Consider the following 1,153,433-nt stretch of genomic DNA (forward strand, 5'->3'; position numbering starts at 1 on the left):
ACACAGTTCTGAGCACATTATCTATTTTTACTCATTAAATGTTTCTTCCCTATAACCATATATAGCTAGGTACCATCTGCCTTTGTTTGGCTTCAGAGGAAAGAAAGTGGAGGGACCTCCCTGGTTGTCCAGTGATTAAGGATCCACCTACCAATGCAGGCGACATGGGTTTAATCCCTGGTCCAGGAACTAAGATCACATACGTTGAGGGCAACTAAGCCCATGGACCACAACCACTGAGCCTGTGGTCTAGAGCCTGGGGGCCACGACTACTGAGCCCATGTGCCGAAACTACTGAAGCCCTTGCACCCTACAGCCTGTGCTCTGCAACAAGAGCATCCGCCACAGTGAGAAGCCCACGCACCACAACGAGTAGCCCCTACTCACTGCAACTAGAGAAAGCCCTTGCACAGCAATGAAGACCAGCTCAGCCAAAAATAAATAAAAAAATTTTTTAAAAAGTGGAGTCCACAGCCAAGAGTACCATGAATTGCTTTATTCAGGGTTCAACCTCAAGGAAGCAGGCAATAGTAAAACGAGGCAAGGAAGTGGGGAAAGTCCATTTGAAGGTGCGTTATCCAGCTGGTAACCATCAAATGTGATCAATTGCTCCATCTCATGAGACTATCCCCTCTGGAGACCATCCTGCAAGAAAGCTGTAAAAACTCATCTCAAATAGTTATATAAGGGGAGGAAAGAGGAACTGTTTATCCACGAGTTCCCATCTGCTCCATGAGATCTTTTACTCCGACACACTTTGGACTTGGCACATATCACACCTGAGTATCAGCAGGGAAGCCTCAGGGTTGGTGACAAGAGGCAGGCGTCAGGGCTAGAGGCGAAGTACCCTATAGTGTGCCTGCACAAGGTCACAGAGTCAGTCAGAGCCCACGTAAACTGGGTGTGGCAGCAATAGTGGAAATATACAAAAGATTCTCTTAGCACACTGGTTTGGCTGATAGAACACAAAAATTAAGTACCTGCTGTAAACCACTTAGCTAGTAACTGGTAGAGCCACAGTCTGATCCAAGGAAGTCAGGCTCTTAACAATATGCTAAACTAGCTCTTTGATTGGAGGAGATCTGGGTTGTATTTATCTTTTCACTAAACTACTTCAGAGCAGGAATCTTATGCTTGGGCAGGAATCTTAGATTCCAACCCTGGCTCAGAAACTTGGAAAATCATTTCTCTGTGGCTCTCCATTTGTTCATATGCTTTTGAAAAAGCTCAGGCGATAAGATCTTAAAGGTCTCAAATTCTGAATCACACCCTTCTAAAAGTCTTTGAACAGAACTACAAATCCTTAGGATGTAAGGATTAGACTACTGAGTCACAGGGTAGGACTGTGTTTATGACTCGTGGTTTAAATTAGCATATTGCCTTTGAAAAGAAACTTACCAGTTTAATGCAATTACTATGTCTTCCATGGATGAATGTGTCTCTTTCCTTGCCTGATCATTAATTGAGATAAAATAAAATTATATATAAAATATTGAATTTTTGTTGACTCAATGGATGTAAAGTAGTGTCATGAGTTTGCTTTGTTTTCTATTTTTCCAGTGACTAAATAAGCCAAACATCTCTGCAAGTGTTTGTCATGTCATTTCCTCTTGTGTTAATTTACTTTTAGCGAGTCATTTCCCCTCTCTGGGGAATCAGCCTTAACATCTCTCACATGAAAAGGTCGACTGAGATCTCTAAGGTTGTTCTAAGAATTAAGTGAGACAGTACCTACTAAAGTTCTATTTCAATTCTCCAAACAAATCAGGAAAGGCCTTTCCATCTTCAGCATTTATACACATGTAGAAACCTGTGAACAGGGTCCTTGACCAAACTCTAAGACATGTCTTGGTCAACCAAATCTCTTCTTTCTGGCTGGTTCATATTTTAGTTCTTCCTAAAAGAAAGAGAGAATAACTTAAACAACCAGCGTGGTGATTTTTTTCCCCTCAAATCCAAACAATTTGTAATATTAATGTGTGATGAAAACACACATCAAATGCCTTTCTCAAGGCAGTGGTTATCTCTATTGGCAGGCACATCTAGTTTTTCTCTAAGTTCACAGCTTCTGAAACACTTGACACATTTGTTCTGAACTTGTGGTGACCTACCTATTCCAAGTTTCATTATTGTAGCAGCTGAGATTAAAATGGTCAAAGCAATGAAGTCATTGTTGTCATTCTTTGAAGATTTAAAAGAAATAGAACAGCACTCTCAGACATTAGGGGAGTCAGAACCTGGGGACTGGGAATCTGCAAGCAGATGATCACACTTCCATCTAGGAACAGATTTTTAGAAAAGAAAATAGGAGCTGATTCTTGAAGAGCCCCAGGCTCCTTTTTCGAAGCCTCTTCGTCCACCCTGCCATGCTCCTCCTTTTCACTTTTCTATCCTGTGAAAATCTTTCTTTAGAACTCAATTAGGAGGCAGGAAAGATGGGTTCAAATCCATTTCTGCCACTTGATAGCCCTGTGGATTTTAGTACGTCTGTTCTCTCTGCTGAGGGTCAACTTTTTCATCTGCTACAGTCCCTTTATTGATTATCATGATCTTTATGAATTAGTATGTAAGATTCTTGAATTAGATGCAATGCTTTGTTTACCTCTGTGCCCCCAACAAAGGCCCATCGTGGAATTTTTCATAGAAAGGTGCTCTCTTCTTGTTAGTATATTGAAAGTGAAAGTCACTCAGTCATCTCTGACTCTTTGCACCTCCATGGACTATACAGTCCATGGAATTCTCCAGGCCAGAATACTGAAGTGGGTAGACTTTCTCGTCTCCAGGGGATCTTCCCAACCCAGGAATTGAACCGGGGTCTCCTGTATTGCAGGGAGATTCTTTACCAGCTGAGCCACAAGGGAAGCCCAAGAGTACTGGAGTGGGTAGCCTATCACTTCTCTAGAGGATCTTCCCAACCCAGGAATTGAACGAGGGTCTCCTGCATTGCAGGCAGATTCTTTACTAACTGAACTATCAGGAAACCCTGTTTATAAATCTTTCCTTGACCCTGAGGTGATCTCTATTATTCTAAGTTTTACCAGGTGGATTAGTTTCTGGGAGCTGCTGTAACAAATTGCCACACACTTGTTGGCTTAAAACAACAGAAATGTATTATCTCATGGGCTAGGGGCTAGAAGTCCAAAATCAAGGTGTTCACAGAGCACTGTTCTCTAAAAGGTTTAGGGAAGGCTCCTTCCTTGCCTCCTCCTAGCTACTATTGGTTGCTAGCAGGCCTCAGTGTTCTTTGGCATGCAACAATATCATCTTAACTTCTGTGTCCATCATTACATGGCCTTCTTACCTGTGGGTCTGTCTTTTCATGTCTCCAAATCTCTCTTGTCCTTGCAAGGGCAGCAGTCATTGGATTTAGGACCCTGCCTAATCCAGTTATGACCTCATTATAACTTGATTATATCTGCAAAGACCTTATTCCAAATAAGTTCACAATTATGGTTTCCATGTGGATGTGACTTTTGGAGAAGCACTATTAAACCCAGCATCCCAGGACATCTCTGTATCCTTACTCGTCCCATCCCATAGTTTTGGACTTGTCTCCTTGCTTCCTCATGAAGAATCCTTCTTTGTAATGACCCCACTCACTGGGGTCATGATAATCATATTCATTGTTCTCCTTTATAATAGCCTGTCCCTTCTTCTCTCCATGTTTCACTGGAGCTTGCTGTCAGACTAACCTCATGGAAAGGACAGTTTAGTTATCTTCATTTCCTTGCTCAAAATCTTTCTGATGGTTTCCTTTACCTATAGCTCAGGAGCTGCACTTCTTCAGGAGGGCATTCACAGACTTTACCACCCGATGCCAACTCTCCTGTCTAGTCATAACATCACAACTCTCCCCCACGCACAACACAGATTGTCTTTTAGCTCTGTTATCTACCCTTTTCCTCATCATCATGCCTTCCTCTCCATCTGAAAGCTGTTTTCTTGATCACAAGATGGATTATTCCCATCACTCTTGAAAAGCTACCTCTTCTCCAACCAATATCCCCACCTCACACCTAGTCAGCATCCTGCTCCAAACCCCAATACTATTTTGTACTTCAGTTGACATTTCATCCTTACATTATTGGTCATCATGCTATTTCTCTTTTGATTAAAACATGAGCTCTTAAGAGCAGGAACTCTTCCTTATTCCCTCCGTTTCTGGTTCTTAGGAGATGGTACATTTTGAAGAGATGAAGGAAAGATTCTACAGTAATAATTTTCAGAAGCTGCTTTAGGGGGTTGTGTAAATATTCTGTATTTAATTGATAGTCAAGCTGATAAAAAATTAAAATGCTAATTTTACTCCTAATTTCAGATTTTCATATTTATAAAAATAGCTTACTTCTTTATACTAAGCAAATGTAGCACATTTGATCTTACCATGTAAACATACATTAATAAAGTGTGTTTCTACTTTCCAAGTAGGTTCTGGGTAAGTTTTTTGCATTTAAAAAATTATGAAAACCACTATAGCAGTGGGGTTATGTATCACCTTTGGGAGATGAGGTACTTGCATTTCCTCTTGCTAAGCCACTTCAGTCGTGTCCGACTCTGTGCAACCCCATAGATGGCAGCCCACCAGGCTCCGCTGTCCCTGGGATTCTCCAGGCAAGAACACTGGAGTGGGTTGCCATTTCCTTCTCCAATGCATGAAAGTAAAAAGTGAAAGTGAAGTCACTCAGTTGTGTCCGACTCTTCGAGACCCCATGGACTGCAGCCCACCAGGCTCCTCCATCCATGGGATTTTCCAGGCAAGAGTACTGGAGTGGGGTGCCATTGCCTTCTCCTCTTAGATACTCTTATTCCCAGGAGCCTTGATGATCGCTGAGATTTTTTTTAATCCTGTGTGTGGAATTAAAGGGGAGGGATGCTATAAGGCCAGAGCAGAAAGGTAGTAGACTTTGGAGTCACAAAGACCATGACCAGTCTGCCATTTATTAACTGTGTGAGTCAGGGAAACTACTTAATATCCTCAAACCTGTTTTTTTTGTCTCCCCCCCCCTCCCCCTTTAACATAGAAATGAGCTCTAACTCATAGGGTTGTTGAGAGGATTAAATAATAGACCTAAAATGAATAACATATGAGACACGTAATAAATGACATCTACCTTAATTATAAAGGTTAGTTCTGGTGAGAGTTATCCTTTTTTCCCCTTGCCTGGTGAAATGCAGCTGTAATTCTAACAGCTGCTGAGAGAATAGATGAGAAGGGCCTTAACCTCTAAATTGCCCCAAGGGAGAGTTGGCTAATGAAAAGCCACAGGAGTGAATTATCTGCTGACTACACTCTTTTGCTGAGGTACAAAATTACTTTTGTATAGATATCCAGTTTGCTAATTATCTTTTAAAAATCAAATGAGAGCTCTTTCTAAAGTCCTGGTACTGACCAAGAAAATGTATTAAAGGAAAAGTATCAGATTTTGCCCAGGTATCAAGAAACACTCATTTTGAAATAAAATAAGGACTTGAATACTTAACATTTGGTCTGATTATGGAGTAGATCAAATATTGTCTTGATGTGGTCCCCTTCTTTAAGAGTTGAGTGGAGAAAAATTGAGAGATGACTCTGAGAAATGGAAAAACCACATTCTGAATTAATTTGGATCTTAAAAGGAAACCAGACTGATTTCTTCTCTTCTTAGCTGGGTTTCAAATGATTTTTTTCTCCTTTCATGAGGCTGCCCTTTGCTACTCTTCTGTTGGCATCAACACATGTGGTTGTAGGAGCCAAGAGTCTGTGTAAGCATGCTCTTCTCTTTTCTGTAAAGATTTGACTCATTGGCCCCAGGCTCTTACTCACACAGCTGGCAATATTCACATGCCTATGGACTTTCACTTTTCTTTCCCATTTGATCTTTTTGTTAGTTTGTTTTAATTTTTATTGGAGTATAGTTGCTTTACAATGTTGTGTTAGTTTCCACTGAACAGCAAAGTAAATCATATATATATATATATACACACACACATATATAGGTATGTGTATATATAAACATCTATTTCTGCTTTATTGACTATGCCAAAGCCTTTGACTGCGTGGATCACAATAAACTGTGGAAAATTCTGAAAGAGATGGGAATACCAGACCACCTGATCTGCCTCTTCAGAAATTTGTATGCAGGTCAGGAAGCAACAGTTAGAACTGCACATGGAACAACAGACTGGTTCCAAATAGGAAAAGGAGTTTGTCAAGGCTGTATGTTGTCACCCTGCTTATTTAACTGATATGCAGAGTACATCATGAGAAATGCTGGGCTGGAAGAAGCACAAGCTGGAATCAAGATTGCCGGGAGAAATAACAATAACCTCAGATATGCAGATGACACCACCCTTATGGCAGAAAGTGAAGAGGAACTAAAAAGCCTCTTGATGAAAGTGAAAGAGGAGAGTGAAAAAATTGGCTTAAAGCTCAACATTCAGAAAACAAAGATCATGGCATCTGGTCCCATCACTTCATGGCAAATAGATGGGGAAACAGTGGAAACAGTGTCAGACTTTATTTTGGGGGGCTCCAAAATCACTGCAGATGGTGACTGCAGCCATGAAACTAAAAGACGCTTACTCCTTGGAAGGAAAGTTATGACCAACCTACATAGCATATTCAAAAGCAGAGACATTACTTTGCCAACAAAGGTTCATCTAGTCAAGGCTATGGTTTTTCCTGTGGTCATGTATGGATGTGAGAATTGGACTGTGAAGAAGGCTGAGTGCCGAAGAATTGATGCTTTTGAACTGTGGTGTTGGAGAAGACTCTTGAGAGTCCCCTGGACTGCAAGGAGATCCAACCAGTCCATTCTGAAGGAGATCAGCCCTGGGATTTATTTGGAAGGAATGATGCTAAGGCTGAAACTCCAGTACTTTGGCCACCTCATGCAAAGAGTTGACTCATTGGAAAAGAGTCTGATGCTGGGAGGGATTGGGGGCAAGAGGAGAAGGGGACGACAGAGGATGAGATGGCTGGATGGCATCACTGACTCGATAGACATGAGTCTCAGTGAATTCCGGGAGTTGGTAATGGACAGGGAGGCCTGGCATGCTGTGACTCATGGGGTCACAAAGAGTCAGACATGACTGAGCGACTGATCTGATCTGATATATATATATATATATATATATATATATATATATATGTATCACCTCTTGTTTGTATTTCCTTCCCGTTTAGGTCACCACAGAGCACTGAGTAGAGTTCCCTGTGCTATACAATAGGTTCTCATTAGTTATCTGTTTTACACATAGTAGTGTATATATGTCAACCCCAATCTCCCAATTTATCATAACCCCTCCTCATTCTCCCTTGCTGTCCATATGTTTATTCTCTATGTCTATGCCTCTAGAAGAATGGATAAAGAAGATGTGGTATATATATACAATGAAATATTACTTAGCCATAAAAAGGAAATAAATTGGGCTTTTTGTAGAGATGTAGATGGACCTAGAGACTGTTATACAGAGTGAAGTAACTCAGAAAGAGAAAACAACTATTATATAGTGATGCATTTATGTGGAACCTGAAAAGATTGGTGAACTTTCACTTTTATGACCAGAGTGTCTGGTCAAAGCATCCATACCCTTATAGGGCTTTTGAGGAACCCTCCTGCTCCTTGGACTTCCCTGGTGGCTCAGACGGTAAAATGTCTGCCTGCAATGCGGGAGACCCGGATTTGATCCTGGGTTGGGAAGATCCTCTGGAGAAGGAAATGGCAATCCACTCCAGTATTTTTGCCTGGAAAATCTCATGGATGGAGCCTGGTAGGCTACAGTCCATGGGGTCGCAAAGAGTCGGACACAACTGAGCAACTTCACTTCCCTTCCTCCTGCTACATATATCTTTATAACAGTAAGTCCTCAGACCCAGGATCTTTTTTATCTTCATTGCCTTCAGTTCAGTTCAGTCGCTCAGTTGTGTCCGACTCTCTGTGACTCCATGGGCTACAGTACACCAGGCTTCCCTGTCCATCACCAACTCCTGAAGCTTGCTCAAACTCATGTCCATCGAGTCGGTGATGCCATCAAACCATCTCATCCTCTGTTGTCCCCTTCTCCTCCCACCTTCAATCTTTCCCAGCATCAGGGTCTTTCCCAATGAGTCAGTTCTTTGTATCAGGTGGCCAAAGTATTGGAGTTTCAGCTTCAGCATCAGTCCTTCCAATGAATATTTAGAAATGATTTCCTTTAGGATGGACAGGTTGGATCTCCTTGCTGTCCAAGGGACTACTCTCAAGAGTCTTCTCCAACACCACAGTTTAAAAGTATCAATTCTTCAGCACTCAGCTTTCTTTATAGTCCAACTCTCACGTCTATACATGACTACTGGAAAAACTGTAACTTTGACTAGATAGACTTTTGTCGGCAAAGTAATGCTCTGCTTTTTAATATTCTGTCTAGGTTGGACATAACTTTCCTTCCAAGGAGTAAGCCTCTTTTAATTTCATGGCTGCAGTCACCATCTGCAGTGATTTTGGAGCCCCCAGAAATAAAGTCTGTCACTGTTTCCATTGTTTCCCCACCTATTTGCCAAGAAGTGATGGGACTGGATGCCATGATCTTAGTTTTCTGAATGTTGAATTTTAAGCCAACTTTTTCACTCTCCTCTTTTACCTTCATTGCCTTAGACCTCACAGAACTTAACCTACTGTTTCTCCCTGTCTAAAAGTTCCCACCGCTTCCCAGTCTATCCCTTGGACAAGACAGCAAAGCTCTAATTTTAAATGTTTTACAACTAAGGAGACTAGGGAACGGATATTAGCAAACAGAAATTAAATGGGAAAAATGGAAAGTTTCTGGCATCTAACAAAATAAGTAGAGCCACTGTCCAGAGTTAGTGTTGGTTTCTAACCTTTTGCTTTCTATCCTCTGCTTTCACTATTCCAGTAAATCACAATCCAGTTTCCACCCCAGGAAACTCCCCTAGCACGCGCACACACACCCACACCCACACAGCCACCCACCCACCCACCCACACACACACACACACACACACAAAGGAGTCAAGACAAAATAGATGTTCCTGCCTGTTATGAATATACCTTCTGTCTCTGAAAACTCCAGATGGAGAGTCTCTAAATTTTCCTAGAAATGGTTGACACAGGGTGTACTCAGCACTGTGGAGGTGACAAGACTAAAATAACTTGGGGATCAGATTATCTGGAGGGAGTTTATTCTGTTCATTCTTATACCTAGATCTCTAACTATTCTACAAACCCCATCACCAAGTTGACTTTGAATCCAGCCAGTCCAGTCCCTCCCTCGTGGTTCTTACCCTGCCTAGCTTAGCATCTCTGAGATGTTTGTTGCTTTTCTTCCACCTTCAAACTGCCAGAGGATACTCAAATTACTGGCCAAACATGGTTTACCTTCCTGGTCCACAAATTCTACTCAATGGTAAGAAATTTAAAATTCTATCCTTATATTGAAATAAACACATGTATGTTGTGAATAGAAAGTGAAATTTTTATATTTAACTTTATGCAATTGCCAATATTCAACCATTTAGGCCTATAAAAATAGCAACTGCATATGGTTTAATCTCACACATTTTAAAAGTAACAGAAATTTTTTTTTGTTGGGCTTTATCCTCATGCCCAGGAATAATACTTCTCTCTCCATTGACATTAGGAATATTTCATATAAAAGTTTGAAATGAGCATTTTTCACAGTGTAATCTATTCAGTGATTTTTGGACTATTCAGTAATGGTGGGAAAAATTGGTGCTAACTCAGACATGGCTATCTGTCAAATGAATCAGCATTGGATTCTGAGAGCAAACAGGAAGTATTGATAATAGCTTTCACTTTCTGAATTCTTTGAAAAGCATCAGCTTCTTTAGTGTCCTTCCATCTCTAACCCTACGCCAACATTTTCCTCTTTTCTCTTTCAGGGATCTTGTTCATGTAGACCTGTTCAGCTTCTCTCTTTCTTCCCCATTACCTAGAGCCTAAGAATTGATGAAACATTCATAAACGCACATCACATCCAATGTGTCTCCAGGTGAATAGCTCTCTACACTTTCTCCTGTGAATGAGGCAAACATAGAATTTTCTTAGAGGACTTGGAGAAGCAGCTGTGCTGGAGAAAATAAAATGTCATTATGAAAAGTTGGTGGGGCAGGCTGGAGGGCCTCTAGAAAATCTTCACATACTATTAAATTCTGCTTGTTATTAGCATTAAAGTTTTAGTCACGTGATCATAATCCATTACTCCCTGCAACCTCTTACTTCTTTTCCATGTGTAAAATGTAAGTATTTAACTAAATGACATAAGCTTCTAGGTTTGACATTCCAAGATTGTACAATTTAAGAGCATTCACAACTGGTAGTTGGGCTAAAACAATGTCAAAATACATCAGTTGGGCTCACCATTTACAGAGGACATCAGTTGGTATCTTTGGGGTGTGGTCAGTACCTTCTTTTTTATATTCTATTGCATATTTGCCTTATGTGTTTAGGTTTCAAGTTGTTTGGCAAAGATTATTAATCCATGATATTTAATAAATGCAAGAGCAAGGAAAGTATTGCAAGTGCTAATAAGCAGAGGTATGTGAAATTATGTAAATGAGGCATGGTATATTTAAAATTTTTAAGTGGCATAATTCACGGGACTGCAGGAAATTTTCTCAAAACAAAGAGCTATTCACAAAGCAGGTGCAAGGATCTCTCTCTACCTGGGCAATCAGCAAGAATCATTAAGAGCAACAAAAAGTGACTGAGGAACCAAAATACCACCTGAGTGAATGACTTAGCTTTAGCGGCATGTGTTCATTCAGAACAGAGAAGCCCATGAGTTTGTTAAAGAATTTAAAGGGGAAGCAGGGTAACCCTGCTAGTGCGATCTGTCACAGGCTGTGAATAGTGTATGAAGAGGAGTGTAGGCACTGCCACTACTAAAAGATTCCCCATACTTAGAGGAATGGATAAGGAGGGAGGTGGCCTGACTCTGTCTATCAGATTAGATCTGAAGAACTATGGACAGAGGTTCATGACATTGTACAGGAGACAGGGATCAAGACCATCCCCAAGAAAAAAAAATGCAAAAAGGCAAAATGGTTGTCTGAGGAGGCCTTACAAACAGCTATGAAAAGAAGAGAAGCCAAAGGCAAAGGAGATAAGGAAAGATATACCCATTTGAATGCAGAGTTCCAAAGAATAGCAAGGAGAGATAAGAAAGCCTTCCTCAGTGATCAATGCAAAGAAATAGAGGAAAACAATAGAATGGGAAAGACTAGAGATCTCTTCAAGAAAATTAGAGATACCAAGGGAACTTTTCATGCAAAGATGCGCTCAACAAAGGACAAAAATGGTATGGACCTAACAGAAGAAGAAGATATTAAGAAGAGGTGGCAAGAATACACAGAAGAACTATACCAAAAAGATCTTCACAGCCCAGATAATCACGATGGTGTGATCACTCACCTAGAGCCAGATATCCTGGAATGTGAAATCAAGTGGGCCTTAGAAAGCATCACTATGAACGCTAGTGGAGGTGATGGAATTCCAGTTGAACTATTCCAAATCCTGAAAGATGATGTTGTGAAAGTGCTGCACTCAATATGTCAACAAATTTGGACTACTCAGCAGTGGCCACAGGACTGGAAAAGGTCAGTTTTCATTCCAATCCCAAAGACAGGCAATGCCAAAGAATGCTCAAACTATCACACGATTGCACTCATGTCACATGCTAGGAAAGTAATGCTCAAAATTCTCCAAGCCAGGCTTCAACAGTATGTGAACTGTGAACTTCCAGATGTTTAAGCTGAATTTAGAAAAGGCAGAGGAACCAGAGATCAAGTTGCCAACATCCATTGGATCATGGAAAAAGCAAGAGAATTCCAGGAAAACATCTATTTCTGCTTTATTGACTATGCGAAAGCCTTTGACTGTGTGGATCACAACAAACTATGGAAAATTCTTCAAGAGATGGGAATACCAGACCACCTGACCTGCCTCCTGAGATATCTGATGCAGGTCAAGAAGCAACAGTTAGAACTGGACATGGAACTACAGACTGGCTCCAAATCAGGAAAGGAGTACATCAAGGCTGTATATTGCCACTCTGCTTATTTAACTTGTATGCAGAGTACATCATGAGAAAGGTTGGACTGGATGAAGCACAAGCTGGAATCAAGATTGCCAGGAGAAATATCAATAACCTCAGATACACAGACAACACTACCCTTATGGCAGAAAGTGGAGAAGAACTAAAGAGCCTCTTGATGGCAGTGAAAGAGGAGAGTGAAAAAGTTGGTTTAAAACTCAAGGTTCAGAAAACTAAGATCATGGTATCTGGTTCCATCACTTCATGGCAAATACGTGGAGAAACAGTGGAAACAGTGATAGACTTTATTTTGGGGGACTCCAAAATCACTGCAGATGGTGACTGCAGCCATGAAATTAAAAGCCATTTGCTTCTTGGAAGAAAAGTTATGTCCAACCTAGATAGCATATTAAAAAGCAGAGACATTACTTTGCCAAAAAAGGTCCGTCTAGTCAAGGCTATGGTTTTTCCAGTAGTCATGCATGGACGTGAGAGTTGGACTACAAAGAAAGCTGAGAGCCAGAGAATTGATGCTTTTCAACTGTGGTGTTGGAGAAGACTCTTGAGAGTCCCTTGGACAGCAAGGAGATCCAACCTGTTCATCCTAAAGGAAATCAGTTCTAAATATTCATTGGAAGGACTGATGCTGAAGCTGAAACTCCAATATTTTGGCCACCTGGTGCAAAGAACTGACTCATTTGAAAAGACCCTGATGCTGGGAAAGATTGAAGGTGGGAGGAGAAGGGGTTGACAGAGGATGAAATGGGTGGATGGCATCCAACTCAATGGACATGAGTCTCAGCAAGCTCTGGGAGTTGGTGATGGACAGGGAGGCCTGGCATGCTGCAGTTCATGGAGTTGCAAAGAGCCAGACACAACTGAGTGACTGAACTGATTGGCCTGACCACAGATTTCCAGCATGTGAAATAAATTGGTTATTTTGGGGAACAATGTTGGAGGAAAAGTATATTTGTAAGAAGCGAATACTCGTTTTTAAATTTTGAAGATCACTCTCATGATTGTATGTGGTGGAAATGAGGTTGTGGATGATAAGATTAAACCCTTCTGTACTTGTTAAGGTCAGATGACTTAACACATAGATGTATATTTTGCATTCATGTACAAATTCAATGTAGGTAATGCTTGTCAGATGACATCCTGGCAGAGAGCCAGGAACTCTGTGTCTCATGACAAAGCTCTCCTTTAGATCCTAGAGACAAGCTTCTCTATTCACCTCACAGATAGAGGAAGAGGTTCTAGAGAAGGCATGCCCACCCCTTAACCATCCCTCCCATTAGAGACATTCCTTTCTCACACTTCTCATTGATAAGAACTAACCAGATGCCTCCCACTCCAGACGCACAGGAGAAACAGCAGGAAATATAATTCCAGGCTGGGCATCCCTTCCTAACAACAATCCCTCACTACGAAGGATTTGAGGGTCAATTATCCAGCTTTGATACATCTCTGATTCAGTTTTGGGCAAAAGGATTTACAACTAACTTTCAGAACTCAATCTATCTGCGTGTGGAGAAATAGGAAACTTCTGTGGTAGGTACTCAAAAGCAAGAGCTATGACTCACAGCACTGAGTGCCTATAAAATGAATAAAAGTAATTTTTAAAGAAACAAACTACAGTTTATAGAAAAGAGAGGTGCTCTATTTCGGATTGCAAATGTGTTAAAGTCAAGCTTGGGTGATACGTGTGTGTGTGTGCGTGTGCGCGCGCACATACACCGAGTATCTCTTCCTTTGAGAAGTGACTCCACCCCCATTGTGTAAATATCTTACTCATTTATTGCACTTAAAGCAGTGGTAAGGCCTGACCAGAGTCACTTCCTCTACCTCAGAGTTTGAGTGTGAACCAGTCCCATCCAATTAAGCAACTTCATTCTTCTGGTCACAGTGAATTTTCAAAAAATGAGCCCATGACCTAAGTTGGACCAATCAGAGTGCATTCTGGTGCTTCTTCTACAGAGGCTCTTTCTCTAGGCCATAATCTCTAAAACCATGTAAGCCTGAGAGCCATTTCTTTACACACACACTCCCCATACACACACACACACACATATATATACACATATTCTTTTTTTAATATTCTTTTCCATTATGGTTTATCATAGAATGTTTTTTTAATTGAAGGACAATTGTTTTACAACATTGTATTGGTTCCTGCTGTACAACAACAGGAATCAGCTCTTAGAGCTGTGAATCAGCTCTAAGTATCATATATCCCCTCCCTTGTGAGCCTCCCTACCCCACCCCCATCCTGCCCCTCTAGGTCATCATAGAGAGCCATTTTAATATTACATGGAGACTAAGAATAAAGCCAATCAAGAGAGCTGATGACATTATTTGAATGCCTGGACAAACATGACTGAAGTCCACTACTTGAATGTTCTAGTTATGTGACCAATACATTTCTCTACTTACACATTTTTTCACCTGGCTTAGTTGATTTATTTCTGATAATAAAACTTTCAAAATTAAAAGTCTCCTTACTATGACACTTGGTTTGGATTTTTCATATCTTTTCATCATGTTACTATTCTAAAACCTTTAATGGGCTCATTAATTGCCCACAAAGCCAATTAAGTCTCCTCTGCTTCATTTGCAGAATCTTGCACAAAAAGGGTTCACCTTCCTAATCCAAGAACATAAACCTTAGAATGCCCAAGCATCTCTCTCTCATTGACATCTGGTTTTCGTCAGATGTCTTAATCTGTGTCAACCCCTAAAATTCCACTTGATAGCACAGCTTCCATGGAAATTATTATTGCTTTGACATCAGGGACCATGTCTCCCAGACAATGGTAGTCAGCCTCACCATACATACCCTTATCACTTGCAGCACTTTCAATTCTTAATGTGGTACAGAACCCATAAAACGCTCAGCAAATATTTGCTGATCTACTTTTCAATAGTGATATTTATTTGGGAAGCAGAATTGAAAATTTTGAACAGTCTACACTTTTTTTTCCTTCTGAGAGGGAGATAATTTTCTAAGTAGACAATTTGGGGAGGAAATGTACAGCTTGAAAAAGGTGCTGAATTGGCCAAAGCTTTCTTGGAGGTTAGCGTTAGGGTGATCTTTTTCTTTGTTTCATTTTTAACAGAGTTATATCTCAGACAGCAATTCAGAGAGGGTTTCCCAGTAACTGATATAAGTGGTCTTCTCTTTTAAGTATGAAAAAAGAAATCAAGTTTTTCACAGATCAGCTATCCTGAAGCTGTTGAATACCTGTTCTTCATTATTCCTAATGCATCGTGGTGTATAGTATTTGTTGGATGAATAAGTGATATCCTCCTTCCATCAGGTTCCTCCCTCCACAAACTCAAATCACATTAATTCTTGAAAAATACTAGAAAAGTATAAAGTTAAGGTATAACAGTTCCTCAAATTTTTAAGTATTTTTAGAGGTTTTATATCTTTATACATGTCCTCCATAAAAACACTGTAACTAGGATGGAAGAATAGTACCTATTTTGCAGAGGAGAAAACTGAGGCTCAGAGGTCCTAAAGGTCATAGAGCTAGTAATCAACAGACCCAAGGTATCAGGCCTACTGTGGCAGCCACATCACTTCCCATCCAGTACCCTGACCACTGAATCACCATGTGTTTTGGGAGGCAACCAGGAAGGTCGCCAGTGTGGTGGTCAAAACCCTAGAGCTAGACTGAAGTAGACACAGGTAAAAGTCTAGGTATGCTTCTGACTACCTTGTGGACAAGTTATACCATCAGTTCAAACCTCAGTTTTCTACTTTGAAAAATGGGAATAATCCCACAGTCTTTTGTGGAGATTGTGAGTCTTGAATTCAGATTTGAAGCTGAAACTCCAATACTTTGGCCACCTGATGTGAAGAACTGACTCATTGGAAAAGACTCCGATGCTGGGAAAAATTGAAGGCAAGATTGAGATGGTTGGATGGCATTATTGACTCGATGGACATGAGTTTGTGCAAGCTCCAGGATTGGTGATGGACAAGGAAGCCTGGTGTGCTGCCGTTCATGGAGTCCCAAAAAGTCGGACACAACTGAATGACTGAACTGAACTGAACTAAGGCATGAATGACATGCTGTCTCAGACTCGATGTAAGCTTGGAAATCTCTGCTGCTGCTGCTGCTGCTGCTGCCAAGTCACTTCATTCATGTCCCCATAGGTGGCAGCCCACCGGGCTCCCCCATTCCTGGGATTCTCCAGGCAAGAACACTGGAGTGGGTTGCCATTTCCTTCGCCAATGCATGAAAGTGAAAAGTGAAAGTGAAGCCGCTCAGTCGTGTCCGACCCTCAGCGACCCCATGGACTGCAGCTTTAGTCAGGCAGGTAAAAGGAATGGTTACCACGGGCCTGAAAACTGTAATTTGATCTCCAATTAGATGAAATGAACCAGTTGTGATAGATAGTAAAGAGTCTGCCTGCAATGCAGGAGACCTGGGTTTGATTCCTAGGTCAGGAAGATCCCCTGAGGAAGGGAATAGCTACCCACACCAGTATTCTTGCCTGGAGAATTCCATGGACAGAGGAGCCTGGTGGGCTACAGTCCATGGGGTCGCAAAGAGCTGGGCACAACTGAGTGACTAACACTAGATGAAACAGACTAGATATTGTGACAGTGTAATACACCGAGAGGGACGGCTACTGTGGGAAATGCTCCCTCTTTGGAGAACCTCAAGAAGAAATTTCTGGTATTCACCTCCTCTTTCCATGAATTTATTATTGAAATATTAGTCCTCAAAGAATATGCAAAAGAATTCGTCTGAGCAAACTCAGAGTAAAGTCCCTCAAGGAAGGCAATGGCAGGATTACAATCCACAGTGAAGTGGCTGGGTCCCCATCAAGGCCATGCCACCTGAAACTTCCTGTTCCCAAGGGAATTTCTTGCTAAAGCACTTGTGTACTCTCCACACAAGACCACTCTCTCATTTAATGATCAGCTACATCGGCAGCTTTTTTCACCCAGCTTTGTGTGCACTCAAGCCCTGAAAGAAACAGATGCTTCTCCACTACTGTTATACGCTCTACCCCCTCTGCAGATGGGAGCCTGACCCACCTGGAAGTGACTTTTGACTTTTCAAGCTCTTCTAGTTCCAATTGCAAGCAAGTGAGGGCTCTTCTTTCTACCTGCCTCAGACCTGCCATTTGTACTTTTCTGAGCCCTGTCTTTACCCTAATGATTGTTTCTGAGGATGTTCACTTTTTTTTTTTTTCAGTGCCAAGCAGCATGCTAGATCTCCATTCCACAATCAAGGATTGAACCCATGCTCCCTGCAGTGGAAGCATGGAGTCTGAACCACTGGACCACCAGGGCAGTCCAGAGGATTCCACTCTTTTTAGGGGAGACTCTGCTCTCTATCTGAAGGAATGTGACCATACCACATTCAGACCTTATCTGAAGGAATGTGAGGCTAGAATGAAAAACAATACCTTAAACCTATTATAGTAGATTAATACCCACTGTTGAAGGGGAAATTTTATTTAATAAAGATCATTAGTCGATGTGATTACCATTTATCTTCACCAAGGTGCTCCATGTCTATCACTCCACACTTGCCCTTCTGAAAGAAACACAGACAGCTTCCTAGACACACGGCTACCCAAGTTATTTCCCCACTGTGAAGGGTTGAACTATGCCCTCCAAAATGTAACCCAACACTCTGTGAGTCTACAGTTTGCCTGTCCTATAAGATTGTTGTGGCTATTGGCAATAAGATGAGGTTTTACACAATAAGTCTTAAGTATTATGCAAATTTAAAATAATATGATTCTAAACCTTTAGACACTTGTAATTCTCCCCACCTTTGGAAATAATAGAACATCATCATGGGGCAAATGTCCAGCTATCCACTGAGAAAGTTGAACTTTGATTGCCCTTGAGTGGTCTACACATCTGTGAATATCCACTTCTTGGTGATGTCCATTCATTTAATTCCTTTGATCAATAACTTCATTTCTCCCCACCCTCCCTTTTACTAGCCTCTTTGATAGGTTTAATTAAAGTAATGTACCTTATGGAGATATGAAACCAGACACTCGATGATATCACTTCCTGGTTGGGGTCCTCAGCTTCCCTTTCATAAAGTGGAAGGTAGGAGACAGAGGCAGAAGACAGGTCTACTTTGTTTCTGCTCAATCACCCAGGGTATGAGTTGAGCAAAGACTTGCTCAGCGAGTGTCTGGAATCCTCTAATTCCAATAATTATCTTAGTTTTTAAAAGATGTTACATTAGCCCCAAAACCAGGTGTATTGTTTTGAGTGCCATAAAATCATCAGTTTGGGGAACAAACCCACGGCTGGTTAGGTCATTAGTAGAAAACATGAGTTCCTAGGTAAGCAAAAGGATGATTGACTGTAATGCAGGGATAGGGGAGGCTGTCAGTAGAGTAAGGCACAGGTCACGTTTGTTTCATAGTGACTCGCTAGACCAACACCTATTCCTTGAAATGAGAGAGGGACTTGGGGCCTGGAAACATGATGGCTAATAGGAACTATAGTAAGTGGAACACACAAAGCACACAACTGTGAAATAACAGGAGTCCTGGGTGAACTTGACTTTCTTGTGAACTCTGTGGCTCCTATATATACCTTCTTTCTGCGTACCATTCCCCTGACCACGGCAATTTATTTATAGTACCAAACCAAGAAATGTTCTCAGTTGAGTGGCAAAAGTAATAGGTTTTCATTTTATGATATATAAATCCCTAAACATCTTGTTTGGGGCACCGATACCTATATGCTCATTGAAAGCTATGTGTGTGTGCTCAGTCACTCAGTTGTGTACAACTCTTTGGGACCCCATGGACCATGGATTCTTTGTCCATGGAATTCTCCAGGCAAGAATGCTGGAGTGGGTTGCCAACTGAAAACTAGGACCTAGTAAATTTTTTTATTTGTCAAAGAATGACATGACTTTTCCAAAGATAGCTAAATTGAAATAACAAAGATAAAACATAGTGTCCTTTCTCAGGGAAGGTAAAATTCATTTTTGAAGAGTCAACAGTAGCTTCTGAAAAAAAATGGCATTGACTTGTATATGAATGGTTTTCTGTGTGACTTTGGAGAAGTCTCTTGACCTCTCTGTTTCATCTGCAAATGTTTTAATATCTTTGGAATGAGTACTTGAACAAGCACTGAGTAATCACTAGCAAAATAAAAGAGGTTTTGATGAATGCTCTATATTTCCAGCCCGCCTGAGCCACTTCATGTTTCTATATACATCACACATTTTCCTGACTCTACACTTTCGGCATTTCTTATAGTAGGAAGTAACCTTCCCGTTTTCCTCGTTCTAATTTTACCCATTCTCCAAGGACAAGGTCAACTGTCATTTGTGTTTTCAGCTTTTCCTGATTTCTTTACTTAAAAGCACTGTTTCTTTCTCCTTTGGGAAAGTTGGGGTTGATCTTTACTGTTGTTTGCATCTCTTGCTCTTTACATCTCTATTGTGGATTTACAGAGCTTCATACTTTTATGTATTTTTTTGAAGTAAATGACTTACACCTTTCCTTCAGAGAACAGGGGTTGTGCATGATTTACCTAGAACTTGGCATGTAATAAGCACTTAATAAATTTATAGAGAAGGTTTGTGATGGTTAGTGTTATGTGTCAAGTTGGCTGGGCCATAGTACCTAGTTTTTATCAAACACTTATAGCTATTGCTCAGAAAGTGTTTTGTAAAAATGGTTAATGTTTATAATCAACTGAATTTAAATAAAGGAGATTACACTCAATAATACAGGTGGGCTTTCTTGAATTAGCTGAATGGTCTAAAGAACAAAAATGAAATTTTCTAGAAGAAATTTTGCCTCAAGACTGCAGGATCAACTTTTGCTTGAGCTTCCAGCCTGCCCTATAGACTTAAGACTTGCCTGCTCTACAGATTTGGGGTTTGTCAGCCCTCACAATCATATAAGCCAATTCATTGAAATAAATCTCTTATGTACATATTGGTTCTGTTTCTCTAGTAAGCCCTGGCTGATACAGATGGAGAGGTTTCTTGTAGCACAATATATACAGTTTATCATTTAAATTAAGTGACTTAGAACAAGAATCTCATCAATATCTGTATAGACAATTATTCTCCAAATAAAATGTTCTACTCAACCTGGGAAAAAAAATGGAACAGACTTACATGAACTATAAGCTCCAAGGGGACACAAATTTTGGCTTTCTTCACTGCTGTATTTCTGGTATTCTGTATTTCTGCTGTATTTCCTAGAACAATGCCTGACACATAATAAAAGTTCGAGAAATATTTGCTGAAAGAATGAACGAATAAAAATACAGTTTTAAAGAAAATACCACTTTTGGCTATGTAGCAGGCTTAAACTTGCCCTTATGTACTTTGGCTCTTGCACTGATATATATGGCAGGAAAAAATTCCAGACCTGCCATTCATTGTGTTCCCGTAGGCAAGTCACATGCATTCTTTCACTTCATTTTTTTTATCCAAATGATTAGTTTTTGATCTGGCAGAAATCTAAACTCCCTCCTACCCTTCCTTAATATCTGTGATTTGCCTGCCTGGCCATAATATCGTTAATTTTGCATTCAGTTTTGTCATCCTATACATTCGAATATTATTTATTGTGTGATGATTGTTATTCCTTTCATGATTCTTCATGCTATCATCAGTTACTACCTGAGATTTAGAAATTTGCTCTTCTCCAGAGTACTTAAAGAGAACTTCAGCCTCAGATTTCTGGGACCAGACTCCTTTTATAACTTTGTTGTAAAGAAATAAAAAGACTCCTTAAGACATTTTGGTCAAAACCACAATTCCTTGTGTTTTATAAACCGGCTATAAAGGTCCATATATACATTCATTCTGCACCTGGGCTTCAGAACATCAAACCTTTGCTTCTAATTTTAGGGCCAGAAAATTATTTTATCACTGTTTTGCAGCCTCTTGTAAATACTTGCTGGGGTAATTTCTTTGGGTACCTTTGTTCCCTCTCTTCCTGAGGGGAAGATTTCTGGAGTCTGAATATACCTGCTGAGCCCTGGCTGCTCCCTGTGAGCACAGAGGCCATCCATCCATGCGCCAGGGCCAAGCTGCTGAATGAGTTTCCACAGCAGCTTTTCTCCATCCCCTGCCAGCGGCGAGTAAAAGGCTATTAGCCAAGATGCACCAAGGAGGGGGTCTTAATGCACTTACAGATTCTCCTCTCCTGATTTCAGGCTAATTCTTTTAAAGCTAAGAACCTAAAAAAATTTCTTAGCGTGTTCAACTATGGAGTGTTCAACTGTGCAGGAAAAGACTGGGGGAAAATAAACTAATAAACGCAATGTGATAGAAACTGTAACCGGTTCAAAACTGCTTTGTCTTTTCCTGTCAGACTCACAGTCTCAGAACATCACACCTGGATGGCACTTTAATTCTGTTCATTTACATTTGAGGAAAAGGAGTTTCAGAGAAGAAGAAGATTTTCCTTTGGGCTTCCCAGGTGGCTCAGTGGTAAAAGAATTGGCCTGCCATTGCAAGAGACACAGGAGATGTAGCTTCAGTCCCTCAGCTTGGAGAATCCCCTCGAGTAGGAAATGGCAACCCACTCCAGTATTCTTACTTGGAAAATTTCATGGACAGAGGAACCTCGTGGTCTACAGCCCATGTGGTTACAAAGAGTCGGACATGACTGAGCACGCATGCACATGGAACTAAATAATGGCAAAATCCAGATACAAGCCCATCTCCTGCCTCTGATCCTTTGCTTTTAACTGAATTTATTTATCCATAATGCATATCTATATGCCCCTACCTCTCCCTAACAAAAATCTGGAGGCACAATAAGTTTAAATAGACATGAATCATCGGAAATTAGAGTAAGTGGACTGTGGAAGTTTTTTCTTTCCTCCTTTCTTTTCTGTATTTCCCTCTTTTTTTCTCTTTTTTCTTTGTTTTTCCACTAGACAGTGTAGAAGCACAGAGAATTATTTAAGAGGTTTGGGGGTCTTTTTTTCCTACTTAGAAACTACTAACAGGAAAAGTAGACTGAGGAGACATGGAGGAGTATATTTATGATTGTGGGTGATAATGTTGTCAGAACTGAAGGAGCGTCAGCATTTTTCTCAAATGCCCTCTCTGCAGGTTTCACAGCTTGGAATTTAAAATGAGCTTTGGACCACAACGCAACACACCAGGTTTCGGATCAGGGAAACAACTCCGTCTATTCATGTACAGTACCGGGCAAAGTTGTGGGGGGAAAAGCCAAGGTTTGCAAATAAACTTGTTATAGTACAGGGCTGAGAGAATCATTTTTTGACAAGCTTTAGAAAACAAAACAGGCATCACTATCATTCCCTGCTCAATTGTATAGGCCTGCTCAGAGAGCCAGCTTCTATCATTATAAAATATATGTGTAAATAAATATGTTTGAGGAAATCCTTTCCTTTTCTTACTCCTGAGAGCTTCTCTGAATGTGAATTTGGATGTAGAATTTGTGTGTGATGTGTGTGGCAGGTGTCTATACCAACAGAATTTCTTTGTAGGCAGTGGAATGAAATTGCCTGCTAGATTGGACAGTAGGCAAGCCAGAAACAATGAAATCCATAGGTATTTTAAGTTAAGAGAAAGAAAGACACAGTCCTTGATCCTGGGAACTTATGTGAAAATGGATATAAAACACCTTGTGTTCAGAGTGCATATACAGTTCGGTTTTGAGGAGGTCTCTTATAGGAAACTAGTTCTCAGTTATTATAGTAACTGAAAAAGACTTAGCTTGTCCAGGACTGAAAGGCACCTCGGGGGTCAAAGCCTCTGCTCCTTATCAACTTCTGTGGAACCTCTTCTGGTGTACCTCTGACAGAGGGTAACAGGGCTCTGAACACCACTGTGATGGGGAGAGTTTACTACCTCAGAAGGCAGCATATTCTGTGCAGAGAGGCTCCTGTGGATAGAAAATGCTTCTGTACCCTGAGCTGAAGCCTACATTCCTGCCACCCATTTCATCTCTCCCAGCACCATCCTCTGTAGCCACCCAGAAATAATATAATTTCCCCTGTTATGCAATTCATTTAATTGCTCACAGCAAACCAAACTGAACATCTCCAGTCTTTACTGATAAGGTATTGTGCACCACCACCCCCGCACCACCTGCCCCCCCAACCTCCCCACACACACACCTCCTCACTACTTGACCCAGCACCCAAGGTACATATGAGACAGGATATGGATTAGTGCAGAGGACCCAGAGCCTGGTCTTGTGGCAAGTTCAAGGGCTAGATGGGGATGCTGCAGTGTCCAGGGATTGGTAAGAGGGGCCCCATGGTTTCCCCAGAACAGTCAATCAGGTTAGATCAGATCAGATCAGTCACTCAGTCATGTCCGACTCTTTGCGACCCCATGAATGGCAGCACGCCAGGCCTCCCTGTCCATCACCAACTCCCAGAGTTCACTCAGACTCACGTCCATCGAGTCAGTGATGCCATCCAGCCATCTCATCCTCTGTCGTCCCCTTCTCCTCCTGCCCCCAATCCCTCCCAGCATCAGAGTCTTTTCCAATGAGTCAACTCTTCGCATGAGGTGGCCAAAGTACTGGAGTTTCAGCTTTAGCATCATTCCTTCCAAAGAAATCCCAGGGCTGATCTCCTTCAGAATGGACTGGTTGGATCTCCCTGCAGTCCAAGGGACTCTCAAGAGTCTTCTCCAACACCACAGTTCAAAGGCATCAGTTCTTCGGCACTCAGCCTTCTTCACAGTCCAACTCTCACATCCATACATGACCATAGGAAAAACCATAGCCTTGACTAGACGAACCTTTGTTGGCAAAGTAATGTCTCTGCTTTTGAATATTCTATGTAGGTTGGTCATAACTTTCCTTCCAAGGAGTAAGTGTCTTTTAATTTCATGGCTGCAGTCACCGTCTGTAGTGATTTTGGAGCCCAGAAAAATAAAGTCTGACACTGTTTCCACTGTTTCCCCATCTCTTTCCCATGAAGTGGTGGGATTGGATGCCATGATCTTCGTTTTCTGAATGTTGAGCTTTAAGCCAACTTTTTCACTCTCCACTTTCACTTTCATCAAGAGGCATTTTAGTTCCTCTTCACTTTCTGCCATCAGGGTGGTGTCATCTGCATACCTGAGGTTATTGATATTTCTCCCGGCAATCTTGATTCCAGTTTGTGTTTCTTCCAGTCCAGCGTTTCTCATGATGTACTCTGCATATAAGTTAAATAAACAGGGTGACAATATACAGCCTTGACAAACTCCTTTTCCTATTTGGAACCAGTCTGTTGTTTCATGTCCAGTTCTAACTGTTGCTTCCTGACCTGCATACAAATTTCTGAAGAGGCAGATCAGGTTAAGGCATTCGTAAATAAAAAGATTTCTAGGGTAGAAATTTGCTTTTTCTACCTGATGTATAGAGGTGAAGTAAACTGAGTTTTCCCTAAAAAGGACATATTGGGCTTGCCTGGTGGTCCAGTGGTTGAGCATCTGCCTTGCAATGCTGGGGACACTGGCTCAGTCCCTGGTCTGGGAAGCTTCCACATCCACAGGGCAACTACGCCTGTGTGCCACAGCTACTGAAGCCTGTCGCCCTAGAGTTTGTGCTCCACAATAAGGGAAGCCACTGCAACAAGAAGCCTGCACACCACAACTAGAGAAGGCCCACATGCAGCAGCAAAGACACAGCGCAACCAATAAATAAATAACAACAATGTTTTTAAAAAGGACGTGCTGAATATTTAGACTTAATGTTTTGTAAGTTATTTTGTCATAAAATTTATTCAATTGCACTTAAAAGACAGAGAAGAGAAAGGAAAGGTTTTGTTTGTCATCATGGAACTCAACTCAAGCTTTGGGAGCAGATTTTGTGTATGAAATGCTAGGTAAGGTGTAAAGCTTTTGAAAACAAGAGATTGTCAGTGTTTTTCTGAAGACTCAGTAGTTGCTAACAACAGAGTTAGGGACGTCTGATGGAAAGAACCTGGGCCATAAATCAAAGACCTGAGTTTGGGGCTTGAGCCAGCCACCTAGTTCATTAATTTACTTTTTCATTTATCAGACTTGTATTGAATACTTACTAAGTGCCAGACATGTTGGTAGTCAAGAGAGACAAGGTCTCTGTCCACATAGAACATACACTTTTGTGAGGGAGACAGACAAGTTATGAGGCAGCTACAGTGAAGTGTGAGAAACAGCAGTGCTAGGGCTCAAAATTGTGAGTCTGTAAGGAGTCTCCATGACCTATATGGGTTTTAGGTGGGTGGGGAGGGAGCAGAGGAGGTTCAGGAAAAGCCCTTTGCTGGAGATGATATGTAAATAGAGAGCTGATGGATGACTGTTAGTCAGATGACCTCACAAACACTGCCATCTCTCTGAGCAGCACTTGTTATTATTGGAATAATTATAACAATCCTGATCAATCTGCTTTATTCTGTAGGAGGTTATGAGGATCTGATAAACAGCTTTATGTGCAAAGTTCTTTGAACCAGAAAGTGCTCCATCATTGTAAGGAAGACAATGGTTAATAATTGTTATTGGATATTGTTATTCCCCATCCTAGAGTCCATTTTCTTCTTTCCACAGGTACAGATTTGGCTTTCTGGAGCTTAGCAGGAGCAGAGAATAAAAGGACAGAGTTGGGTGATTTGTATTGCTTCAGTTTCTGCAAAGGAAGTTAGACCACCCAGGTCCCCGGGGGCTCTTAGGGCATAGGATTCAAGGAGAGACTGAAAGCAGCCCCCGTGAAACTGTGTCAGAGGGGTGGGGCTTCACCCTGGGGTCACCTTGTTAGAACCAAATAGACTGTCAAGACTTATCCACCCTGCTCTGGGGACCTCACTAACAATTCAGTGGCCTAATCTTGCCAGAGGTAAAATTACCAACTTGCCCCAGATGAAGTCACGTGCGCCTCAAAATTCAGCTCTAGCCCTGACCGCTACCTATTGGCAGGACAAAAAATACAAACTGTAGCTAAGTAACTCAAAATGTCAGCAATCCCTGGTTTATCAAGATTTGAACTTTCAAGATCAATCAGTCCATTTTGCCCAAGGGCCACTCAACTCTTGTTTTTATTATGATTCTAATCCAGTTTCCTAGCATTTTCCACATCCTCTCTGGTGGTCTGGAAACAAGTAATATTTACTAAAATTTGAAGTTAGTATGAGGAATAGAACAGCACTGTCTCTGCTATGTAGGCAAGTGTCCTTTCCCTTACTGTGTCCCAGTTCTATCTCAAAGTGAAGGTGGTGGATGGAATTTATCTCTCACGTACCTTCTGCCATCAACATTCCACATGTCTATGGTGTTTGCCTCTTTTTCCTGCCTACGTTTACAAATCATAAGAAGCTCTGGCTACCTTCCTTGGTTAGACTTTTATTAAATATTCAACTGCCTAAGAAGGCCAGATCATGTGGCTTGGACTGCTCTTTAAACTCTGCCAGATCAGAGAATCTTAGTTTAAAATGATATCTTGTTAATTCATCATGTAGATGTGGAACTTTTTGTTTTTAATACAGCCCAGTTATTCATGGCTAAGAGTTTGCCACAGAACTTGAGAGTTGTATTTAAAAACAAACAAGCCCCAGAGAAGTAAGCAGAAGGCTTCTTTCACAAACTAATGTATTTTTGTAGCGGGAAAGTAACAGGCTAGCTTCTGCCTCTAAGTCAGAGAAGGCGATGGGACCCCATTCCAGTACTCTTGCCTGGAAAATCCCATGGACGGAGGAGCCTGGTAGGCTGCAGTCCATGGGGTCGCACAGAGTTGGACACGACTGAAGCGACTTAGCAGCAGCAGCTGCCTCTAAGTGGGACAGCAGTTTGGAAAGACTGGGAGTTTCTTTGATCTGTTTGATGCTGCACACGCAAGTAAAGGAATGACCTGTTTTTTGTTTTTGTTTTAGTCCCTAAATCATGTCTGACTCTTTGCCACCCCATGAACTGTAGCCTTCCAGGGGCTCCAGTTCTACCACGGATTTCCTGGGCAAGAATATTAGAGTGGGTTGCCATTTCCTTTTCCAGGGGATCTTCCCAACTGAGGGATTGAGCCTACATCTCTGCATTGCAGGCAGATTCTTTACCACTGAGCCACCTGGGAAGCCCAAAGGAATGACCTGCCTTAGTGCTTATTTAGATGGTAGTCTCTATTGATCTTTCCTGAGTCATCTGACACACTCTAGAAACCTGCGCTTTTATTACAAGTCTAAGATACTCTTTGTTGTTGTTGTTAGTCGCTCAGTCCTGTCTGACTCTTTGCAAGTCCATGAACTGTCTCCTGCCAGGCTCCTCTGTCCATGGGGTTTCCCAGGTAAGAATACTGGAGTGGGCTGCCATTTCCCTTTCCAGGGGATCTTCCTGACCCAGGCATCAAATCCAAGTCTCCATTGCAGGCAGATTCTTTAACGTCTAAGCCACCAGTGGATCTCCCAAAACACTCTTAAATATCTTCTATAATTATTATGTTTCTCTTCACCTTCCTCTCCATTTCCATTCTTTCTCTTAGGCCATATAACACACAGGGAAAAATAAAAGCCTACACAAATAGAAGCAAAAATACCTACATTTATAATAACTCAAGTGATTGTTGGGAAACCATAGATAGCTTTTGTTGTTGTTGTATGTGCATGTCTGACTGTTTGCGACACTGTAGACTGTAGCTCGCCGAGCTCCTCTGTGGAATTTCCCAGGCAAGCATACTATAGTGGGTTGCCATTTCCTACTCCAGGGGATCTTCCTGACCCAGAGATTGAACCTGTGTCTCTTGCATCTCCTGCACTGGCAGATGGATTCTTTACCACTGCACCAGTGGGAAAGCCCATAGATAGTTTACACTGAGATATTTTATTGTAGCACGCAAATCACCTAAATGTTGACTTCCTGGTCTTTGAGAGATGATATTAATTTGTTCATTCATGCTACTGCTGCTGCTAAGTCGCTTCAGTCGTGTCCGACTCTGTGCGACCCCATAGACGGCAGCCCACGAGGCTCCCCTGTCCCTGGGATTCTCCAGGCAAGAACACTGGAGTGGGTTGCCATTTCCTTCTCCAATGCATGAAAGTGAAAAGTGAAAGTGAAGTCGCTCAGTCGTGTCCAACTCTTAGCGACCCCATGGACTGTGGCCCACCAGGCTCCTCCGTCCGTGGGATTTTCCAGGCAAGAGTGCTGGAGTGGGGTGCCATTGCCTTCTCCGGTTCATTCATTAAACACATTAATTAAGTCATAAGGTGAGCCAAGAAATGTATTAAATGTGGTGTTTAGGAAGGTAAAGAGACAGCACTTACCTTGAGGAGCTCAGTCTACAGGAACTCAGAGGTTTAAGTTTCCCAAAAGACCAGTTCAGGAAATTATGATCTGATCCTCTCCCTGTTTTGCCAGTTGGACAAAGGATATTTGTATCATCATATTGTAGCTGTATAAGAGCATTTAAAAGGTATTTAGTTTACTGTTCAGGACATTATTCAAACACACAGACTCACTGAAGGTCAATAACTCATAGAATTCTGATCTGGCTGATGGAAAGTGAGCAGATAGTGTCGAAGAACAGGGAGACCATTTGTTGACTTCCTTATTCAAAACATCCAAGACTCATGGCTGAGGGACAAGGCATAATTCCTACTACCTATTTTATCTCTATGACTATAAGTATCACAAGGAGGAGCATTGGATCATTCACACTTTGGAAAATTAACAAAGAAAGAGTGTCTTGAATTTTTGCCTGAATTCTTTCAAACTCTATTAGGTTGGAGGTTGTTGCTTGAATGGGTGAACTAGTATTATTCTGATCCATGAAATGATTGTGCCTCAACCAGCTGTCTTGCTGATGGCTATCATTGATCCTGAGAGAAGAACTGACAGATGGGAGTGGATCGATTTGTATCGTGGTTCCAACCGCTTACATAGTTTATTCCACTGCACAAATAATGGCAATACTCTCACAGGTGAGAAATCAGGGCAGCACAGCAGACCTGCAAAAGCCAGAGTTTTAAGTAACTCCCTCATCAGCGAACCAGCATTCAGCTGGGCATGTATATTCCCTCTTTAATATCAGCTGGGTGAGAAAGCTTGTTTCAAAGAGAAGAAAACCCAAAAAGAAATTAACTGGTTATGCCAAAGTTCTCATTCAACACCTGATGCAATAAACACTGAGGACCTTTGTGCAGGGACCAATCTGAAGATGAGTAAGATGCAGTCATCCTAGGGAAGTTCATAGTTTGAAACTTGCATTAACAATGATAAAAGTAGGTCAGAATTCATCAGCGGCATATGAAAGTTTCTGAAAGGGTGCAGTGGAGGTTCTAAGGAGAAAGATGTTGCCACCAGCTTGGGGGAGGGTCTTAGGGAAAGCTTATAGAAAAAAGCATAGAAAGAATGGACTCAGTCATTTAATTTGTAAAGAAAAAAAGAAATTACCAATTCACTTAACAAAAACTTTTTTACCCTTCTCCTCCATGGTTTGTTGTTGTCCTTGTTTTAGTTGCTAAAAGTTGTGTCTGACTCTTTTGCTTGGACAGAAACCCTGGCTAGGCTCCTCTGTCCATGGGGTTTCCCAGGCAAAACTACTGGAGTGGGTTGCCATTTCCTTCTCCAGGGGATCTTCCAGACCCAGGGATTGTAGTAGCTAACATTTAATTAAGCACTTATTGTGTCAGGTATTTCACTAAGTGCTTGGCCCACTTTATTTCATGTAATCTTCAAAACAACCTATGAGATAGGAATTATCACCTCTATTTTATAGGAAAAGACAGAGCCTGAATTAACAGAAGAGTTTGTATTCTTGGCTATGAGAACCCAGGTAAGAAAAAGCTCTTATATCCAGCCTATGGGATAGAGACAAGTTGGATTTTGGAGAGCTAGCGAGGAAGATAAACCTTTTCTAAGATCGCCGAGTCGGACACTGCTTAGCAACTGAACAAGGAGTAGGAGGCCTCCTAAGTGTCTGAGTCAAAAACCTCATAAATGGTAAAAACATCTGAAGGACCTTGGACTTAGGTAGAATCTGCCTTGTTGAGTATGACTCCATCTCAGGAACCTTGTCTTTTGTCTTATCACTGTCCACAGAGATTCTAGCACTCTGCCTGGCAAATAGTAGGAGCTCAAATTTTATCTGTTTGAATGAGAATTTTCACCACGTCATTGAACATTCACTAGAACGTGGGGCAATTAATTATGTTCCCCTTCCTCACGCCTACACTTTGGTTTTCCTATCTTAATATTGGAACGGGCTGAACTTCATTAAGACACTATATTAAGTTTAATAAGCTGTTATCCAGGAAAATTTGATTACCTAGGGCAAAAGTAGGAATACTATAGTGGCTAATGGGAATGTCTGTACGGGACAGGGAGGACACTCTATTTTATATGTTTAATCCTAATATTTTTGGCAGTCTGTGCAGAAGAGGGCAGAAGGTTGGTTTTTACATTCCTTAAGGCGGGCTCCTTCACCATCTAAAGGCGCTGGAATTCTTGAGACGGAAACCTCGCATAGGGATGCCCTCGCCCAGGACACCGCCCTTAAAATCAGACAGAGGAAGACTTCTTTCTCCTTGAAGGCGCTTGACAATCCCTGCCCCCTAAGGGAGTGGAGGCAGAAAAGAATACATCTACATCTCTCACGTCTGCCCGAGTACAGATTGGCAAGTGGTATGGAGCGCAGACCTCTGTCATTTATTTATTTTTCTTTCCACTGGGTGCGCTGTCCCTTTAAATGGGGGACGCTGGTGCTGGCTCCGTAACACCGGAGCCGGCAGCTTGTTGATTTCAGAGCTGGTGAATTTCACATTGTTTCCACTTCACTTTCCTCGCCCGGGGGAGGCTTAGGTTGGCTCTACAACCGCTATAGTCCGGGCCAGCGAGGGCCAGGGGAGGGCAGGGACCTACTGCATCTGGGCCGGCTTGGGGCCGCAGGAAAGGGTGTCGGGGCCACACACGCACTCTCGCTGCAGTCCAGATCCTCCTGAAGCCCGTACGCCCGGAGCGCACCCAGCCGGGACCGCCCGCCTAGACGCCGGCCCGCCAGCCCGCCCACGGGCCGGGGTCACAGCCAAGGAGCCGACGAGGGGAGGAGGCCCAGGGGGGCTGGGTGGGGGGGCGGGGGTGGGTGCTGCCGCCGCCGCGGAGCTGCTACTCGGCGCGTTTTGTATGAAGATGGCGGCTCCCACCGCCAGCAAGGCAGCCTCCCTGGGCTGTAACAACAAGCCTGCGTTCCCGGAGCTGGATTTCAGGTCGGGAGCTCGGGTGGAGGAATTGAACAAACTCATCCAAGAATTTACGAAGCACGACCAGCGGGAATATGACGACCAGAGAGCACTGGAGATTCACACAGCTAAGGATTTCATCTTTTCCATGTTGGGTAAGGAAAAAGAGAGGGGTGTGTGTGTGAGAGAGTGATGGGAAACAGGGTAAAGAACCCATTCCCCCTTCTCGTGCGCTCTTTCCTTATTTTCTTCCCGGAGCCAGGTGCCTGGGGGTATAACCCATCTCAGTTCTGCCTTTTCCATTCTTTCTGCGCCGCAACCTGAGCTGCCTTCCCTTCCCTCCTAACTATACTTTGCCCCGGGTCCCTTTTCCGCACCGCCCCCGATTACTGACTCTTTTGTTAATTTCTCGCCGACTGGGGGTGGTAGGCAGGTGAAGCGTTGGTGGTGAAAGGGCTCACTGTTGCGGGGAAGCCTCTGGAAGCCGCGCGGTCCAGATGAGAACCCGCGGCGCCTTCAATGAAGGGATTTGTCTCCGGAGGCACGGACGTGCTCCTTCCCTGCGCCGAGTCTCAGGTCCTCTCTGGAGCTCGGGGAGCGGAGACAGCTTGGGGCTCTGGCTCGGCTCCCGAGCGACAAGTTGCGAGCAGTCTTGCGGCGCGGAGCTGTCACGCCGAGCCCCCGGTGGCCAAACTTGTTGGGTGTTCCCTAGTAACCCGCTCGAGTAGGCTGGGCGCCCGGAGTTCCTGCAACTTTGATTTGCAAATAGATTTCCCAATAGATTTCCCATTGAAGCGGTTGGAAGCATTTCCGGTGCTTCTCCAGGGTTCTTGCTGAGCTCGGAATTCCTAATTCCCAGCTCGAAAATGACCGCGCTCAGACCTCTGACCCCGAGGATCGCCAGCCCCTTGCTCTTTGTGTTCTGTCTGTTCGCTGGCCGAGAGAGGTGTCCCGGGTTTCGAACCTCGGCGACGTTTGGATTAGAATAAAGCCGCCTCTCCCATCCCCCAGCCTGGCACCTACAGGTCCTTAACAGATTGTTGAATGTTGTGTATAGGAAAATAATTGAGCCGGGCAGGGCGATCGAATAATCCCCTAGTATCCTGTAGTTCGGGGTATTGCTGTGAGAGTCCGCTGGTGGGAGCCTCCCACGTAGCTTGCGGCTCCACCGAGGCAACTCTGGCTGCCATGCAGTACGTGGCCTGGGGGTTAACACTCCACCGAACTGGGACTCCAGTGTAGCGCTGCCTGCCTCGTGTCTCTGTGACCTCTACAAACACATTCTTGGGCAATTTACCAGGTAGTGGAAAATTTCATTGAAAAGGTCTGTGACTGCAGAGGAAGACTTGAGTTTTTCCCTTCGTCCTGCCATCTATTGGATTTCATCCGGCTGCCTCCTCTCGTTGCTAGTCCTATCAGAGTGTACCTTCCGTCTTGGTTTGCGTCCTTCCCACAGCCCAAGAAGTGGGTAATAACAAGTTGAACGTGTGGCCGCGGAGGGTAGTAACGTTTTGGGAAGTTGTATGAAGCACATTAAAACTTGGGGCTGGATTTTTTTACCTTTTGCTCCATTCTCCCCAAGTGTTCCTAGATTGTGTATGAGGTTGGAAAGCACTCTGTTGAGATATTCGACGATTCAGCTAGTATTTAGATAAATGTGGGGTGTGTATATGTGTGCGCGTGTGTTTAAATTACTCCCTAATCTTGTGGTGGGATGGGATTCCAGAGGGAAACTTTACAAGCTTACAAAGCTTTCAGATCTGAAAACCAGCACGGTGCTTGTCAGAAGGGTGAGGATACACAGAGAATGCTCAGGGCAGTTATTTAAGTTGTTTAATCATAGCCTCTCTCTTCAGCGTGTCTAATGGAAATTGCCCGTTGTGTTTTTACAGCCCCCCAAATCAATTCCGATGTCTCTTGCTCTAGGTCGTTCATTAGGAAAAGGTGCTTGGTCACCATCAGTCAGGGATACTCAAGGAGCAGAAAAGGGGAGGCTATGGGAAGGGGTTAAGTTTAAACGCCCAGCTCATTAGGAACTTCTGTGTTAACCCCACAGCTGATACACTGATTTCACAAATTTACCCAGATATGAATGGCGAATGAATTATTGCTTAATTCATTTTGTGTTGAACATCATGAGTGTGTTGACAGGTAAACGAAATTCCCTTTTATTCCTTTTTACCCACTTGATCTTGCAAGAGCGGTCTTTTTCGCCCCCTGGGAATCTGATGTTTCCACCTGCAGGAGAGAAAAATTCAGGAGAATGTCATTTAAGCCTCTTACCCCTCTGGACACTAGAAGGCAGATGGCGAAATGAGCCTGCCTGTGTGCGGTGCTGCATTCATTTGTGCGTTGCTTGCTTTCCTTTAATGAGGTGCTGGCTGCTCTAGACAAGTGAAGGTTTGGCGACAGCAAGGGTCCCTGTGTGGATTTACTTTTTCTAAAGCGGATTTTCGCTGGGCTTAAAAAAACAAAATCTCTTTTTTTGCACTTTGTTTCACTTGCCACAGCTCAGCGTCTTTAATGAATATGCGAATGAGGTGTCTTAATAACCCTCAGCTTGTTAAGGTGTTACAGGGGTGGGACCAGGCCCTTATTTCTGTGAGTTGGGGTGAGGGGAGATGTAACGGGGTTGAGTCCTCCTGGCTTTGTTCTGCCTCTGTTGGAGCAGCACCTGAGGATTGTTAGCAGCTTAAAAACATTATCCCCTCACACAGAATGAAATGACAGGGGAATTTGGTGCAAACCTCTTTAATGGAACTGTGGATAACACTACCTCTCTTTTTAGGCTATTGGCAGGAGCAGCCACTCTCTGTTTGAGACTTTTAGCCCGGAATAAGCACCCCCAGCTTCCAAGATCCTTTTTGTTTTATCTAGATTGGAGGTAACTTTATGCAGAAGAGCAAAGTGGTGATATAGATTGTTGTCATAAACAGTGACCTGTCAGCACCAGGAAACTCCACTGTCCTACCAAAGTGGAGGTCTGCATATGCTGTGGAATAGGTCTGAGCCCACTACTGGTCACACAGTGGCTTTGTGGTCTGTCCTAACATTCTCTGTCCGGAGATTCTGATTCCTTTGGAAGCAGGTGTTTGTGGGAGTCATCTGGATTCGCTTTTTATTTCTCTACACCTTGGTCTTTTTGGAGAATGATTGCTGTTATTATCTAGTTAATATTTGAGAGCCCAGATTGTGGGAGAGGCAGTGCATAATAAACGCCATTTATCAAAATTCAGGGAAATTGCCAGAGTTCATTAATGTTTTAATAATATTTGGTGTTTGCATAATATCTCTGCCAGCTCTTTTGTTATCTTCATTCCCCTGCTGAAGTTGGATGAAGACTGGTTGTATCCCTATTGAACAGATGCAGAGCAGGGGTTACGCAGAAGCTAGAAGAACCAGGAAGAAACAAGCAGTCCATATACTTCCCCTTCAGTACAAATGGTCAGTATCATGGTGTGGTCATTAGAGGAGTCATCACTTACTGACTGCCTTCTTGGTGCCTGGAATTTCACATAACTTTAGGAGTAGGTATTGCTTTCCTGTTATCCAGATAAAGATATTGAAATTTACTAGGATTAAGAATCATCCAGGGTTCCATGGCTAATAAGTGGAAGAGGTTGCTAAATCTCACATTGGCCTGATTCTAGGTCTTTTTTTTTTTTTTAATTAAGAGTTGATGCATTAAATCCAAAGGAGGGACTTTGTTTAAAAACAAAGTATTCCCTCTTCTTTCAGAAATTTGTTTCTGATTTCAGCTGCAAGTATTAGGGTAATCCAGGCAGCATCTGAGGTGAGTCCTGGAGCAATCTGAATTTGAGTATTTTATTCCATAAAAGGATCATTTGTTTTGAATTTCAGGTTGAGAAAATGATGGTCCTTATAATAAATGTTAAAACCTATAGTTCCTGTCTTAGTTTGCCTCTTGCTGGCTAAGTGGTCTTAGTTTTTTCGTCTATTAAACACAAATAATAATAATTTTGTCTATTAAACATGGATAGTAATATTTTCATCTATTAAACATGGATATAGTAATGCATGGTTTCAGAATTGTTATGGGTGCATATGAAGTTACTTTGTAAACCAAAAAGGAAGGTATACAGGATTTTATGATTTATTTTTAAGAAATTGGCATTTTTAGAAAATCTAGTGAACTTAACACTAGAATTATCTCTGTAGCTTCCTATCAGAAAGACTACAGAGTATATTTAGAGGTGACTTAGGAGAAGAAAGGCTCTGGCTGTAGAGGGCATGATTAATTCCAACTCACATTACCATTTGTTAAGTTCATACTGTATGCTGGCCCTTGTGCTAGCTACTTTGCATAAATCTATTCATGTAATTTTTTTTCCAGAGACTTTATAAGGATAAATATCATCATGCCTCTTTTAGAGGTGAAGTAAATGGTATTATCCCCTTTTAAAGATGAAACATTGAGGCTCAAAGAGGTCAAGTACTTATGCCAAGACCATACAGAGGTTGCATTTGAACCTATAAAAGGATGTCTGACCCAAAAGCTCATGTTCCTTCCACTGTATGGGCAGTCTGTTTCTGTCACTTCTGGACCAGACAACCAAAGAGGCCCCACTCCCTGGGGAGTGCTGTACCACTCAGTACCCTGCTTAGCCTGCAGGAACAGAGATGGTCTCTTTTGTCCTGTCTCTTTTCTTTTTTCAAAGCTTTCTATTTTGTATTGGGGTATAGCTGATTAGCAATGTTGTGGTGGTTTCAGGTGAACAGCAAAGGGACTCAGCCATACATATACAGGTCTTTCTTACATTCATGCGTTCAGCAAGTAATTACTGAATGTTATACTGTTTGCCAAACAGTATGTAGGGTCATAAGAATAAAATAGTGAGCAAAAACTTTAATTCATGTGGGAGACTCCTCCCTCTTCCGCTTGCCCATCAACTCCAAAAAGAGAATGGTTTGCTCACTCTTGTCTCCTTTCAGACCCATGGTGTTTCTGAGTGCTGTCAGATCTACCATATTTTTAGGCACTTTTTGTGTCTACGGAGTAGGCCATTTTGAAGCCTTGTCTTTCGGGTGTTTGAGTGTTACTTTTCCTTAATGAATTCATCCAGCTATCTTTACTGAGGGGATTTATTGTGAATCGTTGCTAAGTCTTGGTAACTTCCTTTGCGTTCTAGTCACTGATGTGCGGTGGTATCTGTATAACAGACAAAGTCATCTTTGAAGTCTGTTCCAGCTCTGAAAACATTATGCATCTGGGGCAGGGAAGTCCCTCTACATTTATTTTTGCTTCTAGTTTGAGTTGGTTTCCATTCTCCCTCCACAGTTCTAGGCAGTCACTGCCCTTCATGACAGAAGAGCCCTGGTCTTTCCATGAGGCCTTGTCGTGCCAGCCATTGGGTGATGCGTTGCTTGTGATTAGACTGGGCCCCTTTTGTATTCACAGAAATAGTGGACTCTCGTATGTCAAACCAGGAACTTGTCATTGAATGTTAGCTCTTTAGACTCTCCTGGAGCTTTTTAACAGTTTGGAATCTCTGATCCCCTTTCAGACCTATTGAATCTGAATCCCTAGAGATCCCCAGACTGGCTGCTCAGCACTCCAGCATCCTGTCCCATGTTCAGTTCAGCCTGATGCTGTGCATTTCTGGTTCAGTAGAGCTGCACATACACACAGTGAGCTGATCCTAGTTGACTTTTGAGACTAGAACTGGGCTGCTGAGCCTAACGAGCAGTTACATCTGCTGCTTCTGGGAGATAATGCTGGAATCCTTCCCCCCGGGACAGAGACAGGGAGGCATAGTGATTGAGATGAGAATGTTTCTTTTATGTCAGAGGTTGTCATAGGGTTTCACGTTATTGGATAGTTTCCATCAACAGCATAACTCTTTGAAGTAAAGAAGTATGGGGAACTCTAGAATTGGAAAAATTCAGGTATTTGTCCAAGTTTACCGGCAAGTAAGCGACATAGCTGGGACTTAACCAAGGTCAGGCTGTTGCAAAAGCCCTTGCTTTCAACGATGATACTATTCTGCCTTCTCAAGGGACGGGAGAACTGGACTCTAGTCTCAGCTTCTCCAGTTACTTTCTCTGTGACTTTGGGCAAATCACATAACAGACTCTGAGTCTCAGTTTCTGAATAGTTAAGTTGGGACAAATAATTATGCCTACCTCCTGTGTTCAGGTGCATTCAGTGCTAAAGCTGAAGATACAAAAGAAGGATGTTTCTGAGTGCTAGTACCAGCTCTGTTTTATACTGTGTGGAATGTGTGCTACCATAAATCACCTAATATTTTGGGGTATTTTTTGGCCCATTTTCCAATTACAGAAAATACAAAGATAAAAGTAAAATCACCTCTGAATTCTAATTATTATTAATATTTGATGCACAATTCTTTCTGGGCATCGATGTTTATAAAACATGCTTACAGTCACTCATACTTGCATACAGTTTTACATAATCCTATTGCATATATATGTATATTTCTTAATAAACTTACCAACATGCTGTCATCTACTCCACTTTTAGAAAGAAACTATATATAACCTGTGGAAAGATGTTTTCTAGCCTCTTTCACTCATTTTTTATTTAAAAAAGATACTGTTTTGGAAATTACAGGACACTTTGTAATATAACGATCGAGGGATGAAGAACCTTCTTGTTGGTGAGATTTGAGGGTTTGGCCTGCCTTACCTGAATATCTCTTTTGTTTGGGCCATTTTCTCTATCCGAATTTGTTAACTTGGGTCCTTGGAAACAATAACTTTGAATCTCTGAACTTGAAAAGGGAAAAATTACATCTTTATTTTTATTGACTGCTAAAAGATGCTTGCTCCTTGGAAGAAAAGCTATGCCAAACCTAGACAGCTTATTAAAAAGCAGAGACATCACTTTTCCAGCAATGGTCCATATAGTCAAAGCTATGGTTTTTCCAGTAGTCGTGGCTAGATGTAAGAGTTGGACCATAAAGAAAGCTGAGTGCCGAAGAATTGATGCTTTTGAACTGTGGTGTTGGAGAAGACTCGTGGGAGTCCCTTGGAGTGCGATCAAACCAGTCAATCCTAAAGGAAATCAAACCTGAATATTCATTGGAAGGACTGATGCTAAAGCTCCAATACTTTGGCCACCTGATGGAAAGAACTGACTCATTAGAAGAGACCCTGATGCTGGGAAAGATTGAAGGCAGGAGGAGAAGGGGACAACAGAGGATGAGATGGTTGAATGGCATCACTGACTCAGTGGACATGAGTTTGAGCAAGTTCTGGGAGTTGGTGAAGAACAGGGAAGCCTGGCGTGCTACAGTCTATGGGGTCTCAAAGAGTTGGACATGACTGAGCGATTGAACAACAACTGCAGTATTTCATTTCCTTTCATTATAAAAGTAGGTAACAGACCATAGTAGTATTGGCACTATCTATGTATTTTGCTTTTGTTGCCAAAAGAAATCACAGACATTGTCATTTCATATTACAGACGTTTACAGATGTCTCAAAAAACACTCATCGCTGCTTTGAAATTATGGTAGATGTTAGACTTGCTGCTAGATTTTATTGACTGCATTAATAAAGAATCACATATGGTACTCTATCACATATTTGTCTTTTTTAAAGTAAGTTTTGTATTTTAATACCAATTATTTGAAGTCCTGTATGATTTTGTCGTTCATTTAAATATACTGGTTTTTTTTTTTTGTTTTTTTTTGTTTTTTTGCAGGGCTTCTTAAAAGCCTGTTCACAGATGCAGTTGAGAATCTCAGCTTCTAAAGAAATCTTATCTCTGTTTTGTTTTCTTCTCCCAGCTCAAATGCCACTTGACTCATGAAGCTTTCCTGTATTTCTCCCAGGAGGAAAAAAATTTCCTTTTCCTCTGTGTTCTTCTAACACCTGGTCCCCTTTTCTAGCCCTTGGTGCACTATTCCCCATGCTATAGGCTGAATATTACCTGCTCACTTATCTTTGCAGCACTGAATGGAGTTATGTAAACTGTAGGTACTAACAGAGTTTAGTCATTTGATGCATTTTATTTTATTTTATTTATTTATTTTTTCATTTGATGCATTTTAAAAGAGCCCTTCTGTGCAAAGCTTCTTATTTCAGGCAACCCTGGGAAAACCCAATTTTTCAGGATTCTTGCCTGGAAAATCTCATGGACAGAGGAGCCTGGCAGGCTGCAGTCCATGGGGTCGCAAAAGAGTCAGACACAACTTAATGACTAAACAGCAATTTAAGGCACGGGCGCTTTCTGACATTGTCTCTTTATAATTGCCACCTCTCATTAAGCCATATTATGACAGCTTCTCTGGAGTCAAGGATGGAAATCTTGATCTGGTCTCTGTTTATAGTAGGGAAGTTTCTTCATAGATTTTAATAATTTATCCTTGAGACTTAGGGCGCTTTAAGAGATGTCTCAAGTAATTGCTGTAGCTTGTCTGAGAGCAGCAAATGGTGACTTGTGGGAACGTGCCCTTTCTCGTAGATCCAGATTTTTCTTCCCTGGGCATCTGGGGTACTTGTGAACCTCCTGCATGCCCATGCTTGGGGCTTTAAAAGATGCACAGAAAGCATAAGTCATCTTTCCCATGAAGGTGTTCCTTGTACTTATCAGTCAGCCTCCAGGTGTTTGGATGCCTATTCTGGAGTCGTAATTGCAGCAATTATTTATGATTATAAACTACTATACTTTGCCATCAGTAATTTATCTTTGTGCAGTGCTTTGTAAATCACAGTACATTTTTGTGGATTACAACATGCATTAGCATCTGGTATGGTGTGGCTTTATTCTTTGGACCAGCCTCTGAGAAAGATTGTGTAGGAACTAGTAACCTCCATTTACAGATGGGAATACTGAGATGTTGGCAGGTGATTTGACTCAGTTGGAAGTTATAGAATAGGACTCCACCCAGATCTCCAGTGTTCTCTGCTCCAGCACACAGCCTGCCAAGAACCTGTGGCTTTTCTCCCCAGACATCTTGCATGGTTGCTGAGGTGAGTCTGTGTCCCCAGACCAGGCAAGGGTAGCAACTTTCATACCTCCTCAGGCTTTTCTGCTCTCTACTGGCCCAGGGGTACATAGTGGGTGAGGGTACCGTGGCTCAGTACGTACCCTATAGATGTGCATTCTTCCTGTCTGGTTGTTAGGCTCGCTCATCTGCTTCTGAGGGTCTGTGACAGCATTTACAATGGACCTGGTTGACTACTTGCCAGCTGAGTGATCTCTTTAAGGACAGTTCATAATTATGCCATTATGTCAGGCCCTGTCTCCAGGAAACAGCTATCTATTTTTCGTGCACTTAAGTGCCTTTTCATGAATTCGCTTTGCATGAGATAAAGAGACAGATTACTAGGGACAGTGCTGCTATGAATAAAGCTGGCTTGGGGAGCTGTTATTCAATTTGTTTATTTTTTTATATATTTTTTCTCAACACAAGAAGACATGATTACTACTTGTGAGTTGTCAGTAGTGAGAGTTGGAATAAATCTTATTTAGGTTTCTGTTCTGAGAATTTAAATATCTACAGTGTGCATAGAATTAAGCATTCATTCATTAATTCATAAATTCACTCAACATATGTTTGAGTGCCTGTCATGAACTAATGTGATTACTATGGTGCAACTATTGTATCATAAGAGAGCAAAGTGGTGAATAAGAGAAGCAAGTCTCTCATAAGTCTTCATGGGACTTAGGTTCTCTGGGGAATTCAGCAAGCTATAAACACACAAGTAGGGATGCGTGCAAAACAAAAACCAAACAAACAAAAACCACAGATTATCATGATGGACAGTAACTGGGTAGGATGAAGTGAAGAGTCGTAGAGAAGGTTTCTCTGGAGTAGACAGATTTGAACTGAAAGGATAAGAAGGACCTGGTCATCTGAGGACAGATGAAAGAGTATTCAGGTAGATGGAACAACATGTGCAAAGGCCCTGGGGTGGGTACATTTGAGAACTTTCAAGGGTGCTTAAATTACAGCAAGTCTGACTTGGCCTCTACAAGGTAAAGTGGTCTGTGTTCAGATTAAGCCCATGGTGGATGGAATGAACTGCCTACCTTGGAATGGAGCAAGTTTCCTGCAAGTGGAGGTTTCCCAAATGGGGTCATCCTTTGTCTAGGCCCTTATTGGTAGCATTCCGGGACTGGAGGAGAGGGGAGACAGTGTAGAAAAGTTGCATTCAGTTCAGTTTAATCGCTCAGTCATGTCCGACTGTTTGTGACCCCATGAATCGCAGCATGCCAGGCCTCCCTGTCCATCACCAACTCCCAGAGTTCACTCAAATTCACGTCCATCGAGTCGGTGATGCCATCCAGCCATCTCATCCTCTGTCGTCCCCTTCTCTTCCTGTCCCCAATCCCTCCCAGCATCAGAGTCTTTTCCAATGAGTCAACTCTTCGCATGAGGTGGCCAAAGTACTGGAGTTTCAGCTTTAGCATCATTCCTTCCAAAGAAATCCCAGGGCTGATCTCCTTTAGAATGGACTGGTTGGGATCTCCTTGCAGTCCAAGGGACTCTCAAGAGTCTTCTCCAGCACCACAGTTCAAAAGCATCAGTTCTTTGGTGCTCAGCCTTCTTCACAGTCCAACTCTCACATCCATACATGACCACAGGAAAAACCATAGCCTTGACTAGATGGACCTTTGTTGGCAAAGTAATGTCTCTGCTTTTCAATATGCTATCTAGGTTGGTCATAACTTTTCTTCCAAGGAGTGTCTTTAAATGTCATGGCTGCAGTCACCATCTGTAGTGATTTTGGAGCCCCCCAAAATAAAGTCTGACACTGTTTCCGCTGTTCCCCATCTATTTGCCATGAAGTGATGGGAGCAGATGCCATGATCTTCGTTTTCTGAATGTTGAGCTTTAAGCCAACTTTTTCACTCTCCTCTTTCACTTTCATCAAGAGGCTTTTTAGTTCCTCTTCACTTTCTGCCATAAGGGTAGTGTCATCTGCGTATCTGAGGTCATTGATATTTCTCCCGGCAATCTTGATTCCAGCTTGTGCTTCTTCCAGTCCAGCGTTTCTCATGATGTACTCTGCATATAAGTTAAATAAGCAGGGTGACAATATACAGCCTTGACGTACTCCTTTTCCTATTTGGAACCAGTCTGTTGTTCCATGTGCAGTTCTAACTGTTGCTTCCTGACCTGCATATAGGTTTCTCAAGAGGCAGGTCAGGTGGTCTGGTATTTGCGTCTCTTGAAGAATTTTCCACAGTTTATTGTGATCCACACAGTCAAAGTTGTGTTACAGGTCTTCAAAAGGCCCTTTATAGCCATGTGATTCTCTGATTTCACCTCTGATAGCCCTAAGTCAGCAACAGTGAATTCTGTATTAGATGATTTATGGGTCAAACTGTAGTTTTCATGGGAAGATAATAAGCTTTTACTTTTTCACCTAGACTTCCACAGTCTACAAAATACTTTCATAGGCATAATCTAGTTTTGACTCCTTACAACAACCCCCAAAAGTAGGTATTATTATTGTCTGTATTTTAGCATAGGAAGAGACCGATAATCAAGAGAAGTAACACACTCAGGGTCACTAAATAGGTGAGGTGGAATCATATTGAAGTCCTTTGACGTTCACCTCAAATTCTTTGTATTAAGCTGATTCTAGAAACCTCCCTTATCCCACGCCATGCCAGGATATGGAAGAAGAAGAATTTCTGGTCCAGAGAGAGGCACTGAGGACCAGTAGGAAGAACCAAGCCAATAGACTGCAGGTCTGTACTTGCCAATTGTTGGTATGCAACTTGGAAGCACTTTTCTAGCCTGCTTCAAGATCAGCTTTTTAGCAGCTGCAGCTGTTCATAATAACAGCTGCTTATGCGAATGGTGATGTGATTAATAAAGAAAATCAACAGTTTGTTCTTTCAACTGTGCCCTTGGTGTGTGCAGCCTGCTTTCATGCAGGCTGTGTTTCTGATCTGGAACAACACAGTCTCACTGGCATATGGTCATCCAGGAGCTCCTAGCCCCTGGAGAAAGGGTTGTCTCTCTGAATCCTAGCTGGGGAGCCAAAGGCCCATCAGGGACTGGGGGGTAAGGAAAGTGGTGGGCAGTGTGGTGAGTGCCAGGTGGTTCTTGATTTCAGAGTCAGGGATGCTGGGGAGTAAGGGGCTGCACTGGTGAAGGAGATCACCTCTCACCTCCCTTGTAGGTCAGACAGAACACCATGGCTGCCAGTTTATCACCTCTGATTTGCAATCTGTGGCCTAGAGAAGGGTCAGTGTTCATCCATTACATACAGCTAGTCTGGGGGCAGAATGATGGTTAGAACCCAGGATTCTCGTCTACCTGCTCTCTGTGTGTGTTTGTGTTACTTCTAGGATACCGTTTCCAAGTAAAATTTCCCTTTGAATCAGAAAACTATAATTGAAAATAATAGCCACACTCCAATATGAATAGTTCAAAGTGCTTTATACTTTATGTCTATTACCTAAATTAATGCTAACAACACCCTATGAGGAAGGTGTTATTTCTTTTTTACTGATGAGCTATCCAAAACACAGAGAGGTTAAGTAATTTGCCCAAAGTCACAGAGCTAGTGGTAGACTGGGAATGTGAACCCAGGAAGTCTAGCTTCAGGCAGAAAATGAGCAAATAACTTTGGATCTTCTTTTTTAACCTCATTAAGAAAAACTTCTCCTGTAAAGTGGAAATCGTTGATGGAATACAATTTCAGTGCTGTTAGGAAACTTGGAAATTAGGTGGCCTGAGTTCCTCCCTCCTCCATTTTACAGACATGGAAACTGAGACCCAGAATGGAAAGGGACCTTGATCTTCTTGACTCTGATTTTGCTTTTGGGCAGAGTGCAGGTGAGGTAAAACATCCAGCAAGTGGCTGCTTCCTGAGAAAGGTGTTTGCACCTAAGATTCGCCTCAGCAGTGTCTGCTCCCTGGGGAGCACCTGCCTGGGATTAAAGTCACTTTGAGAAGCTGTACTTCTAGGTAGGGAATGTTTCCCTGCTACACAGCTGCCTTGTAGTTTGAAGTTTTTTAGTTACTATCAGATGAAGAATGCTTAAGAAATAACCTGGTGGGTACAGTGCATTTCTGGGGTGTCATGTTCGCTTTTTGTCTTTGTTCCTAGTCTGTTTCCCACCCCCACCCCCCTGCCCCCCGCTGCCAGGATGCGTGTCCTTTTCTCACGTCTCTGCTGTCTATACAGTTTGAGTATCACAGTGAATATTTTCATCTCTAAACAGTCTGTTATCTACAGTAAGGAAGGGGGCTGGCTGAGTAGTCTGTGAGATACTGGGTCCAGCTCTCTGGGCTGGTAAGACTCCTGGTGATCTTCTCTGCTGCTGGTCTGAGAGCTCAGAACCTTAGGAGGATTTAGAGAGTTGTAATAGGATTCAGAGAATTACAGAGGAGTTAAGCTAGTGGGGATCTTCCTGAGATTAGTTCATCCACCTCATCACGCTGCTGGTGGGGAAATTTAACCCTGTGGTGGACAGTGACTTGCTCGAGGTCACACTGGCCACGACAGTGATAATGATTATATTGGGAAGCTCTTCCCTGCTGTTTATTGAGCATTGTTGCAAGTGCTTTGTAATCATTAACACATTTAATCCCAACAACAACTCTGTAATGGGGCTGCTGCTACCATCCTCACTTTCCTGATAAATTACAGTAGTTAAGTTACCTGCTCAAGCTGGTGAGAGGCTAGATTCAAACCTAAGCAGTCGGGCTTTTAACCCCTTATGCCTTTCTGTAACATGAGTGCCATCACCGTGCTAGGTTCTGTGCTGGTTGCTGGTGTAAAACGTGTTGTGTTGTTGTGCTCAGCTCCTCAGTCGTATCTGATCCTTTGCGACCCCATGGATTGTAGCTGGCCAGGCACCTCTGTCCATGGGATTTTACAGGCAGGATTACTGGAGTGGGTTGCCATTCTCTTTTGCAGGGGATTTTCCTGATCCAGGTATCAAACCTGATTGGTAGATGGATTATTTACCACTGCATCACCTAGGAAGTTCTGGCATTAAACATGAGGTGGTGTTTATTGTTGATGGAGATGATGGAAGGCAGGGAATGGTGGGCAGAGTAGAGAAGAGGTTGGTGTGATTTTCCAGTGCAAGCCAGTTGCTAATATGATTCATCCGGCTTCTGGTCCAGAGCCTTTTTATTCTATCATTTGGCCTTTCTTGGCAGCCTCAGGGCACACATTCTTCTAGTGCTTGTGGTTTATGTTTATTGAAAGTGATTTGTGTGAAATATCATCTTATCCATGTGGTCTCCTCATTTTGAAAGAAAGAAGGTGTGTCTCAGCTAATTGATTGATTTAAGGCTGCATAAAGGTCAACTGGGCCCTTGATGCTAAGTAAATTAGGGCAAGTCTTATGAAGGCACAGGCTCTGCAACCCCCCTTTCCCCCCATGTCATTCCAGATTTAGAACATTTAATTAGGACAGTTAAGGTTATCACTGGGAGGGGAGAATGGGGAGCTGATCTTTTTTTCAGTGAAAGACAGATGTCAAAAGTACTCTTAGGACATTTACTAAGAAATCAAAATTTATAAACCGAACTGGGTTTTAAGTGAGCTGAGGGATCTTTCTCTTTAGTGCGGTAAGTGACTACTTTTGAAAAGTGAATGATTCTTTAATAAAAACCCTGTCCTGTTTCCCTGCTCTGTCAGGGCAGATGTTTGTACACTGTCTCGACTTAAACCACGGAAGCACACTGGCATTATGCTGTAAAAAAAAATCAGTCACTGGGATGAGGTCACTTCTTGAAAATCTCATGCTCACGATGCACAGGATTAGAACTGGAAGCCTCATCCCCTAACTACTTACTCATGACTTTCCTGGAATAAAATCTCAGGGGAATGGCCGTGTAGAAAGTCATGGGAGAGAATTTTATAATCTCTGGTTCTTGGGGAAGAGGATGGATGGGAAATGATCTTTATGAGTATCATTTAAGACCAGCCTACTTCTTTTTCTGTCTCCTGGGTCCCATCCTCTCTGCCAGCCCAGCCCTCTTCCTGGGGGATGATTTCTGCTCGTTTCATCTGCAGTTTCTCCTTCATTACCAATTCCTTCCTAAACATGCACCCAGGCATTCTCCATACATCCCTTCAAAAGAGATCTTAGAGAATTTCTGTGCAGCAAGTCCTCTGTGGGCAGCAGGAATACAGTGAAGAACAAATCTTCATGTTATTGGGTTACAAGTCTTAGAAGGAGATGGACAGTGAAAAAATAAGGTAGATTAATGCCCTGAAGGAAATACCAACCAGCCCTGAAGGAAATACCAACCAGCCCTGAAGGAAATACCAACCAAAAGGGAACAACATGGTGCTGTGGTTTGTCTTTCCTTCTCCAGCTTGACCTTGTTAATCTGTCTCTCCTAAACTCTCCTCCCTTGGCTTCCATGGCAACGTTTTCTTGCTGGTTTTCTCCTTTTTCCTCCATCTCCATGTGAGGGACGGACTTGTATTTCTTTGTCCAGCCTTTGATGATGCTTCTGCCCCTTCTCTGCTCATACTTTTTCTGATCCTCTTGTTGAGTCATTTCCCATCTCTCTTGCTGCCTCCCGAGCCTGTGCCCCAGCCTGGATTTGACTGACTTTTGGACAGTTCCACTCAGTTAACCCAAAGGTGCCATGAACTGAGTTTCCAACATGAATCTATGCTCCTCCTTAATCAACCACGCCATCTTTCACCAGAGTCATAAGATGAATTTGAAAGTCATCCTGAGCCCCTCTCTCGTGTTCCTACCCCAAAGCTGAAAAGGAACTGAGGTCTGTCCATTCTGCCTCCTCCTTTAGACTCTGTTTTCTTCTTTCCATTCCCACGGTCACCACCTTAGTTCAGGCTGTTACTGCCTGTTTCCTGGGTTACTGCAGGAATCTCCCTGGGTTTTCTGCTTTGAGTCTCACATCCCTTAAATCCATTCTCCACACTAAGTCACCTTTTAAATAGGCCTAAGCCCGCAGGGACAACCCATCATTCTTCACGTGAAGTTCAGACTCCTTAGCGTATTTTACGGCGGGTTGGGGACCCAGCTCCTGCTTACATCTCTGGTGTCCCCTCCTGCCACCCTTTTGGTTTCGCTGTATATTTCTTGTACACCTGCTTTGAGAGAGGGGTGCCGTGTAAGGTACTGACATGCAGTCTCTCGTAAAGTAAAAACCTAAACATTCTGAACAGGAGTAGAAGGCCTTTGTGTCTGTCTCTTTCGGCCTTTTTAAGACCCACCTTGGACCTCAGATGCCCGTGCACTCTTGGTTTCAGCCCCTCTGGCCTTTCAGTTCTTTAGAAATACCACATCCCCGCCACTAAGGCCCTCCCTGAAATGCCCCATCCCTCCTCCACTCGCCCATGCAGGCAGCGCTGTCACTTCTACTTCCCTAGATGATCTCAGTTTAATCAAATATTACTTCTCCAGGAGGCCCTTCAGGCTAGCCCAGGACAGGTCATATTCTCCTGAACCTGCACCCTAGCTTCACAGGTGTCTTAATTGCACTGATCCATCATGAGTTTGTATTATTGGTGTCTGACATTTCCCGTTGTCGCTAAAGCTCATTGATAGCTTGTCCTGGACCTTTTATTATTTTTCTTTTTCTACTTGCTTGAAATGTAATTGTTGAATAAACATTGTTAGTATGAATGGCTACTTCACTTTTGTTCTTGAACTTGTGCAGTTAGATAGAATACAGGTCACAATAGCCATTGAGATAACCTTATGTGTGCTAAGTTTTAAGTATATATACCTTGGTGTGTTCAAGGGACTTATCTTCTTAGACTCCCACCTCTTTGCAGCTTACAGCTATGGAATTAAAACGTGTACGCTTTAGATATTGTCTAGTTCAATATTTTCCAACCTTTTCTAAACATGAGGGTCTTTTCTTTAATTAAAAACTGATAAGGATTCAAATGGTAGTGGTTATATTTTTACTGTCAGTTTATTGGAGAAAAATGAGTAGTTATGGAAAGCTCCTAGGAATTTAGCTCACCACGTAAATTACTTTGAGTTTTTTCCATAATAGCATCTATGTATACTTGAAAAATAGTAGTATGTATGCTTGAGAGAGAGTGCTTGGTGAGCACATGGATTTATGGCACCAATAACCGCATGCCTTCGTGACTCTTCAGTCAGGAACCAACCACATGGTCTGGCCTTTTACTGTGCAAATTTGCATCAGATTTAGAACTGGTTTCCTGTGGGCTTGGTTTCTTCTATATGTATTTGATTCGACCAACATGGTATTTTTAAATAGAACAAACATTTAAAAGTTGGCAGGTTTTTCACAAGACTAGATGTCCAATTTGAAAAATGAGGACTATACCTTATTTCCTGTTCATAGCCACCTGGTACTGAGCAGCGGCTGTGTCCTTTGGAAGTGCCCCCCTTTTTCTGGTTTGTCACAGTTCTCACTCTGTGTTGCCGTATAGCAAGTTCCCAGTAAAATGGAAACAAGAAACCCAGTGATTTTAACAATATGTGAGTGAAGCCACCCCAGCTCTATAGCGGCTTGTGAGCCAAAAGAGCCCTGGGTCCAGAGTCAGGAAACCTGTATCCTTGGCTCCTCACTGTTAACTGGCTAGCTTAGTGACCTTGAACAAACTGGATAACTTCTCTAAACTTCAGTTTTGTCATTTGTCATTTTTAGAGTAAATACCTCTGAAGCCTCACAGAGTTGTTGGATCTCCAGAAGGAAGATTGTTTAGTCTAGTGGAACATGTTTGTTATTAACTCCCCTGTCCTCTCTTTCCTTGTCTTGTTTCTCTTTCTCTGTTATGGAGGAATCTATCATTTATTGTTATACCTTGATGTTCAGTGTAGAAATATGAGAAGAGCTATTGATTTCCTGGACCCTTTCTTACCCACGTCACATCTGGAGGCAGCTTGAATCCTTGCATCTCATGTCCTCTGTTCCTGTTGGAGGTCCCATGGCCATAGGCAAGCTCCTGCAGTGACGCCCAAGAAACCCCAAAGTTGAACTCCTAATATCAAATGATCGGAGCTGCCTGATTGCCTGTGGAGATGCTCAGTAACTAGCCAGCCATAGTATTGCTCACATTTATGAAATGCTAACAGGATACCAGGCTAGCATGGAGGATTTAGTTTTTAGCAGCAATATCTTTGTATCCAGATTTGTGGATCAAACAAATTTTATTGTTTGAGAAGAACCTTACCAGTTATTTTTGTCATTCTGGATCTGGAAGGGAGGGTAGGCATCAATGCCACAGAAGAGGGAATAAACAGGAGGTCAGTCTCTGAGATTACAAGCACCAAGGTGGACACTGGAGAACAAAAATGTAGACTTTGGACTCAGGCAGATCTGAATCAGTTACTGGATGGTCATGTGACCTTGACTGTGTCTTATGTCACAACTATCCTTTCTGATCGTTTGTTCATAAAGCATGGATAAAAGAATAATTCATCTTTTAATTTGATACTATTTTAATTTTTAAAGATTTTGAAGAGAATGCCAACTTCATAGGGTTTTTTTTTTTTTTTTTTTTTTTTTTTAAGGATCAAATTAGTGCATGTTTAATATGTTAAATGAGGAACTCAGTACATGGAACTGCCCTTTTCTTCTAGCTTTTGGCTGAAAAATCTTTTTTACTTCCTCTAAATGGGATTAATAGGTCAGCCTGTGAACAGAGAATCATAACATAAGTTGGCTGAATGCAGGTCTAGTGTGATTCTTTCGACAAACATTTTGATTGAACATTTTCTTGAGTAGGTACAGTGGGGCTCCTATTGATTTTTTTTTTTTTTAACTTTTATAAATAAAAGGCTAGGTTTTCCAGGAAACTAAAAGAAATTTCTTCTGCCTTTATTTGTTTCTCAGAAATTTCCAAAAGTGTAGGACCAATCAGCATGATTCTTAATTCATCAGTCTGTGAACCCAGCCCAAGTGGCCTTCAGAAGGGGAACAGAGCAACCTCCCCAATAATGATGGGCTACATGGATCAGAAACCTCTTGGCTCAGCTGGATTAAAGTAACTAAAATAAAGCTGAAGTTTTAAATCTGATGCTTATACTAATAGTTTTCATTTAGGGAAATAGTTTTGGAGAGACCTGACTTGGAGATAGTTGCGGTATGTATTTAGGTACAGGAGAATATGGAACATTCTCTTAAAAGTCTGCATATGGAGTTTAAGGTTACACTGATCCTTCTGAGAATTCAGAGTGGTACTGGAGATTGGGCACCTGCTGGTGAAGTGGAGAAGGTGGGCACTGAACCAGAAGTACAAGTATTAGGAAAAGACTTCCACTCCTACACGTCCCTTGAGATGTAGGGGCCAGGGAGAGATTTCCTAGCAGGTCCTCCCACTCCTTCCACTTCTCTTCATTTCTTGCCTCTGTAGGAAATCCCTGTGACTGGCTCCACACAATCCTCTGTGCGGAGAGGATTGATGATCAACTTGGAGTTGATGATGAATTGGATGCCAAGAAGAATCTTGAAGAGGCTAAAAAAGGCTTGAGAATGTGCTCCAAGATGGCAGATAAAGAGGAGCTTTTTTTTTTTGGCCAATCCTTATCTTTCTTCTCAATCTTACCGTTTTTGTGTCCTGATTAGATGAGAAGAAGCCTAAAGGAGCCTTCCCTTTGAGAGATGGCATGGGGCCTCTCTAGTCAGATGCTTGTTCCTGCTGCTCAGGTGGGAGGTGGAGGGATGGAGTGTGGGAGGAGGGAGTGTGAATGCAGGGATGGAGCTTCATCTCCTGTTTGAGGAATTTTTCTCAGGAAAAAAATTAGTCTGTACATTATGGATCATGGGCAGCAAGTTTGTAAGATTCCTGTGTATATGTCTGTGCTCACTGGCTCAGCTTGTTTCCAACTCTCTGTGACCCCATGGACTGTAGCCCACTAGGCTCCTCTGTCCATGGAATTTCTCAGGCAAGAATACTGGAGTGGATTGCCATTTCATACCCCAGGGGATCTTCCCGACCCAGGAGTCTAACCCACATCTCTTGCATCTCGCATCTCCTGCATTCTCAGGCGGATTCTTTACTGCTGTGCCTCTTGGGGAGCCTCTTAAAGCCTCATCAGCAGCTTGTGATGAGAGGTTGAGATCTCCAAGACAGAAAAGGCTCTGTTATTTGTCTTCAGGGGAACCAGATAGATGGCTGATCAGAAAGCTGGGTGACAGTATGCTGGACTCCAAAAGCAGTTGAGGAAAGTAGAGCCTGGGTGTGGGAGATCCTGGGCTGGCTCTGAGAGATGGCCAGCAAAGCCTGCCTCAACAAGGCTCAGATTGTTTAGGATGTTCCTCAGGTGTTCCAGGAAAAGGAATATCGTTTTGTATCATGGACATTGGCTGCCTCATTCCGTTACTCACTATGTGTCTTCATCTTCAGCAAGTCACTTCCTCTCTCCAGCCCCAACTTTCTCCAGCTGTCAAATGAAGAAATTGGGATACCCTAGTATATGATGCTAGAATTCCTTAAGTGGAATCATCCCTCTCTTAACTGATACCAAAATTTCTGTCAAAAAGCTCTATGTTTAAAGTTTCTGGGATAGACATGGAGACCTGCTGCAGTGGCTGGTTTGGGGACAGTTATTTAGTTTTCGAGGGAGTGTCTGGAGAGTGGTTTCTGTTCTCATTTGAGGGAGTCCTGGTATTATGTCACAAGACACACGGAGAAGCTCAGATCTCCTGTGGCTCTCCGAAGAGTGACTCAGAGCTTCCAGGGGAGTTCGGTCCCTGTCAGGGTTCAGTCACCTGGCCCCTGCTTCTGGCAGTGGGTGCAGAAGCTCAGGGCTTTGTCCTGAGCAAACTGTGCCTTCACTGTGGAAGGCCCTTTGAAGGCCGTTTACACTGAAGGTGATGGCCACATATTTTCCTGCAAATTAAGTAGCATACCAAATGGGAAATTCATCTTAATTGTCTTTTAAATGCTTTCTGCTCACTTGCCAAGGTTCTAAGTAATATAATTTCAAAGGTTTAGAGGTGTCTAATACAATTTTCTCCCCTCTGTACATAATTCTGCGTCCATTGTGTAGCTCTATTAGAAGCATTAGGTAATTATAGTTACTTTTTGCTTTTCAATTTCTGTAATATTAGCCCCAAGTCTGCCTGTACTGGCTGTATTAATAAGCAATGACTGAAAATTAAAAGAATTCGGCAGACTCCTATATTAAGATTTTGTAGGCCTTTCTGCCTAGGATTAGATATGGGGATGTGTTTGGGTTAGGAGTTCAGAGACCCAGTTTCTAAATCTTCATCTGTAAAATGGGGACAAAAGTATTTGAACTCCCACCCGCTGGGGGATGTGAGGACCAGGGAGCTTGTTGGGGGTGAAGGTACTTTGGAAGCTGATGATGATAAGCAGGGGGTTGTCTGAGCAACAGGGAACCACTTTCTCATGTGCTTCTGGGTGGTCTTATGCATGTATTTTGTGAAATAGAGATTTTGTATTTAATATATGGGCTAATAATTGGAATATTTGACACACAGTAGTGTACAACGTGCTTCTATTCCCAAATCGTGTGAGGTAAGTAGTTTTGTTTTTTCCCCTCCTGCCAAACAAGGAATTAAGGTGTAGATGGGTTAAATAATATTTCCTTGGTGGCTCAGCCGGTTAAGTAATATGCCTACAATCAGATTAAGCCACTGAAAAGTATTTGCTAAAATTTTTGCCTTGTGTTTGCAGCTTTTGGAGCTTGCCTTTTCTCATGTAGCACATTTTTACTTTGGGAAGGGTCTCCCATCACCTCTATAACAATAAGAATAGCTGACATTTTTTTGAGGCTTGGTCTTTGCTAGCACACTTTCTAGATGGGGAAAGTGAGACACAGGGATTAAGTAGCTTGGCAGAGGTTACACAGCTTGTGTGGAAGACGAGTTCAAGCTTTTTCTGTACTATTACTAGTACTTCTACCAAAGACATTAACTTTTCTTGTTAACACCTGTCACTGCCGCTCTCTCACAGTTGATTTTTTTTTTTTTTTTTTTCAAAATCCCTCTTTTGCTTTTTCTCTTACTGATTTGGAAACAGGAAAAGTCAGTGCCTCTTGTGAAGCTTTTCCAACTCTCCTGTTACATTTGTTATTCTAATCCAGGCGGTATATGTCAGCTGTCTGCAGCCTGAATTTTGCTTGGAGACCTATTGTGTCTGGCTCTGATTATATTAGGGACAAACACACATTTGAATTAGATGACAACAACGAAAACTTAAGGTCACTGTTGTTGTTCAGTTACTAAGTTGTGTCTGACTCTTTTGCAACCCCATGGACTATAGCCCTCGAGGCCCCTCTGTCCATGGGATTTTCCAGGCAAGAATACTAGAGTAGGTTGCCATTTCCTCCTCCTGGGGATCTTCCTGACCCAGGGATTGAACTCATGTATCCTGAATTGGCAGGGGATTCTCTACCATTGAGCCCCAAGGGAAGCCCTAAGATGACTAAACAAAATATAGATTTATTATTTCTCATGTAAAACTGTGGCAATATGGGGTCTGGTTATCCACACATCAGCATCAAGCTACTCTCTGTAACCTGGAAATGATCTTCGTTTTTTTCCTCCCTGTCGCTTTTTTCTGCTGCTGCTGCTGCTGCTAAGTCGCTTCAGTCCTGTCCGACTCTGTGCAACCCCATGGACAGCAGCCCACCAGGCTCCTCTGTCCACGGGCTTCTCTATCCCCCATCTAATGACCAGACTGAGATCCCTAGGAGTATATACTTTATGTAGGATAAAAAAATAAGTAAATTCTGGCATAAAGATGAAATTGAGTACATGTATGTTGAATTGAATTAAAGTGGGTGGCTTAAGAAATGGCCCTAGTTTAGATAAAGGACATTTGCTGTTTGTGAGGTGACTGTGTTCCTGGTACTTTTTGTGCAGGTGGGCAGATAGGGTAGGACTCTGTCCTTCTCCTTGAAGGTCTGTGGATCATCAAAAGTTTTAAAAGGTGATGTGGCTCAGTGGGTTAAGAATCCACCTACAGTGCTGGAGACACAGGAGATGTCAGTTCAAACCTTGGGTTGGAAAGATTCTCTGGAGGAGGAAATGACAACCCACTCCAGTATTCTTGTCTTAAAAATCACATGGACAGCGGAGACTGATGGACTACAGTCCAAAGGGTTGCAAAGAGTCAGACAGGGCTGAGTAACTAAGCACAGCACACTCTGAGCTACTCTTGATGAAATTTACTTGATTGTACTGCCCTGCATTTTGGAAATATAAGGACACTATTTTCTTTAAAAATAAATAGTAGACTTGGTGAATTAAATGAAATAATGTATGTGAAAGCATTTTTTGTATTGTTGGGTATGGAGCCAATAAGTTATTGGAGATGTTTTGAGAGCATTATCCCTTTATTACCATTTCAGGCTTAAGACAGACTTGAAAATCTTTGCTCTGTGCCACTTTATGCTTGGCTTGACATGTCCACACATGTATATAAATGTGGCTAATGTTATCTCACTGCCACCCTGTGCCTAGCAAAGAGAAGGCACTCAGTATTTCGCTGGACAAGTGAATGAATAAATAAACATGGTGACTTTTGAGACGTTACTGAATTAATGCATAATATTACTGAGGCATGAAGCATCAAGCAGAGTGTCAGCATGTATTATCTTAAGGTTTTTAGTGTAGGCTGCTTTTTAAACCTTTCTCCTGCATACTGGCTGGGAAGTGACCTGAGATCTTGGATGAAGGGAGCTGAAGGCTGGCACATATGTAGGCAGGCAGGTGACAGGAAGCACAGAGGCCCAGCTGCGTGGGAGACATCAGGTGGAGATGTACTAGTGCCCGAGTTGCCCTGATCCTCAGATCCCTGCCTTCTCCTGTCCAGAGCATGCTGCAGGCAAATAATTAGGCATGGGCAAGATGAGTTCAGATGATGACATTCTGGACCTGGAGATGAAAGCTATTGGAAATCAGATGTCAGATCTGAAGGACCTTTAGCAATCAGCATGCCGACACTTTCTTTTTATGAAAGAAATATGGAAAGATCAAAGAGCAAGGACTTGGGAGTTGGGTAGCTCCTTGGTTTAAATCCCTGTTTTGCCTTTTCCTATCTAAAATATTGGCATGAGTCTTAACTTCCTTGACCCTCATGGCAATTCACTGGGCGTTTGTGAGGTTGAATTAGGTATAAAACATTCTTAGCCCAATGCCTGATGTGCAGTTGGTACCTAAGACAAATGGCCACCATCCTTATTATGGAAAAGAAATAGAAGCCTGGAGAGATAGAATAGTTGGTCAAAGGTACCATCCATTGAGGATGGGAGGGTGGAGCTGGTGCTGACATCTCCTGGTGTGGGAGTGTGGTGGGAGAGGACAGGGCGAAGGGGAGGGGGAAGAGATGTGGACTTCTTATGTCCAAGATTGAGTTGCCTTTTTTCGGGAGGGGGCTAAGACAGAAAGTTTAGAAATATCAAAGGTAGGACCTTACTTACCTATTTGAAATAAAATGGCTCAGCCAATTAATTTGAGCAGGAAGCGTCTAGTGGAACTTTCTAGGAGTCTGAAGATGATGTGTGTTTTGTATTCTAAATAAATCTTTGGTTTCATCTTCCCCTGGATGGTGTTCTTTTCCTTCGAGATAAGCTGTTAAAAAATGGTGAGAAAATGACCTCTAAAAGTATAACAGCTTTGAATATGTCACCATCAGTTTCTCTCCCCTGAAGACAGTCTTTGATTTTATATCATTAATATGTTAAAATCACCATTCTTTCTCCCTTTCCCCATTGGTCTGCCTGGATCTGATAGACGCCTCTGTGAGAGGACTGTAGATTCTGTAACATAACCACCTGCCAGGGGAGATGTGAGAGCGGCCATTATAACTTCATGTCGTTTCTCATGCCATATATTGTTTTTGCTGAAATTCAGTTATTTCAGAGATTTTTACAAGATAGCACAATCACTTGGCTCCATGGCTTTCAGAATTTATGGAGTTTGTACCTGTGCAGTCAGGAAGAGGCATGGTTTGCCAACTGTTAACATTATAGGTAAGGTCTTTTCTTCAATCATTTCTTATAAAACAGACTTTTTCAATACCTAGAGAATTACCTTGAAGGAAGCTCAGGTTTACCTTTTGTCCAGTGCCCCATCAGGCATTTAAAAGCTAAGCCTGCCACCCTCTGAAACCCAGGCTTTCTTTAAAGGACAAATAGAAACTCTTTGTCTATCTGGTATCCTGAATTTTTAGGATTCACTCAAATTATAATTTTCCAGTAGAGTTGAAAACAGTAGGAAAAATTTTCGTAGTCCTTCCATTTCTGATGGGGATTTCCCCTGGCAACTGTGGTCTGTGAAAATAGACTAGCTAACACAATAATGAGGCTTTTTGTTTGTTTGCACATACTTTACCATTAACAGACAACTTTGATATATTTGGTCTTCATACAGAAGAATTCTTGGTGGCTCAGTTGGTAAAGAATCCGCCTGCAGTATGGGAGACCTGGGTTCGATCCCTGGGTTGGGAAGATCCTCTGGAGAAGGAAATGGTCACCCACTCCACTGCCTGAAAAATTCCATGGACAGTGGAGCCTGGAGGGCTATAGACCATGGGGTCTCAAGAATCTGACCTAACTTAGCAACTAAACCATTCTCCTATAATTGAGGCAGGGACATTCTCAGTTACTTATTCCAAGGAGGTGTTTTTTCAGGACCACTAAAGAATGACAAGAAAAAGATTGCTCTGGTTTCCATGTATTCTGGGAATAAAAAAACAGTAAAAAGATTTGTTTTCATGACTATGTGATGTTTCAGAAATAACATTAGATAATTTATTTCTTGAAACCTATCCTTTACAGAGAATACATTTCTGAACTTTGAATTCTTTTGAGTATTTTGACTAAGCCACACTTTTTATTGTTTTGTTACACTGAGTGTCCACTCTCTGCATATAGGTGTTCAGGACCTGAAGCCTTTCTAAGAAAGGTTTTGGACTTGATTTACACATTGGTAAAATTATTTCTCATTGTGAATGGAAACTTTTACTTACCATCATGTTTTGCTGTAGCACATTTTGCAAACAACTCATAAAACACTTTTTAAGTCTTTGTATTCTTGATTCACGGTGCTTTGCTTCTCTATGACTTATTTTGGGTGTCAGTTTTGGCTTGGGCTCAAGCCACCCTGGAACAAGTGTCTAGAAACTGGTTTTGGACCTGTTTCTTTAACATCCTATGATGCAGTCTTGGGGCAGAACAGGTGGTGCCTGGGCAGGTGTCTTGTCCTTTCCCTCCAGGCTATAGTCTCATGGAAATATTTCTGGGACTAGGCACAGTGAGATGTCTTACAAAGAAGAACACATATTAAGTAAAAATTAAGGCTTAAGTACAGAAGTATAGATTCAGGGCCAAGGAATGTCTCGGAATAACCAGTTCATTAATTCTCTTCCCCAGGGAGCTCCATCTGTCTGGGTTTCTGCATGCCAGCCATTCCAAGCTACTCCCTGCTTCAGATTCTCACATGCCTCCATTCATATTTTTCCTCTTTCATGTATTATACGTATACCTATTTTTCAAGATCCAGCCTAAAAACCATCTTAATGGAGACTGCCTTAATCCTTTTGTCAGAAGGATTCCCTCTGCCTTCTCTAAACAGAATTATAGGATGTGTGTGTCAGGGTGGTGGTGATGAATAAATATATTTTAATTTTTCTGCTGGTGACTTTCCACTGGTCTGTTTGTTGAGGCAGGGCCGGTGTGGTTTCTTTCATACCCCTCCCATGGCTGTCCCTGCCTGGCCTGTGTGAATAGTAAGGGAGGGGCGTGTTCTGAGTCATTCCTCTACACTTTGGGTATAGCTTGAATCTGGACTTGAAAGGGCAGAGGACTAGTGCCTTCTGTGCAGCATCATTCCCTGCTGAGAGAAGCAAGAATGACCCTTTTGGGAAGAATATTTGCCAAGAGGGGAGGGATTTAGAAGGTTGTAATTAGATTGCAAAAGACAATGAGTGAGGACAATAATTCATATAAACTGCTTAGTGCCTGCCTAGCATTTAGCAAGCTCTCAGGGAACTGTGAGCTCATACAGTAACGGCTTAATCACATATCATACTGGCTAAAGGAGGGAATCCTCGATTATAAATTATAATCCCTGCCCTCTGGGCATGCCTAGTCTAACAGATAATAGAGTAGTCTCTGAGGACCAAAGACTTTGTCTACCTGATGACCATAAAACATTAGCTGAACTAATTGGATTTTGTGATAGGATTTTTTACAGGTAGAAATTGCCTTTTTTTTTGGTTCCTCAGAGATTTGATGGTTGTTATGTAATTGCATACTTAAGTGGATTTTGTTTCCTTTATCAAATGGAATTACTAGTTTCCAAGATATTTTGCTCTTTTAACCTCACAGCTTGTTAATGATTTCCAAGTCTTGCCTTGGCCTCTGAGCTTTGACTTCTAGACACATTTCTTGGTTTAGTCATTACTCAATAGATTTAAAAGCAGAAATCTATCAGGGTGAGATTTTTTCATTGTTAGTTAATGAGTTTGAGTATACAGGACTAGCCCTGAAAAAACAAACTTGAGTCCTGGGATTCTTCTGTTTTTGTCTTGTGGTCCGTTTTGGTGGTTACCCCTGAGTGCGTAGTGGTACCTGGTCCTGGGGTGCAAAGGGTGGGGAGAGCTTTCTTCAGATAATGGCTGCAGTATTGGTGTTCTAGTCCCCAGAGAAGCGATCTAAATAAAGCTTTGCTGACTTCTCTTGCAAAGGCTTGACCCTGGGACCAGTAGCATCACATGGGAACATGTTAGAAATGCAGAATTTCAGACCCTACCTTAGTCCTGCTGAACAGAAACCACATTTTAGCAAGGTCCCAAGGTGAAGCGTATATACATGCATTCAACTTTGAGAAGCACTGTCCATTCTAGAACTACAACAGGTGAAATAGGTCTCAGAACTATTAGCATTTCAAAAAGTACACTGCTTTTTATTTCTACTTAAAAACAAAACAACTGATTAAGAAAACTTGGGGGGGTGGGGTGGGGGTGGGCTAAACCCCTGTTACAATTCTTGTTTTTATATTTTGGAGGACTGCAAACTTATAAAAGCAGGGAGACTAGTAAAATGAATCCCTATTTACCTATCACCTCACTTTAATTGTTATCAACTCAGCTGATGTTTTTCATCAGTAACTCCCCACCCCACCTTGAATTATTTTAAAGCAAATCCCAGACATATAATTTTCCCCTAAAGATTGCTTTTTCCTTTTTCAAAATTAATGGCAAAATATATAAAAAAATAAAATATACCAGCTTAACCATTCACAGTTCAATGGTGTCATATGCCACATTCATGTTTCTGTGCAGCCAATCTCGAGAACTTTTCATCTTGCAAAACAAACTTTGCAAATATTAAACAACATGTTTTTCTTTTTTAACATAACCACAGTACCATCACACCTCAAAAGATGTTAAAGTTAATTCTAGAATTCTAATGTTAATTAGAATTAATAGCAATGTTAATTAATCTAATGTTAGAATTAATAGCATCAAATACCCCAATGCTGTTCAGATTTCCCAGAGTGTAGTTTAACTTAAGGAAACCAAGGCATTCAGTTTGGCATCTTCTCTACGTGAAGTTGGTGGCAGAGTTTGTTCAGGGAAGAATCTAGAGACAATAATGAGAATGGAGCTGTTTTCCTTTCCCAAACTGCAGCCAGGAAGACTTTTGTGTGAAACTTTGTAATTGCCAATCTCATTCTACTTTCAGATATCAAGAATTTTGCGGTAAGAAACTAAAAGCATGGAACTTTTGAGTAAGAAGAATTAAGTCAGAGTTAATCATTGCTTCATAGAATTGGGTAAAATATTTATCCTTCACCATTTCAAGCACAAGATTTCTCTGAAAATTAAATTTGAATGTGCTATGTATGCTTAGTCGCTCAGTTGTGTCCGACTCTTTGCGACCCCATGGACTGTAGCCCACCAGGCTTCTCTGTCCTTGGGGATTCTCCAGGCAAGAGTACTGGAGTGGGTTGCCATGCCCTCCTTCAAGGGATCTTCCCAACCCAGGGATCAAACCCATGTCTCCCGCATTACAGGAGGATTCTTTACGATCTGAGCCACCAGGGAAGCCCAAATTTGAATACTGTATAGCAGTTAGAATGAATGAACTAGTCATATTTTCAACACGTGTGACAGCATACTCAGCCGTGTCCAACTCTTCGTAACCCCGTGAACTGTAGCCGCTAGGCTCCTCTGTCCATGGAATTTTCTAGCCAAGAATACTGGAGCAGGTTGCTGTTTCCTACTGCAGGGGATCTTTCTGACGTAGGGATTGAACCCAAGTCTCGTGAGTCTCCTGCATTTGCAGGTGGATTCTGTACCACTGTGCCAGCTGGGAAGCCCATTTTCAACATGAGTCAGTGTCAAAAGCATAAAGTTTAGAAAAGAACATTGCAGAATGGTTTGTATAACAACACTGTTTATTTAATGTTAAACAAACAAAAAAAAACCCCAATACTGTTCAGTGTTTATGGCTACACGTGGAGTAAAAGTATGAAGGCATGCTTGAGAGAGACACTTGTAACATTTCAGGGTAGGAATCAGCACTTTAAGTACAATGGAATCATTGTATCTATTTCTTATTTAAAATCTAAAGGAAATGAGGCAACTTTTAAGATTTGCTTGAGGGATACATGAGTGTTCATGGTATTATCTCTATTATGTATGTTTGGAAATATTGTACAAGAAAGACTTTAAAAACTGGTCAATTTATGCACACATGTTTTGTAAACTTGAATACTCAAAAAATGTTAGTGTGATTTATTGTTGCCCCTAGCTTATCATAAAAATTTTAATGCTGTGTACAAAAATTATGCAAATAATTTAACTGAGGGGGTTCAAGACTTCAGGAAAAAAAATCAAAAGGAACCAATTGTGAAGTGTGTGGGATTGTCCCAAATTTCAGCTGGTCTTCGGTACCCTGCCAGCTTTATCTACATAGATTCTAGTGACTTTCCGAAGAGTTGTTAAGAGTCAGCCAGAGCCATTTCTGATGTTATTGGAATTTATAGCTCTGCTGCTTCTGAGGAAGCTTTGAGGTGGCAGAGTCCCAGCTCTGTTGTGGCCTTGAAAGCATCTAATACTCCCAGAGCCTGCACATTGAGCTTAACTTTCATCTGTTGCTGTCCCAGCCCCAGATAGGGCTACTGCGGAGTCCTCCGAGACAGATGGTGCTTTTAAAGATCACTGAGTAAGGGGCTTCTCAGAGGACTGTTTCATGTTTAATCACCTTTCTCTTTGGAATGGCCTTCCTCACGTCCGGGTTTTCCTGTTGTATGAGTGGAGACCACTGATCTCTGGTCTCATTATAATAATCCTTGCCCAGAGGATGTGATAAAGGTCACAAACTTGATATTTATTCATGAGCAGAGTATAGCACTGAAACTGATGGCTGTGGATGTTCTTTCTGGCAACGAAGAGGACGTGGGCTTTTAAACCAAAATATGTTTGCTAGGGGTGGGAACAGACATGTTGTTAATTAAGCCACATTGACAAAAATGATAGACTATGTCTTGCCAAGAGTTTCAGAAATGTGCTATTTCTGCAGGTTGTCTAGCGTCAAGATTCCTTCGTTGTGGATGTTTTATTGTTAGTAATTAAATGGAACTCACAACTGTAGGCACATTGGTACCTGATGACAGCCAGGAGGCCTCTCTTTGATCTAATGTAACCTCTGCTGCTATGATTTTATTTCCCTCACAGAAACGATTTTTATCCTCTTAATCGTATTTATTGCTCTTATCTCAATTCTCAAATATCTCTAATCTTCCAGAGACATATATAATTATCTTGTAAGGGTCTGAATCGTGCCAGTTGTAGCAGAAGAATTGCATTGCTTCCTGGCTCTCGAATGTCACTCAGTCTTTCTGTATCAGATTTTACCTCTTTGGAGTCAGAATGATATTCTGTCCTTTTCCATCTCTAAGTGATTCATGGATTTGTCTTCTCATTTAGATATTCATCAGGTATTTTTTGAGTTCTTCTTTCCAGGGTGCTCTGGTAGATGCTGTGGGGGAGATAGTTATGGGAAGGGGAGAAATGGACATACACACATAATGTGCTGAGAAAAAGAGATTCTCAGTGCAACCTCAGAATGCTTCTTTTACATCAATCAGGATGGAACAATGGCTGGTTTTGAAACAAATTCATGTACCTCTGCTCTCCACTCACTTCAGCCCCCAGCACTGCTGTGGTTCACTTTTTCAATTGCAGATAGTTAAAGGGCGAGAGGGTTAGTGCAAAATCACGGAATGATTTACTTCTGTGTTTCAGTGGTGTTTGAAGTTAAGGAATAATTCATTTAGGATGTATACACTAGCAACTGAGGAACTGCAGTACCAGTTCATGTTAACATCATTGTGTAGACACCGGACCCTAACTTTGAAAGGTAAGGGAGTGTCTCATCTGGTGTATCTGATGATATTCCTATGCTAAGAGCTTTGGACCTGGTTTCTCATGTGTATGAACCTGTGTCCTCATGCGTCTCCATGGTTTTGACTCACGTCAAGCTCCTTTGCTGTGATAAGGAGTCTCAGATGTCCAAAGACACCCATACAAATAGACCAAGCCTGAGAGGATCGTGAGATTTCATCCAGATTTGATCATTGATGAAAGCCCCTCCTGTCTGTGTCTCCCACATTGAGATGGTCCTAAAGGGGAATGAAGATAGCTGAAACAGAAGTGAATTAACTTTCAAGTCAGGGAACTATTTAATAATCATATAGCTTTGGAGCTAGAAACTGGCATTCAGAGAGAAGTGGCTTTCCTGATATTACAGTGATATCCCTGAGACTGAAATTTGAGTCTTCTGACCCTTCCCACTGTAACAGAGGTGCGCTGCTCTGTCGTGTTCCTAGGTGTCTTCTAATGGACTGTTTCCTTTGCCCCCTTCTTTTAGGAATGCCAAGCGTATACATCTTTGACAATGACTACTAAACCTATCTGACCTAAGCTAGAAGCAATCTCTTTAATTCCATGTACTTGTCATCTCTTTTTACCTATCTCTGCTAGTACCCATTCTATCCTAAAACAGAAATGTTTATGTGAACACGTTTTACTTTCTTACTAGATTAGAAACTAGATCTTCTTTCTTGCATTTCTTTTGTCAGTGTCTATATTTTTTAAAGTTATAAGCAGGTATATCATACAGATATAAAATGAGCATGTCAAAGAAGTATTTAACTCATAAATGAGGGAACCAGTCTGAAGATAAAGCTGGAACAAAGAGCAACTACACTAGAACAGTGTAGTTCTAGGCACTGAAGAATATTAACTAGGCTAGATGCAAAACTGGTTTACATCCTATTGGGCAATAAAACGGTAACATTTGGGACTCTTTTCTACCAATCAGAAATCATATGCATCTATAATGATAAAAATCTACAAGTTAATGTGTAACTTCACAAAGCCTGAACCCAAATCAGACACAGCAAATCAAACACAGTTATAGCTCAGTAGAGAAATCAAATAATCCTTGAGTGTGCCTGTTAGGTATATTCCAGTGTGGGGTTGAAAGAATATGCTGCCCTCCTTTTGCATTACTTCTAAGCATGGCATACTGTATGCTAATATTCAGTGTTGTTACACTTAGCCTGGGAGTATATGCATTCATTCATTTGTTCATTTATTTAATAATTATTGAATGCCAGTTTTGTGCTGAGATGGTAGGGTAGGCCTTAGAGATGTATATTGATAACTCAGTGAGACAGATGATTCTTGCTCTCAGAAACCTCAGAGGCTACTCCAATAACATCCTCAAAGGAAGGCAGGGAGTTCTTTTCAGAAATCAGTAGCAATGGGAATGATCTTTTTTGGCTTCTACTGCCTTTGGGTCTCAGTTCTTATAAGACTAGGATAAAGGGCAAATACCACAGAGAATGACAACCAGAGCCCAGTACTTTTGGGGACAAGAGCAGATAACATTCTTTCTGTTCATATTGCATTTATGTCTTTCAAGTGATAAAGTTTCACAAGATCAAGATTTTGTCATCTGACTTTGAGGACTCCCACTGGCCTGACCTGCCAGGTTTCTCCAGGAGCCTCCCTCTTTGCTTCCACAGGTACACATCTGCTTTTCCCCAGTTGAACCTGCTGGAGAGCCTGCTTTTTCCCAGCAGGGTTTTGGTAACTGATAGCGCAGACTCCATGGCTGTCAGTACAGATTTCTTACAACAAAGAAAAACATTTATTTAGGGTATTGGGGGTGTGCATGAGAAGGGATGGCACTTCAATTTCTCATTTCAAAGAACAGTAGAGTGGAGGAGTGGCTGACATTTGTCTTCTCACCATAAAACACTGGCCTGCAAGGACCTCTACAGAGATCTTCCAGCTCCCTGCACCCTAGCTTACAGGTGGGGAAACCAAGGTACAGAGCAGCCAGAAATTAGCCCTTGTTCCCCTGGTGAGTCACTTCCAGATCTGAGACTTTTCTTTAGTCTTAGGTTCCTTCCTCGGTTATGGTGGTGCTCACTTGGATTCATGGGTGGAATACAGAAGTCCAGAAATGAGGCTTTTGTTTTGAGTTTGCATCTTTTTTTACAAAGACAGATGTTTGTCACAGAAAATTCATTTCATACTGAAAGATGTTAAGAAAACAAAAAGCCTCTGAAATCCCAGTACCCAGAGAGAATTATAATATCCAGGCAATCCTTTATATAATTATATGCATTTTTGTCTATCTTAGTATACAGATCCCTGGAGAAGGAATGACAACACACTCTAGTATTCTTGCCTGGAGAATTCCATGGACAGAGGAGCCTGGCAGGCTACACTCCATGGGGTTGCAAAGAGTTGAACGTGACTGAACAACTATCACTCACTCACTAGTATACAGATACAGATATATATAACTCCATAATTTTTAGTAAATGGGAAGAGCACCTTTTTCTTGCAATTAATTTTCCTTTAATCTGAAAAATGATTATTAACTTATTTTAAGTACAGATGGAAGTATTCTCCTATTGGTTTGTATTTTACTCCTATTAATATATGCCCAGTAATATAAACTATATTTTTAATATTCTTAAATTTAATGATCAGTGTCAAGGCAGCTTGTCTTTGATGAGGTGGCAGTGCTAACTGCAGAGATGAACCACTCAGGTCCCTTTTGAGGGAAGGGCTGGAAGACAGCTGCACAGAGCGTGGTCTGCAGAGGGCCTCGTGCCAGCTGTCAGCTCTGTGACAGTCTCCTTGGGCTGGCCTGCACCGAGAGCTGTTCACCCTAGGACATGCCCTTCCTGGGCACCTGCACAGGGGTGATGAATCTGGTGATATCAGACAACATGGAGTATGAAGGCTCCCCGGACTCTAGAGTGTCCACTGAGAGGTTGCTTTGCCACCTCGTCTTCTGCCCAATCCTGGCTCCTCTTCCTCCCCTTACAGGTTGTTGTGCTCAGTCGTATCCAGCCCTTTGCGACCCCATGGACTGTAGCCACCAGGCTCCTCTATCCATGGAACTTTCCAGGCAAGAATACTAGAGTGGGTTGCCACTTCCTACTCCATCTTCACTATCTAGGGATGAAACCTGTGTCTCTTGCATCTCCTGCATTGGCAGGCAGGTTCTTTATCACTCATACCACCTGAGAAGCCCCCACACTTTGTAAAGGTTGAGCCCTGATAAACATCTTGAATCCCAAACTCTGTCTCAGTTTCTGCTTATGGAGAACAGCTTGCAGCTGTTAAAATGGTAGTATCCAGTGATGCAGCAGGAATGACCACTGCAGCCCCTCCTGGAGCCGGTGGAATCCTCGGGAGCTCAGGATCTCCACATCCATGGCTCCTCTTAGAGTGAGCTCACCCTCTCCACCCCTCCCCTGAAGTTTGGTATTTGAAGATGTTGGCGTAGGGCAAGCTCCCTTCTCTGTGGGTTTAAGAGCTAACTTAGAGGCTTTCTTGCTCTGAGATAGTCTCTGCAATATTCTCTAAATTGCTGATGACATTATTCAGTTAAAGATTCATCTGCTTTGGGAGAAATTTCTCTAGAATGGTTGAAAGCTTCTGCCTAAGAGTTGATTAAGAAAGGTTGTTGTTATTCTTTTTGTTTCTCTCCAGCAGACACCCCTTTCTTTGTCTCGCCCCCTTCTTCCAACCTGCTGCACCATGATTGGTTTCCTGTCTTCAGGTTTCTTATTTGCATAATCTCTCTATTCATTCTTTAATTTCCGGCAGAAATTATAGTCTCACTTAATCAACTGGAAAGGAATACAGAGATGGGAGATGGAGGAAGCAGTGAATGCCTTTCTCAGGCCTTTGGGGGTTTGTTCCCGTCACTGCCTTTGCTCAGATGCTTTGTCGTCTTGGTTAACTTTGAGAGCATCCATGGGCCCCACCCCTCCATCTTCTCCAGGTCCTGTTGGAGACTTTAATTTCAGGGCTGTTAGTGCTGCCAGCCCTTGTGCTGGTGGTGTCTGGCTTAAAAAGAGCCACATGTCTCTGTGATCCTTTGGAGCCTCTCCTTTCTCTTTTTTAAGTACTATCGAGGACAGAGAATCATTCTGAATCTCTCCCTTCCTGACCCCCAAGATGCAGTTTATTTTGGTGCTTTTAACCTTCAGCCTTAGCTAGCAACTGCTGTGTGCATTTTGGAATCGATGAATTTTGGGGAGATGAGGAATGCTTGCTGACAGTTTGGTCATTGCTTCTTTAGTAACTATTCTGTCTCTCTCTCTTTTTTTTTTTTTTTTCCAGAGCAGGGTGGGGGTGGGGGTGTCCTTTAGAATTTTGCTGACAAAGTGATCCTGTTCTTTGTCACAAAATGCCCACCACATGATCAGCATGCGTGTATTTTGGGCTGAAGAGTGGAATTGGGATTCTCACAGTAAGGTCTGCAAGGCATAGTTCATATAAATGTAGACATTCAAAGACCTCACTAGCTTAATGGGTGCTTTTTAAGGCCATAAAAAAGTTAGTTTTTCATGAAAGGGCAGATTAGACCAGAAGATGCTGCAGAATAAGTCTTTATTCTAGAGAAGGTAATAAGCAAGGACCTGGTATCAAAGAAGTTGTTAAGCTTTTTATTTCTCATCCAATTTTCTCTGTAGGGGGAGAAAGGTCTATAAAGGCACTCATCTGTGTCCACCTTTTTAATAACTTAGTCCTGCCACTGAATTTGCCTGGGGGAAGAGAACTTATAAGTAGATAATGCAGCATAGAGTCAAAAGGGCTTTTAAAGTCTTTTAGTTCATGTTCTCCATTTTGGATGTTGAGAGATGGGAAAAAGGGGATGGTAAACATTTGGTTGGGGACAGTGCCCACCTAATTGCATGTTTTTTCTCCAGCATCATGCTACCTTTCAGTAGTTTTTTTTTTTCCTTTTCAATAGTAGGTTTGTGTGAAAGGAATGTTATGATTTATAGGGGAACCTCGAATTCTCAACAACTGGTATTTTTGGTCCTTCCAAGTTTTTACAACAAAAACGCTCATCAGAATTTAAATATGGAAACCTCTCGAGAGAGAGATGGTGAAATCTATGCATCAGTCTGTAATGTTTACTTGCATATGAGTAGCCTGGTGTCACTCAGCTGTCACTTATTCTTGTTAGTAAAGATGCATTGAGTAGGATTTTTAGCTAGATTGGATGACCAAACATTTGAATAACTACCAATAAATGTTGTAAAATATGTATGTACAATATGTAACTACAAATAGACAATATATGTTTGAGTAATTACAGATGAACAGTGTGGACCATGAGAAGATCTCTGTATGAAGCATTATGGGATGCTGCTGCTGCTAAGTTGCTTCAGTGGTGTCCAACTCTGTGCAGTCCCATAGACGGCAGCCTACCAGGCTCCCCTGTCCCTGGGATTCTCCAGGCAAGAACACTGGAGTGGGTTGCCATTTCCTTCTGCAATGCATGAAAGTGAAAACTGAGAGTGAAGTCGCTCAGTCGTGTCCGACTCCTAGCGACCCCATGGACTGCAGCCTACCAGGCTCCTCTGCCCATGGGACTTGCCAGGCAAGAGTACTGGAGTGGGGTGCCACTGCCTTCTCCGATTATGGGATGACAGTGGGGTAAACTCTACCTTTGTCACCGACATGGATGGCCAAGGAGGCCTTTGCAGATGAGTTTGTGTTTGAGATGGACAGAGCTCAGAGTCGAAAACTGGGAATGGCCTTGAAGAAAGGTTCACATACACATGGTGTGGTTGGTGGAAGGTAAATAGTTCGAAATGGTTCTGAACACTCAGAATAATTATCAGACTTCTTTACTTTGAAAACCTAATTTCAGATTAAAAAAAAATTGTGACCTAGATAGTTATGGATATTACTTTAAAGATGGGCTTGGAATCGTCTAGAATGATTCCAAGCCCATCATTGGAAGCTGATGGGCTTGCAACACAAAATAAGAGATGTGGTAATCTCTAAGAATTCACTCCATCTCCTAAGTTAGAGCTCTGAGAAAATATGAATGTGCAGCCAAAGCCTTTATGGAATCTGTGGGTCCTGGCTAACATGAATCCTGTGTGGTACAGGGTCTTAGAGTTGCCGAAAAATCAGTTGCTTTTTATCCCCTCACTTCTTTCTTCTCCCTCTGTCTCTTTCATGCATTCATCCATAAATATGTATTAATTACTACCGGCAGACATAGTTCTTGATTCTGGAAAAAAGTGATGACCAAGCATCTCCCCTTAAGTTTCACTCAGAAAATGGACTATTCTAATTCTGAATAAAGCATCAGGTGCTACAAGAGCAACATAGGAAGAGTACCTATCCCAGATTTGGAGCCCTAAGGAAGTTTATGGAGAAAGAGGAGCCAGAGGGACCAAGAGTAGAAAGTAGAGTAGAAAGTAGCCAGACCAACAAGTAGGAAAATTGGGAAAGGAAGAGCATTCTAACCAGAGGGTGTATTATGTTTAGAGGCCATGAGCCCAAGGAAAACATGGCCCCTGAGGGAGCCCAAAGAACTTAGTATGACTGACAATGGAGGGAAAGGAGGAAATGGCCAGAAGCGAGGCTGAAAATCAACAGGAGTGGATAATCAACAGCCTGTGAACTGACCTCAAAATATAGGTCATTATCCTCTAGATATAAGGCAATAAAAGGGTTTTAAGCAGGGGCATGAATTATACTTTAGAAAGACCACTGTGATGACCACGTTGCTAACAGTTTGAATAGACTAACTGAAGGAGACTGGTTAGCTGTGTGTTGCAGTGGGCCAGGAGAAATGGCAGGAACCTGAGCTGGAGCAGCAGCAATTATGGTGAAAACTGGAAAGGATCAAGAGACAGCTGGAAGGTGAAACTCATCAGTTGAGGGGGCTGGATGTGGGTGGTAAGGGAGAGCGCAGAAATCTAAGATGATGGTCACGTTGCTCTCTTGGGCACAGAACACAGTGGAGGCATTCACAGCGGAGGACAGGAAAGGTTGAGAGTGAGAGAGAGAGAGCTCAGCGGAGGTCCTGTTGAGTTTGGTAGTGCCTTGGGACCATTCTAGAAATTGTGTTGACATTCCACTTTGCCATCCAGTGTCCTAACATTGCAGGTAGTGAGTGTAGAAACACTGCAGGTAGTAGTGAGTGCATAATGTCAGAACTGCAGGGTCTCCCAAGTTTGGCACGTATCCTTTGATTTTCCTCACGAGGAAAGTGGAGTCTAGAGAGGTAGAACAGCTTGCTGAGGGTCATACAGCTAATTACTGACTGATCTGGGCCTAGTATCTAAGTCTCCAGCATCAGTCTAGAAGTGTTTCCACTCTAGCTGTAGAATCTGAAAAATGTATAGAAGTGAATAAATGTGTGTAGCCTGTTGTCCTCTGCTTGGGATGAACTGCTGGCAGGAAAAATGTGGGTCATAAATCCATGTGGGGACTGTGCCCCATTGCATCTCATTTGATTCCATCTGCCTTGTCTTAACATGATTATGGCAACTTTGTTAGGCAAGTGGTTGCTTAACACAGTGGAAAGTCTTAATTACTCTTTAATAGCTGTGTGCAGAGGGAAAGTCAACTTTAATGTTTAATCATTTGGTTGTCTCTTAAGAAAGTTTATTTTGGTCTTCTCTTTGTGTACCCATTAAATATATAAATGCATTTTTTTTACACTTCCATTTTCATTCCAGGTTTCAGTGACACAAAAATATTTTCTTTTTAAAGTATTATTGCTGTATAAATATTGAGAATTTAATGAAAAATTAAAAATTAAAATCCACCCACAGCTTTTCCATAATAACAACAAAAATCAAGCTTTGTGTTCTTTTACTTCTTTTCTCTCTGCATCCATACGGTAATCTTAATTTATATTCAGCTTTCTAAATTTTTTATTCCATCGAATATTTTTCATCCCTTTATTCATTCATCCATCCATTCCTTTGGCATACGTCTGAGTACCTTGTAAATGCGGGGTCCTGTGCATGGTATTAGGGGATACAGCAGTGTCAGTCCTCATGAAGCTGGCACTCTGAGAAGAGGGGAATGGTTGGTGGGTAACATATTAATAGGTAAGTAAACCTAATAGACAGAGAAGGCAATGGCACCCCACTCCAGTACTCTTGCCTGGAAAATCCCATGGGTGGAGGAGCCTGGTAGGCTGCAGTCCATGGGGTCGCTAAAGTCGGACACGACTGAGCGACTTCACTTTCACTTTTCACTTTCATGCATTGGAGAAGGAAATGGCGACCCACTCCAGTGTTCTAGCCTGGAGAATCCCAGGGACGGGGGAGCCTGGTGGGCTGCCGTCTGTGGGGTCGCACAGAGTCGGACACAGCTGAAGCGACGCAACAGCAGCTTAGCAAACCTAATAGAAGAAGAACCTTGCAATTGCATTATTAAAATGGTGCAGGCTGTTATCATGTTGTAGATGTTACGTAACTACTTTCTTATTGTTCAACATGTCCATCAGGGTCTCAGGAGGAAAGAGGTGGCACACACAAAGTAGAGAGAATGGAGGAGCATTTCCTAGAGGGAAGTTTACAAAAGTGTGGTCAGTAGGTAGGAAACCACCAGGACGGAGGAGTTCTCTGGGGCTGGGGACCATGAAGCACATGTTTGCCTGGAGGGGCCATAGGAGGTGTTTTCAGAGTAAATGTTTTATAAGCATCTTCCAGTGTTGTGTCTAGTGCTGAAGAAGAAGGGAGGGAATGTTCTAGGCGAGTGACCTGCCTCCATTGAGTGAAGCTCACAGAGCAGGACAGCGGACCAGAGAGTGGTAAGGGAGGGATAACAGGGGAGAAACACCAAAAGGTTGCTTGGTTTCTGTAGCTGTGCAGTTGGCTGAGTGTTGGGTGTGGGGGGATGGGAGGAGAAGGGAGGGAAGACTAGGCTGAACTCAGTGGGTCCTTCAGGCAGAGCTTTTCAGTTTGGGGCAATGAATGGGGAAGGGGGAGTGGGCAGGGAGGCCTCCTGGGACTGGTGACTTCTGTCCCTGGAAGTCTCTTCCCCTTCACTCCAATATCATACTCACTCTTTTATGTGCTATAACATGGTGAAGTGAGGAAGTGTCTGGGGCCCCTTCCAGTTATCAAGTACTGTCACTCTAGAAATTTTCCCTGAAGTGTCTGAAGCTATACCCTTGAGTGCTGGTAACCATTACTCAACTCTAAAGTAATCATATCAATAATAACTTCTTGTACAGTGGCCTGTCTATTGTCAAGGTGCCGGGAGGCAGATGGTGCCAGGGGAATGGGCTTCCTTTTGGGGAGATTGGGGAATGAAGCACATAAGCATTCACCCCTCTGACTGGTGTGTAGGGCAGGAGTGGTGGGTGCTTCTTTGGGGTAGGTATCTTCTAAACTGGTAAATTTCATGTTTAGTACCTTGCTGAGCACTGCCACTTTGGGGATCTGTTGGGCTTGGGGAGCTAATCACTTAGGCTGAGCCTCATGAGGAAAAGGCAATAGAGATCAGAATCCAATGGCATGTTTAGTAACTACGCACATGTGTGTTCACGAGTGCATCTTGAAGTTTCTGATAGTGTAAAACTTTGGCCATGGCCTCTGTTTTCAAAGACATAGTGTGGAGTCTTTAATGCTATCAAGTTACTGGTTTTTCTATTGTTTTATTCTGTTTGGCTCATCTGATGGAGGGAGAGGGGCTTGTCCACACACGAGGCTGAAAAGAACCTGGAAACTGATTCTTTGCCTCAGTTTTCACCATCCTTTGACCCTTGGTTCTCTTCTCTGTGTTGAAATGTTCGGCCCTAAAGTTAGAGCTTTGTTCTTTTGATCCGGGGGCCTCCAGAGTGGTGCAGAAGGTCAGCAGTGAGCTTCTCTTTCCCTTGGGATCCATTTTGGTTTTTTTTTGTCTTTTTACCTTTATTATTGCTCAAATCCTTTTTGGAAACAGGTGATGGGTTGAGCAGTAAATGAATAAATGTTTATCTAAATCTAAACAGCCAAATAGCAAGGCAAGAATTGCTTCCACACCTGTATGAGTCGCAAACTTGGATCATGATTATAAAAAAAGTAGATGAAATGTCTAGGCTATGTCACAAGATTAGTTCAGGTCTCTGTTTTTCTTTAGAACTCAGTACTGTATGTCTCTATTTAGTACCCACAAGTATTTCTAGTTAATAAAATGCCTTTTGAACCATCCAGTAGAGTCTAACTGATTGCTCTTGCTTTCCCCATAAAGCTTTGCCCCCATCATGTCACTCCTCTACTTGAAACCTTCCATGCCTTCCACTGTCTCGAAATTCTAAGAGTCATCCCTTCAATGTGTCTTTAGGGACCTCCTGGCCTCTGCCCACTCCCCCAACATCATGTCATGCCTCCACTCTCTTCATGTTCTCTACTCTGGGTTCTTTCAAGGTTCTTTAACTGGACTTACTTTCTCTTGACTTCAGACCTTGGAATGTGCTCTCTCTGCCCTCTCCCTCCCCTGTTCTTCAGGTCTTTCAGTGGGCCCATAGATGAGGCTACATTTTTTTTGTTCTATTCCTACATCTCTACCTGTACCTTCTCCATAGAAGGTACTCCCCATGAGGACAGGTTCTGTGTTTTTGGCACCATTGTATCCCAAACTTCCTGCATGGTACCTGGCAAACAGCACATGCTCTGGAAAGATTTGTTGAGAAAAAAGAAGTATGTGTTTTATAGTAGTCTGTTTTTTTCTGACATTATTAATCCATATTTAACAAGTTACATCAACTCCTCGATAACCATGATTTTGACAAGTTACTATCCTTTTTCCAGAGAACCTGGACACCTTCAGTCTACGAATAGTTGTGACTTTTCATGCCAGGGGACTGTCACGAGGGGTGGGGTGGGCAGAAGGTGGATTGTGTGTGGAGGTGAATGACTCAGCCTTACCTTCATGAACATGCTCACCTTTCATATGAATTAAAGCATTATAATTGGAAATTCTTTTTTGTATAATCTCCATTGATGTCCTCAGAATAACCTCTTCAAGTTATTTATCCACATCTCACAGCTCAGAGTTGTTCCTGGTAACTGAATAGTGTCTGATTGAGAAGTTGCACTGGATATTTGCTCTGGGGATGAAGATGACCAATTATGCCACATCGATTAGAAGACAGCTGTGTGGAGTTATGTAGAAAGAGACCATTCTCAGTTTGGAAGTAATATATTTTAACCTAAAAAGGCATGTGATGAGAAGCTATATTTGGACCTGCCTGTTTCGATGTGGTTTTGTGTAAATACAAGGGTAGCGTGGTCAGAACACCCCGCTGATCCAGTGCCTTCTCTCATTGCCCTCATGTGCTGTAATGTTCTGGTTTATTTACCCATTTTACAGATAAGAAGTTGAGTCAGATGATGTCATTTCTGAGAGCTACTCATCTGGGGAAAGGAGTTGAGGTTCAGATCTGGACTTCCTGACTCATGTTGGGGAAATCCTCTGGGCACTGAGAGTGATTGCGTGGTTTGGGGATCATTGTATGCCTTAGCAGTTCTGGACCAAGATCATCAGTATTTGGTTGTATAATGTATTTCATGATGATTGTTATTGGCCTCCTTCAGCAAGTCATTCTGACAAATCTCAGGTCCTTGTTCCACTCAAGCATCATCCATAAAGTACTATTGCAGTGCAGTTTATTTTCCTCTGGGAATGGCTTTGCACGCCTCTAATCGAATGTGAGTGCTGCAGCCGCCCCATTTCCTACCGTTCAATCCCCTTTCCTTTCTCAGTTCGGCAGACTGTAGACCGTGCTGGTATCTGCCCAGAGAGCAGCGGTGTTTTCCATTATTCATGATGTTAGCAGCAGGTCGCTGCTTTGGCCTGTGCAGGCTGGAATAGACTCATTCATGGTGGCGGGAGCAGCTACTCTTTCTTTCTGTGGAACTTGCCTTCACCCCAAGTATAAGCTGAGGTCAAGGGCTCTTAGGGTGGGGTTTGCAGAGTAAAGAGTCTTATCTGGATAATTGGCAGCCTTCTGTCTCCTTTGGCACAGCCACTGTGATTAGAGGCTGGGTGGTGCCAGCCATGTACGATGTTGAGGTTTATTTTAATGGTATGGGAAACAGGATTCAAGCATCAGATCTCAGCTAGAGCCAGCTTTCAGAGGCTGGATCATTTCATTCACTGCATCTGTCTCTTTCACCACCCAGTCCTGCCACATTATTCTTCCTCCTCTTGTTTCATAACTAAATATGGTACATTTATTTTAATAGCTAGTCTGGCCTGTTTAATCAGTATAGTGTTTTATTAGATGGATGCATTTTCAGTTATTAGCATAGTCCCCAAACTTTCTATTTCATTGTCTCTGTCATTTCCCACTATGTTCTCTATGGTAGTTTGCTTAGCTAGCCACAAATACCTATCTGCTGGGATACCTTCAGTTTTTCATGATTATGTAGTAGTAGAACTCAGTCATTTCTGACTGTTTGTGACCCCAAGACCTGTAGCCTGCCAGGCTTCACTGTCCATGGGATTTTCCAGGCACAAATACTGGAGTGGGTTGCTGTTTCCTATTCCAGGGAATCTTCCCGAACCCGAGCCTCTTGCATCTCCTGCATTGGCAGATGGATTCTTTACCACTACTGCCACCTGGGAAGCCCTTCCATGACTGTATGTGGTAGCAGATAGCATGGAAATGTTGCCGTCACAGATTCCTAGGGATGTTCTTCCTGGAATTATCCTTTTGGAATATCTTCTTCTAAGAAAGAAAGAATTCTTCCTTCCTTCGATGTAGCTCAGTCCAATCTTGTCATTTGAAAGACCAGAAAGTGAAACCCTGATGTGTTTTAAAGTGTTGCCGGTATGTCTCCCTGCACTTTGTCCACACTCAAGATGATTGTCTTTTTGCTGCTGATGCCTGACTGGCTAAGAAAGCAAGGGCCAGTGATAACTGTTTCTGTATTAACTGGCAGTTAGGAATTTCAGCAGCAGCAAAGTGTCAGAAAACTTAACATCAACGTGTTTATCAAAATATGAATTTATTGACCTGCATCACTGACAAGTCCAAGGGTAGATTTGCTCTACCTGCCTCTTCTCTATTTCAGGTTCGTTGGGTAAAATCTTGGCCTCTTCTCCAGCATACCTGGCAAGAGTCTCTTTATGTCTCATTGGCTCTGAGTAAATAAGTTGCCTACCCCTGAAGCAACCACTGTGACCAGGAGAGGTGATCAGGCCAGTGGGCAAAGAGAGGGGTGGGATTGCCCCTAGTGCAATAGGAGGTGAATCTCTTCTTTTTATGTGGACTGAGAGTGGGGAGGAGGTGATTCCTCAAATGAAAACCTTATTTCTGGGCAATGGGGAGTATAGACAGAGACAGTGAACACAAAGATCCACTCAACCTTTTTGACTTCTGGGTTTGCCTGCCCTAGTGAGGATGGAGTAAGGAAGTGGAGGACTGCCAAGATGCATGAAGTTCACAGAATCAGAGTTGTTTGAGCTAGCAGGGCTTTTATAGGTCCCTGTTTCCGGTACTGATCACTGCATTAAAAACTACCCTAAAATCTAATAGCTTAAAATAACAATTTATTGTATTTTGTGACCCTGTGAGTCAGGAATTCAGTGTATAGAGAAAAAGTGAAAGTCGTTTCGTCATGTCCAACTCTTTGCAACTACGCAGAGTCCATGGAATTCCCCAGGCCAGAATACTGGAGTGGGTAGCCATTCTTTTCTCCAGGGGTTCTTCCCAACCCAGGAATCAAACCGGGTCTCCTGCATTGCAGGTGGATTCTTTACCAGCTGAGCCACCAAGGAAGCCCAAGAATACTGGAGTGGGTAGCCTATCCTTACCCAGGGGATCTTCCCAACCCAGGAATCGAACCAGGATTTCCTGCATTGCGGGCAGATTCTTTACCAGCTGAGCTACCAGGGAAGCCCAGCTTTGCCCACTGGTTTCTGTATCTCAGTTGTGAGCTGGCCAGAAACTTCTTTCCCTCACTTCGCCAATCTTTCCTGACCACCTTTAGCCTTTCTCTTGACTAGCTTGGCCAGTGTCATAGCATGGTAGCCTCCGTGTAAGTCAGACTTCTTATGTGAAAGGTGAAGGCTTCTAAAGTGAATGTGTCAAGAGACTGGAAGTGGAAGCTGCCAGCTTCTTAAGGCCTGGGCCTGAAAACCCACAAAGCATCCTCCCATGGGTTGATCAGGTGGTCACAGAGTCCACCCAGATTCCAGAGGAGAGGGGTCTCTTCCATTCACAGATAAAACACCTGAGGCCCCTAAAGAAGCAATGACTGACCTCATTTCTCAAGAGCCCTCCTTTCAGAAATAGCATGGAAACAAACAACCAGGCTTAAGTCCACGCACTCTCCAGCCAGAATGCCTGCCCTCACAACCTTTTGCAGCCTCTTCTCGTGTTCTGTATTCATGAGCCAGGAGGCCCAGAGCAAGGGAAGCCAGGACAAGGGGTTTCCTCTCTGCAAATAAGATGCTGACAAAGTACTGCTCACCAGGCTTGGAGACCACTGTGCACCAGCCTTAGGCCACGTGGTGCTGCTGGGACTCTGTCCTCAGCCAAGAGCAGGAGCGTGAGCCCAGAAGCCCGTTTGAATTGTGCTGCCAAAGATTCCTCTGCTTGTTGCATTTTTCTTCCCCAGAAGGGTTGCATGGAAAGGACTGAGGGTTCCACAGCTTGGGTTATCCGAACTGCCTTTTCCTCTCTTTACCCCAGTGTTCTGTTTAGCTGCTAAGTCATGATCGACTCTTTTTGCCACCCCATAGACTGTAGCCTGCCAGGCTCCTCTGTCCATGGGACTTCCCAGGCAAGAATACTGGAGTGGGTTGCCATTTCCTTCTCCAGGGGATGTTTCCAACCCAGGGATCAAAACTGCATCTCCTGCATTAGCAGGTGGATCCTTTACCACTGAGCCATCAGGGAAGCCCCATCCCAGTGTTCCTCCCACTAATTAGTGAGCCACTGACATTTTCCTATTTTAAAGTCAGTCATTTCATAACCTAATTTTCAGTATTTTCTGGGCTTATTATCTCCTTTTAACCCCTGGCTTCATGTCCTCTGGTGTGCATGTGCTCGGGAGAGGAGATGAGAGGGAAGGGAAAGACTTTCTCCAGTCCCTCCTACCTCCCCCATTCTCTTCTGGGAGGAGGGAAAATTGACAGCCTTTCTGCACACAGGTTGAGACACATATTTCTAGGCATGTGGGGCTAGAGAAGAGAGACAGAAAGCATGCTTAGTGTTTCAGTAATTTCCCAGGAAACCAGTGGACTCCTCTCAAGACAAGGACTTTCTTCTCTCCTGAGTCATCTTATACCTGTTATGAGGACAGATTGTTTTTTATATCTTTATATTTCATGTGATCACCCAAGTGCCTCAAAAGCAGGTGCCGCCTTCATGGAAATGCAAGACAATTAAGTTAGTTTAGAATTCATTGACAACCTGGGGCATCTGGAAAAGAATTGCAATTCAGAATCATGAGCGTGTGTGTGTGTGTGCTTTTTGCATGTGTGCTGAGACGCACTGTGTCTTTAATGTTATAGATCGGGCAGAAATCCCTGAAATACACATACTGGACTGGGGTAGGATGAGATGAGGAGATTAATTAAATGTAAACTTCATTCGTTTCCTTGCATCAATTCCCTTTTTAATCAGAGAGACATCTTATAACCAGAAGATGCGATCTAATTGATGTTCTTTTTGTTTTTTAATCCTCATAGAGGGACAATGCCAGTAGTATTTTTAGTTCTTTCAGGAAAAATGTGATTCTGGCTTATACTTGTATGTTGCAGCTTTAGTCTCGATTTAAAATTAGCAGTTGGTTTTCTTAACTTGAGCATGTGGGAGAAGTTCTGGGCCCTGAAGATGAACAATAGTTTAATATAACGATATTTAAGGACTAGTCCATGGGCACAAGGGTCAATGACTGTGTTCTCAGTTTCTGATGAGTTGATTCCATCATTACCACTGGTATCAGCAACTTCCTTGCTTTTTAAAGGAGGCAGATATTGTTATATAGTGGACACAGAAATCATATATTGAACATAGAAGAATGGTGAGAGGTCAGGGAGGAGTTGGAGGGTTTGCTGGACCAGATCTGCTCCTTGAGCTGCACTGAAGCTACATACATCCCACATCTTCATTGCTATTTGACGCTCAACTCATTTCTTAAGACGCTTGCATTCAGAATGTGGAGATGTGGTTATTTTGATAGCATGTATGAAATCTCTCTCACATACTTACGGGACGAAGGAAAGCAGAACTTGGTCTTTTTGCCCTTCCAATAGACTCTTCCTGTAAGTTGAGTGGTTTCCATTTACTTCCACAGAACCATTTTACCATCCTCCGCATCCTTTTACATGCTTCAAAAGACAGATACACAAAGCTATGAAGACAGGAGCACCCTGGGGTCAGGAGACTGAGGTCTAACCTTGGGGCAGCTTTAACTTGCAGTTCACCTAACCCCTGGGCCACCTCCTAACCTCATAGATGCTTCTGGGATTCCATGATTTTTATCAGAATAAAAGAGAATGTTGTGGAAGGAGGAACGCTCTCTATCCCAGAGGTTATATAATTAGTTCTGAGAACGCTCACAGCTGTCATGTGTGACACGCTGACATCCTCTTATGCTCTTCCACTGTTGGGAAGCAGCTGTTAGTTTCGTTTCTGTCTCTCCCGTCTCCATATGCCAGAGTAGGGAAAAGTGAATGGATTAAAAATCTGTTGGGATGGGGGAAACCATCTGATGCATCTTCTGTCTGTCTTTTCACCCATGAGTATTTTAAATGTTGATATCCCCTAAAGAACTGAAAGATGGTCTATAACCGGGGAGGTGGAAGGAATCCAGCATTCCAGTTACTCTAAAGTGAAACAATGAAAATGATGTAGTGCTCTGGGTATGGGGGGAGTAATGGAATAGGACTGTCAAAAATTGGAGTCACAGTTGTCCAAGCACTTGTGAGGTTTCCTGGGTTATTTCCTATACAGATTAAGATGCTTCTTTATCACTGTTGAATTTTTTTTATCCCTTCTTAGGTTGCTCAGCCAGTAAAGAATCTGCCTGCAATGCAGGAGACCTGGCTTCAGTCCCTGGTTTGGGATGATCCCTTGGAGAAGGGAGTGGCAACGTACTCCAGTATTCTTGCCTGGATAATTCCATAGACAGGAGCCTAGCAGCTACAGTTCATGGGGGTCACAAAGAGTCGGACACGACTAAGTGACTAACACACACGCACATGCCCTAATCTACCCATATCTGAAGGAGTTATTCCAAGGCCTGTGTATGGGGCTGTTGTGTCTAGAAAGCTTCTTTATCTGGTTTACCTGGAAAACACCTACTTTTTAAAGATCTAGTGCAGATGTAACCTTTGCAAAAAAACAAGTCTTCCCTGCCACCCACAGCCATGGATGACCATTCTCCTCCTTTCCTTACCTCCGTATTTGTACATGTCTCGTTAGCAGCCATCACTGATGTAAAGGCATCTGTCAGGTTATGATAGAAGGTGGATAGTGACCTCTCCGAGGGTGGGAATCGTGTCTCCTTCATCCTCATGTCCTCAGGATTTAGCAGAATTTTGTCATGTATTAAGCACTCGGTGAATGAGTTGGGGGGGGGGGGGGCGGCAAGCTAAGCCAGTTTCTTGCCATTCAGTTTGATTCAAAAATTACTATTATGCCATCAAAACTTTCACTTGGAAGACAACTCTAAGTTCCTAAGACATGGATAGAATGTCCCCAGGTCGGGGATTGTTCGGTTTATCAGTTCCCTAGCACGGCAGTAACAGATTGTTGCAAATCGGGTGGCTTCACACAGATATGTTCCCTCACAGCTCTGGGGGCTAGAATTCTGACATCACTGAGCTGGCAAGGCCATGCTTCCCCTGAAGGCCCCAAGGAAATATCTTGTCCTAGCCTCTTCCTAGCTTCTGGTGGTTGCTGGCCGTCCTTGGTGCCCCTTGTCACATAGCTGTATGACTTCAGTGTCTGCTTCCATGTTAATATGGCTCTCTTCTCTCTTTGTGTTTGTATCTAGGTGTCCAGCTTTCCATCGTCTTTGAAGGACACGGGTACTTGGCTTTATGGCCCAGTCTAATGTAGTAGGACCTCATCTTCACTTGATTTCATCTGCAGTTGATCTCAGAGAGGCAGCAGTGAGCAGTGGTGTGAAGCAAGATCTTAGTTCCCTGCCCAGGAACTGAACCTGTGTGGCCTGGATGAAAACCAGGAATCCTCACCACCAGGCCAGCAAGGGCTAAAGACTAGAAGCAAGTTTTCCCTGTTTTTTAGCTCTCATTGAAAAATGCATTTCTTAAGGAGGCAAAAACTGTAAAAAGAGATACAAAGTTTATTATTAGAGACACAGCACAAGTGGGAGAGACAGTTTAAAGACAGAAGCAAGGTGGAGACGCACACCCTAAGAGAAAGGGTGTGGGCGTCCTTCCTAATGAGGACTAGCGTAGTAAAGAGTGGTTAAATCATTTATATAGGGCAGTTTTCCCATGTATTTGTTTGTGTTGTATTAGTCGCTCAACCATGTCTGACTCTTTACAGACCCATGGCCTATAGCCTGCCAGGCTCCTCTGTCCATGGAATTCTCCATCAGGAATACTAGAGGGGGTAACCATTCCCTTCTCCATGGGAGCTTCCTGACCCAGCATTGGAACTTGAGTTTCCTACATTGCAGGCAGATTCTTTATGGTCTGAGCCACCTAGGAAGCCCTAAAATGTTGTATATCCATGAATGTGTGAGTGCATGCTAAGTTGCTTTAGTTGTGTCTGACTCTTTGTGACCCTATGGACTATAGCCCACCAGGCTCTTCTATCCATGGGATTCTCTAGGCAAGAATACTGGAGTGGGTTGCCATGCCACCCTCCAGGGATCTTCCAGACCCGGGGATCGAACCTGAGTCTCTTATGTGCCCTGCATTGGCAGGCAAGTTCTTTACCACTAGCACCACCTGGGAAGCCCCATATGAATTATCTGGCTTCTTTTTCCACACCTGACCTACCCTAGCACTCTCCCCAATTTGAGAATGCACCTTTTTCTGAGATGGATTCCAGCCCTGAGGCCTAAGAGGGGCCTTGGCATCTCATATTATGGGGTGTTGCCCCCCTCCTTTTGACCTCAAGGAGTCTTTCTGCTCCCTTGCCCCAAGGAAGGGAAATATATGACCTCTTGATCTTTTACTCAAACAGGGTTTATCCCCTCTCTGTTTTTGCCCAGACTATTATCTTAAAGTGTACTCAGGAGACAAAGCCTGGCTCTTTATCTTGTTTCTGTTGTTATTTCTGTTTTGAAGTGCAAACAGGAGGCTGGTTGTAAATATCTAACCTGGAACCCACCTATCTCTTATCTCAGTTCAGTTCAGTTCAGTCTCTCAGTTGAGTCCGAGTCTTTGCAACCCCATGAATCGCAGCACGCCAGGCCTCCCTGTCCATCACCAACTCCCAGAGTTCACTCAAACTCATGTCTATTAAGTCGGTGATGCCATCCAGCCATCTCATCCTCTGTCGTCCCCTTCTCCTCCTGCCCCCAATTTTTCCCAGCATCAGAGTCTTTTCCAATGAGTCAACTCTTTGCATGAGGTGGCCAAAGTATTGGAGTTGCAGCTTTAGCATCAGTCCTTCCAATGAACACCCAGGACTGGTCTCCCTTAGAATGGACTGGTTGGATCTCCTTGCAGTCCAAGGGACTCTCAAGAGTCTTCTCCAACACCACAATTCAAAAGCATCAATTCTTTGGCGCTCAGCTTTCTTCACAGTCCAACTCTCAAATCCATACATGACCACTGGAAAAACCATAGCCTTGACTAGACGAACCTTTGTTGGCAAAGTAATGTCTCTGCTTTTGAATATGCTATGTAGGTTGGTCATAACTTTCCTTCCAAGGAGTAAGTGTCTTTTAATTTCATGGCTGCAGTCACCATCTGCAGTGATTTTGGAGCCCAAAAAAATAAAATCTGACACTATTTCCACTGTTTCCCCATCTATTTGCCATGAAGCGATGGGACCAGATGCCATGATCTTAGTTTTCTGAATGCTGAGCTTTAGGCCAACTTTTTCACTTTTCTCTTTCACTTTCATCAAGAGGCTTTTTAGTTCTTCTTCACTTTCTGCCATAAGGGTGATGTCATCTGCATATCTGAGGTTATTGATATTTCTCCCAGCAATCTTGATTCCAGCTTGTGCTTCTTCCAGCCCAGTGTGTCTCATGATGTACTCTGCATATAAGTTAAATAAGCAGGGTGACAATATACAGCCTTGACGTACTCCTTTTCCTATTTGGAACCAGTCTGTTGTTCCATGTCCAGTTCTAACTGTTGCTTCCTGACCTGCATACAAATTTCTCAAGAGGCAGGTCAGGTGGTCTGGTATCTGTTATCTCAGGAAATGCAAACAGGAGGCTAGTTGTGAAGTGTCAGCCTGAAACCCATTTTTTTTTTCCCTAAGAAATGTGAACATGAGGCCTGTCGTAAATGCCTAGGCTGGAGCCCATCTATATCTTGCCTCACAATGAGCCTATCCTAGTCCAAATAAGGGCACATTCACAAACAGGTAAGGGAGTTGGGGAGTTAGGACTTGATTTTTTTTTTTTTTTTTGCAAGACACCGTTCAATGCAAATTACACTTTGGTCCCTTTAATCATGGAATTTTTTTTTCTTTGGCTGGGCTTGGTCTTCATTACTTTGTGCAGGCTTTTTTCTCTAGTTGTGATGAGCAGGGCCTACTCCTCATTGTGGTTCAGGGACTTCTCATTGCAGTGGCTTCTCTCCTTGTGGAGCAGGGGGCCAAGGGCACACAGGCTCCAGTAATTGTGGCGCAGGGACTTACTTGCCCCTCAGCTTATTCATGGAAGGTTGACTCCTTAACTCCTCAGCCTCTCCTCCGGATGGTTTTTCAGTCCCTGCTTCAGTGCCTGTAGTACTGGGGAGTTCCTTGCTTACAGGCATATTTTCTGTCTTTGGGAGGCAGCTTTTGGGGAACTTTTTCTTTAATTGGGCCCCACTGTACTTCCTGCCATCTTTATTATTCAACAATCAGGGTGTATATGGAATAATATGCTTCCTCTTCTGGGGGGAGGAGGGAGAGCTTTCAGGCATTGAAGATGGTTTTCCCGGCCTCCACGACCCCCTCCCAGTTTCTTCAAGTCTTCCTCCAGGTTTATTTTCATTACCAAACTTCCTCCACACTAATGGAACTTCCTGTTTGTCGGTGTATTGGGTGAAATAAAATGAGACTTCCAGGGGTCATATAGTCACAAATCAAAGCAGACACATCTATTTCCAGGGAATCCACTTCTACTGATGCAACTTCACACAATTTTAGTGGACCACACACACCCTTGAAACCTTTAATTTATTCTTGGTTGCATATGGTGCTGCTAAACTCTGTTCTTCTCATTTAGTATTTTGGCCCCTAGAGCAGGGTCTGGCCCTGGTGTGATTATACTCTTCTCTGTTGCACTTGGCCTGTGGCCCCAGCCTGTGGAAACAGCTGAATCACAGAGCTGTGATTGTACATTGGCTGATGATGGCCTGTGATGGGGGAGGGTACAAGGAGGGGCTGTCACTAGAAAAGGGTCTTTTGTTAGAGGTCATGCTACTGCTTATGTGTCCCCAGACAGCTGATCAGAACAGGACCCAGATATGATTTGGGGCTTTAAGGGTTTTCTGCTGCTTCTCGGATTTGCTGCTGAGGTGGAGAGCATTTTGTACCATCAGGTGGGAGGGTTCCTGCGATACTTGGGTACTATTCGGAGGTAAGTCAACTCTGGTGGCCCCAGGGCTTTCTGTTTGAACAAATTTACACAGATAAATAAATGAGGGCTTAGATGGTCAGAACCAGAAAGGGCTTGGAGGTAATAACCTGAGTTTAGAGTTTGGATAAGTACGTGAGACTGGAAATGAGACAGATTTCACACTCTTGGTTCAGTTAGTAGACATGTGATCCTATCCAAAATGTTCATAAGACATTTGGTCCATGCCGAAAGGTTTTTTGATATTTGGTCATATTTGGTACTATCCAAAATGTCCCTAGATGGAGACAGTTGCGCAACACCCAAAATGTTCTGATATTTGATCCTGTCCGAAACCGTTTGGCGTGGAGCTAGGATGCTTGTGGACGTTTCGCATAGGGCCAACTTTCAAGGATCTTTTGGCGTGGACCTGATGGCTTATGGACGTTTTGGACAGAACCAAATGTCTGACTAGGCCTCCTTTTTTGTCTTGTGCATTTGGCAAAATTATTTTGTTAAGTGGGGTTAATAGCAGTATCAACTCAGAAAAAAAGTGAAAGTATAGTCACTCAGTTGTGTCTGACTCTTTGTGATCCTTTCGACTGTATATAGCCACCAGGCTCCTTCGTCCATGGGATTTTCCAGGCAAGAATCCTGGAGTGGTTGTTACAATTCAGTGAGCTAGTAGTATCCATTTAATTCATACTTGGATGCGGCCAGGAAGGGAAGCTGAGGCCCACGGAAGTCGGATGATTTGCCCAAGGTCACTTAGTGTGTGCTGCCCCCAAAGCAGGAACAAAGTTTATAGCCTTTCAGTTTTTAATTTAAGGAATGTTCCTCTAAACTACCCCAGCACTTCAGAACTCATCAGCTTCCATTATTTATTTACCAATTGGCTTCTGTGTACAGAATAAAGAAAGAGAAATAAAATTGGTGTTTAAAACCTTCCTCACCATAACATTGATTGTACCCTCTCTGTCGTGTCTGTGGATTTATTCCAGATGGGGCTAGCTCTTTTGTGGACATGGCCACCCTCTGAATCAGGGGTGTAAGGGAAGACATTGCTGCGAACCTTGGTTGCGTCGCCTGTTTGTCCTGGGTGGTGCTGGCAGCACTGGCCCTGGGGAGGACAGACAGACAGAGCAGGACAACAGCCCACTCCGCAGCAGCCCGCACCCTGAAGCCATGTTCTCTCCATTTAATATGCAATGTGGATTGTATTTTCTCTCAGCTTCCTGTGAATTGGAGAGGTGCATTGTGCCAGCTTTCCTAAATTGCCACAATCAATATTCTACTGCCTTTATTTTATATGCATGCTAATGACTTTTCTCCCATTCAAATGTACTTGTTTTCCAAATCAGTCTTCACAACGTTAAAAAATAAATAACTAGGGAAAAAGAAGCCCTCAATATCACCATGAGTTTCTGCCTGGAGTCTGTGGCAAGGGTCTGAATGGGGATGGAAAGCACTCAGGAGAGCCCCTGGCGGACCTTTCTGGGCTGGCCAAGGCAGAGTGAAGAGCCAGGCGGGGTTTGGGCTCAGGGAAGCACGTGGCCTTCTGAACAACAGCTTGAAGGCCTGTGCTGCGTTCACTGGCTTCAGGCATCATTCTCCCCTGCTGCCCTCCCCCTCTCCCCAGCTGAATTGCTTTCTAACAACGCCTGTGTGGCTTCCCTGGTAACTCAGATGGTAAAGAATCTGCCTGCAATGCAGGAGACCCAGGTTTGATCCCTGGGTTGGGACAATTCCCTGGAGAAGGAAATGGCAACCCACTCCAGTATTCTTGCCTAAAAAATCCCATAGGCAGAGGAGACTGGTGGGCTACAGTCCATGGGGTCACAAAGAGTCGGACATGACTGAGCAACTAATGTCATGTCATGTGTGAGTTTGGGGCTACCAAAGTGGCCTCCTGAAATTTGGTGGTAGCCTTCCAGCTCTATTTATACAGAATTATGTGTTAACACTTTCCTAGACATTTTGGATTTATTCTCACATTATCTGCTTTAGTTTCCTTTATTTATCTTTCATTTAGGACAAGGAACTGGTAGGATTCTGCTTCCTGCACCCATGGTGTCTACTCTAGCCCCTACTCACATCAGCATCATTTTTTTTTTCCTGAGTACCAACCATCATTTCAGGATGAGGTCAAATGATATTTTCTTTATGAAGCCTCTGATTTCTGTTTTAATTCATTGTTTTCAATAAACATTTCTTGGAGTATGTACCATGCGATTGGTGCTGTGGATGAAACACTGAGGAAAACAGACAAAGATCACTGCCCGTGGTCCTTCCGTCCTACTCAGGGGAGAAAGAGAAAAAGTGTATGCATAGGGTGTCAATGGAAGGAATGATGCTAAAGCTGAAACCAGTACTTTGGCCACCTCCTGCGAAGAGTTGACTCATTGGAAAAGACTCTGATGCTGGGAGGGATTGGGGGCAGGAGGAGAAGGGGACGACAGAGGATGAGATGGCTGGATGGCATCACTGACTCGATGGACGTGAGTCTCAGTGAACTCTGGGAGCTGGTGATGGACAGGGAGGCCTGGCGTGCTGCGATTCATGGGGTCGCAAAGAGTCGGACACGACTGAGTGACTGATCTGATCTGATAGGGTGTCAGATGGAGCAGGGAAGGGGTTATTGTTTAATCGAATGGTCCAGGAGGGAGGCCTCTCTGGGAGGGTGATACTTGAGTAGGGATCTGAAGTTGGAAACACTGCCTTCTTCTCTGACCTTCTTCAGGCACCCTCTTTGCTCCATTGCAGCAGGAACCATTCTGGCAGTGGGGGGAGGAGGGAGAAACAAAGATACACGAGAGAGCATGTGTATGCACATGTCTGTGTACGCACACACTCACCACACTGTCTAGCATCTTGTCTCATGTTGCTTAATAAGTGACTTTGGAGTGAAGATTGGCAACAGGCTTGTTTTACTGCTGTGACCAGCGAGGTGAGGCAAGACCTATTCTCTATTGTGCATTGTTGTTCAGCAGGGGATCAGGGACCTCTCTGGGTCCATGGCCTTTGGTGGTGGTGCTGCCGTGTGAGCCCACTACCCAACAGCTCCTTCCAAAGACTTCGTTTACTTATCCTTAAAATAAGGGGGTTGAATAATTGACTCTTTAAGAGCTCTCCTGGCTCCCAAGTCCCTCTGTTTTGTGTTGTGAAACCCTGGGTCAAGTGTCCTCCTGTACAGAGTGCTCTGCTGCAGAGTCCAGCTCACAGATTGCTCCCCTGCCTGTACTGTGGTCTGTGTTCTGTAAGAGCACCAGCAGGCGTATCATCTTTGGCACTGTGTATCCTGGGAGTGTGTCTTCAACTTGTGCCCTGTAGAACCTGCAGGTGAGTGAAAGACACTCATTCATGTCCAACTCTTTACTGGAGTGGGTAGCCTTTCCCTTCTCTAGGGGATCTTCCCAACCCAGGGATCAAACCCAGGTCTTCCGCATTGTGGGCAGATTCTTTACCAGCCAAGCCACAAGGGAAGTCCAAGAATACTGGAGTGGGTAGCCTATCCATTCTCCAGCGGATCTTCCTGATACCAGGAATCGAACCAGGGTCTCTTGCATTGCAGGTGGATTCTTTCCCAACTGAGCTATCAGGGAAGCCCTGAAGGAGATGATGGTAAATTGAGGGTTAGCTGATTCATAGCCTCATCCCTTGATCTCCATTATTTATTGAGTTCCTGGAAAGTCTGTTAAGACTGTGTTAGATCTTGGAAATACTTTTTCATGAATCCTTTAGAAGTTCGCAACCTAGCAGATGAATAATGTAATTGTAAAGCACTTGGTTGTTTTTGCAGTGCTTTCACATCTACTTTACCCTCTTGATTTTTAGATATCCCTGTGATTGAGGTGGGGCTTCCCAGATGGCTCGGGATTAAAAGAATCCCCCTGCCAATGCAGGAGATGCAGGTTCGATCCCGGGGTCTGGAAGATCCCCTGGAGAAACAAATGGAAACCCAGTCTAGTATTCTTGCCTGGAAAATCCCATAAACAGAGAAGCCTGGGGGGCTGCAGTCCATGGGGTTGCAAGAGTCAGATGCGACTTAGCAACTAAACAAAACAACGATTGAGGTAGGGCTTACATTATATTTTGTGCCCTTTAAATTATAGAAGTGTAATAAATATGACTTGGGAAAAAGGAGAAGAGTGAGCAATTTAAATGGTGCTGGTAACTTGGAGTTTGGAGTCCTACCAGGAAATAGTGTCCTTAGGGGCAGGAGATGGCTGATGGAGACACAAGTCTGCTCTAGCCTTTGGTCTCAGGTCCCATGTGTATCGTGGTATATGCATTAAAACATGTGGACCCCACTGTTCAGGTGAGTGTAGGAATATCCAAAGCTGCTTTTTCTCAGTTTTAATTTGTTTTAATTGAAGTATAGTTGGTTTACAATGTTGTGTTAATTTCTGCTGTAAAGCAAAATGATTCAGTTATACATATATCTATATATATACACACACTCACACACATTCTTTTTAAAATATTCTTTTCTTTGATAAGCCCTGATAGCTCGGTTGATAAAGAGTCTGCCTGCAAAGCAGAAGAGCCCAGTTTGATTCCTGGGTCAGGAAGATCCGCTGGAGAAGGGATAGGCTACCCACTCCAGCTGGTAAAGAATCTGCCTGCAATGCAGAAGACCTGGGTTCAGTCCCTGAATTTGGAAGATCCCCTGGAGAAGGGAAAGGCTACCCATTCCAGTATCCTGGCCTGAAGAATTCTATGGACTGTATAGTCCATGGGGTCACAGAGTTGGACATGACTGAGCAACTTTGACTTATTATAGGATATTGAATATAGTTCTCTGTGCTATACAGTAGGACTTTATTGTTTATCCATTCTAGATATAAAAGCTGACATCTGTAAACCCCAGCCTCCCACTCTCTCTCTCCTCTAGCCCCCTCCCCCTGGTAGCCACCAGTCTCTTCTCTATGTCTGTGACTCTGTTCCTGTTTCATAGAGAGGCTCATCTGTGTCATATTTTAGATTCCACACATAGTGATATCGTATGGTATTTGTCTTTCTCTTTCTGATATAACTTAGTGTGATCATCTCTGGTTGCATTCATGTTGCTGGAAATGGCGTTTCATTCTCTCTTTTTTCCACAGCTGAGTAGTAGTCCACTATATATATATGTACCACATCTTTACCCATTCATCTGTTGATGGACATTTAGCCTGTGGCTATTGTGAATAGTGCTGCTATGAACGTAGGGGTGCACGTATCTCTTTGGATTATAGGTTTGTCTGCATACATGCAGGGCTCTTTTGAGCAGATTTGATTTTTGCCCATTGACTTAGGAACTGACATCCTGATGTGATCCATTCCCACCTTTTTCCATGTCATTGGTGAGGAAACTGTCTCAGAGGGAGGAATTTCCGTCCTCACCGCATGAGGGGCAGAGTGAGAACTGATCTCATGCCCTCCTAACTGCAGGCAGGACTTTTTCCTCCTTAGCCTCCTTTCTGTGTTTTCTCAGAGATTATCACCATTTGGACTAGCAATGCCTATGGGAGGAAAGGAGCCCAGAAGCTGGGCAAGATGTGCAGGTTGGATGGGTTAATCAAAGAGTAGTTTTCCTTTGAGTCTTCAGCCAGTTCTGGGCTGCCTCGGGCTCCTTCTGGCCTGAGCTGGAGACGCCTGTTAAGAAATCTGTAGCTGCTTCTCCTCTGGCATCTAATGAATTCCAACTCACTTTGAATGCTCCCTTGGCTCGGCTGCAGTTCTTTAAAGCCCATCTTCCACATGGAATTGGCAGGTTCATTTCATTGTTTGGGAGCCAGATAAAAATGCTTTGTTCTTTTCTCCTACATTATGCCATTTCAGAATATTTCTTCTCCCACAAATTGCTGAGACTGTTCAATTTGGACTTTCAATTGCTTCTCTCTGAGCAGATCTTTCCATTTATAATATATTCCAAGGCCTGTTCTTTTTGATTACATATTTAGGATATCAGTTAGATTTCTTTATTTATTCATATTTCTTTTTGCCTTTCCCTTTTCTTCTTTTTTCTCTCTTCTATTGTGAAGAGTGTGCAGTCATGGTAGCTGTAATGAAATGCAAATACTTCTTTTTCCTGTCTGCCTGCTTTAGGATATTATTTTTTAATTTATATTTATTTAATGTTTTTTCCTTGTGTGTTAGGGTGGTGGTAATAATGATGATGATGCCATCATTATTTTTTCTTCTTTAATCAGTTCCCCCATTTAGATTCAAAATAGGGAGCAAGTTATTAGTGGACGAGAGAAAAATCTAGGAAACCATGATCTAGACTTTGTGCCAAGTGCAATGCTGGAGCAGGGGTAGAGCTGTGAGAAAGGTAAACTGAGTCTCTTCCTCCATGGTGCTTAGAGTCTGGATTCCACCGTGTTTCCTTATTTCTCCTGTGAGATAGGCATTGGGATTCTCGTTGAACCCGTGATATAACTGAGATGCAGAGAGCTCAAGAGATCTGCTCTAGCTCACACAGTTAAACAGTATGGGTGCCCTGTCCTTTCAGACTCGTTGAGACCCTATGGACTGGGGCCCCCAGGCTTCTCCATCCATGGGATTTTCTCAGCAAGACTACTGGAGTGGGTTGCCATGCCTTCCTCAAGGGAATCTTTCCCACTCAGGGATCGAACCCATGTCTCCTGCATTGCAGGTGGATTCTTTACTACTGAGCCACTGGGGAGGTATGGGAGCTGAGTGTTAAAGCCAAGAGCGGAGACTCCAGGGCTGTGCTAAAGAAAGATATCCTCTGTCTGACCCCCTTGAACCTGCCCTCTGATAAGACCCTCTGGCAGCCCCTCCTGGGGGCTGCCCCTCCAGGGGCAATCAGAGGCTCTCCTCATTTCCTTTATTCTGAGTGTAATCTCTGATGTCTTCGTCTTGCTTTACAACTTCTCCAAAGCTCCATTTTCTATCCATTAAATGGAAGAGAGTGGGGAAGGCGGGGAGGGCAGGATTCAGGGTGATGATGGGAAAAAAGAGCTGAAAGAAATCAGAGATGATGAGGTGGTTTAAAAGCACTTTTAAGAATCTGGATTTCTGAGTGCTCTTGAAAATAGAAACAGGCAAACCCAGAGTAATTTGGAAATGGGCTAAGATTGCTGCAGACAGAGAAAATGGGTATCTTGATTAAAGTGACCTGGAAAGACTGTCCTGAGAGTCTGAGGTGGGGAGTTAATTCTGGAAGTTCTAAGGCACATTCTGAGGATTCACTGTGACTGGGCTTCACCTGTTTCTTTATCCAGCTTCCAATTATGTCAGCCATACTAACACATTATCCTTGTTCTAATTGTTTTAAGTGACCTATATGAAGAGCTTTTGGATTCTGGGAGCTATAAGAAAGAACATTTTTTTTTTCTTCATCATGAAATGAAAACACTAATTTCCTTTTCTTATTTGAGACTATAGTTCATTTTCCCTTTCTCTGAGTTTCCCCTCCTTAAAAAATTTCTGCAGGGAAAATGATCTCTAGAACATGTATTAATATGTGGAGCTGGTGGCAAGGATGGTTCAGCTGAGTGCTAGAATATATTCAAGAATTCTTTTCTGCCTGCCAGTTCCAGGAAAGAAACAGTTACTTTGAAATATGTGCCTGTTTGTTTCCTATGGCATTCTCTCTCCTTACAACTCTCCTTTCCAGTTCATTTATTTTTGTAGCCATTACATCGATTAAAAGGAGGCAGTATAAATAGGTCTGCATGTTGGAAATTGATGCTGGGCATACTGATTGAGGACTCTGATTATGAACCCAACTGAAAGAGTGTGATAGACCCCCTTATCCCACTCTTTTTTTTTAATCTTGAACTGATGTGGCCAAGTTCTGCTGTTTGATCATTTCCCCTGTTGGCAGAACCTCCCTTTGACCCTCAGCCACAGTGAGTGACTGTATGCTGGCGATGCTCCAGCTGCCTGGGGGACCAAACTTGGCCCAAGCTGGCCAGTCATTCCTTGCAGCTGCTTAGTTGTTCTAGTCTTTGTTGAGTTTTCCTAGAAAATTTTGGCTCCATGTTTGTCATTGGTTGCTTAGTTTATTTGGTGTTTAGTTTGTCGTGCTTTTTATAGGGGACTTTGAGGGATACCATAATAAGACTTGGGCATAGTTCTGGAGGCTCATAGGGGAGGGAGGGGTGGGATGATACCTCCCTTTTTAGTATGCAATTTAGTGGTTTTAGTCTGCTTAGAGAGTTGTGCAATGATCACCACTGTCTAATTCTAGAGCATTTTCATCACCTCAAAAAGAAAGTCCATAGCCAGGGGCAGTCATTTTCCTTCCCCTTCTTCCACAGCAACCCTTGGCAACCACTAATCTACTTTCTGAATATAGGTTTGCCTATTCTAGACATCACCTATAAGTAGAATCATATAATATGTGGCCTTTTGTTTCTGGATTCTTTCATTTAGCAGGTTTTCAAGATTCATCCATTTTGTAGCATGTATCAGAACTTCAATCCTTTTTATAGCCAAATAATACTCCATTGTGTAGATATATATTCCATTTTGTTTATGGGAGTAATGTCTTGAGTATTTGCTTGGGGGTGTTTCTGTATTCATTGTTCATGAGCTTTACCTTCTTCAATCCATTTGTCTTCACGCTTAACTTAAACCTTGTAATTGGCACAGCTAGTCATTGGCAGAGAAGATTTGGTTTAACTACAGTCTGTGCTTTTAACCCTCACCTCTATTACTAGTCAAAGGACATAAAACATTTAAAAGTGATTATAAACACGGAAGAAGGTTACAAAGGTCTTAAATAAACTGCTGTGTGGGTCGGTAGCTCAGGGTTGGGGATGGCTTGTGGTTTGGGGATGGCTGATACTATGTGTGATGTACTGTGAATCGTTCTTATGTGCCGTTTTGATTATGGTGCACAATGGATTTAGGTCAGAAAAAGTGATCAAGGCTATGTGGAGATGGGTGGGACTCCTGGTTCATTGCCAGGTTTGGTCTTGGCTGACTCAGACAGTGGGCAGGGCTGAACCTGAGGGTTGCAGACAGTCTGTGCATGTTGGTGGGGCTGGGGCAGGCCCAGACTTGGTGGCAAGCAGCACTTTTCTGCTGACATGTAGAGGAGTACATGCAGGACTAAGGGTGGTGCCCGGCTCACCGCACACATGATGAGTGATGCAGTGAATGAGATACCAAGGCTGGGTGCTAGATGGAAGAGCCTTGAACCTCACATTGAAGAGGCCATCCAGTAGGGTGTCTTGGAAGGTGTTGAACCCTGCAGTGATGAGATGCATAGTTTTGGGGGGAGTGTATATCTTGTCCAATATCTCTCCATATTTCTGTTACTCTTCTTGAGTTTTTGTCCAGCATCTGCCTGGGGTCCTTCCCAGGGGTCCCATTGACCTAAGGAACCTCTGACTTAGCAGAGCCCCAGGGAGTTGTTCTGTGATAAAGCACTTCGGACTCTGGCGATTCAGTTATTTACTCAACACATATGTCGTGGGCCCTACTAGGCATCAGGAAGTGTTGCAGGTGTGTGAGACGCACACTACTGAACAAATGGGGAAGGACCCCCACTCTCTTGGAACTTAAGCATTCCAACAGGGGAAAACGAAAAAAAAAAGAAAGGCACTAAATAACTGACATGATAATGAATTATCACTGTGTTTTTTACTTACTACAGTATATGTCATGAAAAAAAAGTAAAGCAGGGTGAAAGGCAATGGGTGTGCATGCTGAGTTGCTTCAGTCATTTTCAACTCTTTGTGACCCCATGGACTGTAGCTCACCAGGCTCCTCTGTCCATGGGGGTTCTCCAGGCCACAGTATTGGAGTGGGTTGCCATGCCCTCCTCCAGGGAATCTTCCCAACAGGGATCCAACCTGCGTCTCTTATGTCTCCTGCTTTGTCAGGTGGGTTCTTCGCCACTAGCGCCACTTAGCAATGGGAAGAGGTTGAAATTTTAAACAGAGGAAGATTGTGATGTTAAAGCACAAACTTGCAGATGCCCTGTGAGAACACTGTGGAAGAATTTTACAGCCAGGACAGAATTCTCAGGGTGTTTAAGGAACAGCAAGGAGGCACGTGTAGCTGGTGTGAATACAGCAGAGGAAAGGAGTAGGAAAGCGAGGCTTGTCACCCCTCTGGTCATTGGGAGGACGGCCTTTTAGGACTGAACAGGGAGATGTATTTGCACACGTGCTTTAAAATGATCTCTTTGGCTGGATCATTAAGAATCTTATGATATTACATCTGTAATATGTGAAGTATACTTTTTCCTGTAGGCAGATTAACTACTCAAGAAATAAAAAGATCATGCCTTTGGTGGATCCAGAACTTGGGAAATTCTGGAGTTTTCTGTTAAGTTCCCAGGAGCCCTCTGAATACATTTGCTTTTCCTTGTCTGTGGCCAGTGAGACCTTCAAGGGGGAATAACACCTTCTATAGCAGAAGCTTATCCAGTGCCATGGTCATGGGGATGGATTTTCCTGCTGCTGGCTGTGCGTGGACAGGCTTTGGATTTTGTTCTAGGAGAATTTAGCAATTAGTATAGAGCTGTTTGTATACAGTAAGTGTATACTTTAAGAAATATGCATACATTATGAAGCTCCTGGATAGTAGTATATTAAACTGTTGCCGCTGCTAAGTCACTTCAGTCATGTCCGACTCTGTGTGACTCCATAGACGTCAGCCCACCAGGCTCCCCCGCCCCTGGGATTCTCCAGGTTGGTTGCCATTTCCTTCTCCAATGCAGGAAAGTGAAAAGTGAAAGTGAAGTCGCTCAGTAGTGTCTCTTAGTGACGCCATGGACTGCAGCCTCCCAGGCTTCTCCATCCATGGGATTCTCCAGGCAAGAGTACTGGAGTGGGATGCCATTGCCTTCTCCCATTAAACTGTTAGAAGTTGGTTAATCCCATTTCACAGGGCTTCCTGGGTGGCTCAGCAGTAAAGAATCTCCCTGCCAATGCAGGAGACACGAGTCTGATCCCTGGGTTAGGGAGATCCCCTGGAGTAGGAAATAGCAACCCATTCAGTGTTCTTGCCTGCAAAATCCTATGGACAGAGGAACCTGGTGGGCTACAATTCATGAGGTCACTAAGAGTCAGACACAACTTAGCGACTCAACAACAAATCCCATTTCACAGGATTTTCTTCAGATTAGAAATATGACCTCAGAAGTGTACCTTCAGTCTGCAGACTAGTAGGTCTGTCACACAGCTCAGCTTTGTTTTAAGAGGGAAGTGGGTCAGACAAGTCACTTTATCTCTTCTATAAATGGACAGCCTCCTGTGACATAAATATACAGTATTAAAGTAGTGATGTCACTTAAAAATCTGACTTGATGTTAGGACTTCTCTGGGGCAGAATTTTTTTGAAGATACCACCAGTGTTTGAAATTCATGTATAATTGTTGTATTCCCTTCTCTTCTCCCTGTTAGGGATTTGTAGGATAACTCTTTGGCAAAATGTCAATGCAAATGTTTGTAGAGGTGGGTGAATGAATGAGGAAGCAGTACAGGCATTTAACTGGCAGGTGGGAAGGAAAATGTCGGTTTCTGTGGGTTCAGCAGGTTCTTTGCAGTGTATTTTCCCTTGACTTATTCCAAATTTGCCTACATGAACCAACCCATAGGAAATATTTGAATAACTTTAAAATATGTGTGTAATGCCGGTTGTGTGACCAGATGGACAAGCGTTTCTTGGCTGAGGCGTGTAAACAAGCTGCCACTAATGTTAATGTCACAGCTGTAGACATAAATATATTTTGGTTGCTTATATTTTATTTTTGAGAGTGTACAGTACTTTGAAGTTAAGCCCAAATGGAGTTTCTATTTGTATCTGGTTGATGGAATTTTCATTTGTTTGTCAATTTTGCCTGCTCTTACTCAGCTAGAATATTTTCGCCCCATGTAAAATGGATGCAACTGTTCACATTTTTCAGATAGTTTCCAAATCATTTCCTTCTCTAGGTCCCCGGAGGAATGTGCTCTGCAAACAGCTTTAGAATGTTGTAGTTCAGTGAAAAGTAAGTTGTCGACTAGGTTGATGTGGTTATTGAGTTTGTAAACAGTCTGAGCAACTGATGTAGTGCTGTGTTGAAGTGGGAATTGTGTATCCTGCAAGAACTCTGATTTGGGGTGTTATGGTGCTCTATTGTCATATAACCTGGGAGTGAAGGAAGATGAAATACCCACTGTGTTTCAGGAAACATCTTGTCATGTGCTAGCTCGTTGAATTCTAGCTCTTCATGCAAGTTATTGTTATTTCTGCTTCATAACAAGTAAAATAACCCTTTGAGAGGCACAACTGCTCATGGCAGACCTAGGATTTGGAACCAGTTCTTTTTCTTTCTTTGGCTGCTCTGGATCTTCATTGTTGCACACAGGCTTTCTCTAGTTGTAGCGAGCAGCGACTTCTCTTGTTGCGGAGAGTGGGCTCTAGGGCGCACGAACTCAATAGTTGTGGCACCTGAGCCTAGCTGCCCCGTGTGTATGCAGTCTTCCCTGACTGAGGATGGAACCCATGTCCCCTGCATTGGCAGGCAGATTCTCAACCAATGGACCATGAGGGACATCCTCCTGGAACCAATTCTAATCTACTCAGAAGCCCCTGTTCTTTTTACTGTCATTGTTTGATTTTAGGGAGTGAACAATCTGATGAATGTCAAGCATGTCCCAAAAGATTGAGTCTGACACATCTAGTGTTTCTTAATTTCTGGATAATTATTAAATGGAGAACCCATACCTTTACCTGATGATGATTTTATTTTCAACCCTTAATCAGTAAAGTAATAATATTGGGTCTCCAACATTCAGTCATCTGGATCTTGTTTTGACAAGTGACTGTGCGTTTATCTTGGGGACTAATCAAGCCTTAGGTTCCTTCCAGCTCTGTGACCCCGAGACTGTGAAGACTCAGGAGTGGCTCCTCCCAGGGTATTCCCAGAGATCTGCCTTCATGTGGGCCATTTTCCCCACAGCTGGGCTCTGGTTGCTACCTCCAAATAAAGGGGTTCAGGAAACCCTGAAATCAGGTCACCTGGGAGAGCTTAAATTAATTGGCATTTAGCAAAACTGGTTGCAGAAATCAAGGTCCCATGCACACAGCTGCCTGTATCCTACTCACTCTCGCATCTTGATACAGATACAAAGTGGGTAAAGCAGAGCAGAAACGATAAGTGGTCCTCGCTTCGTTATTCTAAGCTCTTTCCTCCCCATGTTCTGAACACAGCTTAGCCAAACAATAGCTGTTTGTCTGACTTTAAGTGAAACTGCACAGCTTTCTTGTTCAGAATATTTTGGGTATGTTTCCAACAGAAGGAGGTATGTCTGAGATCTCCCTGTTCCATATGGAACAGTCTCCCTGTTCCATAAGAGGTGATGCTACGAGTGGGATGAGTAACCTTAGCAGTAGCACCAGTATGATCATTGACCCCATGGTGTGGATTTGTGTCTGTGCACTTGAGCACATTGATCCAAGCGTGTGGTGTGTGGCATGGTGGGAGGAAAAAGGAGCAGGAGACTAGGTAATTAGATATAAAAATAAAATAAACAAGGTAGTAAAACAGCTGACATCACAGGATCGTTATGAAGATTTATTGAAGTCATGTATATGAAATATTCTGAGCCTAGCATCTGTGTATGTATGTGCTTGGTCACTCAGTCATGTCTGACTCTTTGCAGCTCTTTGCACTGCAGCTCTCCAGGCTCCTCTGTCCATAGGGATTCTCTAGGTAGAAATACTGGAATGCGTTGCCATGTCCTCCTCCAGGGGATCCTCCCAAACCAGGGATCGAACACAGGTCTCCCACATTGCAGGTGAATTCTTTACTGTCTGAACCACCAGGGAAGCCCTAGCATCTAGTGCTCAATAAATAGTTTTCTATATCATTCCTTTTGCTTGTATTACTGTTATGTGTATATCAAATGCAAAGGTAGAAAGGCTTATTAAGCATTACTAAGGTATGCCGTATGAGCTTTACAACAGTTATCACTCTTAGAATTAGGGTCTGACTGGAGTCTAAACCAGACAGGTGAGAAAGCTGCATATCCAGTCAGAATTTTATGACAGTTTGGCTAAAGGCATTATTTTAGACAAGTGAGTGTGGACTCCGGTGTGTGCTGCTTGTTCCAAGACTCTGGTGGAGGGGAGAGGGAGTAGTGGGCTGCAGTGGAATTTGACATGTGAGACTGTCCTGGCCTTCCCTTCAGAGTGCTTTGGTGGGGATGGAGCAGAGGTTATCAGCTTGTCAGGGTGCAGAAATTAACTGCTGAGATGCAAATTATGGCCTAAGGAGGCCAAAACATCCCTCACCTCTGCAACCCTTCTGTCAGGTATGGGGATTTATGATTGGAGCATAGATCAGGATGCTCAGAAGTCAGGAGAGGGAGAGGAAACATCTCTGTTGGCAGTTGTGGTTAAGATATAAGGTGGTCTCCACCACAAAGGTCACCATTGACTCTGTCCTGGGACATGACAGCCAAGGTGTTAGGTATGCTGTAATGTTCTTCCCAAGACTAGTAACTAATGAAGTGGTTGGAGTTGCTGTTTCCCTGGCTTTTAATTACATGGTGGAAAAAAACTTACTTGGTAAATTGTGCCATTTGAAGAATACTTGCCCATCACCCTATAATCCTTCTCTTAAAGCTCTATAGGTTTCTCATCACTTAGTCTGTAACTTCTGAGCTTCCCAAGGAAGTGGGATGATGAATACATGTGTTTCTTTTAGTTTTGAATCTGATTTACTTAGCAGCAAATCTTCGGCGAGTAGAGGATCACCCTTATTTAAGAAGCAGTTAATCACCCATTGATAAAGTTCCAAATGGGAACAAAGGGCCAGAGCGTTATTCTTGTTGGCCTCTCCTCTGGAGGAAATGAGGAAGGAGGCTGCCAACTGCCTGGCTGAGGGATGGGAGGCCTGGAAGTGGACTTACCCTGGCAGATCAAAGTGGGGCTCTTTGCTTATTCAGATTTCTCTTTTTTAGGCAAAACATGGCCATGTGTGAATGGGGTCCTTGTGAAGGCAGAGGCTGGAATGGGGCCCTGGGGGTTAATGCAGGGAAGGGGGGTTGAAGCATTCATTGCATCTCCCGCTGGATCCCCAGCTTGTCAGAACTTCATGATAGAGGCACTTAAACCTCCACCCTGTCTCCCTTGGGGGTCTTGCTGGCTCCGCTTTCCAGAGGGGAGAGATGACAGAAAAGAGGTCTGCTGGGGAACAGAAGCAGGTTTGCCTCCCTTCCCTGTGTTTCCAGACTGTATTGACACTTGGCATCATGCTAGCAGGTGGTGTATCTGCTGATTTGCCGTCAGTCTTTGAAAGGGCAGGAAGGAGCAAGGCGAGTAGCACTGCGGTGCGGGGGGTAGGTGCAGGGTGGTTAGGGGGGAGAGTACATGGAGACTGCCAAAGGTTTTAGGAAAAGGATGCTCATGCGTCTGAAGTAACCACACAAGTGAGGGATCCGACTCACGACATATAGGGAGAGTTCACATGAGCGCTAACTAGCCTTCAGGGGTGACAAAAATGGTCTACACTCATTCCCTCCATAGGTGAAATAAAAACAAACTTGAATGTTGATGGGCATCCAGGCCCCCTCATCGCAGAGGCCGACATGAGGTAAGCGAGAGGGTCTGACCTTCGCAGCCACCCTGAGGAAGACCCCATCCAGGTGGTTTCAGAGTAGGGTTTCTGCCCAAGGGAGGCAGAGTTGGAAGGAACAAAATAGCAGAAATCATAACCTGATGACACAAGAACGTATTTCAGCAGCAGCAGAGGAAGTAAGCAAAAGTGTCAGAGGAGAGCGGTGACTTCAGAGCTGCGGGGGGTGGGACAGGAGCCCTGGCCCAGATCTGGACGCTTGGGACCCTGTCTGCAGAGGGGGAGTCAGGTCCAGGAGGCTCCTGGTCTGACTCTGCTTGGAGGGTGGCCCTGGCTGCCCACATCTAAGGCTAGTTGCTATAAGCCCTCCTCCACCCCACCCTCCAGGCTTCTTGACAAGTGGGCAAAGTAGAGGGTATTTATTTCTGTGTAACGAATGAGGAAACCAAGGCTTAGAAAAGTGAAATCACCTGCAGGCTGGGCAACAGGTCAGCGGCAGAGCCACGATGGGAATACAGGCATTCCCTTCCAATGTCCAGAGCTCTTTCTTCCCTGACTGAGCTCAAGTTGTTTATATGTATGTACTGAACACATACTCTTTGACAAATTTCACTGTTTCCCAAACAGAGAGCTGTTTCTATTTCTGTGGCTCTATCAACTTCAGTTTTCATGAGCAAGCATCCCTACCTCTGTTGGTTTTGAGACAAGGAGGACGCTTGGCATCTCTTTAGTCCCAGGCAGCACGGTGTTAGCCGGGCTGGCCCCTGAGCAGTGATGACAGCCCTGTGTCATCCCAGCGGTCAGAGAAGCACAGCTCACTGAAGCTGGGTTTTTAGCACCTTGGCTCCCTGGAAGGCTAATGGGCATTCTGCTGGGACATGTTGAAGGCAGGAAGGAGCTTGCTTTCAGTCCTTGTCTTTTGAAGCTCCCCTGCGAGGGCAGCCGTAGTGACAGATGATCCTTTAGCAAGCTACAGACAGCGCTGATGGAGCCTCTCCCTGTCTGGGGTTGAGTCGAGTTACTCCCTTAGTAAAAGCATCTGTGTCTTCCCGTTGTCTATGAGATAAAGTTCACATGTCTCTAAGAATTCCAAGGCTCTGCCATTTTGGCTCAGCCTGTCTGTGCACCTGGCTTTTCAGTAATTTCACTCGCAGGCCTCCCTAGAGCCAGCCTGCATCCTGGCCTCCCAGGCTTTCTGAGTGGCCTCTGCCGCCACCTCCCCTGTCAGGACCCTGACCATCTTTGGAACATTTCCTTCCCTTGTAAGTCTGCTCCCACTCTCCCTTGATGGTCAGCCTTTGGTAAGTCAGCTCTGACCATTTTCTGTCTGCATTCAACTGCCCCAATCCCTGCTTCCATTCGCTCACGTGCTCCTCTCTACTCCACAGGACCTGGCAATGTGCCGGGTGTCACGGAGATGCTCCAGTGTGCAAAATTGAAGGGCTCAAGTTTTGTGTCTGGGTGGAAGTGAGTGTCAGAGCACAGTGCATTCCCTGGAGGCTCTTGGGAAGACTCTTCCTTCATCTTCTTACTCCTCTCCACCCTGGGGTGGAAGGATATGAGAAGACTGCTGGGCCAGGGGTTAGAGAAACCAAGATGTTTTGCCGATTGACTCTCCAGCCCATGTGATGGGCTAGTAGCTCTATGTCTCTGAGCCTGTTTCCCTGACTGTCAGATGGGTGTGGGCCCGATGGCCTCCGGCACGTCGTAAGCCAGATGGGCGCTAGCCTCATAGGTGTGGGGAGGGATGGCCGTGTGTGCTCCTCCCACTCTTAACAGTGTGTCCTCTCTCTCCCCGGTCCCTGGAGAGTCTGAGTCAAAGACAGTCGACCAGCGGGTGGGGCCCCTTTGTCGGCCACCTTGCTCTAGTTTCACCAGAATGGCCCTCATTGCTCCCAGTGTGTGCAGCACCTTCAGCAGCCTCTGAGTAACGGAGCAGTATCACGTCTCAGAGAACCCCAGTGATCCCACAGCGTCAGGGTTGTTTGAATCTCCATTGGCATTTTGGTGATTTTTCTCCTGTAGCATAGATGACTGGGTGAGATTGATAATACTAATATTGTTTCTCAGGGCTTTCCTCCTCAGACCTGTCTCTGGCGTGAAGGATGGCTTTTGAATTTTCTTTGTGTCACCTCCACAGTGTCCTCTTTTATTAGTATTTGACTTTATTAGGGAGAACAGTGCCATTTGGAGTCCGTTCTTGCATTTGAGGTGATTTAAGAGGAAACAAAGCTTACACATTTCACTCTAACTTTGTGTCTAAAGCACCTCCAATATTTATGGCCTCAATTTCGTAGTGCAGTGTATCGAATGGCAGAGCAGCACATGATATGCATGAAAGGTGAGGCTTTGACTGAAGTATGTGTCCCATGGTAGTTATGTCCGCAGGCATGTGACTGACTGCACACGGATTACATGACCACGTGAGGCTCAGACACCTCAGGCTCTGGTAGGCAGCCACACTGCATGGTGGACCATGTTCATGACATGTTTCTCATTCATCTCTTCCCCACTCTTATTCAGCAGCACTCTGGGTCAGCTCCTTATTTCCTCCCCTGGGTCATTACAAAAGGCTCCTGCTTGACTTTCTTGCCTCTAGTTTTGTGTAGCTAATCCATCTTCTACATGCCCGCCAGTGGGAACTCTCAGTCCTAGCTACTGCCTGGGTATCTCAAGGATCCACTGTTGTGGTTTAGTTGCTCAGTTGTGTCCGACTCTTTGCAACCACATTAACTGCAGCACGCCAGGCTTCCCTGTCCTTCACTGTCTCCCTGAGTCTGCTCAAACTCATGTCCATTGAGTTGGTGATGCCATCCAGCCATCTCATCCTCTATTGCCCCCTTCTCCTCTTGCCCTCAGTCTTTCCCAGCATCAGGGTCTTTTTCCAATGAGTTGGCTGTTTGCATCAGGTGGCCAAAGTATTGGAGATTTAGCTTCAGCAGTGTCCTTCCAATGAATTTTCAGGGTTGATTTCCTTTGGGATTGACTGACTGGTTTGATCTCCTTGCAGTCCAAGGAACTTTCAAGAGTCTTCTCTAGCACTGCAGTTTGAAAGCATCAGTTCTTCAGTGCTCAGCCTTCTTTATGGTCCAACTTACCCTTCATGTCCTGGATTGGAAGTTGCAGATGTGGTGGCTGGCATTCTGTCTCTCTCATCACTGCCCGTTGAACCTGTCTGGTGATTTCCTGCCCCTCTGCCTGGTTCACTTATGTCCATAACCTAGTACTATTCTCTCACCTGTCAAACTCATACTTCCGTCCAAACTTAATTCTTTGACAAACAGCTTTCAACCTTCAAGGATTTTTTCCTCTTCTAAACCTTGCAACTCTATGTGTAACCTAATGTAGTAGTTATTTATTGCAGTGTAACAGATTTCTCCACAATTTAAAACGACAGACATATATTATCTCCCACAATTTCAGAAAGTTGAGCATCCGGGAGTGGCGTAGGCAGGTGGTTCTGACTCAGGGTGTCTCGACCAGGGCTGTAGTCATTTGAAGGCTTGATTGAGGCTGGAAGATCTATTTCTAAGCTCACTTATGACGATTTGGCCAGACACCTGAGTTCTTCTCCACTTGGGCCTTTCCAGAGGGCTGGGTGATGATGACAGTTGGCTTTCCCAGATTGAATGATCAGAGAGAGGGAGAGGAGAGAGAAAAAGACAAATACCAATTTAGATGGCAACTGAAATGCATTTTGTTTCCTAATCTTGGAAGTGAAAACCGTCATTTTTGTTGGTCATGCTGGCCAAGCATGGTGCATTGTGAGAAATGACCACTAAGCGATGTGGCTGCCAGAAGGTGAGGTCATCAGGAGCCACCTGGAGTCTGGTTACTGTACTTCTGTTGTCTTTTTCCATTCAGTGGATCAGAAACTGGTCTCACTCATTGTTGTGGCTCCATTACTTCATTCAAAGTGATTTTCATGGAGACATTTATATTATCTTCACAATAACCTGTTGGGCTTTAAAAAAAAAAAAAAAAAAGAATGCAAAAAACTAAGGCAGAGCGGGTTTAGGTACCTAAATCAATCAGCTGCCATAGAACAGAGCCTGTGAATTCAGCCCTAGGTCTTTCTGATCTAAAAATTGTGTTCTTTCCATTATATACATGGTTTCCTGATTTTTGTTTTCTGTAAAAATATTTTCTATAACCTGCTTAGCTTTGGTGGAAATGAAGAAGAGCAACTTGGTAGTGCCCAATGACTGCAAAACATATGTGTATCTAACAGTCCCAAATGGTATGTGAAAGTTTCTAAGAGGTTGAGCTAGTCAACTGAAGTCTCATCTTCTAGCCCTTCATTTATTCAACAGTTGCTTCATCAAAGCCTCTGATATCTGGCTGTTCTACTGGACAAGACTACTTAAGAGGTCCCAAACCAGTGCCTTATTTCTGCAGGGTGTTTCTTGGTTGGTCGTTTCGGGGATGCAGCCTCTCACCTCCCACAAGAAACTTCTGACCATAAAACCTCACCCATCTGTTTCAAACAGGGAAGGCTCATCTTCAGGGAAGGCTCATCTCCAGGGAAGGCTCTTGAGAATAGACTCTGGATTTTCTAGGTTTGTTGGAATTGGGCTGTAATATATTAAATGGGAATAACTCCTGGTCAGTTGCCCCAGATATTCTGACTTAGCCTCACAGGAAGGGTTGGGTGGTGGTGGGGTGGTTGTGGGGAGGGGAGAAAAGAACAAAAAAGCGAAAGTCCTCGCTATACCCTCAAACATAAAGTTATAGTGGTTGAATTAAAAGAGCTTTGATTTTCTTTTTCATTTTGAACAAACTCTGTCCCCCTTAGTTGACTTTGAAAATGTGGGGTGAGTATAAGTGTTTCTAATTTCAGCCCTTCTCTCTTTATTCTCTGCAAAAAGGGAGCATGGCAGGTGGCTTTCTAAGACTTGAACACCTCCAGTTTTTGTGTTCCCTCTCATGAGAATCTTTTATGTCTGCAGGAGATCTTTTCACCTATTCTTGTAATACTCCTTGAATTTTTGACTTATTAATGAAAGATACATTGAAAAAAATACTTTTGATTTAGGTATGTCCTCCATGCCTCAATGCTTGGAAAAGTTTTGACTATTGTTTTTCAGGCTCTTTTCTTGTCTCTGTATCTCTGCATGGGTATGCATTTCATTTTTTTTTTTTTTTCCCTGTCATGGCCACGGGTTCGTTTAATATTACCTGCCTCACCACAATGAGTTTCCCTCAAACTGTGGAATTTCTCGGATCTCTTTAAAGTGTCTGAAAACCCTGGGGAGGAGGAGAAAGGAATTTGAAAAGGAATTGGGAATGAGGTTTCTCAGATGTCTGCATACTCCTCAGTGGTCATAAGGTTGTTTGCTGTGTAGACTGACATTTTCTTTGGCAACTGTACTCTGAATCAGATTCTTCAGAGCTCCAAGGAAGTTCCAATTCCAATCACAGCAGAATTCTGTCGCACCGTTTTGTTTTTATTTTTGCATATATTAGGTCTAGATAAATAATATTTAAATATGTGTATATAGACATCCCCATGGGCACAAAATATTTCCAGGATGTCCATACTTATTTGCAGTTCTTCCTGTTCCTGCCTTCAGTATGAGTGGGCATTTACAAATTCAGGGGCACAACTGTTAAGTCCTCGAGATGAGTTACCTGATCAGGTAGCACTAAGCAGTTTGAATACATTTTGCAGGGCCTGTGCGTACACAGTTTCTATAAACAGTACAGGTACAACCAGAAAGAAAACAGAGTTCAGAGCAGTGACATGAGTGTCCTGGGGGTGGGAATTCCATACAGAGTACTAAGGGGCTAGTTTGTTTCTAGAAGGAAAGTATACAAATACAGAGAGGACACATGCAAAAGGAGTTAAGGTGACCTGAATAGACTGGCCTCGTCACCTTCTACTCTGCATGCCTTTGCTTATAAGAAACATGCTAGTAATCAACTACAATTATGTCTAGCACTTTGCTATTTGTCCAGCTCTGTCTTGGAGTTTATCTTCTTTGTAAATTTGTAGAATTTTTGCCTCCAACTCCATCCCCTCACCACCAGTAGTAAATATTTTCTTCCTTTTTTTTTTTTTTTTTATAAAGAGGGTAGTAGCCCAGTGGCTAAGTGAAGTCCACAGCTAAAACTGAGGAAGTTGGGTCTCCCAACGAAGCATTTTTGATTTCTAATTTAACATTTATGTGCTTCTGCCCCTCACCTAACTGACTGTTCCCTAGCTTGACTTCATTAAAGAAGAAGAATAATTGGGCACTCTGGTCTTTTCTTCTACCCTTGCTCTCAGAATTCCTTGAGGGCAGGCTCAAGACCAGAGATACTTTAGAGTTGTTAGTTTCTGTTCCATTCTCAGAGTATGACAGATAATGAAAATTGCAGTGCCTTAAAATTCTTGGACTCTCCCTTTAAAAGAAGAGGCCTGTTCTGTTCTCCTTGAATGTGGCTTCAACTTACTGACTTATTTCAGTATGAATAAAGAAAAGTGGGGAACACATGTATACCTGTGGCGGATTCATTTTGATATTTGGCAAAACTAATACAGTTATGTAAAGTCTTAAAATAAAATAAAATTTTTAAAAAAAAAGTGAAAGTGATAATGTGTAACTTCAGGAACTGCATCATGAAAGGCACTATAGCTTCCTCCTTTACGTCTCTGTTGGGTTACTTGCTCCGTGGGAAGAGATCCCCGTAGGATGTCCTATGTAGAAGCCTAGGTGGGGAGGAATTAAGGTCTTTGCCAGCAGTCAGTGAGAAATGGAGGCCTCTGGTCAGCAGTTTGGAAGTGGCTTATTCAGCCCCTGTCAAGCCTTCAGATGACTGCAGCCCCAGCCAGTGTCTTAACTGCAGCCTGGTAAAAAAAAAACAAAAAACCTTGAGCCAGAAATACTCAACCCCACCACACCTGAATTCCCAATTTACAGAAATTGAGAGATAAGAAATGCCACTGAGTTTTGGGATGTTCTGTTATCTCACAGTGCATGCTCGTCACTTCAGTCGTGCCCAACTCTTCACGACTCTTAAGGACTGTAGCCCAACAGGCTCCCCTGTCCATGGGGATTCTCCAGGCTAGAACACTGGAGTGAGCTGCCATGCCCTCCTCCAGGGGATCTTCCTGACCCAGGGATCGAACTTGTACATCTCCTGCACTGGCAGGTGTGTTCTTTACCGCGAGCACCAGCTGGGAATAAAGTTAATACAGAACTAGATGGCTGGTGCCTCAATGACAGGAATGATGATTTGGACACACCAGCTACTTCTCAGTTGTTTTCTTTAAACTCTAAAAAGAAGTACAGCAGTTTCGAGTATTTCCAAATTATGAACTCACCTGTTGTTGTTGTTTAGTCACTAAGCTGTGTCTGCCTCTTTTGTGACTCCATGGACTGTAGCCCACCAGGCTCCTTTGTCCATGGGATTTCCTAGGCAAGAATACTGAAGTGGGTTGCCATGCCCTTCTCCATGGGATCTTCCCACCCAGGGATCAAACTTACTTCTCCTGCGTCTCCTGCATTGGCAGGTGGATTCCCTACCACTGAGCCACCTGGGAAGCCCATACTCACTTGGGGATCACCTTAAAAGTCACAGTCCAAGGTCCCACCTGTGAAATAGAACATCCTAAGGATGAGGTTTTGAAGTTTGAATTAAAAAAAAAAAAAACCTTTTGAGATGATTCAGATGCAGACCGCCTAAACATGTCTATTTAGGAACCAGTGAATTATTAATAGAACCATTCTCTTTTTCCTTCAGCCAGTTTTGATCATTAAGGTGTGGTATGGATACTTTCATTTGAGGTCTCTTTCAGGGCCTCACATCTGTGGTAGGGAGTATGCAGCTAGATCCCTCCCTGAGCCCCATCTCAGGCTTGGCAGGGAATCTAGGGGTCAGGGGACTGCCTGTTCACGACTTGTGTGTGACCAGGAGAGGAAAATGTAGATAGGCTCCAATGCAGATGTTGAGTTTTAGCCTGAAAAACAGGCAGGCTTATGTTTGAGTGTGTCTCAGCAGGCCCCTTTGGGAAAGAATAGAGCAGAGGGGAGAGCCAGTAGCTGTGGTGAGCACTCCCTGGAGGAAAGTTCTTGGCTTTCTGGAGGGGAGGAAGCCCTAATATCTCTTCTGGAGATACAAACAGGGCATGTTTTAAACATGGGGTTTCATTCAGTGAAATATCGTAATCTTAATTTATAATTGGTTATTCAAGCTTATTATGAGGGTACCCTGAGTATGAGTTCTTTGATGCCTGTGCCAAGTTTCAATGTTTTATTGTTAGGATATGTATTGTTTTTAAGGAAAGAAGTCCAGGTTGTTGACCTTACCCATTTCCCTTCATAAGCTCTGCTCTAGTGTCCCTTGTGGCACTAAGTACTTGAGTGACCTTGGAATGTTAACGTTGCTGCTTTAGAACTCCTTTTTCATTGGAGAAAAAAATACAAGAAGATTCAAGTTCTCATCTAAAAGGTGAATCAGTTCAGCATTGTATTAGTTGACTGGAGCTGCTGTAACAAAATGCCACAGACTGGGTGGCTTCAACCACAGACATTTGTTTTCTCACAGTTCTGGAGGCTGGAAGTCCAAGATGTCAGCAGATTTGGTTTCTCCTGAGACCTTCTCATGTGTCCTCGCATGGGCTTTCTTCTGAGTCTCTGTGTGTCCAATTTCCTGTTCTCCTAAGGATACCAGTCCGATGGGATTAGAACCCACCCTAATCACTACTTTAAAGGCCCTGTTTTCAAATACAGTCACATTGGAGATACTGGGGGTTAGAGCTTCAAACTGTCAATTTGAGGGGCACACAGTTCAGCCCATAACACGTATCCACATTACCTTTGGATGTTAGAAGCCCACTGTGAAGCAATGGCCTGAGGGCAGGGGGTGCAGGGCACCCATGGGCCGCTATAGCAGAAGCAGAACAGACAGCAAGCTCCCTCAAGATATCTGATCCTTTCTCTGCTTTCCCGGAAACAAGCTCTGAGATTTTCTATGTGTCTTAGTACAGTCAGAGTTAACAGATGCTAGTGATGAACGAGACCTTTGAGTAATGCCCCTTCTTTAATAATAGAGGAGGCTGAGGTCCAGGGAAGGATGGTGCTATGTTTATAATTGGTTCTCTTGATTTATAACCCAGTTCTACCTACTCAAAGCCAAATCACAGCATCTAAGCATATTCTCTGGGCTCAAGATGGTGACTGCAGCCATGAAATTAAAAGACGCTTACTCCTTGGAAGGAAAGTTATGACCAACCTAGATAGCATATTCAAAAGCAGAGACATTACTTTGCCAACAAAGGTCCGGCTAGTCAAGGCTATGGTTTTTCCTGTGGTCATGTATGGATGTTAGAGTTGGACTGTGAAGAAGGCTGAGTGCCGAAGAATTGATGCTTTTGAACTGTGGTGTTGGAGAAGACTCTTGAGAGTCCCTTGGACTGCAAGGAGATTCAGCCAGTCCATTCTGAAGGAGATCAGCCCTGGGATTTCTTTGGAAGGAATGATGCTGAAGCTGAAAGTCCAGTACTTTGGCCACCTCATGCGAAGAGTTAACTCATTGGAAAAGACTCTGATGCTGGGAGGGATTGGGGGCAGGAGGAGAAGGGGACGACAGAGGATGAGATGGCTGGATGGCATCACTGACTCGATGGACGTGAGTCTGAGTGAACTCCGGGAGTTGGTGACGGACAGGGAGGCCTGGCGTGCTGCGATTCCTGGGGTTGCAAAGAGTCGGACACGACTGAGGGACTGATCTGATCTGAAGCATATTCTCTGACATCACTGTTGCCTCACTCCAACACCTCTGAGATACACCAACTTAGGAGTGGTAGGACATTTTTTCAAGCTCCAAGAAGGAGAAGATATAATGGTGCTTCACAGGCAATGTGCTAAGAACATTCCCCAAATAGTGATATCCTGTAATCAAAAGCTTTTTGTCCAAGGGAGGGCTTTTCTTAACACTTTGTTCTTGGTCTTCCAAAGAAGCGCAGGTTTCTCACCATGAGTTGTAGGATCAAGGCTAGTAAATCCTCAGACTGACGAAAGTTTTGTTATATTTAAACAGGTGGAAAAGAGAGAGAAACAGTAGTGAGCCATTTACTTTTTAGGTTTAATTTCAGAGTTAGAATTGGAAACGATCTTTGATAGCAAATTGAACAGTTTTAGACCCAACAGATTGTTAAAATGTTCTAAGCGATGACATCAAATTGTCGTCATTTCTTTTTGGAATCTGTAAGTGAATTGTGGATCAGAGAAGTGACCTGGCCCTTTCTCTGGATTAAGGGGAATAAAATTTGTAAATATTGCTACATACTTTTATGAAACTTTTTAAAGATACAGAGGCAAATTGAGTAAGAATAATCCTCTCAAGTATCCTCTACCTGAAAACAGTTATCTACATAACAGTTGCAGAAAACAGTTGCCTACATGATTCAGAAATTTCAGGCTATGCTGTGAAATTCTGTGAGCAGCACATAGTGGTCCCAGTTTGTCTTGCTGCTGCTAAGTCACTTCAGTCGTGTCCAGCTCTGTGCAACCCCATAGGTGGCAGCCCACCAGGATCCCCCGTCCCTGGGATTCTCCAGGCAAGAACACTGGAGTGGGTTGCCGTTTCCTTCTCCAATGCATGAAAGTGAAAAGTGAAAGTGAAGTCACTCAGTCGTGTCCGTCTCTTTGCGACCCCATGGACTGCAGCCTACCAGGCTCCTCCGTCCGTGGGGTTTTCCAGACAAGAATACTGGAGTGAGGTGCCATCGCCTTCTCCGCCCAGTTTGTCTTAGTCTCATGCTAAAATAATAAACATTTCCTTGTTGAACCCAATGAAAGAGGAAGTCTGCCCCAATTTTTCCCAGAGTCTGAAACAGGGCCATCTGAGTTTAAGCATTGATTATATGTTATTTATAGAGTGAATTATCCTAGTGCAGAAATAGAGATATCTTTAAATATTATACAGGAGTGATTTGCTGCTTTTATTGTATCTCGGCTATTCATGAGACAGAATATTTGTACCACTGACCCACTCCTTATTTTTGGAGAGTTTTAAAATAATGTATTCATTCAACAAATAATCATTTGAGTGAGGCTTCCTGCACTAGGAGTATAGAAGTGAATGACAGCAACATGTATATGTTTCTACTCTCAGGGAGTTTAGTGAGAAAACTGGACCTTCATGAAATAGTTTCATTTTTGAAAATACAGTTGCAAGCTGGGATACATTCTCTACAAGGAATATGAATCAAGGAGGTGTGGGAGCAGGTAATGAAGGAGCGTGCCCCAGGCTGAAAGGTTTCTCCCAGAGAACTTGATTCTGAGTTGAGAAACAAGGGAGATGATTAACTAAATTGAAAGGTCCAAGAAGTGTTAACGTAAGACAAGGATCTGACTGAGAAGTCAGAGGTTGTATATGAGGTCAAGTCAAGGAGAATCAGTGGGTGGGGAAAGAGAGAATTTGGATTTTTGTCTGTCTTGCTTCCCTTTTTGGTGTAACTTTGGGAAAGATCAGTTCTTTGGGCTTGATGTTCTTGCTTGCATAATGACTGAATTTCAGTCAGAGAATCTGAGGCCCACAGAGTTCCTAAGCTAAATTCTTTCACTCATACAAACTGACCAAGCACTTGCTGTATACCGACTCCGTGTTGATTATGAAAATCCTTGCCCTGAGTTGTCTTACTCTGTAAGCTTGGGGAAGAGGAGAAACAATTTCCGTGTTCTATGTTGGTATCCCATCTGTCAGAAAATGACCTTTACACAGCAGGGTTCTAGTGACTTAATTATTGTTTGTGAGATATTTAGAAGTTCAGGTCAAGGATGAAATTCTGTTGCAGAACTGAAAACACACGAGTAAGATGTTGAAAAATGAAGTAGAAGGTGTTGTTTTTTTTGGTTCTTACAGGAAAAGATTTGAATGACCTGAGTCAGCTGCCATAGTTGGGTCAGATGGTCAGAAAATGATGTTATGCACCAGAGAGAGAAGAAGCTTTTGAGAAGCTGCTCTAAAATTATTTTCTGTTTATTCTCATAAGTATTTGGCTTGAACAGAAATCGACTTTCCTCGCCAAGATGTATTTAGCATTCCTATATTTTAAAAGCTGGCCAAGGGATTGGCATGAGAGGAGACAACCCACGTAACTTGGCGAAGAGTTTTTGGAAACTGGTTGGTGGTTGTTTAGTCTTAACATGATTAGAAACAGAACAAAACAAAAACAAATAGTATTGATTTTAAAATCTGTTTCTTGCCTTCTTCCAAAAAGATTTGAAAATCTTAAGAAAATGCACTTGACTATAACATGACCATTAAAATATACAACAAAGCCAAAACCTCACAAGCTTTGTACAGCAGCAACTATCAAAAATATTAATTATTGTTAATATTGTTTTCATTTGGGGGCATGAATTTTAGGTGAAAGATCCCTGGTAGTCTAAGCAAAAAAGGAAAATATGGTTGCTTAGTAATTTTGCTGAGGAATTGGAAAAAAAAAAAAAAAAGGAAACAGGTCACAAACTACTATGTATAAAATAAGCTACAAGGATATATTGTACAGTGCAGGGAATATAGATAATATTTTATAATAAGTTTAAGTGGAATATAGGGCTTCCCCCGTGGCTCAGCAGTGAAGAATCCGCTTGCAGTGCAGAAGCCGCTGGTTCTCTCCCTGCATCAGGAAGATCCCTGGAGGAGGAAATGGCAACCCACTCCAGTATTCTTGCTTGGAGAATCCTGTGGACCTAGGAGGATCGCAAAGAGTTGTAAACAACCGAAGCAACGTAGCACCGTATGCACTTATTTAATGGAGTATAACCTATAAAAATTGTGAATCACTGTTATACATCTGAAACTTACATAATATTATACATCAACTATACCTCAGTTAAAAAAAAAAGAAAGAAACCAGTCAGCCCGTCAGGAGATACATTCTTTAATATATTTCCTCTAATATGCAAATTTTTACAGTATAAGCATTGAATAGTATACATTTCCATGACTTCAGTAAGTTTTCCAACAATGGCAAACTCCTTGGTAAGATAGTTCTTCTTTTTTTTAACCTTCAATAAACCCTTATGCTAAGTCGAAGGCATTTTTTTTTTTTTTTTTTTGCGAGGGGACATAGCTAAAGCATTCCAGACTTGTACTTTACTAGTAAGTGGATGGATATTATCTCGTTTTGATTAGTGTTTTAAATCTTGTGTGTTCATAAGAACTGCCTGGGGCCCTTGCTAAAATGTAGATTCCAATGCCCACCCCAGATTTGTTGAATCAAAGTCTCTAGCAAAGGGCCTGGGTGTATATTTAACAAATGCAATAAGTCGTTTCTTATGCTCCAGCAAGTTTAGGGAGCACTGCCATAGATGGTTTTCCTTGACTGTTTTTCCCTCTCAGTTGGGCTTTGTAGAAGTCATTTTGAGCATAAATTGTGATAGGAGCCTGAGGCAAGAGCATTAAAAATGAACTGATGAAGCCCAGCAGAGCCCATTTAATTAGCTGGTCTGGAACTGTAGCCTCAGTTCCCTTTCTCAAGCAAGGGTGCTTCAGAATGCTGCCCATCAGTTCCCTCTGCATCTGTTGTACTGTTGATTCTCCTACCATCTCTACGTGGTGAGCAGAACATCATCCTGTATTCCATTGACTTTAAGATGCACATCTTCCCACAATTTTAGTCTTTAAAGTTTGTAGGCATCTGAGAACCAGTGATGTATGAATTTTATGATACCCTTTTCTTAGTGATTTATAATGGTAATGGTGCATCTGTATATTCAAAGTGGTTGAAGATTGGATGAACTGTTTGTTTGTTTCATAGATGAGGCCTCGGAGGCATGAAGAAGGTGAAGAGGTGATGGAAAACCACTCCTAGTTGGGGGAGCCTAGTCTCAGACCCAGCCCTCTCCAGCCCTCTGTCCTCATTCTAGTTATTTGTTACTGAATAATCAGTACCCCAAAACTCAGTGGGTTCATATCATATGCATGCTCCGTCGTGTCTGACTCTTTGTGACCCCATGGACTGTAGCCTGTCAGTCCTCTGGCCATGGGATTTTCCAGGCAAGAATACTGGATTGAGTTGCCATTTCCTTCTCCAGGGGATCTTCCCCACCCAGGGATTGAACCCTTGTTTCCCGCATTGGCAGGCAGATTCTTTACCATTGCACCACCTGGGAAGCCCTCAGTGGGTTAAAATAGCATTAAACATTGATTTGCTCACAAAGTTTCTTGGAATCAGGTGTTTGGGAGTGGCTTAACTGGGTGGTTCTGGCTTGCGGTCTTTCATGAAGTAGCGTGTAAGGTGTTGACTGGATCTGTAGTCACCTGAAAGCTTGGCTGGGCTTGGAGGTTACACCTGTGAGCTGACTTGCTCACATGACTGGCAGATGCTGCTGGGAGGCCCCAATGTATCTCCATGTCGGCCTCTCCGCAAGCTCCTGAAAGAGTCCCCAGCATAGTGATGCCCCCAACCCCCATCACAAGCAAGTGATGCAAAGGACCAAGCCAGGAAAGTGCTGCAGTGCCTATTATGACCTCACCCTATAAGCCTCATGCTGTCACTTCTACACATTCGATTTGCTGTAGACCGACCCTGATTCAGTGTGGGCAGGAACTACACAGGGTGTGAATATCAGAAGGGGAAGATCATTGGAGCTGGCTGTTTCATTCACACCACACTGCCTTTCCAACATAATTTTGTCCCAATTCGCTTGACTATCCTATATACTATGGTCAGATTCTTAAAATGGAATGAAAACTCTGGGATTTATATTCCATTCTAGCACTTCTGAAATTTTAATGTGCCTACACACTCCTGGGGCCCCCTGACTCAGTAGGCCTAGTGTCCAGCCAGAGAGTGCCTTCTAACGAGCTCCCATGATGCCTTAGGCTCCTGGTTCATGAAGGACTTTCTTAGTAGTAAAGTGAACTGAGCCCCCACAGGCCTCCTACAGGGCTGCTCAGCAACCACAGCTCCTCTCTCTCAAAGGGACTTGCCCCTCCTCTTATTTTGGCTGAGAGACTAATGGTTTTGGGGAAGCGACGATGGAAACCAGCCCTTTACTACGTTGGTTAAAGGAAGGAGAGGCATGAGGCTGTTAAGAGCCCAGACATCATTAGGCAGGCAGCTTGCTGGGTGCTCAAAACATCCAGACAATTAGTTTGCACGGCATGGTGGGGGTGGGATGGAACACAAACAGTGCTTAAAATGAAACGTGTCAATGCATTATTCAGAGCTCAGATGTCCATCAGTGGATTCCCCATCCTCTCTGCTTGCCTGTCTTCTCTCTGTCTTTAAAACACACACATTAGCATTCAGAAAAACTCTAGACCCTACAGTATATTTCCCTGAATAAAATGAAAATTAGAGTTGAAGCAGTCCCATCAATGCTGCCACACTTTAAGCTGCTTGGCTGAGATCTAGAAAGCTCTGCCTCTTTGCCCAGGGCAAGACTTTTGTCCTGTGTCTTCCTACACATCAGTTAAGAGGAATGTGTTAGACTGTAAGCTCAACAAGAGAGGACCTGTGTTTGCTTTGTTCATTTCTCACTATGTATGTATGTGGCTCTCTATGTATATGTTTAACACACATGTATATACTGTATAAATAAGGAGAGGTATGAATGCAGCAACCTAATATGTGGAGAGGGAACTCGATGACCCTTTTAAATCTTATCCGGAAAACATGGTGAGGTCTCTGCAGTGAGAAACAGAACACTCCTTTTTCACATTTCTAATTGTTGTTGGGGACCTTTGGAAGGAGGTCCAGTTTATCACCTCCCATTTATTTATCAGCCATGCCAGTTTATAACTTTCGAAGGTAAACATTGCTATTTACTGGACACTTACTGTGTGTTGAGCACATATCATGACATCACTTAACCTTCATGGAAGGTAATGATCACCTCCAGTTTGCAGAAGAGGAAGTCAAGCCTGTGCGAGGTGAAAGCCTTTACCTTACACAGACAGCAGATGTGTTTTGCAGTTTTGCAGGCCTTTCTAGACTGATTTCAGCCTAAAGCAAGTGTTCAGTGTTCACCGTCACAGAACAAGATGTCTAGAGAAGGGAGAAGGGAATGACATTACCGCCAAAGCTGGAGAGGGCTCCCAGCATCGAGTCCATGCACTTACTTCGCATCTGTCGTTGGTGCTGCGAAGGCAACCGAGATGCATTTCATGGGACCTCTGCTCCAAAAGAGTCAATGCATTCATGGGACATTGACAGGCATCACAGTCATTATCTGAGGCTACCCATTAAGTAGCAACCAGTCCATATATGGCTGGTGCAAATGCAGAATGGCACAGCCACTGGGAAAACAGTGAGACACGGTATTTGAAAGTTAAACACACACGCCCCACACTTAACAAATGGCTCAGCTATCATACTCCCATTAAGCAGGTATTTATCTAAGAGAAATGGAATTTATTTTCACACAAAGGCCTACAGTTTTATTCACAGTAGCAAAAAAGTAGACACACCCAAACTGAGCATCAAACTGGTGAGTAGATGGACAAAGTATATCACATCCATACAGGGAAATACTGCTCAACAATAAGTCAGCTATTGATTTGATGAGCTCAACAGCATGAATGAATAGTCCATGCTATTAATAAGTGAAAGAACCTAGCCATAGAAGGCTACATACTTTTTCACCTGTGTGCTTTTCAGGAAATGATAAAACTATAGGGATAGAAAGCAGATCAGAGATTGCCTGGGGCTTGGGGAGGGGACTGACTGCAGAAGGACATGAGGACATTTGGGGGATGATGGACATCTTTCTGTGTCTTAATTGTGGCTCTAGTTATAAAACTGTACTTCTGTCAGGCTCATCAAACTGTATCTTTCAAAGGGGTGGATTTGATTGTATATAAGTCTTACCTCAGTACATAGGACTTTAAAAAATACATCAGCTGGTCCGAAGTCCCCATTTTCCAGATGGGGAAGCAGGCCCCAGATGAGGGAGTGAATTGCTATAGTGGTTGTGAGTTGGCAATACAGGTTTCTCAGCCCCAGTCCTGAGGCAAAAATAAGCTGGAACCCTGGCCTCCTGTCTCAGTCCAGGGTGCATTCCAGGGAGAACTAAATGTTGATCCTCAACTCTGAAGACAGCTCCATGGGTGGCTTTTTAAAACTCACACTCTATTGTGCTGCTCAGCAGACTGTTGACCTGCAGTTTGGCTGGAGGACTCCTCATTAGAGAGTGAATTAGCATTCGGCCAAAACCAAAGCACAGAAAGCTCCAATGACGAACTTCTATGTACATATTCCATTGACTGTTGGGAAGAAAAGCCTCAGTGTAGGGCCATTAATTTATTTGGAAGGATGCCTGGCAGGACTTTGTCGTCCAGTCTAGAAAGAACAAATCATCCCAGAGATTCACACCAACATCTTGTTGTAGAAAGCTGGTGAGATTTGGAGTGAGCCAGTCCTGGTTTGAGTACTCAGATCTCTTCCTAACTTCATGCCCTTGAGTTACTGCTTCTCTGTCTGCAAAACAGTGATCTTAGTACCTACCTCTCAGGGTTTCTGCACAGTGTAGGTAGGAGATTGGGAACTAAAGTACCTCGCCCAGCTGCGATAGGCTTCAGTGTGGCAGCCGTGGGTTTGTGTGTGACACACATTAACAGTCATGACACCCATTGTGGAAATGATCAAACCTAGGGTATTGACGTGTCAACCATTGTACCGCCTGGCCAGAACCACTGGGCTATGTGTAGACTTCAGTAAACTATTGTGTACCTGAATCCAGTCCTATTTATAAAATAATTGATTGCAGCATTTGGAAGGGAGTGGAATTTTGCTTCTTAATTTGAGAGAAAGCCGCCTTACTTGAACTTTTTTGCTTTTTAAGAAGGGACGGGAAACGACTGGAAACAATGGGCCCTGAATGAGCGCCAGACTCCCAGTTGGAGGGAAGGTATTTTTTCCCAGTCTTATCATCACTTATCATCACTAGTATCCAGGAAAAAAAGAAAAGACACCAACAACCGAAAAGACCCTGAACTGTTTAGGGCCCAGTAAGACTCTCCTTCCTGGGCTTCCCAGGTAGCACAGTGGTAAAGAATCTGCCTGTCAATGCAGGAAATGCAAGAGACGTGGGTTCAACCCCTGAGTCAGAAAGATCCCCCGGAGTAGGAAATGGCACCCCACTCCAGTATTCTTGCCCGGGAAATCCCATGGACACAGGGACCCGGCAGTCTACAGTCCATGGGGTCACAAAGAGTCGGGCACGGCCAAGTGAGCAGACTCTCCCTTCTACCCCTCAGCAGGGCGGCTCTTTGGGGATGGTCCCAAATCCTTTTGTCTTCTGAGATTTGCGAGTCTGGTTTAACACTAATGGAAATAAGGTCAACGAGGCTTAGGGTTGATTTTATTAAACTTTACTTGTTTTTCCTCTTTTACAGTTGTAATAATACATCGAGTGTTTCTCATCTTCACTTAAACATCTCATTCTGTCACACAGCCAGATTTACAAAACACCGACTGGTTTTAATAGCCCAAGACAGCTAGCAAAACACCGACTGGCGAGCTTACCAAAGACAATAGTGTTGGTTTCTGTACTAGTAGTCAAGTGGTAGTCAGAGTCACTCAGTCGTGTCCAACTCTTGCTACCCTAGGTATGTTTAAATCCCTTCCATTATATACTTCATGTGTGTGGACTGAATTTTCCTTTCATAACCATTGTCTTCCAGTATGAAGTGGTCGATTACAGATTCTAGTGCATTCTATCAAGCACCATAAGACAATGGTTTATTTGCCAGAGATTTCCCTGCGGCTTAGGGCAGAATTATCCTCTAAGGTAGTTAGGAGCCTGAGGGCTAGAAAAACTGACGTCAAGGCTAGTGGTCAAAGTGGAACAGTCTCCTAACACCAGCTGAGAGCTGTTTCCACTAGCCCACACCATGTTCCCTTTGTGTAGATTATTTAATAAATTCATTTCACAACCCGTAAAGCACAGTAGGAAACAATGCAATTACTGAACCATAGGAGCACAGCTGCCAACATCTTGTTGATTCAGAATTGTCCAAACACTTCCATGTGGGGGCGGGAACCAGCAATTTGCTGGTTCAACAGTTGACATTGATAAATTGGAGTTTCATTTCCTCAGCCTTCTGTTGGAGGTGCTAATGAGCATTGAAAAGCTGGAGAAACACAGGCAGGAGAGGAAGGGAGAATCTTGCCTGATCTACATACTAAGTAATTGAGCCTGAATGAGGGAGACTTGACACTGCCAGGTAATAAGTGGACACTTTTGAAGGCACTGATGAGAAGCCAAATAAAATTAGTGCTGTGAACATTTTGATTATTTAAATTCTGCTTGCAGATTGTGTGGGCTGGTATCTTGGTTTATTAGATTGTTTGCTTCTCCTAATATTCTTTCACATGTTTTCTGAAATAGTCACTTGTATTTCATGCAGTATTATGCCAGGATTACTTGGCTTCTGGAAAATGAGGGGGTTGGGCCAGATGATCTCTGAGGTGTCTTCTACGCTCTGTGTTTTTACTTGCCTGGCAAGAGAATTTGTCTAAAATGAATTGCATTCCCCCCACACACATTCATCCAAGCCTCTGTTCCCCCCATTCATTGTTTCCATTCATTCAATAGGCAGTTGGATGTTCGCTCTGGCCAGTTACTGTGCTGGGCACTAGAAATAAAGAAGGGAATGGGCCAGAACACCACCAGCCCCCTACCCTTAGGAGCTGACATTCTAATTGGGAGCTGGATAAGTAAGCAGAGTGTATTCAGGGATAAGCTTGGGGCAACACATGGTATTAACTAGAGGGAATCAAGGAAGGCTGCTCAGAGGATGTAATATTTTAAGTTGCTCCTTGAAACAAGGTGAAGATTGGGAGGAAGAATGTTTGGATGGACTTTCCTCTGTGTACCTCCCAGGGCTTTCTGCCTTAAAGGTCATTAGGCTATCTGCGAGATGTCCTTCTAGTAGAAATATTTTTGTTATGCTTTAACATAGGAGTCAGTGATTACTTCCGTGACTGTTAAACTTTCTCAACCTTTTAAATTCTGGTTTCCCAGGTGGTTTAGTGATTAAGAATCCACCTACCAATGCAGGAGACCCAGGTTTGATACCTGGGTCAGGAAGATCCCCTGGAGGAGGGCATGGCCACCCACTCCACTATTCTTACTGGCATAATCCTATGGACAGAGGAGCCTGGCAGTCTATAGTCCATGAGGTTGCAGAGAGTCAGATGCAACTGAGCATCTTTTAATGTTACTTTCCTTTAAAAGCAGAAATGGATTTGAATAAAATGGGTTGGCAAAAGTATTGAACTTTTGAAATTAACCTTTTATGTACAGATATGTGAATCCTGAAGTCCAAACCAGCCATGGGTAACCTTTTTCTGTCCCTTCAACTCTCAGCCAGAAGAGGACTCTTTATCTTGGAGAGATGCATTTTGTTAAGCTGTGATTATACCCACTTATGAATCCTCCAGCTACAAGTCATTTTAGAGATTATCAGACATTTATTATCAGACTCAATGTTTTTAAAGCAGATTGGATTCATTTTTGTATGGCATTAATTAAAATTAAACTTTTTCTAAACAATTTCTTTGCAGGTAATCTTGATTTTTTAAAAAAAAATTGAATGTGTCTGGTTACATCTCCCTATAAATAGAGAACTCAGGATAGTCAGTGTGAAAGTAATGTTTTAAAAATGCCAGTTTAACTTTAGAATACTAGAGTGGCTTCTAAGTGTATCAGAAGTGACTTTTATCATATTGTAACCTTCTGTCATATCTGTTTAGGAGAAACTAGAGAAACTGCATGCTAACTGATTATTGGTATTAGTGTGTTGATCAGGTTGTCCTGTAAAGGATTTAGGCTTGTGCATTTATAGCCCTTCTCAGCACTTCTGTGTGGTCGAACTTGACTCTTACACCAGCATGTCAGTGCTGGTCTAAGAAATAGGAGACCTTGATCTGGTCGAAGCGCTGACACTCACTAGCTTTGTGGATTTTAACCATAGGCAGCATAGCTTTGGCTTTCTCATCTCTAAGTGTTGTCATCTGGAAAATGAAGTGGTGAGACTAGACGCTCTAAGGACCCTGGAACTTTTGTGATGGATGAATGTGAGTGATGAATGCTTCCGTCTCGTTTGCACACAGAGAAGCAAAACCATGAAAGATAAAATGGTCTGCCAGTGGCTGCAGGGAGCATCACCAGCTCAATGAGAATAGGTCAGGCTCTCTCCTTTTCTGGTCCTCTTCATCCTTTTGGATCTCATGCTCCCTCCTGGTTACTTGATATTGGACTTTACACTTCACAAAACCAGTGATTTTTTACATTTGCTCTTGTGTCTGTTGAATAACTTCTAGGTAGATGTTTAAAAAGCACAAAAGTAATAAAGTTAGTTGGCAAGATCTAGTTTTAATAATGAATTCTATCTCACCATGCCTATAAAAATTGGGGCCTGAAATGAACTAATATTACTTTTTTATTGCATCTTATTTTGAGGAGAAACAGATAATTAAAGTGAAACAGTAAGAGTCACTTTCCAGGGTTCACAGGCTCTCCTCTTCAACCACATTCAGAAACAACTTATGTAGGAGTGAAGAATCTAAGCAGATTCCCTCACTCCCCATTTTCCTTTGGGTTGATTCTATTAAGCTTGTTTGTGTTCATGTAATTAGCTTCTATATAACTTGCTGGGAATAATGTCTCTTGGTAGCCTCACATTTAGGAATATGACGAATATGTTTGTTTGTTTACAATCAGATCACATATTTCCTTGTGGGGAAAAAACAAACAAACAAACAATGCGTTGGTTGACCGGTGCCGTTTTAACTCAGTCATCAGCTGAGCCCTAAAACTTGTCTTCCTCGCCTGAGCTGTGGGTAGGAGTTCGTGTAGGAGGAAGGAAGAGGAGCAGTTTTGAAACTGGTACATCATTTCCTCAACCTGGCCTTGGGAGGCCTCCCTGTCTCTGATGCCTGTCCTCAGGGCCTTTCAGCACAAACCGCAGTATATACTCTGATTGAGATTTCCCGTTCCAGCCAGGCAGGTGGTCTCCACTGCCTGGGAATGTCTCACTTCTATTGAACACTTTTATATACTAAGGAAGAAATGGTAATTAGCACCTTAATGTCCAAGAAGCAATTTCCATGTTCTCTTTTTAATTGTGAAAATGAACCTAATGGGTAGAATTTCAGGAAAGAGGAGAGGGAAGAGAGAAAATCCAGGCCTGAATATCTGTCTCTAGTTTCAGTTCTCCTGGGCTGCCCCTAGACTTCCCAGCTTCTTTCATTTCTGCACCCCCTCATGTTTGAAAGCTTTAGTTCCCTTGTTATATCCCTGGAGTTGTGAGAAGGAGCTTAAGAAAAGGGGGAAATGGGGGGAAATGGGATGTGGTTAGTTGTTCCCACTGACGTGTATAAGATGTTTGTAAGTCAGCTGTCTTCCTCTTTTTACAAAATATTTATTATATATATGAATTTGGTGGCACCACTCAACATGCAGGGATCCCATGCCCCCTGACAAGGAATGAACCTATGCCCCGTGCCTCAGTGGAAGCACAGAGTTTTAACCGCTGGACTGCCAGAGAATTCCCAGGTCAGCTCTCTTCTGAATCAGACACCTGGGTTCAAAGATCAGATCCACAGACCATGTGACCTCGGGCAATTATTTAACCTCACAAGTTTCCATTTCTTCATAACCACTCAGTGGCAGCATAAAGATGAATGGTAATACATTAAAAATCCTTGGCTCAAAGTAGACGCTCACTAAATGAGCTCTGTTATTAAAAGGCCAGGAGTGGTTGGATGCAGGCATTAGCAGTATCTTGAAGACAGCAGCATCAAGGAGAGTTTTCACATCAGTGATGGGGACATTGTTATTTGAAGGGGGCATCATGGCACACTCCTCAGTGTGTATGTGTTTTAAGTAGATTGCTGGGAATGGAAAACAGGTGGCAGGGCTGCAGCATAGGTACCCCGGGGGTGGTACCTGCAGGCGTGCGTGGTTGAGGCCAGCTGAGCTGCCCCACAGGGGAAGAGGATGGGCCTTTGCAGGCAGGAGGGCAGGATGCTGGGGAAGCTTTCAGAGCCCTGTTGAGCAGCCACCAAGGCCTGCGTGCTTTCATCTGCAGTCACTTGCCATCTGTCCGAGGCAAGAATCAATATCAGGAGAAGGTGACAAATCAGTCATTGCCCTGAGACTGGCTGTAAATCCGGCACCCGTTCTTTTCTTTCTAACCACTTGAAAGAAACTTCCCCGCACATCCTTTCCCTGAAACTTGGAGCTTCACCACTGGACTTGGAGTTGCGTTACTGCTTAGTCGCTAAGTCTCTCTGCAACCGCATGGACTGTAGCCCACCAGGTCCCTCTTTCCATGGGATTCTCCAGGCAAGAATACTGGAGGGGGATCTTCTCGACCTAGGGATCAAACCTGAGTCTCCTGCACTGGCAGGTGGACTATTTACCACTGAGCCACCAGAAAAGCCCACTGGACTTGGAGAGGTCCTTGAAAAGATCTGAAACAAACTACTATGTTTTAGGCATTGTTGTCTTGGGGGAAATTAAAGATAGATGTGTTCTGTTCCATTCTGCTTCAGTCACATCAGTTCTCATCATGTCTTCACTTTCTTTTTTCCCATCTGTTCTTAGTATTCATGAGTTTTAGGGAAACAGCCCATCCCAAAGGCTCTGTGTTTGCCTCTGTGCATGTCCTCGGGGCCTGCACTGTATACCCAGTGGCACCCATTAGCCTTCCATCCATTGTGTCCATTTGCTAAAAACTTATTCTTAAAACCTCTCCTCCTCCTTTCCCTCAGCTCAGACACAATCACTCCTTTTAGTCAGAAAGAACATTAAAGAACAGCCTGTCCGACCAGCTCTCTTGGGGGCTGTGAAGCGGCCTCTCTTAGGGAGCACCAGGGCTGGGCCCGGGTGTCCTGCTTGGACTCCCTCAGAATGGGCCCCAGGGCTTCAGATCCCAGCTTCTCCCCAGGGTGCTGACGTGAGCACCCGTGTTCCAGGCTCCTGCCCTACTGCCAGCCCCCAGCCTGCCTGGAACACCTGGAAATGGGGAGCGAGAGTCAAATGAGTGAGCAAAGTTGGCATAAAGTGAAGTCTTTCTGGAGCTTTGCATTGATTAGAGCAGGGAATTTGAGGGACCCCCCTTGTCCCCACCCTGCAACAGCGTTCTGTGTAGACTAGATCTTTTGTAAGCAACTGATTTACTTGCCTGCTGAAGGCCAGCCTCAGGCAGAATTGAGAAATAGCCAGCTTGATAGGATGCAATGATTTTCAATGCTTTTTGTTTCTCCCTTTTAAAACTGTAGGATTCTTACTTCCCATAGAAGCATCAGAGGAAGCCCAGTATGTAAAACACGTAAAAGTGGTTCAAGTGCGGCTGGGAAGCCCAGGGACTGCCCGTCCCTTGCACAGGCAGTGTCTCCTTACGCGCGTCCCCACCCTCCACTCACTATGAGCAGCTGGAGGCGCGCCGTTTGGAAGCCACCGTTGCCGTGAAAAGCCCATCCGTGGGGCTCAGGCAACTTTGTGTCAGTCACTACAGCACACCGTTAAGCCCTGAACCTGACTTTCTGTTTGCGATTTGAGGGCAGAATGTCAGACTGAACGATTTTGTGTAGAAGTACATGTGTCTGGTTTATAGCAGACCCTCCTAAACATTGATCCCCACTTCTCTTTTTATCTCCTTTTCTCTTCCCACTTTCTATGCCTTTGCCCTGAGGTGTCCTCTCCCTATTCAGAAACCTGGGGATCTCTGGCACCAGGCGTCTTCAGACATGCTCAGCTCTTCAGGAAAAGCGTGAGTCACTCGTATTCTAGTGTCAGTGCAGGTCAGCTCTCTTGTCCCCAAGAGTATTTTCATGCCCAGGTTCCAGCAGAAGAGTGCCACCCCCACCTCTCTGATGAGCGGGGTCGTCCGAAGCTGGCCTGAACCATTGACACCCAAGGGACTTGTACTGAGGGACTTGGTAAAACATTCCTATCCTCCGACCAGCCGACTGAACTTCTGTCCCTGGTTGAGTAATACTCTAGGCATTTATGTAACCGTACAGTGTACACAGTCCGTGAAATCCTCATGTTCTCTGAAGTTGCATTCTGAAAACAGCAGGGTTTATAGGGAAAACAAGGTTAGGAGCAGATCACCCCAAACCTATTTTACCTTGTAACCAAGAAGTTAATGAACGCTCTGGCAATACTAAAAAAGAAAAAAAAAACAAAAACAAAACTCTAGTATACGAGTTTAACCTTTGAAAAAAAGCTGAAGGTGGCTTTATGAAAAGGGTTTTAGAAAAAAGGATAAAGGTTGAATTTTGTAGACAAAGATAAAATGTACTAACATCATAGAAAACAATAAAAAGAAAAATATTTCCATGACAGATCACATGTCAATTTAAGACCAGAAGAATTGGAGCGCCATTAGCTCCGTGGATTGATGCAGTCTGCTGTGTTTGAACATGTTTTGTTTGGCTGTTCCTTGGTTCTGCAAAATATTAAATGTTCTTGGAAAATTGCATGTGAACTAACACTAACTTTATTGTGCTGACACAGTTTCACTATTTGCCAGTTGTGTATGAGCTGTTTTATATCACAGTGAGACATTCTGTATCAGGCTGGACTATTTCTAGATGTCAGTAGCCTAAACACAGGACTCAGGTGGACATGAGTGAGTCCTCAAAAAACTTATGGTCTTGTGTGAAATTTGGGAATGATGACTGTGGTATGAGGCACCACATAAATCTCATAAAAGAGTAATCAAAAGATTGTACAAAGAAAGAAAGGAAATCATATGTATGACTGTGAAGGTTAGGAGGCAAAAACTTTTAGATGGAGTTGGTGAAATTTCTATAGGCAAGGATGTTGTCGTTCAGTTGCTAAGTCGTGTTCGACTCTTTGCGACTCCATGGACTGCAGCACGCCAGGTTTCCCTGTCCTTCACTATCTCTTGGAGTTTGCTCAAACTCATGTCCATTGAGTTGGTGATGCCATCCAACTGTCTCATCCTCTGTTGCTCCTTTCTCCTCCTGTCCAGTATTAGGGTCTTTTCCAGTGAGTTGGCTCTTTGCATCAGGTGGCCAAAGTATTGGAGCTTCAGCATCAGTCCTTCCAATGAATATTTGGGGTTGATTTCCATTAAGACTGACTGGTTTGATCGCCTTGCTATCCAAGGGACTCTCAAGAGTCTTCTCCAGCACACAGTTTGAAAGCATCAACTCTTTGGTGCTCAGCCTTCTTTATGGTCCAACTCTCACATGCCTACATGACTACTGGGAAAACCATAGCTTTGACTGTATGGATCCAACGCAAGGATGGCAGGCCCTAAAGAGAGAATGAATAAAGGTTTGGGAGCTGGAAAACAAGGACATATTTAGCGGACCAGTAGAGTTTGAGGGGTCCACTTTAGGGCCGGAGCCACTGAGCATAAGAGAGAAGTAGGATGGAGGTTGGCCTCAGAATGTGGGGGGCCTTGGCTGCAGGGATGGTGGTCACCCTCTAGGGTTTTGAGCATGTGAGTGGTCAGAGCTACCCTGTAAGGAGCTCCTTTTGGCTGCATATGCTGAGAGATGATGGAGAGGAGTCAGTCCAATTAAGAGGTATTATCATTGTCCTTGTGAGAGACATGAGAGCCTGAGCTCATGGGATGTATGGGGAGAGCATGATGCAGCATACATTTTAGAGCCAGAATCTTAAGCATTTGTCAACTGAAGGGATGGCATAGGGCTCTGGTGGTCTAATGACAAATGTACTGTTTGCAGTAATGATAGCCAATACGGAGCTTGGTTTTGGAATGTTTGAGAGCTCATGCTGAGAGCTAGCAGGGCTGTGGCACCCTTAGGTTCTGGGACTGATCTATACTGAATTGTGGGTGATGCTTATATGTGGCCCTCAGGTTACTGCTGGGTAGATCCGTGCAGACAGAATAAAAGAGCTTGCCCTCAGCTCTGGGAGGGGAGATGCTGTTCCCTAGATTGAGACCTACTACCTGCTCCCAGCCCCAGTCCCTGCTCAAGTTCTCATCTAGGACCATAGCATTTTTACATTCAAAAAGACCTTAGAAATCATCTTATCTCTATACCTTTTGTTGGATGGTAAACTATGACCCAAAAAGGTCAAATGTGTGTCCAGGGTAAGTCAGAGGCAGAACCCAGACTAAAACTAGGACTCTCACTTTCCAATCTTTTAAAGAAATCTTTAATGGCTGTGTATTAGAGTTCTCCAAGAAATAGAACCAGCAGGATATAAAGCCAGATTTATTATTAGGAATTGGCTCCTGTAATTATGGAGGCTGAGAATTCTCTCTGTCTGCTGACTGCAAGCTGGAGACCAGGAAAGCTGGAGCTGTAACTTAGTCTGAGTCTGAAGGCCTGGAACTAGGGGAGAGCCAATGGAGTAAATTTCAGCCTGAGGATGGGAGAAGGCAAGACAACATAGCCTGGCTCAAGAAGTGAGGCAGGTAAAAGGGCTGGCTTCTTCCTTCCTTCACCTTTTTGTTCTATTCAGGCCCTGAACAGATTGGATGCTGCCCACCCACATTGGGGAGGGCCATCTGCTTTACTGAGACTATCAGTTCAAATGCTGATCTCTTCCAGAAATACCTTCAGATCAGATCAGATCAGATCAGTCTCTCAGTAGTGTCCGACTCTTTGCAACCCCAGGAATCGCAGCACGCCAGGCCTCCCTGTCCATCACCAACTCCCGGAGTTCACTGAGACTCACGTCCATTGAGTCAGTGATGCCATCCAGCCATCTCATCCTCTGTCATCCCCTTCTCTTCTTGCCCCCAATCCCTCCCAGCATCAGAGTCTTTTCCAATGAGTCAACTCTTCGCATGAGGTGGCCAAAGTACTGGAGTTTCAGCTTCAGCATCATTCCTTCCAAAGAAATCCCAGGGCTGATCTCCTTCAGAATGGACTGGCTGGATCTCCTTGCAGTCCAAGGGACTCTCAAGAGTCTTCTCCAACACCACAGTTTAAAAGCATCAATTCTTCAGCACTCAGCCTTCTTCACAGTCCAACTCTAACATCCATACATGACCACTGGAAAAACCATAGCCTTGACTAGCTGGATCTTTGTTGGCAAAGTAATGTCTCTGCTTTTGAATATGCTATGTAGGTTGGTCATAACTTTCCTTCCAAGGAGTAAGCGTCTTTTAATTTCATGGCTGCAATCACCATCTGCAGTGATCTTGGAGCCCCCCAAAATAAAGTCTGACACTGTTTCCACTGTTTCCCCATCTATTTCCCATGAAGTGATGGGACCGGATGCCATGATCTTTGTTTTCTGAATGTTGAGCTTTAAGCCAACTTTTTCACTCTCCACTTTCACTTTCATCAAGAGGCTTTTTAGTTCCTCTTCACTTTCTGCCATAAGGGTGGTGTAATCTGCATATCTGAGGTTATTGATATTTCTCCCGGCAGTCTTGATTCCAGCTTGTGTTTCTTCCAGTCCAGCGTTTCTCATGATGTACTCTGCATAGAAGTTAAATAAACAGGGTGACAATATACAGCCTTGACGAACTCCTTTTCCTATTTGGAACCAGTCTGTTGTTCCATGTGCAGTTCTAACTATTGCTTCCTGACCTGCATACAAATTTCTTAAGAGGCAGATTAGGTGGTCTGGTATTCCCATCTCTTTCAGAATTTTTCACAGTTTATTGTGATCCACACAGTCAAAGGCTTTGGCATAGTCAATAAAGCAGAAATAGATGTTTTTCTGGAACTCTCTTGCTTTTTCCATGATCCAGCGGATGTTGGCAATTTGATCTCTGGTTCCTCTGCCTTTTCTAAAACCAGCTTGAACATCAGGAAGCTCACGGTTCACATATTGCTGAAGCCTGGCTTGAAGAATTTTGAACATTACTTTACTAGCGTGTGAGATGAGTGCAATTGTGCAGTAGTTTGAGCATTCTTTTGCATTGCCTTTCTTTGGGATTGGAATGAAAACGGACGTTTTCCAGTCCTGCGGCCACTGCTGAGTTTTCCAAATTTGCTGGCATATTGAGTGCAGCACTTTCACAGCATCATCTTTCAGGATTTGGAATAGCTCAACTGGAATTCTATCACCTCCACTAGCTTTGTTCGTAGTGATGCTTTCTAAGGCCCACTTGACTTCACATTCCAGGATGTCTGGCTCTAGGTCAGTGCTCACACCATCGTGATTATCTGGGTCGTGAAGATCTTTTTTGTACAGTTCTGTGTATTCTTGCCATCTCTTCTTAATATCTTCTGCTTCTGTTAGGTCCATACCATTTCTGTCCTTTATCGAGCCCATCTTTGCATGAAATGTTCCCTTGGTATCTCTGATTTTCTTGAAGAGATCCCTAGTCTTTCCCATTCTGTTGTTTTCCTCTATTTCTTTGCATTGATCGCTGAAGAAGGCTTTCTTATCTCTTCTTGGTATTCTTTGGCACTCTGCATTCAGATGTTTATATCTTTCCTTTTCTCCTTTGCTTTTTGCTTCTCTTCTTTTCACAGCTATTTGTAAGGCCTCCCCAGACAGCCATTTTGCTTTTTTGCATTTTTTTTCTATGGGAATGGTCTTGATCCCTGTCTCCTGTACAATGTCACGAACCTCATTCCATAGCTCATCAGGCATTCTATCTATCAGATCTAGGTCCTTAAATCGATTTCTCACTTCCACTGTATAATCATAAGGGATTTGATTTAGATCATACCTGAATGGTCTAGTGGTTTTCCCTTGCAGACCCCCTAATCTGGGCATTCCCTGATGCAATCAGGTTGGTGTGCCTGCGTGCTAAGTCATGTCGCACTCTTTTGCAACCACAGGGACTGTGGCCTACCAGGTTCCTCTGCCCATGGGATTTTCCAGGCAAGAATACTGGAGTGAGTTGCCGTTTCCTCCTCCAGGGGATCTTCCCAGGGATTGAACCCATGCTTCTTATGTCTCCTGTGTTGACAGATGTGTTCTTTACCATTAGAGCCACCTGGGAAGTCAGGTTGTCATCTCAGATGAACTCATAGGCTGTTTGAATTGTTGATCCATGATGTTGTTCTTCCAGAGTGGTTTCCAATTTTTCAAAGTTTGAATTTACTCATTTCTTCTTTTGACTTTCATTTGATCTCATTGGTAGAGAGATATGGTTCCTCTTTCCAGGTAAGCAAACTGGACATGACAGGTACTGAACCTTCCTCCCCACACAGTGAGTTAAGGGAAGATCAGGACTAGTGCCTCAGTTTCTTAAACTGATTCCATGTTCTTTCTCGCACTTGGATTGTAAATTTTGTGGTTCTGCTAAACCAGGTCTGAAAGTGTGATCCAGGACCAGCAGCATCAGCATCACCTGGGAATGGTTAGAAATGCACCTTCTGGGGTCCCCACCAGCACCACTGACTCAGAAACCATGGTGGCCGAGGCCCAACAGTCTGTTTTAGTGAATTTCTCCAGATAATTTTTCTGCGTGGTCATTAGAGCACCACTGTGGTTATAAGACAGAATCTGTTCAGGATCAAGGATTTCACTACATTTTGTTCATATACCAAATTCACAGAGAACAAAAAAGACAGTATTAAACGAAAGGGACCATAAAAATCAGTGGGTGTGTGCTTGGTTGCTCAGTTGTGTCTGACTCTTTGCAACTCTTTGGACTGTAGCACACTAGGCTCCCTCTATCCATGGGATTTTCAGCCAAGAATACTAGACTGGGTTGCCATTTTCTCCTCCAGGGTATCTTCCCGACCCAGAGATCAAACCCACAGTTCCTGTGTGTCCCGCATTGCAGGTGGATCCTTTACCCACGGAGCTATCAGTACACCTGTCTTTCTCTGTTTCTCTCATTTCCCTCCGTCACTCCTGTCAACCAGGTACATTGCACTAACTTTTCATTAAAAATGGTTTTCTGTCCCTTAAAAGTTGGCAGAGTTGTTACGAGCTTTGATTCATTCAACCACATTACATCACAAACATGGGGAAACAAAAATAAAAAAAAAAAAGAGAGAGATGGTTGAATAAATAGGCAAATACTGGAACATTTGCTAAAAAAAAAAATTCACATGCCCAAATGGCAAGTTAAAAGTCAGTAATGTTAATTGACCCAGAGAAGTGTGAGCAGAATTTAAAAAGAAAATTACAATTCCTCAGCATCTGCAAAGTTCCAAAACCTGTATTGAGAGCTTTATGTAACTATTGCAGGCAAGTCTTATAATAACCTTGTGAAAGAGGCTATATTATCTTCATTTTTTTTTTTTTTTTTAATGAGGAAACTAAAATCTCGAGAAGTTCCATACTTTTATCCAGACGTCACAAAGCTAGGGTTCACATTCAAGTTTTTCTATATCCTAAACCCGTCATCTCTCCATCACATCATCCACCCTGTCTCTTAAGGTATCCCTCTCTTCCGTATACCCTGTTGATCTTAAAGCTATGGAAATTTATCAGTGGTTGTATGACATTCCACCATTCCAAAAGAGTTGCTGCAAGCAGCACGTGGACACTGGGGAGTCATCAGTAAGGAACACTGTTTCTGAAACCCAGATCCATCTGGCACTCACTCTGGAAGCGTATCAGTACAACCAGGAATTAATTTTTAAAATGTATATCCAACCTTCAGGCCTTTCTCCTATCTATCCTTCGGCTTGTAGCCTGGCCAACAACCTTAAAGAAAAATTAGGAAGACGTGCCCTCTAGTGGAAACCTGGAGAATGTCCTCTGGTTTTGCTGGATGGTTTCTCCCTGAACCGCCTCTTCCCCCTTGTAAAATGGAATTATGGAGCTATTCATCTGAAAGGTCTCGTGACAAGACTTGGATCAGTGCACACGTATCCTTTTTGTAACGACCTTAAAATGAGATTTCTTCATCTCACAGTCACATCACACTTGTGTTTTAATGACCTCTTTAAGGACCTTTCTCAAGCTGGCATCATCTTTTAAAAGAATGCTTGTCATTTAGTCTTTTCCCCACTTCATTGAAACCTGATTTCACTGAATTGTTGGAAGGGACACAGTAGGACTATGGGTGTCTGTATTAAATCTCATCGCACCTGAAGTCACCTCCTGGTCAGTAAGTTGATAGCTTTGGAAACTGTACACTTCTGTCTAAATGGTGTGATTTTGATTTCATGGACTGAGCTGTCATTGTGCCCATCGCCACAGGTGTGTTGCTTGGCTGCCAGTCAGCCCCACAATGGATGCTCACAGACCCACATACGGGCTCCCAAGTGAGGGTGAGTGTGTACAGAGCACTTTCAGGATTTCCATTGATTATACAAATTGGGTTCCTCAAGTTTAAGATTAAATAGAAGACAGAAATCAGCCACTGTCTGATAGGTAGAGAGCGATAGAAGGCATTGAAAATAATTGGCAGGAATCTAGCAAAAGTATCCTTTTCATTCAGAGCAAATTGAATAACTTGGAGAGTGGAGATGTAAATGAGTCCCCCAGTTGTGAGGCATGAGAGATGTCCTGACCTCAATTACTGTCCTGTTTCTAAAAGTCCCACCAAAGTTAAATCTTTCCTGATTTGAAGGATGGCTAGTCTTAAGCTTTTCAAGGTTTGAGCAAATCACAGGTCCAGTGAACCCCTTCCTCTAACCTGCCAGCTCTGCCTTTCTTGAGTCCATGTAATTAAACTTTCTGCTTTGAAATTGAGGGAGGGAGCAGACAGTCTCCATTTTTTTTAAGCATTTTTTTAAATTGCTGGTTTAAAACACACACATCTCCTTAGAGAGTATGTTTCAGTCCTTCTGGGGTGGGGCATGGAGACCAGGATTTTCCCATGCAGGGCTAGTGGCCCCGACATGGCGTGGAGAGGGCCCTGGGCTGAGGGTCAGGACCGAGGGCTCAGCTGGCACCTCTGTCGGCTGCTGTGCTGCGTCACCCTTGCCCAGGGCCTCAGCAACATGCTGTGTCCCATGACAGTCGCGCTGCGGAACCTTGGATAAGTTCTGAGCTCAGTAATCTGTGCTTCATTCTCACTCTTGGTGCACGGCACACATACAATTTCAACTTCATCCCCTGGAGTCCACGAGTTACCAAGTTGGTGTCTCGTTCAAAGGACATCCTTCAACAGTGTAAAGTTTTTTTTTTAAACAAAACACAAACCAAGCCCTTTTATATGTCTCTTAGCCACCATTATAGTTTACAATCTCTGAGGCTAGAATATTGAATTTCCCTTTTCATCCTCATACCACTGACTCTTGGTGCTTTTTGATGGTTGGAGGAAAAGTAGGTGAAAGAAGTCATCTTTCAAAGTATCACTTTGACTTGTCAGCATGAAGAGACTCTCTTTTTGACTGTTTTTAACTCTTTTTTTTTTTTTTTTTTTTAAATTTTGCCACCCTGGACTTTTAAACACCACAACAATTTGACCGTCTTTTAAATGAGCTACTCACGCTTTTAAACTGCAAATTTCCACCTCTGCACGGGGCTTTTTGGCTAGATGTTTTTCAAGTGTAACTTCTCTTGATGTGAACATTTTTAAGCTCAGACAATAAAGTATGTTTTTATCTAGACACTGGAAGTATTATCAGGGAGAAAATTGTGGCTCAGATTCTGCTCTTTATTAGGCTGTCAGGACTTTTTTCCACGTCTGTTTTCCTTGGAAACATGTATTTAATTCCCTGTGTGTGTGCACTAAATCACTTCAGCTGTGTCCGACTCTAAGTAATCCTGTGGACTGTAGCCCATCAGGCTTCTCTGTCCATGGAATTCTTCAGGCAAGAATACTGAAGTGGGTTGGCATTTCCTACTCCACGGGATCTTCCCAACCCAGGAATTGAATCTGCATCTCTTAAAAATCCTGCATTCGCAGGAGGGTTCTCTACCAATTCCCTAGTCCTTCCTTAAATTGTAGGTATGGATGTGCAAGTGTTAGTCACTCAGTCGTGTCTGAGTTTTTGTGACTGCATGGACTGGGGATTGTAGCCTACCAGGCTCCTCTGTCCATGGAATTCTCCAGGCAAGAATACTGGAGTGTGTAGCCATGCCATTCTCCAGGGGATCTTCCTAGCACAGGGATCGAATGTGGGTCTTCGGCATTGCAGGCAGATTCTTTAGGGTCTGAGCCACGGGGAAGCCCCAGGTATGGGTGTAGTTGTACTAATCTGAACTTTTGTATGGAATGTTCCAGCTTTGTACAGTGGAGAAAATTTAAGACTTGTTAATTGAGATGTTATTTTTTTGAAGTGGCAGATTTTTAGAATGTTAAGTACTTTGTTGTTTGGAAACTTTATTAAGGGTATTAGTTCAGTGAAATAACTTTTTTTTTTCCAAGTTAAATGAAGATAAAGACAATATAAACAAGGGATCATCACTAATAATAGGCATTATAACAACATAGAAAAAAATTAAGTAGTAATTTTAGGTATCTCATTATTTGAAACATAAAGACAAGTTATTTTCTATAACGAATGTGTTTTTGTTTATACCTGGAAAGATGGACATTTTGTCAGTAACCCAGTCAGTCTAGGCGTTGCTTGGGCTTCTAGATTTACCATCCGTAGATTGCCTCCGGCAAAGCAAGCATTACATTTTCAGCCCTTTCTTTCCCTTTCTTCTCACTCAGTTCAGTTCAGTCGCTCAGTCGTGTCCGACTCTTTGCGACCCCAAGAATTGCAGCACGCCAGGCCTCCCTGTCCAACACCAACTCCCGGAGTTCACTCAGACTCAGGTCCATCGAGTCGGTGATGCCATCCAGCCATCTCATCCTCTTCATCCCCTTCTCCTCCTGCCCCCAATCCCTCCCAGCATCAGAGTCTTTTCCAATGAGTCAACTCTTCGCATGAGGTGGCCAAAGTATTGGAGTTTCAGCTTTAGCATCATTCCTTCCAATGAACACCCAGGACTGATCTTCTTTAGGATGGACTGGCTGGATCTCCTTGCAGTCCAAGGGACTCTCAAGAGTCTTCTCCAGCACCACAGTTCAAAAGCATCAATTCTTCAGCATTCAGCTTTCTTCACAGTCCAGCTCTCACATCCATACATGACCTCTGCTCACTCTGCAACAAGCAAATTGATAACTTGGTAAAGAACCCAAATAACATACCCTTCTATCTTTCAAATAATTATATGTGGTCAGACTAATTTTTAATCTTGTTTTGGCCAAAGAACTCTGGATATTTTGCCTGGTCATTTAGCCACCATGCACCTGCTTCCATACCTGTACAATGAGAACTTAAGTCTTCTTCACAGCTAACTACTGCTGAGAACAAATGAGAAAATAATTGTGACCATTCTCTAGAAACTGCAAAGCACTGTAAATGTAAGACAGCATTTATTTGGATTAGGTGGCTCAGTGGTAAAGAATCATTGCTTGCCAATGCAGGAGACACAGGTTTGATCCCTGGGTCTTGAAGATTTCTTGGAGAAGGCAGTGGCAGTCACTCTGGTATTCTTGCCTGGAAAATCCAATGAACAGAGGAGCCTGGCAGGCTACATACAGTCCATGGGGTCGCAAAGAGTCAGACACGACTGAGCGACTGAGCACACAAGTGGACTGAAGCCAGGTTTAGAAAAATCAGTTCCATATTGGGCTCCTGAAATTTTTGAGTGTGTTTGTTTGTTTGTTTGTAGTCAGAATGAAACAGTTTTACATGAAGAGCAGTGCCTTAAACTTCATAATGTCAAAAACTTCCCTCTGCCTTCTGTCTCCCTTATTCCTAGCCCCTGAAGCTTTATACATGGTTTCTTTCTTTCTTTCATCTCAGCTGCAGCCAGTGAGAGCTGAAACTGTACTTTGCAACAAGGTTTTCAGTGCACTCTTAAGAATCAGTTGACAGCCATATTGCCTGCCCAGACAAAGCATCTTTCAGTCTGGGCTCCTCCTAGGTGGAGACTGTCAGCTCCTGAATAACCAGATTTCCTTTGGGAGGCCGAAAGACAGAAGTTTTGAGTGGCTGAGGGCAAATAGGTCTTAGGGTGGTGCATTATTATAGTCTTATCAAGTCTTGTTGTTTAGTCACTAAGTCATGTCCGACTCTGTGACCCCATGGAATGTGGCCTGCCAAACTCCTTCTCTGTCCATGGGATTTCCCAGGCCAGAATACTGGAGTGGGTTGCTGTTTCCTTCTTCAGGGGATCTTCCTGACTCAGGGATTGAATCCGAGTCTCCTGCACTGGCAGGCAGATTCTTTATCACTGAGCCACCAGGGAAACTCATATCAAGTCTTAGTCCCTTGCTTAAACCTCTGTCTCCCCAGAGCTTTCATTGAGGAGTTTATGACTGTGTGTGTGTGTGTGTTAGTAGCTCAGCCGTGTCTGACTCTTTGCAGCCCCATGGACTGTAGCCTGCCAGGCTCCTCTGTCCATGGGATTCTCCAGGCAAGAATTCTGGGGTAGATTGCCATTCCCTTCTCCAGGGGATCTTCCTGACCCAGGGACTGAACCGGGGTCTCCCAATTTGGAGGCAGCTTCTTTACTATCTGGGCCACCAGGGACTTTGGGTCCAGAAACTCTTAGCAAATGAACAGAGTATTGGTGCCATCTCCTGGCAGTTGTTGGAAATTGCCTTGTAAGAGACTCCATTTATTTACCTGGTCTGTTCTTGGGCATCAAAGAAGGATGCACTGTTATCTTTTTTAAAAAATCAGGTGTTAAATTATGGTCTTAAGTCACAGTTTATTTCTTTTAGCTTTTCTTTTAGTCTTCGACTAAGACCATTAGCTGAAAATTGGTGCTTTGGAGAGTGTCCTAGGGTTAAATTATTCTCAGAGAACAAGAGGAGATGCCTTTAGATTGCTATATAGCTTATGGTCAGCTTATTCACAGGCTCCTAGTTTCTCACTTTCCTCTCTTTAGAGTATGTAATAGGAGTCCCTAGGTTGCAGATATAGTAGCTCTGGAGTCTCTCTTCAGGTCAGGAAAAGTGTCAGATTGACATTTCTATCCAAGTATATGTGCTAAATTGCTTCAGTTATGTCTGACTCTGTGCAACTCTGTGTACTGTAGCCCACCAGGCTTCTCTGTCCATGGATTTCCCATGCAAGAATACTGGAGTGGGTTGCCATCTCCTTCTCCAGGGCATCTTCTCAACCCAAGGATCAAACCCACATCTCTTATGTCTCCTGCATTGTCAGGCGGGTTCCCCTTCACAACTGTCTCCTGGGAAGCCCCTCCAAGTATATCAATCTGAAAACTTTCACCCTGAAGGATTCCAGTAAACTCGCAACGTAGTGGCTTACTTGTGAGATGATAGTAAGAAGCATGAGGGAGCAAGAAGAGCAGTTGAGACAAAGGGATAAAAGCCAATTAAGGGGCTGTTGGTGAGCAGATTCATCTCGTGGGACCCTCTGGGAAGCTGTGTAGCACTCATCTTAGAATTGTCCCACCACAGTCTGGGGAAGTTGGGGCATTTGTCTGCTGATTCCTGCCCACCACTGGTGTCTGCGTGAACTCCCCTGTGCCTCCCAGTGGTGCCGAGCAGAGATGACCCTCTGGCCGAGGAGCAGAATCACTGACCTTGAGGAGGGTAGCTGCCATCGTGCAGGAAATTGCCTACCATGGCTGCAGGGTAGGGATGGCATCAACAAGCTCTCCTACACACACACACACACACACACACACACACACACACACGGATATGCACACATACTAGGAAAAAGGGTAAAATCGGTGAAGTCAATAATAATAATCATGAGTAGTAGTAGTTATTTTAAATCTTCTTTAGATGTGAAAATGGTTACAGTTCTAAGAAGATTTTGTCAGACAAATATCTTGAAGTGTTTATGAATGAAATGAATATATCTCGGCTTTACTTTAAAGAATTACAGCCAAAAAATATAGGGATAAATGAAACAAAGAATGGCATAAGTAATTGTTGAAACTGAATAGTGGGTCCATGGCGATTCATTATACTATTATCTCTATAATTCGCTATGTTTGAAAATTTCCAAAGTAAATAAAATTTAAGATGGGAGTTATGCTAGCCAGTGACAGATTTTAAATCCTTTTGCTGGATCTTGTTTATATAAATTGCAGTCGTTTTTGAGCTAACGTAGCAATTCTAAGTGTGTAGTGTAGACCATAGCTAGTAGAAGGTGAAGGTGTTAGTCACTTAGTCGTTTCCAACTCTTTGTGACCCCATGGATTGTAGCCCACTAGGCTCCTCCATGGGCTTTCCCAAGCCTTCAATACCAGAGTGGGTTGCCATTCCCTTCTCTAGGGGATCTTCCCAACCCAGGGATTGAACCCGGGTCTTCTGCATTGCAGACAGATTCTTTACTGTCTAAGCCGCTAGTAGGGCCTCTTTTTAATCAACAGTGATGCATTGGCTGCTGGGGTCACAAGGGGAATACCTCTTGCTGCAGACTCAAGGATAACACTTGGGTTGTTTTGATTTTTTTTTTTCCCCCAATGAAAAGGCACAGAATTCTTCATGCTTATTTCCCCATGGTTCAGCATATCTGAGCTGAATTCTGCACGGAGGAAGAAAGTAATGGTGGTAGATACTATTATGTCCACCAAGGGGGGGGAAAAAAAACTATCTTGTTTCAGAACTCAGTAAGAACTTCTGGCTTAGTGGTTAGTATGTCCTTTGGTAATAATGCTCTTGACCACTCTCTGTCTCTTTAATCTGGTAGTAAAAACTTGGGGGATATGACTTTAAAATTCAGGCTTTGCTGTTTGATTAGAGTAAGCAAATTAAGCTATGCACTTGCATATATAGGAACATTTTCAGAGATTGTCTTGAGGGGCTGAAAGAATCGCAAGGATGCCTTGGGGATTAAAACACTTGCGGCGTGCTCGTTTAGAATTGTCAGAGGGTTAGGTCTGCAGCACGCACGTGATGCTCACATTGCTCTGTGTCACAGCACCAGATGTTCACTTAAAAAAGTCATTTGTAATCATGTCTTTCCTATAATCCTTGACCCATTTTGCTCATAATACTTCATTCCCCAGGGGTGGCTAAAATAAGCTTTTAATCTGCCTTAAAAATCATTTCCTCAAAAATAGAATTTATTTTTGGAGAGAGAAAGAAGCTTCCACTAACTGTTCTTTGTAATGTTTTAAAGGTCCATAGACATTAAATATTTACTCTCTCAAGAGAGCCCATTTAATTGGAAAGCATCATGGGATAGTGAAAAGAGTATGATAACAACCTGAATTTTCATCCCTGCTCAGTTTTTATGGCAATGGACAGTTCCTTCAAGTGTTAGTTATCTTGGTTTCCTCATCTGTAAAATGGGGACAAGATGACCTACTTGAAAGTGCCAAGAAGACAGAAGAAAAGTCTGTGCCTTAATGCGTAGCAGAGCCAACCAGTGTCTGTGCCCCTCTCAGAGAGCCCTCTACATGAGATGTACATACTCTGAGAACATGCTTTGTAAAGTCAGTCCTTTTGCTGTGATGTGTTATTGCTAGTATGGAGATCTCTTTTTAAAATTGGCACGTTGGTTGGAGGGTGAGGCAGCAGCTGGATTAGAAATGACAGAGTAAAACAGGTGAGAGAGAAGAGCCTCCTGTGTTAGAACACAGGATTCGCCTGGATTTCTTCTCGTGCCTATTATGGAGCCCACATTGGACATGAGTCTGTGTTACAGTTGTCTGCCCTCAGCAGTAGACTTTGGTGATGGGCAGCCACCTCGGCAGACATCTGTACTCAGGCTCTATCACATGTCAGTATTTTTAGTCTTCACCCCTGCTGAAGATGCTGATTGGTTATTTCTTGGAATAGGAAGTTCACTCTCGCTGTAGGCAGCCTTGTTAGAAAATTCTACCAGATAGATGAGTTTTCCATTTATAGATTAGACTGATTTTTTTTCCCATATATACTCCTTCTGCTTAGTGGAATTATAAAGGTAAAGTTCATTTCTCCTTTACCAGGACAACTCATCACATATTTAAAGGTGTATCTCATGGTCTTCTTGAATTTTCCATTCTCCAGGATAAGCAATTTGCCCTTCTCCTCCTCCACTGTGTTTTGGCTAGCACCGTTATTCGCTTCTTTCAAAGTTATTATCTCAGCTTGTAATTATATGTTCATTAGAATGTGTGATTATTTGATTAGTGTGGGAGTTGTTTGTGCTGCTTATCAGATATTTCTGTCTCTCTGCTTTCCTTGAATGAGGTAGAACTGCAGTTTCTTCCCTGCAGTTGGGTGGGACTAGTTTTGGCCAGCGATGTGTGAATGCAAGTGATAGATGTCATTCCCAGGCCAAAGCATGTAGCTGTCGAAAAGAGATCTTCCAGGGCTTCCTTTTCCTCCAGTAAAGAGTCTGTGAAGTTCTAGATGAGGGTTACTCTATCCATCTGGATCCTGGATGAAGGAAAGAAGAGCCCCAGCCAGCAACCCCTGCTGGTCACGTGGCATGAATGAAAAATAAGACTTTGCGGTTTGACATCTGAGTTTTAGGTTCATCATAATCTCGTCTCTCCTGATCGAAGCAATTGTATCTGGCTTTCTCACTCCATGATAAGGATCATTCAATGGGGACTATGGGTTTCTCTTGAGTTTTCAGTATCTGAAAGAGTACTAGGCCAGAGGAGGCACCAATACCTATGGGTCACATGCATGATCTTCACATTCAAATCTGAGTTTTGAATGAATGGGTCACATTCAAATCTGAGTTTTGAATCCTACTTCCATCCTTGCAATTTACTGGACTTGGCTTCCTTCATTATTCCTCCTCTAAAATAAGAGACTCTACCCCTGCCTATCAAACCCAGCTTTCCAGTTTGAGGGTCACAAAGTAGTTTGCATATACATCCCCAAATGAGGAAGGAATACAGGACAGACTCAGCTGCCACAGGCAGAGACAAAAGAGGATTTGTTGTTGTTGCTCAGTCACTGAGTTGTGTCCAACCCTTTGTGACCCCATGGACTGCAGCATGCCAGGCTTCTCTGTCTTTCACCATCTCCCGGAGCTTGCTGAAACTCATGTCCATTGAGTCTGATGCCATCCAACCATCTCTGTCATCCCCTTCTCCTCCTGCCTTCAGTCTATGAGGGAGGATACGTTTAACTTAATCCTGAACATCTCCTCATGCAAAGAGTTGACTCATTGGAAAAGACTGACGCTGGGAGGGATTGGGGGCAGGAGGAGAAGGGGACGACAGAGGATGAGATGGCTGGATGCATCACTGACTCGATGGATGTGAGTCTGAGTGAACTCCGGGAGTTAGTGATGGACAGGGACGCCTGGCGTGCTGCAATTCTTGGGGTCGCAAAGAGTCGGACAAGACTGAGCGACTGAACTGAACTGAACATCTCCATTAGAAGTTTCTTGCTTCTTCTGAAGATCAGGAGAGAGGCAGTCTGGTCATTGCTGATATATTTCTGTATCCTTGTGTAGCTTTATGATACCATATTGGCATCACTCTTGTTTTTCACTTGCTACTGTTTTTACCTTTCAAGAATGAGCCTCCTTAAATGATCACTCCTTTTGTAAATTAAAACCTAGCTCTCCTGCCCTGTTGTAGCTGTGGGAGGCTGCTAGGTGGCGCTAATGAGATTGCTGTCCTTTGAGTCTTGCCAGTAAGTCTTGCTTGGTAGAAACTATGAGGTTTTTTAACGATCCCAAGAAGTTAAAAGGAGGAAAAGGGCAAGACTTATTAGATGGGAAAAATATATTGATAATGTGGGCACATCTCCAGAAGCCTCTGTTTATTGATTGCCACTTAAGAACCAGACCACACACTAAGTAATTTGGTGTGTATTTTCTTTTTTTATCCTCCTGGCCACCAAACAAGCTCTTGGTTGCTGTTCTCCCATTTCGCAGAAGGGAACTGAGGCCCAGAGTGTTTGATTAGGTTGGTCCTCGATGACTAGTACTTGAACCAGGTCTAACCCATGTTCATTCTATTCAGAATAGCTTAGTAAACTTTGCCAAAATCCACCAACTTTTAGAACTTGAATTTTAATTTTTAAGAAAGACTAGAGAGGCTTTTACTTTTTTCCCCAACATAATCTTTGATTTTATAGAGATGTGCTGATAATATTTCCTACTACATTATATGGCAAATACCATGATTCTCAAGTTGTGGTTGATGAAATAGTCAAATTGACTGAACCAAACAGTACACCCAATACGGAGTTGCCCACCCATCCCAAAGTCTGTATTAGCCCCTGCAGTAATAAAACCTTGACAGCAGGAGCTCATAGACGAGTGAGTGGGAGAGCATCTTTCATTTACTGACCCTCTTTGCCAATTACTGTGCCAAATGCATTATGTTGTTGTCTTGTTAAGGAGGGACAGTAAGTCATGAATGCAGCCACTATGATTATAGGTATAGAAAGTGCTAAGGTAAGAATTCAAATCAAGGTCCTATAGGGGTGTGTAGATTGTTCATTTTACAGGGCATTTGTTCTGACGAAACAAGAAAGGGCTGGAATCCTGCTCACCCTCACATGCCAGTCTGTGTGCCGTGCTGCCCCATGGCAGCCTCCAGAGGAGGCATCCCTGGACCAGCTTCAGTCTAGGTACAGGGAGGAAAGGATGCTCCACTCACGTCCCTTCATCTAACATGCTTTGTAGGCCTTCACATGCTCAGAGCCTTGAGATAGATTATCAGCTCTGTGGGATAGGAGTTGTTTGGCTAATCCAGTTTTTTAGGTAGTGGAGAAAGGGAAGAATTTATGGGGAGAATGAACTACATACTACATGCTTGCATGTGTGCTAAGTTGCTTTGGTCATGCCTGACTCTTTATGACCCTAGGTTCCGTAGCCCACCAGGCTCCTCTGTCCATGGGATTCTCCAGGCAAGAATAATGGAATAGGTTGCCATGACCTCCTCCAGGGGATCTTCCGGATCCAGGGATCGAAGCTATGTCTCTTATGTCTCCCACATTTACAGGTGGGCTCTTTACCACTAGCGCCACCTGGGGAGCCCACTATGTGCTTGCTGCTGCTGCTGCTGCTAAGTCGCTTCAGTCGTGTCCGACTCTGTGCGACCCCATAGACAGCAGCCCACCAGGCTCCCCCGTCCCTGGGATTCTCCAGGCAAGAACACTGGAGTGGGTTGCCGTTTCCTTCTCCAATGCATGAAAGTAAAAAGTGAAAGTGAAGTCACTCAGTCACGTCCGACTCTTTGCAACCCCATGGACTGCAGCCTACCAGGCTCCTCTGTCCATGGGACTTCCCAGGCAAGAGTACTGGAGTGGGGTGCCATTGCCTTCTCCCACTATGTGCTTAGATATTTCATATCAACCCTAGAAGTGCAGTTTTCTTTGTTTCATTTTGAATAGATGAGGAATTGGAAACTCAGAGAATTTAAATAATTTGTCAGTCTTACTTAAGAAGTAAATGACAAACCCAGGATTCAAACTCAAGCCTATCTTGCTCTAATTCCAATGTTTTCACAGACATTAGTCTTAAGATGGGGAAAGATCAAGGAAGACTTCTTTGAGGAGGCATCTTTCAAATAAGTCCTATTACTATATATATTTAGTCAATAGGTTATTACCATCCATGATTTAATCAGTTCTCTAAAAGGTTTAAAGAAAATCACATGCAGTTGGGGACTTTGCTGGCAGTCAGTGGTTAAGACTCTGTACTTCCAATATAGCGGGTGTGAGTTCAATTCCTGGTCAGGGAACCAAGATCCCACATTTTTAGCCACACGGCATGGCTAAAAACAAATAAAAATAAGAATTGTATGCAGTTGTCTCAGAGTTATGCTAAATAAAACAGACTCTCTGACTTATATTAATAAAACATGTAGTTGTTACTATTAGTGGTCACTCAGCAGATTATTGACAACTGGGAAGCCCCGTTGGTGTCTTGCTTCTGTATTTCCTGTGTTTCATAGGGTATTTATTTGGGAAAAATGAGTAGCTTCTTGAAGACAAATCAGGTGCATTCTTCCTTCTGATAAATGCGGATTATCAGGCATGATCTGCTGCCTGTCAAGGTCACACTAAAGCTTTGAGCAGCAGAAGTGCAAAGCTGGCATTTTGCCTTGAGACCTCCGCTGCTTCCCTTCCCAGCCAGTTTGCATTCATGTCAAGTCGGGTCTTGTCATAGGGAGAATGGTGTGCATGTGCTACTCTGACCTTCACAACCACTGTGGGAATAAGACAGTCCTGTTATCCTGTCCCTTGCGCTCTGTGACCTTGAATTAATGATTTCTCCTCTCTGAACTTAAGTCTTTCACATATAAAGTGAGGGACATCATATAGATCATTTCTATCTGTGAATAAAGAAAATGCAGAAACTTTCCTCAAATTGAAGTCATTAAAAATCCCAAAGATTGGTGACTTTTTAAGAGGGTGGCCATGCCCACTTCTCAGAATGCAACTCAGACAATCAAGCTTGACAAAAATATTTCAAGCATAAGTTATTATGTTCTTATAAGAAGGTTTTATATTGTTTATTAACAGCTAAGGAGACTGCTCCCCTAGAGAATGTATCAGAGTCATAAAAGGACTTTGTCAAATTTATCCCATTCTGTACCCTTCCTACTATTAAGGATCAGTGCCATAAAGGCACTGTTATTGATATTTCACATAAGTTGAGGTGAAAAGGTAATAGTTTTTTTATGAAACAATGAATATTATTGAGATATTCAGGTCTTTTTTATCTACATAGAAATCTTTTTTATATACATAATCAAAGATATATAGAGAGGTAAAAGGTATTCTGTAGCTTTAATTGCAAGACATAAAAGTTTTACCTCTTTGATAGATCTTTATCTCCTCACCATAGTTAGGAATTCTTTTTTTTTAAAGGAATCTGTACAAGTACTGGGCTTCCCTGGTGGCTCCGACGGTAAAGCATCTGTCTGCAATGCAGGAGACCAGGGTTTGATCCCTGGGTCGGGAAGATCCCCTGGAGAAGGAAATGGCAGCCCACTCCAGTACTCTTGCCTAGAAAATCTCATGGACAGAGGAGCCTGATAGGCTACAGTCCATGGGGTCGCAAAGAGTCGGACATGACTGAGTGATGTCACTTGCATTTTCACATACAAGTACTAATTTCATGCATCTGCTTACTGGTTGGGTTCTCATATATGCACACCAGTGAAGCTGTGAAGGTGGAAGAAGACAAATGACACTTAGTTCTTGTGTTCTGGTGTCAGCCATCCCGTATTATATGTTTGTGGAAAAGTTTTATTCACTGGAATATAAGGGAGTCTGAGGCAGAGTTCCATTTTTCACTTGATGTTGTAAAGCAAAGAACTTGATGTTCTTTTTGTTTCACTTGATGTTGAAAAGCAAAGAACTTAAGAGGATGACAGGAACTTAGTCCTTAAACTTTGGGACCCAGTACCTAAAACAGTAATATTAAAGTCCTCTTAAGTAGAAACTATGAAAGAAGTTGAAATCAATTACGGAAAGGGAGGCTGGGAGGCAGTTTTACTTTGTTTTTAAAAGCAAACATATGCCAATGCTCCTTGAAAGGAAGAGACCCACCCAGGGGAATAAGCTCTTTTAACAAGCTCAGTGGTATGTGTTCAATCTGTCTTTTGTTCTCACTCACGGTTTTGGATAATTTACTAATAGCTACACAGTCAGAGACACTTGATATCACAAAAATATCCTGTAATTATACAAAAATCCTTGGATCAGTTCAGAGATGGCATTTGTTGAAACTAATGCCTACAGCCAAAGTGTACAGTAGAATTTTTTTTTCCCTCTCAGCCCCTGGCTGTGTTTTCGTTGCCTGGCAACCCATCTGGGATGATAGCTGATGTCAGCTGATTTTCACTTATACTTAGCCCAGGAAAGTTTTCAAGGAGGGCATTTGAGTTTGTATAGCGCTGGGGAAGGCTCCAATTTGTGCTACCAGATAATTTGTACAAGTGCGGACTAATGGGCTCAGGCAGGCTAAATGTAAATGTGGAGGTCTCGGGGGATCAGCTTCCGGAACAGTGTGGCCTTTGGGACTTTGTTTCTAACTCCTAAGAGCTTAGCAAATGAGCTTCAGCTATATTCTCGCTACTGCTCAAGTTTTCACTTCCCTTTTTAAAGAAATAAGAAATGTTCAACATTATTCTAACTCCTGAATATCCAAATTTAGGCAAATACATTATATGGCTATTCTGAAAGAAGGGTCAACATTTTAGGTACATAAGCAACAATTGGGAGGAAAAAGGAATATTCTAGTGTACACACTAACAAGCTGGCTTAAAACTCAACATTCAAAAAACGAAGATCATGGCATCTGGGCCCATCACTTCATGGCAAATAGATGGGGAAACAATGGAAACAGGGACAGACTTTATTGTCTTGGGCTCCAGAATCACCAGTGACTTGGTGGACGGTGACTGTAGCCATGAAATTAAAAGATGCTTGCTCCTTGGAAGAACAGAAATGACAAACCTAGACAGCGTATTAAAAAGCAGAGACATTACTTTACCTACAAAGGTCTGTATTGTCAAAGCTATGGTTTCTCCAATAGTCATATATGGGTGTGAGGGCTGAATAATAAAAAAGGCTGAGCACCAAAAAACTGATGCTTTTGAACTGTGGTGCTGGAGAAGACTCTTGAGAGTACCTTGGACAGCAAGGAGATCAAACCAGTCAATCCTAAAGGAAATCAACCCTGAATATTCATTGGAAGGAGTGGTGCTGAAGCCTAAGCTCCAGTACTTTGGCCACCTGATGTGAAGAGCCAACTCATTGGTAAAGAGCCTGATGCTGGGAAAGATTGAAGGCAGATGATTGTGGATGAGAGGATTGGATGGCATCATAAACTCAATGGACATGAGTTTGAGCAAACTCCAGGAGATGGTGAAGGGCAGGGAAGCCTGGCATGCTGCAGTCCATGGGGTCACCAAGAGTTGGAGACAACTGAGTGACTGAACACCACCACCACTAAGTGAAAATGTGTTAAAACTTCTTTAATCCAGCAGAGGGCACAAGGGAATTTTAGCTTGTTTTCCTCACCTGTAACTATTGGAACAAAATTGTGGCAGTCCAAGTAAAAGTTCAGTGACGGGTTTGTAAACAAATTATCCCCAGCCCATTACTGCACATGTTATTCTGGTTGTGTAGACAGATCCTGACCAGTGTGCTCAGAGCCAGCTGGATCCTGCCTAGGACAAAAGGATGTATAGAATTTTGTGCAGTGTCCATATAACAGTGCTACTAATCAATTCAGATCTTCTTACTAATTGCTGTAACCATGCAGGACCCCATGGGGCCTTCCCCCATATCCTCACCTTTATCTCCTTTCTAAAGTACCTAGATAATAGTACTTGATTTACATTTGCAAATGTATAAAACCTCTCCCCCTCCAACAAATGGAAAATGTTAACCACTTAATCACCAGGAACACACAAGCCCCAAGGCCTTTTGGAACCGAAGGACTGATAAAGTCAACCCTTGTAACACCACCCTGTTCCCTCATCATCAGCCAGTCAGAGAATTGTGCACAAGCTGATCACATATCCTGCGACACCCCCCTTCAACCCCCCAACCCCTGTCCTTCACCTGCCTTATAAACATGCTTTGCTGAAAACTTTCAGAGAGCTTCTGGCTTCTTATGGCATAGGCCACCTTGTCTCTTTGCAGGGCCCTGAAGTAAACCTTTTTCTCCTCCAGACTCCGACATTGCAGTTTCTTTGGCTTCATTGTGCTTCAGACACATGAGCTTGCATTAACATTACAACCCAGCATGTCAAGGTTTTCCCCTGTGTATTTGTGGCACTCCAAGTGCTAGAGTGAAACATTATATGAAATAATGAGTAAATTATTTCAATATCAAATGTTTCTTTTTAATTTTTTTTAAATTGGAGGATAATTGCTTTACAGTGTTGAAATGTTTCTTTTTGAAAGTATCTGTACCTCCATGTGAGTCTGTAAAATAGTAAAAATGATTTTCAGCACCTACCTGGAATTCTGAAAGTTCAATCCTATCTTTTAGAGCTACTCCTAAAACTTGGGGTGGTAGTAGTTATTACTTTGTCAAGGTGAGATTAATACTGAAATATGATAAGTGAGGTAACCATCTTTGTCTTGGTGTGTATGATAACTTTCAACTCTGGTGGCTGTCTGACTTTTAAAAACCACTTTTAAAAGGAAAAGGAGTTCAGCGCTGATTTGTAGTGAAGGCTGCTTGGGTTAGTATGTAGTGTTTTAGATTGGGCTCCTCATGAAGTAGCCCCGGAGATGGAGTTAGAATATTTATAAAGAAGCACCTGGGGACCTGCACCTGTGGAAGGGAGGGGAGAGAAGCAGGATCAGGTGGAGGGTGAAGTCAGGTGTCCTTGCTGGTACAGTGACAGCCTCAATGGGTCCCACTGGGAACTCTGGATTCCAGTAACTTGTCCGAGTATCCTGTACTGGGGCACTTCCATACTGATTGCTTACAGTATGTGTACCTGTCACCCTAACCCCAACCGCAGGAGGTGATCTTGGTTGAGGTGGCTCTTTGCAGTAACTTAAGGGACTGCATCGACAGCCCCAGTACCTGAGACAAGAAATCCTTCATTGAAGAGGGATCCTGTTGCCATATCACAGCACAGAGAGTGTGCACAGTCTAAAAAAGTCAGGTACACTGAAGTCTCTCTGATGAATTGTTGCCTCTTTAATGTTGGATAATTTATTGACTGCTTTAAAAAGAAAGTGATCCTTTACCACTTGTTGTTTGGAAAATAGGATTTTAAAGATGAAAAGAGCACAGGTTTATAAACAAATGTCAAATTCTGAAGTACAGTGATAACAGACACACATACATGGTTTATTTGCGTTGGGATTGCCTTACGAATAAAAAACTGCCAATTAAAAGTAACTGCAGTGACTAATGGAATGATAGTGGGAAGTCATTCTTTTTGATCTTTCAGGAAAAGATGTTAAATAAGTCATGGAGTGATGCTGAGAGTTTGTCAGATAATGAAGCACAGCTAAATACATAATAAAAAGACAGGAGTCAGGGAAAGTAAATTTCTGTTAATATGTTATTCGTGGAACAGTCATTTCTGTCTTGCCTTTGGATAAGTACTTCATATCTAAGCCTACTAATTTCCTCAATTTTCTCCTTTGTCATTCAGTCACAGCTTCAGTTGTGTGCCCACTGAATGCAGACCTCTATTCCTGCTTAATACATATTTGAAACATGGTTCTTACGCTCAAAGAACTCATAATATCATCCCCTAAAATCACATTTGTTGTTTCACTGCCTATCTCATTAGAAAAATATACAATTTGGGAAGATATTAAATTCATGGTGCAGGAGATAAGTTTTTAAATTAATTTTTTCTTAAAAGTCCCAGTGTTTTCATTGGCAATAAATATTTCAGTTGTTTTTGTGAAGACAGCCTCAATTTGTTCAGTTTTTGAGAAAATGTCTATCATATCAGTTCAGTTCAGTTCAGTCGCTCAGTCATGTCCGACTCATTGCGACCCCATGAATCGCAGCACACCAGGCCTCCCTGTCCATCACCAGTTCCCGGAGTTCATTCAGACTCACGTCCATCAAGTCAGTGATGCCATCCAGCCATCTCATCCTCTGTCGTCCCCTTCTCCTCCTGCCCCCAATCCCTCCCAGCATCAGAGTCTTTTCCAATGAGTCAACTCTTCGCATGAGGTGGCCAAAGTACTGGAGTTTCAGCTTTAGCATCATTCCCTCCAAAGAAATCCCAGGGCTGATCTCCTTCAGAATGGACTGCTTGGATCTCCTTGCAGTCCAAGGGACTCTCGAGAGTCTTCTCCAACACCACAGTTCAAAAGCATCAATTCTTTGGCGCTCAGCCTTCTTCACAGTCCAACTGTCACATCCATATATGACCACAGGAAAAACCATAGCCTTGACTAGACAGACCTTTGTTGGCAAAGTACTGTCTGCTTTTCAATATGCTATCTAGGTTGGTCATAACTTTTCTTCTAAGAAGTAAGCGTACTGAAGTCTAAATACCCATAGTTTATCTGTAGTTCTTTAAAAGTGATGTTCCATGAATAAAGCAGCTAATTTAACCTCCAACTCAAACATGAGAGCTTTGCTTGAAGCACTTTTGTATCGATATTTAGTATGAGACTTGAGTGTTGGCAATTTCATCATACAGAAAGGTGATTTGAAATTTGGGACTGAAGAAAATGAATCCAATTTCCTTTTCTATTAAGGATTTTAAGTGAAACGGGCTTATTAATTTTTTAATGCTAGTGCATGCCAACAATAAAGAATCCAGTGACTGTTGATACAGTTTGTGCCACTGTCTCGACTAATGCTAAGGCACCAGCAATTTTGCCCTCCTTTTCCTTTGTACCATCAAGTGTCCGCTCAAGTGTCAACACATTGAAAACGGTCAATAACGTACTGGTATTATTTTGAAGAGTCATGACCTCACTGCCCCCTGGAAGTATCCCACTTTCAGTGTCCACAGCTCCTCTTGTATAGAGGAATGTTTCAGCAGGAAGGCCTGGGGAAGGGTGACTGCTTTGGCAAGAAATGAAAGAGCCAGGCTTTATGTGATGACAGCAGAGATGGAGAACAGGGAGGGAATGAGAAATGTTGCAGAGGTTATACAGATAAGATTTGGCAGTAGAAAGGCAAGTAAGAGTTGAAATTTACTGAGGTTTTCAGCTTGAGCAACTGAATGGGATGGCAATGCCAGTAACCAAGGTGATGACTAGGGAAGAGGAGCCCCGGTTTATGATGGAAAATGATATTGCTTTCACTATGAGAGAAGAGTCTGCATAATTCTCCCATCTTTTGGAAAAGGATGGGTTCTAGCACCGATAAAAATGAACAAAGTACTCTTGGCTGGGCCCGTGTAGCAGCCTAAGATGTGGTTTTGTATTGATAACAAATGATGGCTCTTGGAAGCCCAGCATATTCTGTGTTGATGAATAAGACTCTTGTGTCTGTGCTTCGTATAAGCCTGTTTTCTCTTTCTGTTTCTAGGAATGGTGCAAAAGCTGGACCAAAAACTGCCAGTGGCCAATGAGTACCTGCTGCTTTCTGGAGGAGTCCGAGAAGGTGTGGTAGACCTGGACTTAGATGAGCTTAATGTCTATGCCCGAGGGACCGACTATGATATGGACTTCACTCTCCTGGTGCCAGCCCTTAAGCTGCATGACCGTAATCAGCCTGTGACACTGGATATGCGCCACTCAGCCTTATGTCACTCTTGGCTGAGCCTTCGGCTCTTCGACGAGGGGACGATCAGTAAATGGAAAGACTGCTGCACCATCGTAGATCACATCAACGGTGCCACCAACTACTTTTTCTCTCCAACCAAAGTGGCTGACTGGTTCTATGACTCCATCAGCATTGTCCTCTCAGAGATACAGAAGAAACCCCAGAGAGGGATGCCAAAGGTGGAAAAAGTGGAAAAGAATGGGACCATCATCTCCATCATTCTGGGTGTGGGGAGCAGTCGCATGTTGTATGATATTGTCCCAGTGGTCTCCTTCAAAGGTTGGCCGGCAGTGGCCCAGAGCTGGCTCATGGAGAACCACTTTTGGGATGGGAAGATCACTGAGGAAGAAGTCATCAGTGGGTTTTACCTGGTGCCAGCTTGCTCCTACAAGGGAAAGAAAGACAATGAGTGGCGGCTGTCCTTTGCCAGGAGTGAGGTGCAGTTGAAGAAGTGTATCTCCAGCAGCCTCATGCAGGCCTACCAGGCCTGCAAAGCCATCATCATTAAACTCCTGTCCCGGCCCAAGGCTATCAGCCCCTACCACCTGCGGAGCATGATGCTCTGGGCCTGTGACAGACTTCCGGCCAACTACTTGGCCCAAGAAGACTATGCAGCCCACTTTTTGCTGGGCCTCATTGATGACCTGCAGCACTGTCTGGTCAACAAGATGTGTCCCAATTACTTCATCCCTCAGTGCAACATGCTGGAGCACCTGTCTGAGGAGACGGTCATGCTCCACGCGCGGAAGCTCTCCTCGGTCCGCTCAGACCCAGCAGAGCACCTGCGCACAGCCATCGAGCACGTCAAGGCAGCCACCCGGCTGACGCTGGAGCTCCAGAGGCGAGGGAGCACCACCAGCATCCCCTCCCCGCAGTCCGATGGAGGGGACCCCAACCAGCCCGATGACCGTCTGGCCAAAAAACTGCAGCAGCTAGTGACTGAGAATCCGGGGAAGTCCATCTCTGTCTTCATTAACCCTGATGATGTCACAAGGCCCCATTTCAGAATTGATGACAAATTTTTCTGAGCATTTTTGCTGCCTTTTTTTTTTTTTTGCTCTGGTTCTAAAACTCTCATAATATGTAGTGTGGTTTGTGATGCCGTCTTTCAGGGTTTTTTTTTTTTTTTTTTTACATATCCAGCCTGGATTGGATCTGTTAAGAACACATCTTAAGTTTCCTGGTTCTGCAGGATGGTGCAGACTCTGAAACAGTATATTACTATTTCATATTCTGCCTCTGATTTTGCTGTTTACTTTTTGTAGTTATTGTTTTGTTTTGGTGTTTGGTGTTTGTTTTTTTTTTAAGGAGAACTTGAGCCATAGATGAAATGCCCATGAATTATCTCCCTTCTTTCTGTTTCATACTTTGTGCAAAATTGCTAGTGGGAGTGGGAAATCTCTCTTCCTTATACTTCAGGATTCTATGTTTTATTTTGCTTTTCTTTGTGTTTATTTTTTTTAATGAGTGTTCATCACTACAGATATTTGAAAATCATCTGAATCTGGAAACTACCTGGTACGTTAGCTGGATTTGTCGATACTTTTTTCGACCAGTGGCCAGGGTAATTTCTCCCTCTCTGCCAAACAATGTAGACTTTGAAAGTGATAATGCTACAAATTATGTTTGGAGCAACTTCATTGAATGTAATTGTCCTCAAATCAGAACTTTGGATGGTTTGGAAGGGTGTCTTTGACAACTTTCCAAGTAGAATTAAGGTTTCCAAATGGTAGTTTTAGAGTGTGTAATTATTTGAAGCCTTATTTAAATCCTGTTAATGAACATACCATTACAATTGTTATTTGCACTAATGAAATCTTTGCCATTGTCAGAGTTCCAATGCGTGTGTTCCAGTATAAATTGACATCTACTGTTGAAATGCTATCATTTCTTCATTTAGCTCATTTCTCTTAATCAATAGAATGATTCTTTGTGTTTGTTTAGTTCTCCTTTATGTGGGTTCCTATTTTGTCCTCTTTGAATTTCCTGGTTCCTGTCTTACCGAGGGAAGTTTTTCAAGCTTTATACCTGCTGAGTGACTTTATCTGAAGCTGGGGAAAATGTATGATTGATAAAGTCGTTGTCTTTGTATGTATAGTTGATCCTTGAACAACACAGGTTTAAACTGCGTGGATTCACTTATATGCAGATTTTTTTTCACTAAATGTGTTAGTTGAATGTATGGGTTTGGAACCATGAATAGAAGGTCCACTATAAAGTATATATATGGATATTCGACCTCACAAGGTCAGTGTTCCTAACTCCCACATTATTCAAGGGTCAACCATATTTCTTTTGACATTATAGGGTTAAGCTTTTTTGTAGAGTCTCTTTGGTTCTTCTGAGAGTTTTGAGAAAAACTGGAAGGAAAAATGAATATTAATCCCCAAATAGAAGATGCCATGCCAATTCAAAAGCAGATTTTGCCATAGAGCAGGAACCAGGAAATAACTGGGTGGAAGCCTTGGTGTAGAGGTGTCCTGTCTTTAAGAATGAAAGTACTTGCCAGGTTTAGGTGCTGCAAGGCACCGGCTCCTTGTTTTGGTATGGACTCATTTCAAACTGTAGTGTTTGGGAGGCCAGGGGCCTGCCCATCTCTCAAAGGATTACTGTGCTGTCTACTGTTGGAAAGGTCAAGCAACACTTTGATCTTGAATGTCCAGTCTCACGGGGTAGATTTTGGCCAATTGAAATCAGGCATATGCAGTCTTGGTTTTTGCATGGGAATTATTGTAATGCTTATGAATGAAAATGAAATCATTCAACCATCTTAAATCAAACAAAAGTAATAATAAAAGAAACATACTGGCCTTGGAGTTTTGTTGTTATTTGTTAGTTTGTAATCTGGAAACTTTTCTTACTAGTAATACCAGTAGTAATTTTCAGTAGATATAGCCCTGGGCTTGCTGTTGTCTTTCAGGCCAGATGTCTCTATGTAGTGAAAATCCAATGTCCAGTCTTCCCTGTCTCCAATTTTCCTGCTGGTATCTACCTATCCTCCATGTAATCTATGTCCTTCTCAGGAAATAACTTCATCCCCAGCTCTGGACATGCACCCTGATTGATGTAGGCCAATCAAGATAGCCATTTCCCTGATCACAGTCATTAGTTACGGATTGGGCATACAGTGCCATCTGTTCCATACAGGGACATGCTTGTGATTCTAGTTTTGGATGCTGGGACAGCAACATGCACCCTGGATGTGGAAGAGGAAGCACTTGGCTTTGCTATCAGTGCCATGAACCTAGGGCTCTTCAGTCAGGCATTCTTAAAGCTGAGTAGAAACAAGAGGTAGTCTGGTACCTTTTCTTGTCTGAAACATAAGCAAATCACTGACTTCTGTCCTTCTGAAGCCCTGAAGATTGGTTAAAATAATCTCTGTTTCAAGGTATAAAATGCCTTAAGGCAGAGGTTATCAATGTGGTATTACTTACATCTGCTTCTTTAGGTTGTGGGAATTTATGAGCTATAACTCAACAGGATTTCAATTCTCTGATGGGACCTGTTTTCACATATCTGAAGAATAAGTTATTTTGGACTCGATGGCTTTCTTAGCTGAAGTGGAAGTAAGATGCAAGTAACGATTGGTTTCAGAGTGGATGGAGCCAAACAGGACCAGTCATTTTAAAAATAAAAACATCCCTGAAATTCCTGTACAGAGTTATTTCCGGGAAAATGAGAGGCAGGTATATGTGGCTAATTTTACTTTCCAGTGCAGTTGCTTCTGGGGCCAGTTGAAGAGCCCCTAGTGACTGACCAACGCCTTGTCAACCACGCACACACTTGACAGCACAAAAGGAACTGGATATTTCTTTAAGGTGTTTTGTAACACTTACCGGGAGGATTAAGCCTATTGTCTGGGCACAGGTGAGTATTGATTATTTGGTATCAGATCATTACCTTGCTGAGAAAAATTTCCTGACTTGAAGTTCACCTTGGACAGGATGGCCTGTCTGGAAAAGGGAGGCTGTGCTTGGCAGCAGCTGCTGGATCAGGGGGCTTCAGGGCTGCTGCTCCAGAGCTTGGCGGTTGTCCTCGGGGAAGGCACTGAACTCCATCTGATAAGCTTAATCTCCAGAACCTCTTCTTTTGAGTCACCCAAGGGTCTACTTGTGTGGCTATTCTACTTCCCATCTGGTCATATTTGGGGTTGAGGAAAGGCTCCCCATGTTCTAATCTGCAGGTAAACCTTTTTACCATTAAATGGAGCTTTGACTACTACTTGGACTAAAGGAAGGGGACAGACATCATTTCCTCTTCCTGTTATGTTATTAATATCATATAAATACATATGTATTAATAGTTTTAAACTGATTCAATCCAGTTAGTTAATGGTCCTCTCTGAGAAAAATAGCCAGTTTAGAAAATGTACCTCTTAGGCTGTAATTTCCTCAAATAGGTAAAAAGTGTTTAGATTAATATTCTCCAATGGAGAACTAGTTGCAACATGTCCTAAGTTCTACCTTCTGTTAATTAATTGCAAAAATCTTTTTTCACTTTTTACAGAAAACATACATTATTCATGGAAGAAATCAAGCTATGAAAAATTTAACTAATTTTGTTTCTTTCTGTATGCCCATTTTATAATGATAGCCTATTAGCAGTGAGTTCAGAAGTAACATGTTTAATAAACTACAACTTTGCCATATGGCACTTAATTTTTATAATCTTGTATGACCCTTGCTAAGTTTGAAAGGGAAAATGAAAGTGTTAGTTGCTCAGTGGTGTCTGACTCTTTGCAATCCCATGAACTGTAGCCCACCAGACTCCTCTGGCCATAGAATTCTTCAGGCAAGAATACTAGAGTTGGTTGCCATTTCATTCTCTAGGGGATCTTCCTGACCCAAGGATAGAACCTGGGTCTCCTGCATTGCAGGTAGATTCTTTACCATCTAAGCCACTAGTTTTGAATCCACAGTTGGGTCCTGACATTCATCAAACTCGAGAGAGACTATATACCTTTTGGTGTCTGTGTGGTTTGGGATAATGAGGAAATTTCAGAAAACTCAAATGTTAGTATGTTCAGTTCAGTCTCTTAGTCGTGTCTGACTCTTTGCAACCCCATGAATCGCAGCCCACCAGGCCTCCCTGTCCATCACCAACTCCTGGAGTTCACCCAAACTCATGTGCATTGAGTCGGTGATGCCATCCAGCCATCTCATTCTCTGTCGTCCCCTTCTCCTCCTGCCCCCAATCCCTCCCAGCATCAGGGTCTTTTCCAATGAGTCAACTCTTCACATGAGGTGGCCAAAGTATTGGAGTTTCAGCCTCAGCATCAGTCCTTCCAATGAACACCCAGGACTAGTTTCCTTTAGGATGGACTGGTTGGATCTCCTTGCAGTCCAAGGGACTCTCAAGAGTCTTCTCCAACACCACAGTTCGTCTCCCATATTAAACAATTATTGTTCAAAGACCTTTAAAGACACATTGAGCCTTAATTTGGCATAGCAGGTGGGATAAAAATATTTGCATTTTAGACCACATTCCCTCTCTTTTTTTAGGATGAATGGATTTGTAATGTGACTTGGGAAAGGTGGGCACATTGATACATTTTTCTTCTGTCATCTTCTGTTCCAACAGTTTATCACAGAAGCTTAAGGTGGCTAAGTGTGAGTAGAAGCATAAACTTTACATCCTTATCCATAAAATGCAGAATTGAGGTTCTTCCCTTCTTTTCTGGCTTTCACAATCTAAGATTGGCTGTTCCCAAAATAATCTGAATTTCAGATTTATAAATCCACCTATTTACACACAGAGTATTCTTTTCTACAGAATATCATTTAAAAGATCTTATTAATTGCACCAACATCTATGGAGGCAGAGCAGACATTTATTGAATACTTGGTGCAGATCTTCTTACTGGATGCTTTCACTCATGGACCTATTTTCATCTCACAATAACTCTAAACATTTAGGGAAACCAAGATTGAGAAATTAGATAACTCATTCAAAGTTCCATAGACACTTAAGTAGTAGGGCAGAGCCAACATCTGAAACCGTTTGTTTCCAAAATGAAGAACTTGTCATTATGGTGCCACCCTACCTCTAATATTAGTATCTATTCTTATTATTTAGAATAGATTCTATTCTGTGCATTTACACAGGACCCAAATTTGGATAAAAGATAAACACAAATAACAAAACCTTGAGCAAACTCTTCTTTGAAGCTTTTCATCAGCAGAGTAGATGGGTCATTTAGAGAAAGTTAATTTTCTGTCACAGAAAAATCCTGGGAGAAGAGAGATGACCATGTGGGAAAAATTCTGGTTGGGGTGGGGAATGGACCACATATGAAGTAGCAGTATCACCTGTGACGTATTCCTTACTAATAGTGAATTTGAAGATTTTCTTTACGACTTCATAGGGGATTCCGGAGAAGGCAATGGCACCCCACTCCAGTACTCTTGGCTTGGAAAATCCCATGTTAGGCTGTTAGGCTGCAGTCCATGGGGTCGCGAAGAGTTGGACACGACTGAGCGACTTCACTTTCACTTTTCACTTTGATGCATTGGAAAAGGAAATGGCAACCCACTCCAGTGTTCTTGCCTGGAGACTCCCAGGAACGGGGGAGCCTGGTGGGCTGCCGTCTATGGGGTCGCACAGAGTCGGACACGACTGAAGTGACTTAGCATAGCATAGCATAGGGAATTCAGAAACTAAATGAACAACTTAAGGGCCAGACAACTCCAGGTTGCTAGGTGGCAGGTTTAACAGGCAAGAGAACTTATATCTGAGGCTAGATTTCTCTTGGTTGCAGGGAAGAGGAGATCTCATACCTGCTCCAACAGAATCTCAGTTTCCATAGAGGCTGTCACAGGGTGTAGTCAATATTGAGTCCAGATGGTCTCAGCAACACTAGACTCTCAAGGCTGCGTCCTTGAAATGGCTCCTAGTGTGGGAATGGTGGGTAGACCATACATTTCAAGGACAAGAGAAAGGATGAGGAGCCTCTGCCAGGGTCCAACTCTAGGGTCAGCTAGAGGTTACACCCTCTGGATAATTTCCTCCAATAAACACATCAGATCTTCTATGGTGATTGGTAGGTCCTTTCCATAATGCTCATTGAAATTCACCAAGTGACTGTCCTCTTCCCTTTTCTGGGTCTTGTTTGCTCTTATCATAAATTGAAGAGTGAGATTTGTGACCTTGAGGACCTCTCCATGAAGAGCTATTGGTTGGAGAGGGAGAATAAACACAAAGATAGGAACTAGATGGGAGGGAACATTAATTGATGACAGTTTATGACTGGTAAGTGGGATTTGTAGACCCCAGCAAGGGCTGCAGATGAACTGAGGTGGATGGAAATTTGGGGCAGTACTCCAAGAGGCTAGATTAATGCAAAAACATTGCTTTTACTTATCTCATATTCTTCTTCCTCTCCCTGCTCTTCTCTTAAAAATTTCACTCCAGGGATGGTGAATTGTTCAGAAAGTTCCCCAAGACCAGTCCTGTGGTCAAAGGCACAAATCTGTGCCATCCACACAGCTGTGTTCGCTGCATTTTATAAAGCTACTGCTTACAGAAGATCTTACTGGAAAACTGAAACCTTTTTTGCTCTCAAGTTGTTAAACATAGCATTGACCTTGGCTAACTCACACATCGGTTTTGTTCAGCTTTTTTATATAAGAATTCTAAGAGTAAGAAAACCTTTTGGGGGTTTGTGTGACATGAAGGTAGATTGGGTATATAATCTTAAATTTGATCTCTTGAGTATATGTGTTCACCTTCTGGTGGAAACTTTGGGGGGCAGTGTCTTCCATTATAATCCTGTGATTCTAACACAATCACAGTATAACTCCAGCTTCACACTGAACTTTCAGTCATTTTGTGGTTTTCTAGGCTGATGATATGGGAAAGAACCATAATAAAGTGTTGCCCTAATGGTCTGGGAGCGAGCGACAAGAATGAAGACAGAACATAAAATCTGGTGCAATGGGGTCAGGGGGCCTGTAGCCTCTATTGGGCTGAGGTGCAGAGTCCACTCTTGAGTCCAGCTTTTATTCCTAATTGCAGACTATGAGGCTTTCTCAGATCTTATCTTTCTCAAGACACAAGCTGTGTTAATCACGTACCCCTAAATGTTAAGGACTGCACTGACATAATCCAGATCTCCTTGTGTTTACTCCAGACCGTTCCCTTCTGGGCTAGTCTCGGGAACAATTAGCAAGTGCCTAGGCAGCGTTCATGCCTGATGCTGACCCGGCATTCCAATCCATGCTTTTATGATCGCAGTCATACTCCCTTCTGGGTCTGGCCTTGGGGTTTGTAACAAGGAGATTATTCTTAAGAAAAACATGAAAGACAATCATTAACATAATTTCTTAACATATGCTGATTTTCTAGGGGCTATTTCTATGAAATTTCTCAAGGCTGTGAAAGTACATTACTAGGAATTCCCACTACAATAAAAGAATGACAGAGAGCCCAGGAATGGTTTCCTTAGCCACACAGAAAAGGTCCTGGCCTGCATCTCTGACCTTTGACCTTGACTGCTTCATTTTCCCTATATTCTATGCCCAGACTCAGCTCTCTTTAGATTGTTTTTAATTTGTTTGTTTTAAAATTTCATTTATTAATGTCCATTTGTTTATTTTTGGCTGTGTGGGTCTTCGTTGCTGTGCGTGGCCTTTCTCTAGTGGTGAGTGGGGGCTACTCCCGAGCTGCGGTGCACCCGGTTCTCTTGTGGAACATAGGCTCCGGCGTGCTCGGCCTTCAGGAGTTTAGGCACACAGGTTTTGCTGCCCCAGGGCATGTAGGATCTTCCCGGACCAGGGATCAAAGCATGTCCCCTGCACTGGCCGGCAGCTTTTATACCACTGGACCACCAGAGAAGTCTTTAGATTGTTTTTAACACCAGCTACATAGAATGCTGAATGGTTCCCGGTCATTACACGAAATTGCCTGTGTTCTACCTCCTTCTTTTACATATCCTGCAATCTTCTGATAAATACAAAACTTCATGCTTCAGCCTCTCCTTGTGAGATTCGCTTAGACATCACTTTTCTACTTTCCTATTATTTGTTAGAGAATCACTAACTTCTAAGTATTCTCACCAGCCGACCAAAAATATTTTGACAATCTTTCTGAGTTATGTATTATGAAAATTATAGGTATTAGGGAGGTTAAAAATAAATTTACAGACTATGCTTTTTCAGGCTACACATTGTCCTAATTTCAGAATTCCATTATGCAACAACATTCTCCCCATTATTTATTTACATAGAAGTGCAAGTGAAGGAGTTAACCAAATTGTTAATTTTATTTATTTATTTTTGTCTGTGCTGAGTCTTCATTTTTATGCAGGCCTTTCTATAGTTGTGGAGAGCAGGGGCAACTCTTCCTTGTGGTTCACAGGCTTCTCTTTTTTTTTTTTAATAACAGTTTTATTGAGTTATAATTCACATACTGTACAATTTGCTCATTTAAAGTGTAAAATTCAGTGGCTTTTAGTATATTTACTGACTCGCACAGTTATCTCTACAATCAGTTTCAGAGCAGTTTTATCACCATAAAAGAAAACCCATGCCTCTTAAGAGTTAACCCCTATTTCCTTCCAACCCTCCCAGCCACAGGCAACCTCGAATCTACTTTCTATCTCTATATAATTGTTTCCTCTGGACAATTCATATAAATGGAGTCATATAATCAGGCTTCTCTTGTGGATCATGGTCTCTAGGGTACTCGGGCTTCAGAAGTTGTAACACATGGGCTCCATAATTCGGGCACATGGGTTTAGTTGCTCTGTAGCACGTGGGATCTTCATTGATCAGGGACTGAACCCATGTCTCCTACATTGGCAGACAAATTCTTTACCACTGAGCCACCAAGGAAGCCCTAAAAATTTTTTTTCCTGTCTAAATTGATCTCACAGAAGTACCTCTCTCACTAGAAAGAAGGATTTGTAAAGAAATGTCTCTATGGCTAGTTGATCCACAGATTTTGTTCAGGTTTTGAATTCCCATGTGAAGAAGGATCTCATGGATTTTAGGTGATGAATGTGGTGGTGGGTGGGCATCAGCCCTAGATTTTCATATATAAAAACACACATATATTAGCATAGTAAAATATTAAGTAGTCACTAAGTCTTGTCTGACTCTTGCGACCCCATGGACTGTAGCCCACCAAGCTCCTCTGTCTGTGGGATTTCTCAGGCCCATTTCTTTCTCCAGGGGATCTTCCCAACCCAGGGATCGAACCTGCGTCTCCTGCATTGGCAGGCAGATTCTTTACCACTGAGCCATCAGGGAAGCCTCTGTCTTTTAGGGCGCTTAATGAATGCAGCTTCATTTAGTAATCTGCCACTATCTAGCCTTCTGACTTTAGTTACTTTCTCTTTCAGCTTCGGTTTTCTTTTTTGTTACTTGAGTGTAATTTGAATGGGTTGGTTTTTTTCAATGTTAACCTTAGGGATGGACTGGCAGTCAGCCTCTGGATCCCTTGCATTGACTCAATGAAGCATCTCTTATTTTTATTTGCCTTACAGATTAGAATTTCCTATAGAAATTACTTGAAGGAAACTTGCCACTGTCTTGAATATTAAGAAGCATGTGATGTGACTGTCTCTAAAGTTTCATCAAGATTATTGAAAGATCAGTTTTTATAGAAAGCAAGTGTTAAACCGGTAGTGTTGGGGGAGTGCAGGAAGAATGGATAATATTTCAGTACTTAATTATCCATTCAACAAACAGTTATTGAGCACCTCAAAGAAAGAGGAGAACCAGTTTTTAGCTTCATGAACTTTTTAGTTTAGTGAAATGGGAGTGAATGGAAGGGGAGAGCATCAACCCTAGATTTGCAGATATAAAATATAAATCAGGTGAAAACTTAATAATTTAGAAGATGAAAAATATTGAAAACTCTTTTCACATATCTCAGCCCAACATTGGCACAGTAAATTACAGTTTCTCAGCCGTGGTACTATTGACATTTCGAGTCAGATAATCCTTTGTTGTGGACAGCTGCCCTGTGCATTGTAGGGTGCCTGACAGCCTCCTTTTGCTCTGTTCACTATATGTCAATAGCATCCTGCTCCTTCTGGTTCTCAGAAACAAAAACTTCAGATAGAACTGAGATCCCTGGGGGGCAAAACTGCCTCTAGTTGAAAACCACTGCAGGAAATAATTCTACCTTACATTTTATTTTCTGGGAATAGAGGAAATTTCAGGTTTCTCCCTATGACTAGCCAAAAGTAAGGAAATGCCTAGGAAATGTTGGTTGAATTAAATTTGTAAGAGCAGAGTGTAGATGAGTCTTTCCATAGTCCTTCATTTATTATTTTTATGTTTGTAACTAAAAAATACCTACTCAAGAAGTTTATCAGCTAACATTTTCCAGTGTTTCAAGTATTGCCAACCGTGGCTGCAGATTGCACTCTAAGATGTAACTTTTTCCCTCAAGAAGTTTATGTCATATACAGGGAGAAACTGGTTGTGTTAGAGGAAATAGAATAAGCAGGAAAAGATGTATACAGAAAGGGTCAAATAAAAGACCAGATAATAGTTATTACAGGAGTTGAGTTTAGGGAGAAATTTTGGGCTGAAATGTTTAGGGAAGGCTTTGAAGATTAATAAGATTTATAAAATTATGAGGATGGTTGGGAAATTGTTGTAGAATGAGGGAGTTATGGAGGGGCCACATATGGGAAGAAAAGATAATAAGCGTAGTTCTGTCTTTCATACATAGTTCAGTTCAGTCTCTCCATTGTGTCCAACTGCAACCCCATGAACCGCAGCATGCCAGACCTGCCTGTCCATCACCAACTCCCGGAGTTTACTCAAATTCATGTCCATCGAGTCAGTGATGCCATCCAGCCATCTCATCCTGTCATCCCCTTCTCCTCCTGCCTTCAATCTTTCCCAGCATTGGGGTCTTCTCCTTGAGTCAGTTCTTCACATGAGGTTGCCAAAGTATTTGAGTTTCAGCTTTAGCATCAGTCCTTCCAATGAATATTCAGGACTGATTTCCTTTAGGATGGACTGGTTGGATCTCCTTGCTGTCCAAGGGACTCTCAAGAGTCTTCTCCAACACCACAGTTCAAAGGCATCAATTCTTTGGTGGTCAACTTTCCCTATAGTCCAACTCTCACATGCATACATGACAACTGGAAAAACCATAGCTTTGACTAGACGGACCTTTATTGGCAAAGTAATGTCTCTACTTTTTAATATGCTGTCTAGGTTGATCATAGCTTTTCTTCCAAGGAGTAAGCGTCTTTTTTTTTTTTTTTTTTTCATGGCTGCAGTCACCATCTGCAGTGATTTTAGAATCCCCCCAAATAAAGTCTCTCACTGTTTCCACTGTTTCCCCATCTATTTGCCATGAAGTAATGAGGCCAGATGCCATGATTTTAGTTTCCTGAATGTTGAGTTTTAAGCCAACTTTTTCACACTCCTCTTTTACTTTCATTAAGAGGCTCTTTAGTTCTCTTCACTTTGTGCCATAAGGGTGGTGTCATCTGCATATCTGAGGTAATAGATATTTCTCCCAGCAATCTTGATTCCAGCTTGTGCTTCATACAGTCCAGCATTTTGCATGATGTACTCTGCATATAAGTTAAATAAGCAGGGTGACAATATGCAGCCTTGACATACTCCTTTCCCAATTTGGAACCAGTCTGTTGTTCCATTTCCAGTTCTAACTGTTGCTTCTTGACCTGCATACATATTTCTCAGGAGGCAGGTAAGGTAGTCTTGTATTCCCATCTCTTTAAGAATTTTCCACAGTTCATTGTGATCCACACAGTCAAAGTCTAAATCCAGCTTGAATGTCTGGAAGTTCACGGTTCACATACTGTTGAAGCCTGGCTTGGAGAATTTTGAGCATTACTTTGCTAGCATGTGAGATGAGTGCAATTGTGTGGTAATTTGAACATTCTTTTGCGTTGTCTTTCTTTGGGATTGGAATGAAAACTGACCTTTTCCAGTCCTGTGGCCACTGCTGAATTTTCCAAATTTGCTGGCATATTGAGTGCAGCACTTTCACAGCATCATCTTTTAGGATTTGAAATCGCTCAACTGGAATTCCATCACCTCCATTAGCTTTGTTCGTAGTGATGTTTCCTAAGGCCCACTTGACTTCGCATTCCAGGATGTCTCCCTTTAGGTAGTGATCACACCATCGTGATTATCTGGGTTATGAAGATCTTTTTTGTCTAGTTCTGTGTATTCTTGCCACTTCTTCTTAATATCTTCTGCTTCTGTTAGGTCCATACCATTTCTGTCCTTTATTGTGCCCATCTTCGCATGAAATGTTCCCTTGGTATCTCTAATTTTCTTGAAGAGATCTGTAGTCTTTCCCATTCTATTGTTTTCCTCTATTTCTTTGCATTGATTGCTGAGGAAGTAAGTCTTTCTTATCTCTCCTTGCTATTCCTTGGAACTCTACATTCTAATGGGTATACCTTTCCTTTTCTCCTTTGCCAGAAGTCTGGAAAATGCTTCTGGAACTGTAGTTTGAACTTAGGGAATATGTCTGCTGCAGATTTGTGTGGAAATAGAATATCATTTTATGTTTTATCTTTGGCCAACATGGGAAGTGAATAAAGCAGTTTGAAGGTACGTGAGACTCAAACATTAGTTGTCACTGAAATGACTTTAGTATTGAATAAGTTTCATGTATTAGTGCTATTTTGCCCTGTTATTTTTGGTTCAATTCATGAAGAAATATTACCAAATTTGTAGTAACAGCATATTTCCAAAGTCAAACTTTAGACTCTGTTTTGCTGTCCCACTGCTTTCTGGGATCTGCTTCTTTAGACACTTTGCTCTTTTAATTTTCATTGTCCTTGCTCTGCTCGATTTGGTGTGTTTATAATATTTTTTCTCTCAAGATAGGGCTTTATCCTTCAGGAAAATAATTCTTGGTTGTTATTTCTGATGAAATTTTCAAGGGCGCAGGGAGCCTTAGCACTTTTTCATCCATATGACTCTTGCTGTTGTTGTAGTTACCAGAACTTTGACCTTGTGAAAGTCTATCCTTGTTGCTATTTCTCAGAACAGTCCATACTAGTTTTTCATCAGGATGGTATTTCTCTTCTTATGAATGAGCACTTGTTGATAATTTTTTGGTTTTGATATCTTTTAGGGTATAGTAGTTGACTTCCATGGCACAGCAGTTATTTCATACAGGCTCTACTGCTATTGATGGCTTGGTCACAAATACTGTTGGAGGGATCTTGCTGAAAATATTGTCCATGTCTTTTCCCTTCATATAATGGTGGGTGGGTGTGGTTTTTTTCAGGAAATTTTGATAAAAATTACATCATGAGGTCCCAACCCACAGCAAGTACCTTGGTTTTTGAATGAGGTAAATTCTTGGGCAAGTTGTTTGTAATAGGGGAGTGTGGAAAACCCAGGAATTCTCTGTGTCACAGAATGAAGCCCACATGAAACAGGGTTTGTTGTTGGATGGGGTTGAGTCCTGTTCGTTTTGGCTGAGAAAGATTAGCAACTGCCGAGCTTCTTCCTCATCACAGATTCTTTCCAACCCTGTACATTGTAGCAAGTGTTGCCTATTGGAAGCTTCTTTTCTTCTATCTCTTTCCTCATTTGTCCTTACTTCCTTTGCTTCTCTGTGATATTAAAGGAGATTCAGTGAGGCTCTGAGGGCTACCCAGGGGGTGCTCATGGTAAAGAGTCCACCTGCCAATGCAGGAGACCGGGTTTGATCCCAGGGGCAGCAAGGTCCCCGGAAGTAGGAAATGGCAACCCACTCAGGTATTCTTGCCTGGAAAATTCCATGGGCAGAGGAGTGTGGCGAGCTACAAAGAATTGGACAGGACTAAACACATAATCTTCCCTTTCCTAATGAGGCTCTCAGATTCTGCTTCCTCCTCTCCACACTCAAGCTCATTGATTTTGCCGCCTTTCGTGTCCCTCATGGTTTAGAATCAGCTGCTCCCACTTGAGCTCTGTAGTGAGCATGCTCCCTCTGCTTCCTCCCTTCCTTGGTCCAGTCTCCACCATTCCTGGCAGGAATTCTTCAAAAATATATGACTTGGGGCATCGGTGTTTCCTAGTTTTGTCTCAAAAAGGACTTTTTTTTCTCACTTCAGTTGTTGCTTTCAATTGTTTGCTTTAAAAAGTTTGTGAAGATATCTTTACCTCACCATTTTACAGCTCTTTAGCTATTATTGTTTTTTCATATAGAGAAGTATTGAATTTTTCTTTACCTGAAATCTACTTATCTTTTCACTTATGATGACTAATTTTAAAGTTATTCTTAGAAAGGCATTTTATTGTAAGAATGCTCACATATATTTTCTTTTTATGTTTTATTTTATACATTTTTTAAAGACTTAATTCTGTAATTCTACTGGAGTTTTTGTATATGGCTGTCTTGAATGTTTAATTTACTATATTCACGAAAAGTTAGTCTGTTTACCTCCTATCATTGTTTATATCTGTCTTTTTCTCATTGTTATGTCACAAAAGGTATTAAATTCTGAAGTAGACCTTCTGGAGCTCAGTGTACTATTCTGTTCCACTCATCTGTCATTCTGTTTCTGTTTCAGATCCACAGTGTCTTAATTATTGGATCTTGAATATGTTTTATTTTATGAAGTAGTAAGTTTATTTTTCTTTTTTTCCCCAAAATTTGTCCCAGCCTTTTCAGTTATTTTTGAGGCAGTCTGTTACATTGATTAATATTTTACACCCTTTTAGAAATATGGAATTTCCATTATGTCAGTACATCAGTACAGTTTTCTGATTTTCTTCAGAGATCCCATTCCTGCAAATGTGATTTCCATTCTTATTCCATTATATAGTTTGTTGATAGTGACTACAGTGATAGAGAAAAATTTAATATCAAGTTAAGACTGGCCCTGTGAAATTGATTAGAAAGATTGCCATTAAAAATCCATTTAGAGTGTTTAAATATTAACAATAATCTATTCCTTGAATATTTAAAGAAAATCCACTAAAATCAACCAGGACTGATGCCATGTTGTGGGAGGGCTACATTTGCATTTTTAAAGTTTTTAATAGATTTAGTGGGCATAAGAGAGACAAAACCATCCACTTAATTCAGTCATTTAATAAACATCATATGCCAGACATTGTGCAGTGCTGGGGATATTAAAGTAAGACATGTTCTTTGCTTCCTAGTTTCTCAATTTATTTTAACTGAATAAACTGACAGATACTCAGATATTAATGGCTAAATTGGCAAGACAATCTGAGTTTTTCTTTTGACAAGTTTTTTCTATTTTATCACTTCTTAAACGAATTCTGGAAGGTTGACTGCTGTACTCTTCAGATGAGGCATTGATTAGCTATCTGACCCCCACTATAACTTTTAGAGCAGCATTTGTCAGTCTATCTCTATCCCAACGCAGTACACCCAAGGGATATTATGCAATACTATTGATGCCAGTGATTCATAGTTTTAGTTTGAATTGTTTGAAAAAACTCCATGTTGGTTTCCACCACTCACTCCACATATGTAAAAATCACCTTCTTAGAGCTTATAAAACTCACATGTGTTTATCCTTTTGTTACATATAAAATGAATTTGCAATTTTTTTTCACTTACTTCTCAGAACATCCTGGGGATGAGTTAGGGTGAAGATTATTTCCTTCATTTTACAGTTGACAAAACTGAGGCTTAAAGTGAATGGTTTTTTCCTAGGCTACACAGCTAGTGAAAGGTGGCTAAAAGGCATAGTTGGAGGAGGTCCTCAAAAGGAAGTAACCTCTAGTTGGCCAGTGAGCTTGACCCAGGCATTTGGAGGCTCCTCAGTTCCTCCCTTGCCCTTGAAATATACGTTTGGCCCACCATCCCCACAGTGGCAGTCATTTGCCAAGGATACAGCCTTGAGAAAGCAAGGCTTGGGATTATGGTATTGGCATCATCTGTGCTGAATACATCACAACTCCGTTAAGGCCTCTGCACGGATTTTTAAGACTGTGGTGGCCAGGTGTGGAGATTGACTCATCTTGACAAGCCTCCTAAGTTAAAACTGCCACCCTGTCTGGAGTGGCCTGCCTCTTCCTCCTCTCTTTCCCGGCTTTCTGTGTGTAGGGACCACTCTGTGAACCAAAAGGCATGGATCCAATCTCCTCACTGCAAATGTCTATGAAGAAAGTAGTTTTAAATTTGCATAGTTTTTACTATAGAGGGTAATGATCTGATTGTTTGGGTCTAAATTCTGTAGTGACTAAATTTTCTTTTGGGTTATCCTGTCACTGAGTAGTTCTTACTCTGTGCTCCTACCCTTCCTTTTTCAGTGAGGAGCTGGAAAGGGCCATTGTGTCACCTTCCAACTCAGCATGTGGGTCCTGACAAAATGATAGGAGATGCTTCTTCATGAAGACGTTTTGTTCTGTCTTGCTAACCTTCCAGCTTTGTCCACTTTTATCCCAATTTACTTGGAATTTTTTTTTTTTCCTGGTGAAGAGAAAAATAGGCTGTGTAATGAGAATAATAGGGAGATATAATTTTCTATCACTGATATAATTATTATTGAGATAAAATTTTCTGTCCTATTTTGTATTTTATAGTGAAAGGGGAACCTTAAAAATATTTCCTGCCTTTGGGATTAGAGTCTTTAACTGAGTGAGATTATATTTCCAAGAGTAAGCATGTAATTATAGACAGATAGTGAAACTAGTTTTCTTCAGCCTTTTTATGAAATGTAATACCCATTAGAAAAATGCATAAAATATACAACTTAACTTTAACAAAGTTTTTGAAATCGAACATCCATTTAAATGCCACCAGATCAAGAAATGTGGCTTCCCAGGGGCTCAATGGTAAAGAATCTGCCTGCCAATGCAGGAGACTATCCGTGGGTTGGGAAGATTGCTTGGAGGAAGAAATGGCCACCCACTCCAGTATTCTTGTCTGGAAAATTCTGTGGACAGAGGAAACTGGTGGGCTGCAGTCCATGGGATCTCAGAGTTGGACACAAGTGAGTGACTGAGTACACAGATCAAGAAATAGAACATTGTCTGTACCCTGGAAACCTATCTGTGCTTCTTCCCAATTACAACCCCCTTTGCCCTAACAAATGTAACATTGCTAAATGTTATAATCTCTTCTTTACCTTTCTTTGTATCATTTCTGTATGCTGCTTCACCTTTAGATAATGTAGTTTAGTTTGACTGTGTTTTTGAATTTTGTATAAATGGAATCATTCTTTTGTGCCAATTTCCTCTACTTCCCTTTGAGTTTGTGAGAATTGTCTGTTTCAGAAAGTTGTTTGTTAATTTCCAATGCTATCTGATATTCCATTACACAAATACACCACTATTTACTCAACTATATATTATTGGAGAATACACATCCGTCTAGTCAAGGCTATGGTTTTTCCAGTGGTCATGTATGGATGTGACAGTTGGACTGTGCAGATAGCTGAGCGCCAAAGAATTGATGCTTTTGAACTGTGGTGTTGGAGAAGACTCTTGGGAGTCCTTTGGACTGCAAGGAGATCCAACCAGTCCATTCTGAAGGAGATCAGCCCTGGGATTTCTTTGGAGGGAATGATGCTAAAGCTGAAACTCCAGTACTTTGGCCACCTCATGCGAAGAGTTGACTCATTGGAAAAGACTCTGATGCTGGGAGGGATTGGGGGCAGGAGGAGAAGGGGACCACAGAGGATGAGATGGCTGGATAGCATCACTGACTCAATGGACGTGAGTCTGAGTGAACTCTGAGAGATGGTGATGGACAGGGAGGCCTGGCGTGCTGCGATTCATGGGGTTGCAAAGAGTTAGACACGAATGAGCGACTGAACTGAACTGAACTGATGCATGTATTCTTAGTAATTCAGTCATATCCAACTCTTTGAGACCTATGGACTGTAGCCCACCAGGCTCCTCTGTCCATGGGATTTCCCTAGGCAAGAATACTGGAGTGTGTTGCCAGTTCCTTCTCCAGGGGATCATCCTGACCCAAGGATTGAACTGGAGTCTCCTGCAGCTCCTGCATTAGCAGGCACATTCTTCACCAGTAAGCCACCTGGGAAGCCCTGGTGAACATGAGACCATAGGTAATAATTAGCTAAATTGTTTCACCTGTAACATGGCACCTTCACAATCAAGGTTGTTTTTACAGTTGCTACAAAAAAAACTTGCATGTACTCCAAGCTGCCCGTACTCTAAACAATAAGATGCTTGCTGGAGAGATGTTTTCCAGGAACCTGGATTCAGCTGAGGCTAGTTTGGAGCTGAACTGGTTAAAACTGGATAGGATCACTGACCCTCCAATTGGGTATGCGCGTGAGGGTCCTCATGGCCTTGGAAGACCTATAGCTTAGTTACACCTGCGCAAAATGACTATTATCACATCTTTCCCCAATCACCTGCCCTGAGTCACACCCTGCACGCTCCCCATGCCTCTGAACATCCTGCTTCTTTATCCCATAAATACCTCGAGCTCCTTGCTGGTCCTTAAGGGATGCAGATCTGAGACTTGCCTCCTTGCTTGGTGTCTTAGTGTTTTGACTTGCTGCATGTCAGGTAAGACGAACTTATTTTGGTAACAAATATTTGACTTCTTTCTAGTTTTTCAGTTATTATAAATAATACTATTACAAACATTCTTCTCCATGCCTCCTGATACTCCTATGCACACATATTTTTTGCACATAAATCCTGAAGTAGAATTGTTTTAAGTATTTCAATTATCTTCTCCTCCTCTGTGACTTGTATTTTCATCCTCTTAATAACTTTTGATAAGTAGTTCTTAATTTTATTGTAACATAAAGCTTATCAAACTTTTCATCATGTACAAAAATCTTTTTGACCTGATGGTTAAAGCTATTTTCCTATATTATCTTCTAAATGGTTTATAGTCTTTTCACATTTATGTTTGCAATCCATCTGGTAACATTAGAGTTTCCAAATTTTGCCTGTTTTTAACAGCTTTTAATGGTTAGGAATAAAGCTCCTGTGTACATTTCATACATGTTCCACTTGCAGGTGTGTGTATACTACACACATGCACAGACACACACACACACACATACACACCTGCTTGAAAAATCCCACGGACGGAGGAGTCTGGTGGGTTACAGTTCATAGGATCACAGAGAGTTGAACTCGACTGAGCAGCTGAGCGTATGTATGTGTATGTCTGAGTCTATTCTACACATAGTAGTATTTCTGATTCAGATGGTTAGATAATTCCAAATAGTTATCTAAAGGGTTGGCCAATTTATACTTCCATGGCAATGTGTGAAATTTCCAGTTTTTTCACATCTTTGCCAATATGATATTGCTAATATATTTATTTGTGGTCATTTTAGTGTATATTGATTGGTATCTTATTGCCATTTAAGTTTGCATTTTCTATTAAAAATGTAGAATAATTTTTCTTACGCTGATTGGATATTTGTATATCTTCTTAGGTAAACTGCCTGTATAAGTTATTTGTCCCTTTTGGAAACTGCTTTGTCTTTGGGTTTTTCCTTATTAATATATGAATTCTCTATATATTTCAGAAGCAAGTCCTTTACCATATGTCAACATTTTTCTCAGTATATATCTTGTCTTTTCACTCTCCTAATAATGTCTTTGCTATACAGATGCTTAATTGTAACAAGACTGGTTCCAAATAGGGAAAGGAGTACGTCAAGGTTGTATATTGTTACCCTGCTTATTTAACTTATATGCAGAGTATATCATGCAAAATTCCAGGCTGGATGAAGCACAAGCTGGAATCAAGATTTCCGGGAGAAATATCAATAACCTCAGATATGCAGATGACACCACCCTTATGGCAGAAAGCGAAGAACTAAAGAGCCTCTTGATGAAAGTGAAAGAGGAGAGTGAAAAAGTTGGCTTAAAACTCAATATTCAGAAAACTAAGATCATGGCATCTGGTCCCACCACTTCATGGCAAATAGATGGGCAAACAATGCAAACAGTGGCTGACTTTATTTTTGGGGGGCCCCTAAATCACTGCAGGTGGTGATTGCAGCCATGAAATTAAAAGATGCTTGCTTCTTGGAAGAAAAGCTATGACCAACCTGGACAGCATATTAAAAAGCAGAGACATTACTTTGCTGACAAAGGTCCATCTAAGCAAAGTTATGGTTTTTCCAGTAGTCATGTATGGATGTGAGAGTTGGACTATAAAGAAAGCTGAGTGCCGAAGAATTGATGCTTTTGAACTGTGGTGTTGGAGAAGACTCTTGAGAGTCCCTTGGACTGGAAGGAGATCCAACCAGTCCATCCTAAAGAAAATCAGTCCTGAATATTCATTGGAAGGACTGATGCTGAAGCTGAAACTCCAATACTTTGGCCACATCTTGCGAAGAATTGACTCACTAGAAAAGACCCTGATGTAAGAAAGATTGAAGGCAGGAGGAGAAGGGGATGACAGAGGATGAGATGGTTGGATGGCATCACTGACTTGATGGACATGAGTTTGAGCAAGCTCTAGGAGTTGATGGTGGACAGGGAAGCCTGGCATGCTGCAGACCATGAGGTCACAAAAAGTTGGACACGACTGAACAACTGAACTGAATTGTAACAAAGTCCAATTTCTCTAGTTCTTTTCTTTTATGATTATAAAGATATCTTTCCCTACCTCAAATGTCATAAAGTTATTCTCATTTCTTTTAAAAATTTTATTGTTTCATCTTTGCCATTTAGATTAATACTATACTTCAAATTAAAATTTGCATGTGAAGTAGTGGGTTAAGATATATTTTTTTCCCATATGACTATCCAGTTGACCCAGTACCATTTTTTTAAAAGCTCATTCAATCTCTGGTGAATTGCAAAGGTACCTTTGTTGAAAACCAAGTGATTTTACAGAAACACACACATATTTCTAGATACCTTTTTCTGTTTTATGGTTGATTTCTCCTTTCTATGTCGAATGCTGTTACCTTCATTGTTCTCATCAATAAGGTGAAATTAATTTTTGTAGCAGCCGACTGAAAACCTTATTCATTGGCCAAGAACTGGAGAAAGGGGAGCTCACTCTCTGAAGGCACTTTTTCCCAGATTACAAGTCGGGGCCAAGCTTTTTATAGGCAAGGGTTTAGGAGGTTATACGGAGTGAGGGTGTATTGTCATCCTGATTCATTGAAATGGGTGACAGTTTCCCAAAGTGCAGTTCACACCTGTCTTCTGCCCTTGTATGGTCCTTCAGCATCTGAGTCGGAAGTGGGTTTGACACCCGTGGTGTAGGCAGTGGAGATCTTATTACAATGAGATGGTAATAAGCTGTAGAACAACTCTTGTTCCAGTTTTAAAGTTCAGCCAGTTTGTGCCAGTTTCTTGTGGTTAAGGCCTCTTGTTCCTGTCATATAAACACAGAAGATACAGTCAGTTTTGATTCTCCAGGTTTGCCTGGAGGGAGGTTTTTATTAGAATGAGGGGCTGGGGTGCGTGCACTTCAGCAAGGGCACCTTGCTGAAAACAGGTGCACTTGTGCCATGCAGAGTTTAGGTACAGAGTAAGACAGTGCCACACTTTGCGAATTACTGTGGCTTTAAAGTAAGTCCTGAAGCCTGGAAATGTAAGACTTTTAAATTTGTTGCTCTCCAAAGCCTATTCTAGGTTTTATGCATTTCCATGTAAAGTTGAAAATCTTTTGTCAGTTTATACACACACACACACACACACACACACAACTTGCTGGGATTGATTCGATGGTGGTGAATCTACAAATTAGTTTGTGGAGAAGAATATTTAGTAATTTAGGAAAAAGATGCAATTTAAAATATTGCATCTTTCAATCTTTAAATATGGTTTATCTCTGCATTATAAGGTTGTCTTTAATTTCTCTCAATCATATTTGATAGTTTTAATTACAGAGCTTGCACATATTTTAATTAGATTTATTCCTAGACAATAGACTTTTTGCTGCTATTGTAAAAGATATTGTTTTAAAAGTATAATTGTTCAGTTGTTTTCTTATGCTTTTAGTTTCATTCTTTGGGCACCTTGTAATATAATGCTACTCTGAGAAGAGTTTATCTTTTCTAATCTTTGCTAGCTTCAGTTCGCTTTTGTCTCACAGCCTCACTGTTTCTTTGTTTATTTTTACTCTGGATTTTTAAATTTTGGAGTTTAAATGTTCTTACATATCTTCAAAATTTTCTTTCATTGTTTTGAATTCATATCGGTGCATTTGGGTACATTTTTCTTTACATTGATTGTTGTTTCATGGACTTTCATTAGCTAAATATTTTCATTCTTAAATCCTGTTTGATTCTTGCAGTCACTTTGATGTAGCCTGCCAAATTCTGTTCATTGTTAAATGTCTTAGATTGTCCTTGCTTAGCTTTGGTGTTGCTGTGAAGAAGGTATATGAGGTGTTTTGGTTCTTTCTGTGTTATCTATGTACGTTTCAAGTGTACTCTTCTGTCAGTTCAGTGACATATAGTTTCATTAATGGATGATGTCCTTTGGGGAGGCAAGAGATGGGTTTGTCATGACTTATGATTTTGTGATATCCTCATTTTAGTAGAAAAAGGTCCATAATCTTGGATTTGACCAATGATCTCAGCATATGTTTTTCCTGTACATGGATATGCTTCTTTACTGACTGCCACACACACTAATTGCAAAGTTAGATGTCAGGGAATGTTTAACAGGAGGATTCCTACATGCTGTTTCTCATAAATCCTCTGTTCCTTGTCAGTTTCTGGCAACAGAAATGAGTGGAATGGCATGCCACTCCCAGGACTGAGGTCATAGGATGAGACAGGCTTGAATCTCCTTCAGTGAATATTCTCCTTACGACAAAACTGCTTAGTCTCGATCTTCTTTCTTGAGATATGGATTGTCTCCTGACCTTGTGACCACTATTAATCCCTTATTCCCTTGGTAATGGTTGCTGTACATTTGGTTTTCTGATCTTTATCATTGTCGAAAGAAATTTCTTATACAACAACCTATATATACTCACAGAAAGATCATTAAAGCACCCTTCCTCCACCAGAGGCTTGGGTCCCTATGTCTTTCTTTCTCTCTCTCTCCCTCTCCGGCTAATTCTCTGGAGCATAAAAACCTGCTGAGCTCATTCTCCTGCCCAGGCTTCCAAGACCCTCTCGAGAGGGTGCCCTGTGCCTTCGTGAGTGGTGCAAGCCCTGTTCAAGGGTTTTATTGGTTCTCTGCATAAACCAGGGAATATTAGCTTCTTTCTCTCTTTCACTTTCTTATCATCGACTCCAGACTGCCAGGTTCTGGTCCATTAAAGGACCACAACAGTTAGATAATGTTAAATTTAGGAATAACATTTTTCCCAGTTTAGAACTTAAAACATTACAAGAATCTATTCTAATTTCTTTTCAGGCTTTATTGTGAATCTCTGCTGCTGCTGCTGCTAAGTCACTTCTCTCATGTCTGACTCTGCACGACCCCATAGACAGCAGCCCACCAGGCTCCCCCGTCCCTGGGATTCTCCAGGCAAGAACACTGGAGTGGGTTGCCATTTCCTTCTCCAATGCATGAAAGTGAAAAGTGAAAGTGAAGTCACTTAGTCGTGTCCAACTCGTAGCGACACCATGGACTGCAGCCTACCAGGCTCCTCTGTCCATAGGATTTTCCAGGCAAGAGTACTGGAGTGGGGTGCCATTGCCTTTTACATGTGAATCTCTAGTGATGTATAAATGTCTTCACCCTCCACTCCATCTATATTCAATTCTTTTGTTTCTGTTCTTTCTGTGATGATTATTGGAATGCATTTACTTAAAGTTCCTTGTCCTCTCTAAGATAGAAAATATTTTGCATTTCTGTATAAGAGGTTACTTTCACTAATGACTTTCAGAGCACTTTATAGGCATTGTATGGTAGATAGTTTAATTAGAAAGGATACCCAACAATTAAGATTCTTTCCACATAACTTTAATTTTGCTTTTCTATTGGCTAATAGGAATAGAAGATGAAACTAAAGGGAAGGCCAAAAGAGTAATCCTAGTGTTTCATCATTTATGCTTCTTCTGGAATCAAACATTTTGGAGAAATTATTTGAAAGTGTTGAAGATTAACCAGAAAGAAAATGTCCAGATAGTGAGGAAGCCCAACTGACATCGATGTATCCCAATACCATTGCCAGTGTCTGAGAGGCTAAGAGATTAGCTCCGAATTAAGGAAAACAGTTTCAACCCTGAGGCTCAGTTAGTATTGTATCTACTACTTGCAGTTGTTCACAGAGATAAACATTTTTTCTTGTAGGTCCATCAATAGCTTGGATAAAGTTCATCTTAATCAGGTTCATCTTCAGTAGACCAAAGCCTGTCTATGATGGCCATGTTCCGCTAGGGGGCAGCAGAGTAGCAGTTGCCATCTACTTGGCAGTTACTGGCGGAGTCTGGAGGAGTCCTGGGATCCAGCCTGCAAGAAAGTCCAGAAGACAAGAGTAGAAAAGTGTCAGGATCAAGAAAATATATACAAGTATGCTCTAGAGGCAGAACTGTAACTGAGCTAGAAATGGGAGGTTGGTTTCTAGCCGTTAAATAGAGAAGGTAATGTGTACATTCTCAGCCCATGTACAAGCCCTTGAGGGATGCAATGAGTTCTCCACTCAGTGTGGCACTAAGACACATAAAGCAAGTTATTAAAGTACAATGTGTTGAGTGCCTTGAAGAAATACCCAAAGTACTGTAGGATTTCAAGAACAATGAGTACAGGGAAAGAAGGGTGGTGAGGAGGGCTTTACCTCACATGTAGGTGACTTTGTTTCCAGGTCTTGGAGAATGAGTAGTAAGAAAAGAGCAGGGAGCTATTAAAGTATATATTGTACATGTGGGCGGTGGTGAGCTATTAGGTTGAGCTGTAATCTAACATCCTATGGACTTAGGAAAGATGAGATGGTCAACTTTGCCATCTGTGCATCTGCCCTTGAGAGCATATCGTCTCTGTTAATGTACTCTGAAGATAAGATTCAAAAACCCTATTTCATAGATCTTTGGGGTTCTTAAGAGAATGAAGCCTAACTTGGTTTGTAGGAAATTGGGCAGGTTTTATTACTTGGTTGAAGCCCAAAAGCCCCAAGAGGAATAAGCCACATGAGCCCTCCCTTGGCTACAATATTTCAAGGCTAGGGCACAGGGGTGGGGAGGAGGGACTTCACCAGGGAAGATAAAGTAGGTCAACTTGATATTCAATCTTCTGTCCATTGTTCCCCTTGCAGATTCTCTTTGAGAGGGCTAGACATCATGAAATTATAGGGCTGAAGTACTAAAGGATCCAGGTTTTGAAGATGTCTTGACAGTTGGTTATTTCCCCTCACTTAGTATCAATATATAAGTCATGTCCAGAGAAATATAGGCCTTAAATATCAACTAGTGGAGAGGTAACACACATCCTGGGAAAAGCAAGTGTGGGTTGTCACTGGTTAGCTGGTTTGATATTTGATATGATGTGGGGAAGGGGTGATGGCCTTCCCAGGCAGTGCTAGTGGTAAAGAACCCACCTGCTGATGCAGGAGACATAAGAGATGTGGGTTCGATCCCTGAGTTGGGAAGATCCCCTGGATGGGGGCATGGCAACCCACTCCAGTATTCTTACCTAGAGAATCCCATGGACAGAGAAGCCTGGAGGGCTACAGTCCTTGGGTCTCAAAGAGTAGGACACAACTGAAGTGACTTGGCACACGGGGTAGGGGGTGGTGCCATTGCTCTAGTGTAGAGTTAAGATTCCAGACTCCCAGTGCCTAAGTGAAGGCTCCTAGAACCTCTCCTCAACTCCACTTGCAACCTATTTAGATTATTTTAGTGTCTGGACAGAATGAGCACTTGGTCAGTAGTTGTCAAATAAACAGATAGATGAAGTCATCAGTCAGTCAGCTGGACCACATGAAAATGACATTTTGTGAGAGTTCCTAATCCTGAATTTGCTGCTCTCTAGCTCTTGCCTAAGAAAATTGGAGAACACTGAAACCTATGAAAGAAAGTCATGGAGACATACTAGTTGGTCGCTAAAGCAGAACTTCCCAACTAGAGTACTGGGAAGAGTTTCATGGGTGAGCAGTGAGAAATGGATCAGCTTATAGTTGATGAGCCTCTGCCACATCTAAGGCCCTTTGGCCAGTTCCTCAGGACAAAACAGCCTCCTCAGAGACTCCTCAGAGGGTAGGGTGGTTGGAGAAGAATTGGAGGGTGTGCCCCATGGCAACTCATAAACTCAAAGAATGAAAGCTGGCATTCTCTGCTCTGATAAGAGGCCCCGAGTGTCCAGGAGGTGCTCTCCCACTTAGATTTCCATCTCAGCTGCCAAGTACTGAGTGTGGGGCTGACCATTTAGGAAAAGAGACATGCGATGAGACAGAAGTTCCTATTCCACTTGATCAGAAAACATTGCTGATGTAGCTCAAGGTGCAGCGGGTAAGGGTTTGTGGAGGGCTGACTGTAAGCTCCTGGTGATAACACTTTTCAAATCTGTCTTTATTAATAGGGGAGGCTTTTGTCAATTTTGTGGCCCAAGTACCCTTCAAGTGGAGTCAGAACTAGCTCCAGGGGACTGTTCTAACAATATATGTACCATCTGCAAGTTAAAGCATCATCACTGTTTTGAAATATTTGATATGAAAAAATTTCATTGCATTCAAACCCCACTTAAAAGTCACATGAAAAAACCACCATTACATCTGTTAATGGAAGTTAAGGAAGAGTTGTTTTTAAAATGTAATTTCCACAGTTTTAAATATTTAGATGATTGTAAAAAAGTGGCCTTAAATTTTTTATCATCTACTTTTGTGAATTATTTCTCATCGATGATGTCTATAAACAATTTGAAGAGCTCATCATTAAGAAGTCTTGTCAGGAATCAGCCATTTCAAGAACAAGACCTGAAATAAAAATTTTATTGACAAATTTTGTCTTTAACAAATTTCAACTTTCTTTTCAAATTTTTGAATTATTTTATTCATACATTTTATCAAATCTGATGATTAGTATTTCCCCTAATGTGATTTTATTTATCTTATATATTTTAAAAATCTAACAGTTTTTTAACCAAACCCTCTAAAGAATCTCCAAAATAACTCAGTTTTCTTTAGTGTGCCATACAAATATTATCACTTAGTCTGAGTACCAAGATGTGCACAACCACCCCTCTACACACACAAAAAAGGACGAAAACATGATCTAAGTCTCTGAGAATAATTGGGACAATTATCTTGAATTTTTTTTTTCATCCCCTTGAGAATTGCGTTTAGGTCTTATGATTTAATTCTTTATACTTGGTTTATATCAGAGATCAGAAAATTGCTGCAATTTAGTGTTTTAGATATTGCTTATTAAGTTACCCAGATGCATGTGATAGGAATCTTTTTGAATATCTTTCTCCTCATGGACCAGCATGATCTGATATACTCATGTTTTATCATCGCTTGAGACTGTGCAACCTACTGGATTTCCTTTCTACATGGCTTCCAGGGCAGGAATTCTCGACTGCAGCAACAATTACTGTTAAGACATAACAGAACTATTGCAGTGTGATATTAAAATAGAATAAATTATGCAAACAGGCAAGAGTTACAATCCCCTTTCATTGCAAAGAGCCTGATGTTATCTGAAGATAAACAGCTTAATCACCCAGTTTTTTTTGCAATTTTTTTACCGTAGTATTAATCACCAAAATTGATCTAGATAACAGATTTTCTTTCCTGTTTTTTCTCCTAACATTTAAAATAATATCTTTGCTGATGTGTACACATCATTCTTGCCTGATAGAAATCTCAATAGGAATACACACGACTCTTCAATGTATGTAAAAGTCAGGCAACTTAGGATCTGTGCAACTCAACTGCTACTGATGATCTATGAAGCCTGAAATGATCTGAAATATTGTGATCTCCTTTAGCATTGTTTCTTCTCTGAGAAGGAATACGATCAAGCCCTGGGAAGTAAAGACATCAAAAGTTGTGTCTCTTGATGCACATAGGAAAGCATTTAAAAATGATTTTTATAAGTATGAGTCAAATTACCTATCTGAAATGTACTAAAGGCATCACACTGTCACAATGTATCTTCCACAGTGTCCTTTATTATGGGAACATCACAGTATTTTCCCATATCTGTGAGCCAGCTTTGTCTTTTCTACGTTGTTCACAGAACCACTGGTTCCTCATGTCTTTCCCCTTCTAAATTGTGTCCAGTATACCTGTCCTTTTTCTGTGTGTAATATTTATGAAGAGTTCTTAATTTTTGAGGAGGGATAGAAATCATCAGTTGCTATTACATAGGTATATTTTTCAGGATTATATTTGTTTCCGATAAGTGCCCTAGTGTTTCCTTCTACTAATCTAAATTAAATAAGCTATATTTTATTTCTCACATGTATCTACCTGAGTTCTTCTGTCAGATTACATTCTCTTTGAGGGCAAAGCTTGTATCTCTTAAATATCTAGCAACAAATTAACCTAGTATATTCTAATGAATACAATAGTTTCCTGCCCCTTTTAGCTCTGTTGTCCCTAAGGAAACATTATTTTAAAGAAGTTTGGGCAGGTCAGAACTCACTGGTCTGGGAATCAGAAGAACACTGAATTCTCAAGTCTGACATCCCAAGTCTAACTTTGGGCTAATTTGTCCTGATTTTTAGCATATTTTTTTTTCATTTTCCAGTATTGTTTTTCTTTTGTCTGTAAAACTAAGGGATTTGGGCTAGACATTCTCTAAAATTTCTATTATTCTGTGATTCTAATTAAACTATATAGTGTTGTGGAAGTACATTTCTATAGATCTTAAATATATATTTCATTTATCCTGGATTAAGATGAAAATTAAAGCCTAAGACTGTAAGTTGGTTTTTTTTTTTTTCCCCAAAACAAGAAACCTGAGGGCCTGATAAGCTGTTGACACAAGTGCTTTTTTTTTTTTTTAATTTTATTTTATTTTTAAACTTTACAGAACTGTATTAGTTTTGCCAAATATCAAAATGAATCCGCCACAGGTATACATGTGTTCCCCATCCTGAACCCTCCTCCCTCCTCCCTCCCCATTCCATCCCTCTGGGTCGTCCCAGTGCACCAGCCCCAAGCATCCAGTATCTTGCATCGAACCTGGACTGGCACAAGTGCTTTTGAGAAGGGAAGATGGAGTAATTACTGACTCATGTTTAAATAGACAAAGGAAAAAGGTTGGTAAATGTTTCTATATCCTCATTTGTCAGAAGATTAGAGTAAATCTGTACTTACCTGTGTTTAGTTATTAAAAAAACAATGGAGTTTATGTCTCAGTTTACTAAAAGGGTGAGGGAAACTTTCTTACAACATTACAATTTTTAATCATTCTAAAGGCAGTTGGCTTATACATTTGAGATTATATTTATTATAATTCAGTTCATTTGCTAAAAATGTTATATAAAACTGTATTTATTTAAAATAATGAACTATCATGGGCGATTATACACGCTAAAAACTGTGATAATTAACCTGCTATGACCTCACCAATTTTCCTTAATTAACTAGTACCAAAAGTGTATTTTTAGAATGAGAACAAAACTTAGATGCTATTCCCAATAAATAGTTATCTTATAAGTAAAATAAATATCTTTAACAGATCAACTTTAAAACATTAGGTAGAATATTGTTACAGTTGTTACTAAGAAATCTAATAGTCATCTCAACGTATCATTGAAAATGGAACAAACTAATACTCCTTTTTTTTTTTTTTACTAAAAGTCTCGGATTTGATCACATATGATGTGGAGCACCTTTTCACATGCTATTTGTCATTTATATATCTTAGTTGGTGTCTCTTAAGGTCTTTGGTCCATTTTTAATTGGTTGGTTTCCTTATTGTTGAGTTTTAAAGTTCTTTGTGTATTATGGATAAGAGTCCTTTATCAGATAATGACTTTTTGCAAATATGTTCCCCTAGTTTGTGGTTTTTCTCTTCATACTCTTGACAGTGTCTTACACAGAGCAGAAAAATTTGATTTTAACAAAATGCAGCTCATCAATTCTTTCATGGATAGTACTTTTGGGGTCATACTTAAAAAGTCATCATAAATTCAAGGCTATCTAGATTTTCTCCTGTTACTATCATCTGGGATTTTTATGTTTTGTCTTTAACATTTAGGTCTGTGATCCATTTTGAGTTATTTTTTATGAAGGGTGTAACGTCTGTGTCTAGATTCATTTTTTTTTTGCATGTGGTTGTTCAGTTCCAACATCATTTGTTGAAAGGCTATCTTTATCCATTGTATTGCCTTTATTCTTGTCAAAGATCAGTTGACTCTCTCTTTTTGGGTCTATTCCTAAGCACTCTATTCTGTGCCATTGAACTTTTTGTCTGATGCAAATTAAAGCAACAATAAGATACACCTATTAAAATGCCCCAGATCCAAAACACTGACAGCACCAAATACTGGCCAAGATGTGGAACAACAGGAATTCTCATTCACTACTGGTGGGAAGGCAAAATGGTATAGCTATCTTGGAAAATGGTTAGGTGGCTTCTTGCAAAATAAAAATACCATATGGTATAGCAATTGTACTATTAGCTGAAAACTAATATTAACCTGCTATGCAAAACCTATGCATGGATATTTGTGGTAGTTTTATTCATAATGGCCAAAATTTGGAAGCTACCAAGATGTATTTCTATAGGTGATTGGATAAACAAACTGTGGTACATCCAGATAATGGAATATTATTCAGTACTGAAAGAAATGAACTGTTAAGCCATAAACAGACATGGAGGAAACTTAAATGCATTTACTAAGTGAAACAAGCCAATCTGAAAGTGCTACATACTGTATAATTTTAACTAAGTCATGTTGGAAAAGGCAAAACCATGGAGACAGTAAAAACTGTGGAGACAGTGGTTGCCAGTGGTTGGTGGGGAGGGAGGAATAAATAAATAGAGCACAGAGGATTTTTATAGTAGTATGGATACTGTCATGGTAGATATGTGTTGTTATACGTTTATTCAGAGCTGTAGAATGTATACTACCAAGAGTGAACCCTATTGTTACCTATGGATTTTGGGTAGAAATGGTGGTTTTGTGTAGATTCAATGACTGTAACAGAGGTACCACTGAGTTGGGGGAAGTTGATAATGGGAGAGGCTACGTATGTGTGTGTGGAGGGGGCAGGGAATATATGGATATCTCTGTATCTTATTTTTAATTTTACTGTGAACCAAAACTGCACTCAGAAAGTTTAGAAAAAACTCTCACACCCAGAATATCTTTAATGAATTTATTACATTTCTAGAAAAGTCAAACAAATCAAAACAACTGTTTATACAAACCTCCTTCCTCTACGCTCAACTCCTAGGAAAACACTATTGATGTGACTCTTGGCACAAGAGAAATAGTGTTGGTCTCCTTGTCTCCTCTTCAGGCCACGTTGGGTGCTGGTTGGTAGCTACTCTAACCCCCACAACTCAGGAAAATGGTTAAGTATTATTGGACAGCTTGGGTTGCTCTGGGTCTAGAAACAGAACATTCCCTCCTGTTGTCATGGGCTTGTATTTTAACTCCAGCTGGGTGGTGGGTAACAAGCTGAAAAAGGAATAGAAATCTTAGGTAAACTGTGACCGAGTATATGAAATGTATAGCTAGTAATGATGTTTTTTGAGAATAAACATAATTATATGCCACTTCACTTGAACCATTTTCTCACACTAATTTATAGTGTCAATCACTATCAATTAAAAATGTATTGCCATCTAAAGTAGGGCTTTTGATAGACTGACTTAATAGTTTTTGTTCAAGAAGTTTAAATAGACTGCACTCTCCATCGCACACTGGCATGTACAATATGAGTAGAAATGTGCTTGGGGTTCCCAGGTGTTGCTAGTGGTAAAGAACCCACCTGCCAATGGAAAAGACATAAGGGATGCTGGTTTGATCCCTGGGTTGGGAAGATCCTTTGGAGAAGGAAATGGCAACCACCCTCAGTATTCTTGCCTGGAGAATTCCATGGTCAGAGGAGCCTGACGGGCTACAGTCCACAGGGCCACAAAGAGCTGGACACAACTTAGCATGCATGCACATGGTGCTTGGGTTGAGCTTCCACTCAAGCCATTAATTTTCCCACTGCAGCCAATCTCAAGCTCCCTGTTATCTTTCAGGTATTCTAGACACATCAGAAAATAATTTCCCCCTCGATTTGAAATACCAGCGTTGTACTCATGGAACCCAGAACTTTATTTTTGGAGTAGAAACCTTTCAATGAGGTTGCAAAGGCTCTTTTCTGTAATCTCCCCCTTTCTCATCAACTTCCTTTTTAAGAGAATCACTAATAATAACTCATGACCCTAACCATTGACCCCAATTGTTTGGCTCAGCATACATAACACAAGCCAAGTCCGAATCACCTCTCTGAGACTTTTGATCATCAGGCTAAGAGAAGGGTCAGTGAGTCTCTATGGGCTAAAAGGTTAGGGTGTCAAACGTCATTGATGTTGGAAGACATGTTTTCCAAATGTGGGGAAGGGTGAACTATCACAAGAGAATAATGAAACCATTTTTAGAGAGAAGCAGTGAAGGGAGTGGGGAGGGCATTCTGAGGAGTCTCATGTACCTGATTCCAGGTGTGCCTGAAGCCAGTTGTGACTTTGCTGTTGAGTTATTTTACAAGGTACTTATGTATTCCCCCAGTATATTCTCATTTTGCTTCAGACTGCTGGAATTTTGTCACTTATGCCAAATAGGATCCAACACACACAGCTTCTTTTATTGCCCTGTGTTCTGATTATCAACAGTGCCTAATGAAACTAGACTGAAATTCCATATTCTAGAAAATTATATAAGATCTGTGGTCTCTTCAGGATGGACTTGAGTTTGAAGCTGAAAATTATGGAAACTGGTCTACCAATAGCTTTCTATTTATCAGTTCAAAATCTGGATATCGAGTTAACTTGGAATAGTGGATATGAATATTCAAGGCATAAGAAGACGTATGGATGTGAGTCTATGTGTCATATAGAGTTGCGTATTCCTTAATGTGTGAGAAAAATTAAGGAAAAATGCCCTAGAGGTGGAAGTTCTCTTAGAGATAATTTAATGCATGCTTATCTTTCTCAGATGGATAAACTGAGATAAGAATGGGGAATTGATTTATAGTACTTAGCAATGTGACTGTGTTTTTTAACTTCTAAATCAGTGTTCTCTATGGAATTATTCGCAGACCTGGGTTCAATCCCTGGGTTGGGAAGATCCCCTGAAGGAGGGCATGGCAATTCACTCCAGTATTCTTGACTGGAGAATCCCCAAATACAGAGGAGCCTGGTGGGCTGCAGTCCATGGGGTTGCAAAGGGTGGGACACGACTGAGTAACTAAGCACACACACACAGAAGAGAACAGACTTGCTATTGAAGTTTTCTCTCTTGGTCTCAGTTTGTTGTTTTTTTTTTTAACTGGTTTATATCAGATAATTACTAAGATTCACTCTGACTCTAATATTCTATGGTTCAATGATATTATGCTGTATAAAATCATTATAGTGTTTATATCATGTCAGAGGACTTTGATTTTGTTTGAAAATCTGCATTAAAATGCTGCCTCTAAAAGAGAAAAGACTGAGAGAGAGGAGTAGAGGTAGGCCATGGAACCAAAAACCTCAAAAGTGTCACAAATTAAGATAAACATTGATTTATTTGTTGGTAATTTACAAATTGAATCTTTATTGGCTTTTAAGAATCATCTTGCATTTTATATCTGGCTTATAAACAGATTTTGCCATTTACTTTTTTACATTTAGTCTAAACAATGTTTTTCAAATAAAAATATATCAGAATGAGGTTCAGGGAATAATTCAGTATAGAACACTTACAGCTTCAGTCTTGAGGATGAAATGTGCTATATTTTAGCTATAATGATACTATTGAATTAGTAGTCATATCTTAAAGTGACTTATAGGGAAACTATTAGCAGTAATGTGTTTTTGGGTAGAAATTTCCATGACATTTTAAGAAAGACAAATTTCAGTGCACTGATTTTATTGTGAAATTGGTTTGAATCTAGGTTCTACCACTTATTATCTGGGTGTCCTTGGGCAAGTTATCCAAACCTTTCTAAGACTGAGATTCCTTTTGTGTAAACTGAAGATACTACTTACACTTAATTCAAAGGATCGTTATCAGGATTAAATGAGATCCTGTGGGTCAAGAGCTTAGCATGTATTGTTTAGCATGCCGTGGGATTTCAGAGTTGCTCCTGGAAGTAGACTCTATCGAAGTATGATATTCAAACTGTAGATAACTTTGATAAAAGGGACAATTTTCAAACAAGGTAGACTCTGTTTCTGTTTGCATTCCCATAAATAAAGTGACCTTATTAAATCAGGGACATAAGTCTTTAATACTTAATCGAAAGGTATCAATCCAAACATATATTTTTAAAGATTGTTAAAACTTGTACTTCATATTTATAGAGTTTTTTGTGGTTTACCATACTTATAAAGGAGTGTGTATAAGTTTTTGAATTTTTTCTGTCCACCAAATAACCATACAGTTATTTGCACTGTTTAGATGAACTGATTTAGAGAGTTGATGTTTACACAGCTAGTCGGTATTGGTACTGTCACCAGGGATCAGATCTTCTGACTACTTCTGGGACAGTGCTCTGATTAATGAATGTTCATTAAGCATTTATTAGGAACAAAGCACCATGATGAGCACTGAGAGAGAGATATTGGAGGGTGGACCCATTGCTTTGTTTACCCAGCACTGCTCCCTCCAACTGTCCTTTATAGGAACTTCCCAATTTTCTAAGAACTGTGGCCACCATCAGTCTTGAGCCATAGGGTGACTGAGAGCTTCCATGTCAACCTCATGCCAGCCATAGTAAGCAGGCAAAGAAACCACCTGGTAGAAAAACACTTGATTCAGAAATCCTTTAATAGGAGAGAGAGAAAGAGAGAGGGAGGGAAAGAGCAGGGGGAGAGGGAGAGAGAGTTATCTGGGTGTATGGTCTACTAAATGCAGCACTTTGGAAATGATGGCAGTTAACATTCTGTCGCTGAGAAGAGGAAGAAGGCTATCTGGGGTGAGACAGAAAAACCAAGTAGATGTTCAGATGCCAGTCACGATGTGAGACAGAGTTCTGACTTTCTAGATGTTCTCGAGCCCAGCTGCATTTTTTTCTTGGTGTTTCATGATCCACTCCAGTGTCCTTATGATAAATCCTCCCTTTTTTTGGTTAAACTAGTTAGAATTTTTGTTATATGCAATAAAGATTGAGAATTAACACCAATATCAGAATTAAAGACATGAGTTCTCTGCTCCTGTGACCAAGACACCAACATTACTACTTCCACATGACTCATATTAGGCTAGTTACTTAGGAAGTACTGGGGAGCTTATTCAAATGTAGATTCTAAGGCACACTTTACAAATTCTGGTTCAGGATATCTGCAATTTGGCCTGGAAATCTGTATTTCAAACAAAATTTTCAAGTGATTCTGATTCACAACCAGAATGGGAAACCTCTGGAAGAAATACTTTTGTAAAAGTTGGAGGGACGTGGCAATATAACTCAAAGATGGTGCGGCTCATGTCAGTGATAACACATCAGCTGTATTGCAGTTTGAATATTGATCAGAGGGTAAAATTAAGCTTTTCCTCTTATAGGGTTGCTGTTGCTTTAATGTGTTAGGATAAGGAGAAGGGAAAAGGCAGTGCAGTCAGACCTGGGGATAAAGGGTTTGATGGAAAAGGGGGAAGAACTGAACGCCAGAATGGAAGACCTTACTTAGGAAAGGAGGAAGAAATGATAGCTGGGCAGAGGAAGTGGCCACTTGCCTGCCTGACTCGTAAGGGCAATATTCACAGCATTAGGCATCTCTGGCCAGAAACAAGATGGGGAAAGCAAAGCAGAACAAAAACTCTTCTGGTGGAAGAAGTCATGTCCATGTCTTTGTATCTCCTTTCTAGACTTGCCCTCTGACGGGAAGGTAGTTCATAGATGCAGAGGTTATTTCGCTTATCTTTGCCTCCTTATCTCATAGGCTTTTGCCAGATGGGGGAATTTGGGAAGAACTACTTCCTGCTCCCAAATTGACCCTGCCATAATTTACATTTATCTCAGCATCTTTTCAGAAATGCAGGTCATCAGCAATTCTTGGGGGCAGCTATAACCACAGTCAAGCTTACAAGGACACTCATGACGTGTTTTTTCCATTTGAGCAACACAAACAGCTCCATGGATCCTGCTAACACGCTAGAGGGAAGTGTGAGAACAATCAAAATGGCCTTAGGGTTGGAGTGAGGAGAAGGGATGGCATAATGATTCTTGTGTTGTTTCGTGACTGCTGAAAAAGCAATTCTGGGAAATGGAAACTAAGTGTGGTTAAATTCTCAGTATCTTAGAGGATCATTGCAGGAGGAAACTTAGAGATTATCCAGTCTGTAACTCTCTGAGTCCCAGAGAAAGGAAGTGACCTGTCTAGAGTCACCTAGCTGGTGGGAAAGCCAGATCTAGAATTTAGATCTTCCGACACTGAGCTCAATGTTCAACAAACACTCTACAAATAGTAAGGCCTTGTACAGTATACCCCAAACAAAATTACTAGAAGTTAAAACTCATGACTGTATACAGCGTAAGAAGATAGTCAGTATGAGAAGCAGAGTTATAGCAATGATTGTATTAGTCACTTCAGGCTGCCATAACAAAATACCACGGTCTGAGTAGCTTAAACAATAGAAATGTATTCCTCTCATTTCTGGAAGCTGGGAACTCTAAGATCTAAGTGCTAGTGAATCTGGTTCCTGTGAGGACTTTCTTCCTGACTTGCAGGCAGACAGCCACTATCTTGCTGTGGCCTACCACAGCCAGGAGGTGGGGGCATGGTGGAGAGAGAGAGAGAGGGAGAGAGGGAGATGAGGGGAGAGAGGGAGTATGCATAAGTGTGCAAGCTATGGTGTCTGTTCTAACAAGGGTATTTATAAATCCCATTGGATTAGGTTTCCACCTCTTATAAACTCACCTTACCTATTTACCTCCTTACAAACTATATCTCCACATAGTTGCTTTGGGGATTAGAGCTTCAACATATGGGTTCTGGAGGGACATAACTCGGTCTGTAGAAGAGTCATTTTTGGAGTAGACCCCTGTCTCTGTCTTTCTTTCTGTCCCATGGTCACATTGATAATTTACCTGAAGGCAGGCACTTGGTCCCTCTGCTAACACCAAAGATGCTGCTCTTGAAAACAGGGGCAAAAGTTATTAACCAATAATGACACCTTACCTTACACCTATTTTATTTTCTGTGGTGTTTCCTTATGAAGAAAGCAAAGGTCCACAGGAAAAATCAGTCTAGTACAAGACCACTAACACTGATAATTCTCTTAGAGAGACAAATGGAAGCATCAGTGTTAGTTGACTTAAACTGAGCAGTTGTACAAACAGAGAAACCGCACAGATACACATCGCTTATCTGCAATTCCCAAGTCCAGAAAGCTTGGACATCTGACCGTGTTTCTGTAGGTGTGCAGCAAGTTCATTTAGTGGCAAAACCTGACTTGTCAAAAAGCAAGGCTGTTTATACTCCTTCCTTTGCCCACTTATTAAGAACATTTAAATATTTTGTTGAAGAAATAGTAAAGCATTTGATTATGAGATCCTTCCCCAGATCCTGCAGAGATTTGTGTAGTATATAATAAAAAGGTCCTGAACTATCTTTCTAAACCCAAATAAGTATAAGTTCTTGAAACACATGTGGCCCCCAAGGTTTTGGACTGGGAAATTAGAGTTTATACTAAAGAGAACCTTCTGTTTCATGGACTGAAATAACATGTGATATCATAGATGGGGAGGCTGGGGGAGGAGTAAGATTAAGGAGAGGTGATTGTCTGCCCAGAATTCCAAGGAAATGAGCTTTTGCCAAAATCATCAGAATGGGTATGAGTGAGAAGGTGACTGAGTTGAGCAAAATTGGCCATCCTGTGTCTGCCTGACTCAAATTACTGTGACTGGGGTCATGAGACTCTTCAAATGAAGTGTTTAGCTCAAATATATGGATGTGTATTGTGCAGGCTCCTGAGGAGGAGAGCCCTTGTGATTTTGAAGCAGCAAAAAGAATGTTGCTGTTTCAGGAATTTGGCAATGCCATCTGACCTGGAAGGTTGACCCACAGGGAGAAGCTGACTTTCTGCTATTTCCTTCTTATTCATCTCTTCTTGTTGGGACTTTGCCCGATCACTTGATCCGTGTGCTTCATTTTTTCATTTAAGTGTACATGGTGTGAATAGCTTCCCTTACTCTGTTCTGGATCAACACATAAAATATCACTGAAAAAATACTTTAAGTCCCATACAGGCCTTGTTTGGAAGGTTACTTGATAGCATAGACTTTGGTTTTAGTACAGTGACCTCGGGGTTGGGAGTCATGCCTCTAGTTTCAGACTTGATATTAACTTCGAGTGTGACTTGAGCATGTCACTTCCCCTTTCTCTAGACTTGCTTCCTTATTTAGAAAACAAAAGGCTTGGAATTGATGATCTTTGAGGTCTCTTTTATGGTTAATACTGAACCTATAAATGACAAGATGAATCATGATAATTATAACAGGACTCCAGTTTGCTTAGCAATGGATAGCTTATAGACAACTTTCATATCCGTTAAACCATTAGATACTTCAGACAAACCTGTACTGTATGCTGGTCAGCTAGATATTATTGTCCTCTCAAGCCTATGGTTTTTCCAGTGGTCACGTATGGATGTGAGAGTTGGACTGTGAAGAAAGCTGAGTGCTGAAGAATTGATGCTTTTGAACTGTGGTGTTGGAGAAGACTCTTGAGAGTTCCTTGGACTGCAAGGAGATCCAACCAGTCCATTCTAAAGGAGATCAGCCCTGGGTGTTCTTTGGAAGGACTGATGCTAAAGCTGAAACTCCAGTACTTTGGCCACCTCGTGGGAAGAGTTGACTCATTGGAAAAGACTCTGATGCTGGGAGGGATTGTGGGCAGGAGGAGAAGGGGATGACAGAGGATGAGATGGCTGGATGGCATCACCAACTCGATGCACATGAGTTTGAGTGGACTCCGGGAGTTGGTGATAGACAGGGAGGCCTGGCGTGCTGCAATTCATGGGGTCGCAAAGAGTTGGACACAACTGAGCGACTGAACTGAACTGAAGAAGTCCAGAGAGGAGAGACGTTGGTTGACCAAGGTTACAGAACAAACTAGAGCCTATAAAGAAAGGACCAGACCAGGTTTTCTGACTCCCTAACTGCCTCACCTGTACTCTTTCCACTCTGCCTCATTCCTTGACTGGTTTCAGGGTTGTCTTGCTCTCCACAGCATCACGAAAGTACATGTACACTTGTGTGCTCACAAGAAAAGAGCATTACTTATGGCCAGTTGTAGGTGGACAAATTGCTTATGCCTTGTGTCAGACAGCAAAAGTTGCTGATGCCAGGTTCCGAGAGGGGACTAGGGTAGTTACAGGAAATGTGAAGCCACCTGTGTGTGTGACAGGGCCAATGAAATGCTCAAGCCAAGCACACTGGAAGAAGTAGAAGGAGGCGAGGAAGCTTAGTGTGGGATGAGGTGCCACAGTCAAGTGGAGACAGCGGAAGCATTCCCTGAGAAAACACACTTGTGACCTGTCTCACGTCCAGACACTTTCCAAAGCCTAGTGTGTGGGCCTAGGTTGAGTAGCATTTTCTACCTTTTGACAGTGTGATGTTTGGGGAGAAAATACCCAGAAGTGTTTTAGCTTTTGTTAGTCAAGACATTGGTTTTCCTTGTTGTTAACAGCTGAGAAGATATTAGCAGATGCAGTTTCAGAATGTATGAGAGAAAAGGACAAAAGGAGAGCCAGATCTCTCTGGGCCTTGGTTTCCTCATCTGCAAATGAACCTGGCATTCAAGGCCCTCTGCCACCTGGCTCCAGCCTTCTGTAGTGCCACCCCTCTGCATACAGACATCCTTTGGTGTGTATGCAGGGAATCAGTTCCAGGACTCCCTGTGATATCAAAATCTGCTTATGCTCAAGTCTCTTATATAAAAGCTACTGTATTTGAGGATAACCTATGAACATCCTCCCATGTATTTTAAATCACCTCTAGGTTACTTATAATAACTAATACAGTGTAAATGCTGTGTACATAGTTGCCAGTGTGGCAAATTCAAGTTTTTCCATTTTTAGAACTTTAGGGACTTTTAAAATATTTTTGTTCTGTGGTTGGTTGGATGTGGAACCTGTGGGTATGGTGGCTGACTGTACTCTAAAAATCCCCACTTCTCTCTCCTGCCCACAAGGCAATCTGACTCTGCTTTTGCATCTCTAAGCCCCTCTCTCCTTGATCCATTCTCAGTGGTGTAATTAATTCTCTGTATTTCTGATGCCATGAAGATTTCCCTGAATGTCCTAACTGGAAGCAGTCACTTGTTTTGACTTTCAGATGCTGCTTATCAATTTCTACTTTGTTTGTTTCATATCCTGTGTTCTTGCCCAGCTGGGATCCTTGATGGCAAACACATCACTATGTACTATACCCTCCCCAGAACTGTGTATTTACTTCACAGTCATGTAGGATCATAATAGATATCTGAATGAAGGGATAAATGAGCTCTGAGATCTCTTATAACCCCAAATCACTATGATTTAAAAGCAACATAATACCTGTTAAGAAACCAGATTAATAAGAATCCATTTTCGAAGCGGGATACTTTTTTACAAAGTTATCATTGAGACTTGTCCAGTCAAAAACTAAACTGTCTTGGCTGAATTATTCTTGTTTCTTTAAAAAGAAATCAATTCAAAGGTAGGTGCCATGTGGTACCGGAAGTACTGCCTGGGGAGGGTTAATGCTTAGATCCTGTTTTGTTTCTTACTAGCTTGTGTGACAAGTCACGTCCCTTTTCTGAGCCCAATTTCTTCAACCTAAAGATGATGAGATTAGTTCCACAGAGTTGTTTGGAGGGGTCAATGTGATAATGGATGTGAAAATGCTTTGTGAATTGAAAAGAACTCCAACTAAAAGGGGTTATCATTATCATTATTTCAGAAGTCATTTACATGGGATATAAATGCAATCTCTAGAGCTCTTTTGAGCCTCTAAGTGTACAGACTGTATTTAGAAGTTTATATCATACCCAATATGGGGTTGAACAGCAGCCAACTCGTGTTAACAGCCCTGAGTCCTAATTTACAGAGTACCTTTCCTCTGAGCTCAAGAGCTGTTAAAAGCTGGACCCATCGATCCTCAATCAGTTTACAGTCAATCATTAATTCAACAAATGTTTACTGTATGCCTACTAAGTGTCAGGCAGTATTTTTGATGGTGGTTTGCTGATATTGTTAAGGTCCTGTTCCTTTAGGGGAAACTGCAGATCCATGGAAGAAAAGGGAATGTACATGCCACATGCACAGACAGGGTGCAGCTCAGAAATTAGGGTAGGTAGTGGCCACACTGTGTTAAGAATAATCATTTCAGGAACTGAAGCCAGGCACCTTTAGTTTGAGTCATGTGTCTTCATCTACTGCAAACTGTGCCTCTGCCTTATTTGTCAATAATAAGAGATGATGTCAGTGACTGAAAGGCACATTGAGTGACCCGAGTTACATGCCTTAGGTTTCTGAGTTGCTTTGGTCAGCTCAGTTTCAGACATTTTGGAGAGGAAAGTTTCAAAGTAGCCTATTGATTGAGAGACATGTGAGTCTGTCTCAGAGCTGACTCCTACAGAGCCCCGCACCTGGGTGAGACACATTTCACATCGTTGCAATTTCACTTTTATCCTTCAGAGAAAATAGGCTCTTTCTTCCAACTGGAGGATTTTTGAGATGCTGGGATAAAAGCTCCCCTTTCATGTACAGGTGACTCAGAGAGCAGGGAGTCAGCAAAGATGTGGTCATCCAGCCCAAGATGCTACAAAGGAGCATGAGGCATGTTTCCCATTTGCAGCCTCGTAGGTGCTCAGAGACATTTCCTACCAACGGTTCTGAGCGAGCATCCACAGCTTTAGCCAGAATACAGAAATGACATAGATCATTTGTACCATTTCCAATGGTATGATTGTTACAGTGAATATGACACATTTGCTGAGGGGTTAAGGACCTAGAGAAAGACACAGAGATGACAAGACTCTCTCCTTCCAAAAACTCACTATGGGCTGATCAGGAACATACAAAAATATTTAGAAGGGGCCACTCATTCAACACATAGCTCTTGACAGGATTCGTTTACCTGAATCATAACTCTTCAAAGAGAGTAAAGAGAATTTAGTTGAACCAGGAAAGTTTTTCTCTTTTGTTTTATTTCTAAGTTGTGGTATTTCCGATACCTTTGTAGGTTAACAGAAGAATTTGGGCAAAAAAAGATTTTTCAACTTGATATAAACTTTCAGTTCTGAAGGATGAATAAATTCTACAAATCTACTGTACAACATAGTGCATACATTATATGTTATTTATAATAATACTATGTCATGGAATTAAGCATTTGTTAAGAGGGTAGAACTTATGTTAAGCATTCTCTTCATGAAAAAGTGAAAGTGAGTCAGTCGTATCTGAGTCTTGGACATCTTCCCCAGCCAGGGATTGAACCCTGGTCTCTGCATTGCAGGTGAATTCTTTACCATCTGAGCCACCAGAGAAGCCCAGTATTTCTATACCCACACACAAAGATAAAACAACCCACTACCATCAACAGTAAAAATAAAGGGACACAAAGAAACTTTCGGAGATAATGGATATGTTTCTTACCTTGATTGTGGTGATGGTTTAAAGGCTGTGTGCATATGTCCAAACACATCAAATCATGAACATTAATTATGTAAAGTTTTTTTGTGTGTATCAATTATACTTCAATAAAGTATATCTTTTTTTGTTGTTTACCAAGAAGACTGAGTGGGAAGAGCACATTCCAGAGGTGAACACTGTTCTAGGGACAGGAAAGCAGAAGCTGCTTTTGTTGGAGGACAGCAGAGTGGAGTGGAGTAGACAAGTGCAGTTGGAAAAGGTTCTTTGGTATCACCTTGACAGCCAGCTTTTTTACTTCTGCCTAACTGGAGGCACAATATTGTGGAAGTGCTACTGGGAAGAATTTAACGATTGCTCATGTACAACCTAAATCCTTGATGTGTAGTTACTATTTCACAATTCATCCAGTCTGTTATATGCCATAGATAGCTTTGCACAACTGGAAATCTGACTTCTTCTCAATTAAAGAATGATATAGAAATTCTTGATGAACAAGGACTCAGATCTATCACGATGGTTTTTCCAACCACTGCTTTGATTGAGACGTGGTGTGAATACCACAAATACTTTGCTTGCTTTTGGCAAAATGGCCCTAGAAATTCAATAACCATAATAGATCTTTGGTTTTATTGATAAATGATACATTGGCTTGGATGAGACAAAAAAGAAAATTCTCATCTTTATTTTGACTATTCATTTGAGTTATAGAATCGCCTTTCTCCTTGGTTTGGTGATGGTGGTTTAGCTGCTAAATTGTGTCCAACTCTTGCAACCCCATGAACTCTAGTCTGCCAGGCTCCCCTGTCCATGGGATTCTCCAGGCAAGAATACTGGAGTGGGTTGCCATTTCCTTCTCCAGGGGATCATCCCAACCCAGGGATCGAACCTGGGTCTCCAGCATTGCAGGCAGATTCTTTACTGGCTGAGCTATGAATCACTTCTCCTTGGTTTAAACGTAGGTAAATATGTAGGTATATATTTTAGAAGAAGTTTCTTCTTGTTCTTCACTTACCTGGAAAGATTACAATAAGTGCAATATTGTCAGGGATTCAGCCGTCAGTATGCTTGCCTGGTTTTCTAGTTTTTGTCGAAGTAATATATCTAGTTTAAGTATTTCTGTTTCAAATTCTTTAAGTTTATCAAATAAATACTTAGAATGTTTTTATGCCTCCACTCTTTCTGAAATACCCAGAGCCCCAAATTAGTGATAGAGGAGTGTAGAATAGTGGATTGGACCTGACCCCAGGATGCAGGTGGAATAAATTCTACAGAGACTATACCACTTACCAGTTGGGCAAATCACATACCTGCTATGGGCCTTGATTTTCCTTCAGGAAATTTCCTTTCCTGCCTTCAACTAATATTTTTTGGTGTCTGTTAGATGTGATGATGCACTACACTAGATATTGTATGTGTGATTCTGTGGTGCTTTCCCTCTGAAAAGCTTAAATTCTGAAAGGGGATACTTAAGGTCACCCTGCAGTGTTAGCCATGGAGGACACAGGTATGGGGCTCTATGAGAGCCCAGTGACAAGCATCGAATAACACTGGAGGAGAAGAGGAAAGCTTCCTGGAGGAGCTGATGCCTGTGTTGGATTTTGAGTGAAAGTGAAGTGAAAGTGAAAGTTGCTCAGTCGTGTCCGACTCTTTTCCACCCCAGGGACTATACAGTCCATGGAATTCTCCAGGTCAGGATACTGGAGTGGGTAGCCTTTCCCTTCTCCAGGGGATCTTCCCAACCCAGGGATCGAACTCAGGTCTCCCTCACTGCAGGCATATTCTTTACCAGCTGAGCCAGAAAGAAAAAGGAGTCTGGAGTCTTCACAGGCAGGAAGGGCAATACAGATGCACGCACAGAGGCAGGGAACAGTACATGAACTTGGGGCAACAATGGAGGCACACGGCTGGAGACAAGGATAAGCATGGGGACAGCTGGGCTGTGGGCTGGAAATGTAGTGGTGAAGGTTCTTTTAGGCTAAGCTGAGAATAAATCATAATAATAGTACTGTAATATTATATAATAATAATACATAAATAATATATCATAAAATAAACTGCTGTTAATAATAACTACCTTTTGTTGACAGAATTGAAAATAGAAGTTAAGCATATCTTTAGATTTTAAAGATTGCCAAAATTAGTATTGCAGAGTGCCTCACTTTTTACCAAACAGTTATTTCTAATACATGTCACACCATTTCATGAATGTAAACAAGGATTAAAAAGATCTGCTGGCTTAACCTAACCTATTAATAATATCAAGCGCTGTGGAAGTAGGGAAATGATGTGTTCTTCCATGATGTAAAATTTTACAACTATTCATTTAAATATCCACCAGAGTGGTTTGATAAACTAGTTCAAATATTAGCATATTCTTGAGAATAATAAGAGTTCAACCACTTGGTAGTATTTATCCTACTTTAGTTCTCCTGAGCACAGACATTCAGGGTTATTTTTCATTTCTTGGCACAATTTTATGAGCATTCAAATTAAAACAATTTCTCACATTTATTGTAGCAGTAACATATTAAACACTAAAAGAAGCAAATGTTTAAGTGAGAAAGAGCAGTGGGAGAGAAGTGTTGAAATCCAGTTCACCAGTGATTACCAAGTTCAACCACATGTGAGGTTTAACCGCTCTAGCTAGCTTTATTGACTTATAAACTTGTGAGTCTTAGGAATAATCATTCACAAACTTGAAGAGTTGTAAGCACTGGAAATAATATATACAAAACACATAGTGCATGGAGTGAGTGGCTAATAAGTTGGACTATCGCTATTCAGGCTCTGTGCCGAGTGTTCCCTTCATTCCCCCGTCCAGAGGACAGATGGGAGAGTCAATGGGGTTTCTGTGGGAGCAGATGCCCTGGGAGACATCGAGATAGAAGGGCTGCTATCCCGAAGGTTGTTCCAGAGCTCAGAATTAAGGAAGAGAGATTAAAGCACAGCTGGAAGGTCAGAAGTTGGATCTTGGCATCATACTGATTAGGGAGGTGAGGTAAAAGCAAGTCAGCTACAAAGGTGGTGGTCAGGGAGAGGGAGCATCCCAGATCAAATTGCTGAGTGCATGAGGTCAAAGGGAAAAGATCTAAATTTGCATGTGGCCCATATTTCTTTTGTGCAGTCTCAATAACTTGGAAAGTCAAGGTGGAACCCTCAAAGGAGCCACAAAAGAAGGGGTAGGTCTGGAAGAAAACACAGGTACAAGATTCAGCCTTTGCAAACAGAGAACTAGTTTGGTAGTACAAGTATGGAAACAGTCAGTGGAGAGATGTCCAGGGTTTTAGTAGAGGTAAATAAGTTGCACCACAAGGCACTTCCATGCAAGCAACTCCTCTTTTCCAACACTGTTACAACTATCTGAGATGCCAAAAGCCATTGGCACAGAAATTAAAACTGCCCCCTCGAAACTGATTGTGAACACAATCGGTAATGATTGTGTCCCTAGTGGGAATCTTGGAAGTGTTAAGGCCCCCTCATCGGTTCAGCACCTTTATCGTCCTCATCCACTCCCCACTCCAGGACCATCACACTATTTGCTACACCTCAAATCTACCATACACTTTCTCTCCACTTAAGAGTTTAATGCTGAAACTTCTGTTAGAAATGGCTTTCCCTTTTTCACTGGAAAGGCTTTTTTATCTTTCAAGGTTTCTTGCCGCTTCTCTGACTGGTAAAGAAATGTGCTGTCTTCTTAAACTCCTATAGCCCTAGTTTATCCAAACTCTGTGGTGGAAGATGACTTATCTACCCGGTATATGTCTGTGAGGCATGTGCAAAGGCCAAGATTTAAATTCTGGAAGTGACTGATTGGATTTCTAAGTCTAGAGCTAACTTGCTGTGTATTTTGAGCAAGTAATATAACTTCTTAGAGTCTCAGTTTCTTAGTTTTCATATGCAGATCTAATAAGATACTATATACAAAGCACAGAAATCATATGGACCTAACAGCAGCAGAAGATATTAAGAAGAAGTGGCAAGAATACACAGAACTGTACAAAAAAGATCTTCAAGGCCAAGATAATCATAATGGTGTGATCATTCACCTAGAGCCAGACAGACATCCTGGAATGTGAAGTCAAGTGGGCCTTAGAAAGCATCACTACGAACAAAGCTAGTGGAGGTGATGGAATTCCAGTTGAGCTATTTCAAGTCCTGAAAGATGATGCTGTGAAAGTGCTGCACTCAATATACCAGCAAATTTGGAAAACTCAGCAGTGGCCACAGGACTGGAAAAGGTCAGTTTTCATTCCAAACCCAAAGAAAGGCAATGCCAAAGAATGCTCAAACTACCACACAATCGCACTCATCTCACACGCTAATAAACTAATGCTCAAAATTCTCCAAGCCAGGCTTCAGCAATACGTGAACCGTGAACTTCCTGTTGTTCAAGCTGGTTTTAGAAAAGGCAGAGGAACCAGAGATCAAATTGCCAACATGCGCTGGATCATCAAAAAAGCAAGAGAGTTCCAGAAAAACATCTATTTCTGCTTTATTGACTATGCCATAGCCTTTGACTGTGTGGATCACAATAAACTGTGGAAAATTCTGAAAGAGATGGGAATACCAGACCACCTGACCTGCCTCTTGAGAAACCTATATGCAGGTCAGGAAGCAACAGTTAGAACTGGACATGGAACAACAGACTGGTTCCAAATAGGAAAAGGAGTACATCAAGGCTGTATATTGTCACCCTGCTTATTTAACTTCTATGCAGAGTACATCATGAGAAACACTGGGCTGGAAGAAGCATAAGCTGGAATCAACATTGCCGGGAGAAATATCAATGACCTCAGATATGCAGATAACACCATCCTTATGGCAGAAAGTGAAGAGGAACTAAAAAGCCTCTTGATGAAAGTGAAAGTGGAGAGTGAAAAAGTTGGCTTAAAGCTCAACATTCAGAAAATGAAGATCATGGCATCTGGTCCCATCACTTCATGGGAAATAGATGGGGAAACAGTGGAAACAGTAGCAGACTTTATTTTGGGGGGCTCCAAAATCACTGCAGATGGTGATTGCAGCCATGAAATTAAAAGACACTTACTACCTGGAAGGAAAGTTATGACCAACCTAGATAGCATATTCAAAAGCAGAGACATTACTTTGCCAACAAAGGTCCATCTAGTCGAGGCTATGGTTTTTCCTGTGGTCATGTATGGATGTGAGAGTTGAATTGTGAAGAAAGCTAAGCACCGAAGAATTGATGCTTTTGAACTGTGGTGTTGGAGAAGACTCTTGAGAGTCCCTTGGACTGCAAGGAGATCCAACCGGTCCATCCTAAAGGAGATGAGTCCTAGGTGTTCATTGGAAGGACTGATACTGAAGCTGAAACTCCAATACTTTGGCCACCTCATGGGAAGAGTTGCCTCATTGGAAAAGACCCTGATGCTGGGAGGGATTGGGGGCAGGAGGAGAAAGGGACGACAGAGGATGAGATGGCTGGATGGTATCACCAACTCGATGGACATGGGTTTGGGTAAACTCCGGGAGTTGGTGATGGACAGGGAGGCCTGGCGTGCTGCAATTCATGGGGTTGCAAAGAATCGGACATGACTGAGCAACTGAACTGAACTAAGAAAGCACTCAGCATGATGTTAATCTGATTAATATGTTAAATTCAATGTATGATATTCACAATATACATGAATATAAATATAAGCTAGTCAAGCACCTTATACTGGGTTTTTAGAGGTCTGACAAAGTTGTTTTATTTCCTACATTACCATACTACCTTTAAAAAAATTCTCTGATGCTACATAGGAACAAATCTTTTTTTTTTTTTTTTTGCATTGATTTCTCTTCTGAATTTTGATTTGCAGTATGTTAAAAAGATGGATGAACTATTGCTTTTTTTGGATCTTAGTTCACCCAAACAGGGACTGAATCTGGGCCCTTGGCAGGGAAAGCATAAAGCCCTATCTACTGGACTAAAAGAGAATTTTCCTGTTTCCTGTTCTTCATTTCCTTTCAGCTTGACAGATTTCAGACTCCTGTTGTCCCTCATTTAAGGCCTTAGTGACACCTGTTACATGATGTCCACCCTTAAAAAATATATATATATTTTAAAAAATCTCAAGTGTAACAGGGCACCATTCCATTAGTGATTCTCCCATCTCTATCTGTTCAGTTCAGCCATTCAGTTGTGTCCGAATCTTTGTGACCCCATGGACTACCGGGAAGCATGCCAGGCTTCCCTGTCCATCACCAACTCCCAGAGCTTGCTCAAACTCATGTCCATTAAGTAGGTGATGCCATCCAGCCATCTCATGCTTTGTCGTTCCCTTCTCATCCTGCCTTCAATCTTTCCCAGCATCAGGGTCTTTTTCAATGAGTCAGTTCTTTGCAACAGATTGCCAAAGTATTGGAGTTTCAGCTTCAGCATCAGTCCTTTCAATGAATATTTAGGACTAATTTCCTTTAGGATTGATTGGTTTAATCTCCTTGCAGTCCAAGGGACTCTCAAGAGTCTTCTCCAGCACCACAGTTCAAAAGCATCAATTCTTCAGCGTTCAGCTTTCTTTATTGTCCAACTCTCACCTCCATACATGACTACTGGAAAAGCCATAGCTTTGACTAGACGGACCTTTGTTGGCAAAGTAATGTCTCTGCTTTTTAATATGCTGTCTAGGTTGGTCATAGCTTTCCTCCAAGGAGCTAGCATCTTTTAATTTCATGGCTGCAGTCACCATCTGCAGTGATTTTGGAGCCCCCAAAAATAAAGTCTGTCACTGTTTCCATTGTTTCCCCATCTATTTGCCATGAAGTGATGGGACCAGCTGCTTGATCTTAGTTTCTGTCTGCTTTCTATACTTAAAAGACATTAATCTTTTGGATAATCTTTCTGGATAATCTCTTATCCAGAACATTAATCTTTCTGGATAATCTCTTATCCAGAACAAATAATACTGAATGTAATAGTAGCAAGTGATTTGGCATGTGCATCAACGTGGAAATAGTGTTTATAAATGCATCATAATGTATCTTGCAAGAATACATCATCTTTTTAAATGTACTTCTCAAACATATGTACATTCAGTCGAGAAAATGCCACATCCATTATTATTAATAGAAAGGTAAAGTGGCTTTTTGTATTCTGGGTGGATTCTTGATACATGTTGCTAATTTAGCCTTGGAAGCTAATATCTCACTTAAGGGGGAAAAGAAAAACCCTCTCTTCTGGGAGAAAAACAAGAATCAAGGTACTTTCAGTTCCCTGCTTAAAAGAAGAAATAATACCTGAGACAAAACTAAAGGAAGAGGGTAACAAGATCAAAGAGTACCATTCAGTTACATTCAGGACTTGAAACAACAAAATCAAAATCTATGGAATATTTGTCATTCAAGCGTTACTTTGCCCAAATCATACCTCCTGCTCTTGACTGAGTTAGGGTGTTGCTTCTGCTCATGGAGGTCTATGGAGCCAAGCCCAAAGATTTTTAATGAGGATTGTGTGTGTGTGGCAGCGGGAGGAAATGTGGGCAGTTAGGGAGGTGTGACACCCCAAGACCAGAGGGATACAGAATAAAGAGTAAGGAAAGTTCAAATTTCAGAAGACAAAAGTGAAGACCTTTGTTTCTGGAGATTCAGAGAGAACAAGAATAAAGCAGGTTGATGAGCAACACTGTGGCACCCAATAGAAGGTCCAATTAGCATAAACATGATATTCAAAGCTCATTTTTATTTGTTACTGAGCTGTAATGAATGAACAAGTCAACTGAAAGGAAAGTTCCAGAAACAATCTGGATCATCATTCATTTAATTGACCACTGCTGCTCCTGCTAAGTCACTTTAGTCATGTCCGACTCTGTGCGACCCCATAGACGGCAGCCCAACAGGCGCCCACATCCCTGGGATTTTCCAGGCAAGAACACTGGAGTGGGTTGCCATTTCCTTCTCCAATGCATGAAAGTGAAAAGTGAAAGTGAAGTCGCTCAGTTGTGTCTCTGACTCTTAGCGACCCCATGGACTGCAGCCTACCAGGCTCCTCCATCTATGGGATTTTCCAGGCAAGAGTACTGGAGTGGGGTGCCATTGCCTTCTCTGTTAATTGCCCGCAATGGACTCATTAATGAGTCCAGGATATGATTACTCTATGCCTGCTATATGCTGGACACTGCTCTGTGATAGGAAGACTGAACCTTTCTGGAGACAGATATATAGGTAAATGATAGGTATGAATGAAAATATAGGAAATAATATGGCGATTCAGAGACATTTTCTCAGGAAAATTTTAATTGGATTTTAGAGTATAAGTACATTTCCCAGGCTGAGAAAGAGTGAGGGCAAAGTCTCTATCTAGGACCATAGGTCTATGAAACTGAGTTTTGTTCTCCTTCAGTTATTACAACTTTGAATCATCTGCCAGCTTGGGTGGTTGTTGTGATGTGGGCGGTGAATAAGAAACAAGTAAGAAGAGGGGAGAAAGGGGCAGTGAGGCGGATATAGAAGGAGACAATTTTGATGGGATTTGTAACTCTTTGTTCAGTAGTTAAATGGCATTAGTGGGAAAGAGACCCTTCTTTCATCTCTTCAATCTATTTTGGTACTCAAGTACTTTGTATTTCATTCACATGAAAAATGGGCAAGTGGTAAGGAGACAGTAAGTTAATGGTTAAAATAACTGACTTTGGATTCAAGGAACTTCAAGTTCAGACCCAAGAGTCTTCCCCTCTGTGGACCTCAGGCCTTTCATATTTAAATTAAATGACTTGGGCTAGGGGAGCACTAGCAGCCCTATGAGCTCTGACATTGACTCCAAGAGCAGTGACATCCTATGTGATAGCCAAGGGCCAGGGTACTCTCTGATGAGGAGTGCTACTGTGGTCCATATGCAGTGTTAGGGGTCATACAGACTGTTCTGTCCAAGTCCTTTCTTTCACAGAGGAACATACCAGAATTAAGTCTCAACCCTCCACAATAGCCTCTTCATCAGTTCAGTTCAGTTCAGTTGCTCAGCTGTGTCTGACTCTTTTCGACCCCAGGAATCGCATCATGCCAGGCCTCCCTGTCCATCACCAACACCCGGAGTTCACTCAAACTAATGTGCATTGAGTCGGTGATACCGTCCAGCCATCTCATCCTCTGTCGTCCCCTTCTCCTCCTGCCCCCAATCCCTCCCAGCATCAGGGTCTTTTCCAATGAGTCAACTCTTCCCATGAGGTGGCCAAAGTACTGGAGTTTCAGTTTTAGCATCAGTCCTTCCAATGAACACCCAGGACTGATCTCCTTCAGAATGGACTGGTTGGATCTCCTTGTATTCCAAGGGACTCTCAAGAGTCTTCTCCAACACCACAGTTCAAAAGCATCAATTCTTTAGCGCTCAGCTTTCTTTACAGTCCAACTCTCACATCCATACATGACCACAGGAAAAACCATAGCCTTGACTAGATGGACCTTTATTGGCAGAGTAATGTCTCTGCTTTTCAATATGCTATCTAGGTTGATCATAACTTTCCTTCCAAGGAGTAAGCATCTTTTAATTTCATGGCTGCAATCACCATCTGCAGTGATTTTGGAGCCCAAAAAATAAAGTCTGACACTGTTTCCACTGTTTCCCCATCTATTTTCCATGAAGTGATGGGACCGGATGCCATGATCTTCATTTTCTGAATGTTGAGCTTTAAGCCAACTTTTTCACTCTCCTCTTTCACTTTCGTCAAGAGGCTTTTTAGTTCCTCTTCATTTTCTGCCATAAGGGTGGTGTAATCTGCATATCTGAGGTTATTGATATTTCTCCTGGCAATCTTTATAACAGGTATTAATTATTAACAGCTTGCAATTCTCCAGAGAGAATGAAATAATGTTTATTGGGTGAATTTGGAAGGGTTTTGCTAGTCATAATATATAGGCATACATGAAAAGCATGTGAAAAGCAATAGATATTTTAAATTGAGACAGACATTAAATGACTGACAGAGGGCCAGTGAGCCTGTCATAGTCTTGCAACAGCAAGGCCTTGAAATTGCATGAGAACCCCCTGTGCAGAGTGACAGGCTTGGTTCTGTTTCTGTCTACAACCCTTATCAGTGCTTCCTTAACATGTAGTCCAATAGAATCATCTCAGTGGGATAAAATGATTAGAGAAAAAAAGGCAATGTGAAAAAAATCTGGAAAGTGCTTTTCTGAAAGATAGCAAATATAAAAATCCATTCATCTCTTTTGTTTGTGGTAAATTGTGGTAAATTGTAAATCGGTATTATCAGCACTTGGTCATGAATCTCCAAGTCCCTGTTAATGATGCCCTTGGGTTAATACACCTGTGGAAACTATTATGCTATTATATTCTTTGGCTCTTATTTAATTTCAGTTGGCTGAAATTACTCATTAATCTTTTCTTCCCTTTCTCATAGTGGGTTTTTGGCAATAGTAATATGGCTAATTGCTTCATTTCTGCATTTTGCTTTGCCTGGGTAGCTGTAGCCGCTGAGTGAATTGGGATTTGAATACAAACATAAACCAGAAAGATGTTCATCAAGTAAGAGAACTCATATTGAAAGAAATCTTTGTTGTTCTTGACTCAAATGATCCACTTGTGCTATATCCATTAAGCATTATGCAGAATACATTATGGAGGTTGTTTATTGCTGGTAACGTGTTAGGGATAGTTACCATTCTTCAGCCCTTCAATGAGAACTTCAGTGAAATGAATAGAGTTCTGAATAAAGTTTGCAGTACAATACAAAAGGGCAGTCCTCTAACACAAAGAATGCATATCATTTAGAGAAGACCGTGATTAAGTGAGGCATCAGCAGACTTCTAATCTTGTTTGTAACTCACCACTTGACTTGGGAAAAGTTGTTTTTTCCCCTACTCTGGGCCTCAACTCACTTTTTCCTCCCTAAATGTTGAATCATCATTGTTTATTTTTATCAATAATTTTAATGGCTACTGGTATATTCAGGGTTCTAGCCATATTTGAATAACTTCAAATAATAGTTTTCTAGGATTTTTATTCTGGAGAAGGCAATGGCACCCCACTCCAGTACTTTTGCCTGGAGAATCCCATGGACGGAGGAGCCTGGTAGGCTCCAGTCCTTGGGGTCGCTGGAGTCGGACACGACTGAAGTGACTTAGAAGTAGCAGGATATTTATTCACTTAACTTTTAAAATGTCTTATCATTAATTATTCATAATACTTTCTTATGATATTTATAACTTTATCTATAAATAAATCTTTAAAAATACTTCTAATACTTATAATTTGCATTCTTCAGTTTTTATTTTGAGTATTGAGACATAAAATTATCTATTTATTAGTTTTCCCACTGGTATTTTTTATTTCTTTTAAACTTTTGATTTTGTGTAATGGTATAGCTGATGGACAGACAGTGTTGTGGTAGTTTCAGGTAAACAGCAGAGGGACTCAGCCATACATGTGCATGTATCTGTTCTCCTCAAACTCTCTTCCCATCCAGGCTGCCATGTAACACTGAGCAGAGCTGCTTGTGCTATGCAGTAGGTCCTTGTCTTCAACTCACTTGACTTTTATGTAATACATGTTTGAACTATAAGATTTATGAAGCTTTTATATTTGTGAAACTATGATGTGAACACTTTGAGTCCACGGAATACATACCCCGAAACCTAGATGAGTACCTGGCATATAGAAAGCTTTCCCTAAATATTTATTCAATGAATTAACTACAGGCTTTGGTTATATTCATTGACTTTTTAGTAATGCTTATTCAAGTGCTGTTTATAACCAGAAAAATTATTGGCAATTCATGTATTTGGAATTTTGAGTAAAAGTATACAGGATGAGGAAATGGCTTTATTGAAAATGTCTACATTTCTTTGAGGCAGTATTTTTCTGGTACATCTTTAAAACTTGACATACATTTGGTCTACTCTGGTCACCAGAACTCAAGCATTGTGCTGGTCTTCAATATGATCACAACCTGATTCAAGAAGTAACTTTTACATGTCATTTTGCCATGTTATTTCCTATCCCCAAAGTGAAAAGGAGCTATCAGTTGAAAAGTGTTATTTCCAAGTATATTCTGTTTCAACAAATTTCAACCTGTGTCTACTTGAGACCTAAACATTAATGAGATTGACACATCCCATTTTAAGTGGGAATTATACCAGTATAATGGACTTCCCAGGTGGCTCAGTGGTAAAGAATCCATCTGCTAAGCAGGAGACTTGTATTCTATCTCTTGGGTCAGGAAGATCCCTTGGAGAAGGAAATGGCAACCTACTCCAGTATTCTTGCCTGGGAAATCCCATGGACAGAGGAGTCTTGCAGGCTGCAGTCCACGGGGTCTCTAAAGAATCTGACAAGACTTAGCAACCAAAACAACAACAACGCCACTATAACAAATGGGCCTTGAAATGGTCAGTTGATGGCTTGTATATAAACCTCTAATATTGTCAAGTGAACAAAGTCCTTAACAAGAAATGTCAAAAATGTTTGTCATTTGGCCTCCAGATGCCTTACCCATGCATCATTACTCTGCCTCACTCCTCTGCAAGTCTCTCTAGACTTTTAATTGTCCCTAGAGAAATCACTGTTAAACCATGTGGACAGGTGATTCCTTGACAAATTTCACCCAAATGACCTGTATCCTCTTCTGCCACTTCCTATCTTTCAGAGTGTTCCTTACTTACCTCTACTGCGTACTTGCGACCTGAAACATTTCTGTTGAAACTTTATCACTTGCCATTTTCTTCTTGCTGCAGCTGCTGCTGCTAAGTCCCTTCAGTCGTGTCTGACTCTATGCGACCATATAGACAGCAGCCCACCAGGCTCCCCCGTCCCTGGGATTCTCCAGGCAAGAACACTGGAGTGGGTTGCCATTTCCTTCTTCAGTGCATGAAAGTGAAAAGTGAAAGTGAAGTTGCTCAGTTGTGTCTCTGACTCTTAGCGACCCCATGGACTGCAGCCTACCAGGCTCCTCTGTCCATGGGATTTTCCAGGTGAGAGTACTGGAGTGGGTTGCCATTGCCTTCTCTGATTTTCTTCTTAGGGAGACTGTAATTTTTTAATTTTTTAAAATTATAGTATTGTTGATTTACAGTCTTGTGCCCATCTCTGATATACACCAAAGTGACTCAGGTATACACATATATATTGTCATTCAGTTGCTAAGTCGTGTCCAACTCTTTGTGACCCCTTGGACTACAGCACACCAGGCTTCCCTGTCCTTCACTATCTCCTGGCGTTTTCTCACTCATGTCCCTTGAGTCAGTTATACCATCTAACCGTCTCATCCTCTGCCTTCCTCTTTCCTTTTGCCTTTAAACTTTGCCAGCCTCAGATATACTTTCTTTTTTTATATTATTTTCCTTTATGGTTTATCACAGGATATTCAATATAGTTCCCTGTGCTATACATTAGGACCTTGTTAATCAGTTCTAAGTGTACGAGTTTGCATCTGCCAACTCCAGACCCCCAGTCCATCCTTCTCCCTCCCCTGCTCCCCCTTGGCAACCGCAAGTCTGTTTCTGTTTTGTAGATAGGTTCGTTTGTATCATATTTTAGATTCCACATGTATGTGACATCATCTGGCATTTGTCTTTCTCTTTATGACTTATTCACTTAGTATGATAATGTCTAGTGGCATCCATGTTACTGCAGATGGGATTATTTCACTCTTTTTTATGGCTGAGTAGTATTTCATTGTATACATATACCACATCTTTATCCAGTCATCTTTTGATGGACATTTAAGTAGTTTCCATGTTTTGCCTATTGTGAACAGTGCTGCTACGAACATAAGGATTGCTGTTGTTCAGCCACTCAGTCATGCCTGACTCTTTACAACCCCATGGGCTGCAGGATGCCAGGCTTTCCTGTCCTTCACCATCTCCTGGAACTTGCTCAAACTCATGTCCTTTGAGTCAGTGATGGCATCCAACCATCTCATCCTCTGTTGTCCCCTTCTTCTCCTGCCTTTAATCTTTCCCAGCATCAGGGTCTTATCTAATGAGTCAGCTCTTCGCATCAGGTGGCCAAAGTATTGGAGCTTCAGCATCAGTACTTCTAATGATATTCAGGATTGACTTCCTTTAGGATTGACTGGTTTGATCTCTTTGCAGTCCAAGGGACTCTCAAGAGTCTTCTCCAACACCACAGCTCAAAAACATCAATTCTTTGGTGTTCAGCCTTCATTATGGTTCAACTCTCACATCCATACATGACTACTAGAAGGAAAAGAACATAAGGAATATATGTATTTTTTGAATTATAGTTTTATCTGGATATATTCCCAGGAGTGGGATTGCTGGCTCATGTGATAATTCTATTTTTAGTTTTCTGAGGAAACTCTATACTGTTTTCCATAGGGACTGTACCAACTTAATTCCAACCAGCAGTGTAGGGAGAGTAGGGAGACTGTAATTTTACCTTTATGCAAGAAAGAGAATGAAAAGTTTGCACAGTAGGCAAGCAAGTTATGTTTGCTCTTTGAGGGACAGTACCCCATCTCTATAGCATTGTCATTCTTATATGGCTTTGTCACATTGACGTATCACCTTTCTGCCCTTTGAAATTTTTCTCATTTACTTTTTTTATTTTTTTATTTTTTCTCATTTACTTTATTATTCCTTCCTCTATAGCTAAATTCTTCCAGCCTCCTAGACTCTATGTGAAAGCATGGCTCTACTATTAGCCAGCTTAAGAGTTACTTGAACCTAATCCTTATTAATTATGGTCTTTGTCCAAGAACAAACACTGAGCACGTTTGTTAACTGCCTGTGATCATCTTTCTGGTCTTGCAGGTAACTTATGACCCTGTTTATGCCGTTAGGATTGCTGACTGGTGTATCCTGTTTGCCAAATGAATGGGCTTTGTAGCAAAGGAGAAAGCTTTATTTCATTGAACTCTCATTTTCTCAATCAGGTATTAAATAAAACCTTCTAAGTTCCACACACTGTGCTAGATGCTGAAGATATAATAGTGAACGTGTGGACATGGTTTTGTCTACTGAGGAATGATATCCTCAGTAGAGACTGTGAGGTATTCCATCTTACAGTGACGATTCACTTACAATCATGAGTTGACCTTAGTATCATCAGCAAAAAGAGTTTTAAATGGTCAATTGTAATTTTTAAAATTTTTGAGACAGAGCATCTGTTATAAAAGATGAATAGTAAGAAAATAATTAGATGAAAAGGTCACAGATTCCTCCTAGTTTATATTCACCACTTCTAGAAGACCACAGTAAATGCGCAGGAAAAAAAATCACTGTAGACTGGTAATTAAATTGACATATTAACAGAGCTCTTTAAATTGTTAATTATAATTCAATACACTGATGTCAATTAATCCCAATAGTGTATACTGTGTATTCTCTACATTCTAGTAGAGAATAGAAAAGCTAAAGAAAGTGAATATGCCCAGATAACCAAACAATTACATGGGCTAACCAGAATTAAGCTGGAGTGTCAGTGTTGCTAGTGCTACTCTTATTCAATTTTGTAATATAAATTCTAGGCTTGTATGATTTATCGTTCAAACTAGGGAAGTTTTTGATAGTGAAAGTGGGTACCCCAAATACAAGGGATTTAGTCCCATCTAATTCTTGGCATCTTGAAGTAGCAAATTAACAGGCTACTAGTCTAATTTCCCTTTTCCAAATTCATCATTAAGCAAGTTCATCAAAACCAGTGAAATGATTTCTTATTAACACTTTCATGAAGAAATTCTGCCCTCAGATTCTCTCCCATTCAGGGTGGTGGTGGATAGACCCTTTTCTTTTTTTATATAAATGGGAATGATCTTCAAGGATTCCATCCTCTAAATGCCAAAGAATGCTCAAAATACCATACAACTGCACTCGTCTCACACGCTAGTAAAGTAATGCTCAAAATTCTTCAAGCCAGGCTTCAGCAATATGTGAACCGTGAACTTCCAGATGTTCAAGCTGGTTTTAGAAAAGGCAGAGGAACCAGAGATCAAATTGCCAACATCCGCTGGATCATCAAAAAAACAAGAGAGTTCCAGAAAAACATCTATTTCTGCTTTGTTGACTACGCCAAAGCCTTTGACTGTGTGGATCACAATAAACTGTGGAAAATTCTGAAAGAGATGGGAATACCAGACCACCTGACCTACCTCTTGAGAAATTTGTATGCAGGTCAGGAAGCAACAGTTAGAACTGGACATGGAATGACAGACTGGTTCCAAATAGGAAAAGGAGTACATCAAGGCTGTATATTGTCACCCTGCTTATTTAACTTCTATGCAGAGTACATCATGAGAAACACTGGGCTGGAAGAAGCACAAGCTGGAATCAAGATTGCCGGGAGAAATATCAATAAACTCAGATATGCAGATGACACCACCCTTATGGCAGAAAGTGAAGAGGAACTCAAAGGCCTCTTGATGAAAGTGAAAGAGGAGAGTGAAAAAGTTGGCTTAAAGCTCAACATTCAGAAAACGAAGATCATGGCATCTGGTCCCATCACTTCATGGCAAATAGATGGGGAAACAGTGGAAACAGTGTCAGACTTTATTCTTCTGGGCTCCAAAATCACTGCAGATGGTGACTGCAGCCATGAAATTAAAAGATGCTTACTCCTTGGGAGATAAGTTATGACCAACCTAGAAAGCATATTGAAAAGCAGAGATACTACTTTGTCAACAAAGGTCTGTCTAGTCAAGGCTATGGTTTTTCCAATGGTCATGTATAGATGTGAGAGTTGGACTGTGAAGAAGGCTGAGCGCCAAAGAATTGAAGCTTTTGAACTGTGGTGTTGGAGAAGACTCTTGCGAGTCCTTTGGACTGCAAGGAGATCCAACCAGTATATTCTAAAGGAGATGAGTCCTGGGTGTTCATTGGAAGGACTGATGCTAAAGCTGAAACTCCAGTACTTTGTCCACCTCATGCGAAGAGTTGACTCATTGGAAAAGACTCTGATGCTGGGAGGGATTGAGGTCAGGAGGAGAAGGGGACTACAGAGGATGAGATGGCTGGATGGCATTACCCACTCGATGGACATGGGTGTGGGTAAACTCCGGGAGTTGGTAATGGACAGGGAGGCCTGGCGTGCTGCGATTCATTGGGTCGCAAAGAGTTGGATATGACTGAGTGACTGAACTGAACTGAACTGAAAGGCTAACTGCTCATCTTTTGTTCTCCCACTCTGTGACAATTATCTTATACCTTACCATGTATTTTTTAATCATTTATGTTTCTCCTTTGATAAACCTTATGTTTCTCTAGGACAGAGACTGTATTTTATTCATACTTTAACTTCTATGTACCTCTGATTGCTCACCTTAAAAATACAGATAAGAGAACTAAACTTGCAGAGTTTTATGAAGATAAAATTCACTACAACATTTGGAATCCTCATGATAGTGCCTGGTGCATAGTAAGCTCTTAGTTGTATCAGCTCAATATTATTGTCAACACTATTTGTTGTCACAGTACAAGTAGCCAATGTCATATACACAAAACATGTATACTAAATATTATTAATTCATCAAACATTTATTAGTGTTTCCTATAGGTTTTAGAAAAGGCAGAGGAACCAGAGATCAAATTGCCAACATCAGCTGGATCATGGAAAAAGCAAGAGAGTTCCAGAAAAACATCTATTTCTGCTTTATTGACTATGCCAAAGCCTTTGACTGTGTGGATCACAATAAACTGGAAAATTCTGAAAGAGATTGGAATACCAGACCACCTGACCTGCCTCTTGAGAAACCTATATGCAGGTCAGGAAGCAACAGTTAGAACTGGACATGGAACAACAGACTGGTTCCAAATAGGAAAAGGAGTACGTCAAGGCTGTATATTGTCACCCTGTTTATTTATATGCAGAGTACATCATGAGAAACGCTGTACTGGAAGAAACACAAGCTGGAATCAAGATTGCTGGGAGAAATATCAATAACCTCAGATATGCAGATAACACCACCCTTATGGCAGAAAGTGAAGAGGAGCTAAAGAGCCTCTTAATGAAAGTGAGAGGAGAGTGAAAAAGTTGGCTTAAAGCTCAACATTCAGAAAACGAAGATCATGGCATCTGGTCCCATCACTTCATGGCAAATAGATGGGGAAACAGTGGAAACAGTGTCAGACTTTATTTTTCTGGGCTCCAAAATCACTGCAGATGGTGACTGCAGCCATGAAATTAAAAGACGCTTACTCCTTGGAAGGAAAGTGATGACCAACCTAGATAGGATATTCAAAAGCAGAGACATTACTTTGCCAACAAAGGTCCATCTAGTCAAGGCTATGGTTTTTCCACTGGTCATGTATGGATGTGAGAGTTGGACTGTGAAGAAGGCTGAGCGCTGAAGAATTGATGCTTTTGAAGTGTGGTGTTGGAGAAGACTCTCGAGAGTCCCTTGGACTGCAAGGAGATCCATCAGTCCATTCTGAAGGAGATCAGCCCTGGGATTTCTTTGGAAGAAATGATGTTAAAGCTGAAACTCCAGTACTTTGGCCACCTCATGCGAAGAGTTGACTCATTGGAAAAGACTCTGATGCTGGGAGGGATTGGTGGCAGGAGGAGAAGGGGATGACAGAGGATGAGATGGCTGGATGGCATCACTGACTCGATGGATGTGAGTCTGAGTGAACTCTGGGAGTTGGTGATGGACAGGGAGGCCTGGCGTGCTGTGATTCATGGGGTCGCAAAGAGTTGGACACGACTGAGCGACTGATCTGATCTGATATTCAAGATACTCTATACAAAGATGAATCAGGAGCCTACTTTTTAAGTAAGGATGAGTAACAGGAATGAGATATAATTACAATACAAGATATAAAGTAACAAGTGACATAAGAGAGGTAAAGTAGAACAACATTGCTTTACCTATTAGAGAATTTTTCAGATATAAAGGATCAGGGAAGACTGTAGGAGTGAGAGAATTTTAGCTGAATCTTGAGGAAAATATAAGATTTGAACATGTAGATATTTATGTTAGTGGTGTAATGAGGTGAAGCTATTCCAAAAATGACTGTGTAGGTAAAGTTATGGAAAAGGAGAATCTTGAGGTTTACTTAGGATAATGGCAAGTTAACTTATATGGCAAATTAACTTATATGGCAAGTTAACTTATATGCAGAGTACATCATGAGAAACGCTGGGCTGGAAGAAGCCTAAGCTGCAATCAAGATTGCTGGGAGAAATATCAATAACCTCAGATATGCAGATAACACCACCCTTATGGCAGAAAGTGAAGAGGAACTAAAGAGCCTCTTGATGAAAGTGAAAGAGGAGAGTGAAAAAGTTGGCTTAAAGTTCAGCATTCAGAAAACGAAGATCATGGCATCTGGTCCCATCACTTCATGGCAAATAGATGGGGAAACAGTGGCAGACTTTATTTTTTTGGGCTCCAAAATCACTGCAGATGGTGACTGCAGTCATGAAATTAAAAGACGCTTACTCCTTGGAAGGAAAGCTATGACCAACCTAGACAGCATACTAAAAAGCAGAGTCATTACTTTGTCAATAAAGGTCTGTCTAGTCAAGACTATGGTTTCTTCAGTAGTCATGTACGGATGTGAGAGTTGGACTGTGAAGAAAGCTGAGTGCCGAAAAATTGATGCTTTTGAACTGTGGTGTTGGAGAAGACTCTTGAGAGTCCCTTGGACTGCAAGGAGATCCAACCAGTCCATTCTGAAGGAGATCAGCCCTGGGTGTTCATTGGAAGGACTGATGCTGAAGCTGAAACATCATCAATACTTTGGCCACCTGATGCGAAGAATTGACTCATTGGAAAAGACACTGAAATGATGCTAGGAAGGATTGTGGGCAGGAGGAGAAGGGGATGACACAGGATGAGATGGCTGGATGGCATCACCAACTCAATGGACATGGGTTTGGGTGAACTCCGGGGGTTGGTGATGGACAGGGAGGCCTGGAGTGCTGCGGTTCATGGGGTCGAAAAGAGCCGGACAGGACTGAGTGACTGAAGTGACCTGAACTGAATGGCAAGTGTTGTGTAGGAGTTAATCTTGGAGAAGACCTGAAAGGTAGTTTGGATCCAGATAACAGAAAGGTCTTGAATGTCACACCATGGATTTTGCATTTTGAAGCATTTGAGTTTTTGAAATTATGAGTAAAAATAATGAAAATTTATGAAATCAGAAGTTCTCCCCATTCCATTCACTGTAGATAGTGGGGATGTGGTTATGTAAGAAATCATCTTGGAGTTGCTACCAGGACTCTTAGGTTTTGAGTCTGGTTCTGCGCCACTACATGAGTCTTGTCAAGTTCCCTCCTTGCCTCTCCATTTGTAAAATAATAAATATTACAGGTGTGCATAGATGGACTCTAAAGGTATCTCCTTTTCTAAAAGTTCTGAGAGGAAAAGAGCATGTAATGGGTGCAGTGTTAGGGGCAGGAATTATTTATCCCAAAGACACTATTATTCTTAAGGATCTACTTTTCTATTATTCTTAAGGATCTACAATCACTATAGCCTACTTCAAAAATCTATCAAAATGTAAAGAAATACTGAGTTTTGTGATTCCCCGCCCCCCAAATATTTTCTTGGGCATGCAGTAGGAGAGCCTACAGCTTGGTAGATCCTAGGTTGTAACCTGTAATGCCATACTCAAGTGTTTTGATTCCCCAGTGCTGAATGGAGGCAGGCTTTGCTGAGCCATGGCAGTTATCAACAGGTCTCCTCCAGGAGGATGTCCATGTCTGGCTGAGCCTTCATGATTAATATTTGTAATCATGGCTCTGAGGCACTGGAGAAATCTCAGGATGCCCTCTGAATCACCAGAGGAAGATAGAATTATAGTCTAACTCAGGTTTCTTGTTGGCAGTATATTTTACTGTATTTCAATGTTTTGAAAATTGGGATTAGAAGTTTACTGTGGAGGGATCTTTGTGTAACCTGGGGTATGGGATTAACCTGCACAGCTCCTCCCTTAGCCATTCTAGATACTAGTTTTCTAGGTTTATTTTCATGTCTGAGAATAAGACTATTATTCTCAAAGAGAGACTTATCTCTCAGGAGAATCTGGACTATTGAAAAAGAAAAAGGTAGTAAATATTTCCCTATTACACAGGTTGCAGATAAACTAAGCATAGTGTGGGCTTTTAACATATTCTATGAAAAGAGTGCTATAAAGTATTTTTGGCTTTGAAACCTTCTCTAGTACCTTATACAAGAAAAATATTTTTCTTCTTCATCTTTATAAAAATGATTATGTACAGAGCTTTAAAGTACTTCTTATCAATAAAGGGCCTGTCTACCTTTGGGGACTCTGCATCTTGGTAGACTGTTGGAAAGAAGCTAAAAAACACCCCAGGATGTCCTCAGTGGCTTTGTTCGGAGAATTTAGAAGCCCTGTAGCCTGTTCATGGAACAGTTTTCAGTTGGAGGCCAAAGGGATATCAGGGAGGCAAGAAAATTCAGTCTGAGTAGCAAAGCAGCAGGCGAATATTAATCTTTGTTAGGTCCAGGGCTACTCCCACTCTATCCCGGAAGAAAAAACAAAACAGATATGGAAATACAAACAGACCCGTAAAGTCAGTGGGGGAAGTGATTAGGAGGCATGCACCTGGAAAGTTACTGCAGCAACTAGGGAGAGAACCCCAAATTGTGACCATTACACGGGATTCGCAAATACACTCCTCTTTTCTCTTTCTGCTTCTGAATAAAACCATACCCAGCTCGGAGACCCCAGTTTCCTCTAAGGCTTCCGTAATCCCATTTGGAAAATCGTATTGGATTGATACACAATCCCAATCCAATCCATTTGTTAGTTTGCAAAGGAAAATCCGGTCCAGCGTTTATTTTTAGCAGCGCTCCCAGTGACCGAACGCTACAGCTCTTCAGTGGGGATAACTAAGGACCGTATTGGGGAGAGAAGCAAAGAAGGGCGGGGGAGCGGGAGGAGGCGAAAAGGAGGGGGGGGGGACGCCCTGCGCATGCGTGCCAGCGCCCATGCAAATCTGCTGTACATCCAGAGAGCAAAGTGGGATGATCTGTCACTACACCTGCAGCACCACGTTCCGAGGACAGCTCCTGCTTGCTGCTTCCAGACCCAGGTAAAAAGGCAAACAAACAAACAGCGGGCACCGTGCATGCATATGAATACCAGGTCGCAACCTATCCCCTGTAGAGGCAATCTGCTGCGGCTGCTAAGTGTCCTTTGGTGGCTGATTGCAGTTTCAAGGTTTAAGAAATCCCATCTTTCAGGAAGCCTGAGGGGAAGAAAGGAAGTACGGGCGAAATCATCAGATTGGCTTCCCGGGTTTGGGAATCTGAAGCGGGCCCGCATCTTCCGGCCAACTTCCATTGAACTTCCCAGCACTCGAAAGGGACCGAAATGGAGAGCAAAGGTATGTGGCTGTCCCCATCGGGGGACTTCCCGCGGCATGTGCGTGTGGCCAGGGCAGTCCTCAGCGAGGGGACTGCAGTGCTTGGGGAGCGAGCATCATACTAGGTCGACAGGAGGAGATGCTATGTCCGTTGCAGCACCAGGGAAGTGTGGCAGGAAGGCGACTTCTTTTTAACTCCCACAGCTTGGAAGACAGTGTTTAATACTCCATCAGTTGCGTAGTGAAGTGTGATGAGTTTTTTTTCTTTTCTTTTTAGGTAGGGGGGTGGGAAGAGTCTTTAGATGGTGGGGGAGGCGAGATGTGTTGATAAAGCAATTTCTTTTCTGTAGAATGGATGGGTTCACATAAATATATTTCATTTACCTTAGGATTGCTGACAGGCACGTTTGTATCTGATATCCAATAATGCATTGCTATAGAAAAAAAAATGTTTGGATTTCTCCACCCCCACCCCACGAAGATGGTATTTCTGGGTGTGTATGACCACATCCCACTGCATTTTGAATATATATCAGCAGAGAAATTGGGTTTATTTGAAACTGTGCGTTAGAACTGACCTCTAAGAAGAACAGTGTATCGGAGTACTGCTTGGCTCCAGGCATGATGCATATACTAGTTCTGGATATGTATATATTAATATTTTCCTCATAAGCAAATCTGCATAATGTATACACACTAATTGGTACATGAACTGTAAAAATCAACTTCTGATAGCATATTTAACTCACATAAGCAAAATGACTATTAAATTTGTAGGATTGGATAGCCTTTGGGTTTAACTCCATCTATGCAGGTCTCTTCCTCTTCCTCCTCCTCCTCCTCCTCTTTAAAACGCCCACTAGCTTGCAAGAGTCTTGAGTGATGTGGTCAGATATCCAGTAGGAACACTGGATGTATTTAATCGTGGTGAAATCAGAAAAAATGATGTCAACTTTTATGAAACTATATTCATTACCCAGAACTCGAGAAGCTATATTTGAAACAAGGTTTTATTTTTAAACCAAGAATGTCAGTCATTGTGGTAATGTGCTCAGGATCAGGGAGTGGTGGTGGGTTACCTATTTCTGGGCTGATTAGTAAAACTGAAGTGTCAAGTGATAGCAGGTACATGTTCAAAAAAGTATTTAATTATAAGAGTTAAGTATTTCAACTTAGGTAAGCATTTCCAGTGTGAAAATAACTGAATCAACATAGGTTCAGACAAGCTGACAAATTTTAATTGGGATAATTTATTCCTATGATTTGCTGATGGGCATTTCCTTGATTAACAATGATGTACATATAGAAGAGACCTCATGTCAATAAATATACATGAAGCATATATTTATTAACTTTACTGTAGAATCCATTTTAAAACTAGAAGTCAAAAATTCATAGATGTCCGTAATATTCCAGTTGATTAAGTATTTCTAGAACATGAAATTAACAACAGAGTATCATTTTACTAAGAAGCATTTTTTTTTTTTTTTAGAGAACACCTGCTATTTGAATATTAAACTTGGTTATCTGGCAAACGTTCTTTGTAACATTTTGCTTTCAATTTATACATGAATTCCTGGCCCATCATAAAAAGAAAATGTATCTCTTAGCAATAAGTTTTTATTTCCCCTCTTTGCCCATAACATTTGCTACATGTTACACAAAGTTCTAGGTGGTTTATATCTCATACTGATAACAGTAGCATTCTAGTTATTCTGCCAGGCTTGGGATTTCAGAAAGGAAAATCTCAGAAGTGTATCTGAGAAGAATCATGCTAGAAGTTCTAAAAAATCTGTAGCAGTGATACAGGCGTGAATCACAGCACTGACTCCAAGGCAATGAATAATTTTGTCCCAAGCCAATATTGTGGTCATTTTGCAGAGGTACCAGAATTGCTTCAGGCAAAAGACATGGTGAAAGTCCTCATACACATTGGTTCATGGACTTTTGCAAAACTGAATTAGCCAGATAGTGATCATATAAAGAGTGGTGAATTACACGTTGACCTCACTTTCTGAGTTGATGCCAATGGCACAGCTAAAAATGGTAGCTAACTTGAAATTTTATTATAGAAGAAAATGTGTATTAACAGAAGTATATCCATATCCCATTTGAATTGTTGTACCTTAAGTGTTGATACTTGATGCTGCCATGTACAAATTTCTTCCCCTAATAGATTCAAGTTTAGTTTCGGGAAGACATTTTCAAATGTAAACATATATACTTATTTTTTTCTACTAGATACTCTTTCAATGCTCAAAGTACTATTACATGATTCAGTTGAGCGTTCAAGAGTTCTTCATCCTAGAAAAAAAGCTAATGGCCCACTCAGTTTTAATCTTGTTGCCAGCATTTGACAACCTTCACCTTACCTCCAGCATTTCAAAACCATTCTTAGAGCGCTCGTCCAGAGTCTTCAGCAAGTTAAGCATCAGTTATTTACAAATAAGGTCATTTTTTTTGCTTCCTTACTTATTGTTTTGCATCACTTCTTGTTATCAGGACGAGGAGGAGAGGTAAATGAATCAGTTGATCCAGCAGTCAGTTTCTGGTGTAATTTCAGTGATCCTTATATACCATGGTAATTAATGTTGCTTCAGAGATTTGGATTGGTGCACAATCTGAACAACTTTGACAGAATCTGTGCCTTGTGGTGGTTCACAGACTTTGATGTACATTAGAATCATCTAGTATGCTTTTTAGACCTCCTCATGCCTGGTCAATCACTTCCTCAATTGCATCAGAATTTTTAGGTAGGAGAGAGGTATAGATTTTTTTTTTAAAGATCTCAGATGCAACAGTGTTCAAGAATCACTCATTTAGACTTTTGATAATCAAAATGTGGCTTGATTTAGAATCTTGATCTTTACTGTAGGCTTACTGAATCAGAATCTGATTTTTAAGAAAATTCACAGATTATTTGTATGCTCATAAAAGTTTGAGAAACATTGATTTACTGCGAGGAAAGAGGTTCTCTTCCTCTCTTCCCCACTTCCTCCCCGCCCCCCAATCTTCTGTATTTTTTCCCATCCTGCCTGTATCACATAGTTTCTTTGTCCAGCTAGGTTTGCAAGCTTGGGCTTATCAGAAACACCTGTGAAGGTTTTGAAGGATAAAGATGCTTAGCCCACACCTTTAGACATTCTGGTTTAATTGATTCTATTGTAGAATCTGGGCATAGGTATTTTTTAAAAGCTCCTCAAGTGTTGCAAATTGATAGTCAAAGTTAAACATTGGTCTAAGACCTTGCTAGTCAAAATGTAGTCCATAGACAATCAGTATTAACATCACCTGAAAATTTGCTAGAAATGCAGAATCTTGGGCCCTACTCCAGACTTACTGAGCCAAATGTTCATTTCAACCAAATCTGCTTGTCATTTGTATGCATATTAAAGTTTAAGAAGCGCTGGTTTAGACCTTAGGGGACTGATAGCATGTATGAATGACACCACTCTGGGCATCTGAGTATAGAAGATGGGATATCATCTTATTAATCAATATGGAAGCACCTGATATGTGATCATGTTGTAAGTTTTTGGTTGCTTTGGGAAAGAATGGAAATGAAATACCAAAGAAATTGCTTGCCTCATAGTATTATCAGAAAATGGATTCATTTAAAATACCTTCTCTGTTCTTCCTCTAGGCATTTAATTTCAACCCCTTAATTATCTTTAAATGCTTTTTCTATAGGTTCATTTTTGAACTCCTTAAAATGTCCTGGTGTTAACCCGTGGTAGTGTGACATTGGACTGTTTAAATCAAAGCATATCTGCGAGTGAATATAGCTTACCTCCATCCATTCTTTTAAGATCCATTTGCTGTGCCTCTTGTTCCACAAGACCTTCCCTGACCTCCCTTGCATCTAATTAATATTTACTGGTGTATTTTTAAATGATCTAAGTCCCTGTTTGTCCCTCTCATACTGCATTTCTTACAATCAACATTATAATTTTTATGTTCTTTATGTAAACAAGCATTTATTGAGCATCTGCTATGTTCCCAAAGTGCTTATTTCTGAGATTGTAAAAGAAAACTTAGATGTAGTCACTGATCTTAAAGATCTCACTCTCAAATCTTCACTCATAGATTAACTTTTTTTGTGGGCATAATATGAAGTTCTAAGAGTCCTGCAGCTGCATAGGTGCCTGCATCAGATAAAACATTTTCATTTACATAGTAGGAATTCAGATTATATATATTAGATTGGATAGCCTTCATTAGTTTATCATGCCATGTTCACACATCCAGAAGATTATAAATTGGGAGAGGTGAAAGAAGTGGGCTTCCCAGGTGATGCTAGTGGTAAAAGAACCTGCCTGCCAATGCAGGAGATGCAAGAGACACAGGTTCAATCCTTGGGTCAGGAAGATTCCCTGGAGGAGGGCAACCCCCTCCAGTATTCTTGTCTGGAGAATTCCATGGACAGAGGAGCCTGGCGAGCTATGGTTCATAGGGTTGCACAGAGTCAGACATGACTGAAATGACTTAGCATGCATGCATGCCTAGAATAATCATTTCTCTGAAACCAGAATGGTTCACTCTGCAAGAGGAAAGGGAAATGTCTATGCAGTAACTCGTTTATCAGAACCAGAAAGTGATTTTTTAAAAACCTGCTTTGTGGTTAAAAAGCAAACAACTAAAGCTCCAAGACCATTGTAGGATGAGTAAGATATAACACAGTAAAAAACAGAACAGGCACTGAGCATTGGAGATCCCTGTTCTTATCCCAGTTTTAATGGTGTAATCTTGGACAAGTCACTTTTCCTGTCTGAGTCTTCAGTTTAGTTCAGTTGCTCAGTCATGTCCGACTCTTTGTGACCCCGTGAATCGCAGCACGCCAGGCCTCCCTGTCCATCACCAACTCCGGAGTTCACTGAGACACGTCCATCGAGTCAGTGATGCCATCCAGCCATCTCATCCTCTGTCATCCCCTTCTCCTCCTGCCCTCAATCCCTCCCAGCATCAGGGTCTTTTCCAATGAGTCAACTCTTCCCATGAGGTGGCCAAAGTATTGGAGTTGCAGCTTCAGCATCAGTCCTTCCAATGAACACCCAGGTCTGATCTCCTTTAGGATGGACTTGTTGGATCTCCTTGCAGTCCAAGGGACTCTCAAGAGTCTTCTCCAACACCATAGTTCAAAAGCATCAATTCTTCAGCACTCAGCTTTCTTCACAGTCCAACTCTCACATCCATACATGACTACTGGAAAAACCATAGCCTTGACTAGACGAACCTTTGTTGGCAAAGTAATGTCTCTGCTTTTGAATATGCTATCTAGGTTGGTCATAACTTTCCTTCCAAGGAGCAAGCGTCTTTTAATTTCATTGCTGCAATCACCATCTGCAGTGATTTTGGAGCCCCCAAAATAAAGTCTGACACTGTTTTCATTGTTTCCCCATCTATTTCCCATGAAGTAATGGGACTGGATGCCATGATCTTCGTTTTCTGAATGTTGAGCTTTAAGCCAACTTTTTCACTCTCCTCTTTTACTTTCATCAAGAGGTTTTTTAGTTCCTCTTCACTTTCTGCCATAAAAGTGGTGTCATCTGCATATCCGAGGTTGTTGATATTTCTCCCGGCAATCTTGATTCCAGCTTGTGCTTCTTCCAGCCCAGGGTTTCTCATGATGTACTCTGCATGTAAGTTAAATAAGCAGGTTGACAATATACAGCCTTGATGTACTCCTTTTCCTGTTTGGAACCAGTCTGTTCCATGTCCAGTTCTAACTGTTGCTTCCTGACCTTCATATAGGCCTGCAAAGACTTAAAGATTCTTAAATATCAGAGGGAGTTCATTTCACTTAATTCAGAATATTTAATGAGTTTCCACATTACTCCAGGCTTATTGTTAAATGCAGGGGATGGAGATAATGAATAGTGCATTGGGGTTGCCCTCCAGAAGCTTTTAGTCTGAGGATAAATGAACAGATCAAGAGCTATTGATTTCTAACATTGTATGTGTCTTCTCCCTTCATCTCTCAGAGTTCTAGTCAGTTACCCAGGTGGCTAGAATATAAAGTCGTAATGATTAATGACCTCTACAGAGGCACTTAATATTCCACAGCAATAATGTCTGCCTTTTGTTCCACTTTTGGTTTCTTTTTTTTTTTTTTTTTTCACTTTTGGTTTCTTTAAACAGAATTTTTGTGTGGGAGAACATTTGAACTCTTGCTGAGTACTACTCTAAAAGCTGTTCCAACTAACTAGCTACCCGGCTAGTAACCTATTGTCTGAGTTGGGTGTTAATGATGAGGCTTGTTAGCATTAGAAATAAGCCTGGGGGTGACCCGTTTGTTATCTCCAGTCATTCCCTTATCCTTGTCTTTTTATCCCATTAAGCTTCTGACCCTATTAGGTGTGGTGTTTTGTGCCTACTGAATGACTAATAGTTATGTTACTTTGAATTTGTTAATATTGGGCTCTTGAATTTGTCATATTAACAGCCGTAAATAACACTCATGAGACATTCTGTGTTTTTTTCCAAAGGGCTTGTTAATATATGTCATCTCCTTTAAAAACTTGTGACTAGATATATTAACTTCATTTTGTAGATAACAAAACTGAGGTTCAAGACTAAGTAACTTGGGCAATGCATCTTTATTTTCCTGTAAAACAAGACTTATTGTGCCTACCCCAAGCCCCATACCATAATATCATAATTATGAAATTAAATTCAAACCAATAAAGCATTTAGTGTTTAGAATCAGAGTTTTCATTATCATTAGCTGTGTTGTCTTTCATTATTATTCGTTGTGTTTTCTTTTCATTAGGATCTCATCCTAAAGGGGAAAAATTAATCCTTTGTCATTTTTGTAGTTTTAGCAGCAAGCATACTTGCAGCTACAAATTATCTTCATTGACTTTTGCAAAGGCTTTAATTTACCAATAAGTCTTTTGTTGTTATTCCATTTTTTTTTTTTTTTGCAGTAACTCCTCAAAAACGTGAATTTATATTTGTTGCTCAGACATAGTTTCAAGTCAGTTATATAACATCTTGTGGGTTTGGGAATGGAAGTGCATTGGGTCAGATATCATACCTTGTGTTAGTCACTTGGTCGTGTCTGACTCTTTGTGACCCCCATGGACTGTAGCCCACCAGATTTCTCTGTCCACGGAATTCTCCAGGCAAGAATACTGGAGTGGGTTGCCATTTCCTTCTCCAGGGGATCTTCCCAACCTAGGAACTGAACCCGGGTTTCGCACATTGCAGGCAGACTCTACCGACTGAGCCACCCGAAGTACCTATTATACCTTGACTGGATTTAAAACATTGATTGTGTAAAATCTGGCTGGTAACAGGATTTTTAGCCAGGGGTGCACATCTGAATCATAGGGCACCCTGTGGTACTTGGGGCTCAGACATTTAAGAAGCACCTCATGTGATTAGGATGTGCACTCTCAATTAGGAATCAATAGATAAGCTACAGGTGAGTAATATAAAATTGTAACATGTACCTGTGTCCTTGTCAGAAATACTACAGGACTCCTACAGCCAGGACCTTGCTTTTTATTATCACCCTCTGTAGTGTTAAGAGAACATATGTGTATAAGAGAGAAACCAATTCTTGTCCTACAGGCTTGGGTTAGAAAACAGACATGTAAATAGATGGCATGTGTCTGAGCCCAAGAAGACACATCACTTCTAGTGTCTTTGTCCTCATCAGCATCCTTGCATGCAGAACATGATGGATTTTGTTCTAGTATCGATGTCTACAGTTCTAATTTTAGTTTGCTATTCTCTCCAGTTACTTTTTGAAACAGTCTCCATCTCCCTGTCTTTGGGAACGTGGGACTCCCACCCAGGGAGGCCATGGTATTTTGCTGCTGTGATGCAACTGATGGTACATTGGCAGAAGTCCCAAGGGACACCTGTTGCCTCTCCACAGAGCTTTTCTTTTTTACTGTTTTAAAAGCATATACTCTGCCTGGCTTTTTACCTGAAACAAATCCCACCACCAGTGATTCAGAGAGTACAGATAATTGAAAGTGAGCTTTAAACATTGTTGGGCAAAAAGGAAAGGGAAATTGCTATTCTGTGGTCAGTCTTGTTTCCCTACTATTTGTGGACTGGCCATTAGCCTGAGATGCAGTTGAAAGGGACTAGACTACAGGAAAAAATTTAGAAGCTTTCAGAGGCCATTGAGAAGATAACACATCAAGATTTCCTTAACGAGCAGGAAGCAGCAATACCAATCTGCTAATAGCATGTCTTTTAGTCCCCATTCATTCCTACAACTATCACCCATGTGAAACAAGCGGGTTTTTCTCAATTCCTCAAACACTGATACCAAATATGTCCAGCAAACCTCATTGCAATAAAAATTTGAAATTCAAGGCAAAAAATGTAGATGATTCTGATTTTTTTTAATTTATTGATTTTAATCAGAGGCTAATTACTTTACAATACTGTATTGGTTTTGCCATAAATCAACATGAATCCGCTACGGGTGTACACGTGTTCCCAATCCTGAACCCCCCTCCTACCTCCCTCCAACATGTATAATATCATATAAGAAACGAATCACCAGTCCAGGTTTGATGCAGGATACAGGATGCTTGGGGCTGGTGCACTGGGATGATTCTGATTAAAAAAAAAATGTTGAGGTGTTTTTGTCCTTAGTCTCATTCATGTGCTAGATTGGGTTTAGATGCTCTACAAATTAGAGAATTTCACAGGGCTTATTACATGATCATTCTAATTGTTAAAAATCTGGAAAGTTTAAAATTAGGTTATTTAAGCAGTTTTTGTTTTTTACAGAGGCACTTCTTTCATTTCCAGATATTTTTAACATTTCGAGCACTACTTAAAATTGCATTTGATTTACTCTTTTTTTTTTCTTTTCTGGGATTTAAAAGAGAAATATTTGCTATGTGTCAAGAGAAAAGGTTGTCATATAAAACATGCTGTATTTGCAAGCCTACAAATAGTTCAGAATAAGATGACATGGACTTTGCATCAGCAAAAAAAGAAAACCAATAATACAAGTATAGCAATATCCACAATGATACTGAGGTAAGGGAGACAACCAAGGCAATTTTCAAGCAAAATGATTGATTGATTTAATAAGCAGTATTTATTGAGTGCCTACTATGTGTTAGATTATCTAAGGGTAAGCTTTTTAAACTGGTGGGATTATGAAACTGTATGCTAGGGTGATTCGTTGAGGCATAGAAAATATGGTGCATGTTCTGATAAAATATAACTAATATTAGACCAGATGCTAGAAAACCTGGGTTCTAGTTTTAGTCCCTCTAATTCAATGGAGGAACTTTAGGAAAAATCTTTCTCCTCTCTGGACCTCAGTATCCTAAACCTTTTTCTTTTTTTAAAGAATGTATATAACTTTATTTGCCTATTTATTTCTACTTTCTTATTATGAAGAAACTGCTTTTTTCAGCTTGTTTGTATTCTTCCTTTACTTGATCCCTTTTAGACTTGGTGTCTATAGAAAATAAAACAGGGTGATCATAATTACCACATTAATTCTTAAGGAGCTCCTGATAGGTTTGAACTAGTGTTTTCAGGCTGTGAGTTGTATGAATGAATTTGTTGGGTCCACAGCTTGGTTGAGCAACTGAATTAGGTAGAGTAATTAATTTGGTTCCACGTGCACACAAGTGAAGTGAAGTGAATGTCACTCAGTCGTGTCCGACTCTTTGAGACCCCATGGACTATACAGTCCATGGAATTCTCCAGGCCAGAATACTGGACTGGGTGCCTTTCACTTCTCAGGGGACCTTCCCAACTCAGGAATCAAAACCAGGTCTCCTGCATTGCAGGTGGATTCTTTACCACCTGAGCTACCAGGGAAGCCCATGTGCACACAAAGGTTGAGAGAAAATGGATACTTGGCTGGAGTTTGTAGATTGCATGATAGTGACCACATACAGGCCCAAGTATGTCTGAACCAATGCATGGTTGCAGTAGAGATCTTGGGTTGAGTCTGGAAACTTGGACTTGAATTCGGCTTCCTGACCCAACTCCTTGTGTGAGTTTGAACTGGTCACTTCCTTTCTCTATCATTCTTTCTTCTTCTGTGAAACAAGGATGGATCAGAGGCAAGGTTCTTTATCTATGGGATTGTAAGAACCAGCATTTTTGAGTGTTTATGTAGGGACAACAGTGATTATGTTTTATTTAAGGATTTATGGTTGTTTTCCTTGGTCTCTACTATGTCTTTAGTTAACTTAGTGGCATTTTTGCTCGTCAGATTGCACATTATGTTTTTGTAATTTTTTTTCACCTATCTCATGTGTCTTTACAAATAAGAGTAGTTTATTTATATATTAGTCTTATGTGAGGTTGATTTATTGGATATGGTTTTCTCTACTCTCCCAGCTGTAACCAGCACTTCTCCCATAAAAAAACAAAGACAAACAAAATAATGCCAAGGAGTCCAAATGTTGAGTGTTTTACTAACATTATAGAAAGGATATTTGATTTTTTTTAGTTTTCAATCATTTGTGACATTAAAAAATAATTGCACTCAGTCCTTCATTGTCTTCAAACAATTTACATTCATTTTCTCTCTTCTGATGTTTGATTGGCAACTGATCATTTTAGATAGAAGAAGACATCTTTTACTTCCAGATAAAAGTTATCCAAAGTCTGAGTTTCATGATTAATAAGCTGAATTTCTTGATTGTGCAGAGAATAAAATTTAGTGGTGGAATGAAATATTTAACAGCCATTAACATGTTTATGAACATGAATTGTCAGAAATACTTGTGATATGATGATAATTATAAAAAATAGTGATACAGATATATGTACCAATTACAATAATGTGAAATTTGTATGTCCATGGACATAGATGGTAATATATAAAAAATGGTAACATTTGGGTAATGATGATTGGATTGTAAGGACTTTTTCCTTTTTCAAATCTTTCATCAGTATTTTTTTTTCAATAAAGCATAAAATAGTCTTCCCAGGTGGCTCAGTGGTAAAGAACTCCACCCGCCAATGCAGAAGGCACTAGAGATGCAGCTTCAATCCCTGCGTTGGGAAGATCCCTTGGAGAAGGAAATGGCAATCCACTCCAGTATTCTTGTGGGAAATTCCAGGGACAGAGGAGCCTGGGGAGCTACAGACAATGGGGTTGCTAAGAGTCAGACATGACTTAGTGACTGAAAAACAACACACTAGATTTTGGGCTCAGTTATCAACTTTTTAAGCAGGTCTACCTAAGACTGAACTAAACAAAAATCTTTATGCTTGATGGTTCATGTTTTATTCATGTGAGACATTGAAAGGACATTTAAGGAGATAACAGTCTTTTTAAATTGTGCTTATGTATCTTTTACTATGTATTGGGTACTGTGCTTTACATATAATGACTCATTTAATCCTCATAACAATCCAGTGAGGAAGGAGCTATTATTATCCCTATTTTAGGGAGTAAAAACCTCAGCATAGAGACATTGAGTAACTTGACTAAGTCACATAGCTAGTACAGAGCAGACAGGCTTCAGAGTCTGTGAGCTTAACCACAATTCAAAATCTAAGATATACTTTGCTCTGGTAAGTCAACTAGCCTTCCTTTGTTCATGAAAACTAGTCCAGCTGTGTACATGCAATATCATGTGTGCAGCTTATTAGCCTTCTGGAGGGTGAGCTCTGAAGGCTCAGGCTCACCCAAGCCCCGGGCCAATGAGAGCAAACTTGGGGAAGCGTGAGGAGTTCCTGCCTGCTGTCAGGTGGCTGTGAGAGAGCACCAGTGCTCACGTGCCAGAGTAAGTAAGCAGGGGGTGCCTTCCTTCTCTCCCCTTACCTGGAGCAGCTGTCCTGCTCATCTGGGAAGCTCAGTGGTATGGTAGAAAGATGACAGGACTTAAAATCAGACACATAACTAACAACTTGTTAGTCCCTATGACTTGGGCGAGATACATCTGTGTCTTTGCTTCCTTATTGTACAATTCATCTTTCAAGAGGAATGAGGCAAATAATATACATTAAGGTGTATTAATGTATTACATTAAAGTATATACATTAATATTAGTGTGTGGTGGTGGTTTGGTCACTAAGGTGTGTCTACTCTGTGACCCCATGGACTGTAGCCCACCAGGCTTCTCTGTCCATGGGATTCTCCAGGCAAGAATACTGGAGTGGGTTGCCATTTCCGTCTCCAGGAGATCTTCCTGACCCAAAGCAGACTCTACCACAAAGTCACCAGGGAAGACCCATATATTAATGTGTAGTAATATATAATAAATACATTTTATGTTTACGTAACAAACCAAGCATAACATCAGTACTTAGTATTAACATCCATCGCTGTTGTGATTATTTTCTGACTCTTAGGCTTTCTACTTCCTCTTTTCCTGTTTGGAGCTATATTCTTGTCTTAAACTCCTCACTATCATGTTAGCCCTTTGCCTAGAACCAAGTACTACTTTCAGTATCCTTCACTCTACCACATGTGAACATTCCCGATGCAGGACAAGATTCCCATCTGATGCTGGCTGCTGCCACTTTCTTATTCTCACAAACAGATTCTTCCCTTACCCTTTATTGTCCATCCTCCCTACTTTGACACAGGCTGTGATTGGCCTAGAGTCCATTTCTTTCATATTTTCTTTAGACTGCCGACCCTTGCTTCCTCATTAGTATTCCCTTCATTCTGCCTAGTTCTAATTCCCTCAGGGTTTCTCCTCTGGTTGGAACCAGCAGAATGCCACACAGATGTGGTATATGGTTTAAAATGATAGTTTTTAAGACCTACTGGTTTAAGTCATGCTATAAAAATTTAAGTGTAATGACAGAAATGAAAGAGATTCCCTGATCTTTTTGATCAAAATTTTACTTGCCAATTATCCAGCCTAAAATGAAGTTGAATTTCCTCAGAAGAGGAAGGATGTGATAGGAATTTTGACATTGTTGGGTAGGTCCAGGGAGCACTCCATTGTTCAGGGCAGAATAGTGAGAACAGCTTTCTTCCCAGTTGCGTTCAGTCAGGGGTTTTCAAGCTTAAGTATGGATCATAATAACTTGTAGACTTGTTATAACACAACAGATTTCTGGATCTCCTATAGTTTCTGATTCAGTGGGCCTTGGATGGTCCTGAGACTTACATTCTCAAACAGGTTCCCAGGAAATGCTGATGTTGCTAATTAAGGGATCACACTTTGAGAACCCCTGGTGTAGACAATGTCATCTAAGATTCTCTTTTACTTATATCTAGAAATAAATGTACGTTTTGCTGGTCATTAAGGAATACCAGAACAAGGAATCATGGGGTAGCATTCTCATGAAAGAACTCCATAGCTTAGAAGAATAAATAAGATCGTATCACCCCAGTGTTGCCCATGACCACATTCCAGTTAGTTAATTAACACAAATATGTTATTAATAGTGTATACAAATAATACATGTTTGGATTTATCTTGCCAGTCACATTGCTTGTCATCAAGATTAGAAATGAGAAAAAAAAAAAAAAAAACACAGTTTCTGACCTCACAAAGATCTCACTAAGACTAAGTTTTGAAGATAGACACCAACAGGAGCCTAGGAAGAGCTGACAGCTGGTAATGCATGTGAAAATTTAGATTAGGTTTTAAATTTACTTTTAATATCATATCTTCTGTGCATTTCACTCTGGCTAGGTGTTATAGACCAGGAACCAATGAATAATACAAGATTTATCCCTTCTGCTATTACACCAGGTACAGAAATATAATCCATGGGAATACAGAGAAAGGAGTTGGCATTTAAGCTTGGTCATGCAGAAGGGATGGAACTGAAACATTGGAACAGTATTCCAAGCTGATGGAATAGCATAAAGAGAGGTACAGCATTGTTAACATACAGGTAATAACTAGGAAGGGTTACATGTTTAGATAATTCATTCATCTAACAAATATTTAATAAGCTGGGCACTGTTCTAGGTACTGAATATAGTAGTGAGAAGACAAAGTCCCTGCCCTCATGAAGCAGGTAGGGTTGGGAACAAGATACCATGAATGAAGAATATTGATAATAGAATGAAGAGTTAGAAGAAAATTATGGCAGCCTATTACAAATTATATAATGTAGATAATGATAACTTACATTTCAAAATTATTAACTAGTATCAATTATCTTTCAAAAAGTAGGTTCCAGGGCTTTTGGAGTACAATCCCATTTGCAAATCTTCAGTTGTTCCCTAATTTTTCAAGAAAGCATCCATTGAGCAAAGCAAGGTATACCTGTAAGCACACTGCCATGGCCAGAAGAAATGCTGTGATCCACTACTTCACTCTGTGACCTTTGCCAGCCTTTACTGCTGACACACTTTTCTTATTTAATGAAAGAGTGAATTTCATTTCTATTCAGTTTTTGGCTCTCAATTCCCTGAAATGTTTGCATTGAAACTTATAGATTGGGATTGTAGCAGGAAGGTCCAAAAATACTTTTGAAATGTGTCAGGCTCAAAAATTGCTCTCCAGTGATCTATAAATTATCAACTCTCAGAATTACAAATGATAAGACAAACTCTATACAGGTACTGATATCCCTGCATTTTGCAACTATGCTATGTGAAGTTCTTCAAATTCTCCTTAAGTCTATGAAGACTCATATACTTCAGCATAAGAAATATGCTTGTTTTCTACTTTACCATCCCTCTTTCTCTTTAGAGAAGATAGAGGAATTAGAGCAGTTTTTGAGCCTAATTCTGGTTTTGATTTTTGTCTATTTCCTTGTGGAAGATATTCGGCAAGGTTCGTAGTCATCCCAATTCTAGATTTTTTTTTTTTACATGATGGAGATAATAACAGTATTTATTCATAGAGTTGTTCTGAGGATTAAATAAGATAATATATGAAAGTGTTTACTACACTGCCTGGCATATAGTAGCACTCAACAAAATATATATATATCTTTAAATATCTCAAAACTGCCTCATTATAACCTCAGGTACAAACTCTTAGCCATAGCTTTTGCTGAGTCTGATGGATTCAGGTTTACTTAAAGGTTTAAATGAATTCCAAGCATAATACTTTCAGTCTGAGCCTTTAGTGATAACTCAATATAGAACTATAAAATATGGTAGCCCACAAAGATACTGCTTTTGGATCAAAGTCTTAAAACTGTTTCAGGAAGACACTTCCTGCCAAACTGAGCATAATCAGTTTGAACATAATCATAATCAGTGGTTGAAATCGAGAATACTGCCTTGTATAGAGAAGTCTCAGCCTGGCCGATGAAAGATTTATGAACAAGATTTTGAAAATGAAGGTCAGCAGATGATTTTCCTCTCATAGCCATAAGGAATATTTAGACAGATGGCAAGGACAGCCTTGTCTTTTCTCTGAGCAACCTCTTTTGATCTCTACTGACCATCAAATCATGCATGTGTTAGTAAAGATGCAAGGGTGTGGGGGAACACGATGCCGCTTCTTGTGCTACTCATTCCTTTAGAAATGCTTCTGCAGTAAGAGAGGTGCACCAAAGCTCCCTCATGAATAAAATTTGAGGTGATTTCTTCCTTTTCTTTTTACACTTGCCGTTTTTGTCCTGGTAATAGGAAGTGTATTATCAAAGATGGCAAATCCTGATCCCCTCCCACAACATTTTTTCCCCTCTCCAGAGATAATCACTCTCAATTCTTTTTGCTATTTACCTCTGTATTCTAAATAACAGTCTTTTCTTGCTGCCTTTCAATTTCTCAGCTCTAGTTTTGATGTTTCATTGTAGAAATGAACTTTCCCTTTCTCTCTCATCATCACATTCTCACCGCAACAGGCATTACTTCTATCCTGCCATCTTTCTAGGGCTGTCATTGTTATTTTGGTTAGATCAGTATTTAGTAGTTACGTTGTTCTGACTGTGTAAATACTTTCCATGACTAAGTCAAGTGAAACTATGGTTACTCTTCCTTTCTCTGAAGATTCCCCTCTCGCCCCCCGTGGTTGATAGTGGTCTTGTTTTTTGTTTGTTCAGCTTTCTATGTTCTCTTTATTATCAAATCTCTACCAGTGTTCTGAGTCTCATCTCCAGGCATTCAGAGGCACAGGTATTTATCAAGTTCCCCTTTTTGCGGGTAAGTTCGTCTTGGAATAATCTCTCAGAACCTTCTGGCTTGGTTCTGTATGTCTGCTTTTCCTTTTATGCCCCATATAATGGTTCCATCCAGGGAATCTTCCTTTCAATCACTCTGGAAAATCTCTGCCGGTCTCTTTGCTTGTATCTCTTATTTTCTTGTATCCTCTGCATTCTTTTGTCTTAGTTAACTTATTTTGGTGGAATCAATTTTCTAGCAATTTCCTGGCAAAAAAAGATATCTGGTAGTTAAATTGTCTGGGTTTTTGCATGTCTGAAAACTCATTTGTTCTTTCCTCATATCTGGACAATAATTTGGCTAGGCATAGAATTTAGGTTGAAAATAATTTTCCTTCAGAATTTAAACGGCACCACTCTAATGTCATCTCCCTTCAAGTTTTGCTCTGGTCTTGTGATGTTCTGATTCCTTATTTTTTGCACATGCCTTACTCTTTCCAAGAGTTCTAAAAATTTACTGAGATTTGCCTTCTTGTGGTCTCATTTTCTCGTATTATACTAGGTACTTAGTGGCTTTCATGAGGAAACTTGTACCAGAAAAGTTTTCTGAAGCATTTCCCTTGATGAATTCTTTGTTTTGTTGTTGTTGTTGCTGTTTGGTTCTGACTTTTTGGAAATCTTGTTACTTATTGATATCCTGTATTTTAATGTTTTAATTTTAATGCGTTTTCATTCCTGTTTTCATCTCTTCTGCATTTCCCCCCCATTTTCTAGGTGATAGTTTATCTTCTAATCTTCTTGTTTTTAAGTCTGATATCAGACTTGTAGTTTCTAAGGTTCTTGTTTTCCTTTGAATATTTGATTTTATATTATGCTGCCTTGTTTCACAGGGACAATATTTCTAATACCTTGTTAGAATATTAATAATATAATTAATATTATATTGATATTAATAAATTTTCTATCTTCTTCCATAGCCTTTACTTCCAGTTGGCTTTTAAAAAGTTATTATTGCTTTGATTTTGGTGTTTCATGTTAGAGATTTTGTATAGATGTTTCTATGTTCGTTGTCTGTTCATATTTATGAGCAGGCTAGAAAGGTTACTGGAAGTTCTGTTCATGTGGGTGGGGCTTATTGATCATGATCTTAGTTATATGGTCATCTTTGTGGACTTTTCACTCTGAAACTCCTGATGTCAGTATCTTTAGGTCTTGTTTCTTATTATTTATAAATTCCTCAAAGAAGACTTTCTCCTGCCTGGATGGAAAGGACATGGCTGCCAGGCTTCCTTGGCTCTCAGCAATCAGCATGTAAATGTTCACTTAATCTCTCAGTTTTCAATGTGGTACCCACTCTGCCCACTGTACAGAAAGCCTCTCTTCTATCCTCTACAAAGAACAAATCTTGAGTCTTCTACTGGGATTGGGGACAGCAGTTGTCTAGATGGTCAAGGTTTAAGAGAGGGTTTGAGGTTGTAATATCTTCTTAAAAACAAACTGTCCACCAATTCTGTGTATTTTATCCTTTTTCTAGACAAGATTGGTGCTACCACTGCCTAAACTTTTGAAGATTCTGCATTTCGAGTTAAGTCATTTATTATTTTCCGCACTGCTGACTTAGAATTCAGTTTTCTCAGGTCTGCTAAATCCTTTATAGCTTCACCAGATGGTTTCTCATTTCTCAAATTTGATGTTTGACACACACCCCTTATTGTTCTTCTAGTTGGTAAAGAATCCTCCTGCAATGAAGGAGACCCTGGTTCAATTCCTGGGTCAGGAAGATCCACTGGAGAAGGGATAGGCTACCAACTCCAGTATTCTTGGGCTTCTCTTATGGCTCAGCTGGTAAAGCATCCACCTGCAATGTGGGAGACCTGGGTTTGATCCCTAGGTTGGAAAGATCCCCTGGAGAAGGAAAAGGCTACCCACTCTAGTATTCTGGCCTGGAGAATTCCATGGACTGTATAGTCCATGGGGTCACAAAGAGTGGGACACAACGGAGTTACTTTCACTTTCAGTGGTGTTTTAAGTAGAATGAAAGTAAAAGCCTATGTTCTACTTTATTATCTTTACTTAGAAGTCTTTACTTTCAAAAGATACTAAATAATCTTATGGAAAGATAATCTCAACTCAGAAGCCCTGGAGATAGCTTTTCGTGGGATTCTCAGCAGTAGCCTCACTGATTTCCTCTGTTTATCCAGCATAGTTAGGATTTCAGACATCAGGGTCATTAAAGTGGTCTTCCCTTGAGAAACCACTGTGTAAATACCTTAAGAGTTACAAAGTTAAGAGAACTACCAAGATCATTCCAGACATTTTTTTTTTTACATTGCTCTGACAGATTAATTTATTCATTATTCCACTACCTGGGCATTCACTGGGCACTTAACCTAAGTCATGCATTGTTGGGCATTGGCAAAACATTGAGTAAAACACAGTTCTGACCTTATGAACCTTCAATACTAGCATGGAAGACTGACAGTACTGCTTAAAATGCAATATGGTGAATGCCGTAACGGAGATATTAACAAGCTAGAGGTTCTGTGGGATGGGAGATTAAGTCTACCTTTAGATTCTTGCCGGGAAATGCATCTCTGCTCTCTCAGTTCAATAACTTCCCAGAAAAAAAAGGTCTTTCCAATTCATAACCAGGAAAGTTACTAACTTCCCAGCACTATGATAGCATCTTTATGGTCAGAAGAGATTTTAGATTTTAGATTTTAGAACTTCTTCATTTCAGCTGGAAAAACCAAGACCCAGGGAAAAAATAAATCGATCCTTATAAAGTAAGGGATGAAAAGCAGTTTATTGAATTCCATACTGTTTTCTATATATTAAAGCATATTAAGCCCCCACCTTAAAGCCCAGTTATCCATAAATATGATTACAGATTTTAATCAATGGCTCTGAGTCTCAGAGATCTGGAAGTACCCGTTTTGAAAAGCCCTGAGTATTTCTTTAAAAACAGCAATTCAAATGAATGATCTATTCTATGCTTTAAATATGGGAAGAGAACTCCAAACTCTCATGTAATATCAGGAAAAGAGAATAATTTGAAGTTTTCATGATTTATTTTGAAAGCAGTGCCAGTTCTTAAACTGGAACAATAGGTCTCTCTTTATTTGCCCAGGTTAATATTGACTGAATTTAAATTCATTCATCAAATTCAGGAGACAGCTTCCTAGATCCAGCTTTGGTTCTACTGTTTTACAATATATTTTTCATATTTTCCCATGTTTGCATTGTCTTGAAAGCACACAACAGATGTACAAACAAAGAATTTAAACATTTTGGGAGAGGCAGGGAATGTTGTCTTCAATGAACATTTAAGAATATAATGTGTTCTGTTAAATTTGTGGTTTTGTGACTTAATTAACTATTAGCAAATGGTATATTATGGGGAAGCTAGGAACTATTAAAAAAACATATTGTTCAATAGTTATTTATCAGTAATGTAACAGTAGTAATAATTAGTCATTAAAAGCAAAACAAAACAAGTTGAAAGAGATCTTATATATCTTCCCCAAGTACATTAACTTTTTACATACACAAATAATTAGATTGTAATTTTCTTAAGAAAAATTTTCTTGGTTCTCTGCTGAGAAGAGTCTTTCCCTCCTCTGGCCCTCTGACTCCTGGTAGTGTTTCTTTCTTCACTGCAGTATATATAGTTCCTTTGTTGCCCATCAGGCTTGTCTTCTAGGGTATGAACATCATGAAGGCAAAGATTATGTTCTCTTTGTCATCCCAGGGACTTGGCCATATTAAGGTCATTTCTGTTAAGAATAGAAAGTTTATTAAGTGAATAAAATATAAGTCGCTTGATTTTATAATAATATTTTCTTGTTTGGTTTTCATAGCACTTTCTATTATATCCTTGGCTATAAAGTAGCTAAAGACTTGGGGTTGACACTCATGTAGTACACAGCCTCCACTTTCCTTCCCTTCCTATTTGAACAGCGCTCAGATCTCACCCCAGCTCAAGTGTAGCTCTCTAAATGATGGAGCGTATTCACTGTGGACTTAACTTCTTGTTGTCCATGGAAGAGAACTATTGATCTTCCTCCCTATGAAATCTGGTTAGGTGTAAAAACTTCCTCCTCCTCCTTGTTGGAAGCAATTTCTCTCCTGTGTTTGAAAATGAGCAACAAAGCAGCCTCTTTTCTGTTGTTCTCATCCTGTCCCATGGGGAGCGGCATGTGCTTCATCATCACCTGTACTTGTGCCTTGTCCCCAGTCTGCTGGTTTTCTCTTTGCTCCCATGAGAGCCTGGATGTGCCACTCCCGTCTGCTCCTGGGAAGCCTGCTCTGTATGCCTCACACTCTGATTCTTGTCTTTACTACATTCCTGACCCCAGTGACTCTGAGGGACAGACTGTGCTGCTCAGGAGCTTTTGAGAGTGCCAGTACAACAGGGGTGGCATTCCCTTCCAGAGTTATGCCTATCATATCTTTTATTTTTCAAGAGACCCTGGAATTTCTACATTTTGGGGTTGGTGATAGAGGTGTTTTAGTTTCCTTTTAATTTCCTCCGCTCAAAAATAGAGGTTGAATAAAAAGGAAAAAGTAGTAACATTTGCAGAGATGTGGATTGACCTAGAGACTGTCATACAGAATGAAGTAAGTCAGAAAGAGAAAAATAAATGTCGTGTATTAATGCTTATACATGGAATCTAGAAAAGTGGTACAGATGAACTTATGTACAAGGCAGAAATAGAGACCAGATGCAGAGGACAAACACGTGAACATCAAGGGAGGAAATGAATTGGGAGATTGGGATTGACATATATACAACTACTATGTATAAAATAGGTATCTAATGAGGACTTACTGTATGGCACAGGGAACTCTATTCAGTGCTCTCTGGTGACCTAAATGGGAAAGAAATCTAAAAAAGAGGGGATATATGTATATATATGACTGATTCATCTTGCTGTACAGCAGAAACCAACACAACATTATAAAGCAACTATACTCCAATAAAAGTTAATTTAAAAAATAGTTTTTAAAAAGTGAGGGCTGAAATAAGTACATAATCACTCTGCTGGTTGTGCATTTCAGGGCTGTCCTGTTCTTGTTCTCAATTTATCTATTACTTTTGCATAGTCTGTTCATCTGGTTAGTGTTAAAGTTCTTTCAAAATTAGCCTTTCTATTTATGAACCTTTCACAAAGTTACTGGGGCAGTCCCCTTAGAATTTTGGCTTAATAGGATACAAATTAGGGCTATGGTAGAAATTTTTTTCTTTGTATTTCTGAAACAGAGGTTGCTGTGGATTTATGTACATGGACTTAAATTTCTCATAAGAAAGTCTGGGCTCAAATTTGGCTCATGACCTTGGGTGTATCAGTTTACCTGTCTAGGCCTGAGTTGATTATAAATGGAGGTCAGTTGTCTATTCTCTGGAGTTTTGAGAAGGAATCAAACAGATAAAGTGTATGCAAAGTGCTTTGTAAACTATATGGTACTGTTTAAAAGCAAATTGTTATTAATAGATGTCTGACTATTCCCAATTGTTTCTGCTTGGTCAGTTAGTTCTGGATGAACAAATTGGAGAGGACAGGAAGGAAGGAAACAGCACTGGGCTAGGAGTCGGGTGATCTGGAGTCTGTCCTGGTGCTGCTCAGGACTCACTGACTTGACGTGACCTTGGCAAAGTCACTCTACCTCCTGCATTTCTGTTGCGTCAATGGTAATATGAGGTGGGTTAAAGAAATGATGATATAGAGACTGTCATCCACCCCAAAAAAAAAAACCCAAAAAACTATGGTTCTTTTTATTTTGAGTATAGCTGATAAGAGATTATTATTTATTTAAGAGTGTCATTATGTTTAGATTACTGAAATGGAAGTTTTACCAATTATGAACCATATATATATGTGTGTGTGTGTGTATATATACACACACACGTTTGATTTTGTGTTTTATTTTTTCGTGATGGAAATTTATGTTCTTCATATGAACGTTATAGGGAAAATTGCAGCATCCTCTTAAGGACAGTCACTCCTGATATTGCTTCTAAATTCTTTCATGTCCATGTAGCTTTGATTTCTTATAACATGCATTTTTTTCATTAACACTAGTCCAATCATACTTTATATATTTGATTGAAATTTTTTTTAGTTTTATGCAGTTTTGAAAGGTTACTTTCCTTTTACAGTTATTACAAAATATTGGCTATACCCCCTGTGTTGTACAGGACATTCTAGATAATCCCGTGCTGCACAGTATACCCAGTAGTTTGTGCTCACTCCCTCATCCCTTATATTGCCCCTTCCCCAAATAATATATCTTGAGTGCATGATTTTAAGGAATTATTTTAAGGAATGCTCCAAGGCTTAATTCTTCAAGCACTGAAACCGACCTAAGGGAATCTCCTATCTTCTGAATTTTTCAGTTTTTCTTGGGAGGAATGTATATATTTAAAGAGGAGACGAAGTACTGAAAACAGATGAGATTCTGTATGAGAAATTTTGTCAATGACACTTAAAGCACATTTCATTATATATTCTCTAGTAATTTTAATTCTTTCTTTCTTCAAAAAATTATTGAGTATTTGTTACAAATCTTACACTATGCTAAGCCGTGTAGATGCTCAAATTAGTTAGCTAATCCCTAATCAAAGGGATAGTTGGTATAGTGTAGAAAAGAGCATGGATTAAAATTTATAAGAGAGGTGAAACAAATTTCCAACAGTACAGGATGAGGAGAGATTAATTTTGCTGAGGAGAAGGAGGGAAGTTAAAAAAATATAGCATCTTTAAAGTGCTTTATAGACTATAAATGTTTTCCCACTTACTAACCTGTTTAAATACAGCACAGACTCTTGACAGGTTAAGAACAAAATATCATCTTTGGGAAATCAGTATGAAATCCTTGAAACTCCTAAAGCCCAAGCAATGTAGAGAAAATACCAGTAAGATATATTGTTTGTTTGTTTGTTTTAATTAAGGTAGTACCCTAGTGCTCAAATTTCTCACAATTTTGCCCAAAGTGACATGGACTAATTTTTATATTTGAGCATGAATATCCTTCTATTAACTATAAGAAATGCCCCAACTTGTATAATGTAGGCATTTAATTCCATGTATATTTTCAAGGTGAATTTAACTATTACTTATAGCACATTGGTTTGTGATCACAGAGCTAGAAGAAACCTCAATTCAATTACCTAACTTGATAGATAATGAATACAATATGCCTTATGTCAAAAAAAAAAGTTATTTTCACAAAAGAAGTATCTTGCTCAAGTACAAAATCAGGACTGTAACTGTGGTCTCCTGGATGAGATTTTTGCCACCACGTCACAGCCAAAATCTGTTTAAAGATTGCAGCAAGTCGACTGTCATTTGATATTGAAGATTCTCTCATCTCCCTTTTGCTGTTCACACAGTATTTTTCCATGAATGCCTTTTAATATAATCAATGTTGTGTCCAAAGTTGCTAGAAGTGTACATTGCTAATATGCAAAGAAATGTGACTCTTTTGTGGCATTTTTAGTAATGTATCTACTCCAGTATGGTAAGTGGCTTTCACTCATAAAACAAGGAAATATGTGCTGAGAAGTCACTGCTTTGTCACTGCCTCAATTTTTAGTGACAAATCGTTTAAAGAGGAAACACATCTTTTTATTATGATACTACAGGGTTTTATTTAAGTTTGTTTTATTGCAAAATAAAATTCTAATTTTATTTTATCTGAGCACATTAAATATAGCAAATCTTAAATTTCAGTAACTGTGGATACAATTTATTTAAAGATGCATAATTTTTCTGGGTATGTGAATGTGATCTTTGGTTATAGTCTATATTAGTCGGATGTTTTTAGAGCACTGTGTCCATTTTCGGACTCTGCAATTTAGAAGAACCTAGTAAAAATAGAGCATGCGTGTGAAATGAGCACTTTAATGACAGGTTAAGGAATTAAAGTTGCTTAACCTGAAAAACAGGGAGCTCAGGAAACGTGCTAATTACAACCCTCAGGCTTCAAAGAGCTTTTGTGGAGAGCCCTGTAGTCTCCCCTTCCCGCACAGAAAGGAGAGCTCTTGTTAGTGTTGGTAGGGCAGGGATTCAGCAGGAGGAACTCTTGCTGAATCTTAATTTGTCTTTTAAGACAGGAATTGATGACCATCAGGTTTTTATGTTATCTCTACTTATGTCTGAATAAAATGATCTCACAAGTTATCTTTAAGTTCTGTTGTTACCTTTGGGGCAGAGAGATTCAAACAGATTTCTTTTGCAATGAAAATGGTTCAGTACAATGAAATGACTGACTTAGAAGACCTGGGAACTGTTTCACCAGCCCCTCATCCTACAGCTGAGGAACTGGAAGCTCAGAGTGGTGGAGAGAGAATTTGCAAGAAGGGCTGTTGACTCTTCTGGAATAGCTTCTCCGTCTTTCTGCCCTACTTCTGAGTGCTTGACTTCATGATCAAATGTGCAGTGGATTTCATTGGTCACTACACAAAATTAAATTAATGCCTGGGTGGAAGATCAAGCTCAGAATAAATTGGGAAATGTACCTCTTTCAAAGTATTGCAGATGATGACTTATTCAGTTAGATCACTGGCTTTCTGCCAGTATGGCCAAGGACAGATAGATTTGTTGATTATAGATTATTAGCAGTTAGAAATTATGAAATTTTTGTTATGTCCTAGATCATTGTGCTCTTCTCACATGAGCTAGAAATAAATATGTAGGAGTGGGTGTCTCATACCCCACCACAACTGAACATTATTACTTGGAATTTTTCATACCCAGCAGTAATGTTAGTGTCTCAGCAAGTATTGCTTTCTGAGAGCCATGATCACCACTAACTGCCTCCTTTTCTGTGATTTCAGATTGTGTTGAAAAGGAAAGGGCAGAGAGGTCCAGACAGATTTCCTTGTTGTGATTAACATGAAGTATAACAAGATGCTAGATTTGCAAATGGCCTGGTTGCTGTTTTGCCCAGCCTTTCATCAGATAGATGTAAAACCTCAATCCAAATGAAAAAGATATAGCTGGTATTTGGTGGTAGGTATGGACAGGGAGGCCTGGCGTGCTGCGATTCATGGGGTTGCAAAGAGTCAGATACGACTGAGCGACTGAACTGAACTGAAGAATTAGGAACCAGAAATGAGAAGAGAGAAAACATTTGAAAGTTACAAATGCGTTATGGGTCCTCCTTGGGAAATAGTGATGGCAGTTTTTTTAAGGACTTAAAATTAGCATACACATCTTTAGACAGGATGAGAGAAGGCATCTCATCACACACAATTCTCTTAATAGCATTAGTGTAAAGAGTTTTTCTGAAAGAGACAAAGGAACTAGTATTTAAAAAAGAGAAGAACAATATGATGAGTGCTTGGAGAGGCTGAGGGGCTGTTGAGAATTCAGGTTTCTCACCAGGGTTACGTGGTTTCTCTTTGAAAAAATAGACGTGATCATCACCTTTTGGGAGACGATGATAAAAACAGTAAGCTCTCTGTTGCTATTTGATCATCTTTGACAAGTATCTAACCCTTTCAAATCTCCAGAGAAGCAAAGGTAAATTATGGAACTGGCAGGATTATGGGAATTCATCATTCCTGCTTAATGTAGGAATCTAATCAATCTTTTTGGATTAATATTTAAATTTTCATTACATTTTTGTCTTTTTCCTTCTTGCTCTTGGTAGTAAGTAAGTTATATTGGAGCCAGAATCTATGTTTAGCACCTTTATGGCCTTCAAGTCTCAAGAATACTGTCTTATACACAGTTAATACTCTGTAAATCTTTTTGTTGTCATTGCTGTGCATGAAGCCTTGCTATTTGTACTTTTAGTATTATATCATGTTGCTGTTTGGAAGAGACTTAAGAATCTTGTGTAATTCCTACATTTTATATTAGAGACTAAGGCTAGGAGAGAAGCCTATGTGAATTTATATACCTACATAGCTGCAGACCATAAACAGAATTTAGATTTACCCACTCTTTTTTTTTAACCTCCCAGTCCAGAACACTAAATTTTTAAGTAAACAATTTTGTTAGAAACATTCACATAGCTGTGATGAGTAACATTGCCTGAAATTCAAGACTTTAATGACTCTATTAATTAGTTACTTGATTAAAAGGTTTATTTATTCAGCCTTTAATATTTCTGAGACCTCTTGTGTACTAAGCACTGGTCTACATAAGCAAATGCAGAAATGTTTCTTCTTCTACATGAAGAAAATCAACAAAATTTTCTCACTTCATGGAATTTGTCTTCTGCTATAGGGGAGAAACAACCAAAGAAGTAAAACATTTTGTATATGTCAGATAGTATAAGGTGCCATGAAAAAAAAAAATGAGCTGGGAAGGTGAGAAGGGCATTTTAGGAGGCATTGAGAGATTCATTTAGGATTTTACTTAGGTGGGTCATGGAAGGGCTCACTGAAGAGGTGATATTTGGGCAAGGATCTGGACCAGGTACGGGATTAAGCCATGAGCAAGCAAGGACCTGATCATTTGGAGGAACAGCATTCCAGGTGGAGGGAATAGCCAGTGCAGATGCTCTGAGGTAGGAGTATGCCCAGCAGATATGCTGAGCAGCACGGAGGCTGTGAAGTCAGTCAGGAGAGAATGCTGGAGATGAGGGTTCATGAGGCCACTGTACCTCTCTATCCTCTGGCCCCATTTTTCCTGCTGGCGGCTACCATCACAGACAGATCTCAGGGCTCAGATGTGCAAAAGGACAGCCCTGGGACTCTTCAGCCTACCTTCTGCCTAACCTAGAATGCTTCTCACCAAAGCCAGCTCCTTCAGACTACCAATACCTGAGTCTGCCAGGTTAACAATGAATACTCTGGAATTCTGAGCTGGGGCTGGGAGTTGACCTGCTCGTGAATGCCCTTGTATACCAGAAATTTGGGATGGTACAGATAATTTCCCAGGAGAAAATGTGAATACCTCTTCTGATGTTGCAAGAGCCTCGTATTACTGATAGGAAAGACAGAAGCGCAACGGGTTTGCAAGAGGTGGCATTCTCTTGATCCTATTGGCGAGTCTGGTGGAGACCTCTGAAAAACTGCTGGAGAGCCAGATCAAGTTTCATTTTGAAAGGAGCTGTATGTTTTTCCACAAGGTTCCTCAGAGCCCCTGCAAGTAACCTTTGGGGATTCACTGCATTGCTAAATCTGCATTAGTCTGTTGCTTTCTGGAAAAAGCTAATCCTACTGCTTCTGTCAGCAGGAGAAGTCAGCCCTTGGGCTGGAACCAGCTGTCCTGAGAACAAAGTGAGAGGTGGGGGAGAGTTTCAGATCTTCAGGGTAGGGTGAGGTATGCAAGTACCCCTAGGAAATGCTGTAATGAGAAATGTAGACCCAGAAAAAGCACCTGTTTCTATTATTGCTAATCCTAATAGCTTTCTTTAATATATTAGTTACATGTATAATGCATTTTCCTATCCCTTACCTCATTGTCTCCTCTGCAATCCTGTATGGCCCTATCGTTGAAATGATGTGTGTAAACCAGCACCTCTGCATCACCCAGAAGCTTATTAGAAATGCCTCATCTCGATCTAGTAGGCTAGAATTTGCATTTACTAAGACTCTAGCCTTTAAAATTTAAGAAGGTTTGCAACTGGTCCATGGGGCAATCATTTCTCCCTGTTACAGTAAGGAAGTGGAGGAGCAGCATGGTTGGGTGACTGAGGCAGGGTGAGTCACGTTAGTAATAGTGAAGAGGGGGGGGGTCATTCCCAGGCTTTTTGTCTCCTGGACCAGCAGTCTCTTGGCTCCACTCACTTCCTTCCTTTCCATTGACCCTTTGTAGCTTATCTACAATGTACTAGCTTCAAAGGAAAAGCAACCCCTCTTCTCTGAAGCTGGGCTGTCACCTTCTCTTATTCTGTCCACCAGCTGCCTTGGGCCCTCCCTCATCTGCTTGCTGGTTCTGGAAATGTAAACACCCTGAAAAGCTCTGCAGCATTGCTCGCAAGGAGCCAATAACGAGTGAATCTGATAAGAATTGCTGGCATCAGTCTCTCGCACTAGGTTTCTCTGCAAAATCTTTTTCGCTTCTTTGAAAGAGAGGGGTGCAGATTCAGATCAAGGCAAGCAAGGGAATACAGCTAGGACATGCTAATGGGTATGAATGGGTCCCCCCCCCACCTTGCTCATGATTATGGGATGGCAGATGACGTCTGGCTCAGTACCACCCAAAAACGTGTATAAAGTTGTCATATCTGCAGAGAGCTTCCCAGCCCACCATTCACCATAGCTTACTGCAACCTTGAAACTCAAATTCCCATTTTAAGGCTGTAAAACTGGGCCTAGATGTCACTGACATGACACACAGAACGTAAGTGCTTCATCTTTTGCTGACTAATCAACCCAACAGGTAGGCAAAACTGAGTCTATTGGTAAACAGCACTTCATCTGCAGGAATCATGCTTTGGGAGAGGAAAAGTTCTAACAGAATTTTAAAGAATGTGATTCATAGTTCCTGAGCTATAATTCTTAAAGTAACGAAAGCTCACTAATCACGCAGTGAATCTTCATATTTTATTAGTCAGTTCAGCGAAACATTTTCTATTTAGTGTGAACCTACTACAGGCATGATGGTCACCCTAGCAGGTGGGAGGAGGGGCTCAGTGGTGAATGAGATTCTCTGTAGGAGCCTGTGGGTTAATAGACTGTATGCATGTGGCAAGAATACACAGACGAACTGTACAAAAAAGATATTCACGACCCAGATAATCATGATGGTGTGATCACTGACCTAGAGCCAGACATCCTGGAATGTGAAGTCAAGTGGGCCTTAGAAAGCATCACTATGAACAAAGCTAGTGGAGGTGATGGAATTCCAGTTGAGCTATTTCAAGTCCTGAAAGATGATGCTGTGAAAGTGCTGCACTCAATATGCCAGCAAATTTGGAAAACTCAGCAGTGGCCACAGGACTGGAAAAGGTCAGTTTTCATTCCAATCCCAAAGAAAGGCAATGCCAAAGAATGCTCAAACTACCACACAATTGCACTCATCTCACACTCTAGTAAAGTAATGCTCAAAATTCTCCAATCCAAGCTTCAGCAATATGTGAATCATGAACTTCCTGATGTTCAAGCTGGTTTTAGAAAAGGCAGAGGAACCAGGATCAAATTGGCAACATCTGCTGGATCATGGAAAAAGCAAGAGAGTTCCAGAAAAACATCTATTTCTGCTTTATTGACTATGCCAAAGCCTTTGACTGTGTGGATCACAATCAACTGTGGAAAATTCTTCAAGAGATGGGAATACCAGACCACCTGATCTGCCTCTTGAGAAATTTGTATGCAGGTCAGGAAGCAATAGTTAGAACTGGACATGGAACAACAGACTGGTTCCAAATAGGAAAAGGAGTACGTCAAGGCTGTATATTGTCACCCTGTTTATTTAACTTCTATGCAGAGTACATCATGAGAAAGTCTGGGCTGGAAGAAACACAAGCTGGAATCAAGATTGCTGGGAGAAATATCAATAACCTCAGATATGCAGATGACACCATCCTTATGGCAGAAAGTGAAGAGGAACTAAAAAGCCTCTTGATGAAGGTGAAAGTGGAGAGTGAAAAAGTTGGCTTAAAGCTCAACATTCAGAAAACTAAGATCATGGCATCTGGTCCCATCACTTAATGGGAAATAGATGGGGAAACAGTGGAAATAGTGTCAGACTTTATTTTTCTGGGCTCCAAAATCACTGTAGATGGTGACTGTAGCCATGAAATTAAAAGACGCTTACTCCTTGGGAGGAAAGTTATGACCAACCTAGATAGTATATTCAAAAGCAGAGACAGTACTTTGCCAACAAAGGTCCGTCTAGTCAAGGCTATGGTTTTTCCAGTGGTCATGTATGGATGTGAGAGTTGAACTGTGAAGAAAGCTGAGCACCAAAGAATTGATGCTTTTGAAGTGTGGTGTTGGAGAAGACTCTTGAGAGTCCCTTGGACTGCAAGGAGATCCAACCGGTCCATCCTTAAGGAGATGAGTCCTAGGTGTTCATTGGAAGGACTGATACTGAAGCTAAGACTCCAATACTTTGGCCACCTCATGGGAAGAGTTGACGCATTGGAAAAGATTCTGATGCTGGGAAGGATTGGGGGCAGGAGGAGAAGGGGACGACAGAGGATGAGATGGCTGGATGGCATCACTGACTCGATGGACGTGAGTCTGGGTGAACTCCGGGAGTTGGTGATGGACAGGGAGGCCTGGCATGCTGTGATTCATGGGGTCGCAAAGAGTCGGACACGACTGAGTGACTGAACTGAACTGAACTGTTGTGGCCAGGGCAAACTATGATGGGTGACAAGGGACACGCCTCCTTCCACCCTAAGGATGAAGGCTCAACCTGGGAGGTGACATTTGAGTCCTTTCATGACAGATGGGCAGCCTATGGACCTTCAGAGTCTGCAGAGGAGGGGCCTTCATGGGGGGCGGGGCAGTCTATGCAAAGACACAGATGAAAGTGCTTGGTTTATACCTGGAGCAGTAAATGAACAATGCATTGACTGTGACTTGTAACCTATGAACTCAGAGCCAAAAGAAATATGTTTTCATTTTCTTTCAATTGTGTCATTGTTGTTTTTTAGTCACTAAGTCATATCCGACCTCTTTACCATCCCATGGCTGGCCAGGCTGTTCTATCCATGGAATCATCCAGGCAAGCATATTGGAGTGGGTTGCCATTTCCTTCTCCAGGGAATCTTCCCATTCCAGGGATCAAACCTGTGTCCCCTGCTTGGAGGAGGTATCTTTATCACTGAGCCACCAAGGAAGACCTTCCTTCGATGAAATCAACCTAAATCTGAGTTTCTTTCCCTCTCCCTGGTGATAAATTAATTATTGGGCCTTATTCCCTTCCTACCAGGTAGAGTCCAGGTCCTACCAGGGTCTTATGAGTCTCAGAGCATTTATAGTTATTAGCCACTGCCCTGGAGTGTGTGCTATGCCTGAGATGTGAGCATCATGACTGCTACCAAGAACTCTTCTTTGCCTGGGTTGCACTCCCCAGGCAGCCATGCCACCATCATTCACCTATTTTGCCTCTGCACTCTCCTGGATAGGTTCTTAACCCAAAGGGAAATTTTACCCCCACCTAGATGTTCTTAAGCGGAGAAGGCAATGGCACCCCATTCCAGTACCCTTGCCTGGAAAATCCACGGACGGAGGAGCCTGGTAGGCTGCAGTCCATGGGGTTGCTAAGAGTCAGACACGACTGAGTGACTTCACTTTCACTTTTTACTTTCATGCCTTGGAGAAGGAAATGGCAACCCACTCCAGTGTTCTTGCCTGGAGAATCCCAGGGACGGGGGAGCCTGGTGGGCTGCCATCTATGGGGTCGCACAGAGTCAGACACGACTGAAGCGACTTAGCAGCAGCAGCAGCAGATGTTCTTAAGAGCCTCTTTCATAGTCTCCTCAGTGACCCATTCTTTTCCAAGAGCTCTGGTCTTCAGATAGACCAGAGCTGTCTTCCTTACTGGAAAAATCCCTGAGTTGAGGAAACGCTACCTTAGGTGACCTACTTCAAGCAGCAAAGGCAAAGGAGAACAAATGGGAGTGAACATTTAACAAACAGCGGCACCACCTGCCGAGTTCCTGGATACGAGGCATGAGGCGGGCAAAGGAGAGTGCTTTGTTGGGGCGGTGGGAAGAGGGAGCAGTGGGGGCCTCTTCCACTGACTCCTCTGGTTTCCTGAGGTCATAAGGGCCTGCGTTTGGGTCTGAATCTCAGCTTTCTAAACACTTGTCACATGTGAACTTGCCTCTAGTGCGCATTCAGAACAAGTGTCGGCTCACCCTCCATTCTAAGCTGGGCACCTTTCACCCCGCATCCCGTCACCTTCTGTGTCTTTGCTGCATCAGCACCATGCTCCAAGGTCTCTGGTGTTTTCATCCCCATTCGCACTGGCTTAGCTTATCAACCTGCTCAAGTCTATCCTATTTAGAAGTGCAGCAGCGGCAGCAGCACATGAAAAGTCCTCTTTACTTGCCATCACTTTCCAATTCCTTTCTTAACTCTCTCCTTCACAAAATCCCTGATCATGCCTGAGAAACCGCTAGGGCAGCTCCAGTCTTGGAAAGACAGATGGGCTCTGCGACTTACTGTAAATTCTCAGACAATACACCATAGGCCGTCTGAAGTCTTAAGTTCATAATTTCTAACACGATAACAGTGAGGCCAACTTTGAAGTGCTCTTGTCGGGGTTCAATAAAAAAGTAGGTAAATTACTTAACACAGCCCTTGTATATAGTAGACACTAAAGATATGGCACTATTATTATCATCCAGACATACTGTACCCTTGGCCTGAAAACCTACTCTCTCCCTCTCACATTCATCCAATTTACCTGGCAGATTTCTGCTTATCCTTTAATACTCTGTTCTGGTATCTGCTCCCATTTTATTCCCCCTTCCCCCTCAGCCCAATATAGTCCCAGTATCCTCTCATGGTAACTAAGACATTGTCTGAAGTTTGTTAAATATCTGCCTCCTCCTCAACACAACTCTGGGAGCTCCTTGAGAACAGCACCTCTTGTCTCCATGTCCTTGTTTGGGCCCTGACATGTTGTCAACACTCAAATACTTACTGAATTTAATTTCATTTCACAGAGTTTTTCATAGTGCTTATTATGTGCTAGGCACTTTTCGTGTGTTAAGTTGCTTCAGTCATGTCTGACGCTTTGCAACCCTGTGGACTCTTCTGTCTTTGTGACCGGCCAGGCTCTTCTGTCCAAGGGATTCTCCAGCCAAGAATACTGGAATGAATTGCCATTCCCTTCTCCAGGAGATCTTCCCTACCTGGGGATTGAACCTGCGTCTCTGATGTCTCCTGCGTTGGCAGGCAGATTCTTTACCTTGCAAAATGTTGAATAAATAAAGGAAATGAGTTCTTTGATTCATGTTGAAAGTGGTATAAAAAGGTACGTTATGACACTGATGAAAAAGAGATCAATATGATCATAACACTGTATAGAAATTTGCTTATTGTCAAAATGTCAAAATACTTTTTTTGAATTACTGAAAAAAGAAACTACTATTCTTATTTTCTTTTCCATCAGAGGAAAGCAAAAAATGGAAAAGCGTTTAATTTCAGTCACCTCTGGAGTGTGGTCCCACAGTCTTTTTCCTACAAGGATCCGTTTTACTTTTGAGCAGCTGTTTAGAACAGATGAACTTCCTAAAATGGCCCTGGAGAGAAAAAAGCAAACTGGCAGCTGCTTGACCTTTTTCCAAACGAAAAAACAAACCCTGATCAGTTGGTCTTGATTGACACGTGTGGAGTCGAGGAGTCTTTGATCAGTTTTTGTACCAAATTACCCGTGTTGATTACTCACTGCTCGCTAATGTTATACCACAGATCTTCTGGTGGGTCTGATGTATGTTTCCGTTTTAGCTCCAGAAACGCAGTCAGCTGTGGACTGCAGCTGAGCCAGTGGTGACCTATGGGGAGACGAAGAGAAAGTGTTCCTTAGTTTTTCTATGGATCAGTTGTTTAGGGATTACCTGGAAGAGTTGTATTAGGCAGGTTTATAGGACCCACCCTGAACCTACTGGTTTAGGATCCAGAGAGGATTCCCAGATGTTGTGTTGAGAGCAAATACCCCTAATGTAACTTGTAGAACAACACAATTTGAGTACTACTGTCTGAGCTTGGGCTGCCTTAACAATATTCCATAGATTGTTGTTGTTTTTCAGTCACTCAGTTGTGTCCAACTCTTTGCAAAACCATAGACTGCAGCATACCTGAAAGACAGGCTTCCCTGTCTTTCACCATCTCCCATAGTGCACTCAAACTCATGTCCATTGAATCAATGATGGCATCCAACCATCTCATACTCCCTTCTCCTCCTGCCTTCAATCTTTCCCAGCATCAGGGTCTTTTCTAATGAGTCGGGTCTTTGCATCAGGTGGCCAAAGTATTGGCGCTTCAGCATCAGTCCTTCCAATGAATTTTCAGGACTGATTTCCTTTAGGATTGACTGGTTTGCTTTCTTTGCAGTCCAAAGGACTCTCAAGAGTCTTCTCCAACACCACAGTTCAAAAGCATCAGTTCTTTGCCACTCAGCCTTCTTTATGGTCCAACTCTCACATCCATACATGACTACTGGAAAAACCATAGCTTTGACTAGACGGACCTTTGTCAGCAAAGTAATGTCTCTGCTTTTTAATATGCTGTCTAGGTTTGTCATAGCTTTTCTTCCCAGGAGCAAGTGTCTTTTAATTTCATGGCTGCATGTGAATTCTGGAAGGGGCACAAGCATTCAGACCATTCAACCACTGAGGTAGCAGTATGATCTTTTACTGTGTCATAGAAGGTGGGAATAGCTCTAGAACTTAATTTGACATTTCCAAAAGAAAGATTCTCTTTTTTCTTTCTTGCTGGATGTGATCAATTCCTTGATGTTTAGACCTGCACAGGAGCTTAGAGACTGAGTTTACATTAGAACAAACTTATTCTTAAATATATTTTGGCTCAGTTGTGCTGGTGATTTCAATTCTGTTCTCTATGCCTGTAGAAAGGAAAAAAGAAATGAATTTTCTGGATGATCAGCATTTGAATTGCTTGAGAATGATAAAAATGAGCCCCACAGAGTAGTGGTTAAAGAGTTGATATATGAGGCAGGGCGGTAGTCACCACCTGAGTAATGGCAGCTGCCCCCCAGAAATTTTCTTCCAAACTTTGTAACAGCTGCTTAATATAGCAGGGAAGTGTTTCTTTTTAAAGCCCTGTTAGGAGGTGCCGGTGCAGATGAGCGTGTCCTCTCTGACATCTCAGAATGGTTTTTCATGTCATTCATTACACCGGCATAAGAATCATGATTTTAAACTCATGGCAGCTGCAGATCTCTTGAAATCACCTATCACTCCAGCTACTGCCAGAGCACACCAGCAGCTGTAAGCCAGAGAACTCTTATAGATGTTTAGAATCCAGTCCTTTGCCTAAGGACATGTATGATCGATCTGTAACTATTGTCCAGTAGATATATCAGAGTGCAATTCTGACACTCTTACCACCTCAGTTTATCTTGCTTGAGGATTTAATCTAATCCTTGTATTCAATTGCCTCCTGTACTCCAATGACTTGTATGTCTCCAGGTGGGAACAGTCTCGTGAACTTCAGACCCAAACACCTTCAGCTCTACAGGCCTGGGTTGAACACTTTATCCTCTCCCGCCTTACTCCCCTTTCCCTGTTTTTTTTCAACTCGCCAAATGGCACCACAATCTCCCAGGTCCTGACGGCAGAAACTGAGAGTTCTCCTGCAGACCCCCTCTCCTCACTCAGTTAGACTCCATGTACCCATTTGTCATCTCTAGTTTAGATGGTGATGTCCCTCTGGCTCTACTGTCTCAGTTCTGACACTCACCACTTCTTGTCTGCAGTGATGGATGGCCCTGCTCCTGCTGGGGTACCTCTTCTCCCCTCTGCCATTTACAATAAAGCACGGATTATATGCTCTGTATTATATTGAGCCAGGTGGCTTGCGGTCAGGAACTGTACTGAATGAATGTGATGTTTACAGGCCATTCCTGAGCTGACTACAATACTGAATATCAGAACAACTTGAGGACTTGGTTAGCTGAGTCTAGCGTGTGTGCTAAGTCACTTCAGTTGTGTCCGAATCTGTGCAGCCCTGTGGACAGTAGTCTACCAGGCTCCCCTGTCCCTGGGATTCTCCAGGCAAGAACACTGGAGTGGGTTGCCATTTCCTTCTCCATTGCATGAAAGTGAAAGGTGAAAGTGAAGTCGCTCAGTCGTGTCCGACTCTAGCGACCCCATGGACTGCAGCCTACCAGGCTCCTCCATTCATGGGATTTTCTAGGCAAAAGTACTGGAGTCCAGCACCAGGCCCTTATTAAATATATTTATGTAAATAAATTATTTAGCCTAATTTAGGGCAGATTCCAAATCTCCCCATTCTGTAATCCTGGCAGCTCATGAACCGAAACCTTAATTGTAAGGTCATTTTTACTTATTATTATGGGTCTAGCACTAAACTGGAGAAGGTAGTGGCACCCCACTCCAGTACTCTTGCCTGGAAAATCCCATGGATGGAGGAGCCTGGTAGGCTGCAGTCCATGGGGTCGCTAAGAGTTGGACAGGACTGAGCGACTTCACTTTCACTTTTCACTTTCCTGCATTGGAGAGGGAAATGGCAACTCACTCCAGTGTTCTTGCCTGGAGAATCCCAGGGATGGCGGAGCATGGTGGGCTGCTGTCTCTGGGGTTGCACAGAGTCGGACACGACTGAAGCGACTTAGCAGCACTAAACTACTTGGCAAATAGAATGTGCTTTGTTTTAGTATGCTTAAATAAATAGTAATTTTTTTGTGAACTGAATCAATGCAAGAAGGTACTTCTTTGTATACTTGAGAGTGAGAGACCCTCAGATCAAATAGAAAAGAATCCATTCATTCATAAATATACATGCTACAGTTAAAGAGAAGAAGCAGGTCACCTGAGCTTTTCTGTCTGGGCTGTTTTAATGCCTCTCACGTCCTTTCCTGGGTATCCCACTGCGCATTCCCTGATCTCTGTTGCTGAGTTTTCTGTCTGCACCAGAGCTCATCTCACCATCTAACCTCTTTGGCTTTGACCATGTAATGACCCAAATAACCCCTGCAATAGCATCTTCATTTTAATGATTTCTTCATTTCCCTTTCCTGCCATCACCTCCCAACCAGAGGTCACCACCTCCTACGTTACCACCCTAGCCTATTTGGGTGTATAGTCCCTCAAGCTCCTTTTACCTCATCAACCTGGGCCCCGGGCAGAGTCTCCTGTCTCCTTTGCACCATCTGCTTCTGGAGGAGGCATCACCCTCTTGGTCCTGTTTGGCACCTGGCTATGGCACGAGTCTTCTAAGTGCTCCACTTGGTCTCACTCTTTGTTAGAAAGGTTTTAAGCAGTGACCGTTACTTTCAGATTTTGCCAAGCGCCCTCCAAAGTCCCTCCCCTGCTTCTGCCTTTTGAAAACTGCTTTCTTAGCATTGGGGGAATAGGACTTGTGAGACCAGGTATTTTTTTCTATTAATGGAAGAAGCCCACAATCTGGAAATCTTTGGACAACCCAGGAGCAAAAGAGGTTTGTTTTTGTTATTTTCATCTTTTAAACTGTGAGGTTTTACTAGCACACATTCCTCTGGTGGCAGAGAGGATGAGAGAGAGAATTTTATATTCTCCAGCTCAGGAAGAATTACACTCTCCTGTACTGCAGCTCAGAACAACCTCTCAGGCTCCGAGCTGAAGCCCCACTGCCTGTTCAGCTGGGTCCCCGATATTGAACAACTACATGGAGAAATGGCACACAGCAGCTGTCATGGTTTAAAAGCTGTAGAATAAGGTGTTTGGCTATTAGGCCTGATCCCTGGGTGTGGTGGTAGTATTGGGCTGAGAGCTGGGCTTCCTCATGTGAGAAGCTTTATGCAAATCTCCTTATGATCTGAAGACAGTGCTGAACTGTTTATCTTCTGCTGATCTTCCCAGCCCCACCATGCACATCTCACACTGCAGCCTTACCCAGCTGCTCACATTACCCCTGCAAGTCTGACCTTGCATGCTTCCTTTATTCCTCCCGACCCTTATTTTACTAGGATGTTGCTGCTTTTTCTACTTCTTTCTTTTGTGTTTAAAATACTTACTACTCTCCAAAACGGGAATCTAGAGTAGCACAGTAGCTGTAGCAAGTGTGCTCAGTAATGTCCGAGTCTTTGTGACCCCACGGACTGTAGCCCGCCAGGCTCCTCAGAGCAGTGCTTCTCAAAGGTGGTCCCCGGTCCTGCAACCTTAGCCTTACCTGGGACCTTATTAGGAGTACAGACCTCCGGCCCCAACCTAGACCTCCTGTATCGGAAACTCTGGGGTGGGGCCCAGCAGTCTGTGTTTGAGTGAGCCCTCCAGGGGGTTCTGAAACATACTTGAGTTTGAGAACCATTGCTTTAAACTGAATTCCACATCCTCCTCTTCCCCTAGGAGGCACTGTCAAAGGTTCTGTTATAGTGGATATAAATCAAGCTGGCTTACAGGAAGGCCCTAGAATTCTGGATTTAGCCCAGCTGATAGAGCATTTGGTGTTAATCTGGCTATATGTGAAAACTCAAATGTGGGTGGTTAATGAGTGATTTTGAAAGGACCAAGAATGTCATAAATCCCCCTTCGCATCCCTGTGGCCTGGTGTCCACGCTCACTTTCGGGAGTTTGGGGGACGTAGGCCATTGCTAGTTTTCAGCACTTTGAGTTTCCGGGAAATGTGAACACATACAGAAATGTATGTATGATCCATTTCTCATCAATTTGGCCTTCTGCTGCTGAAGTCACTGTATCTATTAAGTAACTTGCTATCAGCAAATGAAAGCGGTAGCTTGTAAGTTTCCAAAAGATGAAACCTTGTACCATGATGGACAAGAGTATTATTTATCGGCAATGAGATGCTCTGATCTTTTGCAAACATGCCATCGTCTGCTTTGCACTCAGTATTATCTATTTTTATTTCCTGTATGGATGTCTAGAAATTCTTTATATGAGAAATAATTGCTGGTAAAATAGACCATTTTAACAAAGTAACTATATTTCTTTTTACCAAAAAATGCTATTTTTCTATGATGTAAACAATTGTTAGGTGGCAGATTTTTAAGGAAGTTTATTGTATTTAAGAGTCTGTATCCCTTTGTGTGAGAGGAACCCAGAGAGGGTTCGCATTTGCTTTAAAGCATAAACCCCTCACCCATTCACAACTCTTGCTACTCTTAGTTTATCTTAGAAAGAGATGTCAATAGAGACATTTTTCAGGGTTAATAAAATTAACTTTTCACAAAGGTTTTTTTTTTTTTTTTTTTACACAAATGCAGCTATAAGGTTATATTTGAAAATAACCCTCTTAAAACCAGCCGACATCCTTACAACAAATTTTTGCTGCCATATTCACTAGAATTACCAAAAAAACCCCATAGTTTCTTCTTTGTTCGTCTGCGGGGATGTGCCCTGAGACCAGATTCCCCCCTCCCCTCACCCCCACTGTGCCTTTAAAGAAATGTGTATTTTTATCTAGAATGATCTTTAATTAACATCTGCATATTTTCCAAAAGTGCTAGAGACATTATATGTATGCCGTTGCTGCTGCTGCTGCTGCTAAGTCGCTTCAGTCGTGTCCGACTCTGTGCGACCCCATGGACGGCAGCCCACCAGGCTCCCCTGTCCCTGGGATTCTCCAGGCAAGAACATTGGAGTGGGTTGCCATTTCCTTCTCCAATGCATGAAAGTGAAAAGTGAAAGTGAAGTTGCTCAGTCGTGTCCGACTCTTAGCGATCCCATGAACTGCAGCCCACCAGGCTCCTCCATCCATGGGATTTTCCAGGCAAGAGTACTGGAGTGGGGTGGCATTGCCTTCTCTGATGTACGCTGTTACAGAAGTATTATGAGGCCTGTGTATTCTGCTGTTTACTATTGCATTAATCTGCACAAAGTTTATGCATTTTTTTTATGCGTTTGTCACTTCTTTCTAAGTCAGGCTTTCTCGTGAGCTAACATTTTCTCAATGGTTTCTGTCTCCTCCCTCCCTCCCTCCTTTTTGTCTTTTTTTCCTTCTCTTTCTCTTTCTTTTTCAGAAACCACCTTATCAATTTCTAAGCATTTTGAATTCCTAAAATGTGAACTGTTGAGTGGTCTGCCATTTGGCCCTAAAACAACTCTGGGCTCTCATGGCCTGTTTTTATCTGTACCATATGATTTTATTTCATCAGAACTTCATGTATTTGGACAGTAATAACACAGAATCTAAAAAAAAAAACAAACAACCACGGAACTGACCCTGTTTTCATTTGCTTCATAAATGGTTATGGAGGAATCCTTAGTAAATGGAAGGGAATATGGTGGGCTTTGAGGAAATTTCAGGTGTGACTCAGACATGAATTTTGCACATCTATGAACTGTGGGGAAAGGAGGGATGTTTAAGAACAGCTACCAACTACAGGGCAAGAATTGGCAAATGGTCTAAGAGGAACTTTCTCGAGGGAGAGAATGTTTCTTGGTTAGAGCATAGGGACATGGATGGGTTTGAATCATTTAAGGATGATCATTAAATTCAGGGGATGAGAGAACAAGGCTTAGAGAGGAATAGTCCCTGACCTTGAAAAGTTCCCAATGGGAGGGAGGGGGCAGGAGGGAGAGGAGACAGATACAATAACCACGGTGGCTACCAGTGCAGAGTGTGAGCTCTGCCGCCAGCCTGGCCTCGCGTTCTGCACCTGCCCTCTACTCGCCGTGTGAATCTGAGCGATTCCCTAACCCTTCTGTCTGCCTCAGTTCCCTCATCTGTAAAGGGGAACAATAAGAGCCTCTACTACCCAAGCTTGGGAGGATAAGCACACAGTAATAGATGAAAAGCATTTGGAACACTTAGCCTGGCACATAGTAAGGGCCTCTGTAGGTGTTATTTATTTTGTCTTTAAGTATTGTGATGGTAACTTGCATGACACACCCAGAAGTGGGTGTTGTATAATGTAAATGTTCTGATGATGTTTTGCTCATGGTGGACTAGTTCTAGGAAGCATTTAGACAGTGAGCCACAGGCTCAGTGGAATGACTTTGTATTGGTCAAGAATACAGTGCCAGGACTTATTTGATCAGAAAATGATTCCAGTGTTTACTCTTTTGACTAATGGATTCTCAATCAGTCTGTTTCAAACTTATAAGCTAGTATTGCCTAATTTAGAACAACCAATGCCAGGCAGCCCACCCATGGTACTGCCTTTGTGTAAGATAAAAACATGCTAGAAGGTGTCTTCTGCATCACCCAAAGGCAGAGAGTAAAACAGAGTAAAAAACAGAGAGTAAGGTCACATTTCATCCCCATTAGTACCAAAGCATTCTGCTCATGCATAGACCAAATGGCTTTTTTCTCCCCAATTTCCAAATTTAGAGTTTCCTATTCTTTGGAGTCATTTGTATCTTCCTGTTAGAAGAAAAAGAAAAGCAATATACTAAATAAACTAGCAAAATGACTAGAAATTATTATTCATTGGAGCAATTGGAAATACAGTTCAAAGGAAACTCTGTGTATAGGTATCAAATGCCCCAGGCATCACTGCATGGGGTAGAGTTTGCCTGCTACAACCTCCAGGGTTTCTCTCTGGTCCAGCCTTGTGCAGAGGTGAGATAAGGGATGGAGAGGGGGACTGAAGTCCTCTTAACCTTTCACTTCACAAGGTATTATAGATGCTGGGCTCAGGTTTGCCTCTGGAATTAGGTTTAGTCAACCCTCCATGTGGGAACCAAAAGAGTGCTGATTATCTGGAGGGTTATAGTTTGAAAGGTAAGATAGAGTAGAGGCCATACTTGGAATGCCATTTTTGTGTGTATGTTGGGGGTAATGAGCTATTCATTCTACACCAAGTTATGCCATCTCTGTGATGTATGTTTGGGCTGGGGTCAGGAAGACAGCCTGTCACTGTGGAGTGAGCAAATTCAGATTGTGGACCATGGACTTATCAGACACTGTGTGTCCAGCCAAACATTGTATTAGCTTGTGAGGGCTACTGTAACAAAACATAATAACCTGAGTGGCTTAATCAATAGACACATACTTTTTCGCAGTTCTGGAGATGAGAAGTCCAAGATCAAGGTGCCAGCAAGGTTGGTCCCTTCCGAGGGCTGGGGAAGAAAATCTACTCTGTGACCCCCCCAGCTCCTGATGGCCTGTTGGCGATCTCTGCTGTTCATTGGAGGGTAGAGGCCTCACCCTGCCTCTGCCTTCGCCTTCACGAGGCGTTCTCCCTGCACGAGTTTATCTCCAGATTTCCCCCAAATGTATTGGGTTACAGCTCATCCTCATGACCTCATTTAGCTCAGCTACCTTTGTAACGACCCTATCTGTAAATATGGTTATATTTTAAGGTACTAGGGGTCAAGGCTGCAGCATATGAATTTGGGGAATGCTCAATGCAACCCACACACTCACATATAATCCCTGGTAGCTCAGACAGTAAAGGAGAAGGAAATGGCAACCCACTCCAATACTCTTGCCTGGAAAATCCCATGGACGGAGGAGCCTGGTGGGCTGCTGTCTCTGGGGTCGCACAGAGTCGGACACAACTGAAGTGACTTAGCAGCAGCAGCTCAGACGGTAAATAATCTGCCTGCAATGCAGAAAATACAGGAGACCCAGGTTCAATCCCTGGGTTGAAAAAATCCTCTGGAGAAGGAAATGGCAACCTACTCCAGTATTCTTGTCTGGGAAATTGCATGGACAGAGGAGCCTGGAGGGCTATAGTCCATGGGGTTGCAACAGTCAGACACAGCTTAGCAACACTTTCACATATAATGAATCCACTGTAATTCAGTCCCATATACCATTGCTTGAAGAGAGCTGTGAACCATGAAATGGGAAACCTATGGGGTGATGCCAGCTCTACCTGCAAGTTGCAATTTACTCAGACACATAGACTCTGAGGCCTCTTCTCCTATATAAATAGGGGATTTGGTGGTGTTCTCTTGTATTTCTTTTATCTAGGACTAGTTTGTACATCCTTCTCTGAAGTTCTCCCAATCGGTCAAGGAAGTCTTATGTTGGTTAATAGCATCATACTTAGCCTCTTGGCTTCTAGTGATGTGAGCTGGGCCAAGGACTCCCCCAACAGATGATTCCAAGCACTTATCCCAACAGGGGAGGAAGAACTGATTTATGCTTTTAACTGTCATGAAAACTCATGCAGCCTTCTGGTTATGTTTAACGGGTTCATATCATTGCCCTCATCCTCTACATTCTCCATATGAACAGGCTTTGTCGAAAGTGTAACCCTCCAGTCAATTGCCTGAAGTGAGGTCTTAGATTTAGGACTCTCTTGGAAGATGGACAGCACCGGATGTCACCTGTCAGCACAACCGATGCAAATGATAAGCCACACCACACAGATTTGTTTCCCCTGATCTGCTAAGCCTTTTGTGAGTACCTGTGAAGTACACTTGGGGAAGGCTGAATTTCAAGCATCTTAGTAACCTATTTTATAGACACACATGACATTTAGATTCTTAATTTGTTTTTGAATGTTTTGTATGTATGTGTATATTTTATCAGAGCATACATTTTCAAATATCATAAACTTAATATCTATGTATATTGGGCAAGATGCTTCACCTCTCTGAGCATCAGATTCCTCATCTATAAAGCAGGCACAAAAATCTCCATTCTGTCCCCTTCTTAGGATTATGAAAATGGATCTGCTGAAATGGTGGATAATGACCAAAGATGAAGATAGGGACCATCTGTCCATGTTTATATCTATTGTCTTGGGTGGCAATTAATAGCATCTCCTTGTACTCCCAAAAATGTTTGTTTGCATAATGAATTATATGATCATCTTATAAAATAATAAATGTGAAGATTCTTCATCATTCATGTCACTATACAAATGATCTTAAATTCTGGTTCTTAAATAATCTCATTTAAAATATTTTTTAGGGAATCTGTCGACTTCTGCCCAAATTCAATGCTGAATTTTCCTCTGCTCAAGCCCCTTCATGAAAATGCATGTATTCTTAGCTTAAAATTTCCCAATTTTGCTATTCAGGGGGACACTGCTTTGGGAAAGATCCCCAGTGTTCTCCTTATTTGTTGATAGTAATAAATCCTTCCCTCTAAAAAAATTTTTTTAAAGGATAATTTTCCTTTTACTTACTTCATAGATTCAGAATAATCTACTTGCTATGAGCTCAGTAGACCAGACCTATTCATGTAATTGATGTCAGGGGCCCTGGTGCACCTCAGGTGGGCCCCACTGCTGCTTTGCCCCAGGACTGTCCCAGGCTCTGCCAGCACTCAGGCTGTCCATAGGCTTCAGTCACTCCACTGATTTTCCCCTACTGCTTACTCTACCCCTGGGATACAGAATAATACTAGCTTTCCTGGTTCACCCATTTCTTTCTGCTCCTGAAGACATGTACTTAAGCCCTGTCCATTCTGAGGATAAAACCACTGAACACACTGGTAGACAGATGGCCATGTAAAGAATAAAAACATGGGGAGGCTGCAGAGTTTAAGAAAGGATACAGTGTTCTTACAAAGTCCTTGGTCTATGTTTCTCTACTCTCTTGTGTTGACAGTAACTGCAAACCCCAGTGGGCTACTATCCTGCACATTTATGCCTAAGGCTGGGACATACCACAGCTCTTTTTTCCTTTTGGAAAAAGCATGCCCACCTCAATATCCTGTCTCTCAACCAATGCCAAATAACAGGTTATAGTCTTTTCTTTAAAGAGCATTTGCGTCTCAGAAGATTTATAGACTGGAGAACATTCATTTAATGAGGGCTTTTATTCCTCTAATTATATGGGGCTTCCCGGGTAGCTCAGATGGTAAAGGAGACCTGGGTTCAATCCCTGGGTCGGGAAGATCCCCTGGAGAAGGAAATGGCAACCCACTCCAGTATTCTTGTCTGGAGAATTCCATGGATCGAGGAGCCTAAAGAGTTGGACATGACTGAGTGACTTCACTTTCACTTTATTACTATTATTATTAAAATTTTTGGTAGTGGAAAGCAACTTAGGGATCACAAAATCTACTGCACCTCCTTCCCCTTCGTACAGTTGAAGCAAATGGGAGCTTGGAGATGAGTAACTATCCTTTAATCACAGAGAAGCCTCATTCTGGGTCTTCAAGCTCAAGATTTCATTTCAATAAACCATCACAGTCATTTATGTATCATTTTGTTCTTGTAAGATGTGTTAGATGTGTTTGCCAATGAATAATGAAATTCTAGATGGATTATATAGTTTCTAAAAGTATATTGCAAACGCTTAGGTTAGTCTCTTGCTTCTGTGGGTTGTAGTGGCCAGATTTTGGCATCAACACTTTTGATCTTCATGAGGTTTGATTATTTAGAAATCAACTAACCAGAGTTTACAGGATGTAATAATTTATCATGTAATTGTCATGTAATAATTATGGCATGTAGTCATTTGTCATGAGGACAATAACTGCCACTTGGGTTGTTCTAGCGATTAAATGAGATAGGGCATGAAAAATCCTGAGCATGAGTGTGAATTACTTGGGCTGCAAAGCTGGTTGTAGGAGTGATTTCTTAGTGAGAGAGCCAAGTCTCAAAACCCCCAGCACTGACTTTTGAACGAGTTGGATTCAAGGACTGGGTGATTGTGAAAGGTCTCTGAATGCAGTCTTCATGATTGCAGAAGGCCTACTGTGCTTCTGTATACAAAATAACATTCTTTGCATTTTTCTTGCTAACACTCTAGGCCTCTTTGTGGTTGTCCTCTTTGTGGGGCTCCTCCCCTAGGCAACGTGCTGGTGTGACCATGTTACCTGCAGAAAGTAAATCAGTGGTGAGAATACCTCCCCATGCTTAGGAGATTCAGGGAGGCGAATCACCCATAGTTACTCATTTCATGGACAAAACTACCCTTCTAATTCTCAATTTCTACCAAGGCCTGGTTTTAGACATCCCCTTCTCCTAGCCAGAGCCCTCAACTTGAAGTGGTTATTCCCCTGAACCCAAGCAACTGCATCTCTCATATGCATGCAAATCTCTTACTGCCTTTTACATTGTGCTATAGCCTATCTCCCCACTTTTTTTCCTCTCTATCTCCCAGTATGCCTTGAGCAGAATCTGACACATAGTAATAGCTCTTGAAATGGGCACTGAAATTGAGTGGAGCAGGGGAAAGAAGATTAGGGAATTCAATGGGTCAGGGCCAGATCTTTACTCCTTATGGAATACTTCCAACTCTTTTTAGTGCCAAGGGTTCTAAACTTCATCATTGTACCTGGGCTGCATATTTCTATGGCACTGATAGATTCCTTGGCAGCAACTTGGCGGCAGGGAAGCTCAGAAACATTTATGGAAATATAAGTGAATTGATTAATAAAGGAGGCAAAAAGAAGCCCACACAGTTTTCCCCTCCCATGCTCTGTTACTTTTAAACAGAAACAAATCCTGGTGTTTGTGTTATCACTTCAACAGTTTGGTAAATAACAGAGTCTTCTCACTGATCTGTCTTCTTGTGCTTTTGGTGGTAAAATGTGATGATTAGTCATCGATAAAAACTCTATGCATCCTTCCAAACTGTTTTGGCAATATATATGCGGGAATTCAAGGTAAATAGAGATGAATGGATGGGTATCCACGTAGAGTAATGATTTTAATATGTGTTCACTGACTGGGGATTTTCAAGTTTACTCACACAAAATTAAAAAAAAAATTCTGACACTGTAGTGATTTTAATTTTAATTTTATTTTTCAGCAGCAGGAGAACCTTATTTTTCAAAGCTTTTGTTAAAAGATCCAGAACAGTCCTCAAAATAGGTGGACAGGGAGGTATGTGCTGGAGAGGTTGGTTTCTTTTTGTTATCTCCCACCCCATCTGAGGCCCTTCTTACAACTCTAGAGCTCTATGGAACACAGAGAACTTCCACATTATTTCCCATCTTTATCACTCAGGCAGTTTACTATAAATGACTATTGGACTGGAAGTCAAGAAAGAACAGTTCTAGTTCTGCCTTAACCATTAACTTGCTATAACCTTGAGTAAGCCAAACTCTTTCCCTGGGTCTCAAGTTTCTTCACTGATGAGATAAAGGAATTTGTCTATATGAGCTCCTTGGTATGGTAACCTAAGGAGTGATAGTTTCATTTTAGTCAGTTTTATAATGAAAAGCTATTTAGTCCTTTAAAATTAACTTAAAATTACATGATTTTAGCACTGGGTATGGGCTTGGTCAGCTTTAGTTTTCTTATATGATCTCCAAATTTTCTTTCTTTTTTGTGGGCAGGATGCTTTGTGGTATGCCTCCATTTCACAATAGGCTTCAGCTTCTCACCTCACCAGAGGACTGTTTCCAGTCCATATGAGCTTTCCCATTCATTATCTCCTGTGATCTTTATGGAAAATGTGTGAGGTAGCAAGGAGGGCACTGCATGTCCATTTTACAGGAGGGAAAGTGTTAAAATCACCCACCTGGCCCAAAGTCACACAGATGGTTAGTAATGATGGTTATTCCCACCTATTCATCTGATGCTTTTCTACTGTTTATTGGGTATTTTGACCTCTTAGGAAACTAGTAGTTAGAGAACATAACTAATCCATGGAATTTCCATCAAAAGTCTCATGAACTTTTTGTCTTTAAAAAATTGATTTCTATACATGTATCCAGCTGTTTACCTGAAACTGTCATGACATTGTTAGTCAGCTATCAGTTCAGTTCAGCTGCTTAGTCGTGTCTGACTCTTTGCGACCCCATGAATCGCAGCATGCCAGGCCTCCCTGTCCATCACCAACTCCTGGAGTTCACTCAGACTCATGTCCATCGAGTCGGTGATGCCATCCAGCCATCTCATCCTCTGTTGTCCCCTTCTCCTCCTGCCCCCAATCCCTCCCAGCATAAGGGTCTTTTCCAATGAGTCAGCTCTTCGCATCAGGTGGCCAAAGTATTGGAATTTCAGCTTCAACATCAGTCCTTCCAATGAACACCCAGGACTGATCTCCTTTAGGATGGACTGGTTGGATCTCCTTGCAGTCCAAGAGACTTTCAAGAGTCTTCTCCAAATATCATGTATTTGACACTGCTCAGCCCAGGTTGTCTTCTCATTTTACTCATCCTCTCTCTACTTGGCAAACTTCTACACATCTTCAGAACTCAGTCACCTCTGTGATGCCTCATGGAGAACTGAACTCAACTATCATTTTGGCTCCTATTGTGCTTTGTATGGACTTCCCTGTTGGCTCAGAGGTAAAGAATCTGCCCACAATGCGGGAGACCTGGGTTCAACGTATCTCCATGAGCACTTGTAAAAATAACCGTGCTCTAGACTGCAGACTCCTTGAAGGTAGGAAATTCTATATACATTAATGTCATGCTTTAGCAGTTGTGAGTCAGAGAACTGCACAATCAATAAAGCTCTGCCCAGGAATACAAGACCATTTACTGTACTTGTAGTATTTTTAGAAAGGGTGATCTGCCTGTAGATGTATCCCAATGTTTTATCCTTTCTGTTACACCATGTCCTAGATCATTCTTCATTTCAGCAGACTATGCTGAACCTCTTGACAGTTGCTGTTAGTTTAAGTTAACCTTCATAGAACTGCAGAAAGTGGCAGCTAGTAGATTAGATTGGTAAACCAGTCATGTGTGCTTGTCATTTACATTGTTCATTAAGCTTCCTTTAGCAGACATAAAATGAAAAAAGACCTAGGTATGGGTTATGCTTTTTGCTCAGTTTAGGTTATTTTGGATCATTTCAGTTCAGTTTAGTCGCTCAGTCATGTTTGACTCTTTGCGACACCATGGACTGCAGCATGCCAGGTCTCCCTGTCCATCACCAACTCCCGGAGTTTACTCTAACTTAAGTCCATTGAGTCGGTGATGCCATCTAACCATCTCATCCTCTGTCGTCCCCTTCTCCTCCTGCCCTCAATCTTTCCCAGCATCAGGGTCTTTTCTAATGAGTTGGTTCTTTGCATCAGGTGGCCAAAGTATTGGAGTTTCAGCTCAGTTTGTTAAAAAAATAAAAAATCAAAAAACAAGAGGAGAGGATGAAAATTGCCAGTATAAAAAACTGAAAATTTAATTCTATGACTTCTAAAGCATTGTTGTTAGTGAATATTATTCAATGAATCTATACAAACCTACCTACCTTCCATAGCAAATGAAGATATGATTGCTATTCAATGTTGAAACCCATACTGTGGATTTCTACTTTTCCAATAGGTGTTGTACTCTGAATTCAGTCCCTCCATAAACCTTGTACATTTAGCTGAGATAACTTGTTCTGGTACTTTCCAGAAAAAATGTCTCAAGTCACCTCCTTTAAATGCCTAACCCCATCCATCTCTAAGGGCATCCACATCTGTTTAGCACTTGGGACACTTGCTGGAATTCTGTTCATTTCTGCTGGTTTGCATGTTTGATGTGTTTGCCTTCTGTCTTGTTTTCATGCTTATTCAATCAGCTTTTTCACACTCAATCAGCATGAGAGCTATAATGTGTCTATTTGTTTTCTCTTATTCTCAAACTAAATTATGTCCTCTATCCTCTCTCTGCAGTTATTCCTTAACTAATCAAGATTTATAATCTGATATTAAGTACTGTATGTGTTCGATTTGTTCTTAACTCCTTGCTTGACTGTGAAGTTCAGGTGAGGAGGGCCCATGTCTTTTCTAGTCACAGCTATTAGCCCAGTGCCAAGGTAACATTTGTTAAATAATGTTTATTAAATACATGTATTACAGAAAATTCAAATGCACATAAAGAATAGAGGGGGAAATTACCTAATGTGTAGTAAGTTTCAAATAACCACTGAAGCATTTTTATCATGTATACAAATTATATAAGTATATTTAAAAATGGGATCGATCATACACTATATACTGTTTAACAATTTATGCATCATATCATGACCTTGCCATTATGTCAGCATGTTGTTCAGTCGCTAAGTCAGGTCTGACTCTTTGCAACCCCATGGACTGCAGCACAGAGTCTCGAGTCAGACAGGATCTATATGCCACCATTTCTCAAAATTTTTAGACTCAGGAGAGATACACATTTCAAAATTATAGGGATTCCAGTGAACTTTTGTTTGAGTTATCTATTGAAATTTACCTTATTAGAAATTAAAACAGAAATTTGAAAATAGTAAGTAATTCATTAAAATAAGGAGGCCTGGCATGCTGTGGTTCATGGGTTGCAAAGAGTTGGACATGACTGAGCGACTGAACTGAACTGAATAAAAGTATATGATTCTAAGTTAGTTTAAGCAATTTATTTTTCTTAAAATAACTATGTTTTTCAAAAAATATTAGTGTGAAAAACAGCATTGTTTTATGTTCTTGCAAATCTCTTAATGTCTGGCTTAATGGATGACAGCTGGGTTCTCATATCTGCTTCTGCATTCAATCTATGGCAAATACTTTTGGTCAAGAAATATTTAGAAAATCCAGCCTCATACAGATGTATAGTTGGAAATGGAGGAATATTTCACTAGTTCTTTCAAGTAATTGTGGATATTCTTTTCTGATACTGTACCAGAACTCAAAATGTTATTTTTTTAGTCTTTTTCATTGGTCTGTCTTCTACTTTGAATGGATCTCTTGCCCCAGTGCATTATGTTTTACGTTACTTAATGGTCACATTGATCATCTGGAAAATATTGGTTCACTGGGTTATGCAGATCTTCCAGATGTCGACATAGTTCATCATGCAGTGTCATTACATGTCATGAGCCTCTAGAAAACATATTATCACAAGAGATTGATAATAAAAATGGCAAATAACACTTGAATGTTATTACAGAAATAGTTTTGATTTTGTAGACACCCTGAAAAGATTCCACAGGCCTCTGGGATTCTCTAGACCATATTTTAAGAGTTATAGAAATCAGTCAATCAGACTTATGCTGGTGTTCAATTCTGGAAAATTCTCAGTGATTACAACATTGCTTCTATTCTATCAGTTTTGGCAATACCTATTGTACATGTGTGTTAGTCGCTCAGTCATGTCCACCTCTTTGCGACCCCATAGAGTGTAGCCTGCCAGGCTCCTCTGTCCATGGGATTCTCCAGGCAAGAATACTGGAGTGGATTGCCATTCCCTTCTTCACGGAATCTACCCAATCCATGGATTGAACCCAGGTCTCGTGCATTGCAGGCAGATTCTTTAACATCTGAACCACTAGGGAAGCTTCCATCTATTATGCATAATAGAGGATATTCATCTGTTTTGTATTTTCTATTATACTAATTCTAACTTCCATTTCACCAATGCTAAATTTTACTGTAACTTGTATACTGTTTAAGCTTATCTACTGAGATTTTTATTTCATTTTAAAGATTTCATCTTTTTATCTTATTTGCCTATTCTTGTTTCCAAACTGCCTGTTCTTATTTTATAATGTCAGTTTTATATCATGATTTTCATCTCGAAATACTTTAATACTATGTTTAAAAACTCTTAATCAGATTCACCTATTTTTTCTATTTTATGGGTATGAAATATCCTGCTTGTTGGGTCAGATTATTTTATACCATAATTGCTGGGCTTCATCATGTGTCTTAAAATTCTTACTTGAACTATTTTCTTCTTTCTGGGAATTTCTCCCCAATTTGGGGAGTTTCTCTCTACTTCCATGGGGGAGTTTTGCATTTGGATCTGGGTTCTACAAAATGCACAGTTCCAAATCAGGTTTTATGATAGAAATTCAGTTTGAGTTTCCCCTTTGGGGATAGTAAATTCCAAGTCTTGCGTCCTTATGCTACATAGACCCATATCCCACTTTTGCAGGGTATTTCTGCCTCTTTCCGTAGAGTGGCCCTAGGAAAATGAGAACACTTTTGCCATTATCTTTTTGTAAGTGGGCAGTACAGTTCCAGATTCTGGATTAATTTGAAGTGCCCATCTCTGCCCTCCTACCATGCAGTAGTCATATTTATTCCCCATTGCATGTTCCCATTAAGAATCCTGATCCAATGTATCTGTATCTGTTCTCAATGGCCTTAAAATAGTAGCTTTGTCCCTATTTACCACTGTGGGTTGCCTCTTTATTTCTGCCATGCAGATTTTTTCCATTGTTTTTTAACAGTATTCTGTTTCAATTATACATAATTTATGTTCTCATTTATTTTTGTTATTTTATCAGTTATTTCTAATTTCAGAGTGGAAGAGGGAATTTTTGGTATGTACTTAACTTGCTGTCTTGATACATTTATTAATTATATAGGAATTTACCAACACTTATTAAAGCAATTATCCATTTTTAGACATTTAGGTTGTTTCTAGTTTCTTCTTATTACAGATATCACAATGATAAACATTTTTATAACTAAATATTTACATGTATTCATTATTATATCCCTAAATTACCTTTTTTAGAAATGAAACTGATGATTTTTATCTTTTCATTGTACGTGTCTGATAAAGTGTTTTTTTCAGATTTCCGTTGGCTTTTATAGCCTTCAGCATAAAGCCCTAACAAACATAATGTGGGGTGTCAGATAAGTGTCAATATCTTCCTCCTAACTTCCCTTTTGTAGAGAAGGAAATGGCAACCCACTCTAGTATTCTTGTCTGGAGAATCCCACGGACAGAGGAGCCTGGCAGGCTACAGTCCATGGGGTTGCAAAAGTCAGGCACAGCGTAGAGACTAAACCACCACCACCACCACCACTTCCTTTTGAGCCTCCTATTCTACCCCTCTCCTCCATTTGCCACACTTGCAATTCTGCATATGCACTGTGCTCTTTTATTTACCTGTGTCTTTCTCTGTGCTATTTCTTCTATCAGGGACACTTTCTCCCCATCTCTTTGCACACTGAAGTGCTACTCATCCTTTAAAACACTGCTTGGGTAAGCCCTCTGCTGTGAAGTTCTCGGTGACCTTTACAGAAAACGTTTCTTTCTTCTAGGCTGTTATACTTCCTTTGTTAAAGCATTTACTACAGTTGTTTACATGCTTGTCTCCACCACGAGTCTGGGAAATCCTCGAATACTGTTTGAACTCCAGCACTTAGCACGGTGCATGACACATAGACGGTACTTGCTCAATGTATAATTGATGAATGAATATTATATAACGTGGTGAGTAATATCATTGAATCACATAATTTTTTTTTGCTTCCCCTAGCCACATAATAAACTTGTTTTTGGTCAGAATATCATGATATTTTCTTTCTAGTTTATCATAGTCTTTTCATCTCTCATCTACTAAAGCAAATCAATCATATTCTTAGCATGCTCTAAATAATTATTGTTTGATTGATTACTAGGCTATATTACAAAATCAGTGAGGCTGAAAAACAACTTATTGTGGGTTCTTCTGCAGGTTATTACATGCCAGGCCATTAGGAAGTTTGCACTCAACACCCAGCTTCAACAGGCTTTTCCCCTTTTTAAAAGTTCTCAGGTTAAACAAGCTTCAAGAGCTCCAAGACAGCTTTCAGCTGTACTAATTTATCTTCTTACTCACAATTACAATCCTACTGTAAAAGTTAAACTATAGACCCTGTGCTATGAAAAATGAGTGAGTACCACGTTTCATAAAAGCACTTGCTTGTGGTATATTTTTGGAGTGAAGAGTAGTCATAACACTTGTATTTGTGTTTCAACTTGCATCTGGAGAAATGACTTATGCAATTTCTGGGAAGAAAGCTTGTAAATTCTTCTTGAAATATTCTGACTACAAATGAGCACACATCTATATTTCTGGTGAATTTGGAAATGATAGCAAAAATGATAAACTCCTTGTTGCTTTCTAGAGTAAGTTCAGAGGGTGAAAACAAATTCTTAAGCAAATCTGAATGAAACTGAGTAGAAAAGATTTATAAAACTCAAGATAGCATCCTTAATTGATTACAGAATAGGAAGGTATTATAAAATGACACAGCACCCCTTTTCCTTCATATTTATTTTATTGTCAAACTGACAGATATAGGTGTAGCCCACCAGGCTCCTCTGTCCATGGAATTTTCCAGGCAAGAATACTGGAGTGAGTTGCCATTTCCCACTCCAGACAATTGTCTGGACACAGGGATCTAACCCGCATCTCTTGTGTCTCCTGCTTGGCAGGAGGATTCTTTACCACTGCACCAGCTTGGAAGCCCTATTTCTAACAATCTCTTTATCCTTCATTTCACAGCTAGCTTGTATTGGTTTCATTGAAGATTATTTCTTAGTGGTATTAAATGATGTATGAACTCAGCTGAAAACAAAGAAACAGGTCCTTTGGTTTTCAATTCAATTTCACCGTTACTGATTACATTTTCTTTGTGAAAGTCCTTCATCCATAATTAATTGAACTGAGTACATGAACCAGAAATGATGTTTAAGGTGCTGGTCCCACCTATTTGAGATTTTAGACAAACTGCACACATTTATTGATTTTAGATTTATCATCATAGTGATAGCATAGCAACCTGTTCTCTTGGTTTTGGCTTATCTCTGGCTCAGTGTTCATTTCCTTACCTGTTCCCATGATTGTTCCAGGAACCATGACTTTAATCAATAACTTTTTTTCAAACTTAGTCACTTTCAAAATCCTATAAAAAGGCATTGTTTTTAATTCATTCTTTCACTCTTCCCTACCATCTAGGTTCTAACATACAACATGCATTTAGGAAATATTTTGAAACTGGCTGGATTTCAGTGAAAAGCTCAAGCTTTTTAATGCAAAAATCATAATTATGATTACCTTTAAATCAACTATGGTCCTGATTTCCTGGATTTTCAGGACTAATGTATTAGAAATCTCACTGAATTCTGGGTAAATTTTCTGGATAATTTGGTTTGCTTCTTTATGCTTTTCTTTGTATTCTAGTTCTTTTATACTAGTAGGTATTACTCAGCTGTAGAAAAACCAAATGTTACTGAAAATTTAGAAAGCAGACATCACTTAGATTTGTACTGGATTCCATATTCCCTGCAGAAGAAATAATAATGGACAATCAAATTGATGTGGAGTTGGCTTTTTGGTAACTTTAAACATCTTTTTGTATAAATTAAGGAACTAATGCCGGTGGTAATGTTAGTGCTGTGATCTAACTTAGAATCTATGTGGTCCTTCAACCTATGGGGAGTGGTTTTAAACACCTGGCAAGTACCTGGCTTATTTAAAACAGGAAGTGCTCACAATGCTGCTCAGTTGCTACTATTTGTCTAATTCGAACAGGGACAGTTTCATTGGGTTATAAGATCTCTTCATTTTATTATAAAGATGTCTTTTAAAATATCTCATGATGGGTTTATTTGGTTGGCAAAAATGAAATGTTTAAGTATGCTACAGTGAGGAGGAATTAGTTCAAATTCCATCCACTTCCTTTACCATACACCTTAAGAAAAGCTGAGGCAGGTAGTGTGTTGGAGAGCAGGTTAGTGTCCAGGTCAGTAGAGCCTGGATCTGCTCATTCACTCCTTAGTGCATGAATTAGAGCAACTCATTTGGCTTCTTTGACCCTCAGGAGCCTCCTGTATAACACGAGAGAATTATTGCCTACCAGTCTACCTAATAGGGTTATATAAAGCAAGTGAAAACACCAGGTTAATTGCAAAGCACAAAACAAATGGATATTGTTATGATTATTGTAGTATCTACATGTATAGGCAAAAGTGAAATCCTTGGAAACATGCTGGAAGATTTTATTTTCTTTAGCATCTCTTCTGCCAAAACTATTTATTGATTTCAGCTGGAAGAAAACCATTCTGAGAAGGAAAATGACGCTGAATAGGAGTCAGATCAGATCAGTCGCTCAGCTGTGTCCGACTCTTTGAGACCCCATGAATCGCAGCACGCCAGGCCTCCCTGTCCATCACCAACTCCCGGAGTTCACTGAGACTCACGTCCATCGAGTCAGTGATGCCATCCAGCCATCTCATCCTCTGTCGTCCCCTTCTCCTCAGAGCCTGTTTAATATTCTGACAGTTTAAATGTGTTTCTTTATGCTTCACAATAATAATTTAGTTTCTAAGTGACTTTTCTGACATGAGAACCCATTAAATCAGGAAAGCTATAAATTGCTGAAAGGCTACCCACCCTCAAGGAAATGACCAGGAAGGGGCTAATGGGATTGGACCAGTGTATTTGGCTGAGGGGACTCGACCACCTAAGGCTTCATAGACCCCAAAGGAGGCCAGTTGTGTGGGGTGTGGACCAGAGGACTAGCTACCTACCAGCCGTGGACCTCATCTGTTGAGAGTCTACTGTATACTAAACTCTGTAGTAGGTGCTTTGGCTGAAGTATTATATTACATTCGACCTTCAGAACAACTCTTTTGCAAGAGTACTTTTATATCATTACTGCATTTAAGAAAACTGACATTCCCTGAACTTCAATTATGCTCAACTCTTCCAATTTTAAATCCAATTTTCTTTTCGTTTTGCAGACCCTTCCCTCACTCCCGCCACAAATAACTATGTGGTTAACGATGCATTTACAAAGAATAGCCACACAAATTACCTTACTTGATTGATACTTCCTCTGTACCCAGCTTTTCCAAGGCATGCTGGTGTGTTGTTTCTTGCTGAGTTTGGTGGCATGACTGAAAAGAGCACAGCATGAAAACCAGAACTCTGCCCTGGTCTCCTTCATCCATCGACTTTGAAGGGTGTGGCCACTAGTTTAGTTAGGACTTCCCTGATGGCTCAGATGGTAATCTGCCTATAGTGCAGGAGACCCAGTTCAATCCCTGGATCAGGAAGATCCCCTGGAGAAGGACATGACAACCCACTTCAGTATTCTTGCCTGGAGAATTCCATGGACAGAGGAGTCTGGCGGGCTATCGTGGATGGGGTCACACAGAGTTAGTAGAAGAATCTGGAGTTTAGAAGTTAGGTTTCCTGAGAAGCAGGTCTCCCAAGCATCTTTGGAGATAAAACAGATAAGTACATTTGTTGAGGTCATTATTTAATTAAAAACTATAATTGTGGTTTAATTACAGGGAGAAGATAGGACTTTGAAATGGGGAAGGGGAAAATGTTGGTAGAGAAAGATTTACTGTAAAGGTTTGATTCTAATCTATAATGAAAATGATACTCAGTAATCAGGGGGAATCAGCTGCTTCAAGTTTGCATTATTTGTAGAAGTCCCAGTTTTAGGCATTGGGACCTGCACAAATTCAAGAGAGACTGGGCTCTCTTTAAGAGAATCTGAGCACACCCAGTGCTCCTCTTTGTGGAGGATGCAGGTCAGCCTGCTCTAGAAGGTGAAAGCCTGTAGAATGTCAGCTTGTCTCATGGAAAAGGAATGTGCTGGAGACTTACTCTAACCTAGGTTGCTTTCAGGTACAGCTATGGGAAAGATCATCTTATAGTGTTAATTAATGTGGTGGCTAATGTACTTATTAAAATTATTGGAAGCTATTCATTTGGATTTTGCAGTGATTCAGATTTATGAAAATGAATTTGTAATAAAAATGAATGACAGAAATAAGCTGACGAAGGGAATGCTTAGCCTGCTTAGGCAAACCTGCCTTTCTAGCAAGACTAGGATCTCGCCCTCCAGAGGATGAAGGTCACATGTCTTTGGGGATATTTTATTAAAAGTTAGTCATGGTTCTCTTTTGAAATCAGTTACTGTTATTCCAGGGAGGATGAACTTAGGCTGCATCCCTCTTTCTCTGATCTTTCTTTTCCTTCCCTTCTGCCCTTCCTATTGTATGCACCCTGATGAATAAAGGCTGTGGGATACAGAGTGGGAAATGAGAAAGTCCTCTTGGACCGAGGCAGATGCAGGAAGAGATCAGTGAAAGGAAATTTTCTCTAGGGAGGGGGATGTGTTGAGGGGAGAAAACTTCTTGAAGTAGCCTTGTTATGGCAAGCTTGATGCTAAGTAACTCACCAGCATTTATATGGCCTGTAAGTGGTAAAGCCATGATTGAGCAGGATCCTTCTGGCCTGAAGGCAGAGAACCCAAGGAATCATCAGGGCTGGCTCTCGTTGATTTTGGGTAGCAGAAGGCTCACCTTCAAAATGCCATTATTTTCACTATTTTCTTTGGCATATTGGTTATATTTTGTCTGGAACATGGTAATCTCAGACTCTGATTGGTATTCTACTCAGTAACTATTTCCTTTATTTCTTGCTTGTTACTTCTATTCCATTAGATAAGACTTATTCCTTGGGGATAAAAATTACTGATACAAATAAATCTATAGTTTTTGTTGTATATATGATCTTGCCTTTCAAAAATTTTCAGTTTCTGATTTGGGAGGGAATTTCTTTATATCAATGACAATTGTTTTCACACTACCAAGTTTGTTCTTTTCTCAAAGTGGAATTAATTTGACTCTTGATACCTTGCTATTCTTGGCTAGGTTCCCTAATAATTTCAGACTGAATATAAATTCTTCTTTAGTATCATCATTCACCTCTTACCCTAACAAGTCTACTATTTCATTTATTTACTTGAAAGAACACAGATGTTTCCCAAGTTTTCTTGTATCTTTCAAATGTTAAATATTTTTTAAAATGGCTTTTGACACCTTCAGAGCAATTTTCCCTCGTTCACATATTATAGCCTGGGTCCCACTTGCACTGTCCCTTCCAAATCTTCCTTGATCATGGATCTGAGCATGGGGTCTTCCAAAAGCTAGACTTCTGTGTTTTCCCTTATTCGTCAATGATTTCCATGCGAATGTAATACACTCCATCTCTCAGGCATTAAGCTGGTGGCTTATTTGATGGGCAGAGACTTTCACTAATTTTTGGAAGATCACTTGGTAGGGCTCTGCTCAAATAAGAAGGTATCCTCTGCTTCCAATGCCTGTATATTAGGATTCTCCAGAAAAATGAAACCAATAGGATATCTTTTGGCTCACGTGATTATGGAGGCCCATAGGTTCCCAAAGGAACCTGGATAATTGCTGCTGTTTCCAAGCTGGAGAACCAGGAATGCTGGTGGTTTGATTAGATCTGAGTCCAAGACCTGAGACCCAGAAATGCCAATACTCAACATCTGAGGGCAGAAGAAGATGGAGGGTCTCAGCTCAGAGAAATATCAAATGTGCTCTTCTTTCACCGTGTTGCTCAATTTAGGCCCTCTAGAGACTGGATGAGGCCCATCTGAATTGCTTAGTTGATGGGCGCAAATGCTAACCTCTTTCAGAATTACCCTCACAGTCACATCCAGAAATAAGGTTTTACCAACCATCTGGGCATCCATTGGTCCCCCAAAGTTCACAAATAAAATTAACCATCATAGCCTGGTCCTTTGCTGTGAAAAGGTTTTTTTGTTTTATTTTCCCTGAGTGATCTGAAACACTTTTCAGTCTTTATTTTTGAGGAAGAGTATACAACTGTCAAGATTTTCCAGTCTTCCCCCAGTACCTACTGACAACTTTCTGTTCTTTTCTTAGTTGGCCTTCCTGCACCACTGGGCATTACAATCTTTAAACTTTCATTTTAGAGAAACTATCGATGCTGATGAATGTCAGGGGAGACCCAAAATCATTTTGGATAGTATAGCACACTGTTTCCTTGCTGTGTGAATGGGGAGGTGGGTGTCAGATTTCTCATTTCTGCATCTCTGAGATAGAGATGAGTGTGCAGTGATGCACACTCTTTGTGATGCACAGAGAGGCACACAATGAGAGGCAATGATGTCTTGTGCTGCTTTGTCTGACACTGTGTGGACACTTGAGCTGGGGATGGGGACACATGCTTGTCCTATACAGATGAGTATGGATTTCTCCCAGATATTGAAAGACTGTTGCTAAGCTGTTAGTTTCAATTGCTATAGTGATGTGAAGTCACAGTTTTTGTTTTTTTATGTATTTTAATGGAATGTGGAGAAAAAAAAAATGAGGTGCCATAAGATGTATCATGAGCTTCCCTGGTTGCTTAGATGGTAAAGAGTCTGCCTGCAATGCAGGAGACCTGAGTTTGATCCCTGGGTCAGGAAGATCCCCTGGAGTAGGAAATGGCAACCCACTCTAATACTCTTGCCTGGAGAACTCCATGGACAGAAGAGCCTGGTGAGCCCCAGTCTATGGGGTTGCAAAGAGTCAGAAACAACTGAGTGACTAACACTTCAATTCAGGATGTATCAACACTTCATTCTTTAAGATGTCACACTAATGGTATCACCACAGACTTATCTTCAGTAGCTATTGTAAAAAATTAATAATCATAAGTTTCAATTAAGTAAGGTTGGGAGATGAAGAGAGGTGCTCTCATGCCCTGCTAAGATAGCAGAGCCCAACAGGAAGAAGAAAGACTCCTCTTTTTTCCTGGCGAGGACTCAGTCAATGGAAAGCCATGGACCGTTTGTTTACCCTGGCCCTCCCACCCTCCGTTTCCTCCTGTAAAAGCTTCTCCTTCACTTGCTGTGGCAGAGCTTGCACAGGAGTCACCGCAGTTGCGGGTCCTAAACTGCAGTTCTCTGCTGATCCCAAATAAACCCGACTTTGCTGGGGAAAATTCTGAGAGTCTATTTGTTTAAGGTCAACACAGTAATTTCTTGGAGTTGTTTTAGAAGAGAAAGTATTTGTTCTTCAGCTCATGTGTGTCTATAAGTGGAAACCTAGCAACAGCAGCTGAACCTAAAAATCTTGTGGTGATTTTCAAACCTGATTTGTCCTGTTCTGTCTTCCACTCAGAGCACATGGGGAAGCAGCTCACGGCTCTACCACCAGTCCCTGGAAGACAGATCCAAATATGACTTATCTTTGCATCCCAAGTACTTTGCAAAGGACCTGGCACCTGACTTTCTAGAATGTACCATTATGGTTACTGTAGAGCAAATGCAAAGCCCTGTAAAGATTTCAAGGGAATATGCAGCCAGCTTTTCAAAGACTATATCTTCAATCCCTAATTGTATATCTATTTTGATATGTAGCCAACAAGTTTTTATATCATCTTAACTGCCTTGGTAGTTTTATACAGACTCTTCCAACTGGAGGAATAAATTATCTTCTTTGGAAAGCTAAGTTATATAAAACTATGATTTAAGAGACAAGCAGAATGTTTATTGCTTCTCAGGATAACCCTTTATTTTCCAAATAAGTCAAATGTCCTGCTTTCTAGGGTAAAGCTAATGCACTCTGAAATTTCATTTACTAGTTAACATGCTCCAAGCTCTGCCTTGCTCTGCTCTCCAAGATGGTCTTAGTGCAAAGGCTACAGCTTGCTCAGCCTCACAAAGTCAGGGCAGAATGTAATAAAATTGCTGGTAGCAGCATTCAGGTTCCCAAGGGAACATTGTCACGAAACAGTAGCTGATCTTGAGTTGAAAGAGGCAAGCGACAGGCAGAAGAAATGCAGTGCTCTGACATGCCACATTCTGGATACCCAAACACCAGCAGTTTCAATACCAGCTTTCAGCTTGCCAAAGCACAAATCCAGTGTACCACTTACTGATGACATAAAACTACAGGAAATCTATTTAAATGTGATTTTTTAAAAATGATGCACTGATGGGTAATTTAGCAGATTTGTCATGTTCTTTTTTGTTAATAAGATTTTTATTTTATATTCATAGTTGATTGCTGCTGCTGCTGCTGCTAAGTCGCTTCAGTCGTGTCCGACTCTGTGCGACCCCACAGACGGAAGCCCACCAGGCTCCCTTGTCCCTGGGATTTTCCAGGCAAGAGTACTGGAGTGGGTTGCCATTGCCTTCTCTGCATAGTTGATTAGCAGTGTTGTATTAGTTTTAGGTGTACAGCAAGATTTGTCATGATTTTTTGCAATCTTCAAGAATCATTGATGTGTCTGATTGTATTTTGGCATAGTTACACCTCACAGAATCTCTGTGAGTTGCACCATTTTGCACCTGCAATTGTAAAGTGCTGATAAGAGTCCTTTCCATTCTCCAAAGGAACAATGGTGGAACAAAAATAAATCAAAAACTGATGTTGTGGGCCTCATTGGAGAAATAGTTTCCTCCAGAGTAAAGCAGACTTTGAAACTTCATAGTATATGGTTACATTTATTAGTTCTGAGAATTTTATTCATATTTTTATCTCTTTTTAAATTTAAAAACGTGGAGGTTCATGTTTAAAAACTAAAGGCATTATTTGGATATTTATAGGAAATGTGTTTCTATTGATAAATTAAGGTTTGTGTTAAAAGATGTGCTTAGTGTGGTGTAAGCATGGCACAAGTCCCATTATAATACAGCCAAATGTGGGATTTTCTAAATTATGATGATGAAAATGTCCAGAATTGTAACACCTCATGAGTTTAAAGCTTACAGATCCAGCAAACTCAGCTAGCTGGAACCCAGTTGCAAACTAGGAAATAAAGCCAAAAGGAATTTGGAAGACAGAATGTTGGTACCTTGAAGTTTACATTTTCTTCATCCCTCTTTGCTGCTCCCCATCTTCCTTCCCTGTTCCCCCAACACATTGTGGGGGATTCTTTTAGGAATCTAATTTTACATATTGTCTAATAGACCTGGTGATCCCCACAGTGGCTATAGTTAAAAGAGACCAAGAAAGTGATAAAAATCAGTCAGAAAAACTCTAAAAGCATCAGGGCCACCTAATGAAGAGACAGGAAGCTCTGTACATGCCAGTGATCCAGCGAACATTGCAATTCTGGGCAGTGTGGATATCCCTCATAATTGTCTTGATATATCAAGATTAAATTTTGTCCAAAATCCTGTGCCTAATCCAGAGTAGAAATGTACAGTGCATTTCAGAAAGCATTCTGTGCAAGAAGGCTATTGTTTTATGAGATTTAAAGGGGGAAAACCCCTCTTAACTCACTAGAGAATGTAGGTATCTGGAATAACAACCATCTCGTGGGTGTACATTAAGCTTCCTAGAGTTGTGATGCTAAGATCCTTTGATATTGATAAGTTCTGTGACCCTTGGCATGGAATTTCATCTCTCATAGCTTTGCTTTCTCTTCCATAAAATGATTTTAATAGCATCTACTCAAGAGTGTTCCATCAATTCAATGGAATTTCTTTATAAAGTTTTTTCATTGTGCCTGCCAAATAATGTATATTTAATCACTGTGGTTATTACTTATTTCCAGCCTTCTGTGAATAAGGAAATACATTGGAAGCTGAGTAATACCAAGAATTATAGACTGCATATCACATTTTTATGATCCTACACTGTTCAGTGTTTTCTTGTTGAATGCTTTGAAGAATATTACATGAACTAAGAGATTGTCAACTCTAGGGATATTATGCCATCCATAACCTTGACGTAGCTGGCACTGTTACTGTATTTGGAGCAGGATAGCTTTTTGGGGGATGGGGGCTGTCCTATACATCATAGGCTGGTTAGCTAGCAGCATCCCCAGCCTCTACCCAAAAGATACCAGTAGTGCCTCCCCCCACCTCACTTGTAACAACTGAAAACCTCTCAAGATATTGCCAAATGTCCCTACAAGGCAAGATCGCCTTAGTTTAGAACCATTGTACTAGAGAAACAAGTATGTAAATATCAAGTGTAGAGTTTTAAATGGTAGTGAAAAATTAATACTGAGTCTTTAAATTCTCATTCCCTTTGCGTTATGAGACTTTGATGACACGTACCTGCTTTACCGCAGTTACCTCTATGTGTATCTTTTCCTCTTATAATTTAGATGTTATTCAGTGACAGTAAGTACTCTTGCCTGGAAAATCCTGTGGACGGAGGAGCCCGGTAGGCTGCAGTCCATGGGGTCGCTCAGAGTCGGACAGGACTGAGCGACTTCACTTTCACTTTTCACCTTCATGCATTGGAGAAGGAAATGGAAACCCACTCCAGTATTCTTGCCTGGAGAATCCCAGGGACAGGGGAGCCTGGTGGGCTGCCGTCTATGGGGTCACACAGAGTCGGACACGACTGAAGCGACTTAGCAGCAGCAGCAGCAGCGGTGACAGTTAAAGGAGAATGGAGATTTGGAGTGAAATGGTATATCCTATGCAGTCTTTCGAAAACGGGGCTTCTCAGGTGAATTTTCATCACTGATTTCCTGAAAAGTGAAAGTGTTAGTCACTCAGTCGCATCCTACTCTTTGCAACCCCATGGACTGTAGCCCCCCCAGGCTCCTCTGTCCATGAAATTCTCCAGGCAAGAATACTGAACTGGGTTGCCATTCTCTTCTCCAGGGGATCTTTCCAACCCAGGGATTGAAGCTGGGTCTCCCCACATTGTAGGAAGATTCCTTACTGTCTGAGCCACCAGAGAAGGCCTAATTTCCTGGATGGCTTTAAATAAATAAATATATATTTATTGAACATGTACCAATTTTTAAGTCCTATGCCAGCTATTGGAGGGGAAGGAAAATATTTTTTTCTGAACCACCTGAGTGAATAAGTTTCTTTTCTAGTTCCATGTGTCTGGGGGCTAGTGATGCCTGCCCCTCCAGCTCCAAACAGCTTGCCTTTCCCTCTTGCTCCATTAGCCTTTCACTCTAACTTTCTCCTGCTTTAACTCACCTCTTCACCTTCCACCCCCACCTTTGTTGCGTGATCATGCAGGGTTCCAGACAGCATCATCTTCTTTTTGGCATGACTCAGACTCCTGTTAAAGTTCCATTTCTGGTGCCTCATTTAGGAAAAAATCATCTGCTTCTTTTAGCCCACATTAGTAGGGAACACTGGCCCATCTATTAATCAATTGGGCTTTAGTTCTAAAATTCAATCATAATCAAATATTTCTGGCTCCTTAGCCTGTCCATATTTGGAGAGATTCATCAGTTATGATTAAATTGGACCGCTAGTAACAAAGAGCTGTAGTTATAATGACTTAAACAAAGTAGAATTAAATTTCTCTTAACACACAAGTCAAGAGGTAAGCAGCCCAAGGCTGGTATGAAGGGTTTATGATTTCATCATTGTCTCTGCCATTCCTGTTGTATAGCTTCTATCCTCAAGGTCACCCCATGGTCAAAAGTTGTCCATCTATTGCAGTTCCATCATCACATCTGAGTTTTCAATTAGAAATATGGAGAAAAAGAGAAGGGCAAAAGGAGGACCTGATAATGTAAAATTTCTTTTTCTGTAAGTCCCTTTCAAGTTAGGAGTTTGGGATTAACATATACAGACTGCTACATATAAAATGGATAACCAACTATGACTTCGTGTATAGCACCGGGAACCATCCTCAATATTTTATAATAACCTATCAGGAAAAAGAATCTGAAAAAGAATACATATATGTGTGTATGTATGTATATGTGTATATATATTGCTGAATCACTTTACTGTACACCTGGAACTAGCACAACCGTCGTAAATCAATAAACAATTTTTAAAAAATTGTTTAGATCCTGCCTACAAGGAGATGGCTGGGATACGCAGCTGGATGTATTACTGCTTCCAACAGTATAAAGATAGTGTTAAAAAGGAGGAAATGAGCATAGTTATTGGTTGGAGACAGACATCTCTGCCACACAGAGACTTTTGAGAGGAGTGTATATCTTGATGTTATGTATACCATGCTTGAAATAGAACTTCAATAAGATGTTTCATATTCTATACAGTGAGGATTGCTTATTAGATTGATCGTGAGTTGTTATTCCTAACATGTGTTCCTCTTGCTTAAGTACAGAGTTGAAAGGACTCTTTATCATTGTTCCAGGAAATGAAGTAGAAAACTGTAACATTCTACTGAAAAGTGAAAGATGTGGTCAATCTGGTTGATTATTTGCTGTCAGATTTTCAGAAATGACTGATTCGCAATGAGTTTTGTTTTTGTCTCATAGATGTATTGAATGCCCACCTATGGAACGACACTAGCATAGGACAGAACTCTTGTGAGCCTTAAATGAAAATATCATATATAAAAGCATATGAAAATTTGAAATGCTATTGGGTTGCTGGTATTGATTTTATTATTTAGATCCAGATCAAATTTTAGCCATTCTTGGCAACAAAAGACAACAAATACACTCTGTTTCTCTAAAAATATTCTATAGGTAATCAATTATCTCAAAAAAATTTTTCTCTACTGTGTGATAGTGTAACCATGTCTTATCCAGTGATACTAATCAAGGGGAACCTAGGAAGCACAACTTTGGCACCCCACTCCAGTACTCTTGCCTGGAAAATCCCATGGACAGAGGAGCCTGGTAGGCTGCAGTCCGTGGGGTCACTAAGAGTCGGACACGACTGAGCGACTTCACTTTCACTTTTCACTTTCATGCATTGGAGAAGGAAATGGCAACCCACTCCAGTGTTCTTGCCTGGAGAATCCCAGGGACGGTGGAGCCTGATGGGCTGCCGTCTCGGGTCACACAGAGTCGGACACGACTGAAGTGACTTAGCAGTAGCAGCAGTAGGAAGCACAACTAGATTGCCTATATCTTACTCCTAGTCTTCTTACTTGCCTTTCAGACTTCCATAAGACACTAGGTCCCTTCATACCTACTTCCAAATCTAAAATTCATAAGTCACATACTCTGTCCCTTTAGGCAATGCCAAAGCCCTGAGATCATTAGTATGTTTATAAAGTTTAGGTGGCACTGTCACATTAAAAAAAGTCCAGAATGAGGAATGGATATTGAAAGGGTTTTATTTTTTCTGGTTTTTAAAATTTTTGATGCGTTGTCTTTTTCTTAATTAGAAATGATTTGCATCAGGGTTTTCTTACAGGGTATACAGGAACTAATTAGAATATTTTTAATAATACAGATCCACACTGTGTTCGCAGAAAGCCACAGAACTCGGTAAGAGAGAAATAATTCTTGGAGAGGTATTGTCTAGGAAGAGATTATATCTGGTTGACTGATGCTAAAGCTGAAACTCCAATACTTTGGCTACCTCATGCGAAGAGTTGACTCATTAGAAAAGACTCTGATGCTGGGAGGGATTGGGGGCAGGAGGAGAAGGGGATGACAGAGGATGAGATGGCTGGATGGCATCACCGACTTGATGGACCTGAGTTTGGGTGAACTCTGGGAGTTGGTGATGGACAGGGGGGCCTGGAGTGCTGCAGTTCATGGGGTTGCAAAGAGTCGGACACGACTGAGCGACTAACTGAACTGAACTAAGTGAGACATAGTGGCATTTGAGCCCAGATTTGACAGGTGTTGATGAGCAGAGAATGTGAGTCTGGGTGAGCATTCCAGGAAGCAACTCCTAAGGTAGGGACCAGGAGAACTCCTGGAGGAGACTGGGCAAAGTGAGAGCATTTTTTGAGCATTCCAAAGCAATAGACTAACTCCATGAAAATAAGAACCGTGACTACTACACATCACTACACAGTGTTGACATAAAGCTTTGTGATTAGTTATCAAACTAGACTGTGAACAATTCTAAGCCAAAGCAAAAGATTACAGGGGAAAAAATGGGCCCAGTTTCTCCTCTGGAATTGTCATACTTGAATGTGACATGAGTGTTCCATAGGGAATAGTTCACAATTCTTGTTTGTGAACCATTTGAAATATGTTATAGGATGGCTAACAGTAGTTTCATAAAAGACATTTATTCCAGGGAGAGCAGGGCCGTAGATGACATCTACTTAAATTAGCAAGAGATGTCACCACTCCCCTTGAACAGTGCTGAAGAGTAGTGACTCTGCACCTGAGCATAAATTTCTAGTTCATTCCCAAATAGTCCATTTTACCTTTGGTCAGCAGACTTATATACACACACACACAATTAGTCTGCAGACTTGAGGGAGAGTCAGGTAACTTGGGGCTAGAATGGATGCCTAACGGTAAAATGGGCACATGCTAATAAGCAGGAAAAATATTTTAAGGAAGTGATTCTCAAACTTGAGCAAGCACCAGAATCACCTATAGGATTTGTTAGAACACAGAGTTATGGACCCTACCCCAGAATTTTTGATTTGTGACCAGGGCCTGAGAATATACATTTCTCAAAGTTGCCAGTGTTACTATGGTGGACAACACAGAGTGAGAAGCATTCTTTAAAAATATTCTGAAGCCATGAGCAAGTGAGCATCCTCTTTGAAAAGCCTGGACAATGAAAGCATAGAGAGGATGTTTTAGTTTGCAGCCTCAGGCTTCTCCGGCTTTCTCTGAACAAAACTGGTACCCATTCGCTCTTCTTCTTTGCCATACTGGCCAGAATAACTGCCTCCAGTTGAGCTCGCATGCTTGTCCATCTGAGCTATCACTCATACTGTTCTTTTCACATTGGGATTCCTTCCCTTCCCATGTCCGCTTGTGGAAATATTTGCTCTTCAGGGTCTAGCTAAATGCCAGAGGCTCTCTCTGCTTCTCATAAACAGAATGGATTGTTCAGACAATGTGCTCCCATAGCTCATTGCTTATATCTTTTTGTGGCACATATAACTTCTGCCCAAGTCATATAGTTAGTTTTATCCATTTCAATCTCTCCTTCAGTGCAAGGGGCCCAGGAAGTCAGGGTCTCAGAGGAGTCTGGTTTTCCCTGACGTCTTGCAGAGGGTCTTGCACAGAGTAGGTACCTGGCAAATATTTCTTGAATGAATATATAAAGCTTTTAACAGTTTTCCCTCACTTAGCAGAGTCCTCTTTATGAATAGTGTGACTGGAGGGAGGGGGAGCATCGCTACAGAATGATACTGAATTTGAAACTAACAATAGAATCTTGGCTCCACCTCTATCAGTTGCCTGACCTCAGTTTCGTTATCTGTCTGATGCCAAGAATCCTATCAGAGATTTCTTGAGGATAAAATTAGATTCAGTATTTGAGTGCTTTGGCAAACTGTAAATTCTGTTTGAATGTATCATGTTAATTGCTTAATGCTCTGTGTATGACAAAAGGATGTACCTATTTCAGAATGGCCCAAAGTAACAGTGGTTTGAACACATTTTGTGCAATAATAATGCTTTAGACTCAATGTTTTATTGGTCCATATTAAATTATTTGCCTATAAGAAAAGTATTTTGGTTTGAGGTTGGGCGTTTTTTGTCTTCAAAGGCAAGGGAAAGGAGGGGGAAATTAAAGGATGGGTCTATTATTTGCCATGGAGAAGGCAATGGCACCCCACTCCAGTACTCTTGCCTGGAAAATCCCATGGACGGAGGAGCCTGGTAGGCTGCAGTCCATGGGGTCGGTAAGAGCCAGACACAACTGAGCGACTTCACTTTCACTTTTCACTTTCATGCATTGGAGAAGGAAATGGCAACCCACTCCAGTATTCTAGCCTGGAGAATCCCAGGGACGCGGGAGCCTGGTGGGCTGCAGTCCATGGGGTCGCACAGAGTCAGACATGACTGAAGCGACTTAGCAGCAGCAGCAGCAGCAGTTAACTATCACTCAACCTCCCGCATCATTTTATATAATGTGAAACCGTTCAAGGGCTGATAGGATGTGAGAGCTAAAAGGCATTCAGAAATATCTCCTAAGTCCCTTATCTTACAAAGAAGAAATTGCAGTTCAGTAAGAAGAAACCTACACGAGTTCACCTGGCTGGTTTGGTACCCAGTTTACAACACCCAAAAATCCCACCCAAGGGCTGCAACAAATATCTATTAGTCTGAGAAGCTCAGTGTTCTATGTTCCTCAGCCATGGGACTAGGGTTTCTACCAATTTACAGACCTGATAATTTGGATGTTTATTTGTGTGTTGTGGGATTTTCCCTGAATTTACACTTTGAGCTCCTGGTAGATGTCTGTTTCTATGACCACAAAGGACAGAAATGTACAGATTTTAGCTGAAAAATTTTTTTTTTGATATTTAGATCACCAAAATCTTCTTGGCAACTTGAGACATTAGGAATAAAATAAGTTTAACTTAACATTGTATTCATTGTTTTAGGATTAAATGTTGACCAATGAAACCTGTTATTTACATTTTGTTTCTGTGTTGTTCATATTTTTTCAAAAATCAGGGTATTACCTAGCCAATCAATCTTTGTTGATAAGACAGGATATTTAAAGTCAGGATTGTCCCATTAGATGTATAGTAATAGGTCACATATTACTTTATTTTAGATTTTTTTTTAAGTCATTATTCTTTAACCTATAACATTGCATTCTTTAGGTCATGGATACTTTAGCTTCATTTAGGAGCTTTTATGGGACATTTTCTCTGTGGTAGTTGCTAATGATACAAAGTTGAATATTTAGATCTCCTTTGGAAGAAACTTACAGACTATTGAGAAAATGAACTTAAATTATTCCAATGAAATATAGTAAATGCAAGAATGGAATAAATAACAGGTTGGCACAAAGGAGATGAGGTGAGTTGTTTAGACAGCTCACGGATGTGCTGCAGGTGGGAGCTCTCTTTAATCCTCTGTTGACGGGTGAAGGGTAAATGAGATCACTTGTTGTAATAATGAATTTTTCACTGGGGACTATCAGGTAAATCAGATGGTAGCCACTTATCATTGTATTGATCTGAGAGCTGAGAAAACTACAACTGGGGAGAGTGACTTAAAGCCTTTAACTTGGACACCCTGGTGGTGCTGATTTTCAGTATGATGCAGTGAGTGCTCAAGATTGAAATTCCCCTTTCTCCATACTGAACATCTGTTCTGTCCCCCAAAGATAATAACTTGAAATAATTCCAAGAGTGAGTTCATTGATCTGCTTGAGAATCCATTTTGGAGATTAATCAACTGCACATTTGAGGAAATCCCTAACAGCCTTCTCATCCTATACTGTAAGTTTAGTTCACATTGCAGTGTTACTCAATTGAAAGTCTTATCTCAGGATAAATTATTTTGCTTTCTGAAAGCATTATTTTTTTCCCTAGTATTTTTTCCTTTTGCTCCTTTCTGATGCCATTTCTCTCTTTGTTAAATATTTCTCCTAAATTTTGGAGCAGAAGGCAGAAACACCAGTAAATGACTTCAATCAAAGCAATTATCATTTATTCAGGAGGTGCTTATCTAGTGAGAGAAGAAAACAACAACAACAGTAAAACCTGGAAGTTTGATAGGTTTTTAGAAATAGTTTGTTTCTGACAAAAGGGGAAACACCCACTGATGTGAGAATTTGAAATTGCAAGAGATTTAAAAAATTCTAGATATTCTTTGTCCTTATAAGGATGGATAGTTGAGATTTGACCATGTAGTGCTATGAGACACTCATTTCATGTATATGTAGGTGTTTTAGTGCATATGTTTTCTTTATAAAATAAATAAAAGCAATTACAAAGTTAACAAAATCAAATATTTTTCAAAATACATTATTTTCTAGGCCATTAGTCAGTTTTTATACCGTAGACCATTTTCATTATACCATAAGCCATGGTATAATGGTTTCTATCTGATATAGGTGTGTATCTTTTAATTCTGTGATAATAAAAATAGTACTCAACATAGTGATAGAATACTGTGTCACATTAGAAATACACTGACCTTGAGATCAGAAGACGTGAGGTGGCATACAACTGGACATTCCACTTTGTGCAGAAGTGTGGGTCTGCACAAAGTGGCCTTGCCCTGGTAAGCCTTATTTCCTCCTTCTGTGAAAAGGGGCTCTTTCTGTGCTGCTTATTTCACAAAGTAGATGTGAAGATCAAATTTGATAATAGATATGACAATACTCTGAGACCTATAAAATACTGCTTTTTTTCGTAAATATTTTTAAGCCAACACTTCCTGATCAGCTCTCTACTTGGTTTGCTAGCTCACCTAATCTATTTATTGATTCATTTATGTGTATCCTGTTTTCTGAGGAGCTTGCTAATTTGATGTAATCTCCACCAGTATTCATGTTTCTATTTTCCCCTAAATATCTAAAGTAAGAGTGTCAAGCCATGGTCCCCATGTTGATATGAATTTCAGGTAAACTGTCTTTCATTATTAGCTGTCAAGGGAAAACTGAAAAATTGATAAGACCACTTGTTTCTCAGTATTTCCTGAGTATTTGACATTAGGGGGACTCAGCAACTTGATAAGTCACTGTATTTCTTAAGTTGGAAATATGTTAAAATTTAAATCTTACCTTGGCTGCTTTCAAAATGTTGGATGGATTTAAATCCCTCTCGGTTTTCTTGACTGAAATAAACTAGTAGGTTAGTACCGGAAGGATAAATTGTGTGTGAAACACATCTTCGGGTTCATTGATAAATAGGCTATATGGGATAGAATCCAGATCCTCTTTAAAGCCCCACTGTGTTATATCTCTGCCTCATTTTTAATCTATCATCCTTATCATTCAGCACAAGGGAAGAGACTCCTTGATAGTACCTTTACAAGGACAGTAAGTAGCGATGTTTTATGAGACATGTGGACTCTATCTTTTTCACTTTATTTATGTGATGGGTTACTGAAAGCTTTCCCATCATCTTTCCAGGTAAAAATTAATCTTATGGAACTGAACTTCCAGTCATTCTTAAATATAGATATAACTTATTCAACCACAGCTCATCAAAGGTAATATCAGCTTTAAAAAATTAATTCTGGTGAAATCCTATATAAACTAGCTATCTGAATATGTCTATTTTTATGCTTTTGCCTATTACCTCTTGAGACTAATAGAAGGCAGGAAGGTGTCCCATATGATTTTTTTTAGTAACAGCTTTATTGGTATATAATTCACATACCATAAAGTTCACCCTCTTAAAGTATACAATTCAGCGGGTTTTAATACATTCATAGCATTATGCATCCATCACCACTCTTGGATCCCAGAACATTTTCATCACCGTGGAAGAAAACCTCACATCCATTATGCAGTCACTCTCTGTTTCTCTTGGCAACCATCATTCTACATTTTTTCTCTAAGGATTTTTCTGTTATGGACATTTCATACTGATGGAGTCACACAATATGTGGCCTTTTGTGCCTGGCTCGTTTCACTTACAATGTCTTTAAATTCATTTGCGTTGCAGTGCATATTGCCATTTCATTTCTTTTCATGTGTTCCTTTGTGTGAATATACCAAATTTTGTTTATTCATTCAGTGAGACCTTTAGTCTCACCAAAGTACCTCATGGATCCCTCTTCTGTCCTTCTAGAAGAGAACACGGACGGTGGAAAAATTAGCTATGAATAACAGCTCCTTTATTTTAATTGAGTGGAAGGGGCTCATTATTAGATATCATACTGTGTTGGAAATTATATAAATCTGTGTTTTTTTGGTAAAAATTTCAGTCCCTTCTCCCTCTAATTAAATGGTGATTTTCTGTATCACATGCTTTGATTGACTGATTAATTGACTGACAGTGTCTCAAACTACAGATACAGACCTTCTCTGATGAATAGGTAAGGTCTGCTTGAACTCACCTCTTCCTATTTCTCTATCCTGGGCTGATGCAATATGTTGTAACGTCATCAGCCTTCTTTCTGTATTTTGAGTACAACTAACTCTGACCTCAGGCTTCCCTGGTGGCTCAGTGGTAATGAGTCCATCTACCAATGCAGGAGACTTGAGTTTGATACCTAGGCTGGGAAGATACCTGGATAAGGAAATGGCAGCCCACTCCAGTATACTTGCTTGGGAAATCCCATGGATAGAGAAGCCTGGCAGGCTACAGTCCATGGAGTCACAAAGAGTCAGACATGCCTTAGAGACTGAACAACAACTCTGGTCTCAGGTCTTTACATATACAGTTCCCACTTGCAACGTTTTTCACTTACCTAACCCTGGATCAAGCTATAGGTCTTAGCTTAAATGCTCCATACCTCAGAAAATCCTTCCCTGACCATCCCCTTCCCCAACCCCAGTCAAGATTACATGTCCCCTGTTATTTTTTATGATACTCTATACTTTTCCTCTGTGGAACTTAACATAATTTGTAGGTATGGATTTATTTATGTGCTTTAAAACATAATTTCCATTAGAATGTTTACTCCAAGAAGGAGAGGCTCCTTTTTTGTCCAGTTTTGTAACTACCATATCCTTGCCTTTTAAACTAGTTTCTGAAATAATAGATGCTCAATAAATATTTGTTGAACAAGCAATTGGCTTTAATGACCACTTGTGTCCTAATAATTCCCTATTTGGCACCTCTCTGCCAAAAATATCAGACACTCCATTCTAGTGTAGGCTGCCATCTTGACATCTCTATCTGAATGTTTCCCACATATGCCAAAGTCAGCATTTCTTAAACGGGGCTCATGATCTTTCCTCTCCAACTTTGGATCCACCTTTCCAGTTTAATGGCTTCTTATTTTCTAAGCTGGAAACCTGAGCATAACCTTAGATTCCTTTTTTTTTTTAGCCCTTTATATCTAATTGGACATAGGGTTCCATTGATTCAGTCTCATAAATATCCCTTTGGTATGTATTTTATTTCTATCAACACTGTCTTAGTTCAAGTTCTCATTTTCTGTCAGTTGAGCAGTTGTGATATCTTCCTAACTTCTTCCTCTCTGGCCTTATTTAATCCATAGTCCACATCACTGTGGTCTTTCTCAATCTACAATTTGGCCATGGCACTCTGCTTCAAAATCTTCACTGATGATCCAGTCCCTGCAGGTGAGGTCCCAACCACTGCTCAGCCTGTAAAGCAGCAGGAGCCATTTTCTTACTTATTCCAATTATGCCAGACATCTTGAGTCCCCCAAACATGCTTCTTTTTGTTTAACACAGTGCACCATTTCCCATAGTGGTCCCTCTATCCACAAAGCCCTCTTTCTCTTGTCTACTTTATGAATGTCTAGTCATTCTTGAAGATTCTGCCCAAATGCCCTATATTCCTCAGAGATTTGGCTAACTGCCCTCTGAAGAGTTAAAGTTCCTTCCTCCGTGCTCAATGACCCCCATCTACTTGCCTAAATGATAGCTTGCACCACATTGCTTCAGTAATTGTGCTAGAATCTCTCCCTGATACTAGATACACATCCTTTAAGAGCAAAATCTGCCCTCTTGAAGGCTTGGAATTCAGAAGATGATCGACTTGGGTTCAAATTCTGATCCCTACTTGTGGTCCTGGACCTTGGGTGAGTCATTTAACACTTTTAGTGAGACTATGTGTATAACATGCTTCATACAGTTCCTGGAATACAGTAAGCATTTAGCATTAACAGTCATTGTTGATCATATGATTGTTAACCAGTAGTAGAAGTAACTGTACCATCCTAGGGGTTAGAATAGTGACTGACATATACTAACAACATTTGTTGAGTCACTGATTAAATAAAAATTTATTTTTGGTGACTCATGGTTAAACCACAATAAAATAGGAGTCAACATAAAATTACAAGGGAGTCCAAAAAGACAGCTCTACAAATACTAATGAAAAAGATATGATAAGACTTTCATCAACTGTGGTTAGAGAGAGGGCTGGATGAAGTGGGCTCTGCTTCATCCCATCTCTGCTGAAGGCCAGGTCTGAAAATCCTAGAGGATTCAGACAAGGCTCTATGATCTCTGAGGTATGTCCTGACTAAAATATATAGTGAAGTTGTGGTTTCTGGAGGAATCTTCTAAAACTCTCTGTTCATGATATTTAAAGGAGCAAAGTGCCCAAACATATAACATTCTGGCAGTAGACATCACCAACTGAAAAAGGTTGTTGGGGGAAGCAATACGATCAGTGGGAAAAAGGAGGGGCATAAAATGCCAGGAAACCCAAGTTTTAGTTCTGGTTAAGTCACTTTACCTCTTTGGACCTCCATATTTAAGTGTAAGACTAGAAGTTTGGCCTGGTGGGTCCTTTAGGTTCTTTTAGACTCTAAAAGTTCTAGGGTTATTTGAGTTCCTCTTCAAATAACTCAAGTGTCCAAGGATCCCTAAAGAATAAAACTCCTGAACCATCACAACCCACTCTGAGAGCTAATCGATGCTGTTTATTACCATGTAGGCACCAAAAGCCTTCTACTGTATAACAGTCTTTCCTGTTTTAAAAATATGGTCTGGCAACAATTTAAAATATCAATTATTCATAATCCTATCATTCATCTAAAACAGTGAAAATCAGAAGTATGGATGAATAAAAGTAAGTGGCATTGGAAATGGCCACCAACAAAGTGCATTAGGAATTCAGAGGAGTAGAGTCTTGAAGAGTGGACAGGATATGAATATGAAAAGTAAGAGAGAAGAACTTTCTTATCATACAGAAAGAACAAGGGGGGAAAAGCATAACATGGTTGTTCAGGGCAGGCCAAAGGATAGTGGGTATATTTACATGTAGCAGATCTTATGGGTGATAAGATCAAAAACGTATGTTGAGGCCAGATTGCAGGCAAATTGGATGTATATACAACTTTTGCTTTTGAACTCACATTGAACAAAATCATCTTTGGTGGCAGTTTCCTTACTGATTAAGACAGTTGGGCTAGATGATCTGCAGTAGTCCATTGAATCATAATGTTCATAATTTTATAATTCTCCAGCATTCCAGAATCAATAAATGTATTCCAGCTAGCTCAAGATTATCTATCTGTTCTTGAGAATTCCCAACACTTTCAGAAGATTCAAAGAGTAAAGAATTGTCCTAATAATTTTAACTCTATTCTTAACTTTTAAAAATGACCACAATTGCCAGCTATGTGCAGAAAACTCTCATGCAACATTTTAAAAAAGAAACACATAATGATTGTGAATGTATTGCAAGGCAAATTGCTACTGGTAAGACAGTGTAACTGATAGCTGGTTTTTCTGTAAATCACAGCATTTAGTGGTAAAAAGAACTAAAAGGAAAGAAAAAAAGAGTAGCACTCCAGATGGATTAGGACATTTTTTCAAGCCCCTCATCAGTTGCCTGCCAGGACTGGCGTAGTGACAGACGGCAGTGATGTCCTCTGTCATTTTCTTTAAGCTACAAGTAAGGGGCCCATCAAAATGGGCTTCGTGGCAAGTGCTGCACTGACCTTAGATTAACATTTAATTGGAAATTCTCTTTTCCTTGGGGACAACTGGAACCATGTGAAATCTTTTCTCAAAGAGAAAGAGGCATTTCTCACTGGCAGGACATGCTGCCACTTGGTTATCCTGTATTAGTTTGGAAATAAAAAAAACTTATTCTCTGATAAGTAATACATAAATTATAAGTACCCCTGAACTCTCTCTCCAGCCAAACAGAGACAAAATCCTCCCACAGTAGCCTTTCAGAGACAAACCTAAATAGGGGAGAATGAAAATTTGTGTTTTTAACGTCCCACAGGTATTACGTCTTTGGTGTTTTCCCGTCTGAGCTGTGACCGTGCTTGTGCCCTTAGGTGGAATGCTGCTTTCCCAGGAGTGCCTGGGTTCTGGGTCAGAGCAAGAATCTTTTGCTCAGGGCACAGCGCTCTTAGGATAGTCATTTGAAGGCTCTGAGCTTCAGTTTCCCTCTCTGGAAAGCAAACATAGTTCTTTCCATCGACATCTCGTCAGATTTTTGTGAGAGATTAATGGAATGATTGGAGAAGGAAATGGCAATGATGGATGTGAAAATGTTTTAAACAGTAAAGAACCATATAGAAAAAGTATGGTTTGAGAAGAGGGTGGTGACTGCTGAGAAATCAGGGAAAATTCTCAGATGTTTTATATTGTCAATGAAGCAGTTTGATAAACTCATGGATGTGTAAATAAAATTAAGATCTAAGTCAAAATCTGATTATCTCTTGTTTATAAAAAGTACATATAAATATATAACATGTCTCTGAGGAACATCTTTTTTTTTTCTCTGAACAAATCTGGGACTGTTTAATCCATTAAGTTTTAAGATTTCATTAGGTTTAATGTTGGTACTGGATGTTTCCACATCTCTCAGTAAACTTTTTCTGTAAAGCTCTAGAGAGTGACTATTTGAGGCTCAGTGAACTATCTGCTCTCTGTTGCTACTACTTAACTCTATCATCATAGCATGAAAGCTGGTGCAGACAATGAACAAACAGATGAGCACGGCTGTTCTCTAGTAAAACTTTATGAGCTCAGAAATTTGAACTTCATATGATTTTCCTTATCACAATGTATTATTCTCTTTATTATTTTCAGCTATTTGAAAATGTAAAAGCTATGCAAATATAGGCTTCAGGACAAAGTTAGCTTATTGGTCATAGTTTGCCAACTACTAATTCACCACTCCAGCATTCATGCCTGGAAAATCCCATGGACAGGGAAGCCTGGTGTGCTGCAGTCCATGGGGTCACAAAGAGTCAGACATGGCTGAGTGACTAAACAGCAACAACAATTTAGAGCAAATCTATATCAAGAAAAATGAATTTTCACTAAGCAAAACTTTGATTTACATACTCAAGGGTTTAACATATTCTATGCCAAACTGGCCTAACTGCACCACCATTTGAACCACATTCCTCATCCTATAAAACAAGGGAGAAACATTTGCAAAATCTTAGGAGCTTTCCTTTTCTAATACCTTGTGGTTTAATGATTCTGGATAACCTCCCTCTCTTGGAGTCCATCTATACTTGTATGTGGTATGTAAAATATACCCATGAAAGCCCTTGCAGCAAGCTTTTGCCTTCTAATATTTTAAACACATTTGTAACTAGAGGTTGATTTCTGCATCTTGATGGGTTCAGATTTTCTTATCAAGTTTCCCTGTATTAATTGAGATGTTTTGGGTGTGCATTAAATTCTTCAGTGCCTCCTGGGTATCACTTGGGGTACATCCATGTTGTCACTGCATTGCCTAGTGAACCTGAAAATGTTTTATTTCAGTGGGATTTTTTCTGTGCTATACTCCCAGGAACATGGGCTCTAACTCATACTAAATGAGCACATCTATGAAACAGAACTAATACCTATCTTGTGGGCATGTGGTGAAATTTAATTAGTGAATGCTTCCAAAGAACTTCACATCTATGGATAAAATGTATTATTCAACTGCTAAGAGCTATTATTGTTTATTATTTCCTCTAGGTATTTCTCAGTGGGTGTTTTGCTATTAGGATATAATGGCAGTAATTTTGAAACAAGTTGACATTTGAGTTTGTTTGCAGAGCACATGAAGCTACAGGTCGCATTTTAATGCAATTTTCCCTCCTCCTCCCCATGAGTCATTCATTAGGTGTACAGTCACTGCTACCCTCTCTTAGATGTTTATAGAATTTATTAGTATTTAATAGTAGCATTGGCCATCAGTGTAAAAAAACCAGTAGATAATTATTTTTTCAATTAGATAAGTGATTTAGTTACATATCTGTTTATAATTTTCTCAGTGCTAAGGCTGTGTTTAAAAGGAGAAAAATGTTATATCCAGAAATTTACTAATAGTTGTAATTGACCTTTTATATTGGTCAACATTGGAAATTGGGTAAGAGCCATTGGAGAGAGACCCTATATCACTCTTCCACAATACACAAATTAGCTGGGAAGGGATTGCAATTTTTAGATGTTATGCCATTTGATGTCCACTTACAAATATGAAAGCCAGTCAGCATATTATTATAGAAGCACTGAGCTGGAGGCAAGCTGTCCCTTTAGAAACTCAGCTCTTCCCCTCTTAGCTGGTTACTTCTCTTTCTGGGCCTCAGGCTTCTTATCAAATTAGAATGTACCCTTGGTTTTCAAAATATGCCCCTTGGAATTTAAGACTCAGACCAGATGCTTCAGGGTTTCTGTCAACAATTAAGTATTTTCCAAAAAACATTGAAGATTTATAAGCCCAAAGACCCCATGTATTGCTTTTTCTTCTTATGTATATTAAGAGTCCTTTTAAATTTGCATCTGAAGGTTTTCTTTGCTTAAGAGAAAATTTCAAAACACTCTGAAATCCAAAAGATCCCCTCCAGCTCTGGTATCCTATGATCCTGCATCTGAAATGAAGCTAAACAGCGTGTGTGGACACACACACACACATACACACACACACAGCTATTAAAAACAGGCTTTGAAGATTTCAATTGTAGGCTCTGAGACCAAAGACAACTTTAATTCTTGAGGCGTATGTGCTATAGAAGCTCTGTTAAATAAGTAAAATATTCAATAAATAAATAAACAGCATTTGAAAAGCATACACCCTGTGAAACAGCTACTGGAATGCTTGACAAATTACCTGCCTTAAATTTTCTCAATACCTGATTTGCTCCTGAGTAAAATGTGGCCAAATTTTCACTTCCAGGGTGTCTGGACTCATTTAAAGTCATATAGGTGTGGCTCAGGTGGGAAAGAGCTATAAAACGCCTGCCAATGCAGGAGATGCAAGTTTGATCCCTGGGTCAGGAAGATCTCCTGGAGAAGGAAATGGCAACCCACTCCAGTATTCTTGCCTGGGAAACTTCAAGGGCAAAGGAGCCTGGCTGGCTAGAGTCTGGAGTCAGAAAAGAGTTGGATGTGACTGAGGGACTAACAACGACATGCCTGCTGAAGTGCATACTGTCCTGTGAGTAAGCGAAGGCACAGAGAAGAACCAAACTTAATCATTTGTGCTATATTAGCACTTCCCACTTTACAAGGTAGAGGTTTTTAAATGCTACTTCCAACACCTATTTCTTTTTCCTCTAAAGAAACCTCGTAGTTCTGACCCACAAATAATTTTAGGAACAACTATTAAAAGCTGAGCTTGCATCTCTTGATTGCTGCACAGAATAAAATTGTAGGCATATATACAGTGTGTGTATGTATATGTGTTTATATGCACACACATACAAATGTACATAATAAAGCAGAAATACTGTCTAATTGTCAGTGCAAACATGTTATCATTTAGTAAACAAAAAATGTTTTTTTGAGTAAGTGCTCAGAAATGCATATTGGATGGTGTTGATGTGATAGCACTCAATCCTAGGCCCTTGAAAAATGCATGTTAAGTTGTTTCAGTCATCTCCTTCTCTTTGGGGCCCCATGGACTATAGCCCACCAGGCTCCTCTGTCCATGGAATTTTCCAAGCAAGAATACTGGAGTGGGTTGCCATTCCCTTCTCCAGGGGATCTTCCTGACCCAAGGATCGAACTCAAATCTCCTACGTTGCAAGCAATTTCTTTACTACCTGAGTCATTTGGGAAGCCCCTTGAAAAATTACTTCACCCTTAATATTTTGTGTGACACTTGAAGTTACCTATCTGAAAAGTCAGGCTTCCCAAGGTATTGTAGCCATTCTCTGTCATTTGGCAAGATGTATTCACTGACTCTGTGATGGGCCATGACGCATCTGCTACTGTTTGTAGGCCTTACATGGTAAGTTTGTGTGATCAAGAGAATCCCTCACCTGACACTTTGCCCCATACAATGCCTATGGTATATTCTGCACACCCATAGGATCTCAGAGAGGCAGTGGATGAGATGGAGAACCTGACACTAGTCTTCATGCTCTGCTACTGCTTGGCCTGTGAACTTGGGCAAGCACGCGCTGTTCTCTGTGTACCTCTGTTTCCTTGTATGTAAAATATGGAGTTTGTGCAAGAAGATTTTAAGGTCTCTCTTAGCTTTAAAATGGAGAGTGAAAAAGTTGACTTAAAAAGTTGGCTTAAAGCTCAACATTCAGAAAACGAAGATCATGGCATCCAGTCCCATAGCTTCATGGGAAATAGATGGGGAAACAGTGGAAACAGTGTCAGACTTTATTTTTCTGGGCTCCAAAATCACTGCAGATGGTGACTGCAGCCATGAAATTAAAAGACGCTTACTCCTTGGAAGGAAAGTTATGACCAACCTAGATAGCATATTCAAAAGCAGAGACATTACTTTGCCAACAAAGGTTCGTCTAGTCAAGGCTATGGTTTTTCCTGTGGTCATGTATGGATGTGAGAGTTGGACTGTGAAGAAGGCTGAGCGCCGAAGAATTGATGCTTTTGAACCATGGTGTTGGAGAAGACTCTTGAGAGTCCCTTGGACTGCAAGGAGATCCAACCAGTCCATGCTGAAGGAGATCAGCCCTGGGATTTCTTTGGAAGGAATGATTGTAAAGCTGAAACTCCAGTACTTTGGCCACCTCATGCGAAGAGTTTGCTCATTAGAAAAGACTCTGATGCTGGGAGGGATTGGGGGCAAGAGGAGAAGGGGATGACAGAGGATGAGATGGCTGGATGGCATCACTGACTCAATGGACGTGAGTCTCAGTGAACTCCAGGAGTTGGTGATGGACAGGGAGGCCTGGCATGCTGCCATTCATGGGGTCGCAAAGAGTCGGACACAACTGAGCAACTGATCTGATCTGATCTAGCTTCAAAATATCTATTATTAGGCACAGGAAAAATTTAAGCAGCTAGGTTTACTCAATATTTATTTAATCCCCAATAATGATCATCATGAGTTTTTACTTTGTTTTGGACACTGTGTTAAGAGCTTTACTTTCATTATCTCTCTTAAACTTTACCATCACTTCCTAGAGATACAGTTATCCCCACTTAACAGACAAGAAGTAGAGGCTTAGAGCAGGGAGGTCTCTCTATTAAAGAAAGGTATAGTTAGCAAGTAGCAGAGGTGAAATTTAGACCTAGGCCATCCAATTCCAGAGCCAGCCGTGCAAGGGCAATGCCATTTTGGTTCCAGCTGTTTGGGAAACTATGCGAAGACCTGTCAGTGGTCAGCAAGACCAATGTGACACAGTTCCTGTCCTCCACAACCTACAGTTGTATTCAAGCTGAAAGGACATGCAAGTGAAAGGGTTAAGGGAAATACCAGGCAGCCCGGGCTTTAGTGTCCAAGGAGAGGTGCAGAACATAGCTATTATGGGAGTCCTGAGAAGAGGGCAAGAGGAACTTGGCATTGCTGAAGGGTCATCACAACACCAGCCAAAAGCATTGTCAGCGTTTAGCAAGATTTCCATTGCCTTATCCAAAGGAAAAGGAGCAAGAGAGAGATGTTATAAAAGGAAGAATAAACGAAACAACTCTTTATCAGCTGTTCTCTCAGTCATCCACAGTGGGGCTGAGCTGATAGCCTGTGATAATCAGGCCAGAGGTGGTTTGCCAGGTAATTCTGTGCAGCATAGCTGGTCTTTGATTTCCTGCCACCTCCCTCTCCAGTGGCACTCTCTCATCACCACTGCCCTTCTTTCTCTGCCTTTCCAAACACCCTGTATCTCTCCTAGTCTCCATTTGTGCTTTCAGTTGAAGATTCTACCACTGCAGGATTTTAGAACAGACCTGCTGATAACATCTTTGTTCTTCTCTTGGATGTCTGAGTCATTAGGGTGCAGTCCCTTCAAATCACCTCTGCTGATCAGCATGGCTTGGTCACCTGATAACAGAGAAGGACTCAGCAGGCAGAGCAGCCAGTAGCTATGGCTCTTGTCCCCATCACCCCCACTCTGACACACTCATCTGCACCCACACTTGTTTGTAGGAGACCAGCTCCTTCTACGATATCTCCCCGACTCATGAAAGAGAGAAGGAATGTCACCTTGGAAGAGATTTATAAACCCATTCGTTAAGGGTTTACTTGTGTGCATTTCACCCTCACGAAATGCAAATGTTTTATACTGGTTGTTGACAATGGTACAGTGCTGTCTAATAGAACACTCTTCAGTGATGGGAGCGTTCTGTATCTGCTCCATCCAATGCAGTGGCCACTAGCCGCACGTGGTTATTTGAAGTCTTAGAATGTGGGACTTGAACTGAGACTGACAAAATGAACTTCAGATTTTGTTTAACTAGTTTGAATTTAAGTAGCCATGAGTGTCTAGTGGCTACCATATAGGAAAAGGCAGTTATGTCAAAATAGCCAAATATTCAGAGCTAACAACCTAGGAGTATCTAGTCTACTAGTGCTAATATCTGTATGGTATCATCCTAGTCATATAATATATTTTATAATGTGATTTTCTGTACATAATTGTATTTGAGAAGGAAGGTCCTAAGTATATCATGGATTTAGATTTTATAAATATTAGTTGCAGTATATATGTGCCATCTATCCTCCAGATCCCAGCATCAGAATCTTCACTGCATTGCAGGTAGTGACAATTGGTGGGCTTCCCAGGTGGCGCCAGTGGTAAAGAACCCGCCAGCTAATGCAGGAAACATAAGAGAAATAGGTTCGATCCCTGGGTCAGGAAGATCCCCTAGAGGAGGGCATGGTAACCCACTCCAGTATTCTTGCCTGGAGAATCCCATGGACAGAGGAACCTGGCAGGCTACAGTCCCTAGGGTCACACAGAGTCGGACACGACTGAAGTGACTTAGTGCACACGCAGTGTCATTGGTAGAATTTGTCAGAAAGAAAAATCATGTCCTCTGAGGTAGGGACAGAATGTATGATATATTGTGATACAGACATCTTCAATTAAGAGTTAATAACCAGATGATCTTTAAGGTCTTATCATGAGATTATATGATTCCACTAATTGAAAGAAAATCCATTCTACATCTTATACACACTTCCTCATGAATGCTGAGGATAGCATCTCTGTAGCTCTAAGATGATGGCCACCTGATTACAATAAATCCCCTCCACATAAAAAAGAACAGAAAGAAAAAAATGTGTGGCTGAGATGTTAAAGAATGAATTTATCAACTTAAATGATATCAAATAACTGATTGTTCTCTTTTATTTCTGGCTTAGTGTATACACAACCTCAGGCCAAGTCACAAGCTTTATACAAATTCATTAAGGTCTAGCACTCCTGGGTCCTGCTTTACCTAGGGAATTCAATGCCACGTTATTAATGTTTGCAAAGAAGCATCGCAAAATCCACAGGCCTCTGTTAGGTTGTACTTAAGTAAAGCAGTAATACTGCATGAAATATATACCATCAATTTTAACAACAAATTCCGTGGGGATTTTAATGATCTTGAAAAGGAGATTCTTAAACACAGCTAGGCTTGGCCTACAGGAAAAAGATAGGAGTCTGGAGGTACTTGAAAAAACTCTAACATTCTAAATACTGAAGCAGAAGCTGAGTGATTTGGACAGCTCCTACAACCATGGTATAACTCTCGGTTGTTTTAAATTATAAGAATTTTCCATTTATTTTGGGATTGTAACAATAGGTCATGATATTTTTTAAAAAATTCTCATTACTTATTAAGTATGAGCTTATACTTACAATTAGTTGTTTAATCTCTCACAATTATTTCATTCTTATATATATATATATATATAAAGTCATTTATTCATTTATCAATGATTTATTGAACACCTTCCTAGTAGGATATACTGCTATATCCACTCTGAGAAATAGACATGAGTCCTCCTATCTAAGAGTTTGACATCTACTTTTGGAGCTAGGTGTATGTGTATGTGCGCACATTCACACATATGCAAATATGTACATCATGTGTATGCATGTTTCTATATGCACACATGTATATGTGCAAGTACTATATATACAAAGAGAGGAAGGAAGGAAAATATTATTTCAATTATATTTTGGTTAATACCATCTTAAAGCAAAGAGGCAGTGCTTGGGAATTGAAAGCATAGAGAAATATATACCTGGCATGGGCTTTTAGGAATGAATTTGGAGTTAAATAGATTTTGAGCATGCAGATATGGACTGAGGGGAAGGACATTTCATTACAGGAGAATAAATAAGGATATAACCTATGAAAAGGCAGAAGAGGAGAGTATGGGGCAGTTAGATAACTCATCTTGTTTGAACATAAAGATACATGAAGAGACACTGAGATGTGAGAGTGATTATTGGGAGTGATGGTTAGGTGTGACTCTGGAGGCTCATGAGCACAAAACTCCGAGCTTTCTGTTGGTGGCTGAACGAAGCTGCTGTTGGCTGCATAGGGGACTGTACAGGTATTTAATTCTGTATTCAGTTCAGCTCAGTTCAGTTGCTCAGATGTGTCCAACTCTTTGCGACCCCATGAATCACAGCACACCAGGCCTCCCTGTCCATCACCAACTCCCGGAGTTCACTCAAACCCATGTCCATCGAGTCGGTGATGCCATCCAGCCATCTTATCCTCTGCCATCCCCTTCTCCTCCTGCCCCCAATCCCTCCCAGCATCAGGGTCTTTTCCAACGAGTCAACTCTTCGCATGAGGTGGCCAAAGTATTGGAGTTTCAGCTTCAGCATCATTCCTTCCAGTGAACACCTAGGACTGATCTCCTAGGTTGGATCTCCTTGCAGTCCAAGGGACTCTCAAGAGTCTTCTCCAGCACCACAGTTCAAAAGCATCAATTCTTCGGCGCTCAGCTTTCTTCACAGTCCAACTCTCACATCCATACATGACCACTGGAAAAACCATAGCCTTGACTAGATGGACCTTTGTTGGCAAAGTAATATTTCTGCTTTTCAATATGCTATCTAGGTTGGTCATAACTTTCCTTCCAAGGAGTAAGCGTCTTTTAATTTCATGGCTGCAATCACCATCTGCAGTGATTTTGGAGTCCCAAAAAATAAAGTCTGACATTACTTCCAACTGTTTCCCCATCTATTTGCCATCAAGTGATGGGACCAGATGCCATGATCTTCATCTTCTGAATGTTGAGCTTTAAGCCAAATTTTTCACTCTGCTCTTTCACTTTCATCAAGAGGCTTTTTAGTTCCTCTTCACTTTCTGCCCTAAGGGTGGTGTCATCTGCATATCTGAGGTTATTGATATTTCTCCTGGCAATCTTGATTCCAGCTTGTGCTTCTTCCAGTCCAGCGTTTCTCATGATGTACTCTGCATAGAAGTTAAATAAGCAGGGTGACAATATACAGCCTTGACATACTCCTTTTCCTATTTGCAACCAGTCTGTTGTTCCATGTCCAGTTCTAACTGTTGCTTCCTGACCTGCCTATAGGTTTCTCAAGAGGCAGGTCAGGTGGTTTGGTATTCCCATCTCTTTCGGAATTTTCCACAGTTTATTGTGATTCACACAGTCAAAGGCTTTGGCGTAGTCAATAAAGCTGTGTTAATTATTGTCATTTAGAACAAGTCAAATGAAGCAAGGTCTCTTTGTAAGGTGAAACAGGATGACTCCCACGCTTAGCTGCACATCCAGACTTGGTGACCTGGGCAATGTAACCTAATGGAAAAAGTATGTGATTTGAATGTGAGCCCTATAGACCTTTGTTTGGGTTTCAGCTCCACAACCTGTGAGCTGTATGATTTGGGGTTGTATGGTATCTCCCCCAAATTCATGTCTGTTCAGACACTCAGAACGTGACCTTACTTGGAAATAGGGTCTTTGTAAAGTTAATTAGGCAATTAAGCTGAGGTCATTCTGGATTAGAATTGGCCTTAAATTCAATGACTGGTGTCCTCATTAGAGGAGGAGAGGACACAAGGAAAACACCAAGTGAAGACAAAAGCAGAGACTGGAATGCTGCACCTGTGAGCCAAGGAACACCAAGGACTGCTGGCAATCACAGAAGGTAGGAGACAGGCCGTGAACTGATTCTCCCTCAAAACCTCCAGAAGGAACCGACCGTGGCCATACCCTGACTTCAGACTTAAGGCCTCCAGAACTGTGAGAGTACCTTTCTGTTGTTTTAAGCCATCTAGTTTGTGGTACTTTGTTATGGATGTTCTAGGAAACAAATACACTTTCAAATCTTAACTTTCTTAGTTGTAAAATGGGGATGATGATATTTACCTCTGAGAGTTTTAGTGGGTATTCAATGAACCAGAATCAAATTAAGAAGAGATCTGTCCTTTGTAAAGTGCTCTACAAGTGTTTGCAAATTTAAATACCGATTTTCTAGGACAGTGAAATATCTCTAGCAGTTACCAAGCATTAATTATGTGCAAAGGAAAGCTTGAGGCACCTTATGCTTGCTATCTCACAGGAGAACTGGCCATACATAGCTGACTAATCTCTTGCCTTCTTGGCATTTGAAACTTAATGGCAACAAAATTTTATAGATATGTACTTACTGGGGGGAAAATAATGAGCGTTCTGACCAAAATGGAATGGTTAATACATTTGTGCTCCCTGGCAGTGTTTTTCCTTTAGGCGGAATCATTTCTTTTTCCCCACAGATAAGCAAAATTGTTATGTTATGGTTTAATGGGTAAAATACATACATCAGTTAAAATAAAAATCTAAGTGGGTGTTTGAATTCCTGCTTGGCTCCTCAATTACTACTCACTTTTTCCTAGTAGAAGCACACCTTCTCATTCCTTTCCAATCTGGGTTAGACGGTGGTAAAGGAACACCATGTACCATGTAATGAGTGTCATCTACAGTTCCAGGAGAAAATGTATGTGTAAAACTATTTAGCTCAGTTCATTTTCAGATGATTGGGTAAATATTTGCTAATTTGTGTTCATGGCTCTCCTGAGAGAACTATGAGTTGTGTTCTTTTGTAACACAGAAGCTGAAATGAGCAGTTCAGTGATTTACCAAGTGAATAAAAGGATTGCTGCTGGAGCCAGACTCCTGGAATTTTAAGATTCTACTTGCTGATGAACCCCTGTCCCTCCCCCCAATCAAGTTGCAAATATTCAAAGAATTTTTATAGATTTACATTCCATCATTTATTGAAAAGTCTTTTGCTCTCTTTTGAGTCTCCTAGTTTTTTTCTATTGCCTTACCTCTAGAAATACAATGGTAAATATAATGGGTGTTGCCACCTGCCTTCATTGTGCTGTGTCTAATAGAGAATATAGGCAATTACCACATAGTGATAATTTTCCAGAGCTCAAGATCAGCTAGACTAGGTCACTTGCAGCAAGATGTACAGAAATGAGTAGACTGAAACATCCTGGTGCTAGACTTGTCAACTGGTGTGGTACAAGGGTTTGGGAAAATTATAAAGCTTTGGGTGCAAATAGGAGCTCAATCTGATGAACAAATGATGTTAACAAGATTTTCAGTTATTGTTAAGCAGTTGTAGCATTATATCACAATAGGCCAAATGTAATGATAGTTGCTTTGGGGTGGGCCAAGTTCAAACATCTGGACAGTTGTCATGAGAGTAATGGGTTCAGCCTCTCGCCTATTGTTATTTAGTTGCTAAGTCATGTCTCTCTCTTTGCAGTCCCCTGGACTGTAGCCCACCAGACTCCCCCTTCAGCCCATGAAAGGGGAACAGAAAAAAGTTAAGGTCAGCAAATGGACAGGTGACATTGGAATTATGAGGTAGATTAGCAGAAAAAGATCCCTGTTGTGAGAAAAAGAAAAGGCAAAAAAGTGACCACAGCTTGGGAACTGGGCTAGGGGCTGAAATAAGGAATGGGCCGCTAACAAGAAGAACAGGGACTGGGGCCAATTGAGTATATTGTTTCAAAATATGGTGAGACAAAATTCTGAAAGTAAACAAGGACTGAAAACGAGCCTGCCAGTGTGAAATATAGCACTAGCCTCATCTGTAGGGTGGATGAAGTTTAGAAACAGGCTGGACCTTAGTTTCCTGAAAAAAAAAAAAAGTGAATTTTGTTGTTGTTGTTGTTGTTAGAAACCACCTCTCACAAAGGATTAAGTGTACATGAAGGGTAACAAAAGTTACCTTTGCTAGTTATTGAATGTATGACCTTGACTTACTTGGGGGGGGGGGTGGATTCTTTCTTGCCCTAACTTCTCTGTCTATAAAATAAAAGTATAGCTCTATAGTTATATAGAAGCTATGAATATGGGAGCTCTATAGTTATCCATGAAGTATGAAGTATGGGAGCCAAGTGATGAAGGAGAGCTAGTTTTTAATTACCTTCTCAGCTGCAGCATGAACACAAACCATCACAGGTCTAACATCAAATCTGTTCTTATCTGACCCTCAGTTCATTTTTGCAGAAGCAGTATTTGGCTTTCTTGAAATTGTCGCTATCCCTTTTCTATGCCACAAGGCACTTCTGAAACCTATTTAGTAACATCTACCTAGCATTTCGAATTCTTTAAAGAGTCTTCATAGATAAGTATAGATCAAGTTGTCATGGAGATTGGGTGATTTCTACTGCCAGGAGGGACAATGGGGCAACTTCCTTGGAGTTCATCTTAGAGGAAGTAAATAAACTTACTCTATGCAGTGGGTTATTTAGGGACAGGGGGATAGTCCTAAGGTTCACATGTTACCTGGTTTTAAAGAAAGATTATTTACTACTCATTAAGTAATTTTTTTTTTGTTAGAAGAATAATTTACAAATGCTTTCTAGGTACTAAGCCTTCATGATCATGGAAGTCTGTTTTTATCCTAGGTTCACAGAAAATTAAAATTGAAAGGACTGTTCAAAATTCTCTAGTTTATGTGTAGGGAAACTATATCCCAGAGAGGAAATGACTTGCTCACGATCACATAGAAAATTCATGGCAGACAATCCCAATATCTGATTCTTAGCTCTGTGTTCAAGAAGGTGAATGTTAAAGTGTTAGTTGCTCAGTCGTGTCCAACTCTTTGTGACCCCATGGACTATAGCCCGCCAGGCTCTTCTGTCCATGGAATTCTCCAGGCAAGAATACTGGAGTAGGTTGCCATGTCCTTCTCCAGGGGATCTTCCCAACCCAGAGACCAAACCCAGGTCTCCCGCATTGCAGGCAGATTGTTTACCATTTGAGCTACCCAGGAAGCCCCTGTGTTCAAAAGCCAGTAAAATATCCTCTATACCTACCAAAATGGCAAAAATTAAAAAATAACAACAATGCCAAGTGGTAGCAAAGATGTGGAAAAATTGATTCATTCATTTATTGGCTGGTGGTAATAAAAAGTTGTACAGTCACTCTGGAGGAGAGTTTGGCAGCTTTTTAAATAAGACTAAACATTGAACCATATACCTTGCAATTACATTCTTAAGTTTTATACCAGAGAAAGGAAACCTATGTTCATTCAAAAATCTGTACATAATTGCTTTTAGCAGTTTTATCTGTAATAGCCAAAAACTGGAAATAGCTCAGATGTCCTTTAACAGGTGAATGACTCAACCAAATGTGGTACGTTCATACTATGAAATACTACTCAGATATAAAAAAGAGCAAACTATTGGTAAATGCAAAAATCTGGGTGGATTTCCATGGAATAAGGCTGAGTGAAAAAAAATTCATTTATATAACATTTTAGAAGTGAACAGGTTGGTGATTTCTAGGGTTAAAGATGGAGTGGTATGGTGGGTGGAAGGAAGGTGGGTATGGTTATAAAAGGGCAATGTGAGAGATTCTTATAGTGATATCACTATTGAGTATTTTGATTGTTGTGGAGGACACATGAAACTATGTATGTTATAAAATTATGTACAACTAAACACACACACAAGTACAACTCAGACTTAGGAGATCAGTGGGTTACATAAATATCAATATTCTAGGTTTGATATTATAATAGTTTTAAAAAATGTTACCATTGGAGAAAATTGGTTAAAATGTACATGGGAACTTTCTGTATTACTTCTTATAATTGCATGTGATTTTACAATTGTCACACACAAATTTCAACTGAATAAATTAGAAATCAAGTTAAAATAAGCAAGTTAAAACTGTTAGTACTCTTTTAATCAAACTGAACAAAAGGGTTTTCTAATGTTACTCCAATGCTAGTGATGATAGAATAGATACTTTTCTATACTGTACTTCTGAGTATGAATTGCTATACTTTTGAAAGTAACTTTACATATTAAAATATTTTGACCCTATAATTTGATATCTATGAAATTGTCCTAAGAAAATATTCAGAAATATGAATTTATTTTTGTTGTTCAGTCACCCAGTCGTGTCTGACTCTTTGCAACCCTATGAACTGCAGCATGCCAGGCCTCCCTGTCCTTCATCATTTCCCTAAGTTTGCCGAAGTTCAGGTCCAATGCCTTGGTGATGCCATTTGGCCATCTTATCCTCTGACACCCTCTTCTCCTTCTGCCCTCAATCTTACCAAGCATCAGGGACTTTTCCAATGAATCAGCTGTTTGCATCATGTGACCAAAATACTAGAGCTTCAGCTTTAGCATCAGTCCTTCCAATGAGTATTCAGGGTTGACTGGCTTGATTCCCTTGCTGTCCAGGAGTTGAAGGCATCAATTCTTTGCCTCTCTGCCTTCTTTAGGGTTCAGCTCTCACAATTGTACATGACCACTGGGAAGACCATAGCCTTGACTATACAGTCCTTTGTCAGCAGAGTGATGTCTCTGCTTTTCAACACACGGTAGGTTTGTCACTATCCGCAGTGATTTTAGAGCCCAAGAAGAGGAAATCTGTCACTGTTTAACCTTTGTCCCTTCTACTGGCCAGGAAGTAATGGGGATAGATGCCAAGATTGTGGGTTTTTTAATATTTAGTTTTAAGTGATTTATTAACTCTCCTCCTTCACCCTCATCAAGAGGTTCTTTAGTTCCTCTTCACTTTCCACCATCAGAGTGGTATCATCTGCATATCTGAGTTTGTTGATGTTTCTCCCACCTATCTTGATTCCAGCTTGAGACTCATCCAGCCTGGCATTTCTCATGATGTCCTCAGCATATAAGTTAAATAAACAGGGTGAAAACAGACAGTCCTGTCACACTCCTTTCTCAATTGTGAACCAATCATTTATTCCATACAGGGTTCTAACTGTTGCTTCTTGACCCACGTACAGGTTTCTCAGGAGACAGGTAAGATGGTCTGGTATTCCCATCTTTTTAAGAGCTTTCCACAGTTTGTTATGATCCACACAGTCAAAGGCTTTAGCAGAGTTGATGAAACAGAGGTAGATGTTTTTATGGAACTCTCTTGCTTTCTTTATGATTCAGTGAATGTTAGCAATTTGATCTCTGGTTCCTCTGCCTTTGTATTTATATATACATATTTTTTCTATAGTGTATAGTATAGTATTGTGATAGCAATGAAGCTAAAAATAGCCCAAATAATAAGCCTTTTTACATCCTTCATTAAAATTGTATTCCCCCAAAATATGTAATAATTGGAAAAACTGTCACATAATATCAAATAAAAAAGATAATATGTTGTTCTTTGTATCATAAACTCCATATCTACATAAATACCTGATCCTATACTTAGTAACTGTGTGATCTCTGGTAAATTGTTAATCTTCTTTGTGAAAGTCCTATCTGTGCAATGTGGATATAATAGTACCTATTCATTTTTTTTTTTTTAATGGCTAAAGCTCTTCTAAGAGTATACTAGCACATACATTTTAGTTGATATTAAATAGTTTTATCTGGATAATAGTAATACTACTCATCTTTATACTCTTCTGCATTTTAAAACTCTTCGACAATGATCATGGATATTTTCTATTTAAATGTTTTTAATTTACATAAAATCTCTGAAGTGAAGTGAAAGTTGCTCAGTCGTTTCCAACTCTTTATGTCGCCATGGACTGTAGCCTGCCATACTCTTCTGTCCATGAAATTCTTAAGGCAAGAATACTGGAGTGGGTAGCCTTTCCCTTTTTCAGGGGATCTTCCCAACCCAGGGACTGAACCTAGGTTTCCTACATTGTGGGCAGATTCTTTACCATCTGAGCCATCAGGGAAGTTAAAATGTCTGACTTGAACTTAACTCTAATCATGACTAATTTCTAATAATGCTCAGTTCACAAGCAGAATGCACACAACTAGTCCATTTCTGGGACAGATGGACTTCACAAAGTTATATCCAATTGCAAATTCCCTTAGAGATTCTTTGAACTGAGTAATTAATTTTTAAATTTTAACTATGACCAATTTTAAGGGTTATAGTTAAGGAATATGATTTGATCTTGAACAGAAATAAAGAAATGAGAAATATTTACTATTCATTTTGGCAGTAGGTAATTAATTAACTTCTTGGGAAATTAATCATTGATGCAAGCATGAAATAACATATGCTAGTTACTCATAAAAGATTGATGTGATATACTGGCGGTTAGAATTGAGAACTCTAATCATTTATTCCTTCTCCCAGCAGCTGAGGTGGGGGAGGGTGCCCCTCAGCGTGGCAGGAGTGGAGGGTGTCTATGCGGCCAGGTGGCCCAGCTGCGGTTCCTCCTTGTGTCTCACTGAGTGACTGCTGACAAGGCATTGCAGTTCCTGGGCTGCGGTGCCTTCCTGGGGAAGATGAATGAACTGATGGAGGGGCTGATGGCAGGCCCCTCCCCTCTCAAAGATTGGAGGAGTCTCCACCTCAGTTTCCCCATCTGGACAACAGAGGGCTCTGCCTGTCCCCCATTGATATCATTGTGGAATCCCAGCTGGGGTCCCCTATTCAGTGCTGACCACCCCCCACGCGCACACAGCATCTGCTCCTCCAACCACACCTCTCCTCCTGCTCCCCCATCCACAGCCCTTGACCCTGGCCAGCCTCTCCCCACACAGGCCATCAGATGGGCTCCTGAGACCCTCCCCCCTGGCAAAAGTCTGCAGCTTATTCTGCTGGGGGTGGAGTGCAGGAGTGTGTACCCTAGACCTTGGACTGGCAAATAAAAGTCTGGGGTGGGGGGTCAGTGTGCCTCAGTTTCCTCCCCAACAACAATTGAATTTTTATGTCTGAAAACTGAGAGGACTTTCCTTGTGGCTCAGACAGTAAAGAATCCGCCTGCAATGCAGGAAATGTGGGTTTGATCCCTGTGTCAGGAATATCCCCTGGAGAAGGAAATGGCAACCCACTCTAATACTCTTGCCTGGAGAATCCCTTGGACAGAGGAGCCTGGTGGGCTACAGTCCATGGGGTCATAGAGTTGGACACAACTGAGCGACTGACACACACAATCATTTACTGGGTCATGTTCTGAAGATGTAAATAAGTAAATGAATGTAATCATTTACTTATTCTCAGAGAACTTTAATTTGCCTTAAAAATGTAGTGCTTGTGGCAGCCATAGAAAATTTTATAAACCTGACTCATTGCAACCATGTCAGAGAAAATGGTGATTCTGGGAAAGAAGACTATATGAATGCACATAAAACAGTAGACTAGTTTATTGATCTAATCTAATCTATCTAATCTCATCCACCAAGCTATCCATCAACCTATCAATCTTTCTCCCTTTAAACATAATATCCTATGAAAAACTGCAGCTCATGACATTAGATTTTTAAAGCTTAGAAACATGTAATAGTTAATAAATGCCCATTATTTACTCTCATTTTTGTTCATTCTCCCTTTCTCTTTTAATGTTTTATTTTCAATATTTTATAACTTAAATACTTATTAGAATAATCTAGATGCCTACACATGTTAACAAAGTGCTTGCAAAATTCAGCTTTTAAAAAGAATATGTTTTCAGAGAATAGAGATTGTTTACTTTCTATATTTATTCAAGCTCCAAGAAAGGCATAGAATCTGTATTCGTCTATGAAGATGATTCATGATAATCACTAATGCTTCTTATCACTTTTTAAGAAGATATTAAAAGAAACTGAATTCATTAGCATACCATTTTTATTTCTAATATACAGCATTTTTTTTATTTCAAAGAAAATTCAAATGGTTTGTAAGCATTTGCAAATATGCTCAAACTCACAGTAAGAAAAAAGCAAGTTGAAAATTTAAAATTAAACACTTGTATACCACTTTTAAACTCTCAAATGTAAAAAGATAAGAAGGTTGTATAACACTCTATTGACCGAACTGCAGGGGGAACAAACATCATATAAAGCTGGTATGAGAATAAATTGATAGAAACTTTATTGGGGGCAATTTGGCAATATCAGTTAAAATTACAAATACACATATCTTAATCCAGCAATTCTATTTCTAGGACTTTATCACAGATATACTTAGATGTGTGAAAGATGAATATACTAAATAATTCATCACAGCATCATCTGTAAGGACAAAAGATTGGATAAACAGTTAAATGATTTTATATACTTAAAATGAAAAGACAGTCAATCGTAGAGGAAATCAACCCTGAATATTCACTGGAAGGACTGATGCTGAAGCTGAAGCCCTCATACCTTGGCCACCTGATGCAAAGAGCTGACTCACTGGAAGAGACCCTGATGATGGTGAAGATTGAAGGCAAAAGGGGAAAAGGGCAGCAGAGGATGAGATGGTTATATAACATCACCGACTTAATGGACATGAATTTGAGCAAACCCCAGGAGGTAGTGAAGGACAAGGAAGGCTGCCATGCTGCAGTCCGTGGAGTCAAAAAGAGTTGGACACAACTTAGTGAGTGAACAACACACACTTAAAGTGGAATCCTATGTACCTGAAACACAGGAGAGCATTTTATCTGCGATGTGAACTAACCTCTAAGCTATCTTGTTAAGTAGACCAAGAAGAAGTACAGGACTGTGAGAGTAGTCTGCTACCTATTATCTTTTTACTAATAGATTCATAAAACATCTCTGGAGAAATACATTAACACATAACAAAATGGTTTTCCCATAGGAGGGTAGTCTTGGCTGGAGAAAAGGGGGTGGATACTTTTAAAAAGGTCTCTTGTTCCTTTTGAATTTTAAACTGTGTGAATATATCAACTTAATCATAAAATAACCATATAATGATAATAAATTTATATATATTATTTATAATTGATGGAACTGCCCAAAACCAGTTTTTTCCTGTTATAGAGATTTTTTTTTCCAATATCCCCTTTAAAAAAGAAAGTGGCCTATAATTATTTTGTAATGGAAACATGATTTTTGCTATCCAATGATTTTTTTTAAAGAGAAAAATTGAGATATACTATATTGGAATCAGTTTATTGGTTCTATTCATAGGTGGAAAAAGTATGAACACTCAAATAAATGAAGCCCTCCCTTCTTCGTCCCTTTCCCTCCTCCTCTTTAAAAATTCCTATTCTGTAATTGTTTAGTTTTTCTGTAACACTAGGGCAGAGGGACGATTTTCAACATATACTCACCAAAATATGGGTACACGGATGGTCCATGTGAATTAAATATTTATTTAAATTATAAATAAATTATAAATATATAAATATTCATTTAAATTAATTTGTTTCCATGCTCATCCTAATATAGACAAGTCTAAGCTCTCTTGGTGCATATATCAGCCACATTGTAGTAGGGATTTTATTAATTCTTGATTTAGTTTAATATGAGAACTTCTTTTTAAAATAGAGAGTATTCTGCATTTGACAAGGGGGCACATGTCCTCCACTGAACAATGCGTGTCCTATATATATGAACAATGCAAAGAAATAAAGGAAAACAATAGAATGGGAAAGACTAGCGATCTCTTCAAGAAAATTAGAGATACCAAGGGAATATTTTGTGCACAGATGTGCACAATTAAGGACACAAATGGTATGGACCTATCAGAAGCAGAAGATATTAAGAAGAGGTGGCCAGAAAACACAGAAGAACTACACAAAAAAAGATCTTAATGTCCTATATATATTTCTATAAAGATCATCAGTGCATTCCACTAATTTTTGCTATCAACTCAAGAGAAGATATGGAAAAAAGGAACTTAAACCACTTAGCCTGAAATACCATTCTGATCCAACTCAAAATATAGTGTGTTTTCATATTTAATAAAACCTCCTATCTAAGGCTATGATAACCCAATCTTTAAAACCGATTATACACTGTTGAACATGTTTTCCAAAGTCCATAAAATAATTACATTTTCAAACACTTGGCAACTAGTCATGATTTTTCTCAGCCTTTCGTAAGTGATCGTCAAAGGGTCTGATGTGCCTTGAAAAACCTCAGAGCTAATGACAGTCGGGAGGGAGACAGGGTTATCAGGCATCACTTCCTTTCTCTAGTGTTCTTGCAGCTCCCTGTGTCAGGCTGGGTCTGCTCCAAGTGTGACCCATTTATGTTCCACATACCTAACGAAGCCAGCCTCTACCCTGGGCAAACACAGGAAAGAACACAATGGAGGTCTGGCTTCCCACGTTCGTAAGGAATCAGGCTTTTCTCTCTGAAACACCAAGGCATCTGGATTCAAAGAAACAAACAGTACAAAACATATACCAGTCCCCTTTGCACAAAAGGCCAACAATAATTTTAGCTCATTATGTTTAAAAGAAACTTTGAAGGGATTAATTTGACCTTGTAACATCATATCCAAATCAGGATTAATAGCACCTGACACTCTATTCAGCTACTAGGTATCAGAATGTAACTTGAGCAAACATTTTAATCCTCCCTGATCAGATCTTTGATCCAGAGCTATTAGCAAAAACTGCATTTGATTTGTTGAAATCGTTTCTTTTCTTTCGTCTTCACAGTAAAAAAAAGATAATACCTCCTTCTGTCCTCTCCTCAGTCAGGACTTCCTTGGTTCTTGCCTTGTTATCTGTACTTGTTCTCAAGTCTCTTCTGTCTGTTGGAATGTGAAGAAGCTAGGGGCAAGGATGACGTTATTTCTCTCTTTATATCCTATAGCTCTAGCAGGGGACTTGGCACACAGGTGTTACGTAGTTCATGTTCATTTGGTGAGTTGAATTATGAGTGATGCTTTGATTATGTAAATGAAAACTGCTAGAGAGGAAAGGTGGGAGGGGATAGATTGGTTGTATTTCTCATATATTAAATATATATTACAAGCATCACAATCTAGCCAGACACTTGGTCACCCCTTTGTGTCTGTAAGAGAGGATGATACTAACTTGATCACCTGCCAGTCTTTTAGGTTGACTGGGCAGGCTGCCCAAAGAAACGGTGTGTGTCTGGGTCTTCACTTGGTAGAGAAGAGTGTTAACCTGCTTACTTCCGGGCATGGGGTATTTCACAGTTTACAAAGTGCATCTAAGCTTGTTCATTATCATGTTTGAGTTTCAAAACAATATGAGTATGATTTCCCTATTTTATACTTAAGTAAACTGTGCTTCAGAGCAATTAAATGACTTTCCCAGGTTCTCCTAGTTAGTAAAGGTTGGAACTAACAAGACTGGCCACTGGATCTGTTATTCTAGAGAAAAGGAAAGAATGGCATTTCAGAAGTGCTCAGAGACCTTCAAATTCTACATATGTCCTCTCTTAGTGGTGATTTCTGCTCCCTCTTCTCTCTCATTACCATTTCCCTGAGACTGTTTTGCATCCTTTGGGTGTCTTAGGGTAGAAGGAGAACTGAAAACCTCTGCCTCAAAGACTGTATTCCTACTTTAGTGCTTTCTGCTCAGGGCATCTTCTACCAAATGAATTACTTACCTGTTGTCTCATCTCCTGGGCAACATTTCTTAAGAATGGCTCCAGGTCATACTGAAACGAGCACTTGACTAGGTTACTCAGTTGCAGTCCGTACTTTTGCTTCCCTATGCACTGCTCCATAGCCTTCCCATCTCCTGGTGGCTGCATTTTGCTCAATGCCCTTGGGCTGAAAGAGGGCGTGCTGTGCGAAATGATTATATTTACAAGCCAGTTGGCACAAGGAAGTCATGCTGTGCATATTTATTTGTGCCCATGCCACTTGACAACCGTAAGATTTCGAATCTGGCTTGCATTTGTAAAGGAATTAGGAGGAAGGCCTTTCCCTCAGCTGGCTGCCACCACCAACTGTAAATATCTGACTTTTCAGTCCCAGTCAGCTACAGCTTTCTTCATACAAGTCTGGCAGTATTTGACTTCTCTGCAGTGAATAAATATGTGGAAAGGACGACATGGACCCATTTTCCTTACTGGCCCAAGTATATTATTTCCACTATTGGCAATGGAGTACAGTGCCTAGCATCTTGCCAATCTTTCCAGATTTTTGAGGTCCCTTCTGGCTCTGAGATCTATGAGCTCTTAGGGCTGAAGGCAAACTTTTGTGTGTTTCCTTTTTCTTTGTTTGAATTTGGTATTTGCCCAAGCTCTTCTATACTTACTTAACCTAATCTTGCTACTTCTGTAAATTAGAGACACTATTTTCCCACTAGTAAGAATATCTACATGGTGACGGGCACTATGCTCCGTGTGTTATCTAGATTATCTCTAATCTTTAAAATAGCCCTGCAATGGGATGGCTATTATTCCCAGAACCAAGTGGGGAGGATAAGGGGCTCTATCCTATATTGTGTAAAACCACAGCCACAGAACTTGAATTACAGCCCTATTCTTTAGTTAGGCTTCAAAGCTTATACTCATTACATGTAATACTGCATAGCCAAACTAAATAGAAACTTAATTTTAAAGAAGGCAACCATTTCCTTATAGCCTCTCTTACATAACCTACTGTCTACCAGGGAGAAAACTCATCATTTTAAGGAAAAACCTTCTCAATGAAAATTAGCTAGTCAAATGTAGGCAGGATGTGTGAGGGGGAAAATGCACATATCACTTTGGGAGTGGGTAAAACCTGTGGAAAATTCTTAAAATATGGAAATACCAGGCCACATTACCTGCCTCCTGAGAAACCTGTATGCAGGACAAGAAGCAACAGTTACAACTGGACATGGGAGAAAGGACTGGTTCAAAATTGAGAAAGGAGTACATCTAGGCTGTATACTGTCATTCTGCTTATGTAACATATGCAGAGTACATTATGTGAAATGCTGGGCTAGATGACTCACAAGCTGGAATCAAGATTTCTGGGAGAAATATCAACAACCTCAGATATGCAGATGATACCACTTTCATGGCAGAAAGTGAAGAGGAACCAAGGAGCCTCTTGATGAAGGTGAAAGAGGAGAATGGAAAAGCTGGCTTAAAACTCAACATTCAAAAAACTAAGATTGTGGCAGCCAGTCCCATCACTTCATGGCAAATAGATGGGGAAAAAGTGGAAACAGTGTCAGATTTCATATTCTTGGTTTCCAAAATCAATGCAAACAGTGACTGCAGCCATGAAATTAAAAGACGCTTGTTCCTTGGAAGAATAGCTATGACAAACCTAGGCAGTGTATTAAAAAGCAGAGACATCGTTTTGCCAACAAAGGTCCATATAGTCAAAGCTATGGTTTTTCCAGTAGTCATGTATGGATGTGAGAGTTAGACCATAAAGAAGACTGAACATTGAAGAATTGATGCCTTTGAATTGTGCTGCGAGAGAAGACTCTTGAGAGTCCCTTGGACTGCAAGGAGGTCCAACCAGTCCATCCTAAAGGAGATCAGTCCTGGGTGTTCATTGGAAGGACTGATGTTGAAGCTGAAAGTCCAATACTTTGGCCACCAGACACAAAAAGCTGACTCATTTGAAAAGACCCTGATGCTGGGAAATATTGAGGGCCAGGGGAAAAGGGGGCGACAGAGGATGAGATTGTTGGATAGCATCACTGATTCAATGGACATGAGTTTGAGCAGACTCCAGGAGATAGTGAAGGACAGGCAAGTCTGGCATGCACAGAGTCAGACATGACTGAGCGACTGAATAACAACAGCCCAAACATAAACAATGGTTGGATTAAAGTCAGAAATGGATTTAAAGACAGGTGGGGGGGGGCGGGTTTAAGACAGGGCACATTTGACACATTTGAAATTTTCAAGTCAAGTATGATCATGTTCCTTCAGTTTACCTGACCAGAAATATGAAATTAATATGTGACAGTCAGATGGGGGCCCCCAATACTATAGATGGGAGCTGAGACAGTGATGCCCCCAGAGCCCATAGATCTAGAACTTGGGCCACCTGATCTTGAGCTCAGTTCTCAGTTTTGTGGGTTACTGAGATATGCTTTGGTCACCCATAAAATGTAGGGAAGCCAAATCCCAGCTTTTTTTTTTTTTTTTTTGGCTTTTCTCCATGGTAAATCCAGAGCCCACTACATTGATAGGGAGTTCAGAGCTGAATATGGGGGCAATTTAGACATCTGAACCTCAGAATATAATCTGGGAAAAATTCTGGAACTGCATGGACCTTATAAATTAAATATAAGGGTGAGGGTCATGAACAAAAGCTCCTAGTGAATGATACACCAGGGAGAACAGCCCATTAGGTTTTGAGTGACTATATGGTCAGGCTTTCCTGTGGGCAGCTTGTCAGGTGAGGATTCTGGGAAACAAGTTGGAAGCATGCTGGCTGGCTTAGGCAGGGTGGCATTTTTTCCTACCGTATAGTTTTTATGCAGAGCACACACCAAGCAAATGATTCTCAGCAGGGAAGAATGCAGACTATTTCTTGTGTGTTACATCCACTGGGGTAGATGAAATATGGATCCTGGAAGCATTTTTGGCAAACTCTCCAATTGCTGCAAGAGCATTTAATAGGAAGAACATTGGCTCTTTATCAGACTACTGAAACCTGGAAAAGTTTTCTTTTTTTTTTTTTTTTTTTGAGTGTGTGTGTGCGCATATGTGGGTGTGTTTGTGTTGATTTAATCTTATACTGAATCATGATTTTTTTTCCCCTAAATTCACAGCCAGAATAGATTTTCATGTCTCCTTCAACTAGGGGCATGGAGATGGGATGGGTAGAAATGGAGTGGTGACAAGGAAGAGATACCAAAGAGAGTTGATGTGTGGATATGAGTTGTCAGAAGAGGCATTCCATTAAGCTCTTCTCACCCACCAACCCTAAGTGACCACAGCCTATCCAGGCCTGAAACAATCAATAGATTGTTTCCATCCTCCTAACCCACCTCAACTACTTCTCCCAAGAGTCACAGAGAAGTCCTTGCCTTATTGGGCTGGGCACTGATCATCCCAGGATACTAACTTCTGTTCCTCTGCTCTGGCTGAAAACTTGCCTAGCTGGAGATGGTTTTCTGATTTAGGATATGACAAAAGAAAGCAGAGAGCTAAGAGAGAGTCCCAGTTTCTTCTTCAAAATGGTAAGCTTATGGACAAATAAATTGGGGCTTCCCTTGATGGTTCAGTGGTAAAGAATCTGCCTACAATGCAGGAGACCCAAGTTCAATCCCTGGGTTGGGAAGATCCCCTGGAGAAGAGAATGGCAACCCATTCTGGTATTCTTGTCTGGAAAATTCCACGGAGAGAGAAGCCTGGCAGGCTTCAGTTCATGGGGTCACAAAGAGTCAGACATGACTGAGCAACTAACACTTTAAAAGCAATATATCTCAAACTTCTCACATTATAGAAAAATTAAACAATCAAAAGACTTACCATAAACACTGTCAGATTGGGCTTAATATTTGGATTCCAAAATATCATGCCAGGGTGGGAGGAGGTAGTTGTCCTCAAATTAGGGTGTTGCCAGTTAAACCTCTGATAAATAATAAAGGCCATGATCTTGATAAGTCCTCAAAGGTGTCAGCAGGAAATGCTCAGAGGAAAGTGGGCTCAGAGGAAGTGCTCAGTGACTGGTGGGAATGCCAGTTAAGGCCCTCATGTACTTCTCCAGCCTCAGCCTGCATGCATGCTGGTCAGGTTCACCTTTCCCAGGCGATCCTGCCTGGTGCCTCACTCCTCTCAGCTTTTGTATCTGCTCTTTTCTCTGCCTAGAAATGTCTGTTCCTTTTCTGAGGTCTGGATCAAATGTTCTTTATTCTCTAAAGTCTCTTCCAGATCCTCACCCCTGGTAAGAGAAGGGGGATTAGATTTCTCCCTTATCTGTGACCCAAGAAAAAAAAAAAAAAAATATATATATATATATATATATCAGTTCAGTTCAGTTCAGTTGCTCAGTCATGTCCGACTCTTTGCGACCCCATGGATCGCAGCACGCCAGGCCTCTCTGTCTATCACCAACTCCCGGAATTTACTCAAACTCACGTCCATCGAGTCAGTGATGCCATCCAGCCATCTCATCCTCTGTCGTCCCCTTCTCCTCCTGCCCAAAATCCCTCCCAGTATCAGAGTCTTTTCTAATGAGTCAACTCTTCGCATGAGGTGGCCAAAGTATTGGAGTTTCAGCTTTAGCATCAGTCCTTCCAATGAACACCCAGGACTGATCTCCTTTAGGATGGACTGGTTGGATCTCCTTGCAGACCAAGGGACTCGCAAGAGTCTTCTCCGACACCACAGTTCAAAAGCGCTCAGCCTTCTTCACAGTCCAACTCTCACATCCATACATGACCACAGGAAAAACCATAGCCTTGACTAGATGGACCTTTGTTGACAAAGTAATGTCTCTGCTTTTGAATATGCTATCTAGGTTGGTCATAACTTTCCTTCCAAGGAGTAAGCGTCTTTTAATTTCATGGCTGCAATCACCATCTGCAGTGATTTTGGAGCCCCCCAAAATAAAGTCTGACACTGCTTCCACGGTTTCCCCATCTATTTGCCCTGAAGTGATGGGACCAGATGCCATGATCTTAGTATTCTGAATGTTGAGCTTTAAGCCAACTTTTTCACTCTCCTCTTTCACTTTCATCAAGAGGCTCTTTAGCTCCTCTTCACTTTCTGCCATAAGGGTGGTGTTATCTGCATATCTGAGGTTATTGATATTTCTCCCGGCAATCTTGATTCCAGCCTGTGCTTCTTCCAGCCCAGTGTTTCTCATAATGTACTTTGCATAGAAGTTAAACAAGCAGGGTGACAATATACAGCCTTGACGTACTCCTTTTCCTATTTGGAGCCAGTCTGTTGTTCCATGTCCAGTTCTAACTGTTGCTTCCTGACCTGCATATAGGTTTCTCAAGAGGCAGATCAGGTGGTCTGGTATTCCCATCTCTTTCAGAATTTTCCACAGTTTATTGTGATCCACACAGTCAAGGGCTTTGGCATAGTCAGTAAAGCAGAAGTAGATGATTTTCTGGAACTCTGTTGCTTTTGCGACGATCCAGAGGATGTTAGCAATTTGATCTCTGGTTCCTCTGCCTTTTCTAAAACCAGCTTGAACATCTGGAAGTTCACAGTTCATGTATTGTTGAAGTCTGGCTTGGAGAATTTTGAGCGTTACTTTGCTAGCGTGTGAGATGAGTGCAATTGTGCAGTAGTTTGAGCATTCTTTGACATTGCCTTTCTTTGTGACTGGAATGAAAACTGACCTTTTCCAGTCCTGTGGCCACTGCTGAGTTTTCCAAATTTGCTGGCGTTTTGAGTGCAGCACTTTCACTGCATCATCTTTCAGGATTTGAAATAGCTCAAGTGGCATTCCAACACCTCTACTAGCTTTGTTCATAGTGATGCTTTCTAAGGCCCACTTGACTTCACATTCCAGGATGTCTGGCTCTAGGTGAGTAATCACACCATCATGATTATCTGGGTCGTGAAGATCTTTTTTGTACAGTTCTTCTGTGTATTCTTGCCACCTCTTCTTAATATCTTCTGCTTCTGTTAGGTCTATACCATTTCTGTCCTTTATCATGGTCAACAAAAGAGTCTGAAATGTAGTACTTGGATGCAATCTCAAAAATGACAGAATGATTTCTGTCTGTTTCCAAGGCAAACCATTCAATATCACAGTAATCCAAGCCTATGCCACAAGCAGTAAGGCTGAAGAAGCTGAAGTTGAACGGTTCTATGAGGACATACAAGACCTTTTAAAGAACTAACACCCCAAAAAGATGTCCTTTTCATTATAGGGGACTGGAATGCAAAAGTAGGAAGTCAAGAAACACCTGGAGTAACAGGCAAATTTGGCCTTGGAGTATGGAATGAAGCAGGGCAAAGGCTAATAGAGTTTTGCCAAGAGAATGGACTGGTCACAGCAAACACCCTCTTCCAACAACACAAGAGAAGATTCTACACATGGACATCACCAGATGGTCAACAGCGAAATCAGATTGATTATATTCTTTGCAGCCAAAGATGGAGAAGCTCTATATAGTCAGCAAAAACAAGACCAGGAGCTGACTGTGGCTCAGATCATGAACTCCTTATTGCCAAATTCAGACTTAAATTGAAGAAAGTAGGGAAAACCACTAGACTATTCAGGTATGACCTAAATCAAATCCCTTATGATTATACAGTGGAAGTGAGAAATAGATTTAAGGGACTAGATCTGATAGATAGAGTGCCTGATGAACTATGGATGGAGGTTCATGACACTGCACAGGAGACAGGGATCAAGACCATCCCCATGGAAAAGAAATGCAAAAAAGGAAAATGGCTATCTGAGGAGGCCTTACAAATAGCTGTGAAAAGAAGAGAAGCAAAATGCAAAGGAGAAAAGAAAGATATAAGCATCTGAATGCAGAGTTCCAAAGAATAGCAAGGAGAGATGAGAAAGCCTTCCTCAGCAATCTCTCTCTCTCTCTCTCTCTCTCTCTCTCTCTCTCTCTATATATATATATATATATATATTTGATTTTCAGTAGTTAGCATGTTATACTATTTTTTGAATTGGGCATCTTTCTGTAACCTTGATCAGACTGTGAATCAGGTCTTCAAACCTAGTAGGGGCTTTGATTAATTTGATGTCAATTTTTTGAACTGTTCTCAGCCAAAGAGCGGATAATATTCCCCCTTTTTTTTTTTAGTGTTTGTGAAACAGTCAGACTGATCTATAAAGGCAGAAGCAGCATTTGTAATTGAACTGGGTTATTACTTTTCTCTTTTCCATCTGTGAATCTGATCTAAAAGCCTTAGCAGTTAGCAGCTTTGAATGAGACTGAAACCAAGTTTTTAAAGGCTTCACTTTCTGGGCCAGAAGGTTATAATGTTTTTTGGCTCCATTACTGGGGAGGAAAATATTCAAATTTATCATGAACATGCAGCCCTTCTTATGCACTGCCTAATTCTTCTCATCTTATTGAATATCACACTCTTTCTTTAATTTCTCTTTCTCTTTCCTTCCTCCCTTCCTTCTCTCTCTCCCTCCCTCCCTTCATTTTTCCTTCCTTCCTAAGTTCCTAACAATAGTAATTAATTTTGAAAATGTATTATTATCTTCCCTTATATCTAATGGTATTTATTGGCCAACTGTGGATGGAATCTAATATAAGGTCATAGAACACACAAGAAGCTTAGAAATGTTCTGTGGGTTTGGAATCAAATTTCTCTGGCAGCATGCTCTGTACTTCACTTTTAGCATTTTTTCTTTGAATTCCTCAACATGAGCTGTGTTCAAAAAGCAACAAACAAACAAATTTCGAGTGTTCTTTTATAGCCTTGGTGATTCCACTGTAGAATCAAGAAAGTAGAATAAGAATCTTGGCAATCATCTCAGTGAGTCTTCTACAATTCCTGAAATAAAAACTTACTTAGGTTCAATTTGAACACCTTGAAAGAACGCAATTTATTATCTTCCAAGTTAGCACATCCCTTTGTTAGTTAGCTTTGATCTCCCCTGCTATACATCTGGAGTCATATCTACATCAGCAGCCCAGATTTATTGTCCTTTTCCACATCCATGTTCCTGAGATGCCTGGACTGACTAGTACTCACAGTGTTTCTAGGAGTGTCCAACTTGGCTCATGTGCAGAGGGCAGCTTCAGAGCCTCTGTAAGCTAGTGGTTGCTGGACCAACACCTTCAGCATCACATCACTCATGAGCTTATTTGAAATCTGGAATCTTGGGTCCCACTTCAGACTCATTGACCTGGACCAGCGTTCTCATAAGATCCTCAGACGAGTCATACGTATCCTGAAGCCTGAGAAGCATCGCTCTGTCTAGGTGGTGCCTTATAATGACTATGGCCTTGCCCATTGTGCAGACGCTTATGTCAGAACTAGAAGAGGTGCTGCCGGCTAATTCCCAAATCAAAAGGACCAAGTGGAGGTAAGTTCTATATCACAAGTGGGAGATAACCTCTCAAATTTTGTGTTATTTGCTACCCAAGCAGGGGCCTACGTGGCCGTGTCCTGAGTCCGTCCTCAGTGGAGCTTTTCAGAAAAACTGCTCCTTCACCACCCTCCCACCAAGTTCTCTTCTCTGGAGGCAGTCCAGGAAAGTAATCTACACTTTTGGGCAGATGCCATCATATCCTTTCTAGTGATTTCTTTTCAGTCTCTCTCCAGACCTGTCATATACCCCTTGCTCCTTCTGCTCTTGCCTGAAATCAAAGCCTACCTAGAAATCAGTTTATCCCAACAGAACTTTATGGACTCACCAGTTCCCAACAATACATCACACACACACAAACAAGTCTGAATTCCTTTTACATTTAACTAGACTATCCCATATTCATTTATATTAAACTGACACATAGTTTACAAAAACTTCTCTATTTTCTGATTGTTGCCTTCTGGAGCCATGAAAAATGTGCTGGACTGGTGGCACAGTTGAAAAGAATCTTCCTGCCACTGCGGGGGACATGGGTTTGATCCCTGGCCCAGGAAAATTCCACATGCTGCGGAACAGCTGGGCCTGTGTGCCATAACTACTGAGCCCACATACCCTAAATCCCACGCTCGGCAACAAGAGCAGCCACTGGAGTAAGAAGCCCCATACCTCAATGAAGAATATCCCCCATTTGCTGCAGCCAGAGAAAGCCCACAGGCAGCAGCAAAGACCCAGTGCAATCAAAAATATTAATATAATTAATTAATTAATTTTTAAAAATATGCTTTCAATCCCTTTTCCATATGACTGTCCTTTAGTGTCTGAAGAGCATTTTTATTCTTCTCATTTGTAGAATGGAACATTCCTCTTTTGCCTTTTCTCTCATGTTTGATTTTCATTTATTTACCCTGAATTTAACTTAACACTCTAAGAATGGATGATACAGACAAATCACAAAATAAACTGATCCCCCTAAGCAGGAGATGATGGACAGCAGAGAGTTACAACAGAGTAATTAAGTAACTAAGGTTTCACTTAACATAGCAGAAGACTTCAATTAGCAATTAAATTGGAAAATGATTATGTTACTTTATTGCCTTTCATGGGTCAAGCACATGAGCTACTAATTTTCTCTTCTCTAAATATCAATGTCCATATCACCTTTTCCTCCAGTTTATTTATATTCTAGATAAAAGTTTCTCAGCACTCATTCTAGGTTCTCTTCATACAATAAAATTCTAAGAGTCTGTTCTTTAAAGTCTCTGTGTATCCAGGGCTATTCAAGTTTTTAAATATTGGAAACAATAAATTTAGGAGTCATAATAAATCTGATTTGAGAATTGTTATGATCACTGAAGCTTTTATAAGTTGAGGAGCTGTGTATCTAGGTGAACATTAAAGTATCTTAGAATCATGGGCAAGAGTCATTTGATATCTTTTGCTTCTTAGTGGTAGATATAATGTTTTAGAAATAATAAAAACAAACAAAAATAAACCAAATAAATCATCAGGAATTTTGAAACTTCTCTGAGGCTGAGACAATGTAGTACACTTTCTTTTCTTCACCAATGATTCAAATAATCAGATACAACCTGAGTTTTTTCTTTTGATAAAATTTGCACCATTGGAAGAGATTACATATGACAACTATATAATATAGTATACAATATGACAAATAAGCAATAGAGTTGTTATCAATATAGTACATTTAAGGTTATATATGTTATATTTCAAATATAAAGTTTTTTCTAAATATACTTTTTTGGTTGAAGTATAGTTCATTTACAATATTGTGTTACAACTGGATAGCATAGTGATTCAGTATCTTTGCTGATTATATTCCATTATAAGTTATTACAACATAATGGGTCTAAATACAAAATTAATAACTATCTATTATAGAACTCTAAAGTTATAATTTATTATAACCACAAATAAATGGATTCATAATACTACTACTCTTAAACATTTAATATTTTGGCATACTGTTTTCCAATCTTCCTTAACCAATGAAATATATGATCATATGCATAAGTATGATTATTGATTATTAACAATTTTCTATTCTGCTTTTATCACCTGTCATATATTACTATGCTATTAAATGTCCTTTGTTTTTAATTACTGCATAATATTCCAGCCCATGAATATATCATAATTTATTTTACCATTCTCTTATTGTTGGACTTTTAAGTTATTTTTCACTTTTTTCCCACTGGGATGAATATCTTTATATATAAATTTTAATCACTTCTATGATTATTTCCTCATAATGGATTCTGTGAATTACAATTGATGTGTTAAAAATTATATGTATATATATATATGTATATAAAATGCACATTTTTAAGCATGTATGTTTAGTTTGCCAGTTAATCAAAATGGCATTTAACACATGCCACTTGGATTGAGTAGGTTTTATGTGTGTGTGTGTGCATATACATGTGTGTAGACGGGAGATAGAGAATTAGAGTTACATATTTTCAAAGAAATAAAAAAATAATGTGTTAATAAATGATTCAAGACCCTACCAGTTAACTAACTTGCAACATTCTAAAATGTCTTTGTATAATGGGAAATCTTAGTTTTATAATTATAGAAAAAGGAGAATTTCCAAACTTTTGTTTCCTTGTAGAAGACAAATGCACACACACACGCTTAAGTATGTAAGTAATGGTTTATTTTTGCACAATACTAGAAGTATTTTGGAGAAGGAAATGGCAACCCACTCCAGTAGTCTTGCCTGGAGAATCCCATGGACAGAGGCACCTGGCGGGCTACAGTCCACAGGGTTGCAAAGAGTTGGACACTGACTGAGCGACTTCACTTTCACTTTCAGAAGTATTTGTAGATTGAATACTCTCTTTTAAAATCTTGAGGGAAAGTTTATAATATTTTGCTCATGTCATAAAAGCAAAGACACAGGAAAACTAGGCTAAATTCCATGAGGGCAGAGATGGCAGCTGTTTCAGCAAGTGTGTGCCTCCGCTTCCAATAGAACTTTTGGTTCATGGAAGGTGCAAAGTAGATATTTGAACAGTAGAGAGAATCTCCTTCCTGTGACTATTTAAGTGAAAACATAGATCTACTCAAGGTAAGTTTATTTTCATAAAAAATTCTTCAGTGGAGAGCAATATAATGGAAGAGAAAAAAAGGATACAAAGGCCAATCTAAAGTTGAGTTCTCTTAAAAGAAGGAAGTACTTCTGTCTTCCTGAGTCTGGGGTAAATGGAATCCAGGAATGTTCAGGAACTCACAGAAAACCTTTATCTCTTTCACTTTTCAAAGGCAAGTTACCTGAAATCCTGTTGACAGAAATCTCTCTATTCTTCCCTTGCCTTACTACAGCATAGAGAATATTCAGTAACACTTTTTAAAGTGTTTTCTTTTAAACTCTGCTGCTGCTGCTGCTAAGTCACTTCAGTTGTGTCCGATTCTGTGTGACCCCATAGACGGCAGTCACCAGGCTCCGCCGTCCCTGGGATTCTCCAGGCAAGAACACTGGAGTGGGTTGCCATTTCCTTCTCCAATGCATGAAAGTGAAAAGTGAAAGTGAAGTCACTCAGTCCTGTCCGATTCTTAGTGACCCCATGGACTGCAGCCTACTAGGCTCCTCCAGCCATGGGATTTTCCAGGCAAAAGTACTGGAGTGGGGTACCATCACCTTCTCCGTTTAAACTCTAGTACTACCCAAAAAAGTGAATTTTAGCTTAAAAAATTCAAACACCTATAGCAACAAGTGGAAAACATATTTGGCTCTGTCAATGTATTTGAGGTAATGAGCACTTTTAAGGAACAGTGCAGAAAAAGGCAGATTGTTTAGCTTCAACTAAATAGTGTCTCTCTTTCCTGAGCAGCTCAAATCCTTTTCCAACCACCCCTGAAGTTTTTTATAGGTTAAAAAATGCTTGGGGGCTCTAGGCTTTTTTGTTTTTGTCACCTGTTAAAAGCATTCTGAATCGAAGACCCTTGTTCTATTGTCTCCATTTTAGTCTAGATTTAAAAGTATAAGGGCAGAGGAACAAAGGATTTATACTGTGGAGAGTATTTAAGAGGGAGAATTTCGAGGAAATAATTTTAACTTTAACCACAGTGAACACCGACCGTTAGAGGGAAAAATTCTTAAAATGTGATAAAAGAAATAAAGGCACGTGGAAAATGATTATTTAGAAATAAAATTATCTGTAATAGGGCTACATGCAGGCTTCTCAGGTGGCTCAGTGGGAAAGAATCCCCCTGCCAATGCAGGAGACATGGGTCCGATCCCTGGGTTGGGAAGATCCCCTGGAGAAGGAAATGGCAACCCACTCCAGTATTCTTGCCTGGGAAATCCCATGGACAGAAGAACCTGGCAGGCTATAGTCCATGGGGTCCCTAAGAGTTGGACATGACTTAGCAACTAAACAACAAAAACAACAGTGAAAGGCTATATAAATAGAACTTCTCATCCCCATATTCCTGGAAGCAAGCCTGTACATGTGGGAGTTATGAACTGTACTGTTTCTAGTGAGAAGCAGTGGGGAAGGAGAGGAATATTGGATGCCAGGCACCACATGCCACCACGACTTTGATTCAATAAGTAACCCATCCATCATTCCAAGGTTGATCATTCTTGTTACTGAGAAATGAGTGAATTTATATTCCCTCATTTAATAGCCTTGTTAGTGATATTTTGAGATCTTACACATAATTACTGAGAAAAGTTTGAATTTTTAAGCCTGGGCACATGGAATTTCGCCCATCAAAGATTCCATTTTGGATGTTCCCAATAATATAAATATTGGTAGGAATGTGTCTTTGAGTTTTGCTTATCCAGTGCACTTGGGATCAGTCATCTTCCACTTCCCTTAATTGGAGGTATGATTGAAGAAATTGTTCCATAGCTAATTTTACTTTGAACATGTTCTAACTCTAGGCAACTATTTGTAAATCTTTGGGAGATTGTATCGAACATCTATAGGTCAAAGAGCATTTATTCCATAGAAGGTCATTCATTGGACTGTTTATCTGTTGCATGTATTTGAATTCCAACCATAATCATTCAGTCAGATCAGGAGAAATGAAGTAGATCCCATATAGTTTAGTTCTTAGTTTTCACTGTTGTATTTGTACAGCAAACACCTTTTCATCACAATATTCTAGAAACATAAAACAGGGCAGGTTATCTCTGGTGCACCTGTGAGAAGACTGTCTACATTATTTCCTCTACCATAAGAGCCATTAATATAAAAATGCTCATAAACAAAATGGGAAAGAGCTTGGGGAAAATCAATAAGGCACAAATTGAACAATAAAGTCACTAATCTCTTTTCTGAGAAATTTTTCAGCAGAGAAATTGTGCAAAGAAAGTCTTCAAGGAATAATTGACTTCAAGAAGCTTTCTACTGGTCAGCAAAAACTTTTTTGCTTTGAAGTTAAAAACAAAAAAAGAAAAAAAGAAAAACAAAAAATCAGCAAAAGAGCAGTAAAAGGAATAACACATCTTCCCAGTAAGAAAACTGAGCAGAGCAAGGTCACCATCTTGTGTTTTCAGTATTATTCATCTAAGGCACAGACTGTGGTTCCAATGTATTTTATCAGCATTATTAGTTTTTTTTGCTTAAAAATGTCTGAGAACATTCAACTCTGAATAGTTGAGCTGATTTAAATCTCAAAATAAAATTTGGACATCAAGAAACATGTTTCTTAAAGAAGGGTTGTAAAGAAAACTAATTTCTATTTATTTGGTTTCCATTAAAAATATCACAAATTATTGGTTTTGGCTTTTCTTATTGTTTCTGTTTTGAAATTAATATATGTTCACCTTAGAAGATTTAAGGCATGTATAAGTTAAAGGAGAAAATAAATATCACTCAAAATCTTGTCCAATAGACACAACTTATATGTCTTATTTCATATCATATATAGCTTTGCATCTTTCACTCAAAACATTTTTATCTTATTATGTGGTGAAGTTTTTTCCATGGTATTTCTAATTCTGCAAAGTATTTCATCATATGGAACCATCTTAATTTATTTAATCAATCTCCTTTATTAATCATTTATTTGTTTTTAATAAACATAAGAACATCCCAAGTTGACAAATAAATCAAACCTTCACTTCTGTTTCTTCCAAATGATGTAAAATGCTATCAACCTGATGCAGACTCAATAAATCAACAAATGCAAAAGTCTTGTCCAAAAATGTGAGGAACTTACAAAGAAGAAAGGGAGGTAGGGGTACCCCAAGGGAGAGCTCATGGAAGGGGAACCAGAACTTACTTCACCCAGTCACTTGAAGCATCTCTTTAAAAATAAAGCCATTAGTCTACTTCTCTGGCTGGTTTGTTTTCATAGTGAAGAACTAGCTTTAGTTGCAACTTTCCCTGGCTGAGATAAATGGGTATATGTAGAGCTCTCTGGTGGCCCAAAGGCCAAGCATGATTGTAATCCCAGAGGCATTGCATGGCTTCCTTCCTTCCATACCTGATTATTAAGTGCTTACTATATGATGGACTCTATTTTAGGCTTTGATAATATGCTAGTATGCTAATTAATGAAACCGATGAATGTCCTTGTCCTCACCAAAGTCTCAATCTAGTTGTGCTGCTGCTAAGTCACTTCAGTCGTGTCCGACTCTGTGTGACCCCATGGATGGCAGCCCACCAGGCTCCCCCATCCCTGGGATTCTCCAGGCAAGAACACTGGAGTGGGTTGCCATTTCCTTCTCCAATGCATGAAAGTGAAAAGTGAAAGTGAAGTGACTCAGTAGTGTCCGACTCTTTGCGACCCCATGGACTGCAGCCTACCAGGCTCCTCCATCCATGGGATTTTCCAGGCAAGAGTACTGGAGTGGGGTGCCATTGCCTTCTCCGAATCTAGTTGTGAAAACAATATATAAAGTGACAATAAGTGCCAAAGAGGAAAATAAAGCTGGAAATAGTATAGGGAATAGAACGAGGCTGCAATTTTTAGAAGGGTGGGTAAGCCAAGGCTCTGCTATGAAGGTGATATTTGAGTAAACAATGAAAGGTGAGTGAAAATCAAGGGGACAGGCCAGGGGAACAGTGTTCAGGCCAGGGGAACAGTAACAGCAAAGGCTCTGAGACATTAAGCATACACCTACCTGGTGTATTTCAAGTACAGCCAGAAGGTTAGGAGAAGGAGATGAAGCCAAAGGAGAAAGGAGGAGGGCAGATCTCTCAGGACCTTATAGGGAGTAGCAAGAACATTGGCTTTAATTCATACAGAGATAGAAAGTCATTGAGGGTTTTGAGTCAAGGAGTGACCTGACCTGATGTTTTAACAGGGTCATTCTGGTTATCATGTTGCATAGACTGAAGAGAATTAATGGGTGGAAGCAAAGAGACCAGATACTACGCAATCACAATAATCCAGATGAGATCATGGTGATTTCAACCAGTATTAACAGTGCTCAGGTTTTGTGAATCTTCTTTGATCTATGGACCAGTGTGACAAGATGGGAAAGAATACACATTTTCGTCCCTGGACATGTGTTGTAACAGCTCTAATTTCTGGATTTTCTTGGAACCTTGTGTGAACTTCTGATTCCCTTTTTACAATTGCAAACAATGCAGAGTGAAAGAAGAAAATTGGGGTTTGTTTTTAACAAGCACAGCTTCCATTTCCTGAAGCTCTTTCTTGAAGAAGCTGAAGAGAGGGTTTCTGTTACCTAGCAGAGAGTGTGAATAGATATTTGAACATCCTTTCCAATATTGAGACTCTATGATCTGTGATCCTTAGAAACTCTGGAAATTATCTCGATGTGCAGGGACTGAAAACTTACGTGATGTGGCACAAATCATCAGAATGAGTTGAAACTGAATAGTAATGATCATGGGTGATAAGCAAAATATTTCATAGCTGGCCAAGCACAGACACTGACTAGTCATAATAGATGCTCACTGAAAACAACACATACAGTCATGCATCTGACTGAGTATCAATTCTTCTTACACTTGAGTATGAATTCAACCATACTGTAGTGGTCCTGGTTTGATCATGTTGATTTAAACCTGTTCAACTGAGCACGTGTAGTGAATACAAATTTTGTGCCTGGGTTTGTGTCTGACACTTTGAGAGGAATATAAAAGAAGTAGAAACTATGGCTCTGACTTCCTGAGTCAGTTTCATCCATTTCAGATAACTTCACCTTGCACTCAGGGACAGTTTCACGCAACATATGAAACAACTACTTTATGGATTCTATAGATTCTTGGCCTTCAGACATCTTGCCTCTACCTTAGGAAGCTATGTCCTTGCTGAGGCTTCAGAGTAGTGGAATCAAAGAAGAAATCTAGCTGTCTTATAAAGTTTTAGGAAGTGATGTTGACCTCATGATGCGCGCTCACCTCCTGGGTGTAGAAATGCAATGTCTTCAGCCACTGTTTATCACACACACTGAGACAACAGTCATACAGAGTAGGATCTGTTCCCTATGCTCATGACCCTCTTCTGTTTAGACGCTTCCCAGCACTTTGAGTGCATGCTGTTGCTTCTGTTGTGTCCATCTGTTTGTGATGCTATGGACTGTAGCCTTCCAGGCTCCTCTGTCCATGGGATTCTCCAGGCAAGCATGCTGGAATGGATTGCTATGCCCTCCTCTAGGGGATCTTCCTGACCCAGGGATCAAACCCGTGGGTTTCTTATGTCTCCTACATTGACAGGCAGGTTCTTTACCATTAGCACCGTCTGGGAAGCACTATAAGAACCAATAACCATAAGTCAAAGGGTATTTGGAGCCTGGGAAGAGGCAGTCCCACAAATGCATCCTCTTATAATTTTGACATACTTCACCCCCAATTCATAATTAGCTTTAGGAAAACCTTTGTTGTGTGAGATCTGATCATGTACGTTCAGAGCCTGGATGATCATCGTCCATCACTTGAAGCAGTTAGCTGGATTAAGTTTATGCCATACTGTCCAGAATCATACCAGGCCTGTACAACAAATAGAATTTGCAGAATTTTAGTTTATTTGACCTGTTGATACCCCAATCATTAAAAGTAGGCAAGGGGCAGAAGGGAGTGATAAGGACTCTAACTAAAAGGAACACAGCCTTTCCAAAGTAACTACAGATTCTCCCCTCAAGCTGGATACCCATGTCTTTTTAGTATCTTCTTTAAGCCTGCCTCGCTAGGTATATGGAATGCCAGAGTATGTGGAACCAACCATGCTGTAATGGACTTCTTCTGAATTAAATCTTTCAGAGCTGGTAAATTTAGATGACCTGAAGGACTATGTTATGTCTGTACTGCTTATCAAATTAGCATCAGAGTTAGAGACTTAAAACTGAGACCTGGATTTTTCCAGAGGGCTGCATTATTCAATCGTCAGCAATTTAGAGGTTCACAGTCAAGTAGAAATAATGAAATTATCTGCTTCTAGATGTGAAAGCATCTTTCCAGAAAGTCAGAAAGTTTGCAGCCTTTTTTGTTTGCTAGGGGAGTGGAAAGCGTCTAGGCCGTGCCCAGTATGAATTGTTTATCTGGCTAAAAAATGTGAGAAGGAATCTATAAAGATAGTACTAATGAACATATTTGCAGAACAGCAATGGAGACACAGACATTGAGAACAAACTTACGGACACTGATGGGGTCGGGGGGAGAAGGAGAGGGTGGGAGATATGGAGAAAGCAACATGGCAACATACATTACCATATGTAAAATAGATAGCCAGTGGGAATTTGCTGTATGACTCAGGGAGCTCAAACCAGGGCTTGCTAACAACCCAGCGGGGTAGGATGGGGAGGGAGGTGGGAGAGGTGTTCAAGTAGGAGGGGACATGGATAAACCTATGGCTGATTCATGTTGATGTTTGGTAGAAACCAATGCAATACTGTAAAGTAATTATCCTTCAATTAAAAAATAAATTAAAAAAAAAAGATTCTGTCACAGGAGAGGAGCCTCTGTACGAACCTATAGGCAGGCTCTACATCTTGCTGATGGCTTCTCATAAGGGGTTAAAGCATCAGATTTGGTACCTAATCCTCTCTTTGTGGTGAACATTCTTCCCCATAACTAAGGGAAGATGAAGTCATGTTCTGATCCTGTTCCTACTGCCTACTAGATGTGTGACTTGTGCAAACTACGTAATCCTCAGTGTTGCAGTTTCCTCATCTGTAAAATGGGGATGATAATGCATCTCCTTAGCAAGGTTTTTGTGAAGGTGAATTCAGTCTCTTTGGGACGATGACTGGCTCAGAGTAAGAGCTTAGGGAGTGTGAACTATTCTTATTGCTGGCATTAAAATGGAAAGGGCTGACAAGAAAATTTCCGTAGACAAAATGTTTATGCCTCTTTTTGCAGTTGTCAAAGTTCTATTCAAATAATTGGAGAATTTAAATAAAAGTAATGAAGTGTGCACTGAAGTAACAGGAGTAATAATCAACATATTTTGTAAAAACAGTGGGTTGAAAATGGAGAAAATCTTTTACTTCAATAAAGAAACTGGTATATGTGCGGAGCATGCAATGCGTCCGGCATAGGTAACAGCAATCACATCATACAGCCTTCCTCACCCTGGTGTTATTGTCGGCATATTATAAAGAAACAAAAGCTCTAGCGAACAACAGGATGAGAACTCAAGTATGACATCTCAAACCCCTCCCCTTCCACTAACCCCAAATACCACCCCATTCCTCCTTCCTTGTCCGCTTGTTCCAGCCTCTGTATTCTTTCTGAGATGTTGAGGGACCCTACCTGTGCTCCTGTCTTAGCAGAGCTGCTCCTCACACTGAGGAGCCTCTAAGGGCCCTAATAGTCTCCCTGGACACATGTGAGTTTCTTCATGGGAATTGCTGTGAGATGTGGCAGCTTTGTATGCATTTTCCCCCAACCTTAGCCAAATAGCTTGTTTCCTGTCTCCTAGAATGAATGGCTGACTAATGATGCACTTTGTGGTCCCACAGTGAAAACAGTTCAAAATTCAGGGAGAAGTATTAGAAATAAAAGGTAAAATTGTAGCCAGATATGTGCTTGTGTATGTTGTCCTTGAAGCTGTGTCTCTGTTATTAGGTTCAAGTAATAAGCATTTATATTCACACTGTTTGCTCAGCCTGCTACTGCGATTGCTCTGGAATATAGCGCATTGTTTTGGAGAAGATTTATGTTCCTGACTTGGAGGGAAGATGGAAGTTTGCTGAAGGGAATTCCTGGTTAGAAGCCATTTGGCAACCTGAACTTGGAGTAGCATAGACCTGGGTTCAAATCTTGGCTCTCGTTTTTAGTAACTGTGTAACCTTGGACAGTTTATATAACTTCTTATGTCTCATTTCTCTCTGTGTAAAAGGAGAATAATCATTTTTACTACAGGGTTTCCTGTGATGAAAAAAAAGTGAAAGTGTTAGTGACTCATTCGTGTCTGACTCTGCTTCCCTGTAGCCCACCAAGCTCCTCTGCCCATGGGATTTTTCAGGCAAGAATATTGGAGTGTGTAGCCATTCCCTTCTCCAAAGGATCTGCCTGACACAGGGCTTGAACCTGGGTCTTCCACACTGCGGACAGATTCTTTATTTTGGAGCCATCAGAAGAGCCCCGGTCAATGAATTGGTGAGCGTCAAATACATGGCACATAGATCAAGTAGTGCCAAGTGAATGACAGTTGCTATTAATGTGCACTGATTTCATTAGCAAAGGCAGATGCATAATCAGCAATGTTTGCCTGGGTCATGCACAGAGTGGAATCCTAGGTCCTCTCCTCAGCAAGTTTGCTGTTTAGAAACTGAGTGGAACAATTACTATGGCAATAGCTTGTTCAGCTCTTAGAACAGACATTTCTCATCAGCCAACTCAGTTCCACGTCACGCCTCTGAGAATATGTGCAACCTTCAACACATCCACAGACACAACATGGGCTTAAAACCTGGGGGAAAAGGTAAGGGGTGGGTTTTATAGCTGGCTCCTTCTCATCATCCAAGTTTTGTGCAAACACCACCTCCCTGACCACAGTATCTCAAGTACCCCTCATCCTATCCATCCCCTCTGTTAGCTGCTCTCTATCTTCTTGATTCCTCTTTCTTTCTATTTCTTTTCCTCCCTCCCTCCCTTCCTTCCTTTCTTTCCTTTCTTCTTTTTTCCTTCCATCCATTTTAAATAGACTTTATTTTTTACAGCAGTTTTAAAATCACAGCAAAATTGAGCAGAAAGTACAGAGTGTTTCCTTTGCTCCCCCTGCCCCTACACATGCATAACCTCCCCTGTCATCAGCATTCTGCATGAGAAAGGTACAGATTTTTATGACTGATGAACCTATACTGACACATCATAATCACTCAAAGTCCATAGTTTACATTAGGGCTAACTGTTGTACATTGTACGCTTTTGACGAATATATAATGACATGTTCCACCATTACAGTATCATGAAAAATAGTTCCATGCCCTGAATCCTCTGTACTCCACCTGTTCATTCCTCCTTCCCTTAAACCCTGGCAACCCTGATCTTTTTCCTGCCATAGTTTGGGTTTTTCTAGAAGATCATAGAGTTGGATGTTTCATTTTTAAAAAGCCTTTAACATCATATTTATTTACATGTTTAATAATTATTTATTGATTCTCCTCTTGCTGGAATGTCAGCTATTTGGAAGTATGGTCATTTTATGACTTCTTAAATGAGGAGTCCTCAGTACTAGACTATGTCTGGCTCAGAAAAGCCCTTAATAAACATGTACTAATTTTGTTGTTGTTTAGTCACTAAGCATGTCCGACTCTTTGCAACCCCATGAACTGGAGCCCACCAGGCTCCTCTCTCCCATGGGATTTCCCAAGCAAGAATACTGGAACAGGTTGCCATGCCCTTCTTCAGGGATCTTCTCATCCCAGGGATCAAACTTGCATCTCCTGTGTCTCCTGCATTGTCAGATGGAGCCTTCACTGCTGAGCGACCAGGGAAACCTGCATGTATTACTAATAATTTAGTAAAAGAATAAATATTTCCCCCATAAAAATCACTCTAATCCTTCTGCTAAGGTTCAGTTCAGTTCAGTTTAGTCACTCAGTCATGTCCGACTCTTCGTGACCCCGTGAATCGCAGCACGCCAGGCCTCCCTGTCCATCACCAACTCCCGGAGTTCACTCAGACTCACGTCCATCGAGTCAGTGATGCCATCCAGCCATCTCATCCTCTGTCGTCCCCTTCTCCTCCTGCCCCCAATCCCTCCCAGCATCAGAGTCTTTTCCAATGAGTCAACTCTTCGCATGAGGTGGCCAAAGTACTGGAGTTTCAGCCTTAGCATCATTACTTCCAAAGAAATCCCAGGGCTGATCTCCTTCAGCATGGACTGGTTGGATCTCCTTGCAGCCCAAGGGACTCTCAAGAGTCTTCTCCAACACCACAGTTCAAAAGCATCAATTCTTTGGCACTCAGCCCTCTTCACAGTCCAACTCTCACATCCATACATGACCACAGGAAAATCCATAGCGTTGACTAGATGAACCTTTGTTGGCAAAGTAATGTCTCTGCTTCTGAATATGCTATCTAGGTTGGTCATAACTTTTCTTCCAAGGAGTAAGCGTCTTTTAATTTCATGGCTGCAGTCACCATCTGTAGTGATTTTGGAGCCCAGAAAAATAAAGTCTGACACTGTTTCCACTGTTTCCCCATCTATTTGCCATGAAGTGGTGGGACCAGATGCCATGATCTTCGTTTTCTGAATGTTGAGCTTTAAGCCAACTTTTTCACTCTCCACTTTCACTTTCATCAAGAGGTTTTTGAGTTCCTCTTCACTTTCTGCCATAAGGGTGGTGTCATCTGCATATCTGAGGTTATGGATATTTCTCCCGGCAATCTTGATTCCAGCTTGTGCTTCCTCCAGCCTAGTGTCTCTCATGATGTACTCTGCATAGAAGTTAAATAAACAGGGTGACAATATATAGCCTTGACGAACTCCTTTTCCTATTTGGAACCAGTCTGTTGTTCCATGTCCAGTTCTAACTATTGCTTCCTGACCTGCATACAAATTTCTCAAGAGGCAGATCAGGTGGTCTAGTATTCCCAATCTCTTTCAGAATTTTCCACAGTTCATTGCGATCAACACAGTCAAAGGCTTTGGCATAGTCAATAAAGCAGAAATAGATGTTTTCCTGGAACTCTCTTGCTTTTTCTATGATCCAGCGGATGTTGGCAATTTGATCTCTAGTAATTAGAGATATTTACACAAATGGCAATAGTAATATTGATTTTTGTCATTTTTATTATCTCCCAGATGCCAGGCCCTGTACTGTGTATTTTAAGTGTATTATCTAATTTAATCCTCATGACAACCTTCTCAGGTAGATACTGTTTTAACAGGTAGTATGGGTAGTCTATAGGTAGTCTAGCTGTTTTATGGCTATGAAAATGAGGTTCAGAGAAATTAACTTATCCAGGGTCTTAGAGTTAGTAAATGACAGAGTTAAGGCCCAAACTCAGGTCCATAGGATTTAAGTTGATATTCATAAAAAGTAAGTTGTAATTTAGAGCTGGATGAAATCTAGCTAGTTCTTGATGCTTCTTGAATTTGGAACATGGTTGGCCAATCTATGTCCCTTGACCTTGACTCTGGTGCATTTAACTTTATACAGGATCTGCTATTTGCTGTGTCCTGTGCTATAAGGCAGGTTCCCAGGTGGTGCTAATGGTAAAGAACCTGCCTGCCAATGCAGGAGACATAAATGATTCAGATTCAATCCCTGGGTCAGGAAGATCCCCTGGAGAAGGGGATGGCTACCCACTCCAGTATTTTTGCCTGGAGAATCCCATGGACAAAGAAACTAGAGGGCTACAGTCTGTAGGGTCACAAAAAGTCAGACATGACTGAAGCAACCTAGCACTCAAGCACACGTGATATAGGGCGGTTTGTGTTTATTCCAGTACCAGGTTATTCTTAGAAACAGAGTCTCAGGTTCTACCCCAGAGCTGCTTACATAGAATCGGCATTTTAACAAAATCCCTGTAGGTGTGAGATGCATATGCTTGAGAAACACTATTCTATAAGGGTACTGAGACTCAAAGCTTCCTGTGCTCCCAAGTAATGAGTCAACCAGGGTCTCAGCTTTCATTGCAGCTTGTACTGTAGAGGGGAAAATGTGATCCATGTAAATTGCTTTTCCCATTCCCTAGCACTTGATAAATACTTGGAATTATTATGAATCACACAAGGAGTGAGATATCCACCAAGTAGAGGGCTCAATGTAGCTGAGTGTGAACAAATCAGCCTCTAGGGTCTCAAACAGTATAAATCATTCTCTTTCAATAATGCACAGGAAATGCAGTTTGTTTTTCTCTCACTGTGATTCAGTGGTGGTGTGGGTATCTGGGGGACCTTGTAATGTCAGGCTTTTCTAAGGGTAGTTGGTTAGATTTCTGTAATACAATTTAGATTATAGCATTAATGCGATCATGTAGTAATGAGTGTGGCCTGGGAGGGCTGATGTTTTATTACAAATCACAGAAATCCTATTGCATCTCCACCAGAGAAGTACTGGGTAATCCATTTTAGCACAACTGGAGGCTTCTAGGTTCTTATAATAGGGAGCAAAGTGATGTCTGTTTTCTAGCATTTCTGATTCAGACAAACTCAGTTTTCATTGTCCATTTTACCGTTTTTGAGCATGCACACCAGGGAAAATGCATGGAGCTACCACGGATGTGTCATCTATCCTAGCATCGTTGGCATCAAAATGCCAGCTTGCTGTCCAGCTGCATCTCCCTGTTTCCTCATAAGGTGTATTTGAGTCTGAGGATGAATTCAGCACTTTCATCTGTGCATTTGTTTTCTGCTTTGTCATACACATAACTGGCAAGTCTAGTCAGGGTGCTGTGTGCAGTGGAAATCTCCCTGTGTCTGGAATGCAGAGCAGCCAGCTTTTCAGATTTCTCTTCTCTGTCTCCCTCGCCCCAGCCACCCTTTCCAATTTGCTTCCAGGTCCATGCAGATGGCAATTATGTAGATTTCCTTTCAAGCCACTTGTAATTGTATAACATTTCTGCATCCAGGATGAATGCAATTCATCCAGTTTTCTCCCCTTTTCTCCTTTGTAATTCAAGCTGTTGCCTTATTCTTTCTCACTGATCCCTGCACCACAACACTGTCAAATGAATATACAGTATGTTACACCTGACTTATTCATTTAAATCACCTGTGGCAGTGCTAATAGGTGGTGACAATTTCTTCCTGTAGCCATTTATGGGGAATTATATCAGTATTGCAATAAGAAGCCTGGATTTGCTTTTTCTGGAATATGCTGTGGTTTGTTGCTTGAACAATTCAACAGAATTATGACGATTCAGTGGGAAGAGCAGCAGATACTCATCCAACATCTTTCTTAATTTTTAAATCCTAATAGTCCTAGTGTGTTCCTCTGCCCTTCTAAGGAATTGAAGTGGAGGTAGGAATTAGGCCCTGGACTAGGTACTTCATATGCTCATTCTTATTTTTAAATGTATTTTTGCTTAACCCTTTCCAGAAATATATGTCTTCATATCTACATGTGATTTATAGGCAAGGAAGGTAATCTTCATGGAGGTAAGACAATTTTTTCAAGGTTTCATGGCTGGTCAATGACAGAGCAGAGATTTGTTGGACTCCAACATCCACCCCCTTCTCACATATTCCCTTTCTATCTTCTCTTTCTGCAAAATTTTAAATTCCAGAAAAGTCAGCACACTCCTTTGCTATCTGAAGCTGACCAATTGGATGCATGGATTTTTAATATCTTTTTCCAGGTGGTCACTGTCAAATGGCTATACAATATATTTTTTTTTTTTAGTAAAATAGATATTTTCTGCTATTGTGAGCAAAAGATTTTTATTGTAGATCTAACTGTATTTTAAGAATCTTTTAGTTTACCATAACTTCTAATGGTATTATCAATCTGGCCAACAATGTGTGTCAGTAAAAAATACGCAAGACTAAAAATCAAGTATTAGCCCTGGTGTTGCTATGTGTTGCTATGCTTCCCAGGGAAAGCCATAGGACCCTTCTGAGACCCAGCAGATTTTTCTGAAACATCGTGTAATACATCTGTCCTATTTACCTCCTTGGATTGCTGTGAACCTTGAAGGAGATAATGCCTGTGAAAGACTTTGGAAAGCTTCAGAATACATAGATATACACTGTATGTCAAAGCTGCACAGGTTTAAGTGTCTTGTTCCTATTTTTAGGGTATGATTTTGCAGAACTTTAGGTTTGTTTTTTTTTTTTCCCCAGAGACACATACATTACTTTATATCAGAACTCTTTATATTATGGTACTTAAGGAAATCCAGTCACCACATGCTTTATTTAGACACAGCCTAACTTCTTCAATATTTGCTGATATTGGGTAAAACTAATCCACATTGAGAGGTTAAAAAAACTTTATTGCGGCTAGACATTTAAGAATTACATTGTCAAACCAAGTGGGCTTCCCTGGTAGCTCAGCTGGTCAAGAATCTGCCTGCAATGCATGAGACCCTGGTTTGATCCCTGGGTCAGGAAGATCCTCTGGAGTACAGATAGGCTACCCACTCCAGTATTCTGGCCTGGAGAATTCCTTGGACAGAAGAGCCTGGCAGGTTTAGTCCATGGGGTTGCAAAGAGTTGGACATGACTCAGCAACTTCTACTTTCACTTTTAACTTTCACTTTTGTCAAACCAAAAAAGAGAAAGAAATACACTGTAAGTTATTACATATTTGCCAGGCTCATACTATGAGTTTCTGTTAGACACTGTTCTGGGGAGGATTCTAGGGCTTTCTTTCCATCAAAGAATTTAAAATGAAGACAAACAAAAAATGGAGTCATTGATCTGAACCTTGACTTTATAATAAATTTACAATAGTTGCTCTTTTCCTTCCTTCAGTTACCATCAACAGTTGTATACATCTTGTTGTTTTCAGTCACTCAGTCATGTCTGACTCTTTGCAACCCCATGAACTGCACCATGCCAGGGTTCCCTGTCCTTCACTACCTCCCAGAGTTTGCTCAAACTCATGTCCATTGAGTCAAGAATTGTTAATACTGTATACATTTTAGACAGTGCTCTATTAAGACTGAAAGCATGTAGGAATATTTCTGAGTTATTTCCAATGTTGGATAACTTTTTGTTCACAAGTAAGACTAGCAGGTCTTCAGTTTTTGAAAGGAGACTGAGAATCAGGGCTTATATGTGAAATTTTTCCAGTAATAAATATAGACTAGATAAAATGAACTTGAGGACAGGAGACTGTGGATTGCCACCTTGCAAACCAGGTATTAACCATTATTGAATTTGAAAATTCCAAAAATATTCTATTCATCATTTGATGCCACTCATTTGATTCATTTCCCCCTTGTGTCCAGTTAAGCACTCTGTATTTCATTATTAAATCCTATTATTCAATTTTTGAAAGCAGAGCTAACAGGACAGTCTCTTGTTCAAATGTCATTACCAGATATTTGAGTCCTCAGCTTCCCCTGTATTCTTCAAGAAAATTTCAGCAGCTTTGCTTTGGTATAGCCTGCTTTCTTTTATAATTTCAACCTGAGATACAAGCTGCTTACCCTATCAATATTTAAGGAATTCAAGATGAGATTGTGAAGGAAAGAGGTGCTTAGGCAAAGTAAAACCAAAATCATTTAAATCCTTATTACAATACTCTTAAGTAGAGGGATAAGGTGTGAGGATTTTCATAAAGGAGGATTTTACTTCCTGCTTTTCCCCTTGTTGTTCCAGAGTCTTCAACCCAATGAGCCAGTATCTTTCAAGCCTAGAAGAAGGGCAGGTACAACCCAGAACAAAGAAATTAATGATCAACTTTGAGTTTCATTTAGACTTTTTTAAAGGGCACAACAAGCAGAAACAGACTTGAAATTCAATGGAGGTTGCTTGGATTTTTTTCCATGTTCTGAAACACTGTTTTTGCATATAAAGAGCCAAAGTTGGGTGAATTGAGTTAAGAATTCTTTCATTCATTCATTTATTCACTCATCCTGCAATTACTTATTGACCATTTACAATGTAGCAGGCACAGACAGGTATGCAGTAGTGAACAAAACAAAATGTTCTCATGGAGTTTACATCCTGATGGCTACCCAGTCAGACAAGCAGTAAACAAGTAAACAATAAATCAGATAGTCATAATTTCCATGGGGAGAAAGGGGCAGAAAGACAAGGAATGTCACAGGAGTATGGTAGCCATTTTATATATGATTATGAGGGAATGAAGGTTTCTCTGATGTGAGATAATTGACCAGTCCTGAAGGCAGGGAGGGAAAAGTCATGTAGGTATCTGGTGCCTGAGCAGAGAGAAAAGTCTAAGCAAAGGCATGAGTCTGGAGGTGGCCCCAGTATTGCCAGAGAGGAGGAGGGAAGGGTAGGTCACATAGGGTTTCACGGGTCAATGTCAGAATGTTGGACTTTACTCAGAGTTAAGGGGAAGCCAGTAGAGAGTACCTGTAGAGCAGGGGAATGATGATACAAGTTATGTAACTTACATTTTTAAAGGAATCACTGTGGCTGCTGTCATGAATACAGACTCTAGAGAACCAGTGGAGGAAACAGAGACCAGTATGGAGGCAACTATAATGAGACAAGTGAAGCCTCATGGTGTCTCAGACTATTATGATAGTGGTTAGGGGGGTGAAGAATTACTAGCACCTGGGTGTATTTTGAATAGTGACTCAGCACCATAAAACAGAGAAGGGGACAAGACTGTGACTAAAGGGCTGGAAGGAACAATCAGAGGAGCTATGAGTTGAGCTGACATCCAACATCTCCCCAAAATGCTCAGCACCCTTTCCCTTTTGCCTCAGGTCAAGATTTGGAGATCAGCAGAAGATGGGATCACTAGATAAGGTTGAGGGGATTCTGGAGCAGAAGGTTTTGATCTGCAGGGGCAACTCCAAGCCACATGGAAAGGGGTGGAGCTCTGCATAATGCCAGGATGGTGGAGGAGCTCCAGTGGGGTGAGGAGCCTGAGAAAATGGACAAGAGGGCCACTTCTCAGATTCTTGTGCACACAGCATGGTGAGCAGTCAGAGATTTCCTACAACCCTGACAAGGAAACAGTGGTAGAGGAAAGAAAGTCAGCAGGGCAAAAGGATCTGTGACCAGGACCCAGAGAACCCAGTCTGTAAATATCTGTTTATGAGGGTCCATGGCAGGGCTGGAGATGCAGGTAGCAGAAGATGAAAAGGATTGTATTCCAACAGTCAAGACCGGATAGTTCTAACGATGCTTCAGGGGATGCCAAAAGAGACAGGTGCAATTCACGAAAACAGAATTGCTTCTTCCAATGAAGAGAACTTATCCTAAAACTTTTGTAAAAAGTGTGCAATCCCCAACAACACTGATAAAAAATCAACTCTAGGTGAAATTCCTATTGATTCTATCAGGGTTCAATTAAAGGAAGAGCAGGTATGATTCCAAAGTCTTGAATCACGGGAAGGTATTCAAGTATACAGAGTTATTTTCTGATTTAGAGTCTACCCCCTGCACACTCCCCCCATGTACTCTATTTTTATTGTTTACACAATTTGTGGCAAGATATAATGAGAAGAGTAGTCACATAATTGTTTTTGTAAATTTTTCTGGCTAACCGATTGTGATTCGAAACTGTGGCAAAAATGCGCTTATATCTTCCAATTTTATTTGTGGTAGGAACAGTCTAGGCTTAGCTTTCCTTCTACTGACACCCAAATACCCATCCTCCTCCAAGGTCTTAAGTTTTCCATCTGTGAAATAAAGGGCTTGTGGAGACAATCTTTATAATTCCTTTAACTCTAAAGTTATTGGAGTTTCTGGCTATGGCAACTGAAACCTTTTTAAGCTGTTTTCTTGTCTATCCCTTGGCCTGCATCTGGCACTCTGCCTTGCTCATATGGGTTTTAAATGATATTTTACTGTCTGCGTGAATGATGAATGAGGAGGGTGATTATACACTGAACCCACTGCAGAGCATTGCTCTAGGTAAAAGGCCTGATTGACCCTGGACTGAACCCCACTGAGTGATGAGAATAAGGCAGATTACTAGGGCCATGCCAGTTTATTTCCCCCTCACTGCCACCACCTGGCTACTTTCTGGTTTGTGTGTGTACTGAATCGCTTCAGTTGTGTCTGACCCTTTGTGACCCTATGGACTGTATTCTGCCAGGCTCCTCTGTTGATGGGATTCTCCAGGCAAGAATACTGGAGTAGGCTGTCATGCCCTTCTCCAGGGGATCTTCCCAACCCAAGGATCGAGCCTGCATCTCTTAGGTCTTGCACATTGGCAAGCAGGTTCTTTACCACTAGTGCCACCTGAGAAGCCCTACTTTCTGGTATAATCCCTTAGAAAATACAATAACACATTTGGATTTTACTCATCTCTTATGTTTTCCTTCACTCTTAGAAGCTAAGGCAGTAAAACTAGAAGCTGAACATGTCCTGATGCTTAAGACCCCTTGATGGTAGCAATTTTTTATTGGAGTATAGTTGCTTTAGAATGTTGTGTTAGTTTCTGCTACACAATGAAGTCAAATGGCTATATATATACATACATCCCCTCCCCTTTGGCTCTTGCTCCCACCCCACCCGCATCCTGCCTCTCTATGTCATCACAGAGCTCTCAGCTGAGCTCTGTGTTATACAGCAGGTTCATATTCACTGTCTGTTTCACACATGGTAGTGTATTTGTCAATCCTAATCTCCCAATTGATCCCACCCTCCCCTTCCCCCAACCCCCTGGTGTCCACATGTCCACTCTCTATGCCTGCGTCTCTATTCCTGGCCTACAAAGAGGTTCATCTGTACCAAATGTAATCTCTATTTTTTTTTTTTAATGCTATGTGAAGGGACTTTGACTCGTCATCCAAAGGGCTAACTACAAAGTCTCAATGCCCAGGATCACTCACATGGGGGCAGGTAGTTCTCTTCTTAGGGAAAGGTGCTGCATTGGTCTGATCTTGCCTGTGAAGGACCCAAGTTCTGCCTGGTCTCTATAGATGCTACCTTCCTCACTGATTTTCTCTCTCCAAATGGAGTGGAATACTCAGGATTACATTGAGTGTTTTCTAATATGACGTGGAAAGGGATATGAATAGAAAATGTGGAAAGCAGGCCCCCCTGGACTAAGGAAGGCAAGTCATCTTGAAGAGATGTTTAGATGGACCAGTGTTAGAAGGTGATATGAAGAGGAGGGAGTTTGAGATGAAGAGAGCTGTCCATCAAGTGCATAGAAGGAGAAGGAGGAAAAGCAGGGATGCATAGGGAATAGCAAGTAAGTTAGTCACCAATTTGTCTGGAATCTGCAGTTCTTTCAAGCTAGAACCATAAGTTGATGGGGCCATGTTTAGAATGGTTTGAAATCTGAGACCGAGAAATCTGTATTTCATAAAATCAATAATTCAAGAAAATGTGGCAAGGTATTATACATGTGCTAATCTCCTGATGTGTCGAACAGAAACTAATGGCACATGAGTAATTGTGACCCAAACCTCTATCATTGGCCTTCAGGCTAAAGGAATTGATTTGTTTTAAAGATGAATGTATAAATGATTTTTGACAAATTTCAAGCAGCACTTGACCTCTGTGGGCTTTTTGATTTGGAATAAATACATGTCTGCATTATCCAGTTTTTCATATACTGCAGGAAAAAAAATGTTTTGCTGCAGAAAAGAAAACCTTCACATTTTTAGAAACATTTCTGAATTTTTTGCAGTTGTTACTGAAGTAGTAACACAAATTTTGGTTAAGGATAGATTGATTAGAATTGTAAGGATTTAATTTCCTGAAAAATATATGCATTTTCGGAATGAATTTACTCATCTATAAAATACCAACAATGTGCATGGAAATTTAGGCCTAGCATTTTTCGTAATTCAGACATTTCTCTTTAATATTCCTTCTCTCTACATATTGTCTATATCAGTTCAGTTCAATTGCTAAGTCATGTCTGATTATTTGTGACCCTATGGACTGCAGCACGCCAGGCCTCCCCGTCCATTACCAACTCCTAGAGTTTTCTCAAACTCATGTCCTTTGAGTCGGTGATGCCATCTAACCATCTCATCCTCTGTCGTCCCCTTCTGCTCCCGACTTCAGTCTTTCCCAGCATCAGGGTCTTTTCAAATGAGTCAGTTCTTCTCATCAGGTGGCCTAAGTATTGGAGTTTCAGCTTTAACATCAGTCCTTCCAGTGAATATTCAGGACTATTTTCTATATATTCTGATGCAATACACCTCCTTGGTTCTATATACATACAAGCTCAGGACAAGTCACTAGGGTATCTAGACTTTAACACTCATTCTGTAATTTTGCATGGACTGGACATCTGTGGCTTTAGTTTTAGGGTGAATACAGTGGTTATACAACAAAGTGCCAAGGCCTTTGAGATGGAAAAACCAGGTCAGAATCCCCACTCTGGACCACTTAATAGTCTAGTGGCCTTGAGCAGTTTTTAAAAACATCCCTATGACTACTTTTCTCATCTGTATAGTGATACAAACAATGCCAACCTTCAGCTTGTAGAGAAGAGAAATGTGAATTTTGCCCAAGGATATCTATATGGTAATAATAAACACTATCTTTCCTCCTCTCACTTCCTTACCCTCTCCTTTCCCATAAAATATAGAACTTGCTTGTTCAGTCCTTTTCCTAAAATCTTCTGTTTTTAACTGAAAACCACCACCCACCATGTGGCCTTGAGGAGGTAATTTCTGTCCTCTGGGCATCAGTCAGTCTAATTAAAGTGAGGGGACTAACGGTGATTGCTAACCTTCCTTCTGTCACTGTCATTCAGCCAGTTTGGGAATCTCACCTAAGTTCTCTCTCAGCTCATCCTCTGCTGTCTATCCCTTCCCTCCAGCCAGGAATCCTATTGCATTCCAGTGTAACTTACATAATAGCAGTTTTGTATCAGACATACCAGGTCTGCCTATAAGATTTAAGCTTAGAAATAGGCTAATAGAATTTGATTTGAGAGTAACCTATGGGGCACTGTTTCTCTTCTTGTTTTTCATGATTTGCAAGTTTCCAAAAATTTTGTATCATCTTGACAGTTTAGCACAATCTGATTATGTAAATGATTTGTTACCCATTCCTGTAGCAATTATATTAGTTTCTAGTGGTAAACCTCCAGGGCATTATAGCTGATCTGTATGTTTATAACACAAAAACTATAAGACTAAGCTTTGAAAATAAGCTAATAAAATATGAAATTCTTGACCCTGGCAGGAGGTTGACATGGATTTCCAGGAACCTCTATTATACCGCTGTTAGTCTCAGATTAAAAGGATTTAAAAGATTCTCACTTAAGATTTCAAGATATGATCACAAATACATTCAATTGGTAAATAAGGTAAAATGATAATATGTTTTATTCTTTAAATCTCTAGAACATTATGATTTACTTGTTGACTTTCTGCATAAAAATTCCAGGATCATTTAATGCAGTGAAAAGAGGCCTGCTGCTGCTGCTGCTGCTGCTAAGTCGCTTCAATCGTGTACGACTCTGTGCGACCCTGTAGATGGCCGACCCAAATCAAAAGACTTAGGAGTGAATACTATCTTCTACTTCCTATCTTTAGATCTTGAATGTATCAACTTTCTGAATCCCAATATTCTCCTGTGTAAAGTGGGGATAATAAGCCCTCTATCCTGAGATGTTTCATAGATTAAAAGAGATGATATATGTAAAATAACACATAGAGTCTAAAGCCCCAAAGTTAGTATTATTATAAAATTATTTTTGTTCATAATACCATTATTATTCATATCATTTTCATTTTTATTATGTAACACCATACACTGGGTTCGTTAATATGTCACTGTTTTCAAAAGTGCTATAAAACTTCAAGGAAATCATAGATGCCCAAAGAAATTGATAGCAAGAAATAATGCAATAAATAAATAGCCAAAAAGGAAAGTGAAAATAAGTTTACTTATTGTCTTTTTCAGCCATATACTATGAAAGCAAAAGTGAACTGAATTCAGTTCATGGAATTCTCCAGGCCAGAATACTGGAGTGGGTAGCCTTTCCCTTCTCCAGGGGATCTTCCCAACCAAAGGATTGAACCTAGGTCTCCTGCATTGAAGGCGGATTCTTTACCAGTTGAGCCACAAAGAAAATGTCCAACTGCTTGTGACCCTGTGGACTATAGCCTACCAGGCTCCTCCATCCATGGGATTTTCCAGGCAAGAGTATTGGAGTAGGTTGCCATTTCCTTCTCCAGGGGATCTTCCCTAACCAGGGATCGAACCCTGGCCTCCCGCATTGTCCACAGGCGCTTTTACCGTCTGAGCCACAAAGGAAGCCCTTTTGAAGGGCTTCAAGTTCAGTTCAGTTCAGTTCAGTTGCTCAGTTGTGTCTGACTTTTTGGGACCCCATGGACTGCAGCATGCCAGGCCTCCCTGTTTATCACCAACTCCTGGAGTTTACTCAAACTCAAGTCCATTGAGCTGGTGATGCCATCTAACCAGCTCATCCTCTGTAGTCCCCTTCTCCTCCCACCTTCCATCTTGCCCAGCATCTGGGGCTTTTCAAATGAGTCAGTTCTTTGCATCAGGTGGCAAAAGTATTGGAATTTCAGCTTCAGCATCAGTCCTTCCAATGAATATTCAGGACTGATTTCCTTTAGGATGGACTGGTTGGATCTCCTTGCAGTCCACACCAGTCTTCTCCAACACCACAGTTCAAAAGCATCAGTTCTTTGGTGTTCAGCTTTCTTTGTAGTCTAACTCTCACATCCATACATGACTACTACAAATACCATAGCTTTGACTACATGGACCTTTGTTGGCAAAGTATGTCTTTGCTTTTTTAATATGCTGTCTAGGTTGGTCATAACTTTTCTTCCAAAGAGTAACTATCTTTTAATTTCATAGCTGCAGTCACCATCTGCAGTAATTTTGGAGCCCCCAAAATAAAGTCTGTCACTGTTTCCATTGTTTCCCCATTTATTTGCCATGAAGTGATGGGACCAGATGTCATAATCTTAGTTTTCTGAATGTTGAGTTTTAAGCCAACTTTTTCACTCTCTTCTTTCACTTTCATCAAGATGCTCTTTAGTTCTTCACTTTCTGCCATGAGGGTGGTATCATCTGCATAGCTGAGGTTATTGATATTTCTCCTGGCAATCTTAATTCGAGCTTGAGCTTCATCCAGCCCAGCGTTTCTCATGATGTATTCTGCTTATAACTTAAATAAGCAGGGTGACAATATACAGTCTTGGCATACTCCTTTCCCAATTTGGAACTGTTGGGAATCTGTTGTTCCATGTCCAGTTATAATTGTTATTTCATGACCTGCATACAGATTTCTTAAGAGGCAGGTCAGGTGGTCCAGTATTCCCATCTTTTTAAGAATTTTCCACAGTTTTTTGTGATCCACACAAGTCAAAGGCTTTGGCATAGTCCATAAAGCAGAAATAGATGTTTTTCTGGAACTCTCTTGCTTTTTCGATGATTCAACCCATGTTGGCAATTTGATGTCTGGTTCCTCTGCCTTTTCTAAATCCAGCTTGAACATCTGGAAGTTTACACTTCACTTATTATTGAAGCCTGGCTTGGAGAATTTTGAGCATTACTTTACTAGTGTGTGAGATGAGTGCAATTGTGTGGTAGTTTGAGCATTCTTTGGCATTGCCTTTCTTAGGGATTGGAATGAAAACTGACCTTTTCCAGTCCTGTGGCCACTGCTGAGTTTTCCAAATTTGCTGGCATATTGAGTGAAGCACTTTCCCAACATCATTTTTTAGGATTTGAAATAGCTCAACTGGAATTCCATCACCTCCACTAGCTTTGTTCGTAGTGATGCTTACTAAGGCCCACTTGACTTCACATTCCAGGATGTATGGCTCTAGGTGAGTGATCATACCATCATGTTTATCTGGGTCTTAATGATCTTTTTGTGTAGTTCTTCTGTGTATTATTGCCACCTCTTCTTAATATCTTATGCTTCTGTTAGTTCCATACCATTTCTGTCCTTTATTGAGCCCATCTTTGCATGAAATGTTCCTTGATATCTCTAATTTTCTTGAAAAGATCTCTAGTCTTTCCCATTCTATTGTTTTCCTTTATTTCTTTGCACTGATCACTGAGGAAGGCTTTCTTATCTCTCCTTGCTTTCTTTGGAACTCTGCATTCAAATGGATATATCTTTCCTTTTCTCCTTTGCTTTTTGCTTCCCTTCTTTTCGCAGCTATTTCTAAGGCCTCCTCAGACAGCCATTTTGCTTTTGCATTTCTTTTTCTTGGGGATGGTCTTGATCTCTGTCTCCTGTACAATGTCACAACCCCCCGTCCATAGTTCTTCAGGCACTCTGTCTAACTGATCTAATCCCTTGAATCTATTTCTCACTTCCACTGTATAATCGTAAGGGATTTGATTTAGGTCATACTTGAATAGTCTAATGATTTTCCCTACTTTCTTCAGTTTAAGCCTGAATTTGTCAGTAAGGTGTTCATGATCTGAGCCACAGTCAGCTCCCAGTCTTGTTTTTGCTGACTGTATAGAGCTTCTCCATCTTTGGCTGCAAAGAATATAATCAACCTGATTTTGGTGTTGGCCATCTGGTGATGTCCATGTGTAGAGTCTTCTCTTGTGTTGTTGGGAGAGAGTGTTTGCTATGACCAGTGTGTTCTCTTGGCAAAACTCTATTAGCCTTTGCCCTGCTTCATTCTGTACTCTAAGGCCAAATTTGCTTGTTACCCCAGGTGTTTCTTAACTTCCTACTTTTGCATTCCAGTCCCCCATAATGAAAAGGACATCTTTTTGGGGTGTTAGTTCTAGAAGTTCTTATAGTTCTGCATAGAACGGTTCAACTTCAGCTTCTTCAGCATTACTGGTTGGAGCATAGACTTGGACTACTGTGATTTTGAGTGGTTTGCCTGGGAAACGAACTGAGATCATTCTGTCGTTTTTGAGATTACATCAAAGTACAGCATTTTGGACTCTTTTGTTGACTATGATGGCTTCTCCATTTCTTCTAAGAGATTCTTGCCCACAGTAGTAGATATAATGGTCATCTGAGTTAAATTCACCCATTCCAGGCCATTTTAGTTCGCTGATTCCTAGAATGTCGACATTCACTCTTGCCATCTCCTGTTTGACCACTTCCAATTTACCTTGATTCATGGGACCTAACATTCCAGGTTCCTATGCAATATTGCTCTTTACAGCATTGGACTATACTTCCATCCACAACTGGGTGTTGTTTTTGCTTTGGCTCCATCTCTTCATTCTTTCTGGACTTATTTTTCCACTGATCTCCAGTAGCATATTGGGTACCTACCAACCTAGGGAGTTCATCTTTCAGTGCCATAACTTTTTGCCTTTTCATAATGTTCATGGGGTTCTCAAGGCATGAATGCTGAAATGGTTTGCCATTCCCTTCTCCAGTGGGCCACATTTTGTCAGAACTCTTTACTACAACCCATCTGTCTTGGGTGGCCCTACACGGCATAGCTCATAGTTTCATTGAGTTAGACAAGGCTGTGGTCCTTGTGATCAGATTGGTTAGTTTTCTGTGATTGTGGTTTTCATTATGTCTGCCCTCTGATGGAGAAGGATAAGAGGCTTATAGAAGCTTCCTGATGGGAGAGACTAAGGGCCATGCTCAGTAAATCTTTAATCCAATTTTCTGTTGGATTAAGGTGTGTTCCCTCCCTGTTATTTATGTGGAGCCAAACTATGGTGGAGATAATGCAGATAATGGCGACCTCCTTCTAAAGGTCCCATGCATGTACTGCTACACTCAGTGTCCCCATCTCTGCAGCAAGCCACCACTGACCCACGCCTCTGTTGGAGACTCCTGGATACTGCCGGGCAAGTCTGGGTCAGTCTCTTGTGGGGTCATGCTCCTTTCTCCTGAGTCCTGGTGAGCACAAGGTTCTGTTTGTGCCCTCCAAGAAACTATTTCCCAGTCCTGTGTAAGTTACTTTGAAGGGCTTAAAAAGAAGCCATATGAAGGTGGCACTCAAGATTTTAGGATTGAAAATTCTTTCTCTTTCTCCATGTTTGCAAGGGTATTTCAAGTGAATTTTGAGCATGAAATTATTTTTTCATTTTTATACCTAACCATAGAGCTGATGTTTAGGTGGTACCCACCAATACTGCTGTCCTGAATTGAAATACACCAAGATTGAAATATACCATACTCTATTGTCCCAGGACTCTCCTATCACCACCACATTAGCCATTAGCCTCTGCCAGGGCTGCCCTGCTCTAGGCCTCCACAGTCCAGGTAGGTCCTAGAACAGCTGATATGATCACAGATACATACAACTGCTTATAAAGTAAAATGATTACGTGTATTCTTTTAATTTCTAGAACACTAACTTGAACTAAGGAGCTAACTTGAGCACTGAAGTCATCTATTCTGATTGATTGGTGCCTCCACAGCACTGATTGGCAACCATTTTGAATACCACTTTTACCTAAGTTCTGTGTTGAAAGTTGAGTGGCTCCATTGCTGCCAGAAGGTAATACCTTCTCACTGAGGGAAGTGCTAGATGGAGAGAACTTTCCCATTGAATGCCTTGCTGGCATTAGTTTTAAAGATTTAATGTGCTTCTGAAACTGATTTAAGGCCTAGAGTTTTTAACTTAGGGTCTTTGATTCTCCAAAATTTAGACAAGATATTTTGTATGTATGTGTATAATATATGTATGTATTATATTTCCATATAATATGCACTAATATCCACAATATTTTGAGGAGATCCCCAGAGGTCAGTGACTCCAAAAATTTTAGGACTCATTGTGTTATACTCTTTCTGAAATAATAAATTGCTAGATTTATCGAAAGGAGACATAGGGGAAATTGAAACTACAAACTGAATTGTTTGAATTGAATTGTACAAATTGTACAAATTGAAACTACTAACAAGAAGTATGGAGAAGGCAATGGCACCCCACTCCAGTACTCTTGCCTGGAAAATCCCATGGATGGAGGAGCCTGGAAGGCTGCAGTCCATGGGGTCGCTGAGGGTCGGACACGACTGAGCGACTTCACTTTCACTTTTCACTTTCATGCATTGGAGAAGGAAATGGCAACCCACTCCAGTGTTCTTACCTGGAGACTCCCAGGGACGGGAGAGCCTGGTGGGCTGCCGTCTCTGGGGTCGCACAGAGTCGGACAGGACTGAAGTGACGCAGGAGCAGCAGCAGCAGCAAGAAGTAACCTTCTCATTGTTTTAATAGAAAAACCTGAATGATTTAAAAAGAAAGGAAAATGAGTTTGGTCTAGTCTGCAGCTTGACATATATATATATATATATATTTTTCCACTGGAAATAAATGGCTCTCAATGGAGTGATCCAGACATGCGAGTATTTTTTTTACTGAAGTTTCTCTACTAAGGTGAGAGGATGAAAGGTACTCTGATGCCTTCATCTGGAGGTAAATAGAGTCCTACTTACTGACTTCACCCTCCTTATCCAGTCCAGGTGAAGCTATATTGCAGCGGAGAATGTGTTAGTGGCAGTCAACATCTTCCCAATGATGTTTGTCAGCTTTTCAAGCACTGTTTCTAAGTGAATTTATAATAATAATATCAATAATAGCTAATTGCACAACTACTATTTATTAAAGATCACCGTGCTGGGCACTGTGCTGAACCTTTACATTATTTAATCTTTGCAGTAACCACTGAGACGGATATTACTTTGTCCTACATATAGATGAGGAAATTGGGGTTTAGAAAAAAATTAACCTGTGTAAATGTATAAAGTTAGCAAGTAGAGAGCCAGGAATGCAACATAGGTAAGTCTGTCTGCCTCAATATTCCAATTTATGGATGTTGTATATTATTTGTTTGTTACCCATACCTCATTTGAGTTAAGCAACCACCCTCTACTCAGAAAAAATCAGTAGGGCATAGTAAGCAATCACTGCCAGCCTCTTCATTTGATTTTGAATAGTGCCCTTTCACACATGTATTCAGCAAATTTTTATATACAATAATCATCATGATAGCAATTAATTTTTCTTTTATAGGCTACTCCCCACTTTCTAATATCAAGCTCTTATCATTTGATAATTTAGGTCCAATACAATATCATATCTTCATATATTATTATTATTATTATTATTTCTATTTTCAGAGAACTTTATTTTTTTTCTGTTTCCATCCTTTCATTTTTTTTTTGAATTTTATTTTATTTTTAAACTTTACATAACTGTATTAGTTTTGCCAAATATCAAAATGAATCCGCCACAGGTATACATGTGTTCCCCATCCTGAACCCTCCCCCCTCCTCCCTCCCCATTCCATCCCTCTGGGTCGTCCCAGTGCACCAGCCCCAAGCATCCAGTATCGTGCATCAAACCTGGACTGGCAACTCGTTTCATACATGATATTTTACATGTTTCAATGCCATTCTCCCAAATCTTCCCACCCTCTCCCTCTCTCACAGAGTCCATAAGACTGTTCTATACATCAGTGTCTCTTTTGCTGTCTCGTACACAAGGTTATTGTTACCATCTTTCTAAATTCCATATATATGCGTTAGTATATATAGAGATACTGCTTCATTTTCAACTACATATATATATACTCAAATAAATATAAGTAATGAGGAGGTTTCATCAGTGAAGCTGAACTCTTAGACACAATATTCCACTTCTGCAAGTACAGCTAATTCCTTTCCCATCTTCATATAAGGAAATGAACCATTTCCTGAAGTATTCTTACAGTTATTATTTTGCTGGTTGTGTGTTGTTGGGGGCTCCGGCCTGTGCAGTGAGCACGGAGGTCAGAAAACAGCAGGCGACCTCTCCTCAGGAAGTGGCGAGCTGAAGAACCTCAGAATTTTACAAGATCCATCTCCTTGGGTCAAGCTGGTAAGACAGGTACCAGAATCACTGCTGCTGTCAGGAAGTCCCAACCAGTCATGGGCCTGGACTTTCTTGTGTCACTTAACAGGAACAAGAAGATTGTTAACCAGATGGTGCCAAACCATGGATAAGAGCTGGATTTGATCATACATCTGAAATGCACCACTCCTACCCCTACGCCCAGCTGGGAAGAGGCAGGTTTTCATTATATATTGTAGAAAACCCAGATATTTCAAGTTGGACAGACCTGGGTTTTAATTCTTTTGCTCCTAGGGTTATTGTGAAGTTAAAATGGCACAGAAAAGCCAGTGTAACAGGCAGGAAACCCAGTGCCCAGCACTTTAAGGCACTTTATAAATGTTAGTTGGTTCTGACATAGAAGGAACTGACTTGGCTTGCAATTTGTTCCTTAAATATTGAATTAACTTTTGCTATTGCCACTTTTCAGAGAGGGCAATGGCACCCCACTCCAGTACTCGTGCTTGGAGAATCCCATGGACGGAGGAGCCTGATAGGCTGTAGTCCATGGGGTCGCCAAGAGTTGGACACGACTGAAGTGACTTAGCAGCAGCAGCAGCATTGCCACTTTTACTTCATTAAAATAGGGTGACCTTTTCTCACTTGTTGTTAAATCCAACAGAATAAACCTATTTCCAGAATTAGAATTATCTCTAAATTATTGAACCCCATTTTGTCTTAAACTGATTCACTGGCTTCAACAAGGCACCCAGTTAGTGCCTGGCATAAACTGTTGAAAAAATGGATGCCGTTTGGAGATGGGAATGCCATTCTCTGTGGAGGAGCAGAGTTTTGCTGGCAGCTTTACAGGTTCATCAATAGAGGAAAAGTAACACTGAATAATAGCCCAAGAGAGACTTAGAATCTGAGGAGTCGGCTTGGCCAAGCACAGGGAGCAGAGAAAAGAAAGAATCTTAGAAGCTGATAGCAAGACAGTTGGGGAGCAGACATTAGTTCAGCAGAACAGGCTGGCACAACCAGGATGAGTAGGGGAGGGATATCAGATTTTGTCTACAAATTTGGGTGATAAGGTCAGGGATAGGAAAGACAGCTGAAGTGTTAGTGTGCTACTAGATAAAGCCAAACCACTATGTAAGAGTAACAGTAGGGCAACCCTTAGATATAAAGAGCCCCGAGCTCTGAACCCACAGGATGGAGTCTGCTTCTGGACCCTTAGGTACACCTGAGGCCTCAGGTGAACCTCTAGACCTCTCTGGGTCACTATTTCTCAAAGGGATTTCTAACGTACCTTCCAGATACAAATTCTTACAATTATGTCTTCATGATTGGTGAAAAACAATGAGTTCAAGTACTATATACAGTGATTATGACAAGTTTCACATTAGATAAAAGAAAATTGGCATACAACAAAGAAATAGGGTACAGCTTTTCCATATATGCAAGTGCCCTCCAGAAATGGTCAGTGGTTGGGGGAGGGGGGCAGTTAACAAAAGGTACAGAGAAACAGTAATTAGGAATGAAGAGTGTAGAATGTAGAATGGTTAATCTTCTAGTAACTTTTCAATTCTTCTACTTTTTCTAAAAAAGAATATAGGAAATGTCAGTGGAGATATAGGCATGGGATAAAGCTGGTCTCAGATCCCTTAGATGGGAATCAGAAATACTTTAATCATCCAACTCCATTATCCATGGTAAATCAGTTTGGTGTTCCTATGTATTTCTAAAGAAGATTATAAGATCAGATTTTTTTTTTTTTTAAATCAGCATAAACTGATTCTTCAGAGCAGCTCAGCAGGCTTTCTTAAGTTAGCCTGAATTTTCCCCAGGATTTAAGTTACCAGAGAAAAAGATAAAACAATAATTTCAGAAACAGATTTTTTAAGGCCTATAATACAAGCTAACCTTGAAATTCAGGATTAGGAGATAACGTCTTTATAAAAATATCTAGAGAGACAGGAATCCTAGTATTGATGCCTTCTCTAGAGTCCTGTCAGTGTGGTACACCCAGGGAACTGTTCCAGTGGTCCAGGCTGTGACCAGGTGGGCTCTGCAGTTGTAGGATGAAGTCAGATGGTCCAAAAGTTAAGGGTTTTATTTTTCCCGATTCATTTTAGAAAGAACCAGATTTGAAATTTGCAAACTCCAAGCTGCTTTGATCTGGTTCTGCTATTACCTGTGACTTAATAACCAAGTCTTAAATTTTAAAACTTTTCTTGCTGCTTCCAAAGGGCTGAAAACTACCACAAGAACAAACCAAACTGACTTCAACGGGAGTCTCACTCTCTTTGCTCAAAGTTTCCATTTAGACCAACCACTACTTTCTCTACTGAGGAAACAGATCATACTGTGAAGATGATTAGAGAAGTATACATATTTTAAGCAAGAATATCATTAAACTCAGCTGTGTCCCATTAGATCTTATGTACCGTCTACGTTTTGTACACTAGACTAGGTTCTGTGGAGAATGTACTAGAAGATGAGAGTAATGTTCACCAGTGACTTGGAGAGAAATTAAAGATGGACGTTACACACGGGGTGCTGAGGTGTGAACCAGTATGTGAAGGGAGGGGAATGTTTGGAAAGACTGAGGAACAGATAAAACCTCATTTAGGTCAGGCTCTCTGTGATGAGTAGGGATGGAAGGAGCAACAAAATGAGAAAATTAGAGAGTCAAGGGTAGTGTGAAGAATGTGCGTGTGTGTGGTGTCTGAGGATGGGAGGAAGGAAGGAGACTGAGGAGTGGGCCTTGCGGGGTATTATGGGGAGCTCAGACCGGGAATGTCAAATGAAGCTTAGAGGGCGGGCAGAGGCCTTTGTACTGACTTCATTGTCTTCACCTTGATTCTGGTCCATGCTCAAATCTCTGTAATCTACAGTCACACAGACAGCAAGACAAGGGTTTTCTTCTTCTTATGGCTGGGAAAGCATTATCTGCCCAGTCTTCTATTCACAAACATCAGGTCTGAGATTCCACCTTACTTTAAATCTCTGAGCCATCTTGGCAATAGGCCTTTAGGACTGTCCTCACTTCTAACATGGCATTTGATGTCTTTTTTGTTTCTTTTTGTGCTAGACCCCATCAAACAGGGCTCAGTAGTTGGAAGGCTTCATCCTTGTCCAGGGTCAGCTCATTCATCCTCTTTCTAACTTGATAAGCTATGGTATGAAAAGTTGGGAAATAGTAATCCAGGAATAAGAATAAATAACCATGATATTGAGAGCAATCTTAACCTTAAGTAGGTAAACCTTATTTGTTTTCCTCTTTTATAGGTCAATTTCTTTCATTGGTATTTATAGAATGTACTTTGAAAGGAGATAAAAAATAAAATATAAACATTGATTTTATATTAATAGTCTAAGATCTGCTAGAAGCCTAAAAATAACTTTATAAAAATTCTAAATACATAGCCATAATATTTTTAAAAGCTTGAAGCTATTTTAAAGCCATCATAATTTGAGTAATTCTGAAATAAAATGGCAAAGCTTATTGCAAAGGTGAATTATGTTGAACTCAGTTTAGCATCTGCACAGTTGGTATACATTTAGCTTCTAATAGTCAAGGGTTCAGAAGGATTCTATTTATTGGACCTAGCATTATTTTATCTTCCCATAAATCCTGAACAAGTATAAATGTAGCAGAAATACTGTCAATGAGTCAAACATTGAGTCCAACAGAACACTTGAATACCCCAAAGAGAAAAAGGTGTTCACAGTTTCAGGCATTTTCCTATCTGCTTATAATCTTTTAGCTAATTCAACATGATGGTATTTTAGAGTAAATGTGCTCATCACATTGATGGATTAAAAATTCACCATGCCATTTAGATTCTGAAAGATCTAGGGAAATTTTGAATTATAGTTTCCTTAGATAGATTAAGAAACCATCAGGCCTTTTGGAGTCTGAAGGATGGAAAATTTTGAATACTCCTAAAATGTTTTCATTTTAATGAAGATCTTCAATGGCAATAACAGCATATACAACATTTATCTTTTTTGTACTTGCAAAAGAAATAGATCTTTATTGAAGAAAATGTATATAATTTAGAAAATGATATGAAGAAAATAAGATAATTTACTCTTTTTATAGATTTGCTTTTGACTATGAACTATATATGTTAGTACCACAGATTTAAGCATGAGAGACATAGTGTAAGTCTTTGAGAAGTTAATTATCTCTCAGATAAGTGAACCAACAATTGAAATAAAGTATGTAATAATAGTATAATACAGAGTGCAGGATGCCAAAGTAGGATACCACCAGAGCAGCTATGAGGTGGAGCCCAGTGGGATGGTAGTGATGTGAGTGGACACCTGAAGGATGACCGAGAGGAGGAATGAGAGTTGAGCATTTCAACTAGGGTGGGCAAAACATCTGAAGACCTTCATGAGAAAGAGCATGACAAAATTGAGGAATACTAGGGAGTCCAACTGAGCAGTTAAGATTCTTGATATTTTTGCATATATTATTCCCATCTCTTTTGAAAGATGTATTGAAATATATTTGAACACACTTTGGATCTTACACTTTTCTACCTACTTTATACACTTTGTCATAAACTGTGTTTATTGGCCCACATCATTGAAATTCTCTTATGTAATGTTAAATGGCAGCACAATTGTCTGTGCAACTACAATCCCATAATTAATCATTCTCCTATAATTGAACATATTGTGTCTAATTTTTTTCTATTATAAAAGAGAATATTTTGATAGACATTTTATACACATTTCTGATTATTTCCATCATATCATTTGGATTGTGGATTTCAAACAACCCAATCCCCAATTAAACACTTCCTAACATGAATTAGTATCTTTAAGATCTTTATTGAGCAGCATTTATTGAAAAATCTCAAAGTGGGACATAGACAAATTGCCCTCAGCAGACATGAGTTGACTTGGAGCCACACTGTAAGGCCTGTGTATTCGAATATTATGACACATTCCCTCACCAAAGCCTGTTCCATAGCTCAGTGGTCTCTAGCTGTATCCTAAAAAAAATCTTGGAGTTGGACTTCAGGGAAAGTTTGAAGCAATTTTAGTCTTCGAGTCACATTTTTAAAAATAAGGATTTCAGTAGCATTTTCAAAATGCAGAAATCTTGACTCCTTGACAAATTCTAGTATTTTGCTGTAATACCATGCATTGATGGTCATCTCTGCAACCGGGCACATGGCACTGTTTAGAACTTGAACTGGTTCACTGGGTAAGGTTTTGTGTCAAGGACCTTCATACACAAAAAATAAGTAAGTTGAAGGAAATAAAGGAGTCGGCTACAAAATTACATATCTCAGATTTAAAAAAAAGGAAAAGAGGGAGCACTGAATTCGAAATCAGAAGCCCAGTGCTGGTCTTCCTCCCTCCTTAGAATATAAGTTCCTTGAAGTCAGGGAGCAGGATCTGTCATCTCTGTGTCCCTATATTGCTATGAGCGCCCAGCAGATGGCACTCAGTACAGTCGAACTGTGTGAATGAATGAATGGGTGAATGTGGTTTACAGTAGTGTGGATATAGTTCTTATAAGCCTACCAACCTAAGAGGGGATATTTCCATGGGGGTAGAAGGGGTACTCACCCCAACAATATCTCCACCCCTTTGTTCAGGGACAGGTATGTGCACCTTAGTTTTTAATCTCTTAAAATATCTTTAGGGAATGAGCTTTGAATAAATACAAGAGTTGTCTACACAGTTTTGTCTTTTGTGTGTCTCTTTGAAGGGTCGTTTTTCATTAGTGCTATTGCAACTAAGTCTTGTAACTTGAGAAGAAATAGAGCATCCTAACTTGCCATCCTGGGCATGGGCTTAGTATCAGGCTGCAGAGAAGACTTTTCCCAAATAGTAAACATTTTCCTCAAAATGAAGACACATTTCAGATGGAGGCAATACTGCAATCCTGCCCTTTTGAGATTTTTGTCTAAGAGAGAAAATTTGATTATAAACATCAGGTATTTGGAAGAGAACTAGTGAAAACCATTAAAGGAAAAGTGAAAGGAAAATAAATCATAGACCTACAGGAGTCTTAGAATAAAGATTTGGTGATAGACATTTTACAAACCAAGGCAGCGTGGGAGGTCTTCAATTTATATTTTTAAATGTGAGCAGATGGGCTGAGCATTCTTATAGAAAGTGGATGTGTGTGTCTATGTGATGAAAATGTAGTTCATGAAGGCTGTTCCTTTGCAGGTGGGAATAATATGAGCTTACTCACTTTGCAGTGATAGGAGCACTAAAATCAAATCCCCAAAATATTTCACATATGGTGACCCAATTCTTATTTTCTTATTAATTGCCTGGAAAGTTGCTCTTTCTTTACATTTGACAATTTGAGTGAAAAGGTAGTATTTTCAAAAGAAAGCTGAATGCCAAGCATGCCAAGCATGTTATAGCAGAACTCTATTGTGTGGTTCGAATGGTACTGATGTCATGGGAATTAAGAGGGGCAATAAGTGAAGGCATACGTCCTGCTGCAGATCAACTTTGGGAGACAAAATTTCCTGGGAATTAAGGAAGAAGAGCAATTAATAAGTATGTTTCTCATGTATGTGTAGATTGCATATCATTGGTAGGTTTCCCTGAAGGATGGTAGAGGATTAAGAATACAGACTCTGGATACAAAAAGCTTGAGTTCAAATCCTGTCTCTGCTACTTCCTAGCTGTGATCTTAGGCAAATCACTTAATCTTCCTGTGCTTCAATTCCCTCCCTAAGAAAATGAAGAGATCAGGCAGGAGAAAAATTGGACTCATTGACAGGCACCTTTGCGAGAATTAGTGTATATATATATACACTATATAATTAAATTAAATTAGTATATAATACATATATATATACACACACACATGCACATATATATGCATGCATCCTCGGTCGCTTCAGGTGTGTCTGACTCTTTGTGACCCTGTGGACTGTAGCCGACCAGGCTCCTCTGTCCATGGGATTCTCCAGGCAAGAATACTGGAGTGGGTCGCCATGCCCTCCTCCAAGGGATCTTCCTGACCTGGGTCTTCCCGACCTTTATATATATAAAGAGTTTAGAGCAGTTCCTGGCACAATGTAATTGCTATGAATATATGGTGAGTGCCTTTATTATTACCTGTTATTAATCTGATACAACACAGGTAACCAGAGTCTTATTTTCTTTTTTAGACAAATGTACTAAAAAGATATTTTGTTTTCATAGACCATGAGTGTCCTTCATGAGGTGAATGCACAGTGTTGCTATTTTCAAATATACTTTGTGTCCCCTCACCTCCAGTAACTCATTTTACCAGACCTTACTATCTGCCTGCACCTTCTTTTAGAACCAAACATATTTACCTACATGTACCACTTGTCATGGAAAAAGAAACATTTTTTTAAAAAATTAAAGCATATCTTTAGGGATTTACCTAACCACCCCACACTAGGATTTTAAGATTTTTTGAATATGGCATGTTATTCAACCTACAACTACAATTCAGGTACCTACTATTTGCCAGTACTGCTCATGTCACTGTGAGGTTAGAAAGATGAATAAATCAGTTATTATTAGAGAGATTAAAATTCATTGGCATTAGATCTATGAAAGATTATTTGATAAGCTTCAGTCACTTCCTCCATATTCCTTTAGTCTTGGTCTGTCTCCATTTACAATTCCTAATTTTTAAATGAGTCCCTCTATGCCATATGGCAACATTTCCTCTTCCTTTGTTCTCTGTCTCAGCTTTTTTTTTTTTTTTTTTTTTTTTTATTCAAGTCTGTTCCAGCTTCATCTCTTTGGCATTGCCAAAAGACATGTAGTTCTCCAGGTAAATCTGTCAGGATCGTGTTCTACTTTGTGACCAATACCCTTTGTGAGGATTTTGCTGCTGGAGTTGAAATCAACAGGACAGTGGGCCAAATATTTAGGAAATCGTGCACAATGACTGTTAGAAGTATTTGTTCCCTTAAAAACATAGTTTCTTTTCCTGCACTAAGATCAGCAATATATGTCCACAGTTCAAATAAAATATAAAATAGAATAAAGAAACAAACAAACAAAAAAAGACACAGTCTTAACACCAGAAAGATCCTGGCTACCATTCATATTCGGGTAATTTCTTTCTCTGTCACCTAACAGATTTGGGACTAAACCGTTGTTCTTTTCTGCTTTTCAAGCCTGTGATTAAAATGTGAGCACTTTTCCCATGTCATTAACTGTTCTTAAAGGCTCCATGTGATGCATTATATTATGATTTACTTAATCATTCTCTTTTTATAAGCAGAGGCCATAGTACTCAAATACTACATCAACCTGGTTTCCCCTTGGTACCTTATGAAACATTACTCTTTGAGTCACAAAGTGCTTCCTTATCACATATTCTTCTCCAATAAGTCTCTCTTCTTAAACATTTGAATATTACATAAAATGTACAAGACTTAGGGTCAGCTGTTCTAATGCTGAATGTGTTGTGTGATATTCAGCAAGTTGCCTCCTCTGATTTACCTTCAGGTCTCTCATCTGTGAGATGGAGTAAAGTCCCTTTCCTTGGTTACCATGCAGTTGCTGTGCAGATGAAATGAGATGGTGAATATGAAATTGTTTTACAAATTAGAAAACTAGGGATCTTCTTTCCCTGCACTCGACTTCTGTAACCCAAACCCAAAGGCAACAGTGATTCTTTTTTTTTCTCCTTTTTAGCAGAGAAAGGCTGCATTAAGGTGCTGAGAAAGAGCATTATTCAACTACCTGAACTCCCAAAGGATTTATTAATGTTTAACCTCAACTCACCCCTTCCCACCTGATTTATCTGACTATTTAAAACTAAGGTTACTCAGATAGTGAAAGTACAATCTCAAATGTCCATTAGGAAGAGCAAATCTATTGATGAAAGGAAACCTTAGTTATTTCTTTTCAGTGACCTTCCTTTTCCTTATCATACATATAACCTTATAGTATTAACAATATTATTAACATAATAATTATAATGTATTAAGTACCTACAAAGTGGCATCTAGGTGCTTCATATAGCAGTTTAAATCTTAACAGTCCTGCAAATTATATGTTGGAGTGTAAAGTCTATCATTAGGCCAAATCAGTTAGAAAAGAAATCTAGACAAGATCTTAACTATGTGCTGTGCTAAGTCACTTCAGTTGTTTCCAACTCTTTGTGACCTTGTGGGCCGTAGCTCACCAGGCTCCTCTGTCCATGGGATTCTCCAGGTAAGGGTACTAGAATGGGTTGCCATGCCATCCTCCAGGGGATCTTCCCTACCCAGGGATTGAAACCTGCATCTCTTATGTCTCCTGCATTGGCAGGCAGGTTCTTTATCTGGGAAGTCTCTATATTAACTGTAAGTGTTAGTCGCTCAGTTGTGTCTGACACTTTGTGACTCATGGACTGTAGCCCACCAGGCTCCTCTGTCCATGGGGTTTTCCAGGCAAGAATACTGGAGTGGGTTACTATTTCCTCCTCCAGGGGATCTTCCCAACCCAGGGACCGAACCCACATCTCCTGTGTCTCCTGCATTGCAGGTGAATTCTTTACTTATTGAGACATCGGGGAAGCCATGTATCTTAACTATATCAGTCTTAATAAGTAAGGAAGTAGGCTTAAGAGGAGATACCAAAGACAAATCTAATGACCAAGAAACAAAAGAAAATGGAGAAACAAATTCTCCAACATAGGCGCCCTCTAGTGGGAAGCAGAGAGCAAGAGACTTCAGATCCCTCCATGTCTCTGCTCCAGCCCTTCTCCCATTGGGCTGTGAGTATTGGCTAAGGGAACATTGACACATAAGGGAACAAAGGTTCGTCTAGTCAAGGCTATGGTTTTTCCTGTGGTCGTGTATGGATGTGAGAGTTGGACTGTGAAGAAGGCTGAGTGCCGAAGAATTGATGCTTTTGAACTGTGGTGTTGGAGAAGACCCTTGAGAATCCCTTGGACTGCAAAGAGATCCAAGCAGTCCATTCTGAAGGAGATCGGCCCTGGGATTTCTTTGGAAGGAATGATGCTAAAGCTGAAACTCCAGTACTTTGGCCACCTCATGCGAAGAGTTGACTCATTGGAAAAGACTCTGATGCTGGGAGGGATTGGGGGCAGGAGGAGAAGGGGACGACAGAGGATGAGATGGCTGGATGGCATCACTGACTTGATGGATGTGAGTCTGAGTGAACTCCGGGAGTTGGTGATGGACAGGGAGGCCTGGCGTGCTGCGATTCTTGGGGTCGCAAAGAGTTGGACACGACTGAGCGACTGATCTGAAGGGAACATCCTCCATCCCAAACTTGAGTGCAGCAGGCCAGAGCCAATATCTTGATCACTTTTTTACATTAAATTTTTAAAGCTCTGTAAAGGTATAATTGATATATTTTAAATGATGCAAGTTTTGATATGAACCCATCCCAGCAATAAAAGAAATGAATGTAACAATCATACCCCCATTCCCGTTTGAACTTCTCCTTCACCTCTTTGCCTCCAGCCCACCCCTAGGTAATCACTATCTGCTTTCTGTCATTATTGCTTAGCTCACTTTTCTAGAATTTCATGCAAATGGAATTATACAGAAAGTACTTTTTGTGTATGTTTGTGTGTAGCTTGTTTCACTCAAGATAATTATTTTCAAATTTTAAGTATGTCTTATGTATCAGTTGTTGTTGTTTAGTTGCCAAGTTAGTGTCTGACTCTTGAAATCCCATGGTTCTTCTGTGCATAGGATTTTCCAGGCAAGAATATTGGAGTGCGTTGCCATTTCCTCTTCCAGGGGATCTTCCCAACCCAGGGATTGAACCTGTGAGTCTTGTGTCTCCTGCATTGGCAGGTGGATTATTTACCGCTAGAACCACCTGGCAAGTCCAAAATATGTATTATTTACATATAAAGACTTATTAGAAGGAAGTGGCTCATGTAATTATGGAGGCTGACAAGTCTAAAATCTATACAACTAATGTCTTAGTTCAAGTCCAAAGACTAGAAGTTCCTGTAGTACAAGAAGGGCCAGAGTTTCAGTTCAAAAGATGTCTGATAGAACTCTCTTACATTCAGTGGGATGATGGGTGTTTTATTCTACTCTGGCCTTCAACTGATTGGATGAGGCCCAGCCACACTGGACAGGACAATTTGCTTTCCTCAGTCTACCAACTGAAATGTTAATCTCATCCAGAAACATCCTCACAGAAATACCCAAATAATATTTGAACAAATATCTGGGAACCCTGTAACCCAGTCAAGTTGACACATAAAATTAACCATCACAGGTATATTGATTACGCTTTTTTTTTTTTTTTTCTGTTAAACTGCACAAGTAACCACCATCACCCCTCTTCCCAAAATTCTGCTTAAGGCCAGTCCAAAGTATGTTCCATAAGCACTTGGGAATGAGAACCCTTTCCTAAAATAAATGAGCGTCTTCCCCAAATCACCTTCTTACATGTGACCACTGAATGTAGAATGAAACTCTTTAGTATAGACCTTTGTTTATCACTCAGACCTGGGCTGATCCAAGTATCAAAAAAATCTTTGAAAACGCTGTTTCTTTGTTTCTAGAGCTATACATCATCATCCTTCCCTCCCACACTCTTTTTTCTTCTTCTAATATGTATTAAGTATCTGTTCTCTGTAAGGGCTTCCCAGGTGGTACTAGTAGTAAAAAGTCTACCTGCTAACTCGGGACACGTAGTTGACGCAGGTTTGACCCCTGGGTCGGGAAGATCCCCTGGAGCAGGGCAGGGCAAACCACTCCAATATTGTTGCCTGGAAAATCCCCATGGACAGAGGAGCCTGGTGGGCTATAGTCCATAGGGTTGCACAGAATTGGACCCGACTGAAGCAACTTAGTACAGCATAGCACATTCTGTGTAAAGTAATACAACTATTAAATGATCCTTATTTTTTCTCTGTAGGCTTTTATAGTGTTCTATAAAGTGTCATTTTGCTCTCAGTGATTCCCTCTAGATTTTTTATTATGTATAAAAAATTGAAATTATTGTTGTGAATCGCTGTGCTGAGCTATGGTGTTCTTTTACAGCTCTTATTAAGACTGTCTTGTAGAGAATTTCTAAAGTAATCAAGAGGTCAATTTGTAGCATTATGTTTCTACCTATTTAGACTGAAAGAATGGTGTTCATTGGTGTAAAATTTTAGCAAAGAATCCTTGAGTTTCAATACAGAGGTTGAAATACCATAAGCTTGTATAGAATGCAAGATTTGTACTTATTTGGATTTTGTTGAGCATTATAAAACTTGTCACTCTTACATGCTGCATTTTCCTTTATTATGTCCTTATGATGAGTTCTAGCTCTGGTTTTCCCTCCTAAATCAACTGGAAACTCATCAGCACCATTAATAACAAAAAGTACATAGAAATTGCATCTGTCTGTGATCATGGTGGATTTTCCAGCTAGAAGAGTTTCTTAAAAGGGCTTCCTGAAGATCACCTGGGCACTCAAGGCAGAGAATCTAATCAAGGGTTGAAGACCAAGTATTATTTAGAGAAGAGTGTTAGATACATGATCTGGGAGGATGGAGGACAGAAAAGAGCTCATATTCTGCAATACAAACATCTCTTTCAAGAAGAAAGGAAAACTAAAGGAGAAGAAAAATAGGAGCTGCATTTATTAACTTCCATTTGGGATCTAGATTACTATCAATATATGTGAGGGTTCTGAAGAGTCTTAATTTCCTTACTCATCCTCATTATTTTTGTTACATACAAAAATACATTACAGTACATTTGTTCCATAAATTATCTATCATATTCTAGGCACTGTGGATAACTCAGTGTATAAGAAAGATTGTAAAGACCAGTAAGGACATTACAACAGAATGTAAAGAAAATAATAGTACTAAGGAACACGGGGGTCCAGAGAGAGTTCTGAGGAGGGAGATGACCCGTGGATGGAAGCGCTCCAGCAAGACCGCTGTGGGGCGTGGGCAGGGGACGCGATAGCTTGAACCAGGTTGAGGAGGGTGGAGCCCTGGGGCTGCTGTTAAGGAGGGTAGTGACCTGGCCTTGGGTGAGGGCGAAGAAGCGACTAGGGTTGGCTGATGTCGAAGAACAAATACGGGATCGCGCAGGAACTGAGCTGCTGCCCTTGTGGAGCAACCCCGGAACAGGGAGCAGATTCGGAGCAGAATCAGGATGTGACAGATTTTTAATAAGGCCCCGAGAGCCCCACCGAGATGTCTACGCTCTAACACGGTGGCTACTGAAAGCTGTCGCCTTCTTGGCTGCGAAGCCGAAGTCCGGAACGCGTCGCAGGGACCCCGCGCAGTCCGGTCCCGCGGTGTCTCCGCCTGTTGATGCCGCGCGGCCCGCGGGCTCGGATGCTCGGCGCTCTGCCCTGGCAGCGATCCCGGAGCCGCATGAGTCAGTTTTGCGCTGAACCTCGGCATAATGGAGGAAGGTGCTATTTTGGGATAACAGGCATATGATCAGCTCTTTTTTTGGGCAGATCTCACAGGCCGCGATGTTTGCAAAAAGAGTGACTTTTCCGAATGCCTCGCTTTCTGCTTCAGCACAGAAAACAGTTTCACGTAATCATTGTTGACGCTTCTGCAGAAAGGGTTTCGCATTGACATTGACAGCCCATTGTGTTAACAACAGCAATAGCTCAGAGCAGTTTAACGAAAGATATTTTTGTGTGGCTAATAAGTTACATTCCTTTTTTCCCCCCTTCCCATGGCGAAAGGAAAGCGGAGCCTAATCTGGAAGGTGTGGACAGGCTCTAAGCATGGAAGCTTAATGGAATCAGGGAACCCTAAATAAATAGAACTCCCCGACTGCCCCCCTCCCCTTTCCATTACTAAGTCCTTTGCTTTTCTAGCTTTCCCCCATGCCAAAAAAGTGAGCCTAGGAAGGGATGTGTTAGTATTACAACTAGTTTACGTTCTTTTTCTTACACATATTCTTACTACTACTTACAGTAAATATATATTCTTTGGTAATAAGCCAAAACGGATAAAAAATATTTCATAAAAAGACAAAAATTGTGTGTGTGTATGTGTGGCTTGGTTTCTAGGACTGTGAAGTTTGGGTACCTTCATCCTGTTCGGTGTAGACAATATGCATTCATTCGATCTTATTTCCAGATGTTGCCCACTCTAGTGTGTTTTCTGTTTCATAAATTTAGCCAACTGTAGTCAGGAAAATCTTTTGGATTCTGCCTTGAATTAAGTGGAGAGATCAAAGGTGACTACAATGTACTCTCTACCCTCCAGACATTTTAAACCTCTGTATTCCAGACTGGTTGCTCCATCGTACATTATTTTTTTCTTGTTTCTTTTTCTTTTTTTCTCTCTCCTGGTAATTTCATCAGTCATATGATTTGGACTATCACTTTTGCATTTTTTTTGCCCAAATATTTACCTATAACTAAAACCTTTTAAAATAAATTTAAGATGCATATGCCTAAGTGTCTGCTGGAGCTCTTCACTTGAATTTTCATAGGAATCTCAAATTCAACATGTTCAGATTTGAATCACATAAGTCCCTATCCCCACTGAAAACAGAAACAAGCACCGCTGGCCTGATGCTTGACTTAATCCCCGTCCTGTCAAATGGCACTTCTGTTCTCCTAGTTGTGCAAGTCAGGACCCAACTCATCATGTTTGTCCCTCCTTCCCTTTTCATTATTCTTTTTATTCTATTTATCCTTTATTTTCATCATCACATATTTATTAAAACCTCTCTACTCTGACTCTTAGTGGCCTTTGGATCTGCTGCCCCCTTACAATCCCCAGAATAGGCACTGTCCAAAAGCTGTCATAACAGTTGGAGTGGAACTCACATCCTCAGTTTTGTCCCTCATCTGTCACTGTTTCCAGATGTATCTTTCTAAAATACACATGGGATGTGTGTTCTCTCTGTTCAGTTCAGTTCAGTTCAGTCGCTCAGTCATGTCCGACTCTTTGCGACCCCATGAATTGCAGCACGCCAGGCCTCCCTGTCCATCACCATCTCCCGGAGTTCATTCAAACTCATGTCCATTGAGTCGGTGATGCCATCCAGCCATCTCATCCTCTGTCGTCCCCTTTTCCTCCTGCCCCCAATCCCTCCCAGCATCAGAGTCTTTTCCAATGAGTCAACTCTTCGCATGAGGTGGCCAAAGTACTGGAGTTTCAGCTTTAGCGTCATTCCTTCCAAAGAACACCCAGGGCTGATCTCCTTTAGAATGGACTGGTTGGATCTCCTTGCAGTCCAAGGGATTCTCAAGAGTCTTCTCCAACACCACAGGTCAAAAGCATCAATTCTTCTGCGCTCAGCTTTCTTCACAGTCCAACTCTCACATCCACACATGACCACTGGAAAAACCATAGCCTTGTTACAACCTTTCAATAACCTCCCCATTACTATTGGGATGAAGTTCAAATCATTTGGACATGGCATATATATTTCCCAGTAAAGAAAAGCGTGGAGTCTGAAATCAGACCCATCTGAGTTCAAGTTCTGCTTCTGCCAGTTGCCAGCTGTGTGACCTTGAGTAACTTCTCTCTTTCTATCTCCACGTTTGTGAAATGAGGATAATAGTAGCTACCTGTAGTAAGCTGCTTCTGTTTCCCAGTACCTGCTTCTCTTATAATTCTGGATGTTACATTTCTTTCTTTTCTGAAGTTAGGTGTGCCGAAGTGACCTGCAGAATCTGAAAAAAAAAAAAAAAAAAAAAAAAGCAGAGGTGGTGTGTGTTACCTCCGTGTAGAGGCATTCAGTTCCTGGGATCAGACTCTCCAGCCCACTTTTTCCTTTGGCAAATGTGAGGACACGTGTTGATATGAAGGTGCTATGAGAATTAAGGAGACTGAATGCTGAGCCAACACTTAGGAGGCAGCTGCCCTGGATAATGAACCAGATTCCAACAGATTATGTGTGGGTGATAAATAAACAGTCACTGGATGAAGCAACTGAGATTTAGGAGTTATCCTAGCCCAGCTAAACCTAAACAGACATAAGATCCGTAGCTTTAAGAATTGTATCATGTATGAAGGAGTTCGGCATGGTGTTTGATGTGAAGCATGTGCTCACGGATGGTTGCAGTGATCACCGCTCTTTTTCCAGACAATATCCTTTCCCTTTTCCCTTTAGCATACTTTTTTTTCCAAATGCACCTATCCACTTGCCTTTTCACATATTAGCATCTTTAGACATTGTGATTACTCTGTGTGTACTATTTTCTATGATCTTACTTAACTGATGAAATGTATTCAACACTCAAGAATCAACTTAAGTGCCTCCCTCCATTGGGACTTTACTCATCCCTGAGCCCACCCATAGCCTAGAGTTGTCATGTAGGTTTCTCTGCTCACATATACAGAGGACCTCTCCTTAGCACTTTCACCCTTGACTGCAGGAATTCCATTGCATATCTGTCTCTCTTCCTGGACTGTGGGGTTCCTGAGAGAAGTATTCCTCCTTGCTCATCTCTATAGTCTGAGTGCCTAGAGCCAGATCTGCCACAAAGTAGATATTTAGTAAAATGTAAAGACAAAAGACCTCCCAAAGCTAACACAGGAAGGAAGATATTCCACCACAATGTGACAAGTGATTGGCATAAGGTACAAAGACTCTTGTTTTTCTGAAGCCCACTGTGTTCTTTTTCTCTCAAACTCAGCATCCTTTTGACTTTGTGACCACTGGCTGGTCTAACTTTCCTATTTTACAGATGAGGAGACTGAGCCCAAGGAGAGGACACAGAGGCACAGACTCAGGAGTAGAAATCAGACGATGTTGCTCTGTAACAGCTAAACAGGAGGAAGTGAAACCGTTGGGTGTCCTTTCAGGGGTTATGAATAGGTCTGGTACCATAATCCTTTATGTCTCAGGGATGAAAAGAATTCAGCAAGAGGCAAAGTGACAGATAAGAAGTGATTTGTTATTTAATAGAATAAGATGCTTGTGAGGCTTACAAGTGGGTGAGAGATGTCGCAACCCAAGAACTTAACTGACTACAGTTTTATAATCAAAGTAAAAGTGAGAAGGGGGTGAAGAACTTTGTCTTTCCTGAGTAGACGTCATGCTTCCATCATCAGCTCCCCCTCCAGGTTGAGCAGGGAAGTTTTCTTGTCCCTACATGGTCAAGCCAGGTCCACAAATGATCATTTTTTTAATGTGTGCAGAGAACATGTCCTAGGGATCATTAACTTACTGAGATCACTGAGCAGGAGGTAGGTCTCACGCCACCATTGTTTTGTGTTTGGGGCATGTCTTATGCTTCTGTTGCATGGCTTTGTGTTAAGCAAGCCTGCTTGGTTTTGTGGTTATGCACAACCGCTGTCTTGAGTAATCACAATCCCCAAGTGGGATTATCTATCTAGCCACCTACTTTGTCCCTTTACTCTGTCCCAATCAGAAGGGTCAGGGGTCCTCTAAATGTAGGTTTGTGAACCCCACCATGGGTGGGGAGAGGTGAAGTCTTGACAGCATGGTAGTGGATTGAATGGGGAATGGTGACTCCGCTCCCCCTGCCAAAGCTATGCCTAAGTCCTAACCCCTGGTACCTGAGGATGGGGCTTTATTTGGATAAAAAGGGTATTTGCAAATATAATTAAAGATCTCCAGGTGAGACAGCCTGGATGATCCAGGTGAGTCCTCAGTCCAGTGACAAGTGTCCTGAGAAGCACACAGAGAGGGAGGCACATAGAGGAGAAGACCTAGCAAGGACAGGGGCCGGAAGCTGGAGGGACAGAAGGTTCTCCCCCAGAACCTTTGGAGGAAGTGCAGCCCTGCAGACACCTTGATTCTGAACTTGTTGTTTTATGCCACCAAGTTAGCAACCCTAGGAAAAATATGTGACTTGCATTTGAAGGATAACTCTGCCCCTTCCATCCTGGCATATTTCTTTGCAATTTTGCTTCTTCATAATTGCCTTTGAGAAAAATTTTACTGCTGTTATAAAAAATAAAGAAACCCCTTTCACTTTTCTTCTTTTTTTCTTTCTTCCCTCCAAATTCCTTACAGACCTCAGTGCCTTAAAATATTCTCAGTTCTACTGAAAATCTTAGATTTTTTTTTCTCTCTGAAGTTGTGGGTACAGGATGACCCTTCATGTTCTCTGTCCTCTGGAGCACATCTTAATAGAAACAGTGATAAAGTTCAGAGCTTTGACTCACCTCTGAGTCTCTGAAATGACTTAAGTATGTGGGATAAAACTTTTTCTCCAGGGAGGTCATGATACCTGTAGATTTCACAATGTGGCTCAGAGAATCAGATGAGAGACATTGTTGGTAGGAGTTTTGTAAATTATGAAGTGCTGTATGGAGGCAATGACTATATAGCTGTTGTAGCTGTTGATAAATACGCACCAAATACGTACATACAAAATATATGAAAGCTGAGAGTATTTAATACAAAGCGCCCTCTAGGATGGCTTGGCAGGCTGCCTTTATGCTATACTTTGCTGCCATCTGGTGGCCTTCCTGGTAATTGTGTCATTGGTTTTTATGCCCAATTTTAGCAATGGACTTTCTAACTATAAACTTTCCAAGATTTTTGTTAAAAAATAAAGTGATGGAAACTATACCTCTGAAATTGTCTAATGTCTTTCTGTGCTCTTATTTGACAGAATCTATGGGGAGTAATTTTGGAAATATAATTTGAAAAATTATGGCAGTTAAATCTGGAGATTTAAACACAGACTAGTTACAGACATCAGACATTATTGGGGCGTTCAGAGAGATGAAAGCACTGATCCCATCCTGTTGTTAGTATTCCAACATTTCCTGCATATAAAGTAATTGTTCAACTATTCCTGGGTTCCTCACAGGCTGGCAGTCATCATGTCTTGTTAGCTCCTTTTATACAGTATCACTTTCATTTACTCAGTAATCTTCAGCACCATGGCTAGTGTGTATTTCTGGCCCTTGTTACTTCCTGTCTGGACCATTTCAATAAGGATATGGTCTTCTTCAAGAATTAGAGATACCAAAGGAACACTTCATGCAAAGATGGGCACAATAAAAGACAGAAACAGTATGGAACTAACAGAAACAGAAGATATTAAGAAGAGGTGGCAAGAATACACAGAAGAACTGTACAAAAAAGATCTCAATGACCCAGATAACCATGATGGTGTGATCACTCACACCATCCAGACATCCTGAAGTGTGAAGTTAAGTGGGCCTTCAAGTAGCACCACTACAAACAAAGCTAGTGGAGGTGATGGAATTCCAGCTGAGCTATTTCAAATCCTAAAAGATGATGCTGTGAAAGTGCTGCATTCTATTTGCCAGCAAATTTGGGAAACTCAGCAGTGGCCACAGGACTGGAAAAGGTCAGTTTTCATTACAATCCCAAAGAAAGGCAATGCCAAAGAATGTTCAAACTACCACACAGTTGCACTCATCTCACACACTAGCAAAGTAATGCTCAAAATCCTCCAAGCCAGGCTTCAATAGTATGTGGACTGAGAAATTCCAGATGTCCAAGCTGGATTTAGAAAAGTCAGAGGAACCAGAGATCAAATAGCCAACATCTGTTGGATCATAGAAAAAGCAAGAAAATTCCAGAAAAACATCTACTCCTTCATTAACTATGCTAAAGCCTTTGTGTGGATCACAACAAACTGTAGAAAATTCTTTAAGAGATGGGAATATCAGATCACCTTACCTGCCTCCTGAGAAATCTGTACACAGGTCAAGAAGAAACAGTTAGAACCAGACATGGAACAACAGACTGGTTCCAAACTGGGAAAGGAGTATGTCAAGGCTGTATATTGTCACCCTGCTTACTTAACTTATATGCAGAGTATGTCATGTGAAATTCCGGGCTTAATGAAGAACAAGCTAGATTCAAGATTGCCAGGAGAAATACCCATAACCTCAGATATGCGAATGACACCACCCGTATGGCAGAAAGCAAAGAGGAACTAAAGAACCTCCTAAAGACGTTTTGTGAAGCACTATAGAAGCAATCTTGCCTGGAGAATCCCATGGACGGAGAAGCCTGGTAGGCTGCAGTCCATGGGATGAAAGTGAAAGAGTGAAAAAGCTGGCTTAAAACTCAACATTCAAAAAACTAAGATCATGGCATCCGGTCCCATCACTTCATGGAAAATAGATGGGGAAACAATGGAAACAGTGAGAGATTTTATTTTCTTGGGCTCCAAAATCACTGCAGATGGTGACTGCAGCCATGAAATTAAAAGACACCTACTCCTTGAAAGAAAAGCTATGACCAACCTAGACAACATATTAAAAAGCAGAGATATTACTTTGCTGACAAAGGTCCATCTAGTCAAAGCTATGGTTTTTCCAGTAGTCATGTATGGATGTGAGAGTTGGACAATAAAGAAAGTTGAGCACTGAAGGATTGATGGTTTTGAACTGTGGTGTTGGAGAAGACTCTTGAGAGTCCTTTGGACTGCAAGGATATCAAACCAATTAATCCTAAAGGAAATCAGTCCTGAATATTCATTAGAAGAACTGATGCTAAAGCTGAAGCTCCAATACTTTGTCCACCTGATGGAAAAAACTGACTCATTGGAGAAGACCCTGATGCTGGGTAAGACTGAAGGCAGGAGGAGAACAAGACCTCAGAGGATGAGATGATTGGATAGCATCACCAGCCTGATGGACATGAGTTTGAGCAATCTCCAGGAGTCGGTGATGGACAGGGAAGCCTGGCATGCTGTAGTCCACAGGGTCGCAATGAGTTGGATGTGACAGAGCGACTGAACTAAACTGAACCGATGGCCTTCTTATCTCTATCACCTCTTCTTTTCCTTTCATGGTGCACACAGTGCCAGATGACGTTTTATGAAGCACTATAGAAGCAATCTTGCCTGGAAAATCCCATGGACGGAGGAGCCTAGTAGGCTGCAGTCCACGGGGTCGCTAATAGTCAGATACGACTGAGTGACTTCACTTTCACTTTTCACTTTCATGCATTGGAGAAGGAAATGGCAACCCACTCCAGTGTTCTTGCCTGGAGAATCCTAGGGACGGGGGAGTCTGATGGGCTGCCGTCTATGGGGTCACACAGAGTCGGACACGACTGAAGTGACTTAGCAGCAGCAGCATAGAAGCAATACCAAATAGTGTTTAAGAATAAGATATGGAACCAAACAGCTAGAGTTTGAATCCTGGCTCCATTAGTTTGGCTCAAAAGAGATACCTGGGGCAAGTTACTTAATCCTCCATATTTCAGTTTCCTTATCTGCATAATGACAATACCAGTGGCATCTACTTCATGTATTTGTGATAAAGATTAGATAAACTAATCCATGTCACAGTGCCTAGTATTTAGTTGGTGTTCAATTAATATTTGCTATTATTATTCTCTACTAGAGTGTGAATTCCTCAAATGCAAGACCATCTTTGATTTGTCTTTAAAGTTTTCAAATTCATAATGCTTTTTCATTGTAGTCATTTGATAATTTTTTTGTATAAACAGGTGAAGAAGCACTAAACTGTTGATGCTGCATTCAGGTCATGTCTTGGAACTCTCATTACATCATCAAAATGTTCCTAGGGCTATACTATGATTTTTTAAAATACAAAAAATTTTCAAATTTGTATATTTACAGTTAATAAATAGTAATATTTATTGAGCATTTAATATGTGAAAAACTCTGTTCAAAATGCTTCCTATGGAAACTTAAATATCTACAGCAGCTTGAGATCAGTGGTATCATTAGCATTTTCATTTTATACAGAAGAAACAAAGACATAGGAAAGTCCCACAGCAGGTAAGAAGATGAGACCTGTATAGAATTGGCGCGGTTTGTCTCAAGTTGACATTTTTAAGTGTTGTGGTTGTTGTTCAGTCACTAAATTGTGTCGGACTCTTTGCAACCCCATGGACTGCAGTACACCAGGCTCCTCTGTCCTCCACTGTCTTCTGGAGTTTGCTCAGATTCATGACCATTGAGTCAGTGATGATATCTTAAGTGACCTCTGTGCTATAAATACATTCTTTACTGTCTGGTCTCAATTCTGAGATGTTGTTTCTGGGCATCAAAATACAGAAAACTTCAAAAGTTCCAAACCCAGTGAAAGGCAGACTTCCAAGCTCACCTATGTACCATCGGCTGTTGATGGTGGCAGCAGCCCTTCTGTCACCGGCACTCTATGTGACAATGAACTGTGATCACCAGTTTCGGGTGCATTTGTGGTGTGAGTGTGGAGATGGTCTGGAGACCACAGGGGCCAAGCATTTTTTTAAGCTTGTTGTAGTAAGTAAAACAAAGATTCTGTTCTGTTCCAGTAGTGTATTGTCTGACATACCACAAACCACCTGCTGCTCCAGGGGCTGGCTTGCGTTGAAAAGTCTTACTGAGAAGATAGGGTCTCTGAAGTGCAAAGTGGACCTGGAAATGTATTCCCTGAGGCAGGCAGAGAAGCCAGAGCTTTTGGATGTTCTAGAAAGACCATACATAGTCTAGTTTTCAGACTTGGTCCCATTGTCCTGTTTTTTTACCCATGGGTACATATTTTTATGGTACATTCATTCTTCCACCCTATAAATAATTATTATGAGTTCTCTAAATTCAAGTTACGTTAAAGTGACATAGAGATTGTGCCTTCTCCAAGTGTTCCTCAAGGGGAATTTAATCTCTCTAATACATCTTACTGCGCATATTTCTCTCTTTTATTCATTCATTCCAAGTTTACTCAAAACTACATGTGTTCATCTACTCTACAGAAAATGGTGCCAGGTGCCATCAGAGATGGTAAGTATGTTACAGATGTTTAAAAAGTAGATACAAATAAAACCTAGGAATCACTTTTTCTTTTGTGATGGAATAAAAATGGATCACATTTTTATCCCTCATTCCTCATCTTCTTTCTGGTGATTTTCTAAGGGAGTTCTATTTCTCCCAGACACCTCAAACTCTTAAGTCACTGCTTGTGCAGAATTAGTTCAATTTGTATATCATGAGTTTTCATCCATTTTTGCTAGTCATTGGTCACTCCCTCAGTCCTTCACTTTGAGTATCATGACATGAGACGGATGTGACCTTGCACTTCCTAGCCTTCAAAACTCTAAGGAGTAAATTTCTGGTTTTTTTTTTTTTTTTTTTTTGAGCTACCTTATTTTTTGTAGCAGCCCAGTCAACTAAGACAGACTCCATTCTCTTCTTATTTTTCACATCTTTTCTGTACTTTTGGACCATATCCTCACTTCTCTTTGGAGATAAGATCTTAATCCAAAAAAATTATGTTCTTAAAAAAACTTTTCTTCCTGTAAAACTAACTGATATTATTCTCTGCTTTATACAGAAAATTTGAACTTAAAAAAAAAAAAAACAGGTAAAATCATCCATTAATGACAAAAGCACATATCTTGTTATAAACTACTCTTAAACTTGAGATGAATTCTTTTAATCCTTATACCAACTCTATGATGTGGGTACTCTTATGATCCCCATTTCGCCAGAAAAGAAAACTGAGGAATAGAGAAGTTATGATTTTAAACCAGGCAATCTGGCCCCAAAGTCTATCTGTGCTTTAACTATTAAAGTATACTACCTATCACTATACCTGTGTATTGATAATAGCAGAGTTAAATATTGAATAATTATATAGTTTCTCTCTTTAAGACACCAATGGTATATACTTGTTAATAAACCACCACCTAAATCCTTTATTTGGATATAATTGTATTCACATATTTAAACTCTCCAAGTCCCAATCAAGATATCATCCTAAAACATACCATTCTTCCTCTTTGGATTTAGCTTGATTTTTCCTCTTTAATAAGTAATCAGAATTGAAATTAACCTGGCTTTTCTCCTGGGATTCCCAGGTGGCACCACTGGTAAAGAACCCACCTGGCAATGCAGGAGACATAAGAGACCTACCAGTTTGATACCCGGGTCGGAAAGATCCCCTGGAGAAGGAATGGCAACCCACTCCAGTATTCTTGTCTAGATATTCCCATGGAAAGAGGAGCCTGGTGAGCCACAGTCCATGGGGTTGCAAAGAGTTGGACGTGATTGAAGTGACTTGAGCATAGCAATGGCTCTCCTCGGTCTCCAATACCAAACCATTGCCAGCAGTAGGAAGCATGTCAGAAGAAAGATAGGATTGTGTATGCAAAACCGTAATTGTGTGGGCAAGCGATGAATGCGTGAGTTGTGAGTGTAGGGGGATAAAGAGTGGAAAAGTTGGCTTAAAACTCAACATTCAGAAAACTGAGATCATGGCATCTGGTCCCACCCCCTTCACGGCTAATAGATGGGGAAACAGTGGAAACAGTGACATACTTTATTTTGGGGGGCTCCAAAATCACTGCAGATGGTGACTGCAGCCACGAAATTAAAAGACACTTGCTCCTTGGAAATTAAAAGACACTTGCTCCTCAAAAGTTATGACCAACCTAGACAGCCTATTAAAAAGCAGAGACATTACTTTGCCAACAAAGGTCTGTCTAGTCAAAGCTATGGTTTTTCCAGTAGTCATGTATGGATGTGAGTGTTGGACTATAAAGCAAGCTGAGTGCTGAAGAATTGATGCATTTGAACTGTGGTGTTGGAGAAGACTCTTGAGAGTCCCTTGGACAGCAAGGAGATCCAACTAGTCCATCCTAAAAGAGATCAGTCCTGAATATTCATTAGAAGGATTGATGCTGAAGCTGAAACTCTAATACTTTGGCCACCTGATGCGAAGAACTGACTCATTTGAAAAACTGACTCATTTGATGCTGGAAAAGATTGAAGGAGGGAGGAGAAGGGGACGGCAGAGGATGAGATGGTCGAATGGCATCACTGACTCAATGGACATGGGTTTGGGTATACTCTAGGAGTTGGTGATGGACAGAGAGGACTGGCGTGCTGCAGTCCATGGGGTCGCAAAAAGTCGGACAGGACTGAGGGACTGAACTGTACTGAAATGCCTAATCCTAGTCATACAACGTTAAGATGAGAGGGACCTTAAAGTTTGGGGTGTCTACCATTGTATTGTACACATATACCATAATTTATTTATTCATTTTTATTAGACATTTGGATTATTTCCAGTTTTTTGTTATTTTGAATAAAGCTAATAGAAATACTCATGTACAAGTATTTTATCCTATGTTTTCACTTCTTTTGTGTAAAAACCCAGGAGTGGAAGTGTTGGGACACAGTGTAGGTGTATTTTTAACTTTATAATGAACTGCCAAACTTTCCAATCTGATGCTGTTGTAAGTGATTTTTAGAAATGTTATTTTCCAGTCATTGTTAACATAGTACACTCTCAAAATATGAGAGTTCCAGTTGGTCCACCTCCTCACCAGTTATAGCGTTCTCAGCTTTAAAAAAATGAAGTAGTATGGCATCATCATTTTGATTTGCATTTATCTGATGACTAATAATGTTGCAAACTTTTTAATTTGCTTGTTGGTCCTTTGTATATCTTCTTTTTTGAAATGACTGTTCACATATTTTGCTTATTTTTAAATTTGTGTTGTCTTTCTCTTGTTTTATAGAACATAAGTATATATGTTGCAGAAAGATATATATATATATATATATATATATATATATATATATATATATTTGGAGAGAGAGGGGGGATTGATTAGACATAGGATTATTCTCACCCAAAGTTTCCTTTTGTCCCCAAATTTGTATACTAGGTCATTCCCCATTCTCTCCTTTCCCCCATCCCTGACAACCACAAATCCTTCTGTTTCTATAGATTTGCCTACTGGGTATATTATAGAATCATATAGTATCTGTTTTTTTACAACTGGCTACTTTGACTTAGCATGTTTTCAGTGTTTGTCAATGATGTAGCATGCAGCAGTACTTTATTCCTTTTTGTGGCTAAATATTCCACTGAATGAATATACTACATTTAGTTTATCCATTCATTTAAAAAATTTTTTGTTTTATACTGGATTATCAGGGCTTCCCTGGTGGCTCAGACAGCAAAGAATTTGCCTACAGTGTGGACCCATGTTCAATCCCTGGGTCAGGAAGATTCCCTGGAGAAGGGAATGGCAACCCACTCCAGTACTCTTGCCTGAAGAATCCTATGGACAGAGGAGTTTAGCAGTCTACAGTCCATAGGATTGCAAAAGGTCGAACATGACTGAAGTGACTTAGTACACACACATGCATGTTTGATTTGCTAGAATTTTATTAATGATTATTTGGTACCAATGTCTATGAGGATATTTATTTGTATTTTCTTTCCATTAATAGCTTTGTCAGTCTGGGCTAAGTTTTCTTTCCTCCTTTAATTTATGAGAGTTTATTTAAGCTTAGTATTTCCCCTTCCTTAATGTTTGAATAGTTCAGCAAGAAAACCAGCTGGGCCTGCAGCTTTCTCTGTGAGAAGGATTTTGTTCACAAATTTAAAATTCATCAGACACAGAATTCTACACATTTGCTTTTTCTGTCAATTTAAAATTTATACTTTTCAAGAAATTCATGATTTTTTCCTCTTTTGAATATCCTGGCATGAGGATGTTCATAACAGTTTCTTTTTGTGCATGTTATATGCATATGAAATTTGTGGTAGTGGTTTATCTGCTTCGTTGTGGTAGGCAGGTTTTAACAATTTTAGTAGTTACTCCAAAAAAGCTTTTGGCTTTGTTAATTTTCTACATTGTTTGTTTTATATTTCATTGGTTTCTGTTCTTTATTTTTCATTTCTTTGATTTATTTGGGTTTAATTTGCTCTACTTTTATATCTTCCCGAGATTAAACCTGAGATTATTGAATTGAATATGTTCTTCTTTTCTAACATGAGAATTTAAAACTTATTTATTTCTAAGACCTGCTTAAGCTGCATCACACAGATGTATTGTGCTTTATTTTCATTTATGTTTTCAAATATTTCCCTTGTGGTTTCTCTTTTGCTTGGGTTATTTATAGGTGTGCTGCTAAATTTTTGGAAGATAATTTGTCAGTTTTACAAAATCAAACATACTCTAACTATGTGAATCATACTCCTTGATATTTACCCAAATAAACTGAAAACACATCAACACAAAAACTTGCACGTTTATCATTTTTTGTAGTGCACTTCCTGCAAATAACAAATTTTCTCAGCCTGTATTTATCAAAAAATTATTTATTTTATCCTCATTTTGTATTGTTTCTATAAGATATAGAATTCTGAGCTGAAAATTGTTTTAAAATTTCAACATTTTCAAGTTGCTTTTAGAAGATTTTCTAGCCTCTATTATTTTCTGATGAGAAGTCAGATCATTCTCATTATTTTCCTGTATGTAATATTTTTATTATTTTATGGCTGCTTTTCAGACTTTCTTATCATTGTTTTCAGCAGTTTGATTATAGAATACCTGGTTGAAATTCTGTTTCTCATTACATGGCTTAGGGTTGGATATGTAGGTATGGATGTGCAGAATGACTTTTAAAACAAATTTGGAATTTTCACTTTTTTTTTTTTTCTGTTCCCTTCTCTCTTTTTCTCTCTGTGCCTCCCCCCCGCTCCTCCCCGCCCCCACCCCCCCACCACCACTCTCTCTCTCCCTCTGTTTCTCTCTCTCTTTCTCTTCTTCTCTCCACCTTCTAGGAACTTAGATTACATTTATTTGGATTACCTGAACTACCAAGACTCTGTTCTTTTTAAATTCTGTCTTCAGAATTGGTTAATTTTTATTTATATGTCTTCAGTGTATTGACTTTTCATTTGCAGTGTCCAATCTACTACAGTCTACCCCATAAATGTATCTGAGTACAGTACTTTTCAGTTCTAGAATTTAACTGAAAAAATTTTTTAAAATTATTTATGATCATACATATAGTAGTTGTTTCAAAGTGCTTGTCTTCTAACTTTTAACATCTTTGTCATCTTAGGATCTGTTTGTATTAACTTCTTTGACTTTTGATTGTGAGCTCCATTTTTCCCTGCTTCTTTCCAGGGCTAGAATATTTGTAAGTATTCTAGATTATGATGAATGGTATTTGTAGAGAACATACAGTACGCTGTTTTTCTCTGAAGAAGTCTCCTTTTATTCTGGCAAGTGGTTAAACTACTGGTAGTTTCTCTTGATTTTATTAAAATTGGTTTTATGCTTTGTTTCTGTTTTTGTCCTTAGTCTTTGGGGTGGCTCTTACTGGAGGATATGACCTTTACTGCTAGGCTTGATCTTTTTGGCATCTCAATTCTATGTCCAAGTTCCTCTGCAAGGCTTTTCCACTTGGATGGATTAGAATTTGGACATCTCTGAGCACTGATTACTGTCTTGTTCCCTCCATGCAGATAGAACCCAGGACTTAGTACTGCAGCAGCTGCTCTCTGAGGGCTTCACAGAGTCTTCACCTGCATATGAGTAGTCCCTATTTTGGCCAAGGACTTGAAGACAGTCTCTTAGAGGTTTCCTTGATTCCCTTGCTCCAGGCAGCTACCTCTTTTTAATACTCAGTCCCACAAATTCAAGCTTCTTCATCCACCCCAAACTCTGAGTTGTGGCTCCTTATCTCAGTGAAATTGACATTCTTCTCCATTCAGGCTCTGGTTTCCATTCTAGCTCTAGAAAATTGCCTCAGATGAAAAGCTGGAATTAATGTGGAGCTCAGTTCATATTTTCCCCTTCTATCAGGGATCAAATTTCTGTATTGTTACCCAGCACCAAGAAATAGTTTCCTAATAGATTTTGTTCAGATTTGTAGTTGCATGTGTAGTAAAAGTAAGTCTGATGCTAGTTACTTTGCCGTGGCTAGTAACAGAAGTTCTGCAGCTTTATCTGTTCTGTTTTTATTTAATATGACATACACAATCCATTCTTGGCTGCTATGGTTCCGAACCTAAGTGAGTCTAAATCTCACAGTTACATGCATTTCACATGCTAGTAAAGTTATGCTCAAAATCCTTCAAGCTAGGCTTCAGATGTACATGAACCAAGAATTCCAGATGTACAAGCTGAGTTTAGAAAAAGCAGAGGAACCAGAGAGCAAATTGCTACCATTCACTGGATCATAGAGAAAGCAAGGGAATTCCAGAAAAACATCTACTTCTCTTTCATTGACTACTTGAAAGCCTTTGACTGTGTGGATCACAAAAAACTGGAAAATTCTTCAAGAGATGGGAATACCAGACCACATTACCTATCTCCTGAGAAATCTGCATGTGGGTCAAGAAGCAACAGTTAGAACCGGACATGGAACAACAGACTAGTTCAAAACTGGGAAAGGAATATGACAAGACTGTATATTGTCTCCCTGTTTCTTTAGCTTATGTACAGAGTACATCATGTGAAATGCCAGGCTGGATGACTCACAAGCTGGAATCAAGATTGCTGGGAGAAGTATCAGCAACCTCAGATATGCAGATGATACCACTCTAATGGCAGAAAGAGAAGGGTAACTAAAGAGCCTCTTGATGATGGTGAAAGAGGAGAGTGAAAAGCTGGCTTAAAACTCAACATTCAAGAAACTAAGATCATGGCATCTGGTCCCATTACTTCATGACAAATAGAAGGGGAAAAAGGGGAAGCAGCAACAGATTTTATTTTCTTAAGCTCCAAAATCACTGTGGATGCTGACTGCAGCCATGAAATTAAAAGACGCTTACTCCTTGCAAGGAGAGCTATGACAAACCTAGATAGTGTATTAAAAAGCAGAGACATTATTTGCTGACAAAGGTCCACCTAGTCAAAGCTATGGTTTTTCCAGTAGTCACGTATGGATGTGAGAGTTGGATCATAAAGAAAGCTGAGTGCCAAATAATTGATGCTTTTGAATTGTGGTGCTGAAGAACACTTTGAGAATCCCTTGGACTGCAGAGAGATCAAACCAGTCAATCCTAAAGGAAATCAACACTGAATATTCATTGGAAGGACTGATGCTGAAGCCGAAGCTCTGATACTTTGACCACTTGAAGCAAAAAGTGGACTCATTGGAAAAGACCCTGATGCTGGGAAAGGCAAAAGAAGACAGTGGCAGAGGATGAGATGGCTAGATAGCATCAACTCAATGGACATGAATGTGAGCAAACTCCAGGAGGGAAATAGTGAAGGACAGGGAAGCCTGGAATGCTGCAGTCCATGGGCTCGCAAAGAGGCAGACATGACTTAGCTACTTGAACAAAAACAACAAAGGGAGAAGTTAAATTCAGTGGAGCAAAAATTTGCCTTTTTTTATAGAAAGAACAAAAGATATTTATGTTATTCAAAATATTTGAGATATGTTAATGTACCTTTAAAATTTCATTTTGTTAAATCCATTAAAAAACTTTCATTGACTGTTATTTTTTTTCTTAATTAACTCTGAACTTCTCAGTTACATATTAGAAATCTTTCATCATGTAGCTTCAACTTGCCTTTCTGCCCTTCCCTCCCACACTGTCTGATGTGATACTCTAGTTTTGTGACTATTTGTTCTTTCAGAAACCCTCTCCCTTTCTTTATGTCCTAGCAAACATGACATACTACATTCCTTGTGATTCATTTCCTTATCTCTTTTCCAATGTTAATTTATTTGCCATATGCGGTACTTCACACATTCTGCTGAGAATAGCCATTATTCTCTCATGAATGAAAAATGTCTACATAAGTCTCCTTTTTGATTTTGAGCTCCTTATCTACTTACCATAATGCTAGGAGCTTGTATTTCATTGCCTCTTTCTCTCTTTCACTTCTCATATGTAATTAATAACCACATTCTATCAATTACATGTCCTAAGCATTCAAATTTGTTCTCTTATCTTTATCTCCACTGTATTTGCCATAGGTTAGAACTGGCCACTTCTCAGAACAACTTGGTCTTCTTCACCTCCATACTGGTACCAGAGTATTCCTTTTAAAATACATATTTGATTATAGCAAACTCTGAATTAAAATCTTTCAGTGACTTTGACATGATAAAATGCTCAAGTTTCTTAGCCTGGTCAATCTAATGCATATTTTGTGAAATTAACTGATCCTTATACTTTGGCCACCTCATGCGAAGAGTTGACTCATTGGAAAAGACTCTGATGCTGGGAGGGATTGGGGGCAGGAGGAGAAGGGGACGACAGAGGATGAGATGGCTGGATGGCATCACCAACTCCATGGACTTGAGTCTGAGTGAACTCCAGGAGTTGGTGATGGACAGGGAGGCCTGGCGTGCTGCGATTCATGGGGTCGTGAAGAGTCGGACACGACTGAGCGACTGAAGTGAACTATCCTAAGTATGGTAGATGATTCATGGTAGTACCAAGGGAAACACAGGTGATAGTCACTGAATTCGTAAAGCGGGGGGAATGAAGTGAAATGCTTTGAATTAGAAATGAAAGTCTTGAAGTCTGCTGCAAATTAGGTCACTGTGTGTTGCTAGTTGTCAAATTTCTTGAATGATTCATTTCCCTTCAACTGAGCCTCAATTTTTTCCACTCATACAATGAAAGCATTGGACTTTGTAATATTTTAAATCTATCAATCCTAATATTCTTATGTGAATTTGAAGTTTAAAAGGTATTTTCATTTCATGCTTTGTGTTGTGAACATGTATCAATGTTTTGAGAACTGGGCCTTTAAATTTGTTCATGTTATCCATTGTCACCAGTCCAATTGACAAGAGCTGTAAGTTCTCTTTCAATGCATGCATGATCTTTCATGCATGATCAACTTCTCCCAACTCTCCCTCAGCATATCCTAACACAAAATTGCAAATGTGTATGGTTTTGGATATCAGTCAAAATTACTTAGACATATAGCTATGGTGACTGCAGCCGTGAAATTAAAAGACACTTACTCCTTGGAAGAAAAGTTATGACCAACCTAGATAGCATATTCAAAAGCAGAGACATTACTTTGCCTATAAAGGTCAATTTAGTCAAGGCTATGGTTTTTCCACTGGTCATGTATGGATGTGAGAATTGGACTATGAAGAAAGCTGAGCACCGAAGAATTGATGCTTTTGAACTGTGGTGTTGGAGAAGACTCTTGAGAGTCCCTTGGACTGCAAGGAGATCCAACCAGTCCATTCTGAAGGAGATCAGCCCTGGGATTTCTTTGGAAGGAATGATGCTAAAGCTGAAACTCCAGTACTTTGGCCACCTCATGCAAAGAATTGACTCATTGGAAAAGACTCTGATGTTGGGAGGGATTGGGGGCAGGAGGAGGAGGGGACGACAGAGGATGAGATGGCTGGATGGCATCACCGACTCGATGGACATGAGTTTGAGTGAACTCCAGGAGATGGTGATGGACAGGGAGGCCTGGTGTGCTGCGATTCATGGGGTCGCAAAGAGTCAGACATGACTGAGCGACTGAACTGAACTGATAGCTATGAAAGTCATGACCAAATCATATAATAATTTTAACGTTTCTTATTTCAGTTTATTTTTTAACTTCACTTCTGGTTCTAGTCATCTATCTTCTGCAACTGCAAAAGCCTCCAGTAAATTTCCTAGCTGATGCATGGAAGATACTTTAATAGGAATATAGAGCATTCTTTCCTGGCATGTGTTGATGAAAAATGTAGCAGAGGTTATAGTGAAGAAAGTGATGATTGGAACTGCAATGACTCAAAGATAACCCTGGCCAGCTCTCTGGTCAGAATACTGTGGATGAGTGCTGATCTTTTGAACCTAGATGAAATATTTTGAAGAACTATAAGTTGGGGAGTGTTTGTACTGGTTTTGGATTCAGTTTGTATTCAGCAAGTTGAAGAGAATTTAATATCATGTCTGTGTGACCAATTTACTGCAATGTAACCTGTGCTTGGGCTTAGTTGCTCAGTCATGCCCAACTCTTTGCAACCCCATGGATTGTAGCCTGCCAAGCTCATCTGTCCATGGGGATTTTCCAGGCAAGAATACTGGAGCGGGTTGCTGTGCCCTTCTCCAGGGAAACTTCCCAACCCAGGGATCAAACCCAGATCTCCTGCATTGCAGGCAGATTCTTTACTGTCTGAGCCACCAGGGAAGCCCTCAATGAAGCTATAGGTTGTATAAAAAAACAAGATCCATCAGCTACAATTTGTTTTATTGTTCAGTTGCTAAGTTGTGTCCAACTCTTTGTGACCCCATGACTGTAGCCCACTAGGCTCCTCTGTCCATGGGATTCCCCAGGCAAGAATATTGAAGTGGGTTGCCATTCCCTTCTGCAGGGGATCTTTCTGACCCAGGGACAGAACCCAGGTCTCCTGCACAGTAGGCAGATTCTTTACCATATCAGATGCCAGGGAAGCCCATATTCATCTATTAATGAATATTTATTTATAGTATTTATGGGAACAGATATTTATTGAGTATCAATTATGTGACAGAGATGGTTCTGGTCTCTGGAAATACACTGACGAATAAGAGAAACAAAGTTCCTGCCCTCATAGAGCTTATATTCTAGGTGGAAGGAGATAAGAATTGAATGAAATAACTACTGTCAAATCCTTGCTCTCCATTGTGGTTTTCATATATTTTTGATCTGTTACAATGGTTGTGTGTGTATGTTCAGTCACTCAGTTGTTTCCCTATGGACTGTAGCCTGCCAGTCTCCTCTGTCCATGGGATTTTTCAGGCAAGAATCTGTCACAATATCCCCCCCCCCCCCATTTTTTAAAGGCAGAAATTTCCGATGGCAATCATGTTACAGATTTTAAAAGTACAACTCATATTAAATATCTCCTTTATTTGTGAATGTATCTGAAATTGATCTTTCCACAGATAATCTTTAAAGGCTGAGTTTGCTGTAGTATGCACTTACACTATTAATGATGATAACTTCAGTTTATTTAGTTTTTACTCTAAGCCTCACATTGTGCTAAACTCTGTATGTATAGCATTTCATGGGCTCCTTAACAATACTCTGCAATAAGGAGTTCTTATCTATATTTAGATGAAGCAGCTGAGACTCAGAGAGGTTATATAAGTTGTCTAAGATCACACAATAGGATGAAAGAACCAGGACTTGAATTCAAGTTCAGTCACTCAGTCGTGTCTGACTCTTTGCGAGCCCGTGAACCACAGCACGCCAGGCCTCCCTGTCCATCACCAACTCCCGGAGTTTACCCAAACTCATGTCCATTGAGTCAGTGATGCCATACAACCATCTCATCCTCTGTCATACCCTTCTCTTCCTGCCCTCAATCTTTCCCAGCATCACGGTCTTTTCAAATGAGTCAGCTCTTCACATCAGGTGGCCAAAGTATTGGTGTTTCAGCTTTAGCATCAGTCCTTCCAATGAACACCCAGGACTGACCTCCTTTAGGATGGACTGGTTGGATCTCCTTGCAGTCCAAGGGACTCTCAAGAGTCTTCTCCAACACCACAATTCAAAAGCATTAATTCTTCTGCGCTCAGCTTTCTTTATAGTCCAACTCTCACATCCATACATGACTACGGGAAAAACCATAGGCTTGACTAGATGGGCCTTTGTTGGCAAAGTAATGTCTCTCCTTTTTAATATGCTGTCTCTGTTGGTCATAACTTTCCTTCCAAGTTAGCCAGACTCAAAAGTCAGGAGTTTTTCCACTGTACTACTCTTTTCATCATTTAGGAGGCAATGGCTACAGTTAGCTAATTTTATCCAACTTCAAGTTAGAGAAATGTTAAGCTTTTCTCTGTTTTCTTTGGGTAGACTCTGTTCAGGACATATAGATCCCTATGCCTTGAGTAAGTCTGGTTGGACCACTTTTCTTGTCAAAATCTCTGAGACCTAATTTATCTCAGAGAATGTAGTCACGTGATTCAAATTCCTTTGCCCAATGCTTAAATATTCTCTAATGGTGACAGGAAGCTCACTAAGGGCAGAAACCAGTAACTTCAATTGTGGGTGGAGTGGAAGGAAAGAAAGATTTTCTGATATCGAGTTGAGAATTGTCTCCTTAAAATCTTGCCCTAAGCTGGCTGGGGGACTGCCACATTGAACAATTAAACAATATTTTGTCTGTGAAAGAGCTCTCTGGATATATTATGGATGATTTTACTTTCTTCTGGGAGTTAATTTCTCTAGCTGTTGCATTTCCAATTTCTTTAATATGTGTTGTTCACTCAGTTGTGTCCAACTCTTTGCAACCCCACGGACCTCAGCATGCCAGGCTTCCTTGTCCATCATGAACTCTTGGAGCTTGCTCAAACTCATGTCCATTGAGTCGGTGATGCCATCCAACCAACTCATCCTCTGTCATTCCCTTCTCCTCCTGCCTTCAATCTTTCCCAGGTCAGGGTCTTTTCCAATGAGTCAGTTCTTCCATCAGTATTGGAAAAGTATTGGAACTTCAGCTTCAGCATAAATCCTTCCAATGAATATTCAGCACTGATTTCCTTTAGGATTGACTGGTTTGATCTTGAAGTCTACTCTCAAGAGTCTTCTCCAATACCACAGTTCAAAACCATCAATCCTTCAGTGCTCAACTTTCTTTATTGTCCAACTCTCACATCCATACATGACTACTGGAAAAACCATAGCTTTGACTAGACAGACCTTTGTCGGCAGAGTAATATCTCTGCTTTTAAATATGCTGTCTAGGTTGGTCATAGCTTTTCTTCCTAGGAGCAAGTGTCTTAATTTCATGGCTGCAGTCACCATCTGCAGTGATTTTGGAGCCCAAGAAAATAAAATCTCTCACAGTTTCCATTGTTTCCCCATCTATTTTCCATGAAGTGATGGGACTGGATGCCATGATCTTAGTTTTTTGAATGTTGAATTTTAAGCCAGCTTTTTCATTCACCTTCATCAAGAGGGTCTTTAGTTCCTCTTTGCTTTCTGCCATAAGGGTGGTGTCATCTGCATATCTGAGGTTATGGGTATTTCTCCCGGCAATCTTGACTCCAGCTTGTTCTTCATTAAGCCCGGCATTTCATGTGACATACTCTGCATATAAGTTAAGTAAGCAGGGTGACAATATACAGCCTTGACATACTCCTTTCCCAATTTGGAACCAGTCTGTTGTTCCATGTCCAGTTCTGTTTCTTCTTGACCTGCATACAGATTTCTCAGGAGGCAGGTAAGGTGGTCTGGTATTCCCATCTCTTGAAGAATTTCCACAGTTTTTTTGTGATCCACACAGTCAAAAGCTTTAGCATAGTCAATGAAGTAGATGTCACCTGGTCATCCTCCTCTAGACAAGGGCCAGCACTAAGGATAGCAGTGGGACGGAATTCACAACTTAGCTAGAAGTTAAAGATTTCATGAAAGGTATGCACATGATTGTGAAGGGTTTTCTATGGAGAAAAAAAGAGCAATGGTCATGTAGGAAAGATTTTTCCTGGGTTATTGGAACATTATTCCAAAATTGCTGTTGAAGACTTTAATTGCTTTTGAAGAGCTTTAAGACTTTCAGTGCCCTTTTAGTGTGGATGCACGTGATAAATGTCTCCTGAAATTCAGTGCCAGGGAAAATGTGTTCGTCATGATGAACTGATATACTTGTCTCGATAATTAGAGCTTATACATATGTAGTTGTGGGGCTAGAGTGCATGTTAGGTTGTACATACACGAGGGGGCAACTGGTAGTATTTGTTTCCTCAGACAGCTATTGTTGGCACCGGAAGGTCATGCAGTGCTCCACTCCAGGCTGCTGATCAGAACGCTGATCAGATGTTCTTGATCATCATGGGGTCTTTTCTGCTAGGTGGGGATGGAGGGTAGGATTTTCTTCAGACATGTTTTGGTGGATCCCTTGTGAGTCCTGGTATCTGCTCACTGGGGATTCAAGTTGTGCTCAAGCTTCTTCATCTAACTTTCCCCAGGAGCAGAAAAAGTCAAAGCCCAGACAAGGTAGTTGTGGTGAAGGTTCCAGAAATAGATGTCTAGCTCTTAACTCAGACTTACAGACTCATCAGCTGAAACAGATCATAGAGGTTGGCTGTTTTAATACCCTCAAAATGCTGCTTAGTTTTGTGCCTAATATCATACAACTATTCCATGTGAAAAATGATACCATATGTGTAAAAGCCATATTTGATTTATTAATCTTGTGACATAGAAATTATTTAGGGTTACTCTTCAACCCTCATAGCCAAAATACATACAATATGCTATTTCTATTGTTATTCATATTATGGGAAATATTTTATTCATTTCTTATTTGTCTCCTTTTTAAATATCCCAATAATTCTTTTATTACAAAAGGAGTCAAACTATCATTTCATATGACAGTCAGCTAAATTACCAAAATAAACTATCAGATTGTAAACAGTATAAGGTTAACGTTAAGCTGGAACTCAAAGGATCTATACTGTATCCCCTCAAATTTAAATAATAGGATACAGTTTATATTTGGAGATATGTTCTCTAATCTCCAATATTAGAAAAATAGTTATTCCATTCACCTAAATATTTACTATAAAAATTATTTATCTTTATCAATAATAACTATTATTAGTCATATATTAATTTATGAGTTCAGTTCAGTTCAGTTGCTCAGTTGTGTCTGACTCTCCACGACCCCATGAATTGCAGCACGCCAGTCCTCCCTGTCCATCACCAATTCCCGGAGTTCACCCAGACTCACGTCCATCAAGTCAGTGATGCCATTCAGCCATCTCATCCTCTGTCGTCCCCTCCTCCTCCTGCCCCCAATCCCTCCCAGCATCAGAGTCTTTTCCAATGAGTCAACTCTTCGCATGAGGTGGCCAAAGTACTGGAGTTTCAGCTTTAGCATCATTCCTTCCAAAGAAATCCCAGGGCTGATCTCCTTCAGAATGGACTGGTTGGATCTCCTTGCAGTCCAAGGGACTCTCAAGAGTCTTCTCCAACACCACACTTCAAAAGCATCAATTCTTTGGCACTCAGCCTTCTTCACAGTCCAACTCTCACATCCATGCATGACCACAGGAAAAACCTTAGCCTTGACTAGACAAACCTTTGTTGGCAAAGTAATGTCTCTGCTTTTGAATATGCTATCTAGGTTGGTCATAACTTTCCTTCCACGGAGTAAGTGTCTTTTAATTTCATGGCTGCAGTCACCATCTGCAGTGATTTTGGAGCCCCAAAAAATAAAGTCTGACACTATTTCCACTGTTTCCCCATCTATTTCCCATGAAGTGATAGGACCGGATGCCATGATCTTCGTTTTCTGAATGTTGAGCTTTAAGCAAACTTTTTCACGCTCCACTTTCACTTTCATCAAGAGGCTTTTTAGTTCCTCTTCACTTTCTGCCATAAGGGTGATGTCATCTGCATATCTGAGGTTATTGATATTTCTCCCAGCAATCTTGATTCCAATTTGTGTTTCTTCCAGTCCAGCGTTTCTCATGATGTACTCTGCATAGAAGTTAAATAAGCAGGGTGACAATATACAGCCTTGACGTACTCCTTTCCCTATTTGGAACCAGTCTGTTGTTCCATGTCCAGTTCTAACTGTTGCTTCCTGACCTGCATCCAAATTTCTCAAGAGGCAGATCAGGTGGTCTTAATTCATTAAGGAACCCTCAATTGTCTGCAGTGTACTAAAAAGAATACAAACTAAGAAGATATATTTCTAACCCACTAAAGAGCATAAAACCTGCTTCTGGAAATAATTTAAATATTCTTAAATAATTATAGAAGAATGAAGAGTGTAATATATGAAAGAGCTAATTTTTTAACTTATATTTTCTTAGTACTACACTAATCTAAAATTGATATCTTTGAAGTCTACTCAGAGTTGAACTCAAATAAAAGCTAGTTACTATCCTGCTTATTATTTTTCCCAGTTGTGGCCTACTCTTTGTGGCCACATGGACTGTAGCCCACCAGGCTCCTCTGTCCATGGAATTTTCCAGACAAGGATACTGGAGTGGGTTGCCATTTCTCAGCCTTGCTAGAAAATATTTAACCAGAAAGATAGATTCTGAGTAAAACTAGTTTAATAAAAAACAGAAACTGGTCATTTTGTAAAAATCCAGGTTTATAGAGAGAAATAGAGATATATCATAATGCTTGCTTTGTCAAGAGTTTTGCTTTGGGTAGGCTTGCTTAATCAATTTATTTACCCTTTTGAGGAAAATACACTGCTAGGCATCACAGTATGCAAAGGCAAAGCAAACACAATGTTGTTTCTTAAGGAATTTCTAGTTTGGAGGAAGAAATAAACAGCAAACAGAGGAAGGATGAATCTATGGAAGAGCTGATATTTGAACTGGCCCATGATGGAGTTGAATACATTAGAAGAGATGCAGAGGATCTACTTGGCTACAGACGGCAAATTAACAAAAGCTCAAAAGTTCAAAGATCTATGTTCAAGTAAAGCACATGCAGGCTCACAACCCATTCTCTACAGTTTCTGAGAAGCTCTGAAAATCGTTATTTCCTTCTTAAGTTACAGCAGACTTACTTGGTGGCACAACTTGACCTGAACTGACACGAGGCTGTTTATAAACTTTACTTACTCCACTTATGAGAATCTTTGTAAATTTTGCTGCGAAATATCAATGCTTTTTTATTATAAGTCCTGCTCCAACATGAAGGCAATGGCACCCCACTCCAGTACTCTTGCCTGGAAAATCCCATGGACGGAGGAGCCTGTTAGGCTGCAGTCCATGGGGTTGCTGAGGGTCGGACACGACTGAGCGACTTCACTTTCACTTTTCACTTTCATGCATTGAAGGAGGAAATGGCAACCCACTCCAGTGTTCTTGCCTGGAGAATCCCAGGGACGGGGGAGCCTGGTGGACTGCCGTCTGTGGGGTCGCGAAGAGTTGGACACAACTGGAATGACTTGGCGGCAGCAGCAGCAGCAGCTCCAACATACAGAGATTTTGCTAATACTTTAAACATTCACTGTACTACTTTTTAAAAATACCACCTTGTGTCCTCAAAATCCGAATTACAATACATACCCAGTGATAGGTATTTCAGATATGGAATTGTGAACTTGAAGTAATGATATGTGATGGGATACTGGAGAAACTGTGGTCAGAAAGCTAGGTAACAACTGTGCCAGTTTTTGAATGTCAAGATAAAGATGTTGGAAATTCTTTTTTAGGCTATAAAGAAACCATAATAAGCTTTTGAAGAAGGGAGTGAAATATTCAACAATGTTTTATCAAAAGTTTTTTGTATTCCTGAGCACACACTATTTTAAATTTATTTCCCCAAACAGTTGTGAAACTAGGGATATTTTCCTTTGAGTAAGATAATGATGTCAGATGAAATACCTTTTGAAAATAGATATATACATCCATCATTTATTTCCTTGTGAAGTTTTTGGGAGAAATAGGGTTAGAGAAAGCAATTTAAGATTGTGAATGAAGCTTGCTAATACAGCTTGTGCCACCTAAGTCTTGCCCAGGTTTGATGTCCCTAAATTTCTGTTTTGAAAATGCAAAAATTGCTTGGGAAACCAAAAAAGTCCATCAGAAGCAATAATTTATTTATTTGTGTTCTTATTCCCTTCAAAATAATGTATCCTAATTAGATTAGGAAAATGAAAAATTAAGGATGTGTATGTGTGTGGTGTGTCTTTGTGTGTGTGTGTGGCTGCAAAAGTTTGGGAATTAAAAAACTGAGTCTGGAAATTACCCATCTGTCTTTTTTTCTTAGAATATCTGGATACTTGATTGATCTTGCAGTTTTCCTAAGCTTGTAAAAATTGATCCTAGAACCTCAGGAATAAGAGTCTATTTTATTTTAATTTTTAAATATGTCATTTGAGGGTCTGGAAGCATTGGTAGGCATTGTAGGAAAACTGTGAACTGGTACACTTTTCAAAAAGAATACTTGGTAGTGCCTTGGAGATACTGCTTAATCCACTTCCTGGAAGTAGTAGTAGTATATCAATCCCTAGAAGTCTGTGCAGGGAATCAGGATATTCCATCCAATCCTTGATGCTTTTCTAGAAAATTTCTCCATTTGACTTCAGAAGAACTGTAAATAACAATAGCATGTTTACAAACATTTTATGGCTTTCACTAAGATCCGAGAATGAAGCACATACATTGGGTCATGAAACAAGTATTTGTTGATGTTGTGACCTTAAGAGTACTTGCCATTCTAATAAATTAAAAAAAAAAGACTTATATACAGCAGAAACCAATACATCATTGTAAAGCAATTATCTGCCAATTAAAAGTAACTTAAAAAAATTACTTATAAACATAAAAAGATGCTGATTTTTTTAAACAAATAATATTTATTTCTGATTTTAAAAGTCTTCAACAATAGTTGTAGAAAATTTAACACAAAGATGTAGGAATAGAAATCAATGATAATGTCTATCGAGTGTTTCGGTGTTCCCCAGGCACTATGTCTCTAGCTTTACATATACTATTGCCTGCCAGTCTCCTCTGTCCATGGGATTCTCCAGGCAAGAATACTGTAGAGGGTCACCTTGCCCTCCTCCAGGGGATCTTTCTGACCCAAGTATTGAACCCTCATTTGATAGTAGGCTGTTCTTTACCGCTGAGCCACTGGGGAAGCCCTGTACTCTGTTGCTTCCCCTCCATTGCCAGTAACCACCATACTCACCAGTGGGAAGTAGCCACTGGCACATTTTTATGTCTATGCTCACAGACTCTTTTACCCACGTGTGTGTGTGTGTGTGTGTGTGTGTGTGCGCACGCGTGTGTGTGTGTGTGTATTTAACATATATGTAACAGTTGAAATCTTGGTGCTGGCTGTTTTTTCACCTTCGATGTTGGTCTTTTTGATAGTTGTACCTGTTGACTGATAAAATGGCTAAGGCATGGTTTTGGTGCTTGCTAATCCAGAATTTAGCCCTAATGCTGAGTGTCTAGGTGATACCTTGGATTAAAAATGACAAATAAATAAACAAAAAACACTCTCTGAATAAGTGGGCATCATGCTAACACCTCCTCCTAAGCAGAAGCTACTTTTATTCCTCAGCACGAGGTGTCAGTGACGCATCAGGCATGTGGTGGAGAATGGAAGGGGGACTGATTTTCCAAATTTTCTCTTCATTTCTTTGCTTGTCAAGTATCAAATTCTGAAACATTGTTAATAACCTTAAAGCCTTAGAATCCATCTTTAAGAAAGATATTTACATTTACATAGTATAAATTTTATATATAGGGATGACCAGTGGGTGATTTATACCATCTCCTGATTTTAAAAATCCTCTTGTGGAAATGTTCCAATCCTTATGAATCAGATCGAAGATCTTGGGATAAAGGAAATAAGAAACTCTTATTTGTGAGGCATCTATAAGTGCTAAACTCTGCATAAAACACTCACTTTTCCTTTATTTCTTTCATATTCTGTTGCCACAACAACTCTTCAAGGCAGGTCATTAACCTCATTTCACAAATGAGAAAAATGAAGCTCAGAGAAGTTCATCTGTGTTTGAACACACTCAGCTGGTAACACTGGGATTTGAGCTGAGGAACTTACAGCTCTGAGATCTCAAATGTTTCCTGTGAGACCACTGTAAAGATTGACAGTTATAATCTGTAGGACTTGGAGGGGCCTTCCATCCAAATAAGAAAGGCAACTAAAATGGAAAGAGAAAAAGGAAAAGGAACCATCACTTAAATTAATTTTGTAGTTATATACCATCTTGCTGGACTTCCCTGGTGGCTCAATGGTAAAGAATCCGTCTGCAATGCAGGAGGCTTGAGTTCATTCCCTGGATGGGGAAGATCCCCTGGAGGAGGGCATGGCAACCCACTCCAGTATTCTTGCCTGGAGAATCCCATGGACAGAGGAGCTTGGTGGGCTACAGTCGATAGTGTGGAAAAGACTCGGACACGACTGAAGTGACTGAGCACACATGGACACACCATCTTGTGGAGGCCCAATTATTTTCCTTATAGAATTTTTAAAAGCTGAGATGTGATTCAGATACTATAAAATTCACCCCCTGTAAGGTGTACAGTTGAGTGGTTTTGTATATTCCCAAGACTGAGCCACCATAATCACTGTCTAATTCCAGAACATTATATCAACCCCAGATGAAATTTTATGTCTATTAGCAATCATTTCTTAGAGTTTTGATGAAGCAAAAATCCTCAAAACCTTTCTTCTAAAAATCCAATTTTCTAAGTTTCTTTCCTTAAACAAAAATGGTTCCTAATTACCTATACAGCATGTAGCATAGAAGTTATAAAAATAATCTCACATAACAGGTGCTTGATGTTGCTGTTGCTGAATATATCTTTAAGTTGAAAAAGATTATTAATGGCAAAGTTTTCCCAAAGTGATCAATGTCAGAAAAGCACCCCCCCCCCATACACACACCACTATCATTACCACCGTTAATTGAGCACTCTTTGGCAGGCTCTATGTAGAGATATTTATTTTATTTGATTATTAATAGCCCCTCCATTGTGCAAATGAGAAAAAATGTAATTTGGAGAAGTGACATCACCTATTAAATGTCTGGGTTGAGAAATAAAGCCAGGTCCATTCTGATTTGAAAGTACAAGACCTGTCCACTTGTGCTTTCCACCAAGTGAGAGGAAATAGATCCAAAGAGAACATAGCTCTAAGATGAAAATAATCTTTGAATCTAAATGAAAAATTTACACAGGCCCAGATGCCAAAGAAGGTTATCTAGTGCTAGCTACTGGAAGCTTTATCCCAAAATTTACATATCCAAAGGATTGGGTACTTGCATAAAGCTATAGAAACCAGGTATTTCTGATCTTTCCATTTTTCATTATTTGATAATTAAACTGTCAAACCAGAAAGGGAAACAGTTGTGCAGTATCGAAGTATAAGACATTTCTGATGGGTACTACAGAAACCTGTTCTCCTAGGTCTTGGTCTATTGGTCTTCCAGGATGATTGTGCTAGGTTAGTCAATGAAATTGTTCCAAATGCTGCTTTTCTCCTGGTCTGAGTTTCTTTTCACTCCTATCAAGACCTCCTTTATTTTTCTCATGCTTGAAATCATTAGGTCGGTGTGTAATTTATTTTCAGGAAGGATCAAATGCATGACGTATGTTGTTTTTGTTTATAATTTCCACATAAGTTTATAATAAATTTGATTAAGGCCTTATCTGCAGATGAACTATAGTATATAGTTAACTCAGTCTTGAAAGTAACCTACAACACTGGGTGAAATATATATTCAATTCGGCAGCTAGTTATCGACCTTCCTTATGTATTGAGCAGAGACTGTGTATGAAGGAAGGTGATATTTCATGGTTAACAAACCTCCGAATTACCATTTCCTTTCCATTCTCTCTTGTACACTGGATTCTCAAATACTGACATCTTTGACATCTGAGTAATTAGAAAATAGTATCTTATTGTTGGTATATTTTGTAGTTCTATCTTTTTAATTGAAGTGTAGTTGATATATAGTTATATCAGTTTCAGATAAACAACAAAGTGATTCAATAGTTTTATAGATTATGTTTATTCCATTTAGGGCTTCCCAGGTGGTGCTAGTGGTAAAGAACCCACCTGTCAATGCAGGTTAGACGTTAACAGATGGGGGTTCGATCCCTGGGTCAGGAAGAACCCCTGGAGGAGGGCATGGCAACCCACTCCAGTATCCTAACCTGGAGAATCCCCTGGACAGAGGAGCCTGGCAGTTTGCAGTCCTTAGGGTCACACAGAATCGGACATGACTGAAGTGACTTAGTACATGTTTCATTAAAATTATAAAATATTGGCTCTATTTCTTGTGCTGTACTATATATCCTTGTTTATTTATTTTATACATAGTAGTTGTACCTCTTCATCCCCTACCTGTATCTTGCCCCTCTACCTTCCCTGTTCCTACTGGTAACCACTGGTTTGTTCTTTTTATTTAAGTCTATGTTTGCTTAGTAATCTTTATTCATTTGTTTCATTATTTTAAACATAAAAGTGATAATGTACAGTATTTATCTTTAATTACATCCCATTTGTGTCATTTGCCTTAGGAGCCAGGTCCAAAAAAGATTTTTGTCAAAGAGTGTTCTCTACCTATATTTTCTTCTAGGAATTTCATGGGTTTTGGTAGTCTTACATTTAGGTCTTTAATCCATTTTGATTTTCCTTTGTATACCAGTGTGAAAAAGTGTTATAATTTCATTCTTTTACATGCAGCTGCCCAGTTTTTGGGCTTCTCAGGTGGATCAGAGGGTAAAGCATCTGCCTACAATGCAGGAGACCTGGGTTCAATCCCTGGGTCGGGAAGATCCCCTGGAGAAGGAAATGGCAACCCACCAGTACTCTCGCCTGGAAAATCTCATGGACTGAGAAGCCTGGTGGGCTACAGTCCATGGGGTCGCTTCATGTGCATGTGTGCAAAGTCACTTCAGTCATTCTGACTCTTTGCAACCTTACGGACTGTAGTCCCCCAGGTTCCTCTGTCCATGGGATTCTCCAAGCAAGAATACTGGAGTGGGTTGCCATTTCTTCCCCCAGAGGATCTTCCCAACCTAGGGACTGACCCCCAGTCTCTTATGTCTCCTCCATTGGCAGGCAGGTTCTTTACCACTAGTACCACCTGTTTTCTTCTAGACTGTCCAATTTTTTAATATTGATGAACTTTTTTGTTTGAGCTTGTCTACGTCCTTTATCTCTCCTTCAATTCTGAAAGATAACCATGTTAAATAGAGTGTTCTAGATTGTAGGTTTTTCCCTTTCAGCACTTACATATATCATACCACTCGTTTCTGTCCTGCAAAGTTTCTATCAGGTGCAAAGTTTATCCCTTGTATGTGAGACGTTGTTTTCCTGCCTTTAGAATTTTCTCTTTAAGTTTTGTCATTTTAATTATGATAGCTCCCCATATGGGTCTGTTTGAGCTCTGTGCATTCTGTACCTGGGATATCTGTTTCTTCAGGTTTGGGAATTTTTCAGCCATAATATCATCAAATACATTTTTAACACTTTCTTCCTCTCTTCTCTTTCTGAGACTGCTATGATGCAAATGTTAATATCTTGATGTTATCCCAGAGGTCTCTTAAACTGTCTTCCCTTTTTTCTTTTGATTTTTTTTTTTTTTTTGCTCTTCTGATTAGGTGATTTCCATCATCCTATCTTCCAAATCACTTATGCATTCCTCAGTATCACCTTGTCTGCAGTTATTCCCTTCTATCATGTTTTTATTTATTAGTTCTCACTGGTTCCTTTTTATATTTTTTGCTTTCTTGTTAAACTTCTGTGTTCATTTGTTCTTTCCCCAAGTTCAATGAGTATATTTTTACTAAGGCTTTGTACTCTTTATCTCTGTTTTTATTAGTTGTTTTCTTTCCCCAGGGTTTTTTTTTTTTTTATTGTTCTTTTGTTTGAAATAAACTCCTCTGCTTTATAAGTCTGTGTAACTTCCTCTGTCTCTATGAAGTACTTACCTATTCCTGTCTTGAAGGGGTGTTCTTGTGTGGGAGCATCCCTCTGCAGGCTGTGTGTGCTGTGACTTTTGTGGCAGAGCTGGATGAGGAGTGAGCATGGATCACATCTTCCCCTGGGGTGTGATGCAGTTATCATTTTGCTGGGAGGTGGGACTGGAGATGGAGGGACAGAAGCCAGAACTGGTTGTGAGTTGGGTTCCTCCTATTCTCAGTGGCTGCCACCATCCAGTAGTGGGTGAAGGAAGGTTCTGAGGTGCTGGAGCAGAAGCCTTGAGGGTTAGGTTTGAGCTGGTTCTCTTTTCTCTGGGTGTGCACTTCCCCCTCTCCTGGCAACAACACCTTTACCCCAGAGGGGAGCTTTGCTGGAGCTGGAAGGGCCTGATTGGGTGCCTGGTGTGGGCTAGGGCAGGCACTGGCATGGTCCTGGCACAGCAGTCAGAGTTCGAGAGCTTCTAATCACTGCCGCCAAGAACACCAGCAAAGGCTGCCCTCACCCTGTTCAGATGAAGTGCTGGGCCCAGCTGGCCCTGTCCCTCTCATATGTGCAGTCTCCTTGGCAAGGCAGCAAGCCGTTGCCCTACCCAGGAGCTGCTCCAGATCTAAAGGCACCAGGACACACACTGGGGCAATCGCGGGACACTGGCCAGAGCCCTGAGCAGTTTCAATCTGTTCCTCCCCCCTTTCCTAGGAATAAACAAGTATGTGCATGCTCTTCACAAATGAACTCTAGCTCTTCAATTAGCCCCACTGGTTTTCAAACCAGCTAAGGAGACTCATCTTTCTGGAGTCAGGTCGTAGGGCTGGAGTGCCCAGAATGTGGTTAGAACCTCTCACCTCAGGGAGACCTCTGAGTCTGTGATATGCCTCTCCTCTACTGTGTCCCCTCCAAGGGGCATGGGTCCCAAGTTGCTAGTTTCTCTTCCCTTCCTACCCAACTCCCTGTATATCTCCCTTATAGTCTTGATTGTAGGAGTTTTTTCGCTAGTCTCCAGTGTGTTTTCAGTGAGAACTGCTCCTTGTGTAGGTGTATTTTTGATATGTTCATGGGAGGAGATGAGCTCAGTGTGCTCTCACTCCATTATTTTGATCTCTTCCCCTGTAGTTCTTTATTATGAGTGACTCTTACGACTTTTCACATGTTTAAAAAGTGCATTATATCTCTTACATTGCTCATATCTTTCAGTTCTTTATAGGTTATTGTTTTCTAATTTACTGTACAGCTGAAAATATTTTCCCCAATGGAAAGTTCACAGTAACAGTCTCTATGTTATCTCATTTCATCAAAATTAATAGACATTTTATTTGGTATTTTATTTCATCAATATTTAATAAATAAATTACTTATTACATGTTCTAAGATATAAAATAATTAAAGAGAGACATACTTAAATGTTTAGGTAAAGGTGCCCATAATCTCTTAGGGAATATATACATTTGCAGGCAGAATAAGATAAATTCTGTGGTAGAGGGACTATAGTGTGTTAGGAGCTCAAAGGAAATTGTGATTGATTTGAAGAACAGGGGACGATACATCAGAGAAAATTTTCCAGAGAGAGCACTGTGGCATTTGTCCTCAGTCAGAAAGAATCTGTGGGATTTTTAGGATCAGAGAAGTGTTCAGGTGTTAGGACTGAGGACATCTATTTGGAAATGTGATCCTATTTTGGTAATGAGTTTTGATAAATAAGCAAACATTACTTCCTTGAAATTCATAAGTATTAATGTTTTCTTTCTCTATTTTGGTCCTACTATAGTGGGTGCATCTGTATTTGTAAATTACATGTCTTCTTACTACATCGATCCCTTTATCATTATCTAATACCCTTCTTTGACTTTTATTACAGTCTTTGTTCTAAAGTCTATTTTGTCTGATATGGACAAACTTTGCATGGAATACCTTTTCCACCCCTTTACTTTTGATTTGTGTGTGTCCTTACTTTAATAGTGAGTCTCTCTAGAACAACAGACAGATAGGTCTTGATTATCCATTCAGCCACTCATTGTCTTTTGATTGATGAATAAACCCATTTACAAAGTAATTATTGATAAAAATTAACTACTTCCATGAAATTAAAAGACGCTTACTCCTTGGAAGGAAAGTTATGACCAATCTAAATAGCATATTAAAAAGCAGAGACATTACTTTGCCAACAAAAGTCCGTCTAGTCAAGGCTATGGTTTTTCCAGTGGTCATGTATGGATGTGAGAGTTGGACTGTGAAGAAGGCTGAGCGCCGAAGAATTGATGCCTTTGAACTGTGGTGTTGGAGAAGACTCTTGAGAGTCCCATGGACTGCAAAGAGATCCAACCGGTCCATTCTGAAGGAGATCAGTCCTGGGTATTCTTTGGAAGGACTGATGCTAAAATTGAAACTCCAGTACTTTGGCCACCTCATGCGAAGAGTTGACTCATTGGAAAAGACTCTGATGATGGGAGGGACTGGGGGCAGGAGGAGAAGGGGACGACAGAGGATGAGATGGCTGGATGTCCACCAACTCGAGGGACGTGAGTCTGAGTGAACTCCGGGAGTTGGTGATGGACAGGGAGGCCTGGCGTGCTGGAATTCATGGGGTCTCAGAGTCGGACACGACTGAGCAACTGAACTGAACTGACTGCCATTTTGTTAATTGTTTTCTAGCTGTTTTGTAGTTACTCTGTGCTCCTTTCTTCTTTATTTCTTTCCTTGTGTTTTGGTGGTTTTCTTTAGTGTTATTTTGAGATTTCGTTCGCATATTCTTTTGTGTATTTACTGTAAGTTTTTTCCTTGTTGTTACTGTTAGGCTCACATGTAATATCGTTTTAAAATAACTGTTTTAATTTGGTAGCAACTGAAATTTGAATACATTTCAAAGCTTTATTGGAGAAGGAAATGACAACCCACTCCAGTATTCTTGCCTGGAGAATCCCATGGACAGAGGAGCCTGGTGGCTCTCAAAGTGCTGGAGTTCTGTGCAGCAAAGCTTTGTATATTAATTCTTTGCCCTCACTCCCAATTTATACTATTGATGACACATTTTTACATCTTGTTATTTTATGTAAACCTTAACTAATTATTATATTTTAAATTTTACTACTTTTGCCTTTTAACCTTCATGCTTGCTTTATACATCATTGATCCACTACCATTATTTACTTTTTCCTGTGAGGTTTTTACTTTCCTGTTTTCTTATTAATAATTACTGTAATTTCTTTTTAGATTAAAGAAGTCTTTTTATCATTTCTTGTAAGGCTAGTTTAGTGGTAATGAACTCCTTTATCTTTTGCCTATCTGGGAAACTCTAAATTGTTCTTTCAACTCTGAATATTAACCTTTTTGGGTAGAGCATTCTTGATTTGATGTTTTTTCCTTTCAGCACTTTTCAGTAACACCACTTCCCTCTGCCTATAAAGTTTCTGCAGAAAAATCTTCCGATAGCCTTATGGTGCTTCCCATGTACATAACAAATTTTTCTCTTTCTGCTTTTAGGATTCTCTCTTTATTCTTAACTTTTACTATTTTAATTATAACATGTCTTTGGTACATGTCTCTTTGGCTTCATCTTAATGGAACTCTCTGGGCTTCCTGGACCTAGATTTCTGTTTCCTTGCCCAGATTTAAGAAACTTTTCAGTCACTACATCTTCAAATTTTTTCTAGGCCTTTTATCTCTCTTCTCCTTCTGGGACCCTATAATGTGAACATCATCCTGCTTGATGATGTCACAAACATCCCTGAAGATATCTTTACATTTTTAAATTCTTTTTTATTCTGCTCTGTCTAGATGGGTTCTACTGTTATATTCTAGCATGCTTATTTGTCCTTCTACCTCATCCAATCAGCTGTTGTGTATTTTTCTGTTCAATTGTCACTTCACTTTGGTACTTTCTTATGTTTTGTTGATGTTCTCATGGAGTTTATCCAGTTTTCTTTTGAGTTTGGTGGGCATTTTGTGACCATTACTTTGAACTCTATCAGGTAGCCTGCTTATCTTCATGTAATTCTTTTGGTAAAGTTTTGTCTTCTTTCAATACAACAGGAACATATTCCACTTTCTCTGCCTTTTTCCTACTTCTCTCTGCTTGTTTCCATATATCAGGGAAATCAGCTACCTCTTACATTCTTGAAGGTATGGCCTTATAGGAGATGTCCTGTGGGGCTCAGAAGCGCAATCCTTCCTGGTCACCAGGCCAGATTCTCAAGGGGGTGTTTCCTACGTGAGAAGCATCAGCCTTCCTGTTTTGGCAGGGCCATAGCTGCTGCTGCAGTGTGCTGGTGGGAGGGACTGGCCCCCCTCACACAAGCTTCTGAAGGGAAATTTGGTAGTAGCTAACAAAACTACCTGCATACTTGGTGTTTGACTCGGCATTCTCATTTCTCGAATCTATTTTGAAGATATACCTCTAGTAATATGAAAATGCTACACGTTATTTATTGTAGTACTGTTTGTAATTGAAAAATATTGAAAATAACCTAAGTGCCACAAAATAGCGCAGTGGATGCCCTTTTGTGCAAAAGAAACCTATGGAACATATATCAGAAATTAAAGAGATCAGTTACCTATAAGGGGTTGTTGGAAAAGGAGTGGAAAGAAGGGGAAATGGGAAATGGGGATAGGACAGAAGGGATGAGAGTGTAAAACTTATTGGAGTATGCTTTTTTGTAGCTTTGACTCTTAGAACCATAGCAAAACATAGCAGGTTTTACATACTCAAATAATAAAGTAATTAAATATAATTAGTTTTATTAATAATTAAAATCAACCAATATTGAAGATAAGAGAAAACGAATGAATCTAACTGGATTCCAAATTAATAACTAAACTACACTGAAGAGAATGGAGAAGAAAAATCTATCAAAAGCCAAATCAAAAATAATATTTTGACCATAAAAGATTAAAGACAAACAAATGTGCATACATACTGTACTGTAGTAGTAAATCTGTTACTCTGGTTAGGAATTATGTAACTACTTTAAGTGTATATGAGGGTTGAATCAATAAGTGAATATACTGTAAATAATACAATTTTTTTACTATTGGGAAAAGAAGTTACAAGTAAGGAAAGGGCAAAGACTAAAATGAAACTCGTGATGATGGACTGCAATCATACATATTAGTCATCTATATTACACTTATTATTTATGGATATCTATCTATTATACATTTCCATATAGATACATCTACACATAGATATTTCTACATATAGATGTCTCTAAAGGGGGACGTATATACAGAAATAGAAATGCTGTATGTGTATGTATGGGTTTGTTTATATGCATATATTTCCTAGCTTTCTCCATTGAGAGAATCTAGGATCAATGACACCCCTGTAAAAATGGGCACACTTAGCACCCAGAGTTTGGTTCATAAATATTATTTTCCAATAAAAAGAATTAGACTAATTGGAGTCTAATTCCAATAAAAGAAGATAAAAGATAAACTTGGAATATCTTGTGATGCAAGAAAATTAGGGAACTTCTAGTAAACAGATACCAGAGCCAACCAGAAGTATCTCCTAAAGGCTAAAGCTGAAACAATTTGTCACAAAATAAATAATGGTAATATTGGATTATAAAATGAGTATTAGCCTCTCAGTTGTGTCCAACTCTTTGTGATCTCATAGACTGTGGCAGACTAGGCTCCTCTGTCCATGGAATTCTCCAGGGAAGAATACTGGAGTGGCTTACAATTCCTTTCTCCAGGGGATCTTTCCAACCCAGGGATCGAACCCTGGTCTTTTACATTGCAGGTAGATTCTTTACTGTCTGAGCCACCAGGGAAGCCCATTAGATTATAACCTATAAATAAATATTCCTCAGATCACACTGTAATAAATAAATAATTGAATAAATAAGTAAGAGGGAGAGAATGGACAGCTCTTGCAGAAGAATTTCCATTACAATAAAAAGAATCTTGAAAATATAAAGCCACTATTAGGAAAACAGCTCAGTAATAGTTACTACAAGTAAGACCCACCGATGGATGCTAACATCAGTGGATGTTTAAGTTTAAGGAGAAACAAGATATTAGCACAGCTTAAGAGTTTCTTCCTTAAGCTATTTATCAACTGTAAATGAAGATAAAATACAACTTGACAGAATAGAAACCTAGCAGTCACTATCTTAACCTAGTGATTAATGTTAATATCACTAGTTGACATCATATAGCCCTTAATGGGGAGAAGGCAATGGCACCCCACTCCAGTACTCTTGCCTGGAAAATCCCATGGATGGAGGAGTCTGGAAGGCTGTGGTCTATGGGGTTGCACAGAGTCAGACACTACAGAAGTGACTTAGCAACAGCAGCAGCCCTTAATAGGGCTTCTCTGGTGGCTCTGTTGGTAAAAAATCCACCAGCAATGCAAGAGACACGGGTTTGATCCCTGGGTTGGGAAGATCCAATGGAGAAGGAAATGACAACCCACTCTAGTATTCTTGTCTGGAGAAATTCATAGACAAAACAGCCTGGCAGGTTACAGTCCATGGGGTCACAAAGAGTCGGACATGACTTAGTGACTCAACTACCAACCACTACCACAGCTCTTGATAATGATGTACTGAAAAGGATACAACATCACTACATCACTTCTGTAGCATTCTTGCTGAAAATCAGTAAAGGCAGACTAATCATTTAGATAGCATTCAGTTCAGTTCAGTTCAGTCGCTCAGTCGTGTCCAACTCTTTGCGACCCCATGAATCACAGCACGCCAGGCCTCCCTGTCCATCACCAACTCCCGGAGTTCACTCAAACTCAGGTCCATCGAGTTGGTGATGCCATCCAGCCATCTCATCCTCTGTCGTCCCCTTCTCCTCCTGCCCCCAACCCCTCCCAGCATCAGAGTCTTTTCCAATGAGTCAACTCTTTGCATGAGGTGGCCAAAGTACTGGTTTCAGCTTCAGCATCATTCCTTCCAATGAACACCTAGGACTGATCTCCTTTAGAATGGACTGGTTGGATCTCCGTGCAGTCCAAGGGACTCTCAAGAGTCTTCTCCAATACCACAGTTCAAAAGCATCAATTCTTCGGTGCTCAGCTTTCTTCACAGTCCAACTCTCACATCCATACATGACCAGTGGAAAAACCATAGCCTTGACTAAACAGACCTTTGTTGGCAAAGTAATGTCTCTGCTTTTCAATATGCTATCTAGGTTGGTCATAACTTTCCTTCCAAGGAGTAAGCGTCTTTTAATTTCATGGCTGCAGTCACCATCTGCAGTGATTTTGGAGCCCCAAAAGATAAAGTCTGACACTGTTTCCACTGTTTCCCCATCTATTTGCCATGAAGTGATGGGACCAGATGCCATGATCTTCGTTTTCTGAATGTTGAGCTTTAAGCCAACTTTTTCACTCTCCTCTTTCACTTTCATCAAGAGGCTTTTGAGTTCCTCTTCACTTTCTGCCATAAGGGTGGTGTCATCTGCATATCTGAGGTTATTGATATTTCTCCCGGCAATCTTGATTCCAGCTTGTGGTTCTTCCAGCCCAGTGTTTCTCATGATGTACTCTGCATATAAGTTAAGTAAGCAGGGTGACAATATAGAGCCTTGACGTACTCCTTTTCCTATTTGGAATCACATGAACTCAAATTGAAACACATTCCACAAAACATTTGATCAATATTTATCAGAAGTTTCAAAGTACTGAAAACAAGGAGAGACTGAGGGACTCCGAAGATTGAAGGAGACTAAGGATACACAATGAAGTACAAGGTGGAATCTAACTGGATCCTGAAACAGAAAAAGGGCATTAGGGTAAAAAAATGGTGTAAGTTCAATAACGCTAGTAGTAAATTTGATAGCATGGTACTAGTATACATTTTCTGGTTTTGGTAAGTGTACACTGATTATATGAGTTGTTAATACTAAGAGAAGCTGGGTAAAGAGTATGCATGAACTCTATTATTTTGCAACTTTTCTGTAAGTCTCTGTTTCAAAATAGAAAATTTAGAGGGAAAGAATAAATAGAAGAACAACAAATAAAAAGGAACAAAAGGAAGAAGATAACAAAAAACTCATGCATTTGCTTTTTTGAAAACAAAAGTTATTTTAACTTAATTGGGCCATATATGTCATTAAAAAATAAGTGTGGTGCCAATGACTGTTTTTGTCACATCTAATAAGATTGATTTTGTTGCTATCTTTGTTTAGGCTGGTGTAACAAAAGTACCATAGATTAGGTGGCTTAAACAACAAGTATTTATTTCTCACAGTTCTAGAGGTTAAGAAGTCTAACATCAAGGCACTGGCAGATCCAGTGGCAGTGAGGGCTTGCTTCCTGGCTAACAGATAGCCATCTTCTGTGTCTTCACATAGTGAAAGGGGAGAGAAAGTTCTCTGGGATCTCTTTCAAAAGGGCACTAACTCCATTCACGAGGGTTAAGCTTCCCAAAGACCCCACTTTCCAATACCTTAGGGGAGAGAATCTAACATATGAATTCTAGGGAGATACAAAGATCCAGTCTCTGACAGTTGCCTTGCCTATCAAAACTAGATTTGAGAGTATTTTTAAAGACATGAGATGTAGACCAAGTTTTTACCCTGGCAGTCAGTGGTCTAGACATATATCATAGAACAAAGATACTACATTAGCTATCAGACTGGTTTTCATGCTTCAGTTTATGGTTTGGTTTGGCTTTTTTGTTAAATATAGTTGCTTTCCTTTTAATAGACATTTTGCCACTAAATATACTCATTAAAAGTTTTTCAGGCCTGGCAATATTCTTAGTATGCTATTACTGATTCAATGAAGACTTCCAAACAGATAAATACACTGATTAATTAAACAGCTGATGCCAAGAGTCAACAGATTCCAATGTTTAATAGGAACAGAAATATTTTAGATAAATTACCACTTAAAAATCTCATATCTTCCTCACACAATTATTAACTTTTACAAACTGTGAGTAAATAACTCTATAAAATGAAAAATTTAGATACTAAGAATTTAAATAAGTTCACTTATAATTATATACCAGATTTCCCAATCCCTCTCAGAAAGTGATTAAAGATTTCATTTTGAAATCACACCAATGAGTCACTTACTAGAGTTGGTCCAAGGTCAATAAGGAAACAGAATATCTAACTTAAAAAATTTTAATTAGAGACAGATACTATAATTTAAAATTTGGTTATTACATGTCTTTAAGTTAAAATTAAAAGTATAATTGCTAGCAAAAAATTTGACTTTTGCTTATGGAATAATGGGTTTCCCTGGTGGCTCAGAGGTTAAAGTGTCTGCTTCCAATACGGGAGACCCGGGTTCGATCCCTGGGTTGGGAAGATCCCCTGGAGAAGGAAATTATAACCCACTCCAGTATTCTTGCCTGGAGAATCCCATCGAAGGAGAAGCCTGTTAGGCTACAGTCCACAGGGTCGCAAAGAGTCAGACACGATTGAGCGACTTCACTTCACTTCACTTTATGGAATAATAACACAGAAAGTAGAAAATTTCCAAGTTTTGGTTAGACTAAAATGTGCCTCTTTCCTGGCTACTGCTATTTGCTTGTTTTGTCTTGCTTTTGGATGTTATGGTATATGTAAAAATGCAGTCTTCTTAAGATCTGCCCAATATACTTTAGGAAGACTGCATCGACATGCCTGACTGTGGACTGTGAAACTGGATGTCACCTTAGCAGCTGTTTTAACAAGCATGTACATGAAAATCTGATAAGGGCGAAAGTCTTTATTTTTTTGTAAAGCTAAGTCTAAGTAATACAATTCCATTGATCAATTCTCTTTTATACCTACTTTGGTCAAATATCCATGTTATATAGTAAGAAAATATTTTGCATTGAAATGTTATATGCTTTCTTTGGTTTAATCTGAACTCTTTTGAGAGTTCAATAACTCACACACAAAAAATCTATAAGTGTGATTCCCCAGTTCTTTTTTTTTTTAACTACTATGATGATCTGCTCTCTTTGTGATAAGTATACCTGGCCATAAGAATCACTGTGACAGTCACTGAAACAAGACAGCTGACCATCTGAATGTTAACTGTGACAGATTTGGCTTTCCTGCCCTGTTTTCTAAGAGTTTATAGTTCTGTTGAGGAGACAAAAGATTCACACATAAAGCTTTTCTATAATCAAGTAAAAGAGCCACTATGTTAGACGATCAAGAAGCACCTAGAACCCAGGGGAGTTGACAAGAGCACTCCATCTTTCGAAGATAATTAGAATCATCAAAGCTCTTTCACGTTTCATCTCATTGAATCCTTGCAACAGCCTTGCCAGGTAGGCAGAGAGGTTTATTGTGAACACGAAAATTGATGCTCCAGAGGTCATGGGTGTTTTAAATCAGACAGTGATTTGCTTGCTTTCCTCAAGTTCCAATTCTTTTGCTACGTTTCAAGGAATAGCTTTTCTCTCCTAAAGTATAAAATAGCTCTGGGCACTGGGTTCCAGACCAGAAGAGCTCTACCGGAAAGCTCTCTGCCTCTGCTGCAGCAGGAAGAACTATTTTTAGATGTTTTCCTTTTGCTAATTATCTCTCCCTCCATGGGGAATTTCTATGGGTAAAATCCCCAGATGAGCCAAGTTTCTCACTAATCTCCGCAGAGATTGGAACGACAAGGGCCATGGCCCAGATTGCCCTGAGGCTCATTACCTCTCCAGCTTTAGCAAGTTCTTCCAGGACTGTGGAGCCCACAGAACTGGGGTGATTGCACTCAACAAGGGGACAAAGGGGTGACTGGAAGGTGTGTGTGTGCTCAGTCAGTCATGTCCAACTCTTTATGACCACATGGACCATAGCCTGCCAGGCTCCTCTGTCCATGAGATTCTCCATGCAAGAATACTGGAGTGGGTTCCATGTCCTCCTCCAGGGGATCTTCCCAACCCAGGGATAGAACCCAGGTCTCCCGTATTGCAGACGGATTCTTTACCTCTGAGTCACCAGAAGCCCATGAATACTAGAGTGGGTAGTCTATGCCTTCTCCAAGGATCTTCCTGACCCAGGAATCAAACCAGGATCTCCGGCATTGCAGGTGGATTCCTTACCAGTTGAGCTACCAGGTAAGGTGAAAAAAAGTGAAAAGTGAAAGTTGCTCAATCGTGTCCAACTCTTTGAGACCCCATGGACTATAGAGTCCATGGAATTCTCCAGGCCAGAATACTGGAGTGGGTAGCCGTTCCCTTCTCCAGGGGATCTTTCCAATGCAAGGATAGAACTCAGGTCTCCCACATTGCAGGTGGATTTTTTACCAGCTGAGTTACCAGGGAAGCCCCATGGGAAGGTAGGCCTCCACATATCTGTTTGAGTCTTGGAACCACCCCAAATGACCTTGCCTGGAGCTCAATTCTGAAAGAGAATGTGGAGCCAGTGGTGGCTGAGGGCTCAAAAGACCCTCCTGATCTTCTGGCTTTCTTCCATCACCTTTGAGAGGAAAGAGGAAGAGACTTAACTTTTCTAGGCAACTACAACCTTAAGCTTCAATCTCCAGGGAACCCCACAGGAACTGTGAAGGATCAGCCTAGAGAAGAGAAAGAGGAAAGGGGTGATGAAAACACTTTTCACTCTCTTGCTGGGAAGAGCTAACCAGCTAGTGCAAGGTAGCCTGGAGGCAATGGGTAGAAAGAAAGTCAAATAAGTTTTTGGCTCAATGTCAGGGTAAATCTTAGAATAGGTTTTGTGCAGTGAACTACCTGGGGAGCTGGTGAGTCTATTACCTGAACTGTGCAAGCAGAGATGTAGACACTGGAATGGATGCTGGCATTCATGGGAAAGTGAGAGTGATGGAAAACCCTACAGGTTGGAAGCTATGTAATAATACTTGCTAACACTATTACAGTAGTTATTTTGTATTGAGTTTTTTTTTAATATTCAATAAAGGTACAAGATGTAGATGCTATTGTATTATTAACTCTTTTAGAGATATGGAAACTGAGGCACAAAGAAGTTAAGAGATTTGTTCAAGGTCACACAGTTAATAGGAATTTTCACTTCAGCTGCTTGTTGCCAGTGTCTGTGCTTTTAACCACTTGCTGTATTGCTGTATCTTCTAAGGTCCCTTCTTACTTTGACATTCCAGATAGGATGGACTCTAGTAGCAACACCAGCATTCCTGGTGCCTCACTAATCGGACTTCCAAAAGAGCATTGATAGCCTCTGAGAAGGGAGGGAGGCCCGGAGGGAGGGAGGAAGGAAGGAAGAAAGGAAAAGGAAGGAGGGGAGGGAGAAGAAACAGAAAGAAAAGAAAAGGGAAAGTTAAAGGAGTTGCTGCTGGGGGGAAAAGAAATCGAGACCTTTAGAACCAAGGAAGCTCACTGGTCATCTTTGGGGCCAACTGGCAGAGACAGAGCCTGACAGAATATTGCGTCAAAGTAAAACATTGCTATTGTTTTCAGATTTCCCGCCTCACCTGCCTTTCCTTACAGCGTTCAGGAAGGCCTCTGTACCCTGGCCTTCCCTTCTAGCCCCCCTTACTCCATCTGCACCCGCCTTCCCATGGCACCTGTGCTCAGCTTTTCCAGGAGATTGGGAAACCCGGGGACCAACAAGCAGCTGCCAATTCTCTATTCTGCACCGTCTTCCCCGCCCGGTTTTACCGAGGGGAAAAGTGACGCCCAGGGTGGTATGGGACTTACCCAAGGTCACAGAACATCGGTCAGACGCCCACGCCTAGGCACCCCTTCTCTCCGCGCGCCCGAACCCTAGAGCTTTCTTCATTCCACATCCCCGCCTCCCCACCCCCACACCCCTGTTCCCTGGAGTCGCTTCTGACGCTCGGCAGCCTCCTGGGTCCAGCCCTTCCTGCGGGCGCTTCCCTTCCGCCGGATTCCCACGCCGGAGTCGCCCTCAGCCCGCGCGCAGCCCGCGGGAGCGCTGTCTTCCGGCCCTGGGAGCCCCTCTCCGCTCCGCGCCGCGCCGCCCCGGACGGCGGGGGCACCCAGGGAGGCGGACGCCCAGGACTCACCGCCCGACGCGAATAGGAGCTGACAGGGTGCCAGGGCCCTTGGGGATCCCGCCCTCGTCCCTCCCGGCGCTCGCACCTGGAAGGGGGCACCAACCCACGGTGACGTCCTCCGCTCAGCCGGTGCGCTCCTGCCCGCAGGCCCGCCGCCTCCTTGGGGGAAGTCCCAAAGTGTCACGGCCGAGCCCGCTGGGGTGTGGCCGCGCCTCCCGCTCCCCCGGAGGCTGCCCCCAGCCGGGAGGCGCTTCCTCCTCCCAGCCTTGCCCCTGCCCCGCACCCGCCGCGCTCCAGCCCCAACCCCGGCTCCGGCCGGGCCGACGTGCGAACCGCTGTGCGCCCGGGACGCGCGCACCATGGATTTGGGACCCGGCTTCCCCAGGCAGGCCGCCTTTTGGTTGGACAATTAGCGGAGGTGGGCGGGGAGTTGACCAACCCCACACACGCGCTTCTCCATGAAGATTCTTGAGCTTTCTTTGAAGAAAGGAGTGCATATGCTGCAGTGTCTCTGTGGAAGGAGCCTGAGGTCCAGCAGCAGCCTAAGTGGTGAGAAAATGTTCTTTCCTTAGCCCCAATCCTGCAGATGCCCAGCCCTCTTCCTTCCTTCTGGTCCCCTCTCCGCTACCTACTCTGCTCCTTTAATCAGCGCTGTAAATGATGGAAGGAAGGCGTTTCCTTACTGGGGTGAGATCATGGCCCCGTCGCCAGTTCTGTCTTTGAATTTTTTTTTTTTTTCCCCTCCTCTTAAATCCCTGAAGTCATCCTTGTTGTATAGAACGCTTTGGCTGTCGCCCAGCGCCTGAGCTGGAACCCGCGGGTCTCTTTCTGAGGGGTGCTTCCAGTGACCTGCTTTCGCACTTCCTCGCGGCTCTCTCCTTGTGACTTGCGAGGGCGGCGTGCGACTTGGAGTTGCTCAAAGTCTCCTCTTGAGAAGTTGCCGATGCTTTCGACAGGAGAGGGGACTTTTAAACAGGTGGCTGGCGAGGCAGGTTATCTTTTATTGTTCTTTTTTTGTCTGGAAAGTAGACAGACTGCCATCGTCAGAGAGAGTACGTTTTGCCCTGGAGATCAAGCAATCTTTGAACTGATGGTGAAACAAAAGAGCCCCAATTAGGTCTGGGTTTAGCCAACTAGGTCCCTCAGGAAAAGCTCAGGAAGAGAAAGGAAGAAAATCAGACCCTTTTAATGACCTGCGATATTGAAAAAACGATTAAAATTTTTAATGAAAGAAATAAAAAAAAAACAACCTACAACCAAGTGTGATTCTTTTCTGCTGAAGCCTTCAGATGAAGTGAGCTGTTTACCACACTTTCAATTGTCCATCTCTCTCTTTTTTATGATGTAAGTTCTTTTTAAAGTGGTTGTCTAGTAGTCTTGCAAATGTTAACCCAAGTTTTGTGTCTTTTGATTTTCTGTTTACAAAATGGGGGCGGGATGTGAGGAGAGAGAAAAGGTGCTCCTAATTATGTCTAAACACGTGCCTCTGTAAAATAATTTTTGATCCATTAATTCCAAGTAACTTTAATGTTCAAAAATTTAACGATTTTATAATAGGTTTCAGGTTTAAAACTTCATATGTTATTCTGGGGGATCTGATTCATTTGGTTAAGTACCTATTTTCAGTCTGTACTGAAGCTATGAAGATTATACTTGGAAAGATTAGAATATATATAGGTTTCATTTATCCTTTCTAAAACTTTGACTTGCTGCTTCCTCACCACTGTAAATGAAAAATAAAACTTCTAAAAGAATTAATTAAATACTTTAACTATATGTGAAGTATGAGAACATACACTTTTGAAATGAAATCAGCAGAGAGATCTCAATATCTTGACTTTTATTCAGTTCAGAAGATGATTTAGACATCTTTTGCCACCATATTTATAAGTGCTGAAAAATATCAAATCGCTATATTCTAAATGAATATGCTTGATGTTGAAGTTTTATGTTTTGAATACATATTTCAGGAAGCCAACAGAGATGTATGTTAATATTATTTCAGTTTTCTTTATCTACATGAAGTAAAACATGAACAGACTATAACTTGGGTATTTATTTCCTAGATGTGAAAATTTTTAAGGTATGTATGATGTATGATAAAGACTTCTTATAAAAATAGATAACATGTTCATTTACATACAGAATCGGTCTTTCAAATGGTAACAGATCCAAACAGAGGTGATAATATGTGTGATGGAGAAGCATAGGTTGTTGCAAAATCATGAGACTTAGAGTCAGAAGACTCAGTTATAAAGCAGTTTCAATAAAATTACTGAGGATTTTTCAAAGTCAGTATTTTCATCTGAAAAAAGTAGGAATAATGATAGCTCTAGCCTGCTTCCTATTTCTTACCGAATCCTAGATTTAACATGTGAACGTATGAAAACTGTTGCACTTTATATATGCATTGTGATTTAGTGGGGTGTTTGGTTATTTAGGGAACTGTCATTCTAGAGGAATTTTTGTAAAAGGGTATAGTCACAAGTAAAGATGAAGGTCCCTTTTATACCCTTTTCCCCAGACGGAGGTAATGTACAGAATTGCTAAGTGATTGTTTCTGGATACTATATTGCTTTTGTTTGAATTGTGGCTTTTATTAATTTATAATCTTGGATAACTTACATGAGCTTGCAGAAATGTAAATTACTTTGATAATAGTACTTACCTCATAGGTTGTGGTAAAGATTAAATGAATTAATAACAGCTAAAGATTTATTGGGAGAAGGCAATGGCACCCCACTCCAGTACTCTTGCCTGGAAAAATCCCATGGACAGAGGAGCCTGGTAGGCTGCAGTCCATGGGGTTGCTAAGAGTCAGTTGGAGACGACTAAGCGACTTCACTTTCACTTTTCACTTTCATGCATTGGAGGAGGAAATGCAATGCAGTGCAGGAGACCAGGGTTTGATCCCTGGGTTGGGAAGATCTCCTGGAGAAGGGAACAGCTACCCACTCCAGTGTTCTGACCCGGAGAATCCCATGGACAGAGAAGCCTGGCGGCCTGCAGTTCATGGGGTCACAAAGAGTGGGACATGACTGAGCAACTAACAGTTTCACACTTTCAAAGATTTATTGAGTTCTTACTAGATGCCAGGCATTGTGCTAAGATCTTTGAGTCTACCATGTATAACATGTTCAGTATATTTTAGATATTATTATTGTGTTCCATTTTAAAGTGATTTCTTTCATGTGACTTTTACTGTTAGTATGAGCAATTCTGCATGATATGTTATGCCCAGTTTGTGAATGCAAATTGAAGTCAAGACATCAGATACATTTTCATGGAGCAAATTTATATAAATAGAGCTGGAGTGCACAATTTTAATTTTTTAAACTTACCGAAAGAGAAATACAGTAATACTTTGAGCCATGTTAACATAGAGTAAAAGGTTTTATGCAAGCTACTTCTGCCCCATCATTTTACAGTTGAGGGATTAAGGGCCACAGGAAAAAAGTAACATAATTTGTTATAAGAGGTTAAAAGATTCTCCTGATAGATTGTTGAACTTTTGAAATTATAAATATTTTAATATTCTATTTACGTTTTATTTGATAAGTAGGATTAAGAAAATACAAAATAATTATTACTAATTCTTGAGCTTCTTAGTATAATAAAAACATTTTATTACTCGTCTTTCTTCTGCAATATCAAATATTATTACATTGTCTAATTTATCCATTATATTAGTTTATAAATCCTACTTCTGTAGAATGGAGATAGCATAAAATGTCAAATAGAAGACAGTCTTGGACAAGATTAAATAGATTGTTTAAGGCTATTTCCAGTCAGTTATGATTCTTTTTTTCCATTTCTCAAAATAAAAATTATTTGTTTTTGTTTTCATGGGAGTCTATATGTTAAAAGACAGGTAATACATTTAAAATTTTAAACAATTCTGCTCAGAGTATATGGCATTTTTATTAACCTGGTAAAATACTATATTTTCAGCTTAAAGGGTGAGTAAAGCAGATTCACTTTTCTGTAGAGATGGGACTTTTACAAAGAAATGGAAGCTCAGAGATTAAAACAAGAGCTTTAATGCCTACTCCTGTTTCTCTCAAGATCTACTTGAGAGGAAAGCAGAAGAATTCTATCAAAGAGGGGTGTTAAGGTTACAGCTTTATCATCACTTCACCAGGAAAGACCATTCCGATGCCTCAAAAGGAGACCCTGAGAAAGCTCCAGTGGGCATCAGCCTGACAGGGGATAGCAGCACTTTGGCAGTTGGTCCCTGTGGTAGTAGTAACGTGTGTGCGTGTGGGTGTGCATGCACGCACACCTAGCCAGGGGTAGCGATGTGCTTGTCTTATTACTAGCCAGGGGTAGCGATGTGCTTGTCTTATTACCCCAGGCAATTCTGGAAAGTCAAATCTTAGTCTTTTCTCCTTCTGTGTATAGTCATCACTTCTCTGCGATAATCGGTCAATTAGCGCTACCTCAGCCTGATAGCATGCTGCTGCTGCTGCTGCTGCTGCTGAGTCGTGTCAGTCGTGTCCGACTCTGTGCGACCCCATAGACGGCAGCTCACCAGGCTCCCCTGTCCCTGGGATTCTCCAGGCAAGAACACTGGAGTGGGTTGCCATTTCCTTCTCCAATGCATGAAAGTGAAAAGTGAAAGTGAAGTCGCTCAGTCGTGTCCGCTCTTAGTGACCCCATGGACTGCAGCCTACCAGGCTCCTCCATCCATGGGATTTTCCAGGCAAGAGTACTGGAGTGGGGTGCCATTGCCTTCTCTGGCCTGATAGCATAAAGGATTATCAAATGTCTAGAGATTGAACTGTCCACCCACATCAAGTGGCCTTGATGGAGGATTGAAATACTAGGCAAAAATACTTATCCATCCTAATAAAAACACACAACCAAAACCCAGGCAGACCCTTCCTTTCAAGTATAGTGCTGACATCTAAATTGAGACTGCTCTTTTAGAGTCAGGTTGCATCAGGGAGTACGTATCTAAGGGGTACAGGCTTTAGCTCCTGTACAGGACAGTCAGCTGATCCAAGAAAGAATGTTCCATGGCAAAGTGGCTGTTGCTTTTGGTTCACTTCCCAGGAAGGGATCCTCTACAAAGATGACATTATGCAGCTGTTTTCAGCTCCACTATACCTTTACTTTCTGTTGTTCAGTCACTCAGTCATGTCTGACTCTTTGCTACCCCATGGACTTCAGCATGCCAGCCTTCCCTGTCTTTCACCATCTCCCAAAGTCTGCTCAAACTCATGTCTATTGAGTTGGTGATGTCATCCAACCATCTCATCCTCTGTTGCCCACTTCTCCTGCCCTCAATCTTTCCCAGCATCAAGGTCTTTTCCAGTGAGTCAACTCTTCCCATCAGATAGCCAAAGTATTAGAGCTTCAGCTTCAGTATCAGTCCTTCCAATGAATATTCAGGGTTGATTTCCTTTAGGATTGACTGGTTTGATCTCTTGTTGTCCATGGGGCTCTCAAGAGTCTTCTCTATCACCACAGTTTGAAAGCATCAGTTCTTTGGCACTCAGCCTTCTTTATGGTCCATCTCTCACATTGACTCTCACATGACTATTGGAAAAACCATAGCTTTGACTACATGGACTTTTGTCATAGAATCTTTATTTGAGAAGGTTTTTATGTTGTAAGTCTAAAATTCTTCACTGTTTCAATACTGCTCCAATGGGTAAAATGAATGTGAAACATAAAATATACAAAATGATCATTGTTTTTTATGGCTTTCATTTTCAAAGGGATTTTTGTTTTTACATGACATTTTCAGTGTTAAATTCAAAAAGTTAGTGCTTATTCTTAGTTCATTTGTCTTGCATTACTTTAAAAAAGCAATTTGCTAAGTGCCTATGTAGTTGGCATTACCACTGTTTATCCGGTATTTTGGGTTCTTCTCTTGGGCACATTGCAGGATGCATGGCATTATCACCTTCCCCTGAACTTAGGTGTGGCCATATGACTTGCATTGGCTAGGGAAACACGCGCAGAAGTGACACACCTCCCTTCCATGTGGAAGCTTTAATAACCAGAGCACAATTCTCTCTACTTCTGACCTTCTGATGATGTTCAAGGTAGTGGTTGTTCCATCAGTCTGTGTCCCTGAGTGTCTGTAGTAACAGGACTTTGTGACCCTTGGTGGGCATTTAGCACATTAGAGAAGTTAAAAACTTCTCTTTGTAAATAACTTAGATTTTTAAGGTCATTTGTTATCTGGTCTATCCTGATGGGTAGTAAGGCAGTAGAGTTTAACATAATAAAATTTAATGGAGGATTATTGGGCTCAGTTTAAGATTCTTTCTAGTCAATCACTTTAATTTCTCTATGATACCGTCTGTAGTATATAATGAATCGATGTATTGGTTTCCTTTCATAATCTTTGAATAATTAGTTTAGCGTACCAAAGTATGGGGGTTTGTCATCATCCAGTAAATTAGTGTGGAGAAATGGCAACCCACTCCAGTACTCTTGCCTGGAGAATCCCAGGGACAGCGGAGCCTGGTGGGCTGCCGTCTATGGGGTCGCACAGCATCCGACACTACCAAAGTGACTTAGCAGCAGCAGCAGCAGTAAGTTAGTGAGTAGACTAGTGAGTACATTACTTCTTAAATGATATTCATCTTCCCTTCCCAAAATGCAGTGAAGCTCCATTGATATTTGAGATTATTCTTTCAAAGTGGTACTTTATTTGCAAGGTGCTTAAGGACTCAGGTGCTCCTTTGTACTTACTCTGCTGTATGGAAACTATAATACCTATTAATGCCCCTGAGTTCCTGGAAATGAACTAGCTGCATTACTTGAAAACCAGTGCTAACATGGCAGCTCTCATCTCTGCTGCAGTTTTTCCAGACAAAGGAAAATGCAAATAAAATTGTTTTTCTCTCAGCTTATAAACTAAGAGCTGTGTGCATGTGAAGAAAACCAGGGCAGTACTTTATGGTGAAGGGATTGGGCTGAATGCTCCATCTGGGTCATGGAGCAGCAGTCCATTTGCCTGCCTCTTGGGCTAAGTAAAGCAAAAGAGTGGAGTGAAGTCAGACTTTTGGAAGCCTAGGATGTATGTGTCATGCCAAATAGCCCTCCACAGCTGGCACCCCTCCCTTCTTCCTGTCTTTATCCATCTTCGGATAGAAAGTTAAAGAAACATGTCTCTGACTTTAGGGGTTTCCATTTTTTTTTTTTATTTAGCAAACATTCTTTGAGGACTAATTGCTGCTAGGCTCTGTGGTCGGCACAAGGACAAGCAAGAGCTGCCATATTAGGCAGTATATGATACATGCCCAAAGTGGAGTACCTGGGAGCATCAGTTTATTATAGTTTAACAGTCTCTTACCTGATCCCAAGGAAGTAATAATTAATTCTTCCTGGGTTTTGTGTTTATCTCCCAGAGCTTGTTAAAGCATTTAAGAGTTCAAAAGATATTGCTGGGTGGGATAGATGGGGGCTCTTATGGAGAGGAATAGTATCTCTGTATATTTTATTGGAAGAGTGTGTTTGAATAAAAATAAGAAGCAGTTATGAAAAAGCATTTTTTTTTTTTACAAAGAATTAGCCTACAACTCAATTCAAGCCTACTCATCACTGCTCATATTCAGATGTCCTGCCTAGTTATCTGTGTTATGCCTCTTCTTTGTCCCTCCCTCAACCCAAGTCCATTTGTTCACACCCAGATGTAACACTTCAGTTTCTAAGAAAGGTGCAAGTTTTATTCTCTGGTATCAGGGTTAGAAAGAGACATTCTGGGAATACTTATAGGTCTGCTGTCTTAATTTCCCTGGAATATCTTGAAACAATGAAGCTTTCCTTTGTACAGTTCAGTCTATGAAATTGCTACCTTTACACTATGTTATTTTCATTGTACAATGTTATGAATGCCATGTCCGAATATTATTTCTAATTCCACTAAGTGTTGCAGGGTATTTATATTTCCTAGGGTGAATATCAGAAAGATACTGTGAATCTGCAAAGACAAGTCTCTCTTGCTGAAATGATCTTTCTTGTTTATACATAAGCTTCTAGTACCATCCTACCCCCTCTCATTACTGTTTATAGAAACGATAGCATTGCAGTTGGTGTCACTGATTGCCCACGTTGCTGCTTCAATGAAGCCAGCTGGGATTCGATTGCATGGTCTTTAAATAAAACTTAGTGGCACAAAATGAATCTCTTTTTTGAGGGGAGAGGGGTAGTTGCTAGCTGGATCATTCTCTAAAGCACTAATTATTTGCTTAACTTGGAGGAACTTGAGAACCAGTGAATCGCTGTGTTGGCTCAGTATCTGACCTTGGCATTGAGGAACATGTGGGTAGACAACATTGATAAAGTCTTTATGAAGCCATTCTCAAAACGAGAGTGATGAACCACTTATCCCCTGCCCATCTTAGCACTCCGTGAGTAACTCAGACTGGAGGTAGTGAATGTGTCTTTGATTCCAACTATCCAGTCTGGAGCCAGGTTAATATCTGGGAATTCCAAGCAGTAATGTTTTGTACCAACCTGGTGCAAGGGGATGGCCTGGAAATTGTGAAAAACAATGCGAAAGGTTGGTGGTATAGTTTCTTAAACTGCTGTGGTATGAAAAATGAATATCAATCACTAGTTCTGGCCTTTGGCTTCCAGACACCAATACAGTTTAGGCAGAAGGGCATTTTTCTTCATAGTTATATAATACAGATTAGAGAACCAAGCTTTATCCAGGTGAAGATTTATATGTCTATGTAAATTTATTTTCTCCTGAAAAAATTTGAATTTATAAATGTATCTCTATTTAAAATATCTGTGCACTTATGCAAGTGTGTGTGTGTGTGTGTGTGTGTGCGTGTGTGTGTGTCTGCATTCAAAATTGTTAATGGCAGTTACCTTTAGGGAGTTTGATGGCAGATACTTGCTTTTTGCTTTACATATTTCTATATTATTTGAATTTTAATGGAAATATGTTCCTTTTATAATTAAAAACTATATAGTGATACATGTTTTAGATTATGCAGTTTTCTTCTCCTAGCAGGAAACTGAAAATGTAAAGTCTCTGTAGAATAAGAAAGTCACTTACACAACCATAACCTTGATATAACCCCTTCCCTTCTTGGTGTGTAAGTTTTAAAACCACAAGTTATCACACACAAGTTATATGCCTTGCTTGTTTCTTTTCGCATGAACTTAAACAGTTATTCTAAATATGGAAAGACACACTCATATCTAAATATTTGGAAAATATTGTTTTCTAAGAGGAATTACAAGCAGCTGTTAATAGCAAGTAGTGAAGCAGTTAATAGTAGGAGAGAGATACTTTTGGGATGGTGGGAAAGGAGAATTCTTTTGAACTTTGTGCATTTCTGCATTGTTTCTAATTATTTGTGTGCTCAGTTGAGTCTGACTCTTTGTGACCCCATGGACTGTACCTTGCCTGGATCCTCTGTCCATGGGATTCTCCAGGCAAGAAAACTGGAATGGGTTGCCATTTCCTTCCCCACATCTCCTGTGTCTCCTGCATTGGCAGGCAGATTCTTTACCACTGCACCACCTGGTTCCCAACATTTACCTGTAAAGTCAGGTCTGGGTCCTGAGCTACTTGTGCCTACCTGGCAGCTCAGAATGTGTCCAACCTGTGAGCAGGTAGATCCCACAACAGGCTAAGCTTCACTGGCCCCATTTTTTTCTCCCCAGTCTCAGCAATCAGATAAGCTTTCCTCTTCCTTGGAATGGAGTGAGAAGGGTAGACGGAAGGGCATAGACTCTCTTCCCATTTGTTGGAGAAGGCCAAAAAACCTTTTGTGGACCAAAAGTGAATGTGAAAAGTGGGAGCAAAAATTTACTCTCATAGCATGTAACTTTCAAAGACAGAACTATTTTGAAGGGTGTTGATATGTCCCTATATCCTTAAGTAACTTACACTTTTAACAGCCATATAGTATTTTCCTGGCCCTGTGTGATAGTTCCCGGTGTCTCATATGTCTCAAAATGGTGCGTAACGATAGTTCTGCTTTTATAGGGTTGGTCTGAAGATTAAATGCATTAGTATCTGTAGGGTTCTTAACCTGTGAAATCCTGGATACTCAGCATTTAGTATTTCCTGTTCTTCTTTGTCTTGCCTTTTGTCCCTCCTGGTATTATAAAATACCAAATGCATGCTGTTAGTCTGTGATTTATCCTGTCTTAGTCTCTTAATTTAAGGTTAAAAAAAAATGTGTGCCATACTCAATCTTAGAATATATCTAAAATTTTGATCTATATGTATAATTTTCTTTATTATTCAAGATAGGCCTTTATTCTGGTAAAAAGCAATAGGAATCTGTATCTAGCCAATTTCACTTGCAAAGATTCGTCTGTTTTCTTAAAACTAATAATTATCGTAATATGAACAGCATTAAGGAAAATTCTGGGTTTTATTTCATCCATAGAAACAAATATAAAGTGATATTGCAGAGTAATTTGGCTCTAACAGGTAATTTGGATGATATTCTTTAAGTGACTTTTGATAACTGAATTTTTGGAATTAAACATAGTAACACTTATTCTTAATAGTTTAAGTTGCTCAAGTTTTAACTCTATTGTGTTGGTAGATTATTTAGAAGATCAAACAGGAAGCAACTGAAAGTCACATTATGTTTTAATACTATAGAATCAGTGTAACTGAAAAAAATTCCTGACCTCCTCAGCATTAAGTAAATTCATTTTAATTTATTTTCAAGTCCTGGAAGCTAGGTTCATTCAGTGAATTGTGTTTTTTTTTTTTAATTATTATTATTCCTTTGTTATGTTTCTCTCACCAGGTAGTTTCTCAGAAATATTGAGGAATATTTCCATGTTCCACAAACATATCCTGGTATTCATTTGATATCTCTGTCAATATTCTTTACTCTGAACCACTGAGATGCAGGAGCTTTGTTATTCTTCTCTTCAAATTTTAAAGAAAACCAGACTGTGGGGCTTCAGAATAATTTACTGAATTCTTGAGGAAATCAGAGGTGTATAGCACTGCAAGAATGATATCTATAGACTTACATTAACTGTCACTGCTCAGAAAGTCCATAGGCTGTGTCATTCTTTGTGAAAGCTGTCTGGTCATCTCTGTTTAGCTCCTATCCTATCTCTCAGTTCAGTTCAGTCCCTCAGTCGTGTCTGACTCTTTGCAACCCCATGGGCTGCAGCACTCCAGGCTTCCCTGTCCATGACCAGCTCCTGGAGCTTGCTGAAACTCATGTCCATCGAGTTGGTGATGCCATCTAATCCTCTGCATAATGGATATTCTTTGTTTTCCTCAGGACTAGAAACTACTCCTTCAGGTTTCAGAGAGAGAATAAGGGTATTCAATTCAGTCCTCTTCCAAGGGTTATTAGTTTTATTTCAGGATGGCTGAGAGTGAAGCATGCATGTTCTTTAGGAGAAACACTCCTAGTGTAAGACATGCTCTGGCCACTCCTGGTCTAGAGGAAGCAATCATGGCACTTATCAGCACATTTCCAAATGTTTGGGTTATTCTATTTTAAATAATACCAGATGAGGAGTAACAGATATCAGTCTAGGTAGCGTTATACCTTTCCACCATGTATCTTTCAAAGTAGATTGCAGAGCACATCGGTCCTGCAGGATATTACCTCACAAACGCTTTATACAAATAAGACAGATCTAAGAACGAACAATGATTTTCAAATTGCACAGTAAATTTGCGCAGTAAATGCAGGGGAGAATTCTTTAACTCTGCATGAACTTGGTTCTGTTCAAAATATATCCTATTTAAATTACTGATGAAATATAGCTCAGATAGAAGATCTGCTTCAATGGTTGAAGCAATTTTATAGTGACAGAGACTAGGAAGTTGACATATCTGTATGGGTGGAAAGGCTTGACAAGGTAGTCTGTTTGAAAACAAAGGAATTTCTATGACAAGGGGAAATTCTAATTTTTATCTAAGGGAGTACAAATCACTAACATCCCCCTAAAGTGCTGTCTATCCAGTTACAAGAATTTTAAGCTTCAGCCTCATTTACCACCCTATTGCTCAAACAGTTGAATATTTTTTAGTGTTTAAATCAAAGATATTATGGAACATGTCTTCATTTCATGTTTATTCATCCAGGGCTTAATGAGACCCAACCATGTGCCAGTCAATGGCTACATGAACCCTGTTCTAAAGTAACTCATTCTTACTAAGAGAGATAATAACTGTGCAAAAATTACTCTAATTAAGGTACCAGTGATGTCTAGTGTCTAGCTATAGTGTGTCATTCTTAGTTAGCCTTGTCGTTATTCTAGAAGAGACTGCCACGTATGTTATAGAGACAAACTCTTCTCCATATTTTTTTAGGTTATGTTTTCTGATAATTACTGTTTGATTCTGTGCTTGTTTACATGTGCTCAGTTGAAGTTCTAATAGATTGTTAATTTATTTTCATTAAATTGGAAGTATACTCACTGTAGATTACATTAGGCTAACTAGCCCTGCATGGATCATCATTATGATTTTGTTTTCCAAGATGCAATACTCTGGATTCTATTATCTTAACCAAAATTGGAATTGGGAGGGCACAAGAAGAAAGAGGAGGTAAAATATATGTAGTTTGTTTTTAAGGTTAAAATACAGAAATGGCCAGAGATTAATATAATAAACACTAATATACCTGAGACTCAGCATGAGCAAATTATTAGCATTATGCCTTATGCATTTCAGATTCTCTTGAAGAAGTCACACACTACCGATAAAATTAAAATCACTTAGAACTACCCCCAGCACTGTTCCAGCATCCCTTCTTCCTCAGGGGTAACAACTATAATGATTTTGATGTGTGTCCCAGGTGCACGCATGCCTGCATGTGTGCATGAAGTCGGTTCAGTTGTGTCCAACTCTTGGAACGCCATGGGCTGTAGTCCACCAGACTCCCCTGTCCATGGGGTTCTTTAGGCCAAAATACTAGAATGGGTTGCCATGCCGTGCTCCAGGGGATTGTCCCAACCCAGGAATTGAACCTACATCTCTCCCATCTCCTGCATTGGCAGGCGGGTTCTTTACCACTAGTGCCACCTGGGAAGCCCAATTTAAAAGGTATCATGTATGATTTGTTTTGAGTATTTCTGAAATTTATAGATGTGGACTTGAACTGTATTTGTCTCTCTATATCTTATTTTTTCACTCAATTATGTGTTTTTGAAATTCATCCCTGTTAATCCAAATGTATCAAGTTTAGAAACTTGAAGCCACGTGTGAGGGAATCTGTGTTTGTGGCTGAAAGCATTGACTATGGAGCCAGTTTGCCTGAGTTTGACGTGACTCTGAGACTTACTAGTTATGTGACCTTGGACAAGTTTCTTAACCCCTCAGGGCCTCACTTTTCTCATTTATAAAATGGTAATAACAGAAGTAGCACCTACCTTATAGGGATGTGGTATGGAGCAATATGAGTTAATATATATGAATCTCTTAGAATACTTTCTGACACTTATTAAGCACAACATAATGTTTATTGACTCATAGTGGGAGGAGCAGTCTTGCTTAACTAATATTCCCTGATTTGTTTTACATATAGCACCAAGCTAACTAGGAAAAAAAAAACAAACCCTCTTTGTCCAGCCTTGGATTCCTGTCAGAGGTGATTGGGTATTGAGAATGAGCAGTCCCTCAGCTGGAGAGGTCAGTGATTCACTAAGACACAATCATCTTGGGGAGTGTGAGACTGACATGTACACAATGCTGTATTTAAAATGGGTAAACAACAAGGACCAACTGTATAGCACAGGGAACTCTGCTCACTATAATGTAAAAACCTAAATGGGAAACTGATTTGAAAAAGAATAGATATATGTACAGATATAACTGATTCACTTTGCTGAACACCTGAAACTAACACAGCATTGTTAATCAACTATACTCCAACATAGAATAAAAAGTTTAAAAAAAGGAATCCTCTTTTGACTGAGGCTGTTGCACAGTGGACAAAGAAATTTTGCAGGGTCAAAGAAATTTGCAGGATCTGCCTTAGTATTTTGGAGAAGGCAATGGCACCCCACTCCAGTACTCTTGCCTGGAAAATCCCATGGATGGAGGAGCCTGGTGGGCTGCAGTCCATGGGGTCACTGAGTGTCGGGCACGACTGAGCGACTTCACTTTCACTTTTCACTTTCATGCACTGGAGAAGGAAATGGCAACCCACTCCAGTGTTCTTGCCTGGAGAATCCCAGGGACGGCGGAGCCTGGTGGGCTGCCGTCTATGGGGTCGCACAGAGTCGGACACAACTGAAGCAACTTAGCAGCAGCAGCAGCCTTAGTATTTAGGGGTTTTGTTTGATTGTATCAGTGGGGCTACAGAAACACCTGAGAATGGTCTGATGTCTAACTGTTTCCCTTTGTATGTGACACCATCCCTGACCCTCTCTTGGGAATTGTGAGTAGGAGTTCTTTGTCATCTTACCTCTTGAATTGAGAGGAAGTAGTTCTTGGTTGAGCTGGAACTGCACTGAGTGCTTGAGGCTGAAACAAATCCCTCTGGATATTCAAGAGGAAAAACAAATGAAAAACAGGTGGGGCTGAGACTGTCCCATGATTTCAGATCTCTGTCAGCTCTACTTTGCAAGCCACCTGGGCCTCCTTAGCAGGTTCCATAGAGCTGAAAATAGCCAGATTCCTCAAAAGACAGAAGTATGTTTCTAATGCAGATATTAAGGCTGAGTAAGTCTTTGTACTGATTGATCTCTTGCGCTCCTAAGGTTTTTTGACATGACCAGGTTTCAGTGATTCTGGTGAAGCTTGCTGTCATCCTCACAACACAGATGGTAGGAGCCAAACGTAATGCCTGTGTTGTCATCTTCTCATGAGGAGGGACCAATTATCTTATTGTGCATAGAGCCTAAGTGACTCAAAATGTAGAATCATAATATTTAGGTCCTAACAATAATTTTAGGAATTGAAAGATACACTTTCATTTGACAATTGAAGAAACAGTCCCAGCAAACTCGAGACCAGTATCCAAAGCCCCATATCTGCGTGAATTGGCTGGATCTTTGAATCAGGGGATCTTTGAATTGGCTGGACCTTTGAATTGGGGCTCAGAGGTAAAGAATCCTCCTGCAATCCTCCTGGAATGCAGGAGACTTGGGTTTGATCCTTGGGTTGCAAAGATCCGCTGGAGAAGGGAATGGCAACACACTCTAGTATTCTTGCCTGGAGAATTCCAGGGACAGAGGAGCCGGTGGGCTAGTCCATGGGATCACAGAGAGTCGGACACAATTAAGTGACTATCATTTTGAATCCAAGACTTTTAACTCTTAGTATGTGGAATTTGGACACTAATTTGGAATCTGTTTCATTCATTCACTTATTATATGAACTTAATTTCTTACCCTCTGTGTTGAGTTTCTAACCTCAAAATCCTCATCAATATAAAGTGCATAAAATCATCCTTGTCTCTATCAAAGCATTGTTTGAAATCTAACTGAAATAGTGTGCATGCTAAGTGGCAAAAGCTAAAAAGCTAATAGAGATATAGCATTTCTAGTTTATTGCATTCAATGCGTTTGTGACCCAAGACTATATTGGAAATAAGATAAATCTCTGTTTTGCATTGTATTGGAGAAAGGCAGTTAATGGCAGAAGCCAGCTTTATCAACATGAAATTTATAGCTTCTTTGGCATTAGAATTGTATCTTCCAATAGCTGTCACATCTGTTGTGCATTTTTCTGGTCTACCCTTTTCTGATACTGCTTGAAAAGGATGCTATTCCCATCAGCAATATAGTACCTTTTCAGTCTGCATTGTAAAGTGGGGCAATATGATGGACGTTAAGGCATTTTATTGATTTAACCTTACTTGAAACGCTTTTGCCCATGGCTAGTAACTAGGATGAGGTGATATACTCCAGAATCTAGGCTAACTTCTATTTTGAGGGCTTGCGTCACTTAGTTCTCAGTCAATAGCAAATATACACTATATTAGAATTTAATTCCTGGAATCTACAGGCACTTCTGTATGTGAGGCAGAAAGAATAAATGAGCTACTTTTAGGTGAAGTAATCACATTATTAACAGCAGCTTCTAATAAAAATAACTTAGCACAGACAGGAGGAAATAGTAATAGTTATGTGAGCACTAGCAATCAGACATAGTCTTGGCATAACTGGGTTCTCAGTATGGCTTGGCATTGGATATTTAGAGATAAGTCAACTTCTGCCCTAAGTAATTTGTAGTATGGCAGGGGAGAGAGGATATAAGCAAAATACACATCTTCATGGGTAGGTGCTAGACTAAAGGTAGAAACAATTTATCTTGAAAACAGAAAGAGATGAGAGCAGATCCTTCTGCTTGGTGATGTGTGTATGTGTGTGTGTGTGTGTGTGTGTGTGTGTGTAGTTAGGGAGGCTTATCTGGGAAGGCTTCAGGGAAATATGCTACCAGAGATGCATTTTAAAGAATAAATAGGCATACACCTTGCATAGAAAATGATGAGGAAGGGCATTTTGGGTAAAGGGGAAAATATGCACTAAGGCAGAGGGCCAAGAGAGAGCATGTGTTTCAGGCTAAATTTGCTCATTCTTTCCTTCATTCCTTCACTCATTTATCAACGACCTACTCTTTGCCAGGTACTATTCTAATTGCTAGGGATACGGTGGTGCGCAAAACAATCTCTATTTTAAGAGCTGACTTTCTGGTGCAGAAGTAAAACAATAAATAAATAAACAACTAACATGCGTATAATATAGTGTCAGGTGGTGGTAAGTGCCATAAAGAGAAATACACGCATTAAGGGGCTAGAGAGATAAAGGAAGATCTCTTTAGATACAGCAGTCTTCTCTAAGGAAATGGCTCTTAGGTAGAGACCAAAGGAAGTGAGAGATCAAGCTTGCAATTACTCACAGAGAACCGGCACTAGCTGGGAAGAGCAGCAAGTGCAAAGATCCTGAGCTAGGAATGCATGCAAGCGTGCCGAGTGCTCAGTGCTAAGTTGTGTCCAACTCTTTGCGACCCCATGGACTGTAGCCCGAATGCCTCCTATGTTTATGGGATTATCCTGGCAAGTATACTGGAGTGGGTTGCCATTTCCTTCTCCAGGGGATCTTCCTGACCCAGCGATTGAACCTGCGTCTCCTGCATTGGCAGGTGGATTCTTTACTACTGAGCCACCTGGGAAGCCCTGAAGTAGAAAAAGCCTTGACTTATTCTAAGATGAGTTAGAAGGGCACCGTGTCAAGAGCAAGATGAGGGAAAACGGTAGGAAAGGATATTGCTTATATATTGTAGGCTGTGGCAAGTATTTTGGAATTTATTTTGAGGGTTATGCAAAGTCATAGAAGGGTTTTGAACAGGAGTGTGAAAAGCCATTTATATTGAAATGGATCACTCTGGCTGCAGTATGATAGTAGACTGCATCACGGAGACTGTTTAGGAGGCTATTACAGTATTTCTGGTGAGAGGCTTGGAATAGAGTCAAAATGTGTTAGGCAGTGAGACATGGTCTAATTTGGGATATATTTGGAGGTAGAGCTGATAGCATTGCTAATTTAGAGAAAAAAAAAAAGAGATCAAAAGTGACTCAAGGAATTATGCCTGAGCATGTAGATGAAGAGGAATGTTCTTTATTGAGTTGGGAAACAAAGAAGGGTAGAGTTGCTTTGGGGAGATAAACTCAAGTGTTCTGTTTTTGAATGTGTTCAATTTGACATAGAATAAAGAATAGGGCTTCCCAGGTGGTGCTAGTGGTAAAGAACATGCCTGCCAATGCAGGTTAGACATAAGAGATACCAGTTCCATCCTTCGATCAGGAAGGTCCCCTGAAGGAGGAGGGCATGGCAACCCATTCCAGTATTCTTGCCTGGAGAATCCCATGGACAGAGCAGCCTGGCAGGCTCCATGTGGTTGCACAGAGTCAGACACGAAGAGACTTAGCAGGCACAAAGATAGACACTAAATAGAGAGATAAAAGTCAAGAATTTAGGGGAGTCCAGGGCTGAAGACATGAATGTATGAATAATCAGCATGCAGATGGTATTTAGAATCCTAGAACTGTATTCAGTAACACAAAGAGTTAGTGTTGATACAGAAAAGGTCTTAGGACTAAGCCTGCAGTACTCCAGTACTTAGCCATTAGGAGCTAAATGCTACCAAAGAGACTCAGAAGGCCTAGCCTGAGAAGTAGAGGAAATTCAGGAGAGTGTAGGAATAAAAGTTAAGTGAAGAAGGTAGTAAGAAAGAATGACCAACTGGGTCAGATAAGTGTGGTGCAGACTGAGAATGGATTTTTAGATTGGGAAATGTGGAGGTTATCACGTGGATCGTGGGCAGCTGTTTCAATGGAGAGGCGGGTGTGAAAGTTTGAGTAGCATGGCTTCGAGACACTAGAAGGTGAGAGAGTAGATAGAAGGCGCATAGAAAAATCTAAGAGTTTTATAGTCAAGTTGTGTAGAGAAGCGAGGGAATGTGGGGTCAAAGGGAACATTGTTTTTATGAAAATATTATGACATATTTATATGCCAATGAGAATGATTGACTAGGAAAAGGAAAGTTGTCACAGGAGAGAGATTGGGAACATTGCAAGAGTAATTGACTTCCTTGATTAACACATTCTAGGCTTGGATCAGATACATCACAGTCACGTCAGACTCTTGTTAAAGAAAAAACAAAACAAAAACAGATTACCTTCTCCTACAGTCTACCTCCCATTTATTAGGAAGATCACATGTGCCTATATTTTTTAAAAGCTCCCCCAGTGACTCTAGTGTGAGCTAGATTCGGAAGCTTTTGTTTTTTAATTTATTTACTCTTTAATTGGAGGATAATTGCTTTACAATATTGTGTTGCTTTCTGCCATATATCAACTTGAATCAGCCATAGATATACATGTATCTGCTCCCTCATGAACCTCCCTCCCACCTCCCACCCCATCCCACCCCTCTCTGATGTCACAGTGCACCAGATGGGACTTTTTGTTTTAGGCAACACAATATACTGGGGTGGTGGCAAGAGTCCATTGACTTGGGGTGGGGAAGATGGGGCTGTAAGTTTTGAGTTTTTATAAATCTTTAATCTCTTAGCTTTGACTCTTCTTGTTTGTGGATTTCCCCCCTAAGAGTGCTCTTAGCACGGAGCACTAGAGGCAGCTAATGGTTTTTGGAGTCCTTGTGGTTTCTCCACGGGGATATTAATGGAAGAATCTGGCTCTCACAGCCTGTGATTAGCAGCACTCTGATTAAGATTTTAAGCAAATAGTTAGCCATTGAAAGAGTGACAGTCATGTGCTTTTCTCTTCTGTGGGACACACAGAAATATCCACAAGACTGCCAAATCTAGTGCAAGCATGGGCAAGAAATTGGGTCAAAGGGGACCATTAAGGTTTACACCTGATGTTCTAAGTCTTAGAACCAAACTAGATGCTCAGACACTTGATTCTTGGATCGGGAATCCAAAGGTCTGGGCTGTATTTTTGGCTCTGTAGTTTAAAAACCACATGAATTTGGGAAAGTTTTGTGTGTTCATATGAAAATGAGTGTACTAGACCTTCCCTGCTTTCATCCTAGACTTACAAAGTTCAAATGAGTGGGAAGCATTTCAAGACTGATAAAGGTTTGTGACAGCATATATGTGTATCTATAGTGTATTTGTATAGAGTAGTATATATTTTTTTTGGCTCCAAAATCGCTGGAGATGCAGTGACTGCAGCCATGAAATTAAAAGACCGCTTACTCCTTGGAAGAAAAGTTATGACCAACCTTGACAGCATATTAAAAAAGCAGAGACATTACTTTGCCAACAAAGGTCCATCTAGTCAAAGCTGTGGTTTTTCCACTAGTCATGTATGGATGTGAGAGTTGGACCAATAAGAAACCTGAGCACCAAAGAATTGATGCTTTTGAGGTATAGTGTTGGAGAAGACGCTTGAGAGTCTCTTGGACTGCAAAGAGATCCAACCAGTCCATCCTAAGGGAAATCAGTTCTGAATATTCATTGAAAGGACTGATGCTGAAGCTGAAACTCCAATACTTTGGCCACCTCATGCGAAGAACTGACTCACTAGAAAAGACCCTGATGCTGGGAAAGATTGAAGGTGGGAGGAGAAGGGGACCTCAGAGGATGAAATGGTTGTATGGCATCACCGACTCAATAGATGAGAGTTTGAGTAGACTCTGGGAGTTGGTGATAGACAGGGCAGCCTCGTGCGCTGCAGTCCATGGGGTCACAAAGAATCAGACACGACTGAGTGACTGAACTAACTAATATATAGTTGTTGATGTGAATTCTGAAAAATAGCTTTTTTCTTTTTTTTTTATGTCAGATAGAAGTAATTTTATTATCAAATATAGATTAAAAACAGTCTTATACTGCATGATGCAAATATCTAGGAAAAGTGATCATTCACACCCCCTGTCATTTGTGATGCAACTGATGATTAAAATATAAGGCTTATTAAAATATATTTGTTTACATATATATACACATATATAAATGCATATGTAGGTAACTAGCTTTGTTCAGTATTACTTTGTTAATTTTCTCAGATTAGAATGAATTTTTAAATATATTTATTGAACTGAATTATACTTTTGTATTACATTCAAATTATAATTAGATATTATATGTTAGCCTGACCCTCTAAATTTTTCCTACAGCAGTTTCAAATATGGAGATAAACCCTAGAGCTTCACTGGTGCTTCTCTCTGCACTACAACTGTGTTTCAATCTGTGTCCCATAAATTTGGGAAGGAAATCACAAATGAGAGATGGAATAAAATGATACAGCAGGTTGTACCTTGATACACCATGCTGGTTACAAGGCACTTGCAGGTGGGAAGGAGGAGATTATAATTGGTTTTGGATAGCAAGTTTCCCAGGAGAAATTATGACACTAGAGCAGGAGTCCCTAGCCTCCAGAATCTAATGCCTGATGGTCTGAGGTGGAACTGATGTGATAATAATAGAAATAAAGTGCATAATAAATTCAGTGTACTTGAATCATCCCCAAACCATCCCCCAGCCCCTCATCCAGGGAAAAATTGTCTTCCATAAAACCAGTCCCTTGTGTCAAAAAGGTTGGGGATTGCTGCACTGGAGTACATCTAGGAGATAATGACCAGGGTATTAAAAAGGTTTGAAATAGTGACTTAAAAGGAGCAAGTAAAGGCCATAATGGACAGAGAGGCCTGGTGTGCTACAGTCCATGGGGTCACAAAGAGTCAGACATGACTGAGCGACTGAACTGAACTGAACTGAAATGCCATGATGATATTTAGCTTAGAGAAGAGACCAAAGTAGACTCATTTGATATTCTGATATTCCACATAGCAGATCTGATATTCTGGTGATTTCAAGGAAGAAGAGGATTGAATTTGAAAGGAAGAACAATGAATGCAGGTGTAGAGAATGCACAATGAAAGCTTTGGCTGCTTATGACTTTCTAATCACTCCTACAGTATTAGCAGATGCTGTATGACTATTGAGATATTGCAGAGGGATTTGAACATCAAATGTGAAGCCGAAATAGGTGACCTAGCAAGTCTTTTCCAGCTCTAGTACTCTGTGTCCAGTTGCAGACTTTATGTGAGGAAGAGTTAGTGTGTTTTCAGAGCTCTAATGGAGGTTGAGGGAAGGTTACAGAGATGTGGATAGTTGTTGGTTATGCTAAGCAGTAGAAAAGGTTTTGAATTTAGTTCCAGAGGTGACTGGGAACACAAAACTTGCTCCTTTGATTCCCAAACCTTTAGGTAGATCCCTGAGTGCATGTTGTTCTATCCTTCTGTTCTGATCTAGGAGGTCGGATCCGTGTCGCTGGTATGTAGCTTGGTCTCTACTAAATGACAGGAAAAAAAATGTTACCGTCTAAGGACTCTTCCTATCTTCCTTTGATGGGGTAAAATTTACTGTAACAGAACAAAGCTCTTTAACATAGAGCTCTGAATAAGTGCATAAATCGAGTGGAAGAAGCCACAATTTAATTTATGGGCCGCTTAGTTAACCATGAGTCCATTTGTCATACTTAACAGCTAACTGTGCTCCTAATGCAGAGTTAATGTTTTAAACTGTGACTCCTAGATTGATGTTGTTGAAAGGAGACAGTTTAATTCATATATAGATGAGCAAGCTGAGGTTCTCGGAGGGAGTGTGCTAAAAGGTACCCAGTCTCATAACCGAGACGGGGGCCTTGGATTCCTGCCACCCATTGTCTGGGGCAGCCTCTAACTCTCCACACTTCCATTTGTCTCCCAGATTTGTAGTTCCCAACATCACATGTTGAGATCATTAGTTTTCAATTATACTGGAAGTAATTTTACCTTACAGCATAACTTTGTATCTCTACCATCCTAGATATGAATTGCAGTAGTCTTTTAGAATTGACCCAGAGGACAGCATTCTGAAAGTGACTTTGCCCACATCTAGTGATACAGGTGGCTCAGTGGTAAAGAGTCTTCCTGCCAATGCAGAAAACACAGAAGATACAGGTTCCATCACTGGGTCAGGAAGATCCCCTGGAAAAGGGAATGGCAACCCACTCCACTATTCTTGCCTGGGAAATCATGGACAGAGGAGCCTGGTGGGCTGTAGTCCATGGGGTTGCAAAGAGTCAGACATGACTGAATGACTGAGCATGAGTGAAATGTCAGGAGCAAATGTCAGCTACCCCAGTAGCCACAACTCTCTAGACATCCATACACCTCCTGTGTAATTTCGCTATATCTGTGTGCTTCCTGTCATTACTTTAAATCAACACACTTAAAACATCAATTTAGCCTCATCTCAGCCAACTATATCTGTAAAACCAGAAGTTAAATGTGCTTTTTTTCTAACATAAAAGTAGTTATTTTAATATTATATGTGATATGTATAATGTATTCCCCAAGCTTTGGGGAATATTGAAAAAGTGAGACTCTTTCAACAGACTCTCTGCTAATGTAATGATGGATGATAGTTATTTTTCCTCTCCACCCTCCCCATCCCACTACTGATGTCTCAGTAATTTAAGAGAGAGAACACCAGATCATACCCTTGCTCATACACGCACACACACACATACACACAGAGACATACACACACACATATATATTTATTAAAAAAAATTTTCTCTTGTGGAGAAGTAGGGAGGAAAGAATTAAATAATTTGTTAGAAAATAAATGAATCATGTTATGTTCATACATTAATGGTTTTAAGGATCTCCAGACTAGAAGAAGTGATTAGGAAAGTGTGTGAAAAAGTGTTTCTTTCCTGCTGAGCTATTGATCAGTTGTTTACAACTTCTCATTAGAGATGTGAGATGTAAATAAAAGCTGCTTAGAATTTTTCTTCCTGTAGTGCCACCCAAAGGCCCACATAAACATAAATAAACACAGTATTATAAATTCACTTTTGGGAATTTGAGTTTGTGATGTGGTTACTTTAATAGGATGGATCATACTCCTGTTTGGCTTTAGATGGTGCTTGGGTTAAACTGTCTCACAGACCTACTTTTTGTGATTGAGCTCAGTTTACCAGTAGAGACACCCTTATTACATGAGAGACTATAAATCTTGATCCCATTTGAGCCATAATTTTTAATTCAAATAAATTAATGCTAATGAATTAATGGTTTTCTGGAATACAGCTTTACAGCCAGCGTCCATAGTTTCTGTCCTCCAGCCCTAAGAAGCTTTGTCATTTTATGCCAGCGTAGGTGTGTTGTACTCATGCCATGAATAAGGCTAGGAAGTACTAGACAATGAAGAACAATGCCTCTGGTTTGCATAGTTTAGAAAACACTCATATGCATCAACTCTCTTGAGACAGCATTTCTGTGAGGCAAACGTTATTTTCCTCATATTTCAGGTGAGAAAACTGCAGATTTGAAAGGTGAAGTTACTTATGTAAATCTCCACATCTTAAATGAGTGGCAGGTGAAGATTTACAAATGAAATGACTCATTTTTAATGCAATGAATCTTCCATTATACTGCAGCTGCCTTCAGAGATTCACATTTTCATATTATTAGATTGTATAAACTCAAAAACACAAATGATCTTTGCTGCATATATTTCCTCAGAAGCTGTTTTGAATTAAAATACCATTCAAAGATGTTTCCTGACCTAATTTGTGCAGTGCAGGATGAGACGACACAGATGTGACCCTTGCCTTTAGGGAGATCACAGTCTTCTGGGGCTGAAGGGAGTTAACATATACAAACACTTTAATATAAAGTAGCCGGGTTATGTTTTATAAAGTAGGTAGAGACAAGGACAGGAATAAAGATGCTGATACAGAGAACAGACTCTTGGACATGGGGAGCTGGGGGAAGAGAGGGTGGGATGAATTGGGAAATGAGCATTGACATATATGCACTGTCACATGCAAAATAGAGAGCTAGTGGCAAGCTGCTCAGTAGCACAGGGAGTTCCGTTCAGGTCTGATGACCTAGAGAGGTGGGATGAAGGGTGGGTGGGAGGGAGGCTTAAGTGGGGGGGGGTATATGTATACGTATAGCTGTATACGTATAGCTGATTCATATGGTTGAACATCAGAAACTAATACAACAGTGTAAAGCAATTATATTCCAATTAATAAATTTAAAAATCAGGAAAAAACAAAGCTGCTATAAAAAAGTAGGTAGAGACAAAATTCTATGGAGGAATAAGAGAGAAAAAAGTTGAATTGAAACAAAGAGGAAACCAGAGAAAGGATTACGTGAGAAATTGTTGTTGTTCATTCGCTCAGTTATGCCCAACTCTTTGCGACCCCATGGACTGCAGCATGCCAGGCTTCCCTGTCCTTCACTATCTTCACCATTGCTCAAACTCATGTCCATTGAGTCCGTGATACCATCCAACCATCTCATACTCTGTCTACTCCTTCTTCTCCTGCCCTCAGTTTTTCCTGGCATTAGGGTCTTTTCCAGTGAGTCGGCTCTTTGCATCAGATGGCCAAAGTATTGGAGCTTCAGCACCAGCATCAGTCCTGCTAATGAATATTCAGGGTTGATTTCCCTTAGGATTGACTGGTTGGATCTCTTTGTTGTTCAGTGGGAGAAATGCAGCTTTGTTAATGATTACTTTTGCCATGGGTAAACCTTTTTGTTTGTTTTTGAAAACTTCTTATTTAAGTATTACATAGAGAGAAAGGCAAATGTATAGCTTCACAAAGTGAAGGTATAATTTCACAAGGTGAACACATCCATGTAACCATCATGGAGACTAGAACCCAAACATTATCAGCATCCCTGTAACTTTGTCCTGTGCCTCTGTTCAGTCACTACCTTCCCCAAGGGCAGCAATTATCTTGTTCTAACACTATAGATTAGTCTGCTTGTTTTAAAACATTAAATAAAGTAATACATTATACTTTGTTTAATGTTATGTTTGTGAGACAAATTTTTTTCTTGAATGTGCAGCTTATGGGATCTTAGTTCCTGGACCAGGGATCAAACCTGAGCCCTTGGCATTGAACTCATGCAGTCTTAACCACTAGTTCAGTTCAGTCACTCAGTCGTGTCTGACTCTTTGTGACCCCATGAACTGCAGCACGCCGGGCCTCCCTGTCAATCACCAACTCCTGGAGTTCACTCAAACTCATGTCCATTGAGTTGGTGATGCCATCCAGCCATCTCATCCTCTGTTGTCCCCTTCTCCTCCTGCTGCCAATCCCTCCCAGCATCAGGGTCTTTTCCAATGAGTCAACTCTTCCCATCAGGTGGCCAAAGTATTGGAGTTTCAGCTTTAGCATCAGTCCTGCCAATGAACACCCAGAACTGATCTCCTTTAGAATGGACTGGTTCGACCTCCTTGCAGTCCAACGACTGGACCAACAGGGAATTCCCAGAGACATAAATTGTTGCTTGTAGCTTCATTTCTAATTTGTTTTCTTTCTTTCTTTCTTTTCTGTAAATATACCACACATTTATTATCCATTCTACTGTTGGTGATCATTGGGTTGTTTACAGCTTGTAGTCTTTGTAAGCATTGCTGCTATCAACAATCTTGTATCTCTTTTTGTGAACATATATATGCATTTCTGTTGGGAATAGTCCCAGGAGTGGATTTTCTGAGTCATGGAATACACCTATACTAATATAGCTTTTGCAGAGGAAAAATAAGGATGACTAATGTCTTCATTGATAGAAGAGGAACCATTTACATTTACAGGACCCATGCCTGCTGGGCTTGCAGAGAGAATTCAGAAACTAATGAGCAATTTAGATGGCAGGAATATACTGTGTTTGAGAGCTATAGTGGAATGTATATTTGGAAAGAGAGAGAGACAAGGAGAAAGAGGCTATTGTTGGGAATCCCTGAGCTATTTTCCAGAGAGATAATTGTATCAGTTAGAAAAGCAAGTCACTGATACTTCAGAAAGTATGTTAATCAGATGGATTGGTTTTTCTTAAATACTGAGAAGTCTGGAAGTAGGCATATTGCTGGCTTTCACTCAAAACTCAACAAAGCCTCTTAAGATCTAGGAGCTGTCTTTGCATTGTGGCATCCTTAGCATGTTGCCATTTATATTCACACATGCTCTTTATAGACTTAAGATAGTTCCTGTAGCTCCAGATATCAAGTCTAAATTCAAAGCAAGGGTGACAGAGCCACATCAGTTCTCTTTCATCAAGAGAGGAAAAGTTTCCTAAACATCCCAACAAAGACTTCTACCAATTGGTATTCGTATAGGTGGATTACCCCTAGCTGAAAGTGAGGCTGGGAAATTGGGGTATAGTATTATCTTATATTGATTACCATCCGTTGCTGGAGACTATATTGTTGCCTTGAGAACACTGGAACTCTCTTAGCAAAGATGAAATGGATATTAAATAGGCAATTAAATGAGTCTTCCATAATAATATTGGCCCCAGAGGGAAGAAAGGGATAGGGGATAAGGTTTTATGTAAGAGCAATTTTTATATTCCCATAGGAAAATCAGACATTTTATAGAGAAAATTAGTATATCTTTCCATTTGATGATTTGAAATTCACTAAGGCTTTTTATTTTTTACTGTTGTAATATCAATAATATCTCTTAAAGTGATCTTGCCTTTGCAACTTTTCAGTTACAAAACCATGAATTTTTACCAGCTTTTCTAGAATAAAGTGAAACTAAAGAGCAAGCAAGCATTGCGAGCTGCTGCAATTACAGGCAGAGTGGTGTAAAGAGATTTCTATGATGCATAAATTAAAACATCCCATCATAAGGCTAACAGGTCCAAAATAGCCACAATTTGCTTTCATGTGACTTTATTTCTATCTCTAACCTGCAGTTGTTGATTTCTGACAAATTAATTTGTCATGAAATCAGTTAATTCATAAAAGGACAGAACACTGGTTCAGATGTTGTTTTGAAAACTTGTATGTAGTGCCCTAAAAAGAGAAAAAAATATTTGTATGAGGTTCTTTTTGTTTTAAGCAAGTCTTAGAAATCAGGTCAGTCTATAAGATGTTTTCTGACAATTTATGATAACAAAATAAAGGACTTATTTGGTTAAAGTTCACAAAACATACTTCTGTCTTTAGTGGTTGTTTGCTCATCGTTGTATTTGGTGATACGGCAGCATTATTAACTTATTGAGGGCTGAAGTTTTCTTACTGGGTGCAACCAAAGAGAAAGGACAGAATATGACTGTGTCATCTCCAGTGTGATACTGATTCAACTAGAGCTGTCTGACTGAGAGAATTTTATTTCACATTGAGTGTGATGAAAATCTGCTCTGTCCAAGAAGTTTTGCTAAGGGAGAGGAAGAAGAGAGATTTTGAGTGTGGTTGGAAGGCACAATTCAGATCTGAGTTGAGCAATATTTGGGTAATTCTATTTTCTTTTTAAAATTTTTCATTGGAGTAGCTTTACAATGTTGTGTTATTTTTTGCTGCTCAAAAGTGAATCAGTTATTGTTATTGTTGTTTAGTCAGTAAATCATGTCCAGCTGTTTGTGACCCCATGATTTGTAGCCCTCCAGGCTCCTCTGTCCCGGAGAAGGCAATGGCACCCCACTCCAGTACTCTTGCCTGGAAAATCCCATGGACAGAGGAGCCTGGTAGGCTGCAGTCCATGGGGTCGCTAAGAGTCAGACATGACTGAGCGACTTCACTTTCACTTTTCACTTCATGCATTGGAGAAGGAAATGGCAACCCACTCCAGTGTTCTTGCCTGGAGAATCCCAGGGATGAGGGAGCCTGGTGGGCTACCGTCTATGGGGTCACACAGAGTCGGACACGACTGAAATGACTTAGCATAGCATAGCATAGCATAGGCTCCTCTGTCCATGGGATTTCCCAGGCAGGAATACTGGGCCGAGTTGCCATTTCCTTCTCCAGGGGATCTTTCTAAACCAGGGATCTAACCTCCATCTCCTGCATTGGCAGGCAGATTCTTCACTGCTGAGCCAACAGGGAGGCCCATACGTGTACATGTATTCCCTGTTTTTTTGATTTCCTTCCCATTTAGGTCACCACAGAGCATTGAGTACAGTTTCCTGAGCAACTCTATTTTCATATGTAATTATTATTTCATATGTAATTATTAGCGATGAATTAAATGTTTCCATATTAGGAAATGTTCCCCAGGATGTTTTATAATTACGCTATCCATCAGTTTGTTTCAAGATTATGTGTAGAACCAACTGAAGGCTTACTTTTATCAAGAGATATCAATGGACAAATTTCATTAAACAGATCCAGAATATAAATAGGCTTAGGAAAACAGCATGTGAACTAAAAGCTATAGCTCACAGTCAGGTAATGGGACTATTTGGAGATGTGTTATAGACGATACTCTTAATTACTATTAATTTGGAGATTTTTATCAGAGAGTACAACCATATTTTTCCATTTTGTAGCTTCTTATGTCCAAAGAACAATAGTAGGCTTAGTGTCCAATAGCTAACATTCATTCACTAAATTAACAGAATATTTGCTGAGAAGCTTGCCATACGCCACTGTTATGGGTACTGGAGATAGAGCAATGAACAAATTAAAATGTCTGACCACATTTTTATAGAAGCATGTTTTATTCATGGAGTTTTTTCATGACAACTGAATGCCTGTGCTTTCTAAGCAGATGATGTAAAAGGAGAATGAACTAGAAACAGGCTTCAATTAATCTCAAACTAAGAGGTTGCACATGATATATAATACATTAAATTGTACTTTACTTTTAAATTTACAGTTAAATTCTAAATAAAGCACTCCTACTGCAGGTGCAAACACTTGATTGTACATGCAGTACAACACCATTCCAAGAGCCCAGCAATGACTTGAACAGTAGATGTAAAAACAGTGCAGAGTCCACGTGTGAGTGTTTTAAGAGAGAATCATGGTCAAACCATTGAGCTTGAGTCTTAGGATAATGGCTTGCAGAGCTGAAACTAAGGACTAGGCTGTGAATGAGCACAAAGACAGGATAAATTCGTTTTTCATGTTTAGGTGTGATCTTGAAAAGACAAATAAACAAAGAATCAGGGGTTGGTAAATGAACAAAACTCAGGTCTTAGAATATTAGGTTAGATAAGAACAAAAAAGATCTTCACTACTCAGATAATCACGATGGAGTGATCACTGACCTAGAGCCAGACATCCTGGAATATGAAGTCAAGTGGGCCTTAGAAAGCATCACTACGAACAAAGCTAGTGGAGGTGATGGAATTCCAGTTGAGCTATTCCAAATCCTGAAAGATGATGCTGTGAAAGTGCTGCACTCAATATGCCAGCAAATTTGGAAAACGCAGCAGTGGCCACAGGACTGGAAAAGGTCAGTTTTCATTCCAATCCCAAAGAAAGGCAATGCCAAAGAATGCTCAAACTACCACACAATTGCACTCATCTCACACGCTAGTAAAGTAATGCTCAAAATTCTCCGAGCCAGGCTTCAGCAATATGTGAACCATGAACTTCCTGATGTTCAAGCTGGTTTTAGAAAAGGCAGAGGAACCAGAGATCAAATTGCCAACATCTGCTGTATCATGGAAAAAGCAAGAGAGTTCCAGAAAAACATCTATTTCTGCTTTGTTGACTCTGCCAAAGCCTTTGACTGTGTGGATCACAATAAACTGTGGAAAATTCTGAAAGAGATGGGAATACCAGACCACCTGACCTGCCTCTTGAGAAACCTATATGCAGGTCAGGAAGCAACAGTTAGAACTGGACATGGAACAACAGACTGGTTCCAAATAGGAAAAGGAGTACGTCAAGGCTGTATATTATTACCCTGCTTGTTTAACTTCTATGCAGAGTACATTATGAGAAACACTGGGCTGGAAGAAGCACAGGCTGGAATCAAGATTGCTGGGAGAAATATCAATAACCTCAGCTATGCAGATGACACCACCCTTATGGCAGAAAGTGAAGAGGAACTAAAAAGCCTCTTGATGAAAGTGAAAGAGGAGAGTGAAAAAGTTGGCTTAAAGCTCAACATTCAGAAAACGAAGATCATGGCATCTGGTCCCATCACTTCATGGCAAATAGATGGGGAAACAGTGGAAACAGTGTCAGACTTTATTTTTCTGGGCTCCAAAATCACTGCAGATGGTGACTGTAGCCATGAAATTAAAAGATGCTTACTCCTTGGAAGGAAAGTTATGACCAACCTAGATAGCATATTCAAAAGCAGGGACATTACTTTGCCAACAAAGGTCCGTCTAGTCAAGGCTATGGTTTTTCCAGTGGTCATGTATAGATGTGAGAGTTGGACTGTGAAGAAGGCTGAGTGCCAAAGAATTGATGCTTTTGAACTGTGGTGTTGGAGAAGACTCTTGAGAGTCCGTTGGACTGCAAGGAGATCCAACCAGTCCATTCTGAAGGAGATCAGCCCTGGGATTTCTTTGGAGGGAATGATGCTAAAGCTGAAACTCCAGTACTTTGGCCACCTCATGCGAAGAGTTGACTCATTAGAAAAGACTCTGATGCTGGGAGGGATTGGGGGCAGAAGGAGAAGCGGACGACAGAGGATGAGATGGCTGGATGGCATCACTGACTCGATGGACGTGAGTCTGGGTGAACTCCGGGAGTTGGTGATGGACAGGGAGGCCTGGCGTGCTGTGATTCATGGGGTCGCAAAGAGTCGGACACGACTGAGCGACTGAACTGAACTGAACTGAGGGTTTGCCAGGTGGTGCTAGTGGTAAAGAAACCACCTGCCAATGCAGAACAAATAAGTGAGGTGGGTTCAGTCCCTGGGTTGGGAATAGACTCTGGAGAAGAGCATGGCAACCCACTCCAGTATTCTTGCCTGGAGAATCCCATGGACAGAGAGCCTGGCGGGCTACAGTCTATGGACTGTATGGGTTGCAGAGTTGGACATGACTGAAGCGACTTAGCATGCATGCACGTGGATATTGAACTATACCAAAGTTTGAGTCAGCACTAGGGACAGCTCCCAAGAATGATGCCTGTTGCCATAGTATCTAAGAGGAGGTAACAAAATAAAATGCATCTAGATACATCTAACAGGTGGGAAAAGTGAATGAATAAGCTAGTATTTAGGCAGTGAGGGAGAACTGTGACCAACAGGAAATTACAGAACTTTTCAAATGAAGAAATGGAACAGCTACTAATCAACTCCAGCCAATTGGTTCTGCAGGAATGCAGGCTTCATGTTACTGGAGTTTCCAGAAATTAAAAATCAACTCCAGAGTTGTGGAAACTTCAGATATTTAAGATGACATCTTATAATTTTAATGATTTTGGCAACTCAAAATTAAAACAAAACACACACCTCTAAACATGTCTTTGACTCTCATTTCTTTTAAGGCAGTTTTGGTTTCAACTCAAAAAAGGCTTCAATCCTTGTCAACCAATGAGTCTTTGGTGTTTTGTCAATGGCATATCTAGTTATTTTACCCACTTCAGCCTGATATTTTAAAAATTGGATCATGTTTTCCACTTCTTGTACTCCTCAGTGGCTTCCAATTGCATTCATAATAAAGTAAGAGCTCCTGATATGGTTTTCAAGACTCTGAATGATGCTATTTGCCTGCCTCTGCAACCTCGTCTTATCCCTTTCTTCACTAGCTCACCATTTCTCAGATATAGTCTTCTTCTTTTACTTCCTTGGATGTGCCAAATTTTTCCTATAGTAGAGTTTTATACATTTTAATTTCCTCTTAAATAATTCCCCTTTCTTCCTGTGTCTGCTAACTGGCTTGTTCTTTCATTCAGTAATCATCTTAAACATTATGTTCTCTAAGAGACTCCCACTGATCATCTAATCTCAAGTGGTCCTCCAGGTTACTCTATCATAGGCTCCTCTTTATTCATACCATAAGCTGAATGTAATTTGAGCTTTTACAAATTACTTGTTCCCATGTTAATTATCTGTCTGAACTCATTTGATTTTAAGCCAGCGTGAGGATAGGAAACATGTCTATCTTGATCACTGATAAGACTTAGATGTCTAATACACAGTAGGCATTAATAAATATGAATGAATAGATCATTGCATAAGAGGACTTGAAAGGTTTGTGTCTTTCATATGTTGATATGGCGCTGAATTCTTTGGGCCTATATCATCTAGAGCAGTGTTTCTCAAATTTAAGTGAGGTGTTTGCCTCATTTATGAAAAATTATATTGATGACCATTCAGTGCAATTTAAGTTATTTTTATTACATTAAATATATATATATATAATATAGAAAAATATATAATAAAATATATATTGGTATACATGTCTCTTGTTTATAGCTTTTATAAAATTATACAATTTGCTTAAAAATTAAGTTATCAGTTATCAGTTCAGTCACTCAGTCATGTCTGACTCTTTGCGACCCCATGAATCACAGCACGCCAGGCCTCCCTGTCCATCACCATCTCCTGGAGTTCACTCAGACTCACGTCCATTGAGTCAGTGATGCCATCCAGCCATCTCATCCTCTGTCGTCCCCTTCTCCTCCTGCCCCCAATCCCTCCCAGCATCAGAGTCTTTTCTAATGAGTCAACTCTTCGCATGAGGTGGCCAAAGTACTGGAGTTTCAGCTTTAGCATCATTCCCTCCAAAGAAATCCCAGGGCTGATCTCCTTCAGAATGGACTGGTTGGGTCTCCTTGTAGTCCATGGGACTCTCAAGAGTCTTCTCCAACACCACACTTCAAAAGCATCAATTCTTTGGCACTCAGCCTTCTTCACAGTCCAACTCTCACATCTATACATGACCACTGGAAAAACCATAGCCTTGACTAGACGGACCTTTGTTGGCAAAGTAATGTCTCTGCTTTTGAATATGCTATCTAGGTTGGTCATAACTTTCCTTCCAAGGAGTAAGCATCTTTTAATTTCATGGCTACAGTCACCATCTGCAGTGATTTTGGAGCCCAGAAAAATAAAGTCTGACACTGTTTCCACTGTTTCCCCATCTATTTGCCATGAAGTGATGGGACCAGATGCCATGATCTTCGTTTTCTGAATGTTGAGCTTTAAGCCAACTTTTTCACTCTCCTCTTTCACTTTCATCAAGAGGCTTTTTAGTTCCTCTTCACTTTCTGCCATAAGGGTGGTGTCATCTGCATATCTGAGGTTATTGATATTTCTCCCGGCAATCTTGATTCCAGCCTGTGCTTCTTCCAGCCCAGCATTTCTCATGATGTACTCTGCATAGAAGTTAAATAAACAGGGTAACAATATACAGCCTTGACATACTCCTTTTCCTATTTGGAACCAGTCTGTTGTTCCATGTCCAGTTCTAACTGTTGCTTCCTGACCTGCATATAGGTTTCTCAAGAGGCAGGTCAGGTGGTCTGGTATTCCCATCTCTTTCAGAATTTTCCACAGTTTATTGTGATCCACACAGTCAAAGGCTTTGGCATAGTCAATGAAGCAGAAATAGATCTTTTTCTGGAACTCTCTTGCTTTTTCAATAAACCTATATAAAAGCAGTTCAGTTCAAATGAATAATATTTATTTAATGTTATAGGTAATATTTTGTGACCTAAAATTGCCTCAGATGAAATATGAAATATTTCTCTGCTTTTTTTTCATAATACATGTGCTGATAATACCTGTTCACATAAGTATATTAAATAGAATTAATAATTTCTTGGTTGTGTTTGTTAATAGAAGTATTTGACCTTATAGTTAACCAAATATCTGCCTGCTAGAAACTCTAAAATGTTAAATTTAATTATGTATCTTTCCAAAATTTTTTCACTTGAAAATAAAGGCAGTGTTACTGAAAACTACTTTATTTTATGTGAACTAGTTGGAATTGGGAAGAGAGAAATTTCTCATTGCACATTTGCTATTTATTCTTGCTGTGAATGAGTTGTTGCAATAATGGTATGCTCAGAGCTGGGATTTCTGTAATACATCTGCCAGCAAAATAAAATGTCTTCTTACTGCTGAGACACGACTACTTCTGAGTTTTCAAAAGTCAGATGATTACTCCATTTTTCTCTGTTTGAACTAGCACAAACAATTTTTATTTGCTGCTTGGTGATTTCATTTGACCTTTACTTTGAGTAAAGCAGATCATAATCAAAGCCAGAAATATTTGGTCCAAAATTTTGTGTCAATAAATCAGTTATAAAGTCATCAGCCAGTTGCTCTAGAATTTGTCTACCTTCAAATATATAGACACATATACATATATATGCAAGCCATATATTTTTATGTATAATATATATATATATGGATATGGGCTTCCCAGGTGGCTCAGTGGTAAAGCATTCGCCTGCCAATGCAGGAGATGCCAGAGACATGGGTGTGATCCCTGGGTTGAGCAGATCCGCTGGAGGAGAAAACAGCAACCCACTCCAGTATTGCCTGAAAAATCCCATGGACAGAGGAGTCTGGTGAGCTACAGTCCATGGGGTCACAAAGGATCAGACTGAGTGACTGAGCACTCATAAATGGATATATATGTATATCTGTGTGTATGAATAAAACATTTAAAATTTAAATTCTTATGGGCACCCATTACTCTACCTCTTACTTAATTTAAGAAAGAATATACTAGAAGATTCAACTATGTTTCAACTCTCAGAATCCTGGGCACTGACCATGGTAGATGACATTCTAGACCAGTCTTGAAACACAGAGGCTTAAAATAAAAATACAAAGAAGAAACTCTCTCTAGTAAATTCATTGTCTTTGAACTGACCTTTGGCCTGGAGAAGGGCCAGTAGTTCTGGGAGCACCATTCATGGGGTTTTCTGGAATTGTGCTTCAGGAGATTCCATTTGCATAAATATCAATACAATATGAGTAGCACCCCCTAGAGCTGTTTAAGGCGGGCCTGGTTCATTGAGCAGTGAGAAAGTGCTCAACCCTTTATCCACCTCTGTGGGACTACGTCCAAAGAAAGAAATGTACTTTTCCCATTCTAGCTCTCACAGCTAACCTTTTGCTTTGGTATTAGTTTAAAAGAGATATTCACATTCTAAAAATTATTTTTGTGTATAATGAATATTTTACCTCAGAGAGTAATGAAGGTGAACAGCAGGCTGTAGTTTGCTTTCTGTGGAGAGATGTGATGGGTGGTCAGCTCCACTTGTACTTCTATCGTATGCTAACCGGGATTGAAGGGTCTGTGTGGTGTTGCAGATTCTATATTTATAGCAGGTTCTAGAGCAAGTTCTAAATCAAAAACAGACATGTCTTTTTTTAGGGGAATGGAATGATCCTCTTGTATCTGATAGTTGGGTGTTCTTTTGCATGGAAATGAGAACCTTTGCACATAGTCACACACGCTACATGTAATTAAGAAAATAATGGCTTCCTTATATCCAAAGTGAAAAGGCCAAAGCCTTAAGCTTTGGATTTATTCATAGTTTGGCTTTACAACAATTCTTACTTCCTATTGCTATTTATCATGGCCCATGTGATTGTTGCATGAGTACTTTCTTGCCTTTGCCACCAAAGAAACTCATAGAGTAGCCTGTGTGTGTGTGTGTGTGTGTGTGTGTGTATTTTTTTCTATCTGGAATGTCTTTCAGCTTCCTTTCAATTAACCCTGATACTATATTTCTGTCAAGCTCTACCTTAACCACACTTCTACTTGTTGGCAATTGACACTGCAATGATCACTCTGTGGTGTGAATTATTTTCATTGTTTACATATGCAGCTTATAACATTAATTCACCCCTGTATTTTAGGAGTCATTTCTCCTCCTATTATGTATATGTCAATTGAATTGATGTTTACTAAATATCTATTTGTGAATGGTTTCATTTTAGCATCTCAAGGAAATATAACCACATGAAATATATTCTGCCCATAAGGGGTTCATAGTCTACTAAGAGAAATACGATATTTTCACATGTAACCATTATGTAAATTTTTGTTTGTTTATTTGACTTTGTTTGCTTTAAGAACAAGTAAGTTACCTATAAAGGGCAATAGGAATTTAAAGAATGAGGGATTACAATTAGTGATGGTATGTGAATCCTGGTGAAGGTTAGGGTTTCCCAAGTGGCACAGGTGGTAAAGAATCTGCCTGCCAAGGCAGGAACTGCAGGAGACACAGGCTCAATCCGTGAGTTGGGAAGATCCCCTGGAGGAGGAAATGGCAACCCACTCCAGTATTCTTGCCTGGAAAATTCTATGGACAGAAGAGCCTGGTGGGCTACAGTCCATGGAGTCGAACGTGACTGAGCACACAGAGGTCTGATGAAGGAGGTAGCATTTGAACTGGGCTTTGAGACATGGGCAGATTTTTGCAGGCAAAAATGGAGAATGCTTGGAGGAAGAATAACAAGAACCAAAGGATCTAAGAGGCTATATGCGAGGAAAGCAGAGAGTAATGGGGTGCTTAAAAATGAAGGACTGCAGGTTCCTTGGCTATTAGAGCTTATAAAAATGAGTAGTAGATGAGACAGGAAGCATAAATTGCAGCCAGGCTGTACAAGACAATAAATCCTATTCTAAAGTCTTTATTCTTTAAACAATGGAAAGGTGAAAACTTTGAACATGGAAATGAGTCAATCAGTGCTTTACCATGCACATTTTCTCTTTCCAACCAGGTTAGATGCTATTCATTTTGAGGAAATCATATTTTGTAAATAATGAAGAATTTATGAAGCTCTTTCACATTATCTCATGTCATTCTATTGATAGATTTTTTTTTTTAAATTATTGAAGTATAGTTGATTTATATTGCTGTGTTAGTTTCTGGTATATGGCACAGTGACTCAGTTATATATCTGTGCGTGCTGAGTCACTTCAGTTGTGTCCAGCTTTTTGTGACAGTATGGACTGTAAGCTGTCAGGCTCCTCTATCCATGGATTCTCCAGGCAAGAATACTGGAGTGAGTTGCCATGTCCTCTTCCAGGGGATTTTCCTGACTCAGGGATTGAACCTGTGTCTCTTATGTCTCCTGCATTGGTGGGCGGGTTCTTTACCACTGGCACCATATGTATATATTCTTCTTCATTTTCTTTTCCATCCTGTTTATTACAAGATATTGAATATAGTTCCCTGTACAATTCAGTAGGATCTTGTTTGCTTTATATATAGTAATTTATATCTGCTAATCCCCAAATCGTAATTTATCCCTCCCCCACTCACTTTCCCTTTTGGTAACCAAGTTTATTTTCTTTGTGAGTTTGTTTCTGTTTTGTTAAAAAATTCATTTGTATCATATTTTAAATTCCACACGCAAGTGATAGCCTGTGACATTTGTCTTCTCTGACTTACTTCACTTGCTATGATAATCTCTAGGCCTAGCCATGTTGCTGCAAATGACATTATTTTCATTCTTTTTTATGGCTGAGCAGTGTTTCTTTGTGTGTGTGTGTACATCTTCTTTATCAACTGTTAATAACTTTGGGAAATTATCCTTTTCTTTTACTGCTGAGGGGAAGAGTCTCAGAAAGTTGTAGTAACATAGTCACACAGTCAGGAACTTAACCATATCTAAGATTCATACGCCACACTTTGCTTCTTTGCAGTGGTACCTGTCCTCTTCTCAGTGTAATTTTTCATCTTCCATTGAATGAGGATCCATAGATCCTCAAAAATTATGTAGTATATAAATATGTTTATGTTATTTTTTCTCACATGCATTTTGCTTAGTTCTGGTTCCTAAAACACTAAGGATGCATTATCTTCTGTGACTGAAGTTCAAGACCCAAATTTGGAAATCCATAATGATCCCCTATAATGAGGCACAGTGTTCTTACCATTCTCAGCAATGGTGAGGTTAGTGTGTGATAATGATATGGCATTCAACTCTTGGACCCAGGAGACCCCATTAGTTGCAGCTTCTGAAATCATCCTACCTTTTTCAGATGGCCTCTTTGCCTCTTCATAATTAAACAAGTAAAAATATGCTTAACAGACTCTAAGGTTTATTTTCTTGGTCTCCGATGAGTATAGACTCTGAGAACAATTGAGCATCACACAAAAGGAAGTGGTAGAGGTGGTTTTGACTAGAATTTACAGAAAATATAACTCAGGGTAGCTTAAGTACCAAGAAGGTTATCTGGCTTGTTTTAGTGGAAAATCCAGAAGTACACTAGATTTCAGTGTTGGTTGGCCTAGTGATATATAACTCTCTCATCCGGAGCTTGACTTCTCATTTCTTGCTCAGATGGGCAAGACATCTGCAGTCTTCATTTTTAGTCTGATCCTACCTGTGGTTGTAGATGGGGTGTAGATAGGATGCTGCCTGAAGCAAATTGGAACTTTATCCAGTGGGACAGATTGTGTATAACTGAACAAAAATTTTTAAAAATCTCTGTTACTGGAGAATTGTTATTCATTAATTGCTATAGACTTAGTTTATCTTAAACAAACTTAAATGGGTAGGATTACCTTGACTGATACAGATTATTAGGATTTATCCCTAAGCTGGGGGATAATGGTAAATCCTGTCAAAACAAAATTTTTGCTGTCCAGTTAATACTGAAAGGAAAAACGAGTGTCTACTACACATCAGAATAAAAGATATTTTGTAAGCCATTGAAGCCATTTATGCTTTTTTATTATTTTAAAGAGGTGTTTTTTTTGTTTTTTTTTTTTTTAACTCAGGTCAACATACCTTTATATGAAATTTGTTTTGGAGACTGCTGATGAAGTCATTACTCAGCAAACCCTAGAGGCCTTTGAAGTGAAATTTCTTTTATATACGATATTCTGAATAAGACAGGCAGTGAATGAAAAATTTCATCTGTCAGCATTATAGTTATTTCATTTTGGTGGGGAGGTTAAATTCAGCATGTTGTTTTAGAAAAATAAATTAAGCATACAGATCCTTAAACAGTGCTGTTCTTCCCTGCTTCCCTGATTAGATCTGACCAATTAGAATGCCATCTCTTTTGATTTAATTTTTAGTGGATATTGAAGTAATTAATCTTTGTTAGCTCAACAAGTAGACAAAGAAAATACGTTGATCAATCAATAGCAGTTGGCAAATGTCAAAAGAGCAACTTACTTGGAGTCCCTTCTAAGTTTTAATATGAATGACTTAAAAAAGCAAACAAACGTAAAGTACATTACATATGCCATGACTCTAGATGACTTTTGCTGTGTCTCATATTGCTGGTGTCAGGACTTTGGGTAGAAACTTTTTATGTTGGTTTTGTTTAGGGAGATTTGGAAGTGCTTGTAGTGTTTCCCCATTGTGACATGTTTGCTTTCTGTATTTAGTAATTATTCCACTCAATTGGCAACATCACTTTAAAAATACCTTATTCTTTTGTTGTTTCTATACAGGGAAGCCCTATTTGCCTCAGATTCCTCTTGGAAGAGAGGACTATCTTCTCTATTAACCAGCATATACTTTTTTCCATTGGTGAGCACAGAAATCATGTCATTTCTACACTGAATGACTTACTAGGATCAGTTATGGACTCAAACTGACATTCAATATGTTAATTGTTTCTGGAGAAGAAGGAAGGAACTTCATGTTGAGATTTACAGTATGATCATACCAAGTGGAATGTTAGGATCCCATGGTACTGGTTTTATCAAAGAAAGAATGGATGTTACAGGCAAGGGTGAGAAGAATGTTGAGGTTCTTTTGCAAACTCTCATTATTATTTATTTCCTCTATTCTGTTCTCTCATTATCAGCACTTAGCACTAAAATTGTTTCAGTTGGATCATCACTAGATTTTCTGATCTCTTTTCTTTATACTCAGCAATTCTACTTGCTTATGCCAACTGATTGTTCCCAGAGTACTGATGTGCTCTCTGCTTTTATCTTTTCACTTTCTGTATGACAACCCAGAAAATCTTTATCCCTTTTCCCAATCCAGCTTCTTTCTTTTAAACCCAGGCTGGCTCATACTTGTGCTGCAAACCCTTCCCCAATACTCAAGGCTATTTTCTAAATGTATATGCTATCCTCTTTAGAGTCTTCATCACTCATAATTTTTATTTTTTAGCTCATCCATCTTGCTCTTTTTATAAACATTATACACCTTAATATTCTAGGGGGTGGGGAGGTAATTTAGATTTTTCAGTCCGTGAACTGAACACACACACAGGAGGCAGTCAATTAAAATGGATTGAATGAAACAGGCAGAATTATTATGAAAACATAGAACATGATTTTGTTTAATCAGACTAGGTTAATAGATTTATTCTACTTTCCTCTCCATCTTACACAAACCCACCATTCAGGAGCAAGGAATATGCCTTTATTTGTTTTGGTTTATTAGTGGGAGACGGGCGAGTTTGTAGACTTTTCTTCATGTATCATTTTGTTTGGTGAACAGGAAACTAGGTAATGCTTACTGTCTCCCAGGTTTTTTTGAGCTGGACAACTGAAATAAAGAAGTTGACTAAATCAGTGTTCCTAAGAGTTCATTGACCTTACTGGCTACATATTGCAATAACATCTGACCCATGTAGAGGCTGGGATTTTTGGCAGGTAGGCATCTCTCGGGGACTCAACCTACTGCTCTTTCTCTCAAAGCTACTGATGTCTGCTGGAAGGATGAGGGTGCTGGACTCTAAATGTAGGCTGAACTGTGTGGTTTCCTGTGGCCTCCTTTATTATGAGGCGAGGAAGGGAGACGCAGGCATATCGCCTGCGCAAAAGGGAATTCATTTCCTGTATCCAGCAAAAGAGGAACTGGAAAGGGAGCAGGGTTGAGCTGTAGAGGAGAACACATGTGCATGACATTTTGGTTTTTGTTTTTCAGGCTTCTGCATGGATTTAAAACATTTTTTAGAGGGTAGTTGCTTTACTGTAGTGTGTTCGTGTCTCCTGTCAGCAGAGTGAATCAGCTATGTGCATGTTGTTTGACAGTGCTTTTCAAATAGCATGCCTCCTTTAGGCTTCCATGTTTGATCAATGCATGCTCTGAGAGATTTATTCTGTTTTATGATGTCTGTTCTGCTGAAATGTGGGCTGAGCAGGTTCTGAGCAGAGTAGATTTGTAGTAAGAATTCAGACACATAGCAGAACATCAAGATAATGCCACTGGAGTGTTGCATACTTACTGAAGTAGGGACACATGTTTTCTTTGGAGTTTATGCAAGTCAGCAGTTATACTGATACAGTGACTAATATCTGAAGAACAACTAATGATATTAATGTAAAAGGTGTAATTTTCAGTTTTGTAAACTTCCTTTTCCTTTCAGAGTGTTCACCTTTTAATGACTTCAAGTATGCGGTCATGCAATCTAGTGTTTGAAAATTTTATCTCAATCGCAGGAAGACTGAAAACCATTAACATACAGTAAAGATACATATGTACAGAGTGATGAGAAAAGTTTCTGAAAAGTTACATATGTACAGAGTGATGAGAAAACTTTCTGAAAAGTTATACTCGGGGAATAGTGATGGATGTTGGCATTTATTAGATAAAAATCTGTACATTTTTAAATACTTTACACAGTACTTTAATGTATAATATGTTCTTTCATTTGAACCCCAAAAGATTATTATGGGTTAGGGACATAGTAATGTAGTGTATGGTTTGGGGTCAGACTAGGGTCGGGGTTTAAATTCTGACTTTATCTCTTACTAGCTGCAAGATTATAGGTAAGTTACTTAAACTAAGGTAACAAGAGTCAGTTTTCTTATCAGTAAAATGGAGACAACAGGAGTACCAGCTTCCTAGGTTATTGTGATAAGTAAGGGAGATAAAAATGGTACTTGGAAAGTTATAAGTTTTCAATATATATTTCCTATGAGAGGTTGGATAGGGAAAAGACATTATTATATATCTTTTAAAGAAAAGATATTATTTGAGCTTGAAAAGGTCAGATGACTCACTCAAGATCAGAGAGTTGAAATCGAACTAGGTCTCAGGCCTACTTCCTGCTTGTGCTTGTGTTCAGTCACTCAGTTGTGTCCAACTCTTTGTGACCCCATGGACTGTAGCCTGCCATGCTCATCTGTCCATGGGATTCTCCAGGCAAGAATACTGGGGTGGGTTTCCAGTTCCCTCTCCATGGGATCTTTCCAACTGAGGGATTGATTCCACCTCTCCTGTGTTTTCTGCATTGTAGGCAGATTCTTTACCACTGAACCACCATGGAACCCCCCTACTACATACCAAGGGTATTTTAATTTTATCAGTTCTTGGCAGAGCTAAATATGGAACTTTGGTCTATACTTTTCACAAGCCAGAGTGCTTACCAGTGGCATAAACCTATAACCCATTGATACCCACATGCAAAATCAATTTCTCAGGAATTGAATCAAGTATCTAATTAAATGATGTAAAATAAAGTACAGTCACTTAGTTCCTGATTACAAAGCACTGAAGTTTCTGTTTATAGGAACTTTCCTTTCTGTTATGAACTTGAAAGATGGATTTGATCAAACAGCATATTAAAGTATTAATATCAATATGTTCAGTTCAATTCAGTTGCTCAGTCATGTCTCACTCTTTGCGACCCCATGGACTGCAGCACACCAGGCTTCCCTGTCCATTACCAACTTCTAGAGCTTGCTCAAACTCATGTCCATTAAGTCAATGATGCCATCTAATCATCTCATCCTCTGTCATCCCTTTCTCCTCATGCCTTCAATCTTGCCCAGTATCAGGGTCTTTTCTAAAGAATTAGCTCTTTGCATCAGGTGCCCAAAGTATTGGAGCTTCAGCTTTAGCTTCAGTCCTTCCAGTGATTATTCAGGATTTCCTTTAGTATTGACTGGTTGGATCTCCTTGCAGTCCATGGGACAGTTAATTCTTAACTATCCATGTTCAGCTGTCTAGTATGAATAATTTTTTAGTTCATTTTTCACACTAGGTCAAATCATACTGTGTATATTTTTGAGCCAGTCTTGATTTGTCCCCCATCCCTTGCTTTACCTGCTACCTGAAGAACTGGTATACTTGTAGAGACTTGAAATACAATATAAATGAACCTAATGTTTAAAAATATAATTATGTTACATAATCACTGGGAATAAAATATCTTGTACACTAGTAATAAATTTGACTGTTTTGCTCACTCATTGTTTCTGCTCACTCTTTATTGTCTGTTAATACAATTAAAATTGTACACCTTACTGCAATAGAATGTTCTCCATTATTTGGAAGACTTTGAGCTGATTACTTTGCCAACAAAGGTCCATCTAGTTAAGGCTATGGTTTTTCCACTGGTCATGTATGGATGCGAGAGTTGGACTGTGAAGAAAGCTGAGCGCCAAAGAACTGATGCTTTTGAACTGTGGTGTTGGAGAAGACTCTTGAGAGTCCCTTGGACTGCAAGGAGATCCAACCAGTCCATCCTAAAGGAGATGAGCCCTGGGTGTTCTTTGGAAGGAATGATGCTAAAGCTGAAACTCCAGTACTTTAGCCACCTCATGTGAAGAGTTGACTTGTTGGAAAAGACTCTGATGCTGGGAGGGATTGGGGGCAGGAGGAGAAGGGGACGACAGAGGATGAGATAGCTGGATGGCATCACTGACTCGATGGATGTGAGTCTGAGTGAACTCCGGGAGTTGGTGATGGATAGGGAAGCCTGGCGTGCTGTGATTCATGGGGTCGCAAAGAGTCGGACACGATTGAGCGACTGAACTGACTGACTGACTGACTGAGCTGTATAATCTTCTGTTTGTGCCTTCAGGTCCCCTCTCTATTCTCATATCTCTGCTTTCTACCTAAGAGGCTGACCTGTGTGAATTCTCCAAGGGGTTCCTATAGACTCTGGCTGTCTATCGGGTTTATCTCCGCTTTGGCAGGAGATAGAAGGGAGAGAGAATGATATCAGAGTATTTTTTCTTGTGAAGCCACCTAGAGCTGTCTGGGACAGAAGGTCATAACTCTTTTCTGGGTAATATTGGTTGCACAGCTTTTGCTCCCTTTGGTTTTTAGTAACTCCCCTTTCTTCCTTCAAGCTAGTAGAGCTCTGCTGGTACTAGCCATGAATTTCTCCACTCTCCTTCTACTTCCCTTGCACTTTGCTCTTCATTCTGTAGTCAGTCCTTTGTAAATAAACCCACCTCAAATTATTGTAACTTAGGAGTGCCATATGGGATCTAGTCTCGGAGAAGGCAATGGCACTCCACTCCAGTACTCTTGCCTGGCAAATCCCATGGACGGAGGAGCCTGATAGGCTGCGGTCCATGGCGTCGCTAGGAGTTGGACACGACTGAGCGACTTCACTTTCACTTTTCACTTTCATGCATTGGAGAAGGAAATGGCAACCCACTCCAGTGTTCTTGCCTGGAGAATCCCAGGGACAGGGGAGCCTGGTGGGCTGCTGTCTCTGGGGTCTCACAGAGTTGGACATGACTGAAGTGACTTAGCAGCAGCAGCAGCATGGGATCTAGTCTGATACCAATCTCAATCATTAGAAAGCCTTTATAGGATATTTGCTCATATATGGTCCCAACTGTATTACTCCTTCACCCTGGACCCATTCAACATCTTACTATTGCTTTCAGGATAAAGATCATCCAAGTTCATTTATAATTTGGCTATAATCAGTCTTTCCTTCTGTATCCTCACTAACTCCTCTGGATACCCTCTCTTCTAACAAACTTAGACAGCCCAGTACCTCTCTAATCCTTAGTGAGTCACTTTGGGAAAGTCCGCTTTACCCTTCTGTTCTCAGATCCTAAATTTTAAGCTTCTTTTCTGGCACTTTCTTGTGATGGTGGTACTTTGAGTGGTAATTCCATAAGAAGGCACTGTGGAAATTAATACCATCAAAATAGAGAGCGTATTGCTGATGGCTTTGAGGACTTTAGACTTAATGCTATTGATTTATTGGATATTTCTTAAGTACTTCCTATGTGGTGTTATAAAATGATGAAGAACTCATTAGGGGTCATGGAGAGGGGTGGTAAGAGTCAAGCTTTCAAGTCGAACAGTTAGGGTTCATATCTGGATTCTACCATTTATTAGTCAGGACCTCAGAGCTCATTCTGTCATCTTTAAACATTAAAGAGAATATTTTCCTCACAGGTTGCTATGAGGAGTAAATGAGATAGGCTTTGTGCCAAGCCCTTTATATAAATGAGTATAGAAAAAAGGTATCAAAATTGTAGCTATCATTATTATTTGTCTGTTTTCCTTCTCTTTAAAGTATAATACCTCCCATGTGAGCCTTGAAGCCAGTATTTATGTGATGCATGGAAAGTTTTTGTCCAGGTGAGTTTCTGGCATCTGTCTCAATATTCAGTATTAGATGTTACCTCACATTGAGCTTTAGGCTTGCATGGGAATCAAATAATTTTATTTCTTGGCTTTTTGATGATAGTTTTGGGAGTTCACAAGTTGTAACATTATTTCCTGGATTCCTTAGGCTGTTTTTCAGCAGGATTTTGTCTATAGATATCTAGCTCTTTGACTATAATGATTTTAGGCTTGCAAGTAGTGAACTTGCAAAAGGATGTTTTATGCCTGTTTGATCAGGATCATATTTTAGATACACACAGGCTATGACCTGTCACTTCAGACTTCTCTGTCACAAGAACAACTTCTGCAATGATTTTTAATCTTTCCATTCCCTTTTCTTTTAAAAAACCATAATATGAGACTATTGTGTCTAGAAGAACTGGGCTTATCCTAATGATACTTTAATTCATAATCACTTTATGGATTTTGGCTTTTCCACTTATTTTAGCTTTACTACCTCCTGTGTGCTCAGTTGCTTGAGTCGTGTCCAACTCTCTGTGACCCTATGGACTGTAGTCCGCCAGCTTCCTCCATCCTTGGGGTTTCTCCAGGCAAGAATACTGGAATGGGTTGCCATGCCTTCCTCCAGAGGATCTTCCTGACCCAGGGATCAAACCCGTGTCTCTTATGTTTCCTGCATTGGCAGGTGGATTCTTTACCACTAGCACCACCTGGGAATCCCCTTACTACCTCTTATCAATGTGTGAAAGCATTTTTTGCTTTTGTGCCTTATTCATAATTGCTGCATTTATTTCAGTGTTTCTGGAAGCAAAATCGAGGAATAATCTGATATTCTAGGTCCTTTGAGGTCTGCAACCATGTCCTTTGCACTCCCAAATTAACTTTATTGGCATCCACACAAGTTGCCTGTTTCTCAGTGCATCACTTAGCTGATCAGCCTTTACAGGTTAAGGGGAGAGGATCCTCTGGGTGTGGGTGGAAGCTCTAGAAAGGCCTGGGAACAGCCCTACTCAATCCTCACTAACACTGAACCAGGACATACTATTGATTTAGAGTTATTATACGGGCTTACAAGAGACTCATGTTTTAAAATCGAAGTTCTTAGACTGGATGGGTCAATTTAATATTTTGCTCTGTTTTTCTTTATAAAACCAGTGGTTTAAAGCTACTTTTACTTGAGCTGTGTTTAGTAGCATTTCTTTAGTTATAGATGCAGAACCTCCATTTGAATTGACTTAAGTAAACAGGGAATTTTTAGGATACCAGGGTTGCTCACAGAAAAAAAGAGCTGCGTGAATGAGGTTAGATGTGTGATTTTAGGGACTGGACATAGGACTTAAAAGCCTTTAGAGCATTCTGTTACTCCTACTATTCTCTCTCTTTTTCTCTGTTGTTTCTTTCTCTCTCTTCATGCTATTTGGGCATGGCTGAAGACCACTGTAGCTGTGAACCCAGAACGTGAAAAGAGTTTTATCCAAACACTTCACTGTATGAAGATGCAGAAAGGCTATCATTCTAGCTAATATTCCTGCCTGTGTACCCCTTGCTATGACAGAGAAAATACGATGCTATGATTGACTAACTCTGGGTTATATACCTACTTCTGTGGCCTGTGAGGCCAGTGTTCTGTGATTGGAAACTTTATAAAAATCACTTGTCCCTGAAAAGGGGTGGATGTTGCTGCTGGAAGTAGGAAAGAGATTCTGAACTGACAAAAACAACAGATGTCTGAGGCACAAAGGGAAACTAATTTTTAAAGTTTTAACTTCTACATCATTAAACAAAACCTGTTTTACCTTATTGCAGAGTTATATTCGTACAAAAGTATTTATTTAGTACTTAATGTGCCAGATCATAAAAAAGACATATGATATGTTCCCTACTCTTAAATTAAAAATAACTGTGTATCAAAAAGATCTTCATGACCCAGATAACCATGATGGTGTGATCACTCACCTAGAGCCAGACATCCTAGAATGGGAAGTCAAGTGGGCCTTAGGAAGCTTTTCTACGAACAAAGCTAGTGAAGGTGATGGAATTCCAGTTGAGCTGTTTCAAATCCTAAAAGATGATGCTGTTAAAGTGCTGCACTCAGTATGCCTGCAAATTTGGAAAATTCAGCAGTGGCCACAGGACTAGAAAGGTCAGTTTTCATTCCAGTCCCAAAGAAAGGCAATGCCAAAGAATATTCTACTGCACAATTGCACTCATCTCACACACTAGCAAAGTACTGCTCAAAATTCTCCAAGCTAGGCTTCAATAGTCCATGAACCATTAACTTCCAGATCTTCAAGCTGGATTTAGAAAAAACAGAGAAACCAGAGATCAAATTGCCAACATCCACTGGATCATAGAAAAAGCAAGAGAGTTGCAGAAAAACATTTACTTTTGCTTTATTGACTACCCCAAAGCCTTTGACTATGTGGATCACAGCAAACTGGAAAATTCTGAAAGAAATGGGGATACCAGACAACCTTACCTGCCTCCTGAGAAATCTGTATACAGGTTAAGAAGCAATATTTAGAACCGAACATAGAACAATGGACTGGTTCCAAACTGGGAAAGGAGTACATTAAGGCTGCATATTGTCACCCTTTCTTATTTAACTTATATTCATAGTACATCATGTGAAATGGGCTGGATGAAGCACAAGCTGGAATCAGGATTGCTGGGAGAAATATCAATAACCTCAGATATGCAGATGACACCATCCTTATGGTAGAAAGTGAAGAACTAAAGAGCCTGTTGATGAAGGTGAAAGAGGAGAGTGAAAAATCTGGCTTAAAACTCAACATTCAGAAAACTAAGATCATGGCATCTCTTCCCATCCCTTCATGGCTAATAGATGGGGAAACAATGGAAAGAGTGACAGACTTTATTTTCTTGGGCTCCAAAATCACGGCAGATGGTGACTGCAGCCATGAAATTAAAAGTTGCTCGCTCCTTGGAAGAAAAGCTATGACCAACCTAGACCACATATTAAAAAGCAGAGACATTACTCTGCCGACGAAGGTCTGTTTAGTCAAAGCTATGGTTTTTCCAGTAGTAATGTATGGATGTGAGAGTTGGACTGTAAAGAAAGCTGAGCACTTAAGAATTGATGCTTGTGAACTGTGGTGTTGGAGAAGACTCTTGAGAGTCCCTTGGACTGCAAGGAGGTCCAACCAGTCCATCTTAAAGGAGATCAGTCCTGGGTGTTCATTGGAAGGACTGATGGTAAAGCTGAAATTCCAGTACTTTGGCCACCTGATGCTAAGAGTTGACTCATTGGAAAAGACCCTGATGCTGGGAAAGTTTGAAGGTGGGAGGAGAAGGGGACAACAGAAGATGAGATGGTTGACTGGCATCACCGACTCAATGGACCTGAGTTTGAGCAAGCTTTGAGAGTTGGTGATGGACAGGGAAGCCTGGCGTGCTACAGTCCATAGGGTCGCAAAGAGTCAGACACGACTGAGTGACTGAACTGAACTGATCTATTTGCCTGGTTTTCTTTCCTGTGGTGTGTAACACACAACCACAGACCTCAGTGGGTTATAACAGTACATATTTAATCATACTTGCATTCCGTGAGTGCTGTAGGTCATGAGTCCTGAAGTCTGGATAGCTCTGTTTCATATACCTTTTTCGTTCTGGAATTCATGCTGAAAGGGTAACCCCTGTTGAGAAATGATGTTCTTATGATGGAGGACAAGAACAAGAAAGCTTGAGCCAAACCATGCTTCATGTTGAGAACTTCTGTTTAATGAGAGCAAACATCTGTTCACACAGTTCTTTTAGCCAACACATGTCACATGGCCAAGCCCAACATTGATGAGGTGGGAATGTGGTCCTTTCCCAAATAATATATGACAAGTCACAAAACAATGAGTAGAGGGGGAACAAGCTGTTGAGGACAATACTGTTACAGTTAACAAAGCAATGTTGGATTTTCACTCTTACTCATTTACTATGTGTTTGAAAAAACAAAATAGTGGTAATTAATGAACAATTATCATTATTTTTCTTTTGACTAGATGGCTTTAGGTAGGGTCAGCCTAAGTCACTCTTTAGTTATTATCCTGGATTCCCCAACCATGTACTCAGGCTCTGATGACTGCTGTGTCTTTGGTTGCTGTGTCTATAGTAATCATCTACTCATGATAAAGAGTTTCAAGTAATGTCAGCTGGTCTAAAAATCTTGTTGGAAGTAAGTATAGGACTAAATCAGTATAAACATCCACAAACTAGTCTCAGCCAAGGTTAAGTCAAACCTCAGTGGTTTGAAGGATGAGGTGCAGTTCAGAATTTCTCTCTGATGCTGTTTCATTTGGTCCCAAAACATACCCTGTGTCCTCTGTCCTCCACTTCCTCTGTTCAGACATTTATTCATTTATTGAACACACAGTAAGAGTGAGGGTTGCAGAGAGGAGTAAAATCAAAGTTTATGCACTCAAAGGAATCACAGTAAGTAGAGTGAAATGCATGTAAATTATAGAAAAATTTTCAAGTACAGAAATAGCATTAAAAATAAAGTAACCAAATGGCTCTTGATCCTGCAGGAGATGGCAGACATGGAGATAGGGAGAGACTTCCCAGAACAAATGCTACTTGAACAGAATAGGAAATATTTAGGAAGAAATTGAATTTATGCTTAGGAGGACCATCTAGGAGGAATAGCAGGCACAAACTTGAAGTCATACAGACACAGACTTTTTATTTATTCTTAATACCCGTGAGAGCAAGAGAGTTAGAGACAATGAGGTTAGTCCCCTTGCTGGAGCAAAGAGAGTGTGAATTATGTCCCCTTCCCTTTTCTTCTTTGTGATAGCTGGAAGTTCTTTAGATGTTTACACCTTTGGGGAGTTTCTGGGAGATTATAATTCTTCAGGTTTTTATTTTGGAGGTCCTTGAGCTGTGGGCCTTTGGGGATCTTTGGACTCTAAGAGATGGCAGGAATCAGAGGGAGAAAAAGCCAGGTAACAACATGGAATGGCATCCGGGTTTCTTACGAAAATGTTATCAAAGGAAACATGACATTTCATTCCCACTGCACATAGTACAGCAAGAGGGGGTGACGGGGAGTCCATCCTGACGCAGGCAACAAGGGGGTGCACTGTCCATATGAGACTTAAAAGCATTGATAAATCCAAATAAAATCCACGTGTATTGATTATCAGTGTGTGCAGGCAAGGCTCAATATCTTCTCCCCTGAAAAAAATCTACTGCAGTTGCTTATAGTTGAGTTTTAAAATTGTATGCATAAACCTGGAATTAGCACACTTAAAATTACTTATTCCTTACATGTATATGTATGACTGAGTCAGTCTGCTGTTCACCTATCACAACATTATTAATTGGCTATATTCCAATAAAGAGTTAAAAATTACTTATCTTTTAAAACACTGTATTAAACATGGATATTAATTTGGAAACCTCCCAGGAATACAGTGAGTCCTCAGATATGTGTGAACTCAGCTATGTGTGTTCATTTTGAGAATAAGTTAATAATGGTTCAGAGTATTTCAGGCTTTCCTGGTGGCTCAGACGGTAAAGAATCCCCCTGCAATGCAGGAGACCTGGGTTCGATCCCTGGGTTGGGAAGATCCCCTGGAGGAGGGCATGGCAACCCACTCCAGCGTTCTTGCCTGGAGAATCTCCATGGATGGAAGAACCTGGTGGCTACAGTCCATGGGGTTGCAGAGTCGGACACGACTGAGTGACTGAGCTCAGTGTTTCAGCTGATTTGGGTGCTGTATGTGCCTGTGTCTATGTCTTCCTGGATCTAAAGAGTGGATTTGAAATAAACAGTAGTAATGTGAGGCTTGATGAGCAAAAATTGAAGTTACTTCAATTCTGTTACGTTTTAGAAAGCTTTTGGGTGTAAAATTTAAAACAGTGAATTACTGTGCCATATATTGGGTTGGCCAAAAGGTTTTTCTTCCATAAGAAGAACTTTGCTCAGTTAGTCATGTCTGACTCTTTGAGACCCCAGGGACCGCAGCCCCAAAGGCTCCTCTATCTATGGGATTTTCCAGGTGAGGATACTGAAGTGGGTTACCATTTCTTACTCCAGGGAATCTTCCTGACCCAGGAATCGAACCCACATCTCTTACTTGGCAGGCAGATTCTTTACCACTCAGCCACCTGTACGTGCCATGAGATGGTACAGAAAAACTTGAACGAAATTTTTGGACAACCCATTATATATCCCTTTTATATAAAAAAAGGCATTAATGCAGTTATTTTATTTTTTATTATCATATCTTTTTTTTATTGTTACTGGCTTGGTTATGCATAGAGGCCAATAAAATACATTTTTTTCCACTTGAAATTTTTTCTCTCATTACTGTTAATACTAAAAATAATTTTATGGCCTATCAGAGGGAAGTTTTAAAAAATAATCTTCCCCGAGCGTCAAGTGCAGGAGTCCACTCACTGTGTGGCTTCTGAAGCTAGGAGTAGAGGCCCGCACCCCAGACAGGCCCTGTCTCAGGGAGGGAAACTGCATCTGAGTGAACCCTTCCTGGTGGAGTGTGTCTCTGCCACTTGAGCAAAGCACTTAGGAGACACTCAGTTCTTGCAGACGCTGCTCCTAGAACTGACAGTGTGACAGTGAGAACATGTCAAGGCTACCCACTCCAACTAGTGGAGGGAGTGAAAACCAACTATATAAAATCTAAGGCTTTAAATGGGAACACAAACACAACAGCATGGGGCACAGTCCTAAGTGATGGGGGAGCAGTCGTTCAGATGGGGGTCAGGCAGGCTTTTGGGAGAAGTTCCATCTGCTGGGAAGCCTGCCACATGAGCCTGTGGAGGCAGAGTGGTCCAGAGGGCAGGGTCGGCTGCAGCAGAGGTGCAGAGGTAACAGACTTCCTCTGTCCGGAAGACTGAGGGATGCCACAGAGGCTGTAGTAACATGGGAAAAGGAGATTCATTTTCTCCTGTGGAAAGAAATTGACCTTTCTGAGCCTAGCAGGCTATCAGGTGCACGCTGATCCTGGTGAACATTCATGAGAGTTATCAAACTCCTCCACACTCATGACATATTTAATATGTCATGTTGTATATTCAAAGCTTTGTATACGCATTTATACATTTCTCATGTGTCATGTTGAGTTAGCTTCAGTGCTGAATTAAAAAAAAGAAATCGTTCCTACCCTTAAGCTTCTTGAGGCTTGGGATGACAATAAATTTAATATGATTGAAAGTTTTATTTTCAAATCAAATAATTGATTTTATTATTAGCCTTTTGGTTATCTCATTGACTTCATATACATTGCCTGTTTTTATATTTACCTCAAGTGAGGAAATTGGAATTAATTGCACCCTTCAGTTCATCACACATTATCCTCTCAGTTCAATGAAAATATATCTCTCATTTTATTTTATCCTAAAATACGTTTCCCTTTTTATCCAGTTTCGACTCCCACCATAGTGTGCAGGATCCAGTGCATGCCAAATACATACAGATTTTTAACATATACAGTGCTTAACATAGGCATGTATCTTTAATTTATATAAAGGGTATTCTTATTTATTTCCTTCTAATTTTTCATTCAGCACCAGGGTGAGGGCTCTACCCATGTTGCCGTGTGCCTAGTTTCTTGCACCATAGCCCACATTTTGTATCTGTTACATTTTCCTTTTCCAACACAGTGATGACACCTAGGTTGCCTTCAGTTCCGGCAACTACAGGCAATACTACAGTGGCCATTATTTCACGTTCTTTTATAGACCTGGGTATGTAGCAGAGAGTGGGTTCTCTGAGCCACTTGGCACATCCTTACTTAGTTTCACTCAGCTTAGTTTCCATCTTACACTATCCTACACAGTTTGTGAGCACACACTCCTTTGTGGTGGCAGAGCAGGTGATTGGTGGAGGCCAGACTCCGAAGTTGATTATCCTCTGACTGCCAGGTCATCATCGTTGGAGGAAAAAAGTTACAAATAAAGAAGGCAGGCTTATTCACCTATGGTGTGCGGTCGGATTTAGAGGGGTTGATAGGAACTTGCCGTGCTTACTGTACATACCGTAGATGAAGTAGTACAGATGTGTAAACATGCGTTAGTATATGTACACATATTTCCTCGATCTGTCAACTAAGTGCTTCTGGAAACAAAGGCACCCCAGCTGCAGTGAGCATGCTTAGCACCCAGAGCTTAGTTTCTGTACAGCGTTCACCAGTGAAAGGAGCCAGGCCACCTTGGAGAAATGTTTGATTCCAGTCTGGGGTTTATAAGATGAGTTGGGAAATGCAGTGATACCAAAAGACATGGAAGTGTTTGAAAAGGGATGAAGGCTTATCTAAAGAACACAGGGGCCAACCTGACTGGGCTCTTTTAATGGTCAACACACTGGGACAATTTAAGCAAGAAAATAAAGAATGATAGCATTAGGTTTTAATCCATAAGATAAATATTCATGAAGCCATACAGATATAAATAAACGATCAAAAATAAATAGATGAGGGAGAAGGGATTGCTCTTTCTTATAGAGGAATTCCAGTTAATAAGTGTAGAGGGAAAGAAGGGAATGGAAAAATCACTATTAGAGAAACTTCACAGTAATTTTGACTGCAGGTAAGGGGCCTGATGGATGCTGAAATCAGTGGGTGAATGAATGTTCTGTGAGAAATAGGACATTTGTATAATTTCAAAGTATCTTCCCCAGGACATTGACTACAGATGGAAAGATTAAAATTTTATGGTCAAAACCCCAGATGTCACCTTAACCAAGTAATCAAAGTTAGCATCACTGGTTATAAGATATATTAATGTCACTAATCCCTTGATATAATGAGATGGGGCACACATTATATCTGAAGTTTTCTTTCCAAAAAAATCCATAACCCCAATTTAATCATGTGAAAACAGCAGGTAAGCCTGCATTGTGGGAGTCTACAAAATTACTGATCAGTATTCTATAGTATTGAGATCATGAAAGACAGGGAAATATTGAGGAACTGTTAACAGAATGGAGGAGATGCAACTAAATTGCATTTAAATGTAATTTGATAATAAATGCTGGAGAGGGTGTGGAGCAAAGGGAGCCCTCTTACACTGTTGGTGGGAATATAAATGGGTACAACCACTATGGAGAAGAGTATGGAGATTCCTATAAAACCAAAAATAGAACTACATATGACCCAGCAGTTTCACTCCTGGGCATGTATGTGAAAAAACAAAAACACTAATTTGAAAAGATCCATGCACCCCCGTGTTCACTGCAGCACTGTTTACAGCAGCCAAGACATGGAAGCAGCCTGAGTGTCCATCAGTGGATGAACGGAGAAGATGTGAGCCACACACACATACACGCATACATACATACTGGTTCATTTGCTGGTTTTGGACATTGTACCATGCGTGTGTAAATCATTAACATTAGGAGAAGCTGGATGAAGTGTATATAGGTACTGTCTACCTAAATTTTCCAATTTTTTAATAAATCTAAAATTAGCTGAAAGTAAAAAGTATATATATATAACATAATATATATGATATATGATGTGATATATATGATAATATATGTGATAATATGTGATATATATAATATATATATTATATATTATATATACACACACAATGTAGCCCTTGAACCACAGAGAGACAGGAAGATTTAACCTCTGCAGTCACAGACTCCATGTCTTATATACTCGTATAAAAGTGGGTATTTGAGTCTGTGTGAAGGTTTGCCCACTCTCCAGAATGAGCCACTTGTACTTGGTGTCCTCACTGAACCCCAAATCCAGTAGCCTGAAGGCATAGAATTTCTTTGTGAATCTCTTTTGAATTTGCAGTTCAAATGCATTTTTTGGGAAAGTTTTGCTATGTGTTAAGTACAGGATATTGGCCTGGGAGTCAGAAGATCTGTTTTCTAGTTCTCACTCTGCTCTTACCCAGCAATAAACCATTGGGCATGAGCACAGAATGCCCATCTTGTAGAAAAGTACATAATCATTAAAGGTCTTTTTAGCTTTTGTTTCTCTGAACTTAACTTCTATGAATTTACAGTCATGTGGTCTTTTAAATTAAAACTTATGTAGCTGTTTACTGACACTTGTGGGAGATAGTTTACCAGTGAATGCTTCTTACTTAAGGAAGGTACATAGTTGTAACATAAAGCGAAAGCGAAGTTGCTCAGTCATGTCTGACTCTTTGCGACCCCATGGACTGTAGCCTATCAGGCTCCTCAGTCCATGGAATTTTCCAGGCAAGAGTACTGGAGTGGGTTGCCATTACCTGTGCTTTTTCCTTTCTTTTGAGAGCTCTGGGTGTCCTACTCACCCAGGAGGCGCTCAATCTGACTAACGTAATACTCTGCTGCCATCGTGTGGCTATCTCTAGGTACTGCACAGCCAGAAACAAAACAAATCCAGACATTACAGGGTCATAGCCTTAGAGGTGAAAGATCCCTCAGAATTCATATGCTTATTTGGTTGTAATCATGGATTGAACTAAGATGAGACAGAAATTAATCGATGATACAGAAGCCCTCAGGGGCCGAGGTTTTCCTCTTTCAGAAGGGGGGCTTTGGTAATGGAAGTATGTTTGGTCTCACACTGGATGGATGTACATGGTGTGTTGTGCCCTGGTGCTGGGCTCTTGTGCATGAGTGAAGTTATCTGTGCTTGATTTTGTCTCTGAGTGCACATATGTGGGTTCAGATACCTGTTTCAGGGATCCTCAGAACTACCCACACATTCTGTGATTTGCTAGAAAGACACAGGGTATGTGTTACGTGTTGCATATGGTTGCGAGTCGTGTATGCATGCTCAGTTGTGTCCGACTCTGCAGTCCCATGGACTGTAGCCCCCGAGGCTCCTCTGTCCATGGGATTCTCCAGGCAAGACTACTGGAGTAGGTTGCCATTTCCTTCTCCAGGGGATCCTCCCAACCCAGGGATCGAACCCACATCTCCTGCAGCTCTTGCATAGCAAGTGGCTTCTTTACCACTGAGCCACCTGGGAAGCCTGCCTGTGGTTGTACTCATCACCAAAGTTTATTGCAGGGAAAGGGTGTAAGGTAGGATCTAAGCAGGCAAAGACAGGTGGAGTCTGTAGAAATCTGTGCATCGGCTCTGGTACCCTCTCTGTCCTCTGAGGGAACACAGTGTGCTTCTTTCTAAGCAGAGAAAAGCACAGTACCATGTTGCCATGTTTCTTCCCAGACAGGTCCACTCCAGACGCAGGGATTTTATTGTGGGGCTGGTCACATAGGCCCCCTCTGTGGAGCAGCTACCGAGACTCTAGACTTTCTGGAAGGGAGTGGGTGTTCAACGTAAATCACACTGTGTCTCTACACAGTGAACCACCGTTATCAGTTAGAGAACAGAAGGAATCCTCCAAAAGCCAAGTTCCTGGATGCCAGCCGAGGGCCAGCCTTTCCAGAGACAGCAGCCTTGGGCATGTTTTATTAACACTTTCTCTACAGTGCCCCAAACTGAAACGGCCTAGCCAAGATTGCTGCAACAGATGCTGAGTGCAGAGTCTTGGGTTTATTTTATTGATTTTGTCATAGAACCTTGGGGCTTCTCTGGTGGCTCAGTGTAAAGAATCCACCTACCAAGGCAGGAGGCACAAGTTCAGTCCCTGAGTTGGGAAGATCCTCTGCAGAAGGAGATGCAACCCACTCCATATTCTAGCCTGGGAAATCCTATGGACAGCGGAGCTGGAGGGTTACAATCCATGTGGTCTCAAAAAAGTTGGACACAACTCAGTGACTGCACAATGACAACAACAAACCTACAATGAGTCTATAGGATGATATAATCATTGACTGTAGACAATACGGAAGAGAGAGAGAATACAGAGGTGTGGTTAGAAGCTTGATTCCACAATAACTGTTGTATAGTTCAGATGCTATTTAACAATTATTTCTCTAGCTTTCAAAAGGTTTGTTCTCTGACTTCCTTCAGATTTGTGAGACTATGAATTTCTTAAGGGCAGGAACCATATTTCACATTCTGTGGTTCCTAAATGCTTGGCTTTGTGCCAACGTCATCACTCATAGAATCTCATGTATTCATAGGATTTATATATGTTAATTCTCAGCTTCTGCTTGCATTGTTTGTATATTTGTATGATATTTTTAAAAACTGGGGATTCTTAGAAGGTATTTAAGTCTATCTCTGTTGCCAGGCTGAGTATTTTTTTGAGAAATTCAGATTTTCAGCAGACTCAAATCAGAGAACTCGGGAATGCCCACTTAAGGCATTACCAGCTAGCTAACCAGCTAATTGCATTTATCTTAACAGAAAGTTCCATGAGGGAAAAGTTCCCCTATAGCCTTTAGTGAATAACTGGGACTTTTTGCCTGGCTTTATTGAGATATAATTGACATAACATTGTGTAAGTGTAAGATGTACAGTGTGTTGATTTTATATACTTTATGTTGCAAATACTTAGCATCATAGAGTTGGCTGACACCTCCCTGCTATCACATAATTACCATTGCTTTTTTGTGGTGAGAACATTTACGATCTTCTCTCAACAACTTTGAAGTATATAATATTAGTATTATTATCTATAACCACCATGCTCTACAGTAGAGCCCCAGAACTTTTTCATTTTCTAACTGGAAGTTGGTATTCTTTAACTGGGACTTAATCTGTTTGAATTTAGAGACTCAAAGGGAGCTTGCATTACTATAAACCAAATATTAATATACCCAGAAATGATATTGTATTATGTTAAGTCAAATTTGTAGTATGTCATATTAATTCTTATATATGCGATGTCTAATAAGGAAACCCATAACAAAAATCACTGGAGATGTCTTTTTTCTCACTAACCTCAGAACTATGAAAATGATCTAGAAACTGTGTCTTTTTTGTTTTGCACTTATGCTTTACTCTTTCAGCCACAGGATATTTCTCTTCTTCACATCTAGACCCCTGAGAGGTGTTTTCAGGAGCCCCTGTCTCCCCTTCCACACCTCTCCCTCTTTCTTTAACACATTCAGATAGACTTGTACCCTCTGTTCCCAGTCCACTGGAGAGAGCTGTGATCGAGTCATGGACAGCAGAGATTCTCTCTAAAAGGAAACAACAGACAGATGCATAGTAGCTGCTCTGGTTAAAGCGAGTCAGGGATCTAAAGCTCTACTTCCAGGCTCTTTTCCCTCTTCCGTAATGCTTTCCAGGGATTCGTTATCAGGCCTACAGCTTCTAGCAGGAGAGTCCAGAAGCCCCATCCAGGTTAGAGTCAGCCACCATGTTCGCCTGAGAAGATGGCTCATGTTTGCTGGAAGCTGGTGATGTTAGCTTACCTGGATGAGTATGTAAACCTGAAGAGTTCATTCCCCAAATGTAAGACAATAGCCAGCCTTCTCAGTCAATGGAAACAAGGTTTGCTTTTCCACTATGGAGAGTATTGATAATTCCAAGAGGAAGACAACAGCAACCACGCAGAGCCTGCGGCTCAGAGTGACATCTTGAAACAGTTTGGTCTCTCTAGTCTTTGTGATGTTGTGTCCTCTGTATTCCTGGAGCTTTATAAGTTACAGTTTTGTGGCCGGTCTCTTTTCATTTAAGATGATAGCATGGGCATGATATCATGTTTTCACGAACTCACCATATGCCTTATTTTTCATGCCCCTGCAGGCTTTTTGTAAGCCATTATAACTGTGGGTTTTGTAAAATGCTTGTCTTATATGGCTGGCTATCTAAATTGTTTACATTTAAAAGGCAATTAAGTGGGTAATTAATACATATCACTATCATGTGCAACATTGTACATAAAGTTCTTAATTTTTTTTTTTTTTTGCTTAAGGCTATCTCCCCCATAGAGAGCTTCCCTGGTGGATCAGATGGTAAAGAATCTGCCTGCGATGTAGGAGACCCAGGTTTGATCCCTGGTCAGGAAGATCCCTTGGAGAAGGAAATGGCAACCCACTCCAATATTCTTGCCTGGAGAATTCCATGGACAGAGGAGCCTGGTGGGCTATAGTCCAAGGGGTCACAAAGAGTTGGAGAGGACTGAGTGACTAACACTTTCATTTTCACTTTCATCTCCCACATGGATGCCTAGATCAAAAGTTAGGGACCATTGTGTTTAATGCCCTCACAGTGAGCTCTTCCATCAGAGAAACTTGGTATTACCTTCTCCACTAGACAGATCCCTGTCAAGCCATGGGATTTTCCAGGCAAGAGTACTGGAGTGGGGTGCCATTGCCTTCTCCTATACTCCCATAGTTTTGTTAATATTAGGAATTCTTATTAATTACAATATTTGTTAGTTATATCTTTTTTTATGTACATTCTGTTGGTGACTAGTGAATTTTAAAAATAGATCTTCTCTATTATAAAGCAAAACAAAGCCATGTTTTTATTTAATGTTTTCCCTTATTGTTCAATAGTCTTTAAAGTTGTTTATTTTAAATATTTCACACACTTAGATATTTGAGTCAGATATTTGGAAACTGAATTCAGTTATAATCTCTGTTTTATGCATTATAGGAATGAAAATATAATTCTTTAAGAAATGAGAAACCATATGGTATAAAAATATTGGCTAGAATTTGGTAGATACAAGCTTGTAATTTCCTTTAAGAATAAAATATAATTTAATCACTATTACTCCTTCACAGGAATTGTTTTTCTTTTATTTTAGGATATTTAATAGAATCTGTATATGTTCTTTAGGGGCTTCTCAGGTGGTGCAGTGGTGAAGAATCCACCTCTGAATGCAGGAGACACAAGACACTTGGGTTTGATGCTGGGCGGGGAAGATCCCCTGGAGAAGGAAATGGCAGCCTGCTTCATTATTCTTGCCTGGAAAATTCCATGGACAGAGGAGCCTGGCAGGCTACAGTCCATGGGGTTGCAAAGAGTCACGCATGACTGAGCGCTCACTCACTCACTCACTTGTTCTGTAATTCTGGTTATTTTTGATATCATGATGCCAGTATTTTCAATTGTCGCTATAATTCAGCAGATGTGTTCCAGGAAAATTCTGTTTATGTTTTCTTTGAGGTCAGGCCTATGATTTGTGAATTGGAAAGATGCATGTGGGTCATGCTTTTGGCATGTCTTCAATTCTTAAAAGGTATCCCTGCCAATGGAATTCATACTGTATTTGTTATTTATAGATATTACATGATTTACAGTGCATATCCAAAGAAATATCTTTTTGTTTATATGATTGCATTTTCCAGGTAAGCTTCAACCCATGAAAAAAATATGTCCTTCATGGTGTGTGTTTTATCATACTGATGTCATTAAGCTTCTTGGGGCAGAGATCATAGCTGATTGATTTTTTGACTGCTCTGTCTCTGACCTGTGAAAGTGAAAGTTGCTTAGTCATGCCTGACTCTTTGCAACCCTATGGTCAGTATAGTCTCTGGAATTCTCCAGGCCAGAATACTGGAGTGGGTAGCCTTTCCCTTCTCCAGGGGATCTTCCCAGCCCAGGGATTGAACCCAGGTCTCCCATCCTGCAGGTGTATTCTTTACCAACTGAGCCACAAGGGAATCCCCAGACTACTGGAGTGGGTAGCCTATCCCTTCTCCAGCGGATCTTCCCAACCCAGGAATTGAACCAGGGTCTCCTGCATTGCAGGCGGATTGTTTACCAACTGAGCTATCAGGGAAGATTTTACCTATGTCACTTAAACTCTGAAACATACTGAGTGTTTAATAAACATATGTACTTTGGTTGAAAAGGAAAGGTTAGTAGCAGCACTAATTGGTCGAAGGCAATGGCACCCTACTCTTGCCTGGAAAATCCCATGGACGGAGGAGCCTGGTAGGCTGCAGTCCATGGGGTCGCACAGAGTTGGACATGACTGAAGCGACTTAGCAGCAGCATCAGCACGCAGAAATTTAAATATTTGTCTTCTTAGCCAGTTTTATTCAGATGATTCAGGGAAATTCATTTCATCTCTCTGAGCCTTATAAACCTTGCCTTGACCACATTAAAGTGCTCTAACAAGAAGGAAGTTAAATAATTGATGGGAAAGAAATTGCCAACTATAAAATATTTTCTAAATGCAAGGTGGGTATTTTTTAAGTAAGAAAAAAATGCTTGTGCTCATGCTAAGTTGCTTCAGCCTGCCAGGCTCCTCTGTCCATAGGATTCTCCAGGCAAGAATACTGCCGTTTCCTCCTCTGGGGCATTTTCCCCACCAAGGGATTGAACCCGCATCTCTTCTATCTCCTATGTAGGCAGTCGGGTTCTTTACCCGTAGCATCACCAATAGTACTTTTCAAATGTTGAGGAAGGATGGAAAGAAATTCCTTTCCAGTTCCCTCTGCCTTTTATATTAGATTCAACAAACCTTTTTGAGCACTGCACTGGTCACAGAGGGTGACAGAAAGATTCCGCAGACCTTGAAAGGCATAGGCTCTGAATTAGAGAGGCCCGAATCCAGTGGGAGAGGACTGTGCTATTACTATAAATACAGGGCTGGGGATCGAGGAAAAGTGATGACTGTGGAGACTCAGAGGGAGGATCCAGCACCTCTGGATCTTCCTGAGGAGCCTGCTGGATGCAGGGTATGCCCCCCACTTTGGGGTCTAGGATTGGTAGATTTATGCACTTATTTGTTTGAGGGTGAATCCTCAAAAGCCTAGTACATGAGTCTTTTATTCCCCGATATTTTTCACATTGAGTTTTAGTGATCATATTGGCCATGTTGCATATTTGTGTGTCATTTGATATAACATATGTAAAAAATTATGTAGCACATATATAAAATTTATAACACATATAAAATAATGAAACAGTTTTAATCCAGAAAACTTCTATTTCATCCAGTTGATAATCATATCATCTGCTTACAAATGCTTGTCCCCTCAAAGCAGCTTTTTGTTGTTGTTATTCAGTTGCTCAGTCATCTCCGACTCTTTGTGACCCCATGGACTGCAGCACACCAGGCTTCCCTGTCCATCACCAACTCCTGGAACTTGCCAAAACTCACATCCATCAAGTTGGTGATGCCATCCAACCATCTCATCCTCTGTTATCCCCTTTGCCTCCTGCCTTCAATCTTTCCCAGCATCAGGGTCTTTTCAAATGAGTCAGTTCTTCACATCAGGTGGCCAAAGTATTGGAGCTTCAGCATCAGTCCTTCCAATGAATATTCAAGACTGATTTCCTTTAGGATGGACTGATTGGCGCTCCTTGCAGGCCAAGGGACTCTCAAGAGTCTTCTCCAGCACCACAGTTCAAAAGCATCAATTCTTCAGCACTCAGTCTTCTTTATGGTCCAACTCTCACATCTATACATGACTACTAGAAAAACCATAGCTTTGACTCTATGGACCTTTGTTGGCAAAGTAATGTCTCTGCTTTTTAATACACTGTCTAGGTTTGTCATAGACAAACTTTTCTTCCAAGGAGCAAGTGTCTTTTACTTCTGTAGCTGTGGTCACCATCTGTAGTGATTTTTGGAGCCCAAGAAAATAAAGTCTTTCACTGTTTCCATTCTTTCCCCACCTATATGCCATGAAGCGATGGGACTGGATGCCATGCTCTTAGTTTTCTGAATGTTGACTTTTAAGCCAGCTTTTTCACTCTCCTCTTTCACTTTCATCAAAGTGAAAGGTTCTTTAGTTCCTCTTCGCTTTCTGCCATAAGGGTGGTGTGATCTGCATATCTGAGGTTATTGATAGTTCTCCCTGCAATCTTGATTCCAGCTTGTGCTTCATCCAGCCCAGCATTTTGCATGATGTACTCTGCATATAAGTTGAATAAGCAGGGTGACAATATACATACTTGACACACTCCTTTCCCAATTTGGAACCAGTCCATTGTTCCATATCTGCTTCTAACTGTTGCTTCTTGACTTGCATACAGGTTTCTTAGGAGGCAGGTAAGGTGGTCTGGTATTCCCATCTCTAAGAATTTTCCACAGTTTGTTGTGATCCACACAGTCAAGGCTTCAGCATAGTCAATAAAACAGATGTTTATCTTTAACTCTCTTGCTTTTTCGATTATCTAATGGATGTTGGCAATTTGGTCTCTGGTTTCTCTGCCTTTTCTAAATCCAGCTTGTCCATTTGGAAGTTCTCTGTTCATGTACTATTGAAGTCTAGCTTGGAGGATTTTGAGCATGACCTTGCTATCATGTGAAATGAGTGCAATTGTGCAGTAGTTTATACATTCTTTGGCATTGCCCTCCTTTGGGATTGGAATGAAAACTGACCTTTTCCAGTCCTTGGGCACTGCTGAGTTTTCCAAATTTGCTGACATATTGAGTGCAGCACTTTCACAGCATCATCTTTTAGGATTTGAAATAGCTCAACTGGAACTCCATCACTTCCACTAGCTTTGTTCATAGTGATGCTTCCTAAGGCCCACTTGACTTCACACTGCTGGCTGTCTGGCTCTTCGTGAGTGATCACACTATCATGATTATCTGGGTCATTAAGATCTTTTTTGTATAGTTCTTCTGTGTATTCTTGCCACCTCTTCTTAATGTCTTCTGCTTCTGTTAGGTCCATACCATTTCTGTCCTTTATCATGCCTGTCTTTGCACAGAAGCAGCTTTTACAGATGCTATTTTGATGGCTCTAGGTTTTTGTATCATTGGCTATTTCCTATGGGTTTAAAATCCTTCTTTCCTACTTTCATTGTTTGCTCCAAAGCAAAACTGTCAAAAACAAAAATTGTTCCCTGGTGGCTCAGTGGTAAAGAAACTGCTTGTCAATGCAGAAGATGTGGGTTCAATCCCTGGGATAAGAAGATCCCCTGGAGGACAGCATGAAAACCCACTCCAGTATACTTGCCTGGAGAATTCCAAGAACAGAGGGAATTGTTGAGCTACAGTCCATGGGGTTGCAAAAGAGTCAGATAGGACTTAGGGACTAAACAACAGGGATCTGTCCTAAGTTTATTGGAGGAATCTGCAATTTCCTGTTAAAATTCTAGTCAGTTTAGCTGAAAATCTATCCCAGAGTGAGGGAGAGAAAACGCTGTCAACAGCCTACAGGGGTTGAAAGGAGAGAATGTGTTTTGTCTCCTGAGAGTGGTTTCCTTTGGTGAGGGTTCATGGCAACCATGTAGAGCTTGCCTCTTGGGAGAGGGAATATTGACAGTGATGCAGGAACAGCAGGGCAGAGGGACCTATTGAACCTGGGAAATATGGGATGGCTATCAGGGCGGGAATTGCAGAGTTATTACAATCGAGCCTCCATTTTTATTCTTAAACTGGTTTTCCTCCCAGCATTCTGCATTTTCAGAACTGCCTATCACTGAATTATGCTTTCTCAGGAAATTGAATGCACTAATTGTTAACCTAAGAAATGTAAGGTAACTGTGTTGCTGTCCCTCTAATTACATGGGTTAATTAAGAGATTAAGAGTTGCTTAGAGCAATGATTCAGTTCTCCTAGGAACTTAAAGAAACCCCACTCCTTAAAAGGTGTTCTGTAGTCAAGCATGACTTAGATCTGACCAGTAGATTGATATTTTAATTTGTTATATAAGTAAGCATTACCTGGATGACCCCACGTATGACTCAAATCAACTCTTGTAATCTGTAGGCCTCCTTTTCACACGCAGTTTATTTTACTCCTATGTTAGGAGGTAGACTTCTCTGCGGAGAAGGCACTGGATTTTTTTGCCAGCCACGTAGCCCAGCAAGCCTGCATGTTTTTCAGTGGACATTCTGAGCTTTACTGTCATTCACCTAGCTCGGTCCAGGCAGGTTTCTGAATTTGGAAAGAATTCTCTGTTTTTGCCCAATTTGGAGATGAATGGGAGTAAATTTGTATTGTCCAAGTGGTTAGAGCAGTTATTTCTTTATGGAAAAGAAGAAAGTAAAACAACAAAGAAAGGATTGGAGCACTTTTTTTCCCTTTGCCTGTATGACCAATGATTTAATGTTTTCTTTTTTCATTAAGTCCATAATTGTCATCAAAGTATCCCCAGCACTTTCCAACACCCAAGGTAGAATTGATTTCACCTTCTATCCCACCCACCCAGCTGTTCCTTTTATTTCTGTTATTGCCATGTCATAAGGTCATAAATGCTTTTGTGTCTCTTATTCTACAGGACTTCAGGGTGAGATCTGACCTAGTTCATCTTTGTAGCTTTAATGTCTAACACTGGCTTCTTTGCACAGAAAGTGTTAAAGATTTTTTAAATGTTAAAATACATACGCACACAGATTATCTTTTCACGACTAGTAAGAATTTTTGAAAATATACAAATATAAGCGTCATGATATTTTAACCAATTTAGATGAAGGCACACACATTTTCAAAATTTATTTTTTTCTTTTGGGAACCATGCAATCATTCTAAAATTGGCTCTATTATTAATCTACTTTAACATTTGAATCACTGCACGTGCATGCCTAAGTGCAAGCCTCATACAAAAATGGTGCCTTTTTTCTAAAACAAACAGGTTAAAAATGTGTCTGGTTCCCATGGGAACCAGGCCACAGACACAGAATAGATGAAGTAAGATTCATAGTTTTGTGATTGCTGCTACTGTGTAGCATTTTCCAAATCCTTCTATTTTGAACATGGCATTCATATTTAGTAGGCATGAAACAACTTTATCTGACCAGCTTTTGTCTCCTAAGTGCTCGGCAGTTCCTTTGAAATGGATGAGAATCGGAAACAGAAAATGCCAAATTTCATGGCCTTGCCATTTAGCATTTGCAGCACAAATTGAGGCTTAATTTTTAGATCTGATGGGAAGTTCATTAGCTTAACGGAGTTAGTGAAACCAAGCAGTCACAGAATTTGAGAATTTAATTCTAAGTGCCTACAGAATACAAGGAATTGTGCTACAAAAATAAATAACATGGAGATTTTATGTCCGTAATCTAGAGCAGAGGGACAAGAGCTCATGTGTACCATGTCTTCCCACAGTGATATTTTTGTCACTGCAGTGGTCCAGCAGAGACCCCAGGATGCTTACTAAGCATCCACAGTGGCCGAAACTTAGAGCGGAACCCTGCAGGATGCGGGGCTTGCCTTCAGTCCTTGCCAGAGAAGAGGTCAGAGACTGGTATGGAGATGGGAACCTGAAATGACTTCTGATACAAACCAGACTCAGTAAGTGCTGACTTGGCATGAGGAAGATGCACAACGAGATTAGAAAGAGACTCTGACTGGGGTGACCAGTCTGGCTCCTGGCATGGAGTAAGTGCTCAGGAAATATTTGTTCTCTAAATGAATTGTTAAAGAATAGTTTTTAATGTTTTATTAATCAAAAGTGGAAATAAAATAGATATCACTTTTAGTGTGTATAATTAGCCAGTATTTTGGAAAGAAAATGGTTTGTGCTGATGAAAACACTTAGTGCTGAGAGAGGTAGAGATAACGACGGCAGAGAGAAAGTGAGTGAGAGAGATGAAGGAGGCAAACGGGAGAGGGGGGTCAAGTGGGTAAACTGTAAGGATATATACAAAATGTTAAGTGTTAACGCTAGTTATCTCTAGATGGTGGGATTTAAGTAATTTCATTTATTTTTTAAATGTATCCACTAAATTTTGTATAATAAGCATGTATCACACTTATAATAAGAACTGTCTTTTGAAAATATTTTAATGTATCTTTTAGAACTATCTAATTGTAATGAGACTCTATCTCTGCTTGGAACCATGCTTCTGGTTGAGATATCCCTAAGTCTCGGCCAACCTTCTGTCTCCTAAATCCAAGTGTGCCCTGATCCATAGTTGAATGAATTTGGTTTTCCAGATTATTTTATACATAGCCCTGGAAAGCAGAGATGAAGAACTAGATTGATCTGTAGCATGATAATAATGTATCTGTAATTTTAGAGCACAATTAAATGTCAAATATTCTGTCTTATTAGAGATAGAATTTGGTTGTGAACCTGTAGTGTCTCTTGTATAATTGAGTTTACAGTGGATTGTCTGGTTATATGCCAGACCTCTTCTGAGTTTCACTGGCCGTTTCCCTGTAGTGACATCGTCCCCTTAGATCTGCGGTAGTGAATCACCAGTGCCATTTCTTTATTTTTTAAATTGTATTTATTTTTTATCTTTTGGCTGCATTACAGCATGTGGGATCTTAGTTCCCCAGCTAGGGATTGAAACTGCATCCCCTGGCGCTGGAAGCACAGCATCTTAGCCGCCGGACGGCAGGGGAAACCCCTGGAGAAGGAAATGGCAACCCACTCCAGTATTCTTGCCCAGGAATTCCCACAGACAGAGGAGCCTGGTGGGCTATGGTCCATGGGGTCACAAAGAGTCAGACGTGACTGAGCACATGAGCAACTAAGTGCCATAGACTGGGTTGCTTGTGAACAACAGAAGTTTATTTTTTCTAGTTCAGGAGGTTGGGATGTTCGAGATCAAGGTACTGGCAGATTCAGTGTCTGATGGATGCTTACTTCTAGGTTCATAGATGTCCATCTTCTGGTGTGTTCTTGCATAATGAAATGGTCAAAGAGGCTCCCAGAGGTTACTTTTGTAAAGGCATGTGTGTGTGCTCAGTCTGTTCAGTCGTGTCTGACTCTTTGCGACCCTATGGACTGTAGCCCGCTAGGCTCCTCAACCATGGAATTCTCCAGGTAAGAATACTGGAGTGGGTTGCCATGCCCTCCTCCAGGGTATCTTCCTGACCCAGGGATTGAACCTACATCTCTTATGTCTCGTGCATGCAGGTAGGGTTTTTACCGCTGGTGCCACCTGATTGGTGTCTAGTTAATAAAGTGGTGTCCCGTTCAGTTTTATTTGTGTTGAGTATTGAGTGTGGCTTCCAGAATTTGCTTTATGATTAAATCTGGATTTGTTTCCAGTCTTCACTGTTTTCTCCTTCATAGGGTCCTTTACGCTTGTCTCTGTGCAGTACACAGTCCCATGGCACACACTGTGTTGTGCTGCTTTTGTCTTTGAGTGTCTAAGAGAATGAGTTGAAAGGGGAGTGCTGTAAAGTTGACACTGATGTTAATCATTTTAGAGAATATCTTTCTTTCTTAATTGATATGTTTTTATTCATGAAAAGACTGTTTTAGTGTAGTAGAAAAATCAAGCGATTTTGGAATTAGGAGTTCTGTGTTTGGATCTTGGCTCTGTCTGGGCTGCAGATGAATTTCTTCATCTTATAAGATAGGATATCAAGTTAGGGTCCAATCAAGAGACAGAAACCACACAGTAATTGAAAAAGGAAAGTTTTATATAGGAGCTATTAACTATGACATGGATTGAAGGGAATTGGCAAAATGTAGAGTTCTATGGAAGTAGAAATAGCAAATATAAGGAGTGCTGCTCTGCATAAAGCTAAGGAAGAGTGCTAAAGAAGAGCCTCTACCCCATCCTCGGCAGAGATTCAGACCATTTTGGAGAAGGCATGGCCATGGCTCACTGGATGATGGAAAATCATTGAAGTACCTCACCTTTGGGACTTGTTAGAAAGTCTTGTGGGGCTAGAGGAGCCCCTACTATAGGAATGGGGCATTGGAGTAACTGCACTCTATGGAAGTCTGATGCTGGAGAAAGCACAGGTTCTGCAGGAGCGGAGCACTGGCAGGTCCACAGAGAGAGCGATTGTCAGGAACTTGTTCACCAGCAGGGTAATGTAAGGCCTGAGGTGCGTGGTATCTGATTGGCAGACCCACTCCAAGGTGGTCACTGGGCTCAGGCCAGTGCCACAAGCTCACTTAGGGGAATGCATGTTCAGGGCACATGGTTGGGCAGAGAACCGCTAGATTTTCCTCACATAATAGCTGCTGACTTCTGTGCAGTAAGAATAAGAATATCAATCCAACAATACACTGGAAGCCAGAAGGAAAATGCCCTTCTCCAGCACCCTCTACTGACAAAGCTTAATATTGTGGTTGCTGTAAAAGGGAGAAAAAGTTCAAGTCCAGTTCAGTTCAGTTGCTCAGTTATGTCTGATTCTTTGTGACCCCATGGACTGCAGTATGCCAGGCTTTCCTGTTCATCACCATCTCCTGGAGTTTACTCAAACTCATGTCCATTGAGTTGGTGATGCCATCCGACCGTCTCATCCTCTGTTGTCTCCTTCTCCTCCCACCTTCATTCATTTCCAGCATCAGGGTCTTTTCAAATGAGTCAGTTCTTCGCATCAGGTGGCCAAAGTATTGGAGTTTCAGCTTTAGCATCAGTCCTTCCAATGAACGCCCAGGGCTGATCTCCTTTAGGATGGGCTGGTTGGATATCCTTGCAATCCAAGGGACTCTCAAGAGTCTTCTCCAACAGCACAGTTCAAAAGCATCAATTCTTCAGCATTCAGCCTTCTTTATAGTCCAACCCTCACATCCATACATGACCACTGGAAAAACCATAGCCTTGACTAGACGGATCTTTGTTGGCAAAGTAGTTTTCAATATGCTGTCTAGGTTGGTCATAACTTTTCTTCCAAGGAGCAAGTCCATTACAGAGCAAATAATGAAGAATGGATTTAAACCAAGATACAGTCAGTTGTTAACTGGAATAGAGGAGGACCTATCCCCAAAGGTATAAATGTGATTAAATTAATTTTGAATTTAAAAGCACTTTGTAATATCTCAAACAGAATACAAAAATTCACTGTTACTTTTATTATGATTTGATGTGGTTAAACCTGATACTGATATAGTTTGCAGTGTCAAAGTAGATTTGGATAGATTACAACCTGGAAATCTGCAGCATTCTGCTTTTTTAAGGAATTTATTTCAGGATTCTGTTTGATTAATATTGCACCTGAAATTAAATTTGTTTGGGCTTCCTAGGCTAAAATGCACTGCATGTTGGTGGCTATTAGTATAAAAATAATATTTATTGAAATCTAATTATATGGCAGGCATTATAAATGCATTTAGTATTGCTAATATTAGTATTACTAACTCCATTTTAAAAATGAGGACATGAGATAAGGTAATTTACCACTACCATACAAATAGGAGGAGTTGAACCGGAATTCACATCTTGGTTTTTCTTATTCCAAAATCTATGCATCTGACTTAGAACACAGTCTCTCTTCAGGCCAGGATAGTTATCACAGTGCTGTAACTTGGATAAAATGTATATTTACTTTGGACTTTTAACGTCTGTATGCCAGTTACTATGCTGGTTTGGTGCTTCATCTCTGTTTTTTGGGTGAATGCATCCTGTATATTTGGTTGCCCCTCGGTAGTCACGCATTTGGTGCTAGAAGTACAGAGCAGGTAAGCAGAAAGTGATTTGGAGTTGGTTGTCTAGTTTTCACATCAGAAAGTGATTTGTGTTATGTGCCAGCCTGGATGGGAGGGGGGTTTGGGGGAGAACGGATACATTATATGTATGGCTGAGTCCTTCACTGTTCACCTGAAACTAGCACATTTTTTTTTAATCACAACATTTTTAATGAGCTATACCCCAATATAAAATGTTTTTGGTGTTAAAAAATAAAAATTAAATTAAAAAAATAAAGTGATTTATTCATAGAGTACAGAATAATTGCATGAGGCATGTTCAGGAAAGAACAGTCCATCTTCCTCAGCGTTAGTAGGTTGCTGCAACCATTTGAGGTGTGTTTTATGCCAAATATTTTGTTGTTCAGTCACTAAGTCGTGTCCAACTCTTTGCGATCCACAGACTGTAGCATCACGGACTCAGCTGTCGTTCACTATCTCCAAGGGTTTGCTCAAATTCATGTCCATTGAGTTGGTGATGCTATCTAACCATCTCACCCTCTGCCACCCCCTTCTCCTCCTGCCTTCAATCTTTCCCAGCATCAGGGTCTTTTCCAGTGAGTTGACACTTCTCATCAGGTGGCCAAAGGATTGGCGCTTCAACTTCAGCATCAGTCCTTCCAATGAATATTCAGAGTTGATATCCTTTAGGATTGACTGATTTGATCTCCTTGACATAGATTTTAATCCATGACTTGATTATGTCATAGATTTTAATCTGTGACTCGATTATGTCATAGATTTTAATCTATGACTAGATTAAAATATTGTTAATAATAGGAATCTATTTGTAATATTTAATAGCTTCTACTTGGGAAAAAACCATGTGTCCATTAACAGTGGAATGGATCATTTCAGTTCAGATCAGTTGCTCAGTCGTGTCTGACTCTTTGTGACCCCATGAATTGCAGCACGCCAGGCCTCCCTGTCCATCACCAACTCCCGGAGTTCACTCAGACTCACGTCCATCGAGTCAGTGATGCCATCCAGCCATCTCATCCTCTGTCGTCCCCTTCTCCTCCTGCCCCCAATCCCTCCCAGCATCAGAGTCTTTTCCAATGAGTCAGCTCTTGCATAAGGTGGCAAAAGTACTGGAGTTTCAGCTTTAGCATCATTCCTTCCAAAGAAATCCCAGGGCTGATCTCCTTTAGAATGGACTGGTTGGATCTCCTTACAGTCCAAGGGACTCTCAAGAGTCTTCTCCAGCACCACAGTTCAAAAGCATCAATTCTTCGGCGCTCAGCCTTCTTCACAGTCCAACTCTCACATCCATACATGACCACTGGAAAAACCATAGCCTTGACTAGATGGACCTTTGTTGGCAAAGTAATGTCTCTGCTTTTCAGTATGCTATCTAGGTTGGTCATAACTTTTCTTCCAAGGAGTAAGCATCTTTTAATTTCATGGCTGCAGTCACCATATGCAGTGATTTTGGAGCTCCCCAAAATAAAGTCTGACACTGTTTCCACTGTTTCCCCATCTATTTCCCATGAAGTGATGGGACCAGATGCTATGATCTTCGTTTGCTGAATGTTGAGCTTTAAGCAAACTTTTTCACTCTCTACTTTCACTTTCATCAAGAGGCTTTTTAGTTCCTCTTCACTTTCTGCCATAAGGGTGGAATGGATACATAAAGTGAAATATGTTAAAGAAGTGAAAAGGAATAAAGCCCTGCTACACACAGTAGCATGGATGACTCTTTCAGACATAATATTGAGCAAAAGCAATACCATATCAAAGATTATAAATGCCAAAACAAAGTTCATAAATGGGTAAAATTAATTTATGGTGCTATAAGTCAGAGTTACACTTTTGGGAAAGGCTGTGTGGGAGGTTTTTGGGTACTGTTAATATTTAAGAACTTGATCTGAATTGCAGTTATGTGGGGGTGGTGCTGGTGATTCAGTCAGCTCAGTCCTCTGCGACTCTTTGTGACCCCATGGACTGTAGCCCACCGGGCCCCTCTGTCCACAGGGTTCTCCAGACAGAAATACTGGAATGGGTTGTCATTTCCTTCTCCAGGGGATCTTCTCGGGTCAGTGATCAAAACCATGTCTTCTGCCTGACTGGCAGATTCTTTACCACTGAGCCACCTGGGAAGCCCTCTAGGTGGGAGTAGATATTTGTAAATTTTACTGAACTGAACCATTAATATTTATGTACTTGACCACATGATATTTCAATAAAACATTAAAATGGTTAAAAACCTAAGTTTTAAAAATAGGAAAATAATAAATAAAAGTAATATAGTGATATGATTGAATGTTGGATAGCCATTTAATGAAGCTTACTAAAAGTTTTTAAATGATAAGAAAAAATGCTTAGTTTACAATGCCAAGTGGAAACAAATTAGAGTCCAAGCTTGGCTGCACTATATTATCCCCAGTGTGTAAAACAAATGTCTGAAAAATTGGTAGGGAAAAAAACTCATTAAATAGTAGAACTGTAGAAATGGTTTGTTTTTCTTCTCTCTACCTCACTACATTGAAACAATTTCCTGCAATAAATGCTTTTTATAATCAGCTGTATTAGTTATGGAGAAAAATGAATATCCGGAGGGCTTCTTCATCTGTAAATACCCCATTATGTTTCCATTACTTAGACAATAAACAACCCAATTATCTGAGTGCCCAAGAACTCAGGAAAATCACTCCAGCCTGTCCTTTTAGCCTGAGATTTCCTGACAACCCCAGGCTTCTCAATGCCTCGCCACTTTGGGCTTTACAATTTTATTTTTCGGTTCAACAGGTGGTTTGTAAGCATCAGTTATTTGCCAAGTGCTCTAGGTATATAACAACATATAAGAAGGGCAATGATTTCTGTCTTAGATTTCCTTACTTTTAGCAGGGAAGACAAAACATAAGTAGTCGTTCTAAAGATTAAGTTGAAGGAGGAAGAAATCCATGTATGAAATGAGTCGCCAGTCCAGGTTCAATACTGGATGCTTGGGGCTGGTGCACTGGGACGACCCAGAGGGAGGGTATGGGGAGGGAGGAGGGAGGAGGGTTCAGGAGGGGGAACACAGGTATACCTGTGGCGGATTCATTTCGATATTTGGCAAAACTAATACAATATTGTAAAGTTTAAAAATAAAATAAAATTAACATCAAAAAAAAGAAATCCAAGGTACTATAAAGGTATATGTAACAAGAAAACCACATCTAGTCTCAGGAGACAGGATTGTTGCTAGAAAAGCTGTTTTAAGTGAAGACCGCTAAGATGAGTATACGTTTGCCGGTTGTGAAAGGATAGGGCATTTGACAGTGGATGGTGGTGAGAACAATGGATTATGGATCTCAGTGAGACTGAGGGATTGTTTAAGAGTGATGTGGGAAAGGATAGGAGACTGTAAATCAGAGCTGGATTCTGAGGTGAAGGTTGCAGAAGCCGTATGTGATGTGGAACTGAGTTGCTAGGTGGGGGCTGGGAAAGGTCATTCAAGGTGAGGAAGCCAGTGATCTGAGCTGGTGTCCAATGGGTTCTACAGGTGGATGGATGCCTCATGGAGAAAAGAGGGGTGAGGCATTAAAGAAGGAACATCTCTGCTGTTGGTTGCTGTGTGTGCGATATCCTCTGCCTCAACTTCTTAGGCTGTGCATCCTTTTAAGGCCCACATAAAACATGACTTAGTCTATCACACCATCCCTATTTACCCAATTGGTTACATGCCTTCCTTCCTTTGATTTTATAGCATCAAATGTCTCATTGCATGAGTTGGTACTCAATGAACATTTGCTAAATTCAATACTTTCTGTGAGGTATCACTATTAGAAATGGACATGTTGAGCTTAATGAACTCCAGGTGTTTAACCTGGAACTCTGGTTATGTTCCAATAGTCAAGGCACATTGATTTAACTATTCTGAAAGCAGTTTTGTCTAGAGAATAACAATTTGTGTTTTTCATTTTGCATGCAGTCACATAGTTTAGGGAAAAAAGTTTCCAATCATTTCTGCTAAGACAAAACTATGACTTTTTAAGTAGTCACTTAATGTTTTTACTTCTATTCAATGTCTGGCTTGTAGACTCAGTTTTCTGTTGATAAACCTGCAGCATCAAATGAGATGCACGTATTCCAGACAGATGCTGCCAGTGTCTGGAATCAAAACAAATTATATCACTTGCCTGTCACCAAAGAATGCCTCTTCTGTCATTGCGGACCAATCTGTTTAATGACACAATTGCTGGGCTGTGGAGCAGATGACTGTTTCCTTTGTCACTCAGAATTCCTGGGATGCTGCAAAGAGAAAAACACTTGCAGCTTGATTGGTGTGTCTTGGTCCCTCCCTGAGTGGAGGTGAGGGGAATGACTATATTTTCCAGGGGGCAGTGGTCTACTTCTTTTAAGATGGATGGAAGGCTGTTTTCTGTGCTGCAAGTCTTGATGGCTAATTATTTGAAGCCAGAAGATCCCAAGTGCAATTTCAAACAGAGTTTGGAATGAACTCTTAAAACTTTGCCATGTGCAATATGCTGCTGCATGTTGTGTCTTGGGGTTCCATTAAGAGATGAATAAGAGCCCCCACCTTCCAGGATATCTCAGCAAAGAGACAGCTACTGATGAGCTGAAGTAGAAAGATGGAATAAAATGACTCCTTTTGACTAAGCTGAAGGACTCACAAGCGAGAGGCATCTGTTTGAATTTTCTGGAATAAATTGAGAAAGCTTCCTGGACAAGGTGTTCTAAGAAACTGGAATCAGTCTATTATGCAAGAACCAGGGAAGTTCTCTTCCTAAATTGCTTAATTTCTGGACCTGACACAGAGAGCACTGGGGTCTCTAGTTGTAGTACACAGAATGGGTGCTACCCTCAAATGCCCATTCTTTTGTTACAGCCCCAGAAATTCTAATTTAAATGATGTCAGGTAGGGCCCATGGAGAAGGCAATGGCACCCCACTCCAGTGGAAAATCCCATGGATGGAGGAGCCTAGTAGGCTGCAGTCCATGGGGTCGCTAAGAGTCAGACACGACTGAGCGACTTCACTTTTACTTTTCACTTCCATGCATTGGAGAAGGAAATGGCAACCCACTCCAGTGTTCTTGCCTGGAGAATCCCAGGGACGGGGGAGCCTGGTGGGCTGCCGTCTCTGGGGTCGCACAGAGTTGAACACGACTGAAGTGACTTAGCAGCAGTAGCAGCAGGGCCCAAGAAGGAAATGGCAACCCACTCCAGTGTTCTTGCCTGGAGAATCCCAGGGACGGGGAAGCCTGGTGGGCTGCCGTCCGTGGGGTCGCACAGAGTCCGACACGACTGAAGTGACTTAGCAGCCGCAGCAGCAGCAGGGCCCAAGAAACTGCAATTTAGATAGTTAATTTCAAAGAAAGTGGTCCATAAATCATACCTTTGATTGACTGGTATTAAATACAAAAAAGTAACTGGATTTTGTAAGATGGGTGGTTAGTTTCAAGGAAAGAAGAGATGTCCTGGGGGAAGATATAGTGGAAGAGCAGTAATTAGTGCTCTACTCTAAAGCAGGGGTGGAATTTCCTGCCCAGATACTGTGTACATTTTATTTGCATGTAATCTGCATAATTAGTGCTCCTTTTTCTTTGGATTTCTGACTGCTCCAAATCCTTTCATTAAAGAAGGGAAGCCAGGGTTGTCCTTCACCTTGAATTTTACCTAAGAACAGATTCATGGTATAGATATTTCTCCTGCTCCTCAGAGAATACCTAGGACAGAGAATTCATAACTTCCAGCTTCGCTTCAGTAACTGGAAAGTTTTCAAGGCGTTTTAAAATCCAGTTCCCTTATACTGTGTTTTGAGAGACAAAGGGAAACTCCGTTTAGTTCTTAGAGTTAGGCGTCTTGCATTGCGCCCACGAGGTGGCGCCCTCTCACCATTTCTGGCCTCCGTGCAGGTGAGTTGGCCTAGGGAGGGTGTATCTAAAAGCAGAGAACCTGGGAGATCCTATCAGCGTTACTAACAGGCTTGTGGGAATTATTCTTAGAACATTAGGAATGACAATATGCTGTGCTCTTTGTTCACTTGTTCCAGTCTCGTCTAAATGCTGGAGGTCGCAATATCCTGTTCCAACGTTAGCATCAATTGGCTAAATAGAAAACAGAAGAGCAACCTCACACAAAGGCAAGGGGGGAAAAAGATGAAAGAAAAAATTAAGACAGAAAAAAAACGAGAAAGAAATGAAATGAGGTCTGAGAGAATAAACACACTGTATGGGAAATATTGGGAGGTGAGAGGAGAGAAAAGTGGGCAGATGGTGATTCCAGGCTCAAAGAAAAGTCTTTCTTGCCCTTTTCCCAAAGTCAGCTGTCAAGGTCAGCTTGGACAGCCCTGCAGAGAACACAGGCCGTGGCATGCTGGTCCGAGATATGGGACTTGGCTCAAGAGCCCATGGTAGCCAGGTCGATGGTCATTTTCCTATTTCCTTCTCACAATCAGCTTGTTGAAAGTCATCCAAATGTCTATGATCCAGTAAAACCGTACTACCTTATGAAGCACTGTAGAGACTTCTGGACCTCTGTGATCTGTGGCTCCTGAATCTGAGGGCAGAGGTCTGAGGACCTGGATGAGCCTGGGGCCTGGCACTGTGCCGGTGCTGCTCCTTGGTGCGCATGCTTCTCAGCTATTCTGTTTGAACCCTCTCATTGCCACCTGCTCCACGTGTCACTCTCTGAATTCCCATAGGCCGTGGGACCTTGCACACATGTTGCAGAGCCATACTTGACCATGAGAAGGAATTTCCTTCAAATTTAGCTTGTATGAAGCAAATAAATGCCTTAAATATGAAAATAAAGGATAAAGCAAAATCTTTGCTAAAATATAGATTCTGCTGATCTGAAATGTTCGTCTCATTTTTTTTTTTAATGGAAAACAATTTTTAAAAACAATTTTTTCCCCTAAGTTTGTAAAGAATATGGATCTAACTTATGAACTCAGGTCCTAAACAAATGTTATTTGAAATAGTAAGCCAGATTATTCAGCTGCACTTTGTAAAGCAGAAGGCTGATTATGCCACATCTGTTTTTTAAAAATCAACAGCCTGAAAGATAAAGTTAACTACTAAGCTAAGTATTCAAAGTTCTCCATCAGCCTTTCCAGCCGTTTGTCTTACTCCCCTCCTAGATTTCATGTGTGTTTTTATAAAATGTATATCTTATACAGGGTTATCTATATTTTTGGAAGATTTTTATGTAAGACAGAGAACATTCCATTCTATCATATCCCAGTGTTGATTCAAATCTGGATTCAGGAGCTAATTTTGAGAACTGCACAGAGTGATGAAAACCTCACTTGAGGTTCTCCTGAGTAACTATAATGTTTACACAAGTTACAAAGTGGATGAATATCATTGCACATGTCTGAATTTCTCTGTAATAAATCTTAGGTAAAATCCAGTTTCTCCAAGTAAAACTCATCCTTTTAGCTATTAAGCAATTATTGGATAGGCCCCATTAGTAGCAAGCGCATGGCTCTGTGTTTCTCTTTGATAATAATAATAATGGATTCTTTCCTTAGGGCTCATCTCAATTGCCTTGAAGTATGACTTTGGTACCATTGTTTTGGCACCATTCAGTGATACTGGAACTTTGATCTGTATGATGTATGATAGGCAGAAATGAAGCTTCTAAAATACATGTACAATTGATGCAATTAAGATGAGCAGGCTGCAAAAGTAGTTTTTAAATTGTCTTTCTCTAGGAAAAGTGAATGGTATACTGAGTTAATTAGACCAAGGAGTACAATTCTGGTACAAGTGTGCACCTTTGAACTATAAACAGAGGAATTCTGTAGAGGTTGGAGTTGCTGAGCTAGAAGCCCAGGCCAGCCTTTGGGAGGCCAGCCTTTGGTTCTGGTGTTAGAATTGCTGAGGACTCACTTCACAGTCTTGTCTCCTAAAGTAGAATTTCTCTCGCTGTCCCTTGCACAGGAAGAAGAAAACACAGACTGGATCTAAGGGGTAAATCTAAGTGCTGCCATTTCCCACTTGAAGAGGGCTTTTTACACCAGGAATGAACAATACTCTTGTATTGTTCTTCTCTTCATTCTTGAAGGGTTATCACTGAGTACAGAGCTTCTCTCTGTGACTCCCTGCCTCTGGGGCTGTGACAATAGGGAGTCAGAAAAAATGTGCAGCATCACTGGGTTCATAGGTGGGTTTCATCACTGGGTTCATAGATGAGGAAGCCAAGGCACAGAGAAGAGACCAACAAAGTGAGTCAGTGGCTGAAGTGGGATTGGTGCTGGTGGTGGTGGTTTAGTCGCTAAGTCCTGTCCAACTCTTGGGATTCCGTGGATTGTAGTTGTCAGGCTTCTCTGTCCATGGGATTCTCCAGGCAAGAATACTGGAGTGGGTTGCCATTTCCTTCTCCAGGGGATCTTCGTGACCCAAGAATCGAACCCAGGTCTCCTGCATTGCAGGCAGATGATTTACCAACTGAGATATGAGGGAAGCCCAACTGGGATTAGGATCCAGATTACCTAACTGGTTTCCTGAATGCCTAATTAATATCCTTTCCGCTCACTACATCCTCCATTAGGTTCACTCATTCAGATATACATTCATTCAGACCTTTATTGTGCCAACATTTAATCAAGCAGGATATGGAAAGCTGTTTTGTTTTGACTTCTGTGATAAATGCTTATGCTTTAATGTATAGGATCCCATTGAATTGAGTCTTCAGAGATTAGTAATTGAGGCAACTGAAGCCCAGGGAAGTGAAAATAATTTGCCCACTTTTCTAGTTAAAGGGTAATACTGGTATTAGAATTTAAGTCCAGGTGGCATTAGGGGTAAAGAACCCGCCTAGCAATGCAAGAGACAAAAAAGATGCAGGTTCCAGGGCATGGCAACCCACTCCAGAATTCTTGCCTGAGGAATCCGATGGATAGAGGAGCCTGGTGGGTTATAGTCCATAGAGTTGCAAAGAGTTGTATATGACTCAAGTGACTTAGCACGCACACCCTAAATATAATTTTTTTCTTCCACATATCATTTTACTCTTCAGTTCAGTTCAGTTCAGTTCCTCAATCGTGTCCGACTCTTTGTGACCCCATGGACTACAGCATGCCAGGCCTCCCTGTCCGTCACCAACTCCCGTGAGTTTACTCAAACTAATGTCCATTGAATCAGTGATGCCATCCAACCATCTCATTCTCTGTCATCTCCCTCTCCTCGTGCCTTCAGTCTTTCCCAGCATCAGGGTCTTTTCCAATGAATCAGCTTTTTGCATCAGGTGGGTAAAGTATTGGAGTTTCAGCTTCAGCATCAGAAATCCCAGTGAATATTCAGGACTGATTTCCTTTAGGATGGACTGGTTGGATCTCCTTGCTGTCCAAGAGACTCTCAAGAGTCTTCTCCAACACCACAGCTCAAAAGCATCAATTCTTCAGCACTCAGCTTTCTTTATAGTCCAACTCTCACATCCATACATGACTATTGGAAAAACCGTAGCTTTGACCAGATGGACCTTTGTTGGCAAAGTAATGTCTCTGCTTTTGAATATGCTGTCTAGGTTGGTCATAACTTTTCTTCCAAGGAGCAAGCATCTTTTAATTTCATGGCTGCAGTTACCATCTGCAGTGATTTTGGAGCCCAAAAGAATAAAGTCTGCCACTGTTTCCACTGTCTCCCCATCTATTTCCCATGATGTGATGGGACCAGATGCCATGATCTTCATTTTCTGAATGTTGAGTTTTAAGCCAAGTTTTTCACTCTCCTCTTTCACTTTCATCAAGAGGCTCTTTAGTTCTTCTTTGCTTTCTGCCATAAGGGTGGTATCATCTGCATATCTGAGGTTATTGATATGTCTTCCGGCAATCTTGATTCCAGCTTGTGCTTCATCCAGCCCAGGGTGTCTCATGATGTACTCTGCATATAAGTTAAATAAGCAGGGTGACCTATACAGCCTTGACGTATTCCTTTCCTATTTGGAACCATTTTTTTACTCTTACCAGTGCTCAAAACAGTGTCAAGGATTGGGAAATGTACAGTATTTATTGTATATGGATTGAGCTACTTTATACTAGAGCATTTTCTACAATGACTTAGAAATGTGAGCTGTGGCTCCTATCATCAGTGAGCTCACATTTAATTTGAGAGAGACGTTGCATACATTAAAATTTAAGTAAAACTGTTAAGTCAAATGTCATTATCAAATTAGTGTATAATATTTAATGGACTGAAAAATGTTTTCAGCCTCACAATGGATGCTCATAGTGACTGATGAGTTAGATTGTGTGTCTGGTGAGTAAGGCATCATTTGTTTCATTTTCAATTTGTTGAGTGATTAACATATATTAGAAGAGTAAATAGACTTGGATTTTCAAATGTAGCAGATGTTTGAAATCCTTTTACCATCTGCAAAACAAGATTTAGAGAGATGCCGCCTATATATTTTTGCCTTCTAATTTATGAGAAATTCCCTTTTTCTTTTTAATTTAAGAGATATTTAAAAACTAGGATAAAGAGGAGTGTCAGTGAAGGAAAATTTTGAAGCGCAGCACATCAGAATTGAGTCTCGTGGTCTTGCTCCTCGCAGCGTGCCTGCTGGTAGTGTGTCGTGCTCAGTGAGTGGGACTCAGGCTCTCCTGTTATTCCAGCAACCTAGAGATCACGCGACTCATTCCTGTTGTTCCTACCCCGTACTCCATCTGACTAATCATGAATTCCTCCACTGCCACCACTTTCATCTTGTTTCTTTCTCATAGACTAACGCAAAATACTCCCAACCAGTGTGCCATGGGACTCAATACCCCCTCTAGTTGTTATTTTCCCAGACTGCAGTCAGAGTGACCTTTCAAAATGCCTTTCACCTCACCAACTCTTTAAAATCTTTCAAAAGATTTCTTATTACACAGTTCACAAAGGTATTTTTCTTCCGAAGGTCTATAAAGACAACTTTTTCTAGTCCTTTAAAAAAATTATCTTATTATTCATGCTCTCACACCATAAAATCTTTCTATATACTCTCCACCCCCCTCTTCCCCCGACCTGAAAAAGTGTTCCATTCTGAGCCCTTGGACTTGAGCTAAACTTTTCCTTCTCCAGTAAAGACCACCCTGACTCCCCTTTCCTTGTAGTATACTCTCACACAACCATGCACCTCTCTTTATTCACAGATGCAATTTTACCTTTAATTTGTGTCTGTCTCTCCCATTGCTGGATTCTCAGCCCAATTGATACTTGAATCAGGTCTGGTTTTGCTCACCGTTGTATTCTCAAGCACAACACAGTGCCCAGCACATGGAAGGAAATTTCTAAATATTTATTGATTGAACAATCTAAGAAAAGTGGGAGTATTATGATTCCAGGAAGGGGAGATTAAAATGTGCCTTAAAAGCAATCTTCTTTGGAAGCTGCATTCTACTGAAAAAAGTCTGAAGTTCTTTTTAGCTTTGCTGAGAATAGGTAAAAGAGCTCTGCCTTGTGTAGGACATAAAGAAATACTGGTCTGGATCAACAGTAGAGGCTCTAAAATCTAGATAAAGAATATTGATAGTGGCAGAATCTGTGTTAACAGGAAAGAATAACGGTTAGATCAGAAGGGGCTGTTGTAATAAAATTATTTCAATAAAAAACTTTCAGGCAATTTTTACATTCTCACTTGTTCTAGGCCTAAAGTCTGAATCTAATTGCCATTTATAAATATCCATAAGAATGTGATAAAGTCAGACAATCCCATGTTGGTTGTGCTGTGTTTTGGATGATTCTCAAGGATCCACTGCAAAGGACAATCCAATTGTAACTGGACCCACATACCTAGTGTTGCAGTGCTGAGGGTTGCCCATGCTTTGTGACTCTCTTGTTTTAGATTCAGCCCTAGGGAGGTGCTTCTCCCAGGTCAACCTCCATTTCTCTGAAACTACAAAGATTTATAAAGCCAGAGAGGGCTGCTGGCCCAAGGAACTCTGAAAGAAATGTTACAGCCCTGCAGACTGATTTTCTTAGTAACACTGCAAATGTCTCTGTGATGATGTATTGGTCAAGCGTAAGCTTCTTTTGCTGAAATTCTGGTAAATTGTCTGTTTTTAACATGAATGTTTCCCTTCTTAGTGATATCTGCCTGATTATAGCAGCAAACCTGTCTCTTCTCTGGGTACTTTACTCTGGTTTTTAGCCTTCTGAGGCTGGAGCTGAGGGAGACTTGTTAACTAGTGATCTAATTTGATTGGCATCAGGAAATAAATGCCTAGGAGTCCTCTGGTTCTGTCTCTTGACTGATAAAAAGAACCAAATCTGTTCTCCTGTTTTTCCTGGCTTCTTCTAAATTGGCTGTATGTTTTCAGGAAGCCTTAAAAGAGACCCTTTGTAGCAGTTTTATGCTCCCAAATCAATTTAACAAATGATAAGTGCAAGCCTTAGGTTGTGCATATGCAGATGAACAAGGCATATGTTTTTTTGTCCTCACTGAATTTAACATCTGGAAGAGACGTGAAATTAGAAGGTCTTGGACCATCATTCATTATACTGTTAGATGAATGAGGAAAGTATGAGGTTGAGAATCACATCCAGCAAGAAACAGAGATGCTTTCATAGTACATGTGAGATTTTTTTTTTTTTAAAGAACGGTAGGATCTCATCAGTGGGTAAACATGAATAAAATAGAGTCCTCCAGTTTGAGTTGCCTAAGGAATAGGCCAGAAGGCCATTGGAAATGAGAGGCTTAATCTCAGGATAGTTGTAAGAGAGAAAAAGTCTAGATTTTTCCATATAGAAAAGTCTTTTTAGTCAATTGAGGTGATATGGGAGCCAAAGAAAAATAGAATTTAGAGAATACACTTATTCAAGGACAGGAGAAAGAAAGACAGGAAATGAATAAGGGAGAGGCAAAGAGTAGGAAGCAGTGCCTGAAGCTGAAGGAGCTGGAGATTTTAAGTAGAGTGGTTGTTCAGTGGTGTTTCCAAATTATGGGAGAGGGAAGAAATAAGTAAATTTGGAATTGGGGTTACTAGCAAATATTCTCTTGACTCATAAATTCCACTGGCTTTTCCTTAAAACTTCTGGCTAAAGGGTAATGCTGCTACCCAACTAGGTCTTTATACAAGTAGCATCTTTTTCTTTTAATTAAAATAGTATTTCTATTTTCCTAAGGATCTTGAAACTGGAATTGTCAGTGTTTACTAAAATCTTTGTAGCTGTAAGCCTCTTTCTCGAGTCACTAGCCTCCTTAATGACTCCTGTTTCCTCCTGCTTTTTTTCCACAGAGTTCATCCTCCTCCCCTCCCTTCTGCTATTTAATTATGATCATTTCTCCCAGCATCTCTTTATCCAAGGACCTTCTAATGAATTTAAGATGCACACAACAAAGATGCAATTCAGAGTACATCACTTTTATCCTTAAAAACCTCTATAGCTTCTCATCTTTAAAGAGAAAAGTCTGAGCTCCTTGGACAGCAAAAAGGAACACTCAAAGCATATTTTTTTTTTCAATGAATAGGTTATTAAATAATCTTTTTGTCCTTTAGCACCGATCAGTTTGGGATGAGTCCCCATCTTTGTGTTCTCCGGCACCCAGTACAGTGTTGGGAGACACAACGCCTAGTATGTATTCAACAATCGAAAAATACGGGCTGCATTCTGGTCTTTGGAAAATGTCATCCTAAGCATAGCTTTGTCTACAAGTTTGAACCGACAAGGAAACAAAGCGTTAATCAGGCACGATGCTCAGAAATAGACGTAAGCTTAAAAGTATTTCTTAGTATGTGCAATTATTTTGGACAAGTAACACCATCTAATCTAATCCAGTGGCTCCGCTCTCCTGCTGCACATTAGTACACCCGGGGAGCTTTTTAAACGTTGGAGCTTCATCCCTTTCTAATCAGCTCATTTCATAATCATCCCTTCCAACAGTGGCTCTCCAGGTGTGGGCCCCACACCAGCAACTTTAGCATCACCTGGGAACTTGTTAGAACTCCAGAATCTTGGCCCAACCGCACACCTTTTGAATCAGAAATCTGGGAGTGGGAGGGCCCTTGTTCTGTTTTCACAAGCCCTCCAGGTGATTCTGATGTGTGTGAAGGTTGGAGAACCACTGATTTTTATCACTGAACTCTGACTCTTTGCTGTTGTGTCCCAACAAAAGAAGGTATTTCCCTCTGGTACATCACTACCGCAGAATGTATCATTTTGGGTCCAGGGAGCTTTTACTCCTTATCAGTTTTCATGGGGTCACCAGGTAGAATGAGACTGAGCCTCCTGCAGATGGGGACTATGATGATATTCCATCCTGGGCTCGTGTTCCTCTCTTGCCCTTAGAACCCCATCACTTAGCACAGGGCCTGGCAGGAAGTAGGTGTTCAATAAGGGCAAGAATAAAGCTATGAGAGTTGCTCAGGCCAACTGAAAGAAGTAGATGCATTAATCATGGTGTGTTTTCCTTAAACTGTGTTGTTTCAACAGTATTCATTAAAATAAATACTTTTTAGAAATTTATTTTGAATTGGAGTATAACTGTTCCAGTGATGGGGGTTTTGAGTAGTATGCTGTGTTTTGGGGAGAAAGCCTTGAGATGGGCTTTTCAATCGCTGCTGAGTCCAACTAGTTTTTCAGTAACAGTGACTGCTGTTTTAGTCCCCAGCATCAACTCCAAGACCCATTCTCTGTTGCTGTAAGCTGTCACTGCAAGCAAATAAGAACTAAAAAAAAAGTCAACTTACATTACATTAATAATCACAGAATACTTGTTTTCTTTCCTTGCTGCCAAACTCACATGCATGTGTGTGTACACACACACACACACACACACACACACACATAGTTGTAAGCTTGTTCCAATGGCAAGAGGGCTAGCATTCTGCTAAAGAAGGTGAAAGCTGGGTTTGGGCTGCTTGGGTTCAATTCCACCTCCACCCTTTACTAGTTGTGAGACTTTGGGTAGTTTATTTACTCTTTCCATACCTTATTTTCCTCATTCCAGGAACAACTTGACTTGTCTCACAGTTTTCCAGGTAAAACTGGTGTCCTTTACGTCCACTGATGAGAGGCTGCTCAAGCATTAGCTTCATGGCTTTCTTACTTGTATAAACCCTTTCATGGCCCTGGGAGGGGTCCTGGTATAGTAGTCACAGGTTCCTATATTTTTTGTAAATTTGCAAAAGTAGGATATCTGACCGCATTTGTATAAAGTTGCTGGTTTTTTCTCTCAGCCATCTCCCTTATCATTCTTCCCTGTTACAGGGCAGCAGTGGACTTGTCACTGCCATTTTGGAATCTAGTGAAGAGGAAGTGGGGGGCTTCCCTGGTGGCTCAGACGGACTACAGTCCATAGGATTGCAGAGTCAGACAAAACTGAAGTGATGTACAGCAGTGTACTTGTAATTTTTTATTTTCTTTAAAGAATTTTTTTTATTTTATTTTTAAACTTTACAATATTGTATTAGTTTTGCCAAATATCGAAATGAATCCGTGAAATTAGCCCACCAGGCTCCTCTGTCCATGGAAATTCCCAGGCAAGAATACTGGAGCGGGTTGCATTTCCTACCCTACGGGATCTCCTGACCCAGGGATTGGACTCCCATCTCTTTTGTCTCCTGTGTTGATAGGCTGATTCTTTACCACTGAGCCACCTGGGGAGCCTGGAACATGTTCTATACAATAGGTTTTATAAAAAAGATTGTGGTAGAGGGGCCTGAGCACTAGATCTGGTCTGCAGACCTGGGTTCCAGTGCTTCTGTTTACCAGTCACTTCAGCTTTCTAACCCTCAGTTTCTCCCATCTGTAGAACTTGTCTTGTAAGGACATTTGTAAGCATCAAATGAAGTGATTTCTGAAACAACATATTATAAACTGTAAATTATTGTAACTCAAGCTTTTTTTTAAAAAAAGACACAGATATGTGTACTGCAAATATCTTCTCCCACTCAGGAGCCTGCCTTTATTATTCACTTAATAATGTCTTTTGATGGATGTAAGTTATTGTGTGATAAACATAATTTTGATAAACATTAAATCATAAAATTTAAAAAGTGCGTTTGGCAATTTTTTGGTAATATCAGTGTTTTTTGTGTCCTGTTTACAAAGTCTTTACCTAACCAAAGGTCATGAGGACATCTGCCTAAAAATTATTATGTACTAGAGTTTTACTGTTTTGCCATTCAAATTAAAATTTCTTTGGGATTGATTTTTGGATGTGATGTAAGGTAAGGATTAAGATACATTTGTTTCCAACATGGATATTCAAATGACCTAGATCCATTTATTAAAAATACCTTTCCTTCCTCCTCTGTATTTTCAATGGCACCATTGCCATCAATCGGATCAGGTAGCCTCATATATTTGAGGATGTATTTGTACTCTATTCTGTCCAACTTGTCTAGTTGTCTGTCTTTGTACCAATCCTTCATTGTTTTAATTACTGTCCCTTTAAAATAGATGTTTTTATTTTGTAGTATAAAGTCACTCAACTTTCCATCTTCTTTAAGATTTTCTTATCAATTCTTGGTCCTTTTCACTTATATATCCCCTTAGTAAGTTACTCTTGCCACACATTTCTTCTAGGATTTTGATTTTGATTTTTTTTTGTCTATACATCAACATATTTTCAGTGTTGAGATTTCCAAATCATGAATGTGCTTTGTCTATTTATTTAGACCTATAATTACTCTCAGTAATACTTTGTAGTTTTCTATGCAGGGGTCTTTTTTTCTTAAATTTTTTTTTCATGAGTATGTGATGATTTTGGAAAAGACCTTGATGTTGGGCAAGATTGAGGGCAGGAGGAGAAGTGGGTGACAGAGGATGAGATGGTTGGATGGCATCCCCATTTCAATAGACATGAGTTTGAGCAAACTCTGGGAGATAGTGAAGGGAAACCTGGCATGCTGCAGTCCATGGGGTCACAAAGAGTCGGACTGAATGACAAAAACATAAACGGTATTGTTTCCGATTGTTTGTTGCCAGTAAAATGCAATTGCATTTTATTTTAATCACCTTGTAATCAGCAACCTTGCTAAATTGATTTTTTAATTCTAGTATTTATCAATAGATTAAAATTAAAACCTTTTCTATGTATACAATCATGTTACTTCAGTTCATGTTTTATAGGCTACCATATATTGGCTATTCACAGTACCACAGAAGCACAAGAAAATAAGGACTATTCTTGAGTCGGGGATTTGGGAGGTTACCTGGGTGAGGTTGAATTTAAGCTGAGCCTTTTTTTTTGTTTTAGAGCTCGAGACCCTTTAAAGAAAGTGGAGGTTATGACAGGGGGGAGTGCTTGCTATTTACTTTGACAACATTATGGAGGCATCTCTAGATGTGGAGTCATCTTCACTGCACTGCAGGCTTGTTTTTCATAAGCAGCCCTGATCCATTTAATTACTTGAAATTCAGAGGGTGCCTTACAGTAATTACAGTGATGATCAGTTAAGCAGCTCTCACTTTGGGAGCCCCTCCCTCACAACATTTCCACACACGGTTTCTTAAATTTCCAAACTCAAATTATTTCTTAAAGAAGTCAAGCTTAAAATCACTTCTTTCCTTCTCAGTGTCTTTCCTAGTAAAATGAACAAACAAGTAAAACTCCATTTCCTTTGAAGAACACAAATGATGGTAGCATTGATATTACTGTAAATTAGGGACTGTATTAACGTATGAGCAAAATAAAAGAAGCAGGCAAACAAACAAAAACCCAGAATTGGCTGTGTTTTATTTTGTTTTGTTTTGACAGGAGATAGCATTACAGCATACCACTGGATATATATATTTCATTTATGGAGGTATTGGGAAATGTTTCATGTGGATGGGTTTTGGAAGAAGTGGGCAGTGTGATCTGAATGGACAGAAAAATAGGAGAGGCCATCCAGGTGAAGGGGACTAAAGCAGGGAGGTTGTACATGGAAGGAGGATGCTGTCTGACAAGGAGAGGATTATGGGGCTTACCTGAACAGAGTATGGTGGGCAGAAGATAACTTAGTTGTTTACAGGTTAAAACCATTCATCCATTATTTCATACCAGCCCTAAGAGGAAAGCAGGGAACACTGAATGTTCAGTAAACACTGCATGTTGATTGTTGAGATAAGCCCCTTAAAGAATGGGAACTGAGGGTTGAAAGGCCATTAGCACTGACCTGGCAGACCTGGTCTGTAGAACTGCCCATGTGAGTAATGACAGAAGCCTGGATGAGGATGTAGCCATGGGAACAGAAAGGCAGCAACAAGGGACATTGGGGGATAATATCAAGCAAAGTGTGTAGGTGTGTGTGTGTGCGTGTGGGTGGGTGCATGCACTATGGTTGGGGGTGTGTGACGGAGAGGTTATAGTCAAAGAGAAGGCCCAACGTTCCTGTTTAATTGCCAGGTGGAGGTTAATGCTGCAGCCTGCTAGTTGAGGGCACAAATTGACATGATGAGTTTAATGTTTTGTCAGCATTTCTAAATAATATAAAAGATTGTTACATTTTATAGTAATAAATGTTGAAATGCACAAATAAGGGATTTACAACCTTTATGAAGTCAAAAAATTTTAAGTCATTTTTTAATGGGTGGAGTAAAAATTGACCCAAACTCTGTGCTGTCTTATTTAGAGATGACAGAGGTGTTAAATTCAGAAAGCTATTGAAAACCAGGTGCATTCAGGTGGGAGAGGACATACTGATTTTATGAGGACTGACCAAGGGAACTAAGGGTATTTTGTTAACAGAGAAAGAAACAAAAAGACGACAACGTTGCTCTCTGCAACAATCTGAAAGGCTGCCCCAAGGAAGAGGTGCTAGACTAATTCCCAGTGCACCCAAATGGTGGAACTGAGGCTAGGTGAAATGTGTTTTCTTTTACTATTAGAAGGACATTTTTTAGTCATAACTGACCTAAGATGCAGGAGAGGTCTCAGGAGGCTGTGACAGTCCATCAGTGGAGATTTTCAAGAAAGCTTTGTCACTTGATGAGGAGTTGGATGACATGCCCTTCCAACCCCAGGATTCTGTGATTTTATCAGAATTGTTTTCCTTTCAGCAGCTTTTGTATTTTGAACCAATTTGTCACTTTTTCCTGTCACTTTTGATTACAGGAAGTGGAATAAGGGTGGTAAAAACAGCCTCTTGGTTTTATTAGTGTTCTAGACACATTTGCAATAGAAATACAAGAATAAAGTGGTCTATACTTTTAAAATTCTCTTTCATGCTTTTTTTCTTGTAATACAGCTTTACTTTCAGGGAACCAAGATATTTTGCTTCACTCCATTAGCTAAGATCTATCTAATCAGCTCCTTTCTATTTTGACTTCTGAGAAAATGAAACTGATACAAACTTTAGATCGAAAGGTTTCATCTACTACTTACTGCTTGCAGGTACCACCAAGGTTTCTCTGTTTAGACCCCAGCTCCTGTGTACGTAGAGAGTTTACCTCCGAGGCTCATCACGGGTGGTAAAAGGAGTGTTTGTCTTTGTTAGAGTGATCCAGATTGTTTCTCCATTTGGAACCCATTTGGGTTGGAGTTCTCAAGATAACTCATGCCATCACTTTAGTCCTTTGCTTACAAGATTTCTTTTCTTTAAAATGAAATGTATGGTGTTTGGGGGAAGTGGTTTGACTCCATCGTAGCTTGGGGCTGACAGGCAACTTCAGATATCTCTTGAAAAAGCAAGTGTTCAGTGGAATTTAGAAATGGTTAATATTGAGCACAGACTCAACTGTTGAAAAACTCTGGTTTTCAGATATTCAGGTAACAAGTATGCATCCAATGTACTGGTCATAGTATTAAAGGAGTTTCTGGGTTCTGTGTCAATATGAGTCTTATTTTTCCTTACTTGTGCTAGGACTTATCTAGGTCTGCCCTCCTGATGATGTTCTCTATTAAAAAATAGTAATTACTGAAATGCTTTCCTTATTTCCTCCTTTTATTCAGTGCCAAATACATTACATTACACACATCACAGGAGCTAAATTAATGAATTGAACACTTTCTAGCCAACTCCTCTATTATTTGGAGAAATATTTGTACATTGTACAGGAACTGTTTAAAGAGTAGCAGTCAAAAACTAAATGGTGTGTGTTGGGGGGGTTAAAACTGATTCAGGCATTTTGTTTCAAAGAAGGTCCAATTATGTTTTTTTAAATTGTCAATTGTGATTAAAAAATGCATAATGTAACATTTACCTGCTTTACCATTTTAATTGTTCAATTCAGTAGTGGTAACTACTTTCACATTGTTGAGCAATGGAACGCTAGAATTTTTTCAACTTGCAAAATGGAAACTACACCCACTTAGCAACAACTCCTTTCCTGCTTTCTCCCAGCTTCTACAAACCACCATCCTTCTTTCTGTGAATTTAACACCTCTAGGTACCTCATATCAGAGGAGTCATGTCATTTTAATCTTTTTTGTGACCTACTTATTTCTCTTGCTATAATGTCTTCAGAGTTCATCCATGTTGTGCCATGTGTCAGGATTTCTTTTGCTTTTAAGGCTGAATAAAATTCCACTGTATGTATGTACCACATATTGTTTATCCACTCATCCACGAACATTTGGGCTGCTTCCATCTTTTGTCTATAGTGAATAGTGCTGCTATGAACATGGGTGGGCAAAGGAAGGCCTGATTTTTAAAGTAATTATAATACCTCCCCCAAAGAGCTTATCTTAAAATTGTTAAGGTTTAACAAAAATGGTGGCATCTGAGATGGTGTTGGAGAAGACTCTTGAGAGTCCCTTGGACTGCAAGGAGATCCAACCAGTCCATCCTAAAGGAGATCAGTCCTGGGTGTTCATTGGAAGGACTGATGTTGAAGCTGAAACTCCAATACTTTGGCCACCTGATGCGAAGAGCTGACTCATTGGAAAAGACCCTGATGCTGGGAGGGATTGAGGGCAGGAGGAGAAGGGGAAGACAGAGGATGAGATGGTTGGGTGGCATCACCGACTCAATGGACATGGGTTTGGGTGGAGTTCGGGAGTTGGTGATGGACAGGGAGGCCTGGCGTGCTGCGATTCATGGGGTCGCGAAGAGTCGGACACGACTGAGTGACTGAACTGAACTGAACTGAACAAAAATGGTGGCATCTGAGGTGATAATTTCATCACCATAGAAAACCCATTGTGTATGACTGTGAAGGCAGCATCTGGAATGTCCTAGATACATTGATTTGTTTGTTTACTTGTTGCAAAGAATATCTTAAATGCCTTTTATCTAATATTTTCCTTTAAAAAAAATTGAAGTATGCTGCTGGTGCTGCTGCTGCTAAGTCGCTTCAGTCCTGTCCAACTCTGCGACCCCATAGACGGCAGCCCACCAGGCTCCCCCGTCCCTGGGATTCTCCAGGCAAGAGCACTGGAGTGGGTTGCCATTTCCTTCTCCAATGCATGAAAGTGAAAAGTGAAAGTGAAGTTGCTCAGTCGTGTCCGACTCTTCGGGACCCCATTGACTGCAGCCTCCAGGCTCCTCCGTCCATGGGATTTCCCAGGCAAGAGTAGTAGAGTGGGTTGCCGTTGCCTTCTCCAAATTATCAGTTCAGTTCAGTCGCTCAGTCATGTCCGACTCTTTGCGACCCCGTGAATTGCAGCACGCCAGGCCTCCCTGTCCATCACCAGCTCCCGGAGTTCACTCAGACTCACGTCCATTGAGTCAGTAATGCCATCCAGCCATCTCATCCTCTGTCTTCCCCTTCTCCTCCTGTCCCCAATCCCTCCCAGCATCAGAGGTGGCCAAAGTACTGGAGTTTCAGCTTTAGCATCATTCCTTCCAAAGAACACCAGAATAGTTGATTTAAAATATTGTGTTAGTTACAGGTGTAAGCAAAACACCGGATTCAGTTGGTGTTGTACTTATACATGTATTTTTTATGATTCTTTTCCATTATAGATTATTATAAGATGTGGAATATAGTTCTCTGTGCTATAAGTAGATCCTTGTCATTTATCCATTTTGTATATAGCAGTTTATATCTGCTAATTCCAAACTCCCTTTTTACCCTTCCCCTGCCCTTTCCTCTTCAGTAATCATGTTTGTTTTTATATCTATACCTAATTTTTATCCTTGATAGTATTTTACGGCAACACTTTTGTTTTTCTTTTTCAGAATGGCATGAACAGATACCCTCTCAAATCTATAAATACTCTTATTTACCTTAACTCATGTGTTAAGATCAACAAACACCAAAGCATAGGCCAACTCACATCAAAAGTAATAAAGATTGTATTTTAAACCAGCAAGAATCAACATATGACCACCTTTCTTCCCCTTTATTTTCATGATATCTCTCTTTGAAGTACATCTTGCCTTTGAGGTAAAGTGCAAGCGCACAGTTTTGGAGAAGGAGTAATCAATATAGAAGTTGAGGGGATTAAGTAACTTTCTAAGGTATAGCTATTAGTACCTCATTTTTATCCAAAAGAAACAGAAGAGGAGCACACGAAGGAAGAGGAGGAGGAAAGAAAGGACGCATTGTTTCTTTCAATCCATTTCTGTTTCTAAGATGCTGTACCGTAGAAAACCAGCTTCTTTCCTGCTCTCCTGACAATATAATCAGTATTCAGTTATCCTTCACAAGCTTCTCTTTAAGCAGGTTCCACTGTGTTTTATGATTTAAAATGATTAGTCTGTGAGGGTTTTATTGGTAAGAGTCAGGTGTTGTGGGTTCCAGGAAGTTATGAGCCTGATGCCCCATCTCTTTTTGTAAACTTGGATATTTCAATTCAGTATCAATTGTGAAGTATTTTTAACGGCATTGTGTTAGGAGTTTGGTGGTGGGTAAGATAAATATAGTTCCTGCCAAAAAGGAACTCATGATCTAGTTGGGAAAGCCAGCATATACCAGTGCATTCATGATAGTATATAAAAGTGATCCAGGAGGCTTAAAGGAGGATTAATAAACTGAGAGAATCAGGGAAGGTGTCGAGGGGGGAGGTGACATCTGAGCTGGGGCAAACAGAGGAGACGTAATTCCAGGCAGAAGAGCTACTGTCTGCAGAGTCAGGGAGGTTTCAAGGTTTATGAAACATTTAAGGGCACAGTCTCAGATTTTCCATCTGAAGTTAAGATGCCACAATAATTGATTTCCTGAAATCCTGTCTTATTCTGCTTATGAGTCTGCAAAATCCACAGGTATTGGATAATAGGTTTTTTTCACTCTTGTTCTACTGTTTTGAAACTCTGACATCATTACCAGGTTGGGGAAGTATGGGGTAAATCCAGATTTGAAATTTCCTCCACTGTCTCCTGAGGCATTGCTAAATTATGAGAACAAAAGACAAGATTCATTGACAGGTGTTGATAACATCTCAAGTAGTGTTTTTTTGTTTTTTCTTTTTTATTCCTCATATTCTGAATATTTTACAATTTTAAAGGAGAGCTCTCTGTGGATTATTTGTTTGGCAACTTAGAAGTGTAAAAATCAACATCATTATGAGAGTGGTAGAAATTCATTTTGTTTGCCTTCATGTAAACTTTTTTTCCTTCCGTCATCCATCCTTCCTCCACTGCTTCCTTTCTTCCAACATGTATTTGGAAGGAAGTTAAAGCACCTGCTTCTAAGTGAGAACGTTAGATTCCCTGCCTTCTGAGAAATAGCCTAGCAGGGGAGCTAAGACACGAATAAGACACATATGCATAAAATGCAAGGCAAGAAGCTGCCTTTGTTATAAGAAAACCAGAAAGTACCCATGACCTTCATAAAAAGGCAGAGGGGTAAGTCCTGTTAAGAGTTTTCAAGATAAGTTGCCATTATGAAGGATCTCAAGGGGCTTGAATAAGGAAAGCATTTTCCACCCCATTCAACTTATTACATTATTAACATCCTTTTGTTCTCTGTTGGAAAATCACAGTTGAGGCTCTAAGACGTTGTCAGTTGCTGGTTATCTGAGTGCCTTGGCTCTGCATTGTGGTCAAAACAAACAGGAATTAGCAGAGATATTTGTTCAGATGTTATCAGGCATAAAAGGAAGCTGCGTTTCCCATACCTGCTACTCTGCAGGTGGCTGCATTGAGTCTCTCTGCTTCTGGAAATAACACAGAAGGTTCTACTCCCTGCTGCTGAGTCTTAGTTACAATCATAGTCTGTCGAGACTGTTCCAGCGAGTGCATTTAAGTGCTGCTCAGTATCTATTCTTGAAAAAAAAATTTTTTTTCTCAATGTGGTGCTTACATCTCCTCTCACAACACATACTATTGGGACACTAAATGAAGTGATGTGGAAATCACTATACCTTATTCATGTGTCTTTCCCAAAGGAAGGAAATGTTCACTGTATTGAATAGAATTAACTTCAGATTGCCCTACATTTTGTTTCTTTTTTCCATTCAGATAATGCAAATTATAGATTGAAAATCCTATGCTGATTTAAAATACTGTCTTTATGTTTATTGAGTATGTAGAATATATTAGATACTAGCACATATATCATGCCAAAATGTTATGCTTACTCTTCACTTTTATCGCTCTCTGTAAATGTTACTGAAAAGTCTCAGGTAATTGCATCATTATAAAAATAGCTACCATTTATTCAGCACCTACTATATGACATGAACCATGCTGAGTAACTGCTTTATTTTCTCACTTATTCCTCAAAACAATCATATTAGCAAGTATTTTTATTCCCATTTCCAAGATGGCTATCATGCTAAGGACAATGTCAGTAATTAACCTAAGATTCCATAGTTATTTAGTTAAAGAGTTAAAGTTTAAAGTCAGGCTTCTGATAAGTCAAAAACTCTTCTCTTGAGACATCTGGTTCTTTCAGATGCTGATATTTTTTACATCAGTGTCTCTGTCTCAAGCACAGCTAAAGAGAAAAGTAAATGTGTGCACTGTTTCCCCATCTCTTATTATAGTTACTAGGATATTGCCACCTTACTTTTGTATTACGCTTTTTATCTCCTATAATTCTGAAATAATTTGGGAAGTTAACAAAGAATTTTAGTAAATATAGTGAATTGCTTGAATTGCCATCCTCTGAAATAGGGTCATCATCTCTAGGGCATAATGTGTAATGGGCATCCCAGGTGGTACTGGTGGTGAAAAACCTGCCTGCCAGTGCAGGAGACAAAAGAAACGTGGGTTCAGTCCCTGAGCTGGGAAGATCCCCTGGAGAAGGAAATGGCAACCCACTCCAGTCTTCTTGCCTAGAGAATCACATGGACAGAGGAGCTTGGTGGGCTACAGTCCAGGGGTTGCAAAGAGTTGGATATGACTGAAGCTACTTAGGACGTAGCACAGCAGCCTAGGGTATAAGGAAATCATCTGTTTGAATAGCTACTCAAATTTCTAAATTTGAAGCCTAATATATTTTCAATTGTGTTAGTCCATTTGAGTTACTGTAACAAAAACATTGTCACTTATAACTGGGGAGCTTATAAAGCAATTTATCCCTCACAGTTTTAGAGGCCGAGAAGCCCAAGTTGAAGATGCCAGCACTTTGTGGTTGGTGCCATAGGTGATGTCTTCTGGCTCTAACCTCACATGGCAGAAGGAAAGGGCGAGGAATCTCCCTGAGGTGTCTGTATGATCACCTCCCAAAGGCCCCATCTCCAAATACCATCACATTGGGCATTAGGTTTCAATATATGAATTTTAGGGGTATACAGACTTTCAGACTATAGCCTCTATATACAGTAGCTTCCTGCCTCATCTTTTATATTGTACCTTCATCTATTTTTAGATGAACAAAAAAGAGGATATATTATTTTTTCCTAAGAAGATGCTGTGGGGTTCATTACTAGAGTATACCCCAGCCTCCTGCTGCACTGTGTGGACACTTGGAGGCCATCTCTGCAGTCCTCATCCCAGCTACCTTGTTAAAATCATAGACCATCAGAGCTAAAGCAGGCCATGGGGGATAGTCTGCCCCTTCCTTTTACAGATGACATGTCTGGGGCTCAGAAAGGGGAAGAAAGTTCCCGGGTCTTGGGGTAGATTAATGGTAGAAGTTAATTAATGGTAGAAGCAGAACTAAATTCAGGTCTTTCACTGTTAGTTCTATGCTATTTTCCATATATGACCTTGGGAAAGCTTGCAGATTTTCTATACCTATTTTTCTCCTTATGAAAACAGGCAAATGTGTCTACCTGGGATTTTTCAATAATATTTGTAGAGAACTGTTGAGTTGGTATTAGAGTAACACCTTGAAACTTAGTCTCTTGACGTCTTATGTTATTTATGTCCATTTAAGAAAGTTGTGGTAAACACTTCCATCCTCATATAATTTTAATGTATTGAGTTTTAGTTTAATGTAATTAAATTTTAATGTAATGAATTGAATCTGATTACTACTAACACTGTTGTACCACACTTACCTAATCACTTTTATTAAGAGATGCAGTTTTAGAGAACTTAAATTGTATCAGTCATTTAAAGAAATGTTCAGTAGCTCTCTGATGCTTTCAAGTGGAGACACAAATTCCATAGCAATACATTCTATTCACCACATTTTTTTTTTTTTTGGAAACTGATTTCTACAGTGTGTCTCTATACATCTTATTTTCTGAACCCACTGAACTATCAGCATTCTTCCAATACAGTTCTTTCATTTCTTGTTTTGTTTCACCAGTTTAGTTTTATGAATTGTGCACACAAGATGTAATAATGCACAAGACACACAGGGTTCCTGTCCCGGAGGACTTCACAGCCTGCCAGAACCCAGCTTTCTGTGTTTTTCTTCTCCTCTTGTTTCCATTTTGGGGGCCTTTCAGGCTCTTTTCTGGGAGGCCATGTCCTGCATATTGTAGAGTGGGCAGTTCTCAAGTCACTTCCTGATGAAACCTTGCAAGGTCTCTTCCAACTAAGAGTTTTCTCCAGCGCATCTCAGCACAGAGTCCACCTTTCATTAGAGGCATTTTATTCTCATGGTTCTCACATCAAATATTGGGTTCATGCACTAGATAGTAAATTTTTTGAGGGAATAAACAGTGGTTTATTTTCTTTATATCCCCTACACACTAAGCAATTTGGCATGTAGTAAGTGCCCAGTGACTGAGAGATGGATGAATTGTATGGATAGATAAAAATAGAGTTCAGATAAGTGTAGAAGGAAAGGAAAATAGTTGCTTTGGTAGAGAACTAGGCAGTAACTCTCATTTCATCCCTTAGTAATTAAAGTTTTTACACACACACACACACACACACATGCAGAAACACACACTGGAGGTAAGTTGTTATAGAAACATGGTCACACTCTTTCCCTAGCATGTGATTCAAGTCAGAAGCAAATCTATTTCTTCAACAAATTTTCCCTAAGCTGTGGTTGTTTTAAAAGATGACCTGCAGGCTAATGACTACTCCAGCAATGAGTTGCAACTTTTGGGTTTAATTTAATCTTTGAAGTCAAAGAAGCAGAAGGGGCAATCTAATTAAAGAAATTACTCATGTGACTATCATCTAATACATATATTAAAGGCAGTGCCTGCCGTGAAATTACCTGGCAGAGAAGATCCTAAGGCAAAGTTAGTGTCCCGCCTTTCAGCTCACATGTATTCTCGGCATGCTGCGCCAGATGTTTTGCAAGCTGAACTAACCTGGTGAAGAAAATTCTCATTAGCATGACAAAGAATTCTGTATTTTGATAATACTTGCATGGTTACCAAGAAAATTATGAGTCTTGTCCTATGCGATAAACTAGTAAGAGAATTCTATGGTTCTACAGAATCCTGTTTTATTAGAAAATAGAGGCTGGGTGAAGAAGATGAGGGGAAGTAGGAAGCAAAGCAAGATAGAAAAAGTACTACCATACGTGCTCACCAGGAGGCATTTTGGGGGAAAGCATTAATATTTTAAATTTATTTTATTGAAGTATAATTGACTTATAATATTGTGTTAGTTTTTGTTGTACAGCAAAGTGATTCGGTTATACACATATGTATTCTGTTATGTATTCTTTTCCATTACGGTTTATCATAGCATATCAGATGTAGGTTCCTGTGCTACACAGTAGGACCTTGTTGTTTATCCATTCTCTATATAATAGTTTGCATCTGCTAATCCCAAATTCCCAGTCCATCCATCCCCACCCCCTCCTTCTGAAAGCATTAATATTCATTAATGAAGATTTTATAATTAATTTGGTCTTACCATGACCAGGTAAGTTTAAAATTCAAGGGTGAGGAAAATGTCCAATGAAATAAATATAGAATTTCAAATTTAGAAAATCAAAGCTAATGCCATCATTTGCCAGGAATGTCATCTTAACCCACTCCCTCAGTAGTCTGAGCTTCTGTGTATGCATATATAAATTAGGTATATAATAATACTAATGATAGTTATTAGCTGATGGCCATGAGGATTGAATGGGAATCATGCTCTTCATAATAGTTTTCATTTTTTAAAAATAAAGCCTGTCATGATCTTTAATTAAAAAATTAAATCTTATACCAGAGAAACCACTGGCCTTAGAAGAAGGAAGACTGAACTGTATTTCGTCTTCAGTCACCAATAACTATGTGATTAAAGGTATGTCTTTCCCAGTCTTCAGTTTCATAATCTTTAGAATGAGGGCAGTGGCCTGGAGGATTCTTAGGATTCCTTTCATTCCAATTCTTAGGTTCTGTGGTTCTGTATCTGAATTTCTGTAATAAAAGTCCACCATTTGTATTTTTCCTAATGATCATAAGGAACAAAAAGATTAAGCAGTTTGCCCAGGCTCTTTCATTAAGTTGGGCTTCCCTGGTAGCTCAGATGGTAAAGCATCTGTCTGTAATGCGGGAGACCCGGGTTCGATCCCTGGGTTGGGAAGATCCCCTGGAGAAGGAAATGGCAACCCACTCCAGAATTCATGCCTGGAAAGTCCCATGGACCGAGGAGCCTGGTGGACTACAGTCCATGGGGTCACAAAGAGTCAGACACGACTGGGTGACTTCACTATTCACTTCCAATAAGTTAACAGCAGTCATGCATTAAAATGCACAACTCCAGAACTTCGTGACTTAATGCTGCATTAAGTTGCTCTTCTAGATACATACTTATTACAGTGGCTCCCTAAGAATGAATATTCCAAAAAGAAAATTAAAGGTTGGCATTTTATGGATATTGCCACTACACTTCTTTCTAAATCTTACATACATTTTACTGGCTTTAGGAGAATTGATTAGCAAACCATGCAAACTTTAATTTACACAGATTGTGCTACAGGGGGCTCTCTATCAAAGAAGAAAATTAGTGAGACATATTTAGGCTTGATTCTGCTTCAGAAGCAAAATAGATCTTGCAGTTTTCAAGGAAGTTGTAGTGAGATGCTGTGCTGTGACAGGGCTCCGTTAGGATTATCAATCATGGGGATGTCAGTACTGAGGATTACTTTCTGGTGATTGCAGGACAACAGTGTGACACTGGATGGTTAGTGTTTGTTGGACAAAGACAGCTATACTCCAAATCCTGGTAAGGCATCCTGTGCAAGCTCAGAGCTGCTAGCATCTTCCCCTTGGTGAATTTCTGGTTGAGCAATAAGGAAAGAGAGAGAGAAGACAGTTCAATGGATCAGGGGAAACTGTCAGACCTGGAAAGGGGCATTAGAACCCAAGTGACAAAGTGGAGAGGACATCCTCCCTTTGCAAGTCAACAGTTTTAAGTTCCAGTTTTGTTACTTCTTAGCTATTATCCTGACTAATTGAATTTACACCTCTGTCAATATTTTATTTTGTAAAAGTATAATAATAATCTCCATCATGCTTGTTCTACAGGATTTTCGTGAGGATTAAATGCTTGGAAACACTTACATCATAAGTTGTGATAGACTTTTTTTCCTCAAGCCAGTCTCCCAGTTCATGCATAAGATAAAGAAAATGCATGGGCCTGTTCCCAACCGCTCTTATTTGAGAGCATCCTTTATATCAGGTTTTCCCACTCTGCCCGGCTATATCTTTTCTGTTTTTCATATAGGACAAAAAGGAAGAGCTCCAACAGCTATCACCACCACACCACCATTTCTTCTTCCCCCACGGCCACCAGCACCCACATCTCGGGGAGGTGACTGATCTGTTAGTAAAAGGCTGGGTCCAGACTTCTTGTGTTCAAATCCTGATCATTTCCTTTATAACCTTATTACCTTAGCCAAGTTGCTTTTTTGCTCATCTCTTCCTTGTTGATAATAATGATACCTACTTCATAGGGTTGTTGTGAGAATTAAATCAGTTGTTACATATAAAGTGCTTTGACTAATTCCTGGTAAATAACACTTAAAAATATTTGGTTTAAAAAAAAAGAAAAAAATATTTGATTTAATTATTGATGCCTCTATCCAGAGTTATAGAGAAGTGCTGTGTTGTAAAAGATAACCAGTAAGGTTTAGTTCTGGGGACTGAGGGCACCTAGCTATAAGCCATGAAGTAAAGGATAACTGATTATTCTTTTTACTTTACTTAACTACCCTGAAGTTAAAAGGAAGATAAAAGGGAATAGCTTTGTTTGTTTCACATAATTTGTATGATGTGCGTGAGTGTATGAAGTCATAGGACTTAGAGAGGGAGGAAACCTTGGCATTCATCTAGTTAATCTCATTTTAAATATGAGAAAAGGAGACCTAGACAGAAGGAATAATCTGTTCAAGGTTCCATACTGATTGTGTAGCATTAACGTGAGATTTCAGCTTAAGCTAGGAACAGACTGCTTCTGTTGACTCTTCTCACTTTAGAATTCTTTCTTTTATCTGTATTTTTGCAAAACTGCTTCTTAATAGTCATCTAAGATTGCACACAGGTTTAAAAAAAAAAACAAACCCAAACCAACCACAACCTCTAATGTCCGTCTATGATGGGAACAGCTTTATTTTGTTTTGGGCCATCTTTGAAGTAAGCTGCTTTGTTTCTTATTCCTCCTCCACCAGCACTCACTCAGAGATAAAGGAACCGATTTTGAACCAAAGTTGGGAGCATTTAGCAGCTTCAGAGAGTATCATTGGCATCAGAGTCATTTCTCTCCATGACAGTCTTTGCTATAGCTACTAATGTCCTTTCTTTTTCAAGTAAGTGGCCATATAGAAAATTGGGTTGGCCAAAAAGTTTGTTCCAGTTTTCCTGTTACATCTTACAGGAAAATCCAGATGAACTTTTGGTCAGCACAATATTTGAGTACCTTATAATCTATGCTCTTTTCTTGTTTAGAATATCAAAAACTAAATGTGATTCCTGGTTCCAGGACACTTTCAAAAGGGTCCTTTAGAGAACTTCAAACATATAGGTCATCAGTTATTCTTTTAAAATGTTCTCATTTTATAATGAGTAAGTGGAGACACAAAGGTTAAATAACCATTCTGTAGTCACACAACTTTCTTCTTAAAAATGCCTCCTGCTAGGACACATGCCTACTCTCCAGTTTTTTTTTTTTTTTTGGTTGTTGTTGTTGTTTGTTTATTTTTAGTTTATTTATTTTTTATTGAAGGATAATCGCTTGACATTGTTTTCTGTCAAAGCTCAACATGAATCAGCCGTAGGTATACTTATATCCCCTCCCTTTTGAACCTCCCTCCCATCTCCTTCCCCATCCCACCCCTCTAGGTTGATACAGAGCCTCTGTTTGAGTTTCCTGTGCCATACTGCAAATTCCCATTGGTTATCTATTTTACGCATGGTAATGTAAGTTTCCATGTTACTCTTCCCATACATCTCGCCCTCTCCTCCTCTATCCCCATGTCCATAAGTCTATTCTCTATGTCTGTTTCTCCATTGTTGCCCTGTAAATAAATTCTTCAGTACCATTTTTCTAGATATATGTGTTAGAATACAATATTTATCTTTCTCTTTCTGACTTACTTCACTCTGTGTAAAAGGTTCTAGGTTCATCCACCTCATTAGAACTGACAAATGTGTTCCTTTTTATGGCTGAGTAATATTCCATTGTGTATATATACCATAATTTCTTTATACATTCATTTGTCGATGGACATCTAGGTTGCTTCCATGTTCTAGCTATTGTAAATAGGGCTGCGATGAACATGGAATACATTTGTCTTTTTCACTTTTGGTTTCCTCAGGGTATATGCCTAGGAGTGAGATTGCTGGGTCATATAGTGGTTTTATTCCTAGTTTTTTAAGGAATTGCCATACTGTCTTCCATAGTGGCTGTATCAATTTACATTCCCACCAACAGTGCAAGAGCGTTCCCTCTTCTCCACACCCTCTCCAGCATTTATTGTTTGCAGACTTTTTGATGATGGCCATTCTGACTGGTGTGAGGTGATATCTCATTGTAGTTTTGATTTGTATTTCTCTAATAATGAGCGATGCTGAGCATCTTTTCATGTGTTTGTTAGCCATCTGTATGTCTTCTTTGGAGAAATGTCTGTTTAGGTCTTTTTCCCGCTTTTTGATTGGGTTGTTTGTTTTTCTGGCAGTGAGTTATATGAGCTGCTTTTATATTTTGGAAATTAATCCTTTGTCAGCTATTTCATTTGCTATTATATTTTCCCATTCTGAGGGTTGCCTTTTCACCTTGCTTGTAGTTTCCTTTGCTGTGGAAAAGCCTTTAAGTTTAATCAGGTCCCACTTGTTTACTTTTGTTTTTATTTCCGTTACTCTAAGATGTGGGTCATAGAGGATCTTGCTTTGATTTATGTCATCTAGTGTTCTGCCTATGTTTTCCTCTAAGAGTTTTAGTTTCTGGTCTTATATTTAGGTCTTTATCCATTTTGAGTTTATCTTTGTGTATGGTGTTAGGAAGTGTTCTAATTTCATTCTTTTACATGTAGCTGTCCAGTTTTCCCAGCACCATTTATTGAAGAGGCTGTCTTTGCCCCGTTGTATATTCTTGCCTCCTCTGTCAAAAATAAGGTATCCATAGGTGCATGGGTTTGTTTCTGGGCTTTCTATCTTGTTCCATTGGTCTATATTTCTGTTTTTGTGCCAGTACCATACTGTCTTGATGACTGTGGCTTTATAATATAACCTGAAGTCAGGAAGGTTGATTCCTCCAGCTCCATTCTTTCTCAAGACTGCTTTGGCTGTTCAGGGTCTTTTGTGTTTCCATATGAATTGTGAAATGTTTTGTTCTAGTTCTGTGAAAATGCCATTGATATTTTGATAGGGATTGCAATGAATCTGTAGATTGCATTTGGTAGTATAGTCATTTTCATAATATTGATTCTTCCTACCCAGGAACATGGAATATCTCTATCTGTTTATGTTGTCTTTGATTTCTTTCATTAATGTCTAATCATTTTCTGTGTATAGTTCTTTTGTCTCCTTAGGTAAGTTTATTCCTAGATATTTAATTCTATTTGTTGCAATGGTGAATGGAATTGATTCCTTAGTTTTTATTTCTGATTTTTTATTGTTAGTATAGGGAAATGCAAGTGATTTCTTTGTATTGATTTTTATTCTGAAACTTTGCTAAATTCACTGATTAGCTCTAGCAATTTTCTGATACTATCTTTAAGCTTTTCTATGTACAGTATCATGTCATCTGCAAACAGTGAGAGCTTTACTTCTTCTTTTCTGATCTGGATTCCTTTTCTTTTTTTTTTTTTTTTCTTCTCTGATTGCTGTAGCTAGGACTTGCAGAACTATGTTGAATAATAGTGGTGAAAGTGGATACTCTTGTCTTGTTCCTGATCTTAGGGGGAATGCTTTCAGTTTTTCACCATTGAGAATAATGTTTGCTGCAGGCTTATCATATATGGTCTTCTTTACTATGTTGAGGTAGGTTCCTTCTGTGCCCTTTTTTTATAAGCGTTTTAATTATAAATGGGTGCTGAATTTTGTCAAAGGCTTTTTTGTATCTTTCGAGATTATCATATGATTTTTATCTTTCAATTTGCTAATATGGTGTATCACATTGATTGATTTGCATAAATTGAAGAATCCTTGCATCCCTGAAATAAACCTAACTTGATCATGGTATATGAACTTTTTGATGTGTTGCTAAATTCTGTTTGCTAAAATTTTGTTGAGGATTTTTGCATCTGTGTTCATCAGTGATTTGGCCTGTAGTTTTCTTTTATTGTGTTGTCTTTGTCTGGTTTTGGTATCAGGGTGATGGTGGCCTCACAGAATGAGTTTGGAAGTGATCCTTCCTCTGCAATTTTTTGAAAGAGCATTAGAAGGATAGGCATTAGCTCTTCTCTAGATGTTTGATAGAATTCTCCTGTGAAGCCCTCTGGTCCTGGGCTTTTGTCTTTTGGGAGATTTTTGGTCACAGCTTCAATTTCAGTGCTTGTAATTGGGTTGTTCATAATTTCTATTTCTTTCTGGTTCAGTCTTGGAAGATTGAACTTTTCTAAGAATCTGTCCATTTCTTCCAGGTTATCTATTTTATTGCCATATAGTTGTTCAGAATAGTCTCTTTTTTTTATTTTATTTGAAAACTTTACAATATTGTATTGGTTCTGCCATATATCGAAATGAATCTGCCACAGGCATACATGTGTTCCCCATCCTGAACACTCCTCCCTCCTCCCTCCCCATACTCTTAAATCCTTTGTATTCATGAATTGTCTGTTGTAACCTCTCCTTTTTCATTTCTAATTTTCTTAATTTGATTCTTCTCTCTTTTTTTCTTGATGAGTCTGGCTAAAGGTTTGTAAATTTTGTTTATCTTCTTAAACAACCAGCTTTTAGGTTTTTTAAATCTTTACTGTTGTTTCTTTCATTTCTTTTTCATTTATTTCTGCTCAGATCTTTATGATTTCTTTCCTTCTATTAATTTTTTTTGTTCTTCTTTTTCCAGTTGTTTTAGGTGTACATTTAAGTTGTGTATTCATTGTTTTTCTAGTTTATTGAGGTAGGATTGTATTGCTATAAACTTCCCTCTTAGAACTGCCTTTGCTGCATCCCATAGGTTTTGAGTTGTCGTGTTTTCATTGTCATTTGTTTCTAGAAATTTTTTGATTTCCCTTTTGATTTCTCCAGTAACCTGTTGGTTATTTAGAAACATGTTTAATCTTCATGTGTTTGTGTTTCTTACAGTTTTTTTTTCTTGTAATTGATATCTAGTCTCATAGCATTGTAGTCAGAAAAGATGCCTGATACGATTTCAATTTTCTTAAATTTACTGAGGTTTGATTCGTGACCCAAGATGTGGTCTATCCTGGGGAATGTTCCATGTGCACTTGAGAAGAAGGTGTATTCTTCTGCATTTGGATGGAATGTCCTGAAGATATCAATGAGATCCATCTCATCTAATGTATCATTTAAGACTTGTGTTTCCTTATTAATTTTCTGTTTTGATGATCTGTCCATTGGTGTGAGTGGGTTGTTAAAGTCTCCTACTAATATTGAGTTACTGTCAATTTCTGCTTTTATGTCTGTTAGTGTTTGTCTATGTATCAAGGCACTCCTATGTTGGGTGCATGCTGCTGCCAAGTCGCTTCAGTCGTGTCCGACTCTGTGTGACCCCAGAGACGGCAGCCCACCAGGCTCCCCTGTCCCTGGGATTCTCCAGGCAAGAACACTGGAGTGGGTTGCCATTTCCTTTTCCAATGCATGAAAGTGAAAAGTGCAAGTGAAGTCCCTCAGTCATGTCCAACTCTTAGCGACCCCATGGACTGCAGCCTAGCAGGCTCCTCTGTCCATGGGATTTCCAGGCAAGAGTACTAGAGTGGGTTGCCATTGCATAGATATTTACAATTGTTATGTCTTCATCTTGGATTAATCCCTTGACCATCATTCCTTATCTCTTGTAATTTTCTTCATTTTAAGGTCTATTTTGTCTGATATGAGGATTGCTACTCCAGCTTTATTTTGCTTTCCATTTGTGTGGAATATATTTTTCCATCCTTCACTTTCAGTCTATATGTGTCTTGAGGTCTGAAGTGGATTTCTTGTAGACAGCATATATATGGGTCTTGTTTTTGTATCCATTCAGCCAGTCTGGGTCTTTTGGTTAGAGAATTTAATCTATTTACATTTAAAGTAATTATTGATATATATGTTCCCATTGCCATTTTCTTAATTACTTGGGATTTATTTTGTAGATTTTTTTCTTCTCTTGTATTTCTTGACTATATAAGTCCCTTTAACATTTGTTGTAAAGCTGGTTTGGTCATACTGAATTCTATTAACTTTTGCTTGTCCGAAAAAGCTTTTTATTTCTCCATCAATTTTGAATGAGATCCTTGCTGGGTACAGTAATCTTGGTTGTATATTTTTCTCCTTCAGTCCTTTAAATATATCCTGGTGTTCCCTTCTGGCCTGTAGAGTTTTTGCTGAAAGATCAGCTGTTAAGCATGTGGGGTTTCCCTTGTATGTTACTTGTTGCTTCTCCCTTGCTGCTTTTAATATTCTTTCTTTGTGTTTAGTGTTTGTTAGTTTGATTAGTATGTGTCTTGGCTTGTTTTTTCTTGGGTTTATCCTGTATGGAACTCTTTGTGCCTCTTGGACTTGACTATTTCCTTTTCTATGTTGGGGAAATTTTCAACTATAATCTCTTCAAAAATGCTCTCATACCCTTTCTTTTTCTCTTCTTCTTTTGGGAGCCCTTAATTCAAATGTTGGTGTGTTTGATATTGTCCCAGAGGTCTCTGAGACTATCCTCAGTTCTTTTCATTCTTTTTACTTTATCCTGCTCTTCAGAAGTTATTTCCAACATTTTCTCTTCCAGCTCACTGAGACATTCTTCTGCTTCAGATTTTCTGCTGTTGATTCCTTTTAGAGTGTTTGTGGGGCTTCCCTGTTCACTCAGAAGGTAAAGCATCTGCATGCACTGCGGGAGACCCAGGTTTGATCCCTGGGTTGGAAAGATCCCCTGGTGAAGGAAATGGCAATCCACTCCAGTACTCTTGCCTGGAAAATCCCATGGTTGGAGGAGCCTGGTAGGCTACAGTCCATGGGATCGCAACAAGTCAAACACAACTGAGCGACTTCACTTTCTTTCAGTTAGAGTATTTTTAATTTCAGTAGTTGTGTTTTTTGTCTCTGTATGTTTATTCTTTAATTCTTCTAGGTCTTTATTGATTCTTGTATTTTGTCCATTTTGCTTTCAAGGCTTTTGATCATCTTTACTATCATTATTCTGAATTCTTTTTCAAGTTGTGTGCCTATTTCCTCTTCATTTATTTGAATTTCTGTGTTTCTAGTTTGTTCCTTGATTTGTGTAGTATTTCTCTGCCTTTTCGTTATTTTTTTTAACTTATTGTGTTTGAGGTCTCCTTTTCCCAGGCTTCAAGGAAAGTTGAATTCTTTCCTTGAAGAAGGTTGAATTCTTTCTTACTTTTGGTCTGCCCTCCTAAGGTTGGTCCAGTGGTTTGTGTAAGCTTCATATAGGGTGAGATTTGTGCTGAGTTTTTGTTTGTTTGTTTGTTTTTCCTTTGGTTGGCAAGGCTGAAGGAGGTGGTAATCCTGTCTACTTATGATTGGGTCTGTATTTTTGTTTGTTGCATAGATGAGGCATCCTGCACAGGGTAGTTGGATGATGCTGTGTTTTGTATTCAAGTGGTTTTGGTTGTGTGAGTTCTCACTATTTCATACTCCCTAGGGTTAGTTCTCTGGTAGTCTAGGGTCTTGGAGTCAGTGCTCCCACTCCAAAGGCTCAGAGCTTGATCTCTGGTCAGGAATAAAGATTGCACAAGTGGTTTGTTATGCATTAAGTGAGATTAAAATAAATATACAAAAATAAAAAACCAAAATGAACTCCTAACAAATGGTAGTTACAAAATCAGGCAAATTATAATTAAAATAATGAAATATGCATGTATACATATACACCCACGTGCAAAGTCAAAACAGTCCAACGAAAATAAAGTACGGTAGATTGACCCAGTGAACAAAGGAAATAAAAAATTGTATTTACCAGTCAAGAACAAAACTAAGGCACAAACCAGAAAACAAAACTAAAGCAAGGTGCCAAGTGGGGAATAAAGCATTGAAAAACAAAACTAACAAATATGTTGAGAGGAAAGGAGAGATAGATATGCAAAGTTAAATAGAGGTAGATGAAAAAGATTTATATACATTAAAGATTAACTGCAAAGGTTAAAGAACAGTAGGAAAGGCATACAAAGGAATAAATGTAGAAAAATTAATATGTTTAAAAGTATTAAAAGTTAAAATTATAAAAAAGAGAAAAGGAAAAAATGGAAGAAGAAAAAAGGAAAAAGAAAAAAAAATCTGAAAGAATCTACAGAACAAGTCAAAACATAAGAATAATAAATGTTTTTCTTGAATCACTGGTGTCAGAGTCCTTTGCCTTTTGGAGTCACAGTCCACCTTACCTCCCTAGGATTCTCTCCAACACTGTGCTGATCTCTGGACCTGCTGTGGGGGAAGCTCAGATTCTAATCTGGTCCTACTCCTGTGTGTTCTTGCCTCCAATGTCCACAGCTATCAGAAATAGTGTGTTTTCTTTTGTGGGAGCTCTCAATGGCCTTTTATATATTCCATAGACATGGAGTTTGCCTAGTTGATTGTGTGAATTTAATCAGCAGCTTGTGCAGCTGGTGGGAAGGTTTTGGGTCTTCTTCCTTAGCCACACTGCCCCTTGATTTCAATTGTGTGTTTTTTTTTTTTCCACCTATACATGTGGGTCGTCCACTGGGTTTGCTCCTGAGGCTGCCCTGGAGGGCCTGGGTTTGCCCCTGTGAGGGCCAGGTGTGGAGGCAGTGTAGCTTCTTGGGTCGCAGGGGTTCTGGCAGCACCAGGTACTCAGGGAGGTTGGCAGCTAGGGCAGCAGGGAATATAGCGCTCTAGAAGGGTATGGCAACCAGTATTGGCCAATATGCTCCAGTATTGGCCAATACACTCTAGTATTCTTGCCTGGAGAAGCCCCCTCCCTGACAGAGTAGCCTGGCAGGCCACAGTCAACAGGGTTGCAAAGAGTTGGACAAGACTGAAGCAACCCTGGATGCGTAGACACAAGACTTTTTTGCTTGTGGCAGCTCTGCCCTAGTGAGAGTTCAGTGTGAAGGTGTTGTAGCTGCTTGGCTTTCAGGGACCCTGGTGGCGCCAAGTGTGCAGGGACACGTACTGCCTCTGCCGCAGGAGTTATGGTCCTATCAGTGTCTTTTTCGAGCCTCTTGTAGCTGGCAATCAGAAGGCCTCTTTGGCCCGTCTTTCTCTGTAGCTCTGCCTTGTTCAGGCACTTAGGGGGCTCCCTTGCCTGGGGTCCTTCTCTGTTGTTCAGCACGTCAGGCACATAGAGGGGCCCCCCTGGCCGGGGTCCTAATCTGTAGATTGGCGTGTGAGGCACTTCAAGGGGCACCCTGGGTGGGGTCCTACTCTGTAGTTCAGTGCATCAGGCGTTTGATGGGCCAGCCTCTCTATTGTTGAGCTGCCGATGCTGGCCCTGTGGGGAGAGAGTGGCTATGGTGATGGCTCCACCGCCTGCGTGTGACTCAGCAGTATTTCCTTGCTTCCATGGCTGCCTGGCTTTCCTCCACTGGCATTTCCCACCATGATCTCCTCCCTCACATCCCCTCAATCAGTGTCTCTGCAGTCAACAGCAGCCCTCGCTCTGGGACTGCTCCACAATCCCTAAACTCCAGCTCCCAGCCTCTGCGCCTTCCGGGGCACCAGTGTTCCTGTATGGGATATGTACGGCTGCAGCAAGGACTGTCTGATTCTCATTCTGTATAGGCTGCCACAAATCAGCTGTTCCACTCTCAGCCCTAAATGTTTCTCCTCTGACTCAGAGGATTGCCTGGATGTGGGGATTGGACCCCTGCTTCAGTTCCCTCACCCGCTGAGGGCAGGTGCAGTCCTACTAACACTCCTGTTTTTCCCCCTAGTTCTTTGCTTCTACCAAGTTTTGCGTGGTTCTATATATTCTTTTCCACTGGTCAGGTACTCCTGTCCACTCTCAGCTGGTGTTCTGCACGCCCTTCTGTGTCTGAAGGTGTATTCCTGATGTATCCAGGGAGAGAGATGTCCTCCATGTCCACCTCTGCCATGTCCTCTGCCATCTTGTTCTCCCCTACTCTCCATTTTGAAGATGATACTTTGTATACAGTAAAGTAAAAATTATCGAAAAAGTGCGATGGTTATCTTCTCAAATTCATCAATGTGACAACTTGCAATCTATCTTCTGATGTCTCTTCATCTTCCCCACTGTGGTTTGGGATATTTAGTTCTAAATTATTTTCTAAGACTTTTTCTCTCAGTATATAAGTTTTTTCAAATTGGTTTTAAGTTTTCCAGAGTTGTGATTTTCCTTTTTCATTCTAAAAAAGTAATATCGAAGATACAGTATTCAAAGCTGTGAATATGTACATAGATTTAAATATTTCCTGCTTTCTACTGTAAATTGAGTCTCCAGATTTCTCTATGATTACTCATAATAGTAATTGTCCATCTTGTAGGAGACAACTGCATCTTCAGGACAAATAAATATTTTCACACTGTCCATGATGAACCTCAGTTTACCTACAGAAACCTTTCTGTGCAGGGAACTTATTGAGTTGCTAACACTATTCTTTGCCTTCCTAATACTTTTCCTTTGTTAAGCTCATTAACTTTTGGTTAGTTTAAAGTATCCTCCCTCAATGTGGGATCTTTCTTGCAGAGAGCAGCATCCAGAAGGATCAGTGACCATCCTTTGTACAACACACTATGGTTTTGACTCACATCTTAGGGGCTTTTATTTATTTACTTATTAAATATTTATTTAATATTTCCCTGGTGGCTCAGACAGTAAAGCATCTGTCTACAATGTGAGAGACCTGGGTTCGATCCCTGGGTTGGGAAGATTCCTTGGAGAAGGAAATGGCAACCCACTCCAGTACTCTTGCCTTGAAAATTCCATGGACGGAGGAGCTTGGTGCAGGCTACTATCCATGGGGTTACAAAGAGTCAGGCACGACTGAGCGACTTCACTTTTCTTTCTTAAATATTTATTTGGCTGCCTTGGGTCTTAGTTACACCATACAGGATCTTTGTTGCATCATGAAGGATCTTTTGTTGCAGCACATGAACTCTTTAGTTGTGGCGCATGGGGTCAATAGTTGCAGCACATGGGCTTCAATAGTTGTGGCACACGGGCTTCAATAGTTGTGGCTGACCAGGGATCGAACCCATTTCTCCTGCTTTGCAAGGTGGATTCTTAACCACTGGACCAGAAGGGAAGTCCCCTTAGGGGCTTTTTACACTGGCCTTTCCTGAGGAGCTTTCCTTACTCACATTTTCATAGGTTTATATGTTTTCTTTCCCTTAATCTAGAATGCTACAGCTATGGTAACAATAGCATTTCACCTTTGATCAGTTATATAGACTTTGTGACACATGTTCATGCTATATAAAATAAATCTTAGCTCTGTGCCTCCTTCACAGGGTTGTCCTGATATGCTTCCTTTGACAGTCTCCTTGAATCTTGCTCCATTTTACTGTTAATTTTCCCAACTAGTAATGCGTTTCACCATTCATTAAGCTTACCCTTTTAATTTATTACTAAAAAAAAAATTTTTGCCAAGTTTTGCCTTGGATACATCCTATAGTGATTTTGGTTCTACCCCAGCAATGCTGACTGTAACCATTTTATAGAATACTCATTTCCGCTCTGAAAACCTTCCTCTTGTGGTTTTTGCCTCCTGATCCTGACTTGAATGTCTCAGACGATGGAGAACTCACATTTGATGTTTAGCCTGTACTTCCTTGTATATAACTGCTTATGGAATCCAAGTTTGCCTCTGGACACATAAGATACCTATTTTTTCAATAAGAACATTTCAGATACTTGATGACAGACATAAGCTTTCCTCATTTCTCTATCCCTGGCTCTAGTTATTAAGCTAGTACTTCAAATGAGATCATGATCACCAGAGAACAACATGAACACCTGTGACTTGAATTCTGAGTGGACTTAACTCATGGGTTATCTTAACCTTTCTAACGCATTAAGGGTATAAATGATCATCTTTTAAATTCATATTGTGGATTCATCATCTAAAAAGTTACAAAGAGAGCTTTGGATTTGGTGTCAGTTAAACTATATTTGAATTCTTGACCAGACTCATACTTCAGTTTTTTCTGACTTATAGTTTTTTCATTGTACATGTGGATAGCAATGTTGGCCTTGTTTGGTTACCCTGAGGATTAACTAAATGAACCTGTACAGAGCTGGTGCCTAGTAAGTCTTATTTTCCCTTCTCTTTCCTACCCTATCCTTTCTTTCCTTCTAATACTTAAAAAAAATTAGGTATAGTTGATTTACAATATTATATTAGTTTCAGGTATATAGCAGTGATTCATTATTTTTATAGTTTGTACCCCATTAAAATTAGTACAAGATAATGGATATAATTCCTTGTGCAATACAATATATCCTTGTTGCTTATCTGTTGCATATAGTAGTTTGTGTCTCTTAATACCATATCGCCAGTGCATTCCTCCTATTTCCCTCTCCCTACTGGTAACCACTAGTTTGTTTTCTAAATCTGTGAGTTTGTTTCTGTTTTACTATTTACACTAATTTGTATTATATTTTAGATATAAATGATTTCACACGATATTTGTCTTTCTCTGTCTGATTTATTTCATGAGCATAATATTCTCTAGGTCTATCTATCTTGCTACAAATGACAGAATTTCATTCTTTTTTAATGACTGAGTAATATTCTATTATGGTGCTTCCCAGGTTTCTCAGTGGTAAAGAATCTGCCTGCCAATGCAGGAGATACAGGTTTGATCCCTGGGCCAGGAATATCTGCTGGAGGAGGAAACGGCAACCCACTCCAGTATTTTTGCTTGGGAAAATCCCATAGACAGAGGAGCCTGGTGGGCTGTAGTCCATGGGGTCACAAAGAATTGGTCATGACTGAGTGAATAAGGACACACAGATACAATATTCTATTATATATATAATCACATCATTTTTATCGAGTCATCTATTGATGGACACTTGGGTTGCTTCCATGTCTTGGCTATTATAAGTAGAGCTGCTATGAACATTGGGATCAATGTGTCTTTTTGAATTAGTGTTTCCATTTTTTGTGGAGATATACCTGGGAGTAGAATTGCTGGGTTGTATGGTGGTTCTATTTTAGCTTTTTGAGAAGTCCTAATACTGTTTTCTATAGTGGTTGTGTCAGTTTGCATTTCCACCAAAAGTGTACATCTTTGGCAACATTTGTTATTTGTAGACTTTTTGATGATAGCCATTCTGAGATGTGTGAAGTGATAGTTTTTAATTTTCATTTCTCTAATAATTAGTGATATTGAGCATATTTTTATGTGTTTATTAGTCATCTATATGTCTTCTTTGGAAAACTGTACCTTTAGGTCTACTACACATTTATTAGATTGAGTTATTTGTTTTTTTTTTATATTGAGTTGTATGAGCTATTTATATATTTTAGCTATTAACCTCTTGTCAGTTATATAATTTTCAAATATTCTCTCCCATTCTATTGCTTATCTCTTCATTTTGTCAATGATACCCTTTGCTGTGCAAAAGCTTTTACGTTTAATTAGGTCCCATTTGTTTATTTTTGCTTTTATTTCTTTTGCCTTTGGAGACAGATCCAAAAAATATATAAATATTGCTGAAATGTATGTCAAAATGTTCTTCCTATGTTCTTCTCTAGGGGTTTTATGGTTTCTGATCATATATTTAGGCCTTTAATCCATTTTGAGTTTATTTTTATATATGGTATGAGAAAAAGGTCTAATCTCATCGTTTTACTGTAGATGTCCAGTTTTCCCAGCATCATTTATTGAAGAGACTGTCTTTTCTCCATGATATATTCTTGCCCCCTTGAGATCAGCTCTAGGATTTCTTTGGAAGGAATGATGCTAAAGCTGCAATTCCAGTACTTTGGCCACCTCATGCGAAGAATTGACTCATTGGAAAAGACTCTGATACTGGGAGGGATTGGGGGCAGGAGGAGAAGGGGACGACAGAGGATGAGATGGCTGGATGGCATCACTCACTTGATGGACGTGAGTCTGAGTGAACTCCGGGAGTTGATGATGGACAGGGAGGCCTGGCGTGCTGCGATTCATGGGGTCGCAAAGAGTCGGACACGACTGAGCGACTGATCTGATCTGATCTGATGTAGATTTATTTCTGGGCTCTTTATTCTGTTCCATTGATATGTTTCTTTTTATGCCAGTACTTTACAGTTTTATTTACTGTAGCTTTGTAGTTTAGTCTAAAGTCCGAGAGAGTGACACCTCCAGCTCTGTTTTTTATTTTTTCTCTCTCAAGATTGCTTTGGCAATGTGGGGTCTTTTGTGGTTCCATGTGAATATTAAGATTATTTTTTACAGTTCTGTGAAAATGTAATAAGATTTCTATCAGGATTGCGTTAAACCTGTAGATTGATTTGGGTAGTATGGTCATTTTATCAATTTTAATTTTTCCACTCCTATAGCATACAGTATTGTTGCATTTCTTTGTATCATCTTCAGTTTCCTTTATCCGTGTTCTCAGAGTACAGGTCATTCACCTCCTTGGTTAAGTTTATTCCTAGATATTTTTAAATTTTTATGTGATTTTACACAGTTGCTTTTTTTTTATCTTTCTCTTTTCTAATAGTTCACTATTGTGGATAGAAAAGCAACAAATTTCTGTGTATTAATTTTGTATCCTGAAACTTTGTTGCATTTATTTATTAATTCTAATAGTTTTGAGGTGAAGTCTTTAGGGTTTTCTATATAAATACCATGCTATCTGCAAATAGTTACAGTTCACTCTTCCTTTTCAATTTGCATATCTTTTCTTTTTTCTTGTCAAAATCACTACAGATGGTGACAGCAGCCATGAAATTAAAAGACACTTACTCCTTGGAAGGAAAGTTATGACCAACCTAGATAGCATATTCAAAAGCAGAGACATTACTTTGCCAACAAAGGTTCGTCTAGTCAAGGCTATGGTTTTTCCTGTGGTCATGTATGGATGTGAGAGTTGGACTGTGAAGAAGGCTGAGTGCTGAAGAATTGATGCTTTTGAAGTGTGGTGTTGGAGAAGACTCTTGAGAGTCCCTTGGACTGCAAGGAGATCCAACCAGTCCATTCTGAAGGAGATCAGCCCTGGGATTTCTTTGGAAGGACTGATGCTAAAGCTGAAACTCCAGTACTTTGGCCATCTCATGCAAAGAGTTGACTCATTGGAAAAGACTCTGATGCTGGGAGGGATTGGGGGCAGGAGGAGAAGGGGACGACAGAGAATGAGATGGCTGGATGGCATCACTGACTCTATGGACGTGAGTCTGAGTGAACTCCGGGAGTTGGTGATGGACAGGGAGGCCTAGCGTGCAGCAATTCATGGGGTTGCAAAGAGTCGTACACGAGTGAGCGACTGATCTGATCTGATCTTTTTTCTTGTCTGGTTGCTGCAGCCAAAATTTCATATATTATGTTAAATAGAAGTGGCAAGAGTAAGTATCCTTGTCTTATTCATGAATTTAGTAGGAAGGCTTTCAGCTTTTGAGTATGATGTTCAGTTCAGTTCAGTTCAGTTGCTCAGTCATGTCCAACTCTTTGTGACTCCATGGACTGCAGCACGCCAGGCCTTCCTGTCCATCGCCAAGTCCCGGAGTTTACTCAAACTCACGTGCATTAAGTTGGTGATGCCATCCAACCATCTCATCCTCTGTCATGCCCTTCTCCTGCCTTCAGTCTTTCCCAGCATCAGGGTCTTTTCAAATGAGTCAGCTCTTCACATCAGGTGGCCAAAGTATTGGAGTTTCAGCTTCAGCATCAGTCCTTCCAATGAATATTCAGGACTGATTTCCTTTAGGATGGACATGTTGGATCTCCTTGCAGTCCAAGGGACTCTCAAGAGTCTTCTCCAACACCCCAGTTCAAAAGCATCAATTCTTCAGCACTCAGCTTTCTTTATAGTCCAACATCTCACATCCATACATGCCTACTGGAAAAACCATAGCCTTGACTAGATGGACATTTGCTAGCAAAGTAATGTCTCTGCTTTTTAATATGCTGTCTAGGTTGGTCATAACTTTCCTTCCAAGGAGTAAGCGTCTTTTAATTTCATGGCTGCAATCACCACCTGCAGTGATTTTGGAGCCCCCCAAAATAAAATCTGCCACTGTTTCCATTGTTTCCCCATCTATTATTTGCCATGAAGTGATGGGACCAGATGCCATGATCTTAATTTTCTGAATGTTGAGCTTTAAGTCAAGTTTTTCACTCTCCTCTTTTACTTTCATCAAGAGGCTCTTTAGTTCTTCTTCACTTTCTGCCATAAAGATGGTGTCATCTGCATATCTGAGGTTATTGATATTTCTTCCTGCAATCTTGATTCCAGGTTGTGCTTCATCCAGCCCAGCATTTCTCATGATGTCCTCTGCATATAAGTGGATTTGTCTTAAATGGCCTTTCTAATGTTGAGATATGTTCCCTCTAAACCCACTTTGATGAGAGTTTTTAACCAAATACTTCTAACACATACTTTGAATGTAGAGTTTTAAGTTGAAGTTTTTATGTGATTTGAACTGAAAAAGCCTGAAATTATATAACCCAATGATTGCTTGACTGAAATAAAAATTTGGGTTAATATAAAGCTATACTGAAGGCCAGTGTGTAACGAAAGAGATTACATCACTTAGATAATTTACAACTAACATCTAGATAACTTGATAGGGTTCATTCTCTGGAGTTTATAGCTGCAGACTACTATATTAGAAGTCTCTATGAGAGTGTTTTCCTATATAGTTTCTAGCCTCATTCTGTTTGGTAGAGAACATTTCTTCACTTGACAGTCCGAAAAACTTTAAGTGCAGATGGATTACTCAAAATGTAGATTAAAAAAGAAAGGTATACCTCTTCCTTGAGTTAAATGCACTTCCCAACCCCACATCTCTTTCTTATGTGATGCCTGAAACTATGACTTTGCAACTCACTTAAGGGAATAACCCTTCTCCTTTCAAGAATGTTGTGGGTTTACACTAGGATTTTGTCATTGTAGCACCATCAGAAAATGTAGCCTGACATCTGTGCTAGGTTCATAAAGAGGATAAGAGTAAACACGTTACTAGATTAAGGCCAAATGTTTTCCTTTATATTTATCAGATATTTGTGCTTTTTTTTTTCATAGCCACTACTTACCTGATGCTATCAGAGATTAAAGATGATACCACTATTATTTTTATTAATAAAAATATGCCTAAGGTAAAAGTCAAGACTGTTCTCACTCATTCTGAACATGTAATACTTTCAAGTCAAATTAAATCAACATACATTTACAGAGTGTCTACTATTGTCAAAGTAATTTACTAGATCCTCACGGGTACAAAAAAATGTAAATCATGATTCTCCTCAATTCTGTTTCTACTTTTAACATAAAATCAACATTCTTTCCCTAGCTTTTTCCCTCAGAAAATAATAAATGCTTCTGGTTACTTATCTTTTAAAAGCTAGCTATGGCTATTTCCTTGTCTTTTTCCTTTTTAGGAATGAAAGGAAGAACTGTCAAAATGAAGAGAATAGAATGGATCTTTTCTCCATTGCTGTATTCTTAGCATATTCAACTAACTGGATATAATTTTCTAGCTTACTTTTTAAGGAAATTTCTTTTCTGTGGTTTCTAGTGATTACAATATGTATATATTGTCTAGAATGGATTGATGACCTCATCAAATCCCTTCTAGCTAATACTGTATATTTAAAAAGTATATCCTATCCAAAATATTACAAAAATATCATTGTTCTTTCTTGCTTCAAATGCCATTTAAATAAATATGCTTATACCATCATCTTATTCTTTTCTGGATATCTGACCACTAAAATGCATGTTTACAACTATATCTATCTATCTATTCATCTATGCATCTTGGCTTTGATTGCATAAACAAACAGCCATCTACACCAATATCCTCTTGATTTCATGTTGCATATGGTGAATTAGTGGGCAAAATTAATCACAGGAGAATATAATTTTATGTGAAAATAATTGGTAAGTGAATGACTTAGAAGTTTATTAAGTGCTTTTATTTACTACTGTGGAATTCTCTAACATTTTCTTGTCTCCACAGTATTCCAAAAGGAAGCTTGCCAGATATTTTTATTTTGAGCTATTTTGTTTAGCCTAACAATGTGAATTTAGAGGTTTGTGGATGAATGATGCTACTTTTCATCTAGCCATCCATCTATGCATCTACCCATTCATTCATTCATACAGTTCCTTGTTTCAGAAACCAATGCTATCTTTTCAACATATTACTTGAATTAATCTAAGTCATTTTACTGGCAAACAAAGTTAGGCTCAGACAAAGTAACTTTATGCAAGGAAATATTATTGTAAATCACCTATTCTTTCTAATTTACATTTCTTTAAGCATTTTTGATTTATTTACTTTTTGGCCGTGCTGGATCTTCATTGCTGTGTGGACTCTTGTCTAGTTGCAGTGTGTTGGGGCTGCTCTCCAGTGACAGTGTGCGTGCTTCTTATTGTGGTTGCTTCTCTTGTTGTGGAGCTCAGGCTCTAGGGCACAGGGGTTTCAGTAGTTGCTGTACGAAGGCTTAGTTTCATTTCCTGGGCTCTAAGAGCACAGGCTCAGTAGTTGTGACATACGGGCTTAGCTGCTCTGCGGCATATGGGATACTCCCAGACCAGGGATTGAAACTGTGTCTTCTGCATTGACAGATTCTTTATCACTGAGCCACGAGGGAAGCCCTCTAATTTACATTTTAATTTTGGAGAATTCTAAACAGTTTGGACTACAAATGACCTTACTGGTCACCTTGTCTAAACTTCCATTTGATCCCCTGAAAATTTTCTCTAGCCAGTTTGGATATTTCAGTTATTTCCAATTCAGTCTTATTAAATATCAAATATATATCCAATAAAATCTTATTAAATATCAAATAGGATCAATGGAGTCTTTCACTAATGGTTATTTTCACAGAGCCCAGTGCTACATGCACATGGGACAAAATATGAATTTATGACAATATTAATAATATAATTTGACTGTCAGTCATGTGCTGGATGCTGGAAGAGACTGCTATTTCAACAAGATCCATTCCCTGAAAATTTGGAATCTAAATTTAGAAATGGAGCAACTAGGTCCATGGAGGAAGCAGCTAAGTACGGATGGGTGACAGCATGAATTTTAGGATTATCAAACCATTTTAAGGTCATTTTGATCATATTCTGAGCCTTTAAAATTTGACATTTTATCGATTCTGTGCTCTCTTTTCATTATTGTTATATTCCTTTTCTTCTCTGAATGTGTGTGTGTGTGTGTGGGTGTGTGTGTGTATGACAGGGGGTGGTGGGATTGAGAGAAAAGAGAGAGAGAAAGATAAGAGCTGAAACTATACACCTAAATATAGGGGGTGGAAGTTGGTCAGTGCAGAAATCTGGATACCATGTGGCCTCTAAGGATATCCAATTTTAATAAATGGATGGGATTTAGACAGATTTTAAAGAGTATTTATAAAGCAAAACGATCAAGTTGGAAATGTGGAGGCTACCCTTGAATTAGCTGAGTTTGTTTCTTTGTATAAGGATAAATATTTCATTTTGACTTAAAAAGATTGGTGGATGGATGGATAAATTCATTAATTAATTCATTAAAGTATTTATTGAGTGTGTGCTATATACTAATATTTTAGGAACTGGAGATAGAAAATAAATAAAAAAGACAAACTTCTTGTCATTATGGGTTTTACATTCTTATGAGGATCTCGAAGCTACATTCCTCATCTAGAAGAAAGGGGTATCACTGAAGCAGCGGCACTGGAAATCAGGAAAGGGCAAAAATGATGGAGAATCAATTGGGGGCAGTTTTTAAAGATCCTCAATCCTGCTAGGAAGGAAAATAACCAAGGGCCAGATATGTGTTTCAAGCCAAACCAATGTACCTTTTTTTTTAGGAATGAGAAGGGAAGAAGTGTAACTTTATAAATTTATAACTTATAACTTTCTCTAATTTCTGTTTTGATTTAGTTTTTCTGTAGTTTTCTCATGAAGCTCAACTTAAATTACTGAACTAAGGAGGTGAGTTTGGAGGCCACAGTCTCAGAACCAAAGATACCCTCTTATGCCAGGAGTGAAAAGACAACCACCTTAGCTCCCATGCACAGAGAGAGGTAAAAGCTGTGGAGGGAGAAGATTTGGGACACTTAAGGCCCGCACTCCTTTCCCACACAGAATGATCTCTTCAAGGTCATTCACAAGGTGTGAAATCCTGCTCAGGGAGAACTGAAGTCAGAGAAGGAAAGGACATATCACATTCTCATCTTTTCTTCTTTGTGCAGGTTCAGTCACTTAGGGCTGTCTGACTCTTTTGTGACCCCATGGACTGAGGCACCCCAGGCTCCTCTGTCCATGGGATTTCCCAGGCAAGAATACTGGAGTGGGTTGCCATTGCCTTTAGGGGATCTTACCGACCCAAGGATTGAACCAGGGTCTGCTGCACTGCAAGCAGTCTCCTACATTGCAGGTGGATTTTTTACCAACTGAGTCACCAGTGCAATTTTTTCTTTATGTGAGCTCAGTTGGGCCATGAGAAACACTGAAGTCAGAAGGCCTAGATTAAACTCATGTATCTTCACCCATCTGTTGTGGGGTCTGGGGAGATGACATCACTTATTAGAGTCTCATTTGTAAATTGGGTTGTTAGTATCTCCTTAATTTTCCTTCCAAGATTGTTGAAAGCCTTAATAAGATAATACATAGGAAGATGATTTCTAAACAGTAAAAAGACTATCAATGCAAATGATGATTATATTCTTATTTTATTAATTGAATTACATGGTTATTTATGGCATCATGCTTCTGTTGACATACAGTGTAACATAGAGGGTAAAAAAGGAGCTCTGGAAATAATTAAATTAGTTAAATTTGAATTCTGCCAGTTCTTAACTGGGTGGCTGACTAAGCAACTTAGCCTCTCTGTGTGTCAGTTTCTTCATATATAAAATGAGAATAATGACAGAACATACCTTATAGGGAGGATTCAATGTATCAATAATTGCAAGCCACTTAGAACTCTGCGGGGAGTTTAGCCCTGGCTCACCATAGTTATAGCTTATGCTGCTGCTAAGTCACTTCAGTCGTGTCCGACTCTGTGCGACCCCATAGACGGCAGCCCACCAGGCTTCCCCATCCCTGGGATTCTCCAGGCAAGAACACTGGAGTGGGTTGCCATGTCCTTCTCCAATGCATGAAAGTGAAAACTGAAAGTGAAGTTGCTCAGTTGTGTCCAACCCTCAGCGACCCCATGGCCTGCAGCCTTCCAGGCTCCTCCTTCCACGGGATTTTCCAGGCAAGAGTACTAGAGTGGGGTGCCATTGCCTTCTCCAAGTTATAGCTTATATTTCTTATTAAAACAGACATTCTTTAAAACATTGATAATTTCTTTACTTGGGCAATAAGGATACTAACTTTAATCTGTGTCATGAAGAAGAATTAAGTCTTTCTTATTTTGAGAGATGACTAAAACCAGACAAACATATCACATGGAGTAATTGTTAAACTGTTGAATAAGGCACCATAAAGGAAATCACAGATTATTAGAAAGAAATCATTTGTGCTGCTGTAACCAGCCTATTTTAACTGACAGTCTGGCAGCGAAAAGGAAATTGAAGTACAGCCATTGTGTGGGATAGCATTCATGGAGAAAAGGTCTTCTTCTACCTGTCAGGCGTGCAGTGTCAGAGGCTGGTGGGCTCATATTCACCAAGCTTTGAGTCAGGGGCCTGATCTCAGATCAGGATGATATATGAGCAGAGCTAGACTCCTTTGTGTTTCCAATAGACAAGGGCATTGACAATATTCCAGTAATGAAAATTTTATTTGCCATTACAATGTCAAAGTTAATCATTCATTTCAAGTGGATTTCCAGCCTTTGTTAAATACATTATGTCCACAAGTGAATGATGATATGTTTGAATCACAAGGTATGTTTTCCTATTTTGGCAAGTCTGGATTTTTATAGCAGGGCTTTGCTTTAAATGGATATTTTAATGATGGCATGCTCATTCTAATACTTTACATTATTATCCCATCTTCTTTGAGCCTGCAGCAGCCCAGTTAGATAAGGAACTACTTGTGTCATTATCATTGATATATTTTGCAGATGTGGTTTGGAGATTGAATAGCTTGTGCAGTAGCATACAGCAAGTAGGTGATTAAGACAGGAGCCAAATAAGATCATGATGGCACGGACTATAAGCTTGTGAGGGCAGGGAGAATAGAGAGATGTATAGAGAGAATAGAGAGTTCCTCTTGGTAACCAAACAGGCCTTGGATGCAATGTATGCCCAGGTCAAGCTTTCAAGTGAATGAATGCAGTGGTCCTACTTGGCCTTTGGGAAAGACTATTCAACATTCTGTGTTTTTTTTTCCCTTTAAAATACGGAGATGATTTTAAAATATAGAGATGATTAAGACTATGTTTTATTTGTTTGAAGGTAGGTCAGAAATATAATTATCCTTTCAATGTGTATCTGGCAACTTTCTCCAAGTAATTCAGCTGCTTCCACCTATGATGTTTTCAGAACTGTAAATGGAAATTCTCAAGTTGTTTTAAAAAAGCATAAAAGTCAAAGTATTGTTATCCCTGAGATATTGCCCTTCAAAATGACCTGATTGTTTTAATTAAATCATCAGTGGGTTGATTTAATTTCCTCCTGACTCCCCCCCCGCCCCCCACCCCCGGCCCAAATGCAAAGATATCAGAAATGTCTTATTAACCATGAAGGAAAACTTACAAGACTTAGTGGCCCAGGTAGGAAATTAATAAATTTTGGAATATAAAAAAGATTAACTAGGGTATTGCTTCTGATCTTAAGAGCCTTGTACATAGGTCCTATGTAACTTCTCAGATTTTCCTATATTAATTTCTTCTCATTGGAGAAATGAAGAAAATGATGCTGATGATAACTTAAAGTGCTCAACAGCTAAAATGTACCCTGACAATAGCTGCAGTAGTACAAGGGGAAAAGTAAAGTCTTTGTTGTTTAATTGAATCAAAAACACCACATTCTTTTAGTAAAGATCTAAAGACATAGCGTGTCACTTTCAGGAAGCTAGCATTTATTGTTTTCATTTTGTTCTATAAATGCCTAACGATGCTGTCAAGACAGGGAAAACTTCAAACAGCGAGTGTTATCTGCTTTTTCTTCTCTTCTCTCATCACCCTCTTCTACCGTGTGCTGCTACACTGGTTACCTTCTGCATCGAAACATCTTTGTATGTCATAAACCCACAGAAAAAAAAAATCAAAACACTCAAAGATTAGAGAACACACATTCCCTTTCCAGGCCTTTTTTGGTGGGCATAGGACTGCAGTTCTGGTGAAGTGTATTAATTTTTTGAGAGTCGGAGTTTATTTCTCTCTTCTAGGATTTTGTATTACTGAAGAATGTATCTCTGTATATCTATATATCTCTCAAACTCTGACACCTGAAGAACTTGTTAAAAACTTAAAATTCCTGGGCTCTACTCATAGATATTCACATTCTGAGAAACCATCAGGAATCTACATTTAAAAAAAGCATCTCAGAAAAATATCATGCTTTCTCTTAAAAAAATAAACACTGTCATCATCTCTTTACTCATTTGGCATTTTCCACTTTTCAGAATGCTTGCACATACATATTCAGTTCTGGGAGGTAGATGGGACTGATTGTCCCCATTTTGAGGATAAGAAAAAGACTCAGAGTTTAGCAGTGATTTCTTCAAGGCCTCACTATATACTCCTCTCTTGCCCATTTCTCTGGATTGCTCACCTTAGCTGACCTTCTTTTTGAGTGTTGAACTGCAAGAGGCAAGGAGCCCCCAGAGCCAGCCAGTACTATGTGTGCCTGCCTTCCTCAAGAATGAGACAAGTCTGGTGGCAGCCAAGGAAGGAAAACACATAATTTTATCTGTGAGATGTGAACATTTCCTTAATTGACAGTGTTACCAACTGATTTTCAGTAATTTCCCTTACCACATTCAGATGTACTTTTGAAAATGTATTTGGCTGGCTTCACTTTTGGAGAAGAGGGCTGTGTGTGTGTGTGTGTGTGTGTGTGTGTATCTTCCCCTGTCTGTTATATATTGTCAGAATCCCAAGTTCACTCCTTTTATGCAGGCACCCTGAACTGCTGCAGGGGATGTGTGCTCCCCATTGACAGTTGGGATTCCCCGCTGTCATGGCGCCTTGCCTATTTAATCCTCCTCCAGATGTCTGCCCCGTAAACCCATCTGCCTTTGCTGTACCCAGCGGCAGCATGAAATGTCCTGGCCCCCAGATGCAGTGGGGCTGTTTAACAGTGCTTGTGCTAAACAACCTCATAGGCTTCAGTTCCCATTCTGCTAGGAATCTGGAGGATTCCTGGGCCCTCTACAGGACCCACATCCATTCTCAGTAGTTTCCTTGACATTCATGTCCCTTGCCTACTATTAGGGTATTTCCAGCATACACCTGTTTCTGCTTGGAAATCACCCATTAAATCTTTTGGCACTACCCTGGTGGCTTATGGGAATGTCTGTAAAGGGGAGGGACTAAGGATATTTGAAGACTGGTTGAAGAATGATACTTAGTATCACAACAGCCACTTCCACACCTTAGCATGGCTACTCCTTTATGTTTCCAAAATTTTTCATTCTGCATTTTAGCTTAGGTGACGTTTTCTCCTCTGCTGAGTTTTCAGTAGTGTCCAGCGGTCACCACAAGCACTCCTGGAGATCTGATTGCCTTCCAGAGCTGGCTACTGACTGCCCTTGCCCACAGTCACCCTCTCCACCTGCATCCTCCCCTCTGTGCAGAGTGCTCACCTGGTCCCTCATTTTAGGGATTGAGTCTGTTTTGCAGCTTTCCGAAGGATCGAACCCAGATCTGGGTTCCTGGAATGTGGAAACACTTTTTCCTTTTCCAAAATGAGCTGAAGGTGGGCCCAAGGGGCCATCGTTACTTTCTCTAGTGTCCCTACCTTCCTTTCAAAACAGAATTCTTTGTGCTCCAGCTTATTGGAGAGACTGCAGACCGCTTTTTCTCAATTCCCCCAACCCTAACCTCTCTTTGTGCACCGGGGTCTTCTAACCGGTCGGTGGTGTTTTCTCTCCGGGGAGGGATGGGACTGAGCCGATCCGAGCTGCAGTTGTTTCGCTCTGCCTCTGAGAATTTCTCATCCAAACCTCAATCACGTAGGATTGCGTAGAGAGGAGAAAAGGGGAGAGACAGAAGACGGAGAAGGGGGAGAGGGGTGACGGGAGGGAGGGGGAAGAGTCTGGGAGCCGAGGGCGCGAGGGAGGGGAGGAGGCTCCGAGCGCGCTGCGCTTCCCTGCGCTCCGGGAGCTTGGCCCCACCTGGGCGCTCCCGAGCTCGCGGCGGGTGGGCGAGCAGTGCCAAAGGTGCTTTGGCGGCCGCCCACCCTTCGTCCCACCCTCCGTCTCGGTGGCGGTCGTCCCTGCCTGGAGTTTCCTGCGGAGCTAGCGCTCCAGCCGAGCGAACCGGCTAGGCGGCGGCTCGGCGTGCCCCGAGCCTCAGCCCCCGAATGGGACTCCGCCCGGAGCGGCCCCTCTGGGGCCCAGGGAGGCGGCGGCGGGGGCACCCCGCTAGCCCGCGGCTCTGAGCGGCCACCCGCGCAGCGAGTTGGGCGAGTAGACGGCAAACCGCACCTGCTTCCTGGCCCCGGCCCCAGAGTCTGCGTCCGGACCCCAGGGCCCCGGTGGTGCGCTGGGCCGCCTCCCGACGCCCCCAAGTCCGGCGGCCCAGGGGCCCCGCTTTCGCCTCGGGCGCCAGACCATGGTGGGCAGCTCCGAAGCGGAGCCGCAGCCTCCTGGAGCCGAAGTCGCCCGCAGCCAGCCCCCGCCCCACCCGAGCCGCCGCACGGGTGTTCGCAGCGCGCTGGTCACTTCCTTCCTCGGCCGGGATGGGCCGCGCGGGACGGAGTGATCGGCCTGGCGTCCGGCGGATAATCCCCATCTGATCTGCTGCCTGTGAGCTGTCGACTGCCGAGCCGCGCGAGCCTGGGGGGCCGGGGCAGCGCGGCGATGACCTGATCCCGAGCCCGCCAGGGCGCCCCCTCCTTTCCTCGCTGTCTCTGAGCCTGTGCGGAGAGCAGCTCGGTGCGGCGGCCCCGGGCGGACCATGGCGGGGAGCTCCAGTTAAAGGCGTGTGGGCGCCGAGCTGGAGAGGACACCTTCGGCATCGCTGCCTTTTGAGGGGGCTTATTTAAACTACTGAGTCATTCCAGATATAGGATTCCCTAAATAATCACCAACTGTGCCCATCTTGTGCCAGAAAAAAAGCGGAAAGAGAAAGAGCGCCCGCTCTTTGGGACCCCGCGTCTCCGCGGCGCTCGCCTCTCGCGGGTTTCTCCCGGAGGGTGCCTGGCCCTGGAGGATCTCCCTCCCTCCCTCCTCCTTTCCTTCCCTCCCCTTCCCTCTTGCCCTCCTCCTCCCTCGCCTCCCGCTCTCTTTGCAGCGCTGCTGGCGGGGAGTCGCGCTCGCCGCAGCTGGAAACATCTGCCCCGCCAGGCGCCCCTACCCCGACTCCAGCTAACCGCTCCCACTTCGCGCCTCTCGGAATTCCAGAACTCGGGCGGCGGGCCCCCGGAGAACCGCAGCCGGGGCGATGCATTCGGTAGACCTCACCCAGCCGGGACGGACCTCCTAATCTCCAGAACTGCGGGCCGCAGGGAGTTAAATTGCTGCCTTCCTCTCCTCTCTTGCGGTTGGTGGCTTGTTTTCTAAAGGAACGTTTTATTCACTTTTTAGCATTTTCTACCGGGGGCACGCTACCCGCCACGGTCCAGACTCTTGCTTTGTAAACGGGTTTTCTATGTATGTGTGTGTAGATATACTTTGGACACCTTGCAACGCTTGCGCCACTCCGACAGGGGCACGGCTTGTTGTTTTGGACATCCTTCTTCCCTTTCCACTTGGTACTCCGAACGCAGTGTGACCAAAGTCCCCACTGCCCCCCTGGACGCGGATCGCCTGGGGGTGCAAGTTTGGGATGCAAGAGTCTAGTTAACTGGAAGGCCTGGGACCGCCCCGCCCCCGCCGCCAGAGGTTGGGGAAGTTTACATCTGGATTTTCACACATTTTGTCGCCACTGCCCAGACTCTTGACTAACCTTGTGGGCGCCGGGTTTTTGGTACTGCAGCCTTCTCAAATATTAGCACTGCCTCCTCGCGCCTGCCCTGTCCCTCCAGGCCGCCGAGGTCCTGCCCTCGCCCCGGCGGAGCGTGATCCCGAGGGCGCAGTGGAGCCCGGGGCCTGGGGCCCGCGCTGAGCAGCTATGGCTGCAGCGATAGCCAGCTCCTTGATCCGGCAGAAGCGACAGGCGAGGGAGTCCAACAGCGACCGGGTGTCGGCCTCCAAGCGCCGTTCCAGCCCCAGCAAAGACGGGCGCTCCCTGTGCGAGAGGCACGTCCTCGGGGTATTCAGCAAAGTGCGCTTCTGCAGCGGCCGCAAGAGGCCAGTGAGGAGGAGACCAGGTCAGTAGAAGCCCTGACGGTGGGCTCCCTAGTGGCTAACACCCCCCTCCCCTTCGGCAAAGCATCTAGGGGCATTCATGGAAGAGAACCAGGATCCTCCTCTTCCATTCTGGCCCCTCGTTCTCCCACAATTTTCAGTTAGATTTCAGTCACCCTCTGTTAGCTAATAGCTTCTTGTCTCATATTCAGGAAAACACTTAACACCTCGATGAAACCACGGTTTGATTGGGATGAGAGTTACATGTTTACATGCTCTTTGTCCCATAGATCCTGTAGAGTCCTTGAGGGCAGTGGCCACCTCATTCTCCATCTCTATTTCTCATACATCCCTTCATCTGTCCATCCATCCATCCAGTGTTTAATCTACCTCCTGAGAACCTAAATGTAAATAAACCTTCCTTCCTATATCTCTCATAACACAGTGCAGTCTTAACACATAATAGACAGTAGGCACAAGATGAACTTAAATTTATTGTCTTTTTCTAACTCTTTCTTTGGCAACACATGATGTGGAATCTTCCTTAGGTTTCTGATCGATTTCTCACTTCCCCGTTTTCACCCATGCCCTTTCACTTCTTTTCACCCAGACCTCCTTTTCTTATTCTCTTCCAACTGCTTCTCTCCTTGTTCCAAATGGCTCTTCTCATTAACTTTTCTGTCTTGTTACTCCCATCGTTGCACATTCACACTTTTGGGACATTCACGGAACAACATAGTATCTGCAGTTTGGTCTCAGTGAGTGTAAAGGAAACTTTAGACTTATCAGAGATCTTAGCTTGGCCTTTCTGAAGCTGATTCTTTTCTTTGGCTTTAAACTCAAATGGTTAGCCTTTGCTGTATCTCTGTTTACAAAGGGAAATTGGATACCTCAAAATTTCAGAGTGATTATCCCCAATTTAAGCCAGGCTATCTTGAGAGAAAGAAAGCAGAATTTCCAAGGTCTGTGCTTCCCTGGGTGTGGCCCACAGGGTCATTTGCAATCTGCAGATGATTAACCCTTGCTGTGGACAACTGAAAGCAAATACAGTCTAGAAGGAAAGCTTGCTTGGTGACCAGTTGACTAGTTTAGGTTCTCATCTTTGCAATTCTGATTGTGATGTTCTCCTGGGTTTCAGGAATGAAGCATATGGGCTGGGGTCATTGGGTAAAGAAAACACTTGAAAAGTCTGGACAAGTGGGGCTCAGAATTAGTTTAGAAATTTGTGATTAAGACTTGTAAAGAAGCTGTTCCATCTCATTTTTCCGTTGAGTTTTCATGACGTTATTCATTCCATAGTGGGCTCTTTTTCTTATCCCGTGACATTGATGAAATAGTAAATTTCAGGAGTAAACAAAAATAATTACGATCTTAAGGCAGAAGCTACTAAAATCTGTTATTTTATATCCAGTTAGTATGGCCTGTTTATTGTATAAAGGGAAGATATGTGCAAAATACTAGAGTTATCTCTGCACAGTAAATATATTAGGGGAAAAAGAAATTCTTCATATTGTCATGCAAGGATCATTTGGGGGCCATCTTCTCTCGGGGCTTATGTGGTCTACAAAGAACTAAAAGGCTCTTAATTCCATGTGACTTTGATATTTTAGTCTCTGAACTATGTTCTTGCACTCTAGTTTTTGTGAATAGATTCTAGTCAGCCTTCTTACTAACGAACAAGGGTAATCTAAATGTTAGGTGGATTGTTTTTGTGAATGGGTAATATAAACTCACCTGATATTTGGTGAAGTTGGCTTGGAGACCAGTGATTTGCATGGCTTAATTTTACATAAGGAAACTGCTTCCTGTGGCCTTTTCCTTGGCATCTCATTAGCAAATAGAGACTTTGAGGAAATTGCTGAGTTTATTGTTTTTTCATTGTTCATTTAATCTTTTCCTTTTTTTCATCTACTTAGTGTACATTTTGGCAAAGAGGATCATGACTGGTGATTCTTTTAGCTTAAATGTCACAGTAATAATCTGACAAAGAGATGACAGGACCTGTTAAGAGATGCTGAGTGCAAGGGCAACATGCATGTATCTGTCCACTGTGGAGTTGAGTTTGTTATGAAGCTTAGCTTACAAGAATGGGAGCATAGGGTGCAACAAAACATTTGGGGAAGATGATAGTATCTGTTACCATTACTAACAAAGCCAAAAAACTAATCTGTTGATTTGCTGTCAGTGACCATGATTCACATAGCTTGAGATGAGCCTATTAATAGAGAGACAGCACCTTCCACATCTCAGTTCTCCAGAGAGAATTCTTTAGCTGGATTGGGAGGAAGTTGCTAAACACCAAAAGGAAAAACTATTTGAGCAAATCTATTTTATAAGCTCTTTGATGTTATGTTCACTTAATATTTGATTTATCCTTTAAACTCACTAAATGGCCTTCTCAGCCATTTCCTGTGAAATACAAACTGAGTCACAAATAGTAAAGTGGTGAAATGGAATAACTCATCATGATAATTTCCACTCTGAATTTCTGTCACTGAGACACAAGTTTCATGGGCCAGGCTTGCCAGGGGAGAGAGCCTGAGACAGTGAACTAAATCAGGTGTTGGATGGGAAAGGCCACAGTTGCATTTCTGATTTCAGGGCTAACACACTGAGAGTCTCTTAATCCTTGTATTAGTTCACCAAGTTCCAGTACATATGATGTTGAAACCTCATAAATGCAAAGGGAATACTGAAATTACACGGTAAAGGTCTCAGATTTTAAAATCATGATATTGCATTACGAAAACATGAGAATTGGCAGGGCCATCTCTCCCATCACAGAGTTCCAGGACCATAGGGTGCCTCAGATGCATTGTGAATGCCATCCCTGGAGCACAGTGGTGGCTTACCCTGGGACCGTGTAGCAAAATGCTGCCTTAGGTAAGAAACCCTTGAGCCAGAACAAGTTGGTGGTTTATACAAGATTGCACAGCTTAAATTGTGGTAAGATTGGGGCTAGAACTTGATCCAGTTGATTTTTCTTGCCTGTGTATTTTACAACACAACACAAAAAGAGTAGTGCGATGTACTGCGTGTCCTCTGTCAAAGAATGTGAATAATTTTATAGATTATTTATTTTTACCATTAAGGATTGTTTGTATTATTTTGTGATTAGAACAATAATGTGGTCTTATAGAGGAGATAACTGGCAGAAGGAGACATAAGCTAAGTCAAGCAATTGGGGTTCTAAAATGACCATCCTACAGCACTGTGCATATAGAAGTAAATCCCACAGGGAAGACATACAGATAGGGCAGGAATAGTTAGTCCCATAGCACTGTGTGGACTGTAGGCCTTTGGAAGTGAAATATTGGAGACCTTGAACACTGGCACATTGGCTTAGGTCAGTGAACCATAGGAAAGCCTTTAGAACATGAGAAAAGAACGTTCTTACAGTCCTTATTACTTGAGTTATTATTTATATGTGAAATACCTGTATGAGCTGCTCGAATATTTGCTTAAATGTTGATACCACATAATTTGCCATGTGAACTACATGGCTTACTCAATTCTGGCATTTGTTTTACTCTTGAATAGAAACACCTGAACAAATGATTAACTCTAGAATTATTTATGTTTTTCACTCGAGTTGCTGCATGTAATAGATAGCAATCCCCATGAGGAAGGGATAAGTGTTCATAGAATCTTTAAATGTTGGAGTGGCCAGGAACCTTGGAGGTCATTAGTATCTCTCTTTGAGTTTTCAAAGGAAAGTCTGTAAAGCACAGAGTAATTAGATAAGCTTAAATCTGTATTTTAATCAGTGTTTTTATTATATTTATCAGTGTTTTTCTATAATTTAATTCTTTCACTTAAACTGGGGCATTAAAAAAAATCAGTAATCAATAAAATTCCTCACCTGAAAAAATTAGATAGCTTTCATAGCTTAAGTTTTGGATTTTATATTACTTTTGTTTTAAAGAATGATGTAGTATGTTTATAATGACTGGATAAAATAAATCAAAGAAGTGATTATAATTTTACTAAATTTTGTTGATTTTTTGTTGATTTTTTTGTCTTATTTTTCTTAGTTCTTGTTTCTACTTGTTTCTGAGTCCTTGTTTCTGATATAAACATTATGGTTACTCAAAATATTTTAGTATTTTTCCAACTTGTTTTGGTGGATGTATACTATTTAATAGCATACTCATTCAGTATGTTACTATCAAACATATCCTTTGACACTGACAAAGGAAATATCACAAAATAAAAACTTCAAGAAGAAAACTGACAAAAAAGGGGGAAATCCTTAATCATGTGACTTGAAGAATATAAATTACATTTTTATAAATTGAAATCATTCTGGTCAACGTATAGATCAAGAATACATTCACATGACCAGTGATACTTCACATTTATAGCAAGTAGTTTTATTGTATTTTCTCCTTTAAAAGTATGACTCATGTCTGAACTACAAAATCAGCCTAATTAAATGATATTTGGCTTGATGCTTGTTTGAAAAAAAAACAAGCTTTCCTTTTTAGAAACCCACCCTAGGGTTTAAAATGATGTTTTGTGTATGTGTGTGTTTTAATCTTTTCTCTTACCGCAGTGCATTCTCATTAACATTATGTTTCCATTGTAAGAACATTTAAAAATAGTAGCTACTGTGATCTCTTGATTTCTCTCATCCCACAGAGATCTCATCAAGCCATAACTCAGGATTAAGTCTTTAAAGTTTTAATGAAGTTGATATTGAACAGAGTTAGAAAAACAACTTGCAGGAAATGAGGCAGTCTGTATTTGAGGAAGCAATAGGAATATTTTGGAAGATGTTTAGAAACTAAAGCTTTGTCTCTTACAAGTGTAGTTTAAGGAAAGTACTGGACTTACTAGTAAAAAACGGCATAGCTTTTATTCTTGTTGAGAGCATATTTTTGCATAGATATTACTGTGTTGATTTAGTTTGGGAAATTTGTTAATAGTGATTACTTTTTTCTCATCTCTTTTTTTGAGTACTTTGTCATAATGTGTATTCACTATGACTTCCATCTGAATTATTATAGATTTTGTGAGAACTCTCATAAATAGCCTGACTAGACATAGGAGACCAAGTTAACATATGACATTTTGAATTCTATCTGATGGCCTACTATCAAGCTACATGACTTTACTTGTTATCCAAAGAGAAATGAAGCTCATCTAAAGGACTCTGATTCCAAGGTCACTTTCTAAGCATCCGTGAGAGGGAGGAGCCTTAGAATGCAAAATATCTATAAGTTAACCATATATAATAATACCTTCCTTGATGATATAACTTCAGGATTTACAGAATTTCTTCACAACTTCTGCCCCTTTAATTCTTCATAGCAGTCTACTGGCATGATACCGTCTTTGAAATAAAACTAAGCTTCAAAGTAGTAGACAGACTTGTTCAGGTTCATGGAGTTAGGGAGTGGCTAAACTGCTCCAGGACCACCAGCGCTCACCCTGCACATCCTCTGTCTTTATCTCCCACCACCTTGAGCTAAGGAGGCAGAATCTGAAGAATCCAGTGAGATTCAGAGCTGGGACACTCCAGTTGGGGGGAATCAGATAAAGAGTTCAAGGAAATATGGAGTGTCATTTTGCTTTGCTCTGGGTATATCTAGAGCCCCCGGGAGCATCTCTTGTGAGGAGGAGGAGTAAAGCGGGGAGGCTGGTGAAGGTCGCCAGGTACTGAAGAAGCAGTTCTGTGGCTATGTTGTCATGTGCAGTTCTCAGGCTCCTGGCTGGGTTGTTCCTCTCCGCTTGTGGGAGCCTTGGAGATGTCAAAGGCTGCCCCCTGGGGCACCTAAGGACTCACTGGGAGACTCAGGTCCAGAGGGGAAGACTCTTCTTTGTAAACATAAACCATTGCTTCAGATGTTTTCAAATGCAAAGAGGTTAATAACAAACGCAGGAGAGCCCTGTAGGATTTAGTGTTTAATTTTTTTTTTTACAGTGAGTGTTGACTGTGTAGCAGAGTGATTAAGTACATGGATGTTGGTGTGGGATGGGAATCCAAATTCTGGAAACACTATCTGTGAGAACATTAGGCAAATTTCTTAACATCTTTGAGCCTCAGTGTGCTGATTTGTAAAATGAAAGTACTATCTCTAGCATTTGGCTAGGAAAGATCTCTCTGAGGAAGAATCATTTAAGCTGAGTTCTGAAGGATGAGGCAGGCAGAGAAGGGTGGAAGATGTTGAAGGCAGAAGAGAACAGCTTTCATGAGCCTGAGGTGAGGAGGTATTCGGTGCTTTAGAAGAAGTGTCGCTGGAGTGATGGGAGCAAGTGGTCCAGGCGCCATTGGAAAACTTGGCAGGGCAGCGTTGTGCCGGGCCTTGGAAGCTCACAGAGAGATTTTAATCTAGAATCCAAAGAGAGTCAGAAGTAGGGGGTGATATAATGTGGCCTGTGTATTTAAATGGACAGTCTGGCTTTGGAGAGAAGAGTGGATTATAGGGGAGCCAGAGGGGAAGTTAAGGAATCATAAGGAGGCCGGGGAAGCAGTTGGGGACAGCAGTTCTCAAAGTGTGGTACACAGGCCCTGGAAGCTCCTTGGGGACCTTTCAGTGGGTTCACAAGGTTAAAACTGGGTTCATAATGATATTTCCTAATACTAATTATTCATCTTTTTTCACTCATTGTCTTAAGTGTCCAGTGTGATTTTCCAGAGGTTATATGATATATCCACTATCATCTGAAAAGGCTATTAAAATTTCTTTTCTTTTAAACTACCTATCTGTGTAAGGCCAGGTTTTCTTTATATGCATAAGCCACAACATTTGCAAGAGATTAAATGAGCAAGCAGATTTGAGAATCCAGCTGATTTCTGTTAAGGCAGACATAACAGAAATTTGAAAGCATATAAACTACTTTTCACCCATTTTTGTTTTGGTAAACAGTTACGTTTCATTAAAACACCTGTTTGTTTAATATATGATGGGCTTGTTTTTAATGAATATTTGAAACATTTTGTCATAATTTCTAAACACAGTAAATATTGAAAGATATAGGCCACATAAACAAAAGCTCTTTGAGATACTCAATAATTTTTAGGAGTGTAAAAGGATCCTGAAACCAGCAAGTTGGAGAACCACCGGTCTAAGGTATAGATAATGTTGACACGAAACATTATGGCAGTGGTCGTGGATACGAAAAGAATAGATGGAGGTAGAATGAGCTGAGCCTGATAATAGATAGATATGAGTCAAAAGCATGTAAGATGTCTGGATGATTGATTTCTGGCTTAACAATTCAGCAGGGAGTGGTGCTAAGATGCAGGGAAACTAGGGGAGAAGCAGGGTTGGTATGTGTCAGATGCATATCCTTCCCAAATTACAAAGCACTGTGGAATGCTAAGGTGGAAAATTGGGTGATGGTATTATTTATTGTTTAGTAGTTTTACAATGTAGTGAAGATCCTGAATAACCCCTCTGTGTAAGGCTATCTACTTTATTCTTGAACTCTTTAGGGAACTTACTTTCCTCCATTGATCTATAGCTACTACCTTGTAAGAGTAATCCTATAAGCAAATATGTTTTAGGCAGAGAAAAACACTGTGTGTGTGTGCTCACTTGTGTCTGACTCTTTGTGACCCAATGAACTGTAGCCCCCCAGGCTCCTCTGTTCATGGAATTTTCCAGGCAAGAAATACTGGAGTGGGTTGCCATTTCCTACTCCAGGGGATCTTCCTGACCAAGGAAGTGAACCAGAGAAGAATATTAAGAAAAGTCAGAAACCTAAATAGATTTTTTCTTAGTCCTTTAAAATCGAAACAAAGTATTGCATGTTAAAGATACTTGACATAGTTCAGTCCTGAATGTATTCTGAATATGACTTTTATACACGTGGAACCTAGGTGAACTTTATACATAAGCCTGGGCTAGAATCAGTGGTCTTTGCATAATCAAGTGACTGTGACAAGATAAACTTTGTAAAGTTCTTATTTGTCCAACTGTTGTTAGTCATTTGATTAGAGCTTATTGTGGTCCTTAGACACCCCCAGGCTCCCTGCTTCTAATCATACTCTGTTAATGCCTGTCCACTGGAGTGTGTGCACAGTCTTTTCTTAATGACTTTTCAGAGGTCATTAGAGAAACTCTAAGGTCTAAGACCAAATCTAGTTTCCTGGAAGAGAATGACATGGGACGAACAGAATCTGTAGTCAGATCACAAAACGCTAGAGTTTAGAGATTATACAGGCCAGTGATTCTCAGCTCAGCTGAGAATCAAGTCACCTGTGAGCTTTTATAATGTGCTAATGCCACACAACCAGAAAATCTGATTTCTCGTATCTGCTCTGGGGGTCCAGACATTAGTCATCAGTTTTGCTTGTTTGTTTCTAACCTCCTAGAAGATTCTAACGTGCAGCCAAGGCTTAGAACCACCAACCTGTTCAAGTCCCATCACTTCATACCTTATGACCCTGAAACAAAAACTTTTATTCATTAGTGTTTTCCTGGTGGCTCACTGGTAAAGAATTTGCCTGCCAATGCAGGAGACACAGGAAAGGCTAGTTTGATCCCTGGATCAGGAAGATCCCTTGGAGGAGGAAAACCCACTCTAGTATTCTCCCCTGGGAAATCCGATAGACAGAAGAGCCTGCCAGGCTACAGTCCATGGGGTCACAAGGGAAAGACTTGACTTAGCGACTACACAACAATAAAGAACCTTTAGAATACATTTATGCTGTTTAGAAACTGCACACAAATTTTAATTACAGTGATGTTGTTGTGTTTAATGGCTTCCAAAACCTGAGCCGCGTTATGTGCATGTGTGCCTCATCTTCCTCCCCAGCGTGTGAGCTCCCGAGGACAGGACCTGGGCCCTGTTCATCACTAAATTCTCAGCACTAGCATCTTGCCTGCGCTACTGCAGTTCTTTGATCGCTGTTAAATAAATGAGGACTCATGAAACCTTACCTTTATGGCAAGCCTCAGAGCAAGAGGGATACTGAAGTTAGTATCTCCAGTTCTCACACAAGGACGCTGAGATATAGCAAGCCTGGGGTTTCTCAAATCCCCAAGACTAGTGAGAAGTAGAGTCTGCGTTTGAAGTCAGGTTTGTTTTTCCTAGTTGACTTTCCTTTCTACTCTGCTAGCATTGGAAATGAGCCTCAGTGTCTTTCTTTGAAAAACGATGGTACTGTATTAAAGGATATTTAAGGGCTTTTTTAGTTTGACAAGTCATTAAATAGCTCCTCTCCTCCCAGGGGGAACACTCATGACCGGGACATGAAATACTCATCTGCTCTCTGCTTCCTACATACATAGGAAATATAAAAAACCATTTTCCTAGTGTGCTGCTTAGAACATTCCTAACTATATCCCATGGTTTAATTACCTAAAATGCACTATTAAACATCTCTTTACCTAAAATATCAGTCTTAATTTCTTTTGACTCCAGTTTAGACCTTACAAAATTAGGAATTAAATCCAATATACTGCAGTGTTTCAGACATTTTAAAAACCTAAGGTAAAAAGGGGGATTAAAACAAAGTGTGAATGAGATTCAGGAAAGAAAATCTGTGAGCTTCTATAAATTATTATAGAAAGAAAAAAACAAAAATTTCTAGAAGATGTATTTTTTTTATTGTTACTGGTGACTTGAATGTTTTATTTTAATTTTGGGAAATCAAAAGATGACCCAGATCACCTTTACAGTGCCCCAGAATCAGATAATACTCCTCAATAATTAAGAATGGGGCCAAAATTTAAATAAGTACCTGAAGTAGGGATCTATAATCAAATTGTCTGGGTAGAAGAAATGTCCGATTTTTTAAAAATATGTTTATTTTGAAGTTTTTATTTTATTTATTTTCGGCTGCATTGGATCTTTGTTGCTGCCTGTGGGCTTTCTCCAGTGGCAGTGAGTGAGGGCTGGGCTCTAGTTGGGGTGTGTGGGGCTTCTCACTGCCACGGCTTCTCTTGTGGAGCACAGGCTCTAGGGGTGCATGCTCAGTAGTTGTGGTGCATGGGCTTAGTTGCCCTGGGGCATGCGGGATCTTCCCAGACCAGGAATCGAACCTGTGTCCCCAGGTTAATTACTGGACCACCAGGGAAGCGCCAGATTCTGTTTTTAGATGAATGGCTCTAGCTGAGCTGTCCATACGTTATCCATACCATATGTAATTGTATGTTGGGGAGAAGACTTTAAGATAGGAGAGCCATCCAAAATCACCTAAAGAGGATAGAAAAGAAAAGAATGGTCAGTGTTTGTAATTAATTTTAAAAATGATGAAAACAATAATTAAAAAATGATGAAAAGACTGATGTGTCAAACTCCAAGGAAACCCAAGTTTCTCGTGATGGAGAGAGTTGAAGTTGTGCTATTGTCGTGCTTTATTAATTCAAGGAGGACTGCAGTGGATTTTTGCAACCAGAATGTAACCATGAAGTGAAGCATAAGTGGCAAATGAGTTGATGGTTCAGGAGCTCAGAATTCTAGAAAGGAAGTCATGTTGGTAGAAGCCTTGGTTTCCTCTGTAGCCTTCTTGTGGGATATTGCTATGAAAGATTGGAAACTTACTTTCTTTTCAGAATGGTGGAGAGGGTTCCTCTTTGCCTCCTTACTGACCCTGTTTTCCCCTGATAGGTACCAGGGCTCTTCTCTGTAACTTTTGCTCAGGAAAGTAGCTGGTAGCATCTTGAAGCTCTGGTATCCTGAGAGGTCTGCTTACTCCTCCCTCTCCACCTACAGGTTGTGAGAAAAGGCACTAAGGGGGAAAAGCACTTTGAATTCATGCGTTTCTGAGTGCTTCCATGTAATTCCTTTTTTGAGATTTTACTGGGCTACATTTCCAGCTTACTACATGGCTTCTTCAGTTTGAATTCCACTCATGGTTCTACTGGGCTTTTCAGATGGCGCTAGTGGTTAAGATCCCACCTGCCCATGCAGGAGATATCGAAGACTTGGGTTTGATCCCTGGGTGGGGAAGATCCCCTGGAGGAGGGAATGGCAACCCAGTCCAGTATTCTTGCCTAAAGAATCCCGTGGACAGAGGAGCCTGGTGGGTTTCAAAGAGTCAGACATGACTGAAGTGACTTCACGCGTGCATGGTTCTGCTAATGGGACCACCATCTTGGTTGGGAACCTGAAGATGGGAGATCCTTGGCTCCTGTTACTTTTACCTAAAGCACAGCACAATTCTGCCTGTTCTTTATCATGCTAAGCAAACACATTAAGTCTGAAGCTTTTGTCTCATGCTATTACATGTCTGCACTTGAGGATGGATAACTGTGACATCAGCCTTGGGAGACCCACGTACTGGGGTATATGACTCAAAGTGTTACTGAGTTTGCATTAGAAAACGTCAGCAATCATTACAATCACCCACCTTATGGGGGAGGGACGTGAGCCTCTGTAGAGGTAAATTAGGTCATATAACTACAAAAGGCAGAGCAAGCATAGAAGCTAAAGTCTATAAACATAAGCCTATGTCTTACTGCTACACCATAGCTATAGCAATGGGACATTGCCCACTGCTGGTAGTAAGATTATCCACCTGTTCTTTGTTTTGAGCAATTTAAATGTTGGTAGTTGTTTTTAAATGTCTATAGTCAAGTTATATTAGCAGACACCTATTGAGTGGCTGTGCTTGGGAATGGAATACGGCAATAATGAGGAAGTACCTGTTCTTTGTCTGTAGGGCAGTCTATAATTAAGATTTGTTAACTCTGGCCAGATTTGTATTACTGTGTTCCAAGTTGTAGGTTTGCTGTGTTCTTCTGGACAGTTTCTCCTGTAATGTCTAAATTTCAAGAAAAATAACAATAATTATATAATTTTAAAAAAATTAGGTAAAATCTTTTAAAAATGCACATGTGCTCAAGACCTGGCTCAGAGCATGTTGTTTGATTATATATTTTATCAACATGAATACGCTGCATAATCAAGGTTCTTTCTCTACCTGTCTTCTCACAGTTCTCTAGCCAACTCCAGCCTTGTTGGCATACAGGAACGTTTACAGCATCTGTCCACTTCAGTTCCATAGTTTGTAGTTGTTTTTCCCATGAGGGATGCTGTTAACTTCTACACTAACCTTTCCCTTACTTAGACACAGCCCCTCGTTTCCCAGCACTGCTGCAGTTCTGCCTATTATTCCAGGCCCGGCCCAACTCCCATCTTTTCTGCCAGATCTTCTCAAACCCTTCCAAGTAGAATGCTTCACTGCCTGCCCCAGGCTTCACTTGGTGTATAGTCATCTGCAGTTCAGTTTGTCTTGTCTTTTACTGTGGGAAGTACCTGTCCCTGTGATCGGAGCATGAGTTCCTATAGAAAAAGAATAAGATCATGTCAATGCTATCTCCATAGTAAGTAGTCAGAAATAATTCATCCAAATGAATGAATTCTGTTGGTGATTGGTGGGCTCATGCCACCAGGACTAGTCAGATTTCAAGGGACTTTCTGCACAAACAAGAAAATACTGAGCAGGAAAAGGAATTAGTATTTTTGGCTAATATTAATTTCATTTTGTTTAATATTGCAATACAATAATATCATTAATCTATGGTGAATTGGTGTTTAACTATTAAATAAATACTTAGCACTTACGTTTTCCTTCCTCACCAACCCAACTCCCAGTTGCCACCCTTGTTTCACTCAGTATATACTTTTCCTCTTTCCTTTTTCTCAGCAGAGTAGCTACTTATAAAGGGGGAGTTTCTATGGAAATGGTAAAGGAGAGAGGAGCTTTGTATTAATTTATCCCTTTGCTCCAGAAATGGAGGGGAAGTGGGTGGCATTGCCAATTTGGAAAAAGGCCCATTTCTATTTTGACTGGCTTTGGTTTCTTAACATTGGGTTAATGAGGAATTTGCCATTGATTTCAAATTCAGTTATGCCTGCTCCTTACATTTACAGTTGAGACCAACAAGTCATTTTAGTGTTAAATACTCTGGAGGGAACATAGTCACTCAGGTTTCACTTTTCCTGGTGAAGCTGTAAGTAATGGAGGAATACAGTATTGATTTGGTCTAATGAAAAAGCTTCTTTCTGTCAACTCTTTATTACCATGGCTTTTCTTCTTTCCTCTTCTCTTACCCTTAAAGCTATTGATAGCAGCATTAAGTAAGTCTTCTGTGTATGCTGCAGTCCTCTGTATTTATTCTTTTGTTTGAAACCCTGCCTTTTTCTTAAGAAGATATAAATAAAAGAGGCCTTTGAGTCAGTCTAAGGTAACAGTATCATAAAAATGGCATTGGACTTTTTGACCTTGGGGAAGTTTTTTTCCCTTCTCTTCAGCTTAGTTTCCTCATTTTCAGAATAAAGGGATTGTATCAGATGGTTTCTGAGATCCCTTTCAGCTTTATCATTCTTGATGTATATTTCTGGTATTAAGGCTTACAGGGGACGGGTTGTTGGATTCCAAGATATTTGGATGTCAGATATAAGTAAATAGTTTAATGATATGTTGGACATGAAACTCTAGAAGATTTATTAAGGGAATAGCAAAAAATACATATACTTTTGTTTAATTGCTCTCCTCTGTAGTGTTTATTTGTACTTATATCCACTAGTTTAATTGAACACATATTGACTGTATTTCTAAATTTTCTTTGTATTATTTTAGTTTTTAGCATTTTATTGCACATTCAAAATAGACTATTGCATCGGTTTGGACTTTAGCACTGAAGAGATTTTAATAAGATGGAAGAACTAGGTTTTTTCCTGATGTAGATGACATTTAGTTATTTACTAGCCTCAAAGAGAAGGTAACAATGAAAAAAAAAAAATGGACAGGAAAAGGAACTATGTGACATGGAGTGAAAGTTGAAGACTGATCTTTGAATAAGCTAATGTGAAACATCATATTCCATGACAGTTTTAGATTAAACAATGGAAAAGTGCCATTGGAATGGGAATGGTAGTAGAGAGAAAAGTCATGCCTTAATTATCAAGTTTTTAGATTTCTCAGACTTTAAGACATACCTTTTTGATATGTTTCTACCAAGACTTCATCAATTAAGGAAGAAATCAATGTTTATGGAATATAAAATATGACATACTCTTAGCAGTCATCATTTATATTATGGACAGTTGGTGAAATTTAGTTGTGCTCATTAGTGGTAAAAATGTAAGATTTAGAAGAGTATAATTAAAATATTGCCTAAAATAAGATTTTATCATTTCTGTGAGTTTCATTTATGTCACCCATCTCATCTGTTCTCATAGGTATTGTTGGCATTTGACTTTTTTCTTCTTTAGTTTTTCCAATTCTTTATCTATGCAGTATGGTTACAATATACATAGGGGAAATTCAATTTTACCTTTTGATCCATTAATCATGTTATTTGACCAAAAATAAGCTTGGCCTGTTCCTTGAATTTGAAGTGTATAACACAAGGTCACTTTTAAGATTTATAGTATATAAAATTGCATGACATATAGTAGATGTGTTGGTAAACCTGATTACCTGCCTCTGGATAAGCTCTTTTTGAGTGTTGCTTGGAGTCAAATATCACTATCCAGGTTTGGTGTGATAAACCCAGAGTAAAATACACTCAGTCTAGATTAGAATTTCTGTGAGGTCTCTAAGAGATCACTTTATCTCTCTGCACAGTAATACTTAGTTAACTGTTCTTGCAACTGCTGTTTTTCAGGTGCTTTGAGAGAAGGGCTTTATAATTTCATAGTAAAGATTTTATTATTTTTTAATGTTAACAAAATTCTTTGGATTTTCATAAGTGGATTTTGTCTGCATTCCGAATTAAGTCTTAAGTTGGTTTAGACCTCATCTGAATTGATTCAGGCACTTTCATGGATAGCTATCCCAGCAAGGAAGCTATATGCTCAAAGGTCTTGTGTCTAGTTTTAAGAATTCTGAGCATATGAGCATTGTTCACAATTTCAATGTTTCAGTCCATACACCAATGCAATGAAGGGATATACATTTCATCAGTCCCAATACAATGCTTCTTTTGTGTCTTATTGCTGGTGCTGCTGCTAAGTCGCTTCAGTCGTGTCTGACTCTGTGTGACCCCATAGACGGCAGCCCACCAGGCTCCCCCGTCCCGGGGATTCTCCAGGCAAGAACACTGGAGTGGGTTGCCATTTCCTTCTCCAATGCATGAAAGTGCAAAGTGAAAGTGAAGCTGCTCAGTCATGTCCGACGCAGCGACCCCAGGACTACAGCCCACCAGGCTCCTCCGTCCATGGGATTTTCCAGGCGAGAGTACTGGAGTAGGGTGCCATCGCCTTCTCCATTTTGTATCCTTGTGCCCATGCAAGCCCCATTCGTCATTCACACCTATTTCCCAGGTAAATTCCTCCATCTTCTCCTTCTATGCACCCATTTCCACTGTAGATACATTAGTCATAATATGCAGTTTCTTAAAATTGATTTTTATAGTTTTTTTCTTCTGCAGAACTTTGAACCAGTGGACAGTGAGTCCATAAAACCAGGATTATCTTAGTGAGTATTGCTGTTTGGTGAATGATGTCCTTAACAGAGGTATTTCTATTTTGCTGTTGTTGTCTGCTTGCTTGTTTTCTCCTTTCTCTGCTGTATTTTCTTCTTGGATGAACTCATCTTTATTGACTTCACCTGTCTCCTCTATATTTCTGACTCATAGGTTAATACCTGAGCTCCTCATCCAAATTTTCAACTACATGCTATTGACTTTCATGAGGTTCCACTGCTAACACAAATGTAACCTTCTTTACTTTGAATTTGATTATTGTGGTCCTCCAAATCTCAGTCTGCTTTGTATCATGAATTTCCCATCTCAGTGAATGACACTGTTTATGATATCTAGTATGCACTTAGCAAATATTGGTAGTTTCCTGATGTCAACCTTCTTGTCTGCCAAGTTGGAAACCACTCTTATCTTTGACTCATCTCTCTTTACTGTCATATCCAATTACCAACCTCATTGATTTGATCTCTACAAAGCTTTAAAAAAAAAAACTTAATTTATTATCAGGCACTAACTGAGGACTTTCTAGGAAATATTACATAAGGGATAGTAAGATGGATCAGGTACAGTTACTAACATCAGGTAAGCTGATAATCTTTGTTCAATATTATCATTTATCCATCTCTTTGTCACTGCTAGAATTTAGGGGCTTTTTGTTATAACCTGAAGTTCCAATGCATTTTGAAAGCTGGATCTTGTACTTAATACACTTTTAAGAGAATACCTATCTATTAACCTGGATGTTGTAAAGTCTGAGTTTCCCTTTTCTTGCATCCTTAATTAGTCTTTGCATAAGATTTTTAAAAGACATAGTTAATATCATGTTACTTCCCCATAAAAACCTTTTCATAGTTTCCCAATTGTCTATAAAAGCACCTTTAAATGATCTAAGTATTACCATAATTTCTTGAGACCTTATTCATCAGTCTCTTCATCTCCCTCTTAGTACATTTATCCACATCCCTACTTTGAGTGTGACATCTAAGCCAGTCCAAGGAAGACTAGAAAGATTTGAATAGGAGTAAATGTGGGTGATAAGAACAAGGAATAGAAATGAGAAACTGCTTGGCTGCATGTCCCAGCAGTTATTGATACTCAGAAGTACATAGCACTAAAGATGCTTTCCTGTCCTTCCATTTTGATATATTCCACTCAGTCTGCAATCTCAGCAGTCAATTTGAATGTGTTCTATGGAAGAAATATGCACAGGTATTTGTGAAGTGAAGTGAAGGCGCTCAGTCGTGTCCGACTCTTTGTGACTCCATGGACTGTTGCCTACTAGGCGACAGTCCATGGAGTTTTTCAGGCAAGAGTACTGGAGTGGGTCGCCATTTCCTTGTCCAGGGGATCTTCCCAACCCAGGGATTGAAACTGGGTCTCCCGCATTGCAGGCAGATGCTTTACCATCTGAGCCACAGGGAAGCTGTTTTTCATAAACTAAGGGAACCAAGTCAATGATTATGAATCGCCTATGAGAGCTCTTTCTTTATATATCTATGTTACCATAGCACCCATCTTTGTTTATATTAAATAGTTGAAATTCAAACAAAAACCTTAGAATATGATATTTAAGTATAGGTAGTTCTTTTTATTGCCCAGATATTCTGGATGATGATTTCAATCAGACATAAAATATTTATTTCATCATTTATTCCTTAGGTTGAATTTTCTGCCATCATGTAGCTAATTGTAAGTTGTATCTGACCCCTGGGTTTTAACCTGTCATAGAAATAATGTATTTTGAAAGGTGGAGCTTATACATAATACACTTTTAAGGGAATACATGTTTATTAATATTTTGTATCAAGTGAAGATTTAACATCGATTTTATTTAGAATTGAAATAAAATAGAACTGATCTAACCTTTTGCTTATTGCTTCTTTTCACTTTATGAAATCAATTAATACTAGGCACTAGGAATGCTCAGTTGTCTTTTAAAATCTAGAATTTAAAGAGAGGAAGTGCTCAGGCTGAAGGGATAGCATTAAAATTAATGTTAGTGGTTCTTAACTTTCCCTTTGAGAAAATGGTTTGTCCAGATAGTCTTATATTTCAGGGAAATACTGTGGACTAGACATTATTAAATTAAGTTTTTTCATATTTGTTAGCCATTCAATCCTGTTTCATTATAAGATTACCTTGTTTTATTTATTTTTTTTTGATTGGCTTTCTTTCATTATTATTTTTTTGACTTCTTTTTTCAATAATTGGGTACCACAGACATCAGTATCAGGAGATAAATGAAAAAAAATGGACACTGCTTTATATTTCCTAAGATATGGGTAAAAGTTTTTCTTCTCTTTCATATGTTTAATTTTTTTAAACAATGAATTTTAAAAACATTTTCCAAACCAGACTACTTATTTGTAGTGTTTCACAGTCTGGCAACATACAGCAAGTTGCTTTCAAAAAGATAAAATATAGGAAAAATGTAAATAAGGTTATAATGGTTTTGTTTAAAAAACAAATGCTATTAATTAAAAAAATTTTGCTTTTACTTCTATATTCCCTTTATTTCAAAGTCATTCCATTTATCACTGTATTGAAATTATGTATTTATAAGTCATATATTTCCCTTAATAGACTGATTTTTTTTTTTGGTACGTGATTTCTAATAGTAGCCGCACAAAATCTAGCACAATATCTGGCATAACATTATATTTCACTAGACAAACACCAAACAAACAAAACATCTAACATGTCAGTTTCTATCTTCATATATTGTAAGTGAAATGCAATATAAATCCTGATGCCCTCCAATATTCCTTTTCTATAGTTGAAATTCCATAACACTAGTTTAGATTGCTTTTGTCTATGCTTATTTTCATTAACACTTGTATTTTATGTGCTTTCAATTACCTAAAACAATTGAGTAGCTACAATCAAACTTTAAAGTCATCACATTTTTGTTTTGTTACTGAAAATAAGGATCCTAATTTATTTGAAAGCATGAAGTAAGACATAAAAAAGAGACACAGATGTCTAGAACAGTCTTTTGGACTCTGTGGGAGAGGGTGAGGAGGGGGTGATTTGGGAGAATGGCACTGAAACATGTATAATGTCATATGTGAAACGAATTGCCAGTCCAGGTTCGATGCATGATACAGGATGCTAGGGGCTGATGCACTGGGATGATCCAGAGGGATGGTATGGGGAGGGAGGTGGGAGGGGGATTCAGGATGGGGAACACGTGTGCACCCGTGGCAGATTCATGTTGATGTATGGCAAAACCAATACAATATTGTAATTAGCCTCCAATTAAAATAAATAAATTTATATTAAAAAAGTAAATTTGGATTTACCAAATTAAAAAAAAATTATCAAAGATTATTCAAGCAGCACTAGGCTTTCTGAATTAGTTTTATTAATAAGTCATTTCCTTCTCCAAACCTAAGAGAAAGACATATTTGAACGTCTAATCATCTAACAAAATGGTTAGATATACTTACAGTGCCTTAAAACTCGAAGCTTCTGAGTAACTCTTAACTGGTCTTACACTTGTCACATCTCTTCTGTGAAATCAAATAAAGGCCAACTATGAGATGTCATTTGTGTTCTTCCTCTGAGATATCATCGTAAAATATTCACCAGCTTCTTTATAGGGCTTTCCCACAGGCAGGCACACCAGAACACGTTCCGATTCACTGATAATAATGGGATCTGATTTCCGTCCTTGAATTTGCAGCACAGGCACCTACGTCTGAGACAGGAACACTCTGGATGTTTTCCTACATTCTTTTTCAAACACAGTGCAGATCCCTACTAACATTTGCCCTTTTTCGTATTCATATCATTGTTATTCATGTTATTGTTGCAGAATTCCATGATGTCATGTAAGTAGCTACTACAACCACATGCAGTGTTTAGAGATAAGGGAGTACCAGGCAGCTTAGTGTCAACCTTATGGAGGAGAGTCAAATATAGGAAGGTACTAATCCTTTGCCTGAAACATGGTAAATGTTCAGTAGCTTTTAGTTTCTTTTTGCCCCCCAGCTTTTGACTTAAATTCCAGTGTTCTATTACATAAGATTATCTCCCCCAGTAGCCTCTTTATTGAGTAGATCAGAAATAGTTTTATTTTTGCACCTACCAGTTGGTCATTTTCAATTTGTGTTCTTTCCATGTTTCTTTGTTTCTGTTCATGCATTGCCATGGGTGTGGAAGGAAAAGTAGAAAAAATCAAAATTACATAATCATTTGAATAATAATTATATCTGAATCTTCTTTTAGCTTTCATGTTCACTTTTCGTCTGCATTTCAGTGTACGATAGCACTTTATTTCTACAATAAATTTAAGAAAATGAGAAAAGTATTTTTGATAAGATTTAAATGTTGTTTTGGAGGGCGAGATGTATAAGCATGGCATTCCTGTGTCATAAATCAGTCAGAACTTATGACAAAGAAATTTATGTAGGGAAAAAATTAAATAATGAAATTGGATTCAGACAGTAATTGCCACAAATCATATTTGAGATACAGTCCCAAGGAAGACTGCAGCCAGCAGTAGTGGGTGTGTGTGTATATGCTCACACATGCATGCACAGGATTGGTATATAATTACACACTAATAAACACAGCGTGTGAACACACAAACTATCAAAAAAGAGTATCCAGGATCATGAGAAGCTCACAGAGCAATATGTATTTAAGTCAACTTGGAACCAAAGAATTAGCTCTGGAGAGAGGGACACTGTGTTTGTGTTTAGCCAATGCTACTAATTAGGTTTATGTCATTTATTCTTTATTTAATTCAAGATATATAATATAATAAGAGTACTAATGAATCTTCTAATTCTTAGAGGGCCTTTGTCCTGAAGTCCATCCTGGCCTTCTTTCAGGAGTCTAGAAGGTTAATGCTTCCTTATTCTGTACCACATTCTGGGGATGTGGAACCTTAGAAGGCTGAGCTATGAGCTGAGCTACAGGTTCTCTTAGAAGTGCAAGGAATTTAAACTTGACCATGGGCTGTTTCATGGTCATATGTTTCAGTTGCTCAATTGTGTCTGACTGTTTGCAAACCCAAGGACTTCAGCACACCAGGCTTCCTTCAGTATCTCCCGGAGTTTGCTCAAACTCATGTCCATTGAGTCGGTGGTGCCATCCAGCCATCTCATCCTCTGTCACCCTCTTCTCATTCTGCTTTCAATCTTTGCCAGCATCAGGGTCTTTTCCAATGAGTTGGCTGTTTGCATCAGGTGGCCAAAGTATTGGAACTTCAGCTTTCAGCATCAGTCCTTCCAATGAGTATTCAGGATTGATTTCCTTTAAGAGTGACTGGTTTTGTCTCCTTGCTGTCCAAGGAACTTTCAAGAGCTGCTCTAGTACCACAGTTCAAAAGCATCAGCTCTTTGATGTTCAGCCTACATTATGGTCCAGCTGTCACATCTGTACATGACTACTGGAAAAACCATAGCCTTGACTATATGGACCTTTGTCAGCAAAATGATGTCTTTGCTTTTTAATACACTGTTTAGGTTTGTCATAGATTTCCTGCCAAGAAGCAATCGTCTATTAATTTCGTGGCTGCAGTCACCATCTGCAGTGATTTCAGAGCTCAAGAAGAGGAAATCTGTCACTATTTCCATTGTTTCCCCTTCCATTTGCCATGAAGTGATGGAACCAGATGCCATGATCTTAGTTTTTTTTGTATACCTGTGGCGGATTCATTTGGATATTTGGCAAAACTAATACAATTATGTAAAGTTTAAAAATAAAATAAAATTTAAAAAAAAGTTTTTTTTAATATTGAGTTTTAAACTGGCTTTTTCATGCTCCTCTTTCATCCTCACAAAGAGGCTCTTTAGTTCCTTTTCACTTTCTGCCATTAAAGTGGTGTTTTATATATATATAAAATCTTATATATATAATTTAGATTAGAAAAATCTACAGAAATATAGAATATATTATTAGTATGCCATAATATAAAAGTAAATAGTAACAGAAGGAGCTCAATGGTAGTGAGATACTTGACACTCTACATATCCCAGTATATAATGCTCAGGACATTGTAAGAACTCACTGCTACATCCACAATGAAATTCATTAAATGTGACAGGCCCATTCATAATTATGTCTTTGCACATGCTTCCTGAAAAGCAATTTTTTCTTCCTTCTTCTTTGAATCTGTCTACCTACTTATCTCTCCATCCATTATCTATCATCTGTTGATACTCTATACAGATGAAGACATTATAAAACAGAGATGGTAAGTGACTTACCCCAAATGAGAGTGTCACAGTTTGGAATAGAGTCAAGTTCTCCTGACACGCAAATTAGTCCCTTTTCTGGAATTTTTTTTGCCATTATTATTATTGTTATTATTTTTTAAAATTTGACCGTGCCGGGTCTTAGATGTGGCATTCAGGCTCTTAGTTGTGGCATATGGGATCTAGTTTCCTGACCAGGGATCGAACCCAGGCCCCCTGCATTGTTAGAGTGGAGTCTTAACTGCTGGACCACCAGGGAAGTCTCTGAATAAGTCCCATTTTACTCTGGCCTGCCATAGGAATACATAGATAATTTGTCTTCCAGATTTATCTGTGAAGATGGTGCTCTGAATGGTACCCCTGCAACTTGACAGTGGGAAACATGTCATAACTCAGTAGATGCTCAGTGTAGTTGAGAGTATATATGTGTGTGTGTATATGTATACGTATGTGTATACGTACATTCCCCCCACCCTCCACCAGAGTCCTCATGTATGTACTGGAAATTGAGAATCACCTGCTGTAGAGAGGAACTGTCATATTTGGGAGCTTTCATATCTGAATAAGCAAATTGACATCTGTTCTCTCCTTTCCTTCTGTTACAGTGAAGTTGTTTTTTCCTTCTAGCTGAGACCAGTCTCCTGTGTTCTGAATTTTATCCCCTTCTACATTCACTGGAAGGATACTTTACCTTTAATTCCCCTCTCTCTTGAATTCTTGTTATTTTAGATTAGAAATCTTTCTTAAATTAAATCTTAAATCCTTCTAAAACAGACAAATAACCTTACCACAACCCCCAATCCTTTGTCAAGTCCTTGCTTTCTTATTGTTCTTGGTCAAACTTAACAATATATTGATTGTCAGCTTTTCCTCATTTCCTTCCTCACACCTCATATCTTTCTAATCTGGCTTCTACCCTAATACTAAAAAAAAAAAAAAAAAAATACCAAACTCCTCTTGCAGTGGTTACTAATAACCTCCAGTTTACTATATCTAGGGGGTAACTTCCAATCCTCCTTTATATGGCTTCTTGGTAGCACCCAATCCTTCCTTTTGAAATATTGTTTACTCCAATCTCTCTGGTTTCTCCTTAGTCTCCTTAATTAGCTTATCCTTATTTATTATTTCTTTGAAATGGAATAAATAAAGCTCAACTTTAGGTACTACACACTTAAAATGTGCTCTCAGTGTTTCTCAAAAGTCAACTAATGCCACATTTATATCCTCAGTAAAGAACTTTCTTCTGAGCTTTAAATCTGTTTATCCAACTTCTACTTGGTGCCTCAAACTGAAAATACCCCAAACTGAATTTGAAACTTTAATTCCAAATCTATTCCTCTGTTAGTGTTCCTCTTCTCAAAAAATGGCACCACTATCCATCTTGTTTAAATCAGAAACTTTCGATTCATCCTTGACGTGTTAAAGCTTGGTCTGACCACCAAGATATATATGGGTTCAAAGACGGGTAAGAATGCCCACTTTGAGGACTGCCTTTTCATCCCTTGGTTAATTTTCACAGCAGCATATGCACTATGCAAAGACATACACAGAATAATAAGGATACAAGTTACTATGCACAACTCTCTATCACCTCCTTGATATCTCACAGAGGCACTCTAAGCTCAGTGGTCAATGTAGCCATAAGGAGACAGGGATCTTTATCTGGTCAGAGAAGTATAAACTTTGGATTTTGTTTCTCATGACATGCTGGGAAGTATGTTGCTAATTTGGGAGGAATATTTCAGATAAAGATCTACTTTATTTCTTATAAGAAAATTCTGGTGGTGCCATGGTTCCATACCTACACTTTCTGTTTGTACTGCCCTCTTATGCTTATCCTTCTCTGCTTCCATGCAATTAATAACTATGTCAAGACGTTTTTACATCTTAAACTACCTTCTGTTTCCAAACACTAATCAAAGTCTGTCATCCCTTGACTGGTCTACTGTTGTTACTTTCTAATTTATCTCCCTGCCTAGCCTTCAATCTGTTATTTCTCTTGCAATCTCTACTGAGCCTTTAAAATATGGGTTAGATTATGTCATCTTTATGCTCCAAAGTTTTCAGTGTCTTTCCATTACTCTTTGTGAAAGTTAAAGTTTAAAATACAGGCTTTCCTTCTACAGGGCATTTTTACAATCTAAATTTTATAATTATAGGTTTTGGAATACTGTATTTGGAAAATAATCCATATAAATTATATAATGATAAATGTTACATAATTTATTTGAGTTGGTTACTTGTTCTAGGTTAGTATTAGCAAAGGAGGAAAAAAAGAATTCTGTTGCTTGGGCAAGCTAGTTGCTTTCTTTGAATGATTTGTGATTTCTTTTTTATAGTATTGTATTTTATTATTGCTATAGACAGTATTGAAGAACACACTAATAATTGATAAGAAAATTAAGGCTGTTATTCTTGGACAAAAGGTACATAAAATCAAAGCTATATTTGTGTAGTGGTGTTTAGGCTTTTATACCTATGTCTTTGAAGTTCTGCACCATTGGCATAGGTGGGAAAGAGGTGGCCAGTCTGGGTATAGGTAGACCTCCTGTATCAGTGGATTATTGATGGGTAAGTACAAAAAGAGGTATACCCTAAAGTGCTTTTTCTATGTGTCCCGTGTATCTTCTGCTTCTTTAGTCCAGAGCTCCTCAATGACTCCATGCTTCTTTCAGCATGGTTTATAACATTCTGAGTGATCGAAACTCATCTCGAGCTATGTTTCATACTCTTAGTCTCTAAATTCCAACTGTTTAAATTGTTTAGACTCATCAGAGTCATTTCTGTCTTTGAACTATTCTCTCATATTGCTTCCCTCGTGTAGAATGTTATTAATTTCCATTTCCCACATTTTTCCCTATCCACCTGCTCCATCAAGCTAATTCCTCCTTGTTCTTGAGGACTCCTTCATCATCAGTATTATGTCCTGATGGAAGCTATGTTTTAGTCCTGTCTTTGTTTGTTCAGGGTGCTAAAACAGAAATTCCATAAAGTGGTTGACTTCTGACAGTTCTGGAGGCCAGGAAGTCTAAAATCACAAGATCCATAGAGTCAGTGTTGGATGAGGGCCTGCCTCCTCACTAATGGCTATCTTTTTCCTGTAACCTCACAGGGTTGAAGGGGAAGGGATCTCTCTGGAATCTCTTATAACAGCATTAGTCCCCTTCATGGCAGAACCCTATGACTGCTTCACTTCCCAAGGGCCTTTCCTCCTAATTTTGTTACCTTAGAGGTTAAGGTTTCAACATGGAAATATTGGGAGAGGCAAACATTCAGTCCACAGCAACTCCCTTGAGGCTAGGTAGGGTTCATCCACCATACAGCCAGGAGTCCTCTAGAGCACTTCTTGTATTTGTAATTAATTTACTGTAGACTTATTTAGTTAGGTTTCCTCTTTCCTGTTACATGGTCATCTTCATGAGGACTCTCACCTTAACTGTCTTGTTCACATTTGTATTTCTTGGCATGATACCAAGGCCAGAGTGTTGGTGGAAGGAGGCCAGAATGTAAGAATGGAAGGAAAGAAGGCAGGCAGGTAGGCAGGAGCCCTGGGATACAATTTTTGTCTTGTATCTTCCTTTGATAATGTATTTTTCAGAACTTATGTGATCTTTGGTTATTGTTATTGGTTTTAATTGTTCTGAGGAATCATGATATGGTCTCAGATAATTATTGTTTTATGTATCAGGCACTTCGTTGCTTTTTGGAGAAATGTATCTGTTAAGATGAGCACCTATCTAGAACTCTGCTGTGCAATATGGGAGTCATTAACTCATGTGGCTTTTGAGCCCTTGGAAGTGGCTAGTTCAAGTTGAGATATGTTGTGATTGTAAAAATACACAGTAGATTTTGAAGACATAGCATGAAGAAAAAATGCAAAATATCTCAGTAATACTTCTTATGTTGATTACATATTTTGGATATATTAAGTTAAATAAAAATATCATTAAAATAACTTCACAATGTTTCCCTTTCTTAAATATAACTTCTAGAAAATTAAAATTACCTATGTGGCTTGCATTATATCATCTTTGGCTAGCACTGACTTATAGAACACAGTATTCTTTCCCTTGCTACTATACACTGAGGAAGAGGAAAGCCATTCTGATAATGAGGTAACTGCCTTGAACAATGTTGTGTAAAGGCTTGTAAGGACTTCTATTTAATCCTTACTAGAAAAATTAGGGGCTGGTTCCCCCAGGTTATTTTGCTGTCTTACTAATTCCTAGACAAGACACCATTTTTGAAATAGCATCACTGTTACCCTCCCATAGCGTTTATAGTTTAGTTTGTTTGTTTTGTCTTGCCAGTTTCTACCCTGATAACCACCTTCCCTGTATCCTCTAGATTCTAGGATTCTAGAATGTTATTTGGAATGCTTTCACTTAAGCAAATGAAATAAAGTTTCAGACTGTGAAATAGACTGAGAGTTTTCCCAATGTGAGAGAGAGGATGTTGAAGTCAACCATAATTTATCTCACAACCACTATTAAGTTCCAGTACTCTGAATTCCAAGAAGATGCCAGTCCATTAAGCAAACAGATGAAATATGCTTTGCTTAAAGGTTTATCTGCAGCACAGTTGGTTGTAATTCTTAATAATGAGACAAGAAAGGGAAGCTTGGGCACCTGGAACTGAAACTACACATCACCCACTTAATTATTAGTGGATATTAATTATTATTGCTTGAAGTTGGAAATGATTTAGTGTTCTTACAGATTTTTGGCACAGCCTTTAATTTAAATCTTGTTATTAATTTCTGACTGTTTTTTCCCCCAAGCACCATGCTATAAAAATCTCTGTTATACATCACTGTGGTATATTAATCTATTTAAATCTGGGTATTTTGCAGTACCCAATAACTAAAACATAATAAAATCATAAGCCTAGAGCCGTATAATTATCACCATTATTGTTTTAAAACCATAAAACAAAATATCTAGAAATCACTGTGACAATCCAACTCTTTTAATCTTACCTGAGAAAACTGAAGAATGAAGTGAATTGCCTAAGTGGCAGAGCAAGGATTAGAACTTAAACCTTCTGACTTCTAACCCAGTGTTCTTTCTAGTGACTTCTTTTGATAGTGTACTTGTGCCAATGTGTAGTAACTAGAAACTAATATCGTTAAACTAGGTAAATAAGGCAGTATCCTTGGGTATGTGAAATTTAAGAAAAATCCACAATTATTTGTGTGTGTGTGATGGCTGTGTTATGGGTGTAAAAACATACCGTTCTAGGAAGTAGTCACTTGTAAATATCCTTGTTTTGTTGAATATTTCTAAAAGAGTTAAAGTTTTTAGTGTTCTTTTTGTCCTTACTGCAGATATCAGTGTACAAAGAGACATTTTTGACATTCTGCCTAGGTTATTTCCAGAATGTATGTTATAATTTGTATTTATTGGCATATTACATGGATAGTCATATACACATGTATTTATTACCTAGTTGGGCTTCCCTGGTGGCTCAGTGGTAAAGAATCCACCTGCCAATGCAGAAGACATGGGTTTGATCCCTAAGTCAGGGAAGATCCTCTAAAGAAGGAAATGACAACCCACTTTAGTATTCTTGCCTGGGAAATCCCACGGATAGAGGAGCCTGACAGGCTACAAATCATGGGGTTGCAAAAGAGTCAACATGAATTAGTGACTAAAGCAAACAATGCATGAGAAAAAGTAGGTATGAATTATTGAAGCTAGATAAGAAGTGTTTCTTGTTCTGCAGAGTTGGAAGAAAGATTAAAAATGCAAGATAGAACAAATAAATATTATTTTCTTAAATTAGAATGTACACTTACACCAGTTATGGAATGTTCTTAGCCATTTTCTTAAAGGATAAAAAATGAATGCTGGCTCTATTGCATCTAGAAATCTTGAATAAAGCATACTAAAATTATGTTTATCAAGAGTCAGGGATTTATTTGTTCAGCTTCTAAGTGCAAAGTAGTCATGTCCATACCTTTGAATTTTTAGAAAAGCTATTTTAATATTTAGGAGAAAGCTCGGGTCTAATTTTGATGAATGTATAATATAAGAAAAGTTATTTTTGCACTGGGGCTCTACCCCCTCACTTGTAAAATAAAGAAAGGGAATAAGATTGTTTTCTCAACTAGGGGTTTGCAGTCCTTTAGGAAAAATGATATCTGTTTATATGTATTATTTTCCTTAAAGCAATCAAATATACAATTTAAAAAGTTACTTATCCTTTCAGGTTTAAAATTTAGAAACATATGATTAATGAGCTCCCTACTGTACTCCAGTCTCCTTGATTATTAGTTCCTGGCTCTGTTAGGCTCTTGATTACTGAATGAATGGCTCTCTGACACATAGACGAGATCAGATAAGTGTGCTTGTGACTTTAGTCCTTAAAGGTGTTTCTTGGTTTTCTCTTAATTTGATGGCATAGTCTAACTCCAGTGAAGGTTTTGAAGATTACAGAGTTTCAATGTTATCCTTGTTATGTGCCATTTGTTAAAGAGAGAAAGCATAGGAAACATGGATGTTGAAATGATAAGACTTTGAGTATTATAATCTGGGCTGTTACAAAAGGACTCTGCTTCCCATTTAAAAATAGATGGTTCTGCTGGAGAGAGTATAACAACAACAGCAAAAATTGAAATGCATAGTTGAGCTGAAAACCAAAGAGGGGAACTCCTCGGCTGCCAGAAATGAAGAGATATTTATATTCATGGAGATGAGCAGAAACTGATTTCATGTGCCTCGTGGGGGATTATAGCACCAGGCATGGGAATCAATAGTTGGACACTGGGGTTAGCCTGCATGCATGCCCAGGGGATGGGTCCTCAGATCTGTGTTAGGCAGACTGGAATGTGTAAGAGCCACTGCTCTGTCTGAAAAATGGTGAGTTAGGAACATTCTCCACCTGTCAAGGAAAACTGAAAGGAACTTGACACTTACATAATGTTGTTAGTGTTACCTTATAGTGTTACCTGTAAGGAATTAGAAACCTTGAACAGGACCACTTCCTGGGGCGAGGTCTGAAATCACATTTTAAAATATTAACAACCCTCCCTGTTAAGCAAAATTTCTAGTCTGAGAAGTTCATGTAAAAACTTCTCTGCAGTTGAAGAAATCCACAAAGTATCATGACAAGCCAATGTAAATCCTTCCTCATGGTTTCACAGTTCAAGGCAGTACAAAACAACTTTGATTTAAGAAAATCTTAAATAGAAACCATGCAAAGACAGAGCACTACTAATAGTAGAATTTATATCCCTGAATTCTGGATACTAGATCAATCTAAACTAAATTTTAAATTAAGAACGTTTTAAATATTTAATAATTAAAAGAAGCAGACATTGTAAGCAGAAATAGAGCAGTATGGAAAAAAGTAGACTCCAAATATAAAAATAGCAATATAGTAATTTCAGTGGTAAGAAAAAAATATGCATGTGTTCAAAAGCAAACTATACCCAAGTGAAGAGAAAATATTTGAATTGGAGATGAAATCAGAGAAATCACTCAGGATCAGAGAGGTAGAAATCATTGAATGAGAATTTAAGATATATTGGGTATATAAGAAGAAGTTCCAACATGCATGACATAGGAGTTCTGGAAAATGAGAAATATAATGTTAGATCATCTACAATGGAAAGACGTAAAACAATTTTCAGAACTGAAAAATTCACGTAACCATATCCCATCAAGTTCTTAATAATTTCTCATTTGAATTGTAGTAAAACCATATTACAGTGAAGATGAAAATATTTTAAAAATGACCAGAGAAAAAAAGATTAACCACTAGTGAATGATAGGTTGACCTACTGCAGACTTGTCATCAGCAGTAATGGTTGCTAGAAGACAATGGGATAGTATTTTCAGAATGCTGGGAGAAAGTAACCATCATTTGATACAGCATATCCATTTAACTACAATTCAAAAGAGAGAAAGAGAAAAGAAATTGCCATGGCATGGACTGAGAAGCTTTACCATTTACAAGTTATTCTTGTGCCAAGTCATGCCAAGTTACTCTGTCGTGTCTGACTCTTTGCGAGCCCTTGGACTGTAGCCCACTAGGCTTCTCTGTCCATGAGATTCTCCAGGCAAGAATACTGGAGTGGGTTGCCATTTCCTTCTCCAAATTCTTCTTATTGGTTCACAAAGGCAAAGTTGAATCTAGAGGGAAGGGGTTAAAAGTACAATGGTGAGCAAAAAGTATGGAAAACATGTTATATTTACTATGTAATCAGTAATAAAGATCCTAAGGCAAAGTTTTCATGGGCTTAAAAAGAAACTAGATGTCTATTCAGTGATAGAAATGAAATGAGAGGATTTTAGATTTGGAAGATGCTTGCATTATTTGGTAGAATCTCAGTGGTAACACTTATAGTTGGAGTTTGCTAAATAACAAATTTATGTTAAAAATATTTAAAATAACCACTAAGTTGATGGGAATAGACTGTAATTTCCAAATTAAGACAAGGGGGAAAATTAGGAGGTGAATAAAGAAAACTAAATCAACCCCATTGAAAGAACATAAGGATAAGTAAGGGCTTCCCAGGTGGTGCTAGTGGTAAAGAACCTGCCTGCCAATGCAGGAAATGCAAGAGGCAGGTTCACTGCCTGGGTCATGTCCCCTGGAGGAGGACATGGCAACCCACTCTAGTATTTTTGCCTGGAAAATCCGATGGACAGAGGAGCCTGGCAGGCTACAGTCCATGGAATAGAACAGAGTTGGACATGACTGAAGTGACTTAGCATGCACTCATACAAGGATAGGTAAAAAAGGAAAGAAATGTAATGTAAATAGGAAACACAAACTATGATGATGGAAATAAAAACAACTAAATCAGAAATTACAATGAATGTGAAGTGATTATAGTCATCTCTTAAGGAACTTTTGGATCAGATGAAAATTAAAAATCGAAGCATGCAATGTTTATAAAATGTTGGTGAGATAATCAGATTGATGAATGGTACACACAGCAAGATACTGTTTATGTAAAAATGTACAATGCACAAAACAGCACTAAGTATTTTGAGGGGACACATAAAGAGGGAGTAAAGGAGCAAACGTATGAACAAGAAACTACACATACCAAATTCAGAAATGTGGTTGGGTGTGGTTCGGAAGGTAATGTAATGGAATTAAGGAGATGCTTAGGATATTTTAATTATATAAAAAGATGAGGCAATTATGGAAAATGTTATTCTTCATTAAATGTGGATGGTGAGTTCATAGATATTTGAGAGATAGCAGAGAATGGAAGCCTGCACTGTGGGTTTTGGAGCCAGACTTCCTGAGCTCAAATCATAAAAGCCCTTTTACTTATGAAATGTGGGAAATTGGGCAATTACTTTATTTCTTTGTGCCTTAGTCTCATCATTGTAAAATGAAGAGAAAAAAAAAAAAACCAAACAAAAACAAAACCAAAAAAATCCTTGTAGGACTGTTGTAAAGTTTGAATTAATAAATGCTTTTAATCAAAATCATTTGGTGGTCCCTGGTTCATGTTAACTCATTTATTGAGGTTATTATTATCTATTTTTCACATATTTGAAATATTTATTTCATGTTAAAAAGAGAATTCAAAGGAATTTGTTAATGAGTATGTAAACTTACAATTAATTTGCAAATTGTAATCAAGATAAACTTCACTGAAACTTAAATTAAAATCACTGATCAGAATTCTTATACAGTACATCAAAAAGTGTATAGAGCCTGAATGGAAACTTAAAAGAGAAAGTCTCATGAACATTCTATCTAATTTGGTTTCCCTTTTATGACAATAAAGATGATCCACATGCAGGGTTTTGTGTGAATACTTGGAAAGAGCTTCACATTTATTCTCCTAACTCGTCATTTAGAAACAAAACACAGAGATTCTAAAATTAAGCTGTTTTTTTATAGAACAAAGTGAAAGATTTTGAAGTATCAAATAAAAATGATTTTTTTCCTGCAAAAGAAAATGAATTTTTAATTCTGTAGCACACAGATAAAATTTAATGTATTTTTTAATGTTTATTTGTTTTTCCAAACAAACATATGGTCATTTAAAATTTTACTTGTTGACAGATTGTGTCTTTTGTTACTAGAATGTGTCATATACCAACGGGAAACCATTGGCAATTTTTTAAGTAGGTAATGGTATTAAAGTCAAGCTGGCCTCTTCTACAAAATTTGGGAGAATCACTGGCTATGAATAATCCCTGTAGCACTGAACCCTGAGGTATGTGCTTCTTGGCTTTGGCCAGGAGAGAATCAGGCTTTTTTTGCTTTTGTTTTTCCATGGGTGTTCCATGATAACTCTTACGAGTACTGTCTTGACACTCTTGTCTGATACCACGGGCTCATTCTCTGTCCATGGAATTTTTCATCTATGCATCTATAATGGCCCCTCAGAATCATTCACAGTGACAATTCCTTTACTTCTCTTTCAGTTACTTCCAAGTTGAAAGCAACTGAGAGCCTCCCAAGGTGAATTTGAGGTATAGCATATACCTTAAATATGAATTTGATCCATATTTACATCACAAGTGTACCATCCACATTTGATAACTATTTCTACTTTTTAATGTATTTATTGTTATATCATGTAATTATTGAACTGCATTATTATGGTTTGTATGATTACATTTTAAATAGAATTTTAACAGTCTTTATTACTATATGGTGATATAATATCTAAAAAATTCTTATTAAATATAGTTTTTTCATTTTTACTTTAATTCATTGCAAAGAGTTTGTTGTCTCTATTTGTACTTATAAGTCCCTTAGGTTTCTGGGATTATAAATTTCCAGCCACTGATTTATTCCCAAATTGTCATTTTATAGTTGAAATCTGAATCCTAGAGAGAGGAAATCAGTACCTTGAACAATATGTGTTTGCTCCTTATGTTGTGTTAATGGCACTGAGTCCTGGGTATAATGTGAGGGGTAAGACTAACACAACCTCACCCTCATGGGTGCTATAGAGGAGGAAATAGATATTAAACAAGTAAAGAAAAATAGATATCTAATTACACATTAGGATGTATGCTATGAAGGGGGAAAATTAATGTATTGGCAGAGAATCTGAATATGAAGGCAGATTTAGGTTGGGGGCTCAGGCAAGACCTCTGTGGAGTGACATATAAGCTAAAACCTGAGTTTATCTTAGGAAGAAATCAATCCAAGCAAAGGGAAATGCATGTGCAAAGATCTTTAGGTCTGAAGGGAATGAAGGCACGTGTGCCTAGAGCTTAGTGAGCCAAGGAGAAAGTAAATTGTGATGATGATGGAATGGTAGAAGGAGCCAGATGGTGCAAAGCTCTCCAGGCCATGCTTAGGGTTTGATGTTTTATTATAAATGAAATGGGAAGCTATGAAAGGGTTTAAGCAGGAGAGTGATGTGATCCAATTTATCCGGTAAAATATTAACTCTGCAGTAATGGTGTGGTTTGGAAGGGAAATAGAGTAAGAGTGTAGGTGAATGTTGGAGGAATCTAGCTGGGAGCTGTGATGGCCTGGATCAAGGTGTTGGCGGTGGGGATGGAGAGGAGCCAACAGTTGGAAAGAAACCCCACGTGTCTGGATCTCCTGACCTGTACTCCATTGCACCATCCTGCCTGGCCTGAACTTGCTGCTGAGTTGATGCTGATGAATGTGCTGTTGGAACTCTAAATGGCTCTTCTGCAGAAAGTATTATTACCTCTTCAACTCTCTCTGGTTGACTCTGCAGATTTTTCTTGGTGGATACTATAAAAAAGATGACAGACAAAGATCACATTTTACAACAATGGCATTTTACCTGCAGGTAATTTAGATTTGTGGTATATGAGGGAATTCCCCAAGCTTGCCAATTTGGATGAAAAGATTTCCTCTGAGATACACGACAGTTTTAGGACAGGTCTAACAGTGCTGCTCCTCTGATGTCAGGGAACTGTCATGCCTGTTCTCCTCTGTTCATTTATTTCTGGTGCCAAAAGATGTGTCTATGAAAAAGAGGCCTTAAGACTAACTGAGCAGATTTTTCTATGCCAAGCGAGGATGCTATTATTACAGAAGACTATTTGGATGTATGGAAGTGTCTATACTCCCCGTTCCCTCTTTTTTCCTTTTTGTACTGGGGTGCCAAAAGTTTTAACTCCAGCTTAGCATTTGCTGTTAATTCTAGGTCCATCGCTTCATAGGTTTCTACCATTTCTGTGGGCTGATGACCAAAAAGAAAGAAGAGAGGAGTATCAGCATGTTAGATTTCATCAAGAGACAACTGATTAGCAGGGAGAAGGTGTACAGAGCAGAGGGTTCTGGCTTCGACCCCTGGTTCTGATATTTATTACCTCTGTGATTTAGAACAAGTGATTTAAGCTCTGTAAGCCTCAGTTTCCTAATCTGAAAAAAGGCCCAATATCTGCCTTCAATTATTTCTTTGAGAATTCAAAGAGATAGTCCACGCAAATACCACTTGGTATGTGGTATGTGTGAGTGTGTGTGTGCTAAGTCCCTTCAGTTGTGCCCGAGTCTTTGCAACCCCAAGGACTGTAGCCTACCAGGCTCCTCTGTCCATGGAATTCTACAGGCAAGAAACTGGAGTGGGTGGCTATGCCCTCCTCCAGGGGATCTTCCTGACCCAGGGATCAAACCTGCGTCTCTTCTGTCTCCTGCATTGACAGGTGGGTTCTTTATCACTAGCACCGCCTGGAAAGCCCCTGGTATGCGGTAAATGCTTGGCAATTGTTATCAGTGAATGAAACTCAGGAGAATTTGCCCATTGCTACTGCTCCTAATATGGGTCTTCCAAACCACATTAATTCTATCTTGAGAGTTAAATCTACTACACAATCAAGGCTACTTGCAGGTTGTTGAACAAATTACAATGTGTATTCTTTTTTAAAACATTAAAAAATTATTACAGTTTTTAAAGATTACTTTCCATTTAAAGTTATTACAAAATATTGGTTATATTCCTTGTGTGGTACAATACATCCTTGAGCCTGTCTTACACCAAATTGTCTGTGCCTCCCACTCCCACACCCCTGTATTGTCCCTGCATTCCACTGGTGCAATGTATATTCTTTATTAACAAATTTATTTATTTTTAATTGAAGGATAATTGCTTTGCAATACTGTGTTGGTTTCTGCTATGCATCAGCATGAATCAGCCGTAGGTATACATTTGTCCCCTCCCTCTTGAACCTCCCTCCCTCTTCCCACTGGTACAGTATATATTCATAATTCCTCAGAACAGTCTTCAGAAATAGGTCCTAGTCATTCAAACGATTTCGCCAGAAGCAAAGTATGCCTGTGTACAAAGAAATGAAATAGCTTTCTGGATACCACACAGCTCATTTGGGACAAGGCCAGGACACCTGTGAGAGGTATGAAAAAATGATTTTATTTAAAGGGACACAGCACAGAAGGATCATGGTCTGTTAAAAAGCCCCAGTTCCAGGTATTAGCTGTAATGGAGTTTCTACTCTCTTCTGTGTTCTGCTTCTTCATCCTTAGAATTAGATCATTTTGAAGGACTTTTCTGGTTCTAAAATCTTCAGATTGTAGGATTACCTTCCTGTTTGAAATATCCCATGATTTTCATTCTCTGGAGCTCATTCTTGAGTTGCCTGGAAGACGAGGCTCATTTCAGGTCCCCTTCCTTGGATGATAGTGTGAGGAAGACCAAGGGCTGTGACTCAGTGAGGGTGACCAGAGTCAAACCCTCCTTCATGAATGCAAATCATTAGAAAGGCAAAGAAGTCATTTGGGTTCCTAGGAATGCTCACATTAAGCTTTTTCCACCCTCATATTTCATGATATTCCATGGTATTCTACACTGACACAGGGCTCCCTTAGAAGCCTAATGATAGATTCTTATTTGGAGAAGGAGAGGTCATACAGTTTTCCAGAGCTGAAGCCCACCAAGCACCAACAGTCCTCAGGCTGACTTCTCTCCACCTTCACTGCCGCTCCCTTCCTAAGGCTTCACTATATGTCAGTGGCTTCCTGTGTGGCTTCTAGGATCACAGCATCATGCACTCTAAGTCATCCTTCTCTGTTGTTCTCCAGCATGGCTTTCTAAAATACTGCCCTCATAATTTATCCCCAGGCTTAAAATCCTTCAGTTTCCTTATTGACTGATTCCATACTACTGATGTTTGTCGTTCTCTCAAGTGGGTGGAACAAGACAAACGTTTGTTATGTGGATATTTTATTTTTGTGTGTTTTTAGTATTGGTATTTTTTAAACATTTGAGCTTTAATTTATAATATATGTATAATGTATGTAGTAGTACCTGCATGTACTTTACAAATAATAAATATATATACATGTGTTACCAAAACTCAGGTCTAGCAACTTGTCACTTGAAAGCCAATATGCAGGAGGCCAGATTTATGGAAAAGAAAGTTTGCTTTTTTTTTTTTTTAATCTTATTTGTATCTTTGGATTTTTTAAAATTTTATTTGAGTATAGTTGTTTTACAGTGTTAGTTACAGGTATACAGCAAATTGACTCACTTATACATATATCCATTTTTTTTTCAGGTTCTTTTTCCATATAAGTTAATACAGAACACTGAGTTGAGTTCTCTGTGCTACATACATTAGGCCCTTGATGGTTATCTACATTATGTATAGTAATGTGTGTATATTAATAGCAAGCTCCTGATTTATCCCTCTCCCCTCCTGTTTCCCTTTTGGTAACCATAAGTTTGTTTTGAAAGTTTGCTTTATTTTGGAGGCTGGCATCTGGCAGGGAGAGTAGAGTCATGTCCAAAGGCCAACTCCCCCTGACAATCACTGGACAAGAGCTTTTTAAAGGGGGATTTCAGGGGTGCATGGACAGAGGGAGGGGCTATATGCAGAAACAGCACGGGCAGCTCTGACAGCCACAGTCATCTTGAAGTTAGTCGTGCGGTGGTCTATCAGCCTCCTCTTGACTGTTCAAACTACAGTTAGTCTTCAGTTTCAGGGTCGGTTTGTTCCCATTGCTCTGAGGCCATTTCTCAGAACTTTGGCAGCTTGTATCATGGCTATAGCCTGGTCATCATGTAGTTAACTTCTTGTACCTGGATTTCAGTGTCTACAAAACAGCTCAAAGGATATGGCTCCGAAGATTATCCATCGTCCTTGATGAGGAACTAAAAGTCCTTGACTTTATTTAATGACTAAGCTATGATTATTTGGTCTTGTTTGACTGCTTTTTTTGTTTCTGTATTTTCTCATTTTTCTGATTAAATTTCTTCTTTGACCAAAGTTTTTCTGCAGACAAAAGTTAAGCAAAGGTCCATTGCGGGGGATGGTTGCTGTCCTGAGAAGCCCTCACAGGGCCCTGCTTCTTTTCATATGGAGGTTGTAGATTTAACATTTCACAGATAGAGATATATGCTCAAAAGAGTTTGGAGCTCATTGTTTTAAAGGATAAAATACTTGTTATTAGCACCTTAAAGAACCTCAAGTGTCTTGGATCCATATTTCCCTTCTGTCACCTGCAGCCACTGTGTGCACCCTTTTATTTCCTCATGCCCTGGCCTCTCTCGTGCACTTGCCCACTCTCTGAATATGCTCAGCTTGTGCGTCACGTGGGGCTGGCCCTCCTGCTAATAACTGCTCAAAGCACAACTGCCCTGCCTATTCAAGGCCAAGTCTGAAATGTTGCTTCAACTTCTGAAGCCTTTCTTTACTGCTTCTTCCTAGGTCCCAGCACCCCAGGTCAGCTTAGCAGCCCTGCTCTGTGATTTCATGGCGTTTTGTTTGTTTCTCTAGAACAGCACTTTCCTTGTTCGCTGGTTATGGTTTATGGTGTGTGTGCCTCAGCGATGAGGCTGTGGGTGCTGTCAAGGCAGGAATTGCATCTTACTCATCTTTGTACCCAGCACCTAGTGCATGTTGGAAGGCAGTATTTGAGTTATTTTAAATTTTCACGAGCATCTTCCTCTAGAGAGGAAACTGGGAGGGACAGGGTTAATGGTACAAGGAATAAAATTGGCTCAGCACAGAAACCCCATCTGATGGGCAATTCCCTGCCCTGCTTCTCTGATCTTCCCCATCTTCCCAGCTCAGACTGCTTTAGTGAAGAGGATACTCTGGAAAGCTGTGTCCTTTCTTTCCATTTAGCTTTGAGGCAGCATGAAGGTTGAGAGTTGCCTGTCTCAAGGTCACTTGATTGCCGCTGAAGTGGGAGGCAACTCAGGGCTTTGGAGTCTGTTCAGTTTATGGAGGCTGCTGCTGTGCTTGTCAGACTGTGCTCAGGGTGGAGGGGCTGAGACTGAAAAGGGGAGGAAAGGCACTGAAGGTATTCAAAGGCTTTACACAGCTCTCTTACAAATGAGGAGCTCCTCTAAAAGTCACCCTCACAGCGGAAAATCCCAGGTATCACTTAACCTCCTTTCTGTCCACATGCAAACACCCTGTACCTACTCTGTGCCTGGCCCTGTGCTGGGTGTTGGGACAGGGTCGTGAATCATTCAAGGTCCTTGCCATCGAGGAGCTAAACCTAGTTCAGCAGCGGAGACAGAGCATAAACAAACAGCTGTGACAGTGTGGGGAGTCCTTGCCTGTGCCTGAGGGAGTGATTAATTTAGCCTCAGGGTGTCAGGGAAGGCCCAGTGGAAGACAGCCTGAAGGGGTGGGGAGCCGTTCTGGGCCTAAGCAGCAGATGAGGTGTGCATTTCAGGCAGCAGGAACTACATCATCAGGGTCTAAAACAAGGGTCGGCCAACTTTTTCTGGAAGGGGCCTGTTAGTAAATATTTTAGGCTTTTCAGGCTGTAGGACCTGTGTTGCGAGGACTCATCTCGGTTGTTGTAGCACAGAAGTAGCCAGGGGCAAATGTGTGAATGAAGGAGCATGGGCTGTGTTCCAATAAAACTTTATTTACAGAATTGGCAGCAGCAGGGCTGTAGTTTGCCAGCTCCTGGTCGAGAGGAGGATCTTCAGAGAGCCTCTCATCTGCTGGTTCCCAGTCTTTTCAAGCATTAGGATTACTTTGCATTTCCCGTCCCTGTTTCTGGATGCTCTTAGCTCTTCTCTTCATCAGGTCTTGGTCAAGTCCACTGCTAGCCGTGCTGTCCACAGTAACACCCTCATCTCCTGGACCCTCCATCCTTTTCCATCACCTTCATTTTGTCATGGTACCTTTACAACAGAAAACTGTTGTATATGAATTGTTTGTTTCCATCTTGTCTTCCCTGTTGGAATGTAAGCTTCATGGCTTTTGCTCTGTTGTACTCAGCGCTATGCTGGAACCTGGAATGTGCATCTTGTCTGCTTCAGCTCTGCATCCAGTGAGGTCAAATGATAGTTGTAAATCAGCCATGGTGGGAAGATTGACCCCTTAGAAATAAGTCCCATGAAAATTAGGTTTGGGGCATTTTTTTTTGAAGAGCTGTTTTATGAGCATATCACTAGTTATCCCCTCTACCTAGAATAACCACTGGAAAGTCTGGTGCTCAGTACATACTTGTTTTTTGGATAAAATGTGCTGTTAGTATCTGCTGGTTGAGAAAATAGATTTGCATTTAAAAATACAGAGTCCTCTTTCAGTTATTATTGTTACAGGGGATTTCTGTGGTCTTAGGGAGGGTAACTGCTGAAGGCATCTGTCACCTTCACTTGACCTGCTAGAGGACTGAGGACTCAGGACAAGACATGGCAGTCTTCACCCCACTGAGCAGACAGATTCTGCTGGTTCTGTGACTTCCCATGATGTGGCGTCTCTGCCTTATTCACTGCAGTCTCCTGAGTGAATGTGGGGGTCTCAGGCCTGTGTCTTTTTTTCCTAAACAAGTATTTTGAATAAATTCCCCCAGCTTAGTGTGACTGTCATTTTTGCAGTGTTTTCAAAAGTCTAGATAAATTCTGTCCTCTTTCCAGTGTCTTCCTGTATCAGTCTGATTTGTCTGGGGCTTTGATGTATGGTATGCAAATGTGCCCTAGTCTATACCCTTTAGCTGTGATTGTCAGAAGTATATCTGTTTATGAACAATTTCCAACCCTGATAATCTAATTTTGAAATCTGCAGCAGTATGAGGCCCAGAAGCACTAGACAAGAATCACAATTTAACAACCTCTTCAATCTCAGTTCCTTTAAATGGGCAACATTAAACCTTGATACCGAGAGTCTGTTTGTAAGCCCACAGAGACTGATTAAAAAAAAAAAAAAGCCATCAAATTACCACACAAAGCACGCTTAACATTTACAAAGACCTCTCCATTTGCAGGATGCTTGTTCAACAGTCTTTTCAATTCCCTGTTCTAAGCACACACTACGAAGAAGAAATGTGAGCTTGTGTTAACCGCCATCTGGCTTATCTCAAGCTTTCCAGGACCTCAGGCCTGGAAAGGACCTCTCACTGCCACGCAGAATGCCTTAGCTTTCGGAGATCTCTGTGCCCTTTGTTGCTGTCCTGACCTGTAGCTTTTTTTCTGCTTGTCTCTGTTTGCTTCTGTCCAGGACCAACAAACTCACTGTTTTCCTTAGACAGCTTGTTCTCTTTGTGAATACAGTTTACAGAAAGGTCCTTTTTTACCTGCCTCCCCGTAATGTTCACCCACTGGCCCTAGTTCTGTCCCTGTGGAGCTACTCAGAACAAATTGGCCTTTTCTTACTTCTGTCTTCCTACTTCTACTCTCAAGAAAGTGGGGACAGCTCTCACGTCCCCTGAGTCCTCCCTTGTGCAGGCTGCATATCCACTGTTCATTCAGCCATTCTTCATGTGACAGTCCTTTGTACCCTCTTTATTTGGCTCCTATTCCTCTGGACATGTTTCAGTTTCACCAGTGTCTTTCTTAAAGGGACCCAACAGAGCTGGAGAATGGCTCTCTCTTCCTTAACTGGGCTTCTCTGGTGGCTCAGAGGTTAAAGCGTCTGCCTCCAATGCGGGAGACCTGAGTTTGATCCCTGGATCGGGAAGATCCCCTGGAGAAGGAAATGGTAACCCACTCCAGTATTCTTGCCTGGAGAATCTAGTTGTATAACCTTGGGTAAGTGAATCGTGATCATCTCACCTGACCAATGAGAAAAAGTACCTTACACATTCAGTAGTGAGTATCAGATACAACTGTAGTAAAATCATGAGGAAATGCCTGGTGGGAAGTAGATGGGTTCAGCCAATAATATTATATTATTATTATAATAAGTACTGTTACTTGTCTGGATATGACTTCCATAAAAAAACTGGGATCACTCTTATATTTTTTATCTTACATTGGAGTTTACATGGGGACACTTTCTCTAAGTTTAGGTGCAAATGTTGAACAGGCTGGCCCTAGATAAACACATCCAATTTTAGTATCATATGTATGTATATATGGGGCTTCCTCGGTGGCTCAATGGTGAAAAATCTGCCTGCCATTGCAGGAGATACCGGTTTGATCCCTGGGTTGGGAAGATCCTCTGGGGAAGGAAATGGAAAATCCCATGGACAGAGGAGCCTGGTGGGCTACAGTCCATGGGATCACAAAGAGTTGGACATGACTTAGCGACTAAACAATATGTAATATATATTTTATATTGATGTGTTTTATATGTGTACAAATATGTTAATATCAAATATATGCATACACACACACACACACATACACATATATTTCTTGCAGCTTCCCATAACCCCTTTCCTTTGTCACTCCCACACTTCAATAACTGATGTGACTGATGCACACCTAGGTGCTTCCCTTCCTTCTCGTTTCTTTTCTGCTTTCCTCTCCTCACCCACCCAACCCCGGCTAGTCCCAGTTCTGAAACCCACACAAGCTACAGATTATGTCATGGGTGTTCTTTGGAAAGGAAATGTTGATGTTCATTCAGTATATTGGAAAGGAGTCTTATCCTAACTCATCCATGTGTTGGCTGGATGACCTTGGACAAGACATTTTCCCTCTGAGGCTCAGTTTTTATTTTCTGTCTTTGATGTCAATGAAAGAAGGTATTTTGAAGAATGAAGGTTGGCTTCCAAGTTCCTTTTCAAGTCAAAAAAAATTCATTCTAATTCCTGCAATCTAGTATTCATTTGAGATCTGTGATCAGGTTCCCTCGGCTCTGACTGTGTTCTGATTCCAAGTATATACTTAGCTAACAACCTCATAGCACCACACATTAAGGCAGCAGGAATGTCTAGATAACTCCTTCAGGTATCAGCTTTTCTGAGTGGCTTCGAAGTCAAACACTCTGTGGAAATTGCCACGTCATCCTGAAGGGAATCAGTGCTAAGCTTGAGGTCCTATGCTTCACCTTATTTTTTACCAGCCTCTTTGAAGGTAACATTTTTTTACTTGCTTTTGTGGCTATAATAATCATTTTTAATAAAGTTTTTATTTTAAAATGCTTTTGCATTTATAGAAAGATTAAAATAGTACAAAGAGTTCCCATGTATCCTACACCTAATTCCCATATGAACATCTTACATTCATTTGGTATACTTGTGACAATTAGTTGGTATTGATACATTATGATTAACTTAAGTCCATACTTTATTCAGATGTCCTCAACTTTTGCCTAATGTCCTTTTTCAGTTCCAGGGTCACATCAAGGACACCACATTGCATTTGTTGTTGTATCTCCTTAGGCTCCTCTTTGCTGGGACATTTTCTCAGAATTTCTTTTTTTTTTAATCTTTCAATTTTTTGGCAGTTTCAAGGGGTATTTGTCAGTTGTTTTGTAGAATATCCTTCAGTTGAGATTTGTTTGATGTTTTCCTCATGATTAGACTGGGGTCATGGGTTTTGGGGAGGAAGATCCCAGAGGCAAAGTGCCATTCACGTCATATCAAGGATAGGTACTATCAGCATGTTTCATGACTGTTGACCTTAACCCTGACCCCCTGGCTGAGATAGCATTTTATTTGTCAGATTTCTGCACTGTGATATAACCTCCCATCCTCCATCCCCTTTTCATATTCTCTTAGGAAGGGAGTCACTATGTACAACCACTGCTAGTTCTTATTCACCTAACTGTCCAGGGTGGATATTTCTGATGGCTGTAGTCTTTTTTTCCACCAGAATTCTCCTATTTTATTGACATCTTCTAGGGCTTTGTCATTTAAATCCAGCCAGCAATAAGGAAGGGAAAATGTGGAGGAGAATGTTTGCTTTTAAAAGCCTTGGCCTGAAAATGGCACACATCACTTCCACTTAACATTCCATATGACACTCATTCATCTGCCAAACCTAACTGCAAGCGAGGCTAGGACATATGGTCTAGCTGGGTGCCCAGGAAAAAGAGGAAATGGATTTTGGAGAAAATCTAGCAGTATTTGCTACACTACTTCAGAGTACAAAAGGGAATAAACCAAACCCATCTAATAATAAAATGGTCTTCTCACCATCTAATAATATAGCCATCATTTCATTAAAAAATGAAAATATAATGGAAAACAGAATCTTAGAATCAAGGAGAAGCATATAAATTGAATATAAAATTAGCTTAATAAAACTTATTCCATTGACCTTATTTTTCTTATTTCACTGTTGACCTATGAACATTTGTTGAGAATAGGCAGTTAACTTACATGTCAGCGTTTGGAAACTTCTGCCATATGTTATACCTGGGCCAGATTCTGCGTCATTCCCAAAGTCTGCCATGCTAGTTTTCCCTTTACCCATTGTCTGTCTGCAGTGCTCTTCCTCTGGGTTCTTTGCCTATGAAAGTGCATTCACTCTTCAAGTGACAGATGAGGTGCCTTCACCAAACCTCAAGACAGAATTAGTCCCTTGCTCCTTATGGTATCATGTCACTCTGCTTCCATTCATAGTTTAACAGTTATCCACACTAGTATTATATATATATGTATGTTTCATGCATTAGATTAGGTGCTCCCTGAGGACAGCATGGGTCTTACTGATTTGCTAGATCCCTAAGCATAGTCGGAAAAATATAAAGCATGTTTATTGAATGCACCCAGAATGTTAGATGTCCCAAAAAATGGTCTCATTTTTAAACCTCTTTCTTTAAAATACAACAAAACACTTTTTTTTATTCCCCCGATTATAAAAGTGATCCTCCCTTATGACAGCCACATCTTCCTGGTAGAGGTGATTTTGAACTGAGCCTGGAAAGGTTGATAGGGTTTGATGATAATAAAGGTATAGCCCTGTCAGGCAGGCCATACTGCTTTCTATGACACATCCTAGGTTCAGAGCATTTGTTTAATAGATGATCAGATCTCCTTTGAAACAGCTATAGTGTAAAACATTCACTTTCATAAATCATCATATAATTAAAACCCAGACTCTGACCTTGTTCTGGCACTGCTTCTGGGCAGTCAAGGTTGATGTACAAGTTCAATGCTCATTATCTTGAACAGGAGTTACTAACCTGAATTCACAGGGTCCCAAAAAAGAGATAGCTTCACCAAAGCAAAAGAAGTGCTTAATTACCACTTCAGAAAGAGGAGCATGGAAAAAAAACAAAAACAAAAACAAAAACAATTATTTTCAGACATTAATGATTCAGCTGCCATGCGTCTCATTAGCAGCCAAAACATGACTTCTCAACGTGATCTGATCAAGTTTATTAGAAATAAAATATGAATTATAAGACAGTTGTCCCTTTCCTTCCTTCTGTCCTTTTCTATCATCTGCTGTTAGTCTTTTGGTTACTTTAGTGACATTAAGAACTCAATTAATATTTTACTAAAATGCAAATCAGGAGACTATTAGTAAGACTATTAGTAAAATGCTCCCTTTATCTCACTTAAACTGTTTCCTCAATTTTCAGGGTTGAAAAATTAGACCTTAATTAGAGTTTATATTATTATGGGGCTTTTCATTTCACACTATTACATTTATTTATTCATCTGAAATTCTAAATGTTGATAGCGTAAGAATTATTTTTTCCTGTTATACAGGTAGGAGAATAGCCTCAGATACTAAGTGACTTGCTCAAGACCCCACAGCAATTGTGGTTCACAGCTGAGCCTCCTGAGTGCAAATCTAGAGTTGAATGTACCGCAGTAGCGTTTACCTGTCAACCAGTTAGCCTTATGGAAGAAGCTCAGACATTCTTATTTCCTCTGATTATAAAAGTGACTCACACTTAATAACAGCCAAGTCTTCCTGGGGGAAGTGATTTGGAACTGAGCCTGAGAAGGTTGGTAGGGTTTGATAGGTGGTAGGGGTCAAATATATATTTTTGCATTGAGGTTAGCTAGCTATCAATATGTGCTCTCCTACATATCCCTTGTTGGGGGTGGTGGGGGGGGGGCACGCATGGAAACAACACATTCAGAATGAATCTGTGGTTTGATTTCTGGCACTCGTTAGACTTGAAGAAGATTCTCAAGTCAAAGAGACTTTAAGTCATAGTTGCTCAACATCAATAGAGAATCATAGAAGGGACCTAGAAATCACTTACTTTACCTTCCAGATTTTATTGGTGAGGAAATTAAGGCATACAAATTATTATTTTTTAATTAAATTTATTTATTTTTCATTGAAGGATAATTGCTTTACAGTATTGTGTTGGTTTCTGCCAAACATCCACATGAATCAGCCATTGGTATACCTATGTCCCCCACCCTCTTGAATATCCCTGCCATCTTCTTCCCCACCCCACCCCTCTAGGTTGTTACAGAGCCCCAGTTTATGTAATGCCTACACATTTTAAATATATTGAATTTATTTAACCCACAGTGTTAATACACAGTTATCAATCAGAATGCCTACTTTCCAGTTTAGTTCTCTTTAATACCCTGCTTCATAATTACCTGTTTTTTTTTTTTTTTTTTTTTTTTGGGAGGGGCATCTTTTCTACTTTTAGGACTGCTTTGGAGAAGATATGTTTATACAGGCATTGCCTTGCATTCCCAAGTATGTGTGATCTAGTTGTAGGTGTAAAAGACACGATGGTTGTAGGGAGCAGGTCCGTTCCCAAAGAGTTTGTTGCACTGAATCCTTAACTGGAACTCTTATTTAGATTCAACCATCAATACATGTGTTTAGTTTAACACACAGTATTTAGCATATCGCCTGCCCCCCCCCACCCAAAAGAGATCTGAATTATTATTGGTTTAATAAGTTGGTGAAGGAACTGACTCTCAGTTGAAATTCTTTGATTGCTCTTTTGAAGAAAATGCATAACTACATCACCAATCATACGAGTTCCATCCTTACCTCATTTTTTTTGTCAACAGAAGCAGCATTTTTCTTTTACTACTAATTTTAATGGAATAATTAGGACAGTAAATATGGTGCATGTTTGTGTGTGTATGTGCTCAATCGCTCATTCCTGTCCGATTCTTTGCTACCCCATGGACTGTAGCCTGCCAGGCTCCTCTGTCCATGGGATTTTCCAGGCAAGAATACTGAAGCAGGTTGCCATTTCCTTTGCAGGGCATCTTCCTGACCAAGGGATCAAACCCGCATCTCCCGCATTGGCAGATGGCTTCTTTACCACTGAGCCACCTGGGAAGCCCCCTATAAATGTGCTGCAGTAATCTAATTTTTACCAAACACTAAAGTAGAGACAAAGATGGTGGTGATATTGTAGAAAATAGATTGTTGCTGCAGCTAGTACCACAGTGAGAAAGCTTTAAATATTTATGGTTAGTGGGTATACAAAAATTCAAATGTGTTATACAAAGATCAGTTTGATGGTATTAGGGTGTAGGGAATTTTAAAAGCCAAAGACCACATCTAGTTTGAAATATTTACAGAAATATATATGGCTTGATTTTTATTTATTTTTTGTACTGGAAAAATGACTTACATGGTATTGGGTCTTACTCTGGTGATGTATTTACTGAAGGTGAAATCTGTTTCCACATACTTTCCAGTGACATCTCATGGCCATGGAGGGTTTAACTTTATTCTATGGATCTCATCCAAGACTGAATTTGATTAGAATTTTAAAACCAGGGGTTTCTGATAGATAGTTATCATTCAGCAGAAATAGAAGTCTTCCAGGAGCCGATTATGACTGCTGAAAGCTTAGGAATTACACTGGCAGTTTGGTCTGAACAGTATTCTGGAATGGTACCACAAGCTTGGTGGTATATTGAAGCCAGACACTAGACACACAAGGGAGAAGAATAACTCATTTTTTAGCACACCTCTGTATTTTCCTAATCATAATTAGCTTTTATTCATTTAGGCTTCCTTTGTGGCTCAGCTGGTAAAAGAATCAGCCTGCAGTGTGGGAGACCTGGGTTCGATCTCTGGGTTGTGAAGATCCCCCGGAGAAGGGAAAAGCTACTCACTCCAGTATTCTGGCCTAGAGAATTCCATGGACTGTATAGACCATGGGGTCACAAAGAGTCAGACACGATGAGTGACTTTCACTTTCACTTTTATTCATTTACATTTGGCTTACTGTTGCAGAATATTATGGATCTGCCTTTAGAAAGAAGAAAAAGTAAAGCTATGTTACCAAAATTCCTCCTTTCCAAATAGTTACTTCAGTATTTAAACCATTGGCATTTATGCATTGACTTAGGGGATGTTTTTGATAATTTGCAAGTGTGCATTTTTGCAAACCAAATAAAAACTTGAATAATCATTTCATTTTGTTTTGCAGAACCCCAGCTGAAAGGAATTGTGACAAGGTTATTCAGCCAGCAGGGATATTTCCTGCAGATGCACCCAGATGGTACCATCGATGGGACCAAGGACGAAAACAGCGACTACAGTAAGGAACATTAGCTTCATGCAATCCAGTTACAATCAGATGTATGGCTTAGTGTCTCTTAGACTTAAAGCACGGCCAGGCTGCCTTTGGAACTGTTCAACTACTAGTAAGCTAGTTGTCTTTTTCTTTGTCCTTTTTGGTATGATTCTTATAGCAAAGAGACAGTAATGTATAGAGCTTATGTATTCAATAAGAAGGTAGGAGGCTTGAAGGAGTTCTGACTGCTCAGTGGACAAGAATTTCCTCTCATTCCATTGTTTGTAGTCAGAATGATGTTAAGTATTCATGGAAACAAGGCTACCTTCTAGCTCAAGGTAGTGTTTTAATCCTAGAACCAAATAGTAAAAATACCATAATAAGTCTTAGAACATCATTTCTGGAAGACAAAAATTACTTCTCAAAGTAAATATTGAATATATACATTTGTATATTACATGTTATTTTATCTTGACTGAGGCCAAATTTATTGATTTAAAAAGAAAACTATATTAAAATATTATATTTTGCAGTTTATATGATAATAAGATGATAAATATCAGTACTGAACTGCAATTTTGTTTACAATTTTTTGAAATGAAATGCAAGTATTAAAAGATTATTGATGACATCTCTGGAAATAATGTTTAACTAATTTAACTATAGGGCTGACAAGCTTGATAATTACCAAATCATCAAAGTCTGACAGAGTGTAATTGCATTTAAGAAGCATTTTTAATATAAGCCTCAGAGTCAGGAATGACCACTCTCATGGTACCTTTCGGTTTCTGCATAATCATATATAGGTACCTGGGGAGGAAATTCCTATTATTCTAAAAATATGTAGGACATTATATTGTTTCCCAAAGTTTGTCTGTATTCACTGCTAGATCTTTATTACTGGTCACTGGTCACATAGTAAATGCTAATTAAATCGATACCCAATTGAGTTGTCTTCTGATAGATGTGGTTTTTTTGATCAGACTTTCTTTCACTTTCTTTCTTTCTTTCCCTTGTGGTCAGATTGACATTCTGTCCAACTGAATAAGGTAATCTAAAAGCTTGATATTTTATGGTGAAAGTGTTAGTTGCTCAGTCATGTCCGACTCTTTGCGACCCCACCAGGCTCCTCTGTTCATAGAATTCTCCAGGAAAGAATACTGGAGTGGGGTAGCCATTCCCTTCTCCAAGGCATCTTTCTAATCCAGGGATTGAAACCAGATCTCTTGCACTTTGGGTAGATTCTTTACCATCTGAGCCACCAGGGAAAAATATAGATCTGAGGAAAGTTCTATGATCCCTAGAGTGTGAAAATGCTCCTATCCACCCCTTCTAAATTATTCTTTGTTTACTTAATGTTACACGTTACAAAATATGAATTACAATAAAGGAAAGATCTTATTATAGAGAATTTCAGCCCATTTTCTGCTGAGGAGTTGATTTACTTATTGTGTTTTGCATTGTTGGTTTGTGTTTGTGGAAATGCATTCTTTAAGTGATTTAAGATTTTCCCTGAGTCCAGATGAATGAGGATGCTCTCCTCTCCATGTATAATTTCCATTTATTGCATCTCAACTTGAATGCAAATTTAGTGAAGCTACAAGTATAGATGGAAAGAACCAAGGATGTTACTTAGCTGTGTCACCCGCTGCTGTCTCTGAGGTATCCCTTGATCTGGTTTCTTTTTCTATAAGATGAGGTGGCTGGAGATGAAAGCATTAATATCCTCTGTCAGCACCAGCTACCCAACTTAAAAAAAGATTGAAAAATTATAAATTTATGAAGATAGATTCAAGTGAGCCAAATAGCCATACTCAGTTTAATAGGATGCAACTGTAACCCAGACAGCTGTCCTGTGAATGCATGACATTTATCATAGAGCAATGGCAGAGAGGTGAAAGTGTGGAGTCCACTAACAGAAACACTTACTATTTTTCTAGAAAAATAGTTGAAAGTGCTTTCTCTCCAAATGCTGGGTCAGTGGCTAATGTAGATCTATAACCACATGTAAATATATACATTTATACACAAACAGATGTGTATGTATTATATATGTGTGTATTTATGGGCATAATAGCATTATGCATGACACACACACTGGGTACTGCATTTGGTCACATACTTTTAGAAACTAAGTTCACAAATTTAAAATATCTTATATTTTATTCAAATAAACTACTGCATATATTAATTGACAGGTTGGTATTAAAAGGAGCTTAAATATACAACATAATAAGACTTAATAAATTCATTTGGATACCCAACCCTTGGCTTAACATTTAGTTAAAAACATCATTACATCTGAAGCCCCAGTATGCTCTTTCGAAATGGTGGAGTCTACTTTTCCCCTTCAGTACCAGGTATAACAACTATCCTGAATTTGACTTTTTTTTTGTTTATTTCCATGCAGGTTTACATGTACATTTTTCATATATACATGATGCATATATTATATACATCGTTCGTGACATTGTTTTGCATGGTTTTAAACTTTTTTAAGAGGAACATTATCATATATAATTTTATGTATTTTCCTCCCAATATCATGGTCATCCAATGCATATATGGTGATATATTTGCTTTATATCATTCATTTTCATTTTTGTAAAGTATCCCATTGCATGAACATACCAAAATACATTTATCCATTCTCTTTTTGATGGATAATAAGCATTTATATTTTAAGGCAATTACAAACAGTGCTGCTAAAATATATCTTGTAGATGTTGAAGAAGCCTCCCTGGCCATCCTTAATAAAATTAAACATTTCACCTTTACCTTTCTGTTCTGCTACCCCAGTTTTTTTTCTATTTATAGCTCCTATGATGACCTAAAATGTATATTGTTGCTGTTTATTTTTTATCTTCTTCCCAGGAGAATATAATTTTCCTGAGTGAAGAGATTTTGTTTTGATCTAGAATCTAGAATGATCATTAATACATAGTAAACACTCAACACAAGATGAAACAAATGAATTAATGTGTCCTTATGCATATGTGTAAAAGTTTCTGTAGATCATTGTGTATCCACCTAAGTATTTTTTAATATTTCCTTTTGAAATAATGTTAGACTTTAGAGAAATTACAGAATAACATAGGAAATTCCAGTGTACACTTCACCCAACTTCCCCTAATGGGCACCACTTTATGTAACAACACTACAATTATCAAATTCAGGAAATTAACATTGGTAAGTACTATTAATTGAGCTATAGACTTTATTCCAATTTTGCCAGTTTTTTTGACTAATGTACTTTTTTCTGATACCTCCCCCCCATATTTTAATTAAAAATTTCCAGTGAAAACAAGTTACTTTTATTTTTACCTTTTCTGAGTGTGGATTGAGGTAAAAATATCAGAGAAGGCTTTAAATTGTAGTCATGCTTTTTAATAGAAAATTATAAACCTCTAAGCTGTTAAAATGCATTCTCTTTCTCTACTTTGTGTGGGCAGGAGTAAAAGCGTTTGATTGTTTGAAAAAAAATCTTGTTACTATGAGCATCTGTCAGAAGTCTGATGTTTGGTTCAGTAGACATCATTGGGTCCAGCCAACCTTACCATAGCATCTTGGATTGAATTAATAGGACACCTGATCTTTTGTTCATGAAGAAAAGACTAATTACATGTAATTGAGTACAAAGCCAAATGGGTTTGTCAGCAGCAACAGATAAAAATCTCTGCAAATGTAATGATAATAAAAGATGCAAAACAGTGTTGAAACACTGGAACAAAAAAAAGACAATTGCAGTTGGGAGAGTATTAATAGGAATATTTTACATAAAATTAGAAAGGTAATTATTCTGCTCCACTGGTTACCATAGGAGAAGATACATTTGAAGAGGTCAAACATGCTGGGGTGAAAACAATTCAAATATTATAACCAAATGCATTGTTCCCTTTGTTCTCTGAACAAAAATATTCAGGGCCACTTGACTATGGCATGAGCTGCCTGATAAATGAGTACAATGGTGAAACTGGAGATAGTCAAGCAGATGCTGTACTAGTACTTGTAGAGGATTTATGGGGAAAAAAAAAAAAAAAAAAAAAAACTCCTTTGGTGTGGGAGGGGAAGTTGCGACAGTTTCAGAACTCACTGACTTTTAAGGTCTCCTTCAGTCTTGAGATTCGTTTAAAAACTATTTCGAATAGATAAATATATGATAAAAAATTATAAAGGTACATAAAAGGGTATACAGTTGAAAAAGAGTAAAACAGTGCTTTACAACCACGAGCTGGATTGGCACTACCAGCAGGCCTTGGTGTGCTTCTGTTGAACATAAACAGTTTCATAGAACACCAGATCAGAAAAGGCCATTGTGACCGTGATGGATCAGGATGCAAATGAGACCACTCTGGAATCACATCTGAATGTAGACAAAAACAAGAAAGTTGTCCAAACTACAAAATGATCAAATATTGCTCTACCCTGGCTTATATGGGTGGCTACAGCTTTGAAGCTGTAGTAACTGTGTTCTTCTTGCCATCCAGATAAGAATTATTAAGATATCCAATTATAGAACTATACCTGCATCCATAGAGCGTTCAACCCAGAATAAATCTGCTTTCTTTTTTTTTTTTTTCTCCTTAAAAATCACTTGAGACCAAATCTGGAAGTCCTTGCTTACACTGTACTAACTAAAACACCTCAGTTCTGCCATGGTGTGTCTTTTTCTTCCTTACTGAGGGTCAATAAACCCAATTTTGTTCAACCACAGATATGTGGATGTATTTCTTTGGCTAGAATGAATTAACACAGTCAAAAGAGATTTTCTGTGCTTCTCCTCTCTGCCACTTGGCCACATTTTTTGGTATTCTTTCAGATGCAGTCTGTGCATTAAAAACATACACAATATTATACATATATATGTATTAATATATCTATATCTGTCTATTATCTACCAGGGCTTCCCTGGTAGCTCAATCGGTAAAGAATCTTCCTGCAGAGCCAGAGACCCAGGTTCGATATCTGGGTGGGGAAGATCCTCTGGAGAAGGAAATGGCAACCAAGTCTAGTATTCTTGCCTGGAAAATCCTAGGGACAGAGTAGCCTTGTGGGCTACAGTCCATGGGATCGCAAGAGTTGGACATGACTGAGTGTCTAAACCACTACCATCATCTTGTTGAGTACTTTTTCTTTAATTAAAATGTTGTAGCTATAAGACTTTTTCCATACTAGGACATATTTAAATAGGATACTTTATTTAACCTAGTTTCCTCTTGAAATATATTTTAGTTCTTTCTAATTTTGCTAATATAAACTGTGCTATAAACAATATCCATGTACAGAAGTCATTCTGCATGTGTCAAGCATATTTGGATAGATACTTAAAAGACATATTGCTTGGTCAAGGTTTTGTGATTTTTATATCTTTGAAAGATACCTGTTAATTCTCCATCATGCAAATTTACACTGAGGGTGGCTGTTTCCTTATTAGTCAACACAGTGTGTTATCAACTTTTGGTTCTTTGTTATCTAAAATCATAAACTTTGTTTTCTGATTATATGTTAGTTTGAACACTTGTTCATATATTCTACGAGCCATCTGCAGTTCTTTTTCTATGAAATGTTTGTTTATATTTATTTATATTAAATGTCTATTTTATCATTTGCAGGAAATCTATATTTTAAAAATTGGCTCATTGTTATGTGAGTTGCAAATGCCTTCACTCATTTTGTTGTCTCTAAATTTTTTTGCCATGCTTTATTTTACTTTATTTTAAATATGCATTTATGCCCTGAACATTTCTTTTCTATTTAGAAAGCTTTCATTCATTCCAAGATAATAAAAAAAAAGAAAAAAAACCCTCCCATGTTTTAGTAAGGAATTGTTTGATTTTTATTCTTTATGTTTAATTAATCTCGAATTTTATTTCTTAACTTTTGATCCTAGGCCTCTAATATTTTGTGTTCCTAGCTACTAGTTACAAGTACAATTTCTTTAGATTTGATGAATGTATTAAGTTCTCTATGATTTCAGCATAAAAAGTATATTTCAAAAAGATCTGTATCTGAGTTTTATGAATCCAATTGGAAATTTAAAAATTTACTCATCCAGCTATGTTTTCTATACAATGCTAAACATATGATGTTTTGATACCACCAATCATAAGTATATAGACACAGCCAAAGCCAACAGAAGCTCTGTATTGCTAAACGATGAACAAAAACATGATCCAAATGGTTAGTTGAGGAAAATCATTAAGGACATAAGGGATTCTACAAAGAATTGTAAAGATGTTCTGTCTTCTTAACAAGGGACCTTTCTGGACATCGACATCACTTTCACCTACTCAAACATGTACATTATAGTAGTCATGGTAGATCAAAAGCTGTGCCATATCTAATTATAGGGATATTATTTTCTTCTAGTGTTGTCTATACTTTAAGAATATATCACAATTTGTATGTGTGAAATCACACCTACAAGTCAGATGAAAAGAAAAAGAAATGCGTGTGTTATCCTGCTGATTTTCTTTAAGCAAGGTTATTTATATAATTCTGAGCAACACTTTGGTACATGTAATGTTGTTACTCTTATAGTGGCATGCCTTTTCAAGAGCAAAATTAATATTCAGTCTTAGCTTATGAATGCAGTTACCTCACTTGATTTTTTTTTAAATAAAGAAAAAATATTGCCTTTCGGCTTTTATAGCTAGAAGAAAAGTGATGGATGTTTGTTAGAGATTTGTTTTTGTTGAATGTGTTTCAATTTTATTTTATTTTATTTTTTTTGATTTTTAAACATTTATTTCTTTTTTATTGAAGGATAATTGCTTTACAGAATTTTGCTGTTTTCTGTCAAACCTCAACATGAATCAGCCATATGTATACATACATCCCCTCCCTCTTGAACTGCTCCTTCAAATAATATTTGCAGCAAGCTTGAACAAGAACCAATTATTTCCTTGAATAGTTTACCCATTCACATGTGTTCATGAGGAAATAACTCCTCAGCCTTTTTTTTTTAACCTTGGCATTGTACCATTTTATGTATTTCCTTTTGACCCTAAGACTTTTACCCTCTGGTTAGTAAAGTAAAACATGAGCCATTTGAGATTATCCTTTTCCTAGCTGCTCTATGACTATTTGTGGCATATTTATATAGACAGTATATATAGTGGTTAAAGAATCTTAAGGGAGCTACGTCACCAAGTGTATTCCTAGAAGAACTAAGGACGTATATTATCTTTAGTCTTCTCCTAGCACTGTGAGGTGAATGGTGTGTTGGTCTTCCGCAAGTCACATAAACTTTCTCGGATTTATGCAATCTCTGATTTTACAAAATGAGAGGAAGAGAGAATCTGTAAGCTTTTTATAGTCTTTCCTTTAATTCTCATATAGAAGTAAATGTGCTCAGAAAAACTGATCGACAGATTCCACTTCCATAAATACCATTTGTTCTGAAAGGTATGTTACTGGCAGGAAATCTTCAGTTTGCAAATTCCTATGTGATATTCTCAAGGTGTATATAAAGATCTGGGGAGTTATACATGATACAGCCAGAACTGAATCCAGGCTGACTTGAGATTCTATGCCTTGGAGTTAGTTATTTAACCTAAATCTTAATTCCCCCATTTATTTGGGCTTCCCTGGTGGCTCAGAAGGTAAAGAATCTGTCTGCAATGTGGGAGACCTGGGTTCGATCCCTGGGTTGGGAAGATCCCTTGGAAAAGGGAATGCCTACCCACTACACACTACCCAGAATACTCCAGTATTCTGGCCTGGCGAATTCCATGGACTGAGGAGCCTGGAAGGCTATAGTGCATGTTGTTGCAAGTGGGAATAATAATAGTACATAGATCATAGAATTGTTGTGTAGATTAAATGGGTGATTCATGATAAGTGCCTAAAGTAACACCAAAAGCCTGGTTAAATGTTGTCTATTGTTGTTGTTATTATTCTCCCCAGTAGGGGTCAGAGTCCTTGTTTGCCAGGAGCTTACAGACAGGGACCATTTTAACAGAAGTAGAGTTCTTAATAGAGAAGGCAATGGCACCCCACTCCAGTACTCTTGCCTGGAAAATCTCATGGACGGAGGAGGCTGGCAGGCTGCAGTCCATGGGGTCCCGAAGAGTCAGACATGACTGAGCAACTTCACTTTCACTTTTCACTTTCATGCACTGGAGAAGGAAATGGCAACCCACTCCAGTGTTCTTGCCTGGAGAATCCCAGGGACAGGGGAGCCTGGTGGGCTGCCGTCTATGGGGTCGCACAGAGTCGAACACGACTGAAGTGACTTAGCAGCAGCAGCAGCAGAGTTCCTAATGGTGGTAACTGTTGTGATGTGAAAGAACTCAGTGCTTAAGCTGAAGCGTCTGGAAAGTACTCTAAATTAGTGGTTCCTAAAGTGTGCACTCCCTGGACCTCCAGCACCAGCATCATCAGGAAACTTGTTTGTTGTTCGGTTGTCAGTTGTGTCCAGCTCTGCGACCCCATGGACTGCAGCACTTCAGGCTTCCCTGTCCTTCACCATCTCCCGGAGCTTGCTCAAATTCATGTCCATTGAGACGGTGATGCCATCCAACCGTCTCGTACTCTGTCATCCCCTTCTCCTCCTGCCTTCAATCTTTCCCAGCATCAGGGTCTTTTGTAAATGAGTCGGCTCTTTGCATCAGGTAGCCAAAGTATTGGAGCTTCAGCTTCAGTGTTAGTCCTTTCAGTGAATATTCAGGATTGATTTTCTTGAGACTCATGGTGCTAAGTTGCTTCAGTCATGTCTGGCAGTTTGTGACTCACGGTAGACATTGTGAATCAGAACCTCAGTGCTGGGGCTCAGCAGTGTGTGTTTTGACAAACCTTCCAGATGATTCTGATGCACTGCAGGAGGTATGAAGGGGCACTCTCCTCTGCATCCTGTATGTGAAGTGTTCACGTTTGCTAATGAAGTAGTCTCTGTCTTGGAACTGTCATACCTAGTTCTTTGGGAACCTAATTCCTAATGTAATAGAGAAAGCACGGCTCTGCAGGTAGATTGAAAAGCATACTGACATTCAGACTTTCTAGTATCTCAAATGTGTGGAATCTGTTTCATTTTTATTTCGTTTCCTGGAGAGTCAGGGCTCAGTTCTAGACTTAGGTTGAGGAATAATTAAAAAAAATTCACATATAGTAATATGTGGTTGCTCAGTGGTGTCCAACTCTTCTGTGACCCCGATGAGTGTAGTCTGCCAGCCTCCTGTGTCCATGGGATTTCCCAGGCTGGGTTGCCATTTCCTTCTCCAGGGAATCTTCCTGACCCAGGGATCAAACCTAAGTCTCTTGAGTCTCCCTCATTAGCAGGTGGATTCTTTACCACTAGTGCCACCTGGGAAGCCAATATAATGATATAAGTAAACATATATTGCATAGTTTTATGTCTCAGAGCTTTTGCACATGCTAATCCCTTTTGCTTGGAATGACTTCACAAATCTTACCCATCTGGAGAATCACTCTTACCCTTCAGAACTCTTGAAAACTCTTATCTCTTTTGTCACTATGAAGCTTTCTCCAGCCATCCCCTCAATTGCCAACCTCACACAAAACCCCACAGTAATTCCTCTCTTCACTCTATTGTGTTTGAACCGTCTGTGTGCATTTTCAGTTGCAGAAACATTATATGACAGTACATCATACATTATATTGCAGTTCCTTATCTGCATTTGTGTAGATAAAGAATAACATCCTTATTTGCCCTTCTGTTTAGAATAGCGATGATATTTTCCAAGATCCCTTATAGGAGGGCTATGCAGATGTGTTTCATTTAGCTGGCACACTTCAAGAAAAAAATGAGTGTATCCGAGCAATGGATGCATCTAGTTTCCCCTACATTTCTTCCTACCTGCCTGGTCCTAAAGACTTTTCCTTTTTATTGGAGCATAGTTGCTTTACAATGTTTTTAGTTTCCACTGTACAGCAAAGTGAATCAGCTATATATATATATATATATATATATATCTCCTCTCTCTTTTTTTTTAAATTTCTTTCCCATTTATGTCACAACAGAGCACTGAGTTCTCTGTGTTTTACAGTAGGTTTTCATTAGTTATCTATGTTATATTCATAGCATCAATAATGTATATATGTCAATACTAATCTCCCAATTCATCCCACCCCTTTTCTGCATGGATATCCATGTTCGTTCTCTAGGTCTGTCTGTCTATTTCTGCTTTGCAAATGCGTGCATGCTAAGTTGCTTCAGTCGTGTCTGACTCTTTACGATCCTATGGTCTGCAGCCTGCCAGGCTCCACTGTCCATGGGATTCTCCAGGCAAGAATACTGGAGTAGGTTGCCATGTTCTTTTCCAGGGGATCTTCCTGACCCAGGGATCGAACCCTTGTCTCCTATGGCTCCTGAATTGCAGGTGGATTCTTTACCCCTGAGCCACTGGGGAAGCCCAAGATTATCTAAATCTTATATAGATAGTTTTTTCACATTCCACCTATATATGTTAATAGATTTATTTTTCTCTTTCTGACGCTTGAAGACTTTTGAATTTGGGATACCTGTGGTTCTCTCTCAATGTTTGTGAAATCAAAACCAACCCAAACAAAAACAAGTAAAAACTCAAAGGAAGAGTTTATACCACTTAAGAGTTTATACCACTTAAGAGTTTATACCACTTATATCATCAACTGTAAGGCAGAGTAGCTTGGGTTTTTTCATTCAGATAACCTGTTTCCAGTCCAAGTCCTATCCTTAATTGTCTGTATGATCTTGTTTCAGTCATGTAAGCTCTCTGTTCTCTGGATTTCTAGTCTGTAAAATGAGGTTTGGAGAAAGGTTATCTCCAGTGTTGTTAACAAATCTGAAACTTAGAAAGACTGTAAATTAGCAATGATTTCTGTTTTTATTTTTCAAAAACTTGAAACTTTCCTTTTTAAACACATTACAAAAAGGGGCAAAATTGTGGGAGCAGATAGTGCAATGATTTTTGCATTGAATTTTAAAAAAGTAGTAAATTTACCTTCAAAATGTATGCAGAATTTGACCACCTCTCTGTACAGTCAAAGCTATGATTTTTCCAGTAGTCATGTACAGATGTGAGTTGGACCATAAACAAGCTTGAATGCCGAAGATTGATGCTTTTGAATGGTGGTGCTAGATAAGACTCTTGAGAGTCCCTTCGACTGCAAGGAAATCAAACCAGTCAATCGTAAAGTCAACCTGGAACATTCATTGGAAGGACTGAGGCTGAAGCTGAAGCTCCAGTATTTTGGCCGCCTGATGCTAAGAGCCAACTCATTGGAAAAGCCCCTAATGCTGAGAAAGATTGAGGGCAGGAGAAGAAGGTGGTAACAGAGGATGAGATGGCTGGATGGCATCACCAGCTCAACAAACATGAGTTTGAGTAAATTACAGGAGATAGCGAAGGACAGGGAAGCCTGATGTGCTGCTGTCCATGGGGTCACAATGAGTCAGACATGACTGAGTGACTGAACAAACGCATGGCTATTGTCACTGCCGAGTCCACACTACTCTCATCTTTGGTCTATTGCAATATCTTCCTAAGTAATCTTGTACTTAAGGCTTCCCCCACTTAGTATCCACACAGCAGTGAGAGGGACCTAGTTAAAAATGGGTCAGGTAAACTGACTTTTCTGCTCAGTCTCTTTCATTACACATCATTAAGGGTAAAAGACAAATTCACCCCATGATCAGTAAGGTTTTACATAATCCTACCCATTACCTCCTGACTATTCTCTTTCCTCTTTCTTTTGGCTAGTCTTCCAGCTGTTCTTTTAACACACCAATCATACTCCTTCCTTTCCCCAACATCTAATTCTTTTTCCCGAATAGACTGTCATATAACACTGAGGACAGTTCCCTGTGTTATACTTTATCTCCCTTGGCAACTTGATTTATTTATTTTTTTCCCACTATTTACCACTATGTAATATATACTTACTTATTTTATTATGTCCCTACTCCACTAAAATGTTCCCCATATATACCACACATTTCCCTCATTCATAATTTTGCGTATGTTATTTTCTCCAGTAATTATGTTATCCTCTAAAATTAATACCAACTGCCTTTTGTCTTTGAGAACTTTTTCTGATGTTTTTAACTGGAAGTCTTGCTTTTTCTTCTGCATACACTATACATCTCAAGATATTTATATAGTTTAATCTGTATTGATGCATCTGCTTTCTTTAAGTTATAAGTTCCTTGAGGGCTTGAGTTCCTTGACTGTCTGACTTATTTATGTGTTGGCATTTAACAGGGCCTTGACAATAGATAAGAAGAGTAACAAATTCATAGTAATTAATTCATAGTAACAGATGTATCATCAGACTCCCATATAAATTTAAAGGCATAATTAGAATATAAGCTCCACAGGGGCAAGGAGCGTGGTTTGCATTTTGTATTGTATCCCCAGTACCTAGAATAGTAGTTGGCTCATAGTAGGTTTTCAGTATTTGTTGAATAGATGAATAAAAGGGAGTTTTCAGAATGGCCTCATCAAAAATGAATAGGATTTTGTCAGACAACACCTAGCCTGAAGTTTTAATGCAAATTAAGTCACGTTTGCCTCTTTTTATCTTTTCGAGAATGAGAGACAGTTTAAGAGATTTCAAAAGATGGATAAGGAAGTCATTTTCCATTATAAAACTAGAAAGAAAATTGAGTATGTATGCTTAGTCTGGAAAAGTGAACTCTATAGCAGTAATAGTAAAAGAGGACACTGTTGTGCAGTTTTAAATATATCTTCAAGTGTTATGTGAATATATATTCATGGTGATAATTACACAGGCATCATTTTCTGAAAGCATGTAAACGGTACATTTACCCAGAAGAGAGGGAGCCATTGCTTTTATTATTCAAAGGACCAGCAGCTAAATTTAAGCTTATGTTGCAGGAAAAAGAAAATATACACTCAGGTGCTTTAAGGATAAGAAAGAAAGGCAGCCGAGGAGTTCTTGAAGTAGTGGAAAGGGGTATTAGAGTTCTGATGAATTAGAAATTATTAAAATTTCCCCAAAATTGCCTGATTCTGAGGCTCTAAGGAGTGAGTTGATTTGCTCAAGATAGTGTGAGGACAATTCAGTTCTGTAATATCCATAACCTGTGTTCCTTTCTCTATATAAATTATTGCTTGAGAGATTTTGCAAATTTAGCTACATTCTCAAACTGAATAGATTATAACAAATGGAATTGGGATTTGTTAAAATGTGGCTGGTTCAATTATGCATTCAGTCTGTGGCCACCAACTGAATAAGGGATAAATCAAAACTTAATTCTCATGTGAGTCAATATTTTCCAGGGCATACTATCTTGAAGTACAAAAACCTGTGGCGGATTCATTTTGATATTTGGCAAAACTAATACAATTATGTAAAATTTAAAAATACAATAAAATAAAAAAAAAAAGAAGAACTAGATATTTTAAGTGAGGGATTTGAAAAATAAAATGGTCATTAGTGTGCCAAGCATTATTTCTTAATGTATGAGTTTGGGCCACATTAGATAGTAATAAGTAATGTTTACCCAGTACTTTTTAAAGTTTCTAGTACAGGTATACAAATTTTGTAATTTTTACTCATTTAAGTATTATATCAATCCTATAAAACAGGGGCTGTAATTATTTCTACTTTGAAAATGAGTAAACTGAGGCAAGGGAAGTTGGAATAATTAATCCATGGTCATACAAATAAATTAATTAATTAATAAATTAATCACATGAATATTAAATGGTAGACCTAGGATTTGAGCTCAGTGAATTTAGTTCAATGAAACATAGCTCAATGAAACTATGAGCCATGCTGTGTAGGGCTACCCAAGACGGATAGGTCATGGTGGAGAGTTATGACAAAACATGGTCCATTGGAGAAGGGAATGGCAAAACACTTCAGTATTCTTGCCTTGAGAACCCCATGAACAGCGTGAAAAGGCAAAAAGATATGACACTGAGAGATGAACTCCCCAGGTCAGTAGGTGCCCAATATGCTACTGGAGAAGAGTGAAGAAATAACTCCAGAAGGAGTGAAGAGACGGAGCCAAAGCAACAACACAACCCAGCTGTGGATGTGATGGTTGATGGAAGTAAAATCTGATGCTGTAAAGAGCAATATTGCATAGGAACCTGGAATGTCAGGTCCATGAATCAAGGAAAATTCAATTCAGTTCAGTTCAGTTCAGTTCAGTTCAGTCTCTCAGTTGTGTCCAACTCTTTGCGACCCCATGGACTACAGCACACCAGGCTTCCCTGTCCATTGCCAACTCCCGGAGTTTATTCAGACACATGTCCTTTGAGTCGGTGATGCCATTGAACCATCTAATCCTCTGTGGTCCCCTTCTCCTCCTGCCTTCAATCTTTCAGAACATCAGGGTCTTTTCCAATGAGTCAGTTCTTCGCATGAGGTGGCCAAAGTATTTGAGTTTCAGCTTCAGCATCAGAATTCCAACTAATATTGAGGACTGATCTCCTTTAGGATGGATTGATTGGATCTCCTTGCAGTCCAAGGGACTCTCGAGAGTCTTCTCCAACACCACAATTCAAAAGCATCATTTCTTCAGTGCTCAGCTTTTTTTTTACAGTCCAACCCTCACATCCATACATGACTACTGGAAAAACCAAAACCTTGACTAGGCGGACCTTTGTTGGTAAAGTAATGTCTCTGGTTTTTAATATGCTGTCTAGGTTACCTGAAGTAACAGGCAAATTTTGCCTTGGAGTACAAAATGAAGCAGGGCAAAGGCTAGAGTTTTGCCAAGAGAATGCACTGGTCATGACAAACACCCTCCTCCAACAACACAAGAGAAGACTCTACACATGGACATAACCAGATGGTCAATACCAAAATCAGATTGATTATATTCTTTGCAGCCAAAGATGGAGAAGCTCTATACAGTCAGCAAAAACAAGACTGGGAGCTGACTGTGGTTCAGATCACGCACTCCTTATTGCCAAATTGAGACTTAAATTGAAGAAAGTAGGGAAAACCACTAGACCATTCTGGTATGACCTAAATCAAATCCCTTTTGATTACACAGTGAAAGTCAGAAATAGATTTAAGGGACTAGATCTGATAGGGTGCCTGAAGAACTAAGGACTGAGGTTCGTGATATTGTACAGGAGGCAATGATCAAGACCATCCCCAAGAAAAAGAAATGCAAAAAGGCAAAATGGCTGTCTGAGGAGACCTTAAAAATAGCTGAGAAAAGAAGAGAACCTAAAGGCAAAGGAGAAAAGGAAAGATATACCCATTTGAATGCAGAATTCCAAAGAATAGCAAGGAGAGATAACCCTGTATACGAGACAGCAAAAGAGACACTGATGTATAGAACAGTCTTTTGGACTCTGTGGGAGAGGGAGAGGGTGGGATGATTTGGGAGAATGACATTGAAACATGTATAATATCCTATATGAAACAAGTCGCCAGTCCAGGTTTGATGCACGATACCGGATGCTTGGGGCTGGTGCACTGGGACGACCCAGAGGGATGATATGGGGAGGGAGGAGGGAGGAGGGTTCAGGATGGGGAACACATGTATACCTGTGGCAGATTCATTTCAATATTTGGCAAAACCAATACAATTATGTAAAGTTTAAAAATAAAATAAAATTAAAAAAAAAAAAGAAAGCTTTTTTCAGCAATCAATGCAAAGAAATAGAGGAGAATGATAAAATGGGAAAGACTAGAGATCTCTTCAAGAAAATTAGAGATACAAGGGAACATTTCATGCAAAGATGGGTACAATAAAGGACAGAAATGGTATGGACCTAACAGAAACAGAAGATATTAAGAAGAGGTGGCAAGAATACACAGAAGAACTATAATAAAAAGATCTTCACGACCCAGATAACCACAATGGTGAGATCACTCACTAGAACCAGACAACCTAGAGAGTGAAGTCAAGTGGGGCCTTAGGAAGCATCACTACAAACAAAGCTAGTGGAGGTGATGGAATTCCAGTTGAGCTATTTCAAATCTAAAAGATGATGTTGTGAAAGTGCTGCACTCACTATGCCAGCAAATCTGGAAAGCTCCTCAGTGGCCACAGGACTGGAAAAGGTCAGTTTTCATTCCAGTCCCCAAAAAGACAATGCCAAAGACAATGCTCAAACTACCGCACAATTGTACTCATCTCACACACTAGCAAAGTATGCTCAAAATTCTCCAAGCCAGGCTTCAACAGTATGTGAACCATGAACTTCCTGATGTTCAAGCTGGATTTAGAAAAGGCAGAACAAATTCCCAATATCCATTGGATCATCATAAAAGCAAGAGAGTTCCAGAAAACATCTTCTGCTTTATTGACTATCCCAAAGCCTTTGACCGTGTGGATCACAACAAACTGTGGAAAATTCTTAAAGAGATGGGAATACCAGATTACCTGACCTGACTCCTGAGAAACTGTATGCAGGTCAGGAAGCAACAGTTAGAATAGAACATGGAACAACAGCATGGTTCCAAATTGGGAAAGGAGTACATTGGGGCTGTATATTGTCACCCTGCTTATTTAACTTAAATGCAGAGTACATCATGTGAAATTCCAGGGTGGATGAAGCACAAGCTGGAATGAAGATTGCTGGGAGAAATATCAATAAACTCAGATATGCAGGTGACACCACCCTTATGGCCAAAAGCAAAAAAGAACTAAAGAGCCTCTTGATGAACATGAAAGAAAAGAATGAAAAAGTTGGCTTTAAAGCTCAACATTCAGAAAACTAAGATCATGGCATCCAGTCCCATCACTTCATGGCAAATAAATGGGGAAACAATGGAAAGATTGAGAGACTTTATTCTTTTTTTGGCTCCAAAATCACTGTAGAAGGTGACTACAGCCATGAAATTAAAAGGCACTTGCTCCTTGGAAGAAAAGCTATGACCACCCTAGGCAACATATTAAAAAGCAGAGACATTACTTTACCAACAAAGGTCCGTCTAGTCAAGGCTTTGGTTTTTCCAATAGTCATGTATGGATGTGAGAGTTGGACTATAATGAAAGCTGAGCACTGAAGAATTGATGCTTTTGAACTGTGGTGTTGGAGAAGACTCTTGAGAGTCCCATGGACTGCAAGGAGATCCAACCAGTCAGTCGTAAAGGAAATCAGTCCTGAATATTCATTGGAAGGACTGATGCTGAGGCTGAAACTCCAATACTTTGGCCACCTGATGTGAAGAACCGACTCTTTGGAAAAGACCCTGATGCTGAGAAAGATAGAAGGCAGGAGGAGAAGGGGACCACAGAGGATGAGATGGTTGGATGGCATCACTGACGCAAGGACATGAGTTAGAGTAAGCTCTGGGAGTTGGTGGTGGACAGGGAAGCCTGGCCTGCTGCAGTTCATGGGGTCGCAAAGAGTTGGACATGACTGAGTGACTGAACTGAGCTAAATTTAGTTCTAGAGTTAATGCTTTTACCGTTCTATGTTCAATACCTATTTTCTCTCTTCTCATTAATATTGGAGCTTCCCTGGTGGCTCACAGGTTAAAGCATCTGCCTGTATCTGCCTGCAATGAGGGAGACCTGGGTTCAATCCCTGGGTCAGGAAGATCCCCTGAAGGAAATGGCAACCCACTCCAGTATTCTTGCCTGGAGAATCCCATGAAAGGAGGAGCCTGGTGGGCTACATTCCACGGTGTCGCAAAGAGTCGGACACGACTGAAGCGACTTAGCAGCAGCAGCAGCAGCAGCAGTGCATAAAAAATCATACCACTGCATTCTTCTCACAACACTTAAGAATAGTATTATGTAGGGAATATTGCTTACTTATAAAATAGTACAGTGTTTTGCAGGCTAAACTTTGAACTGGAGAGGATTTTCCTTCAATATGTTCGATGTGTTTATACTATAAAGTAAGACCTTTTTAGAAATAGTAAACCATTATACAATAATTTTAAAGATCTTAGATAATCTGGTTGCCTTTTAAATATATCTGCCTTGGGAAGTTTGAGGTGTGTAGGCTGTGTGTGTTTGTGTATGTATATATATTTCCATGTATTATTCAGTAGCCTAGATAGAGTGGTATTGAGTAGGCATCCAGCCAGGATGGAGTGAGGTTGCGCTCAGTACATCTGCTTTCCCTGACACTGAGGCAGAATGCGGAGCACACACCCATGTCAAAATATGTCTGTCTAGTATAAGCCCACTCCATAGTATTATAATTGAATTCTTAAAAATATCCTAAAGAAAGCCTCTGTTTGTTTCCTGTTGCTTAGATATTGACAGAGTCATCGTTTTAATTGTTGTTTTTGTATGTTCCAGTGATCAGTCTTGATACATGGGGAAGCAGTGTGGTGTTGTGAATAGTCCATAGAGTTTCAGAGACATACAGTTAAGGATATTAATATGCATTTCTTCATTTTGCAGCTGCATAAATTTGGGCAGTTTGCTTAGCACTTTGATGCCATAGCTTCTCACCTACAAAATGGGAATTATATGTGAAGACTTCACATATGTAGAAGGTGAAGATTTACCTTCTTAGAAGGAAGAGCTTTGGAAAATCTAAAGAGTAGAAGTTTGTATTACTTGAAGCTTGATGCAGAGTGATTTCAGGGAAAATACAGGATTTGAACAGAGCTTTGAGGAACTATGTGACAGCCTTTTTGGAACCTCATCTATAATTCAGTCCATCTAGGTCCTGGACCTAGCCTTCCCATCTTTGGGGGAATTTGTTCAAAGTCTAATTTAGATAGGATGGTGGCTCAGTAGTAAAGAACCTGCCTGCCAATGCAGGAGATGCAGGTTTGATCCCTGGGTTGGGAAGATCCCCTGGTGAAGGAAATGGCAACCCACTCCAGTATTCTCATCTGGGAAATCCCATGGACAGAGGAGCCTGGTGGGCCACCGTCAATGGGGTCGCAAAAGAGTGGGACACGACTTAGCAACTGAACAACAAACCCCAGTGTACTTGAAATTTCCCTAGGGGATGTGGAGGTAGAATGAGTCTAATTACATATTTGTTCTCAGTTTTTTGGATTCTTCTGATAATCTGATCAGGGAAAGTCCTATTAAGATGCAAAGGAAGACAATTCACTGACAATTCACTACCCGCCCCCTTATCTCCAAGTCTTCTAGAACAATGGCTCCAATTTTTTTGCACATTTGAATCATCTGGACACATTTTACAAGCCCAGATCACTAAAATCAGGATCTTCTAGGTTGGACCCAGGCATCAGTATTCCTTTAAAATCACACACAATGTGCAGTCAAGTGTGGAAACTGATTTGTTTCAGAAAATTACGTTTTATACTTTAGTCCACATTAGAATCACCTAGAGGGCTTGTTAAACTACTAATTTGGAGACCTTCATCCCAGAATGTATGATTCAGTAAGTCTGGAGGAAGGGCCAGAGTATTTGTATTTCTAACATGTTCACAAAACCAACTCTGAGAACCACCCTGTAGAACAGTACTTCTGAAACTGCAAGTGCAGAATGATCATCTGATGATCTTGTTAAACTGCAGATTTTGATTAAGCGGGTCTTAGATGGAGCCTGAGATTCTGCCTTTCCAATAAGCTATAGGAGATGCCTACTACTGCCCACACCTACCTTTGATCTATGGGCTGGTAAGATTTGGTACACGGGAGCATCACCTGATTTCAGTATTGACCATCTGGTGATGTCCATGTGTAGAGCAGTCTCTTGTGTTGTTGGAAGAGGGTGTTTGCTATGACCAGTGCTTTCTTTTGGCAAAACTCTGTTAGCCTTTGCCCTGCTTCATTTTGTACTCCAAGGCCAAACTTTCTTGTTAATCCAGTATATCTTGACTTCCTACTTTTGCATTCTAGTCCCCTGTGATGAAAAGGACATCTTTCTTTGGTGTTAGTTCTAGAAGGTCTTGTAGGTCTTCATAGAACCATTCAACTTCAGCTTCTTTGGCATTACTTTGGCATTTGGTTGGGGCCTAGATTTGGATTATTGTGATGTTGAACAGTTTGCCTTGCAAATGAACAGAGATCAATCATTCTGTCGTTTTTGATATTGCACCCAAATACTGCATTTCAGACTCTTGTTGACTGTAAGGGCTACTCCATTTCTTCTAAGGGATTCTTGCCCACAGTAGATATAATGGTCATCTGGATTAATTTTGCCCATTCCAGTCCATTTTAGTTCACTGACTCCTAAACTGTTGATGTTCACTCTTGGCCATCTCCTGTTTGACCACTTCCAATTTGCCTTGATTCATGGACCTAATATTCCAGGTTCCTATGCAACATTGTTCTTTACAGCAATGGACTTCCATCACCAGTCACATCCACAGCTGGGCATGTTTTTACTTTGGCTCAGCCTTTTCATTCTTTTTGGAGCTGTTTCTCCACTTTCCTCCAGTAGCATAATGGGCACCTACCAAGCTGGGGAGCTCATTTTTCAGTGTCATACCTTTTTGCCTTTTCATACTATTCGTGGTGTTCTCAGGGCAAGAGTACTGAAGTGTGTTGCCATTCCCTTCTCCAGTGGACTATGTTTTGTCAGATCACTGCAGATGGTGACTGCAGCTATGAAATTAAAAGACACTTGCTCTTTGGAAGAAAAGCTATGACCAACCTAGGCAGCATGTTAAAAAACAGAGCCATTAGTTTGCCGACAAAGGTCCATCTTGTCAAAGCTATGGTTTTTTCAGTAGTAATGTATGGATGTGAGAGTTTGACAATAAAGAACCTGAGCACCAAAGAACTTATGCTTTTAAACTGTGGTGTTGGAGAAGACTCTTGAGAGTCCCTTGGACAGCAAGGAGAGCAAACCAGTCAATCCTAAAGGAAATCAGTCCTGAATATTCATTGGAATGGCTGATGCTGAAGCTCCAATACTTTGGCCACCTGATGTGAACTGACTCATTGGAAAAGATCCTGATGCTGGGAAAGATTGAAGGTGAGAGGAGAATGGAATGATAGAGGATGAGATGGTTGGATGGCATCACTGAGTCAATGGACATGAGTTTGGCAAACTCTGGGAGTTGGTGGTGAATAGGAAAGCCTGGAGGGCTGCAGTCCATGGGGTCGCAAAGAGTCGGACACAAATGAGTGGCTGAACTGAACTGAGCATCACCGGGGAGCTTGTTAGAACCACTTCAGACCTATTGAATATGAAACTGCTTTTTAACAGTGCTGCACATTGGAATCATCTGGAGAGTTTAAAAAATATTGATACCTAGTTTTAATCCTGAAAATTCCAACTGAATATTTTACTTTAGTTGCCATGGGTGTGGCCAGGGCATCAGAATTAAAACAACAACAACTCCTCAGAAGGTTGTAATAATGCAGCAAAAATCATTGAGACAAAGTTATAATATGAGATTTTTTTTTAAAGTACAGTGCAAATCATCGCTGTCCTTTTATGGAATCTTCCATGATATTTTATTATAAAAGGAGGCCCTCAAGATGGATATTGACCAATAAATAGATCTTCCTGGGTCTGCTGCAACAGATATCAATAAGTTCTCAAAACGTTTATTGTGGCCAGGACTCAAACAACTTCTTAAGATGCAGCTTCAGGCAACTACAGCAAAATGACTAGAGTGTCATGTATGCCTGCCAGGTACCTGCTTCATTTTCATTCATTAACTCCAACAAATTGAGGGCCAACTGGTTTCTAGTTGCTGGATTCTGAAGGTGACTGCAGTGTAGTATCTGCTCCAAGGATATTAGAGGAGGTTGAACTTGTATGTAAAACAAAATTTAATATTGCAGGGTAGCACCAGTGCTGCCAAGTGATTTAGAACAATCACCGGATTCCAGAGATGGGTGGCGTGAGGTCGTTCAGTCACGTCCATCTCTTTGTGACCCCATGGACTGTATCCTGCTAAGCGCCTCCATCCATGGGATTGTCCAGGCAAGAATACTGGAGTTGGTTGCCATTTCCTTCTCTGGGCGATCTTCCTGACCCAAGGATTGAACCCAGGTCTTCCTCAGTGCAGGCAGACTCTTTATTGTCCGAGCCACTAGGGAAGCCCAAAGATGGCAGTCATTCCCCAAAGCCATTGTGCTCAGAGAAAGCAGATTTCAAACTGAATCTTGAAGGATGGACCCAAAATATTCAAGCTAAAATTAGGAGAACTGCATTTCAGGTAAGGAAGCACAGAATCATCTAGTGGAGAAAGTTCCTGCCACAATGGGGAGAAATGAACTGACTAATTTGGATGAATTAGAGCTGCAGCATTGAAAAAGACCCTGATGCTGGGAAAGATTGAAGGGAAAGGAGAAGGCGGCGGCAGAGAATGAGATGGTTAGACAGCATCACTAACTCACTGAGCATGAATTTGAGCAAACAACAGGGAGTTAGTGGAGGACAGAGGAGTGTGGCATGCTGCAGTTCATGCAAAGTCAGACACGAGTTAGCGACCGAACAACAACTAATTTGGATGAAGCAAAGAGATTGTGAGGAAGTGTCAAAGGCACCATATTTTACAGAGCCTTAACTGACACATAAGGGAGTCTAGAGCTTATATTTTATGACGTGGGGGACCAGTGAAAATTCCTGAGCATTGCAATAGAGTGAAATGCAGTGGGATTATAGTGATGATGGACTGAAAGAAAGATTTTGAGTTAATGACAGAATCTTCTTATTTTTTACATTTTTCTCCTACATTTCTAAAAATCTCTTACTGCATTTATTTCTCTAGATCCACTTAATATTTTTAGGACAACTGTACATGTATTACATATATATTCATTGAGATCAGTACATATAACATTTGACTGTAAATGTCAACAAAAATTAAGTGGAGTCGTGAATGTTTCCTTTGTGGCTTTTTTGATGAGTTTCCACTCTTTAATTACTCATCAATATTATGTGCATAAATTTTCAAAAGTGCTTTCTTGTTTTGGTAATTAATGATAATGAAATGCAAAGCTTTGGTTGAACATATCTAAACCATCTTAAGCAAGTTAACTTGTATTGTCTGTGTGTAACTTTAACTAAGAACTCCAGGTTTTGTATTTTCTGGGTGGGGCATGTCTGTTTGGCTGAAAAAATTTTCTTGAGCTTTCTAAATTTATTATAATTTCATTTTTCCCTCACTTTCTTTATAGCTATTTAGGTTGTGGTTATATTGTTATTCAGTCGCTCAGTCGTGTCCTACTCTTTGAGACCACATGCCGTGCAGCACAGAGAAGGCAATGGCAACCTACTCCAGTACTCTTGCCTGGAAAATCCTATGGATGGAGGAGCCTGGTAGGCTGCAGTCCATGGGGTCGCGAAGAGTCGGACACAACTGAGTGACGTCACTTTCACTTTTCACTTTCCTGCATTGGAGAAGGAAATGGCAACCCACTCCAGTGTTCTTGCCTGGAGAATCCCAGGGATGGGGAGCCTGGTGGGCTGCCGTCTATGGGGTCACACAGAGTTGGACATGACTGAAGTGACTTAGCAGCAGCAGCAGCAGTACAGCACTCAAGGCTTCCCTGTTCTTCACTATTTCCTGGAGTTTTTCAAACTCATGTCCATTGAGTCACTGATGCCACCCAACAATCTATTAGAATTTCTTTTCTATTTCTTAAGAGAAACAGTACTATATAGCCTTACAGCCGATAGCAGCTAAGCGCACACTGTAGCTCTTCTTTGGCTGACTTGATGACCTTGGCAAAACCATATTTTTGAGCTAAATTCAGTGCCCTCATATGTAAAGATGCAGGAAGAGTACATGTGTAGAATTACTTTTTTTTTTTTCTGTTTAGACTTTCATTATCATCATGACACATATCCTGCTTGTCTATTATACTACTGCAGTGCCTAGAATACAGGTGATGAATTCATGAATAAACCTAATAGACCATGGTGTCAATTTTGGCAACATAGTGTTTGATGGCAGATTTGTGGAAGATACAAATCTAAAGACTTCAAAATATGCAGAGATTTCTTTGAGGGTGTTTTTGCCCATTGATCTTATGGACTGACACCTGTTCTGTTCACTGAATTTTTCAAATGGAATGTGAGATAAATATTCTGTACAAGACAAATAGGCTACAGCAGATGAGTGATGACAGACATTTGCTTTCATTATCAGTAGTGATATGCTTCATTTTTCACCTTAAGGGAAAAAAAAATCAGATTGAATTGACTTGTTAATTATGCAGTTTCTGAACATCTTTGAAGTAACACAGGAAAGGTTATATGATAATATCAGGATTAAAAGCAAGTGGCAGGATTTCTACCTGAGCTATGGCAGATATTTCCACCAGCTGTTATCAAAGAAGGGGGTCATCATGTTGTTCATTTTCACTAAGTTGAAAATCCATAGTGTTTGCTATTAGCCAATGCTTGGGCTTCCCAGGTGGTGCTAGTGGTAAAGAACCTGCCTACCAATGCGGGAGACATAAAAGCTTTGAGCTTGATCCCTGGGTTGGGAAGATACCCTGGAGGAGGGCATGGCAACCCACTCCAGTATTCTGGCCTGGAGAATCCCCATAGACAGAGGAGCCTGGCCGGCTATAGTCCATGGGGTTGCGAAGAGTCAGACAGGACGGAAGTGACAGCATAGCATGCAATGCTTGGAAGAAAAAATTTAAGCCTCTAAGTCCCACACAACTAATTAGTCCCATAAATCAGTAAATTTAGTGAGGAAAATAAACCAGGCAATTGAATTAACTGATCAATTGTTTATAAAGTAAGGCGTTATATAATGCCTTACTTGAAAGCACTGAATCAACATAAGTGAAAGTACGTTGATTTTTACATTATTTTTATGTTTTATTTTAAATATAGTTATTTTTGCTTGCTGGTTCTTAAACATATAAAATGAAATATATTTTTTCCTCCCATGATATTTTAAGAAGTTTAAATTATGAGGCAGTGATGACCCAGGCGTCCACCGCCCCACTCCCATTGTGAAAGCTCTGGATTTGGAGGTGAAATAACAACCCCCCCCCAACTGATACCAATAATTTTGTATTTTGCTTTTATAGTTTAACAAGTTTTTATGAAAATTGTTATCTTAATTCATCTGCATCGTAAATCGGTAAAATATTCAGAGCAGATATGAAATTTCAGGGAGGTCCTATTCCTTTGAATCAATGTCAGAACTGTCAAATGTTAGAACTAGGGCTCCCGACCTAGAGCTGTATCTTCTGGACTGAAGTTTAGTCCTCATTTCAGTCTTGTTTTCTTGACTTAATGCTAAAGAAGTCAGGACAATTACATCTTTCCCTTAATTTCTGTAAGAAATGTTGTTTTTGAGGTTAAATTCAATGAAATGAACAATCATTTCAGCTTCTTCTATGCAACGTACTCTGGATGAAAAAAGCCCCATAATTTCATACTTTTGAAGAATCCCTAGTTTGCTGTGAGGCTCAGGCAAAGACATAAATATGATTAAGCAATGTGATAAGTGCTGTGTATGGAATGCCATGAAATTAGGATAAGAGAATAATTCATTTGTCTGAGTGAATACTCCATTGTACTTTATATAACTGCTTTTGTGTTGGAGGATTTAAGAGCTCATGCTATCTCCTAGCTTGCCAACTATTCAATAATAGCATTTTTCTATTGAAAAGGGGAAGGGGCAAAATTGACCTTTGTTGTTCAGTTGCTAAGTCTTGTCTGACTCTGCAACTCCATGGACTGTAGCACACCAGGATCCTCTGTCCTCCATTCTCTCTCAGAGTTTGCTGAAATTCGTGTTCATTTACTTGGTGGTACTATCTAGTTAAATGATAAATACCAGAAATATATATTAATATCATGACTAACAAAACCAATCAAGTGACCTACAAAAATTATCACAAATATTATAATTACAAGTGTTGTTGTAACAGACTGTGAAATTAGAGGGAAAATAACCTGATACTAACTTAATTTTAGGTTAAGATTTTGTTGGATATGATATTACTTACCTTCTAACAAAACATCTTTATTGAGAACATTTTGAAGTGTGGGAAATGGTATTGAATTTTTAAGACAATCTGATATTGAGAGTGCACAGATTATTTTTGTACACCCATATAATCTTTGTTCTATCTCAGTATCTTCTATAAATTTATTTTGGCTTTTAGTGAGTCAGAAAATGCATCTTTTTCTCTCCATCTTTGCAAATTCAACCCAGTATTTCAAAATACAAATGTACTCTTTTAAATCTGTTCATTTTTCCAAGCAATAAGAGCCTGTCCTTAGAAGTTACTTGGAAGGACACTGGATTTATCTGTTGCAAAGAATCTGTAATGAACTTTGCTTTTCCTCTCTCCTTCCCTATTTCTCTTCCTCTTCTCTTTCTTCTTTGTGTATTCTTTGTCACGTGAAGTGCTTTCCAGTATGTTTCAGCTTGTCACCATTCTGTCACTGAGATAACTTGTGTAGATAATAGGTGGAAGTTAAATTGAATAAGCACATAACACTTTTATTTCATATAGTAGACAGACAAATACTGTATGATATCGCTTATATATAGAATATAAAAAATGAAGAAAGTGAATATAACAACAACAACAACAACAACAAAAAACAAACAAATAAACTCACAGATGTAGAGAACAACCTAGTGGTTACCAGTGGGGAGCTAGAAGAGGGGAGGGGCAAGATAGTAGTAGGGAATTAAGAAGTACAAACTATTAAGTATAAAATAAACCAGCTATAAGGACTTATTGCACAACACAAGGAACATAGCCAGTATTCTGTAGCAACTATAAATGGAATATAACCTTTAAAAATTATGAATCACTCTGTTGTTTGTCTATAACTTACATAATACTGTATGTCAACTATACTTCAATAAATTTTTTTAAAGTAAAAAAAAAGAAAGGACCTAGCCAACAGAGTTGTTCCAAAATCTTAAAAAATAATAATATAGCACTTCTTAAAAAGTACTTTTTTCCCAGTCCAATATAATCTTACACAGTGTCCAGTACCTTGTTTGTAATAGATTCCCCCAAATCTTCCATTCCTCTTCATTTTCTACAAAACCTGCATCACCCTACACACACACATATCAGCCCTGTGCGTCCTATGCTCCTACCCTCTCAAACTCTGTTACCATGTAGGTTTTCTGGCTTTCCCTTTAGATTCCATATTTGAATACACTCCATGTGTGGTAAGTATTATATTTTATTTTTTCTTACATGCTTAATTATGGAAATATGACCTAGAAAAGCTGTGAATAAGCAAGCTTAAAGAGAAACCACTGCTGATTCATTCATTTATTTGGCAAATATTGAATAGTGGCTTCTAAGACCAAGATGCTTCTAAGATGTCGTTGCTAGGCAATGAAGATAATAATAATAGTTTCCTGTGCCTTCAGCTTGCCCACAGAATAGTGGGAGCGTCAGAGAGATTTACAGATGAAGATGTATTCCTCAGGGACCACATCTGATTACAGATATTTACACGAAGTTGTATGAGAGTTTTGGTAACTAAGGCCATAGAATCTTACTCCAAATTTTGGGTGGCCCTTTTCATTCCCTTCATTTTTTTTATTGATACTTTGTACCCGCATCCCACTCAAATGAGGACTTTTTAAATCTTGAAATAAAGCCAAGTAGTCAGTTTAATTTATTTTTGAAATGACATTTTGCATATCAAAATACTAGTATGATGCCTGAGAAAAAGTAGGTATTCAAGGAATAAAATCTTTTCAATTTTTCCTTTCTTATTAGTTACACTCAAATTTCAATCTGAGACTGACTTAAGTTTTATAGGTCCTAAAGTAATGCTCAAAATTCTCCAAGCCAGGCTTCAGCAAAACGTGAACCATGAACTTCCAGTTGTTCAAGCTGGTTTTAGAAAAGGCAGAGGAACAAGAGACTAAATTGCCAACATCCGCTGGATCAACGAAAAAGCAAGAGAGTTTCAGAAAAACCTCTATTTCTGCTTTATTGACTATGCCAAAGCCTTTGACTGTGTGGCTCACAATAAACTGTGGAAAATTCTGAAAGAGATGGGAATACCAGACCACCTGACCTGCCTCTTGAGAAATCTGTGTGCAGGTCAGGAAGCAACAGTTAGAACTGGACATGGAACAACAGACTGGTTCCAAATAGGAAAAGGAATACATCAAGGCTGTATATTATTACCCTGCTTGTTTAACTTATATGCAGAGTACATCATGAGAAACGCTGGACTGGAAGAACCACAAGCTGGAATCAAGATTGCTGGGAGACATATCAATAACCTCAGATATGCAGATGACACCACCCTTATGGCAGAAAGTGAAGAGGAACTAAAAAGCCTCTTGATCAAGGTGAAAGAGGAGAGTGAAAAAGTTGGCTTAAAACTCAACATTCAGAAAACGAAGATCATGGCATCCGGCCCCATCACTTCATAGGAAATAGACGGGGAAACAGTGGAAACAGTGTCAGACTGTTTTTTTGGGCTCCAAAATCACTGCAGATGGTGACTGCAGCCATGAAATTAAAAGACGCTTACTCCTTGGAAGGAAAGTTATGACCAACCTAGATAGCATATTCAAAAGCAGAGACATTACTTTGCCAACAAAGGTCTGTCTAGTCAAGGCTATGGTTTTTCCAGTGGTCATGTATGGATGTGAGAGTTGGACTGTGAAGAAGGCTGAGCGCTGAAGAATTGATGCTTTTGAACTGTGGTGTTGGAGACTCATTGGAAAAGATTCTGATGCTGGGAGGGATTGGGGGCAGGAAGAGAAGGGGATGACAGAGGATGAGATGGCTGGATGGCATCACTGACTCGATGGATGTGAGTCTGGGTGAACTCCGGGAGTTGGTGATGGACAGGGAGGCCTGGCGTGCTGCGATTCATGGGGTTGCAAAGATTTGGACACAACTGAGCAACTGAACTGAACTGAAAACTTATATAATTTGAGGTATAACCTTTGAAAAATATATATATATAACATCACTTCAGTTCAGGCGCTCAGTCGTCCCCTTCTCCTCCTGCCCCCAATCCCTCCCAGCATCAGAGTCTTTTCCAATGAGTCAACCCTTTGCATGAGGTGGCCAAAGTACTGGAGTTTCAGCTTCAGCATCATTCCTTCCAAAGAAATCCCAGGGCTGATCTCCTTCAGAATGGACTGGTTGGATCTCCTTGCAGTCCAAGGGACTCTCAAGAGTCTTCTCCAACGTCACAGTTCTAAAGCATCAATTCTTCAGCGCTCAGCTTTCCTCACAGTCCAACTCTCACATCCATACATGACCACAGGAACAACCATAGCCTTGACTAGACGGACCTTTGTTGGCAAAGTAATGTCTCTGCTTTTGAATATGCTATCTAGGTTGGTCATAACTTTCCTTCCAAGGAGTAAGCGTCTTTTAATTTCATGGCTGCAATCACCATCTGCAGTGATTTTGGAGCCCCCCAAAATAAAGTCTGACACTGTTTCCACTGTTTCCCCATCTGTTTTCCATGAAGTGATGGGACCAGATGCCATGATCTTCGTTTTCTGAATGTTGAGCTTTAAGCCAACTTTTTCACTCTCCCACTTTCACTTTCATCAAGAGGCTTTTTAGTTCCTCTTCACTTTCTGCCATAATGGTGGTGTCATCTATTATTGAAGTATAATTGACATACCCAAAATACCTAAATGTCTAATGTATCCAATTTGATGAGTTTTGACATATGTATACTTCCCTGGTGACTCAAACAGTGAAGAATCTGCCTGCAATGTAGGAGTCACAGGTTCAATCCCTGTGTTGGGAAGATCCGCTGGAGGAGGAAATGGCAACCCACTACAGTATTCTTGCGTGGGAAATCCATGGACAGAGGAGCTTGGTGGGCTACAGTCTATGGGGTCACAAAGAGTTGAATATGACTGAGCAACTAACACTTTACATTCCTAACAACAGTGCCTGAAGTTTCTAGTATATCTGCATCCTTGGTAACATCTGTTGTCTTTTTTTCTTTTTAAATAGTGGTCCTTCTAATAGGTATGAGGTGATATCTCATTGTAGTTTTGATTTGCATTTCCCTGATAATTAGTGCTGTTGAGTGTTTATCATGTACTCATCATGTGTATTTCATCTTTGGAGAAATGTCTGTTTAAGTCTTTTGGCCCTTTTTAATTGGATTATTTGTGTTTTGTTTTCTTTTGCTATTGGGTTGTACTTATATATTTAGAATATTAACTCCTTATCAGATTATGGTTTACAGATATTTTCCTCCATTCTTTAGATTGCCTTTTCATTCTATTGATTGTTTCCTTTGTTGTGCAGAAGGTTTACCTTTGATGTAATCTTGTTTGTTTTTGTTTATGTTGCCTGTGCTTCTGGTGTCATATCCAAGAAATCACTTACAAGATCAATGTCAAGAAGCTTTTCCTCTGTGAATTTTGCAGTTTCAGGTTTATTTTTAGATCTACAATCCATTTTGAGTTGATTTTTGAGTATGATATGAAATAAGAGCCCAATTTCAATTCTTTTGGATGTGGATATCTAATTTTCCTAACACCATTTGTTGAATAAACTATTATTTCCCTTTATTACCTCTTTTACCTTACCTTTTTCCATGTAGTTGAGTGGTTGAGTTTGTTATGAATCTCATGATCACCAACTGTGTGACTTCTTTTTTCAAAATATGGGTCAGATTTATGTAAGATTTAGAATGAAATACTCATTTTGGAAAGAACAAGGTTGAGAAGATGCTTGAATGTCATATTAGATGCTTGGACTCTTATTTGGCTTATAATTGTAGTCTTTATTCACTGAATGTTTACTGATATTCTGAATATCAGTAAATATTCTCTCTCTTAACCTCTCTCTCTCTCTCTCTTTCTATGTCTGTCTCTCTTTCCTCTTCAGCTCTCTCTTTCTCCATATTGTACAAGTGTGATCTAGATATGATGCTTATTTTGGAGAGCTTATAAACTAGTTGTGGTTGGGGAAAAGATATTTTTAAGGAAAATAAACATTGTGATAAATATAGTCTAGATTTAGGATTAGGGGAGCTGAGAAGTGAGAGAAAGCACTTGGTATTGGTGTGTCATTTCAAGCCTGGCGGGGTTTCCATATCAAGATATTGGATGAATGACATTGCAAGCACAGGCAGTGAAGTAAGGAAAAACATGAAGTTAAAAGAAAGGAGGAAGAAGATCAAATTACTAGAAGCAGTAAATAAATAGAATGAGTAGTGCGGTAGAGCAGAAATATAGGTTATATGTAAATAACCTTGAATATTGAGCTGAGATGTTTTAAGTTTTTAATTTCCTTTTCATTTTAAAAAGCAACTTTTCTTTATACATTCCTAGAAATAATGTCTTTTCATGACTCTTAAAATTAATATTTACTGAAAATAAGGTAAGTACATAGAACTAGGGTAGACATTGCATAGATTTACCCTCAAGAGTCCTTAAGGAGGGAGACAGATGTGTAAGCAAATAACTCTATTACTGTGTTCCAAAAACCATTGCAGAGATATGCCCATGAAATAAATAATTATGGAAAAGGAAACTTATCTCTCAAGGGTTTGGGTAAGACTTATGGTCCAGTTAAATAGGGAAGATAGGGTTTCCAAAAACCTATCTTCCAAAAAGACAGGGTAAAAGAACCATGAATCCAATTTAGTTTAATTAAGATCAAGGGGAAACTTAGGACATAACAAAAGACTCTGTGAAACTGCTTATGATGAATGGAACAAGTTGCAGGTGATAAACTGGAAGTGTGGTTTACAGTCAGGTGGAAAAGGGCATTGAGGGTCAGACTAAAGGCTTTGGATCTGTCCTGTACATGATGAATAGTCACTTGAGGAATCAAGCAGGGAACTGACAGCAGGGAAGTGGCATGAGTAGAGGGAAGGGACTTGGAAGAATGGTATGGCCCAGTTGCTCTTTGAGAATGGAAAGGAAGACTGGAGATATAGGAGGGATTGTCACTAAGTAACAAAGGGCTGGAGCCAGAGTGCTGTGTGGAAGATAAATAATAGATCAGAAGAAGTCATTTGCCATTCTTCAAGATTTTAAGAGGCAGATGCAGACCCTCCCAAAGAGAATAGCTTTTAGCTTTTACCACTAAAAACTCTCATTCCAGATTGTTTACTGATTTTGTTTTTAATGAACTTGCTAAATCTCCCAAAGCGTACCATCTAAAAGCCATTATCACCTTATGCTTCGAATAAAACTTTCACACAAGTTTCTTGTTTTTGTCTCTGTCTTGCTTTAGCAGTTTTCTCCCTCTCCTCAGATAGGAAAAGCTTTATAGTTGCTTTTTTAATCCTGTTTTAGCTAAATGAACCAATGTTCTTTGCATTTGTCCTGGGAAATCTTTACTTTAGAAAGACATTATGCACAATTTTGGATTTCTTTACTCTTTTTCATAAGTATCATCATTGGACTTGTTATTTTCCAGTGGTTGCATTTATTTACAGTGTGTAAATGTAGTTCATACCTCATGTGTTGACTCTACTTTTGTTCCCAACGTCTATCAGTTAGAAGTAGGTTTGGCTCAGACGAAAGTAACTAAAGTAGGTTGCACAGACTAAAGCAACAAGGACTTATTTTTCTCACATAAAGGCAGACCTAGGTAATTGGAAGCTGGACTGGTGCCATTGCTCCACAAAGTCCTCAGGGGCCCGACTCTTTACAGGCCACTTGTCATCACCCTCTCAAGGGGCAGCCCTTGTTTTCATGGCCTGAGATAATCCAGCAACCCTAACCTCATCCCCATCCAAACAGCAATAGGGGAAATGGTAGAAGAGGGCAAAGGGCAGTTGTCTTGAAGAAAAGGATATTCAGGAGTACAAAGACATTTCTGCCTACATCTCATTGGCCAGTACTGATCCATTGCTACAGTTAGACACAGGCTATATATGGAAATTTATTGAAATTATCTATTATTTTTGAGAAGGTGAGAATGGGTATTAGGTGATCAGATCAGATCAGTTGCTCAGTCGTGTCCGACTCTTTGCGACCCCATGAATCGCAGCACACCAGGCCTCCCTGTCCATCACCAACTCCTGGAGTTCACTGAGACTCACATCCATCGAGTCAGTGATGCCATCCAGCCATCTCATCCTCTGTCGTCCCCTTCTCCTCTTGCCCCCAATCCCTCCCAGCATCAGAGTCTTTTCCAATGAGTCAACTCTTCACATGAGGTGGCCAAAGTACTGGAGTTTCAGCTTCAGCATCATTCCTTCCAAAGAATACTCAGGGCTGATCTCCTTTAGAATGGACTGGTTGGATCTCCTTGTAGTCCAAGGAACTCTCAAGAGTCTTCTCCAACACCACAGTTCAAAAGCATCAATTCTTCGGCGCTCAGCCTTCTTCACAGTCCAACTTTCACATCCATACATGACCACTGGAAAAACCATAGCCTTGACTAGATGGACTTTTGTTGGCAAAGTAATGTCTCTGCTTTTGAATATGCTATCTAGGTTGGTCATAACTTTCCTTCCAAGGAGTAAGCATCTTTTAATTTCATGGCTGCAGTCACTATCTGCAGTGATTTTGGAGCCCAGAAAAATTGGGTATTAGGTGAAATTAAACTTAAAAGAGAAGGAGGAGGAAATAGGATATTTGAGGCAGATAACCACATTAGAGAGCCAGAAAACCTTTGTTCAGTTGCATTTCCAACAGGATTACCTCTCTGAACCTGTTTGCTCTTCTAAAAATTAGGCTAATCATTCTGTCCTAAATTCTTCATCGTGTTGATGGTTGAGGGTCAAATACAATGATGAATTCATCAACACTTTGAAAATTGTGTTGCACAAAAATAAAGTATTATTTTAAAAGTGGTAAGCGATCTTCTGAATATAAGCTGAGTAGATATAGGTCAGGTGATATGTCAATTTATATTAGACCTTATGGTTACCTTATTTGACAAGCAGAAGAATCATATGTCAATGAAAAATAGCTCTTTAATAGAGAGAACACATCTCTGTTTATGTCAAGGACGTGATAGTACATTTGATTCTTCTATCAATTCTATGCAGTAAGGATTATTATGCCCATTTTATAGACAGGAAAACTAGAGCAGAGAGAGTAAACAAATGGCTCCAAGGCACACAGCTTCTGAGTGATGAGTTTAGAAACTACTCTGTCTATGAATCTCTCCCACTTTTTTGTAATCTGTGTTGCTGCTTTAATGTTTATACACCACACTTCTTGTTGCCCATTTGATAAAATCTAGATCTCTAAGATAGGAGTGACAGACTCTCAGGTATTTCTCCTTACCTTATCTCCATGGTGTTCGTGCCCATTCCTCCCCAGTATGAATCAAATCCTTCAATCTGCTAGTCCCTTCGTATACACATACACTACCCTACAGAAACTCTTACTTCCTGCCCTACTATAATGTTTCTGATCTTCGCCTACTCAACTTCTGTCCCTTCTTTAAGTGTCAGCTTGGGTCTCCTCTTCTGTGTGAGACATTTCTTGAACACTTCAGATCACAGATCTTCCATTTCCCTGAACTTCTGTACATAGAGAATATATATATATATATATATAGAATGCATATATTACATTTAATTATAGAACTACATTATACACTGTATCAGATTATTCCATATGCCTTAGCTGTCTCTCCCCAACTAGACTTTAAGGTCTTATACTACTTCTCATTTCAGTAACACAAGGACAATTGTAAGAACATGGGAGGAACAAAAACAAGTACAGATTCAAATTGCGGTAACAATTAATTCTTAAGCATCTGCTAAGATTTAGTCTCAGCTTTCATGACAGATGAGGAAAAAGATTCAAAAAGGCAAAGAAACTGGTCTGATGTCAAATATCTAGGAGTTGAATACTGCTATATTAAACTTGTGGTCTTAGGCTTGATCCTTAGAACTATCAGTTGAACATTTGACTAAAAGCCAAATACTGTGTAGGTGTCTGTGTCTTGTTTGTGTGTGTGTGTGTGTGTGTGTGTGTGTGTCTGTGTCTTGTGTGTGTGTGTGTGTGTGTATGTTTAGCTTACTATTCCATGTTGAGAGAACCCCAGAAAATACACATATATATTTTTCTTATATTCAAAACTGAGACCAGAACTGATGGGAATTTTATCAGTAGAAAGGATAGATAAGAACTTCTAACTAAGGCAGGTTGTTAAAGTGAACTACAGGGCTATTCTCTTATGTTATAAATATTTAGTTGTTATAAATATTTCATTCATATTCATGTTGCCATCTATACAGCCTAGCTGTATGATTGCTTTCCAACTTTAGGTAATATGAATTCTTTCAGGTTAGAGATAATGTTTTATGCTTATGCTCATTTTGTAATTATCAGTGTTAACTAAAATAGTGCTATATAGGGATATATAATTTATAGAAGTACACTTTTGAAGGAATTAGATTATCTTATTTATTTTCTTTCTGATATTTATGTACCTTCTCCAAGTAGACAAGTAGACTGTTGAATACTTTCAGTAGTGGACAGCACAAATATTCAAAGACTACAAACATATTCTCATTTTATCATAGGATATTGAATTAAATTTATGAAGTTGATTTTTAATGGTTTTGTGCATAAATATGGATGTATATATATATATTTGATATACAATATGTCCATCAGAGCTTAAGCTATCTAGCAATCATTGATCCATCTATCTACGTTTATATATAAAAACTGAAAAATAAAGAGAACTGTTCTCCTATTTCTAGCATAGTTAAGTATAAGCCAGTGGTTTTTGCTTTCATCTTGTGTGTTTAAGAAGACAGTGTTCAGGACCACAAGGAAAATAAGCTCTGGCATATGTTATGAAGATCACATTTTATTTTTAATTATGATTCGAAATGTATTTTCTTCCGTTAGGAATTTTTTAGTTCAAATTATTTGTTTGTTAGGAAAAATCATCTTATACTATTTGAGTGTATGTTCATTTTGTAGAGTGGAGATCCTGGACTCTCAGACCATGGGGGGCGCTTGGAGTCCTTCTAATCTAATCCCTTTATTACAGATGAGTTTATGTGATTTACCTGAAGTCACTGAGTGTTAATAATTAGTCCTGCTGCAGAAACAAGAAGTCAGTTCTCCTCACTCTTAGAACTGCCCCCGCCAACTAATATCAGTTCATAGGTTTTAATCCTCAAAAGAGTCATTTTAAGAAGCAAGATGGTATATTCAAAAGGTCAGTGATCCTTTCCTCTCTTTTTGCCCTCTAGCCCTCTTCAATCTAATCCCTGTGGGCCTGCGTGTGGTGGCCATCCAAGGGGTGAAGGCCAGCCTCTATGTGGCCATGAATGGTGAAGGCTATCTCTACAGCTCAGTAAGTACCTTGGTGTTTGTGCATGTGTATGTCTGTTTGTGTGTTCGCGCACACACAGAAACTGGCATTGAGAGGTAATGAAGTAACCATATATTAGGGAGAAAAATTGCAAATTGAAGTCATTTTATATTTTCTGATCCAGTGTGTCAGTGTTACTATACAAATTTTATAATTTATACTGTTAAAGATCATGCTTTGTTGAGAAAGAACTAGCAACTCTTCCTGTGATATAAAGTCTCTTTTTCTAGTTTCTACTTCTAGACGATAATCTTGTGAATTTTACCTTTAATTCAAGAGGTAAGACATTTTTCCTTTATGCTGTTACTTCTCTTTCAAGCACAGTGGATGGTTTAGGAAGCTGAATTCTTGAATTTGTCTGGGAATCTTCTCTGACTTATTGCGGAGAAAAAAACCTTTCAGAATAGACTGTGTTTTTGTTTGTATTTAACAAAACTGTGTAGTACCTAATGTGTCAGATTCCTCAGATAACTGCAGAATTGATGAAATGAGCTTCGGATTCGGGGCTGAGATATTTGAGTTTAATTTGCATTTCAGCTACAGTATTCCTTTGGGAAAGTCATCTCTTCTCTTTGACTTAATTTCCAAACTTTCAAAATGAGGGTGTTGGGACTCAGGCTGTCAAACATCCCTCTTAAATCTAAAATTGTTAAAATTAGGCAGCCTTAGTAGCTACATTATAAGCCCTGGCATATTTGAAAGCAGTTAATAACCTCACTCTCAAGATAGTAATTTATGCACTGAGACAGTGCACAGCACTGAATCTTGTATATGTATATAATTCTTGTTATATCCTAAGGAAATTACATATTTCAGAAGAAATATCCTTGAAAACCACAGATTTCCACCTTTCTGTCTGTGATCTCAGTAAATAGACTAAGTTATTCAGGAAGTTCACTTATGCCTACTAGATTCTCAGTTAATTATTAAACAGCTTTTATTAAACGTTTTCCATAGTCAGATGAATCTCTGGTACCCTATGCTTGCTTCCACCTGTCATTCTTATTAACATTCTTAAAGTTGCTATTTTACTCCTGAACAGGTTCACATCTGAATATGCATTTATATACCAGATGTGTACATCCGCATTTTGTCAATGGTTCTACTCAAAATAATTCATAAAGATAGATACATTTTTTAGTTAAAACAATGGGCTTTCATTCTTAATGTGTCATAATTCTAACATTTTCTAATGTCCAATTATTGTGAGTCTGCATTTTAAATGTGAGAATTAAAATAAGAAAAAAAAGTTAGCCGGTTTTATTTTGAATGACTCCAGTTAGTGAAACTTAAAAAAAAATTTTTTTAATGTATTACAAGCTAAAACATTTAGGTGATCTTAGGATACTATTAATTTAAGAATTTAATCAGTCATCAAGTAAACACCTGAAGGTAGACCATATTTACGTCTCTATTCAGAAGGTTGTTATTCATTTTTATATTTATTTAAAAGATCATAATTCAGGTTGTAATTCCACACAAACCTTAGAGTTCAAATTTCTGAACCAGAAGTCATTTCCAAAGGTCTGGGAAGGAGGAAAATAAAAAGTATTGTCTGAAAATGGTATTGTAGCATGTGGCAGCTGTGTAGGAACGTGTGTGTGTGTGTGTGTGTGAGTGTGTGTAAAGAGGGTGGGGACTGGGAGGGGTCACTGTTGTTGGGTGCAATGCCAAAGTTCCTGGGAGAGGCGCCTGAGCTGAGTATTCAGCATGACATACCTGAACTTCATGTGAGGCAACCCCTTAAGAGAAACATTTTTTCTATCTCTGTTGCTAAGAGCTAGGCTTAAAATACTGGGATCCCATAGGAGAGATTTTAAGAAATTTTTGACTAGAGAATGTTACAGTAGGTGCTTTTTTCTAATCGATTGAACACCTTAGTAAAACCAGTAATCACCTGTTGAGTTACCTGATTTGGGTACCTAGAGTTTCAGTTTTTCTCTGCGCTTAAATTTACCTCATACCAAGCATTTGCAACTTTTTTCCTGTGTGGTACTACTAGGCTACTGGAACAATTTTCTTAATTATAAGCATGGCATCGCTGACATAGGGCATCAGGGTCCCTACTTTCAAAATCACTCTCTTTCTATATAGCACTAATAGTAGGAAATGCTGGTTTTTAATTTTATACCAGCTTTTCCTACTGTCTGTCTCTTTGTTACGGGACGAAGTGGTGATAGTCACACAGTCGTGTCCGACTCTTTGTGACCCTATGGACTGAAGCCCGCCAGGCTCCTCTGTCCATGGGATTCTCCAGGCCAGAATACTGGAGTGGGTTGCCATTCCCTTCTCCAGGGACAGGACCAAAGGGGGCCAGTATTGGGAGAAGCGCACCTGAAAGAGAATTGGGTATCAAGGCTTCATCATACTTGTTCTCCTTCCTGTGTGTGCAGCATGTCTCAGCAAGAGAGCACTAGCATGGCCAGGAGCCTTGCAGTGAGTTAAAAACAGGATGTTGCAGGCTTTCTTGAGGCGCTTTTGGTATATATTAAGGCTTGAAGTTATTTGAAAAGCAGTTTCCTACTTTATGGTAAACAGTATAGCTGAGCATACCAATAAGGTCCATTCCTGGAATTTGAGGTGGGGGTGCAGGGGGACTGATGATATGTTTCTGAGGGCAAACCCTAGAGATCTTAAAGAAGCTCAGTTAGAATCCAAGAGGAATTCTCAAATGGTATCATCCATGTAGTGTCACTTACCTTGTCTGTATTCATAGTTAAGCTTGGAATTAATTCCCTTGCTACGTCTGATTTCTCTGCTCCTTTATCACAAGACAAAAAAGAGAGTAGTAAAGACTACTACTTTGCTATCAAGGACTATTACTTTACTACAAGGGACTATCCGGTAGCATAGAGCTAAGAAGTTTTGGAATCCATTCTGAAAGTCTTTATTTTAATAGGTGATTTTAATACATATGCTTTTAATGAGATTGTTGATGCATCTGGATTTGTTTTTACCCTTGTAGTTTGCACTTTTTGCTTCTATTTTATTTTCTCACATTATTGAAACATTTTCTTATTCTATCTGTATTCTTCTGCTAGTTTGTAAATGTAGGTTATAATCCTAGTCTTTTAAGTATTTATATTTTTTAACATACATGAATAATTTGCTGAATAATAAAATATATTTATTTCTGTCCTTCTAAACAGCTGATAGACCTTGGTATGTTTTCTTCCCTAGTAAATACTACCATCCTTGTCAGGAATTAGACTATTTACACTTTAAATGAAAATATGCACAGTTATTATTCTATAGTAAAAGTTAAATTTGTGAATCTTAAAGTAATTTCTGTGCACATAGGTTTAGTTTTCCTGTGTATCAAATTTGATCCTTCTGAGTTCACTTTTCTTCTAAACAAAATCCTTTTCTGTTTGTTGGTCAATAGACTGTGAATTCCCTTCATTTCTAGTACCTCTGAAAATACTTTACTATCACTTTCAGTCTTGAATTACAGTTCAGATAGTTACATAGTTTTTAGTAGACCTATATTTTCCCCAACACTTTGAAAATTATATTCCACTGATTTCCTGCCATCTGTTGTTGACTGTAAGAAGACTGCTATCAGTTTAATATTCTCTTCTTTGTAGATAATCTATGTGGAAAATTAAAGAAACTTTTTCTCTTTATACTTCATGTTCTGCAAATTCACTATAATGTCTAGTTGTAGATCTATATTAAGTTGTTAGAAATTCAGAATCACTTTCAATCCAAAGAATCAGAATTCTTTAATTTTGGAAAGTTTTAACTCTTCCCATATACATTTTATTTCTCTGTTACAATTTCCAGTCTTTTGTGCTGATAGTATTTAAATGACTTTCACTAGAAACCTGAAAATTTATCTACTCTAGAAATGATGCCAACTATTTTGTGATTTCAGTCACTGTGCTTTAAATTTTTGGATGTCTAATGGTTTCCATTCCATATCTACCTGATCTTGATTGATTTGTTTTTACTATCTAGCTCTTTTTACAGAAAGTTATTAACTCATTTATGTCTCTGAGCATTCTTATAATACTTATTTGAATACTTATAATTCTTTTTATACTTACTAGACTTTTCCACAAAGTTAATTGCTTTTGTAATGAATTCATGTTTCAATCAATGATTTTGTTAGCTGTCAATTTTAGAATAAGATTCAGATTATATTAGGATTTAGAGTTAGTTCTGCATATGTTTGAATTTTGTTCTGCAGGCCCATTTCTCTTTGTTTTTCTTTTCTTCATAATCATCTTCCTTTTAAGTCTGCCCTCAATTTCCACCATATATTTGGTTGTTTCTATGTAGCCTCTGGGGATTCCCAGGTGGCTAAGTGGTAAAGAATTTGCCTGCCAATGCTGGAGACGCAGGAGACGTGGGTTCAATTCCTGGGTCGGGAAGATCTCCTGGAGAAGGAAATGTCAACGCACTCCAGTATTCTTGCCTGGAGAATTTCATGGACAAAAGATCCTGGCCAGCTATAGTCTATGCAGTTGCAAAGAGTCTGATACAACTTAGCAAGTAAATAGCAACAACAACAACAAATGGAACCTCCAGTGGCCTTAGTTTAGAATAAGATTTCAAGAGTCATTTCAAGACTCCAATCCTAGCATAGCATTGGGTTAGGAAAGGGGGCCTGGGTAGGAGTATTGCTTGGTCTTATCTCTCTCATTAGGAGGCGATGTCTGTCATTGCATCTTGTTTAAAATAGTAGCAGCATTTTAAAAAATACAGTTTATGTACAATATTACATTAGTTTCAGATGATTTACATAGTGATTAGAAATTCATATACCTTAGAAATAATCACCATGGTAAGTCTAGTAACCACCTGTCTCCATGCAGTTATTACAATATTATTGATCATATTCCTTATACTATATATTACAACTCCAGGTCTTATTTATTCTGTAATTAAAATCTTATACTTCTTCATCTGTTCACTTATTTTGTCCAATCCTACAACCCCTTCCCATCTGACAACTACTAGTTTGTTCTCTGTATCTGATCTGTTTTCATTTTGTTTTGGTTGTTTGTTTTATTTAAGATACCACAAATAGGTGAGATCATATAATATATGTCTATATCTGGCTTATTTCACTTAGTGTAATACTCTCCAGACCCAACAATGTTGTTGCAAATTGAATATTTTCTTTTTCTTTTAAATGTTCCGTTATATATATGTGTGTGTCTGTGTGTTTGGGTATGTGTGTGTGTGCACGTGCGTACACACAGTTGCTCAGTCATATCCTACTCTGTGACCCCACGGGCTGTAGCCTGCCAGGCTACTTTGTACATGGGATTTCCCATGCCTGGGAAATGGGAATGGGAATAGCTAAATCTGATGCTTCAGCAAAAATACTGGAGTGGGTTGCCATTTCCTTCTTCAGGAAATCTTCCCAAACCAGGGATCCAACCTGTATCTCTTATGTCTTCTGCATTGGCAGGCGATTCTTTCCCACTAGCCATCTGGGAAGCTCCCATATGTATGTATGTATTATGTGTGTATGTATATATATGTATATATACATACACACGTATGTATATATACATCTTTTTTATACATTCATCTGTTGATCGACACAGGTTGTTTCTGTATCATGGCTATTGTAAATAATACTTCAGTTAATATCTTATTATTACAAGATATTGAATATAGTTCCCTGTGGTAAACAGTAGGCCCTTGTTGTTTATATATTTTAAAGTTTATTTTTAAAATCAACATTGCTTATCCTATTTGCTGTTGCAATTAAAGATGTGTGACACCATACTGTTACAGCGGAATGTCTTGGCACTGCCTTTAGAATTCTATACCTAAATCTGATGCTTCAGCAAGAGTAGTGTTGAGATTGCAATAAGATACTGACTTTACATTGAAAAACTGAGTCAAAATTTATTGAGAAATATAGAAGGGGTCTCTGAGGAAGAAGAAAAGAGAAAGCCAATTTCAAAAGTTATTGGAAGAAGACTGATTTATGCCCACAAAATGGCATTAGGATTTTTTATTTTACACCTCTAATTTCTTTTCTTCCCCACTATCATAAATGGCCAAAATTTTCCATCACTGAGGATAAATAAAAATTTTCTCATTTCCTGTAGCCAAAAATAACTCCCACAGTTTATACTTTAGTAGGACATTTATCTGTATATTTCCTTTCTTTCTTTTGTTGGAATTATTTTCATGCCCTATCTATTAACTTTGATGCAAGTTCCTTGAAGTCAGTGATCATATTTAATATATATTAATATATACCATAGGACTTCCCAGGTGGTGCAGTGGTAAAAAATCTGCCTGCCAATGCAGGAAATGAAGGAGATGCAGGTTCCATCCCTGAGTTTGGAAGATCTCCTGGAGAAGGAAATGGCAACTCACTTCAGTATTCATTCTTGCCTGGGAAATCCCATGGACAGAGGAGCCTGGCACGCAGTAGTCCTTGGGGTCGCAAGAGCAGCTGAGCCCACACACCCATACTTGCGTCTAGAATATAGATACAAAAGAGTTACCCACTCTGGAATCTGAGTTTCTCCATCAACTGACTTCCTCATGGAATGCTTTGAAATTTGAGGCATATGCAGAATTATTTCTTGGGTAATGATGTCTCTGAAAAGTCTAATATTGAAGGAGGATATGGAGACAGAGGGGGAACACCTTAGCCATTAATGCCAAATGAATCATAGAGTTTTGAAGTTAATGGTGCCTGAATAGAGAGAAATCAAAAGCCAAACCACAGAGGCTTGTCCAGCAATTAGATTGTTAAATATTCAGATTAGATCATTTGCATAAATTTTCCCATATACTTGACGTTTTCTTGAATTTTATAATATTTCTTTTTCATCCTAGGTTGATTTTGGGCTATAGTACCTAGAAAATTGCTTATTTTACCTACTTTTTAAAAATCCTCATATATATATATATATATATATTAACTTAACTGGGTTATTTTGATCAACACAACTCAAGAATCTGGCTGTGTTGCTTGAGAACATATGACAAGAAATTGTGTTGCTTTGCTTAGAATTAGGTTGTTTTTCTTCAGAAAGAATCAGCAGGTTATTAGTTATACTTTTTGTAAGGAGTGAATGATGATAAGCATCTATTTTTACCTTATGATGTTTTCAGTAATAAGTGGTATTGGATTTATTCCACGAGTTTATAATTTCTGGAAAATGTTAATACTTTAGCTCCTGAGCTAGTCTTAATTGTAAAAATTAGCATATGTATTTACTGTAGCATTTTTTATTGAAAAGTAAAAATAGGATTAAGCTTCTAAGAGTAGCACTAACGAGAACCTTTGATTGAATCATTTGAAAATGATACTACAAGTTAGATTTTTGTCTTTCTACTTTGCCATTGGGCACATTAGGCCAACATGTAGTCATATATCCCAAATTTCTCAGTTGTGTTTCTTAGTTCATAAGTAGTATGTAAGAATGAAATCTTTATAAATAAAACTGGGTTTGAATCACAACTCTGTAACTTACTTCCTTTGTGTCATTGAGGAGATTTCTTAACCTTCTAGACTCAGTTTCCTTATATATAAAATGGAGACAATAATGAAAATACCATCTTTATAGTGTTGTAGCAAGGATTAAATGAGACGATGCATGTAAAGCCCTAGCACTGTGCCTACTACAGTCAGTGCTCAGTGTCAGCTGCAAGTAGTAGTAATAGATATATTAAATAAGGTGCTCATTGTAGACTAAATCAGTTTCTTACCCTCAGTTCATGAAGTTCACGTAGGGTAATTCTACCCTTATTTTCAGTGGTAATTCCTGGTTTGGCTAATCTAATATCTTTAGCCACCCCGGCCATGGGAGGTTGGTTGCAGAGCATCTCTCATTAATTTAGAGCCAATTAACTTCAGGCCAAAGACTTGACTTTATCTGTTGAAGGAGAGTTTCCTTTTTTTCTTTTAAACGGAATTTAGAACTGAGAGGATCAAGGGCTATAGCCGTCTTAAAACTACTAGGAGAGGGACTTCCCTGATGGTCCTATGGTTAAGACTTCACCCTACAATGCAGGGGGTGCAGGTTCAATTCCTGGTCGGGGAGCTAAGATCCCACATGCCTCGAGGCCAAAAAACCAAAACAAAATAGATGCAGTTTTATACCAAATCCAATAAAGATTTTAAGGTTAATAATAATTATATTAGAAAAAACAAAACTCAAGGAGAAATCATGTCTTAGAATGATTCCAACATTCAGAAGACAGAATGTTTCTAGGTGGAAAGATGGAGGAACCAGGTCTTGTTCACATCCTTTCTCACATTGCACATGAAGACATACCTGGAGCCAGCTCTACCACTGAAGTTTTCAGTTTTAGGAGCCAATTATTACCCTTCTGTATGAACCAGTTTAGGCTGCATTTTTTTTTTAACCTGATAAACTGACAACGGAGCAAATCAATTTTCAGAGTTTTAATACTTTCCAAGAAAGCTAAAGCTCCATTTGTTCCATGTTCTCCATGTCATGTCTGCAGAAGGATTTCCCAGTGGCCTTGTTCTGTGGAGTTAGGACTTTACTGTGGCTTTCTGGGCCAGCTTGATTCCCAAAAGAGATCCTCTGCTCTTATTACTTCTGCCTTCCCTTTCTTGTTCCTCTCCAAAACCAATGTAAGAATTTGTCATTTTTGTATATATGTATTTCTTGGGTTTATAATGAATAAATCATCAAAAGATAGGACTCAACAACTTTTCTTCCCCTCTGCCCCCCATCATGGGCCAGTTTTTCAACTTCTGGGGACATTTTTCAAAATATCTCCTTATATAACTCACTTGGAGGGAAATATATAAAGTATGTCCATAAGCCATGCCTTTGATAAACTTCAGGGATGGGAAAAGAGAAGCAATTATGAATGCTAAATGCAGAGGGAAAATCAGTAAGTAATCAGTTGAGATTTGAGTGGAATAGAGAGGTAGTAAAGCAGAGAAACAGAAGCAGTTCATTTTTATGACTAAGTCTGAAGATAAGTCCAATATTTAAATAGATAGCACTGAGGAAAAGAACAGGAAAAAGCAAAATAAAAAAAGCATAGTGATAGCTGGTCAAATTAGAACAATTGTCAGACAAAGACAGGCCACAGAGTGGGACATTTTGAGGAGATTTCAAGTCTACAGCTTACTGTATTCATGGTGCATTTAAAGTTTGTTTATGCAACATAGATTTTTAAAATCTAGTAGTTAAATTGGGGAAATTGTTTAGCTGCATAGAAATGTAATGTCAAAACTGACATATTTCAGGCATCTCTAAATGGAAACAAATTTTGAGGCCACTGAAAACATCAGTATCACATGGGTACCTGTCATAAAAGCGTTCCAATTTATGTCTGATGTCTTAGTGTAAGTAACTGTTTGACCCTTAGAGGAGTCTGCTTTAGGGTTTGGGTAATAATTATATAGTCAGATTATACATGATCCTATATATGATTCAGTGGGTGATCACATGTCAATATAAGCATGAAATCTCACTGAATAACTTAAAAATTTTCTTTTCTGATTTCCTTTACAAAACCAACTTTTAATGGTAAATTTCTTAAGTTTATTTTCCCATATCACTCAATGATTGAGTATGGTTGTGAGTAAGAAAAGATACCCATAGCAATGGTTTAAAAGGATGAAAGCTTTAAGGTTTCTCACGTCACCAGAAGTCTGGAGATAGATAGAGGTGCCAATGTCTTTACGTTTATTTGATCTTCTCATGGTGCAAGATGACTCCTAACTCCTTAGCTAACATGTATACATTCTGGGAAGTAAGAAGGGGCACAGAGAAAGAGATGAAGCCTTTATCAGAAAAGCACACTTTCCCAGAGGTTCCAGAAATGTCCATAGTGACGTCCAGTGATGACCATAGAACTATGTCACATAGTCACCCCTAAGTGAAAAGAGTGTAGGGAAATGTTTCAATTAAAAAAAGTTTGGGGGGGCTGTCAATAAGACATTGCCATATTCAACAAAATCATTGTTCTGTTAATATGGAGGAGAAAATGGATATTGGGTAGACACCCAACAATTGCCATACTTCTCCAGACTAAAAATATAAATGTAGATAATGTAAGACATTGGGACAAGAGAGTCAGAGAGACAGAGAGTAAGTAACATATTGAATAATAGATCTGCATGTGTAGTTTCTTCACATAAGATCTTCTGAATCACTGTAAGTGTTGGTTGAAAAAATTATGCCTCTCTACTGTGAGATATTGAACTCTAGTGACTAAATACTGAACTCTTACAATGAATTTCTTTCTGTTATTTGTATTATCCTTGTTTTTTGACTCCTTTTACATTGAATCCAGGAAAAAGTTGCATGTTTTAAAAATTTTTATGATGTTCAAGGAATTTTTTCTTTATTATTAATATTCGTAAGGAATTTCCAGGAACTTTCTCAGCTTTTTCAATGAAAAGACTTCTTTGGCATTATTTTAAAACCTTGAAACCCAATTAGTAGCACATTGCCAAAAATATATGTATTTTAAAAGCTCCACATTACATATAAGAAGAACTTAAGATGAATCATAAACTTAAATGCGGGAGCTAAAACTATAAATCTCTTAGAAGAAAGCCTAATCTTTATGATCTTACGTTAAACAGTAGCTGCACAGACATGACATCAAAAGCATAAGAACAAAAGAAAAAATTTCATCACAATTAAAACATTTGTGCCTCCAAAGACACAATTAAGAAAGTGAAAAAGACAGCTCGGAGAAGGGGAGAAAAGTTAGCAGTTCATTCATCTAATAAGGAATGTGTATCTAGAATATATAAATAACTCTTACAATTAAAAATAAAAAGATTAAAAATGTGCAAAGGATTTGAATAGACATTTCCAAAAAAGATATGCAAATAGTTAATAGCCACATGAAAAGATGTTCAACATCATTAGACATCAAGGAAATGCAAATCAACAACCACAAGGACTCACCACCACTTCACACCCACTAGGATGGCTTTATTAAAAAAGATAATAGCAAGTATAGGTGAAGATATGGAAAAATTGGAACTCTTATTATACTGATAGTAGGCTTATAAAATGCTATTGTCGCTTTGGAAGAGTCTAGCAGTTCCTCAAAAGGTTAGAAATAGAGTTACCATATGAACCAGCAATTTCACTACTAGGTATATACTCAAGAAATAAAAACGTATGTCCATTAAAAAAAAACAAAAACACTTTTGTATGGTAATACTTATAGCAGCATTATTCATAGTAGTCCGAAGGGGAAATAACCTAAGTGTCTGTCAACTAATGAATGGATAAAGTGTGGCATATTTATGTAATATAATATTATTTAGCATTTAAAAGAGTACTGATGCATGCTTCAACATGGATGAAGCATGAAAACAATATGTTAAGTTGAAGGAACCTGTCACAAAAGGCAACATATTGTATAATTCCATTTATATGAAATATCCAGAATAGAAAACTCCATAGGGACAGGAAGTTCATTAATGATTGTGTTGTGCTGAATGGAAATGGGTCACTACTAAAGGTTATGAGCTTGCTTTTTGAGGTAATGAAAATATTCTAAAACTGATTGTGGTGACGGCTGTACAACTCTGTGACTATACTAAACGCCTGAATTCTACATTTCGGGTAAACAACTGCATGTGACTTATAGCTCAGTAGTGCTGTTACTGGAGAAGGCAATGGCACCCCACTCCAGTCCTCTTGCCTGGAAAATCCCATGGATGGAGGAGCCTGGTGGGCTGCAGTCCTTGGGGTCGCTAAGAGTCGGACACAACTGAGCGACTTCACTTTGACTTTTCACTTTCATGCATTGGAGAAGGAAATGGCAACCCACTCCAGTGCTGTTGCCTGGAGAATCCCAGGGACGGCGGAGCCTGATGGCTGCCGTCTATGGGGTCGCACAGAGTTGGACCCGACTGAAGCGACTTAGCAGCAGCAGCAGGAGCAGTGCTGCTACTGGCCTTCCCTGGTGGCTCAGATGGTAAACAATCTGCCTGCAATGTGGGACACCTGGGTTCAATCCCTGTGTTGGGAAGGTCCCCTGGAATGGGCATGGCAACCCACTTCGGTATTCTTGCCTGGAGAATTCCATGGACAGAGGACCCTGGTGGACTACAGTCCACGGGGTCGCAAAGAGTCAGACCCAGCTGAGCAACTAAGCACAGCAGGGCACAGTGCTGTTATTTAAAAAGCTAATTCTATTTGAAGTATCAATTTAATCATGATTTAATAGAGATTAAAAAGTAAATAAGATTATTTTCCCCTAATGGATTCCATACACATTAATTGAATTGTATTTTTTGTTTGTTTAAAGTAACACAAAGGTGTGAATTTCATCACAACTGGTGGGGTGTGATGAAACTTTCACACTCTGGTGTTGGAGCAAAAAGTGGAAAAGAAATGAGAGCAGAGTAGAATTTATGTTTTCTTTGTGAAGATGTGTCCTACAACTGTAAACACCATTGATTTTGACCACAAAGTACTAGCTATGAGAGAAGAGCTTTTATAATAAGATTAATATTTGTTGGAACTGGTGAATTTTAATTTATCTACTGGGCTTGGATTTTTAAATTATTATTGTCAAGGCTTTAAAAATTTATACCTATCTGTTAATGATGTGATATTTTTGAATAGGAATATATTTAAATCACAGAATATATTTTTCTTTCTGTCTTTGGCTCAATTTAAAAATGTTTTGTGAAGGATTCTTGAATATTTTGTACCTTAAAATTATATCTTGGCACTATTTAATGGAAAAAGGTATAGAAATATATGTGTCTTTTTAGCAATGCACATTTTAGTGCCTTGCAGCAGAACATATTACTTGCTAATACACATGGAAATTTCAAATTATGGTGCTGTTTTAAATATGAATATTTTTAAAAAGCTTTAATTGAAGTTTGAAACCCATAGGGATATTTAGAAAAATAAATGTATCAAGATGTACTTTTAAATTAAATATTTATTTTTAATTTATGCATTTTATGATAGACTCACTTAAAGATCATCTTTAAGAAAACAAAATAGCATGTAGTTGAGGAGCAACAAGTATCTTCCGTTCTGAGTTTAGCTTGTTTCACCTTCTATATCATTAGACATAATAAGCACATCTCAAGTCATAATAGAATCCTATTTTGTGAAGCATGGCTATTAATCTATCTTTTATCTCATGGCATTTTCACGGTTATTTCCCCATCACTCTTGTGTTCATTCCAGCTTTCATTATGTTTGTTTTCAAGGCCGGTGGCTCGGTCAATCAATACTACTTTCACTCAGTGAATTGGATGAGGTTTCGTTTTCAGAAGACTTCCCATTTTAAATATCCTATATCTAGTTAGCCTTGGATAGTTTAATTAATGGCAGAAGAAAGAAGAAATAGAAATGCTATAAAACAAATATGGAGATACATAAATTTTCAAAAGAGTTGAAAACTCTCAATATAATTTAGTCTAAAATAACGTTTGGTTATTGTTTTTTTTTCTTTTTTTTTTGGTTATTGTTTTTATATAGCCATTCAGTCTCTGATGGAACATTGCATTTTCTGTGGGGGTGTACCGCCCTCAAAGACTTCTCATGCTTTGGTCCAGCTGTCTGGCATGGTGTGAGAAGTGTGTGGAATCAGTCATCCTTGGGTGGTAATTTTGTTCTTGCTGCTGGTTGAGTTTAAGTGGTTTACTACCTATGTCTGTGTTCCTCTTTTTTTAATTTTTAAAATCTAGTGCATTATATCTGCTTTGTAAGTTTGTTAGAGGAACTTTAAAAGATAAAATAATAGATAGTACACTCAGATCAATAATGAACACACATTAGAATCAGTATTTTCTTTCTATCCCCCGTAAGTGTCAAAACATTTGGCAAGACACCAGATGTATCTGAGTAGGATGTATATTTTGTATCTGAAAATTTATTGTTTATTTTGATATATACTGGTGCTTTTACTTACATTCATTCTCCTTTTAGACTTCCTTCAATACCTCTGTTCTCTCTTCCCCCCAAATCTCCAGTCCTTCAGACTTTGAAAGGATTCCTTATGTTGCTCCCACTATTTTGTATTTCATCCCCTTAATGCTAAACTAGCCACTTGCCACCTCCACAACCTTCGATGAATTATAGTGACCCATATTATAAAATCTAAAAAATCTTTAAAAAATAAAATAAAATTAAAAAAAAAAAAACCTAAAATCCTTTGCCTGGCATTCAAAACACTTTAGCAGTTTGGCCCCAGTATAACTCTGGTTTCACCTACATTTTCATTTCCCTTTACAACATGGTTTCCTTTCCTTTCTTCCTTTTTCTTTTCTTTTTGAGTCATTTCATATATCTTACCTTCCATGCACTCAGTCCTAAAGCCTTTTTCTGCTCTTTTTGCTGGTCAATACATATCTCATTCATTCTTTAAGATCCAGCATCCTTCCACCGAAAGAGGAGAGTGAAAAAGTTGGCTTAAAGCTCAACATTCAGAAAACGAAGATCATGGCATCTGGTCCCCTCACTTCATGGGAAATAGATGGGGAAACAGTGGAAACAGTGTCAGACTTTATTTTTGGGGGCTCCAAAATCACTCCAGATGGTGACTGCAACCATGAAATTAAAAGACGCTTACTCCTTGGAAGGAAAGTTATGACCAACCTAGATAGCATATTCAAAAGCAGAGACATTACTTTGCCAACAAAGGTCCATCTAGTCAAGTCTATGGTTTTTCCAGTAGTCATGTATGGATGTGAGAGTTGGACTGTGAAGAAAGCTGAGTGCCGAAGAATTGATGCTTTTGAACTGTGGTGTTGGAGAAGACTCTTGAGAGTCCCTTGGACTGCAAGGAGATCCAACCAGTCCATTCTAAAGGAGATCAGCCCTGAGTGTTCTTTGGAAGGACTGATGCTAAGGCTGAAACTCCAATACTTTGGCTACCTCATGCGAAGAGTTGACTCATTGGAAAAGACTCTGATGCTGGGAGGGATTGGGGGCAGGAGGAGAAGGGGACGACAGAGGATGAGATGGCTGGATGGCATCACCGACTCGATGGACGTGAGTTTGAGTGAACTCTGGGAGTTGGTGATGGACAGGGAGGCCTGGCGTGCTGCAATTCATGGGGTTGCAAAGAGTTGGACACGACTGAGCCACTGAACTGAACTGAACTGATCCTTCCACTGTGAAATCACCCCTATTGAAACTAAAAACATCAAGCCTACCTTTCCTTTCCTTTCCATAGCTTTTTGCTTGTGCCCATCTCATATCTCTTGTTCTACCTCAGGTTCAGTTTGTAGTTATAGCTCCAGAACTAAACTATCAGCCTCTTGAAGGCAAATCCTGTATCAGATTCATCCTTGAAGTTCCATCTGTCAGTTTTCTGTATACTTTCCCAAGCCATCATCCGTAAGCAAAGGTGATGGAGTTGTCTGTTAATAATTGCATCGGCTCCCATTGCTCTTCAGAGCCGTGGAAAACTTTGTGACCTGACCCTTGCCACTCAAATTCATACCAAAATGAATATTTTGGATTTACTCTTAACGAGAGTGACATGAGCTATGTTTGATATTCCCCCTTGTGGTCTAAATCCCAGAGGCAGACTTTCTTTCCAATAGTAGCTTATTGTGATTTTTTATTTTCTCTCCTTACCTTTGCATGTTGTTTTTATAGTCTATTAGATATATTTATGGTTTACATCTTTGCTTTAAAATGTGATCATCAAAAATAGAGTTATTTTTATTCTGTATGATAAATTGAGGGTTATTCTTCAACTTAGTCATATAAAAGAAGCAATATTTCTATAAATGAAATTTAATATTTACACTGAATTTTATGGTTTGCAAAGCATGTTTATACCCATTATTTTATTTGATATCTACCTCCAAAATATGCAAAGGCAAAGGATATTGTGCTTATCTTATGGATTAGGAAACACTTGCTGTGGAGGCTTTTAGGGATTTACCTGATGTCACAAGGTAACCTTGAGTTAATTTTCCAATGCTCATTCTAAGACACTTTCCATTATGTAATGCTGGGATATTTAAAATTCAGATAATTTGATTTCTTAAAATGGTTTACCTGCAGTTTACCTAGTGCTCCACCACTAGGCTTGCTGCAGATTAGTATCTTTTAAAAATTTATGTAATTAAAATATAGTTGACTTACATTGCTGTGTTAATTTCTGATGTACAGCTAAGTAATTCAGTTGTACATACACACACATTCTTTCTCATATTCTTTCCCATTATGGTTTATCACAGGAAGGTTTAATAATTTTTAAAAACTTTATTTGGTTTGAACTATATTTCATGTTGTCTCTTTTGCCACTAGATATGCCAGTGTGACTTACCCTCCAACATGGGTTAGCATCATATTAGTTTTGATGTTATAAGTGAGGTATTGATACTTTGTGATTGGGATGGTCAGAAATTAGTTTGAGTTTTTTTTTTTTCCTCAGGGTTTATTTGTTTGCCTTTCTAATGCATAATTATAGTGTGGGTTTTATTCTTGAAAAATGTTAATATATCTGCTAATTCTTTATTCCAATAGAAATTTGGCATTATTACAATATGGATTATAGAGTAGTAGATTGTTATAATAAGGATACCTTTCTTAAGAATTTTAAACTGTGTTTCTTGGTCCTTATTCTCAAAGCTATATATATAAACAGGCTATGGTTTTGGTGCCTTAATATTTACAAAATTAAAGGACACAGGCAGAATCCTCACTAAGATGCCTTATGTGAAAATGGAAAGGGGAGTTGTAGAGCCCTAGTCTCAACTGAAAAATGCAGAGGAAAGTAATTGGCCACATTCCAAACTTTTTTGAGAGAATGATCCAGTAGTCCAAAATGGAAAATGAAGTTTCCAAAAAAACATTCCCCAAAGAGGCATGATTCATCTTGTGTGGCAGTAAATATAACTCTTTGAACAGTTATCTATTTGGCTAGTTCGCTGCAGTCCAAGTGTACCTAAATCTGCAAATCAATTTTGCAAAAACTCTTTAACGCTCTTCTCAAATGCTTCCCCAGACAATCAACTGTTTGTTATTGTTCTTGTTATTTTAATCATCTTTGTAGTATTGAAATATCTTCCAGGTCTGCTAGTTTTATCTTTGCTGTCTAGTACTGTGCCTATTCTGGCTTTATTTTTATAGACTCTCAGTTAATAAGTGATCATAGAGGTCAGATAGACTAAGTCAGGTTGACTTCCCTGGTGGCTCAGACGGTAAAAACGTCTGCCTACACTGTGGGAGACCTGGGTTCAATCCTTGGGTCAGGAAGATCTCCTGCAGAAGGAAATGGCAACCCACTCCAGTATTCTTGCCTGGAAAATCCCATGGACGGAGAAGCCTGGTAGGCTGTAGTCCATGGGATCAGAAAGAGTCGGACATGACTGAGTGACTTCACTTTCAGACTAAGTCAGTGGCTCCTTTCCTAATGTTCACAAAAGTTAGAACCTGATTATTGCTGAAACATCTCTAAGAATGAGGGCTCTAACCTGAATTGTACACTGGAGGTGACTTTTAGGGTTATCTTCTCTTTATTGTGCCATTTTTTGGCCCTAGCTCTGCAATCTGGAGTCACAGAGAATTATGTTAATTACATACACTAGAGTTTTTCTACCTCTATGTTCATTTTATCTCTATCTCAATCATTATCCATGTATCTATTTATGTATCTATTTATTTATCTTTCGTTACTTAGAAGGTTGACTGATGCCCAGTAAGGGCTTTAAAAGTGTTTACAAAAATTATTATTTCTTTTTGATATTTGTTGAAAACAATTAAATACTATAGGAATGATCATAGTTTTCATGAGAATGTTAACCAATTCCAGTTCTTTCACAAGAAAGTAAATAAATATGATTTAATAAATAAATTAACAAAGCAATACGGTTGTTAAATTTTGTAAATTGAAGGAAACCTGTAAATCATTTGGTTCATTTCTTCCTTTTTTTCAGATTAGAAAATAGAAATTTAGACCTGGAATTTTTTTAAAAATCCCTTTATCATTCAGAGCTCACTCTTGTTTATATATATATCTATCCTAAAGTGTGATATTATAATCTGTGCAAATGATATTTTATTAGTTTCTGCCCTGGTTTACTCTTGCTAATTACTAGTTGATTCTCTGGGGCCAGCAAGAAACTATTCACTGTAAGGATGTATTGATCAACAATACAGGGGTGGGGAAATTAATTCACTTACCTCTTCAGTTCAGGTCAGTTCAGTCGCTCAGTCATGTCCGATTCTTTGTGACCCCATGAACCACAGCATGCCAGGCCTCTCTGTCCATCACCAACTCCCGGACTCCACCCAAACCCATGTCCATAGAGTCGGTGATGCCATCCAACCATCTCATCCTCTGTTGTCCCCTTCTCCTCCCGCCCTCAATCTTTCCCAGCATCAGGGTCTTTTCAAATGAGTCAGCTCTTCACATGAGGTGGCCAAAGTATTGGAGTTTCAGCTTCAACATCAGTCCTTCCCATGAACACCCAGGACTGATCTCCTTTAGTATGGACTGGTTGGATCTCCTTGTAGTCGCAGGGACTCTCAAGAGTCTTCTCCAACACCACAGTTCAAAAGGATCAATTCTTCAGTGCTCAGCTTTCTTTATGGTCCAACCCTTACATCCACACATGACCACTGGAAAAACCATAACCTTGACTAGATGGACCTTTGTTGGCAAAGTAATGTCTCTGCTTTTCAATATGCTATCTAGGTTGGTCGTAACTTTCCTTCCAAGCAGTAAGCGTCTTTTAATTTTATGGCTGCAGTCACCATCTGCAATGATTTTGGAGCCCAAAAAAATAAAGTCAGCCCCTGTTTCCACTGTTTCCCTATCTATTTGCCATGAAGTGATGGGACTGGATACCATGATCTTAGTTTTCTGAATGTTGAACTTTAAGCCAACTTTTTCACTCTCCTCTTTCACTTTCATCAAGAGGCTCTTTAGTTCTTCTTCACTTTCTGCCATAAGTGTGGTGTCATCTGCATATCTGAGGTTATTGATGTTTCTCCTGGCAATCTTGATTCCAGCTTGTGCTTCCTCCAGCCCAGCGTTTCTCATTATGTACTCTGCATATAAGTTAAATAAGCAGGGTGACAATATACAGCCTTGACGTACTCCTTTTCCTATTTGGAACCAGTCTTTTGTTCCATGTCCAGTTCTAACTGTTGCTTCCTGACCTGCATACAGGTTTCTCAAGAGGCAGATCAGGTGGTCTGGTATGCCCATCTCTTTCTCTTTCAGAATTTTACATAGTTTATTGTGATCCACACAATCAAAGGCTTTGGCATAGTCAATAAAGCAGAAATAGATGTTTTTAGAAATATATGTTTAAGAAATTCTCTGATATTGATTTAGTTTTAAGCATTGATTATTTTTAATCCCTACAGGTAACAGTTTTTTGATCATTCTGATTGATCTCTAACACTGGGTTACCTGATTTTCTGACACATAAAAAGCCTACAGGAATGTATTTTTTCATTACTTTATATTTGCCCAATAACAGCCTTGGTCTTATGTTTCAATGGATGGCTTGAATTAGATCCAAAATAAGCTGAATCTGTGCTAAGTACAGCTGTAATATACAGGAACCAAGATGGTGTTCCTGGCAGTGTTCTCATTATATGTTCTCTGCTTCCATTTGGTAGTCATTTCTGTAAGTCCCAAGGAAATTTTCTGCTATGAAAGGTTCTCCCTTACTGGCATTTCCTCTTTAGACCCTTATTAGATGTTCATTTTGCTTTTGCTAGTTACTTTCCCTTGAGTCAGCCTCAACCTTTTTACAGTAGAGTTTGCTTAGCTTTTCATTATTGTACATTCTAAGCAAATCCCTACTTTGTATTCTCACTTGTTCCACTTATCACCAAACCCTTCGGATGGCTCAATCTATATCTAGTTTTTCCTCAGTTTATCTACCAAAGACCCTTTTCTAAAATATCTCATTTTCTGTTTACACAGAGCATATTTTATTGGCCAAATTTTTGGTGATTAACCTGATGCCTCTCAGAAAAATATGCCCTTTCTCCATCATTGAAAAATCAGAACCTCCAACTCTTCTCAGTTGGAGGGCTGAGGTTGTGGGAATCAGTAGGTTATTAAGGCTTCTAGAATGGATCAATTTGTGCAGAAGTTTCCAAATTATTTTTCTTCTTCCCAATGATAGAACTCACATAAACAAAAACATCATCAGGCAAAAACAGAAATCATCACAGGCAAAAACAGAAAACATCATCATCACAGTTTCTGTTTTTGCCTGTGCATTTTTGTGTGCATTATTTTTATTTATACTCAAGTAATTTTCATGTTTGTAGTGTGATTAGATCCATATGAAAACCCCAGAGAGGTTTATCAGACCAGTATAATTATCAATATATTAGAAATATGGAAAATTACTCAAAAATGATAGGGATCATTAATACCAGTGTCCCATCTAAGATTTTCCTATTTCATACCTAAGTCTCCTTTCCTTTCCTTACTTGAAACATGAATATTCCTTTGCTTGCAGTCCTTTGTTTGCAGTGGGGCTTCGCTGGTGGCTCAGACAGTAAAAAATCCACCTGCAACGCAGGAGATCCAGGTTTGATCCCTGGGTTGGGAAGATCCCCTGGAGAAGGAAATGGCAACCCATCCCAGTATTCTTGCCTGGAAAATCCCATGAACAGAGAAGCCTGGTGGGCTACAGTCCATGGAGTCGCAAAGAGTCGGACATGACTGAGCGGCTAACACTTGCAGTAGTTAAGGAATTCCATTTAAGGAATTTAACTTCTTTGTTTATGTTCCATATGAGACCAGATTATTGGTTGTAGTATGTGTCTGGAAGGGTAAAGACTGCTTTGAAAATGTAAGAACTGAGAGTAGAGAGTTTGGGAAGTGGAGTGGGAGGCAGTCAGAGAAAGGGCATCTCAACCTGTATTCCTGGGAAGGAAAAGAAAAAAGCAAAAGAACAATATCTCTGTTTAAAATTTCTTTTATATTTAGCCTTTTTAGTTTATGTAAGAATTAAGTGGGTTAAATTTACTCTTTTTTTTTTTTTTTGGTATCTTATAGTAGTGGTACCTACCATCCTAAGCATGAAGAGATGGTATACAAGAATGCCAATAGGACCCAGTGTTATACTCCTGTGCAAATTGATCCAAGGATTTTATTTATGACCATTTTTAAGACTTCTGTGTCTCAAAACTCTTCTTGTTTGATTTCTTCCATTTCCAGCTTGTTTTCTCCTTCCCACTCTCCCTCCATCCTTCCTTGTTCTTTTCTCTCTATTTCTCTCCATCCCTCCAACCCTTCCTTCTAACCTTTTTTTTTTTTTGTATAATCTTTATTTTACAGACATTCATTAAACACATATTATATTCAAAGTGAGCTAAATGCCTGTAATACAAAGAAGTATATAGAACTTATGCGTTCAAAGGAGCTTATAGGCTGGCAGTGAGTGTGTGTGTGTTAGTCGCTTAGTTGTGTCCAACTCTGCAACCCCATGGACTATAGCCCACCAGGCTCCTCTGTCCATGGAATTTCCAAGGTAAGAATACTGGAATGGGTTGCCATTTCCTTCTCCAGGGAATCTTCTGAACCTAGGATTAAAACCCATGTCTCCTGCCCTGGCAGACAGATTTTTTACCACTGAGCCACCCAGGGACACCCATAGGCTGGCAGAGTAGGTGGTAATATAAAAATCAAGACATTCAGGGTGGAATCTGCCAAAGTTCTGAGTATACAATTAGCAATATTTGAAGTGTAATACTGAACTTATGAAATGGAGAGGATATTTGAAGTCTTGGCCTGAAAATGTAGTTTATATCAGTAAGTCCTAGTGATTTGCAACCAGGAAAATACTAGTCATTGTAACCTGTTCTAAACTGTATTAAAGATCCTTTTGTCATATCACATAAAATATGGTATATGTGATAATGTTTCATACCTTTTAATATAAAAAAGTATGACATAAATAAATGGGGTTGAATGTGAAATGAGAAACTGACTACTTTAGGTCCCTTAGTTAAAATCTCCTAACCCCTCCTTCCTATGAAGGTGATCAAATTGTAAGTGTAAGATAAATAAGATATTTAGGTATAAGATAAATAACAGAGAGTCTATTTACGAGGAACTCGTACTTGCCACAACTGCTTACTCCAACTTACAAAGACTATCCAGTATTTGTATTTATGTGCAGAGAAGGAAAATAGTAATTTCAGGGAATAATGGAGAAGTTACATGAGGAGGGGACAAGTGGAAGCAAAATCAGTTCTTGATGCCCAGCAGAAATGTAAAAAGCTTGGGGATAAACTTCCTGTGTCAAAAAGCTGTGGAGGGTTTATATTGTTCAAGATCCCTTAGATATGTGTGTTTTGGTTCTATAGCTCATAGCTTTGGGGCCACTGAGTAGGAATAATAGCTCTATCCAATATAACCAACCCTCAGGTTCTCACAGTACTAAATGATGGAATGAAAATGATGACATGATTATGTTAGTTATCATTTTAGAATGCCTACTACATGTTTGAACTCTATAAATTTATTCATTCAATCTTCACAGCAACTCCCTACATTATGTCCTAGCATTATCTTTCTTGGACAGGTAAGGAAATAAAGATGAAGTGATTTATCCAAGATTACCCATATGGAAGATGAAGCTATTGACTATATTAAATACTGAGTCACTAATAATAAGAAAATGTCATAATATTTATTTACATGTGGTGCTTAGTAGTTTTAAAGAGCTTTGACATCCACTGTTATTCACACAATCCATGAAGTGTATTAGGTCAGGTTATTTATCCCTTTTTAAGAGATAAGGCTTTTAACTTCAGGTCTATTTACTTCAAAACCTAAGCAGAGTTCACTGCACTCTGATGTCTTGTCATAATTTAAACCTACATAGATGTGTCTCATTGTAGGCAATTTTCCAATCGGATTGGCTGAAATCTCATGGTTTCTTATGCGTGGGAATGTACATTTTAGTCTCGTAGTAATTATCTTATGCATTATACAGTCTTCACTGGAGTTGCCAGATAAATGAGATGTCACTGCACTTAACAGCAAAGATCACTGCTGCTGGCTTTCGATTGGTTTCATCTGTTGCTAGGAGGAGTTGCCATCTCTCAGCAGCTGCCAGCCAGGCGGCATTTCTGATGGAGCTGAGCCCAGGTTGACAGTAGCCAGAAAAGGAACGTGTCCTAACCTGGCAAGGACATCCTTCAAGTCAATGTTTTTGTCAACCAGGCTGACAGGATCCCTGATTTTGATGCATTTCATCGCTTTTCATGAAGCCCATTTTTGTCCTTTCTCTTTTCTTTGCTTAAATTTATTTAGCTGCTGACAGACCATATTCATGCACTTTACAAAAGAATAAGTAAATTCCAATTAACATCTGAAATGCAGAAGAACTTGGTTCCAGCTCTAGTGGGATAGTGATATACTGTTTGATTAAAAGAAGTAAGAGCCATTTCTCCTACATAAGGATACACATCATTTTCCTGGCGATTACAAAAGGAGCTTTAAATAGTCTCTTCAGGATTTTGATGAAAGAATGAGAATTGTTCGATTTGGATGGCTTCCCCTGTTTATCTGCAAGGTGACTGAAATAGATGCTGGGGAAGGAAAAGCATTATGTTCATTCTTCCCCTTCTTGCTTTTGCATATCATGAGCTGTCTCCCTGGAATGTTTTACATGCTGGTTAGTTAACTCTTCTTCACCCCCCAAGATCTGGCTCCAATGTAAGACTTGTGGCAAAATTTTCCACATGCACCTCTATTCACTCCCTTCTTTGTGTCCTCAAAATGTTTCATTTATATTCTGTTTTGGGACTTCCAATGGCAAACTGTCTTTTTTTAACATGAAATATAGTTTTCATTTCTTTATTTACATATGGTATTTTCATTTTGCCAACTATTTTTTTCTTGGCCATTTCTATTACTAAGCTAATTGTATGTCTAAAGGTTTAAGGACCGCATTTTATGAACTTTAAAAGCTTAGCACCTAGTACTGTGTCTGGACTTAGTAGACACACATTCCTAAACCTCCAATACCAACCCCAAGGTATTTAGTAAATTAGCAAGTGCAGACTATGGTGCAATATTCTCCTCAATCTTCAAACAGCTAAATTCAGGAATCTCAAAGCCAGGCTTACAAAGACAAAAACATGTTTATATCTTTGACCCCTGAAATGTATTAACTGCCTCCAGTCATATCCCATGGAGGGATTTGAGCATTCTCTCATTACAAGAGTCTGGGAAATGAAGCACAGTCTGTCTAAACTGGAAGAAACATCAGAGAGTCAGTTGGCTCACATGCTTTTGGACAGATGTGGAAAAGAAAGCGTGCAGAGGACACACCATCTGGCCAAGGCCACCCAGAAGGCTGGTGGCTGGGCTGTGCTTCAAACCCTAGTAAGAATTCTATTAGGTTATTACATGCATTGGCACATAACAATGAAGACAGCTTTGTAATTCTGATATTGAAATTAGGTCCTTCCAATAAAGATACATCCAATAGGATCAATATAATGTCATGGCACATAAGAAAGCACCTTAGTCTTGGATCTGGAAGAGTTGAATTAAAATGCTGATTCAGTGCTTTGTGCCATAAACATTGATGTAATATTCTAGTCATTCACATTGTCTAGAGTCTCACCTACACTACTCAGATTATAAACTCATCAAGGACTGTTTAATTTCATAAGGATTTATTGAGCAATTATAGTGTGACAACATTGTTAGACCTCATTTTAAGACTATACCATATCTTATATAATACCTAAAGCAAAATTAAACATATAATGTGTTTGAAAAATTTCCATATATTTCTTCAGTTCAGTTCAGTCACTCAGTTGTGTCCGACTCTTTGTGACCCCATGGACTGCAGGATGCCAGGCTTCCCTGTCCATCACCAACTCCCGGAGCTTGTTCAAAGTCATGTTCATTGAGTCAGTGATGCCATCCAACCACTTCATTCTCTATCATCCCCTTCTTCTCCTTCCTTCAGTCTTTCCCAGCATCAGGGTCTTTTCCAGTGAGTCATTTCTTCGCATCAGGTGGCCAAAGTATTGGAGCTTCAGATTCAGCATCATGCTTCCAATGAATATTCAGGATTGATTTCCTGTAGGATGGACTGGTTTGATTTCCTTGCAGTCCAAGGGACTCTCAAGAGTCTTCTCCAACACCACGATTCAAAAACATCAGTTCCTCAGCACTCAGCTTTCTTTATGGTCAACTCTCACATCCATACATGATTACTGGAAAAAACCATAGCTTTGACTAGATGAACATTTGTCAGCAATATCTCTGCCTTTTAATATGCTGTCTAGGTTGGTCATAGCTTCTCTTCCAAGGAGCAAGTGTCTTTTAATTACATGGCTGCAGTCATCATCTGCAGTGATTTTGGAGCCTAAGAAAACGTGTATACTTATTACATATTTTCATGAAAGGTACTGGATACCTTTCAGCTTTATGTTCAAAATAAGAGTGAATTCCCTCATTTTTTAATGCAATATACGTTAGGAGGGGAAATGTCAGGAATATTTAAAATATATGAAAGAATAAGCTCTGTCCTCAAGAACTATAGAAACATACATTTACATCCAGCCAATTTTTATGGTAGTCACAAGTCATTCTCAACCAGAATTTCTCAGAGACATGGATCCTGTTTGAATTTACAGGATGTAGGCAAAAGTGATAGTATCTTAACTAAGTTTCCTCCTACTCATGGGAGCAGGAAAGCTATTCCTTCATCTTGGGTTTTCCTTAGTCTGCACTCAGTTGCTCAGTTGTGTTCAACTCTTTGTGACCCCATGGGGACTGTAGCCCACCAGGCTCCTCTGTCCATGGGATTTTCCAGGCAAGAATACTGAGTGAGTTGACATTTCTTTCTCCAGGGGATCTTACCACCCCAGGGATCAAACCTGGGTCTCCCACATTGCAGGCAGATTCTTTTTCATCTGAGCCACCAGGAAAGCTCATTAGTCTGCAGTAATCCTCTTCCATTTCTTCTGTCTGTCCAAAACCCAAGTAAAAACTACCTCATTTGTGAAGCACTGTTTTGAATCCTCACCAGATAAAAATATTTATTCTTCCTTTCATGCTCCCATCCCTCTATTGTGTCCTTAATCACCTTCACTTTTCACTTATCTGTCTCTTTAAGGCACAGGTTTTTTCTTCATTTTGCTAAACCATCTAATTCAGTATCTTGCAAATAATAGTGCTAACTAATTGAGAAATGAATTAATGAGTGAATAAAGTTGAAAGAGTATTCAATAATGATTTCTGGAATGACTACTAAGCTGCAATGTGCCATGTGCTCTCTTCAGGCTTGGGTGTACATATGTGGTGAACTTTTATCTGCTGCCTGGCATGGGTGGGCTAAGTTATAATAACACATATAAATATCCTTTCTGTGTTAAAGAATATATATCTGGGAAGCTGGAATGCTACCATTTTGAGAATGTATAGAAAAAAAAATCTGCAACTGTTAAAAATTTAACAGTCTTTGAAGTATAGAAGTGAACTTTTGAGAAGTACAATGAGCATAAAGAAAACAGTGTGACTCTGCTATCAGAGCCTAAAAAATATTAGACATATGAATTATATCAAAACAGGACTGCTGATCTGGGGGATGGTAGAGATTCTATTTTGATCTCAGAATAGCTCCTTTTTGGGCTTATCCAGACCATTTCTTGCTTGAAATCTTCTGTTTTATAATCTATTTCTCCTTCCCTTACCCCCCCTCAATTGAATATTCTGAGGATTAATTATTGTAAAGTAATTTGCAAATGAAAGGCTTATATAAATTCTAAGTGGTGTTGTTATACTTCGGGTGATGTGCCAGTGAAATGTTGACAAAAGCCCCTGTTTGCTAAAGCCTGCATTGATGTATTAAATTCCTGCGGTAGAACAGTACCTCTGGGGAGCCTCATACTTCCTTTGCTTTAGATATGTGAATTGGCAATTAAAAATAATTACACTGCAGCACTACTTGTGATGCCAGTCAAGAGATCTGCATTGAACAAGATGGGATGTGGTCTTGGAGTTTCAAGTACCAGAGAATACACTTCTAATCTTCCCTCTTCAAACAGGGAAGCAATTCAGAATACTGTTTTTTCTTTCTTAAAAAACTTTTTGTTTTAGCATATTTTCAGAAAACTGAATGAAGCTTTCCCATTTGTGGACTATGACTCAGATTGCCGGAGAATTCTAACCAAATAGGTTTTCTTCTTTCTTCTTTATGTATTTGTTCTTGGAAGCAGGCACACCTATACCTCGAGTTTAGTAGTATACTTATTCTTGATAATGGGTGCTGGTAGAATGGGCAGTGAAAGATGAGCGATATCTTTGTTGTGCCAAAGGAAGCCTAGATAATTGAACTTACACAAAGCAGTTTGAAAGAAGCTAGGCTGTCTCATTTTGGAGCATTTTGCTGACTACCTGGATTTTATTCTCTTTGTAAACCTGTGTGTAAGCCTGGGCTTGGGCTGAAGGTATTTAGGAATAATGATATCAGTGCAGATAGATAAGAGAATTAGATTGTACCACTCCAGTACTCCATCATGTTCTCTTCGGAAATGTAAGGCTGGGACTTTAAAGATTTTTTCTTTCGATTTCAAATTTGAAAGTATCAAATTTGCATAAAATTTCTTAAGGGATTGTAAAAGTTTCCTATAAAAATATAGATTACTTGTATGTGCTTGATTTGTAAAAAGCAATTATTTCACCCATTATGAAGGCATAATAATGTTCTTTATAAAGGGCTAAATAATCTATGAAACTGAAAAATAAATATTAAGCTATTTTGAGATTTTCTTCATTAAATCATGACAATTTTGGAACATCCGGCTTAAAGGTAATATGAAATATTTGTATTGCAGTATTTTTATAACCAGACTTGTATTGGAATAGCTGTCAAGTATGGGAATGTTTGTGATAAAAATAGTGTCTGTATAAACTCTTGATTCTGACAATATTTCAGGGATGAAATGATTTGATATGAGATCAACTATTATTTTTTTATTTTTATTTTTTTGAGATCAACTATTATTTAAACAAGTCTAAATTTACCTTGAAAAGCATTTCATCAAAGCAGACATTCTGGATTGTTGTATTTTGCTGTAGTTCTCTATTTAAACATTTTATTGGTGTCTAATCAATAATATTCCTACTGTGATTACAATTGGTTCCTCTAGTTGAACAGAATATCAGGAGAGAAATACAGACCTTAATCTGATCCATGCATATTTGGATGTCCTGTCTTTGAATTCTTCTTAAGTTTAACATATTTTCCTTTTTTGAGGTCTAATCTGTTCTACAGGAGATGGCATCTAAAATCTGTACAGTCATAAGGCAGTGATTATAGCTGAGTGAGGCCTGGAGATGTCTGGTATACAGTTGAGGCCAAAAGGTTTTCAAAGGTCATGATGATCTACTAACATAAATGTTGATAAAACATTCACCTTGTTTTGTAGTGGATAGATAAGTGAACCAGGAGTGAGGAAATCTGATTTCTGGTTCCAGCTCTGCCACTGATCCAGGCCAAAGAATGTCATGCGTGGCCAGAAGGCTCTAGGCAGGGTTCTCTTGGATAGATTTGCCTTGTAAGCCAGAGAGAGAAAGTGAGAGCTGGCAAGACAGCACAGGAGCATGGTAGGGTTTATGGCACCCTTCTCTGGGTAACGCTGTATTGCAAATCCCCATCATTTTGTGTTCCTTGACACCGTGTACTGACATCTGCATAGACTCCTAGTTTTTGTTGGGTTCTGCTGGATTCCTATGGTATTATTTGAAGACAGAGTCTTATGGGCTATGTTTTGAGGGTCTATGTCCCAGGAAACCAAAGACTTTTCACAACTTCTTTATTCTATATGCCCAAAAGAACTCTCAAAGGAATCCAATTAAGGTTCCTTTGACCTTATTCACTTGGAATATTACTGTTGCTTATCTTATTCTTTTATTTAATATTTACATATGTTTACTGCTCCAGCTAATACTCTCTCCAAACAAATATATTGAAAAACCAGGAAGAAAGCAAAAAATAAAAAAAGGGAAAAAGAAAAGAAAAAGCAAACAACAAAAAATACCCTAACTATTCAAAAGAGAAATTACTGTCTTAGTATGAAATGTTTTGTACTTTACTTACAAGTGAACAGTTTTTTTCTGTTTTCATATGACCTGATATCTATACCTCTTTCAACCCAGATTGTTCTGTTTCTTGGTCTAGGGAGACAGGAAGCTACACATAAAGAGGAAAGAGTGTCAGCAGTAACAGGGTGTGAGAGCTAGACAAAGCAATCTGGAATGGATGAAAAGGCAGGGGGATACAAATTACGTATTAGAAAAATGCCCACAAAAGAAGAAGTAGACTTTGAAAGGTATTAAAAAAAAACCCTCCAAATCTTTAATTAAATTGTAAATAGCAATCCAGCATATGGCACTCTGAGAATTCCAGTTTAGTGGCGTTTTACTCAACTGAATTTGGCACTTCTTTTAGGTTCAGGAGATCTCAAATTGGTAGCAAATCAAAATAGTACCATAACCCCTAAATCAAATTGGCATTGAGGATGTGGGAATGCAGAGATGGAAAGATGTGTTACTTTTTATTTTAGAAAGCCCTTTTAAATTAGGTTAGAATTTAGCAGTGGAGAGAAGACTGGAAATCCCTAGACACTTACATTTCATTTTCTTTTCTGTTCAAAAATTGTAGCAAGTAATGTTTCATATAATTTTATTTTATTTCCCAAGGGAAAAAGTTTTCTTCTTCCCCACACTGCCTTTATTTTTCCTCCAGAAAACATCACAAGGGCATAGAATAAGATTAACCAGAGAAAACTTTGATTGACTTAAATAAAATCTTTTCCCCTCCACTTTTATCTCTCTTTTTCATCTGTCAGTGGAGGAACTCTAAATGAAATTTTGAGAGACTTCTGATCAAAATCACCTCTTAAGAAGTGAGTTGTTCAGCTAGTGCATGTGTCTATATGCATGTATATATGTACATATATATATAGTTAGATAGACAGTCAAAGAGAAATTGATTGAAACTGTATAGATCTTTAAAATATTTTCCCATATTTATTTCAGTACTTTAGATATTTAAGGCAATTGTATAGATATTTTAAAAAATGAATTTTTTTCCTTTAATATTCCTATGTTATTAATTTCTTTTGGATGCTGACTTGGTGAAACATATTGTCTTATGTCTGTGACTATATGATGCCAGACGGGTCTGTGAACACTGAGAAAAATATCTGGTCCTATTCTTGATACTGTGCCCAACACAAAGCTACTACACATTTGAAAAGAAAATACCTGGCTTAGTGATGACTACTTGGGTCAATATGTGAATAAAATAGGCCCTTAGAAAGTGATTTCTATCATGCTGAACAAATTTCTGATTCTGAGCAAAGATAGTGAGTGATTTTAAACTTTGTGTATAACCAAAATTTGGCATGAATTAAGCCATTTTCATATTTTGATTGGCTGCCACTGCACATATTTTGAGCTTTGACTGTGAAATCGTTATCCATTGCTTTTCTATTTCCACTTAAATGGTATTTTGAATTGGGTTAAGACACATGGTTCCAATGCTAATTTGATACAAATATTGTCAACTATAGCACACTTTGCTTTTATGAGGACTTTGGGAAAATACTTTTTTTCCTTTTAATTAAGATTCACAATCTGTTCCTCTAGGAGTTTATTGTTGGAGGTTAGATCATTTAGTATTTTGTCTTGAAACTTGGAAAGAATGTATCAATATTTCTATGGCTAATTTGTTTTTATATCGTTATTTTCCCTACTTATTTCCATAGGTTTCTCACAATTATACCTATTTATATACACCTTTTGGAGAAGGCAATGGCAACCCACTCCAGTACCCTTGCCTGGAAAATCCCGTGGACTGAGAAGCCTGGTGGGCTGCAGTCCATGGGGTCGCTAAGAGTCGGACATGACTGAGCAACTTCACTTTCACTTTTCACTTTCATGCATTGGATAAGGAAATGGCAACCCACTCCAGTGTTCTTGCCTGGAGAATCCCAGGGACAGGGGAGCCTGGTGGGCTGCCGTCTCTGGGGTCGCACAGAGTCAGGCACGACTGAAGTGACTTAGCAGCAGCAGCAGCAACATATACACCTTTTGAGCTATATCAGTAAACTAAAGTATTTATTTGAAAAAAAAAGTCAGATTTGTGGGAAAATATCCTAGAACACTTCTCTGGCTATAATGCTAATTAAAAAATAGTAATGCCCACAAGAATTCCAAACTCTTATGTCCATAGAGTAATTAATAAATTGATATTTAACTTCTTTAAATTAATAATTTTATATATTTGTATATTTTTAATACCCCCAAATTCTACTTGTCAATGAGTATTAAATCACCAGATGAACATAGAAAAAGTCGTTTATTCATATATCAGTAATGTATAGTCCATGAACTGGGGAGATGGTAATTTAGTGCTATTTAATAAGCAAGGGATAAAGACAGGGTGGGCTTCCCAGGTTGCTCAGTGGTAAAGAATTCGCTTGCCAGTGCAGGATCTGCAGGAAATGCGAATTCGATCCCTGGATTGGGAAGATCCTCTGGAGGATTAAATGGCAACCCACTCTGATATTGCCTGGGAAATCTCATGGACAGAGGAGCCTGGAGGGCTATAGTCCATGGGGTCACAAAGAGCCAGACATGACTGAGTGCACAGACATGCAATGTAGTAGACACACAATATATGTAGGCTAGATGCTAGATAAATGGATACACATGTATATGCATGTATGTATAGATATGTATAGGTCTATGTCATGTGTGTGTGTGGGGGGGTAAATCAAAACTATAGCTTACAAGAACAGAGCTGATTCTAAGCCTCTCAGATTTTTTTTTTTAAACTTTACAAAATTGTATTAGTTTTGCCAAATATCAAAATGAATCCGCCACAGGTATACATGTGTTCCCCATCCTGAACCCTCCTCCCTCCTCCCTCCCCATACCATCCCTCTGGGTCGTCCCAGTGCACTAGCCCCAAGCATCCAGTATCGTGCATTGAACCTGGACTGGCAACTCGTTTCATACATGATATTTTACATGTTTCAATGCCATTCTCCCAAATCTTCCCACCCTCTCCCTCTCCCATAGAGTCCATAAGACTGTTCTATACATCAGTGATCTGTATATAGCTAGGGGAGGACATTTTTATTTTTGAGCAAAGAGTCACTTTACTAAAATACAGCATAAGAACCTGTCCTTTATAGAAAATGGAATTTTCCAGCTTATCACATGAAAAGATACATATCTTGTATCTTGATGTTATGATGTGGTGGGGATCTCAGAGGCTAAGTCCTGATCCTGCTGCTTACTAGCAGTGGAGCTTGGGCAAATCAGTCCTCTGTGCTCCTCTGCTTCCTAGTGTATAAAATAGGAATTCTAATCTTCAGTGTGCCACCTCATTGGGTTGTCAGGAGGTTCAAATGAGGTGATGGCTCTGAGGCCTCGAAGCCCTAAGATATGCTACCTGTAGATAATGGTGATATGGTTTGAGTGCTCTAATGATCAGTAAATTAGGGTATGTTACAAAATAAAGGCTTCTAATAAATTTTGCAGGCTATTCAGAATTGAGGTCCAAATCCTCAGTCACAAAATGCCCATTCTGCCCCAAAGTCTTATACATTATCAAGAAATCCCTTTTGTAAGATTAGTAACTCTTCTAAGGGACTCCTCAATTCATGTAGTATGAACCCCAGAGTATCACAGTTAACCTTGTGATGCTGGATGTTGGGCAGCAGGAGCAGAAGCAGTGGTGAGTTTCACAGGTCCAGGCTTCTGTTAAGTTCCACAGATCTGTATAGTCTCTGACTCCTTCTGTGTGTTGACAGTGTACATGTGTAGTCGTGTCGACTCTTTGTGACCCCACAGACCGTAGCACATCAGGTTCCTCTGTCCATGGGATTTTCCAAGGCAATAATACTGGAGTGGGTTGCCATTTCCTTCTTCAGGGGATCTTCCCAATTCGGATCGAACCCATGTCTCTTGCATCTCCTTCATTAGCAGATGAATTCTTTACCACTAGTTCCACAGAGTAGAAATCTTAATGCAAAAAATAAAAAAAAAAGAGAGCATATTATTTAGCTTGAATATGTATACTTTTTTCATGGAGATAGTATTACCATGTAAAAATGAGAAATCATTTGTGATATTTGGTTATATTATGAAATGACAGTCTTTTTTATATTGCCAGTTATAGATTGGTGAAATCTTTTAGTAAATGAGAAGTGCCTTTCTATTGACTATGGCTACTAATTATTGAATGCTTGCCATTTGCCACATAGTATTTTAGGTGTTTTGCATGCAGTATTTTGTCAAATTATTAACACATTATGATGCTGTAAATACTGTTGTTAATTCCAGATTACTATTAATAGATGAGAACCTAGATTTCTGAAAAGAAAAGAAATTTATTTAGGTTGCATGGCTAATAAATGGTATGCTGCAGAGCTGGGCTTATCTAGCTTAAAGTGACTTGCTCTTGATCCCATTGCTCCTAAAAGTTGTCCTCTGTAGACACATATAACTCCCATAACTTCCTTTTCTTTCACTATTTTATTAAAAGCCCTTACCTTTTTATCTGAAGCCATTTTGATGGGCTAATCAAATGTATATATATTATTAGTAAGAAGTGCCGTGCAACCACAGGTCTTGTAATGAGATATTCAAAGAGACCTGGGTCCAAATCTAAGCTCAAAACATGCAGAGTTATTTTGCAAATGTCAGTCAAACTGTTTGAGTTTCAGTTTTCTCATTCATAACAGGAAGATAAAACCTATTCTGTGGGATTATTGGAAGGTTGAATGAGGCATGGTCAGCTGCGTTATAAAATAAGTGTTATTATAATTGTATCTGATGTCTCTTTTTAATCCCCACTGGGTAAATCTGTTTACTTCCCTGGTGAAGAGGGCACTGACATTTATTGAACATCTAATATGTGCCAAGTGCCTTATTTACACTAATTAATATTAACCAGAGGCTTAGGAATTAGGTGTGATTGCCCCAGCATGCACACATGCCCCAATTTTATAGTTATTAAACAGAGGTTTTAAAGTGGCTAATTCACATAATGCAAAAAATAAGCAAAGGAATCCACAGTCCTACTCTTGGCTCACCCATCTCTTTCTGCAGGCTGGAGCCGGCTAGCTCTCTCTATAGCCAGCAAGATCTCAGTTTGTTCCTCACATGTGTTGACTTTAATGTTCTTTGTCTGTTTGTATCCTCTTGGTTTTTTTCTTTGTTTTATTTCCCTCCATATTTCACAATGACTGCTCCCTTCTTGTTATTCTTCTTATCTTTCTTTTTGGCATAAAAGCTGGAAGATGCTTTCTTGTCTTTCCCAATCATCCGTCACATTGCCTATGTTGTTTTTCTTTTATATCACTTGTCACTGTCTGAAGTCATTTATGCGTTTAGCTACTGATTGACTCCTCTAGTAGAATATAAACTCTAGGATATCAAGAACTTGTTTGTCTTATTTGTTCCTGTGTTCTAAAACTTAGAGTGGACCTGGCACAATAGGTGTACTGGAAATAATTGTTAAATGAACGAACAATGTTTGCTGCTGCTGCTAAGTCGCTTCAGTCGTGTCCGACTCTGTGCGAATGTTTAGCTGCTCTTAAAATCAATTTTCAATGTAGACTGAGGCTGAGCAAATCATTAAAAATGTAACCTTCAGTTTATTGAATGATTATCAGTATTTTTCCTGACAGTCACCCAGTTTCTTGAAAAAAAAAAAGTGCTGGTGCTAATAGGCATGAGTATTGGTGAATAACTTCAATTTTAGCTAAGAAAGCACAGGCACTGTGACATAAAGTCTTCTTTGACATTAAAATTGGTAGTTCTTGACTGATACAAAGCTTAGCATACAAGACATAGTACACATGAAAGCTATGAGGTTGAAGACATTTAAAATGCAAAGAGAGTGATTATATTTTGAGTGTATATGGTTTGCATTCAGTCTTTAAAGTGCAATCCCAAATAGAAAAGTGAATTTTAAAAAATAGTCCATGTGCCTTGGTAACCAACCCAAGCTAGTTCTGAGATAGACTCATTACCTGAAGATTCTGTCTAGTTATTGACAGCTGTTAATAACTGTAACATTTAACTGTCTGTTAGTTATTGACAGCTCATGACTAAAAGGGGTGTTTGAGCTGTACTTGCTGAAGTATGTCTGTCATAGCCAGAATTCTAATTATGAAAACTCTACAATTGATGATTCAAGAAACAGGATGGCTGAAAGGAGATTTCAGGCTTTTTGTTGAAAATGCAGAATCATCAATTAAGATAAGTGTCATTTGGGTTTTGGACTTAAATTTAATCTAGATATTATCTATAACAAAGTTTATACTATAATTTAGTGGAGTTTTTATAATCATAGGCATAAATCTCATTCTTAAAGGAAGATTCATGTATCCCTTGGGGGAATAGATTCTCTGCTTTGTCTTTCTCTTAAATGACACCCAGATGGCTTATATTATTGTGCTTTGGCTTTGATAATATTTCTTGATAACCAGGCATAATCTGCATTAATTGCCATAAATTGCTCTGATTCCTTGCTGTGAATATTTTTACGTAATTGTTTGTATTTTGTATTTTGTGCATGATGGATCATTTTCTCACAGAGTAGTATTGCCATTCACAAATTTATTTTTCAAGACCTGCATTTTGCTTGAAAAGTTGTCACGTCTACCTAAAGTTATTTCTATAATTAACACCCCCCAATCCTGAAGCAGTTTTGGCAAAATCTTCATCTAAAAGGTCTTTCTTTAACTTTTTAGGGGGGTGATAATGCCTTTTTAAACAGCTAAGGAAGTATCTTTGATATGCATCCTTTAATATGCTTACATCTATCACAGCACTCACCAGTTTGTTTTGAAAATAGTATCATGTCTCTTTCCACTAATATCATAAGATAGTGTCTCAAAAGCAAATGATCCAAGCATCATGTCAATCTTTGTAAACTCAGGTTCTAGCGTAGTTTTTGGCACGTTGTAAATATTAAATGCAAAGCTGTTGAACTTGAAATCTAGCTGTATATATTGCTTTTTTCAGGTACATTCTTAAGGACTTTTCCGGCCTTGCATTTATTTGCCCTTCCACTCAGTGACACCAGTCTCTTTGGGCTGAGTGGTTTTACTACCTTGGGTAGCTTTCCACATGTCATCTCTTTTCACTTGTGTTAGCTTTCAGAGCCTTTCTCATAGTTGTTGCTTCTAATCTTTGATGCAACAGACCAGATAACTAAGCACATTAAAACAATAAGTTGAATTTTACAGATTATTAACTTCTGTCTCTAAACAAAGCTCTGTACTTAGTTAGTATTGTGTTAGGGATCATGCTGCTGCTGCTGCTGCTAAGTCGCTTCAGTCATGTCTGACTCTATGCGACCCCTTAGATGGCAGCCCACCCAGGCTCCCTGTCCCTGGGATTCTCCAGGCAAGAATGGTGGTACCAAAAAAAAAAAAAAAAAAATCAGGACACCATTCCTCCTTGATTTATTTGGGAAGAAAATATGTAAAAGGAGAATGTAACTGGAAAAGGAGATAATATATATTTAGTACTTAGTTGTTCAGTATAGATGAAAGTAAAGGAAATAAGACTAAGGGAATCAGGGAATCAAGGAATGTTTAAAGTATAATGGCAAGGTATATGATTAGATCTAAACTTTGAAAGTTAAGCAAAGAGATACAGATGGGATGATTGGCAGTATTGAAATTACTTGGAGGAAAAAGTCTAGGATAGCCAAATAATAGATTTTATTTTTACATTCCTGAGTCTCTAATTTTTCTGAGTAATTCACAGAATTCCTTTTATGTTTGACCATTAATTTTCTACATTAGTGTCTTTTTTTTTTTTTGTAGATGGTCTCATCATTTAGAATCAGATGGAAAGTAAATTCTAAAGAAAATATTTTTAAAGTTTAGTATAGATGATAGTGTTTTGCACAACAGAACTGACTTACATATCATAATGCTTAGTAGTGTTAGTCGCCCAGTTGTTTCTGACTCTTTGCGACGCTTTGGACTGTAGCCCGCCAGGCTCTTCTGTCCATGGGATTGTTCAGGCAAAAATACTGGAGTGGATTGCCATTCCCTTCTCTAGTGGATCTTCCCAACCCAGGGATTGAACCCGGGTTTCCTACACTGCAGGCAGATTCTTTACCATCTGAGCTATAGGGAAGTCATTGTTTCAATAAGCAGTAATACTTCTATACATTACAGGTGGGCAATACGGCTCAGAAGCAAATGTATATGCCTTGAAATTCTAATAAGAAGTAACCAATGCCCTCCTCTATTCTTGTAGAATGATTGTAATTTTTGATCATTTAGTGATGAAATAAAGACAATTTGGCCAAAAAAATAATCAATATCAGGAGCACATTCAAAACAAAAATAAAATTATCTTAAGTTTTTAAAATACAAATTATTGCAATTAATGAAATGAACTCTTTTTTCATTTGACTTTATGCATATGTCCATCCCATCCTCTCATATGTGCATTTTTAAGGACTCTAAAAATTCCTTGGGATTTCCCTGGAAGTCCAGTGGTTAGGAATTCACCTTCTAATGCAGGGAGTATGGGTTCAATCCCTGTTTGGGGAGCTAAAAAAAATCAAAACATAAAACAGAAACAATATTGTAACAAATTCAATAAAGACTTTAAAAATGGTCCACTTAAAAAAAAACAAATTCCTTGATGGAAACCTCTGTATTAGTATCCCCACCTAACTACAACAACCAAAACTCTGGTCATGATTCCAGAAATCAATCAATTCAGCCAGACTGTAGATCACTCTGAGTAACTGCAAAAAGAAGAAAAGATTTCTGGGTGTTTTAAATCCTCTGTAATTCAATAACACCACAGTGCTCAGCACTAGTAACTGTGAATGGAAACTCTTCCAAACCCTTCCAGTCTACCATTGATGCATATTTGACTTGGAGGGTTTCATGATTTGGCAAAAACCTGAAGGAAGCTACATATTGAAGAAAAAAAGAATTCTAATAATTGCATTACAAAATTCACTTCTCTCTGATGGATGCCAGCAACACATAAGATGGAAGATACAGCCAGACATCTGATAACATAGCATTTGGAGCATTGGGATTAATCCTTTTTCTCCTCAGCTTCTTTAAGTTTATAATGTACCAAAAGTATCTCTTACTTCAAGACTTGGTTAAATTACCACTCTTTTTTGAAATCTTCACTTGCTTTAGCAGAATTAAAGGCTGTCTCTGTCAGACATTCTGTGCTTATATCAGGGACTAGGATACACTTTGGTTTAGTTGAATATATATTCTCCTCTCCTAAGTTGATCTCTTTAGGGACAGGCCCCAGGTTATGTTCATTTCTCTGTCTCTAGCAGATAGGTCTGTATAGTGAAAGCTATGGTTTTTTCAGTAGTCATGTATGGCTGTGAGAGTTGGCTGAGTGCCAAATAATTGATGCTTTCGAATTGTGGTGCTGGAGAAGACTCATGAGAGTCCCTTGGACAGCAAGGAGATCAATCCAGTCAATCCTAAAGGAAATCAACCCTGAATATTCATTGGAAGGACTGATGCTGAGGCTGAAGCTCCAAGACGTTGGTCACCTGATGTGGAGAGCTGACTCATTGGAAATTACCCTGATACTGGGAAATATTAAGAACAGGAGGAGAAAGGAGCAACAGAGGATGAGATAGTTGGATGGCGTCATTGACTCAATGGACATGAATTTGGGCAAATTCCGGGAGATAGTGGAGGACAGAGGAGCCTGGTATGCTGCAGTCCATGGGGTTGCAAAGAGTTGGACACAACTTTGTGATTGAACAACAACAGCAAGCACATACTAGATACTCAAACATTTATTGTCAGAGTGAATAAGTGCACTTATTTGGCTTGATTGTCTCTGGTTATTTCCACTTAAAACAATATAAACTTGAAATCATCTAGAATCTTACTTAAACGATCTCACAACAGGATGTATTTACAAAGAGGTAGCATTTCATTTGCTTCATGCAAGAATTTTAAATTACTAAGGGTATCCATAAAAATAATTATGCTGGTCTGAGCTAAAAGGTGGTTCACAGCATGAACATCAAAACTAAAATTATAATCAGGTTTTGGTACATTTCAGCTTTTATTATAGGGGGTAGGAAATGAAGCCAGATCTGCAGAATTTAAAAGAATTTCAGTTTATAATGAAAGAAAAAAAAAAAAACCCCCAGTAACAAAACTACACTCATATGATTTGATTCTTAGAGAAATATTTATTTTATTTATTTACATAAGCCATTTGAACAGAAACAGTAATGCATTACATCTAATGATATTTCATTTACTTATATTGCTTGTTGTCTATGATGAGTTGATATACTTCATAATTCATTGATCTAGAAAGTAATTCTTGACAGTAAGAGATTTGTGATTTTAGTGAAAAGAGCCCTAGATTTGGAGCCAGGAAGCTTGAATTTTCATACTGACTTGTCTCATTATGAATTATATGATTATGGGCAATTCCTCTATTTCTTTGTCTCAGATAGCTGATCTGTAAAATGAAGATAATTCCAGCCTCATAGAAATTAATTCCTGACCTACTCCCCTGGAGGAGGAGATGGCAACCCATTCCAGTATTCTTGCTGGGAAAATCCCATGGACAGAGGGGCCTGGCGAGCTACTGTCCGGGGGTCACAAAGAGTGGACATGGCTGAACAACTGAGCACGCACATACACCAAGGGCAGTGAGAACTAACGGAAGTAGCACTTTATTTTTTTTTTTTTTCCAAATCATAATTCAAGGCTTAAACAACTCCTTCGTTTTCCAGGTCATCTTAAAACACACATTGTGGGGGCAGGTTATTGTATGTTTATACTGTAATCTGTCTTTGAATATAGATTACTCACTCATCCCTACTCACTCATCATGCTAAATCACTTCAGTTGTGTCTGCCAGTGTGCAACCCTATGGACTGCAGCCCACCAGGCTCCCCTGTCTATGGAATTCTCCAGGCAAGAATACTGGAGCGGGTTGCTGTGCCCTCCTCCAGGGGATCTTCCTGACCTAGGGATTGAACTTGGGTCTCTTACGTCCCCTGAATTGGCAGCCAGGTTCTTTACCACTAGCACCACCTGGGAAGCCTAACTGAGGTAGCCCTTAGGCAGTCCATCCAGCTTGTTGAGTCCCAGTAGCATATATAGCCCAGAGTCATCACCAATCTGGTGGGAATCCAGAGCTCTCTGCATAACCAGGACCAATGAGTCAAAGGTCTAGCTTCTCCAGTTGTTTTCTAAGCAGTTTCAAGAACTCAATTTAAGACTTCTAGCCCAATGATTCTATAACTCTTTGAAAACCAATATATTACAATAGTCTGTCCAGAGTTGAATGTTTTCTGAGTTATTGAGAACATGAGACTTGGAGTTTTGTTCTTTTTTCTCTCAACTATATTGATCTGCCATGAGAGTCATGACAAACATTACTCTCTCCCTGTGGAATATTAGACAAAAGGCAGTTCTACAGTATGGCCTGATTCTCAAAAATTCAAACAGATTTATACATTTTGTTCTTCTTTCTAATCTTCCTGCAGCTACCTAGAGACTCATATTATTGGGGAGCCAAATTATAAAGCTAATACTATTCTTTAAATGATTGTTTTGGGAATTTTTGGTGTAAAGATTATTTGAAGGACAGGGTAGGGGACAACTCAACTGTAATCGAAGAATATTTCAGCAAAGATTTCAAAGTGTTTGAATAACCAGATGTCCATTTAGCAATACTAACTAATCATCCATGATGTGTAAGGTACCATATGGTCATCAAGATAGCATCAAATGTAAAAGGCAAGTACTTCATAACTTCTTGCCATCAAGAACTTTCTAATTTAGAAAGGATGTTGAAGTTTGGGGCTTGATTACTGATGCCTCTTTTCCAGATTCTGACCAGTAGAAAATGAAAGACCACAGCACAAAGGAAGACCAAACTATCATTTTCATTATTAGTGATGGCCAGTGCCTAGTAGTTGGAAAAGCTGCAAAGCAGAAATCAGTGTTGGCTTCAGACAAAGGTGTGGAGTTGTTTCTGGGTCTCTGAATATAGACCTTAGAACTAGAGCCTACCTGTGAACAGAGATGTGTCAGTAAAGTACTTCCAAGTGCTCTTTACCACTCAGCTACATAGAGGTTCTCTGGCAGAGCAGGGATGAAAGAAAGAATGGCTGGCCCCTGTCTGTGCATCAGATGGAGATGCCAGACTCTGTTTCAGAGGTGTTGGTCACATGGGATGGGAAGAGAAGGAGGAGCCTTAGTCTGCATGAAGCAGGCAGTGAATAGAACTGTGCTTCTTCCTTCTTACCGCGTGCGCAGGAGTTAAGCTGTACATGTCTCTGTGCTTTCCCTCCACAATCCAATCTCGTTTAGAGCCCTATGATGCACTGTGGTTATCTGAATGGGAAGGAAGTCCAAAAGAGAGAGGGTATATGTATATGTATGGCTGATTCATTTTGCTGTAAAGTAACTGACAGAACATTGTAAAGCAACTATACTCCAACAAAAATTAATTTTAAAAACATGAATAGGACTTCCCTGGTGGTTCCATGGTTAAGAATCCACCTACCAATGTAGAGGACATGAGTTCAATCCCTGATCCAGGAAGAATCCACATGCTGCGGGGCAACTAAGCCCACACACCACAACTGCTGAAGCCTGCACGCTCAAGGGCCTGTGTTCCGCAAGAGAAGACCCAACCATACATAAATAAATTTTAGTTATTTATAAATAAGTGCAGTGATAAATAAATACATAACTTAATTACTTAAAAAAACACATGAGTATACCAAATTTAAAGGGTAACTGAGCTGGAATATTCTAGATGATGATTTTTTTATAGTGTTGTAAATTGCTATAAAATGAAATTTGACTTTAAACAAAGATAAATCTTCAATAGTTATTAGCTTTTGTCTAATACCTTCCGTGAGTTAGAAATTAGGAGGGTTTTGCACTTACAGTTTGAATTTTTGTTTAAATGTGTTATTATTCATATAAACAGTCTAATTATATGAAGGGAAACATATATATCATTCTCATGTGCAGCAAAATAACTTATTTCTAACAATAATTTAGCATTTTAGAACATCCATACTGGATATTGTACAGTTTATGATAAACTTTTATATATAGCTTAATCCTAAATTGAGAAGCATTATTTCTTATTTTGGTGCTTTGGTTCTCTAGTATATCCATCTTCCAACATATGTAGAATAACCATAAAGAGGTAAAATTTGCTGGGAAAAAGCATCATGTGATTGAAAGGTCACCTGTTTGGCATCAAGGACCTTGCTCTGTTCCCAATTTAGCTTCTAATTTATACTGGAACTTTGAGAAGTCCTTTCATTTTTATTCAGCTAATATTTATGGAATACTTATTTTATATCAGTCACTGCTCTAGACTCTGGAGATTTTGTAGAAATATTGTACCAATATTTCTGCTTCTATGGGCCATAAATTCTAGTTTCACTTTTTAGGCTTTGGTATATTTCCCAATAAAAGCAATAAACTCCCTACTTGATAAAATGAGAGAATAGGATAAGAAAATACCTCAGGATTCTTCCATATTTAACATGTCAGAATATGATTCTGATATGTAATCCTTGTGGTAATTAAGGATTAGAAGTTATGGTGGCAAAGTTGGAAATTTTTTGCTTTTCCAAGGTAACAGTTTAGTTGCATGTGTATGTTGGTAACTATTTAGGTAAGTATCTTCCTGTCACCATCAGCAAGGAAACCAATCTTCAGACAGAGACTTTTGTTTCATGTCCAAGCTAGATAAGTATTGGTTCAGAGCTGTCTGGTTTCTATATAGATTTATTACAAGAGAAAATTATTCCAAACCTAAGGGAGGAACCACTGAAAATGCCAAGGTGAGTGATATTAACCTGCATTAATGTGGTAGCAAAGTCTGTGTCATCTGCAAACTCTTTTTAACCTTAATAGGGAATTTAATAAACACTGGGTAGCAGTAATCAATCTTCAGGCTCTCATGAGTATATGTTACTAATTTGCATTATTCTCTGGAACCATCTTACTAACTTTCTGTAGCCTTTATGTGAGAAGTAAGACTGAATCACAGGGTTTCAAGCTTAAAAAATAATGTCTTAGTGGCAGTCTAACCTAGCTCATGATGAAAGGAAGTATCAAGTGAATCAAAGCCAGACCTGAGAGACTGGGAATCCATAAAGAAGTAATTTATTCATATTTAATTCTAAGCATACTATAGATTGTAGTCACTGCCCACAGTGTGTGCCTATATCATAGATAATGTTGTAAATAATATAAACATAATATAGTGTGGCAAGTGATGCAGTCGTCCCATGTACCTAGTTGTATGAGAACACATAGTTTGTTTTGTTGTACATAAATCTCCTTTGTGAAGATGTCAGAATGGAATAATACATGAATGATTAATGAGAAGTGCTAGGGCTCCTATTGTTCTATGAAAAGGAGAAAGGGCATTCTGGCAAAAGGAGCAATACATATAAATGGAAAAAAAATACAAAATTGTATGGGATGACCAGTGAAAAATGAACTGCTGACTTTTGGTTTCTGGTTCTGTATGTAGAGAGCTTGAAGTCATCACTTCCATCCTCTCAACAAGAAAAAAATGTTAAACAAAGAGAAAATCATTAGCTTTCCTTAGATCTATCAGAGAATTGAGATCAGAGGGCAAACCACCAGCTAAAAACCGGGAAGACAGAAAAATACAATCAGATCTTACTAGGAGTAGAAGCTACAGCTGGTAAGGATGCTTGAAGGGTAATTGATGAATTGCTGGAGACTAAGCATATCTAACTCTTAGCCAAATAATATAAAACTACACACTAAAGACCTGCTCCTTTTACCTGCTATATCATGCCTGGCTTTTGACAAAAATTACAAGGCGTGCTTAAGGCTAAAAAATCATAAAGGAGACAAACCAAGCATCAGAAACTGACTCAGATATGGCAGAGATTTTGGAATTATCAAGCTAGAATCTTAACATAAGTATTATTAGTATGTAGGATTCTAGTGTAAAAAGTGGACAGCATGGAAGAACAGATGAGTAACATAACCAAAAATATTGGAAAAAGATCAAGAGGAAATGCTAGGGGAAAAAAAAAAAACCTCTAACAGATATGAAGAGTGCCTTGATGAACTCAGTAGAGACTGGACATGTCTAGGGAAAGAATGAAGGAGATTGGCTACATGTTAATAAAGATTCCTCAAACTGAAAAATCAGATCAGTTCAGTCGCTCAGTCATGTCCAACTCTTTGTGACCCCATGGACTGCAGCATGCCAGGCCTCCCTGTCCATCATCAACTCCCGGAGTTTACCCAAACTCATGTCTGTTGAGTCAGTGACACTATCCAACCATCTCATCCTCCGTCGTCCCCTTCTTCTGCCTTCAGTCTTTCCTAGCATCAGTTCAGTTCAGTTCAGTTCAGTTGCTCAGTCGTGTCCGACTCTTTGCGACCCCATGAATCGCAGCGCACCAGGCCTCCCTGTCCATCACCAACTCCTGGAGTTCATCCAGACTCACGTCCATCGAGTCAGTGATGCCATCCAGCCATCTCATCCTCTGTCGTCCCCTTTTCCTCCTGCCCCCAATCCCTCCCAGCATCAGAGTCTTTTCCTAGCATCAGGGTCTTCTCAAATGAGTCAGCTCTTCGCATCAAGGAGAAATAAACCCTGAATAGAGTATCCAAGAACTGTGGGACAATTACAAAATATATAACTTATATGTAAAGGGAATGCCAGAATGAGAAGATAGAACAAATGGAACAGAAGAAATATTTGAAGCAATAATATCTGAGAATTTCCCAAAATTAATGACAGGCACCAAACCACAGATCTAGAAGTTCAGAAAACACTAAGCAGAAAAATGCTAGAAAGTCTACATCAAGACATGTCTATTCAAACTGAAGAAAATCAAAGAAAAAGAGGCTTTCTTGAAAGAATCTAGACAAAGTTGGAAGAACACCTTATCTATGGCATAAAAAGCAAAATAATTACATCAGAGTTATCTTCAGAAAATATGTAAGCAAGAAGAAAATGGAGTAAGATATTTAAAGTGGTTAAAGAAAAAATAGTTATGAACTTGGAACTCTGTATCCAGCAAAATTATATTTCAAATTTGAAGAACAAATAGAGATTTTTCTCAAACAAAAATTGAGGAAATTTATTGTCAGACCTGACTTCATTTATTTGTAGACCTGACTTAAAAGAAAACTTTCAGAGTGACGGAAAATAAAGGTCAAGAATTTGGATCTACATAAAGGAATAAATAGAGAAAAAATAAAATCTTTATCTTATTCTTCATTTATCTGTTCAAATTAATAACAGCAACAATGTATTTCATGATTATAGTTTATGGATAAGTGAAATAAATGACAGCAATGTTATAAAGGGATGGAAGGAGGAGCTGGTAATACTCTGTTCTAAGGTACGTGCACTGCCCGAGCCAGTACATGTTTGAGAGTGGACTTGGAGAGTAGAGAATGTATATTGCAAGTTGTAGGGCAACTGTTAAACATTTTTAAAAAGACATATATTTGATATTCTATGTAAGGTTATTACAGGCTATTTATTATAGTTCCCTTACTATACAATAGGTCTTTGTTGTTTATTTTATATATTAGAAGTGTGCATTTATTAATCCCAAATTTCCAATTTATCTCTCCACCTTATTTTTCACCCCTTTGGTAACCATAAGTTTGTTTTCTGTGTCTGTGAGTCTATTTCCATATCATAAATAAGTTCATTGGTGTCATTCTTTTAGATTTCACATTTAAGTAATATCATAATACTATTTGTGGCAAAATGGATGGATGTAGAAATTATCATACTAATTGAAGTCAGATAGAAAAAGACAAATATCATACATATTTATTGTTTAATTTGGGCATAGCAAATGCAGCTCTTTTTAAAGGAATTTTTCAAACAGCATCTCATAGGGTGAGTATTGAGTAATGACACACAACAGAAAAGGATCCACAATAAAAAATAGCTCTATTAGTTTAAATTTTTTATCCATTATAATAATGAATGGGAATATAGTTTATATTTAAGAGCTTAATAATTTTGCACTTTCCACTTTGTACTTTAGGTATAGTTTATTTATTCATTCTTTCTGTTAAAGTGTGTTGAACACCTACTACATCCCAGATATTTATCTAAATATTAGGGATTAATCTGAGAATAAATGGAGCTTACAGTCTACTGATTTAGTTGGATAATTATTCTTTAATATTTAGCAGTGATAGGTCAAAGAATAAATGTTGAAAATATAATTCCATGATAGTTTAAAATAAACATTTTACTCATTAACCCCTTGTGAAAAGTATCATATATCACTTATTGATGTTCGTAAAGCAGAGACAGTAAATGAATAAATAGAAGTTTGCTTTGTCTGTCATGCTGTTGAGATGAGCTTAGGTTGTTTTTGTTTCTAATGGCCTATTATTGGGGATTTATGGGAACAGCACTGTATAAAATCTCCAAATAGACAGTCATTACCATACCAGCCTCTGCAGTGTTGTCAGGAGGCTATTACAGAAAGTATGGGGACTGGAAACATTGAAGCCTTTCCACCGCAGGATTGTCTGAGGACCATGGGGAGTAGATTTGGAAGGGCTGAAGCCACATACTTGTTATGCTTTCGGCGAGTCCTTGGTGTATTTCACCCAGAGGGCTACCTCTAATCCCTCTCTTCCAGTTGTGGATCTCTGACACCTGTTTTCCCCATATATTGCTAATTACTCAGGCTGAGGTCACAGTGCTTCCTATGGCAGACATGGGGATCTCTGTGAAGTCGTTACATGGATACGGTGTTTAATCAAGAGAATCTCAGAGACATTGCAAAATGACAGTTTATTGCCAAGACCACAGTATCTCCTCATCCCTGTAGTGAGTTGAATAGTGTCCCCCAAATTCATGTGGGTCTTGAGGCTCAGAATGTGACCTTATTTGGAAAACAGGGTCTTGGCAGAGCTAATTAGCTGAGAATCTCAAGATATTCTCAGGGACTTCCCTGGTGGTACAGTGGATAGGAATCTGCCTCCCAATGCAGGATACACGGGTTCAATCCCTGGTCTGGGAGGATCCCACATGCCGCAGATCAACAAAGCCCATGGGCCACAACTACTGGGCCTGTGCTCCAGAGCTTGTGAGCAGCAGCTGGCCACACTCTGCAATGAAGAGTACCCCATGCGCTGCAACTAGAGAAAGCCCACGTGCAGCAAGGAAGACCAGCCTAACAGCAATGTCAGCAAAGATGGTGCTGTCGTACTTAACTTAGAGTGGACCCTAAATCCACTATCTGTTGTCTTTCAAAGAAAAAGAGAGCAGAGACACAGGGAATTGGGCCACAGGAAGATGGACAGAGAATAGAGTGTGAGGCTGTGAGCCCAGGAACACCAAGGATTTTGGGGAATCCCCCAGTTAGCAAAAGGCAAGAGACAATTCTTCCCTAAAACCTTCAGAAGGAACATGGCCCTTCAGATATACTGATTTCAGATTTCTAGTCTCCAGCATTGTGAAACAATTGAGTTTCTGTTGTTTTAAGTCACCCAGTTTGTGGTAGTTTGTTATGGCAGCCTTAGGAAGCTAATACACCCACATGTACTGAATGTGAGAAACTAGAAAATACAAGGAAAACATGCAACTGAATACTGAGACCTCATGAATCAGTGCGTTAAATTAAAAGTTGAAAAAAAATTTTAAAAACTCTTGAAAGCAGGATCTTCCCAAATCCTTTTTGGAATGAAACAGAATCTAAGAAATAAATAAAACTTCACAAAAGTCATGTATTTTTATACTTTTAAGACAAGCCGACAAGCCTTAAGTGAGACTCATCTGATGTTTCACTTCTAAGCATAAAACATTTTGACTAAAAATTAGAATATTCTAGCTCTTTTGTTGTTGGTTTTATTTTGTACCGATTAATGTATGCGTGTGCTCAGACATGTCTGACTCTTTGTGACCCCCATAAACTATAGCCCACCAGGTTCATCTGTTGATGGAATTTTCCGGGCAAGATACTGGAATGGGTTGCCATTTTCTATTTCAGGAAATCTTCCCGACCCAGGGGTCAAACCCACGTCTCTTTCATCTCCCGCATTGGCCGGCGGGTTCTTCACCACTAACACCACCTGGAAAGCCCCATCAATAGTCTGGGTCACATGCTAGTTCATCTATCACTAACTGATTAACCTTGAGTGAGTTACTCCTTCTACTTCAGTTTCCTCATTTGTCAGATGGGTTCATAATAGTTCCTCATTATAGGGTTGTAGTGAGGATTAAATAAGTCAGTAAGCAAAAAGCATTCAGAGCAGTGTATATGGCATATAGTAACTTCCTAAAGCACGCTGGATATGATAGGTTTTTGCTCAGCTACTTAAGATTTGTTTTGGAGAGGCAGTAACATAACTATTGACTTTAAAATAAGGAAGGATTTACATGCCAGGAAATGAAATTCTGAACAGTAATATTCTCTAATCACAGATACTATCATTAAAATATGTAGAAAGAAATTAAAATATTGAGTTATTTTTTAATCTTATAACTAGCAAGTAAAAAAGCTAAATACCATGTTTCAAATTTTAAATTCTGAAGTCTTGTTGCATTTCTTGTTTAATGCTAAGCTATATCAAGGAAATAAATGTGTTATCTGCTCCATTAACTAAAATTTGTTTTTTTGGGAAAAAAAAACCTCATTATATTTGCAAAGTAGAATTCACAAAACAAGCTGCCAAAACAGCTGTGCAGTTCTAAAAATAATAATAATGAACTAAGTATATAACCCCATAACACTCTCTTAAAAACTTACATTTAGCATTCTTTGATCTTTGAGATTATTTTACATTTTCATCTAGTTGACATGTTATAAAAAATATTTTTTGACTGCATGTTAAGATCATGGTTTTTCAAAAGAAGATCTTTTTGGGGAATGTAAATTTCAGAAGTGTCTCTTCAGCCATATCAGACATTGAGCTAAATTGTTTATGTAATTTAATATACATTTACCTGCCCACCACACATATATTCTTTCAGAGCTGGAAATAAAATCCACAACTAGAAGGGACCCCAGGAGACTCCTCAGTGCACTCTCCTAATTTAATAGATGTGGAAGCACAAGCCCAGAGAAGGGAAATTATTTACCACACACCATACAGCTTCCCTGGTAGCTCAGTCAGTAAAGAATACGCCTGCAGTGCAGTGGACTCGGGTTAGATTCCTGGGCCAGGAAGATCCCCCTGGGAAGGAAATGGCAACCCACTTCAGTGTTCTTGCCTGGGAAATCCCATGGATGGAGGAGCCTAGAGGGCTACAGTCCACGGTGTCACAAGAATCGGACATGACTTAGAGACTAAACCACCCTACAATGAGGTAGTGACAGACCTGCTGCTCTCCCATCTTTTCTTTTCATCTTTTGCTTTATTCTTTATGATGCAGGTGGGTCCTTACTAATTGATAAAGGGGAAAGCCCATTCAGGATTGCTGGTTCAGATTAGGCCTTGCCATATCTGAACGTATCTAAGTTACATGCCCAGTGCTGAGGACTGTGAGCTCTGGAGCCAGTCTGGTTGGGTTTAATTATCAGCCCATCAGTTGCTGGCTGTGGATTTTATAATTCTGGATCTCAGTTTTTCTGATCTATAAAATGAGGAATATAATAATGGCTAGCTCATAGTGTTGATATGGGAACTAAATGAGGTAATTACATAAAACACTTAGATGACTGTCTAGCATGTGGTCATTCAATTAAAGTTGGCTATTAATGGCCTTACAGGATCTCCCTTAGACTCAGTTTTCTCAACTACAAAATGAGAGGCACATTTACCTCACAGGGTCCCTGCCAGGATTAATTTAAATTCTCTACAGGAATGTATATGATGCATAACAGAAATATATGGGAACTCGTACATTAAACAAGCATGATTTAGAAGATGAAATCAAAATAGAATTTGATTTTTTTTTCACTGTCCTTTAAAAATGTATACACTGGGAAGATTTTTCTTTATACGTCTGGATCACCTCTTTCACCTTTCTTTAAGGTGTAGAACTGTTAACTGCTAGCTCACTTCAGTCATGTCCGACTCTGTGAGACCCCATAGACGGCAGCCCACCAGGCTCCCCCTTCCCTGGGATTCTCCAGGGAATAACACTGGAGTGGGTTGCCATTTCCTTCTCCAGTGCATGAAAGTGAAACATAAAAGTGAAGTTGCTCAGTCGTGTCTGACTCTTAGTGACCCCATGGACTGCAGCCTACCAGGCTCCTCCATCCACGGGATTTTCCAGGCAAGGGTACTGGAGTGGGGTACCACAAAACACTTATTAATAAATTTATACTGCCAAGCCCAGTATAATATAAGCACTTCTTTATTCAAAGGTTATTTCTTCCCACCCTGAGTCAGGACCTAACTGGGCAATAAGTGCAAGAAGCTACTTAACTTTGCTCTCACCTCTTTTGCCCACACTGTAAACACCAACTGATCCCTGCAGGGCTCCTTGGAAAGTAGAAAAGGAGGTGCAGGATGGAAGGTAGAGAGTGCTTACTTAATTGGTGCTGCCACAAGAAAGTATTAGAAGGTAACTCCTACTCTACTGTGATTATTAATGGATTTTTAAAGAGACTTCCCCTACTGGACTCTGCAATTGGAGTACCCACAGGTCAGTGACAGCTTCTAATCTTTAAACCATCTCCCTCTGGTCAGCTCTTGATTTTCCAGTTTCTATTCTAGATAGACATTTTTGTGTTGGAACAGCACCCTCCCATCCTATCGTCTTGAATGAGAATTAGAATGACTCCAGGCTGGCTCTTTCTGCTATGTGGTCTACACCTGGTGTCTGAGGCACAGTTTTGTTTGCCTTCACCAACTTTGGAAATGCAGGTCAGCCAAAATATAACCCCTCAGCCAGCTCCTCTCCTTAGTTCTCTAGCTTTCCCAGGGCGGGATGTATTTTAATATTGGTTTGCTATATGATGGAAAGATCAAGGTCTCGGGATGGTCCAGTTGAAGGTCTTTTTCCAGGTCTAGGATGAAGAAATCTTTAAACTCTATCCCACCCTTAAACTTTCTGTATCTTCCTTAGGAATTTAGAGCAGTATAACCAGTTTTCACATTATGTAGTTTTAAATTTCCATATTTTTTACCATCATACTTTGGAATTCATATGTATCATATTCTGATTTCCTTAATTAAAATTTGTAGTTTTAAAAAATTCTGTTGTCTAACGATGCCTGTTCCATCAATTTGTTAACAAATTGATAATTTTGGGTTTTCCAAGAACTGCATTGAATATAGTTCATAGAAAAGCTGAAGTGTTTATTACAGCATCAGACTGAAAATTGGTGTTATGGAGTGGGTTGGGGGAGAATTACAACAGCCAGATCCCCATTAAAAGGGTGGGCTCAGGCAGGCTTCACTGCTCTGAACACATGGGAGGAAGATGTGTAAAAACTCATGGAAACAGTACAAAGTACTGCAGCACAGTCAAAGCTTCTACCAGCAACATTCTTGGTGACTCAGTAAGAAGTTTTCCTCTCTTGAATGGAAAGAAGATTTTAGTTGCTGTCATCACAGACACACACAAATGGTAACTATGTGAGGAGATGATACGTTAATTAGCTTGAATGTGTTTGGGCCGTTTTGGCCACTTGATGCAAAGAGCCGACTCACTGGAAAAGACCCTGATGCTGGGAAAGAGTCAAGGCATGAGGAAAAGATGATAACAGAGGATGAGATGGTTGGATGGCATCACTGACTCAATGGACATGAGTTTGAACAAACTCCAGTAGATGGTGAAGGGCAGAAACATGGTGTGCTGCAGTACGTGGAGTTGCAAAGAGTTGGACACAACTTAGCGACTGAACAAGAAATAATCGTTTGGGCTTCCCAGGTAGCTCAGTGGTAAAGAATCCTCTGGGCAAGCATGAGACGTGAGTTCCATCCCTGGTCAGGAAGATCCCCTGGAGAAGGAAATAGCAACCCACTCTAGTATTCCTGCCTGAGAAATCCCATGGACAGAGAAGTGTAGTGAGCTACAGTCCATGGAGTTGCAAGAGTTGGACATGACTTAGCAACTATACAACAACAGTGATCATTTTACAATGTATATGTGTATCAGTTGTATTCTTTAACTATACATAATTCTTATTTTCAAAAAAGTATGAAATGAAGACCCTAAAGGACATTGGCCACATAGGTGCCCCCACTACAGTCCAAACATTCTTTGCTTTGGGAAACCATCTTTATCTTCTGTTCGTTTTGTAGTCACAGTTACTCCTGTGGATGGAGGTTTCTACAGAATGCTTTGTCATGCAGCCAATTAAAAGTTGTAGGCGGTTTATGACTATCCCTCAGATTTGACTTGCTCTATCAGTTTGCACGGGCACAGGAGGGCTGAGAGGAGCTACTCCACATTCAAGGTCAGGAGGGACGGCTGTGAGGAGATACACTGCGTCCAAGGTAAGGAGCAGCGGCCGCACTTTGCTGGAGTAGCCGTGAAGAAATACCCCACATCCAGGGTAAGAGAAACCCAAGTAAGACGGTAGGTGTTGTGAGAGGGCATCAGAAGGCAGACACACTGAAACCATAATCAAAGAAAACTAGCCAATCTGATCACACGGACCACAGCCTTGTCTAACTCAGTGAAACTAAGCCATGCCATGTGGGGACACCCAGGATGGGCGGGTCATGGTGGAGAGGTCTGACAGAATGTGGTCCACTGGAGAAGGGAATGGCAAACCACTTCAGTATTCTTGCCTTGAGAACCCCATGAACAGTATGAAAAGGCAAAATGATAGGCTACTGAAAGAGAAACTCCCTGGGTCTGTAGGTGCCCAATATGCTACTGGAGATCAGTGGAGAAATAACTCCAGAAAGAATGAAGGGATGAAGCCAAAGCAAAAACAATACCCAGCTGTGGATGTGACTGGTGATAGAAGCAAGGTCCGATGCTGTAAAGAGCAATATTGCATAGGAACCTGGAATGTAAGGTCCATGAATCAAGGCAAATTGGAAGTGGTCAAACAAGAGATGGCAAGAGTGAACGTTGACATTCTAGGAATCAGCGAACTGAAATGGACTGGAATGGGTGAATTTAACTCAGATGACCATTATATCTACTACTGTGGGCAGGAATCCCTTAGAAGAAATGGAGTAGCCATGATGGTCAACAAAAGAGTTTGAAATGCAGTACTTGGATGCAATCTCAAAAATGACAGAATGATCTCTGTTCGTTTCCAAGGCAAACCATTCAATATCACAGTAATCCAAGTCTGTGCCCCAACCAGTAACACTGAAGAAGCTGAACTGTTCTATGATGACCTACAAGACCTTTTAGAACTAACATGCAAGAAAGATGTCCTTTTCATTATAGGGGACTGGAATGCAAAAATAGGAAGTCAAGAAACACTTGGAGTAACAGGCAAATTTGGCCTTGGAGTACAGAATGAAGCAGGGCAAAGGCTAATAGAGTTTTGCCAAGAAAATGCACTGGTCATAGCAAACACCTGCTTCCAACAATACAAGAGAAGACTCTACACATGGACATCACCAGATGGCCAACACCGAAATCAGATTGATTATATTCTTTGCAGCCAAAGATGGAGAAGCTCTATCCAGTCAGCAAAAACAAGACTGGGATCTGACTGTGGCTCAGACCATGAACTCCTTATTGCCACATTCAGACTTAAATTGAAGAAAGTAGGGAAAACCACTAGACCATTCAGGTATGACCTAAATCAAATCCCTTATGATTATACAGTGGAAGTGAGAAATAGATTCAAGGGACTAGATCTAATACAGAGTGCCTGAAGAACTATGGATGGAGGTTCGTGACATTGTACAGGATACAGGGATCAAGACCATCCCCATGGAAAAGAAATGTGAAAAACCAAAATGGCTGTCTGAGGAGGCCTTACAAACAGCTGTGAAAAGAAGAGAAGTGAAAAGCAAAGGAGAAAAGGAAAGATATAAACATCTGATTGCAGAGTTCCAAAGAATAACAAGGAGAGATAAGAAAGCCTTCCTCAGCGATCAATGCAAAGAAATAGAGGAAAACAACAGAATAGGAAAGACTAGAGATCTCTTCAAGAAAATTAGAGATACCAAGGGAACATTTCATGCAAAGATGGGCTCGATAAAAGAAAGAAATGGTATGGACCTAACAGAAGCAGAAGATATTAAGAAGAGGTGGCAAGAATACATAGGAGAACTGTAGAAAAAAGAGCTTCACAACCCAGATAATCATGATGGTGTGATCATTCACCTAGAGCCAGACATCCTGGAATGTGAAGTAAAGTGGGCCTTAGAAAGCATCACTGTGAACAAAGCTAGTGGAGGTGATGGAATTCCAGTTGAGCTATTTCAAATCCTGAAAGATGACACTGTGAAAGTGCTGCACTCAGTATGCCAGCGAATTTGGAAAACTCAGCAGTGGCCACAGGACTGGAAAAGGTCAGTTTTCATTCCAATCCCAAAGAAAGGCAATGCCAAAGAATGCTCAAACTACTGCAGAATTGCACTCATCTCACATGCTAGTAAAGTAATGCTCAAAATTCTCTAAGCCAGCCTTCAGCAATACGTGTGAACTTCCAGATGTTCAAGATGGTTTTAGAAAAGGCAGAGGAACCAGAAATCAAATTGCCAATATCCGCTGGATCATGAAAAAAGCAAGAGAGTTCCAGAAAAACATCTATTTCTGCTTTATTGACTATGCCAAAGCCTTTGACTGTGTGGATCACAATAAACTGTGGAAAATTCTGAAAGAGATGGGAATACCAGACCACCTGACCTGCCTCTTGAGAAACTTGTATGCAGGTTAGGAAGCATCAGTTAGAACTGGACATGGAACAACAGACTGGTTCCAAATAGGAAAAGGGGTATGTCAAGGCTGTATATTGTCACCCTGCTTATTTAACTCATATGCAGAGTACATCATGAGAAATGCTGGGCTGGAAGAAGCACAGGCTGGAATCAAGATTGCCGGGAGAAATATCAATAACCTCAGATATGCAGATGACACCACCCTTATAGCAGAAAGTGAAGAGGAACTCAAAAGCCTCTTGATGAAAGTGAAAGAGGAGAGTGAAAAAGTTGGCTTAAAGCTCAACATTCAGAAAACTAAGCATCATGGCATCTGGTCCCATCACACATGGCAAATAGATGGGGAAACAGTGGAAACACTGTCAGACTTTATTTTTTTGGTCTCCAAAATCACTGTAGATGGTGACTGCAGCCATGAAATTAAAAGATCCTTGGAAGGAAACTTATGACCAACCTAGACAGCATATACAAAGCAGAGACATTACTTTGGCAATAAAGGTCCGTCTAATCAAGGCTATGGTTTTTCCAGTAGTCACGTATGGATGTGAGGGTTGAACTGTGAAGAAAGCTGGGCGCCAAAGAATTGATACTTTTGAACTGTGGTGTTGGAGAAGACTCTTGAGAGTCCCTTGGACTGCAAGGAGGTCCAACTAGTCCATCCTAAAGAAGATCAATCCTTGGTGTTCATTGGAAGGACTGATGCTAAAGCTGAAACTCCAATACTTTGGCCACCTCATGGGAAGAGTTGACTCATTGGAAAAAGACCCTGATTTTGGCAGGGATTAGTGGCAGGAGAAGAAGGGGACGACAGAGGATGAGATGGCTGGATGGTAACACCGACTTGATGGACATGAGTTTGAGTGAACTCCAGGAGTTGGTGATGGACAGGGAGGCCTGGCCTTGTGTGCTGTGATTCATGGGGTCACAAAGAGTCGGACAGGACTGAGCAGGTGAACTGAACTGATCAGTTTTTGGCTTTTCTCCTCAGGGCCAGGTTTATCTGTTAATCTGTTACATCTGAATTGACCTGAGGCAATACTTTCACATAAAAACAATATCTTGTCTGTCTGGAAAGTATGAGCTATTGTATTAATGCCTCTAGAGCATTAAAGTAAGAACCAGTTTCCCATAGGGCACTTTGGTTTTCTGTGAGTTTATGAGAAAAATATAAAAATAAATTAAACCAGAACAAAATTTAATGGATCTACATCCTAAAATCTTGTCAGACTCCATTCAGAATATTGTGATTTCCTCTGGATGAAGTTTAAACCATCTTGTTACTTGGCACTAGATTTCTAGACTTTATCTGCATTGTTTTGTGCAGTTCATTTATTTTCCCCACATCTTTCCTCTGAGAGGTGTGCTGTTGTCAAGGGAGGGAGACTTTCAGTGCTTATGTAAGGACCACAGTTTCTAGTTACAACTGAGAATCAATTCTCCTGTCATTGGGCACTTGGGTAGTTTTGAGGTTTTTTATTTTGAACACTACATACATGAGCATCTTTGAAATCCATTATTAATAGATTGCCTTTATAATTTATAAAATTAAGTAGCTGTTGTTGCACCTAAGTAGGTGCTGGGTTTATATAGATTGGTTTGTGGTATACAAGAAGTTCTTGGTAATAGAATTTCTATTAGTTTTGGATTCCAGAGAAACAGGGATTCCAATCCAGCCCAAAGGGTCACAGTAGGGGGACATCATCAGCTATGAAGCTGAGATGTGGACTTAGCTGGAAAATATGACCAAGCCAGTTTCATGATCTATAACTTTTAGTGATTTCCCAGAGAACAAGAAATAGCCTGGTATTCCTCTCTCTCCATAATTTCGTCCCCAAAGTACTTATAGCTGTTCTTCTCACCCTAAGCTTTACTTATTTTTTTCTAAAGGATATCTGACCTTACCTGACCATTGACTCACCTCTCCATTGTTTTTCTATTGTATTTTCCTGTATTGTTTCTATCATTCTTTCAAGATCCCATTCAGAAAATATAGCCTATAGAAATCTTTTCCAGTTCCTACAGGTAGATACAGTCCAACTTTCGCTTCTCTTCTACATCTCAATCTCTATACAATAATGCTTGCACCCTATAAAAGCTCTAGTGTCAGATACTTAACAAATAAGTAAGATACTAATTGTCTTTACTCTAAAAAGTAATACTCAGCTTCATTGCCATGTTATTCAACAGATCGATTTTCACCTTTTAAGGATGTGTATTCCTATTAAGAATAGTCAAAGGAGTGTTCCCTGGGCCATTCAGGCTTCTTAAAAAAAAAAAAATCATCTATAGATGGCCCCATTGGAAAAAAGAATGTGAAGCTTTCCATGGTGACTAATGTGAAGGGTTTTGTTGCTGTTTAGTTACTAAGTCACATCCGACTCTTTTGAAACCCCATTGGTTTGGAGCCCACCAGGCTCCTCTATCCATGAGGTTTCCCAGGCAAGCATACTGGAGTGGGTTGCATTGCCTTCTCCAGGGGATCCTCCTGACTGGGATTAGAATCTGAGTGTCCTGCATGGGCAGGTGCATTCTTTACCATCGAGCCTCCTGGCAAGCCCAGTATGCAGGGAACAGAGTTTATTTAGACATTTTCTGTTTTAACAACTATATTTCTTTAGGGTCGCACTGTGTCCCTGATATATCCCTATTGGAAGTTGGTCATGCCAATTTTTTATTGGCCTCAACTTCAGAAAAGCCAGGCAATTAGATTACCAGCTGTTAGTGGAAGCCATGTATTTGTTGTTTTTTTCTTTTCCACCCTAAATGTCTCTCTCTCTCTCATCACAGCCAGTTGTTAAACCCTGACTGTCTTCGCTTCCACAATTTTTTTTTTTTATGGCTTGCTACCAGGTTAAGCACTTTCCAGTTTTTATTACTAAATAGCTTCTCTGAAGTTAATTAACAACTACACGTTGAAAATTTGTGAAATATATAAACAGTTAGCAAATATGAAGTATTTTTTGAGTTTTGCCAGGTAATCTATTTTTGGTATAGTTTACTGTACACATTTTGTTTACATATATAATTGTCACTGAATTCCTCACTCTGATATTTTGGTAAGGGTGCTTACTGGAATCATATGTTATTTCATGGAGGTTGTTGTGTTGGGGAATTTTCACTCTGTTCTGCGTAGACAGGTAAAAATTTAAGAAGAAGATTTATCTGATAATTTCATTATCTCTATGGATATAGGAAATTATTGATTTTATTTTCTACTATTTTTCTAGACTTACCTTCAAAAATAGAGAAGCATTTATATGATGTCACAAAAGGTAATTAGGATGTGTTAACCTTGAGGCATCTATTTTAGGTTTCCTATTTGTAACGATCTTCCTCAGCCTGTATAATTATCTGGCTAATGGTGATCAATCATTATGATGCTGATGCCAGGCATTTTTCAATGTTTCCAGTTTTACTTTTTTAAATCACTTATTTGACATCCTAAAGATTCAAATCCTTGAATCAAGCTGCCAAGCAAGAATGGCATAGGCAGCAAGCAGACAAACCAATCTCACAACTTGCTGTCTCAAGGTTGTACTCAGAGATTGAATCCCTTCATCTATTATTTTTGCCAGCTTTTTTAAAGCAAAAGTTTTATAGAAGTGGAAGTGAATTTTTTAAAGTCTGACACCCTTACTGTCAGAAATACATTCATTCATTTAACATTTCCTGAGGACCGGCCGTGTGCCAAGTCTTGAGAAAGAATACTCACTGCCTTGGGAATGTTTGCCGTATGGTCACAAATATGGACCAAAAGCAACCAGTAATGAGAGGAGATGGGGCTTGACTGCAGGAGCTTAAATCTGAGCACAACATGAGCCATTGATGTAAGTAGAGTCCAGCATGCCAGACTATCTGAGAGCCTCCAAATTCATGTGATACAAACCACCGCTAGTCCACAGGAGGCCTCTGGGGTTTTGTTTCTTTGTTTTTAGTTAGTAAGTATTTTGTGAAGTTTAAAATATCAGTTTCTCAGTCATGTCAGATTCTTTGCAACCACATGGATGGTAGTCTGCTATTCTTCACTGTCCATGGAATTCTCCAGGCAAGAATACTGGAGTGGGAAGCCATTCCCTTCTCGAGGGGATCTTCCAAACACAGAATCAGACCCAGGTCTCTTGTTTTGCAGGTGAATTCTTTACCAATTGAGCCACCATGGAAGCCTTTCTCACTTTTTTTCCAAGTATTTTGTGAAGTTTTCTTTTTACTCTTTACATCATTGTGTTCTGTTCATACCTGCCCGGTTCCAAAGGAGCTCTTTAACATCAGGAGTGGCAGTGTCTCTCAACCGTGTCCACGTCTATAAACTTAGAGTGCCTAGTGCAAATGTTTGCATGGGTTTTTCCCATTAACTCATTTATATAACAGTGTGAGTGGTTCAGTACCTTTGTTAAAAAGAGGAGATTGATATTCATATGAAAAAAAGAAAATCCCTTCCGAGAGATTCAGACAGAAATCCTCTGTGCTATGCACAAAAGTGATAAAACTAGCTTGCTTTTCAATCTGTGGAGAATATGGCCTTGTGAACTTTACCCACTTTTTTCCTGCCCTGAATCCAATCTAAAGAAACTGATTCTTAAAATTTATTCACCAGTGTTTTCTGCTCATCTAAGAGTGTTTTGCTAAAGCTGAAACTCCAGTACTTTGGCCACCTCATGCGAAGAGTTGACTCATTGGAAAAGACTCTGATGCTGGGAGGGACTGGGGGCAGGAGGAGAAGGGGACAACAGAGGGTGAGATGGCTGGATGGCATCACTGACTCGAGGGCCGTGAGTCTGAGTGAACTCTGGGAGTTGGTGATGGACAGGGAGGCCTGGCGTGCTGCGATTCATGGGGTCGCAAAGAGTCAGACACGACTGAGCGACTGAACTGAACTGAACTGAAGAGTGTTTTGAGAAAGAGATGATAATTGAGATAGATGCTATTTTTCTCCTAAAAAACACTGGGCAGGAGTTGGTCTGTAAGGTAGGATATGAAAGTGATGTCTTGTCAAGTTTAGCAAATCACAAGTCATAGGACATCAAATGAGAAAGGGACCATGCAGTTTTATCTTTGAATATTTTTTGCAGTGGCTGTGGTCAGTTGGGTTCTTTGAGGCACTTCCAGTGATAAAGAACTCTCTTTCAGTGTGCAGATCCTGTGACACACAGGGAAACATGAAGCAACTTGGGGCTTTGTGACAAATACATATAAATATTGAGCCTCATCTGTATGTAATTTCTTCTTTATCTTGCTCAAGTAGGGAAAGATCACTTAAGCCAGTGGCAAGTATATCATATACACACACACATATAGTCCCTTTTTCCATTGTTGAGGATTTATATTCAGTTGGTGGAGTGTTTTGTAATTTTCTTATAATTAAGTTTGACATTCTACATCTGTAATCATGCAGCAATATTTCATAGATTACGCTGTGACATAGCAATTGCACAGACTCAGATTATGGATATATATATATATATATATATATATATATATAACCTCCCCGCTACCCTTTTCTGTCTGAAGGGATACAAAGGTAGGCTTGAGAAAAATGGGCCCTTTGTGATGCTTAGCTGCCACAAAAAAAGCAATAACAGTTATTGAAAATTCCTGGGGTAAATTGTGTTTGTATGATTTTTTTTTTCATTTTGGATGTGTCCCTTAGTGATTATTTCATTTTCAGATAGCTCCAAGGAATTTGGGCCATTAACTTTTTAATGCAGCACTCTGATTTTCCCTGGACTTGCCAGCATTTTTATTACTCATTCCTAATAACATCACTGAAAGGAAAGTCAGTATTCTCTCTCCTGTCCATCCGGAAAACCCTAGACCAGGAGAAGAAGAATGAGTAAAGCCAGGTCAGATTCCAGACCAGAGTCTGGAATCTCAGAGGAGCAATTTTTAAAAGCCAATTTAAGAGGTCTGAGTAAAGCAGGTAGTGGTTTATACCCTAGAAAACTGACTCCTTGGAGAATTCTTTCCACAGCCCCTTAGAACTGATGTCCCTGGCTTCTGTGTCTCTTCCCTGGGACACACTGAAAGCCTTTCCGACTCCTGCGTTAAATCACTTTCATGTTTGTTTCTGTAACATTCAAAACCTATTAAACGAGGGTGGATTGATGTAATTTAGGAATGGGGATAGGGAAAGACTTCCCCAGAATAGCAATCTTTGTGTAGAGGGCAAAGTTAGGAGGGGATGAGATAGATATCATAGGTGCCATTAGCAGAGAGAGGGAAGACAGAGGATGATGAAAGGGAAAGCCAGGTCAGGGAGGTAGATTGGGAATGGCAAACTAGATTTTTATATGTTTAATTTTTAATATGAGTGGGATACTCCATTGGAAATTTTAATTCAGCACCCCAGAAGCAGCAATGTTGTCATAACTTTCAAAAAATGAATTGGGAATTAATCAACAATATATCTGGTTAACAAAGTGATCATAGCATTGAATGGGACTTTCCAGGTAGCCAGGTGCTAAAGAATCCACCTGCGAAGCAGGAGACATGAGTTTGATCCTGGGATGATTCCCTGGAGAAGAAAATGACAACCCACTCCATATTCTTGCCTGGAAAATGCCATGGAAAGAGGAGCCTGGCGGGCTACAGTCCATAGGGTCACAAAGAGTCAGACATGACTTAGCAACTGAACAGCAGCATAGCATTGAAAACTGCAGGTATTGACATAGACTCGCGAAGTGTTTAATGAGTGAAGGATACAGAACACAAGATAAAAGAATTGGAAGAGAATTTGAATCTCTAAATTCAATAGCAAATATCAGCAAATACATTGAAATGAAGAAAACTGTAGTTTCAAGCAAGGGGCTCATTCCAAAAGGATGCACAGATCTCCTACACATGAAATGATCATCATGTTTTGTGCCCAGAGTTAATGACTTTGAGATGATACTTGGAGAGAAATTTGTGGCAATGTCTAATTGATTGATCATGGTCCAGTATTCTAAAGAACCATCTCTATGGCATGGAATGAGTCAGACTGCCAGTAATCCAGCTGAGAAACTCAGAATGGAAAGAAAAAACCTATTCATTAATTCAATTTGAATTTAATTTGAGGTGTTTTAGTGGAATTTTACTGTCTTATCAATACCAATTGTATCTCCCTGTTATTCTTTCCATTAAATTAGTGGGTATTTTTTCTTGTGTTTTTTTTTTTTTAAATTTCATCATAGCATCATCCTATCTATAATATGGAAAAACATGCATGTTAGATAAGTATTTGTTTATTTGTCAAATGAAACATATTTCTCATTTTATCTTTGCTGAAATTATGAAAGATACATGAAGTATAATACATGTGGGATTCTCATGAGCATTTTGGAAATGACTCATCCAGAATTAATTCATCAGCTCCTGTAATGCACTCACTTCATTTCTTTCCCAGTACCCTTCATGAGTACTGCTGTGGTTCATAATAATTTAGATTTAGGGATTTTTTTTAATTTTTTTCCCTTTTGCTCACTTTGTCAAATGATAGAAAGGGAAAACAGGAATTTTATTAAATGTTGACATAATTAGATAATGAGCAGAAATTTTCATGAAAAGTCTAGTTTTTTGCTCAAGAATTTATTTAACAGTTGCCAACTTAGATGCAGGAAATTACGCGCCACATTACATGCAGCCAGAGGCTCCTTGGAGGGAAGAAAAATGCTTCCCCCTTTCAGGAGCTGTGGAAATTGTTCCAAGACCAACAGGAAAAGCTTTATTTCTGTACAAAAGAGCTCTGTGGTCATCAGAGCAGAAGGGGCTTGAATTTTACATTGTGAAAGTTTTCTATGTAACATTGGGTTTTGACTCTGTTGACCTTTGGAAAAGGGAGGATGTGGAGCACAGAGCTGGAATTGTAACCCCATGAAAGTTATTCTCTTTTAGTAATACTTCAGTGGTACCAATATTTAATGTTCTCCTAAATGAGTGAAACACCTGGACACTGACCTGAGCGAATGCTGTTTCTCTTTGTCATATAGGACTCAGTAACAATGTTCAAACTCTTTGATTCATCCATTCAACTTACAGAAATTTATCTTAATAAAATAATTCCAAGCAAGAAAAATAAAGCTATGTACCTGAAGATATTCTTTGCAGTATTAGCTGTACTAGCAAAAGATGAAAGCAACCTAACTATCCAGTGGTGGTGGTGGTGGTGTTCAGTTGCTCTGTCCTGTCCGACTCTTTGTGAGCCCGAGGATTATAGCACCCCAGGCTTCCCTGTCATTCACCACCTGCTCAAACCCATGTCCATCTATTCGGTGATGCCATCCAACCATCTCATCCTCTGTCATCCTCTTCTCCTCCTGCCTTCAATCTTTCCTAGCATCAGGGTCTTTTTTTTTCCCCCAGTGAGTCAGCTCTTCCCATCAGGTACCCAAAGTATTGGAGTTTCAGCATCAGTCCTTCCAATGAATATTCAGGACTGATTTCCTTTACTATTGACTGGTTTGATTTCCTTGCAGTACAAGGGACTCTCAACAGTCAATTCCAGCACCATAGTTCAAAAGCATCAGTTTTTCAGTGCTCAGCTTTCTTTACAGTCCAATTCTCACATCCATACATGACTACTAGAAAAACCATAGCTTTGACTATATGGACCTTTGTCAGCAAAGTAATGTCTCTTCTTTTTGATATGCTATCTAGATTTCTCATAGCTTTTCTTCCAAAGAACAGGCATCTTTTAATTTCACGGCTGCAGTCACTATCTGCAGTGATTTTGGAGCCCAAGAAAATAAAGTCTCTTTCTGTTTGCATTGCTTCCCCATCTATTTGCCATGACATGATGGGACTGGATGTCATGATCTTCATTTTTTAAATGTTGAGTTTTAAGCCAGCTTTTTCACTCTCCTCTTACCTTCATCAAGAGATCTTTAGTTCTTCTTCACTTTCTGCCATAAGGGTGGTGTCATCTGCATATCTGACATTATTGATATTTCTCCCGGCCATCTTGATACCAGCTTGTGCTTCCTCCAGCCCAGTATTTCGCATGATGTACTCTGCATATAAGTTAAATAAGTAGGGTGACAATATACAGCCTTGACATACTCCTTTCCCAATTTGGAACCAGTCTGTTGTTCCATGTTGGGTTCTAACTGTTGCTTCTTGACCTGCTTACAGGTTTCCCAGGAGGTAGTTAAGGTGGTCTGGTATTCCCATAACTTTAAGAATTTTTCACAGTTTGTTGTGTTCCACAAAGTCAAAGCCTTAGATGTAGTCAATGAAGCAGCAGTAGACATTTTTCTGTAATTCTCTTGCTTTTTATGATCCAGCAGATGTTGGCAGTTTGATTTCTGGTTCCTCTGCCTTTTCTAAATCCACCTTGTACACATCTGGAAGTTCTCAGTTCACTACTGTTGAAGCCTAGCTTGGAGGATTTTTAGCATTACCTGGCTTGCATGTGAAATTTGTGCAATTTTGAACAATCTTTGGCATTGCCCTTCTTTGGGATTAGAATGAAAACTGACCTTTTCCAGTCCTATCGCCACTGCTGAGTTTTCCAAATTTGCTGGCATATTGAGTGCAGCACTTTCACAGCATCATCTTTTTAGGATTTGAAATAACTCAACTGGAATTCAATCACCTCCACTAGCTTTGGCCGTAGTGATGCTTCCTAAGGCCCACTTGACTTCACACTCCAAGATGTCTGGCTCTAAGTGAGTGATCATACCATCCTGGTTTTCTGGGTCATTAAGATCTTTTTTGTATAGTTTCTCTGTGTATTCTTGCCACCTCTTCTTAATCTCTTCCCCTTCTGTTAGGTCCATACAGTATCTGTCCTTTTTTGTGCCCATCTTTGTGTGAAGTGTTTCCTTGGTAGCTCTAATTATCTTGACGAGATCTCTAATCTTTCCCATTCTATTGTTTTCCCCTATTTCTTTGCATTTTTCACTTAGGAAGGCTTTCTTATCTCTCCTTCCTATTCTTTGGAATTCTGCATTCAGATGGGTATATCTTTCCATTTCTCCTTTGCCTTTTGCTTCTCTTCTTTTCTCAGCTATTCATAAGACCTCCTCAGCCAATCATTTTGCATTTTTCTTTTGTGGGGGATGGTTTTGATCACTGCCTCCTATACAATGTTATGAACCTCTGTCTATAGTTCTTCAGACCTCTGTCTGTCAGATGTAATCCTTTGAATCTATCTGTCATTTCCACTGTTTAATCATAAGGGATTTTATTTAGGTCATACCTGAATGGCCTAGTGGATTTCTCTACTTTTTTCAATTTAAGTCTGAATTTTGCAATAAGGAGTTCATGATCTGAGCCACAGTCAGTTCCTGGTCTTGTTTTTGCTGACTGTACAGAAATTATTAAATAAATTCAGTCATACATAGGTATAGAAATATTCTGTAGCCATTAAATGTTATCAGGTACACTATGTAACTAAGAAAAGTATTTCCATTCTAATGTTATATAAGGGAATGAATAACTAGTCATAATATGTATTTAGCTAACATTTATTAGGCCCTTTCCATTTGCCAAGCACTATTTAAGCATTGTACATTTATACATCTTCACAGTAACTCTAAGAGATAGGTACTATTATTACCCATATATTATACACAGGAAGGGGCTTTCCAGGTGGCGCTATTGGTAAAGAACTCGCCTGCCAGTGTAGGAGATGTAAGAGACAGGGGTTCCATCCTCAGGTCAGGAAGATCCCCTGGAGGATGGCATGGCAACCCACTCCAATATTCTTGTTGGGGGAATCCCATGGACAGATGAGCCTGGCAGGTGCAATCCATAGGGTCACAAACAGACACGAGTGAGGCAGCTTAGCATGGAAATATACATGAAGAAACTGAGCAAGGTTGCAGAGCTAGTGACTGCTGGGTCAGGGATTGAAAGCTAGGTAATGTGTCTCTTGAGGTCACATTTAACCATTACTCTATATAAAGATCAGCAAACAAATGGGTATATTCACATCAATTACACCTAGTTGGAGAAGGAAATGGCAACCCACTCCAGTATTCTGGCCTGGAAAATCCCATGGGTAGAGGAGCTTGACGGGCTACAGTCCATGGGGTCGCAAAGAGTCGGACATGACTGAGCCACTTCACTTTCTTTCTTTCACACCTAGTAGCACTGCATGTAAAAAGCTGGAAGAGAATATACAAAAAAGTAAAATTACTCAACACTGTTGAAATTCAGGAGACACATTTAAAAAATTTCCTCTAATATTCTAACATATGGTTTTTACTATATAAAAATATGACTTAGTAATGTGTAACATTTGAGTACAAAGTTCAAACTTTATTTAAAAAGATGTTTCATATATTATGAAAGAGAGATGATCTCTGTCCAGTATAGCCCTTTACCCCATTTGAAAATCCACTCCCAGAAGTCTGATGTTAAGTTTACGTTTGGTAAAAGCTACCAGAGAGGCCCAGAGAGTGGGGAGAATAGATGCTTAAAGAATAAGGCTTTCATGGAAAATTGTAAGTAGGAGGATTTGCTAATATGTAGGTCAGAGGATTGCAGACTGAGTAATCTGTTCATAATGTAAACGTAGCAGGGATAACCGGTGTAACCAGCATAGGAAAAATCAAATTAAACATTAGGGAGAACTTCTGAGCTTTAATAGTATTGTTTTGGGCTGTGTATATATATTTTAAAATAAAAGGTTTTATCTGAAAACCTGCAGCTACCCATCCCTTGGAGGAGCAGAAATGTTCCTAGAAGGAAAGAATATAGCTGAAGGCAGGAAGTGAAGCACCACATGGAATATAGAGTATATGATAGAGAAGGAGAAACTTGTGATTTATGTTAAACTTATTAAAGATGCACTGTGAGAAATTTGTAATTTTTGGGGTGCAAAATTATCTGTAATGGTATTTTAATGAGTATGAACTGTGTAAAATTATATTTTATGATTAAAGAAGTTTTGTAAACCTTTTTAATTTGGAGTCCAAGAATGGTTTTAGACTGATGCATAACTTCCTGAAATTTTATATCAAGTTTAAATATGTGCAAGTGAGCAGTTTGATGGGGAGGGTTCCTGTGGTTTCTATCAAATAATCTTAAATGTCTACAAGCTATTGACTACTATAATATCTACATTGATCTGTTTCAGGAAAAGATAAGGCTATACAGTTATTATAGATAGGTAGATAGATAAAGTTCCCCTTTGGCTCAGTGGGTAAAGAATCTGTACAATGCAGGAGACACAGTAGATGCGGGTTTGATCCCTGGGTCAGGAAGATCCCGTGGAGGAGGAAATGGCAACCCACTCCAGTATTCTTGCCTGGAAAATCCCATGGACAGAGGACCCTGGCAGGCTACAGTTTGTGGGTCGCAAAGGGTCAGACACAACTGAGCAACTAACACACACACAGATAGATAAACAGATGATAAATAGATGACAAAAGTCTATTGCATACAGTTTCAGAATCTTGTTGACACTTTCTGTTTATCTTCTAAATATGCTGTTGGAAATTCTTATAATAAAGTCTTCAAATACATTATTGAAATGAAAATAGGTAACACAAACATTTAAAAACCTCTAATTTATGGTCATTGAGGAGTATAATGAAAAGGCATTTTGCTCTGGGGCTTCAGCTCTATCTTGCACATTATGTTTGTCATAAACCTGACTGAGATCTTTGGGATATTTGGGGGTTCTTCCTTTGGCTGCCATGCAGCAAACTGGTCAGCCTTTGCTATCTGAGGTGCAGTAATCAGCAGAGTAACCTGCCTTCTCAAAGTCACCTGTTCCAGGACCAGGGCTCAGATAAATTTCCTTTGCGTTTTAGTGACATCTCTTCTTTTCATTGTTGTGAAATCTGTTGTCATTGTTTAGAAAGCCATCTTTTAGGTTTCCCATAATCCAAACCTAAGGTAGAGCCTCACTGGTGGATCAGCGGTAAAGAGTCCACCTGCCAATGCAGAGGACACAAATTTGATCTCTAATCCAGGAAGATCCCACATTCCATGGAGCAACTCAGCCCATGTGCCACAACTATTTAGCCTGTGCTCTAGACTGGAGCTGCAACTACTGAAGCCCATGTGCCCTGGAGCCCATGCTCCACAGCAAAAGAAACAACCACAGTAAAAAGCCCATGCACTGCAACTGAGAGTGGCCCCCTGCTTGCCACAATTACAGAAAAGCCCCCACAGCAGCAAAGACCTAGCATGAAAGTGAAAGTAGCTCAGTCATGTCCGACTCTGTGACCTCATGGACTATACAGTCCATGGAATTCTCCCGGCCAGAATACTAGAATGGGTAGCCTTTCCTTTCTCCAGGGGATCTTCCCAACCCAGGGATCGAACCCAGGTCTCCCGCACTGCAGTCAGATTCTTTACCAGCTGAGCCACAAGGGAAGCCCAAGAGCCATCACCACCAAAAATAAATAAATAAAATTATGTATTTAAAAAACCTACAGGTAGCTTTTGAACTGTGGTGTTGGAGAAGACTCTTGAGAGTCCCTTGGACTGCAAGGAGATCCAACCAGTCCATTCTGAAGGAGATCAGCCCAGGGCTTTCTTTGGAAGGAATGATGCTAATGCTGAAACTCCAGTACTTTGGCCACCTCATGCAAAGAGTTGACTCATTGGAAAAGACTCTGATGCTGCGAGGGATTGGGGGCAGGAGGAGAAGGGGGGATGACAGAGGATGAGATGGCTGGATGGCATCACTGACTCGATGGACGTGAGTCTGGGTGAACTCTGGGAGTTGGTGATAGACAGGGAGGCCTGGCGTGCTGCGATTCATGGGGTCGCAAAGAGTCGGACAGGACTGAGCGACTGAACTGAACTGAACAGGTAGCAAGAATTTAAATAAGCATAGCACATAGGTTCCTGATTCTTCAAGGCATTGTTCTGTTGAAGCAAATAACCAATGAGAAGAGATTTGGTCCACTTTTAAAATCAGTTTTTATTGCCTTTAACTTTATTAAAAGCTTTATTGAGATGTACTTCACATTTGTTGCTTTCCCCCTGAGTTTCTCTTCCCTTTTATTAGCTGTAAAAATGTATGTCTGTGTGTGTGGGCGTATGTGTATGTTTGTGTGTGGGGTTTAAAAATAGAGCAAATTGAATTTTGAGAAGCACAGTTAATAAAACACTTAGATTTGTAATATAGGATGGAGTAAGACTGTATGCAGCACAGAAAAGTGGAATACTTTCGAAGTTTCTAATTGAAATAATAATTTTACTAGTTACCTTTTTCTTCCTAATGCCTGCACTAACTCTGACAATTGCTCCAACATTTTATAATTTAGACAAGAAAGCTTAGAATGGAATTTGTGACTTTGTAAGGAACATATAGCAAGACTGTGTACTTGACAGAGTCTATTACTATTATTTTTTTTACTTTAAAATATTGTATTGGTTTTGCCATACATCAACATGCATCCACCAGGGGTGTACATGTGTTCCCCATCCTGAACCCCCCTCCCACCTCCCTCCCCATACCATCCCTCGAGTCTAATATTTTATGTTGGTTGGTATTAGCCTTTCCATGAGTTTCTGTGAGCCCTCCAGTTTTTCTATTAAGTTGTCTATTATTGGGGAGGGATTTTGTGTGTGTGTGTGTGTGTGTGTGCATGCGTGCATGTGCGTGCTCAGTTGCTCATTCATGTCTGACTCTTTGTGACCCCATGGACTGTAACCCACCAGGCTCCTCTGTCTACAGGAATTCTCAAGCAAGAATACTGGAGTGGGTTGCCATTTCCTTCTCCAGGGGATCTTCCTGGCCCAGGGATTGAACAAGCATGTCCTTCATTGGCAGCCAGGTTCTTTGCCACTGCACCAATTTGGGCATCTCCACATGGTTGTCTACTTGTGCATTGTTTCATTTTTTTATTTGTTCAGCAAATATTAATTGACTGTCTCCTCTATGCAATGACTTATCTATGCTCAATGTTATAGGGCTTACAAAATTAATAAGAAAATGATCCCTGCTTCTAAGGAGGGACTTATAAATAACCAAAGTACAAGGAAGATTGTGGATCTTACTGTAACACACTGGTAAACAGGATGCTCTGGGAACAGAGGGAGTAACTTAAATTTGAGAGGTCACAGTAGAGTGCATGCAAAGGAAGCATTTTATCATGACTTTGAAGGAAAAATGGGATTTTTGTAGGCAGAGAAGGGTAAAGTGCTAGGACTTCCAACTGGACAAAAAAACATTGATTTCTTGAATGCTTTCTGTGTGCAAGACACCAGGCTAAATGGTCTTTTTCCTATGAGCCAAGTTCTTTTCTTGTCCCCATAAACAGAGAAAGAAATGGAAGCCTGTAGAGATGCATTTTGTTTTCAGGCCAAAAGGGAGTGCATGCAGCAGAATCACTGCCATATTTGCTAAGTTGAAAGATTGTATTTCTCTTCTTCATTACTGTGTCTAGCACAGTGGTTGGCACACTTTTTCTTAAGGTGCCAGACAATAAATATTTGATACTTTTCACATTTACACAATCTCTGTTACACTTATTCACCTCTGCCATTGTAACTCGAAAGCAACCATAGACCATACAGAAATGAAGGAAGCTGGTTATATTCCAATAATACTGTTTATGGATACTGAAAAGGAAATTTTGTGCAATTTTCACATTTCATGAAATATTCTTTTTTGATTTTTTATAATATTTTAAAATGTTATGTTTTAACATTTTAACATTTAAAATGTTTAAAAGGGTTAATACTATTTTTGACTCATGGCTCTGCAGCAATAAGTGGTGGCTTGGATTTGTCCTGCAGGATGTAGTTTGCTGACCCCTGAGGGCTTATAACAGGAGATTAATAAATATTTATCATAAAAAGTAACTAGTGGGAGAAACACCTTGATCCTGGGTGTATCACACAGCTTCTGGGTCTTCCACTTGACTCCTAGTCTCCATAAGTGGCCCTGTTGGGAATTCTGGACTCTGTAATTTGAGTGGCCAGTGGCCCTGTACTCCCAATACTGAAGCATATCATTTTGGACATAACTACACTTTATACAGATGCATTTGTTGAACAATAAGAGGTCAAGAAGTCAGCTGAGATAAGGGTTTGATTCTGTTATTGAACCAAGAAGTATGTTCAGGCCTGTTCTTCAAGTGAGCAAAGATATGATATATCTTAAGTCACCTGGTTTGTTCATCTTTAAAGAGCAAAAGCTTCTTTGTGTCATCTATTTAAAAACTATTGAGTTATCTTTGAAGACCTCCATTTGATTAAAAAATATGAAAAAGTCCCTGAAGTTGAACTTATTTATATAGTGAACATGATGTAAGTCTGATGATATTCCTAGATAGCATTGATGAAATCTAACATACTTGAATATACTTAGCAAGATCCAGTACACCTGAATATCTCTGAGGCAGACCAGTACTCTTATAGAGACAAACACAAAGCTGTTGGCTTCAGAAAGTGGATCCCAGGGACATTTTAAGTTTTATTAGACATGTTCCTACCTGTTCCTCAGACTGGACTTGTGGAATTTTATCCTTGTTGGTCTAAAAGTAGAGTCTTGATAACCACTTTTATGTTAGAACTTTTCATATAGGTCTGTCTGATTTCAAAGGTACCAAGAGTCTAATGATTATGAAGATTCCACTTAATATAGTATAAAGAGTGGCCTTGAAAACTTATCTATCCTCCCTTTTCTTCATATTCTCCCTCTGGAAAGTGGAGTAATAATAGTCATTTCGTTGGGTTGATACACAGATAAAATGAGATAATGAATCATTTGAATTAATTTACCCTCTTTTTAGAATTTTTTTTTTTTTGCTTTTTATCTGTGACAGAATTAAAAATAGAACTCCATGTATTACAGTTCCCTAGTTTATTGTGAACCCAAGTTTTTCCTTTTAGTCTCTTTTTGATCTCATACTGAATGTGAACCAATCATTTCCTAACTTTGTTCTGACAACACTTGTCAAAAAATATGATATACCCAACTGGTTGTATTCTATAGCTTTTGAGAAAAGGCATCCTTGAAATACACTTTGTTGATGGCATTAATTAACACAAAATATTAGATTGATTTAGTTACTATAAGTTAGAAGAGCATTTATTTATTCCTTATTTATGATGTGCTATGTAGTTATGATGGTTTATGAAAACAAGCCTGAATATCTTATGCCAAATTATTCACAAAAGCTGAACTCTAAATGAGATTTTCATTCACATGATGGAAGGATTGATTCCTTTGATTTTCCCCAAGAGAAATGAGTGTTTCAGTCTTTAAATATTAAATATAACACAGGCTAGCTCCTCTTTAGTCTCAGTAAGGAGAGTTTGCTATAATTCTACAGATCTGTGCTCTAAAGCTCATTTTCACTGTTCCTATTGATGCTTATCAATTAAGACGATTTTGTGTCAGAGAAGGATAGGAAAAGGATGCTTTGTTAGAAGGTAGCAGAGTTTCAGAGGACATCTGTAGATTCACATGTTTCTCCATTTGACCCTAGAATCAATAGACTATTGACCAAGGTCTTAACTTGAATTTTTATATGTTAGAAATTTATTTGCTCTGATTTGAACTTTAAAACTCAGTTTCTTTTACTTCAATAAGAGAATTCCATTGCAGAGCCAATATATTGTTTAAATCAATGCTTCTTAACTTGTCTGTACCTGAAAATTCCATGGAGAGCTAAAAGTAAAAAGATCATTCTTGAACTCATACTCATGTTTAATAGATTTGGAGTGTGGTCAGACATAGGTTTTCTTTTTTCTCTTTTTCTTCTGTTTCTCCTGATTTTTAAAAACAAAACCAGTAGACTTTAACATGTAGTTTTGGTTAAAAAAGTGATATAAATTAGCACTTCTCAAATTTTAACGTTCATCTCAGTTACTTGGGGATTTTGTAAAGCTGCAGACTCTGATTCTTCAGTAGGTTTGGGGTGGGACATTGATGGGGCCAACATTGATGTTCTAAGCATCACATTTTCAATACAAAAATTTAAATTAAGGGCTGATTTTGTTAGGAAATTTTTTATCTATGAATGACTTGACTAAACTACTGTCTATGATATAATTATTTTTGGCTTCATTAGATGCTCAAAATGATCTCGTACTTTACTTGTAAAAAAATTACCTTTCTTAGTATCACTTTGCTTAATTCAGTTCTACATTTACTGAACACCTAACATGCTCACTCTTTTGCTAGGCTTGCAGGGAATGTACAGAATAGAAAAATACAAATCCTGTACTTAAGGAGCTCAGAGGAGTTAAGTTCTGATGCTAATGACAATGATTTAAAGTACAGGCATTATAAAAGAAGTAAAATGTTTTGAGTTCTTGGTTAATTTTGAGATGTTATGTCATTTGGTTTGAGACACTTGCCAGGTTTTGGAAATTCAGTCCTTTTTTGTTTTTCTTTTCTGTAAAGACTGTATGTATGCCTAGGGTGTGGGCAGTGTAGGTCTTAGGGATTTTTATCTATTTTGGTATGGGTATATCTAAAGTACCTAGAACAGTGCTTGACTAAAAAATCTTGAAAATGTGAGTGGAATGCATGGTTGGTAACAGGTATCTGCCACCTAGTATTTCAGAACAGTGGCTTTTGAAGCAGACAGCCTGGCGGATGCCCATTGTAAAGGTAAATAAGCCTAACATATCATGTCATACACAGGATAGTTTCTTTATGGGAAAGTAGAGGAGGTATGGTGGAGAAGGCAATGGCACCCCACTCCAGTACTCTTGCCTGGAAAATCCCATGGACGGAGGAGCCTGGTGGGCTGCAGTCCATGGGGTCGCTAAGGGTCGGACACGACTGAGCAACTTCACTTTCACTTTTCACTTTCCTGCATTGGAGAAAGAAATGGCAACCCACACCAGTGTTCTTGCCTGGAGAATCCCAGGGATGGGGGAGCCTGGTTGGCTGCCGTCCATGGGGTCACACAGAGTTGGACACGACTGAAGTGACTTAGCATAGCATAGCATAGAGGAGGTATGGAAGAAGGATATGGACAGAACGACTGTTATGGATCAGGCATTTCAAGACCATACAGAATCATAGGTAACACTTGCCCATGTTTATATATCAGGTTCTTATTATCAGGTCCTTGAAGTTTTAGTGGAAACTGTGGTTAAGAGGATTGTTTAAGCACGCTGAGTGTTTGGAACACTCAGTCTTTTGTTGGAAACCTCGAACCTACAGATGAGTAGAAAATCATGGGATTTTTGTGGAGAATTTATGAATTTTACTTGATCATTGATGAGAAAGCTCTCTAAATATAAGATCTTTTCTTCCCATGCTATGCTAAGTCACTTCAGTCATGTCTGACTCTGTGCGACCCCAGAGACGGCAGCCCACCAGGCTCCCCCGTCCCTGGGATTCTCCAGGCAAGAACACTGGAGTAGGTTGCCATTTCCTTCTCCAATGCAGGAAAGTGAAAAGTAAAATGAAGTCGCTCAGTCATATCCGACTCTTAGTGACCCATGGACTGCAGCCTACCAGGCTCCTCTGTCCATGGGATTTTCCAGGCAAGAGTATTGGAGTGGGTTGCCATTGCCTTCTCCCATTCCTTCCCATATATTACCTCATTTAAAAATAACCAGCTATTTCTCTTTTAGATTTTTTAAATGATCAAAAGCAAGTGATAGAACTCTCTAATATACTTTTAGGATTTAATAAGGTTAAAAATTATAATAAACATGATTTTGATTATTCCTGGAAAAATAAATATCATTTTATGTTATTTTATAATATATTATTGTAGACTCTAATTATATAAAATTATCTAAGTATCTCCAGTCAGATCTAAATACTATTGTGAAAACTTTTTGTAATATTATAACTTTTAATCCATAAGACACGTTAAGTTGAAGTCATTGTGTTAAACACTTTTTTTTTATCCTCAAAAAGTAGTTTTTGAATGTCTTTCCAGAAAATTAACAAAGTGATCAGCAGCTCACTTGCCAAGGGAATTAAGAGCAAAGTTTATGCCTCCCACAGCTGGCTTACTTGTACAAAACAAATGTCAGAGGCAGCACGTGGGGAACTTGTAATGGTTTAATTTACATGTATGGAGTCAGCACAAAATTAATAGCAGTCTATCACCAAGGTTTGTTAGCTAATTGCTGGGTTTTAATGTCAAGCAAATGAATGTGAATTTTAACAACACTGTTTTAAGAGCCTCTTTGGGAACCTATTCTTTCTATTCCTCTTGACATACCAAACTTCTTTCTAAATATATTTTCTAATTCTTCAAGTATTAAGATGGCAACTTCTGTTGTCTTTGGCATTCGACTCCCTCCTAGTAAAATCAGCTGATCAACCTCTCAGAAAAACCCATAAGGAAAAATTTCCAGAACCCCTGCTTTTATTTTCTTTTTTACACATCCCTTTCCTTGTAAAGGACAAACAGTTCAAATTTTCCTGGAGGCTGCAGGAAGAATGACTTACTGAGGTTTTTATAATCTGACTCTACATAAAATTAATTTAAGTAGGAAATCGTTCAGTTCAGTTCAGTCTCTCAGTTGTGTCTGATTCTTTGCGACCCCATGGACTACAGCATGCTAGGCCTCCCTATTCATCACCAACTCCTGGAGTTTACCCAAACTCATGTCTATTGAGTTGGTGATGCCATCCAACCATCTCATCCTCTGTCGTTCCCTTCTCCTCATCTATTTGCCAGAAGGTGAAAGAGGAGAGTGAAAAAGTTGGCTTAAAACTCAACATTCAGAAAACGAAGATCATGGCATCTGGTCCCATCACTTCATGGGAAAAAAATGGGGAAACAGTGGAAACAGTGTCAGACTTTATTTTTGGGGGCTCCAAAATCACTGCAGATGGTGACTGCAGCCATGAAATTAAAAGACACTTACTTCTTGGAAGGAAAGTTATGACCAACCTAGATAGCATATTCAAAAGCAGAGACATTACTTTGCCAACAAAGGTTTGTCTAGTCAAGGCTATGGTTTTTCCTGTGGTCATGTATGATGTGAGAGTTGGACTGTAAAGAAAGTTGAGCACCAAAGAATTGATGCTTTTGAACTGTGATGTTGGAGAAGACTCTTGAGAGTCCCTTGAACTGCAAGGAGATCCAACCAGTCCATTCTGAAGGAGATCAGCCCTGGGATTTCTTTGGAAGGAATGATGCTGAAGCTGAAATTCCAGTACTTTGGCCACCTCATGCAAAGAATTGACTCATTGGAAAAGACTCTGATGCTGGGAGGGATTGGGGGCAGAAGGAGAAGGGGACGACAGAGGATGAGATGGCTGGGTGGCATCATTGACTTGATGGACGTGAGTCTGAGTGAACTCCGGGAATTAGTGATGGACAGGGAGGCCTGGCATGCTGCGACTCATGGGATCGCAAAGAGTTGGACACGACTGAGCGACTGAACTGAACTGAACTAATGGGACCGGATGCCATGATCTTAGTTTTCTGAATGTTGAACTTTAAGCCAACTTTTTCACTCTGACTTTCATCAAGAGGCTCTTTATTCTTCTTCACTTTCTGCCATAAGGGTGGTGTCATCTGCATATCTAAGGTTATTGATATTTCTCCTGGAAATCTTTATTCCAGCTTGTGCTTCATCCAGCCCAGCATTTCTCATAATGTACTCTGCATTTAAGTTAAATAAGCAGGGTGACAATATACAGCCTTGATGTACTCCTTTTCCTATTTGGAAACAGTCTGTTGTTCCATGTCCAGTTCTAAGTGTTGCTTCCTGGCCTGCATACAGATTTCTCAAGAGGCAGGTCAGGTGGTCTGGTATTCCCATGTCTTTCAGAATTATCCACAGTTTATTGTGATCCACACAGTCAAAGGCTTTGGCATAGTCAATAAAGCAGAAGTAGATGTTTTTCTGGAACTCCCTTGTTTTTTCGATGATCCGGTGGATATTGGCAGTTTGATCTTTGGTTCCTTTGCCTTTTCTAAAACCATCTTGAACATCTGGTAGTTCACGGTTCACATTAAAGCCTAATGTATTTCTAAGGTGTATGTTAAAAATGTTTCCAATGATGTAAACAAAAGATAGTTTTTTTCTCCCACTGCTCCTCTTTGTATTTTATTTAATGAGGAATAATTTTAATCTATTCCTAGAGATAATCTCCAGCAGGCCTATAGCATCTCTGCTACCCTACTGACATGCTGAGTCACCAACAGTGTATGTTCAGTAATTAGCATATAGATTAAGGGATTAACCCATGCTTTGAACTTGATTTATTAACAGTTAAACCTTTCTTTCTTAGAGTCTCTTACTATCGCTTTCTATCTAGCAGTTATATAGCTCTACCAGAGTCGAGGTGTTTTGTGGTGGGGAGAGAATTAGTAAACAGAGTACAGGTCTCGTTAGCCTCAATTTCACCAATACCCAACCTTGGCAGATGTGTTTAAAGTTGCGGTCTGTGAGTAGACCCGTTTCACAGAAAAGCTTTTCTCTCATGACTGCTCTCTTGAGATCTTTAAGGATTCCCTTCCAGATGCTCTCCCCTGCAGTTCCCTTAACTGGCATCTCTGTTGCAGGTGTTTCCTTTGTAGATCTATCCCCAGCAATGCGTACCCTGTGATGCAAGTCCAATCTCTTTGTGAAGAAAAGCCTTTCTCCTTTCACTCCTGTTTAGCCTATCCAAGGCAACTCCTCCCCTCTTCCCTCCTTTACTCTTCTCATCTGTCGGTCTCTTTGGCACAGCTTAGACCTTAGTAAAATTTTACCTTTCTTAGATATGAGTCAGATGTGTCTTTCCGCTGCTGAAAGGTTGCACTCCTCAACCTTTCCTCTGCATGGGTGGGGCAAAGATAACAGCACAGCAATAGCTTTTTTTCTGGAAAAACTTTATAAGCAGTTTTCTCTAAAATCCTGCTTCTGAACCTTAGACCTCTGTTTAAATCTTTTTGTATCTCAGGGGGCCAAGAGTAATAGAGCATGCTCCCTTTCATCATCTATATAAATACTGTATATGGAAATTTGTGAACCCACAGAATGCATTGTGATAGCTACTGATTGGGTTTCTCAGTTAAATCTGAGGCAGGAAAAAATCCCAATTAAATGTGTTACATATTTAAACAAGTTGAAGATAAAGACAATTCCTCTCATTGTGATTTCTTAACCATTGACTTGGCATTAGTAATTAGACACAATAAGACGTTTGTGGTAGATCAAAGATGTATAGAATATAGTTGTCTATATAGGCACACAATCTTATTGGGAAATCCAGGTATATTCAGTATAGATAAATTTGCCTCTGATATTATTGATCAAACTACCCTGATGTAGTTTGGCAATCCATTTGGTTTGGTATTTGTCAAAGGGCAAGACTAGCTTGGTATGCAGGGGGACATTTTGACATGGTGATTTGGATTGGCAATTGGTTATTGATCATTAGGATGGGGATGCTTCATGAAATGGAAGGTTGAGGTGGAGAAGGGAGAAAAAAAAGAGTAAATTAACCTAGAATAGGTTATTAGTTGTATAATAAGCTTATACTTAGTCTATATATTTTACTGCAATGTCTGTCTACAAAAAAAACAAAAAAAACCACAATGAAGCAAGTTGACATCACAAGTTCAGTCAAGTTCAGTCGCTCAGTCATGTCCGACTCTTCGCAACCCCATGAATCGCAGCATGCCAGAGACAAATCGAAGGGAGTATCACACACAGTCTCTCCTATAAAATGGGCTAATGATGAAGAATTCTGGCATTGTCCTTAAGACCTACATTTGAGTCCATGGCTTGATCGTGAAATCTAGCACCTGGGTTATTTTCATTACTTTTTCATATGCTTAGACTTAAACTTTTTCCTTACCCATTATCTAAAGTTAAAGTGTTCTCATTACTTTGTGGCAAAGAAAGATTCATATTTTTTTTATGTCTTACACAGAAAGAAAAACTATTTGTGTTTTTGCCTTGAGGAAATATTTATAAACTACTCTCACAGATTTCCTTAGAGAAGAAAGTATAAACAATCTCCCTACACACTCCATTTATAAACATTTCCATTAAATCTGTTTTACCTTTCATTCATGGAAAGTGCATATTCATATGTGGCATGTCAGGGACTTACTGCATTTTACCCATGCACTTGGAATTTCTTTGTTCCAATCCAATGTGTTTGGGCTTTTGTTTGAACATAATTGTGTTCACCTTACTTAATTCTTTTTCTTTTTCCTTTGAATTTTTATGGATATGTTGGTAACTGCATTTAATATATAAAGAGTTGCTTTAAAGCCATTCAGCCACACTGCAGCGGGTTGCCATTTCCTTCTCCAGGAGATCTTCCTGACCCAGTGATTGAACCCACATCTCCTGCACTGGCAGGCAGATTCTTTACCACTGAGCCATCTGGGAAGTCCCAAAATAAACTTAAGAAGTTTTAAAAATGTTTTTGCTTTAAATGCATTAAATGTATAGTATATACTATGCTAAATAGCATGTAAATTAGTACACATCATTTTTTAAGAAACATATATTTATGAATATCCTAGTTTCATTACAAAATATATGTAAATTAAATATGTATAAATACATTTATATTTGTAGATATATATAAATATATAACTCTACATATATCAAGTCTGTTAGCTATAGGTTTGTGTGTGTATGTCTGTGTCTCTGTGTATGAGTAAATGTAATCTCTGTGTATGAGTAAATGTAACATGAAATTTGAATAGAGTGTATAAATCCATGAGGATAAATTATTGCAAAATTACCAAAAGCTTTCTCCTCCTTACAGATAGTCTCTCTTTAAAAGAACAAAGAACAATGTATATTTGGTTAGATTGTTGAGAGTTTCAGTTATTTAAAATACCATAACTTTATCTCAATGTTTAAAGCTAGAGTTGGAAACCAAAGGAAAGACTCATTCACAAAGACTCTGTCTTATTGTAGCTAGTTGGATACCATTATGATACCAACTAGCTGGGTTCACTGTTCTCTGGCCTGAACTTGAATATGTATGACAATGAATTCATCATCTGGTATAGCACAACCAGACAAGCCATAGCAGTGATGTGCAGTTTCTCTCCCGACCAGAATTCATGTCATAAAGCTCTATCAGTTCAGTTCAGTTCTGTTCAGTCACTCAGTCGTGTCTGACTCTTTGCGACCCCATGAATTGCAGCACACCAGGCCTCCTTGTCCATCACCAACTCCTGGAGTTCACTCAAACTCATGTCCATCGAGTCAGTGATGCCATCCAGCCATCTCATCCTCTGTTGTCCCCTTCTTCTCCTGCCCCCAATCCCTCCCAGCATCAGAGTCTTTTCCAATGAGTCAACCCTTCGCATGAGGTGGCCAAAGTACTGGAGTTTCAGCTTTAGCATCATTCCTTCCAAAGGACACCCAGGACCGATCTCCTTTAGAATGGACTGGTTGGATCTCCTTGCAGTCCAAGGGACTCTCAAGATGAATCTCTTAAATGAGCTGTTTTTACTTCACTTTAGAATAACAAACAGAATCCCCCAGGTGGGTATACTCATTAGATGCTGTATTACTCGAGGAAGGACTGTAATGGCTAATGGAGAGGTTCCATGGGCTTAATACTCACCTCTTTAGGAAACAAGGTATGTGCTTGGCTGTGTTTAGATTAAATGTAACAGATTTCTCTTTTTATTTTAAAAACTGTCTGGGAGTCAGAAATGAGAAAAGTATAACTTTAGTCCTTGGAAAATATGATTGTTAATGATTGCTTTTAAACAACTAAATTAAGTTTGCCTTTGATGATTCATCGAGGTGGGAAATCAAGTTGTGTATATCTTTGATATGTAAGACAGAATCTAATTTGAATCCAAGCGGGTTTTTATCACATTAAATGTGAATTTAATTCATTGTAAAAACTTATGCTGTGATATACACATAAACATTATTACCTTAGTGCATTGATAATTCCTACTTTCCTGAGTACAATAATCATTTTTTGCCCCTATCAATCAACTTAGAAAGCCTCTAGTAGTAAAACTCAGAAATGCTTTCTTTTCTCTGATTCTACTCTTAATATGTATGCCTCACTCTTAGACCTATTTATTGACTTTTCCTGAAAAATAGTAATTGGGAAAAGTTCACAGTATGCATAATATGAATCATTTTAATTTTTTATTACTTTAACAAAAGAAACCCTCTAATGAAGTCACATACAGTGTGTCCAGCAGGTTGATAAATGCTCTGTTTGTATTATTTCCTTTAATCCTTACTATAACCTGTTATGGAAGTTTATTAACTTCTGTTTTGGAGATGCAGAAATCAAGGCATCTACAGATAAAGAAATTTCCCAAGTTCTTACAGTTGGTATGTGGTGGAATCACAATTCATACCCTATTCCTGTGACTCCTGAGTTCAGGGTCTTACACTTCACAGTAATGCTTCTCTTCTATCCTAGCCGGTGACCTGATATAATTTCAGTAGAACTTTAGCAAAATTGTATTGTGGAATGTTACCTAGTATTCCAAATATTAGGTATATTATTGAAACCAAATCATAAGAGTATTCACTTGTTTACTTGTTTTAACTTCTTTTGATTGAATTGTTAAACTTTCATAGTGTAAACTCTTAGATAAGTTTAAGTCTATATTTAAATGTAAACATTTAATATCTTCCAACTTGATCTTTTCATGTTTCTGTCTTAGTTCAAGAATCTTGGCTTTTGCCTATATGTGGAATAAGATATTTTGACTTCAAAGGTAAATTACAGATTATTGCTAGTCTGGTATCATAACTTATGCAGTTATTCTCTGTATATGTTTCCTAAATAGCTTCTGTGATTATTCTGAGTGATAAACTTATCAAATATCACTATCACTGTATTGAAAATAGCAGTAACACACATGTAATTTGAACACCTATTTTTTTTTAACAAAAATGCATCATAATACTAAGGTGATATTATATATAGCTGTTTTTAAACAGGTGTAAATGAATAACAAATATTATACATGATTTGTTCCCTTTATAAAGTGAGTAATTTTCATAGCCATCATTCTTTGAGAAAAATTTCCTGCATTTTTTTTATGCTGCTAATTTCAAGAAAACTTTAAGCTTCATCTGGTTAATATGCAATGGTAGGGGCCAACACTCTGTCTGTGGAGGGTGTTTCTCTCTAAATAAATGCACGTCTTACCTATCAAAAAATAAATGAAATGGTAGGGCTCAGTATAAAATTTAAATGACACCATCTTCTCTTTTGGGCTTCCCTGGTGGCTCAGTGCTAAAGAATCTGCCTTCCGATATAGGAGACACAGGTTCAATTGCTGGGTTGGGAGATTCCCTGGAGAAGGAAATGGCAACCCATTCCAGTATTCTTGCCTGGAACATCCCATCAACAGGGGATCCTGGCAGGCTACGGACTATGGGGTTGCAAAGAGTCGAACACAACTGAGTATGACCACCACATCTTCTCTTTCAAGCTTAGCCTTTAGCCACACCTAACCTTTTTTTTCAATTCTTTTTATTAATTTCTATATTGCTATATTGATTCTAGTTCATATTAATATTTCTGGGCACATCAATAGAGCATCCTATTTCCCTCAAAGTCTTGGTTTGTTTCTATTGGCTAAGGCTAAATTAGGACTTCCCTGGTGGCTCAGTGGTAAGGAATCCACCTGCCAATGTGGGAGACGCAGATTCAATCCCTGGGTGAGGAAGATTCCCTGAGGAAGGAAATGGCAACCCACTCCAGGATTCTTGCCTGAGAAATCCCATGGACAGAGGAGCCTGGCAGGCTACAGTCCTTGGAGTTACAAAAGAGTCAGACATGGCTTAGTGACTAAATAACAACAAAGCTAAATTGAGTAATTCCTTTTTTCCTTCCTTATTTCTTCCATTTTTTCCTCCTGCATTGCCACATTTTTATTAATCATATGTAATTTATATTACTCTTGCCAGGATTCATGATTTGTCAATATTTCTTATTTCCTCTTTCCCTTTTCTTCCATAAGATTTGTTCGTTGTCTGGAAGCAAAGTCCAGGATCAATAAAATGATCTATCTGCTCTAAAAAATATTAACCTCTTTTAGAGATTGAGAGTGTTAAAAGGATGGTTTTAGGTTCCAGGAGCTCTGGGAATTCAAATCGTATCTTTTTATCCAGAGTCAGGTTATATTTTACCTTCAAAGCAAAAGTTAGGAGATCAGATGGTTTTTTGATATATTTTATATGTCATTGGTCAGAAATTATCTCTGAGTTTATTGATCAATTCATAAATACATTTTCAAGTGATTGGATTTATGCTACTAAAATATTTACTAAATAACTAACTTGTCAATAGGATTTAGTTCCTTTTTGTTGCTTTCCTTAGCATTAAGAACAAATAAATTCCTTGAGGGTATAATGCGAGCAATGTTAGGAATGCAATAACATGAGACTAACACTTGCGGTAATGCTTTTTATTATCATTAATCTTCCTTGTATTCTTTTTCTTTTCAGTTTCATTGAGATATGTGTCTTATATGAATTAAGTAGTAGTTTTCAGAATATTTTTCCTAATTATCCATTCACAATTTTTGCCATGGCTGACATCAAATTAAGATGATCATTGTGTTACTTAGAGACAAGTAATTATTTCTGAAATTGTTGGCAATAAAAGATACCTTGACAGAGCCATTGATTCTAGTTAAAAGCAGCTAACCTAGATATACATATATTTTATTCCCTCTGTCTTTTCTTACTGTGAAAAGTTGGGTGGACTCCGGGAGTTGCTGATGGACAGGGAGGCCTGGCGTGTTCCGGTTCATAGGGTCACAAAGAGTTGGACACGACTGAGGGACTGAACTGAACTGAATTGATTCCCTCTATCACTCTAGAGTTGGAAATACCATATCCTTTTTTAAGAGCCTGTGTGTTTCATCATCCTGTCAATAAAGAATGTCTTCCTTGCTGCTGCTGCTAAGTCACTTCAATCGTGTCCGACTCTGTGCGACCCCATAGACGGCAGCCCACCAGGCTCCCCCGTCCCTGGGATTCTCCAGGCAAGAACGCTGGAGTGGGTTGCCGTTTCCTTCTCCAATGCATGAAAGTGAAAAGCGAAAGTGAAGTCGCTCAGTCGTGCCCTACTCGTAGCGACCCCATGGACTGCAGCCTACCAGGCTCCTCCGTCCATGGGATTTTCCAGGCAAGAGTACTGGAGTGGGTTGCCATTGCCTTCTCCGAATGTCTTCCTTGGCTCCATGCAAAATATCTCTGATTTGCTTATTTTGGATCTAGGGAATATTTGATCAGAATTCCCATTATAAAGTATGTAATTTCATGATTTTGAACGTTGACTTATCTTTTTAACTGTTTTCTCTGTAGGTTAAACTTGATCTCTCTTGAGTATAACTTCATAGGGACAGTGTGGTATTATTAAATCCTCTTACTTTTTCCATTTAGAAGACATCATACATGTCATAGGTTGTTATTTGTGGTAGTGAACAAAGCCTGGTAATTGTATATAAGAAACTCTATGAAGCGGAGATAAATCTAAGTTGTACTTCCTGACTGTAGTGGTAAATAGTTCTTTCTTTTTTTTATAAACTCATGAGGGCATTATTCTAAAACATTTAGTGATGACATAATGTGTTCCTGCTATTGTGCCAGGTATAGAGAAGAGAAACTGTGGTGACCTAAATGGTGAATAAATCCAAAAAGGATGGGATATGTATATGTATAGATGATTAACTTTGCTGTACAGCAGAAACTAACACAACATTGTAAAGCAACTATGTTGTTTCAGTTCAGTTCAGTTCATTTCAGTTGCTCAGTCATGTCTGACTCTTTGCGACCCCATGAATTTAGTCACTGTCATATCTGACTCTTTTTTGACCCCACAGACTGTAGCCTGCCAGGCTCTTCTGTCCATGGGATTCTCCAGGCAAGAATACTGGAGTGGGTTGCCATGTCCTTCTCCAGGGGATCTTCCCAACACAGGGATCAAACCTACATCTCCTGCTTGGCAGGTAGACTCTTTACTGCTGAGCCACTCGGGAATGCCAAAGCACTATATTCCGCTTCCGCCCGCGCCGCCCTCCCCCCCCCCCCACAAAAAAATCCATTATATAACTCCTGGTATATCTTTAAAAAATCAAGAAAAATAGATGTGCTATTGTTATCTTGTTTACCAGGGTATTACCAGTTCTTTTATGAATACCTAATACAGAAAGAAAGAAAGTTTAGTTACTCAGTTGTGTCCAACTCTTTGTGACCCCATGGACTGTAGCCTACCATGGGACTTTCCAGGCAAGAGTACTGGAGTGGGTTGCCATTCCCTTTGCCAAAGGATCTTCCTGACCCAGGGATCGAACCCAGGTCTCCACATTGTAGGCAGACGCTTTACCATCTGAGCCACCAGGGAAGTCCTGGTGCAGACTGTCCTAAATAGTTACATGCTCTTCTATTTGAGTGCTCAAACCTTAAGTGTAAAAACTCCTGTGTAACAACCATGCAGTTAACAGGAAACCTATCCATCACTCCAGAAGTTTTTCTAGTGTCGTTTCACAAACTGCCTACCAAAAACTAATAACAACCATTCTGATTTTTTTAGCATACAAATTATTCTTGTTTTTTCATGAACTTCATATAAATAGGTTTATACTATAGGTGTTCATTTGTATCTCTCTTTTTTAGTTCAAATTAATGCTTCTGAGATTCATTATGTTTTCTGTTTGTTTTTGTTGCCTTTTTCAATTTAAGATTTTATTTTTAAACCAGCTTTAGATTCACAGTAAAAATGAAAATATGGAGATTTCCTATGCAAATTAGTTTATCTGTAGTTAATTCATTTTATGCACAAGCTGGAATCAGGATTGCCAGGAGAAATATCAATAACCTCAGATATGCAGATGACACCACCCTTATGGCAGAAAGTGAAGAGGAACTAAAAAGCCTCTTGATGAAAGTGAAAGAGGAGAGTGAAAAAGTTGGCTTAAAGCTCAACATTCAGAAAACGAAGATCATGGCATCTGGTCCCATCATTTCATGGGAAATAGATGGGGAAACAGTGGAAACAGTGTCAGACTTTATTTTTTTGGGCTCCAAAATCACTGCAGATGGTGACTGCAACCATGAAATTAAAAGACGCTTACTCCTTGGAAGGAAAGTTATGACCAACCTAGATAGCATATTCAAAAGCAGAGATGTTACTTTGCCAACAAAGCTCCGTCTAGTCGAGGCTATGGTTTTTCCTGTGGTCATGTATGGATGTGAGAGTTGGACTGTGAAGAAGGCTGAGCGCTGAAGAATTGATGCTTTTGAAGTGTGGTGTTGGAGAAGACTCTTGAGAGTCCGTTGGACTGCAAGGAGATCCAACCAGTCCATTCTGAAGGAGATCAGCCCTGGGATTTCTTTGGAAGGAATGATGTTAAAGCTGAAACTCCAGTACTTTGGCCACCTTATGCGAAGAGTTGACTCATTGGATAAGACTCTGATGCTGGGAGGGATTGGGGGCAGGAGGAGAAGGGGACGACAGAGGATGAGATGGCTGGATGACATCACTGACTCAATGGATGTGTCTGAGTGAACTCCGGGAGTTAGTGATGGACAGGGAGGCCTGGTGTGCTGCAATTCATGGGGTCGCAAAGAGTTGGACACGACTGAGCAACTGAACTGAACTGAACTGAATATTCCTTTGTTTTAATATATTACAATTGGTTTATCTGTTAGGATGATAGACATTTGAGTTAGTTTCAGTTTGGGGATATTGTGGTTAAGCTGCTACATGTGTATTCTAGTCATGGTTTTTGGTGGGCATGTATAGTCACTTATCCTTAGAATTTACATAGGAATATAATTTCTTGGTAAATAGTTGGTATATGTTTAGTTTTAGTAGAAAGTGTCAAATATATTTTCAAAGTTGTTGAATCAGCTGATACTCCTATGTAACAGTCAAATTTAAGGATGTAATAGTACAGTAGATTTAAAGGCAATATACAGCACGATTATGGCTAAGAAACACAACTTACTCTCCAGCAGAATCAGAGTACTCAGTACCAGACAGTACAATCAATGGCAGTATTTTCACAGAGCACGTACTGCTCTAAGAGAGAGGCAAGGTGAGAGTGTAGATTTCAGGTGCTCTCAGCACACAAAAATTATGCAAGATTTGTTAATTAGTTTGACTGTATTTATCATTTAAATATATATATTTATGTCAAATCATCATGCTTTATACTTTAAATATATAACTTCCCAGATGGCTCAGTGGTAAATAATTAGTCTGTCAAGTAGGAGACCTAGGTTAGATCCCTAGGTTAGGCAGATCACCTGGAGGAGGAAATGGCAATCCACTCCAGTATTCCTGCCTGGGAAATCCCATTGAATTAATGTTAGCAATGTATGAACATTATTCTCATTAATGAAGTGTATAAAGGATGAACAGAATTTTGAGGCACAAAATAGACTTTATAATTTAACTTCAGTTCAGTCGCTCAGTCATGTCCAACGCTTTGTGACTCCATGGACTGCAGCACACCAGGCTTCCCTTTCCATCACCAACTCCTGGAGCTTACTCAAACTCATGTCAATTGAGCCAGTGACGTCATCCAACCATCTCATCCTCTGTAATTCCCTTCTCCTCCTACCTTCACTCTTTCCTAGAATCAGGGTCTTTTCCAGTAAATCAGTTCTATGCATCAGGTGGCCAAAGTATTGGAGCTTCAGCTTCAGCATCAGTCCTTCCAATGAATATTCAGGACTGATTTCCTTTAGGATGGACTGGTTGGATCTCCTTGCAGTCCAAGGGACTCTCAAGAGTCTTCTCCAACACCACAGTTATATAATTTAACTTATTCAGTTCAGTTCAGTCACTCAGTCATGTTCGACTCTTTGAGACCCCATGAATCGCAGCATGCCAGGTCTCCCAACCATTACCAACTACCAGAATTTACCCACTCATGTCCATCGCATGGGTGATGCCATCTAACCTTCTCATCCTCTGTCGTCCCCTTCTCCTCCTGCCCTCAATCTTTCCCAGCATCAGGGTCTTTTCCATTGAGTCAGCTCTTTGCATCAGGTGGCCAAAGTATTGGAGTTTCAGCTTCAACATTAGTCCTTCCAATGAACACTCGGGACTGATCTCCTTTAGGATGGACTGTTTGGATCTCCTTGCAGTCCAAGGGACTCTCAAGAGTCTTCTCCAACATCACAGTTCAAACGCATCAATTCTTCGGTGCTCAGCTTTCTTTATGGTCCAACTGTCACATCTATACATGACTACCGGATAAACCATAGCCTTGACTAGACAGATCTTTGGTGGCAAAGTAACATCTCTGCTTTTTAATATGCTGTCTAGGTTGGTCATAACTTTCCTTCCAAGGAGTAAGCGTCTTTTAATTTCATGGCTGCAGTCACCATCTGCAGTGATTTTGGAGCTCCCAAAATAAAGTCAGCCACTGTTTCCACTGTTTCCCCATCTATTTGCCAAGAAGTGATGGGACCAGATGCCATCACCAGAGAAAAAAATGTCGTCCACTGGAGAGGGGAATGGCAAGCCAATCAGTATTCTTGCCTTGAGAACTCCATGAACAGTATGAAAAGGCAAAAAGACACTGAAAGATGAACTCCCCAGGTCAGGAGGTGCCTAATATGATACTGGAAATCAGTAGAGAAATAACTCCAGAAAGAATGAAGAGACAGAACCAAAGCAAAAACAACACTCAATTGTGGATGTGACTTTGATGGAAGTAAAGTCCGACGCTGTAAAGAACAATATTTTATAGGAACATGGAATGTTAGGTCCATGAATCAAGGCAAATTGGAAGTGGTCAAACAGGAGATGACAAGAGTGAACGTTGACATTTTAGGAATCAGCAAACTAAAACGGATTGGAATGGGTGAATTTAACTCAGATGACCATTATACCTACTACTGTGGGCAAGAATCCCTTTAAGAAATGGAGTAGCCATCATAGTCAACAAAAGAGTGCAAAATGCAGTACTTGGATGCAATCTCAAAAACGACAGAATGATCTCTGTTCGTTTCCAAGAAAACCATTCAATATCATGGTAATCCAAGTTTTTCCCCGGCCAGTAATGCTGAAGAAGCTGAAGTTGAACGGTTCTATGAAGACCTACAAGACCTTTTAGAACTAACACCCCAAAAAAGATGGAATGGAAGAAGACTGGAATGCAAAAGTAGGAAGTCAAGAAACATCTGGAGTAACAGGCAAATTTGGCCTTGGAGTACAGAATGAAACAGGGCAAAGGCTAACAGAGTTTTGCCAAGAGAATGCACTGGTCATAGCAAGCACCATCTTCCAACAATTCAAGAGAAGACTCTACCCGTGGACATCACCAGATGGCCAACACCGAAATCAGATTGATTATATTCTTTGCAGCCAAAGATAGAGATGCTCTATACAGTCAGCAAAAACAAGACTGGGGGCTGACTGTGGCTTCGATAGTGAACTCCTTATTGCCAAATTCAGACTTAAATTGAAGAAAGTAGGGAAAACCACTAGACTATTCAGGTATGACCTAAATCAAACTCCTTACAATTATACAGTGGAAGTGAGAAATGGATTCAAGGGACTAGATCTGATAGACAGAGTGCCTGATGAACTATGGACGGAGGTTCATGACATCGTACAGGAGACAGGGATCAAGACCATCCCCAAGAAAAAGAAATGCAAAAAAGCAAAATGGCTCTCTGAGGAGGCCTTACAAATAGCTGTGAAAAGAAGAGGAACGAAAAGCAAAGGAGAATAGAAAAGATATACCCATTTGAAAGCAGAGTTCCAAAGAATAGCTTGGAGAGATAAGAAAGCCTTCCTCAGCGAGCAGTGCAAAGAAATAGAGGAAAACAATAGAATGGGAAAGACTAGAGTTCTCTTCAAGAAAATTAGAGATACCAAGGGAACATTTCATGCAAAGATGGGCTTGATAAAGGACAGAAATGGTATGGACCTAACAGAAGCAGACGATATTAAGAAGAGGTGGCAAGAATACACAGAATAACTGTACAAAAAAAGATCTTCATGACCCAGATAACCATGATGGTATGATAACTCACCAGAGCCAGACATCCTGGAATTTGAAGTCAAGTGAGCCTTAGGAAGCATCACTACAAACAAAGCTAGTGGAGGTGATGGAATTCCAGTTGAGCTATTTCAAGTCCTAAAAGATGATGCTGTGAAAGTGCTACACTCAGTTTGCCAACAAATTTGTAAAACTCAGCAGTGGCCATAGGACTGGAAAAGGTCAGTTTTCATTCCTATCCCAAAGAAAGGCAATCCAAAGAATGCTCAAACTACCACACAATTGAACTCATCTCACATGCTGGTAGAGTAATGCTCAAAATTTTCCAAACCAGGCTTCAGCAATATGTGAACCATGAACGTCCAGATTTTCAAGCTGGTTTTAGAAAAGGCTGAGGAACCTGAGATCAAATTGCCAGCATCAATTGGATTATCACAAAAGCAAGAGAGTTCCAGAAAAACATCTAGTTCTTCTTTATTGACAATACCAAAGCCTTTGACTGTTGGATCACAATGAACTGTGCAAAATTCTGAAAGAGATGGGAATACCAGACCACCTGACCTGCCTCTTGAGAAACCTATGAAGGTCAGGAAGCAACAGTTAGAACTGTAAATGAAACAACAGACTGGCTCCAAGTAGGAAAAGGAGTATGTCAATGGTCTATATTGTCACCCTGCTTATTTAACTTATATGCAGAGTACATCATGAGAAACGCTGGGCTGGAAGAAGCACAAGCTGGAATCAAGATTTCCCGGAGAAATATCAATAACCTCACATATGCAGATGACACCACCCTTATGGCAGTAGGTGAAGAGGAACTAAAGAGTCTCTTGATGAAGGTGAAAGAGGAGAGTGAAAAAATTGGCTTAAAGCTCAATTACCCTGGTCGCTCAGACTGTAAAGCATCTGCCTACAATATGGGAGATCCGGGTTTAATCCCTGCTTTGGGAAGATCACCTTGAGAAGGAAATGGCAACCCACTCCAGTATTCCTGCCTGGAAAATCCCATGGACGGAGGAGTCTGGTGGGAAGCAGACCATCGGGTTGCAAAGAGTCGGACATGACTGAGTGGCTTCACTTTCACTTTCTTTCAACATTCAGAAAACTAAGATCATGCATCCAGTCCCATCACTTCATGGCAATTTAACTTATATAATACTTAATAATATTTATTTATGGAAAATCATTTATTCATGATTTTCTCTTGAGGATGTTCTTTGGTGACCACATATGAACATGCTCTGTTGCTTTTTTTTCTGTCAAATCCATCAAAATCTTGAGTCATTTTTTTTCTGTGTCTCTATTTAACAATATATATTTAATGCTATAGTATAGTCCACCATCAGAAGCATATTTCCAGGACATTTTCCCCATGCCCAAATGTACATATTCATGGCCACAGAATCAGATTTTAAAGGTTATCAGAATAAAACAAAAATAGATGGGCACATTTTGGCATCCCCTGAAAAATTATGTTATGTGTCAGATTTAAATCTAGATTTAATATAAATGTTATTGGAATTCTCAGTGTTTTAGATTATCCACATGGGTACACACGTTAAGTACTAAGAACAGTGGAAAATTGAGTATAAATATATGAATCAATAATAATGCTGCTTTTAAAATACATTTTTAAAAGATTAGAGCAATGACATCCATGTCTAAAATATCCTCCTCTTCTGGTTGAACTCCAGCTTTTCACTGGTTGGGTCCTTTTTGTATTACAGCAAAGGCGATCATGCCATGAATGGTTTCTGATGCAAACTGCTTGAAAAGAGCTCCAAATTGCCTTTGGTCAGTGTCATGTATGAATGGATAGAATATGGGTTAAAATGTTTGCCTCAGTTTTCAGATAGCACTGAGAAAGTCACCTCATATACCTGTCCTGTTTTTGTAATAATAGTATAATCAGAAAAGGAAGTTTGTTCTTTCCATCCTGAAGATACTGTGTGGAAGTAGTCTCAACTCATCAAAAGAATCAGTAAATAATGTCTTTTCAAGCACTGCCCAAAATAATCTTTGTTCCCTAGCAATGAAAGCTGAAGTTTTCAGAAAGTCATTAATGAGAACCAGATTCTTTCCATGTGTTGGAAAAAAAAAAATACTCTGTTACTAAGGTGTCTGTATTGCATATCTAAAGATAATATTCCTGACCCTTCCCACTGTTCCTGAAGTGTAGAGAAACCCACTTAGTGCATGACTATGTTTTAAATACTATAGAAGGGCTGAGTCAGGAAATTATACTATAATACAAATTGGACTCGCAGCAATTATTTAAACAATCTTTTCTCACATATGTTTATTGAGTATCTGATGCCTACAGTGTTGTATGTAAGTAAAATTACAGGAAAGTTTTAAAAACAGAATCCTTGATTCACCGTGGAGTTTTCTATGATAGTGTTTTATTAGTTCAGCCGGCAATTAATGAACATCCACTTTGTGAAGACTCTGCTAAGGACCGTGAAGGTTATTTCATATACCCTCTTTCAAAGAGCTCATGATTATAATTACAGGTATACAGTGTGCTGCATCCATATAGACTGTACAATAAAAAATGCCACCACATTCATAATTTAATAATTAGAACAATTCCATTTTAGCCGTGGTGGACTGATTTATCATGCATTTGATAACCAAGTCTCATGTTAACTGCAGAATGGCTGCTAAAACTGAAGTATTGAAAATTCTTGGCCAATAAATAATCACCAATTGTAATGGTAGTTAAAAAGTGGCAATAGTAAACATGATTCATCAACGAGCTAGGACTTGATGATAGACTAGTTTATTTACATTAGGAAAAATACTATGCCCTCTAAAAAATTACTCTGTGAAGATTTTAAAATTACAGTTAGCCCAGAAGGCTATTAAAGAAAACTAAAGGGAAATAATTGGATAACATTAAAGCCTAACTATCTGAAATACTTAGGATAGCTTAAAGCCACATGCCAGAGAATGTGAGAAGTATATTCAGTGTTAATACTTGTGCAACATGAACAGTGATACTTCCTAAATTCAGGTAACTTGAAGATGCTGCTGCTGCTGCTGCTGCTGCTGCTGTTAAGTCGCTTTAGTCGTGCTTGGTGAAAACAGTTGCTTGGAGAACATGAAAACTTCCATATTGAGCCATGTCTATACATCTTAAAATAGCTTCTGAGGACACATTTGAGCATTATCCAGGTTGTTCTCTAAGACAGCGTTTCAAGTTCAGTGTACATGTTAAACATGTCTAGGTTTCTAATGGATCTTTATTAATTTCCCATTTGTGATTTTTATATCAACCCCTTTTGAATCTGTATATCATACCTAACGGTTGGGTAGAATCTTTCCTCGAAGAAATTGATGTTGATAATTTGGCTGCAATGATACCAGGTAGTATGAAACCTAAAAAAAAAAAGCTCAGCCATTTATCCCTTCTGGAGAATTTTCATGACCGACCATAGAATATAAAGAGACAGTCTAGAAGAATCACATAATTAAATACCTTACCTAAGTATGAGTCCTAATAAATAACATCTTTAAGTATTAATCTATTATCTGCTTTGCCCATATAGCAGAAATTCTACTTTCAGAAGCTGAACATTTTCCATTATTCAACACCCCTCATTATTGGTAAGGTCTTATTTAGAACAAAAATCCACCTCTCTCATTTGGTCTTAATTTCTCCACTAAGCCACACAGAGTTGTTGACTCTCTCTTCCCTGAGCCCTTTCCAGATTTAACATCTTCAGCTTTTCATACATTCCTCGTAAATATTTTAGACTCCATAAACATATAATGGAAGCATTAATTAAATTCTTGACCTTGAGCTGTTTTGCTCATGCTTCTGATCTCTAAGTGTGGATTTCAGAAAGCTGTCAGCAAAATCTGCCATAATACAGATCCACATTGCTGGTATTCTTTCCTTATGCTGTTTTGACAGAGTGAAAGTTGGCTGACCTTTAAATACTATGGTATGCATGCTTGTGAGGTGAGCAGAGTCCATTGAGCTAAATCTGATTGCATGCATGGACAACTACTAACTACAATAACCTTTAAACTAATAGCCTCTGAATGAATATTTTTGTAGCCAGACTGAAAGACAAAATTACCTACAAATTTAATACTTTACAAGGAAGAAACAATTATTCAGTGCTGAAGTCTTTTGGGGGATGCCAAATTAGTAAATCTGCTTGTTGAGCATTTGGGATTAGACTGGAAACGTGCCTAACAGGATTGAGCAAGCAGCTCTTGTTAGCAATCCTCCTCATACCCACACCTCACCAAGTTTTATCCTCAACATGTTTTGTTTCTTTACAGTTGCTTTAGGTTTCCTTATCACTTTAACATTTGCATCAAATAGAATCAAGACCTACATAGAAAAGGCTGTCATAATATCTGAGAAATGAGTTCTTAAAATCTTTAGTCAAGGAAAGTATGTCTCCATCTACAATATATTCAGACTTTCAGAACTCCGTGGGCAGCACTGCACGATTCAGCATAATTTGTATTTACAATGATTATGCTTGGTGGTGAGTCCCTGAAGATCCAGTATAAAAAAGAATTTGCTTCTTTTATGTATTTGCCCCATATTATGCAATTGTATTCGCTCCATTTATGTTGTTTAGTTGCTAAGTCCTCCCTGACTCTTTTGCAACCCTATGGACTGTCGCCTGCCAGGCTCCTTTGTCCATGGGATTTCCTAGGCAGGAATATTGAAGTGGGTTGCCTTTTCCTTCTCCGGGGGATTTTCCCAACCCAAGGATCGAACCCACATCTCCTGCACTGGGCTACCAGGGAATCCCCCATTTATGTTAAAGGTGAATTATTTCCTTTGTACTGTTTTTAAAAATGGCTATTGATGTCAGTTATAGTCACAGTGATTCTTTTGCTGATGATTTTTGTAAACTCATGCTACTAATTATTATTCTATGAAGATAAATGATGATATTCATGTTTTTAATTCATGAGTATTTACCTTGTGTTGGAGCATTGGAGCAATGCTTTTTGGAGCATGCTTTTGAAAACTAAAGCTATAATCTCTGCTAGATGTTTTGAAATTGTGTTTATGTTCTGAAGGTATTAAATAATATGGACTTTTCTAAGGAGATGAGATTCATTAGAAAATTCTAGACTGTGAATTCTGGAGTCTTGGACATAAATTCTCCCAGATACCTAATGTTTTGGCTTTGATGACTGTTGCCACAGTCACTAAATCAGTTTATTGAAAGTTGATGAATAAAGTGGATATGAAATGGAAATCTCAAACCATGAAGTCCAAACTTCATTGGTCACACTAATCACATTTTTTGCTATTATATATTTATTAAATATTTTCGCATTTCAGCACCTCAAAGCAAGGGCTTGGCTGTCATTCTCACTTTAGGTCTGGCAGAGGTAGAATTAACTCCAGTTTGTGAAGCCCTTTCTATGTCTTCAGGAATTGTTGATGACTCTCTCCTCCAGCATCCTACTGCACTTGCTCATGACTACTGCTATTGGTTCTTGTTGTTGTTTAGTCACTAAGTCGTGTCTGAGTCTTTTGCGACCCCATGGACTGTAGCCTGCCAGGCTCCTCTGTCCATGGGGTTTTCCAGGCAGGAATACTGGAGTGGGTTGCCATTTCCTTCTCAGGGGATCTTCCCGACCCAGGGATCAAAACCCCATCTCCTGCATTGGCAGGCAGGTTCTTGAGCACTGAGCCACCAGGGAAACCTGTTACTGCTGTAACACAGATCAAATTGCATTAAATACTGCCATTTCCTTCTTTTATGAATTCCTTCCATGGTCCCTTAAGGGACCATGTCTTTTCATCTTTTCTCTTTCAGGGTCTTGCATCCTATGTGACATGTAATTGATAGCCAATAAATGTTTGCTAAATACATAGTAAGGTGTGCTTGATCAAGTATGTAGTTACTACCTGTTTCAATGTTTGGGGTGATTTTCACTTAGCAGAAAAGGGCAACACATAGGAGTCTCAGAATTAGAGTCTTCAAAAAAGGAAAGTGTTGATTTGTTTGGGAGATAGTGTTCTGTTTATGTGGAGAAAATAACTATTTGGTTCAGGAAAACTCAGACATGTAGTGCTCTGGATCAATACAGTAAAACTATACTGATAACTCTGTCTTTTGAATTTATCTGGAACATGCATTTTAATTAAAAAAAATGAATCATCTAGTCTTGGATTCTGGATTGTAAAATCAGGACTTGTTTTGACTTCATTTGATCTAATTGTGCATTCTTCTCTCACATTTATCAAATCAGACTTTTGTCAATACTTTACCAAATGATTTATTCCCTTTTGAAGAGGCAGTGTATTCATTTAACCAAAAACCATAAGCTATGAAACAGTATTTACTTAACAGTGTTTACTGTTTTTACTTATTTATAAGTAAACAGTATTTACTTATTTATAAGCCATGAAATTAAAAGACGCTTACTCCTTGGAAGGAAAGTTATGACCAACCTAGATAGCATATTCAAAAGCAGAGACATTACTTTGCCAACAAAGCGCCATCTAGTCAAGGCTATGGTTTTTCCTGTGGTCATGTATGGATGTGAGAGTTGGACTGTGAAGAAGGCTGAGCGCCAAAGAATTGATGCTTTTGAACTGTGGTGTTGGAGAAGACTCTTGAGAGTCCCTTGGACTGCAAGGAGATCCAACCAGTCCATTCTAAAGGAGATCAGCCCTGGGATTTCTTTGGAAGGAATGATGCTAAAGCTGAAACTCCAGTACTTTGGCCACCTCATGTGAAGAGTTGACTCATTGGAAAAGACTCTGATGCTGGGAGGGATTGGGGGCAGGAGGAGAAGGGGACGACAGAGGATGAGATGGCTGGATGGCATCACCAACTCGATGGACATGAGTCTGAGTGAACTCCGGGAGTTGGTGATGGATAGGGAGGCCTGGCGTGCTGCGATTCATGGGGTCGCAAAGAGTCGGACACGACTGAGCGACTGAACTGAACTAATTTGCCGTTAAGTAACCACAAGCTATGAAACAGTATATACTTTCTGTATCTACTTAAAATCTTCATTGCACCTGTCTCCCGCCACTCTTTCTTATGGGCTTCCACTGCTACAATCTTCTTATATGTAGTCCGGAGGTGGTGGTTGTTTTTTCCCATGTATAAGCAGATTTGTCTATTTATTTCAGTTTGTTACAAAAGAGAGATACGCTTCACCTATGACTCCACTTTGCTCTTCCTACTTAACTGTATTTATTGGAGATTATTCTGCATCAGTACACCAGAAGTTTCTGCACTTTTAAAGTTTTGTGGTATCACATCATAGACTTTGCCATATGTGGTTTTATTAGTCTCATATTGGTGAAGGTTTGCTTCATTTTATGTAATGTAACCAATATTGATATATTTTAATGCAAATATCTGTCCTCATTTTAAAGTTTATCTATAGAGTAAACTCCTAGAAGTGAAATGGAAAATAAACATGTGTGTGTTTGCTAGGTATTGCTAAATTGACCTCCATGGATAGAGTAGAGATTTATACTCCCTAAAGCAACATATGACACTGTCAATTTTTTCACAGCTTAACTAACACCTCTCTTTGCCCTTGGTATTTGTGTTCAGCCTTTTACTTATTCTAAATGAACTCTTTATATATTAGGAAAATTAGTCCTTGAAAATGCCTTTTACCTTTTGGCTTAGTTTTATGGTGCGTTTTGTAACCAAGAAATATTTGTATTTTCATAAATACTAAATATTTGACAGATTCAACAACATAAAGTTAACATTTTATTAATCTTTCTTTTATAACTTCCAAGATTTGTAAAAATCATATGAGAATAACTGCATCACTCCAATGTCATTTAAGTTCATTAAAAATGCCTAATGTAAATTTTATGGTTTAAAATTTTATACTTAAATCTAATGTACTTGGAATTTAACCCAAGAAAAGTATTTTTACCATCAGTTCAATTCAGTTCTGTTCAGTCACTCAGTTGTGTCCGACTCTTTGCGACCTCATGAACCACAGCATGCCAGGACTCCCTGTCCATCACCAACTCCCGGAGTCCACCCAAACTCATGTGCATCTAGTCGGTGATGCCATCCAGCCGTCTCATACTCTGTCGTCCCCTTCTCCTCCTGCCCTCAATCCCTCCCAGCATCAGGGTCTTTTCCAATGAATCAGCTCTTCTCATGAGGTGGCCAAAGTATTGGAGTTTCAGCCTCAGCATCAGTCCTTCCAATGAACACCCAGGACTGATCTCCTTTAGGATGGACTGGTTGGATCTCCTTGAAGTCCAAGGGACTCTTAAGAGTCTTCTCCAAAATCAGCCCAAATGTTTCAACACAGTTTTTCAAGTAAAATCTGTCTTTTCTCCACTAATATTAGGTGTCATATTAGAAACACATTTTTACTTGTTTGGATTTCTGTACTTCTACCACTGTCTCATTGTTCTGACTGTTATTTGAGTCCCAGTACCACACTGATGTCCCAGTACCACACTGATGGGCTTCCCTGATATCTCAGTTGGTAAAGAATCTGTCTGCAAAGCTGGAGACCCTGGTTCGATTCCTAAGAGGATCCTCTGGAGAAGGGATTGGCTAACCCCACCCCAACCCCTGCCCCTGCAAATGCTTGGGCTTCCCTTGTGGCTCAGCCGGTAAAGAATCCACCCGCAATGCAGTAGACCTGGGTTTGGTTCCTGGGTTGGGAAGATCCCCTGAAGAAGGGAAAGGCTACCCACTCCAGTATTCTGGCCTAGAGAATTCCATGGACTGTATAGTTCATGGGGTTGCAAAGAGTCATACACGACTGAGTGACTTTCACTTTCACCACACTGATTTAAATGTTGTAGCTTTCTATTGTTTTTTAGTATCATAAGTTTGTTTTTTCCTTCTCTGCTGCCAAATTAATCTTCATTTTCATGATTGTTGTATTCCTGACTTATTTTTCTATATGAATTACAGAATCAGTTTTTCAATTTTCTCAAATTTTCTATTGTTTTATTCTTTTTATTTTATGAAAATTTATCAGTATTATTCCTAAATATTTTGTGTCTTTTACCAATTGATCTCTTATATTGGAGGTGATTGGTATTCAATAAGGATAATGATTTCTGTATGTTAATTTTATACTGAACCAATTTATAAAGTCTCATTGTTTTCAATAGTTGCTCAGTAAACCCTGCCTTTCTTTAAGTTGTACAATTGTATCACTTGCAAAGTATCATCTAAGTAAAAATACTTGTTTTATCCCCTTAACGGTTTTCTAAGTTTTTTTTCTCTTATCCAATTATATGGCCAAATGTATGCAAAAGAATGGAACAGTGCTTAAATAAGAGGGATCAAATAATTCTTTAGATGGTTAGATTTTTGACAACTTTCTGTCTTCTTTGGCAAACCTTGTCTTAGATTTTCTATTTTTGTTAATTTGATATTTCTATAATATTATCAATTTTATCCATGCTTCATATTAATTTGCAGTGTTTAATAAAATGGTATCTTTTTATTCTTTTACTTTCTCTAACCAATCATTTCTTCATTATCATTTGTTATATTAGGCATTTGAACTTTTTCTCTTTATTTTTGATTGTGTTAGTTCAGTGGTTTCAACTGGGGCAGTTTTGACAATGCCCAGCCCAAGGGGACAATTGGCAATGTCCACAGACAATTTTGGTTGTTACAAAGGGCTGAGGGCAGTGGCTGCTGGCATCTAGTAAGTAGAGGCTAGGGATGCTGCTCAATACAATGAACAGGGTAGCACCTACAGCAAAGAATTGTTTTTCCCGAGTGCCAAGGTGCCAAGAAATCCTAGCAGCTAAAAATGTATTCATGTATTTATATTATTTTATTTTCCAAAATTCTGCTCTTGTATGTATTTATTTTTCCTGTAATTTCCTTTATAATTAATTAGTTTTTGTTTTGATTATTCAAATGGTTTTCTTTCTGCTTTTGTTAACCTTTTAGCTAAAATCTAAATATAGATGCTTAATTCATTTATCTTCCTTACTTGTTTCCTTACGTGAATATTTAACATGATGACATTTCTTTAAGCAATGTCTCAGCTATGTCCCATAGTCTGTAAAGCAGTGTATTTTCACTGTGGTTTTGAGATATAGTGTAATTTGGATATTGATCTCTTTTTTGACTGAAGATATATGTAAGAGTAAAGGGGCTTCCCAGGTGGCTCAGTTGTAAAGAATCCACCTGCAGTGCAGGAGTTGCAGGTTAGATCGTTTGGTCCTGAAGATCCCCTGGATAAGGAAATGGTAACCTGCTCCAGTATTCTTGCCTGGAAATTCCCGTGGACTTGGCGGAGCTACAGTCCATGAAGTCTCAAGGGTCAGACACGACTTAGCAACTAAACAACAACAGTATGTAAGAGTACTTTAAAACATTAGATGTCGTTTTCCAGTTTCATTATTAATTTCTAGTTTTTTCATTATGTGATCAGAGACTGTTGCCTTAGCTCTTTCTCCTGTTTTGATTTTACCTATGTTTTGTGTGTAACCAAAAGTAAGTAAATTTTTGTAAATGTTCTATGCTGCCGCTGCTGCTAAATCGCTTCAGTCATGTCCGACTCTCTGCGACCCCATAGACGGCAGCCCACCAGGTTCCCTGTCCCTGGGATTCTCCAGGCAAGAGCACTGGAGTGGGTTGCCATTCTCCAGTGCATGAAAGGGAAAAGTGAAAGTGAAGTCACTCAGTCGTGTCCGACCCTCAGTGACCCCATGGACCGCAGCCTACCAGGCTCCTCCATCCATGGGATATTCCAGGCAAGAGTATTGGAGTGGGGTGCCATTGCCTTAGCCACTAGCAAAAAGAAAAGTTCCATGTTAGGTTTTTACTTTGGTCAGTCTCAGTTACTATGTGTTTAAATTTATGAATGCTGCTACTCTGTTATTTAGTGCCTATTTAGTCTTAGCTCTTTAATCTATTAATACATGCATCTGTGCAATAGCGCTTCAGTCATGCCGGACTTTTGTGACCCTATGGACTGTAACCACCCAGGCTCCTCTGTCTATGGGATTCTCCAGGCAAGAATACTGGAGTGGGTCGCCATGCCCTCCTCCAGGGCATCTTCCCAATCTGAGAATTGAACCAGCATTTCTTATGTCTCCTGCAGTGGCAGGCAGGTTCTTTACCACTAGCACCATTGGGGAAGCCCATTAATACATAGTTTTGTTAAAAATCCAGTTCATCACTTGTAGCGACAGTTCTTTTTTAAGAGAATTTGTTTGCCTTGAATTCAATGTTGACTATTATTACAATAATGACGTTCGTTTTCCTATTGTTTGCATTTGCTTGGTCTTCCATCTCAAATTTCCTGAAGAATTTATTTTAGGTATTATTCATCTATATAGTACAAAGTGAGTTTTGCGGCTTGCTGCCACTTGAAAGTATTTTTCTTTAATATATGAGATTAGCCTATATGCATTTTATTCTTTTAAGATTTTTTTCATGCCAATCAATAGCCAGACAAAGTGCCAGGTGCTAGGGACATAGCAGTGAGCAAAACAGACCATGCTGCCCACTTGTTGCTGTTATTAGGGAATATATATTTAATATTAATTGTATATTATTTCATATTACGCTTTTCTGTCTTTAAAGCTATTATACTTTATTTTTGCTTACTGTGGGGGGTGTGTGTGTGTGTGTGTTGCTTCTGATAATTGGAAAGTTGGTATTCTTGACATAGTATAATGTTTTAGAACATAGTATATGTTTTAGAACATATTTTATGTTCTAAATTTTTATGTTCTAGAAGATTAGAACAAATCCTCTATTTGTTTAAACAGTATTTGATTCTCCTCTATAATCAATGATGGGATTAGTATTTTTACTCTTCTTTATTCTCCCCATCCTCCTTTCCCCCAGCTAATTTCAGCTAATGACATCATCTTTCTTAGTGTTTTACTTTGAGCTATTAAATACTTATCTCCCATTACTTACTTTAAAGAATTAAAACTGTCTTTTAACCCTGGTTTTGAGGTGAGAAAATTACCATACTAATTCATCCTCTCACCCATGGTCAGGATATATATTCCCTTTACATTCTCTCCTATCATTTTAATCCTTGCATATGTTTAAGTTTGTTCCATAAATAAGTAGATTCAACTTTCCTTATCTTTTTACATAGTCTTTCCTAAAATATATCTTTGCTGGATGGAACTGTTCCTCAAGAAGTACTCATGGAGACAATATCCCCTGAATTCTTGAATGTTAAAAACTGTTTTCTGTTAGTTTTTTTACTTGAACAATACTGTGGCTGTATATTAAATACTTGGGTTATTTTTTTTTCCCCTTTAAGATTTTTGTGGGTATTGCTCCACTGCTTTCTAGAATTGAATGTTGCTCTAAGGTCAACTTTATTTTTCCCTCCTTGTAATTGACTTGTTCCTGTTTCCTGACAGCTCCAAAGGATCCTTTCTTTGTCCTTCAGATTAGTTGCTTTAACAGAGAAGGCAATGGCAACCCACTTCAGTATTCTTGCCTGGAAAATCCCAGGGACAGAGGAGCCTGGTGGGCTGCTGTCTATGGGGTCGCACAGAGTCGGACAGGACTGACTTGACTTAGCAGCAGCAGCAGTTGCTTTAAAGGGACATACCTTAACAAATAAAAGATATGTCATGTCCTTTTTTGTGACCAAGAGTATAGTGATAATATAAAATGAGAAATTTTAAGTAATATTTAAAAATAGAAATAGGGAGCTCTGAGAAATTGGAGGTAGAATTTTTATTTGGGACAAAATATCAGGCTCAGTTTTTCATAGTATTTAAGCTAAACCTTGAAGGATTAGGACATGGGAAACTGGGAGGAAACAGGATTTTGGTGGATGGAAATGGAAAATTGTGTGGTACAATCACTGTGCACTAGGTCATATATTTCAGTAGATTTCAAGAACCTTGAAGTCAGCAAATACTTCTGATATGTCTTTTTATCCCTTACAACTCCTAGCAAAATCTTTGCATATAACAGAAGTTAAGCTCATTTATCATTGCATATAATCATCCTTAGTTTTAGCAGGTAAACATATTTAAGTTGATTTTCAGAGTAAGAAATAATTTTATCATCATAAGATCATCTTAATTCAGGAAAAGTTGGGGTTCTTTAGTAGATGTAGGATATTAGGGAATTTCAGACAAGTCATCACAGCCTTATACTAATGTTGATTTTACTTATTTTTTTTGAATGGCAATATTTTCATTGCTGGGTTAGAAAAATCGAAAAAGCTCTCCTCTATATGGTCATTAGGTATAGGATTCATCACTCATTGTCTTTCTATTGAATAACAAACATATGGAAAAATCAAGCATGAATGCACCTATTTTCCCCTCTTTCCTCTGAGCTTTCAGGACTCTAATGGACTTCTGTAAGGGTAGGGATATAACTTGCACAGGGTCTATGAAAAATTTATAAGACAAATTTCCTCATTGTGTTCTGTTCTATCCGCAATGCCAGATCTTATACTTCCATGAAAAGATTTTTATTATTTCTGAGATCCCCACCCTTGCTCCCTTACTGTCAAATACACACCCTCCCTTTTATTTTCCCCACTCCCACTAAGCCCTCAGAAATTCACTGGGTTTCCCAACCATAAACGTGTTTGTGATTTGAGTTCCATGGTCAGCAGAATTAACAGTCTGTCACACACTAGGAGAGCGCTTGCTAGAATAAGTTTCACATAATGAATAGTTTTGTCCCAATCTAGCATTAAAAGAGCAGGCTGAATTGCAGTAGCTTCTCCCTTCATCAGTTTCTTCAGTGCAGGAGTTCAGGGATTACTCCTTTGTTCCTTAGTTGGAAGAATAAACTTATTGAAATCAGCAGTTCTGAGATAGTCAGTGTAAACAAAACAAGCCCATTAGCTTTTTTTTTTTAAACCATTAATCTTGAATAGTGTTATAATGAGTGAGTGCTATCATTTGTATACAAATCAAATAGAGAATGGAAAAGAACCAATATTTTATTCATCGTACACATATTTATTGGGCTCAATTAATACTTTGAGTTGTGCACAATTTTGGCTGCTTTACATGTGAAAGGCAAGTGTATTTTGCAAGTGCAAAAGACTGGGAAAAGTTCTGCACTGAGCGGGCTCTTCAGGATTGGAAGCTTGATCCACATGGTTCAAAAGCCTCTGCTGTTTCCAGGACACTGGGCTACCTTCCCAATTGAGTACTGTTCGTAGGCAAGGTGCTTCCCATCAGAATTGGGAGAATTAGGTTAGCATAGGCTTGACTTGGGATGAGTCACAATACAACACTGTCCAAAGACTGCCTTTGATAGTGTTTTTCAGAAGGATTACGTGTGGGGTGGCCAGAGGAATTCACTGAGTTAGAAACTTTGGAACTGTCAAGAACCTTTGGAGCTCCTATAGGATAATAGAAAGCAAGATACTTGTAACAGAAAGACTTTGGATTCATTCCCAGCTCTACTTCCTTTAAAAAGGTAACTCACTTCTTTCCCTGAGCCTCCAGCACTCTTTACAGTGCTAATGGCAGGATTTTATGCACATGAAATGAGACAGTTGAAGAATTTCCATTTAATGAAACTTCTATTTCTTTTTTTAGTCTTGCCATATTATTCTCCAGGTAACAAAACTGAAGACTGGAGAAAAAAAATCAACTCACCCTTGGAGATAGAGATCATTAGAGAAACAACCAGGCCTGATAGGTTAATGGACAAACTCATGACCCATTGATTACCTTCATTGTTAGTAGGAAGGAGAGCCATGCATCTTAAAGTCTGGCTTTCAAAGATCTGCCCTGTGAATGGAAAGAAACAACAACAAAGATATATTTGATTTACTATTGAATTCTAGAGGTATATTTTATGAGTATTTGGTGAGAATTATGTTTGTGACATTGAGCAATGAATGAATCAAGTTCATCAGAGGAATTAGCTCTGTATATCATAAGTAGTAGGCAGTACTGAGTTTAGTCTCTGTTTTCTTCTGGTCGATCATTCTTATTGTATGAACTGATTAATGTACACTTGCTATATGATTGTTTCCTAGTTTTATATAACCTTCTTTCACTGTAACAGCCCTAGTTTCAATACATGAAAATATACATTTAAAGTGTTTCTTTGGAGTTCTGCACAGTGCCTTATCTTCTCTCAATGCTATTGATGCTCTGTGACTCTTAATGTTTAAATATTAGCTTAGTAAAAAGGGGACCTGTCACTCTCCAAATAGTCATTTTCAGATTTTCTGTACAATGCAAGGTTTGTTCAGCATGACTGAAAGCTGCATCCATAATATATCAACAGCATTTAAATAAAGAGAATTCAGAATTCTGTCAGAGATCATTGCCAAGGTCTGAGAGAATGGTATAGATGTTTTTTCATAGATAAAATTAATCAAAGTTTTTATTCCAGGTGAACTTTCATTTTTTTTTCACATTTAATCAAATTTAGAAATGTCTAGAGACTATAAATCTAAACTACTTAATTCAGGTACTTAAAGATTAGAAAGGGAAATTATTTTCTTAAGTAGGTCATCCTTAGTTAACATGTTTAATTTTATGAAAGCTTTCATTTCTCATTTTGAAATTTTGAGACCACATCTACTGTGTTTATTTTTCAACTCTATTTCCACAACCTGAGAGGTCATCTTTCCTGATATGCTGAATTAATCTTGTCATGCCTCACGTTTCATGACTTCCTTTGGTCCATTTTAAGATTATATGTTGAGGCTTTTACCCTTATGCATGTAAAAAACAATAAATAAAAGGGAATAATGCTTTTGTTTATTCCATCACAAATTTTAGGTCAATCTGACATCAGATTTCATCAAAATTAACTATGGGAGTTCAAGAATATTAAGTAATAACCTTTTATTTTTCTATTCTGAGGGTCTCCAGGTACACCAGAATTATTGTTACTGAGAGTTTCTTACTATTAGCTCTACATCAAGGACATTTTGTCTCTCTAATTGCCAGATTATAGAATTATTATTTCTTAAAGGTATATTTTACATATTTGTTTGTTAGGCAATGAACTACATATTTGAAGGCAATCCCTGCCCTCCAATGATATGAAGTGTAAAATATATCAGAATGATGCAGAAAATGTTAATCAAAAAAACCCTATAGACCAACATACTCTTGATTTGTAGAGGATACTTAACTAGAATATAAGGGAGTAACAGCAAATACATGTCTGTGTAAGGGGCCATGGATTCACCTATGTTTTACATCACGTATGTGGGATAAGCACACATTCCTATAGTCAACAATGAGCTTGTTAAAATGTAAATTCTGATTAAATAAGTCTGGAATTGGGTCTGGGATTCCTTAGTTTAGTTCTTAGGGATGTTGATCCTGCTGCATTGTTTATGTAGCAAGATATTAGATAATAAGCTTCACCATGTACACAGCACTTTGAAATTTACAACATAGTTTCTTACATAATATATCATCTAATTTTTACAGTTACTGAAAGTATGTAAAAGGAGATGTATTTATTTTACAGATGAGAGAACTAACGTGAATGTGACTTTTTTTTTCCAACTTTTCAAGTGTGTGAACTGCTAGTTGGTAAATATAGGATAAGAACTCTATTCTTCAGACATTATGAACAGATCTCTTTCACTTACAGAATGTTCAAAATGCTGTATGGTAATAATATGTCTTAGTTTATATCCTTTAATCATTCAAATTCTATATAATAGCATTTTTTTCATTTTTCATAGGAATTTATATTAACCTCACTTTATGCCATTAAAAATTGCTCTTCTAAGTCTGAAAGATTGATTATTAATTTTCAGACTATTGCATTGTATTATTTAGTAGTAAGTAATATTTGGCTTCTGACATGGTAATGCTATTCTAAAAACAGTTTTAAAATGTCTAAGAAATAAAAATCTGTAATTATCATGACTTACAGGATTATCTGATGAGCAGTTAAAAGGTGGCAGAAAACTATTGGAGCCAGAATATCTGCATACAAATTTAAACTCTTTCATGTCCTGTCTGAATGAGGTCAGTCAGTTATAAAAATAAATGTGAGGATTCCTTATCCTCAATTGAAAGAAGACATCATTTTTCTTTTTTCCCACCAATTTTTATTCTTTATGTAGAGTCAATAAAGATTATACCAATATAGTTTGTTAAGGTAGAAAGACATTTTATTAGAGTTCAAATTTCAATCTTCCATCAATTAATTATGTGTGTTTAACCCTCCAGTGCTCGGTTATTGGCAATTTCATTCATTTAGATTCATAAAATTTATTGTGTTTCAACCCTGTGCCCAACGCTAGACCACTTATGCTTGGTGTAGGAGTTTGATACACTGAAAAATAAGGATTATACTGCCCAGGTAACTCCAAAAATTATTCTGAGAATTGAATGGGTTAACTGATTGAAATCTGTTACAGAAAACTCAGGCTTTCGTAATGTCTGGCTTCCCATCTTTCCTTTCTCATAAGCATAGAATTAGACAGTTGTACTAGATAATTACTTAAAAAAATGCAGCCAACACTAGAGTGTAAGTCAGTGGAGCAGGTGATCTTCTTTAATATAAATATTGATTATTCTAGTGCCTTAAGTAAATATGGATTGTACATTTCCTTGGAGTATGACTTTCAATTCTTAGTATATTTTTTTCCTAAAATAGTGACACTGATTTAGTTTGTATCTTTAATACTACATGAATATATCATTTCCTGTTCTGAAGAAAAAAATACCTGAGGGCATTGTGATTGTGATAAAGTTCCCAGTATTTTTAATGATTTTGACTGTGTTTGCTGCGTCAAGGTGATGAGCCTTGACAAGTTGACTTGGCATCCCTGCTAAGCAGATGGAATACAGCTGTGGTGAGAGCAGAGTCAGTTACATTTAATGTATTTCAATTTCTACTGACTGTTAATGTATGACTGTTAATGTTAATGTATGACATATAAGTGTATATATGCTTAGCAGAATGACGATTGTCAGGACTTAGGTTTTCTGCCATGGTAGTGAGTGATACATAGTTAATGTCATCTCTAATTTTTTGTTTAATTTTCTAGGTTAAACAAAAACACACTTTAAAGTAATATGTGCTTTTTTAAGAAAACACAGAAAAGTAGAAAATAAAAACTAAAAGTTTGTTCATTAAAAAAGAGAGAGACAGACATAGAAAACAAATGTATGGACACCAAAGTGGGAAAAGGAGGGTGGGATAAATTGGAAGACACTATTTAGGTATAAAACGGGCTTCCCAGATGGCTCTAGTGGTAAAGAACCCACCTGTCAATGCAGGAGATGTAAGAGATGTGGGTTTGATCCCTGAGTGGGAAAGATCCCCTGGAGGAGGCCATGGCAACCCACTCCAGTATTCTTGCCTGGAGAACCCCATGGACAGAGGAGCCTGGAGAGCCATAGTCCATAGGGTCACAAAGAGTTGAACACAACTGAAGCAACTTCACATGCAGGTATAAAGTAGATAACTAATGAGAACCTACTGTATAGCAAAGGGGAAAAAAAGGAACTGTAGTTTGTTTGTAAGACACGTATTAATATAACCTTAAAAATGCAGTCCAGTATACATTAGGTGCAGACAAATACTGCTTGATTCCACTTTTATGAGATACCTAGAATAGTCAAATTCATAAAGTCACAAAGTACATCAGTAGATGCCAGGGGCCAGGGGTGGAGGGGTGGGGAGCGGGAATGGAGAGTTATTGTTTAATGGGCCAGAGTTTCAGTTTAGGAAGGTGAAAAATTTGGGAGAGGAAAGATGGTGAGAGTTGTACAACAATGTGAATGTACTTAGTGCCACTGGACTGTACAGATAAATATGGTTAAAATAATATGCTTTATATTATGTGACTTTTACCACAATAAAAAAGTTAAAACCATTTTTACTTGCTCCAGCTATTTATAATTCTCTTAAAATGTTTCTCAATTTAATTTTTGCTGAAGTTGAATCCATTTTAAGTACCAATTGAAAGTAATGACTATGTATCATGGACTATAAGAAGTAATTGACCTGTATTTATCAAAATGGGTAGTTGGGGATAAGTCTTCATTCCTAGGCTTTGCTTTGATTTCCAGTCAGTTCTTCCTCCAGTTTCATATGTTTGTTACTTACCTCCTGTTCACTTACTGTGATGTGGTGGATTTTTTTTTAACATAAACTCAGAGGAATTGTAGCTTTTCCAGGTAGAAGAAAACATTTTCTCTTTGGTAAACATAGCTTTTAATATTACAATAATCAGATAAAGGGTAATAGAGGAAGCAATCAATATATATTTCAGATATTGACTCTGCTTACTTACTAGTCTACTTCTAGAGAGAGAAAATTGAACTGGCATCCTCATAAGAACAGAGCAAAGCATATTGCATAAGCAAAGGACAGAGGCACAGGATATGGGATTAAGTTTCTAAATGTGAATAAGCACAAGAGTTATGCTTCCTGGGTTTTATTTCTCTTTCTAAAATTGCTGCTAAGATAGTGATTTTATTGATTGCAGCAGGGAAAAACAGGGTGGTTATAAGACTGGATAACATCTGCTTGTCCATTCCTGTATTATTCATGTCTGTGTCTGTGCATGTGGTTTTTGTGTGCAATATGCATGCTGCTGCTGCTAAGTTGCTTCAGTCGTGTCCGACTCTGTGCGACCCCATAGACGGCCGCCCACCAGGCTCCCCTGTCCCTGGGATTCTCCAGGCAAGAATACTAGGGTGGGTTGCCATTTCCTTCTCCAATGCATGAAAGTGAAAAGTGAAAGTGAAGTCACTCAGTCGTGTCTGACTCTTAGCGACCCCATGGACTGCAGCCTACCAGGCTCCTCCGTCCATGGGATTTTCCAGGCAAGAGAACTGGAGTGGGGTGCCATTGCCTTCTCTGCTCTCAGCCGCTAGCAACTGCTATTTTACTTTCTGTTCCTCTTTGCCTGTTCTGGACATTTCATATAAATGAAACATACAATATTAGGCCTTTTATGTTTGGCTTCTTTCATTTAGCATAGTGTTTTCAGGGTTTGTCCTTGCTGTTGCATGTATCAGTATTTCATTCATTTTCATGGCTGAATAATATTTCACTGGACGCATGATTGCATTAACAACATTTTATTTATCCATTAATCAGTTGATAGACATCGTATCTGTTTCCAGTTTGGGGCTGTTATCAATAATGCTATTATGAACATTTATGCACAATTTTTGCGTGAGCATATGTTTTCAGTTCTCTTAGGTATAGATGTAGGACTGGAATTGCTACTCACATGGTTATAGCGTTTTTAACTATAGAAATTGCCAAACTGGTTTCCAAAGCAGCTACACTATTTCATGTTTCCACCAGCAGTGTAGCAGGGTTTTAATTTTTTCACATTCGCATTGGAGGATGAGTACGTTTTGCTTTCGAGGTAGAAAAGCTATAAACTTTTGTATCTATAAAATTTTCAAGGTTTGAGGTAATTCAGTTTGGGATGAACTGACTTGCTGACAGGATATCGAGAAGGAGCTGTTAAGTGATTCACTATATTTTTCAATGTGAAACTTCAGCCTTGAGATTGTGTCTAAGCTTCATTTCTTCATTTTCTCTAACTTATATTTATGCAAGTGTATTTATGCATCTGTGGTAATGGGTGGGCAGGTTCTAGTAAGAAATAAAAAGTCCTTGGACATCTTCTAGATGCAGAAAATCAGAATTTTCTATATGGCATTAGGAATTTGTATTTTAACAAGTACTTCAACTGACTCATTTACATGCATGCCTGCTCAGTCATTCATCATGTCAGACTATTTTCGACCCTAACTGTAGCCCACCAAGCTCCTCAATCCTTGGGATTCTCCAGGCAAGAAATACTGAGTGGGTTACCATGTCTTCCTCCAGAGGATCTTCTCAACCCAGGGATCGAACCTGCATCTTCTGAGTCTCCTGCAGTGCAGGTGAATTCTTTACCCTGAGCCACTAAGGAAGCCCATTCATTTACATACTAGAGGTTAAAAACTGCTCTAACCTACTAGCATTAGAAGGGGTCATTGCAAGAACCTCACTGGCAGGTGTAACCATGATTACTCTGGTCATTATGTACATTTGAAAACTGACATTCAGATTTAATTTTTACTAACATTATGCCAGACACTTCACATTTTTTCTTTCATTTTGTTCTAGTTTTTTTTTTTTATTGTAAAAATGAGATATTTAAGCATTGGATGGTCAAGCACACAGAACTAAAAGGTGACAGAATTGAGATTTGAACCCTAAAATGTCTTTTCATTTTACAGTCATATTAGTACAATTTTTATTTACTGTATATAACAAGGGTTACTGAAAAAAGGTAAGAAAAATACCTTCTTTCAGTTGTGAGCTGGGCGGGGGTCAAGGTGGGAGCGCTTCATGTTTGTTTTTAACTGACTAGAGTAAGAATGTAAATTTAAAAGAAATGGAATTCTACATCATTACTACCAGGATCACCACCAGCATCATCCAGAGGCACTCTTCAAGCTCCTTTTGCTAAGCTGTGTTGTGCACTGCATCTTGAAAATACAGAAATGCTATATTAGTTTGTCTGGTAGTAATAATGGATTTGGTAATTGGATTTCAGAAAACACTGCAACAATGCTCAGGATATCTTACAAAATCCTAACCCTGAGGCAGGCTCTCCCTGGTGGATTTAGGATTGGGCAGGAGCCAAGGTGACCTTGATTTTGTTGCTAACCAAGCTGCTGTGGGTTTGCAGAATCATAACAAACTACGCTGTAGATATTTTATCTTTTTTCATCTTATGGGCTATGGGAAAGTGTCTTCTTGACACAATTTATTGCAGTAGACAGAAACATTTGGAAAAAAAATTATTTTTGTCACTTCATAATAGTGAATAATGTAATAACATTATATTATTTTAGTAGAAAATATAAAACAGTATTGGAGGAGGGCATGGCAACCCACTCCAGTACTCTTGCCTGGAGAATTCCATGGACAGAGGAGCCTGGCAGGCTGCAGCCCATGAAGTCGCCGAGAGTTGGACATGACTGAAGCCACTAAGCACACACGCATAAAATAATGTAGTATGCTATTTTTCGCATTTTTTTCTGTTGGAGTATACATTTGTAACTCTTTGGGGATACTAATTATCCTGGTTCAGTTTTATGTTCCTCAATCCATTATGTACATAATAGACAATTAAGGCAACCACATAATTTATCATTCAAACTTGAATAATTTTCAAGTAGCGCTATTAAGCATTTTGCCAAGATTTCAGGCAAAAATCAGGATTATACTCAGGAAACTATATGTGTAGTCACCCTAAATTAATAAGTGCTTAAAGACATACAATTTATTTATCACCCAATATGAGGGACCTCAGGGTCAGATCTCATGAACTGCAGCACAGCTGATACTAAATACCATTGCCTATGGTCCATTATTATATTCTTTACTTGTATATTTTAACTGCAACTCTGTGACAGAAATGGCAGACAACTAAAGATTAATGTGAAAAAGAAAACCTGGGTAGAAGAGACTCTTATGTGCCAGTATTTACTTGTTAACTATTTCTTTTACCATTCCAAAAATGGAATGTTTGAAAATGGCATTCTGCTTCATTAAAAGGGCTTTGTGTTGTTTTTAAGTGTAGTCACTCTAAGTTTCCTAGGTAACCTGTAATATTCGGCGTTCAGGCGCCTTTGATAAGTAAAATGTGTTGAAAGTACAAAACCGCAAGAAGCTGGTTTTATCTTAGATAATTCCAAGATTCCTTTAATGTGATTTTATTATGGCTGAAAAATTAATGTTCTTGAGTCACTATATTAAGCTATCCACCCCTAGTCTAGGGGAAAGTATAGCCAGAGGTGTAGTGCAGAATATATAGGGAGGAAATAAAGATGGGCTATGCAACGGAAAAGGAAATAAAATGTCTGGAGGACATCTTCCACTGTCCCATAATACAGATATAGATTTTTAATTCAACATTTATTTTTCTGAACTCTAATGCCTCGTTCATTTTGCGGAAATGATAAATGAAAGTGTGCTGAATTTCAGCCTGGATTTGAAAAGAGCCTGTGTGAGCAGTCCTTTTGTTACAGTGGTAGTCAAACTGGTGGATTGACTACATCCTCCACTTCCCAATCTGTTGTATCAGGTAAATTGAAAGGTAACAGACAACAGAGTCAGAAAAACATGTTTGAACTTCTGCTTGTGTCATATACTATGGAAGTATTAGGTATGGATAATAACTTTGTATCTTTTATCATTGAGAAAAGAAAAGAACATATTTTTACCATTCAGTTCCTATCTGCCAATTCTAGCCCCCAGGGAACACCACACTAGAACAATGTAAAATCTGATATGTAAGAACAAATACCAATTATCATTCTTTTTCATTAAGTTCCAGATGCTGACCTTTTAGTACTGACATAATCCAAGAATAATCATGTCCAAGGATAAGAAAGCTGATTCTTCTCTGGACATTCTCATGAGCTCAGTTCTCAGCCAAAAAAACATTATCTGAGTCTCTCCAGTAGGGTTGATTATTATGAATATTGTTTCAGGGGGCATTTTTGATCATAAGCGAAGAAGAAACCTGCCTTTCATTGGTTTTCCTTCACCTACCAGTTGTAATTTATTCCCGTATTCACATCCTATTCAATATGGCCCCACCAAGTTCCCAGTCCCATCTTTCACTTTGGTTCTCAATTTACTTTTCTCCTCTCCTAGTTTATGGGTAGGGCCTGAATATGCATCACAGTTGGCATTTCTCTTTCTCTCTTTTTGTTCTGTGGTTTCCTCTTCTTACTACTAATTTTGTAATCAAAACTGAATTGAAATTATAAGGCATTTCAAATGCCTATTTTTTTCTTTTATTAAGAGATTTTTCTTTTGTTTTGTATGTGTGTGTGTTGCTTTGTTGTTTTATTTCTCCAAATCTTTACACCATTTAATTTTATCATGTTCGAATAACAATTGTTCTTTTATAATTGTTTATCATATCTTTATACTGCTAGTTATCACTGGAAATAAAGAATGCATCTCAAGTATCTTAGTAATGTTTTTCCTCTATTTTATGGATCAGTAAATACTTGTTGACCTGAATTACATTTTACTTTTAGATTTCTAAGTCTTGAATTTTATTTCTTTCTATATATTATCCATGCACATTGTTCTACTAGTTTGCTGCATTGTTAGATTTTCCTTAATCATGTCATCTAAAATTTAGTTATTTGAAGGACTATTTATGATGTCCTGAAGTGGTAATCACACAGTCATGTCCAACTCTTTGTTACCCCATGGACTAAAGCCCCCGACGCTCCTCTGTCCATGGATTCTCCAGGAAAGAATACTGGAGTGGGTTGCCATTCCCTTCTCCAGGGATGATGTTCTGAAGTCTCTTAGTTTGTGCAACTCTTTGCATTCCTATCAACTGTAGCCTACCAGGCTCCTCTGACCATGGAATTCTCCAGGCAAGAATACTGGAGTGGTGGAGTGGGTTGCCATTTCCTTCTCCAGGGTATCTTCCTGACCCAGGGATCAAACCCAGGTCTCCTGCATTGCAGGCAGACACTTTACTGTCTGAGCTACCAGGGAAGCTACCAGGATGTTCTGAGGACCTAGACAATGGTTTCTTTGCTCTTGGTATCTCTTTCACTCTCTCATACCTCTGAGATGTTTGAGATGCGTCACAGTCTAAAGATACCAAATACCTCCTTGTACGGTCATGATGCCCACAAGGCACACTAGAATCTTTCATTTGAATAAAGCCTACAGCACATGAAACAAGCTCTCTTAAACTTTAATTGCTATTAGGAAAGCATGACATTTAAATCTAGTTACCATTTTCTCATTGACTGATCTCTGGAACTTGGAAAGTAATTAGAAGAAATAAAAATCACTAATTAGGCAAGAATAGGGGAGTTTGTGTTGGAAGTGGAGCTTTATCTGAGAAAAAATGTTATCCTACCCAAATAAAGAGGGAGTCTAGAGAATTGCATGTTTGTGATAGAATCCAAGTAGCACCAAACGTATACATCAGCTGCCAGGTTTGACTGAGACCCAGTCGACCCAATCTTATTCCATTACCAATATTTGTTCATTCAAGTCATCTTCTCATAGAATCACGTAAGTGTGTTGATTTGCTCCTTTGTCTTTCATGCTTGGGGTACTATATTTTCAGGTGCGTGCAGTTGGACACATGTTCAGAGGACTTCACTGTGTCTCCTTTCCCCTGATAGAGTAGTGATAGAGGAGCCACCTGGAAAATGGAAAGGAGAGGTTTCCCAAATTTTCTTTTTCAGTAAGCTACTGAAATACTGAATATCATGTTTCCAATTGTCTTTTAATCTTTTAAAGGAATTTTTGAAAACATGTTGGTCAGTAGTTTTTTAGGCTATTGTTTATTCAATGAACGAATGTATCATTCATCTAGAATTTAGTACAGCTAAATTACAGCATAGTTCATAGAAGGCAATTACCAATTTTTTGTTAACCCAGTAGATGAATGCTAGTTCCTGATTAATTATGAGACAGTTATAATGTGAGAAGAATTTGGAGTAGGTGATAACAGAAGATGAAATTTGAACAATCCAGGTGGAAAGAAAGTGTTAGGTAAAACATAAGGTTAAAAATAAATATAGAGTGGGAAAGTTTGGGGAAGAGTAAGTCATTTAGAATTTAAGGTTCACAGAGAAGTGGAATGGTGCGAGAAAGGTGAAAGAAGATAGGCAGAAACCAGGTCATGGAGGGTCTTTCTTGCTGGACACAGTAGATGGAATTTATTCAATGGTGAGTCACTGAAGATTTCTGAGCTGAGGGAGTTTATGACCTGGCTTGCACTTTAGGAAGATTAAACTGTCAGCAGTATATGTGATGGATTGGAGTGAGTAGGTACTAGAGGCAGGGAAGGTAGTTGGGAAACAATTTCAATAGTGAAGATAAGAAGTAATGAGAGCCTGAACTGGAAAGCAGCTGTGGAATCTGAAAGAATGAATGATTGTGAGTCATATGGAGAAGGCAGCGTCAGCACCAGAAAGGACAAGGATGCCTGAAGGTTGGTTGGTACTCGTTTGTCATAATCAGAAAGAAGACGGTTATCTGTCATAAACAGAGACACTGAGATTAGGTATAGGTAAAGTGGAAGTGAGCTCAATTAGGGGTCTTCAAATGCAAACTAAGGCACTAGGTAGGTCACTTAATTGAGTGAGCATAGGCTCCAATAACCACTAGAGATATGTAGGGTCTATGTTACAGTGCAGTGGTTCTAAAACTCGAGGGTGCACCAGAATCACCTGGAAGGCTTGTGAAAAAAACAAAGTTTAAGGTTGGAAGGAGGTAGAATAATAAGAGAAAGGGGTAGAAAGATAGATAGGAACGAGGTCAGGAGGGTCTTTGATGCTGGACAGAGTAATCTTCCCACTCCCAGAGTTTCTTGTGAAAAGATTGTGTAAGTCTGTGTGTGGCCTGATACTTTGCATTTCTAATATATTCCAAGGTGATGTTGGTGTTGCTAGTCAACCACTTTGAGAGCCTCTATTACTCTGTGCCCCAGCTAAGTGTACCGTAAAACACATGATAATCATCTGAGGAGCCTTAAGAGCATCCTAGTATCTGGGCTCATACCACATCTATTAAACAATTCAGAATGGCTTCTTTTTTTTAAAGTTCATTCCTCATGTGATCCCAGTGGGTAGCCAGACTGAAAACCATACGTCATATCTTCTGATTATTTAAGAAATCAAAAATTTGAATATTATATAAAGTTCTTTTCTACCTTTGCCCATTTTTAGTCAAAGTACCTTTTTGTGCAGCAATGAATTCTATCATCCTGATTAACTGGCCCAAAAGATGCCATTGTCTCTTCTTGTATTCCCCACAATCACATACACCCTCCCACAAGACGAACTCACATTTAGTGATTTCCATTTATCTGTAATAACTTTTACTCTTTATATCTATTAATACTATATGGTTTTCTGACATAGAATATTGGTTAGAACTCATGAAGATGTCACTAGTTTTATATTACTTGTGTAATCAGACCTTGATATTTTTAAAATAAAATTGGAGCAAGAACTAGTCACATTGTGTATGTTTATAAAACTTTCTAGCAAAGCCTTTTAGAAAAATATCTTCCATTTTGACTTTCAGTGTTTTGCTTAAAAAACATTACTACCAAGGCTTAATTATATGTTATTCATAAAAGCATTTTTAAATGATGTTGGGAAGATTCAATAATCACTGAGACATGTCCCAAAATGCTCTATGGATCCATTGTGTTTTCTTTGATTTCTCAGTTCATAACAAGTAGAGAGCATTTACCCACAGGAACAAAGTCCTGTGCCCACTTCTCCTAGGTTAGGCTCCTTTGCTTTTGTTTGATATTGTTGCCAGCTATTTCCAACTGAAAAGAGTGACTATTGAAAACCAACTTGCATTGAGCATTAAAAAAGTTAATTCTTGAGCCTAGAAATAATAGTAGCAATGACAAAAACATCAGCAGACACTCATGTAGTGCTTACTACATCAGGTACTGTTTTATGTGCATTACCCATATTAACTCCTTTTTATCTTCAAAGTAAGCCTATAAGGGATGAGGAAACCAAGGCCAGGAGTAGTGATTTGCTCAGGGCCAGGAAGCTGGGTGGGGATCTGAATCCAAGTCTATCTGATTTAAAGCAAATTTTCCTAATCATTGTCCTGCTATATTCTTAATGTATAGCAAGTTCCATTTGTAAATATGTTTTCCTTGACACACAGATTATAAAATAAACACAACTAGACACATCAAACTATCTGCTTCAATGGGTTCATCTTGTCACACCCATGACATTCAATTATTAAAACGTTCTCATCCAATGCAGTCAAGGAAAAAACATTACTGTGAAGTGAAGTGATAGATTTCATTTATCTATGCCAGAGTTTATGTCCTCATTGGCTATACACTTTCTGTAGTAGATTTAATAAATACTGCATTTCTCTGAGCCTCAGTTTTCTCATCTCAAAATGATGGTCTTGAAGATTCTTTAAAGCTCCCAAATCTTATGGGTTAAACTTTATTTCAAATGTAAAATTTTAAAAAGGTAGGTGCTTCTGGGAATTCTTTTCAGCCCTATTTCTTTTTGCTATTTCCTAGAAAAAGTTCTTGATGATTTACTTTAAAATGAAGATTTCCACAGAAGTTTCTAATTATCTGGCATTTTAAAACTATTCTCTATTACAGGGTTTGAAGACATCAATATATTAAGGAAAAACAAGGTTATATATGCATTTTAGAGAACAATGTGTAAATTCATTTACTTCCCATCAAGAGAAATCTTTTGCATATTCAATCTAAGAGCTCAGAAAATAATATCTCTCTTATTGTTAAAGAGAATTAGCAGTAAAATAGGGCAGGCCAGGATTAACAAGGAATAAACTCCATTACATGAGGGTGTAGATAACAAATAGCTTGATGTGACACTGTCCAATTTATAAGATGTTAAGGTTAACAGTAATTTAGGGATGATTCTTTGTGCCTGGAAAGAAAAGAAATAATCACCTAGAGGAAAGTTAATGGGAGGAGATGAACTACGGATTTTTTTTGCAGGAAAAGATTATGTTTTTGTGGGTAGGCAGGGGTCATAGGATATAAAAATACACTGAACTGTCTTTGTAATCATCCATGGCCTGGAAATTAGTTTCAGGAAGGAAAGTAAATTTTCTTAAATTTATTCTGGACTCTGAGCTTCACTCTGTTCATAGGGTCTAGTATGGTGCCTTGTGGGCTTCCTAGGTGGCTTATTGGTAAAGAATCCGCCTACCCATGCAGGAGACTTGGGTTTGATCCTTGGGTCAGGTAGATTCCCTCAAGGAAGATATGGCAACCCACTCCAGTATTCTTGCCTGGGAAGAAGGAGTCAATTTAAGTCCTGTGAGCAAAGGTTAAAAATTTTGAAAGTGTTAGATGAAGTTTTCAGAGAAACTGGAAAGCTGTTTTTATGTAGCTGAAGAATTCTATCAAAGAGTTGGATTTGTTTTCATATATGACTTTAAAGAATAAAACAAGAAAAAAATGGCAGAAGTTTCTCTGTAGGGGAAAGAGATTTTGAAGAAAATAAGAGAGGGCAATCTAAGCTATCCAAAGATGACCCTCAGCCATGTGGAGAGCCTGCTAAGAGAAAACAGGTTCAAATCAAACGGAGTGTTGTGAAGTGCCTCCCTTCATTAAATAGTCTTTGATTTATTGTGGTTTTTTTGACCTCTGAGGTCCATGGGACAATGACTCAGGCTCTTAAATTTAGGGCGGAATGCTATGGGTAATGAATAGTAAATAAAATCTTGATTGAGGAAACTTAACTCTTCTGATGAAATATTGCCATGTGAAGTCCATCAGTTGTAACATTAAGGGTTATCACTTTGCATTAGTGGCATGAGGATGAGGCAGGCTTTCTACATTCCTGGAAGATGAGTATTATCCATTCCTCTCCTTTCTCTTCATTATTGGCTCAGGAAACCAGACTCCAAAATGGAGATTAGTAAGCTGTGATCTTGGGTAAGACAACCCTCTTCAGTGGATTTTGGAGGAACTAAGAACATGAGGAATTTCTGCCAACAGTGATGTCAGCTGCTGAAGAATAACTTCTTCATTCCTAACAGAGATCTGGGTTGCTGGTGAAGGTATACAAAGAAATGGAACTCATATAACTCAGTTCTAACTGGCAAATATTATTCTTTATAGAATGAAAGATCCTAAAATCATTCCTTTCCAACCATTCTTACATGATCACAACTATCCACATTATTTAGCTTTGTCCTAACATTGATATTTAAGACAACTATTTGGCCCTTTGACCCAACATCAAGCTGGAAAATCTAACGATTATGATTTGACATTTTAAATAAGTTTTAACAAGTCAGTCACCAACTCCCTTCCTCTGTGTTGGTTTTCACTGCCTTTTAAGTTACTTAGTCATAACAACCACTTGGAACACAGGAAAATGTGAATGAGCTGGAAGTCAGTCTGTAGTTAGAGCATCCCTTCCTACTGTAATTACAAGTATGTAGACTGCATGATTATGGAGTCTCTGTGCAGTCACTTCCCCTCATTCTAGATCTTCCTTTAGCAAGAATATTTGACAGCACCATCACCAGTCCCAAAAAGAGCATTTGCAAAGAAAAGAAGTCTAACACACCAAGATTTGTGGAACAAAGCTATTGTGCTTGTTCGAAGATTCACTGTTACCTTTCATTATTAATCAGAGCTGTGATTCTGAGTCCTCTTACTTATTAAATATGAAATACTGGGTAAATGTTTTCCCCTTTCTGATCCTTAATATTCTTATCAATAAAATGAATATGAAATTGATCTCACATGGTTATTGTGAAGAACAAACAAAAAAGAATTAGTAAGTGCTTGTGAAGCAGGATGTGCAGTCATGGAGGTGCTTAATTACTGTTGCAGCTCTGGTCTTCATTGAAGAAAGTACATCCTGTGGATTGATAAATGGCCTAAGTAAGAGTTTAACAGTCTTGTAACATGAATTATAATATTTGTGAATTACACTGATGGACAGGGAGGAAGGTAGCTGTTTGAGGAAATACGCTATTCTCTTTGTTTGACTTGGGTTTGTTTTGCCCTGTCTCCCCAGGAAGTCCTTCAATCCTGGGTTCAGTTCTTGGAGACTAGGCTGAGCTTACTCACAGTCACATGACCACAGACTCCACGTGAGAATGGAAGAAATAAATGGGCCATGAACATCCAATTTATTGAGAGGCACCAGTCACATTCAATAGGAGAGAGTGCAGTTGCATCATATGGTCTCCAGGTAGATTTGAGCTGTGTTCTGTCCATTGGGCCACAGAGGAACACTGTTCTTGTCATACTTGATAAATCAATTCTTGGTAGCACAAGATCCCTAACTGCTGCTACTGCTAAGTAGCTTCAGTCGTGTCCGACTCTGTGCGACCCCATAGGTGGCAGCCCACCAGGCTCTGCCGTCCCTGGGATTCTCCAGGCAAGAACACTGGAGTCGGTTGCCATTTCCTTCTCCAAAGATCCCTAACAGGTACTGTAAATTCCTGAGACATGGAAGTTAAAATGTAGTAAAATGAAAACTAGACTGGACTTAAGACCTGGGTTTGCCCCTTTCCAAGCAATATGATCTGGGTAAATTACTACATATTGAAAGCTGTTTTATCATCATGAAAGTGGAATCATAATACTTACCTTAAAATGGCTTTGCAAATGAAAAAAGAGGGATATTTATACACAAAGAAGTAAAATGAAATGAGCATTTGTAAAACACAAGAGCTTAATAATTCCTGCCAGAGGATATTCATATTGGTTGTAGAGTTCCAAACACATAGAAGCTGTTCTCTTTCCAAAGGGTGGTTCCTCTTGATTTATGCAGAGCTTTTTACTGACTACAAACGCAGTTTCCAAAAAGAGTGGGAGGCATACTTACTGCTCTGGCTCTCTGGGAAAGTTGTGCTTTAGAGGAAGAAGGGAGAGTGACAGCATTTGGCATTTCGTTGCTAGAAGGGTAAGAATGTTCTGTGTGGAACCCTCTTCTACAGAATTTTAACATTGATTAAGAATTGGCATGGAGAAGGAAATGGCAACCCACTCCAGTGTTCTTGCCTGGGAAATCCCATGGACAAAGTCTGAGCCTGGTGGGCAACAGTCCATAGAGTCGCAAAGAGTCAGACACGACTTAGCAACTGAGTACACACAAGAATTGGCATATCATATGCTGGCAAGCTATGCTGTAGGAAGAACATGGGATAAAAACAGTTGGTATCATAGCATTTCTAGGACTGGCAGGGAGCACACAGCTCTGACAAGCACACTTGCCATAGCAGACACATCAGTGTCTATATTTCTCTTTATATTATACATCATTGATGCTAACCATCTTATCCTCACAAAAGCCCAAGGACAAGCTTTTGAAATCATTAATAGAGACTGCCAAGTTACCTTTTTTTCTTTTACTTTCTTTCCTTCTCTTTCCATTAAACTCTCCATTTCTGTAAATTTTTGGGTTGAAGTAAATGTGAGAGATGAAGTCTCCAGGATACCACAAAAGAAGGCACAATATTTATGACTCTTAAATGACAAATTCTGAAACGCTTTGAGTCCAGGCAGGATAAAAGGTTGGTATTAAATGTGACCTTTGATTTTAATGGTCTCGAACAGAACCTCCGTTTTATGCTGTGCAAATTGCACTGTAAATTAGTGGCCCAGTTCACTGCATTTTCAAGCAGGGAGGGAAAGGGGCTGAGCAGACAGCAGCAAAAATTATTTCTTGTCACCTGCAGTCTTTGAAATAACAAGTTGTTTGAACTTAACCATTTTCTCCCCAACCATTTTTACATAACACAATGAAATACATTTTTGTCTGAAAGCAACTAACTGAGCTAATCAGACTTTGACATTGATGGCACATTTCTTCCCAACTCCAGTCCTCAGTTTGCACATCTACAAAAGGACAGTCTACCTGATTAGCATCTTTGTTTCCAACTCCAAATCCTAGGACTCTATAACCTTCCTGTTCTTACTGGCCAGGAAAGAAGAACTGTTAATCATGAGAGCAACCCAGCAGCTTGCAGCCCAATAAGTGGTGCCAAGAGCATCCATTTGCCTGAGATCTCAGTGTTTAAAGGTAGGCACTGCTGTGCAAGTCTACATCAACTGACAGTCTTGCAACATGAAGAGGATGCATTTACAAAATAAAGTTAGGCAAAACAGAAGTTAAATTGCAAATACATATTGCTCAAGTTACACAATGGGCTATTTGGGGGAACACCGTAGGCTGTTTAATGTTCCTGTATCTAACGTGGGAGACTTCACTTTGCAGCAAGAGCCTAAACTTTTGTGTTTTCTCATTTCTTTTGAAATCTGCAATTATGTAGGATTTATTGTGTTCTTTGGAAAGAAAAAAAAAATTTGTGTTGTGATTTTTTTTTTAAAACACTTAGAAATTGCCATGCAGTGGATCTTATGCTGTTTTTAGCATTTCTTTTTGAAGTAGGTTTTGTGGCATCACCAACTCAGCTGTCACTGATTTCTTCCATCTAGAATTGATCTTTTGTCCCAGAGACACTCAATCCACTGTCTTCTCCTTTTCAGTTAATAGTTACTCTGCATTTCTAGTTGGTTAAAAAACCAAACAACCACAATTCGAGTCTTAAAACCATCCTAAACTCCTTTTTTCTTTTATGCCCCACATATAATCTGTTAGAAAACTCTCACAGTTTTAGCTTTTCAACTCTAAACATAATCTGATTAATTATCAGTTTGTCTGCAGTTTCCAATCTGATCCAAACCATTAGCACTTTTCCTCTGGAGTACTGTAGTAGCCTACTCACTGATCTTCCCGCTTCTACCACTGCCTCCTTCATGAAAGTGAAATTTCCTCAGTCTTGTCCGACTCTTTGTGACCCCATGGACTATACAGTCTATGGAATTCTCTAGGCCAGAATACTGGAATGGGTAGCCTTTCCCTTCTCCAGGAGATTTTCCCAACCCAGGAATTGAACCCAGGTCTCCACATTGTGTGCAGATTCTTTACCAGCTGAACCACAAGGGAAGCCCAAGAATACTGGAGTGGGTAGCCTATCCCTTCTCCAGGGCATCTTCCCAACCCAGGAACTGAACCAGGGTCTCCTGTGTTACAGGCAGATTCTTTACCAACTGAGCCGTCAGGGTCTAATCCAAACAGCAGCCTACATATCGTTTCAGAATACATGAAACATCAGTGTGTGTCTCTGCATTAAACCCTGCAGTGGCTCCCCTTTCCACTGGAAGGCATAGGTCTTTGCAATGCCTTAGAGAATCTGATGCCTTGCAGTATTTATGCCCTCATCTCTTTGTTGCTCTCTGCTGATTTCTCTCCAGCTATGCTGGGCATCATTTCTGGGCTTTGGTCTCATCCACCTTAATGGATCTATCAATCTATTAAAATTATAGCACCCCCTCAATATATCTGACACTTTACTCCCATTTATATTTTCTGATACTTGAATAGCACTTCTTTCCTCAAATGTAGCGTGTGTGTGTGTGTGTGTGTGTGTGTTTCAGTTGTCTCTGACTCTTTGTGACCCATGGACTGTGGACCTCCAGGTCCTCTGTCCATGGAATTTTCCAGGAAAGAATACAGGAATAGATTGCCATTTCCTACTCCAGGGGATCTTCCCAAACCAGAGATTGAACCCTAGTGTCTTGTTTCTTCTGCATTAGCAGGCAGATTGTTTACCACTAGCGCCACCTAGGAAGACCTCAAGTATAATACTTAATACATTTATGGGCTTCCTTCCACTTTCTACCAAAATATAAACTCCATGAGGACAATTTTTTATCTCTTCTTTGCTATATCCAAATATGTGGAACAGTGCTTCGTTCAGAAATAATAACCTTTAATTATTTGGTTAATTCTTTGATAGATACCAAGGTTAAGCAGTTCATCTGTGTTCAACTTCATTAAGTCCTGGACAGTTATACAACTGTTCATTCATTTTTTTATCTCTTCTTTGCTATATCCAAATATGTGGAACAGTGCTTGGTTCAGAAATAATAACCTTTAATTATTTGGTTAATTCTTTGATAGATACCAAGGTTAAGCAATTTATCTGTGTTCAACTTCATAAAGTCCTGTACGGTTATACAATTGTTCATTCTTCTACCTGTTTTCTGAGCCTATAATGTTGAATTTTCCAAAATTTTATTAACATGAAAATACACAAAGTAGTTCTCTTTTTAGAACTTTTCCAAAGCCTCTTTTACTACCAGGTCTTTCCATTCTGATTTGTGGGGACTTGAACTACTCCCAGCTCTATGTGAGTTGCAAGAATGATTTCTAGTGGTTCTTTCCCTTGACATGGATAGCTTCCTCTTACACATGTGCAGGTCAGTACCCATCCAAATATTTCAGGGGCTGTGCAGTAATTGAGTTTTCTTCCTCCCCTGCAGTACTTTGCCCTGGAGTTATAGCCAATTAGTTCCCCGAACTCCAGTTTGTTTTCTCAACTCAGTTCTGTGGGCTGTCCAAGTACTTTTCCGTGCTGCTGCCTAGAAATTTCTTCCTGGAGCAGTGGTAATGTTCACCACATTTGTTTCCCTCTTTGCAGGATGGCAGCTGCTCACTGCATGTTTTCTCGTGTCTGAAAACCATGGCCTGGTTTGGGTTGTTTAAAGTCAGTAAGCTAAGTCTAGTCATTGATATTCCAACATGACCAAAACAGAAGTTCAGTGGAAAACTCCTGAAGCCAAATCTTTTTTTATTTCCTCCAAGCAGAAGAGTATATAAGTCAATCAGGTAATTAATGGCATAGAACAGTATCCCTAGTTTTCATGTTTCATGTAGGACCTACAAGCTATCAGCAGAAAAGCAATAAATTATAAGTCAAAGGGTTTGATTTTTAACTTCATCAGTTACAGTTGTTTGACCTTGGGCAATTCACTCGGAGTTTTAATTCCATCATCTGTTTACATGGGGAAAAGAAATGCTGCTGCTTTATCACAAATTACATCAAGGATTAAATGTGGTCACGGATAAAATTCCTATCTCTAAAATCCTGTCCTTGTATGAGGGGATATTCTTATTCTCATCATTACCTGTCAAACTGGAAAACTTAGAATGATAGAACATTTCTCCTTAATTCATTTTGTGCTTTCTTATCCTGATAACTCATGTAGACAAAAATATGTTCTATTTTGATATGATGTGTGTCAGGTAGGATTAATTTTCACAGTAATATAACAACAGAAATTCATAATACTATTGGTTTAAACCAAGAGAGTTTATTCTATTACATAAAAATGGTCTGTAGGGATACAGTCATAGCTGACGTAGGATTTTCAGAGGACATTGAAGACCCAGCTTTCTATTCTCCTGCTTTTCCATCTTCAGCGACAGCATTCATTACCTCTTGTTTCAAGATGGCTGCTGAAATTCTAGCCATTACATCTACATTCCACAGTGGCAGAAGGAAGATGCAAAGAATGACCAAATGTTTTCCTTCAAGCCTAAGCAGCTAATTTTAAATCAACTTTTCTGAGAGTCCAATAACATAGTTTTGTTAATATCCTATTAACCCTAATTTAGAGAGATGAGCGCATACGAATACAAGGAAGGCTTGTTATAGATGTCTTCTTATTTCTATAGTATCAGTCAGTTCAGTTCAGTCTCTCAGTCGTGTCTGAGTCTTTGTGACCCTATGGACTGTAGCACATCAGGTTTCCCTGTCTATCACCAACTCCCAGAGCTTGCTCAAACTCATGTCCATCGAATCAGTGATGCCATCCAACCATCTCATCCTCCACCGTACCCTTCTCCTCCTGCCTTCAACCTTTTCCAGCATCAGGGTCTGTTGCACTGAGTCAGTTCTTAGCATCAGGTGGCCAAAGTATTGGAGTTTCAGCTTCAACATCAGTCCTTCCAATGAATATTCAGGACTGATCTCCTTTAGGATGGACTGGTTGGATCTCCTTGCAGTCCAAGGGACTCTCACGAATCTTCTCCAACACCCCAGTTCAAAAGCATCAATTCTTTGGTGCTCAGCTTTCCTTATGGTCCAACTCTCACATCCATACCTGACCACTGGAAAAACCATAGCCTTGACTATGCATCTTTGTCAGCAAAGTAGTGTCTCAGCTTTTTAATATGCTATCTAGTTTTATCATAGCTTTTCTTCCAAGGAGCAAGTGTCTTTTAATTTCATGGCTGCAGTCACCATCTGCAGTGTTTCTGGAGCCCCCAGAATAAATTCTGTCACTGTTTCCATTGTTTCCCCACCTGTTTGCCATGATGTGATGGGACCAGATGTCATGATCTTAGTTTTTGTTAATGTTGAGTTTTAAGCCAGCTTTTTCACTCTCCTCTTTCACTTTGATCAAGAGGATCTTTAGCTTCTTCTCTCTTTTTGTCATTAGGATGGTATTATCTGCAAATCTGAGGTTACTGACATTTCTCCCAGCAATATCGATTCCAGCCTGTGCTTCATCAAGGCTGGCCATTCGCATGATGTTCTCTGCATATACGTTAAATAAACAGGGTAACAATATACAGCCTTGAGGTACTCCTTTCCCAATTTGGAACCAGTCCATTCTTCCGTGCCCGGTTTCTATAGTATATCTATTTAAAAATACATATTTTGTTACCAGAGAGAAAAATAAGAATTGGTGTTGAGAGACAACTTTAAGTTTGCCATAGAATTTTTCTTTAGCAACAAGTGATTCTCTGAGTTAGTTCAGGGTAAGGTACTACAGAAGACATACCGTATAATTATATGTCCACAGTGAGACACTCATAGACAAATAGCTAAGTTAAGATGGCTCAAAGAATGTTCTGAAGGTATTCACTGAAGAGATTTCTCTCCAAATTTTCACCTGTTGTGTTGAAGGTTTGTGGGGTACTTTCTATGGAATAACACCATGCACATTGACCTCATCTTAGGAAGAATAGCTGTTCTATAAATTTTATTTTTTTTTATTTATTTATTTTTTGATTTGTCTATTTCTGTTTTTTTTAAATTTTATTTTATTTTTAAACTTTAAAATATTGTATTAGTTTTGCCAAATATCGAAATGAATCCGCCACAGGTATACATGTGTTCCCCATCCTGAACCCTCCTCCCTCCTCCCTACCCATACCATCCCTCTGGGTCGTCCCAGTGCACCAGCCCCAAGCATCCAGTATCGTGCATCGAACCTGGACTGGCGACTCATTTCATACATGATATTTGTTCTATAAATTTTAATACATCTGAACGTTTTAATAAATCAGATTCCTTTTCCCACTGATACATGATAACTTCAAAAATTTTGTTTTCATTCCATGATGATTTTTAGTAAGAACTCTGGAAAATATATCTTTAAGATTTTCTTGACTTTCTCCATCTTTATGAGTAGCTAATGAACTGTAACGGAATGCCTAAATGCACTCAAATTTTTTTCTATTTAAAGGAACTCTGAGCTTGTGAAGTAAACCCTTTTGTGAAGCAGGGATGTTTTGCAGTAATTACTCTGTAACTTATCTGGCTGTAAGTGGGATTTTCCTGTGTTTAGCTTTGTGGATGTAGTTTGCACCGGGTATCCTGCAGGCACCTCAACTTCAACATGTCTAAAATGGTGGCAGGGAGCCCAGTTAGGAGACTGTTGCTGTAAGTCTTAACACCAGTTTCTCTCCACTCCCAATTCATCAGCTACTATGATGCCAGAGAAATAATTCCTAAAAAACAAATCCACTCATTTCACTGCTCTTTTGAAAACCTCTGCTGGATCCCTGTTGCCTGCTGAATAAATGCCAAGCCCGTTAGCAGAGCATTGATGGTCCTTGACATTTTGGCCTCAATTGCTTTTCTTGCCATTCCCTCCACGTGGCATATGCTCCAGGAACACTTCACTTCCCCCACTGTCCAAATACATCGAACATTTTATCCTTCTGAATGTATGCTTTTGGCCACGCCTGGATTGCTCTGTGTCTGATACCTTTTCTACCTAAAGAATTTCTCCTTTTGCAAGACTCAGCTCAAATATCTCCATTCCAACTCCACAAAGAAAGACAATCACCTGTCTCTTTATTTTCCTAACAGTCTGACTCATATCTGAGAGCATTCATTACCTTTTATTGTAATTATTGTTATATCTCTGTCTCCATAACTAGACTTTAAGTTTAGAAGCTGTGGCGTAATAAATCTTTCTTTGCTGGGTATGGGTCACATTTGAATGTACACTCAATCCCAGATACTGTATACTTTTCAAATAACATATTGTTAAATCCTCTCAATACAATTAAAAGGTATAATTTCCATTTCACTGATGAATAAATGAATGTTCACAGAACTAAGGAGCTTTTTCTGCCCATACTGCCAATAATGTTTATAGCCTGGATTTAAACCTATGTCTGTTGCTGGAGGCTAGGTATTTTTTCTTAATATAACATTCTCCATCTTCAGAGTTTAGCACTGTGATTGATATCTAAAACATGTGAAATGTACAAAATTGGGTGTAGGTTGTCTCCAAAACCTATATCTGCACTCAGAGGATAGAATTTTCACCACTGAGGTTAATTTGAAGGAAACACCAGAGGCAGTTTCCAAAGGGACCTCCCAGGAGTGTTTAGAGCCAGGGTGGTGCTTTAGAGTTATAAGTGACTGAGTGTGTGTATTAGTCTCTCAGTTGTGTCCAGCTCTTTGTGACCTCATGAACTGTAACCCGTTAGGTTCCTCCATTCATGGGATTCTCTAGGCAAGAACATTGGAGTGGGTTGCCATTTCCTTCTCCAGAGGATCTTCCTGACCCAGGGATCAAATCTGGGTCTCCTGCATTGAAGGCAGATTTTTTTTACCATCTGAGCCACCAGGGAAGCCCTACCCTCTCAGTTAAGGGCTTCCCAGGTGGCACTAGTGCTAGGTAAAGAACCCACATGTCAATGCAGGAGACGTAAGAGATGGGGGTTTGATCCCTGAGTCAAGAAGATCCCTTGGAGACGGGCATGGCAACCCACTCAAGTATTCTTACCTGGAGAATCTCATATACAGAGGAGCCTGGCGGGCTACAGTCCATAGGGTCGCCAATTGTTGGACACAACTGAAGCAGCTTAGCACACAAGCACTCACCCATTCAGGTAAACATTTATCTGTTACTTCATCCCCCCTCCAAGGGCTTATTTTAGCAGCAGTGAGGCAGGTTTTCAAAATGCAGAAAGAAAATTTATGGACCGGCTCTTCGTCACCTATCCTACCTTGTTGAAAAAACTTTTTTGTAAAGTATACAGTAAAAGGTTAATGATATGTGATAAAGATTTGTGATATGATTTGGAAACATTTAATGTATAGGGTGTTATTAAAAATGGACCAAAAGACATAAACAGAGAAGTGCATCCATATTTCTTGTGGATCTCCTAAGAGTGATCTCAACCTGATGGATATAAACATGAAAGATACTTATGTTTTGTTTTGCTTTGTTCTTCCTGGCTTTACTTTTAGCTTTATCAAATCTCCCTTTCCTGCTTCTTAATGACAAGCTGGATATATTCTGATTCTCTCACCTCTTGATCCACTTTAGCATAAAACTCTAATCTCATGTCTTACTTCAGCCTGCTACTATTCTTCTTTAGGAAACTAACACTAAGGTCCTTAGCTTTGTGGAGTGAAGAAAAAGAGGGTTCTCTGTGGCAACTTCTCCTGTTATTCTGGTCCTAAACCCTTTGGCTTTTCAGGGAAGGAAAAGAGGATAGAGAAAACAGAGATCTCTTTATGACCAGATGCATGAAGATAATGGAGTGATATCTGTGGCATTGCTCTAGTTCTGTTTGCTTCTAGGGCTTCAGTTGAGGCAGTGTTCTCCATATGAGCCGTGTGCATGGTTTTCTTAGGGTAGAGTTCAGTTTCCTGGAATCCTTTCAGAGGGGCAACCATGTCAGTTGAAGACCCCACCAGTGGTACACAGTCATAACAACTTGAGTGGGTAGTGCATCCCATTTTTCACAAATAGCCAAGTGGGTCTTAGCATGTAGAGACAAGGAGAATCCAGGAGTCTTTTTCTTCATCTACCAAGGGATGTGGAAATGGATGGAGTGGGCGTATCACCATTTTTTTTTTTTTTTACCCCTTTACACACTACTGCAAGGTCTGCTCCACGATCTTTTCTAGCAGACGCTCTGATTTCAAAGTCTCCACATCAGAAGTGAGCACATTTTCTATTTTCTCATAGCCTTCAAACTTCAGATGACTCAAGTCATATTCCTCTAAGAACACTTCCTACTTCAGCTACACTGTCAAGACAGAGATACTTATTTGCTCAATTTAGCAAGCATCCAGTCAGAGAATAGCATGCCAGTCTTTCCTTGGCAGGAACTCAAGTTTGATGAAAGAGAAAGGGGATGTATTCTCCTTTTCCTAACCCACAAGGAGGGGAGGGAATTGATTGTCTTCATGAATCCTGCATTTCTCAAAAGGCCTAACTCCAAGAAAACCCTTTCCTATTGATATGGAAGGAAAGGGTACGATGGTGGTTGGTGGTCATTCTTCTATCTCTTAGTATGTGCTGTAAGATAGGGTATGTGACTCTAATTCTGGAATGCTTATTTAGAATGTGGGGTACTTAGTGCTGCATATGTTAATCTTGGATTTAACTATAATTTTGGGACCACACAAAAATATACTCAAAAACTTGTTACACTTTTATTTTCTAAATTCCCTTAAATTAGCTATTTTTCTTATGACTGTCATAATAAGTCCTTCAGAAAGATAATGCAGTGTACTCCTGCCACTATCCACTCTCAAGGGCTTCTGTGGTGACTCAATGGTAAAGAGCCTGCCAGTGTAGGAGATAACAAGTTCGATCCGTGGGTCAGGAAGATCCCCTGGAGAAGGAAATGGCAACCTACTCCAGTATTCTTGCTTGTGAAATTTCATGGATGGAGGAGCCCGGCAAGCTACAGTCCATGGGACTGCAAAGGAGTCGGACATGACTGAGTGACTGAACATCAACAATCCACTCTTAGGCTGCATCTGCTTTAGGAACTAGGAGCAGGCCAAGCTTAGGAGAGCAGAAGAAAATAGTAGTCATCTCTAACCAAGAAAATGCAGGGGCTAGTGAAGCAAAGTTGTATGCACTTCTGAGGAGTGATGGGCAGTCCCAGTGCAAATCTGAAAAAGGATGTCTTCCTGATACTTTGCTACTTGGGCAAATGGCTACAGTCTGTCTACAGCTTATTAAAAGGTACTGTGTTTACCTGGTTGGGGCATTTCTCTTCATAATTCTGGTTCCAGGAAAATGTGATTAATTTTTAATACTTTAAATCTGAGATGCCCAATAAATACTAAATATATATGGCCATTTAAATTTAAATATTAATTAAATCATATTAAAACGGAAAATTTAGTTGCTCAGTAATAATAACCATGTTTCAAGTACTTAGTAATCACAAGTGGCTTGTGGACTCAGTGTTGGACAGTGTAGAAATTGAGCCTTTCCATCATTAAAGAAAGTTCTGTTGGAGAACATTGCATGTTGAGATTCTCACTTGATATATGATAAGGAAAATGGAATTTTCTTCCTTCTGTGTGCTCACATATGCTAGTGTTAGGCCAAAAGACAAGCAAGGGTTGGCATGGACTACAAGGATATCTTTTCAAGAATTTTTTCCAGCTCAGTGTTTGGCTTTTGTTTGGCTCCTCAACTAATTGAGAAGTGAAAATTCCCATCTATCAGCAGTTGATAATTTGGATCAAGCAATTATAAACAATAAATTCGTCAAATTTTCTTTATTTAACCTTCCATGAATTGCTTAAATCAATCAATTGACATGATTCTTTTCAGCCACGTGAAGTCCTGACCTTTACTTAGTAAAAGTACAATCCGGTATTCAAGGAGGGCTCAGAAACTCCCAAGACTGATACCATAGTTAAGAATATAAGCAGACTCCTTTATCAGACATGCTTAAGCTGTTTTAAATGCACCATGTACTCATGTTCTTAGGCGAATAGACATTCAGTATTTATAGAACAGTTCAACTTGGTCTTCCAAATCTTAATTTTGTTGACCCTTTCCAGTAAAGCTGTATATAAATGAAAATGAAGTTGTACCTCATTAGTTAGTTTCACATAATTCTAATTACTTTTCACAAGAGAAGATCTTATTTAGAAAGATAATCAATCTCGGTCAAGGTGAAAACAGGTTATAAGGACAAATGCATATAAAGTAACTTGTTAGAAAAAAATTTCCCAATTAGTCCTACTAATCATCTAGACTGGAAAGATACTTTTTTTTAGTCTAGTGTACATGTACACACACACATACATATGCAGAGGTAAACTTTTGAAAATGTAGCATTTTAAAATTGAAATTAATTTACAATATTGTATTAGTTTCAAATGAATAGTAAAGTGATATTCTGTTTCAGATTCTTTTCCATAAATAGATTATTACAAGACATTGAGTATAGTTCCCTCTTCTATACAGTAGGTTCTTGTTGCCTTTCTGTTTTGGATGTAGTAGTGTGTATATGTTAATCCCAATCTTCTAATTTATCTGTCCCCAAAAAAACATTTTTTAAAAAGATCCAAATTGTCCTGACTAAATCTTTTTTCCCTAATACATGGACCAGTTTAAAAAATAAACATGTCTGAATCAATGAAAGTATTTTAGCATTGTGTTGTCACCATTGAGCACCATTTCACTGCTGGAGGAAACACTGAAAATATAGAAGGTAAAGATAAAACCACTGTAAAGTTTTAATAGCATCTTTGTATTTGTTTATCAGCTCTGCACAGATAACTGTTCACCGTACTATAGCATTATGTATGTCATGTGGTTTATTTAGAATTTATTTTGTTGGAGTATAAAATAATGGAGAATTGAATGTTCAAGCCAATTTTCATATCATTTGTTGAGTAAGGATTTAAAGAGAATCATGTTTCACTTTGCTTTATACCTGAAACTAACACAACACTGTAAAATAACTGTATGTCAATAAAAAATTTTAATTAAAAAATAGAGAATTGTGTTATATTACTTTATGATGTAGACATTTCAGACTTTCAAAATTCATGTGAGTTTGTTAATGATAAAACCCCTACTGGGAATAGTTTTGTGAGGTTGTATAATTAAAATTCCTCTAATTTTACTACCATGTATTAAAAACTCAAGTACCAACTCTAGAGGAACCTCAGTGACAGAGCTCTTTATGTGTAGAAAGTAACTGATATATCTACTTTCATCATCTAAATGAAATGAATGCAACATTTTGACAGCATAAATGATTCAAAAACAATTAAGTTATTGACTTTAAAGGAGTGTTCATATATAGAGATTATTAGGAATAGAACTTATAAAAGAATATATTTTAATAACTATTTATTCTTGGTAAATAGAAGAGAAGAATGTTGCTCCCTACAGATTCTAATTGTGTATTCCATATCTTAAAATCAATATGTATGAACATGAGGCTGTTATTAACAAAGTCATTAATTACAGTTCTGCTTATTCTGTTGTGAAGGATATTCACTCATTTACTCTCTCTCTGACTGACAGGAAGTAATGACTCCAATAAGCTAATGAGGCATCAAGTTAAATAAATACAACTTTAAGTTATTAAAAGTGTAAACATGATTTTAATTAGTTTTTATGCTAATATTTCTTTAACTATTGATCAGTGTTGGTGATATACAAAGAGGGATGACTATGAGACTGGCTTCCATGTCTAGCTCTATGTTTTAACAAGATTTGTGGTTGGAGTTGAGCTGTATCATCTTTCTCAGTCTTAGTTTTTGAGCTTACCCCTTGGAGTTATGGTGAGGTACAAGTGAAATAACAGACACTGACATTTTATTTTTGAAAAAGGCAAGTGTTCTTTAAAGGCATGAAAATGAAATTAAACTAAATTCGTGGTCTGTAAAAAATCTAGATATATTCTGTTATCCTCATTCCCTATTCCATTTTAATGGCTAAGAGAGAGGGATTGTTTTGTTCAGGATCACACAGCATATTAGTGGGAGAGTTAGTGAGCATATTAGTGCTCACCAAGCACTTGTTCATGCTGTAATGTACATTTGTAAGCCTTTGATGATTGCTGGTATGTGAATATGCTACAAGAGTTAGCATATACATACAGCGAAAATAATTTGAAAATTTATTTGGCTTTCTATATTGAAATTTCATTCTTAGTATCTAACATACTAATGTGTGTCTCCTGGGTCTACTATTTTTTCCAGATTAAACTGGAGAGCAAAAAAAAAAAATAATAATTCATAGTGGTGTTTTTCATTCCTGCTTGATTATATTCTTGTTTTCATTATGACTTTGATATCTTTATATTTTAAAACATGAGTAATTTCCATTGCTTTCTTGATTGGTCTCTTGACCACTGCTGTTTTTTAGAGTCAGCAAAACAAACCTTTTATCTCTAGGAAATTGACTGGGTAGCACTTCAGTCAGTATATGTATACAGTTGGCCTTTGACATATGAATCATGTGGTCATCAACGGAGAAAATACCCTTCATTCCACCAGGATTGTGATGCTTTTATTCCTGAGTTTTCCTGGCCTAAGATACAACTGCTTTATTTTCACTGTTTTGAGACAGGGAGGGAAAGGGAGCAGGTAGATCTCACCGATAGGTTATCTGTTTTCTTCACCTTTCTAGATTGACAAAGAATCTTGTTTATGGTGTCTTTCAATAGCCGCTTACAGCATTTAGCTTTCCCCAAATGGTCAAATATTTCTCCTTTATTTCCTAAACTTTATGCACTGACTCTAAAAGCAATCACTGCTTAGGTGGGCTTTCTATATTCTGTGGCATGCTTCTGAAGAATGGCAGCATCTATATCTGACCTTCCTCTGTCTATCATCTGTCTGCTGACTTCAGAAAGCTACTGGGTATTTTTAGAGAGTATGATTTTTTTTTTTTTTTTTTACCTTAACCCCCTATTCTCCCAAACCATGGGAAAAAAAAAAAGAATAAGACATGTCAAATATAGAAGACATCTGATCTAGTCTGGTCTATGTCTTGTTATGAAATGCTAGCCTTGGGTGAAATGTTTAGGTGTATGAATAGATCAAGGCTGACTGCACTCACTACTCAGTTTTCTTTTCCAGGCTTTTTAGCATTTCATTTTAGAATCTTAGGTCCTGTACCTGGAAAAGATCTTAAAGGTTATCTTGTTCCTTTTAGTCTACTTCCCCAATTTACAGATCAAGCAATTGAGACCAAGAGAGGTGGAGTAGCATCTCAATTTCAGGTAGCATTGTTATTGACTTCATCTGTTTCCCATTTGTTCACGTATCTTGCACATATTTCCCTTGATGCTGTGCTAGGACAAGCTTCATTAGTTTAAAACTTAAGTGGACTCTAATTTATCTAAAAAGCATGTATGTAAGATTTTCCAGTTTACGTAAGTTGGAAACAGTCTGTTAATGAACTGTTGCCTGGTAAAGAAGAAATGACCCTAAGAGGTAAGATTTGTGCCTTGTGCTACTGGAAGTGTCGAAAGAGGGGTTAAGTAAAACAATATGAAATTTCTCTTTGGAAATGTGCACTAGCATCTGAATCATATTTAACTGTTTATTATAAATGGTTAGGGTTTTTCCAAAACATTTCAGTTGCTTACATATGTTTGGGCAGTTGAGTGATTTGGGCAACATCAGATTTAAAGAGCTGATTTTTTTTGAACTTTTATTATATCACTGATATTTGTTTCAACTCAAGTTTTTCTTTTCAGTGTCCTGAGCAATTATTGAGTTCATAGGCTATTATACCTAGAATAGCTGTTAGAGATGATCTTGTCTCCTCCATTTTCTCATCCCATTTTGCAGATGATGTAAGCAAAGTTACAAGATATAACCTGAACATTTACAAATTGAGTAAACATTATTTACTGATTTTGTTTTTTTATCCATTTTCTCAGTGGTTTCCACCCTCAATCTAATATGCAGCTTCATTTATACTCAGGTTATAGACTAAAGAATAAATATTAAGTAAATAAAGTAATGGAAAAACTATATTGTCAGTTTTAAAGGCCATTAATTCCCTGGTGACCATCAGTGAACATTTTACTTCTCATTAGGTACATGAAAGCATTGTGGTGTTAAAAAAGTTGAACATTCTCTATTTGTGTGAATAATTTGCTTAGCATATCTTTTTTATCGTAATGCAAGATGCTCACCTCTTTGTCTTTGAAATTGCTTCATGTTTCAGAATTACCTCTAGGTTCTTCTTGCTTTTCAAATTTTGCAACAAAGCCTTGGAACGAAGAAATCTGTTGACAGCAAATATGTAGATATTATGAGAATTAAAATTAAAAAGAAAAAAAATGTAGCTTTGTAGGTTGGCATTCATAAGACCCTGAAGGAATCTGTAAAGAGAATAATCTCCTATCCTCATGCTGTTCTGATTGGACAGTAATGAAAACTGTAGCTTTCCATCCACTGTTTTCTAATTCAAGGGCTACTAACCCTTATAATCTCTATGGTGCTTACCTGAAAGTAGTCTATAAAAACTTGGAAAGAAAGGAAATTGAACAAAGAAGTAGTGCTCCCAAATTATGCTGCATCCAAAGTTAAATTTCATATAATTCAGATTTCATTGCATCCTTAATATGAAAAATTACAACATATTAAACATTTTTAAAGATCGGTAAAGGAAAACACGTTACAAATATTTAAAACTGGTTGCCTGATCCTGAAGTTCATAGTAACTGTCCAGCGTTTTTTATCTAGGTGCTGAGAATTGTTGCTGTTGTTGTTATTCAGTCACCCAGTTGTGTCTGACTCTTTGCCACTGAATAGATTGCAGCATGCCAGGCTTCCCTGTCCTTTGCCATCTCCCAAAGTTTTCCCAAGTTCATGTCCATCTCATTGGTGATACCATCCAGCCATCTCATCCTCTGACACCCTCTTCTCCTTCTGCCCTCAATCTTTCCCAGGATCAGGGACTTTTCCAATGAGAAGAATACAGAATTATAAAGTAAATATATCACTAAAAATATTTTTTTTTTTCATACTATGACTTTCTGGAAAGATGTATAGAAAATTGCACATGGACTTTCAAAGTGAAGACTGTACTTGGCCAATTCACAGCAAGCAATGAGTAGGCATTCATTATTGTCATTTTTAATGATTAGTTACAGGAGATATATTTTTAGAAAGTTAACTTTCCTTAGATTTCTCCTAATTGTTTATTTTATCATACAAAACCAGAAACTCTAAGGAACCCAAATTTGATCTCTAGTCTTAAGCAGGGAGAAGGCAATGGCACCCCACTCCAGTACTCTTGCCTGGAAAATCCCATGGATAGAGGAGCCTGGTAGGCTGCAGTCCATGGGGTCACTAGGAGTCGGACATGACTGAGTGACTTCACTTTCATGCATTGGAGCAGGAAATGGCAACCCACTCCAGTGTTCTTGCCTGGAAAATCCCAGGGACGGGGGAGCCTGGTGGGCTGCTGTCTATGGGGTCACACAGAGTCAGACACGACTGAAGTGACTTAGCAGCAGCAGCAGTAGTGATAACTTTACTGCGAAAACAGACGCTTGTCTTTGCAAATATGACCTCTAAAAAATTAATCTATAATTTATTCTATATCCTAGTTTGTGTTTGAGAAAGAGTGCTTGAGACTGTCATGTTGTCACAGAAAATTAAATGGACTGAAAAGGGGGTAAAGAATGCTATAAAATGCTGTCAAGTCTACTTTGATGGTTTACATTTAGAATATTATTTTTGAAGGAAAGGAAGAAATGTGAAGCTTAGAATATTTTTGTCATTAATTCCATCTGTATTTGACATTCTTCAGGAAACTTGAAGCTAAATACTTTCATGTGTGGATGGGATTATTTTTTCTTCTGGCCAATGTGAAAATTCTACTGTTCCATTGAGTATTCTTATCTAATAAACTCCAAATACTGGCTAAAAAAAAAAAAAGGTGACATTTTACCTCAATTGTTTATGAAGATTTCTCACTCCTGAGGTTCTATATCTTGTTCTGTTTTAACATGCTCATTCAAAATCTGTGCCTAAAGGCATTACAAAACATGGTGTTCATCCAAGCCTTTAAACAAGAAATCTCAAATTTTTTCTTTTAGGTACTGTCTTTGAAATAATCTTTTAAAATTGATTGACTCTGATTTTTTTTCTCTTTGATCATTGAAATGCTATCTACTTTAGTTGAAATAAAGTCTTTATGAAAAGTTAATCTTAAGGCCAATCAGATATTGTGAGAGAATAATTTGTTTTCTTTCTGCTTCAAAATGAGAATTCAATATGCCTTTTTTGGAATAGATAAGATATTGATGGACCCTGGGGCTGGGTGTGGGAGAGTCAATATCCATACTAACTCTGTTGTTGGAGAAGGAAATGACAACCCACTCCAGTATTATTGCCTAGAGAATCCTGTGGACAGAGGAGCCTGGTGGGCTGTTGTCCATCAGGTCGCATAGGGTCGGACATGACTGAAGCGACTTAGCATCATGCATGCGTTGGAGAAGGAAGTCGCAACCCACTCTAGTATTCTTGCCTGGAGAATCCCAGGAACGGAGGAGCCTGGTGGGTGGCCGTCTATGGGATCGCACAGAGTCGGACATGACTAAAGCGACTTAGCAGCAGCAGCAGCTCTGTTGTTTAGTTGCTCAGTCTTGTCTGACTCTTTGTGACCCCGTGGACTGCAGCACACCAGGCTTCCTTGTACTTCACTATCTCCCAGAGTTGGCTCAAACTCATATCCATTGAGTCGGTGATGCCACCCAACCATCTCATCCTCTGTCATTCCCTTCTCCTGACCTCAATCTTTCCCAGCATCAGGGTCTGTTCCAGTGAATAGGCTCTTTGCATCAGGTGGCCAAAGTATTGGAGCTTCAGCTTCAGCATCAGTCTTTCCAATGAATATCCAGGATTGATTTCCTTTAGGATGACTGCTTTGATCTCCTTGCAGTCCAAGGAACTCTCAAGAGTCTTCTCCAACACCAGAGTTCAAAAGCATCAATTCTTCAGCACTCAGCCTTCTTTATGGTCCAACTTTCAAATCTGTACGTGACTACTGGAAAAACTATAACTTCGAATATACAAACATTTGTCAGCAAAGTGATGTCTCTTCTTTCTGATGCGCTGTCTAGGTTTGTCATAACTTTTCATCCAAGGAGCAAGTGCTTTTAATTCCATCATTGCAGTCACCATCCGCAGTGATTTTGGAGCCCAAGAAAATAAACTCTTACTATTTCCATTGTTTCCCCATCTACTTGCCATGAAGTGATGGGACCAGATGCCATGATCTTTGTTTTTTGAATGTTGAGTTTTTTTTTTTTTAACTTTACAATATTGTATTGTTTTTGCCATATAACAAAATGAATCTGCCACAGGTATACATGTGTTCCCCATCCTGAGCCCTCCTCCCTCCTCCCTCCCCATACCATCCCTCTGGGTCGTTCCAGTGCACCAGCCCCAAGCATCCAGTATCGTGCATCGAACCTGGACTGGCGACTCATTTCATATATGATATTATACATGTTTCAAGCCAGTTTTTTCACTCTCCTCTTTGACCCGCATTATGAGGCTCTAATTTCTTTTCACTTTCTGCCATGAGGGAGGTGTCGTCTGCATATCTGAGGTTATTGATATTTCTTCCAGCAATCTTGATTCCAGCTTGTGCTTCATCCACCTTGGCATTTTGCATGATGTACTCTGTATATAAGTTAAATAAGCAGGGTGACAATATGTAGCCATTATATACTCCTTTCCCAATTTTGAACCAGTCTGTTGTTCCATGTTGAGTTCTAACTGTTGCTTCTTGACCTGCATACAGGTTTTGTAAGAAGTAGGTAAGGTTGTCTGGTATTCACATCTCTTTAAAAGATTTCCAGTTTGTTGTGATCCACACAAAGGCTTTAGCATAGTCAATAAAAGTAGATTTTTTTTCTACAATTCGCTTGCTTTTTCTATGATTCCCATGGATGTTGGCAATTTGATCTCTTGTTCCTCTGCCTTTTCTAAATCCATCTTGTATATCTGCAAGTTCTCAGTTCACATATTGTTGAAGCCTCACTTGGGGAATTTTAAGTATTACTTTGCTAGTGTATGAAATGAGTGCAGTTGTGTGGTAGTTTGAACATTCTTTGGCTTAACCCTTCTTTGGGTTTGAAATGAAAACTGACCTTTTCCAGTCCTGTGGCCACTGCTGAGTTTTCCAAATTTGCTGGCATATTGAGTGCAGCACTTTCACAGCATCATCTTTTAGAATTTGGAATAGCTCAACTGGAATTTCATCACCTCTACTAGCTTTGTTCATAGTAATGCTTCCTAAGACCCATGTGACTTCACACTCCACACTCCACTCTGGCTTTAGGTGAGTGATCACACCATCATGGTTATCCAAGTCATTAATACCTACTTAGTATAGTCCTTCTGTGTATTCTTGGCACCTCTTCTTAATATCTTCTGCTTCTGTTTGGTCCATACCTTTTCTGACCTTTATTGTGCCCATCTTTGCATGAAATGTTCCCTTGGTATCTCTAATTTCCTTGAACATATCTCTAGTGTCTTAGCCACTGGATCACCAGTGAAGTCCCAGTGCAGTATTTACACAATGATATATTATGTATTCATGGATATATTTTGTGGACAAAGAATAGCTGTAGGTATTCTGTAAAGACCTACTGAATCTTCACGTAGTACCACAGTATACAATTAGATATGCCGTTTTCATTTTCAAAATGAAACTCCAGGAAATAATTTTCCCATTCAGGACCTTATTCCTTTCTAAAATCAAATGGTCTCCCCTTTAAATTTTAAAACGCTGTGATTCTGATATTCCATGAAAAGAAAAATGCACAATATAAATGTGAAAGGATAGATCATTGTTGCTGCTGCTAAGTCACTTCAGTCGTGTCTGACTCCTAGAGACCCCATGGACTGCAGCCTACCAGGCTCCTCCATCCATGGGATTTTCCAGGCAAGAGTACTGGAGTGGGTTGCCATTGCCTTCTCTGAGATCATTGCTAGTAACGTTAAAAATGTCTTTTGAGTAAGAAGAACTTTCTTTTGAGTGAGAAGAACTTTGTTTCCCTTATTTTTTAATATATATTTAATTTTGTTCAGGGAAAGTTATGTGTGTGTATAAGTATGAGAGGCAATGAGAGAGAGAAAGAAGAGAATTTCTCTTTCTACTTAAAAGCCCATAATCAATAGTTCCATTTTGGTCAGTTTGTAAGAAAATCACAAAACCAGTAATCAAATGATTCTCTCCACTAAGTGAAAGTTTGAGGATCAACACTTCAAGCTCTAACCAGACTAGCTCTTCATTTAGCATGTAAGATTTTGTATTAAATGAGATTAAATGTAACCTCCAGAGTTTGTCCTTAAAATTTATACTAGAACTGAGACAACTATTACTGTCTACTCTGTGTGCTTAGAGGCATACAGTATTATCTCATGTCCGTGTGAAAAAACACAGAGCGTGAAGAGTGCAGAAGGTTTTTCAAAACAATTTTATTATTTTCTGCAGAAGCTTTCACCTATCTTATGTGTTTTTCTTTATCCCTGATATTTGTTTACAGCTTCATTATTTTCCATATACAAATACTAGTATACTTCTCCATATTATGTCAGAAGAGTCACAAATGCTGGAAAAGCTGATGAAGAGAAGATAGACCTCCAGAAAAAATGACTGGGGTGTCACTACAAGAATCTTGTCTAATTTCACAAAATCTACTGATCATGTGAAATTCCACAAGATCTGTGCTTCCTCTTGTGCTCATTCTTATGATAGACCAAAGAAATGGACAGAAATAATGAATGTTTCTTTGAGGTGGTCATCATTCTTCAGAGTAACAGGCATAAATGATAATCCTTTGCACAGACATGCTGCATTTTAATTCACAAGACCTTTTCGCTAATATCATCGTATTTGTATTCGGATGTATTTCATGGGTTGGGGGAGCCAGTAGTGACCCAAATGAAATTTTGGAAGAGTATTTCAAAAAGGGAGTCAGAATTAAAATTGGTAAGAATCTAATCATCAGTATAAATTTGGTCATGTGAAAAACATGTTATAGCTCTGTTAAAATGCTTAAATTTTTCTTCTAAAGTGTTATTGCTTAAAAAAATATTTTCAGTGAGCAAATCACTTGCCCTTTAAAATAGTTTTTTACATATATGGGAATTTTTAAAACATAAAACCTCATGGCAGATGCAAGTTGTAAATAGCATTTTGTTTGTTTGCTTGTTACTGAGGACATATTATTATAGCAAATAATATGTGATCTATCATATAGTGCATATTATATGATAGCAAACCCAAGTGCCAAGAGGCCCAGATAGAAAGAGGCACATCTAGGTAATTTAACTCCAATAATTCTTAGAGTGGGCAATGAAAACCCAGTGTAGCCTGAACTTTAGGCTTTTCATAAGAAGTTAAAAATATTTCTATGTGAAATTTTATGAATTTGAAAATAATTTGAAATTAAATCAAACATATTCATGGGTCATGATTGAATGGCTACCCACATTCTCCCCAAAGCCATATATGGTTCTATTTATCGTCTAACAAAAATGTAAAGTAAGAATAATCATTCAGTTTTACATATGAGAAGGCTGAGCCTAATAAAAGTTAAGAAGCTGACTTTTACCCAAGTAATAAACAGCAGAGGCAGCAGGGAAACCTTGTGTTTGATACCAAAGCCCTGGGTTTTCCTGTGTTTCATTTTACCTCTCAGAAAATGTGTCTTAATCCAAATATCATATCTTAGAATTAATTCTTTCTAAAAGCTTATTTTTAAAGTGTATTTCTTAACTGTCCAATGCAGTTTTTGAAATAAAAATGAAAAAAAATAGAAATAGGAATCATGGGACCTGTAATCTTCTCTTTCTCAGTGTACCAACCAAAGCCTGTTCCAACCAACTCACTATCACTGGTAAAGAATCAGTGGTAAAGAATCCATCTGCCAATACAGGAGACCTGGGTTGGAAAGATTCCATGGAGAAAGAAATGGCTATCCACTCCACTATTCTTGCCTGGCAAATCCCATGGGCAGAGAAGCCTGGTAGCCTACAGTCCATAGGATTGCAAGAGTGGGACATGACTTAGAGACTAAAACAAAGTCAACAACAAACCATCACTCTAGCTAGTGGTGAATAGTGAATAGAATAGTGAAGTCGCTCAGTCATGTCCGACTCTCTGCGACCCTGTGGACTGTAGCCTACTACGCTTCTCTGTCCGTGGGATTCTCCAGGCAAGAACACTGGAGTGGGTTACCATTTCCTTCTCCAGGGGATTTTCCCGACTCAGGGATCGAACTCGGGTCTCCCACATTGAAGGCAGACGCTTTAACCTCTAAGCCACAACATTCTCTAATTGGAGGTCATTAGTATGTCTAGCGGGGAAGGAATGGCAACCCACTCCAGAACTCTTGCCTGGAAAATACCATGGATGGAGGAACCTGGTGGGCTGCAGTCCATGGGGTCGCTAGGAGTCGGACACGATTGAGCGACTTCACTTTATTTTTTTCACTTTCATGCATTGGAGAAGGAAATGGCAACCCACTCCAGTGTTCTTGCCTGGAGAATCCCAGGGACGGGGGAGCCTGGTGGGCTGCCGTCTATGGGGTCTCTCAGAGTCGGACGTGACTGAAGCGACTTAGCAGCAGCAGCAGCAGCAGTAGTATGTCTAGACTTCACTTTCACTTTTCACTTTCATGCATTGAAGAAGGAAACGGCAACCCATTCCAGAATTCTTGCCTGGAGAATCCCAGGGACGGGGGAGCCTGGTGGCTGCCGTTTCTGGGGCCGCACAGAGTCGACACGACTGAAGCGACTTAGCAGTAGCAGTAGTATGTCTAGAAAACAACTTAAAATTGAAAGAAAAGCAGGAGTATACTTTCAGTCTCTAATCACATACTGACCTTTGGAAAGGCCAGAAGAGTCTTCTCCTTAATGTGTTAGGTTGAGTGGAGCATGGAAGTTCTATGCTTAGAATTCATGACATTTGACTATATTTTAGGGCAGGCTATCTCACTAGTGATTCTCTGGACTCTAGATTTCATTTGTAGAATTGTACGATTCCTGGGATATTATAATATTGTAAGTTGAATATTGTACGTACAAAATATTTTCTTCCCATTCTATTCCCCTTCGTCTACTAAGTAGCCATGCATTCTTCAGGGGTCAAATACAGCCTCTTTCAGGAAGCTCTTCTTGACTTAGATCCTTATGCAAGAGGGGATTTTAATACTCAACTCTCTGCCTCATAATGTTGTGAACTCTGACTACCAGGGCTGTCTGTTAATCTATATATCATTATTTGATTAGAACATGGACATAATTTAAATGTTAGCTGAAAGAGTACATGAATTATGTAATTGTTTCAGTGGCTACCCAGACATTAAATACCAGATACACTATTTTACCAACCTCACATTAACCTTCCTTTTCTCTACCTACCCTGACTGATTTACATATAAAATATACGTTGAACATGAGAATACAGGCAAACATATTATTGTAGTTTTATTTTCCTGTTTATGAGAAAAAATAAAAATTATGCACAATATGAATTTTTGCTCATAGACTGTGTATAAACTTCGGAAACTAAAATTTATCAAGTCTAGCAAAATATCTCCTTCATGTATTGTTCTTCTCTCCCACACAGTAGTTTTAAATACAGCTTTTCAAAAGATGAATGCTAGAAATTTGCATGCTGAGTCTGTTAAAGAAAATGGTCAGATGCTATTCAGACTGAATACAAGCCAAATTGGTGAAATGCTGTGCCACTTTGCCACTTGGCTTCAGTTAGAACAGCATCAGTGTTGAGGCTGGCTTTCAGTGCTGGGTCTTTTTCCTTTTATAAAATGGTTTAGAAAAATTCCAAGTTTCCTTTCAACCCCATCTCTAATAATCCATACTTCTATTAAGGATAAAAAATATTTAAAATGCCAACCTGCAAAATATATGAAAAAAGAAGTCTGTTTGAGCATTGGGCACATTTCTGGGGAAAGCAAAGGCAAATATTAACAGCTCATCAATAATTAAACCCCAAACTTTGAGAGTAAAGTTATAGGTAGATAAAAAGAATTTGAGCTTTAATGGAAAAGGAGACATGACTCAAATTAGACAGTGGATTTTCAATTGTTTTTTAATCTGTCAACCCATTTTTTTCCATGCGGCATGCAAATAAAAAAAATAAAACAGACCAAATTATTTCCCTTTCAGATAAAGTAGCATTCAAAAAAGTAAAATTCAAGAGAAATTGAGCTGAAGGTTTTTGTAGTCAGTGACCTGAACATAAAATTTTTTATTCATTTGATAGTTTCTAAAAATGTCTTGATTAGAAAAAATAAATGTAAAAAAATAAGTATAGCTTTCTTGCTATTGAGCTTAATGGGTGCAGAAACATATATATATATATATATATATATATATATATATATAGGAAAGTTATTTATAATATACACTAAATAGCATTTTATGACTGAATAATACTCCATTCATCGTATAAATACCTCACATCATTATCCATTCATCCTTTGATGGACATTTAAGGTGCTTCCATGTCTTGACTAATATAAATAGTGCTGCGGTGAACATTGGGGTGCATGTATCTTTTCTACTTAAGGTTTTAAGGTTTTCTCTGGATATATGTCCAAGAGTGAGATTGCAGGATTATATTGTAGCTCTATTTTTAGTTTTTGAAAACCTCCATCCTTTTCTCCATAGTGGCTGTATCACTTTACATTCCCACCGATAGTGTAGGAGGGTTACTTTTTATCCACACCCTCTCCAGCATTTATTACTTGTTGACTTTGATGATGGCCATTCTGATTGCTGTGAGGTGAAACTTCATTGTTGTTTGCATTTCTCTAACTATTAGTGATTTTGAATGTTTTTTTTATCTGCTTGTTGGCCATCTGTATGTCTTCTTTGGAGAAATGTCTATTTAAGATCTGCCCACTTTTTGATTCATTCATTTGTTCGTTTTTGCTCTTGAACTGTATGAGCTCTTTGTATATTTTGCAGATTAATCTCTTGCCTGTCATATCATCTGCAAATATTTTCTCCCATTCTGTAGGTTTGTGTTTTCATTTTGTTTATTGGTTTCCTTTCCTGTGCAAAAGCTTGTAAGTTTAATTAGGCCCCATTTGCTTATTTTTGTTTTTATTTCCATTACTGTAGGAGACAAATCCGAATACACATTGCTGTGATTTATGTCAGAGTGTTCTGCCTTTGTTTTCCTCTAGGAGTTTTATAGTATCTCGTCTTAGTGAAAGTTGCTCAGTTGTGTCGGACTCTTTGCAACACCATGGACTATATAGTTCATGGAATTCTCCAGGCCAGAATACTGGAGTGGGTAGCTGTTCCCTTCTCCAGGGGATCTTCCCAACCGAGGGATCGAACCCAGGTTTCCTGCATTGCAGGTGGATTCTTTACCAGCTGAGCCAACAGGGAAGCCCAAGAATGCTAGAGTGGGGAGCATATCCCTTCTCCAGTGGATCTTCCCTACCCTGGAATCAAACCCTTCCCTACCCAAGAATGCAGGGGTCTCCTGCATTGCAGGAGGATTCTTTACCAACTGAGCTACCAGGGAAGCCCCTCTGGTCTTATATTTAGGCCTTTAATCTATTTTGAGTTTATTTTTGTGTGTGGTGTTAGTAAAGTTTGAACATTTTACATGTAGCTGTCCAGTTTTCCCAATATCTCTTATTGAAGAGACTTTTTTCCATTATATATTCTTGTATCTTTTGTCATAGATTAATTGACCATCAGCTGTGTTAATACTATAGGTTTGTAGTATAGTCTGCAGTCAGGCAGCCTGATACCCCTAGCTCCATTTTTCTTTCTCAAGATTGCTTTGGCTATCTGGGATCTATTGTGTTGCATACAGATGATGTTAGTACAAAAAGAATTAAATAATACCATTTGCAGCAACATTGATGGACCTAGAAATTATCATACTACATGGAATATGCCAGAGAGTGTAAGACAAATATCATATGATATTACTTATATGTGAAAGCTAAAAAAAAAAGATGATACAGATGAACTTATATACAAAAACAGAAATAGACTCACTGACATAGAAAACAAATTTCTGGTTGCCAAAGGAGAGAGGGAGGGATAAATTAGGAGTTTGGGATTAACATATACATACTGCTGCTGCTGCTAAGTTGCTTCAGTCGTGTCCAACTCTGTGCGACCCCATAGAGGGCAGCCCACTAGGCTCCTCTGTCCCTGGGATTCTCCAGGCAAGAATACTGGAGTGGGTTGCCATTTCCTTCTCCAATGCACGAAAGTAAAAAGTGAAAGGGAAGTCGCTCAGTCGTGTCCGACTCTTAGCGACCCTGTGGACTGCAGCCTACCAGGCTCCTCTGTCCACAGGATTTTCCAGGCAAGAATACTGGAGTGGGATGCTATTGCCTTCTCTGATATACATACTAGTACGTATAAAATAGATAACCAACAAGAACTGTACTCAATATATTGTAATAACCTGTAAGGGAAAATAATCTGAAAAAATAGATATATATGCACATAAAATTGATTCACTTTTTTGTATACCTGACACTAACACAGCATTGTAAATCAACCATATTTCAATTTTTTAAAAAACAAATTTTTAAAAAAGTAACAAAATTATGTAATATTTTATACAACATAGTGGATGTATGTAGACGTGAACTGCATAGGAATTGCGACATTTGAAGATATATCAAAAGAATGGGCTGTTTAACATCAAAAATGAAACATTAGGACTGTACTTATATTCCTCAAGGCCCAGATGCCATTTGTTTGCTTTGCTTAGTATATATTAATGGCTTTTATTAAGTTAAAATATATTTGATTTTTACATAATTGGTTCTTAATTCAAGAAAGAGTTAGTATCTCTTATAGACACCCTACATGAAATCTTCCTTTTTTAAGCTAATATAGACTGTGAAAAGAATGCTGTTTCACACTCATGTTTATTCTGTCATATTATAGGCTCCCTGAGAATGTATACTCCTGTTTACTTTTTTAAAGTACATTTCCCTGTTTTCCAGATACTTATGAAAGGAAGAATTGTATTTCCTTTTAGGCAATTAATCTATTGATTGCTAGCTGTAACTTTTAAGATTTAGGTATAAAACAAAGAAATTTAAAAAAGCAAGTGGTTGACTTTTGAATTTTGTTTGTATGCTGGTTCAAAGGAAGTTTAGCTCTTTAAAATATCTGTACTAGGGTTGATGAACCATTGCAAAGACTGTTATTTAAACTTTTTCAGACATTGGGAAAAGGCTATATTCATTCATTCATTCTGTCATTCATTCACAAACATTTATAGAGAAGCTCCCAGGTGCAGGTACTGCTAAGATTCAAGGAGAAATATGAGAAATACCAATACAGTATACTAACGCATATATATGGAATTTAGAAAGATGGTAACAATAACCCTGTATATGAGACAGCAAAAGAGACACTGATGTATAGAACAGTCTTTTGGACTCTGTGGGAGAGGGAGAGAAATACCTTGATCACAGATAAGTTGTACTTAGTAAGATCATATTTGCAAACATATATTGATATACAAAATATGCAATAAAAGTGAACATTATGTTGAAAGCCACAGATACATTTCTATTGTTGGAATCAGAAGAGGATGAGCTGATTTTCAGATGACAAGATGAGATGATTTTATGAAGGGAGTTGAATTTAAATTATGTCTTTAAGAATAATTGAGATTTGGATTTGCAAATATAGGTGGGAGGACTTGCCACATATAAAAGTGCAGCAGAAACAACACATGAAATATTATGATGGGATCTATGAAAAGTATATAACAAATGACCTATGAAGATAGATGCGTACAGATGACATGATTTAGCAGTCTGATGGTAAAGCCATAGAACATGAATTATCCGCACATATATGAGTCTTTTCTTTTTCTGGATTTGTAGCCAAAAACTATGCAAATGGGAAGATAAGTAAATAAACATTCATGCTTGCAAAATCGTTTCCTTGGTCTACCGTTTTTGTTGGGTTTGAGAAGATGCTTTAAGAGACTTGTCACCTTTTAGTGTGCAAAAGACAATTTCTCTAGGATTAGATCATGAGTCCTGAATTATAAATTAATCAAATTAAAAATGTGCATTGATAGGACCATTAGGTAGTAGGATGGCTGTAAACTTAAAGCCAACTTACTTAAATTCTGGATGGACCACTTCCTCTTTCACGCACTGTTCCCTTTTTACACAAATGCCAGTCCACTTGGAAAAATATAATCTGATTTCCGTTCACGATCCCTATTCAATCTGTTAGTCAAGTTTACTCTTTTTATCCTGTTTGTATTTAAATGATCACCTCTTTCTGCCTTCTGCCTCCTATTTTGCCAATGCTCATCTGGCAATCATAGGAGCAATCAACTGGTGAAATCATAGGAGCAAAATCTCACTACCTACAACCAAAATGGCTAAAAATAGTGTGCTCACTGTAACAGGTAAGCACAGTGATATTAACTGTGCTTCAGATAGTAACTGAAGCACACTGGTCAGTCATTTGATTAATGGAAAATATGCACAATTATAAGTGAAAGCCTGTTTCACCTCATCATTCTTAATGATAAAAGCACAGAAATCATAACCAGAGCTTCACAGTATAATGAGGGAAGATCCCCAGACAGAAGACTGTATGCCATTCCTGACTCTGCTGTTGCCTATAAGCATGATCTTGACTGTGTGATTTTCCTCCCATTGGTGATTTTTGTTATGATTTAGTCACTAAGTCATGTCAGACTCTTGCAACCCATGGACTGTAGCCTGCTAGGCTCCCCTGTCCATGGGATTTCCCAGGCAAGAATATTGTTGTGGGTTACCATTTTCTTCTCCTGGGCATCTTTCTGACACAGGGATCAAACCTGTGTCTCCTGCATTGCAGGTAGATTCTTTACCACTGAACCACAAGGGAAGCCCTGAACTTTTATTTCTTTATCTGTAAAATGAAGAATCAGACTACATATTACAAGCCCTAAATTTCAAGTGTTCTGTTAATCATAAGAACAGAACTTACAAACTTTCTTTGTTTTATGAAGCCAAAAAATATGCTTATCATCTCTTTGTCTGAGTGATAATATATTTGAAGCATGATAGAGGTAAATTATATTATTCAATAACCTAAGACTTTAGAAAAGAAAAGCAAAAAGCAATCCAAGGCCTCTCTCTTCATTCCTATTTAGTGGTGAATATGTTTACTTTGAATTATCCTTCTGAGGAGTCATTATCACAGCAAGAAGCATTGCAGCAAAGATGTTTAAAAAAAAAACCCACAGCTCTAGCTTTTTAGATCTATCAGAACTGTTTGTCTAGCAGATTACTCTTTAGGCTGTTGAAATGAAAGTGGCTGGTGTTATGGTGCATGCAGGCTTGATTGAGACTGAGCAGAACACATCTGTGAGAGGTGGTTTTAGAGCACTGCTAAGGGATATAATATCAAGTCTCAATCTACCCACACCTGCTGGGTACCTGCATTATACCAGGATTCTTTTGCTTTGCCTTCTTTTCTTACACTTTTTCAGATTAAGAAAAGGATTTGTAGTGTCTGCTGCCTCACAGCAATATAACAGCAATCCCACATCTCAGGTGCTCTGTAGTCATGATGCATTCCAGCCTGTATTTTTCTTTCATTGACCATTACAGTAGTTCCTCACTGAGAAATGTTTCAGTCACTGAGCACTGTAATCACCACCAAGAAGATGTTTAAATGAAAGTGTAATTTAAACTCAATGAACAAGTAACACAAGCAAATTCTGGGGTTGTTTCTCCTTAATGATAGTGGGGATAGTTATAGAGCATCCCTTTGGTGACACATGGGCTTCCCTGGTGTCAGGGATTCTTTACCCTAGAGTAAAGAATCCACCTGAAATGCAAGAGACCTGAGTTTGATCCCTAATTGGGAAGATCCCCTGGAGAAGGGAATGGTTACCCACTCCAGTAGTTTTGCCTAGAGAATTCCATGGACAGAAGAGTATGGCAGGCCATGGGTTGGCAAAGACTCGGACTCGACTGAGTGGCTAAGAACACATTTCTTGGTGACATGTTACCCCCTAGAAATATCCTTTATTACATGTATGTGCCCGCTAAGTCGCTTCAGTCGTGTCCAACTCTTTGTGACCCTATGAGCTACAATCCTGCCAAGCTTTTCTGTCCATGGAATTTTCCAGGCAAGAACACTGGAGTAGATTGCCATCCCTTCTCCAGGGGATCTTCTGACACAGAGATTGAACTCAGGTCTCCCACTCTGCAGGCAAATTCTTTACAATTTGAGCCACCAGGGAAACCCTGTTTTACTGGCTATATTCTCTTTTTTTTAGTTTTTAAATTTTATACAGTTTTAAAGGTTGCTTTCCATTTACAGTTATTGTAAAGTATTAGCTACATTTGTTGTGTTAAACAATACATCTTTGAGCCTGTCTTACATCTAATAATCTGTACCTCCCCCTCCTTCACCCCTACGATTCCCCTACCCACCCTTCACTGGTAACCACTAGTTTGTTCTCTATATCTATGAATCTACTTCTTTTTTTGTTTTAGTCACTAATTTTTGTATTTTTTTTAGATTCCACATATAAGTAATATACAGTACTGTCATTCTCTGATTTATTTCACTTAGCATCAGTTCAGTTCAGTTGCTCAGTCATGTCCAACTCTTTGCATCCCCATGGACTGTAGCACACCAGGCTTCCCCGTCCATCACCAACTCCTGGAGCTTGCTCAAACTCATGTCCATGGAGTCAATGATGCCATCCAACCATCTCATCCTGTGTCATCCCCTTCTCCTCCTGCCTTCAGTCCTTTCCAGCATCAGGGTCTGTTCCAGTGAGTTAGTTCTTCCCATCAGGTGGCCAAAGTATTGAAGGTTCAGCTTTAACATCAGTCTTTCAAATGAATATTCAGGACTGATTTCCTTTAGGATGGACTGGTTTGATCTCCTTGCTTGGGCTTCCCAGATGGCACAATTGTAAAGAATCTGACAGAAGAGACATGAGTTCAATTCCTGGGTCAGGAAGATTTCCTGGAGTAGGAAATGGCAACCTACTTCAGTATTCTTGACTGGAAATATCCATGGATAGAGTGAACCCGGTGGTCTACAGTCCATGGGGTCACAAAAAGTTGGACACAACTGAGTGACTGAGCATGCATGCATCTGTGCATACTGTTGACTTGGGTATATGTTCTTTACACTTTTACTTTCGACCTCTATGAGACTTATGGTTGTCACTTCTAGATAATATATTGTTGGGTTTTGCATTTTTGATCAGACCGCCTTGATCAGGCTCTGCCTTCTACTTGGAGTGGATGCTCTTTTTGCAATGAATGTGGTGATCACTATGATTGGGTTTAAACTACCACCTTGCTGTTTGTTTTCTATTTATCTCAACTCACTTTTATTTTTCCATTTTTCTTATTTATTTTTGTTTAATTAATGTGTTTTATGACTCATTTTAATTCCTGTGTTGCCTTCTTAGTTCTACCCTTTTGTATTTGTAGTTCTTTCTGTAGAAAGTACAGCAGTGATTCTTACTTTATGATAGTTGACTTCGAATTAATGTTAAACACCTCACATATACTATAAGAACCTTAAAACAATATATTTAAATTAAACCTCTCTTCTTTCTGCATTTTTGTGTGTATGTTTTTATGTTATAGCCCTCTCAGTGCAATGTTATTTATGCTTTAAAATATTAAAAGAAGAAAAAGTATGTTCTTTTATATTTATCAACATGTTTATGATTGCCAGTGGTATTTATCCTTTCCTATGTAACCTAGTTTCCATCCAGTATAATTTCCTTTCAGTCTAAATAGTATCTTTTAGCATTGATTATTACTGGAAGTGAGTGAAAGTTGCTCAGTCATGTCTGACTCTGTGATCTCATGGACAGCAGCCTGCCAGGCTCCTCTGTCAATGGAATTCTCCTGGCCAGAATACTGGAGTGGGTTCCCTTCTCCAGGGAATCTTCCCAAACCAGGGATCTTACCCAAGTCTCCTACATTGCAGGTGAATTCTTTATAGCTGAGCCACCAGGGAAGCCCAAGAATACTGGAATGGGTAGCCTACCACTTCTCCAGGGGTTTTTCCCAACCCAGGAATCAAACCAGGGTCTCCTGCATTGCAGGCAGATTCTTAACCAGCTGAGCTACCAGGGAAGCCCAAAAGTACAGCTAATGTTGCTCAGTCGTGTCCAGCTCTTTGCAACTCCATGGACTATACAGACCATGGAATTGTCCAGGCCAGAATACTGGCATGGATAACCGTTCCCTTCTCTGGGGGATCTCCCCACCTCCAAAACCCATTATAATGCAAGTCTTCTAAAAATGAATTAACTCATTTTGTTTGTTTGAAAATATTTTTACTTTATCTTACCAGCTTTGAAGGATATTTGTACTGGATATAGAATTATAGGTTAAATTTGTTTTTTATTTCAGCATTTTAATGACTTCCCTCCATTGTCCTCCAGCTGCCATTGTTTGCCTGTGTTTCATGTGTCTCTGTACTTTCTTCGTTTCATTTTAACTTTTTCTTTATCTTTCAGAAGTTTGGTTATAATGTGCTTGGAGCATAGTTTTGGTTTATTTCTCCTGCTCAGAGTGTGCTAAACTTCTTTGATGTGGATCAGAAGAAATTTTTATTTTTACCATATTTGATAAATTTTAACCATTTTTTTCTACTTAATTCTATTTCTTTTTCTTCAACATAGCTAGACAGTTTGGTACTGTCAGTGGTTACTGGTTCTGTTCTATGTTTTGGGGGATTTAAATATTTATCTGTCTGTTTTAGCCTGGATAATTTCACTTACTCTGTCTTCAGGTTTATTGATGCTTTTGTTTGCCAGTTTGTAATCTGTCAATAAATACATCCAGGGTTTTTCTCTTAAATATTGTTCTTTTCAATTCTAGAAAGATTGTTTCTTATGTTAATCATCACTCCCAATTTTCACTGATACTTTTTATTTGTTTACTCATTATGTCCTTTTTCTTTAAGCCATGTAGCATATTAATAGGAGCTATTTTAAAATCCTGTCTATTAATTCTAACATCAGGGTCATCTTGTGGTCTTTTCTGTTGATTGCTTAATTATGGATTGCATTGCCTTGCTTGTATCCATGTTTTATAATTTTTGTGTGTTTGATATCTGTATAATATGAGTGTGCTTTTTTCCTGACATTTAGATTTAAAAATAATAGATTTTCTTGATCCTCTCGGTGTGTGTGTGTGTGTGTATGTATGTTTAGGTCTTGATTATTTTGCTTCTGTCTTTAGTCTGGGGTTGGAGGAAAACCTTATTTAGAGTAATATGGTCTTTTGAGGTCTTCAACAAATGTCAAATGTGTTTATTGAAGTCTCTCCTTTTCTGGCTTGTCTAGAAGTTCATCGTATTCCAGCCCTGCCCAACTGTGGTATGTTTATTCAGTTCTCAAACTTGCAGTAGCTATTCTATGCTAGCTTGAGGAATCTCATTCTGAGCATATGCAGTCTATCCATAAACAGAGGGCCCTCAGGAAATTCCCATACAGACTCCTACCCTTAATGCCACCAGTCTCCTTTGGCACCTTTCTGCAGAAACTCAAGTCCCCTTAGTAGTTCCAAACTCCAGTTTCTAATACCATAGCTCAAAAAACCAACTGGCTATAACTTCACCTTTCCATATCAAGGTTGAAAAGTGCCCCTTGAAGAAAGGCAGGGTTGTAAATCAGCTATACTTCAATAAAATAAATTTTAAAAAGACAAAAAAATAAAGCTAGAGTTAGTATGGGGCATACCTCAATGCATTTTCCTTCTCTTGAAGAAAACCCTGCAATTCTAGTTGACAAGTGCTTGAAAACTGCTGTCCCATCTACTTTGTCCAGTTTTATAATTATTTATAAAAGGAAATTAAGTTTGATATTGATTATTGTGACTTCATTGAAGTTGACAGATTAAATTTTTTAAATTGGGAAATTTCATGTTTTTTTTTTGTTTTTTTTTTTTTTTAATTTTATTTTATTTTTAAACTTTACATAACTGTATTAGATTTGCCAAATATCAAAATGAATCCACCACAGGTATACATGTGTTCCCCATCCTGAACCCTCCTCCCTCCTCCCTCCCCATTCCATCCCTCTGGGTCGTCCGAGCGCACCAGCCCCAAGCATGCAGTATCGTGCATCGAACCTGGACTGGCAACTCATTTCATACATGATATTTTACATGTTTCAATGCCATTCTCCCAAATCTTCCCACCCTCTCCCTCATGTTTTAAAAAACATATTTCTATGCTTAGTTGATATTTCTGGGGTCCTTTAGAATATTCAAAGTGACTTTCTAAAAGATGTAACACTGTTTAACTTGAAATAGGGGAATTTGAAAACAATCCTACCTTCATCCTTATCCCTGAAGACAGAGATTGAGGCACCAGAGGCACACAACCTCTTACATAAATGTGTTGAGGGTATTCAATATACCCTCTGACTTGATTTTCAGACTCAGTCATAAAGGGGTATTTGGTTACATACTGTGTACATGGTCACTTCATAAGAATTAATGATGTTTTTAATTGGAGAATTGCATTGTTCCCCTAATGTATGCTTTCTGTCTCTAGAACATTCAGACTTCTGGAAATAATTCTGGTGAGAACAGTAAATTGCAACATGATATATTCTGTTATGGCTTCCCTGATATCTCAGTTGGTAAATAATCCACCTGCAATGCAGGAGACCCCAGTTCAATTCCTGGCTCAGGAAGATCAGCTGGAGAAGGGAAAGGCTACCCACTCCGGTATCCTGGCCTGGAGAATTCCATGGGCTGTATAGTCCATGGGGTTGCAAAGAGTCAGACACAACTGAGCGACTGTCACTTTCACTTTCATATTCCCTTATCCACTGGTCTTCTCCTAATTCTCACTACTCACTCCACTGCTAGACTTGCAGGCTTCCGGCTAAAGGGTAAGTCAAATGATGGCTATGTTGTATCACACCTCATTAGAAAGTAGTATCATCACATCACTTATCTCAGATTAATGTCAAAGACATCCTCCACTAGAAAAAGAGAAATGGTCACATTTATCTGTGTGCTCTGTAAGTAGATGACCAAATTGAACCTTAAGCAGTATAACCTTGATTAGCTTCTTATAAGGAAGAGAAACTCAGGACACATAATTAAGATTCCACGCTAGTAAATGCTCAAAATTCTCCAAGCCAGGCTTCAGCAATATGTGAACCTTGAACTTCCAGATGTTCAAGCTGGATTTAGAAAAGGCAGAGGAACCAGAGATCAAATTGCCAACATCCGCTGGATCATGGAAAAAGCAAGAGACTTCCAGAAAAACATCTATTTCTGCTTTATTGACTATGCCAAAGCCTTTGACTGTGTGGATCACAATAAACTGTGGAAAATTCTGAAAGAGATGGCCATACCAGACCACCTGATCTGCCTCTTGAGAAACCTATATGCAGATCAGGAAGCAACAATTAGAACTGGACATGGAACAACAGACTGGTTCCAAATAGGAAAAGGAGTACATCAAGGCTGTATATTGTCACCCTGCTTATTTAACTTATATGCAGAGTACATCATGAGAAATGCTGGGCTGGAAGAAGCACAAGCTGGAATCAAGGTTTCTGGGAGAAATATCAATAACCTCAGATATGCAGATGACACCACCCTTATGGCAGAAAGTGAAGCGGAACTCAAAAGCCTCTTGATGAAAGAGGAGAGTGAAAAAGTTGGCTTAAAGCTCAACATTCAGAAAACGAAGATCATGGCATCCGGTCCCATCACTTCATGGGAAATAGATTGCGAAACAGTGGAAACAGTGTCAGACTTTATTTTTGGGGGCTCCAAAATCCATGCAGATGGTGATTGCAGCCATGAAATTGAAAGACGCTTACTCCTTAGAAGGAAAGTTATGACCAACGTAGATAGCATATTGAAAAGCAGAGACATTACTTTGCTAACAAAGCTCCATCTAGTCAAGGCTATGGTTTTTCCAGTAGTCATGTATGGATGTGAGAGTTGGACTGTGAAGAAAGCAGAGTGCCAAAGAATTGATGCTTTTGAACTGTGGTGTTGAAGATGACTCTTGAGAGTCCATTGGACTGCAAGGAGATCCAACCAGTCCATTCTGAAGGAGATCAGTCCTGGGTGTTCTTTGGAAGGAATGATGCTAAAGCTGAAACTCCAATACTTTGGCCACCTCATGCGAAGAGTTGACTCATTGGAAAAGACTCTGATGCTGGAAGGGATTGGGGGCAAGAGGAGAAGGGGACAACAGAGGATGAGATGGCTGGATGGCATCACCGACTTGATGGACGTGAGTTTGAGTGAACTCTGGGAGTTGGTGATGGACAGAGAGGCCTGGCGTGCTGTGATTCATGGGGTCACAAAGAGTTGGACACGACTGAGTGATTGAACTGAACTGAACTGAACTGAGGGAAAGTGACTTTTCTCAACCTACTGCTCAGGGGAACCCATTCTCATTTGTGATGCCAAATATCACCTGAAAATTGTAATGAGAAAACAAAGAAAGTAATATACCAGGTACTGTGTTTAGCATAACCTTGTTGTCTTTTTCTTTTTCTTTTTGATTTTTTTTGTTGTTGTTGATGTGGACCATTTTTTTAAGCCTTCATTGAATTTGTTACAATATTGCATCTGTTTTACATTTTGGTTTTTTGGCTGGGATGCCACATGGTATCTTAGCCCCAAGACCAGGGATCGAACCTATACCTGCTGCATTGGAAGGTAAAGTCTCAACCACTGGCCAGCAGGGAAGTCCCAAGCATTCCTACATTTTCTTGTTTAATAATCATAACTTTACACTGAAGGTATGATTAGTGTTAACTTACAGATGATAAAACTCAACTTTAAGGAAATTAAGTAACTTGTCCAAGTTTAGAAATCAGGGAGATGAATATTTGTGTCTATATGCCTCCAAAATTAGGTTTCCAGTACACTACAGTTTTCATTATTTTATGGTGATATAAACTTAACCTGTTTCCTTGTAAGATTTTGCAAAGAAAGTGTTAACAAAGAACTTTTAGAGAAATTAACTCAGGAGTTTTCCAGTAAAAAATATATATCTCAAAAGTATATAAAGATTCCCTTATTGGCAGTTTTTTTGGTTATAAAATTAGACTTGTTCTAGTCAAAGCAATTCAGTTTTTTTAAAATGCTTCATTTAAGATAATGTATTTCAGCATTTTCTTTGCCTCTTGTCAGGATGGGAAACAATAGTTCTCTTGCTTGATTTAATATCATTATGTCTGAGAACACAGTTAACAAAGCAACTGTTAATATTCCTAAGATTTTCAAGCTCTGTGCATCTAAAAGTCACTAATGAAATTAGCGAACCAGAAACTTCACAGCCAAATTTCCAAAGCTTAAGACTAAAGGAACTGTGGGTCTCTGGAATTGTTGGACGTAAACTGCGTAGCAAGAATCATCAAGTACTTGATTCCTTCTTTATAAACAACCTAATAAGCAAAGTTTACAGCGAACAGGAAAGATGTGTTTGAACATTAAGAAGAGTTTAGATTTTGGTTTACAATTGGAAAGGAAAAAATTGAAACAAGAGAGTTCCTCGTATCTAGCATATGTTTGAAAAATCAGTAATTTTTACATTTCATAAGGAGACTAAATAGTCATAATTACCTATATAATAGCAAATTTTATTTTCTCATATTACCTTTTCTTTTTTATTTTGTTTTCTTAATAAAAATATATCACTACCATTTCTCTCTGGTAAGTAAACACTGTTTTTGAAATAACAAAATTTTATCTTGATTGCTTAATTTCAAGAAATTATGTGACTATTTAATATGAATGATAAAGCTATAGAAGGTTTAAGTCAAAAAAACATTTTAGGTTGCCTTTTCAACAAACAACACTTTTTCATTTAGGGGAACAAGGAGCCTAAGAAGGAAAATGATCATCCCAATGTGAACACAAATTACAGATATACAGGAATAAAAATCCAGGTCTCAGGATGTCTTTTCATCATATTATTTTGTTGGAGTAGATTTTTTTTTTTTAATTCCAACGACTGTTGAGAATTTGAGGGAAATATAACATAGTAATTAGCTTCATAAAACTTATCCCGGTAATGTTCGGTTGTGAAGGAGAAAAGAGGTGAAGAATTAGAAGGAGACAGGAGATGTGCTGAATTATGAAAGGTAATCAGGAGAGATCTCTGAGAGAGTCAGACTTGAGCAGTGACTTGAAGGAAATGAGGGAGCAAGCCAGTTAATACGTTATTGAAAAGGTTTCTAAGAAAAAAGAATATTAATTGTGTAGGACTTCCCTGGGGGCTCAGACAGTAAAGCGTCTGTCTACAATGTGGGAGACCTGGGTTCAATCCCTGGGTTGGGAAGATCCCCTGGAGAAGGAAATGGCAACCCACTCCAGTACTCTTGCCTAGAAAATCCCATGGACGGAGGAGCCTGGTGTCCGTGGGGTCGCAAAGAGTCGGACACGACTTCACTTTCACTTTGAGATGGTTTGTGCTTGTTATTTTTGAGAAACAACAAGGATACCAGTGGCTGAAGTGCAATGAGCATTAATTCAGTGCACTTTCATCCCATGGATTATTGGAGCTAGAGCACTGAGAGAGAAACGGGGCTCTACAAAGAACCAGATGAAGATGAGTCATAATTGTGGTACCATTTAATTATATTAATCATACAGAATTATACAAGTCGTGGATTGCTACTTGAATTGGAAAGCATGCATTTTAACATGCATTTAGTAAAGCTAGAAGGAGCAAAAAGTGGTTGTGGTTAAATCACATAACATTCTTTTCTTCTCAAAAAATATATTCTAAGCAATTGTCACCTCGAAATGTAGAAACTTTTATGTTTTAAGTTATGAAGTCAGAGTCTTCTATATAAAAGAAATGATTTCAAGTAATTGTATGGGTCTTCAAATAGCTTGTACATAGGTTATATAATTTGATCTTTATAGCCCCATGAGTCTGTAGTAAACATATCTTCAGTTTTTTGATAAAGGAGTTGACGTTCAAAGAGGTGAACTGATTTGCCAAAAAGCACATCATGGCCAGCACCCCAAAATCCTCCCCTTGCTTCATCTCACTAATTACTCTCCGTGAACAAAGTTATGGCTGTCCTGAATTCTACAAGAGACTGATTTTACCTGCTTCTGAGCTTTATATAATTGAAATAAATAGTATGTAGCTGGTTTATTTTTCTCCACATTATGTTGGTGAGAATCATCCATATTATTATAGCTGTAGCTTGCTTATTCTCATTGTTCTGTAGTATCTTATTGTCAGAATATATTACATACCCAGGCATTTGGGTTGTCTCCACCTGGGGGTTGTTATGAATAGTGCTACTATGACCATTCTTGTACATGTCTTTGGGGGGATAGTTAAAGATAGTAATAGACTGATTGATTGATTAATAAATACATAGCTAGACAAGTTTCATTGGGGTATAAATCCAGAAATAGAATTGTCAATCATAAGATATACTTATATATATCAATACTGCCAAATAGCTTATCAGTGGTTTTACCAATTTACTCAACCATCAGTTACATATGAGAGACCTAGTTGCACCACATCCTTTTCAACACTTGGCATTATCTGTTATCTCATTTTAGCTGTACTTGAATGTAACCCATGGTGGGTTTTTCCAACTTAATTGAGATAGAGTTGGCAATTAAAAGTTTTACAGCTTGATGATTTGATATGCATATACATTGTGAAATACGTATCACATCAAACTAATTAGCATATCCATAGCTACCAGCCCCCTTGGGAACATATCCAAAGAGAATGAAATCAGGATCTTAAACATCTGCACTCCAAAATTTATTTCAGTATTATAATAACCAAGATGAGAAAACAACTTAAGTACTGGTCAACAGATAATAGATAAAGAAAATGTGATGGATGGATGATAAACAGATAATAGTTAAATATTTAATATTATCTATCTAATAGATAGATAGGGTATACAGCATATATATGAAATTCAACTTTAAAAAGAAAGAAATCTGCCATTTGCTACAACTCGTCAGATATTGGGAAAAACGAAATAAATCAGATGCAGAAAGACAAATATGTGGAATTTAGATATTTGGAATCTAAAATAGTCAAAGTCATAGAAGCAGGGAGTAGAATGTTGGTAACTGGGGGGAGGGAAAAATGGGGAGATGTTGGTAAAATGGCACAAAATTTTAGTTTATGCAAGGTGAATTAGTTCTGGAGACTAATGTACAAGAATGTGACTATAGTTAACCACATGATATTGTATATTTGGAATTTGCTAAAAGGGCAGGTATTAAGTATCTTCACCAAGTTTTTAAATAGGAGAATTATTGCCCCTACTTTATAGATGATAAAACAAAGATATATCAAAATTAAATAGCACAATCAAAATCATGCCACTAAAGAAGGAGTTAATACTGTTATTCAGTTCATCTTATCACATAATCTTTGTGGTTTCCTTAACATATTTTTATTATTTACTTCAACAAGAATAAATTGAGTGTTACATATGCTGGACTTCTGATAAGGACTGTGTCTTTGTGAGCAAAAGCTCTCAGTGTTTAGGATAGGAACAAGAAAAACCATTATGATACAAGACAAAGTGCATTAAATATTACACTAAAAAAGGTAAAACAATGAGAAGCTAAGGAAAGGAAGAGCATTTCTCTTTATTTTACCAAATAGAGACGTAGAAAGGACAACTTGAACTGAGCACAGTTTGAGGGTTAGAAAGTGTGGGCATGTTGAGGAATTAGTGTGTGATGAAAGCACTGTTGGCAGTGGTAGTCAACCATGAAAGAAGTACATTTTAGCCTTACAGCCATCAAATTCCCTAAATTTCTGTCTCCTTGTTCCTCATGATACATTTAAAGGAGAATACTATTCAAATGGAGGGGCAACGGGCACAGTTAGAGGCTGGCTAAGAGGGAACGGTCTCATCTTGTGCAGTGGCAGAGCCTGAGACTCATAGAAAAAGCCAGATCCTGAGTAGGATATCAGTGATCTAAGTACAGAGAGAAGAACAGGAAGAAACACAGGAGAGGGATCAGGCTAGAGTATGAAACTATGAAGATGGGGATCAGAGAGAAGAATTCTGGAGAGAGTAGTTTAGAATTGGATGGATAGGCAGAGACTGAAAAGGATCCTGAGTGGTGGCCTTGATCTTAACTAGTGTTTCATTCTTCACTCATCATCTGGAATAAAATGGGTGGGTGTTCCAAGACAACGCTAGGGTGAATAGTCATTTGGAATGTGAAAAGAATTGGACATATAATGATTTATACAATGCTAGAATAAAAAAAGTTGTGCAAATGCTGCTAAAAAGGTGAGTGCTCAAAATTAATTTCAAAGCACTCTCAGAGGTCATATTCATATTCTACTGAAATAAAGGTCAGTTTAAGCTAAAGAACTTAAAGATTTGGAAAGATTTTGAAGTAATAAATGTGACAAATAAACCTAGCATTTCACAGATTTACACAGATGATGTGCATATGGAGATGTTTTTGTTTCATCAACAACCGTTTATTCTATGAGCCTTGCTATGTACCTAGGTGGAACTGAAAAATCAGGACTGTAGAAGTAAACAAATATTATTCATGAGATAAGCACAAGTAGTAGTTAGTTTTACAAAAGGAAAAAGAACCCTCTTTATACTAATTATTTACTCTGCTTCAATTATATTCAATTACGTATTATCTATTGAGAAAGTCTAGGATTTTATCACCTTGGCTCAAAACCTGCCATTACAAAACCTCTCCATTACACATTAGATTTATTGTCATTCTGAACATAATTTTTATAACCTCAGAGCTTCTTCTGAATGTACATGACTTCCCAAGTCTTTGTTAAAATTTTTCAACTTAGTCGTGTCCGACTCGTTGTGACCCCATGGACTGGAGCACACTAGGCTTCCCTGTCCATCACCAATTCCTGGTGCTTACTGAAACTCATGTCCATCGAGTCGGTGATGGTGATGCCATCCAACCATTTCACCCTCTGTCACCCCTTTCTTCTCCTGCCTTCAATTTTTTCCAGCATCAGGGTCTGTTCCAGTCAGTTCTTCACATCAGGTGGCCAAAGTAATGAAGGTTCAGCTTCAGCATTTGTCCTTCCAATGAATAGTCAGGACTGATTTCCTTTAGGATGGACTGGTTGGATCTCCTTGCAGTCCAAGAGACTCTCAAGAGTTGTCTCCAACACCACAGTTCAAAACCATCAGTTCTTTGGTGCTCAGCTTTCTTTACAGTCCAACTCTCACATCCATACATGACTACTGGAAAAACCATAGCCTTGACTAGATGGACCTTTGTTGGCAAAGTAATGTCTCTGCTTTTTTTTTTTTAATTTATTTATTTTAATTGGAGGTTAATTACTTTACAATATTGTATTGGTATTGCCATACATCAACATGAATCCGCCATGGGTATACACGTGCTCTCCATCCTGAACCCCCCTCCCACCTCCCTCCCTGTACCATCCCTCTGGGTCATCCCAGAAGTAAGCCAGAAAGAAAAACACCAATACAGTATACTATCACATATATATGGAATTTAGAAAGATGGTAACAATAGCCCTGTATGCGAGACAGCAAAAGAGACACAGATGTATAGAACAGTCTTTTGGACTCTGTGGGAGAGGGAGAGGGTGGGATGATTTGGGAGAATGGCATTGAAACATGTATAATATATAAGAAAAGAATCACCAGTCCTGGTTCGATGCAGGGTACAGGATGTCTCTGCTTTTTAATATGCTGTCTAGGTTGGTCATAACTTTTCTTCCAAGGAGTAAGCGTCTTTTAATTTCATGGCTGCAGTCACCATCTGCAGTGATTTTGGAGCCCAAGAAAAGAAAGTCTGTCACTGTTTCATTGTTTTCCATCTATTTGCCATGAAGTGAAAGGGCCGGATGCCATGATCTTAGTTTTCTGAATGTTGAGCTTTAAGCCAACTTTTTCACTCTCCTCTTTCACTTTCATCAAGAGGCTTTTTAGTTCTTCTTCACTTTCTGCCATAAGTATGGTGTCATCTGCATATCTGAGGCTATTGATATTTCCCCTGGCAATCTTGATTCCAGCTTGTGATCATCCAGCCCAGTGTTTCTCATGATGTACTCTGCATATAAGTTAAAAATAAGCAGGGTGACAATATACAGCCTTGACGAACTCCTTTTCCTATTTGGAACCAGTCTTTTGTTCCTTGTCCGGTTCTAACTGTTGCTTCCTGACCTGCATGCAGATTTCTCAAGAGGTGGGTCAGGTGGTCTGATATTCCCATCTCTTGAAGAATTTTCCACAGTTTATTGTGATCCACATAGTCAAAGGCTTTGGTATTGTCAATAAAGCAGCAATATATGTTTTCCTGCAACTCTCTTGCTTTTTTGATGATCCAGTGGATGTTGGCAATTTGATCTCTGGTTCCTCTGCCTTTTCTAAATCCAGCTTGAACATCTCGAAGTTCATGATTCATATACTGTTGAAGCCTAGCTGGAGAATTTTGAGTATTACTTTGCTAGCATGTGAGATGAGTGCAGTTGTGCAGTAGTTTGAGCATTCTTTGGCATTGCCTTTCTTTGGGATTGGAATGAAAACTGAAGCTGAAGTTAAAAGCTTTCAATGATTTTTAAAAATATATGTACATGTTATTTGTTTTAGTTATAGTGGGAACAATCTGTGTAGGATAAAGCTTAATTTATGGTATAAGGTCTTGGATGCTGGAACAAATATAATCATCTATGAAAAAAAACAGAGCTTCCCAGGTGACTCAGGTGGTAAAGAACATGCCTGCAATGCAGGAGACCCCTGTTCGATTCCTGGGTCAGGAAGATCCATGGGAGAAGGGATACACTTACCCACTTCAGTATTTTTAGGGCTTCTCTGTTGGCTCAGATGTTAAAGAATCCACCTGCAATACGGGAGACCTGTGTTTGATCTCTGAGTCAGGAAGATCCCCTGGAGAAGAGAATGGCTACCATCTCCAGCATTCTTGCCTGGAGAATTCCATGGACAGAGGAGGCTGGCAGGCTGCAGTGCATGGGGTTTTCAAGAGTCTGACCTGACTGAGCGACTAAGTGCATACACACACATGACAAAACACAGAACTAAATGCCTAGTTACATGATTGATTCTATTTTTCTTGCCATAAGAAAAATAATTTAAGACTAAAAGTGCATTGGAGTTTTTTTTTTTAATTCTCTAAGTACATTGCATCATGTTTTCAGAGCCATCATCTTATTTTCCTTAAAATAACTTACAATTGAAAATATGAAATTCAAAGAAGTTTAACCACTTAGCTAAAGTCCCACAGCTAATATGTATGTGTCTGGAAGCAAAACCCCAATTTTCCTATTTCAAGTATAAGACTCTTGATTTCTCATTACACTAATAGTGTGGTAATCACAAGGATGTAAATTCTTTGATGCCCAACTTTATATTGAAATGAAAATTATGAGCATATTGTAAAGGTTGCACTTAGAATGACTGCCCAAGTTGGCTCAGTGTTCTTAAGGCTTTCCTCCCTATTTCTAGGAGATTGGCTCTGCCCCCACAGAAGTGCCTGCATGAAGCTTTTGCCATTTTTTTTTCCTCCTGAAATGTTCCCCTGCCCTGCCACCAACCAGATATTATCACTGCCTCATTTCTGAATTTTGACTCTGAATCGCCTCTTTAAAATTTTAAATGTGATACTCCACTTGACTTTTTACATCTGATTATGACCTGGAGTGCTCTATCTGGGATCTCCATTTGCCAACTCAGAATTTTAAGGCTCAGTCTGTGCCGCAGGCCTAATTACTGGCTCATGCCCCAGTATTTTAGTCCCTGCCCAATTGGACTTTTGCTTTTCTAGAAGCTGACTTTAAACAGTTGTAAAACTAAACGGAAACCTTGAAGTTCAGTATTTATTAAATAAGAGTATGTATGAAAGACAACATTGTAACTATACCAGGTGGGCATGGGTTTAATGATGGCTTGCCTCCAATCAACAGCTTGGTACCTAACGCAGGCTTGGCAAAATAGGAAGGAAGCATTGTGTGGCACTGGAAAAAAGTAGTGAACTGGTAGCCAGAGTCCAGGTTCTAGCCCAGGGTCTGAATCTGCTGCTAATATCCTACTACTCATAAAACAATTATTTCACCATCATGGGCTTCCATTACTTTGTTAAATAAAGGCAGCAAATTGAACTATCCCTGAGCAGCTTTCTATCTATCTCCAAATTTTCATATTTCTGTGAATTAAATAGGTATTACATGTATGCTAAGATGTATTTACACACAATTCCTTGCCCCCTATATTTCTCCTAATTCCTGTTATAAGGTCTGAGATCTTATATGTAGAACTTATTCATTGAGTTTTGAAGAGTTCCTTAGCATCTAGGCTTCATTAGTATTGAACAAAAGCTTTGGGGTTATTTGGATTTTTTTTTAAAAATAGAGCTAGTAAAATCTGTAGTGAATATTTAGCTTTTTCTAACTCTTTATAACCTAGTACTAGAAGGAAGCCAGGGCTTTTAATTTATCTTATAAATTTAATTTGAATCACTTCGACTCCCATATTTGACAATTGTTAAACTGTGTCCTAATAATACTGAGACAGAGTCATAAGAGAGCCCATTGTCCAGAGCACAGGACTATAATTTAGGATGTTTTGTGTTGCCAGACAAGGAATATACTATAGTTTCATTTTCCCCCCTCACTTTCTCTAGTCACTTCATTGCTCTGATTCTTTCTTTTTTATTTATGATTCTTTCATTTTAATTTTTTTCTTTTTTAATTATTTATAATTCACCTACCCTAAAATGCATGTTTTTACACTATATTCTTCAATTCTTTTCCACAAAATTGTGCAGTCTAATCCCAGGATACTTTTTTTTTTTTTTAATTTTATTTTATTTTTAAACTTTACATAATTGTATTAGTTTTGCCAAATATCAAAATGAATCCGCCACAGGTATACATGTGTTCCCCATCCTGAACCCTCCTCCCTCCTCCCTCCCCATTCCATCCCTCTGGGTCGTCCCAGTGCACCAGCCCCAAGCATCCAGTATCGTGCATCGAACCTGGACTGGCAACTCGTTTCATACATGATATTTTACATGTTTCAGTGCCATTCTCCCAAATCTTCCCACCCTCTCCCTCTCTCACAGAGTCCATAAGACTGTTCTATACATCAGTGTCTCTTTTGCTGTCTCGTACACAGGGTTACTGTTACCATCTTTCTAAATTCCATATATATGCGTTAGTATACTGTATCGGTGTTTTTCTTTCTGGCTTACTTCACTCTGTATAATAGGCTCCAGTTTCATCCACCTCATTAGAACTGATTCAAACGTATTCTTTTTAATGGCTGAGTAATACTCCATTGTGTATATGTACCACAGATTTCTTATCCATTCATCTGCTGATGGACATCTAGGTTGCTTCCATGTCCTGGCTATTATAAACAGTGCTGCGATGAACATTGGGGTACACATGTCTCTTTCCCTTCTGGTTTCCTCAGTGTGTATGCCCAGCAGTGGGATTGCTGGATCATAAGGCAGTTCTATTTCCAGTTTTTTAAGGAATCTCCACACTGTTCTCCATAGTGGCTGTACTAGTTTGCATTCCCACCAACAGTGTAAGAGGGTTCCCTTTTCTCCACACCCTCTCCAGCATTTATTACTTGTAGACTTTTGGATCGCAGCCATTCTGACTGGTGTGAAATGGTACCTCATAGTGGTTTTGATTTGCATTTCTCTGATAATGAGTGATGTTGAGCATCTTTTCATGTGTTTGTTAGCCTTCTGTATGTCTTCTTTGGAGAAATGTCTATTTAGTTCTTTGGCCCATTTTTTGATTGGGTCATTTATTTTTCTGGAGTTGAGCTGTAGGAGTTGCTTGTATATTCTCGAGATTAGTTGTTTGTCGGTTGCTTCATTTGCTATTATCTTCTCCCATTCTGAAGGCTGTCTTTTCACCTCGCTGAGAAATATACCATGTTCATGGATTGGAAGAATCAATATAGTGAAAATGAGTATACTACCCAAAGCAATCTATAGATTCAATGCGATCACTATCAAGCTACCAACAGCATTCTTCACAGAGCTAGAACAAATAATTTCACAATTTGTATGGAAATACAAAAAACCTTGAATAGCCAAAGCGATCTTGAGAAAGACGAATGGAACTGGAGGAATCAACCTACCTGACTTCAGGCTCTACTACAAAGCCACAGTTATCAAGACAGTATGGTACTGGCACAAAGACAGAAATATAGATCAATGGAACAAAATAGAAAGCCCAGAGATAAATCCACGCACATATGGACACCTTATCTTTGACAAAGGAGGCAAGAATATACAATGGATTAAAGACAATCTCTTTAACAAGTGGTGCTGGGAAATCTGGTCAATCACTTGTGAAAGAATGAAACTAGAACACTTTCTAACACCATACACAAAAATAAACTCAAAATGGATTAAAGATCTAAACATAAGACCAGAAACTATAAAACTCCTAGAGGAGAACATAGGCAAAACACTCTCTGACATACATCACAGCAGGATCCTCTATGACCCACCTCCCAGAATATTGGAAATAAAAGCAAAAATAAACAAATGGGACCTAATTAACCTTAAAAGCTTCTGCCCAGGACACTTTTTGTCTCTCCAAGAAAGCTGTCATTTTCCATTTACCCATCTCCTCAGCTTTTGGCAGCCATAATCCATGTTTTGTCTCTGTGTTTGCCTGTTCTGCATGTTTCATACACATTGGATCGTACAACATGTGACCTATTGTGTCTGGCTTAATGTTTTTGAGATTCATCTGTATTGTCACATGAGTCAGTACCCCATCCTTTTTAAAGGCCAAATAATATTTCATTGTATGGATATATCACATTTGTTTATGTTTATCCATTAATAGATGTTTGAATTGTTTCCACATTATGAATAATGCTCCTATGAATATTTGTATACAAGTTCACATATGGACGTATATTCATTTCTCACAGATACATACCTAGAAGTAGAATTACTAGATCACGTGGTAACTGGATGTTTAACCTTGTGTGAAACTATCAAACTATTTCCCATAGCTGCTGCATTATTTACATTTTTACCAGCAAGGGAGGGATGAGGAATGTAGTTCTTCTAAATCCTCACCAATACTTTCCATTATGCATCTCTTTTGATATAGCCATCTTAGCAGATATGAAATGGCACCACATAGTCAATTGTTTCTCTGATTCGTAAGCCACCAAGTTTACTTACAACAGAGTATTCTGTGACATCATATTTTTATTATCAATATAATAATTTTTATTGAAATATTATTGTTATTTTAATGTGTAAAACCACCTTTCCATTTCCTTTCTCATATTTTTTAGTCTCATTTTTTTGGTACTATAATTTTTGAAGCATTTAAAATGAACAGAGTCCTTTCAGTGGTTTCTTTATCACTAAAGACTTTCATCTGTCCACGTAGATGCATCACTGTAGCTCTTTGCAAATGAATCTAAGGAATTAGTCTGGAAGAATCACCTCCAAGGACATAGTTTTAACAGCTTTAGTCCTACATATTCCTCAGTAACTTAACCCCATATGGAACTGCATTAAATCACTGCCGTCTTTGATTGAAAGAGTTACAAGGAAGAGATTCCTCTAGCACTTAGTGAAGACAAAAGGTGACTCTTGTGAATATGTCATGTAGAGTTCTTGTTTACTTGAAGGACTGTTTACTTGTTTACTACTAAAGAAGATGCAGTCACATTTGCTTTTCTTCTGTTTCTCTTTGAAGGGGAGAAATTTCTTCTTTCCATGAAATGCATTTTGTTCAGTTGGCTTGTTAGAATTTGATTTATTGTATTGATTGTAAAATCTCATTGTAAGCCCCTAAACAAGACTCAGGTAGAAAAGGTGAACTTAAGAGGCAGAAAAGGTGAACTTGAGATTAGGAAGCAATAAATACAAGTTCTGGCATGGATGCAGTTATTTTGTTGTTGTTTAACTTTATAATAATCATATAACCTTTTGATGGTCACTAATCAAGTGATAGAGATGAGGTAGAGGACTACTAAGGTTCCTTGTTGAACTAAATTGCTCATTCTATGTTTCTTTAGAGATCAAACAATGTAATAGTAATATTTTCCTGGGTATCTTTACCTGAAATCTTGATTAGTAAGTAAAAAAAAGTTTCAAAGAAGTTAATCGGAAAGTTACTGACATTAAGAAAACAGCTAGTATACTAGTGACTTTATGTTACAAGCTTTGGCTGTTTAACAGATTTATGAATATATAGGGTTCTCCCTTTAAAATCATCTGCTCAATCCTGCATGTGCTGTGGTTGTGTTATATTTTGATTTCCATTGTTACATTTTATATGCTAAGGGCCATAAAAATGCAAAATAACCATTCTCTTAAATTTATAAACATTGTACTGAGGTCTAATTTTGGACTTGAGCACAATCTTGAATGATATTAGTTTAGCCCAAGGAATGATTCAAGCTTGGGCAATTGTGTTCTGTGGAGTAAAAAGGTTTTTTAGAAAGGAAATCTTGTTTCTTGATTTTGTGTGATAAATCTTTATAACCAAATGCTAACAGAAATTACATGCAATTATTTCTCATTTTTTTCTGAACAGAGGCCCTATATTTCAGGCTTATTGTTGATATATTATTAAAAACTTTCTCTCTTTTGTATCTTCTTTTTTATCTTTCTGCAGGATGTTTTCACTCCAGAATGCAAATTTAAGGAATCTGTGTTTGAAAACTACTATGTGATCTATTCTTCCACACTGTACCGTCAGCAAGAATCAGGCCGAGCTTGGTTTTTGGGACTCAATAAGGAAGGTCAGATTATGAAGGGGAACAGAGTGAAGAAAACCAAGCCCTCATCACATTTTGTACCAAAACCTATTGAAGGTATGAGCCGAGCTTCTTTTCTTTAGATCCAGATCTGTGTGTTGATGCCAGTTCTGCTCTTTGTCCTTTCACTCAGGGGAGATTGTTTTTAATGCAGCAGATCAGAACAAAGATTCAGGAAATACAATAGTACTACTTCCTAAAAAAAAAATCTATTGCAAATACTTAGCACTTAGAGAAAAACTGCTTGAATATAGAGGCTAGAATTTCTTAAAAGTAGAAAAATAGTAGCAGTGACCATTTGGAATATAATTTATTTCTTTAATGAACTCAGTGATTTAATTTCTCAGGCTACACTCTTGAAAAACCAATAATACTATTATAATGCTTTAAAGTTTTATCAAGGCTTTTAGAAATATATTTGTATCTTAATTGCTACATTACTGTGAACAAATTTCACGATCTGATGTATTCAGTTTTCTTTGTATTTTTTCAAGAAAGAAAATATATGTTTACTGTGATAATAAATATTATAGTTTTTAAATTTTATCTTTCCCCACTGAGCCTATGCCTTCCCCTCCCTTGATCATATAACATGGTGCCCATCTATTTCAGTTGATGAGTGGACTAAGTAATTTAATGCTGAGGAAACCCATTTTTGGCAACCTGTTCCCTAAGAAGGACAAACATATACCATTGGGGTAACCGCACATGTACTATATTCAGTCAAGCTTTTTAATACAGACTGAAAAAGCAGCAGTAGTCTAGATATTTACCAACACACAGTCTTCTCTAGAAGTCACATTATAATCACTTAAAACATTAGTTCATCTTCCTTGTCTGAAGAAATGAGAAAATTGCTATTTTGTGATTTGTTTGCAAAGAGCAAATAGTGCATTGCTATTCTGTGATTTAGCCAGGCTTGCTGTCCCATATCTAGAAGGGACAGTGTAGGGACACAGTGCCTCCTATAGATCCCAAAGGACTGTAACCATCAGCAAACACTTGGTAAATCAATACTATGTTCAAAGCACTGGGGGGAAATGTGACATTCAAAGCTTCTAGACCCTCTCAAACCTCCCGTCACACACTGTGCTTTTAACCACACAAAACAGAACTTTCTTCTGTTCTACATTTTTTTTCTGTTTGTAATGTTTTTACTATTTTGAGCTTTATGTAGTTATTTTGCCCTTCTCTCTGACAAAATTCTATTTGTGTGCCTGGGAAATGCCTGTCAGACCTTGTAAAAAATTAATTCAAGGAGTCAGTATTTCTATGGAGGGCCTCCCTGACTTCCTTCAAGTAGAATTAAACACTGTTACCTTATTATTGTATCTTCTTCTCTCTGCTAGAAATTATCACATTGTATTAAATCTGTCTCTGTCTCTTCTTATCCATGATTAGATTACATTGTTTACATTTTATTTCTTTTTCTTTATTAGAGTATAATTGCCTTACAATGTTGTGTTAGTTTCTGCTGTACAAGGAAGTGAATCAGTTCCCTCTTGCAACTCCCTTGTATACCTACCCCCCGTCTCACCCTTCCGGATCATCACAGAACATGGAGTTGAGCTCCCTTTGCTATATAGCAGCTTCCCGCTAGCTCTCTGTTTTACACATGGTAGTGTATATATGTCAACCCTAATTTCCCAGTTTGTCCCTTCCCCTTCTCCTCCTGTGTCCACACGTCCATTCTCTACATCTGCATCTCTATTCCTGAAAATGGGTTCATCTGAACCATTGTTCTAGAGTCCATGTATATGCATTAGTATACAATATTTGTTTTTCTCTTTCTGGCTTCACTCTGTATGACAAACTCTAGGTCCATCTACATCTCTACAAATGACCCAGTTTTGTTCCTTTTATATGGATGAGTAATATTCCATTGTATATATTTACCACATCTTTATCCATTCATCTGTTGTTGGGCCTTTAGATTGTTTCCATGTTTTGACTTATTGTAAATAGTGACATAGTGAACAATGGGGTACATGCATCATTTTGAATTGTGGTTTTCCTAGGGTATATGCCCCGTAGTGGGATTGCTGGATCATATGGCTTGCTCCTGGGAAGGAAAGCTATGACAAATCTAGACAGCATATTAAAAAACAGAGACATCACTTTGCTGACAAAGGTCCATATAGTCAAAGTTATGGTTTTTCCAGTAGTCATGTATGGATGTGAGAGCTGGATCATAAAGAAGGCTAAGCAGAGAAGAACTGATGCTTTCAAGCTGTGGTGTTGGAGAAGACCCTTGAGAGTCTCTTGGAGATCAAACCAGCCATTCCTAAAGGAATCAACCCTGAATATTCATTGGAAGGACTGATGCTAAAGCTGAAGCTCCTGTCCTTTGGCCCCTTGATGGGAAGAGCTGGTTCACTGGAAAAGACCCTGACGCTGGGAAGGACTGAAGGCAAAAGCAGAAGAGGGCAGCAGAGCATGAGAGGGTTAAGTAGTATCACTGACTCAATGGAAATGAATCTGAGCAAACTCCAGGAGATAGTAAGGATAGGGAAGCCTGATGTGCTGCAGTCTATGGGCTTGCAGAGTCAGACATGACTTAGTGACTGAACAACAATAATAATGGCAGTTCTATTTTTAGCTTTTTAAGGAACCTCCATACTGTTTCCACAATTGCTATACAGATGTTTTATTTTTCTCATATATCCTTGTATCTTGTACAATATCTGACGTATTGTAGAGAGATATTCAATAATTCCTGTCAGTTGGATAAGTGAACAAGTAATGAACAGATGAATGAATAGATAAATACAAAGACAAGGAAGAACTATATGCTCCAGAAAACTTTTTAATATTTTTGGAGGTACTAAGTATGTTTACTAATGACAGTAATTTAATATAAAAAATGATATATTACATGTTGCCAGAAATGATATTGAGATTTATAGAAAGAGCCAGCACTTCCAGCAAAGGGAAGACATTGGAAAGTTGTTATTTTAACACATCTTCAAGGCTAGGACAGGTTCAGAACATTTGAGATAGGAGGTAGGGATTAAGCAGACAAAACCACTCCAGGTGCAGTATGCGTAAACTATTAAAACTATTGAACCATTGTTATTTGTACATTTAAGTTGATTTTTTTGTTGTAATAAAAGTAGTGCATGCTCATTAACAATTTTGGAAAATTCATGAAAGCATAAAAGTAAAAAAGTCCATGTGTTTTATTTATTCCTTTTATAAATAATGCATTTCATACCCCGCCCTCCCCCAAAATTAAATACCTGTAACCAACCCTCCTAATCATGACTTCTGTCTGCACTGTAGCTAGAGAAGCCTTTTCTTGGGTATGAATGACCATGTACAAATTTATAACAGGAATGTATACTATTACCATGTTCTGAGTTTGAGAGCTGCCTTAATTCTTCACATTTGCTGCATTTCAGTACAAATGTGGAAAAGACAACCAAGCATTCCTTCTTGTAAATGTTAGAATTAGATTCAGTTGTGTACAACACAAAACCCATGTTCAGAGCAGCTTAATTAAACAAAGTGTTATTGTCTCACAAGCCAAATATACAAACCTGCTGTCCAGGACTGGTTCTATGGCTCTGCAATTGTTAGGGACCAGCCCCTTTCCCTTCCCAGCTTCACCTTCCATCCTGTGTTTAGAAGATAGGCAGTGTTAATAAGGGGTTGCAAGAGCATCTATTCAGACAGATGGATGGACTTGATATTTAAACCCATTACCATGTACATTGCACATCAACCTGTACTTACCCTCCCCTGGAATTTTAGACAACAGCACAGGCTTCACCATTCCTAGTTTTGCCCTTTCAAAGCATTGTTCACACCACAGATAAGTAGCTTCCCCAGATTTAAATTGTCTGGTGGTGACCTCCCCCTTTAGCTTCAAATATAGAAGCCAAATACTCTCTGACAAAGAACTAGAGACAATCTCCTCCTTTTCTCCTCCCTCCTCCTTCAAAGAGCTCATTGCTCAGCTCCTGCAGGTGGTTGGATATTCAGAATCGAATTTCTTCCTCCTGAAAAGAATGTGAGTGCTTTCCAAGAGTTAAGGTTCAAGAACTTAATCCTTGACTGAGAAATATCTTTCTAAAGCGAAATTAGTAAATATTAGTTAAAATATTAAATTAGTTAAAAGCCACTGCTACAGAAATACTAAATTTGAACTAAAAGAACATTTACCAGTTTCTACCAATTTATTTTCTAGTGGGGCGATAAGACTAACCAGCATGTACATACCTTTACTCACACACCTTTAGAACAGTTACAGTTATCCATTCTGCCTGTTAGAACTGTTGCTTTAAACTAATAGAATCTGAATAAAGTTCCAGCAGTATAATGTAGATCATATTTTTCCAAGCATTAGTATCAGAACCACCTGGAGTGGTTTTAAAAGCTACCAATTCTTAGGTCAAATCTCCCAAGTATTCAGATTTTATACTCTAAGTAATTTTGATGGCAACTAGGTTTGAGATTTGGTGTTCTAAACTGACCTTGGTGTTTCTATGCTCACTTTGATCCTATCTGGCCATAGGAATTATTTAAATATATTCAAATTATTATGATCTATATATTTTAAGTCTAATCTAATATGGTATCTGGTCCCGTCACTTCATGGCAAATGGGAGAGAAAGTGGAAGCAGTGACAGATTTTATTTTCTTAGGCACCAAAATAACTGCAGATAGTGACTGCAGCCATGAAGTTAAAAGATGTTTGCTCCTTGAAAGGAAGGCTATGACAAAACTAGACAGCTTATTAAAAAGCAGAGACATCACTTTGCCAACAAAGGTCTGTATAGTCAAAGCTATGGTTTTTCCAGTAGTCATGTATGGATGTAAGAGTTTGACTGTAAAGAAGACTGAGTGCCAAAGAATTGATGTTTTCAAATTGTAGTGCTAGAGAAGACTCTTGAGAGTCCTTTGGACTGCAAGGAGATCAAACCAGTAAATCTTAAGGGAAATCAACCCTGAATATTCATTGGAACGACTGATACTGAAGCTGAAGCTCCAATACTTTGGGCCTGATGCAAAGAGCCAACTCATTGGAAGAGACCCTGATGCTGGGAAAGATTGAAGGAAAAAGGAGAAAGGGGTGGGAGAAGATGAGATGATTCGATGGCATCACCAACCCAATTTGAGCAAATTATTTGAGATAGTGGAATCTCAAAGAGTTGGACACAACTTAGAAACTAAACAACAACAACAAATCTAATATAGAGTAAATTCTCATTCTGACACCTTGGAATTAAATGTATTAAACATTTTACATGTTTAGCTTTCCTACTGCTGTTAGGATGGTTGTACATTAGTGTTAGGTTAAATTACTAAATGGACTTAATAGAGGTAATACCAAATATTATGCCAAATTGATCACTAAGAAATTAACTTGATAGTAATCAATTAGACTTCAAGCTATACTACAAAGCTACAGTCATCAAGACAGTATGGTACTGGCACAAAGACAGAAATATAGATCAATGGAACAAAATAGAAAGCCCAGAGATAAATCCACACATCTATGGACACCTTATCTTTTACAAAGGAGGCAAGAACATACAATGGAGAAAAGACAATCTCTTTAACAAGTGGTGCTGGGAAAACTGGTCAACCACGTGTAAAAGAATTAAACTAGAACACTTTCTAACACCATACATAAAAATAAACTCAAAATGGTTTAAAGATCTAAACGTAAGACCAGAAACTGTAAAACTCCTAGAGGAAAACATAGGCAAAACACCCTCCGACATAAACCACAGCAGGATCCCCTATGACCCACCTCCCAGAGTAATGAAAATAAAAGCAAAAATAAACAAATGGGACCTAATTAAACTTAAAAAAGCTTTTTCACAACAAAGGAAACTATAAGCAAGGTAAAAAGACAGCCTTCATAATGGGAGAAAATAATAGCAAAAGAAGCAACTGACAAAGAATTAATCTCAAAAATATACAAGCAACTCCTGAAGCTCAATTCCAGAAAAATAAATGACCTAATCAAAAAATGGGCCAAAGAACTAAACAGACAGTTCTCCAAAGAAGACATACAGATGGCTAACAAACACATGAAAAGATGCTCAGCATCACTCATTATAGAGATATGCAAATCAAAATCACAGTGAGGTACCATCTCACGCCAATCAGAATGGCTGCTATCCAAAAATCTACAAACAATAAATGCTGGAGAGGGTGTGGAGAAAAGGGAACCCTCTTATACTGTTGGTGGGAATGCAAACTGGTCCAGCCACTATGAGAACTGTGTGGAGATTCCTTTAAAAATTTGGAAATAGAACTGCCATATGACCCAGCAATCCCACTGCTGGGCATGTACACCAAGGGAACCAGAATTGAAAGAGACACATGTACCCCAAAGTTCATCACAGCACTGTTTATAATAGCCAGGACATGGAAGCAACCTAGATGTCTGTCAGCAGACAAATAGATAAGAAAGCTGTAGTACATATACATAATGGAATATTACTCAGCCATTAAAAAGAATACATTTGAATCAGTTCTAATGAGGTGGATGAAACTGGAGCCTATTATACAGAGTGAAGTAAGCCAAAAAGAAAAACACCAATACAGTATACTAATGCATACATAAGGAATTTAGAAAGATGGTAACAATAACCCTGTATGTGAGACAGCAAAAGAGACACAGATGTATAGAACAGTCTTTTGGACTCTGTGGGAGAAGGTGAGGGTGGGATGATTTGAGAGAATAGCATTGAAACATGTATTTATCATATGTGAAACAGATCGCCAGTCCAGGTTCGGTGCATGAGACAGGATGCTCAGGGCCAGAGCACTGGAATGACCCAGAGGGATGGTATGGGGAGGGAGGTGGGAGGGGGATGGGGGACACATGTACACTCATGGCTGATTCATGTCAATGTATGGAAAAACCACTACAATATTGTAAAGTAATCAGCCTTCAATAAAATAAATAAATTTAAAAGAAAAGATTGAAATATTAGAAGAAAATAGACTCTGCCACTAATAAATCCAGATAAATGTCTTAAAAAAACTCTTACCACTGATTTACTAAGTAATTTTGAGAAAATAATTTATTACTTAAAAGTAAGTTATCTCTGGAAATGTGGTTGATTATAAATTCCATCTATTTCACCAAAATAGTATGAAGATTAGACACTGTAAGAAGGTTAGATTTCTTAAATCTGTCAGATCAATGCAAAGTGCCTTTTCCATTTTCCCTTGGAAATTGGACATTGTGTTACTGTGTTAGGTACTGGAGAAAGGCTGTCAGGCATGGTATTTAACAAAGTATTAGAGACAATGAAAATTGAATTTAGAGGGAAAATAATCTATTCAAAAACTATGTACTAAGACACCAAAGAAGTGAATAAATCAGGAGTCATGACTTTGTAAAGCTACTACCGAGAAGATAACTAATAGCAAATTATTTGATGTTTTTATTTCAGTTAACTTGAAAGAAAACTAGATGGCTTGTTTTTTCCAAAATCATCTTTTGGACCCAACAATACTAAAAGACAAAAAACAGATGTAGTAAAAATGTACCTTTTATGCTCCTGATTGTTTCCATTACAGAAAATATAATAGCAGCCTTTATCTCTCTCTCTCTCTCTCTCTCTCTCTCTCCATCTTTTGAGTGTGGGATCTCTGCCAGCCTGTGACAACTTATTCCCCCAAACCAGTGTAACTCATTCAAAGCAGCTTTTTTTCTGGTTTTGAATTTGATCTTCAATAAAGCCCTCCTACTCTCCATGACACATTCTTCTTCCATCTCTCTCTCTCTCTCTCTCTCTCTCTCTCTCTCATGCACACAAATACTGCTTCTGATCTCTTTCTAAATGAAGGTACAGATCTTTTTGTTCATGATGTCTCCTAACTCTTTATAATAAATATTTACAGCACACTGGGTGCATCCCTTTGGCAATGCATTGCTTCTGAACCAGCACTTAAAGTTCTTCTACAGTTCCAAAGGGATTCTATGTGACATTAATTAAGGTGTGAAATTGCTTCCTGTTAATTGCCCACACTCTTCCATGATCTGCTATTAAGACAATTAAGTTTCTTTAATGGTACATTAACTAACAGAGCAATCTAACCTTTCCACTTCTTGGAAATTACAGAGCGCCAAGGAAAATTTGATTAAATTGGTAGTAATAAAAAGATTAGTCATATTTCATTCCTCTTTGATGGAAACTGATATAACATGGGGGTTCTTTATCAAGTGTCATTTATGAGTTTTCTTAGAAACTGGAATTATCTTGCCTCCATTTGGAAAATAGAATCCATCAGCAACAATTACAGTTGCCTTCCTCTCAAGTGTCTCAACTCTTCAGTCCAGAGAAATACTATCGAGGATTTACACCTAGTTCTTCCATAATTATCAAAACTTTCAACTTTTTAATGATTTATAAGAATCCAGTAGTAATATAAAAGTAATAATCAGTAGCAGTGGTACTATGTACTGTGTACAAATTTACTATTTGCTAAGTACAAATTTTAAAACATTTGAAAGATTTTTTGTTATTTTCAACATTCCTCCTAACAGGAGTATCATTTGCTAGTCAGTGACACTTTGGGAGGAAACATTAAGATTAAGAATATTATCCCAATTTGAAACACAAGGAAACTGAGTTTAAGAGCGATTACATAGCTCACCCAGGTCCATATAGCTGTTGCTGCTGCTGCTAAGTCACTTCAGTCATGTCCAACTCTGTGCAACCCCATAGATGGCAGCCCACCAGGCTCCCCCGTCCTTGGGATTCTCCAGGCAAGAACACTGGAGTGGGTTGCCATTTCCTTCTCCAGTGCATGAAAGTGAAAAGTGAAAGTGAAGTCACTCAGTTGTGAAAGACCGTTAGCGACCCCATGGACTGCAGCCTACCCGGCTCTTCCGTCCATGGGAGTTTCCAGGCAAGAGTACTGGAGTGGGGTGCCATTTCCTTCTCTGGGTCCATATAACTAGAAAGAGGCAAAACTGAGCCACAAGGGAAGTCAAGATTAGAGTTGTTATCTCTACCAAATACTGGTAGAGCAGCCAGCAAGCTGTTGAATGAGGACTGACCATACATTCAATAGTGACTTGAGAGGATTGATTTCAGAGGAGTTGTGGGAATGTCTAATTGGAGTTGATAGAAGTTATAACAAGAGTTAAAGGAAAGAAGAAAGTAATATTAAATGACTCTTCTGAGGAGTCTTGTTATAAAAGGAAAATAGAGAAATGGAGCACAAGGTGGAGAGAAGCGTGGTGGCTATGTGCTGGGGTTTGTTTGTTTAAAGCTGTTTAGCATATTTATAGACTGATGGGGGAGAAGGGGAAATTGGTATTATAGGAGAGAGGGTCACTGAGTAACACTGACCAGAGGGGATGGGATCAAGTACACAAGTGGCAAAGTTAGGACTAGATTTAAATAGAAACAGGAAGAGTTCAAGCATTTTTAACAAGCAGGAAGCCAGGATATGCACAAGCAGATGTGTGCAGGTTGTTATAACTTTTGTGGTGGAAATATGAACACTTTCTCTTCTGCATTTATTTTCTAAGTGAATTCAGAGTGTGGTTACTGACAAAAGGGAAGGAAAGAGGGAGAGATAAATGGAGAAGGAGAAAAAGAGAAAAGAAAAGGAAAGAAAGCAAGCCTATTTCCTCAGTCTAAGGAGGGTATGAGGCAGTTTTCAGAGTTTGAGGAGGAAGGAGAAATATAGAATAGTCACTTAGGAAGACTGGGAGAGGGAATTGGCTAGAGAAATGGAAGAGGATTCCACGAAGTACTCAGCACCCCCATGAGGTTTGGGGTCAAGATTTTTTCTTAAATATTTATTTATTTGGCTACACTGGATCTTATTGTGGCATGCGGGATCTTTAGTTGTGGCACGTGGGACTTTTAAGTAACACGAAGGATCTAGTTCCCTGACCAGGGACCGAACCCCAGCCCCCTACACTGGAAGCACAGATTCTTAGCCATTGGACCACCAGAGAAGTCCCTAGAATCAAGATTTTGACTGAGACCAAGCAACTAAGTTTTTTCTCCAAACTCATTAAGCTGTTTGACTATAAGCTTAGAGCAGGAACTCTGGAGCTAATCACACATGAATTTGAAGCTGATTCTGTTTATGTCCTTGAATGACCTTAAACAAACTACCCTTTCTGCTCTTCAGTTTCCTTAACTGAGAAAGGGATCGATTAAACTGTCTGTTAAGGTCATTTAAAATAATCTTACTATATATAAAGTGCAGATACCGAGTAAGTGCTCAATTAATATTAGCTTAGACTCAGCAGTAAAGAATCCCCCTGCCAATACAGAAGACACAGGAGATGCAGGTTCTACCCCTGGGTCAGGAAGATCCCTTGGAGGAGGAAATATCAACCCACTCCAGTCTTCTTGCCTGGGAAATCCCATGGGCAAGAAGAGCCTGGTGGGCTATAGTCCCTATGGTCACAAAGAGTCAGACATGACTTACTGACTAAAACAGCAAATGGTTAAGAAGACAGCAGTTTCTTAGAGGAATACCCCTTGGATGGTACCTGGAACCTGGCTTATTATAGTTTGATTTATAAATAACAGCAACCCCTGGGATTTCACTTTTAAGAAAGACATTATTTTAGTTTGTTTTTCTTTTTTTTTTTATAACTAATTCAGTAAAGACTTTAAATGTATGATAACTAAAATAAAACCAACTATTGAATGTTAAATGTTTCAAACAGGGAATCTGAGCTATTATAATGGCAAGAGACACCTGCTGATTCTGATAACTGCATTTACAGCAGAGGTACAAGTGAAAGAATATAATAGAAAAGTACTAAGTGGAAAGTCAATCCTGGAAAGACCCGTACCTAAACCTACAAAGAGAAGATGAAGTGATAATGTTTGGTCTTTTTCTTTTCTAATGGCACAATCTTGCATTTAAAAATAAAGCAAAATTTAAATAGAACAAATACCATATGTTACCATAAGGTTGGTAGCTTATGGTCTTGTTATGACCAAGTGTAGAATTTTAATTGATAACAGGACTGCAGGACTTTCTATAGAAGTATGGGCACGATCTCTCAGGAAGCTGTGAGAATGGGAACACCAAGTCACTTAGTTATGAGTGTCGATCATGCAAATGTGTCCTCTTCACACTGAAGGGGTGAACTAAGGGTCCCTAATGGATGCCATGTCTTAAAACAATATGTAACGTGAGTTATGTTATTAGAAACCCTCACTTGTCCCTGTGTCTGCAAATAAGGAAGAGTATTCGCTCATGAAATCTCTGCCTCATTTTTATTCCAAAACCTGGGATAAACCCCTCTGCTTCAATGTGCTATAAATCAAGAAAACATGAATAAAACATGAATAAAACGAAACATTCAGAAGAAGAGGAGGAAGAGCAAGGGTGGGGGAGGGAGAAGGGAAAGAAGAAAAAAAAATTTAAACATATATGAGAAAAGAGGAAAAACAGAAAACTGATTTGAAGAAAGAGTTCTAAAGAGCCATACAGAAATACTTCCCTTTTCAAAGCATTATCTCCTTTTACCATTTATCCAGAACTAGGGCTTCCTTGGTGGCTCAGCAGTAAATCTGCCTGCCAATGCAGGAAATGTAAGTTCAATCTCCGGGTCAGGAAGATCCCCTGGAGAAGGAAATAGCAACCCACTCTAGTATTCTTGCCTGGGAAATTCCATGGACAGAAGAGCCTGGTAGGCTACAGTGCATGGGTCACAAAGAATTGAATATGGCTTAGCAACTAAAACAAAAGCAACGACACTATTGATATCACATGTGTTAGAGGAACCATAATACTTATCTCAAAAACATTATGTGGGGTGCAAGAAATATGATCAAGACAACCTAGAAGAGCCATGTGATGGAGAAGTAACGTTGTTAATCAGCCAGGTGTTATATTAGGATACTAAGCATTCTTGAATTTTGGATATTGAAACTTGTAAAAATAGTATGAAGTTAAACTGGGAAGTAACACCAAAGAAATCAGTTCTGTAACAACAGGTGGCCATTAAATCACGCCCACTAAAAATAAAGCCTGTATCACAAATGAAGCTCATAGGATTCTGAATGATACATGATTAGACAGTAACATCCCAAGTTTCCCATAGAGAATTTGTTTCCAGTTGTTAAATCTAAGGTAGCACTGAGTCTGAGTTTCTGTGAAACAGATTTGGGGAGGTGGGAAAACAAGAAAGATAGTAAGTTAGATTTTTTGTTTCATTCACTTTATTCTCAATTTAGAAATTACTCCTTATCAAAATAACTAGAATATCAAGCTTTGCTGTTATAGCTGTAGTGGATAGAATATATAAAGCAGAGCACTGTGGAAGAAAATATTCAAGGTCAGATAGATTTTTAAAAATTCTAAGGCCTACACTAATAAATATGTTTTCTAATGAAATAATATCTTGTTGTAATAGAAAGTGAGGGAAAATCCTTTGAACTACTGCAAATTAAAATCAGGAATCAATTATTGGGATGAAAAAACTTGACTTACATGGGACAGGAGAATTTGAGAAGCACAGTTTAGGAGCTGTAGAATTTATGTAACTCTTGAAGATCAGCTTCTAGATGGTTCCCTAGAAATGTTTCTTAAAGATTTTTCACAATTTCTTAGTAATGGATAATTGAAAAATTAATACCAGAACTTAAAATTCTAGTACCAATAGCTATAAAAAATTGTGATTAATTTTTAGTGTACAGTCAAATATATAGGATTCTCATATGTGGAACTAGTAATTCTTGATTTATCACTTACTGTTTATTCTTAAGCTTCCCACAAAACAAAAGGATAGCCCTTGTCAGTATGTTAGTTAGCTTAACCAAGAGAGCCCCACCTTTCAATTACAGTCAAAATTATGGAACTTAAAATACGTTAGATGTCAAGTATAGTCATCACTCAGTATTTGCAGTTCATTCTAGGAATCCTGCTGATACTGAAATCTGTAGATCTTCAAGTCCCTTCTATGAAATAGCATAGTATTTTCATATATATACTACACACATCGGAGGAGGCAATGGCACCCCACTCCAGTACTCTTGCCTGGAAAATCTCATGGACGGAGGAGCCTGGTAGGCTGCAGTCCATGGGGTTGCTAAGAGTCGGGCATGACTGACTTTGACTTTTCACTCTCATGCATTGGAGAAGGAAATGGCAACCCACTCCAGTGTTCTTGCCTGGAGAATCCCAGGGACAGAGGAGCCTGGTAGGAGGCCGTCTATGGGGTTGCACAGTCGGACACGACTGAAGCGACTTAGCAGCAGCAACTACATATATACTCCTGGATACTTTAAATCATCTCTAGATCATTTATAGTACCTAATACAATGTAAACACTGTGTAAATGGTTGCTAGATCAGGACAAATTCAAGTTTTGTTTTTTGGAACTTTCTGGAATTTCTAATTGAGTATTTTCCAATCCTTAGTTGATTCTGAGGATGTAGAATCCATGGATACAGAGAGTCAACTATATACATTAGATACACAGCTGGTCTCATACGTAATAGTGCCTCAGCTAGGTTTGTTCCTAAGAAATTAAGATGGTGTTTGCAAGGCATCAGAACAACTCATAAAAGTTTGAAATGTTGCCAGCCATTTCTTATGGAATCTATGCAGTAAGATTCAATTTGACTGATTCTTCTTAACTATCCTGCCTGGCTGTATTCATGTCATGTAAGCATAGTTGGACACTTTTATAGATAAGGAGATTGAATAGATTTTTCCCTATACACTCAACTTGATGGGCATATTAGCTGTTTGTTCACTATCAAATTAAGGCTGATATATATCATAATCCAGGTTTAAATCCTCTCTCCTGGACTTCAGAAGGTCTGACTCAAGTTGGCTTGGTCACTCTCATCCCTCATCACCTCAGTTTTACTTCATGCTTCAATAGTCACTGTTTCTCTTAGACAACCTGCACTTCATCCCTTCATTCTTTTATTTTATCTTTGGATGCACTGGGCCTTTGTTGCTGTGCGCAGGCTTTCTCTAGTTGCGGTGAGTCGGGGCTGCTCTCCAGTTGCGGCGAGCAGGCTTCTCATTGTGGTGCTTTCTCTTGTGGAGCACGGGCTCTAGAGCACCGGTTCCATAGTTGTCGTGCTCTGGCTTAGTTGCCCTGTGGCATGTGGAATCTTCCCAGACCAGGGATCGAACTTGTGTACCCTGCATTGGCAGGCAGATTCTTAACCACTGGCAGTCCCATCCCTTCATTCTTATTTATTAGCCCATCTACTTCTCTAAACCCTTTGCCTCCTTCAAGACTAAATCAACATTAAAGAGCTATTTTATATACTCATTCCCATTCAACTCTGCTATGGCCTTTTCCTCTCTGTGATCTGTGTGCATGTCTATGCTCTCTTTCTTAGCCTTGAACTCCTTGAAGACAGGAATCAGATTATTTCTTGCAGTTGCCACAGAGCACCTGGTACGAAGCAGTTTGTTTCTGCTCATAGAATAAATGAACAAATTAATACTGAAACAAATTCCTTTATGGATATCAGTCAACAAAAGAGTAATTGGAATTTGAGGAGAGGAAAAAAGAAAATAATGTAATAGAATCCAAATGATGCAATAATAGTTAAGCCAAATTAAAAGGGTCAGTAAATGTTTTGTGAACCAGGTCATTCCATCAAAGAAATCCAATATACTCTGTCTCTTCTAAGTGTGCATATGGAGGTCAGGTCAATCAGGTCAGGAAGTTTTCTCAATTCCCCTCCCCATCATATAGTAATTGGCAGCTTTGAGACTAATCCTGCATGTGTACTAAGTCATGCCCAACTCTTTGCGAGCATATGGACTGTAGTCTGCCAGGCTCCTCTGTCCATGGGATTTCCCAGGGAAGAATACTGGAGTGGGATGCCATTTCCTACTCCAGGGGATCTTCCCAACCCAGGGATCAAACCCCACATCCCCTACATTGGCAGGTGGATTCTTTACCTCTGAGCCACCTGGGAAGCTCTTGACATTAATCAAGACACTTCTTTTTCAGAGAAGAGCAAACTCTTCTAAGAGAGCATTGTGTAATAGAAATATAATACGAGCTAAATATGTAATTTAAAATTTTGTGGTAGTCATATTTTAAAAATAAAAAATAAACATGAAATGGATTTTAATAATATACTCAATCTAGTATATTCAAATATTATCATTTCAATATGTAAGTAATATAAAGCATTACCACTGAGATTTAATTTTTACCGTGGTCTTTAAAATTCACTGTTTATTTTATCCCTCTTGCACTTCTGAATTAGGATGAGCCACATTTTTAGTGATCAGTGACCACATAGGCAAAATGGGTACTGTATTAGATAGCGAAGGCCTAGGATGTTTTCCTCAGATTTCCCTATCCTCTCACCAGCCCTATATCCTTCAGTTCAGTTCAGTTCAGTCACTCAGTCATGTCAGACTCTTTGAAATCCCATGAATCGCAGCACGTCAGGTCTCCCTGTCCATCACCATCTCCCGGAGTTCACCCAAATTCATGTGCATTGAGTCAGTAATGCCATCCAGCTGTCTTATCCTCTGTTGTCCCCTTCTCCTCCTGCCCCCAATCCCTCTCAGCATCCGGGTCTTTTCCAATGAATCAACTCTTCACGTGAAGTGGCCAAAGTATTGGAGTTACAGCCTCAGCATTAGTCCTTCCAATGAACTGCCAGGACTGGTCTCCTTTAGGATGGACTGGTTGGATCTCCTTGCAGTCCAAGGGACTCTCAAGAGTCTTCTCTAGCACCACAGTTCAAAAGCATCAATTCTTCGGCGCTCAGCTTTCTTCACAGTCCTATATCCTTCAGTTCAGTTCAGTCGCTCAGTTGTGTCCGACTTTGAAATCCCATGAATCGCAGCACGCCAGGCCTCCCTGTCCATCACCAACTCCCAGAGTTCAACCAGACTCACGTCCATCAAGTCAGTGATGCCATCCAGCCATCTCATCCTCTGTCGTCCCCTTCTCCTCTTGCCCCCAATCCCTCCCAGCATCAGAGTCTTTTCCAATGAGTCAACTCTTTGCATGAGGTGGCCAGAGTACTGGAGTTTCAGCTTTGGCATCATTCCTTCCAAAGAAATCCCAGGGCTGATCTCCTTCAGAATGGACTGGTTGGATCTCCTTGCAGTCCAAGGGACTCTCAAGAGTCTTCCAACACCACAGTTCAAAAGCATCAATCCTTAGTGTATCTCAATTCTCTTTTTCTTAGCACAGTTCTAAGACTGATACTGTTGACTATTGGGGAATTGTTGGTTCTTCCCATGCAAATAGGACATCTCTGATTTTAATAGTCACTTCTTTGTTTACAGCTTACATGTAAGGTGTTTGTTTCTGTGTGTGTGACTTTTGAAAATTATGTGTAATTCTTAAGTATGTTGTGTAAATACACACAACATGAAATTTGCCATTTTAACCAATTTAAGAGTACGTTTCAGTGCCATTGAGTACATTTCTGTGTTTTGCAGCCATCACTACCATCCATCCCTAAAATTTTTTCTTCTTCCCCAACTGAAACACTGTACCCATTAAGTATTTACTCGCATACTTCCTTCCCTCAGCCCCTGAAAACCACCATTCTATGTTCTGGCTTTATTAATATTACTACTCTAGATATCCCACATAAGTAAAATCATAAAATATGTTTCCTTGCATGCCTAGCTTAGGCTTCCCCGGTGGCTTATTATTTCATTTTGTCTTTAGGTCCTCAAAGTTCATCCATGCTTGTGTTAGGATTTGCTTCCTTTTTAAGTTGAACTATATTTTATTGTATGCAAATACCACATTTTGTGTATCGGTTCATTGGTTCAACCAACCAAAGGTGCTCGTACCTTTTCACTATTGCAAGTAATGCTTTTATGAACGTGGCTGTGTAAATACTATTCACACCCTTGCTTTTATTTCTCTTGGGTGTATATCCAGAAGTTACAAATCTGGATCATATGGTAATTCTATGCTTGATTTTTTGAGCAAATCATTGCATAGTTTTTCACAGTGGCTGTCCATTTTAAATTCCTTCCATCAATGTACAGTGGTTCCAGTTCTTCCAACTACTTGCCAACACTCATTACCTATTTTTTTTTAAATAGGCATCCTGAATTTGTTTTCATTTCCATTTTTTGATGACATTAGGGATATTTGGTAGAAATGAGGCCAGCTTGGATCTAGATTAATGTATGGAAATAACTTTAAAATTGTCTGGTATAAGACAATTACTTGCATCACTTATTTGATTAATTGTTTTTGTGCTTTTATTAAGAAATTTTGATTAGGACTTTGAAATCCTACACTTTCATTTGGCTCTGCTACTATTCACCATCTGATTTTAGGGAAGTCACTTAGTTTCTTTTATATTTAAAAAATGAGGATAGGAATTTCTCACCTACTTTATTCACCTGGTTATCATATTTAGTTGGTCAATTTAAAATGGCTTTGAATTTCCACCTGGGCAGGTTTTGGTACTTTCCAGCAATATCCAGGAAAATCTTCATAATCAAATGCCAGCTTGGGTTCTATACGAGAATCTCATCCCTCTGTGATCATTCAGACTGAGAAGTCAGTTAATCCCAGTTCGGGTTAAATGTAAAATTCTGTCTGTTGTTACAATTCATTTAAAGACAGTTTAACTATGAAAATAAATAAATGGCTTTGAAGACTCTGAAATAATAGATTTATTGAAGGGATTAATTCCGTGAACAGAGGAGCCCGGTGGGCTACAGTCTATGTGGTTGCAAAGAGTAAGACTGACTTCTTCTTGTTGTTCAGTCACCAAGTTGTGTCTGACTCTGCATCATGGACTGCAGCACACCAGGCTTCCTTGTCCCTCACCATCTCCCAGAGTTTGCCCAGATTCACGTCCATTGAATTGGTGATGCCGTCCAACTATCTCATCATTGTCACCCTTGCCTCCTTCTGCCTTCAATCTTTCCCACTTCAGGGTCTTTTCCACTGAGTCAGCTCTTCGCATGAGGTGGCCAAAAGTATTGGAGCTTTAACTTCAGCATCAGTCAGGGTTGATTTCCTTTAAGACTGACTGGTTTGATCTCCTTGCTTTCCGAGGGACTTTCAAGAGTCTTCTCCAGTACCACAGTTTGAAAGCATCAGTTCTTCAGCACTCTGCTTTCTTTACTGTCCAGCTCTCATGTTTGTACATGATTACTGGAAGGACTATAGCCTTGACTATGTGGACATTTGTCAGCAAAGTGATGTCTTTGCTTTTTAACACACTGTCTAGGTTTGTCATAGCTTTCCTGCCAAGAAGCAATTATCTTCTAATACCATGGCTACAGTCACCATCTGCAGTGATTTTAGATCCCAGGAAGAGGAAATCTGTCACTGCTTCCACCTTTTTTCCTTCTATTTGCCATAAAGTGATGGGATTGGATGCCGAGATCTTAGTTTTTTCTTAATATTGAGTTTTAAACCGGCTTTTTCACTCTCTTCCTTCACCCTCATTAAGAGGCTCTTTAGTTTCTCTTTGCTTTCTGACTTTAGAGTCGTATCATCTATATATATGAGGTTGTTGATATTTCTCCCAGCAATCTAGGTTCCAGCTTTTAACTCACCCAGCCAGCGTTTGGCATGATGTGCTCTGCATATAAGTTAAATAAACAGGGGGACAATAAACAGCCTATTGTACTCCTTTCTCAATCCTGAACCAGTCAGTTGTTCCGTACAGGGCTCTAACTGTTGCTTCTTGACCCACATACAAGTTTCTCAGGAGACAAGTAAGATGGTCTGGTATTCCCATCTCTTTTAAGAGTTTTCCACAGTTTGTTATGATCCACACAGTCAAAGGCTTTTGAGTAGTCAATGAAACAGAAGTAGATGTTTTTCTGGAATTCCCTTGCTTTCTCTGTGATCCAACAAATGTTGGCAATTTGATCCCTGGTTCCTCTGCCTTTTCTAAACCCAGCGGGAACATCTGGAAGTTCTCTTCATGTAATCCTGAAGCCTAGCTTGGAGGATTTTGAGCATAACCATACTAGCATGGGAGATGAATGTAATTGTCTGGTGGTTTGAACATTCTTTAGTACTGCCCTTCTTGGGAATTGGGATGAGGATTGACCTTTTCGAGTCTTGTGGCCACTGCTGGGCTCTCCACATTTGCATATTTGATAGCATCATCTTTTAGGATTTTAAATAGCCCTGCTGGAATTTCATCACCTGAATATGGACTGGTAAATCAGTCTGAAAGTATTAAAAAAAATCTAAAAAGATATATACAATGTATTTTTGGCATGTAAATTTTAGAGATTATCATTGTGATTATTGTGTACATTACAGTAATTTTGGTTTATATTTTGGACAAAAATGCACTTTATAGTACAGTTATGCTTTTTCTTCTTGTATTCTGTGTCATCATTTTATTACGTACCTTTCAGACAGAATAGCACAGTTATGCAGTGTTGATACAACTATCAAAGAAAGTTATATTGGGAGGAGAAGTGTTTTGTTTCTTTCTTGGCTTTCTAATTAGATCATATTCTTTTAATTACCTTTCAATTCTAAAATTTGATTGAGATTTATACCCCTTGATTGGAATCTGAGAGCCTGAAAGTAACAATGAAAATTGAAGCCCAAGAAATTAACTGAAATCTATTTGTTTTATTACTCTTAATTTTCCAGCTAGTTTGAACAGTTTTTTTCAAACCTGGAATTTTACTACTTCATTTAATGGAAAAATAGGAAAATTTGTGATTGAATTGTCCTTAAAAAAGAGCAGGTTGCACACTTTGCTATGACACTGGTGACTTTTACTGTTTTAGAAATTGAAAAAGTTTCGATGCCAACTTGGAAAACTCTGGGGACTTGTTACTTGGACGGCCAGCAGGATTACATTATTAGTAAAGTTATCTGCAATGATAATTATAATGGCAACCTTATGTGTTGTCACAACTTAGGTATTTTATATGTAAGTGGGAAATAGCAAAAAAAGGTAAAAGTTAAAAACAAATGTCTTGGGTAGAGTCTATGACAGAAGGAAACTTTAAAAAGAAATTACAACACTAAGAAATTCAAGCACAAAAATTATAAAATATATTATTTAATGGAAATTAAGAGTAATATTCTTTGTGTCTCTAAACTGAAGTTTAGAAATTTGCATGCCAAAAATCTATTGTTTATAATTTATTAGATGTTTTCATTCTTTGAGACTGATTTAGCAGTCCATAGTCTTTGTGACCCCATGGACTATAGGCCGCCAGGATCCTCTGTCCATGGAATTTTCTGGGCAGGAAATGAGTGGATTCCCATTTCCTTCTCCAGGATCTTTCCGACCTAGGGATCAACTGCATTAGCTGTGCTGTGTGCTTAGTCACTCAGTTGTATCCCACTCTTTGTGACCCTATGGACTGTACCCCACTGGGCTCCTCTGTCCATGGGAATTCTCTAGGCAAGAATACTGGAGTGGGTGGTCATGCCCTCCTCCAGGGGATCTTCCCAACCCAGGGATCAAACCCATGTCTCGTGCATTACAGGAGGATTCTTTACCATCTGAGCCACCAGGGAAGCATTAGTAGGTGGATACTTTACCACTTCCACCACCTGGGAAGCCCCAGGTCAGGTTTGGGGATTTTCACAGCTGATTAGGTGACAGAATAGGGAAAAACTGCTTTATGGCATCATATAAATTGCTTTCCAGTCCAATCACTTCATTACATCTTCTGGATTCCCATGTGCACTAACCAGTTATAAACACATGGTTATATATTTTGCACACATAAACATATTATTTAGTTTGGGGGATTTTGACACTTTCCCTATAACAGAAATATATGTAAGAGACATTAGGCTTGAAGAATTTCAAGATTTCAATAGAATCTTACACAAGGATCTTCTGCCTTTTGTAAAAGAAAAGCAGACCCTTGAATTACCTACTGGTACTATCTGAAAATTACAGGATCTATTCTTTCTAAACTAATTTCCTCTGTACACTTTGCTAGTGAGGCCAAAGGTAGTTAGTCCTTTGAGGATATTGGAGGGGTCATTCAGTAAAATAACTAAAATATTTTAAAATCTCATTTTAAAATCTTTATAATACTTGTGCATGATATACTGAATCAAAATGCTTTTATATGTATTTTATACTAACCACAGTGTGGTTCAGATTTTGCTAGCATCAGCATCACCTGGGCACTTACTAAAAATGCAGAATCTAAGCCCACTATAGATCTTCTGAATCAGAATTTTCATTTTAATAATACCCCTATGTGATTCAAATGCACATGAACATTTAAGAAGCCCTCCTACTGAGATGTTGCAAGAAACGTATCTCCTCATCACTGAACTAGTCTGAGGAGAAATTTACTTGTCTCTTAACTCTCTTAATTTAGTTTTGGATTTAGAATGTATCTTCAGTAGAAACAGTTTATCACTGTGTTCTCTGAAATCTTTTATTCAGAATTTTCATGAAGAGATCAGCTTCTTCATTTTTCTTATACATCTTTAGATGCTTACTAGGTGTCCAATTGGACAGAGCTAGAAAGTGGCTAAGTGTGGAAGTGGACCAGACCGTGTGTCTCCCAAATTGGTGCTCTTAACCACCATACAACATCTATTTATTCATGGCCATGCTCAGGTTTCTAGTCCCAGGGCAAAGCCTATAGGAAGAAGCAATTTGATTGGAAATAACATTCAGATTGCCAAGGTATTGTAGTGATTATTCAACAGATGGGGTATGCAATTTTTGTTCCTAAGTCAAGAATGAAACTATCTCTTGATATTTAAGTAAATATTTCATATGCTCATATACAGTCACATTTGTCTTACAACAGTAAAATGAATCTGTTTTAATGTACTCAATATGCTGATAGATGCTATCTTACAAGAGTAACTGTGAATTGAAAAACATTGTTCTTTCTATGCAGTAATCTAGCAAGAGCTGCGATAATTCACAGATGACTGAGCTTTAGAGCCAGACAGAACAATAGACGATAAAAAGAACTGTTTATATAGATGCAAACTGAAATCTCAAGATTGCATAATCACATTTCCTATTGATGAATAACTAAGAAGCCATAGACTGTTCATTAGGTGAGGGAAATATGAAGAAATTGGAAAAACTGTGTTGTTTTTTTCTTCTCTGCTCTGTCTTCTATTATCATTTCTTATATAGGATACCCTGAAACTTGGCACTAAAATTTCAATTGATACAACAGTATCATATTTCTTGTAGTAAGGTAAAGATTAAAAGATCATGTAAATAAGAGGTTTTTTTTTCCCTACTGGAACTAGATTACAGACTAAAGTCTGAAAAACAAGATATCTCTTTCCTCCCTTTAAATGTTATACTCCTGATGTCTCCTCTAACTCTAGATAAAAATCCTGTTACATAGGTTAGTAGACAGCAAAAACTTATTAAGCCTTATCTATAAGGAAACAGAAACCACTTATATGTCTGCAGCTCTGGAAGACTTAAAAGGGTGTGGCTGATAGAACTAGAAGAAAATTGTGTATCCATTAAATATTTTAAGTTAAGACTCATTTTCATGGAAGAAAAAGAGCTAGTGATGAGAGTGAACACTAAATAAAATCAAATCTGAGATGTTTATTGAGGCTGAATTTGATGTCCACTATTGTTGTGAATAATTAATGTGATTTTTGCCTTCCAGTGTGTATGTACAGAGAGCCATCACTACATGAAATTGGAGAAAAACAAGGGCGTTCAAGGAAAAGTTCTGGAACACCGACCATGAATGGAGGCAAAGTTGTGAATCAAGATTCAACATAGCTGAGAACTCTTCCCTCCGTCCCTCTCTCATCCCTTCCCTTTCTCCCCCTGCCCTTTACCCATTTCCTTCCAATAAATCCACCCAAGGAGAGGAAAATAAAATGGCAACCCAGGACCTAGTGGCTAAGATTCTGCACTCAAAATCTTCCTTTGTGTAGGACAAGAAAATTGAACCAAAGCTTGCCTGTTGCAATGTGGTAGAAAATGCACATGCACAAAGATTAGCACACCTAAAAGCAGAGGAAAAAATAATCAAGACTCCACAAGCATTAAAATAAACTGTGTTGTTATTAATAGAGGACTAATTGTAATGAAGACATAAATATAATAAAGATGAAATAAAGTTATTACCTTAAAGAAAAGGGTTTTGGAGAATTGAACTTACAAATCGATGTAATATCCTAAATGGCTTAAACTCTGGATAATGCTGTGATGTGTGTTTTGAATTTGTATTTTCTTTGGGCATTTGGAATTGACACAAAATTGCAGTCTGTTTCCAGGATTTTTTTTTACCATAACATTGAACATGTATGAAGTACAGATTCTTCTAGTGCCTATAAGGTATATGGCCAGGAATCATTTAACATCAAGAAAAATTTTATTTTAAAATTTTATTCCTGAAATCAATATTTAAGATTGTTTTATGCAAAGGATTGTCATATGTTGAATTTAGTGCTATTACCTGATTTCATTCCTTCCTAACAAGAGTTTCTGATTCTCCTAGAAGATTATCATATTTTTTTCAAAAGTATTAATTCAGGAGCTCATTTTTTTTTCTTTAGTCACTTAGAAAAAAATTTAGTAAGATTGAAATAACTTTTAGGAAAGTCTTTGTTGTTGCCATGCCTTGGCAGTGATATGTAACTTATGTGGTTTTACCATTTGATCTGATTTTTTGTTTTTTTACTTTGTGGACACCTTTAAGAATGTAGGTAAATGTCTAGCTGTGTTAGAAGAGAGTTTTATACCATTTCTTGCAGCAGAAAAGAAAGAAAAGGTGTTTTACATAAGGAAATAAATCCTAAGAAGTTGGTGCAAGCAAGCTGTATCAATATTTGCCTTTGTACCTTACTAAGTTTTCTGTATGTAGCATTTTCCAAACTTCACCAAGGAATTGGGAGGCATGGCTGTGAAATTCTTAACTTACTATCTTATGAAGCCAGTAAATTGTTTGTTGCTAGATAGCCTCATTTATAAATCTAATGGAAAATAAGTCTGTCTCCTAGAACACAGAAGGAAAATGTTATACCCTGGATTTTCAAGGGCCATTGAGAAATAAAACTGAATTAACAGCCACGGTTCCAACAGAGGCTCCTGTTGTGGCTCACACAACAGGGTTGTGTGAGTGACTTAAAGTAATTAAAAAAAAAGTGTAAGACGAGGCAAATGTATATTTAGGAATACTGAAATGTTAGAGAAGAAATGAATACAATTGCCTTGGGGAAAAAATAGATCTTCTTGGTCCTACAAATCAGGAATGGTGTAGAGACATCCAAATCAAAACAAAACAAAACAGAATGTTAAAAAATATATGCAGATTTATGGATGTTATCAATGAGAAGACTTAGCATGTTACTTCTCCTATAGCTCTTCCGTCCAGCATGTATTGTTCCAAATACTCCCTAAAATATACACTTTGCAGAATCTCTAGGCCCTCACTTTAATGACCTTGTCATTGGTTGCTGTATTCTTTCAAAGTCACTGTAATTTCCCTCACTCCACACAATCATTAGTGGTCGATGTCCTTCACCAAGTATTCTATTTCTCTTATCAGGAGGTGAGCAGAAAATGAAATGAAGGAATTCGTGTAATCAGTTGCAAAGAATAAAAGTTATGCCTCTCGGCAAGGATTTTGAACAGACGTCTGCAAGGGATATTTGTTTAATCAAAATATTTGAAAAGTAAGAAATAAAGACATTTAAATTAAATAAAAGAATGTTATTCTTCTAGGAAAAGAATGCCCTTGTAAAAAGAAATACAACTCCAGTTCTATTTCTCCTTGTCACTCTCGATTCAACTTGATTATAAACACACCTGTCACTTCCAGGACCAATCAAATTATAAGCACAAAGCCTTATTTTTTTTTTTTTGAAAAAATAAAAAGGAAGCTTCTACAAAATGGCTCCCAGGCTCATTTAGCATAAAATGACTTGCGATTTTTGGTCATCCACACATCCACACATATACACACATCACAAGCTCACAAGTGACACAGTTGACAGTTTCACAAAGTGTTCTCAATTATACTGATGATTTCACGATAGACTATGTCTTATCTAGTTCAATATTATGGAAAATATGATATAGATATGAATGTCCAACAAAATTCTTCCCTTTATTTACAATGGCTGTTTATCATTTCACGTCTAGATGCACATCTTCCCCCTTTCTGAAAGCACTGAAGATAGTTCTAACTACCCAATTTGTATTTTGTGTTTCTCCATATCATTTAAGCAAATGTTCACCATGGTGAAACATTTGGAAATTGGCTTTGTTAAGTTATACTGAGTTTCAGAAAATAAATTGTTGAAAATCTCAAGTTCTTTAACAGATTAACCTGACAAAAGCTATGGTTTAGAGCACAGGGTGAACTTTTGCCTAACTGCCGCTTATTTTTTTTAAGTACATAAAGCCTTTAATAGAAGAATTCAGTATTCATTATCTAGGTTTTTTAAATATTACCAAATATATACCTATTATTATTCTGTTCCCTCCAAAAATATAAGCCATTTTAAATAGTTTGCTTTTCAGGTTTATGCAAAATAATTATCTTGATTTTCATTGTCCAATTTCTGGGTCTCAATTCACCCATTACTTATTCTCCTATAATTAAACTTGTTTGTTTTTTTTTTTCTTAAATGCATTGGGATAGTCTCAGGAAAATTATGACTTTCAAAAGCTTTGTTAATTGACTATGTAAGTATAAGGTAAAATGTGCTTATTCTGAGTCCTTATTGTATTGACAACATGTTTCAAAATCAGTGGGCTTAAGAATGAAAATGAAACTTTTGAGAATCTCACATAGTTTTCTGGCCAATATACCTTACTAATGATTAAGCTAGAAGTCTGAGCTATAGAAACAAAATGGTGCTGAAATTCCCTTGGCTAACTCAGAGATTTTGTGCTTCAGGAAACTGGAGGACAGCAAGTCAACTTATCCTTGATCATGGTAATAGTTTGAGTTTTGAATTTTGCATATGAATTTCATAGCACATTTTCAGTTATTATGGATTAGCACAATAAAAAGACATTAATTTGACACAAATAATGATGCTTTATGGGCCTCATTCTAATCTAGATAGCTGTTAGAAAAATTGTTCTACTGAAGAAAATGGCAATGCTGTTGATAGGTATTCTATGCAGATGAGTGGTTCTGCGGTACCACTACAAGATATGAGAGTATTGAGATAAAAGTAAAGGATGAAGAATCTTACTGTGAGTTGAAAAGTTTGACAGTCCTAATTTGGGACCAATAATTCCCTGGTGGAGAAGCATGACTACATCAACAGTAATTTTTTTTCAACGTGAACCCAGAAATAGCAAATCTATTATTTCACCTTCAAGGCTTCATCTCTAAGGTCACACTCCAAGAAGGTTTTCCATAATGTTGCTCAATTTCATCTGCACCAGGTAAAACCCACTCCAGCATAAAAACCCCCTGCTTATTTTAGTATCATAAAAGGCTGAGGTTACTTCTCTGTCATAAACCTGTAAATAGCATTTTATAAATCAAAATCACCTTCAAAACAGTGGATTGTTCTACAAGTGTATATGTGTATATACACATATGCTTCTGAAATAAGGATATATTCTATAGAGTTTTTATTTGATTTGTGTTCTTTTGTCATAGGTAATTACAGATAAAGAGGTTTGAATGCAAAACTTTATATATATATACATATATATGTGTATATTTCTAATGATAGTATAAGTTGCCACTTTATAATAAAAAAGAAACTGGTGGGAACAATAATCAAAGCACACACTCCTTCAGAATGTCAGTAATTCTGAATCCCTTCTTTGATGCAGAAGTAGCTATTTTTTATTTCTAAAAGGGGATTTTGAAGAATTGTACTTCCTGACAGATACCCTGGTAAGTCATATCAGATTGAAAATTTATACTTGAGGGCAAGAAAAAACGTACTAAATGCAGATATTCATTTTTCTGGAATTTTCCTGGAACCCAAGTTAAAAATCAACATTTAAAATCTAAATTAAGTGAAAATAACTAATGTTCACAGATGATATATTGAGCTTCAGTAACAGAAGCAAAAATATATTTAACACGATGATAATAAATTTAAAATAATGTCATAGTAGAAACTGCATCATTAGACATTTTATTAGTTGGAAAGAATGAGTAGATGTTTTTTGTCTTTGCTCTAAGCACAACCTAAAGACTGTGGCATTAATTTTTTCTCAAAGTTGTTCAAAAGTCCAAAATATACTCCCATGAATAGAGTGGGTTTTAGGCTCCATTAAATGTTAACATCTTAAGAAATTATTGAGACTGAAATGTTTAATAAACACGTTATATGAGAAACCAAACAAATTAATGTTTTGTTTTTACATTAAACACAGATTACTCAAATCATTGGTTTTTTGAGATCGAATTTGTAAAATGTTTATACATCACAACCTTCCTGAAGTAAAAAGCAATTAAAATCTTGAGATGCGTATGCATGCAGAGAAAATACTTGCACATTTTTTTCTAACATTAAATTTGGGAAGTCTCTTTCCTTTTAAAATGCATCTTATAATATGTCACTGAAAAAGTGCTGTGTCATAAAAAAAATCAAAACTGGATTTATGGATGGAAAATGAGTCAAAATTTTTATTGAACACTGTGGTTAAAAGTAGAAATTACCTTCTAAGTTAGAAGCTACTTGTGGTAAACCTAATATTTTCTTTTTGAGAATTAAGAACTAGAGCACATCCATTTAGAGCATATTCATTTATTCATAATTTACTAACTAGACCCTTAGTTGAGTTTAGGGATCATAAACTAAATTATTGTCTCAAAAAATCCAAGAAAGGCAGACATATAAATAATGTAATACCCAAATGTAAGTACTACAATAGTTATTAAGATTTTATGTACAACTGATGTTGCAACAATCTAGCCTAGATGAAAGACAGGGGTTGAAAAGGGGATAGATACTGAGTAATGAAAGATACCAAGGGGCCCCACCAGTAGAGGAAATAATTTGAAGAAAAGTTACAGAGAAACAAAAAGCACAACTTAACTCAGAAATCCTTGTGAATGAAACAAAGAACGAATGTTCAGAGGAGATGTGGGGGGACTGAGTTGAAAGAAATAAAAATTAAAAGTTTTTCAATGTTTCATCACTGTACTCTTTGCATCTGTTAGGACAATTCTGCTTGCTCACAGCAGAAGGCCCAAACCACACTAGTCCTTTGTCTAGAGATCACAACATCATTACCACAAATGCTGAATTTGTCTGTAGTTCTCTTAACTGCCCGCTCCATGTTTATAACTTCCTTCTTCTAGTTCAGAGATAAAGAATTTGGTAAAGAACCTGCCTGCAATACAGGACACCCAGGTTTGACCCCTGGATCAAGAAGATCCCCTGGAGAAGGGAATGGCTACCCACTCCAGTATTCTTGCCTGGAGAATTCCATGGACAGAGGAGCCTGGTAGGCTATAGTCCATGGGATCAGAAAGAGTTGCATATGACTGAGCGACTAACACACACACAGAGTTCAGAATTCTTTTTACAAGTTGCAAGATACGAAATATTTATATCACCTATTCTCTCTTACAATTCCCCAGGAAACATCTCCTTGAATCTGACTGGCCCAGTTTAAGCCATGGGTCCCCCTACAATAAACCACTGTGGCCTGGAATTTGAGACATGTCGACTAGTTTAAATCAACCAGAGCCTTTTTCTAGACTTTTAGGTTGGATGTACTTGTCCAAAGATACAGGTCTGCATAGACAAGGGGTGACTATTTGAATGAAATTCAGAGTCCATTTAGCAAGAAGATGTGGAAATGCATGCTATGTAGCAAACTTTCCATTATCTGTTAATGAAAGTGTATCCTATCACAGCTCATTGGCTATTCTAAAAACTGGCAGAGAAATGCAAGTACTAATGAATTAAAGCTGCAGCCATAAACCATAGGGAAGACAAAGGCAACTGAAGCTTCAGTTCCCAAAACATTATTAAATGTCTGCTATGCAAAAGGCACTGTGTGGGTCACTGGGGAAGATACAAAAGAGCTGCAATTTTAGATTATGAGAATGCCATGCTGCCTATTGCCCTAAGAAGGCAGACAAGAGCTGCAATTTTAAAGAAAAGTGGCCCATTTGACAACTCAATATACCTGTTACTGGCTTCCCTGGTGGTTCTGCTGGTAAAGAATCTTCCTGCCAATGCAGGAAACACAAGAGCCTCAGGTTCGATCCTTGGGTTGGGAAGATCCCCTGGAGGAGGGCATGGCAACCGACTCCAGTATTCTTGCGTGGAGAATCCCATGGACAGAAGAGCCTCATAGGATACAGTCCATGGGGTCGCAAAGAGTCGGACATGACTGAGTACATGTGCACACACATACATACACACACACACACACACACACACACACACACACACACACACACACACTGTGCCTGGCATGTCCAGTGCTTTTAGATGACTGTCAGAGGACTAGAAAAAGCAGTTTGGCTATTGTAAACCAGAGGTCTCTATCATATCTAGTTTTCTGTTTCTGTAAAAACACTGGATGAGGCCATTAAAAAATTCATCTTAAAATATCTGTCAATACTCAGTCTAGGTCATAAATTCAGGACTATTTGCTATTTCAGAATCACCTGGGGTAGCCATGCATAACATTCTTGAATCCTCTGTGCAGATTATAGCCTATGTTTGAACACTCTGAATGATAATTAAATATATTACTCTCTCAAGCATCGTATTCCTTTTGGGGACAGTACTGGTTTTATAAAGTTCTTTCTCATATGAAGTAACTTGTTCTGTAGTGTCTACCATTCTTTTAAAATTCACTCTCTAGGGCTATTCCAGTGACTCAGTGGGTAAAGAATCCACTGCAAATGTAAGGAGACACAGGAGGTTCAACCTCTGGGTCGGAAAGATCCCCTGGAGAAGGAAAGGGCAACCCACTCCAGTATTCTTGCCTAAAAATCCCTTGAACAGAACAACCTGGTGAGCTACAATCCCTGGGGTCCCTAAAGAGTCAGCGGCAACTGCGCAGATAAGCACTCAGGCACTCAGGGCTACTCAATGTTAATTTAATCCTCCACCTACAAGAAAGGCTACAGATATTTGAAGGTTATTGGCATTTCTCTGGGCTTTCCTGGTGGCTCAGCCTGTAAAGAATCTGCCTGCAAAGTGGGAGACACGAATTTGATCCCTGGGTTGAGAAGATCCCCTGGAGAAGGAAACGGCAACCCACTCCAGTAATCTTGCCCGGAGAATTTCATGGACAGAGGAGCCTGGTGGGCTCCAGTCCATGGGGTCGCAAAGAGCTGGACACGACTGAGTGACATTCTTCAACTATTCTCTACTTGTGAAAGATTTTCAGAGATTTAAATGTTTTGCTTCTATAGTATTCTGTTTTACTCAGAACAAATTTTATTAATATGGAATGCTTAATACAACATGGTGTTCCTTATATAATTTAACTAGTGAAGAGACATTCCCTCATTCTTGATAGTCTAACAATCACAGTAAGACTGCATGTATTTTTTGATGACCTCATCAAATATTTTTTCATATTCCAGTTCATTTCTGTCAAAACACCTAAATATTTTTTTCACCTTTTCATCTGTATGACTTAAATTGAGATGGAGGCTTGCCAATAGACTAATTCTAACTTGATTAAATCATTGAGAAGCATTAACTCCAAAGATACAAGCTCAGAATTGTCCACAGATACACTACAAAGTTTCCATTCAATGATTAGCTGTCAATCCTCTACTTAGTGTGATTATACCTAACTCTGTGTAATCAGATCAGACTCTTTTCAGGAATAAAACACAATTCACTTTATCTCATCTCACCTGGGGTGAGATATTAAAACTGATCATTCTGATGAAAAGTCTTTATCTTAGGAAATATATGCTATTACAGAAGGTACATGGTTTTGCTCTATTTTAAATTCTCTATCTTCTTTAATTTTATCATAATTCTCTCCAATAATTACATTAATTACACTTATCAGAATCAATAGCTTCTCACTAGTTTCATGATTTTATTCTGAAAATTTAAATATTTACTTGTTTCAATAATAATTTCCAGATCTCTTCAAATTTCTATTCAGTGTTTTCTTCTCTAAGTCATCTTGCAGTGAGTGTTCTGGTAACACTCTAAAAGGTTTTTAATAAACTGATAAATCTGATAAATCTCTGAGGTTTTAAGAACCTGAGAGTGTTTTTTGGTTGCCTTTGCCTAGTATTAGCAATTGGGTGTGCATCAAATATTTGGTGTATCTTCTTTCATAAAATTCTCCTGATTTTCCACTAGCTTCCAGCTTTTTTTTTTTTTTCAGAGGAGCAGATATACTTTGTTTGAAGTTACATGAACTCTCTGAGCGTCAGCTTTCACAATTGTATTTCTTGGGAATTTAAAATATTATTGATATTGTTGTTATTTTTCTAATTGTTTTTGACAAGCTTATCTGGAAGATAATATATCTTTTTTTTTTTTTTTTTTTTTTTTTTTTTTTTTTTTAAATTTTATTTTATTTTTAAACTTTACATAACTGTATTAGATTTGCCAAATATCAAAATGAATCCGCCACAGGTATACATGTGTTCCCCATCCTGAACCCTCCTCCCTCCTCCCTCCCCATTCCATCCCTCTGGGTCGTCCCAGTGCACCAGCCCCAAGCATCCAGTATCGTGCATCGAACCTGGACTGGCAACTCATTTCATACATGATATTTACATGTTTCAATGCCATTCTCCCAAATCTTCCCACCCTCTCCCTCTCCCACAGAGTCCATAAGACTGTTCTATACATCAGTGTCTCTTTTGCTGTCTCGTACACAGGGTTATAATATATCTTAATCACTGTACTCTGTCTCTTACAATTACACTCATGTATTAGCCTTGCCATTCCATTCTAATTTGTTGTCTTCAAACATATGTCCATGACCCAGAGAAGCACAGAGACACCCACAAAAACACAGTAAGAGGAGGTCCTTAATATATGAATTATATGTCAATGCTTTGGCTTGTCTCTATCACTCACATTTTTACACACTTGCATAACCATTTTCCTCCTTCTGTCCATTTTCAAATTATATTACAACTTGGATGACTGCCTTAGCTCTGAACTAGGTTACTTTTTAAAAAGTTAAGTAATCAATATAACCCCTTAGGATAGTATTTGGCACATAGTAAGCCTATAATTGATTTACTATTGTTACTATTATTAGCCATGCTGCAAAGCATACAGGATTTTATTTCCCCTATCAGGGATTGAGCTCATGGAAATGCAGAGTGGAAATGCATTTCCTAGCGGTGGAAATGCAGAGTCCTAACCACTGGACCACCAGGGAAGTCCCATAGTTTACATTTTTTCCCCTACGTTTTTGAGTGTTTATTTTCCTCTATCAGGTAACCCTGGAATTTACTATCACAGATTCTACTGGTCCAGCATATCTGGTTAAATAGGAAAACAGCCATCACAATACCTTTCCTTAAAAGTCTTACTGAGGTACAACCCCATTCAGCCTGTACCGGCACATCTCAGCACATGTGCAAACCAAGCATGAAATCAGGGACTAGAATGACCTTGATCTGCTTGACTATCCTGTTCTCCAACATAAAATGTTAGAACTATTTCTCACCTGGCTGGAAAAAAAAAAAAGACTATTGTCTGTTAGAACACAGTGTACATGTCCTTGGACTTGCAGGTGGTTATCCACCTATCTGATGCACACTATACAGTCATCTGGAACTTGGTTCCAAAAGCAGGAACTGGAGTGGTTATCTCCCCACCTCTTCCTGCCTCTCCCAACCACTGTCTCTACAACTAGATCTAAGTTCTGGTCAAATGTATGTACCTGGATTCGAGGTGAAGGATTCCAACAATTAAATCATCAATCAGAATACATAAAGTGATTTCATTTTCAGGACTTTCTTGTTTATTTAAGGAAATGGGGGGACCTATGCAGTTTCTATTGAAGGACCTCTTCAGTGGTTCTTTAATCTTGATTGCATATTAGAATAATTTAAGCTCGCCAGTCTTAGAGGGACAACTGCCAGTAGATATAATGTTGTTGTTTAGTCCCTAAGTCTTGTCTGAATCGTTTATGACACCACAGACTGTAGAGCACCAGACTCCCCTGTCCATGGGATTTCCCAGGCAAGAACACTGGAGTAGGTTGCCTTTTCCTTCCCTGTGTATCTTTCCAACCCAGGGATCAAACCTGCATCTCCTGCATTGGCAGAAAGACTCTTTACCAGTGAGCCACTTGGAAAGCTCAATCTAGGCTCACACCCCCTCAAAATCTAGGCTCACCAACCTTCAAAATCTTGATGTCATTGGTCTGGAGTACAGACAAGTAATTTTCATCTGTATAGGTTGATGAGATAAACTACTAAACTCCTAAAAAAATAGCTAATATTTATTAAGCACCTATTCAAGGCTGAATGAATCTGGATTTCTAGACAACTTGTAAGTTGTAAATATCCATAAGTGTTATGAGCAGAAGACACTCTGATGAAGCTTAGACAATCTGAAATGCAGGTGCTGTTAGATGCCAAGCCACTGCTGCATCCCTGCCATTTGCTGAAACAGTCTAATCTCAGAGTTGGTGTGGTATAATTAGAGATTTCTTGATAAGGCACTTGGCCTTATATTTCATATTGTTGTTGTTTAGCCACTAAGTCGTGTCCAACTCTGTTGCGACTCCATGGACTGTGGCCCTCCAGGCTCCTCTGTCTATGGGATTTTCCAGGCAAGAATAATGGAGTGGTTTGCCATTTCCTTCTCCAGAGGATCTTCCCAACCCAGGGATCAAACCTGAGTCTCCTGCATTGGCAGACATATTCTTTGCCACTGAGCCACCAGGGAATCCATTTATATTAATTACTTTACTGTATATCTGGGGTTTCCCAGGTGTCATGGTAAGAATCCGCCTGCCAATGCAGGAGACACAGACGATGTCAGTTTGATCCCTGGGTTGGGAAGGTACCCTGGAGTAAGAAATAGCAACCCACTCCAGTATTCTTGGTTGGAGAATTCATGGACAGAGGAGGCTGGTGGGGTTGCAAAGAGTCAGACATGACTGAATGACTAGACACACTAGATATCTGGAGTTGATTCAAGGACAGTTAGCTCTGTCTGGGTCCAGAGAGATGCTTATTTAATGGGTGCTTATTTCTACACAAGATACTCGAATCTGAGTGAGGTCAGGAAGTATGGCTGCTGTCTTGAAATAGTAGCCCCCAAGGATGTCAAGGATATCAGTAAAATACCTAGACTGGTATGGAAAACTGGCTTTACTTGCCTGTCCAGTACCATTTTATTTACAGTGAACATCCCAAGACAGGCTTCACTGTTCCTTGGAAAGAAGTTCACTTTTCTCTGACAGTGCAGTCCTGGCTATAAGATATCTCTTAGTGTTGTACTCTGTCTTTTCTGGATCAGATCATCAATTCCCAGGACAGAATTAAGTTATAATAGCTTTATCCCTGCTTTCACTCAGAGCACTCCATCCTCTTAAAAAAAAAAAAAAAGGTCACCCCTGATATTTTCTTCTCTTCCCAGCACTACATTTCAGAAGCCGAGTAAGAAGTAATACATGCATTTTCCTCTACTACATGTACAAGGATTGACTCTGTCACAAGCAGGAGTTCTCTGTATCCATTCCAGGAAGCTAAGTATTTCAGTGGTGTTTGTTTCCGTGTGTTACTATGTAGCCGGTCTTCTCTATATTTCATCCTTCCTTACCTTTATCATTTCCATCAGAAACATGACTGTCAAGGCTCATAGGCCCCCTTGACTTTTCCCCGGTGATCAGAAAAGGAGAGTCATAAATTCATATCAGGTTGTCCTGAGTTCCAGTACTTAGAGCCTGCTGAACACTAGAAGTGCAAATCAAAGGAATACACCTGGGAATCAGCTCACTTTCTCTGCCTCTGTTGGAGTGCCAGCCAACTCTTTTCAGGAAAAGCCTGAGGAAACTAGGTCCTTTATTTTCCAACAGTAGGAGTCTGGAAATTGGGTCAGACCTGGTATGATCACTATACAGCTTAATGCCAGTTCATCCATCTTGGACTCTTTCCTAGTATGATTACTGGTTAATTCCAGTGGATCTCCGAGTGACAACCTCCCCTGGCTCAGGCTCAGGAACCCCATTCCAGTGAGCTCTGAATTCAGTGCTGACAGAATATAGCCTAGCTGTCTCCACTCTGTCTTTGTCTCCCTCCCTTCCTCTCCCTCTCCTCTTTCTTCCTCAGAAATTCTCTCTCTCTCCCTCTCTCTCTCTTTCTCTGTCTCTCTCTTTCTTTTCTAATCTCAGCAGTATCCTAGTGTGCTGAATACTATGCTATGCTATGCTAAGTCACTTCAGTCATGTCTGACTCTGTGTGACCCCATAGACGGCAGCCCACCAGGCTCCCCCGTCCCTGGATTCTCCAGGCAAGAACACTGGAGTGGGCTGCCATTTCCTTCTCCAATGCAGGAAAGTGAAAAGTGAAAGTGAAGTCGCTCAGTCGTGTCCGAGTCTTAGCGACCCCATGGACTGCAGCCTACCAGGCTCCTCCATCCATGGGATTTTCCAGGCAAGAGTACTGGAGTGGGGTGCCATTGCCTTCTCTTAGAGTGCTGAATACAGTATTTGGTAAACTAGTAGGTGATAATACCTAGAAAGCTAGAAAAATTCTCACCTCAATCTGATTGCTATAGGATCTTCAACAAGCTAACTGCCCTCGATACCTGTTTCCCCATTGTAAAATGGAGATAGTTTGCAGAGCAGGGATTAATTTCATTGTCTAATAATAGTACTTCGTAGCTCAGACGGTAAAACGTTTGCCTACAATGCGGGAGACCCGGGTTCGATCCCTGGGTCAGGAAGTTCTCCTGGAGAAGGAAATGGCAACCCACTCCAGTATTCTTGCCTGGAGAATCCCATGGACAGAGGAGCCTGGCAGGCTACAGTTCATGGGGTCGCAAAGAGTCGGACATGACTGAGCGACTTCACTTTACTTCAATAGTCCTTATCTATATTGAAAATCTGTGTTTCTCTTTATACTGTGGTTCTAGACACACATCAAAATCCCTATCAGACAACATTAGAATTTCTGTTTACACTGCACAAATGTATTTTAAAGAACTAAATAGAATAATCAAGAATGTGTGTGTGTTTCAAAATGTGATAGTCTATCAGTCATGCCTGACTCTTTGCAACCCCATGGGCTGTAGTCTACCAAGCTCCATGTTCATGGAGTTATCCAGGCAAGAATACTGGAGTGGGTAGCCATTCCCTTCTCCAGGGGATCTTTCTGACCCGAGGATCTAACCCTAGATTCCTGTATTTCAGGCAGATTGTTTTCCAGCTGAGCCACCAGGGAAGCTCTAATCAAATATGCGTGCTTTGTGCTTAGTCACTCAGTCGTGTCCAACTCTTTGTGACCCAGTGGACTGTAGCCCTCCAGGCTCCTCTGTCCATGGGGATTCTCTAGGCAAGAATACTGGAGTGGGTTGCCATGCCCTCCTCCAGGGGACCTTCCTGATCCAGGGATCGAACCCGGGTCTCCTGCATTGCAGGCGGAATCTTTACCATCTGAGCCACCAGGGAAGCAACCAAGTATATTCACACCCAAAGTTTGCCACTTTACTGTCCTTTCTTCACTTCTAATGTTCTGGGCTTCCTTCTGATATTATTTCTCTTCAATCTAAGGAACTTTCTCACAGTATGTTTAGAGCAGGTCTACTGGCAATGGATTACCTAATCAGGAAAACTAACCAGGAATTATCTGAAAGTTTTTTATTTCACCTGTATTGCTGAAGCTCGTGTTCATCAGATATGGCATTCTGAGTTGACAGCTTTTTCTCTTTCAACCATTGAAAATTGTAATATCACTTCTTTCTGGCTCTTATGGCTGTTCTCCTATTGAGAAGGCATCATTTTTCTCTGGCTGTTTTTAGGATTTTTTCCTTTCTCTTGAATTTTCAGCAGTTTGATTATGATATGTCAGGAAGTGGAATTGTTTGCGTTTATTCTGTTTAAAATTCACTGAACTTCTTGAATTTGTAGGTATAGTTCCTTTGTCAAATTTGGGATATTTCCAACCATTATTTCTTCAAATATTTTTCTTGCACTACATTTTTTCTCTTCTCTTTCTGAGGCTCCAATGATAAATGCTAGATTTTTTTTGGTTATTATCCCACAGATCTCTAAGGCTCTTTTCACTTTTCCAATTTTTTTGTTTTCCTCTCTGATGTTCAGATTGAATCACTTTTATTGGTTAACCCTCTAGCTCATTGATTATTTCCTCTGTCACCTCTATTCTGGTACTGAGCTTGTCAATGGAGGCTTTGTTTTTGGTTTCAATTATTATGTTTCCCAGGTGGTGCTAGTGATAAAGAACCTGCTTGCCAATGCAGAAGACATAAGAGATACAGGTTTGAGCCCTGGGTCAGGAAGATCCCAGGCAGAAGGAAATGGCAACCCATTCCAGTATTCTTGCCTGGAGAATCCCATGGACAGAGAAGCCTGGCAGGCTACACAGTCATGTCTAAAGAGTCGGACATGACTGAAGCAACTTAGCACATTGTGTTTATAGGTTTAAAATTTCCATTTGGTTCTTGTTTATATCTTCTATTTATTTGGCATGCTTTCTAGTTTTCCTTTTGTTTCAAGAGTCATTTAATTCCAACAACTTTGTCATCCCACCATTGGTATCTTGATTGTCATTTTCCCATGTAAGTTGAGATTTCCCTGGTAGTTCATATGCCAAGTAATTTTTAAATTATACCTTGGGTATTTTGAATATTATATCATATATGAGACCCTGGCTCTACTTTCAATCATATGGAGAATATTGAAATTTTAATTTTTGTATGTAGTCAAACTGGTTAGATTTAGACCTTAAGTTTGAACCAGCCTCCTGAATTCCTGGTTCCAATACCAGTAAACTTTTCAAAACATTCATATGCCATTTGGATCTTCCTGGTGTATATGCCACCTAGTGGTCAGTCTGGGAAATGGACGGTGGTGAATATGCTCAGTTCTCAAAGTCTTTTGCATGCTAAATAGTATCAGACCTACGTGTGCGCACTGTTTGGGAATGAGTTGGATGCTTATAAACAATGATTTGGGATTGATTTCCTGCGTTGCTTCCTCTCCATAATCTCTGTCCATACTTTCTGGTTCTTTGGAATTTTTCTATTTCATCCTTCATGTAGAAAGCTGCTATTTTAGTGATTTTGCTCTTCAGTGCACTTCTGAAGGGTGTCCATCTCTCCAGTTAAACAGTGGAAGGACACATGAAAAAGCAACAATGATTGGCCCCACCTTTTTGGAACTACAGCTCCTCTGCTGAAAGTAGAGGAAAGCTCTCTTACTCAGAGCTTTGGCTTCTGTGGGCTCCCATTATGACACACAGCTGTTTAGGGGTCAGGCCCTGGGAGAACAGAAAAAAGAGACAGGACTGCAGTAGGGCATTTCCACATTCTCTCTAAAAAATGTTTCCTTTCTGTTTCTTGAGTGAGTACTATAGGGGTTCTCCTGAGCTCTCTGTCTAATCCTTTGTGCTTGCTGCAGTGTTGGTTGAGGAATATTGGAGAAAAAAATGATAAGATCAGATCAGATCAGTTGCTCAGTCATGTCCGACTCTTTGAGACCCCATGAATCGCAGCACGCCAGGCCTCCCTGTCCATCACCAACTCCCGGAGTTCGCTCAAATTCATGTCCATCGAGTCGGTGATGCCATCCAGCCATCTCATCCTCTGTCGTCCCCTTCTCCTCCTGCCCCCGATCCCTCCCAACATCAGAGTCTTTTCCAGTGAGTCAACTCTTCACATGAGGTGGCCAAAGTACTGGAGTTTCAGCTTTAGCATCATTCCTTCCAAAGAAATCCCAGGGCTGATCTCCTTCAGAATGGACTGGTTGGATCTCCTTGCAGTCCAAGGGACTCTCAAGAGTCTTCTCCAACACCACAGTTCAAAAGCATCAATTCTTCGGCGCTCAGCCTTCTTCACAGTCCAACTCTCACATCCATACATGACCATAGGAAAAAACCATAGCCTTGACTAGACGGACCTTTGTTGGCAAAGTAATGTCTCTGCTTTTGAATATGCTATCTAGGTTGGTCATAACTTTCCTTCCAAGAAGTAAGCGTCTTTTAATTTCATGGCTGCAGTCACCACCTGTAGTGATTTTGGAGCCCAGAAAAATAAAGTCTGACACTGTTTCCACTGTTTCCCCATCTATTTCCCATGAAGTGGTGGGACTGGATGCCATGATCTTCGTTTTCTGAATGTTGAGCTTTAAGCCAACTTTTTCACTCTCCACTTTCACTTTCATCAAGAGGCTTTTGAGTTCCTCTTCACTTTCTGCCATAAGGGTGGTGTCATCTGCATATCTGATGTTATTGATATTTCTCCCGGCAATCTTGATTCCAGCTTGTGTTTCTTCCAGCCCAGCGTTTCTCATGATGTACTCTGCATATAAGTTAAATAAACAGGGTGACAATATACAGCCTTGACGAACTCCTTTTCCTATTTGGAACCAGTCTGTTGAAGTCACCATCAATTCATCAGTAAATCAGAGATCTCTTCCCAGATTTACCAGCTATTTTTAAGACTCCTCAGTGAGCTATTTGATGCATCTTGTCCAGGTTTTATTTGATGCACAACACAAATTGACTGGTACTTACTCTATCATATCCAGACTGGACCACTGAGACTCTTTAAAACTCCAAAAATTTAACGATGCCTACTTGTATGTTAATTATCCCACTTCATCAGTTTACCAAAAGTCCTCCCCTTTTCCTCAAAGTCCATGCACCAATTAAAAATGTAAAATCCAGGAGTAATGAAAAACAAATATTAAATATCCCAATACTCCACCAATCCCGGATAATGTGAAGAAGAATAAATGTCCCCATCCAACCTAGTTGCTACCTGAATATAAAATGTAGCATTGTATGGCTTTCAAAATATGATTTTCAAATAGTGTTTTTTAAAGAAAGAAGATAGCTGAGCTTTCCTGGTTGTCCAGTGGTTAAGAATCTGTCTTGCAATGCAAGGGACACCAGTTCAACCCCTGGTATAGGAAGATGCCACAAGCCATGGAGCAACTAAGCCCATGAGCCACTACTGAGCCCATGTTTTAGAGCCCATGAGCCACAACTAGTGAATTCATGTGTCACAGCTACTGAAGCCTGCCCACCCTAGAGCTTGTGACCCACAACAACCTGCAATGAGAAGCCCATGCAGCGCAACAAAGAATAGTCCTTGCTCTCCGCAACTAGACAAAGCCCTTGCACAGTATCAAAGACTCAGCCAAAAATAATAAATAAATAAAATTATTTTTAAAAGCTGGTAGTGAGTTACAGCCTTTCTGTTTAGTCCACTGATTCAGGTTTAGAAATTTTGGAGAAAATGGTCCTTAATTCAACATTATTCTACAAGCCATAGACATAGCTTAGTGATTTGAAAGAAATATAAAAGCTGACCATCAGTATAAAAGAGGTTCATAAAGTCAAACCTCTGGCCTCCTTTTCTCCAGCAAAATATACAGTGAGGCTTAGAGTAGGTGGGCCCTGAGGGGGTACATTTGCAGTGTCTGCCACTCATGGTGCATTTCTTCTGAAAATCAATACATTCATTATATTTGATTATGTCAGAGTCATAGTGACTAGAAAAGTCTCCAAAATATTCTTTTACAGAAGACTCAAAAATATTGGAAAAAATTCTACTTCCTTGTAGTAATTATGAAGAATAAAGTGCCAGTAAAAACACATGCATTATACCATTCTTGACAGACCCTCCAAAGAAAATATTAACTTACTAATTAAGGCTCAGTTCCTTAAGATAACTGAGAGTTTTTAAAAGTAGCTATAAGATTTTCTGACTATAACCAGTCATCTGATTCTTAAGAAAAACATAGACAATGTAGGTAAATAATATGATTTTTCTCAGAATCTGGCTTCATATGTACCTTTAGATATAATTTGATTATTCAACCTTTTACACTATTCTATTTCTTTGTGTAGAAATCTCTTCTGTTGGACTATGAGATCTTTGAAGGCCAGAATGAGGTATGTTCAGCTATTTGGCACAAAGCTAAATTTAATAAGTGTTCTTCAAATTGTTTCAAATATGCAAAAGCTCAATCATAAAATTTCAATAGGATGCAATGGATTTTTTAAGCTGGCCATATCAAAGAAAAAAATCCTGGCAAGACATTTTTTAAAGAACACTTATGAAAAATTCATTTTCTCTAAAACAACCCTTGCCATTTAGCTACAGTATGTGGCAGTCACTGTACTATTGCTAGTTTTTTTTCCCCCTTGTTTATTTAAAGTGATTTTATTGGTGGAAAAATTTAAACCAGTATTCTAAGTGGTGTGTAGGAGTCTTCTCTGAGCACATATCTTGTTGATACACAATAGGCTATGTGCATATATTTTAACGCCCACATAATTTTCTAAACTGCTCTCCTGAAGTCTGTACAGCATATAACCTAGTTAGATGGTTTCTGTCTGGGATACTGGTGGGTATCATCTCAGGGATAAATGTAACCTGTAGTGTTCTGATTTAATAGAAAGAAAATGTCCCCTTTTGTTCAGCAAAAACTCTAGAAGAATCATCATCATTCTGTGGTTACCCAGGGAGCAAATGATTTAGAGCAGCATTGACAATAGATAAATGATGAGACTTGCATATGTAATTTTAAATTTGCTAGTAAATACATTAAAAATATATAAAGAAAAAGTGAAAAATAATTTTGCAATATAATATATGCAACCCAATATATCTAAAACATTTTAATCTCAACAAAGAATCAATATAGATTTATTAATAATATATTTACATTTTTTATGCTAAGGCGACACAATCTGGTGTCTATTTTATACTTACAGCGCATCTCAGCTCAGACCAGCTACATTGCAAGTGCTCAGTAGCCGCATCTCACTTATTAGAAGCAATATTTAGAAGAACAGAATGAAAGGGTTAGAAGAGATTTTTGAAATTCTCACCCTGCCTCTTATCTTTTATTTGAATATTTTCATACTATCTATAGAACATTTTCTCTAATACAAAACACTGTTGAAGTCCTGCAGCTTCCCACATGGTCAGGCACCACTTTTCTGTTTCTCTGAGACTATTGCTGATGCCATTGTCTCCTTTTTTCTTCTGTGGCATTTCTTTCCATCACTGGATCTCAGCTTGGGAAAGACGAAATGTTTCCCAATGTCTGCTGAGCTCATTGATTACTCTATGCAAAACACATTTTTATTTTCACCATTCTCAACTCAGTAATTATCTCTTTTCCCCACTTTTGGTCTCTAGTTTTTTGACTAAGCAATTATTTTCAGGTCTCTAATTTTATCTTTCTCAGGGGAGACTTCCCCAAATCTTAAAGAACTCTCTGAGATCTAGGATGGCAAAACATACTGACCGTCTTCATAGCACCAACTGTGGAGGACCCCTTCTAGTGAAGAAACATATGTATTGGGTAATACCGTAAAAAATCAAGTAGATAGTTGGTTGTTGTTATGCAGTCGCAAAGTTGTGTCCAACTCTTTGCGACCCCATGAACTGTAGCAGGCCATGCTGCTTGAATGAATGCATAAATGATTAAATGAACAAAGAATAGAAAGATCAGAAAGAGAAAGATCAGCAAGAGACTTGATAAAGCTCTCATAGTTGATAAAGGGTAGACTCTGGTTCAACTGAGCTCACACAATCCATATATTTAAAGAAGTGAAGTGAACTGAAAGTTGCTCAGTCATAAATCCAGATGAATTGACATTGCCACTCACTGCTGTTGGATAAGTTTGATCTTGGAACTCTGGTTATGTTAGGGGCCATTTGTTTCCAGTTTCCATGGTGAAAATTCAGAAAGCTGCTCTGTGGTGAAAACTGATTCTTGGTTATGGGTAAACTGAACTATAGTATTAGTCCAAATGTGACAAACTGAGAAAGTCCACATATCATAGGATTCAAACAATTGCTTTTCTATAACCATGTGTGTTAGTTGCTCAGTCATGTCTGACTCCTTGCAACCCCATGGACTGTAGCCTGCCAGGCTCCTCTGTCCATGGGATTTCCCAGGCAAGAATATTGGAGTGGATTGCCATTTCCTTCTCCAGGGGATCTTCCTGACCTAGGGATCAAACCCACATTGCAGGCATACTCTTTACCATCTGAGCCACCAGACCACAGTGTCTTACTTAATATGGATTCTCCTTATACCAATATATTATGCAAGATCTTTGAGGAAATCTTCCTCTCTGATTATTATTGACAATTGTATCCAATGCTTACTTAAAATTTCCCTTTACTTTAGAAAGTATATTCCATCCAAAACACTTTAGAATCAAAATCTCTCTAGGACATACATTCTATTCACTTGATAGCTTTAATACACTAATGCTTCAAAGAAATTTGAACTCAAAAAGCTGGTGATTTTTTTTTTCCTGAGTAAATTGGAAAAGCTAAAACTACAGATTCTAGGACTCATTTCCTGACAGAGTTGACCAAAACTAAAATTTTGCAAGATGTGGCGGAAGGCAGAAGTGAAGCAGGAGTTACTTGGCTCTGAAGGTCATTGTGGTTAATGGGCCTGGAGGGTGCCAGTGTGTCTTCACTAACTCAGGCTTCGTGCCCAGTTCTTCCTGACTGCTGGCAGTGATGACCAGCTGCAGCCCTGGACTCACTATAAGAGCCAGAGGCAGAGCCATTTCACAGATTTCCCATCAGCTCCCTGTCATAGTCACACATCAGCAGACAGGTTTGACTGGCTTCCCAGATTCACGTGCAAGCCCTCATATTTCCATCATTGCCAGTGCTTCAGGAAGGCTGCTTACTAACTTTATTCTGATCTTCCAGCTTCTTCATTCTAAACTTAGTTTCTAGCTTATCCCACAGTTGGGTAATATCCAACTGCTATAATAAAACCACAGTGCTCCTAGTGGTTCTACTTCTTGGATTGAACTCTGTCTGATATATTACTTGAGTCATTTCATTCTAGCTTTTAGTAAAGAAAAGGAAATAATTTCCTTTTTTTTTTCTGAGAACTTTCCTTTTTCTTTCTTTGATTTATGATCTTTTTGACAATTTTGGCTTAGAAGAAACTTATTCAATTCCATGAGAACTTACTTCATCTATGCAGTGTAGGAAAAAAGAGTGTTGCACATATATCCTATGAAATATCCTGGAAATTTTCTTCAGTAATTAGGTTTTGGGGAAAAAAAAAAAGTAGACTTTCATGTATCAAGTGCTTAGAATTAGTCTTTAGTCCTCAAAACAATTTTCTAGATCATATCCACATCTGTTTATTAAAGGGAATATGCATATATAATGTGTGTATAATTTAAATACATATCTAAAGCATTTAATTAAAAAATTACTTTAACATAATTTTAAAAGTTAATTTCCTCTAGTGAATTACATGTTTGGCCAAATGGAAGGGCTGATGGGACAGCTTTATAAGTAGAATATGTTACCCATGTGTACAACTGGTCTTCATCTTGATATAAAATTTGATCTAAAATAGTTATGATTTATGAATTAAGAAAATAACATAAAAGTGAACATCTACAAAATAAAGAAGACAGGGAGGCAAGGATGCAGGTTGGTACTTTATTTTCACTTCTATTTGTATCATTTTAGTGGATTATGAGAATTACAATAATAATACCACCACTATGGGGTTTTCCTGGTGGCTCAGTGGTAAAGAATCTGCCTGCCAACGCAGGATATACAGGCGCCATGCCCAGGTTGGGAAGATCCCTGGGAGAAGGAAATATCACAACCCACTCCAGTATTCTTTTTGGGAAAATCTCATGGAGAGAGGAACCTGGCGGGCTACATTCCATGGGGTCACAAAGCAGTCAACGACAACAAAAACAAATGCCACCATTAATAATAATAATACCTATCACGTGATAGAAATCAGAGGTGAAGAAAGTGTAAGGAAATGGTAAAATTCTATACAAATGACCATCGAGATTATGATGATTTTCTCTTTCCTCTTTTCTCTCTTTTTCTTTCCCATGCTCATAGAGGTTTTTTGCTGATATGAGCTAACCTGATAAGATAATCCATAAAACTGTTGAGAGGACTTGCTCTGTTCCCAGGCAACGGATGCTTATTTTAACTATGGTCTTTCAGAAGCCATGATTCATCACTGCTGTCTAAGTCTGAAGTGACATTTAACAACAGATACTTGAGGGAGCTCAATTGTTCAGTGGCCTAATCAAGTCAATTCAGCAAATAGTAACTAAACACCGACACTGTACTTTCTCATTCATTCACCCATTGAGAAGCGTGAGCCAGGCCTTCTGCTCAGAACAGACAACCAGGAATACATCCAGTATAAGTCTTCCTTTCATGGAGTTCCCAGCACAGCAGAGATGATAACTATACCAAAAATTATTTTAATATATACTAGAGTATATATCAGAGAAGGCAATGGCAACACACTCCAATACTCTTGCCTGGAAAATCCCATGGACAGAGGAGCCTGGTGGGCTGCAGTCCATGGGGTTGCTAAGGGTTGGACATGACTGAGCGACATCACTTTCACTTTTTGCTTTCATGCATTGGAGACGGAAATGACAACCCACTCCAGTGTTCTTGCCTGGAGAATCCCAGGGACGAGGGAGCCTGGAGAATCCCGGGGACGGGGGAGCCTGGTGGGCTGCCGCCTATGGGGTCGCACAGAGTCGGACACGACTGAAGCGACTTAGCAGATACTGCTAAGTCGCTTCAGTCGTGTCCGACTCTGTGCAGCAGCAGAGTATATATTAAGTTCTATAGCAAAAGACACAAACTAGGTGTTAGAAAAGGAGGTGGTAATTGAATAAAGGCTCAATGGGCATGAATTTGAGCAAACTCTGGGAGAGAGTGGAGGACAGAGGAGCTTGGTACGCTGCAGTCCATGGGGTTGCAGAGTCCGACACAGCTTAGTGACAAACAACAACAACAAACTGAATAAAAGAAACCAGCATTCAAGACAAGAAGTGGCCTGAGGAAAGACACAAGGCTATGCAAATGCAAGATATGGTCAAGGTTTCTTGAAGTGTTATCAGGTGTTATTTGATAGTGAATATTCTAAGGCCATCTATTACAATGGAATTTTCCAAACTTCAGTGATTTAATGATATTTGCATCTTTGCTCTATCCAAGCTTTTGGCCAGATATACCAAAATATAATTATTTGTTTTTTATTTGAATAACTGTACATTGATTTTTACTTTTTAAAGTTGTTCTAAGCTTTGGAGCTTGATATACTAGTGATATTTTTTTCCTAATGGACCTTAACTATTTTCAAAACCATTACTATTAAAAATGTCTGTTGCTCTAAAATAATCTTGAGCAACAGTGGTATATTACTGTACAATGAGAAGTTCCATGGTAAAAATGAAACAGGAATAGGAAAGCAGCATCATGCCAATGGCTTTGGGTTGCATAATATGGGCTGGACCTCTTGCTTAGATACTGAAGGGAAGATATTTTCACAGTGATGAGAACTGCATTTTAAGAACTTAATTCAAGGAGCACTGATGTTAAGAGATAAAAAAAAAAATCTGGATAAAGACTGAATTTCATTCCAGCTTCCTTTTTTAAGAGCCAAATCAAATGTTACCGTTTTTATGAAACTTGCCCTCACTCCTCCAGGAGTTTAGTGAATTAATTATGAGACTTCTTTATTAAGCATTTTATGAGTAGTTAGCTATGCAGCATTAAATCTATGTTTTAAACATATATCCTGCTTCTCAGTGAATATCCTGAAGAATTTTCTTCTTCATAACTGAGTCTTCAAACTCCCCAGTGTGCGAAAGCTACTGAGGGCTAAAATTTTGTAAACTGAAAGAAATAGAAATGATAGATAAAAGCTAGATAACTCAAAAGTTGACTAGTAATGGTGTAAAATGTGAAGAAATGAGTTTCAGAGGTTCTTATGATTAGGTGATTGGAGATATGATGGAATTAAAGATGGTTATGAAATTGCAATCTGGTTGAAGATCATGACAGGAGGAAACGAGTTTGAAGGCCAAATTCATCCACTGAGAAATGTTGGTCTCTGAGCCAGGAACATTGTGTAGCTTCACTCTTCTAAGATAAAACTAACATTTCTGCACTTTTGTGAGATCAATTATGTGCACAGAGCGTAACGCACATGGTGGCTGTTTGGATGCGCATATTCATAGCTGCCTACTGAAATGAAGCAGTAGTATCAGAAGAACTAATAAACTGTACTCTTGTTTTGCCTCTGTCACTAGTCAGTATTTATTCATAAACTGAATGTGCTATGTCAGTGAATTTCAATAACAGAATGAGCCCTCCAATACCTCCTTGTCTCCTTTGCATGTTCCAATGAAGGAATGATTGTGGAAATGGTTTGGAATTGCTTTCACTCTTGTATCCACAATAGTACATTATGGATAAAATAAAGTGTGAGTTTTAGAAAACATAAATCAAATTCTATTACTTTCTGATGAAAAGTTTCCGTGATTTTCTCTCTCAGTTTAAAATCCAAACAGCTTATTAGGACTATTGGCAGAGCCCTTGCACATAATGTGGCCTCTATTTGTTTATCACTGAATTGCTAGCACCTAGAGCATTGCCTAGCACATACTATATGCTAAGAATTATGTAATAAGTATATGCATGATAGAATGAAAAAAGAAAATGAATGCATTGATTCTGACTTCCTAGCTAATTCGTGGTGAAGTCGGGGCTAGAAGATAGGTGTCTTGATTCAAAGACCCTTTATTTCCAATGGCCCCAAATTGTTCTCGTTCATGAAATTCTCTACTGTGACCATCACTGGACCTATAAAAAAGGTATTAATTTTTGAGGTGTTTACCAAGAGTTAAATGTGTGGTCCCTGGCTAAGGACCAAGTTACAAGTTTTGGCTGTGCACAAGGGTGTGCAATTGCAGCCTTTTTTAACTTGTGTGTTTATCAACTGATCTACATAGTTCACAGAAGCTGTTCTCATATTTTCATTTCACAAAGTAGCAATGTATATTTATCTGCTTCTTATTCATACATTTTGTGAGACACTTCGATTTCAAATTTATTTATTTTAACAAAGTACAATACCATTCAAGCATTTTATAAGTGATAAAAGGCAAATTGGGAGAGGCTCTGACTTCATCATGTAAAGGTTAAATAATTCTGATTTTTAGCAATGAGTATCGATTGCTCTTTCAAGATGTGTTTGAAGATTTCTTGTCATTGAGGAAAACATTGATCAAGGGTCTCTTGAAATCCATTTAAGTGCAAAGAGAAAGGTGAAGAAGCCGTGGTAAACATATGACTATTTTGCTTGTTAAGTCGCTTGGAAATACTCTACTCTTCCACAGGGATAATGGATATCTCTGAGAAATGCTATAATCAAGCTATTGCAAAATTGTAACAAATTTGTGTTAGCCTGTAATATGCAGAAAAACAATTGTTAAAACCAGGGAAAAAAGTCAACCCCTTGTCCAATGAACTTCTGCCATGCCAACTCTTGAGCTCAACTATCTCCCAATTCATAATTAAAAGCAAATGAAGAAATTCATGAAACTGTTAATTGAGTTCATTGCAAACCCATACTGTTATAGCTATTTCCCCAATGTTTCTTTTCTCCTCCAGTTGACACTCTAGTTGTAAAAAAGTTTCTTTTCCCACTTTTAAAAGAGTCTTACTGCAGTACTCTTGCCTGGAAAATCCCATGGACGGAGGAGCCTGGTGGGTTTGCAGTCCATGGGGTCGCTAAGAGTCGGACACGACTGAGCCACTTCACTTTCACTTTTCACTTTCATGCATTGGAGAAGGAAATGGCAACCCACTCCAGTGTTCTTGCCTGGAGAATCCCAGGGACGGGGGAGCCTGGTGGGCTGCCGTCTATGGGGTCACACAGAGTCGGACACGACTGAAGTGACTTAGCAGCAGCAGCTGTCCTTACCTTTTTGTACAAATGATTGTATTAGGGAAAGTGAAGACAATTGAAACTTTTTAGTTACCTCTTCTTTTTATTATGTTTTATACATATTTTTATAAATCTATTAATCTTTTCCCCCCTGTCTTGATAAGAAAAACTTGTCTCTACTTTTGGATTTTTTTCTTCTTCTATTATTTTTTAAATTTTCTTTGTATTTCTGTTCTCTCTTGATCACTTAGCCTATTGAAATGTTTGTCTTTAACAGTCTTAAACAAATGAGCAACCAATCCTCATCTCTTACAGATATTCACATTATTACGACAAGTCTTTATTTTCACTAAAAAACAACTAGAAATGATGCTGAAGACTTACTGTTTCCAAGACCTCCAGCAGCTTGGCTTCATCACTTGCTCCTTTTAGATACCTAGAATGGATATTTTATGTCAAGTAAAAAGATTTTCACAACCCAGATAATCACAATGGTGTGATCATTCGCCTAGAGCCAGACATCCTGGAATGTGAAGTCAAGTGGGCCTTAGGAAGCATCACTACGAACAAAGCTAGTGGAGGTGATGGAATTCCAGTTGAGCTATTTCAAATCCTGGAAGATGATGCTGTGAAAGTGATGCACCCAATATGCCAACAAATTTGGAAAACTCAACAGTAGCCACAGGACTGGAAAGGTCAGTTTTCATTCCAATCCCAAAGAAAGACAATGCCAAAGAATGCTCAAACTACTGCACAATTGCACTCATCTCGCATGCTAGTAAAGTAATGCTTAAAATTATCCAAGCCAGGCTTCAGCAATATGTGAACCGTGAACTTCCAGATGTTCAAGATGGTTTTAGAAAAGGCAGAGGAACCAGAGATCAAATTGCCAACATCCGCTGGATCATAGAAAAAGCAAGAGAGTTCCAGAAAAACATCTGTTTCTGCTTTATTGACTAAGCCAAAGCCTTTGACTGTGTGGATCACAAGAAACTGTGGAAAATTCTTCAAGAGATGGGCATACCAGACCACCTGATTTGCCTCTTGAGAAACCTGTATGCAGGTCAGGAAGCAAGAGTTAGAACTGGACATGGCACAACAGACTGGTTCCAAATAGGAAAAGGAGTACGTCAAGGCTGTATGTTGTCACCCTGCTTATTTAACTTCTATGCAGAGTACATCATGAGAAACGCTGGGTTGGAGGAAGCACAAGCTAGAATAAAGATTGCTGGGAGAAATATCAATAACCTCAGACATGCAGATGACACCATCCTTTAGGCAGAAAATGAAGAAGAACTAAAGATCCTCATGATGAAAATGAAAGAGGAGAGTGAAAAGGTTGGCTTAGAGATCAACATTCAGAAAACTAAGATCCATGGCATCCGGTCCCATCACTTCATGGCAAATAGATGGGGAAACAGTGGCTGACTTTTTTTTTCTGGGCTCCAAAATCACTGCAGATGGTGACTGCAGCCATGAAATTAAAAGACGCTTACTCCTTGGAAGGAAAGTTATGACCAACCTAGACAAGACATTAAAAAGCAGAGACATTACTTTGACAACAAAGGTCCATCTAGTCAAGGCTATGGTTTTTCTAGTAGTCATGTATGGATGTGAGAGTTGGACTATAAGGAAAGCCGAATGCTAAATAATTGATGCTTTTGACTGTGGTGTTGGAGAAGACTCTTGAGGGTCCCTTGGACTGCAAGGAGATCCAACCAGTCCATCCTAAAGGAGGTCAGTCCTGGGTGTTCATTGGTAGGACTGATGTTGAAGCTGAAACTCCAATACTTTGGCTACCTGATGGGAAGAGCTGACTCTTGAAAAGACCGTGATTTGGGGAAAGATTGAGGGCAGGAGGAGAAGGGGACGACAGAGGATGAGATGGTTGGATGGCATCACCGACTCAATAGACATGGGTTTGGGTGGACTCCGGGAGTTGGTGATGGACAGGGAGGCCTGCCGTGCTACGGTTCATGGTGTCACAAAGAGTCAGACATGACTGAGCGACTGAACTGAACTGAACTGAATTTATTTGTTTCAGTCTGTCTACATTTCTCCAAGACCCTCTTGCCAGGTCATTGGTGATTAATTACTACTAAACTTGCTCTTGCTAAGCCTACAAATGTACAGCTAAGTCAAATTTTTTGGATTTGTTTTCCAAACTCCATTTAACAAATTCCTTGTAATTTTTATCAGGTGACTGCTGTGCAATTTTCAATTTTCAAATATTTCATTTCTTTGGTCATATACAGTCCTAGTGTTGTTTCTTTTCCTACCGATTCAAAATTTTCTTGGTTCTTCTCCATTCACTCCTCTTATCCCTCCTGTGCATGGAAATATGGACATTTACCAAGAATATGCCTATGATACCCATCTTACATGTTCTTCATTGTCCTAGTGATCTTACCTACTTCTATCTTTGTTGCTACTGTGGCTGTTTAGTCTCTCAGTCATGTCCGACTCTTTGCAACCCCATGGACCATAGCTCTCCAGTCTCCTCTGTCCATAGAATTCCCAGGCAAGAATACTAGAGTGCATTGCCATTTCTTTCTCTGGCAATCTTCCCTACCAGGGATTGAACCCTCATCTCCTGTTTGGCAGGTGATTCTTTACCATTGAGACACCTGGGAAGCCCCTTTCAGTGCTATAATCAGTGTATTAATCAGGTATTTTGTTGACTGATTCTCAATCCATTTTCTGGAATTTACAATAGCATTTTCCAAATCAGAAAAGCCCGATTTGGCTCTGAGGTGCTGAATTAAATTCCCAATAGAGTATCCCACCCACATTTAAAATTCAGCCTATACAATCTAACTTGCCATTCTGCCTCTACCTCCCTGACCTGACTTTCCCTTTCATCATCCTCTCTTCCCTCTCTCTGTTAATGGCAGCTCCAACATCTATTTCATTTTCTTCCTAATTTTTCCTTAAGATATCTTCTCAAAGATTTTTACTCAGGGGAAGTCTTTCCCAATCCCCATTCCTAAATTACATCAATCCACCCTCATTTATCACATTTTGAATGTCTAGAAACAAACATGAAAGTAATTTAATGCAGGAATCGAAACGACTCTCATTGTGTCCCAAGAAAAAGACACAGAAGCCAGGGACATCAGTTCTGAGGGACTGTGGAAAGAACTCCCTGAAGAGTCAGTTTTCCAGGTTATGAACCATTATCTGCTTTACTCAGACTCCTTAAACTGGCTTTTAAAAATTGCTCCTCTGAGGATGACTCTGGTCTGGAAACTGACCTGGCCCTACTCATTTCTCTTCTGGTCTAGGGTTTTTTGGATGGACAGGAGAGAGAATACTGTCTTTCCTTTCAGTGATAGTATTAGTAATGAGTAATCAAAATGCTGGCATGTTCTGAGAAAATCAGAGTGGTACATAAAAATGTTAATGGCCCAAGTCCCTTGGAGTCATCTGAAAATGAAATAATCACTGACAGACAAATCCAAAATTTAAAAAAAAATGTATATAAACACAGTTTACTCCAGGAATGTTCAATAATTGTTATTGCTTTATTTTGTGGCAGCTAAAGAACCTCTTGTGGAGAAGGCAATGGCACCCCACTCCAGTACTCTTGCCTGGAAAATCCCATGGATGGAGGAGCCTGGTGGGCTGCAGTCCATGGGGTCACTAAGAGTCAGATACAACTGAGCGACTTCACTTTCACTTTTCCCTTTCATGCATTGGAGAAGGAAACGGCAACCCACTCCAGTGTTCTTGCCTGGAGAATCCCAGGGACGGGGGAGCCTGATGGGCTGCCATCTATAAGGTCGCACAGAGTCGGACACGACTGAAGCAACTTAGCAGCAGCAAAGAACCTCTTGATGAGGGTGAAAGAAGAGACTGAAAAAGCTGGCTTAAAACTCAACATTCAAATAACTAAGATCATAACATCTTGTCCCATCACTTTATGGCAAACAAAAGGGGAAAAAGTAGAAGCAGTGACGGATTTTATTTTATTGGGCTCCAAAATCACTGTGGAGAATGACTCAAGCCATGAAATTAAAAGACATTTACTTCTTGAAAGGAAAGCTATTATGAACCTAGGTAGTGAATTAAAAAGCAGAGACATCACTTTGGTGACAAAGGTCCAAATCTATGGTTTTTCTAGAAGTCATGTATTGATGTGAGAGTTGGACCATAAAGAAAGTTGAATGCCAAAGAATTGATGCTTTTAAACTGTGGTGCTGGAGAAGACTAAGTGCCTCTTGGACTGCAAGGAGATCAAACCAATCAATCGTAAAGGAAATCAACCCTGAATATTCATTGGAAGGACTGATGCTGAAGCTGAAGCTCCAATACTTTGGCCACCTGATGCAAAGAGCCAACATATTGGAAAAGACCCCAATGCTGGGAAAGACTGAGAGCAGGAGGAGAAAGGGGTGAGAAAGGATGAGATGGTTAGATAGCATCACTGACTCAATGGACATGAATCTAAGAAAAACTTGGTAATATTGAAGGACAGTGGAGCCTGCTCTGCTACAGTCGATGGAGTGGCAGAGAGTTGGCCATGACTTAGCAACTGAACAACACAGCAACAAGCTTCACAAAGGACCCATTATTTTAAGCCTACATTTGTACCCTTCCAGACAAGGAAAAGGCGGGGAGAGGTCATGTATATCCATAATCTGAGTCTGTCTTATTAATCACCACCATACACGTGAGTAATTCCATCTGATGGCAAAAACTTTCCATTCAACTTCTTGGGTATTTTCACATGACTTTCTGAAAATGCTTCATCCAAAATGATAGCCACTAGTCACATGTGGCTGCTGAGCATTTGAAAGGAGCCTAATTTAAATTTAGATGTTCAAAAATTATAAGATACACATCATTTTAAAAGGCATAGGGCAATTTCTAGGGTAAAATATCTAATAAATATTGGTACTGATTCAGTTCAGTTCAGTTCAGTTGCTCAGTTGTGCCCAACTCTTCGTGACCCCATGGACTGCAGCATGCCAGGCTTCCCTGCTGCTGCTACTGCTAAGTTGCTTCAGTCATGTCCAACTCTGTGAAACCCCATAGACGGCAGCCCACCAGGCTCCCCCATCCCTGGGATTCTCCAGGCAAGAACACTGGAGTGGGTTGCCATTTCCTTCTCCAATGCATGAAAGTGAAAAGTGAAAGTGAAGTCACTCAGTCGTGTCCGACTGTAGAGACCCCATGGACTGCAGCCTTACCGCATTCTCTGTCCATGGGATTTTCTAAGCAAAAGTACTGGAGTGGGGTGCCACTGCCTTCTCTGTCCCTCACCAACTCTCAGAGCTTACTCAAACTCATGTCCATTGAGTTGGTGATGCCATACATATTGAAATAACAATACTTTGGATACACTGGGATACACAAAAGCCATTGTGAAAATTAATGTTACCTGCTTCTTTTTACTTTTGAAAATGTGGCTACTGCAATATTTAAAATCAATATGGGCTCATATTATATTTTGATTGGACAATGCTGTTTGAAATAATGCAAATTATTTTCTACATTGCCTCTGAAATCAGTTCCTTTACCTGATTTTTTTATTTTGGATAGAAAAGCAGTTCTTTTCCTGGTCCCTAGGATTTAGTCCTGGCCTTTTTCGACATTTCTGTTTCACAGCTTTTCTCCACCACCTATGTGTGTGCTAAGTCGCTTCAATCACTTCTGACTCTTTGCCACCCCATAGACTATAGCCTGCCAGGCTCCTCTGTCCATAGGGTTCTCCAGGCAAGAATACAGGAGTGGGTTGCCATGCTCTTCTCCAGGGCATCTTCCTGACCCAGGGATCGAACCTGTGTCTCTTATGTCTCCTGCACTGCAATTACTTAAGGGCAAATATTTCCTGATTTAATCAATCATTAAGCCTTATACTTATTTTTTTTTAAACTTATTCTGACTCCACCTTTATTTTTGTCTTTATTCTCACTCATCTGTTCTAGACAATTTCAGTAAATAAAATCTCTCATCAGGCTCTTGTGAAAGGAAAATAGAAATGCAATTGGTATGGCTAGGATTGGAATGAAAACTGACCTTTTCCAGTCCTGTGGCCACTGCTGAGTTTTCCAAATTTGCTGGCATATTGAGTGCAGCACTTTCATAGCATCATCTTTCAGGATTTGGAATAGCTCAACTGGAATTCCATCACCTCCACTAGCTTTGTTCGTAGTGATGCTTTCTAAGGCCCATTTGACTTCACATTCCAGGATGTCTGGCTTCAAGTCAGTGATCACACAATCATGATTATCTGGGTCGTGAAGATTTTTTTGTACAGTTCTTCTGTGTATTCTTGCCATCTCTTCTTATTATCTTCTGCTTCTGTTAGGTCCATACCATTTCTGTCCTTTATCGAGCTCATCTTTGCATGAAATGTTCTATTGGCATATCTGATTTTCTTGAAGAGATCCCTAGTCTTTCCCATTCTGTTGTTTTCCTCTATTTCTTTGCATTGATTGCTGAAGAAGGCTTTCTTATGTCTTCTTGCTATTCTTTGGAACTCTACATTCAGATGTTTATATCTTTCCTTTTCTCCTTTGCTTTTCGCTTCTCTTCTTTTCACAGCTATTTGTAAGGCCTCCCCAGACAGCCGTTTTGCTTTTTCACATTTCTTTTCTATGGGAATGGTCTTGATCCCTGTCTCCTGTACAATGTCACGGACCTCATTCCATAGTTCATCAGGCACTCTATCTATCAGATCTAGGCCCTTAAATCTATTTCTCACTTCCACTGTATAATCATAAGGGATTTGATTTAGGTCATACCTGAATGGTCTAGTGGTTTTCCCTACTTTCTTCAATCTAAGTCTGAATTTGGGAATAAGGAGTTCATGGACTGAGCCACAGTCAGCTCCTGGTCTTGTTTTTTGTGACTGTATAGAGCTTCTCCATCTTTGGCTGCAAAGAATATAATCAATCTGATTTCGGTGTTGACCATCTGGTGATGTCCATGTGTATAGTCATCTCTTGTATTGTTGGAAGAGGGTGTTTGTTATGACCAGTGCATTTTCTTGGCAAAACTCTCTTAGCCTTTGCCCTGCTTCATTCCATATTCCAAGGCCAAATTTGCCTGTTACTCCAGGTGCTTCTTGACTTCCTACTTTTGCATTCCAGTCCCCCATAATGAAAAGGACATCTTTTTTGGGTGTTAGTTCTAAAAGGTCTTGTAGGTCTTCATAGAACCGTTCAACTTCAGCTTCTTCAGCGTTACTGGTTGGGGCATAGACTTGGATTACTGTGATATTGAATGGTTTGCCTTGGAAACGAACAGAGATCATTCAGTCATTTTTGAGATTGCATCCAAGTACTGCATTTCGGACTCTTTTGTTAACCATGATAGCCACTCCATTTCTTCTGAGGGATTCCTGCCTGCAGTAGTAGATATAATGGTCATCTGAGTCAAATTCACCCATTCCAGTCCATTTCAGTTCGCTGATTCCTAGAATGTCGACATTCACTCTTGCCATCTCTTGTTTGACCACTTCCAATTTGCCTTGATTCATGGACCTGACATTCCAGGTTCCTATGCAATATTGCTCTTTACAGCATCGGACCTTGCTTCTATCACCAGTCACATTCACAGCTGGGTATTGTTTTTGCTTTGGCTCCATCCCTTCATTCTTTCTGGAGTTATTTCTCCACTGATCTCCAGTAGCATATTGGGCACCTACTGACCTGGGGAGTTTCTCTTTCAGTATCCTATCATTTTGCCTTTTCATACTGTTCATGGGGTTCTCAAGGCAAGAATACTGAAGTGGTTTGCCATTCCTTTCTCCAGTGGACCACATTCTGTCAAATCTCTCCACCATGACCTGCCTGTCTTGGGTTGCCCCATGGGCATGGCTTAGTTTCATTGAGTTAGACAAGTCTGTGGTCCTAGTGTGATTAGATTGACTAGTTTTCTGTGATTATGGTTTCAGTGTGTCTGCCTTCTGATGCCCTCTTACAACACCTACTGTCTTACTTGGGTTTCTCTTACCCTGGATGTGGGGTATTTCTTCACGGCTACTCCAGCAAAGTGCAGCCGCTGCTTCTTACCTTGGATGAGGGGTATCTCCTCACAGCCGCCCCTCCTGACCTTCAACGTGAAGTAGCTCCTCTCAGCCCTCCTGTGCCCATGCAAACTGATAGAGCAAGTCAAATCTGAGGGATAGTCATAAACCGCCTACAACTTTTAATTGGCTGCATCAGAAAGCATTCTGTAGAAACCTCCATCCACAGGAGTAACTGTGACTACAAAACGAACAGAAGATAAAGATGGTTTCCCAAAGCAAAGAATGTTTGGACTGTAGTGGGGGCACCTATGTGGCCAATGTCCTTTAGGGTCTTCATTTCATACTTTTTTGAAAATAAGAATTATGTATAGTTAAAGAATACAACTGATACACATATACATTGTAAAATGATCACTGTTGTATAGTTGCTAAGTCATGTCCAACTCTTGCAACTCCATGGACTGTAGCTCACTACACTCCTCTGTCCATGGGATTTCTCAGGCAAGAATACTAGAGTGGGTTGCTATTTCCTTCTCTAGGGTATCTTCCTGACCAGGGATGGAACTCATGTCTCATGCTTGCCCAGAGGATTCTTTACCACTGAGCCACCTGGGAAGCCCAAACAAAAAAGCAAGAGAGTTCCAGAAAAACATCTATTTCTGCTTTATTGACTATGCCAAAGCCTTTGACTGTGTGGATCACAATAAACTGTGGAAAATTCTTCAAGAGATGGGCATACCAGACCACCTGATCTGCCTCTTGAGAAACCTGTATGCAGGTCAGGAAGCAACAGTTAGAACTGGACATGGCACAACAGACTGGTTCCAAATAGGAAAGGAGTCCATCAAGGCTGTATATTGTCACCCTGTTTATTTAACTTATATGCAGAGTACATCATGAGAAACGCTGGACTGGAAGAAACACAAACTGGAATCAAGATTGCTGGGAGAAATATCAATAACCTCAGATATGCAGATGACACCACTCTTATGGCAGAAAGTGAAGAGGAACTCAAAAGCCTCTTGATGAAAGTGAAAGTGGAGAGTGAAAAAGTTGGCTTAAAGCTCAACATTCAGAAAACGAATATTATGGCATCCAGTCCCACCACTTCATGGGAAATAGATGGGGAAACAGTGTCAGACTTTATTTTTGGGGGCTCCAAAATCACTGCAGATGGTGACTGCAGCCATGAAATTAAAAGACGCTTACTCCTTGGAAGGAAAGTTATGACCAACCTAGATAGCATGTTCAAAAGCAGAGACATTACTTTGCCAACAAAGGTTCGTCTAGTCAAGGCTATGGTTTTTCCTGTGGTCATGTATGGATGTGAGAGTTGGACTGTGAAGAAGGCTGAGTGCCAAAGAATTGATGCTTTTGAACTGTGGTGTTGGAGAAGACTCTTGAGAGTCCGTTGGACTGCAAGGAGATCCAACCAGTCCATTCTGAAGGACATCAGCCCTGGGATTTCTTTGGAAGGAATGATGCTAAAGCTGAAACTCCAGTACTTTGGCCACCTCATGTGAAGAGTTGACTCATTGGAAAAGACTCTGATGTTGGGAGGGATTGGGGACAGGAGGAGAAGGGGACGACAGAGGATGAGATGGCTGGATGGCATCACTGACTCGATGGACGTGAGTCTGAGTGAACTCTGGGACTTGGTGATGGACAGGGAGGCCTGGCGTGCTGCGATTCATGGGGTTGCAAAGAGTCGGACATGACTGAGCGACTGATCTGATCTGATCCGATGGCTAAGATAATGCTCTAAAATGGTGCTGGGAGACTTATGGACGTTCATTTGAACCTGGATGGAATTTGACTTTTTGACACTTAAGTGTCCTACTGAAATAATCCAGAACATCTGCCAAAACTCAAGATACTTATTGGACCCTTACCCTAAAATTATCGGTAATTCCTTAAGGGCAAATATTTCCTGATTTGCATCAGAATTAATCACAGTTCTCATCAGGCCACTTTTAATAACCATCTTTTGTCTTTATTATTCTTTACCTCTTTCTCTTTCCCAGAACATATTCTTGGTTTTATCTGAAGCTGTGTCTCTCCAATTGTAGTTCTTAAGACCTCAAAAGCTCTTCTTTTTTTCAGCCTCCTGCATTGCTTTTTTGCTTGACACTTCTTGCTCCTTTAAGAGCTATACACATATCAACTATCCTATATACTATCCCAAATAAACCTCACCAAACCTAACCTTCCTCTACTCAAAAATTTTTTAATGGTTTCTTATTATTTAGTGAGTAAAGTTCAATACCTTTAATCAAAGTTCAAAACTAGCAACCTTTCCAGTTTTATCTTTGCTTCAGATAGTTGTATTTCCTTCCATTTGCTTTGCTAATTCTAGTCTAGGTTTCCAAGAAATGCCACTTCTATCTCTGTTTGTTAAAATCAACCTTGTATTCAAATTCTATTTTAAATGTTATTTTTCTCATAAAGTTCCCACAAATAATCTCTCCAAAGTCTGAATTTTGTTGACACTTGGCTTTTATGACATTGCCCACATTTTAACTAGTTTGGAATTTTCCCATTCACTATTTTTTCTACTTAAAATGTCCTTGAAGAGCAGGAATTACAGCTTAATTATGTTTATACCCATCCCCAAGGGACTATCATGATGCCTATCAAGACAGGTTCTCAAAAATTATTTATTATATAAAATAAATATGTAAATTAATTAGTGAGTAATGAATTTATGCTTTCTAAAATTAAGGATTTCTTTTGGAAAATTTCCTCCGTACAACAATAATGACTGAAGTTTTAAGTTATTGGCTTATGTGTTTTTCTTCAACTTAATATGCAAATCATTGACTTTAGCAAAACAAGTATTTCATTTGCTGGTGAAAATGCTTAAGATGACAAAAATGGGGCATATTAAGAGTCGATGGAAGCTGCTACATCTGTATCTTCTTCACACCATCTGTCTCCCAAGTTGTTAGATGAATCCAAAACCCATCCAAGTTTTGATGGTCTGCAGCAATAAAATGCTTCAGTGGCAATTTCAGACAGATTGAGCATATTTCAATTAGACAATTTAGTTGTAAGAGCATTGTCTTGGCAAATAACCCTCAATGGATTATAAAGAAAATAGCTTAATTGTTTTATTAAATAAAATTTACAAAATCCAGGAGCTTTAGTTTCAAAACTTTTAGCCATCAGTTAAGTACAATTTTGCATATGATAAATTTGATGAGCCCTTCTATTGCAGAAGGGTTGACAAGTAATTGAACAAATTAGATGACTGCTCTATCTGAGAAGCAGCATCTATAACCACAAATACATTTTAAAATAACTAAGAAATAATAATATGCACCTAGCACTGAAGCTGAAAATTAAGCCTCAGTGTTGTACCATGTCAAGAAATCCTGGTCTAAGAGTCAGAATTCCCAGATACTAGACCTTAAATTATAAAATATAGATTTCTTATTTATTCAGCAAGTCTATAACCACAAATACAAGCATTACCCAATTCTGAAAAAGAAACTTCCATATTTTCATGTATTGTTAGGTGTAGAAAATAAGATCTAAAGTTTAATCTTAACATAACAGTGCCTGTATTCATATAATTTAAGTTTAAGACTACCTGGAGTTAGTTGTAAATATATATGTTCTTACTGTGTACTTGTTAAGATTACATATGTAATGCTGTGTAATGGCATGGATGCATCATAAAAGGCAATCACTTTTGTTGGAAAGTAGTGATTATATCATATATTTCTAAATTTTTTATTTAATAGCGGGGGAAAGAGAGGGCCTGTAAGGACAAGGAAATCCACTACAGAGATCTCCAAAGTCAGACATCTAGATATAAGGTCACACTGGCTTCACAACTCATGTAATCAGCTTCTCAGATGGCTACTTAGGTGACTTTTATAAGTAACTAGCAAATTCGTGTTTCCAAAGCTGTGACACAGTGAAGAAAATCAATAGAACCTCTAAAGGTGAAATAGTGATTTGGGAAACTGAAGAAAAACACACAGAGAAATACAGCCTAGAATTTCCTGACTCCAAAAATTTACACTTAATTGAACAGGAAATTAACCATGATTTCCAGAAAAATCCTTTTCATCCCACTGGATAACAATAGTCATCATGAGAACCTGATATGTTTTTAAAGTTAGAACTTTATTCCATAGTGTTATCAAGGAAATATAACGTAGCTAATGTCACCATGAGAGTAAAATGTGAATTAAATTCAAATCAATATGTATTCTAATATCTTATTATATTTAAATCATTATTCTAAGGAGTTTGGGGGAAGTAAATATGAAAATAATATCTTATATCTGTATCAATATTCTACTTTGTAAAATTCTTGGTTATGGGTTGAATTCTGTCCCCACAAAGGAAGTGCTGAATTCTTAACCCCTAGCACTTGTGAATGTATCCTTATTTGGAAATAAGATATTTGCAAATGTAATCAAGTTAAAATGAAGTCATTAGGATAGGTCCTAATTCAGTATGTTGGGTATCCTTATAAGAAGAGGCAAATGCCACATGAAGACATATACACACAGGGATAATTCCAGTGAACACAGGCAGAGACTGAATTGATGCAGTTGCAAGCCAAGAAGTGCCAACAAACTGAGACCACCACTAGAAGATAGGAAAAAGCAAGGAAGTGTTCTACACAGAGGCTTGGATGGCCCTGATGACATCTTGATTTTGGACATCTAGCCCCAGAATTCTGAATGAATAAACTTCTGTTGTTTTAAGCTACTCAAATTTTGGCATCTTTTCAACAGCCATCTGGAATACTGATACTTTCTTTTTCAAACTTTACATTTGTGCATAGAAACGAATGAAAAGAGATGATTTGGGAGAATGGCGTTGAAACATGTATCATATCATATATGAAACAAGTTGCCAGTCCAGGTTTGATGCACAATGCTGGATGCTTGGGGCTGGTGCACTGGGATGACCCAGATGGATGGTACGGGGAGGGAGGAGGGAGGAGGGTTCAGGATGGGGAACACGTTCATGTTGATATTCATGTTGATATATGGCAAAACCAATACAATATTGTAAAGTTAAAAAATAAAAAAAAATAAAAAATAAAGTTAACAGCATTAAACACACACACACACACACACACACACCCCAACCCAAAACCTGTGGGACACTGTAAAAGCAGTGCTAAGGGGAAAGTTCACAGCAATACAGGCATACCTCAAGAAACAAGAAATAAGCCAAATAAATAACCTAACTCTACACCTAAAGCAACTAGAAAAGGAAGAAATGAAGAACCCCAGGATTAGTAGAAGGAAAGAAATCTTAAAAATTAGGGCAGAAATAAATGCAAAAGAAACAAAAGAGACCATAGCAAAAATCAACAAAGCCAAAAGCTGGTTCTTTGAAAGGATAAATAAAATTGACAAACCATTAGCCAGACTCATCAAGAAACAAAGGGAGAAAAATCAAATCAATAAAATTAGAAATGAAAATGGAGAGATCACAACAGACAACACAGAAATACAAAGGATCATAAGAGACTACTATCAACAATTATATGCCAATAAAATGGACAACGTGGAAGAAATGAACAAATTCTTAGAAAAGTAGAACTTTCCAAAACTGAACCAGGAAGAAATAGAAAATCTTAACAGACCCATCACAAGCACGGAAATTGAAACTGTAATCAGAAATCTTCCAGCAAACAAAAGCCCAGGTCCAGACGGCTTCACAGCTGAATTCTACCAAAAATTTAGAGATGAGCTAACACCTATCCTACTCAAACTCTTCCAGAAAATTACAGAGGAAGGTAAACTTCCAAACTCATTCTATGAGGCCACCATCACCCTAATACCAAAACCTGACAAAGATGCCACAAAAAAAGAAAACTATAGGTCAAATTTTACATTTGAATTAGTTACAAATAGACAATCAAACATCAAATTTGAAATCATTCAGTTAGTGTGGGCTTCCCTGGTGCTCAGATGGTAAAGAATCTGCAATGTGGGAGACCTGGGTTCAATCCCTCTGTTGGAAAGATCTCCTGGAGAAGAGAATAAGCCTACCCTGATTTGAGCTTAGATTTCCAAAGGTGGCTGTAAGGCATTCCATAAAAAGGAACACACATGAGGAGCCTTGCAGGGACAAGGATGAAAGGCTCATGTGGACGTACTTTGGAGTCTGGTTGTTTTTGGCACCATTCCCAGTGGGAATGGTGGAAAGTGAACAGAGTACTGACAAAACTAAGTACAGCTCTTTCAAAACAATGAAAACTAAAGCTGAAAACAAATGGGCTGCTTACTTCAATTATTTTATTTATCTCCACAGTCCTACGAAGAGAGGTAGGATGTGCCAATGTTTTATTACCACTATTTCTAAAGAGGAAAAAAAAATCATACAATCCAGGTCACTTACAGCAATGAAAATCTGATTTTCCCCACCTCATTAAGAACATTGGACAGTAAGTGAGAGAAACAGGAAAACCAATAATTACATTGATAGCGTATAGCTCTATAATCACACGAATCTCTGTATTTATAAAGAATTGTGGGCAACTCCTAACAGTAGAAATGTAGGTCATAAAGCTTTGTGTACCTGAAGCTTACCTCCTACTCTTTCCTCTTGGTAACTCAACTGAAAGGTAATTAGGAGAAATCAGTCAGAGTAATGACAAAGCAAGTGGTTTGTGTATTACCAAAACTTTAATGATAAGACTTTATTTTTAGAATTGTTTTCTGGGAAGTATTTTTTAGGCTTTATTATTATTTGTTTTAATTGAAGGAAAACTGCTTCCCAATATTGTGTTGGCCTCTGCTGTACATCAACATGAGTCAGCCATAGGTATACATGTACCCTCGCCCTCTTTTAACTCCCTCCTACCTCACTCTTCTTTCCAACCCTTTAGGTTGTTACAGAACCCCAGTTTTGGTTCCCTGAGTCATATACAAATTCCCATTCAGTTCAGCTCAGTTCAGTTCACTTGCTCATTCATGTCCGATTTGTTTTGAACCCATGAATCGCAGCACAACAGGCTTCCGTGTCCATCATCAACTCCAGGAGTTCACCCAAACTCATGTCCATTAAGCCGGTGATGCCACCCAGCCATCTCATTCTCTGTTGTCCCCTTCTCCTCCTGCCCTCAATCTTTCCCAGCATCAGGCTCTTTTCAAATGAGTCAGCTCTTCGCATCAGGTGGCCAAAGTATTGTAGTTTCAGCTTCAACATCAGTCCTTCCAATGAGCACTCAGGACTGATCCCCTTTAGGATGGACTGGTTCGATCTCCTTGCAGTCCAAAGGACTCTCAAGAGTCTTCTCCAACACCAAAGTTCAAAATCATCGATTATTTGGCACTCAGCTTTATTTAGTTCAACTCTCACATCCATACATGACTACTGGAAAAACCATAGCCTTGACTAGATGGACCTTTGTTGACAAAATAATGTCTCTGCTTTTTAATATGCTGTCTGGGTTGGTTATAACTTTCCTTCCAAGGAGTAAGCATCTTTTAATTTCATGGATGCAATCACCATCTGCAGTGATTTTGGAGCCCAGAAAAATAAAATCTCTCACTGTTTCCCCATCTATTTGCCACGAAGTGATGGGACCGGATTCCATGATCTTCGTTTTCTGAATGCTGAGCTTTAAGCCAGCTTTTTCACTCTCCTCTTTCACTTTCAAGAGGCTTTTTAGTTCCTCTTCACTTTCTGCCATAAGGGTGGTGCCATCTGCATATCTGAGGTTATTGATATTTCTCCTGGCAATCTTGATTCCAGCTTATGCTTCTTCCAGCCCAGCGTTTCTCATGATGTACTCTGCATAGAAGTTAAATAAGCAGGGTGACAATATACAGCCTTGACATACTCCTTTTCCTATTTGGAACCATTCTGTTGTTCCATGTCCAGTTTTAACTGTTGCTTCCTGACCTGCATACAGGTTTCCTAAGAGGCAGATCAGGTGGTTTGGTATGCCCATCTCTTGAAGAATTTTCCACAGTTTATTGTGATCCACACAGTCAACGGCTTTGGCGTAGTCAATAAAGCAGAAATAAACGTTTTTCTGGAACTCTCTTGCTTTTTTGATGATCCAGTGGATGTTGGCAATTTGATCTCTGGTTCCTCTGCCTTTTCTAAAACCAGCTTGAACATCTGGAAGTTCATGGTTCACGTATTGCTGAAGCCTGGCTTGGAGAATTTTGAGCATTACTTTACTAAGCGTGTGAGATGAGTGCAATTGTGTGGTAGTTTGAGCATTCTTTGGCATTGCCTTTCTTTGGGATAGGAATGAAAACTGACCTTTTCCAGTCCTGAGTTTTCCAAATTTGCTGGCATATTGAGTGCGGCATTTTCACAGAATCATCTTTCAGGACTTGAAATAGCTCTACTGGATTTCCATCTCCTCCACTAGCTTTGTTCATAGTGATGCTTCCTAAGGCCCACTTGACTTCACATTCCAGGATGTCTTGCTCTAGGTGAGAGATCACACCATGGTAATTAACTGGGACATGAAGATCTTTTTTGTACAGTTCTTCTGTGTATTCTTGCCACCTCTTCTTAATGTCTTCGGCTTCTCTCAGTTCCACACCATTTCTGTCCTTATTGAGCCCATCTTTGCATGAAAGTTCCCTTGGTATCTCTAATTTTCTTGAAGAGATCTCTAGTCTTTCCAATTTTATTGTTTTCCTCTATTTCTTTGCATTGATCGCTGAGAAAGTCTTTCTTATCTCTCCTTGCTATCTATTTTACACGTGGTAGTGTATATGCTTCCATGTTACTCTCTTCATTCACCTCACCCTCTCCTTCCTCCCCACCCACCGTGTCCATAAATCTGTTTTTTATGTCTGCATCTCCATTGTTGCCCTGTAAATAGGTTCATCAGTACCATCTTCCTAGATTCCATATATATATGTTAATATACAATATTTATTTTTTTTCTGGAAAGTATTTTAATGTTATCATCTTGATCCTTTTTAAATAATAAGAACTCACACTCATGTGTGTTTTTCACAGGCTAGGAACTAAAAGCTTTATATGAATAGCAATCATCCTCTGAACCTTTGCAGATGCTGAAGCAAACTTAGGATAGTAAACTAACATGCCTAGGCTCACACATCCTAGAAGAGGCCAACCATGTTTCCTTAGCAGTTGTGCTCTAAAGTGCATGTACTGATCCACTACTCTTGTCTGCCTCTGAAAGCAGGATGCTGTATATGCTAAATACCAAAATCTTATGTAGTTACATTGTCTGACATCTACTTTTTTTCAAGCCAAATATCCATTTCATGTATAGACAGTGTTATCTGCATAAAAGCACAGGGTAATGAGAGTGCAAATGCTTCTCAGGTGACTCATGGGTAAAGAATCCGACTGCAAAGCAGGAGACGGGGATTCAATCCATGGGTCAGGAAGATCCCCTGAAGTAAAAATCCATGGACAGAGGAGTCTGGTGGGCTGCAGTCCATCGGGTTGCAAAGAGTCAAAAATGACTGAGTGACTCAGAATACACACAATGAGATTTTAACCCATTTCTGTTTAATGTTTATTCTTTTCTCTATAAACTATTGATGATATCTCCCAGCCTGCTGTATGAGTCTTCCTTCATATTTGATTCATTAAGTGCACATAGCTGTAGCTCTTACCATCTAAACGTGACATATCATCCTTCACCACAATGAAAATTCTTTCATATCATGTCTGGCAGGGTCATGCCAGGTTCACTGCCAATGCACCTAGAGTGCCAGATAGAATGATTTGTTTTTAGTATGTATACTCTTAAATTATGTTGTATAAGCTAAAGAAGCAAAAATAAGAATCAGTCATTAGTGCAAGAAGAGTTACTCGGATCACCACATGTAGAATATTTCTGATTGGGAAAGAATACTTCTCTCTATCTTTATGCCTTGTAAATTCCATCATAAGTAAGTAAAACCTTAAATTATCTGTCCTGACAATGTTACACAGATGTAAGTAGATAAAACTCTAAAGTTGACATATAAATAAATATGAGATGGCATCACAAATGTTTTGCCATGATCTTCTGCTATTTAGTTAGTACTGGTATATATTCTTTATTTTCCAAATTCACTCTTTCTTTTAAGCCAAACGTTAAACAGATTTCACAAAGTAACACTTTCCCCTGCATTATTTACTTTCTTATTATGATTCAAATGTGAATATGTTAATAAGAGACATTTTCTAAGTAATAGATTTTTTTATTATCCCCGAAGAAGTGATCATTTGAAAGTTTATGTATATCTCCAGATCTTTTTCCTCTGTTTCATCCTTGGAATTAAAATATATGTTCTCTTGAACTGCAGGAGGTGGTAGCATGGAGGGAATAAATTGTCCCAGCAGAGGAAAAGGTGCTTTAGCACAGCTGGCCTGCGTGAGTGTCAGTAATCATCTAGGACATCATTGAACTAAGGCTTTTCCCACTATTTCTTCAAAATAGTACCTTAAAGCTGTAGGCAACGAACATCTATATCTGTCGATTCACTCACGAACTAAAATAAGAATATGTCTACCTCGTTAAAATGCAATTTTCCCCAATATTTTTAATATCACGTTCATGAAGGCGAGACCTTTATAAGTAAAAATGAGACAAATTTTTCTCCAACTCACCTAACTCAGCCTGGATGTTGATTCCTTTTCCATCTTTTTCTTAAGTTTTAGTTCTCTAGGCAAGAAAGAAGTGCCAAGAAGTCCACTAATGATGATTCTCATGGTATGCTTATGAAAAGCATCTGAGAAAATGAGGTTTATCCTAAAGGTCTTGAAAATAATAGTCGAGCTTTCTTTCTCTTGTTCTGAGCACATGTGGTATTCTGCTGGTGAGATAAAATTGCATTTTCTCCCTACTGTAAAGGAGTTTACTGTGGGATTTATGAACTCTAGAGCTCCTAGAACCCCCACATTAGAAAGGTACCTCAAGGTCCTTAGGTTCTTGGCTCCTGAGGATTTTAATTGAGGTGGAGCAACAAGAAGTTTTTGCAAGAGATGCATAGAAGAATTTTTCATCAGGGGGAGGGGACTCAGAACACAGCCGGTATAATTAGCTCTCACTGTGTTATTCTCTTGGTGCTGTGTGCCTAGTCACTCAGTCGTGTCCAACTCTTTGCGACCCTATAGGCTGTAGCCTGTCAGGCTCCTCTGTCCATGGAATTTTCCAAGCAAGAATAGTAAAGTGGGTTGCTATTTCCTTCTCCAGGAGATCTTTGTGACCCAGGGATCGAACCTGTGTCTCCCATTTCTCCTGCATTAAATGCAGATTTTTACCCACTGAACCGTTGGGGAAGTACTTCTCTTGATAATATTGCTCAGAAGTTTGGGTTGGTTATGTCATTTGAGGACTGAAGAAAAGCATCAAATATCTTTTGTAATCACTGTAGATAAAGTGCTAGACCTACTAAATACTCCATGTACCATGGAGGCTCTGCTGCTGTGACGATTTCAGTATAAGGAAGGCAATCTGTTGAAGGTGTTTGAAGGAATTCAACAAAGTGGACAATCATTTTTATATGAAGTCAACATGGGCTTTTATTCTTTAACAACCAAATGCCTGTAGTATTAGACTTTTCCAACACTGAAGCAACTCATATTTAGATGAAAAGTTCCTGTCGGTAAAGGTTTGACACTGTAAACTCAGCACTTACTGGTCATTTAGTTTGTGTGAGGTTTCACGCTAAGCAATTTGGGGAAACAAAGAGATAAATAAGGCAAGAGTCATGCCCTCAAGAAATTATTATCCGTTTGAATCTGCCAAAGCATCCTGTCTTCTGAAGTATTCCACGTTGTCACTTTCCAAATTTAATGTTATTTGTTTTTATTTTTGTTTAGGCTTTCACAGTGATCTTTGAAATAATTTGGGATTTCCAGTTATTATAACTAGATACCAAAAAGCATGAGTTTAATGTGCTATAAACAATTTTCTACATGTAAATACATTTCTCTGTATTAATTTTCACATTTACAGGACAATCACCATTGCTTTGGATGTTGACCCCATGACACTGGGAAATCTTATAGTTGCTTCTAATGCAAAAGGCTATGCAATATAAGTTCAAAATCAGAAGCACAAGTATTTATATCAGAAAAATAGACCACCTAGATCTGACATATACAGTTACTTTCAAGTAATCAGAATAGTTTATTAGGCTAAATATTCAATTCTTAAGATAACACCAAGGTCAGCTTAATATTTTTGTGTACCTATATATGTGTATATGAGGAGGGCATGGCAACCCACTCCAGTATTCTTGCCTGGAGAATTCCATGGACAGAGGAGCCTGGCGGGCTACCGTCCGTGGGGTTGCAAGACTCAGACATGAGTGAGAGACTGAGCACAGCATAGCATATGTGTACATATTTGTATTTTCCTTAATAGTTCATTTTGGGTAATTTCCTCTGCATGGATTCTGTTCAAATGACTGAAATGAAGATTTTGGTTTTCTTTTCCATTTTTCTGATGTTTAAAATTCCAGCACTTGGGCCAGGGAGAAAGACGTGACAGTTGCCTCACTTAATTATAGATGCCGATCATGTAGCCTGTTTTTTTCTGTCTGTCTCCTAGTTCTCTTCATAAACTGGCAGATAATCTCATAATTATTCAAACCATTCTGGTACTGCTTATGCAGCCTGATAAAGACTCGCATACCACGCTTCAGCAGTTCCACAGTCATTTATTATCAAGATCAGAGATTCCCAGGAAAATCATGTTTTAACTAATTTTACTTTGAGGATTCAGTAGGGAGGGGAGGAAGAGATAGAAAAAGGCAAATTACATTTTTAAAAAACTCTTATGCTTTCCATTATTCAAATAATAGTGAAGAAGGCATTGCATGAGGAAGAAAATAGTGTTTAAACATTTTTAGTGAAAGCACACATAATTAAATCTTAAGTCTACTTATGGCTGAATAAATGGCAAATGGCTTTTTCCAGCTAACGTCTGTCTCCATGAGTCTACAAGATGGTGTGTACAATGTAATATAATGGAATACATGTACTAATAGCAATATAGCAAAATAAGTATGATCTCATTAGTAGTCATGGCTGTCAAGCTTTGTTTTAACATTGTTATGGGAAAAATACAATGTCTTCTACTTGTGTAGTCAGCCATGATATTAGATCACCAAATGAGTGTGCTCTCAGAAGATTTTAAAATAGATTCCTCTCATCCCCACTCAGGAAGGACTGATAACTAGTAAACATAGTTAAATATCTGAATATTTTTGAAGAATATAACATTGCTGAGATGTTAGAGAAAAACTGCTCGTGAGATGCAGGTGGAAGAGACCTTGATGTGGACATAAGTGCTCTGGGTTCAAGTTTTGGTTCAATTATTAACTCTTGCTTAATAATTGCAACATTAGCCAAGAGTTAATTTCTATGACTATTAAGTTCATTTTCTTAAACACAGGGATATTAATTCAGTCTTACAATGCTACAATAATACATTAGATCAAAATCACTTTGCAAGCTGAAATTCATTGTGTGGTTGCACATTATTATAGCACATAACTAGTTTGTGTTGATAAAGAAAAATTGCATCAGATTACTTGTTGGCAAGGAAACTTCATCAAGACTATTGCAGTAGGGGTCAAGGTTATAGCAGTGGGGGAGAGAGTGAATTTAATTTCACTGAAACTGAAGAGAATTTTTAAATGCAAGGGTGTGTTAATGGCTTCCCAGGTGGTGTGGTGGTAAATACTCTGTCTCCCAATGTAGGAGACAAGAAGATGCAGATTTGATTCCTGGGTCAAGAAGATTCCCTGGAGCAGGAAATGGCAAACCACTCCAGTATTCTTGCCTGGAAAATTCCATGGACAAGGAGGCTGGCAGGCTGTATAGTCCATGGGATAGCAGAGTTGGACACAACTGAGCACACACACACACTTTAATGGAAAAGTACTGGAGGACTTGCTGGAAAGATTGGTCACTGTGCTTAGACCATCTGCTTTTGCTAATTGATGCTTACTGAAGTTAGGTTTCTATCTTCCCCAGGGAGACTGGGAGACTAAAGTCCTATCTTTCTCGAATCTAAAAGGGAAGAGACCAGAGGAAGAAGATTTACACCTCAGAGTCAGAGGAAGAAATTACAATGGTAAGTTTTCTAAAGTAAATGGTCTAAGAAAAGGTAGGTTAGGGGCGCCTTTGGTCAAAAAGAATCCTGCCTAAAATTTAGTCCATCTTGGGAGACCTTTAAGGATGCCTTGGTCAATGGATGTCAAAATCTTCTAATCCCACTGGGAAAAACAAACACTAAATCAGCAGTCACAGATATGCCTTTTATTCTTTGTGTCTGTTCACTGCTGAACAACATTCAGCTATCATCAGTTATATTCTGAAATTAAGTTTTTTAGTGTTGGAGTTATAAATGCATAATCAATGACATGGAAAAGTTGAATAAAATAACAATGACAAGAATTTTTGTCATGAGTTGTTTTTCTGAGATACATTGATGTTTGTATGCAGATAAACTTATGTGGTGATAAATATATGCAGGCTCTCATTTGATTCAGCTAAATAAGATAAAAGAACTTTACAGTGTTCACAAATTCTCTCAGACGTTGCTGCGAGGAATGGACTTTATCCATGTAGAGTCACGTGCCTCTGACAGTGTTTGGTCACAATTTAGTCACAGCCTAAATTTTCCTGGGTCCTTGTTCTTTGGTTCTTGGAAATAAGCATTAAACCTTCTTTACCCTTTTTTCAAAGGACTTGCATTTTGAGCACATGGTTAAACTCAGTGTTGCTAAATAACACTTGTTTAACAAGGACAAGGGGTGGGGGAAATGTTCTCTGAAGGTGTTAAAATGTTGACGCTTGACAATATTTTCTGAGATAGTCAACTTGTGAATTTCTAAAAAAAAATAGAAATCCTGAGAATTTGATTGAATTTACAATTAATCTATAGAGAAATTTGGGGAGAATTACCATCTTAACAATATGAAGTGTTCCTATCTGTGTATATGATATAGTCGCTATTTATTTAGATCCTTAATGCAGTAGGGTGAGTATGGGTGAGCATATCTGTTAGGGACTGCATATTTTGGTCACCCCCTAAATTTGTATGTTGAAACCCTAACACCCAATAACATGATTTTAGCAGGTGGGGCCTATCAGAGGTAAGAGGGTTTAGAGAAGTTCATGAAGGTGGAGCCCCTAGGATAGGATTCAGTTTAGTTCAGTTCAGTTCAGTCACTTAGTTGTGTCCGACTCTTTGAGCCCCCATGAATCACAGCACGCCAGGCCTCCCTGTCCATCACCAACTTCCAGAGTTCACTCAGACTCGCATCCATCAAGTCCGTGATGCCATCCAGCCGTCTCATTCCCTGTCATCACCTTTCCTCCTGCCCCCAATCCCTCCCAGCATCAGGGTCTTTTCCAATGAGTCAACTCTTCACATGAGATGGCCAAAGTCCTGGAGTTTCAGCTTCAGCATCATTCCTTCCAAAGAATACCCAGGGCTGATCTCCTTTAGAATGGACTGGATGGATCTCCTTGCAGTCCAAGGGACTCTCAAGAGTCTTCTCCAACACCACAGTTCAAAAGCATCAATTCTTCAGTGCTCAGCTTTCTTCACAGTCCAACTCTCACATCCATACATGACTACTGGAAAAACCATAACCTTGACTAGATGGACCTTTGTTGGCAAAGTAATCTCTCTGCTTTTCAATATGCTGTCTAGGTTGGTCATAACTTTCCTTCCAAGGAGTAAGTGTCTTGTAATTTCCTGGCTGCAATCACCATCTGCAGTGATTTTGAAGCCCCCTTAATATAGTCTGACACTGTTTCCACTATTTCCCTGTCTATTTGCCATGAAGTGATGGGACCAGATGCCATGATCTTCGTTTTCTGAATGTTGAGCTTTAAGCCAACTTTTTCACTCTCCACTTTCACTTTCATCAAGAGGCTTTGTAGTTCCTCTTCACTTTCTGCCATAAGGGTGGTGTCATCTGCATATCTGAGGTTATTGCTATTTCTCCCAGCAATCTTGATTCCAGCTTGTGCTTCTTCCAGCCCAGCGTTTCTCATGATGTACTCTTCATATAAGTTAAATAAGCAGGGTGACAATATACAGCCTTGACGTACTCCTTTTCCTATTTGGAACCAGTCTGTTGTTCCATGTCCAGTTCTAACTGTTGCTTCCTGACCTGCATATAGGTTTCTCAAGAGGCAGATCGGGTGGTCTTATATTTCATCTCTTTCAGAATTTTCCACATTTTATTGTGATCCACACAGTCAAAGGCTTTGGCATAGTCAATAAAGCAGAAGTAGATGTTTTTCTGGAAATCTCTTGCTTTTTCGATGATCCAGCAGATGTTGGCAATTTGATCTCTGGTTCCTCTGCCTTTTCTAAAATCAGCTTGAACATCTGGAAGTTCATGGTTCACGAATTGCTGAAGCCTGGTTGGAGAATTTTGAGCATTACTTTACTAGCGTGTGAGATGAGTGCAATTGTGCGGTAGTTTGAGCATTCTTTGGCATTGCCTTTCTTTGGGATAGGAATGAAAACTGACCTTTTCCAGTCCTGTGGCCACTGCTGAGTTTTCGAAATTTGCTGGCATATTGAGTGCAGCACTTTCACAGCATCATCTTCCAAGATTTGAAATAGCTCAACTGGAATTCCATCACCTCCACTAGCTTTGTTTGTAGTGATGCTTTCTAAGGTCCACTTGACTTCACATTCCAGGATGTCTGGCTCTAGGTCAGTGATCACACCATCGTGATTATCTTGGTCATGAAAATCTTTCTTGGTCACGAAGATCTTCTGTGTATTCTTGCCACTTCTTCTTATTATCTTCTGCTTCTGTTAGGTACATACCATTTCTATCTTTTATTGAGCCCATCTTTGCATGAAATGTTCCCTTGGTATCTCTAATTTTCTTGAAGAGATCTCTAGTCTTTCCCATTCTGTTGTTTTCCTCTATTTCTTTGCATTGATCGCTGAGGAAGGCTTTCTTATCTCTCCTTGCTATTCTTTGGAACTCTGCATTCAGATGCTTATATCTTTCCTTTTCTCCTTTGCTTTTCACTTCTCTTCTTTTCACAGCTATTTGTAAGGCCTCCTCAGACAGTCATTTTGCTTTTTTGCATTTCTTTTCCATGGGGATGGTCTTGATCCCTGTCTCCTGTATAATGTCATGAACCTCTGTCCATAGTTCATCAGGATCTCTATCTATCAGATCTAGTCACTTAAATCTATTTCTCACTTCCACTGTATCATCATAAGGGATTTGATTTAAGTCATACCTGAATGGTCTAGTGGTTTTCCCTACTCTTCAATTTAAGTCTGAATTTGGCAATAAGCAATTCATGATCTGAGCCACAGTCAGCTCCTGGTCTTGTTTTTGCTAACTGTATAGAGCTTCTCCATCTTTGGCTGCAAAGAATATAATCAATCTGATTTCGGTGTTGACCATCTGGTGATGTCCATGTGTAGAGTCTTCTCTTGTGTTGTTGGAAGAGGGTGTTTGCTATGACCAGTGCTCTCTCCTAGCAAAACTCTCTTAGCCTTTGCCCTGCTTCATTCCATATTCCAAGGCCAATTAGTGTCCTTAAAGGAAGAAAAAAGAACAGTGCTCCCTCACTCTGTCATGTGAGGAAACAATAAGAAAGCAGGAAGAGGACCTTTACCAGAAACCTGATCATTCTGACATCCTGATCTTGAACTTCTAGCCCTGGGAACTGAAACAGAAATATTTGTTGTTTAAGCCTCCCAGTCTATATTTTTGTATAGCAGCCTGAACTAAGACAATATCTCACAATGATTAAGGAGAGACAGTGGTATTAAAACACAGAATGAACTGATGGAAGTTAGTCATTTGAAAAAGCTTATAAAATTAAAATGGAATCTTGGTAGCCAGATCAAGTATAGTGTGTGTGTGTATACACACACACCCCTATTTTATCCTTAAAAGAGGTCATTCTTTACAGATTTAATGGTGGAGATTGAGCAGTCAGTGAAGGAGAAGAATGGGGACAGTTGTTTGAGAAACTACATTGAGGGTATCTATCCGAAAGGAGTTTGACATAATGCAGTGGGTATATATAGAAGCACAAGTTAATTTATCTGAAGGTGGAGGACAACTGATGCTTCTAGGAAGCCATTAATGTCAACTCTACTTCTTAGGAGCATCTCATATATCTATTGATCAGGCCAACATTTATTACAGTCTCATGCTGGTGGGTCCTTTTCTAAGGCATTAGAAATTGAGGTAGGTAAGCAAAAGGGCTCACTGCTGTGATATATCTGATAGAAATTCATAAACTTACTGCTCATGACCAACCACACTAACCTCATGCATAGTTAAAACAGAATAAGTAGAGTGACTTAATCCTTTAAAACACTGAAAATGTTTTCTCCTCCAATATACATATGGAAGATCATATCATCTACTGTTGTTTCAAGGACTCCATAATTCCAGGGAGGAGTTGAAAAAATTCAAAATAAAAAGAAAAGAACTTTTTTTCTTCTAAAAAAATTCATTTAGATATACCACAGGAGCCTCACTTTTAATATTAATACATTAAAATTGAATTTATTTACTTTCAGTTTCAGCTCTGACTTGTAAAGAAATTAGAAGTCAACATCTCCATCATTACAATAAGAAAACGCTGAAAACAATATTGAAAACCAATGATTTTTCTAATGCCCAATAGAAAATTGAGACCATAGGGCCAACTTTTATCCTTAAATCTGGAGAAGACAGGACAACCCAGAGGGTAATAGCTAAGATTTACTTACATGAAGTACAAGCTACTGGAACCATTAGCTGGTGAGAACACCTAAACACTAATTTTGACAAATTGCTGGAGGTTGAGTCTGGACTAATATGAGAATGATAATTTCCTAGGGACTGTCTTAGTGAGGGACACATATTTATGGGCTCTGTATCCAGGAACCCCATAAGATTCTTAAGGTGAATTTCTCTAGCAAGCAAAAGATGAGAATAATCATTGTGGAATAAGTCAGAGCATTGTTCATAAAAAGTTCTTAGCCTCCAGGAGCAAAGATTTTACCAGAACCTTAACCCACCTGGGGTAAGGACATTCTTTCTAGTCCAGGCAGCTCTGATCTTCTTGTCTCATCTAAAGGAAGAAAAACTGTTCTATTGGATTGACACCTGTGATTATAATAGCCCTAAGAACAGGTCCACTAAAATGTAAACCTAAAATTATACAACAAGTCCCCTTTTTCACACCTGACCACACCCAAGGAGGGCTCCAGTATAACATCAGTGAATTACAGCTGAAAGAGATTCAAGATACAGATTCCTTCTGAGGAGTAAAAAGGGAAGCCCAGTAAAGAGAGACACAAAAACAAGGACAATAGATGAATTTGAAATCTCTGACACTTAACAGTTTCACCAAATATTAAATACAGCCCAACTCTTAAACAGATTAACATAAACTCTAACACTATATGGTCAAACATCACATGACTCAATTTCTGAAACATATTGCAAGATAGGCTGAGTGAAGTGAAAGTTGCTCAGTCGTGTCTGACTCTTTGCGACCCCATGGACTATATAGTTCATGGAATTCTCCAGGCCAGAATACTGGAGTGGGTAGCCTTTCCCTTCTCCAGGGGATCTTCCCAACCCAGGGATTGAACCCAGGTCTCCCGCATTGCAGGCAGATTCTTTACCAGCTGAGCCACAAGGGAAGCCCAAGATGCTGAAAGACAGAAAAAGCAGTCTGAAGCCACAAAGCAATCCTTAAAAATAGATTCAGATATGAGAGAGAGGTTGGGATTATCAGACAGGGAATGTAAGTTCACTATGATTAATATAAGGCTCTAATGAAAATAGTAGATGACATACAGGAAAAGATGGGCAATATAAGCAGAGATTTGGAAACCTTAACAAAGAGCCAAAAGGAAATGCTAGGAATAAAAAATACTAACAAAAATGAAGAATGCCTTTAATGTGCTCATCAATAGATTTGAAATAGCTGAGGAAAAATATCAATGAGCTTGAGGATATGTCAATACAAATTCCCAAAATGAAATACAAAGAAAAAAGGAATGAAAAACAAGCAAAACCCAGAGCATTCATGAACCATAACATGGTTTCAAAAGATATAATGTGATAATTTGAATAACAGAAAAAAAAGAATGGAACAAAAAATATTTGAAATAATAATGGATGAGAACTTTCCAAACAGATACCAAACTAATGTTCAGGATGCTCAGAGAGTAGTAAGCAACACAGATGTGAAAAAAAAAAGCAACATCTAAATATTATCATATGTTTCAAATCAAAGAAAACAAAAGAGAAAATCTTAAAAGGAGCTAGGATAAATGGGAAACAGCTTGCCTAGAGAGAAACAAGGAAAAAATTGCAATGAATTTCTCATTAACAATGAAAAGAAATGAGTTAAAAAGCCAGAAAAAACACAAAAAAATGGAAATGCATATAACTAAGGGTAGACTTTGGCAGATGGTGATGGACAGGGAGGCCTGGTGTGCTGTGGTTCATGGGGTTGCAAAGAGTTGGACACGACTGAGTGACTGAACTGAACCGAAGTGTAAGAAAACAGTGTAAAAAGACTTCAAACTGCATAATTAAAATTATATTTCATTTAGAAAAAGCAAAACTATAGAGATGGTAGAAAGTTCAGTGATTGCCTGGGGGCTGGGAGGAGTGAGGAGGATTGAGCAGGGAAGTCTTAAGGAAGAGATTTAGGGAAGTTTCTTCTAATGATACTGTAATGGTTGACACATTACACTATGCATTTATCCCAAACCATAGACACTTATGCACCATGTTCCTTAAAATATGCAAATATAAAAATTATTCAGGAGGTTAGGTGAACCCATGATATAATGCAGCATGTGACAAAACAAACTAACTGTATTAAAAATGTATGAAAAGTATGAAGGGTGGAGGAAGTGATGACCTAAATAACTTTGAAAATGAGCTGAGTCTGTAAGGCTAAAGGCAAAAGAAACTGAACATAAGCCAAATTCTAGTTGATAAAGTTGTTTCTAATGGGGCATGGGTTACCAATCCAGACACTGAAAATGAACAATTAAGTGAATGCATGGTAGTTACTGAGAGTCAGATTTTTCACTATTGGAGTAGAGGGTATAAACTGTGAGAAGAAGCTAGAATGACCCATGTCATAATCAGCCAAAGTCAAAACATCAGTGTAAACTCATGTTTAATTTAACATAGGTGCATATGTGTAAACATAGAAATCTATGCAGATATACATATATAAGGTTAGAGTACATACATACATACAACTCTGCTGTGTCAATACCTAAAAGATATTACCCCTTCCAGCAACAATGAGCACACTTACTGCCCTGTGATTTCTAATACCATGATCCAATGAAAGGGCTCCTTGGAGCAATGACGGATTCTAGTGTTGAGGAAGGAAATATGCCAGATGGATCTGGAGTATCTTACACTCACTGCCAGATAATAAGGAAGTGCTTAAAAACAAAATGAAACATAACAATGATACTGATATGCCTTCAGGACATAGGAACCAACTGAAAGCACTTCCAATGGCCAAATCTGGAGCAGTCTGAGCCACAAAATCAATAAAAGTAATATTAGATTATAAGCCAAAATGAAATATTAATATTTGTGAGTTTATATTGATATAAACAAATGTTTGAATAAAAACACATAAATGGCAGAGAAGAGACAAATCTGTCATGCAGGAGTAGTCCAAATAATTTATGTAGAAACTGCCTTTAATGGAATGGAGCTTAACTTCCCACATTGTAAGTCCTGGCTGCACAAAAATTACAGTGTGCAGTTGGGGAATGTTGTTTAATGAATCAGTCGTATCCGACACTTTGTGACCCCATGGACTGTAGCTCACCAAGTTCCTCTGTCCATGGAGATTCTTCAGGCAAGAATACTGGAGGGGGTTGTCGTTTCCCTCTCCAGGGGATCCTCCAGACCCAGGGATCGAATCTGGGTCTCCTGTACTGGCAGGCAGATTCTTTACTATGGAGCAGTTGGGGGAGGGTAACATTAATATGGAGAAAACTGACAAACACTATCTCATCCATGTGGATTACTTGATGGCAGTGAAAAACATGCTGTTAGTATGTACTCTGGAGAATATGATGTAACTGTACTTGTCTTTAGTGGTCATCCTTTACAAATTCTAACTCCAGTCTAATCAGGAGAAAATCATCCCACAAATCCCAATCGAGAGTCATTCTACAAAACCCTAATCACAGTGCGGGTATGCTCCTCTTTTTGACACTTTGCTTGATGCCCCTTTGCTTTCAAGAAAGACCTACGTTAGTATCTATTTTTGCTAAAGGAAAGAGCATTTTTATTTTTACAGTGAAAGGCAAAAAAGCAAAAATAGTGGGCAGTGTTTGCTCTGCAGCCAGCAGGAAGAGTGGCACCGCCAAGATCCTTCCTCAGGAACTACACTCAGCATCTCAATCTCAGGCAGGCACACTTTGAAATGTGTCTGTTCTGTACTTTATCTTGATTTATTTTGTGCACATGTTAGTAAGATGTAAGGGAATTGCCCTTGGGTAATTGCCTCTCCAGTTTACACCACTTCAACTTACAAAATATTTCATAGAATGTCTGCTTTTGAATGGCTGGGGAAACCTGTACACCGCTAAACTGCCAGATCATCAGAAACAAGGACAGACTGCCACAGATGAGAAGAGCCTAAGGAGACTTGACAACTAATTATAACCTTGTATTTTACATGGCATTCTGGAACAGAAAACAGACATTAGGATAAAAACTAAGGAAGTCTAAATAAAGTTGGGATTTTAGTTACTCATAAATTATTGATGTTTGTTCAATCATTCTAACAAATAAATATTCCATACTAACGTAGAGCTTCCCCGGTGGCTCAGATGGTAAAGCGTCTGGCCACAATATGGGAGACCTGGGTTTGATCCTTGGGTTGGGAAGATCCTGTGGAGGATGAAATGGCAACCCACTCCAGTACTCTTGCCTGGAAAATTCCATGGACTGAGGAGCCTGATAGGCTACAGTCCATGTGGTCACAAAGAGTCAGACATGACTGAGTGACTTCACATTCACACTCACAATGTAGGATATTAACAACAAAGGAAATTAAGTGTAGGTACATTTTTTTGGGCTCCAAAATCACTGCAGATGGTGACTGCAGCCATGAAATTAAAAGACGCTTACTCCTTGGAAGGAAAGTTATGACCAACCTAGATAGCATATTCAAAAGCAGAGACATTACTTTGCCAACAAAGGTCCGTCTAGTCAAGGCTATGGTTTTTCCTGTGGTCATGCATGGATGTGAGAGTTGGACTGTGAAGAAAGCTGAGCACTGAAGAATTGATGCTTTTGAACTGTGGTGTTGGAGAAGACTCTTGAGAGTCCCTTGGACTGCAAGGAGATCCAACCAGTCCATTCTGAAGGAGATCAGCCCTGGAATTTCTTTGGAAGGAATGATGCTAAAGCTGAAACTCCAGTACTTTGGCCACCTCATGTGAAGAGTTGACTTATTGGAAAAGACTCTGATGCTGGGAGGGATAGGGGGCAGGAGGAAAAGGGGACGACAGAGGATGAGATGGCTGGATGGCATCACTGACTCAATGGATGTGAGTCTGGGTGAACTCCGGGAGTTGGTGATGGACAGGGAGGCCTGGTGTGCTGCGAATCATGGGGTCGCAAAGAGTCGGACACGACTGAGCAGCTGAACTGAACTGACATGGGAATTCTGTACCTCCTTTACAGTTTTTCTGTTAGTCTAGAACTCTGTAAGATTAAAGGTTCAATAAGAAAATAAACTTATCAACTGTTGCAAAAGATCATCCATCTAAGCTTTCAACCAGACATAAAGAGTCATTCTCCGAGGTCTTGTCTTCCTCAAGGACACTTGCATCAAGTTCTAATTCTACTTCAATTTCTTTTAGTGGTTTTTTTTCCATTCTGTCATGTTTTTTTTGAACTCTCATCATTTCATCATCGTATCAGATCTTCCTAGAATATTTAGTTTAAAAAGTCCCCTAGCCAGCACCATTTTCATCTATCTTAAATTAAGAAATCAAAGCATTTTAAAAATAACAGTTCCTTCAAAGTTAGGGCTATTGACAATAAATTTGGTGGTCCTGAGATCATTTGGGGCGGGGGGCGGGGGTGGGAAGTGTGATGATTTAGAAGACAAGATTAACTAAACTGCTTACTTCCTGCTTTGATTTTGCTGCTATACTTAAGCTGCTTATCTTCCTCATGATTTTCTAGAAATAATATTTCTCAAAATTCTTTGTCAAAATGTAATTTATCTGATTGTCTTACAATGTTTTATGAAAATTTGTTTTGTAGTTATGGCCTTCTAGGTGATTGGCTTTACTTAGTTATGGCCTTGGAGTTCTAGGCACTGATGAATAAGCAAAGTAGAATATTTAATTGTATATTTGACAGTATGTTGAACTTGTAGGAGTTATTATTTAAGTTATTTAAGTAATCTTTGTTTCTTTGAGCTAGAATGAATTCTTGGAGCTAAGATGAAGTAGGGAGTCTCAGAATGATTTATTTTACTAGGTATATTTTCATGAATGCCCAGAGATAATCTGCATGGTCTATGAATGCTTTTTCATGGGCTTTGACATGATGGAAATAAATATATATCATTGTAAATTATCCAAGGCAGCCTTTTTTAAATTGCATACTATGGTATTTAAATTTGGCCTCTAATCTTCTTTAACATTTGTATTAGACTTCCATAGTTACAGTGTCATACTATGACAAAATATGATTCACCCCATAAATATTCATGTTCATTAATCTTTTGGGGAACCCAGTTAATGCATAAAATAAAGTCAAGCTACACTGACTATGTTAGCTGCTCATTTGCATAAAACACACCTGTTCTCCAGGGAACATGTTTCTTGATCCTCCTATGGTTAAAAGATTTTGCTTCACAATGTGCTTGGTGCTTTCAGTCAGTCAGGGGGTTTGACAAGGGAACCTGCAGGAATAGCGAGGAAATATTTGATTTTGAGGCTCAGACTTTTTTAACTGGAAGGGAGATAAAATGGGATCTACCAGGAACCACACTAGCTGACTTCAAAACTACAGGGCTCAGAAAGCAGCCTTTGATTTCTCTTATCTCCCTGTAAGGCATGTTTATCAGAAAAGATTAGGAGGAGAGTTCCAGCAGGACCTCTGTCCCAGAAGCTTCCATTAACCGGCTTCCATGGTCTGTTCTTTCATTGTTGGGAAAACAATTGGTAACTTGTTTTATTTGTATCAGACTGCCTGGCATTTGTGAACAGACTTTGGAGACAAAAACAAAAAGTGGAGCCTTAAAGAGCAAACATACTCTTAAAGGAAAAAAAAATTCTTTTAAATAACTTCCAAGGAAAAAGAAGTGAAGAACGAAGATGTCCATAAATCACAAGATGGAAGCGGGAGGATTGGGTAAAGGAAGGTATACTTTCCTGGAGAAGAAATAATACATTATCTTGGCAAACTAAAAGGGAAAAAAAGGAGTGAAAAGTAGGACTCAAAAAATAGAAGAATGGAGGCAAATTAAGAAAATGTTTGGAGAAAAGTTAGTGTGAAAGAAAAGCAAGAGGAAATATCACTCATATGAGTAACAGTGAAAAGTGGAAAGAAAAGAACCAATTATCTGGTAGTTGATGGCACTCTCAAAAGGAAAGGAACACAAAGGCAGTGATCACCCCCTCACAAAGTCTGAAAGGCCAGAACAGGCTGTGCTTTTCCTTTTCCACCCCACCCTACCCCCAACCCTGCTTCAAGCACTTAACTCTGGGAGTTTTTTCCCGTCCCAAGTGCCATGTCTTTCTAGAAAGAGGTATGTATACTAGTTGTGCTAAAATAACTTCCTAGACCTCATCTGGAGCCATTCCTGCCCAGTCAGCAAACCAAAACTTAATAACTTTGCCTTTCCTATAGATGGTCCACCTGAACAGAAATGCAGTATTTCCCCATCAGCCAATCTCCAAATACCAAGCTAACTCTGGGCCTTTCACCCCCTAAAAGGTTGACTATGTTACCCCAGCCAAGCAGATATTTCATTGGTCTCTTCCTTGTTCCTTATCCTATAAGAGCTTCTTATTTTGTACCCCATTTTGCAGTTCTTGGAAAGGAGACCATATATCTCATGAAGGGTTAATGTTTGTTTGTATCATCTAAATTGTTTTCAATTATTTTTTAAACAGTTCAGCCATTATGCACTTGCCTTAATATCCATGCCAACAAGTGTGTTGATATAAACAGTTTTAAGAAAATAGTGATTTTTAAATTGTGGGGAACCAAACTGGTGGAGAAGGGAAAGAGATTGGGACAGGTAGGAAGGAGAGAAGTCATGCCACCATTGGGCAAGCTCCAATCAGGGGTGCAGACCAGGCCATGGGCAGGGGCAGGTTGCTGGGCACCCAATCCTAGCATCTCCTTCATTTTTTTCCTTAAGAAGTTCAGAACGTAAGCAACATGCTTTCATTTTTATTGTATTTTATTTAATTTTTGTTGTTGTTGTTGCTGTGTACTATTTTTGTTTGAGCTGCTGATTCTCAAGGAGGGCCTCACAGAACCCTCATGAAGAAAAATTCCCTGCAAAGCTGCAGTCAAAGCAGTTATCAATGGATGAACCTTCAGAATTCTACAGAGGAGAGAGAGGTACCAGCTAAGAGACAGGAGGCAAAGGACATTATTTGGAACCAACAGTAGCAGATGCAGCATCTTCAAAAGAATTAGGAAAAAGTGCCCTTTTCCCAAGATATGTTTATAAATCTACTCCCTCTGAACTTCAGGATGGGATGCCTCCTTAGAATTGTGCAACATACAAACAAACATGGAAGTCCTTAGAGATGGAAAGAGATGCAATGTTAGCACCAGAGAATGACAGGGGAGAAGTGGGTCCTTGCTGTGCAACCTTGGAAAATCTCGTCACCTCTCTGAGCTTGATCTTTTCATTTCTCTAATTGAAATAATAATAGGTGCCAAGCTTGGCTTGTGATGATGATCAAAAGAGAGAAATAGGGCACTACCTTTAGGAAGCTATGAGGTGCTGTCTGAGCCTGTGTTCCCTGCTGGATTTACAGATGCAAAACTCTGGGGCAATTAAAGTCACTGCCAAGTACAGTCTTTGACTGAACCTGATTTTTCAAATCAAACTTTGAATACCATAGAAAAGGTGGCTGAACACCAGAGGTAGGGTTGTTAAATCCCAAAGGTTTAAAAAATGCCTTACTTCTGAAGTGTCATGTTTTATATTTTATTGTAGTGAACAGCAGCCAGGCCTACCTTTACCCTTCTCTTTACTTTTCCAGAGTAGCAAGGTCAGAGTAGCACAGTTCTTTTCCAAATTCAAGGGTTAGTTTAATAGGCCTGAAGAAGGTCACCTACCTGCTTCTACACTCAGTCTGCTAATGCCTACTAAACACAGGAAAATAGTCAAAAACAGCATTGTACACTTGGGTAGGAATGTAGGTCAGAAGTCAGAATGGCCTGTCCTTTCTTTTCACTTGGACTTTTTGCAGGGAAGGTACAGCGATAGAGCCCCGATTCAGCGGGGGCGGTCATTAGTGGCAGACAGAACAGCCAGGCGCTGCAGTGGCCACCAACTTCCAGCCCTCAGCTCCAGCTGCCAGGAGGTAGAGGGGGTGGTGGAGAGGCTGACTCACTGGAGTGGAGCCAGGGGGAGTGAGAGGCTGACAGGCCCTTCTCTGCTGGGAAGAAGCAGGCTGCCACTGGGCCCATCAAACAGCTCCTCACAGCGCCTGCAGTGCAAGCAGAAGATAAGGGAAAGATTGGCCAGGCCAGGTTTTTCCGAAACTTAGATGCAGTTTTAAAGGTGGCAGGAACTATGCGGCCTCTGAAAGAAGTAGCTGATATATCACAGGTTCTGCTCACTTTATTTTATTATCGGCTATAGAAAAGGGAAGTACCACGCATATGAACTGAAAATTCAAAATATAATAGTCAGAAATGATGAAATAATAGTTTTGCCGAGCACACTGCCAAGTGATGCAAACAGTGCATAGCTAGACTGCAGAGCTTTTCACATTAAAAATAATAATAATAATAAGATAATAATAAGGTGAGTGTTCCTTTTCTCAAACTTTCCATATTAAACTGCACTGTCTTATATCTCACCACAGCCCTGGGAGGTTGGCAGAGCAGGGGTTATTACTGTTTTCCTTGTCTTTCACACTGAGTCAATGTCTCAGTTGTGGCCTGAGCTCTTTCATTTTCCACTCTGATCACTGAATTTCTGTATGATCTGAGACTTTTTAGATCCTCTCTTCAGATAATACAAGGTTTATTTAGGACTTTTTTTTTTCAGTACTCCCTTCTCCTTTATGGTTCTGAGAGGCACACCAGAAGCCTCCTTCATAGGAGCTACTGAGGAAGGGACATGAACGCTAGTGATTTAGACTCCACAACAGCGAGGGGAGCCCTATAGTTATCTGTTAAATATGTGGGTCTTCTGGGTAAAACTTTGTTTGAGGTGTTCCTATTCCAAAAGTAAAAGTTTTGGAAATGACTGGACCAGATGTTTTCTAAATTCTTTCTGGCTTTGCTATCCTATGATTACCTAGCCCCTAGATTATAGGGTGCTAACTCTTTCAGGATGCAAGAGTCTTGTTTAGTACTCAGATAAAATTCGATACAGTAAAGAACAAAACACCCCAAATTCTTGTAGCAGGGAGAAATCCCAGCATATGGTAGTTGAAGACAATCTGTCTGAGTCCACATTTTCCTTCCATTGGCCAAGTCTGTGGCTGATAACATAAAGAATGAGGAGTTGCCATCTTAACTTGGAGAGAAAGTACTCTTGGAGAGAAAGTACTCTCTCCCTCTAAAACTCATCTACAAAGTGTAACTAATGATACCCGTGTATAATATCATTACAAATAGCAAATGGAATAAAATAGTTCGTAAGCCTAATGTAATCCCTACCACATTTTGTAGCTCAAAGATTCTGAGGTCTCACTTCAATCATTCCTCTGACTTAATAATCTATCCAAGGATCTTTACCAGCATGTTATTACCCTAGTCCTTTTAGTTTGTTTCTGTAGATAATACACCATTTTCATGAGCAAGGAATATGCACTCCTGAAGATATAATCAAATGTTATAAACTCATATGGCCTATAACAACTGGGCAATAAAATGTCTCTAATGCAAGTGTCCCTAATGCTTCCCTTGTGGCTCAGACAGTAAAGTGTCTGCCTTCAATGCCAGAGACCTGGGTTCAATCCCTAGGTCGGAAAATTCCCCTGGAGAAGGAAATGGCAATCCACTCCAGTATTCTTGCCTGGAAAATCCCATGGAGAGAGGAGCCTGGTAGGCTATAGTCCATGGGGTTGCAAAGAGTCGGACACGACTGAGCCACTGCGCTTCACTTCACTTCAATGCAAGTGAAAGAGGAAAGTAAAAGAGCTGGCTTAACACTGAACATTCAAAAAATGAAAATCTTGACATCTGGTCCCTCACTTTATGGCAAATAGATGGGGAAACAATGGAAACAGTGACAGACTTTCTTTTCCTGGACCCCAAAATCACTGAAGATGGTGACTGCAGCCATGAAATTAAAAGAAGTTTGCTCCTTGGAAGAAAAGCTATGACCAGCCTAGACAGCATATTAAAAAGCAGAGATATTACTTTGCCAACAAAGGTCCGTCTAGTCAAAGCTATGGTCTTTCCAGTAGTCATGCCTGGATGTGAGAGTTGGACTATATAGAAAGCTGAGCGCCGAAGAATTGATGCTTTTGAACTGTGGTGTTGGAGAAGACTCTTGAGAGTCCCTTGGACTGCAAGGAGATCCAACCAGTCCATCCTAAAGGACTGATACTGAAGCTGAAACTCCAATACTTTGGCCACCTGATGCAAAGAACTGACTCCTTGGAAAAGAACCTGATGCTGGGAAAGATTGAAGGCAGGAGGAGAAGGGGATGATGACGGAGGATGAGATGGTTAGATGGCATCACCGACTCGATGGACATGAGTTTGAGCACACTTTGGGAGTTGGTGATGGACAGGGAAGCCTGGGGTGCTGCAGTCCCTGGGGTCACAAAGAGTCAGGCACAACTAAGTTATTGAATTGAACTGAACTGATTGAAAGGTAATATGGAACGAATTCGACTGTGCCTAACTACTTGTTTTACCTGGATAAGTTTTACCATTAGAACCAGTGGGTTCAGAGAGTATGAATTTCTGCATTCTCCCTGGAAATAACCCATTTTAAAATGTTGGCTCATTTCCTTCCAAAACATCTCTACAGGATAAACTTGGCAAGTTTACAAAATGATATTATACTGATTTGGGACTTGGGGAGGTAGGTGGAAAGATTCTGAATTTATTTTAAATACGTTTCTAATTTATACTCCTATACAGTTGTGCTTGAGGTCCTTGGGTGACTGAATCAATATAAGAGCTAAAGACTGACCCTGAACTTTTGTCCTCCATTCCCCAAATGACAGCTTATTTAAATGAAGATGTTTCAGTGGATTCAAGGGTCAAACAAATAGAAATAGAATGGAATCATGGTATCAACTTTGAATGGGCAGTTTTCTAGTAACTTAAGCAGTCCAAAGTGAAGCCAGTTGTCCAATGCTGTCCACTTCTAGGAATGGTTGAAAGAGTTGCTAGTTGTGCATATGCCAACTTTGGAGTCTTGGTAGTTCCAAACTCAGACAAAGGTTAAGGTTATTTTACTCTTTGATTTGCATCTCTGTGTGCTATTTAGTAATGTATCCCTGCCACCTGGATCACTTGTAAAGGAACTGCTCCAGGGCAGAAGTAAGTTCCTCATGCTTAAGTGCATAAGAATTACTTAGAAGGCACATTTTTATCTTTGTGTATTTTAAATTTATTTTTCCTGATTATAAACTAGCAATTATAAACCTGCTTTGGAGAGAGGCAAAAAATATAAAGAAGCAGAGAAGCACTTTGTGCAATTACCCAGACATAGCTATTATTTTGTCACATTCTCTTTCAACAGTATCATCTGTAATCCTGCTGAAACCCACACAAATGGGTTTTGTTAAATGTATTTTGTATGTATGAAATTTCTGGCAAATATAAATAAATGACTGTTTATCCTGCTTATTAATTTTTGACCTTTTATGTCATCTTCACTTTCTCTTTATTCTTTTACCCTTTCAGAATAGTGTTGTTAACCCTGACTGAAATTAGAATCAACAGGACAGATTTACTAAAAATACTGGTGCTCAAGCCTGAGGCCTAGGTCAGATACAACATGATATGGAAAAACTAGGGCCATTAAAAAAAAAAAAGGTCTTGGGAGTAAGAAATTTACATGCATGTCTGGGCTCAGCTGGGCACCAATTCATTGCATCTGAACATCGATCTGTTCCTTTGGTCTTCCAGTGAGAAGGGGCTCCAGCCACCCCAGCAGCTGCCACTGAGGGGACCACAACCAGAAGAGGAGCTGAGTGACTAACCCTCGCAGTCCTTGGGCAGGGTACAGTGACCACCCCCATACAGATGTGAGCCAGGGCCCGGGGGCTGTGTCTGGGTGGCAGAGTCAGGGGTGTCAAGGGCAGTGATAGCCATAGTCGCAGGGTAACGGTGGGGCTGGGGCCCCAGGCCTCCTCCAGCTCCTCCTGCCCAGACACAATGACTTCACTTGGAGTCACATCAACCCAGTTAGAAACTCCACTGTTTTCTGTATGACTTCTGTAAAAAGATGTCTGTTATCATTCTAATCTTGGTTCCTCTTTGTGTGCATGATGTACCTTTTTTTTTCCTTTTTCTGGCTACCTTCCTGATTTCTCCATCTTTTTGTTTTCAGTCTTTCACACACAGTATGCTAGGGGTTGTGCATGTGTGTGTGTTGTGTGTGTTTGGTGTTCCCATTCCCAGCTGGCTGCACGTCACAGTGGATCCATCTCTAGCAAGTTATTTGCTACTTGATATGTACAAGCCTGCAGGGGATAGAAGGCATTCTCTGTCATGATTAAGTCTCATCCTTTTTTTTTTTTTTTTTTTTAAGTCTCATCCTTAACTGGGCACTGTGTCCCTGGTATTTGGATGTGTGACCTTCTCAGTGTTCCTGCCCTTTCCCTGTGTCGTTCTGAGCCCAGTATGCTTTTAATCCTCATTACAACTCTATGTGTTTATTATAATAGCTGTGAATAATTTCTTCTTGGCAGAAATCCCCTTGTATGTAGTATTAATGAGATACAGCACTCTGCAATTATATCTGTAAAGTGTCAGAAACATAGTTGGTATTCAGCAAATGATGGTACTTTCCCTGTTGTCTCAACTTAAGGTGTTGGGAGCTGAGGGATATTTTCAAGAGGGAATTGGTATGTGGGCAAGGAACAGATTTTCTTTTATGCTACTATTATTTTCAGACGAGGCAATCTGTGGCGCTCTTTGCTTTGTAATCCAATAATTACTTATTTACAGACTCAGCAATTGGTAAGGTCATTGTGACCTTTCTTGAGACAAACTGTCCTGTTAGAAAGCCTACTGAGCTCTAGCTGTTTGGGCTGTGTGGTTTCTGGGGTTTGTGGGAATCCTGCCACATTTGTAAGATTATTCACATTCCCTTTGCATTTAGGTACACAGCTAGCATAATTCACAGGCACATTCCATAAACATTTACTACAAAGAGTGAGACAAGTTTTGCTTTTCCAAATAAATGGCTTTTGTTTTGCCTTTCTTTCCTTCCTTGTTTCTTTTCCTTCTTTCCTTCCTCCTCTCCTTCCTTTTATCTGTAGAAGTATGTTTCACAGACAGAAATTTTTTAATGAACATTTCAAATAATGATATCTTCAATGTCCATCTTTATATTCTCTAGCATTCTCTTAGTGTATAGGACATATATAAAAGATTTAGTATATATTTGAGAATTTTCCTCTGTATTTATCGAGTTGATTTCCCCAGTCTGATAAACAATGAAGATTAATAGAAATGAATGTAATTACCCGACTAAGAAACAAAGGATTATCATGTTAAAGGTCCTTATCAAATCTTTTCAGAATAATTTTATTCCTGTTATTTGAAGAGTGGATACTGTTGATTGAGACATAGAGTTGAAGAGCATTAAAAAATTAGAGAGATGGATGGATTAATACACATTCTTGTATTAATTTTTGAGGATATGTTACATGAGAAACTATTCTTTTGAAAATGATTATGTAAAATAGAGACGTGCAACGTGGTATGGGCCCAGTGATGAGAGCACTCAGGCTGCACGCCTCCACCCCCCTTGACATGCTCCTTTATCCTTCAGCACGACTGCTGCAAGGCCTTTCTAGAGCAAGAAGACGAACCCGAGATATCAAATCGAAAGTCTTCTATGCTAGTCCTTGTTGCCCTTATTTTTTCAGCAGTATTTGACACTGCTAATCCTCCTGCTCACATATTTTCTCTTCTCCCACCCTCCTTCTCTTCCTCTCTCTCCTGCTCACCCTTTCCTCATTTGCTACTACTTTTGCTACCATCACTTTTTAAAAAAAGAATCAATTTTATGCCAAATTTTCAGTTAGGCATTGCCGTTTCCCTTCAGAGGATGCGGGAAACTGAAACCCAAAAGTTCGAGAGTAGGAGAGTGCTTTATATTACACTGCCTTTATTGATATTATGTGAAGCATTCCTCCCACTCAGGGAAGAAACGATAGGTTGTAAATAACCTCATGTGGCTTGGGTCTAAAGCAGAGAGCAAATCAGTCTGCATGACTGCTTCCTTCTAAGGGGGCCTGGCTGTCCAGTATTCAGGGTTTCTAATTCTATGCAGAACATCTGGTTAATAACAAGTGGGCTTTGGTTCTGCTAGGCTAAACACTGAACAGGAAAATCCAGTGAGGACGTGGAGAAAGGCTCTTTTCCATGACATCAGAGAAAAGTGTTCGGTTTGAGGGAGGAGATGGCCTTCTGTTTTTGTCACAAATCCTAAACCGAAGGACAAATAGGGCAACAGTCATTGAGTGAGTAGCCATCACCATTGTCACGGGTGGTGCTATTAAAGACAGACTTTTTTTGGCAAATAAAAATCACGATTTAAAAAAAACAAAAAACTACATGTTACCTTTTTTAGGGGAAATAAAGAGTATTTCTTTAGGTTCACTTTCAAAGAAAAAACTTAGCTATAGAAGCAAAGGGTATTTCTCAAAGGAGATTAGAGGAAACAAAAGAAGAATTGTTGGTGCATTAAAAGAAAAGGAAACCCTTTATATGAAAAAAATTAAACAGTAGCAGCCTTTTTAATTATCCCTGGTGGCTCAGATGGTAAAAAATCTGCCTGCAAAGGGGAAGACCTGGGTTCAATCCCTGGTCAGGAAGATCCCGTGGAGAAGGGAATGACAACCCACTCCGCTATTCTTGCCTGGAAAATTCCATGGGCAGAGGAGCCTGGAGGGCTCTAGTCCATGGGGTCACAAAGAGTTGGACATGACTGAGCGACTAACACACATCATTGCAGTAAGTATTCATCATCTTCTATGTGGTGACTGATCTGGTTCATCTTCACAAACTGTTATTCCTTTCTTGGTCTTCCCTGCCCTGATTTGGACAATCCCTACATAAAACTCTTGACCTCTCCAGAAGAAGTAAACGAATAGGTGACATAATATATTTAATAGTTTGGGAAAACGTTGCTTGCTAAGAGAAGACAAGTCTTTGCTTCTCCCCTGAATATTCCAAAACTAAATTTGAATACAGGTGATCTTCATTATTAACCTCTTCTGTATTTCTAGATTTCCCTACTCACTAAAATTTATCTGTAACCGCAAATCCGACCTCACGGCTCTTATATAGGCATCATTCTCACTCAGCCCCCAAAGTTTGAGCTGCCCAACAGATTACCACCTGGAGGTTAAAACAAAGCTACGCTCTACATTCTTGTTTCATCTATCATGCAGTAAAGAAGTATCCTTTCCTCCGTCAGTGTAATGCCACATCTTTCCCATTTTGCGCTTTTTTGTTGATGATTTCACTGTAAAATAGTCCCCCCAGTGTAGAGTTGAAGCGTTGTCTACTGTTCCAAAATGCAAAACAGCTGCAAATGTGCCTTAGGTGTTTTAGATAAGCTTCATTAAAGATAAGCTTAATTCAGATACAAGCTATAGTTATAGAACTATAGTTCTATAGTTATTGAAGCAGCAATTTATGTTAAACAAGTTGTCTTTAAAACCACATGCAAAATAAGGTTATGTATTGATCAGTTGACAAAAATCTAACCTGGCCTTGCAAGAACTTAACTTTCTATTTCCCCTCAGAGCAAGGCTTCAGTATTTGCTAAATCAGTGTTTGCTCCAACTTTATAGAGCATAACTACTGTGAATAATGAGAACTGACATAAAGAGAATGAAATCTGGAAAGTATTTTGAAGCCCATTATATCTGTACTACACCAAGTACTTTTTCCTGTAATGTGTGTGTTTACATTGCATTCTAAAATCTCTGAGTTCCCTCTAGGGGTTAACTCAATATTCATTTCTCATGTCTTACCATAAATGAGAGTGCTTTACCTCAACTGGAAGGTTTCCTCTTTTCTTTATCATTCTCCAAATTTGATAGGATTGCTCCTTCTTGGACTAGGAAACACAGTTTCTAATTTTTCAGGCAGCTGGAGTCATGGAAGACATTTTCAAACGCTGAATGGCAAAGGAAAAAAAAAAAGAATGTTCCTTAAAAGACGTGATAGTTTAATCTAAGGATGATGAGGTGGTATTTTAAATTAAGTAAGTGAAAAATGAAAGAAGGGAGACTCCCAGCAAAGGAAAGCCATACTGCAGCGGGAAGGACACGCTTGGGAGGAAGGTAGCTGGCATGACTCCAGGCCAGGTGCACAAGAGGATGAGGCAGCAGACGGTGTGGGGAGCGGGGAGAGTTCCCGTATAACATGGTTTGACATTGGGGCAAGGAATTTATCTTCATAGAAAGCTTACAAAATAGAAATAACATGAAACCTTCTTATTGATATCTTTGCTCTTGTTTATTTATTTTAGAATGATCTTTTCGGTTATGTGCAGAATGAATTACGTAAATGATTCAGTTCAGTTCAGTCACTCAGTCGTGTCCAACTCTTTGCAACCCCATGAATCACAGCACGCCAGGCCTCCCTGTCCATCACCAACTCCCAGAGTTCACTCAGACTCACGTCCATTGAGTCAATGATGCCATCCAGCCATCTCATCCTCTATCGTCCTCTTCTCCTCCTGACCCCAATCCCTCCCAGCATCAGAGTCTTTTCCAATGAGTCAACTCTTCGCATGAGGTGGCCAAAGTACTGGAGTTTCAGCTTTAGCATCATTCCTTCCAAAGAACACCCAGGACTGATCTCCTTCAGAATGGACTGGTTGGATCTCCTTGCAGTCCAAGGGACTCTCAAGAGTCTTCTCCAACACCACAGTTTAAAAGCATCAATTCTTCACTGCTCAGCTTTCTTCACAGTCCAACTCTCACATCCATGCATGACCACAGGAAAAACCATAGCCTTGACTAGACGAACTTTTGTTGGCAAAGTAATGTATCTGCTTTTTAATATGCTATTTAGGTTGGTCATAACTGTCCTTCCAAGGAGTAAGCGTCTTTTAATTTCATGGCTGCAGTCACCTTCTGCAGTGATCTTGGAGCCCAGAAAAATAAAGTCTGCCACTGTTTCCACTGTTTCCCCATCTATTTGCCATGAAGTGATGAGACCAGATGCCATGATCTTCGTTTTCTGAATGTTGAGCTTTAAGCCAACTTTTTCACTCTCCTCTTTCACTTTCATCAAGAGGCTTTTGAGTTCCTCTTCACTTTCTGCCATAAGGGTGGTGTCATCTTCAGTTCAGTTCAGTTGCTCAGTCGTGTCCTTAGGAAGCTATAAAATGATGAGGGCCTTTACTTAAGCAATAACAATGTAAACGAAAAGGAAAATATAAATCGTAAGGACATGCAGGTCTTAGAATTTAGAATGTTAATGACTAACTTGATATTGGAAGTAACTTTAAAGGAGGAATCCAGAACGGCTCCCAATTTTTGTTTATTTTAGCCTTTTCTCTCCCCAGCTTTTCTAATTTCCCATATATGCTTTCCAAGCAATATCATATTCAAGGTACTAAATAGAAGCTGAGAACATGACAATGACATAGACATGACCTTGCTCTCTCAGGAGAGAGTAAGTGTCATCACACAGATGCACTAAACTTCTTCATCTGTCAACTGGGAAATTTAGATGGTTGCCATGCTAAGTTGTTGGTCCAATGTTGAGAATTGTACAAAAACTTGCAATATGATGTCTGGTGGTTACTGCTAGAGACTAATTTCTTGGTGAGCTGTGGCCTTGAAAATCTGTTAAGCTGTGGAGCAGTGTGAGATCCTTAAAGGAAAGTATTACTACATTGCTACCTGTGAAGCTCACCCATTTTCAGAACTACGTAATCCTCAAGAGAAGTTCTACTTTCCAAAATGAGTTGGTCAGACCAGGAAAGCCACTCATATGGGAGTGAGAGAAGTATTATTTGGTCAAAGGAAGAATTTAAGCTGTGATGTAATCAAAATGGAGATCCCAGCCCACTCATGGAATGAAGCGATGGTCTCTAGAACTGCGATGGCTTTAAATGTCACCCCAAATTTTAGGCAAAGAATCTGGCTTTTAAGCTCAGCTCACTAGTTACTCAAAGTGGACAGCCCCTAGGGAGAGCTTATACATTTGGTATTAGCAATGTGAGGACAGTCTGGACACAGATACAGTTGTGAGCCATTAACAGTTACTCTTAGGTATAGTATTGTGTGCCTGGATCCTGAAAGGGAGATTTGGTTTGAAAAATGTAGTTACATTTGTAGTTACAAATGTAGTTATGTGTAAATAAAATCTCCACTAGCACCCCTAATTCAAATCACGCTTCTTTGGAAGTATACTAACCCTGTGTCTATTACACCTTATACAGTGATAGTAATTATCCCTTCTCAAATTTACCTTTTTTTCCCAGGTATTGAGATATGTTTTTTCACTTGTCATTTTATTCTCAAGCAAATGCCTCTTCTTTTTCAGCCTTTCATGCCTCTTTTCTAGGAGTCTTTTATTTCTCTCCATTTTTTGCCCAAAACTGACTTCTCCTTTCTCCATTCAATATCACAGTAATCCAAGTCTATGACCCAACAAGTAATGCTGAAGAAGCTGAAGTTGAACGGTTCTATGAAGACCTACAAGACATGTTAGAACTAACACCCAAAAAAGATGTCCTTTTCATTATAGGGGACTTGAATGCAAAAGTAGGAAGTCAAGAAACACCTGGAATAACCGGCAAATTTGGCCTTGGAACATGAAATGAAGCAGGGCAAAGACTAATAGAGTTTTGCCAAGAAAATGCATTGGTCATAGCAAACACTCTTTTCCAACAACAAAAGAGAAGACTCTATACATGGACATCACCAGATGGTCAACACCGAAATCAGATTGATTATATTCTTTGCGGCCAAAGATGGAGAAGCTCTATACAGTCAGCCAAAACAAGACCAGGAGCTGACTGTGGCTCAGATCATGAACTCCTTATTGCCAAATTCAGATTTAGATTGAAGAAAGTAGGGAAAACCACTAGACCATTCAGGTATGACCTAAATCAAATCCCTTATGATTATGCAGTGGAAGTGAGAAATAGATTTAAGGGCCTAGATCTGATAGATAGAGTGCCTGATGAACTATGGAATGAGGTTCGTGACATTGTACAGAAGACAGGGATCAAGACCATTCCCATGGAAAAGAAATGCAAAAAAAGTAAAATGCCTGTCTGGGGAGGCCTTACAAATAGCTGTGAAAAGAAGAGAAGTGAAAAGCAAAGGAGAAAAGGAAAGATATAAGCATCTGAATGCAGAGTTCCAAAGAATAGCAAGAAGAGATAAGAGAGCCTTCTTCAGTGATCAATGCAAAGAAATAGAGGAAAACAACAGAATGGGAAAGACTAGAGATCTCTTCAAGAAAATTAGAGATACCAAGGGAACATTTCATGCAAAGATGGGCTCAATAAAGGACAGAAATGGTATGGACCTAACAGAAGCAGAAGATATTAAGAAGAGATGGCAAGAATACACAGAACTGTACAAAAAAGATCTTCATGACCCAGATAATCACGATGGTGTGATCACTGACCTAAAGCCAGACATCCTGGAATGTGAAGTCAAGTGGGCCTTAGAAAGCATCACTACAAACAAAGCTAGTGGAGGTGATGGAATTCCCATTGAGCTATTTCAAACCCTGAAAGATGATGCTGTGAAAGTGCTGCACTCAATGTGCCAGAAAATTTGGAAAACTCAGCAGTGGCCACAGGACTGGAAAAGGTCAGTTTTCATTCCAATCCCAAAGAAAAGCAATGCCAAAGAATGCTCAAACTATCGCACAATTGCACTCATCTCACACGCTAGTAAAGTAATGCTCAACATTCTCCAAGCCAGGCTTCAGCAATACGTGAACCATGAACTTCTAGATGTTCAAGCTGATTTTGGAAAAGGCTGAGGAACCAGAGATCAAATTGCCAACATCCGCTGGATCATGGAAAAAGCAAGAGAGTTCCAGAAAAACATCTATTTCTGCTTTATTGACTATGCCAAAGCCTTTGACTGCATGGATCACAATAAACTGTGGAAAATTCTGAAAGAGATGGGAATACCAGACCACCCGATCTGCCTCTTGAGAAATTTGTATGCAGGTCAGGAAGCAACAATTAGAACTGGACATGGACCAACAGACTGGTTCCAAATATAAAAAGGAGTACTTCAAGGCTGTATATTGTCACCCTGCTTATTTAACTTATATGCAGAGTACATCATGAGAAATGCTGGGCTGGAAGAAGCACAAGCTGGAATCAAGATTGCTGGGAGAAATATCAATAACCTCAGATATGCAGATGACACCACCCTTATGGCAGAAAGTGAAGAGGAACTCAAAAGCCTCTTGATGAAGGTGAAAGAGGAGAGTGAAAAAGTTGGCTTAAAGCTCAACATTCAGAAAACGAAGATCATGGCATCTGGTCCCATCACTTCATGGGAAATAGATGGGGAAACAGTGGAAACAGTGTCAGACTTTATTTTTCTGGGCTCCAAGATCACTGCAGATGGTAACTGCAGCCATGAAATTAAAAGATGCTTACTCGTTATGACCAACCTAGATAGCATATTCAAAAGCAGAGACATTACTTTGCCAACAAAGGTTTGTCTAGTCAAGGCTATGGTTTTTCCTGTGGTCATGTATGAATGTGAGAGTTGGACTATGAAGAAGGCTGAGCACTGAAGAATTGATGTTTTTGAAGTGTGGTGTTGGAGAAGACTCTTGAGTCCCTTGGACTGCAAGGAGATCCAACCAGTCCATTCTGAAGGAGATCAGCCCTGGGATTTCTTTGGAAGGAATGATGCTAAAGCTGAAACTCTAGTACTTTGGCCACCACATGCAAAGAGTTGTATCATTGGAAAAGACTCTGATGCTGGGAGGAATTTGGGGCAGGAGGAGAAGGGGACGATAGAGGATGAGATGGCTGGATGGCATCACTGACTTGATGGTCGTGAGTCTGGGTGAACTCCGGGAGTTGGTGATGGACAGGGAGGCCTGGCGTGCTGCGATTCATTTGGTCGCAAAGAGTTGGACACGACTGAGCGACTGAACTGAACTGACTTCTCTCTTTATTCACAGGAATGTGTCTTTATCCATCTCTTTTTTTCAAAGTTAGCAGTGATTTTAGATGAAACCTAATGTTTCATACAATTTTGAATAGAATCTAGAGGTGGCGCCCCTAAAATCCAGTCATTCTGTAATACTAGGGGTTATATCTTGCTCAGTTTTTGTCTATTATACCTTTAGTGTTCAGTAGAGCAATGGGCACAAAGGTGATGGTGATAAAGATCAGTACCTATTACCTCTTTTAATAATGGAACACTAAAGTCTTAGGTGAGGACGTGAGTACCCTATTTCTGGTTTGTTGTAGTTTTCTCAATTAGGTTTCCCGATGTGACTAAGTTTGTACCTGTGATTCACAAATGGAATTAATACATACAATTTCCTGGATATCTCCTTTAAGAAGTTTATTTTAAGCTCTGCTTTCTCCTCTACGATAGCTGGATAATGGTAATGACTTAGAGCATATTTGGAACCTTCCCTACCAGTCTTGGCTTGCTCACTTCTAAACCTCTATATTAGAGACAAAACATTTTCCTTGTAAAAAGCCAATGTGCTTTGGGATATCTTTCTAGAGCTCTAATTGTTCAGAAATCCTTAAAAAACAAAAAAAAAGCATTGAAAGTGGGCTCTTATTATGAAAACTCTGATTACATGTGAAATGCACTAAGTGGCAGATGGAAAATTCACAAATATTGTGAGTTGGGAACTGGAGAATGCCATTACGCTGTAGTGAAATGGCTGGTAAAACTGTTGTTGCCATAACTTGGAAGGCAGATCCTGTGTCCTGAGGCGACAGCACTGAGGAAATTAATGGCAAAATTCAGAATGAGTCTGTGTGTTGGCTGCTACTTATGCCTTTTTGTTGTTGTTTTGTTGGACTCAGGACAAGCATTGTCTATATTGCTACATAACCTTCAAAATTATAATTTTAATATTTTATATTCAATAGAGTACTTGTACTTAACTTAGCAGCATCCTCACTGAGTGATTTCAATTATTTGTAAATAATGACGCAATAAACATCTTTGCATATGTAGCTTTTCCCCATATTTCAGTCTAAGTAACATTCTCAGTAGTGCAATTGCTCTATTGACGCTTTTACAGTTCTTGAGTCATGTTTCCACAATCCAGTCCCAAATCATACCAAGTTGCACTGTCAACAATAATGAATAAGTATTACAATTTTCACTTTAATTTAGACCAGCAATCAGTACTAGAATATTTTTCTTTGAAATTCTACATATACATGGAATCATACAATCTCTGTCTTTCTCTGTCTGACTTATTTCACTAAGTATAACACCCTCTAGAGTCATACATGTTGTTGCAAATGGCAAGCTTTAGTTCATTTTATGGCTGAGTAACATATCTATATGTCTATATACATTCCACATCTTCCTATCCATTCACCTATTGATGGGGACTTAGTTTGCTAATTTAATTGGTATAACATGATATGTTGGTGTTGAATTAATTTGTATTTCCTTTTTCAGTTTTACTGAGATTAACTTACAGCACTTTGTAAGTATACAGTATAATGATTTGCCTTACAAACATCATGAATTCATTAGCACAATGAGTTTAGTGAACAACCGTCATCTAAGATTTAAAGAATTGAAAAAAATTTTTTTCTTGTGATGAAAATTGAAGATTTACCCTCTTAACAACTTTCAGTGATAACAACAGAGCAGTGTTAGTTATATTCATCATGCTATAAATTACATCCCTAATGCTTATTTATCTTATAACTGGAAGTTTGTACATTTTGACTGCCTTCATTCAATTCTCCCTTCCCCACTCCCCACTTTCAACAACCACAAACCTTCTCTCTCTCTCTCTCTTTTTTAACAAGTTTGTATGTTTAGTCCTTTGTATGTTTTTGAAGTATAACTGATCTACAACATGGTGATTCAATGGTTCTATACAATCCAAGATGATCATCACTGTTAAGTCTAGTTATGACCTGTCACCATACTAAGATATTGTATTGGTATTGACTGTTTCCCCAAACTATGCATTTCATACCTGAGACTCATTTATTTTGCAGCTGGAAGTTTGTATCTCTTAATCTCCCTTATGTATTTTTATTCTCTTCCATCTCATCCCCTTCTGGCGACCACTTGTTTGTTCTCTGTATCTATAATTCTGTTTATATTTTGCATGGTTGTCTATTTGCTCTTTAGATTCACATACAAATGAAATCATACAGTCTTTATCTTTCTCTGTCTGACTTATTTCACTGAGTAAAGTAGATAGATCACCCTCTAGATCCATCCATGTTGTTGCAAATGGCAAGCTTTAATTCTTTTTTATGGCTAGGTAATATAGCTATATAATCTATATACCTACCTATATACCACCTCTTCTTTATCTGTTCACCTAATGATGGGCACTTAATCAGCTTCCATATCTTGGCCATTATAAATAATGCTGCAATGAATATTGAGATACATACATCTTTTCTTGCTAATGTTTTCTATTTTCTTCAGAAGGGAAAATAGAAGTATCCAGGAGGGAAACTGCTGTATCATATGGGTCCTGATACAGCAGGGTGAGGGCCTGCTGTGTTCCTGGGGCTTAGTCTCCTCCTGTGGGTGGGCAGGCACGGGACCCAGCGGACTCCAGGGCTAGGGCCAGTGTACTGGTGTAGTGGCTGGGTCCTGAGCCCTCTGGGGGACGGGCTGGGTCCTGGGTGGCTGTGGGTTCAGTGGGCCCTCAGGCTGCTGGTGGGTGGGCTTGCTTGGCCTGAGGCCTTCTAGTAGTGGCACTCACAGGCTGGTGTGCAGTTCTGCGTCTTGGCCCTAAAAAGCTAGAGGGAGGATTCCAGAATGTCCCCTGCCAGCACCAGTGTCTTAGTGGTGGAATGTGCTCCCCCAGATGGCTGCTGCCAGTGCTTATGGCCCCAGGGTGAGCCCCAGTTGCCTTCTGCTTCTCTGGGAGGCTCTCTAAGATCAGTTGGTATGTCTGACTCCAGCTCTTTTCAGATTATTGCCACTGCCTTGGGTCCTGGAATGTGTGAGTTTGTGTGCACCTTTTAAGAGTGAGTCTCTATTTCCCACAGCCCTCTGACTCTTCTGAAAGTAAGCTCCGCTGGCCTTGAAAACCAAATGTTCTGGAGGCTTGTCTTTCCAGTGCAGGGATGGGGAGCTGATTCAGGGATCAGACCCCTTGCTTCTTGGAGAAAACCTCTGTAATTATAATTATTCTTCCATTGTGGGTCACACACCCGGGGTATGAATCTTATTTCCTCACTTCCCTGATCCTTTTTTTTTTTTTTTCACTCCTTCTTTATATCTTTAGTTATAGGTGAACTTTTCTGCTAGTCTTCAGTCTTTCTCATCAATATTTGCTCCATTAATAGCTGTGGTCTTGGTGTGTTCATGGGAGGAAGTGAGCTCAGAGTCTTACTACTCTGCCATCTTGGCCACAGACTTGGTACTTACCCGTGCTGGAGGTAACTACAAGAAGTTAATGGACACCAACCAGAATTGGCCTTGTTTCATGAAGAGATGGTTCTCATAGGAGCATACAGAGGGAGACGCTCTTTTCAGCTAAAAAGTTAAAGTGATGGAAAGTCCAGAGATTCAGGATCTTTCAAAGTTAAAAAATATAACCATCTGTGCCTCAAACAGCAAAAGGTAACACGATACCTAGAGTTGTCCAGATATAAAGATCAGGTCAAAGACATCTATTGTTTCCATTATTTCAGTTTCCTTCATGAGGCCATTTAAAATTTTTGACTTTAAAGATATAGGCCTAACTTATAAGCCAGTAAATAAAGGAAGGATATTAAAGAACCTGCCTGCAATGCAGGAGACTTGGGTTCAATGCCTGGATTGGAAGATCCTCTGGAGAAGGGAATGGCAACCCACTCCAGTATTCTTGCCTGGAGTATTACATGGACAGAAGAGCTTGGAGGGCTACACTCCATGAGGTCACAAAGAGTCAGACATGACTGAGCGACTAACACTTCCACTTCATTATTTGAGTGTGCTACCTTTCACATGTACTAAACCCTTGAATTGGAGAGGGCAATGGCAACCCACTCCAGTACTCTTGCCTGGAAAAACCCATGGATGGAGGAGCCTGGTGGGTTGCCGTCTATGGGGTCGCTAAGAGTCGGACACGACTGAGCGACTTCACTTTCACTTTCATGCATTGGAGAAGGAAATGGCAACCCACTCCAGTGTTCTTGCCTGGAGTATTACATGGACAGAAGAGCCTGGAGGGCTACACTCCATGAGGTCACAAAGAGTCAGACATGACTGAGCGACTAACACTTCCACTTCATTATTTGAGTGTGCTACCTTTCACATGTACTAAACCCTTGAATTGGAGAGGGCAATGGCAACCCACTCCAGTACTCTTGCCTGGAAAAACCCATGGATGGAGGAGCCTGGTGGGTTGCCGTCTATGGGGTCGCTAAGAGTCGGACACGACTGAGCGACTTCACTTTCACTTTCATGCATTGGAGAAGGAAATGGCAACCCACTCCAGTGTTCTTGCCTGGAGAACTCCAGGGATGGGGGAGCCTGGTGGGCTGCCATCTATGGGATCATACAGAGTGGGACATGACTGAAGCGACTTAGCAGCAGCATCAGCAGCAGCAGCAAACCCTTGAAAATGTGTACTGTCAATGAAACCATTCACCCTTCTTATAACATACCTTATGTTTGATCCCTAGAGAAGCACTGGAGCCCACAAACTTTCACTGGCAGAAAGTGGGTTGTGGAAGCTGCCTAGTCCCCAAAGAGGGAACACTCTCCACTCATCCTACCTCAGAGTTACTCACATAAGATAAAGAAAAAAGATATTTTGGAGCAGGGACTGTGGTAAGCAGTGGATAAAGGAGGTAGTCCCCAAAGGCAGAAACTAGGGGGAGCCAGACAGATGAACCAAGTCATCTACCCCACAGCCTGGGGAGGAAATTTTGTGTGATTTCTGTCCATTGAGCTTTGATAACTGCTATGAAACACTGACTACTCTGTTTCCCATTCTTTCCTTTTTCGATATGCTCATTTTATTATGGTTATAGCTGTTCCTATGTTATCAGTATATATTAGAAGAGAGAGAACTAGCTTGTCAGTTAGTCAACAGATTGATTTTGAAGAGCCAAATCTGGATATGATGAAGAGAAATGCCTGTTACAAAATCCAGGATTTTGGTCTGGATGCAGTGAATTCAAAGATACTTAGGTAAACAGAATAGTTAACTGAGGGAAATTCTGAAAGCCCCTAATATATATTTTCCCATGATTTCTTTAGTAACAGATACTCTGACTTTGCTAGACTCATTATCATTCAACAGAAGACTATGGTTCCTAGTCTCTTTTACTGCTAAATGTGATCCTGTGGCCAAATTTGCCCAAGAGCCCATAGAGACATTGATGTATGAAGCTTTCAGGTTTTCTCCTTAAAGGTGCTTTTGCTGGACTTGGTCTCCTCATAATTGGCTGCTGCTGCTGCTTAGTTGCTTCAGTCGTGTCCGACTCTATGTGACCCCATAGACGGCAGCCCACCAGGCTCCTCTGTTCCTGGGATTCTCCAGGCAAGAATACTGGAGTGGGTTGCCATTTATGAAATAGCAAAACCCCGAACTGCTATGAAGGTGTTATGTTAAAGATGGCAGAACTTCGCTCCTGGCCTAAGAACGCTGAACCCTGACATGAGTCACTCTAGATGCTGGTTAAGAACAGGCTGCAATTGGCAAGGATGGCAACAGGGCAGGTAGGGAGACAGGGAAGGAATTTGAGCAAGAACTTAAGATAATGACTTGGACAAAAGAGTGACAGTGGAGGTGATGAGAAGTACTCAGATTCTGAATATATTTTGATTTTAGAGTTAGCAGGATTTCTTGACATATTTATATGAAATGAGAGAAGAAATGGTGTAAAGAATGTTTTTTTAAAAAAAGATTTTTAGCATAAAGCAACTAAAAAGGTAAATTTCTATCATCTGAGATGAGGAAGACCACAGATAGAAATGTTTTGCACTGAAAGATCACAAACTTGTGTTTGGTAATGGAAAATTGGAGATGCCTCTTTGATATCTAGAGCTTCCCAGGTGGCAAAGAACTTGTATGCCAATGCAAGAGACATTAAGATACACGCATTTGATCCCTGAGTCAGGAAGATCCCCTGGAGGAGGGAATGGCACTCCAGTAGTCTTGCCTGGACAATCCCATGGACAGAGGAGCCTGGCAGGCTATAGTCCATGGGGTTTCAAAGAGTCAGAACTTGACTGAAGTGACTTAGCATGCATGCTTTGAAATCTAAATCAAGATTTTGAAAAGTTGACAATATTCATCTAATACTCAGCAAACAATCTGGAACTTAAAACATACATTTAGGAATTGTCAGTAACTATTTTAAGTTCATTTCCTCAACTTTTTAATTATAAAAAAATTTCAATATAAAGAAAAATTGTTACATACATTGATAATTCATCCCTAAGTACTTCAATATGAATTTTCTTATTAGAATGGCATTCCACTAAAAAATCACAATATCAATGTCATACCTAAGAAACTGGATATTTCCTCAAATAATTGGTAATTATTTATTATCAAGACTATATGCAAATTTTCCTGTTTACCTCAAATATAACACTTATTACATTTTCTTTTTACAAATTAGAATATACTTAAGGTTCAAACACTATACTTGATTATTACATCTTTTAATGAAGAAGAAATCATATTTTTGCCATGGCATTGACTCTTCTAAATCACCAGACCAGTTTTCTGTAACATCTTACCTGATGTTTCCTATTTGTCTAATTTTTTTTTTTCACTGTGCTGTACAGCATGCAGGATCTTAGTGCCCCAACTAGGGATAAACTCACGACACCTGCAGTGGAATCAGAGTCTTTTCACTGGATTGCCAATGAAGTCTCTCATGGTTTTTTTCTTATGTCATTAACTTGTTTTTATATCTCCTGCATTTTCGGTAAATTGAAAGTTAGGTCTAATGTCTTAATTCTGTTTTGGCAAGATAATTTCATTAATGAAGTTGTATGCTTTACATTGTGTTATAATTAGAAAGCACATAATTTCAGTTCTTTCCATTACTGAGGACTTTAATAAAGAAGAAAGTGAATTTTCTTGTCATTCAACAGGACCAAATTTTATAATAATTTCAATTAAGACTTAGACATTTTAAATATGCTGCAATCATCTTCGCTGGACTTACTTTGTAAACAAAAGATCTTTAGATTTTAATTTGATTTTACAAATGAAAATAGAACTTGAAAGCTGATTTTTAAGTTATCCTTTAAGAACAATTGTCCTTTAAATGCATTTGGAATAAATGCAGAGGAGACAGACGTGGCACTTAGAATGAATCTTTGTACATTACATGAATAATGATAATTGTGGTGCCAGACTTTCACAGAGGAGATAAATTTAATCGACAAATGGGCTGCCAGGGGAGTGACTTTCAAATCCACCTTTCATTTATTCAAGGTTATACCTATAATTTGTTTGCAATCACAATTTCTATGCCACCTTTAATATTATTCATTTCTTCTTTATGATACATACTCAACAACTATATAGTTATACAACATTGTCACCAAAATATAGCATTTTGTTTGTTTGTTTTTTCAGGGAGGGAGCATTTATATCTTACCTAATTAAGTAAAAAACAGAATTTACTAAGAAGCAAGAATAAGTTAGGCTGATTATAGTAAGTTTTTAAGTAATTATGAAATACATTTTAAAAAACATTTCAATTGGAGGAGGTTTCAAAGCTTGGAAATGTAAGGGACTTGTTAAAATTCATATCTATTAATATATTTACTATTCAGTGAACAGATTTATTTTATTGATTTTCATTAGTGTCCAATTTATTTTCTTGCCATATATGCAACAGAGAGCAGTATTAAAGTGTTTGCCAAGATGAGCAAGATCATTCTTCATCCTTTCAGATATATTATTCTAATCCAAGGAAAGTTTGTTTAGCTTGGGAAAGAGGTAAATAATGCCATATCTAGAGATGCAAAACAAAAGATGAGATTGAAAACCATGGTTCATAACAAAATTTCAAAGAACATTAGACTTAAAAATTGTCAGAGAAAACACTTAAACTTCACTTTGGTGGTTTGAATAAATGTGAAAAACACTCATGTTCACCCTGCAGTAGCACATATTCGTATATTATACACGAACTCATTTGTTTAACAACATTTGTGAAGTCTGTGTGTGCGTGCTCACTCAGTCATGTCTGCCTCTTTGTGATCCCAGGGACTGTAGCCCACCAGGCTCCTCTGTCCATGGGATTCTCCAGGCAAGAAAATCAGAGGAGGTTACCATTCCCTTCTCCAGGGGATATTCCAGATCCAAACCCATGCCTCCTGCATTGCCGGCAGATTCTTTAACATCTGAGCCATCAGAGAAGCCCATTTAAAATGTTATAGAGGTCACATTAAAAAAAGTAAAAAGAAATGGCTGAAATCCATTTATCAACATATTTTATTTCACTTAATCTATTCAAAATATTATCATTTCAGCATATAATCAATATAAAATTAATAATGAGATACTTTACATTATGTTTTCAGAGTACAGTTTTAAAAATCCATTGTGTATTTTATACTTTTAGCCCATCTTGATCAGGACTAGTAACATTTTAAATGTTCAGTAGCCACATTCCACTAGTGACTACTGTGTAAGATAGAACAGTTCTATTGTTGAATTGTAGAAACTGTGGATTGCATGTGTCTTTATCAATATTATTTATTAAAAATTTTCTGGGATGGTCATGTACCCTCTGCTATATTTAAAATGGATAAAGAACAAGGACCTACTATTTTCCACAGGCAAATCTGCTCAATGTTATATGGCAGCCTGGATGAGAGGGGAATTTGGGGGAGAATGGATACATGTATGTGTATGGCTGAGTCCTTTTTCTGTTCAACTGAAACTCTCACAACGTTGTTAATTGGCTATAACCCAATACAAAATAAAAAGTTAAAAATAAGTGACTAAAAAGGAATGAAGTACAAATAAAAAAATCTTTGCAATTACTTTACCCTTATCCCCTCATTCACATTGTGTAGGTACCTACATTAATTTCCAATGGCTGTTGGGACAAATTTTCACAAATTTAGTGCCTTAAAACAATACAAATGGATTGTCTTATAGTTCCTGAGGTCAGCAGTCTCAGGTGGGTCAGCAGGACTGCGTTCTTTCTGGAACTTCTAAGGGAGACTCAGCTCTTCAATTTTTGCAGCTCCTAGAGTCTGTTTGCATTATGTTTGTGATAGCATCACTCGAGTCTCTACTTCTTGGTCACATCTCCCTCTGAGACACTGACCCTATGCCTCCTTCTTACATACATTTGTGGTCACATTGGATCCACCTGGATCATCTAGAATAATATTCCCATCTCAAGATACTTAATTACATCTGCAAAATTTCATCTGCTTTGTAAATTAACATTCACAGGGGGATTAAGAAATGGACATATTTACGGGAGGCAATCTACTTACCACAGTACCCAGTCGGTTCAAGGCATCATTAAGTCTAGAAAATTCCCCTGGAACTATCAATAGTATTAGTCTTGGCTCTAAAATTTGGTGTTTGAGTTCAAGTAATGTCACTGATATAAATGTAGTCCTTTGCCATAGCTGTGTTTAAAATATTAGTGAGACAGTTTTTCACTTGGCAAATTACAGTAACTCATTAATTTTAAGCATTTAGCAATAGACAAATGTGTCAGTTCTCAAGTTTTGTTCAATCTGATAATTTGTAGTTGTTTGCATGCATGATCTTGTTTCTTCAGTTCTTGTCTCTCTCTTGGTTCCCCACCTGTCTCCACTGGACCTCATTTGATTCCCCTAAAATGCCCAGTTGCTGCCAATGACAGAGCCTTTGCATACAAGTTCTTTTGCTCAAGAAGGTCCTTACCTGCCTCTTTAACTAATACAAGTTTTATGACATTAAAAAAATGCAGATCCCGCTAAACTTCTGTCCTTCTTGTCTTTCCCTTTCTGTGTGTGAGTGTGTACATGTGTTTATATAATAAGCATGAGGCACAGGCCTCAGCTTACAGTATCTTAAAAGATATTTTCCTTATTCTAAGCCCTGTTAGAGATAGGCAACTTCTCCTAGATTCCTATTCTTCAAAATGGCCAGACAGATATGAATCCAGACATAATTCAGGAACCTCATTTCCAATTCTTCATTTCATGTGGGGCCCAAGGCCTCCTCTGCTCCCCACATGTGGCTGTCAGAGCACAAGTGCCATTAGACCACAGCCTCCCTCAGGCAGTGCAGCTTCAGCTCATTAGTTCACTGTTTTAGTATTAGATGGCCCTGCATTTCTCATTGTGTGGGATTTTTTTTTTTCTTTCTTACAAATTCAGTATGCATATAAAAAAATGTTGCCCATATTTTATTGCAGGGTCATCACTTTGCTGACAAGGTCTGTATGGTCAAAGTGATGGTTTTTCCAGTGTGTATGGTTTTTTCAGTATCATAAATGGATGTGAGAGTTGGATCATAAAGAAGGCTGAACACCAAAGAACTGATGCTTTCAAATTGTGATACTGGAGAAGACTTTTTTTTTTAATATAAATTTATTTATTTTAATTGGAAGCTAATTACTTTACAATATTGTATTGGTTTTGCCATAATCAACATGAATCTGCCACGGGTGTACACGTCCTCCCCATCCTGAACCTCCCTCACCTCCCTCCCCATACTATCCCTCTGGGTCATCCCAGTGCACCAGCCCCAAGCATCCTGTGTCCTGCATTGAACCTGGACTAGCGATTCATTTCACATATGATATTATACATGTTTCAATGCCATTCTCCCAAATCATCCCACCCTCTCCCTCTTCCACAGAGTCCAAAAGACTGTACTATACATCTGTGTCTCTTTTCCTGTCTCACATACAGGGTTATCATTACCATCTTTCTAAATTCCATATATATGTGTTAGTATACTGTATTGGTGTTTTTCTTTCTGGCTTACTTCACTCTGTATAATAGGCTCCAGTTTCATCCACCTCATTAGAATTTATTCAAATGTATTCTTTTTAATGGCTGAGTAATACTCCACTGTGTATATGTACCACAGTTTTCTTATCCATTCATCTGCTGACAGACATCTAGGTTGCTTCCATGTCCTGGCTATTATAAACAGTGCTGTGATGAACATTGGGGTACACGTGTCTCTTTCACTTCTGGTTTCCTCAGTGTGTATGCCCAGCAGTGGGATTGTTGGATCATAAGGCAGTTCTATTTCCAGTTTTTTAAGGAATCTCCACACTGTTCTCCATAGTGGCTCTACTAGTTTGCATTCCCACCAACAGTGTAAGAGGGTTCCCTTTTCTCCACACCCTCTCCAGCATTTATTGCTTGTAGACTTTTGGATAGCAGCCATTCTGAGTCCCTTGGACAGCAAGGAGATCAAGCAAGTCAATCCTAAAGAAAATCAATCCTGAATATTCACTGGAAACACTGATGCTGAAGCTTCAATACTTTGCCACATGATGTGAAGAGTCGTCTTACTGGAAAAGACCCTGATGGTGGGAAAGATCGAGGGCAGGAGGAGAAGGGGGTGGCAGAGGATGAGTTGGTTAGATAGCCTCACTGACTCAAAGGACGTGAATCTGAGCACACTCTGTAAAATAGGGAAGGACGGGGAAGCCTGTCATGTTGCAGTCCATGGGGTCACAGAATCGGACATGACTTAGTGACTGAACAGTACTATTTTATTGCACATGTCTGAATTGTTTTGTGGGACATTTCTGACTTTTCCTTTCACATTCTTAGAACCAGAAGTTCTTCATACTCATATATTTTTCTTTATATTATGAAGCTTACTTCTTAAAACTACATTGTAATCCAAATTCTGGAAAAAAAAAATGAACCATCTACATTCTAGAGAATAAGAGTTCAGTTCAGTCGCTCAGTCGTGTCCGACTCTTTGCGATCATATATGTAAATGAATAACTGAATTGTATTGCTGTACACCTGAAACTAATACTAACACAATGTAAGTCAAATACATTCCAATATAAAATAAAAATTAAAGATTAAAAAAAGAAACTAAGGACCTACTGTGTAGCACAGGGAACTCTATTCAGTATTCTGTAATAACCTATATGGGAAGAGATTCTGAAGAATGTGGTGGTTTATTCACTAAGTTGTATCTGACCCCATGGACTGTAGCCCACCAGTCTCCTCTGTCCATAGTATTTTCCAGGGAAGACTACTGGAATGGGATGCCATTTCCCTCTCCAAGAAGAATAGATACACATATATGTATAACTGAATCAACTATATTCCAATATCAAATAAAAATGTAAATAAATAATATGTAGACATGACAAACATGCACACTCAAAAGGACTATTTTTGTCAATTTTTCATTAAAACACACATACATTAAGATATGTCAGTCTTTATATGATAATTGGTAACCTCACACTGACATAAAAGCATTGAAACTTTCTAATAAACCAGAACCAGTGTAAAACAAACAAACAAAAAGGGTCCAGGAATAAATAAAAACAAAACAGCAAATAAATAAGAAAAGCAATGAATAACATCCTTGAGAAGGCTTTATATTTTCTTCTAGTAAATCTGGGACAGATTCTATATCACTGACATTACCAGGCATTTGGTGCTTAAGCTGTAGTCATTGGATAGGCAGCTGCCGCTCTTAGGCTGGTTGCCTTCCACGGCCAGAAAGTGGGGAAGAGAAAAAGAGATGCTATCATAGCTCAGTCGGTAAAGCATCTGTCTGCAATGCAGGAGACCTGGGTTCAATTCCTGGATCGGGAAGATCCCCTGGAGAAGGAAATGGCAACCCACTCCAGTATTCTTGCTTGGAGAATCCCATGGACAGAGGAGCCTGGTGGGCTACAGTCCATGGGGTCACAAGAGTTGGACACGACTTAGTGACTAAACCACCAAACCATCTTAACTGAAGTAAGATAGAAAGGGAATTCACACCGAGGAACCCAAGGGCACAGTAGGAGAGTGGCATGCTTGGCCCAGGGCTTACCAGGTGGTGCTTGTATTAAAGAATCCATCTGCCAGTGCAGGAAATGGAAGAGATGTGAGTTTGATCCCTGGGTTGGAAAGATCCCCATGGAAACCTATTTTAGTCTACTACTCTTGCCTGGAGAATCCCACAGACAGAGGAGCCTGGCAGGCTATAGTTCATAGGGTCATAAAGGGTTGGAGAGGACTGAAGTGATTTAGCACGTATGTATGCTTGGGCCCCCTATATTTCCATCTGAAATAGTTTGTGGTGTGTTGTATGCATGTTGCACAGTCAGGTTGCCCAAGAATTTTTACTACTGGTTATTTGAAGTAGATACATTTACTATTACACAGTACTGTGCCCATTACATAATTTTGCAATTGTACATGAGTTTTTTTCTGGGCATTCACTGCAGTGCCAGGAAAGAGTAATGTAATATTCAGAAATCATTTAAAAATGCACAGAGGTTGACACATCAGTTGAACAAATTCAATATTAGAAGGACATCAGGAAAATAAATATATAATTTAGCTGTCTATGTGCATATTTCTTTACATTGAAAAATTAGGTTAAATATTCTGGCTTTTATTCCTATTTTACCTCTGCTTTCCTCCTCTTCCTCTCCCTCTCCTCCTGCCCACATATGTCATGTTATCTTATCCTTTCTCTTTGTCATCCTTTTTCTCATCCCAGGGTTAGGAGACATGACAGCTGGCCTGAAATGGTAAATAGGCAGATGATGACTATATTTTTGGTGAGAATGAGGACATGGAGTTTGAAAGAAAGTGGGACGTCAAGGACAACCTCAAGTGCTTTTGGCCTAAGAAAACTGGTAGGCAGAGAATGGCTTGACTGAGAATGGGAGCACGTCTGGAGATGCAGATAAGGGAGATGAGGAGACTATCAGAAGCCCATTTACAACATATCACATTTGAGACATCAGTTAACCAAGTGAAGATGTAGCATACGCACTGAAACATGGAGTTCAGGAATGAAGTCCAGGTTGGATGCAAACTGGAGCATTTTCACCCTGAGGATACTAGCGAAAGCCCTGGGACTGAATGAGATCATCAAAGAAGGAAGGGTGGGTAAGGGGAGAAGTGTGATCCCTGAGCCTGGGGGTCAGTCTGACCATTTTCAACTCAGAAAAAGTCTCCTTTCCTCTCCTTCCCCTTCTCTTTTCCTCTCCCCTGTTTCTTCTGCCTCCTTCCCAATTCTAAAACCCCCAGTACTTTAATCTCATAGGAGGTAAGGTAGTTACATTGACCAGTGATAAAACTTCAGAAGAGAAGAGACATAACTGATTGAGATAATAATTTGCTGCTGCTGCTGCTGCTAAGTTGCTTCAGTCATGTCCAACTCTGTGCGACCCCATAGATGGCAGCCCACCAGGCTCCCCCATCCCTGGGATTCTCCAGGCAAGAACACTGGAGTGGATTGCCATTTCCTTCTCCAATGCATGAAAGTGAAAAGTGAAAGTGAAGTCGCTCAGTCCTATCTGACTCTTTGCGACCCCATGGACTGCAACCCACCAGGCTCCTCTGCCCATGGGATTCTCCGGGCAATAGTACTGGAGTGGGTTGCCATTGCCCTCTCCAATAATTTGCTACTTAACCATTATTGTTGCTCTCTAACTCTTACTTAAAGTATAATTTAGACGCTAAAGAGAATTTAACATTATACAACTTAAGAGCTGCATCTTGTTCATGTTATAAATATTTTAAAAAATATTTCCTTAAATTCTCCAATAGTTATTCCTCTATGACTCACTTCATCGCAAAATTTCTGCTGCATGTACAGTTTGATCAATGTTTTGTGAAGATTAGCATTTACTGTGTATTATACATGAGTTTAAAATGCTCAGCAGCACAATAACCCAATGATTTTTTAGGGTTGGAGAGTCCTCCCTTGGTTAAGTGCAGCTTTACGGGAGATCCCTGTGGTCAGGGATCTGCTCTTATCCACATTTTGCCTCTGACTCAGCAAGGTGAAACTTCTAGTTGACATATACATCTCCATTCTTTTTCAGATTCTTTTCCCATACAGGTCATTACAGAGAATGGAGTCGAGTTCCCTCTGATATACAATAGGTCCTTATTGGTTATCTATTTTATATATAGTAGTTCAATTCAGTTCAGTCACTCAGTTGTGTCTGACTCTTTGCCACCCCATGACTGCAGCACGCCAGGCCTCCCTGTCTATTACCAACTCCCAGAGCTTACCCAAACTCATGTCCTTTGAGTTGGTAATGCCATCCAACCATCTCATCCTCTGTCATCCCCTTCTCCTCCTGCCTTCAATCTTTCCCAGCATCAGGGTCTTTTAAAATGAAACAGTTCTTCGCATCAGGTGGCCAAAGTATTGGAGTTTCAGCTTTAGTATCAGTCCTTCTAAAGAACACTCAGGACTGATCTCCTTTAGGATGGACTGGTTGGATCTCCTTGCAGTCCAAGGGACTCTCAAGAGTCTTCTCCAACACCATAGTTCAAAACCATCAATTCTTCAGGGCTCAGCTTTCTTTACAGTCCAACTCTCATATCCATACATGACTACTGGAAAAACCATAGCCTTGAACAGACGATCATCTGTTGGCAAAAAATGTCTCTGCTTTTTAATATGCTGTCTAGGTTGGTCATAGCTTTTCTTCCAAGGAGTAAGCTTCTTTTAATTACATGACTGCAGTCACCATCTGCAGTGATTTTGGAGCCCAAAGAAATAAAGTCTGACACTGTTTCCCCATCTATTTGCCATGAAGTGATGGGACTGGATGCCATGATATAGTTTTCTGAATGTTGTACTTTAAGCCAACTTTTTCACTCTCCTCTTTCACTTTCTTCAAGAGGCTCTTTAGTTCTTCTTCACTTTCTGCCATAAGGGTGGTGTCATCTGCATATCTGAGGTTATTGATATTTCTCCCAACAATCTTGATTCCAGCTTGTGCTTCCTCCAGCTCAGCATTTCTCATGATGTACTCTGCATAGAAGTTAAATAAGCAGGGTGACAATATACAGCCTTGAGTACTCCTTTTACTATTTGGAACCAGTCTGTTGTTCTATGTCCAGTTCTAACCGTGGCTTTTGAACTGTATACAGATTTCTCAGGAGGCAGGTCAGGTGGTCTGGTATTCCCATCTCTGTTAATCCCACACTCCTAATTTACCCCTCTCCCCACACTTCCCCTTTGGTAAGCATTAGTTTGTTTTCTAAATCTTTGTCTGTTTCTGTTTTGTAAATAAGTTTATTTGTATCATTGTTTTAGATCCCACATGTAAGTGATATCATATGTTATTTCTCTTCCTCTATCTGACTTATTTTACTTAGTATGATAATCTCTAGGTCCATCCATGTTGCTGCAAATGTCATTATTTCATTCTTTTTTATGGCTAAGTAATATCCCATTTTGAAGAGATTTCTAATCTTTCCCTTTCTATTGTTTTCCTCTATTTCTTTGCACTGATTGCTAAGGAAGGCTTTCTTAACTCTCCTTGCTATTCTTTCGAACTCTGCATTCAAATGGGTATATCTTTCCTTTTCTTCTTTGCTTTTAGCTTCTCTTCTTTTCACAGCTATTTGTAAGGCCTCCTCATACAGCCATTTTGCTTTTTTGCATTTCTTTTTCTTGAGGATGATCTTTTTTTTTTTTTTTTTTTTTTTAATTTTATTTTATTTTTAAACTTTACATAACTGTATTAGATTTGCCGTGCAGCCACTATGGAGAACAGTGTGGAGATTCCTTAAAAAAACTGAGGATGATCTTGATTCCTGTTTCCTGTACAATGTCATGAACTTCAGTCCATAGTTCTTCAGGCACTCTGTCTATCAGATCTAGTCCCTTAAATCTATTACCTAATTGAAGCAGAAGATATTAAGAAGAGGTGGCAAGGATACACAGAAGAACTGTACAAAAATGATCTTTATGACCCAGATAATCACAATGGTGTGATCACTCACCTAGAGCCACATCCTGGAATGCAAAGTAAAGTGGGCCTTAGGAACCATCACTACAAACAAAGCTAGTGGAGGTGATGGAATTCCAGTTGAGCTATTTCAAATCCTGAAAGATGATGCTGTGAAAGTGCTGCACTCAATATGCCAACAAATTTGGAAATCTCAGCAGTGGCCACAGGACTGAAAAAGGTCAGTTTTCATTCCAATCCCAAAGAAAGGCAATGCCAAAGAATGCTCAAACGACTGCACAATTGCTTCATCTCACATGCTAGTAAATTGATGTTTAAAATTCTCCAAGCCAGGCTTCAGCAATCCATGAACCGTGAACTTCCAGATGTTCAAGCTGGTTTTAGAAAAGGCAGAGGAACCAGAGATCAAATTGCCAACATCCACTGGATCATCAAAAAAGCAAGAGAGTTCCAGAGAAACATCTATTTCTGCTTTATTGACTATGCCAAAGCCTTTGACTGTGTGGATCACAATCAACTGTGGAACATTCTGAAAGAGATGGGCATATCAGACCACCTGACCTACCACTTGAGAAACCTGTATGCAGTTCAGAAAGCAACAGTTAGAACTGGACATGGACCAACAGACCGGTTCCAAACAGGAAAAGGAGTACATCAAGGCTGTATATTGTCACCCTGCTTATTTCACTGATATGCAGAGTACATCATGAGAAATGTTGGGCTGGATGAAGCACAAGCTGGAATAAAGTTTGCCAGGAGAAATATCAATAACCTCAGAACTGCAGATGACACCACCTTTATAGCAGAAACTGAAGAAGAACTAAAGAGCCTGTTGATGAAAGTGAAAGAGGAGAGTGAAAAAGTTGGCTTAAAGCTCAACATTCAGAAAACAATGATCATGGCATCCAGTCCCATCACTTTATGGCAAATAGATGGGGAAACAGTGGAAACAGTGGCTGACTTTATTTCTTTGGGCTCCAAAATCACTGCAGATGGTGATTGCAGCCATGAAATTAAAAGACGCTTACTCCTCGGAAGGGAAGTTATGACCAACCTAGACAGCATATTGAAAAGCAGAGATATTACTTTGTCAACAAAGGTCCATCTAGTCAAGGCTATGGTTTTTCCAGTAGTCATGTATGGATGTGAGAGTTGGACTATAAAGAAAGCTGAGTGCAGAAGAATTAATGCTTTTGAACTGTGGTGTTGGAGAAGACCCTTGAGAGTCCCTTGGACTGCAAGGAGATCCAAGCAGTCCATCCTAAAGGAAATCAGTCCTGGGTGTTCATTCGTAGGACTGATACTGAAGCTGAAACTCCAATACTTTGGCCACCTGATGCGAAGAGCTGACTCATTTGAAAAGAAACTGATGCTGGGAAAGATTGAGGGCAGGAGGAGAAGGGGGCGACAGAGGATGAGATGATTGAATGGCATCACCGACTCAATGGACATGGTTTTGGGTGAACTCCGGGAGTTGGTGATGGAAAGCTAGGCTTGGCATGCTGCGGTTCATGTGGTAGCAAAGAGTCGGACATGACTGAGCAACTGAACTGAGCTGAATATTCCATCATATATGTGTAACTGAATCATGCTACTGTAAACCTGAAACTAGCACAACATTGTGAATCAACTATGCTCCAGTATCAAATAAAGTTTTTATTGAAAATAAAAATAAAATTATTATCCTCACCCTCTATGTCCTCCTGCCCTGAAGAGGGCCTTCTCCCTGGATCCCTGGTAACCTATTTTTTCCACAGTAGTGTGTTTATTTAGTGAGCTCGTCAGTCACCAGGTGAACAAACTGGCTTTAAAATGAATGGTCGGTCATAGAAGACAAAATGGTTGAGATGAGTATATCTATAAAAAGACAGGTTTTAAAGAGAAATTTAACTTTAAAGTCTGCTTCTAGGTAGAGATGACAGCTTGCCCCAATCACCTGATAAACCAAAAAAGGAAATGAAGCAAGCAATAAGCATATATGTATATTTTTGTGAGGTAAAAGTGAGGATCAGGCATGATACTTCTCTCTCTGGCATGAAATATCTATAAAAAACAATTCAAATTACAATATTGTTTTCACATGAATCTTGCTTTCCCTCTACTCTAAACTGGCAGCAAAGCCACCTGAGTTTGTATTTTGTTGTTGTTGCTCACTTGCTAAATCCTGTCAGACTCTTTGTGATCTCATGGATTGCAGCATGCTAGGACCCCTGTCCTCTACTATTTCCCAGAGTTTGTTCAAATTCATGTCCACTGAGTCAGGGATGCTATTTAACCATCTCATCCTCTGCCACCCCCTACTCCTTTTGACTTCAGTCTTACCAAGCACCAGGATCTTTTTCATATGTGGCCAAAGGATTTAGCTCTGCAATTAAACAGCTGCATGACCTTAGTTCAGTTCAGTTCACTTCCGTTCAGTTGCTTGGTTGTGTCCGACTATTTTGCGACCCTATGGACGGCAGCACACCAGGCCTTCCTGTCCATCACGAGCTCCCGGAGTTTACTCAGACTCATGTCCATTGAGGCGGTGATGCCATCCAAATCATCTCATCCTCTGTCGTCCCCTTCCCTTCTCACCTCCAATCTTTCCCTGCATCAGGGTCTTTTCACATGAGTCAGTTCTTCACATCAAGTGGCCAAAGTATTGGAGTTTCAGCTTCAGCATCAGTCCTTTCAAAGAACAGTCAGGACTGATCTCCTTTAGGATGGACTGGTTGGATCTCCTTGCAGTCCAAGGGACTCTCAAGAGTCTTCTCCAACATCATAGTTCAAAACCATCAATTCTTTGGGGCTCAGCTTTCTTTATAGTCCAACTCTCACATCCATACATGACTACTGGAAAAACCATAGCTTTAACTAGATGGACCTTTGTTGGAAAAGTAATGTCTCTGCTTTTTAATATGCTGTCTAGGTTTGTCATAACTTTTCTTCCAAGGAGCAAGCATCTTATAATTTCATGGCTACAGTCACCATTTGCAGTGATTTTGGAAGCCCCCCAAATAAAGTCTGTCACTGTTTACACTCTTTTCCCATTGATTTGACATGAAGTGATGGGAGTGGATGCCATGATCGTAGTTTTCTGGATGTTGAGTTATAAGCCAACTTTTTCACTCTCCTCTTTCACTTTCATCAAGAGGCTCTTTAGTTATTCTTCACTTTCTGCCGTAAGGGTGGTGTCATCTGCATAGCTGAGGTTATTGATATTTCTCCTGGCAATCTTGATTCCAGCTTGTGCTTCATCCAGCCCAGCGTTTCTCATAATGTACACTGCATATAAGTTAAATAAGCAGGGTGACAATATACAGCCTTGACATACTCCTTTTCCTATTTGGAACCAGTCTATTGTTCCATGCCCAGTTCTAACTGTTGCTTTTGAACTGCATACAGATTTCTCAGGAGGCAGATCAAGTGGCCTGGTATTCCCATCTATTGAAGAATTTTCCACAGTTTGTTGTGATCCACACAGTCAAAGACTTTAGCATAGTCAATAAAGCAGAAATAGATGTTTTTCTGGATCTCTCTTGCTTTTTCAATGATCCAATGGATGTTGGCAATTTGATCTCTGGTTCCTCTTCCTTTTCTAAAACCAGTTTCAACATCTGAAGGTTCAACGTTCACATACTGTTGAAGCCTGGCTTGGAGAATTTTGAGCATTACTTTTCTGGCATGTGAGATGAGTGCAATTGTGCAGTACTTTGAACATTCTCTGTAACTGTCTTTCATTGGATTGGAATGAAAACCCCTTTTCCAGTCCTGTGGCCATTGCTGAGTTTTCTAAATTTGCTGGCATATTGGGTGCAGCACTTTCACAGCATCGTCTTTCAGGATTTGAAATAAATAGCTCAACTGGAATTCTATCACCTCCACTAGCTTTGTTTGTAGTGATGCTTCCTATGGCCCACTTGACTTCACATTCCAGGATGTCTGGCTCTAGGTGAGTGATCACACCATCGTGATTATCTGGGTCATGAAGATCTTTTTTGTCCATTTCTTCTGTGTATTCTTGCTACCTCTTCTTAATATCTTCTGCTTCTGTTAGGTCCATACCGTTTCCGTCCTTTATTGAGCCCATCTTTGCATGAAATATTCCCTTGGTATCTCTAATTTTCTTGAAGAGATCTCTAGTCTTTCCCATTCTATTGCTTTCCTCTATTTCTTTGCATTGATCGCTGAGGAAGTCTTTCTTATCTCTCCTTTCTATTCTTTGGAATTCTGTATTCAAATGGGTATATCTTTCCTTTTCTCCTTTACTTTCACTTCTCTTCTTTTCACAGCTATTTGTAAGGCCTTCTCAGAAAACCATTTTGCCTTTTTGCATTTCTTTTTCTTGGGGATGTTCTTGATCCCTGCCTTCTGTACAATGTCACGAACCTCTGTCCATAGTTCTTCAGGCACTCTGTCTATCAGACCTAGTCCTTTGAATCTATTTGTCACTTCCACTGTATAATTGGAAGGGTTTTCATTTAGGTCATACCTGAATGGTCTAGTGGTTTTCCCTACTTTCTCAAAGTCTGAATTTGGCAATAAGGAGTTCATGATCTGAGCCACAGTCAGCTCCTGGTCTTGTTTTTGCTGACTGTATAGAGCACCTCCATCTTTGGCTGCAAAGAATATAATCAACCTGATTTCTGTATTCACCATCTGGTTATGTCCACGTGTAGAGAATTCTCTTGTGTTGTTGGAAGAGGGTGTTTGCAATGACCAGAACGTTCTCTTGGCAAAACTCTGTTAGCCTTTGACCTCCTTCATTCTGTACTCCAATGCCAAATATGCCTGTTACTCCAGGTATTTCTTGACTTCCTACCTTTGCATTCCATTCCCCTATAATGGAAAGGATGTCTCTTTGGGGTGTTAGTTCTAGGTCTTGTAGGTCTTCATAGAACTCTTCAACTTCAGCTCCTTTAGTAATACTGGTCAGGGCATAGACTTTGGTTATTGTGATATTGAATGGTTTGCCTTGGACATGAACAGAGATCATTCTGTCATTTTTGAGATTGCATCCAAGTACTGCATTTTGGACTCTTTTGTTGAATATAATGGCTACTCCATTTCTTCTAAGGGATTCTTGCCCACACTAGTAGATATAATGATCATCTGAGTTAAAATCACCCATTCTAGTCCATTTTAGTTCACTGATTCCTAAAATGTCGATGTTCACTCTTGCCATCTCCTGTTTTACCACTTCCAATTTGCTGTGATTCAAGGACCTGTTATTCCACGTTCCTATGAGGTATTGCTGTTACAGCATTGGACTTCCATCAACCAGTCACATCCACAACTGGGTGTTGTTTTTGCTTTGGCTCCATCTCTTCATTCTTTCTGGAGTTAGTTCTCCACTGATCTCCAGCAGCATATTGGGCACCTACTGACCTGTGGAGTTCATCTTTCAGTGTCCTATCTGTTGCTTATACTTGTCATTTCATCCTTTGCGTCTTTAGTTTCTTAACCAATGAAAAAGAAGGGTTGGATAAGATGGTTTCAAAGACTCCTATAGCTATAAAGTCGTCTTGTGTTGTGGCATTATACCTTGTTCATTTGTCTAGGGTCCTTCAGTTCAGTCCAGTCGCATCCGACTCTTTGCGACCCCATGAATCGCAGCACGCTGGGCCTCCCTGTCCATTACCAACTCCCAGAGTTCACTCAGACTCACGTCCATCGAGTTAGTGATGCCATCCAGCCATCTCATCCTCTGTCTTCCCCTTCTCCTCCTGCCCCCAATCCCTCCCAGCATCAGAGTCTTTTCCAATGAGTCAACTCTTCGCATGAGTTGGCCAAAGTACTGGAGTTTCGGCTTTAGCATCATTCCTTCCAAAGAACACCCAAGGCTGATCTCCTTCAGAATTGACTGGTTGGATCTCCTTGCAGTCTAAGGGACTCTCCAGAGTCTTCTCCAGTACCACAGTTCAAAAGCATCAATTCTTTGGTGCTCAGCCTTCTTCACAATCCAACTTTCACATCCATATATGACCATTGGAAAATCCATAGCCTTGACTAGACGGACCTTTGTTGGCAAAGTAATGTCTCTGTTTTTCAATATGCTATCTAGGTTGGTCATAACTTTCCTTCCAAGGAGTAAGTGTCTTTTAATTTCATGGCTTCAATCACCATCTACAGTGATTTTGGAGCCCCCAAAAATAAAGTCTGACACTGTTTCCACTGTTTCCCCATCTGGGGTCCTTAGCCAAATCCAATCTTACTTTTAAAATAGTTTTTCAAACCAGTTATAAAGAGGCAGTTTATATTATGGTCTAAATCAGAATTTTTAAAACAGTAATGTCCATCTGAATCATCTGGGGATTTTATTAAAATGAAGATTCTGATTCTATAAGACTGGGATGGGGCCTGAGGTTCGGCATTTCTAACAAGCTCTGAAGGGATGCTGATTCTGCATGTTTAAGCACCACACTCTGATCAGCAAAGATCTCAAATATCATGAAGGTTCCCATTTTACAGACACATTCACATATGTAGTCTCTCTCAAACACACAGTTATGATGACCCAATTTTTTGTTTTAAAGATTAAGTTTAAATGTTTTTCCCCCCTAAGCTAAAACATCAAACCAAATCTATTTAGAAACCAAATGAAACCAAATAAATTAGAATAATTTCAGTTAATCATCAGAATATTTTATTTGCATTCAGGAGTAAATACATTTACTTGTAATGGCTTTTAATATAATTTAGTGATTTTTTAAAACTGATTTGACTAGTCTCCTGTCAATCCAATAAAAATATGATGTGCTGTCTCAACTTGCAAAAGAATACCAGGTGCCACATTCACTCTTTAGAAAGTCATCCTAACAATGCTATTGGGAATAGTTACTGTATGAAAAAACCCAGTACAGATGTTATGGGGTTTATTTTTAATTTCTGTTAAACTTAGTCCTTCCTCTCAATTTAATTTATGTCAGGTACTAAACCTATGAAATTCATATTTGGACAGCTTGTCTCTACCTTGAAGCTAAAGAACTGGAAGATATTTTATTAACCACTGCATACCACTCTCCCCTCTAGAAAAACCATACACACACACCACATACCACACAACTGACTTCCCTCAGAAATAATCAGCCAAAATGCAAAGACAATATTATCGCTAAACTCAATTAATGATTGCTTCTGAGAGGAGGTTTTACATTCTTAACCTGAGAACTATGCTCTATTCTTGAAGATGAAACTTTTTTTCTGAACACCTGCAAGTAACATGACCAAATGTTTCTTGTAATTACACCAGTGATTCCAACTATATAAGTACTTCCTAGACTCAAACTCCAGTTAATAGGGATCTACTAAGTCTTTGAATTCACAAGTTAGATTCTCCTACTAATTAAAAATTAAGGACTTATGTCAGTTCAGGTTCTAGAATTATTTTATTGTTATTATTTCTATTATTATTGGGTCCCTGGTGGCTCAGATGGTAAAGAATCTGTCTGCAATGTGGGAGAACTGGGTTCGATCCCTGAGTTGGGAAGATCCCTTGGTGAAGGAAATGGCAACCCACTCCAATATTCTTGCCCAGAGAATCCCATGGAGAGAGGAGCCTGGCACACTACAGTGCTTGGGATTGCAAAGAGTCGGACCAACTGAGCAACTAACACACAACTTGCTGTTATTATTCTTGTTGTTCTTATGGTGGGAGAGATCCCAGAGATTCTGACAGAGCTAGTGAGGAGAGCTGAATGCTTTTACTAGTTGGAGGGTGTGAAGCAAAAGAATCAATTAAAAGAATCAATTCTTCGGCGCTCAGCCTTCTTCACAGTCCAACTCTCACATCCATACATGACCACTGGAAAATCCATAGCCTTGACTAGACGGACCTTTGTTGGCAAAGTAATGTCTCTGCTTTTGAATATGCTATCTAGGTTGGTCATAACTTTCCTTCCAAGGAGTAAGCGTCTTTTAATTTCATGGCTGCAATCACCATCTGCAGTGATTTTGGAGCCCCCCAAAATAAAGTCCGACACTGTTTCCACTATTTCCCCGTCTGGGGAAACTTTATCTAAAAAACCAGTCTTGTTATTTCCTTCCATCTGAAGCCTTTCACCTCTGGATTTCAGATTCATTAGGTCTGAGCAGGATCTCCACAACTGAAATTTTAACAAGCATCCTATGTGAGTCTGATGCAAATATGCATGAGATCATACTGTGATAGTGATTTCATTACTCCAAAGTATCTTTGCTCTTGAATCATTTAACTTAAAAGCTGCCATCTGAAAATGTGTCTGTTTAGAGTAGCAGAGACTCAGTGATGTAGACAGTCACTGTTCACATCAAACTCTGTTCTAAAGAGAGTCTCTTCTGAGCATGAACGGTATTTGGAATCATACATCTTGATCATTAAACTTGTTAAAAGATTCCTTCACACTTTCTAGAGCTGATGTAGCTTTCATTTTAGCATTTGCTATTGCTTAAATTTCTCAGGAGGCTTTGCTATTATTTTTCAATTGAATAAGGGCTTCCCTTGTGACTCAGCTGGTAAAGAATCGGCCTGCAATGTAGGAGACCCCGGTTCGATTCTTGTGTCAGGAAGATCTGCTGGAGAAGGGATAGGCTACCTACTCCAGTTTCTCCTAATGAAAAATTGGGGACTTACGTCAGTTCAAGTTCTAGAATTATTTTATTGTTATTATTGCTATTATTATTGGGCTTTCCTGGTGGCTCAGATGGTGAAGAATCTGCCTGCAATGTGGGAGACCTGGGTTCTATCTCTTAGTTGGGAAGATCCCTTGGAGAAGGGAAAGGCTACCCACTCCAGTATTCTGGCCTGGAGAAGTCCATGGACTATCCATGGGGTCACAAAGAGTCGGACATGACTTTCATTTTCATTTGCAAGGGCAATAAACCAAATTCATTTCAACAGGAGTACATACATTTTGCTTACTTTAAATTCCTGAATGAGAGAAATGGCTTCCGACACACTATATATACTTTGAGGCTATATAACACTTAAAAATTAACATGCTATATTAATACAAGTTCAAATCTCTTTGATGAAACATAACAGTGTAGGAAGAAAAATAGGCAATAGTCTAATTGATTTCCTAGAACTAATTATAAAAATGTGTGTAACTAGACATATTTTCATATAGCCTTTTATAGGGCAATTTAAAAATAATTATAAGTAAAGTGTTATTAAAAATTGTTCTCCTCTAGAGATTTCAATGTGAGTGAAAGGTTGGAATAGAGGAAGCACTAGAAAAGCATACATTGAATTTTAGAGCTTGATGGGGCCTTTGAGAGCAGGAATGAGGAGACCTCGATTCTACCACTAGGTTTGCCTATGACTCAGTATCAGAAGACAAGTTATATCTCCTTTCTAGATCTATTTTCTTCTCCAATTTGACTTCTTATGAGTGAGATTATTCAATTCAGTGGTTTCCAACTTGGAAACCACTTTCTGGAACCAGAGATAGCTTAAGTATTTGAAAAATACTTATCAAAAAACAAAACAAAATAACATATCACACACCTACATACACACATACAGAAAAATATGAACTCAGAGTAAAATGAATAAGAATACTGAATGTCAATTTTTTTTTCATCTTGATTAGAATTAAATTACTTAGTGGCACAACACTGAGTATCTTACGCAGGCCAGAAAATTTGCTGATGACTTCATGAGAATTTATAGATCAGGAAAGTAGGCCAGTTGCTTTTACTAATGTCGCAGATCAGAGAAGTCAAACTGAAAAACAACAGCAAAACAGTTTATTCTAGTGAAAACCAGGCAACCACCTATTTACCTAGAAATCTTGTATTTTATTAATGTTTACTTCCATAAAAATAAACATAGTCTTAAGACTCCACACAAAAACTATTAGAACTGATAAATTAATTCAGTAAGGCAGCAGAATACAAGATTAACAAACAGAAATCTATTGCATTTCTCCTCACTAACAAGTATCAGGAAGAGAAGCAGACAAACAAAAAATCCCTTCAAAAATCACACAAGAAACATTTAGGAATAAACCTGACCAAAGAGGTGAAAGACATATATTGAGAACTATAAAATATTGATAAAGTAAGTTGAGGATGACTCAAAGAAATGAAAAGATATACTATGCTCTTGGATTGGAAACATTAATATTGCTAAAATGGTCATACTACCCAAACCAATCTACAGATTTAATGTGACCCTTATCAAAGTACCCATGACATTTCCACAGAATTGGAACAGATCCTAAAATTTATGTGGAACCAAAAGATCAAGAATTACCAAGCAATCCTGAGAAAAAATAATAAACTTGGAGGCATAACCCTTCCAGATGTGTGTGAGCTTTGTGCGTGCTCAGTCATGTCCAACTCTTTTTGACCCCACCAGCCTCTCCTGTCCATGGGATTCTCCAGGCAAGAATACTGGAGTGGGTTGCTATTTCCTTCTCCATGGGTATCTTCCTGACCCATGGATTTAACTAGTGACTTCTGCATCTCCTGTATTGTCAGGCAGATTCTTTTACCATTGAGCCGCCTAGGAACTTCAAAACCCTCCAGACTTCAGATATATTGCAAAGATACAGTAATCAAAACAATGTAGTGTTGATACAAAAACAGACATATGGATCAATGGAACAGAAGGAAAAGCCCAGAAATAAATCCACAAACCTGTGGTCAATTAATCTTTGATAAAGGAGGCAAGAATATACAATGGAGAAAAGGCAGTCTCTTCAGCAAGTGGTAGTCAGATACTTGATGGACAGCTGCATGTAAACTAATGAAGCTAGAACACTTTCTGACACCATACACAAAAATAAATTCAAATTTACTTTAAGCATTTAAATATAAGACATGACACTATAAAAGTCCTAGACAAGAATATAGTCAAAACATTTTCTGACAAGATCATAGCAAGGTTTTCTTAGGTCAGTCTCTCAAGGCAGTGAAAATAAAACCCAAATAAAAAATTGGAACATAATCAAACTTTAAGCTTTTGCACAGCAAAGGAAACTATAAACAAAATTAAAAGACAGCCTATGGACTGGAAGAAAATATTTGCAAATGATACAACTGACAAGGACTTAATTTCCAAAACATACCAGCAACTCATACAGCTCAGTAACAGCAACAACAAAATAAATAAATGAGCAGAAGACCAGCAGACATTCTTCCAAAGAAGACACAGACATGGTCAACAGACACATGAAAAGATGTTCAACATAGCTAATTATTAGAGAAATGCAAATCAAAACTACAGTGAGGTATCACTTCACACCAGTCGGAATGGCCATCCTCAGAAATTCCATACAAAATTCTGGAGAGGGTATGGAGAAAAGGGAATGTAAATTGGTGCAGCCACTATGGAAAATAGTATGTAGGTTTCTTAAAAAAATAAAATGAAGTTACTTTATGATCCAGCAATCCTACTCCTGGGGTTGTATCAGGAGAAAACCATAAACAGGAAAGATGCATGCACCCCAATGTTCATTGCAGCACTATTTACAATAGCCAAGACATGGAAGCAACCTAAATACCCATCAACAGATGACTGGATAAAGATAATGTGGCAGATACACACAATGGAATGCTACTCAGCCTAAAAAAAGAATTAAAAAGTGCCATTTGCAGCAACATAGATGTACCTAGAGATTACCGTACTAAGCTAAGTAAGTCAGAGAGACAAATATCATATGATATCACTTATATGTGGAATCTAAAATATGATACAAATGAACTTATTTACAAAACAGTGATAGACTCACAGACGTAGAAAACAAACTAATGGTTACCAAAGGTAAATGCTGGGGCAGGAGAGGGATAAATTGGGAGTTTTATATTAGTAGATACAAACTACTATGTAAAAATCAGATATGCAAGATCCAACTGTATAGCACAGATAACTATAGTCAATATCTTATAATAAAATCATGATGGAAAAGAATATGAAAAAGAATATATATGTATGTATATGTATATATTGGTGCATATACTGGGTTTCCTAGGTGGTACAGTGGTAAAGAATTTGCCTGCCAATGCAGAAGATGTGGGTTTGATTCCTGGATCAGGAAGATCTTTTGGAGAAGGAAGTGGTAACCCGCTCTGTTATTCTTGCCTGGGAAATCTCATGAACGGAGGAACCTGGTGGGCTACAGTCAGATCTAGGGGGTAAAAAGAGTTGGACACAGCTGAGCAACTGAGCACAAATATGTATGTTTATAACTGAATCACTTTCCTGTACACCAGAAACTAACTTTGCAAATTAACTATACTACAGGAAAAAATTTTAAAAAGAACTAAACTAAAAAAAGACTGTGCCTGACACACATTGCCAATAAATAAGCTTTTGTTTAATACATTTAAACAAGCACAGAGAGATTTTGTGCACTCTAAATATTGAAATACTCAGCTTCAGGTTTAAAAGACTTCCAGATTATGGGAAGAATCTTCATCAGGAGTCATGGGTTAACTGTACGTTTGACAATTGTACTTAAGCATTTTTTTTTCCCGTTCTTGATTAGTAGAAGTATTAAACCATGCTTTAGTCTAGTTTGCAAAAGAAAAGTCTTAAGATTTTGATATCAAGTAAAATCAAATTTGTGAGAAAGTGCTATTCACATCTGCTACTGCTACTTCAGTTGTGTCCGACTCTGTGCGACCTCATAGATGGCAGCCCACCAGGCTCCCCTGTCCCTGGGATTCTCCAGGCAAGAACACTGGAGTGGGTTGCCATTTCCTTCTCCAAGGCATGAAAGTGAAAAGTGAAAGTGAAGTCGTTCAGTCGTGTCTGACTCAGCGACCCCATGGACTGCAGCCTACCAGGCTCCTCCGTCCATGGGATTTTCCAGGCAAGAGTACTGGAATGGGTTGCCATAGTCACATCTGGAGAGTGCTAACGTGCTCCAAGATGAGAAGTAAGGCCTTTTAACCAAGTGATAAGTTATCTGTGCTAATCCCAAGCTAGGAATCTAGAGAGACACAGGATTTAGTGGTTGGCAGATTGCTGCTCCTGTTCCTGCTGAGATAGGAGGAACTCTAAGCTGCTCTTGAGGTAGAATCTGTAGAACAGAGAAGTCACAGAGTCATGGGAAGTGAAGCTGGAGGGGGAAAAGATGTAGACTAATGATATAAACAGAATAACATACTAGCTCTCACTAAGCCAGATCTGCCTGGGGGTAACAGATGACAATCTAATTTATACCTAGAGTTTGTGTAACACATGGGCTCTAACCTTTGGCCTTGGGTTTCTGAGTGGAAAATGATGAGACAGTGTACATCTGTTGAGAGTTTATCATGGACTAGGCCCTGAGCTATTTTACTTCTCACAAGAACTCTGTATCAGTCATCTTATTATTCTTATTTAATAGATGAGAAAATTGCAGTTTAAAACATATGAGAAACTTAAGATCCCAAGTTTATATTATTCAAAGCCCCTAAGCTTAGCTATTAGGCTTCATGTGCTGGTTAAGGAAATATAAAATAAAGGAAAATTGTTTCCTCCTTCCCAGGCCAGTGGAAGGGTTCAATTTATTCAACCCATCTTTGCTACTAACAAGGAGGTAAATTACAGATCATAAGTATACGACAGTATATCCCAGACTTCCTTTCATAGCCCAGATTTTAAGTGTTGTTCCTCATGGTTGTAATGATATTTGACATTGTCCTGAATAGTTGATATTGGACTACATATTTTACTGCCTAGATTTGCTCTTGCTGTTAGAAATGGCACAAAATTGAGAAACCTCCTCATATACCTTCAGGAAGAATGCATTTTATGAAGATGCTGAAAACTTATTGGGAATGACTAGTTCATCCTAAGTTTCAGTGTTCTGTATAATTGTCAATCCAAAGTGGGTCAGTACAGTCACTAGTCACTGGGCCAAAAGCTTCTGCACATTTGAGGACAAATGACTTACCAGCCACTAATGATACTAAGGAAAGTAAGATCTGACTCTTAATTTGAAAGAGACTAGAGTTGAATGGTTCTATGAAGACCTACAAGACCTTTTAGAACTAACCCCAAAAAAGATGTCCTTTTCATTATAGGGGACTGGACTGCAAAAGTAGGAAGTCAAGAAACACCTAGGGTAGCAGGCAAATTTGGCCTTGGAATACGGAATGAAGCAGGGCAAAGGCTAATAGAGGTCTGCCGAGAGAATGCACTGGTCATAGCAAACACCCTCTTCCAACAACACAAGAGAAGACTCTACATATGGACATCACCAGATGGTCAACACCGAAATCAGATTGATTATATTCTTTGCAGCCACAGATGGAGAAGCTCTATACAGTCAGCAAAAACAAGACCAGGAGCAGACTGTGGCTCAGACCATGAACTCCTTATTGCCAAATTCAGACTTAAATTGAAGAAAGTAGGGAAAACCACTAGACCATTCAGGTATGACTTAAATCAAATCCCTTATGATTATACAGTGGAAGTGAGAAATAGATTTAAGGGAATAGATCTGATAGATAGAGTGCCTGATGAACTATGGACAGAGGTTCATGACATTGTACAGGAGACAGGGATCAAGACCATCCTCATGAAAAGAAATGCAAAAAAGCAAAATGGTTGTCTGAGGAGGCCTTACAAATAGCTGTGAAAAGAAAAGTGAAAAGCAAAGGAGAAAAGGAAAGATATAAGCATCTGAATGCAGAGTTCCAAAGATTAGCAAGGAGATAAGAAAGCCTTCCTCAGCGATCAATGCAAAGAAATAGAGGAAAACAACAGAATGCGAAAGACTAGAGATTTCTTCAAGAAAATTAGAGATACCAAGGGAACATTTCATACAAAGATGGGCTCGATAAAGGACAGAAATGGGATGTACCTAATAGAAGCAGAAGATAATAAGAAGAGGTGGCAAGAATACACAGAAGATCTTCATGACCAAGAAAGATCTTCATGATCAAGATAATCACGATGTTGTGATCACTCACCTAGAGCCAGACATCCTGGAATGTGAAGTCAAGTGGGCCTTAGAAAGCATCACTATGAACAAAGCTAGTGGAGGTGATGGAATTCCAGTTGCGCTATTTCAAATCCTGAAAGATGATGCTGTGAAAGTGCTGCACTCAATATGCCAACAAATTTGGAAGCCTCAGCAGTGGCCACAGGATTGGAAAAGGTCAGTTTTCATTCCAATCCCAAGGAAAGGCAATGTCAAAGAATGCTCAAACTACCGCACAATTGCACTCATCTCACACGCTAGTAAAGTAATGCTCAACATTCTCCAAGCCAGGTTTCAGCAATACGTGAACCATGAACTTCCAGATGTTCAAGCTGGTTTTAGAAAAGGCAGAGGAACCAGAGATCAAAATTGCCAACATCTGCTGAATCATGGAAAAAGCAAAAGAGTTCCAGAAAACCATCTGTTTCTGCTTTATTGACTATGCCAAAGCCGTTGACTGTGTGGATCACAATAAACTGTGGGAAATTCTGAAAGAGATGGGAATACCAGACCACCTGACCTGCCTCTTGAGAAACCTATATACAGGTCAGGAAGCAACAGTTAGAACTGGACATGGAACAACAGACTGGTTCCAAATAGGGAAAGGAGTACGTCAAGGCTGTATATTGTCACCCTGCTTATTTCACTTATATGCAGAGTATATCATGAGAAATGCTGGACTGGAAGAAGCACATGCTGGAATCAAGATTCCTGGGAGAAATATCAATAACCTCAGATATGCAGATGACACCACCCTTATGGCAGAAAGTGAAGAGGAACTAAAAAGCCTCTTGATAAAAGTGAAAGAGTAGAGTGAAAAAGTTGGCTTAAAGTTCAACGTTCAGAAAATGAAGATCATGGCACATGGTCCCATCACTTCATGGGAAATCGATGGGGAAACATTGGAAACAGTGTCAGTATTTATTTTTCTGGGCTCCAAAATCACTGCAGATGGTGACTGTAGCCATGAAATTAAAAGACGCTTACTCCTTGAAAGGAAAGTTATGACCAACCTAGATAGCATATTAAAAAGCAGAGACATTACTTTGCCAACAAAGGTCCATATAGTCAAGGCTACGGTTTTTCCAGTGGTCATGTATGGATATGAGAGTTGGACTGTGAAGAAAATTGAGTGCCAAAGAATTGATGCTTTTGAACTGTGGTGTTGGGGAAGACTCTTGAGAGTCCCTTGGACTGCAAGGAGATTCAACCAGTCCATTCTAAAGGAGATCAGTCCTGGGTGTTCTTTGCAAGGACTGATGCTAAAGCTGAAACTCCAGTACTTTGGCCACCTCATGTGAAGAGTTGACTCATTGGAAAAGACCCTGATGCTGGGAGGGATTGGGGGCAGGAGGAGAAGGGGAAGACAGAGGATGAGATGGCTGGATGGCATGACCGACTCGATGGACATTAGTTTGACTGAACTCCAGGAGTTGGTGATGGACAGGGAGGCCTGGTGTGGTGAAATTCATGGGGTCCCAAAGAGTCAGACATAACTGATCGGCCTAAGTGAACTGACTGAGACCTTATATAACAGAAATATGTATGAATTAATCATATATTTGTATATCACCTATTCCAGATATGTATAGAAAGGATTGTGTTTGGGGATGAAATAGGCAAACAGGATTGAAATGAGGTCAGAGAAGCTTGAAAAGTAACAAAAATGTGTCTTAGAGAACAAAATTAGTTTTCCACATTGAGAAATTTAAAAAATTGTAAATTTTGGTATCATCATACAACTGGTACCAGTTTGTTTGAAATTTTATAATTGAAAGAAAAGAAGGGTGATTGGAAGTAAGTCTGGAAAGATAGGGAAGTAATAACAAAGAGCTTTATGGATATGGATATATGATAAAATTCCATCACACAAAGCATCATCAAATGTTTAAAATAAGAGTCGAGGAAAAAATCGTGGATATAGTTTTACATATTTCTTTAGATTGGTTTTCTTTATGGGATTTATTTTTTTCTTCTAACCCCAGTGGACTGTTGCCTTATTTAATTTTTAAGAAGCTTTTTTTTTTAAAACCAAGGTATAAGTTAACAATAATAAAAAAATTTCTATCTTTGAAATGTCTTTGAATAGAAGGGACTACAAAAGAGGTTATGGACTGTCTTTCCCTTGAGAAATTTGAGACTAAGAGAATCTTCTCCTCTGTCAGAAATGCTTTAAGGAAAACTGACTAGAGATAGATTAATGAACTCTGTTAGTCAATGACCTTATGGGGTCCTCCAACCAAACATTTCAGTGATTCTGTGATTTTTAGAGAGCTGCAAACAAGCTTTGCAAGTTCATGATAAAATTTGCAAAGCAGCTTATGGTTGGCAAGGATTAGTGGGGCCCTGTGAGCCCACAGATTAGCCTTTATGTTTTAATGTGCCTGCCCTCACAGACAGAAATGACACTGCTCTTTCAGCTTCAATAGGCTATGCGCTGTCAATTATTTTTCCAGACCTGGACATACTCAATCCTATATTACATAGCCAGGCCTGTTGTGGTCAAGGTCATACATGATGTTGCTAGCTGGCATATATAGAAAAAGGTGAAGTTAATTGACCTTATAAGAGATGATTAAGAATGAGCTCATAAAGACATCAAATCTCTGAATAGGAAATTACCTTAAGTTAACTTAGTTAAATATCTGGGTGGATTCAGGAATCAGCTCAGGGTCTCATCTGATCTTATCTTTAGAAATATCAGCTACAAAGCAGAGTCTCTGTAGGGAATTCTTTAGGACAATCTTTATGCTAGCTCAAATACACAGCAAGGTTATATCAGGTCACCCTCAGAACCAAGAGCTTAGATCCTCCCCCAAAAAGGAAAATAACAGACAAAAGGAAGAAATTCTAAGAAGAAAGATAGTTATTAAAAAATGATGATGCATATCCAATTACTAACCCTAAAGGACACTAATATCAAAGAGTGTTCTAATTTAACAGAGGTACAGGTATTTAAGAGACTAAAATTGATTCCAGAATCACTGAGATTTGTCCATGGATGCCCTTGTGGAGGTTTAATATAGGAAGAGCATTGATCCCTAGTTTGAGTCTCTCACCCCTTCAGAAACCTGAGAGGGAGGAGGAATCCTGCCACCCACATCTTTAAGAGATTAACATGTCTGTAAATATAAAGTTTTAGTCAATGTGTACCCTAGAGTCACAAACTCCTTCTTCACATCTTATTACTAAAATGTAGCTGACCCCATGAAACTGGGTCAGAATAGCAATCACTAATAAAATACTTTTAAGTTAGTGTGAGTTAGTGCTAATTCCCAGGAAAGTTATGTTTGGAATTAGCTAGAATAGAAATAGAAATGTACTTGGTGATAGCAGTCTCTCTCCATTTTTGTGAAAAATGGTTCATGAACTTCCCATGAGACTTTGTAATGATTTATGTAACTCATTGATAGTGATTTCATACAGATTCAGTCCTTTCCTTGTTCATTTTTTCCTTTTATCTGAAGAAGCTATGGAAGCCTAGGATCCAAGAACAATTTATTTGTACTTCTTTTGATTTTAGCAAAATAAAAATTACATAAATTCTCATTGGATGCTATTGTGACATATACTTTTATTTCCCACTACTGAATGATTACAAATAGTATTACTAGGCTTATATAGCATCAAAATTTAAACACATTGTAACTATTCTTGAAGGCTCCCTCACCCTCCAGCATTTGTCATCCAGACTGGATCTTATATTTAGTCCATTCATAAACAGATGGGACGCTAGTGGTAAAGAATCTTCCTGCCAATGCAGGAGATGTAAGAGATGTGGGTTCAATCCCTGGGTCAGGAAGATCCTCTGGAGGAGGGCATGGCAACCCGCTCCAGTATACTTGCCTGAAGAATCTCATGGACAGAGGAGCCTGGAGGGCTACAGTTCATAGGGTTGTAAAGAGTTGGACATGACTAGTGACTTAGCGCACATGCACATACAGATATTTCATATCCTGGGTTTGGAAGATCTTGGTTTTCTTACAGATCTCAAAGGTTCAGAATAGGTCTTCAGGCTTGCTAGAATCCAATGTTTAAAAATTGTCAATTTTCTTTTATTTTTTAGAATCAGGACAATATCCATCTATTATAGTCATACTTTGCTTTTACTTGTGCTGTTTGGATGGTTGAAATGCCAGACTTGTCCTGTATTCTGTCACAAAATAATCAGAATATCGTCAGCTGAATTTTCATAGAAAAACAATTTAAATAATGTTCCAACTGCAGAACAAATTTTGGTCACATAATAGTGGTATTCTTGGGCCTCTCTGTGTTATATGTAGGATTCTTCTAACACTGATAAGTGGAGTTGTAAAGTTTTCCTATACTGCTAATTGTTGATAAATCAAGAAAAAAAGAAGAAAACTGGGCTAGTCATAGCCCACTAGAAAGATTAGAAATGAGGATGAGGTTCAAGTGTCTCTAGATTCCAAGCTTTCTTTCCAGCTGACTCATCTTAGATGTGAATTTTTCTAGTACTCAATTTCCAATCTTATACTGCCAGGTCTTGAATTCAAGAAATTCTAGAAAAATTGAGAAAAAAATGAGAATTGGGTAACTATGGAATCCAACTTTGAATATCTTTGAGACAGTTATATACTTTTTTATCAAACAATTCATCTCTACCTTTGCAGTGAAAAATTTGAACCAATAGTTTGGAGACAGCTTTACAGTGGAATTTTCCTGATAAGATTACTTTAAAAAGATAACCTTTTCTATGACATTATTTAGATATAAATTATTTTGTCCTCTACATAACACGCTTCATCCTGTGCAGTATTGTTTGGGGGATCTCTGCGGAAGGATGTGTCAAGGTAATTACAGAGGGAGGAAGTGCCATTGCCAGAAGCTGATTCATTAATTTCCAGACAGATTCATGGCTTGCAAATCAACAGCTGAGAACTCAGAACATCTTGGGTAGGAGTAGGAGTGGTTGCAGTAGGTTCAGTGACAGGCACCTCTTATGTCTGTCTGGGAATGGGTCCATTTTGCAGAATGGGTCAGTGTTCAGTGCTTTCATTCTTCATGTATTTCTAGACTTAAAAGAAGATTCTATTTAAATTGAGTTGAATTAGAGGTTTTTTAACAGTAATTGTGACCTTATCATTTCCTATCAATATTGCTGATATAAAAACTGTCAGCCCACCAGACTGGTATTAATATTCTAGTAGTTAAATTTGTGTTATACCTATAAAACTATCTTTTAAACTAAATCAGTTGTAGATTAGTTAGAATTGGTAATATATCAGCTGGATTGTTTGTAAGAAACAGAAAGCTACTGTAGTTAGCTTAGACTAAAAGATAATTTATTAGCAATATGGTAGGCAGCCTTTATAGTGTCAAAATAAAAATTGAAAAATCAATACTCAAAGTAAATAAATAAATAAAAAGAGTAGTCCCTTAGAATAACTAAGTGACACATCTCTGTCAGGTGACAACTCCTCATTGTGGAGGAGTACATATGTTGACCTTCCCTCTAAGATCAACAGTACAGGATCTAAAATTCAACAGTGTATGAACTGATAGCATCTAGACGTACAAGCTAGATTTAGAAAAAGCAGAGGAACCAGACATCAAATCGCCAACATCCAATGGATCATAAAAAAGCAAGGGAATTTCAGATAAACATCTACTTTTACTTCATTGACTAAAATAAATAAAGCCTTTGACTGTAAGGATCACAACAAACTGTGGAAAATTCTTAAAGAGATAAGAATACCTGACCACCTTACCTGCCTCCTGTGAAACCTGTAACTTAGGTCAAGAAACAAGAGTTAGAATCAAACATGGAACAACAGACTGGTTCCAAATTGGGAAAGAAGTATGTCAAGGCTGTATATTGTCACTTTCCTTATTTAACTTTTATGCAGAGTACATTATGAGAAATACCAGGCTAGATGAACCTCAAGCTGGAATCAAGATTGCTGAGAGAAATATCAATAACCTCTGATGTGCAGATGATGCCACCCTAATGGCAGAAAACAAAAAGGAACTAAAGAGCCTCTTGAGGAAGGTTAAAGAGAAGAATGAAAAAACTCAACATTCAGAAAACTAAGATCGTGGCATTTGGCCCCATCACTTCATGGCAAATAGATGGGGAAACGATGGAAACAGTTATAGACTTTGTTTTCTTGGGCTCCAAATTCACTGTGGATGGTGACAGAAGTCATGAAATTAAAAGATGCTTGATCTTTGGAAGAAAAGATCTTTGCCATATGTATAGTCAAAGCTATGGATTTTCCAGTAGTCATACACAGACGTGGGAGTTGAACCATAAAAAACACTGAGTACCTTTTGTGCATGGTGTTAGGAAGTGTTCTAGTTTCATTCTTTTACAAGTGGATAACCAGTTTTCCCAGCACCACTTGTTAAAGAGACTGTCTTTTCTCCATTGTATATTCTTGCCTCCTTTGTCAAAGATAAGGTGTCCATAGATGCATGGATTTATCTCTGGGCTTTCTATTTTGTTCCATTGATCTATATTTCTGTCTTTGTGCCAGTACCATACTGTCTTGATGACTGTGGCTTTGTAGTAGAGCCTGAAGTCAGGCAGATTGCTTCCTCCAGTTCCATTCTTCTTTCTCAAGATTGCTTTGGCTATTCGAGGTTTTTTGTATTTCCATACAAATTGTGAAATTATTTGTTCTAGCTCTGTGAAGAATACTGTTGGTAGCTTGATAGGGATTGCCTTGAATCTATAGATTGCTTTGAGTAGTATACTATTTTTCACTATGATTCTTCTGGCCCATGAACACAGTATATTTCTCCATCTATTAGTGTTCTCTTTGATTTCTTTCACCAGTGTTTTATAGTTTTCTATATATAGGTCTTTTGTTTCTTTAGGTAGATATATTCCCAAGTATTTTATTCTTTTCATTGCAATGGTGAATGGAATTGTTTCCTTAATTTCTCTTTCTATTTTCTCATTATTAGTGTATAGGAATGCAAGAGATTTCTGTGTGTTGATTTTATATCCTGCAACTTTACTATACTCATTGATTAGCTCTAGTAATTTTCTGGTGTAGTCTTTAGGGTTTTCTATGTAGAGGATCATGTCATCTGCAAACAGTGAGAGTTTTACTTCTTCTTTTCCAATTTGGATTCCTTTTATTTCTTTTTCTGCTCTGATTTCTGTGGCTAAAACTTCCAAAACTATGTTTAATAGTAGTGGTGAGAGTGGGCACCCTTGTCTTGTTCCTGACTTTAGGGGAAATGCTTTCAAATTTTCACCATTGAGGATAATGTTTGCTGTGGGTTTGTCATATATAGCTTTTATTATGTTGAGGTATGTTCCTTCTATTCCTGCTTAATGAGGGTTTTTACCATAAATGGATGTTGAATTTTGTCAAAGGTTTTCTCTGCATCTATTGAGATAATCATATGGTTTTTATTTTTCAATTTGTTAATGTGGTGTATTACATTGATTGATTTGCAGATATTGAAGAATCCTTGCATCCCTGGGACAAAGCCCACTTGGTCATGATGTATGATCTTTTTAATGTGTTGTTGGATTCTGATTGCTAGAATTTTGTTAAGGATTTTTGCATCTATGTTCATCAGTGATATTGGCATATAGTTTGTGTGTGTGTGTGTGTCTGTGTGTGTGTGTGGCATCTTTGTCAGGTTTTGGTATTAGGGTGATGGTGGCCTCATAGAATGAGTTTGGAAGTTTACCTTCCCCAAAATAAACTCAAAATGGATTAAAGATCTAAATGTAAGACCAGAAACTATAGAACTCCTAGAGGAGAACATAGGCAAAACACTCTCTGACATAAATCACAGCAGGATCCTCTATGACCCACCTCCCAGAATATTGGAAATAAAAGCAAAAATAAACAAATGGGACCTAATTAAAATTAAAAGCTTCTGCACAAAAAGGAAACTATAAGCAATGTAAAAAGACAGCCTTCAGAATGGGAGAAAATAATACCAAATGAAGCAACTGACAAAGAACTAATCTCAAAAATATACAAGAAATTCTTGCAGCTCAATTGCAGAAAAATAAACGACCCAATCAAAAAATGGGACAAAGAACTAAACAGACATTTCTCCAAAGAAGACATACAGAGGGCTAACAAACACATGAAAAGATGCTCAACATCACTCATTATCAGAGAAATGCAAATCAAAACCGCAATGAGGTACCATCTCATGCCAGTCAGAATGGCTGCTATCCAAAAGTCTACAAGCAATAAATGCTGGAGAGGGTATGGAGAAAAGGGAACCCTCTTACACTGTTGGTGGGAATGCAAACTAGTACAGCCACTACGGAGAACAGTGTGGAGATTCCTTAAAAGCTGGAAATAGAACTGCTGTCGTATACGACCCAGCAATCCCACTGCTGGGCCTACACACTGAGAAAACCAGAAGGGAAAGAGACACATGTACCTCAATGTTCATCGCAGCACTGTTTATAATAGCCAGGACATGGAAGCAACATAGATGTCCATCAGCAGACGAATGGATAAGAAAGCTGTGGTACATATACACAATGGAGTATTACTCAGCCATTAAAAAGAATACATTTGAATCAGTTCTAATGAGGTGGATGAAACTGGAGCCTATCATACAGAGTGAAGTAAGCCAGAAAGAAAAACACCAATACAGTATACTAACACATATATATGGAATTTAGAAAGATGGTAATGATAACCCTGTATTCGAGACAGCAAAAGAGACACAGATGTATAGAACAGTCTTTTGGACTCTGTGGGAGAGGGTGAGGGTGGGACCATTTAGGAGGATGCTTTGGAACATGTATATTAACATATGTGAAGTGAATCGCCAGTTCAGGTTCGATGTATGATACAGGATACTCAGGGCTGGTGCATTGGGATGACCCAGAGGGATGGTACAGGGAGGGAGGTGGGAGGGGGATTCAGAATGGGGAACATGTGTACATCCGTGATGGATTCATGTCGATGTATGGCAAAACCAATACAGTATTGTAAAGTAATTAACCTCCAATTAAAATACATAAATTAATATTAAAAAAACCAAACACTGAGTACCAAGGAATTGATGTTTTTGAACTGTGGTGTTGGAGAAGATTCTTGATACTCCCTTGGATGATTAGGATATCAAACTAGTCAATCTTACAGGAAATCAACTCTGAATATTCATTAGAAGGGCTGATGCTGAAGCTGAAGCTCTAATGCTTGGGCATCTGATTCAAAGAGCTGACTCATTGGAAAAGACCCTGATGCTGGGAAAGATTGACTGGAAGAGGAGAGGGGTATGACAGAGGATGAGATGGTTGGATGGCATCACTGATTCAACAGACTTGAGTTTGAGCAGGGAGATAGTGAAGGACAGGGAAGACTGGTGTGCTGCAGTCCATGGGGCCCATGAGAAATATTTGCTTTAAGTTGCTTTTCTAATGAGCGTAGGAGCTAGAATCAATACAGGTTGACCTATCAGCACTCTGCTTCTTTAACTATATAACTATTAATAAGTGGATAGGATTTAAAGAATATATTATGCTAAAAGTAGAGTTGTTGGTAAACTTCACATTTTTGACTGGACTAACCATAGAAGAGCATAGATAGGTGTTTGTCTCAATTAAAGCTGGATCTCATAGTAAATAAATTTATTCTAGAAACTTTGCAATACAAATATTAGCATGCATTTCATCAATCAATTTTTAAAAATAGATTTATATGAGTTAACTATTTTTACCAGTGGATTACAATCACCTATGATAGAGAATCACAGAAAAAAGCTCAGATCTTCTGTCACATCTAGTGACTCTAGAGAAATGTGTGCCTATGAAATTTGAATTTTATTTCTTAACAAACCTTGTCTTTTTTGTTTTCATGTATAAAAGATGGGATTCTTTGTACTTGTTTTTTTGCATTTAAAATGCCTCATTTGAAAAAGCTTGATTAATCTGTTTTCCTTATTTGTAAGGTTATTGTAAAGCTTATTTATCACCTTTACTATTTCCATTTCCCATTTCCCTGCAAGTCACACTCATTTTTAAATGTGGCAGGCAAAGATCTATTAAACTACATTTCTACCTTTATAAAAACAAAAACGCTTGTGGTTCCCTGAATGAAGTTGGTGTTTTATTTGTAACCAATTGCCTACTGTGGCATACAGGAAAGAAAAATAGAATGACCATATGGAAAGTATTTATAAAACAGTGTTTTTATATATCCATAAATGAATATTATAAATAAAATGATTCCTTATGGGCTCATAATGCTGCACTGTGAAGGCAATATTCTAGCTATATTGCTTTCCTAGATTCTCCTCAAAACAGTTAGAGAATAAGAAATTACAGACTGCATACAAAACTTATAGAACAAACCCCAAACTCCTCAACCTTGATTTATATCATCCATTGTTCTCAAAAGTATAAATACCATTTTTTGCATAATTTTTTTCTCAACAGAGATATAATAAAACTAGTCAATTAATTTTTCCCATTTCATTTCAAAGTGAAAAAAAAAATCCCTAAACTAGTTTTGAGTTTTTTTTTTTCAGTATTTGTTGATTGAAAAGTGAGGATTTATCTTATGGAGAGGCCATGTGCAAAATAAAAATCCGTTATCTTTGAGTAAACATGAGAAAAGACTTTATGGAGAAGAGGTGCTTGATAGGCTGAAGGTACAAAAATGGTGGAGCTGTGGGATAAAAGGATGAAATGATCTTATCTGTTGCTTATTTGCTTTATGATATTAGGTTCAATTGTTGTATCTTAAAAGTTATACCAGACTTAGCTTGGAATGTATTTGTAAATAACCATAATATTAATGACACATGCATTGTTTCATCAAAAGTCGCACACTGAAATCTCAAAAAACAATTCTGGGTCCTAGAAACCAAACACTGGTGAAGACTTAAAATGTTTCTGTAAATTAATGGAGTCTAAATCAAGATCTCTAACCACTATATTGTCAGAAACTCAGTCCTTATAAGTACGCTTCTTATCTAAATGGAAAGAAATGCATGAAACTAAAATTTAAGGATCTGGACTATGTAAAATAAGCCAAAAGTGGAGGATAAATAGCCCAGGAAAAACATTTGAGTCCTCCAAGTCACATTTTCTTTCCTGGCAATTGAGACTTTTTATTTTCCATTTTCAGGCTACTTACCAAGCTAAAAACACAATTTTTAAAGTTTGCAAATAAGCCATTCTTTTTATACATCCTTACCTATTTCTGTTTTATTCCTTGATAAGTCAGGATGTTGACAAAATACAGCATGTCCAGAGAAGATAATCAATATTTTGAACAGTCAGAACATTGCCATGAATAGAGAAGAAACAAAGGAACAGAGGACAATTAGTTTGTAGAAGACAGGAGTGTATTAAAGATATCCATGATAACTAGGCTGGCCTTGGAAAGATGGGGAATGTTTATACCAGACAGTTTCAGAAGATAAAAATAGTCTCATTATGTGCAAGTCAAACAGTAATTTCTGTTCAATATAAAGTCACTATCTAAAAGTTATTATGCCCCCCATTCACTTATTAAACAATATTTATTCAGTGCTGGATATGAAAACTAATAAAACATGGACTCTGCTCTCATGAAGTTTAAATTCCATCTAGAAGAAAGGTACAGTATCACATGTGTAGTAGAGTATGATTAGTGCTGTATTAGAGATGAACCATAGTCAAAGCCATGGTTTTTCCAGTAGTTCATGTACGGATGTGAGAGTTGGACCATAAAAATGCTGAGCACCAAAGAATTGATGGTGCTTTTGAACTGTAGTGTTGGATAAGACTCTTGAGAATCCCTTGGACTGCAAGATCAAAGCAGTTAATCCTAAAGGAAATCATCCCTAAATATTCATTGGAAAGACTGATGCTGAAGCTGAAGCTCCAATACTTTGGCCACCTGATGTGAAGAACTGACTCACTGGAAAAGACCCTGATGCTGGGAAACATAGAAGCCAGGAGGAAAAGGGGACAATAGGGGGCAGGATGATTGGATGGCATCACTGACTCAAGGGACATGAGTTTGAGCAAGCTCTGGGATAGTTAAGGACAGGGAAGCCTGGCATACTGCAGTCCATTGTGTCACAAAGAGTTGGCCATGACTGAGCGACTGAACAACAACAAACAGATGAATACCAACTCATTTTTTGGCACTTTGTGAGCAGCAAGCATCTTGACTCATCTCATCTATTCCCATTCAGTTTTGTATTAGAAGATGCTCAACACTTGAATAAGCGAAGTAGATGAATCCATCCAAGAACATAGACTTCCTTGATGTACATGTGTACTTTATTTCAAGTCAAGAAATATTCAAGAGATGACCTAGTCTGATTGCAGATGAGCGCATTCATAATTGGGAAGAAGTTTGAAACAAATAACCTCTATGAATTCTTATAGCTTTTCAGTTTTGTTGGCCTGTTCCTAAAAGGGGAAAATGAAGATGCATTCACTTTCTTACCATCTCAGCCTTAAAAAATATATTTCTCTATGGAGGGGTTGGGCTTCCCTGGTGGTTTAGTGCAGGAGACGCGAGTTTGATCCCTGGATTGGGAAGATCCCCTGGAGAAGGAAATGGCAACCCACTCCCATATTCTTGTCTGGGAAATCCCTTGGACAGAGGAGCAGGGCAGGTTACAGTCCATGGATTGCAAAGGAGTCGGACATGACTTGGTGACTAAACAACAACAATGGGAAGCTCAGGCAATCTATGCATAAGACACCTCCATAGCATTAAAATCATGGTAACTATTCTTTGCAGCCAGAGATGGAGAAGCCTTATACAGCCCAAGACAGGAAGCTGACTGTGGCTCAGATCATGAATACCTTATTGCCAAATTCAGACTGAAATTTGAAGAAAGTGGGGAAAACCACTACACCATTCAGGTATGACCTAAATCAAATCCTTTATGATTATACAGTGGAAGTGAGAAATAGATTTAAGGGACTAGATCTGATAGACAGAGTGCTTGATGAACTATAGATGGAGGTTCATGACATTGTACAGGAGGCAGGGATCAAGAACATACCCAAGAAAAAGAAATGCAAAAAGGCAAAATGGTTTTCTGAGAAGGCCTTACAAATAGCTGTGAAAAGAAGAGAAGTGAAAAGAAAAGGAGAAAAGGAAAGATATACCCATTTCAATGCAGAGTTCCAAAGAATAGCAAGGAGAGATGAGAAAGCCTTCCTCAATGATCAATGCAAAGAAATAGAGGAAAAAAATAGAATGGGAAAGACTAGAGATCTCATCAAGAAAGTTAGAGATACCAAGAGAACATTTTATACAAATATGGGCTCAATAAAGGATGGAAATGGTATGGACCTAACAGAAGCAGAAGATATTAAGAAGAGGTGGCAAGAATACACAGAATAACTGTACAAAAAAAGATCTTCATGACCCAGATAATCACGATGGTGTGATCACCCAAATACAGCCAGATGTCAAGTGGGCCTTAGGAAGCATCACTACGAACAAAGCTAGTGGAGGTGATGGAATTCCAGTTGAGCTATTTCAAATCCTGAAAGATGATGCTGTGAAAGTGCTACACTCAATATGTTAACAAATATGGAATACTCAGCAGTGGCCACAAGACTGGAAAAGGTCAGTTTTCATTTCAATCCCAAAGAAAGGCAATGCCAAAGAATGCTCAAACTACTGCACAATTGCACTCATCTCACATGCTAGTAAATTGATGCTCAAAATTCTCCAAGCCAGGCTTCAGCAATATGTGAACTGTGAACTTCCAGCTGCTCAATCTGGTTTTAGAAAAGGCAGAGGAACCAGAGATCAAATTTCCAACATCTGCTGTATCAGCAAGAAAGCAAGAGAGTTCCAGAAAAACATCTATTTCTGCTTTATTGACTATGCCAAAGCCTTTGACTGTATGGATCACAATAAACAGGAAAATTCTTCAAGAGATGGGCATACCAGACCACTTGATCTGCCTCTTGAGAAACCTGTATGCAGGTCAGGAAGCAACAGTTAGAACTGGACATGGAACAACAGAATCGTTCCAAATAGGAAAAGGAGTATGTCAAGGCTGTATATTGTCACCCTGCTTGTTTAACTTATATGCAGAGTACATCATGAGAAATGCTGAGCTGGAAGACACACAGGCTGGAATCAAGGTTTCCAGGAGAAATATCAATAACCTCATATGCAGATAACATCACCCTTATGGCAGAAAGTGAAGAAGAACAAAAGAGCCTCTTGCTGAAAGTGAAACAGGAGAGTGGAAAAGTTGGCTTAAAGCTCAACATTCAGAAAACTAAGATCATAACATCCAGTCCCATCACTTCATGGAAAATAGATGGCGAAACAGTGGAAATAGTGGCTGACTGTATTTTGGGGGGTTCCAAAATCACTCCAGATGGTGACTGCAGCCAAAACAGCAGCCTACTCCAGTACTCTTGCCTGGAAAATCCCATGGATGGAGAAGTCTGGTAAGCTACTCTCCATGGTATCGCAAAGAGTCGGACATGACTGAGCAACATCACTTTTGCTTTCACTTGCTCCTTGGAAGGAAAGTTATGACCAACCTAGACAGCATATTAAAAAGCAGAGACATTACTTTGTCAACAAAGGTCCATATAGTCAAGGCTATGGTTTTTCCAGTAGTTATGTATGGATGTGAGAGTTGGACTATAAAGAAAGCTGAGCACCGAAGAATTATGCTTTTGAACTGTGGTGCTGGAGAAGACTCTTGAGAGTCCCTTGGACTGCAAGGAGATCCAACCAGTAAAGGAGATTAGTCCTGGGTGTTCATTGGAAGAACTGATGCTGAAGCTGAAATTCCAATACTTTGTCCACCTGATGTGAAGAGCTGACTCATTTGAAAAGACCCTGATGCTGGGAAAGATTGAGGGCAGGAAGAGAAGGGGATGACAGAGGATGAAATGGTTGGATGGCATCACCGACTCAATGGACATGGGTTTGGGTAAACTCTGGGAGTTGGTGATGGAAAGGGAGGCCTGGCATACTGCGATTCATGGGGTCTCAAAGAGTCGGACACGACTGAGCGACTGAACTGAACCGACCTGGATTGAACTGAACTATTTGAATGCCAAGTAGGTAATATGAAAATAATTAAATATTTATTAAGTCCAATCATCATATATTCTTATTATTTTTCAGTATTATTAATATTGAAAACATTTATTCAAATAATGAAAGGCCTGTATGAAAATAGGATTGGCAACAGAAGCAGAAGTATTTCCCTAACATTGATTATATTTGTGATAACTGCTCTGTGAAATATGTTCTTCTTAAAATTCAGAATCCCAAACAGGGGAAGGTGGGAATAATGAGTTCATTAAAATGACTTATGGTGACTGTGATCAAGTAAGATATATTATAGCAATAGAGACCTTCCGGGAACCTGCTTCACTGGGAAGTCTACTTGTAGGACACAGCTCTTCATCTTAAACAAATGTTTTGTCTGTGTTTATGTATGTCATCTTACAGGTTTATGTGATATACCTAAATTCGACAGCAAGGAACAGGAGAGAGGAGACGAAATTTCCAAAAGGTACTGCTCCTGGCAGGGAAATTCCAATTATTTGTAATCTAGTTGTATGCAAAATGTAGTATTATGATGGATGTTTACAAAAAGGGAGCTTTTGGAACAACATTTATAGGCTTGGGGAATGATGTGGTTTTAAGAATTTTGAGTAAAGTACTCCTAAAAGGAAAATAATTTGAAGAAAAGATACTTTATTTTATGTGATTTTTTTCAGTTTATATAGAATTTTAACAGCATATTTAATCTCTTTCGTTAATCTTCAAAATAATCCTGCTAGGTCTCAAAAAAGATATCTTTCTAGAGTCGTAAATAAGTTTAAGAAAAGTGAACTGATCTTCCTAAAGATACACTGTTTGAAAATATTAAAACCAGAAATAAGCCCAAGCCTTCTGGCTCTAATTTTTAGGTTCTTCATTACCCTGCATTGATGAGGATATCATCTTGAAAATTGTATGTAAAGTTGGCAAATTATAGTTAGAAAAATGACTCCAACTGATTGACATCTGCCTGCCACCATTACTGCATTCAGAGGACTACATAAAATCCTTTGAATACATTTGGAGTAATGTAGACAAAATTTCCTTTTCTAAGGACCATGTGAGGTTATTGAAGAAAGTGGAAAATGGTAATGGACTATGAAGAAAATTAAAAGGTAATCAAATATACTACACTCAATTTCCTTTTGTATTTAATAATATTTTCTCCTCTCTTTTTCTGATTATAATAGTATCTAGAAGTCAAAAAGAAATTATGCATGATCTAACTATCTAGAGGTAATTCCTATTGACATTTTGGCTTTTTTTTTTTTTTTTTACAGTTTTTCTTCAGTGAATTTTATATAGTAGGGATTTGTTCATATACATTGTCACAATCATTTTTTCCATGTTGCTAGAAATCTCTGTACTTAATATTGTACTTCAGTTCAGTAGAGTCACTCAGTTGTGTCCAACTCTTTGCAACCCCATGGACTGCTGCATGCCAGGCTTCCCTGTCCATCATCAACTCCCTCCTGAAGCTTGCTCAAACTCATGTCCATCGAGTTGGTGATGCCATCAAATCATCTCATCCTCTGTCATCCCTTTCTCCTCCTGCCTTCAATCTTTCCCAGCATTAGGATCTTTTCCAATGAGTCAGTTCTTTGCATCAGGGGCCAAAGTATTGGAGCCTCAGTTTTAGTATCAGAACTTTAAATGAATATCTAGGACTGATTTCTTTTACTGTTGACTGGTTTGATCTCCTTGCTGTCCAAGGGATTCTGATTACCTGTATAATATTCCACTTAACAATTAAACAATAAACAATAAACAATAAATAATTTTGCTTCAGCACTTTCCTAGTGTTGGGCTTCCCTGGTAGCTCAGTGGTAAAGCATCCTTCTGCCAAGCAGGAGATGTACATTTGATCCCTGTGTTGGGAAGATCCCCTAGAGAGGGAAATGGCAATCCACTCTAGTATTTTTGACTGGGAAATCCCATGCATGGACAGAAGAGCTGGTGGGCCATAGTCCATGGGGGTTGCAAAGGGTCAGACATGACTTAGCAACTAAACAATAACAACAGATGATAAATTTTTTGTTATTCTTTTGAGTGTAGAATAACATTCTCTGTATTATTATGCTATATAAACATATTATAATTTATATAATATAATATATGATGTGTAATTATATTTTATCAACATATATTATTTATATAACTTCTATAAATAAAAATCATTCCAGTGGGTGGAAATTATGTAGCTAGCCAGGGAATGCTTTGATTACATGGTAATTCAAGATAGAGAAAGAAAGAAAAAATATTGATAGATAATGATGATTTAAGCAAGGAAACATAAAGAGAGCATTTTAAAACCATATGCATAGAAAGGAAGCCCTCTCTATGCTTCCTTGCCTAAATCACAATAAAAGCATATATATGTGTGTGTGTGTGTATGTATATATATATATATAAGCCAGGAGGAATTTATTTTTCTTGGACGTTGAGAAGCACATTTTTTGTCAAGCCAGTATTAGAACTGTTAGGGATGTTAGGGATAGTTACAGTTCAGGGCACATATTTAATATTTAGTGATGTTAGGAAGAGGCAAGTGAAGTCCTCCTTTATATATTTGGTTAATAGGGGAGTCTTGGGAAACCAGATGGATTATAGTCCAAACAGGAAACAGAAATCACACTGATCATCAGATACAGAAGATGTAATGAAAATTATTTTAATTAGGTATAACATTGCCAACTGTTAAAAGAATAAAAGAAACATTCAAAGGTGTAAGAGAAGTGGCAGCTGCCAGAAGCTACTGCCTTGCCACCCCTACAGCTGAGGGAACAAAGAACAGGGGCAAAAGGGTCCTGTAGATCTGAAAATGAGACTTACAAGAAGAGGGCTCTTCTCCTCCTCGCCTGGTGAGTCAGAGCTCAGAAGAGGTGCCTCAGACCTCTGAGAAGGGGATTCTGCTGCTCTAGAGACAACTTCTACCATCATGGGGACAAAGCTTTGCACAGGTGTTTCTCACAGAAAACACAAACTGACAGAGATCCCCCCAAGTAAACAACAACAATAACAATCATTGGGGCAAGTCCTGCCTTCCAGCCTTGTAGCTTCCCTCTAGCGCCCTCTTTTGACAGAGTCTGTCAGGGGAATAGCTACCAATGCAGAAATCTGCGGTTTCATGTGCAGCATGCCGGAATTCTGAAGGACGGGATTGCCTCTGAAAATATCCTCAGTTCAGTTCTGTTCAGTTCTGTTCAGTTCAGTTGCTCAGTCTTGTCCAACTCTTTGCGACCCCATGGACTGCAGCACGTCAGGCCTCCCTGTCCATCACCAACTCCAGGAGCTTACTCAAAATCATGTCCATTTAGGCCATGATAGTATCTAAACCATCTCATTCTCTGTCCCTTCTCCTCCCACCTTCTATCTTTCCCAGAATTAGGGTCTTTCCATATGAGTCAATTCTTTGCATCAGGTGGCCAAAGTACTGGAGTTTCAGCTTCAGCATCAGTCCTTCCAATGAATATTCAGGAATGATTTCCTTTAGTTTATATGTTCTGACACGGATTAAATAAATGGATAATTTCAGGCAATAGTTCTATTTAGGGTGAGCCACTTAGAGCCAAGATCCTTTTCTTCCTTCTTGGATTGTGAAAAATAGAAAAACTCAATTCTGACTAAATTCCAATTATCTTCTTCCTATACTTTTAAATAAAGAAAACTACACTGACAACAAGCGAGCATGGGTCAGTTTCTACTCTACCTCTAGAGTATCTGTGATGACCCTAAGCAAATTATTTACATCGCTTAGGCTCAGTTTGCATTCTCATAACATGAAACTGTATCTTTTTTATTTTAAAAAGTTTGTTTGAGCATCAAGATGAGATAATATCATGAAAGCACTTTTTATGTCACCAAATCATTTTCTTCCTTTCCAAATCCAGAGAGTTTCTAAATATAACATGGTGAATTTCTACATCTCATATCTATTGTCTGCTTGTTCTTATAATTACCTAGGTTTATGTACATATCAAATAAATATTTTCCTTTGGACTTTAATCTCTGACTTTAATTTCTTTTTGTGCATTGCAAACATGATGGATTTTATGAATTAATCTTGTATGCTGCTGCTGCTAAGTCACTTCAGTCATGTCCGACTCTGTGCGACCCCATAGATGGCAGCCCACCAGGCTCCCCCATCCCTGGATTCTCCAGGCAAGAACACTGGAGTGGGTTGCCATTTCCTTCTCCAATGCATGAAAGTGAAAAGTGAAAGTGAAGTCGCTCAGTCGTGTCCGACTCTTAGCGACCCCATGGACTGCGGCCCACCAGGCTCCTCCATCCATGGTATTTTCCAGGCAAGAGTACCGGAGTGGGGTGCCATATAGTATTGCTTAAAGTGCAGCACTTTCTTGTCTTCCCATTGTTCATTGACATCAGTCTATACTGCTCACGTACATTATGGTCACATGTTATTTAAGCAACATCTCATGACATCTTCATCTCCACCTGTATTTTCAAAGTCTTTCTCCATAATATATTTTTGTATAATTTAAAATAGGCATAGCCTCTTTTGAGCTTCTACAAGAGAATGGTGTACCCTGTGTGAATATACTGCACATTTGTGTTTGTTAGAGAATCTTTTTATTCTGTAGCATATTAGTCATTTGTCTGTTTCTAATATTCTCATGACATTGTAAGCTTTTTGATATTAGAGGTCATTTTTTTCTATCAGCCCCTTATGGTGTCTTGGACATTGTAAATGCTTATTAAATACTTGTTGCATAATATATTCGAAGAAGATTTGGCAGAACTTTATGTTCAATTTGATATAAGGTGTGAAGGAGACAAAACAAGCAAAGATGACTCAGGTTTATGAGCCTGGGGGTGATGAGGACTTTTATGTAATACAGAAATTCAGAAAGAATGATGGATTAGAGGAAGGTTATGAACCCCATTTGTCAACATGTTCCAGTTTGGCTCTTGGGATAATACTTAGTTTAAGTGTTTTATTCAATTATGTGAGTATTTTGAGAAATTTGGAAAAGAGGATAAGCAATATCATAGAGTTATACCTTAGTGGTTTAAATTGAAACAAGGGCTTTATTTCCTGATGGAGGAGGAATAGAAATACCTAGGAGAGTGTTGCTATTGCTGCTGCTGCTAAGTCGCTTCAGTTGTGTCCAACTCTGTGCGACCCCATAGACAGCAGCCTACCAGGTTCCCCTGTCCCTGGGATTCTCCAGGCAAGAACACTGGAGTGGGTTGCCACTTCCTTCTCCAAAGCATGAAAGTGAAATGTGAATGTGAAGTCGCTCAGTCGTGTCTGACTCTTTGCGACCCCATGGACTGCAGCCTACCAGGCTCCTCTGCCCATGGGATTTTCCAGGCAAGAGTACTGGAGTGGGGTGCCATTGCCTTCTCTGAGGAGAGTGTTATTCACCTAATAAAACTAATTGAACACATGCCAATATTAAGTACAGAGATCCATTGGTATGTTCAACAGATAAGGTCCCCAAGTGTTGTGAAGCTTATAGATTTATCATTACAAATCGGTAGAGGCAAAACTTAAAGCAGAAATTATCAAGTGGTTAAAAAATATTAAACCCATAGGTTCGTATCTTTTCATATTCATCCTTTAAACAAATGTTTGTTGAGTGCCATTCAAAAACTAGTTATTGGGCTGTTATTTTTTGGGATATAGCAACAAATAAATCAGAAACCTTCAGAGACACTGCCATTTGGATCTAAAACTCTCAGAGTTAGACTGCTAATGACTGAGGCAATTTTCAGCCTTCAATTGTGTCTCAGCGCAGGAAGTTTATTCTATTTGTTTGGGTTTCTTATGAATAATAATCCAGGTTCTTAGACTTTTGAGAGTTCCTTGGACTACAAGGAGATCAAACCATTCAATCCTAAAGGAAATCAGTCCTGAATATTCATTGAAAGGACTGATGCTGAAGCTGAAACTCCAATACTTTGGCCACTTGATGTGAAGAACTGACCCATTTGAAAAGACCCTGATGCTGTAAAAGACTAAGGCAAGAGGAGAAGGGGACGACAGAGGATGAAATGGTTGGATGGCATCACTGACTCAATGGACAGGACTTTAAGTAAGCTCTGGGAGTTGGTGATGGACAGGGAAGCCTGGAATGCTGCAGTGCATGGGGTTGCAACAAGTCGGACACAACTGAGGGACTGAACTGACTGAAAACAATGCTGGAGATATAATATATATTTAATAAATACTTGATAAATAACTATGTTGAACGAAAGGCTGGATGCTGAAGTTATCTATCAAAACATTATTTTCATTGTTTCCTTATGAAAATTTGATGCTGAGAAATTTCCTCCACAGGTATATCTAGGTCTGTCATAAAGGAAGCAGTCCCAGTACTTGGCATCAACTTACAGCCAGATATGGGGATCAAATACCTAATTTGGCATTTGGAAAGGTGACAGGTTATCTTAGGGACCCAGATACAGGAAAATGAATTGAGTCTAGTTATTTAAGATGATGGTCTTTAACTAAGAAGGGACTCTTTTCTTAGAGTTGGGATATATGAACAGAAGTCAAGTTGGTTTGAGTGTGAGTCTCTTTAGTAGTGATCCAAAGCCCTTTACAATGCTTTTCACTAAGGTCTGGATTGTTTATCAAGTTTTCATGAAACTAATCCTGAAATTAGGCAAGAATACACAGAAGAATTGTACAAAAAAGATCTTCACGACCCAGATAATCATGATGGTGTGATCACTGACCAGAGCCAGACATCCTGGAATGTGAAGTCAAGTGGGCCTTAGAAAGCATCACTATGAACAAAGCTAGTGGAGGTGATGGAATTCCAGTTGAGCTATTTATTTCAAATCCTGAAAGACGATGCTGTGAAAGTGCTGCACTCAATATGCCAGCAAATTTGGAAAACTCAGCAGTGGCCACAGGACTGGAAAAGGTCAGTTTTTATTCCAATCCCAAAGAAAGGGAATGCCAAAGAATGCTCAAACTACCACACAATTACACTCATCTCATATGCTAGTAAAGTAATGCTCAAAATTCTCCAAGCCAGGCTTCAGCAATACGTGAACGGTGAACTTCCAGATGTTCAAGCTGGTTTTAGAAAAGGCAGAGGAACCAGAGACCAAATTGCCAACATCCACTGGATCATTGAAAAAGCAAGAGATTTCCAGAAAAACATCTATTTCTGCTTTATTGACTATGACAAAGCCTTTGACTGTGTGGATCACAAGAAACTGTGGAAAATCCTGAAAGAGATGGAATACCAGACCACCTGACCTGCCTCTTGAGAAATTTGTATGCAGGTCAGGAAGCAACAGTTAGAACTGGACATGGCACAACAGACTAGTTCCAAATAGGAAAAGGAGTACGTCGAGGCTGTATATTGTCACCCTGCTTATTTAACTTATATGCAGAGCACATCATGAGAAATGCTGGGGTGGAAGAAGCACAAGATGGAATCAAGATTGCAGGGAGAAATATCAATAACCTGAGATATGCAGATGACACCACCCTTATGGCAGAAAGTGAAGAGGAACTCAAAAGCCTCTTGATGAAGGTGAAAGAGGAGAGTGAAAACGTTGGCTTAAAACTCAACGTTCAGAAAACGAAGATCATGGCATCTGGTCCCATCACTTCATGGCAAATAGATGGGGAAACATTGGAAACAGTGTCAGACTTTATTTCTTTGGGCTCCAATATCACTGCAGATGGTGACTGCAGCCATGAAATTAAAAGATGCTTACTACTTGGAAGGAAAGTTATGACCAACCTAGATAGCATATTCAAAAGCAGAGACATTACTTTGCCAACAAAGGTCCGTCTAGTCAAGGCTATGGTTTTTCCAGTGGTCATGTATAAATGTGAGAGTTGGACTGCGAAGAAAGCTGAGTGCCGAAGAATTGATGCTTTTGAAGTATGGTGTTGGAGAAGACTCTTGAGAGTCCCTGGACTGCAAGGAGATCCAACCAGTCCATTCTGAAGGAGATCACCCTGGGATTTCTTTGGAAGGAATGATGCTAAAGCTGAAACTCCAGTACTTTGGCCACCTCATGCAAAGAGTTAACTCATTGGAACAGACTCTGATGCTTGGAGGGATTGGGGGCCAGAGGAGAAGGGGACGACAGAGGATGAGATGTCTGGATGGCATCTCTGACTCGATGGACATGAGTCTGAGTGAACTCCGGGAGTTGGTGATGGACAGGGAGGCCTGGCGTGCTGCGATTAATGGGGTTGCAAAGAGTCAGACATGACTGAGCGACTGAAATGAACTGAATCCTGAAATGGAGGGTGAATTGGCACCACATGGGGAAAAAAGTCACTGAACTATGAAGAAGTAAAGATGGACACTTTGGGTTTCTATGTAGCTGTAGATATAGAAAAATGTAAATAATAAGTCAGTTCACCAACATATTCAAGTAAATGGTTATTGAAGAGGTTAGAAGGACTTGCTTACTTGACCTAAGTGACATAACTGTTGTTAAGTTGCTAAGTTGTGTCCAACTCTATGTGACCCCATGGACTGTAGCCTGCCAGGGTCCTCTGTCCATGGGGTTTCCCAGGCAAGAATACTGAACTGGGTTGGCCCTTCCTTCTCCAGGGGGATTGTTCTCACCCAGGGATTGAACCCCTGTCACCTACTTGGCAGACAGATTCTTTACCACTGAGTCACCAGGGAAGCCCAAATTGACCATAAATGTTGGGAAGCGTAGTACAAAATAGCCATAAAAGGAAAAAGTCCTTAGGAAAATGGCTAAGGGCCAGAAGTACCCAGCTTTGTACGTGGACAGAAAAACATCTCCTGCCTTTGGTTATGCTTGGCGCCAAGATTTAATAATAAATAGGGATGTTCCTTGAGAAAACGGGTTGTGGGATAAGCACATGAGTTACTTAGAGCGCTCTGTCCTTGAAATGTTTTTACTGATTATGTGTTAACCCCGTATGTGCTCTGCTGGCCATATACTTTAAGCTCTTTGTTCCTGCTTCTATAAAAAGGTTTGACTGCAGAAATAAACTTGTCAGTCCTTGCAAGAGACTATCCAAGTGTCATTCTTTCAGGTTCGTCGCTTCCAAGTCCCGGGGAGAAAATCCCCAACAAGTGGCGCCACGAACAGGGACTTGAAAGGAAGGCTGAACAAAGCGACGAGCCCCTGCAGAAAGAGGTAAGCAGGATGGGACAACATAGCAGTAAAATTCCTTTCATTTCTATAATGCATCATTTTTTGAAACAAAATGGTGTTAATGTTTCAAGAGATCAGTTGAACAACTGCTATCATATTTTACAGGAACAATTCATGGTTCCCAGAAGAGGGGACACTCAATCTAAACATATAGAAAAGGGTTAAAAATAATGTTTTGCGAGCATATCGGCAAGGGTTACTTGGTCACTCATACGGGCTGTCATAGAACAAATTGAAGGACATAACATTGATTTGGAAGTAAAAACTATTCAATCTTTACCTAAATATGAGCTTAAAGAACAAGATATACAAGGTGCTTTGAAATATAAGAATGTTATGCTCAATCAGACACAATCCTTAGAAAAACAACTTAGAGACATATATATACAGGATATGTCAAAACTGAAGCCACTTAGAATGGAGGTCATTTCATTCAATGGACAGCCCAAATCTAAGGTTTTTCCTTCTGCTCCGCCTGTAACAGCAATTGCTAGCTTTGCTCGTACTAATCATTTCACTCTTCCTCGGGAGATGCCTGCTTGCACTTTTGCTTTCCCATTGCAATTTAATCAACCTACCCAAGACCAAAATACTTGGGCTAATCTAGATTTTAGCATGTTGTCTAATTTTAAGAAAGCATGTACTCTGTATGGACCTATTTCTCCTTACTGTATACAATTTCTCAGAGGATGGCCTGACCGTTGGATGCCATATGATTTTTTTTCAAGTAGCAAAGATGGCTTTAAATCCTCAACAATTACTGCAATAGCAAATGTGGGTTAATGATGAGGCCCGACAGCTGATGATTGACAAACAATCTCATGGTAACCCTGCCAATTTAACCTATGATATACTCACTGGAACAAGAGCCATGGCCGATATGATTGCGCAACTAGCTAATATTACCCCTCAGATGTTACATTTCATTAAAGAAACTGCCTGCAGGGCATAAGCAAAGGTTGATAGCACTAACTCTTATGGTTCATTTGTTAAGATTATTCAAGGACATGAGGAGGAATATTCTCAATTTATAGGAAAATTAAAGGATGCAATTGAGAAATCTATTAAGGATGTGACTTTACAAAGTATTATTTTAAAACAACTTGCTTTTGAAAATGCTAATGAGGAATGTCAATCCATGCTTAGACCAATTCAAGAGACTGGCTCTCTTATGGAATATTTGAAAGCATATAGGGATATCAGATCTAGTTCCCATAGAGCAAAATTGGCAACATTGGAAACCTTTAATGTACAAAAAGCTGCTAATGCCAAATGTTTTAACTGTGGGAAGCCCAGCCATATGAAAAAACAATGTTGCATGTCAACAAAGGCCAGAAAAAATAATACTACTTCTAATAAGAAGTGACCCTCAGGAATATGTCCAAGATGTAAAAAGGGGTTCCACTGGCTGAATGAATGTCATTCTAAATTTGTTTAGGATGGTAACACCTTGAACCCTGATGCACAACAAAAACAACAGGGAAACCAATAAAGGGGCTGTCCTCTAGCCCCACTACAAAAGGAGGACCTAGCGTTATGATGCTACAAGCAGCTACATCTAAGAATGCTTGCATTGATATACCTAGTCCTTATGATAAGGAACTAATAGAACTGTACAACCCCCACAAAATTTCCACTGGATATTATGGCCCAATTCCACCCGGGACAATGGGACTGATTTTGGGACATAGTAGCTGCACAAAGAGAGGTTTAATGGTATTGACCGGTGTTGTGGATAAAGATTATGAAGGGGAAATACATATTATGGTAAATGTTGTGAAAATGGGAAATGTATACTTACAAAAAAAGGAACATTTTGCACAATAATTACTTTTACCATATGTCAAACCAATAAAGGCATCTGATAAAGTTCGGCAGGGAGGCTTTGGCAATACCAACCTTACTGCTGCACTATCCACCTTATTAAAGGAACATCGGAAACCCATGCTTACTTTACGCATACAGGGAAAGAATTTCACAGGCATGTTAGATACCGGAGCTAACATTTCAATCATTAGAGCTGCAAAATGGGCCCTTGATTGGGATAAGGTTATAGCTCCTTCTAGACTATTAGAAGTAAATGAAGCTAATGCCACACAAACTTTTGTCAATGCATCCTATTTACAAATGTATAGCCCTAATCAAATTGTAGCTTATCTTAAACCTTATATTACTAATATCCCAATCAATTTATGGGGACGGGATTTTCTTGAACAAACGAAAGCCACAATTTCTTTAAATGAACCTTTTAATGGGGGCCATTGAGTTAACAACGCTGCCCCTCGATTGGGAATCTGATACCCCAGTATGGACACCTCAGTGGCCCCTAACTAAAGAAAAATTGGCAGCTCTTACGCAATTAGTTAATGAACAATTACATAAAGCTCATATAGAACCTTCATTTTCCCCCGTGGAATTCCCCTATTTTTGTAATAAAAAAGAAATCAGAAAAATGACAAATGTTGATAGATTTAAGAAATGTTAATAATACTGTGTTACCTATGGGGCCCTTACAACCCGGATTGCCCTCCCCATCTATGGTACCAAAAGGATGGTCTATAGTTATTATTGACTTACAAGACTGCTTTTTTACTATACCTTTGCACCCTAAAGATAGAAAACGTTTTGCCTTTTCAATTCCTTCTATAAATCACATAGCTCCTGTTAAAAGATTTTAATGGAAGGTACTACCTCAGGGAATGATGAACTCCCCTACCATTTGCCAATATCTCATATCTGTTTTATTACAACCCATTAGAGATAAATATCCTACTGCGTTTATAATTCATTATATGGATGATATACTTCTCTCTATGGAATCTGAACTCTATTTACAACAGTTATATAATGAAGTTACTACTATTCTTCAAAATCATGGCCTGCTTGTAGAACCAGATAAAATTCAATGGAAAGCACCCTTTAATTATTTAGGACATGTTATGGAAGAATCTAAAATCAAACCTCAAAAAACTCAAATTTCTATGCAATCTCTAGCACACTGAATGATTTTCAAAAATTGCTAGGAGATATTGACTGCAGCCATCTGTTGGCATCCCCACCTATGCCTTACAAAATCTATTTAAAATTTCAAAGGGATCCCCTGACCCTAATAGTCCTAGACAACTAACAAAAGAGGCCAAAGAAGAACTGGCCTTAATGGAGAAACACATTCAACAATCTTTTTCAACTCGGCTAGATTATGATCAACCAGTTTGTTTAGATATATTCCCCACTGAACATTTGCCCGCTGCAATTATAGCTCAACATAGCCCAATAGAATGGGTATATTTACACACTAAACAGTCTAAAAAAATTGTAGCATATATTGAGAAAATAGGGCACTTAATTGTGTCAGGAAGAAGCCATGTACAAACTTTGACTGGATTTGATCCATATGCAATACACGTTCCCTTGACAAAAAAGGAATTACAAATTGCCTTACAATATAACTTGACCATGCAAATGGCATTAAATGATTTTCAAAATGTTATCTCATTTCATTTACTGAAAGGAAAATTATAGGACTTTCTACAATGTACTAAATTCATTATAACTAATATCATTGCATCCCAGCCTATTTTCAACACACCCATCTATTTCATTGATGGCAACAAGAAACGCATAGCAGAGATTGTCGGCCCTGATATCAAATAGAAATTACCCACTACCTGTTCTTCAGTACAAAGAATTGAATTGTATGCTTTAGATGCTCTTTTGTCACTTCAACCATCATCCTTTAACGTATATACTGATTCCAAAAACCTTGCTTCCCTTTTTCCTGATTTTGTTACCGCCTTTTTATACAGTCTAGATGAAGAATTATATACTCTCTTTTCACAGACTCAAGCTTTAATTCACTCACGTATGGAATCCTTCTTTATTGCACATCAGATCAGATCAGTCGCTCAGTCGTGTCCCACTCTTTGCGACCCCATGAATCGCAGCACGCCAGGCCTCCCTGTCCATCACCAAGCCCCAGAGTTCACTCAGACTCACGTCCATCGACTCAGTGATGCCATCCAGCCATCTCATTCTCTGTCGTCCCCTTCTCCTCCTGCCCCCAATCCCTCCAAGCATCAGAGTCTTTTCCAATGAGTCAACTCTTCACATGAGGTGGCCAAAGTACTGGAGTTTCAGCTTTAGCATCATTCCTTCCAAAGAAATCCCAGGGCTGATCTCCTTCAGAATGGACTGGTTGGATCTCCTTGCAGTCCAGGGACTCTCAAGAGTGTTCTCCAACACCACACTTCAAAAGCATCAATTCTTCAGCACTCGGCCTTCTTCACAGTCCAACTCTCACATCCATACATGACCACAGGAAAAACCATAGCCTTGACTAGACGAACCTTTATTGGCAAAGTAATGTCTCTGCTTTTGAATATGCTATCTAGGTTGGTCATAACTTTCCTTCCAAGGAGTAAGCGTCTTTTAATTTCATGGCTGCAGTCACCATCTGCAGTGATTTTGGAGCCCAGAAAATATAAAGTCTGCCACTGATTCCACTGTTTCCCCATCTATTTCCCATGAAGTGGTGGGACCGGATGCCATGATCTTCATTTTCTGACGTTGAACTTTAAGCCAACTTTTTCTCTCACCACTTTCACTTTCATCAAGAGGCTTTTGAGTTCCTCTTCACTTTCTGCCATAAGGGTGGTGTCATCTGCATATCTGAGGTAATTGATATTTCTCCCCGCAATCTTGATTCCAGTTTGTGTTTCTTCCAGCCCAGCGTTTCTCATGATGTACTCTGCATATAAGTTAAATAAACAGGGTGACAATATACAGCCTTGACGAACTCCTTTTCCTATTTAGAACCAGTCTGTTGGTCCATGTCCAGTTCTAACTGTTGCTTCCTGACCTGCATACAAATTTCTCAAGAGGCAGATCAGGTGGTCTGGTATTCCCATCTCTTTCAGGATTTTGCACAGTTTATTGTGATCCACACAGTCAAAGGCTTTGGCAGAGTCAATAAAGCAGAAATAGATGTTTTTCTGGAACTCTCTTGCTTTTTCGATGATCCAGCAGATGTTGGCAATTTGATCTCTGGTTCCTCTGCCTTTTCTAAAACCAGCTTGAACATCTGGAAGTTCACGGTTGACATATTGCTGAAGCCTGGCTTGGAGAATTTTGAGCATTACTTTACTAGCGTGTAAGATGAGTGCAATTGTGCAGTAGTTTGAGCATTCTTTGGCATTGTCTTTCTTTGGGATTGGAATGAAAACTGACCTTTTCCAGTCCTGTGGCCACTGCTGAGTTTTCCAAATTTGCTGGCATATTGAGTGCAGCACTTTCACAGCATTATCTTTCAGGATTTGAAATAGCTCAACTGGAATTCCATCACCTCCACTAGCTTTGTTCGTAGTGATGCTTTCTAAGGCCCACTTGACTTCACATTCCAGGATGTCTGGCTCTAGGTCAGTGATCACACCATCGTGATTATCTGGGTCATGAAGATCTTTTTTGTACAGTTCTTCTGTGTGTTCTTGCCATCTCTTCTTAATATCTTCTGCTTCTGTTAGGTCCATACCATTTCTGTCCTTTATCAAGCTCATCTTTGCATGAAATGTTCTATTGGCATATCTGATTTTCTTGAAGAGATCCCTAGTCTTTCCCATTCTGTTCTTTTCATCTATTTCTTTGCATTGATTGCTGAAGAAGGCTTTCTTAACTCTTCTTGCTATTCTTTGGAACTCTTCATTCAGATGTTTATATCTTTCCTTTTCTCCTTTGCTTTTTGCTTCTCTTCTTTTCACAGCTATTTGTAAGGCCTCCCCAGATAGCTATTTTGCTTTTTTGCATTTCTTTTCTGTGGGAATGGTCTTGATCGCTGTCTCCTGTACGATGTCACGAACCTCATTCCATAGTTCATCAGGCACTCTATCTATCAGATCTAGGCCCTTAAATCTATTTCTCACTTCCACTGTATAACCATAAGGGATTTGATTTAGGTCATACCTGAATGGTCTAGTGGTTTTCCCTACTTTCTTCAATTTAAGTCTGAATTTGGCAATAAGGAGTTCATGGTCTGAGCCACAGTCAGCTTCTGGTCTTGTTTTTTGTGACTGTATAGAGCTTCTCCATCTTTGGCCGCAAAGAATATAATCAATCTGATTTCGGTGTTGACCATCTGGTGATGTCCATGTGTTGAGTCTTCTCTTGTGTTGTTGGAAGAGGGTGTTTGTTATGACCAGTGCATTTTCTTGGCAAAACTCTATTAGTCTTTGCCCTGCTTCATTCCGTATTCCAAGGCCAAATTTGCCTGTTACTCCAGGTGTTTCTTGGCTTCCTACTTTTGCATTCCAGTCCCCTATAATGAAAAGGACATCTTTTTTGGGTGTTAGTTCTAAAAGGTCTTGTAGGTCTTCATAGAACAGTTCAACTTCAGCTTCTTCAGCATTACTGGTTGGGGCATAGACTTGGATTACTGTGATATTGAATGGTTTGCCTTGGAAACGAACAGAGATCATTCTGTCGTTTTGAGATTGCATCCAAGTACTGCATTTCGGACTCTTTTGTTGACCATGATGGCCACTCCATTTCTTCTGAGGGATTCCTGCCCGCAGTAGTAGATATAATGGTCATCTGAGTTAAATTCACCCATTCCAGTCCATTTCAGTTCGCTGATTCCTAGAATGTCAACATTCACTCTTGCCATCTCCTGTTCGACCACTTCCAATTTGCCTTGATTCATGGACCTGACATTCCAGGTTCCTATGCAATATTGCTCTTTACAGCATTGGACCTTGCTTCTATCACCAGTCACATCCACGCTGGGTAATCTTTTTGCTTTGGCTCCATCCCTTCATTCTTTCTGGAGTTATTTCTCCACTGATCTCCAGTAGCATATTGCGCACCTACTGACCTGGGGAGTTTCTCTTTCAGTATCCTATCATTTTGCCTTTTCATACTGTTCATGGGGTTCTCAAGGCAAGAATACTGAAGTGGTTTGCCATTCCCTTCTCCAGTGGACAACATTCTGTCACATCTCTCCACCATGACCCGCCTGTCTTGGGTTGCCCCACGGGCATGGCTTAATTTCATTGAGTTAGACAAGGCTGAGGTCCTAGTGTGATTAGATTGACTAGTATTCTGTGAGTATGGTTTCAGTGTGTTTGCCCTCTGATGCCCTCTTGCAACACCTACCGTCTTACTTGGGTTTCTCTTACCTTGGGCGTGGGGTATCTCTTCACAGCTGCTCCAGCAAAGCGCAGCCATTTTCCTTACCTTGGACGAGGGATATCTCCTCACCGCCGCCCTTCCTGACCTTCAATGTGGGATAGCTCCTCTAGGCTCTCCTGCGCCAGGGCTGGCCCGAGCAGCTACCGCTCTGGGTAACTCCTCTCGTTGCCTCCCCTGGCCTCGGGAGTGGGTTGCTCCTCCTGGCCGCCGCCCCTGGCCTCAGGCATCGGGGTGTGGGGTAGCTCCTCCCAGCTGTCGCCCCTGGCCATATATGTGCTCATTCAAGTTTACCTGGCCCTCTGGTCACAGGAAATGATGCTGTTGACAGACTCATAGCTCCCATTTTTACATTTGCCAATGACGAACATGCTAATCTTCATAACATAGCTAACAGATTGCACTCTAAATACCATATACCTCTCACTGAAACACGGCATGTTATTAAAACCTGTGATGTCTGCACCCCTCTGCACTTATGAACTACGATTTCAGGAGTTAATCTCCGGGGGCAACAACCTCATTCCCTTTAGCAATCTGACTTCACTCACTGCTCCTTAAAGAAAATTTTCTTTACTTTTTGTCTCAATAGATACATTTTCCAATTTTGTCTGGACAGTACCTGTCTCTTCAGAATCCAATAAACACGCCATTTCCACACTCTTACTCATCTTCCCCATTATGGGGATTCCTTCTGTCTTTGATAACAGACAATGGACCTACATTTACCTCGCATTCATTTTGTTCATTTTTATCAGAATGGAACATCACACACATTACAAGAATACCCTATAATCCTCAGAGTCAAGCCATTATTGAAAGAGCCCACCACACCCTAAAAACTCATTTACTAAAACAGAAAGGGGGAATATGGAAGAGGAGATACACTTCTTATCCTATGAACCCTCAATTATTATTGTCTTTAACTCTTTATTCCCTAAATTTTTTAAACTTAACAAAAAATAATTCTGACACTTGTGCAGATAGACATTTTGCAGAAGACAAAAACAGCAAATTAGAAATCAATACACCAATATGGTATAAGCAATTTAATCAGTGGCTGCCAGGAATCTTACGGCTCCTAGGCAAGGGTTATGGTCTTGTCATTGCAGATGGAGAGGAAATCTGGGTTCCCCTTCACCATGTCCATTACCGAGAGGGACCCCAGACCGGACTTCCTCGGGAAGTGATGAAGTTGACGCGAAGGGTCTCGTCAATGACCCTGGAGGAGCCAATGAGGAAACGCCATCGTCTGAATCCTTACCCAACATGGGCTCAAGTGAAAACATGACTCGTCAGGCTGAGCAGACACTGAAGAGTACTGGAACTCCTATGACTCCAGATAAGCTGTTTTTGGCAATGTAAACTGTTCTGAAGAGCAGGAGGAACATCATAATTGCTCCTGGTTTAATAGATCAAGCATTGGAGGCTTTCATAAATCTAAGACAAGTTTCTGGACTGATAAGGACATATTGCTGAATTGGTATAATGGGGGCTTATCACCCTCATGACCCAGGATTGTCGTCCCCATTGTTGGGCCAGAGCAATGGCACATTTGGAAAATTCCAGCAGCTTTAGAGCACTTCGCTAGTGTTTATGGGACTGTGGGTGTGTTTCGTCCTTCTAATTATACCTTCCTATATAATAGTACTGGCTATATTCAATCGTGTGTTCACCTTCCGTACTTGTTTATTATAGGGCATTTTGATATCGACTTATCGGCCAAGATTGTCAATTGTACTGCATGTGCATTGTACACCTGCCTTAGTCACACCATTTCATATCACAATGCTAGCATTGTGCTAGTTAAACAAAGATCTGAGTTATGGCTTCCCGTAAACTTAATTGAACCTTGGACTGATTCTGTATTTTTTTCTGTGTTATTGAAAACTGGGCTTAGGTGATCTAAGCGCATCATTGGGTGGATTATTGCAGGCATCTTAAGCCTTATCTCCATTGTGACTGTAGGAACTTTGTCTGGTATGGCTTTACATAATTCTATACAAAATCATGATTTTATCACTGCTTGGCACAAAGACTCTCATGATCTGTGGACTCGACAAGCTCAAATAGATCAGCAATTACAAACACGAATTAATGAGTTACAAACTGTGGTTATCTACTTAGGAGATCAAATGCAGCAACTGACTTTCCGAACACGTATACGCTGTCACTGGAATTTTACTTCTTTTTCTCTGACTAACATGCCCTATAGTAGCACTGAATATCCTTGGGATAAAGTTAAGGCGCATTTGCAGGATCTCACAGATAACTCAAGTTTAGACATCAATTTGTTGAAACAACAAGTTGCTAATTTTCAAGTTAGAGTACCTAGGGAATTGTATAGCACTCAATTTTATGATACTTTAATGAAAACCCTATCGTCTCTAGACCCTAGAGCTTGGCTTTCAGGAAGCAATATTTTTATATATGTATTAATCACCCTGCTCTTTTTGTCATTGCTTATAGGATACAGAAGTCTCTACTCAAGACTCCGTGCCTCCCACAATGGAGTCCAACTAACAGCCGCCATGCTTAATTTAAAAACAAAAGGAGGATATGTTGGGAAGCGTAGTACAGAATAGCTGTAAAAGGAGAAAGTCCTTGGGAAAATGGCAAAGGGCCAGAAGTACCCGGCTTTGTATGCAGACAGAAAAACATCTCCTGCCTTTGGTTATGCTCGGCGCCAAGATAATAATAAATAGGGATGTTCCTTGAGAAAACGGGTTGTGGGATAAGCACATGAGTCACTTAGAGCGCTCTGTCCTTGAAATGTTTTTACTGATTATGTGTTAACCCCATATGCGCTCTGCTGGCCGTATACTTTAAGCTCTTTGTTCCTGCTTCTATAAAAAGGTTTGACTGCAGAAATAAACTTGTCAGTCCTTGCAAGAGACTATCCGAGTGTCATTCTTTCAGGTTCGTCGCTTTCAAGTCCCGGGGAGAAAATCCCCAACAATAAACCTCAGACAAAATTATGAGTTGATAAAAGCTTTTAACGGAGAAGGCAATGGCACCCCACGCCAGTACTCTTGTCTGGAAAATCCCATGGACGGAGGAGCCTGGTAGGCTGCAGTCCATGGGGTCGCTAAGAGTCAGACATGACTGAGTGACTTCACTTTCACTTTTCACTTTCATGCATTGGAGGAGGAAATGGCAACCCATTCCAGTGTTCTTGCCTGGAGAATCCCAGGGACAGGGGAGCCTGGTGGGCTGCCGTCTATGGGGTCACACAGAGTCGGATACGACTGAAGTGACTTAGCAGCAGCAGTAGCAGCAGCAAGAACATTTTATGCAAAAGATGTTGCTCAATATGAATGCCTATTAATAGGCAATAGCTCATAAAGCAATAACTTATCTCAGTACATCAACAGAAAGAGTATAAAATTGTATAGTAAAGCCTTCTGGTGGACTCGCTATCAAAGAACATACTTTATGGCTTTGAAAATGAAAAATGAATTTATAGTTTGAAGTGCCAAAAAAGATAAACTTGTACCTGAATTTTTTGTCCTCCATGATAGCATGTTTTCTATTTTCTATTTTGGGTGGCTAGTGGTAAAGAACACGTCTGCCAATGCAGGAGACTTAAGAGACGTAGATTCAATCCCTGGGTCGGGAAGATCTCCCGGGAGAGGACATGGCAACCCACTCCAATATTCTTGCCTGTAGAATCCCATGGACAGAGAGTCCTGGTGGGCTACAGTCCATAGGCTTGCAAAGAGTCAGACATGACTGAAGTGACTTAGCCCTCATTGCACACACACCTTTTAATAATTTAAGTTATTTAGACAACTAAGTTTTAATAGTATTAATGGATTTATACTTTACACTGTTTCTAGTGTGATCAAATACAAATCTGAATTTAGTAGGTAATGTTTCTGCAACTTTCCTCATTAAGAAAAAAAAGCATAAAACTTTATGCCTGCTTGAGATTATACTGAGACTTTTTTACCTGTTGAATTTTCTTTGTTATAGGAATGGGTAGGGAACACAAATATAAACAGCCTAGAATGGAATAATATGAGGTACATGTTAACAACTGCCCTGAGGGCAGTCTGATTTCCTGGACCTATTGCAAAAGGAGAATCATCTCAAGCCCTGGAAGGTGACCCTGGGGCTTAACAGTATAAAAGTTTGAGGTTGGCTAAGAGTCAGAAAACTAAGATCATGGTATCCAGTCCCATCACTTCATGGCAAATAGATGGGGAAACAGTGGAAACAGTGGCTGACTTTATTTTTCTGGGCTCCAAAATCACTGTAGATGGTGACTTCAGCCATGATATTAAAAGACGCTTACTCCTTGGAAGGAAAGTTATGACCAACGTAGACAGCATATTAAAAAGCAGATATATTACTTTGTCAACAAAGGTCCATCTAGTCAAGGCTATAGTTTTTCCAGTGGTCATGTATGGATGTGAGAGTTGGACTCTAAAGAAAGCTGAGCACTGAAGAAATGATGCTTTTGAACTGTGGTATTGGAGAAGACTCATGAGAGTCCCTTGGACTGCAAGGAGATCCAACTAGTCCATCCTAAAGGAAATCAGTTCTGAATATTCATTGGAAGGACTGATGTTGGAGCTGAAACTCTAATACTTTAGCCACCTGATGCGAAGACCTGACTCATTTGAAAACACCCTGATGCTGGCAAAGATTGAGGGCAGGATGAGAAGGGGACGACAGAGGATGAGATGGTTGGATGGCATTATCGACTCAATGGACATGAGTTTGGATGGACTCCGGGAGTTGGTGATGGACTTGGAGGCCTGGTGCACTGTGGTACATGGGGTCGCAAAGAGTCAGACACGACTGAGAGACTGAACTGAACTGAAGAGTACCATAACATCTGAGGCCCTTCATGATCAGACACCAGCTTATTTTGTCTGCCTCTACATTATACTTGACTTTACATTTTTATTCCATATGACCATTCACCACTTCCCAAACAAAACCACATTTTTGATAACTATAGGCATTCCAGCTTATACTTTCACTTTTCACTTTCACTTTCATAGGTATTCCGGCTTATACTATCAGCCTGAGGCACCATTACTTCACCCTCTTCTTCTCCAGGTTCTTCATGGCCTTGGGCTTTAAACTAACAAGTAGATATTCAACACATTGAAAGAGCCCTTTATAATATTGAAGAGCCTTCAAACCTATTATTTTATATGATTTTTTATAAAAATCTTTTCAGGATTTTATGTTACAGTCAAACTAGTTTAAAATACAATTTTTCAGTTGAGGAAAATGGAAAACATAGATGTTCTTTGACCCACTACAGATTACACAAATATTTGATGAAGAATTTGAACTTGAGCAATTCATTTTAAAGCAAAGTTTTTTTTTCAGTACCATATAGAACCCCATGACATCTTTCAATTTATAGAATGATATAACTCAAGAATTGGAATAGCTTTGATAAATTTAATTTAGTTGAATTTTCTTTCTTGCTTTCACTAAATTATTTTTTTTCTGATAGGCTTCCTTGAAAGGTAAAAGGCTGTCATCAGTGCATAGAGTGCAAAAAGCATTCCTGGTTTAATATATACCAAGTCTGAACTTTATGCTATTAAGAACTGTGGCTTTGTCATTAAGTTTATCACATGGTAACCATGAAAAAGCAAACAATATCCATGTTCTGTTTCCATGTGATAGACCAACATTTTATTTACCCAGAAATGTTGAAAACGCTGGCAATTCCAAAGGAGTCTTTAATTATAATGTAGGGTAAGAATTGATTTATCAAAAGTGCTAAGATTCCGATTTAGAGTTTCACAAGAGACTTTGATTTTCCCAAAGTGATATAGAAGCCTTTGGAATAGCTTTGCACTATAGTTATCTACAGTCAACTAATTTACCTATGGAGCATACAGGGTTTGTGGCAAGTATTTTGATTCCCAAAGGAATTCCCGAAGGCCAAACCAGCATGAATCATAGAGATTAAAAGTTCCTGCTTCACCATCACCACCACCTCCACCACTATTACTATTACTACTACTGTATGCTTTGTTGAAGTTCTATACCTTTATGTACTGAAAAAAGGTGGAAATGAATCATGAAACTGTAATTAAGGGTGAGGGAAAATAGGAGGAGAGATTATATTTTGTCAGATCTTTTATTCTTTATCTCTAGTTTCTAGGTTTTGAATAAGTAGAGTGAGATGAAAGAAGGTCCCTGCTGTCATACTGAAAGACAAAGTCACGGTTCCCAGTGCTCAAGTACAACCTCTGGGTTGAATACATCACAGTTAAATCTTGGGAGTATCTTAGTTCTATGCTGGCAGAGAAAGAATGCCTCTGTACATATTTAGTGTTTGTAAATAGGATGAGAGAAAAAAAATTAAATGACTTGAGGATCGTTGTGGCCCCAGAGAGGTTTAAGAGGGCAACTAAAAGTCTTAAGACTTGTATTTGACAATTTCCACTCTTGTTGCCATAGGTAATTTGAGGTTTGTTGAGCTACTCTTCAGTGTATTTTTGACAGAACGTTGAAGCAGGATTTATGGAACTGGGTTTAATTATGGCTTAAATATTCTCTATTTCTGTTAACTTTGGCCAAGTCACTTAATTTCTCTAGTTACCTCTTTTCCTTTTCAATAGAACAAACTTGACAATATCAATCTTTTATAACTCACAAAACTTTTGTGAGACTTAAATAAGTTGATGGCTAATGATTGCATCATAGAAAGTGAGTCTAGCAAATCTTTTGGTATTTTTTACATTCATGTAATCACATTTTCCAACCATATTTTTGTTTAATAGAATTGCAGCTTTCAACTGACACACTAAAAAATTGGGACTATGAGACTAGGACACTAGCCTTGGATTTTTCCTGGTGGAATGGAATTTCATCAACAGAGCATTCAGATTTCAGGTGTTCTACTTCGTTTATATTTTGGGTTGGGTAAAGTGTTCCAGAGGATGGGATGGTTGGATAATATCATTGACTCAATGGACATGAAACTGGGCAAACTCCAGGACAGGGAGGCCTGATGTGGTCAGTCCATGGGGTTGTAAACAGAAAGACATGATTTAGCGATTGAACAACAACATCACAGTGTTCCAAAGAGATGTGCCACATCCTTACAAACTCCCACCATCTGCTAGAAGGCCCTTCCTCAGGACTCCACTATAGAACAGTACGGCAATACTTTTCTCCCCTTCCTTCTTTCCTGCCACAAGCAGCAATGAACTTACAATTCATCTATATGAATAAAGAAAAGATTGTTCTAGCCCAAACTTGTTTGTAGAAGTCAGAACTTTGTTGAGTTTCCTTGAAGTACTTAGAAAGTAGTATGTCTGATATAATTTAATTTTTCATTTTAATACATTTAATTGAAGAAAATTCACTATATTGAATCAGAGGGATCACTGAAACAAGAATGAGATTTGGTGCACTGATTTTTAATTTGGACATCTGCCTACTTGCTGAAGCAGGGGAAGAGATGAAGGTATCTGCTTTGGATAGACTAGAAAAATCCTTTTATGTTGGCATTGGGGGTGAAAGGGGTAGTGTTCTACCTTGTTGAACCTCTATCAACTGTATCAACCTCTACCTCTATCACACCACTGTAAAGTGAGGTATGTCATTCCATTTACTCCACCAACACCCACGTCTTGTTGTAGACTTGCACCCGGGGTAGAATATAAAAAAAGAAGAGGAATTCCATGCCATCTATTTAAGCAATTAAACCAATCTTTTACATAAATATATAAGTGAACAACGTGGATCATTAGACAGGTATTTAAGAAATGCCAGGAGCACAAATAAATATTATTAAAGTGAAGAAAAGCTTGCCCTGGAAAAATGAATACAATATATGTAAGAAAAAAAAACATAAAAATCCATTTGGTTGAAATCTTTGGAGTGATTATAAAGTATATTTCACTAATAATAAAAAATACAACAAATATGCTTCTTTTGGAAAAATGCAAAAAAAAAAAAACAGAGTTCATATTGGCCACATTAAAAAATGACAGCAGAACTAGAGGAAAATTCAAGCAATCCTCTCAGAATATTATTCAAAGGTGAAAAAAAATTTTTCTTGGATGTGTTGGGACTTCATTGCTGCACTTGGGCTTTCTCTAGTTACACTGAATGGGGGCTACTCTTCATTGTGGTGGGGGCTTCTCATTGCTATGGCTGCTCTCATCGTGGAGTACAAGCTCTAGGCCCTCGGGCTTCAGCAGTGGCAGCACGCTGGCTCAGTAGCTGCGGCACATGGGCCTACTTGCTCTACGGCATGAGTACTCTTCCTGGGTCAAGGACTGATACCATTTGCTTTGCTAATTTATAGGTGTACTTTTTGAGTGTTGTTTCTTGGTTTTCTCTATAAAATTTTTAAAAATCTCTCTTTGCTTAAGGTTAGGAAATTTCCCTATATCATCTCTCTCTCTCTCTTTTTTTTTTGGTAATCTTTTTCAATGCTGGGTATTAAGCACATTCACTAAAAGTTTTTCTTTTTTTTAAATTATACATTCTGCAGTTTACCTCATCAAGGTGCACATTATTTAATTTTTTGGATAGTTCTAATTATTTTTTTTTGTAAGTGACCTAATAGCCCGAAAACTTCCACAAATGTGATGCTCTTTTTCCTGACCTGATAGAACTGTAGAACAGACTTTGTAGGGTAACTTTTTATTACTTGCCTTTATGAGAATTGGCAAATCATGTCTCCTACAAAGTACCCTCATTTTCCCTTTGTTCTCAAGTCCGATGTTTTAGTCTACTCAGTTGCAAAGGAAAAGATGATAAAAGCAGGGTAAGGCATGACAGAAAAGCACTGTGCTGAGAGGAAAACAGAATCTTGTGATTTTGATCTTCAATAAATACTTGATTTTTGAAAAGGTAGCTTAGAAACATGATTTTTCAAAAAGTCTGATAGATGCTTTTTAAAGTGATGCTATGAAATCTTTTATATTTCATATTAACATTTGTAAACAACATATAAACAATAGTGGCAGTTATAAATAATCTCAAAATAAATTTACACAACCAAAAGTTTACTATTTTGAGTACTGTATCACAAAGCTTTCTAGCTACAATTAATATATACACTTCAAATATCATTTTACATTTCACACTGTAAGTTAATAATCACTAGAGGCTTGCAGGCTCAAACAAAGTTGTATCACAATAAATGCATATACATGCCTTGGAAATAATCAGTATGGTCATACTACAAGGTTGCTGTTTGCTTTGCTGCTTCTTAGAAATCATATCTTTTCTATCATAAGTTTAATGGGGTATTTATCAACCCTAGTAGAGTTACCATTCATCTATTCTTGAAATACTGATATGATCTTTGACTTCAAATCCCTAGAGTCTGGTATCTAATTAGTTGCCAAGTCCTGTTGCTTTGACAATAGGCATGAAAATGGGGAGAGAGAAAGATTTATCACTTGTTCTCCATTCCTTAGCTATTACTTTAAAGAGGTATTATTATTGCTTCTTTGAGCAACTGCAAGAGCTCCATCCAGTTTCTTAGTTCTTTCAGTTCTTTTTATTCTAATCCATTTATTCCACCTGGTTAGTTTTTCAGCAATACTAGCAGGATGCTCCTTTGACTTAGTTCAAAATCTCCCAATGGTTTCTCTTTTACTTTTGGCAATATAATTCCAGTGCTTTAGCCTGATATTCAAGTTTCCACATGGGTCTGACCCTAAGACCTTTAGTTTTTCCAAACTTTTCCCCCATAATTCCTCTAATATACCTTATATTTAACTCTCCTAAATCTCTAAGATTTTCACACAGTATGTGCCATTGTTTATTGCCGTCTATCACAAGACTCTTAACCTACTAACCTTTAAAACAACCTTTAAACAACATGTTTAAAGACTAAACCACTTCTAAAAATGATTTCAGCCATTTTTTAATAAACACACACACAGCCTACTGACTAATCAAATACTAAGATTATTTCAGCCCTGGCAAGTATTCATTGAGGTTAGAATAAAACAAACTCCATACTGGTATGTTAATTTCTCTCTAGTAAGATGAACCAACTTCTAAATTCTTTCTACAATAAGTCTTCTATGAGCTATGGTCTCTCCTCTGGCTGCAGGAGTAACTGTCATGATTCAATTAAATGTATCAGGTAAAAATGAAAAATTATATATTAACTAAAGTGAGAAATAGGCAGTGTGGTGTCACTTCTTAATTTTCATCTACTTTTTCACTTACCTAGACCTTTGTATCTGCCCAGTGAACTTACTTTTATGTGACACAAGGAAACAAACAATTTCTCTCCAGCAAAGAAGACAATATCAGACAGCTTATATTTCATAAATGCTTCTAATTTTAATGAGATGGAAGCTATCTTTTTGTAAGGAGATTTGAAAGGTGACCCATCACCAGGCAGTAGGTTCAATGTGACCTCCTTTACTCAAAAGCTATTAGAATGTGATATTCCATATAATTAAAATTTTAGAAACTTCAAATTATATTCTAAAATTTTCTTTTTATAGAAGTCTTTTGAAAGTGGATAACATCCTGTGTTGATTTCTATAGCATAGGGCATGGCATTTTTTGTTGATCTTGCAGGTTTATCTTTATGAATATTCATTATGTTATTATGAGTAATCTAGTTTATTGTGGCTTTAATAACTTCTCTAGTTTGAGAAGGTCAGCTAACATTTCTTTCATAATAAACTTACTTTCAGTTAAGAATATATCTCTTGCTCTTGCTTCCTTTTTGCTTCCTGTCTTTATCTTTTGTGAACTGAAAAACAAGTATCCAAGTAAATCAAGAATTATATACTGTGTAAAAGGGTAGGATACATTTATATGACAGTTCATGATTTATAAAACACCTGATGATACACTGGGGCTTCCTGGGTATCTCTAATGGTAAAGAATCTGCCTGCAGTGCAGGAGACCTGGATTTGATCCCTGAGTTGGGAAGATCCTCTGGAGAAGGAAATGGCAGCTTACTCCAGTAGTCTTGCCTAGAGAATCCCATGGACAGAGGAGCCTGGTGGGGAGTTTCATGGGGTTGCAAAGAGTCAGACATGACTGAGTGACTAACACTTTCACTTTCTTTCCAATGAAACATTATTTCGTTTAATCACCAAAGTAAATCTGAGTGGTCGATTTTATCTACACTTTACAAATAAGTAAATTGGAGGCCAGATAAGTAGATCATGTTTCATAAGTACATATACATAGTAAGTTTATGTGTAGAATGTGAATACAAACATGTTGACTCCACCTATGATATATTTTACATTGTGGTATTGTTTCCAGTAAGAGCTTTGATTTAGGTCATACCTGAATGGTCTAGTGGTTTTCCCTACTTTCTTCAATTTAAGTCTGAATTTGGCAATAAGGAGTTCATGATCTGAGCCACAGTCAGCTTCCAGTCTTGTTTTTGATGACTGTATAGTGCTTCTCCACTTTTGGCTGCAAAGAATATAATCAATCTGATTTTGGTATTGACCACCTGGTGATGTCCACGTGCAGAGTCTTCCCTTGTGTTGTTGGAAGAGAGTGTTTGCTATGACCAGTGCATTCTCTTGCTAAAACCCTATTAACCATTGGCCTGCTTCATTTTGTACTCATATTTGATTAGATTATACTCAAATCCCTTGCAATTATACAGTGGAAGTGACAAATAGATTCAAGGGGTTGGATCTGACAGAGTGCCTGAAGAACTATGGATGGAGGTTTGTGACTTTGTACAGGAGGCAGTGATCAAGATCATCCCTAAGAAAAAGAAATGTAAAAAGGCAAAATGGTTGTCTGAGAAGGCCTTACAAATAGCTGAGAAAAGAAAAGACACAAAAGGCAAATGAGAAAATGAAAGATATACCCATCTGAATTCAGAGTTCCAAAGAATAGCAAGGATAGATAAGAAAGCCTTCCTTGGTGATCAATGCAAAGAAATAGAGGAAAACAATAGAATGGGAAAGACAAGAGATCTCGTCAATAAAATTGGAGATACCAAGGGAACATTTCATGCAAAGATGGGAACAATAAAAGATAGAAATTGTATGGACTTAACAGAAGCAGAAGATAGTAAGAAGAGGTGGCAACAATACACAGAACTATAGAAAAAAGATCATGACCCAGATAACCACGATGGTGTGATCACTCACCTAGAGCCAGACATCCTGGAATGTGAAATCAAGTGGGCCATCGGAAGCTTCACTATGAAAAAAGTTAGTGGAGGTGATGGAATTCCAGTTGAGCTACTTCAAATCCTAAAAGATCATGCTGTGAAAGTGCTGCACCTCAGTATGCCAGCCAATTTGGAAAACTCAGCAGTGGCCACAGGATTGGAAAAGGTCAGTTTTCATTCCAATCCCAAAGAAAGGCAATGCAAAGAATGTTCAAACTTCACACAATTGCATTCATCTCACATGCTAGCAAAGTAATGCTCAAAATTCTCCAAGCCAGGCTTCAACAGTACATGAACTGTGAACTTCCAGATGTTCAAGGTGGATTTAGAAAAGGCAAAGGAACCAGAGATAAATTGCCAACATCTGTTGGATCATTGAAAAAGCAAGAGAGTTCCAGAAAAACATCTATTTCTGCTTTATTGATTATGCCAAAGCCTTTGACTGTGTGGATCACAACAAACTGTGGAAAATTCTTCAACAGATGGAAATACCAGACCACCTGACCTACCTCTTGAGAAATCAGTATGCAGGTCAAGAAGCAACAGTTAGAACTGGACATGGAACAACAGACTGGCTGAATCAGGAAAGGAGTATGTCAAGGCTGTATATTGTCACCCTGCTTATTTAACTTGTATGCAGAGTACATCATGAGAAATGCTGGGCTGGATGAAGCATAAGCTGGAATCAAGATTGCCGGGAGAAGTATCAATAACCTCAGATATGCAGATGACACCACCCTATGGCATAAAGCAAAGAACTAAAGAGCCTCTTGATGAAAGTGAAAGGGGAGAGTGAAAAAGTTGGCTTATAACTCAACATTCAGAAAACTAACATCATGGCATCTGGTCCCATCACTTCCTGACAAATAGATGGAGAAACAATGGAAACAGTGACAGACTTTCTTTTCTTGGGCTCCAAAATCACTGCAGATGGTGACTGCAGCCATGAAATTAAAAAACACTTGCTCCTTGGAAGAAAAACTATCACCAACTTAGACAGCCTATGAAAAAGTAGAGACATTACTTTTCCAGCAAAGGTCCATCTAGTCAAACCTATGGTTTTTCCAGTAGTCATGTAAGGATGTGAGAATTGGACTATAAAGAAAGTTGAGTGCCGAAGAATTGATGCTTTTGAGCTATGGTTTTGGAGAAGACTCTTGTTAGTTCCTTGGACTGCAGGAAGATCCAACCAGTCCATCTTAAAGGAAATCAGTCCTGAATATTCATTGGAAGGACTGATGTTGAAGCTGAAATTCCAATACTTTGGCCACCTGATGTGAAGAAGTGAGTCATTTGGAAAGACTCTGATGTTGGAAAAGACTGAAGATGGGGAAGAAGTGGACAACAGAGGATGAGATGGTTGTATGGCATCACTTACTAGATGGACATGAGTTTGAGTAAGCTCCGGGAGTTGGTGATGGATAGGGAAACTTGGTGTGCTGCAGTCCATGGGGTCGCAAGTAGTAGGACATGACTGAGCAGCTAAACTGAACTGATAGTTTCCAGTAATTTGGTAAGGTTCTGAGTGAGAGCTCATGAAGTCGTAGGCAAGACTATAACAAAGCAATTTCTTAACCTCCAATAGGTTCATTTTTTAAACTTTGGTCTAAAGCAGTTTTGCAGAGGGTTAATGTCTCCAGAAGTACGATTACTGACTAGACAGGTAATTAATGTCCGGTTTTTATCTAACAAAAGTAACAATTTACTAGTATCAGGCATAAAATATAATTCTGGACATTTTGACTAGGAGACATAGTCCTACCATATTTTTATTTAATAGAATTGCAGCTTTCAATAGGCACACTCAAAAATTGGGACTATGTGACTAGGACAGTAATCCCATGGACAGAGGAGTCTGGCAGGCTAGAGTCCATGGGGTCATAAAGAGTCAGATGTGACCGAAGCAATTTAGCACATGAGGTTGCTGTACCCTTCTCCATGGGATTTTCCCAACCCAGAGATGGAACCCACGTCTCTGCATTGCAGGTGGATTCTTTACTACTGACCCACCAGGGCAGCCCTGCGATGAGTATAGGACTTCATTAATAGCTACAGACTGAAGAGGCCTGGAAGTATTGCTCAACACTTAAAATACAGGTTTTTATTAGGCATAAATGGATCAGCAGGATATTGTTGATTTTTTTCTACTACATTAGAATGAAGAGAATGTTTGAACTGCTAGAGGTTAACAAATGAACTAAAAATCTTAAATCTCCTATTGGAGGATATTCCAAACATAGGCAGAGACCACTCTGTTCATTTACTGACTGTCTATTTGCTTACTTCTTTGGGTAGAAGATTGCTCTTTAGGCTGGAGCAAATCGATCAAGCCAAAAGAATAATTTTTCCCAAGGTAGGTAAAACAATAATAGCCAACTATTTAAAAAATAAACAGGTTCCCAACTGTATAAAATTATCAAATAACTTATGAAGAATGTGTAGAAAATCAGGTGGATGTTTGAAAACCAGGTTTACTGGAGTAGTTTATGGCTAAATGCACTAAAGAGCCATCTCCTAGAAATCTCAGAAAACTCAAGTAGAGAGGAGTCCTAAATATCATGTCTGAGCTCCTTTTAGATATGTGGAGAGACATGTGACTCCTAAACAGGTTTATCAGGCTGTTTTGATTCTGCTTAATTCCTTTTTCCTTCTTTGTTATATTCTTATTCTTAGGAAAACAATCCCAAGGAGATTATTAAAAGATAAAATATAAAAATTCATAAAATCTAAGCAAATCATATTGATGCTACAGTGCAGCAATTGATCATTATGTAAAGAATTTAATTTGATATATTTATAAATGACCATCTCATTGACACTTCTAATTTTGACTTAAACAGCAAATAATCTATATCTGTCTCTAAACAGGATATCACCTATATAATTTCTAAATCAGACAATAAGGATAGCTCTTCACCACATTAAAGAAAAGTGGAGACAGATCAGGTTTATTTACAAACTATAACACAAAATCATAAATGGCAAATTAGGGTGGTAGATGTTTTTAGAGTTAAATCCTATGAAGGGACAAAACAAATGAGAAATCAGTTTGCTACAGAAGAGCTATGAGTGGTTAAAGGGCATTTGATACTAGGAGCAAAAAGAATGCAATTAGTATGGGATTTTCCTTTACTTGAGTAATACATTTTCTTACTGCTTTAATAATAATGTTGAAGTAATCGTATTTCCTCAGGAACGTTTTCAGAGAAGGCGATGGCACCCCACGCCAGTACTCTTGCCTGGAAAATCCCATGGATGGAGGAGCCAGGTGGGCTGCAGTCCATGGGGTCGCCAAGAGTCAGACATGACTGAGAGACTTCACTTTCACTTTTCACTTTCATGCATTGGAGAAGGAAGTGGCAACCTACTCCAGTGTTCTTGCCTGGAGAATCCCGGGGACGGGGGAGCCTGGTGGACTGCCGTCTGTGGGGTCGCACAGAGTTGGACACGACTGAAGCGACTTAGCAGCAGCAGCAGTAGCAGCAGCAAGAACATTTTATGCAAAAGATGTTGCTCAATATGAATGCCTATTAATAGGCAATAGCTCATAAAGCAATAACTTATCTCGATACATCAACAGAAAGAGTATAAAATTGTATAGTAAAGCCTTCTGGTGGACTCGCTATCAAAGAACATACTTTATGGCTTTGAAAATGAAAAATGAATTTATAGTTTGAAGTGCCAAAAAAGATAAACTTGTACCTGAATTTTTTGTCCTCCATTAACTGATAGCATGTTTTCTATTTTGGGTAAAATTCTAGAAAAAAGGTTAATATGTATTTTAAAAGACTGTCTTACACGTACATAAAAATCAAATTATTACTGAGGCCTGATTTATGCTTTGATAAATTTATTAAAAATATTCTTCAGTTTAAATGCTATTAGCTAAATGTATACATTGTGTGCCAAACATGGTCATAGGGAATATTGAGAATCCAGCTATGGTGACTACCCCTGAAGAGTTTATCACCTATAGGAAAAACACATGCTATCAGTGATGTAAGGTTGACAATGATATGTTGAAATAGTTGCACATGTTACAGTTCCAAGGACAAAGGTAAATTAACCTCAACCTGGGTCATTTGGAAAGGCTTTAAAGAATGGTTTGAAAAGTCAGCTCTGAGGAGGACGTGAACAGAGCATTCTAGAAAGGGGAACAAATTGTGTCCAGAAAACAGGAAAGTTAAGTGTAGACTTGAAGACAGAGAAAGGAATTAGATGAGGCTACAGAACTGATAGGAATAGAGAAATGGAGAAGGAGGGAGGCTCGTGTGTGATGCTTCTTAAATGGTCACTGTCAACCCAGTGAATTCATCACGGGTCAGTTGTAGGAGATCACATGTGTGAAAGCTCCAGAGACATTCTGCAGACCAGAACACAGCATTCCCGCCCTTGAGTTCAGTAGATAATCAGCAGCAGAGGCTTCTTTCTGTGACTGACATCTTCCTTTCCATTGTTCTATCTACCCTTAGGCAGCAGTTACCTAAACTTAGTTTCTCCTAGTTCCTGGTAATGTCCAATTTATTTTCATTCCCTACATTCATTTAATAGTCCAGTTCTCGACTCCTTGTGGTCACAATGCATCCAAATTATCTTTCCCTGAAACAGCCTTCATCCCTTGCTTTATCTCACTTGCTTCCTTAAGAATGTCATTTGAAATGACACTATTTTGTGAAGGATTTTCTGCAGCACATAGGTAGAATATGTTTCTCAGTATCACCCCGCCACTCCACCCCAAACTCTTTGATATTCTGTATCACATACAAATATATACGTATGACATGTATTTTTGCCAACTCAAAGAAGAAGATATACCTAAGTGGGATCCTTAAGGTTAGATGCCTCATAAAACATGTTAACATCATCAAATTGATTTAAGTAAATCGTGGAACATGTCTACTTTGTCAACACCTGTTAAATACCAGAAGAGCAAGACATTTTGTATATTTCTGTTGCTAGGATGTAGCCTAGTTTAGTCAGGCTACATATTAGCTAAATAAATGAATGAAAAAGGGAACTGAAGATGTATTCTTATTAGGTTTCACATTATACCTTAGGAATATTTTCTCCTTACGTAACATCTATTAAACTCAAACTGGTATTTTAAAAGCTTCTCAGTATATAATATCCAAAAATCATTCCATCACAAGAAAAAGCACAGAGAACATTTCTTTAACCTCCTATGCCTCTGAACAAGCTAACACATGATAACACATATGTGAAAGTATGCCCTTTTAATTCTTTCAATGCAAGATGCCCATTTCCATTACACATTAATCATTTCTTATCACAAAGAATGTAACCCTGACACACATATACATATGTGCACATGCATAAAGCAGGCTGATATTCTATCTACCTGCTTGGGAGAAAAAGCAGAGAAGAAGACATTTTGTGTTAGTAAAGAGTAGCAAGGCTGTGATGATTTATTATATGACTGTATGGAGTAAGAAGCAAGTTACTAGGATATATTTAAAATATTTACTTTCTTCCAATGAGTTTCTTATTCCTTCAAAAATGGCTTAGAAAAAAGGAGTATGTTTAAGTTTTATGTGCTATGTTGACACTATTTTTTTATCTCATACATCTAATATGTGGAACAGCCCATTAATGTTCAACACGTTTTACATGGGAAAGAGGATGGATCATAAGATTTAAAAATGAAAGCTTGGAGGTAGGAACTGAGTCACAATCTATTATAATTCTAAAGGCTTTAGTACATAATTAGAGGGTCCTCAGGATATAAGACTATGAATACAACTGATTCATGAGTTAATGAAATGTAACTGAAGCTTTAGATAATGGACCAATAAGCTATTGGCCACATTAATTCATTGTCACTTTTTTCCCAGTCAGAGTATGTTTTTGATGACAGAATCATCTTTTCCTTCTGTGCCTACTTTGTGAAAGGCAGTCATGGAAAAGAGCTTTTCTTTCACCCACATTCCCTTTGCTTTATCTTTTTCTGAGTATTCCATTAAAAAATTACTAAACCCTTTTTTTAAAAATTTTATTTTATTTTTAAACTTTACATAATTGTATTAGTTTTAAATAAAGAGTAAGAAGTAGAATTGAAGTGCTCCTAGAGAGCATATTTTGTATTACCTTCCCTGCAATAAAAATTGTGGCTGGACTTTGTCTCCACTTCCTGGGAGATAACCTCAAAATCTCTGGAATTTCTCAGAATGTTTTGCTATTCATCCTGAGCACTTTAGGGCACATCTGATAGTTTATACCAGCAAGGTGACTCATCGTGGGCCCCTAGATAGTTTATGCTAAGGAGATGACTCAGGATGGGAGCTGGCCATGGCAGAAAGACCAACCATTAAAGAGTTGGGGCTTTAAGCCATGCAATATCAGCCCTTTTTAGATGGGAGGGAAACTGGACACTGAGTTAAATGGTGTGGTTAATTACTAAATCAATAATACTTATATAACACAATCCCAATAAAACTTTTGGACACAAAAGTTCAGATGGGTATCCCTGGTGAGTAACACTCCAAATATTTTCACAGACCAATGTGCTGGGAAGGTAATACAACCCTGGGAACAATGGAAGCCTTACATATAAACCTTCACAGATTTACCCAATGCTTCTCTCCCTTTCGGAGAAGGCAATGGCACCCCACTCCAGTACTCTTGCCTAGAAAATCCCATGGACGGAGGACCCCGGAAGGCTGAAGTCCATGGGGTCTCTCCCTTTGGCTGGTGCTAATCGATTTGCTTTCTGCTATAATACAACTGTAATCTTAAGCATAATGCTTTCCTTGAGTTCTGTGCATCATTCTATAATATTATTGAAACTGAGAAGATAGTAGGAGCCCCTAACTCTATAGCCTGCTGGTTAGAAGTGAGGATGACACAAATTTGTGGCTGCTGTTTGAAGCAAGGGCAGTCTTATGGAGAACCTTGCCTGTGAAGATGGGCCCAATGCCAGGTGGTTGATGTCAGAAATCATTGTTACCACCTTATTTTTCTGTAAGGGTAAATTTGAACTCAGGGAAGGTTAATAATATTCTCAGTGTCATACTGTGTTAGCAGAAAACTTCAGATGAGAGTCGGGTCTCAAATTCCTCGTCCCAGTGTATTTTGTTATGCCATGCTAGACATCAACTCAGACTCCATCTTCATCTCCAAAATAGAATTGTGATAGAGAAGAAGCCAAAGCAAGAAAAAGAAAAAAAAAAAAAAAAACAAAACAACGGATGCTATGCCAGTGTGGGCAAATCCAGTATGATAATGCCATCTGATAGATAGCAGCTGGTATTTACTACTGACAAAAGGTTGAGAAGGTGCTGGGCACTTGTCTAAGCACTTTCCAGCTATGATCTTCTGTAACCCTTACAAACCCTTTAAACATCTCCATTTAACAGATGAAAAAAACAGGCTCATGGACTCTCTCAAGGAAGCAAAGATAACAATCAGAGAGTGAGAGTTTTGGGGAGGTAACATGGAGTCTTGACAAAATAGATTCTGAAGGCAGCCAACTTTGATTCCTTAAATGGTTTTGACCTGAACTGTGAGATGTTTTAGGATTTATTTCAATCTTTCATACAGAAAAATATCAGATTTGAAATAAAAAGTATTTCTTTAAAACTAGCTAGGACATGAATGCAATTCAATCTCTTCCTCTCCTATCTTTTCCTGCTTAATTTTTTAATACTTGTATTTAAGGACTCTCCAAGTTGCATTAGTAGTGAAGAACCCATCTCCCAATGCAGGAGACCAAAGAGATGTAGGTTTGATCCTTGGGTATGGAAGATCCCTTGGAAGAGGGTATGGCAACCCACTCCAGTATTCTTGGCTGGAGAATATCATGGACAGAGAAGCCTGGTGGGCTATTGTCCACAGGGTTGAAAAGAGTAGGACATGACTGAAGTGACTTAGCACACACGTACTTGTATTTAAGAAATAAAATTTATATGAGACTTGATCTTTTCAATTGTCTTTTTTTTTTCAATAATCAAAGAAATAACACTCCATTCAAAATAAAAATTTAGACTGGGAATTACGTGGCATTGAGCAAGTATTTTAACAATTTGATGAGTCAGCTTCTTTTTGTTAAACAGAGGTAATAGTGATATGTGCCTCACAAAACTGCTGTGAAATATGAATTCCTTAGCACAGTGCCTGGCACACTGACAATAATTATTATTCGAGTTTACATTGTAAGTAATCATTATTATTAATAACTCTCAAGTGACTTTACTGTTATTGCTTAGTAAAACACATATTCTTGTTTTATATTCTTGTTTGGTAGAAGGAAGACTATTAAGAAATGAATCAGGGACTTCTCTCATGGTCCAACTGTTAAGACCGTGTGCTTCCACAGCAGGGGATGTGGGTTCGATTCCTGGTCAGGGAACTAAGATCCTGTGGGCCACTCTGTGTGGCCAAAATACTAAAAAAAGAAAGACATGAATCAAATAGTAGAAGACTTAGCATGAAACTAAACTAGCTGACTCCAAACTAGCTATGTGTTTGAAAACAGGCAATACCCTGAGTCAATGTGAATGTCAGCTTGAACAAGAAGCTGTGTCTTCATGAAATCAGTAAAGTCAAATGCCTCAAGGAACATGTTAACACTAGTAAATCAGTTTAAATAAATTGGAGAGGGAAAAATCTTTCTATTAACTTCACCATCATATGTAATACACTGGGGAGATTTGGCTAGTAAGAAAAATAATTTTAGATTGGAGCAGAATGCAAACTGATAATCTTAGGCAGTAAGCACATGAAGGAAATAGTAAGGTACTGAAAAGGGATGCATGCAGAGGAAGTTAAAAGGGAAAACAAAGGAGCCAGGATTCCTCCTTGCTGAGGCCACATCCTCCCTGCACTGCTGCTTTGCTCAATTCCTTCTGGCATCTACATTATCGTGATTAAGTAGGATAAATGTTTCACACTGAGCTTTGGAGTGTGCAATAGAAAAACAAGGTTGAATTACCAGGAATACCAAAGAGTCACTCTAAATTACTTTGTGTCTCAAGGACACAAGTCTGTGTGCAGAGGTGAAAAACAGAAAATAAAAAGACTACTCACACAGCAAACACAAGTTGTGAAATTTAGCTTTTTTCAGTTGATAGAGCTAAAAAAAAGATCGCATCAGGTTTTTAAATAGCCTGATGTCTTTCTTCTTTTCAGGATATGTGTGAGTGCCAGGTCCTCATTTATTTATAAAAGCTACAGAGCTATTAGCAGCGTAATGTGGGAAATAAATATTTTTTTTAATTAGAAGGCATCCTATTAATTAGAAGATTTATTAGACAGCCAGGTGGTTCAGTGAATCGGCTATGGTTAATTCAAGAGAGATAATACTGTCACCTAAAATATGGATACATTTGAGGGTAAACTTTAAAAATAAACAGAATGATCTGGATAATGGGATTCATTAATCACTGGAACTGTATGTGTCTGTGTTTATAGGTGGGTATGGCAAGAGAGTCAAATTTGTTAGCCTGAAAAACACATTATTAACGTTGAAATTAGTGTCCCAGAACTTGGTGTGTCATAATAAAATAGACCTGTAAAGAGTAGCATGACTACTCCTGCTCTAAGATGACTCCAAGCACCTTCTAACAACTTTTCACTAAAATATCCATAAAGGCAAAAAAACTGTAAAAATTAATAATGATAAAAGAACGACTAATATAATTGATTCAGATGCAAATGAATAACAATAAACTATTTAAATTTTTAGTTTTTTATGTCATATCTTTTATTCTTTTTAAAATACATTGTTCTTCCAAAGATTACTTGATTCATATATATTTATCTAGATAGAAACTATGTGGCCCAGAATTCAATTCTGGGCAATTAGTGTGAAAATAAATGAAGATCATTTACATGAGAGCAAGAAAAGCCCATTTATTCAGGGCTTGCACAGCAAGGGAGTCAGTCATCACCATTTGTGTGTGACAGAGACTTAAAGACAGGCAGAGGAGTGGGAAAGTTTCATAGCAGACACTGGGCTGCACCCCGCAGGCCTACGAGGCCTGGGCTTGTCCAGGATCAAGACTGAAGAAAGAGCCCTGAGGGAGCAACAGAGACATCAGTGGTTTAACGGATGGGGAAGTTTACATGACTGAAGCAAGGTTCTGGAGCAACAACCCATGTGTACAGTGGATGAGCAGGACAAGATGGCAGTCTTTGCTGGGTGGGGGCATTCAGGGGGCCAAGGGAGGAGAGATTGCCAGTTACAGGGGAAATTGAAGTCAGGTTAGTTCGTTAGTTACCAGGGAATCGAAGAAGGGCACATCTCTTACCATCCCTTTGATAAGCTATCATTAACTGGGGCCTGGAGCAAGCACACAGGAAGGTCAGTCATGTGAGTAGGGTGTAGGTGAAGCAGATTCTGGTTGGGCAGAGAATGTATAGACAGCCAGAGAACATCCATCTTGAATGGCCCAACAATACAATAGAAAAGCAGGAAGCCTTCAGGTATGTCCTGATTGAGATGTTACTGGTATAAGCAAATGAGATGGGCTAACTAGGAGCTAGGCATCTGATGTGATTGGTTAGGTAACCTATTTGGCTTCCTCTGGTTGATCCTAAATTAGAAGTAGGAGCAAATATTAGGGAAACTAACAGTTATACATCAGGTCCTGGCCATTTTGTCTGATACAGGGGTTATTGTTCACCTTCCTGGATTGGTTGCTATAGTTAGTAGTTGGCCCTCCTTGATTGATTACTCTGGATAATAGGTTGGCTTCTTTGGCTGGTTGCACCAGGCTGTAGATCAGAGTGCTACTTTTACACATGGACTGGCTGTGATACTTGTATATATTCAGTCTCTTGTAAGTACTAGATTCCTGTAGGGGCTTGTGGCAGTTGCGAGGCATGATCCTCACAAGAAAAACACCACAGGGGTCAACAGAAATGGGCAGGCCACAGTACCAAGGCTTGCTAGAAACTATGCTTTTCCTATGTTAACATCAGTTTAGACTGAAGAACCAGCCCAAAGGAGGTGGAGAAAGAGGCTACCTCAGTAGAGCAGAGTGCTTTAGGTGAAAGCCAGCTTGAGATACAGAAGCTATATCCATCAATCTTTTCTCAGTATTCAATCTTTCCTCTCTAAGTATTCAAGGAAGGTTTATCACTGCCTAAGTGGACTAAGAGAAATACCAAGGACTGTCCAGTGATAAAGGCCTGGTCATTTTTGAAGATGAGTCAGGAAAAAAAAAAAGAAAACCCTTTAACAATCACCATGTTCCTTATAGAAAATTCTAAAGAATAAGAGAGCAAACACAACATCCAGGAGACTCAAAAGAATAACATAACTTCTGAACATATGCTACTGCTGGATCCAAAGGAAGCTTCCAGACCTATTTTAAGATTTTCATTAAAATCAAGGAAGATGTGGCTTCTGAGAAAATGGATCTGAAAAAAGAAACAAAGTAAAATAGCAGAATATTATCTTCATTGAAAGTATCAAATCAATGATATAAGTCATAAACTTGAAACTATTATAGAGTGAGGAGAAAAACAGCAACTTTCTATGAAAAGTGAAAGCCATTACTGTTACGACCGGTGAATAAACCAACAGCCTATAGATAACTGACAGTCTTCAGAGAGATAAAGAAGCAAGGGAGGAAGAAAGTTATCAAATAATAATGATAATAATAACAATATGAAATAATTGCAGCTAACATTTATTGACTATGCCTCGAACTACATGTTCTGCACTTTATTGAGATTATTAAATTTAATACACACAATGGACCTATAACTAGGCTTATGTTAACCCTATTTTACAGATGAAAACACTGAGCTTAAAAGGATATATGAATACTCTCCCCTATGTTATTAAATATAGCTTTCCTTACAGAATGTTATCTTTTAAAAAGTCAATACAAACATGGATATATATATATGTGTGTGTATGTATATATATATATATATATATATTAGTATATATACTCTCTCAAAATAAACATATATATCCTGCCAAAATTTTTGTATTATTGATTAAAGAAAAATAAGATACAAGTATTTTACCTTCATGGGCTTCCTGGGTGGCTCTGCAGTAAAGAATCTGCCTGAGATGCAGAAGACTCAGGAGACACCGTGGGTTTGATCCCTGGGTCGGGAAAATCCCCTGGAGAAGGGCATGGCAACCCACTCTGGTATTCTTGCCTGGGGACTCCCATGGACAGAGAAGCCTGGCAGGCTACAGTCCATGGGGTGGCAAAGAGTCGGACACGACTGAGGAGACTGAGGAGTCAGACATGACTGAAGAGAATGAGCACAAGCAGAGCACACACACACACACACACACACACACACATTTATTTAAGGAATTTTTAAGTTTAAAAGCTATCTAGGTGATTCTAATTTATCCTTTACCAACCCTGTAGTAAAGGACGGAAAGGGAGCAAGGGATTATAAATGACTTTTGATTCAAAGTGTAGTGTGTACAAGAATAATGAAGAAAGAAAAATGAAACAAAAATGCTACATTACTATATCATTCGCTACTGTATTACTATACCCAAAGGATAGGATATAGATGCAAGTAGCTGCTGCTGCTGCTGCTAATACACTTCAGTTCTGTCTGACTCTGTGTGACCCCAGAGACGGCAGCCCACCAGGCTCTCCCGTCCCCGGGATTCTCCAGGCAAGAACACTGGAGTGGGTTGCCATTTCCTTCTCCAATGCATGAAATTGAGAAGTGAAAGTGAAGTCGCTCAGTCGTGTCCGACTCTAGCGACCCCATGGACTGCAGCCTACCAGGCTCCTCCGTCTATGAGATTTTCCAGACAAGAGTACTGGAATGGGTTGCCATTGCCTTCTCTGGCAAGTAGCTGCTAGATGTGCTGTATAACCTTGTTCAAATACTGTCATCAAAAACTTTTCTCCAATGAACCTTCCATTTGTAACTATATTTATTTCAGAAAATAATACATTGTCCAGCATATATGAAGGTAAAATATGCACAAACCATCAGATCTATAATTTTAAAATAATTAAATTTTAACATTCAATATGCAAAATGTTTGTTCTGCAATGCCAGTATTCATGCCACTGAGTAACTTAAGAAAGCCTTCGATTGAATGTGGTCTTTCAGTTCAGTTCACTTTAGTTCAGTCGCTCAGTCGTGTCCGACTCTTTGCGACCCCATGAATTGCAGCACGCCGGGCCTCTCTGTCCATCACCATCTCCCGGAGTTCGCTCAAACTCATGTCCATCGAGTCGGTGATGCCATCCAGCCATCTCATCCTCTGTCGTCCCCTTCTCCTCCTGCCCCCAATGCCTCCCAGCATCAGAGTCTTTTCCAATGAGTCAACTCTTCGCATGAGGTGGCCAAAGTACTGGAGTTTTCAGCTTTAGCATCATTCCTTCCAAAGAAATCCCAGGGCTGATCTCCTTTAGAATGGACTGGTTGGATCTCCTTGCAGTCCAAGGGACTCTCAAGAGTCTTCTCCAACACCGCAGTTTAAAAGCATCAAATCTTCGGTGCTCAGCTTTCTTCATAGTCCAACTCTCGCATCCATACATGACCAGAGAAAATATTTGCTAAAGTATTTCAAGATTTGAAACCAAAATAAACTACCATGGAATATTGAATCCACTTTAATTCTTTTTACTTTTTTAATTCTGTGAAAATAACAACAAAAAATCATGCTTTGGGAAGTGAAAGTGAAAGTCACTCAGTTGTGTCCGAGTCTTTGTGATCCCTGGACTATACAGTCTATAGAATTCGCTGGGCCAGAATACTGGAGGGGGTAGCCTTTCCCTTCTCCAGGGTATCTTCCCAACCCAGGGATCAAACCCAGGTTTCCCACAGTGCAGGCGGATTGTTTACCAGCTGAGCCACAAGAAAAGCCCAAGATTTCTGAAGGGGATAGCTTATCCATTGTCCAGTTGATCTTCCCGACCCAGAAATCAAACCTGGGTCTCCTGCGTTGCAGATGGGTTCTTTACCAACTGAGCTATCAGGGAAACCCTGGGAAGTTAAACACATATGGAAATATTGTCTTTAAAAGTTACCTCAATGAAAGTTGGAGAAAATGAGGAATAGCTATGAACTGAGAATGACCACTGCAGCTTGAATATTCTTTCCCTTCCTGATAAATCACTTCAGGGGTGTGAAAAGAAAAGTGGGCATGAAGACAGAGTAATAAGACAGTCCCCTCCCCACATCAGCCTCACTTTACTCACCTGAAAAATGGAGCAGTTCTACATAGCACACAGGCATTGCACATAAAAGGACATAGCAAGAATGTGTTTCTGTATAAGATTGTTTTATTCATTTAGTCACTTACAAATTGATATAAAAAGTGATTATTATGTGCAAATTCTTTGAGAAGCATCATACATAAGATACATACATAAGATAAGTATAATGTGTTCAAAGAACTTGAGCTTTGATGAGGAAGACAGACAAGAAAACAAATGAACTCAAATGATAACTGTTATAAAAGAGAAATGAAGAAGGTGTTTCTAAGTCACTTAATCTCTTCCCTTAACTTTTCCAGATCTCCTATTAATATCTCAGGTCTGGTCCTTACCACTTTTTAAATGAATTAGCAGAGCTGCCCAGGTTCTAGTATATCTCAACTCCATTGAATCCTCCACTTGATTGATAGATGATTGTTCAGTTCAATTCAGTCACTCAGTTGTGTCCGGCTCTCTGAGACACATTGGCCAGGCTTCCCTGTCCATTATAAACTCCTGGAGCTTACTCAAACTCATGTCCATTGAGTCAATGATGCCATCCAACCATGTCATCCTTTGTTGTCCCCTTCTCCTCCCACCTGCAACCTTTCCCAGCATCCGGGTCTTTTTAAATGAGTCACTTCTTCGCATCAGGTGGCCAAAGTATTGGACTTTCAGCTTCAGCATCAGTCCTTCCAATGAATATTCAGGACTGATTTCCTCTAGGATGACACTGGTTGGCTCTCCCTGCAGTCCAAGGGACTCTTAAGAGTCTTTTCCAGCACCACAGTTCAAAAGCATCAATTCTTTGGCACTCAGCTTTCTTTATAACCCAACTCTAACATCCATACATGACTAATGGAAAAACCATAGCTTTGACTAGATGGATCTTTGTTGGCAAAGTAATATCTCTGCTTTTTAATATGCTGTCTAGGTTGGTCATAACTTTTCTTCCAAGGAGCAAGCTTCTTTTAATTTCATGGCTGCAGTCACCATCTGCAGTGATTTTGGAGCCCAAGAAAAGAAAGGCTGTCACTGTTTCCATTGTTTCCCCATATATTTGTCATGAAGTGATGGGACCAGGTTCCATGATCTTAGTTTTCTGGAATGCTGAGTTTTAAGCCAACTTTTTCACTCTCCTCTTTCACTTTCATCAAGAGGCTCTTTAGTTCGTCTTCGCCTTCTGCCATAAGTATGGTGTCATCTGCATATCTGAGGTTATTGATATTTCTCCTGGCCTCTTGATTCCAGCTTGTGCTTCATCCAGTCTGGCATTTCTCCTGATGTATTCTGCATATAAGTTAAATAAGCAGGGTGACAATGTACAGCTTTAATGTACTCCTTTCCTGATTCAGAACCAGTCTGTTGTTCCATGTCCAGTTCTAACTGTTGCTTCTTGAACTTCAGATTTCTTAGGAGGCAGGTCAGGTGGTCTGGTATTCCCATCTCTTGAAGAATTTTCCACAGTTTGTTGTGATCCACACAGTCAAAGGCTTTGGTGTAGTCAATAAAGCAGAAGTAGATGTTTTTCAGGAAATCTCTTGCTTTTTCAATGATCAAATGGATGTTGGCAATTTGATCTCTGGTTCCTCTGCCTTTTCTAAAACCAGCTTGAACAGATAGAAGTTCACAGTTCACATACTGTTGAAGCCTGGCTTGGAGAATTTTGAGCACTACTTTGCTAGCGTGTGAGATGAGTGCAATTGTACCGTAGTTTGAACATTCTTTGGCATGGTCTTTGTGATTGGAATGAAAACTGACCTTTTCCAGTCCTGTGGCCACTGCTGAGTTTTCCAAATTTGCTGGCATATTGAGTGTAGCACTTTCACAGCATCATCTTTTACGATTTGAAACAGCTCAACTGGAATTCCATCACCTCTACTAGCTTTGTTTGTAGTGATGCTTCCTAAGGCCCACTTGACTTTGCATTCCAGGATGTCTGGCTCTAGGTGAGTGATCACATGATTGTGATTATCTGGGTCATGAAGTTTTTTTGTGTGCAGTTCTTCTGTGTATTCTTGCTACCTCTTCTTAATATCTTCTGCTCCTGTTAGGTCCATCACCAAGTTAAGTCGCTCAGTCGTGTCTGACTCTTTGTGACCCCATGGACAGTAGCCTGCACCAGGCTTCTCTGTCCATGGGATTTTCTAGGCAAGAGGACTGGATTGGGTTGCCATTTCCTTCTCCAGGGAATCTTCCCAACCCAGGGATCGAAGCCAGGTCTCCCGCATTGTAGACAGACACTTTACCCTCTGAGCCACCAGGGAAGTCCTCAGTTCAGTCAGTTCAGTCGCTCAGTCGTGTCCGACTCTTTGCGACCCCATGAACTGCAGTATGCCAGGCCTCCCTGTTCATTACCAACTCCCAGAGTTCACTCAAACTCACGTCCGTTGAGTCGGTGATGCCATCCAGCTATCTCATCCTCTGTCGTCCCCTTCTCCTCCTGCCCCCAATCCCTCCCAGCATCAGAGTCTTTTCCAATGAGTCAACTCTTCTCATGAGGTGGCCAAAGTATTGGAGTTTCAGCTTTAACATCAGTCCTTCCAATGAACACCCAGGACTGATCTCCTTTAGAATGGACTGGTTGGATGTCCTTGCAGTCCAAGGCACTCTAAGAGTCTTCCCCAACACCACAGTTCAAAAGCATCAATTTTCAGCACTCAACTTTCTTCACAGTCCAACTCTCATATCCATACATGACCACTGGAAAAACCATAGCCTTGACTAGATGGACCTTTGTTGGTAAAGTAATGTCTCTGCTTTTCAATATGCTATCTAGGTTGGTCATAACTTTCCTTTCAAGGAGTAAGCATCTTTTAATTTCATGGCTGCAATCACCATCTGCAGTGATTTTGAAGCCCAAAAAAATAAAGTCCAACACTGTTTCCACTGTTTCCCCATCTATTTCCCATGAAGTGATGGGACCAGATGCCATGATCTTCGTTTTCTGAATGTTGAGCTTTAAGCCAACTTTTTCACTCTCCTCTTTCACTTTCATCAAGAGGCTTTTTAGTTCCTCTTCACTTTCTGCCATAAGGGTGGTATCATCTGCATATCTGAGGTTATTGATATTTCTCCTGGCAATCTTGATTCCAGCTTGTGCTTCTTCCAGCCCAGCGTTTCTCATGATGTACTCTGCATATAAATTAAATAAGCAGGTTGACAATATACAGCCTTGACGTACTCCTTTTCTTATTTGGAACCAGTCTGTCCTAGTGAAAAGCAAATCTGAACATTTATTCCTTTGCCTGCAAATCCTTCATAGCTTCCCAGAGTGAGCAAATAAGTGCCAGGCTCCTTAACTTAGCTTACTCTCTCCAGATCTGGCCTCTGTCTAGTCATTAGTATCCATAGTTTCAGCTTTGCTGAACTGGTTGAGGTTTTTAAAAACTAGCAGATTATTTGCCCCATGTGGATCTTCATTTGCCCTCTTTCTTTCTATGGATTAACAAATAATTGCACATCATTTTAGCTAAACATTACCTCTTCTGAAATACCTTCTGGACAACTCTACCTACTCCCACTTACACCCTAGTTCCTCATTATCACATCTCCTGTCATTGCTTTCCTGCTTGTTTTCTTGTCTCTCCCAGCAGAATATTGTTCCTTGAGGCAAGGAAATTGTTTATGTTGTTCACTCCCTTATCCCCAGAATTTAGTGCAGTTTCTGTTACATAATAACTATTCCATAAATACAAGTTGAATGAATGAATAACATGTGCCCAGTACAGCAAACAGATTCAAAGGCTCATTCTACTTCTGCAAGACTCACCTGCATTAGGGAGAGGAAAACTCGGGACATTTGACCTTGATCCTAAACCCAGTTTTTCCAGTAAAACAATCATGTCCTAGCAGGGTGTGATGATACTTTAAATTCAGTCGAGGAACCCCCTCAAACGGCAAAGCACACTCCCCCCATCTTCTGATGTTTGACCTATACTTATGCACACATTCTCTATGTTTCTTAGGGGAAGGCTCTTAATTTCCTGATTTTCTACCCTCAGGTTAATCTTTAAAATTTTATTTCTGCCTGCTTTATTTTTCTATCAATAAACTCTTCTATATCTTCAAACTAATGTTGTGACTTTGCAGTGATAAACATGGTGAGGATGTTAAAATAATTTTGGCTTGTTTAATAAGTCTTAATAATTTATGTTGGCACTGTTTATTTGGCATGTGATTCACACACTTATTTAATCATTCAATATTTATTTACTTGAAAGGTGCCCTGATCAAAGCACTAGTAGGAAATATAGTCTCTTTCTTCTCTAAAAATGGTCAACGTAAGGTAAGGGATATAAACATAGTTAAACACAAATACAGTGGATAACAGCAACTAACACTGAAAGAACTCCAGTTGAAACTGGAGAAGAGAGACCAGGGTTCTCCTTTCTGGACTGGGAATTAAATGACTGTGTGGTATCTGACAAGTAATTCCACCTTTCTGGGCCTTACTTTCTTATTTGTGATAGGAGTTCAAATCATATAAACATTAAGTTAGCTTTCCAAAACATACAAGTTATTGAAATTACAAAATTAAAATTTAAGCAACAAAATGTCTATCCCTTAATTTGGAAAATATTAAAAAAATAATTCTCAGTTGGCAATTTTTATGAAATGGATATTATTTTAAACAGCTAGCAGATATGTGAATGAATAAAGCTGTTTATGAGATTTAAAATGTGGTTTGAACATGAAGTTCTAATTTATATGAATTTTTATTACAATAGAATTTTAAAAATAGTATAACACTGCATAAATCTCAAGAATTAGGGGAGTAGTTAATATCTCATGGTCCAAATCGAACCATTAATTCTATTTTGGAAATTGTTCAAGTCACTTACAAAGTGTTAGACCCTGTTCTGAGTGATGCACATGTATAACCTATTTTACTACAAATGTATGAGGAGACATAATAGTATAATCACACTGCAGATGAGATTGTAATTAAATGACTAACTTTCTGACTAAACCATAGTAGTCAGGATTTGAATAGAGACAGTTTAACTCCACAGTCCAAGCTCTTAAGAACTGTGTTAAGCTCATTATGCCATGGCCTGTATTAGTATGGCCTGAAGCGAAATGCAGAGTATGAATCCCAGGTAAATTCAGTTGGAAATTTCAGAAATAATAGATGAAAATTAATGAGCACATGATGACAGGAAAAACGATAGAGGAGAACAGATAGTCTGAGATATATGTGGCAAGCACTGTAGAGAATCAGTGGAGTGTGGAGAGAAACAGAATAAGTTAAGGGGGTTAATTACTAATGAATTAATAGTTAAAATAATGACACGACTACTATTTATTAGGCCCTATTATGTTTTAAGCATTCTGCTCATCATTTAATGTTCCATCTTATAAATGAGCAGGATTTGATTAGTAGAGATAATTAAGTTGAATTCAATTTTAAACTCACATGATTGGGAGTAACCAGGGGACACTGTGACTATTCAGATGTCTGTAGGGAAAACAGATCGGTTTAAATGATGCAGAGTGAATCAGAGAGGAACCTAGGAGGACATTCTTCCTCAAGAGGAGCAGGGGTCTCAGAAAGCATAGGTATATATCCTCAAAGGAAAAAAGAATAGAGAGTAATAAATAGTAGTCGTGTCATTATTATAACTATTAATTCATTAGTAATTAACCCCCTTAACTTATTCTGTTTCTCTCCACACTCCACTGATTCTCTACAGTGCTTGCCACATCTATCTCAGACTATCTATTCTCCTCTATCGTTTTTACTGTCATCATGTGCTCATTAATTTTCATCTATTATTTCTATATGCTATGTAATCTGTATTCCTTTAACTGTAGATATTTTTCATCAGTGGCCTTACTGTTTGGTCTGCTGGTGCTGGCAGCTCAAGGTTATCAGCGGTACAACTTCTGATCTATTCTCTTTTGTCTTATATAGGGCCTGTCTCATGTAGCTTCATATAGGTAAAACATAACTTTTATATGTCTGCCACAAGCCTATCTTGCTCAGGCCTGAACTGTTCATACCAAGGTGTTGCCATGAGGTTTGCTTACTGTATTACCATGGTCCACTCCATGGAAGTACAGATGCTATTAAATCAGCCATAATCTGCACAGCAAGTCCCCGTGGGAACACATTGAGTCCTTTCTACATAGAGGAAATAAGTGTGGCTTTGGAAATAAGTTGGAAAATTGTTTGGTTTAGCCAAAGCTGAATCCCAGTAAGTGGGAATTTCAGTGCTAAAATAGGAATAATTCTGTGAAAACTAGGACAATTGTTCACCCTATTGGAAAAGCCAAAAAGAAGTCTGCTCCCTGTCTTGCAGTGTTGTGCTGCAAGGGACACTTGGCTGGGGATGGTCCAGGTGGCCTCCGACTGACGTGTGTAGTGGTCACCTTTCTAGTCTCCTCTGCCTTCAGTGTCTCCCTCAGTATCTCCAACACATGTTTCTCCTCTGGTCCTTTGACCCACGGATGAAAGATAGGCAGACCCACCTTACCCTCTGCTTTGCTGAAAAAATGAAATCCTTTATTCTCCCACAAACTCTTAGGCAGAGATGTACATTTTTCTTTTTGTACACTCAAGATATTTCCTAGACCACTGATGAGATAGGCTATGTATTTCCTCCTTCCAGGTCACTTCTTTTCTGACTCCAGTCTGACAGCTAAAGCCTTACTAGAGACAAGGGTACAAGAGATAAATGTAGCGTTCATGATAAGGGAACCTGAATTGTGTGGTGTTTCAAAATCATTTTTATCTCAAATAGCCTTTCTTCCCCATAGGAACTAGTATCTCATACATGCTTTAAAACCTAGTGTTAAATGTATTATGGCTTTGAAAATTATGTTGCCTTAAAGGAGAAAAAGCTCCTGAAAAGATGGTACTAGAAAATTCTTTTCTTGACATTTTCACTACATGATTTGCATTGATGATGGATTGAATAGAATTTGAAAGCATCTAGAGATGAAGAATTGACTCATTGGAAAAAACTCTGATGTTGGGAGGGATTGGGGGCAGGAAGAGAAGGGGATGACAGAGGATGAGATGGCTGGATGGCATCACCAACTCGATGCACATGAGTTTGGGTGGACTCCAGGAGTTGGTGATGGACAGGGAGGCCTGGCGTGCTGCGATTCATGGGGTCGCAAAGAGTCGGACACGACTGAGCGACTGAACTGAACAGAACTGAGAGAATATTCTGCTACTGATACTTGTAAAATCTTTGAGAACATCTTTCTTATTCAAGCTAATACCAGCACCTTGCCTGACACCCACTTATATGGTAGATGCTACGTGGCTAATAAAATTCCCTAATCTTTTTTAAGCCATATGGCATAGATATATGTTAATTTACCTCAAGTGCCATGCCTACTGGGGTTTAGGTACCAGAAGAAAGCTGCATTAGAGGTAGAATGACTTATTCTATACAGCTGATAGATATGACACAGAAACTCAGTTTTTCTGAGTTTCTGTTTAACATTACTTTCTATTATAACAAACTGTTGATTATCTCCCTATTAGAATGAAAACTTCTGGAAGGTCTCCTGGAAGAGAAAACACTTGGAATGAAAGTTTGTTGTCATCTCGTTCTCTAAAGAATGTGGTGGATGAAGAGGGCTGGAAGTAGGGTTACAATATGTAAGGGTGGGAGGTGCCCCCAAATGTTGGTATCCAAGATAAAGATTTTAATGCAATATTTTAAAAAATCAAAATTAATGCAAAATGCATGATGTACCAAATATTGACTTTTAAAATAAAGATGGGTTAAATATTATGAATTTTTTCTTTTGCCTCATGCATGGCACTATACAGAGAACCCTTCAAAGAAGGACTCACTAACTAGCTGCAGGAGGTCAGCTGTCAACTCCTGCAGTGTCTGCCTATCCCTTCTCCAGGGGATCTTCCGAACCCAGGAATTGAACCAGGGCCTCCTGCATTGCAGGCAGATTCTTTACCAGCTAAGCTACCAGATTGGGCCAAATGTTGCAAATTCAGGAGATATTCCCCCCTCAAATGTAAATATGCTCAACTAGCCAAGGAGCTCCAGCATCACTCTTTTTTGACAATTTGCTTTGGGTTCATAATTATGTTATCTTTTTACTGGAGTATAATTGCTTTACAATGTTTTATTAGTTTCTGCTGAGCAAAGAAATGAATCAGCTATGTGCATGTGCTCAGTCATCTCCAACTCTTTGGGAACCCATGGATGTTGGGAACCCATAGATGGTAGCACACCAGGCTCCTCTGTCCATTAGATTCTCCAGTAAAGAATACTGGAGTGGGTTGTCATTTTCTACTCCAGGGGATCCCAACCCAGGGATCAAACCTGTGTCTTTTGGGTCTCCTGAATTGGCAGGCAGATTCTTTACCACTGCACCACCTTGAAATCAGCTGCTGCTGCTGCTAAGTCACTTCAGTTGTGTCCGACTCTGTGCGACCCCAGAGACGGCAGCCCACCAGGCTCCCCCGTCACTGGGATTCTCCAGGCAGGAACACTGGAATGGGTTGCCATTTCCTTCTCCAATGCATGAAAGTAAAAAGTGAAAGTGAAGTCGCTCAGTCGTGTCCAACTCTTCACGACCCCATGGACTGCAGCCCACCAAGCTCTCCCATCCCTGGGATTCTCCAGGCAAGAGTACTGGAGTGGAGTGCCATATATAAACAAATATCCCTTTCCTGTTGAACCTTCCTCCCATACCCCCACCCCACTCCTCTAGGTCATCACAGAGCACCTTCAACAACAAATCTACAAACAATAATGTTGGGGAAGGTGTGGAGTAAAAGGAACCCTCCAGCACTGTTGGTGGGAATGTAAATCGACATAACCACTATGGGAAACAGTATGGAGATTCCTTAAAAACTAAAAATAAATCTACTATATGACCTAATAATCCCACTCCTGGGCATATATGCTAAGAAAACTAGAATTCAAAAAGATATATATTCATTGCAGCATCATTCTTATTATGAATTACATACAGAGGGGTTAAACAGGCTTCCAAGGATATAATTTTTTTTTTCTGAATTTGAGGCAGGAAACAATGAGATTTGGGTTGAGTATTACCAGAAAAATTGTCTTTTATTAGCTGAAATCCTTTTAGTATATGATATTTTGTCCCTCCTTCCTTCCTTATCCCCTTCCTTCCTCAACTTTCTTCCTTCTTTCCTGCAGGATCATACCTTACTCAATATTCTGACCTGCCCATTTGCCCACATTTAGGAAATGCTGCGTTTTACTTTATACCTTCCAGCTCTAGTAGAATTTAACTATTACTTACTTTGTGCTCACTACATGCAAGTTATGTTTGTCTCTAGGTAGAAATTATTTTTGTACTAGAAAACCAAACACATTACTGGTTTGGAACTCAGAATATTTTGATTCTTGTACTAGCGTTACTGCAAACTTGATACTTGACAGGGAATAATCACTTCTCCCTTTTGGATTTAAACTCTTCCCTCTGTTACATGGGGGATTCCCTTGTGGCTCAGCTGGTAAAGAATCCGCCTGCAACGTGGGAGACCTGGGTTCCATCCCTGGGTTGGGAAGATCCTCTGGAGAAGGGAAAGGCTACCCACTGTAGTATTCTGGCCTGGGGAATTCCATGGACTGCATAGACCATGGGGTTGTAAAGAGTCAGATACGACTGAGTGACTTTCACTTTCACTTTCTGGTATATGGAGATATTTGCTGAGCTATAGTTAACATTTTCATTATAGATGTTACAAAGCTGAATGGGTACATTCTAGGGAAAGTTTTGGAAATGTCCATGTGCAATTTTACAGATTTAGCAAGACTATGAATGTGTGTGAGAAATGTGGAATTGTTATGTGGAAACTTATGGACATGAATTCTAGAGTTACTACTTAGTGCCTGGAAAACCTTGTGCATAACCTCTCAGATTCTTAATTCATTCATTTGTGATGGGAGATAATAATTTGCATGGGTATTGAGAAGATTTGAGGGCCCCATCCCCCCAAAAGTAATTTCAGGGCTTATGGCAGTTACTTTATGATTGTTAGCTATTGTTATCACTGAAAAATCTGCAATATTTTTGTCAGACCCATTGTTTTCTTTAAATTAACATTTTTGCTTGATTGTATTTAGTTCTGAGTTTATACATGGGTATTAATTTGCACAATTTTGTAATATGTAAAGTGCTTCGAGCACTCAGAGAAAAAGTATTATGCAAATAGAGGACATTATTATTCACTGCATTGATGTGTGAATGCTCAAGGCTCCAGACATATTCATCTTAAAGGAAGTATTAACTTCTAAATCTACATGAACCTTATAAATGCACACTTAATAAACACTGACAATTTAAAATGTTTCACTTTTCTGTTAAAATTGAAAAGACAAATGTTAATGTACCACAGAATTTATGACAAGATTAGAAAATGCCAGAATTCAAACTTTTAGTATTAATTTCTTGCAAATTAAATATAGACAATTATAATAAGAGATCCTGCCTATCATTGCCAATTATAAAATCTTGCCTGTATATATTTGAGCTATGTACATTCACTATTATATTATTATATTATCATCTTACAGTTGCATTAATTTGACACAGCATTCATGTATATTTTTTAATTCTCATAATTCTCTTGTGAGAAAGAAAGTCAAGGATAAAAATTTTTCATTATAAATGAGAAAACAGAGGCAGAGAGAGCTTAAATCACTGGTCTATGGTCACATTAGAGTCTAAGTTCATACCATATTCACTTTACTGGTGGGCATCTCAGTTTAGTTCAGTCGCTCAGTTGTGTCTGACTCTTTGCGACCCCATGAATCACAGCACGCCAGGCCTCCCTGTCCATCACCAACTCCCGGAGTTCACTCAGACTCACATCCATCGAGTCAGTGATGCCATCCAGCCATCTCATCCTCAGTACTTTGGCCACCTCATGCGAAGAGTTGACTCATTGGAAAAGACTCTGATGCTGGGAGGGATTGGGGGCAGGAGGAGAAGGGGACAATGGAGGATGAGATGACTGGTGGGCATGGATAGAGTATATAAGGGGAATTATGACTATTTCAATCTGACTGGAGTGCAGACTTGAGGTGAAGTTAGAACAGGCTGAAAGGATGCCTGATATTAATGCTAAGACTTTTGAGTATCCTCATGGATAGAATTAGAAGAAAAACTGAAGTCTCATAAAAGACTCTTCCCATCAGAATTATGCTATGGATAATATGGTGGAGCACGAAGGTAGAATGGAAATGGACAGGAATACATGCAGAGATTAAATGGATAACTGGAGTAGCTCAGAAAATAAAAGAAAGATAAACAAAACCATTATGGAGGTAGAATGAACATGAAGAAGGCAGAGTGGTAGAAAGTCTTGGAAAAATAGGGCTTGTAAGAGTAGATAGGATACAATGATTAAACTCTTCTTCTTTACTTGAGTTCTGAACCAATTATGAAATAGGATCCAGGAGTCTAAAAGATGTAGATTAACAAACCTGTTTAATGGCTGGGGTTTGTGGTTTAGCCAAACTGCAGCCAGTCAGCTTTCTTTATTTGAATTAAACAATCTTCCACATTGAGTTACTGGTATGAATGGATAACTTTAGGCCTTCCTGATGTGTGCTACCTTGGTAACTAGACAAGGAGAAACAGAAAATTTCTAGATTGCATACATCTATACGCAATCTCTTACTGAGAAAGGAGGGATGGTAGAGCTGAAATAAGCATGTTCAATTCCTTCTTCCAACTTGCTAATCAGAAAATCACATCTCTTCCTATGAGGAACAGAGAATAAAAAGTAATAAAAGAGATCAAAATTTGGCTGACAGATGATTTTAGGAAAGTTCCTCCACTGGGAGACATAACTACTTGATGATAAGTAAAATAAAACACTGCTGCTGCTGCTAAGTCACTTCAGTCGTGTCCAACTCTGTGCGACCCCATAGACGGCAGCCCACCAGGCTCCCCCATCCCTGGGATTCTCCAGGCAAAAACACTGGAGTGGGTTGCCATTTCCTTATCCAGTGCATGAAAGTGAAAAGTGAAAATGAAGTCGCTCAGTCATGTCCAACCTCAGCGACCCCATGGACTGCAGCCCACCAGGCTCCTCCATCCATGGGATTTTCCAGGCAAGAGTACTGGAGTGGGCTACCATTGCCTTCTCTGAAACACAACCATCACTAAATTTTTTAAAATTAAATTTAGCCTGTAGAAAATCAGTAATAATCTTAGCCTAAAGTAGAGTTTCTCTGCCTCAGCACCTAATGACATATCTGAACATAGAGTTATTTGTTGCAGGATATTATATTAAACACAGAGGATGCTGAACAACATCCTTCCCAGTATTGTACTGACAAATATCTCCACAAATGGTCACAGTTTCTCTGGAGGGCAAAATCTCCCACTCCCTTCCATTGAGAATCATTAGCCTAAGTAGAGAGAAATTTGAACTGTGGAATTTTTTCATCTCAAGAATCTAAGTTTTAATCTTTCTAAATTAATCATGCATAGAGTCTTTGAATTATCTTACCACTATTTTTGTAGGATCAAAAGACCATGTCATTCATTATGAGGAAAATATAGTTTACACTAGACCTGAAATTTTAGAAATGACATTGATAGCTTGATAGCAGAGAGATGCTACTGGGAATTCATTACCTATTATCCTTTCCTTAGTTTGGAAGGATATTCTTTGGTTTGTAAAATGCTTAAAACATTCTGCTTGTCAGAAGACTATAATTATTATACAAGGAGGTAGGTAGGAATAAAGCATCCAGGGACACTGTGATTAACACCCTTGTCATTATTGCCATTCTTTCACAGAAATCTACTTATGTGGTCTCTGAATATATTATTTCAACATTGGGCTATACTTATATCCATCTGGAACAGGGAATGCTGTGCAGGAGATATGAATTTTTTAAAAAAGATGTTATATAATCTATAATCTGCTTTTGAACTGTGGTGCTGGAGAAGACTCTTGAGAGTCCCTTGGACTGCAAGGAGATCCAACCAGTTCATCCTAAAGGAGACAAGTCCTGAGTATTCATTGGAAGGACTGATGCTGAGGCTGAAACTCCAATGCTTTGGCCACCTCATGTGAAGAGCTGACTCATTGGAAAAGACTCTGATGCTGGGAGGGATTGGGGGCAGGAGGAAAAGGGGACGATACAGGATGAGATGGCTGGATGGCATCACCAACTCAATGCACGTTTGGGTGAACTCCAGGAGTTGGTGATGGACAGGGAGGTCCGGCGTGCTGTGATTCATGGGGTCGCAAAGAGTCGGACATGACTGAGCAACGGAACTAAACTGAATCATCTACAGTTTGCTTAATGCAAACAGCATTAAAATTAAAAAGCAAGACTTGGGTTCAAGAACCATTTTTGCTCCTGATATGCTTCTTTATATTGAAAAAGTCATATCATTTTTCTAGGACTAAGGTGATACATGGGCATCAAAGTAAACCTCCACAGTGCCATATAGTTGGGTTAGACAGGTTGGATTTTTTTTTTCCTGATTCATATTTGTCCTGAAGGCATCATTTTGTCACTTAGGGAACTGGCTGTCAGATACCCCAATTTTGGTAGATCTTGGGATTTGGTCTTTTTCCTTCAAACTGCAAAAATCAGTTTCTGGTCAAGTTAGGTAAATGTCCTCATAGAAAAAGCAGCTTCCAGCCTCAACCTTCCACTTTAGCCTCTCTCTTTCTCTTGGGTTCCAGCTTAATCACATTTTCCCTGTATTTTCAGCTCTCTGTTCTTTTCCAGAACTTTTTACTGTTTTCAATGACAGGCTAGCTGCCATTATCAGAAACTGGAAATCTGATACTTTCAACACGTATTGGGAAAATAAGCTGAGTCACAGAACAATAAGAAGCACTATAATGTAACTATCAAGAGCAATAACCTGGTTTTAACAGGGCTGTAAAAATATTCATGTCTTATCATACTCAATGTATCCCTTTATATTGCATTTTGTCTTTAAACTATTTTATAAAACATTTAATAAATATAAATAAAATGTTTATAGCATGCTGCCAAGTCACTTCAGTCGTGTCCGACTCTGTGCGACCCCAGAGACGGCAGCCCACCAGGCTCCTCTGTCCCTGGGATTCTCCAGGCAAGAACACTGGAGTGGGTTGCCATTTCCTTCTCCAATGCATAAAAGTGAAAAGTGAAAGTGAAGTCGCTCAGTCATGTCCGACTCGTAGCGACCCCATGGACTGCAGCCTACCAGGCTCCTCCTTCCATAGGATTCTCCAAGCAAAAGTATTGGAGTGGGGTGCCATTGCTTTCTCCGGTTTATAGCATAAAGAGGTGTAAATAATGGTAGTGAGATAAAGAACTCATGCTGAGTGTTCAACTTAAAGAGAGTACTGTAAATACCTTTTTCAATCCAAGATAACAATTATTCTGAGTTTTGTGCTTTTATTCCTTTCCTTTCTTGCATTATTTATGTTTCTCATTTTGTCATATTTATCACAAATACTTTTGTAATACTGAAAGTTTGGCTTAATATATATTGATGATTGAATCATATTTCACAAATTGTATAATTTATTTAACTATTCTAATATTATGCACTTATTTTGTTTTTATTTTTAATAAATAATGTGTGTTATTCACCTCTATGTCTAAGCCTTTGTTAATATTTTTTATTATTTGGGTGATAAATCTAAAAATTAAGAGGTGAAAGAATATGCATTTTAAAAATCTTTGATATTATGTGCTAAAAATCTCTTTTCAGCAAAGTTTGTACCAATTTTCTGAGTAATATTGTGATTGACTAAGTGAAATCTTTAATTAGACCACATGAATTAAAACCTCAATTTACCTCTAGCTAATTGTGTGCTTAGATAAGTTCTTAATTGCTCTGTGCCTCTGTATTTATTTTTTTGTAAGTAATGTTCATAAATACCTACTTTCTAAGTTTGCTGTGAATATTTAAGAGTAATATTATCTATACAAATTTGCTTTATGAAAAAGATTGAATATAATAAACTACTTGGTATTTTACTAAATAAAATAATAAATATTTTATAAAATCATTTATATAATAAAATAATAAACTACTAAATATCAGTGATAAATATGAGCATTTTATACTAAAGGCTTCCCAGGTTGTGCTGGTGGTAAAGAGCCTGCCTATCAATGCAAGAGACTCAGGAGAAGTAGGTTCAATCCTTTGGTGGGGAAGATCCCCTGAAGGAGGCCATGGTAACCTACTCCTGGCAGGCTATGTATGGTCCTTAGGGTCGCAAAGAGTTGGACACAACTGAAGGGACTTAGCATGCATGCACACATGCTTTACTAATATTAATAGCATACACTGTGAATAATAATTTATATATTTCAGAAAATATTTGCTAGTACCTCAAGCAAATATATTATTTCATCTTTCATTGCTTGGATTACTATTTATTTTCATATATGTATTAGTAATACTTTTTTAATAAACCATAAATCTATGTCTTCCCCATTGATATGAAGGGATATTTTTGATTCTTGAAGGTTTTTCAATTGTTTTATTTTATAATTTGTATGTTCTTTTTTGTTTTAGGATACATAATTTTTTAATCTTTTAATATAAAAAATGTTTGAATCTTATCCTTATTAACTTCGATTGATTTTATGTTTAGAATGCATTTTCCCCATATTGGGAAAAATTGGTCTACATTTTCTTTTAGTTAATCAGTTTTATTTTCAAAATTCAATGCACCAGGGATTTACTTTGGTCTAATTAGCATATTATTTATGTTTCTCATTAATTCCAAGGGCTTTTCAAAAGAAATTTTAGAGTTTTGAAGTAAAAGTTAGTATTAATGGAAAATGAGGAAAGTGTTCTCTTTCTAATAGCTAGAGGTTTTATTTATTTGTTTTCTTGCTGTTTATTTCTGACTTAAGGATGTGCTGCCAGTGTTTCTTCATTATGTGTAATACTGGCACTGGATTTCAGAATCACAGACATTCCTTATTACATGAATGAAATATCTATTTCCAATATACTCAGGGTTTTAATGAGAAATAGTTAAATCATATTAAATATCTTTATAGCATTGTTAGCTATATCTTCCTGAAGAGACAACTGAAGCTCTGTACTATTATGATAGGTTTCTGAGGAAGATGTATACAACACAGTCCAGGTAATTGCACATTTATATTATTAACCAGGACTTTGAACCTAATATCCTAAGTTTTAGGTTTATCATGTTTTTTTCTCTCACTAAGATGATGCTTTGCTATTAAAGTTTTTCTATACAACAACAGAAAGGGAATGATGATAGGGATGATGATGGAGTAATAAGGGAATGAGGATGATGATTGTGATGACAAGGACGATAACCACAATTAAGTTACTGAATGTTTACTATCCTTTGCTTAACTTTTCACATGCTTTATTTCATTTTATCTTCTTTTTAAATGAAGAAAGTGACTTACAGAAGATGAAATACAAACAAAATGTAGCTTGTAAATGGAATGGAGTTTAAGGGCAGATATTTGGAACTTGGACTCAAGACCCTCAACTTTATTTCTCAGTGTGCCTTGTTTCTATAATTCCTTCTGTCAATGATCCCAGTTTGTAATTTTTTTTTTTTGAGTTCTGTGTTCTGAGACCCCATGTGCCACCTTTCATATATTTCTATGATCATCATTTACTTATTTATTTATTTATTTTTTGGAAAGCTGCAATCTCTACTGGGATTTTGAAAGAGAAGGATGATGAATGTAAGGGGACTAGATTGGAAATGAGCTCATTAGAGAGCTCCCGTGCTCATTAGAGAGTTCCTATGCAATTAGAGAGCTGCAGTTTATTTCTCAGGTTAGTTAAGCCTTCCCATATCAGAATTATGGGAACAATAGAGTTTAATGAATGTCTTTTTCTAACTTCTTTGATGCTGTTCATACAATTTCCTATCAGAAGATGAAGCATACGGTTCCTATTTTATGATAGTGTTTTTAAACTTTTCCTCATAATTAATGTAATTAGGATAAAGTCCCTCTGGATTTTGGCATATGTTTTCTTCCATATTTAGTTTATAGTTCTGTGGCTCTTTTCTTTGTTTGTTTCTCTTAATATGCATTTTTATAGGAACAGGGGCAGAGCTCTACCAAATTCCCTCGTCACATAACCTAGAAATCTCCTTAAATCTAGTTTACTATTTAACTAAAAAGTAATACTGGATGTGTTGGATTATTTAGACAGATATGATAATTTTTTAATATGTTAAAAATCAGTTAAGGCAAATAATTTTCCAGTAAAATGTCCAAAAATAAAGGATAATTAAAGATTAATTTTTTTCCCTGCTGATATTAGGTGAGTCTGTAAGACATCTCAATAGCATTATAATTTTTAATTTTAAATTGAAATGAGAGATTAACTAATTGAGTTATGGTCATGGAAATGTTAATGACTGAACTTAGGGTGACCTGAAAACAGCACTCCTTGCAAATATGGACATAGTAGTTCCCCCAAGTTATAAAAAGAGGTATGATTAAAGAGCCAGATTTTCTCTTTTTAATGAAGAGGAATGACAGCAGCAATTTAAAAACTGAGCCAGAACATCTTCTACTTCCAGCCATGATGAAGGGGCAGGAAGTTTACTTACCTTCCCACCAGTAACAATATGAAAAACAGCTAAATATGTAAAAACAGTAATTTTTTTATATCCCCCAACTGACACATTGAGGAAGTTTCTAGGATTTGGCACAGGGAGGGGGAACCAAGGCAGACTCTGCAGAATATCTGAGTTAAGCAAACAGAGCTGAGACTACTGAGCATGAGACTATTCAGGGTACAGTAATGGAGAAGAGCAGTTTGTACAGAGACAGAGCTTTGAGATCTGTAGGGTGTTCTGTTTAATAATTAAGTAGAGTAATGATCACTACATATGGATGAAAAAACTACAGAAGGCTGGGAAAGAAATTACCCAAAGAATTAGGGGTCAATAGAACCCTAGGTCAAACAGGCCAGGGACTAGTGACTTTTTACCAGCCAGATCAGAAAATCTCATCATGGAGGGTAACACTGGGTAAAGTACTCGGAAACGTTGTGCCTCAGTAATGGGATCAAATAGCTCTGATTGAATACTGTTTAGGATCAACTACCAAATCATAAAAGCACAAACCTAAAGGATGAAAATGTTCCTGAGTACCTTAACTGTATCTCAGAACAAAGCTCAAGAATATCTGTAGGAATACAAAAATGCCTACCTAGCAAAGTAAAGTTCACAGTGACTGACATCCATTGCAAATTGTCAGGCATACAAAGAAGTTGGAAAAAAAAAAGATCCATAATAAGGAAAAAGATCAATTAACAGAAACTGACTCAGACTTACCACAGATATTAGAATTAGCAGTAAAGGAGATTAACAGACTCTACCAAAGAATATATGCTATGCTAAGTCACTTCAGTCGTGTCCGACTCTGTGCGACCCCATAGACGGCAGCCCACGAAGCTCCCCCGTCCCTGGGATTCTCCAGGCAAGAACACTGGAGTGGGCTGCCATTTCCTTCTCCAATGCGTAAAAGTGAAGTCGCTCAGTCGTGTCCGACTCTTAGCGACCCCATGGATTGCAGCCTAACAGGCTCCTCTGTCCATGGGCTTTTCCAAGCAAGAGTACTGGAGTGGGGTGCCATTGCCTTCTACAGATGGCAAATAATCACATGAAAAAAATGCTCAACATAATCCGCCATTAGGTAAATATAAATGAAAACCATAATGAGAACCTACCACTTAGCAGCAGCAGTAGCACACAACAATTAGAATGACGAAAATTAAAATTACTGACCATATCTGTTATCAGGGCTTCCCTGATAGCTCAGTTGGTAAAGAATCCGCCTGCAATGCAGAAGATTCCTGTTCAATTCCTGGGTTGGGAAGATACCCTGGAGAAGGGATAGGCTACCCACTCCAGTATTCTGGCCTAAAGAATTCCATGGACTGTATAGTCCATGGGGTCACAAAGAGTTGGACACAACTGAGCAACTTTCACTTCATATGCGTTATTAGTCAGGATGTATTAGAAATGATATTCTCATATATTGTTGGCAGAAATGTAAAATGGTACAATGAGATTAGGAAACAGTTTGGCAGTTTCTTAAACCCTGTCATATGATTCAGCCATTCTACTTATTGGTATTAAAAAAAAAAAGAAAGAAAGAAAAGAAAAAAACGTTGAGTAGAGCTTAAAACCAGTAAAGCTTTCATGAACATTTGTACTTAAGTCTTTGCATGGACATATGCTCTATTTCTCCTGGGTATAACTATAAACTCCACAAGGACAGGGAGCTTGTCTCTTGTTCACTATCTCAATTCAGTAACTAGCTCTGTGTTTGACATGGTAGGAGTTCAAACTGTGCTTGACTAAAGCAATTTGGGCTTCCCAGGTGGCTCAGATGGTAAATAATCTTCCTGCAATGCAGGAGACCCCAGTTCAATCACTGGGTGGGGGAGAAGGAAATGCCTACCCACTCCAGTGTTTTTGCCTGGAGAATTCCATGGACAGAGGAGCATGGCAGTCTACAGTCCATAGGGTCGCAAAAAGTCAGACACGACTGAGCGATTAACACCTTCACTTTCTTTCAAAGTAGTATGATTTACTATGGACTTTGTCGTATCAACAAGTAAATGTATAAACAAATTGTCATGTATGGACTAGTACTTCACACTAAAAATGAATGAATTATTTATCCATGCAACAGTATGGATAAATCTCAAAACAATTATGCTGAAAAAAGAAGCTAGACTGTAAAGAGTACTTACTATATGATTCTGTTTATGTAAAACTCTAGAAAATACCAGTTAATCTATAATGACAGAAAGCAGATCAGTAATTAGCTAAGGAGTCAGAAGGTCAGGAGAGGTGGGAGGGAGAAGTTAGAATAGGGAATAAGGAATCTTTGGGAAGATAAACTGTTCACTATCCTGATGGTGGCTTCAAAGGTTTGTACATATGTCAAAGTACATACGTATAAACTATTGTACATATACTGTCAAATAGAGCAATTAAAATGTTACACTTAATGTATATCAATTATACTTTAATAAAACTGTTTTTAACCACCTCCTCTCCCTCAGAACAATCCAATCTCATGATATTATTCTAGGAACAAGAATGTACTGTAGATATACTGCTATCTGTTTCCATGCTCTTCTACTTTTTTGCAGTCTCATCTTCTGCCTTTCTATTAAAGAATGGCTCCTCCTAGGCTTCTTCTCTTCTTGGTGCTCTTATCTTTTTGCTCTATATGCTCTCCTTGCATGATTTTGTTGTATCTTAATGTCTTAAATCTATCATTTTTTTCTAACTCACATATATTTTCATAGTTCCTGATCTAATATTTAACTATATGTCAGATCCACTCATCTAAATGCTCACAGAACCTTAAACTCATTTATGGCTAGAGATAAACATGTCTAAAGAAAAAAAAAAATTAAACACCATACAATAAAACAAATTCTTCTCAGGTGTGTTTTCAGTTGCTACAACATAAATTATATACCATCACCAATGACATGTTCTCACCAACATTTTAAAATTGAATATATGTAACTCAAAACTTTAGAGCTAATCTTTATTTCATTGGAAATCTAGGTAATAGAGGAACGAGTTAAGTGAATAAGCAATCAAATATTTGACAGTTGGCTCATCAAGTCCATATCATTAAAAAAGATGAGAAGTTTGGAAGTGATTTTTAGATTTAAAAAAACTAATAAGATACAACAACTGAATGTAATGTGTGACTGTTGGATCCCAATTTGAACAAGTCAACTATAAATAATCTTTGGGAATAACTAGGCAATTTTCAATATGGGTATTTGAATATTTGTAAATATCCAAATGGATATTTTGATATTTGGAAATATCCTAATGAATGTTTGGAAATTTTGTTGATCTTTTTTGATGTGAATGTGGCATTGATATTATGAAACAAATATTTGTTTTTTTAGGAGATATATAAAGAATGTATTTTTAGGATTCCTTCTATTTTTTTATGCCTAGCTTTGCCCAGGTGTGCCATTTACTATTCTGGGAACTGCTTTCTCCAGAAGAGATTTCAGTCAATTGCTCTTTGCTATGATTATGAGAAAATCAAGCAGATAGAAAAATATTCTTGCATCCTTTATCTTCACAACCAGATATTAAATTTATAACCCTGAAAATCTGATTCCAGCATTTTTTTCCCAATGAACTGAAGTGAAAACTTCATCCAGGAAAAGATATATCTTTGAAATTTGAAGTGGAATCATCTGGGGGCCATTACATGATGTTACAGGGATTCATTTGTGTGGTGAAGAATTGTTTTAATTATCATGGTCATTAGAAACTGGTAAAATATTTAAGCTCACTCTTTTTCTTCTTCCTTCCTCCCTTCTCCTTCTCTTCACCTCATCCTACTCTTTTTTTCCTCCTTCTCATGGATATAATAGCTTTGAGAACTGAGTATAACAACATATACTTAGTATGGTATTTATAACAATAAGCTTCCTAGCCTATTATCACATTTCACTCTTCTGGAAACCCTGTAATCTGAAGGTGCTAGTATTTTTTTTTAATTGCTCATATTTTAGAGAAATGAGATTTAGAAATCTCTGAATCTAACAACTTTTAGAACCAAGATTGGATTCTAAATATCTGGATTCTAAATTCAATTTACTTCCAAAGTTCTTATAAATATTTGTTCTATTTTTTTCAATTTCACATTGAAGGGTTTTAAAATAATTCTAATTGTTTCCATGTCTTAGCAGAAATATGTATTTTTGCATGTTTCTTAAGTGACTTTGAATCATATTAAATTTCATATTGCGTTTTGAGAGCTTCTGCCATGCTTGGCTATGATATGAAAATAAAGTGATGTTATTTCTGCAATTACAAAAGGAAATTTATACTTTATCAGAAGAGAAAGGCTATAAAAAGACATATTTTCCCCTTGATTAAAAATTGTGTTGATTTGTATAGCTAATAAAACTACTATTTCTGTTTCCAAAACGAGATAGAATCCATTGGAAGTTTAAGATGCTACTTTACACATGTATACCTGTGGCGGATTCATTTTGATATTTGGCAAAACTAATACAATTATGTAAAGTTTAAAAATAAAATAAAATTAAAAAAAAAAAGATGCTACTTTAAGGAAAAAAAAACTCTTTTCAGTTTTTCCCAAATACTTAAGCCTGTCTTAGAATGTTTAAGTGAATGAACGTAAGATCACACATGCCTACAGGACATAGATAATATGAATAAATTAAATGATAGTGAATATACTTAATGCCTCATGATTGACTATGACATAAAAGTAAATATTGAATGTGAGTTTTAATTATTAAAAACAAATCAGGAAAACATCTGGTTGCAGCCCTGACATGTAAGGAGTTTGGAAGTAGTCGCTTTCCTTTTCACATTTTCAGAAAGCTGAACAAATTAGAAACCAGCAACTCTTTTTAGATCTAGCTGAGAATTGGTGTCACTGGGAAAATTGCTAAGGAACTGTAAATAAAAATAAGAATACAATACAACTACACACAAATTCGAATGACTAAAATTTTTTTAAAAATTAAAAAAAAAGAAACAACAACTTGATGATACCAAATACTGACAAGGATATGAAACAACAAGAACTCTGATTCATTGCTGGTGGGAATGCAAAGCAGTACAGCTATTTTGGAAGAATGTTTGGCACTCTGCCACAATGAAACACATAGCATAACCTGATGATCCAGCAACAGCACTCAGATATTTACTCCTTTGAGTTGAAAGTTTATGTCTACACAAAAATCTGCACACTAATATTTATAGCAACTTTATTTATAATCACCCAAATTTGGCAGCAATAACCAAAATGTCCTTCAAAGGTTAAAGGAAAAACAAATAGTGTTATATCCAGTGGGGTATTATTCAATGATTAAAAGAAATATGTTATCAAACTACAAAAAGACCTGAAGGAACATTTAATGCATATTTCTTTGTGAAGGAAATCCATCTGAACAGGCTACATACTATATCATTCAACTATTTGCTGTTCTGAAAAATGGCAAAACTATACAGACAATAAAAATAGCAGTGCTTGCCAAAGCTTTGAGAGGAAGAGGTGAGATTTTTAGGATGGTGAAACTGTTATGTATGATACAATAATGGTAGACTTGTGATGATATGTATCTGTCAAAACCCAATTGAATTGTATAACACAAAGAGTGAACATAATGTAAACTAATGTTTCAGCTAATAATATATTTGTTCTTTAGTTATGTTAGTTAATAAATCCACTATACTAATGAAAAATGTTAATAGAGGAAACTGTGTGTGTGGTGGTAGAGGATGGAATAAATATGAGAATTCTATACTATCTGCTCACTCTTTCTGTAAATCAAAAACCATTAAAAGTTAAAGTCTATTAAGTAATATAATTAATAAAATATGTTATTTAAAAAACTCTACCAACTAAGAAAAATGAATCAGAAATTTTCTCCAATAGAATCACTGCAAAGATCATTTCATTTCTATGTAAGAATAAACAGTTATAAAATAAATTTTAAATTAAAGTATAGCATTTAAAATAGCATAAAAAATAAACTACTTGGGGTGATTCAAAAAAGAGATGTGTAAGATTTCATACAGAAAATTATGAAATTTTGCTGAACTCTATTTACTAATACATAAATAACTAGAAGGATAGATCTTGTTCATATATTGAAATATTCAACATGATAAAGATATTAACTCTAGAACAATCATTGTGGTTTAGCAGCTAAATCATGTCATACTCTTGCAGCCCCATGGACTGTAGCCTGCCAGGCTCCTCTGTCCATGGGATTTCCCAGGCCAAAAGACTGGAGTGGGTTGCCATTTCCTTTTCCAGGGGACCTTCCCAACCCAGGGAATCCAATCCGAGTCTCCTGCATTGCAGGTGGATTCTTTACCCATTGAGGGAAGCATTCAATGCAATCTAACAAAAGTTTTAAAATTTATAAGAAATGTAAATAATCAAAATTACCATGAGTGACAAATTTCCTCCCAAATTTTCACAACTTTCTATAAAACTGTAGTAATTAACAGTGTGTTATTAACCTAAGTTTAGATCCTTAGACCAAAAGATCAGAATTAATAGCACAGAAACAGAATTACATATATGTGGGTACTTGATATGATAGAGGTAGTTTAACAGGTCATTGGTGAAAGGTTGAACTTGACCATTTAATGAGAATGTAATAGAGAAGAACAAAACTGACTTCACACTAGATCCTTTAGCCCTAGCCTTTGTGCTCTGTCACTGGTGCTTTAGTCATGCTGGTTCTACACCTTTGTAAAGGAATGCTGACGATATAGCCTGAAATGCATTTGATAGCCCATTCTCACAGTTCTGCCCCTCAGGCTTGATCTTTAAATGTATAACTCGTTTCATTGATATAAAATGAAAAATTGCAGAACAGAGGGGAAAAAAGTGCAAAACAAATGCTGAACATTTGTCTTGTTGGAGGCTTACAGGAGTATTGTGTCCAGACCTGTGTTGACAGCTGCAAGAACAAAGGATTCGGGCACCAAGAAATTTATAACAACCAGCCATAGTTCCTCCCCTTTAAATATAAAAGAAACTTGAATTCTAAGAGTAAGACGGTTTTTGTGTGACAATAGTCCACCATCTTCTTGGCTTACTGGCTTTCCAAATAAAGTCATTATTCCTTGCCCCAGCACCTTGACTCTTGATTTATTAACCTGTCATGTGGTAAGCAGTATGAGATTCGACACGGTAACAAGACCATTTGCTATTTAGATTAAAAAATGAAATTGAACCCATATTGCAGATTTTATATAAAAATCAACTTTACTTACATTAAATACATAAATGTAAAAGATATAACTATAAATAGATTAAAAAATCATATGGAGAATGTTTTATCACCTTGGTGTAGAAAGTATTTTTTACATGAAGCACACAGCCACAACACACACACACACAAAATAAAGGAAAATATTTATAACTTAAATTTGGTAATTAAAATTATGAACATTTTAAAATCCAAAAAATGCCTTAAAATATGAATATTGAGTCTTAACATAGGAGTAGATATTTTCAACATATAAATCTAGCAAAGAATTAAAAATTTGAATATCTGAAGTAAATTTATTAATAAGGACAAAAATAAAATGAAAAATGGACAAGATAAAGTGTAGAGTAGAACTAGTCCAATTAATGAATAAACATGAAAATATGTTATTAGTACTAATAGAAAAATGTAATTGGGAGCTAGTTGATGACACATGTTCACAAACAATTCTCTGATTGGTCTAAAAAAATGATTTTTACTTTGTTCAGTTTTTTCTTGTAAGAATGAGAGTGACAATTCTGGACTTTACATATCAAAGTTGAAACTGGAAGGCTTGTGCTTCTGGTTCTTTAAATCACATTTTTAAGAGAAGAAAAAATGAGGAAGTTCGGAGAGAACAAGATGGTGAAGGAGTAGGTGGACTTGGAGTACATCTCTCTCCACGGATACCTCAGGAATACACCTTCAGACACAGAAGTGCATGCAGAACACTAGCTGAGAGCGGACAGGAGTACCTGACCAGTGGAAAAGAATATATGCTGCTACTGTTAAGTCGCTTCAGTCGTGTCTGACTCTGTGCGACCCCACAGATGGCAGCCCACCAGGCTCCCCCATCCCTGGGATTCTCCAGGCAAGAACACTGGAGTGGGTTGCCATTTCCTTCTCCAATGCATGAAAGTAAAAAGTGAAAGTGAGGTCGCTCAGTCGTGTCCAAATCTTCGCGACCCCATGGAGTGCAGCCTACCAGGCTCCTTCATCCATGGGATTTTCCAGGCAAGAGTACTGGAGTGGGGTGCCATTGCCTTCTCCGAAAGAATATATAGAACCAGGCAAAACTCGATAGGATGAAGGAACTAGGGGGGAAGCAGGAGTGTTAGTAGGACTGGACCTGCCCTCAGTGGGTGGGGGAACTGAAGCAGGGTCCAATCCCCACATCCGGGCAATTGTCTGAGTCGGAGGAGAAACATTTAAGGCTAAGAGTGAAACAGCTGATCTGTGGCAGCCTAAACAGAATAGGCTCAGAGGTTAAAGCACCTCCCTGCAATGCGGGAGACCTGGGTTTGACCCCTGGGTCAGGAAGATCCCTTGGAGAAGGAAATGGCAACCCACTCCAGTATTCTTGCCTGGAGAATCCCATGGACGAAGGAGCCTGGTGGGCTACAGTTCACGGGGTCGCAAAGAGTCAGACATGACTGAGCGACTTCACTTTCACTTTCAAACAGAATGAGAATCAGACAGTCCTTGCCACAGCCATACATACCCTGAGCAGGAATGCTGGTTCCCTGGAAGGTGCAGTGGCTGGGAGCTGGAGTTTAGGGATTGTGAGGCAATCGCAGGGTGAGGGCTGCTGTTGATTGCAGAGAGAGGGATCGAGGGGATGTGAGGGAGAAGACTGTAGGGGGAAAGGCCTGTGGAGGAAAGCTGGGCAGCCATGGAAGCCAGGCGATACTGCTGAGCCATGCTTAATGGGTGGAGCCCTCACCATAGCTTCTCTCTCCCCACATGCCAGATCAACAATAGAAATACTGGCCCATCAAACGCCTGACACACTGAACTACAGAGTAGGACCCTGCCCAGGGTGCTCCTTTAAGTGACTGATGTGCTGATCTACAGAGTAGGACCCCAGCCAGGGGGGCCCTTCTATGTGCCTGATGTGCCAAACAACAGAGAATGCTGCTAGGCAAAAGAGCCTTTTAAGTGTCTGAATGGGCGAAGCTATGGAGAAAGACTGGCCAAGGAGGCCTTCTGATTGCCAGCTACAAGAGACTCAAAAAAAAAAAAAAAAAAAAGACTCTGATAGGGCCATAACTCCTGCAGCAGAGGGTGTCTCCACACACTTGGTGCCTCCAGGGTCCCCGTAAGCCAGGCAGCTGTGCCACCTTCATGCTCAACTCTCACTGGGGCAGGGCTGCCACAGGCAAAAAAATTCTTGCTTCTTTCTATGTGCACAGGGTTGCTCGGTCATGTCCAACTCTTTGTGACCCTTTAGACTGTGGCCTGCCAGGCTTCTCTGTCAGGGAGAGGGGTTCTCCAGGCAAGAATACTGGAGTGTATTGGCCAATACTGGTTGCCATACCTTACGAGAGCACTGTATTTCCTGCTTCCCTAGCTGCCAACTCCCCTGATGACCTGGTGCCTCCAGAACCCCTGCAACCCAAGCAGCTGCACCACCTCCACACCTGGCCCTCACAGGGGCAAACCCAAGTCCTCCACTCCAGGGCAGCCTCAGGAGCAAACCCCAGTGGACAACCCACATGTAGAGGTGGAAATAAAACCACAGTTGAAACCCAGGGGCAGTGTGGCTAGGGAAGAAGACCCAAAACCTTCCCAGCAGCTGTACAAGCTGAAGATTAAATCCACATGATCAACTAGGCAGGCTCTGTGTCTATGGAATATATAAAAGGTCATTGAGAGCTCCCACAAAAGAAAACATACTAGTTCTTATAGCTGTGGACATTGGAGGAACGAACACACAGGAGTAGGACCAGATTAGAGTCTGAGCTTCCCCCACAGCAGGTCCAGATATCAGCACAGTGTTGGACGGCATCTTAAGGAGGTGTGGTGGACTGTGGCTCCCAGCAAGAGAAAGGACTCTAACAACAGTGACACATTTGTTATTCTTATTTTTTTGACTTGTTTTGTAGAATATTCTGGAATTTTTTTCTTTTTCCTTTCCCCCCACTCTGTTGAAGTTGTCATTTTTAGTGGCACTAGGAAATTCAATTAAGCTTTTGAGATTTTTTTTTTCCTCAGTCACAGTTTTTATTGTTATAACATCTGCCTCTATGCTGGGCTTCTGCAGTTCTGTGGAGTTTTCCTTTTTTTTCCTCTCTCTTTTTATAATTTTAATTTTTAAGTTTTAAAACCTATTATTATTTTTTCTACATTTATTACTTTTGCTTTTCCTACTGTTCTTTTCCCCTTGCAGTTAATTTTTAACATATATAAATCTTCTTTATATACCTCTATTTATCTTTGCTTATCTATTCTTTCTTTCTTTTCTTTCTCTTCTTTCCTCTCAACATATTTTTTAGTCTTATTTTCATTGCTTTATTTCCTACTTGGCACCTTGCTTTAGTTTTGTTTTCCAATTTGTGCTTTAGTTAGTTTTGTTCTTAACTGGTAAATATAATTTTTTATTTCCTTTGTTCACTGGGTCAATCTACTTACTTTGTTGGACTGTTTTGACTTTGCTCCTGGGTATATATACATGTGTGTGTGTGTGTGTGTGTGTGTGTGTGTGTTCCATTATTTTAATTATTATTTGGCTGATTTTGTAACTGCCGTTTGTCTGTGGTTCATCTTTGATTTCTCACTTTTGGATATTTGTTTTAATCTTGCTTAACACCTTAACAGACCACTTGTGGAATCTCAGTTCCTGACCAGAGACCAAACCTTGAGCCTTGGGAGTAGGAGCACTGACTCCAAGACCCTAGACTAACAGAAGGGAGTATCAAATAGTGAGAATTCACACAAATGAAACCATTTGAATACAAGACCTAGCATTACCCAACCACCAGTAGCACCCTATGCAGGACACCTCATCTAAACAAGAAACAAAACAAAAATACAAACCCAATCATCAGCAGAGAGGATTATGACCTCACTCAGCCTTGCACATCATAGGAAAAACAAACAAACAAAAACTCAGCTCAAATCTCACCTTATATGAAGCTTACACAAACCACTGGACCAATATTAGAAGGGCAGAACCCAAAAGCAAGAAAGAATTTAACCTTCTTCAAGGAAAGAATTCAACTTGCCTTGAAGCCTGGGAGAAGAAGACCTCAAACACAATAAGTTTAAAAAAATAATGAAAAGGCAGAGAAATACTACACAAATGAAAGAACAAACTAGAAACACAGAAGTCCAAATAAATGAAGAGGAAATAGGTAAACTACCTGAAAAAGAATTCAGAATAATGATAGTAAGTAAAGATGATCAAAAACCTCGAAAAAATGGGGAAAATGCAAGAATCAATTAACAAAGACCTGGAAGAATTAAAGAATAAACATACAGAAACAAACAACAAAATTACTGAACTTAAAAATACTCTAGAAGGAAACAATAGCAGAATATCTGAACCAGAAGAATGAATCAGTGAGCTGGAAGATAAAATGGTAGAAATAACTTCTGAAGAGCAGAATAAAGAAAAAGAATGAAAAGAACTGAGGATAGTCTCAGAGACCTCTGGGACAATATCAAACACACCAACATTTGAATTATAGGGCTCCCAGAAGAAGAAGAGAAAAAGAAAGAGTATGAGAAAATTTTTGAAGAGATTATAGTTGAAAATTTCTCCAACATGGGAAAGGAAATAGTCAATCAAGTCCAAGAGGCACAAAGATTCCCATACAGGATAAACCCAAGGAGAAACATGACAAGACACATTCTAATCAAACTAACAAAAACTCAGCACCAAGAAAGAATATTAAAAGCACAAAGGGAGAAGCAACACGTAACATACAAGGGAAACCCCATATGCTTAACAGCTGATCTTTCAGCAGAAATTCTACAGGCCAGAAGGGAATGGCAGGATATATTTAAAGTACTGAAAGGGAAAATCTACAATCAAGATTACTGTACCCAGCAAGGATCTCATTCAAAATTGATGGAGAAATAAAACGCTTTTCAGACAAGCAAAAGTTAAGAGAATTCAGAATGACCAAGCCAGCTTTACAACAAACGTTAAAGTGACTTATGGGAGTCAAGAAATACAAGAGAAAAAAAGAAAGATCTACAAAATCAATCCCAAACAATTAAGAAAATGGCAATAGTAACATATATATCAATAATTACTTTAAATGTAAATGGATTAAATGCACCAACCAAAAAACACAGACTGGCTGAATGGACACAAAAACAAGATCCATATATATGCTGTCTACAAGAAACACACTTCAGATCTAAAGACACATATAGATTGAAAATGAGAGGATGGAAAAATATATTCCATGCAAATGGGAAGCAAAAGAAAGCTGGAGTAGCAATCCTTATATCAGACAAAATAGACCTTAAAATAAAGATCACATGAGATAAGGAAGGACACCACATAATGATCAAGGGATCAATCCAAGAGAAAGACATAGCAATTGTAAATATCTATGCACCCAACATAGGAGCACCTCAATACATAAGACAAACACTAACAGGCATAAAAGGAGAAATTGACAGTAACGCAATAATAGTAGGAGACTTTAACACCCCACTCAAGCCAATGGAAGATCATCAAAACAGAAAATTAATAAGGAAGCACAAGTCTTAAAGGATACAATAGATGAGATTGGTCTCATTGAAATCTTCAGGACATTCCATCCAAATGCAGAAGAATACAACTCCTCAAGTGCACATGGAACATTCTCCAGGGTAGACCACATCTTGGGTCACAAATCAAACCTCAGTAAATTTAAGAAAATTGAAATTGTATCAAGCATCTTCTCCAACCACAATGCTATGAGAGTTGATATCAATTACAAGAAAAAAAAAAAAAAACTGTAAGCAGCACAAACATATGGAGAATAAGCACATTTCTAAATAACCAGCAGGTTACTGAAGAAATCAAAAGGGAAATTAAAAAATTTCTAGAAACAAATGACAATGAAAACACAACAACTCAAAACCTGTGGAATGCAGCAAAAGCATTTCTAAGAGGGAAGTTTATAGCAATACAATCCTACCCCAAGAAACTAGAAAAACAATGAATAGACAGCCTAACTGTACACCTAAAACAACTGGAAAAATAATAATAATAATAATAAAAGTTAATAGAAGGAAAGAAATCATAAAGATCTGAGCAGAAATAAATGAAAAAGAAATTAAAAAAAACAACAGTAAAGATTAATAAAAATAAAAGCTAGTTCTTTGAGAAGATAAACTAAATTGACAAACTTTAGCCAAAGTCATCAAGAAAAAAGAGAGAAGAATCAAATCAACAAAATAAGAAATGAAAAAGGATAGGTTACAAAAGACAATGCAGAAATATAAAGGATTATAAGAGACTATTATGAACAACTATATGGCAATAAAATAGATAACCTGGAAGAAATGGACAGATTCTTAGAAAAATTCAATCTTCCAAGACTGAACCAGGAAGAAATAGAAATTATGAACAACCCAATTACAAGCACAGAAATTGAAGTTGAGATAAAAAATCTCCTCAAAGACAAAAGCCCAGGACCAGAGGGTTTTACAGGAGAATTCTATCAAACATTTAGAGAGGAGCTAATGCCTATCCTTCTAAAACTTTTTCAAAAGTTGCAGAGGAAGGAACACTTCCAAACTCATTCTACGAGGCCACCATCACCCTGATACCAAAACCAGACAAAGACAACATAAAAAAGAAAACTACAGGCCAGTATCACTGATGAACATAGATGCAAAAATCCGCAACAAAATTTTAGTAAACAGAATTCAGCAACACATCAAAAAGCTCATACACCATGATCAAGTTGGATTTATGCCAGGGATGCAAGGATTCTTCAATATACGCAAATCAATCAATGTGATACACCATATTAACAAATTGAAAGATAAAAACTATATGATAATCTCAATAGATACAGAAAAAGCATTTGATGAAATTCAGCACCCATTTATTGTTAAAACTCTTCAAAAAAAAAAAAAATGGGCATAGAAGGACCCTACCTCAACATAGTAAAAGCCGTATACGATAAGCCTACAGCAAACATTATTCTCAATGGTGAAAAACTGAAAGCATTCCCCCTAAGATCAGGAATAAGACAAGGGTGTCCACTTTCACCACTATTTTTCAACATAGTCCTGGAAGTCCTAGCGACAAGCAATCAGAGAAGAAAAAGAAACAAAAGGAATCCAGATCAGAAAAGAGGTTAAGCTCTCACTGTTTGCAGATGGCATATACTTCACATACAAAACCCTAAAGATAGTATCAGAAAATTACTAGAGCTAATCAGTGAATTTAGCAAAGTTGCAGGATACAAAATCAACACACAGAAATTACTTGCATTTGTATATACTAACAATGAAAAATCAGTAACAGAAATTAAGGAATCAATCCCATTCACCATTGCAACAAAAAGAATTAAATATTTAGGAATAAACCTACCTAAGGAGACAAAAGCACTGCACACAGAAAATTATGACACTAATGAAAGAAATCAAAGATGACATAAACAGATGGAGAGATACTCCATGTTCCTGGGTAGGAAGAATCAATATTGTGAAAACCAAACACAATCTACAGATTCAATGCAATCCCTATCAAATTACCTATGGCATTTTCCAAAGAACTAGAACAAAAAATTTCACAGTTCATATGAAAACACAAAAGACCCCAAACATCCAAAGCAGTCTTGAGAAAGAAGAATGGAGCTGGAAGAATCCACCTTCCTGACTTCAGATTATACTACAAAGCTACAGTCATCAAGAGAGTATGATATTAGCACAAAAACAGAAATATAGACCAATGGAACAAGATAGAAAGCCCAAAAATAAACCCATGTACCTAGTTCAGTTCAGCTCAGTTCAGTTCAGTTGCTCAGTCATGTCCAACCGTTTGCGACCCCATGAACTGCATCACGCCAGGCCTCTCTGTCCATCACCAACTCCCGGAGTTCACTCAAACTCACGTCCATTGAGTCGGTGATGCCATCCAGCCATCTCATCCTCTGTCATCCCCTTCTCCTCCTGCCCCCAATCCCTCTCAGCATCAGAGTCTTTTCCAATGAGTCAACACTTCGCATGGCGTGGCCAGAGTACTGGAGTTTCAGCTTTAGCATCAGTCCTTCCAAAGAAATCCCAGGGCTGATCTCCTTTAGAATGAACTGGTTAGATCTCCTTGCAGTCCAAGGGACTCTAAAGAGTCCCTTGACTCTTGACTCTCAAGAGTCTTCTCCAACACCACAGTTCAAAAGCATCAATTCTTCGGCGCTCAGCTTTCTTCACAGTCCAACTCTTACATCCATACATGACCACTGGAAAAGCTATAGCCTTGACTAGATGGACTTTGTTGGCAAAGTAATGTCTCTGCTTTTCAAATGCTATCTACGTTGGTCATAACTTTTCTTCCAAGGAGTAAGCATCTTTTAATTTCATGGCTGCAATCACCATTTGCAGTGATTTTGGAGCCCCCCAAAATAAAGTCTGACACTGTTTCCACTGTTTCCCCATCTATTTCCCATGAAGTGATGGGACCAGATGCCATTATCTTTGTTTTCTGAATGTTGAGCTTTAAGCCAACTTTTTCACTCTCCTCTTTCACTTTCATCAAGAGGCTTTTTAATTCCTCTTCACCTTCTGCCATAAGGGTGGTGTCATCTAGATATCTGAGGTTATTGATATTTCTCCCAGCAATCTTGATTCGAGCTTGTGCTTCTTCCAGCCCAGCGTTTCTCATGATGTACTCTGCATATAAGTTAAATAAGCAGGGTGACAGTATACGGCCTTGATGCACTCCTTTTCCTATTTGGAACCAGTCTGTAGGTCCATGTCCAGCTCTAACTGTTGCTTCCTGACCTGCATATAGGTTTCTCAAGAGGCAGATCAGGTGCTCTGGTATTCCCATCTCCTTCAGAATTTTCCACAGTTTATTGTGATCCACACAATCAAAGGATTTGGCATAGTCAATGACGCAGAAATAGATGTTTTTCTGGAACTCTCTTGCTTTTTTGATGATCCAGTGGATATTGGCAATTTGATCTCTGGTTCCTCTGCTTTTTCTAAAGCCAGCTTGAACATCAGAAAGCTCATGATTCACGTATTGCTGAAGCCTGGCTTGGAGAATTTTGAGCATTACTTTACTAGCATGTGAGATGAGTGCAGTTGTGTGGTAGTTTGAGCATTCTTTAGCATTGCCTTTCTTTGGGATTGGAATGAAAACTGACCTTTTCCAGTCCTGTGGCCACTGCTGAGTTTTCCAAATTTGCTGGCATATTGAGTGCAGCACTTTCACAGCATCATCTTCCAGGATTTGAAATAGCTCAACTGGAATTCCATCACCTACACTAGCTTTGTTCATAGTGATGCTTTCTAAGGCCCACTTGGCTTCATATTCCAGGATGTCTGGCTCTAGGTGAGTGATCACACCATTGTGATTATCTGGGTTGTTAAGATCTTTTTTGTACAGTTTTTCTGTGTATTCTTGCCATCTCTTCTTAATATCTTCTGCTTCTGTTAGGTCCATACAATTTCTGTCCTTTATTGAGCCCATCTTTGCAAGAAATGTTCCCTTGGTATCTCTAATTTTCTTGAAGACATCTCTAGTCTTTCCCATTTTGTTGTTTTCCTCTATTTCTTTGCATTGATCACTGAGGAAGGCTTTCTTATCTCTTCTTGCTATTCTTTGGAACTCTGCATTCAGATGCTTATATCTTTCCTTTACTCCTTTGCTTTTTGCTTCTCTTCCCTTCACAGCTATCTGCTTTTTTGCATTTCTTTTCCATGGGGATGTCTTGATCCCTGTCTCCTGTACAATGTCACGGACCTCATTCCATAGTTCATCAGGCACTCTATCTATCAGATCTAGGCCCTTAAATCTATTTCTCACTTCCACTGTATAATCATAAGGGATTTGATTTAGGTCATACTTGAATGGTCTAGTGGTTTTCCCTACTTTCTTCAATTTAAGTCTGAATTTGGCAATAAGGAGCTCATGATCTGAGCCATAGTCAGCTCCCGGTCTTGTTTTTGCTGACTGTATAGAGCTTCTCCATCTTTGGCTGCAAAGAATATAATCAATCTGATTTTGGTGTTGACCATCTGGTGATGTCCATGTGTAGAGTCTTCTCTTGTGTTGTTGGAAGAGGGTGTTTGCTATGACCAGTGTGTTCTCTTGGCAAAACTCTATTAGCTTTTGCCCTGCTTCATTCTGTATTCCAAATCCAAATCTGTCTGTTATTCCAGGTGTTTCTTGACTTCCTACTTTTGCATTCCAGTCACAGGCAGCTGCAACGGTGCACAAGCAAGCCAAGAGGAGTTACCCCACGTCCTATGTCAGGGGCAGAAGCCAGGAGGACCCCATGCCCAACAGGGGCGATGGCTGGGAGGAACTACCCCACATCCAAGGTCAGGGGCAGCGGCCGAGAGGAGCTAACCCACACCCAAGGAGCGGTGGCTGTGCGGGAGCAGGAGGGCCTAGAGGAGCTACTCCACGTTCAAGGTCAGGAGGGGCGGCAGTGAGGAGATACTCCTCATCCAAGGTAAGGAGCAGTGGCTGTGCTTTGCTGGAGCAGCCTTGAAGAGATACCCCACGTCCAAGGTAAGAGAAACCCAATTAAGATGGTAGGTGTTGCAAGAGGGCATCAGAGGGCAGACACACTGAAACCATACTCACAGAAAACTAGTCAATCTAATCACACTAGGACCACAGCCTTGTCTAACTCAATGTAACTAAGCCATGCTCTGTGGGGCCACCCAAGATGGGCAGGTCATTGTGGAGAGGTCTGACAGAATGTGGTCCACTGGAAAAGGGAATGGCAAACCACTTCAGTATTCTTGCCTTGAGAAACCCATGAACAGTATGAAAAGGCAAAATGATAGGATACTGAAAGAGGAACTCCCCAGGTCAGTAGGTGCCCAATATGCTACTGGAGATCAGTGGAGCAATAACTCCAGAAAGAATGAAGGGATGGAGCCAAAGCAAAAACAATACCAAGTTGTGGATGTGACTGGTGATAGAAGCAAGGTCTGTTGCTGTAAAGAGTAATATTGCATAGGAACCTGGAATGTTAGGTCCATCAATCAAGGCAAATTCAGTTCAGTTCAGTCGCTCAGTCATGTCTCACTCTTTGCGACCCCATTAATCGCAGCACGCCAGGCCTCCATGTCCATCACCAACTCCCAGAGTTCACTCAGACTCATGTCCATCGAGTCAGTGATGCCATCCAGTCATCTCATCCTCTGTCATCCCCTTCTCCTCCTGCCCCCAATCCCTCCCAGCATCAGAGTCTTTTCCAATGAGTCAACTCTTCTCATGAGGTGGCCAAAGTACTGGAGTTTCAGCTTTAGCATCAGTCCTTCCAAAGAAATCCCAGGGCTGATCTCCTTCAGAATGGACTGGTTGGATCTCCTTGCAGTCCAAGGGACTCTCAAGAGCCTTCTCCAACACCACAGTTCAAAAGCATCAATTCTTCGGTGCTCAGCCTTCTTCACAGTCCAACTCTCACATCCATACATGACCACTGGAAAAACCATAGCCTTGACTAGACAGACCTTTGTTGGCGAAGTAATGTCTATGCTTTTCAATATGCTATCTAGGTTGGTCATAACTTTTCTTCCAAGGAGTAAGTTCCCCATCTATTTCCCATGAAGTGATGGGACCGGATGCCATGATCTTCGTTTTCTGAATGTTAAGCTTTAAGCCAACTTTTTCACTCTCCTCTTTCACTTTCATCAAGAGGCTTTTTAGTTCCTCTTCACTTTCTGCCATAAGGGTGGTGTCATCTGCATATCTGAGGTTATTGATATTTCTCCTGGCAATCTTGATTGCAGCTTGTGTTTCTTCCAGTCCAGCGTTTCTCATGATGTACTCTGCATATAAGTTAAATAAGCAGGGTGACAATATACAGCCTTGACGTACTCCTTTTCCTATTTGGAACCAGTCTGTTGTTCCATGTCCAGTTCTAACTGTTGCTTCCTGACCTGCATACAGATTTCTCAAGAGGCAGGTCAGGTGGTCTGGTATTCCCATCTCTTTCAGAATTTTCCAGTTTCTTGTGATCCACACAGTCAAAGGCTTTGGCATAGTCAATAAAGCAGAAATAGATGTTTTTCTGGAACTCTCTTGCTTTTTCCATGATCCAGCAGATGTTGGCAATTTGATCTCTGGTTCCTCTGCCTTTTCTAAAACCAGCTTGAACATCAGGAAGTTCATGGTTCACATATTGCTGAAGCCTGGCTTGCAGAATTTTGAGCATTACTTTACTAGCATGTGAGATGTGCTTCCAATTTTCCAAGGCAAATTGCAAGTGGTCAAACAGGAGATGGCAAGGGTGAACATTGACATTCTAGGAATCAGCTCACTAAAATGGACTGGAATGGGTGAATTTAACTCAGATGACCATTATATCTACTACAGCGGGCATGAATCCCTTAGAAGAAATGGAGTAGCCGTCATGGTCAAGGAAAGAGTCTGAAATGCAGTACTTGGATGCAATCTCAAAAATGACAGAATGATCTCTGTTCATTTCCAAGGCAAACCATTCAATATCACAGTAATCTAAGTCTATGCCCCAACCAGTAATGCTGAAGAAGCTGAAGTTGAACGGTTCTATGAAGACCTACAAGACCTTTTAGAACTAACACCCAAAAAAGATGTCCTTTTCATGCACCTATGGGTACCTTAATTTTGACAAAGAAGGCAGGAATATACCATGGGGGCAAAGACAGTCTCTTTAATAAATGGTTCTGGGAAAACTGGACAGCTACATGCAAAAGAATGAAATTAGAATACTTCCTAACACCATACACAAAGATAAACCCATAGTGATTAAAGACCTAAATGTAAGACCAGAAACTATAAAACTCCTGGAGGAAATCATAGGCAGAACACTCGATGACATAAATCAAAGCATAATCCTCTATGACCCACCTCCTAGAGTAATGGAAATAAAAACAAAAGTAAACAAGTGAGACCTGATTAAGCTTAAAATCTTTTGCACAGCAAAGGAAACTATAAGCAAGGTGAAAAGAGAACCCTCAGAATAGGAGAAAATAATAGCAAATTAAACAACTGACCAAGATTAATTTCCAAAATATACAAGCAGCTCATACAACTCATTGCCAGAAAAACAAACAACCCAATCAAAAATGGGAAAAAGACCTAAAAAGACATTTCTCCAAAGAAGACATACAAATGGCTAACAAACACATGAAAAGATGTTCAACATTGCTCATTATTAGAGAAATGCAAATCAAAACTACAATGAGATATCACCTCACACCGGTCAGAGTGGCCATCATCAAAAACTCTACAAACAATAAGTGCTGGAAAGGGTGTGGAGAAAAGGGAACACTCTTGCACCATTTGGAGAAGGCAATGGCAAGCCACTCCAGTACTCTTGCCTGGTAAATCCCATGGACGGAGGAGCCTGGTAGGCTGCAGTCCATGGGGTCGCGAAGAGTTGGACACTACTGCACAACTTTGCTTTCACTTTTCACTTTCATGTATGGGAGAAGGAAATGGCGACCCATTCCAGTGTTCTTGCCTAGAGAATCCCAGGGATGGAGGAGCCTGGTAGGCTGCCATCTATGGGGTTGCACAGAGCTGGACATGACTAAAGCGACTTAGCAGCAGCAGCAGCTTGCACTGTTAGTGGGAATGTAAATTGATACAGCCAGTATGGAAGATGGTATGGAGATTCCTTAAAAAACTAGAAATAAAACCACTATATGACCCAGCAATCCCACTCCTAGGCATATACCCTGAGGAAACTAAAATTGGAAAAGACACATGTATTCCAGTGTTCATTGCAGCATATTTACAATAGCTAGAACATGGAAGCAACCTAGATGTCAATCAACAGATGAATGGATAAAGAAGTTGTGTTACATACACACAAAATGGAATATTACTTAGCTATAAAAGGAACACATTTGAGTCAGTTCTAATGAGGTGGATGATCTAGAACCTATTACACAGAGTAAAGTAAGCCAGAAAGAGAAAGATAAATATCATATTCTAATGCTATATACAGAATCTAGAAAAATGGTACTCAAGAATTTATTTACAGGGCAGCAATGGAGAAACAGACATACAGAATAGACTTATGGACATGCAGAGAGGGGAGGAGAGGGTGAGATGTATGAAAACAGTACCATGGAAACTTACATTACCATATGTAAAATAGATAGCCAACGGGAATTTGCTGTATGGCTCAGGAAACTCAAACAGGGGCTCTGTATCAACCTAGAGGGGTGGGATGGGGAGGAAGATGGGAGGGAGGCTCAAAACAGAGGGAATATATGTATACCTAAGGCTAGTTAACGGATAAGGTGATGGCACCCCACTCCAGCACTCTTGCCTGGAAAATCCCATGGATGGAGGACCCTGGTGAGCCGCAGTCCATGGGGTCGGTAAGAGTCGGACACGACTGAGCGACTTCACTTTCACTTTTCACTTTCATGCATTGGAGAAGGAAATGGCAACCCACTCCAGTGTTCTTGCCTGGAGAATCCCAGGGACGGGGGAGCCTGGTAGGCTGCCGTCTATGGGGTCTCAAAGAGTCGGACACGACTGAAGTGACTTAACAGCAGCAGCATGGCTGATTAATGTTGAGGTTTGACAGAAAACAACAAAATTCTGTAAAGCAATTATCCTTCAGTAAAAAATAAATAAAATTTTAAAAAAGCAGGACGTTCAAACAGTAAATAAAATACATCACAGGAAAAGAAAAAAGGAGCCAAACTTTGAGAAAATATTTATATCCCGTATATCTGATGAAAGACTTTTGCTCATAATATAGACAGAATTCTCAAAACCCACTATTGAGAAATTAAGCAATTCAATTAAAAACTGGGGAATAAATTTTAGCAATTTTTTTAAAGAATATACATGAATGATGATTAAGCCCTGACATTAGTCATAGGGAAATACAAATTAAATCACAATGAAATACCATTTCATTTATATTACAATGACCAATATTAGAAAGCCTGCTCTTACCAAGTGTTGAAAAGTATATGGAGAAGATGAAATTTTCATGCTGTGCTGATAATGTTAAATACTATGTTTTCAAAAACAGTTTGGAAGTTTCTTAAAGGGTTAAACATATGCTACTTATACAATCCTACCTTTCCACTTCTATTAATTACCTGAGAGAAATGAAAATTTATGTTCACACAAAGATGTGTAAAATCAATTTTGTTTATCATAATTCCAAACTGGAAACAATCCAAACGTCCATAATTGTTGACTGGGTTAACAAATTACAATACATTCAGGATTATCGACACAGGCAACAATATGGATGAAACCCCAAATAATTGTGCCGAGTTTAAGGAGCCTGACGAATAATACATTAATATATCAAAATTATCAAATGTTATACTTTAGCAATATGAAATTTATTATATGCCAATTTTACTTTAAAAATCTGTTTTTTAATGTGAAAAATAATCTTTATAAGGAATGTGAAAATATCAGTGAAATGGAAAAATTCTTAGAAGTTAATTTATGAAACTGGCTTAAAAATAAGATGAGCAATATGTCCTTTATTTCTTTTTTAAATGAAGGAATTATTTAAAATCTTTGTGCAAAAATCACATACAGTGTTCATATTGCTTCACTCAAACTTCACAGAACTGATCACTTGATCTCATATAAATTCTTTTAGGGAATATCCTAAGAGTCAGTATGTGTATTATCAGGCTTCTGAATTCAGCATAATTATTCTAATCTGTTATTTAACTTTTTTAAATTTGTAATTTAACTTTCTTATTTATCTTTAGATTAAAAAATGCATTAATGTATATTTATATGTTTATGATTATTTCTCATCACCAATTTTTTCAGAAATTTCTCATCAATTCTTAAGAATTTCTCTCATCACTATCATTCCTCAGTGTATCAATATTCAGTATTCCCAACTTTCAGATAAGTAGAAGCTTTTTCTTCTAGTAAAACCTATTAATATATGCCAGTTTTTTTTTTTTTATGTGATTTAGTTTGTATTTGTCTTGAGCTGACTGTCACTAATAACAGCCAAGTTAGTTGAACCCACAGCTTTCTCTCTTTCCTGGCACAGTTAAATCTAATATCTGGAAAGACTGCTTGTCTGAGCAGGTTAGCTGTAGCTCCTTGTCTATGCTGATCATTAATGCAGAATGTGCCCTTGGGATTTTCACACCTGGGTGTGCCTCTAAGACTCTGCTGTTTCAATAAAGACATTATTACCTCGACTTACAGAACTACACTTACAAAATACACTTTTGAAAGCATTCTATGCAATCTGCAGAATATGCCTGTTCTTCCTCTTCCTTTTAATTATTCTGATTCACTATAATTGGAAATTATCTACCACAATTTATAAGGAGTAAATATTTGGTAATTTTATCAAATCTGGTAACTTTTACTATGATTTTTTTTTTGTCTATTAGTTGCCCTTATCTCTTTGTACCTTCACATGGCATAGAGAGAGAGAAAGCTCTCATATTTATTCTTATAAGCAAAGTAATCCCATTCATGTGTGCCCAACTCTAATGGCCTAATTACTTCTAAAGGCCCTAACTTCTAATACTATCATACTGGGAATTAGGATTTCAACTTTAATTTGGGAAGACTGTTCTCAGTCCACAACAGAGAACAATTGTGCATTATCTGTTAAATCCAATAATTTTAACTCAACTTTCTACTATAATAATACTGACATATAAGTTCAATGGTGGATGGATATATGCATACTTATAAATTCATATTGCAGCAATTAAGTAAAGAGAAAATTTAGAAATATCCTAAACTATCCACGGGTATCCTAAAAGATGATGATGTTACAGTGCTGCACTCAATATGCCAACAAATTTGGAAAACTCAGCAATGGCCACAAGACTGGAAAAGATCAGTTTTCATTCCAATCCCAAAGAAGGGCAATGTCAATGAATGTTCAAACTACTGTACAATTGCTCTTATCTCACATGCTAACAAGGTAACACTCAAAATCCTTCAAGTTAGGCTTGAATAGTACATGAACCAAAAACTTCCAGATGCACCAGCTGGATTTAGAAAATGCAGAGGAACCAGAGACCAAATTGCTAACATCCTCTGGATTACAGAAAAAGCAATGGAATTCCAGAAAAAACATCTACCTCTGCTTCATTAAGTACACTAAAGCTTTCGACTGTATGGATCACAACAAACTGTGGAAAATTCTTAAAGAGATAGGAATACCAGAGCACCTTCCCTGCCTCCTGAGAAACATGCATGTAGGTTAAGAAGCAACAGTTAAAACTGGACATTGAACAACGGACTGGTTCAAAATTGGGAAAGGAGTATGTCAAGGCTGTATATTGTCACTCTGCTTATTTAACTTCACGCAGAGTACACCTTGCAAAATGCCAGGCTGGATGAATCCCAGGCTGGAATCAAGATTACTGGGAGAAATAGGAGCATCCTCAGATATGCAGATGATACCACTCTAATAGGAGACAGCAAAGAGGGAAAAAAGAGCCTGTTGATGATGGTCAAAGAGGAGAGTGAAAAAGCTGGCTTAAATCTCAGCTTAGTTCAGAAAACTAAGACCATGACATCTTGTCCCATTACTTCATGGCAAATAGACTGGGAGAAAGTGGAAACATTAATAGATTTTATTTTCTTGTGCTCCAGAATTACTGTGGATGGTGACTGCAGTCATGAAATTAAAAGACGATTGCTCCTTGGAAGAAAAGCTACAGATGTAACTCTCTAAATGTTTCTCTGATCCAGGTCAGAATTTTAGAAATTCCATTTATCTTATTCTGAAACTGTGTTGGATAGAGATCTATTATGATAGCTAACACTTATTTCCTAACCTTTTAATTTGGCTTTACTTCCCCTTTATAAGTCTAAGGAGACTGAAAAAAGAAAGGAAGAAAATGGGCAAATCATAGGTACCAGAAGTTTTAAACTGAATATTTCAATAAATTCTAGCAATATAAAATTATTATTGTTTCCAAACCCCATCACAATACTCAAAGTGTGTCCTCTAATACAAATAGTGTGTAATAGGATTTGAGACCTTGACTGTCTGATTTCAGAGACTTAGAATTCTTACTCATAGCTAACTGCCCTTATTCTGTGTTGTAAATCTTTATAGTCTCATGGTTTACCACAGCAAATGACTCGAGAGGTTCTCAACATATCTTGAACAGAAGAACAAATAAATGAACGCTATGTTTCATAGCATTGTGTTTTATACAAAGACAACTAAGGCAGATTAGTGTCCTTCAGAGTTTTGGAGTCTATAACACAGGAAACATCACACAAAACCTTGCACATAGCATCTTAGATGCAATTATGCAGTGCAAGATGAAAAATCTATATAACATAGGTGGTAAGCAGTGGAGAAGCACCTAAGAAGAGGTCATAAAAGTGGCACTTGATAATTAGGTAGGATTTTACCACATAAAAATGGAGGAATTGAATGATAAGATAGGCAGCCAGCAAGAAATTCTATTCAAAGAAAGACACAAAGGCACTTAAATAAAGAGATGTTTAAAAAACTGTGAATAGTTCAGTCTATTTGCAACAAAACGGTAACTTTAAGATCAGGTCAGGGAAGTAGAATCTGGGTCTATTGGCAAATGGTGGAGTTTGAAGTCATTTGTACCAGGGGGAATATGAGCAAAGGCTATGTTTTAGGATAATTATCCTAGCAGGCGTATGTTGTGTGGGCAGAAGGGGAGGAGAATGTAGAGACTGAGAACCTACTGAGGAAGTAGTCTCCATCATTCCCATGAGAAGCAATGAAGCTTCAACCAGAATATTAGTAGAAAAAGCAGTGGGGAGGAGACCCAGAATAATTAGAAATGGGTTATGAAAATTTTTACTTTAACATCTTCATTTCAAACTTTTTATTAAATTTTAGAATGGTGTTCAGCACTAGTTACTATATAAACAGTGGTTTCTGAACAAGAATACAAGAATCTGGAAATACTGAAAGTGTCGATATTTCCCAGCTAATCATATGAAATTTGAGTTTATTTTCTGAAACATTCTGTCTCAGGAATACAGGTTTTCTAATATCTGACAAAAAAATCCTATAAAACAAAGAACAAATCAATATGTTGCTTGTACCTACAAATGATACAGTCATTTTTAATTAGTTATAAAGACAATTGAAGTAATTAATTTCCATATTATGTGGTATTTACATCAAATGTGTCTCTTTCAGATAGATAATTGGACTTGTAATCTTGTAATACTTTTGATAAAAAATTATATTTGATAACAACTGAGTAAAAAACAGATGGGCTGGACACTTTCCAAAGGCCTTGCACAAAATATTTGTTGTAAAAGCATGAAGAAAATTTGCCCAGAACTGCCGGGGACCAGCCCCGGCTGATCCAGGGTATTCGAAGGAGAGACAGCGTAGGCGAGGGTCAGGAAACAACTGCTTAATTACACTTTAATTAAGGATACAAAGAGTAATAGAATAAGGATAGCTCAGTGAGGAAATTCAGTGGAGAAAAGCGGCTGAAATAAGGATAGCTCAGTAGGAAAATTCAGTGGAGAAAAGAGGCTGAGTAGCTTGGTTTACGCGGGAGACCAATAAAACTTCAAGACAAGAAGTTTGCACCACTTACGTAGGCCGCAGGCGTCCTTCCGTTCTCCCGAAGGAGAGGAGACACTGAGGCCTCCCCGGTCGGATCTTAGAAGCCCAGGCATAATTAGCAAGCATGGCGGGTTCCGCGCTCCAGATGGAGACTCAGCCGGAAGTTGAAAGAGAGAGCGACATGGGGAGACCAAGTTTTGGTGAACAAGGCCCGCACTTTATTTTCCAAAGTAGTTTTTATACCTTAAGTTATGCATAGAGGATAATGGGGGAAGGGGTAGAGTCATGCAGCAAGCCAGGCTTTCTTCCTGCAAACTTATCATATGCAAAAGTTCAGGTGATTGACATCATCTTCTGGCCCGGAGGCCTGTTAACATTTTAAGAAACTTATTTTTCTCTAAAGGTGATTATTCCAAAGTCAGGCACCAGCCTTCCAAAAAGCATTGGACAAAGCTGCATTTTACATTTCTATACACCCATTATATCAATCAATACACTGCCAAGGACACAGTAGGTAAGGAGTATGGAGACTTAGCAGCAAACATTGGCCCAACAAGTGAAAAACCCTTCACCAATACAATTTCTAATCAATCTTTTAACTACTCAAAGGAATCTGTGTTTAGGCAGTTTAGAACATCTCCTGCCTCTCACAGTTGGGAGGCTCTGAACAATCACATGTGGCCGGAAAAACCCATTCAGGCAGGCTAGAGGATTTCCAAGGGAGTTTGTAGGTTGAAACACTGTCACATCCAAGAATTATTAACTGGAGCTGTAAGCTAACTCTTTTTTCAGAGAGAGGTAGTGGGAGACAGCCCCCCGTAAAGTCAGAGGTGTAGGTGAAAGCACAAAGCAGAAAGTAGGCAGACTCTGGTTTGGGGGTAGATGCTCGAGAATTTCCAGGGGGACTCCTGAGGCTCGATCACGCCTTTGCGTATGCCGAGCCTCCTTCCTCATGACCTTTGTCATGGGCGGAGTGCCTCACGCTGGCTCCCGGCAGTGATAGAATTCCAGTTGAGCTATTACAGATCCTCACTCAATATGCAATATGCACTCAATATGCAATATGCCGGCTCCCGGCACAGAATCCTGATTTAAAATTTACTGTTTGGTTGAGACTTAAAAAAGGCAGATTTTAGAATTTACATTTCGTTGCATTTTCTCCTATTTTCCACATATTTGCCAGATTTAGAATGAAAAACATTCTAATTGGTGATTAGCCGGCAGTGCTAAAGTATTGATTTTCCCACATGTACTTCTGTTATAAAGGGTAGGGTAAAGAAGAAGAGGAGCAAATGAGAAAGTTCTTTCAGTGCTAAAACATTAGAAGACACGCATTTCATCCTGGTTTTCAGCTACTGGATCCACTAGACACATGCACTAAGCGATTACACACGTGGGAAATAAGAAGTAATTGTAACATAGTCTTACTGAGAAATGTGACTGGTTTTGAGAACACTGTCCTATACCCAGCAGTTAGTTTAGGTGAGTAATGGGAATTTAATGAAACTCTGAATGGACTTTTTTCTCTGAACTGTCCAGAAAGGTGGCTTTTCTTGCATTTTAGTATGGATAAGAGCAGCATTATCTGCTGCTGCTGTTCAGTCACTTCAGTAGTGTCCGACCCTGTGTGACCCCATAGACAGCAGCCCACCAGGCTCCTCTGTCCCTGGGATTCTCCAGGCAAGAATACTGGAGTGGGTTGCCATTTCCTTCTCCGTAGCATTATCTAGCAGCCCAGAAAAGCTTATTTCAGGGAGATTTTGCTTCTGTGAATACTGGTTGTTATGTCTAGGAGAAATTTGTGTGAACCTTATCAAATAAAAAGTTGATTAAATCACTCTGGTTATTAAAGACCCATTGGATGCCTCTATCACCTGGAGTTAAACCATGTTCCTGTAGCCATTGCTGTCAATGGGGTCATCTCCATAAGATGAAAAAAAAAGAGAAAGAAAAGCACAAAAGCCCAAAAATGTAATAAATGAGAGGAAAAAATGAAAAAAAAAAAAGAGGAGCATTCTAAAGGTAAAGAGGAAAAATCAAGATGAAGTAGAGAGGGGAAAGAGGTGACTCCTCTTCTTCCTGCTTGTCTTAACCTATAACCATCTCTGTTATATCTGAAGACTTTTCTCTTCTACATCCTGTTGGAAACACCCTGAGATGGATTGCTTATTGATTGATGTGCATTTATGTATGTACTTATATTTGTATGTGTATTTACTTAAACAGATACTTAAATGGAACTTATGTGTCTGGTACTCTTCTAAGCACTGTGCAATTTCTTTTATATATATATATATATATATTTCCCATAACAATCCTAGAGGTAGATAATGTTATTATTCCCATTTTACAATTGAGGAAACTGGAGCACAATAATTTAAGAAACTTGCCCACATCACCATCACACAAGTCAGGTATTCTTTAATAGAGGCTTTCAAAATTACCTGGAGAAGGCAATAGCAACTCACTCCAGTACTCTTGCCTGGAAAATCCCATGGACGGAGGAGCCTGGTAGGCTGTAGAATTACATAGAGGACTCTGAAATAACTGCAGCTTATTCTAGCAGCTGAAATTTTTCAAAACACTCTGTATTCCATTTAGTCATCTCTTTGGTCCTTTGAGATAGGCTAGGAATTATTATCTCTATTTGAAAGATGAGGAAACTGAAGCCCAGAGGATTCACAGGTTTGGTCAAAGTCACAGCTAGTGATAGATCTGTCATTCCAACTAAAGCTGAGTTGTCATTCAAATCCTTTTTTTTCATCCAAAGTCCAAAGTTCTTTCCACTATACTCTTTCCACTATACTCACAATAACACCATGAAGCTTGTTGATGACAATTACCTACCTGTGAGTTTCCCAATGTCACCTCTTGTTTTGCATGCCAGACACACTCCATATACCGATGGAGGATAAACAGACACTGATTCCTCAGACTGTCTCCCATTGTCTGTTGCAAGCCAAGAGCAAGCCAGCTTTATTATGATGTTCCACGCATAGGATTTGCCTGAACACTCAGCCGTATACAAGTTCAGTTTCAAATATTTCCCGCTTTGATTCCAAGGCCTGACCTTAAACCTACAGCTGACTTTCATGGGCTCCAGTTCCCGATGGTTTTGAGTTCCACAATATCAATAATTTATATCTAACGTTTTGATTGATACTAAAATAATCGGCCTACTTTCACTGCAGAAAATCTTTAAACTTAGACATGAAAAATACTAAATTGTATACTTTATCAAGGCTATCTCCAGGGGCAAAGAAAGAGAAAACCTATTATGATTGCTTTCTGAAATTTTAATGAGCCAAAGTCCACAGGCTTGCTTTCTTTTCTTTTATTCCCCCTTTCTTGAGTTATTAATATAATTGACGTGTAACTTTTTATTAGTTTCAGGTATACTACATACTACTTTTCACTTTCATGCACTGGAGAAGGAAATGGCAACCCACTCCAGTGTTCTTGCCTGGAGAATCCCAGGGACGGGGGAGCCTGGTGGACTGCCGTCTATGGGGTCACACAGAGTCGGACATGACTGAAGTGACTTAGCAGCATACTACATAAAGGGCTTCCTAGGTGGCACTAGTGGTAAAGAACGCACCTGCCAGTACAAGAGACATGAGATGCAGATTCTGTCCCTGGGTTGGGAAGATCCCCTGGAGGAGGGCATGGCGATCCCTCCAGTATTCTTGCCTGGAAAATTCCATGGACAGAGAAGCCTATAGTCCATGGGATTGTGAAGAGTGGGACACGACTGAAGAGACTTACACACACACACACACACACACACACTGTAACTATACTTACTATGTTGTGTATTATATCCCCATGACTTAAACTTGAAGTTTGTGACTTTTGACCCACTCAGCACATTTTGCCCATACCCAGCCCTGCACTCTGGCAACCACCACAGGCTTTACTTCTTTAAACATTGAAAATAAGAGTTTTAATTACAGATAAAAGTAATAGTCATCAACTTTTCAAAGTAACGGAAGTATTTTTCTTTCTGGTCCAATTTTCCTAAGCACCACTCTCCACTCAAAACCCAAAGATGTGTGTTACCTTTACAAATTGCATTTTTCTAGTTCCGTGGGGTTTTTATGTTACTTAGTTTATCTATGAAACACTCTGTAGCTATTTATCCTCCTGTAAACCAAGATGATTCTTCCTCTGACTGCTGTGCAGCCCAAGGATCACCAATATTCATGGTGGATTAACAAGCAAGGCTAATGAAGATTTGAAGCTTATCCTGAGAATTCAGATTAGTGCAATCATTAGGGAGTTGGGCATTATTTTATCTTTTCACATTTAGAAATATGTTGCCAGTGGGGAGAAAAGAAACTCTAATGAAGTTTTGTATTGATTTCTACTGAACTCTTTGGAGCATCCCTCTAAACACACCATTAGGATAAGCCCTTCAAAGGTCAGACTTTCCTTCCAGCTTCTGAAAGTCAATACATTTCAAGCTAGTAATTTCCACAGATGTTCTCTACTGTAAGACTCTTCTTCTCAAGTGGGCCATGGATCTGGTGGAAATTTTTATCATACTTTATTTGACTAGGAGGCAAAAAATCATAAAGTGGCAAAAATAGGGCATATCATTTATTATATATTAAGTATTCACTTCAAATGATTTGTATATTTTAGCATTTATATAATACTTTGCAAACATAAATTACTACTTAATTTTTATTCATTATTCCTAAAACACCCCACGATATTCCAATACTCTGATTATGGAGGCAGATTAGTCATTTATCTTAGAGGACAGACATAAATAACTGGCATTAAAATTTTAAGTCTCTAAACTCCAGTCTGCTTATCTATGCTGTCTCTCATTACATTTTAAATTTCAGCAAATTTCTTATTTTCTCTGAAATTAAAAAACAACCAAGATAGGATTTTTTTTTCTCTTGATTCTAAGCAAAACAGTCTTTTTGTGTTTGTGTGTGTATATGTTTTGGGTTACATTGTAGCATGCTAGATAGATATATAAAGAAGGGACACATAAATAAAGTATAGCTGTACTCACAAGATTGAAGTTTAGAAATATTTGGACAAGTCCAAATGTTAGAGAAAAATATAGAACCAACTTTAAAAGTGCTCATTTTCTCTGATTAAAGAAAATGTCAAATTGCACTTGCATCTTTGATAATTAAAGCAAATGTCTTAATAGCTCAATTTGACATATTTAGGCCTTTTGAATCTGCTGTGATGTTTTCACCTTCTTAGGGAGTGGGAATATATCTTTAGGAAATTCAGACTACCAAATTAAAATAAATCCAAATATGTACATGTGGGGCACCAACAACCCTACTGATGAGAACAGAAATGAAAGAGAAAACCCCTCTACCTTTGAGGTGCTTAATGACATTTCTGGGAAATGAAAACATGCATGCCTAAAAAATTAAATAAATGTATAAATATAAAAGCATTATTCTACTAAAAGAACTGTAAGGATTGCTGCCAACTCTGAAGAGTCTAAGTTTCCATACCTTTGAAAGGCAGAGGTTCACAAGAGAGTCCATGGTTAATTATGGAATTACAGACTTTTCAAATTGAAGTTGTTTTCAGTGATTATAGGAATTATTAGGAACAAATGTAAATGAAGGTGTAAAGCTCACAGTAGAAAGAGTACTCAATAAACTTTTGAACTCAGAACTTTTAGTGAAGAGTGTAAATGCAATCCTTTCGAGTTTAGCCCATGATTCTTTGGGGTGGAAATCCTAAGTACACTGTTATACGGACCTGGGAATCCAAAGGCTACAACATCAATCAACCATAACCCTTCCTCAGCTCAATCATAACAGAATCCAAGGAAAAACTTCCTTGGTACCCATTGAAGAAAGAGGGAAAGAACAAAACCACCATATCTATCCCAGCGGTGTTACACATGTAAAATACAACTCAAATTCATGTGACCTGGATGGTCAAAAACAAATAAACAAAACAGAAAATAACAATATAAACCAACAAACAAAAAACAAAACCAATCTGTTTAAAGTGATTTCTGTTGGTTCTAGATCACTTGAAGAAGAAAAGTCAGCTTACCAGGGATTCAAGTAGTCCCATAAATATATTCAACCAACATAAGCAGCTCAGTGTAAAATATAACTAAACCCATGGAAAAAAACACATACCATAAATAAAACCAGCAGAAACAGATCTAAAATACATCACATAGTTAGGCCCAGATAATTACATAACTGTGTTTACTAAGTTTACATATTTAGAAGAAATGAAAAGCATAGAGAGAACTACGAAAACTCACAAAACCACTGGAATTTCCAGAAATACAAACCTTTAAGAACCCCAAATAAAACATCACTAATCTTTCAGTTTAGTTCAGTTCAGTTCAGTCACTCAGTCGTGTCCAACTCTTTGTGACCCCATGAATCGCAGCACGCCAGGCCTCCCTGTCCATCACCAACTCCCAGAGTTCACCCAAACTCATGTCCATTGAGTCAGTGATGCCATCCAGCCATCTCATCCTCTGTCGTCCCCTTCTCCTCCTGCCCCCAATCCCTCCCAGCATCAGGGTCTTTTCCAATGAGTCAACTCTTCACATGAGGTGGCCGAAGTATTGGAGTTTCAGCCTCAGCATCAGTCCTTCCAATAAACACCCAGGACTGGTCTCCTTTAAGATGGACTGGTTGGATCTCCTTGCAGTCCAAGGGACTCTCAAGAGTCTTCTCCAGGACCACAGTTCAAAAGCATTAGTTCTTCGGTGCTCAGCTTTCTTCACAGTCCAACTCTCACATCCATACATGACCACTGGAAGAACCATAGCCTTGACTAGACGGACCTTCATTGGCAAAGTAATATCTCTGCTTTTTAATATGCTGTCTAGGTTGGTCATACCTTTCCTTCCAAGGAGTAAGCATCAGGGAAATGAAAATCAAAGCTACAATGAGTTATCACTTCACACCTGGCAAAATGGCTATTATCAAAAAAGACAATAAATAACAAGTGGTATGCAGATGTGAAGAAAAGGAATCCCTCATGTATTTTTGGTGGGAATGTAAATTGGTACAGGCACTATAGAAAACAGTATGGAGTTTCTTTTAAAAAATAAAAATAGAACTACCATACAACCCAGCAATTCCACTTCTAGGTATTTTTTTGAAGAAACCAAAAACATAATTCAGAAAGATATATGCCTTCTTCCACTGAGTCCAAAAGTCTGCTCTTTACATCTGTGTTTCCTTTGCTGCCCTGCATGTAGGATCATCAGTACCATCTTTCTAAATTCCATATATATGCGTTAATATACAGCATTTGTCTTTCTCTTTCTGACTTACTTCACTGTGTGCAATAGTAAAATAGATGGCCAATGAAAATTTGATGCATGAAGCAGGGCACCCAAAACCAGTCCTCTGGGAAAACACAGAGGTATAGGGTGGGAGAGGGAGGTGGGAACGGAGTTCAGGATGGGGTACACATGTATACCTTTAGCTTATTCATGTTTATGTATGACAAAAACCATCACAATATTATAAAGTAATCATCCTCCAATAAAAACAAATAATTAAAAAAAAGATACATGTGATTTTATATTCACTGCAGCATTATTTACAATAGGCAAGGTATGAAAGCAACCTAAGTGCCCATGGACAGATTAATGGATAAAAATGTGACACACACGCACACCCACCCACACACAATGGCACATTATTCAGCTATAAAAAAGAATGAAATCTTGCCATTTGCAACAACATGGAAGAACCTAGAGGGTGCTATGCTAAATGAAGTAAGTCAGACATAGACAAATACCATATGATTTAACTACTATGCGGAATCTAAAAAAAAATTAAAACAAAATAGGCTCATATACAGGAACAAAGAGGTGATTTTTAGAGGGAAGGGTGTTAGGGAATAAGTGAAATAGGGGAAAGTGATTAAGAGGAAAGTTCCAGTTATAAAATAAATGTGATAAGGATGTAATGTTTAACAAAGGGATTACAGTCAATAATATTTTAATAAGTTCATATGTTAACAGCTGGTAACTTATTGTGGTGATCATTTTGTAATATATGAAATATTGAATCACTGTGTTGTACACCTAAGCTAATATCTTGTAAGTCAATTATGTGCTGTGCAAAGACGCTTCAGTCATGTCCAACTCTTTGCAACCCCATGGACTATAGCCCACTGGTTCCTCTGTGCATGGGTTTCTCCAGGTAAGAATACTGGAGCGGGTGGCATTGCAGGCACATTCTTTACTACTAGAACCACATGGGAAGCCCAAGTGAATTACACTTTAATTAAAAAAATCAATAGGAAGAATTAAATAGGAGTTTAGATATAGCTAAAGAAAGTGTGTATGAATTAATTTAGCATAGAAAGCAATACGTGAGAGTTGGACTATAAAGAAAGCTGAGCCGAAGAATTGATGCTTTGGAACTGTGGTGTTGGAGAAGACTCTTGAGAGTCCCTTGGACTGCAAGGAGATCCAACCAATCCATCCTAAAGGAAATCAGTCCTGAATATTCATTGGAAGGACTGATGCTGAAACTCCAATACTTTGGCCACCTGATGCAAAGAACCGACTCATTAGAAAAGACCCTGATGCTGGAAAAGATTGAAGGCAGGAAGAGAAGAGGATGACAGAGGATGAAATAATTGGAAGGCATCACCAACTTGGTGTTCCTTGAGTAAGCCCTGGGAGTTGGTGATGGACAGGGAAGACTGGCATGCTGCAGTCCATGAGGTCGCAGAGTCAGACATGACTGAGGGACTGAACTGAACTGAGAAAGAAATAAAATAAAAGCTGATTAAGACTGAGATATTCTAAAATATTTGGAAAGAAATAAGGTGGAGATTATTACTAAGTCAAGGGAGAGTAGCTAAGAATTTTCATGAACTGATGAAATAATCAATCCACAGATTCAAGAATTTTAGCCAATTCTGTACATGATATATAAAACAATATCCATATTTAGGAATATTATTTGAGATGTAAGAAGAAATGAATCTCAAACAAATGGTAAATACATAGATTAAACTTTAGTTTTAGTGGAACGTTGACTACAAAAACAACGGTGTTTTAGGTGTTAAATATTACAGAATGAAAATGCACAGTTTTAGGTCAGGAGTGAGTGAGAAATGAAAGCGTTCAAGTTCTTATATTGTTGAGAAAATTAATTTTATGTATTGGTAAATTAATTATGTATCTTATAATTTCCAGAGTACCTCTGAATGATTAGTAAATGCATAAGTTCCAGAATACTGAATGGGTAAAAAGTAGCATGCAAAAGAAACACAGACTAAGATAATACCTATAAACTCAATATGTGTCATTATAATAAATGGAAGTAAAAGTATTTTATTTAAAATTAAGAAATTGTTATATTGGACTTAAATTCAAAATGTAAGTAAATGCTATTTTTTAAAAGATGATGTATAATATAAAGTCATTGAAGGACTGAAAGCAAAACATGAAGAAAATCTTCCCATGTAAATAATAATTTTGAGAAAGTTGACAGACTATGTTGAAATTGAAGGAAATGACTTCAAGGAAAAAAGTATTCTTAAACTATAAAAAAGATAATTTTATAACAATAAAGATTTCTTTTACCAGAAAGATATAACAAGTTTAAATTTGTAAGATCTTAATAATGTAACTTCAAAGTAAATAAGCCAAAATTGACAAGATTATGAGAGGAAGTAGACAAATCACAATGGAGAGCTTTAGCATACCTTTTCAGTAACTGATAAAATGAACAAATATTTCAGTAAGGATATCAAAATTGTAAACAGTATGATCGACATCAACAGAATAAACTTGAAGGATGTGTATTTGACACAGAACACAATAACAAAAGTTAACTGTATCCTTGACCATGTATTTGCAATCCATGGATTCCAAGGAATTAGTTGAGTCTAAGCTCCTGGGCTAGAAGATTTTTGCCTCAAATTACTTCAGAATGAGTATCAGGTCTAATCCGTACAGCATTACAGTGCTTGAAGAAAGATACTAGTTTTATTTAAAAGCAAATAATAAATGAAAATCTCCAGTATCTTCAGTGCACCCTCTTTCATTAAACATGCTTGCATGAATAATAATGGCCAGTGTTTAAATTTGCCAGTTCTGTCTTTTAGGAATTTAGCTAAAAATGGGCAAGAGATCATACATGCTGCAGGGAGCTTGCAAAGACAAGGTGGTAACTTGGGGATTGATTTTATAAGTAATGAACAGCACATGAAGTTCTCATAGCAGTATATTAATATGTCCAAAAAATGTTCTAGAAAATCTTGGATGTATTAACTAGAGGAGAACCTGGAGGAAAGCAAATAAAAAGCAGGCTATTACAATATCTGCCTGTATTTAGCTAGTCTGCACTTTTTGATGGTAATGGGACATAGTCTAGCTTGAATAAATAAAATGTATCCCTATGTAATCCTGAGGAAAATATTTAATGTACCATTCTATTGGAGAGAAAGAGAAAAGTCATAGTAATTGGTACTAAAGGAAACATTTGGTTTATAAGAAGAGAGAAACCACCAAATCAGATACCCTTCAATTGGCTAAGAATATATTTGTCAACTTTAATGGAACAGAGATAACAAATCTTTCTAGTGAACCAATTATTTTTTTCTTGAACAGAGTCAAAAATGGTCTCTTTGGAACACTCCAAATATGGACAGGTCCACAGATTAATAAATCTCTTTTTTGGGTCTAGGCAAATTTATAAAAATAATTGACACTCGTATTTGTTCACACAAATCTTGCAAGTAAAAATCAAGTGAAAATGTATGTCTCAAGATGGTTTGGGGGAAGAAGAATGTCATTGGATTAAAAGGTTCTTATCATACAATTCAAGAAGGACAATAAGAGAGGGGATCTAGCTTTCAAGGTGCAAACATCAAAAGAAGGCAGGGAAACTAAAAAAAAATAAATAAATAACATATCTTTGTTGCCTTCATATTTGTTCTCAAGTTCAGAATAATTAAGGCTTCCCTGATAGCTCAGTTGGTAAAGAATCTGCCTGCAATGCAGGCGACCCCAGTTCAATTTCTGGGGTAGGAGGATCCCCTGGAGAAGGGATAGGCTACCCACTCCAGTATTCTTGGGCTTCCCTTGTGGCTCAGCAGGTAAAGAACATGCCTGCAGTGCAGGAGACCTGAGTTTGATTGCTGGGTTGGGAAGATCCTCTGGAGAAGGGAAAAGCTACCCACTTCAGTATTCCGGCCTGGAGAATTCTATGGACTGTATAGTCCATGGGGTCCCAAAGAGTGGGACATGACTGAGCAACTTACACTTTCACTTTCAGAATAATTACTCTGATTTTCCCCAGTATAGTACTAATGTCTATGTTTGAGCCAAAGCCAGTACATTGCTTCAAACAAATACTTCTCAACCAAGGAGTTAATTAAAGCTACTTATTGCTCTCAATGGCAGAAAGCAAAGAACTGAAGAGCCTCTTGAAAAAAGTGAAAGAGGAGAGTAAAAATGTTGGCTTAAAACTCAACATTCAGAAAACTAAAGTCATGGCATCCAGTCCCATCACATCATGGCAAATAGATGGGGAGACAATTGAAACAGTGACAGACTTTAATTTTTTGGGCTCCAAAATCACTGCAGATGGTGACTGCAGCCATGAAATTAAAAGATGCTTGCTCCTTGGAAGAAAAGCTAGGACCAACCTAGACAGCATTTTAAAAAGCAGAGATATCCCTTTGCCAACAAAGGTTCATCTAGTCAAGGCTATGGTTTTTAAAGTAGTCATGTATAGATGTGAGAATTGAACTATAAAGAAAGCTGAGTGCTGAAGAATTGATGTTTTGAACTGTGGTATTAGAGAAGTCTCGAGAGTCCCTTGGACTGCAAGGAGATCCAACCAGTCCATCCTAAAGGAAATCAGTCCTGAATATTCATTGGAAGGACTGATGGTGAAGCTGAAGCTCCAATACTTTGGCCACCTGATGCGAAGAACTGACTCATTGGAAATGACCATGATGCTGGGAAAGACTGAAGGCAGGAGGAGGAGGGGACAACAGAGGATGAGATTGCTGGATGGCATCATGGACTTGGTGTTCCTTGAGTAAGCCCTGGGAATTGGTGATGGACAGAGAAGCCTGGCATGCTGCAGTCTATGGGGTCACAAAGAGTCAGACACCACTGAGAGACTGAACTTATACTGATACTGTGTCCTCTCAATGAAATGACCCTCAGAAGTATAATGAATGGAATAATGCTTTTTTGTATATTATATTGAGTTCAAGATAATGGGATATTTTAGGATCAAGGCCAACATTTATGTGTACTTTAAATAAAAGGTTATACTCTTTACTCAGAAAATAATTTGTGGGACATCTCTATAATGTTCTTATTAAATTTTATCTCCTACTTTTTTTAAAAAAAATGTGTTTCATACAGTTTTAAATTATAGCTCCAAATTAAAAGTCTTAAATAGTTTATGAGAAATTAAAGCTCAGTTTATAAGAAATATGGTGTTTTGTTTTATCTGTGTCCACATTTAGAAAACATTTGTTAGAAATGATATTTAACTGGTCTCTGCAATATATGTTTCATGATCTGAAGGATAACAATAAACTTCTAGAAGAAAAGCACTGGATATAAAATTTAATAAACTACTTTATAATCTTAACTAATAGGTAGGTCTTCAATAAACCACTTTTAACTCCCTTTTCTCATGCATAGAATAGACCTATAATATGAAATCCATGCATATAATGTATACTATTTTACATATTTGTATTACCTTTTTACTAATTATATTTATTTCAGTGTATGCAAGGGTTACAAACTGAGAACTATGGCATTTTTTTTTTCTTTGCTAGATCTCCTGTTCTTCCATAGTTGAAAAGATTAAACACTATCAAATTAAATTAGTTGGTTCTTTTTGAAAAGGAATGCCTGACTTTTCTGGTAAGAAACTAGGCAGAAAAATTGGGGTACTGCTTAGGTATGTTATGTAGGGCTCAAATGAGTGTCTGAAACAGGTCAAATGAAGTTTATTTTTTAAATTTTCCCCAAAGGGAAGATCAGCCATAGCATTTTGGCAGGTGTCTCTCTAACTAGCCACATTTCCCCAGGGAGTGTCTACATGTGATCCTTTCTCTTCAGTAGTTTTCCAGTAATGTATGCTGGTACTAGATCTGTGGCTGGACAGTTTGTACTTGTTAATCTGAGGGTTTTTTGTTGTTGTTGTTGTTGCTATTACTTAATTTTCTGTTTTAAAAAGAATTATTTTTGCTTTTTTGCCTTCAGGAAAGTTAGATACAGTTTTTAACATGTCATATTTCAAATCATCTTATTATACCTTATCTTGCATTTAGTCAGGGTACACGGAGAGAATGCCTACTATTTGCAAGGCAATGTGTTTTGTTTGTGAAGATGAATAAGACACAGTTTTTGTCCTTATGTAACTTACAATGTAATGAAAACACACTAGAAACAACAGTGCTACAGCCAAGCAATAACAGTATACTCTGGAAATAATCATGAAAGAATGACTAACTCTGTCAGGGGGACATGGAGAAGGCATCATCAGGTGGTGACATTTGTGCTCACTTTTGAAGAGTCTGATAAAAAAGAAGAAAGCGAAGGGAAAGAGTATTTGGACAAAGGGAATATCCTGTTTAAAGATATCAATCTGTAGAAAGTTCCTGGTACACTGGGAGAGCAGTCAAAGAGATTTTTTTTTTAACCAGAGAAAGATTGAGATAATGCTGGCAGCATCAGTGTGCAGAATATATCGAATAAGAGAGAGGTGGTAGGTCAAGAGAACAGACATAAACACAAGCGAGACACAATGGGGGCTTGGAAAGTATTAGTGTCAATAAATTAACAGAAGAGCATAAAGCTTAAAAAAATTATATATAATTAACAAGACTTTCTAATGGTCTTTAAATGATTCTGTTATGGATAGTCGGTGCTTTTGGCTTGAGGTTCTATTTTATTTGTGCTTGAAGCTGGCTCTAATTCTGGCAGTGGGGCTAATATGGAAGAAGCAAATTCTCCCTTCAATCACATTCTCCAAAAGCGATATTTTTCAAACATTTAAAAGATATTATGTTGATTACCAAAGGTGAAGTTTGATAAAAGCAAAGTAAAGGGAGAATATGAAAGTGAATCTTTTTTTTTTTTTCCTGATTGAAACCTGCACGGTTGGACTGCAAAATATATGGGACACATGAGAATAGTCAGAGCATAATACAGGCTTTCTTCATCGCCAGCCCAATAGCAGAATCAATTTTTAAAACCTGGGCTCTGCTCTCTGACTTCCTTTATCTGAGGTCAGAACTTCAAAAAAAAAAAAAATTCTTACTGACCAGTGCTTAATAAGTGCCTGTTAAATAAAAGAGCTTAAAAATGAATGAAAGTGAAGTTGCTCAGTAATGTCCGACTCTTTGCGACCCCATCCACTGCAGCCTACCAGGCTCCTCCGTCCATGGGATTTTCCAGTCAAGAGTACTGCAGTGGGTTGCCATTTCCTTCTCCAGGGCATCTTCCCGACCCAGGGATTGAACCCAGGTCTCCCGCATTGCAGGCAGATGCTTTACCACCTGAGCCACCAGGGAAGCCCCCAAAGCCAATCAACTATGTAGAAAGTTGTGTAGAGATCTAAAAGAAGTAGTTAAATTATAAGATGAGGAATCTTAAAAGGTGAAGACAAAAACAATCCTGCCATTTGTGCATAACACAGTGCTGATCATTATGATAAATTGAGCAGTGATTGCATAGTCCATGTGGAAAAACAAGAAGCATTCTATGAATTATCATTCCTGGAAGAGAGGAATTGATGCGTGCTCTATGTAGAGCGATTGGGAGAGGGCAAAAAGCTATAGGATGAGGCTAAAAATGTAGACGGTCATACCGTATAGCACCCTTCAGACAACGTTAAGGTTTGTCCTTTATCTTGAACACAATAGAAAGATGTTTAATTCTTTTAAGAATATGTAAGAGATAATATGATTTGTGATTCAAAATTAGCACTGTCTGTAATAAAAATTCGATAGATGAGGACCAGAATGGATGATGGAGAAACCAGTCTAAAGTTTTTGTCAATATATGGGTAGTTTACTTAGGCTAGAATGGTAGCCTTAAAGCTAGAAAATAGAGGGTTGATTTAAGATATTCATAAGGTAGAGTAGACAGGAGTTAATAATGAGTTGGAAACAAGATGTAATGGTTGAGGTAAAAGGGATTGTCAAGATATCCAACTTACGTGACTTGAATGAATGGTGGGATCTTACTATGAGATAGGGGCAATAGGATATGACCAGGTAGGTTATAATGGAGAGAAGACTATAATTTTGGTTTTGGACATACTCAAGTGGAGATGACAAGTATATGAAAAGTTCTAGGATGGGAATATCAATTTGAAATATCATATCTTCTGCATATGTGTGGTAGCTGAACAAAATTCTCTAGGAAAAATGTTTATTGTGAAAGAAAAAATATGAGTAAGCCTTAAAGAAGTACAAATATTTAATGGACAGATTGAGCACATAACCAAAAAAGGGAGGGACTAACTCAGGAGTATGCTGGATCAGAGAGGAAAATGGAAACAATATTTTGTAGAATAAACAAGTGGTAAACTATATCAAGTGCTGCCAAAATTCATATTACACAGAGGGTGAAGAGAGTTCATTATGTTTAGGGACTTGACACTCCTTGCTGAACTTAGGGAAACTGGTTTCAAGGGTGTAATGGAAACCAGGCTGGAGTGATTTGAACAATAATTAGGAGACAGTGAGAAATTACTGCTGCTGCTGCTGCTAAGTTGCTTCAATCGTGTCTGACTCTGTGCGACCCCAGAGACAGCAGCCCACCAGACTTCCCCGCCCCTGGGATTCTCCAGGCAAGAACACTGGAGTGGGTGCAGTATAAACTAAAATTTTTCAAAATGGCTTTAAATAGGTAGAGAAGAAACAGAGAAAATATTGATTCAAAGGAAGATATTTTGGGTATTGTTGCTGGGACATATTTTTCTTTTAAAAGGAGAGCCCAGAGCATGTTTCAGTTCTGCTAACAAGCATCTAATTGAGAGATTGCAGCATGCCAGACTTCCCTGTCTGTCACCTACTCCCAGAGCTTATTCAAACTCATGTCCATCATGTCGGTGATGCCATCCGACCATCTCATCCTCTGTCATCACTTTCCCCTCCCCCCTTCAATCCTTCCCAGCATCAGGGTCTTTACCAATGAGTCAGTTCTTCGCATCAAGTGGCCAAAGAATTGGAGTTTCAGCTTCAGCATTAGTCCTTCCAATGAATATCCAGGATTGATTTCCTTTAGGATGGACTGGTTGGATACCCTTGCAGTCCAAGGGACTCTCAATAGTCTTCTCCAGCACCACAGTTTAAAAGCATCAACTCTTCAGCGCTCAGCTTTCTTTATAGTCCGACTCTCACATCCATACATGACTACTGGAAAAAACATAGCCTTGACTAGATGAACATTTGTTGGCAAAGGAATGTCTCTGCTTTTTAATATGCTAAGTAGGGGTCACACAGAGTTGGACATGACTGGAGTGACTTAGCAGCAGCAGCAGCTAGGTTGGTCATAACTTTTCTTCCAAGGAGCAGACATCTTTTAATTTCATGGCTACAGTCACCATCTGCAGTGATTTTGGAGCCCCCAAAATAAAAGTTTGTCACAGTTTCCATTATTTACCCTCTATTTGCCATGAAGTGATGAGACTGGATGCCATGATCTTAGTTTTCTGAATGTTGAGCTTTAAGCCAATTTTTTCACTCTCCTCTTTCACTTTCATCAAGATGCTGTTAGTTCTTTGCTTTCTGCCTTTAGGGGGTGTCATCTGCATATCTGAATTTCTTGATATTTCTCCCAGCAAATATGATTCCATCTTGTGCTTCATCCAGCCTGGGATTTTTGCATGATGTACTCTGCATATAAGTTAAATAAGCAGGGTGACAACATACAGTTCAGTTCCATTCAATCTCTCAGTCATATCTGACTCTTTGCAACCCCATGGACCACAGCACACCAGGCCTCCCTGTCCATCACCAACTCCTTGGAGAGTCTTTACATAATCCTTTCCCGATTTGGAACCAATCTGTTGTTCCTTGTCCAGTTCTGCCTGTTGCTTCCTGACCTGTATATAGGTTTCTCAAGAGGCAGGTCAGGTGGTCTGGTATTCCCATCTCTTTCAGAATTTTCCACAGTTTGTTGTGGTCTGCACAAAGGCTTTGGAATATTCAATAAAGCAGAAATAGATGCTTTTCTGGAACTCTCTTGCTTTTTCAATGATCTAACAGATGTTGGCAATTTGATGTCTGGTTCCTTTGTCTTTTCTAAATCCAGCTTGAACATCTAGAAGTTCATGGTTCATGTACTGTTTAAGCCTGCCTTGGAGAATTTTGAGCATTACTTTGCTAGTGTGTGAGATGAGTACAATTGTGCAGTAGTTTGAACATTCTTTGGCATTGCCTTTCTTTGGGATTGGAATGAAAACTGACCTTTTCCAGTCCTCTGGCCACTGCTGAATTTTCCAAATTTGCTGGCATATTGAGTGCAGCACTTTCACAGCATCATCTTTTAGGATTTGAAATAGCTAAACTGGAATTCCATTACCTCCGCTAGCTTTGTTTATAGTCATGCTTCCTAAGGTCCACTTGACTTTGCATTCCAAGATGTCTGGCTCTAGGTGAGTGATACACCATTCTGGTTATCTGGGTCATGAAGATCTTTTTTGTATAGTGCTTCTGTGTATTCTTGCTACCTCTTATTAATATCTTCTGCTTCTTTTAGGTCCATATCATTTCTGTTAAAAGTTAAAGGCAAAGAAGAAATGGAAAGATAGACCTATTTGAATGCAGAGTTCCAAGAAAGCATAGGGAAGTGATAATTTGAATCAAAGTAGGCAAAGAGAAAATATGACAATTGGCACACATAGGGAAGCACATTCCATGAGTATACCCTCAGTCTGATGAAACAAATATGGGATTTTAAAAGAAAATAAAGTACAAATATAGTACATGAATAACAGTTGCTCACTGTTGACTGTAACATAGATTGTAGAATGTACTCTATTCCAACCAATGCCACAGCTTGTGTTAAGTTATTCATATTTCTCTCTTCTTTGTTTCTCATTCAAGTAAAGCAGAATGGAATACAAGTAGAATAAAATTGTTATTGGGATAATTTGAAACTTTCTAATTATTTTTAATATAAACTTTGCCATTAATAACACATTATTTTCAATGCATTTCAAAACCTATAAGACAAGACTGATATCAAAATATTGAAGTTAAGAATCACCCCTTTAGAAGATAGTCACTCTCATACACTAGAATGTTTTATACCATAGAATCTTATTATAGAAGAGGAAGATGGTAAGACTAGAACAAACAGATATCCAACACATTCATCCTAAAAAAGTCCTGCTTTACAGCTTATAATAAATGTGTCAATCAGCCTCATAAGACAAATCAGTTTAAGTCCTTTATTGTTCCTGTGTAGAAATATGTCATTTGGGGGACTTTTTATATTTCTTTGAGCAGATGTGAACACTTCAATCTATTGCTATTAGAATTATGTGCACTCATCTGTGAGAGATTTGGAAGACTTTCTCAAAAGTACTGAGGATGAGTAGAATTACATCCACAGAAGCAGTGTTTGATTTGGTCCAGAAACTCACCATCTCAATCAGAACATAAATAATTTGCTCTTGAGCTAAAAGGAAGCTCTGTAATAGCAAGGTCTCCATGCCTGAATGAGTAATACTTTGTGAGAGGCTTTTAAGTGTGATCAAAATAAATGGAAAGCTGAAATTATCTTTCTCTATTTGTTTTCACAATATCAAAACAACTCTTTTAGCTCAGACAGGAAAAGAAGGTAGATTTTAATGATAGAGCTCCAAGTAACTCTTGGTAATTACTGGTCAACAAAGAAACAGGATTAGATTTAGGACTATGGATCTAAGTACTCCATGTTTGAAAGAGAAATAGAAAGTATCTCTCCTGTTATTTTACACATAAATTTTTAGACATCCTAAGGAAAAGTATTATGGGTTTCCCAGATCTTGCTAGTGATTAAGAACTTGCCTGTCAATGCAGGAGACATAAGAGACAGGGGTTTGATCGCTGGGCTGGGAAAATCCCTTGGAGGAGGGCATGGTAACCCACTCCAGTATTCTCGCTTATGAAATCCCATGGACAGAAGAGCCTGGCAGGCTACAGTCCATGGGGTTGCAAAGAGTCAGATGTGCTGAGCATGCATGCGCGCACACACACACTGACAACATTAGAAAGAACTGGATATTTGTGTGAGTCTTGGATATTAAAGTGGAAAGAGATCTCAAAAGTTGTTTCCAAAACCAAAGTATACTCGAAGGCTTACTAGAAGTGATGTGGACTGATGTAACTAAATAGAGTTACAAGCATCCCCATAGGATAAGGGGAGAATACTATGCCATTATTTTGAAGAATTTAAGGATACTAGAAAAATGCTAGATTTTAGACTCAATTATCTTCTATCCTATAGAAGCAAATGAAAAGTTATACAAATTCTATAGACACAAAGGTAACATGATAAACTGAATCACTTTTTTTTCAAACACACAGCTAGGGAGCTGCAATTCCCGACTTGGTTAAGTGATTGTATGTGAGGGTCTTAAAACCCAGAAGAAATTGACCAAAGATGATAGATGAAAATGTGAAATGGAATTGTCAGTCTGTAGCTGAAACATTTATCAAATGGCTGAATAGTTAACAAACTGTGCTCAAGGAGACCTTGGCGGGTGGCGTGGGGGGGAGTGGGGCGGGAAGAACCTAGCTTTGAGTTTTTCTATAAATTATTCTAATCCATAAATTAACACTTTAAATTTATTGTCCAATTTAGATGAGTCTGGTCTTTTTAACAGAGGAGAACCACTTTGACAATTTTCCAGTGGTAGCAAAGGGGGTTATATATACCACTTTGAATTCATGCCAGACATTCCTTGAGTGAATTGCCAAAATTTCACTTGATAGCTGAAGGAGGTCATGAGAATACCTAGAGGTTTAAAATATGTATATTTGCCTATGTAGGATATTTCAAGTCTGTACTTTTCAAATAAATATATTTCAGCATTATTGGTTTGTAATTTCAGAGTCTGGATGCATTTTTCATCATAAATAAATGTTCATACGTTACAGATTTATGTCAAAGAAAAAGTACAAATATTGCAAACCTTCAGATAGATATTTATAAGAGCTTTATTTATAATTGCCAAAAATTGAAAGCAATCAAGATATCCTTCAGTAGGAGAATGGGTAAACTGGTACACACAGATAAGGGAATATTTTCAGCATTAAAAAGAAATGTGCTATCAAGCCATGAAAAAACATTTAAGGAGAAGTCTTAAATGCATATTACTAAGTAAAAGAATACAATCTAAAAAGATAACATACTGTATGATTTAAACAATGTGATGTTATGAAAAAGACAAAACGAAGACAATAAAAAGATCAGTGATTGCTAAGATTTAGGGGTGGGTGGAGGGGTGAATAGGTGAGGCATGGATTATTTTCAGGACAGTGAAATACTCTGCATGATACTATAATGGATATATGTCATTAGATATTTATCCAAATCCATAAAATATACAACATCAAGAGTGAACCATAACGTAAATTTTGGGCAACTGTGTTGTGACAACGTAGGTCTATTGACTGTAACGTATGTACCACTCTTGGGGGAATACTGATCATGGGGGAGGCTGCTCCCATGTAGGGGTAGAGGGATATGGTTACTCTTTGTCTCTTTTGATCATTTATCCAGTCAGCTTAAAACTTTTCTAAAAAACAAAGTCTATTTTAAATGAGGACAAATTGCAAACCATTAGGACTCATGTGACTTCCTCTGATAGACTGTAGAGAAGGTAGAGAAAGAAGAATAGGGGAAAGTAGAGTATGCCTTCTCACTGAAAACCATTGGAAAACTATAAACATTTCTTGGTATCTTTATTTTTTTATAGCAATACTATCTGAATCAGTCCTGACATTGCTTGCATTAGTCATTTCAGGAAGTTTCAACTATAGAATAAGCAAAAAGTGGGGAAGCTTTAAACGAAAAGAGCAAGAATCTGGAAAGATGTCTTCAATTAATCCCAAATTTAGTACTTCTCCTGACTCATGATAGTGAAATGTGGTATGCATATCATTGCTCTTGCTTTAAAATAAAAGAAAAATAAGAAAATAAATGGCAGAAAGAAAGAAATAATAAACCAAAGATTTCAAGTAGACATATTAGTAGACAGAATAAAGATGGAAGAAATGTTGATTGATACATAGCAGAGAAAGGTAAAAGATGGACTATGCCTAGGGTGAACTGAAGGCTGAGAGAGTCAGTTTGGTTTACTGAACATTAGTGAGGCTCTGGACTCAGAGAAGACAATGAGCCAGATAATGATGGTAACATGTGATAATAAAACAAGTGGTGTAATTGAAAGTCTTCAAAAAGTAAGCTATTTTTTTTTCTCTCTTCATAGTCATTTGGAATACACTAGAGCTAGCTTGGGGGAATACAAATTAATTCAGGGCTGCTAGCATAAATCAGAAGAATCCTTTGAAATTTGGCAGTAAGAACAGAGAAGTATAGGAATTATGATGTTGGATTCAAGAAAAGAAGGATAATTCTAGCACAAATTTTCACTTTTTAGTAGAAAAAAATGATATTACCATAAAATGTAAATGATGTGATTTTGGTTGCCAATTTTTAGAATCAATCTATAGTCAAATCTTGAAAGATGGGTATGGTTTCCAAATAGAATATACATGTTAATCACTCTAAAAAAGTAATAGGGATGTATAAGAGACAGACCTTGGGAAGGGTTTCTGGGGTTTCTTGCTAAATGAAGAGCTATTTGGGTATCTATGGATAGGTAGGCACATGGGGAGTCTCAGTTCAGTTCAGTTCAGTCGCTCAGTCGTGTCCGACTCTTTGTGACCCCATGAATCGCAGCACACCAGGCCTCCCTGTCCATCACCAACTCCCGGAGTTCACTCAAACTCACGTCCATCAAGTCAGTGATGCCATCCAGCCATCTCATCCTCTGTCGTCCCCTCTCCTCCTGCCCCCAATCCCTCCCAGCATCAGAGTCTTTTCCAATGAGTCAACTCTTCACATGAGGTGGCCTATGGGTAATGAAAAAAAAATCAGGGTGTAGGTATGTTATCTGAGTATTGAAATGACAAGAAATTTAGAATGGTGACATAAAAACTGGACTTAAAAAGATAGGGTGATAGTACAAGTAAACTAAACTCTTACCTTTTAGCATAAAACTAAGAGACAAAGACTACATTCATAAATTAAGATGTAATGGAATAAAATTGTGACAGCTTTATTGGTTACCTTTGTGGAGCAAGACTGGTAAAAATACATGCTAGGGTAGTGAATTATTGCTTTTCTATGAGACTCCTTGTACCACTGGATTATTAAAATAATCTCAGTTAATTTTGATTAAAATTTAAATAAAAATAATAGTGAAGTGATGTCACCTTATTTTGTTAAAAAAAAGAAACATTGCAAGGAAACATGACAAAATGAAACTATTATAAAAAAGTTTTAATTGAATGCATGTTTTTTTAGTGTCATCTCTTTGATAATATTTCTTCCTTTAAAATTCTGAGTTGGAATACAGAGTATTCTGTAAGGCAATGTTGGAGCTGCAAAATTGGAATTTTTAGTTGATCACATAACAAGTAAATGATATTGTATGCAGTATTTGACTACTAAATAAATTTCAAATTTCCTAATGTAAAATTCAATGAACATCTACAAACTAGCTCTGAAAAAGCTATATCTTTTTCACCAAATATAGTTGTATATGCAGACTTTTGAATAAGCCTCTACTCACTTCAATCTTCTGTCATTTATGTTGCATGTTCTTGGATAAGTTCTATAACCTTTTGATATGAGCCTGATTATACAGTCTTCAGTTTCTCCTTTTGCAAAATGGGAATTATTATTCTTTTTAGGAAATCAGATCAGATCAGTCGCTCAGTCGTGTCTGACTCTTTGTGACCCCATGAACCTCAGCATGCCAGGCCTCTGTCCATCACCAACTTCTGGAGTTTACCCAAACTCATGTCCGTTGAGTCAGTGATGCTATCCAACCATCTCATCCTCTGTTGTCCCCTTCTCCTCCAGCCCTCAATCTTTCCCAACATCAGGGTCTTTTCCAATGAGTCAGCTCTTCGCATCAGGTGGCCAAAGTATTGGGGTTTCAGCTTCAACATCTGTCCTTCCAATAAATACTCAGGACTGATCTTTAGGATGGACTGGTTGGATCTCTTTGCAGTCCAAGGGACTCTCAAGAGTCTTCTTCAACACCACAGTTCAAAATCATCAATTCTTCGGCGCTCAGCTTTCTTCACAGTCCAACTCTCACATCCATACATGACCACTGGAAAAACCATAGCCTTGACTAGACGAACCTTTGATGGCAAAGTAATGTCTCTGCTTTTGAATATGCTATCTAGGTTGGTCATAACTTTCCTTTCAAGGAGTAAGCATCTTTTAATTTCATGGCTGCATTCACCATCTGCAGTGATATTAGGAAATACTATTTGCTAAATGCTTAGCATTGTATGTAACATACAGAAAGTATTGAGAATATATTATAAATATTTTTGGAGTGTTCCAGTTACAAAACTTTCTGTACCCCACACTACAGTCACATTATTTTATTCATATTATTATAACACTTTTTTTGTAGCATTCTGTATTCATATCATCCCCGATTTAACACTTTACTTTTATTTGTTTGTTGCTGCTGCTGCAGTCGTGTCCGACTCTGTGTGACCCCACAGATGGCAGCCCACTAGGCTCCCCCGTCCCTGGGATTCCCCAGGCAAGAACACTGGAGTGGGTTGCCATTTCCTTTTCCAATGCATGAAAGTGAAAAGTGAAAGTGAAGTCACTCAGTCGTGTCGGACCCCATGGACTGCAGCCTACCAGGCTCCTCCTCATGGGATTTTCCAGGCAAGAGTACTAGAGTGGGTTGACATTTATTTGTTTAAATGTCTCTTATTTAGACATGTAGATGAAACCTCTTTTGAGAGTAGAACCATATTATATTCAATTTTGGATCCTGTAACTCATTAGTATTTTGCCTGACATATAAAATAAGTACCAAAACAAAGTCTTTTCAAAAGAAAATAATAGAAAAAATAATGAATTATGTGGAATTATTATTTCAAACTTCAGAATATTGGCTTTAAGAATGAAGATATATTTACAATTTCTTAAAATTTATCTTCAAAAATTTGGTTAAAGACAGTGGTATCATTACTCCTAATTTAAAAACAATATCAACAAGTGATGATGTTGGTTCCACACATTTATTTATTGATCAAAAATTAATATAAATAATAATAATTATAGTATGATAATAATAATAATAGAATTTTCCCAAGTCATTCTTTGTTAGAGTGTTCTATCATGTACCACTCTTTGGAATCCCATGGACTGTAGTCTGCCATGTTCCTCCATCCATGGAATTCTTTAGGCAAGAATTCTGGAGTGGGTAGCCATTCCCTTCTCCAGGGGATCTTCCTGACTGAGGGACTGAACCCAGGTCTTGTACATTGTGGGCAGATTTCTTTACCATCTGAACCACAAGGGAAGCCCCATAGTATCTATCACTAAATCTCTCTGTTCTTTCCCAAATAAGAGAGAGATAAAGAAAACATTGATTCATTTGTTCATGATGCCAAAAATCCAATAATTGCCAGCTTTTTGACATTCTGGAATGACACTGAGTAGAGAAGGCCGAAATGTTTAAAAAAACTACAAGGACATAGGATTAAGTGTATAATTTAGGAAAGCCGCATAACACTGAGGAAATCAAAAGGTTTGAGGATGTTTGGGTACCTTTGTTAGTCACATAATAGCAGTTTTATTGTTGTTTAAAATCCAGAAGTTATTTTGATCACAGGCATATATGTCATTTGGAGAAGGAAATGGCAACCTACTCCAGTATTCTTGCCTAGAGAATCCCAGGGATGGAGGAGCCTGGTGGGCTGCAGTCTATGGATTCGCATGGAGTTGGACATGACTGAAGGGACTTAGCAGCAGCACATATATCATTTAATGATAGAAAGTAGCAAAACCCAGAAGAAAATCAGGCACTTCTACTACTTCTCTGTCTGCTTTTGGCTAAATCATTCAAGTCTCTATGCTTTGATTTCCTTATCAGCAGCATGATGCTCTTAATATTCCTTTCCAGTTCAATATGCTCTAATTCCATGAAAGTCACTTTGAAATAAAATAAGCAACTAAATAGCAAGAAATAGGAGAAACAGGAGACTAGGAACCATATTGAGGAAAAGTTGTGTCCCTATCCGCTATAGTATGTTTTCTAAAATTCCAAGATGATTTGCTACTTTTCATAATTTTACTAAAACTCGTCAAATGGATAAAAAAGGGTATTGGTAATGTTGCAAAACTGTAGCCATAAATAAAGATTTTTCTTGAAAAGTGAAAGTGTTAGTCACTCAGTTGTGTCTGACTCATCATAACCCCATGGGTTATTGCCCACCAGCCTCTTTTGTACATGGAATTTCCCAGGCAGGAATACTGGAGTGGCTTGCCATTTTCTTCTCCAGAGATCTTCCTGACCCAGGCATCAAACCCAGGTCTTCCACACTGCAGGCAGATTCTTTACCATCTGAACGCATGTCAAGTGAATAAAAAAGGATATTGGTAATGTTGTGAAACTGTAGCCATAAAAAATAAAGATATTTCTTAGAGCTTAAATAAAGATTTCACACTTTTACTATGATTTCCATTTGAAATGACCTTTTAGAAAATGGCTTGCCTTCCTTTGCCCTAAATTACAGTACATTCTTCCACTGCACTAAAAGGATATATTTTTAAAGTTGAAACTCCCTTTGGGTGATTGAATTACAATGCCTCTGTAACACTCAGAGACTGCCAGAAGGAATGCTGTCACCGAGAAAGGAAGATTAATAACAGTAATAGCAGTTTAGATTTGACCCTCTGATAATCTGAGATCTCAATGGAATAGCTGTCTCAAAATTACTGTTGCTAAGATGCATTTACAGAGAGGAACCAGGGCAGTAAGCAGAAGTTTCAAACTCCAGCAAAGAAGTCTGGAATTTAAATTTTGTTAAAATTGAGGGATGCAAGTATATGTTATATCATATACCTTTTCATTTGGATCACATGTCTAGATGTAGTAGACAGATTATAGTATTATAGAAGCTTCTAGACAGTGTAGTATTTTATTAGGTTTTTATTTTGAGATTTCATAAGAATAGTCTTATCACAGCAGTATTTAGTAACATGAATAGTGAAAAAAAGGCAAACAACATCTCTGTCAAAAAACTTTAGATTTTTTAGGCCTTTTGGATGTACCATATGTCACTGCTGAATTTGTAGCTTTCAAAATGTTCATGAGCAAGGAATAAATAAATACAGATTATTCATTCCAGTAACAGGGAATTTTATTTGTAGTAAAACATTTTGTGTGGATCCTTAATCTCTAGATTTGATCCTCAGTTATAGGCATTCATTATGGACTAGAAAACCTTCCTCCAAATATTAAACAAGTTCCTATAAAAATTTTAGTCAGTACATTTTAAGGAAGCAGATGGGTGCTCTGCAACCTGCTTTCACAACTGTCTTGCTTTTCAGAGCATTGTCACTGCAGCAGTGAAACATATGTGAAAATTCTTACTATAGTACCTAACTCTCCTCCCTGTTTATTTGTTACTTCTGTTTCTCAAACTGCCTTAGGATAGTTCACAGCTGAGGGACCAGGCACACAGAAATGTTAACAGCTTGACTTCAAGGTAACAGACAAAACACTTGCTTTCTCCTCTGATGTTCGATAGGATACAGAAGTAAGAGAAGGGCGTGGAGAAGAGGAAAGTTTTGTCTATCAAGTGTTTTGGATCACGTTTGGAAGAGGCAAACAAATGGTGACTCTTTTTAAGGCATTTTCACAATCAGATTAAGACTAAACAGGATTTTATTACCCTTGATTATATATTTATAAGCATCTGTTGATTAGAACACATGAATAAGTTAAGATGTCTTTAAACCCTATAAATTAGATGGCTTAGGTATGCTTTGAATACTTTATAAAATTGGTGAAAAAACCTGCAGAAGATAATACTGCCATTTCCTAGGTGTTGGTAACCATAAATATTTTTAAAAATATGTTTGAGGGGAATAAGTAAAATAAGCTTTCAGTTCAGTTCAGTTCAGTCGCTCAGTCATGTCCGACTCTTTGCGACCCCATGAATTGCAGCACGCCAGACCTCCCTGTCCATCACCAACTCCTGGAGTCCACCCAGACTCACGTCCATCGACTCAGTGATGCCATCCAGCCATCTCATCCTCTGTCGTCCCCTTCTCCACCTGCCCCCAATCCCTCCCAGCATCAGAGTCTTTTCCAATGAGTCAACTCGTCGCATGAGGTGGCCAAAGTACTGGAGCTTCAGCTTTAGCATCAGTCCTTCCAAAGAACACCCAGGGCTGATCTCCTTTAGAATGGCCTGGTTGGATCTCCTTGCAGTCCAAGGGACTCTCAAGAGTCTTCTCCAACACCACAGTTTAAAAGCATCAATTCTTCGGCACTCAGCTTCCTTCGCAGTCCAACTTTCACGTCCATACATGACCACTGGAAAAACCATAGCCTTGACTAGATGGACCTTTGTTGGCAAAGTAATGTCTCTGCTTTTGAATATGCTGTCTAGGTTGGTAATAACTTTTCTTCCAAGGAGTAAGAGTCTTTTAATTTCATGGCTGCAATCACCATCTGCATAATTTTGGAGCCCGAAAAAATAAAGTCTGTCAATGTTTCCACTGTTTCCCAATCTATTTTCCATGAAGCGATGGGACCAGATGCCATGATCTTCGTTTTCTGAATGTTGAGCTTTAAGCCAACTTTTTCACTCTCCTCTTTCACTTTCACCAAGAGGCTTTTTAATTCCTCTTCACTTTCTGCCATAAGGGTGGTGTCATCTGCATATCTGAGGTTATTGATATTTCTCCTGGCAATCTTGATTCCAGCTTGTGCTTCTTCCAGCCCAGCATTTCTCATGATGTACTCTGCATATAAGTTAAATAAGCAGGGTGACAATATACAGCCTTGACGTACTCCTTTTTCTGTTTGGAACCAGTATGTTGTTCCATGTCCAGTTCTAAATATTGCTTCCTGATCTGCATATAGGTTTCTCAAGAAGCAAGTCAGGTGGTCTGGTATTCCCATCTCTTTCAAAATTTCCCACAGTTTATTGTGATCCACACAGTCAAAGGCTTTGGCATAGTCAATAAAGCAGAAATAGATGTTTTTTCTGGAGCTCTCTTGCTTTTTTGATGATCCAGCAGATGTTGTCAATTTGATCTCTGGTTCCTCTGCCTTTTCTAAAACCAGCTTGAACTACTGGAAGTTCACGGTTCATGTATTGTTGAAGCCTGGCTTGGAGAATTTTGAGCATTACTTTACTAGCGTGTGAGAGTACAATTGTGCAGTAGTTTGAGCATTCTTTGGCATTGCCTTTCTTTGGGATTGGATTGAAAACTGACCTTTTCCAGTCCTGTGGCCACTGCTGAGCTTTCCAAATTTGCTGGCATATTGAGTGCAGGATTTCACAGCATCATCTTGCAGGATTTGAAATAGCTCAACTGGAATTCTGTCACCTCCACTGGCTTTGTTCGTAGTGATGCTTTCTAAGGCCCACTTGACTTCACATTCCAGGATGTCTGGCTCTAGGTGAAATAAGCTTTACAAATATATAAAATAATGCATACTAAATTATTTGTATGAGGACAAACATTTTAGAATGTAGGTGGTGGAAGGATTTGCATAGTACATAGAGCATTGATTTTATCAGAGCTGGAACTGAAAGTGAGCGACATTCAGCCTTTGACATTTGGGGTCTCACTTTATCTGTTTTGACTATTAAATGCCTGTAAAATTTTAACCAATTACTTGCAATGCTTATAAAAGTAAGGATAATATATAATTCATCTTATTATTGAGTTTTATTCCCCAAAATATTCTTAAAATGTAAATCTTAAAATGTCAGATTCAACCATTTTATTTAAGGGATCATCTAAGTAGTAGCCTCTTAGATATGAACTGCAGAATAATCTGACAAAACAATACATTTCTGAGTCTTCTCCCTCCAGTTCCCATGTATTAAAACTTTTATGGAGCATCTGCTGTGTATTAATAGCACTCATCTCTAAAAAGTGCTTCAGTAGGATACCCTACTCAATATTCTGTAATAACCCATATGGGAAAAAAATCTGGAAAAGGATGGATATGTGTATGTGTATAACTGAATCTTTTTGCTGTACATTTAAAACTAACACAACATTATAAATCAACTATACTCCAGTATAAAATAAATATTAAATTAAATGGAAAAAGTAAAGTAAAAAAATATTTGACACACTCAAAGCAGTTAATCAACAATCCCTAATCATCAAGATACCCCATGGAGAAAAAGAGAAGTAAAACCAATTATTCTAAATGCATTAGAGCTTTGTCCCAACTTGGACAAATGCAGATCCTTGAAAAGGAGGATCACAAACTATAAATAAAATGGTTATTTCTTAGAGGAGAAATGCTTCTAAAGATAATAGCAAGCAAAGGGAATAACTAAACAGATGAATTAAGTATTTTCAAGCAACATGAAGAAACTTGTTTCTCCATCAATCCACTCATTTTATTTCTGTTGTTTTGCCTTCCTTACAATGTTTACAGGCAAGAACTTGAGGAGACAGAAGTTGCTGCTTGCTTCTAAAAATCTGGTCTTGTATAAGCCTTTGGAATTTCCCGATGTGTTTTCCTCTTGGGGAGTATCTGGAAATTCTATACAAATCATTCTTTAACAACTTGAGTATAGTGTCGACATTCTAATTATTTAGGGTTGCAAGGAGATCAAACCAGTCAATCCTAAAGGAAATCAGTCCTGAATATTCATTGGAAGGACTGATGCTGAAGCTCCAATATTTTGGCCAGCTGATGTGAAAAACTGATTCATTGGAAAAGACCCTGATGCTAGGAAATACTGAAGGCAGGAGGAGAAGGGGATGACAAGAATGAGATGGTTGGATGGCATCACTGACTCTATGGAGATGAGTTTGAGTAGGCTCCGGGAGTTGGTGATGGACAGGGAAGCCTGGCGTGCTGCAGTTCATGGGGTCACAAAGAGTCCGACGTGACTGAGCAACTGAACTGAACTGTTTTGAAAAACCAAAAAAAAAAAAAAAGAAAGAAATTCTTTATTGGGTGGATGATTAGAATGTATAATCAGCAAAATATATTGATCATTTTCCCTTATCTGGTAGAGTATGCTTCCCAGGTGGCTCAGTGGTAAAGAATCTGCCTGCCAAGGTTCCCTGGGTTGGCAAGATCTCCTGGAGATGGAAATGGCAACCCACTCCACTATTCTTGTCTGGGAAATTTCATGGACAGAGGAGCCTGGCAGGCTACAGTTCACTGGATCACAAAAGGGTCAGACACGATTTAGCAACTGCACACCACCACCACACTCATACTATGCCCTGGTGTGGCCTGGGCAATTCCTACAAGTAGAATCACTCTTTTAAGTTTTTGTGTGAAAAATCTGCCTTATAACTACTTTTATGAACCATTTGGTTTTACCTAATATTTTACTTCAAAGATTAACATTATGTCCATTCTTCTGTAATAATGCATTCTATCACTTGTCCAATTTCTGATGGATTGAAATGGATTAATTTATTCAACATGGAATTATGAATACATCCTATATATAAAATATTAATTTAAAGTGAACAAAATACATCCCATGCCCTTGAGTTTACAGATCTTTTCAGAGAAACCAATGCAAAGTAATTATTTTAACTATTATTATTAAAATGTGTAAACAGAGAGGAGAAACAAACTGATCTTTTACCTGTGGATTAAAGAGATTTTTCAAAGAGATTATGATTAATATCCTATAGGATATGGAGAATAGACATTTTTTCTATTAAAAAACAAGAATGTAAAAGAGCACAAAGGCAAGAAATAACAAGCCTATAGAGAGAATTTCAAATATTTCTGTATGGTTGTATTATACGATGATGGTTAGAGTAAAAGATGTAGAAGAATTAGTTAAGCATAAGTTAGGAAATGTCTAACAAAAATTAAAATGAGAAATATAATATTTAAATATAATTATCTAAGAGTCTTCTCTTTCTACACATTCTAAATTTTAATTTGATTCAAATTATATGATGTATGTTTACATATTTGAAATGCATTGGTCTCTTCCTCTCAGTTCATATTTCTCGTAGAAGCCTCCACTGAGTTATTTTAAATGTATACTTCACTTTCACAGAAATCATTAAATATTTAAATAAATAAGATTTCATAATTGTTATAAATTTGTGGGGTTGAGAATTTCTACTCTCAAAAATAGATATTACATGCCAAATAAAATATATTTTAAATTTCATTTTAGTAAAATCTGTATCCTTCTTAAAGCCACAATTAGTACCTTTTTTGTGATAAAATCTAGGAGTTTATTATATTCTTATTTTGATTTTTGCACAGAATACCAGTATATTCAATTGATACTTTATAAATTAGAATACCAATTTTTTTTCTGTTAGCACTGGTTCTTATTTTCTATGTCCCTTTTCATATTTTTATGGTTTATGTCCTATGTCCTTGAATAAAACATTCTCTGAATTATTTATGCCACTATATATGGTGTAAAAAAAAAATCAACAACTTAGCCTATAGTGAGTAATATGCTTCTACTGTTAGTGTAACTCTGGTTTCCCAATCTTAATTCTTCAAATTAAAACGCTCTACCTAACATTATCATATTATTTGAATATTTATAGAATATAGTGAATATACATATTTAAATGTTTAATATCTGTGCCCATTTGAGTAAAGTTTTGTTTCATCAATATTGAGTTAAGTTCAGTTCAGTTCAGTGGCTCAGTCATGTTTGACTCTTTGTGACCCCATGAATTGCAGCATGCCAGGCTTCCCTGTCCATCACCAACTCCCGGAGTTCACTCAGACTCATGTCCATCGATTCAGTGATGCCATCCAGCCATCTCATCCTCTGTCATCTCCTTCTCCTCCTGCCCCCAATCCCTCCCAGCATCAGAGTTTTTTCCAATGAGTCAACTCTTCTCATGAGGTGGCCAAAGTACTGGAGCTTCAGCTTTAGCATCATTCCCTCCAAAGAAATCCCAGGGCTGATCTTCAGAATGGACTGGTTGGATCTCCTTGCAGTCCAAGGGACTCTCAAGAGTCTTCTCCAACACCACAGTTCAAAAGCATCAATTCTTCGGCGCTCAGCTTTCTTCACAGTCCAACTCTCACATCCATACATGACCACTGGAAAACCCATAGCCTTGACTAGACGGACTTTTGTTGGCAAAGTAATGTCTCTGCTTTTGAATATGCTATCTAGGTTGGTCATAACTTTTCTTCCAAGGAGTAAGCGTCTTTTAATTTCATGGCTGCAGTCACCATCTGTAGTGATATTGAGTTAGCATGTTCTAAATCAATTTTCAGAGTTATTTTCTGCTCTTTTTAATCTATTTTGAAAATGAAATTTCTAAGTATGCTAATACACATTTAAGGTAAGAAATGAAGAGCAATAATTAGGAGTTCCTTTAACATACTATGGGAGACTAGGGGTTCTTTCTATGATCCAAAGTTTTAATTAATGAACGTTTCCTTTTTTTGTCCCTATTTCCCTTTGCAGCCTTTGAGAGCCAACAGGAAATCTTAATAGGGTTATAATTTGGTATGGAGAGCATACAGTATTTATTTACAAATGAACAATACAAATTACTTATATATAAAGAACCACTTACACAAGTTTTGCTGCAGAAAAATAGAGTCTAGTAGCAGGGATAAAATACAGATCACAATAGAGGTCACTTGAAGGACGTCAGTAGAGCAGTGTTAACAGTTTGGTCTCTAGAGACAGATAATTTAGGCTTGGATCCCACCTCTGCCAATTTCAAGTTAGGTGCCACTGGGCAAATTTTTTGACCTTTCTGGTCCTCACATTTTTTTAGTATAAATAAATAGAATATTGTGTGCTCAATCGCTCAGTCATGTCCGACTCTTTGCTAGCCTGTGGACTGTAGCCTGCCAGGAAAATAGAATATTATTATTTTCTTTTTAAGGTCAATGTAAGTATCAAATAAGAATCTTTTTTAATGTGCTTATCCCTTTTCTATTAATAATATGTAAGAGACAGAATAAGGGTGATTTAAAGTGATACAGGCAGAGGACCAAAATTATTATTAAATGTTGAGGGATTCAAGAGGCAGAAGTAACCTGGACCATAGAAGTTTTATTTTTTGACAGTCCTGATGGGCAGTGTATTCAGAGGCTCGAAAGCAGGAGAACTGCAGTCAAGACAGTAGTCTACATGCACTATGTGTTCATCTGAGGAAATACTGAGAAATGGGGCTGAAAACATAAAGATCAGTGTGTGGCAGATACTATCTGTCTGTCTCCAATCCTGCTTAATAGTGGCTATCTCTTGGATGATTTTCTCTATAGATTTTTAAGCAGGTTGCTGTTTGATTTCCAGGCACAGAAACCTTACAATGTTAAGCAGATTTAAAGTCCTACTAAATATTAAGGGTCTTATATGCAAATCTTTGAGGCTCAGGGAAGAATCCACCTGCAATGTGGGAGACCTGGGTTTGATCCCTGAGGTGGGAAGATCCTCTGGAGAAGGGAAGGGCTACCACTCCAGTATTCTGGCCTAGAGAATTCCAGTCTGTATAGTCCACGGGGTTGCAAAGAGTCAGACGCGACTAAGTGACTTTCACTTTCTTTCACTTTATATGCAAACACTCAGAAATTATCATGATACTTACATTTAACAAAAAGAGAAATTATCACATTTATACCTTCCAGGCACGTATGAGCGCACACAGGCGTGCGCACACACACACACACACACATTTAATTAGTAGCACTGTTCAGCAAATATTGTAAATAAAATGATATTATGAAGACAATAGACTGCATAACCACATTTTGTGAAGGGCAGGATGAGTCTGTGGAATATTCAGAATAATGACTGAGTTGAGTAGGTCATGACAAGCTTAGACATTATTTTGTCTAAAAGGCCTTACTGTTGATTTGCCCTTTTCTGTCTACATAGACTGTAAAAAAGCAATAAAGATACATAACAACATAATGTAGACAAGGTTCCTCTGTACTATTTAAGTGCACAAAATAAGAGAGACAGTACAGTAAAGAGCTGTCATCCAACAATTGATTCTGTCAGCTACAGTCTCTGCAGGGGATAAGAACATCCTAATTTGCATGTTTCGGCATAGAATATCAAACTTCCAATAGTTTAAATCTAAACAATTCACTTCAATAAACCTCTGAATCAGTGATAGTTACTCAGTCACGTCCAGCTCTTCACAACCCCATGAACTGGGGATCCCCTGTCCATGGAATTCTCCAGGCATGAATACTGGAGTGGGTAGCCATTCCTTTCTCCAGAGTGCTTTCCAGGGATCAGACCTGGGTCTCCTGCATTGCAGGCAAATTCTTTACAGTCTGAGCCACCAGGGAAGCCCCAATACCTTTATGGAGTAACTATTCTAAACAAATTACTATGTAAGGTTCTGGAGGCGGAGAACAAGGATGACAAAGTTACAGAATCTATGGTCTTGGCCCTTCATACGCCCATCCGTTTCATACAAGGCAGATTATGGTAAGTGCTAAGAATAATACCTGTGGATTCAGAAGGCCAGGCTTATTCCTCAGGGAAGAGATGGGTCATGGAGTCACACAGGGAGTGAAATATAAGTTGGAACTTGAAGGATGGTTTGAATTTTGATAGCTTAAAATATTTTTCACATAAAGATTATTTTGAGAAATGACTTAATTTGAAAGATCTTCCAGGCAGAAGAAAAAGGGTGAGAAAAGACTTAAACTGGAGAAGTACAAGTATATTCAAGAAACAGAGGTAATGTGATCCTTTTCATTATAATTCAATTTTTATATATCATTTAAGTCTCACAACAACATAAAATGGTTATCTCCATTACTTGTAAAATGGTAAAATGGCAAGCTGCGGGTAATTTGGACCCAGTTGTATCTGTCTTTGAAGTCTATACTCTTAGCAGTATTGCAGTTCAGTTCAGTTCAGTCGCTCGGTTGTGTCCCACTCTTTGTGACCCCATAGACTGCAGCATGCCAGGCCTCCCTGTCCATCACCAAATCCCGGAGTTTAATCAAACTCATGTCCATTGAGTCAGTGGTACCATCCAACCATGCATCCTCTGCAGTCCCCTTCTCCTCCTGCCTTCAATTTTTCCCAGCATCAGAGTCTTATTCAATGAATCAATTGTTTGCATCAGGTGACGAAAGTATTGGAGTTTCAGCTTCAGCATCAGTCCTTCCAATGAATATTCAGGACTGATTTCCTTTAGGATGGACTGGTTGGATCTCCTTGCAGTCCAAGGGACTCTCAAGAGTCTTCTCCAACACCACAGTTCAAAAGCATCAATTTTTCAGTGCTCCGCTTTCTTTATAGTCCAACTCTCACATCCACACATGACTACTGGAAAAACCATAGCTTTGACTAGAGGAATCTTTGTTGCCAAAGTAATGTTTCTGCTTTTTAATACGCTGTCTAGGTTGGTCATAACTTTTCTTCTAAGGAGCAAGCGTCTTTTAATTTCATGACTGGAGTCACCATCTGCAGTGATTTTGGAGCCCAAGAAAATAAAGTCTGTCACTGTTTCCCCATCTATTTCCCATGAAGAGATGAGACCAGATACCGTGATCTTTGTTTTCTGAATGTTGAGCTTTAAGCCAACTTTTTCACTCTCCTCTTTGACTTTCATCACGAGGCTCTTTAGTTTTTCTTCACTTCCTGCCATAAGGGTGGTGTCATCTGCATATCTGAGGTTATTGATATTTCTCCTGGCAATCTTGATTCCAGCTTGTGCTTCATCCAGTCCACCATTTCTCATGATGTACCCTGCATATAAGTTAAATAAGCAGGGTGACAATATACATCCTTGACGTACTCCTTTTCCTATTTGGAACCAGTCTGTTTTTCCATGTCCAGTTCTAACTGTTGTTTCCTGACCTGCATACAGATTTCTCAAGAGGCAGGTCAGGTTTTCTGGTATCCCCGTCTCTTTAAGTATTTTCCACAGTTTCTTGTGATCCACACAGTCAAAGGTTTTGGCATAGTCAATAAAGCAGAAGTAGATATATTTCTGGAACTCTCTTGCTTTTTCCATGATCCAGCGGATGTTGGCAACTTGATCTCTGGTTCCTCTGCCTTTTCTAAATCTAGCTTGAACATCTGGAAGTTCATGGTTCATGTATTGTTGAAGCATGGCTTGGAGAATTTTGAGCATTACTTTACTAGTGTGTGAGATGAAGGCAATTGAGCAGTAGTTTGAGCATTCTTTGGCATTGCCTTTTGTTGGGATTGGAATGAAAACTGACCTTTTCCAGTCCTGTGGCCACTGCTGAGTTTTCCAAATTTGTTGGTATATTGAGTGCAGCACTTTCACAGCATCATCTCCCAGGATTTGAAATAGCTCAACTGAAATTCCATCACCTCCACTAGCTTTGTTTGTAGTGATGCTTCCTAAGGCCCACTTGACTTCACATTCCAGGAAGTCTGGCTCTAGATGAGTGATCATACCATCATGATTATCTGGGTCATGAAGATCTTTTTTTACAGGCAAGTATTACAGGGAATAATCAATTCTGAGTCCATGTTGGAAATGTTTCTTTTACTTGTTTTTATTTGTTTTTGTTATTATGATCATATATGATGATCTGCCTCTGAGAATCCTGCCCCTCTGCCTTACTGTTTAACAAAAGTGCCTTTTGTTCAGATCACAGAGAGATAATCTGACCCTGCCCACCTGTGAATGTCTGCAGGAAAGACAAGTTTAACACATCCCTTCCACAAGCTGGCCATTTATTTCCTTACCTCCACTCATATCTGCTCTATAAAAGAACTCAGCATTCAGCTCCTAACAAGATGGTTGTTTTGAGACTTTAGTTTGTTATTTTCTCAGTCTGTAAGCTTTCCGAATAAAGTCATATTCCTTGCCTCAACACCTTCTCAGATTTATTGGTCTGTTGTGCAGTAAGCAGAGTGAGCTTGGACTCAGTAACACTAGTACTATAGGCTGCCTGGATAGGGTGAAGGGTGCAGTGGGGTAACGTCTGAAACGCAGGAAGGTATCCAGCCTGAGTGTGAAAGTCCTCCCCTCTAATACATAACAGACAGGACTGGTCTTGGGAAGAATGAGGATTCTTGAAAATGACTATTGGGGTGTATTCTTTCCAACCTGCTGATCTTGTGTGATTTTTGGCAAGTGATTTAATTTCCTAACCCTCATTTTATCTTTATTAAGTTAAGGTGATAATATTCATAGCTATCTCCAAGGGCCATTGTGAGATTTAAATAAGAAATATAAAATGCTTTTTAATATGCTGTCTAGGTTGGTCATAACTTTTATTCCAAGGAGCAAGCGTCTTTTAATTTCATGACTGCAGTCACCATCTGCAGTGATTTTGGAGCCCAAGAAAATAAAGTCTGTCAATGTTTCCATTGTTTCTCTACCTATGCTATGAAGTGATGGGACTGGATACAATGATCCTCATTTTCTGAATGTTGAGATTCAAGGCAGCTTTTTCAGTCTCCTCTTTCACTTTCATCAAGAGGCTCTTTAGTTCCTCTTTACTTTCTGCCATAAGGGTGGTGTTATCTGCATATCTGAGGTTATTGATATTTCTCCTGGCAATCTTGATTCCAACTTAAGCTTCACCCAGCCCAGGATTTCGCATGATATACTCTGCATGAAGTTAAATGAGCAGGGTGACAATATACAGCCTTGGCATACTCCTTTTCCAATTTTGAACCAGTCCATTGTTCTATGTCCAATTCTAACTGTTGCTTCTTGAGCTGCATACAGGTTTCTCAGGAGGCAGGTAGATGGTGTGGTACTCCCATCTCTTTAAGAATTTTCCACAGTTTGTTGTGATCCACACAGACTAAGGCTTTAGGATAGCTAATAAAGCAGAAATATATGTTTTCCTGGAATTCTTTTGCTTTTTCTATGATCCAACAGATGTTGGCAATTTGATCACTGGTTCCTCTGTCTTTTCTAAGTCCAGCCTGTACATCTGGAAGTTCTTGGTTCATGCACTGTTGAAGCCTAGTTTGAAGGATTTTGAGTATTAGCTTGCTTCTTGGAAGAAAAGCTATGATAAACCTAGATAAAGTATTAATAAGCAGAGACTTCACTTTGCCCACAATGGTCTGTATTGTCAAGGCTATGGTTTCTCCAATAGTCATGTATGGATGTGAGAGTTTGATCATAAAGAAGGCTGAGTACCGAAGAAGTGATGATTTTGAACTGTGGTGCTGGAGAAGACTCCTGAGAGTCCCCTGGACAGCAAGGAGATCAAACCAGCCCATCCTAAAGGAAATCAGTCCTGAATATTCATTGGAAGGACTGATGCTGAAGCTGAATCTCTAATACTTTGGCCACCTGAGGTAAAGAACTGAGTCACTGGAAAATATGTGCTGCTGGGAAAGGCTGAAGGCAGGAGGAGATGGGGACGACAAAGGATGAGATGATTGGATGGCATCACTGATTCAATGGACATGAATTTCAGCAAATTCCAGGTGATACTGAAGGACAGGAAAGCCTGGCATGCTTTCCTGGGGTTGCAGAGAGTCAGACATGACTGAGCAACTGAACAACAACAAAATTCTTAGCATAGTGCCTGTTAGTTTCTTAGAGATAAATCAATACCAGCCAGTGCTACTCTTTTTAAAATTGTATTATGATTTTTATTACAATGAATTTTGTATTGTGCACTAAGTAATCGCTTATACTAAGTTCGGTGTTAGCTTAGAAAACTCAAAGGTGGAATGGTCTTAAATGAGGAATTCCAAGACCATCTCTAATTCCAGCAGCCTGATGTTTAGACATTTATGAGCCAAGTTAGCTAACATGCTATTTGTAACTCAAGGAATCAGAAGAGTTTTCTCATTGATAGCAGAGCATGATTCCTATAACCAGTTATATCATATATTTAATTCTTCCCTGTAGTTCAGTTCCTATAAGGTTATGGCTATAGTTAATTATATAAATATACTTTGCTTCACCCCACACCCACTAAATGAAAACTCACTAGTGGTAGGGTTTAGTATGAATTTATCTTTGCATGCATCTTAATGTTTGGTATATAGTAGTCTTTTAATAGATGTGTGCATAGTAAGTATCTACTTAGGTAAATGGAAAAATTACAAAATTTTAGAAAATTTCCCAAGGATCTTATCATATTTTCACTTATATATATTTCTTTATTCTCCATAAATAATTAAAATATTTTTATAAAATAGTAATACATATTTCCTGAGCTCTTGAAGGGAGTTTTTATTCTTAAGGATGGATTATTCATAAAGACCCTCTCATTTCAGCCTATAAAAATAATGAAGTTGAGATCATAGTTCAAAAATAATACCTTTTAGGTGAGTAACCTTTCAAGTGATGGGAACTTAAGTGTGTCCCTCATGTCTCAGCCAAATTACAGAGAATTTCTAGCCTCAGTGATCCTATTATCTAACACAAAAAATGTCAGAATAGGTCATTTTCTGTATAGAAAGTCAACAGCACAAAACAAGTGAGAATAGAGCATTGTGAGTGGAATGAAACATTCAGAATATGAATTTATTATTCTTGCTGTTCATGAGAGAAGACTGAACTCTTATTACAGATAAGTTTTGGAGCAGTTGTAAGTTCACAGCAAATTGAGGAAATGGTACAGAGATTTCCCATCTCTTCCACCTTGTAGCCTCCCTATCAACATTCACATCTAAGTGGTGTATTTGTTACAATTGATGAGCCTACTTTGACATATCATAATTATCCAAAGTCCATTGTGTAAATTTATAGCTCATTCTTGTTGTTGTATATGGATAATGATATTTATCCATCATTATGTTATCATACAGAATTTTTTCATTGGCCCCCAAATCCTCAGTGTTCTGCCTATTCATCCTTCCACTCACCCATCAATCCTTGGCAACCACTGATCTTTTTATTGCCCCAATAGTTTTGCTTTTCCCAGACTGCCAAATAATACAGTGAAGAACCTTCTCAGATTGGCTTCTTTAACCTAGTAATATGCATTTAAGCTTCTGCCGTGTCTTTTCATGGCTTAATAGTTCATTTCCTTTTAGCAATGAATAGCATTCTCTTGTCTGGATAAACCAGTTTATTTACCCATCCACCTACTAAAGGACATCTTCATTACTTTCAAGTTTTAGCAGTTGTGAACAAAGCTAATAAAAACATTTATGTTCAGGTTTTTGTGTAGACATAAGTTTTCACCTCCTTCAGGTAAATACCAAGGAACATAACTGCTGAATTATGGTAAAAGTATGTTTTTGTTTTACAAGAAACTACCAAATTGTTTTTCAAGGTGGCTGTACCCTTTTACATTCCCAATGGCAATGAATGAGAGCTCCTGTTAGCACACATCCTTGCCAGCATTTGGCGTTTCTGTGTTCCAAATTTTGGCTGTTCTATTTAGTATGTAATGGTATCTCGTTTTAATTTGCATTTCCCAGATGACATATGATGTGGCACATTTTTTTTTTTTTTACGTATGCTTGTTTTCCATCTACATATCTTTTTGGTGAGGTATCTATTAAGGCCTTTAACTCATTTTTAAATCCAGTTTTTTTCTTGTTGTTGAGTTTTAAGAATTATTTTTATATTTTGAATAGCAGTTCTTTATCAGAAGTGTCTTTTGAAAATATTCTCTCCTAGTCTATGGCCTGTTTTCCCATTTTGTTGACATTTGTCTTTCACAGAACAGAGAATTTTAAGTTTAATAAAGCTTTTTTTTTTTCTTTCATATATTCTGCCTTTGGCATTGTGTCTAAAAATTTATCACTACACAAGATCATGTAGACTTTCTCCTGTGTTATCTTCTAGGAGTTTTACAGTTTTATGATTTACATGTGGGCCTGTGATCCATTTGTGTTAATCTTTGTAAAGGATATAAAGTCTTTGTCTAGATTTATTGTTTTTGCATGCGATCATCCAGTTGTTCCAACACCGCTTATCGAAGAGTTTATCTTTGCTCCAATGTACTGCCTTTGGTACTTTGTCAAAGATCAATTGACCATATTCATATAGTTTATTTCTGGGTTTTCTATTCTGTTCCATGGGTATATTTGTTAATTCTTTCATAATCCTATACTCTCTTCATTACTGTAGCTTTATAGTAGGTCTTGAAGTTGGGTAGCCTCAGTCTTCCAACTTTGTTTTTCTCCTTCAATACTATATTAACTACTCTGGGTTTTTTGCCTCTTAATATGAAATACATAATTAGTGTTTTTATATCCACAAAATACCTTGTTGTGATTTTGACTGGGATTACACTGAATATATAGATCAAGTTGGATAGAACTGACATAAGGAGAATATTGGGTCTTCCTATCCATGAACTTGGAATATCTCTTCATTTATCTTGTTTTTCTTTGATTTTGTTCATCAGATTTTTGTAGTTCACCTCATTTAGATCTTGTCCCTTCTGCAAGGGGATGCTACATACTGGTTTCCAAAATCTAAGGCCAACTTCACTAAAAAAGCCAGAACCAACTTGAAGCCATATTGGAAGAGCAGCATAATTATTGTGCCTAAATGACTATCCCATCCACTTTTTTGTGTTTTTTTCTTCATACTTGAACATGAAGGCAAATAAAAATAGCACAGAGAGAAATAAATCTGTGGCCATGGCCACTAACAAGTAGTACTTGGTTAACATACTGCTGCTCCATAGTGGCAGAGAACTTTGCTATGTTTGAGCTTTAAAGCTGCAACTTTTGGGTATGCCTAATAATCACAGTTCCATCCAAATTATGCCAGTCGGCAGTGTTGTAACGTTTGTATGTATCATACCTATTTTGAGGTAAGCCTTATGAAAAATAATTTTAGTGAACTTAAGCCAAGTCTGCTGAAGTAAAAGCTAGTCCAGTTTGGATCAAGGAAGAGAGGAAGTTCACATACAAGTCAGCAGTAAATGTACATTGTGTCTTCATGTAACATTCAACAGTGAAAAGGCAGCCATTAAATTGTAAAGGGCATCAGCGAGTGATAGACACCACCAATCACATAATTTGTCAAACATAAGTAAATGGATAATCTTACTAATGCTTAAGGGTCAATATGTACACACTGAGGTCAGACTAGGATTCTTAAACACTACTGGTTGGTTCACAAGAACTGGTCTTATTTCCCATTTTCTTAATAACCGCTCAGATTTTTGGTTTAGTTTGGGTTTTAGGGAGCTATTAAATGGTATTTATCTTTCCCTCTGAGTTCAGAATCAACTGAGCAAGGAGGCACAGCAATTAAGCAGATATAAATGAGATGACTAGATTTACTACTGGTTAAAAAAAAAAAAAAAGACTGGAAAATGTGTCATTAAATCTGTGACAAACACTTTCCAGAACTGCACAAACTTATAAGTCTCTAATCTTTCCCATTGGAGAACCTGCATTGTCTCTAACATTGCTAAACTTAGAACATGGAGGAGCAGAGAGTGCATTTGTTCAGTAAACGTGCTGGTTCCTCAAAAAGAATATCCGGAACAAAACCAAACATACTTCTCTTGGAATATGACCTTGAGGAACAAACAGGAACAGAAGGAGAGAGGCGTTGATTGATTTTTGCTGCAGTCTTCCAAAGAGATCATTCAAGAGTTCTTGACTGAGATATTTGCACTCCATAGGTTTCAACTCTACCCAAGATCTTGGTAATCCATTTTTCCCTAAATTTGGCTGTATCTGAAAAATGCTTTTATGTTACCTAGAATTGATTGAATTACAACAAAATAAATCTAGCCACATGTTTTGTTTGTTTGTGTAGGTATATTTTGTTTCTGTTTATCTTTTTAATTCATTTGGAATAGAAGTGAATGCTGTGAATTGAGGCTCTGATTCATATTTTTCAAGTAGCTAAACATTATTTCTCAACACTGTTTATTAAATACTTCTTTATGCCACAATAAATTTTTTTATGCTATTAAATGTCTTACAGTAATAGACTACTGATAGCTATCCTTAGAATTTGGTGTTATGATGTTATACTCCTGCAGACTTGAATATGTAGAAATAAATACAGTCTCTAAGAATCAAACAGAAACTGTACTATCTAATGAATCTGACTGTAGGTCCATTAAAATGTAAAGCCATCTGCAAGAGACAAGATTTTTCTCAGATCAATAGACTGTATATAGTCTTCTTTTGACTGTGTGGATCACAATAAACTGTGGAAAATTCTGAAAGAGATGGGAATACCAGACCACCTGACCTGCCTCTTAAGAAATTTGTATGCAGGTCAGGAAGCAAGAGTTAGAACTGGACATGGAACAACAGACTCCTTTTCCAAATAGGAAAAGGAGTACGTCAAGGCTGTATATTGTCACCCTGCTTATTTAACTTATATGCAGAGTACATCATGAGAAACGCTGGGCTGGAAGAAGCACAAGATGGAATCAAGATTGCCAGGAGAAATCTCAATAACATCAGATATGAAGATGACACCACCCTTATGGCAGAAAGTGAAGAGGAACTAAAAAAGCCTCTTGATGAAGGTGAAAGAGGAAAGTGAAAAAGTTGGCTTAAAACTCAACATTCAGAATGAAACTGGAGCCTATTATACAGTGAAGTAAGCCAGAAAGAAAAACACCAATACAGTATACTAACGCATATATATAGAATTTAGATAGATGGTAACAATAACCCTGTGTACGAGACAGCAAAAGAGACACTGATGTATAGAACAGTCCTTTGGACTCTGTGGGAGAGGGAGAGGGTGGGAAGATTTGGGAGAATGGCATTGAAACATGTAAAATATCATGTATGAAACGAGTTGCCAGTCCAGGTTCGATGCACGATACTGGATGCTTGGGGCTGGTGCACTGGGACGACCCAGAGGGATGGTATGGGGAGGGAGGAGGGTTCAGGATGGGGAACACATGTATACCTGTGGCAGATTCATTTTGATATTTGGCAAAACTAATACAATTATGTAAAGTTTAAAAATAAAATAAAATTAAAAAAAAAAAAAAAGAAAACGAAGATCACAGCATCTGGTCCCATCACTTCATGGCAAATAGATGGGGAAACAGTGGAAACAGTGTCAGACTTTAATTTTTTGGGCTCCAAAATCACTGCAGATGGTGATTTCAGCCATGAAATTAAAAGATGCTTACTCCTTGGAAGGAAAGTTATGACCAACCTAGATAGCATATTCAGAAGCAGAGACATTACTTTGCCAACAAAAGTCCATCTAGTCAAGGCTATGTTTTTTCCAGTAGTCATGTATGGATGTGAGAGTTGGATTGTGAAGAAAGCTGAGCACCAAAGAATTGATGCTTTTGAAGTGTGGTGTTGGAGAAGACTCTTGAGAGTCCCTTGGACTGCAAGGAGATCCAACCAGTCCATTCTGAAGGAGATCAGCCCTGGGATTTCATTGGAAGGAATGATGCTAAAGCTGAAACTCCAGTACTTTGGCCATCTCATGCGAAGAGTTGACTCACTGGAAAAGACTCTGATGCAGGGAGGGATTGGGGGCAGGAGGAGAAGGGGACGACAGAGGATGAGATATCTGCATGGCATCACTGACTCGATGGATGTGAGTCTCAGTGAACTCTGGGAGTTGGTGATGGACAGGGAGGCCTGGTGTGCTGCGATTCATGGGGTTGCAAAGAGTTGGACACAACTGAGCAACTGAACTGAACTGAACTGAGTGTATTAAGTATATACAAATAAAAATTGTGATTCAGAAGGAGGCTTTCTTAACCACAGAGCCTAGAAAAACCAGTCTTTGAAGCAAACATAAGCAATTTTTATCCAAGTACTGTTCATAGACTAAGAAACTTTGGTCACTGGACTAAACACATTTCTGCTCCTGAGGGTGAGGCTGTATTTTCGCTTGTGCTCATGCTCAATTGCTTCAGTTGTGTCTGACTCTTTGTGATTCCATGGACTATAGCCCTCCAGGCTCCTCAGTCCATGGGATTCTCCAGGCAAGAATACTGGAGTGGGTTGCCATACCTTCCTTCAGGGGATCTTCTGGACACAGAGATTGAACCTGCATCTCTTGTGTTTCCTGCATTGCAGGCAGATTATTTACTGCTGAGCCACCGGTTAAGCATATATAGCTGTGGCTAACAGAGTTGATGCAAAAACTTTTAAATATTTCTAATCCCTTGCAAGAACATATCAACAATGAAATATTCCAGATTCAATGTACCAAACTCACACTTTTCTGATTTCCTGCTCATCAACATAACTCTGAAAAGAATGTGCCCCTCGTATGTCTGCACTCAATAATTCCATTGATCAGAAGGATTCTGATTATTTCTGAAAGACCATTGTTATTTCTGATACAGTGAGTTTGTCTCATAAATAAAATGATTTCTTATTCTGATTTGTCTTTCTATAGAGATCGACTATATAAGATTGAAAAATAATATTTTTTCTGTCAAAGAATATCAACCAATCAACAAATCAATCAGCCAGCATATAAACTCAACTCACTGGGAATAAAAAAAAAAAAAATCAATGATCTGAGTCAAATAGGGGGTACTATGGTAGCTCTGCATAGCATTGCAAACTAATGATTCAACTGCAAAGCTGATAAATGGGTAAAATTACATCCAGAAATTATTTCTGAAAATTATTATTTTCAAATAATAGTGTTGTTTTATTCACAGAAAATCTATTGAAAGTAAAAATATGCCAGTATGTCTTTTTTCTATATTAAATACATTATTGAGACTAAGTTATATTAAAATTAAAAAAAAAACTAAAAAATTTCAGTGTTTTAATGCAATCTGATGTGACTCAGAAATTTCAAAAAAAGAGAAATGCTAGTCAATAATGCTTAGAAATCTAAATATTAAATTTCTCAATAAAATACTGTAAATTTGAATTCAGTAAATAATTAAAAACTGCAACACATTGTGACCATATGTAATTTATGCCAGGAATGTAAAATTGATGTAACATTAGATAATCAAACAATGCAATATGCACAGTAACCGAGCAAAGAAGAATAATTGTATAATAACCTCAATAAATGAAGACAAAAATAAGGACGAGAAGCAAAGTAGTCAAATTTCAGAAAATCGTAGGCCTTACCTTATTTTTAAAATATTTTCATGATCAACTAAAAGCTCTAGAGCCACAAAGCTAGAAAAACTATTGTTACTCATCTTTCTACATGAACGAACAAGAAATTTATTTGATTTAAATACAAGCAGTCCAGGTTCGATGCACAATACTGGATGCTTGGGGCTGGTGCACTGGGACGACCCAGAGGGATGGAATGGGGAGGGAGGAGGGAGGAGTGTTCAGGATGGGGAACACATGTATACCTGTGGCGGATTCATTTTGATATTTGGCAAAACTAATACAATTATGTAAAGTTTAAAAAATAAAATAAAATAAAAAAAAATACAAGCAGCAAATAACAATTGTCATGTTCAGGGAAACTACAAGTGCTGAACTAGAGAACTTGCTAGCATAACAATGTTTTCCCTGATACAGTAATCTACTCATTGTGTTGAGCATATACCATGAAATTCTAAATCTGGACTCAATGATCGTAGAGGTCAAGGCTAACATTTTCTATTACTGTCACTAGTGTATATATATTTTTCATCTTAAAAGATCCCAGTATACACTTTTAGATATTCTGATTCACCTGAATTAGAAAGAAGAGCCCATATTAATAAGTATTTTTTTACTCTTGGAAACATAGACAATTCTAAAACATGTTTTGACAGTAACTGTGGGGTTTGATGTATCATTATATATTTTTATTACAGGATGGTTATTTTATTTACCTTCTACTAGAATATCTAAATTCACCATTTAAAGAGTATTTCACAAATTATTAAAAGCTAGAGCTCAAAGGCATTTGGAAAACCATTATCCCTCTAATTTCTCTACTGGGCTTATTGGATAGCATTTTCTGCATAATAATTATGAAATCCCAGTAGGATATAACACTTAGATCTCTGGGTTGGTTGAAGCTTGGCTGACCCAGTTCTGCTTCACACTGGGCAGGTATCCTGGCTATGCTTATCCACTGTCAGGAGGTCAGCAGAGCAAACAGCTTCCTGTGTCTAATTTGACCAACAGGCTAACTGAACATGGTCTCACAAGACGGGCATAAGCAAGAAAGGTCAAGAAAAGCCATACATGTCTACTAAGGCCTATGCTCACAAATAGTATGCTTTTGCATTTATCTTAGCAAAAGAACGGAGAAGGCAATGGCACCCCACTCCAGTACTTTTTCCTGGAAAATCCCATGGACGGAGGAGCCTGGTAGGCTGCAGTCCATGGGGTCGCTAAGAGTCAGGCACGACTGAGTGACTTCACTTTCACTTTTTCACTTTCATGCATTGGAGAAGGAAATGGCAACCCACTCCAGTGTTCTTGCCTGGAGAACCCCAGGGACGGGGGAGTCTGGTGGGCTGCCATCTCTGGGGTCGCACAGAGTTGGACACGACTGAAGTGACTTAAGAGTAGCAGTAGCAGTAGCAAAAGAAAGTAAGTCATGTGGCAAAGGCAACAGTCAACGGACAGAGAAGTACTCTCTGTCCATAGTGAGGCCATAGCATGGGTTTGGATGTAGCGAGCCATGAGAAATGGGGTCAATAATTTATTCTGGGAAATGACTAGTATCCCAAAGACACAGGTAGTATAGTGACTAGAGGGTTTCTAATGCAGTTCAGAGGTAAAGAATCCTCCTGCAATGCAGGAGCTGCAGGAGATGTGGGTTCGATCCCTGGGTCAGGAACATTCCCTGGAGGAGTACATGGCAACCCATTCTAGTATTCCTGCCTGGAGAATCCCAGGGAGAGAGAAGCCTGATGGGCTATAGTCCATGGAGTCACAGAGAGTAAAACATGATTGAAGAGACTTAGCATGCCCACATGCATAGTGACTAGAGTATTATATTTTTCTAAATGGCCTTTCTAAAATGAATAGCTTCAGGAATGACTCAAGGAGGGGGTATTACTTTAAAAAAAAAACACAAGATTTGTTGGCTTGTAACATTTTATAGTATATTTTTGCTCTATTTATTTAAATTTCTTGACCTTGGACGTCTAAGGTTCAAGTCTTAACTCTCTTAATTTGTTACCTGTATGATTTAGGACAAGGATTCTTAAACTTCAATTACATCAGAGCTATCTGATGGGCTTCAGAAAAAAATTTCTGGATTTTCCTCTCAGTGGCTGATTAAATAGCATTGAGGAGAGGGGCTTATGCTGATGTTACAGGTTCTGCACTTTGAGAAATACTGATTTAAGAAATCCAAAAATGGATCACTATAAATATGATAGTTGGTTTCTGTCTTAGGAAACACCAATAGGCCAGCAAATTTGGAAAACTCAGCAGTGGCCACAGGACTGGAAAAGCTCAGTTTTCATTCCAATCCCAATGAAAGGCAATGCCAAAGAGTGCTCAAACTACCGCATAATTGCCCTCATCTCACATGCTAGTAAAGTAATGCTCAAAATTCTCCAAGGCAGGCTTCAACAGTACGTGAAATATGAACTTCCAGATGTTCAAGCTAGATTTAAAAAAGGCAGAGGAACCAGACATCAAATTGCCAACATCTGTTGGATCATCAAAAAAGCAAGAGAGACCCAGAAAAACATCTACTTCTGCTTTGTTGACTATGCCAGAGCCTTTGACTATGTGACGTGAAGAAGTAAAGTCGCTCAGTTGTATTTGACTCTTTGTGACCCCATGGACTGTAGCCTACCAGGCTCCTCCCATGGGATTTTCCAGGCAAGAATGAATACTGGAGTGGGTTGCCAATTCCTTCTCCAGAGGATCTTCCCCACCCAGGGATTGAACCTGGGTCTCCCGCATTGTAGGCAGATGCTTTACTGTCTGAGCCACCAGGGAAGTCTTTGACTATGTGGACCACAACAAACTGTGGAAAATTCTTAAAGAGATGGGAATATCAGAAAACCTGACCTGCCACTTGAGAAATCTGTATGCAGGTCAGGCAGCAACAATTGGAACTGTACATGGAACAACAGACTGGTTCCAAGTAGGGAAATGAGTACATTAAGGCTATATATTGGCATCCTGCTTATTTAACTTATATGCAGGGTACATCATGAGAAACACTGGGCTGGATGAAGCACAAGCTGGCATCAAGATTTCCGAAAGAAATATCAATAACCTCAAATATGCAGGTGACACCACCCTTACGGCAGAAAGCAAAGAACTAAAGAGCCTCTTGATGAAAGTGAAAAAGGAGAGTGAAAAAGTTGGCTTAAAACTCAACATTCAGAAAACTAAGATCATGGCATCTGGGCCCATCATTTCATGGCAAATAGATGGGTAAACAGTGGAAACAGTGGCAGACTTTATTTTCTTGGGCTCCAGAATCACTGCAGATGCTGACTACAGCCATGAAATTAAAAGATGCTTGCTCCTTAGAAGAAAGTTATGACCAACCTAGACAGCATATTAAAAGGCAGAGACATTGCCAACAAACGTCCATCTATTCAAAGCTATGGTTTTTCCAGTAGTCATGTATGGATATGAGAGTTGGATTATAAAGAAAGCGGAGAGCTGAAGAATTGATGCTTTTTAACTGTGGTGTTGGAGATGATTCTTGAGAGTCCCTTGGACTGCAAGGAGATCCAACCAGTCCAGCCTAAAGGAAATCAGTCCTGAATATTCATTGGAAGGACTGAGGCTGAAGCTGAAACTCCAATACTTTGGCCACCTGATGTGAAGAAGTGACTCATTTGAAAAGATCCTGATGCTGGAAAAGATTGAAGGTGGGAGGAGAAGGGGATGACAGAGGATGAACTGGTTGGATGGCATCACCGACTCAATGTACATGAATTTGAGTAAACTCCGGGAGTTGGTGATGGACAGGGAGGCCTGTCATGCTGCAGTTCATGGGGTCGCAAAGAGTTAGGTACGACTGAGCAACTGAACTGAACTGAAGATTCCTTTCTCTTTATTTTCATGGCTTTCAATTTTGAGGGTAAATGGCTCTCCTTACCCTATCCTACATGTTCCATCTTCTATTCACAGACGTCAATAAATTTGAGAGGATTTTGTATTTGCAATGACTTGGGGGATTTACAATCAGCAGAATGAAGTGTTTGTGAATATCAAATAAACTTGTTTGCTTCACCAGCTGACTGAGGAGATTTAAGAGAAAGAATCTGTCTCCATATTAATTAGAAGTTCCAGTATTTAAGTCCATTAATCTAAATGCTATTCAATTCATCAAATAAGTATTGAGTTCTCAGTCTACAATTCCCAGATAAATGTTCTGGGAAAAACAGTGAAGGTTAAGCAAAGGACTCCACTAATATTTATATTTATCAGTGAATTCCCTAACATAGCAGACAGTATCATAAACTATTGAAGATACAATGCCAAGAGAAAACTGTTCATTTCTTGCGGTGCATATGGGGGATGGCAAAAGATGAGCTGTTGAGCACAGTCATTTTCAAAAAGGAGTGAAGAAATGCAGAATGAATAATATGGAAATGCAGTGATAGGAGTCAATTCACATTTTGTTATTAATGTTGCTCAGAAAAAGAACAGAACCCAAGTTTACATAGGACCAAACTTTCCTTTGAACTGAATGTCTTAAAAAAATACTTTCCATAAAGATGTTTTAAAATTTTTGTATAACAAAATCTAAAATTCAGTGACTGTAAAAGAAACAATTATCTATTTTATAAGTAGATAAATCAGGTCATTGAAAAAAATGTTTGAAGGTCACAGACCAACTCAGCAAGAGAGATGGGACTAAAATAATTGATTAATGACTTTCTATCATTCTTAGACTCATTGCTGAGAAGAATTTGTGATCTTTGTCCTTTGGTGAAAATGAAGATTATTTGAAATATTAAAGCAAAAGATTTATTAATCAATCATGTTAATAAATAGAAACTGAATTAGAAAGGGTGTACTTTTTCTTTTTTGCTATAGGAGTATTGCTACTCATAAAAGTAATCTAATTTTGCTTGCTTTAGTTTTGCTTCTATGCTTTGATTTATTCCTAATGCACAAATTTTCATAACACTCATAATAAATGCTAAAAGTAATAACTTACATTAACAAGGCAAAACTATATGTAGAAAAAATGGTTCTTTCAGATAATATGGAGATGGTAAACCTTCTGTGGGGCTTCTCTGATGGCTCAGCAGTAAAGAATTTGCCTGCAGTGCAGGAGACCCAGGAGACAAGGTTCAATCTTGGGTCATGAAGATCCCCTGGAGAAGGGCATGGCAACCCATTCCAGTATTCTTGCTTGGAGAATCCCACGGGCAGAGGAACCTGGTAAGCTACAGTTCACAGGGTCACAAAGAGTCAGACACGACTGAAGCAACTAAGCACACAAGCATGCAGGGCTCTTAGTGTAGCTACACAAGAGGTAAGAACTGAAAACAATGCAGCTGGTAATCACCTCTGGATTTGATCTGTTCTACATTTATTCTGCAATGATCAGATTTGTACGCCAGAAAAAATGTTCAGGTGACAATGTGGAGGTTGCATAGTAAAAGTATTGGTAAGTAACAGCTCTTTCTCTAAGGAATATTTCAAGTTTTCCACAATGTCAGAGTCTGGACACTTTGTCAAGGGTGGGGAGGATGTCTACGTCTTGTACCAAGCCAAAGTGCTACGATCTGGTGTCTCTGGGTTATCATTAGCCTCTTACAACCCCATGAGTGTAGGAGAAAATCCTGCATAAAAATTGGTATGGAACCATCATACCACAGCCAATTTAGTGTATTACAAAATTAAATTGCTGCAAAATCCATCAACATTTACTATAAATTCATATATATGTAAAAATCTGTAGAAAGCCTTAAATTACTCTGGCTTTTCTTTGCTTACCCCAGCTTTATTGATATATACTTGATCAATAAAATCGTGCAATTTTTAAACTGTACAGTGTGGGGGTATGAAATATGTATGTATATATACACGTAAGTATATAAGGCCTTGATAAGACTAGCGAGTAGGGCACTCTTCATTCCCCTTCTGATGTCTATGTCAGAAGTCTTCTCTGTCCTTTCTCCCTGTAATAAAACTTCTGCCACAAACACACAGAAAAGAATGTATTCTGAAAGTATTTTCCCTATCAAGTTAATTAGCACATACATCACCTCACATATTTATCTTTTGTGCGTGTGTATAAGAACATTTAGCTTCTACTCTGTTAGCAAATTTCAATTATGAATAATGCTATTATTAAACTAGTAACCATGATATATATTAAACTCTCAGACCTTATCTATCTTATGACTGAAAGTTTGTACCCTTTGACAAATGCTAACTATGGAATGTCACTCACCACCTGGTTCTACCAGAAGTGAGTTATTAACCACTGCAGTCCCTGACCTACTGTACACCGTGGAGAGATTCAGGGAAACGATGAGGAAGGAAGTGCTCTGTGCTCTGGGAAAACTGACAGAACAGTCTCTCAGATAGTTAGATATTTTCAGGAGAAATTTTTATGATTTCCTACATCTTCCCATACTTAGAAAAGCATAAAATAATTGACTAAAACATCTGTTCCCCATGATTAGCAACAACTTTCTAGTGAGATCTGTTTGATTGCATGTACTCAGTTCATGAGCATGGGACATCTTTTCACATATTTGTGTTCTTTTCATTTTCTTTAATCCATTTTTTTATAGTAATGTATAGATTTTTCATCTCCTTGATTAAATTTATTCCTAAGTATTTTATTCTTTTTGATACAACTGCAAATAGTAGGTGGATTTTTTTTTAGAATTTCTCCTCTGATAGCTCATCATTTATGCATAGACATGCAAATGATTTTTGTATGTAGATTTTGTATCCTGCAATTTTGTTTCCTGAATTTGTGTATTCTAACAGTTTTTGGTGGCTCTTTTAGGATTTTCTATATATACGGAATTAAGTGAAAGTGTTCATTGCTCAGTCACCTCAGACTCTTTGAGACCATGTGGACTGTAGCCTGCCAGGTGCCTCTCTTCACAGGATTCTCCAGGCAAGAACACTGGAGTGGGTATCCATTCCTTTCTCCAGTGGATCCTCCTAACCTAGGGATAGAACCCAGGTCTCTTAAACTTCAGGCACATTCTTTAAGGTCTGAGCCACCAGGGAAGCCCATATATAGTATTATGTCATCTGCAAACATAGACAATTCTATCAATACTTCTTTCTTTCTGATTTAAATGTATTTTATTTCTTTTCCTTGCCTAAATTCTCTGGCTAAGATGTCTAGTACTATGTGAAGTAAAACTGGTAAGAGTGAGCATCTTTGTCTTCTGATCTTGGAGGAAAAATGTCTAGCTTTTTACCATGTTATTATGTTAAGTATTGGCTTGTCATACATGGCCTTTATTTTGTGGGGTACATTTTCTCTACACCCAGTTTAAGAAGTTTAAAAAATTTTTTTAATCAAGACTGGGTGCTGAATTTTGTCAAATACTTTTTTTTGCACTATTGAGATGATCATATGAAGCTTATTATTATTATTATTTGCTAACGTGGTGTATCACATTAATTGATTTGTGGATGTTGAACCATCATTACATCACTGGCATAAATCCCACTGAATCATGATGTCTGATCCTTTTAATGTATTGTTAAATTCAGTTTGCTAATATTTTCTTAAGGAATCTTGCCTCTATGTTCATTAGGAATATTTATCTGTAATTTTCTTTTCTTATAGTGTCCTTAATGGCATTGGTATCAAGGTAATGCTTGCCTCATAAAATAAGTTTGAAATATTACCTTCTCTTCTGCTTTTTGGAAGAGTTTAAGCAGGTGTCATACTAATTCTTCTACGAATATTTGGCAAAATTCACCAGGCAGTATAGCATCTGCCTGCAAAGCAGGAGACCAGGGTTCGATCCCTGGGTGGGGAAGATCCCCTGGAGAAGGAAATGGCAACCCACTCAAGTATTCTTGCCTGGAGAATTCCATGGACAGAGGAGCCTGGTGGCTATAGTCCATGAGTTTGCAGAGTCTGACACAACCGAGTGCCTAACACTTTCACACCAGTGAAACCATCTGGTCCTGGACCTGTGTTTATTGGGAGACTTTTGATTACTGATTCAATCTTGATTTTCAATCTCTTCATGATTCGATCTTGCCTACATGTTTAATGTGGTTATTTTCTCTTTCTTGCTATGTGTAGGATTTTCTCAGCCAATCTCTTGATTTATTTCAGAGGAAATTATTCCATGTGTAGCTATGCAATCAGTGTATCCTTGTAGGAGAAAAATTCAGGACACTCCTTTGTTGTCATCTTGGTTGACTCCATCTGACAGCCCTTTAAATCAAATTGACCATAATCTGATTGGCTCTTAGTACTTAGCTGAATGTTTTCAGTTTGAATGAGTTTGAAAATTAGAATAAACATTTACTTCTTAGTTGGCATCAGTGAAAAACTAAATGTACTTCATTTTGGACCAGCTATAATAAATCAACAGGGTCTATTTTTAGGGACAATTTTATTTTTGTTAATTGGGAATTCCTGCCATGCTAAAGGAGAATAATAGATTTACTTCCTATTAAAAAGAAACACATAATGGGAATTCTGAATTGTACCATTTATATACTTTAGCAGCAGCACTTCTTGGGTTAGATTTATTGTTTGCATGAGAATTCTATTGAGATATTTGCATACATTTTATAACACATAAACTGGTTAAGCTCTTATTTTGAGTATTTGGGTTGTTAACCAATTCACCTTATCATCTACTTTTAATTATTTTTATTGATATTTAATTCTTATATATATAATATTCACTTTTTTTAAAGCAAGGGTAGATGGAGGAAACTCACACAAATAATCTTGTTGTGTGAGACTTGTTCTGAAATGTTTCTATAGTATGTAATCAGTGTTATGTAAGGCAAGCTCCTGTCTCATAATGTTGGAACTACTTCAGTAGGAAAATGTGTTTTCAGTTTTCAACTAACTTGCCCTCCTTAAACTGGATGAATAGCAGAAAGGTTCCCATTGAAGTGTTTCACTGTAATATGCAATAAAATATTCAAATACTTATTAATTTCTGATCAGCTGATTATCTTATATCCCATCAAGTCTCATTCTTCTCCACAAAACACTTCACTTTGATCCTGAATAATAAAGATTTCAAGGATCTTATTTTTTCTTTCAATTGAAATAGTATGTCTTTGAAATCTACATAAGTAAAATGTTGGCTGTTATAAAGTGAATATTCATTCTTCTGTTAGCACAGACACATAAGTATCTTGCAAAAGCCAATTAAGAGAAGACTATAAGCTAGGAGGATAATTTTATAATTATGTCATTGAGTTAGAATAGAAATAAGGATTAGATGTTTAGATACTAAAATTTATTTCAATATATTTAACATCCATCATTTCTCTCCACATTTCCTTCTTCCCTTTGGCCCTATCTCCCACGTGATTTTAATTGAATATGTGTATATTTTTAAGTAACTGGATGCATTGCTTCAGTAGAAGCAATAGCTATAGTTCATGTCCTGAGTTTGGGATTATAATAAACATTCACATTGTTTTATATCTTAAAATATCAGGATTCTCAGATTTGCAAAAAAAAAAAAAATCTCAGTGCTGTTACTTCAATAAATTAAGTGAAGGTTACAAGTTTTGTGACCTTGCAGAGGTCAGTTGGTCTCTCTGCTACCTTGTTACTTCATCTATAAAATTAGAAAACATAAAAGAATCCAAACAAGATAAAGATCTAGCTTTTTCTTCATCAAAAATCTATCAACAAATGATTCTTTTTACTCTTAGTGTTGCTGAGCAGGAAAGTCTGCCACTTAATAAGCACTTTTAGGATGGCATGAGGCCAAGGTAATTTTGAAAATCACCAGGGTAAGGTCACAGCAAATTGGAATTTCATTGAAATTCAAGTAATTTGCTTTGAATTATGTATTATAAAGCAGGCAAAAAGGAACCAACATAGTAAGCTTATATGCTGATTAATTCTCAGTTTTGAATTACTTTAGAGCAAAATCTTAAATCTCATGGCAACAATTAATTCAGTTTACATCTGTGATACAAAAATTGCCTGCTTATGTAAATCAACTTAAATAAAAGTCTATAATGCAAAAGTTTGTTTCCATGACTCCAAAAATCTGACTTTATGTCTTACATGAATTGATCTTCTCTTATCTTCTTTAAATAGATTTACTATACTTACAGGAAAAAAAAAAAATCTTCCCAGGTGGTACTAGTGGTTAAGAATCTGCCTACCAATGCAGAAGACAAAAGAAACTCAGGTCTGATACTTGAATTGGGAAGATCCCCTAAAGAAGGGCATGCAACCCACTTCAGTATTCTTGCCTGGAAAGCCCCAAAGACAGAAGAGCTGGATGGGCTCGCAGAGTTAGACTGAGCATACACAAACATAGAAAATAAATTTTGCCAGTTTACTCTATAGAAAACATAGTCAATGAGGACCCTCATTTCAATGCTGATAAAAATGAACACACTGAGGGAAAAAAAATCCCTAAACCTTTTCAGTAATAAAAATTAGAAAAAAATTAGAAAAATAACACTTCAGCAAAATTACTTTAAATTATCTCCATAGGAATAAATAAGAACATTAATTTGCTAGATTACTGTCTAGCAATCTTACCTTTCAGTCAGTTCAGTTGCTCAGTCGTATATGACTTTTTGCGACCCCATGGACTGCAGCATGTCAGACTTCCCTGTCTCTCACCAACTCCTGGAGCTTGCTCAAACTCATGTCCATTGAGTCAGTGATGCCATCCAACCATCTCATCCTCTGTCGTCCCCTTCTCCTCCCACCTTCAATCTTTTCCTCCATCAGGGTGTTTTCAAATGAGTCAGGTCTTTGCATCAGGTGGCCAAAGTATTGGAGTTTCAGCTTCAGTGTCAGTCCTTCCAGTGAATATTCAGGACTGATTTCCTTTAGGCTGGACTGGTTGGATCTCCTTGCAGTCCAAGGGACTCTCAAGAGTTGTCTCCAACATCACTCTTCAAAAGCATCAATTCTCCGGTGCACAGCTTTCTTTATTGTCCAACTCTCACATCCATACATGACTACTGGAAAAACCATAGCCTTGACTAGGCAGATCTTTGATGGCAAAATAATGTCTCTGTTTTTGAATATACTATCTAGGTTGGTCATAACTTTCCTTCCAAGGAGTAAGCATCTTTTAATTTCATGACTGCAGTCACCATCTGCAGTGATTTTGGAGCCCCCCAAAATAAAGTCAGCCACTGTTTCCACTGTTTCCCCATCTATTTGCCATGAAGTGATGGGACCGGATGCCATCTTACCTTTATAATGTCATAAATTCATACATTTTGTTCCATTTAGTTTTGCTTTTATTTTTTACACACCTAGAAACCTCTCAAAGGAGAAGTTCCATGACACATTGCATTCTCTAAACTTCTATATGTAGTAAAGTTGAATTCAACTTTATGCAATCATGATTAATATTTTTTAACAAATTAAAAACAAAACAGTTACTTTGATCTGTTAAAGAGAATATTAAAAATATATAGCAGGTATCATATCAGTGATGGATTATTAAAAGCTTCCCATAGGCAATAATGTCAGTTATAAACACTGCTGTTTAACAGTTTACTATAGATCTTTAGTGATTACAATTGGAAAAGGAAATAAAAGACATACAAAAGAAAAAGGAGAAAAAAAACCTGTTGTCATTTAAGGATAACAAAATACCATCTTGTATATAAGAAATATAAACATTCTACAAACTAAAACTTGAAAGCAAATTGTAGTAAGATTGTTGGACACAAAGTCTATTAAAGTTAATTATGTTGAAATACAGTGGCAATATTAAAATTTTTTAAATGAATATTATTTTCAATAGCATAAAAATACTCAGGGGTACATTTAACAAAGGATATGCAAAACTTTTACCAGAAATCTACAAACTTTTGTAAGCATAAATAAAAAGAAATCCTAAAGAAATGTAATGAAATACTATGTTCATGGATTGAAAGGCACAATGTATAAAATTGTCAATTTAAAACAAATTGCTATATAGATTAAAAATTTGAAGTCAATCAGAAACTAAAACTCCCAAAAGTTATTTTTAGTGCAGGATGACTAAAAGTTAATTCTGAGTTTATGTGGAAACACAAAAAGCAATATTAAAGACAAAAAATTTTGGGATATTTATATTAATGAATATTAATAATTACTTCAAGGCTATATTAGTAGTGTTTTCCTGGTACAAGAACTGATAAATAGGCAAAAAATAGAAAGTCCAGAATATATATGGTCACCTAAGTTATGACAAAGTAACATTACAGTATAGTGAGGAAAGGTGATTTTCAATCACTAAATAGTTCTGGAACAATTGGCTTTTCCAAGTCATATACAAATACTAACTTATTATAGATAAATTACAGATATAAATATAATATAAAAAGAATTTTAGAAGAAAGTAGGTGAATTTTTTAATGAATTGAGATCAGATCAGATCAGATCAGTCGCTCAGTCGTGTCCAACTCTTTGTGATCCCATGAATCGCAGCACGCCAGGCCTCCCTGTCCATCACCAACTCCCGGAGTTCACTCAGACTCACGTCCATTGAGATATGCTTTCATAAATAGGACACACAAAAATTGGTAAACAAAAATACATGAATTAAACAAATTAAAATTAAGGATATATGATGCCGTAGACATGGGTCAATCCCAGGGTCAGGAAGATTCCCTGGAGGAGGAAATGGATAACCTATTTCCTTCAGTATTCTTTCATGGAAAATCTCATGGACAGAGAAGACTGGCTGGCTACAGCCCATGGGGTTGCAAAAAGTTGGAGACAACTAATCAACAAAGCATGCATTCACTAAAAGATAACTTGTGGATAATGAGAAAAGTGAAACTAGAGTGAGAAATATTTGCAAAACATTTAAGTCTGATAAAGGCTTTATATAAGGTTTAGAATATATAAAACAAAACAATGGTAAAATAATAGACAAGTCAATAGGAAAATGATAAGCGAAGACTTGAAAGACGTTTTACAAAAGAAGATAGCCAAATGAAATATGTTCAATATTTAGTCATAAAATAAATGCAGTTTGAAGCCAAAATGTAGTACCACTACACAACTGACAAAATGAATTTATCTTAAAAAGTAAATAATACTAATCTTACTCTCAGGTTACAAATAACTGGAAATCTATGTGTGTTGTAGGTCAAGATAGTTGTTAATCTTGTGCAATGAGGGGAGCTTCTCAGGGACTTGTAAGGTTGTGTGTCTTGTGTGTCTTACTATAGGTGTTGATTATATGTGTGTGCTCAGTTTATAAGACATTAAGTGCATTTTCCACAGTTTATTATGATCACACAAAGGCTTTGGCATAGTCAATAAAGGAGAAATAGATGATTTTCTGGAACGTGCTTCCTTTATCCATGATCCAGAGGATGTTGGCAATTTGATCTCTGGTTCCTCTGCCTTTTCTAAAACCAGCTTAAACATCTGGAAGTTCACAGTTCACGTACTGCTGAAGCCTGGCTTGAGAATTTTGAGCATTACAAGTGAGATGAGTGCAATTGTGCAGTAGTTTGAGCATTCTTTGGCATTGCCTTTCTTTGGGATTGAAATGAAAACTGACCTTTTCCAGTTCTGTGGCCACTGCTGAGTTTTCCCAATTTGCTGGCATATTGAGTGCAGCACTTTCACAGCATCATCTTCCAGGATTTGAAAGAGCTCAACTGGAACTCCATCACCTCCACTAGCTTTGTTCGTAGTGATGCTTTCTAAGGCCCACTTGACTTCACATTCCAGGATGTCTGGTTCTAGATCAGTGATCACACCATCATGATTATCTGGGTCGTGAAGATCTTTTTTGTACAGTTCTTCTGTGTATTCCTGCCACCTGTTCTTAATATCTTCTGCTTCTGTTAGGTTCATACCATTTCTGTCCTTTATCGAGGCCATCTTTGCATGAAATATTCCCTTGGTATCTCTAATTTTCTTGAAGAGATCTCTAGTCTTTCCCATTCTGTTGTTTTCTTCTATTTCTTTGCATTGATCGCTGAGGAAGGCTTTCTTATCTCTCCTTGCTATTCTTTGGAACTCTGCATTCAGATGCTTATATCTTTCCTTTTTTCCTTTGCTTTTCACTTCTCTTCAAAGAGAGGGGAATACCGGACCACCTGATCTGCCTCTTGAGAAACCTTTATGCAGGTCAGGAAGCAACAGTTAAAACTGGACGTGGAATAACAGACTGGTTCTAAATAGGAAAAGGAGTATGTCAAGGCTGTATATTATTACCCTGCTTGTTTAACTTATATGCAGAGTACATCATGAGAAATGCTGGGCTGGAAGAAGCACAAGCTGGAATCAAGATTGCCGGGAGAAATCTCAATAACCTCAGATATGCAGATGACACCATACTTATGGCAGAAAGTGAAGAGGAACTAAAAAGCCCTTGATGAAAGTGAAAGAGGAGAGTGAAAAAGTTGGCTTAAAGATCAACATTCAGAAAACTAAGATCATAGCGTCTGGTCCCATCAATTCTTGGGTAATAGAAGGGGGAAACAGAGGAAACAGCAGAAACAGCGTCAGACTTTATTTATTGGGGTTCCAAAATCACTGCAGATGGTGACTGCAGCCATGAAATTAAAAGACGCTTACTCCTTGGAAGGAAAGTTATGACCAACCTAGACAACATATTCAAAAGCAGAGACATTACTTTGCCAACAAAGGTCTATTTAGTCAAGGCTATGGTTTTTCCAGTGGTCATTTATGGATGCAACAGTTGGACTGTGAAGAAAGCTGAGCGCCGAAGAATTGATGCTTTTGAACTGTGGTGTTGGAGAAGATTCTTGGGAGTCCCTTGGACTGCAAGGAGATCCAATCAGTCCATTTTAAGGAGATCAGTCCTGAGTGTTCTTTGGAAGGACTGATGCTGAGGCTGAAACTCCAATACTTTGGCCACCTCATGCGAAGAGTTGACTCATTGGAAAACACTCTGATGCTGGGAGGGATTGGGGGCAGGAGAAGAAGGGGACGACAGAAGATGAGATTGCTAAATGGCATCACCTACTCGATGGACGTGAGTTTGAGTGAACTCTGGGAGTTGGTGATGGACTGGGAGGCCTGGCGTTCTGCAATTCATGGGTGTCAAAGAGTCAGACACAACTGAGTGGCTGAACTGAACTGAAGTGCATTTTATATTCTTTATATTTTCATTTCTCTCTTCTGCTGCTTCTGCTGCTAAGTCACTTCAGTCGTGTCCGACTCTGTGCGACCCCATAGACGGCAGCCCACCAGGCTCCCCCGTCCCTGGGATTCTCCAGTCAAGAACACTGGAGTGGGTTGCCATTTCCTTCTCCAGTGCATGAAAGTGAAAAGTGAAAGTGAAGTCACTCAGTCATGTCCGACTCTGTGCGACCCTATGGACTGTAGCCCACCAGGCTCCCCCATCCATGGGATTTTCCAGGCAAGAGTACTGCAGTTGGGTGCCATTGCCTTCTCTGCCATTTCTCTCTATTGCACTTCAAAAAAAAACTATAGAATAAAAACCGATCTGGGTGCATTAAGAAGATATGGTCAAAATGTCAATATAATGCATACATTTATCCATTTATAGAAAAAAATTTTGAAATATTTATTAAGGATAATTTACTGATAGTGAATTTCTAGGTGAAAGATGTAAAATACTTGGCAGTTTTTAATGCAATATTGTCAGAACTTTTCTCATAAAGAAAGTCAAATTTCTATCAAACTTACGTAGGAAAAAATATGGTGGTACTCCTATAGCTTTAACTATATTAATATTATTTTATCAGATTTTACCATAATTAAAAGACATCTATTATATTTTTAAAATTTTGTCTTATCTTTAAATATTAACTTACCTTGTGCTTTTCCTTTGGAAGTATTCTCTAGCCATATCCTCTGACTACAAATAGACTACTAATTTAACTCCATGTTTGAATTTCAATCTGCAAAATTATTCCTGCCCTCATTTTCAAACAGAAGGTATACACTGTGTCACACCGTTACCAGATAGTCACAAACTGAGCAAGCAATCTAATACAGATTCTGTGCTGTGTAATTATTAGCCCCTACCTGCTGAGCCCAAGTTCATTACAGAAAACATTGGGGGGTTGCGTGTCTCTCACTGATCCTATGTGTAGCGTCTATGAACTTTAATGGGATTTACATGCACACAGTCAGTAAAGTTTCAATAGGCAAATTTTAAAATAACCATTTTCTAACTGCAGTTATACACTGTAGGTTTTCCAGTTATATGGAACTCTTGGGGACTAGATTCATTTAGCATTTGACTTCATTTAGCACAGTGTACCCACAGGAAACTTTTATGGAATTTTAAATGTGTTTGCTATCCTGTGTTACTGCTCACATAGAGCTATGCTTGTATACTCATTTTTTTAGGCCATAATAGTTTTAGGTTTTCATCATCAGACTTGGGCTTTATGTGGTTGCTTGGATAAAGGAAAAAATTGATTTTATAATTGAAGTAAGCCTCAGGTTTTCCATTTTTTTCTTTTTTTTCTAATCAGAAAGTTTTAAGAAACTTTTCACTGGAAGATTTTCATTAAAATATTATAAAACCCCTTTTATTAATCATGTTTTGCTTTGCACGTCTAAGTGCTGGAACTCTGGAACTGGCTGAGGAGCCCACTCATAAAACCTGGGCCTCTAATGCCATTAGGTTTATTAATGGCAAATTGTCCTTGTGTTCAGTGAGATAATTGTACCAGAAAATCATGATTGCTATGTTCTTCCTCTTGTTCTCCAGTGGGTCATTTCATCAAAGAATAGTGAACTTCAGTTACAGATGCAAAAAGAGGTTGGTATCTACATGGGTTTATCCAGAGTTTTAAGAAGCACAAGTGAATTCTTCAGAGAAATAAAACTAATATTGTTATATGTTTAAATTTGGGGTATAACTTCAAAAACACTTTTTACAGGTATGTCGGTGTACATGTACATTAGGCAGTGACTACAGACTTATAAATCAATGGTTCTCAAACATTTTATTGCATCTGGATCACCAGGAGGGTTTATTACTGGATAGACTGATGATCCCCACTCCTAAATTTTCTGATTCATAATATCTGCCTGAGAATTTGCATTTTTAACAAGTTCCCAGGTGATGTTAAGACAGGCTAGGACCTGGGACCTGGGCCCTTTACTGCCCAACTTGTTCCTGGACAAACATCTCCTCAAGAACAGAATATAAAGAAACTATTAGGGACTAAAAATAACTGCATGTATGAGCAGTTGGGGTGAATTATGAACAACGAGATACAAAAAGACCAAAATGTAACTGCCACTTCTGAGGTTCTGAGGGCAAAAGTAGGGTACAGTGCATGATCCCTGCAGAAAGTATGCCCAAGGGGGTGGCCAGACCACCTAAGCCACCCATCCCGCCTGGCCCACCAATTCACCCCTACCCTCTCACCACATTTAAGGGACCAGGTCACCTCGCTTCTTGGTGAGAGCAAAGGCACCTGTTTCTCCTTCATGCTGCAGCATGGCAGCAAGAGTCACAGTAAAGCTTTGCCTGAATTCTTTGTCTGGTCTCTTATCAATTTCTATTGATTAAGGAGTCCAAGGACCTTGGTGGGTAACGATGGGAGGTGCTCCACCCATTCAGTGAGGTCTGAATACCTCATGCTAAGAACCACTGATACAGTTAAAAGCAGTATTCCAGGGATAATTTGGCAACATTTCCTCTATCCTGGACCCTGTGCTGTGCTTAGTCTTGTCCAACTCTTTGTGACCCCATGGACTGTAGCCCACCAGGCTCCTCTGTCCATGGTGATTCTTCAGGCAAGAATACCAGAGTGGGTTGCCATGCTCTCATCCAGGGGATCCTCCCAATCCAGGGACTGAACCCTGGTCTCCTGCATTGCAGGCAGATTCTTTACCATCTGAGCCACCAGGAAAGCCCAAGAATACTGGAGTGGGTAGCCTATCCTTTCTCCAGTAGATTTTCCCAGCCAAGGAATCGAACTGGGGTCTCCTGCATTACAGGTGGATTTTTTTTACCAGCTGAGCTACCAGGGAAGCCCACTAAGACACTCAGATCAGATCAGATCAGCCGCTCAGTCATGTCCAACTCTTTGTGACCCCATGAATCGCAGCACACCAGGCCTCCCTGTCCATCACCAACTCCCGGAGATCACTCAGACTCAGATCCATCGAGTCAGTGATGCCATCCAGCCATCTCATCCTCTGTTGTCCCCTTCTCCTCCTGCCCCCAATCCCTCCCAGCATCAGAGTCTTTTCCAATGAGTCAACTCTTAGCATGAGGTGGCCAAAGTACTGGAGTTTCAGCTTTAGCATCATTCCTTCCAAAGAAATCCCAGGGCTGATCTCCTTCAGAATGGACTGGTTGGATCTCCTTGCAGTCCAAGGGACTCTCAAGAGACTTCTCCAACACCACAGTTCAAAAGCATCAATTCTTCGGCACTCAGCCTTCTTCACAGTCCAACTCTCACATCCATACATGACCACTGGAAAAACCATAGCCTTGACTAGACGAACCTTTGTTGGCAAAGTAATGTCTCTGCTTTTGAATATGCTATCTAGGTTGGTCATAACTTTCCTTCCAAGGAGTGTCTTTTAATTTCATGGCTGCAGTCACCATCTGTAGTGATCTTGGAGCCCAGAAAAATAAAGTCTGACACTGTTTCCACTGTTTCCCCATCTATTTGCCATGAAGTGATGGGACCAGATGCCATGATCTTCGTTTTCTGAATGTTGATCTTTAAGCCAACTTTTTCATTCTCCTCTTTCACTTTCATCAAGAGGCTCTTTAGTTCTTCACTTTTGCCATAAGGGTTGTGTCATCTGCATATCTGAGGTTATTGATATTTCTCCCAGCAATCTTGATTCCAGCTTGTGTTTCTTCCAGTCCACCGTTTCTCATTAAGTACTCTGCATATAAGTTAAATAAGCAGGGTGACAATGTACAGCCTTGACGTACTCCTTTTCCTATTTGGAACTAGTCGGTTGTTCCATGTTCAGTTCTAATTGTTGCTTCCTGACCTGCATACAAATTTCTCAAGAGGCAGATCAGATGGTCTGGTATTCCCATCTCTTTCAGAATTTTCCACAGTTTATTGTGATCCACACAGTCAAAGGCTTTGGCATAGTCAATAAAGCAGAAATAGATGTTTTTCTGGAACTCTCTTGCTTTTTCCATGATCCAGCAGATGTTGGCAATCTGGCCTCTGGTTCCTCTGCCTTTTCTAAAACCAGCTTGAACATCTGGAAGTTCATGGTTCACCTATTGCTGAAGCCTGGCTTGGAGAATTTTGAGCATTACTTTCCTAGTGTGTGAGATGAGTGCAATTCTGCGGTAGTTTGAGCATTCTTTGGCATTGCCTTTCTTTGGGATTGGAATGAAAACTGACCTTTTCCAGTCTTGTGGCCATTGCTGAGTTTTCCAAATTTGTTGGCATATTGAGTGCAGCACTTTCACAGCATCATCTTTCAGGGTTTGAAATAGCTCAACTGGAATTCCATCACCTGCACTAGCTTTGTTCGTAGTGATGCTTTTTAAGGCCCACTTGACTTCACATTCCAGGATGTCTGGCTCTAGGTCAGTGATCACACCATCATGATTATCTGGGTCATGAAGATCCTTTTTTGTACAGTTCTTCTGTGTATTCTTGCCATCTCTTCTTAATATTTTCTGCTTCTGTTAGGTCCATACCATTTCTGTCCTTTATCAAGCCCATCTTTGCATGAAATGTTCCTATGGTATCTCTGGTTTTCTTGAAGAGATCTCTAGTCTTTCCCATTCTGTTGTTTTCCTCTATTTCTTTGCATTGATTGCTGAAGAAGGCTTTCTTATCTCTTCTTGCTGTTCTTTGGAACTCTTCATTCGGATGTTTATATCTTTCCTTTTCTCCTTTGCTTTTTGCTTCTATTCTTTTCACAGCTATTTGTAAGGCCTCCCCAGACAGCCATTTTGCTTTTTTGCATTTCTTTTCCATGGGGATGGTCTTGATCCCTGTCTCCTGTACAATGTCACGAACCTCACTAAGACACTACTAGAAGGCAAATCTTTGAATGTGATGTTATTTTAAGCATAAACACACACACACACATATACTTTATTTACAAAATAAATAACTTAATAAGTTTGATACTTTACTGGTAACAATTTTTGGCATACCCCAAATGTACCCTGACATAGCTGTTGAGACTGGCTTCTGGAAAAGCTCCCCAATAGAACAGTTTCTAGTTGCTCCTCCTCCACTTGCTCTGTTGCTGTTTTTATCCAATGTCTCAATCTTTTCTAGATCCACCAGTCTATGAAGTCACTCTCTGACTCCTGCTTTTCTACCTCATTATATTCTCCATATGCAGAATTTTTTAAGTTCTACTGTGACTTTCTGTATATTCTGGGTCCTTCTCTGCAGTTTCTCTACTAGGTCACTGATATACAATGTGCTGATCATTTTTTGATACTTCCACGTGTCAGTAACCCATATCTTCTGATGCCTCCTGGCCACAGCAAGCACTTATACTTCTCCAGAAGATCAGAGAGTTAGTCATTTTACCATTCTGAAGTTCAAAGGAAGGGGCAGACTTCATCCTGCCCTTCACTGAGGTTCCCACTCTCAGTTCAGTTCAGTCACTCAGTCTTGTCCGACTCTTTGCGACCCCATGAATCGCAGCACACCAGGCCTCCCTGTCCATCACCAACTACCAGAGTTCACTCAAACTCACGTCCATCGAGTCAGTGATGCCATCCAGCCATTTCATCCTCTGTCGTCCCCTTCTCCTCCTGCCCTCAATCCCTCTCAGCATCAGAGTCTTTGCCAATGAGTCAACTCTTAGCATGAGGTGGCCAAAGTACTGGAGTTTCAGCTTTAGCATAATTCCTTCCAAAGAAATCCCAGGGCTGATCTCCTTCAGAATGGACTGGTTGGATCTCCTTGCAGTCCAAAGGACTCTTAAGAGTCTTCTCCAACACCACACTTCAAAAACATCAATTCTTCGGCGCTCTGCTTTCTTCATAGTCCAACTCTCACATCCATACATGACCACAGGAAAAACCATAGCCTTGACTAGACAGACCTTTATTGGCAAAGTAAAGTCTCTGCTGTTGAATGTTCTATCTAGGTTGGTCATAACTTTTCTTCCAAGGAGTAAGCATCTTTTAATTTAGTGCTTAAAACATGAGGTCAAGTGTGAATCATAATTCCACTGCAGACATTCAATTTAAGCTCTAATCATAACTCCGAATTATGGGTACAATTAATAATACAAATTCATGCTACAGGGTGACTGTATGCTAGTTACTTGCTGTTTTAAATGAGAGAGGCTAAAACATGCCAGCCAAATGCTATTCTCTTTTCCTTGACATGTATTTCAATTTTTGTACATTAAGTTAATTTCAAACAACACTAAGCACATTTGGGCTCTCAGAGGGTAGTCTCTAATTTTAATCTACTTTAATCTTTTATGTATTGTTTCTTTTAAAGCATGCAGCTTTATTTACATTTAATGGAGTTTATCTTTAATTCACTTTAGTAAAGTTTCCTGTGGTAACCTGCTGCTTGCTCATTCTGGAATGGCCTTGTCTCTGCTACTCCTCTCCTCACTCCCTCTCTGTCCATGGAAATTGTCATGTTTTAAGGCACACATCAGGTTCTGATTATTCTTTCCATGTTCATCTCCCTTGTCCCCCTAATTAAAGTTTTCCCAGAATTTGGCTTTGTTTGAGTCATTTTTATTTTCTATTAGTACTTGGTAAGATGCTTTGTGCATAAAGATGATAAATAATTTGTTATTAAAACTAACCAATTTATTATTAATGAGTAGTTACTGAGTATTAACTTTGTGTTAGGTCCAATGGAAGAGCCTGGCATTATAGATAAAAAGAATATAAGTCCCAGAGGAACTCATAGTCTAGGGAGGACACAGGTATGCATGCAAAACCAAAAGTATAAAAGAATCTTATAACAGTCACACCTCCAGAGTGCTCTGACAGCACTAAGAGTAGTATAACTCCTTAATTCTTAGGAATAAGGGAGGATTTTGTACAGGAGGTAATATCTGAGCTGTTTTGAAATAGAAAAATCACTGAAAGGAGAGAAAAAAACTGCTTCATTCAAAAGTTAATGGCATGTACAAATTACAGAGTTGCAGGTTGATATGGTAGATGGCAAAACCAATAAGTAGTATATTTACTGTAGGGTACTATATACCAAGAAGAGTTGCAGAGTATGAATTTGTGTCTCCAGAACTAGTCAAATGCGTGTGCCTCTTATTCTTTTTTAAACTTTTTTAAATTGAAGTACAGTTGATTTACAATGTTAGTTTCAGCCGTACAGCAAAGTGATTAAGCTATATGTAAAAGAATATTGTTCAGATTCTTTTCCACTATAGGTTAGTACAAGATACTACATAGTTCCCTGTGTTATACAGTAGGTCCTTGTTTTTTTTAAAATCTATTTCATATATAGCAGTGTGTACCTGTTAATCTCAAAGTCCTAACTTATCCCTCCTCCCACTTCCTGTTTGCCAGCCCTAAATTTGCTTTCTAAGTCTGTGAGTCTATTTCTGTTTTGTAAATAAGTTCATTTGTATCCTTTTGCCTCTTATTCTTGCCTTTCTAAAGGCTCTCTCTAATGGATGTGCACACACTAAGAACTGAGTGGAAAACAACAGAACCTCAAGAAAGGACTGAGAAATCCTTCATAAATCTCATCAATAAAACCAGAGATATAAATCAGGCTAGTTGAGATTCAAGTAATAGTCACATATTCTAGAAGTATGACACCATTTTTCATTTAACGCACACAACAGACACTTACGGAGGATCAATAACGTGCATTGCTGGGGTCCAGCCCCAGTGGATCCAGGGAAATTCCAAGGAGAGACGGCATCGGCGAATACACTGGCTTTAATTAAATATTAATTAGAGATATAAAGAGTAATAGAATGAGGATAGCTCAGTAGGAAAATTCAGTGGAGAAAAGAGGCTGAATAACTTGGTTTACGTGGAAAGCTAGTAAAATTCCAAAATAAGGAATTTACGTCACCTACATAGGCTGCAGGCGTCCTCCCATTCTCCCGAAGGAGAGGAGACACTAAGGCCTCCCCGGTCAGATCTTAGAAGCCCAGGCATAATTAGTAGGCTTGACGAGCCTCCATGTTCCAGATGGTGATTCAGCCAGAAGGTGAGAAAAAGAACGACATGGGGAGACCAGTCTTTCGAGGAACTGATCCCATTTTTTATTTTTCCAGGGTCTGTTTTTATACACTGAGATGTTATACAAAAGTCACGTGGGGTCAGTCACTGATAAGTCAGTCCTGACTTATCAAAATCAGGTGCTTCATACAAAGGTCTTAGGGGTGTTACATCATCTTCTGGCCAGGGGGCCTGCTGACAATTTATGACCCTCTCCTTGTGACAGCGGTCAGTCAACCAGAACACTTATTTCTCCCGGGGTGATTATTTTTAAAACAGATGCCACCTTCCGAAGGTATCAGATAAAGTTACATTCCCATAGGGTGAGGGTGTAGTGGGTTTTAATTAAGGAAAGAATTTGCTTAGCCTAAGGTCTAACGTGATTAATATCAAAGGCAAATACTTATTTCTTCTATATATTCATTAATGTGTATAAGGGCAGGGGATGTGGAGGCTTAGCAGCAAACATTGGCTCAACAAATGAAAAACCCTTCACCAATACAATTTTTAATCAGCCCACTATACTATACTAATAGTTTTCTAACTTCTCTAAAGAACCTGTTTTTAGAAGGTTTAAAGCATCTAATGCCTCTCACGGTTGGGAGGCTGTGAACAATCACATGTGGCCGGACAGGCCTGTCAGGCAGGCTAGAGAACCTTCAGAGGGGTTTGTAAGTTGGAACACTCCTGTCACGCCCAGGAATTATTATTAACTGGAGCTGTAAGTTAACTCCTTCTCCGAAAGAGGTGGTGGGGGACAGCTCCCTGTAAAGTCAGAGGTGTAGGTGACAACACAAAGCAGTAAAGTAGGCAGATTCTTGTTTTGGGGGTAGATGCTCGAGAATTTCCAGGGGGACTCCTGAGGCTCGATCCCGCCTTTGCGTATGCCGAGCCTCCTTCCTCATGACTTTTGCCACGGGCGGAGTTCCTCACACTGGCTCCCAGCAGTGCATGATACTGGACTGATTACCACAGAAGGTATTGAAGATATAAAGGTACAGACATAATTCAGTCAATCAATGTAGTAGGGAAAATGCAGACACAAGTAATAATGAACATATTCTCTTATACAGAAAATCTGCATGGTATGTGTGAGCGAAGGGGTAGAACAGGGAATGATGACTTATTGCAGGGACAATATGGGACTGCTTCACAAGGCAGGCAGCAGTGTCAGTGATTTTTACCTGCATGGTAACATTTGAAATAGGAGAAGAGACTCTTAGAGAAACTGGAAAAAACTAACCAGTAGGATGTAACTATTTAGTATAATAAATTCAACAATCCATGAGGCCCCTCTTGATTTTAGAGTTTCTCCCCTTGCCCTTCAGGGCCACATACCCTGGTAAAAACAGAGTAATATTTGCCACTGACTAATTTTGCAGCATTTGATTTCTGGTAAAATAATGAGCACTTGAAACAAGGATCAAATTCAGTGGGGTTCATCCATAATGTCATCCAACTAAAAATTAAACAAGCACACTAAATAAGCAGCATATATAGAAAAGAAAGAAAAAGAAATAGTTGCTGTGAATTTTTTTTTAGAGCAATGTGTAATCTATTCACTACTAGTGCCATGAAGCATCACTTACATAGCTTTATCTTAATAATAATAAAGAAGAACATCATTTCATTAGAGCAGGAGTCTCTTCTGTAACTGGCTGCATCAGCATCATTAGAGTTCTAGAGAAGCCATTCTTGGGTAAGCCTTGTTTGGGATGTTATTTATTTATGATCAAGCTTCCTCAGATTTGGAAGCACTCAGGTAATATGCTGACAGGTCAGATCAACAGAACACACTGAATCAGCTGATCTTTGCTATTCCTTGGAGTGAGAAATATTTATGAGGCTAAATTTTCTCTTAGAGTACAAAGCCTTGAAGGTAACTGTTAGTCAGGCTCTGTCACTTAATAGAAAGAAAAAGGGCATGGAATTGGGGGTCAGAAGGGCTGAAATCAAGTTGTAGTTCTATTACTTATAAGCTACTAGACTTTGACCAAAATATTCAATCTCTCTGAGGCTGTGTTTCTCACTTCAAATCCTTATAATCCAGGTAACTAATATCTGCCTTATCTATTATCTATCTATTTACCTTAATCTCCAGGTTTGCTATGAGGATGATGAGAAAAGGTAAAGGTGATTTCTATAACATATATCGGAGAAGGCAATGGCACCCCACTCCAGTACTCTTGCCTGGAAAATCCCATGGACAGAGAAGCTTGGTAGGCTGCAGTCCATGGGGTCGCTAGGAGTTGGACACGACTGAGCGACTTCACTTTCACTTTTCACTTTCATGCATTGGAGAAGGAAATGGCAACCCACTCCAGTGTTCTTGCCTGGAGAACCCCAGGGACGGGGGAGCCTGGTGGGCTGCCGTCTCTGGGGTCGCACAGAGTCAGACATGACTGAAGCGACTTAGCAGCAGCAGCATAACATATATAATTGTCAATTCATATTATTGTTACTTTTATAGTTGAAACTTTAGTAAAATGAAGAGTGCTATTACTAGGTTAGAATAAAGCAGTAGTCTTCTCATGTTTCTGTTTTTGCTATAAAGGTTTTCTATCCAAAGATCTCATAAGATTTTCCTTTCTTATATTCAAGTTTCCTTTTTTTGTTGTTATTAGGATTTCTTTTAAAGAAAGGCCACTTTTAGTGACCATTTATAACTTTTAAGACTTCTGCCATTTTATTAAACTTTACCTTTGAGATAATACAGGTAATGAAAAGATAAACTTTACTTTACCTTTCTCAAACTTTTCTCAGGCATTTCTCAAATGCAAGCCTTCTCACATTACCCCATCAGGCATTTGATGTACAATATACGCCCTCCCACGCTCCGTGATGTGCTAATTGTCTCTAGAATGTGGCCTCACAACTGTAATTAGTTCTTTCTAGTTTCTTCCTGCAGTGGATAGTATTTTTCTGAATAAATGATAATATGGGATTGTCTGTGTCAGAGCAACAGCCCATTGTTCCCTAGAATATACATCTCAGAAACCAGCAGAAGATTCATCTTCTGCAATGGGTGGCAGCTCTCCTGTCACTCTATTGCTACACCCTTTGTGGAAGCAATGTCAATATGTACCCAGAAACATGATCAGGGAGACCTATTTCTTAGGTAGAAAGCAATTAAAATTCCAAACCATTCTTTAATTATACCTAAAAAAGCTGAATATAAATAAATTTCCCAAATATTAATGCAGTGGTAATTAGAATTGTGAATTTAGCAGGTCTGAATATAAGATTTTTAAAAATCTTGCAATTTCATGTGTATTTATATCTTATAGGTCTTTGAGGGGCTTCCCAGGTGGTGTTAGTGGTTACGAATCTGCCTGCCAATGCATGAGGCACAAGAGGTTCGGGTTCGATCTCCGAGTCAGGAAAATACCCTGGAATAGGAAATGGCAATCCACTCCAGTATTCTTGTCTGGAAAATTCCATGGGCAGAGAAGCCTGGTGGGCTTACAGCCCATGGGGCCACAAAGAGTCGGGCAAAACCAGGCACAACACAGCTCAAGGCAAAAGGCTGAGCAATTTAGCATAGGTCTTTATGTAACATGTAACTTAACATGTATTTTAAATTATGATTTGTTATTACATCATAAAAAGGAGAAGATTCTGTCAATAAGTACAAGACTTTAGCAATATTTGTTATGGAAAACATAAAGGAAGTACTCCAGGGACTAGAGAAATAAGTCTTTGATGATAGCTCAAAAGGGTCAAGGAAGGTAAAGTGATAAAGGCGCTTAAACACAAAATTGTGATATGTTAAAACAAGCAGCACTGGAGATACAGACAAATTCTAGAGCAATGGTGACAATGAAGTGGCAGTGAAAATGGCAAAAACAAATATATTTTAAAAAATTGGGGACACAAAATTGATCAGAATGAATAAATGTTTTAGTATGGAAGTAAGAGGTTAAAAGAGTAAATAATAATTTCCAGGCTTGAGTTGGGATTGCTAGGTGGTGTCGATCATTCATATGAAAATTATAATAAAAATTAATTTTAAGATAAGGAAAGGAAGTATATTGATAATTTGAACATTCTGAAATGAGTATGTCTTTGGACTATTGAGAATATCCTGTGGACAAAGTACTTGTGTATAGAACTTGGAGGAATGTCAGGGCTAAATTTACAGATTTTAAAGTCATTTATACATAGATCCTCAGAGAAGGTGATGGCACCCCACTCCAGTACTCTTGCCTAGAAAATCCCATGGACGGAGGAGCCTGGTAGGCTGCAGTCCATGGGGTCGCGAAGAGTGGACATGGCTGAGCAACTTCACTTTCACTTTCATGCATTGGAGAAGGAAATGGCAGCCCACTCCAGAGTTCTTGCCTGGAGAATCCCAGGGACGGGGGAGCCTGGTGGGCTGCCGTCTATGGGGTCACACAGAGACGGACATGACTGAAGCGACTTAGCAGCAGCATACATAGATCCTAATTAAAACTATGAAGTGGAACAGAAGTGAGAAAAGCATAGAATATGGAAAATAGCTCAGAAGGATACCAAGGGTAGGCAGAGTAAGAAAATTTAATGACAGAGGCTTAGAGTGAATAATTAAAATGAAAATTGGAAAAGAAAGGATGCTATTGAACTCAACAGAATAATAAGTTTAAGGAGAGAAAAACTGGTCACTAGAGTCCAGTACTGTCAATGTGGACAAGGATTATAGAGAATTCATTGAATTTAGTACATGGGTTGCCTTAGTACATGGGACTCCTGGGAGTCCATTGGACAGCAAGGAGATCAAATCAGTCAATTTTAAGAGAGCTCAACCCTGAATATTCAATGGAAAGACTGATGCTGAAGCTCCAGTATTTTGGTCATCTGAGGTACACCGATGACTCATTGGAAAAGTCCCTCATGCTGGGAAAGATTGAGGGCAGAGGGAGAAGAGGTCGTCAGAGGATGAGATGGCTGGACAGCATCACCAGTACAATGAACATGAACTTGGGCAAAATCCTGGAAATGGTGAGGGACAGAGAGGCCTGGCTTGCTGCAGTCCATGGGGTTGCAAAGAGTCGGGCAAGACTGGGCAACTGAAAACAACAAAATGCCTTTGTTGACATAATGAAAATGATTTGGTTCAATAGAGTAGCTCGGGTAAAGCACCAAGTGGGCTGTGGAATGTTGGGGCAGGGGTGGGGATTACTAGAAATTCAAAGTGTAGGCATGACTGGCAAGAGAAAGAGAACAAAGGTGATGACGACAGAGGGAGAAGGGTACAGATTCAAAACAGATCATTTTTATATTTTTGGCTGAGGAAGGCAAAACTTGAGGATTGGTATGAACAGAGGAAAACACCCAAAGTAGAGAGAACACTTGGAGGTAAAGGAGAGGAAGGAGATAATAAAGCGAAACAGAAACCTTGCAGTGTCAAGAGAGCTTGTCATGAGGGAAATTAATGTTTAACATTCATCTTAAATATAAAGATTGTATATTTATATAAATATAAATATACTGCTTTGGAGAATGGAGTGAAAGAGAGAAAGCTGAAATCCAATATCGGTAAGTTTAAGGCAGTTAGGTGGGAAACCAAGGCAATCCAAATATTTCTATTCACGTCCAGATAAAGTTACTTGTGAATCTTTTGCTTATGCTTGCTTGTGCATATAAACAAAATTAGCTTTGAGGGGAAAATATGTGCAAACTATGGTTGATAACTGGCTTCCCTGGTGGCTCAGTGGTTTAGAATCTGCCTGCAATGCAGGAGATGCGGGTTCAATCCCTGGGTTGGGAAAATCCCCTGGTGAAGGAAATGGCAACCCACTCCCGTATTCCTTTAGGGAAATCCCGTGGACAGAGGAGCCTGGCAGGCTGTAGTCCATGGGGTCACAAAGAGCTGGACACAACTTAGTGACTAAACAACAACAATGGTTGATCACGTGAAAAAAGGATGGTCTTATCCATCACATCTGTTAATACTGTGAACAATGTGAAGTACTTTCCTGCCACTGCATTTATGATTTTATGATTTTGGACCTGAATTAAGCAATTCATAAAACTGTAACTTCTTTTTTTTTCCCTCCAAAATTTTTGTGGAATTGTTTTGCTTAACAAGTAAAATATTTGGAATGAAAAATCCAATAGTTTCTGATTTAAAAGATCTCTTTAGCACATTAAAATAACTTTCTAGAAGTAAATCTTAACATTTTCAAGAGGAATGGAGATGCATTTGTTTTCATACCAAGAAGAATGGCCCTTCAGAAAGGTCTATTGATTTCGTAAAGATTTCAAAAAGAATAATGGCTAACTGAAAATAGCAGTGGGGGTGAGAAATGACACTGCTGTAACTCCTTAGTAAACATAAGAAGTTAGATTAGGCAGTTAAAGCCAAATGAGCCTGATTCTTGCATTCCTGCAGAGTGACACCCTGTGCAGCACATTCAGGGCTGAGACTGCAACTTGGATATTTCTAAAGTTCCAGGACCTCACAGAGAGTTTGGCACAGGAACAAAGGAAGGAAAGTGTGGAAAAATAGCGAAATAAGTCGATCAGAGAAAGACAAATACTGTATAATTTCACTTATATGTGGAATCTAAAAATGTCAAACTCGTAATGGCAGGGGTTGAGGTTTAGGGCAATGGGAGATTTTGGTCTATCAATACATTCAGTTATAAAATGAATACATTTCAGGGATGTAAGTTACAGCATAGTGACTATATTAATAATACTATATTGTATAATTAAAATTGCTATGAGAATAAAGTTTTAATATTCTCATCATGGCAACAGTGAAAATGTACTTATGTGAGATGAAAGATGTGCTAACCTTATTGTGCTAAACATTTAAAAGAAAACATGTGTAGTGAATCATTACAGACCTGAAGATTACACAATGCTATTGTCAATCACATATTAGTAAGGCTGGGGAAAAAGAATAGGGAGTATTTAGCTTTATCTATAATACCTTATTAAGAAGAGAAGCCTCTGAAGCAAGTAGGGCAAAATGTTAATAACTGTTAAATCTAGGGAGAAACCAATCACATGTCTATTTTATGTTATTTTTTATGCATCTTTATATGTTTAAAATATTTCCAAATTAAAAAAAATAATTCAACAAGAAAAACAGATTGTAAACCATCTGGACTTTGTTGAAACACTGTGTTTTAGATATTGAGAATTATTGAAATGCAACTTCAAGTGTTTAGTAGACCCAGCTGTCTTACTGGTTTTGACTGCTTGACTTACTTTTAAATAAGTCTGTGTTCAGGCATCATGAAAGTTACAGCAAAGCCCTGGGATGTATTAAGGATTTCTGCCATCCTAAATAATTTTTATTCAGTCATTCAAGAAGGATAGGTGCATTAATTAGAGCATATTAATTTAAAAACACATAATTAATAGAAATTCTTACTGGAAAATATACAGAATGACCCAACCCATAAAATCCCTTTAAGAAACATCCTAAACTTCACATTTGGAAAAATCAGACATATAATCAACTGTTACAGAACCAAATGAGTTCTCCAAAATAATGGGTAAAAAAAAATCTAAATCTTTGTCAGTTCTATAAACCTACAGATTAGGAACCCTAGAAAGATGTTTTACCTCCTATGATTCCACAGGTCCCTAATCACTGTCAAACATTCAAATCCTTCTTTATTTAAATCTTTTGAAGTATCAGTGCCATAATACTACTCTCAAGATTATTTAGGCATTGACTTCATTGACTCAGTTATTCAGAGATATTTTCCCCCTTCTGAACATTTCCACTATTATTTTGAGTTTATGACCTATAATCATCAATAGCCCTTATTTTCTTAAACATTATCCTAATGTTACTATTTTCCATGCAATTCTTTACAGGGATGATCATTTCTTTCCTTAAACTCCCTGTGCCTCAGGGTCTGGATGAGAGAGTCAATGCTCTCTTGCCTTCCTTCTCCGACTTCAAATTTTTTTCCAAACTCTTTTCTCTTAGCTTTTTTAAAGCCAATGCTGTGAGATTTAACCATCTGCTTTGCCTCATGGTCACTTTCACCTTCTTACCCTCTGGCTACTTCTCTTCACTGACTGATGGTTTACCCAATAGCTTGACTACTAGAAAAGTCTCAAATTTATACCTTCAACACTGTGACCTATATTTCCTAGTTTTATAGCTCACTGGTATAGCATTTTTTTCAACTTTTTAAAAATTCCATTGAGATGGCCAATCAATTAATCCTGTCCTTTCCTTTTGCCATATATTAAACGTTTGTATCCTTTCAAAAACTCACGTGTTGAACTCTTAATGCCCAAATTAAAGGTATGGGGAAATGGAGCCTTTGGAAGGTGATTAACTCATGAAGCCAGAGCAGTCATGAGTGGGATTATTGCCATTATGAAAGGAACCCAAGAAAGCTCTCTTGCCCTCTTCCACCGTGTGAGGCTATGATGGGAAGATGGCAGCCAGTGAGGAACATGGTTTTTTCACCCAACACTGAATCTGCCAGCTCCATGATCTTGGACTTCTCAGACAGCAGAACTCTGAGAAACTAACATTTCCTGTTTGTAAGTCATCCAGTTTATGGTATTTTTATTACAGTAGCCTGAATGGATAAAAGCACCTCACTGTTATTTACCTCCCTTAATCCCTTCCTCTGTAAATATTTCTAACCCTCTCACCTTTCCTTCCTCTTTTATATACAAACCTGGAATTATCAGTTTCGGGAAAACTAAACTTGGATGATGAAAGACACAAAACCACATTGATTTATTTCATGGCAGATCCTTGGTGACAAACCTCAGATGAGTCTTGAACACTGCCTGGCAGTTCTGGTACACTTCCCTGAAATTGTTTTTCTTTCTCCCCAAAGTAACTATGTTAAGTTTCTCTTTCTTTGGATTTCTAGTTTGAAGAAATTCTCTGACTGACATTCAGTTGTTGACTTTGTCACATAATTTAGAAAGTACAAGCAGTTGGTAAGAGAAGGTCCCCATGTTGTCACAGCCAATATATATAACACCCTTCTCTCAGTGAAGAAGATGAACTGTTCTTGTCAAGGGTTCACACTTCCTCACATGCTCTAGGTCCACTGCCACCACCTCAGTATAAGCCACGATTACCTCTTGCTCAGCTGGTAAAGAATCCGCCTGCAATGCAAGAGACCTGGGTTCGATCCCTGGGTTGGGAAGATCCCCTGGAGAAGGGAAAGGCTACCCACTCCAGTATTCTGGCCTGGAGAATTCCATGGACTGTATAGTCCATGGGGTCGCAAAGAGTCAGACTCGACTGAGCGACTTTGACTTCACTTTCACCTCTTGCCTGGACAATTGCAATAGCTTACTAACTGCTTTCCTCCTGCCTCTACATGTTTGCCTTTCTCTTGCCTCATCATAATTCATTTACTACCTAGCAGCCAGTATTCCTTTAACATATAGAACATATTCTTTAAACATACATCACATTCATCACACCAGCTTAAAACTATCCAATGCCTTTCTATCACAATTAATATAACACACAAAATCGTTATTCTGATTTTAAGAGGGAGAGAGAGGGAGGGAGGGAGGGAGGGAGAGGATGACCCTTAATAACCTGTTCTACTTCATCTCTCACTCTTCTCATTCTGTTCCTCTCCAGTGATGCAGTCCAGGCTGGTTCCTGTCTTAGAACTCTTATATTTGTTATCATTATTATCTCTGCCTGAAATGTTTTTTTCATCCATATTCATAAAGATGGCTCATCCTTGTTCCTCAGACATTGGCTTTACAAGTCACCCATTCAGAAAGGACTCTACTGACTATTTCTTTTCTAAAGTTAAACTAATTCTAATTTTCCATTAATGGACATTTTCTAACCTCTTTATGGGGAAAAAAACAAAACAAAACAAAACAAAAAACCTCCCTGAAGTCTAAAGGAAGAAGACAAGGAGGGTAGGTCTGTAACAGATTGTTGCCTGATGCAGAGTTGCAGACAATTCACAACCCTCACAAAATATGAGCAAGAACAGAAACTGGTTTTCTTTTTTTTTAAAAGAAAGAAGCATAGGGTGGTTTGTTTCCACAGCAAAGTTGACTAGGAACAGATGATGTTAGTACAATTATCATGAAAACCACAGGACTCACTCTTCTTCAAAACTCATCAAGGAAGTATCTAAAAAGGAGATGATATTTGTGTGCTCTTTAGAGTAAAGGTAGTTGCTGAATGGTGAAGTGGAATATAATATTCTAAGCAGAGGTATATTAATCAAATGTCTGGGGACTAGAAGGTACATGAAGTGTTTGTGGAATTGTGAGTAGTTTTGTATGACTGGGACGTGAAGTGATTGAGTGAAAATACTGAAAGATGAAGAAAAGGTAAGATGTAGATAATCTTAATGACAATTTGAATTTCTCTGTAGGCTAGTAAAACAAGCTTTACATTATGTCTGGTTTGAACAGACCTGGATACTATAAAGCTTACTTAGGCGGCAGTTTGGAAAATCCAATAAACAATGAAAAGATGGCAAGTAGGAATAAGTTTACTGTTGGAATACTTGGGAGAAACCTAAAAGTTCTGGAATATAGTAATAAGATATTTAGTCAGTTATAAAGAAAGCATGTATAAAAATGGATAGATAGGAATGCAAGGGATTTCTGTGTGTTGATTTTATATCCTGCAACTTTACTATATTCATTGATTAGCTCTAGTAATTTTCTGGTGTAGTCTTTAGGGTTTTCTATGTAGAGGATCATGTCATCTGCAAACAGTTGATAGTTTTACTTCTTCTTTTCCAATTTGGATTCCTTTCATTTCTTTTTCTGCTCTGATTGCTGTGGCCAAAACTTCCAAAACTATGTTGAATAGTAGTGGTGAGAGTGGGCACCCTTGTCTTGTTCCTGACTTTAGGGGAAATATTTTCAATTTTTCATCATTGAGGATAATGTTTGCTGTGGGTTTGTTACATATAGCTTTTATTATGTTGAGGTATGTTCCTTCTATTCCTGCTTTATGGAGGGTTTTTACCATAAATGGATGTAGAATTTTGTCAAAGGCTTTCTCTACATCTATTGAGATAATCATATGGCTTTTATTTTTCAATTTGTTAATGCAGTGTATTACATTGATTGATTTGAGGATATTGAAGAATCCTTGCATCCCTGGGATAAAGCCCACTTTGTCATGATGTATGATCTTTTTAATGTGTTGTTGGATTCTGATTGCTAGAATTTTGTTAAGGATTTTTGCATCTATGTTCATCAGTGATATTGGCCTGTAGTTTTCTTTTTTGTGGCATCTTTGTCAGGTTTTGGTATTAGGGTGATGGTGGCCTCATAGAATGAGTTTGGAAGTTTACCTTCCTCTGCAATTTTCTGGAAGAGTTTGAGTAGGGTAGGTGTTAGCTCTTCTCTAAATTTCTGGTAGAATTAATCTGTGAAGCCGTCTGGACCTGGGCTTTTGTTTGCTGGAAGATTTCTGATTACAGTTTCAATTTCCATGCTTGTGATGGGTCTGTTAAGATTTTCTATTTCTTCCTGGTCGAGTTTTGGAAAGTTGTACTTTTCTAAGAATTTGTCCATTTCTTCCACGTTGTCCATTTTATTGGCATATGATTGCTGATAGTAGTCTCTTATGATCTTTTGTATTTTTGTGTTGTCTGTTGTGATCTCTCCATTTTCATTTCTAATTCTATTGATTTGATTTTTCTCCCTTTGTTTCTTGATGAGTCTGGCTAGTGGGTTGTCAATTTTATTTATCCTCTCAAAGAACCAGCTTTTGGCTTTGTTGATTTTTGCTATGGTCTCTTTTGTTTCTTTTGCATTTATTTCTGCCCTAATTTTTAAGATTTCTTTCCTTCTACTAACCCTGGGGTTCTTCATTTCTTGCTTTTCTAGTTGCTTTAGATGTAGAGTTAGGTTATTTATTTGATTTTTTTCTTGTTTCTTGAGGTATGCCTGTATTGCTATGAACCTTCCCCTTAGCACTGCTTTTACAGTGTCCCACAGGTTTTGGGTTGTTGTGTTTTCATTTTCATTCTTTTCTATGCATATTTTGTTTTCATTTTTGATTTCTTCTATGATTTGTTGATTATTCAGCAGCATGTTGTTCAGCCTCCATATGTTGGAATTTTTAATAGTTTTTCTCCTGTAATTGAGATCTAATCTTACTGCATTGTGGTCAGAAAAGATGCTTGGAATGATTTCAGTTTTTTTGAATTTACCAAGGCTAGATTTATGGCCCCGGAGAAGGCAATGGCACCCCACGCCAGTACTCTTGCCTGGAAAATCCCATGGACGGAGGAGCCTGGTGGGCTGCAGTCCATGGGGTCACTAAGAGTCAGACACGACTAGCGACTTCACTTTCACTTTTCACTTTCATGCATTGGAGGAGGAAATGGCAACCACTCCAGTATTCTTGCCTGGAGAATCCCAGGGAAAGGGGGGCCTAGTGGGCTGCCATCTATGGGGTTGCACAGAGTCGGACACGACTGAAGCGACTTAGCAGCAGCAGCAGCAGATTTATGGCCCAGGATGTGATCTATCCTGGAGAAGGTTCCTTGTACACTTGGAAAAAAGGTGAAATTCATTGTTTTGGGGTGAAATGTCCTATAGATATCAATTAGGTCTAACCAGTCTATTGTATCATTTAAAGTTTGTATTTCCTTGGTAATTTTCTGTTTAGTTGATCTATCCATAGGTGTGAGAGGGTTATTCAAGTCTCCCACTATTATTGTGTTATTGTTTATTTCCCCTTTCATTCTTGTTAGCATTTGTCTTACATATTGTCATCCTTTGCATTCCTATACACTAATAATGAGAAAATAGAAAGAGAAATTAAGGAAAAAATTCCATTCACCATTGCAATGAATAGAATAAAATACTTAGGAATATATCTACCTAAAGAAACAAAAGACCTATATATAGAAAACTATAAAACACTGGTGAAAGAAATCAAAGAGGACCCTAATAGATGGAGAAATATACCATGTTCATGGATCAGAAAATTAATATGGTGAAAATGAGTATACTACCCAAAGCAATCTATAGATTCAATGCAATCCCCATCAAGCTACCAACAGTATTCTTCACAGAGCTAGAACAAATAATTTCACAATTTGTATGGAAATACAAAAAACCTCAAATAGCCAAACCAATCTTGAGAAAAAAGAATGAAACTGGAGGAATCAACCTACCTGACTTCAGGCTCTACTACAAAGCCATTGTCATCAAGACAGTATGATACTGGCACAAAGACAGAAATACAGATCATGGAACAAAATAGAAAGCCCAGAGATAAATCCACACACCTATGGACACCTTATCTTTGACAAAGGAGGTAAGAATATGCAATGGAGAAAAGACAATCTCCTTAACAAGTGGTGCTGGGAAAACTGGTCAACCACTTGTAAAAGAATGAAACTAGAACACTTTCTAACACCATACACAAAAATAAACTCAAAATGGATTAAAGATCTAAATGTAAGACCAGAAACTATAGAACTGCTAGAGGAGGACATAGGCAAAACACTCTCCGACATAAACCACAGCAGGATCCTCTATGACCCATCTCCCAGAATATTGGAAATAAAAGCATAAATAAACAAATGAGACCCGATTAAAATTAAAAGCTTCTGCATAACAAAGGAAACTATAAGCAAGGTGAAAAGAGCCTTCAGAATGGGAGAAAATAATAGCAAACGAAGCAACTGACAAAGATTTAATCTCAAAAATATATAAGCATCTCCTGCAGCTCAATTCCAGAAAAATAAACGACCCAATCAAAAAATGGGCCAAAGAACTAAACAGACATTTCTCCAAAGAAGACATAAAGAGGGCTAACAAACACATGAAAAGATGCTCGACATCACTCATTATCAGAGAAATGCAAATCAAAACCAGAATGAGGTACCATTTCATGCCAGTCAGAATGGCTGCGAAACAAAAGTCTACAAGCAATAAATGCTGGAGAGGGTATGGAGAAAAGGGAACCCTCTTACACTGTTGGTGAGAATGCAAACTAGTACAGCCACTATGGAGAACAGTGTGGAGATTCCTTAAAAAACTGGAAATAGAACTGTCATATGACCCAGCAATCCCACTGCTGGGCATACACACTGAGGAAACCAGAATTGAAAGAGTACCCCAATGTTCATTGCAGCACTGTTTAAAATAGCCAGGACATGGAAGTGACCTAGATGCCCATCAGCAGATGAATGGATAAGAAAGCTGTGGTACATATACACAATGGAGTATTACTCAGCCATTGAAAAGAATACATTTGAATCAGTTCTAATGAGGTGGATGAAACTGAAGCCTATTATACAGAGTGAAGTAAGCCAGAAAGAAAAACACCAATACAGTATACTAACGCATATATATGGAATTTAGAAAGATGGTAATGATAACCCTGTATGTGAGACAGCAAAAGAGACACAGATGTATAGAACAGTCTTTTGGACTCTGTGGGAGAGGGCGACGGTGGGATGATTTGGGAGAATGGCTTTGAAACATGTATATTATCATATGTGAAATGAATCACCAGTCCAGGTTCGATGCATGATACAGGATGCTCAGGGCTGGTGCACTGGGATGACCCAGAGGGATGGTATGGGGAGGAGGGAGGGAGGCAGGAGGGGGGTTCAGGATGGGGAACGTGTGTGCACCCGTGGCAGATTCACGTCAATGTGTGGCAAAACCAATACAATATTGTAAAGTAATTAGCCTCCAATTAAAATAAATAAATTTTAAAAAATGGATAGATTGAAAAAAAAACTTAAATTTTTTGTTTTAGTCTCAGTGATTCAAAGGCTTGAACTTTCCTATACCCTAGGTAGTTAAAAACATTAAAAACAGGAGGAAAAACATACTAACAAAATAGTAAAAGAAAAATGTTGTCACATTTATCTTATTTACAGTTTGATTCTCTTCTAGTTCTCTCTTTTTTCCAGACCATATCATCTCATTTTGGGACGTAGCATTATTTCAGAATGGTAAAATATATCACAGCAAATCAAAAGTAATTTTGGTGCAATTCTCTGTTTATTCTGTTTCTCTGAAGTGAAGTGAAGTCGCTCAGTCATGTCCGACTCTTTGCGACCCCGTGGACTGTAGCCCTCCAGGCTCCTCCGTCTATGGGATTCTCCAGGCAAGAATACTGGAGTGGGTTGCCATTTCCTTCTCCAGGGTATCTTCCCGACCCAGGGATCGAACCCAGGTCTCCTGCATTGCAGGCAGACGCTTTAACTTCTGAGCCACCAACCTGCAATTCTGTTTCTCTATGGAGAAGGCAATGGCACCCCACTCCAGTACTCTTGCCTGGAAAATCCCATGGACAGAGGAGCCTGGTGGGCTACAGTCCATGGGGTCACGAAGAGTCCGACACGACTGAACGACTTCACTTTCCCTTTTCATTTTCATGTATTGGAGAAGGAAATGGTGACCCACTCCAGTGTTCTTGCCTGGAGAATCCCAGGGACGGGGGAGCCTGGTGGGCTGCCATCTATGGGGTCCCACAGAGTTGGACACGACTGAAGTGACTTAGCAGCAGTAGCAGCAGCAGCATTTATTTACTGTTAGCCTCCTTTAATATTGTGAAACAAGCTCATCAGCCAGCCTGTCAGTACTCACTCATTCATCCCTTAATCTTCTCACTTAATATTTCCCATGATATGAGCTTTTCAGTCACTATTGCAAGTGTATATTTCTGATTCACATCTGTTTTTTTCTCCTTTAGATGCACACTCACAACAGTCCTTGTATGTTTCCAAATAGAGCTGTGCTACAAGAAAAAATCTGTTACAGAATATATAGTGATTACTTGTTAATCAATTTTTATGAGACTGTGATCTAGAAGAAAGTACTAAAGATAATCTAGTATTCATAGATAAGGAAATAGACAACATTGGATTATCTAGTAAAACTTGGCAACTCTTTATACTATCTTATTTATTCTTCATAATTTACAAAATATATCAACATTAAATATGAGCCTCATAATAATTCTAGCTCAGAATAGGTACACACAGTTGTAAATATGATTTTATAAATAAATACCATATCTTTTTAGCATGGTCAACTTCATGGGCATATGATGTTGCAGCTGCACAGATCCTGTTCGTAAATGGACCCTCAGTTTGGCTTGACTGTTGTTGCCATTTTAAAATTGCTAATAATTTTGAACATGGAGTCCTACATTTTCATTTCACACTGAGCCTATAAAATATATAGGTGGTCTTGGGTTCAAAAAATGAGATATATACCAGGATTCACAAGGCAAAATAGGCAGATTCAACAAAAGAACATCAAAGCACCTTAGTCACATCCCGATTCCTTTGTCATTAACTCACAGCTGACTAGAATCACAGAATGGACCTGTCTTTCCTGTGTTAACTTGTCCAAGTTTTGTAGCTCATGAAGGCCCATCAACTGTAAGCCATTCAACACTATACCAAACATTATATAAAAGACAGTGACAGGCTCAACCTTTATTTTTCTCTCCATTGAAAACAATGTCCTCTCTAACTTGTGCCAAGTGTTTTTGCCTTGGAACAAACCACTAGCCAGAAAAACCAATCCTAAAGCACACCCATTTGTATGGAAGATGGCTTTGTGTTATTGAGACAGACGGAATTTTTGAGCCTGACTGCTCTGCTCCGAAATAACAGGGCCATTACCCAAAAGCAGAGAGCACATGGACATAGAGAACAGTGACCTGATTACTTTCTTATGGGGGGAAAAAAAAACAATAACTATAAAGACCAATAAGAGCCCATATCCTGATATTTTGCTTGTCTAAACTCTATTAGAGATTAACTGAAAATTTACACACTGGGAAGACCAGAAGTAAATGATGTTAGTTTGTCTTTATCTCTTTAAAACATTTATTTCAACAGATCACATGTCTTAATTCTCCAGAGATGCATCATTTTATTATATTAAGAGAAATAATCTTCAGCCAATGTGTAAGAAACTATGTTTAAGAAGATCTCTGTACAATCCAGGGGGGTTAAGGTCTCTGTACAATCCATGGGGTTGCAAAGAGTTGAACACAACTGAGTGATGAACACACTTTTTTTACAATGTAGGCACAAATTAACCAAAATAGGGCAATATTAAAGTCACAAAGTATATTCTAATTTTTCACTTTAACTCTACAGCTTCATCAGAAACTCTTAAGCATTACACTAGTGACTTTGAAGATCTTTTCATGTTGAAGAAATGTTTCAAGTGAAAAAAAGTTACTTTAATTATGTAGCATATATAGACCAGTATTTTAATGATCAAGCTCACATATAAATACAATTAAAGGTAGGACTTGTCTCCTTGTTTATAAAGTATCCTTGTCATGTAAACCCACATAGAATTTATTCAATAAACATGGACAGGATGAGTGAATAGGATCAGGTTGAAGATATTAGGGTCTAGAAAGTTAAATTAGTTATAATATGACAAAAAATTGTGATTAAAACTAAAAACATTCAGAATTATAATGCTTTGGGCCTTAAAAATTTTGATCAATTATAAATGCACATATAGTAGAACAAATTTTCAACTGTACTGGATCTGCTTGTTTTGATTAAGTCTAATTTAATACAGATAATTGGAGAAGGCAATGGCACCCCACTCCAGTACTCTTGCCTGGAAAATCCCATGGATGGAGGACCGTGGTAGGCTGCAGTCCATGGGGTCACTAAGAGTCGGACACGACTGAGCGATTTCACTTTAACTTTTCACTTTCATGCATTGGAGAAGGAAATGGCAACCCACTCCAGTGTTCTTGCCTGGAGAATCCCAGGGACAGGGGAGCCTGGTGGGCTGCCATCTATGGGGTCGCACAGAGTCGGACACGACTGAAGCGACTTAGCAGCAGTAGCAATACAGATAATTGTTTTAAAACAGAAGCTAGTACTCAATGAGTTGTATATGTTTATGTGTGTGTGTGTTAATTGAGCCATTTCTTTAAAAATAATCGGGAGATATCACACAAAAATATGGCTTCTTTAGAAAAATCTGAGGGTCTTTAATATTTGATCTGCATTTCTAGATAGATACAATATACTGAAACTCTAATGATGCTGCACCCAATAAAAGAGATTACAGATGCAATAGTTTTCCATGGTCCCCAACAATCAATGCTATCTTTCTGACATTTTATTTGGCCTTGTCATTAATTTAGGTTCTCTATCTAGACCCTGTATGGACTTTACCTGGTGATCTTGCTTCAAATGATCTGAATATTAATTTTCATGCATGTTAACCAAACTTTATTACTAAGTTCCAATTCTATCTACCAAAACCTTTTGTAGGCAAAGACAAAATCGTATCCCTTGATAATATGGCATAATCCAAGTGTACTAAAGTTAAATATTTTTTTCTGCCACTACAATGACATCAAATGCTACAAAACAGTCATTGTCAAGTACTGACTACTTACCATTTAAAGGACTCTCTAATGAAGAGAATCATCCTTTTATATAGAATAATTCAAGTAAAAACACTGAACATCCAATAGAAACTCTTATCTAAACAGGATAGTATGCTATAACACAGCAGAGCAGATAGACTTCAGGGAGCTCAATAACTTGACTCTAAGAGCTTTAATAAATTTTACTTTGAGAGAAGAGTCATATAAATACATTTAAGCTAAGAAAGCAACTAACCCATGAAGTGAAGTGAAAGTTGCTCAGTCGTGTCCGATTCTTTGCGACTGTATAGTCCTTAGATTTCTCCAGGCCAGAATATTGGAGTGGGTAGCCTATCCCTTCTCCAGCAGATCTTCCCAACCCAGGAATCGAACTAAAGTCTCCTGTATTGCAGGTGGATTCTTTACCACCTGAGCTATGAGGGAAGTGCAACTAACCCATAGCCAGAAATAAAGTTGATAAGATCTGAAATAAATAAACAAATAAACTGTAAAATTTTAGTGCATTAAAGCAGCAGACAAATGAATGGTCTCTGAATTGGAAAAGATATTAATGAAAAAAAATCAAACTATTAGATACACATTGTTCAAGAATACACTATATGCAATCTACATAAAAATGTCCCAGATGTGGCCAAAAATGTGCTAGGAAAGGAGTTCCACTGATAATCTCTTATAAACATAAAAGTTTCCTCATAGGCATTTGCAGTGCTAATCTACTTGTGGATAGGACCTGCTTTCAGGAGATACCAGGATAACCTAAATCAGCACTGTGTTCCTTGGGAGGTGTTACCTAAGTGTCACATAAAGCTTACTTTAAAAAATGCTTCCAAAGGCTCTAGATTTACAAGTAGGCAAAGTTCAGCACTGAAAGAAAGGCACACCTTTATAGAAGACATAGCAGGGGAGACCTTCCCTCTGCCTAAGATGTCATAGGTCATGGCAGACCAACAGTCTCACTGTGAAACCAGAAACTGATGAATAATCACACAGATTATAGTTTTATGGGATTGGAAAGTTTTAGGAGCAAGGGCTCCTAAATTTTCACACAAAAAGGGGCCCTTCTGAGATGAGTAAACCTCATCTCTGGGTATATATATATATATATTTAATCCCAGTTAAAGTATAAGGGATTAGGCTTGTCCTTGGCAGAAGAACCTGGCTGTGAGAAGGAGAAACCAGCCAAGCTTTTAGGGGTCATGTTGGGTTGCTGTGATGCAATGGAAACAGGAGGGGCTTCGAATGTGTGGTAAGTTCTGACAATAAGACATTTACTGTGTTTTAGGGTTCACATAAAAGACTGGGAAGAGAAGAATTTTTAAGTAGTCCTTCTGTAGTTTTTGTCACTTAGACACAAAGATCATTAGAGGAAGGATAAATCCTTGACTGAACTTTCCCTCAAGAGATTTGACAAAACTTAAGTTACATGTGGTAAGGGACCAGAGGAAAAAACTCTGAGTAGAATGACTGTAAAACTCCTTCACTCTTTCAGAAATTAGGAGAAGAAAACTTCCATATTCTGGGTCAGAAGTTCAGCAGGATTTATCTGTTAGGAATTAGTTTGAATGATAGCTGTACCGAGTCTTAAAATTACCATCTATTCCATACCCAGAACAATCCTGATTGGATGAACATGATCAGACACAAATTCTCACAGCCTAATGAAGCTAAGGCTTCTGAGACTCCTTCTATCTTCTAGACTTTTAACTAAAGAATTGGGTAGAGATGAGAATTTCAGTGACTCTAAGAGAAAGACCTTGAGCAAAGCAAAGTCATACCTATCCTTCAAGAACCAGCTCAGAACTCTTGGTAAGAATGACTGTCAGTCTCATTTGTGTATCCTTTATCAGATTTCATCCATGGTCATCAGTGGTAAAGAATCTGCCTGCCACTGCAGGAGACACAAGGGTCATGGGTTCAATTCCTGGGTCAGAAAATGCCCTGGAGTGGGAAATGGCCAACCACTCCAGTATTCTTGCCTGGAAAATTTCATGGACAGAATAGCCTGTTGGACTACAGTCTAGGAGGTCACAAATAGTCAGACATGACTGAGCATACCCACAAATTAAAGCAAAATCACATTTCATCAGGGTCATTTTTTCTTTTCTAACCTGCTGAAGTTTAAACTTAATATTTCTTGATCCTTAGCAATGAAACAGGTATTCTTAGCAAGAGATCCATGAATAAAGTTCAGAGGGCCAAAAAACTTGGGTATGATAAAAAAAAAAAAACACTTTATTTTCATTAACTTCTAATTGAAATATAGAATTTTTCTCAGTGAGGAATATAATTAACTCATCATAGTAAAATTAGCATATCTGTAACACGACCAGTAGAAATAGTGTATTTCACACTGTACTACAAGTGCTTTGGATATTGAGAACATGATTTGTACTCATATAAATGACTATGAATAATTGGATATACATACATAAATATATTAATATGTATACTATATATATGTATAATGTATACATTTATATATGTATGTATCACTTTATCACAAATGTGTCTTTCAAAATATTTGGTAGCTGGTTTTTCATATTTTGGTTTCCTTTTTATATCTGTTTATTTTATGTTACATATTTAAAGTATTATAAGAAGTTTCATGTTACATGTTTTAAAGTATTATAAGAAGTTAGATGTATGAAGTATTTTACAGCCTTACCATACTTACTAAGGAAAGTCTATTATTTTGCTATAGATACTCTAAGAAATTGTCATAAATTTTGGGACTGAAAAAACAACACAAATTTATTATATTACAGTTCTATAGGTCAGAATACTGGGCCACAACCAAAGTGCTAGCAGAGCTGTGCACTTTTCTGGTGATTCTATTTCAGACTCCCTTCCCTGGACTCCTCCAGCTTCTGGAAGATACCCATATTTTTTGGTACATGGTTCCATTAATCCATCTTCAAGGACAGCAGTGTTGTACCTTTCTGACCATTCGTTCATAGTCACATTTCCCTCTAAATCTGATCTCAGCCAGAAAAGATGCTCGCTTTTAAGGATCTATGTGATTAGATTGGTTTCAGTCGGATAAGCCAGGATAATCTCACTGTTTTAAAGTTCTTAATGTAATTACATTTGCCAAGTCTCTTTTGTCACCTAAATTAACATATTCACAGGATTTTAGGATATGAATATCTTTTCAGTAGGGTGGGGTCATTCATGATTCTGTCTACCAGAAAGTCCTTGGCACACAAAGGATAAGAACATCTGAATACTTTGCAGACTAAAATGAAGACATGGAAAACCTAATGAATAATCATTGATGAAAAATTTTCTTAAGAAATACCAGATGCTGATGGTGAGTCAAGTCATCTACGTTTTAAATATGACACCAAACATTAGAAGGTCTAGATGAGAGAGAAACATGAATATGTATGGATAAACATGTCTGGCAGGGTAAAAATAAAGTTGATCCTCATGATACCTACATATAATTTTCCTGATATGGTCCTGTTAAAATGAAGAAATTAAATATATTGATAAAAGGATTTCCTAATATTCATCAGAAGTTAGCAGTAAATAGAAAGATGAAATTTTAGATATATTATCTCCTGCTCTACTTAGAGCTTGGAGAAGGAAATGGCAACCCACTCCAGTGTTCTTGCCTGGAGAATCCCAGGGACGGAGGAGCCTGGTGGGCTGCCATCTATGGGGTCGCACAGAGTCAGACACGACTGAAGCGACTTAGCAGCAGCAGCAGCTCTACTTAGACATCTGTAAGAGAAGTTGAGGTTTATCCCACCCTCTATCACAGGGGTAATCTTAATATCAAAGCAATTAAAGCAAGCAAAACAAAATCCCCCAAACTATTGCTACCACAAGTTTTAAGCAGCCAAGAATTCAATTAGTTGGAAAATTGTAAATGTCTATTTCAGAAATGAATAAAAAAGTTTTATGCTTACCTTTAATTTTAAAGATAATCTTATTAACATAGAGAAATAGAGGAAGCAACAATTAGAACTGGACACGTGCCTGGGTCCAGCCCCGGCTGATCCAGGGAGTTCGAAGCGGGGATGGCGTCGGCGAGGATCAGGATACAATAGCTTCAATTAGATATTAATTAAAGATGTAAAGAGTAATAGAATGAGGATAGCTCAGCAGGAAAATTCAGTGGAGAAAAGAGGCTGAGTAGCTTGGTTTACGCGGGAGACCAATAAAACTTCAAGACAAAAAGCTTGCACCACTTACGTAGGCCGCAGGCATCCTTCCGTTCTCCCGAGGGAGAGGAGACACTGAGGCCTCCCCAGTTGGATCTTAGAAGCCCAGGCAAAATTAGTAAGCTTGGTGGGTTCCACCGTCTATCTGGAGACTCAGCCAGAGTTTAAGAGAGAAAGCAACATGGGAGACCAGTATTTCGAGAAACTGATCCCAATTCTTTATTTTCCATGGTCTACTTTTATACACTGAGATGTTATTCAAAAGTCACGCGGGGTCAGCAGTGCTTCATACAAATGTATACAGAGGTCTTAGGGGTGTTACATCATCTTCTGGCCAGGGGGCCTGCTGACAATTTATGACCCTCTCCTTGTGACAGCGGTCAGTCAACCAGAACACTTATTTCTCCAGGGGTGATTATTCTTAAAACAGATGCTGCCCAAATAAAGTTACATTCCTATAGGGTGAGGGTGTAGTGGGTTTTAGTTAAGGAAAGAATTTACTTAGCCTAAGGTCTAACGTGATTAATATCAAAGGTTAATACTTATTTCTATATATTCATTAATGTGTGTAAGGGCAAAGGATGTGGAGACTTAGCAACAAACATTGGCTCAACAAATGAAAAACCCTTCACCAATACAATTTCTAATCAGCCCACTATACTATACTAATGATTTTCTAACTTGTCTAAGGAACCTGTTTTTAGAAGGTTTAAAGCATCTTGTGCCTCTCACGGTTGGGAGGCTGTGAGCAATCACATGTGGCTGGACAAGCTTGTCAGGCAGGCTAGAGAACCTTCAGAAGAGTTTGTAAGTTTGGAACACTCCTGTCACGCCCAGGAATTATTATTAACTGGAGCTCTAAGTTAACTCCTTCTCTGAAAGAGGTGGTGGGGGACAACCCCCCGTAAAGTTAGAGGTGTAGGTGAGAGCACAAAGTAGTAAAGTAGGAAGGCTCTGGTTATGGGGATAGATGCTTGAGAATTTCCAGGGGGACTCCTGAGGCTCGATCCCGCCTTTGCGTATGTCGAGCCTCCTTCCTCATGACCTTTGCCACGGGCGGAGTGTCTCCCGCCGGCTCCCCGCAGACATGGAACAACAGACTGGTTCCAAATAGGAAAAGAAGTACGTCAAGGCTGTATATTGTCACCCTGCTTATTTAACTATATGCAGAGAACATCATGAGAAACGCTGGGCTGGATGAAGCACAAGCTGGAATCAATATTGCCAGGAGAAATATCAACAACCTCAGATACGCAGATGACACCACCCTTATGGCAGAAAGTGAAGAACTAAAGAGCCTCTTGATGAAAGTGAAAAAGGAGAGTGAAAAAGTTGGCTCAAAGTGCAACATTCAAAAAACTATGATCATGGTGTCCAGTCCCATCACTTCATGGCAAATAGATGGGGAAAAAGTGGAAACAGTGTCAGACTTTGTTTTGGGGGGCTCCAAAATCACTGCAGATGGTGATTGCAGCCATGAAATTAAAAGATGCTTACTCCTTGGAAGGAAAGTTATGACCAACCTAGACAGCATATTAAAAAGCAGAGACATTACATTCTCAACAAAGGTCCATATAGTCAAGGCTATGGTTTTTCCAGTAGTCATGTATGGATGTGAGAGTTGGACTGTGAAGAAAGCTGAGGGCCGAAGAATTAATGCTTTTGAACTGTGGTGTTGGAGAAGACTCTTGAGAATTCCTTGGACTGCAAGGAGATCCGACCAGTCCATCCTAAAGGAGATCAGTCCTGAATATTCATTGGAAGGACTGATGTTGAAGCTGAAACTCCAATATTTTGGCCACCTGATGAGAAGAGCTGACTCATTTGAAAAGACCCTGATGTTGGGAAAGATTGAAGGCAGGAGGAGAAGGGGACGACAGAAGATGAGATGGTTGGATGGCATCACTGACTCAGTGGACATGAGTTTGGCTAAACTCTGGGAGTTGGTGATAGACAGGGAGGCCTGGCATGCTGCGGTTCATGGGGTCACAAAGAGTTGGACATGACTGAGTGACTGAACTGAACTGAACTGGAGGAATAGTTGGATTTTTTTTTTTACAAAGATCTAAAAAATGATTTTTGAAACATTCCTTGGATTTAAATGTTATGCAGCATGTATTCATACTACTACAACATTAACTTCCATCTGAGATCAACATGAAATTAGTTTTGTTTTACTGATGATGAGCAAAGAAAGAAAATGACTTGTTCAGAGTCATCAAGCAAATGGCAAGTACTTGAACTCAAGATTGGAAAAGTTTTATGAGCATTTGCAAGCTAACATAGGACTCAAGACTTCTACGTTCTATGATTAAGATTTGGCATAGAGGCCAATATTTAAGCTTCAGTGTCAAAAGATATGACTTTAGTTCTGGTTCTGGTTGCTGATGTGTAAATCTACTCTATAACTCAGAAATATTGCAGCTTTTTTCCTCCCAAATGTAAACGTTCAGCTTACTCCCATCCATGCAGCATTTGCCTAGCTTCAACCTTAAAAAAAAAAAAAGACAGAAATATAATTTGTTAAACTCACATTTTTATTGAGGGGATTTGATTTAGATAATGTTTGTGAAAAGACTGTAAAATATAAAGAACTATTCATATATAAAACATTATAATTGAGTTTTGTTAGCAAGATATTACACATTTGTCATTGCCTTTTCTCTAATATACATTTGCTATGTTATTATATATAACATATCCAGTGAAAATGCAAACACATTAAATTCAATAAATTATTTATGTGCCAATTATAATAAAATAACCAACAACCCTGAAATGTCCCTCATGCTTAATTCCAGTTGATATCCAAAGATAATCACTATGGTGACCTCCATTATCATAGGTTATTTTTGCCTTCTTTTAAACTTTGTAAAAATGAACTTATGTATACTATTATCTTAATATTTTGGGTCTGGTTTCTTTTGCTCAAGGTTTTGTCTAGGAGATTTATTCATGTTATTGCATATAAGATTAGTTCATCATTTTCACTGCTCCATAGAATGAATATACCATGGTGTATTTATCTATTCTACCACTGATGCATGTTGTGTTTATCTATTTGGGGCTACGGTGAATAATACTTTGCTATGCATGCATTTGTCTTTTAATGGATATAAGCACTTATTCCTCTTTAGTTTGATGTGTTCTAAGGAATACATTCAGAAAACTAAGATCATGGCATCTGGTCCGATCACTTCATGGGAAATAGATGGGGGAAACAGTGGAAACAGTGTCAGATTTTTGGGGGGGCTCCAAAATCACTGCCGATGGTGATTGCAGCCATGAAATTAAAAGACACTTACTCCTTGGAAGGAAAGTTATGACCAACCTAGATAGCATATTAAAAAGCAGAGATATTACTTTGCCAACAAAGGTCTGTCTAGTCAAGGCTATGGTTTTTCCAGTGGTCATGTATGGATATGAGAGTTGGACTGTGAAGAAAGCTGAGCACCGAAGAATTGATGCTTTTGAACTGTGGTGCTGGAGAAGACTCTTGGGAGTCCCTTGGACTGCAAGGAGATCCAACCAGTCCATCTTAAAGGCAACCAGTCTTGGGTGTTCATTGGAAGGACTGATGCTGAGGCTGAAACTCCAATACTTTGGCCACCTCATGCAAAGAGTTGACTCATTGGAAAAGACTCTGATGCTGGGAGGGATTGGGAACAGGAGGAGAAGGGGACGACAGAGGATGAGATGGCTGGATGGCATCACTGACTCGATGGACGTGAGTCTGAGTGAACTCCGGGAGTTAGTGATGGACAGGGAGGCCTGGCGTGCTGCGATTCATGGGGTCACAGAGAGTTGGACACGACTGAGCGACTGAACTGAACTGAACTGAAGGCATACATGTTTTTGGTTTCAGTAAATATTGCCAAAAATCTTTTTCTGAGTAGTTTTACAAATTTATACTCAAATCAGCAATCTAACACAGTCCTGTTTGTGCTAGCACTTTTTGTATTTTCTTTTTCATCAGAACCATTCTCAGAGTACCTTCCTGTAGTTTTAATTTTTATTTCCCTGAAGACTTCAGAGTTGATCTATTTAGGTATCCTATTTTGTAAAGTGCCTTATTAAAGAATTTTTGCCCCATTTCTTTTCTTTTTTATTTTTTTGCTTTTGCCCTTTTTTTTTTATTGGGTTGTTTATCCTTTCTTTACTGATTGTTTGGAATTCATTGTGCATTCAGAAGAGTCATTTGTTGAATATGTGTATTAAAAATACAATCTTTCCACCTCTGTGTTGCATTTTACTCACTTAATGTAAATTTAATAAAATTCAATTCATTGATCTTTTCTTTTTGTATCTTGTTTATAAAAAAATTTTGTTCATCCCAAGATCATGAAGATACCCTTTTATTTTCCTTTAGACTAAGTCTCAGGTCCAGAATATGGTTTGTTTTGACAAATGGCTTTTATATATATTTGCAAACAATTGTGTTCAGTACTTAGTGGATGAATTTTACTATATACATCAAATAGCTCAAATTGGTCAATTTGTATTTCTGTATCATCATTAAATTTTGCAATCTGACATGTAAACTATGTGGTTTCGTTTAAATCTCCATCTGTTCTGGGATATATGTGAAAAATCCCTTACTAGGATTGTTGATTTGTCCATCTCTTTTTTTACTTCAATCAAAATTTTCTTCAGTTCTGTTACAAATATGTTGACAATGTTATTTGATACATTAAAATTTAGAATTATTATATCTTCCTTTTGAATTGACTTTGTCTTCACAAAATGTCCCTTTTTATATTTTATTTCCTTATTTATTATTTAAATTTTCCCTGATTTTAATATAGGTATACCAGCTTTCTTACAGTTGGTACGTCTTTCTCTACTTTTTATATCAGATTTCTCTGTTCTTACATTTGAAGTATGTCTCTAAGAAACAGCATATAGTTCTCTCTTAACCATTTGTAGAATTTTATATTCTTTATTTTCTGTTTGAAGTATATAAATAAATTCCAATTAGTGTAATTACCAGTGTGATTAGACTTAAGCTCATCATTGGGCTATCTGTTTTTTATTTTAGCATTCTTCCTTTTTCATTTTTGAATTCATAAATCACTTTACTTTTGCATTTTTCATTCTTGATTTGCTTTCAAATTATACTGCTTTTTCTTCTTCCTTTAGGGGTTATTCTAGAAATTACTATATGCATCTTTCATTATTACTATCTGCTTTAAATCTGTACTATCATTTTCTCACCATAACAAGATTACCTTATTTTTACTGTTTCATGACTTTTGTGAACTTAGTGTTCTTGTTTTTTCATAATATTTTGCTTATATTGTGTGTTCAAAAATCACATATCACTATTATTAGTATACTATTGTTTTAAATAAGCAATATTTATTTTCATATTCCCATATGTTTAACATTTCTAACCTTCAATCCTTTCCTCAGCCCCATGGTTCAATATGAGATTATTTTTCTTCAGGATCCTTTTAATATTTCTCAGAGTGCATATCTCTTGGTGACTGGATCATGTGCATGTGTGGATGTGTGTGTGTGTAATGGCACTTTTATTTTGATTTTAATCTTGCTAATAAATAAGATCTTGCTAAATATAAAATTCTAGATTGGCATATTTTTGTTACCCTTAAGAAGTTAATTTTCTTTCGGCTTCTGTTGAATAATTAGTCATAACTTATGATCCTTTTTCTTTTCCCTGTTTTTCTTGGTATATTAACATTTTACCCCATTTCTAATTTTCTGATGTACTTAGATGTGGTTTATTTGAATTTATGTTGCCTGGGGTTTCTGATATTCTTGAATCTATGGGCTAAGGAATTTCATCAGATTTTGAAAATTTCTGACTATTATTTCAACAAGTACTCCTGTCCTATCCTTACTCTTTTCTTTTCCTTCTGGGATTCCAACTATATATATGTGCATATTTTTAAGTGTCATATACTTAAGTTTTGTATTCTGTTATTTTCATATTTCCTTTGAGAAATACGTAAATAGAATTACACATACTCATGTCTGCCTTTCTCTGCTCAATACAATGACTATGACCTTAATCAGTGTTGTTGCTTGTAACAAAAATTCATTTTTTTTCATTCTTTTATGGTCTTCTAATATTTAAGAATATTTTATTTGTTTTCATTTCAGTCTATTACAAACAGTGCTATTATAAACAAAATTTGACAATTTTAGTTTATATAAGAATTTTACTACTCTAATAATTTTTAAAATTATTCAAGTGATTCTAAATTATAAATTAAGCCCATATGCAGCTGAAAGATGGAAACCTGATTTTTAAAGATCTAAAGAGCTTTGGGTGGGGGCAGTACTATGTTTGAAACTCAAATTAAAATGGAATTGTCTGTTGTTTTTTAATGTATTTGTTTGGCTCATGTCTAAAGATTAAAGTGATTCACAAAGCTTTGTGAATTCTTAGATGTGACTCCAATTGTTTTCACTTCCACTTATCACTAATTGGCATCCAAGTTTGTTAGTTAAATCAGTGAAATTAATGCCATTCTTTCCTTAAGACATTCTTCTTGTAATAAATAAAAAGGAAAGGAAACACCTCAGGTTAGAGTAACTCTCTGAGCCTCTAGGAAATATCTTTTCTCCCACTTTCTCCACCAATTCATCTCCTTTTATGAGAAACTATAATCTTGTGAATTTGAAAGTAATGTCTTTGTACTACTTTAAATATGGACAACATCTTTAAGATGATAAAAATTCAAACAATAAATGAAGATTGCATCAGTGTCATTAGTCAGTTAAATTTTAATTATGTTTACTCTAATGCTAAAGCTAATTCCCTTAAGCGAGCTTTCCACTTGCCTGTATTCAAAAAGCAGCATTGCAGGCAAACATATCACTTATTAGCTGGCATGTATAATTTACTTTTAATTGTATAAAAGAGAAGTCAAATTCCACTTCTTCACAAACTATGTGACCATATTCTGCAATCATCCAGAATGTCTGCTATCTCAGGAGTTACTGAAGGAGACATGTTCAGAGGTCTACTTGTAAAGTTTGAAAAGAGGGTTAGTCACATCAACAGAAAGTGATACATTGATTCACTAAACAGGAGAAGGAGTGAAACTCATTTATCAACCATTACCTGATGATACATGATTATGACTACATTTTATGCATCAAACATGGCAAAGTGCATGGGAATTAAAAATGGAATAAAGGATCAGTTTTGGGTGGATCTGAGCAAAGTATAGGGAACGGAGACATACACAAGCTCATTAAACACCACCATGCTAAATGCAACAGAATTACTGGAGACAAAGGAATAAGTGAGGTATAGTGTCTAAAGAGTAGAGAAAAGCTAAACAAAATGTGTGTATAAGTTTTCCAGAGAGTGGAAGAAAACATCTTAGGAGTAGTAAAAAGTGAAGTGTAGATGCTTAAATCATCATGACATCAAGTGTCATCTGCTGGTAATCCAGTATTCCAAGGTAATATCTCTTTGAGGAGGAAGACACAAACATGCTTGGTAAGATCCATGACATCAGAGACTTCATATGCCTCAAACAGGAAGCCTGGACTATATTCCCGCAGTAATTAGGGGCTATTGAAGGCTTTGAGGAAGGCAGAAGTCATGTACACATTTCAAAGATTCTCTGTTAGCTTGCTTTTCCACCAGACCAGAGATTGAGAAAAGGACTCGTGATGAATTGTTGAGATGGTTCCAGAGAACCATAGTGGAATTCCTGGGAGAGTGAGGCAGCAAATGAAGAAAAAAAGAACATAAAGATTTAGTATTAAGGTCACCATTCTGGGCATCAGGGTTTTGTTTCTCCACTGACCTTTTGAGAAATCTACAAACATATATGGTACAGAATTATCTGCCTGATGATAGGAGGTTCAGTTCAGTTCAGTCTCTCAGTCATGTCCGACTCTTTGCGACCCCATGAGTTGCAGCACTCCAGGCCTCCCTGTCCATCACCAACTCCCAGAGTTCACTCAAACTCATGTCTATCGAGTCAGTGATGCCATCCAGACATCTCATCCTCTGTTGTCCCCTTCTCCTCCTGCCCCCAATCCCTCCTAGCATCAGAGTCTTTTCCAATGAGTCAACTCTTCGCATGAGGTAGCCAAAGTACTGGAGTTTCAGCTTTAGCATAATTCCTTCCAAAGAAATCCCAGGACTGATGTCCTTTAGAATGGACTCATTGAATCTCCTTGCAGTCCAAGGACTCTCACGAATCTTCTCTAACACCACAGTTCAAAAGCATCAATTCTTAGACACTCAGCTTTCTTCACAGTCCAACTCTCACATCGATACATGACTACTGGAAAAACCATAGCCTTGACTAGATGGAACTTTGTTGGCAAAGTAATGTCTCTGCTTTTGAATATGCTATCTAGGTTGGTCATAACTTTCTTTCCAAGGAATAAGCGTCTTTTAATTTCATGGCTGCAGTCACCATCCGCAGTGTTTTTGGAGCCCCAAAATAGAAAGTCTGACACCGTTTCCACTGTTTCCCAATCTATTTTCCATGAAGTGACGGGACCAGATGCCATGATCTTCGTTTTCTGAATATTGAGCTTTAAGCCAACTTTTTCACTCTCCTCTTTCACTTTCATCAAGAGGCTTTTTAGTTCCTCTTCACTTTCTGGCATAAGGGTGGTGTCATCTGCATATCTGAGGTTACTGATATTTCTCCCAGCAACCTTGATTCCAGCTTGTAATTCTTCCAGCCCAGCGTTTCTTATAATGTACTCTGCATAGAAGTTAAATAAGCAGGGTGACAATATACAGCCTTGACGAACTCCTTTTCCTATTTGGAACCAGTCTGTTGTTCCATGTCCAGTTCTAACTGTTGTTTTCTGACCTGCATATAGGTTTCTCAAGAGGCAGGTCAGGTGGTCTGGTATTTCCATCTCTTTCAGGATTTTCCACAGTTTCTTGTGATCCACACAGTCAAAGGCTTTGGCATAGACAATAAAGCAGAAATAGATGTTTTTCTGGAACTCTCTTCTTTTTCCATGATCCAGCGGATATTGGCAATTTGATCTCTGGTTCCTCTGCCTTTTCTAAAACTAGCTTGAACATCTGGAAGTTCATGGTTCACATATTGCTAAAGCCTGGCTTGGAGAATTTTGAGCATTACTTTCCTAGCGTGTGAGATGAGTGCAATTGTGTGGTAGTTTGAGCATTCTTTGGCATTGCCTTTCTTTGGGATTGGAATGAAAACTGACCTTTTCCAGTCCTGTGGCCATAGCTGAGTTTTCCAAATTTGCTGGCATATTGAGTGCAGCACTTTCACAGCATCATCTTTCAGGGTTTGAAATAGCTCAACTGGAAATCCATCACCTCCACTAGCTTTGTTCGTAGTGATGCTTTCTAAGGCCCACTTGACTTCACATTCCAGTATGTCTGGCTCTAGAATGAGTGATCACACCATCATGATTATCTTGGTCGTGAAGATCTTTTTTGTACAGTTCTTCTGTGTATTCTTGCCACCTGTTCTTAATATCTTCTGCTTCTGTTAGGTCCATACAATTTCTGTCCTTTCTTGAGCCCATCTTTGCATGAAATGTTCCGTTGGTATCTCTAATTTTCTTGAAGAGATCTCTAGTCTTTCCCGTTCTGTTGCTTTCCTCGATTTCTTTGCATTGATTGCTGAGGAAGGCTTTCTTATCTCTCCTTGCTTTTCTTTGGAACTCTGCATTCAAATAGGTATATCTTTCCTTTTCTCCTTTACTTTTTGCTTCCCTTCTTTTCACAGCTATTTGTAAGGCCTCCCCAGACAGCCATTTTGCTTTTTTGCATTTCTTTTCCATGGGGATGGTCTTGATGCCTGTCTCCTGTACAATGTCATGAACCTCCATCCATAGTTCCTCAGGCACTCCATCTATCAGATCTAGTCCCTTACATCTATTTCTCACTTCCACTGTATAATCATAAGGAATTTGATTTAGGTCATACCTGAATGGTCTATTGGTTTTCCCTACTTTCTTCAATTTAAGTCTGAATTTGGCAATAAGGAGTTCATGATCTGAGTCACAGTCAGCTCCTGGTCTTGTTTTTGCTGACTGTATAGAGCTTCTCCCTCTTTGGCTGCAAAGAATACAATCAATCTGATTTCGGAGTTGACCATCTGGTGATGTCCATGTGTAGTCTTCTCTTGTGTTGTTGGAAGAGGGTATTTACTATGACCATTGTGTTCTCTTGGCAAAACTGTATTAGCCTTTGCCCTGCTTCATTCTGTATTCCAAGGCCAAATTTGCCCGTTACTCCAGGTGTTTCTTGACTTCCTACTTGTCCAATGAAAAGGACATCTTTTTTAAGTGTTAGTTCTAAAAGGTCTTGTAGATCTTCATAGAACCTGAAGTTCATAGAAACTGAAGTTCAACTTCAGCTTATTCAGTGTTACTGGTCAGGGCACAGGCTTGGATTACTGTGATATTGAATGGTTTGCTTGGAAATGAACAGAGATCATTCTGTTGTTTTTGAGATTGCATCCAAGTACTGCATTTTGGACTCTTTTGTTGACTATGATGGCTATTCCATTTCTTCTAAGGGATTCCTGCTTGCAGTTGTAGATATAATGGTCATCTGTGCTAAATTCACCCATTCCAGTCCATTTTAGTTCGCTGATTCCTAGAAAGTCAAGTTCACTCTTGCCATCTCCTGTTTGACCACTTTCAATTTGCCTTGATTCATGGACCTGACATTCCAGGTTCCTATGCAATATTGCTCTTTACAGCATCGGACCTTGCTTCTATCACCAGTCACATCCACAACTGAGTATTGTTTTTGCTTTGGCTTCATCCCTTCATTCTTTCTGGAGTTATTTCTCCACTGATCTCCAGTAGCATATTGGGCACCTACCAACCTGGGGAGTTCCTCTTTCAGTATCCTATCATTTTTCCTTTTCATACTGTTCATGTGGTTCTCAAGGCAAGAATACTGAAGTGGTTTGCCATTCTCTTCTCCAGTGGACCACATTCTGTCAGACCTCTCCACCATGACCCACCCTTCTTTGGTGGCCCCACAGGGCATGGCTAAGTTTCATTGAGTTAGACAAGGCTGTGGTCCTAGTGTGATTAGATTGACTAGTTTTCTGTGATTATGATAGGAGGCAGGATCTCTTATTCCTCAGCTTATGTCTGTAACAGGCCAAGTGTTTCACTCAGCAGTTTTAAATCTCCCTTCTTCAGTGCCCCACTTGCCCTCCCTAAATGAGCTTGGAGGGACAGCTCTAGGGGAGAAAGTAAAGATGTGCTTATTGTGAAACACTATCAGGAGATAACTGCTTTCCAGATGAGAACATGGACATTGAAGGCATCTAATATACAGGTCTTGAGAGACAGATCATTTGATGGATGAGAAACAACAAGCCTACTTGGGATAGAAATGTCAGAGAAAACCAGTAGGAGCCAGGAAGAACAGCCTTCTTGACTGTGTTTGTAATGTGCTCATAAGCAAGCTTGACTATTTGTTAGAATAACTTACCAAATGGTGGTTTTGGCTGTGCACTTGTTTTGGTACTGTACATCGCAAACTTCAGGTAATATCATTGTCTTTGAGTAATATTTTAAATATTTTTAATGGAATACAGGCACAGACGTTGGCTATTGTCTAATGAACATTTTACATAGTTGCATCTGAAAAGTTTCCATTTAATTTGCATTATAGCACAGGATATAATTCTAACTGTGCTGAAATTTTAGCAGCTTCAGTTCTTTGTTTGGTGCCCTTGTTCATTCATTATTAGTGCTGACCAAAGTAACTGTGGTTTCTTATGGTTGAATGTTTACACTGGCATTTCTCACCATTCTGGGCAAGGCTATTATTTATTTTTCTGGTTCATTTCTTTCATTTCATAATAATCAATATGGATAATCCTTCAAAACTTGCCAGAATGACATTCAAACACATGAAGGATAGTTTGTCTTTTGATGGTGGATATTTATTTATGTGAAATAGAGTTTTGATAAGAATCTTCATTGTGCAGATATGAAAAATGAAACATAGCCAAGGTAATTGGGAAATCTCAAAAACAAATGCTTCCATAAAGACAGTGAATCACATCTCTGTTTTGGATATTGGTAGTGCTAGATTCTCTTTCCTTGAAAGTAAATCATCAAAACATAAAAAACTTGTCAAAACAATGAACTGGTATTTCAACACTCAGTGTGGTTCCACTTCCCTCTTTCCTCTTATTTCTTCACCACTCTTTTTAAATTTATAATCAGTTTCTGTGCACCTTATACATGAAAGAATTTTATGAAAATAAGAATATTGTGCTGCCTCAGAATAAGACACAATTCTTCAAGCCTTCTTTTTAGACAATGGATACTGTTGAATAATTCTTACCATAGCCTATACTGAATCAAAAAATCAAGCTGGCTCTTTCATATGTACAACTTAAATATTTCTTTAGTAGAATCTCAAAAGTCTCTGTGATGCATCTTTATTAATTTCTTTCCACTATTTTTTGAGTTCCTTATCACATATTTGTCTACTTGCTATTCCCTGTAGATCACGTGCTTTATCACTAATTTCATGCCTGGCATATACTATCATGAGAAATTTAATTGCCCTTCTTTAGGTCTCAACATTATTTATCCTTGAGAAAGTAATGCAGGACTCAATTTACCCTTCTCCATCACTCTCAACATATAACACTATGTCAAGAAATTGGAAATTGAGTCTCTTTCTTCTAATATCTTCTTTCATTTCTGACATATATATTATCCTCTGACATATGCATGTCTCCTTCTTTGTGTTAAGAAAAATATGTGAATAACTTTATCAGTTGCATCTGATTATTTCTGCACTCTGAACTGCAGCATTGCCTATACCACCTACAAATATGCTTGATAGATGCTCACTGAACAAATGGATGAGTGGTGGTATACACTATAATCTACTACATGCATTTCAAATTTGCAAAAAAAAAAAAATCACTATTGAAGTTTTCTGGACAAATGCAACTATTAGATACAATGCAATATTTTTCCATTCCTGTTCATCATCATGACCAAAACTCCATATATTTATTGAACTTACAGTATATGCCAAGTCTTATACAAACGTGAGGAATTTAAAAGAAATAAACAAGGATCTGTCCTCTATTTACTCACAGTGTAGCAGAATAAACAGGATATGTGTAGAAGAATATATGACCGCACAATCAAGACCAACTTGATGTTGAATTAATAAAACAGACAATAATCACTATTACTCTTCAGAATTGGATGTGAACTCTAGCAGAGACTATAGATAGATGGTGCTTCTCAAATTAACCCCAAAGAACACACCCAATATCACTTTTCTGATGCAACAATGCATAATAATGGTTTAATTTCATTTTTGATTACTAAGCATTAAGCCAGGCAGTTATTACCAAACACTTAAAATGAATAAATTAAAACTCACAGTGTTTTCTTGATTTGTCAAAGCCCATGTGACATGAGAGGTTTTAGAGATTATTAGGTCTGTTGACTCCAAGTATCAATAACATCAGTACAACATCTTGCAGCAGAATTTCTTGATATACTTTTAAGTGGCCTGTTTCTTTTTATTTTGCTGGATACTTTAAAATTTTATCTAAAATCTATCCCTAATTTTTCACACAATGTAAGTAATAAATGGTTAATATGATTTGAGGCAAGTATAATCATTTCCTGAATATAATTAATTAATATCTAAAATATGTGGAAATATTTTGCAAATATTTAGCAAATATTTGCATTTACTGCACACAAAGATATGTAGCTGATCCAGTACTCCAAGATGGATAGTTGCCTATCCATAGATAGATGGATAGTTCAGTATTCCTTCCACTGCATCACAAGTGTAGGGAGTTTCATCAGCCTGTACATGGACAATTCTTCTGTATATCTCTGAGTAAAAGAAGTCGACTTCAATTTGTTGTTGAAATGATGTCTGTTAATTAAAAAGCTGTAAGCACTTGGGGAAAATTAAGTTAGTACCAAGTCACACTTACTAATCCTAACAAAGATATTTTCCAATAATGCCTTTCTTGTCCTTAGCTATTAAATGATAATACACCCTGAATTCTATTATGCATATGTCTACAAATATTCTTTCTCTTTTTTTTGATTGTTACAAAGATGATTAACTCCAGAGTATGTGTTGTTAACAATGGTCTTGGTTTACTAGGTCTAATTCTGAGTTGAAGTTTCATCTTCTGAAACTATAAAAAGTAAGGACTTCCCTGCTGGTCCAGTGGTTAAGACTTCACCTTTCAATGAAGGGGGTGAGTTTGATTCATGGTTGAGGAACTAAGATCCCACATGCCTTGAAGTCAAAAAATCAAAACATAAGACAGAAGCAATATTATAAAAAATTAAATAAATACTTCAAAAATGATTCACATCAAAGATTAAAAAAAAAACACAAAAAGTAGATTGGATGAACTTTAAGATAGATTTTTAGCTCTTATTTCCTCAATTTACACTATTTCTTACTCTCTTCTCCCTACTCAGTCCCACTCCGTTTATCCTTGAGAGAGCAAGGCAGGACTCAATCTATCCTTCCCCAACCCTCTCAGCATTCTTACCTTTATCCTAACAATTCCTTGTCTCCTTCTAATGAGATCTAGAATGTTAAAGAAAGAGTTGGTGAAATCTATTAAAGATGGTAAGACAGACTACATTTAGGACCCTCATGATAGGTATAGGGACATTACTAAGATGGAGAGAGATTGGACTCAACTCCAAATACAACATGGACGAGGGACAATTTGTAATGAAAGAGCAGGATGGGAGCCAGAGGTTAGAAAATTACCAAGAGGAAATATCAGGAGCAGCAAGATTCTATCTAAACTGACCTAATAGAATTCCTTGCTGAAGACGGTCCAGGCTGATCAGACATCACTGAAAGATGGTATTGCTATTGCTAAGTCACTTCAGTCGTGTCCGACTCTGTGCCACCCCATAGACGGCAGCCCACCAGGCTTCCCCGTTCCTGGGATTCTCCAGGCAAGAACACTGGAGTGGGTTGCCATTTCCTTCTCCAATGCAAGAAAGTGAAAAGTGAAAGTGAAGTCGCTCATTAGTGTCTGACCCTCAACGACCCCATGGACTGCAGCCTTCCAGGCTCCTGTGTCCATGGGATTTTCCAGGCAAGAGTACTGGAGTGGGTAGAGGATAAGAAATCCCATCAGATACAATGAGTGATCACATGTTGAAGATGGAGGGTTCTGGTTAAACTTTCCTACCAGGGTTCTTGTTAAAACTGTATTTTTAAAATAATTGCACAGGTGGCTCTAGGAGGAAATTAAGGAGCTTAACTAAAGTTTGTTCACGCAAAGAATCTTTGTCAGGAGGAAATGATATCTTTCATTGTTTTTATTCTATATCCCATATCTTGCTTCTTAAATATCCAAGCACTGCCATTTCCTCTTCTTTTGAGTCTTCAACAACTTCCAATTTTCTAATCCTTTCTTTTTAAACTCATTTTGAATACGTAATCTTATAATTGTGACATTTGGAAATAGGATTTATTTAATAGTTTAGACCTCTTACTGTCCTACCCCTATACTGCATCTGCCCTCATCCCTCTCCCCACTGGTAACTACTAGTTTGTTCTCTATCTATGAGTCTGTTTCTTCTTTGTTATATTCACTAGCTTATTGTATTTTCCAGATTCCACATATAAGTAACATCATACAGTATTTGTCTTACTTTGTTTGACATTTCAATTAGTATAATATCCTTCAATTCAATTATCCATATTGTTGTAAATGGCAAAATTTCATTTTTTATGTCTGAGTAGTATTCCATTGCATATATATACACACCAGAGCTGCTTCATCCACTCATCTGTTGATAGACATGAATTGTTTCCCTGTCTTGGCAACTGTAAATAATGCTGCTATGAACATTGGGATGCATCTAAGTTCTTTTTAGTTCAGCAAGTACAGTCACATTTCTACCATGCTTTTAAAAAAAACAAACAACTCTAGGAAAACTCTTTCCTATTACCACTGCTGGATGGACCTAGATTTTGTGAGCTTTGAAACTTATTATAGTTTGTGCTTCTTTAAGAAAAAAAAAAAAACAGAAAAGTATAAACATAAGATTAGGTGCAAATAAATGTTTGTTATGAAAAATATAAATTTCTAAAAGTGAACAAGGACTAGAATATTCAGGTCTTTTATTCTGAGATCTTTTGGGGAATTTATAAGTGTTTACATGGAAATGTTCCATTTTGCAACTGGCACAGAATATTCTATACCTCTCAGCAATGCCCTGCTCTCAGGGGATCCAAGCGAATGATAGCCCCCAAAGCTTAAGCTCATTACTTTCATGGAAAATCAGCATTTGCGATTGCCTTGTTTTCCTCTCTCTGTTCAGAGCCAGGCCTCTAAAAGGAAAATCTTATGTTCTATTTTCACTTTCTCCTAGCTCATTCATTCTTTCACTCACTGCAAAATGGACTCTACCTCTGCTGCTCCATTGTAATTTTGCCTAAAAGTAATTAGCAACTTCCTTCTTGGCACAATAGAGTTTATATTGTTCAATAATGGCTTTCTGGCATTTACATTTGTATTTAATCATCAGTTCTTTTCCTTGACTTCCAACACATTCTCCTAGTTAGCCTTTGGTCTTGTAGATATGTTTCCCTAGTTTTATTAATTGATGTCTTTGATTTTATTTTTGGGATACTGAAGCATAGTTTTACCATTGCTCTATTTTAATACTATATAATATATTCTTATTTCTCTACATAACATCTTACTTATTATATATTTTCTCCTTCTACAAATCTCCATCACCAGCCCATACTTCTTTCCTGACTTTCAAGTGTTTATGTACAAATGCTTATGCAAAGTCCCTGAGGTGAGAGAATGTTTGATTTGTCTAAGGACTGGCTTTGAGGTGAGTATGTGAGAAGTAATGTGTTAGAAGAAAAGAAGTAGGAGATGAATTAGGAGAATTAGTATAGTGATTCTTAATGAAGTCCTTGCAGTGGAGTAGTTAACATATTGCTTTCAACTGTTTACTGTTTAATGACTTCAGTCCTAAACTGAACTGCTTCAAAAAGGAAACTATACTCTCCTTGCCTCTGCTGACCCAGGACCTTTTAACTTGTACAAATTTTACTGAATGAATACATGAATGAGCATGTGATTGAATAGAAGGATTTCTATGAAACTTGTTCAAAGCAGCATGATTCAAAAAAAAAAAAAAGGCTTCTGGTGAAATAATCTGTAATGTTCATCTTGTAAGAACACAATAAAGAGCTCTTATGCAATTTCAAATGAAACTGCATATCTTTTTTTAAAAATGTCAGTGACAGAGCTAAGTTAAATATTGACATTTGGCAAGTAACATCTTTCTATATGCTTTCTGAATTTCATTAACATGCACTTGTTTCATAAAATGGTATTATATATAAGCTTTCTCAAAGTGTCTATACTGTAAAATTGGTAAACTGAAAACCTCGGCAATAAATTTCACTCTTGTCTAGAGTGCTAAATGAAGAATTTTCATGTGATAGTCACTTATATTTGATCACTTAAGTGGTTAAGAAGAAATACTAGGTACTGTCTCCATGTTATATATTTTCAATAGAAAAATAGAGACACTAAATTTCCATAATAATTCATAGGAGACGCAAACATTTCTAAAATTATTCTAGCCTTATAAAACCATCACTTGTACTACAATCGCCTTTAATATAACCATAAACCAATTGAGCCCAATCATTTCCATCTCCTTTCTTTTCTTTATGGATTCTAACAAAATAAAAAGAAAATAGCAATATGATTAAACTATCAGTGCAATATTTACATTTGCTAAATTTCTCTTGAAAGTCGAAAAGTACAGATATTAAAGTAAAGTAAAAGAATCTGTGAAATCATTGAGTCTAGGAGACAGAATATCCCATGGAAACCTTGAATGAAAATAGTTATGACCAAACCATAAATAGCAGCAGACTTAGAGAAAAGCAGTAGCCATGTGGTAGGAGCAGCTGAAAAAGGAGGAAAGCACTTGAACTCAATTTCCAGATGGTTTAGCTCAAGACTTGGGTGCAAGCCAAAAATGGATGGTGGTTCCCAAGCAGAAGAGCTGCAAGTGGTGTACCTTCTACCTTGTGTAGAAGTAAAAGCAGCTTGAAATGAGACTGTGCATAGGTTCATGACAGTGATCAAGGGCCTGGTCATCTGTTAAAGAGTGGGAAGGTAAAGAACTAGATAATTAGTGACAAGGAATTCAGAAGAAAAGCCATGTGGTTGGACTCAAAAGGATAAGCATAAAGTTTTCACACCACCTCTTAACACCCATCATAAAAGAATCACTTAACAATCAAGTGGATAAAATGACTTGCCTGGTTGATGTTATTCAATGTTTATCATTAGCCACCTCAGAACTAGGGGCTTCCCAGGTGGCTCAGTGGTAAAGCATTTGCCTGTCAGTGCAGGAGACACTGGAGATGTGGGTTTAATCCCTGGGTTGGGAAGATACCCTGGAGGAGAAAATGTCAACCAGCACCAGTATTCTTGCTGGGAAAATCCCATGGATAAAGAAGCCTGATTGGCTACAGTCCATGGGGTCACAAAGAGTCAGACACAACTGATTAACTGAACACACACACATACATGTACACCCTAGAACTACCATGATTAATAGTCACATGAATGCAGTGGTCACAGAGGCAGAACAGAAGCCACACATAGGTCCAACAGCACGGATTCCTACTAATAAAGTATATCTAGCTACATCTGCTTCTAAATAGTCAACTTGCTAATGATAGAAAACAATATTGAGCCTCTATCTGATATAATTCCTCTAAGAGATCAATTGACTATTTGGAGCCATGAAATCCAATAAAAATTTAGAAAACTTCTATGCTGATGAAATTTTTAGGAAATTAGTGATCTGAGACATGTTGAAATCCTCCATTCAATCCAAGAAATTAAGTTCTTGCATCTGGCAGCTAAGAAAAAAAGGTACAATATCTAATGACCTTCTTTGGATTTTAGAGTCAAAATATACCTCATTTGGGATGCTACTACTGCTACTACTAAGTCACTTCAGTCGTGTCCGACTCTGTGCGACCCCATAGACGGAAGCCCACCAGGCTCCCCTGTCCCTGGGATTCTCCAGGCAAGAACACTGGAGTGGGTTGCCATTTCCTTCTCCATGGGATGCTGCTTAGGCTTTGATAAAAATAATCAATCCAAAAATCTGCCAGTCTTAAGTAGGGTTCAGAATCAGAGAAATATATGCACTAGGTCCAGGCTGCCATGCAAGTTATTCTGATGCTTGGTCCACATAACAGTTTAAATTTGATGGTCTTGAACTGTCTGTGGCAAATATGAATGAGGCATGGTTAATTTCACAGGAATTTATAGGTGCATCATGGTACAGACCTCAGAATTTTGGAGAAAAGCTATATAGTCCTCTACATTTAACCATTTTTTGGAAAAACAGTTTTTTGGCTCACTGTAGGGTTTACTAGGGACACAATGCTTGACCATAGGCCCACATGTTACCATGTGACCTGGGATGCTCATTATAAATTGAGTATTTTCTGACCTACCAAGTCATAAAGTTGAGTGTACACAGTAGCATTCCATCATCAAATGGAGATAGACTTGAGAAAGTTCTAAAAGCATAAGTTTAATGGAAAAAAAAAAAAGGCAGAGATGCCAATGGCCTGAGCTCATGCCCCATATCCCCTCTGTATTAATTTGCATCTATGGTCTCAAGGGATATTCCTTATGACCAATGACTCAGGAAGAAGAAACCTAGGTCTGGCAGCCTATCTAGTACTATAGTCTCACCAGGGTTTCCCTACATGACAGCTCTAAGGGAAAATTAGAAAAGTAGTCATACTTTTTTTAATTAATAAAGAATTTTAGGGCAGTTTTAGATTTAACAGAAATTGAGGAAATAGCAAGGAGAATTCCCATATAACTATTCTTCTCCTTCCCATCAACACCCTCTCACAGTTTACCCTGTTATGAACACTGTGCATTTGCATGGTACATTTGTTTCAATTGATGAACCAGTAATGATACACTATTATTAAATAAACTTCATAGTTTATATTGTGTCATTTTGTGTTATACTCTTCTGTGGTTTTGCCAAATACATAGTGTTATGTATGCATCATTACAGTATTATATATTGGGTTGGCCAAACAGTTCCTTCGAGTTTTTTCATTACGCCTTATGGAAAAACCCAAATGAACTGTGTGGCCAGCCCAATAGAACAGTTTTTCTGCCCTAAAATTCCCCTGAGTTCCCCCTATCCATGCTATCACAAGTCTGAAAACCACTGATATATTACTACCTTTATAGTTTTGCCTTTTCCAGAATGCCATATAGTTGGAGTTGTACAGAATGTACATAGCCTTTTTAGGACAGTATGGTGTGTATGTATTATTTTACTAGGCAATGTGTGTCAAGAACTGAGCTGAGGTGAACTGGACAAAGCTGAGCTGCCAGGTGTTAAGGTGCTCAGTTAAGGCAAAGAGCCAAAATGAAAGGAACAGTCATGCCTTTAATCATTTAGTACAATTGAAAGTAAGAAGCTAAACAGGATAAAACACCAATTCCCTCAAAGTTAAATTTTTCCCATGGAATTGTGCTAGAGGAAGTTCAGATGTATTAGTGCAGATGGGAGAATCCACCAAGGGAGCCCTGAACAAGTTTCTGCTGTTTTATGGGCCTACTGGGGCGGAGAGGGGGAGAAGAGGCTAAGAATGGAAAAGTACTGAATATGGAGTCAGAGTGGAGAAAAACGTCTCGAGGCCCTCCAAAAAGGTGGTCTTGGCAGAAGTATCTGAGAAAGAGCTTGGCAGGGGGCTCCCTATAAGTAGGTCTCTAACTTGAGGTATTTAGAGTAGGAATGAAGGAATGCCTCTAAGAGCAGACCAGCCAGGGTGGAGATGGGCAGGCCCTGAGTACTTGAATACAGCTCCCTTAAACTATATTAAGACTGATATGAGGAGGGCAGCTTTCTCTCATGAGGACAACAAGATAAAGACTTTGTAATTGCTTATAATCAAGACTTAAATATCACATAGGATTTTTGATTGGACATGGACTCTTCAATATGCATTCAGAGTTCCTCCATCTCTTTCCTTGGCTTTATAACACTTAAAAAAAACAACAACAACTGTGAAATAATATTCTATTATATGGATGCATCAGTTTGTTTATCCATTTACCTTTAGAAGAATATTTTAGCTGCTTCCAGTTTTTGAAAATTATGAGTCAAGACTCATTGCAGCTTTTTATATGGACATAAGTTGTCAACTCATTTGAGTAAATACCTAGGGGGGTGGTTGCTGGATCATAGGCTGAGACTATGCTTGGCTTTAAAAAACTGTCATATAGTATTCTGAGTGGCTGTGCCTTTCTGTGTTTCCACCATCAATGATGTCCTATAATAACAGAATGATCTTAATTTTGATATAATAGTCCCTTCTTTTGTGTCTTACAGTTTGTATTTTGGGGATTCTTAAGATGATTTTCTCTGTCATATTAAGGTGATGGGGATATTTGCCTATATTTTCTTTTATTAGTCTTATGCTTTTATCTCTAAATTTATTTTGTGAAAAATTCCTCCTCCTCCCACCATTTAGTGGTGAGAAAGTCAGAGAGACTGATATCATAATATTAGAGAATTAGTTCTATTTCTCAGGAGAACTTTAATTAAAACATTTATCAATTTCTATTTCCATCTCTGTATTGTCTCCAAAAAAACAAGTGGCCTAGTTTGCTTTTGCTTTTGTTTGATGCGTCCTGCATGACAGCTTTCTAACCGCCTCAGGCTTCTACCAAGCGTTATTCCAGCACTGACTGAGAACAAATTTTCTTTCAATCCAAGGGTATTGGTACTTATTTAAAGAATTTGTTTATTAGATTAATTTATAGTCAACTGCTTTTAAATTGTTAGTATGTCCTAAGTTGGAATTTGAGAAGGGAGCCTGTATATTTCATTAATCACCGTCTTGTCAAAAATCCTTATTTCTTTTCTTATGCAGATATCCTTTGTGATGTTTAAAATTATCATTCAAATTTTAAAACTTTTGTTGATCACTTCATTCAGTTAAGTGTGAGAATAATTCTCCTTATTATCAAAAATCAAGTCAATGAGATTAGGGTGAAAAAATTGGTAAAATAATGTTATATGAATGCAAAGTACAAGTCAAGCTCTATTAAAATCACACAGACTTGCCAAATTTGTTGTCATGTGCTTGAAGTTTGGGAAAAAGTATGCAGATAATGTTGAGTACAAAAATAAAACAAAACACAAAGTTGCCATTTAAAAAGAAACTTTTCAAAAATTTGCATATAATTTTAGAGTAATGCATGTCAGAGATTGTTTAATACATGAATAGAAGAATTAATAGCAGGGTTCAAAGAACACCTGAGGAACCAAGATTTATATAATCTGTTGGGAAATTCATAGTGGAATAATTTTGCTAAGTTAGAGGGTCCACTGGGGTAATAAAATATACGGAGTTAACTTTTCTACAGGGCAGACTCATTTGAATCTTTACTCAGTTAAAAGATAAATAAAAAATGATAGGCAACTTTTCAGAATATGGACACTAATCAAAGGTAAAGCCTGCTAGATAATTAAAAAATTGCCATGAAGGACTGTTAGACAATGCTTTAGTATTACAACGAAAAGACATGCAATCATATTTTGTCTTATTTCTAAATTTTGGATATTTTTTCAACTATTTAAAATTAAATAGTTTTTAATTTCATATAAATTATATAAATCAACTATATTCTACTTCCTTTTATATATTCCCAATCCTTAACATTTTAAAGTATTTAATTCAATCTTAGAAAATAACAATCTCTAAATAGTAATGGTTGATAGTTTTATCCCTCACAAATCTTGACAACTAGAGATAGAGCTTTTCCCAAACTTTTTTTATCTGATCTGATCATGAGATATCAGTGCAGTAAAAATTATTTCTCTAGTCTCTAGTTCTCTGCCTTATTTTTCCTACAACTCAGGCCTTGACTCGTATAATTTTTGCACTCCTAAGGTAAGTTTTTATTTTTCCCACACTGAGTTAATTTATTTTTTCAAGACACTAATCTCACTGATGATTCTTTTTCTTACTTTCTCCTAATATGGCCTCTCTAAAATAAACTGCATGAAAAATTTAGTTGCATATTTAATATTTGCTTATCATAAGAAAAATATGCAATGATTTTTAACTTCCACCTTAATTTAATGTGAAATTACAGTCTCTTACGTAGCTTCAAAGAAATGATGCTGCTGCTGCTGATGTTTAACTTCTGCATGTGTTCAGAGTTTATCAGTGCTTTAACTTACCATGTCTTATTTAATTCCAGTCAATTCCCCCTATAAAGCTGATAGATGGAAGAGACAGATGGATGATCCTCTTTATAAAGGCAATAACACTGAAGCTTATGAGAAAGTGATTTTGCAACTTCACTAGTAAACTCTAGTGCTAGTGTTAATGTGTGTGTGCTCAGTCATGTCCTCCTCAACAGCAGGAACAATTTTGACTCTGTTAAAATGAGGATCTAACTTTTCTCCAAACATGGTGTTCTATAGCTCATCTTTAGCTCAGCATTTACTGTTGGGATTACCATAGGCAACCAGCTGTTCTCTAATATAGGGAAGGAGGCCAGGACTCAGTTGGAAACAATCAGAGACTAAAATCCTGCTGTTTAAAAATAAGTGAGAATCAGAGAATCAAGAAAACTTCAAGAGTTGCTGTGAATCAATAAATGGACAATTTTGAATGAATGGGTTTTTATCTGCCTTCCCTCTGGACTATACTTACACTGTCTTTAATAACAGATCAGGCAGTGGCATTTATAAAGCTAGTTTGTACCGAGTTTGGAAGCATAAGAAAATTTCTATTACGTATTTTTCAGAAGAAAACTTAAATTCCAAAGTCTTTAGATGTTCAAGTTTAGAGTGAGCAAACTGATTATAACAAACAAATTTTTACTCCCTAATTTTGTTCTGGCTGTCCCGCAACTTGTGTTTGCTCATCTTATTCCCTCAACCTTACTCATTCTTAACTTTTTATTGTGACACTGACACCTTTGAGAGTATGAAGAAAACTATGGTCCCTAACCTTGGAAACAAATGCATAAACACATACAATTAAATAATTAGTTTATGAGTCCCTAGAAGCCTACCCTTTAAAACCAGCTAAAGAAACTTTACTGCACCAGTTATGTTCTTTTATCCTCTGCTTGTCAAAAGCCAGTTCAGCTTTCAATATTCAATTCAAATATGCCACCCTTGAGAAGTCTTCTCTATTCCTATTCCTCCATGCAAGTTGACATTTATTATTCCCTCCCTCAAGCTTATACCTTTATTATAATCATTTACTCATTTTTCTTACATTTTCTTCCTTACTTCAACATTTATTTATTAAAGACTCATCATAAAACTGAAATGAATAAAACAATCTCTGCCCTTGGAGAACTCTCACTTTACTAATGAGACTTATACATATGTGTGATCATGTGAGATAACTGCTAATAAACACACAGGAAATACACACAGTGGGAGTACCATGAAAAGGATGCCCAATGTTTCTTGTAAATATACTGAATGTTATTCATGAGATTTTTGCAATTTGCTAAAAACTCTCCAAGAACTCATCTTCATTTAATACTCCCAACTTTTCCAAATGCAGTATTATTAACAACTAAATTATTACAGTTGATAAAATAAATTTAGAGAAGTAAAAATATATTACTCAGAATGACTCAAGAAGTAATTAATGAAACTGAGATTCAAAGTAATGTCTTATGCCTTCAAAGCCAATATATTCTCCCATACTATGCTATTTTTTTACGCTTGTTGAAGTTAGTGTAAATCATGTGTCCATTTCTCTACTACATTATAAGGCTCTTGGATTAAGATGCCATACCTTTTTCACTTTATATTCTCTTCCTCTGTCTCCATCTCTCTCTCTTCCCACCAAAATATTCACCATATATAATACATGGTTGGCACTTGGTAATATGCTTTTGTACTGTTTTCAGTTTGTATCTGTCCCCATGTACCTGCTCAATCCCTAGTTGGTAGAAGTGTGAATTAATTTTGTAAAACTCTTATAGTGTGGCAGGCACTGAGCTATGTGCTTTACATATATTATCTCATTTAACTCCGTACTAGACCTTAAAGATCAGGCTCTTGATTTTCATTGTATTGATAGATGGTGAACTTAAAACTTCAAAAGCTAAGTAATATTTCTAAAGGCATGACATTTATAAATGTTTGTGCTAGGCAATATATTTCTGCTTAAAGTCGCCTAATGGGCCTTTTGTATGCCTTCAATGATTATTTAGATTTATTTCTGTTTTTGAGGAATAATGTAAATGTTAGCTAAAGAGTGATCCAGAACTGGGGTTAAATTAGTCAATGTAGTCATTCAACATAAATATATTGAGTGCTACTAGGTTTCAGGTACTTTTCAAGGTAATGTGGATACAAAAATGAATAAAAGGACATATTCTCTTTCCTCATGAGAATTTCCATTCTAATAAAGAGAGACAAATAATAATCAAATATAAAAGTAAATATGTATGCCCTGTGGTGACAATCAATGCAATGGAGATAACAAAAATAGAATTTCCTATAGGGTTTAGGAATTGTGGAGAGGAGAGGTTACCATTTTATATAGGTAAAGCTGAGTAGAAATCAGAAGTCAAGAAACTAATCCATGTGAGTATCCAGATAAAAGTGTTATAGATTATTTTACAGTTTCTACCATTTCATTAAACATTAAACACTTCATTTCTGTTAATTTTGGGATTTAAGACTGAGATCTTCTTGATTATTGATGAAGATACATGTGCATCTAATTTTTTTAAAGGAAGAAACTTGCATCAAAAAATCAATTCAAATTTTCTCATGATAAAACTATAAAATATAGGTGAAATAAGCCATTATATAAAAGTGAAACATTTTAGAAACAATGAACATATTGAATATAATGTTTGGAGAATTTAAATAAAATTGGCTGTGTTTCATTAAAAACAATTTGAATTTTTTCAGTCCATCTAAATTATCCAAATTATTTTTAGAAATCAGTTTAGGCTTATTAATTTTTTCCTTGAAACTTTAGAATATGTCTAAAATGCAATATGAAAATTTTTCCAAACATTTTGACACATTTATAATTGTCTAGGGATTCAATTGCTTCATAATCCATGTATTGAGCACATTTATATAGAACTTCTTTGGACCATATAAGAAGAATGAAATGTGATTTCTGATCCTGTGTATATTACTATCCAGTAAGAAAGATAATCCAGCACATGAAAAAATACTGCAAGTGCTGCTGTAAGAACTATACAACAAAGAAATCTGTAGGCAAAAATAATAATTTCTAACAAAGGAAGAAATAACAAAACAAAAAAGAAGGCATTTCTACTGATAATGGAAAATCAACAGAATTGTATAAAACAGTGCAGGTGAAGGCATTATAAGCAGATCTCAGCAGATGCCAAGGCACAGAGGTGAAAAGAGACAGCCTAAAGAGAAGAGTGAATAGTTCGAAGTGGTTTGGGCATGGGTATTAAAGTGGTGGAAAGAGATACATGATGAGATGTGGCCGAGTGTAGAGTGATATAATATTGAAGATCTTTGAGGACCTTAATTTTAGTATCAATCCATCAAAGTCAGACAAACTGCCTGAAGAGGTCAAACCCATTTCCAGGATGTGAGACATTTGGAGTGATTCTTGAGCTTGCTGGAATCACATGCAACATTACTAATGGGGTTGGTGAGACACAGTGCCTGGCTGAGCTGGTTGCAAGCTGAAAGTAACTATTTCATTCCTGGGTGAGAGTGTGGCAGACCATAAGTTTATACAAATGACATTGAAATTAGGTGAAATCATTTTTAACAAAATAATTACAACTTTCTAGCCATTCTACTGGTCTACTCTGAGCAACATACATGCACATACACAAAGCATACCCAAATTACATACATGTAATTGTCAAAATTTGTTATATTGGTAATATGCAGAGTCTACTTCAAATTGCTACAAACAAAGTGCTAAAAGGATTATTCAACAGAGAGACAATTTTTTTTTTTCATTTTTAATAAAAAAATTACCCAGAAAATGTTACCTAACAGTTCAATTTGTTCTTAGCAGGTATGCCATGGTATTTTACTGTAGGGCAAGCCCTTCACAAATGTTCTGTAAAATTTAGATCAATGTGCAAAATTTATTTTTTTCAACTTAATATAACTGACAAGATGCTTCCCTCATAGCTCAGTTGGTAAAGAATCCACCTGCAATGCAGGAGACGCCAGTTCAAACCCTGGGTCGGGAAGATCCGCTGGAGAAGGAACAGCCTACCCACTCCAGTATTCTAGCCTGGAGAATTCCATGGACAGTCCATGGGTTCACAAAGAGTTGGACATGACTGAGTGATTTTCACTTTCAGTATAACTGACAATATCTGTCATACAGAATATCGATCTTTGAAGTCCCTGTCACACAAGATATCTCACAACCAGTGAGGAAGGAACACAACACAAGTGGAAGCTGGCACCCTAGTCATAAAGATAGACTACTTTACTGAAAGATGTGAACATTTTTAAGGGGAGCTTGAGAGTAATAGGGAAATTTATTTAAACAGGGGCACAACATGGAAGAACAGATAAGTAAGTTATGTGATGCTTGGCAAAGCTTTTGTAGACACTGAGAGATATTGTTATTTTTTACAGTGACTGTATCATAGTAACTTGATTTGTTTGCTGCTGACTTGGGTCTTTAACACCTTCAAGTGGGTGCTGTCACAAATTCTAGAATTACAAAATATGTCATTACACCCAAAATGTCGATGACATCAGCCTTTTAACATTTAGGATTAAGGCATAATTTACTCTTATCTCTTGAGATCTTCAACAAGGAAAGGTGAAGAAAAAGGTCTGTCAATTAGTGCACCACTCGAAGCACTGTAATTACTCCCTGGTTGATGTATTAACATATGTGTTCTATACTGAGACCATCTGAGTTCAAATTTCACAAGAATATCCAAACTCTCAGTGGCTTAACATAATAAAAGTGTATTCCTCACTCTTTAATAGTCTGATGAAGGCAGGCAGTGAGATGGGAGTCTCTTCTATGTAACTTTATTCAAAAATTTAGAGTCATTCTTTTTTATACCTTTGCCATCCCAATGGACTCTGAGGACTCTGCGGGATGCTTTCTCTTAAACCAAAAAACCAAGAAGGGAATGGCTACCCAGTTCAGTATTCTTGGCCAGAGAATTCCATGGCCAGAGGAGCCTGGAAGGCTACACTCCATGCGGTTGCAAAGAGTCAGACACAGCTGAGCGACTAACACACAGACAAGAAACAAGGGAGAGAAGAGAGAGCACACAAGAACCTGTGCGCACAGGTCATACCTAGAAGCAATATATGACCTCTATACTTATTCCTTTGGTCAGATCTCAGTTGTACGTGTCTACCTAACTGCAGAAGAGTTTGAGAAATGCAGCTAGCTATGTGGCAAGGAGAGAAAAAGTAAAAGGATTGTTTGCACCCACGTGGGCTTCCCTGTTGGCTCAGCTGGTAAAGAATCAGCCTGCAATGTGGGAAGCCTGGGTTCAATCCCTGGGTTGGGAAGATCCCCTGGAGAAGGGAACGGCTATCCACTCCAGTATTCTGACCTGGAGAATTCCATGGCCGATATAGTCCCTGGGGTTGCAAAGAGTTGGACACGACTGAGCGACTTTCACTTTCATGTATGGTCTCTGTTTCAAGTGGAGTATGACCACATCCATAGAATTCTGAGATATAGAATATTGGGATTAAAACATACTCTACCCTGAACTGGTCAGAGTTTTTGTGAAGTTGTGGCCAGCCTTCCATTCAGATGGATGCTAACAACCCAGAAAGGGCCATGAGGAAATCTACCAGGGTGAGGACAGGCAAACACAAGTACAACAATCCTGAACAGACTGAAGATTCTTAGCAATGGGAGAAGAAAACAATTCTGATGTTATAAACAATAGATAAAAATTCCTGAAAGATAGGTTTGATTCAGTTTAGTTCAGTTAAGTCACTCAGTCGTGTCCGACTCTTTGCAACCCCATGAACCGCAGCATGCCAGGCCTCCCTGTCCATCACCAAATTCCGGAGTCCACCGGAATCCATGTCCATTGTGTCAGTGATGCCGTCCAACCATCTCATCCTCTGTCATCCCCTTCTCCTCCCACCTTCAATCTTTTCCAGCATCAGAGTCTTTTCAAATGAGTCAGCTCTCCTCATCAGGTGGCCAAAGTATTGGAGTTTCAGGTTCAACATCAGTTCCTCCCATGAACACACAAGACTGATTTACTTTAGGATGGACTTGTTTGATCTCCTTGCAGTCTAAGGAACTCTCAAGAGTCTTCTACAACACCACAGTTCAAAGCATCAATTCTTCTGCACTCAGCTTCCTTTGTAGTCCAACTTTCACATCAATACATGACTACTGGAAAAACCATAGCCTTGACTAGATGTACCTTTGTTGAGAAAGTAATGTCTCTGCTTTTTAATATGCTGTCTAGGTTGGTCATAACTTTCCTTCCAAGGAGTAAGCGTCTTTTAATTTCATGGCTGCAATCACCATCTGAAGTGATTTTGGAGCCCAAGAAAATAAAGTCAGCCACTGTTTCCACTGTTTCCCCATCTATTTGCCATGAAGTGATCGGACCAGATGCCATGATCTTAGTTTTCTGAATGTTGAGCTTTAAGCCAACTTTTTCACTCTCCTCTTTCACTTTCATCAAGAGGCTCTTTTGCTCTTCTTCACTTTCTGCCATAAGGGTGGTGTCATCTCCATATCTGAGGTTATTGATATTTCTCCTCACAATCTTGATTCCAGCCTTTGCTTCCTCCAGTGCAGTGTTTCTTATGATGTACTCTGCATACAAGTTAAATAAGCAGGGTGACAATATAAAGCCTTGACATACTCCGTTTCTTATTTGGAACCAGTCTGTTGCTCCATGTCCAGTTCTAACTGTTGCTTCCTGAACTGAAACCTGTATACAGGTTTCTCAAGAGGCAGATCAGGTGGTCTGGTATTCCCATCTCTTGAAGAATTTTCCAGTTTATTGTGATCCACACAGTCAAAGGTTTTGGCATAGTCAATACAGCAGAAATAGATGTTTTTTTCTGGAACTCTCTTGCTTTTTCAATGATCCAGCAGATGTTGGCAATTTGATCTCTGGTTCCTCTGCCTTTTCTAAAACCAACTTGAACATCTGGAAGTTCATGGTTCATGTATTGGTGAAACCTGGCTTGGAGACTTTTGAGCATTAACTTTACTAGCGTGTGAGATGAGTGTAATTGTGTGGTAGTTTGAGCATTCTTTGGCATTATCTTTCTTTGGGATTGGAATGAAAACTGACCTTTTCCAGTCCTGTGGCCACAGCTGAGTTTTCCAAGTTTGCTGGCATACTGAGTGCAGCACTTTCACAGCATCATCTTTTAGGGTTTGAAATAGCTCAACTGGAATTCCATCACTTCGACTAGCTTTGTTCATAGTGATGCTTCCTAAGGCCCAACTGACTTCACATTCCAGGATGTCCGGCTCTAGGTGAGTGTGAGTGATCACACTTTCATGATTATCTGGGGGATGAAGATCTTTTTGGTATAGTTGTTCTATGTATTCTTGCCACCTCTTCTTAATATGTTCTGCTTCTCTTAGGCCCATACCATTTCTGTCCGTTATTGAGCCCATCTTTGCATGAAATGTTCCCTTGGTATCTCTAATTTTCTTGAAGAGATCTCTAGTTTTTACCATGCTATTGTTTTCCTCTATTTCTTTGCATTGATCACTGAGGAAGGCTTTCTTATCTCTCCTTGCTATTCTTTGGAACTCTGCATTCAAATGGGTATATCGTTCCTTTTTTCCTTTGCTTTTCACTTCTCTTCTTTTTACAGCTATTTGTAAGGCCTCCTCAGACAGGCATTTTGCTTTTTTGCATTTCTTTTTCTTGGGGATGGTCTTGATCCCTGTCTCATGTACAGCGTCATGAACCTCCATCCATAGTTCATCAGGCACTCTGTCTATCAGATCTAGTCCGTTAAATCTGTTTCTCACTTCCACTGAATAGTCATAAGGGATTTGATTTAGGTCATGCCTGAATGGTCTAGTGGTTTTCCCCACTTGCTTCAATTTCAGTCTGAATTTGGCAATAAGAATTTCATGATCTGAGCCACAGTCAGCTCCTGGTGTTGTTTTTGCTGACTGTATAGAGCTTCTCCATCTTTGGCTACAAAGAATATAATCAATCTGATTTTGGTGTTGACCATCTAGTGATGTCCATGTGTAGAGTCTTCTCTTGTGTTGTTGGAAGAGGGTGTTTGCTATGACCAGTGAAAACACTAGTGACCAGTGACTCTTGGCAGAACTCTGTTAGCCTTTGCCCTGCTTATTCTCTAATTGAAGGCCAAATTTTCCTGTTACTCCAGGTGTTTCTTGACTTCCTACTTTTGCATTCCAGTCCCCTATAATGAAAAAGACATTTTTGGGGGGTGTTATTTCTAGAAGATCTTGTAGGTCTTCATAGAACTGTAGGTTTGATTAAAGCTGTATAAAAATAAAAGATTTATAAAGGCTGAACTACTGTTTGGAGGCTTATAAAGTTCTACATTATTGCCTGTTGGAATTAATCATCAAATTGTACAGTGAAGGTGGTACTAGATAGAACATTTGACCAATCAATCTCATGCCTTTCCTAAGCCCGAAATTCTAAATACTGTGGTTGATTTTTAAACTGTAGTTTCTTACTGTAAATCTTGACCAAGGTAGATTGCTACTCATATCTTCCCAACCCCTTAAGTATGAAAATTATTTAAAAACATTATCCCTTACCTTGTACCATTTATTTAACATTACCATAAAGATGTCCCATTTTATTTGAAATGTTTTAAAGTTATTTTAAAATGTCAGCCAAATCATTGTCCTTTCTTTAATTTTATATTTGGAATAACAGAAGGAACGACTTGGCTTCTTATAATAAAGAATCACCCTATGTAATTTCAAGAGGCAATTCATTTGTGGGCTGGCTGTCATTATTCTGCAACTGTATATTTAGTGCTTTCTGTATTATGGGAGAGACTAGAGAGCCCAAAATGACCTGGCAACATTCAGGGTGATCGTTGCCTCAATGAAGTTGTCTTTAATCCAGCAGCTGTCTCCTAAAATCTTTCTAGCTGCTTAACTTTTCAAGGTTTGATTCCATATCCCCAAATCTTATACTTTGGAAAGTTTCTGATAAACCTTTTTTTTCCCCCAAAGATATTGCATTATCTTTGTGAAATTGAATATTGATCCTTTTCACTCAGACAATTTTGAAGTCAAGGGCAATTCTGAGCCTTGGGTTTTGGTTTAAAGACACAGTATATAATTTTACATGTTGTCTTCATGGACATTCTCCAGTGGATTTAGATTCTGTAATCAGTGCATCTAGTTTGCAGTAAGCTGTGGAGACTGGTCATTTGTTGTATATCATATGTAAATATAATTTCTCATGTACCAAAGAGTTTCTGAGAAGGCAAATCAGAATGGGTTGAATCTTTAACTTTATTTAGTCATTAGAAATTCTTAGACTATGACCAACCTTCCAATTAATATCAAATATCTTTGATTCCTTTTCAGGACTTAAATCTCCAAAATCAGAAAAAAATGGGTTGTACTGGTCAAAGCTAAAGCTTAAAGGGTCTAGTGCTACATTTTGCATTAATGCAGAATGCAGTGTTTTAAACTGGTAAGGTGAGGTGGGGGCAGGGAGCACTAAATTTTACATTGTAATTGTGGTTGAGTTGTAATTTTTTTTTTTAATGTTATACAACCCTGAAATTATTGGTAAGACCTAAGGGGAAAGGTACCTCTTGTACATATTGTAGAAAACCTACAGCATAGCCTACAAAGCAATTTTTCAGTCTGTATAAAGAACTCTAACGGCAGCCATATCACAGCTTCCAAGTAGCTCATTACTGTGTCAAACAACTCAAGTTCCAGCAGGCTATTCTTATATTAAACCAAATTCTACTGTAGCTAGTTCTGTCCCCTAAGGCCACATAAGACAATCTATAATTTTCTATCTGAGTAATAGATTTGCAGGAATTGAAAGGCTATAATTAATGTAGATAAGTGCAATTTATTTAAAATAGTTACTGCATTATAAATTAATTATGATAACCTATTAAAGAGTGTTTTAAAAGCTGAACAGAAAAATAGCTTGAAAACATCTTTGCAGCATGGTGGAGTTGCATCTTCTGTAAGCTCTAAAGGCAGTTCCACATATTAAATTCATAGATAATATGAATGTTATATTTCTTTTGAGGAGTTAAATAACAAAATCTGGGTATAACTGCCTATGTTAAACAATGGTAATTTTTCTTTTACTCTTAATATTTTCTTTACTACACTAAAAATTCATTGTTTTTTAAATCTTTCTCTTTCCCTCTCTCCCTCCCTGCCTTCCCCTCTTATTTATCATTATTTTCTGAGTTAAAGCTCCACTCTTGTTCCATTGATCTATATTTCTGTCTTTGTGCCAGTACCAAACTGTCTTGATGACTGTGGCTTTGTAGTAGAGCCTGAAGTCAGGCAGGTTGATTCCTCCAGTTCCATTCTTCTTTCTCAAGACTGCTTTGGCTATTCGAGGTTTTGTGTATTTCCATACAAATTGTGAAATTATTTGTTCTAGCTCTGTGAAAAATACCATTGGTAGCTTGATAGGAATTGCATTGAATCTATAGATTGCTTTGGGTAGTATACTCATAAATCATAGCAGGATCTTCTATGACCCACCTCCCAGAATACTGGAAATAAAAGGAAAAATAAACAAATGGGACCTAATTAAAATTAAAAGCTTTTGCACAACAAAGTAAACTATAAGCAAGGTGAAAAGACAGCCTTCAGAATGGGAGAATATAATAGCAAATGAAGCAACTGACAAAGAACTAATCTCAAAAATATACAAGGAACTCCTGCAGCTCAATTCCAGAAAAATAAACGACACAATCAAAAAATGGGCCAAAGTACTAAACAGACGTTTCTCCAAAGAAGACACACGGATGGCTAACAAACACATGAAAAGATGCTCAACATCACTCATTATCAGAGAAATGCAAGTCAAAACCACAATGAGGTATCATTTCACGCCAGTCAGAATGGCTGCTATCCAAAAGTCTACAAACAATAAATGCTGGAGAGGGTGTGGAGAAAAGGGAACCTTCATACACTGTTGGTGGGAATGCAAACTAGTACAGCCACTATGGAGAACAGTGTGGAGATTCCTTAAAATACAGCCACTATGGAGAACAGTGTGGAGATTCCTTAAAAAACTGGAAATTGAACTGCCATATGACCCAGCAATCCCACTGCTGGGCATACACACAGAGGAAACCAGAATTGAAAGAAACATGTGTACCCCAGTGTTCATTGCAGCACTGTTTATAATAGCCAGGACATGGAAGCAACCTAGATGTACATCAGTAGATGAATGGATAAGAAAGCTGTGGTACATATACACAATGGAGTATCACTCAGCCATTAAAAAGAATACATTTGAATCAGTTCTAATGAGGTGGATGAAACTGGAGCTTATTATACAGAGTGAAGTAAGCCAGAAAGAAAAACACCAATACAGTATACTAACGCATATATATGGAATTTAGAAAGATGGTAACGATAACCCTGTGTACGAGACAGCAAAAGAGACACAGATGTATAGAACAGTCTTTGGGACTCTGTAGGAGAGGGAGAGGGTGGGATGATTTGGGGGAATGGCACTGAAACATGTATAATATCATATAAGAAATGAATCGCCAGTTCAGATTCGATACAGGATGCTTGGGGCTGGTGCACTGGGTTGACCCAGAGGGATGGTACGGGGAGGGAGGTGGGAGCGGGGTTCAGGATGGGGAACACGTGTACGCCCGTGGCAGATTCATGTTGATGTGCGGCAGAACCAATACAATATTGTAAAGTAATTAGCGTCCAATTAAAGTAAATAAATTTAAATTTAAAAAACAAAACAAAAAAAGCTCTGCTCTTTTCCTTCTCTGTTTGACCTGCAATCCAAATCAGAAATTTTGCCTCTCCCTTTAGTTTACTTTCTGAATTGATAAGTGAATGAATGAATCAATAAATGAGTCCCATGAAGGTCCACAAGTTTGGCTTCATAGCAAGAGTTCCTTTACTTTTCCTCTTTTTATTTTTGTCTCAGGATAGTTTCTATTTTTTACCCCAAATATGGCAACTTGGCAACTCATGTATATGTCTTCCCTTTTAAGATCACTGACCTATTCTGAATCTCCAGCAATGAGTCCCCAGTTGCCAGAGTCCCTGTAGTGGAAAACCACTTGCGGTGAAGCCTTTTGAGATGAACACTCTCAGAATTTTGACTACAACTTATACTCATTGGACTCTAGGCACACCTGCCTGCAGTTGCAGAATCAGCTTGTATAGGTGGTTTAAGTCACTGCTTGACCGTCTGCTTCTAGTAGGTACAGGTTCTTCAATGTGTTAAATGTGTTTGGTCTTTGTGGTGCAAGTCATGGATTCATAATGTATAAAAACCATTTGAATTTTGTGGTGACTCAGCCTCAAGACGTCTGAATGATTTTTGTTCTTATCAAACTTGAAAAATTAACATACAACAGACCATCATCTGCCTGCTATAGTAGTCTATGATCATTAGGCTTTTTGTGTGAAAAGGAGAATAAAATGTGAGATTTCTCACACAAAATGAAATCTCTTATAAACTTTAAGACTTTTTCACATGTTTTCTTCATAAATAAAATTCAGGCCAAAGAGTTGATATTAATACCAATTGAAAAATGTTTAATCTGTGTCTCTGTGTGGTAGCCAGTATTTTACTGATATGGTTATACAAATATCTTGCTGTAACCTTGTATAGTACATTACAATGTACTGTACAATCTGTACAATTACAATATGTTGATAATCAAACAGATTTCCTTCTGGGGTCACTGTCTCCCAAGAGATTTTATGTACCTTATCAAGACTTTTAAGCACTGACATTTCATATTTATCTAGAAGAGTGATACTTCCAATTCTGCTTACTGTTATATTTGAGAATTTACTGCAGCTCATGCAGAGCAG

General features: G+C 39.2%; 2 protein-coding genes, 2 long non-coding RNA genes and 1 pseudogene across 22 annotated transcripts; 3 read left to right on the forward strand and 2 right to left on the reverse strand.

Annotated features, from left to right (window-relative positions):
* Positions 1-482: 482 nt before the first annotated feature.
* LOC129643715 (uncharacterized) lies at positions 483-29,550 on the reverse strand. 4 transcript variants are annotated; one of them, XR_008710447.1, is made up of 5 exons: positions 28,871-28,940; positions 28,256-28,383; positions 5,482-5,569; positions 1,732-1,897; positions 483-656 (listed from the first exon to the last, which is right to left on the reverse strand). It is a non-coding gene; the product is annotated as an uncharacterized LOC129643715 (long non-coding RNA). The 4 variants fall into 4 exon arrangements; XR_008710449.1 differs by lacking the exons at positions 5,482-5,569; positions 28,871-28,940 and adding an exon at positions 29,412-29,550; XR_008710446.1 differs by lacking the exon at positions 5,482-5,569.
* On the forward strand, positions 28,393-153,316 carry MB21D2 (Mab-21 domain containing 2). Of its 6 annotated transcripts, none has more exons than XM_055568685.1 (4): positions 30,005-30,614; positions 31,185-31,323; positions 34,468-34,612; positions 150,270-153,316. In XM_055568685.1, exon 4 carries the CDS (start codon positions 150,272-150,274, stop codon positions 151,532-151,534), a length of 1,263 nt encoding a protein of 420 aa, XP_055424660.1. In that variant the 5' UTR covers positions 30,005-30,614; positions 31,185-31,323; positions 34,468-34,612; positions 150,270-150,271; the 3' UTR covers positions 151,535-153,316. The 6 variants fall into 6 exon arrangements, with proteins under 6 accessions (XP_055424657.1, XP_055424656.1, XP_055424660.1 ...); XM_055568684.1 differs by lacking the exons at positions 30,005-30,614; positions 31,185-31,323 and adding exons at positions 33,596-34,052; positions 142,144-142,281; XM_055568682.1 differs by lacking the exon at positions 34,468-34,612 and adding an exon at positions 28,393-29,766 and having other exon boundaries at positions 30,359-31,323.
* Positions 153,317-169,698: 16,382 nt separating this feature from the next.
* On the forward strand, positions 169,699-820,615 carry FGF12 (fibroblast growth factor 12). Of its 11 annotated transcripts, none has more exons than XM_055568692.1 (6): positions 169,843-169,966; positions 216,193-216,335; positions 587,848-587,958; positions 623,856-623,959; positions 794,570-794,768; positions 817,254-820,615. In XM_055568692.1, exons 2-6 carry the CDS (start codon positions 216,323-216,325, stop codon positions 817,370-817,372), a joined length of 546 nt encoding a protein of 181 aa, XP_055424667.1. In that variant the 5' UTR covers positions 169,843-169,966; positions 216,193-216,322; the 3' UTR covers positions 817,373-820,615. The 11 variants fall into 11 exon arrangements, 10 of the variants coding, with proteins under 10 accessions (XP_055424665.1, XP_055424667.1, XP_055424668.1 ...); XM_055568693.1 differs by lacking the exon at positions 169,843-169,966 and adding an exon at positions 216,025-216,041; XM_055568690.1 differs by lacking the exon at positions 216,193-216,335 and having other exon boundaries at positions 169,699-169,966.
* On the reverse strand, positions 310,629-313,485 carry LOC129643717 (uncharacterized). Its single transcript, XR_008710451.1, has 3 exons — positions 313,387-313,485; positions 312,968-313,076; positions 310,629-310,985 (listed from the first exon to the last, which is right to left on the reverse strand). It is a non-coding gene; the product is annotated as an uncharacterized LOC129643717 (long non-coding RNA).
* A 130,573-nt stretch (positions 820,616-951,188) lies between the features above and the next one.
* LOC129644471 (endogenous retrovirus group K member 18 Env polyprotein-like) lies at positions 951,189-957,625 on the forward strand (annotated as a pseudogene).
* Positions 957,626-1,153,433: the final 195,808 nt, after the last annotated feature.

This window comes from Bubalus kerabau, chromosome 2 (assembly GCF_029407905.1).
Source record: "Bubalus kerabau isolate K-KA32 ecotype Philippines breed swamp buffalo chromosome 2, PCC_UOA_SB_1v2, whole genome shotgun sequence".
NCBI lineage: Eukaryota > Metazoa > Chordata > Mammalia > Artiodactyla > Bovidae > Bubalus > Bubalus kerabau.

Bases quoted from the DNA above. Each gene is read 5' to 3' on its own strand.
- MB21D2 (XM_055568682.1), top strand. From the start codon at position 31,113: ATGAAGATGGCGGCTCCCACCGCCAGCAAGGCAGCCTCCCTGGGCTGT. The intron at 31,324-150,269 runs GTAAGGAAAAAG...TTCTGTTTCTAG, and splicing joins TTTCATCTTTTCCATGTTGG to GAATGGTGCAAAAGCTGGAC.
- FGF12 (XM_055568689.1), top strand. From the start codon at position 540,635: ATGGCTGCAGCGATAGCCAGCTCCTTGATCCGGCAGAAGCGACAGGCG. The intron at 540,834-587,847 runs GTCAGTAGAAGC...TTTGTTTTGCAG, and splicing joins GCCAGTGAGGAGGAGACCAG to AACCCCAGCTGAAAGGAATT. The intron at 794,769-817,253 runs GTATGAGCCGAG...TTTGCCTTCCAG, and splicing joins TGTACCAAAACCTATTGAAG to TGTGTATGTACAGAGAGCCA.